Source organism: Mustela lutreola, chromosome 2 (assembly GCF_030435805.1).
Source record: "Mustela lutreola isolate mMusLut2 chromosome 2, mMusLut2.pri, whole genome shotgun sequence".
NCBI classification, from domain to species: Eukaryota; Metazoa; Chordata; class Mammalia; order Carnivora; family Mustelidae; genus Mustela; species Mustela lutreola.
The window spans coordinates 20154578-21253945 of record NC_081291.1 but is presented as its reverse complement, the minus strand read 5'-3'; the positions used below and the strand labels follow the sequence as shown (position 1 = coordinate 21253945).

General features: G+C 42.8%; 16 protein-coding genes, 1 long non-coding RNA gene and 2 pseudogenes across 52 annotated transcripts; 9 read left to right on the top strand and 10 right to left on the bottom strand.

Moving 5' to 3' along the window:
* Positions 1-9908: 9908 nt before the first annotated feature.
* LOC131825777 (IQ domain-containing protein F5-like) lies at positions 9909-11846 on the top strand. The gene is made up of 2 exons (XM_059165183.1): positions 9909-9985; positions 11401-11846. Exons 1-2 carry the CDS (start codon positions 9982-9984, stop codon positions 11838-11840), a joined length of 444 nt encoding a protein of 147 aa, XP_059021166.1. The 5' UTR covers positions 9909-9981; the 3' UTR covers positions 11841-11846.
* Positions 11847-19717: 7871 nt separating this feature from the next.
* LOC131825776 (IQ domain-containing protein F2-like) lies at positions 19718-21258 on the top strand. Of its 2 annotated transcripts, none has more exons than XM_059165181.1 (3): positions 19718-19802; positions 19981-20064; positions 20827-21258. In XM_059165181.1, exons 1-3 carry the CDS (start codon positions 19785-19787, stop codon positions 21208-21210), a joined length of 486 nt encoding a protein of 161 aa, XP_059021164.1. In that variant the 5' UTR covers positions 19718-19784; the 3' UTR covers positions 21211-21258. The 2 variants fall into 2 exon arrangements, with proteins under 2 accessions (XP_059021164.1, XP_059021165.1); XM_059165182.1 differs by having other exon boundaries at positions 19755-19802; positions 20009-20064.
* Positions 21259-40732: 19474 nt separating this feature from the next.
* On the bottom strand, positions 40733-42225 carry IQCF3 (IQ motif containing F3). Its single transcript, XM_059165180.1, has 3 exons — positions 42129-42225; positions 41920-41964; positions 40733-41201 (listed from the first exon to the last, which is right to left on the bottom strand). Exons 1-3 carry the CDS (start codon positions 42144-42146, stop codon positions 40782-40784), a joined length of 483 nt encoding a protein of 160 aa, XP_059021163.1. The 5' UTR covers positions 42147-42225; the 3' UTR covers positions 40733-40781.
* Positions 42226-51016: 8791 nt separating this feature from the next.
* Positions 51017-53222, bottom strand: LOC131825774 (IQ domain-containing protein F5-like). 2 transcript variants are annotated; one of them, XM_059165177.1, is made up of 3 exons: positions 53078-53222; positions 52491-52694; positions 51017-51453 (listed from the first exon to the last, which is right to left on the bottom strand). In XM_059165177.1, exons 1-3 carry the CDS (start codon positions 53093-53095, stop codon positions 51025-51027), a joined length of 651 nt encoding a protein of 216 aa, XP_059021160.1. In that variant the 5' UTR covers positions 53096-53222; the 3' UTR covers positions 51017-51024. The 2 variants fall into 2 exon arrangements, with proteins under 2 accessions (XP_059021160.1, XP_059021162.1); XM_059165179.1 differs by having other exon boundaries at positions 51017-51450.
* Positions 53223-75342: 22120 nt separating this feature from the next.
* IQCF6 (IQ motif containing F6) lies at positions 75343-76090 on the top strand. The gene is made up of 2 exons (XM_059165176.1): positions 75343-75433; positions 75645-76090. Exons 1-2 carry the CDS (start codon positions 75419-75421, stop codon positions 76011-76013), a joined length of 384 nt encoding a protein of 127 aa, XP_059021159.1. The 5' UTR covers positions 75343-75418; the 3' UTR covers positions 76014-76090.
* A 23360-nt stretch (positions 76091-99450) lies between these two features.
* On the bottom strand, positions 99451-113427 carry GRM2 (glutamate metabotropic receptor 2). Of its 3 annotated transcripts, XM_059161038.1 has the most exons (6): positions 110706-110800; positions 108414-108999; positions 105204-106041; positions 102255-103330; positions 100305-100485; positions 99451-100023 (listed from the first exon to the last, which is right to left on the bottom strand). In XM_059161038.1, the coding sequence occupies exons 2-6, from the start codon at positions 108861-108863 to the stop codon at positions 99950-99952; spliced, it is 2619 nt and encodes an 872-aa protein (XP_059017021.1). In that variant the 5' UTR covers positions 108864-108999; positions 110706-110800; the 3' UTR covers positions 99451-99949. The 3 variants fall into 3 exon arrangements, 2 of the variants coding, with proteins under 2 accessions (XP_059017021.1, XP_059017022.1); XM_059161039.1 differs by lacking the exon at positions 108414-108999 and having other exon boundaries at positions 110706-113427; XR_009350725.1 differs by lacking the exon at positions 99451-100023 and adding an exon at positions 101042-101196 and having other exon boundaries at positions 100350-100485; positions 108414-110849.
* A 142-nt stretch (positions 113428-113569) lies between these two features.
* On the bottom strand, positions 113570-143855 carry TEX264 (testis expressed 264, ER-phagy receptor). Of its 6 annotated transcripts, none has more exons than XM_059161040.1 (6): positions 143700-143855; positions 142714-142789; positions 139965-140256; positions 130402-130623; positions 117447-117615; positions 113570-114157 (listed from the first exon to the last, which is right to left on the bottom strand). In XM_059161040.1, exons 3-6 carry the CDS (start codon positions 140220-140222, stop codon positions 113865-113867), a joined length of 942 nt encoding a protein of 313 aa, XP_059017023.1. In that variant the 5' UTR covers positions 140223-140256; positions 142714-142789; positions 143700-143855; the 3' UTR covers positions 113570-113864. The 6 variants fall into 6 exon arrangements, with proteins under 6 accessions (XP_059017023.1, XP_059017026.1, XP_059017027.1 ...); XM_059161043.1 differs by having other exon boundaries at positions 142714-142784; positions 143700-143836; XM_059161044.1 differs by having other exon boundaries at positions 142714-142784; positions 143751-143831.
* A 2305-nt stretch (positions 143856-146160) lies between these two features.
* On the bottom strand, positions 146161-261726 carry RAD54L2 (RAD54 like 2). Of its 6 annotated transcripts, XM_059161033.1 has the most exons (24): positions 259106-259330; positions 256378-256522; positions 221368-222120; positions 220446-220638; positions 176697-176898; positions 175578-175717; positions 174876-174992; positions 174333-174559; positions 172938-173120; positions 172664-172797; positions 170613-170809; positions 169170-169512; positions 168305-168482; positions 166790-167041; positions 166451-166569; positions 164788-164906; positions 162900-162999; positions 161925-162130; positions 161136-161308; positions 160453-160649; positions 157425-157624; positions 156236-156325; positions 153499-153591; positions 146161-152038 (listed from the first exon to the last, which is right to left on the bottom strand). In XM_059161033.1, exons 4-24 carry the CDS (start codon positions 220582-220584, stop codon positions 151044-151046), a joined length of 4404 nt encoding a protein of 1467 aa, XP_059017016.1. In that variant the 5' UTR covers positions 220585-220638; positions 221368-222120; positions 256378-256522; positions 259106-259330; the 3' UTR covers positions 146161-151043. The 6 variants fall into 6 exon arrangements, with proteins under 6 accessions (XP_059017016.1, XP_059017015.1, XP_059017014.1 ...); XM_059161032.1 differs by lacking the exons at positions 221368-222120; positions 259106-259330 and adding an exon at positions 261639-261726; XM_059161031.1 differs by lacking the exon at positions 221368-222120.
* On the top strand, positions 183814-184490 carry LOC131826018 (SNRPN upstream reading frame protein-like; annotated as a pseudogene).
* A 19254-nt stretch (positions 261727-280980) lies between the features above and the next one.
* On the top strand, positions 280981-363695 carry DCAF1 (DDB1 and CUL4 associated factor 1). Of its 3 annotated transcripts, none has more exons than XM_059161027.1 (24): positions 280981-281061; positions 297088-297205; positions 302866-302942; positions 305338-305411; positions 307490-307603; positions 316232-316369; positions 317663-318175; positions 318863-318964; positions 323294-323452; positions 324099-324278; positions 325356-325565; positions 326240-326409; positions 330445-330569; positions 331519-332779; positions 333360-333558; positions 334720-334802; positions 335367-335451; positions 338116-338349; positions 338801-338894; positions 339440-339544; positions 339754-339827; positions 340338-340439; positions 358364-358616; positions 362724-363695. In XM_059161027.1, the coding sequence occupies exons 2-24, from the start codon at positions 297096-297098 to the stop codon at positions 362780-362782; spliced, it is 4521 nt and encodes a 1506-aa protein (XP_059017010.1). In that variant the 5' UTR covers positions 280981-281061; positions 297088-297095; the 3' UTR covers positions 362783-363695. The 3 variants fall into 3 exon arrangements, with proteins under 3 accessions (XP_059017010.1, XP_059017009.1, XP_059017012.1); XM_059161026.1 differs by lacking the exon at positions 280981-281061 and adding an exon at positions 286414-286594; XM_059161029.1 differs by lacking the exons at positions 280981-281061; positions 302866-302942; positions 305338-305411 and having other exon boundaries at positions 297090-297205.
* Positions 363696-367081: 3386 nt separating this feature from the next.
* Positions 367082-370235, bottom strand: RBM15B (RNA binding motif protein 15B). The gene has a single exon (XM_059161030.1). It carries the CDS (start codon positions 370110-370112, stop codon positions 367440-367442), a length of 2673 nt encoding a protein of 890 aa, XP_059017013.1. The 5' UTR covers positions 370113-370235; the 3' UTR covers positions 367082-367439.
* Positions 370236-372418: 2183 nt separating this feature from the next.
* MANF (mesencephalic astrocyte derived neurotrophic factor) lies at positions 372419-376551 on the bottom strand. Its single transcript, XM_059165013.1, has 5 exons — positions 376282-376551; positions 375983-376208; positions 375125-375252; positions 374262-374403; positions 372419-372848 (listed from the first exon to the last, which is right to left on the bottom strand). Exons 1-5 carry the CDS (start codon positions 376549-376551, stop codon positions 372664-372666), a joined length of 951 nt encoding a protein of 316 aa, XP_059020996.1. The 3' UTR covers positions 372419-372663.
* Positions 376552-377164: 613 nt separating this feature from the next.
* Positions 377165-955354, bottom strand: DOCK3 (dedicator of cytokinesis 3). Of its 9 annotated transcripts, none has more exons than XM_059161016.1 (54): positions 954967-955354; positions 842431-842514; positions 785859-785899; positions 728510-728565; positions 688629-688725; positions 581866-582014; positions 567447-567531; positions 546196-546237; positions 545383-545537; positions 504982-505063; positions 499926-499986; positions 498518-498665; positions 487666-487754; positions 481030-481155; positions 471129-471253; positions 469672-469834; positions 469027-469133; positions 468277-468448; positions 467814-467911; positions 466213-466296; positions 465006-465106; positions 461611-461692; positions 456971-457141; positions 453884-454076; positions 450911-451038; positions 448370-448516; positions 446311-446409; positions 434013-434107; positions 431768-431843; positions 431115-431215; positions 430792-430850; positions 428442-428590; positions 418668-418753; positions 416287-416313; positions 416056-416151; positions 411701-411761; positions 411093-411186; positions 408296-408444; positions 403249-403335; positions 401803-401907; positions 397879-398020; positions 396701-396867; positions 396462-396548; positions 395823-396002; positions 395148-395231; positions 394909-395025; positions 392602-392723; positions 391240-391378; positions 390586-390733; positions 386787-386905; positions 385544-385631; positions 381667-381789; positions 381049-381131; positions 377165-380282 (listed from the first exon to the last, which is right to left on the bottom strand). In XM_059161016.1, the coding sequence occupies exons 1-54, from the start codon at positions 955352-955354 to the stop codon at positions 379773-379775; spliced, it is 6567 nt and encodes a 2188-aa protein (XP_059016999.1). In that variant the 3' UTR covers positions 377165-379772. The 9 variants fall into 9 exon arrangements, with proteins under 9 accessions (XP_059016999.1, XP_059017001.1, XP_059017004.1 ...); XM_059161018.1 differs by having other exon boundaries at positions 386787-386887; XM_059161021.1 differs by having other exon boundaries at positions 390586-390667.
* On the top strand, positions 687669-687765 carry LOC131826281 (small nucleolar RNA U13; annotated as a pseudogene).
* Positions 955355-978112: 22758 nt separating the features above from the next.
* MAPKAPK3 (MAPK activated protein kinase 3) lies at positions 978113-1005486 on the bottom strand. 2 transcript variants are annotated; one of them, XM_059161015.1, is made up of 11 exons: positions 1005345-1005486; positions 1004768-1005044; positions 986401-986540; positions 985344-985408; positions 984800-984879; positions 982848-982971; positions 981570-981645; positions 981121-981245; positions 980528-980613; positions 980177-980257; positions 978113-979545 (listed from the first exon to the last, which is right to left on the bottom strand). In XM_059161015.1, exons 2-11 carry the CDS (start codon positions 1004990-1004992, stop codon positions 979393-979395), a joined length of 1155 nt encoding a protein of 384 aa, XP_059016998.1. In that variant the 5' UTR covers positions 1004993-1005044; positions 1005345-1005486; the 3' UTR covers positions 978113-979392. The 2 variants fall into 2 exon arrangements, with proteins under 2 accessions (XP_059016998.1, XP_059016997.1); XM_059161014.1 differs by having other exon boundaries at positions 1005315-1005463.
* LOC131823980 (uncharacterized) lies at positions 998152-1003859 on the top strand. Its single transcript, XR_009350724.1, has 3 exons — positions 998152-998302; positions 1002575-1002773; positions 1003720-1003859. It is a non-coding gene; the product is annotated as an uncharacterized LOC131823980 (long non-coding RNA).
* A 5121-nt stretch (positions 1005487-1010607) lies between the features above and the next one.
* CISH (cytokine inducible SH2 containing protein) lies at positions 1010608-1015779 on the top strand. The gene is made up of 3 exons (XM_059161013.1): positions 1010608-1010786; positions 1013771-1013991; positions 1014206-1015779. The coding sequence occupies exons 1-3, from the start codon at positions 1010767-1010769 to the stop codon at positions 1014736-1014738; spliced, it is 774 nt and encodes a 257-aa protein (XP_059016996.1). The 5' UTR covers positions 1010608-1010766; the 3' UTR covers positions 1014739-1015779.
* A 10545-nt stretch (positions 1015780-1026324) lies between these two features.
* Positions 1026325-1048685, bottom strand: HEMK1 (HemK methyltransferase family member 1). Of its 9 annotated transcripts, XM_059161005.1 has the most exons (14): positions 1048550-1048655; positions 1047656-1047800; positions 1047148-1047525; positions 1046767-1046858; positions 1046368-1046461; positions 1042166-1042300; positions 1041772-1041836; positions 1041450-1041499; positions 1040412-1040520; positions 1039494-1039589; positions 1039233-1039346; positions 1027110-1039076; positions 1026770-1026872; positions 1026325-1026673 (listed from the first exon to the last, which is right to left on the bottom strand). In XM_059161005.1, the coding sequence occupies exons 3-12, from the start codon at positions 1047373-1047375 to the stop codon at positions 1038983-1038985; spliced, it is 1077 nt and encodes a 358-aa protein (XP_059016988.1). In that variant the 5' UTR covers positions 1047376-1047525; positions 1047656-1047800; positions 1048550-1048655; the 3' UTR covers positions 1026325-1026673; positions 1026770-1026872; positions 1027110-1038982. The 9 variants fall into 9 exon arrangements, with proteins under 9 accessions (XP_059016988.1, XP_059016984.1, XP_059016987.1 ...); XM_059161001.1 differs by lacking the exon at positions 1027110-1039076 and having other exon boundaries at positions 1048583-1048685; XM_059161004.1 differs by having other exon boundaries at positions 1026325-1026872.
* Positions 1048686-1049924: 1239 nt separating this feature from the next.
* Positions 1049925-1058377, top strand: C2H3orf18 (chromosome 2 C3orf18 homolog). 3 transcript variants are annotated; one of them, XM_059161010.1, is made up of 6 exons: positions 1049925-1050389; positions 1051522-1051643; positions 1051966-1052353; positions 1055211-1055236; positions 1055802-1055949; positions 1057193-1058377. In XM_059161010.1, the coding sequence occupies exons 3-6, from the start codon at positions 1052120-1052122 to the stop codon at positions 1057271-1057273; spliced, it is 489 nt and encodes a 162-aa protein (XP_059016993.1). In that variant the 5' UTR covers positions 1049925-1050389; positions 1051522-1051643; positions 1051966-1052119; the 3' UTR covers positions 1057274-1058377. The 3 variants fall into 3 exon arrangements, with proteins under 3 accessions (XP_059016993.1, XP_059016994.1, XP_059016995.1); XM_059161011.1 differs by lacking the exon at positions 1051522-1051643 and having other exon boundaries at positions 1049926-1050389; XM_059161012.1 differs by lacking the exons at positions 1049925-1050389; positions 1051522-1051643 and adding an exon at positions 1050425-1050496.
* Positions 1058378-1099368: the final 40991 nt, after the last annotated feature.

The window sequence follows — 1099368 nt, the reverse complement described above, 5'->3', positions numbered from 1 at the left end:
TTTGTCTTTCTCTGACTTATTTCACTTAGCATAATACCCTTTAGTTCCATTTGCATCATTGCAAATGGCAAGATTTCATTCTTTTTGATGGCTGAGTATTATTCCACTCTGTGTGTGTGTGTGTGTGTGTGTGTGTGTGTGTGTGTGTGTGTACCATATCTTCTTTATCCATTCATCTGTCAATGGACATCTGGCTCTTTCCATACTTTGGCTATTGTGAACATTGCTGTTGTAAACATTGGGGTCCATGGGTCTCTTCAAATCACTAGGTTTGTATCCTTTGGGTAAATATCTACTAGTGCAATTCCTGGGTTTTAGAGTAGCTCTATTTTCAACTTTTTGAAGAAACTCCATACTGTTTTCCAGAGTGGCTGTACCAGTTTGCATTCCCACCAATAGTGTAAGACGGTTCCCTTCTCTCCACATCCTCACCAACATCTGTTTTTTCCTGACTTGTTAATTTTAGCCATAACTGGTGTGAGGTGGTATCTCATTGTGGCTTTCATTTGTATTTCTCTGATGCTGAGGGATGTTGAGCACTTTTTCATGCATCTGGTAGCCATTTGTATGTCTTCCTTGGAGAAATGTCTATTCATGTCTTCTTCCCATTTCTTGACTGGATTTTTTGCTTTTGAGTGTTGGGTTTGATAAATTCTCTATAGATTTTTGGATACTAGTCCTTTATCTGATATGTCATTTGCAGATATCTTCTCCCAATCCATAGGTTGTCTTTTAGGGTTTTTTTTTTTAAGATTTTATTTATTTATTTGAGGGAGAGAGAGCACAAGCATCAGTGGGGAAGGGCAGAGAGAGAGGGAGAAGCAGACTCCTCACTGAGTAGGGAGTCCAATATGGGCTCGATCCCAGGACCCCAAGATCACCACCTGAGCTGAAGACAGACACTTCACTGACTTCACTGACTGAGCCATCCAGGTGCCCCTGCCTTTTAGTTTTGTTGATTGTTTCCTTTGCTGTGCAATAGCTTTTTAGCCTGATGAAGTTCCAATAGTTCATTTTTGCTTTTGTTTCCCTTGCCTCTGGAACACATCTAGCAAGAAGTTACTGCAGCCAAGGTCGAAGAGGTTGCTGCCTGTGTTCTCCTCTAGGATTTTGATAGATCCCTGTCTCACATTGAAGTCTTCCATCCATTTTGAGTTTATTTTTGTGTGTGGTATAAGGAAATGGTCCAGTTTCATTCTTCTGCATGGAGCTGTCCAATTTTCCCAACACCATTTGTTAAAGAGGCTGTCTTTTTTCCATCGGATATTCTTTCCTGCTTTGTTGAGAATCCATTTCTGGGTTCTCTATTCTGTTTCTTTGATCTATGTGTCTGTTTTTATGCCAGCACCATACTTAAGAAATATTTTTCAAAGATTCCATCTATTTATTTGACAGAGGGAGAGCACAAGCAGGGGAAGTGGCAGGCAGAGGGAGGGGGAGAAGCAGGCTTCCCACTGAGCAAGGAGCCTGATGCAGGATCCCAGAACCCTGGGATCATGACCTGTATCAAAGGCAGACACTCAACTGACTGAGCCACCCAGTTGCTCCCTTAATAAATTTTCTTATCTGATCTCCCCTGTATATAACCAATCATCTGTGACTGCTGCTGGCTCTGGAGACATTGTCCTCACCCTGCTTGAGCTCTGACACCCTGAGAGGCCATTACCCTCTTCATGTATCCTACATTAGTTGCTGTCCTGTGTGAATGCCCTTCTCACACAACATGGGCTGACATAAAATGTCAGGACACCCTCTGCACAGATATCCTCATTGTTGTGCTCAAGTTTTGTCCTCCTACACCACTAAGAATGCTCATCCTGCCCATGGTATAATACTCACTACTGCCATGACCTTGAACCCGCATGTGCAGACTCTTCTCCACCTTGCCCGAGTTCCAAACTGGGAAGCCCTCTGATTCCAACATCTTCTTCTCCTTCTTGGGATCCATGCCCAGTCCTTTGTCACAGTATCTCTTGCCCTGTTATACCTATGTTGCACTGACCAGTCTAATAACTTTCAGACTGAATTGTTCAGGAAGGGATAAGAAGAAAATGAAGGAAACGCCAAGATGAAACTAAAATTTCCATTTAAAAATAGAGATAAACTATCTGTAGAAGAAAATTGTCAGGGGCGCCTGGGTGGCTCAGTGGGTTAAGCCACTGCCTTCAGCTTGGGTCATGATCTCAGGGTCCTGGGATCGAGCCCCGCATCGGGCTCTCTGCTCAGCGGGGAGCCTGTTTCCTTCTCTCTCTCTCTGCCTGCCTCTCTGCCTGCTTGTGATCTCTCTCTCTGTCAAATAAATAAATAAAATCTTAAAAAAAAAACTGTCAGTCAATTACTAAAATCTGCTTGAACATTTTTACCTCAAACCTTAAGGAAACATGACCATAAAGAAAACTGAAAAAAAAAATGTCCATGAGAAAATGGATCAAAATGTTTGAACACAGGCTCAGATCTTCTTGGTATAAATTCAAAGGAATAATACAAAAAATATATTTATTTTAAATATGTTTTTTTAAAAAAAGATTTTATTTATTTTTTTGACAGAGAAAGACACAGTGAGAGAAGAAACATAAGCAGGGAGAGCAGCAGAGGGAGAAGCAGGCTTCCCGCTGAGCAGGGAGCCTAATGCAAGGCTCACTCCCAGGACCCTGGGATCGTGTCCTGAGCTGAAGGCAGATGCTTAATGATTGAGCCACCCAGGTGCCCCCAAAATATTTCTAATAGTACCTAAGAATTTAGGAATGGAACTTCAATGGATAGAAACCATGTGGACTACTTAAAGGACACAAGGTAGATGTGAAAACACTGAAAGAAAATATATCAAAGCTCTAAAAAAAGATCTACAAAAGAAGAGAGTGGCCATGCAGTCCCTCCAAGCTTGGAAGCAGCTGGTTCAGGAGGCAGCAGGGACTGTTGGCTACCATGGGGGCTAGTAGAGATATAACCTTAGGAGGAATAGCCAACTCTAGCTGAGCCTGTTTGGCAAGAGAGGGCTATTCTCCACGAAGGAGCTGTGTTGGTCTGAGGAGGTGTGGCGGGGCCAGGAGATCATTCACTATGAGATCCTACCCCATATCTCCCTGTAATCCATGGACATGTCAATCATCAACAGGCAATGAGAATATTGCAAAAAAAAGGTGAACATCTGACCAAGAATCACCAAACTTTGGAGTAAACCAACTGCACAAAAAAGCATCCGTACACTCAACAATGAGAAACACAATGGTCAAGGGAAAAGACTAAGAAGGCAACTTAAATAAGTGAAATTAATATACTCAGTGGATGGAAGGAGACATCTCAGCCATAAAAGAACAAACCATTATTAAAAGGAGCTATTTATGGATCTTAGAAAGGAACAGTGTTAAAATTCTAACTTGATAGATGGGATGAATAGCAGAATGGACAAAACCAAAGTTAATGAGTAGAAACTTTGACAAAAGAGCTCCTCTTGAAGAGTAGCAGAAAAGGGAAAGATGCAGAGAAATGAAAAGGTTAAAAAAAGGTAAATTTAAAAATGGAACACCCATCCAGAAGTTCTAGTCATCGTTGAGTTAATGTTTCTGAAAAAAGGAAGCACAGAGATGAAGAGTAGAAATCTTTGGGATGCCTGGGTGGCTCAGTTGGTTAAGTGTCTGCCTTCGGCTCAGGTCATGATCCCAGGGTCCTGGGCTCGAGTCCTGCATTGGGTTCCCTGCTCAACAGGGAGCCTGCTTCTCCCTCTGCCTGTGACTTCCTCTGCTTGTGCTTGCTCTCTTTCTCTCATTCACCATTTCTCTCTCTCTCTTTGATAAATAAATAAATAAATAAAATCTTAAAAAAAAAAGAATAGGAACCTTTAAGGTATTTGTCAGTTTCCCAGAACTCATTCAAGAGATTCAATTGCCCTAAAAAACGTGAAGGAAAAGAGATGGAGCTCAAAACAAGCCACAGCACAATCTCGTAACTGATGAAGATAATATATGTAAACACTTGAAGAGGAAAACAAAATCCACAAACTACCCACTAAGGAATAAACTTCAGAATGACATCAGCCCAGGGGCGCCTGGGTGGCTCAGTGGGTTTAAGTTTCTGCCTTCCGCTCAGGTCATGGTCTCCCAGGGTCATGGGATCGAGCCCCACATCAGGCTCTCTGCTCAGCGGGGAGCCTGCTTCCCTCTCTCTCTCTTGCCTGCCTTTCTGCTACTTGTGATCTCTGTCAAATAAATAAATAAAATCTTAAAAAAAAAAAAAAAAGAATGACATCAGCCTTCTCAGCAGCAAGCCTGGGTATGAAAAGAAAGTGGAGTGACATCCTCAAAGCTCTGAAAGAAAAGAAATATAATAAGCATTGAATGATATACCACCAGAACAGCATTCAAGTGTAAGGGCAAAATGGAAGACATTTTTATTAATTCAAAGTTTACATCGGGAGCTCCTGGGTGCCTAAGTTGGTTAAGCGTCTGACTCTTGACCTTAGGGTCATGAGTTCAAGCCCTGTTTTGGCCTCCATGCTGGACATGGAGCCTACTTAAAAAAAAAAAGTCTACATTGAAAGTCTCTGAAAGTACTTCTGGGAAATGAGCTCCATGATAAAGAAAAACGAGTCTAGGAGAATGACGTAAGAGGTAGTGATGAGCACAGATATCAGTAAAATTTATTGTTTTTTTCTTTTCTTTTTAATTTTTTTATTTTAAAGATTTCATTTGTTGTTTTATTATTTATTTGATAGAGAGAGATCACAAGCAGGCAGAGAGAGAGGAAGGGAAGCAGGCTCCCCACCGAGGAAAGAGCCCGATGCGGGGCTCGATCCCAGGACCCTGGGATAATGACCTGAGCCGAAGGCAGAGGCTTTAACCCACTGAGCGACCCAGGTACCCCTATTGTTTTTTTCCTAAGATTTTATTTAGTTATTTGTCAGAGAGAGCACAAGCAGGGGGAGTGGCAAAGAGAGGGAGAAGAAGCAGGCTCCCCGCTAAGTAGGGAACCCAATGCTGGGCTCAATCCCAGGACCCTGGTATCATGGCCTGAGCTGAAGGCAGATGCTTAACTGACTGAGCCACCCAGGCAACCTTGTTTTTTTTGTTTTTGTTTTTGTTTTTCCTTAAGGATTTTATTTATTTATTTGAGAACGACAGAGCACAAGAGCTGGCAGAGAGGAGCAGAGTAAGAGGGAGAAACAGACCCCCACAGAGTAGAGAGCCTGATGCGGGGCTCAATTCCAGGACCCTGAGATCATGACCTGAGCTGAAGGCAACCACTTAACTGACTGAGCCACTCAGGTGTCTCAGTAAAATTTATTGTTACAAACAAGATTTTTCTGTGAGAAATACCCAGATATCAGTGGGAACTGCAGCACAGATTTCCCTGGGCACTGTGTGTTAATTTAAATGGTAACCCTTTCAAACGTGAATGGGATCATATATAGGAAGCAGGATATGCACTAGCTGGTGTGACACAGCAGGCATTTGGAAAGTACGGAGGAACTGGGGCTGCTGACTGACTCAGGTGATGGAGGGTGTGACTCTTGATCTTGTTGTTGTGAGTCTGAGCTCCACAATGAGTGTACAGATTACTTAAAAAAATAAAATCTTCTAAAATGAATTTAAAAAGAAAAGCAAGTATGGAGGAATTAGCTATACAGGATTGGTTGGCTATTTCTAGGCTCTGTGAAGCTCCAGAAAAGATAACAGAAGGCTGAAAACAAGTAACAGGCAATTAAAAGGTAAGTGTACAAACCAGGGGGCCTTCTTGATGGCATATAAAGAACCTCTCATCTGTAATGAAAGGACTGAAAAAGCTGAGGTCCAGGCCCAGGATTTAAATATTAGAGTGGTCAACCTCTTAGGAAGATTAAATTCTCCATCAAGATAGGGTGCCAAGATCAGGGCAGGAGAAAGAATAGAACCCCGACACAAGGGATGAGATCATTTGGGTTGATGGCCCCCCAAATCTTGAATTCTCAAATTCCCCTGAACCCTGGAGTCTGAAGACATGGGACATTTCTCCTTAACCTCATAGATAGCAATGATGACAGAAAATGGGAAACTGAAGGAGCAAACTACATGGGCAGCTAGCCCAACCAACCCCTCTCAGCTCATACTCATGTGAGGTTATAAGGAGCCCCTTGGGACCAGCTGAAATAAGGAAAACATCTGAGCCTGATTTATAGCTTGTTAAGCTTAGTATGTATATGTCATCCCAAAATAACAGTTGAGCTACAACCTTATTCAAGGGCAGCCTTGAAAGACAGTAGGTGGTGAGGGAAAGTCCTCTCAGTAGGCAGAGTTTCAGGTTGTACATCCACTTTGTGTGGCAAGAGAAGTGGCCTGAGATAGACTATATATGGACTTTTCAGCACTGGTCAATTTCCTGACAATAGAAAGACTGGAACATTGGAGACAAGGAAGTCTGGGCAGGAAGCGGATAGTTGGACGTATGGGAATGTGCACATAGTGAAAATTTTTGTATGGCTACCAGGGAACATCTGTCATAGAAAAGGCATTAAACAGTGAAGGAGACAAAATGACTGGGCTGGTTGATGTCAGCCAGCTCCAGTCACTCACTCTAGTACTGGAACGATGGGTTCTGGTCATGGAGGCAGAGACGTGGCAATATATGGACCCAACAGACCAAGCTCCAAGTTAGCAAGTGTTATGTAGCTGCTGCTACTGCTGTGTTAATCCATGGGTCTGTTGTGTGCTTGGTAAGTCAGATTACTCCACTCTCGTTTCTGAAGAAAATTTACAGAACTGATGATCGTTAATTCAAGGGCAAGTAAAGCTTAATCATTGACATTACTGCTTCAGCAACACAGTAGACTAAAATATTTTCCATAAAGTACCTATTGGTGAATAAAATAATGAGTAACAAAATGCTGTTAAGCCCTTTATATTTTCATAAACTTTGTAAATTTGTCCAACTAAACCTTTTTTTGCTTTCTTCACTCATATTTTCACCACATTATAGTTTTATCACATCCTAGCAGATTCTACTTCACGTGGTATTGAATTAGTGTTTTTTTCAATTCCTTCAACAAATATTCTCAACTGTATTTTTTTCATGCAAATACATCATTCATAAAGATGAATTCTTCAGGCCCTTTCCAACCTGGCAGTCACCCCTTCAATGAACAACAGCTGAGCTGTGTTGGTACCATCTGCCAACTCATTAAGGAGCCATGAGCCACTTGATATCATTTGCCTTGTCTTAAATTGACTATTGGTTTTGTTCTTAGTGTCTTGAACTCTAGCAGCAGTTAGTTTCATCGAAAGGTTAATAGTGTTAAGTTTATTTTTGTCACATTTTTTTCCAGCTGCTGCAATTAAGTATGATCTAATTAGCTCACCACTAATAAACACCTTTTCTTGTTTGGCTAACAAACAAGCAATCTGCAAACTAATGTTGTTTGCAGCCTTGTTTTCATTTTTTATTTTTGTAAAGAAATTCTGCTGTGATTAGATACTCCATTTAAAATTTCTTAATTTTGGGCGCCTGGGTGGCTCAGTGGGTTAAGCTGCTGCCTTCGGCTCGGGTCATGATCTGAGGGTTCTGGGATGGAGTCCCGCATCGCATCGGGCTCTCTGCTCAGCAGGGAGCCTGCTTCCTCCCCTCTCTCTGCCTGCCTCTCTACCTACTTGTGATCTCTCTCTGTCAAATAAATAAATAAAATCTTTAAAAAAAATAAATAAAATTTCTTAATTTTATGATCATTGTTTTCTTGTGAGTTAGGAGAATTGTGGATTGCTCAGTCTTCCTTTACACGGCTGTAATGCTTTACTATTGTCTTAAAGATGTGACATTTACAGTCTACTTTCCGCCTCCTCTCTTGTTTGACATGATGGATATGTATGTATGGTGATTTAATAAAAGTAAATCAAAGCACAGTGATATGGGTGGCACTAAACTCTGGTTATAACAGCACTACTGCAATTTGTTGTGTGTTGAGGTGCAGTGGGAAGTGATGGAAAGGCCACATACTGTCCCTGTCACAACTACTCAAATCTGTCATTGCAGTGTAAATGTAAAAAGGTATAGACAACATTTAAACAAATAAGCATGGCTGTGTTCCAATATAATTTTATTTATGGACACTGAAATTTGAATTCATGTAATTTCCATGTGTCAGGAGCTTTTTTATTCCTTAATTTTTTCAACCACTGAAAAATGTAAAAACCATTCTTTGCAGGATGTATAAAAACAGGCAGTGGGAGGGGGGCACCTGGGTGGCTCAGTCGGTTAAGCATCTGCCTTCGGCTCAGGTCACAATCCTGGAATCTCAGGATCAAGTCCCATACTGGGCTCCCTGGTCAGCGGAGTCTGCTTCTGCCTCTGCCCCTCAGCCCACTCATGCTCTCGCTCTCTCACTCTCTCTCAAATACATAAACAAACAAAAACAGGCAGTGGGTTGGATTTAACCTACATGCATGGTTTGCTAACCAAAGCCCTTGATCAGTGCACATTACATAGTGTTGGGTCCCTAATGGGTAGAATGTATATATCTCAGAATTAATGTCTCAGAATCAATGTGGCATTGGTAGTACATCTGTGAGCACCCCTTCCAGTCATACTTGTGGGAATCTGGGCTTTGTGTCTTTGCAGGCTCCATTCGATTGGAGGTTCTAGTTTCTAGGGAGGAAAGCAGTCATCGAGGGTCATAGTAAGAGTCCCATTAAACTTAAAGCTATGGCTGAGACTCAGTCCCTTCAGAATCCTTTGCCAAGAGACAATCAGGTAAGGAAAGGAGTCACCATACTGGCAGGGGTAATTAACGCTACTCATCAGGAGAAGGCGAGGGGGCTGCTGCCACACTGTGTAGGCAGGGAAGACTATGGATACTGCTTGGGTGATTCACTGGAAGATCTGTTGGTGCTTTGCTGCCCTGGTGTGATGGTAGATGAACACAATCATGGCCTGAGAAGTATCACAAATAGAGAATCAGACACCTCAGGGATGAGGGGCTGGGTATTTTCTCCCTCTAGTCAAATTGCCTAGACCAGGAGAAATGCTGTCAAAGGTGAGGGAAATCTAGAAAGGGTGGTAGAGGATGGGGGAAAAGAGTGTGGGTCTTCTCTACATCCTTCTAGATCCCACACTGTCTCCCCATATGTACTCTACACATTGCAAGTGTACTTTTCAGTGATCTCTGGGGCTATGACCCTGAGAAGGAACGAGGTCCTCACAATGACTACATGGGTCTTCAGAGTCCAGGCGCAGGCAGAAGTGGGGCACTTCTTGTAGAGTGGTTGTCCCTCCTGGCTGTGACCTTGGGGCTCTCAGGGGAAGAGGAAGACAGAAGAGTACTTGATGCTCCTTGACACTGAGATGAAGACGCTGGCTGGTCCTGGGGACTTCATGAATTTTCTGGTCTGTATGGGTCCTGCTCTCCCAGAGGCCTGATAACTAGATGACCGAGATTTAGGCCAGACATAAGAGGTTTAGCCACAATGAGGGAGTCTATTCTGTTCTCCCAATTCTGGGTTCTCCATCAGAGATGATTATTGCTAATTTTTTCTATATCTTCCTATCTTCACCCCCTTTAAAAAATAATGCTTTTATGACACATGTGTATAAATATGTATTTATATTGAGTTCATCTTGATTTGATGATTGCTAATCTTTCTATATCTATATAACCTTTCTATATCAGTACATAGCACACACTTATTCTGTTATTTGGACTATCATTGTTTAAATGATCTGAAATCCATGTAATAAATGCTAGCCAGGCTTTAATGAGTATCACTATACACTTTTGTGTCAGTGAGTTCATATTTGGGGTGTTGTTCTTTGTATCCAGAACTCTGACCATTCTGGTAAGAAAGAAAGGGCAGGTCTTCAGGTTATTCTTAGAAAGGGGTTCAACTGCTGGAAACCATCCTGGTGCCTGAGTCATAGTGGCCCTTATGACATCATATCTCTCACTCTTCCTCCACTTCTGCTGCCAGTGTGTGGCTGGAGAAGACCAGACCTGAGAGTGATGGTACCATCTTGCCCCTAACCATGGGTAAATTAATAAAATGAAGACCTGAGTGGGATTTGACCATCCAGCACAAGTCATAGGGATTTAATGTTTTATAAGAGATAGTCAGATGTACCCAAGCTCTCTGGGAGGGCAGTAAATCTCCCATAGATACGTCTGGATGGGACTCCCCCACCTCCTTTTCATGCCTATTCAGGTCCTCAGAAAGGCCAGGAAGCTGTGTGGTTGATTTGGAACCTAGTGATGGGGAGAGCACGCTTACTTTCTCCAATGTTTTTCTCTCTAAACTCTGACTACAGGACAGCAAATTTTCCAAGTTATTGTCAAAGATGATGAAGTCACATTGGTAGAACAGAGCTTGAAGGAGCAAAAGGAAGATGGGGGAATTCCCTGACAATCCTGCCTACACCACTGCTACTACCCTCCCCACTCCTCCATGGGTAGATGGTTCCAGGTTCTACTATGTTGGGAAGAGCCTTGACTTGTGACATCTCTGACCCTTGGGGTCTGGTGGAATACCCCAAAACTCTGTGACCATGTAAATTATCTAAAGAGAGATGCTTCCGTGAGTGAGAGGGGGCACTTATCAACATTACTCCAGGACAAGCAGACATAAACCCAGTGTGCCAGGCAAACTGAGATGAATAGTCACCATACACAGAGTTAGAATGAACGTGGATTGGCTCCTCCTCGGCTATCCTTTTCCCCCATTACCTCCTTAGGTTGAGATGTGGGTCTGGCCAAGATGTATGGATTGTGCCAAGGAGGTGGGCAAAGAGTATGAACTCAGATTACATAAGGTTGGGAGCTACAAGGTGGGGACTTGTTTTGGTGTTTGGGGAATGCAAAGGTAGAGCTACAGGAAGATTGGGTCTACAAGTGTGTGTGTGCATGTGTATCTTTGTACTGATGAATGTGTTGACCGGTGTTTAAGCTCTTAAACTGTATAAGTCAGAAGACCCGTTTAACACTTTGGTGAGGTATATGGGAGACAGTACGTTGTGGGTGTAACCTGAAGTCAGAAGTGAGAGGGCAGGGGGAGAAAAGATGCTGCTTCTCCCGCAGATGGGAGGGGTCTGAGGCAAGAGACATGGATCTTTGGTAAATGGTCAGGTCCAGGTAAAACTTGAATCTCTTTCACCTCCAGATCATGGTGTTCTTGCTCTAGACTGGCCAACCAGGTCCATGCAAAACTGGGTGACATTGCAAGTGCAGATGAGACTCTTAGATTCAGAGGGTGAAGATGGTGTGTCCATGTCCATCAAGACAGTGGCAGATGCAGGACACCTACTTGGTCTCCTGGATCCAGCTGTTTCCCAAAATGGCTCTGCTGGATATCAGAGAAAGGGATGGCTGTCATTAGAAACCAGGGATTCTTCCTGGCACACCCTAGGGCTCAAATGCATGAGTTTCTGAAGTGTCGCATTTTATCTTTCAAGGCCCCCAAAAAAAGATCACCAGGGAAGAGGAAGCAGCCATGTTCATCCAGGCGTGGTGGCGGGGCACCCTGGTACGCCGTACGCTGCTGCACGCGGCACTCAGAGCATGTATCATTCAGCGCTGGTGGAAGCAGATGCTGGTGAAGCTGCTGGAGAAGAAGAGGAAACTGGCCCTAGATTTCTATGTACGCCAAGAATGGGCAGTGGTCAAGCTGCAATCCTGGGTCCGCATGTGGCGCATACGCCTTCGCTACTGCCGTTTGCTCCACGCTGCCCGCATCATCCAACTCTATTGGCGCTGGCATAACTGCCGTTCCCGTGGCTTCATTCAGGGCCATTACATCTTCAAAGAAAGCCAACTGAATCTTCAACTTGAAATCTCTTTAGGCGCACAGGCTTGTAGAGTGCAACAGTGCATACCCCTTCCAATAAAGGAATGATCAGGTCTGCTATACCTGTGTCCCCAGCTTGCTTTGTCAGATTTCAGAGAGGTCATTGATTTCATGATGGCATCTCATAAATCAGTTCTCAGGAAGTGGCAAGGGTTGTCTGGTGCCTAGTGTGTGGAAAGGTTCTGAGAGCCTAGTGCTGGATGAATAGGACCTTTGAACAGATTGATTAGCAATGTCTGCCATGGGTAAGAGAGTTAGGGCTTTCCTCTGCCAGGCTGACCAACTCCAGGGAGACTCCTTTATGGTGTGGTCCATATAAATGGCACCCTCTGTAGTTGTGCAACATGGAGGACTGCGTCATCTTTTAAAAATTGTGGTTAAATATACATAGCATAAAGTTAATCATTTTAACAATGTTTAAGTAAAGAGCTCAGTGGCATTAAGTATATTCATAAGTATATCCAGTGGCCATAAATATATATGCAACTATCACCACCATCCATCTCCAGAACTTTCTTCGAAAATTAAAACTCTGTACCCATTAAACAATTATTCTCCATCCCCCCCTTCCCCCAGTCCCAGGCAACCACCATTCTACTTTCTGTCTCCATGAATTTGATCATTGTAAATACCTAATCTGAGTGGAACAATACAGTATTATGATTATGACTATTATTATTATTAGTGATGGGCTTTTTTCATTTAGTGTGTCTGCAAGGTTCACCTATGTTGTAGCATGTGTTAGAATTTTCTTCTTTTCTAAGGCTGAATAACATTGCACTGTATGTATAGACCACATTTTATTTATCTATTCATTCATGGGTGGATACTTTTGTTGCTTCTGCCTTTTGGCTATGGTGAATGATACTGCTGTGAAAAAATGGGTGTACAACGATCTCTTTGAGGTTCTGCTTTTGATTCTTTTCGATATATACTCAAAAGTGAAATGGCTGGATCATGCAGTAATTTGATTTTAAATTTTTGAGTAATTGCTATGCTATTTTCCTTAGCATCTGTACCATTTTACCTTCCCATCAGAGGTGCGCAAGGGTTCTAATTTCCCCACATCCTTGCCAACACTTGTAAATCTCTCTCTTTCCCCCCCCTACAATTTTTTTTTTATAGTAGTCATCCTATGGATGTGGGGTGGTAGCTGATTATAGTTTTAATTTGCATTTCCTTAATTAGTAATGTTGAATATCTTTTCATATGCTTATTGGTCATTTGTAGATCTTTTTTGAAGAAATATTTATTAAATCCTTTGTCCATTTTTGAATCAGTTTTTTTGCTTGTGGTTGTTGTTTATAGGTGTTCTTTATATATTCTGGATTTTAATACCTGATCAGATATATGATTTACAAAGATTTGATCCTATTTTTATTTATTTTTTTAAAAAAGATTTTATTTATTTATTTATTTGACACAGAGAGAGAAAGACCACAAGTAGGCAGAGGCAGGCAGGGAAGAGGGGGGATGCAGGCTCCCTGCTGAGCAGAGAGCCTGATGCGGGGCTCGATCCCAGGACCCTGAGATCACGACCTGAGCCAAAGGCAGAGGCTTAACCCACTGAGCCACCCAGGCATCCCTGATCCCATTTTTTTAAAGGATTTTATTTATTTGAGAGAGAGCACAAGTGGGAGGAGGGGCAGAGGGAGAAGCACACTCCCCACTGAGCAGGGAAGCCTGATGTGGGGCTCCATCCCAGGACCCTGGGATCATGACCTGAGCCAAAGGCAACCATTTAATGGACTGAGCCACTGAGACACCCCAGACTAATAATTTTTTTTTTAATGCATTAGTCTCTTAAATTGTGTAGAAAGCAAAAAGCTAGAGTTACAAACCAAAGTTACAGTAAGTTTTAAGAATTAAATTATTATTTATTTATTTTTAGAATTCCAGTAGAGTTAACATACAGTGTTATACTAGTTTCAAGCAGACAATATAGTGATTCAACAAATCTATACATTACTCAATGCTTATATGGTAAATACACTCTTAATCCTCTTCATCTATTTTACCCATCCCTCTTCCCCTTGACTCCCTCTCTAGTAACCATCAGTTTATTCTCTATATTTAATAGTCTATTTCTTTTAAAAGATTTTATTTATTTGACGGACAGAGATCACAAGTAGGCAGAGAGGCAGGCAGAGCTAGAGGAGGAAGCAGGCTCCTTCCTGAGCAGAGAGCCCGATGTGGGGCTCAATCCCAGGACCCTGAGATCATGACCTGAGCCAAAGGCAGAAGCTTAACCCACTGAGCCACCGAGGCACCCTATTTTTTGGTTTGTCTCTTTTTTTTCTTTGTTCATTTGTTTTGTTCCTTAAATTCCACATGAGTGAAATCTTACAGTATTTGATTTGTCGTTTTCTGACAAATTTCACTTTGTATTACATTCTCTAGACCCATCCATGTTGTTGCAAACGCTTACTTGCCATCTATATACTCTCCAGGGAAATATCTGTCAATGTCTTTTGCTCGTTTTCTAACTGGGTTATTTCTTTTTTTACTGTTTTGTTTTGGGAGTTAAAAAAATATATATGTATTCTAGCACAGTGACATCAACAAGATGGTGGAAAAGGAGTTTCCTTGTTCATCTTGCCCTTCAGCAGCAATAACTTGGCAGCCACTCATAGATAAAAATACTTTGTGGGAATCTGGAATCCAGGTAAGAGACTGTGAAACCTCAGTGGAGTCAAGACCAAGGAGGTCCATTTTGAGAATGTTGGTCCATGCCCAGTGGCTGACTCACCAAACATGGTCCTGTCTACACACCTGGTAACAGTTCTGCACCCCTGTTTGGCCTTGATTTTACAATCACACCATATATCAAGGAACCTGAGAGGAGTCATTTGTGCTTATGTCTCAGGCAACAGGCCCACAGACCTTGGCCCTAGTTGTGACCCTGAAGTGGCCTGTGACCCAGCTCTGGCCCCTCTCAGCCACAGCCTGGGAGCCCCTGGAGCAAAGCCTGTTAAACTTGTTCTGACACAGATCCTGAAATGGCTCTTAGCTCAAGCTCCTCCCCACAGCAGTCTGTAAGCAATCCCGGCAGCCCAGGGGTCCAGTGGGAAACAAGCCCCTCTGAACCCCAGGACATCCTGTAGTTTGGTTCTAGTTCCTCCCAACTTCAGTCCCTAGGATATCTTGCCAGCCTAGGGGCCCACTGGGAGAAATGTCTGTAAGTGCCCCCTGGAAACAGGGTAGTCAACTTTGGTATGACAGCAGATCCATGAAATGGCTCTGTGACTTGGTTATAGCCCATCCCAGTCAGAATTCAAGAGCAGTCCTGCCCACCCAGAGACCAACTAGAAGACACAGCCATCTGCCTTCAGAGCCAGGCTTGCAGACCTCAATCTTGGCTATGAACAACTGAAGCAGCCTTGGGAATCAGTTCCAGCCCTCTCAGCCATGGTCTGGGCCTAGTTCTGCCTGTCCAGGGCATACCCAGTATTCTGGCACAAGCCTTCTTAGAGGGACCTGGAGGGAGCCACACTCATCCATATACCTGGTAATCAGGCCTGTGGTCTGCTGACCCAGCTGTGGACCTGAAGTGGACACTTGTCTCCACAGCATCCCTACTGAACTAGGTCCCAAAGGCAAGCATGTCCATGCAGGGATCAGATAGAATATATGCCTGTCCAGGTCTCTGACAACAGATCCAACAGTGAACCCTGCTGTGGACCTGGCAAAGGCCACATGACTCAGCTCCAACCCAGCTTGACTGTGATTCTGAAGGTAATCCCACCAGCCTGAGGAACCAACAAAGTCTTTACCTGCCAAAAACAGTCTGTAAAGAGTAGAAGAGGTGTTTGGTCCTTTAAATGCACAGACACCAACACAAGGCTATACACATTAAGAAGAATCAGGCAAACATGATACCAACAAAGGAAACTAATAATGTTCCAATAAGTGAGCCCAAAGAAATGGAGGTCTGCAATTGCCTTACAATTCAAAGAAATTACCTTAAAGACACTGAATGAGGGGAGCCTGGGTGATTCAGTCATTAAGCATCTGCCTTCTCCTCAGGTCATGATTTTGGGGTCCTGGGATCTAGCCCTGCATCGGGCTCCCTGCTGGGTGGGAAGCCTGCTTCTCCCTCTCCCGCTCCCCAGCTTGTGTTCCCTCTCTTGCTGTCTCTCTCTCTGTCAAATAAATAAATAAAATCTTAGAAAAAAAAAAAAGGAAGTTGAATGAAACGCAAGAGAACACAAACAACTAGCCAAAATCAGGAAAACAATGAACAAAATCAGAAGTTTAGGAAATAGAAACCATAAAAAAGAAACAAACAAATCCTAGAGCTATGGAATACAATGGAAGACTGAAAATCTATAGAAAACTTCAATGGTAGACTTGATCACATGAAGAAAGAATCAGGGAACTCAAAGACAGTGGAGTTAGCCATTTAGAGAAACAAAGAGAAAAAAGGAATGAAAAAGACTGAAGAACGCCTATATGAAAAATAAAATTCCATTAACTAAACAAATATACACATCATAAAATTCCCAGAAAAAGAGAAGGGGAAGGGGCAAGAAGCTTATTTAAAGAAATAATAGCTGAAAACTCCCTTTATTTTGGGAGAGATATGGACATCAAGGTATCTGAAGCTCAAAAAACCCCAAGCAAGATCAATGCAAAAAATACTACTATGAGATACATTATAATCAAATTGTTAAAAGTCAAAGAAAGTGGCATCTGGGTGGCGCAGTTGGTTAAGTATCTGTCTTTGGTTCAGGTTATGATCTTAGGGTCCTGGGATTGAGCCCCGCATCAGGCTCCCTACTCAGCAGGGAATCTGCTTCTCCTTTCCCTGTCTACTCTGCTTGTGCTCTCTCACATGCTCTCTCTCAAATAAATAAGTAAAATCTAAAAAAAAAAAAAAAAAATCAAGTGGCTCCTGGGTGGCTCAGTCAGTTAAGCATCTGCCTTTGGCTTAGGTCATGATCTTAGGGTCCTGGGATTGAGCCCCACATCAGGCTTCTGGCTCAGCAGGGAGCCTGCTCCTTTCTTCTTCTCCTTCTCTTCCTCCCTCCTCCTCCTCCTTCTTCTTCTTTTTAAAGATTTTATTTATTGATTTGAGAGAGAGAGAGAGATCACAAGTAGGCAGAGAGGCAGGCAGGGGGTGGGTGGAAGCAGGCTCCCTGCTGAGCAGAAAGCCCAATGCTGGGCTTGATCCCAGGACCCCGGGATCATGACCTGAGCCAAAGGCAGAGGCTTTAACCCACGGAGCCACCCAGGCGCCCCCCTCCCTTTCCTTCTGCCTGCCTTCTTGTACTCTCTCTCTCTCCGTGTCAAAAAAATAATAAAAATCTTTTTTTAAAAGTCTAAGACAGAGAAAAATTTGAAAGCAACAGACTAAAAGCAACTTGTCACATAGAAGGGGACACCCCCTCCCCCCCAAAAAAAAAACCACAGACAAAAGTTATCAGTGGATATCTCAGCAAAAATCTTGCGGGTCAGGAAGGAATGGGATGATATTGTCAAAATGCTGAAAGAAAAAACTGCCAACCAAGAATACTACAACAATGATGTCCTTCAGATTAAAGGAGAAATCAAGGTGAGATAAAGAAAAGTTGAAGGACTTCATCACCACTAGATCAGCCTTACAAGAAATGCTAAAGGGAGTCTTCAAGTTGAAATGAAAGAACGCTAAGAAACAACGTGAAAACGTGGGGTGGGAAAACATTGAGACTGGGTGGCTCAACTGTTTGAGCATCTGACTCTTGATTTCAGCTCAGGTCATGATCTCAGGGTTATGAGATCTAACCCTGTGTCAATCTCCATTTTGCTTAAGATTCTCTCTCTTCCTCTCCCCCTGCCCACCGCACCCCCTGCCCCCCGCCTCCAAAACAACATGAGAACATATAAAAGTATACAACTCACTGGTAAAATTAAATACACAGTCAAAGTCAGAATATCCTAATCTTATAATAGCGGTGTATAAATCAGTTTTAATTAAAAGATGGTTGCCAGAGGGGAGGGTGTGGGGATTAGAGGGATGGGCAAAATGGATGGAGGGGAATGGGAGATACAGGCTTCCAGTTATGGAATGATGAAGTCATGGGAATAAAAGGTACAAAATAGGGAATATAGTCAGGTGGCATTGTAATAGGGTTACACGGTGACAGATGGTAACTACACTTGTGGTGAACATAGCACAATGTAACTGTTGTTGAATAACTGTTGTGTACCTGAAACTAATGTAACATCATGTTTCAACTATATTCAATCTTATAAAAAACAAACAAGGGACTGTGGAAAAAAGACAATAGTGATAAAATATAGCTATAATAATTTGTTAATGGATGCACAATATAAAAAGATGTAAAATGTGATATAAAATGTGGGGGAAAGAAAAGTAGAAGCGTAGAGTTTTTGTATGCAATTGAAGGTAAGTTGTCAATATCCTAAAATAGATTGCTGTAAGTATAAGATGTTTTATGTAAGTCTCATTGTAACCACACAGACACACAAAAACCCTCTAATGGATACACAAAAAATAGAGAAATGAGTTAAAATATGCCATTACAGGGGTCCCTGGGTGGCTCAGTGGGTTAAAGCCTCTGCCTTCGGCTCGGGTCATGATCCCAGGGTCCTGGGATTGAGCCCCGCATTGGGCTCTCTGCTCGACAGGAAGCCTGTTTCCCTTCCTCTCTCTGCCTGCCTCTCTGCCTACTTGTGATCTCTGTCTGTCAAATAAATAAAATCTTAAAAAAATATATTTAAAATATGTCATTACAAAAAATAAATCATAAAGACAGCAATAAAGAATTAAAGGAACCAAGGACTACAACGAAACAGTCAGAAAACAATTAACATAATGACAATAGTAAGTCCTTCTCTATGGACAATTATTTTAAATGTAAATGGACTCAATTCTCACTTCAAAAGGCACTCAGAAAGGATTTTTAAAAAGCAAGATCAAAATAAGCTGCCTACAAGAGATTCACTTAAGCTTTAAGAACACATATAGGCTGAAAGTGAAGAGATGTAAAAAGATAGTCCATGCAAATGATAACCCAAAAAAATCTAATGGGGCTATTTATTTTTAAATCAGAGAAAATACACTTTTATTCAAAATCAATCACAAGTGAGATGCCTAGGTGGCTCAGTCAGTTAGGTGTCTGACTCATTTTTTTTTTTTAAGATTTTATTTATTTATTTATTTGACAGAGAGAGATCACAAGTAGACAGAGAGGCAGGTGGAGAGGGGGATCAGAAAGCAGACTCTCTGCTGAGCAGAGAGCCTGATGTGGGGCTCAATCCCAGGACCCTGAGACCATGAGATCATGACCTGAGCTGAAGGCAGAGGCTTTAATCTACTGAGCTGCCCAGGTGCCCCGTTGTTACCATGATATTCTTATATTTATTTAAATCTCCTTGTGATTGTCTTGCCTTTCTTGTTTCATTTTTGTTCTCTTTATCCATTACCTAAGTTCATGGAGCATTTATCTTTAATACTGGTCTTTTCAAAAATACCACCTTTTAAATTTACTTTCCACCACCCATTTTTGTTTTCTATTTAATTTATATTTTTGTTTTTACTTTACCACTTTCTAGATTCATCTGTTCTCTTTCTTTCTAGTTTCCTATGGTATATTGAGGCACTGAAATTTCAGTCAGGGGAAGACAGGAAATGCTAAGTCTGAGAAGACACTAGAGAGCTATATGGAGATACAGGAGAGTGGTCCCTCCTACTCTCCTGTGTGGCTGATAATGAGGAGGGATGTGGATGGGCCTCACTGGAGGAGAGCCCTGGTTTCTCAAGTGCCATATCTTTCCATTCTGAGCCCTGGTACATCTCTGACAAGAGGAAAGTAGACAGGGAATAAAAATTCCCACGGAGCTTGTTCTGAAGAAGACTCAACTCTGTGGTAGATATCCTAATCCTTATGTCATAATGCAGTTGTGAACTCAGCTGTCCCCCTCATTTTACTCATGCCAGACTTTGGGAAGTAGAGAAATCAAGGCTAATGAACCATCTAAAGACAAGCCATGGGGATCCAATTTTGTGTAAGAGACGGTTGCCAGATTTACTAGGCAAGCTAGAAGGGGGTGGAAATCACCAGGGACTTCACAGGTCTTGGGAAAAGAAGGGATGTTGAAGCACGGGGTATCTGAATACAGAGCCATAAAGAGTCAACAACAGTCTTAACTCATCCATTCATTTCCCATTTAATTCTGATGACAGACTCATGGCAATTTAGTTCTAATTGTAGTTGAAGATGCTGATGAAGTAATTGAATTGAAGAGGAAGAAGAAGCAGAACCTCGAGGTGGGTAAAATTGCCATTTAGTTAGGAGATATCCAGCACATTTATGTCTGTGTCATGAGGGTGTGGAAATGTGCTTTTTATGGATCCAGAGTCTAAAAAAAATCAGGTGTCAACTCAATATTGGCTCATTTTTTCCTCCACTCCCTTCTCTGCATGGACTCTCTGGATCTCGGTTAGACTATGGCATGAAAAGTGAATGGAGAGAATGAAAGCCATCAAGGAACAAATGGATCTGGGAAATGAGAATGTGAGGACTCTGAATTAGAGAGTATAATGTTCAAAATATGGGCTGGAGTCGAAAGTGGGATGAGGGTGCTGAAAACCCACCACCGTATTGAACTACATTGTTGTGGCAGTGAGAAATCAATCAATGATGGCTGGGACTAGAATTAGCAAAGACTACCAGGCAAAGGCATTATGAGGTCAAACCTCCCAAACCCAATAAGCACTGAAGAGGTAGAGCATGACTAACAAGGTCCCTCATATTCATAATGCACCCTTCTAGCTACTAATGGTTTTTCCCTTTATCCATACACCTGTGAGACCATCAGGAGGATGGTGTGACTCTGAGAGCAGAGTGATCTGCCCATAGTGACAGAGGAGGGCTCACCACCCAGGTCTTCTGGCTCCCAGGCAGTGTCCTAACTCCCCTAAACACTTCAAAGAAGCGATGATGGTTAAGAGAATCTGGGCCCCTTCCAGGAAGATCTTGGAAGTTGATGGCAGGAAGTTCCCTGAGTGGTCTCTCTTATCTCCACCTAGAAAAGTTTAAAAAAAAAAACAAAAGCAGCCACAGAGATTCAGGCCTGGTGGCGTGGCACCCTGGTACGCCGGACATTGCTGCATGCAGCCCTCAGGGCCTGGATCATTCAGCGCTGGTGGAGGCAGACCTTGGTGAACCTGCTGCAGAAGAAACGAAGGGAAGCCCTGGTTACCTACGCAAATACAGTGAGAGCGGTGGTCAAGATCCAGTCTTTGGTCCGTATGTGGCGTATCCACTGGCGATACTGTCAGGTGCTCAATGCCATCCGTGTCATCCAATGCCACTGGGCATGCCAAAACTGTTATACCTGTGCTCTCCTCCGGGGCCACTGTGTAGTCACAGCCACTCACCTACAGTTCCACATTGAGATCATCAACCCCTAAGGGCTGGCAAGAAGGGGCACTGGGTCTCCTGTTCCCAGTAAAGATCTAATCGGTTCTAGTATGTCTCATGGTCTCCCCCAGCTAATGGAAATGTTGGGTCTTGGGCCATGCTACCACCTCTTCTTCCTGGGAAAGAACTTCAGTGAGGTTTTCCCTGTGTGCCCATGAACCCCATTCTGGACTCACGATGACCAGATGCTATTTATTCAATTGTCAAAACAGAAACTGGGTCCTAGACTGTCCTGATATATGACAGATCCAGGAGTCTTAGTTCCTATTCCCAGACCCATTCCTTTCTTCTCACCTGGGAATCTGAAAATAGCTGGGCTGCTTCTTCCTGAAGATTCTGAGTACCTCTGCATGTGGTAGAGACCTTAGAGTGTTCTCTGTCTGCCTGGGGTTGAGGTTGGTGGGGATACCTCAGACAAGGTATTTTTGACAAGCCCTTAGAGAAAATGCCAACATTTGCCTGACTCTTTTGGAACACTGCAGTGCAGCTCCAGGTGATGGACAAGAAGCTGGTCTTAGTGATAGGTACGGCTGGGCAAGCTGATGAGCTGGTAATGTAAGGGCCTGGTTGGCCAGAGGGAGCCATTTTTTGCAGTGAACTTAGATTGACCCTATGCAGTGAACTTAGATTGGCCCTGCCCCTCCCAGAGGAACTTACTTGCAAAGCCTAGATACAAGGGTGGGTCAGGCCAGGTGAAGACATCCAATCAGTGGGGCACGCATATATTTACTGAGGTGAGTTTAAATCCCATTGGCCACCTGTGTGTGGGCAGGGCTCAACCACCCCTATAAAGGTTTGTTTGCGGGGCTGAGGAGGAGGAGTAGGAGAGCCGTTGGAGGACTAGGAGAGTCGGGAGAGCCGGGAGAGCCGTCAGAGCCGTCAGAGCCACCAGGGCTGTAAGAGCTGTCAGAGCCCACAGAGCTGACAGCTCTGTCAGAGCCCTGAGAGCAGCCAGTGGCCCCACCAACCCAAGCCGCAGCCTCGTTGAGCAGCCTTGCTGGAGCAGTGTCATTGCGGGGAGAAGCTTCATTTCGGGAGTGGCTTCCTCAACGTGAGGCCTCCTCCGTGAGCCGCCCAGTCAGGAGCAGCATCGTCTGGGGGGAGGTCTCGTCTGGAGCAGCCCCGTCAGGGAACGGCCTTGTCCAGAGTGGCCACGTTGGTAGTGGTCTTGCAGGGGTCGTCATCGTCACCTTTTCGTAAGAGACAGCCCTGACCGGTCAGTTTGATTCTTGATGCTTGGTGCGAAATAAAGCTTTGCTTGACCTTCGCTTTGTATCAGTCTTGTTCCTTTGATCACGGAACCTAACAGTATGACCCTGGGGGTTAATGGAAAACAGGAGTTCATGGTACTACAACTCTATCTCCACAATATCCTTACCTGAATCCTTTTCTCTAAGGGCTGAGACACAAACAGAGCTCCCTCTAATATTATCCCATCCCTACTCTGATCTCCATTTTTGGTGATTTTACCAGTGGCCAGATGGTCCCATCAATCTCCTTGCCTCTAATTATTTTTGCTCCCATCCTCAACCACTCACTCCCATAGTCATATAAAGCAACACGATTCAATAGAACTTTCTGTGATGATAGAAGTGCCGTATCCGTGCAGCCCAATGTGGTAGTCACTAGCCACATATGGTTGTGAAGCCCTTGAAATGTGCCTGGTGCAACTTTAAAGAATTCAATCTTTAATTTTTTTTTTAAGATTTTATTTGTTTATTTGACAGAGTGAGAGAGATCACAAGTAGGCAAAGGCAGGCAGAGAGAGAGGGGGGAAGCAGGCTCCCCACTGAGCAGAGAGCCCGATGTGGGGCTCGATCCCAGGACCCTGAGACCATGACCTGAGCCGAAGGCAGAGGCTTAACCCACTGAGCCACCCAGGTGCCCCAGAATTCAATCTTTAATTTAATCTAAGTTTAAATGGGCACATGTGGGTAAGGGCTATTCCATTGGACAGTGTGTTTGTAGACCTCACCAATACGAGTAATTCTTCTCTGGCCCAAATTGCTTTTTCTAGTGTCCCATTTTCTGATTACTTTATTCTATCCTTCCAGTTAACCTTTTAAATACACCCAATAGAATGTTTCTTCAGGTGAGAATGTCTTCTAATCTATTAACCCTACTTTTTTTAGTTTTTACAGCCATCATCCCCATCATGTCCTTGCATCTTTCTTTACCCAGTTCAGACTCTATGGGTAATCATTGTAACCTCTGCCCTGCACAACTTGAGTCCTCTTAGTGCTCTCCGTGCAAACAGCATGTGGGGTGAACCCAACCATCTACTTGCTCTGTGCCTACAGAAAAGTGAGCATGACTGGAGCAAAACAAACAACCCTGAGGCATGGTATCATTTTATATGCATGACTGTAGATATCTACTGGACAAATTTCCTGATACATTTCTCTGACCTGCTTGCATTTTCATTTTCTGAGTTGAATATCCATATCACCTCCTTTCCAAATGTCCAACTCTACTTTTTCTATCCTTAAACTTGATTATGTCACCACACACTTAACTGAAGAAATGGGAACAGACTGGACCTCCATCTTCACACCACCACATTATCCATCCCAGCGCCATCTGGACCATAATTGTTGCCGTCCCTTCAGCTGAAATAAATGGTCTTTGATCCCATCAAAGCTCAACCCCTCCACTACCCTGTTACCATCTCAAGGTATTTTACCCTGCATCCAAACCTCACTATCTAAATTATCAGTGTCTACCTCTTCCATCCTTAACAAATATGCTCTTGGTCAATTTCTATTCAGATTTTTGCTTCTATTCATAGCAAAACATGTTGCTATTTCCACTTCTCTTCCTAATATTTTATGTTGTTGCCATTTCCACTTCTCTTCCTACCATTTTCTCTTCAGCCATTTCCAGCCAGTCTTCTCTATCATTCTCACTCCACAGGGACTGCACTGATCAACATTATCAATATTCCAGCTGGCCAAATCCAATGATTCTTTTCTCTGTTTTTACCTTATACATCCGGCTACAAAGTTAACTACTACTTCCTTATTAGAATACATACTTTTGTAAAAAGGCAAACAACAAAAATCTTACAATTTACTCCATAAATACTTTAATATATATTTAATAAATGATAACTTTGTAAAAAAAAATAAATAACCTCACTATTACTTCTTTCAACATTCACACTAATACCTTAATACTGTAGACTATGTATATGCACCCTATAACTGAGCTTCAAAATACATAAAGCATAATTCCCCTGTGCCCCATTGTAATCAACCACTACTCCACCACCAGACCCTATCAACCACAGATCTCTACCCTGCCTCTATTATTTTACCTTTTCCAGAATTTCATATAGAATGAATAATAGTTTGTTGCCTTTTGAAACTGGTTTCTTTTACTTAGCATAATGCATTTGAGAACTCTATATGGTGTTGTAAGTATTCATTTTTTTTTTTATTGCTGGGTAACAATCCACTGTATGGATATTAAAAGGACATCATTGCCTAGGTATAGTATTCTTGGTTGACAGTTGAAGGATCTTGGAGTTATTTGCAGTTTTTGGTGATTACAAATGAATCTGCTATGTATACTTGTGTGAATCTAAGTTTTGCACTTTCTTTGGTTAAAAACCTAGATAGAAGAGCTTCTCATTCTGGCACAAGATGGTGTCAACTCCCTTTTCCCTTCTCCTTCCCTCTAAATACAAACTAAATAGTCTGAAAAGAATTCAATAGACAATCATAAAAGGACTCTAAATATGGAAAGAAGAAAGTGGGGATAAGCTAGAAACCTCATGATTTTAAAATGTACACCATGATGAATTCCCTCAGTTATCTTTTCGTCTACCATATATCTCAGACAGGACACCAGAAATATCTGCAATCAAGAACCACTAACAGGTATGGGGAAAACAAAACAAAAACAAGAAAATTCTGCTTTCTATGGCCAAAGGAAGGGTAGCCCAGAAGAAACTATGCAGGGAGACCCATATGTCATAGCAATGACAGGCTAAACTGACTGCAGTAATGACACTAGTACCCAGATGGGTCAATCCATCCCATGCAGTATACCCACTGGTAGCAGCAGGCATGATCTGTCCATAGCAGTAGAACCCAGGCTTATCTACCCTCTCCACAACCCAAATTAGCCAGCGGCAGTGCCCAAGTTGTCCTCAGAAGCAGTAGCAGCAGAACCCACCAATTTATCATCTGCTGTTGGAAGCAGGCCTTATTTACCTTCCTGATGAAAGAAACTGAAGAAGAGACAAGTAAATGGAAACCTATGTCCTGTTCATGGTAAAGAAGAGTTAATATTGTTAAAATGTTCACACTACACAAAGTGATCTATAGATTCAATGCAATCCCTATCATAATTCCAATGGGATTTTTCACAGAAATAGAAAATACAATCTAAAATTTGTATCTAGCCACGAACAATCCTGAATAGCCAATGTAATCTTGAGAAAAAAACAAAACAAAACTGGAGGTATCATATTCCTGATTTCAACTGATATTACAAAACAGTAGTTCTCAGAAAAATATGATACTGAGATAAAAACAGACATATAGACTGATGGGACAGAATAAAGAGCCCAGTAATAAACCCAAACATGTATGGTCAATGTTTGACAAGGAAGCCAGGAATACACAATAGGGAAAGAATGGTGTCTTCAATAAATAATGGGAAAACTGGATATCCACATGCAAAAGAATGAAATCGTACTTTCATCTTATACCATATACAAAAATAAACTCAAAATGGATTAAAGACCTAAACATAAGACCTGAAACTGTAAACTTCAAGAAGGAAGCATAGTAGGGGAAACTGCTTGACATTAGTATTGGCAATGATTGGAAACAATTGAAAAGAATTGGCTTTAAATGGTTGGTAGAATTCACCCATCAAGGGGTGCCTGGGTGGCTCAGTGGGTTAAAGCCTCTGCCTTCAGCTTGGGTCATGATCCCAAGGTCCTGGGATTGAGCCCAGCATCCGCATCAATTCCCTGCTCCCCTCCCTCTCTCTGCCTGCCTCTCTGCCTACTTGTGGTCTCTGTCTGTCAAATAAATAAATAAATAAATCTTTAAAAAAAGAAAAAAGAATTCACCCATCAAGTGTATGGTTTCATCAAGTATATGGTTTTGGCTTTTCTATTTGGGGAGATTTTTTTTGAATTACTGCTTCAATCTCACTCATTATTGATCTACTGAGATTTTCTATTTCATCATGATTCAGTCATAATAGGTTGTATGTTTCTAGGAGCTAACCCATTTTCAAAGCTATCCAATCAGTTTATGTACAGCTGTTTATAGTAATCTCTTACAATCCTCTGGTTTTCTGTAGTATCAGTTGTAATATACACTCTTTTATAATTTTATTTATTTGAAGCCTCTCTTTTTCTTGTTTAGTCTAGCTAAAGGTTTGTCAAAATTGTTTATCTTTAAAAAAAAAATAACTCTAGGACGCCTGGGTGCTCAGTGGTTAAAGCCTCTGCCTTCGGCTCGGGTCATGATCCCAGGGTCCTGGGATCAAGCCTCACATCGGTCTCTCTGCTCAGCAGGGAGCCTGCCTCCTTCCTCCTCTCTCTTTCTGCCTGCCTCTCTGCCTACTTGTGGTCTGTCTGTCAAATAAATAAAAATCTTAAAAAAAAAAAAAAACTCTGGGTTAATTGATTTTTTTTCTATTATCATACTATTCTCTATTTCATTTATTTCTGCTCTAATATTTTTTCTCTCTTTGGCCTTTGTTCTTCTTTTTCTTGTTTTTTTTTTTAAGGTATAAAGTTAGGTTGTTTATTTGAGAGCTCTCTTTTTTTCTTAATGTAGACATTCCACTATAAACTTCCCTCTTAGAACAGCTTTTGCTGCATCCCACAAATTTTGGTATGTTATATTTTCATTTTTATTTGTCTCAAGATACTTTGATTTCCATTTTTATTTCTTTGGCCCATTGATTGTTCAGTAGCATGTTGTTTAATTTCTAATACTTGTGAAATTTTCAATTTCTTCTTTTTATTGATTTCTAGCATCATGCCATTGTGGTCAGAAAAGATACTTTGTATGGCCTCAATCTTCTTAAAATTTCCAAGACTTTTTTTTGAGACCTAACATGTGATCTATCCTGGAGAATGTCTCATGTGTGCTTGAGAATAATGTTTTTCTGGTGTCATTGGATGGAATGTTGTGGATATATCTATTAAGTCCATTTAATCTATAGTGTTATTCAAGTCCATTATTTCCTTATTGGTTTTTTGTCTAGATGATCTATATGTTGTTCAAAATGGGGTTTGAAGTCCTCTATTTTTATTGTATTGCTATCTGATTCTCCTTTCACCTCTGTTAAGATTTGCTCTAGAGGCACCTGGATGGATCAGTTGGTTAGATGTCTACCTTTAGCTCAGGTCATGATCCTGTGGTCCTGGGGTCAAGACCCATATTGGGCTCCTTGCTCAGTGGGAGCCTGCTTCTCTTTCTCCTCTCCACTTGTGCTCTCTCTCACTATCTCTGTCACTGTCTGTCTCTCTCAAGTAAATAAAATCTTAAAAAAAATTTTTTGCTCTGAATATTTAGGTGCTCTGGCACATATCAATTTACAAATGTTATAACCTCTTGATGAATTGACTCCTTTACCTCTATATAGTGACCTTTAACATGTGACTGATTTTTTAAAGTAGTCTCCACAACTAGACATGGAGCCCAACATGAGACATGGAGCCTCAATGTAGGGTTTGAACTCATGATCCTGAGATCAAGACCTGAGCTGAGATCAAGAGTCAGACACCTGGGGTGCCTGGGTGGCTCAGTGGCTTAAGCTGCTGCCTTTGGCTCATGTCATGATCTCAGGGTCCTGGGATAGAGTCCCATATCAGGCTCTCTGCTCAGCAGAGACAACTAAGAGGAAATGTTTTCCTAACAAAATGTAAATTAAATTAATCGAAGAAATATGTAAAACTTGATAAATTGAGAAGGATATTAAAGATCCACCATAAACAAGTCCCCAAGACCAGGTAGATTCATATCCAAACTCTAAAAAAAAACTTTACATATTCAGGTATTTCCAATGTGACAAATATTCAAGCCTATTGGACTGAGATTTCCAACAAGCATTTCATAGTGTTAGTGTTAGTTCCCTGAAAAGTCCCACTAGGATTGTTGGTTTTGGGGAGAAAGGCTACCGTGTGATATTGAGTTCCTTCTAAGACCACGGATTATTCCTCTCTTTGCTTAAGAATTCTTTAATGTCTTAAAAAAAAGAATTATTTTATGTCTTTCTAGAAGGTTTCACAATTTTTCTCTTTAAAAGTCTTTTTTTAGAAGATTTTATTTTTGAGTAATCTCTACAACCAACGTGGGGCTCAAACTCACAACCTTGAGATTAAGAGTCACATGCTCCACTAACTGAGCCAGCCAAGCACCCCTGTAAAAGTCTTTTTTTTAAGATATAATTTATATTCTATAAAGCTCACTATTTAAAACTATACAATCCAGTAGTTTTTAATATATTCACAGAGTTGTGCAACTATCACTACTATATGATTTGAGAACACTTTCGTCAGCCCCCAAATAAGCCTCATACCCATTAGCAGTCAATCTCCATTCTTCCCTAACCCAATCTCTGAATTCCACCGTTCCAAAATATGTCCTTATAAATTTGCCTATTTTGTATGTTTCATATGGTTTGAATCACACAATAAGTGGCTTTCTTTGTCTGGTTTCTTTTGCTTAGTATAGTGTTTTCAAGGTCCACTTACATTGTAGCATGTCAGTATTTCGTTCCTTTCTTTCTTTTTTTTTTTTTTTAAAGATTTTATTTTTTTATTTATTTGACAGAGAGAAATCACAAGTAGATGGAGAGGCAGGCAGAGAGAGAGAGGGAAGCAGGCTCTCCGCTGAGCAGAGAGCCTGATGCGGGACTCGATCCCAGGACTCTGAGATCATGACCTGAGCCAAAGGCAGCGGCTTAACCCACTGAGCCACCCAGGCGCCCCAGTATTTCATTCCTTTCTATGGTCATATAATATTCCTTTGCATGCATATATTACATTTTTTAATCCATTTATCAGTTAATGGACATTTGAGTCATTTCTACTTTTTGACTATTTTGAAAAATATAGTTATAAATATTGATATATAAGTTTTTGTATGGGCATATGTTTTCAGTTCTCTAGGGTATATACTTAGGAGTGGAATTGTTAGGTCATATGGTAAGTTATTTTTTCCCTAAAAACAAAACAAAACACATGCATTTCTCCACCTCCCCTCACTGCCTCTTGCAACCATCAATCTGTTCTCTGTATCTATGAGCTTATGTTTTGTTTTGGTTTTGGTTTTAGATTCCATATAAGAGAAAGTATGTGGCATTTTTCTTTCTTTGTCTGACTTATTTCACTTAGTATAATGCCCTTGAGGTTCATCCATAGTGTTGCAAATAGCAAGATTTCATTATTTTTTTATGGTTGAGTAACATTCCATTGAATACACCACAATTTCTTTATCCATTCATCCATCGATGGACATTTAGGTTGTTTATATATCTTGGCTATTGCTGCAATGAATCTGGGGATGCATGTATCTTTTCAAATTAGTGTGTTTCCTTCAGATAAATACCCAGCAGTGGAATTGCCAGGTAGTATGAGAGTTCTATTTTTAATTTTTTTAGGAAACTCCATTCTGTTTTCCACAGTGACCAGCGCCAATTTACATGCCACCAACAGTAAATAAGTGTTCCCTTTTCTCTGCATCCTCATCAACTTCTTTCTTTTTTTTTTTTTTTTTTTAAATCATAGCCATTCTAACCGGTGTGAAGTTATATCTCCGTGTGTGTGTGTGTGTGTGTGTTTAAAAGATTTTATTTATTTATTTATTTGAGAGGGGGATAGTGAGAGAGAGCCTGAGAAGGGAGAAGGTCTGAGGGAGAGGCAGACCCCCCGCTGAGCAGGGAGCCCGATGCAAGGCTTGGTCCCAGGACTCCAGGATCATGACCTGAGCCAAAGGCAGTTGCTTAACCAACTGAGCCACCCAGGCGCCCTCACTGTGTATTTTTTAAGTGATTTTATTTATTTATTCCAGAAAGAGAGTGAGCAAGCAAGCTGGGAGAGGAGCAGAGGGAGAAGGACAAGCAGACTCTGCATTGTGGAGGACCCTGAGATCAGGACTTGAGCCAAAACCAGAGTCTAACGTTTAACCAACTGAGCCACCTAGGCCCCACTCTTCTTGTGGTTTTGACTTACATTTTCCTGATGACTAATAATATTGAACATCTTTTCACGTACCTGTTGGCCATCTATATGTGTTCTTTGGAAAAATGTCTGTTAGGTCTTCCACCCATTTTTAAGGATTGCTATTTTTGTTTTTGTTTTGCTATTGAGCTGTATGTGTTCTTTATATATTTTGGATATTAACCCCTTATCAGATATATGATTTGCAGTTATTTTTCCCATTTGGTAGGTTGCCTTTTCATTTTATTGATGGTTTCCTTTGCTGTGCAGGCTTTAATTTTTAAGTAATCTCACTTATATATTTTTACTTTTGTTGCTTTTACTTTTGGTGTCATATTTTAAAAATCATCACTAAGGCCTATGTCAAGGAGGTTATCACCTATGTTTTCTTCTAGGAGCTTTATGATTTCCGGTTTTACATTCAAGTCTTCACATTTAACTCTTTGAGTTAATTTTTGTGCATGATATATAGATGGTGGGCCAGTATCATTCTTTTGTATGTGGCTAATTTTCCCAACATCATTTATTGAAGAGATTGTCCTTTCCACATCTTATAACCTTGACTCCTTTGTTGTAAATTGATTGACCATATGTATATGAGTTTATTTCTGAGATTTTTATTCTGGTACTTTGACCTTTGTGTCTCTTTTTATGACACCATACTGTTTTAATTACTATAGATTTGTAATATCATTTGAAATTGGCGAGTGTGATGCCTCTAGTTTTGTTCTTCTTTCTCATGACTACTTTGGCTTTTCAGAGTCTTCACAAATTTTATGATGATTATTTTCTACTTCTGTGAAAAATACCATTGGAGTTTTGATAAGGATTGTATTGAAATCTTATATTGTTTTGGGTAGTATGGATGTTTTTAAAATATTAATTCTTCTAATCCATGGACATGAAATATATTTCCATTTATATAAATTTCTTTATATAAAGAAAATTTCTTTCATTAATGTTGTGTAGTTTTCAATTTATAGGTCTTTCACCTCCTTGGTTAAATTTATTCCTAGGTATTTTATTTTTTTTGATACAATTGTAAATGGGATTATTTTCTTAATTTCCCTGATAGTTCATTATAAGTGTAAAGAAATACAACAGATTTTTGTATATTTATTTTGTATTCTTTAACTTTACTGAATTTGTTTCTTCTAACAGTTTTTGATGGAATCCTTAGGGTTTCCTAATATAATATCATGCTATCTGTAAATAGTGATAGTTTTATTTCTTCCTTTCCAATTTTTGCCCTTTTTTTCTTTTTCTTACCTAATTTATCTGGCTAGGACTTCAGTATTCACTTTTATGGTGAATAAAAGTGGCAAGATTGGACATCCTTCTCTTGTTCTTGACCTTAGAGGAAATCTTTTAGGTTTTTACTATTAAGTACGATGCTACCTGTATTCTTGGTATATATGGCGTTTATTATGGTTGAGGTACATTCCCTCTATAACCAATTTGTTGAGAGTTTTTATAATAAATGAACATTTAATTTTGTCAATTTTTTTTTCTGCATCTGTTGAGATGATGTGATTTTTATCCTACATTTTGTTAATGTGGTGTATCACATTGGCTGATTTTTGGATATTCAATCATCCTTGTATCCCTGGAATAAATCCCACTTGATCATGGTATATTATCCTTATAATGTATTGTTGAATTCAGTTTGCTAATATTTTGTCGATGACTTCTGCAGTTACATTAATCAGGAATACTGACTTGTAATTTTCTTTTCTTACGGCATCCTTGTCTAGCTTTGGCATCAAGGTAATGTTGGCTTTATAAAATGAGTTTGAAAGAGTTTCTTCCTCTACCTCTTCTATTTTTTGAAGTTTGAGAGGGATTTGTATTAATCCTTCTTTGAATGTTTGGTAGAATTCACCAGTGAAGATGTCTGGTCCTAAACTTTTGTTTGTTGAGAGGTGGTTTTTTTTTGTTTTTTGTTTTTTGTTTTTTTTTTTAAAGATTTATTTATTTATTTGAGAGATAGAGAGTGGGAAAGCAGGGAGAGAGGCAGAGGGAGAGTGAGAGGGGAAGCAGACTCCCTGCTGAGCATGGAGCTGGACACAGAACTTGATCTCCTGATCAGGAGATCATGACCTGAGTCAAAACCAAGAGTCAGTTGTTCAACTGATAGAGCCACCCAGACACCCAAATAGGGTTTTTTTTTTTTTAAAGATTTTATTTATTTATTTGACAGATAGAGATCACAAGTAGGCAGAGAGGCAGGTAGAGAGAGGAGGGGAGGAAGCAGGCTCCCTGCTGAGCAGAGAGCCCGATGCGGGCTCGATCCCAGGACCCTGAGGTCATGACCTGAGCCGAAGGCAGAGGCTTTAACCCACTGAGCCACCCAGGCGCCCCCCAAATAGGTTTTTGACTACTAATTCAATCTCTGCTAACAATCAGTCTGTTCAGATTTTCTATTTCATCATGATCAGTCTCAGTAGGTTATATGTTTCCAGGAATTTATCAATTTCTTTCGTTTTTAAGATTATTTATTTATTTATTTGACAGAGAGGGAGATACAGCGAGAGAGGGAACACAAACAGGGGGAGTGGGAGAGGGAGAAGAAGGCTTCCCACAGAGCAGGGAGTCTGATGTGGCACTCGATCCCAGGACCCTGGGATCTTGACTTGAGCCAAAGGCAGACGCTTAACGACTGAGTCGCCCAAGCACCCTGAATTTACCAATTTCTTCAAGGTTGTATAACTTTTCAAAGTAGTTTCTTATAATCCTTTTTATTTCTGTGGTATCAGTTGTAACATCCCTTTTATTTCTGATTTTGAGTCCTTCTCACTTTTTTCTTCAGTGAATCTGGTTACGCTTATGAATTCTGTTTATTTTTTTTCAAAGAACCATCTCTCATTGATATTTTTGTTGTCTTTTTAGTCTCTATTTCATTATTTCTGCTCTTGTCTTTGTTATTTTTTTTTTTCTTCTACCAACTCTGGCCTCCTTTGTCCTTCTTTTTCTAGTTCACTGAGGTGCCAAGTTAAGTTCTTTATTTCATACTTTTCTTGTTTCCTGAAGTAGGCATTTATCACTATGAACTTTTTTCTTAGACCTACTGATACTGAATCTCATAAATTCTGGTATGTTATATTGTTTTTTTTTTCAAGGAATTTTTAAATTTCTTTTTTGATTTCTTTGGCACATTTGTGAATTTTCCAGTTTTCTTCATGTAATTAATTTCTATTAGAGTCAGAAAAGGTGCTTGATATGATATCAGTTCTCTTAAATTTATTAAGACTGGTTTTGTAGCCTAACATATGATCTATCTTGGAAAGTAGTCCATGTGCATTTGAAAAGAACATGTATTCTGTTGCTTTTGGATGGCATGAGGGATAAGAAGAGAGAACTAATGACCTAGGTTCTAGGAACAGCTCTGAACCCAGAGTCTTGCTCTCCTGGAGCTCACCCTCTACTGGGGGCAATAGAAAACAGAAAATGATGTGAGATAAGCTTGGGTAGCAACGGGGACTTTGAAAACAGGAAAGCAGGGTCAGGTACTAGAACATACAGTACAGGGTGGGGAAGTAATTTCAATAAGATGGTTGAAGAAGGTCTCCCTGAGGAGGGAGCATGGGGCAGAAACACACACGAGTGGAGGGATGCTCCACATGGAAAGTCCACCAAAGGAGAGGAGGCAGCAAGTGAAAAGTGCTGAGATGGGAATGTGGAGGCACCGGGGGGGGGGGGTGATCTGAAGAGCAGGTGGCCAGGAGGGACATGGAGAGGGTGACATGGTCAGGCCAGGACCATGCAGGCTTATGGAGACCCCAGGAGGGCTTCTGGACTTGTTCTAAATGTAATGGGAAGACAGTGAAGAATGAAGAACCCTCCGTGGGGCATAGCCACAGGGGGCACCATGTGCATGGACCACACTGTGAAGGAGTCTCCCTGGAGTTGGCTGAGTGGGTGGCCCTGTGACCCCAACTCTCCTCCCCGTGGAATTGGGGAGGCTCATGGGTTCCAGGCCCCACCCTCTAGCACCAGAGGCTCAGAATCCTTCTCCACCAGGGACCCCAAAGGAACTCGGTCACATCCTTGGAGCAGACTGTGCCAGGCCTAGTCTCTGCCGCCATTTTCAGGGGCAGACCTGAAAGAGACCCGTTGACGCAGAGGTGGAGCAGACCTGATCAGTTCTTTATGGGAAAAGGATGCAGTCGGTAATCTGACACATCTGTGACCCCAGAGAGATCTCAAGTTCAAGTCCCAGATGGGATGCTGTGAGGTCGTAGGTGCACTGGAAAAAGCCACGGGAATGGCAGTTATGCCAGCATGAGTAGACCTGGTTGATGCAGACAGTGTGGAGCAAATTGCAGTAACGAAGGTGTATGCACCACATGTGGACGAAGGACTGCAGCTTGACCACTGCCCTTTCTTGCTGTGTTTAAGACTCTAGGGCTATTCGTCATTTGTCCTCCAGCAGCTTTGTCAGCATCAGCTTCCACCAGTGCTGAATGACACATGCTCTGAGGGCCGCGTGCAGCAAGGTCCTGCACGCTAGGGTGCCCTGCCACGTGCCTGGATCTTTATGGCTTTCTGCTCTCGGTCAGGGTGCTTCCTTTTCTTTGGGGAGAAAGGTGGCAGAGATAAACAAAGGATCCTCAGGGAACATTCCCCACCCACCTTAGCTCCAGGGCATGCCAAGCAGGGCTTGCTCAGAAGTTCAGGAGCACTGGGCAGGGAGCCAGTAGACCAGATAGGTGTCTGGTCTCTGCGCCTCTCTCTCAATGGACCTCAGATTGCCCCCCGGGGCTCAGGCTCCTGGACTGTAGAATGGAACATTCTGGCACTAGCTATCCTGGCTGGCCTGTCTGGAAGAAGCACGCCATGCACCACGTTCCACCTGGGCCTGGGCCTGGCCACCTACCTGGGCTGCGTATTCCTTCCCCTCCACCCCACCCAGGTGGCTGGAGAAGTGGCAGTCTTTGTTTGCATTCATGCCTGACTCCATCCAGCTCAACCCACAACCTGCTGTGTCTCTCCATCAAGTCGCAGTAGTACAAGTTTCCCTGCTCCATGCAGTGTGGAGTCCTTCTCATTTATCTCTCACTTTCACTTCGTGGGGTTCTCACATCTTAAACGTCAGTTAGCACGCATACGTGCACACGTGTACACGCACACTCCCACACAGTTCTATACTCGGCTTTCCCTGCACGTGGCAATGCCTTCTCCAAACACAGCCTCACTGCCCCACTCCCCAGCTTGGCAGGGTCTGAGTCCCACTTGTCAGGGGTTCCCGTCCTTACGACCAAGTCTCTGTGCCTCCGTCACCCACCTTTCTCCGACCAAGAAGGAACTTGGAGGAGAGGATAACCAAGGATAAAGCAGAATGTCCCAAGCCAATCAGGATGAATGGTTGCCCTACTCATTCCAGCTCTGGGTAGGGCAACCGTTCATTTCAATTGGCCTGGACATTCTGGCTTATGCTTATTGTTCTCGAGGAATCATCAAAGCCCAACCTTGTACTCACACATGGAACCTGGTCCCGGTGACAGATTCCAGGATCATGCCATGCTATGGGGCACAGAGAAGACAACTCAACACTCCTTGCAAATAAGAGTCACCCTCAACTTTGAAGGCCTCCATTGACCTGCCTTTGGTGGAGGGGATGGAGTTGGAAGTAGAGACTCTTCTTTCTCTATCTCTTTCTCTTTCTTTTTCTCTTTCCCTTTCCCTTTTTATTTTTCTTTCTCTTTCCCTTTCTCTTTTTCTTTCATCACTGTGGTTTCATCTGGGTCCTTCTTAATGATTTCATTCTTCTGTAATTAGAGTTTACAAGGGAAAAATATCAGTAAGTCTTCTCCATACAATTGTGTGGCAAGTCCACCACACACTACCGACTTGCCCAGAGATCCTAGATGTAGGACTTGCATCCTCAGTTAACTGTGGAAGTCCACCTTCCCCTGCTTGCAACTTTGGGTGGCTCTCTCTTATATGACATCCAATTCCCATGCCTTTGATATAGATGATTCATATACCTCAGGTCAGCAATCCCCTAAATTCCCCATAGTTAGGAGCTCAATTGTCCCATCGCTTTTAGGTCTGCACTCTACTTTGAGACCCATACAATTTGTTGCATGTATCAGTAGTCGGTTCCTTTTTACTGCTGAATAGTAGATGTACCACGGCTTGATTAACAATTCACCCATTTGGGTTAGGTCCACTTTTTTTGGCTATTACTCTACTATGAAATTTTTGTAGTTGTTTTTATTTATGTTTTCAGTTTTCTTGGATATATACTTCAGAGTGGATTTGCTGGGTCTTATGGTAACTCTATATTTAGCTCTTGAGAAACCAACAAACTCTTTCCACGCCAGCCATTCCACTTTACATTCCCAAGATCAGTGTGTGTAAGGTCCAGTTTCTCCTATCTTACTATCTGCTATATTTCAGATATTACCATATTGCTGAGACACAGCCAACTGCATTTGCTGATGTAAATGGGAATGAACAGAGATAAGTAAAAGGGAGGGTTCAGAAAGGAATTTAAATCAAATAGATTTGATGGATGGTCAAGACACAAGGAGAACCAAATTTGTATAGAATCAAGAAGGTGGGGAATGAGAATCCTGTTTTTGCCACATTATCTTTGAAAGTACTGTATGTTATTTATACACAACTAATGAGTCATTGAACACTACATCAAAAACTGATGATGTGTTTTATATTGGCTAAATGAATTTAAATTAAAAAAACAAAAAGAAAGGAAAAAAAACCCATTAGACATAAAAACAATATGTCAAGTACGAAGCCATACCTTTGGTATAGAATTCAAAGGCCGTATCAGGGATAGCGATATAGATTTGAGTGTCATCAGGATATAACAGATATTTAAGACCATGTGACTGGATGATATTATCCAGGAGTACACATTAAGTGGAACTAAAAAAAGTTTTAAGACTGAACCTCTCATAGTTTAGTGGTTCATCAGCAAAGAAGCCATTGATAAAATTAAGAAGAAGCAGCCAGTGAAGAGCACCAGAAGAGTAAAGTGGAGGGGTGACTTGGGATGGGGCAAGGACAACTCATTTCTTTCTTTCTTTTTCTATTTCTTTAAGATTTTATTTATTTATTTTATTTTAGAGAGCAAGCCTAAGCGAGAGGGGGAGGGGCAAAGAGGGCGGGAGAGAATCTCAAACGGAGTCCATGCTGAGTGTGGAGCCCGACACAGGGCTCAATCTCAAGACCCTGAAATCATGCCCTGAGCTGAAACCAAGAGCCAGACACTTAACCAACTAACCTAGTTGATTAACTAGGTAGGTTAACCAACCAACCTAGGAGCCCCTATTATTCAGCTTTTAAAAGGAGGAAATTCTGACACACACTACAACGTGGATGAACCTTGGCAATATTATGCTCTGTGAAAGAAGCCAGTTACAAAATACTGTATTATGTCTACTTTTATGAGAAACCTAGAGTATCTACTTTCGGAGAGACAGAAAGCAGAAATGGGATTGCCGAGGGTGGTGCGGGGAGGTTTGGGAAGGTATGGAGAGATTGTTTAATGGGTGCAATGTGTCAGTTTGGGGAGACGAGAAAGTGCTTGAGACAGATAGTGATGATGGTCGTACAACAATTTGAATAGACTTAGTTACGAACCATACACTTAAACTTTAACACTTCAAATTAAAAACTAATCATTACAATGTAAATTTCATGTTATATGTATCTTACTGCAATTTTCTTGTCCTTTACTTGTTTGTTTGTTTGTTTGTTTTTTAAAGATTTTATTTGTCAGAGAGAGAGTAAGCACAAGCAGGGGGAGAGGCAGGCAGAGGAGGCAGAGGGAGAAGCAGGCTCCCCACCGAGCAAGGGGCCCCACGCAGGACTTGATCCCAGAACCCTGGATCATGACCTGAGCAGAAGGCAGTGGCTTACCCCATTGAGCCACCCAGATGTCCCATCCTTTTTTAAATTATTATTATTATTAACATATAATGTATTATTTGTTTGAGGGATACAGGTCTGTGATTCATTAGTCTTAGACAATTCACAGCACTCACCACAACACATACACTCCCCAGGGTCCATCACCCAGCCACCCCGTCCCTCCCATGCCCTCAGTTTGTTTCCCGAGATTAAGAGACTCTTATGGTTTATCTCCCTCTCTGCTTTCTTCTTGTTTCATTTTTTCCTCTTTTCCCCTATGATCCTCTGTCTTGTTTCTCAAATTCCACATATCAGTGAGATCATATGATAATTGTCCTTCTCTGATTGACTTACTTTACTTAGCATAATACCCTCTAGTTCCATCCACATTATTGCAAATGGCAAGATTTCGTTTTTTGATGGCTGCATAATATTCCATTGTGTATATACATCACATCTTTTTTTTTTTTTAAGATTTTATTTATTTATTTCAGAGAGAGAGAGAACATGAGAGGGGAGAAGGTCAGAGGTAGAAGCAGACTCCCCATGGAGCTGGGAATCTGATGCGGGACTCGATCCTGAGACTCTGGGCTCATGACCTGAGCTGAAAGCAGTGGCTTAACCAACTGAGACACCCAGGTGCCCCACACATCACATCTTCTTATCCATTCATCAAAGACAACTCATTTTAATTCAAGGAGAGTGCGATGTTCTGAAGTCAAAGAGAGAGTGTTTCAAGTAAGATAGAGTGGTCAACCTGTAGTCTGATGCAGAGAGAGGGAAGAGGGAAGAAAACTCACCATTGTCACGCAAGCAAGTTAGCTGGTGATTTTAGATGGTGTAGTTTTTGTTGTTTAACCAACCACCCAAAACATAAAGGCTTAAAACAATAACCATTTACACAGCTCATAGTTCTGTGGAGTAACAATGGGTTAGGCTCATCTGGGTGATTCTTTTTTTTTTTTTTTTAAGATTTTATTTATTTATTTGACACAGAGAGAGATCACAAGTAGGCAGAGAAGTAGGCGAGAGGGAGGGAGGGAAGCAGCTCCCTGCTGAGCAGAGAGCCCAATTCGGGACTCGATCCCAGGACCCTGAGATCATGACCTGAGCTGAAGGCAGAGGCTTAACCCTCTGAGCCACCCAGGCACCCCTCATCTGGGTGTTTCTTTTCTCAGCTGGGCCCACTCAAAAATATGTGGTCAGTTGGCAGGTGTGATAGAAGCTAGTGGTGTAAGATTGGCCTTATCAGAGATGGCTCGTCTCTGTCCCATGTGGTGTCTCATGCTACAGCAGTAGTCTCCTTGTTTACATGGTGGATGGTTTTTCAAGACCTCTTGAAGTCTAGGCTTGCAACTGGCACAATATTGCTTTCACTGCATACTAGTGACCAAAGAAAGTCACAGGGAAGCCTAGATACAAAAGGAGGTTTCTTTTTTTTTTTAAGTATTTTTTTTTAAATTTTATTTATTTATTTGACAGAGAGAAATCACAAGTACGCTGAGAGGCAGGCAGAGAGAGAGAGAAGGAAGCAGGCTCCCTGCTGAGACCATGACCTGAGCCAAAGGCAGAGGCTTTAACCCACTGAGCCACCCAGGCACCCCTGGACTCAATGGGGCGTCTGGGTGGCTCAGTCAGTTAAGAGGCTGCCTTCGGCTCAGGTCATGATCCTGGGGTCCTCAGATCGAGTCCCACATCAGATCACGTTCCTTGCTGGGTGGAGAGCCTGCTTCTCCCTCTCCCTCTGCCTGCCTGCAGCTCTCCCTGCTTGTGTGCGCGCGTTCTCTCTCTGTGTCAAATAAATAAAATATTTTTTTAAAAATAGAGGGAGGGGGCACCTGGGTGTCTCAGTGGGTTAAGCCTCTGCCTTCCGCTCAGGTCATGATCTCAGGGTCCTGGGATCGAGCCCTGCTTTGAGCTCTCTGCTCAGCAGGGAGTCTGCTTTCCTCTCTCTCTGCCTGCTTCTCTATTTGTGATATCTCTCTCTCTCTCTCTGTGTGTCAAATAAATAAATAAATAAAGTCTTTTTAAAAAATGGAGGGAGAGAGAGAGAGAGCCAATGGCTGTGAGCCCCAGCTGGCCCACAATGCCAGGCTGAGAGAGCACAGATCCAGAGGCCACTCTCATAAGAGGAGGTGTCCAGAGTCTTTGGGATTATAAAGACCCCCCCCAAAGCCAGCTGCAAGTTCAGGAGACAAGGATGGTTCCAGGGTGAGGAACTGGAGACTTGGCTCTGGATGTGTGACAACAGCCTCAGGTGCCAGCTTCAGATGTGGACAGAGTCAGTGGCATTCGGGCACAGTCAGCCCAAAGCAGGGGCGACAGGCACTAAAGGGTGGGAGTCGGAGGACAGACAGCTGTCTCCCTCCGCAGAAGAGGGACAGCAGGACCCTTGGGGGCTTCGTGGTGTGCGAGTCACTGAGACACACAAAACCTGGTCAGACATTTATTGGGGTGGTGGAGCCGGTTCTCCACCCTGCAGTACTTTTAGACTGATAGGATTTCGATGTGGAACTCGGGCTGCCCAGGAGGGACGTCGTACTGGTCCTGTAGATGGTCATCGGTCTGTAAGGCGAAGCAGCTTTTTGGGACCTGGAGGATGCAGAGGGCGTGCCATATGTGGCAGTAACGTCGGTGGCACTGCCACATGCGAACCCAGGACTGGAGCCTGACGGCTGCCTTCTCCTGGATGACGTAGATCTTCAGCAGGTCCTGCCGCCGCTGAAGAACCCGCCTGCACAGCACCGCCCTCCACCAGTTCTGGATCACCCAGGCCCAGAGGGCGGCCGCCAGCAGGGTGCGGCGCACCAGGGTGCCACGCCACCAGGCCTGGATTTTCCTGGCCGCCTTGATCCGGGCCTTGATCCGGGCCTTGATCCGGGCTCTGCGGCGTTTCTCGCGAAGCCGCTGACCAAGCAAAGCAGAGGACTCTGCGTGAATGCGTTGTGAAAGCCCACTAGGCTGGCGTCTGCCACGGAGGAGCTCTCATCTTCTCTCTTAGCAACCAGGCTTCCCCCAGGTGGTTCTGGGGACCCAGGAGTCCCGGGTGGGGTTTTGCCTCTACTGTCTTGTCTGTGGCCACAGACACATGGGCTCATCCTCTGAGTCTCGGGGTCCTCATCTACACAAGGGGGAGATGCTTCCTCTCTGGTCTTCCCAGGTTCATGGAATCAGTGGAAACACTTTCTGATCCAGAAGCCCTGGCATGGGTGTGAGGGACTGAAAGTTCCTCTGACGATGACCCTTTCTGTGTTTATGGCCTGCAGCTCAGCCCCAATCCCCGCCTGGGATATCGCCTCCTGACGCTTCCACGCCATGCCATGACCTTTTGAGATCTCGCTCTTACCTCACTTCTCTTAATTTCCATTACTACCTCTCGGTCACCCCCATATCCTTCCAGCTTTCCAGTGCCCTCTGCCGTGCCCCAGCTGCCCCACCTTGCTGCTGTCTCTTCAAGCTTCACACAGCTCACGTACAACAGGGAGGGAATTTATGGGGACAAGAGAGACACACTGAAGTGACTCCTTAGCTGTGGGACCAGAGATGGCTCCTCCCCTTTTCCGGGGGCTCTGTGGCCAGATGATCAGTGATCTGTGGTTCTCTCCTACTCCTGGGCGCCACCTACCTTCAGTCTTTCTTCCTCTAGTGCATCCTCATCTGGACCAGACTTCTGCAATCAGAATATAGGGAGAAAGCATGAGTGGGGACCAGCTTCTGGGCGGAGTCCTCAAAGCCCTACCTCCCCATTTTTTCTGAGTCCTTTGAAGTCATCTGGTGTGTCCTTCTGCCATGGGCCGGCTCCCCATCCCCAGGGAGGGGGGGTGCCTGTCTTACGCAGCATTTATTGCCCATGGTTTGGGGCAGTCTTTCTGGTGTTCACACCCCCTCTGGTTGCCGCTCCATTGGTCCTGCCAGAGGCAGAAAGGGTGGAAGAGGGGGAGATGACCATGATGTCACAAGGGCAACTATGACCCAGGGACCAGGTGGCCTTCTTCAGGCTCAAAGTTGTTGGATAAAGAGGAAACATCTGCCCATTTCCCTCCTGCCAGGGATGGGCTAATGTTCTTTGTGAAACCACAGCCCCCGTGAGTCTGTCCTTTCCCAAGGGTGACTTCTATTCAGCCCACCCACAGGACCTTCCTGTCATCAACCACTGAGGACAGCAGCTCACCCAACGCTGAGAAAGGCGTATGGGCTCAGGCTGCTCTCTGCGTCCTGCCTTCTCTGCCACTGTGCCCTTCCTCAATGTGTGGGAATGAGGATCATTGTGAATATGGAGGCTGAACTGAAGGGGCCAAGGAAGGGTTAGGATGGAGGTACCTCAGCCAATTTCTACACCCTCCCAACTGCTGTAACCCTCTGTTCTTTTGCTGTTTGGTGCTTAATAAGCCAATATATGATTTTTTTCTTTTTTTAAAAAAATATTTTATTTATTTATTTGATAGTGTGAGACACAGGGAGAGATGGAACACCAGCAGGGAGAATGGGAGAGGGAGAAGCAGGCTTCCCACCTAGTAAGGAGCCCAATGCAGGGCTTGATCCCAGGACCCTGGAATCATGACTGAGCCAAAGGCGGATGCCCAGGCAACCCATGTTAGAAGAATCTTTAAACAGTGATGCCACTAATGTGTTCTACTCTGAGAATCCTGGTATATAATTAATCTCTGAGCTAACCATCCCATATCCCTCGTACCCAATAGGTATGTTGTTCTCAGCCTCTCTGAGATCATTGTATGAGGCATGTTAGTTTATAAAATTTGTATGACCCAACTCTGGGAAGCCTTACTGTATTGGTGTCTAAAAAATAATTTCTACCAGGATGCCCAGTTGGCTCAGTCAGTTAAGTGCCTGCCTCCAGTTCAGATCATGATCCCAAGGTTCTGGGTTGGAGCTCCACATGGGCTCCCTGCTCAATGGGGAGCCTGCTTCTCCCTCTCCCTCTGTTGCTTCCCCTGTTTATGCTATCTTGCTCTTCTTCTCTGTCAAATAAGTCAATAAAAATCTTTAAAAAAATAATAAAAGAAATAATTTCTACCTTTTAATTTTCTCAATTTAATACTTATAGAAATCCTACTAGTTCATCATTGATCGATCCTCTTATTTTCCAATATATTCTACACAATTTTGTTTTATTTTATTTATTTATTTATTTATTTATTTATTTATTTTTGAGAGAGAGCATGAGCAGGGGAGGAGCAGAGGGAGAGGGACAAGCAGACTCCATGCTTAGCAGGGATCCTGATGTGGGGCTTGACCCCATGACCCTGAGATCATGACCTGAGCTGAAATCAAGAGTAGCTCATTTAACCAACTGTGCCTCCCAGGCACCCCTATGCTATTTTCTAACTCTGTTTTTTTGTTCTACTTTTTGGAAGATTTTCTCCATTTTTAAAAGAGTCTTAACTTTCAAGAGCTCGTTCTTGTCCTCAGACTATTCTCCTTTTGTAGCACACTATTCTTGTTTCATTGGTTTGTTATCTTTTACTAGGAATATTAGTTTTAATTGTTTGTTTGGTTTTTTAAAACTTTTTCTTGTTTCCCATATTGTCTCTATTTAATTTAATTCCCCTTTTTTCTGTTTTTGTTTTTATCTCCGTCTCTCATGTTTATAATCCTTGGTTGTCTCTTCATGTGTATAAGCATGGCACTGGAATGCCAAAGGGAAGCTCAGTGTGCATCGGTGGGGCTTACTAATTGGCGCCACTCAGTGTAGGTTAATAAGGCAGAGTTGGGTTTTGTTTCAGTGGGGTGGTGGGCCAAATACCACTATTCACTTGTTTTATTCTTTGGAACTTGTGATAGATTGCTTTAATCATCCTAGGTGCATATATTTTCCTATAGAACTTTGTGCTTTCTTCCCATAAGGGGAAAGAGCTATCGTCCTGTGCCTTGGGTTTAACAGTGCAACATGCTCTGGCCCGAGAGTAAAGTGGAATGATGAAAGGCAAATTTGACTTTGGCTTCAGAAGTCTTTGCCAATTTATGTTTGCCCTCTTGCACTTCTACCATTGCCAACAAGGAAGTGACGGGTAGCCTACTGGTATGAAAAGGAGGATGAGAGACATGTGGAGCAGAGCTTCCCCCACTGAAACACTGCCCAGGGCAACATGCTTACTGTGGTATGCCACTGAGGCTGTGGCAGTTTGCTATGCAGCATTTGTGTGGCAATAATTAACTGATGCCCCAGAGGGGAATCCCGGAGTCAGAGAGTAGAATGAAGCCTGAGCGCAAGCCTACAGGCAGGTGATCCAGCAGAGAGGGCTGGAGGCCTTGCTGTTTGGCCTGTGAAGTTTCAGTTAATCCCTCCATTTTGGTACGGAGCTTCACCTCTGCCTTCAGCCAAGACTGAAATCCCAGAGTCTAGATGCTCTCTGGTTCAGCTTATGCAGAAAATAAAACTTCTCTTCTGCTAGGGTGGAAGAGGGTTATTGTCCCGCTATACACATGAAGGAGGAGAATGGGGTGAAGGGGAAATACAACAAATTCTTTTTATTTGTTTATTTTTTTTTAAATTAATTCTAGCGAAATAAGTCAAGCAGAGAAAGACAACTATCATATGATCTCCCTGATATGAGGAAGTGGAGATACAACATGGGGGGTTAAGTGGGTAGGAGAAGAATAAATGAACAAGATGGGATTGGGAGGGAGACGAACCATAAGTGACTCTTAATCTCACAAAACAAACAGGGTTGCTGGGGGGAGGGAGGTTGGGAGAAGGGGGGTGGGGTTATGGACATTGGGGAGGGTATGTGCTATGGTGAGTGCTATGAAGTGTGTAAACCTGGCGATTCACATACCTGTACCCCGGGGGTTAAAATATATTATATGTTTATAAAAAAATTAAAAATTAAAAAAAATTTAATTCTATATTTTTCAGTGTTCCAAGATTCATTGTTTATGCACCACAGCCAGAGCTCCATGCAATACGTGCCCTCCTTAATCCCCACCACCAGGCTCTCCCAACTTTGGAAAACAAATTCTTTTAAATGTTTATTCCTCGGGGTGCCTGGGTGGCTCAGTGGGTTAAGGCTCTGCCTTTGGCTCAGGTCATGGTTTCAGGGTCCTGGGATCGAGCCTCGCATTGGGCTCTCTGCTCAACAGGGAGCCTGCTCCCCCCGCCCCCACCCCCTGCCTGCCCCTCTGCCTACTTGTGATCTCTCTCTCTGTCAAATAAATAAATAAAATCTTTTAAAAAAATAAATGTTTATTCCTCATCTCAGATTCTTAGTGGTTGGTGCCTCAATTACATACTGTTGTTATTATATTCTTGTGGTACATTTTAATGTGACTTATGGTATTCCCACCTCCTAGTCTCTTTTTTTTTAAATTGTCTTGACTAATTATGGACACTTATTCAATGTGATTTTTTTTTTTGTATAGGTTTGTCAAGTTCCCAAAAAGTCTTCATGAGATATTTATAGGAATTGAATTTAACTTATAAATTTGGAGATAACTGACAACTTTACAATGGTAACTCATTCTATCAATAACTATATGGTATATTTCTCCTTTTATTTAGTCTTCTTTTGTAGCCTTTGAGTTATGGACAGAAGTGGCATGTGTAAGGGTGATGGGTATTAAGGAGGGCACGTGTTGCAATGGGCACTGCAAACAATGAAACATGGAAGACTGTATCAAAAGGTAACGAAGTACTGTATGGTGACTAACATAATAAAAAAAAGTATTTGTAAAAAAAAAAAAGAGAGAGAGAGAGAGAGAAGAAGTGGTATGTGTAACTTCAAGGATATGCCCTAAAAGAGAAGGAGTATGACTTTCTCTTCCTCTTTTCTCCTTGCTGGCTAGACTGGATGGGAATATTGAAATTGAAGTAGCTGCGGTGTCTAGGTGGCTCAGTCAGTTAAGCTCTGACTCTTGATCTCAGCGCAGGTCTTGATCTCAAGGTCGTGAGTTTGGGCCCCAGGTTGGGCTCCAATAGTGTGGCGCCTCCTTAAAAAACAAAACAACAATAACAAAAAGAGGGGCGCCTGGGTGGCTCAGTGGAGTAAAGCCTCTGCCTTCAGCTCAGGTCATGATCTCATCATGGTCTCATGATCTCAGGGCCCCCTTCCCTGCCTGCCTCTCTGCCTACCTGTGATCTCTGCCTGTCAAATAAATAAAATCTTAAAAAAAAAAAAAAAAAAAAAACAACAAAAAAAAGAAACCTCAGGAGCCATTCAGGATCATGAAGTGACCTTGGGCTAGAGATTATATATAGCCAAGTAGCAAGTTAGAAGGGGCAGGATTCCTCCCCCTGTGAAGTTCCAACTGGGCCTGGGCACCTATTTCTGAACTTCTTTGGGAAAGAGAAATAAACTTCCAATTTATTTGAAGTTTGTTACTTTGGTTGTGTTGGCATTCACAGTGACCACATAGTTACGCTCCACCCCAGTGGTGCTCAAAGTGGTCTCTAGAACAGAAGTCATAGCATCACCTGGAAACTTATTAGGGATACCCGTTCTTGGGACCCTCTACTGAATCAGAAGTGCTGGGTGGATCCCAGGGATCTTTTTTAATGAGCCCTCTACGTGGTTGTAACATATGCTACTGTTTGAAAAGCATTGGTCTATTTCTCTCCTAGGTCCAACACATATAATAGGATTTCCATGGGACGACTGCCTACTCTTTTTAGGAGGTAGAGCTCAGAGGTTATCCTGGAAGTGAAGGCTGCCACACATATGCTTTGTGTAAGCTGAGTAGAGGGCAAGGGAAGGATGGGACAATTTTATTTATTCCTAATACAGTTGTTTCATAAATGGCTGATGGTTGCCCATGGCTCCCTCCTGCTGACTTGTTGAACTAGGCTAATTAAAGACTCCACATTTGGCTCATAGGTGACCAATCCATGATTAGATTAATATTCTGGCCATTCTGATTCTAGATAATTGGAAGAATTACCCATTAATCCACAACACTTTTCCATTTCACCACGCTACACAGCATTACAAGAATGCTTTGGTCCTTTGGGCACATTAAATGAGAGATAATTCCACACTTACTGTCAAGAATTCCCTAAGCACACCTTCTGCCAAGTTTCTAATTAAAAAACTAATTTTTGAAAACCACTTTCTGAAAACCAGCTCACATAAAATTCAATCTAAGTGTTTATTAATCTATTGAGATCTCCTATTCTTTTGCTATATGTCTCAGCAAACTGACTTAAGTGAAAATGAAGGTTGATTGTCTCACAAAATGAATTCCCATAGTATAGGTAGTGGTAGCTTCAGGCATGGCTGGATCCAGAGGCCCAAAGCAATCCTCAGAGCTTCCTTTCTCTCCTGGCACCTGTTGGATCTACTTTCCTGTGTCAACTCCATTCTCAGCTATTTCCATGTGGTGTCTATAGCAGCTCTGGTTTCATAATCTTTATAGTTGGCAATCCTAAGAGTTCCAAAACCATACCAGAATGGAGACTCACTGGCCTGACTTGCGCCATGCGCTCATCCCTGAACCATAGGCATAAAATATTCTGACATTCCTCTAAGTACTTGCACATATCCTAGGCTGATCCATGATGGATGATGGATGATGGATGATGCCTCCATCATCCAGGAGCAACCATGCTGGTGCCCTCCATGAGACCTGTCCCTCTCATCTTTGTGGAGTTCTTAGGGATAAGGAGTAAGCAGGGTCTAGAAGAGCAGAACTGTGTCTGAGAATTGGCAGGTTAACTATTAACGATCTCTATCAGAAACATACAGATCCAGAAAATCCAGCAAATTGAAACGACAGAGACAAGGAGACATGACATTATGAAATGTGTAGAGAAGAAGGTCTGGACCGAAGGAGAAAGATACTGAGGAACATAAACAGATAATTATATAGTGAAAGATGAAATTATGAGAGATAGACAGAGACACATAGGCAGATGAAAAGCAACGGGGAAGGATCTGTAGCTGAAATGAAGAGACAACAGTAGATCCCCCCTCCACCACCTGGTACACACACACACACACACTCACACATATGGGAACGTTATCAGGGAGGGATAATAACTCAAGAAGCCCTAGAATAATGTGTCTATTGGGCATGACGGTTCGAAGATGGTTGTCGAAGCGATTCATTCAGGGATGGTAGGACATGTGTTTCTAGAAAGTAGGGTGTGAACCATAGTGAAACCACAAATCCATGGTCTGGTAGGATCATGTACTCATTCATTACATAAGTATTTACTGAAACCACCAAAGAAAGCCACAACCTAATGAAAAGTCTCTTTTCAAAACTTGAACAGATGTTCCTCCAAAGGTGTGCAAATGGCCAAAAAGCATGAGAAGATACCTAACATCATTCATCACAAGGGAAGTGCAAATAACACTGCAGTGAGATACCACTTCCCACTAAGTTGGCAAGAATTTGAAAAAAAGACAATAACAAGTGTCAACAAGAGTATAGGGAAATTGGAGGCTGTACATCGTTGGTGGGAATGTGAAATGGTGTAAATGCTAAGTATTCGTAGTGGCATCATTCACAGCAGCCAAAAGGTGCACCCAATCCAAATGTCTATCAAAAGATGAGTGGATAAACAAAAGCTGGTATAGCCAGACAAAACATACCAATCGCCCATAAAGAGTAACAAAGAGGGGCACGTGGGTGGCTCAGTGGGTTAAGCCTCTGCCTTCGGCTCAGGTCATGATCCCAGGGTCCTGGGATCAAGCCATGTTGGGCTCCTTGCTCAGTAGGAGCCTGCTTCTCCTTCTCCTTCTGCCTGCCACTTCCTTGTGCTCTTGCTCTGTCAAATAAATAAAATCTTCCAAATAAAAAAGCAACCAAGAACAAGAGGCACCTGGGTTGCTCAGTAAGGTTAAGCATCTGACTCTTGATTTTGGCTCAGATCATGATCTTATGGTTATGAGATCCAGACCCACACTGGGCTCCATGCTCAGAGGGGCATCTGCTTGAGATTCTCTCAGTCCCTCTAAAATAATAAATCTTTTTTAAAAAGTAATGAAGTACTGATGCATGCTACAGGGTGATGAGCCTCCGAAACGTGTTAAGTAAAACCAGACACAAAATATTTTATGATTTCATTTATACCGAAAGTGTCCCATAGGGAAATCTCTGGAGACAGGCTGCAGACTGGTGGTTGCCATTGGCTGGAGGAAGGGGTGTTGAAAAGTGATTGTTTCAGGGGCACAAGGTTTTCATTTAGGATGGTGAAAATGTTTTAGAACTTGGTACAGATGATAGTCGTTGCTTAACACCATGAAGGTACTAAATGCCACTGAATTGTTAGTCTTACGTTAATGGTTAAGGTTATGTGGTGAATCTAGAAATGGTTACGTGAAATGTACTTAAATTAGATTCATGTTCTGTGTCCTTTTATGTGATGGTCTGTCAGGTGCAACCATAACAGAATAGAAGCACAAGAACACAAAATCTGTTATACTCCGACGTCTGAAAGAGGAGGTCACCCCATGTCATGCAGGGTCACGGGGGAGGCATCAGGTGTGGTCGGGCGGCAGAAGACAGGACTGAGAAAACAGCTTTTCCCATGGCTTTTGTTGGAGTGGGAAAGGCAAGGCAGGATAGGGTGAACAGTGTAGGATTGACTGGTTTGAGTATTTTCTGTGGCCACGAAGTTATACAGATGCTTGGTACACCTGGTTTAGGACGATTAAAGCAGAGGACTATGGCCCCCTGGGGTGTACAGGACAAAGAAAGAGGAGGTATGGCCCTGCACTGGTTCCTTTGCGGATGAAAAGCATGCTCTGGGATGAGTCCTTTGCTATCTCTAAGGACTGGCTGGCCCTAGGAAGGGCAGTCTCTCCCAAACCCAAAAGGGATTTTTTTTTAAGGATGAAAAAATGGCTTATTATGTAGAATATGTAGAATAGCATATATATGTGTGTGTGTGTGTATACATATATATATGTTATTTGTCCCATATATATGTGTGTGTGTGTGTGTGTGTGTGTGTGTGTGTGTGTGTGTTTATTTATTTATGGAAGAGAGAGGGAGAAGAAGAGAGAACTACTGACCTAGGTTCCGGGAACAGCACTGAACCCAGAGTCTTGCTCTCCTGGAGCTCACCCTCTACTGGGGGCAATAAAAAACAGAAAATGATGTAAGATAATCTTGGGTAGCAACGAGGACTTTGAAAGCAGGAAAGCAGGGTCAGGGACTAGAACGTACAGTACAGGGTGGGGAAGTCATTTCAATAAGATGGTCGAAGGAGGTCTCCCTGAGGAGGGAGCATGGGGCAGAGACACACGTGAGTGGAGGGGATGCCCCACCTGGAAAGGCTATCTAAGGAGAGGAAGCAGCAAGTGCAAAGTGCTGAGATGAAAATGTGGAGGTGCGGGGGCGATCTGAAAGGCAGGGGGCCAGGAAGACATGGCCAGGCCGGGACCATGCAGGCTTATGGAGACCCCAGGAGGGTTTTTGGACTTGTTCTAAATGTAATGGGAAGACAGTGAAGAATGAAGAACCCTCCATGGGGCACAGTCACAGGGGGCGCCATGTGCATGGACCACACTGTGAAGGAGTCTCCCTTGAGTTGGCTGAGTGGGTGGCCCTGCGACCCCAAGTCTCCTCCCCCAGTGTCAGACGGGGAGGCTCCCGGGTTTCAGGCCCCACCCTCCAGCACCAGATGCTCAGACTCCTGGGCCCCTCCTTGAGCAGACTGTGCCAGGCCTAGTCTCTGCAGCCATTTTCCCTGACCCTCTGCTGACACATGGCCCTCCGGGGGCCGGCCTGAAAGAGACCCGTTGACGCAGAGGTGGAGCAGACCTGATCAGTTCTTTATTGGGAAGGGGATGCAGTCTGTAATCCGACAAATCTGTGAGCCCAAAAAAATCTCAAGTTCAAGACCCAGATGGGATGCCGTGAGGTCGTAGGTACCCTGGAAAAAGCCACGGGAATGGCAGTTATGCCAGCGCCAGTAGACCTGGATGATGCGGGCAGCGTGGAGCAAACGGCAGTAGCGCTGGCGGACGCGCCACATGCGGACCAAGGATTGCAGCTGGACCACTGCCCATTCTCGTCGAGAGAAGGACTCGAGGGCTGCTCTCTTTCTCCTCTCCAGCAGCTTTGTCAGCATCAGCTTCCACCAGTGCTGAATGATACATGCTCTGAGGGCCGCGTGCAGCAAGGTCCTGCGCACCAGGGTGCCCCGCCACCACGCCTGGATCTTTATGGCTTTCTGCTCTCGGTCAGGATGCTTCTTTTTTGGGGGGGAGAGAGGTGGCAAAGATAAACAAAGGATCCTCAGGGAACATTCCCCACCCACCTCAGCTCCAGGGCAGGCCAAGCAGGGCTTGCTCAGAAGTTCAGGAGCACTGGGCAGGGAGCCAGTAGACCAGATAGGTGTCTGGTCTCTGCGCCTCTCTCTCAATGGACCTCAGATTGTCCCCCGAGGCTCAGGCTCCTGGACTGTAGAATGGAACATTCTGGCACTAGCTATCCTGGCTGGCCTGTCTGGAAGAAGCACGCCATGCATCACGTTCCACCTGGGCCTGGGCCTGGCCACCTACCTGGGCTGCGTATTCCTTCCCCTCCACCCCACCCAGGTGGCTGGAGAAGTGGCAGTCTTTGTTTGCATTCATGCCTGACTCCATCCAGCTCAACCCACAACCTGCTGTGTCTCTCCATCAAGTCGCAGTAGTACAAGTTTCCCTGCTCCATGCAGTGTGGAGTCCTTCTCATTTATCTCTCACTTTCACTTCGTGGGGTTCTCACATCTTAAACGTCAGTTAGCACGCATACGTGCACACGTGTACACGCACACTCCCACACAGTTCTATACTCGGCTTTCCCTGCACGTGGCAATGCCTTCTCCAAACACAGCCTCACTGCCCCACTCCCCAGCTTGGCAGGGTCTGAGTCCCACTTGTCAGGGGTTCCCGTCCTTACGACCAAGTCTCTGTGCCTCCGTCACCCACCTTTCTCCGACCAAGAAGGAACTTGGAGGAGAGGATAACCAAGGATAAAGCAGAATGTCCCAAGCCAATCAGGATGAATGGTTGCCCTACTCATTCCAGCTCTGGGTAGGGCAACCGTTCATTTCAATTGGCCTGGACATTCTGGCTTATGCTTATTGTTCTCGAGGAATCATCAAAGCCCAACCTTGTACTCACACATGGAACCTGGTCCCGGTGACAGATTCCAGGATCATGCCATGCTATGGGGCACAGAGAAGACAACCCAACACTCCTTGCAAATAAGAGTCACCCTCAACTTTGAGGGCCTCCACTGACCTACCTTTGCTGGTGGGGGTGGGGGAGGTGGAGGTGAAGGTGGAGGGGGTGGGGGTGGGGGTGGAGTCTCTTTCTTTTTCTTCTTTTTCTCTTTTTTTTCTTCCTCTTTCTCTTCCACTTTTTCTTCCACTTTCTCTTCCTCTTCCTCTTTCCTCAAAGTGGTTTCCTCAATATCTTCTATCACGATTTCACAAACATTGCCATCCTTCTGTAATCAGAGTTCAGAGAACGCTATCATTAGAACTGTGTACAACTTCATGCTAAGTCCACCACATACTCAACCTCCTGCCTGGCCCAGAGCCCCTCGATGTAGAACTCGCATCCTGAGTTTTTTTTTTTTTTTTTAAGATTTTATTTATTTGACAGACAGAGATCACAAGCAGGCAGAGAGGCAGCAGAGAGAGAGGAGGAAGCAGGCTCCCTGCTGAGCAGAGAGCCCGATGTGGGGCTCGATCCCAGGACCCCAGGACCACGACCCGAGCCGAAAGCAGAGGCTTTAACCCACTGAGCCACCCAGGTGCCCCTCACATCCTGAGTTAACTGTGGAAATCCACCTTCCCCTGACTGCAACTTTGGGTGGCTCTCTCTTACACAAAACCGAATGCCCATGACTTGGATATGGATGGTTCAAAGTCCCTCAGGTCTATAATCCCCTAAATTCCCCATGATAGGAGCATGATGGTTCCATTGCTCCCAGGTCTGTACTCTCCCCGCCGCAGCCTGGCAGGAAGAGGGGAGGAAGAGACAGAGATGTGATGTCATAAGGGCACCTGTGACTCGGGCTCCAGGATGGTTCCAGACAGTTGAGTTCTTTTTTGGTGAAAATATGGAAGTCCTTGCCCACTCTTTCTTACCATTAAGTGCCCAAAAGTTGGCAAAAAAGGCAGCACGCAGAAAATACCGCCCATGGACACAAAAGTTTATAGACACAGTCATTTCAGGCTGGTGGAGAAAACCACAAATTTGAGACAATTTAAATATTAAGAGAGAATTCAACTAGATGCGTTTCATTTCAATCAGACAATGGAACCAAATAATGATTAGAAAGAATGAGTTGGCAACAAAATCTTAAATAAGCAGTTCCCTAAAGATTTATGAATGGCTAGGAAGCACATGAAAAGTTCCCCAACATCATCAGTCATGAGGAAAAGGAAAATCAAGACCACAATAAGATCCCCCCCAACGAACACGTTAGAGAAAGGCTAACACAAAAAATACCGACAACACCAAATATTGGCAAAGACATACAACAGCTGAATCCTCATGACACTCCTGGCAGGAAGGTAAGGGACAGTTTCTACTGAAGTTCAGCATCTATCCACCCTAGAGCTCAGTGGGTCTGTGCCTAGATATTTACACACAAGGGGCGCCTGGGTGGCTCAGTGGGTTAAGGCCTCTGCCTTCGGCTCAGGACGTGGTCCCAGGGTCCTGGGATCGAGCCCCGTGTTGGGCAGAGAGCCTCAGTAGGGAGCCTGCTTTCTCCTCTCTCTCTGCCTGCCTGTCTGTCTACTTGTGATCTCTGTCTGTCAAATAAATAAAAAGAAATTTTAAAAAAGAATGAAAACACATGTCTGCAAAAGAGTTGTGCATGCCTGTTCACAGCAAATTTATTCAAAGAGGTCAATGCTGGAAACAATTCAAATGTGCATCAACCGGTGACTAGGCAAAGAAATTGTGGTATATTCATTTAAGGAAATAATAAAAAGTAATAAAAATGGACAAACATCTGACACCCACAATAACACAGGTGAACCTCGAAAACATGCTAAATGAAAGAAGCCAGACATCCAAGAGCATTTACACGATGATTCCACTTATAAAAAGTTAGAAAACAGGCAAAATGAAACTATTGGTAAGATAATTCCAAATGGACTTTACACCTGGGGTAAAGTTTTGCCAGCAAACAGCATAAAAAAAAAAAAAAAAGAGAGAAATTTGCTACATCTTGTTTTGGGTGGTGGCTACCTGGGAAAACAGAATCATGAAAACTCATCAAACACCATAAAGAAGCACTTGATAAAGTCATAGTGAGGGGGTATGCAGAGAGGGGGAGGCCATTTAAGGTTGGAGGGTGTTAGTGTAAAGGTAGTGAAGTGAGGGAAGGGAAGACAATGGTTGGCTAGAAGAGGCAGGAAGAGGTTGGCACACACGGAAGAGGGCAGGCAGGGAAGAATCTGTTCGGAGACGTAGGTGTTGGACCATCCCAAATGCAAGGCTTGCGTCTCCGGATCTCTTTCTTAGCTTAGATCTCAGCCCAGAAGTGTTTTTTGTTTGTTTCTTTTTACTATATTGTTACTTTTCAATTCATTCAAGCAGAAATTTATTTTTTTTAAAGATTTTATTTACTTATTTATTTGAGAGCGAGACAGAGAGCATGAGTCAGGGGGGTGCAGAGAGAGAGGGAGAAGCAGGCTCCCCGATGAGCAGGGAGCCCAATTCGGGGCTTGATCTCAGGACCCTGGGATCATGACCTGAGCCGAAGGCAGATGCTTAACCAACTGAACCACCCAGGAGCCCCATTCAAGCAAAAATTAAAAAAAAATATTTTGATCAGTTTTCCAGTTCTTCTCAGCAAAAGGATTAATTCTAATGATTCGGCACACCATCATCTGAAGTGGAAATGTCTCCAGATTATATGCGCTTCTTTCAAATTGAATCACAGTTAACACACGGGTTACGTTCATTTCGGGTGTACAACACAGCGACTGGACACGTTTAACTCCTGCTCTATGTTCATCCACCGCCTTATTCTCAACTTCTCATCACGTTTTGTTAACAAAATACAGGTGTCTTCCCCCTCCCCCAGCATTCTTATATTTATTCAAATTAAAAATCAGAATTTGATTCTTATACCGCTAGGGTAAACAGAGCACATATAATCATAGTGTAGAGCAAACCCACTCCCGTCCCCCTCCCACGCCGCCCTGGGAACCTTCTAGAATAACAATCACCCTGAAAGAACTCTGAAGACCAAGAGCCTCTAATGAAGGAAACTGTTAAAGCTACCCTTCTTCCAGGATGCGGGGCCGGGCTTCAGGTCACTCTCGTCCAGCTCAGCCCGCCAGCCATCTCCGAACTGTCCTGACTGGAACAGCTTCTCGTGCTTTCATACCCTCCTCCCTCTGGACAGTTCTGGGGATCTTGGTTTCTGTGTGTGTGTACGCTGGAAAAGTGACAGCACCACGAGGCACGTGGTGCCATCAGCGCAGGAGCGCGCCTTCCCCAGGAAAGTGACAAACCCGCGTGGGTTGGGGAGGAGGGGTACCAGCTTGCCAAAAATACCCTTTGGGTAACACCATGTCTCTCTCTCTCTCTCTTTTTTTTAAAAACAGTATTAAATTCAATATGCTGGCTAACTGAACATAATAAAAAAAACAGTATTAAATTCAGATGCACACAGAACTACAAAAATATTAATCCATTATGTTTTAGTATGAGCACATCTTGGATCCTTACCTCCTTACCCTGCCCTTTTGCCAAGGGTATTACCATTTTGGAAACATCTAAACAACAGACCTGTCAATCAAAATAACTCTGCAGAACCTTTCCGAAATGACCCAGAGAAGAATATGAAATGGTGTTCCCGGGTTCCAGGGTACAGAGTCTCTGCATCCTCCTGGAATTCTAGAAATCTCCAGCATAGCCATATGCTAAGGGGATCAATGCAGAATGTTCAGCAGGTTTCCCCCTGTATCTCAGACAGCTTTCGGCATTTGTGTAAAAGAACTGCTTTTGCGTCCCAGAAAAGACCCAATGCAGAGTCAGATCTTGAGGGGGAAAGTTCAGGGCAGCAGACAAAAGCACCGAGCCATCAGTGAGTCCCAGGGAGCAGCATCTGGAAAGAGAAGAACCAGAGCAGGTATGCTGCCGCCTGCTGATGACCCTTCTTCGTATGCCCAGGGTCAGTGCGATCCTGGCCCCTGTGAAAGAATCGCACTGTGATGATTCATCTGGGCCCTCACCGCCTCAGCTGGGGGTCCACCCATCTGCTCCTTGGTCAGCTCAAAGCACCCGCAGGCCACCTGCTGCTGCCTGGCCTCCTCACTCCCTGGCAGCTCCCAGAGAGATATATGCCCGTGGCCTGATCGTCCTGGAGGACTCTCTCCACATCTTTGTATGCTTTTGTGCACTTGAACTTAACAATGAGTTCCCACCTGGTGGTGAACCTCTGCCTCCTGCTGGGGGAGGTGGTATGTTGGTCAAATTGAGGTTTTGCAGAGTTGGAGGGGGGCATTTCAGTCTTCTGCTTCAAAAGATGCTCCCTCCAGAAGCAAGACAAGCTGGTCTGGGAGGAGCTTTTCAAACTCTTCAGTCTCCCTTTGTTTCTGTTCTCAGGGTCTCTAGCCACTCGTATTCAGTTCTCCCCCATGTGAGACTGGTGCTCCCTCTGCAGTAGCTCAGCCCCAGAAGGGGAGGGTGGGAACGGGCGGGCTGGCTCGCGGGAGCGCAGGAGGAGTGCTCCCCGGCCCCCCAACACTTAAGGCACAGCGTGGGAGGTGGGCGGGAGGAGTGACAAAATGTAGGTGTCTATATTTTTGCTAGATGAATGTGACAGATTCACATTTATCATGATTTCTAATATGACTGATGTTACGGTGCTACTGTTTCAAGGCTTCCATGCCTGGTTTTCCCAGGAAGCAGGCAGCAGAAGAGAGGAACGCTTCGTGTCGTGGACCCTGGGGAGGGAGGCGGCAGGCAGCTGCTCCTCAGCTCCTGGCCTGGTCTTCCCAGCTGGCTTCTCTGTTCTCCTACCCTGAGTGGAGGGGATGCCTGGACAGGAGATGCAGAAAAGTAAAGCCCAAGACCCATACTCCTTGGGGACAGGTGTTAGACCAGGTTCCCTGTCCCTACTGGCATCCCAGTGAGCCTGAACCCTAGGGTCTAGTTTAGAGAGGAGATTTTCCAGCTCTGTCATCAAGAGCAGGGGCAGCAGGTGGCCTTGACCCAGAACCCCCTTTCTATGTCACGGATTTCCATTAAGTGGCCATCAGGTTGAGTAGGCTGTGGCACCCTATGTCATGGCCTCCTCTATTTCAAGCTCCATCTGGCTTTGCAGACCATACCGACTTAACAGGAATCAAGAAAGGACCTGGTAACACTGTCTGGGGGCCAGCCAGTGGCTCTTGAAAAAAAGAAAAATTGGACTCCAAAAGATAACCATGTCAAATCCCTAGAACCTGGGAAGGTTATCTCCTGCTATGAAAGATGGGATTAAGTGAGGGGTCAGGAGCTTATCCCGGATTATCTAGGGAAGACCTCCACCATCACACACATGCCTCATCAGAGAGAGGCTGAGAGGGTTTTGAGAGAGATACAGAAGGAAAGGCGACGTAAAGATGGAAGCAGAGATCATAGCAGAAGCTGGAAGTGGCAGGGAAGGAATTTTCTAGAACTTCGTGGTGGTGGTGTTTGGTGGGGGGATCTGGCTCTCCTGATGCCTCGATTTCAGGCTCCAGCCTACAGAATTGCAAGAGAACACATTTCTATTGTTTTAAGCTCCCACGTTTGTGGTAATTTGTTCCAGCAGCCACATAAACTAATACACCCCCTACATTTTAAGTAGGGCAATGAAGTCTCTTTTTCGCTTAAGCCAAGTCAGTTTTCTATCATTCGCAACTGAAAGAGTCCTAATTCAGACAGGACTTTAAGAGAGAGAGGCAAAGGAATAGAGTGTTACCTGATCTTAACAGAGGAGGGGAAGCTGAAGGCTGGGGAAAGGGCTGGGGGAAGGAACTCTACCGGTGCGGCTGGATAAGCCAAATTCCAATACCTAATAAAGCAACACTGGGACGTGTCTGTTTTATGCAAAGACATAAAAATCTTGGCCACATACTAAGAAAGAGTCAAGACAATACGGGGTTGGGGACAGGGGCTAGAAAAACCAGAACTTGCCTGAGGAAGAAGAAAAAAGGAGGGAAGGGGTCCCTTCTCAAATCCGTGATATTGCTAAATGTGCAGACACCCTTTATTGGTACAAGCAAGGGCAGACCAAGCCATGGGAGATGCCCAGCCATGAGGGGGAATGTCTACACCTTCTACTGGTAGCAGGTGCAGCCATAGGGAGATGTCTACATATTGGGAGAATGTCTAGCTATGGTGGGGATGTCTCTAGCCTTAATGAAGATGTTCAGTCATGGTTGGGATGTGTAAGGACCTATTTAGCCAGAGCGCTTCCATCCGGTTAAACAATAACATTGCTGTTTAAAACTTAAACTGTCCCTGTCCCCTCTTCTCCCTGGCGACTTACTTAAAAACAAGTCCCGGAAACCAGTCCTAGATAACAAAGCCCAAATACAAGGGTGGGTCAGGACAGGTGGAGACATTCGATCAGGAGGGGGATGCATACTGTCTCCCTAGTTACCAAGCAGTATGGGCCCCGCCCTTTGGCCACCTTTAGGGCAACAATTCCAACCAAGGTGATAAGCTGGTTCAAATATCTACTAGGGTAAATTGTAATTCAATTGGTCACTTATGTGTGACCCAACATGACTGTGCAGCTTTCTCTGTGTGTTACAATTTCATTGGCCACCTGTGCGTGGCCAGGCCCAACCACATGGCCTTTGCCCTTAGAAGCTAGTCTGTGAAGCAGAACCAAACCGAACGTTCAGTTTGATTCTTGATGCTTGGCACAAAATAAAGCTTTGCTTGACCTTTGCTTTGTATCAGTCTTGCTCCTTTAATCATGGACCCATTATTGGGGGACCTTACAGGATGTCCAGTCATGGTTGGGCTGTCCAGTCATGGTTGGGGTGTCCAGTCATGGAAAGAGGTCCTGCCATGGGTCCACGCTCAGTTGATTAGGAATGTTCAACCAATAAAGATATCTCTCAGAAGCTCAGCTGAACTAGAAAGAGTTCAGAGCTGGCGGTTATTACAGTAGATGTCCTGACCGTGACCTTGAGGCCCTCAGGGGAAGAGAAGGACAGGAGAGTACTTGAGCCTGAGATGGGTACCCTGGTTGGTCTCTGAGGCTTCATTGTTTTTTTGACCTGTGTGGGACCTGTTTCCAATCCTTTGAGGTATATACCCAGAAGTAGGATTGCTGGATGTTATTTTTAATTTATTTAATTTGTTTGTTCTAGTTTTAATTTTTTGAGGGTCCACCATACTGTTCACTAGCGTGACTGCACCATTCTACATTCCTAGCAACAACGCATGAAGGCTCTGATTTCTCCACATTCTCACCCACATTTGTTATTTGCTGTTTTTTTTTTCCTTAATTAGTATCCACTCTCATGAGTGTGAGATGTGTCTCACTGTCGTTTTGATTTGTACTTCCCCCATGACCAGTCATGTTGAGTCCATCTTTACATGGACTGTCTTCTCCAGGTCCTTCGCTCATTTTTAAATTGGGTTGTTTCTTATTGTTGCTGAATTTTAGGAATTCTCCATATATTCTAGATATTAATCTCTTACTAGATACATGATTTCAAATATTTTCTCACATTCTGGGGGGTGCCTTTTTACCTGATGATAGTATCTTTTGATGCTCAAAACCGTAATCGAATTGGTCTATATTTTTCTTGTTTCCTGTGCCTTTGGTGCCATTTCTTGGATATGGCCAAGCCCATGGTACAGCTTTTGCCCTATGTTTTCTCCTGAGAGTTTAAGAGAGTTTTAGGTCTTACATTTAGGTGTTTGATCCACTTTGAATTAATTTTTTATATGGTGCTCAGTAAGGGTTCCAATTCCTTCTTTTCTGCATCTAGAAAAGCAGTTTTCCTGGCCCCATTTTTTTTTTTTTTGAAAGCACTGTCCTTTCCCTATTGTGTGGTCTTGGCGTCCTTGTCAAAAACCAGTTGGCCATACATATGAGGACCGTATATGTGGGCTATCTGTTCTAGTCTGTTGGTCTGTCTTTATGCCAGTACCACAATGCTTTGATTACTTTAAAGAAAAACTTTGGTAGTAATTTTTGAAATCAGGAATCAAGCATGTGTGAGTCCTTCAGCTTTGTTCATTCTCAAGACTGTCGTGGCTGTTCAGAGTTCTTTGAGATCCCATATGAATTTTATGTTTATATTTATTTATTTATTTATTATTTTTATTTTATTTATTTTTTATTTATTTTTCAAACAACAAGTCTCACATATTTGTTACTGAACCAACCCACCAGTGCATAAACATAGCAACAGAGAAATATCATTTCCCCAATAAAGCACATCTGATGTTCAGGCAGTAGTGATGCTTATTCGTGACCTTCATTCAGCATGAATATATGTGTGCCCTCTCAAGTGTGATCCCTTACGCACCTAACTTCATTCTTCTCCAGTACCTCCTCAGTTGTCGCTGAGGAGCCTGATATAGGCTGTTGTGGACTGGTTTATATTCCACAGCTCTATCTGGGGGTGCAGAGTTGGGCAGAGAGCTCTGCTCCTTATCAGAACCCAGAACCCAAATGTCTCGTAATAGCCTTCCAGGGAAGACAGCAGCTCCCCACAAGCCCCCCATCCTCTCCTGTTCCAGAAGGATCCCAAGGCATCTGGCCAAGACTAGATTCGCTGGGGTTCAAGACTTTGCCTTTGTAACCTATGTGGGTAGGCGCAAGCCTGCCATGGCGAAATCATCCCTCTACGGCTCCATCCCTGGAAATTCCTGGGTCCACTAAGATGTCTCAGGGGCCCGGGCCACCCCACTGGATACCCTCATTGGTGGTGCAGATTGGGGCCGGAGCCCTATTCATCTTAAGGCAGCATTGGCTGAGCGACCATACTGTGACCCCAGGCGGGTGATCAGGCCCTCTGAGGGCACTGGACCATAGCCAGGCTCCCCACCTAGAGCCGAGCCAGCTGAAAATGTCATTCATCCAGGGGCAGCAGAGGCCCGAACTCTTCTAGCCAGCAGAGTCCGGAGCAATGGCAATGTCTATCACCAATCTCACTAGGAAGTTTAGCACGATGAGCAGTCTGTGAAAAGGTATTTAAAAAGTCCAACAAAACCAGGATGAAGTTGCAGGGAATCATACCAGGGTCCAGAAAGTCCATTATCTCAAAGGGAAGCCATTCCTTTCTGGATTCAGCAGATGCTGACGGGTTCTGAGCGTTTTCATTTCCAAGTTCTCATTGGTCAGTGAGGGTGGTGGAGGCCACCTGGGTGATGTTGACCAGATGCCCAGCGGACGAGAGCTGAAAGAGAGAGTAATGGTCCCTCCAGCCATGGAGGGACCATTACTTCGGGGACTAAGATGTTCTCTTTTTTAAAGGGGGAGGGGCAAAGGTAGAGGGAGAATCTTAAGCAGACCCCACAGGCAGTGAAGAGCCAGTGTGGGGCTCGATCTCACTACCGTGAGACCAAGATCTGAGCTAAAATCAAGAGTTGGATGTTTAACTGACTGAGCCACCCAGGCGCCCCTAGGGTGCTCTCTTCTTAATTCAGCTTGGTTCAGCAAGAACCTGGTTCTGCGGTCTTCCTTAAGTGCATTGTGCCATCCCAGCATGCCTCCCATCTCCTGACATCTGGGCCACATCATCACCTTAAGAGTGGTCACCTCATGGTCATGATCAGAATTTTTGCAAGGAAAGCATCTGACAAGGCAGCCTGGAAGCCATCTTTGGAAGTAGAGATGTCTGTGGGAAAAGCCCAGCCCCACTTCCGCCCTTGACTCACAGGGTCCTTCCTCATTGCTGGAAAATTCTCAACCATCTTCCCTAGGCATTTCACATCTCTGTGGCACGTCTCCTGAATTTATCTTTCTGACTTTGTCCTCCTCCCCCTCCCCATCTCTTGCTCCGCTTCTGCCACACCAGCCTCATTGATGTCTCTCAAGCATGCCAGGCACATTCCTGCTTCAGCGTCTTGACATCTCTCCATCCCCGAGGTATCTACAAAGCTCCTCCTCCCCGCCTCATTAACCCGGAAGTGACTTCCCCCACTCTCTGACCATCATATAAAAGAGAGACCTCCTTTCCACCCAGCATGTTCTGTCTTCCCCTGCTTGACTTTTCCCCATAATGAACACTACTGTCCAAATACTCTCTCCATAACTGTCCCAGAAGTACAAGAGTCTTGCCTGCTTTTTTTCACTGTTGGAGCCCTGGCCTCAACAACACTCTGTGGCAGAGAGTGGATGCTCAGTAACTAAGTGTTGAGTGAATACATTGGTCTAAACCAGTTAAATAAATCCCACCGCAGAGCAGCTGGGTAGTTCAGTGGGTTAAGCCTCTGCTTTCGGCTCAGGTCATGATCTCAGGGTCCTGGGATAGAGCCCTGTATGGGGCTCTCTGCTCAGTGGGGAACCTGCTACCCCCTCTCTCTCTGCCTGCCTCTCTGCCTACTTGTGATCTCTGTCTGTCAAATAAACAAATAAAATCTTTAATCAACAATCAATCAATCCACCCCACCAAACACAGGCCACTCAGCCATGGGTCACGGACAAGTGCCTTCCCTGGGCCTCAGGACCTAGTCAAGGATTCCCAGCAACACTAAGCAAAGAACTTTTGTTCAAAGATTCACTCATTTATCCATGTAACAATTATTGAGCCCCTACTATGTGCCACGTAATATTATAGGTATTTGTTAAAGCAAAGAGTCAGGCAGAGAGGAAGTCCCCACTTGCCTAGAGGTCTCATTCCAGGGAGGGAAAAAAAACAACAAATAAATGTGCTTTCAATGAATTGGGACAGATGGCTATTTGTGACTGGTGTGCCCTAGGGGGTTTAGGGATCATACTGCCTAGTTTTGACAACGCTAACTCTCACCAACCAGGGCAAGGCCGTTAGAAAGTTTTCTGCAAAAAAACCCTCACAGAAATGTTACTAACTCACAAGCCCAAGCCACCAAATGAAACTCTGGTGCTGAAATTTTTCTGGCCTCTGGAGGGAGCTCCTCCATTAGCCAAAATAAGATGCCTTGGAAAATGTTTTTGGAAAACGGATGTTTTGAAACATTTCCTTTTATGTGATTTTGTTGCCAAAAAGTTCACTCGCAAAAACTCTTAGAGCTGAACACTTAAGACTTTGAAAATACAATTTCCTCATCTATGTATCACTGACAATCTCCCATCTCCATCCCCCTCAAATTGTCTTAGTTGTCAGTGTTCTGGACAGAAGAAGTAACTAACTGTTAGAAGTATGAAAGGCAGGAGAATACGATCATTATTGTAAGTGGTTTCGACATCAGTAGCCAAAACTAAGGGCATGGGGTGAACTAAGTAATAATAACAAACAAAATTCATGAGACTCATGTAGAACTTTAGATTTTTTCAAATGGAGTAATCATTTATTTCATACATCCATAGAATATTTACAAAGGAGTGGCACACACTTGGCCCACTAGAAAAGCTTCATTTACAAGTATAATCAGTGATCATGTCTAGTTATCTCAGAAACAAATCAGTTAAAATTTGTTTGAAGTCTCATCTCATTGAAAATTAAGGAAAACCTTCGATGGAAGGCAAAACCAAAATAGAATTGCAAACTACCAAAAGAGCAAAAAGAAAAAGAAGACTACTTCTTTTTTTATGCTGAAAAGAGATTACTTCCTAACAAAGCCTGAGTTGGAGGGACTGCCATAGTCTTGAATCCCTCCAATTATCAAGGAAGAAAGACCAAAAATACGGAAACCCAGCACTCATCCCTCAAAAGAAAACAGAAACAAAAAACAGAATTCAAAAGAAATGAGAGGACAAAGAAGATAATAATATGGTTTTTTTTTAAATTAACATATAACATATTATTTGTTTCAGGGGTGCATGTCTGTGATTCATCAGTCTTACACAATTCACAGCACTCACCATAGCACATACCCTCCCCAGTGTCCATCACCCAGCCACCCCATCACTTCTACCACCCTCTCCTCCAGCTACCCTCAGTTTGTTTCCTGAGATTAAGAGTCTCTTATGGTTTGTCTCCCTCTCTGGTTTTGTCTTATTTCATTTTTCCCTCCCTTCCCCTATGATCCTCTCTCTTGTTTCTCAAATTCCTCATATCAGTAAGGTCATATGATAATTATATTTCTTTGATTGACTTATTTTGCTTAGCATAATAGCCTCTAGTTCTAACCATGTCATTGCCAATGGCAAGATTTTGGTTTTTTGATGGCTGCATAGTATTCCAGTGTGTGTGTGTGTGTGTGTGTGTGTGTGTGTGTGTGTGTGTAGATATAGATATATGTCACATCTTAAAAAAGATAAAAATAAAAAGTTCAAATTACTGAAACAGGAACCCTCCCCTTAAAAAAAAAAAAAACACAGGAAAGATAAATGAGCTTAAAAGCTGTTATTTGAAAAAGACTAATAAAATAGATGAATTTTATGAGCCAGATTTTTGGGGCGCCTGGGTGGCTCAGTGGGTTAAGCCGCTGCCTTCGGCTCAGGTCATGATCTCAGGGTCCTGGGATCGAGTCCCACATCGGGCTCTCTGCTCAGCAGGGAGCCTGCTTCCTTCTCTCTCTCTCTCTCTCTGCCTGCCTCTCAGTGTACTTGTAATTTCTCTCTGTCAAATAAATAAATAAAATCTTTAAAAAAAAAAAAAAACACAGGAAAGATAAATGAGCTTAAAAGCTGTTATTTGAAAAAGACTAATAAAATAGATGAATTTTATGAGCCAGATTTTTTTTAAGAGAGAGGGTATAAATATAAAAGATAGGAAATGAGAGCTGAGGACATGACTACAGGTGTAGGGAAAATTAAAATTATTTGGAGAGAATATTCTGTGCAATTTTATGGCTAACCAACTTTTAAACTATTGAGGAAATGGATGATTTCCTAGCAAAATATAAATTACCAAAATCAACCCAGGAAAAGTTGGAAACTTGAACAGCTCAATTACCACAGAAGATTATATTTATTATGTATTAAATATTGCCTGGGAACCAGATGGTTTCATGGCTGAGTCTTATTTAACATTTACAAAGGCGACAATTTCAGATCTATTTAAATGACTCCACATAACAGAAAAAAAGAGGGAAAAGTCTCCAATTCATTTCATGAAGCCAACTTAGCATTAACACCAAATCTGATAAAGATAGGCCCCATAAAGAAAGCTAGATAGACCAGGGTTGGCAAACTTTCCCTGTAAAGAGCCAAATCGTCTATATTTAAGGTTTGCAGTCCATACGGTGTCTGTGGCAACTACTCAGCTCTGTGTTGGAGCTCAAAGGCAGTCACAGACATTATGTAAATAGATGAGTGCAGTAGTGTTCCAATAAACCTTTATTATGGACACTAAAATTTGAATTTGATATAGTTTTCAAGTGTCACAAAATATTCTTCTTCTTCCGGTTGTTTTTTTTTCCCCCCTCAACCATTTAAAAAACGTGAAAACCATTATTGGGTTGTGGGTTGTTCCAAAATGGGCACTGGGCCAGACTTAGTCTGGTCATGGGGCATGGGGTGGGGGAAGCAGTAGTTTGCTCACCCAGGGCCAATGTAATAGCCCAATCTCACTCATCATTATAGATGTAAAAATGTAAAATAAAACATTACTGGGGCACCTGGGTGGCTCAGTCAGTTAAGCGTCTGCCTTCGGCTCAGGTCATGATCCCAGAGTCCTGGGATAAAGCCCCACATCCGGCTCCCTGCTTGGTGGAGAGCCTGCTTCTCCCTCTCCCTCTGCTGCTTCCCCTGCTTGTGCTTGCTCTCTCTCTCTCTCTCTCTCTGTCAAATGAATAAATAAAATCTTTAAAAAATTACCAATAGAATCCAGCAATATGTCAAAAGAATACTACAATAAGATGAAACAAAGTTTATTCTAGGAATGTCTCAATCATCAGGAAGAATTAGCATATGTCCTTAGTGAACAATTTAAAGGAAGAAGGAACAGCCTTTTGATTAAATCAGCATATGCTAAAAGGATGCTTATTAAGTTCCGCAGCTGATCTTAATAACACTCTGGGTAAAACTGGAATAGGAAGAAACTAGTTAAAATTGATGAAAACTTATTTTGTTTTGTTTGAGGCAAAGAGCATTCCAAATGGTGGGGGGAAAGAAAACCATGACCAATAAAATCAGGAATCTAACAGGGATGCCTTCTATCATTCCTATTATACATGGTGTTTTGGTATTAGCAAACGCATAGATTGGGAAGATCAGTATAAAGTTTGAAAGGGGAATAAAAATTATTTCTTTCTGGTGCCAATACGATCATATACCTAGAAATTCCAAGAAAATCCAATGAGAAAAAGCAATAGATGAGAAGTAATAGAAAATTTGGGGGTGCCTGGGTGGCTCCGTGGGTTGAGCCTCTGCCTTTGGCTTGGGTCATGATCGAGTCCCGATTGGGCTTTCTGCTCAGCGGAGAGCCTGCTTCCTCCTCTCTCTCTGCCTGCTTCTCTACCTACTTGTGATTTCTCTCTGTGTGTGTCAAATAAATAAATAAAATCTTAAAAAAAAAAAAAGAAAATTTTGTATGTAAAATAAATATATAGAAAACTGATATAAAATAAATACATAGAAATCAGTGATGTTTCTTCATTTTAAGAGTAATCAAATGGAAATTGGGTTGGATAAAACTTTCCATCCACAGAAATAACAACAAACTATTAAATATTTAAGAATAAATTAAAGTGTAAATAATGTAAAATTATTTTTACATTACACAAAAAAGTGTAAAATAAAGTTTTTGTCATTAAAGTGACAAAAACAACATAAGATAGGGTGGGGCGTTATAGGACCAAAGTTTTTATATACTATTGAAACTAAACTGTATTAATTTGACTAGGTTGCTGTAATTTAAGATGCTCATTGTAATCCTCAGAGTGACGCTAATAAAAAATTTAAAAATATATAGTAAAGGAAATAAGAAAGAAATCAAAATGGTAAACTAGAAAATCTAACACAAAAGAGAGCAATAAGGGAGGGATTTAAAAAAAACAAGGATATGACATATAGAAAACAAACAGCAAAATGGCAGAAGGAAGTTTTCTTATCCATGATTACATTAAAGAGATTAAACTCCCCAATCAGAAAGCAGAGGACAACAGAATAGATTCAAAAATGAAACAAAAGAGGGTGCCTGGGGGCTCAGTTGGTTAAGTGTCCAAGGTTCAATTTTGGCTCAAATCATGATCTCAGGGTTGTGAGTTCAAGTCCCACATCAGGCTCTGCACTGGGCATGGAGCCTGCTTAAGGTTCTCTCCCTCTCCTTCTGTCCCTCCCCCATTCTCCCTCTCTAAAATTAAAAACAGAAAAACACACAGTCTAACTATATTGTGTCTACAAGACATTCTCTTTGCATCCAAGAACACAAGTTGAAAATGGAAGGATGGAAAAAGATATCCCAGGCAAACCATATCCCAAAAGAGATTTGGGTAGGTATACTAACATCGGACACAGTAGACTTTAAGACAAAAATTGTACAAGAGACAAAAAAGACACCATATAGTGATACAAGGATCAATCTATCAAGAATATGTAATAATTATAAATATATATGCACGTAACAAGAGTCCCAAAATACAGGAAGCAAAAAATGACAGAAACCATGGGAGAAATGGAAAGTTCAACAATCATAGTTGGAGACTAATCAATAAGTCAATCAGATGAAAGATGGACAAGGAAATGGAAGATGTGGACATCACTAAATAGCCTCAGACCTGGCAGACCTCTACAGAACACTCCACCGAGCAACAGCAGAACCCACATTCTCCTCGAGGGCACAGACCATATGTAAGGCCACAAAACAAGTCTCCATAAATTGAGAAAGACTGAAATCACATAGAGTATCTTCTTTGGCCAGAGCAGAATGATAATAGAAATATACAGGAATAGCAGAATACTAATAAAAATTAATCATTCATAATAGAAGGAAATCTAGAAAATTTACCACTTTGTGGAAATCAAAAACACTTTAAGGGTGTCTGGGTGTCTCAGTCAGTTAAGCATCAGACTCTTGATTTTGGCTCAGGTCATGATCTCAGGGTCATGAGATCAAGCCCTGTAAAGGGCTTGGTACTCAGCTCAGAGTCTGCTTGAGTTTCTTTCTCTCTCCCTCTGCCCCTCCCTCAGCTCACGCACATGCACGCTCTCTCTAAATAAACAAATAAAATCTTTAAAAAAAAAAAAAAACACTCTTCGGGGCACCTGGGTGGCTCAGTGGGTTAAAGCCTGTGCCTTCAGCTCAGGTCATGATACCAGGGTCCTGGGATGGAGCCCTGCATCAGGCTCTCTGCTCAGCGGGGAGCCTGCTTCCCTTCCTGAGATGAACAAAATAGAAAATAGAAAAACAACAGGGGTGCCAGGGTGGCTCAGCCGGTTAAGCATCTGACTCTCGCTTTTGGCTTGAGTTATAATCTCAGGGTCGTGAGATCAAGCCCGGAGTTGGGCTCCATGTTCGGCATGGAGTCAGCTTGGGATTCTCTCTCCCTCTCAAGAGTCTCTGCCCCTCCCGCTCATGCTCTTTCTCTTAAATAAGTAAATAAATCTTAAAAAAAAAAAAAACAGATCAATAAAAACAAAAGTTGATTCTCTAAAAAGACCAACAGAATTGAAAAACCCTTTGCTAGACTGAACGAGTGAAAAGAGAAAAGACTTGGTTTACTAAGATCAGGAATGAAAAATAGGGACCTTATAAAATAAAAAAGATCATAAGAGAATCTTATAAACAACTGTATGCCAGCAAATTAGATAGCCATGGTGAAATAGGCAGATTCCTAGACACACACAAAGAACCAAAACTGAAGGAAGAAGAAACAGAAAATCTGAAAAGGCCTATCACAAGGAAAGAGATTAAAGCAGTAATTTAAATATTTCCAATAAAGAGAAGTCCAGGACTAGTCAACTTCATGGGTGAATTTTATCAAACATTAAAGAACTGATACCATTCATTCTAACATGTTTCCCAAAAAGTGAAGAGAAGGGAATGCCTCCTAATTCATTCTTTGAGGCCAGTATTGCCCTAAGACACTGCCAGACAAAGAAACCATAAGACCATACCAAAAAACCCCAAAAAACTAAAGACCAATAATAATTATAAGTGCAATGCAAAAAGTTTAGCAAAATACTAGGAATCAAATCCAAGAGCATATTTAAAGGATTATATGCTGTGACCTAAGGGGATTTATCCCAGGAATGCAAGCAAGGTAGATGCAACATGTGAAAATTTATGTAAATAGAATACAAGGCTACCAAGAGTCAGGGGAAATAATTGATACAGAAAAAGAATTTGACAAAACTGGGCACCTGGGTGGCTCAGTGGGTTAAGCCGCTGCCTTCAGCTCAGGTCATGATCTCAGGGTCCTGGGATCGAGTCCTGCATCGGGCTCTCTGCTCAGCGGGGAGCCTGCTTCCTCCTCTCTCTCTCTGCCTGCCTCTCTGCCTACTTGTGAAGTCTCTCTGTCAAATAAATAAATAAAAAATCTTTAAAAATATATATATATATAAAATAGCCTTTCATGGTTAAAAAAAAAAAAGGAAGAAAGAAAATTCAATAAGCTAGGAGTAGAAGGAAGTTTCTCAACCTGATAAAGGGCGGCTATGAAAAACCCACAACTGACATCATACTTAATGGTGAAAGACGTTTTTTTCTCTAAGATGAGGAAAGGACAAAGATATCTGCTTTCATCACTGCTATTCAAAACTGTATCAGAAGTTTTAGCCAAGGCAATTGGGAACCAAAATGCATCCCAAATGGAAAAGTAGAAGCAAAATGATCCCTACTTGCAGTTCACATGATCTTACATATAGAAGATGCGAGAGAATCCACAAAAAAATTATTACAGTTAATAAACTAATTCAGCAAAGTTGTGACATACAAAATAAACACACACACAAACCATTTGTATTTCTATGCACCAGCAATGGAAAATTCAGAAATGAAATTAAGGAAACAATTGTAGTTATAGTAACATCAAAAGGAATAAAAATCCCTAGGAATAAATTTAACCAAGCAGGTGCAAGACTTGTACACTTAAAACCATAAAATATCATTTAAAGAAATCAAAGGAGACCTAAATACATGGCAAAATATTCTGTGTTCGTGGGTCAGAAGACTTACTATTCCCTACATTGATTTACGGAGTCAACACTATGCCTCTCATTCCCACTGCCTTTTTTTTTTTTTTTTTTTAAATGGAAGTGGAAAGCTAATCTTCAAGTTCATATGGAATTGCAAAGGTCTCGGAATAACCAAAAAAAAACCTTGAAAAAGATAAAGTTGGAGGACACAAACTTCTTAATTTGAAAACTTATTGCTAAGCCACAATAATCAAGATGGTGTGGTACTGGTATAAAGACAGACATGTAGGTCAATGGATTAGAATTGAAAGACCAGAAATAAACCAACAGCTCTATGTTCAACTGATTTTCAACAAGGCTACCAAGAGTCAGGGGAAATAATAATCTTTTCAAAGAATGGTCCTTGGACAACAGGGTAACCCCCTGCAAAGGCATGGCATTGGATTCTTATCTCACAGCATATACGCATATTAACTCACAGCCGAAGTCCTAAAGGTGAGAAATAAAACTATAAAACTCTTAGAAGAAAACATGGAAGTAATCCTCATGACCTTTGGATTTGGCAGTGGATTCTTAGCTGTGACACCAGAGCACAAACAACAGAAGAAAAATAGATAAATTGGACATCATCAAAATTAGGAACTGTCGTGCATCAAAAGACATTAATGAGGGAAGTGAAAAGACAACCTGAAAAATGGGTGAAAATATTTTCAAATCATATATCTGATAAGGTCCCAGTGTCCAGAATATATAAAGAACTCTTACAACTCAACAACAACAAGACAAAGAAGCCAATTAAATAAGTGGTCAACGGACTTGAACAGACATTTCTCCAAAAATATACAAATGCCCATGAAAAGGTGTTCAACTCAGAACACTCAGTTCAGGTCGTGATCTCAGGGCCCTGGGATTGAGCCCCATGTCAGGCTCTCTGCTCAGCAGGAAGTCTGCTTCCCTTCCTCTCTCTGCCTGCCTCTCTGCCTACTTGTGATTTCTGTCTGTCAAATAAATAAATAAAACCTGAAAAAAAGAGAAAAGAAAAGGTGTTCAATGTCATTTATCGTGGGGAAATGCAAACCATAACCCCAAATGAGATGCTATAATTTTTAAAAATGGGCAATAACGAGTCTCCACATATTGGCAAGCATGTGGAGACAGGTGGGAATGCAAAATGGCCCGGCTGCTGTGGAAAACAGTCGGGCGGTTCCTCAAAGGGTTAAACACAGAATTCCCGCATGGCCCCGCAATTCTGCTCTTGGGAGTATAAATAAAAGCACTGAAAACAGGTGTTCAAACTCATACTCATACACAAGAGGTCACAGCAATGGTATTCATAATCACCAAAGAGGTTAAACCACTCAGTTACCTGCCAGTTGATGAATGGACACACAATGCATGGTCTATCCACACAGTGGAACAGTATTCAGCCGTAGAAAGGAATGGAGGCCTGACACATGCCATGTATACCATGATGAACCTGGAACACACGCGAAGTGAAAGAAGCCAGGCGTGTGGTCTAGGATTCCATTTATACGCAACATCTGAAATAGAGTCTAAAAGCAGATTCGCAGTCACCAGGGCCTGGGGTGACAGAAGGGTAATGGGGATTGACTCTGTAATGGCTACATGGTTTCTGTCTGGGGGATGAAATTAGAATTAAAACATGTGGAAGACAGAAACTGGAAGTAGATAGTTGTACGGCACCGTGTGGGTACTAAAAGCCACTCGATTATACACTTTAAAATGGGTAAAATGGTCAATGTTGTGTTCTATGAATTTTGTTATCTCAACCAACTTAAAAAGATACTTAAAAACACCCAAAACCAGTCTTACATTTCTTTTAGGTACATGGATGTAATGCATCTATAAATCATCATTCAGGATGCCCTTCAAGCGGGGAGCGGTAATAATGTAAAAAAGGATTGCTGAGGGAAATTTCAGCTTCAAATGTATGAGTTAAAAATAAATTATTTTGGGGGTGCCTGAGTGGCTCAGTGGGTTAAACCTCTGCCTTTGGCTCAGGTCATGATCCCAGGGTCCTGGGATCGAGCCCCGCACCGGGCTCCCTGCTCAGCAGGGAGCCTGCTTCTCCCTCTCCCTCTGCCTCTCCACCTCCCATGTGCATTCTCTCTCATGCTCTCTCAAATAAATAAGTAAAATCTTAAGAATAAATAAATATTTTTAAATAGAAAATTTCAGCTTATCTGTGCATGGTATAAATTCCGGAGGACGAGCTTTGGGGACAGATTTCATGGAACATTCGCTTTCCCCCTTACATGTTTCTGCATTATTTGAAATTCAAGCAACAGGTAAACCATACTTATAATCAGCGCAAGAATTCAGGCAGAAGAGAGCCGGCAGCTGGGAAGGAGAGAACTGATGAAACAGAGGCCAAGTCTCGTGCTCTGTGATCTGACCCCTCAGCCCCACCAGCTGCCACTTTGTGAATATCTATCTGCAGAAGCGTGAACATAAAAGCGATGAGCAGGTTCTTCCAGGGACTTCTAAGCAGGAGACAAAGCCAGAATATTCTTGCAACAACCCAACCAGGCCAGAGTTGGAGTAAGGGAGAGATCTACAAAGAATAGTGGGATCTGGCAACCTGGACCAGATGGACTGAGCCTCAGAACACTGGCCTCAGCCCCAGCCTGGTGGACTGGGCTGGGAGTGAATGGATGTCTGATGCCATCAGTGCAGCGATGGGGGCCTTTGAGAGACTGATACCAGCGCTCTGCTCACCCAGACTGACGGTCATTAAAGGAAGCAATAGGGTCTTCTGCCTATTTGACTTTTTTTTTTTAAGATATACATTTATTTATTTATTTATTCGACAGACAGATCACAAGTGGGCAGAGAAGCAGGCAGAAGAGGGAAGGGGAAGCCGGCTCCCCACTGAGCAGAGAGCCCAAGGCGGGGCTCGATTCGGGGCTCAATGCAGGGCTCGATCCCAGGACCCTGGGATCATGACCTGAGCTAAAGGCAGAGGCTTTAACCCACTGAGCCACCCAGGTGCCCCCTGCCTATTGGACTTTTTTTTTTTTTTTAAGATTTTATTTATTTATTTGACAGAGAGAGAGATCAGAAGTAGGCAGAGAGGCAGGCAGAGAGAGAAGGGGAAGCAGGCTCCCGGCTGAGCAGAGAGCCCGATGGGGGGCTCGATTCCAGGACCCTAAGATCATGACCGAGCTGAGGCAGAGCTTAACCTACTGAGCCACCCAGGCGCCCCTTGCCTATTGGACTTTTAACATGAGGCAAAAGTGGCTGGGTGGTTGACAATAGGGTCAGAACCTGTGAGACACCCCAATAGCCAGTGCCATGGCCATGAGGACAAGTGAGCAGGTGAGGCTTCAAATACACAAAAACAGGAGCTGCAGACTGTGCACAGGCCAACAGCAAACCGTGGGCCCCCAGCAAACCCACATGCAGAAAAATGAATGCTGGGACACATGCTGAAGCCAGAGCCAGAATGGCCTTCCAAACCCCGAAGGACTCCCAGCATCTCTGCATCACCTGCGTCAGCACTTCCGGTCCTAACTCTGAATCCTAGAAACACAGCTTTCCCTGAGCTCCCAGGAGACCGGGCTGCACAAGGCAGGGCAGAGCCAGGTTTTGTGGGACCTGAAGCTTATATAATTTGGAAGGCCTACTTTAAGAAAAAGGATGCAAAATTACAGGCTTAAAATTAGGCAAGTGAATATGTAGGACAAATAAAGAAATCGCAACCAATCGTAAATTTTCGAAAGTCGGCAAATACCAAAGCACTACACAGCGTTTATATCAAACCACTGTTCCACATCTATCATGGTTTTCCAACATTTTTTTGCAGCATAACCTGTGAGTACTTCTTCATATGACGATTTCGCAATGTCATTTTTGATAAAAGTGTGTTTATTTTGGATGGACCGGATGCGTAAAGTGCGATTTCTCATGCTGCCTTCCACACTGTTCATAGCAGCTCCCCTAGCTGATGCCCTGAAATCACAAGAATTCTGATCAATTCTCTTTCACCGAATTCACACCAAAATAAGAAAGAAGTATGGTATGCTTTATAATTGTCTCACTGTGTTATCAAGTATATTCCCAATAAGACAGAACTTGTTTTAATCAGGCGTCAGTGAGAACAGCATCTTCCATTTATGGTTTTACATATCTGATAACAAGAACTTTCTACAGACTGGCTCTTGTCTCCACACTTTTCAAACCTCCCTTTTCCTCCCCTGGCCAGCTACTTCTGGTGCCAAGCACTGACTGGGGGACACGTTCATATCTGTCCTATCACTGTAGCACCCTGTGTCCCCCCAAATTCATTCCATGGCACGGTAACAGGTAGGAAACCTCTAGGAAGCCATCTCTAATGAAATGGCTAGCAAGGACATGTCTATTCCCAGGGGTGACTGTGAAACCCATAAATCTGCCTCATTAAACCCAAAGTAAGCAGGCATATCCGTGGTCATGTCCCAAAAGCGGCTGCAGCCCATTCCACACCACCCAATATAGAAGGGTGACAGGAGGCACCAGAGAGGTGGAGACAGAGGCCCTCTCTAGTTGCAGCTAAGGGACCTTGCTTCCCCAAATTTTGCATGAAATCATACTTGCCCGCAAACACAGTGCTTGGAGGCCATCCCACGGGCTCTGCCACTTGAGCTTCTGGAAATCCAAACCTGCTATGGATTAGAGTTGTGTGCCTCTCTCTTTGCTCCCACCAGCAGGAGCAGAAAGACGTGACCGGAAGGCATAGGAAGATCAGGACTCAGGATGCCACTGGGGTCTGAGAAATATACCACAAGCAAGAAATATACCACAAGGCGCCCCCAGATGACAGGAACCACCAAATGAGGGGATTGGCCAATCCGCAAGAAGACACGAGCAAGAGGCGAGAGGAGAGAGATGTGGCAAAAATGTGTAGGGTCAGGACCTGATGAGGGGGGAACCTTGTGTGTAGGTGGGCGGGGTCTCATGAGGGGCGTGACTAACAGTTGAGGGTGGGGCTAAAGACTCAGGTGTCCTAACTGACAGATGAGTGAACTCTTTAGACCGGGGCCATGGACACACAAAATGTGAGTAAGGCCCACCTGGCAGGGGCCTGCCCCGCGGATGATGAGCCTTGACTTCCAATGAGTGGGAGACTGGAAATCAGACGGATGGGCCTGGAAATGAAGGGGCAGGGCCACTTAGGCCGGGACCCCTTTCTTCCCAGCCCCACAGACGGGGACCGCAAGGGGAGGGCGTCCCACTGAGCATGTCCGTGTTCTTCCCTCCCCCGATCAGTCGGAGAAGGCAGCCATAAAGATTCAGTCATGGTGGCGTGGCATCATGGTGCGCCGGTCGCTACTGCATACAGCCCTCAGGGCCTGGGTCATCCAGTGCTGGTGGAGGTCGGTGCAGGCCAAGATGCTGGAGCAGAGACGGCGCCTGGCACTAAGACTCTACACCTGCCAGGAGTGGGCCGTGGTGAAGGTGCAGGCGCAGGTCCGAATGTGGCAGGCCCGCAGACGGTTTCTCCAGGCGCGCCAGGCGGCCTGCGTCATCCAGTCTCACTGGCGCTGGCACACCAGTCAAACCCGGGGCCTGATCCGGGGCCGCTATGAGGTCAAAGCCAGCCGGCTGGAGCTTGACATCGAAATCCTCTTGACCTAGGGACGTAGCAGAGCCAAGGAGACTGGATCTCTCTTCCAATAAAGACACTTACTGACCACAGTCGTGCCCTTTGGAAATCAGACCCATAAAAGAGGGATCCACTCCAAAGTCATGGTCTGGAGCCCGTCCCAGGGCATGCCACCCTAGACCCTGGCACCTACTGCAAACCTGAGTCTTCTTGCACCCCAAAGAGACCCCCACAGCCCAGGATGGGCTCTGACACCTCAGTTAGCCTGGCTCAGCCAGGCTCTGCGCTGGGTCTAATTTTTTGGCAGCCCCTCCCCTGGCTTCTCCATTCAGGGTAGGACACCAGAGAGGCTGCAGCCAGAGCCAGCTGGGAAAGCCAGGATTCCACAGTCCTGTGCCGGGCAGGGCCCTCGGGGCCAGTACAGGCTTGGCGGGGAGCCGGGAGGACAGGGCAGCCAGCTGAGCAACAGCCCGCCAGGCCCTGTGCCTTCCTGGGGGCTAGTCCGCCAGAGCCATCCCTGGGGGAAGGCCAGGCCAGGACTGAGGAGCAGCAGCTGTGCGGGCTGCTTCGCCCCCAGGGGCTGAGACGAGGCTTCCCTCCCCTCCGCTGGCCATTTCTGGGGAGAACCAGAAGCGGAGGGGGAGGGGAGAGAAAGCCCCAGAAGGTGCGGCTGAGGAAACAGGCAGAGGGAGTCTGGGGTGGGCAGGGGGAAGGACTGTCCCTAGACCGCTGGAAGTCATTGGTTTGGGGATCATCCTCTAAGTCTTACCACATCCTCAGAAGCAGCTGTCCTGGAGTCCCCCCAAGATCCCCTGTATTGGCCCCAGTCCTTCCACAGACTGCCACAGCCTCCGCAAGGTCGGCCTCAAGGGGGTGTCAAGGGGCCTCTGAGGGCTGAGTCTGCTGCGAACAGGCGGCGTCTAGGTTCAGTTCTCCGTGTACCAGTCTCTCACAGCCTCTGCTCTGACGTTCAGGGTCCCTCAGATGTTTGTCTTGGAAGCTGCCTCCCAGAAGCCTGAGGCTCGTGACCCTCCCTAGGGGTCCGTGATGGGTGGCCTTGCCCAAGGGGTGGGAGGACCAGCTGGGGAGGTCCTCATGGGCCTGGCAAGTGGGTAAGGATTTCCTCCTCTTCAGGGCTGTGTGTGTTTTGGGGTGCTTGCGTGTGTTTGGGGCTCAGGGCAGTGTCTCCGGCACAGCTGTGGCAGGTATGGGGATTCAGAATCAGTCGGACACCGGCCTTCAGTAGCTGCAGGTGGCCATGGCGCAGCCGGATATCTGCTCTTCCAGAGGAGCCCCTTCAGGAGTTTTGGGCACGGCTCTCACCTGCCCGCCTTGCAGGAGCGAGTGGTAGGAGGCTAGTTAGGTCTGCATCCTAGCAGGACAGAATTCTGCCTGACTGTGCCTGCAGCCACCACCGCTGCGGTGAGAGGTGGTTAAACCGAGGCTGGCAAGGCTCGAAGTGTCTGATTCTTAACCTGCATTGGATGCTGGAATCCTCTGGGACACAAAACACACCAACGCCTGGGCCCGCCCACAGATTCTGTTTAAGTGGTCTGGGGAGAGGCCTGGGCATGATTTGGAAACTGCTGAGTTTTTGTTTTGTTTGGTTTGGTTTAAGATTATATTTGTCTATTTGACTGCGAGAGAGAGAGAGAGAGAGAGAGAGAGAAAGAACAAGCAGGCAGAGCAGCAGGCAGAGGGAGAGGGAGAAGCAGGCTCCCTGCCGAGCAGGGAGCCTGATGTGGGGCTCGATACCAGGACCCTGGGATCACGACCTGAGCCAAAGGCAGCCTCGTAACCGACTGAGGCCTTCCCAGCCGCAGGCAGAGGAAGTGAACAGGATGTTGGATGGGAGTCCACAGACAGGACCCCCATTAGCACCCAGGTCCACCAGAGGTGAGGCGGCAGGCAGGGCCTTCAGAGGCAGACACCCTCCTGGAACATCACAGAGCCTCCCTTCTCTTCCCTGCTGCCATTGAGAATTGGGCTGCCAAGAAACTCTCCCTGAGAATATACTGCAACCCCAGAAGTGAGGATGGGGTGGGGGGCAGTGATGCTGGCAGCCTTGGGGCAGCCTGAGGGGACTCTGAGGAATTCTGTATCCCCATTCTTGCTCCTCCCCCAGACGACACTGTGTCCCCAAGAGATAGGTGCCCTAGGCCTGATCAACAAAGAAATTTATTGACCCTCAGACTGGTCTGCATACTGGGCTCCTAAGAAGACAGTTCAGGCAGTGAGGGTTCATCCCCTTCTGGTCCCTTCCAGTCCTGAAATAGGATTCCCAGGTGGCATTTCATCTCCTTACTCCCAGGATGCCTACCCCGTGCTCTCAGGCCCCTCACACGACTGACCCGTCTCCAGCCTCAGCTCTGATCCCACCGTTCAGGTCTCCATCCTGATTTGTGTTTTGCTTCTCTCTGTCCCACATGGCAAACCCAAAATGAGATGGCACTGAGCCATTTCAAGATTTACAGTAGAGCTACAGTAATCAAGACAATATGGTACTATTGAAAGAACAGACAAGTAGATCAATGGAACCGAAGAGAGAGCCCAGAAATAGGCCCACACAGATACAGTCAACTGAACTTGGAAAAATGACCAAAGGCAATTCAATGGAGAACGAATGATGTAAAAAAAAAAAAAAAAAAAAAAAAAAGTGACTCTAGACATAGACCTTACACCCGTCACAAAAATTAACTCAAAATGGACCACAAAAGTACAATACTCCCAGAGCCACGAAAGAAATAACCAGCAAGCTAGACTTCATTAAAATAAAAAATTCTGTTTTGCAGAAGACACTGGTGAGGGCGCCTGGGTGGCTCAGTTGGTTAAGCGACTGCCTTCGGCTCAGGTCGTAATCCCGGAGTCCTGGGATCAAGTCCCACATCAGGCTGCCAGCTCCATGGGGAGTCTGCCTCTCCCTCTGTCCTCCCCCTCATGCTCTTACTATCTCTCTCTCAAATAAATAAAGTTAAAAAAAAAAAAAAAAAGAAGATGACACTGGTGAGAGAATGAGATGATAAGCCTCAGACTAGAAGAAAATTCTTGCAAAAGACACATCTGATAAAGACTGGTTATCTTAAAAAGACAAAGGACCCTGAAAACTCAACCCTAAGCAAATGAACAACTCATTAAAAATTAAGAAAATTATGAGCAGACAATGTAGAGATGGCAAATAGGCCTATGAAAAGATGTGTCACAACATATGTTATTAAAAAATTGAACATTAAAAATTAAATTTAAAAATTTTAAATTAAATTTTAAATTTTAAAAATGAAATCACCCTATACATCTATAATTAGGAAGTCTAAAGTCCAAAACACTGATAATACCAAAACACTGATAGCACCAAATATGGAGAAACAGGAACTCTCATTCAGTGCTGGTGGGAAGGCAAAATGCAAAAAAAGAAAAAAAAATACACTCTGGGAGACACTGTAGTTTAATACAAAACTGAAGTAGGCTTCCCCATAGGATCCAGCAACTGAGCTCCTTTGAATTTACTCAAGTGAGTTGAATGTCTACACAAAATCTGTGTATGAATGTTTACAACAGTTGTATTCATGATTGTCAAGTTGAAAGCAACCAAGAAGTCCTTCCCTTGGGTGAACTGAGAGACCTCCTGCTGTGCATCCATACCACAATGGAATATTTAGTGAGAAAAAGAAATGAGCTCTCAGGGACACCTGGGTGGCTCAGTTGGTTAAGCAGCTGCCTTCGGCTCAGGTCATGATCCCAGCGTCCTGGGATCGAGTCCCACATCGGGTTCCTTGCTCAGCAGGGAACCTGCTTCTCCCTCTGCCTCTGCCTGCCATTCTGTCTGCCTGTGCTTGCTCTCTCCCCCTCTCTCCCTCTGATAAATAAGTAAAATCTTTATGGTGAAGTGAAAGTGGTCTGGAAAGGCTATGTATTACATGGTTCCAGCTATATGACATCCCAGAAAAGGCATACTACAGAGAGAGTAAATAGTTGGGTGGTGTTTGGTGGAGGAAATGAGGGATGAATAGTTGAAGAACAGAAAAATTTATGGTATTAGAACTATTCTGTATGATAGTATAAATGCAGATACATGAAATTATATATTTGACAAAAAACCATAGAGCTACATATACAAAGTGAACTCTAAATTATGGATTTCAGTTAATAATAAGGGATCGATATCAGTTTATCAATTATAATAAATGTAGCACACCAATGCATGATGTTAATAAGTTAAACTGTGTGCAGCAGGGAGCCCATAGGAACTCTATTTTTCTGCTCAATTTTTCCATAAACCTAAAACTGCTCTAAAAGGAAAGTCTGTTCATAAAAAATAAAAGGCATAATGATTAGAACTAAAGTACTAAGGCTGTCTGCATTTTTAAGCAGCCTGATTATGTACATAGAAAATCATAAAGAATCTACCTAAAAACCTACTCTAATACATGAATTTAGAATAGTCATGTCCAAAGTCAATTGTCCAAAGATATACAAATGGCCAACAAGCACATGAAAAGACGTGTAATGCCACTAGTCATTAGGGAAATGCAAATTAAGACCACAATGAGATACCACACCATACCCATTAGGATGAGTTTTATTAAGAAACAAAAACTGGGGCACCTGGGTGGCTCAGTCTTCAGGTGTCTGCCTTCAGCTCGGGTCATGGTCCTGGGGTCCTGGGATCAAACATTACATTGGGCTCTGTGCTCAGTAGGGAGCCTGCTTCCCCCTCTCTCTCTGCCTGCTGCTCTCCTTACTTGTGATCTCTCTCTCTCTGTCAAATAAATAAATAAAATCTCTTTTTTAATCTTAAAAAAAAAAAGGAAACATAAAGCCAAAATAACAAGTATTGGCAAGGATGTGGAGAAATCGGAACATCTGTGCATTGCTTGCGGGGGGAATGCAAATGGTAGAGCTGTTGTAGAAAATGTATGGAAATTCTCAAAATATTAAAAATAGAATTACCATATGACACAGCAAGTCCAGTTTTGGGTATATAGCCAAAAGAACTGAAAGGAGAAATACAACAGATACTTGTACACACATGGTCATAGCAACATATTTGCAATAGCCAAAAGGAGGAAGCTACCCAAGTGCCCATTGATAAAGGAATGCATAAACAAAATATAGCATATATGGAATGTTACCCCACCTTCAAGACGAATGAAATAATTTTGTCATAATTTTTGACATAATTTACAATATGAATGAGCCCTGAGGACATAATTCTAAGTGAAATAAACCAGTCACAAAAGAATAAGCACTGTATGATTCCACTTATATGAAACTCCTAGTGTAGTCAAATTCATAGAGACAGAAATTAGAATGCTGTTTCCAGGGGGAGGGGCAGGAGGGAATGGGATGTTAGTGTTTATTGTGTACAGAGTCAGGTGGAGAAGATGAAACAGATTTTGAGATGGAGGGTGGAGATGGTTACTTAATGTGAATGTTTAACCCCATAGAAATGTACTCTTAAAAATGGTTAAGATGGAAAATTTTATATCACATATATTTTACGACAGTAAAAAAAAAATAAGTTGTATCTAACAACAAACTTCAAACTGAAATTAAACTTAAATAAGCATTTCCAATAACATCACAAAAATCAAATGTAGGTGGCTCAGTCAGTTAAGCATCTGACTTTGAGTCAGATCATGATCTCAGAGTTCTGGGATCAGGCCAGCTTCAGGCTCCACACTCATCATGGAGTCTGCTCATCTTTCTTCCTCTCTATCTGCCCTTTCCCCCACTCATGTACTCTCTCTCTAATAAATACATAAAACCATTAAAAAAAATAAAATGCCCAAGATACAACATAAATAGAAGACTCCTACACTGAAAATTATACAACATAGCTGAGAGAAATTAAAGACTGAAACAAAGGAAAAGATACACCATATTCATGCACTGAATAACAAAACTGCTTAGTTTTCCATAAACTGATCTATATATTCCATGAAATCCCAAACAAAATTCCAGAAGATTGCTTTTTTAAAACTCAAAAAGGCTGATTCTAAAACCCATGTTGAAATGCAAAGGACCTAGAACAACCAAGACAATCTCGAAAAAAAAAATAAAAATAAAATTGAAGGGCTTATCTGATCTGACCTCATTTACTATAAGCTACAGTAATTAAGACAGTGTGGTGTTCGTTAGGGTAAAAAACACATCCAATGAGACAAAACAGAATCCAGAAATAGTCCCACTCATTTATGGTCAACTGATTTTTTTTTCATATGGTCAAGTAATTTTTTAAAAGAGTGTCAATATAATTCAGTGAGGGAAGTAGGGTCTTTTTAACAAATGATGCTGAAGCAACTACTTGGGGGGAAAGATTATAGTTGAAGCATACAAGAGTGCTAAAGGCCTCAGAGGAAAATCTGGGATAGTTTCACTCAGAAATTAGGGCATTCAAAGTGCCTGGGTATACTAGGAAATTTAAAAAGCTGTGCTCATGACCAGGGCAAGATTCATGCCCTGAAAACACCTGCAAAGACCTGAAGCTTTCACCTCTCTCTGATCTCTAAGCTAAGAGCAAATAGGAAGGGAAGGCTAAGGGAGAGTTCTACATGGCCCGACTAAGTGTTGAAAGAGTGTCCCAGTGCAGAAACACTTTGCAAAAACCAGGAGAGTCCCTTTTCTTTCTTTGTTTCTTCTCTCTTCTGGCATTTAAGAAATTTTCCAATAAATCACTAACTGAACACAGCTAAAGGAAGCTAGACTTCAGAGACCACATACTAAGAACACTGACTTAAAAAAATAATTTAGAAAAGTCAATAACCAAACAACTATAGCCCACAGCAAGCCATAAAAAGATAACTTAGGGAGAGAGAAAATTCCAATTTCCAGAGTTACCACATTATAAACAAAATGTTCAGTTTTCAGCAAAAGAGTTACAGAACATGCAAAGAAACAGGAAAGTATGACCCATTCACAGAAAAAAATGAACATAAATTGTCCCTGAGGAAGCAGAGACACTGAACCAATCAGACAAAGGCTCTAAATCAACTGTCTTAAATATTCTCAAAGAGCAATTGGACACCATGGACAAAGAGCTAACAGAAACTGGGACAATGTATGAACAAATAAAGAATATTAACAAAGAGAAAGAAATTATAGAAAGGAACCAAATAATAATTCTGGAGTTGAAATGTACAGTAACAAAAACAAAAATTACAAGAGGGCTTCAATAGCAGATTTGAGCAGGCAGAAGAAATAATCAGTGAACTTGAAGATAGGTCATCTGAAATCATTCAGTCTGAGGAGAAGAGATAAAAAGAGAACAGAAGGAAAATGAATAAAGCTTAAGAGAATGAGATACCATCAAAAGTACTAAAATATGCATAACAGGAATCCCAGATTAAGAGGAGAGAGAAAAATGGGCAAAAAGAATATCTGAAGACACGGTGGCTGAAAACTTCCCAAATTTAATAAAATAAAATAATCTAAATCTCCTAGAAGCTCAATAAACTCCAAGAAAGATGAACATGAAGAAATCCACTCTGAGACACTTTATAATTAAATTGTCTAAGGCCAATGACAAAAAGAGAATCTTGAAATTAGCAAAAGAAAAATTCATCATGCATAAAAGACCCTTAGTAAAATGAACAGATTTCTCATCAGAAACCAGGGAGACCAGAAGGGAGTGGGATGATAGTTTTGTTTTGTTTTTTAAAGAGAAAGCCTTCTCTTTTTCTTTCTTTCTTTTTTTTTTTAAGATTTTTACTTATTTATTGAGAGAGAGGCAGTGAGAGAGAGCATTCGTGAGGAGAAAGTCAGAGGAAGAAGCAGACTCCCCGTGGAGCTGGGAGCCTGATGCGGCACTCGATCCCTGGACTCTGGGATCATGACCTGAGCCAAAGGCAGTCATCCAACCAACTGAGCCACCCAGGGGTCCCGTGGGATGATAGTTTTAAAGGGCCGAAAGAAAAATCTGTCAACCAAAAATTCCATATTCAGCAAAACTGTCTTTCAAAAGTGAAGGAGAAATTAAGACATTCCCAGAAAGTTGGACGTGTACACCATAAATAGACTGCCCTTAAAAAATACTAACAGGTCAGGGCACCTGGGTGGCTTAGTTGGTTAAGCATCTGCCTTTGGCTCAGGTCATGACTCTATAGAGTCCTGGGATTGAGCCCAGCATTGGGCTCCCTGCTTAGCAGGAAGCCTGCTTCTCCCTCTCCCTCCACTCTGCTTGGGTCCCCTCTCTTTCAGCCCCTCTCTCTGTCAAATAAATAACATCTTAAAAAAAAAAAAAAGAATCTGTGGCAATAACAACTTTGGGGGAATGGAGCTTTTTGCAGAATTTTGTATGTTACTGAAGCTACATTGGTATCAATTCAAATCAGATTGTTATAAATTTAGGATGTTAACAGTAATTCCCTCATAACCACTAAGAAAATGTCTTCTTAAAAATACATAAAAACACTGGGGTACCTGTGTGGCTCAGTCAGCTAAGTATTTGCCTTCAACTTAGGTCATGATCCCAAAGTCCTGGGATATAGTCCCACATTGGGCTCCCTACTTGGCGGGAAATCTGCTTCTCCCTCTCCTGCTCCCCCTGCTTGTGCTCTCTCTTTCTCTCTGTCAAATAAATAAATAAAATATTTTATCAATAATAAAAAAACGAGCTGCAATGGCCTCACCATTACTACTATAAAATGTCTATATTAAAAAGAAATGTCTCAAATTAAATAACCTAACTTTACATCTCCTAGGACTAGAAACAGAAGAGCAAACTAAACCCAAAGACAGCAGAAGGAAGAAAATAATGAAGATTCAAGTGGGGATAAAAGAAATAGAGAATACAAAAATGATAGAATAAAACAAAAAATTGGTTCTTTGAGATCAAAATTGACAGACTTTTAGTCAGACTTACCAAGAGAAAGAAAGAGATATAAATAACTAAAATTAAAAAAATAATAATTCCATTACTACTGACTCTAAAATTAAAAGAATTGTTCCCCAGTGGTGGGCTTACTGCCACAGACCCAAAGCCATCTAGCCCACCTGTGGTTCTGGCAGGAGCACTGCTCCTCATGCCCCTGTAGTGGACCCACCACAGGCCAATATAATACAGAGGTAGGAGATGTTAATACCCCACTCTTGGTGATGGATAAACCATCCAGACAGAAAACCAATAAGGAAACAGCAGAACTGAACAACCCCATAGACCCAATGGATCTCATAGATGTATGAAAAACATTCCCCCCAATAACAGCAGCATAGTCATTCTTGTCAAGTGCACCCAGAATATTCTCCAGGAGAGATAGTACACAAGGTCACAAAACCAATCATACTGAACTGAAGAAGCGTGAACTCATTCCAAGTATCTTTTTCCAATCACAAAGCAATAAAAATAGAAGTCAATAATAGAAAGAAAAGGGGAACATTCACTAATACATAGAAATTAAACAACAAACTCTTAACCATTGGGCCAAAAAAGAAATAAAAAAGGAAATTAGAAAATACACTGAGAGACAAACAAAAGTGAAAATACCACATATTTTATGAGATGTAGCAAAAGCAGTTATACAAGGAAAATTTATAGGAATAAATGTCTACCTAAAATATAAGATCACAAACTATCTAACTTTATACCCCAAGGAACGAAGAACAAACTAAACCCAAAATTAGTAGAAGGAAGAAAATAAATTAAAGCAGAAATAAATGAAAGAGAATAGAAAAATATTGAAACTAAGGGGTTTCTTTTTTTAAGATAAATAAAATCAAACCCTTAGCTGGACTAATTAAGAAAAAGAAGATTCAGATAAATAAAATTGTGACTAAAAGAGGAGACTTTACAACTGATGCTACAAAAATAAAAAGAATCATAAGGGACTATTATGAATAATTATATGCCAACAAACCGGACAATGAAGAAGAAATGAAAAAAATTCCTAGAGACATACACACTATCATGACTGAACCAAGAAACAGAAAGTCCAGACAGACCAATAACCAATAAGGAGACAAAGCAGCAATCAAAATATTCTCATAAATAAAAGTCCAGAACCAGATAGCTTCATGGGTGAGTTCTACCAAATATTTAAAGAAAAAATTAATAACAATCCTTAAACTCTCACAAATTTGTTTTAGGAAGTCAACATTACCCTGATACAAAGGTCAAAAACACCACAAGAAAAGAAAACGTCAGGCCACTGTTCTGGATTAATATAAATGCAAAACTCCTCAACAAACAAACAAATACTAGCAAGCAAGTGTGCTCGAGTGGTTCAGTCGGTAAAGTGTCTGACTTTGGCTCCAGTCGTGACCTCAGGATCCTGAAACTGGGCCCTGCACCAGACATCACACTCAGTGGGGAGTCTGCTTCTCCCTTGTCCTCTGCTCCTACCTCCCATTTGTGCTCTCTTTCCCAAATAAATAAAATCTTTTAAAAAAGTAACAAACCTTGGGGTGCCTGGGTGGCTCAGTGGGTTAAAGCCTCTGCCTTCGGCTCAGGTCATGATCTCAGGGTCCTGGGATCGAGCCCCGCATCAGGCTTTCTGCTCAGCGGGAAGCCTGCTTCCCCCTCTTTCTCTGCCTGCCTCTCTGCCTACTTGTGATCGCTCTCTCTCTCTGTCAAATAAATAATTTTTTTAAAAAAGCTTTAAAAGAAAAGTAACAAACCTTAAACCAAATTTAGTAGCACATTAAAAGAATCATACACCATGACGGAGTAGGATTTATCTTTGCATCCCTGAAAGGCAAAGACCCTACAATACACAAATCAGTCGTCTGAGATACGACACTAACCGAACGGAGGGTAAAAATCACATGATCACATTTCAAGATGCAGAAAAATATTCGCCAAAATTCAACACTTTCATCATTAAAAAAAAACACACAACAAATTAGGTATAAAAGGAACTTACCTCAACACAATAAGGGACGTTTATGAAAAGCCGACAGTTAACATCATAGTCAGTGGTGAAAAGGGGAAAGTCTTTCCTCTAAGATTTAGAACAAGGCATGGAAATCTACTCTTCTCTCTTCTATTCAACATAGTACCGGAAGTCCTAGACACATCAATTAGGCAAGAAAAAAATATGTAAAAGGACTCTAGATCCAAAAGGAGAAGTAAAATTATCTGTTTTACAGATGACATGATCTCATAAGTTAAAAACCCTAAAGACTACACACACACACACACACACACAGAGGCATATATACACGTACAACCTGCTAGACTAATAAACACTTTTAGTAAAGTTGCAGAATATAAAATCAAATAAAAATCAGTTGCATTTCTAAATAAATCTTTTCAAAAGTGGGGACAGTGCCTGGGTGGCTCAGTAATGATCTTTATTTGCTCTGGATTTGAGTTCAGGTCATGGTCTCAGGGTTGTGGAATCCAGCCCTGCCTCCTCCCCCCACACCCTACCCCCCCCCCAACATGCTCAGCAGGGACTCTGCTTGAGATTCTCTCTCTCCTTCTGCCCCTCCCCCTACTCATGTACTCTCTCTCTCTCAAATAAATAAATGAAAAAATAAATCCTTTTTAAAAATCAGGCCAGTATTTTTACACAAACAATTTTATACACTAAGAATGACCTATCTGAAAAGCAAATTAGGAAAACAGTCCCATTTACAATAGCATCAAAAAGAATAAAATACCTGGGAATAAACTTAGCCAAAGAGGTAAAAGACATGTACATTTAAAACTACAAAACACTGATGAGAGAAATTAAAGACAGAAATTAATGCAAGAATATCCCATGTTAATGGGTTAAAAGAATTAATATTGTCAAAATGTCCATATGACCCAAAGTGATCTACAGATTCAATTTCACCCCTGTCAACATCCTAATGGCATTTTCTACAGAAATAACAAATACGATCCTAAAATTCATTTGGAACCACAAAAGAACCCAAATAGCCAAAGTACTTTGAGCAAGAAGGACAAAGCTGGAGGTATCATACTCCCTGATTATAGGCTACATGACAAAGCTACAGTCATCAAAACAAAATGGCATTGTCGTAATAACAGACATGTAAGTCAATGCAACTGAATAGGGAGACCAGAAATAAACCCTCACATACATGATCAACTGGTTTTCAACACGGGAGCCAAGAATATGGAATGGGGAGAAAAGACAGTCTCTTCAATAAGTGCTGATAGGAAAACCGATATCCACATGCAAAAGAATGGTATTAGATATATAGATATATATAAATCAACTGGGGCGCCTGGGTGGCTCAGTGGGTTAAGTCTCTGCCTTCAGCTCAAGTCATGATCTCGGGGTCCTGGGATCAAGCCCCACATCAGGCTCTCTGCTCAGCAGGGAGCCTGCTTCCACCTCTCTCTGCCTGCCTCACTGCCTACTTGTGATCTCTGTCAAATAAATAAATAAAATATATTTTTTTAAATCAACTTCTATTCAAAATAGAATAAGGACTAAATAGAATAAATAGAATAAATACTAAATAGATAGAATAATAATACTAAATAAATAATAAATACTAAATAATACTAATACTAAAAATAATTTTTAGTATTAGCATTTAGTAAATAATAATAATAAATAATAAATAATAAATAAATAAAATAGACACTAAAATATAAAAGCTGAAACAATAAAACTTTTAGAAGAAAACATAGGGAAAAGTTTCTGGACACTGAATTTGGCAATGATTTCTTTGATACGACACCAAAACCACAGGCATCAAAAGAAAAAAAAACGATAAAACTAAAAGTGTCTTCACAATAAAGGAAACAATCAACAAACTGAAAAAGCAAACCATGTCAGGGGAGGAGATATTTGTAAACCATCTATCTGATAAGAGGTCAATATCTAAAACATACAAAGAACTCTTACAACTCAATAGCAACAACAAAAATGAAAACAAATAAAGGACTTGCACAGATATTTCACCAAAGAAGACATATAAATGGCCAAGAGGTAGATGAAAAGTGCTCAACATCACTCATCGCCAGGGAAATGCAAATCAAAACCACAAGGAGATACCACCTCACCCCTGTCAGAATGGTAGAATCAAAAAAGATGAGAATTAACAAGTGCCACCGAGGATGCAAAGAAAAAGGAACCCTCATGCACTGTTGGTAGGAATGCACATTTGTATAACCACTGTGGAAAACAGTATGGAGGTTCCTAAATAAATTAAAAATAGAATTACCATATGATCCAGTAATGCCACTACTGGGTACTTATCCGAAGAATAGGAAAACACTAATTCAAAAAGATATATGCACTTGTATGTTTGTTCCAATATTATTTGCAATAGCCAGGATATGGAAGCAACCCAAGAATTCATCAATGGATGAACGGAAAAAGAAGATGCGGTATGTATGCGCAATGGATATTGCTCAGCCACAGAAAATAACAAGATTCTGCCATTTGCAACATTATGATTGGACCTAGGGGGTATTATGCTAAGTGAGACAAGTCAGCAGAGAAAGACAATACCATAGGATTTCATTCATATGTGGAATTTAAGAAATAAAACCAACCAAAAAAAAAACAAAAACAAAAAAACAAAGAAAAGGAGACAAACTAAAAACCCGATTCTTTTTTTTTTAAGATTTTATTTATTTATTTGACAGAGAGAGATCACAAGTAGGCAGAGACACAGGCAGAGAGGAGGCAGAGAGGAGGAAGCAGGCCCCCTGCCGAGCAGAGAGCCTGATGTGGGGCCCGATGTGGGGCTCGATGCGGGGCTCGGTCCCAGGTCCCTGGGATCATGACCTGAGCCAAAGGCAGAGGATTAACCCACTGAGCCACCCAGGCGCCCCTAAAAACCTGATTCTTAAATACAGAGAACAATCTCGTTATTGTGGGGGTGGCGGTGGGTGAGTTAGAGAAAGGAGATTAAGAGTAAACTTATGGGGGCACCTGGGTGGCTCAGTCATTAAGGGTCTGCCTCCGGTTCAGGTCATGATCCCAACGTCCTGGAACTAAACACGGCACTGGGCTCCCTAATCTGCAGGAAAGCCTGCTTCTCCCTCTCCCACTCCCCCTACTTCTGTTCCCTCTCTCGCTGTGTCTCTCTCTGCAAATAAATATATAAAGTCTTAAAAAAAAAAAAGAGGACACTCAATACTGAGCATTGACTAATGTACAGAATTGCTGAGTCATTGTGGGGAAGTGAGAAAAAACAGAATTGCTGCATCATTATATGGCACACCTGAAAGTAATATAACACTGTATGTTAACTATACTTCAGTTAAGAAGAAAAAACATGATATATATCATATCACACACTCACATTGGAAGATTATTAGCCATAAAAAGGAAGGAAATCCTGTCATTTGCAACAACATGAGTAAACCTGAAGGGCGTTATGCTAAGTGAAATAAGCCAGATCCAGCAGGACAAACACTGCATGATCCCACTTTTATGAGAAGTCTAAAATAGTCAGACTGAGAGCGAGTAGAACAAGGTCACCAGGGCTGGGAGGAGGGGGAAAGGAAGAGGTGTCAGCCAAAGGGTACAAAGTTTCAGTTATGCAAGATGAGTAAATTCCGGAGATGGACCATAGAACATAGAGCCTGTGATTAACAATACTGTATTGTACACTTGAAAATTAGCTAAGAAGATAGATGTTTTTGTCAAGTGCTTTTACCACAAAAGAAAAAAAATGTAATTTAATAAATAACTAAAGAGACTGGAAGGGATCTTTTGAAACTGATGGGCAAGTTTATGACCTTGATTTTGGTGACAGTCTTATGGATGTATACTTATCTACAAACTAATCAGATTGTATACATTAAATATGTTCAACTTTCTGTATGTCAATAAAGCCTCAATAAAGTGGCTTTAAAAAGACTTATAAAAGAATACTATGAACTATACTCCAACAAATTGGATAACATAGATGAAATGGACCAATTCATAGAAACACGCAAATTATCAAAATTGATCCCAGAAAAAAAATAGAAAATCTGAATAGACTGATAAATCTGAATAGACTGAATCGGTAATCAAAAACCTTTGGGACCAGGTGGCTTTACTGGTGAATTCTACCAGAGATTTAAAGAATTAACACCAATTTTTTTCAAACTCTTCCAGAAATTAGGAGAGAACACTTCCTAACTCGTTCTATGAGGCCAATATTACCTTCATACCAAAGCCAGGCAAGTACTGCAAGAACAGAAAACTGTGGATCAATATCCCTTATGAGTACAGATGCAAAAATCCTCAACAAGGGACGCCTGGGTGGCTCAGTCAGTTGAGTGTCTGCCTTTGGCTCAGGTCATAATCCCAGGGTGCTGGGATGGAGCCCTGTGGCTGGCTCCCCGCTTCTCCCTCTCCCTCTGCTGCCCATGCTCTCTCGCTTCCTCATTCTCTCTCTCAAATGAATTAAAAAAAAAAATCCTCAACAAGATACTAATAAAGTAGATCCAAAAGCTCATTAAAAAAATTGTACATAATGACCAAGTGAGCCCCAGAATTTAAGGGCGGTTCATCATATAAAAACCATTTTTAAAAATTCAATGTAATACAACACATTAACAGAACAAAGGGGAAAAAAGTCACATGATCACCTGCACTGATGCAGTGAAAGCTTTTGACTAAATCCAACATCCTTTCATGATAATAATAATTCAGAAACAGGAATGGAAGATCTTCAGCATGTTACAGTTGATACACAATGTTACATAAGTTTCAAATAAAAAATCAACCAATGGCATTTTGACAAAATTTCTTTGCTCATTAATAGGGTAAGATAATTAAAAACAAAGCTACAGAGTAAAGATTCTCATTACATTTACCTGATAAAGAATTCATCCTGAATCCATAAAGCATTCCTACAAAACAACATTAAAAAATAAATCACCCAATAAACTCGGGCAAAAGATTTGAAGAAGTACTTCAAAAAAGAAAATACAGGACAGCCTAAAAGAACATGAGAAAATGCTCAGTATAATTACCAGAGAAACACAAATTAAAACCACAATAAGATGCCACTACATATCCACTACAGCTTAAAAGGACTGACAAGAGGCAAAGAGTATCTGGAATTCTCATACATTGCTGTTAAATGGCACAATCACTTAAGAAAACCATTTGGAGGGGCACCTGGGTGGCTCACTGGGTTAAGCCTCTGCCTTCAGCTCAGGTCATGAACTCAGGGTCCTGGGATGGAACCCTGCATTGGGCTCTCTGCTTGGCAGGGAGCCTGCTTCCCCCTCTCTCTCTGCCTGCCTGCCTGCCTGTCTGCCTACTTGTGATCTCTCTCTCTCTGTCAAATAAAAAAATAAAATCTTAAAAAAAAAAAGAAAACCATTTGGAAATTTCCAATAGAGATTTTAAAGAACACTGACTCTATGACTCAGCCATTCCACTCTTTGGCATTTACTAGAAAAAAAATGGAAAACCTATGTCCACAGAAATGGTTGCTCAGAAGTGTTCAAAGTAGATGTATTTATAACAGCCTTAAAAATTGGAAAATTCCAATGTTTATCAACAGCAAAGCAGATAAGGGAATTACAGTGCATTGGTACAATGGAATACTATTGAGCGATTAAAAAAAAAAAAAGTACGAAGATCTGACTCTCACAACAACATGGATGAATCATGTAAACAGACCAAGGGAAAATGTCAGACAGAAGAGTACATACAGTGTGATTCCACTGATCTGCTCTAGGAAGAGGCAAGACTGGACAATGGTGATCAGAATCAAACAACGGTTGTCTCCAGGAGGTGGGGGTGGAGGGGTGCAGGTACCTTCAGGAGTAAGGAGAAGGTTCTACTTCTAGATTTGCCTGACGCTTACCTGATCAACAGACTCGTACCCCTTAAATCCGTGCCTTTTATACCACGTAAATACCACTTCATATTCATTTTTAAAATCAGACGAGCATCAAACTTCCCTACAGCAACACTCAAGGCTAGAAGACAACGGAGAAACGGTCCACCGAGTTCTGAGGGAAAGAGTGTGGGTCAGGAGGAAGGTGGTGGAGGGCACAGGCTTCCAGCTGGAAGGTAAGTGCGTGCTAGGATATCACGCACCGCATCTGCTATGGGGCATAGAGGGAAGCTGTTAGGAGAACCGATCCCAGGAAATCTTGTCCCAAGGAAAAAAGGTTTTTACAAGGGGGCGGGAGTTGTTTTTTGTTTAAATAGGCTCAATGCCCAGCGCAGAACCCAATGCAGGGCTTGAGCTCAGAACCCTGAAATCAAGATCTGAACTAAGATCAAGAATCCCACGCTTAACCCACTGTGCCACCCAGGCCCCCGCCTCTTCTTTTCACTGTTCTGTCCACCAGGTAATGGATGCTAACTAAATTCACTGCCCTAATCACTGCGCGGTATTCCTAGCACCACTCCACTCTACCCCTTAGGCTTACACAGTGATCTCGGTCCATTTTATCAGTAAAACTGGGGGAGGGAGGGTATACATATATATTTTAAAAATCACAATTTTTTTAAAAAGATTTTATTTATTTATTTGACAGTGATCACAAGTAGAGAGGCAGGCAGAGAGAGAGGGGGAAGCAGGCTCCCTGCCAAGCAGAGATCCCAGGATGCTGGGATCCTGACCTGAGCCGAAGGCAGAGGCTCAAACCACTGAGCCACCCATGTGCCCCGCCCAAATCACAAATTTAAAAAAATAAAATAAAATAAGAGCTTGTCGGGTGGAAAATTGGTGGCGGACAGGGAGGGCAAGGAGAGAGGGACGGAAGAGCCAGGCCGCTCCAAAGAGGTAGGTGACAAGTTTAAGAAACAAGCACACTTACAGGCTCGTCCAGGCGTGTCCGGGATCTGAAGTCCTAGCCCTCGGTCTCAAACACCCCACCCCCCCGACCCCCACTCCCTGGTTCTGGAGATCTTAGGACCACGCGGCTGCTTGTTCCAGGGTTCCTCCTTGAAAATGGCTGGGAAGATGGGACAGTGGGCGGGGCCTGAACCTCTGAGGTCCCCCGCCACCCCCCAAACCCCCCTCCAGCTGCAGCCTCCGCGGTATCCTGGGTGGGATCCTGGAACAGAGGAAGGGTGTTAGCGGAAGACCAGGAAATCTGAATCAACTATGGATTTTTAGTTCATAAGAAGGTATCAACATTTGTCCAGTAATTGTAACAGATGTTACTATTTGTTACTAATTTACTCACGTCAAATCTGGGTGTTGGGCATGGAGGAACTATCTGTATTATCGTCACAATCTTCTTATAAATAAAAAACTTTAAAAATAAAAATAAATAATACATACATTAATAAATAAAATAAAAATAAAAGGATATCAAAATGAAATAATATAACATCAACTTTTTTTTTAAAGATTATTTATTTATTTATTTGACAGAGAGAGATCACAAGTAGGCAGAGAGGCAGGCAGAGAGAGAGAGGAGGAAGCAGGCTCCCTGCCAAGCAGAGAGCCCGAGGCGGGACTCGATCCCAGGACCCTGAGATCATGACCTCAGCTGAAGGCAGTGGCTTAACCCACTGAGCCACCCAGGTGCCCAACATCAACATTTTTTAAAAAGCACATGTATCCCATGCGCTGAATCCCGTTTTTATTCAAGTAAAAAAGTTAAGAAGAAAATACCCCCATCACTAATCTGGGTTAAAAGATGTGTCCACTTTGTGAAAAAAAGTCATTGGGATTTACCTCTGTGAAATGAGTGCATTTGTCAAAAAAAACCCTTTTGTTTCACGACTGTGTAATAGGTGTATTAAGAGAGTGCACCTAACATTGGATTAAATGAAACAACATAAGTACAATATGTGCAATAACATATTTCTGTACAGTAAGTGTCCAGAACACAGTATATGCTCAATAAATGTTGTATATTATTTTAATTAAAAGGATAAGATTACACCCTGAATTTTACATTTAAAAATTCAAGAGGTGGTGGGAGGAAAAGAATGGACATCTATGTGAAAAATTATTGGTCAGAGATTAATAATTCTAAAAGGTAGCTACAGGGTTCATGGAAGCATTCTATGTTTTTTTTTAATGTAAATAAAATTTTCATAGCAAAGAGGGGAAGTAATCATTAGAGACGAGAGTATCTTGAATTACATTAATATTTGGTAAAATAAAAAAAATCGGTAAAATAAGCTAACAAGACAAAATCTTTGTAATAACATTCACGGAAAGTTGGGGGAAAGGGCCTTGTCAAATATAAAAGAACTCGGAATATGTGGGCCATGAACCTTCCATGAAAAAGAAAATCTACGTAATAAAATTCCAACAATTAAAAGTAAGTCAGAGGGTGCCTGGGTGGCTCAGTGGGTTAAAGCCTCTGCCTTCAGCTCAGGTCATGATCCCAGGGTCCTGGGATCGAGCCCCGCATCGGGCTCTCTGCTCAGCAGGGAGCCTGCTTCCGCCTCTCTCTCTGCCTGCCTCTCTGCCTACTTATGATCTCTCTCTGTCAAATAAATAAATAAAGTCTTAAAAAAAAAAAAAAAAAAGTAAGTCAGAGTTGGATCTCAGGAATGTGGAGGCTGAAATAAGAGGACAGGAAGCGACCTGTGGTACATGCATGGGACAAGGAGTGAGTGCGGCCTAAGTAACCTCCTTTTACCAAACAGAATTTGGACGTGGTCAAACTGGACAGTGTCAAACTACTCGCTAATGTTAATGTTCTCAGTTTCTCAACAAGGAGCCAGTCCATAGGGTCTACAGTGAAAATGTGGTTAATAAAAACATCATAATGCTGGAAGGCTGCCAGACTGGGTTTCAGATGTTGTGACCAGGAGGCTGGCCCAGCACCCAATTTATTTTGCCTGGAGAAAGGCTGCACCCCAGGGCCCTCAGATGCCCAGACACGGCCTCTCACGCCACCACACCCAAGGGATGGGAACCGATGTGAGTGCAGGCAGGTGAAGGCCAGGCCCTCATGGCTGAACTGTGTTAGCCACGGGGCCCCTGTGGGTGTCTGCCTCCGTGCGACTATGCATCATGGCTGTGTAGACGACAGTCCCCCTGGAGAGACGCCGTGTGCTTGGGGAAGGGCCCACCCTCCTTTCCTTCATGGGGCAAGGCCAACGACGAGGTCAAACTCTCCTCAGATTCCCTGAGACTACTGGCATGTTTATCTTTAAATGTCACTCTGTCTCTTCAACTCATGGGGATCCTTCAGGGGAAACATCTCTTATGTGATGAAGAAATGTCTGTGAAGTTCAAGAATTCCTTCAATTTTACTTCAGATTCATTTTCTTCAATTAGAATCAAGTAAAATTAAATTTTCACTAAAAAAAATAGACATATGGCATGATCCCATTTTTACGAAAGTATTTCTATCCCTCCTCCTAGCTGTAAAAATGCATGGAAATATGTCTGGGCTGCTATACCAGAAATGTTAATGATGGTTATATTTGAATGATGGAACTGGAGCTAATACTTTTTTTTTTTTTTTTTACTTTTCTGCAATGCTTAAACTGTTTATAGGGAGTGTATATTGTTTCAACAAAAAAATAAAGTGATTTTTCTTAAACAAACAAACAAACAAACCTGACTTCTTGGCGTGAGCCCTCGGGGTTCAAAGCTTCTGTTTTCCTTTCTTCTTCAGCTGCCACTGGCTCCCCTCACACCCCTTCCATTTCTTGCCCCTCCCTTTGCACCCACCCAGCTTTTCACCCCCCTTTGACACCCACCTTTCTCTCTCTCCCCCCACTGAGGACACCCCATCTTTAGTACTTAATGGCCTCCTGGCCCCTGCGGGGAGGGAGGCCAGACTCCTTTCCTTTTCTGCAAGAGGTTGGGGTGGGGACATTTTCGGAAGCTTTTTTTGAGACCCTCAGTGACCCCTTCTTTTCCCTCTACCTCTCATGAACCCCGACACCAGGGGAGGAGGCGAGGGCAGCCCAGGGGGTTTGGGAGGAATGGAGAGAGAACTCTGGTAGGAATGTAGCTCTGAGGTGAGTTTCCCCACAGGACCCTGGGGATGTGGAAGAGTTTGAACTTTTCCCCGGGCTCCACATTATCCTCTTAGCTCTGTTCTTTTGTTTCCAACACCTTTGCTCAATACATCACTTACTTCTTAGATTTCAATATCCTATCTCAAGGGTCTCCTCTGGAGAGGGCTCACTCTCCCTCTGTGCCATGATGGGGGGGGAGCAGTAAAAGAGTGGCCTCACCCAGGCCTCACCCAGGCCACAGGGCCTCCCAGTTGAGAGACAGAGCCAGCCCCTCTCCCCCAGACAGGACCAGCACAAGGGACATGTGAAGGGGCGGCAGAGGGGCAGAGAGGGGCTGTGAGCCAAGCCATGGGAGAGGCCACAATGCCCCACAGTAAACTCGACTGCCCAAGCGAAGCAGACTCCTGGTTACCTCAAGGACAATCAGTTCATCATGATGGGCGGCTCTGCCTGGGCGGAGAGAACCCCACGTGTTTGACATCCCTGCTGTTAGGCCCCAGAAAGGGCCAGGCTCTCCTTGGAGGACTCCCGAGCCTCACATTAGCAGGGCCAAACCAGAAGGGATCCCTGATCCCCCACCAGGTTCCCAGACAGGGAGTCAGGGCTTCGTGGGACATGGCCGTGGTACTGAGGAGGAGAATAGACAGAAGCCCAGGCCAGTCAGGACAGGGAGGAGGATGGGGTGGGGGGAGGGGGAGCTGGAAGGGCCTGGTCCAGCAGCATGTGCTAAGGACTGAGAGTTGAGGAGTGAAGGTCTGGAGATTCTGGGCCGACAGGGCTGTGGGCGTGAGCAGGGCAAGGCACAGGGCGGCCGTGGAAGGAAAGAGGTGTGGCAGACCAGCCTTCAGGACCAGCCTTCAGGAACTCTGGATCTATCTCCTGCCCGCAGGGGATGGGTGATTCTTCACTGAATATCCCATGTACCTCTTTAGCCGTGAACCATGTTAATCACTACCTTTTGAAAACTACTACTACTATTATTACCATTATTATTATTATTATTATTATTATCCCATTTTAAGGTAAATAGCTGAAGTCACAGAAAGGAGGGTTGCTTTCCAGGTGCAAAAGCGTCAGAGCCCACCTTGGCCTGTCCAGGGGCTGGGAAGATGAGGAAATGTTTCCTGGTCCCATTTGGCAGAAAGACTCAGAAAAGGCCACACTGGAAGCAGAGACCAGCACCACAGGTCCCATGGGACACTGACCGGGTGCTCAGCCACTGAGGGCTACCCCCAGGCCTGGGCCATGTAAGACAAGAAGTCTGGAAAAGATGCACTCTGAGAGGCTTGCCAAAATTAGCAAAGGGAAATACAGGATGCCCAGTTAAATGTGAATGTCAGATAAATCACAAAAATGTTTGGTATAAGTGTGTCCCAAATATAGCACAAGGCATACTTACACTAAAAAATCATTCGTTGTTTATATGCCACTCAAATTTAACTAGACATTCTGTATGTTCTGTGGCACCCTACACTTCAGGAATCTGTTGGAGAGGAAATGCTGTTCCTACAATTTTCTTTTTCAGTTTTCTGTTTATATTTTTTAAACTGTTAACCCAAATTTCCACAGCCTTGCTGGCCTGTAAATGCAAATGAGTTAACTTCAAAATAGCCTATGTCCCTGGCCTGCCCATCTCCCAACACAGGCCCTTGTCCCTGACACCGCGGTGTGGGGTTCCCCAGAGGCTGCCAGGATCTGCTCCGGTTGGCATCTGTGCCCACTGCCTCCTACGCCACAGGAGGGCAGTGGTTGCCTGGCTGAGCTTGGGGGGCCGAGGATGTGCCACTGTGCCCTCTGCTGGTGAGCCCCAGACTGCAACGCGGCGAGGGGGTTGGGTGCTGCTGGAAGGCTCTGGGCTCCACAGCCCTGCCGTTGGGTGAGAGCTCCTCCAAGACCGGAGAAAGCCTCCTTCTCCCACCTCTCACGGAGTCCGACAGTGGATGGCCTCTCCAGCTGCCCAGCCTCTGTTCTTCCTGCTTCATCTCCTCCCTCCTCGTGAGCTCTTTCCGGCTTTGTATGGGCTACCTGAGCAGGCCAGGTTCAGCTCTGTGTCTCCCCTTGGTTCCCTCCATACCAACACTCAGCCTGGTTCTGTGCTTACCGGTGGCTCCTCCAAGTCCAGGTAGGCCAGTGTGGAAAAGCCCACAGTTCGATCGGTCACTGTCCGCTGCCCCTCCTGCCCCACCGCCCTCACCATCCAGGTCTTCCCTTGGATGGTCGGATGAGCCTACGTCCACCAAAGGCCCCTGCCCTCAGTCCACTGGTTCCTGGGCCACTCTGCCGCGATTCCTTTCAGAGGGTGGCTTTTTCTTTTTTTTTCTTTTTTAAAGATTTTATTTATTTATTTGATAGAGAGAGATCACAAGTAGGCAGAGAGGCAGGCAGAGAGAGAGGAAGGGAAGCAGTCTCCCCACTGAGCAGAGAGCCCAATGTGGGACTCGATCCCAGGACCCTGAGATCATAACCTGAACTGAAGTCAGCGGCGCCCCAGAGGGTGGCTTTTTCATTTTCTATCTCCCCATCATGTAAGGCTGCATTTGTCTTGCTCGCCCCCGGATCCGAGCATCTGGTACAGAGCAGAGTTAACAAATATTGTCGAAAGGAATGTTGGGAGGCTCTGGAGGGCACTGAGGGGTCTCCCTGGGCCAAAGGCAATGAATGATTTTTTTTTTTTTTTAAATAAAGACACTTTATTTACAGATAGTACAAAATAAACCACAGGACAAACTATTATGCAGGGGGAGGGATGTTCCCCACAAGAACCCTCCTCCCCATCCCGGAATAACTTATGTAAAAAATTAAAAAGGCCCTAGGAGGAGGGAGGGACAGGGCTGGAAGCACCTTTGCTGATTGGGAATTGGGGCCAGCAGTCCTCAGCCTTCTTGTTCCAGGACCTAGTAGACCCTGGCTTGCTCCCTTCCGAGTCTGGGCCTAGCAAGGAGGGGACACGCTGCAAAGACAGTTGGTGGCTGTTGCAGAGGCTCCTGGGCCAAGGACCCTGACTTCTGACTCTGAAGGGCTGGAGTCAGTGGGAGAGTGGCTTGGGGGCGGGCACGGGACTGGCCTTATTGCAGTGCTCTAGCTGACTTCCTCCTGGGCCTGGATGCAGATCTGCACCGGGGCCCAGGGAGCAGCTGTGTCGGGACAGGAATGCGGGGTCCTCAAAGCGACGATGTTGTTGAATCTACCACCTCCCGGCCGTTGCAAACGGTGGGGACAAACTGGGAGCCAGACCCTAGGAAAGGAAGCCAGAGATTGGAGCCAATCCAAGGCCCTTTGTCCTTCCCGGAGAACGGGTAGCAGAGGAGGCAGGAGAGTGGAAGGAGGCTTCCTCCCCTGGGACCCCTCCCTCTCCTGGCCAGCCTCATCTCGGGAGCCCTCCGCCTCCAGCCAAAGAATCCCAGCAACCCAAGGAGTGGGCCCTCCCCTTGCCCCCCACCCCCCCACCCCCCCCCCCCCCCCCCCCCCGGCGGAAGAGCTGAGGCAGACCAAGGACTGCTCGGGGTGAACGCTGACCTTGGGCAAGGCTGGAGCTGGCCCTGGTGGCGGCGCTGCTGAACCGGCTGGTGGGTGCGCGGTGGCTAACCACGTTCTTCTGCGGCTGGAAAAGGATGATGTGAAGCTTGGGTGCAAAGAGACAGCCGAGCACCACCGAGCCGCTGAGGCTGACTGACACGCACATGGTGGTGGTCTGTACCTGGGATGAGGGAAGTCAAGGATGAGTCTGGCCCCAGGACCCAGGCCCAAGCTGGGGGTGGGGGCGGGTGCCAGGAGGCGAGGGTGGGGGGAGGGTAAGCATCCAATGCTGGGCCTTGGTCCATTCACCAAGCCCCAAAGGATTTCTAGGAAGGTGGGCACAGTCCCAGCGTCAGCCTGTGGACCACCTTCCTGGGGAGACGAAAATTCCAGCTGAGGGGGTGAACATGCAGGGGAGCAGGGGCATGTATGTGCATTGGAGTGTGTGTGCTGGTGTGTGTGTGTGTGTCTCTCCATGCATATGTGTGCAGGTGTGTGTGTGTGTGTGTAGGAGTGTGCACGTAGGAGCCTGTGTGCACGCGTGGGTACTGTGTGCGTGTCCAGGTTGGTCCTTAACCACCTAGGATTGGCATGCAAATGCAAATCATATGCAAATGCAGGCTGAGTCAGAGCAGATTCCCTCCCCAGCGCTGGCCTCCACCAACCAGGCAGGTGGCCCAGCAGGTGCAACAGCAGCCAAGCCCAGCAGCCCTGGCCCCCAGCACTGCCCACCATACCTCTGTCCTGGGGGAAAGGGCCTTTGCAGGGGCTCTTGTCTTGATTTTCCTGCTCCTTTAATTGTTAAGATTGTCAGTTCAGACCCTGCTCTACACTCCCAAGCTGAGTGACCTTAGGCAAGGGATTGAACCTCCCTGAGTCTCCGTTTCTTCGTCTGTAAAATGGGGAGAGCCATGGAGTTTACTCCAGCATCATGAGGACTCACCAAGATGATCCTCCTATTGTTCAGAGCTCAGCTCACCTGTCACCTCCTCCAAGAGGCCCTCCTTGACTGCCCCATCTGAAGCAGCCATTGCCCCCTTGAAGCTGAGGAGACCTACTGAGACACTCAGTGCCAGCTGGAACTTTGCCTGCAAGCCACCAATTGGGGTAGAGTTTCCGCCTGCTTTCACCTTCCTCAGCCCTCCATCCCAGATCTGCTGCTGCTCTGGGCTTCACCCTCTCTGCCTTCCCCTGCTCCAGGGGGCGCCAGGCCACAATGCACAGCTCTGAGGGGGTTCAGAGCATTGTGCCCTCTGGGGCTGCATGGTCTGATAGCCCAGCTATTCCCATTCCCTCTTTGCTTACCTTCACCTCCACCCACTTTCCACCATTTGTGCCTCACCTCCTCAACGAGGGGGGTCAATGTGTACCCTCTGCTCCAGTCAGCCTCTGTACTGGCTGCCCCCCACTATCTTCCCCATCCAACCTATTCAAACCTCCCTGTCTTGCAGAGACCAGTTCAAGGACTGGTCTGCGCACACACACACATGCACACCATATACACACCTTCCTCTTGCCTGCTCTTACTAGGACATTTGTCAACCTAAACAAGTCAGCAACATTTCCTGGCTTAGTTCTTTAGTTGATGCCCTGATTGCCCACCCACTGGACTGGTTCTCCCCTTCTGCAGCCAGCCCCTCAGGGGAGTAGGGAGGCTCATTTAGGCATATATGAGCACACACATCTCCTCGAGCTTAGAGGGTGACATCCAAGTCCCAAAATCTGAGCTTTAACTCCTCCACCTCCTTGGCCATTGCCTAAGGCCCCACTCAACCTTCCCACCTCCCCCTGGGGTCCAGTCCCAACTGGGTCACCGTAAGCTGTGTGCCCCTGGGTGAGCATTCAGCCTCTTTGGAGCCTCAGAATGATCAGAAGAGTAAACAAGAGACTGGGAAACAGAAGGTCCAGTGCTGCCCCACCCCCCACTGCCACTCGTTGCCAATAGCTTACCCGGTAATCACTGGAAGTGACATAGAAGATGGGCAGGAAGGCCAGCCAGATGATGCAAGTGGTGTACATGGTAAAGCCTATGAACTTGGCCTCGTTGAAGTTCTCGGGGCACTTGCGGGTCTTGAAGGCATAGAGCGTGCAGAGTGCTATGAGGAGCACGTTGTAGGCGAGTGAGCCCAGCATGCTGGCGTCCCGATGGTTGCAGCGCAATGTCACCACCTCCCGCCGCTCTGGGGCTGTCTCCTTGCCCGTGCCCGGTGCCTCCACCACCAGCCAGGCGGCCACAATGAGCAGCTGGCCCGAGATAAGCGCCAGGCAGATGGCCACCTGCGAGGCCGGGCTGATGAAGCGTGGCCGCTGGGCTCCCTCCCGGGCCCCGCCGAAGATGCGCGCAATGCGGTTGGTCTTGGTGAGCAGGGCTGAGTAGCAGACAGAGAAGGCAGTGCCCAAACCGAGGCGCCGTAAGGTGCACACTACTGTGGACGGCTTGGCAATGAAGACGAAGGTCATGCAGTAGCAGAGGAAGACACCGCCCAGCAGGATGTAGCAGAGCTCCCGGCCCGAGGCCTTGACCACCGGCGTGGCATTGTGCCGCACAAAGACCCCCAGCACAAAGAGGGTGGCCAGGGCTCCCAGGCAGGCGATGGTGACGGGTCCCACGGCCCAGGCATCGCCCCAGCGGATGTACTCCTGAGGCAGCTCGAAGCAGCCAGTTAGGCTGGCGTTGGGCCAGTAGCCCAGGCCACAGTCAGCGCATGTGAACTCGTCCAGCCGGTACTCGTATGGCTGGCACGGGATGCACAGCCAGCAGCAGACCTCTCCCGGCTGCACGCTCTTCACCTCATTCTGGAGACAGGGCTCACTGCAGCGAGAGGCCGGCAGGGGGCCGGCTGAGGGTGAGGCCCACGGGATAAGGCTGGTGTCCAGGGTCAGGCCTTCTGCCCAGTAGCCCACCTTCTGGTAGCGGTAGCGCCCACTGCCTGCCCGCAGATACGTGAAGATGTTGTAGCGTCCAATGCCATCACCAAAGCGGTCAAAGCGAACCTCACTCTGCGTGTCGGCCGGGCGGAAGGGGGCTGGAGTTGGGGAGGGAAGAGAAGGTGGAATTGGTGGGTAATCTTGATGTGACCTCAACCATCACCCTACATGGAACCCAAACCCCAGACCTGAGGCCACTCCTCGTTCTTCCAAGCCTCACCCCAACACTAAAGCTGGCTTTCCCCCCAACAGCCATTTTTCTAAATGAGAAACTACCACAAATCTCAACTCTAAACCCCAAATAGAATCCCAACCTCAAAGCCCAGGCATCTCCTCAAAACTAATGCCCATACCAATCCCCAACCATGACTCCCCAAAACCTAGCCTTATACATAGTCTCCAATACCTTCTAATCCAGACCCCAACCTTATCACAATACACACCACAGCCCTCTCCCCAGACTTAATATGGACTCCCTCACAGCTGAACTCAGCCTCAGGTCTAGTCCTGGCCCCACTTAATCTTCCCAATAATAAGCCAGCCCCTCTAGTCCTAATACTGACCCCACTGCTAGCTGAATCCCAACATCAGTGATCACCTCTAACCACTGATGTTCACCAGGATATGCTCAGCGGGCAGCTCAGGAGACTCTTCCATTCCCCATCTCCCCTTGCCCAGGAACCTCACATCTCCCAGCCAAGCTCAGGAGGAAGCAGGACCCGTGTCATCCCACGTCCCAGTGAGAAGTTGGGGTTCACACTAGCAGATGATGTGCTTAAGGGCCCATGGTGAATGGTACAGCCTGGAGGCTGGCCTGCTCCTTCCAGCCAGCCTCAAAGTCCTCAGCATCCAACTTGAGCCCTCCCATATATCCCACCAGCCCAGCAGGCTGAATGGAGCCTGGCTCTAACAGCAACCTGAGGCACTTGAACCAATCCCAACCTCTCCTCCAGTTTCCCACAACTCCAAATGTCAATCTCTTTGGAATTATTATTTGTCTTAACCCTGGGCCACTAGGTTTTGGGAGCCCCGGCCCTCCCCCACTGCACCCACAGTGATGCTTCCCACAGCATAGTGACAATTCTGAGGCATTTATCATTCATAAAGCTGGAAGGCTGATTAAAATAAGTTTTGGTATGTGGGGCTTCAGGGTGGCTCATCAGCTAAGTGTCTGACTGTTGATTTTGGCTCAGGTCATGATCTCAGGTTGTGAGAGCCAGCCCTGCTGCATCAGGCTCCGTGCTCAGTAGGGAGGCTGCTTTTCTCCCTCGCTCTCTGCCCCCACTCATGTGCACTTTCTCTCTCTAAAATAATAAATATATTTTTAAAAGTCTATAGGGGCACCTGGATGGCTAAGTTGGTTGAGCATCTGTCTTTGGCTCAGGTCGTGGTCCTGGGGTCCTGGGATCATGGCTCCCTGCTCAGTGGGGACCCTGCTTGGCCCTCTTCCCCTCCCCCCACTTGTGTACTCATTTGGTCTCAAATAAATAAATAAATAAAATATTAATAAACAAATGTCTATAAAAACAAATTTTGGTATGAAGAGACTGTGGCCACCTTAAAAATATCGGGTCAAAGAACAGAATTTTCCCAGAAAATGGAGTGTCCCCTGTTGCTCACTCTCAACCCACCCTTATTCGGACTCTCGCTGTTTTCTTGCCGGAGAATCAGCTTGAGGGCCCCCAGTCCCTGCTCCCTGCATGATAGAGAGGCAGGAAGAGAAAGAACAAGACCCAGGAACTAGAGACCCTCAAAGTGTAGGATCAGGCCAGAAAGAGGAACCCCAGTCCCGGCTCCAGTGGGAGTGCCCCCTGTCTAGCCATCCTTGTCCTGGCTATGCCAAGCCCCCCCTGGGGGGCTCCTTGACTTGCTGTAGGTTACATTCTCTTAGCCAGGTAATGGAACCTGAGGGCCCATCCCTCTCACCCTCCAAAGGGCAAGAGCCTGGTGGCCATTGGCCAGCCCCATTACCATCAAACTTGACGTTCAGCACAAAGTCCTTGTAGAGGCGGCGCCCGTTGACAGGCCGCATTGCATCGCAGAGCTGGGTGGTGTTGGGGCAGAGGGCTTGGTGCATGTTGTGCAGCGCGTGGGCCATGGCATAAACCGCATTGACCACGAACATGATCTTGGACTCTTGCTCAAAAGGCACCGCCCGCAGCGAGTGGGCGGCGCAATCTCGCTGCCGGAAGCTGCAGTGGAACCTCTGCTCCCAGAACTCCCGGAACCAGGGGTTCCGGCTGTTGTTCCAGGGGTCCAGGCTTTGGAAGTAGGAGGCAAAGTCGCTGATGGGATAAGAGGCCAGCTCGATAGTGATGGCGCCCTCAGCAGCCCCCTCGCTGCCGGCCACCACGCTCTCCAGCGCTCCCCAACCATCGCTGGCCACCCAAGTGAAGCTGGCATTGAGGCGCTGGGTGGCGGCGAGGAGCTCGCGAGCGTCCTCGGAACGGGTGAACAAAACAGCCACGCGGGCGCTGGGCTTCTGCAGCAGGGCTCGCACCACACCCTCAAAGGCTGCGCGGCTCATGGCACGGCCCACCTTCTCCGAGGTGGCCACGCAGATGTTGCGGGCCCGGGCCTCTAGCTCAAAGGCTTCAATGCCTGTCTCGCCATAGTCGCCCTCAGATGCCACAGTGGACACATAGGTCCAGTTGAAGAAGCGGAGGATCTCAGCCATGGCCTTGGCTTGGAAGAAGTCGGGGGGCACTGTGCGGGCAAAGTAGTCATAGCGGGACTTGTCGCTCAGCTTGGCACTGGTGGAGGCATAGCTGATCTGTGGAATCTGAAACAGCCGCAGGAGGTTGGCCACCTGGGGGAGGGGCAGAGCCAGCCAGGATCAGAGATCAGATCAAACTCAGACAGATGTGCTCTTCACAGCTACTCGACCTTGGGATCAAGTGTCTATGTAGTCAGCCTTGCCATCTCCCTCACCCCAAAAACCTCTATCCTGTCTTGATATGTCTTTCCTTGGAGTCGGGGACAGGGAGTTTTCCACCCCTTCCCAAGGGCTGGGAGAGAGAGAGGACCTGGGGCTGAGACACCAGGCTACTGAGCCACATGAGGACCCCTCTACTGCCCCCTTCAGATGCCTAGCAGTAGCAAAAGTAGGGAGGCAAGAGAATCCTGAAACTGGGAAGAGGCAGGCACTTGACTGCACAGGGCAGGGGCGGGGGACACTAGCTGGCATGTGGGATGATCAAGGCTCTTAGGTTCTCTACCTATTTGGAAAAGCTATCCCTTCTCCAGAGTCCATCCTCATGGAATGATGGAGAAAGAAGGAAAAGGCTTCCCCAAGAAAGAAGGCCCAGATCTGAGGGCCCTATGGGCCTGAAAGGCCAGGAGTTGGTCTCCTTTGGACGGGTGAGCTCAAAATAAATAAGGCTTCCTGCTTACCACTGTCTGCCTGGGCCCTGCCCCCGAGAGTGGGGTCCAGACAAGGACCTGGTGTGTTGGGTAGATGAGAGCAGGACAAAGCCCAGTTTCCACGGCAGGGAGTTAGGTCCTGTCTTTGCATCTGGGCACAGTGCCCTCTCCTCTTGTACTTTCTGCCTCTGTGGCCCTGGGAACTTTAGCAAACCTCTCTGAGCCTCAGTTTCTCATTCATGCCTGACAAGGTTGCTGAGCAGATAAAAACGAGAATGCCTCTGAGGCCACAGTGCCTGACATATGGAAGATGAGAAGGATCTGGGCAGGAGGCAGGAATGAGGAGGAATGATGAACAGGCAGGTGCAGCCTAAGGATGAAGGGCTGGGCCTTGTTTTGACTCAGACAAGGAAAAAGCAAGCCGATGTTGAAGTGTGGGCCCTGCTACGGGAGGCAGACAGCTTGGGGTGGGAGGAAGGTAACTGAGCTCCTGGAGATGATGCATGGAGCTCTGTAGATAACTATGGAGAGGATGGGTGCTAGGAAAGCACCCCCAAGGCCCCTGAAGACATCAGGTGGCAGGTGGCAGATGTAGGAGCTGGCACAGCCACACCTGTCTAAGCTGCTACCAGCCACCTACGGTTAGCTGGGACTAGCAGAACTGGTAATTGGCTGCCTGCAGTAGGGGGATGAGCAGGCATCCCTGATCCCAAGCCAGAAACTACCTCCATGGTTCAGACCCCTGCCTCATTTCTCCTGAATAAGCATTCCAGGTCAGGGGTCCTGGCCCTGCCTCTGATTGCAGTGCCCTCAGCCAGCCTCCTAAAAGAAGCTAAAGCTCCGGCCAAGGCCCTCCTTGAAAATCCTGACTCTGATCCCAGTTTTGGCCTCATCTGGCAGCCCACTCTGGGCACCAGGCAGGCAAGGGTCCACCTACGAAGTGGGACCTGGTCCAGGAGGGGAAGGATCCCACCTGGACTAAAGCAGCCAGGTATGCCCCGGGGTGTCAGCTAGGCCAGTACCCTCCGCTTACCTCTCATGAGAAAGCAGGAAGAGGGAGGGTTCCTCACCTTGCCATCCCTTCAAATCCTGGACACCCTGAAGACCCTAGGGGACCCTCCCCCTGCCACACACATTCGGCTTCTCTTCCTCTGGGGTCCCCACCCCTGTTTCTCTTCCCTGGGCTGCTCCTGGCTTCTATCTTCCACCCCTTTCTAGCCCATGGAGAGATGATATGACAGAGCTGGAGGTCCTTGGGCAAGAGCCCGAGGGGAATGTCTCCACTTTGCCAGCACCTGCCTCTCTTCAAGCCTCAGTTTCCCCATTTATAAAGCAGGGTAATAATAACAGCAGCTAATATTGAGCATGCCTCTGATACATGCTTTGCATGTAAATTTCTACCACAACCCTAAGAGTGGCAAACATTTGGAGTCCTGTTAGTCTCTAAGGAGGAAATGGAGGCACAGAAAGGAGAAATAATGTCCAGTCACATAGTATATAGGGAAGCCAGGGTTCAAACCTGGAGTTCTGACTCAAGAGGCCTGGCTACTAAGCTTCCCAGGGCTGTTTAACCTTAGATGTGTGTGTGTGTGTGTGTGTGTGAAATATAGACCGGGGGTGTTTTCCTTACACAATCTCTAAAAATCAAGCCCCATTATGCGACAGGGGCACTTTCTTAGTATTCCACAAAAAGCTACTCAAAGGAAAAGCTCCTAGCCCCTTTTCAATGCATGGCAGCCTGGTGCCCCTGCTCAAAGGGAACTCTGGGCCCCGCCTCCAGATTCCCTCCCTAGCCCCTAGGTGGGCAGCCCCACGTACCTGGATGGAGACATCACTATAGGAGCCGCCAATGACACCAGTGATGGCAGTGGGAGCATCACCGTGGGTGGCATAAGAGCCGTCAGGGCAGATGTGGCGTGAGCCGTCGGCACCACGGCTAAGCGAAGCACGCACGAAGTCGAGTGCCTGCTCCAGGGCATGTGTGTCCTTGGAGCAGCTGTCGAGTATGTGCGCACCTAGACGCACACCCGGCAGCAGGCGTGGGTCACGGTTGATGCGGTCCAGTGCAAAAAGCATGGCCTCCAGGCGCTGGATCCCTCGATGCTCATTGACAGGCCCACATTCCTCTGCTGGGCCACCCTTCTGGTGTACCGGAAACAGCCCACCCAGGACCAGATCCCCCTCCAGGGTCAGCACCTTCTTGGTGGGGCCCTCAGCCACAGTGCCCCAAAGCAGCAGCAGTGCCAGAAGCCCAAGCAGTGATCCCATAGTCCCAAAGGGGATGGATGTGTCCAGCAGACCTGGGCCTCCAGGGGATGAGGGTGGAAGCAGCAAAGGCAAAGAAAGGAGGAAACAGGGACCAGGAAAGGACAGGCAGGAAGAGAATTAAGAAGGGGCCCAGCTCCTGCAGAGAAAGAGACAGACAGACAAACAGGGAGAAGTGGAACCCGAAGAGTAGCTACCCTTCTAACTCTGCCTTCCCCAAATCCCTTCCCTTGGAACTTTTTTCTAGGGAACCAGGGATACGTAGTATCACAAACTAGGCTGAGAAGCTCCCAGACACCCCTTGGCCTGTTTCTCAGCTTTGCCCTGAGCTGGGTCTATAGATAGGCTCTGTGTCCATTGCATACTCAGCATAGAGGGAGGGAGGCAGAGAATAGAGGACTAGACAGAAGTCAGGAGACCCCAACCAACACCAATCCTGTTACGAATGAAAGAGTTCCCAAGACGTTGCACAAACTTCCCAGGACCCCTAAGTCGAGGCCTTTGCAGCAGGGGCCAGGGTAGAGTATAAACTTAGGGGTCGAGTCCCTATCCTGAGCCTTGCATTTCCAGAGATGGGCCACTGTGGCTGAAACCCACCAGGGAAGAGGAAAGGAAAAGTCTCCAAAGGGTAGTTTCCAACTCCTAGAGGGACCCGAGTCCAGGTAAGCACCCAAGGGTCCTAGCCCCTAGTTCTTAAAAATCCATGGAGCCCCCTGTGGAAGTAATAGAGACTCTAGGCCGTGGGAATTTGACAGCGAGGTGGAGAGGTTGGCCTCAGGGAGGGACACTGAAGTGGCCATAGATCTTAGATCATAGATCAATAGGGAAAGCAGATCAGATGTGAGCATACGTGTGTCCAGGGTCAGGGGCAGTTCATATGGTCAGAATTTGAAAAACAGTGCTCAAGGTGAGACTTCTGGACAGCTTAGCTCTGCATAGAATGCTGTTTGAGACTTTATGCCCCTGTGTTTTCTTCAGCTCAGATCCAAGCAGAGAAAGTCACCATCTCTAATCTCCCTATCCTCATCCTCTCCCCATCCTGTCCACCCTGGCCCTAGCCCTCAGGGACTCCTCCTTTCCTCTTCCACTCTCCACTTCGTTTGTATCTCAGCTATGCTCCCAGATGCCAACCCACATAGGCTCTCACAATCATGTAGGCTTGGGAAGGCTAGGAGAAGGAAACTGAGGCTGAAGAAGGCCTCTTCTGAAGATGGCCATTAGTTCAAGGACCCCGTGTCCTGGCCACAGAGACTGGGATTCCTCACTTTGCCCCTCAGCAACTCAGGGTTAATCTTCCCCCTCATGCCATGGCAGGGAGACTGGGATCCTGCGGGTACCCAGAAAGAAGCAGCTCAACCAGGCAACCAGGAGAGAGAGGCAAGCGTGAAGACCAGGACAGATGGGGAAGGGACCCATGGGGGCTGAGGCCCAAACTGGTCAAGACCACAAGCCTCCCACAGGGGCAGCCAGGACCAAAATCTGGACAGGGACAATACCCTGAAAAGAAACGGAACCCCAGAGGGGCGCAGCCAGGGGGCCTGGGCAATGAAATCTGGGTAGGGAGTGATTGAACCCCAGAGGCTGACACAAAGACAGAGGCACAGAAAGACAGACCAAAGGATGAAAGGAGAGGAGGAACGAAAGAACGTGATGCAGGGTGTGCGTTCTCTGGGGAAGAAAGGCGGGATGCCTGGGGCAGTCTTCCCGCTTCCAGGAGCTCCCGGCAGCACTGTCTGGACGCCCCGGCCCGGGAGCCCCAGAACTCGAGGGCCCCGCGGGTCTCCGGGACATGGGGTCAGGATCGATAAGGTTGGCTACGGCCGCGGCACCACGGGCTTACCCTACCTGGCGTGCCCGACTCCGGCGCGGAGAGAAACGGAGAGGAGCCGGGGGCGCAGGGTTCCAGCTCTCGCTCGCTGGCTTGCTCCCTCGCTCGGCAGCTCTGCGCTCTCCGCCCGCCCCGCTCGCCCGGCCGCTTTCAATCGCGGCCCGCCCCGCCCCTGGCCCCGGCCCGCCCCCAGCCCCTCCCCCGTTCCTCCCCACTCCGGATCTCCCGCTCCCAACCGGGCCTCCGCCTCCCTCCAGACTCCTGCACCGCTCCTTGCCCTGTGCCTCCGGCTCCTGGGTCTTCGCGGGGCTTCCGTCCCGGAGCTGTCCACCGCGTGGTGCTGAATCCTCCGGCACTCCTGCTCTGCGCAGGAGCAGGTGCCTATCAGCCCCCTCCACCCCTCGGTCAGAACGCATGCAGCCCACAGAGCAGCGGGCGCGGGACACGGGGCTACGAAGGTCACTGAGCCCCAGGAGGTGCACGCAGTGTTATGGGCTCCCATCTTTGAGAGCAGAGGGGCTAGCCTTAGGGTTGCAAGGTGCAACTGGGAGCTGGGGAAGGGGGCATGTGGGAGATAGGTAGCTTAGCCTGCTGCGACAAGTCTGTCCCTGTCCTCACATCCATTCTCTCAATCCACAGACTGCAGCTCAGTCCACATGCCAGGCTTGGGGTGGGGGCATGTGTCTTTGGCCCCATGTGAGAGCGGGGCCTGAGCCACTAGGAGGAAGAGATGGGGGGTGGGTGGTCAGAGGAGGATGGGGCCTCCTCTTCCTGCAGATGACCTTTAAAGCTGCTACCCAACCCCCCAACACACACACACCCAGCCCTGACCTCCTCTCCCACCAACCTCACTAATCCCCACCCTCACATACAAAGGGCATTTATGGCAAAGATAGATCAACCTGGAGAGTATGGGGGATGCTGCAGGGCCAGGGGCTAGGGTCAACCCTAAGGGAACATGGTGGGGCTGGCAGGGGGATCTGGGAGGGCAGGGGAATGGAGAAGAGGCTCCTGAAACTGGCTGATGCGTAGGAGGGAATGGGAGCTGGAGCCCAAGCAGAGGGAGGACAGCTCTGAGAAGATGCTCTTGACTCTTCTTCCCTCCTGCAGCAGAATGGAGGACACCCCTGGGTAGAAGGTGGTGGATACGCCAGCATCCGCTTGTGCTGAAGGGTCTGGAGAGGGGCCTGTACCTGGGTTTAGCCCCAGAGCCTGCACACACACTAGGTGCCAAGGCGCACAACATCCCTGCCTATGCTCCTAGGCACTGCCCTTTCTTCCACAGGTGTCACTAGAGGCAAAGCTAGCGCAGACACATGCTAATGAGCACATCCAAGCCCAGGTCCCTCTGGCACATACATCTACATATGCGTGTCACAGTTAGGGGGGAAAGGTATCACCAAGGAAGGACCGGCTTTGTCCCTGGACACAGAAACCCAATGCCCCACTGTGCTGGGAAAAGCACAGCTGTGAAACAGACAAATACACCAAAACCAAACAAACCCAAACCCCACTGCTAATGCGAGGTGAGGTGACAGCAGGATGAGGGTTCAGGGTTGTCAGACAAGGCTGGTGACAGATACACTGTCTTCCAGCTCTGGCTAGTTCAAAGCAACTGCTGCCTGGTGTCGGTGAGTGAGGAGCTGGGCCCTTGGAACAGAGAGGCTGGTAGCAGCAGGGTGCTGAGGGAAGAGGAGCCACACAGCAACCCCAGCCCTCTCACTGAGGTAGCCTCACAAAAGACCTCAGGGCTTTAGACCAGCACCAGTTCCAGAGGCGCACTCTGCAGACCACGGCAAGGGACTAAGCAGCCCTGTTGCAGCACCTGGACCTGCCCCCAGACATGTGGCCACCACTCCCAACTGTGTGCACAAAGACACCCAGCCTTACAGAGCTGTGCGTATGCACACGGCCACACACACAGAAGTACTTGCAACCTCACACATAGCTGTGCACACAGACGCAGCAGTAACACATAAATTTACATGCAGACACACAACTGTATTCATGGACACACAGTCCCGTACACAGAGCCATACATATGGACATGTCTACACACAGATAGCTAAACTCACACACACAGCTGAACTGACCTACAGCTTTACATGTGGACACACAGAAAAGCACACGGCCTTACACATGAACACAGAGTAGTACAACTGTACACAGACACATAGCTACACCCAGATAGCTGCGTATGGACACAGCCCCCAGAGCAACACTCCTGGCCAGCCAGTCTCTTGCAGCCCTGGTAGCAGGGGCCCACACAGTTAGCAGCATTCCGGGCACATCACCACGCAGCCGTCCACACGAACGCAGCCACACCCAGCCCCAACCACATCCTAATGCCTGCTGGGGCACAGCTTGCCAGGGCCACCGCAAGCAGACGCAGCCATGGTTACACACACAGAACCAAAGGCCCGTGTGCATGTATACACACAGGTACATAGACATGGGCAGGCACAGTGGGGATGGCCTCACCTGCTGAGCAGACACCAGCATGAGTGCAGACACACTCGAAATACAGACAATAAGGCATCTCTTGGAAGCAAAGGCAGGCTCTGTGAGCTCCCTACTCCCAAGCCCTGAAGGGCACCCCCCATGCTTGGTTCTCACTTCCCCTGATCTGCTCTGCCTGTTTCCCAGCAGCCTGGGGGAGCCTCTGGGGCTGCTGCAATGAAGGAACAGCTGTTACCCAGGGCCACAAAGCCGGGAGTGGGGGGCCTTCAATACCCCTTTCCTCCTCTCAGCCCAGAGTCCCTTGCCACACTTCCTCCTCTCCTTGGGCTGGGGTGCTCCTGCCCACTCCCAGTCTATCTGCACAGGGCTCCTCGAGGTGAACATACACACACACACAAATGCACAGCCCAGGTCCAGGGGAAACGAGAAAACCATCTGCTTTATTCTGAGTCCTGGAAGCTCTAAAGTGAATCTGAAAAAACACGTCAGAGGGGCAGGAGCCCCGGGGTCTGGGTGCAGAACACAGTCCTTGGCTCCTTTAGCCCTGGGAGCCGAGAGGGCAGTAAGAAGGCTTAGCGAGAGCCTGGGGCAGTGGAAATCAGGTCCCACCTGGGACCCCTGGCCCCAGCCTGGGCCTGAGAGGTGAAGGAGGAAGAGGGCCGGAGAGTCTGCTCAGTTCCTTAGCAAATGCACCCCAGGAGGATGCAGGCCTAGGGTTACTCCTCACCCTTCTCAGGAGTACTAGGTTCCCGTGGCCACTTGGAAGTCCCCAGGGGCTCAGCCTCAGGGCTCAGCCTTGGCTCTCCCAGGGGTCCCTCGCCTTCCAGGTCCAGCTCCTCAAAAGATGAGCCACTGGCGCCTGACTCGCTATAGCTGTGCTCACTGCGGGTGTCACCGTCGTCCCAGCCACGTCTGCTCACCCCAGGGGACAGTGTGGCAGCTGAAGTCTCCCGGCTGCCAGGACCCACCTCCAGGCTCACAGAACTTGTGTCACTCGTCGTATCAGCTCCTGAGCCAAGAAGAGGGAGCACACGTTAGCTAGGATCCCCATCCCCTCCTCCGGGGAGAGGACAGACAACCTCCACTTGCTCGGGAACCAGCATGCACAGTGTGCTCATGAGTAATAAAGTGGGCCCTACCTCAAGAGGCTCATTCCAGCTGCCCTCTGCCCTCTGCCCTGGCCAGAGCTGCACTGACAGGGCAAAGGGAGGGATGGAGGGAGAGAGGACAGCCTGCTGTGCACTCCTCTCCCTCCCCTTGAATTAGCCTCACAAGTCCCTGTGCTCCCACAAAGCCTGCTGCCCCCCCAACCCTCCAAGAGTCCATTAAGGACCACTCAGCCCTGAGGTGGGAGAGCTAAGGGTAGAACAAAGAGATTCAAGTAATGTCCCCTCCTCCACATCCCATTTCAGGCTTGGAGAAAGGTTTGTCCAAGGCTAGCGTGCCCATAAGGCATGAGGATGGGAGAATGGACTAGAAGGCCTACTCTCTTGCCCCATCCCCCATGCAGGGCTCTCCAAGGAACAGCCACATCCAGGAAGGCAGCTGGCCTCAGCCTCTGGCCCCACTGAGCCCTAGTTTGAGGAAGCAACGAGGGCAGAGAGAAGTGGGATAGAGAAGTCCAGAGAAACCAGTTGCAAGGAAGGGGGATACCAGGATAAAGCATTTTAAGGGCTTTCGTCCCCTATGGATGGGCCACCCGAGAGGAGCCTTAATTATCCCCAACCATTACTGGTGGTTCCTGAGCCACAAAGCAGCAGAAGGTGACCATGAGAGCACTGTGCTGGCAGCTGGAGAGCCCTGAGACAGGGCTGAGGGTCCATATCCCTCCCAGTATGTTCCTCCCACCCCTAACACATCCTCCAGGCAAGAAGACACTTCATTTGCCCTGTTCAGGAGCAACGCCTCAACTCACGTCCACAGATCAGAGGTACTAACAACAGTTGGGGGAGGGGAGTAGGGAAAGGAAGGGACAAAGAGCTCAGGCCCCTGTGTAGGAATCCAGATTGAGAGAAGGCTGATATGCACCCCCTTCTGTGTGAGAGGGAGAGGGGCAGCTGTCAAACATCACAGAGGTGAGGGGTGGGCCAATTTCCCCAGATCCTGTCTCCATGGTGATGCAAGCCTGAGCCAGGAGCAGCTGGGAACTGCTTGGCTTTTGGACTTGACCTGGAACTTCCACTGTGCCTCAGATGGGGACTAAAATAAGGGTGGGGGGATTTGGGGGTCTGCTCCTTCAGTTCCCTTGGCCCTAAGAAGATATCCCTTGGGCCTACTGGCAGAGGTGAGGTAGGCTCTGGAAGTGCTAGCCTGCTGGCCCAGGGCCCTCTTCTTGCTGGGGCCCCAGTCATGGTTCCCAGAATAGAGGCAGCTAAGAGTGAGCTTGGGCTATATCCTGAGTTATGGGTGGTTCCTTCTAACTTTAGGGCATGACTCCAGCCCCTTATTCACTCCTTCAGTGGGGATAATCAGTGCTCCAGAGGCTGCAGACCTGAAAGAAGCAAATGAAATGGGGCTCCCAGGCCCCATTAAACTGTCATGTTCCACCAGCCCACCTACCCAATGGCTCTCTTGGGACCTGCTTGCCAGGAGGCTGACTCCTCCCTGTCCCAGCTCCTGGGCTAGGAACGGTCAGAGGATGGAGTCCAGGGGTGGCCCTTTAGGTTGGGGCCCAGGATGCTCAGATGAGGCCAGCCCCTGGGGGGATATGTGGACACTTCTGGCAAATGAGTCCAAGGCAAGGAAGTGGCATCCCTCCAGCCCCACCATGGTCTGCACCAGAAGAACTTCCAGAGTCTTAGGCCCCTCTCCCAGGACAGAAAAGTCCAGGCAAGGAAGAGCAGAACCTATGTCTCTAGGGCTGCCGGGGCAGAGAATGAAGCTGCCACCTTCACCCCTGTCCCTCCCTCCCCCACTGCCCACAGCCAGTGCAAGGAGATCAAATATTCATTGCCTCTCTGGAGCTAAATAATACATCAATGTAATAACAGGCATAAGGCAGCTAATCACCCCCTTTCACCTCCTAGCCCAAGCGGGGGCCCCAGTGGGGAGGCAGTCAGGGGCAGGCCAAGCCCTGGGCAGCCAGGCACCCCGCACACACTGCTGTGCAAATGGCATGCACCTGGCAGGCACATACTCAGAGTCCGCCCTGGGTGTCAGGGCAGATGCTGTCAGAGGTGGGCAGACTCCACGACCCCCCTGCCCAGCAGGGAGTGGGTGGGCAGGCTAGTGGGGAAGACAGGCCAAGGCACTGGGGGCGTGGGAGCTACGCTGCAGCCAGCTGTAGCGGGTGCCAAGCAGTTCTTCAATACCCCTGGCAGGCAGTGTTTGGGAGAAAGCTGGGGGGGTGGGTGGGCTGAGGACGGGAGTGTAGACAGCAGAGGGAGGTCGAAAGAAGGTCAAGACACTCCCCCTTCCTGCCCTAGAGACTGCCTGGGCCTGCTGACCTTGTGCCATGTCTTGTGCTCACAGTAGGCGCACTGAAGAATGTCTGCCGGGCATTACCAGGCGGGTGGGAACAGTGCCCCACGGAGGTAATTAAACAGCAGATGAAGTTAACTGTGTTGGACACGGCCTCTAGGGAGTGGTGACTGCCTCTCAGTACCCTTACCCCCTGCCACAACATATGCCTTTCTATGATGACCTTGGTTATTGAAGATTGGCTGGACAGAGGAAGTCTCCCAAAGAAGGAGGGATAGCCGCTCTCCTCCCAGCTATCCACTGGGGGGGTGTGCCACTCCCACAGGTGATGGGCCTCCATCACCACGGACTAGGGCTGGGCCCCTTGGGATGTTACTAGCAGGCCCTCTTGCTCCTGGGGACAGCCTGGCAGGGAGGTGGGTTGAAAGCCAGCAAATTACCAGCTGGCCTGGACCTGGAGGACGAAGGCTAGCTCTGGTGGAAGGGGCAAGGGGCTGATCTCCTGGCACCCTTCAGCATGCTCTCTGGTTGTTCTTCAGCAGGGAGAAAGCAGCTGCCTCTGGGTAGGGCTCTGTACTGGGAACACCCTGTTCTCTCCTCTCTACCTTCCAGATCCAGGGCCAATCTTATTTTCTGATGAGCCCCACCCAAGTGATACCTTTCCTGAATAGCCCCATCCCCTGGGGTCCCAGGAGCATCTGTTTCCAAAGGTACTTCTCGTTGCATCCGCAGGGTCTTTGTATCTGTATTGCCAGGGCTAACATGTGTGAACCCAATCTGCATGGATCCACGTATCCAGAAATAGGCAATTCTCATGTGGGTTGTGGGGTGGCAGGTCTCCTTCCTCCACCTCTGCGCAGGGCCCCACCCCTCCATACCTGTGCCATCCATCTGGGTGTCACTGGCCTCTGCAGGCCCCCGGCTTTTCCGCTCTGTCTCCTTCACCTCAGGCACATAGAAGTCTCCCTGCCGTGCCAGTGGGCACATGAAATAGATCTGGTCTTGCTGATAGATCTCCAGCCGAGGGTGGGCACACAGCTTCCGCTCCTTGTCAGAAATGGCAGAAGGTGAAATGAACCCTACAGGTCTTCTGACCCACCCACCCCTAAAAGGCCCTAGGAACTATCTATTGTTCACTCCCTCCCAGAGGGCTGGCTCTGCCTCTTGCCTCGATCTCCCCCAAGTACCAAACCCCTGCTGAGGGAGGCACACACAGAGCAGCCTAAGGGCAGGGCCCCAAACTCCAGGAAGCAATGATCTAAGGACCCAGAAGTCCTTGGGACAACACCCTGGGACAAGTGCTACTTGAATCCAGGGGCCTGGCACTGCCCATGGCACCACTAAACCAACCTATCCATATGTCTGACCAAAAGGCTGTTCCAGAAAGCACTAGTCTCAAGTAGCCATGATGCTTAGCTTCCGACTAGCCCAGGGACAAGGACTCCAGGGATTATGGCCCCAGGCACCCAAGCCCAGCCAAGCCAAGTTCTGACCTGCTAAACTTCCCATCTCAGCATCCCCTGGCTGTGACCTCCTCCCCACCCTGGACAATGTTGACTGACCCCGATATCTCAGGAAAGGTCAGGGCCCCTGACCCTCAGGCCTCCGGCCCCTGCCCTCACAGACATATTACTGACGGACCATGGACAGGGGCTCCAGGCCAGCGAAACCCTTCTTTCACTCCCATTTTCTCCTAGTTCAAGTCTAAGCCAACCTCCAAGACTATCACATGTGCTTGGTTCCCTGCCCTCTGGCACCTGCCCAGACTTTCGGCCAAGGAGGAAGAGGCAGATCCTAGGCTAGAGGGGTAGGCAGGACAAGCAGAACTAGCACTGGACATTACCCATCTGGCTGAAGTACCAGTTTATAGGGCCCTGAGTCCTGAGACAGGCACTCCCCTCTGCCTGGCCACAGAGCCTGAGGTGTCCCTCTGCCAGTGTGTATGGAATGGCACACAGACACATGCCAGAGCTGCACCAAGGCAGGTAGGAACAATCAGGACAGGGGTCAAGAGCATGCTGCTCCCCGACCTGCCCCCCTTTCCTGCAATGGAGCTCAATTATCCACTAGGATGACTGTGAGGCCCCTGCCCTGTCGCTGCTCAGCCGCCAACCTTCACAACACAACTATTTATAGCACCCGCCCAGCGCTCACCACAAGCTCGGAAATGAGCCTTCCACTTAGCAGTAATGAAAGACTTAGCACCTGGTAGGGAGAAGCCACTCTAGGACTCCACTTGTCCACCTGTCTGCCCAACATTACAGCTGAGGACCCCTTCCAATTAAAGCAGAGAAGGGTATAAAATGAACCCCCCAGCAAAGACAAGAAGAAAGGTGAGCCTGAAGGTTTATGAGTCAGGGTGTTCAGCAGCCACTGGGGGACAGGGTATGTCTAGGAGCCCACAAGGGAGGTGGGTGGCCTGCCCAAAGTCTGGTTGCAGCTCAGCTAGCCTGACCACATGGGTAACCCAAGCAAGGCCCTTCACCCGAAGTCTCAATGTGCTCAAACACAGAGAGGGACACCCCAACCCTGACATCCCAGGATCAGTGAAGGAAAGTCATTATTTTTAATACTTTTTAAAAAAAGATTTTATTTACTTATTTGATAGAGAGATCACAAGTAGTCAGAGAGGCGGTGGGGGGGGGGGGCGGGCAGGCTCTCCGCTGAGCAGAGAGCCTGATGCAGGGCTCGATCCCAGGACCCTGAGATCATGACCTGAGCCGAAGGCAGAGGCCCAATCCATTGAGCCACCCAGGTGCCCCTATTTTTAATACTTTGAGGCCAGTTGTGTTTTTTTTGTTGTTGTTTTTGTTTTTGTTTTTGCCAACCTGGGTGTTCTTCATCCCACCTCACAAATCCACATGCCCAGCTCCTCCCATCTCCGCACACACTGACAGCTGTCTCTGCTTCTCCAGCTGCCCACACACTCACCCGTCCCTGGTCCTCGGGAGGCTGAACAAGAACACAATGTCAGGAAGCAGGAGCTACCAGGCTCTGGAGCTTCCCTACTGCCAGCACCTGGGAGTGAGCAACTGCGAAACCTGAGCTCCACTCAGTGAACTGAGCCATGTCACCAAGCCCAGGGTCAGGGGGTTCCCGGGAGAAGGTACATGCCCTACCCCAGTAGCTAGAGGGTAGAAAAATACCCCCAAACCTAATCAGGGCATGGCTTTCACCAACACGCGCATGCCCTCTCTGGGCATTTAACAGTCCAGAGGAAATTTGCTAAGTGGTCATCAACCTGGTAGCCTGTCTCTCAAGGGCCGTAGACATTTGGCTTTGGGGATGCTCCCAGGAAGCAGAACCTGTGACCACCAAGAAATTCCAGGGATAGTGGAACCCTACCCCAACCCTTATCAACAGTCAAGCCACCTCCCTAAAGCTTCCCTTCTGGAAGTAACAAGGATAATAGGAGGGAGTAGTCCTCTTTTCCCTCTCTCCTCTAGGCTGGGCATCAGGGTGGGCAGGACCAGGCAACCACCCTTACCACCTGCTCTGCCAGCCCCCTCATTGGCAGGCGGGAGGCAGCTCTGTCACTGCTCTGCACAGCTGCCCCCTCCAGAGAGCCCGGCTCTGAAGTTGCCTGGTTGTGGACAGCCCCGTTACCATGGAAACTGCATCCTCCATCCTTGCCGTCGCCTTCATCTCAAAGCCATTGGGGAGAACAGAGGAACAGGGGAGACAGAGGAGAGAGAGAAAACTGGCCTGGCTACACAGCCCTTCCTTCCCTGCCTAGCTCTCCCTCCTTGCAGCATCCCACACAGGGAGTGCCAGCTGCCCAAGCCTGCCCCCAGGCCCCTGCAGAAGCAGCCTCCCACCCAAACCCAGCCTACCACCCCTACCACCTGGGGGCCCAGGCCCTCCCCAGTGGAGGGAGGCATGGAGCTAATTAAAAATCTCATTGACAGCTTAGCCTCGAATCATTTTAACACATGCCGGGTCCTGTCAAAATTCAGACTCAGGGGCAAAGGAGAGGAGCAGGAAGAAGGCAGAAGTGCAAACCTCCAACTTAGGCCCACAGGCAAAAAAGGGGTTTATAGCTGTCTGTGCAGCCTCTCCTCAAGATCGCCCCCCAACCATCCCTGTTCTGCCCCAGAGCAATAGAGCCCAACTGGAACTGGGGCAGGGGCAGAGGGACAAGACTAGCCATAAGCCCTGTCCCTAAGTGACAAGGCATAGGACAAGACCTTTCCCTCCCAGCCAGGTACAGACTCTAAGCAAAGAGAGGGCAACCATGGGCCAGTTCTCAGGTCCTCGGTACACAGCAGGAGCTGTGGCCTGTGTCTCATGTCGATGAGCTGATAAATATTGGAAAATCATTGGAGGAAGGCAAGACCAGCTGCTTCTCCCTCAGCTAGCCCCAGGGAGCCCTTGGAGAACAGACTGCCAAGGGCCAAGGACACCAAGTCAATGCCACGCTGGACTGGTACTGCTGGGGAAAGGGGTGTGGATGGGCCTGGCATCCTTCCAGCCCCGGGGATACCCCCTCCCACAGCCCAGACAGCCAGACGCTCCAGGAAGCATAACCAGGACGGGGAGCCTGCTCTGGCCACTGAAGCTACTGGCCATCTAATGAAGCCACAACCCAGAGCAACTCACTCTTGCACAGAATCAAGGGGACCACAAGGTCTCTCTCCAAGGAAGGAGAGATGCAGACATCCACAATGCTCCCCACCTAACAGGAAGAAGTCACCGTGCTAGTGCCAGCAGCGACTGCTAGAAGTGGGATACAGGAGCTCTAATCCCTCAGACACATCTCCAAGTTTTGCTCTCCACAGCAGAAACAAGATGGGGACTTGGAACACCACCCACAATGCAGGGATTTCCAGGGGACCTCAGTCTGCAGCACCTCCCCCAATACCCCTGCTGCACTGACAGGGGCTTACCCCTCCACTGCCAGGGGTGCGGGCAGACAAGGGAATGAGCGGCACACAAAGGCCACCATGGTGCCGCTGCCTCAGCTATCTGGGGAACACACCACACATTCTGTTCGCACCTCAGGCTGGACTCATTCCTAGGTGGGGGGCACAGATTTGGCCCACCCAGCTCAGAGCTCCTGCAGAGGCTCAGATGGCTAAGGTTTCCCCACAACACCCACAGTGCTGCCCCGGGGAGTTCATACTACATCAGGGGAAGGGAGGAGGGTGGAGAGAGAAGACCTTAACTACGCCCTTCTGGGAACGAAGCAACCCATGCCCTGGCTTTGGCGAAGGGTGGGGAGGGGCTGTGGAGCAGAAAAGTTCAGGTCCAGGTGGAAAGTATTCCCAGGCTGCCCAGAGGCTGGGTCTGCATGGAGCCAGGTGGCCTCCAATCCCCAAAAGGATGAGGCAATGGGAGCAGGCCAAGGACTGGGTCTTACATCCCCCAACTCCACTTAAGCCCCAGAAAAAGAGGAGTTCTTCTCTGTCCTCTCTATGTAATCATGGCCCCTTAACCTCCTGCCTCCTGGCGTGAAAGGCCCTGGGCCTCCCTGCTCACCCTGGGCTGCCCGGTCCTAGCCATCCCTCCACTGCAGGCTGGACAGCTGGGCTGCCACACAGCCCGCAAACAGCTGTTGCATCCCACCCGAGGTGGTGGCGTGTCCTCACTGGGTGAAGTGAGGCGTGCTCATTTTTAATTACACACATACCAACGTGCACCCGCCCGCACACAGCGCTCCCTGCAAGTGGGGGCTCAGACCCTGGAGGCCCCTCAGGCAACTGGTCTGCATCGCACGTGCGAAGTGATGGGGGAGGCACAGCAGGCACCACTGCAGCTAGGATGTGGCACACTGTTATTATTCTGCCCAGGAACTTCCGTCAACTTCCCTCTCTCTGGCTGCCTCTCATCCCCACTGGGCCTCCAGACAGCCTCTGGCCCAGAACCTAAACCTGTCTGTGGGGTGGGAGGTGACAGCAGGAGACGGCTCTGGGGGCCTTGCCGTGCCAGCAGGGAGAGCCTGCAGAAGGGCTGGTGAGCACCCTCCTCCTGGTAGGAGGGCCCGGAGCTACGAAAATGATGGGCAAAGGAGACAAGGAGAGAGATGGGGCTGCCGCAGAGGGAAGTGAGGGAGCAGAAGTGGCAGAGAGAGCTCGGGCAGGAGTCCAGAGCCTCGCCGCTGACAAATAGGTAGCTTCTCCTTGGGTTTCAATATTCCCAACTGTAAAATAAAGAGATTGGAACAGATGATCCCAAAAGAAGTGAGAAACTGGAAAAGGTGAATAAAAACACCATCACTGAAAGATAAGATAATTATATACTTGAAAAACCCAAAAGGATTCAATTGGAGAAATTACCACAAGTGTTAAGATCGCAAAATTAACAAACAAGCACAGCCCAGTTCTCTGTGTACCAGTAAGCCAGTTAGAAAATATAAGAGAAGCAACAGATGAGGGCCCTCTTGGGGTCAGGTCTATATGGAGGGCCCCCACTCCATGGCAGGGGAGGGGATGGCAGAGGAGCCAAGCCTGGGCAGGAGGCTGGGGAAGACGGCAAAAAGGGGTAGGTGTGAGGGAGAATGGGCTGGGGAAGCAGGGCGCTGTGCCTGTTGGCACCACTGCCTCAAGACTTTTCATTTTCACCTCAGAGCTGACAGCTTGCCATGCAATTTACACCTCTGCTCGTATTCCTGTGCACCCAGGCCCTGGTTTCCTGGGCCTCAGCAGCCATCAGACCAGGGTGGGCTGGGGCACTGAGGAGCAGGGCGGGGGTGATTCCCTCTAAGCAGACGCAGGGGACTCAGGCCCTTAAGCACCCTAGTATCTATCTGGACCCGGAAGCCCCCGACCTCGCACCAAGCCCAGTCTTTCCCTTCGCTAGGGCCCAACCCCAGCTCAGTCCCACTCTGGATTTCTTGGACCCTTGTGGAGCAGGACCCAGGGACAGGGAGACTGAGGGTGAGTACCCTCTGGGAGACTTGGGGGGCTCAGGCCTGGGATCCCCCACTCTCCCTTCCAGATCTGGGAGGGGAGCCACAGACTCCCAGATGCTGCTGCTACCATGGCAGGCTCCACAGCCCACCCCTCTCCAAGACCCAGCCATTCTCTGCAGCATCTGTGCAGTCAAGGACCTTGAGCCCCGTCCCGTTCACAGGCCGCCGAGAATGCTACTGATTGATTATCCAACAGCAGGAACGCTGCTCAGTGCAGATGGAACCATGAAGCCTAGCACCTGGGAGCCAGAGGCATCAGGAAGTGCCAGAGGGGAAGGACAGGTGGGCAAAGAAGGATGGAGAGGAGAGGGTGAAGGAGAGGAGGTAGATGAGGAGAAGGCGGCCCTGAATTTCTCATCTCCAGCTGGTACCTCTGATTTCTGCCCTCTGCTTTAGCATCCCCCCCCCACCCTACCCCGGGGAAAGCCCAACTCCTGGAGCTTTAGGTGTCCTGTTGGTATAACCAGACAGCTAACCTCTCCTGATCTGACACCTCTGCTAAAGCGCAGAGTTTTTCTGCTCTGGAGGGAAAGACCCCTCCTCAAAATCTCTCCCCCTTCCCTTGTTCCTGGTATCCCAAGCTTCCCAGAGAAAAGCAACAAAATCCTTCCTCGGAATTCCCATCTGCCTGGGGAAGACGGCTCCCTCAGGATCCGTGACGGCCCCACCCCACAGTACCATCCAGGCAAGCCTCAGCCCCCAGGGTCCTGCAGGGCTGCCAAGCTACCACATCTGAGCTGGTATTTCAAGAGTGGTGGCTCCCACGCCCGCCCCAGCAAAGGCTGGCTTTGTGTTTTTAGTCCTGAGGTAGGGGAGTGGGGAGAGGTGAAGTCAAGAAAGACTGAGGAACAGGTTGCAGGGCCTAGGCTGGCAGTGAGAGACCTGGCCTCCTGTAGGTACTCCCCCACCTCAGCATCCAGGGGCACCCCCCTAAGGGGAGTAAGGGAAGCCAAGCCCTGATAAGGCGGGGGGCTTCTCTTGGCTTGAGAGCATCTGGGAGTAGAGAGTCATTCTGAGCCTCAGCTCCATGGCCTCCAGCTCTCCCTCCCCATCTCCCTATGCTAAAGTCCTATTCCAAAGCCCAGCCTGGAAGCAGTCATTCAATTGCTCAGCCACCATCAGTGGATGTGGTACCACAAGGTACCTAAAAACCACACCCAAATCTGTGACTCTGCCTGACCTGCCTTTTCACCTGGAGAATGCTACCCTTCCTTCAAGGCGGAGCCCAAATGCCACCATCTTCCAAAGGTGGCTTTGCTTTCCGTGGTGAATCCATTCCCTCCAACCCCACTCTCCCTGGGCATGGCTAACTTCTGTGGCGGGGGTTAATGGGCGAGGAAAGAATTCTGGAGGCCCATCACTCAGCCCCAGGGCCTGGCACCGCTGAGAGTACTCTCCTCACTAAGCTGGGACAGGCCAATTAGCAGGGGGCAGCACTGGCAAGTGAGCTGGCCCTGGAGCTCCAGTAAGGCACCTGCAACAGCTGCTTCCTGTGCCCAGAGCAACCGCCAAGGTCTCCCTTAATGGGCGCCTGGTGGGCGAACGACAGACAGGCGCTTCCTGCCCTTCGCTTCTGGCTCCCTAATCTGACTCCGAGAACAGCAGCTTCAGCCCTGACTACGCCCACCAGGCCTATAGACAGAGGGTCACACTTAGATATTGGTCCACTGTACTACCATCCCAAGCCCACCCTGGGGACCATCGCAAGTATATCCCAAGTTCATGACAGGTCCTGGACCTCTTGGGCCCAACCCCACTCATGGACGGGGCAAAGTGTCAAAAAGCAAGTAGTGGCCTCAGCCCAGGCCACCCAGTCTGGACTCTGGACTCAGCCACTGCTTCATCCATTGACCTTGGGTAACCTCCCCTCCCCAGACCTCCATCTCCCCATTTGTTACAATGATTGGAATGTAGGCTTTGATTATGACCCTGTGATTGCCTTCTAGCTGCTTCCCCCATCCCCTGAACAATGCTGCATAAAAGAGGGCTCAGTAAGTAACTGTTGGGTCAGCAACTGAGCTGACATCCTGCCAGGGGGGTGCTTCCTTATGAAAAATAAAGTTCTGAACTCTCTCTCTTTGCTCAGCAAGGGTAATGGGCATGGAGAGAGAGATGACCCCAGATTTCACAACCCACTGGGGCGTCCTCACCTGGATTCCCACTGCGAGGGTCATGTTGCTCCCCACTGGTGTTCTAGCCCCAGAGTGGGCTCAAATCCGCCCCCCACTGACTCCCTCAAAGTTACCAAGGCAGGTTAAGGGGAAGCACATACAGAAGATTCTGAGCCACTGGACAGGACCCCAGGCTCTGACCATGCTGCTGGGAGGAAGCAACAGAGTCCCCAGCTCAAGAGGCTGACTCACTCCTGCAGGCGCCTTGCTGAGGCCCCTACTCCTTAGTTCTCAGCTGGCTACCCTGTGACAACACCATCCCGTCACCCACCACTCAAGAGTTCAGTCACCACCAGCCCAGGGAGAACTGCAGGGCTCCCCTCAGGTCCAACTCCCAGTCAGTCATGCTCCCCAGAAACAACGGCTTCTCCTGGGGGCCCTGGCCCTGCCTGCACACGGGATGAGCCCTGCTGCCCCTGGCTCCGCTCACACTGCAGCTGCCACAGTGTCCTCAAGACCCGCAACAGAAGTGTAGCAGGCCAGGCATGGAGGGGCATCTGTCCAGCTGTGTATCTCTGAGGACAGAGATTTCAAACCACTTAAATTCCAGATGTCCTCCTCCAAAAAGCTCACGACCTTGTGAGCCAGAGCTACTCCAGCTGAAGCAAGCACCAGTACAAGTGCAAGCCCTAGCACCTGGCAGCCAAGCCACGGAGACCCCTTAGCACAGCCCTAGGCTCCTGCCCCAGAGAGGTCTGAGAACTCTGAGCTAGGACTCTTGCCCATTTTAAACCCCCTAGTGAGACAACCTCACCATCCCAGCTGTCCCAGAACTTTACCATCAAGACTGCCCCAAACCAACCAGCTCACTATATCCACCCGGACCCTACTTCCCCCAGCTTCTCTACCATTCTGTGGAGGAAGAGCCAATGTCTTACCCCAACTGCCCGCCCTTCCCAGCTAACCAGCTTCCACATGGGCAATGTCCTGTGTCTCCCTAAACTCAGGAGAAGATATCCAACCACCACAAGGACCCTCCCCTGAGAACTCCTGGAAAGCAGAGACCCTGGGGCAGGGGATTTATGAAGATTAGGGATCCTGTTGAGAGGAAGTCGGGTATGGGGTCTTGGTTGGGCAGGTTAACACTCTCAATGACCTCCCCTCCAACTGCTATAGAGAGCTGTGGGGTAGGAACTGAGCTCGGGGGCCTCTCACGCACAAGGGATCCCCGGACCTCTCACTCTCCTGGTCTGCTCCAGGTGCCCCAAGTCTTCCCTGGACACTCATTAAGATTGGTTCTACCCTGCAGTAAATTCTGGGGCCTTTGTCTATTGCTCTGGGCTGACACCAGCCTGGGTCCCATTTCCTACAATTTCAAGGAAGCTCAGTTCCCTCCTGCAGCTGCCAGCAGACCCCACTGCCTGGGGCTCAGGGGGTGATCTCCTCCTGCCCAAGGACACCACCTCTTTGGACTCTGGTGGAGCAGCCTGACAAAGCTGGGGCATCTCCCACATAAAATGATAGTCACATGGTACCCAGGCATCCCCTCACACAGACACTGTCCCAGATGGCTCTGCCTGGAGCCCCCCAGTGGTTTATGTGAAGAAAGGCAGAGTTTTAGCCCTTCCAGCTCAGCTGGCCAGGCTGCCAAGCTGGGGAGGGCTGGCCAGAGAGTCAGAGGCTGCAGTACAAATTACAAAGCTGGGATCTATATATCATTCTAGAATCCCCACAGAAACCTGACAAATGTTTCTCTTTGGGTTCCTTACAGTGACCCACAGGACCTTTCTGTCTCATGAGGTCAATTCTGCCCCAGTCTCAGGCATGTCTGCAACTGCCAGGACAGCAGATGCTCTCCACCTCCCCCACCCAAAGCTCTGAGATCATTCACCCCTGCCCCCTGCCAAGCCTGCCAAGCCCTCTCCCATCCTTCTGGTATCGGGGCTACTGGCCTCCCCCTACCCCTCACGCCTCCTGAGACAGAAAGCAGATGGCTGCCATCATTCCATTTGAAACACCTCCACAGCAGACCCAGCCTCAGATCCAGAGAGAAGACAGAGAGGTGGAGGAAAAAGAAAGGTACGCACACGCGCGCATGCGTGCACACTTAAAGGCGGCCAGCTGTCAGAGCTAGGAGAGTCAGAAGAGCCCACGGTCTCATTAGCAGCGTCTTTCCTCTGGTCCCAGGCTAGTGGGGAAGAGGGCAGGTGTGGGAGAGAGCTTTATGTTCTCTTCTGTTTCCCAGGCTGAGAGAGGCACAGGGCCACCCCCCAGCCACTGCAGGCTCAGCCCCTTTGTTTCACGTGGTAAGAACACAAGATCAGGCTAAGCACAGGGGCAGAGATGACCTCTGCCTCCAGAAACCATCAGAGCACCTTGGGCCATGCCTCTGCTGTGGGCAACCTGGCATCTCTCTCACTCTCCCAGCTGGTGGCCAAGCCCACAGCAGTGTGCCTGACGGACATCTCTGGTGAAGCCCCTTGCTCTCTTGTACCCTGGCTTCCTCATCAAAGGCAGGAAAGAGAATGGTAGCCCTCTGCTCCAGTCCCCACCCCAGGAGAATCAAGCCCAGAGCACAGCTGACAGGCTCCCACAGGAGGAGGAGGAGGAAGGAGGAAGGGCTTTCATCAAAGAGGTGACGTCAAAACCAGGCAACTTGTGAAGCTGTCAGGGGCCGGGAAATTTGGACAAAGGTGTCTAAAAATAAACCCCTGAAGCCAGGAAAAGGCTTTGGTGGCTGAGTTGCTCACCACCACACTACATGCCACATGTCCTGTTCTGAGGTCTGGAACCCAGCAAGTCTCTTCCCAGGGGGGCTCCTCCAACCCTGAGGTTGAAGACAGCAGTGACAGGACTGGAGACACTGCCCAGTAACCTTTCTTGGGTGAAACGGTTGAGGCCCCTTAGGACGCACGCTGAATGGGCCTCAGGCGCCAATGTCTGCCTTCCTGCCCTTACCACCAGCCAGCGACCCCACCTCCTGCGTCACCTCGCCCTCAGCCTCCAGCCCAACTCACTCCCAGGCAAGCACCTCCTCCCCAACACCCTTCTGGCTGCCACCGTCCAGCTCACAAAGGAACTCCACCTCTATTCTCCCAGTGCCTCTGCCCTACCACAGCGACAGCTGTCCTGTTTCTTCTCTTCCTGTCCTTGACCACCAAGGCCACAGCTGGTGACCCATTTATTCATTCCCCAGCCCTGACACCAGATTTTTCGCCTCCTTAACCAAGATCTGTCTGAGCTCCCATTCCATCACCAAAGACCCTCCCCCAGGCTGCTCTAGAGAGCCCTCAGATTCCTTTGAATCCACCAAATTAAAACTCCTCCTTTCTTCTCCTGTTTGTTTCTCAGGCAGCTCCGTACTACACAGACTCCAGAGCTGGTTACCCTCCCAGCCCCTCCACAGTCTGATCCATTCCAATCCATGCATCAGTCCACCAGTTCTACCTTCAAAATAGATGGTAAATTTCTACTTCTTCAGCATCTCTATAGCCACTGCCCCAGTTCAAGCCACCACCATTCACGTGGAAATCCTGACAGCCCCATAAGCATCTCCACTGGCCCCATGGATCTGGGATCCAGGCCCACCCTGGGCAGGATGAGAGCTCCTGTCTTGTACATGTGTGGCTAAGAGGCTTAGATCACGTGTTACTTTCCAGGCTGGAACACTACAGTGACTTCCCACCATCTTGCTCCCACTCTGCTCTTCCTGGAATCTTCTTACCCCCTTCTCCAAGGGCTCTTTCAGGGTTCCACCTGAGAGATTATATCCTCTGAGAGGCTGTCCCTGACCACGTCCTCTGAGAGGCTGTCCCTGACCACTGTATCCAAGTTGGTGCCCTGCCCTTCCTTACCATTCTTTTCTAGCATGTATCTCATTTTTGTCTGACATTTTTTTAAAAGATTTTATTTTTATATATTTTTATTTTATTTTATTTTTATATTTTTATTTTTATATATTTTTAAAAGATTTTATTTTTAAGTTATCTCTACACCCAGTGTGGGGCTCGGACTCACATCAGATCAACAGTGGCATGTTCCACCAACTGATGCAGCCAGGTGCCTCTTGTCTGACACTAATTACCTGTCTCTAACCACTTGCTGTAAATGTGTATTTCATACACCAACATTTCACACTGTGTCCATCACAGTACATGGCACATAGACATTCAATAAACTCAAGTTGAATGGATGAATAAACAATTGCTTTCAAGCCCAACTGGGTCATTCCCAAGTACCCAAGTTTACAAAATGTTCTGGAGGAGCAGGGATGTGCAACAGGGAAAAATTTTTAAAAAATCTCTGTGGACACAGAGACCACTGACCAGATCAGGAACCAGATCTGCCCTGTGCTCAGGGAGCAGGTGCACAAGCCTATCCAGCGGCCAGGCCCAGGACCACACATGAAGACCTGGGGCCTGCCACCCACAGGAAGCCTCAGGGCTCTTGCTCTGTGGGCCTCAAGCAGGAAAGGGTCAGGGTGGACCTGCCCATCCATCTGAGCCTGGAGCAGAGGCTGAGACCTAATGTCTCTGGTCCAAGCCAGAGCCGAACTGACCAGGCTACGTTTGTGAACAAGCTCCCTATGCTCCTAGTAGATGCTCTGGCACCCACAAGTCTCTGGCATTTGGGATAGATGCCAGCAGCATCTGCCTGTCTTCCTAGACCCACAGGCGCCTGCTCCATGGGGGCTCCGGGGTGCTGCCTTCCCCGAAGGCAACTTTTCCTCCCAGACTTGAGCAGTCCTTCCCATCTCCCAGCTGAAGGACTGGCTATCCCCCATCACACACATACACTGGGCCTGTCTCTCACCTTGATGTAGGCATCCAGGGCAGGATGGACACGGCGGGTAGCCAGCCAGATGGACAGGCTGGAGGTGTAGGGGAAGGTGGCTGTCACCACATGGCTAGGTGATGGGAAGGAGAACACATTGAAGCCAAACTTCTGGTAGAGCTGGATGAGCTCAGGGGAGGGAGACTCCTCACCCTCACTCAGAATGCTGCCCACTGCACAGCGGCACTTCTCAGGGGGTACCTGGAAAGGAAGAACAGGGGTGTCAGCATTGGGCAAAGGAAGGAGGCTCTCAGAACTCTTGCTACCTGGGTTTTGTGCCAGCTCAGGCCTGGCAGAACCATGAGCTCCAACATGCCACAGCCCCAGATACCATGATGAAGAACAGTATTTTCCTTCTGGAACTTATCTGTGGCCCCAGCCTCTGGCATCCTGCTGCAGAATTCATCCGTCCCTTCATTTATGTCTCTACCAAATATGCCAGACCCTGTGCTATGGAGGGTCACTGGTCCGGAAGCGGAACCACACTGAACTCTGGGTTGCTGACAAAACTGAGCTCCTCTTCCCCAGTCCTTCAGATTGGGGCAGCCACCATCACCAGAGCCCCCAGACCTCCTCTCCAACCCATGCCCCATCCCAAGCCCTGCCACACTTGCCAAGTCTCTTCCTGGCTCAGCCAGAGACTGTTGGTTCCCCTTCAGGTTTCCCTGGGCTCCCAGTACCTGTACGTCACTGCACTCTGCTCCCCTCCATAGTTGCCCTCCTTCTCCTCTCCCTCCCATAAACCCAAAGAGGGTGGGGTTCCATGTGAGTCTCTAACACTTCCTAGGCCTGGCCCCAGGCCTGCAAGGCCCAGCACTCACCTCTCCTCCGGCATCAAGGGGCCCCACTTTGTCTCATCTCCTGCCACCTGAGTCTACAACAGGCCCTGATACCTCCAGGGGTATCTAATACTGAATCTAAGACACTCATCAGAGACCGTGTGCTGTCAATCCTGGATTTCCCTCAACTTGAAGGTCCCTTTCTCCCACTATCTGGGGCCCACTGATGCTTAAATTCAAACTCCCTCTACCTCCAGGTGCTTCTTTTGGCCTACCTTCCAAGCACCATGAAGTCATTTTTATGTGTTCTTGCTTCTGCCCTCTCGCTAAGCCCTGTCAACAATACCCTAGGGGTTTCTCAGCCCAGCCCAGCCCAGCCCAGCTCTGTCCTTGGAGTCTCACTTTGCCTGGGACTTAAGCACCAACTCCAGGTTCTCACCTCCATGCAGTCCCTGGGGGTCACTGCTAGGTCTCTGCAGCTAGGGCCCCCTTGCTGCCCCCTTGAATCCTATGTCATTAAGTCTAGCCCAGGAATTTACGGGCAGGCAATACGGTGCAGTGGTCAGGACCACAGCTTCTTGAGACACACAGGACTGGGAGTGAGTAGTGGATCATGTAACTCTAGGTAAGTCCCCTGGTTTCTTGGAGCTCAAGCTCCTTGCAGAATTGACAAATTGAATGAGATACTTCATCTGAGGGCCCGGCCTGGTGCGGCGCTCGGCAAGTACTGGAAGTGCTGTTGTTTATTAGCAGCTACAACAGAGGCCAAATAAGTGACCCCTGGCCCGCAGCCATGCCTTGGCCCATTCACCCAAACCTCCCAACACGTAGTTCCTCCCTGCCCATTCTCCAGGTTCAAGTGCTCTCCTGGGGAGTCTTTCAGGGTAGCTGGGTGCCCCCCACCAAAGACACATGTTTCGCTGTTAACTCTTGCCTCCATCAACTCTACCTGGTAGCAGTCACATCCCTGGCCTGACAGTCCTCCCACCCTACCCTAGCAGAGGCGCTGGAGCCAAATGCAGTGCCATCTCTTGTCTATAGATGGTGCAGCCGCTCCATTCACACCCAAGGCTTGAGGCAGGAGATGCCTGGTGTCTGCTGCAATGCCAGTCACCGAGATCCTGACCCCGGCGACTTATCATGTACAAAAGAAACACTCAATATAACTTAGATGGAGAAATGGATGGAAAACCACCTGACTGATCATCTCTGGCCCTCCTGGGATTGAGTCCCTGGGTCTTTTCCAGGATCACTTCAACAGCCTTTATGGATGGACCTCCCGGGCTCAACATCCTCCTTGATCCTCAAGAAGCACAACACCTGTGACCACCCTGCTTATAACTTTTCAATGGCTCCCAATTCTGCTCTAGGATGAAACTTTCGAGCCCAGCATTCAACACTGTTTTAAGTGGTCCATACAATAGTGCCTGGATTTGTCCACACACTCGCCTAGCACTCTTTTTGTCATCCCCAGGCCCCAGTAGGGGCCAGAACCCAGGTGAGCAAGTGTCCACTGAGCATCTGAGTGGCAGAGGGAGGGACAAAGCCAGGCTCTGGCCCAGCCCGCCCTGCTGGCCTCCTCTCCTACCACAACCCCGCACACACCCACACGGAACTATTTGCAGCTCCCCAAACATGCCACGTCCTCCCATGCTTCCTGCCTTGGCGCAAACTACTTCCTCTGCCTGGAATGATCTTCTTCACCCTACTCCAGAGTCCCTTCTGCCTGGGAAACTCCCGCCCATCCTTCAAGATTCAGCTCAACCCTCCTCCTCAAATCCTCCTTGCCAAGCAGCCCTTCCTCTCAGATCGCAAATGCCCACCCAAAGGAGCAGGTCTTGTGCTGCACAGTAACTGATGGTTCCTCTATCTCTCCCCCCTCACTTCAGGCTTCTAGGCAGAAAGGTACAGAATCCTGTGCACACAGTAAGTTTCTTGGGGTATCTCAGCAACACCACACGCACACCTGCACATGCACACACAGGCCCTGCACGTGAGCTAAGCTCTTCTTCCTCTACCTTGAAAGAGGAACTCCCATCACAGGGAAAGGAAGCTAATAAGGGACGGGACTCCTGAGATCCTGGAGGTGTGTCAGCCTCAGGTGCTCCCTTTCTGCATGAGGAACCCCTCAATTCCACAAGTGGGATACCTCCTGCCCCATTCTGCCCTGGCCAGTGGCTAAGGGGCAGCCTAGGAAGTTATTCAGGAAGCCCACCACCTGCAAAGCAGCCCTGTACCAGCTGGAGCTGCTGGAGTTCCGCACCTGAACGAGGCACTGGCAAGGAGATGGAACAGACCCTAAGACCAGCTGGGGAGGGGCAAGGCTGGTCCGGAGCAGGGGAAGGCTTCCCTGGGCTCCCTGGAGAGCCCACGCCCACCTCCAGGAGAAATGGCCCACTGAGGTCAGGGGCCTAGAAAATAAAGGGAGTGTCCTGATAGCTAGAAACCCCACCCACCTTGGTTGATGGCAATGCCTCTATTTGGGCCTGATCCTAGGAAGTCAGCCTGGGCCTCCCAGTTCCATCCGCTTGTTCACTCTCCTCCCTATATCAGTCATTTCTCTAGGTACCAGTGCCCAGAACAAGAGCTGTGAGGCCTCTTCAGTCCTGGCAAGTGAGAAGAGGGCAGTCTACTTGGAACCTAAAGCTTCGAGTGAAAAGAGAGTCCCTGCCTGGCTAAGACTTCAGTACGTCTAGAAACTGGACAAGACTAGTATCTTCCGGGATTCAGGAAGGAAAAATGGTGTCAGTCGGTCCAGACCAAACCCAGATGTTGGGTTCAGTCAAAATGGCCAGCCCTGGGGTGCTGGGTGGCTCAGTAAGCTATGCATCTGCCTTTGGCTCCGGTCATGATCCTGGGGTCCTGGGATTGAGCCCCGCTCGACTGGGCTCCCTCCTCTGCTCTCCCTCTCCCTGCCACTCCCCTTGCTTGTATGTCCCCTCTGCCCCGTGTCAAATAAATAAATAAAATCTTTAAAAAAGAAATGGCCAGCCCTTGATCCATAACCTGCAACATCTGATGAAGTCCAGCTGCGATGCCTGCAGATCCAGGCCCGGCGAGCTGCTTCAACACCTCCCTGGCCAGCATACCCAGCCCAGAGCTACTCAAGGTAAGGGGACAAGTAGGGACAGTGACCTTCACTGGCCTTCACTGAGGGGGAACAGAGCAGCCACAGCTATTTGTTACTGGAGGATGGGTTCATTTAACCTTCAGGGTGATGCAGGTCAATACACCAAGCCCCACAGGTCCAAGTTCCCCAAGCAGGTGGTCTCCAAAGGCAAAAGCTGGTCCACACTAGTCAGGACATGGGTGATAAAGACAGCAGGGCCAGAGGACAGGACCTGTATTTCAGGCTGCAGGGGAGGGGAGTAAGCAGGATGCCAACCTCCAAAGGGGCTTTCTGGGAACTCTCACTTAGAAGTCTTTCAGGGCTTCTTTCTTTTCACCCCCAGGCATAATCCTAACAACAGCTGGCACCTGACAGTGTGCTCACTGACTGCCCTACTTGCTACCTTCCACCTATCAGTTCATTCAATCCAAACAGCGCTGTGCAATAGCTACCGTCATCCACTCTGTTTCTGAGACCCAGACAGCAAAGCTATTCAGAAAGAGCCACACGGCAAGGCAGTGTTGAAGTCTGGATTCGAACAAAGGCAGACTGGCTCCAGAGCTGCACCACAGGACCCAAAGCCATGTGGGAGCCAGAGAAGCAGGCCCTGGCTAGGCAAAGCCTGCATAATGATGTGTCCCTATGCTGCGCTCCTCTGACGGCCCAGGCGTCCTGCAAGAGGCTAGGCTAGAGGCAGGCAAGCAGGGTTCCCCAAAGTAAAGAGTCCTAGCGCATGAGGCCCAGGGGAGGGGGTGCCAAGAGTGCTAAGCATCTACTGGGGGCCAGGTTTGGGGCCTTATCCTTATTATTTAGTCCTCAGAAAAACAAAACCCCTGAGGTAGGGATTCTCAGAAAGACCAAGTGACTCCCTCAGAATCACACTCTTAACAAGGAGCAGAGCCTTGATTCAAACCCAGAAAGATTCAAAGCCCTCTCCTCCCATACCCCAGCCCTCCTCCCTACCAAAGCCAGCTCTGCTGGGAAGAAAGGGCTGTGCTTTTCCAGGGCTCCCCCACACAGTTGACCTGCTAAAGAGCAAAAGCCCAGACTCAATCTGGATGAAAATCATCATGGGTGATTGGGATAGGGAATGGCCTGGGCCCCTGGAAACACCAGACAGCTCTCATTCCCACTGCCCTTGTTGAGGGGTCAACCCTGGGCAATCCCAATCCTTCCCAGGCCCCATATGGTTTCAGTGCCTCTAGGGATTGCAGGGGAGACCCCCCCATCTACACACACACACACACACACACACACACACACACACACACACAAAAGGAAAGGAAGTGTGGCACAGGCCTAAATCAACACTCTTACCAGCCTAAGCCCATGCAGATGTGGTGGTCCCAGGCTGACTCTCAGTGGACTAGGAGAAAAAAGGAGCTTCAATACAGTCTAGTTTACTAAAGGCAGAACCCAGGAACCACCAATTCCCCCATCTGCCCCATACCTGGGGCAAACACCCCTTCCTAGGCCTCCATCAGGTAAACTGAACTTGCTGCCACACCCCACTTGCCTCAACCAGGCTCCCCACAAAGGCAGCAGACAGGTTGCTTAAGGCCCAAACAGCAGTGGAGGCGGAAGCAGCAGGGGTGGAGAAGAAGGTGGAGGGCCAGGATGGCACACAGGACAGCTCCATGGGCACAGTGAGGGCAGCTGACCCAGAAAGGGCTATCACAGGCCAGAGCTGGCCAGGATCAAGTTAGCCACTCGGGTCCTCCCAGCTCTTTCCCTCTCCTCCAACACCCCAGGCTCTCAGAGGGATGGGGCCACAGACCCCGCACCCCGCATCAGTAGCAGGGCTGAGGGCAGAACAATTTTGACTCTTTTCCAGTTTTACAAGAAAAGAACTGGATGTGTGTGTATGTGTATGCGCACACGTGCACGCACGCGTGTATTCACATGTACACTGGGGTGCTCGCTTCAGCAGCACATATACACATGTACACTGGGGGGGGTTGCGGTGCAGGCAGAGATCGGTGACTGACTCGAACTCACCCTCTTCCCTTGGTATTTAGAGGAAATGGCTGCACTCCAAGAACGCTGGGCCCAAGAGGAGAACACCTATAAGCCACTACCAGGGTCAGTCCACTTCCTGTCACATGTTCCCTCATTCCTCCTCCTCCCTCTCCAAAGGCCCTCAGGGATGGAGAATGGAATCCTTTCGCTTGCCCAACAAGAACCAGTTCCAGAAACTTCTTCCATAAGGAACTCCAGGATCTAAAGTTGACTGACACATATATGCTGACGTTCCAGGACACAGAGCTGATGAGGTATGTATGTCTGAACAGCACCTGACGTGAAAGAGCCCACAGTGATTGCCAGGGCCTTGCCTTGGTGGTGCCCACCCTTTCCTGTGTCACTCCTGGGTCCACAGCCAGACCATGTGAGGCCAGGCCTTTCTCAGAAACGAGCCTCTCCCTGTCCAGATGAGGCCGGGTGCTGAGGCCTGGACAGGGAGTGGCTAGAGAGCTGTCAGTCCACACTTCATGGGGGAGGGCAGCATTAATAGCTGGTCTCTCACCTGGTCACTCCCTGCTCCATTCACAGAGCCTGAAATAGCCTCACTGCTCCCTACACTCACACAGAAGCAGGTTCTGGCTCCCACTGTGCTCACTGGGGAGGGAGAAGGTATGGGGATGGGCCACACAACAGCTCAGCCTGCATCCTGTCTGTGAACCAAAATATGCAGGGCCCCATGCTGGACACTGCTTAGGGAAGCAGCCTAGGGAGAAGGCTTGGGTTCTTACGCTTTCCTAGGACTGGATGGGGTCTCTCAGCCAGACCCCCCTGACCCCCCTACACTGAGAGGCCCCGAGGGCTGGGCCCTTTGGTCTTCACAGTACCCCAGTGCCCAGCAGCGCGGCACAGATTAGGTGCTCAAATGTTCGTTAAATAACAGCAAAAAGTGTGAGTGAACTATGTGAGATCAATACCTCAGCTCTTGCTGTCTGATCCTCAGTGTCCTCTTCTATCACATCAGCAGTGTGGACCCTGGGGCCCCAGGTCCTTACAGACCAGAGAATCTGGGATAGCCATGAGCACCTGAAGTCTGGGGTCCATGGTTCCCTGAACCCTCTGTGAGGATCCCTGCTAGGCAGAGAATATACTGCCCACCTCCCACAGCAGGTGGAGTCTAAGCATCCTGAGCTATCCCAGGTGTTAGGGTATGACCTAGCTCTGAATGGGGACACAGCTATCTTCTGGAGTGACCCAGGATCGAGAGGGATAGGACCAGAGGGACCACTCTGAGCTGTACACTCATCCTCTGAGCCAGCCAGTGTCCACAACCAGGCCAAGGGTCTAGCCCTGGGTCATAATGCTCAGCCTAATGCCTCAGTGCACCTAATTAGCATGAACATCTTGTCCACCCTTTTTTTGTTTTTGTTGTTGAACAGCTACTGGAGGCCAGGTGGTAGGATGAATGCCTCACCTATATCACCTAATTTAATTCTTGCCAGACAACATATGAAGCAGATATCTTAACAGAGCTCTATAGATGAAGAAAGAGAGGCTCAGAGAGATTATGTGATATGCTCAAGATCACACAGCATGACAGTAATGAAACAGAATCAGAACCCAGGACTGCCAACCTTGAGGCTGTATTCTCAGGCTGTGCATCCCCCATGCCCAGACTGACACCCAAGTCAGGCTGCACCCAACCAACCCTGGACACCCAAGCCCACCGCCCCTCGCCCTCACCCTGCCAAAGACGGCTATATGGTGCGCTGCCCGGAAGCAGTGGCTGGGCCAGGAGGCCATGGGGAGAGCACACCATGCCAAGATTCTTCTATCTGACTGTTCCTGGGTCAGCCACCAGCGCTGATCCCAAGGTACACTGCTACCTTGGCTCTTTCCTACCTTGGAATTAGCATTTCCAACCCAAGAGCCAATGTGTTGCTTTAGGAACAGGACATGCTGTTGAGGAATGAGGCAACTGCAAGGGCTATTCTCCTTCCCACTGAGGCCTTACAGAGGGCTTGAACTGGGCCAGGTGTGGAAGGAGGAGCAGGGACTTACAGAATAGAGTTCTGCAGGAGGCAGTCTAACATCTGGTGGAGGAGCTTCCCAAAGCCCAGCTCCTGCTCCATGTCACCTAGGCTCCAGCGCTCTTGACTCCCACTTAGCGCCGTCTCCCAACCGTGTGACCTCAAATCCTCACTGTCTACTCATCCCTCAACCAGGTCAATGTCACCTCTCACCTGGACCTAGCTCAATCTCCTCAATGGCCTCCCTGCCTCATCTCCTCCCCTCCTTCACCTGCCATCCATTAGATTCCTAAAACAGAGGGGGCAAACTGTGCTGCCTCTTGCCTCCCAGACTGCTCTTCCTCACAATGCCTGGCCCAGCAAACCTTTCTACCACTTTCTTTGCCTACCACATGTCTGCTGGCCACACTTCCCCTGTTATCCTATGTCTGCAAGCCTTTACTGTAGTACTTCCCTAAGTCAGGAGGCCCCTCCCGGCGGAGCAAAGTTCTACTCATGGGAGAAGGCCCAGCTACCGTCCACCTCCTCTGTGAACCTCTCAGGCAAACTTGGTGTATCTTTCCCAAACCCAAAGCTCAAAGCTCTGCAGGCATCAAGTACAGTGCCTATGAGAGACCCATATGTATGGTGCTGACTTGCCAATCACATGAACTTCTTCAAGGGCAGGGCCAGGTGTGCTCATCTTTGGAGTGTAGTTGTCAAGCAGAACCCAGCACAGAGAGTCAACCCACCCTTGTTTCTAATGAGGCTTGGTAGCAGACAGTGGGTAGGCTGTAGGCCTTGCCTACTTGAGCTCTACAGGCAAGGAATCCAGAGCTGGGGATTCCAAGGCTCAGAGCTGAAGGCTGGACTCCTGGTAGAGCTGCCAGCCCATGCAGCTGCAGACAGTACCACCCCATGCATGGCAAGAGGCCACATTGGTGAGCCCTGACTCACTACAGTCTGTAAGTACAGCCAGACGCCCACAGGGTGCCAGTGATGCTGGGCTCATCTCTGACCCCAGCATCCTAGACATTCAGGGCAGCTCACGTGGCTCCACTTGCCCTCCCACCCCACTTCGGCTCCAGTGCTCTTGACTTCCACTTAAGCCTAAGGGGGAGGGGCCATCTCTCTCCAAACTAGGCAGCTTAACATCCAAAGAAATGCCATATCACTGAGGCAGGGGCCACCAGAATGACTGAAGAGGTAAAATTCTAAGCCCCATGCCCAGGGCCTGCTGTCTCAACCCTTGAGGAGTTGTAGCCACAGCAGGAAAGCTGAAAGAGGAAAGGCACAGAAACAGTAAGGTATGGCTCCAAAGAAAGGGTAGAATCTGAGCAGCCTGGCCTTACAGCACTGGTCTCAAATGGGGATAAAAGAGGGAGGCACAGCAAGAAGAGGCAGGGGACCAAAGCCCCGGCACAAACTAGAGACATGCAGTAGTATGGCCCCATGCAGTCAGAAGTCCATGGGTAGCCATGAGCTGAGAACCAGACCTGGACAAGGAAAAAGGATGTCTGGAGCAGGAGTCCAGGTTAAATCTGGAAGGAGCTTCAAGCTCAGATAGGAGGTGGTGTGTAGGACCAGCTCACATATTTTCCCACCCCTTCCCTGGAAGCTACAACACCCCTGCCCCATGTCCATCCATGGGGCAGAACCCCAGCCAGGGCATGGGAGGCTCCTTACCATGTAGGGGTTGTCGTAGTAGACGGCGATGGAGCGGAGCTTGGGGGAGACACTGCAGCTCTCGGTGAAAAGCCGCCCAGTCTCGCTGTAGGGCCCCATGTGGAACTTGTAGGCCACAGTGACATTGTGGATGGGAGGTGAGCCGGCACTCACCGCCACCCTGGCCAGCAGCCCTGAGTACCCAGCAAAGGCCAGCAGTGTCAGCAGCAGCAGCAGAGTCAGGCCCCCAATCAGGCCCAGGAGGAGCAGGTCAGACATGGCTCTGTGCCCCCGACACTGTGCCCCAAGAGAGCTGCAAAGGAGACAGGAGGGAGAGAAGGCTGGTAGCCTGCTCTGACCAATGTGCCCACTTGCCCGCCAGCTACTTCTGGCCCAATCTCAGCTGTGTGTTGGGTGCTCTGACCCCAGGTGGGGGAGGGGCCAGGGTGTTTACACACAGAGTGACCTAGAAGAGAGCTACCAAGGATGACTGTAGCCACACGCCTCTTTATTTCTTAATCACAATTGTTGAGGCTCTCAGAACAGCTCTGCCTGTCAGCTGGCAGCCTTGGTCACACCTGGGGAAACTGAGTCATAGAGAAGCACAGGAGTGAGTCAGCCAGGGACATACTCCCAGCCCTGACCAACCTCTCCCAAGATGGGTAAGACATCAGCCAGCCTGCCTTTTCCCTACATTACCTCTTCCTTCCCACACACTGCCACACTGCCTTCTTGGCCTCCCCAAGCCTCATGGATCACTGCCATGGGCAAGTGCCAGGGTACGATCACTTATTAACGAATAGGGAATACATGAGGGAAAAAAAAAAACCCAGGGGGAAAATGTGCCACAGGAAGAGATTCTCACATGAAGCTTTCCTTTGCTAAGCACATCTGGCCCTCGAATCTTGCTATCCAGCAACCTCACCCAACTAGAACCAAGGAAAGATCAGATCAAATCAGCCTGAGCAGCCAGAACAAAGTCCAGCACTGCGCTTCTCAGACTTGAACCATTGGTGCTAACAAGCTACATCCCACTTTGCCAGCCCATAGGTTAGAAACGAGGAAGAAGAAAAGCTTGCTAGAAATGGAAACACATCAAGAAAAACAATTACTCCCTGGCCCAAGCAGTTCATCCCATGGGGAAGGGGGTGCTGGCCTGGTGGGGAGTCACAGCTGGGTCCACTTGCTGCACTGTTCCTTCTCTCCACCAGCATCTCCAGGTGTTCAGAATTATTCCTTGTGGTTTTGATCCTGCCACCCCCCCTCCTCTACTAGGTAGTTCACAGAAAGGCATCCTGGGGTGGCGTGAGGGGGTCTTTTTTTTTCCTTTTTGTGTTCATGTCATTTATCTGACAATTGTCCCTCCTCCCCACTGGCCTTTCCTCATTCCTCCTTTCTGTATGGTATAAGCACTAAAGACACTCATTTCAAGGAAGAAAAAAAAAAAAAAAAAGGCAGAGAAGCTATCTAAGAGAGACCCAGAAACACAACAGAGCTGGTGTGTGAGCCACTCAAGGCAGACTGTTCAGCCCTCCATGAGGCATGGGGCCACAAGCCTAACCTTCTTATACAGAGGGCTTGACCTGAGTCACCGGGGGTTGGGGAGGGAGTGGGGGGAATCCACACAGAGAAGACTGTTTAAAGAGGAAGGGAAACATGTGACTCATTGGAGGGACAGTCTCACCCCAAGTATTTAAAATTAACATGTAGGGGCACCTGGGTGGCTCAGTGGTTAAAGCCTCTGCTTTTGGCTCAGGTCATGATCCCAGAATCCCGGGATGGAGCCCTGCATCTGATTCTCTGCTCAACAGGAAGCCTGCTCCCCCCCCCCCACCTACTTGTCATCTCTGTCAAATAAATAAATAATCTTAAAATTAACATGTAAAATTTAAAAGATTTGAAAACTGAAGGTCAACATTTCAGCCCTATGGAAAACTTAGCTCTATGGAATAATTTGTTCCCTATGGGTTTTGGGTATCAAAATTTTTACTGAAAAATTGTCTTTGGAGTCAATGTACACACAGTGTTAGCCTCACAAAGAGGGAACTAAACTCCTACATCTCTGATATCATAAAATTGAGATATATCACACTAGTCTTCTTACCCAACTGCCTCACAGCTGTGGGTTTTTTGTTTTGTTTTGTTTTGTTTTTTGATGCATTCACTGTCCTACTCATCTTGCCTCCAGTTAGTTTCATTCCTGTTTTCTTTGGTGACGATGATGATAAATCTTTTACCGAGTACTTACTATAGGCCAGGCACTATCTAAATGTTGAAACACAGCTACTTTATTAATTCTCAAGACAAGGTAGGTATGAATCAGGAGGTTAAGTGACTTGCTCAAGATGACACAGGTACTAAATAGAGCCCTAGACCAAAATGCAGGCAATAGGAACCCAAGTAGTCTGACTCCAGACCCTATTTCTATCTCTTCCTTCCTGGTGACAAGGTTTTTAGAGAAGTTCAAGCATCTAATCCATGCTGGGATATCTCTGAACCCACGGCTCTCAGCTGGAAGCTGTCACTCAGCTGATAGGTCTCCCCATTGCCTCAAGAGTGACCACCTCTCTCTGACCTACCCTCTCAGGTAGGTCACTCCCCATTCTCCTCAAGGCAACTTAGTTCCCACCTCCCTCTTCCTCTCACCTCCTACACTACCCAGAAGACAGGGAAAATGAACCCCAGAGCTTAGGTCTGCACAGGAGGGAGGCGGGGCAAAGTGAATTTCCCCATACTCAAGAGAAAGGGCAGAAGGGCTGGGGAAGCTCACCTGAAAAGACAGGCTCACTTTTAGCAACTCATGGCATCCAGCGCCGCAGGGACCAAGTGCTCCAAGCGCTCCTGTGCTGGGGGCAGAGAGAAAATCACCACTGAGCTGGGCACCCTGCCTTGACTGTTCCTTTTCAGGGAACTAGAGCCTCTACAATAACTGTCTTCACAAGGCTGCTCCTCTCCCTCGTCCTCACACCCCTTACGGAAATCAGAAGCCAAACCAGGCCTCATAACGTGAACTCTTACTGGGGCCAGGCCCCTGTTCTTGGAGAGCCCTCTTCCTGGAGGGTTCCAGCCACCGCGCCGGGCTCTGAAACAGCCCCTGCCGCTGACATCGGGGAGGCTGTTCCCTTCTGGCCTCTGTTTCTCCTCGGGTCAGGGGAGTGGTCGCCTCTGGCCGGGTTCCGGCGAGGGGTTGGGTCCTCTGTCCCGCGCCGACTTCCTGGAGCTGCTCACTTGCACCGCGGAAGCGGGCCGAGCCCTTAAACTTCGGTGCCAGAGGGGAGCGAAAGACCGGGGTTTCGAGGGGCCTGCGCGGGAACGAGGTGCGCCGCCTCCCACTCTGGGCTTCCAGCCCAGCTTACCCGCACCTCGGTTATTTACCCAGCCTCTTTCTTTTCAGTCACAACCTCACCGGGCCTTACACACCTCCGTAACTTATGAGACGCTAAAGTTTGTAGCCACCGCTGCGAGGGCGGCCTCCACGGGCAGGGGAGGAGTTAAAGTACGGTTCTTGCCTCAGTTCCCCACCCCCACCCCCCCGCTCGGGCTTCACTGCCTCGGGACGTGCCCTGCACCGGAGGCCGAAGCAGGGGCGACCCGGGATGGCAGACTTGTCCAAGGTCGCGTTCGGGCCCCTGGACCGGTCGGGGCCAGCTGCGGGCGAGACAAGATGCAAAGAGCGGCCTGGGCCGCGGGGGTCATGGAGGGGACGCCGGGGCCCCTGAGGTCGCGCCCAGGCGGACGGAGGTTCCAGGCCCTCACCGAGCGTGGGGCCGCCCCGTCGGGACGCCTCTCCTCCGGCCGGGCCCTCACCTCAGCGGCCGCCCGCCGCGGACGCTGATCCGCGAAGGCGGCTCCAAGCTAGGTCGCGGAGCCTGCGCGCGCCCGCCGCGCACGTTCGCTCCGCCCCCTCTCGCGGCGGGACGTGGCCGTGGCCGTGGGCGCGTGCGCGCGGGACCCGGAGGGCGGAGGACTGCCCCGCCCGGTCTCCATGGCAACGAGCGGCGCCCAAGTGACTCCCAGCCACACGCACACCCCCAGCCGTCAGGGGCGGAGCCCACTGAGCACCTTCCTGCCTCTCACAAACTTACCCGGTCCCAGCAGAGGGAGGCGGAGGCAAGTCAACTTGGTCGCCCACAGCGGAAAGCCAGGCTGGGTTCCAAGGAAACCCTCGCCGGAGTGGAGCGTTTGAAGAGGCTTGGGAAGTTCAGCGCAGCAGTATCAGCCCCTGGCATGTATCTGTACCACCCTTCGTCTTGCCACTTTCTCTCACTGAAGCTTCTTCCCCAGAGACCTGGGAACTCAGCAAGGCAGGGCCACTTGTCCCCCTTTTACAACTGAGAAAACCGACGCCCAACTTGGACTCAGGGAAGAAGCGAATGGATGGATCCAACCTTTGGAACAGCGCAAATGCCGGTCACGTCTCCAACACTCCACCCCACCCCCAACCAGAGCACAGGAGGAGTGGTCATTCATCCACCCAACATTTACTAATCCCTGCAAGGATAGTTCTAGAGGCTGGGGATACTGAGTAAACAAAACCAAAGCCTCGTCCTCTTGGAGCTCACCAAGAATCGCCCCCCTCCAGGCTCATGGGTGAGACTGGACTGCCCATCTAGCTTAAGGTATATTAGGAAACTTTCCCGTGAAGTGTAAGCCCCTTGAACATAGGTTGAATCTTCAGCTCATATTTCTGAGGACCTACAAAGTACTCTTCCAGAGCCCTAAGGATCTAACTTTGCCCTCCTGAGAGGCCCCGGGGACAGCTGTGCTCCTGAGTTTGGCTGCAAGACCAGCTAGGCCAAGAGCTACCTTGGTGCTCCTGACAGAGAGGACATGTATTTAGAAGGGGAATCGTCTTAGCGTGGACTCCACTACTGCATTAGCAAAGTGCAGATGGGGCACACAGAGGCGCTCGTAATCCTGGCTTCCTTTCCCACTACTTCACACAGTTCCTTCCACAGGCAGGAAATGATGACCCTCATCCATTGGGCCAAGCCTGTCCTCAGCTCTCTGGGCAAACACTGGCAGAAACTCACAGGAACTCAGGGCTGGGTTGGCAGGGTCGTGGCAGTTCTTCTGCTTATGAATATCAAATACATGATCAGACCCTTCAGGTGCTCCAGGCAAGTGGGCTATATATATACTTGGAAACATTTCCTATGAGATAAGGGCCAGTTCGTGGTTCAGAGACCAGACAGCTTCTGCCCACAGTGTTTGGCTGGTCCTTTTTCCTGTTTCTCAGAATCTGAGGAGTTTCTCCCAGGAAACCACTTCCTTCAGGCTGGTTGGGAATTCCAGAGGCCTGCATCAGAATTCAGGGGGTGCCTTAGTAGCTTCACCACCTCTGCTGTGGAGAGTCTGCCTATGACTGAGGCGGCTGGCCATAAGCCACCCTTCCCAACCCTTGGCAGGGATCTCTGCAAGACCTCTGCAAGACCTCTGCTAGCCACCAGGAGGCAGCAGCCAAAACAAGCTGCCAAAAGAGGCGTTCCTCATCCCTCTTGAATTTAGTAAGACCTGTTCTGCCATCTGCCCAACACGCAGTGCACTCCCAACCCCCAAGAGCATATATTCTCTTATGAGCCCAGACTTGGCCTTAGTCTCCTCCTTTTTTCTGTCCAAGAAACCCCCAGAGCCTCTTTAATTCTCGCTCAGTAAACTTCCAGAGACTGATTCCCTAGGGCTCCTTGCCTTACAGGGACCAAACTCGGAAAGACAAAGGGTAGACTACCCCCACCTTCCCTTCCTCCTCATATTCCAAAGCCTGGATAGTTCTCTGTGAGGCTGTGGTTAGACCCACTAACTCAGATGACAAAGGGTGGAGGACTATGCATTGTAAGATGGTCTGCAGATCCTGCTACCAGCCATCTCCCACCTGCTGAAAGGCACTGATGCTGCACCCAATCCCCAGTCTGGTTAGGGGTGCCCCAGCAGAACTTGCCATGATTACGGACCATCTAGCCTCAGGCCACTCTGAGTCTGTTTCACTGTTTCCTCTAGAGCCTGGAAATGCGTTCTTCTTCAGGTGAGCAAAGGCAGAAAAAGCCTAGCGAACACCACCGCAACAAAGCCTGTCAGCAGTTTACCCTCTATTCCTCCCCCCCTAACCCCACCCTACCCACCCTGTGTCATCTCAATGCCCACTATACTCTAAGTTATATCCTTTTCACCACCCAGCTGAACAGTTGTTCAGACAATTCCTTGATCAAAAAACACTGCCTTCTTGAGTTTAAATTTTATTTTACAAAAAGAGAAATAAAGAAAACTGATAGGCAGTTATACTGACTTACAATTGTTCTGTTTGCTTTTTTAAAAAAGTGACATGAAACACAAGTAAAAATAAATACGTCATAGAAACAGCCAGTTGCCCAGTCTCTGGGGCAGGAGCACCTGCCCTGTTGAGAGAGGAGGGAAGCCCATGATCACACCAGCAGCTGGAGCACCCAGCCACAGATGCTCCTCAAAGCCAGGCGCAGCAGGTCCCGGGCCTCAGGGGGCGTCCTGAGGAAAGAAGACGGAAAACCAAAGCCAGGTGCCAGGTCCCTGGGGCCATTTCATATCCCCCCACTCCTCCCGGCAGCAGTGTGGCCTTTAGTGGTTATCCATTGCGACCCCCTCAACCCACCTGGACCCTCTTCCCCTGACCCTTCTGGAGAGGGTACAGGAAAAAAAATCAGTCTTGGGCAGGCTGAGGGGATTTTTTCCCGTGAGTCCCCAGCCCACCCTGAGTAACACAACCAGATAACAGTTTACACCCGTGTGCATGAGTGCACACTCTATCTTGCATGTGCAGACGCACACACACACATGCACACACACACACAAGTGCACACACACCTGGGCTGAGCTCTCTTCCAGAGGAGGGTCCTGGGTCAGGTCACAGTATGAGGTCCCCTCTTCTGAATATCATCCCAGTAGTGGTAACAGAGTACCCAAATCTCCTCCAGCCCTCTGCACTAGACTCTGCAGCCTACCTGGCTACCTCTTCCCAATGCAATAGATGACTATATCCAACCAACCTGTGAGAGGAAAGGGGCAGACTCAGGTCCCTGAAAAATGAAGAAGTTGGACACTGCCTGCTTGGGAAGTTCATCGTTAAGACTTGGGTATTCATAAAAGGCCTAGGGCCAAGCTAGTGGCACAAAAGAGACATGAAGGGGTCACATCGGAACACAAAGGGCAGAAGAGTCAATAGAAGGGGACAGAGTCTGCAGGTGACTGACAGCGCAACATTCTCAGGTCTCGAGGTGCAGATTTCCTGGGTAGAAGTCAGAGGAGGGTCAGAAAGTCTGCTGCGGGGGGGGGGGGGGGGGGGTCCGTTGAGGGGCAGAGCTCTTCTTTCAGAGGCGGCTTACTGTGGGGAAAATGACTTAGCTGGGTGCACAGGCCATGGCTCAGAAGGGAGACCAGTTTTCTGAGGAATCACAGGAAATTGGGAAGTGGGAGAAAGGGGGTCATGGCCAGGAACACTAGGAATAAGGAATGTAAACTCCCCTCCCCCCACCAGACATTCCCCATGGGATGAGGACTCAGATCCAAAGCAATGCCAGTATTGAACTGACTGAGACAGAGGGCCTTGCTCTGTTGACAGCTTTGGGAGCGACAGTCTCACCCAGACTGCTAAAGTATGGTTGAGTGTTTCAACCTATCAGCAAAACTTTACCCCAGCAATTTGCTTAACACACTGGAGAAGGGAATTTCATATTTAGTTGTGAATCACAAGTATACAGAGAGATACCACACACTAATTCCTAGGGAAGAGAGTTCCAAGGACCAAAAAGAGATGCTCAAGAAGCACAACTTGAAGGGGGTGAGGATCTGGTAGATATCCAATGATCTGATCCAACATGGTTCACTTACTTTCTTACTGAAATGGCTACTTTGTCTCTGGCTCAATTTTTACCCACAACAATACTAAGAAAAAGAAACCGAGTATCATTACAAATGGTAATCCTGAATCATTATGCAGTACTATATTCCCTAGCATGAGGATTTAGGCTAAACCAGATGGGTGGGGCTTGAGAGCCCCTTGAAAACATCCTATGGAAGACAATGGTGAGGGAAAATGCTGAGGGGCCTAATCTGCTGACCCCTCCTCTTACCCCTCCCCCCCATATACCACCCTTCCCTCACTCAGGCCTGGATGGTAGGTGGAAGCCACCATCAAGTGTTTCTGCTCAAGGAGGCTGTAAAACATGGTTCTAAGGCTCTGAGACATTTCCTGCTTCCCTCACACACATATTTAGTGTGCATGCACACTTGCCTACCACCAAACATAGAGAGATAGCAGATTAAAAAACAAAAACCTACAGCATGAAACTAGTAGCATTTCAAGTTCCCATGATCCCACCCCATACCCCCTATACAATATAAGCTGCACATATTAAAGAAAGCCTTCTCTAGCCAACTCAGCCTCCCAAAACTATTGCCTCTTCTGACCTGAAGCAAGACCCAGCCCCTGGAATCAGTGAGTAGAGAACACGTATATACTGCCTCTCAGAATACCCATTCACTTCCTGGTACTTTCAAAGGCCCATCCTTCCAGTAACTGGTTTCAATCCCTTGCTGACAGTTTCCAGATTCTCAGCGCCTACTGCTAGGACTTCTTTAGAGGTGAACACAGACATACTCCTCCATCCCTACCACACACACACACACACACACACACACACACACAGTCTCTGGGATCCTAGTATACCAGGGCCTTAGAGGCTATCATTTGTAGCCCAGGTTGTGAGTGTGCTCTGCAAATCAGAGATCCAGGCTAGCTCTCTCCTACTGCACCAGTCTCAAACCTGAGAGCTCACTCCAACTGAGTCCCTTCAGCATCCATTCTTGGGATGCATCGGGAAGAAAAAGCACTGGTTGCAACTGCTATTTTAAAATTATTAAAATAATTTGCATAGCTAAATTGTAGATCTAAGGCTTCTATGAGTAGGAGAGTTAAGTGTCTGATAGGGTACCTATGAAAACAGAGAGTGAAAGCTCCATAAGTTCCACTTTTGGTGCAAGCAGACAGCACACAAACGCGCGCGTGCGCACGCGCGTGCACACACACACACACACACAAACACACGCATGCAGCCCCATCAGCCATTTCTTTGTCTCTTCTCTGAGGACAATACCTCAGAATGTGCTAAAGCCCTCCAACAATGGAAACGGGCTGGTCAGAAGGGTTGCAGAAGCAGCTACTATGAGGGACCTGGCTAAGTTGCCCCCGAGGTTGGTAAGAGGCAGGTGCAGCAGCTGCTCAGTGAGGAAGGACCCATGAATAGGTGGCAAAACTCTAAAGCCAGACAGGTTTGTTCATCATAAACAACTGCCTAGCAAAGTCTTGGTGACAGGAGGGAAAAAAGAGTCAATAGGAAGACAGCCAGTGTTTATGCTTAAAGACTAGATGCCCCCTCCCCTGCCACTGGCAACAAGAAAGAGGAGACCCAGAACGACTGATGTATTTTTTCAGACAAAAGTCAGACTTAAGGCTCCTACAGAGGAAGGGCTGCCCCGTGTTCCTTCAAAGAGGACAGAGATAACAGACACCCATCCCATAATGATCATCTGATAGGCTGGGGAGGCCAAAACATTTCCCAGCAAGAAATCAATAGTCTATTCTTCCAACCCAGCAGTCACCTACGTATGCACAGCTTCACTATTCAGTACAGAGGGCCTGCCTCTAAGGTCATCCCAGGAGGACACAGCGCCAAATCTGGGGTCACTGACTTCCCAGTAGCAAACTCCATGATCCCAAGTTTCAATCTCTGTGGAATGAGTCTCACCCCCCACTAACTATCCAGTCACAAGATTCTCTGATCTTCCTGAGAGGCCGTTTCCCGAAAACATAGTCCTTTAGTGTAAACTTTGGTCAAGCCTAACTCTCTTTCCTTGGTCAATTCACCATCTACCTGGGATTTACTTACCCCTATGGGGTCTGGGGGAATCTTAACACTGCCCTTCCTAGCTCCTACCGTGCCCAAATCCACACCCCCCCCCAAAAACAAGACACATGGAAAGTCCAAATAATAAATAATTGCCCATAAAAAATAAATTAACATGGAGCTTTCTAGCAGGGAAGCAAAGGAAAGGCAAGGCCACAAGGACAGGCAGGTGGGGGCTCAGTTCCATCCTTGTGAAGGTCTATTCTGGTCACACTCCATGGCTTCTTGCTCACACACCGCAGTATGCCCATCCCAGCCTCTGCACACAAATCTCACACCCTGTGAAGGGAGATCTGCTCAGAGACAACCACTGGGGAAAGACACAGAGATTGGTAATGCCCATTTTCTCTCCTAATTTCCCCCAAATTCCAAAATAGATGTGGCTATAAAGACCAGGGACTTGGATTAGCTGGGCCTTCTCCTCACCCAACTAGAAGGAAATTTAAGCGTTCCATGGCTCTTCTCCTGGGCTCAACACGATGTTCATACTAATAGTTGCCATGAACCACCACACACCAATTTCCATTTAAAAAATGATAAATTCATTTTTTAGTTTCCCCCTTCGTCTCTCCCACCCTCCCCTCCCACCACCACCCCTGCTCTGTTACATACACATATAGACATAAACACATACACACACACGCACACAAACATACATACCTGGTTTGCTTCTTTCCTGTCCCTAAAAGGACTCCATTTCACATGAAATCTCAATCTGCTCTCCCTGCCCACCCTCCTTCACTTAATCCTTCTTCCCTCCCCTCCCCTCTCTAGGCCAAGCTAAGTCACCCAGTAAGGCAGCTCTCTTGGGAGAGAATGTTCCCAAAGACAGAAATGGGATGTGAGCTTCTACACTCAGATGGCAGGCAAGCAAGCAAGCACACAGCATAAGCAAGGCAGGTAGGAAGAGAGGCAGGCTGCCCTGCCCCTCCATTCCTGTTTTGGGTCCCTGATTTCCTGCTATTGCTGCTCTGTTGGCTTTTTTTTTTCCTTCTCCTCTTTTGTTAAATAGCAACAGAGCCCTGCCATTGTGGTCAACCACCTTTCTTTGTCCTCTTCCTTTTCCCTCCTGCCAAGTGCCCTATTCTCAGAAAGCCCAGATTGCTGCCTTTCAGCTTGGTGGGCAACCTGCCGGGGACCCCAAGTGAGGTGGAGAGGGGCTCCCCAGCTATTTCCCAGTGACCTCTATCACATCATCGTCCTTATCCTCATCATCATTGGAGCTGAACCCCACCTCAGCAACCTCGTGAGAGTCAAATGGAGGCACCTGGGACCGGAGGAGGCCGCCAGCTGGGTAGCCTGCATGTGGGGACATGTAGCCTGGGTAGACAGACATGCCCCGTGAAAGGTTGCTGGGTAAGACAGGGGAAGGAAAAGGCGCGAACATCCTCGGCTCGGACAGGAGTGGCTGTGAGAATGGGAGTGAGTAGCTGGGTAGTATCCCTGGAACAGAGGGGTTGAGCATGAAGGTGGGGTTGCTGGCAGTGACTGAGGTAGCCGTGGAAGAGGAACTGACAGGGCCTGCTGGCACCAGAGGGTCAGTAGTCACTGGAAACACCAGGCGGGCATCTGCCAGCAAGTTGGACAGCTGGTAGTAGGAGGGGGTACTGCCCATAAACAAGGAGTTCTCCCCAGCCTGGGAGGTGAAGGGAGCGGTGAGGTTATGATTTAAGGAGACGGGTGGCATGGCAAACCCGCCAGAAACTGGATACCCGTGTTCATACGGCTGCACGGGGGCTGGCAGGTGGCCCTTCCTGGACCGCCGGCGGGCTGACTCCTGGGCAGCAGGTGGTGTGGCCAACTTCCGCTTATGGCCCCGTAAGTCCAACACCGGGTTCCTGTCACCACAGGGCTGGCCGGTCACTAAGAGGGAACTATTGAGGCAATGACCCCCATGTCGAGGCTCAGTCCCAAGAGCTGTCCCAGGAACAGCACTGCTGTCCACAAGTTGGGCCGGGGGGCCAGGCAGGGCAGCATTGGAGCTTGGGGAGCTCTGTTGGGATTCCCTCGCGGCAGCCACATCTGCATACTGCTGGAGCTCACTGATGATCTCTGGGCTGTCTGGAGAGACGGGCCTGGCCAGCCCCTCAGGGTCGGGGGCTTTGGGTGATGAGGCACTGTGTCTGCCATTGCTTGTGGATTCGAGAGAAGGCCCCTGGGAACCTGGGGAGTAAAATGTAGGTAACTGAGAATCAGAATGGCCAGGGAGATAAGGAGGGTATAGGAAAGATTCCATTTAAAAAAAAAAAAAAATCAAAACAAACAAAAAATCTTGTCCTGTGATTCCCCAAATTCAAAGAATCTGATGTCCAAACAACATCCTCCAGTCAGCTTTTCCCAGTCACAAAGAAAGAAATCCTTTGATCTAGGAAATAAGATGTGTAACTCTGCACCCCAGTTACCCAATCTGTGAAACTCAACCAAGGTGAATCCTAGGAGATAACGAATATCAAATGCTAATAGGTCATTCTTATAACGAGCTGGACTCCTTCTGAGAAGGGACAGAGACAACCAGTGACCAGGATGGGAGACAAAAGGAAAATTAAGTTTAAACAGCAGTCCACCCTAGTTTAAAAACAAAACCAAATCCACAGCCCTGGAAGACGACTGGGACAAGCTGCGATATGGCCTGGATACTAGGTAGTACTTTTAGTGTGATAATGGTGTAAACTTTTGTTTTAGTGTGATAATGATATTTTGGCTAGGAAGAGAATGTCCTTACTCTTAGGAGATGTGTGCTGAAGTACTTAAAGGTAAAATGACATGACATCTTCAACTTCCAAATAGTTCCAGTAAGAGGAAGGGAGAGACAGAAGAAAGTTTATGAGAACAGTGACAATCACTGGATCTAGATGTGGGGTACATAGGTGCTGCTCTTTCAACTTGTCTGTAGGTGTGGAAATTGCTGTAATAAAAGTCGGAAACAAGAGCAGGGTAGTGCTCATATGACAGGATAGATGAGAGCCACTCCTGTAGAAGGGAACCTGGTTGGACCTCCTTACGTTGTTAATGTGCCACACGCACACTCTTTGACCTGCTCCCTCTCTCTTAAGTAAATAAATAAATCTAAAAATATATATATAGAGAAAAGTTATGTATATATATTTAACACAGAGACTCAGATACACACAGGTGTGCACACACATTCCTCTATGTGTGTGATGTATCTCTGAAAAAAAGCAAATGAGAGCAGCACTACCAGAAAGGAGCACTAGATGACTGGGGGTTTTGGAGGCAGAGAGATAACATGCCTTTCACTTTACTCCTCTTATGCCTTTTGAATTGTGAACCATGTACACATTATTCAAAAAATAAAGTAATTACAGGGGCACATGGGTGGCTCAGTGGATTAAAGCCTCTGCCTTCAGCTCTGGTCATGTTCTCAGGGTCCTGGAATCGAGCCCCACATTGGGCTCTCTGCTCATTGGGGAGCCTGCTTCCCCCACTCTCTCTGCCTGACTCTCTGCCCACTTGTGATCTCAGTCTGTCAAATACATAAATAAAATCTTAAAAAACATAAAAATAAAGTAATTACAAACAAAAATAAAGTAATTACAAACCAAACCAAACCAAACCAAACCAAAAGTGCTGTGCAGGTCAACAGAAAGTAGAAGCCACTGTACCTGAGGCAGCCATCCGACCATCTTCCGGGACCTTCGGTTTGCCTGTTGCCCGGACAGCAAAGATCCGCCCGTCACTGGTGCGGATGTACGTCCCTAGAAGAAATAGGAGGAAGACTGCTAGGAGCCAACATGCAATCAACCAACTCTGGGAAAGTCCAGAGCTAGGCACCATGGGCTGGGAAAAAGCTATAAAATTAGGTCTCACACCCTCTCTCAAGAACCCTGAAATGATAAGTGGAGTGGCTGAGCTGTGGCCCCAATATTATTCATTCATTCCACAAACACGGCACAACTACCATGTATGAGGCATTGTCCTAGACGCTGAAGAACACAAGACAGAAAAGGGCCCTGTCTCATGGAGCTCAGCCTCTGGAGGGGACAGACAGAAAATGATGCCAGAAAATACCATGAAAGGTTAATGACATGGAGGAAATAAAGGGGTAGCTAGCACAGACAGCAGTTGGCTGCCTTGGTTTTGGGCGAAGTACTCTCTTGATCTGAGGGGTCTTCCTCTTGATCTGAGGGGAAAGAGCCTCATTGCCTCAACACCCTCTTCTCCCTTGGTAGGAATAACTCAAGAAAAGCCTTCTATTCCCACAGGATACTAAACTACCTTCTCCATCTTTTGATCAATCTCCTGGAAGGTCAGGGCTGCCTCCAGGTCAGAAGTCAACAAACATTTTCTTAAAGGCCAATTAGTAAATATTTTTGCCTTGTGGGCCAAAGTGTTACAACCACTCAACTCTGTTACTATAATGAAAATGGGGGGGCAGCTGTGCTCGAAAGATCTTTATTTATGGACATTGAAATGTTAATTTCATATAATTTTCAGGTTCTACAAAATATTATTATTATTATTATTATTTTTAACCAATTAAAAATGTATAACCCATGCTTAGCTCACAGGTAGAGAAACAGGAAGCAGGCAGGATTTGGACCATGGGCCATAGTTTGCTGACCCATGCTCTAGGCTAGGAAGAGCCTAGTAAGGGGGCTGGGTATAATCTTCTCTGTGTGTCATGTGCTTCATGGCATCTTTTCCCAGAGCCTGAATGTACCTTTGACCCAAAAGAGGCTAGGGTGAAAGCTCCTTGCTGAATAAAGAACCTCAGGGAGCCTCATACAGTAAAGGATGATATGAATGATAGGCTCAGATTACATCCTGACAATTACAGATGACAATTACATCTGGACCAGATGGTCCATAATTCTCATTCCAGCAATCTCATCTCCCTCTGTAAGGAGGCCAGAGGCAGCAGGCTTTTTAAATTACTACACTCAAGGGCCACCTGGTTGGTACAGTTGGTTAAGCATCCAACTCTTGGTTTTGGCTCAGGTCGTGATCTCAGGGTCATGGGATTGAGCCCTGCACTGGGCTCCACAGTCAGCAGGCAGTCTGCTTAGGACTTATGGACTTATGGACTCTACCCATATCCCTCTGCTCCTCCCCTACCCCTCTCTAAAATAAATAAATAAATCTTAAACTACCACACTCAAAATATGTCTTGTAACACACATGTACTAATTCATCTTCCCAATGTACTTCCTAGTTGGGAGATCTCAACCCCACTCTGAGCAAGTGGGTAAGATGACACACTAACATACACATTAGTTTATAATCCATTCCACAGCTCCCTCCCTCCACTTCTGGTGTCCCTGTGTGTAGTTCAAGTGCTAGAAATTAAGCTTTTGATGGTCAAGGTAATCTATCTCGAATAAACAAACCACCTGTATGACACAGCTACTAGCTGAACAACTAGATAAGGAACCAGGATGTCCCCATCCATGAAGTTCCCCTTTCAGAAATGCCAGAATAATCCAGAAAACTGAACCTCGAGTGACCCTGCTTTTCCCTTCCCATGCCCTAATTCCCACTCTTATGTTTTAAATTCACCAATAAAGAGTAAACCCACATACCTCTAACCACCCCAACTTCTGGACTCTAACATAGACCCAGGTCTTCTCACCCACAATCTCTCTTTACCCATGACCTCACTGTGTGGCCCTGGGGTGCTGTGTACCCTCTAGGATCTGTGATGAGTAATATTAACCCTGTTTTTTCAAAGTTCACTGATGGCTGCTATTGAGGTAACATCTTGCAATCATAGTAAGAACCACATGTGCCAGTCCAGCTATGACAGTGGCTCTGGCAAATGTCTGTGGAGGCTTGCCACAATTGCTAGGTGAGTGGTGAGGGACTTCTAGCTGATAGCACCACTATCAACAGGCTGAGAGTGACATAAAACATAGCATCTATCCAAACCCACCTCAAGATTCTCTATAAAGGGCGCCTGGGTGGCTCAGTGGGTTAAGCCGCTGCCTTTGGCTCAGGTCATGATCTCAGGGTCCTGGGATCAAGGCCCGCATCGGGCTCTCTGCTCAGCGGGGAGCTTGCTTCCCTCTCTCTCTCTCTGCCTGCCTCTCTGTCTACTTGTGATCTCTGTCAAATAAATAAAATCTTAAAAAAAAAAAAAAGATTCTCTATAAAAACAATGGTAAAATATGGGAACACAGGGACCCCAACTCTCTCCTTTTAAGTCACTGACAAATCTCTTTTGGGCCCACTCCAACTCTGCTAAGCACCTAGAAATGTCTTCTTCTCATGCTTCTCCCACATGTGACATTTTTATAGGAGAACTCTTATCCTTCCTCCAGCTGAAGCCATATGTGTATCTTCTGCTTCCCGGCCCCACACTGAACCAAAGGTAGAGGATGGGCATCTTAGTCAGGCTCTCACCTTTTGTCCCACGGATGATATGGATGCTCTCACCAGCATTAATTCTTGCCTGTACATCTGTGGAACTGTTGAGTCCAGGAATAACAATATCTAGTGAAGACAAAGACCTCAGATTTAGATGACCTGACTGAGAGGGAAAGAAGATGCAAAGTCCACATCCACGCCTGTTCCTCAGTGACTTCCCTAAAGCCTCTCAGGGGAGCGGAGGTCTGAACCAAGGAGGACGAGGCAAGCAAGGCGTCTCTCACAGTTGTACGGCAAAGAATACTCGGAAAACAAGAAACTCTTTAGAAATCCAATTATCTTTCTGATCAATTTCCTCTGATTTAATTAAAAACTCACATAGTTTTAGTGTGGAGAAAGTTCTAGTTCACATGGTTATTTCTACGTTTGCTTATTTTCCTCCTCCCTAAGCTATCTGCATCCCTTTGCTCCACATCACTTTAGGCTCCCAAAGTAGCCTCATTCTCGTTGTTGCTAGCATTGCTTCACACCTAACTGAAGAGTAAAAAGTATGTTCAAGAATCAGCAGAGAAGTCGTCTCTCAAGAGGCTCTCTTTTTGTTTTTTTCCCATTTCACAATGATTTTACAATGGACACACATTATTTTCATATTCAAAAAATAAGATATTTTTATTAAAATTAATGTACCATGAATATTTCTAGATAATATGATGAAACAGCTCCAGAAAATGCTTTCCTTCCCAATTACCCTGAATCACAGAACCAATCGCAGAGATAGACAGGCTGCTAGTCTCCTACCACAGGCTCACCATGCTCAACCCATATCAAGCTCACCAACAAGGGAGCAAGTGACATTCAGGTCTCCTAGTTAAGTAGGGAGGTTGACAGTCATCCTTTATACACAGCTGACCCTATAGTTAGGCAGGACTCAACACACGCACACCTCTCTCAGACTAACCCTATGTCCCAGTGACATTTCCACAATCTCTGCCATGCTCAGAGTCTATCCCACACATCACATTTAAGAAAACCCAGTACTGTGTTATAATTCTTAAGATATTCCATTAGAATGCAAATTCCTCAAGATCAAGGACTATCTTCTCTGTTTTTACCCATAGTGCTAATGTAGTAAGGCCTAGAATACAAAAGGTGTTTATTAAACACTTCCTGAAAGAAAAAAGTAAAGGGACAGACAGCCCTGGAAGAGAACCTAGGAGTTCCCAACCTGTTGTGGTGACCACCTTCTGCACAAGGACCCCCGCACGCTGCAGGTAGTTGATCGGGAAGTTCATAGCTGGATTTGTACTGGAGGCAGAGCTTACACTGCCTCCCAGTGGGACATGCCGGGGCATCATGGGGATGGGGGTGGACTGCACAGGGCGAACACTGGCCACAGGCTTCTCATCACTCTTCAGTGTTGGCTGCCTGTGAGAAAAGAACACACATACCTAAGAGAATTTGGCAGAATGGCCCTTACTTACCTTTCTGCAAAGGCTGCAGAACTTCTCCAGATACCCCCATTCTGTAGCCTCACTCGCTCCTGAGAAGGATCAAAGAATCTGCAGAGTATGGCCAATTCAAAAGGAGACTAGGGGCAGGACCAAGACCAAATGGCAGCAAGGGATAAAGCCTCTCAGAATCTAATAAGAAAAAGATGTTGGTGGAATAATACCTTTTTAGAGATGTGAGGTGACATTTGCTCCTTTAGAATTTAGACTGTTTATGTACATTAGGAATTAGTCCTTGGAGGGAAGTTAGGAAGAGGTAAAGATGCAATAAGGGAGGAAAAGTTCTTCAAAGCACAGTGTATGCCAAGCTAAGACAAATGGATGGAATTTTCCCACTTTCCCAAGGGAAAGGGCCACGTGATGCCACACATTCAGGTGATCTTGAGGGAGCATCTGCCCAACTTCAACCATCTTTACTCTCTGGAACCTCAAGTTTCAATAAATAATGCAGACAGTTCTCTCTCTCTCTCTCTCCTTTCATGGGCTCCTGTGTCCAAAGTGCCCCTCTAAGTCATGACTACCACAAAAGCAGTGGCCACCAAAAAGCTGTTCACAGATCCAGGCATCTGAATAGTACACGGCCATGGCCAGCCTGAGCACTGGCTGTGCATGTCTTATGCCAGCGTGCCAAAATGCTACCCCATGGCCAGTGACGCACTCCTCACTCTCCACCTTCTTTTCAACTGGAAGTTGATACCTTGAGAAAGCTACTCCTGATTTAAGATTTTTTTGATATTAAGACCCTGTCTATAAGCTTTTTGAAGTTTTGTGCCTTTGGTCTTTAGTTTTGGGGGAGAACCTCCTTGAACTGGCATATTCTTCCTTACCTAACTCAAGAATGTTGCTCTGAAGTTGCTACAGGCACCTATGGCCCCTGTCTGAATTCCCACATTCCCAGACAGGCCACACAGCACAGCAAGTTTACCACATCTGGGTCCCAATTCCTCAATGTGCCCAGGGTGGCTTTGCAGGAGCTAGGGGCTCTGGTCCGATGTCAGTGGGACTCTTTCCAGGATCCAAAGTCAAATCAGGGTGAAAGTCAGGATAACAGGAACCTAGCCCAAGCCCCCTACTCTGGAGGAGCTGAAGCAAGGAAAATTGGGAAGGAAACCCTCCTCATATACACCCAGACAGGATGAGGAATCAGCAGGATCATAGTATGGCTCATCAAGCCCTGTGAGAGGCTAGTGCCTCCCACAGGGCCAGAGCTGGGCCAGAAAAGGAGCTGACATTGCCTCAAAAGACCAGCCCATTTGTCACATCTTCCCGCAACGTGGCGTTTCTCCCACTGGGTTCATGCTTTGTCCATTCCTGCTGTTACATGGGAAAGGCCAGAAAAGAGAATAAAAGGGGTGGAGTACAAGAAAGGAGAACATTCCCAGGCAACAGTATCCTAGAAAATGACACAGAAATAAAGTCGGAAGGTTTTCAAAGAGAGTAACGTTTTCTGGAGAGCACCTTGTACATAAGCAGCAGCAAATTTACTCATCAAATATTGGAAGTCTTCCATAAAATTTACATGGTTTCAGTTCCTTTAGAATCTCATTTGTCGGGGCGCCTGGGTGGCTCAGTGGGTTAAGCCACTGCCTTCGGCTCAGGTCATGATCTCAGGGTCCTGGGATCGAGTCCCACGTCGGGCTCTCTGCTCAGCAGGGAGCCTGCTTCCTTCTCTCACTCTCTATCTGCCTGCCTCTCTGCCTACTTGTGATCTCTGTCTGTCAAATAAATAAAATCTTAAAAAAAAAAAAAAAGAATCTCATTTGTCAAGTTTTTTTTTTTAAAACATGGAATCTTCATAAGAATAAAAGTTTGAGGGCACCTGGGTGGCTCAGTCTGTTGAGCGTCTGCCTTTGGCTCAGGTCATGATTCTAGGGTCCTGGGATCAAGCCCCACCATGGGGCTCCCTGCTTAGCCAGGAGCCTGATTCTTCCTCTCTCTCTGCCCCTCGCCCCCATTCATGCTCTTAACATACTCTGCTCACTCTCTAATAAATAAATAATCTTTTAAAAAAGAAAGAAAGAAAGAAAACAGTTTTAAATCTATTCCCCTCAAATAATATAATCATCTTTAATTCAAGATAATAAAAAAGTTTTTAAACAAACCGCTCAATCAAGTGGCTAATCTGGTAAGGCTTACGAGGTACTTTGTCTTGAAATGAAAAAAAAAAAAAAAAAATTAAACATAGATGGTGGTTTTTTAATTTCTTACAAAGAGCTTCTCTCTTCACTCAGCAACTGACTTCCAATGTGTTCATACTCTCAACAGTTCTAAAAGTTGTACTCAAGAAAGAAAAAGATTTTTTTCCTCAGGATCGAGGCACAACCACAAAATGAAATCCCATTAAGAGCAGGAGAATTTCTTGACTGCAATCCAAGACTCACAAAAGACCTGCCCTTCACCCTTGAACTTCACTGCTTAAGCAAGATCTATGACCAAAGCAGTATGGATATGAAGGCAGCTGTGTGGGAGGGTTGGGCCTCTGTGTCTTAGGAATCTGCACCTTCTCCAGGAGTCCAGAAAGACTCTTCTGAGTCACAAGGCCAGTGGCTCACTCTTCCAGCCAGAGCCACTACTTAAAACACCAAGGCTGCCGAACTGCTTTGGCACCTCATCCAAGAGCAAAACCTGTCAGTTCACAAGAGCCAATGAGCGAGTTGCAGGCTCTCCCTTTGTTTAAAAACAGAACCAGCCAAAAGGTTTGGGTCTGGCCCAGTAGCAGACCTTCCTCCCCTTTCAGGGACTCACCAGTTTCTCTGACTGAAAGCAGGGATGCTGGTCAGGCTCTGGTCACTGGCGGGGTAATACTGAGCATATGACGGGCGGGTGTAGGGGACGGATGTTCGCTTGTCTTCCTCATAGCTTTTCTTTGCTGCTTTTTTCTCAGCCTTGGTCAGCTTGTGATCCTTTCGGTTAAGGAGCAATGACTCATGCTCAAAAGGCTCCTAGGGACACAGGAGGATGTTGATTTAATTACCAGTCTTTGTGCCAACATGACTGATATATAATGAAGCTTCCTCTGACAACAACAAAGGGCTATCTCTAGCAATTGCCAACAGCCTGCTCACAGACACACAGGCAGGTTTACTGTCTCTTTGTCAAGAGTGTAATTCACAACTCTAACCCAGCCACACCTTTACAAAACCCAAGTCTGCCTTCTGTATCAAAAGGATGGGAGAGTTCAGAGAATTAACAGAATACATTTCTAGAATTTCACCCCTTCTTTCTGCTAGGAAAAACTCACACTGGCCAAATTACTCCACATGGCTGAGCTGAGCACTCCAAGGACAAGACTGGGGTGGGAATAGGTGGCTGGGGGACTACATGGGGTAAGGAGAAGAATCAGCTGAGTTCAAGTCCTCTGCATGAAAAAAAAAAACCTCAGATGAAGGAAACAGGTCTGCCAGATAAGACTCCCTCCGGGTTCTTACCTTGGTGATGAGGTGAGGGTACTTCAGACAGGCAAGTTGCAGGACTGGTTCCTTGATCCCCTTTATGTTCAAGGATGCTTGGGGAGCTGGCTCCTTCTCAACAAAGTGCAGCAGGTTCTCCACCTCCTTCCGGGTAAAGTTCAGCATTGGATTAAGATCATCTACCACTCGATCTGGAAGGGAGAAGACACGGAGAAAGTTACTACATGGCGGAGAAGACCCTAAAAGCACAGCAACAAATACTGGGAGAGAAGAGAGGTTGTGGCTGGCTTAATTGTCACTAGTATCTAAACCATCTCAGGCCATCCCATATTTGAAAAGTCAAAGCCCAGGTCTTAGACCCTGGTCAAATGGAAATATCAGTAAGAAACCTACACACCTAGCTCAGTTCTTTTAATTACACCTGCCCTCAACAAGTTGAGGTCAGTCCACTCTTAAAGCAATTATTTAAACTGCAATGGGATGGGAGGAACCACTGACTTTCTGTGATTCAAAAACTACCTGTGTTCCCACAACCTGCCCCTCTCCTCCCACCACTGATACAATAGGATAGTATCAGAACTCCTGGGCGGCTCAGTTGGTTAAGTGTCTGTCTTCAACTCAGGTCATGATCCCAGGGTCCTGGGATCAAGTTCCACATTAGGTTCCTTGCTCAGTAGGGAGACTGCTTCTCCCTCTGCCTGCCACTCTCCCTGCTTATGCTCTCTCCTTCTCTCTCTCTGATAAATAAAATCTTTTAAAAAATAATTTAAAAAATAAGGATAGTATTGAGCCTAAAAGATGCCCCACCTGACATGCCCTGCTTGGAAATCTGACGGTCATAGATCTTCTTTTCAAGGGTGAAATCAGCCACAAGGCGATAAATGTGACAGGGCTTTTTCTGGCCATAACGGTATACCCGACATACTGCCTGGGCATCATGGCAAGGGTTCCAGGAAGCATCAAATACCACCACTCGGTTGGCACCGATCAGATTCACACCTAAGCACCCGGCCCTTTAAAACACAAGCCAACAATCACAGAACTTTTAGTTTTAAAGACAGTTTTTAAATTGGTTTCACTCTGTGATTCCTGCCCCAATATTATCTCCTTTGTCCTAAGCACAACATAATGGAAGATTCTACTGTCCTGCTGATGAATAGTACATTCTTTAAGCACTGAACAATATGACCTGAAAAATCCAACAAAGAAGTGTCTACCAGTTCAGAAAGAAAACCCACTCTCCACTACTCTGTAATGGTTGAGGCTTCTGCATCCTGGCCCCAGAATAATGTCACCTGAAGGGAGACGCCTACAAGCAGATGTTTCTGGTATGTTTAGTCTACCAGCCTTGAAAAGTGACAGTTCATACCCATCAAGGGCATTGTGATGGCAGAATACAGCACAACCTTCAAGCTGCTTGGCATGAGAAAAAGAACGCCATCAGTCTTTTACAGTTACATTACACTGCCTCCCCCCTTTTTTTCTCACTTTCCACTTTTTAAAGCACTTTCACATTAATCACATCATCCAAGACTCAGAACACTCCTGAAAGAAAAGCTAATTATGACCATTGTTAGTGAAGGTCTCAAAGAACTTCATGACACTATCATAATTACCCTACTAACACAACTTCCTTTTGGGTCTCCTCCCTGACCTCAAAAACAAGTCACATACCTGAGCAGATCTCTTCTGACAGAACTTGGATGAACCTTTGGGTATCTGCCTATGTGGCCAACTACCCTGAACACAATCCTCTGATCTCCCCTCTTAGGATCCACTCACCTTGTAGACAGAAGGAACAACCAGGTGGTGAGGTTGCTGGGATCATTGAACTGATTAATGAGCCGCTCCCTCTCAAAGGCAGGGGTGCTACCATCTAGCCCTAGGAGAGAAGGAAAACCACAAAAAATGGACAGATGAGAGCAGGGGTACATAGCAAAATCATTGGGCAAATGTGTTTTAAAAAAAAAAGAAAGAAATAGACTCAATACTCAGATTCCACTCCCTTGGACATTCTATGGGTCTACCATGAGACCCAGATTCTTAAAATTTAAAAATATGCCCATGTGCAACAAGGATTATAAACTATGTTGTTCCCTTTAGTATCTTAGGTCAATTCTAAGGCCAAGGTTCATAGACTTCTGGGTGCATAAGAATCACCCTAAATAGGGAAGCTTGGTAAACACTGGCTCAGGGTGACCTCTCTGCCTCAGTCCTATAAATCCTGGTGAGTGCCGAAGGACCAAGAGTTCTGTTTTGATATGGATGCTATCCCTCCATCAGGAATTTGCATTGTTACAAGCTCTTAAGATTAAGAACTTGCTCTAAGGAGACATTAAAAGGAATAGATCTGGAGCAGTGGGATGGGGTATATGGTTGAAAAGACGGAAGCTCAAAGAAAGAAGAAAAAGTAACCTTCAGTTAAGAAGCAGCATGAATAAGAGAGGAGGAGGCTACACTTGTCAGGGAAAAGAGAGAAATGGGCGAAGCTAAGGAGATGGAACATGGAGAACTGGACTGCTACTGTTTAGGAAGTCTTAGTTTAATTGCTTGGTACTAGAAGCTCTTCAAATGGCACCTAACCTACCTTCCCAACCCGAGTTCCCAAAATTTCCGAGCACTGCTCAGCATATCAACTCACTAAGCAAGCCTACAGTCATCACAAGGTTGTGGGTTAGACCCTGTGCTGGGGGGTCTTCCTACCACCCCCTGCCCCTCTGTTCTCTAAATACTACCATTAGGCCAGTGCTTCCCAACAAGGGTGATTTCCTTGCCCTCCCACCCCACAGGGGAGATCTGGCAATGTGAAGAGAGGTCTTTGGTTGGTATCACTAGGTGTTATCACTAGAAGCAACTGCCACCTAATGAGTAGAGACCAGGGACGCTGCTAAACATCCTACAGTGAGTGCACAGGACAGCCCCCTGACAAAAAGGAATTATCTGGCCCAAATGTCAATATCTGGACAGTAAGTACCTGAGGTTAGTATTTCTCAACTTTTGTTTTTCATTATTGTCCCCTTAAAGAGCCTTTTTATACATTCTTTCCCCAATGAACGTGTCCCTTACGAAATTTTAAATACCACAGATACACTCTATATATTTACTGCATGCCTATTTGTGCTCTATACTTTGGAAAGTTAAAAAAAAAATTTTGTTCCCTCAGAACTAATTTTCACCTCTTTAGGGGCACCATCTCCACTATAGAGAATGTGTGATCTGAGCTAACTTATACTCACTCTGCTCCTTCTTCCTAGAATGACCTTTGGGCCACACTAACTCAGATTCTCCCCATCTCTGCAAGTCTACTGCAAGTTTCACCTCCTCCAGGAAGCCTTCTCCAACCATCTTCTCCACAATGATTCCCTTCTCCTTAGAACCTTTTAGCTCTCAACCAGTGCTACTTTGTATTTGTCCTGGAATTGTCAGATGAAGACAAGGTTTATGCCTTCTACTTCTCAGCTCTCCCCCTATCTTGCCCAAGCTCTGCAGCCCCTAGTACAGTGCCTCACACACAGCAGCTTGCTCTCAATATCTCCCTGCTCCTTGGCTACTTCAGCTACTCCTATGCATTTGATGGAGAACAGAAGAGAAAATAAAAAGGTGGAGAATTAAAGAGAAACCTTAAGCAGACCCTGCCAAGATTCCAGCAACAAAGCAGCAATGAACTCACGGAAGTAGCTGACGTTTCGTACCCACTTCTGTACTCCTTGCCCATCAGCACCAGGTAGACAGGGCACTTCTCGTTTCCCTAGGAACTCTTCAATGAGAGCCAAGGTGGAAAGGCTCTGGCTGGAAGGGACAACATTTGGTTCAGAAGGCTCCCAGACCCAACGGAGTCTTGTTCCCCAATAGGCTTAAAATCATCTGCAGCCTTCAGACAGTGGGAGTTCCCAGAATCTGCACCCCATGAGAGGCAACCCCACAAAGAACCACCAAGGGTATTCTCCCTATCTCAGAATGGGAGCAGAGTCATCTACACACTTATTGTCACCAGCCCACTAAATCTGCTACCCTGTTACTTCCTCAGTTGGAAAATTCTGGGGTTTACCTCAGTGCATAGTAACAAATAACATCAACATTAAAAACTAACATAGCATGAATATACATTAGATCTAATTATAAGCCACAATCAATATTACCAGTCTTACTAAGGAAACAGAAATCACTTGGCTGCTTTCACATTATATAGAGAGGCAGTCTCCTCAGAAGTGATACTTGAAACCAGTGAAACACTAGACTCTCCCCCCACGTAGAATCACTGCTATCCTCTCAAAGTGTGTCACCCATGGAAACCCTCACTCTGCGAGGCTGCCAAGCCAGGCTGCTGCCATTCAGCTCTCATTGGAGTATAATCTAATCAGAACAACAACAAACAATCGACTTGATTTCTGTTTCCCTGAGGAGGCACGCCTTGACGGACATCAAAGTTCTGGCCAGACTGAGAATATGACTCTGGAACAGATCATTTTACTTATCTGACCTTATACACAAAGCATAAAAATACATATATACATACATAAACAAGTAAATAAGTAATTTTTTTTTTTTTTTTAAAGTAAGCTACATGCCAAATGTGGAGCTTGAACTCATGATCCTGAAAGTAAGAACTACATGCTCTACTGACTGAGTCAGCCAGGTGCCTCCACAAAAATTTTTAATTAAAAAAAATAAATCAAGGCTGGGGAAAGACCAAAGCAGATTAGACAAGAAATCAATGTTTTCTATAAAGGGCCAGAGAGTAAATATTTTTAGGCTTCTCAGACCACAGAGAGTCTGTCAAATATTCTTCTTCTTCTTCTTTTTAAAAACACTTTAAAAATGTAAAAACTAGGGGTGCTCAGTTGGTTTAATGTCTGACTCTTGATTTTGGCTCAGGTCATTATCTCAGGGTCATGAGATTGAGCCCCACATTGGGCTCCATGCTCAGTGGGGAGGCTGTCTGTCCCTCTCCCTCCCCCTCTGGCTGCCCCCACTCCCACCCAGTTTGCTTACACACACTATCTATCTAAAATAAATAAATAAAATCTTAAAAAATTAAAAAAAAAAGTAAAAACTAGCTCTCAGGCAGGCCAAAGGCCAGATCTGACCTGGGACATAATTTGACCTCCAATGTCAGCCTAGTGTTTTAAATTGTTCTCTGCAGAGAAATCAAATTAGACAAAATAAACTCCAAGAAAGAGATGAAATTCAAGAAGGTCCTCATAAGCAGCACTGGGCTGTAGAAGCAGGAAGACAAAAAAGGTGAAGAGGAGCTGTGGTGATGGTCTCACTCTGTAGGGATTATATCACTCTACTATAGATATATGATGTCATAGAAGAATTTCTCTTCCTACCTGAACACAAGAATCTTGTCCCCAAGCTTCACACTTTCCTCAATCAGGTGGAAAAGCAGTACCATCTTGGGAGAGTTCTCTAAGACCCCAGTCTGGTAATTAGTCAAAAGGTCCTTGGCCTGCAAGAGAGAAATGAGGCAGCTTAGAGCACATCCATGCCAGAACATTAGAAATAAAATTCATTCCTCCCAAAGAAGAAGTATGTGGACAACCTTTATAATTCCCTTCAGAGACCTTGGCAGAACAGTACATTGAGCAACCCCCACCCTTTCCCCACAGAGGATTCATACCATCCCTTCTCAGCAGTGGTTTATGAGCAGACGGATCTGCTTGACTCACCCATTCATACGTGACAATGTTGTTGCCTCGCTCCTGGAAAGGGTTGAAGCCAACCCCCTGTAGGAACTTGCTGTTCGTTGCCTCTCCCACTGAGGAGGCCAAGGTGCTATCCTCCCCCTTGCCTTTTGTTCCCTGTGATGAGCAGCGAGCACTAGTTCCCGCTGAGCCAAGCTCTTCCACATCTAGGTCCTGCTCATTGGCCAGACTCTCCTTCTGAAGGGCTTCATACAGCACATCCGGGTGATTCCAGATCTGAGGTTCAAGTTAAAGGAGAAGTGGCACAGGGCAGAGAACAATCTAAGGGTATTCCAAGAGTCTGGAAATGCACACTCGCTCAAATACACACCTCCCACAGCATACACTGTCACACCAAAAATCAAAGTATCTCCAACCCCCTCATAGCCAAAGAGCCTACACATTCATTTTAACTAACCAACCGTGATTGCCATTTAACACGAGTGCAAGAGTTCCTACCAATGGACATGCCCATATATTTGGTACACAATCAGAAAGGTTGTGTCAAAAGCCTTGCTTTCCTTTTTAAATAAGAATAATGTTCCTGTTTTGCACAGCTACAGCCAACTACTATACGAAACAAGACTAATCTCTCCCTATGGACAAAGGTATCTGACTTACAGATGACCAACCAGAAGTCATTTCAGGGACTATTCCTGGCAGGAGTTGAGAATTCCTGGGGTGCAGGGGGCCGGAGGGGTGGGGGTGGGGGTGGGTAATAGGAAGGGCATGTTGGCACTGTAGTATCCTCAAAGACCATGTCTGCTGTAGCTTCCTGGCCCTGGTCTAGGACTGTGGCTACAAAAAAAAAAAAAAAAACCATTTTGAAATCCCATCTGTCCCCTGACACACACCTTCAGCTGACTTATTAAAGCAGTGGTCAATCGGGAATAATACCCAACAGGTCGGCTGAGAGCTGTCAAAGAAACAGGTCCCTCATTAGGCAACAGGGAGCACATACTAAAGACAAGTCAGGGTTCATCCACCTGTTCATGGAGCTTTGTGCTAAAGATACCTGGGCCCTTCTGTCCCCAAACCATCTCAAGCATTACTAGGATGAAAGAGATCTCAATCTCATTAAACACAGAATCAAACAGAGGGTACCCCAAAAACTTGTCTAAGCTATATGTATCTTGAATCTTGATTACGTTAGCAGTCAAAATGCCCTACAATGTTCTTCCATTATCCCTTTTTTCCCAAGGGGGAAAAAATCAGTGAGAAAGGATTTCTCAAATTCAGTAAAACAATTTGTACAAATGAATTGCCCAACCGCAAGGAGCACCATTTACATCCTAGGCTATGGGTGGCCCCCCCCCCAGGAACCGAGCAGCACACACCACCAATCTCTCTTTGGGCTCCCCCATGCTCCCATGCAGACAACCAAGGGTGGCCCCTCTCACTTTATTCTTCCTTTATCAAGGACTCCCAGCAGGAATAACTCCCTTGGGACCATGTGCATCCTTCATCTGTATGTCAGCATTCTCTAAGGTCTCAACATACCTTGCAGCACACACAAAAAGCCTTAAGGGGGTTCAGTCCCAGCCAGCCACTGCTACCACAGTCTCGGAAACGGTCCATGAACTGTGTGTACAAATCTCTCTGTATCTTTGAGAGCCGCACCAGGATCACGTTTTCTTCCTTGGCAGGGAGATGAATCTTCAGCACAGTGTGGCCTCTCCTACAAAGGCAGGGATCAGACCTGTCAAGCCTCTGTGGCCAGGATGGGTCAGTGCAGGGAAACAAGAGAACTCTGCGTTTCTGCCCCACCTCCTCTTGGGGATCTTCACATTCACAGCAGCCTTGCAATAATGAGGATTGGTTTAATGACCATCAGAGGAAACTCATTTTAAGGATAAGAATTAGAGCAAAGAGGACTGGGTGGCAAAGACAGGGAACTTCAGGTTCCTACCCGGATTCAGGGCTATTTCTCTCAGCTTTCTACACAAATGCCATATTAATAAGGAAAAACAAGGAGACTGCTTTAGACTACCCTAACTATATCTACCAAGATGCTGAAACTGGTGAGGCCATGCTGCTGAGAAGCAGCACTTCTATGCTTCTGCCAAGTCAGCAGAAGGCTAGCTCTCTTTTGCTTCTCAGCAAGTGAGGCAGGTATCTCTAGAAATTTCAAAGATTAACTTCTGAGTGAGGCACTTCTAGGCCAAACTTTCAGAGGACTGAAACAGCAGATATCCATCATTTATGTGCTATTCAGGAAAAGCTATTCACTAAAAGGAAAGTTTTACTATCACCCACTAGAAAGGGACCCTCTTGCTGTAATAGTCCCCCTTTGGGACAGCTCCATGTTCCCATTACACATGATCTCTCGGAGGATTCAGAAGACAGAGCCCTAGGGACAGCTCACCTCTGCACGAACCCCTCCAGAAGGCTGTGCAAGACATGGCTCCGGTAGCGCATCAGGCGGACATCCTGAGGCGTGCTGTCAATACACTGTCCGTTTAGGATGGGGCGCTCAAACATGTTGCTGAACTCCTGCCGGGTGCCGAGGAAGTCTGGGCGCACAAAGTCCACCATGCACCAGTACTCAATGAGGTTGTTCTGCAGGGGGTACCCAGTCAGCACCACCCGACGGCGAGATCGAATGTTCTTCAGGGCCTGTGAGGTGCTGGCCTGGCAGTTTTTGATGCGGTGCCCCTCGTCACAAATCACCACATCAGGGCCAGGGCGGCATAAGGCCTTCTCAAACTCTAGGGAGGGAAGAGGATCCGGAGTCAGAGGGTGAGAGGGCCTGCTCTTAGTCAACAATATGAGAAGTAAGGGTGCACCCTGGAGGAGACAGAAGAAATGAAGGAAGCAGGAAAGCAAGAGTCAGCCCCCATTAGTGAAAGGGAGCCAACCATCCAGGCTCCTGCACATTTGGTGTGACTTGTTAACCTGGACTGATGACTCTTGCCGTAAATACTTCTTTTCCCTCTTTCCTTTTCTTATTTTTTTCTTTTTTTCTGTTAGGCTAAAGGTAAAACACCTTGCCTTCCTAGGGCTTATGCCAACTGAGTGGCAGAGAGCGTGACTTTACAGAGTACCAGACTAGGATTACAAATGGGTCTAGGTGAGACTGATGGTAATCATCCAGACACTGCGGTCAGCCCTCACCCTTGTCAGCGTCGTGAAACCATCTGCAGGCTGGCTGGTGGGGAGTTAGCTAAAGAAAAGAATCTTCCTGGAGTTACCTGCCAGTCACTGCTAAATGGCAAATTCATACCAGCTCTACCACAGAAGGAAACCTAGAACAAACATAATCTACAGATGAAGAGACCTGTAAAATGCAATAGCCTCTGAACCTAAAAAAAACCCTTTTTGTCTCAAATGGGCAAAAACCCCTTAGAAGAGAGAATAGAACTACAACTATGAGAATGGCTTTCACTAAAAAAATGGAGATAAATTCTTTTATAAATTCATAATATTATTAATACTCTGTATGCTAGTGATTTAAATACTGTATAAATATTTTCTTGATGCTATCTCAGAACACCTTTAGGATGAGGCGAGGGGGACCAGCACTCTCCCAACTACTCTGTCAGAGAAACAGAGCCAAATGGGCAGGAGAGTCTCCCTGAGCCAGCCTGTGCATGGCCCACCCAGAATTCCACAGCAGGCAAGGGAAGCAGCAGCTTCTGAGAGCCAGTGGAGGCCACCCCACCTATCTCAGGGACCAGGAATTCTGGCTCATGACAATACAATTCATCGATAATCTTCAAATGTGACTTGGTGCTATTACAAACACTATTTCTTCTTCCTGAAACGCTACCCACTAAGCACTAAGCGCACCCCAGGGACAGGTTCCCACCTCTCCGAAACTCCTGCTGTCGGTCTTCCTCATCCAGATCAATGATGACCGGGTGAGAACGTTTCTTGGTTTTCTTCGATCTACCTGTGGCAAAGGATTTCTTCAGGGTGAGGAGTCTGTACATTTCGTACCCCATCAGCAGCACCCCACCCTCTGACACCCAATCAGCCATCACTTTAGCACGAGCTGCCATTGTCCTGCAAGAGTGAACAGAGAAAAAAATTACTGCTTCCACTGTTCCCCAGAAGAACTGCTCATAATCAGAGCCATGTTGATGTACATGCAATGGCAGCATTGCAATGGTCAGCCAGTTGCCCAAGGACTTTTCTAGTATCCCAGAGATGTTCATGTCACTGAGGATAGACTGGGTCACCAATGACAGCAGAAAAACAGAAATGCAATGGCACAAGACAAGCAAAAGCGACAACTCCTGGGATGCATGGGTGGCTCAGTCGATTAAGAGTCTGACTTGATTTTGGCTCAGGTCATGGTTTCAGGGTTGTGAGAGCAAACCCCGTGTTGGGCTCCGTGCTGGGCATGAAGCCTGCTTAAGATTCATTCTCTCCCTCTCCCTCCACACCCACCCACCCACCCCTTCCTGGTCTTGTTAAAAAAAAAGAAAAAAAAAGAAGAAGTGGGGCGCCTGGGTGGCTCAGTGGGTTAAAGCCTCTGCCTTCGGCTCAGGTCATGATCCCAGTTCCTGGGATCGAGCCCCACATCGGGCTCTTTGCTCAGCAGTGAGCCTGCTTCCTCCCCTCTCTCTCTGCCTGCCTCTCTGCCTACTTGTAATTTCTGTCTGTCAAATAAAATAAATAAAATCTTTAAAAAAAAAAAAAAAAAAAAAAAAAAAAAAAAAAAAAAAAAAGAAGAAGTGACAACTCCCTTGGATATACATGCATGGCTACAATTCTACATTTGAGAGAGAATTTCAAGTTATTCCCATAATAAATACAAGGTAGTAAAAGCAAGGACAATATTCTTCATTTTACCTGCCCGGGCCCTGGTGAGTAAAGAGCCAAGGACAAACCATAAAGGAGAAAGAGCAGCAGAGCCAACATTCAGCATTCAGTGAGTCCCTTCACTCCTAAACAACTAAACCCAGGCTATAATTCATTAACTGCATGTGGACTAACAGTCCTGAAATCCAAGAAACAAGAGCAGGTGATCAGCTACCCAGGGGGCCACTCAGTCTCCTTACTTAGATGTGTGTGAACAAAGATCACAAAAGACAGCCTCTGTAGAAAACAAAGTCTATCTTCTCAATTATCCATGCCAGCAGGGGTGGGGAGAAGAGAACATGGACAGTTGGGTTGAACCAAGAAATAGCTTTAGAATCTGGGAAATCAAGTTGAATTTATGAAATGAAAAGATAATTTTATTTTGATTTAAAACAAAAGTTTGTACTTTTCAAAGCTTGGAAGTTGTACCATTAAAGTTCAACTGTAGATCAGTGCTGAAAAGAGACTGCTGATTAGGCTTCTAAGAAAGAGAAATATAAAAGATGGACAGTTTCATTTTATCATGTTGAATTTTATTACTGTCCACATGGGAAAAATAGGATGATGTATGCATTTTTAAGGATATAAAGGCATCTTTAAGCAGAATGTAAGGAATTTCCCAGGCTATCTGACTTTACTAAAAAGTCAGTTAGAGAAAAAAATGAGTAACAAGGGGCAGGGGCACATAAAGAAACCAAAAAGAATCTGGGAAGACAGGGTTCATATGCAAATAGACTGCACTGATATCCAGACCCCGGAAAAAAGTCTAAAAGGCAAGGGCAGGGGCGCCTGAGTGGCTCAGTGGGTTAAGCCTCTGCCTTGGCTCAGGTCATGATCTCAGGGTCCTGGGATCAAGCCCCACATCGGGCTGTCTCCTCAGCAGGGTACCTGCTTCCCCCCGCCCTTGCCTCTCTGCCTACTTGTGATCTCTGTGTCAAATAAATACAAAAAATCTTTTAAAAAATTGAAAAAAAAAAAAAACCAACAACAATTTAAAAGGAAAAAAACCCCCACAACAATTTAAAACCAAAGAGCAGAAGGTAGGCCACCTACTTGTGCTCATCATTCAAGATGTGAACTTTGAAGAAGCGAGGCTGGACTTCTTCAGGCTTATTGTCAGCTGGAAGGGCTTCAGGAGCTGGAAGCCACATGTTGAACTCTGCCAGCCAATTCTGAAGAGTATTAACCTGGTAAAAAGCCAAGTCCAGGAAGAGAGTTTTAAGAAACAAGCTCAAAGCTGAGCTCACTGAGCTTTTCAGTACCTAGCAAGGCATTAACCCAGAGTTCCTCAGAGGGCTGACTATATAATGCCTTCCCCAATTCTTACCGGCACAATGGCAAGAACAGTTTTGGCTGGCGTGTGGCGGAAGAGGACATCGATGAAGGATATCACTTGCAAAGTTTTCCCCAGACCCATGCTGTGTGCCAGGATACAACCAAAGCCACTACTGGTCTTAAACCTCTCCAGGGATTCAACCAGGTTATCATACAGGAACCGGATCCCACCAATCTGACAAGGGACAAACACAGGCAATAGTTAAAGGAGCTGGCAAAGACCAGAGCTTTACAGATGCCTCAGTGGCTCAGTTGGTTAAGCAACTGCCTTTGACTCAGGTTATGATCCTGGAGTCTGGGACTGAGTACCACATCTGGCTCCCTGCTCAGCGGGGAGTCTGCTTCTCCCTCTGACCCTCTCCCCTCTCATGCTCTCTCTCTTTCATTCTCTCAAATAAATAAATAGAATCTTAAAAAAAAAAAAAAAAAAAAAAAGACCATGGTTTTAGTTTCATTCATCCTGGAGTTAGTGAGAATTAAATAAATGAGCAGACACCACACCAGACAGTTGTGGATGGCTACGAAGTTTCCCTGTACCCTGCCTAGTCTATTGGCTGGTGACAGTCTTCCCAGAGAAAACAGAAAATCATTCACCTTGTACAATGACAAGTAGTACCAAATTCTTGACAGGGTCTCTCACTTAGTCCCTGGTTGCTTACCTAGCCCATTCCATGAGGAGCAGTTCTTATTAAGAGTTCTTGTGTTGAGTCAACCTCTGTCTTCAAGGAACTTCCACTCACTGGTTTGGTTCAGGGCTCTGGGTCAACACAAACTACTCTGTTCCCTCCTATCAGAAAGTTGCTCAGACTTCTGACTCTTAAGTCTCTTCTGGAACTACTTCCAGAATCAAATCAATTCCTAATTAAAGCACTTCCCTCCAGACAGCATCTCAATCAGTCTTGCAGCTCTCACAGAGGAAGCTCAAGATCATTAAACCAAGAGATGTAGCACCTTCTACACAACAGGGCAAACGTAAGGCTTGGCCTTCCCATTCATCAGAAACTGGGGTGCCTGGGTGATTCATTCGTTAAGTGTCTGCCTTTGGCTCAGGTCATGATCCCAGGGCCCTGGGACTGAACCCCGCATAGGGCTCTCTGCTCAGTGTGAAGCCCGCTTTTCCTTCTCCCACTCCCCCTGCTTATGTTCCCTTTCTCTCTGTCAAATAAACAAGTAAAATATTTTTTTAAAAGAAAGGAAGAAAAAAGAAAAAGAGAAATTTGAAACATCAAATTCTAGGAGGAAGGATCAGGCCTTTCCAATTTTCCAATCGAGGCTCTAGGTACCGTACAAGTACTTCACAGGCTGTGATGCTAAAAACCACCAGCAGGTGATGCTCTCAGCAAGGAAGCTGAAAGGAAACAAAGAGGAGCGTCAAGATTTGTGGTACCTGATGAGGTTTCACTGCCCGTGCCAACTGCGGGGCCAGGAAGACATTCTCCTCCTCTGGAGGGTGGTTCAGGTTGACGAGGACCCGCCCCAGAGCATCACGCTGGTTTAAGATGTCATTCACATGGGTGCCACCCTTCTCCTCTTCCTCATCCTCCTCACTGACAGACTCACTGCTGTCCACAATGTGCAGAGTGTCCTCCTCTCCAGAGCTCAGTTCAATAACTTCTGAGACAGCCAACAAAACAGAACAAAAACCCAGGGAGCGGAGATAATTTACTGCTCATCACTAAAGCATTACAGCATGGCAAAAAAGTTACAACTTGTCATCACTTGTAAAGTTTTGAGTTTTATTATTTCCCTCTTCCAGCTTCGAGTTAAGACAAGGGAAAACCCTGCATTTACAAGGAGACTCAGGGACATTTGTCACAGTCAGACCCCAAACCCAATGGGGAAGGACTGATTTCTATTCAGAGGTACAGCCAATTGCTCAGGGTGGGCACTAAGTCGGGAGGAAGTGGAGGCACCTCTGGCTCAACCTTACCATCTCGACTGCTTTTTTCATCCTCACTGCCACTGCTGCTGTCCAAACAAATGACTTCCTGGGCAAGGACCCGAGGAGGCAGTTGGGGACCATCGCTTGCTCTTAAGACAATTTCCTCTAGGGAAGAAAAGATGGAAGGGAATGTCAAAACCACACTTAGCTCAGACCTAGCTTCCAAATGACTTAACAGCCTTCTTCCTTTGTTGCCCTCAAAAGAACTACCCCCTGAGGAGCAAAGTAGAGGGGTGTCTCAAATATTTCAGTCCCCTTTCAAACTTCCCTTATCTTTACTGGTTCTTTTCTCCTAGCACCCACCTGACCACTAAAAAAGATCCTAACCCTTGGTATGTTAAGATTCAAAGTTATGAGAGTAAAGATTTAAATAATATCTGAGGAGTATATTAAAAACACACACATGCACTTTTTTTTTTTTTTTTTAAAGTACAGTCCATGCTCAAAGTGGGGCCTGAACTCACAACCTTGAGATTAAGAGTCCCATGCTCTACCCACTAAGCCAGCCAGGACCCCTGAGGGGTACATTTTTACCCATCTTAACCTTTTAGATGTTTCTAATCATGTGCTCCTAAGAAACTAAATGACTAAAAAATATTCTAGACAGGCCACAGTCTCATTTCAGATCCACACTTCTGTGTGTGCCCAAGGCCTCTTCTCCCTACACTTACCGCCACTTTCACTGCTTACCCGGAAGGAACTCCAGGGGAACTGTAGGAATGGGGGCCGCGTAATCCTTCCTCTGTTGCTCCAAGCGTTTCCTTCTTTCCAACTCCTCCTGTTGTGCTGCTTTGGTAACTGGCTCCAACTGATCCTCTCGGAGCAGCTTTCTAAACATTACAAGAGTGAGCACTTGGATTGGCTTGAGATTTGGGCAACGTAATGTCAAGCTAAAGAGTTCACTGCTGACCTCACAGATCTGAGGCATGAGGAAAAGAAGCCCCATCAGTCCCACACATCCATGCAAAAGGTAAGGTTAAAAAAAAAAAAAAAAAAAAGTGGGAGGGACTTCCAGGCTCAGGTGATTCTGGGCTAACATTTTTTCATATTATTTAACTTTCTACGACAAGTCCCTGAAAACTCATCTTTGCACACGACAGATCAAGAATAAAACAGAGTAATCTGTGATTTATCAAGCTGAAAAATAGTATTAAAAAATAGAGTTGTTATCTGGGAAAGTAGGATTATAGATGATTCTGCATCTTTATTTCCCAGAGTCTGAGTAAAATTTTTAAGCTATCATTACATTCAAAAACAAAAAAAGATGAGGGTAGGAGAAGAAAAAGATCTCAATGATCTCCTTTCAATGGGAAAAGAAGGAAGGGCTATGACAGAAGGAAGGGCTGCGGGGGATTTAGACAGTTAAGGAAGCTCACATCTTCCATTCACTTAGCTCAAGGAAAAAACCCTGCTTTGGACCAGAGAGTTTCCTGCCAACTGAAGTTGAGCTCTAAGAAAATGAGAATTCAACTTCTTTGATCTCCTCCTGTTTAGAAACATAAGGGAACGTAAGGGGAAAATAACGGAAAAAACAAGAGCACTCTCTCATACTTGGGCTGCCCCCAGGGTCTCCAAAGAGTAGGAAACTCCCCAGCATAGCCTGAGTGCCCGCCACATTTGCCCCACAATGTCTGACAGCCTGGGGTGGTCCTGAAATGCATCTCCACTATTAATTGGGGCACACAGCTTACACTTTTCTTCTTTGGAAAGGGGACCCTCCTGCTCAAACCAGTGCTGCTAGTGACAGCCTTCAAATGAAGATAATACCTCTCCTCCTTCCCTTCGCCTCTCACCCTGAGCACAACTCACCGTATGTTTCTCCTCATATGGGAGGGCTTCTGAGCTCTCTTCTTTTTGGGGTCCTCGGAGGCTAGGCTCTTGCCTTGGGGGCGCCTAAGCTGCTCTGAAGGCTCAGACTGAGATGAGGTAGTTGAAGTGCACCGCGGTGGCCGCTGCCCATCTTCCTCCAGCTGGGCACATTCAGTGCCACACATGTCTTCCAGGGATGGGTCTGAAAAGACAAGGAGACAGAGGTACAGGGACTAACCGTTACGGGGAGAAAATTGGGTTTTGACGCAGGCACACCTGGGTTCAAATCTCAATTGAACAACTTATTAACTGGTAAGCTAAAGCAAGTGACTTACGGCTCTTTGAATCTCAGTGGACTGATCTATAAAATGAGAACAGTGATGCCTACATTTCAGAGTTGCTATGAGGACTAAATCATGTCTTCATGTATGTGCATGTGCATGTGTGCATGTCTAGAACCAAGCCTGCTCCAGGGCAGGCTCACAACAAATAACAGCCATCACTCTTGCTAAATTTAGCACTCTGATCAGAGTGAGGAAGCTTCATGGCCTCAGAATGCTCTGAAAGAGACAAGAGGTTCCAAGTACAGCTCACACTCACTTGTGTCTCATCTGCCAACAAAGGGAATATTCCTCCTTTTGATGTCTTAAAGTGTTCACTCCTTCAATTCACTGGCCAGTCAATGAGGGCTTACAACATGGCAAACACTGTCCAAGATGCTTCAAGGAATGTTTATATGACTTCCTCCTTGCAAAGAGTTTGTTTTCTAGACATAATAAAGCAAGGTGTGCTAAACACCACAGGAAGGGCAGGTTAACTGATCTAAAGAAGTTAAAAATATAAGACATCATTTTTTGAGCCAGAGATAAGTAGCTAAATGCAGAATAATTGCCTTAGGGTCACAGGAATATGAAAGACAATACTTTGTGGTGTCATCACACAAGGAATTACATGAGAAGTGAAATATGCGTGAAGCCTTGAAAAGTGAGAATGTCTAAAAGGTACTGCGCCTTGAGGGAGGGGAGAAAAGGAGGAAATTTCTGGCAGAGGAATGTCATTTGTGGCATGAAACATTGACAACGACTAGGGCTGGCGTAGGAGAGTCCATGTGCATACCTGTCTTCCTCAGTCTGCTGAGCAACATTCTGTTTACAAGATGGGCAGGCTTTGTCAATCACATAGATCATAAGCTTGTCTCCAAATCCACCAGAGCTCCCAGATACAAGAAGTATACAACTAAAAAGTCTTTCCCAAAGGTAAGAGCAATTGAAAGCTAGAACATAAATGCTATAACTGAGATGCGCTGATCAATGCCACTTGGATCTCAGGCAGGAATGACTCAGGAAGTCTGGGTTTTTGGTGGGATAATTTTTGTTTGTTTTTAACTAAACTTTAAAGATGTGCTTATTTATTTTAGAAAGAGAAAACATGAGTCAGGGCGCAGAGGCAGAGGGAGAGAGACTTTCAAGCAGACTCCACTCTGAGCACGGAGCCCGATGTGGGGCTTGATCCTATGACCCAAGATCACGACCTGAGCTGAAGTCAAGAGCTGGATGCTCCCCCAAGCACACCACCCAGGCACCCTATGCTGTTAACTCAACTTTAAACTTTATTTGGGTTTCACCAGTTTTCCACTAATGTCCTTTTTCTGCGACAGGATTCCATCCAGGATATCATAATTGTATCTAGCTCTCATGCCTCAGTCTCTCTGAACTGTGGCAGTTTCTCTTCTTGTCTTTCACAACCTTGACAGTTTTTTTGAAAAGTACTGGTCAGGTGTTTTGCAGACTCTCCCCTAATTTGAGCATCAGATGTATTCTCATAATGAGAATGGAGTTATGGTTTGTGGGGGAAGAATACTGTAGAAGTAAAGGAAAGGAAAGAAGAAGATGAGAAGGATACTTATCACATCTTATCAGGATACATGCTATCATGTATCATATTACTGGTGTTATTAACCTTAATCACTTGTTTGAAGTGGTGTCTGCCAGATTTTTCCACTATAAAATCACTATTTCCCCCTTTCCATATTTTAGAAGCAAATCACTAAGCCCAGGCACATTCAAGGGAAAGAGAATTAAGCACTATTTCCTGAGAGGGGGCATCAGAGTATTTCTGGACATACATCAAAATACATGCAAATATTTGGGGTGGTAGAGGGCTGTGAGGCTTTGAGAATGCAAATATCCACTTTCTTAAAATTTACCCACTCGTTTTAAATCCATCAGTGGATCTTACCTTGAGAAATTATTACTGTGGTGTTCTAATAGTGGTTTTCTATTTCCCTCTACACGTCAACATTCATTATTTGGAATTCTTCTGTAAGGAAAATCTGTCCCTTCTCCCTCATTTATATATTCAACATTTATTTATAAATAAATCAATATTTATATCAATATATAAATATTTATTTATATCAGTATGGACTCAGGTGCCAATGGGGTAAGAAAAACTGAACACTGTAGGCTTTGGTAAAGGGAGACAGTGTTGCCATAGACTTCAGTGAGTGAACCAGTAAGCCAATGTCCCCAAACAAAAAGACAGACATATCATGAGTCATCATTGTATGCACCTAATCACCAAAAAATAACATATCATCAGCCAGTGGCGAAGTCACAAAATCATAAGTGTCCCCCCCCCAAAAAAATCGCAAGTGTTCCAGATACTCCATCACTGCTTATCTTCTGTGGCTTGGCATATAGCCCCTATTGCCATTGTGGGTTCCTTATGGTCTCTTTTACGTGGATGTCAGGTTCTATAACAGCATGGAGTTGGGAACTAACATTTCCTGAGAGATAACTGAGCATAGAGTTCATTATGGACACAGAAATCAGTCTTCTGGGGTGTGAACACCTGCTGTCTCTTACCTGCTCCTCAATTATAAAAAGGGAGTAACAACTGTCATGCTATTCCTCAGCCTGATAGTTGAGAAGGTGGTTATGTGAGAGAGCCTAGACGATGTACTGGAACTATGTTCGGCACATAGTAAACACCATATAAAACAGCTGCTGCTTTTCCTAGGACTACTCCCATTCCAGCTACAAGGAATGGGTTTGGTTTCTTATCTGGTTTCTTATCTCCTTTCTTATGATAATGGCAAGGTGAATTTTGCTTCCCTCATTCTAAATTTGAGAAACCAAAGCCCTAAAAAGTTTAAAAAAAAGAAAGAAAGAAAGAAATAGCTTGCCTGTGGGTATATAGGAAACAAGCAGGAAAACAGAAGCAGAGAGTTAACAGAATAAGTTTCATGGTCAGGCAATGTCAGGCTAGTGTTGAATCCTGGCTCTGTCACTTACTAGCTCTTTGCTCATGGATTCAACTTTTCTGAGCCACAGTTCCCCACATCTGTAAAATGGGGATGTCAAAAGCTCTTTTAGGGAAAATGTTCTTCTTTAAACCCAGGTCCTGCCACACTCTGTGGAACTTCATACTCCTGACTACACTGAACAGTCCAGGAGCAAACAAAGCAACAGGGCTTAGTCAGCCATGCTGGGGAGCAGTATCTACTTATGTGGAAAATTCAAGCCTTAACTGTATATCTTACTAAAAGATCAGAAATAAGAAAGCAAAAGGAGATGCAGAAATGATACAACCAGCATTGTTCTCACAAAATGAGTGTTTCTTACAAATACACATTTGCATGTGTGAACACATGTATACACACACACACACAATCCCAGCCACATGAGACTGTAGACCACATCTTCATTCTAAATCTCCACATAAGACTACCACAAACTAGCCACTGCTGCCTCTCCTGCCTTTTAGTTTAGCCCAACACACATAGGAGCATTTAATTACCAGGCCCTGAGGGACGCCTGGGTGGCTCAGTTGGTTGGACGACTGCCTTCGGCTCAGGTCATGATCCCGGAGTCCTGGGATCGAGTCCCGCATCAGGCTCCCAGCTCCATGGGAAGTCTGCTTCGCTCTCTGACCTTCTCCTAGCTCATGCTCTCTCTCACTGTTTCTCTCTCAAATAAATAAATAAAATCTTTAAAAAAAAAAAATAAAAAATAATAATTACCAGGCCCTGTACCAAGGCACAATGGAATGGTCCAGATGGGGAAACATGTGAGGTAAGCACCTAACAGCAACAACACTTGGGGAAAGGATACCCAATCCAGTCTTGCCCAAGGGCTGGGTAAGGGGTGCAGGGTGCTTCCTTGCAATAGATGAAACCTGGGTTTAATCTAGTATAATAAGTAGGTACCAGGACGCCTGGGTGGCTCAGTTGGTTAAGCAGCTGCCTTCGGCTCAGGTCATGATTCCAAGGTCCTGGGATCGAGTCCCGCATTGGGCTCCTTGCTCGGCAGGGAGCCTGCCTCTCTCGCTGCCTCTGCCTGCCTCTCTGCCTGCTTGTGTGTACTCTCTCTCTCTATCTCTGGCAAATAAATAAAATCTTTAAAAAAAAAAAATAAGTAGGTACCAACTAGTAAAGGTAAAGAAAGAACATTCTAGGCAGATATAGGAACATAAGCAAAAGGAATGGATACTTTAGACAAGGAGGAATAGTTGGGAAAATACAGGCAGTTCAATACTGGCTAAAATTAGGCAAATCAGCAGCAAGAAGGGCCTTCTGACCCAACAACCATTCCCTGTCTCTCTCCAGGAGCCCCTCAACCAAGGCAGACTGAGGTGTAGACTCAAGATCCTTCCTAGATGCTGGCACAGATGTCAACCCCTGTCCCAGGACTACTTCCAAGGCCCTTTCTTCCTAGCCTTCTACATTCTATTGACAACTGTTTGGGCAGGGAGAGGAAGCTAATGTGGCCAATGTAAAATGTGGGGCTGGAGGGGGATAGTGGGTATGGACATGTGTGCACAAATGCACACGCACTCACATCTGAGTACCAGGGGTGATTCACTCTCCTGCAGCAGCAGTGGAAGTAGCTTCCTTGGCCCTCACACTGAGAGACCACTGGAAGTTTTTAGGTATCTACCTAAAACCTAAATCTACCTGCTTTTCGAAGAGCAAAGGGGAACTAGCTAAGAGAGGCACCAAACAAGAAATGTTCATAAGGGGACAAGGCAATACCACTAACAGAAGCAAGAGATTAAAACATCACAGCCCCTTCTCCGTCACCACAGGATCCACAGCAGGCCTTTTACAAAGGCCTCTCAAAGACACCAAGCGTTTGGGGTGACAAGAAGCACTGGGAATGCAACATGAGCCTTGGCTTGTAGACATCTTCCACCCACTGAGAACGTAAGGTGCTTACTGCCTGTGTGTCCAGCCAGACATGAGAACTGAAAGAGAAGCTCCAAAAGAGCTGCAAGTCTGACTGGCTACCTTCCCCTCAAATGGTCCTCTCCTATTTCCACCTAAAGCACCGTAAAAGGAAAGGTCAGCAACTCTGTTTTCCTTAAGAACTACCACCACTGCTTCACGGCCCCCACGCCTCCAAAGAACTAAACTTCCATGGCATTGTCACATAATATTACTGGCACCTCTCTCCTAACTCACAGCCCTCAATTCTTCCCTCCTAAAGGGGAAGGCTATCACATTCTTCCTCCCAAAGGAAGATGTGGCTGGAGAGCAGAGTCCCTAAGAGGGGTCATCTCTTGCTAAATGGCTACTTCCACCAAAACTGCAGCTTGCCCTACACAATTACACTTGAGGCTGGGTTGGCACACTTCAGCTTGGTGTTTTGCTAGGTCCTCTGACCTGGTTCTGATAATGAAATTTGATGTTCTCCTGGCCTGAAGGCCTTTTGTTTCTATTTCACAAGCATATTTATTGAGTAACCACTTGGAGGAACTGTTGGAAGCAAGGTTAGCAAGTAGGCAGAGAGGACAGAGTCAGAGTATACAGGGGAAGATAAAGGGTCTGAACTTGATCTACTGGGTACTGGGAATTTGTTGCCAACTGCTCTACCTCCTTTTTCTGGTTTCTGCCTTGGAGAGTGTGATGTTTCTGGGAGGAGGAAGAAAAGAATCTGATAACCTTTTAGTATTACAGACAAATTCACAATCAAACATTCCAACTTATAAAGTCTAGCCTTGAATTCCTGTCTGACCCAGTGTTGAATGTGGCCCAGTACAGTAGCAATTTTTAAATGATTATAGTATATACAATTCTTACATACACTTAGTTCAGACACAGGTTTCCCCTTTACACAGAGGCTTTAGGTCTAAACCAGCTCCTTACCAACCAGTATTCTTTTAATTAATCTTCAGCTTCTGGATTCAACAACTACTGTTTACTTGTTAAAGGGCTTTAGTTTATAGATGTACTAATATTTCAAGTTTGTTGTCATGTAAGTTAATGTCTTACAAGTGCTTCATTGCTGCTTCATGATGCTTATTATGAACTTTCTGGTTTTTACATAACATTATAATATAGACCACATCTTAAACTATTCTTAAACTATTACTTCAAAATTTCTATAACTAATTCTTCCCCAATTCAAAATGTGACTTTCCACTGCATGCTCTTTTTTATCTTCTGAAAAATGAACCATATGAATTTACAACCTATTATCAAAATCATTAATTTAACTTTCAAAGACAGTCCTCCCCAAAATTCTAGAATATAATCCACCAAACGCCGCTTAAGAAAAAGAGAAAAGGATCAAAAAGGAGGTAGAGACATGTGGCTTAAAAGTAAATGATTATTACCACCCAAATTCAGGATCATAGAATCATATCTGGTCGCAAATACCTCTGAACTTTCCCCTTCACGTGAGCCAGTTGTGCACAGAGTTATATAAACACCAACAAAAACTTACATAAGCTTCTCAGGAATGAGTTATGAACATCATCACGACAAATATGACTAGGCAACGAGGAACAATGCCAAGAAAAATCTCTATGTTTCACTCATTGGGGGTATAAGGTACACTTTCAGGGGCCTCTCTCTTCTTCCCACCCAATCCCAACTATACAAACAAAGCTCAGTGAATTCCAAGTCTTACCACATGGTGCCTGATGTGATGCAAAAGGATGTATACACCACAACTATTATGTCCGTGTGCCAAAACATTACTTGAATCTCAACACACCTTGAGATCTCACTACTGGTTTGCAAAAATACAGGGAAGAAGGACCATGTAGACAGACTGGAGTGGCAAGTCTGGAGATGACGGACACTCTGTTCTGAGGAACGACCAGCAGTGTGATGGAGCAGGCCAGGGACTGCTTACACCTGTGATAGACTACAGGACGGCATGTACCAGAGGTGGAAGTCCAAGTCAAACACAGAAGGACAGCCCCCCTGGGAAGCCAAGAGTGTCAACTGAACCCAAAGCAATTTCAGCAGCAGCCAGTACCTATGGTGGATTTCCAGGCAAACTGAGGCCTTCTTAGCTGAGACACCAAGATGTGGTAAAAGCAGTATTAGAACATCCAGATGGCTGATTTCCAAGCAAAAAACCAGAGGATAATGTATTGATGTATCTGAATCAGCTAACAATGTAATAAAGATAATATCCATGATTTTTAGAAAACAAAAGAATTATGTTAAATTTGTTAAGCAAGACCACAAGGATGCAATCGGCAAAATCTAGAAATGTATGAAACCAGAGTAACAAGTGAATTCTTTTCTTTTGAAATAAATTGCAGGAAAAAAAAACACCAAAAAGAGGTAGGAAAAACTCAGATTAAAGAGATTTGAAAGACAAATGAACTAAATGTGGGATTTATAGGGATTTTAATGAAATAACAGTAAAAATAATCTTTAAAAGATAATCAGGGATTATCCACACATATTTCATGATATAAGGAATTATTGATTCAAAATACTGAGGTGTGATAATGGTATTGTGTTTATTTTTGTTTTTGCTTTTAGGACTTTAATGCTAGAAGATAGAGTGAAAACACTCTGAAGTTTACAGATAAAAGGTTACAACTTTAAGGATCTACTTCCAAATAATCCAAGGTGGGGAGGAACAAATGAAACCAGACTAGCCTTGTATTTACAACTATTGAAGAGAATACTGGGAATACAGGGTTCATTTTACTACTCTTTTTCTATTTCTTTTGAGATTTTCCAGAATAAAACTTCACGACTGTTTTAATTTTAGAAGTCTTAACAGAAGATAAAATATAATAAGCACGAATCTCTAAACTATTTAGATCCCAACTTTTCCACATTTCTTAATAAATATGCACATATTTTGCACCAGTAACCAATGAATACACATCATTTTGTGTTCTGTTTTGGCCACATGTTACATACATATAAATATTTCTTTGACATAGTGACATAGTCCACATAACTCATCATTTTAATGAAAGGTATCAGTGTATCACAGAATGCTTTGTCATTCAGACTATTTCTTAGTTTTTATTTGTATCTATAGTGGCATAAACATCTTTTACAAATTATTTTTCCCTTTAATTTAATTATTTGCGGTACAATCCACTACAGCTGGGAAAATGAGCAAAGAGTTTAAATATTCCAATATTGGTAAACTTTTTCTATAAAAACCCTGATAGTAAATACTTCAGGTTTTGTGGGTCACAGGTCTCTGTTAAAACTACTCAACTTTACCAGAGCAGCTCAAAAGCAGCCATACATAAACATATAAGTGAACAAGAACAGCTGTGTTCCAGCACAATTCTGTTTGCAGAAACAATTCTGAAAAAGAACAAGGGAGGACACACACTTCCTGATTTCAAAACTTACTATGAAGCTACTATAATCAAAACAATGTGAAACAGGCATAAAGACAGCCATATAGACAACTGAAATGGGACAGAGAGCACAGAAATAAACCCTCACATATATGGTCAAAGGATTTTCAACCAGAGTACCAATACCATTCACAGGAAAAGGACAGTCATCTCAGTAAGCAGTGCTGGGAAAGTCAAATACCCACATGCAAAGGAATGAAATTGGACCCTTACTCTATACCATATACAAAAATTAACTAAAAAATGGATCAAAGAGTTCAGAGTTTCAATATAGGATGATGAAAAAGTTTTGGTGATGGATAGTGGTGACAGTTGCAGAACAATGTAAATTTATTTAAGCCACTAAATTCTACACCTTAATATGGCTAAAATAGGGTGCCTAGGTGGCTTAGTCAGTTGTTCATCCTACTCTTGATCTCAGCTCTGGTCTTGATCTCCGGGTCATGAGTTCAAGCCCTGTGTTGGGCTCCACGCTGGGCATAAAGCCTACTTAAAAAATACAAAATTAAAATGGCTAAAATGGTAAATTTTTAAAAAATATTTTTATTTATTTATTTGACAGATCACAAGTAGGCAGAGAGGCAAGCGGGGCAGGGTGGTGGGAAGAGCAGGATCCCCGTTGAGCAGAGAGCCCAATGCAGGGCTCAATCCCAGGACCCTGAGATCATGACCTGAGCTGAAGGAAGCAGCTTAACCCACTAAGCCACCCAGGTGCCCCTAAAATGGTAAATTTTATGTTATACATATTTTAGCACAGTTGGCTTAGTCATTATGCTAAGTTAAAGAAGTCTGAAACAAAAGGCCTCATATTGTAAAATAATGTATAAATTCCATTTATAGAAATGTCCAGTACAAGTAAATCTCTACAGACAGAAGTAGGCTAGTCATTGCCAGGGACTGAGAGAGAGGATAACAAGAGTGACTGCTTATGGATAAAGGGGTTTTGGGGTAATGAAAAATGTTCTGAAATTAAAGTGGTGATGATTCAACAATCTTGATATATTAAAAAATCACTGAATTATACACTTCAAAATGGTGATTTATACCTCTATACAAATATATACTTTTTTTTTTTTTTTTAATTTGACAGACAAAGATCACAAGTAGGCAGAGGGCAGAGAGGCAGGCAAAGAGAGAGGGGGAAGCAGGCTCCCTGCTGAGCAGAGAGCCCGATGTGGGGCTCGATCCCAGAATCCTGGGATCATGACCTGAGCCGAAAGCAGGGCTTTAACCCACTGAGCCACCCAGGCGCCCCTATATACATATTTTTAAATGTTGGCTTGGTGCTTCTCCTTCCAGCAAAGGTGGAATAGCTTGAGGCAAACCAATACTTGCACTATGAACAGCTAGAAATATGTTATCAAATTTAAAAATCACCACCACAACAAAGTCTTTTGAAGGCTGAAGAGATGCTGAAAGGACCAGAAGTAGAAGGGACAAGATTCCAAGAAAGGGAAATCAAGAAGAGATGAGCCAGCATTCTACTGCCATTCATTCCCCTCTTCCACCAAGTCTGGTTGCCAGAACAAGGTGAGAGTCACCTAAACAGAAGGCTGTTAATAAGAAGCAAAGAAACCAGAAGAACTTTTGACAATTTCATTGGACTAAAATGACAAAACTTGAAGACATGAGGGACCATCAGCCTGGTAAAATGGGAAAGGCAGAACTGAGCCAAAAATTCAGTTTATTTCCATTCAAGTCATTTACTTCATTCTAAAGCTGAGATGGGAAGTTGAAAAGCTAAGAATAAAACCACTGAAAAGTAGAACTGATGTTTCTGTAATCTTGAGGTGCAGAGAAGATAAGGATTAGAATTTAGGAACCATCAGAGCAGATGGGCCCAGTGAACATCCAGACTCTCAGTTAGAACTTACAGGATGGCCACACTCTAGAAACAGGGGTGTACAAGAAGTAAACAAAATCTCTTAAACTATGATCAGCATTTATTCAGCTTTATCCTGATGGATTAAGGAGAGGAAAAAGAAACCCTCTCTAAAGATACTATCTATAGCCTCTATAAGTTTTTATATATACTGTCCAGCATTCAATGAAAAATTACCAGCTATGCCAGGAGACAAAATCAAATGATCCAAAACTAAGAGGAACAGGCAACAGAACCAGAATCACTGGTGATCTAGATACTATAAAATAAGAAACAACTGATAAAACATGTTAAAAAAAAAAAAAAAAGAAAGAAAGAAAGAAAAGAAAAGAAATGGAGAAAATAAATGAAAGGATAATGTCACCAGATAATCAGAATATATATTAATCAATTCTCACTGATATGTGAAATTTAAGGGAAAAAAACAGAGGATCATAGGGCAAGAGCAGAAAAAATAGAACAAGATGAAACCAGAGAGGGAGGCAAATCATAAGAGACTCTTAATCACAGGAAACAAACTGAGGGTTGCTGGAGGGGAGGTGGGTGGGAAGATGGGGTTACTGGGCGATAGGTATTAAGGAGGGCACATGATATACTGTGTACTGGGTATTATATAAAACTGATGAATCATGAATCACTGGCCTCTTCCTCTGAAACCAATAATATATGTTAATTAATTGAATTTAAATTTTAAAAATAAATTTTTAAAAAAGGAAAAAGAATCAAAGACATAGTCTAGAAACAATATATATAGTAAGTGGAATCAAGAAGCTCTGTGGATTATAGGTACGATAAACAGAAAAAAACAAAAACAATAAAAAAGAATTCCTCGGGAGATTATATAGCAAAAGTGTTGAAAACTAATAAAGAAAAAAACTGTATAAGCAGTCACGAGTGGGAGAGAACACAATACCTTCAAAGGAGCAACAATAACAATGGATTCTTGAGACCTGAAGATACTAGAAGATGATGGAAAGTTTCTAAGCTTTTTTAAAAAAAATAACTGGCAACCTAGAATTTTGTACCAACTAACATCACTCAAAAACAAGGGCAAAATAAAGCAACTTTCAGACAAACAACACACAGATTAAATTTGTTGCCAAGAAACATACCCAAAAACAAATACCAAAGACAGAAAGAAAATTATCTCAGACAAAAGAGGGAAGGAGGGAATGAAAAACAACAAAAAGGGAAGTGCTCCTAACCATTTCTAATTGGCACTGCTTGATTTGATGTTTGGTCAAATAAACTCCTAAAAATTAAAAAGAACAACGAAAGATCTATGTGTGGAAAATATAAGTACTGACTAGAGAAAAACATGTTGTGGCACTTAAAATATGTAGAATTAAAATAAGGATATATAACATAAAATGCAGGAAAGAGGTAAACATTTAAAATGTTCTAAGGATGGGCATCTGCATGGCACAGTTGGTCATTGTCTGACTCTTGGGTTTTGGCTCAGGTTGTGATCTCAGGGTGATGAGACAGAGCCCCAAAACAGGCTCCACAGAGTCTGCTTAAGATTCTGGTTAAGCACAGAGTCTGCTTAAGATTCTCTCTCCCTCTCCCTCCCTGGGTGGCTCAGTGGGTTAGGGCCTCTACCTTTGGCTCAGGTCATGGTCCCTGGGTCCTGGGATCAAGCCCCACATTGGGCTCTCTGCTCAGCAGGGAGCCTGCTTCCTCCTTTCTCTTTCTCTGCCTGACTGTCTGCCTGATTGTGATCTCTGTCAAGTAAATAATAAAATCTTTTTAAAAATAAATACATACATACATACATACATACAAAGATGATAAATTTTAACACAACTATATCAATAATTACATTAAATACAAATCAACTAAAGGTTCCAATCAGAAGACTAAAACTGTTAGACTGGATTAAAAAAAGCAAAACCCAACTAAGCGGTGCTATCATGAAAAAAAAATAACAGGAAAAAAGTGGAAAGAGAATAGAAAAAAAAGTTGAAAAAAGATGTTAAGAAATGCTAACCAAAAGCTAACATATCTATACGAATATCAGGTGAAAGAGACATTAGGGTAAGAAGCATAATAGAAATAAAAAGGGACAGGGGCGCCTGGGTGGCTCAGTGGGTTAAAGCCTCTGCCTTCGGCTCAGGTCATGATCCCAGGGTCCTGGGATCGAGCCCCACATCGGGCTCTCTGCTCAGCAGGGAGCCTGCTTCCTCCTCTCTCTCTCTCTGCCTGCCTCTCTGCCTACTTGTGATCTCTGTCTGTCAAATAAATAAATAAAATCTTTAAAAAAAAAAAAAAAAAGAAATAAAAAGGGATGTTTCATAATGACAAAAGGTCAACATACAAAAAAGACATAGCAGTATCAAATTTACATGTACACAATACCTTAGTCTCAAAATACATCAAAACTGAAAGATATACAGAAATCTATAATCATGAGAGACTAACATGCCTCTTTCAAGAATAAAATACAACAGACAAAAATACCAATAAGGCCATACAAGAACTGAATGAAACAATTAACAAACCTGAATTAACAAACATATTTAGAACACTTCACTAGACAATAACAAAACACACATTCTTTTCAACAGCTTATGTAGGCATCATTTATCAAAACTGCCCTTTACTGCACCATAAAGCAAACATCAACAAATTTCATGAAATGAAATTTCATGTGAAATCATTCAGAGTATGTATATGGCCACAGTGAGAGCAAAACAAAGATACTAGAAGTCTAGCAATGCTAGGGAAACAGCAATGTCAGGGAAACTGGAGAATGCTAGACTTGCCAGAGTTGAAAGTTCTCATTAACATCTTATATAACACCTCTACCATCCAGCTGAGACAAAAGAAAGGCGGTCCCTAGGAGTAAGAACCTCTCTAGAGTGAGACCTATATTACATCCTCCTTAACAAAGCCTAAAACCAAGCCCTGACATGGTCTGCAAGAATTTAGAGATTGAGTCCTACCAAATTAGATTGGTAAACACCTTGGGCTTTTCACAGACTGGTACTGAAATGGCACAAAACCAAGGCTTCACAAGTTCAAGGGAATCAATCAGTAACTGAAATGCCTGCTAAACTTAAAATGAACACTTTTTAGAGGAAGATAACAGAATGCAGAGCCTCTACAATATATTATGTGCAAAGACCATTTTATTTAATCAAAAGTCACCAGATATGCAAAGAAAAGATATGCAAAGGAAAAATATCCATAGTCAAGAAAAATTCAATCAAAGGATCTGTTAAGATCCTTTGTTATGATCTCAGAAATATTTAAAGTAGTGTTTCATAGACCTGTTCAGACAAAAGGCCTCCTAAAGATTTTGCAGACAGGCCTAGCAGATCTTCTTTGTTAAAAAACAAAACTTAGGGCACCTGGGTGGGTCGGTGGGTTAAGCCGCTGCCTTCGGCTCAGGTCATGATCTCAGGGTCCTGGGATCAAGTCCCGCATCAGGCTCTCTGCTCAGCAGGGAGCCTGCTTCCTCCTCTCTCTCTCTCTCTGCCTGCGTCTCTGCCTACTTGTGATCTCTCTTTCTGTCAAATAAATAAATAAATAAATAAAAATTTAAAAAAAAAAAAAAAAAACTTAGGGGCGCCTGGGTGGCTCAGTGGGTTAGGCCTCTGCCTTCAGCTCAGGTCATGACCCCAGGGTCCTGGGATCAAGCCCCACATCAGGCTCTCTGCTCAGCGGGGAGCCCGCATCCCCCTCTTTCTCTGCTTGCCTCTCTGCCTACTTGTGATCTCTATCTGTCAAATAAATTAAAAAAATAAAATCTTAAAAAAAAAACCAACTCAGAACAATATTAGAGTATTACCTTATATCAGCCTCCTTGGAAGGCCAACCAGAAAAGAAATTATCTTGAAGAGATTTGTGAGTATAGCTTTTGTCTAATGAAGTGGGTTTTATACTGATACACAAGTTTATAAAGGAAATGTATGAGCCTGAAATGGAGGAGATATAAGCAATACAAAATAAAAAAAGAGTTTGGACCCTCAAACTTCTAGAGGCAGTCAGCAAGCTGGGGTTCAATTATAATATGTTACTTTTTGTAAAATGAAAGGATTATTCAGAAGACAGAACAAAGATTCTAGAGGATAACACCAAAAGCCCTGGAGAAATACTGAGTTCTAATCAAAGAACTAGCAAAATGTGCTCACCTAGGAATTTTAGAACTACTATAGATCAGTGACTGCTGTGTGCCTCATTCCCTTCCCTCTCCCCTACTTTCTCTGCCCCATCTTTTGAATAAGAGTATCTACCTTATCCCCATAACATCTTACATTGGTGGAGACAGAAAACTGGTCTCTTTAGTTCATAAAAGTCTTCAGATAAGAGAAACTGTACTTAAGGAGTGAACTCAAGAAAACTACAACTGAAAGTCACATTCACACATAGATCTGAGTTAGAGGACCAGACCTTGGGCTATAAGCTGATGCTGGACTGGGATGAAATTTTGGAGGTCTTGAGGAAAGGGCGCAGTGTATTTTACATGTGGGATGATGTAAATTACTGTGGCCAGAGGGTAGAATGTGGCAGACAGTGTTTTCCAAATATGAATGTACCAGTATCTTTTATTCCAATGCTTTCCTATAGTCTGACCTTGATCCATCTCCTATTGAGAAGCAGATTCTAATTTTTTTCTTCTGAATCTGGGTGCACTTAGACTTAGTTATAACCAAAGAATAACACAGAAGTGACACTGTAACTTCCAAGGCTAGCATAAAAGGCAATGTAGCCTCCACCCTGTTTGTTATTTAACCCTGGCCACTATCTGCTGCAACTGAGATTGAGGAGTCTAAAAATTTTTTATGAAAATGCAAAGATCCTAGAGTAATCAAAATAACTTTTTAAGACAACAACGAGGGGCGCCTGGGTGGCTCCATGAAGCTCAGAAAGGCTCTGCCTTCGGATCGGGTCATGATCCCAGGGGCCTGGGATCAAGCCCCTCGTTGGGCTGTCTGCTCGGCAGGGAGCCTGCTTCCTCCTCTGTCCCTCTGCCTGCCTATCTGCCTACTTGGGATTTCTGTCAAATAAATAAATAAAATCTTAAAAAAAAAAAAAAAAAGACAGGGGTGCCTGGGTGGCTGGCTCAGTGGGTTAAGCCGCTGCCTTCGGCTCAGGTCATGATCTCAGGGTCCTGGGATCGAGTCCCACATCGGGCTCTCTGCTCAGAAGGGAGCCTGCTTCCCTTCCTCTCTCTCTGCCTGCCTCTCTGCCTACTTGTGATCTCTCTCTGTCAAATAAATAAATAAAAATATTTAAAAAAAAAAAGGCAACAACGAAGTTGGAATTCTTGTACTACCTGATTCAAATGACAATAATGATGATTTTGAGTAAGAATACAGTTATTAATGTAATACAGTCCAGAATTAGACTGCACATTTATAGTCAACTGATTCTTTACAAAGGTACCAAAGTAATCCAATGGAAAAAATTTTTCCAGCACACCTTCTGTAATGGATACAATTCTCACCCTATTCCATGTCATACAGAAACAACAATTCAAAATGGATCAAGGCCTAAACATAAAAGCTTAAACTATAAAACTTCTAGTAGAAAATAGATGCAACTTTAGGTTATATAAAGATTTTTTTTTTTAAGAGTTTATTTCTTTACTTGACAGAGATCACAAGTAGGCAGAGAGGCAGGCAGATTGAGAGGGGGAAGCAGGCTCCCTGCCGAACAGAGAGCCTGATGCGGAGCTAGATCCCAGAACCCCGGGACCATGACCTGAGCTGAAGGCAGAGGCTTTAATCCACTAAGCCACCCAGGTGCCCCAAGTAAAGATTTCTTAAGCAGGACACAAAAAGCTTGAACCACGAGGGAAAAACCTGATAAAGTGTGCTTCATCCAAATTAAAAACTTCAAAACGTATCCTTAAAAGAAAAATGACAAGTCACAGTCTTATAGTCTCATAGAAAACATTAACTCTGTGTGTGTGTATACCTGATAAAAGACTTGTATCTAGAATATATTCTCTCAGGGTGCCTGGGTTGCTCAGTTGTTAAGCAACTGCCTTCAGCTCAGGCCATGATCCCAGGGTCCTCGGATTAAGCCTCACATCAGAATCCCTGCTCAGCAGAAACCCTGCTTCTCCTTCTCCCACTGCCCCTGCTTGTATTCCCTCTCTGTCTGTCAAGTTAAAAAAAAAAAAAAAAAAAATCTTTAGAGAGAGTACCTGTGTGTGTTGGGGCTGGAGGAGAAGGGTGCAGAGGGAGAGGGAGAGAGAGCATCTCAAGCAGACTGCACTGAGCAGAGGCCAATACAGTGCTTGATCTTACGACCCTGAGTCATGACCCAAGCTGAAATCAAGAGTCATATACTTAATCAACTAAGCCACCCAGACACCCTAGAAAATATTCCTTAAAAACTCTACAACTCAGTAAGATGACAAACAACCCAGTAAGAAAAGCAAAAGAGAACAGATATTCCACAAAAGAGGTGAAATGCACATTTAAATTACAATCAGATGCCACTTGATAATCACTAGAATGGCTAAAAGTAATAATACTGGCTGATATGCTTACTTTGGCAGCACATATAATAATAATGACTGAAAGGGGACTTCAACTACTTCCATTTTGACCTCAAAATTTCTAACTGATTAAGTTCTTCTTTCCAGCTTATCTCTTACCTAAGGCAAAAGACCCTGCAGGTAAATGCACTCCATGATGGGAACCAAAACCACCACACTTCAAGCAATAAAGATTATACTGAGCCAGCAAGAGCTCTGGCAGTGATTGACCCCAAGACAATGACTGACTTGACCTTCACTGCCCACCTGCACATACTCACTAACCTTTGTCCCATATTTTCCTTATATAAACCTGGAAGTATTTTCAGCACTTTGGAGACCGCTTTGGGATGCTAGTCTACTATCTACCCCATGTTGGCATGACTAAAATAAATTCCTTTCTTGTTTCACCACAGTTAGTCTCTCTGCCTTTAGATTTTGTCAGCAGCAAGTGGCAAACCTGCTCTGTTTGGGACCCCGGAGCCAGGTGCTCTTGCACCCCTACCCTTGGTTACATGACCATACAACATGCTTGCAAGGATATGAAGCACCTGGAATTCTCACATACTACTGGCAGGAGTGTGAAGTGGTGCAATCACTTTGGAAAAACATTCTGGCATTTTCTAATAAAGTTATACATGCCACAGCAATTCATATCTTAGTATTTTATCCAAGGGAAACTGAAAACTTACCTCTAATTATTAGAAACCAAGTCAGCTTCACAGAATTGTTCAGAACAGGTTTACTCATTAGATTAAACGTCTATCAACAGGTGAATGGATAAACAAGTTGTATTCAACTTTTTGCAGTTGGAATACTACTCAACAATAAAAACGAACAAACTAGGCACATGTGCAACAAGAGATGAATCTCACAGACACCATGCTGAGCAAGAGGCTAAGCAAAAAGAATATGTACTGAATAATCCATGTATATGAAATTCTATAACAGGCAAAGCCAATCTATAATGACAGAAATGAGTTCAAAGTGGTTGCCCAGAAAACTGACTACAAAAGGGCATGAGAACTTTCTGGAAAAATGGGTATTTTCTATATCTTGATCAGGGCAATCATATTTGTCAACAGTCATCAATCTATACAAAGAAGATATGAATTTTACTATATATAAACTGTATAGTAAAACTGATTTTTTAACAATATTTTATCTATTTATTGGAGAGAAAGTGTGCGCACATGCGCACACGAGCTAGCATGAGTGGGGCAGGGGCAGCAGGAGATGGAGAACCAAACTCCGTGCTCAGTAGAGAGCCTTATGTGCAGCTGGATCTCAGGGTCCTGGGATCAACCTGAGGTGAAGGCAGACACTTAACTGAGCCACACGGGCACACTTAACACTGATTTTTTAAAAATTTGTGATTGGGATGCCTGGGTGGCTAAGTGGGTTAAGCCTCTGCCTTCCGCTCAGGTCATGATCTCAGGGTCCTGGGATAGGGTCCCACATCGGGCTCTCTGCTCAGCAGGGAGCCTGCTTCCCTCTCACTCTCTCTCTCTGCCTGCCTCTCTGCCAACTTGTGATCTCTGTCTGTCAAATAAATAAATAAAAATCTTTAAAAAAAAATTGTGAGGGTGCCTGGGTGGCTCAGTGGGTTAAGGCCTCTGTCTTTGGCTCAAGTCATGATCCCAGGGTCCTGGGATGGAGCCCCACATGGGGCTCTCTTCTCAGCAGGGAGCCTGCTTCCTCCTCTCTCTCTGCCTGTCTCTCTGCCTACTTGTATTTCTGTCAAATAAATAAATAAAATCTTTTTAAAAAATTGCAATATTGCTAAAGTTATACTTAAAGGTAAATCCACATCCTAAAATCAGTGTCAAAAAATAATAGTGAAAACCAAAGTTGTGGGCGTCTGGGTGGCTCAGTTGGGTTAAGCCACTGCCTTCGGCTCTGGTCATGATCTCAGGGTCCTGGGATCGAGGCCCGCATCGGGCTCTCTGCTCAGCAGAGAGCTTGCTTCCCTCTCTCTCTGCCTGCCTCTCCATCTACTTGTGATTTCTCTCTGTCAAATAAATAAATAAAATCTTTAAAAAAAAAAAAAAAAACCAATGTTGTAAATTTTCTTCTCAAAAATTAGAAAAAGAAGAGGAAATTAAACCTAAAGAAAGTAGTAGGAAGAAAACAATAAATATAAGATCAGATGGGGTGCCTGGGTGGCTCAGTCAATTAAGCATCCAACCCTTGATCTCAGCACAGGTCTTGATCTCAGGGTTCTGAATTCAAGCCCGACACTGGGCTCCGCAATGGGTATGAAGCTGACTTTAAAAACAAAACAAAACAAAACAAAACAAAAACAACAACAAAAAACGGTAAGAGCAAATGGATGAAATAGAGAAAAACTACTTTAAGAGAAAAACAAAACCAAAAGTTCAGTCTTTGAAAAGAAAAGCATAATGCTACACCCTCAGAGAGCCCCACCCCCACTCCACCACCCAGGCTAAAGTAGACCCTTCCTCCCTATCCCTGGGGCTCTTTCCCTCCCTTGGTCTACATGGTTCTTATCAAAATCTGAAGTTATTTTAATAATTTGATTCAACTCTTAATATCTGTCTCTCCTTCTGGACTGTAGACCCTTTAGGGCAAGGATTCTGTCCATCTCATTCACCACTGTATCTCTAAAGCCAAACTTAAAATGCCTGCTACATAAGAGAGGCTCAAAAAATTGTCTTGAATTTTTTTTTAATGAGCTTGTTTTTTATAAAAGTTGCTATTAGAGGGGCACCTGGGTGGCTCAGGCAACCCAGTCTTGATTTGGGCTCTGGTCATTACCTCAGAGACGAGGGATCAAGTCCCATGGCAGGCTCCACACAGTGGGGAGAGGTCGGCTTCCACCTTTTCCCTCTCCCTCTGTTCCTCCCTCCATTCACATGCATGCACACAATCTCTCTCTTTAAAATAAATTTAAAAATGAATCTTTAAAAAATTACTAGAGAAAAATATGTATGAATTAAAAAATCTACCAGCAATAAAAGAGTATACCAGATCTTATTAAATATGTTTACTTATCATATGTAGGCACACATTGATAGTTCTCTGGGATCAAGAGTTCTCTGACTGTACTGTACAAATGTCATGGTAAGCCAATATATTTGCCAACAGGCCTAAAAAAGTTTAAAACTCATGCAAGCCAAAATGCGATTCACATTCAAAATAGTCATGGAAGTCAGAATGAGTGAAAAAAAATTATCATCATACTTGTTCCTTGGAAGAATAAATCTTCACAGTATTAATACTAAGGAGCATTAGCAGATCCTAAATTAAACACATTTTTAACAAGGGAACCAATACCATTCTGACTAACTCATGAAACAACCTAATACTTATGAAGAAAAGAAATGCCAGACTTCCCACTGGGCTCTCACAGGGGAGGAGAACGAATGCAAAACATTTTCAGACACCAGGGTTGCACAAGCTTTCTCAACCTCAGCACTGTCGACATTTTAGACTGGATAATGCTTTGTTGTAGAAGACTGCCCTGTGCATTGTGGGGACCTTCAGCAGCATCCCCAGCCAGGTTCATTGTCACATCTTCCCAGCTGTGACCACCAAGAATATCTCCAGACATTGCCAAATGTCCCCTTGGGAACAAAACCAATCCCTGATGAGAACCACTGCTTTTAGCACAATCAAGACAAAAACTATAAAGAAACATTCACTTGTAAACACAACTACACATATTTTCAACCAATCTGAAATTCTAGCCCTGTGTTGCAGACCAATTTAATTTTGATTCTACTCAGCATCATGATGATTTCTGGCCACCTCTGCAACCAAAGGTAAGAATTACAGGGCTCTCAGCAAAACAGGAAAGCAGGAACCTCTGAGCAAAAGATGGAAAAGAAGACAGACTAAGGCTGTTACCTTGAAAGAGTCTAGCCTAATTTGTGAATAATATTTAAGGAGTTATGAGAAAATGTAAAGCAAATGCCTAGCTCTACTAAAAAGTCTTATAGACAAGGTAATATCTAAAATAATTTCATGAAATAAAAATTTAAAAATCCAAATAAAACAAAAGAGGATGATGAAAACCACATTTCAATCTTTAAAATATGCCTCTCCTATGTCCTCTTTCTTTTTCACCCATGAAAGAAATGACTCTCAAACAATGGAGGGGCACCTGGGTGGCTCAGTCGTTAAGCATCTGCCTTCAGCTCAAGTCATGATCCCAGGGTCCTGGGATAGAGCCCCACATCTGGCTCCCTGCTCTGCGGGAGGCCTGCTTCTCCCCCCTCTACTCCCTCTGCTTATGTTCTCTCTCTCGCTGTGTCTCTGTCAAATAAATAAATAAAATCTTTAAAAAAAAATGGAAAAGCTTAAACTACAATAAAATTACAGATTTTTTTTTTACAACAAAGAACACTATGGGGCACCTGAGTGGCTCAGTGGGTTAAGCCGCTGCCTTCCACTCAGGTCATGATCTTAGGGTCCTGGGATCGATGCCCGCATCGGGCTCTCTGCTCAGCAGGGAGCCTGCTTCCTCATCTCTCTCTGCCTGCCTCTCTGCCTGCTTGTGATCTCTCTCTGTCAAATAAATAAAATCTTAAAAAAAAAAAAAAAGAACACTATGAATGATGTTGAGATAAACCATAGGCTAGATGCTATTTACAATATAAATAACAAAGGTTTAGTATATCCAGAATATAACAAAGAACAGTTTAATTCTGAAAAATTTCATTACCTCTAGTAGTCAAAACTGAAATCATTACTTCAGAAATTTACGCTGGTTCTTGAAGTATTTCCCCACTTTCTCCAACTTTATTATTCCATCAGCCATGAGAAAACATCCACTAATTCTGTCTCTCCTTAAGTCTTCAAGCTAAACACAAATGCTCAATCACACACTCAGCCTGATTTATACCATCCTGCCATCCCCCAGAATTCTGGAACCAACCCCACACCTAGCCATCAGAACACATTAAGGAAAAGAAACCCCAGTGCCCAGGGTGTGAAGGTGTAGAAAGAGCTGAAGCCTATCTAAAACCAGCTGTAGCCCATCTAAGAGCAAAAGCTGAGCCAAGGCACCTAGTGACTGAAGCACCTAGCCACCTAAGACCAGCTGCCTGGGGTGGGAGATTGGGGGAGAGGGGTTCTTCCTTCCAGACTCTGCTAAAGGCCTCAAGTGATAATAGACTGGCTACTCTTTCCTCAAAATTTTACTTCCAAAGGTCTCTTCATCTCTCCAGTAAAAAGGAACAGGCTAGGGATCTTATGGGAAGACAAGCAATGGAATGTTTCCTTGCTTGTTTCCCAAAGTATGAGTGATTCAAACAAGGGAGAAATAAAAATAGAATTAAATACTCAAGCTTAAATTATTCCTGGTAACTTCGGAATCACTAAAGGGTCAGTGCTTCCTCCACCTGCCATTCAGCACTACAAAGAATAAGGTGGTTCCGGAAGCTGCAGCTGCTTGATGTTATATAACCAGAAAGAGGTGTCAGAACTGGAGCTGGTTCAAGGGCCATGTCAGTCCATGCTGGGCTTCCTCCTCTTCATCGAGACTCCCAACTGGCAAGACTTTCTCAAGGAGGCTAGAAAGCAATCTCCTGGCATTCCCATTGAGCCTGAGAGCTGAGATTTAGAGGGGCAAACAGGATCTCTGCTTTCCCAAAGTAGGGATTTTAAAAGAAGAATGAAGAGAACAAGCCTAGTTCCTCCCTCTGGAACTCAGCTGGTAAAGCCCCACACCCATTCCCCCACCTGGAAATCCACTTTTAAATGGTGCCAGAAGCACAGAAGAACATATTAATCTTTCCGTAACATGCAAACTCCGCCAAACCCCCTTAAGGGTGTCCACAACAAGCAAGAGGAAACTAGGATGGCATAAGTGCTGCCTCTTTTTTTTTTTAATATTTTTATTTATTTATATGAGAGAGAGAATGAGAGAGAGAGCATGAGAAGGGGGAGGCTCAGAGGGGAAGCAGACTCCCTGCTGAGCAGGGAGCCTGATTCCGGACTCAATCCCGGGACTCCAGGATCATGACCTGAGCCGAAGGCAGTCGCTTAACCAACTGAGCCACCCAGTAGCCCCAAGCGCTGCCTCTTTCAAGAGGGAATGAGCAAAGAGAAATAAATATCAACAGCTCATTTCGTTTCTTTTGAGAGGGCTTGGGTACACCCACTAAGGTGATAATCCTCCAAAATCTGTTCTTACACCTGTTAACCAAAAATGAAGAAGACAGTAAAACTGGTCCAATGGACAAACAAAAGCATGCTAGTAACCTGTATGGGGAGGCGGGGTAATCAACAGAACTCTTTTTACTATTCCATTCTACTGATGAACACGCTGAAGCACTGAAGCTACAAACCACAAAAAAAACAAAACCACAAAACTCCCAGAAGGATTCATTAGTTGAGAAGAGGCTGTGAACAAAGACTGGAGCTTCACAAATACAGAGTCCATCAGACTTCACAACAGACATCATGGTGAGAAAGCACAGGAGGAAAAAGAAGATACCTTCATAAAATGAGAACCCAGCTACAGCACATGATTTTCTTACAAAACGCATTCACGTGTAACTGAAACATTTAAATGATCCCTTCAAACTCTTAATGATCAGAATTTCTGATCTGAGAGCTGAGAACAGGGTAGGTTGAGGAGCAGATGCTGTGGAGGGCAGGGCCAATCACCAGTCCCCGCTGCCCAGTCTCAAGAGAGCATCACTGAAAGTCAGACCTTGGCAAAACAGTAAACTAGTGCACACCACAGACCTTCGGAACAGTCTTGTTGGTTGCAACCTTAAATGTTAACTCCATGAATGCAAAAGGCTAGAGAGTAACTCTGGTCAGAGAAAGACAGGTAAGACCCTTTCTGACCAATCATTTTAAAAAATAAAACAACAGGAGCGCCTGGGTTGCTCAGTGGGTTGAAGCCTCTGCCTTCAGCTCAGGTCATGATCCCGGGATCCTGGGATCGAGCCCCGCATCGGGCTATCTGCTCAGTGGGAAGCCTGCTTTTCTTCCTCTCTCTCTCTGCCTGCCTCTCTGCCTATTTGTGATCTCTGTCAAATAAATTTTTTTTTTTAAGTTAAAAAAAAAAAAAAGTTTTCTGTGGGGCTGTAGAAAATGCAAAGAAAATGTGTACTTAGCCAGAAGCACACTGCAGTCTTGCTTCCTGATGGGTGAAGGGGACAATTAAAAATAAAAAGAAAGGCTAAGAACGGAAGTACAAAGTCTCTATAGTGAAAGAACATTCCACAGTGGCTCTCCCAGCACCTTGCACCCCACAGAGTAGCAACTCTTTAGAGCTCCACCATACCCAGTCACTCTCAAGGGAAAAAAGGCTCATCCTTCCTTCTCTCCTCTTCTCTCCTCAAATGTAGTCATGAGTTCTGTGCCTGAAGAAGGTACCTAACTATCCCTCTCCTCTTCTCTCCACACCACTGTACTACCTGGTTGGGTTCCTGCTCTAGCCTCCAGAGTCTCCCTGCCTCCTGACTGCTCCCTGCCAACCTCAACCCACACTGCAGAAAAGAGTGAGTTTTCTGAATCTGCTCCAGTCAGTCTCTAACCACCAGGATCTTCTAAAAACACTTTAAAATTGTTCCCTGTGCCCTTCAGATAAAATCTGAAATCCATCAGGCCTTTCCTGATTGCTGCCTTCTCTCTGACCACCAAGTACCTCCCTCCACCCACAACCCTCCGTTCCATGCTCTTTAGTCTCCAAAGCAGGATGCTGTGTCCCTCCTTTCCCCATCTCCTTATCTAACAAGTACATGTTAGATTCTAACTTACTTCTAACCGATACTCTCTTTCAGGTGTCTGCCTAAAGGTTAGCCTCTTGAAAGCGTTCCTAGATTTCTTCCTTTTTATTTTTACTTCAGTGTGTGCCCAGCACTGCTAGGCTTCAGTGCCTGTCAATACTACCTGTGGAGAAAAGGTTAATAACTGCTGCTTTCTCTCTTGGTACGCTGTTAGGGGAATTTTATGTGAAACTAGCACATCCTGCTTCTATACTCTGAACAGGACCGAAGACTACTTTAAGACTTCAGAAGACAATTCAGGAAATACTTAAAGAACTTCCCTTCAGGAAGGTTGCTGGGAAGTCTGAAGTCAGGACAGACAAAGCAGTTGGTGAATGGCTGTGGGCCCAGCACCAGGTCTGTGGTGAGCCCTGTGAGATATAGACCCAACACACTGTACCCAGTCATGCCCGAGGGCATACAATAACTGCTCCAAGTCACCAGCCCTGCTCTCAGAGCACTGGGGCTCACTCGACCAGTAAGGCTTGTTATCAGTTAGATTTATTCATGTCACAAATACAAGAAACATGGCAGTGACTGGGTGGCTCAGTCAGTTAAGTGTCAGACTCTTAGTCTCGGCTGAGATCTTGATCTCAGTTGAGTCTGGGCCTGGCATGGACTCTGTGCCAGGCATGGAGTCTCCATACATACATACACATGTACATACCACTAACTTACTCAGTCCTCAAAACAGCCCTTTTAAGTAGATAATGCTACAATTATTCCCATTTTACAGAAAGAAAACTTGCTCAAAAAGGTCTAAGTAGTAAAGAGAGGGTTTGAACTGAAGTGGCTGATCTGTCTCCAGAGCTCTCATTCTTGGCCACCACTCTGCATAATTTCTCCTCTACTCCCATTTCCCTTCATGGAAATTATGTGGAAGGAAAACAGAGTTTAGAGACAGAGCTACATATGTACTGTGCCTCAGTTTACAATGAAAGGTACAAGAAAATGCAATGCAGCATGCCGGATCAATTAGATAATCATATTTGGGGAAGAGAGGGATGAACCTTGACCCCAACCACATACCATACAAAAATCAGTTCATGATGGATCACTGACCTAAATGTGAAGGTAAAACATTTAAAGCTTCTCGAAAATAGGAGAATATCTTTATGACCTTGGGGTAGCCCTAAAGCACTAAACATAAAGGGAAAAATAAATTCAATTTCATTATAATTAAAATATCTACTCATCAAAAATACAATTTAAAAAAGGAGCATAAAAACTGCCCGAAAAAGAAAACACAAGAGGGTAAAAAATCAAGCAATACAGAAGGGAAAGATGGGTATTTATGTGTACCCAATAAGGTTCATATCCAGATACGAAGAATTTCTATAAATCAATAAGAAATAGATGAAAGGGAAGAAAAGTGCTCCAAAAAATGTGTTCAGACACTTTACAAAAGTGAAAACGGTCATAAGCATATGGAAAAAGGCCAAGAACTTAAGTAATCAGAGAAATGCAAATTAAACCTATAATCAGAAGCTCCCACTCCCTGGATTACTGGGAAGGAGGGCTAAAGGTCCTTCAAAGTCACTCTGAACAACTGTGTCAGTATCTGACATGCTTTCCTGATGCAGATTACAAAACAATCTTCTGCCCCCAGCACACCCAAACTCTGCCCCTTTGTGTCTTTAAGCCTAGCATGCAGAAAAGGAGGACAGGAAATTGAATCAAAATTGACACTACTTCATTTCTAAGAAGAAATCACCCTATCGTTCTCTGACTGACTTATTTCACTCAGCGTAATACACTCTAGCTCCATCCACATCACTATAAGTGGTAAGTTTCATTCTTTTTGATGGCTAATATTCCATTGTGTGTGCATGTGCGCACATGAACACACACACACACACACACACACCCCTTCTTTATTATCAACTGATGGACATTTGGGCTCTCTCCATAGTTTGGCTATTGTTAACAATGCTGCTATAAACATCAAGGTGCATGTACCCCTTCAAATGTGTATTTCTGTATCCTCTGGGTAAATATATAGTAGTGCAATTGCTGGATCGTAGGGTAGTTCTACTTTTAACTTATTGAGGGATCTCCATACTCTTCTCTAGAGTGGATGTACCAGTTTGCATTCTTAAGGAGGACACATGTTGTGATGAGCACTGGGTGCTATATGTAAGTGATGATTCACTGAATTCTACTCCAAAAACCAATACAGCACTGTGTATTAGCTATGTAAAATTTAAATTAAAAAAAAAAAAAAAGTCAACCTAAAGTCTTTGATTTAGGTTATTCTGAAAAATCAGTCTAACAATATTCAAGTTGTCTCGGGAAAAGGTGATACAACTTTCTGGGGTTGGAGAGGAGGAGGAGAGAACAAATACAGAATAAAAAAATCTGTCCTGGGGCACCTGGGTAGCTCAGCCAGTTAGGCATATGACTTTTGATCTCAGCTCAGTTCTCGATCTCAGGGTTGTGAGTTCAAGCCCTACACTGGCTTCTACGCTGGGCATGAAGCCTACTCAAACAAAAAGGTTTTTTTTTAATCTTATATATGTAATTTTTTTTAAAGATTTTATTTATTTACTTGACAGAGATCAGAAGTAAGCAGAGAGGCATGGAGAGACAGTGGGGGGGGAAGCAGGCTCCCTGCTGAGCAGAGAGCCTGATGTGGGACTCAATTCCAGGACCCTGAGATCATGATCTGACCTAAAGGCAGAGACTTAACCCACTGAACCACCCAGGCTCCCCTTAAATCTGTAATTTTTATAAAATATTTTATCTATTTATTTGAGAGAGAGAGCGCACACAAGTGAGTGAGCAGGGGGAGGAGCAGAGGGAAAGGGACAAGCAGGCTCCACACTGAGTCCTGAGGCTGATGCAGGACTAGATCTCAGCACCCTGGTATCATGACCTGAACCAAAACCAAGAGTAGGATGCTTAACTGACTGAGCAACCCAAGCACCAATGTCTTAAATCCGTAATTTAAGGAATGGTGCTGGTCATCTAAGTTGAGAAAAAAATGCTGAAATGCTGTCTGTATTACATTCAGTCACATGGCTAAACTGGCATTCCATGCTGATTCGCAGCCCTTTTCTCTGCTTTGGTGATTCTTCTTTGTTCCTAAAAACATGCACATCCTTCTCTGTCTTCATCCAGAATAAGAAAACAGATCTAGATTCAAGTGGCAGAATTTCATCTTGTGGAAGTGAACCTAAAGACTGAGCAAGGTCTTGCCCAAGATCATAAAAATTTAGATGCAGATGATTACCTTGCCCTGAGGGGCATTCCTCTCTATCAAACACTATGACTGAAGCAAAGGCTTTTTCTCAGGTGTGGCTTGAGCCAGTAGGTACTGTCCCCCAACTCTCCTGCATCATCCATTTCTCCCTCCCTACCTAATAAGCCCCACTGGCAAAAAGTCAACAAAGGATAAGATCTTTTAACTTTTAAAAAAGCCTTTCCTTGATCTCAGATACCCCTTCATTTACAGCTTTTTTCATTTCCTTTTATACCAAAACTCCTCAAAATATTGTTTATACTTGGGGTCTCCAATTTCTCTCCACCTGTTCTTGTTTAAGCCCCTGTCATGGGCACTAAAACTGCTCATCAAAGACACCAAGGACTCCCATGCTGCTAAATCCAACAGCTAATTATTCTTTTTTAATTTTAATTCTAGTGTAGTTAACAGTGTTACATTAATTTCAGGTGTACATTACAGTGATTCAATAGTTTCATATGTTATTCAGTGCTCATCAATAAAAGTCTAGTCTTGGAGCACCTGGGTGGCATTTTCAGTTACGCAGCTGCCTTCAGCTCAGATCATGATCTCAGGGTCCTGGGATCAAGCCCCACATCAGGCTTCATGCTCAGTGGGGAATCCTCTTCTCCCTCTCCCTTTGCCCCTCCCCTTGCTCATGCACGCTCTCTCTCAAATAAACAAAATCTTAAAAAAAAAAAAAAATAGATAAATCTATTCTTGGGGCACCTGGATGGCTCAGCGGATTAAGCGTCTGCCTTCAGCTCAGGTCATGATGATACCGGGGTCCTGGGATCAAACCCTGTGTCAGGCTCCCTGCTCATGGGGAGCCTGCTTCTCCCTCTCCCTCTGCTGCTCCACCTTCTTGTGCTCTCTCACTCTATCAAATAAATAAATAAATAAATAAATAAAATCTTTTAAAAAATTAGGTAAGTCTATTCTTAATCCCCTTCACCTATTTTACCCATACCTCCACCTACCTTCCCTTTGGTAAGGATCAGTTTGTTCTCTATAGTTAAGAGTCTGGGTTTTTGGTTTGTGACTTTTTTTTTCCTTTGTTCATTTTTTAAATTTCACATATGAGTGAAATCATATGGTATTTGTCTTTCTCTGACTGGCTTATTTCACTTAGCACTATATTCTCTAGATCCATGCATGTTGTTGCAAATGGCAAGATTTCATTCTTTTTTTGTGGCTGAATAATATTCCTGTGTGTGTGTGTGTGTGTGTGTGTGTGTGTTCACACATCTTCTTTATCCATTCATCTACTGATGAATACTTGGGCTGCTGCCATAATTTGACTATCATAAATAATGCCTCAATAAACATAGTGGTGCATGTATCTCTTTGAATTCATGTTTCTGTAATTTTGGGGTAAATACCCAGTACTGCAATTCCTGGACTCTAGGGTAGTTCTAATTTTTTGAGGAATCTCCATACTGTCTTCCACTGTGGCTACACCAGTTTGCACTCCCACCAACAGTACACGAGGGTTCCTTTTTCTCCACATCCTCGCCAAAACTTGTTTTTCACTTTAGCATTTCTAACAGGTATAGGTGATATCTCATTATTATTTTGATTTGCATTTCCCTGATGTTGAATGATGTGGAACATCTTTTCATGTGTCTGTTGGCCATCTGGATATGTTCTTTGGAGAAAAGTCTGTTCATCTCTTCTGCCCATTTTTAAATTGGATTATTTGGGTTTTTTTTTTCAGTTTTGAGTTGTAGGAATTCTTTTTATACTTCGGATACTAACCCTTTATCAAATATGTCATTTGCAAATATCTTCTCCCCTTTGTAGGCTATCTTTCAATTTTGTTGGTTGTTTCCTTTGTTGTGCAACTTTTTTATTTTGAGGAAGTCTCAGAAGTCTATTTTTGTTTTTGTTTCCGTTGCCTTCAAGAAGACCTATCCAGAAAGATATTGCTATAACCAATGTCAGAGAAATTACTGCCTGTGCTCTCTTCTAAGATTTTTATGGTTGCAGGCTTCATATTTAGGTCCTTAGAGTTTATTTTTGTGTATGGTGTAAGAAAGTGGTCCACTTTCATTCTTCTGCATGTAGCTGTCCAGTTTTCCTAACACCATTTGTTGAAGAGACCTTTTACCATTGCATATTCTTTCCTCCTTTGTCAAAGATTAATTGACTATATAATTGTGGGTTTATTTCTGGGCTTTCTATTCTGTTCCATTGATCTGTGTGTCTATTTTTTGTGCCAGTACCATACTGGTTTGATTATTACACCTCTGTAATATAACCTGAAGTCTGGAATTGTAATACCTTCAAAAAAAATTTTTTTTCCCAAGATTGCTTTGGTTATTTGGGGTCTTTCTTGGTTCCATACAAATTTTAGGATTATTTTTTCTGGTCCAATAAAAATGCTATTAGTAGTTTGATGGTGACTGAATTAAATCTGTAGATAACTTTGGGTAGTATAGACATTTTAATAATATCTGTTCTTTTTTTAATCCATGAGTATAAGAATGTCTTTCCATTTCTTTGTGTCGTCTTCAATTTCTTTCATCAATATCTTACAGTTTTCAGAATACACTTCTTTCATTTGTTTGATTAAGTTTATTTCCAGGTATTTTACTATTTTTGGTGCAATTGTATATGGGACTCTTTTCTTAATTTTTCCCTCCGCTGCTTCTTTATTAGCGTATGGAAATGCAACAGATTTCTGTATGTTGATTTTGTATCCTGTGATCTTACTTAACTCATTTACTAGTTCTTGTAGTTTTCTGGAGGAGTCTGTAGGGTTTTCTATATATAGTAACATGTCATCTGCAGACAGTGGAAATTTTACTCTTTCCTTACTGAAGTGGATGTCTTTTACTTCTTTTTGTTGTCTGACTGCTGTGGCTAGGACTTCCAGTACTATGCTGAACAAAAATGGCGAGAGTGCACATCTTTGTCTTACTCCTGACCTTAAGGGAAAAGCTCCCAGTTGTTCCCCACTGATGATGATATTAGCTGTGGGTTTTTTATATAGAGCCTTTATTATGTTGAGGTATGTTCCCTCTAAACCTACTTTATTGAGTGTTTTTATCATGAATGAATGTACTCTGTCAAATGCTTTTTCTGCATCTATTGAAATGATGACATAGTTTTTATCCTTTCTCTTATTTGATGTGATGTATCACATTGATTGATTTGCAAATATTGCATCCACAGTCAATTCTTACTCCTCACACTATCCTAGCTATTGTTTATCTTTAAGTAACATGGTTGATCACAGCTGCTGTGAAATACAATGGAGGGTGAGGGCTACCATAGCATTTTTCTCTTTCCTACTGCCTCAGTGGCCATTTCTTCTCAGTCTTCTTTCCTAGACCATCTTCATCCCCCTCCCCACCTTTGAGTGTCCAGCTCTTAGTCACTCAGGCCACTTCTCTTATTTCTGGGATGATCTCATCCTGTCCCATGACATACATTTACATACTGATATAGCCCACGTTTTATCATCAATGTAGAGTTCTCCTCTGAACTTCAACTCCATAATCTAACTGCCTTCTAGACATCTCAACTTGGAGACATAAACCATGTCAAATTTAACATGTTTCCAAAACTAAAGTTTTATCTGTCTCTAATCTATGCCTCTCCCAATCTTCCCAAGCTCAGAAAATGGCACATCCAAGTTGTTCAATCCAAAAGCTTTGGAACCCATCCTTATCTTCTCTCTTTCACACAATCTACATCCACTTCATCAACAAATCCTATTGCTCTATCTTCGAAACATATCCAGAATTCAACTACTAACCACCAAGCCACCATCACCTCTTGCCTGGATTTTGCAGTATCTTCCTAATTAGTCTTTTGACCTTATCTCCCTTAGCCTGCTCCTGACATATCAGTCACAGTGATCTTTTAAAACCTAGACCAGATCTCATTCCTCTGCTCAAACGGTCTAGCAGCTCCCACATCACATAATAAGGCCCATGCAGTCTGATCCCATGGTCTCTCTTCGATCACCCTCATCCCAGCATACACTGCTTCAGCTACCATGGCTCCCTGTTGTTTCTTCCACACATTAAGAAAGCTCCTGCCTTTAGATCTTTGCTTCTGCTATCCTACCTGTCTTGAATGCTCTTTCCCTAGACAACCACCAGTCTAGCCCCCTACCTTCATGGCTCACTCAAAAGTCCCCTGATCAAGTAAGGTCTCTCTTGACCATGCTACATAAAATAGAACCACACCACATTTATATTTTACCTAGTCCCCCTGACACCCTGTTTATGTATTTATCATCTGTCTCTACCTAATAAATAGAAATCCCCTGTATAGAGGCAATTTTATTCCCTGCTCTATATCCAACACCCATGACATTGCCTAGCAAAAAGTGCTCAATAAATATTACTGAATGACTAAATGAATGCATTCCTTTCCTCTGCCACTCACACACTGTACTGCTCTCCTGATGTCCTCTGTTCTCTTTTTGGGACCCACCACTCTTTTAGGCACTGAGACTCACTGGACTACACAGCTTTTTACACAATTTGGCTCCTAAAAGACTCTATTAGGTACCTTTCTCATAAAAACTTCATTCTGGGTGCCTGGGTGGCTCAATCAATTAAGTGTCTGCCTTCAGCTCGGGTCATGATCCCAGGGTCCTAGGACTGAGCCCCATGTCTGGCTCCTTGTTCATCAAACAGCCTGGGTTTCCCTCTGCCCCTCTCCTTCTCTCTCTCTCAAATAAATAAAATCTTAAAAAAAAAAAAAAAAAAAAAAAAAACAACCAACAACAACTTCACTTCAACTAATGCATTTAACAGTCTACTCTGAGAGTCTTGTAAATAGATGTTGGTCTGTGGGCTACAAAACAGTCACCTGGAGCTACAGGAAGATAAATAATCTTATTCACTGAACATTAATGGTTAATCTAAAGGGAAGTCTCTAGCAAAATGTCACTATGTTCTATTCTCACTCAGTTCTATCCAATTCCCCGTGACCTGGATAGCTAATAAAGATGACAAAATCCATTATCCAAGTAAAATGAAAGCACATATCCATGCAAAGGCTTATATATAAATGTTCAATAGTGGCTTCCTTTATAGTAACACAGAAAGAAAGAAAGGAGGAGGAAGGGAAGAAGAGAGGAAGAAAGAACCCATATAGAATGGATAAACAAATTGGGGTATATCTATACTATCCAATACTACTCAGAAATGCAAAGAAATGAACAAATGATATATACAACATGGATGAATCTTAATTATGCTGAGTGCAAGAAGCCAGATGCCCCCAAAGAAAATACCCTATGTGGTTTCATTTATACCAAAATATAATCAATAAAGACAGAAAGCAGATCAGTGGTTCACTAGGCACAGGGCAGGAAAAGGAGGGAAGGACTTCAAAAGGGAATAAGGAAACTTTCAGGAGTAAGGCATATGCTCATTATCTTGATTTTGATGATAATTTTAGGGATATATACCTAGCACAATTAAACTTTAATAAGGCTGGGAAAAAAAAAAACAAAAATCCAACTATACAATACTCTAAATAGCTTAGTGGGATATATTAAAAGAAAAAAACTGCAAAAAAACTCTTGAACTGGGGTGCCTCAGTGGCTCAGTGGGTTGGAGCCTCTGCCTTCCGCTCAGGTCATGATCCCAGGGTGCTGGGATCGAGCCCCACATCGAGCTCTCTGCTCAGCAGGGAGCCTGCTTCCTCCTCTCTCTCTGCTTGCCTTCCTGCCTACTTGTGATCTCTGTCAGCAAATAAATAAAATCTTTAAAAAAAACTCTTGAACTTTAGATTTATTGTTTGTAGCGAAAACATCTGAAATTATTTGAACCTACTGTAAAACTAAGCAAATTAATAAATACACTGATGCTGAAAACCAAGTTATCACTGTGGGAGGAAGATACAAATAGGAAATAGAAGTTTTAAAGTTTAGAGCACTATTTATGAACACAATTTTTTAAATAAATGTATTTCCTGGCTCTACAGACCAAAAGAGCCTATAATCAATAATATTCCAGTAGTAATGAGCATATGTATAGCCCAGATCTTAGCTTCTAAGTACCATTTCCCTCTAAAAGAAACCAACAATCTTTGGAGAAAAAGCCAGTTCCCAGGTTGGAACAGAGAAAATACAAGCAAGGTCTAGAACACTGCTGTGCCAGAAAGAAAAGGAAGTACACACAAACTATAGGGAATGCGTCCAAAGGAACAGTGAAATTAGCTGTAAGGTGCTCCCACTAGCCAACTCTGGGACAATTTGAGCATCAAAATGAACAAGAGGAATGGATTCTATCACACTGAATTTTTCAAGATTTTATTTATTTGAAAGAGGAAGCACGAGCAGGGGGACAGTCAGAGGGAGAGGGAGACCCCCCACTGAGCATGGAGTCCCATGCAGGGCTCAATTCCAGGACCCCTGAGATCATGAACTGAGTGGAAGTCAGATGGTTAACCATGGGTGACTCAGCCACCCAGGTGCCTCTATCACACAGAATTTTTCAAAAAAGGATGAGACCATATTGATATTTTTTAAAAATAAATAATAATAATAATGAGGAGGAGGATGAAGAAAAATAAAAGTGGGGAGGGAGAGCTCATCTTTACCAAAAAATACAAATAAATGTAAAAGGAATATAGAATCACAAAAATCACCATTTTGCAGCTACCATATTAGTAAGTGATACAAGCAGGAATCATCAATGGAAACTGAAAACACTGGATAAAAGACTGGAGGCACAGGATATTCCCATAGTTTTAGGTTCACAGAAAAACTGAGAGGAAGGTACAGAGATTTATCAAATACACCCGCCCCAATACATGCATAGCCTCCCCCATTATCAATATCACCCAGCAAAGTGGTCCATCTGTAACACAGAGTGGATGAGCCTACATTACCACATTATTATTACCCAAAACCTATAGTTTACATTAGGGTTCACTCTTGGTGTTATACGCTTCCCTATTTTTTATTTTTTATTTTTTTATTTATATATTTTTTTATTCATTTGACAGAGAGAGATCACAAGTAGGCAGAGAGGCAGGCAGAGAGTGAGAGAGGGAAGCAGGCTCCCAGCTGAGCAAGACAGCCCGATGCGGGACTCCTTCCCAGGACCCTGAGATCATGACCTGAGCCGAAGGCAGCGGCTTAACCCACTGAGCCACCCAGGTGCCCCTATTTTTTATTTTTTTAAAATAAAAACTTAGGGGGCGCCTGGGTGGCTCAGTGGGTTAAGCCTCTGCCTAAAAAATAAATAAATAAAAGCTTAGAAGAGTAAAAATAAGTGAAATGCCATGGAATTACAAAGTCACTATAATTATGAAGACTTTTAAATGGCACATGCAAAAAGGGATACACAACAGGATTCTAGTTTTGTAAAAATACACATCTGCATAGCAAAAGGCTGGGAAAACTACAACGAAGTACCTTGCTATCACTGGCTGATGGAATTACATGTGATTTTTGTGTCCTTTATAATACTATGTATTTCCAATATTTATTTAATAAGCATATGTTACTCACAATCACAAAGTTATTAAACAGTAAAGTCAACAAGCCATTTGGCATTATAGATTTTGAAATATTATTCAAATTCCAAACACACTCTCCAATGAAGGATCTAGATCTAGGACATTACGCAATCACAGGTTTCATAAAGTTTCTTTAAAACTATTCTTAGAAAATAAATCTAGGCTCAAAGTAAGGATGTCTTATGTGACAGAGATGCCATAATAAATGGTGAAAACTATAACTCCATAACTTATGCTGCCTTGTGAAGGCCCTCTTCCATATGAGGAAGAGAACATTGGGTAGGATTCCCATTAGACTCCTGAACTCACTACTCCCAGGTACAATTCTTTATGAAACAAAACCACCCATTCTGACTTAGTACAAATTTCTAGAAGCTCCCCACACTTCTTTGACTTGCAGCCGCTCAGACAGCATAACTTTTCCTGCAGACTGCTACTATTTACTGATTATGTCGAGAACTCACAGTGAGAATCTGAAAGTGCAACAGTCAGAACTCAAATAAACCCAGGATTCCAGGTATATTTCAAACTGCCACCACTGCCCCTATATACTCAGGCCCCTTCCTATCTCACCCCAGACCACTCTGGCCTTTCCTCTCTATGCTCCAGCCATCATGGCCTCTACGTTCCTGATTCTTAAACAAGCAAATCTGTTCCCACACCAGGGCTTTGCCCTGGCCCTCTGCCTAGAACACTTTACCCGATTCTTTGCATTGTAAGCAAAGAAGACAAATAGAATGGGGTCAGAGAAAAAGCAAAAAGCAAACTCCCTGCAGAAGAGTCTGAGATCTAGGGGTTGAGAAGATGATCGGCTTTCCCTACCCAGTGATCCAAAATGAAGGAGGTCAGCCTAAGGCCAAAGTTGACATCCAGGGAGGCTGGCTTTCTGTCAACAAGATAGCATGAAGCAGGTTCCAGAAGGCACATATCTAGTTTCAATTCCAGTATCTCAGTATCCTGATTTGTCATGTAAAACAGACAAAAATAAAATAAACAAAAAAGCAGCCTTCACCTTCTAAAAGGATGTACCCATCAAGGCAGTCTGTGCCCAGATCTTGACTAACTTAAACCAGGACTTCTCAAACTTTTCTACTGAAGAGTCCTAAATACCCACAGAAAATGTGCTTATCCCTTTGGGACTCCCAGGGTACCATTCAAAATGCACTCAAACTGGGGTACCTGTGTGGCTCAGTTGGTTAAGCATCTGCCTTCAGCTCAGGTCATGATCCCAGGGTCCTATGATTGAGCCCCAAATTGGGTTCCCTGCTCCACAGGGGCCTATTTCTCCCTCTCCCTCTGCCGGCTGCTCCCCCTGCCTGTGCTCTTGCTCTCTCTCTGTGTCAAATAAATTAATAAAATGTTTAAAAAACAAAAACAAAAGCACTCATACTCTAAAATTTATTTGAAAAAAAAAATCCCATTTTACCTTAAAAATGCATATGAATTGTGGTTTCTATGCTTAATTTTCATTACAAAAATATTTTTAATTCCTTACCAGTTAAAGTACAAAAGTCTCAACCCCCAACACCACTCCCCCGATCTCCTGATAAAACTGACACTCTAACAAGTTTGTCATGTTCATCCTGAAGCTCCATAAACTCCCAATATGTCTACTGCAACCTGGGGAAGCAAGTTTGGAAATAAAACCCTCTGGCAAGCAATCATTCTTAGAATAACCAGTAAGTTCGTTTTTTTTTTTTTTTTTAAAGAATTTATTTATTTATTTGACAGAGATCACAAGTAGGCAGAGAGGCAGGCAGAGAGAAAGAGAGGAGGAAGCAGGCTCACCGCTGAGCAGAGAGCCCGATGCGGGACTCGATCCCAGAACCCCGGGATCATGACCTGAGCCGAAGGCAGTGAGCCCAACCCACTGAGCCACCCAGGCGCCCCAACCAGTAAGTTCTTTAAGGGCTTGGTCTTTTCTCCAGTAAAATTCCTTTAGAAAAACCCTACTCTTGTCTTAGCTTAACAAGGCTATTCATAACATGGGCCAAACAGCTTGGGTGAGTAGAATGCTCTCAGAAGAAGAGTGGTGGTGGCCCCACAACCCTGATGGAGAACCAGGCTAAGACCAAAAAAAACCCGCACAAGTAATGAAGTAAAAATACCGTATCGTAGGAAAGAATGGGGAATCTGGATTTTCCTTGCAAATATTTCACAAGAATAAAAGTAGCCTACAACAAATACAAGTGGTAGTGGAAGGGGAATCATACTATTAACTAAGATTCATCATACACCTGCAGAATGAGCGAAATCAGGAATTGGATCCATTAATCCAGATGTTAATAAGAAACACATGACGTTCTTGTTTAAAAATTTTTTTTTAATTTTAAGCATGTCCTCTGCCAGTGCAACCTATAAGGGCATATTTAGGCCCAGGTTTCTTGCTACTTTTCTCTTCTGTCTCCCTGCTGCAGGGGTATAAGAAGCTACCTTGGGGAAACAGATGTTAAGATTTTTGCCATGTATATAGACAGGAAAACCCTTGGAAATATCTCTTGATCTAAACTTTATCACTTATGGTTGCTAAAGCCATGAAATGAAGAATCCACTGTAGGATTAGAGCGCAGTAATAATGAGAAAAACAAAAGTGCCAACAAAACACCAAGGCAAAGGAAAATCTCTTTACAAAGCCAAGTACACACAGGACTCTGACATGAACCAGCCATGCCACACTTTCACATTCACTGAAACACATTAAATGGCAACTGAAAACAAACTTTTTTTTGTAAAAGCTAGATTATTGTAGGAGTTCTCTTCATCTAAATATTTCAAAATACCTTATCTAGGGCAAGATATTGGACCTGAAGCTGAGCTAGAAGAAAATACTGGGCCAGAAAAACTACTTTTGCATAAGGAAAGCCAATTCCAGGGGTACCAGGTATTTTGTTTTATTTTTAAAGATTTTATTTATTTATTCGAGAGAGAGAGAGCACAAGCACAGGGGACATGGGGCAGAGGGAGAGGTATAAGCAGACTCCCCGCTGAGCAGGAACCACCCCCCCCCCCAATCAGGGGTTCAACGCCAGGACTCCGGGATCATGACTTGATCTAAAAGGCAGATGCTTAACCGACTGAGCCACCCTGGCACCACAGGCACCAGGTTTTGAACTTCTGCCTCTGATAATGATAGGTCCCAAAGGTGCTAACACCTAACTTCTCCCACCATTCCAAGAGAATAGAGAAAATATAACACATGCATTAGGAGAGAAGAAAAACAGGGAAATGAAAAAGCAATCCAGGGGCGCCTGGGTGGCTCAGATGGTTAAGCGTCTGCCTTCGGCTCAGGTCATGATCCCAGAGTCCGGAGATCAAGCCCCTCATAGGGCTCCCTGCTCAGCGGAGAGCCTGCTTTGCCCTCTCCCTCTGCTGCTCCCTCTGCTCGTGATCTCTCGCTTTGTTCTGTCAAATAAATAAAATCTTAAAAAAAAAACCCAAAATGTCTTATAACACGCCAAGAGCCCCCCAGTATGCTAGAAATTGGAAAGCACTGTCTTCTCCCCACCTTTTTAAAAACCAAATCATGGTGCTCCCCAAGAGCCAAAGCCTCCATGCTGTCAGACTACTATCCCACAAGTCAACATTCAAAGGTCAATACCAAGGGGGAGACAATGCCCCATATAATGCAGCAAAGCTAAAAATACCTCTAACTCCCCCATCTACTTCCTATCTACCCCATTCTTCCGCCTTTGTAAAGATTTCATCATCCCGGGCGCCTGGGTGGCTCAGTGGGTTAAGCCGCTGCCTTGGGCTCAGGTCATGATCTCAGGCTCCTGGGATCGAGTCCCGTATCGGGCTCTCTGCTCAGCGGGGAGCCTGCTTCCCTCTCTCTCTCTCTCTGCCTGCCTCTCCGTCTACTTGTGATTTCTCTCTGTCAAGTAAATAAATAAAATTAAAAAAAAAAAAAAAAAAAAGATTTCATCATCTCCCCCAGACTTTACCTATTCTGTCTTCAACCTGCCCCACATATGCAACAAGTCACCAAGTCCTATAAATTTTACTGTAACAAATCTGACCATTTACTCCTGCTATGCAGGTTAACTGATCCCAACAGTTCAAAAATCTCATTAATCCCTCCCATAAAGTTTTACCACAGACCTATTTGGTCTTCACTATCTACAGGCCATCTCTTCTGTATACTGCTAAATAACATTCTTAAAAATCAAAGGTTTAATGAATGCTCCTTGGTAAAAACTTCCATCAATTCCCATGCTGCCTTGAAAACAAATTCTAAACTCCCCCCTAAACTGATTCCAAGCTATCATTCCAGTCTCACTCTGGTCATTCCCCTAATGTGTCCAGTTCTATAGCAAGTAGGTTATCATTCTCTAGCATATGTCATACCTGCCTTTCTACTATGCCTTTACTCATGCTATTACTTCTCATCTCTGTCAATAGTATTAATCAATTTCTTCCTTCACAGCACAAACTAAGAGAGAAAGCAACCCATTACAGGCAAGGGAATGATATGAACCTATGGTCTCACAAACAGCATGGGTTTGAAAAAGGAGTACCACGTTGGAAACCAAAGGCCCAGCTTTGCCACTTTCTTGCAAAGTCATACTGAGTGGGTCACTTGCCTTTCTAAGCCTCAATTTCCTTATCTCTAAAGTGTATCTGCCCTACCTAACACCTAGGATTATCAAGATAAGTAAGATAAACTGTGTCAAAATGCTTGTGAGGGGATGAACTAAAGCAGTATTTAGAGGGCAATTAATAGTTTTAACTGTTTTTATTAGGGGAACAAATATAAGCACATTCTTTTTTTAAAAGATTTATCTATTTATCTGAGACAGAGAGAAAGAGAGGGAGAGCACGAGTGAGAGGAACAGAGGGAAAGGCAGAGAAAATCTCAATCCCTGCTGAACACAAAGCCTGATGTGGAGTTTGATATTATGACCCTAAGATCATGACGTGAGCCAAAACCAAGAGTTAGTTGTCTGTTAGCGCCACCCAGGCGCCCTGGTAAGCACATTCTTTTTTTTTTTTTTTTTTTTAATATTTTATTTATTTATTTGACAGACAGAGATCACAAGCAGGTGGAAAGGCGGGGGGCGGGGGAGCAGGCTCCCCGCCGAGCAGAGAGCCCTACTCGGGACTCTATCCCAGAAACCCAAGCCAAAGGCAGAGGTTTTAACCCACTGAGCCACCCAGGCACCCCCTGGTAAGCACATTCTTAAGACGTTTGGAAGTAATGGGCAACTGGGTGCCTCAGTGGGTTAAGCCTTTGCCTTCGGCTCAGGTCATGATCTCAGGGTCCTGCAATGAAGCCCCACATCGGGCTCTCTGCTCAGCAGGGAGCCTGCTTCCCCCTCTCTCTCTGCCTGCCTCTCTGCCTACTTGTGATCACTGTCAAATAAATAAAATAAAATCTTTTTTTTTTTTAAGATTTTATTTTATTTATTTGACAGAGAACACAAGTAGGCAGAGAGGCAGGCAGAGAGAGAAGAGGAAGCAGGCTCCCCACAGAGCAGAGAGCCCGATGTGGGGCTCGATCCCAGGACCCTGGGATCATGACCTGAGCCGAAGGCAGAGGCTTTAACCCACTGAGCCACCCAGGGGCCCCAATAAATAAAATCTTTTAAAAAAAAGAAAAGAAAAAGAAATTTGGTAGTACTGCTAAACAAACCCAAAAGAAGTAGGAGGAAGAATATTATAAAGCAGAAATTATAAAGAAAACAAACACAAATAGAGGGAATCACCAAAGAAAATTCTTTGAAAAGGTGAGTATGATAGTTCAGATGTTTGTGTAAATGATGAGGAAGCACTACAAAAGTGAGTTATTGTCATCTAGTAGAGATGAAACTTCAAGTAACAGTTTCCTTTCTGAAAGGGTTTCTCAACCTCTGCACTACTGATACTTGGGGACAATAACTGTGTGTAGGACAGAGCTGTCCTATGCAATGCAGGATATTTAGCAGCATCCCGGGTCTCTGCCCACAAGATGCCAGCAGCATTCCTCCCTCACCTTATGGAAGTCATGACAGTGTTTTCAGACACTGTCAATTGTCCCCTGGGAGGCAAAATCATCCTACATTGAGAACCACTGCTCTAAGACAAAAAAAGGCCACATCACACCATACCAGCTAAAACTATTCATAGCTATTCCTAATTTTAGAATAGCTGGCTGCTCTACCCATTAAGACTGTGGGATGACCAGCAAGCCAAGGCAGGAAGGGTAAGACTGAAGAAATGGACAGGTCTCAGATGGTTCAGCAAAATTGCAGAGTGTGCAAAATAAGAGAACCAGGAAAACTTTAAGCTCTAAAACAGCGGCAAAGTTGCCACAAGTAACAGAAGCATCACTTCCATTTGGGAGTGCTTGGGTGAGTAGAGCTCTAACACTACTGTGAAACATCAAAAGGATCCTTGATCAAAATCCAAGAACATACCCTAGCAGAGCAAGAGAAGAAGAAAGCACCTACAGAGCATTTTTTTCTAACACTCTGAACTTCGTAAGTAATAAAAATAACTCATTTCAAATTTTTAAAAATTATTTCATCTGAGAATGGTATAAATAATCTTTTTTAAAAACTCCGTTACAGGGGCATCTGGGTGGTTAAGTGTCTGCCTTTGGCTCAGGATATGATCCCAGGGTCCTGGGATCAAGCCCCACACTGGCCTCCCTGCTCAGTGAGGAGCCTGCTTGTCCCTCTCCCCACCACCCTACTCATGCTTTCTCTTGCTATCTCTCTCTCTCAAATAAATAAACAAAATCTAAACAAACAAACAAACAAAAAACCCACTCCAGTTGCATAGCTACACTATTCTGAGACAAATTACAATTCTCACCACTTTTAAATAAATAATAGTAAAGTTCAGAGAAGCATCTGCTTTTCTTTTAATAATTAAGAACCTAACAAGGAAGGCAGAATTCCAAAAAGCTAAGAGGGAAGACAATGTGTATATATCCACCATACCTACCAGTAGCATCCTAAATCCGATCTAAACCTGATAAGAGTTCTAGAGGGTATCTTAAAATATAATTCTGAGAACCCAAATGATAAAAAGCAAAAACTGATGCAGTACCTGGGGACTCTAATGCCATCTTAAGAACCATGAGAGCCAAGCAAGGCAGTCTGGTGGTATACCCTTCCAGCACTATCTTCTATTACTTCTACTTATTCTACTTTATAGAAAGGAACTGCAGAACCAACTGGGGAGACTCCAACTGAATAAACAAGCAGTGGACAGCAAACAATATCAAGAAAAAATAAAATAAAATAAAATGGTAATTTCCTTGCCAGAGGTGGGGGAAGTAGAAATGGGGCAGAGACTCCTAGATAGTTTAAATGAGGGAAAACTGATCCCTGAACCATATAACATATAACCATGAATGAGAACTGAAGATAGTACTTCAGCAAAGAAAGAGGATCCATGTTCATCCTTCTTGAATCTGGAGAAAAGCAGTAGCACATCTTCCTAGGCTCCTTCAGATGCAAGCAAAGATAACCTAATATAATGCTGCGTCCTACCAAGGTGGTTTGTTATAAAGAGAGAAAACTTTATTCCTCAGTCAATAGGAATCTTACAAACAACTAAATCCTATGCGATGAAAGCCTGGAATTAACTGAGAAGCCCTGTGGCTGTCCGGATGACCTGACATTAGACTGAAGATGAAAAGAAAAAGTCAATGCCACTGCAATTAAGCTGTGAGCAAAGGAAGGGGTGAGCCAAACAGGAATCCAGAGGGGTGCCTACCAGCTATAGAGGTGCAGTTCTCTCTCATCAGGAATAATTTACAGTCACTGGAAGTGGCTAGGAGGCAGAGCAGCACTACAGGAGATGCAATAAGCATTCTGGAGTTGTGAGCCTATCATCTGAAAATCTCTCCCCACATAATTCTCTCATGTCCATACAAGCAGAACTGTAAATATAATTTCAGGAAACTCACAGCTACCCTCATGCCTACCTGTGGTCACCTCATGAATTCATGACCCCAGACCACAAAGTCTCTCCACAAGGACTCTGCCATTGACTCATCCATGAAGTGAGCAAGAATTCTCTACTCTCAAATCTGCAAATCTGAATCTGCACATCTGTCAAAGACGAGTTAAATGCTAAAGGTCCATCCAGGACTGGAGTGAGGTCTACGCAGAGGGACAACAAGCCATTTCTTGAGAAATAGCATATGAGTTCACTGTTACTGTGTTCCCAGTCTCTACCTTCTCACAACAGATGACCTAAGAAATGCAATTGGAGACACCATGTTCTCCCAGCAAAAAACCCAAGAGAAGAAAAAATAAGGCAACCTATGTCACTCGCTAGAGCCACTCACCATCCAGTAGGTCTTCCGCGTCATCCCTGCCGTGCTCCTCCACTGCCACTTCCTCCTCCTCCTCCTCCTCTTCCGCATCCTCCAGCTCCACGTCCGGGTCCAGGTCTGGATCGCTCCCTGAGGCGGATTCGTCTGACATGGCTCCCAGAGGTCCTCAGTGGGCATTACCAACTCATGATCCACTGCAGGGGTCCTGGAAGGAGGACAAGAGGCATCAGGATCACCAAGCACTTCAATTAGGAACACGAGTCTTTCAAAGAGAAAATGCCAAGGATGAATGCCCTGAGGGGCAAACTAACCATACCCAAATTTCAACCTTCCTCACAAGTGCACTGACCCTGATACACGTTTTGGTGACTCTCTGCCCAGCTCAAGCTTCTCTTCACTGCTTAGACAAGAAAATGTCTTAAAGTGACCAAACAAACACACTCTATGCATCAGAACTCCCACTTGTTCATTCCTTCAATTTTTTTTGTATCTCTATATATGCATACATATACACATTAAGGTTATACAGTCACAGACACTACCACTAGGCTTTGGGAACAGATCAGGAAACACAACAAATCATGCTGGGGAGTTGGCACAGCCAGGAGGAGACTGGGGGAGTTCTCACTGAGCAGAGGCCAGAGGGCAGAGGGAGCCACACATACATTCGAAGGGGAAGTGTTCCAGGCATAATGAGCAGCATGGACAGAGCCCTGGAATGAGAGTAACTAGGAGAGCCAAGGGAAGAGGGAGTGGGTCCTGCCTGGAGCTGCCTCCGAGCACCATCTGGAAGACCGTATACTTTCCAATCACCTGAAAGCAAGGCTTCCAGCAGGCACCACACTAGCACTCCTCCCCAGTATGTGGGGAGCCTCACACTCCCCATGACTCAGAATGTTCCTGTGTCCTTCTCTGTTCTCAGGCCCTGCCTTACCTCTTAGCCCAATTTCAGCTCCATTTCTTCCAAGAAGTCTCAGTCAACTGCCCCAGTGTTCTGGGGTCATACTTCCTCTTCTGAACTCCAGTAGCAGCCATGCTTGACCATGCTGACCTTCAGTGAAGCCTTCATATGAGCTACCTGGCAAAGTGCTTTGCCTTCTGTGGATTCTCACTTCCAGTCCAGACAGTAAATCCCCAAGGGCAGGGAATTAGGTGGGAATTGTATATATCCTGGACCTGGAAGCATGTCCTATTCAGATCATTCACTCATTCACGTTCACTCCCTCATTTGTCAACTTGCTCTATTATGTCTAATATACGCCAGGTACTGCACTTGTCTGTCTGTCTGTCTCTTTCTCTCTTGACTGTTCTACTTTACTATTAGCTATAAAGGTCATTTCTTCTTGACGGGGAAAAAAGACAAAGAGAAAGCTAGACAGACTGCTTTGTGATAAAAGCACTAGCAAAATGTTAACATAAAGATTCACTAACCAATTCTTTCAATTTTTCTATATATTTCAAATTTTTCATAATAAAATGTGGGGAAGGAGCACAAAATAAATAATCTTTTCTAAGACAAACTGCTACACACAACCACATCCACAATCAGGTTATCCTAAAATTCCTCCCATCTCCCAAAATAAAAACCAAAACACAAGTCTCTAATTATTCAACACAAAAACTATTCCAGAACTGAAATCTCTTACTAAGGTCCAGACACAATTTGAAGTAGAACTTTTATGTTCTCCTAAAAAGAAACAGAAACAAAATGAAGTAAGTGAATCCTTTAGAATTTAAGACTGTCTATTTAATAACCATAGGAATTATAAGTGTGTATCCCTATGGGTCATGTACTTAGCCGCTCAAGGCAATGAAAGCAAAAAAACAGCTGTAAAATGATTTAGTAATAAAATTTAAATTTTTGCATTAGTAATGCACTTCCAAAACACCTACAAAGGGTGTTAAGGCACAAGGAAGAAAGGTGTTCCACAAATAGAAATTAATATAACTAATGCTGAACTATCATTCACTGAGTGACAAAGCAGATTCCAAATTTCTAAGGGAGTAACAATCCTATGTCTTTAGGTTCATTAGGTTTTAGAAAGGAAGCAATAAATCAATTAGATGTCATCAGCTTTGGAAGTGAAATTTATTCTGAATATGAGTATGATGATAATTCAACAGCAGCTACTCTAAGTGGAAGTCAGTATCTGTAATCAGCATAACCCCTCTGGTTCATCCTAGACTGCTTGAGGTAAGTGTTTTGCTTACAGTGTGTTTGGCTGATTATGGAGCAGCTTTTAGAGGACAATTTTTAATTAGCAAGTATCTCTAGGTAATCTGAATGCCTGTCATTTTAGAGAAGAAATTGTGCGGTAGTGGAAGAATGACAATCACTTAAGAGGTAAACAGTAACAAGGAGAAGCCTCCTGTAAACCCTCAGTTAATGAACATCTTCAAAACAGCCCCAAGCTCCTGATAGATAGAAGCAAACATCAATTAAACATCAACAACCACACATATTATTAGAATATGAGACATTGATCGAGGCCCCTACTCAAAAAACACTTTAAAAAGAACTTTAAAATAGTACCCAGGTATCAGATACCCCAAACAGAGAATAAACCGAAAAGTGACAGATTTCTTAAGTCCCACCAATTTAGCTCTACCCTTCATGAGCCACTAAATTTCATTACAGGGATGACACAATGAATTCTTTTCTCTACTCTTCAGAATCACACCACCTAGGTAAAGGGCAGGTTTTGCTGTTACTGATCTCCTTCAAAAAAGCAACAAAAGGAAACTGGCAGGGGAAAAGCTGATTTTAGCAGGCAGTAGTGCAGTCAATTACATTTTGTCTGTATGGGGCTCCACCCACACAAACACTTCCAAGTGGGCACAGCCTTTCAAACACAGGGAAGGTAGCCCTGACTTGAGAAATTAGCTCTCAGAACTGTAAGGCAGACAAGAGGAAAAAAGTTGTTAAGGAAAAAATGCATCTCCCTCATTTGCTCCCCAACCCATGTGAAACTGTCTCAATCTCCAGGGAAGAGGAGCTGTAGGAGAGATTATGGGTGTGCTGTGCCTTAATGAGGATGGGTATTCCTACAAAGCAAATTCTGGGAATCAAATTCTATTTTAATGAAACTGGAGAACTAGCTATTTAAAGAAGCTCTAAAAAGAACCACTCTGAAAAGTAAATACTCAATCCCTAAGTAATATGTTAATGTCTACAGTTTAATACACTGGGTTTCCTAATGGAGGCTATAATTATGAAGAAACCCACAGCCAATCCCACTCCAGTCCTTTACAGCAATCTTGAGAGTGAAGGAAAAGTTTCCTCTGTCCTGCTAAGTTCAAAAACATCGACACCTGTCTATAGAGCAGTGGCTGGCCAAGAATCAGTGAAATTAATCATGCGGGCACAGCCCTAAGACACACCCCTGGGGAGCAGAATACACAGAATAGAAAAACACAAAGACACACAGGTACTAGCAAAGCCTTTGTTCACAAAGCAGACAATGCTTGGAGAGTCCACACAGAAATCATAAAACTGTGGCACACACTTCCTCACCACAGCATAGCAGCCCATGCAATTTCAGAGATGTCGTTCTGGTCCTGGGCAGCATCCTGATGCTATGTTTGATATTAAAAAAATAATTCCAAACTGACATGTCCTCATTAATTTTGGTGACCTTGAGTTGTATTAAATTCCCCCAAATTATCTCAAAGCAATTCCACAGTGAGTGCCATGCACACTTCCTTTTCCATTAAGAGTATAAACAAAATGGGACGCCTGGATGGCTCAGTGGGTTATAAGCCTCTGCCTTCGGCTCAGGTCATGATCTGAGAGTCCTGGGATCAAGTCCCACATTGGGCTCTTTGCTCAGCCGGGAGCCTGCTTTCCCCGCCCTCGCCCCCCCCATCTCTGTCTCTGCCTGCATCTCTGCCTATTTGTGATCTCTGCCTGTCAAGTAAATAAAATCTTAAGAAAAAAGAAAGAGTGTAAACAAAACCATGCACTTATGCTAATTTACAGGGGGAGGAGCTTTAAGAGCACAAAAAACGTTCAGTCTAAAAACTTTAGGCAACACTTCTTCAAAGAACAGCACTAGTCAAGCAATTTATATAATTCAAAGACTAAAGAACAAAATAAGAGTTCAGTCCACTTCTAGCACTCAAAGGGTACTTTGGATTTTTCCAGCCTGCTGAGAGATCCACTATGGATCTCTGAAGTTATTTCAAAACACCTTTCCTTAAAAAAAAAAAACCTTTCCTAGGCAAGACAAAAACCTGATGCATACACGTAGCCCAAACGCCTTTTGATTATCCTTTGGTTACTTAAAAACACATTTAACATACACAAAGCAGCCATAGAGCTAGAAAATGACACAGCTCAAGATATTTTATTCAGAAATCTAAGGAGACTTTTGGCAATATGGAGCTTAATTAAGACAAAATAAGGAAGAGAAGGTGAACAAAACATTCAGGACTCCAAGGAGCAGGGCCACAAGAGACAACTCTCTCTAAAAGGCAATGCAGTGGAGCTCGGTTCAGGGACTCAGCACCAAGCACAACAGAGGCACTGGAGCCATGTTTACAGAATCCATCAAGAAACCTAAATTCTGGGGCACCTGAGTGGCTCAGTGGGTTAAAGCCTCTGCCTTAGTTAGACTCGGGTCATGATCCCAGGGTCCTGGGATTGAGCCCCATATCGGGCTCTCTGCTCAGTGGGAAGCCTGCTTCCTCCTCTCTCTCTGCCTGCCTCTCTGCCTCCTTGTGATTTCTGTCTGTCAAATAAATAAATAAATATTAAAAAAAAAAAAAAGAAGAATCAGAATTTTTTTTGAATTACTTTAAAAAAAAAAAAAAGAAAGAAAGAAACCTAAATTCTAGCCACAGCTCTATGGGAAACTGGCTGCATGACCTTGGTCAAATCAGTTCTCCCTCAGCTTCCTTACCCCTCTTAGATGAGGGCAAGAGAGAGACAGACCAGAATACCAGAATTCATCTTGAAGATCCCTTCCAGATTCTATGACAGCAGTTCCCAAAGAGTGGTCCAGCGACCCCTGAGATCCTCAAGAAGGGTCAAAGGAGCCACAAAGTCAAAATCATGCATGAGTTAAAGAGCCATTCAAAGTGCAAGATAGACTAATGGATTTTAATATAACAGAATACAAAAAGTTCCTTGATATAGTTTCAAATTCCATATTACAATTAACCTTGAAGAAACTACCACTTGTCAGAGTTTCGGTTACAGTATCAAAGAATACCCACATAATTATCTGAAAAGGCTGCTAAAACACTCCTCCCTTTTCCAATTACATTCTTCATCTACTTTAACAGCACAGTAAGTCAACAAAACAATAAGTCACAACATGCAGAAGCAGATTTGAGACTCTGTCTCTATTCAATCAGACATTTTCAAATTTTCAAATGTGTAAAACAATTCTACTCTTCTAATTTTTTCATTTTGGTGACTATAGTCATTTTTCACTAAAAATTATGTTAATACATTATGAGTCTATTATACTTTAAAGAAATTGGTACTTTTACTTTACTAATACAGTGACTATTGATCATTATAAGCCATATAAACAAAAGCTTTTGGGGATCTTCAATAATTTTTAAAGTATAAAAGGATTTAAGACAAAAAGCTGGAGACCTATTGTCTTAGAGTACCTATTTTTAGGTATCATAAAGAAAAACTAGTATTTAGAAAGAATGTAACAAATAGGACCACATTACATAAACATAAAATATTTAATTTAATACTGTATTCAAATAAAAAGTACAAGCTTAATCTACTAATGATATACACAGGTTATTTTACAAATGTAATTAACCATCAAGGCCAAACTTTCTCAGTGACTGAAATTAATATCACATTTGCAAAGTCAAATTTTTACTTTTATTACTGAATCTCTGCTATTCACATGCCCTGTAAAATGGCCAAGGGTTGAGGTTCCCTGTGTTTGCCCCCAAAGCTCCCCGACTTGGGTCTATCACCCAAGAGGTCACTGAGCAGCATATCCCTGCAGGGTCAGTCCCAGGCATTTTGATAAGTAGGAATAAACTCCAGAGGGCCACTGCTGAGGGAAGTAAATTAAAGACTCACTTCATTCTCCATGGAGTCAGCTGGAAAAAAGGGGGGAGGGAGGGTGACAGACAACTGCGTGAGGAAGACAGGAGCTAAAGCAGGGGTGTGCTTTGGCTGTGAGAAGGCTAGGTGACAAAGCCACTACTGCCCAGAGGAACCTGGGCTCGGAAAAATTCTCTTCCTCTCTCTCAATTGACACACATGTGTGCGTGAGCCACATGAACATTTTAAACCATCAGTATAATGTGAGGGTGATTAAAAAAAAGAAGAAGAAAGTAAGGTCCCAGGATCTCTGAATACTGAGGATTAAGCAAGAGCAAAAGCAATTTTGGCTAAATGTGTTACCATTTAACTTGTAAGCCCTGTATCTCTTTCTACCCAGCTCTCAATTCTTCAAGTAGAGGTAAGAGAGAGGTAAGGGTCTACAAGGCAGGAACATGTCTGGCCTACTGAGGCCCAAGCCAGCCCTAAGTCCAGATCAGCCTAAGAACACATTGGGTTTATCTACTAGATGGTTAAGAAGAGGCTCAGAGAGAAGCCAAACCGTGGCTGGTGTCCCGGCCCTCCAATTTCCACTACAACTACCCCACACCCCTCTCATCAGTCTCTTCCCAAAGCCCAAGCCCTCTGATGCCGCTCCCTTTTCCTAGGAGTTCTATCACTGAGCCATGGAGCTCATGCTGGATGCCTACAAATCCAGACAAACAGAAGCTGAGCAGAGAGGGGATGGTTTGTTCTTCACAGCCCTGCAAACATTCACACAACCTTTAGTGAAGACTTCTCTGTATCTAGTCAACCTATCCACTAGACACAAATCCTGAAAAGTTCTGTGCCAGTAGCATTTTGACAAATCAAAGCTTTTTTTTTTTTTTTTTAAAGATTTTATTTATTTTTGAGAAAGATGGAGAGTGAAAGGGAGCAGCAGACTCCCCACTGAGCAGGAGCCTGATGTGAGGCTCAATCCCAGGGCTCTGAGATCATGACCTGAGCCAAAGGCAGCTGCTTAACCAACCAAGCAACCCTGGCATCCTAGCTTTTAAAAATAAGACTATAACAGAAACTCTACATAAATCCTTCTACAATACAAATAATAACCACAATTTTCTGAGTTGATATTGATCATTTTAGATTCTCAACTGCCATTCATTTTAAAACAGCTGTAACTATACAGTATACAGATTGTATGCTATCGTTTTTCCTAGACTGGCATCAACTACAAATAAAAGTCTTAATGGATGACTACTATTTTGTGACATATACTCATATTTTCAAAACAGTCTACAGGAAAAATTTAATATACTAACATCATTGTATTTACATGGTTATTCAAGTTTTTCTCTTCGGCTTTGCCAAGTGACTTGGGCACGCTGTATGGTCAGCTCCTTAAAAACACAGGTTAAAAAAAAAATAGGTAAACTCTTCTTACTATCTTTTTTTTTTTAAGTAGGCTTCACACTCAACACAGACCTCAAACTCACAACCTTGAGATCAAGAGTTGCATGCTCTACCAACTAAGCCAGCCAACTAGTCCAGGTGCCTGGACACAGGTAAACTCTTCTGGCTCTAAAATAAATGGTAATGCTAGTCAGGTACACACACCCCTACGGTAACTGTGATACAAAACAAAAATGTATTTAGTCTTTTCCCCTGGTTCCTGGCAGAGCTCCCCAAATCCTTGGAATTTTCTGAGTGAAGGAATATCTTTTGTTGTTTACACTGAGCCCCCTTTTGATCACACTTAAATTTGTGGCAATGAAGCCACTTAGGGTGGGGTCCCCAGATAGCCTCAGGACATCCTGGGTGGCTCAGTCCATTAAATCTCTTGATTCCCGCTCAGGTCATGAGCTCAGGGTCCTGAGACCAAGCCCAGTGTCAAGGCTCCCCGTGCAGAGGGGAGCCTGCTTCCCCTCTCTCCCTCTGCCCCTCACCCTACTCTGTGCATGTATGTGCTTGCTCTCTCTCTCTCTAAATAAATCTTTAAAAAATAATGTCTTTAGGAAATACACAATGAAGTATTTAGTGGTAAAAACATATAAAAAACCTCCTAAAAGACATTTTAACAAGAGAATAAAAACATCTATTCCTAGTTTTCCGAAGATTTAAACACTTAACAAGTACGAAATATTTCCAAGTACAGATTCGAAGATTACCTAGCTGCATATTCTCTATAATTAATTAGTAACAAATTAGTATGAAACTTCCTTTAAGACACAAAAATGTAGGGTTAAAAGGGCTAATTAAGCCTCCCAGCATCCCTATGTGAAAACAGGATGTCCTCTAAGTAGGTGATAGGCCTCTCTCCCTCTTCCCCTGAGCCCAGCAGGAACTGGAACCATCTCTGAGGCAAGTCTCACCTGGGTTCCCTCTGGAAGGCTCTAGCTCTAGTCAATGTCATAAAAAAAATAGCACCCCACAGGCAGGTAGAAATTGGACTCACCATCTCATCCTCCCTTTTTGTATAGACGTGGCCCAGTTCTGAAGTCTTCTAAGGAGACTTACATAATCTATCTAGATTACATGCTTCACTGTTACTTATGGCCAAGGTTATTCAACCAGTGTCCAGTGCTTAATCTCCTACACACACACACACACACACACACACGTGCATGTGCACACATAAGCATGTGCACATGCACTTCATCGTTACAGAAAGAAGTAGCTTAAGATTCACACCACTGAACCACTCAGTTAAGTACACTTGCGCTACATCTCTCTCTGGTCTAACGTTGGACATGAATATTGACGAAAACAATGACATCTGAAAATCAGCAAAAGTAAGTGGGGAAAAAGAGTGTGACTTAACCTAAAGCAATATACTGAAGCAGAAAAAAAGTTGCTTCTTTCAAACTCATACTTGTATATCTTCTTTGGGGAAAAGGATATGAAGTCTGGACAAAACTCAGGCTATAGATTTTGCTAGAAAACCTACAGGAAAACCTCATCTCTATAAACAGAAAATAATGGATGTTGACCCTTAGGAAGAAGAGCTATCTCTCAAAGACTGAAACATGGCTTGTGTGGATGCACACACCAAACCAGTTATCTCTCATCACTCTTCAGATAAAGATGCTTATTCCGTGGAGGCAAGGCCATAAATCCATTACACCATACAGACGGTACAGAGACCAAAATAATACACACAAGAATCTTAGGGCCACAATACTCTCTTGGTAGAAGGGACAAAGGGCACAGACTGAGATGAACAAAAAGTCTGAGGAAATAATTTAAAGAAAAAAGTAGCTGATAGCTATTCTGTACAAAGAATGGTCAAAGGAAAAGACAGAAAGGTTAGAAATTAATTAGTTCAAATTATTATGGTCCAATATTATGATATAATAAAGACACTATGCCAGGCACTGTGGGAGTGATACAAATACATGCCTCAAAGAATGATACAGAGCAAGAAGCCATAAGACTACCTGACTCCCCAAAAGAGAAAGAGTCAATAATAATGTCATTTTGGGACACCAAAGAAGTCTATAGCATTTGAATAAATAACAAATACCAAGTCAAATCTAATCATAATTTAAAATGAATACAAAACAATAAAAAAATGAAAAATGACGGGACGCCTGGGTGGCTCAGTTGGTTGGGCAGCTGCCTTCGGCTCAGGTCATGAACCCGGCGTCCTGGGATCGAGTCCCACATCGGGCTCCTTGCTCCGCAGGGAACCTGCTTCTCCCTCTGACTCCGCCTTCCACTCTGTCTGCCTGTGCTCGCTCTCGCTCGCTCTCTCTCTGACAAATAAATAAATAAAATATTTTAAAAAAAAAATTAAAAATGACATTTTTGTGGGCACCTGGGTGGCTCAGTGGGTTAAGCCGCTGCCTTCGGCTCAGGTCATGATCTCAGGGTCCTGGGATCGAGTCCCGCATCGGGCTCTCTGCTCGGCAGGGAGCCTGCTTCCCTCTCTCTCTCTCTCTGCCTGCCTCTCCATCTATTTGTGATTTCTCTCTGTCAAATAAATAAATAAAATCTTAAAAAAAAAAAAAAAAGAAATGTGCTATTAAAAAAAAAAAAAAGACATTTTTGTCCCACCAAGAAATTTACAATGCATTATAGTGTTGTGGTTATCTTGATCAAGAACTATGAAATACATACCATTCAAATTTCAAGATTAGCAAAAACCAAGATTTAGTGTGCTATTTTATAGCATCCCTACTGATTACACTTTTGCCCCAAAACCTATAAAATAATCTGCAAAAGAAATTATTAACTGAGAGTGAGTACTTGAATACTGGGTATACAAAAGTCATGAAGGTAGGCAGGACCAGAAGATGATGCCAGGTTAACAGTTCTAGAGCTTTCCAGTAGAAACCAACAAGGCAGCACCACAATGACCAAGGTCCATCTAACAATTTGGACAAGGGCTCCCGGCTTGGCATCCTGGCAGACAGGAGATCCTGCAAATTCTCCCACTGCAAAACATCTAGAAATATGAATAAAATTATATATAACACTTATCTTATTTTAAATGCACAGCTGTTTTCACAAAACAATAACAACAACAACAAAAACAATAGAATAGACCAAAGGATAAGAATGAAAGGCAAACTGAAAATATAAATATTCTTGCAAGCTGACACTATGTCAATCCTAGAAGAAGAGGGTGCCAATCCTATGGGTGGGTGGAGGTCAGATTAAGAAACAATGGCTTGGGGCGCCTGGGTGGCTCAGAGGGTTAAGCCTCTGCCTTCGGCTCAGGTCATGATCTCAGGGTCCTGGGATCAAGTCCCACGTCGGGCTCTCTGCTCAGCAGGGAGCCTGCTTCCTCCTCTCTCTCTCTCTGCCTGCCTCTCTGCCTACTTGTGATCTCTGTCTGTCAAATAAATAAATAAATAAAATCTTTAAAAAAAAAAAAAAAAAAAGAAACAATGGCTTGAAAAAAAAAAAAGAAAAAGAAAAAGAAACAATGCCTTGTGGTTCAAAGAAGCTAAAAAGTAAAGTCTACAACCTCTACATAAAGACTGGAACTTAGGGCGCCTGGGTGGCTCAGTGGGCTAAAGCCTCTGCCTTTGGCTCAGGTCAGGATCTCAGGGTCCTGGGATCAAGCCCTATATCGGGCTCTCTGCTCAGCAGGGAGCCTGCTTCCCCCTCTCTCTCTGCCTGCCTCTCTGCTTATGATCTCTGTCTGTAAATAAATAAATAAAATCTTTAAAAAAAAAAAAAAGGAGGGGGCGCCTGGGTGGCTCAGTGGGTTAGGCCTCTGCCTTGGGCTCAGGTCATGATCCTGGGGACCTGGGATGGAGCCCTGCATCGGGCTCTCTGCTCAGCAGGAAGCCTGCTTCCTCCTCTCTCTCTCTCTGCCTGCCTCTCTGCCTACTTGTGATCTCTCTCTCTGTCAAATAAATAAATAAAATCTTTAAAAAAAAAAAAAAAGACAGGAAATTAAAGAGTTATACTCTCAGTAAAGAATGGTGTGGAAAAATGCCCACAAGACAACATAAAAGGTTATGTCAACCTGGTTTGGAGGAGGGGAAAAGTATCCAATCTACATGGTCCAAGAAATTAATCAAAACTAAAGTGGTCCAGGGGTGCCTGGGTGGCTCAGTCAGTTACGCATTAAACTCTTGATCTCATCTCAGGTCTTGACACCAGGGGCAGGAGTTCAAGCCCCTCACTGGGCTCCACACTGTGCACAGAGCCTACTCTAAAAAAGTGGGGGATGGGAGAGGCACCTGGGTGGCACAGTCAGTTAAGCATCCAACTCTTGGTTTCAGCTCAGGTGGTGATCTCAGGATTGTAAGATCAAGCCCTGCTCTGCTGAGTGCAGACACTGCTTGGGATTCTCTCTCCTCCTTCAACCCCTCCCCCTCTCAAATAAATAAATAAATGAATCTTAAAAAAAATAAAATAAAATAAAGTGGTCCCAGGCAAGTGATATACACCAGTCACCTAGAAGTAAATGTAGAACATCTCTAGGACATACCTCTACCTGGACCACATAAGACTCACAGGTAAAGCCTTATTGAAGATGAACTCACAATCCTAAAGGACAAACACATGAGAAACTAACCAAACAAAAGCAAGAGTCAACAGGGTAAGACTAAAACTAGTTTACTAATAAAAACTTCCGATAATAAAACTACTAGATTGAAGGAGATAAACTATATACTATCTGGAAAGAGGCAGAAAAAACTTTCATAAAATTTAAAACCAATTCATGATGACAAAAGCAAACAAACTCTTCACAAACCAGATGAAACTTCTTTCAATGGATAAAAGGAATCTACCAAAAGCCACAACACATTTAGTATGGCTAGGAGCATACACTACAAACTCAGGTACACGATATGGATGCATGCTATCAGTATTTTTATCAATATCAAGTTGTCAGAATTTTTTTTTTTAAGATTTATTTATTTACTTTAGAGAGAGAATGAATGAGCTCAAGCAGGGGAAGGGGCAGAGGGAGAGAATATCCAAGCAGACTCACACTGAGTGCAGAGCCTGACACAGGGCTCAATCCCTTCACCCATGAGATCAGGACACTCAACCAACTGAGCCACCTAAAAGCCCCCATGTTGTTAGAGTTTCTAACAAACAGACAAGACACACGCATACACAAAGCATAAAGATAAGTTCAAAGAAAGAAAATTGTCAACAATAAAGGATCCTACTTATTCTACATTAAAAAATCTATAGTTAAACTACTATTAGAAATGCAGGAGAGCTTAGTAAGGCAGTTAGATGAAAGAACAATATAGGAAAATCTACCTTCTTTTTTAAGATTTTACTTTTATTTATTTGAGAGAGGGGGCATGCATGAGCAGGGGAAGGGGTAAAGGGAGAGGGACAAGCAGACTCCATACTAAGGAGGGAGCCCAACAAAGGGCTCTATTCCAGGGCTCCAGGATCATGACCTGAGACAAAGGTATGCACTTAAGTGACTGAGCCACCCAGGCACCCCAAATCTATCCTATTTCTATATGCATTCAACACCCACTTAGACAGAAAGTATAATTTTAAAAATACTACTTGTAATAGCAATAATAACCATGTTATCTGGCAATAAATCTAGGGAAACATATCTAAAACTTTTGCGGTAAAAAGTGTAACAATCTCACTTAAAGAAATCTAAATAATCAGAAAGATGTGATATGTTCCAAGATGAAGACTCATATGTCAATTTTCCCTATGAACTCAATGCATTTCTAATCAAAATCCCAAGGCACAAAATGCATAAACTATAAAGGGAAAGATCAATACATTTTACTACATCAAAAATGAAAACGTCTGCACAAGAAAATATCATAAACAAAGCAAAGATAATCCATAGTCTAAGGGATATGTGCAGGCACAGAACTAGTGGAAGGATCAGTATCCACAATACACGAGGAACTCTTAAAAACCAGCAAGAAGATAAAGAATAGGACTAGGTAACTCTTAGAAGAGAAAACTCAAATGATCAAAAGACATTTCACACATATTAGATAAAGTTTTTGCCACAGTCTGACAGTACAAAGTGCTGGAGAGGCTACTAAGTAAGGGCCTACAGACAACTGGTGGAAGTATAAATTGATACTTTAAATAACTGGAAATATCTAGCAAGATTAAAAATACCCAGCCCTATGATTCATAATTTTGCTCCTAGGAAAATTCTAGAACAGGTATACAAATAAATTTTGAAACTATGCTGTATCATTTTAAGGATGGGTGGGGGGAAAAAAAGCAATCTAAATACTCATTAATAAGAAAATGCACAAATCAGGGCACCTGGGTGGCTCAATCAGTTAGGCATCTGCCTTCAGCCCAGGTCATGATCCCCGGGTTCTGGCATTGAGCCCCGCATCAGGCTTCCTGTTCAGTGGGGTGCCTGCTTCTACCTCTCCTGCTCCCCTTGCTTGTGCTCATCCTCTCTCTGTCAAATAATGTCTTTCAAAAAAAGAAAATGCAAAAATATATTATAGCCCTCTCATCCAATTGAATATTATACAACTTGAAATAAATGAATTAGAACATAACATAAATCCCTATGGATAAACTTCAATGACATAATATTAAGTGAAAAAGTTATGGAAAGATAAATACAAGATAATAACCACTTATATAAAGTGTTAAAATATACAAAACAACACTCAATGCTGTAAGGAAACATATTCAGTAAAAGAAAGAAAACATGCATGAGAATAACATGTAATTCACAAGAGTGTTACTGCTAGGGTAAGAAAGTAAATGGGACTGGGGCGCCTGGGTGGCTCAGTGGGTTAAGCCGCTGCCTTCGGCTCGGGTCATGATCTCGGAGTCCTGGGATCGAGTCCCACATCGGGCTCTCTGGCAGGGAGCCTGCTTCCCTCTCTGTCTACTGTGATCTCTCTCTGTCAAATAAATAAATAAAATCTTTAAAAAAAAAAAAAGAAAGAAAGAAAAGAAAGTAAATGGGACTAAGAAGTTAAATATCTTCACTTTGGTTTTTTAAGTATGAATATCTGAAGCAGGATTATGATATATTGAGATATGTTAAAGCTGGAGGGTCATAAGCATTTTTGTTATACTATTCTGAATACTCTCCTGTATGTTTGAAATAAATAAACAAAATAAACAATAACCAACAACCACCCAAAATAATAAATAAAAGTTCTGACAAGCAGCAACCACTAAAAGTCATTTTTCTGGCATTAAAAATTAGTTTAAAAAAAAAAATCATTTCCAGGGACGCCTGACTGGCTCAGTCAGTTGAGCATCTGACTCTTGGTTTTGGCTCAAGTCATGATCTCAGAGCCGTGGGATCAAGCTCCATGCTCAGCATGGAGTCTGCTTCTAACTCTCCCTCTGTTCCTCCCCCTCCCCTGTTCTTTCTCTCTAAAATAAACAATAAAGATAAAATCTTAAAAAAAAAAAATCAGTTCCAGCTCTTATAAAGGAAGGTTCATCACATCATTCCAGCTGGTGACCCAACCCTAAATCACCTTTATCAATTACTAAGGACACACGCTTGTGGCAATGATCTGCTGAGCTTCCACAGGCATGCTATGCTGCGGAAACTGTATCACTTATTAAAATTCTCACATTGGGGCGCCTGGGTGTCTCAGTGGGTTAAGCCGCTGCCTTCGGCTCAGGTCATGATCTCAGGGTCCTGGGATCGAGTCCCGCATCAGGCTCTCTGCTCAGCGGGGAGCCTGCTTCCCTCTCTCTCTGCCTGCCTCTCCATCTACTTGTGATTTCTCTCTGTCAAATAAATACATTAAAAATCTTTAAAAAATAAAAAATAAAATAAAATAAAATTCTCACATTAAATCTAACTGGATTAATATGTAATGATTTTTTTAAGTAATAAAATTAATATTTGATGGACATAAACACACTGAAGGAAGAACATACTTGCCAATTAAACAGAACAGCAGGCCCGGGGCATCTGGGTGGCTCAGTGGGTTAAAACAGCACAGCAGGGGACACCTGGGTGGCTCAGTGGGTCATGACTCAGGTCATGATCCCAGGGTCCTAGGATCAAGCCCCGTATCAGGCTCTCTGCTCCACAGGGAGCCTGCTTCCTCCCCTCCCTCTCTGCCTGTCTCTCTGCCTACTTGTGATCTGTCAAATAAATAAATAAAAACTTAAAAAAAAAAAAAAAAAACAGCACAGCAGGCCCTGCTCTGCCTGTGCTAGATGGTGTCAGATTTGGCGAGGGGGGGTGGACACACACTACTCTTGGGGAAGGACAGTCACCTGCCAAGATACTACCTCAAAACCTCCTCTCCTTAAAAAGAAGACAACTGGTGCGCAGGGGGTACTGGTGTTAAGCAACTCTACAGACAAAAGGCCTTAATCTCAATTAGTAAAGAATCAGAAGGACGGAGGAATTCAGTACTTATACATGTTCCTGAAGCTCAATCCTGGCAATTTATGTTGTCTTCCCAGAGCATCTGAGACTGACAATTAGACCAAGTAGCATACAAGGAGTGAAAAGGCCGCCCTGTTCTCACCTCTAGACACTGCCTCAGGGGTTCCGTATCTTACACTATCATCAATAAAATGGGAAGAAATAAAGCTTCTCTCATTTGGATTTGTACAAAGGCATCAAACACATGATCCTCAAATGAAAAATGGTTTCTTAACAGCATCCTATTATAAATATATAAATAACAGGCACTACAGGCTTCTGCAAAGCTGTACCTGCCCCATTTTAACTCTCTTTCCCCTATTATAGTATCACATCTGGACTAATTTCTCCAACAGGCTGTCTCTGGTTTAGACAAGAAGCCAATATCCATGCTGTATTAAGCATAGATATTAATTACCCACTTTAGAGGGTTAAAGGAAAGGAAGACACTGTGTTTATTTGTAAGAGTTTATTTATTTGAGAGGGAGAGAGACAGAGCCCACGCATGTGTGCACACAAGAGGATGGTGGGGAGAATTTCTGCTGAGCAGGGGGCCAGATGCAGGACTCCATCCCAGGACACAGGGATCATAACCCTAAACTGAACAGACGCTTAACCAACTGAGCCACCCAAGTGCCCCTTTTTATTTATTTTTATTTTAAGTAGGCTCCATGCCCAATGTGAGGCCTGAACTCAAGACCCTGAGATCTAAAAACAAAATGCTCATGCTCTACCCACTGAGCCAGCCAGGGAACCAGGAAAGGAAAACTCCAAGAGCACCTCTTATACCGCATAGAGGCCATTTCTAACTCCTTGCTCTGTTTACATTTGGTTAGGCATCCTAGATAATAAATCTCTTATCTTCAGTAACATCTATGGAGGACTCCAAGTCTACTGTAATCTGCTAACTGTGGCCCACAGTAGGCATTTGTTTTCCTGCACAAGGCAGAGACAAATTCCTTCAATGCTTTGGAAAAGATACCCCTGGCCTGTAGATTTTCTGAGTCCTTACCAAGGCCTGGCAGCAGCTTCAGACACTTCAAAAGACCTATCTATACAATACATTAACACCAGGATAAAGACTCTAGAGCCAGCTGACTCGAAATCCTGAAAAACACATCAATAGATGAATCAATTATTTAATTTTGCTTTCCAAAAGATGTCTCCTCTAGGCTGCCTCTAAACTTGACAGGAAGTACAGTGATCCTCCCCTTATCTGCACATGGTCTTCCTTCTGACATATCATCAGGTCAGTAGTAGCCTAACAATACGTCACAATGCCTACATCATTCACCACACTGCATCTCATCACATGGGCATTTTATCATCTCACATCATCACACAATACAGTAAAACATTTTGAGAGAAAGAGACCACATTCACATAATTTTTATTACAGTATACTGTTATAATTGTTCTATCATTTTTATTGTTAATCTCTTACTGTGCCTAATTTATAAATTTAAACTTCATCGTACATATGTATGTGTAAGAAAAACACAGTACATATAGGGTTTGGTACTATCTGCAGCTTCAGACATCCACTGGGGCTCTTGGAACATACACCCCACAGGTAAAGAGGGGCTACTGTAATCAATTTTTAAGGAAGATTTGAAAATAAGCACAGCATATTTAGGGAACTGAGAGGAACAGGAGAGAAAGGAAAGGGATTATGATCTGTAGAGGACAAGCCGATACTCCACCACCTAGTAACTAAACCTTCCACACCTGAGCCTTTTCCAGTGCCAAGGAAAGTCAATACTTTCATTATCTGCAGACTTAATCAGTTAAAACTCACCAAATGTACTACCACATGCTTATACACAGAAAAGAGTTAAAAAGGAATAACCCCTTCTCAGCAAAATGATAAAGTGAATACGACGCTACTACTACATTCTAACTGCTGACCCTTGTGGTTTTTGATAAACACACGAGCCAGGGCGGGGTGGTGCGGTGAAGACCGTGACTTTATAAGCCAAGAGGTTTTTGGGGTTTTTTTGTTGTTGCTTTTTCACAAAAATGCACATGCACATTCTCTGGGGGTGCCTGGGTGGTTTAGTAGGTTAAACATCTGACCCCTGATTTTGGTTCAGGTCATGATCTTGGGGTCACGAGGTCAAGACCCTCCCCACAGGCTCTGCACTCGTCCCTCCCTCACCCTCTGCTCCTCCCACATATGCATGTGCATGCACGCACACATGTACCCTCTCTCTCAAATAAATAAAATATTTTTAAAAATAAGAATAGAATAAAATAGGGGCGCCTGGGTGGCTCAGTGGGTTAAGGCCTATGCCTTCGGCTCGGTTCATGATCCCAGGGTCCTGGGATCGAGCCCCACATTGGGCTCTCTGCTCTGCGGGGAGCCTGCTTCCTCCTCTCTCTCTGCCTGCCTCTCTGCCTACTTGTGGTCTCTGTCTGTCAAATAAATAAAATCTTAAAATTAAAAAAAAAAGAATAGAATAAAATAAAATGCACATTTTCTGGACCCTGACATAAAGAAGCTCTGAGATCTTGGATGAGGCTGTTCTATAAACCTTCAGAGAATGAACAGAAGTCATGACTGAGAACCAGTACTTGGAAAGCTCAAACACCCTAAGAAACCAAAGCCATTACTTAAGGATACAGCCTCCTGGGGTACTAGTAACAAAGAACACTGTGTAGCAGTAGAGGTCCACTAAGCTCAGTTCAAAACATGGCCTGCAAAGAAAATGTGCTGGAAGAAATGTGAAGATGGAGTAAAAGACAGGAAACAGAACCAGTTAAAAAAGAAAGGCCAGACTTGAGAACCATTCAGGAGGTAAAATGAACCGCTAATGAAGTACTGTTCTTCAAGTCTCAAAGAAAGAGTAAAAGACACAGGAGGCTTCTCTTCTAGGTTTCCCTAACCAGTGCCTAGGGTGCTACTGTCACGTCCTCCTTAGACACCAGCCCAGGCTAGAGACCAGATGTCATGTATATCCCAGCTTTTATTATCAGCAATGTTGAAGAGGCAGTAGGTATATCACAGGGCAGTGTCGAGAGACCCAGGTTAAAGGTACCAGTTAACTGAAACAAATTATTTACCTTCTCCTCATCTGGGGTAATGACATCTACACATCAGGTGCAATAAGGGTTCATACAGCATATGACCCAGCAACACAGTAACTACCTAATAACCTAGCACAATGCAAACAAATCCTACATAGATGTGAAACTTATTTTACAGTGTCTCTCATGAAAACACAAGTCTTACTGCAGCTCCAGCCCATCTGAAAACCCCAGGAGGTGAGGCTGTCCAATATACAGCAGTATGTTGGTTCTCATATAGACAACCATGTTCCACTTAGGGAGAGCCTGTTTTTCTTTCTGTTAAGTGTATAACATCTTCCACCACAGTATGTGCTATCTGGTTTCTAAACAAATAAAACTGCAGTTGGAGAGCTCATCTCTTCAGACAGCAGCTGGGATACTGCACAGTTTTACCCAAAATTTAAGTAAAAAATTGGCCCCAAACCCAGAAAATAGGCATTTCATCCAGATAAAACTGGATAAACCAAGTCTACAAACAATGACTGAATAAAACAGTAGGGGAAAGAAGAACACACAGACAGTGAGAATAACCCACACCAAATGTCCCACTCATAGAAGAAGGCAACCAAATGGGCTCTGGAATATATCAGTTCAGATCTGCAGCCATCAGGTGAGGCAAAAGTTGCCAAGTGTAAGACACTGAAGTTACTAAATGAAAAATATCCAGGACAGAGATATTCTCCTTTTAAGCTAGAAATAAGATTTATGTAAGCGGTAAGAACCAAATGTTCTACCTACATGAAGATTCAAGATTCCTCATGAGAAGATAAATAGCTTGAGAGCCATAACCTGGGAAAGGAAGAATATCAGTGGATACAAAATTTTAAAATATTAAATGTGAAAGAGTAACAGTTTCCACTTCAATTGGCTGTTTTATTGGTGCTACTACTGTTTCACAGATTTGATTTCTCATAAGTAATGCACTGATTTTATACCTCACAAAGGCACTCTTTGCCACTTTCACTTATGGAATAACAGTATGGGAAGTGAGTCTTCAAGGGAGAAAAATGAGCCCAAATGCCCTTGATGTGGAATTGTTCTTTAAGATGCTGTCTTAGCACATGATTCTGATTTAATTTTAATTTAAGAAAAAAATCAAGTCTTCCTCTAAGCATCTAAAATGTTTCAAAAAACATTTAATCTGAAATATTCACTCTGGTGTCAATAGATGAAAAACAAGCCTAGCAGGGGCCATCTGACAGATGAGACCAGGTCACAGGTCTCTCTAATGGAGGAATTTGGGCTAAGAGCACTGGTTGGGTCAATCAGGTAAATTTCAACTTGCCCTAACCAGAGCTCAAAGACAGACCTGGTAAGGTTCATGAGCAAATAAATCTACCAATGTATGAAACAGATGGATCTGTCAAAGAGGCTTCTAACCTTTAGAGGAAGAGTCTCTCTGAGAACATACAGAGCAAATTTCAGGGAAAGAATTTCAAGACCATTTTTACAATAAATTTTGTCTAAAAACAAACAAAACCTTATTAATATTTAAACCCCCATTTAAAAAAATAACACTCATGCAAGTATTTATATAACACGGGAAACACACAGATATACACATGAAGGAAATGCACCAAAAGGTTAACCATTTTCATCTCTGGGTGGTAGTTTTCCCAAAAAATTTTTCTTTTTTATTCTTTTGTTTTATAATAGATATGACTTTATAACTGTAAAATCAGCATTTCATCTTTATATGTGTTTTCTTTCTCTGTAAAGCCAAGCAATCAGCAAACAGACCCTCCCTGGCCTCATCTCCATCCTTTGTAGCACCATATTCTTCAGGCTGTTGATTGCCCCTATTCATATCCACATCCAGTGACCGACCACGCTCTCATATTGCCTCCAAAAATTCTCTGGGTACCTACTGTAAGTGCCTTATCTTAGCTAGGGCTCCCATGAAAGCCTAAAGCGAAAGATCATCAATAAAGTCACCCTTGAAAAGGCTTTTCAACTGCCCACGTAAATACACTATAGTTTCATGTATATATTACTGTAGACATATACACTGAAACAAATTCCAAAAGGCTGTGGTATTCAGAAATTAAACCCTCATGTGTTTTGCTGCTTGGACCAGTCCAGTAATTTTATGAAGATTCCAGCTTGCAGGCCTTCCCTATTCATCCTCTTGCTTATCATTTCCAACACATCTTTTTACATCAACAATTCTCTATGGCTCCCCATTACTATTATTCTCCTTCTTCTCCTTTTCTTTCCTTCTCCTTCTCTTCCTTCTCCTTCTCTTTTGGTAGAATACTTAACTCATCACCACACCACCTAAAAAATTTCTCTTCTGCCAATGGTCAAAAATTCTTGAAATGTACAGATTTTGTCATATTAACTGTAATGACACTACCTGCATACACTGCCTGTGGGTACTCATTCCCTGAGTAAAATGGTGAGAAGAAATTACCTCACTATTTAAGTCATTATTTCTTGCTCTTTTTTTTTTCCTTTTGCAAAGAATAGTTCGATTTAAGGTAAAATGTTAGTTGTAATTCCATTACATAATTAGAGTACTTTTTTACTTGGAGTGCAAAAAAGGATTCAGTGTTGGTGGGCCTACTGTCAATCTAGTTAAGGACAGTGTTGAGATTATATTTATTAAGAGCTAATGAATAATAGAGACCCCAAATGCACCAGAGTTCAGAAAAGGAAGTAACAACATCTGAGGTTTAAATGCTGTTGGAAGGCTTTCTGGAGGAGGCAGACCTTGAAACAACCCTGAAGCACAGCAGAATTAGATAAGTGAGGAGGGAAGGAAAGGACATTCTCTGCACAGGAATCACAGTTGGATCTAAGTAATGCTGAAACGGCAGAAAGTGTCAGGTTTTCTGGAAAGGAAGATAAAACAAATCATCACTGAATACTGATTAAACATGTACTACTGACCAGTACTGGTAGGCACTGAAGACACACAGAGGGAATCCTCATCACAGAGTGATGACTAGAACCCTCCAGGATCATCCCATCAACTGACATAGATATGTAAGCATACACTGTGAGCAATCTGGCAAGTACAACATACAACTAAGGTTCCACTGATGAACAGATTAACATATCCATAAAATGAAATATTTTTCAGCAATAAAAGAGAATAAAGTAGTGACACACGCTACGACATGGATTAACCTTGAAAACATCACGCTAAGTTAAACATGCCAGTCACATACGGCCACATACTGTCTGATTCATTTATCGGATATTCCCAGAAGAGGCAAATCCATAGGAACAAAAAGTAGATTAGTGGTTACCAGGAGATAGGGGAAAGGGAGAACAGAAAATGATAACTTAATATATATGGGTTTCTGGTGCCTGGGTGGCTCAGTCATTAAGCGGCTGCCTTCAGTTCAGGTCATAATCTCAGGGTCCTGGGATCAAGCCCTGAATCGGGCTCCTACTCAGCGAGGAGCCTGCTTCTCCCTCTCCCACACCCTCTTGTTTGTGTTCCCTATCTCGCTGTGTCTCCCTGTGTCAAATAAATAAATATTTAAACAAACAAACAAATAAATAAGTAAGGGTTTCTGGGGTGCCTGTGGCTCAGTGGGTTAAAGCCTCTGCCTTTGGCTCAGGTCATGATCACAGGGTCCTGGGATCAAGCCTCGCATCGGGCTCTCTGCCCAGCAGGGAGCCTGCTTCCCCCCTCTCTGCCTGCCTCTCTGCCTACTTGTGATCTCTGTCTGTCAAATAAATAAATAAAATCTTTAATTAATAAATTAATAAATTAATAAATAAGGGTTCCTTTTCATAGCAATGAAATGCCCTGGAATTAGATAGTGCTAATGGTTGTATAACCTTGTAAATGTACTAAAAGCCTCAGAATTAAAGACTTAAAAATGGTGAAATTGCGGCGCCTGGGTGGGTTAAAGCCTCTGCCTTCGGCTCAAGTCATGATCTCATGGTCCTGGGATCGAGCTCCATATTGTACTCTCTGCTCAATGGGGAGCCTGCTTCCTCCTCTCTCTCTGCCTGCCTCTCTGCCTACTTGTGATCTCTGTCAAATAAATAAATCTTTTTAAAAAAATGGTAAGGGAGCCTGGGTGGCTCAGTGGGTTAAAGCCTCTGCCTTCAGCTCAGGTCATGATCTCAGGGTTCTGGGATCAAGACCCGAGTTGGGCTCTCTGCTCAGTGGGGAGCCTGCTTCCCTTCCTCTCTCTCTGCCAACTTGTGATCTCCATCAAATAAATAAATAAATAAAATCTTTTTTTTTTAATGGTTAAATTTATGATAGGTGAATTAAAAACGAAGTGGGGGGGTACGGCTGGATGGGTCAGTCAGTTAAACATCTGCCCCTTGGTTTCTTTCAGCTCAGGTCGTGACCTCAGGGTCATGAGATCGAGCACCTCATCAGGCTTTGCACTGGATATGGAGCCTGCTTAAGATTCTCTCTCTTCCTCTTTCCCTGTGCTCTTTCCCCCCACACTGTGCACACATATTCTATCCCTCTTTCTCAAAAAAAAAAAAAAAAAAGGGAAGGAGAAGGAAGGAAGGAAGGACAGACTGACAAACTAAGCCTCTATAGGACACAGAAGGAAATAATTTTACCTGGAAAGACTGGGCAAGGCTTTCCAGAGCAGGCAACAGATCTGAATGTTAAAGGACAGTGTCTGGGCAGCCCAGGCAGTTAAGTGCCTGCCTTTGGCTTGGGTCATGATCCCAGGGCCCTGGGATTAACTCCCTCGTCAGTGTCCTTGCTCAGTGGGGTCTGCTTCTCCCTCTGCCTCCACTCCCCCTGCTTGTGCACAGGTTGGGAGTAAAGAAAGAGACTGAAAGAGATGAGAAGTAGACGGGCCAGATCCTGACTCAACAGTGTCCTGAAGACCTTGCAAAGGAGTCTGAACTTTGTCCTATACAAGGACTGGCAAATATGTGGCACTTGGCAACACTTTCCTGTCTCTATTTCTGGCAGACATAACCATTATACTGTTGAGTGCTTCTCTGCTGAGCTCAGAAGTGGACTCAATAGCTAACTCCATGCAGTCCTCCCCATAGTCTATATGCCCCTATAGAGAGCCACTGAAGGATAAGTGGCATCAACTAAATTCCCAAAAAGAGCACTGTGGGGGCGCCTGGACAGACGGTTCATTCAGTTAGGTGTCCAACTCTTGATTTCATATCAGGTCATGATGTCAGGGTTATGTGATCAAGCCCCAAGTCAGGCTACCCGTAGAGCCTACTTAAGATTCATTCTCTCTCTCTCTCTTTGCCACTAGCCTCCCTCCCCATGCTTGCACACACCTGTTCTGTCTCCCTAAAAAAATAAATAAGTAAAAATACAAATAAAGGGGTGCCTGGGTGGCTCAGTGGGTTAAAGCCTCTGCCTTCGGCTCAGGTCATGATCCAGGGTCCTGGGATCGAGCCCCATATCGGGCTCTCTGCTCAGTGGGGAGCCTGCTTCCCTCCTCTCTCTCTGCCTGCCTCTCTGCCTACTTGCGATCTCTGTCTATAAATAAATAAATAAAATCTTTAAAAAAAACAAAACAAATAAAAAGAACACTCTGGTGGCTGCATGGAGGCAAGGAGATTAGGCAGAAAGCTGCTATAACGCTGGGCAAAAGGTGGGGAGACTCTGAACCACAGAAGGGACAGTGAGAAAGGAGAAAAGTAGAAACATTAGAGACTGAGAAGACAAAACTGGTAAGGCTTCAGTAGCCAACAGGAGCCCCAAAAAGAGAGCCTTGGTCATCCTATCTCCCCAGCAGCCAACACAGTCCTTGGTACATAGGAAGGGCTCCATAAATATTAACGAAATTGTTAAATGTTTTATTGACATTCTCTCATTATATCGTAACAATAATACCATGTGTTAAGTAATGTTATCCCCATTCCACAAAGAGGAAATCTAAGGTTTAGAGACATTAAGTGACCTATCCCAATTATACCCAGCTAGAAGAGTAGTAGAATTTGATTTCAACTTAGACTTCTAACTCCAAACTCTTACCCGTGGCCCGGGTTTCCAGCTTAAACAATGGTGTAGGTAAGTGTTGTTAAATAGTAAAATGCCAGAAACAGCTGGAAAATGAATTGGGATTATAGATACAGACTTAGGTGTTCCTGCCAAACTTAGGTAGCTGAAGCCTCAAATATGCAAGAGCCTCAGGGAATATGTGTAGAGGGGAAAGGGTAGCCAAGAAAAAGCCAAACCACAAGGGAGTAAAGAATAGTAGACGGGGGCGCCTGGGTGGCTCAGTGGGTTGAGCCGCTGCCTTCGGCTCAGGTCATGATCTCAGGGTCCTGGGATCGAGTCCCGCATCGGGCTCTCTGCTCGGCAGGGAGCCTGCTTCCCTCTCTCTCTCTCTGCCTGCCTCTCTGTCTACTTGTGATCTCTCTCTGTCAAATAAATAAATAAAATCTTTAAAAAAAAAAAAAAAGAATAGTAGACGGCAGGGACGCCTGGGTGGCTCAGTTGGTTGGACAACTGCCTTCGGCTCAGGTCATGATCCCGGAGTCCCGGGATCGAGTCCCGCATCAGGCTCCCAGCTCCACGGGGAGTCTGCTTCTCCCTCTGACCTTCTCCTCGCTCATGCTGTCTCTTACTGTCTCTCTCTCAAATAAATAAATAAAATCTTAAAAAAAAAAAAAAATCTTAAAAAAAAAAAAAAAATAGTGGACAGCAGAGAAGAACAAGCCAGGGGAGCATGTTATTCAGGAAAGACATTAGCAAGACGGGCTTAATCAAGAGTCAAATGCTACAGAAATTTCACTTATGGAGGGGTCACAGGAACCAAAAAGACATTTAGGGAAGGAATTCTAAAAGGAGTTGAAGGCTGCCTGGTGTTTCCATTTTAAACCTGGTGTTTCTCAGGGCATCAGAATCTGAAGAACTTATTAAAAATACACAGTTTCCCAGTTCCCACCAATAGTGATCTTATCTAAGTGACTCAGTCTGGTTAAGTCTCCTCCATTTTGTCATTTCTAAACTGCAAGTAATAGCACTGATCTCATAGTTTTACTCTGAAGACTTTACACGCTTTGAAGAAGTCCCACAGCTGATTATGACACTACTTGAAAACTGGCTTTTAGATATCCCAGCTTCAGGAACCACAGAAGGATTCTTAAGTGGAGAAAGATGGGCAAAAGGGAGTCCTTCCAGAACTGCAAAGATGAGAGAATGGAGGAAGGAAAAGCAGCTGTCACAATCCAGGACTAGACCTGAAGGGCTTGGGTTAAGGGAAAAGCAAAGAAACCAGAAGAATGGAGCAGAGGTAAGGCATCCCTTTACCAAAATCAGGAAGAACAGGAGAACTGGTTTAGAAAGGAAAAAATAAATTTTTTATTTTTTATAAACATATATTTTTTATATACATATATTTTTATCCCCAGGTCTGTGAAAAAATAAAGGAATTCATGCAAGGTATTTGATAAGGGAAGTGAAAAATAAACATCAAAGAGCTAACTGGCAATAAATGTGTTTTGGAGAGGAAAGCAGTAAATCAATTAAGAATATGGGCTCTTGAAAAAATAAAATACAAAATATAGACTCTGAGATGAGATGGCCTAGGTCACAGTCCCAGCATTGCCATTTTGTATCTAAAATGACACTGAAGAAGTTACTTAATTTCTCTAAACCTAGGTTTCATTTATAAAATGAGAATTAAAAAGTGCATATTTCATATAAGATTTTTTAAATTAAGTGAAAAAAAAATTAGTGCATTCCTTTGTATCTAATAAGTTAACTTTCAATAATTGTTGATTACCTTTAGCTACTCCATAATGACAACAATGTTACTGGAGATGTTTTGAAGAAACTAAGTCATATTATCCAAGAGAACAATCCTTGCAACTCTGAGAGAGGACAGGAAAGCGGAGGATTCTTCGAATTGGAATCAAGGAATTAGTACCTAAATTAATACCATTGGTACCATTTCACAGGCTGGGCCTTCTTCACTAATTACCACATCTTTTGAACACCCAGGTTTAAAAACATTTCTGGGGGCACCTGGGTGACTCAGTGGGTTAAGCCTCTGCCTTTGGCTAAGGTCATGATCTCAGGGTCCTGGGATCGAGCCCCACATCAGGCTCTCTGCTCAGCAGGGACTCTGCTTCCCCCTCTCTCTCTTCCTACTTGTGATCTCTCTGTCAAATAAATAAATAAAACCTTTTAAAAAAAATTCTGTAAATGTTCTTACCTTGAAGCAAAGTCCACTTTAATTCACTTATTCAATCAGTATTTATTGCAAAACTATCAGCACAACGAATTGTGCTAGATAGCAAATGATGCAAAATTACACACAATGTAAATATGGTCCCTGTACTAAAGGGGATTACAAACTAGAAGGTGAAAAATAATAATAAACTAAAACTTGTGCAAATATATGAAACCAGGCATATGGTGAAATGTCACTGATATACTGCCAGTCATAAGAGTCAGAAGAGGGAGAACTCACTTCCAATGGGGATGAATCTGTCATCTGAACTAAGCTCACAAAGATGGTCATAATTTCAATGGCCATAACACAGGTTCAGGGGAAACATGAATATAACCAAAGGACACAATGTGAATACAGATGTAAAGCTGAAAGCAGCCACCAGTGTGTTCCAGGAAAAGCCAGGAATCAAAATCACCTAAAGATCTAGCCATGAGGTAACCAGTCCTATGTTAAGGACAAATAAAAAGGAAAAGCCACAGGGTAAAGCCTGGATTTCCCCGGAGTGGGCAGGTGGGGGGAGCCCGAAACTTGTTTGGGGAGCAGAATGGTGGCTAGGGTTCCACCTATGCTGAGGACATTTCTAAAATCACCTTTTCCTAGCTGATAGACCTTTAAAGGTGGCTAGAACTTCGTTTCGGACTCTTAATTCAGCCCTTCCATCCTTTTACCAAGAGAGAAAGGTGACTCTGACTGCCCAAGCCATGAAGTTAGTGGCTGAGATGGAGTTGCAGCCCTGGTTTGCAGACTCAATTCAGTGTACTTTATACTCATCCCCTTGGTCAGACAGAGATGTCCAAAAGTCAGGAGGAAATGTGGGTTTGCTGCTTTGTAAAGAAACCACAGGTATAGAACTGAGTCACTTGGACACCCAGAAGCAATAGAAGTGAAAGAGCTAGGTCCCTGAGGGCCAGGCAAAGAGGAAAACAACAAACCTGGGTTACATCCATATCTAGAGGGACAAAAGGAAGGGTTTTTACAAAAGCACATCTGAGAACTAGGCAGAGCATCAAGACAATGTAGAATCCTAGAAGCCAAGGTCAGAGTTTTCTCTTCAGCTAAAACATACATGCTCAAAAAATAATCTGCTGAATCAATGAATGGATAAATAAAGACAGGGTGAGACGAAAAACGTTTGTGCCCCACACAGCTAAGCACTTAATGTGGAAGTATGAGATAATCTCAATCTCACAACAATCCTATGAGATGGAATTATCATAATTATTCTCACTACCATTCAAGAGAAGAAAACAAGCTCACAAACCACCCAACTTAAACAGCAGGTATCATAGAGCCAGGATTAAAAATCAAATCCTGGGAAGAAAAAAAGGAAGGACTGAGAGGAGGAAGGAAGGGAGGAAGGAAGGAAGGAAAAAAAATCAAGTCCTGTGGCGCCTCGGTGGCTCAGTGGATTAAAGCCTCTGCCTTCAGCAAAGGTCATGATCCCAGGGTCCTGGGATGGAGCCCCGCATTGGGCTCTCTGCTCAGTGGGTAGCCTGCTTCCTCCTTTCTCTGCCTGCTTGTGATCTCTGTCTGTCAAATAATAAAATCTTTAAAGTTTTGGTTTTTTTGTTTTTTATTTTAAGATTTTATTTGACAGAGAGAGATCACAAGTAGGCAGAGAGGCAGGCAGAGAGAGAGGAGGAAACAGGCCCCCCACTGAGCAGACAGCCCGATGCGGGGCTCGATCCCAGGACACTGGGATCATGACCTGAGCAGAAGGCAGAGGCTTAACCCACTGAGCCACCCAGGTGCCCCAAATAAATAAAATCTTAAAAAAAAAAAAAAAATCAAGGCCTGGGGCAGCTGGGTGGCTCAGATGGTTAAATGTCTGAGTTAGTCTCAGGAGCCCTGGGACTGAGGCCACTTTGGGCTCAGCAGAGAGTCTGTTTCTCCCTCTCTCTGCCCCACCCCACCCCCCCCCCCCCGTGCTTTCTCTCTCTAATAAATAAAATCTTTTAAAAAAATAAAATAAAATAGGGGCACCTGGGTGGCTCAGTAGGTTAAGCCTCTGCCTTCAGCTCAGGTCATCATCTCAGGGTCCTGGGATCGAGCCCCGCATCAGGCACTCTGCTCAGCAGAGAGCCTCCTACCCACCTCTCTCTCTGCCTGCCTCTCTGCCTACTTGTGATCTCTCTCTCTCTGTGTCAAATAAATAAATAAATAAATCTTTAAAAAAAAAAATGTGTTCAAAATTAGCTTCAAACTGGTAAACATTAAAAATATTTGAGGGGCACCTGGGTGGCTCAGTTGGTTAAGCAACTGCCTTCGGCTCAGGTCACGGTCCCAGAGTCCCGGGATCAAGTCCCTCATCAGGCTCCCAGCAGCATGGGGAGTCTGCTTCTCCCTCTGACCTTCTCACCTCTCATGCTCTCTCTCACTGTCTCTCTCTCAAATAAATAAATAAAATCTTTAAAATATATATATATTTGATAATTGGGGCACCTGGGTGGCTCAGTGGGTTAAAGCCTCTGCCTTTGGTTCAGGTCATGGTCCCAGGGTCCTGGGAGCCCCACATCTGGCTCTCTGCTCAGCAGGGAGCCTGCTTCCCCCCCCCCTTCTCTGCCTGCCTCTCAGCCTACTTGTGATCTCTGTCAAGTAAATAAATAAAATCTTTTAGGGGCACCTGGGTGGCTCCGTGGGTTGAGCCTCTGCCTTCGGCTTGCGTCACAGTCTCGGGGTCCTGGGATTGAGCCCCACACTGGGCTCTCTGCTTGGTGGGGAGCCTGTTTCCCCATCTTCCTCTGCCTGCCTCTCTGTCTACTTGTGATCTCTCTGTCAAATAAATAAATAAAATCTTTAAAAAAAATAGAAAAATAAAATCTTTTAAAAAGAATTTGATAATGTTCAGTGTTAAAGGAGAACTATAAATACAATATTTTCAGTTATTTGGTATTACCTAGAAAAATTTTAAACATGCATATCCTCTGACACAGAAAATCCACTTGTAGGATTTTATCATAAGTATACAAAGTACAGAAAGATGTATACAATGTATACAAAGAAGTATACAAAGATACACACATACAAGGATGCTTGTAGCTGCAAAGACAGAAACAATGTCTATCACCAGGGGACTAGAAAAATTGATACAAATATACAATGTAACACTATGTAACTATTACAATATATGATAGATCTGAGTATTAAACATGAAAAAATGCCCAAGATAAAAGCATTAAATGAAAAAGTTATAGAAGAGTAGATATACTGCAATCCCATTTGTGCAAAAAGGAATTACTTTGGGGCACCTGGGTGGCTCAGTGGGTTGAAGCCTCTGGCTTCAGCTCAGGTCATGATCCCAGGGTCCTGGGATCAAGCCCCCCATCGGGCTCTCTGCTCAGCAGGGAGCCTGCATCCCCCTCTCTCTCTGCCTGCCTCTCTGCCTACTTGTGATCTCTGTCAAATAAATAAATAAAATCTTTAAAAAAAAAAAAAAAAAGAATTACTTTACCTATCTCTTTCTCTCACATACACATGCATTCATACACATTAGCAAACCCAGTAGAAGAAAATGTGAATACAGACCAAATTCTTTTTTTTATTTTTTTAAGATTTATTTATTTGAAAGAAAGAGAGTACACTTGCACACCCACTCAGGGGACAGACAGAGGGAGTGGAAGAGGGAGTCTCAAACAGATTCTGTCCTACACAGGGGTCTATCTTACCACCCAAGATCACAACCCCAGCAGAAACTGAATTCTCAGTGGTAATTAACACAGAGACATGGATTATGGGTTTCTTTCCTTATTTAAAAATGTCTGAATTTTACTGTGCTAATATATTACTGGTATTACTGATATAATCATGGGGAAAAAAGTTAAAAAGTCAAGGACTTTCTACAAGCAAGAGATTCTGACCTATGAAACTGTCATGAGAGAGGGGTGCCTAGGTGGCACAGTCAGTTACACCTCTGATTCTTGGTTTCATTCAGCTCAGGTCATGATCTCAGGGTTGTGGGATCAAGTCCTGTGTCAGGCTCCACACTCAACACAGAGTCTGCCTGGGATTCCCTCTCCCTCCGCTCTTCCTCCTCATGCTCTCTCTCTCTAAAATAAATAAACAAATCTTTAAAAGTAGAGAGAGAAAAAGAAAAAGAAAAAAGGAAATGTCATGACAGAAAGGTAAGGGGAAAAAACAGGGAGCAGGAGCCTTAAATTAAAGTGAACTCATGGTCAAGAATGAGGGAGATAGGGGCACCTGGGTGGCTCAGGTGCCTGCTGCTCTGCCTACTTGTGATCTCTCTGTCAAATAAACAAATAAAATCTTTAAAAAAGAAAAAAAGAATGAGGGAGATAGGGGTACCTGAGTGGCTCAGTGGGTTGAGCCTCTGCCGTCGGCTCAGGTCATGATCTCAGGGTCCTGGGATCAAGCCCCTCACTGGGTTCTCTGCTCAGCAGGGAGCCTGCTTCTCCCTCTCTCTCTGCTTACCTTTCTGCCTACTTGTGTTCTCTGTCAAATAAATAAATAAAATCTTTAAAAAAAGGAATGCAGGAGACAGAAGGCAGATCTAGGGCCTATGGAAAAACTAAGCCTTGGGGTGCCTGGCCGGCTCAGCTGGTAGAACTAAGACTCTTGATCCCAGGGTTGTGGTTTCGAGCCCCACGCTGGGTACAGAGATTACTTAAAAAATTTTAAAAATTTAAAAAGAAGAAAAAAAATTTTTTTTTAATTAGCCTTGGGAAACATGCAAGCAGTTGCTGAAGGAAATGGGACCCTGAGAAGGCAGCACAGGAGGACCATGAGTAGCACTCAGAGCTCAACTCAAGTGGGGCAGCAGGAACTGCTGTCAACAAGACATCCGATTTTCCTGATTCCCAGAAACACTGAGCAGCCTAGGGTTAGCAAAAGAACCCAGAGGACAAAGTTTAGGGATGGCAAGAGTACAAGTAAAGGGTTCTCAGACCCAGGAAAGGCAGCACTGAAACTATGGGCCGTGCTAAACTGGCATCCAAGCTCAGTGCAGATGGGTGAAATAGTGAAACCTGGTGTGGAGGAGACAGTGGACTAGAAAGCACAATGAAGGGGCGCCTGGGTGGCTCAGTGGGTTAAAGCCTCTGCCTTCATCTCAGGTCATGATCTCAGGGTCCTGGGATCGAGTCCCGCATCGGGCTCTCTGCTCAGCAGGGAGCCTGCTTCCCTCTCTCTCTCTCTCTCTCTCTCTCTCTGCCTGCCTCTCCATCTACTTGTGATTTCTCTCTGTCAAATAAATAAATAAAATTTAAAAAAAAAAAAAAAAAAAGAAAACCTGGAATCAAGTCCCAACTTATTCTTACTGGCTTTGTGCACTTGAAAGCAAGCCACTTCACCTCTTTGTGTTTTCTTCCTCATCTGTAAAATGGAGCTACCTGCATCACAGGGTTGTTGGGAGGGTAAAGTAAAGGAAATGTACATGAAAGTGTTTTATGAACTATAGTATGATACGTGTGCAAGGTATACTTATCATAAAGCAAACATTTTCATTTCTGCCTATATACAACTTTCATTAATGGTGTTACAAGACCGTAAGTGGGCACTAGTACTGCCAATATATCTATGTTGGCTGAAATGATCCTTGTTTTTACTGCTTCTAACCTGCATTATGATCAAAATCTCAACATTGCTCACAAACTATCTTCAATTTCACAGTTGCTTGCCATATTTAATGTCTTATACTTTGTCTCAATTTTCCTTATATCAGGTTTTTTTGTTTTGTTTTTTTATATTTTGTTTGTTTATTTGACAGATCACAAGTAGGCAGAGAGGCAGGCAGAAAGAGAGGAGGAAGCAGGCTCCCTGCTAAGCAGAGAGCCTGATGCTGGGCTCGAACCCAAGACCCTGGGATAGATCCCTGGACCCTGGGATCATGACCTCAGCTGAAGGCAGAGGCTTTAATCCACTGAGCCACCCAGGCACTCCTCTCATATCAGTTTTTATCTTTAATCTAACTACAGTTACTTCTCACGCTTTTCTTTTCTGCAGTCTGCTATGTTTGTCAGCTGCAGGAAAGAAGAACAGCATTATGCAGGTTTTAGTAAGGTTCCTCACAGTGGGATTCCTATGTGATCGGATCAATCATGAGAATTAAATCAAATAATTTAGATAGTACACTCTCAAGTTATTTTACCATGAAGAACCAAAAGGGTGACTTAATGAATCAGCACGATTCCTAAATTACTGGTTTAGTAACTCAGAACACATAGCTTCCTAACAAAGAATTAATTCATCAGTTTCAGTGTTAGTACAGTATTAGGCTGAGCAAAGAACAAGTACAGATAATTTCATAGTCACTGAGTTCAAATTCCTGAATAAAGTTTGGGCAAATAATCTTGGATCCTGAAAATGGTGATATTAAGCTCAACTCCCAAAAGTCCATCAGCCAGTAAGTCACACACCTGGTGTTAAATCCATTACCCACTCCCACTAGTTGTCTGGAGACCTTGTGACCCAAACTGACTAGCCATTCTTCTTCACACATGAAGACAAAGTGCTCACAGTAGTAAATGGCCAAAGGAAGAGCTAGATAATACCAATGAAAAACTTTTATTTCTTCCAAAGCAAACTTTTGCAAGACCTACAGAAAGCAAGTAATAGCCCCCCAGCCTGAAACCATGAACGTATGGAATTAAGCAACACATTTTCAAACAGAATACTGCTTTTAGCAACCTGGAAGTACAAAGGCAGAAACGCTGTTTCAGCCAGGACCAGATGCAGCCATAAAATCAGAACTCTCATCACCACCAACTCCACAAGGAATGATTTCCTGTCATTTCATATCAGAGGTCATTCATTTATTCATTCAACAAACATTCACTGAGTAGCCACTCTGTGCTAGAGATAAGGATAAACAAGACAAGGGTCTGCTCTCAAGTAGGTCACAACCTAGCATGGAATACACACAAATATACCAAAAGTTAGGAGTACAGTGTAATTATGAAAGATACTTGGACACGGGGTGCCTGGGTGGCTCAGTGGGTTAAGCCGCTGCCTTTGGCTCAGGTCATGATCTCAGGGTCCTGGGATCGAGTCCCACATCGGGCTCTCTGCTCGGCAGGGGGCCTGCTTCCCTTCCTCTCTCTGTGATCTCTTCCCTTCCTCTCTCCTACTGTGATCTCTCTCTGTCAAATAAATAAATAAAATCTAAAAAAAAAAAAAAAAAAAAAAAAAAAAAGATACTTGGACAAATTTCAATGGCCACACAAAAGACAGGCATTCAGCTTAATCTAGAAAGAATTGAAGAGTCTCTTAAGAGATGGTAGTGCCTTGATTTCTGATAAATGCAAGCCTAGGAGTCAGAAAAATCACTAGAATGGAGAGGAAAATTAGCAGGAGGTATATCCTGAGCATGCTGGGGACCCTCAAGGAGTTCACTATAACTAGAGCCTCAAGTGCTGAAGGAATTGTTGCAGAGGAGGGACTAGAAAAGCAGATACAGAAGAGGCTGGGTCATAAAGGTCCTTGTGAGATGTTGAAATAGAGATATACCAGAATCTAGATGTTCACTGTATTTTAAGGTAAAAGAATATTATTTACTTTTAACTGGAGTTAGAGACCTGCCGGAATGGACAGGAGATCTGACTAGAGCTGGAAGAGATTTAGGGCCAGTTATTTCTAATCACTTCTATCTGGCTCATACTTATTTTTCTCTTGACTTTTTTTCCTCTCATAGGGAAAAAATAAAACTGAACAATTCTGTAACAAAGGCTGTGAACCTTCTGTTCATCAAAAACATTTCTGAACAGAATGCTATATTCTATCAAAATAGCCCAAATTAGAGAAAGATGACAAATTTCTCCAGCATCTGGAGTCTTCCTAGCAAAAAGACAAAATCAGGTCTCTGATAAGACGAAAGCTAGGGAAACATCCTGACCATGGCCTACAAGAACATCATGCTGCCTGGCATACCCTAGCACTCTGTCAATGGGAATACTTACCGTTCTCAAAACAAGGACATGCCGAACAGTTACCTCCTGGCTTCTCCACAGAAACTGCCAGGAAAAAACCTACCAGTGCCAGAAATGACCTTGGACTTTATAGTGTGGACTCCTGCCCACCATTACCAGATAAAGACTATCTCGACAATTCTCACCTGTCCAGAGTGCAAGCAGGTGGAGATAGCAGGCTACTTTCTTCACCAAAGAAACTGAGCCCTTCATCTATTCAGAGCACCCAGCTATATTCCTACTACTAATACTACTGAGAGTAGTGTCCCCATTACTACTTCTAACTACACTAACAGCTACTAACATCAATACACTACTACTAACAGCAAGCACTAACCACCCGCCCCCCACAAAGCACTGTGCCTCTTCTCCAGTCCTCAATACAATCTGCAGAGATTATATTAACCCCATTTTACAGATGAAAAAAATAAATAAAATAAAAAACAAGGCTCAGAAAGGTTAACAGCTTGCCCAGGTCAAAAAGCAAGCAAGAGGTAGAAGTGGGATGACTCTAAAGACATGCCCTTCCTATTGTAATAGGCACTTCAGAATTTTCTTAAAGAGAGCAAAAACTCTAAGCCTTCTTTCCAAGAGTTTCTGAACTCTATCCATTTGTCTAACAGGTAGTCAAAAATATTTTTCAACAATCACTTTGTTTTCAAAACAACATATGTAAACTGTTTTTATTTTCCTTGATCAAGTGCATATTTTAGATAGAAAATGAAAGGTATTTCAAAGAATTTATTATGTGAGTGCCTTGATTTTAAATTTCATTTATTTTTAGCCAAAAACATAAATACCGATAGATAAGAGAGGAAAGGACAGAATTTCATTCTACTAGATCAGAATGGAGATTAACAATTAAAAAAAATTCAAATACAATTTACATGATATTTTATGCAGTGATTATCAAGAGGCAAGCAATTTCAAATAGACTGAGCCTTACCTCAATCTTATTCCTCCTGTTCTAGGGGACAGCACTCCAAGTGATCAGCAGACACTCCCAGCCTACATACAGTGAACCAGACAAAGGGGGTAAGCAACGCCTTCATGCTCCCAAACCACAGTGGAAAGGAAAGTGTGACGGCTTCCTGGGGAACCCAAGCACATATACAGTATTTATAAATCACTGTTCATCCAGACACACACAGAAACAAAATGTTACCTGTGGTTTGTCTACAGAAATACTTAAAGTTAACAGGTATATTTAAATAAAATGATGCTAAAACAATCCCACACTAATGTGACCACATTATAGCTAAACTTTTTCATGGAAATATATTAAGATAATCAATTATCACCAAAATTAATACTGTATAAAAACTTCATTCAACAGCTTTACTGATTAAAAGCTTGATATACCTGAATCACTTCTTTCTTCACAGACCTACAGCCACTTCTGAACTAAGAACTACTATCAAAATGTCAAAAATATCACCACTGTGGAAATGCCCAACATAGTATCTGGAATAATTCAACAGATACAAACAGATAACAAATCTGTTTGATAACTTATCAAACAGATAAGTTTGTCTAGCATTACAAACAATAGCCACAGTGCTGAAAAGAAAGTATGAGCCATAACCAGCTTATGGAAGAATTAAGGTTTTAAAATAGAAAAATTTAAAAGAAAGAGAAAGAACTGAAGGGAAATACATGATTTTTTTTTATAAGGCTAAGGGGCGGGCGGGGGGGAACCAATCCCCATAACTATTAGCACAACTACAGACAGAATTACCTCACATTTCACATGAAAATTTATAGTAGACTCCAGTGCCTCTTAACACTCTAAATAAACTCAAAAGGTGCAACGATTCTGATACTTTGTTCTTTCCATCTAGAATTTAATACCTCATTCAACTTTTGTCTGAACGCTACATACAGACCTCTGGTGAACAGTTGCAGGCCTCAGAGTTGGAGTTTGCATCCTGCCTTTAAATAATACAGATGAGGGGCGCCTGGGTTGCCCAGTGGGTTAAGCCTCTGCCTTCGGCTCAGGTCATGATCTCAGGGTCCTGGGATTGAGCCCCACATCGGGCTCTCTGCTCAGCGGGGAGCCTGCTTTCCCCTCTTTCTCTGCCTGCCTCTCTGCCTACTTGTGATCTCTATCAAATAAATAAATAAAATCTTTAAAAAATAATAATAATACAGATGAGACACAGTGTACAGACCAAACTCACTGAAGGTAGATAACACTTCCAGTGAAGAGAATGTCCTGTGAGGGCTCAAATGGCAGTCACTAAGATTTAAAAGATTCAACATAATGACTTCATGGCAGTAGGAGAAAATGGATGTTTCTTGGATTTGGGGATATGAAGAGTATTTAACAACATCAACTGTTAGGGTCTTCACATCCCCCTCTAGAGTTGCACACATTTAACAATAACACACAAATTAGTGAAAACAGGCTCTTAAATTAATTTAGATTTGTAAGAATTGTAAGAATTGGCGCCGCCAACCCAGGCGCCCCTCATCTAGAATTTACATATATTACAGTATCTAAGTTTGTCTAGCATTACAAACAATAGCCACAGTGCTGAAAAGAAAGTATGAGTCACAACTCAAAAACAGGAGGAAAAAAAAAAATGAACAGAAGAAAAGCTTTGGATCCAAATACCACAAACAAAATTCTTTGCCTAAAATATTGTCAATAACAGCTACCATTCTGACTCGGAGTGAGAAGGAATGATTTCACACTATCTTCTACTCAGGAACGAACTCCTTCAGTCCCCCAAAGCCCTTTCCAGCCCCATTTACCTTGGTGCCCAGGCACTAATATAGTCAGTCACATCCACTAGCAAGCACAGGAATTCTAACAGATCTGAGTCACCCACTCCCCCGCAGGAAGAGGTCATTCTCTATCGGGAAGCCCACTCTGCGAAGTTCTCTTGTTCATCTCCCAGGCTGCCACCACCATGGCCCACATAGAGCAGCCTACCAAACTCGGCAGCCTACCAACACTCCTCTACACTCCCCAAATCACAACTCCGGCCTCACCCTACCGCCAAGGTAGCCAACATTACTCACCGTGGCACTCTTGTGACACTCAGTTCCCTGCCCAAGAACCCCTCAACGCCAGGATGCATCTGGGCCCTGGAGAATCCAGCTCTTTGCTCAACTCCTCTGTGCCCAGCTGAGCTTCTGCCTTTCCAGGAACTAATCACTGGTTTCCCCCAAGAAGCCAAACTCCTCGTGCCTCTTCTCCCCAGCTAGACCCCAGTCCGCCAAGTTCACAGACCTCGGAAGACTGGGGGTAGGGAGAAGACACATCCCGATGCGCCTGAGGGACCAGGCACACTGAGGCCCCTAGAATTCCAAACGCACCCCCCCCACATTCACCCCACTGTGGTCTGCCTCCAGGGCGACCGCATCAAGCGTCAAGAGCGCACGCCAAAGGAGTTAAGACTCCGTGCCCCTATGATTCCCTTTCCTGGATACCAAGATACAAAATATAAGCCACCGAGGCCCAGGGTCGAAGCCAAGACCCTCTCCAAGGCTCCGGCCACTGGAGTTCCCCAATGGGGATCCAGCGCCCCAAGGCCCGGGCCGCTGGGACAGGCTGGCTGCCCCAGGCCGCTGAGCGCCATGGGCCCGGGCCGCGTCCCCATTCGGCCCCCATTGTTGCGGGTCCCGGCGGCCCGAGTCGGGAGCCGGGGGCCGGCACCGGCACTCACCTCCGGCGCCGCGGCTCAGGGCCGCGCGGGGCCGGGCAGGGCCAAGCGGCTGAGCGTCCCGCGGCTCCTGCCTCGGCGGCGTCTGCGGCGGCGGGGGCGGGGGTGGCGGCTGAGGCGGGAAGCGGCCGGCCAGGCCCGGGCGCCGCGGGCTGGCTCCGGGCAAGCGTCGGTCTTCTCCGGCGGCGGCGCTCGCAGGCTCCGCTCGCGGTCCGCGCCAGAATGCGTCCCCCGCCCGGCCCGCGCGCCCGGCCGCCCGGACGGGAACACACGCCGCCGACAGTAAAGTTCCGCTGAGAGCCACCCGGAGGCCGTCCTTCCCCAGTGCCGGGTGGACCATGCATAGAGCCTGCTATGTATGCTACGGATGACCGTCTCAGAAGTGAAGGCGGCACCAAAATCCCAGGCCTGGATCCACCTGGGAACGGTTCCGGGGTGGGTTCGACAGAATGGGTTTGGACCCCGCCACCAGAGACGCATGCTGGCCCCTAAGTGCTTCAACTGAACCTGGGTCCCTCCTCATTCCTCACTTAGGGGAGGCTTGTTAGGATTGAATGAGATGATGCAAGTGCCTGGCACGGAGATATCGGGTTCAATATTGGGGGCCGATCATCGATGATTGCTGCTATTACTACCGTCTCATACAGAGATGGTGTGCACAGCCCTCAAGGACCCTTGAAATCGATGCGCACCGCGTAACTCTCGGGCTTCCCCTCTCCACCCCCACCTCCTGTCCCGTTTCCTGTTGACTGAATCTTCAGAATTCCCTGAAAGAAAAGCAGGGACGAGAAAGGGCTTTCTTAATCACTGACACGGGGGGTGGGGCCTTAAGGAGGCAGATTCTTCTCCCCCGAGTTGGGAATTGCTACCACGTGGGCTCTAGTAGATGAGAAGAGTGTTTTGTGTCAGCTCTCTGTACTACAGACAGGTTTTCCTCCTCCCCCTCCCTTCTCCCCTTGCCCCCTCCCCCCCCCTTCTCCCCTTCCATCTCCTCCTCCTCCTCTTCCTCCTCCTCTTCCTCCACCACCACCACCTCTCAAGCCACAGGTTCTCCTCCCCTTCTCCCCCGCCCCCCCATCTCCGCTCCTCCCCTCTCCCCTTCCTCCTCCTCCTTCTTCTCCTCCTTCTGGACCACCACTTCCACCTCCCCAGCCACAGGTTCTCCTCCACCTCCTCTTCCTCCTCCAAGGAAGTGAACATTGGCAAGATGATGAAAAAAATTCTAAAAACGGATTTTTTTTTGGAAGGTTTGTTTTCTTTTCTTCATAAAATCAAGAGGATAAAAAAATCTTTTCCCCACTTCCCTTTTCTTCTGGGCCTTCACACCTCTAGATATCAGACATAGTTATTTACGGAACAAATTAGGTTATAAAAATGCAAGTGTGTGTGTTCCAACCTATTGATGGCAATTTAGATCTGCAGAGGTGCTCCAAAAAGTATTATGGCTTTCAAATCTTCTCAAATGCCCCATCCTGTGGCTACTAAAACTGAAGAAACTTTGCCTCTATGCCCCTCTCTCTTGTCTGAAGGGACTTTTCAGGATGGCTCTGATATCAGTCTCTTGCACCTGAGTGAAATTTTGTCATTGTGTCATTGTGTCACACACATATACATATATATTTCCTTTTAGATTATCCTCTGGGAATAAGGAAAAGGGCTCTGCCTGTCTAAAAGGCATTCTGATAACCATCTGGAAACAGCAGGTCTGTGGGTGAGAAAGCAGCTCACTCAAAGCCTCTGCTCTCTCAAGTGAGAGGACTCCATCCTATATTCGTATAGAACAAAGGATCCCTCAAAAGTTCATTCACTTCTCTCAGCATCCTGAGGTCAATTCAACACTCTGCTGTCACCTTGCTCTGGGTCTTAAGTTTTCCCAATTGGCTTCTTAGTTTGGACTCCCTCTGTGACATATAAAGCATATTTGGCCTCAAGGTGGGGCATACTAGGTGGCTCAATTGGTTAAGCATCTGCCTTGGGCTCAGGTCATGATACCAGTGTCCTGGGATCAAGCCCCATACCCAGCTTCCTGCTCAGCAGGAAGTCTGTCTTTCCCTCTATAGCTGCCTCTTTCTCTGCTCAGGCTCTCTCTCTCTAGCTACCTCTCTCTCAAGTAAATAAATAAAATCTTAATAATAAAAAAAGAAGATTTGGTCTCAAGGATGGAAACAGGTTTAGATAAGAACCCTAAAGATGACCAGAGAAAGAAGAAAGAGACCAGTGAAGTTGGGCAGAGGCTTGAAAAAGAAATTTCATTGTTTATCTCCCCTTAAAGGACCAAAAACACAACCATCAAAAACACCCATTCTGGGACGCCTGGGTGGCTCAGTGGGTTAAAGCATCTGCCTTCAGTTCAGGTCATGATCCCAGGGTCCTGGGATCAAGCCCTGCATTGGGCTCTCTGCTCAGCCTGCTTCCTCCTTTCTCTCTTTGCCTGCCTCTTTGCCTACTTGTGATCTATCAAATAAATAAATAAAATCTTAAAAAAAAAAAAAAAGATTCTTTCAGTTAAAAAATAAAAAAAGACACCCATGCTTACCTTCCTCCTTTGTTAATGATGTTGGAGCAACAAGGGCCAGGTCTTGCTCCCTTGGTGATGGAAGCCCCTTCTATTCCCTCCTCCCAAGATGCCATTGCCCTTCTATGACATCACTGTTTCCTTGCCTTCCAGGAGCTTCCCTGACTAGCTATGCCCTCACAACCACCTTTGTAGAATTATCCTCAATTCACCTGTAGGAAAATGGGTTCTGTTACATGGAGTCTCTAGAGTGAGTTACATGCATACCTGCCTATTGATGGCCCTACGTTCAAGTGAGGTTTAAAAATCTGAAACCTTGGGGTGCCTGAGTGGCTCAGTGGGTTAAAGCCTCTGCCTTCGGCTCAGGTCATAATCTCAGGGTCCTGGGATCGAGCCCCACATCAGGCTCTCTGCTCAGCGGGGAGCCTGCTTCCTCCTCTCTCTCTCTGCCTGCCTCTCTGCCTACTTGTGATCCCTCTCTCAGTGTCAAATAAATAAAATCTTTAAAAAGAAATCTAGAGGGGTGCCTGGGTGGCTCAGTGGGTTAAAGCCTCTGCCTTTGGCTCAGGTCACGATCCCAGAGTCCTGGGATCGAGCCCCACATCAGGCTCTCTGCTCAGCGGGGAGCCTGCTTCCTCCTCTCTCTCTCTGCCTGCCTCTCTGCCTACTTGTGATCTCTGTCTGTCAAATAAATAAATAAAATCTTTTTTAAAAAAATCTGGAATCTTCCTAGAATTAGACAAAATTCACCAGCAACTTGCTAATTAATCAGAAGATAGAACTAAGCCTTCTCCATCGCTTGGACTCACACCTGGGAAAAACACCCTCTTACTTTCCACTGTTTCACCACCTCCACATTCCATAGAAGCCAACTTAATCCTTCCTCCACCAACCAAACTTCCATCCCATCCTCACTTCTGGATGCCAAAGATCCCAGAAGCCATGATCACTCTTAACCAGGTTCCAAAGTGGCAGATAATTGTATTTCTTTCTTCAGTAGCCATCTTATTCTTGGGATTTCTTTTAAACTTTCTACTCACACACCACTTCCTTCATACTAGATTATAATCTCTTCCTTCATACTAGATTATAATTTTTTCTATTTTGTAAAAGATTTTATTTATTTGAGATAGAGAACCAGCAAGAGAACAGGAGCAGAGGAGCAGAGGGAGAGGAAGAAGCAGGGGCTCATTCCTAGGCCCCCATGATCATGACCTGAGCTGGAAGCAGACACTTAACTGACTGAGCCACGCAGGTGCCCCATCTAAAGAAATCCACCCCAGTGGCTACTGAAAGCCAGGCAAAATTGCTATACTATAAAATTCCATGTTTGGCAGTTCTTTATTGAGTACAAGGCACTGTGCTGGGTGCTGAGGAATAGTAATAAGATATGCCAAGCAGAACTGTAAGCATTTTACAGGTATTAACTCATTTAATCCTTATATTGACATTGTGAGATATATAGAATTAGCATCCCTTCAAAGTTGGAAAAACTGAAACTGAGAAGTAAGAAGAAGGCGTGGCTTTGAGTACAGAACATCCAGGTCCAGAGTCCCCTCTTAGAACCACACACTAAAATGAATGAAGAACTATGTTTAAAATTGAACTTGGAGGGTTCTCATTAGTCAAGTGTTAACTAATAAAATACTGTTCCATGTGGATGTTCATTCAGCAGATATTTATTGTCCCCAAACTGTATTTCAGAGGCTGATCTAGGCCCTGGGGAGCACAGTACTGAACAAGAGAAATCACGTCTCTACCTTGAAGTAGCTTACCTTCTAAACAGGAGAGACAAGCAGTACAAGAGGATTTCAAATTCTAAGAGTGCTGAAAAGAACATAAAAGAGACACCTGTATCAAAAAGGCAGTAAGGAATGGGGAGGAATTGGATAAGAACCTAATGAGGTAAGCTGACACCTGAATGCCAACAGGCATGTGAAGGTTCAGGGAAGGAGAATTCTAGGCAGAAGGACCAGAACTCAGGGTCAGCATGCTGTGTAGTGAGAACTCCAGATTCTGGAGGGGAGGTTGGTTGGTTGGTTGGAGAGTAGAAGAGTGGCCTGTAACTCTGCTCCCAGATTGCATGGTGTTGAGGGATCACTTTAAGGGCTGGCCCTGGAAAGGGCGTGAAAGATGCTGTTGATCAACTGTCCTAGGGAAGCTGCCCAGATTACTGTACCTGACAAATGACCATGTACATTTGCTGTCATGAACAGTTGCTTTTAAAAAAGAATAATCCTGGAGCACCTGGGTGGTTCAGTGGGTTAAGCCTCTGCCTTTGGCTCAGGTCATGATCCCAGGGTCCTGGGATCGCGCCCTACATCGGGCTCTCTGCTCAGCAGGAAGTCGGCCCCCCACAACTCTCCCTGCCTCTCTGCCTACTTGTGATCTCTGTCAAATAAATAAATAAAATCTTAAAAAAAAAGAAGAATTCCATTCAGTTCCATCGTCTTCATCAGCTTCCTCAGAGAAGCCCTCCACGACTACATACCCAGTCTAAGTAGTTGCCCTGTCACCATTACACCACCCTATTTTCTCAATCTGCAGAGAATTTACTTATTTATTTATTTATCTATTTAAAAGATTTTATTTATCCATTTGACAGAGAGAGAGAGAAGGATCACAAGTGGGCAGAGAGAGGGGGAAGCAGGCTCCCCGCCGAGCAGAGAGCCTGATGCGGGGCTTGATCCCAGGACCACGAGATCATGACCTGAGCCAAAGGCAGAGGCTCAACCCACCGAGCCGCCCAGGCACCCCTCAATCTGCAGAGAATTTAGTGCAGATATTTTTCTTCATTGGTTTATCATCTCTCTCCCCTAATTAGACTGTGAGGTCCATGAAATGAGGAACTTCGTCAATCTTACCAAGATCCCCAAGACCTAGAAGAGGTACAGGAAAGCTCAATAAATATGCTTACCAAATACGAGTATGTGTTGGACCCATCCTTGAAGCAGGTCTGTGAGGCCCTGGAGATGAAAGGGGAGGCATGGAGGATCCCTTGGAACTTCTGGGTAGAGCTTACCTGAATTATGATACTCTACAGAATAAGGTCATTTCTCCATATTATGGGCCATAGGAAAATAAAGGGGAAGGAAAGACCTCCCTTGCACCAGGTGGGGGTGTAATGCAATGGAAGACTTGCCAAAGAAGAACTTTAAGGGTAAGGCCTTGGATAGCAGAATAGCGTGGGGAAAATCAGAGCTATAGAAAGATAAGAAAGAAGTCATCCTACCTTGTTAACTCTAGAGAACGAACTGATGGGTACCAGAGGGGAGGTTGGTTGGTGGACGGGTGAAAGCAGTGGTAGAGATTAAGGAGTGTACTTATCAGGATTAGCACCAGGTGATTAAAACAGAAACTTTAGGGGTGCCTGGGTGGCTCAGTAGGTTAAGCCTCTGCCTTCGGCTCAGGTCATGATCTCAGGGTTCTGGAATCGAGCCCCCGCATCGGGCTCTCTGCTCAGCGGGGAGCCTGCTTCCTCCTCTTTCTCTCTGCCTACCTCTCTGCCTACTTGTGATCTCTTTCTGTCAAATAAATAAATAAAATCATTTAAAAAATAGAAACTTTAAAAAGTAAAACTAAGAAGGGCGCCTGTGTGGGTCAGTCAGTTGAGTATCCGACTCTTGATTTGGGCTCAGGTCATGATCTCGGGGCCATGGGGTTGAACCCTGCATCAGGCTAAAGGGTCATCAGAGAATCTGCTTGAGGTTTTCTCTCTCGCCCTCCCTCTGCCCCTCCCCCTTGCGCTCTCCCCCCTCTCTCTAAAATAAATAAATAATGATTTTAAGAAAATAAAAATAAAAGAAGTCATTCTAGCTGGACTTCAGAGTTTGCTCTATAGATTGCAATGGGTCTTTCCTGGCCTTTCAGTATAACTCCCAATAGTTATGTCAGTGGCCACTCCCAGATCACTTTAGAGCCAAAGCCTTGGTGGCTGAGGTTCCATGTAAACTGTCCTGGGTCAGGACTGAGTGGAAAATGTGAGGGACTCTGGACTTCAGTAACTTCACTATCTCTGGATACTCCCAGAGGCAGGGTTCCTTTTCACAATAAAAACACTCAGAAAACTAGGAAAGAAAGGAACTTCCTTAACATGAGAAAGGGCACTTACAAGAAAACCACAGCTAGGGGCACCTGGGTGGTGCATTCCTTAAGCATCTGCCTTCTGCTCAGGTCTCCTTGGCAGGCTCCTGGGATGGAGACCCAAGCTCCACCCTCCCCCACCATTCATTGGGAAGCCTGCTTCTCCCACTCCCACTCCCCCTGTTGTGTTCCCTCTCTAGCTGTGTCTCTCTAAGTAAAATCTTAAAAAAAAACAAAAAACAAACAAACAAAAAAAACCCTACAGCTAATGTCATACTCAAAGGTGAAGTACTGAAAACTCTGAATGCTTTCTCCTCCAGACCAGGAACAAGATCAGGATGTCTCTTTCACCACTGCTATTGTACAGGAAGTTCTAACCAGAGCAATTAGGAGAGAAAAAGATGAAAAGCATCCAAATTGGCCCTTTCATGATTTAAAAACAAAACAAAACAAAAAAAACAACCACACACACACACACACCGAAAAACCAAAACCGCAACATAGTAAAGGGCTTATTTGGAAAGCCCACAGCTAACATCATATAGTCAATGTTGGAAAAACTAAAACCTTTCCTTCTAAGATCAGGAACAAGACAAGGCTGTCCACTCTCACCACTTCTTTTCAACACAGTACTGGCGGCCCTAACCAGGCCCTAAGTGGGCAAGAAATGGAAATAAAAGGCATCCAAATTAGAAAAGAAGAAGTAAAATTCTCTATTCACACATGCTATGATCTTATACGTAGAAAATGCTAAAGATTCTGCACCCCCAGAAAAGGACTTAATAAATATTCAGCAAAGTTGCAGGATACAGAACCAGCATATGAAAATCAGTAACATTTCTGTACATGAACACTGAACAACCTGGAAAGGAAACTAAGAACACAATTCCATTTACATTAGCATCAAAAAGAATAAAATACTAAGTAATAAACTGAAGACAAAACATTTGCACTCTGAAAACTATAAAACATTGGTATAAGAAATTAAAGAAAAGGGGTGCCTGGGTGGCTCAGTTGGTTAAGTGACTGCCTTAGGCTCGGGTCATGATCCTGGAGTCCCGGGATGGAATCCCACATCGGGCTCCCTATTCTGCAGGGAGTCTGCTTCTCTCTCTGAACTTCTTCCCTCTCATGCTGTCTCTCACTCTCTCTCTCTCTCTCTCAATTAAATAAATAAATAAAATCTTAAAAAAAAAATTAAAGAAGATACAAATAAATGGAGAGAGGCGCCTGGGTGTCTCAGTGGGTTAAAGCCTCTGCCTTCAGTTCCCAGGGTCCTGGGATCAAGCCCCGCCTCAGGCTCCCTGCTGAGCAGGGAGCCTGCTTCCCTTCCTCTCTGCCTAATTGTGATCTCTGCCTGTCAAATAAATTAAAAATCTTAAAAAAAAAAAAAAGAAAAGAAAAGAAATGGAGAGACATTCCGTGTTTGTGAACTGAAGACCTAATAATGTTAAAATGTGAATGCCACCTAAAGCAATCTACACATTTCATGCAATCCCTATCAAATTGCAATGGTTTTGTTTCTGTTTTTGTTTTTCGCAGAAATAGAAAAATCCATCCTAAAATTCATGTGGAGTCTCACAGGACCCCAAAGGGCCAAAACAATCTTGAAAAAGAGCAAAGCTGAAGATCATCCTGAAGACTTACTGCAAAGCTACAGGAATCAAAACAGTATGGTACTGGCATAAAGACAGGCATGTAGACCAATGGAATAGCATAGAATCCAGAAATAAACCCTTACATTACATGGTCAAATGATTTTCTAAAAGGATGCCAAAACCATTTAGTGGGGGAAAGGAGAGTCTTTTCAACAAATGGTGCTGGGAAAACTGGATATCTACATGCAAGAGGGAAATTGGACCCTTACCTTACACCATACGAAAAAGTTAACTCAAAATGATCAAATACCTAAATGTAAAACCTAAAGCTATAAAAACTCTTTAAAAAAAAGATTTTATTTATTTATGTGACAGAGAGAGAGAGACAGTGAGAGCAGGAACATAACCTTGAAAAGTCATCTATTCTTTTCCCATTTCACAGATGAGGACAATATGCTGCTGCAGAGAGCAGGGGAGCAGGCTTCCCACCAAGCAGGGCTTACGACATGGGCTCAATCCCAGGACCCTGGGATCATGACCTGAGCCGAAGGCAGACGCTTAACGACTGAGCCATACAGATGCCCCTATAAAAACTCTTAAAAAGCTATAACATTATTTTAAAACATAGGACAATAGCTTTATGACATTAAATTTGGCAACTATTTCTTGGATATGACAACAAAGGCATAAGCAACAAAAGAAAAATAGACAAATTTGGCTTCTTGAAAGTCAAATACCAGTATGTATCAAAAGACACCATCAATAGAGTGAAAAACACAAACCATGGGGTGGAAAAACATTTCAAATCATCTATCTGATAAAGGATTGATATCCAGAATATAAAAAGAACTCCTACAATTCAACAACAACAAAAGACAAGTAACCAGATTCAAAAATGGCAAAGGATTTGAACAGACATTTCTCTAAAAAAAGATATAAAATTGCTAGTAAGGATATGAAAAGATGCTTAAAATCACTAATCATTAGGGAAATGCAAATAAAAACCACAAAGAGATACCACTTCATACCCATATTATAAAATAATGTAAAAAGAAAACAGAAAATAACAAGTGTTAGTGAGGATGTAGAGAAATTGGAACACTTGTATGTTGGTGATAGCAATGTCAAATGGTGTAATCACTGTGGAAAACTCTTTGGCAGTTCCTTAGAAAGCTAAGCATAGAATTATGATATAACCCAACAATTTCATCACTTGGTACATATCCCAAAGAACTGAGAACAGGGACTTAAACATATACTTGTATGCCACTGTTCCTTGCAATATTATTCACAGTATCCAAAAGGTAGAAACAACCCAACTGTTTATCTGCAGATGAATGGGTAAACAAAAGTAGTATGTCCATACAATGGAATATAATTTAGCCACAAGAGGAAAGAGGTTCTGCTACATGCTACAACATATAATATCATATTGAAAATATGCTAAGTAAACTAATCTAGATACCAAAGTTCACATATTGTAAATTTTATTTATATGAAATATCCAGAATAGGTAAATTTGTAGAGACAGAAAACACACTGATAGTTGCTAGGACTTGGGGGTGGGGTGGGGTTGAAGTGGGGGGCAGTGAGTAGAATGGAGAGTAACTGCTTAATGGGTACAGGGTTTTATTTTGGGGTGATGAAAATATTTCGAAAGTAAATAGAAGTGGTGATTGTATAATGCTGTGAATGTTCTAAATGATATCGAACTGTTCACTTAAAGTGTTTAATTTTATGTTAGGTGAATTTTACCTCCACTTTTAAAAAAGAAAGAAACTGAAGCTCAGAGAGTTTGAATTGTATGAGATCTCACAGCCAGTAACTGGTGGAGTCAGAAATTGAACCCGGTTCCAAGAACTCAAATATAAATAAATAAATATTTTTAAAAACGAGAAAGTAAGAGAATTTATTCGCTTCGGGGTTGGGGGGTAAGTGACTTAGCACTGGTCTTTTTCTGAGAGTAGATTCTTTATTTATAAGGGAGAAGGCATGATGCTTTCAGTACCATGGGTATTCAATAGCTTTTTTTCTGAGAGGGGGAGGAAGCTTAAAGGTCTGGAGAGAACTTGACATTCTCTGGAAGAAACTAACTCCCTCCAAGCTGCAGGAGGTGGAGGGTGGGGCTCTTCCTCAAGGATGGGGCAGGGAGGAACCAATTCCTCCCACAGGGTGTGTGAATTTGGGCAAATCACTTAACCTCTCTGAAATGAGTTCTTCATCTGTAAAATGGGAGTAACATGCTTGCAATGGTGAGAAAGAAACAAGAAAATGGCTAAACAGGGGCGCCTGGGTGGCTCAGTGGGTTAAGCCACTGCCTTCAGCTCAGGTCATGATCTCAGGGTCCTGGAATCGAGCCCCGCATCGGGCTCTCTGCTCAGCAGGGAGCCTGCTTCCTCCTCTCTCTCTGTCTGCCTCTCTGCCTCCTTGTGATCTCTGTCTGTCAAATAAATAAATAAAAATCTAAAAAAAAAAGAAAAGAAAATGGCTATAAACATTCTTTCAAAGTGCTAAATGAATGTGCAGGTTTATTTACTTCAAAAAAAAATTAGGCTAACCTCTTCATTATAAAGTCAATCCCACTATCTTTTTCTAGAGAAGATTAGAGGCTCTTACTTACCTCAACAAGAGATTGGCTGGGATTCCCAGACTCAGCTGTATTTTTACAATTATTCTGTAATTCCTATTTCGTTCTTATTGGAAATTATGGGACCAGGTTGGTCCATCCCAGTAGTCCCAAAGCCTAGTACAGTATCAGGTTCCATAAACATGTATTGGACAGAATATTAGGGGTCTCCATTTGCCGTAAGGGTATTCAGTTACATTGAAATAACCCTGGAGATTTGTTATACAGAGATGAAAAACACACAGTTTCTGAGGCTCCTGGGGGAAACAGACACACAAACATAATTGTAATACAGCCAATTCCTGTGACAGCAAACTTTCAATGGGGGTTCAGAGGAGGAAGTACTTGGTACAGACACTCTAGGAATCTAATCTCCCCTCTGGCTACTCCTTGCCCCTTTCCAGGCCTTACCCTGCTCCCATAGCAGTCACCCAAAGTGCTGTTAATCATTCAGTGCTCAGTAATGTGTGGCTGGACCAATTCAGGCCACAGGGCCACCATGCCTCTTGCGAAACCTCTACTCCCAGTTAGTAAACTCACTCTGCTTGAATGCCTGATCCACATCTCATCTCATCTCATCTCATCCTTTCTCTGGGCTTTCTTGTCACCCACAAATATTTATTGGTACTGTTCTGTTTCAACCCTGAGGACAGTTCTACAACTTGGCCTCTGTCCTAAGGGCTTCTGTCCACTGGAGGAGGGAGACCAGTAGCAGGCAGTTAGACCACTCCGAGAGGGAAGCACATGTTAAATACCATTGGCATTGCAGGAGACACGTTTGGGGACTACTTAGCCAATACTCCCCTTTCCCAAACTCCCCACCCCCTCAGGAGTGAGGTCTAAAGATTATGTTTATGTTATGTGTCTCAGTTCTCCAGGAGTAGCTGATTGGCCCAGGGAGAAAACCCAATTACAGATGGGCCAATGGAGCTCTATACTCAGAGTCTGCAGTCAAGTTTTGGTGATACAAACAGCTACGAAGCAGCCAGTCAAAGGGAACTGGGCTGAGGGCCTCAGAAGAGGGGGAGGAAAGGAAGCACTGAGCTCCTGCCTGAGGAGTCCAAAAAATACCCCCTTCTCTTCTTACAATCAGTACCTTTTTTGGCTTGAAGGAGTTTCAGCGTTTTTAAATATCATCACAATGGCCCAAATGGGGTGAGAATGACCAGGCAGACTCCCAACCTAGACTGGGGTAAAAGAAGGGGAGGGGACACAGGGCAGGCCAGGTCAGGAGAAGGAGAAGGAGTGAGAGTTGAGTGAAAGACAGGGAAGAATTCCCAGCAGGGGAAACAGAAGAGGCAAAGGCTAAGGAGGTGGGAACAGCGTGAGTAAGATAGAAACAAGACAGGAGTTGTGAACAAGGCTAGGGTCACAAAAGCCCTTGTAAGCCACAACTGAAAGTCCAAGACAACTTTCAATTTAAATTGCACTTAGAGTGGAGGTTAGGGGATCATACCAGGGGGAGTGAGAACTCTATGGTGGCCTGAGCAGGAGATGTCTCTGGCCTAAACTGGAGGGGAGGGCACAAATGGACAAATGGAGTCAGAGCTGTTTAGGAAACAACATGGCTAGGTCTTGCTAACCGAAAGTGGGGGTCATGGAAAGGGAGGAGTCAGGGTGACACCTGCCTACCCAGAGATGTCTTTCGTGGAGAGGGGAGCTCACCTGAGAGGCAGAGAAGCAGAGCTAGAAAAGGTATGGTTGTTTTGAGTCTCGTTGCTCAAAGCAGGAACCAGAACAAACAGCTCTGGCCTTCCTTGAGAGCTTGTTAGAAATGCAGTTGCTAAGGACCCAACCCAAACCACCATAATAAAGTTCAAGGCTCTCACTGATTCAGCACTGGAGAGTCATCAGTGTCAGCCCCAGTCCTTTGCCCTTGGCTTGCTCTCTACCCAGTTTAATCTGTCAGGAATCACCGAGAATGTCAAACTCTTTGGCATCAAAATTTGTAAGTGATGAGCCCTGGATTTCAGGGATCTGTGAAGACCCTGACTATGTATGTAGATTTTGAGGTATATGGCAGTTTTCTGGGGGAGAGATTCCATAGCAAGATAAGGACCTATAAGACAAGTAAAATAAAGAACAAAAAACTGGAGAAAATTCATGAAACCAAAAGTTGTTCCTTTGAAAAGATCAATGAAGTCAACAAACCTTTAGCTAGACTAGCCAAGAATAAAAGGTTACAAAATCTGATTCAAATTGTTAAAATTAAAAAATGGAAGTGGGGACATTACTAATGATCCTCAGAAAAGAAAAAGATTATGAGAGATTACTGTGAACAATTGTATGCCAACAAGTTAGATAAGTTACATGAAATGGGCAAATTCCTAGAAACACAAAACCTACAGGGACTAAGTCATTAAGTCATGAAGAAATAGAAATTTTGAGTAGACCCATAGCTGGTAAAGAGATTGAATTAGTAATCTAAAATCTCCCAACAGGGCGCCTGGGTGGCTCAGTGGGTTAAGCCGCTGCCTTCGGCTCAGGTCATGATCTCAGGATCCTGGGATCGAGTCCCGCATCGGGCTCTCTGCTCAGCAGGGAGTCTGCTTCCTCCTCTCTCTCTCTCTCTGCCTGCCTCTCTGCCTACTTGTGATCTCTGTCTGTCAAATAAATAAATAAAATCTTAAAAAAAAAAAAAAAAAAAAAAAAAAAATAAAATCTCCCAACAAATAAAAGCCCTGAACTTAATAGCATCACTGGTGAATTCTACCCAACATTTGAAGTACAAATACCAATCCTTCTCAAACTTTTCCAAATAAATGGAAAAGAAGGAACCCTTGCTAACTTATGAGGTGAACATTACCCTGATACCAAAGCCAGATAAAGACAATACTAGGAAATTTTGGACCAATAATCCTTATGAACACTGATGCAAAAATCCTCAACAAAATATTAGCAAACCCAATTCAGCAGCATATTAAAGGAATATACACTACATCCAATTGTGATTTATTCCTGGAATACAAGAATAGTTCATCGTACTGCAATCAATCAGGGTAATACAGTAATATACTACATTAACAAACTGAAGGGAAGGAAATCCACATAATCTCAACTGATCCAGGAAAAAAATTGACAAAATTCAACACCTTTTCATGTTAAAGTCACTAAAAAAACTAGTAATAGAAGGAAACTACTCAAAATGTAAGAGACATATATAAAAAGCCCACAGCAAAAAGCAAACAAATAAGCAAACAAACATCAGGAACAAGGTAACAATGCCCCCTTTTGCCACTTTTTTTTTTTTATAAACATATATTTTTATCCCCAGGGGTACAGGTCTGTGAATCACCAGGTTTACATACTTCACAGCACTCACCAAAGCACATACCCTCCCCAATGTCCATAATCCCACCCTCCACTTTTTTTTTTTAAAGATTATTTATTTATTTATTTATTTGATAGACAGATCACAAGTAGGCAGAGAGGCAGGCAGAGAGAGAGAGAGGAAGAGGAGGCAGACTCCCTGCTGAGCAGAGAGCCCTATGCGGGGCTCTATCCCAAGACCCTGAAATCATGACCTGAGCTGAAGGCAGAGGCTTTAACCACTGAGCCACTCAGGTGCCCCCCTTTTGCCACTTCTATTCAACAGAGTACTGGAATTTCTAGATGGAGCAATTAGGCAAGAAAAAGAAATTAGAAGCATCCCTATCAGAAAGGAAGAAGCAAAATAATCCCTGTTGGAAGATAATAGGATTTTACATGCAGAAACCTCTAAAAATTCCACACACAAAAACTGTTAGAATAAATGAATTCAGCAAAGTAGAAGGATACAAGGTATACAAAATCAGTTGCATTTCTATACATCAGCAATGAAATAAACAGAAATAACAAGTATTGGCAAGGGCATGGAGAAATTGGAACCCTTCTGCACTTTCTGCACTGTTGGTGGGAATGTAAAATGTTACAGCCACTGTGGAAACTGTACGGTGGTTCTTCAAAAGATTAAAAATAGAATTACCATATAATCTAGCAATTCCACTCCTAAGTATGGACCCCCAAAAATTAAAAGCAGAGTCTCAAAAAGAGATTTATTTATTTATTTATTAAATATTTTTATTTATTTATTCGACAGAGAGATACAGAAAGAGCACAAGTAGACAGAGCAGCAGGCTGAGGGAGAGGGAGAAGCAGGGTCCCCATGGAGCAGGGATCCTGATGTGGGGCTCTATCCCAGGACTCTGGGATCATGACCTGAGCTGAAGGCAGCCACTTAACCGACTGAGCCACCCAGGTGCCCCAAGTTTATTTTTAAAGATTTACTGAAGAGAGGGAAAGAGTATGAGCTGGAGGGGGAAAGGGAAAGGGAGAGAGAATCTCAAGCAGACCCCACACTGAGCGCAGAATCTGTTGTAGGGCTCGACCTCACAATCCTGAGATCATGACCTGAGCAGAAACCAAGAGTCAGATGCTTAATGGACTGAGCTACCCATATTCCTAGCAGCATTATTTGCAACAGCTAAAATGTGGAAGGAACCTACCTGTCCAGTAATGGATAAATGGATAAATGAAATGTGATATATATACACAATGGAATATTATTCAGCCTCTAAAAGGAAGGAAATCCTGTCACATGCTACAACAGGGAGGTCATTTGGAAGAACAGTCATTTGGAGGACTAATATTTTATGATTCCAGTTTTATGAAGTATCTAAAGCAGTCAAATTCATAGAACAGAAAGTAGTATGGTAGTTGCCAGGGGCTGGGGAGAACAGAGAATGGGAAGTGAATGTTAATGGGTGTAGAATTTCAGTTTAAAAAAAATAAGAGTTCTGGAGACTGTGGATGGTGCTTATGGTTGCACATTATCAATACATTTAATGCCACTGAACTGTACACTAAAAAAGATTAAGAAGCGGGGTGCCTGGGTGGCTCAGTGGGTTAAGCCTCTGCCTTCAGCTCAGGTCAAGATCTCAGGGTCCTGGGATTGAGCCTCACGTTGGGCTCTCTGCTCAGCTGGGAGCCTACTGCCCCCCTCTCTCTGCCTGTCTCTCTGCCTACTTGCGATCTCTCTGTCAAATAAATAAAACCTTTAAAAAAAAAAGGTTAAGAAGATAAACTAAATGTTGTGTGTACTTTAGTACAATAAGAATAATTTTAAAAACCAGAGAAGAGTTGAGAACTGTTGAGATCCAGAGTAATGTATCCACAGTTGGATGCAGGGTTACAAACACAATGGAATACTCAATATTGTTTGAGAGCAAGGTCAACTTTTGCTTCTACAAAAAGCATTTATTTTCTCCATAAGCATATCAGAGGTTGAGGAGACGCTGATTCCATCCTTAAAGAGCTGTATATCAACTGTCCTGAACGCTCTGACTCTCTTAAGCAGCCTTTGGGGATCCCAAAACATGCTCACTGCAACCTTTGTCACATCATATGGATGTTTGTGTGGCTCTCAACACTAGGAGCTGTGAACGTGAGGCAGGACCCTGTTTCCTGCACGCCACATGGTACTCCAAGAATGAAAGAATGAGCAAATGAATGACCATCAGGAGGGAGATGTTCCTACAGTTCTAAGCAGGAGGAGGGAAATTGCAGTTTGGACTCTTCCCATGGTTCTCTCCACTTGCTTCTTTCCACTCTTTGCAGCCTGCCCCTGCCACTTGCCACTTGCCACTTGCAGGAAGCCTTCCCAGACTATGCCCAGCTACCATGTTGAAGGATAGCTCATCTTTACCATCTCCCCATACCTGGAGAGGAGGTAGGCAAAGGGATCACACAAGGAGCCACGAACTGCTTTTTTAGGTAATAAGGTAGGCCTCGGGAGGGAGGATGCGGAACCAGGCTCCCTGCTCCAGACCCCAAAGGAAAGGTGCTGAGATGTTTGCTCATCCTTCCCCAGGGCAGGGGTCCCAATAAACCTGGTAGAGGCCAGGGGGCTACCCAAGCCCCTCAGGGAAGAAGATGATGTCCTCCAAGGTGGCATCTTCAATAGGCTGCTGGATGAGGGGGTATGTACCACAGGCCAAGCAGTCTTGGGTGCTGGCTGAATGCTCACCTCCTGCTCCTCCTTTCCTGATAGAGGAGACAGCAGGAGCTCTAGACTTCATCCTTATAGCTGAACAGGCTTGGACAAGTTAGTTAACTTCTCTGAGCCACAGCTTACTCATCTGTTAAAATGAAGCAATGTTGGGGCACCTGGGTATCTCAGTGGGTTAAAGCCTCTGCCTTTGACTCAGGTCATGATCCCAGGGTCCCAGGGCATTGGGCTCTCTGCTCAGCAGGGAGCCTGCTTCCCTTCTCTCTCTCTGCCTGCCTCTCTGCCTACTTGTGATCTCTATCAAATAAATAAATAATTTTATTCATCACAAGTAGGCAGAGAGGCAGGCAGAGAAAGAAGAAGGGAAGCAGGCTCCCCGTTGAGCAGAGAGCCCGATACGGGGCTCGATCCCAGGACCCTGGGATCATGACCTGAGCCGAAGGCAGAGGCCCAACCCAATGAGCCACCCAGATGCCCCCAAATAAATAAAATATTTTAAAAAAATGAAGCAGTGTTGCCTACCTTGTAGGACAGTTTTTTTGTTTTTTTCCCCCCAAGATTTTATTTATTTGACACAGAGAGAGCATAAGTAGGCAGAGCAGTAACCAGAGGGACCAGAAGAAGCAGGCTCCCCACTGAGCAGACAGCCTGCTTCTGGTCTCCATCCCAGGACCCTGGGATCATGACCTGAGCTGAAGTCAGATGCTTTAATCCACTAAGCCACCCAAGCACTCCTACCTTATAGGACTGTTGAAAGAACACTTTGAGGGTCTGAGCCTAGAACCTTGCTCAAAGGAGGTGCTCAGTGCCTGCCTGGACTTAGCACAGAACTCAAGCTGCACAGAGGTCAGTAACTGCCACCAGAGGCCTGGCTGTAGCATCACCGGTTGAACCCTGTGACTGAGCTAGTGACAAAGCCTCTGGTGCCTCAGCATCCTGAGATAAAGGGTGGGACAGATCTGTTCCTGCCATCTCCCTCCCATGAGTGGCAGCTGAGAGGAAACCACGGGACAGAGACAGCTTTAGAAAAAAACACAAAAGCCAACTCATATTGAGCAATTACCTGGGTCAGGCTAAGTCCTTTATGTCCACTAGCTCATATAATCCTCGCAGACACCGTAGGAAGGGTACTATTCTCTACATCTATCAGTTTTATTTCTGTCCATTTTTAGAGAAGTTTTAGGTTCACAGCAAACCTGAGCAGAAAGTATACAGATCCCCCAAACCCCCTGGCCCCCTCAGGCTCCCCAACTATCAACATCCTCCTCCTAAGTGGTACATTTGTCACAGTCAGTGAACTATAGTGAAGTATAGACCGATACATCATCACCTCCCAAAGCCTGTATAGTTTATATTAGGGTTCACTCTTTGTGTTTGTACATCCTATGAGTTTGGAAAATGTATGGTGACAAGTATAGTTTTAGTTTTTATTTTTACTCAAGCAGTGCATGCTTAGTGGTTTCAAAGCTAAGAGTACAAAAAAGGCTTCTATGAAAAACCAACCCTGTCCTGCCCACTCTCCTTTCTAACTGGGCCCAGGCCAAAATGGGACCAAATGGCCAGATTGGCTGAAAACACCCTCCACCCCAAGGTCAGTCAGGGGTCTCCAATAAGACTCTAAAATCCCAGCTGACTTTTTTTTTTTTTTTTTTTTAAGATTTTATCTATCAGTGAGAGAGATAGAGAGCAGCAGGCAGAGGGAGAAGCAGGTTCCCCACTGAGCAGGGAGCCTAATACGAGACTCAATTCCTGGGAACCTGACCTGAGCCGAAGGCAGACACTTAACCGACTAAGCCGTCCAGGCACCCCCAGCTGACTTCTTTAGAAGCCCCAGAAAGCATGTATGGACTTCTTCTGGATGAGGAGAGCTAAAGTCCGGCAAAGGAAGGCTGCTTTGATGTGAAGCTGCTGGGCTGGAGGAAGACTGGTTTCTAGCTGGTTGTGTATCCTGGGAAAATTTCTCCCCTCTGGACTTTGAGGTCTTCAAGTGAAAAACCATAGGACTGGACGGCTGATCAATGGGATCTCACCTGTGTTGACAGAGGGAGTCTGGGCTTTGGCTGCTTAGCAGCCCAGTCTCTGGTGCTTTTCCTGTGACTTGGGGACTTCCTTGTAATAACCTTCAAAGCAGACACTATTACCCCATTTCACAGATGAGGAATTGACACCCAGAAGGGTTGTCAGGGCCACATGGCTAAAGAGGTACAGGGGCAGGATTCTAAACCAGGGTGCATGCTCTTCTTCCCCGAGGCTGGATCACTGACCCTTCTGGCTTTCACTGGAATAGGTGCTCTGGCGTGTGTGTGTGTGGCAGGTGAGTGGGTGTGCAGGTAGGTGGAAGACAGGTTCCCATGGCTTCCAATAGCAGCAGAGGCCCGCTTACTCCACCCCCAGGATTTCAGGTCTCTGGGCCCCAGCGCAGGGTGAAGAATATCACATCCACATCCTGTTTGATGCAGGCCTCTCCTCCCAGACCAGTAGTAGTTTGAAGCCTGGGCTGTAGATGAATCACCTGTGGAACTTTGGGAAACAATGATGCCTATGGCCCATCTTTATAGATACTGATTTAATTTAGATGCAATTGGGTCTTGGCACTGGGAGGTCATAAAAACCTCACAGATGATTCCAATGTGCAGCCAGGCTTGACAGCCTTGGACTAGCCTGCTGGCTCCCTGAAGAGCCTTGTTTGTTGCTTCAGCATGCCTGGCCCTAGGGAAAGTCTGCTCTTCTTTGCCCTGCCTCCCTAACCAGAAGGGCACAACAGCCTTTGTTCTCAGGTACAATGTAACTAAATTCCCTGTAACAAGGTCCACAGTACCATCCTGAGACTTTGCTGTCTTCTGTAGTATAGCCAAGGCCATGATGGTTTTTTATGAATTCTTACAAACAAAAGCCCCTGGAATCTAGTCTTAGCCTGGTCTGGGGGCGAGGAGCTCATCCTGCTTGAGTCCCCTCTGCTTTGCATCTCTGGGGGAAAGAAATGGGGAGGGCAGGGTTTGCTCTCCATCTGCGCTGTCCTGGGTATCTTCAGGCTCCCAGCTAAGGCTTGCAGCCCCTATGGAATCAAATAGGTCCTGCTGTCAAAAAAGTATGAGGACAATTCTGGAGGTTATGAGGATCTCAGAAGAGAGTCAGGCAAATTTGGATGCTACCCAGGGATTGAGAGTCTCTAACCTCCTGCCTACTGAACTCAGGTACAGAAAGGGGCCTGAGGTACTCCTGACCTAGGACGCCTAGGTGGGCTCTGTGATGCTGACTTCAAAATCCGTAAGAGAGAGTCAAAGTTGGGGGCAGATGGCCAGGGGAGAGGTGAGTTGGGGATGTATCGGCGGGTTGTAACGAAGCTGAACCAGAACTAGGAACTAGAAGTAGTGGTGGGAGAAGATGCTCAGGGCAGGTCTCTGAGGTGGTCCCTACAAGTGGTATCCCTCAGCTTGTTCTCTTTTTCATAAAACCCTGGGCTTTGAAGTCACGGATTCACGGCAGGTCAAGCCTGGAAGGGTCTGGAAACCACATGAAGGAAAGTTTTCAAAGTGAGTTTCTGAGAACCCTAGGGAATTCCTCAGAACTGTTAGGAGCTCTGCCACACTGTGTCCTGCAACTCTCAACATGGCTCCTTTTATCTAATTAATGAACCACTGTACAAGATTTCACAGGGAAAACAAAACAAAACAAAATGATTCTACAGTAAACTAATACTAACAAAATCCACTAAGTTTCTGAGGAGAAACTTTCCCTGGGTCACCCTCTAGTCTTTTACTTAGGCCAGGCCTGTCCCCACAGCTCACTCACTGGCTCCACAGAGTAGACAGCAGATGGCTCTCTATGGAGGCATGGCTTCCACGCTAGGACAAAAATGGCTGACAGAGGAGCCACGTGAGGGAGGGCCACTCTCCATAGAATGAGCAACCAAAGAACTAGACCTGCAGTTCCTGAGAGGAGGGTGAAGCTGCTTTGGCTCTAATGTCAAAAGCCCTCAAGATTCCAGTCTGTTCTCACCCTGAAGGAAATGTAGGGACCTGGCCTCAGAGGTAGGGCTCTGCGGTTCCTGCCTGCTCTATCACCTCCTGGGACATGAGCATTCTCTTTAAGGGAGACAGTTCAATCCCTAGACTGTGGGCCTTTGAGGCCAGGGACATGTCACCTCTACCTTGTGCTGCATCCTCCTCAGCCCAAGAGACACAGGATATGAGGCTAGGCCTAGAGCTAGAACTCAGGAATGCTGAACTTCACTGAAAATATCTTTTTGTTGATTTGTTCTTCAAACAAAGCTTCAGTGAACTGTCTTTCCCCATCCCCCACATACAAACTGCAACCCTTTCACAACAGTGGTGACTTTTCTCCTTAGATGTAGTGAAGCTTTCTTCTCCCTTCTGTCTTCTTTTCTGGGTTGGCTTCTCTGGTGGTGAGTCTCTAGACTCTGGATACAGTAGGATCTGGGGACTCCCATTTCTTACCCTAACCTTCTTCTTCCTCAGAGCAGTCCAATGGGTGAGGACATCCAGAGGCTATCAGGGCTGCTTATGGATGCAGCAGAATTTGAGAGCATATGCTTGCCCAGGAAACAGGTGAATATTCCGCCTCAAGTCAATGACCATGACTGTATTGCACTGAGGAGAAGATCAGGTGCCCAGCTTGGAGGTCTTAAGCTTTCTTTGCCACGGAACATCCAGAACATCAGTGATCAGGACTTTTATACATACCGAGTTTGTGTGGGACCCTCTGTTCCCCCTCTTCCCCAGCATCTCAACAGACAGGATGATGGCCAAAGACCACAGACCTAGGCTCCTATTGTTCTCACCTGTTGGCCATGACTAAGATCTGAGAAACGGTCCTCATTCTCAGGTCTTTGCCTGACCCCCTCGTGCTTTTCAGGCTGAACTGCCCCAGACCCCACACCTCCCTCTGGAGTCCAAAGGTCACTTCTGAAGCCCTCTGTACCCCAGGTCATGCCCGCTAATCCCTGCTTGTCCTGGTCCCTGATCCTGTGGGGAGGCAGACAGTTTTGTGACTTCACAAAAAGCTATCCTGTGACAAGTTTGGACCGGATGAAGCAGGAGCTGGGCTGAGGGGCTCCCCCCAGAAACATCATGTGACTTTTCATGGAGAGACATCCCCACCTCTGAGGGAATGAAGAGGAGCTGGCTCATGGTGAGAGCCCAAGACATCTTCTACCTTTAGAAACTCCTTCCCTTGATGACTTCGGCTCCCAGGCCTAACTGGATATTCCCGGCTACACTGGCAATATTTTTCAGAGGTCCAGGCCCACTGCAGCAAGTTTTAGGGAGGGCCAGAAGCTGGTGGCTACTTCAGGTGGTAGTGGTGGGCCTCTGGCCTCTGAATTGGAAGTCAGACCAGCCTCCTCTCATTAGACAAAGCCATTCTTCTCCAGGCTTCTCAAAGTGAAAGAACTGATGGAAGCTTTATGTGACCTGTAGCCTTCATCAGGGTCTGCCCCAGCAGTCTCCAGTGTACCTTCAAACGAGTCAGGACTGAGAGCCCTGAATTCCACAGAAAGGTCTCGTAGCCACAAGCAGGTATTGCCAAAAATCCAAGGTCTTTTCTCTCCAGTGCTGACTCCACCATTCTTTCTCCTGGAAGAATTTATGATTCCAGGAGCCTCAGGCAAAAGAGGTTGGGGGTGTTTTCTTTTTACCTTCCTTGCACCTGTTCCCCAACCTCTACCCTGGAGCATAGCCTCTGGAAAGGGCAGGCCCCAGGAGTCAGCAGGGATGTTGAGGGCTGAGGCATCCAACAAATCCTGGGGGGAAACCGGTGGGCAGAAGTTGACCCTCTTCGTGCTATAGCCCTTGTTTGTGCTAGATGGGTTCCTTGTGAAGGTAGCCCAGGGTTTATCATCTCTGGTCACCCCTTCTGCCCTCTACCTTGATTGTGACATCACCATCCTGCAAGAGGATGCAGGGTAAAGAAACAAGAGTGTTCTGGCCAAGGGTTCCAGATTCAGGCTTTGTCTCAACAGGGAGGCAGTGTGGACAGGCTGGTTTGGGGAGGGTGACATGTCTGGCTTCACATCCAAGGGGCTCCTTGGTCCACTATCTTCACTCACCCTTTATCAGTGGTAGCCCTTGGAGGCATGAAGAGGCCTAGGAGGAGATCTTTTTTTTTTTTTTTTTTAAATATTTTATTTATTTATTTGACAGGGAGAGATCTCAAGTAGGCAGAGAGGCAGGCAGAGGGGGAAGCAGACTTCCCACTGAGCAGAGAGCCTGATGCGGGGCTTGATCCCAGGACCTTGAGATCATGACCTGAGCTGAAGGCAGAGGCTTAACCCACTGAGCCACCCAGATGCCCCTAGGAGGAGATCTTCTTCTTCTTCTTCTTTTTTTTTTTTTTTTTTTTTTTTAAGATTTTATTTATTTATTTGTCAGAGAGAGAGAGGAGCGAGAGTGAGCACAAGCAGACAGAGTGGCAGGCAGAGGCAGAGGGAGAAGCAGGCTCCCGGCTGAGCAAGGAGCCCGATGCGGGACTCGATCCCAGGACGCTGGGATCATGACCCGAGCCAAAGGCAGCTGCTTAACCAGCCGAGCCACCCAGGCGTCCCTAGGAGGAGATCTTCTTAAGCCACCCTCTGATCCATGCAATTTTCTGTTCTGGGCTGGGACAGAGAGTGGACAGGTAATCTCCCAGGTTGGTTGCTCCTCTACTTCCTAGAGCTTCCGAAAATATTCCTTAGAATTTTTCTGGTGGGGAGCTCATTTCTCATTTACATGAGGAAAACCTAAGCTCTTTCAGCAGGCAGTCCTAGGGGGCATTCAAAGAATTGCCAATGGGGACAGCATTAGACCAAGAATAATCGAGATAGGAGTAGTCATCCCTTCCCTAGCATTTACTGTGTGCCGGGCCTCAAGCTAAGCATTTTACATTTACAAGAGGTGAAGGTTTAGGCCAGGGTCCCACAGTTGGTAAAGGGGAGCACCAGTATTAGGATTCAGGTCTGTTTTCTTCCAAAGCTGGACCCAACTGCTGACCCATCTCCTTCTGCAAACTCTTTCCAGTAAAGAGGAAAAACTATGTTCTCATTCCTGACCATAGGTGATAGGGTTAAAGAGAGAAGAGTGGAAGGGAAGAATTTGAGCTTGATATCACTCACATCATCAGCTTGTGGCTAAAGGAGCCTTGACTGCTTGGACTGTCTAATCTTTTTTTTTAAATTTATTTATTTATTTTATTTTATTTTATTTTATTTATTTGACAGAGAGAGATCACAAGTAGGCAGAGAGGCAGGCAGAGAGAGAGAGAGGAGGAAGCAGGCTCCCTGCTGAGCAGAGAGCCCGATGCAGGACTCGATCCCAGGACCCTGAGATCATGACCTGAGCCGAAGGCAGCGGCTCAACCCACTGAGCCACCCAGGCGCCCTGGACTGTCTAATCTTTAATGAGACTTACTGGGAGACAGCTGTTCTGATGTCCTATTTTGCAGTTGATTTAAGAGAGGCTCTAGGGGCCACTGGTGGGGAGTCCTTGGGGTTCGTGGCTGAGCAGTGATTCTGCAGGGGGGTTGCCAGATAAAATATAAGATGATCAGTTCTCTTTCAGATAAATTTCAGATAAACTGTATTTAAAAAAAATTCAAGTATGTTCTAAAGATTGCAAGGGGCTTTTCTGGAGGTTCCGCAGTCTTGCTGGAACCCTGGTGGAGAGGAGGTGGGGTGGGTCTCTGGGAAGGATTCCTGCTTCACTTTGCATCTGAGCCTCAGGGCCCTCTATGAAGTTGTACTTGTGGGAACAGGAGGCAGGGACTGGGTTCTAGAGATGGCTGCTGCTGTGGCCACTGGACAAGGTGGGTTTGAACTTGTCTTTGTAGAGCCCCAGTTTCTCCCTCTGCAAGGTGAGGGTGGTGGATGTGGATGCTGTCACACAGTGGCTTTTGTGCACACCGCATGGGCAGTGGGGCAGTGTTCCACTTTTCTAGGTGGCTGCCAGGGTTCCCAGGCAAGGGGAGGGCACCAAGTGAATGACTTGGAATTCCCTCTTTGTCCAGCTGGGGGAGGGTCCCCAGAGCGTCGTTATAGCCCTAAGCCTCTCCATGCTGGCTCCTGGGACCCTTGGACACTTGCAGGAGCAGTCTTGCTCAGCCAACAGTAAAGCAGGGGTGGATGTGGGATTGCTGGCTTTGTTTTCTGGCTCCAAGAAGTTGTAGGAGGAGGCACAGGAACTGTGTGTCACCAAGGTGGGGGTGGGCTGGTGGGAACACCTGGGTTCAGTGGGCCTGGATGTAGGTGACTGCAGAGAAGGGGTGGTAGACCAGGGTGGAGCATCCCGAGGCCCAGAAGACTTGATGCTATTGATTTTCGTACTCCAGTGCATGGGAATGCTTAGCTGCCCAGAGATGGGCAGCTCTCTCTCTTTTTCTGCCACCAGGCAGCCCTGTAAGCGTGACTTAGTGCCCTTCAGGATGGTGGCTGCTGCTTTCTGAGGCACACCACAGGGAGGGGCTGGACACAGGCAGAGCAGGGGGAGACAATCCAGAGATATCCCAATGAGGCCAAGGAATCTCTTTCCAGTGATTCAGGAGCGATGTGTCAGAGCGAGTCAGGTGTGTGGGTTTGTGCTTGTAGGTACTAAGATGTGAAAGTGTTGTCTGTGAGGACTGGTGCCAATGCATAGGTGTGCATGTCTCTGTATCGGGCACATGTTCTTGTCCTGTGGAATGTGTCAGTGCGCATGCTTGGAATGTGAATGGTGCCTGGAAACCAGGGTGCTGTCCCTTACATTTCTCAGAGTGGTAGACTGGGTGTACTAACAGTTGTGTGGCTGTGTGTGTGTGTGTGTTGGCAGGGGTTAGGAGGCTGCAGGCATTATGGAGCAAAGATTCTGGAGAGAACAGCTCTAGAGGCCCTGTATAGCTCCTGTTCTGCTTCCCCAGCCTCCCTCTTCTCCAAAGTTCCTCTGTGTTGCTCTTCAATCCCATCACTGACCCAGGGCTGCAGCCTGGGTTTCTGAAGGGGAGCAGTGCCATCTGGTGGCAGAGTGAGGCTGCGCCAGGAGCTGGTGAGCAGGACCCTGGGTTCACTCAAGGGCTGTTTCAGGATCCCAGTCTATAGGAAATTCACTGCTGTGCTAGCTAGACCATGGAAGGAGGGAGGGTATCTGAGGCTTAAATGTTCCAAATTCATGCATTTTGGGTTCATGGATCAGGAAGGCATTTCAGGAAAGTCAGCTGAAAGAATGCTGGAGGATAGGTGTAGGACAGTTGTGAGTGCAGTCTCTGGGTCCACAAACCTGGGCCCTGTTCCTTGGGCCGCCTCTCTGAGCTCAGATTTCTCATGTGTAGAGGTGGCTACCCATATCTACCCTGTGGTGGTTGTGAAGGTTGTATGAAAAAGTTTGGGTTAAACTCTTGGCTTAGAGCCGAGCCTGCTGTAAATTCAAAGGAAATGGTAGTACCCATTACTAATACAGGCAAAGTTCCAGAAGCACAGAGAAGTGAGCTGTGTGTCATGGCAGGTGAAGGGGTTGCAGAGAGGTGACAGGTCTGTGGCACTGTCACCTCACATTCTAGAGTTTTGTGCCTGAGCAGCTACTCCAAGTTACACACTCAAATGAGGAGGGAGGTCTCTTTTCTGGAAAGAGAGGAATAAAATCAGGAGACCCACATCAGGCTCTAATAGCTTCTTACCAGTTGCGGAACCTGAGCACAGCAACAGGCTTGCTGTGTCCTGTGTTCCCACCCCTGTGAAAATGTTGTTTGTAAGGACTCCATAGCAATGCATAGAAACTTGCTCAGTACTCCCAGAGAAAGAAAGGCTGGGTAGGATCTTGTCAGGTAGAGATTCTGTCGGCTGCAGAGTCACATTTATTTTTCATGTCTGTAAAAAGGGATCCCTGAGTCAGAGTCAGGAGTCGTTCTGGTTCCACTGCTACTTGGTTGTGGGATGTTAGGCAAGTCATTGGTTTTCCTTTTCCCAGTTGCAAAACAAAGGACTTAATTTAGATGACCTCTGAGCCTTGCCTTAATCTATGGTCTTTTAGTTTTTTCCCTTTTCTCTGCCCCACATGAGACCTAGGATAAGTATTTATTGATCCTTCAGGTTAGCCCTTGAACATAAAGACAAAGGAAAAGCAGTGTCTTCTTTTTAATGAATGTTGTGATTTCTAATATGCTTGTGGGAGATATTTTCCGAAATACTGTTATACTCTAGGTATAATGGGGCAAATGACAGAATAGAACAGAGGCTCACCCCTGTCACAGAGAGCTGAATAAGGTACTGAGAATGTGTGAAGTGGCTGTAGCGCTGACTTGGATGGATCGGGTCCACCCCTATTCGCTTCCGCCTGCCGAAGGTGCCAACGAGTACACAGCAGTTCGAGTCTATGCGGAAAAACTATAAAGCCCAGAAGTCAATGCGCGGAGAGCTAGTACACAAGCACCAATGTAGACTGGTAGGCCCCTCCCCTACAAGCTGAACTTCATTTCCCAGGAGGCTCCGGGGCTTTTCGATTTCTCCTTCCGCCCACTGCCCCGAGCCTCGCGCCAAGTCGGGGTGCGCGCGCGCTCGCGCGCGGGGCACGTAGCACGCGAGTGACGCATAATATGTGGGCCGCTCTGCATCTGTGGTCGCGCTGTGTGTGAGTGAGGGAGAGTGAGTGCGGGACCTGAGGCGGTGTGTGTGAACTGTGGCCGCTGGCGGGGTCAGGGGGGAGCGGCGGAGCCGCCCGGGAAGGTGAGTGGGGGAAGGAGACAGACGGCTCTCTCGGAAGGCCAAGAGAGGACAGGGCGTGTGGCCGGGCGGGAGAGAGAGTGGGCGCCGGACTGGGGGAGGGGCGGCACCTGCCTGGGCCGCCGGCGGGGAGGGGGCGGGCCGGGCCGGTGGGGAGGCTGGGTACGGGGCCTGACAGGACTTTTCCTTCTCCAGATTCTTGGTTCGGGGGCGGGGCCTCCACGGTCTCCCAGTCCGCAAAAGAAGCTTCCCGAGAGTAACTCTTCCGCCCGGATTGGGGGGCACGGGTGTGCTTGCCCCTGCCTGGAGGAGAGATGCTTCTCATTCCCCTCGTCAACCTTTCTCCTTCCACTCTTTCCATTTTCCGTTCCGTACGGGCTGGGGGGCTCCATCTTCTCTGCCGTACGGCGGCCCCCTTCCCGGGCTGTGTCTCCGCCTCCAGCTCCAGTCACCTGGGCGGGCTCTCCCCTCCCTCGGCCTCGTGCCACCTCCCTTTGCACCCGTCCGGCTTTCTGACCGGGCGAGGGGGGCGGAGCTTTCCGGGCACTCCTCCCCCCCCCCCCGGTGGAGGGGAGGGGTGGAGAGAGAGGTGTGTGGGTCTTGCAGCGTGGAACCAAACCTCCAAGAGTGCCCGCCAAGCTTCCCGGGAGCCTATTTCCGGGGATTATAGTCGTTTTCATCTGGGGTGACAAGCATTTGCTTAACTCTTCTCTTCCTAGACGGTTTCCGTCTCACTTCCTCTTACACAAGTGTTAGCGCTTGGGTTTCGCATTTGTTGATGAATAATTTTGGAGTGTGTAATGGTTGTTTTTGAGTCCAAAATGAATTGTCTTTGCATACGTCATATTGTCCTCAGTTTTTCTTTACTCTGCCTTTTCTGCGAAGCCTTTTAATTACTATACACGTTTAATTATTAGCATCATCTTCCTGTTATACACGCTTTGTTAATGTACAGAGTGAGGGGTTCATTGGCAGTGTCTTCCTGTAATTTTCTTTTTCCTGTGTACTGGAGTTTACCTTTAAGGTTTATATAAGCTTGTATATGTAGACGCTTTAGGAATTGATTTGGTATATTTTCGCGTGATGCTGTCAAGATTTTGGTATCTAACAGTATTATCTATTTTCGAGTCGTAATGTATTTTGGTTGTTAATAGATACAGAAACTGGAGACTATAAAGGAAGTCCTCGAAATCTCTTGAGTAGTTGAGCACAGTGTTTTACTGTTCTACTTGTTGTACAGTTATTAAACTTAATAGGGGAAGAATCTGGTAGAATGAACCACAACATGGTTTGAAGTGAATGAAATTGGGTTTGTATCAGTTTTATTATTTTATTATTATTATTTTGTTATTGTCACGGACACTAATAGAAAATTGTTTTATGTGATTTTATATGTCATATTAATTATTGGGTAAGTTTTACTTGAAGTTCCAAACTTGGATTTCTCACCCCCTCCCCCGCCTTTTTTTTTTTTTTTAAATAAAGAAGAATGCTTTCAGACATCTGTTTCATGATTTTAACCTTATGAGGTCTGTCCTTAACGTGGACTTGATTTTAGGCTTTGGCGTAGTTTATGCTGAATAGGCCATTAGGTATTATGTATTTGGGGAGTACAGACTTTATGATTTAAAGTTACAAAAGTTTACCAAAAAATAGCAGAAAAATGATAGTGCTGGGTTAATAACCTGTCCTGGAAAATCTTTATCCTACCATTACCCCTCAGAAAGCTGTTACCTTTGCAAAAGTAATAGGTATTATGTTTCCTGTGTGTTCTTCCAGAGTTATTTTATTCTAGGGACAGGTGCATGCATGTGCCAACACACACGTTTGGCTTTTCTCATTTGACATATATTTAAGAGCTGGTTCAAATTAGCAAGGAAATGCATCTTAATTTTTTCAACTTCTTAATTATGGAAGTTTTCAAACAGTTGAAAGAATAGTGAAATGAACACTTGTTCATCCATCCAGATTTGATGATTATTGATACTTTGTTATATTTTCTCTATAGGTGTGGTGTGTATTTCTTACTTTGTGGAATCATTGGAAATCACTTGCATACACATCACCCTAACATATTGGCAGGAAACCTTTAGGATAAAGACATTCCACATATTTTTTGTAGGGCTTTATATTATTTCATTGCATTTAACCCTCGCAACCTTCACAATAGCCATTTCCTTTTTACAGATAAGGCAGTTGAGATTTGGAGAAGTTAAATAACTTGACCCCATTTCACAGTATTACCATTTGCAGAGTTGGCATATGAATGCTTGAAACCCTTTTCTAAAGTACCAGTTGATTGGTCTTTGGGACTTCTCTCAGCCCATTCTGTCATGTGCAAAAAAGGGCATGGTGGTTGTGAAAATTCAGAGTAGCATAAGAAATTAGCCAAAATCTGTCCCATATTAATATTCAGTAATTGGTAACTATTGTGTCATTACTGGATAGGCCATAAATTCTGTGTACCACTTAAAGAGCTCACTTTAAAACATGGTGAATTGAGTAGTGTACTTTCACTGTTCAATGAGCAGGGATGACTGAACCTTTAACATTTTATATAAATTGTCTTTCATTGATAATGAAATGAATTATCATCGATATTATTTTAGTCTGAGTTTATATTTTTCCTGGGCAAGTGATCATTCCCAAAGTTATAATTATTAAGTGTAATTCATTGCAGGTTTTGATTTTTTGTTTTAATTTTTTTTTAAGATTTTATTTATTTATTTGAGAGAGAGAGCATGAGAGGGGAGAAGGTCAGAGGGAGAAGCACACTCCCCATGGAGCTGGGAGCCTGATGCGGGACTCGATCCTGAGGCTCCAGGATCATGACCTGAGCTGAAGGCAGTTGCCTAACCAACTGAGCCACCCAAGTGCCCTCGTTGCAGGTTTTGAAAATGATGCCAAAAGAATGTTTCTAAATTGAACTCTAAAATTCTATTATTTAAATGCTCTTGAGTTGACCTTTATTAAACCTAATATTTTCCTTTAACTTCAGTGTTATGTGCCCTACTATGTTGATCACTTAAGTTGTCCAAGAGGCATTTCCTCCTGATATTCCTTTTTTTTTTTTTTTTTTTTTAAAGATTATTTATTTACTTATGAGAGAGAGAGAGAAAGCGCATGCATGCGCGTTCAAGCTGGGAGAGACAGAGAAGCAGGCTCCCTGACGAGCAAGGAGCCTGATGTGGGACTCGATCCCAGGGCCCTGGGATCATGACCTGAGCATAAGGCAGCGGCTTAACTGACTGAGCCACCCAGGTGTCCCATCCTCCTCTTTTTTACACTTTATATTTTTATTTTTTAAAAGATTTTATTTTTTTATTCGACAGAGAAAGAGCAAGCACAAGCAGGGGGAGCAGTAGAGGGAGAAGTAGATTCCCCACTGAGAAGTGAGCCTGATGTGGGGCTCAATCCCAGGACCCTGGGATGGTGACCTGAGCAGAAGGCAGATACCCAACTGAGCCACCCAGGCACCCCTTTATTTTATTATTTTTTTTATTTTTAGCTTTTTAAAGTAGGCTCTGTGCTGCACATGGACCCCAGTGTGGGGCTTGAACTCACAACCCTGAGATTAAGACCTGAGCTGAGATCAAGAGTTGGATGCTTAGCTGACTGAGCCACCTCCGTGCCCTTGTTTTTCTCCACTTAAAAAAAAAAAAAATTGTGGTGGGGTGCCTGGGTGGCTCAGTGGTTGGGCGTCTGCCTTCAGCTCAGGTCATGATCCCAGGGTCCTGGGATCGAGCCCCACATTGGGCTCCCTGCTTGGCGGCAGCCTGCTTCTCCCTCTCCTGCTCCTCCTCCTGCTCCTCTCTCACTGTCTCTCACTCTATGTCAAATAAATAAATAAAATCTTTAAAAAAATTTGTGGTAAAATTTGTATACCATAAATTGACCACTAACCATTTTAAAATGTTCAATTCAGTGGCATTTAGTAGACTAATGATATTGTGCAACTGTTACCTCTTTCAGTTTCAAGACATTTTCATCACCCCATTTCCATCACTCTATATCTTCCCCTTTCCCAAGCCCCGGGCAACCAGGAGCCAGCTTTCTGATGGATTTACTTATTCTGGATGTTTCACATAAGTAGAATCCTACAACATATTACCTTTTGTGCCTGCCTGCTTTCACTTAGCATATTTTAAGTTTTCATTAGTGTTAACATGTATCAGTACTTCATTTCTTACTATGGCTGAATAATAGGGCATTGTATGAATGTAACTGTTTTGTTTATGCATTCATCTTTTGATGAATATCTTTTGGTCCTTGTTTCCATCTTTTGGCTATTGCAAATATGCTACTTTGAACATTTGTGTGTAAATATTTCTTTGAATGTCTGTTTTCTTTTTTTTTTTTTTAAAGATTTTATTTATTTGACAGAGAGAGATCACAAGTAGGCAGAGAGGCAGGCAGAGAGAGAGAGAGGGGAGGAAGCAGGCTCCCTGCTGAGCAGAGAGCCCGATGTGGGACTCGATCCCAGGACTCTGAGATCATGACCTGAGCCGAAGGAAGCGGCTTAACCCACTGAGCCACCCAGGCGCCCTGAATGTCTGTTTTCAATTCTTTTGTATATATATATCTTGGTATGGAATTGCTGGGTTATGTGGTAATTCTGTATTTAATTTTTTCTTAAAACTTTTTGAGAAGAGGCCAGACTGTTTCCATAGTTGTGCCATTTTATTTCCATCAGTATTGTGCATTCCAGTTTCTCCTGCCTGTGCTTGTTATTTTCTGTTTTTTTGGTTATAGTCATTCTAGTAGGTGTCAGTGGTATCTCATTGTGGTTTTGATTTTCATTTCTCTGGTGGCTTATGATGTTGAGCATATTTTCATGTACTTGTTAGCCATTCGTGTATCTTTGGGGAAGTGCCCATTCAGGATTTCTGCCCATTTTAGTTAATTGATTGATTGATTGATTAATTATTGCAAGAGAGAGTGCGCACACATGAGTGAGCACTAGCTATAGGGAGGGGCAGAGGGAGAAGCTGATTCTTCTCTGAGTAGGGAACCTGATCCGGGATGTGATCCCTGGGATCATGACCTGAGCCGAAGGCAGAGGCTTAACCCGCTGAGCCACCCAGGTGCCCGTCTTCCTATTCTAAAATGAGGTTTGTTGTTGTTGTCGTTGTTGTTATGGAATTGTAGGAGTTCTTTATATATCCTATCCAGAATCCTTATCAGATATATGATTTGCGAATACTTTCTTCCATTTCATGGTTTGTCTTTTCATTTTCTTGATAATGTCGTTTGATACACAAAAGTTTTAAAGGTTGAAGTCCAATTTATCTTGTTTGTTGATTTGTTGCTTATTCTTTTGGTGTCACAAGTAAAAATCCTTTGCCAGTTTCAGGGTCATGAAGATTTACCCCTATGTTTACCTCTAAGAATTTTATAGTTTAAGCGTCTGCATTTAGGTCTTTGATTCATTTTGAACTAATTTCTTTTATGTGGTATGAGTCAAGGATTCAACTTTATTCTTTTGCATGTGTATATCCAGTTTTCTCAGCACAATTTGTTGAAATACCATTAGACTTTCTACTAAGAGTCTACTGGTCTTTCAGTAAATTCTTTCCCTATTGAATGTTCTGGCACACTTACTGAAAATTAGTTGGCTGTAAATGTGAGATTTTTATTTCTTCACTCAAAGAGTTCTTTTGCCGTGGTGTATGTGTCTTCTCTCCTAACACCCATACCATAGTGTTTTACTCACTGTAGCCTTGTACTAAGTTTTGAAATCAGAAGTGTGAATTCTTCAACTTTGTTCTTTTTAAAGAAGATAGTTTTGGTTTTCACTGTTTTCATTTTTGCAAAAAAATGTCATTAAGATTTTGATAGGGATTGGATTGACTATTGACAACTTTAGAGAGTATTGACATTTTAACAATATTAAGTCTTCTAATCCAGGAACATAGGATGGCTTTCCATATATTTATTTAGTTTTTCTCTATTTTTTCCCAGCAGTGTATTGTAGTTTTCAGTGTATGTAAGTCTTGTGCTTTTGGGGTCAAATTTATTCCTTAATATTTTATTATTTTTGGTGCTATTATAAATGATATTGTTTTCTTTTTAGAATTTATTTTATTATTATTATTATTATTTTTTAGTAATCTCTACATTCAGTATGGGGTTCAAATTCACAACCCTGAGATCAAGAGTTGCATGCTCTTCTGAGTGAGCCAGCTGCCCCAATAAAATTGTTTCCTTAATTTCACATTTGGAGTGTTCATTGCTGGTATATAGTAATATACCTGATTTCTGTGTGTTGATCTGTAGTCTGTAATTTTGCTAAAATTTCTTAATTAGCAGTAATCGGGTTTTTTTTTTTTTTTTTTTGCAATTTCTCTCTGTATAGAATCATGCACGTGTGAATAAGGTTAATTTTACTTCTTCTTTTCCAACTTGGATGCCTTTTCTTCCTTTTTCTTGCCTGATTCCTATGGCTAGAACTCTAGTACAATGTTTAATACAAGTGTGAAAGCAGGTATCCTTGTCTTTTTTGTGATTTTGGGGGAGAAAGCTTTCAGTCTCACCATTGAGTATAATGTTAGCTGTGGGTTTTTTTTTTTTTTTTAATGCCCTCTACCACGTTGAGGAAGTTCTCTTCTATTCCCAGTTTGAGTGTTCCCCCTCTAAAGGGGTAATGGATTTTATCAAATGCTTTATCTATATCAGTCAGATGAACATGTATTTTTTTCCTTCATTCTATTATATTACATTAGTTGATTTTTAAAAAAGATTGTATTTATTTATTTATTTGACAGACAGAGAGAGAAAGAGATCACAGGTAGGCAGAGCAGCAGGCAGAGAGAGAGGGGAAAGCAGGCTCCCAGCTGAGCAGAAAGCCTGATGGTGCCTGATCCCAGGACCCTGAGATCATGACCTGAGCTGAAGGCAGACACTTAACCCACTGAGCCACCCAGGCGCCCTCATTAGTTGATTCTTGTATGTCAAACCACCTTTGCATTTCTAGGATAAATCCCACTTGGTCATGATACATATTTCTGTTAATGTGCTGCTGTATTCAGCTTGCTAGCATTTTGTTGAGATTTTTGCATCTGTATTGATAAAGAATATTTGTAGTTTTCTTGTGATGGCTTTATTTGGCTTAGGCATCAGGGTAATGCTGGCTTCGTGGAATAGATTAGGAAGTGTCCTTCTTCTATTTTGTGGGAGAATTTGAGATTGATGTTAATTTTCTTTAAACTAAATTAGAGTTCACCAGTAAAGCCATCTCTCTCTTACACTTTTAGGATGTGTCTTTGGAGCTTAATTTTGCTGTTAACTGCTTTGCATGGTTTCTAGATCTTTATCATAAAATGCCCCCCCCCATTCCTCAAGGTTGTGAAGGTCATGAAAAACAAGGAATAACTCAAAAACTCATAGACCCGAGTACGTGAGGGAGACATGACACCTAAGTGCAGTGTAGTATCCTCGAGATCTTGGAACAGGAAAAGGACGTGAATGGAAAAACTGCTGAAATCTAAATCAAGTTGAGTTTAGTTAATTACTATATCAATGTTGGGATTCTTAATTTTGACATTATTCCACTTTAAAATAATATTCCTTTCAGAGATCCTTAAATTACTGGAATGCATGGGGCATGGGGCAAGAAGGACACATGGACATAACATTCAGGGCACTTTTGTTCTTTTATCTTTACCTTTTCAATAAATTAGTGTATCAAAGTTTAAAAAAAAAAATAATATGGTGGCATTAGGGGAAACTGAACTGGGTGAGGGGTATATGTGAATTCTTTCCAATATCTTTGCAGCTTTTTTTGTAAATCTAAAATTATTCCAAATAAGGTTATTTTAAAAAATGCATAGTCAGTTACAGTAAAAAATACAGCCTGAGTTTTTAAGTTAAAGTCAGAGGTCCGTATTAGTCACACCTGCAACATTTCCTTTCTGTGACTCTGGCTATAAAGACTGAAAATGTGGATTCTTCTCAGTAGAAAAGAAGGCTTTAGGGGCGCCTGGGTGGCTCAGTGGGTTAAAACCTCTGGGTTTGGCTCAGGTCATGATCCCAGGGTCCTGGGATCGAGCCCCACATTGGGCTCTCTGCTCCGCAGGGAGCCTGCTTCCCCCTCTCGCTCTCTGCCTGCCTCCCCCTCTCGCGCTCTGCCTGCCTCTCTGCTTACTTGTGATTTCTGCCTGTCAAATAAATAAATAAATAAATAAATCTTTAGGGAAAAAAAGGCTTTAAATTAAAAATTTTTTTTGAAAAATTTGTTCTCCTTTAGTGACATGGATCACTATTCACTATTAGTATTGCCTCTACTTTATTAAAACACAAATGTTTACATTTTAGAGAGTTGATGGTATCTTTCACAAGTATTTCCTTTGGTCTTACGGTAGGTATCTTTAGAAGAATCAATAATAATCCTCGATCAGTCAGTAATCTCTTTTTAGTGTTAGACTGTTTTTATAGAATTGTTGCTATTTCTGTGAAAATACAAATTTTGGGTGGAATGTCTGACATTTGATCCTAAGACTACTTTGGCAAAGAAGTTGATCTGTAAACCATCTAAACATTTGGGTCTCGGGGCGCCTGGGCAGCTCGGTGGGTTAGGCCGCTGCCTTCGGCTCGGGTCATGATCTCAGGGTCCTGGGATCGAGTCCCGCGTCGGGCTCTCTGCTCAGCGGGGAGCCTGCTTCCTTCTCTCTCTCTCTGCCTGCCTCTCTGCCTACTTGTGGTCTCTCTCTGTCGAATAAATGAATGAGAATCTTTGAAAAAAAAAAAAAATAAACATTTGGGTCTCGTTTACCCCTTTTGGAGCCCCTTATAAATAAGCCTCTTTTCTTCATACAGCTTTCTCATGTAGCTCCTGCAAAGCTTGTCTCAGCTCCCTCTTCTGTATCCCTGGTCTGACCACTCAACCCAGCAACTTCTCTGTCTCCAGCCTCTCATGCCTCCTAGGAAGTCAGCAATGAGAGATCTTAGGGAGCCTGAGGGACAGATGGACTTATTATAATGCTCCTTCCAAACTTTCATGTTGGTAGTGATATCCACTTTAGTTCTTGGGTTTTTGTTAACAATTGACAGGGACTGGAGCACCTGGGTGGCTCAGTCGGTTAAATGTCTGCTTTTGGCTCAGATCATGATCCCAGGATCCTAGGATGGAGCCCTGCATTAGACTCTCTGCTCATTGGGGATCCTGCTTCTCCCTCTCCCTCTACCGCTCCCCTTGCTTATGCCCTCTTGTGCTTGCTGTCTCTCTCTCTCTCTTTTAAATAAATAATTAAAATTTTTTTTATTTACTTATTTGACAGAGACAGAGTGAGAGAGTGAACACTGAGCCGAAAGCAGACACTTAATGACTGAGCCACCCAGGTTCTTCTCAAATAAATAAATAAATTCTTTTTTTTTTTTTTAAAGATTTTATTTATTTATTTGACAGACAGAGATCACAAGTAGGCAGAGAGGCAGGCAGAGAGGGGAGGAAGCAGGCTCCCCGCTGAGGAGAGAGCCCGATGCGGGGCTCGATCCCAGGACCCTGAGATCATGACCTGAGCCGAAGGCAGAGGCTTTAACCCACTGAGCCACCCAGGCGCCCCAATAAATAAATTCTTAAAAAAAAAAAGGGGGGGTGCCTGGGTGGCTCAGTGGGTTAAAGCCTCTGCCTTTTGCTCAGGTCATGATCTCAGGGTCCTGGGATCGAGTCCCGCGTTGGGCTCTCTGCTCAACGGGAAGCCTGCTTCCTCCCCTCTCTGCCTGCCTCTCTGCCCACTTGTGATCTCTGTCCAATAAATTAAAAAAAAAAAAAAAGAATTGTCAGGGACACATTATTTATCTTTCATATAATTTTCCCCTAAAGACTTAGAAGAGAAAAATATTTTGGGAGTGATTTTTGCCACCTTTCCTGTTAAAAAACATAGCTTCAAAGTTTTAGACCTCAGAGAGCTAGAGTAGGGATTGGTGTGTGTGTGATATGTAGGTGTATACATTTCTTTAAAAAAGATTTATTTATTTTTAGAGGGAGGGGGAGGGGCAGAGGGGGAAGGAAAGGGAAAGGGAGAGAGACTCTGAAGCCAACTCCTCAGTGAGCCCAATGTGGGGCTTGATCCCATGACCCTGAGACTATGACCTGAGTTGAAACCAAGAGTCAGATGCTTAACCCACTGAGCCACCCAGATGCCTCAGTTGTATGCGTTTTTGAGGAGATAAAGGGACCCTAGCTTTTTGACTGTTTCTTAGCGGGGTTCCTGGTCCTAGAAGTGGTGAGAATCACAATTTTGATCCAGTTGCTTGTCTCATTTGACAGTTGAACAAAGCGAGGCTGGGAGAGGGTGAAAGGACTTGAAGAGTATCCTGGTCCCAATGCTAGGTTTCCCATTGTACCACAAATAAAATTATCTGAATGAAGGGTCTGGGAGTTAAGTTTTTGTTGCTTGCTCATCCCTTTTCTCTCCCCTTTTCAATTTTTGTAGGAAGTATGTTAGGTTTATTTGCCTGTGTTCATGTGCTATTTCTGTATATTTTTGATTCCTTAGGCCAAGCCATGACTACAGTAGCGGTGCATGTGGACTCCAAAGCTGAGCTCACTACCCTGCTGGAGCAGTGGGAAAAGGAGCATGGCAGTGGGCAGGACATGGTACCTATTCTTACCAGGTAGGAACAATTATGTTTTTTTATAAATCTGTTTGAAAAAAGGGACAAATTGGAGGCAAGTATGGGAACATTTTCATCTTGACTACGAATTCTGAATCCATTTTTTCTTTCAGAACTAGTCTTTTTCTCACTACTTCTTGACACTCTACATTTCTTCTCAGGCTGTTGGTCCTTATTCTCCTTTGTAGGTTCTTCTCTTGTCTGTGTTTCACCCTTAGGGTTTTGTTGATGGTTCTTTTTTCTCTTCACCCTAGATAGTCCACCTAGATAGTTTCATTTCTATCCATGATTTAAAACATTATTCTTAGGTTAACTTTCAGATCACTATTTCTATTTCAGATCCCTCTTTTTAAAAATTTCAGACCCTTTTCTTAGCTGCTTGATGTATACATCTTTACCTGGCGGTTTGCAGACACCTATACATACTCTGTCTACAGTAGAGCTTACCATCTTCATCCTGCCTCCTTTCTCATTCACAGTTTGTGCTTTTGTGCTCTCCACTTTGGTGTACAGTGTCTTCCGAAAGTTTAGTCCCCATGCCCTGAGGATTTCTGCTTTCTCTTTTTTCCCCACTCCCCCTTCCCACTTCCTTCATTAGATATTGATCATGTTTTGACTAGCCTCTTAGGCAGTGTAAATTTTCTCTCCATCTCTAGTTTACCCTCCTCTAATACATCCGCCTCTTTGCTGAAAGAGTCTTCTTCCTGACACACAAATCTGATTGTTATACCTTTGATCATACTTCTTCTCTGGCTCTATTTTCCCTACAGAATAAAATGTAAACTTTTTAGAGTGGCTTATGAAGCCATTTATGATTTGGCTTCTACCTCCTTTTTCTGCCTCATAGTATTAGTCTCCTTCAGTAAGGAAAAGTACCATATTTTCTAATGTTTATGTGTCTTTACACTTGGCTGTTCTTTTGGCCTGAAATGCCTTTCCTTGGTGTGTCTGTCTGCCTGGCAAACTCCCATCCTTTCAAGAAGCAGTTTGAGGATCATGTCTATAAAATTCTCTGACTTTGACATCCGCAGGTAGGTTGGGGCACTCCTTTTATTTCTTTTTTAATACTCCAGTCATTCTCCTGTGTGTGTGTGTGTGTGTGTGTGTGTGTATACACATGCAAATGTTTATATCAAATGTGGTATAATTTTAATTCCCCCCATTTTAACTCTTAACCACATTGTGCTATAATTTTTTTTTTTTTTTTTGCATATGTTACTTCACTAAATTGTAAGGCTTTTTTTTCTTTGTTTTGTTTTTTAAATTAAAAGCTTTTAAAAGACATGTACTACACCTTTTTATTGTTGTCTCCTCAGACGGTGATTTGTGCATGCCTGGTACATAGTAACTGTATTCAGTAATTTTACTGAATGATGTGTGAAACTGGAGAGTGAAAAATAAAGGCTGAAGAGGGATGCCCATGGTTTTTTTAAGGAGGAGGTCACTGGAACATGAGGATCTTTAACATTTAATCTTTGATATAGCAAAGAAAAAAGCCTTTTGTTTGTGCAATGATGTATTCCACAGAAATAAAGAGAACTATGACCTTATGAAAGTTAAAGTGGGGATAAATGCTTTGTTGCTCTCAATATATTGGGAGCATGTGAAAATCACAGTTTTTTTTAGGAACAGTATTATTGCTGACTGGTGGAAAGTGGATTTTAATTTGTAGAGTCATTGGAGATTAAGAACTACTAATCACAAGATACTTGAATGCAGCCACAATGAATTTTTTTTTTTTTTTTTAAGATTTTATTTATTTATTTGACAGACAGAGATCATAAGCAGGCAGACAGGCAGAGAGAGGGAGAGGAGGAAGCAGGCTCTCTGCAGAGCAGAGAGCTCGATGCGGGACTCGATCCCAGGACCCTGAGATCATGACCTGAGCCGAAGGCAGCGGCCCAACCCACTGAGCCACCCAGGCGCCCCAACAGCCACAATGAATTTAAAGAATCTAAGTATTGTGCAGTTAAAATGTGGATTATTGGTATAACTGTGAGAGGAGAGAGTTATAAATGGGGATGATAACATTAATGATAGATTCACTTAATTGGAAAAAATATTTATTGAGTACATACACCAAAGAGAGTGTTTTATTTTCAAGATTATTTCACATCCATAATCATATTTGACCCTCAGCTTTGTCCCTGTGCTTTGGTTAGTAATGTAAAGCCTAAACTAGAGGGGTTCTGTCTTCAAGGAGATAACCATCTGGGAGGCAACTAACAGATATGAAACAATGCAGAATAGTATAAATTAGTATATGATGAGGTGCTAAATTGGGCAGTATGATTCTGAAATATTGCATGAGTTATGAGAATGAAAAGAACTTGAATGAGTCAGTTTCTTTTATTCACTCAGCAAATATATGAGGACCTTTTGTTTGTGGGAACTGTTATATACTTCCCTGAAACTAATTTCCTCATTTGTCACTACAAGTATCACTGAGAGCTACATTGTTAAATGATAGCTATCCTTGGAGCTATTTGCAAAAAACAACATAGCCAGATAGTGGAAAGCTAAGCTTAGAATATAGGATGTGGTAAAGGTTTTTGGAATAGGGACTTGAAAGATGGTAGAATGTAGCTTTGGTGAAAAACAGAGGGTCAGGGTTTTCTAGGAAAAGTGAAAAATGTGACCGAAAAAAAGCAATGACTGGAGAAGGAACTGGGACATGTTTTTGTGGCAGTGAAGAAATGGACCTCACCAGAGTGGAGGGTGAATATAAGGTAGGAATGGAAAATAAAGTTACATGGAGCAAGATCTTTAAAAGATATTCAAGGTTAGACAGGAAGTGTTAAGACACAGTAAAATGAATTAAAAGTATAGTTTATTTTAGAAAGGGGCATTTCCTATCATCCACATTGTGGGTGTGTTAGTTCACTGAGTATTTCCTAAAATTCTCTCACATGTCTATAGTCTCTCCCTTACCCACTCCCGCGCTGGCTGCAGGTATAAGTGTTTTGGTATATCCTTTGCAAAGCAGTGAATTTCAGGCTTGCCTCTTCTTTTATTGGCTGCAACTTTCATGATTTTTTGGCAGTTTTCCTAAGAAAAATATGTGTGACTTCTTATAAATTTGACTTTTTATTTATTATTCATATTGTAATTTATTATAATCAAGACTTCGACTTGATTCTGTGAAAAGGAACTGGCTTTGGGTCATGCTATTTGAGCATTACCCAGGTTCTGTGGTTTGTTTTTTTATATTATTGAGATGTATATTGTATAATACTCTGCTTGTTGGATTCTTAACTTGCAAAACTATCAACTACATCAAGTTAAAGAACTTTTGAGTTCTGCCTCCAGAAGGCTTCTTCCTATCCTGTCCCAGTCAAATCTACCTTAAATTATTTTTCTATTTGTTTTTTTTTTTTAAAGATTTTATTTATTTATTTTGTCAGAGAGAGAGAGAGAGTGAGAGTGAGCACAGGCAGACAGAGTGGCAGGCAGAGTCAGAGGGAGAAGCAGGCTCCCCGCGGAGCAAGGAGCCCGATGTGGGACTCGATCCCAGGACGCCGGGATCATGACCTGAGCCAAAGGCAGCTGCTTAACCAACTGAGCCACCCAGGCGTCCCTCTATTTGTTTTTGATTCTCAGTTTTCATTGTAGCAATACTTATCCAGCTCTTACATGTCAGGTTTTGTTTTAAGCAGAGAACATGTATTACCTTAAACCTCAAGGGAGCTCTATAAGATAGGGACTATTACCCTTATTTTACAGATGAGGCATAGAAAGGTTAAGTAACTTGACCAGAGTTACACATAGTGGAAGAAGTATGATTTGAACCCTGGCCAGCTGGCTCCAGAATCCATTAACTTCCACTGTGGAACATTACTTAGTTTCAACAGAAGATATTGGTAGATCTTATCATGTGTAATTTTAAACATATTTTATGTGGTAGCTCTTTGTGGCAAAGTGAATTTTCAGAGTTTAAAGGGAAGGATAGACCAGTAGAAATTAAAAAAAAAATATTTTTTATTTATTAATAAATTATTTATTTATTTGATAGAGAAATCAGCAGGCAGAGCAGTAGGCAGAGAGAGGGGGAAGCAGGCTCCCCACTGAGCAGAGAGCCCGATGCGGGGCTCCATTCCAGGACTCTGGGATCATGACCTAAGCCGAAAGCAGAGGCTTAGCCCACTGAGCCACCCAGGTGCACCAAGCAGAAATATTTTTGAGGCTTAATGGGGAAAAATATGCCAGAGTAGGCAAGAGTTTTTGCAGGGAGCTTAGCTTTTAAAACTAGGACGTATCATTTTTTTTTTTTTTAAAGATTTTATTTATTTATTTGCCAGAGAGAGAGAGAGAGAGAGCGAGCACAGGCAGGCTGAGTGGCAGCAGAGGCAGAGGGAAGAGCAGGCTCCGCACTTAGCAAGGAGCCCGATGTGGGACTCGATCCCAGGACGCTGGGATCATGACCTGAGCCGAAGGCAGCTGCTTAACCAACTGAGCCACCCAGGCGTCCCTGTTTTTTGTTTTTTAAAGATTTTATTTATTTATTTGAGAGAGGGAGAGCCCAGGGGGAGTATGAGAGGGAGAAGAAGACTCCCTGCTGAGCAGAGAGCCCAATGCGGGGCTCAATCCCAGGACCCTGAGATCATCATCTGAGCTGAAGGCAGATGCTTAACCCACTGAGCCACCATGGGAAGTATGATTTTGTGGACAAAAAACATATAGGAGAGTTTGAGTCAGGACAGAGCATGGTAGATGTTGGAGAGTATAATAGCCTTGCATTTGATTGTCATATAATAGGTTAAGGTGTCATTCTTGCTTAGGGTATTCAAAATGTGATTTTTCTTCTTTCAAAAACGTGAATAAAAAAAGACTTGGTACATGCAACAAACAACATGGATCACTCAAAATATGCTGAACTAAAGAAGCCAGTTATGAAAAGAGCATATATGATTCCATTTGTATGACATTTTAGAATAGGCAAAACTAATCTTTGGTGAGAGAAAGCAGATAATTGGTTGCTTGGGGTAGGGGTAGGAAGTTAGGTGGGGGGAAGACTATTATAGGCTGAAATAATAGTACTTAGGCCCTGAAACAGTTATGAACTTGGACTTTTCGAAGAGCAGAGAAGGCCATATGCCTGAAGCTTTATGAAGGGAGAATGGAGAGAAGTCAGAGATGTAGACAGAAGCTGGGTTAGTGTAAGCCATGGTAGTACTTGGGTATAATTGAAGTTAGTGTGATAAATTTTTGGAAGTTGGATAATGAATTTTGTGTCAAACATTGAAGCAGGAAGTTGGAGAAAAGGCTACTCTGGGTAGTTCAGGCAGTTGATGGTGTTCTGGGCAAGGATAAGAATAGTTAAGATTGAAAGAAATGATTGAAGTCAGGAAATACTTTGTAGGTAGAGCTAACAGGAATTATTGTTGTGGGGGGTGAGGAGAATAGGTTTTAATGAGGACTCCGAGGTTCCTGAGGGGAGGGTAGTGCTATCTTTTGGGACAGGAAAGTAGAGAGAAGAATGTATTTGGGAGTGGACACTCTTTAATGAGATGGTTGTTTAGATCTGTGTGTTCATTGGGAAAATAACTTTTCTAACTTTCTGCTTTTATTTTACACCTTGATTGTTGAATTGACTTTTGTAGGTGGTGGTACATATTTTTGTATGCTTGTCTAGAGTTGACCCTGTCTTCCCTTTGTGCTAGGATGTCTGAATTGATTGAAAAAGAAACTGAAGAATATCGTAAGGGAGATCCAGACCCATTTGATGACCGACATCCTGGTGAGACCTGTGTTCTCTTAAGCCTGGCTCTAATATTCTTACAAAAGAAAGTAGCTTATAGGAAAATTTACAATTAAAATAGCATCTTCCCTGCTAAGTTGTAAGATCATCTTACTGTTAAAATATTGCTCAAGGTGGAGGTAGTGAGAAAAAATCCTGGAAAAATGGAAATATTTGTAATATTTACATATCAGAGAGAAGTAACTAACTTCAAGGAGCTAAATTATATAGGTATATCTTACACCATTGGTATGTTACCTAAAAAGGGAAAATGTTCTGCCTTTCTGACTTTTTTTTAAAGATTTTATTTATTTATTTGACAGAGATCACAAGTAGGCAGAGAGGCAGGCAGAGAGAGAGAGGAGGAAGCAGGCTCCCTGCTGAGCAGAGAGCCGGATGCGAGGCTTGATCCCAGGACCCTGGAATCATGACCTGAGCTGAAGGCAGAGGCTTTACTCCCCTGAGCCACCCAGGCACCCCTGCCTTTCTGACTTTTAACCCCAAAGAGATTATCCTTTGTGCCTTCATCTTTCAAACAACAGTTTGAAACCATTACGAACTTGGATTCTTTAAAGGAGAAAAAGGGATAGTTATCCTTTTACTAATGAGGAAATGTAGTTGAAAATGCATTCAGTGCCTTGTTTTTAGTTATGAAATTGATGCTTGGAACCTTGAATAACAAACAGGTTTCTTGATGTCTACTTTAGTATTTCAGCAGCTAAAGTATGCTATCTCATAATAATTTGGCTTTGTTTTAGGCTAATTAGAGTCATGACAATGCAGTCTGCTTTGGCATGGAATTTGGTATGATACAGAGTTATATGAGACTTGAGACTTTGCCATTTTATGTTGTCTCTAAGGTGGAGTACCAGTGGGCAAAGCTTAAATCACATGTGGGCCCATTGCTGCATATAAACTTCCTCCGTGTAAGGTCAGAAGTGGTCCTTTGTGGAAAAAAGAGATACTGTATGTAGAGCGATATGAGAATGAGTGGGACTTACAAAAAAAAGAACATTGTATACCCACCTGAATGGTACAGGATTAATTTCTGTCTTAGACTTTTGTTTTCAAGTGTAGATAAGCTAGGCATTTCAGATTGAGTGTGCAATTATTTATGGGATACCTGTTGCTCTTGCTCTAGACATCACTACTTGTGACGTTAGAGTATTATTCACCTATTTAATTCTTCAGTAAAGCAATCAGAGCATGAAGAAGTACGAATGTGAATGTGAAATAAGAAATTGGGTTAATGTATGGGGTTATGAAAAGAATTAGAAGAGAGATGATCATGTTTAATGACCTTGGAAAAGCCTTGGAAGGGATGCAGTGGTAATGAGGAAAAAGGGAGAAACAGAATGATACACTTTTTTTCAGCAGGAAATTTAAGGACTGTTTTTTCCTCCCTACCTCTTATGTTAAGTGAGGTTTGCCATTAGGCATAATTTCTTTAAATAAAAATGAGGGTGTCAGGTTCATCATTTATAAACAGAGAAAGTTAGGTTATCTGTGGTCCTCATCTAGTTTTTATGATAGCATTCTGCAACTTCTCTTTTTGTGATTTACTTTGGAATATTAATTACAGCTTAGTAGAAACTTCGAATCAGTAGCTCACATCTTTCCTTCATCCTAAATTGTATCCTTGACTAAATTTGCCACTCTAATGAACTTACAGGAAGATTAAAGTAGATGGTATCTGTTTTAAAAACCAATAATTGTCCCAGTCATTAAGTAATTCCTTTACCTGTAGGCTGTGTGTTGAGTAGATTCTAGGTTTCTGGCCTTTCTTTCCCCAGGAACTTGGAAAGTTAAGATGTCCAAGGGTACTGTATCTTTAGAGTTGGTGATTGATTTTAGTGGAATTCCTCTCCTGAGCCCTGCCCCTACAACCTCAGTTATCATTCCAGGTTTGAGGATGCATCTCTGGTATTGTTGGCTTTATAGTTGAAAGGAAGGTTGGACTTGGAGTCTTACCTCCTCTAGACCACCCATCAAAAGATGTTTTGCTTCCTACCTTATTCTGGCTTGGAAATCAGAGTTGTTCTTTCTCTTAAGTCTCCTTTATGATTCTTTTTTAGATCTTGTGTACTCTTAGTGATGCTGGGGTGGGTGGGTCTAGTGCACATTTATTTAATTTAGCATTGCTGTGTAGGCATTGTGCTGGGTGATGGGGAAGTTAGAGAGCAGTGTCTCGAGTTTTTATATTGTCACTTTTAATTTTAGAGTATGTTTCTTATGAAATCTAATTCATCAAAAGAATCTTTTCTTTGTTTCTATTTATTTTTGTAGCATTTTAATAGTACTTGTAACAACCCAGGTGCCTTTCCAGAGGTTTAACTTGCTTAACTGGGATGATTTACTTATTCCTTGTTTGTTCCTCCCCTCTTCTTTTTGGTAGGTCGAGCTGATCCAGAGTGTATGCTGGGCCACTTGCTGAGAATACTCTTCAAGAATGATGATTTCATGAATGCAGTAGGTTTGCTTCTTACTTTTCTCCAGAGATTATCATTAGCAGATGCTATACCTTTATTGTATGTAAATAGTTTACTTTCTCCTAAGGTCTTGACAGGATTGGGAATAGATTGCGTAGATTTTTTTTGGTTTGGTATTAGTTCAGTGAGATATGCATCCTGGATTTCTTTCTTACCAAAATCCTAGTTTTAGCCAAGGTGTTTTCTTTTTGGTGCCTATTTTGTTCAGTTGAATATTGACTAGGACTCACAAGGCATCTGTGCTCATCCCTGGGCAGGAATAATTTTAAGTTTGGGAATATAGACATTTTCTTGGGTTTCTGAATTTATCACTAAGAGTGATAAATGAGGCATGATTCTGCATCAACACTGTGGTGCGTGCATTGGGTATGTGAAGGGAGAGAAAGATACCTTCCCTAACTCTGGGCTGTTGAGAAGTAAATGAGCGGGGAAAATACACCCAGTGTACACAGTTCCTTTAATACAATAATTATTCAGTAAGTTGTAGCTGTTAGCTTTGTTTTTGGAGGCCGGAGTGCATGATGCTTAAGAGTGTAGGTTTTGGGGTCCATGTTTTGGGTTTAAATGCAGCTCCATTGATCTTGAGGCAACTTAAGCCTCTAACAACCTTCATTTTCTACAAGCTTTATTTTCTTTATCTATAAAATAGGGATGATAGTTCTTATCTGTAAAATGTTTTTATAATCTTTGAAATTAATTGTGAAAAGTGCTTAACACAGAAAGAACCTGGTAGATGAGGGCTCAGTAAGTATTAGCTATTGTCTATATTATATTAACTCCTGGATTTATTTCTCAGTTACTGTTGTCTCTTTTGTATCTCAGATCATTTACAACTGCCTTTTAGGTATTTCCACCTGGATATCCTCCACAGTCACCTTGAACTGTCTAATTGTTTGCTTTATTATTTGTTTCTCTTATTCTCTAGCTCAGTAGTGATGTCCTTGTCTTCCTAGCTAGAAGTTATCCTTTATTTTTCCAAGCTCTCTTATTCAGTGAACTTACAGGTCTTATTCCCATTCCATTAACCTTTACAAATCCCTCCACTTCTTTCCGCCCTTTTTGCCAGACCTTAGTTTAGCCACTGCCATCTCTCTCTTGGCTATTATAGTCGCCTCTTAACTGATTTATCATCTTGTCTTGTTCTCCTCCAACCTATTCACTCTATAGTCCAGAAAAAAATTTCTAAAATGCAAAAAATGATGGCACCCTTTTGGTTACAGTCCATTAGTGGTTTCCCATTGCTCTCAAGATAAATTTTAAATTCCTAGGTTTGAAGTATAAACCCAATCTCTCTCTGGCCTTTGTCTTCTCAATTTTAAGTGCTTGCCCTTTGGCTCTCCTCTTGTCCCTACTATACCTCGGCTACTCCTACTTGTCATTTACATTCTGGCTTAGAATCCCTTCCCTTCTAAAGTCTTCTCTGATTCTTCTGCAGGAGTTTTGTGGCCTCCTACAGGCTTCTATAGCATCCTTTACTCAATGATATTTGTTTTTCCAGCTGTCACCTCTGTTGGATTATGAACCTTTTGATGGTGGGACTGCGTCTTATTCACTGATGTATACCCAACACAGAACACAGTGCCACTTAGTAGTTGAGACTGAGTAGTATTTGAATGCTAAAATGAAAGTTTATTAATATGTTTACTTACAATATATGTGTAATATTAAATGTATTTATAGTGTAAGTATGAAATTCAAGTTTACATTAACCATTGCCAAGAATCCTGCCTTATCCTTCTGAAAAAGTGTATGTAAGAATAAAGGGTAAAAAAAAAAATAGGGAGTGATTTCTTCTTGATACTCTTTAAGCTTTAATTCTGTTGTTGCTGATATGTTGTTTTGGGGGGATTTGATTTTAAAGATACAGAAGAAATCATATATGATCCCATCATGGCTCAGAAGGATTGTAACCGTTTATAATAAAGGTTTAGTTAGTAATCATTGGTTCTTAATACCCCTGAGGTGAGTGATGGGAATTTATTAAGGGTTTATTAGACTTCATTAATTTGACTGGGTTGAATTTCAGATGAATAGAAGTATTCCTCCGTTTTTTTATAGCTGGTGAACGCATATGTGATGACAAGCCGAGAGCCCCCTTTAAACACTGCAGCTTGTAGACTCCTACTTGACATCATGCCAGGGCTGGAAACTGCTGTTGTCTTTCAAGAAAAGGTATTTAATAAAAAGAAAAGTCATCATTTTATTTTTAAATTGAAGGTTGATCTGTTTGATTTGTCTTTGTTAAGGTAATTATAGATTTTTATAATAGTCATATGTTGTAGAAATGTAAGAAATAAAGATAAGCAATAAGAAAAATTTAAGAATAACTTTGTGCTGCTTAGGTGCTATAGTATATCTTAAAATCTTAAGATCATATGTTTTTAGAATGGTTTTATGATCTTACTCAAACTCGTATTCTTGATGAGTTGTCTTCCTTAGTGAGGAAGGAATTTCTGCTCTGAGGAAGCCCATCGTCTTGATGGTATTTATTTTTTATTTTCTTTTCTTCTGGTTGGTATTTTATATTTAGTTAATATTTGAAGACGTGTTTTGTGCTGTGTTTTATGCTAGGTGTTGGTAATATTTTGTTAGCAAGATGGGAGTTTTTGTTAGCAAGATGGGAGCTTACATTCACATATTTGAGAAGGCAGACACAAATAAACTGATAGTTTCAAATAAGGGTAACTACTATGAAGACCAGAAAGTGATAATTTGATAGTGACTGTGTGTGTATATGTACTTTAAACGTCAAAGATTAGTTAATCTATTTTTAGAAGTAATATGGGTGTTTTGTTTTCAGCATTAAGAATTTGTACGTGGCTTTCTTTTTTTTTCCAAAGATACTAAAACTTAATTTTCTGAAACAGTCTGGAAGTCTTAATATAGTTAAATATATAAGCCAAATGAAAGATCTAGAAATAGATTTTCATTTAACTTTTAAAGTTTTATTACAGAATTGTATCACAAGAAGTCTTTTAGAAAATAACATTATGTAATTAATGCTATAATTTTCAGTATTGTATACAGTATATATAATTTGTAGTATTGTATACAGACTAAATTAAAAAATCTCCAGTTAGTTTATCATTGTGGGAGACCAAAAATATCTATATGCTTGTGAGAAATGTTTTAATATGAATTCTTTTGAAAACCGGGATGAAAGTGAAGCATTTGTAGCAGTGTATTTGTTTATACAAGATTTGTAGAAGATTACAGATGATTTTACTCTTCTTTGTGAAAGTTTCCTGGTTGTCATTGTAGGAAAATCAACTCTGGTTCTTTATAGTTTCATCATTATGTATTTAGAATTAAGTGAATACCCTTTGGATGTCAGAAACACTAATGGATGTTTTGAATAAAGCTTTCTGCAGTTTAAGAACAGCTTTGTTTCTTTCTTTTCTTTTCTTTTTTTTTCTTAGAGACGGAGAGGAAGAGGAAAGGGGAGGATGGAGAGAAAGAATCTCAGGCAGGCTCCATGCTAGGCATGGAGCCTGATGCAGGGCTTGATCTCACAACCCTGAGATCATTACCTGAGCTGAAATAAAGAGCCCAACCGAATGAGCCACCCAGGCACCCCAACAGTTTTATTAATAACTAATTTCTTTTGGGAGAAGTGAATTATTATGGAAAATTAGATAGGAAATAACATAACCTTGAATCCAGTGTCCTAGAACACAGATTACAATCTTTTTTGACATTTTGAGACTTTCCTGTTGGATTACATGATGATCTTTATCCTTCATAAGTATTCTATGCAAATTTTTGGTGTGAATCAATATTTTACTTCTTTAAAAAACACCTCATTATATAGTGTTTCTCAAACTTTGTGAAACATAATGTTTTTACATGCAACCCATTACATATATGTATGAAAAAGAAGTTTCTCGAGCATTGCTTACTCTTTATGCAGTACATTCTGATATTTTCTATTTCATTTCCTTTTTATATTTTCTGTTTCATTTCCTTTTTATTTTAGAGGTGGTTGCAAGTTATTAAATTGATTTTATTACTTCTAGCCACTTACTTTATTTTATTTTATTTATTTTTAAAAAGATTTTATTTATTTATTTGAGAGAGAGAGAATGAGAGGAAGAGCATGAGAAGGGGAGGATCAGAGGGAGAAGGAGACTCCCTGCTGAGCAGTGAGCCTGATGCGGGACTCGATCCCAGGACTCCAGGATCATGACCTGAGCCAAAGGCAGTCGCTTAACCAACTGAGCCACCCAGGCACCCCAGCCACTATTTAAAAAAGTTGATTTTTTAACTTTTTAAAGCAATAGAAATAATCAAATAGCTTTAAATTTTATTTTTGTTTACAATTATTTTTATAGTTTTCTTCAGAACTGGGTACTTTAATATTGTTTGTGTAGTAGGTTTTTCATATTGTTAAGTTTGTCAGTGTATGCTACTAATCCAGTCAGATCAGGACCTTTGGGGTTATTTTTTGAGTATTGCTTTAACATTTTCCTCTTTGAGGTTGTCTTAAAATATTGGTGGTGGGAGGGATAAAATCAGAACGAGGTCTCAAAGTATCATCTCTAAGTGAGTGTTTCCCAGATTTTAACTCTGCAACATTGATTCCTCTAAAAATTTTTTTAAAGATTTTTTACTTATGTATTTGACAAAGAGAGACACAGAGAGAGAGAGGGAACACAAGCAGGGGGAGTGGGAGAGGAAGAAATAGGCTTCCCACTGAGCAAGGAGCCCCATTTGGGCTTCCATCCTCGGTCCCTGGGATTGTGACCTGAGCTGAAGGCAGACGCTTAACGACTGAGCCACCCAGGCACCCTTCTCTAAAATGTTAATAGGTACTTTATGAAAAAAGTCATTTAGGCGAATGCCTACCGTTTATTGAGTGTGTGCTCTGTGCTTAAGCATTTGTTTTGTATCGTATACTAATCCTCAAAGAATTCCATGAGAGGTGGGAAGAAAACCGTGAATATAGGTTTTTCAGAGGCAGAGAGAAAAAACTGGTTTCAAGAGAGATGGGAGGAGGAGACCCAGATTTATCTTACTGACCAGCCAGGACAACCGGTCAGCTTTCCTGTGGCATGCACATATGAATTCTGGGTAAATTGAATAAACTTTTAGAAATCCCTGTGTGCCAGAAATGAAGAGGTAATTGTAAAAACAAAGTGATAATTGAGGATAGGATACAAAACCTTGGTTGAAGAGTTGGAACTGGGATCCTTGATCCCTGCATAAGACTGGTATCCCAAAGGACCCTCAATGAAACAGTGCAAAAGAGAAATACCCCCTTACCGCCTTGGGGAGATGACAGGTTTCTCAATTTCTGACCCCACACTAAGGGGTAGGGGTGGATAAATCTCTGAGAAACTGTGGGCATGACTTTTTTTGGGTACATGTTTGAGATTTCTACCATATGATTAGGAACCCCAAAGCCAAAAAATCAACAGCAAAATACTTTGTAATATTCCTTGAGTGGCAAAAGTAAATGTAAAATCACTCTGGGGGGAAGCTCTCATAATCCAGGTTACCAGGGATTCTCCTAGAAAAAGCAATTTCCAGGTGAAATGAGTTCTCGAAAACATTACAAAACACACCAGCAGTTAGTTCTCCATGATTAGGAGTTAACAATACAGTAAAGAAGAGAATTAAATAGAATAGCTATCTGAAAGATATTAGAAAGCAACTATTTTTAAAATGATTGGATGTATTTCCTTTTTGGCTTTTTCATCACTAGTGTGTAGGAATGAAACTGATTTTGTATGCTGTAACTTTTTGCTGAATTCATTTATTAGCTCTAATATTGTGGAATCTTAAAGAGTTTTCTATGTATAAGATCATGTTGGCTGTTAACAGATAATTTTATTTCTTCTTTTCCAACATTAATGCCTTTAATTTCTTTTTCTTGGCCTCTTCTGACTAGAACTTACAGTAGTGTGTTGAATAGAAGTGGTGAAAGCAGACATCTTTGTCTTTTTCTTGGTCTTAGGGGAAAAAGCCTGTCAGTGTTTGACTGTTGAGTATGATGATGGGTGTGGGTGGGTTTTTCTTACCTTTCATGATGCTTAGAAAGTTTCCTTCTATTCCTAATTTATTAAGTACTTTTTAATGAAAGTGTGTTGATTTTTAGTAGATTCTTTTTGTTGTTGTTGTTATCATTTGATATGGTCAGATGGTTTTCTATTCACAGTGATTTCACACTAATTTTATTAGTGTACTATGTTGATTTTTTTATGTTGAACCATATTTCATTCCTGGATAAATCCATTGGTCATGGTGTATAATCCTTTGACTATGCTGCTGAATTCAGTTTGCTGGTATTTTATGGAGGTTTTGTGCATCACTATTCATAGGGGATATTGATCTGTAGTTACCTTGTAGGGTTTTGGTATCAGGACAATATTTTGGCTTTATAGAATGAATTTGAAGTGTTCCCTTACTAATTTTTTGGAAGAGTTTGAGAAAAAATATTAATTCATTTGATACACAAAATTATTTTTTGTGTAGAATTCACCAGTGATTCTATCTGGTCCTGAGTTTTTCTGTCTAGGGAAGTTTTTGATGACTGATTCAATCTCCTTACTACTCATAGGTCTATTCAATTTTTCTATTTCTTTATCAATCAGTTCTGGTTGGTTGTGTTTCTAGGAATTTGTTCATTTTATTATTTTATCTATATTACTAATTTTGTTGGTGTATAGTAGTTAATAGTATTTTATAATCTTTTTAATTTATGCTAAATTGGTAATAATGTCTTCTGTCTTTTTTTTTTTTTTTTGGTCTAGTTAAAGGTTTGTTAGTTACATTTGGTTTCATTTTCTTTCTTTTCTTTTTTTTTTTCCTATTTGCTGTTCTACTTGTCTGCACTCTAATCTTTATTATTGCCTTACTTCTACTAGCTTTGAGTTTCATTTGCTCTTTTTCTTGTTCATTAAAAACACCACTTTTGCTACATGACATAAATTTTGGTATGTTGTATTTTTCTTTTCATTTATTGCAAGGAATTTTCTAATTTCTGTGTGATTTCTTCTTTGACCCCTTGGTTGTTTAAAAGTTTGTTAATTTCCACATATGACTTGTCCATTTTCCCTTGGGTTGTTGATTTCTTATTTCATTCCATTATGATTGGAGAAAAAAAATTTTTTTTAAGATTTTATTTATTTATTTGACAGAGAGAGATCACAAGTAGGCTGAGAGGCAGGCAGAGAGAGAGAGGGGAAAGCAGGCTCCCTGCTGAGCAGAGAGCCCGATGCGGGACTCGATCCCAGACCCTGAGATCATGCCATGAGCCGAAGGCAGCGGCTTAACCCACTGAGCCACCCAGGCGCCCCTGGAGAAAAAAATTTTTAAAGATTTTTTACTTCATTTATTTGAGAGAAAGAGAGCATGAGTGGGGTGAGGGGCAGAGAGAGAAGCAGGCTCTCTGTTGGCTGGGAGCCCAGTGTGGGGTTTGATCCTGGGACTCTTGAGAGCATGACCTGAGCCAAAGGTAGATGCCCAACCAACTGAGCTACCCAGGTGCCCTGAGAAAATTCTTTATAAGAGTTTATTCTTTTTTAATTTATTAACCATGGTATTGCCTGACATGGTCTATCCTGGAAAATGTTCCATGTTTACTTAAGAATGTGTATTTGGTCTTGCTGGATTGAGGATTCTCAATATTTCTATTTGGTCTAATTGGTTTATAGTGTTTAACTCTTCTGTTTCTGTACTGATCTTTTGTTTGGTTGTTCTGTCCATTATTGAAAGTAGGGGTACAGAGTTTCTGTTTGGGATAATAAGTTGTGGAAATATGTAGTGGTGATGGTTATGTAACATTGTGAATGTAATTAATCCCAATGAATTGTACACTTAAGAATGGTTTGATAAGGTTTAAAATTATTGGATGTAGAATAATCAGAACTTTTAAAAAAAAGATTTTATTTATTTATTTGAGAGAGAGAGAGCAAGCACAAGTTGGGGGCAAGGGGAGAGGGAGAAGCAGGCTCCCTGCTGAACAGGCTTGATCCCAGGACTTTGGTATCATGACCTTATCTGAAGGTAGATACTTAACAGACTGAGCCACCCAAATGCCCCAAGTATCAGAACTCTTAAAGTCCAAGATTATGGGGAAGAATGGCCATTTGGGAAAGGAACCAGAGAAGAACTGGATATAAAAATTAGAGTTCTTGAATTTAAAAACTTAGTAGATGAGTTAGAGTTAAGTTTAGACACAGCTAAAGAGAGAATTAGTGAACTGGGAGATTTGATAGGATAGCCAATAATAAAGCCCCTAGAAATAAGAGCTGAAGAATAGGAAAGAAGTTGAAATATAGAGATTAGAATTAGAAAGTTCAAAGTGTATCTAAAAGGAGTTTTAGGAGGAGAGAATAGAAAAGAAAAGGGAAAGGCAGTATTCAGGGAGTTGAGGCTAGACTTTTACAAATTAATGAAACACATGTCCACTCAAGATTCAGGAAGGCCAAAAGAAATACCAAAGATGGAGGAGATCTTGAAAGCAACCAGTGTAAAAAAGATTCCTACAAATAATCAAACAGAGCAAACTCTGATACAACAGTAATAGAAGCCGGGTAATAGAAGAAACTGTCTTCAGAGTACCTTTGTAAACATAGAAGTATTGACCAAATAAACAAAAGCGAGGACAAAAATTCTGGGCAACATATAGATAGGAGCTCATTGAAGTTCGTATTTTAAGGTTCTTAGACTGTTTGGGAAGAGGGGAAATAAAAGGCTATTAAATATATTTTAATAGATATATAATATATAAGAATATAGAATATAATGTATAATAATAATATATGTTAAATATATTTTCATGTCAAATATTTTATTAGAGAGATCTCAAGTAGGCAGAGAAGCAGGCAGAGAGAAGGGGAAGCAGGCTCCCTGCCGAGCAGAGAGCCTGATGTGGGGCTCGATCCCAGGACCCTGAGATCATGACCCGAGCTGATGGCAGAGGCTTAACCCACTGAGCCACCCAGGTGCCCTTCATGTCAAATATTTCAAAACAAATTTCTCAAAATGTACTTTTCAGTGTTAATTTTTTTGAAAAGAGATTAAATGTTTAGAAATGTATGGGATAATGACTCCATGACCCTAGAGAAAAGTAAGATACAAAATGCACAAAGTTTAAAAAAAAATATTGTTAAGTCTGATTACATAAAAATTAAGAATTTGTGTTTATCATAAAACACTGGTAAAAGATGTGTATTTCATAGCAGTGGAAGCCTGAATGGTCAGCAGGCATAAAAAATATGCGTGACCTTATTAATTAATGAGGAAATTCAAATAAATGCAGTGCTCCCCCCCCCTTTTTTTAAGAGAGTACATGAGTGGGGATGGGGGTCGATAGGGGGAGGGAGTGAGGGAGAGAGAGAATCTGAAGCAGGCTCCACACCTAGTATGGAGCCCAACATGAGGCTTCATCTCATGATGAAGACTGTGGCTTGAGCTGAAATCAAGAGTCAGACACTTCACCAACTGAGCTACCCAAGTACCTCTGCAGTGTTATTTTTATACCCATTAGATTATGGAAAATAAAAATTGTGACCGTGGCCAAGTTTTGGTAAAGATGTAGAAAAAAAGAACAATTCACTGTTGGTGGAATTGTGAATTGTTGCAGTTACTTTGGAAAATAGCCTAGCACCCTCTGGTAAAGTTGAGTATGCACATATCTGGTGATTTAGCAGTTCTGATCCTACATGTCCACCCTAGGGACATGCTTGTACAAAAATAGTTGTAGTTGCTTAAACTAACAAAATAGCAGTAAGAACATCTGGAGGTACACTGCCAGCAATCAGACCCCAGCTCTGCAACTCATGTTACCTAACCTTACTGTGATTTGGTTTTCTCTTCTGCAAATAGTTACACAATCATATCAGATTGTTATGAGAAATTCTAAGTTATGTGTAAAGGCTATTTTATGTTGAGTGCTATTTGTGACAGTTACATGTAACTATAGGTGAGTGTAAAAAGCATAATGTTGAGTAATAAGTTGCAAAAAAATACTTATGGTACCATGTGGTTTATACAGTTCAGAGTATGTAACATGTAACAGAAGTTTAACAGGAAAATTGTTAAAATTAAGTAACTGTAGGTACCTTTTGGAGAGGGAGGATACAGGTGGTACAAGGAGGAACGCATGGAAGGTCTCTGTCAAGTTCAGTGGTAGATCTTGGGTGCTTTTCATTTTCTTTGGACTGTATATGTTTGTATGTATTATTTCTCAACTAATTAAAAATAATTTTGGGGGCGCCTGGGTGGCTCAGTGGGTTAGGCCGCTGCCTTCGTCTCAGGTCGTGATCTCGGGGTCCTGGGATCGAGTCCCGCATCGGGCTCTCTGCTCAGCAGGGAGCCTGCTTCCCTCTCTCTCTCTCTCTCTGCCTGCCTCTCCATCTACTTGTGATTTCTCTCTGTCAAATAAAAAAAAAAAAAAAACAAAAAAAACTTAAAAAAATAATTTTGGGATATGTGGTGTTAAGTACTTTTTGGTGGATGACTTCTCATTAATAATGTTAATTGTGCATTATGAACTTCAAAGAAGGACATAGAATTTTTAGTGCTCCCTACTTGATTATTGAACATTTTGGGTCTTAAACATCTAAAGTGGGACTATATTATGTGATTATTGATGGCTAACTAGGAATCTTTTTCACGAATGCACAGCTGTTTTAACTAAACCACTTGGACACTTAGCTTACTTGCATTTTTTAATCTTATGAGCAACACTGAAATATTTTATTAAATTTTTTCATAAGACTGGAATCTTTGCTTTATCTTTAAATATGAAAATGGTCTTTGTTGAATTGTACTGTTTCATTTCCTTTACTATAGGAGGGAATTGTTGAGAATCTTTTCAAATGGGCCCGAGAGGCTGATCAGCCATTGAGGACATATTCTACTGGACTGCTAGGAGGTGCTATGGAGAATCAAGATATTGCTGCCAACTATAGGGATGAGAATTCACAGCTGGTAAGGACTATGTTAGGATTAGTTTCTGTATAAGATGGGAGAGTATTTGCAATTTCTTTCTTTATACCTGAACTCAAATAGGTAGATCTTATTCATTACCTTGTATTGGAGTGTAGCTATAATTTCGACATTTCAAGATTACTTTTTACAAGTTTTGATTTTACTTTTTTTAACTTGAAAATAACCATTTTTCATCTTGTCGAGGATCACGATAGTTTATACTCGGTAAAGAATAAGTACCATTCCCTTTCTTTTCCCAACATTTGGATTATGAAAATTTTCAAACATACAGCAGAACAGAATTTTACAGAGAACAGCTACATACGTACCACTTAAATTATTTGTGGACATTTTACTATACTTACTGTATACCCACCCATCCATCCATCCATCCATCCACTTTTCCTCTTATTCATCCACCATTCCGGTTTTTTTTTTTTTTAATGTAGTTCAAAGTAAATTACAGGTAACTTCTCTCTCTCTCTCTCTCTCTCTCTCTTTTTTTTTTAAACTAAGCATAATACTACATATTAAGTACTACATAAGTACTTAAAAAACGAAAAAGTGGTGAATTTGAAAAATAGATTATGTAACTACATAGGTGGCAGTGTCTAACAATACAGTTTACAACAGGTACAAGTTTGAGAAACGTTCATTGTTTTTTTTATTTTTATTTTTTTAGTCACGTTTATTGGGGTATAATTTAAATAAAGTAAAATAAACTCTTTTTTTCCCCCTTCCATAATGCCCCATCACTCAGTTACCCCATGCCCCCATCGCTCTCCCCTCCAGGAACTCTCAGTTTGTTTCCTATGATTAAGGGTCACTTATGGTCTGTTCCCTCTCTGATTTCATCTTGTTTTATTTTTTCCTCTCTTCCCCTATGATTATCTGTTTTGTTTCTTAAATCCCACATACTTCATGTTTTATTTTCAAAGACACTTCAGAGTCACTTTAAAAAAATCATGGATATGTCTGGTGTCTGCCTCTTCAGGTGTTGATGGTCCAGCGTAGCTTGATCCAGATAGATCAGTTGTGAATGATGTGTAATGTGCAAATGTTTTTTGGGTTTTTGGGATATTTTATGAGGAATGAGACTTTTAGCTATTCCTTATTTTACAAAGTTATAGAAATCAGATGAAAATATTGATCAGATCTTACCATTTCCAGATATTGGGGTAACTGCATGAGGATTTAGTTGTTCTTAAAATGGAAGTAAGATTTATTTATTAAGAATCATTTAAATTAAGATGCAGAAGAAATAAAGCCTTTTATTCCAATATCTGTTGATAGGTGGCAATAGTACTTCGCAGACTGAGGGAGCTACAGCTTCAGGAAGTGGCTTTGCGGCAAGAAAGCAAGCGTCCCAGCCCACGAAAACTCTCTTCTGAACCTCTTTTGCCTCTGGATGAAGAAGCTGTGGATATGGACTATGGTGACATGGCTGTAGATGTAGTGGATGGTGAACAAGAGGAGGCCTCTGGAGACATGGAGATCTCCTTTCATCTTGATTCAGGCCACAAGACCAGTAGTAGAGTGAACTCAGCAGCCAAACCCGAAGAAGGAGGATTGAGGAAAAATAAGGCAGCAAAACAGGGTGACAGAGAGAATTTTAGGAAAGCCAAGCAGAAGTTAGGTTTCTCAACATCTGATCCAGATCGCATGTTTGTTGAGCTGTCTAATAGCAGCTGGTCAGAAATGTCACCTTGGGTGATTGGCACCAATTATACCCTTTATCCCATGACTCCTGCTATTGAGCAGCGGCTTATTCTCCAGTATCTGACCCCCCTAGGAGAATATCAGGAGGTGAGCTTATTGGAAAGAGTACTGTTCACACTTTGGGACTGTTGTGCTTACTTCTGAGATATTTTATGGTAGCATTTTATATATATATATATTTTTTTTTTTTTTTTTTTTTTTAAAGATTTTATTTATTTATTTGACAGAGGGAGATCACAAGTAGGCAGAGAGGCAGGCAGAGAGAGAGAGGAGGAAGCAGGCTCCCCGCTGAGCAGAGAGCCCGATGCGGGACTCGATCCCAGGACCCTGAGATCATGACCTGAGCCGAAGGCAGCGGCTTAACCCACTGAGCCACCCAGGCGCCCCATAATGCTAACTTTTTTTTTTTTTTTTTTTTTAAAGATTTTATTTATTTGTCAGAGAGAGAGCGAGCGAGAGCGAGCACAGGCAGACAAAGTGGAAGGCAGAGTCAGAGGGAGAAGCAGGCTCCCTGCGGAGCAAGGAGCCCGGCATTTTATATTTTGATGTGCTTTAACTGTAACATGGAAGAGTCTTTGCCCCAAACTGGTGAAGTCTTATGCCATTGATAAAGTCTTAGGTCACTTCTGATGCAGGTCTTTTTTGATAAAAGTGTGTATGTTTTCTAAAGGAGGGAGAGATACCTCATTTTTAAAAATCTTTTGTCCTCATAATGGAATAGGAAATATGCAAAAATAAAGCCAGTGTTAAGATTTATTTTTGTCTTCATTTCAGTTACTTCCCATATTCATGCAACTTGGATCACGGGAATTGATGATGTTCTATATTGACCTGAAACAGACAAATGATGTCCTGCTTACATTTGAGGCGCTTAAGGTAAAATTCTTTTTTTTTTTTTAAGATTTTATTTTTACATAATTTCCGCAACTCAGTGTGAGGCTTAAACCCATAGCCCTGAGGTCAGGAGTTGCGTGCTTCACTGACTGAGTCAACCAAGTGGGGTAAAATTCTTAAAAATATTGTGTACTGACTTTTATTGACATGGACTCACCCATGTGTTTCCATATGTAACATCTCTGGGTTTTATTACTCAGGACATTTCTGTTGCCAGATTTGTCAAAATAGTAACAAATGAAAATTTCTTATTTAGGTTAAAAAAAAATGAGGCTTACCAGATTCTTTCACAGAAATTCAGGGGTCAGTCCTAGGGGATTGAATATTAATTGAATATTTAATTAATTGAATAATTGAATATTAATGTAGAACCTGGATCTAAATGTGGGAATCACTTACTTTATATCCAACTACTTTGTAAATATTACCCCTCTGAGCCAACATCACTTTTTCTGAATTCTTATTTATATATATATGTACATATGCATATATATATATACATATGTATGTGTGTGTGTATATAGATATACACCCTGTGTGATGTTAGCGTGAACAAAATACAAATCAGAAAATGAGTAAAGAAATAGAAGCAGGGCGCCTGGGTGGCTCGGTGGGTTAAGCCTCTGCTTTCAGCTCAGGGCATGATCCCAAGGTCCTGGGATTGAGCCCCACATGGGTGGGGGCGGGGGGTTCTCTGCTCAGCAGGGAGCCTGCTTCCTCCTCTCTCTCTGCCTGCCTCTCTGCCTACTTGTGATCTGTCAAATAAATAAATACAAAAAATCTTAATAAATAAATAAATAAATAAATAAAATCTTAAAAAAGAAAAAAAAAGAAATAGAGGCAGACCCCAGTTCAGTAGAGGTAAGTGATTTCCTCGGTTGTAGAGGCACTGAATGTGGGAGGGCAGTTTAGTCTAGCCCACTATGATAATCAAAGGGAATCTGACTGGAGAGATAGAAGTTGAATGAATAACATTGTGACTGTCATACAGTTCTACCAAGTAGGTAACTTCATGAACAGAGTACCTTTCTGTGCTGTTTACAATATTAAGATAAATTAATCAAGTCTCTATCGTTTGGTTAAGAGAGACCGTCTATGATTTCTTTTAGATATTATAGATGTTGTGGAAAAATGTGCAGGGTACAAAGGAAGGGGTGGTTTCTTCTTCCTGAGAAATGTTTCCAGAAAACACCTCTGAAAAAGAAGTGATGCTCCTTCTGGCTCTTTAAAAAGTTACAACTTTAAGGGGGGAAAAAAAGCTACAGCTTTATTCTTGATATTCCAGAGCTGTGCTGTCCAGTAGAAGTTTTAGTAATAGGGGCGCCTGGGTGGCTCAGTGGGTTAAGGCCTCTGCCTTTGGCTCAGGTCGTGATCCCAGGGTCCTGTGATTGAGCCCCACATCGGGCTCTCTGCTCAGCAGGGACCTTGCTTCCTTTCCTCTTTCTCTGCCAGCCTTTCTACCTACCTGTGATCTCTGTCTGTCAAATAAATAAATAAAATCTTAAAAAAAAAAGTTTGGTAGTAATGGAAATTTTCTCTGTCTTTGCTGTTTAATACAGTGGCAACTGGTTGTATGAGCACTTACAATGTAGCTAGTGCTACTGAGATATTGAATTTTTATCTTAATTTTAATTTAATTACCCACAATGTGGCCAGTGGCTGTTGCACTGGACAGACAGCACAGTTCCAGAGTATTTTGAAATGAAATAGAAATGAGAAAAATTGCCTTTCAGATCCTAGAAATTGTAAATTTGGAGGAGGTCTAGTATATAGTGGAGTAACATGTGTTTCTTTGTGTGGATGTAGTGTGTGTGTGTGTGTGTGTGTGAGAGAGAGAGAGAGAGAGAGAGAGAGTATAAATTCATCTTATATATATATATTTTTTTTTTTAAAAGATTTTATTTATTTATTTGACAGAGATCATGAGCAGGCAGAGAGGCAGGCAGAGAGAGAGGGTGAAGCAGGCTCCCGGCTGAGCAGAGAGCCCGACTTGGGGATCAATCCCAGGACCCTGGGATCATGACCCGAGCCGAAAGCAGAGGCCTTAACCCACTGAGCCACCCAGGTGCCCCATAAATTCATTATATTTTGAACAATGAAATGAAGCCGAAGGTCACAATTCTCTCCAGTCCAAAGGTTTTGCTTTCCAGTGCAGCATCCTGTTCTAAATAGGATAGTGGAAGAAAGGATTTGGACAGTTGCTATATGTATAGGTTATGTGTGAGGAATTATAATGGATGTCATTCATTTTTCAGCTGTTTCCATGCAGAGTCTTAATAAGGGATTAAAGAAAATGAAATAAGGGTGAACAGGGAAAAATGACAAAAGAGATCTTTCTTATGGGGAAATAATAATGTAGATGGGGCATCTGGGTGGCTGATGACTCTATTTCAGCTCAGGTCGTGATCTCAGGGTTGTGAGATCCAGCCTTATGTTGGTTCTACGCTCAGTGTAGCATCTGTTGGAGATTCTCTCCCCCTGCTCCCACTCCTCTCCCTGCTTGGACTCTCTTTTTCTCAAATAAGTAAATAAATAAAATCTTAAAAAAAAATGTAAAAAGATGTGTACTCTTTTATTCAAAAGGAAGACTCAGACTCTCTTTGTATACACAAAGAGGGACAGGTGCTGAAGTTAGTAGAAATAAAATGGATTAAAATAGTAATTTGAAGAACCCACTCTTTTTTTTTTTTTAATAAAGATTTTATTTATATATTTGACAGACAGAGATCACAAGCAGAGAGGCAGGCAGAGTGAGAGAGGGGGAAGCAGGCTCTCTGCTGAGCAAGGAGCCCGATGCAGGGCTCGATCCCAGGACTGAGAACATGACCTGAGCTGAAGGCAGAGGCTTAATCCACTGAGCCACCCAGGCGCCCCAAAGAACCCGCTCTTAAATGGAGATACAACATAAGGAAAGAAAATAGACTCTTTGCTTACACTAGTGAAGTGATCTAGGTCATAGGCTTTGTATTGGTAAAGGTTGAACCTCCTTACTCTGTTTTCCCACCTGCCTATCCTGGCAGTGGAACTGTCACTTAATGGTAGTGACGTGTGAAAAACTACACGCAGTGGCCTAAGGGTTGGAGGGAAACCATATGTGGTTTAGCTACTTCTTGGAGGATTGACTTGTGTAACAGACAAGAGTAAAGAGGGAAGGGATTTAAAATTACATATAAGGATTAGTCTGAGTCTGGGTATTGAGAAAACTTCTGAAGAAGGTACATGCCTTTTGTTTTTGCCATTGACCTTGGCAAGGTTTGTATCAAATTCCGTACATGTCTAGTTGTACTTTTCTACAACTTTTGTACTTTTGTACAACTAGACAACTCTGTGTTGTCTATACTTTGTGCTTTTGTCACCACCCAGAAGACACCTTGGTAAGAGAAACAGGAGGGGGAGCTCTAGTTCTTCTTAGGCTCTGTCCACATTAGACTGGTTTCAGAGTCATCAAATGTAGCCTGCTGCTCACATTTGTACTTCCTGCCTTTCAAATTGCCCAGAAGATCAGGGCCATCCAGAAGATCAGGTCCACCTGGGGAGGTTAGTGGGACTTAAACAGGAATTTAATGAAGCTTTAAAGATAACAAACTTGTTTTTTTAAGATTTGTTTATTTGAGAGAGAGAAACAACAAGAGTGCAGGAGAGGGCAAGCCGGGGGAGGGGCAGAGAGAGGGCTGAGCAGGGAGCAAGACATGGGGGCTCCTTCACATGAGAGCCTGAGATCATGACCTGAGCCAAAATCAAGAGTCGACCCTTAACCTACTGAGCCATCCAAACATCCTTAAAGACAACAAACTTTTAAAGGTCGATTTAAGGTGTCTTCTGATAAAGTTCAAAAATTTACTAGTTTTGGTAATTTGCTGAAGATGGAGTCATACATATTTAGGGGTCAGTATAAAAGAAGGCAAAGTTTGTCATTATATTAGATGATGAGTCAGTGACTTAGCCAAAACTAGAACATAGAGCTGATTATGTTAAAAAGAATTGAAATAGAAAGGTTAAAAATTCTTTAGGGAAGCTATGTACTAATAAAGTGGTAATGGAATTATGTTATTATTTATAGCAGTATTTTTCATTTTTTATTTTTCACCTTTACAAAAACTTTTTTGGTATTAGAAGGGAATGTTAAGAAATCTTAAGAGTTCTTTGGGTTTTTTGTTTCCCTTAAGCAGTACTAGTTTTACTTCTGTTTTGAGGGAGTGATTGTCTACTTCAGAGGATTCCTTTTATTTAGCAGCTTGATTTAATGTTTTGTGAAGAGATTTTGTGATTATTCTAGATCGTTTCACAATGACATGTGTCCTTTTTGCTTAGCACCTTGCATCTCTCCTGCTCCACAACAAGTTTGCCACAGAATTTGTTGCACATGGTGGAGTACAGAAATTACTGGAAATTCCTCGTCCTTCTATGGCTGCAACTGGTGTATCCATGTGCTTGTATTACCTGTCCTACAACCAAGATGCCATGGAAAGAGTAAGTTCAGTGCATTTAGAGTATGGGAATGGAATTGGGTGGGGAGACACTCTAGCTCATTCACAGAATGACTTTTGGATAAGAAGGAAATGAGTAGTTGGAGTAAATTTTATTTTGTTTTTATTTTTTTAAAGAGTTATCCATTTATATTAGAGAGTATATGTGAGGGGGAGGAGGGACAGAGGTAAAGAGAGAGAGAATCCTCAAGCAGACTTCCTGGTGAGCTTGGAGCCTGCTGCGGGGCTCAGTCCCAGGACCCTGAGATCATGACCTAAGAAATCAAGAGTTGGATGCTTAACTGACTGAGCCACCCAGGTGTTCCTCTTTCTCATCTTTTAAGGGGGAGAACTTAATACCTATGGAACCAAGCACTGAGAGCATTAAAGATATAAATATTTGCAGAATTTGGCACTCAGTAAATACAGCTCAGATTTGAGTATGTATCTAAGTTTAGGTTTTCAGGTTTGGAATAGATTGTTACAGAATTTCATTTGTTAAAATTTAAGCTTTAAACTCAGAATGACCCAATCAGTAATGATCATTGCATTCTGCAAAGATACCTAGTTATACTGGTGAATATTTTATGCCCTTTGAAGGTTTCTTTGCCTGAAATTTTTAAAAATTATGATTTATTTATTTTTTGCAGGTTTGTATGCATCCCCACAATGTTCTGTCTGATGTGGTGAACTATACCCTATGGTTAATGGAATGTTCTCATGCCTCAGGGTGCTGCCACGCTACCATGTTTTTCTCAATTTGCTTCTCCTTCCGGGCTGTGTTGGAGCTCTTTGACCGCTATGATGGTCTTCGTCGTCTGGTGAATTTGGTGAGGTTCTCAGTGGCTTCTGCTTGTGAGGAATAGGGGTCCTGCTTCTCTTTGCTGCCTTTCAGTAGTGTCATGGGGAGGAAGCTTTTTTTCCTTTTCTTTTTTTTTTAAAGATTTCATTTGTAAGTAATCTCTGTACACATTGTGGGACTTGATCTATGCTCCACCAACTGAGCCAGCCAGGTACCCTGAGAGGAAGCTTCTGATTGGAGGAATTTTGCTGTCATTGTTTGTTTGTTTGTTTTTTAAGGTTTTATTTATTTGTCAGAGAGAGAGAGAGAGCGAGAGCGCAGAAGCAAGGGGAGCAGCAGGCAGAGGGAGAAGCAGGCTTCGTTGCTGAGCAAGGAGCCTGATATGGGACTCGATCCCAGGACCCTGAGATTATGACCTGGGCCGAAGGCAGATGCTTAACCATCTGAGCCACCCAGGCATCCCTGTCATCCTTTGTGAATGAAGTTTTTTTTCCTCCCTGTTTTTACAAGTTTCTCTTCCTCTTAAGTGGCTAGAGAACTCTGTGCCTTTATAGACTTGTTTTGAATATAATAATCTCATAGGGGAGTTGTGTTGATTACCTGATCTTCCTAAAATCAACGGTTTTGTGACAATGTCTTTCAGCATGTTTAAAAACTATGTAATCTTTCTTTCTCACGCTCTCTTTCTTTCTTTCAAGATTTATTTATTTATTTATTTTAGAGAGAGAGTGTGTGTGTGCAGTAGCAGGAGGGACAGAGGGAGAGAGAGAGAATCCCAACAGGACTCTGCTGAGCACAGAGCCCAACATGGGGCTCAGTCTCCTGATTCAAGAGATTATGACCTGAGCTGAAACTAAGAGTTAATGCTTAACCATCTGAGCGGCCCATGCGTCCCAAGCTGTGTAATATTTCAGTAACTGTTTATTTCCAGTAACTGGTTTGCTTTTATATGGCTACTCTTAGCATGTTGTATAGACAGATTAGCTTCGATATTGGTCAGTGTTGTTGAGCATAAACGTTTACTGTAATCCTTTTCTTCCTTTTACTTTTCTCTTTTTGTTTTCGCTTGCTTCCCTTTTGCCCTATTTTATCTCTTTCTTAATAGATCAGTACTTTGGAGATTCTAAATTTGGAAGACCAGGGTGCACTTCTGAGCGATGATGAAATATTTGCCAGCCGCCAAACTGGGAAACACACCTGCATGGCCTTGCGCAAGTACTTTGAGGCCCACTTGGCCATTAAATTGGAACAAGTGAAGCAGTCACTTCAGAGGACTGAGGGTGGCATTCTCGTCCATCCTCAACCCCCATACAAGGTGAGAGGACCTTGTCTTAAAAGGGAAAGTTGTTAGCTTTCCATAGCTAAGTTTCTTAGGCCTGAAACTTGTTCGATCAGTGGTATGTCCAGTGTCCAATGTGGATGTCCGATGTTTGATTATACTTGCCCTGTGTGGAGGCAGAATACCTGAAAATGGGTGTACCAGGGCCTTGTTTTGCTCCCTGTTTTAAGTTGCTACTTCTTTGGGGTATTAGAACTAAAAGATGAAGAGGAGTGTGTATAAAAGGGTTTTCTTTTATGAAAAGTACTAGATATTTTATTCTCCTTTGTGGAATTTATTTTTCTGAAAGGATACTCCACTTTTTGAACTTACTTCCTGTGTTTTGGAGTATGGATGAGTATCTATACTCCATTGTGATTTTAAAAATCACAAATTGAAAAGAAATCAGTTTTATGTGGTGCTTCTTTCTTTAGCTGTGAGACATGTACACCAACAAATCAAATATTCTGTTACCTATTTTGGGCAAAATGTATTATAAGTATGATTATAAATAAAAGGTTACATGTATGTTCATTATTTCACATGTGGGTTGTTGACTTAATAAAGCTATTATTACTCAGCTTTATTAAAACCTGTTGGCCATTGAGCTGTGATGGAGAAGAAGCAGGCAGGTGATAGAGTGCTTTAATAATATTTATCTCTCCTTATAGGCGTGTTCATATACTCATGAACAGATTGTGGAAATGATGGAATTTTTGATAGAGTATGGCCCAGCGCAACTGTATTGGGAACCAGCTGAAGTCTTCCTCAAGCTTTCTTGTGTTCAACTCTTGTTGCAGCTTATTTCTATTGCCTGTAATTGGAAGACCTATTATGCAAGGTGGGATCAGAGAATGGTTTTTTTTTTTTTTTAAAGATTTTATTTATTTATTTGACAGACAGAGATTACAAGTAGGCAGAGAGAGAGGGGGAAGCAGGCTCCCCATTGAGCAGAGATCCCAACATGGGGCTCGATCCCGGGACCCTGGGATCATGACCTGAGCCGAAAGCAGAGGCTTTAGCCCACTGAGCCACCCAGGCGCCCCTAAAGAACGGTTTTAAATGAAATTAGATTTTGCTTTTTTGGTAAAGTTGATGTTGGTTTGTATATAGCATATGCTTAGCAAACATTTGTTGAACTGAATTGAAAGTTTGGGCATGAATCTGAGAAACTAGATTAAGAAGGATTTTTTTTTTTTTTTTTTTTTTTAAGATTTCATTTATTTGAGAGAGAGAGAGAGCGGCAAACACAAGTGGGGGATGGGGAGAGGGAGTAGCAGGCTCGATCTGGGAGAGCCCAGGATCCTGGGATCATGACCTGAGCAGAAGGCAGACGCTTAACTGACTAAGCCACCCAGGTGCCCCAGGAGCATAATATTTTTAATTTATAGAGTACTTGTTTATGGTTGATGATGAATACTACATAATAGGCAGGGATCAACACCTGTACTCTCAGAAGTTGTATGATTTACATAGCTGCAGAGGTGGGGTTGAAGTCCTGTCTTGAGACTGTAGTCCAGTATTTTTTGGTATTTAGACTTTAAATATCTCTCGACTGCTTAACAGCCACATGTGATGTTTATCTTCCTCTCACATAAAACTATATTTTGTTCTGTGAATATCCTAAAGACCATCACATCGTACATTTTAAATAGGGAAATTGTGTAGTATGTGAATTATAGCTCAATAAAGCTGTTTTTTTTAAAATAGGAAAAAAACCCTATTTTATGCTTTTGTTATGATTTTCATGATTCAGTTAAGAGCTGTTAAGGCAGAGTAGGATGAGGCTCAGAAAAGGACAGTTGATAGAATCAGGAGGTTGGGTGGGTTCTATTTGAGGATGATGTATAAGAATGAAGATTGTATTTTGAAAATGATGGAATCTGGAGATAGCATAGCAACAAAGTTTACAAAGAGTGGTTCTTTACTTTTTTTTCTCTATCTAGCCATTGCCATTAAAGCCAAGACAGACTTATTTAGGGTGCATATGACTTGTTTGAGAAATGTCAGGATATTAAATCTAGGGAGATATTTTAGAGCAGCCATTTTCAAACTTTTTGGTCTCAGGACACCTTTACTGTATTAAAAATTATTGAGAACCTCAAAGAACTTTTTTGTGTTAAATCTATTGATAGTTAACAGAAAATAAAACTGAGAAAATACAAAATTATTTATGAATTTACTTAATAATTTGAACTCATTGCATATTTAGCATTTTTTTATGAATAATTTCCAGAATAAAACCAGATAATTTTGGCAGGGTTTTTAAATGTCTGCTCAATATCTCATATCTGCTTCTGTATTCATTCTTTTGTGACTTCACACATGACCCAGCCTCTAGAAAGCTTCAGTATCTACTCGTGAGAGAATGGAAGTGAGAAAGGAAAATAACATTTTAGTGTTAATATGAAAATAGTTTTTACATCACAGGACCTTCTGAAAGGGCCTCAGAGATACCTGGGGTCCCCTAAGCACACTTTTTGAACCACTGTTTTTTTAATTTTTTTTTTTGTGAACCACTGTTTTATTAGAGTATTAAAGTAGGTTATTATATTTACTTGAACTTTGCTGAAAATGATAAAAGCTCTAAATAGAGAACTAGGAAAATTATAAATACATTTTTTTGAGTGGTAAATTTGGATTACTAAGAAAATATAAATATGTTTGGAATATATCCTTCAAAAGTTTTTTTTTTTTTTTTTTAAGATTTTATTTATTTATATGCCAGAGAGAGAGAGAGGGAGGGAGAGAAAAAAACACAACTGGGGGAGCAGGAGGCAAAGGGAGAAGCAGTCTCCCTGCTAAGCAAGAAACCTGATGCAGGACTTGATCCCAGGACCCTGGGATCATGACCTGAGCCGAAGGCAGATGCTTAATTGACTGAGCCACCCAGGCATTACTAAGTTTGTTTTTAAAAATAAATACTTGTTTCTGTTTAGAATATACAGAACCTTAGAAAAGAAAATTATTCTTAGCCACTGTTAATTTCCCCAGTCTTTTTTTCGATAATGTATGTATATACATAATTGAGATCATAGCATTTAACCAAATTCATCTTTTTTATGAAATAATTCAAAATACAAAAAGGTACAGAGACTACTCAGTACTCAGGGTTGGCACGTGGTGGCATTTCTTCTTTCTCAGTTCCTTTTCCTGCCTCCCCACAGTGACCAAAGTGCATTCTCTTCATGTTTTTATATTACACATATGTGTATATGTAAACAATAATGTACTTCTTTATGTTTTTAACTTATATAAATATTATCCTATATGCATCTTTTGCAACTTGCTTTTTTTCACCCTTATGTTTCTGAGATTTATATGTGATATTTATTTGAACTCTTGTATTTCTGTACTAGTTTATTATCCTATTGATAGGCGTTTAGTGCTTGTTAATTCTTTTTTTTTGCTATCAAGTGAATGGCACCACAGACCTCTTTTTCAAGTCTCTTTGAGGATATGATGTATATAATCTGGATTGTAGGGCACCTGCATTTCATATTTAGTAGATGTTGCATATCATTTTCAGGAGGGTATGGGAGTTTTCATTCTCTTACCTTTTTCCCAATAATTGGTATTGTCCAACATAAAATTATATCTTATGTTTTGTATTTCATTAATGTTGTATTCTGAGCCTTTCCCTTTGTCCTTTAGAGTTCTTTGAAAACACCTGTCTGTAGCTACAGAGTAGTTCATCATATGAGTGTACCATAATTTTAACAAATACGTATTCCTATTGTCTTTGTAGATTTTCTAATTCTTTTGTTATTTTATTTTATTTTTTATTTTTTTTTTAAATTTTTTTTTTTTTTAAAGATTTTATTTATTAATTTGACAGAGAGAAATCACAAGTAGACGGAGAGGCAGCCAGAGAGAGAGAGAGGGAAGCAGGCTCTCTGCTGAGCAGAGAGCCCGATGCGGGACTCGATCCCAGGACCCTGAGATCATGACCTGAGCCGAAGGCAGTGGCCCAACCCACTGAGCCACCCAGGCGCCCCTCTTTTGTTATTTTAAATGATGCAATAATGGACATCATAGCACATAAATGCTTATTTGTACTTTTATTTATTTATTTTTTAAAGATTTTATTTATTTATTTGACAGAGAGAGATCACAAGTAGGCAGAGAGGCAGGCAGAGAGAGAGAGAGGAAGCAGGCTCCCTGCTGAGCAGAGAGCCCGATGCGGGGCTCAATCCCAGGATCCTGACATCATGACCTGACCTGAAGGCAGAGGCTTAACCCACTGAGCCACCCAGGCGCCCCTTGTTTGTACTTTTAATTAGGACAGATTCCTTCAGGTGGTGAAATTCCTGGGCTAAAGCTTATGCGTATTTAAAGAATCTTGTTTCCTATTTTTAGATTATTTTCTCAAAAGAGGGTCCTATTTCTGTTCCCACCAAATGTTTGAGAGCGTTTTTTTTTTCTTTTTTTTAAAAGATTTTATTTATTTATTTGACAGATCACAAGTAGGCAGAGAGGCAGGCAGAGAGAGAGAGGAGGAAGCAGGCTTCCTGTTGAGCAGAGAGCCCAATGTGGGGCTCGATCCCAGGGCTCTGGGATCATGACCTGAACCGAAGGCAGGTGCTTTAACCTACTGATCCACCCAGGTGTCCCGAGAGCGTTTGTTTTTATACGTCCTTACCAGCATTGAGGATTATCCTTTGTTTTTAATCTTAGTAGTTTGTATGGTGAAAATCCCATCCCAATTGTTTTGGAAGTAATATCATGGTAACTTACAAATCCTTTCTTGATGTCATGGCGAGGGACAGAGCTACACAGGTAGTTCTGATCCCTTATGTCTCTCTCTCTCTTTTAACTGTTGTTTTTTATTGGTTGTATCCTAGTTTCCATTTGAGTAATTATTTCTCCTGTCCAGGAATGACACTGTGCGCTTTGCCTTGGATGTCCTGGCTATTCTCACTGTTGTGCCAAAAATCCAGCTCCAGTTGGCAGAATCAGTGGATGTGCTGGATGAAGCTGGCTCCACTGTCTCCACTGTAGGTAGGTTGTACCTTTTCGTTTTTGTGATTGCTTTGTCTGGATTTGTTTTTATTTGCTATTCTGGCCATGTCTCTTTACTTAATTTGTAATATTAGTACAGAAAGTAGGGATGGAGTGTGCCTTGTCCCATCTAAGTTGTGTGCTGCACACTTTTTTATAAGGGAATTGTGTTAGTGAACTCAGATTTTCTGAAAGGTACATGTGCTATGATGGGACATAGTCATTCTTGAAAACCTTGTACTCTGCAGGGTCTTGTGTTAAAATAAAGTTTATGGGAAAAATGGGTTGGGGCAGACAATAAAAAACTTAAAGTAGATTTGTAATCTAAGCCCTAACAAAATCAGTAATTGGCAAGCCACTCAGAATGGACAAAAGCTATCATACACAAGAACAAAAGGAAAGTATGGTTTGTTTGAAAATATCCTTTATTAAGAACAGGACTGGTAATGGCTCCTGCTAAGGTGAGCATGCACAGTGGTGTGACTGGCTGTGGGTTTTGGGGTGCACCACCACTTTGGGGGAGAAAGCCCGAGGTGTGCAGCCACTTTTTTAAAACTTTCTTCATATAGCAGAAAGGGTTCCTGATGCCATTGTGGCAATGAGGCTGAGGGCTTTTACCTTTTCTGCTAAAGGTTTTAACTTATTCCTGCTATTTTTGCTCCCCTTACCAGGAAAAATTGCACATGACCCTTGTGACTTCCACATAATACTGACATCATTCCCCTATTTAACAACTGCATATGAGGTATTACATCATGAAGATATAGTGTAGTAGAATTGATTATATTTTATTCAAATAATTCCTTGTTCTCTAATAAATAAAAAGGTATAGTAGTTTTAAGTAGAACAAAATGAATAGAAGTCTGCATTTTGACTCTGGAACAATCATTGAAGTTGGCTGTTAGTTTTATGAGGATAATATAAAATGTTTTGAATTTCTCCCCCATAGGTATCAGCATTATTTTGGGAGTGGCTGAGGGTGAGTTCTTTATCCATGATGCTGAAATTCAGAAGTCAGCACTTCAGATTATCATCAATTGTGTGTGTGGCCCAGATAACAGAATATCCAGTATTGGCAAATTTATCTCTGGAACTCCTCGGAGAAAGCTGCCTCAGACTCCCAAAAGCAGCGAGCACACCCTGGCCAAGATGTGGAATGTGGTCCAGTCCAACAATGGCATCAAGGTGCTCCTGTCCTTACTGTCCATCAAGATGCCCATCACCGATGCAGACCAGATAAGGGCTCTGGCCTGCAAGGCCCTAGTGGGCCTGTCACGCAGTAGCACTGTCCGGCAGATCATCAGCAAACTGCCTCTTTTCAGCAGCTGCCAGATCCAGCAGCTGATGAAGGAGCCTGTCCTGCAGGACAAGCGCAGTGACCATGTCAAGTTCTGCAAGTATGCCGCTGAGCTCATTGAACGAGTGTCAGGAAAGCCACTTCTCATTGGCACTGATGTGTCTCTGGCACGACTGCAAAAAGCAGATGTTGTTGCCCAATCAAGGATTTCCTTCCCTGAGAAAGAGCTGCTTCTGTTGATACGAAACCATCTCATTTCTAAAGGGCTTGGGGAGACAGCAACTGTGCTGACGAAAGAGGCTGACTTGCCCATGACTGCTGCCTCTCATTCATCTGCCTTCACCCCAGTCACTGCTGCTGCTTCTCCTGTCTCTCTTCCCCGAACCCCTCGCATCGCCAATGGCATTGCAACTCGACTGGGCAGCCATGCCACTGTGGGTGCCTCCGCCCCTCCTGCCCCTGCCCATCCTCAGCCACGGCCCCCCCAGGGTTCACTAGCTTTGCCTGGCCCATCTTATGCAGGCAATTCCCCCTTGATTGGTAGGATCAGTTTTATTAGAGAGAGACCATCACCCTGCAATGGCAGGAAAATCAGAGTGTTGCGGCAGAAGTCGGACCATGGCGCCTACAGCCAAAGCCCAGCCATAAAAAAGCAGTTGGACAGACATCTTCCTTCCCCACCTACGCTGGACAGTATCATCACAGAGTATCTTAGAGAGCAGCATGCTCGCTGCAAGAACCCAGTTGCCACCTGCCCACCTTTCTCTCTTTTTACTCCTCATCAGTGTCCTGAGCCAAAACAGAGGCGGCAAGCGCCAATAAACTTTACCTCAAGGCTAAACCGCAGGGCCTCATTTCCAAAGTATGGAGGGGTAGATGGCGGATGCTTTGATAGGCACCTTATCTTTAGCAGGTAAGGAGAGGCCACCTCCCTGGGAACTGCAATGATTCTTCTATTTAAATCAAAGTGTGTGGGTGATACCAGTATAGAGTGATGAATCCAGAAAGCCAGACTGTTGGCCCGAAATACCAATGATTGTCACATTGTGTGAACACGAGTAATGTGGCTATACCCCCTTTTGCCAACCATGGGGTCCTTGTGTGATTGTTGTATATTGTTAAGACACTCTGTGTTCTTGTTACAACTAGTATTTTTTTTAGAATCCATGCACCATGCTGTGCCTAACTAGACTCCCAAACTTGTTTTTTTGCTGGTCCAAGTTGTCTCCTATTCTGATTCTTCACAAATCTCATATAAAGATGATGGAAAGCAGGTGTTAAACATGGGGATTTTTGTTACTGTTTAAATTTGGGAGTAGAGGTCCTTTTCTCTTGCTTAAAACGGAAATGAACCACTGAAGGTCATTCTGATACTTTGGAAGAACCCATTTGAAATATAAATGCTTTGGGTTTTTTTCTTTCATCCTTCTAGCAAAGTTTTCTTTTTTTCAGAGTCCTTGTGCATTCTTTGTCTCTGATTCTCTTTTGCTTAGGTTCCGTCCTATTTCAGTGTTCAGGGAAGCCAATGAGGATGAGAGTGGCTTCACTTGTTGTGCATTCTCAGCACGGGAGCGGTTCCTGATGCTTGGCACCTGCACTGGGCAGTTAAAGCTCTATAATGTGTTTAGTGGACAGGAGGAGGCCAGCTATAACTGTCACAACTCGGCTATCACACATCTTGAACCTTCCAGGGTAAGGGTCCCCAGGTTGTTTTCACTTATTCTTCTTAGATGGGTTGGTGAACTATCAGCTTGTGGGTTGGCTGTTTATTTGTATATAAACTTCTACTGGAACATAGCCATGTTCATCCGCATGGTCTGTGGCTGCTTCTGTGCTATAGTGGCAGAGCTGAGTAGTTGTGACACAGACCATATGGCTTATAAAGCCTAATGTATTTACCGTTTGGACCTTCAAGTAAAAGTTTACCAATTCTTTTCTAAGAAGGGGAGGTGTGTGTGGGTGTAATTTTTTTTTTTTTTAAATTTGCCTCAGATGGAAACAGAGTCTATCAACTATGATCACAGAAGTTTTCCTTTTGTGTCAGGAATAGATTTCAAAGTACTGTGAGTTTTTAGGAAAAAAGCATTATAGGATTCTAGTGGGTCATGGTTTATTAGTATTATTCTGTGGATGGAATTGATACCTTATTGTTATTTCTAAAAGTCAGGACTATTAAGATGACAAGGATAATTTTCCTGATTTTCAAGTAAAGAAGACTCAGGGTTTTTTTTGTTTGTTTGTTTTGTTTTTTAAAGATTATTTATTTATTTATTTGACAGGCAGAGATTACAAGTAGGCAGAGAGGCAGGCAGAGAGAGAGAGGAGGAAACAGGCTCTCCGCTGAGCAGAGAGCCCGATGCGGGGCTCGATCCCAGGAGCCTGGGATCATGACCTGAGCCGAAGGCAGAGGCTTTAACCCACTGAGCCACCCAGGCGCCCCTGTTTTTTTGTTTTTTAATTTTAAGAATTTTAAGCTAAGAAAGTCTAGCAAATGTTTTCAGTTGACTGATATTTCAGGTGAGGGGAGACTGAGGAATATGGCCAAATATTAAGAAAGGAGGAACAACCTTTGATATCTTTCCAAGTTTTTTCTTCCCCTACCCTTGGAACTATTGAATTTTTTGTTACTAGGTCAGGAGAATTTAGTATTTTCTTAAATTCAGGTATTTTTAGGACATTGCCTGTGCACATACTTAAATTCTAGCAGCTTCAACCATTTCTTGGTTCTTTGGAGCTTTTCTATTTTCTATATGATATGACAATATTTTTTAAGCTTGTATTTTAAAATGCTAAGGGCAAATAGCCTTTATATAAATATGTGATTACCCACTGTGGGCCTCCTCCTTCTTTTAGGATGGGTCCTTACTCCTGACATCTGCTACTTGGAGCCAGCCTCTGTCTGCACTTTGGGGAATGAAATCAGTATTTGATATGAAGTATGTAACTACTTTTATAACTTCAGTCTTTCTGTTCTGTAATTTACCTAATTTATATTCCCTTCATCCAATTCTTCAACTTGAAGCCTTTTGGAAAAAGATGAATGCTGTGAGTTATTTCTAATTTCTCTCTTCCTCATGTGTGCCTTATGTTTAATAAGACTGTATCCTTTTTAGTTCCAGGATATTCCTAACAAGTATTCTTAACTACTCCCATCACACAACTGCCCCTTCACTAATCCAAAGTGGGACATCTGTGTATTTTCTCATGTTCACATATGATAGTGGCACTTTTTGCTGGGACATGTTTCAAAGACATGTGTGGCCTATTAGCCATTTTTTTTAAACCAAGTAACTCCTGTTAATTACTTATAATTAATTATTTTGGAGCTTCTTGGTCAAACATGGGGGAAATTTTTTTTTTAATCCTAAGTGTACAGTTTTTCCTCTTTGGTTGTTGGGAATCCTCAGATGGGTATGGTCAGACAGCAGGGTGAGAATCATGTTTGTTTTCAGTCAGTTGAGTGAGTATGTTCTAAGGGTACTTCTCTTGTTTGTCCATAGGCATTCCTTCACAGAAGATCACTATGTTGAGTTCAGTAAGCATTCTCAGGATCGGGTCATAGGTACAAAAGGAGATATTGCCCACGTAAGTACTTAAGAATCCACTGCTTTCAAGCTAATTATGCCCATTTGTTTATACTCAAAGCTTCTAGACTGAAGGAAAGTCTTAAGGGCAACAACAAATTGTCTAATGATACTCTTTTTAAATAGAATCTAGCAGTGTAATAAAGTAGTTCTAAGCTACATGGGACCAAACATGAACTAATCTGGCAACTCGGGAGAGATGTCATTAGCATAGCAGTTATTTTCAAATACTTAGTTTTAGGTGAAATGTAAGTCCGTGCCTCTATGAAGCCTCACCGGGGAGACAGTTAATAGAGAAGCAAATATATGGTATGTTAGATGTCGGTGCTGCCAAGCAAAAGAAGCAGGGTAAGAGGTAGGAAGTGGCGGTGGTGGTGTGGAGGACTTGTGTGTTTTATCTAGGATAATCAGTATCACTGATTGGGTGATTTGAAGGAAGTGTGGGTGTCATGTAGCAGTCTGGGAGGAAAGTGTTTTAAGATACAGGGAATGTCAAGGGAAAAACCCTTACTTGGGAAGTGGGAGAGAGAGGAGGGGAGAACAGGTCAGTGTCAGGAAAGGGGGTGACACATATCATAGTAGCATCTTACAGAGTGTTGTTGGCTGTTTATTTGTATATAAACTTCTACTGGAAGTAGACTTTTCCTCTGAGATGCAGATACTGGAGGGTAAGCAGAGGACACATGATTAGATGTAAAGTTCCTGAAGTGTGATTCTGGCTTCTGTGAGAGAAGCAAGAGCAGGCCTTCCAGTTAGAATGTCGTGTCAGCATAAATGTGAGGGCTGCAGCGGGCCTGGGCCCAGGTGGTCATGGTGATGAGAAGTGATAGAGCTGGGCCCTGGGATTCTGGGCACATGCAGTTTGTTATTCTATTAGACATTCAAGTAGGGAATGTATACAAAATGGGAGTTCAGGAGAGAGGTCTGGGATAGGAGATACAAATACAGGAGTTATCTACATGTCGGTAGTCTTTAGAGCCATGAACCTGGATGAGATCATTAAGGAGGCTAGGGAAGAGAACTGTGGGGACAGTCCTGGCATGTGCCAATATTTCAGATTTGCCACATGAGGAGGGACTTGGGAAGGAGACCAGGGGGAATGGCCAGTAAGGGAGAAGACCTTAGGAAAAAGATGTGCCACAGAAGGTGAGGGAAGATTCTTTTGAGGAATACTTGATCAGCTGAGTCAGAAACTATTGATGGGTATGTAAGATGAGAATTGAGAGGTACTGTTGATTGAATAATATGGAGCTTACTGTTAACTACATGAGGAGCTAGTTCTGTGCACCAGGGTGACAGTCTGATTAGAGTAGGTTCATGTGAGAACAGGGAAGTGGAGACAGTGAGTAGAGACAAATTTTTTAAGTGTGTTTGTTGAAAAGCAGAATTGGGGTATAGTAGCTTGGAAAGGGGGGTGTGGGGAATATGGGAGTGTGAAGGCAGGGTTTCTCTCAAACTTTTCATTTGAAAATATTGAGATAAATAAAGTTGAAAGAGTGAAAATATTGAAATAAATAAAGTTGAAAGGGAATATGGGAGTGTGAAAGGAGGGTTTCTCTCAAACTTTTCATTTGAAAATATTGAAATAAATAAAGTTGAAAGAGTTGAAAAATATTGTGAAAGAGTATATATTGTGCATATACCTACCACCTAGATTCAGCAGTGTAATGTTTTGCCATTTTCTGTCTTAAATACGTATGTTTGTGTTTCTGAATCATTTGGAAGTTGCAGATATCATGACATTTTATCTTTTGAGTCTTACAGAATGCATATTCTAGCAATAAGGACATTTTACTGCATAATCACACTCTATTACCAAATATAAGAAAATTATACTAATTCCCAAATATCATCTGATATCCATTTCATACTCAGTTTTTCCCATTGTTCCTGATATGTTCGGTTTCAAATGCTTTTTGTTTTTTTTGAACCAGGATCCAGCCAAGACTCACATATTGCATTTGGTTGTTATGTCTCACTAATGTTTTAAAGCCAAGAACCATTTCTCCAGTTTTCATGACACTGACTTTTGAAGAGACCAGGCTAGTTGTCTTGTCCCATGATCTCGATTTGTTTGTTTTCTTGTGGTGTCTCCTTATTTGTTCCTACATTAAAGGAGGATTTTATTTTAAAAGATTGGGAATATTATAGCATATGTGTAAACTGATGGGAAAGATCTGGTCTCTGCATGGGTTGCACATTGTAGACTTTGGAACTTCTGGTTTTGCAGGGCTAAAAATATTGGGAGATTTTTAAGGAGAAAGGTATTTCATTGATGCCTTTTTCCAAAAAGTGGCCCTTTTAATAGTATCCCATGAGTAATTATTGGTCAGTCCCTATGAATTTCTCCATTTCAATCGTAGAAACATTTTCTGTTTATTGAAAGAGGGGTAGGGGTAGAAGAGGGTTTTCGTATCTATTGCATTCTTCTCTTTTCATTTTCTTGTGGGAAAGAGACTTTTCAAATCTTGAATGGGAACCAAAGCACTTAAACTTTGCTTGGATTGGTATAGTCTTCCTGCTTTTCAGATATTTTACAATATTAGGGCTTTCGTGATTTTGGTGGAATTTGGAAGCATGGAGAGATATTTTTACACAACTTCTCGTGAATTGTCAATGGATGGATTGGTCTGATTTTTCTCTTCCCATCCCTTCTTCTCTAAAGATTTATGATATTCAGACTGGCAACAAGCTGTTGACTCTGTTTAACCCAGATCTTGCCAACAACTACAAGAGGAACTGTGCCACCTTTAATCCTACAGATGATCTTGTCTTAAATGATGGCGTCCTCTGGGATGTCCGCTCTGCACAGGCCATCCACAAGTTTGACAAGTTCAACATGAATATCAGTGGCGTTTTCCATCCGAATGGACTGGAGGTCATCATTAATACTGAGATTGTATCCTTTATACCTGTGTCTTACTTTCAATTTGTTAGCTTCTTTTTGATGCAGAAATTATCTTTCTACCAACATCCCGTCAAAGTATCCACACAGGTAATAATTTGGTGCCTCTCCTTTGACGTGTTAGTTAATCTATTAACTAAATAATCAGTTGCTAGATATAAGAGCAAGATGAAGTGTTGCTATTGAGAGGATGGGAATTTGTGTTGCTTTCATGTATAAGAGGATACCATAGGAGATTTTCAGGGACATTATTCTGTAATATACATTCTACATGCTTTTGTTTTACTTGGAAAGCATTTTTATTTTAATTCTTTAAAAAAAAAAACTTACCTTCAAAACATTCATATCTCACACTGAGGGGAAAAAAATAATATTTCAGAATTTCCCGTGAGGTTCCTTAAGAAATTTTGTATAAAATAATTTTCCTTGACTGCTCTCCTCCTAGTGGGATCTTCGTACTTTCCATCTTTTACACACAGTTCCTGCTCTGGATCAGTGTCGTGTGGTGTTTAACCACACGGGGACAGTGATGTATGGAGGTAATAAACTTTTTACTTTTCTACATTCTTTTTCTTCCTTTTTTTCCCCCTCATTAATTTGATACTTTTGGTTTGGAAATGTCTCTGAAATGTGAATTGGAAAACATTTGAAGGTTGTAACATAAAAGACAAAATGAGAGCACAAATGGTGACAAAGTTTGTTAATGAAAATAATGTTGATTTAGGGTAAAAGGCCCCCTACTTTGAAGATAGCAAGTAAATCTTGTGTAGAAAGAAATTTTTTGCATTAATTTCCCATCTCTGTCATCAGCCTCCCAATATCATTATGAACTTGAAGAATCTTTGCTTTTGTGGTCTTGTGATGTTATAAGTCTGTAGCTGTAACACTTATTGAGAGCTAGAGGAGAGGTTGAAGATACTGTTTGGGGTATGCAAGGAGGATGCACTGAGAGGAACGAACTAGACAGAGTGGATTTACTGCAAAGAAACTGATATTAATATTTCTGCACTTGTGAATAGGGGATGTTTCTGATTTCTAATAGTGTTTTGCTCCTTGGCTACCTTTCCCCTTTCCTCCCCATTAGCTATGCTGCAGGCAGATGATGAAGATGACTTAATGGAAGAGAGGATGAAAAGCCCTTTTGGATCATCCTTTCGAACATTTAATGCAACTGACTACAAACCTATAGGTATGCATGAAGGAGCAGACATTGTTCATTTTGTCCTGTTTTGGTTTTCCTTATTTAAAATCCTCCCTTTTCTGTAATTTTTCACTGAAAGGCTGAGAAGTTATGGAAATATATGTGAACAATCACCTTGAAATTCCTTTAGAGGAAAAGCTGGTTTTAAGGTCCTAGCAAGAGTCCAGTCCTGAATCTTGTCACATTCTGTTTTCCAGCAACTATTGATGTGAAACGGAACATCTTTGACCTGTGTACAGACACCAAAGACTGCTATCTTGCTGTCATTGAGGTAAAGGGAGCCAGCAGAAACCCTGCTGTTCTGATCTTTAGGATCATTTTCAAGTTATACAACAGGCATTTTGTCTGATCTAAGTTACGTTCTAAAGTTGATGCATTTCTGAAGGTAGTTATTGATAGCCTACTCATTTGATGGGGAGATATGTATTGTAAGAGAAGTAATAAAATCCCAATATAAAACAGTGTGGACAGTCTGTCCCATTTTCTAATTATCTCGGGTTCACTGTTCTCCCTTTCTTAGAGGAGTCTGAATCTTGCCAGAGCAAGATCATTCATTCCAAGGATAGTGGTCTCTCTTTTGCCTGTATCCCTTGCTCTGGGATCAGCCTTCTCATCTTGCTTTCTTTCCCTTTCTGTGTCCCAGGCATAACATTTTCAGAGTTAGTTCAAGAATTTTGGGTATCAGAAGAGTCAAGGTGCATGGGTGCCAGTCCTAACTGAGATGTAGATGTGGGCCTTCTGAAAACTAACTGCTCTTCATGCATTGAGTATTCTCTTTCAGAACCAAGGCAGCATGGATGCTCTGAATATGGACACAGTGTGCAGGCTGTATGAAGTGGGCAGGCAACGTTTGGCAGAGGATGAAGATGAAGAGGAGGATCAGGTCAGTAGTCTTGGAGATATCTTGTTGCTGAACAATGCTTTATAGAACAATATCTTATGCTTTTCATTTTTTGCTATAAAGATTTTTTAATATCAGCCTTTGTTCCCTGTTGGCATATTGTACAGGTGTATCATCCATAAAATTACTAAAATAACTAAAACTCAGGAGAAGGCAGATATTTGTTGCTATAAACCTTTAACCCTAGTACCTGATGGTCCTGTGAGTTCCATTTGTGGATTAATTAGCAATCACAGAAATTGTTTTGGAGGTTTCCTTGAACTCACTTTTGGGACCAGTGCCCTGTGTGGTTTCAGGATGAGGAGCCCCCATATTCTCAGGGTCAGTACAAAACAGAAAAGTCAGCCTGCTGAGATGGGTCCTAGAAATGGCTTAAGCTTTATAAAGGTCTGGTTTGCATTTTCTCAGTTTTATGGTGTAGTCTCTTTTCATAGTAATGGATTTGTAAGTAAAGGTTTTGACACTTTTGGAAATTAAACATTTATTAAATGTGGGTAGATAGTATGTCTCACAGAATCTTAGTCTTTTTTTCATAGAGGATTTTAAGTTACGGTCATATTCTAGGTGCTTGCCTATGTGGTGTGTCAGTATCCATTCTGAGGAGTTTCTTAAACTTCTGACTTTCAGCAGATCTTTCCTGTCAACTGGGGTCACACCACATTCTCTATGCATAAAGCTCTTATAAACATCCATGTATAGGCTTTTCTGTGGACATAAATTTTAACTCCTTTGGGTAAATACTAAGGAGTGCTGTTGTTAGGTTGTATGGGATGAGTTATATTTAATTTCTTAAGAAAATGACAAGCTTTCTGCCAAAGAGGCTATATAACGTTTTGCATTTTTACCATCAGTAAATAAGAATTCTTGTTGTTTCACATTCTTACCAGCATTTGGTGTTGTCAGTGTTTTGGATTTTGGACATTCTAATAGGTATGTAGTAGTATATATCACTATTTAATTAAATTAAAAAATTAATAGACATTCCTTTAGTTGAACAGTCTCTACACATAACCAAAATGTGTCATTTGATTTTTTTGGAGTAGGCAAGAACTAAGGTCTTTCAGTTTTATGAGCCTGCTACAAATGTTTTCTGAAAATGATTTAACTGAACCAGTTGACACCCTTCCTGATGGCTGATACAATACCAAAAGGAAGGAGACTTTCTCCACAGTCCTTCTGGGCTCCTCCCCCATTTCAGGAAGCTTCTTTCTAAGTGGAAGGCAATATTGTTATTTTAATTTGCATCTCCCCACTGGCGTATCTTGTGGAACATTTTTCCACATGCTTATTTGCCATTTATAGGTCTTCTTTGGTGAGGTGTCAAAGCCATTGGCTTATTTTTAAATTAGGTTGCTTGTGTTTTTGTTGAGCTTTAAGAGTTCTTTGAATACTTCGGCTAATAGTATTTTATATGATAATGTTATTTTCAAATATTTCCTCTTAGTTTGTGGCTTATCTTCTCATTCTCTTGACTGTGTCTTTCACAGAGCAGTTTTTGTCTTCATGAAGTCCAGCTAATCAGTTATTTCTTCCATGATTGTACCTTTGAGGTTACATCTATAAAGTCTTCAAACTCAGGGTCATCTAGATTTTCTCTTGTTATTTAGGAGTTTTGTACTTTCGCATTTCACACTTAGGTCTGTGATTCTTATTGAGTTAATTTTTCTGAAGGGTGTAAGTTCTGTGTCTAGATTTATTTATTCTTTTTTTTTTTTCTTATAAATGGCCAGTTTAGGGGCGCCTGGGTGGCTCAGTGGGTTAAAGCCTCTGCCTTTGGCTCAGGTCATGATCCCAGAACTCCCGCATTGGGCTCTCTGCTCAGTGGGGAGCCTGCCTCCCCCTGTCTCTCTGCCTGCCTCTCTGCCTACTTGTGATCTCTTTCTGTCAAATAAATAAATAAAATCTTTAAAAAAAACCTGTCCAGTTTAAGTAGCATTTGTTGAAGACTTTTTTCCCATTGTATTGCCCCTGCTCTTTTGTTGAGGATCATTTGACTATTTGGGGTGGTGGAGGAGGGCAGGAGGAGAGGGAGAGAATCTTAAGCAGCCTCCATGCCCCATGTAGAGCCCAACAGAGGGCTCTGTCCCACAACCCTGAGATGACTTGAGCTGAAATCAAGAGTTGGAGGCTTGACTGACTGAGCCACCCAGGTACCCTCAAATGACTATTTTTATGTGGATTTATTTCTAGGCTCTCTACTCTTCTGTTGATCTGTCTATATTCTAAAATACCTCACTGTTTTGGTTACTGTCCCTTTATAGCAAGTTTTGAAGTTGTGTAATGCCAGTCCTCCAACTTTGTTCTCCTTCAGTATTGTGTTGACTGTTCTGGGTTGTTCTCTTCTGTTTTCTTTATATTTAAAATAAAAATAAACTTTTTTTTTTTTAAAGATTATTTGTTTATTTATTTGGTAGAAGAGACACAGTGAGAAAGGGAACACAAGCAGGTGGAACGGGAGAGGGAGAAGCAGGCTTCCCACTGAGCAGAGAGCCCGATGCGGGGCTCGATCCCAGGACCCTGGGATCATGACCTGAGCTGAAGGCAGACATCTAAAGACTGAGCCACCCAGGTGCCCCTCCATATAAACTTTTGAATCAGTTTGTTGATATCTGCAACATAGCTGCTGGGATTTTGAATGGGAGTGCCTTATATTTATTTATAGATCAGTTTAGGAAGATCTGACATCTTGACAGTATTGAGTCTTCCTGTCCATGAACATGGACTCTCTTCATTTATTTAGTTCTCTGATTTCTTTCATCAGAGTAATACAGTTTTCCTCCTACAGATCTTTTACATATTTTGTTACATTTATGCCTAAGTATTAAATTTTGAGAGGTGGTGCTAATGTAAGTGACACTGTTTTTAATTTTAGTTTCCACTTGTTCATTGCTCGGGTGCAGGAAAGCTATTATACAGGAAAGATTGTGAATTACTTTTGTGTACTGCAGCACTGCTGTAATTGTTTAATTCAGTTTACAGTATCAGTTCTTTGGGATTTTCTGCATAGTCATATCATCTGCAAACATTGACAGTTTTATTTCTTCTTTCCTAGTCTGTACCCTTTACCCCCTTCTTCTTACCTATTGTATTAGCTAGGACTTCCAGTATGATGTTGAAAAGTAGTGATCTTGATTCTGACCTTAGCAGGGAAGTTCTCAGTTTCTCACCATTAAGTATGGTGTTAGCTGTGATTTCTTGACAGTCCTTCATCTGGTTGAAGAAAGCTCCCCTCCATTCCTGTTTTATTCAGAGTTTTCAGTTATGGGTGTTGGGTTTTGTTAGTCTTTTTCTGAATCTGTTGATGCGATCTTTTTTCTATAACCTGTTGAAGTAATGAATTAAATTAATTGATTTTAAAATGTGAACCATCCTTGCTTAGTTATAATACATCCTATTTGGTTGTGGTGTATAATTCTTTCTATACAGTGTGCAATATGATTTGCTAATATTTCATTGAGGATTTCTACATCTGTGTTCATGAAAGAGGTTGGACTGTAGTTTTCATTTCTTATGCAGTAGTCCCCCCTCCCTCCCTTCCAGCCCCCCATTTGTAGTTTCACCTTCTGTGGTTTCACTTTCCATTGTTGCAGTTAACTCCAGTTTGGAAACAGGTGATCCTCTTTCTGATGTATGGTCAGAAGGTCAGTAATAGCCTGCATCACAGTGCCTCATTCACTTCACTGCGTCTTACCATGCAGGCATTTTATCATCTTACATCGTCACAAGAATACAATCAGATTTTGAAAGAGAAACCATATTCACATGTTACTAATTTCTTACTGTGCCTAATTTATAAACTAAACTTTATCATAGGCATGCATGTTTAGCAAAAAAAACCCTATATGTAGGATTTGGTACTATCCTTATTTTCAGGTATCCACTGGGGGTGGGTGTCTTGGAACATATCCCTGTTGAATAAGGAGCAGGGTACTACTTTAATGTCTTTGGGGTTGGTATTAGGATAATGCTGGACTCATATGATGAATCAGAAAGTATTTTATCTGCTTTTGTCTTCTAGAAGAGATTTTAGACAATTGATACACTTTTTTATGTTTAGTAGAATTCATCAGTAAACCCATGTGATCCTGGTGCTTTCTGTTTTGGAAGGTTATTAATTACTGATTAAATTTCTTTAATAGCTAAACACCTATTCAGATCATCTGTGCATTTTGGAAAATGGTGTCTGTCTTTCAAGGAGTTGGTCTGTTTCATCTAGGTTATCAAATTTGTGGGCATACAGTTCATAGAATTCTTTTTGTTTGTTTGTTTGTTTTAAGATTTTATTTATTTATTTGACAGAGTTCACAAGTAGGCAGAGAGGCAGGCAGAGAGAGAGGAAGGGAAGCAGACTCCCCGCTAAGCAGAGAGCCCAATGTGGGGCTCAATCCCAGGACCCTGGGACCATGACCCGAGCTGAAGGCAGAGGCTTTAACCCACTGAGCCGCCGAGGCACCCCTCATAGAATTCTTTTATCATTTTTTAATTTAAAGATTTAATTAATTAGTTTTTTTTTTTGAGAGAGAGGGAGAGTGCTCATGTGCAAGCAGGGAGAAGAAGCATTGGAATGTGGAGCCCAATGTGGGGCTTGGTTTCATGACCCTGAGATCATGACCTGAGCTGAGCTCAACTGACTGAGCCACCAGGTGCCCCAGAATTCTTTTACCTTTTTATTGTCCATGGGGTGTATACTGATGTGTCCTCTCTTTCATTTCTGATGTTAGTAATTTGTGTCCTCGTTTTTTCTTAGCCTGGTTAGAGGCTTACCAATTTTATCGTCTTTTTTTTTTTTAAACATTTTATTTATTTATTTGAGAGAGAGCAACAGAGAGCTTGAGCAGGGGAGGGGCAGAGGGAGAGGGAGAAGCAGTATCTGCACTGAGCAGGGAGCCTGACACGGGGCTCCATCCCAGGACCTTGGGATCATGACCTGAGCCCCCCAGTTGCCCCTAATTTTATCAATCTTTTTTAAAGAACCAGCTTTGACTGCATTGATTTCTCTATTAATTTCCTGTTTTCAATTTCATTGATATCTACTCTTGATTTCTCTTCTTCTTGCTTTGGATTTGATTTGCTCTTCTATTTCTAGTTTTCTAAGGTGGAAGCTTAGCTTAGACAAGCTATTCTTGTCTAATAATATGCATTCAGTACTGTAATTTTCCCTCTATGCACTAGTTACCTTGCACCCCACAGATTTTGTAAGTGTGTGTTCATTTTCATTTAGTTCAAAGCATTTTTTGAGATTTCTTTGACTCATGCTATTCAGAAGTGTGTTTTTTAATCTCCAAGTATTTGGGGTTTGCTAACTATACTTTTGTTACTAATTTTTAGTTTAATGCCATTGTAGTCTGAGAGCAAATATTATATGATTTCTATTTTAAATTTGTTAAGGTGTGCTTCATGGCCCAGAATGTGTCTATCTTGGTGAATATTTCATGTGAGTTTGAGAAGAATGTGTATTGAGTTGTTGGACAAAGTAGTCAATGTATGTCCATTATATTCAGTTGATAGGTGGTTTGATCACTTCAGCCATGTCCTTACTGATTTTATTCCTGCTGTATCTTTCCATCTCTCTCTCTCTCTCTTTTTTTAAGATTTTATTTATTTATTTGAGTGAGAGAAAGAGAGCTCAAGTGCCCAAGCTTGGGGGGAGGAGCAGAGGGAGAATGACAAGCAGACACTGTGCTAAGCTTGGAGCCTGATGTGGGGCTCAATCCTAGGACCCCCAAGATCATGACTTGAGCTGAAGTCAAGAGTCGGATGCTTAAGCCACTGAGCCACTTAGGCAGTCCCTGTATCTTTTCTTTCCTGATAGAGGGGTATTAAAGTCTCCAGTTACAGTAAATGGATTCATCTGTTCTGTCAGTTTTTGCCTCCTGTTTTTTTTTTTTTTCCTCCTGTATTTTGATGCTCTGTATTAGGCATGTATATGTTAAGGATTGTTATGTTTCCTTGGAAAATTGACTCCTTTATCATCATATAATGCCCTTCTTTATTCCTGGTAACTTTCCTTGGTCTTAAGTGTGCTTTGTCTGAAAATAATATAGTTATCTTGGCTTTTTAAATTCATGTTAGCATGGTATCTCTTTCTCCATGCATTTATTTTTGAAATGTATGTGTGTTTTTATTTAAAGTGGGTTTCTAGTGCACAACATGTAGTTGGTTGGGTCTTGTTTCTTGTTTCTTTTCTTTTTTTTTTTAAACAATTTATTTATTTATTTGACAGAGATCACCAGTAGGTTGAGAGGCAGGTAGAGAGAGAGGAGGAAGCAGGCTCCTTGCTGAGCAGAGAGCCCGATGTGGGGCTCGATCCCAAGGACCCTGAGATCATGACCTGAGCCGAAGGCAGAGGCTTTAACCCACTGAGCCACCCAAGCGCCTCTGCGTCTTGCTTCTTGATCCACATGGATAATGTCTTTTAATTGATGTGTTTGGAGTATTGACATTCCCAGTGATTATTGGTATAGTTGGCTTCATTTGTGTACTTGCTACTGATTTCTCTTTGTTGCCCTTGTTTTTTGTTCCTGTTTTTGTCTGCTACTCTTTATAAGTGTTTTGTGGTTTTAATTGAGCATTTTTCTAGGTTTCAGCTCTCTTCTTTGTTAGCATATTAGTTATACTTTTTTTAGTAGTTCTCCTAGAGGTTGCTATATATATACCTTTACATGTAATCCAAGTCCACTTTCAGATGACACTACCTCTTTTGGTAGTACAAGTACCTTAAGATAGAAATATCCTAATTTTTCTCTCCTTTCCTTTGTTTTATTGCTGCCCTTCATTATATTTATGTATAAGCATACATAAGCATATGTGTGTGTGTACACACACACACACACATATAATCTTATATAATCACACGTTATTGGTGTTATTTTGGATAAACTGTTATTATCTTGTACAAAGATCCATTAAGAAAAATAGGGGCGCCTGGGGGGTCAGTTGGTTAAGCATCTGCTGTTGGCTCAGGTCCTGATCTTAGGGTCCTGGGATTGAGCCTGAGTCCGGCTCCCTGCTCAGCAGAGTCTATTGCTCCCTTTCCCTTTTGCCCCTCCCTTCTGCTTACACCCACACTTGCTCTTTCCTCTCTAAATAAATAAACAAATAAATTCTTAAAAAAGAAGAAAAATAAAATGTTTATTCGACCTTTACTTTTTCCTTCTCCACTGCTCTTCTTTTATGTAGATTGGAGTTTCTGACCTTGATCATTATCCTTCCCTCTGAAGAATTTCTTTTAACATTTCTTGCAAGATAGGTCCATTGGCAACAAATGCCCTCAGTTTTTGTTTGTCTGAAGAAGAGTTGATTTCTCCACTTTTGAAGGATACTTTCATAGGATAAGATTATGAAATTCTAGGTTGGTGGTTTTTGTCTCTCAACATTTTAAGTATTTCACTTCCCTCTCTCCTTGCTTGCATTGTTTCTGAGGAAATGTGTGGTACCTCTGTAGGTAAGGTCTTTTCCCCCTCTGGCTGCATAAGGATTTTTTTTTTAATCTTTGATTTTCTGTAGTTTGAAAATGATGTACCTATGTGTAGGTTATTTTGGGGGGCATTTAACTTACTCAGTGTTCTTAGAGCTTCCTGGATCTGTGGTGTGGTGTGACTTTAATTTTGACAAAATTTTCAGTCATCATTGATTCAAATATTTCTTCTTCTCATCCTCCTTTTTCTTTCTCTTTTTCTTCTTCTTTTGGGGGGGGGAAGAGAGAGGGAGAGAGAATCTTTTTTTTTTTTTTTTTAAGATTTATTTATTTATTTGACAGAGAGGTCACAAGTAGGCAGAGAGGCAGGCAGAGAGAGGTGGGGGAAGCAGGCTCCCTGCTGAGCAGAGAGCCCGATGTGGGGCTCGATCCCAGGACCCCGAGATCATGACCTGATCATGACTGAGGCTTAACCCACTGAGCCAACCAGGTGCCCCAGACAGAGAGAATCTTAACCGGGCTCCATGGCCCAGTGTGGAGCTCAACGTGAGGCTTGATCCAACAACCCTGAGATCATGACCTAGCTAGTATCAGGACTCTGAGGCTTAATTGACTGAGCCACCAAGTTGCCCCCAAATATGTCTTCCGTTCTTTTTTTCTCTTCCTTCTAGAATTCCTGTTATGAGTGTGTTACACCTTTTGTACTCATCCCACAGTTCTTGGATATTTGTTCTGTTTTTCAGTCTTTGTTCTCTCTGCTTTTCAGTTCTGGTGGTGTCTTTTGAGATATCCTCACACTCTGAGATTCTTTTCTTAGCTATGTACAATCTACTAATAAAGCCCATCAAAGCCATTCTTCATTTCTGTCACAGTGGTTTTTTTTTTTTTTTTTTTTTTTTTAAGATTTTATTTTTTTATTTGACAGTGATTACAGAGAGGCAGGCAGGGGCAGCAGGTGAGGGGTGGGTGGGAAGCAGGCTCCCTGCTGAGCAGAGAGCCCGATGTGGGGCTCAATCCCAGGACCCTGGGATCATGACCTGAGCTGAAGGCAGGGACTTTAACCCACTGAGCCACCCAGGCACCCCTGTCGCAGTGTTTTTAATTGATTGTATTTCTTTTTGGTTCTTTCTTCAGATTTCCATGTCTCTGTTCCTGTTGCCTTTCTCTTCTTGCATGCTATCCAGTTTTTTCATTAGAGACCTCCCTTAACGTCTTGATCATGGTTGTCTTAAATTCCTGGTCTAACAACTCTTGCCATATCTAGGGCTGGGTCCATTGCTTGCTCTGTCTCTTCAGACTGTGTGTTTTTCCCTTTTGTAGGTCTTGTAATTTTTTTTTCCCTAAGATTTTATTTTTAAGCAATCTCTACACCCAGTGTGTGTATGATGACTGGGGTTCAAACTCACAACCCAGAGATCAAGAGTCATGTGCTCCTATGACTAAGCCAGACAGGCGCCTGTAATTTTTTTCTTGATAGCTGGATATGATTTGCTGGATAAAAAGAACTGTCAGTTGGCCTTTAGTAATGTGGTGGCAAGGTGTGGGAGAAGGGAAATGTTTTAGTGAGTCTGTACCTCTGTACTATGAACTTCACACATGGTTTTGAGTTTTTTCCATCCCCTTTTAGAGGGACAGGGTGGCTAGAGTGGACTGGAGTTGTGTGTTTTCCTTCCTGATGACTGGGTCCCCGAGGAGTTTTTCTCTCTCAAGATTTATCCTCAGAATTGTGTCTAGCAATTTGTGAGTTTATAGTTTAGGTTTCCCAACCTTGGCACTGGTACCTATGGAGGTTTATCCTTTTGGGTTTATGCTCTGACTAGTTACCGTTTTTTGCATTTTCTTGTTGGTGTCTCCAGTTTTGGGGGCACTGGTGTCCCAGTGACCCCACTCTGTCAAATCTAAAAAGAGTTGTTGACTTTTGTTTGTTCAGTGTTTTAAGGGTGGTGACTTTCAGCTCACATGCCACACTGGAAAGCAGAAGCAGTACCATGGGTTTTTGAATGCTATATTTATTCAAAAGGACAGTTAGGCTCTAGAGCTCAAAACCACTTCACCTGGGGTACCTGGGTGGCTCAGTCAGTTAAGTGTCTGCCTTTGGCTCAGGTTATGATCGCAGCGTCCTGGGATTGAGCCCCACATTAGGCTCCCCACTCCATGGGGACTGTGCTTCTCCCTCTCCCTCTGCCTGCTGCTCCACCTGCTTGTATTCTCTCTGTCAAATAAATAAATAAAATCTTAACACCCCTAACCCCCCCAAAAAAACCCCCAACAAAACACTTCACCCCGTGATTCTAGGCGTTCCCTAGTGTGGAAGGGGGTTGTTGTTAATGCTTTCCAGTGCACGGCTTAGAGGGTCCTCCGTGATCTCTTTGGTTCATGGGTGAGAGGAGCTTGTATTGTTTAAAGCTCATGTGAGTTCTGAGATACGGGTAAAAGGGAGAGTTCTGCAGAAGGATACTTGAGAATTTTTGTTTTAACTAGGCTCCACACCTAGCGTGGAGCCCAGTGTGGGGCTTGAACTCAAAACTCTGAGTTCAAGTCCTGAGCTGAGATCAAGAGTTGGATACAACCAACTGAGCCACCCAGGTTCTCTTTGAGATCTTTGGTTTATTCGTGACATGGATCTTCATATTTTCTTGAGTGCTGTACTGTTTAACTTGTACATGTTGGTAGGGTTTCTTGGTAGCAGAGCTTGTAAATGGTATTAGATCCTCCAAATGTCACGTGGTTGCCCTGGTTTGGTTTCTTAATAGTGTCTGTTCTTTTATTCTTGTGGCCTTTCGTTACCTTAGTCACTCCACTCCCTTAATGCACACTCTTTTCCACTATAGCTGTCATGAAACATGATGTACTTTATCCTTGAACAGATATAGGAGATGATGTTGTTGAACTGTTTGTCAGTATATTACAGTGGTACAGACCATCTTGTCCTCTGGCTTCATTCATCGCTACCCTTGTCACTTGTAGATCATTACCACCTATCAGTTGTCTCAGGCTTCTTGGATGTTACATGTTGTACTGTAAATCTGAAACAAGAATTGGGTTTAAGTTAATTATCAGCACCATTATTCCTACCCTCCTATATCCTTGCAGTTTATAAGGGAGTGGAAATAATAGTCTTGAGACTGTGACCTGTGGTCCAGTCCATGTCGTACCCATTGTCTTTGAGGAGGAGATCAGAAAAAGAGAATCTGGCATTGCCCTAGACACCTTGGGATCTGGAGGGCTGCTGTTCTTGGGGTCAGCTTCATTCTTCTTGCAGACATGAAGTGATGAGAGGTGAATTTTCTCATGACTGGCTATGGAAACAGGAGACAACCATAGAGGAACAACTTAAGAGAAAGGACTTCTTGATTCTTCTCTTGTGCTTCTGTTTACCTTGCCTTTTGGAGAGGTTAAACAGAGATTAGAAAGGGGCATGGGTACAGTATTTGTTAGGACTTCTATATTTGTGGTGCAGGAAGGAAAAACAGTGACTTTCTTGTCATGGACAGCCGAAGTCGAGAGGGGCGGGCTCAAGAGAGCCCTAACGAGTGGTCCTAGGACCCAGTCCATGGAAGAACCTAAAAGCTTCTAGCTGGGAGGGAACTAGGTGTCTTTGTAGGCAATGTAGGTAAGTTAGTATTGCTTCTGGATTTTAAGGCTTTTTTCATTACATACTGACACCACTGTACTTAGGGATTATCTGGTGCATTTCATATTTAAAGGATCTCCTTAGAGAACTGGTTTTACTCTTAAGCCCTTGGCATTTTGATTTTGATTTAGAGGTGTATTAGTGGGATATACCATATCTGTCTAAGCACATTTCCTTTGTATTCTGATTTCTGTTGATTCACACATCCTCCTGGAACCTTGCAGTAGTGTTCGCAATATTTACTATCTCCATTAGATTTCTCTCTTCCCTGTGCCAGCTTGATTTTATTTTTAACTTACTTTCCTTTGTGTGCTTCACCTAATTTTAAAATTAGAGATTTAATTTTCTTACAAGTCATTTGCCATTCAAATTTTGTCCTAGTCTAGATATCTGCTCTCAGGTCTTCTCAGATATCCCAGGTATGACTTATATGGCTCAGGGATGCTACCACCTGTGACTGACACCTTTGAATTTGCCTTTTCACCTTAGCAAAATAAAATTAGAAGTATGAATGGTCAGCTGCCACCTGATGAAATGGTCCAGTATAAAGTGCCTATATAAATATATATTTATTTAGAAAACTTTATTGAGATATAATTTACATACCCCAGAAATGGTTGTCTTTTACCCTTATGTTTCAGTAAGTTTGGAGATTAATAAGAAGGGATGAATGGAATCAACATATAGTTGAATGAAGACCTATATGATGTATTTGACATCCATAAATATTTGGTTCCTAAGTTTGCTAGTTTTCCAGCCTTCAGGTATTTGATGAAAGCAGAGATAAGCCAGTCACTTATCAAAGCTCATATTATCCATTGGAATTTTGGTATTTGTAGGAAAATTATAAAACCAAAGATTAGTTAATTTGATCATTGTTCATAGATTTTGAAAAGGCAGTACATTTCAGTACATTTCAGCTAATTATAGTTAACCTTAAATTAAAAAAGCAAAAACAGAATAATGCTCTCTTTTCTCCACTCCATTTTGGAATTTGGGACACACTGTCTGCTGTGCTTCCTGTGTGTTCTCCACTCCCTAGAAGTGGATGGTAAGAATCTTTACTGATTACACACCTCCTGTAAGCCTGGACATTGATTCCTGAAAGGTCGTTTTCTCCCCTCTAAATTTTTTTTTTAACTTTTTAAAAAAAAGATTTTATTTATTTATTTGACAGAGGAGAGAGAGAGAGATCACAAGTAGGCAGAGAGGCAGGCAGAGAGAGAGGAAAAACAGGCTCCCCGCTGAGCAGAGAGCCTGACGCAGGGCTTGATCCCAGGACCCTGAGATCATAAGGCAGAGGCTTAACCCACAGAGCTATCCAGGCGCCCTCCCCTTCCCCCGCTAAATTTTTAAAGTATCTCTGAGTTAGATTCTGTCTGTGAGGAGAAAAATATAAGTGTTTATGACTCTGAAATGAGCTTTTACTGATTGTTAACACCAGGAACAAGTGTCAGAAGGAGAAGCAGGAGTTTACCTTTTATATAATATGACATGTTGAATGAATTGTCAAGAGAGTATGCTTGGTTTTTATTATTTATTTAAAATATTTATTTACTTGAGAGAGAGAGCACAAATGGGGGGGGGCAGCAGGCAGAGGAAGAGGGAGAAGCAGGCCCTCCACCAAGCAGGGAGCCCTGTGTGGGGCTTGAACTCAGGACCTTGGGATCATGACCTGAGCTGAGGGCAGACGCTCAACTGACTGAGCCATCCAGGTGCCCTTAGACTCAGGTTTTAATTACATTTTTATAAAGCTATCATAGTTTTTAGATTAACAGTTCTTAAAGCATGACCAGAGGTTTGTTTTTCTAAGAGGTTGGTTGTATTTTTGAAGGTAATATAAGCTAGAAACTATTTCTCTTGAAAATGAGACATGTATTCAAGAAGAATTTTGAATGGTCTAGAAACAAATGCACTAATTAAAAAAAATCAAATTATTTAAGTCCTAGAGAACAAGACAGTTGGATGTAGCAGAGAAGGTCAGTGGATTACCTGGAATCAGCTTTTTGGTTCTGTCACTGGGAGTCTGTGGCTAGGGTATATTACAGAAAAGGAGAACTTTAGAACCAGAAGGTACTCAGAGGACATCTTCATTAGGGTTGCCTTCACAGTTCCTGGGCAAACTTTCTGAAATTCACCTGGGTGAGCTTCACTTAGAAAGGCTGGTTCTGTCAGCCTGGACCCTGGGTGAGGTTTAGGAATATTTTGGAAAACTTTTTCCCAGGTGCTTCTGATGATCACATCTGAGAAGGAGCCACTGATTGAATTAAATCACCTCTTTAACAAGAAATTGAGTTTCACGGAAGTTGGCATTAGATCAGTAAATAGTGCTTCTGCTGTATTTCTGGAATAAGGGCCATGTTGATGGAGCTCCTGGGGTTTTGGATCTGGAAATGGATAAGACCATAGAGAGCTGGAGAGACTGGAGACGAGGAAGAGAAAGGGAGAAAGTGCGTGAGGAGGGAGCATTCGTGAGGGTAACGGGAGTGGACAGGAGGGAGTCCTGGGGACCTTACATTTCTGGGAAACAGTAGTGAACTGGCTGTGAAGCCACTGGAGTAGGAGAAGTGAAAGATATGTGAGATTTTCACCTGGTAACTGGGAGAAGTATAGAAGTTGCTGGCTTTAATGGTGCTTTGAGTTCAGTTTTAGAATTAAGAGATTTTAAGTTTCTGTGGTACAAATGGGTGGAGCCGTCTGAGAGTTCAAAGATTCAGGAATTAGTGGAAATTATGAAGGCAGAAATTAAAGTTGTAGGAACCTCTGTGCAAAGGAGATCCGCAAGAGACCAGGTACAGATGAGCCGCTGTGGAGGCCAGGATTGTTATCACCAGAGAGAAGCCCCCTGGTTGGCCTCCAGGCCTGCCTGTTCCTTTAGGAAGGTTGCAGTCCTTGTAACAGGAGCAGCAAACTTTTGTTGAACACTTCGTGTATGCTAGCTACTTTCCAAAGAGATTATTTACATACATGCATGCACATTTTCCCCCCTTTAAATGCTAACAACAACCCTATGAGGTGAAGGAAATCATCCCTAAGTCAGTTATTGTATCAGTAGAGTTCAGTGGCAGCATCCTGGCTCTGGAGCAAACACTGTTAATTGCTGCCCTGTGGAGTGCTGTGGGCAAAAGCCGGACTGTCCAGTGTTGGGAGAAGAGAGAGTGAGGGATTGAGTGAGCAAGTGGTGGTGGGTCCCTGGAGGTGGGGAATAGGGTTTGGGTGGAAGCAGTGTGGAGCCTGTGTGGATGGGAAGTGCTTAGGTTATGGCAGCCTGGCCCTCCTCAGAGAAGAGGAGAAGCCAGTGGGGAGAAGGGTGAAGGTGGGTGTGTGGGAGGTGTGGTGGGTGGCTGAGGTAATAACATCCGGAGAGGACTGTGGCGCAGAGCATGAGTGGAAGGTTGGCTTCCTACTCAGACCTGGGATAAGTAAGGTTTAGATGTGGAGATGGGACCAGAGGGCAGCTGTGGGAGCTTGTGCCAGTTGACTTCTTTGTATAGGAGGGGAGTGGGTTGGTTAATCTGCAGGGCTTTGGGGCTTTGGACAACCATGAAATTGGCTTAGCAGTGGAATTGGGAAGAGTTTTGGTATTCTTCCTATAGGAGAATTCATTAGAAGTTCAAAACATCCTGGCCCTGCGTTCCTCTAATTCTGTTTCCAAGGCCTTAAATTCTTAGAGAATTTTTTAAAACCCCATTATATTCCTAGATCTAAAACCTTATTTAAATGTTGTTTGAGAGGGGCGCCTGGGTGGCTCAGTGGGTTAAAGCCTCTGCCTTCGGCTCAGGTCATGATCTCAGGGTCCTGGGATCAAGGCCCGCATCGGGCTCTCTGCTCAGCGGGGAGCCTGCTTCCTCCTCTCTCTCTCTGCCTGCCTCTCTGTCTGCTTGTGATCTCTCTCTGTCAAATAAATAAATAAAATCTTAAAAAAAAAATGTTGTTTGAGAGGATTCTGGATTTTAGCAAGATTTTTTTTTTCATTAGGTAATCATTTCTAGTTTGTTTTTTATTTAAACCACTGTTTGACCACTTTTTAAATCTTTAGATATGAAAGAAAGGGATTCATGTTGCCAATCAGGTACTTAAACCAGCAAAGAATCCTCCTAAAATTACTTCCTAGACTCTCTTCTGAGTTCAGCTACAGAATTAGACCCTACAATATTTTGTTTTCCCTCCCTCCCTCTTTCTCCTTTTTTCTTTCTTTCAAGTTTTTTTTTTTTTCTTTAAATCTGAGAGAGAGAGCACTACAGGAGGGAGGGACAGAGAGAGAGAGAGAAGCAGAATCCCCACTGAGCAGGGAGCCCAACGGGGAGCTTAATCCCAGGACCCCGAGATCATGACCTGAGCTGAAGGCAGATGCCCAACTGACTGAGCCACCCAGGTGCCCCAGATTGTACAGTATTTTAGACAGATCTTGTGAGTACGTTTCATGATTCAGGTTTCAGATTTAAAATTTAGAAAGTAAGTTTATGGCCATATCCATGTGTAACAAAATACATGTTAAACCAGTATTGATCATTAACCATAGAGTTTAAATGATGGAGTGATTTATTTTACTTGAGATTCAGGTAGAGCCTCCCCTTCTAGTCATTTCCCTTACCTTGTCATGGTCACATAAATTCTCATGGTCTTCTAGGATGAATATATATAAACTATTTCTTCTACTACAAAATTAAGTAAAGGTTTTGAATTCGTAGTCTTCTGGAAGAATTTGGAACGTTTTCTGTAGTTCAGAGCTCAGACCCTGATTGACGTATTTTTCTAGGATTTCTTTTGATTTAGGACCTTCTTTGCATTTCTCTTGGATCAGGTAGGCTTTGGTGTTTTTAGAAATGAAAAAGAATGGTTTTCCTAAATCTGTTGGCTAAGAGATGTCTGTTTGGACCACGTAACCTGTTACATACCTACACAACTGTGGACCTTTAAAAGTTATGGGACATTGAAAATTTATGTTAATTGCCTAGGTTCTCATGCCATGTAATTGGCAGAGCTAGGATTCTAACCCAGGTGTGTTTGATCCCAAAGCCTGGGCATTTTCTCCTGTCCCACTCTTTAAATAATGCCATATGTGTAATCAGTAACTATGTATTTTAGGATCAAAACTAAAAATAAAAAAGTTATCTTAAATTTGAAATGAATAATTATATTGTCCCATAGAGGCTTAAGAAACACAGGGCTTTGGATACTTTTTTCTTTAATGTACTCGTTTTTAACTGTGGTACTTTATTAATGGATTAGAACTAATTTTGGTCAAGGCTATGAAAATATGCCTGGAAAAAAGAGGCAAAAATTGTAATCTGGTAAGCACTTTGGATTTTTCCCTGAATCTTGACCCTTCTCCCTTTTTCCAATATTTGTGTGAGCTGATAAGCTTGTAGGGGTTAAGGAGCTTGTCTGTGTCTCAGTTTGTCATCACTGCCTCTAAGCACTGGTAACGCCTTTCCAGTAAGTGAATACTTAGTAGCCATCTGTATGGAGGAGATAATGTGGCCTAGGCTGTAGAACAGTGGTCTCAGGCATCATATGTATTTTCATATTCAAGCATGTGCAAGCTGTGGTCTAGACCCCAGACACTTCTGTACAAGTCTTAGGTTTACTGAGTAAAGGGGTTAGTCTTTCCCATGTAGCTGCTGGAAATTGTTAAAAGTCTTAAGTCAAACAGCATATCAAAAAGTCTCTAAGGGGTGGTTCCAAAATTATCAAAAGTCCATAAAGGCATGGCTACTCTAATAAATATGAGTGTACTTTATATTATAGCTGATGAACACTAGTGATCAAATAAGGACAAAATTTTAGGTTTTATTTGATTGGCATGCAGCAACACTTAAAAATGTATTTTACGCTATATATATATATATTTCTGTATACGTTGGGCTTGTTCTTTCTTAACTTTCATTAGGCTGATGTTTTAAATGAATTTTATATTTTATTATTGCAGGAATTAGAATACTTTTGCTACTCGCAAGGTTGGCACTTGGTGTTCAAGCAGAAGGAAAAGTGAATGATGGTCACATTTACTTGGGAACACCTGTTATCCTTATCAAAACAGGGGTCTTTATTTCCTTTCAACAGGAAAGAACATAATTTGGATTCTAGTGCAAAGTTGAAATTTGTGGCAGAGGCTAGAATGTACCCTTTCAAAGCCCAGGGTACCCAGAGCCAGTAATATATTTCATTAGGTTTTTTTGGTAGTTTTCCTGATTTTGGAAAGATCTCTTAAGAATGGAGGGAAGGACGGTTTCTCTAGCATACTTTGTGTGTGTTTTCGTGTGTGTGGCTTGTAATAGAAATTGTAGATCCCTGTTAGGTTCTGTATTACACAGTCAGTTTTGTTGGACATTTAGGTCATTGGATACTTATGATAGGGCTGTTAGAGATTTACTCACTTCCTTGGTTATAAGATGAAGGGCAAGACCTTGAAGGGCTTTGGAGCTAACTCAGCAGCTGTGTGCTTCCTCTGTCTTGTTAAAGCATTGCTTTTATGTTCCAGTGGCTCAACTGATTTCACTTGGCTTGGTTGATACAGGAGAAGCGAGAAGAGCTCCCTTGGTTTTATTAGTTATTTAGGAATCTAAAATATTGATGGCTGAGACATCTGTGAATGAATTTTGTGTTTTCTTGGATAAGGACTGTGTGACCAGTAATGCCTTTGTGGAGTGACCAGTAATCCTTGTCTAAGATGTGCTTTGAGTATCTTGAGGAATCTGTGTCTGTCTCGATCTTCATTAGATCACCTAGATTATCACTCTTTACTGACAGTTTCTCCCCAGTCCTTTGGGAAGAAGGAAAAGACTTCCCGTGTGGCCCACATGGGTTAGGTCTCTGTGTTTTTTCCTAATGGACCTCATGCTCTCTTACCAGGAAGAGGAAGAACAGGAGGAAGAAGATGATGATGAAGATGATGACGACACTGATGACCTAGATGAGCTTGACACTGACCAGTTGCTGGAGGCGGAGTTGGAGGAGGATGACAACAACGAGAACGCAGGGGAGGATGGGGACAATGACTTTTCTCCCTCTGATGAGGAGCTAGCAAACCTTCTAGAGGAGGGAGAGGATGGGGAGGATGAAGACTCTGATGCAGACGAGGAAGTGGAACTGATCCTGGGGGACAGTAAGTCTAGGGCCGACCCTGAGGCTGAGTCTTGGCACCCAGGGGAAGGTCCCTTCCCTATACTCTCCCAGCAGGCAAGCCCCACCAGGGTTCTGCGCCCATCTGTAGGTTCACCACTCTGGCCCCTTGAGAAAAAGCAGTTTCACATCTCTGATCCTCCGCTCTCTCACCAGACTGTGTTGCTAAAAGGCTGTTATCTCATCTTTAAAATAGAGGTTTGCAAACTTTTTCTGTAAAGGTTGGACAGTTAAATATTTTACGCTTTGTGGGCCATATGTGTCTCTTGTAAGCCTTTAAGCCTCAGCTCTGCTGTTACGATGTCAAAGCAGCCAGAGACCAGGTGTAAGTTAGTGATCATGGCTGTGTCTTAGAAGTAAAACTTTACTTACAAGAATGAGTGGTAGGCTTGGTTTGGCCCATGGGCCGCAGTTTGTTGACTCCTGTTTTAGAGGATTAGCCTTAGAATGGAAGGCCAAAGGTAGTTTTTCCTGAGGGGCAGAGCTGGAATGGGCAGCTGCTTATAGGGTGCTGTGCCTGCTCCTTTCTAAAGTTACAAAGTAAAAGCCCTCTTGTGGAGGAGTCTTTTCCTGTGTTTTTGCCTGAGGCCTCTTAAAGGCCAGGTGACAAACATTTCTCTTTGACTTGTTTTATCATCCTTGCTTCCTCTAAATTATGAAGTACAAGCTCTAATTTTTCTGATAATTTCCCTTTAGGACAGGTTTCTGAGGTCAGGTTTTCTCCTGACTGCTAACGAATCCTGAATAAACCAGCTACTAGTTCTAAGAGTCTTCTAGCTCTGCAGTTACATTCTGCCCACTTCAAGAGGATCTGTCTGGCAGCATCACAGATGTATGTCACTGTTGACAGACGTGTGCTTGCTGTGGTCCTGGTTCTTGTGCTGCCCTAACTGGGGAGTAATCCCTGTGATACCCAGCCATTTTCATATAGCTAACCAGGCCAGTGTGCTCGCACCTGGGGCAGGTATGATGCCTAACATGGTAGCCAGTAACTGCATGTGGCCATTATTATTTACATTAAAAATTCATGTCCTTATTTCATGTCCACATTTGACATATTTGGTAGCCGTGTGTGGTTACCATATTGAATAGCATATTTGATATAGAACATTGATATAGAACATTTACAGGATTTCTTTGTGCTGGCCTAGGCCCACCTTATGCCAAGCCTCTTCATTGTAGAGCTTGGTTTTTATAATCACTGGTGTTTGGTGGTAGGAGGAGGAGTATGTGCACACATGTGTGTGGTATCAGAGGGTGGGTGACAGTACTTCTTTAAGCCTTTGTGTAAAACATTCTGTTCCATAGTGACCCAAATGCATTTTCTTCGGGATAAATCGTGTATGTGCTTGTAGCCCTCAAATTGAAGGCAGGATGTCTTAGGGGAGACTTTTCTTAAATAAGTCCTCTTGCCAAAGTTGTGTACTGAGGAAGCTCTGTGCAGGCTCTGCCTTCTGTCTGTTCATCCGCTGCTTACCAGCTTCCACACTTGGGGGTTGAGGTGATTCAGTGGGGAGGACTTGCCTTGTCCTAGCCGTGGTCAGAGAGCCAGGGCAGGGGGATTAAGGGCAAGGCCACATATGACAGTATCAAGAGTAAAGGGGCAGTTTTTACTGACCCTTTTTTTCATCTGTGAGTAGGGCCACGTGGGGTACAAGTTCTGTTTCCTTCCAAGTAGCAAGGTAGGCCGGGAGAGCTACTGGTGCTGGTTTGCCTGGTATGAGAGTAGCACCAACTTTTTTATTCTTAATTTGAATATCAAGCCACTAAATTTGTATTTGGCCTGTAAAATTACTGCCTCCTTTAACTGTTCAGGAAATTCCTTCTTTAAGGCCTAAGAGGTACTGGAAAAACCATAATTCATTAGCAATGAGGATATGCCTTTATTGTGGTAGGAATATTTATGATGTGAAAATGCCCTAATAGTTGACAACTTGAGGACTTTTCAGCTTGGGCTCTAGAACTGAGGTGGTGATGCAGAGGTGGCACGAATAGCATGTCCTGCACTGGTGTTTGAGAGCAGCCTCCAGGGGCTTACATCAGAGTAGGCAGAGGGAAATTCTCTGTACCCTTGGTTTGCTGATATTTTGCTTCATTAATTATCTAGGCCATTAGCTCTTAACCTTTCTGAGCTTATGGAGCCTTTTAGGATGTGAGACTGAGACTATAGAAAACCACATCTCTGTGCCACCCCGTAACTGTGCAAGGCCCCGGATCCCAGAGAGACCCAGTGATTGGTTGCAGATGCAGAATCGCAGCTCTAGGAAGAGAAAACACCTTGACCCTGAGGTCTTTTGTGTGTTCTCTGTTCCAGTCAGATCTACCGTTCCCAAAGCCTGGATGTTACAGAGCAGCAGGTTAAACATTGTAGGGATTGGTTGTTGCCTTTGCCTCAAAGGGCCTTTCAGGAGAGGTCCTGACCAGGGTCTGGGATCCGGTCTCTTCAACACTTGAGGATGCAGAAAGGCTGAGGAAGGTAGAGAGAGAGGAGCCCTGTGACCACCAAGTGGGAGTCTGTGCCCAGGCCCTGAAAGTTTTCTCAAACACTGCACCTGATAGTTGCTTATGTAAAGATTGTGTCCCTGTCCTCTTCCAGTGGCATTGATACTCCGTACATGTGATGCAGAGTTAAGACTCTTAGCAGCTGCACAGCTGGTGGCCAGGTCTCAGGCCAGTGGTATGCATTGTGAATCTCAGATTGCGGGAGCACTGGGGGAGTCTCTGGAGGTTTGCCATGGCCCAGGACACCGCACTGGGCTCAGCTTTGGGGGGGGCCAGACCCTTCCTTTCCCTGTTGGCAGTTCCTTCTGGAGGTCTTGCAGCAAGGATGTTGACGACGCTGTTCAGCTCAGCTTGTCAGGTGTTCCTTCTCCCCACTTCTCGCCAGTAGTCAGACTGTGCTTGCGCCCTTTTACACCCAGAAGCACTTTTTCCAGACCTCTCTTTTTTGTTTACATTCAAGACTTTCTTGTATCCCAGCCATGCGGTCGTTGATTTTCCTTTATCCACTTCAGTTTTCTTCGTGAAGGGGATATGGGGAGTGCTGTGGAACCACTGGTGTCCCTCTCCGATGGGAGACCCACACACAGCTTGGGGGCTCAGTCTGTCTGCCCACTTCCTTGGAGACCTTATGGTTTCGCAGCTTCCTGAGCTGTCCTCAAAAGGGGGCACCAAGACCTTTCCCTTATCTTCGCTTGGCAAATACCAACATCCTTAGGAGCTAGGTAACCATGTTTCTCTCCAGTTTTGATTAGCCAGACATAGTGTACCTCATTTTGAAGTTTCCTTTGCCTAGTTTCACTCCTCAATGGATCCTTCCAGAGGTGTTACTTAATGTGGTCTATTCACTGCCTGAGAAGGCAGATGGTCCAGCAGAGGGCTTCTCCTGTGCAGGAGACATGGTGCCACCTTCTAGGATGTCCTGGCTGCTCCCTGCTGGCCTCCAGCCTCAAGTTTCTGGGTACTTGTCCTCTGTTATTGCCACACGCTGGCCTCTTCCTTTTTGGGAACTTGTTCCCCACTGATTATATTCAAAGGCATAAATCCTGGGTTGACAGTCTCTGCCTTTATGAGGTCTTCTGATAAGAGTGTTGTTGAGGAATTTAAAAGAAATCTCATTCTTACTTGGGCTCAGCCTGCCTTTTTAGTGGCTGTGTGTGTGTGTGTGTGTGTGTGTGTGCGCGCGCGCGCGCGCGCGCATGCATGCATGCAGGGGGCCAGGCAGGCCTGTGCGCCCGCCCCGGAAGGATGTGAAGGGTGTGAGGCCGAAGGGCTGCGGAGGTTCACTCGTTTCTCCCTCAGCCCTGCCCCTTCAGTGCCCCCCAATTAGGAAGAACCTCTAGAAGGAATAGAGCATTGCATCCAGGCCCTGTGAAAGGTGCAGGAGCAACAGGTCCCAGGCATGGCCACTGTTGCCAACAAGTGTATTCTCCAGAGCCAGCTCCAAGGAGTTAATTGGTGTGTTTTCTTTTTCCTGGAAACGGGTGATTAACTTTGCTCAGGTCTAAATGTATGTGTATGTAGGGGCTTCCTTCCGGAAAGCTTCCTCTAAGCCTGGTGCATAATCTAGTCTCTCCCTCTTACCTTTCAGCGGACAGCTCTGACAACTCTGATTTGGAAGATGACATCATCTTATCTCTGAATGAGTGAGGAGCCATTCACCATGTGGAAGACATTCTTGACAGGCGAGAAACTGAGATGAATTGAGAACACCTTCCTTTCCCTTTATCTCCCAGGGCTGGCTTTTAAGGAACTGCATGCCCTGCATTCAGAGGATTATGGCTTAGAGAGCCTCACGGGAACCTGAGGGTCCTTCTAAAACAATAACAACCACAAAAAAGACAACAGGGGTTAGGCCCTATTCTGCTTCCCCCTTCTCCTAGGACGGACAGCTCTTTCCTCAAGGGGAAAAAAAAACATGTCTCTGGGGTTATTTCACAATATATTTTCTTTGTATAAGGTTCTTTACTTAAAGAACAAGAAATAGTTTTTTATAAAATTTGAAAAGAAAAAAAAAAAACAACAAGAAAAATAACACCAGGCATTTATAACTGAGGGTGTGAACTTATATCCACCAGGTCTCTTGTCCCTGCACTTCATTTTCTATGGAAGAAAATGATGCCTAAAGAACAATATAGAGGCATTTTTACATACGTATTTAAATGAAAAGGAAAATCGTGGTTTCTTAAATTGATAAGGATTAAGAATATTTTATTATAAATATAATATATGATTTTTTTAACCTGTTCTGTTGCCTCACATGCTGTCAGGTTAAGTGATTTTCCTTCGTGCCAGAGGTGGGGAGGAAGGCAGTGCTTATTTGCTGAGTAAATGCCTAGATTCACCCACCTTCATGGTTTGGGGGCAGCAAGGTCGTTGTGGATATTGGTTTTGTGGAGTTGAGGATATAAGTTCACTCCCTCTCTTTTTCTTTGTGATTCAGTTTTTCAAAAATTTTTTTCTTCCCTTTCTCCCCAATGTGGAAATTACAAATCAAAGGCCTTTTTCTTTAATGTAAAGTGTATTTATTTAAAAAAAATACAAAATAAACTACAAGTCTGTCTTTGTTTGTTTATGGCCTTTCCCTGTTCTCTTTTACCAAGGAGTGGTGGTCCCTTTCCCTGCAGCTCTAGCCAGCTGGTGGAGAAGAGGCCTTCTGAGAGAGGAGTCCAGGATGGTGGGAACTCATTCTGCCCAAATAAAGCACTCGGGGGAGAAAAGTAGCTTAGTCACAGTGTCTAACCCTGGTCTGCTGCCCTCTCCCGAGGGAGTATCGGTCAGTGCCTGAGCAGCACGCTGGGGTAGTGGAGGAGGTGTTTGGGCTTGGTCCCCTGTGGACACATCTGTCTGTCCTGGGTTCTGACTTAAGAAGGCAGCTCTGCAGTACAGATTTGGCGGAGCTGGGGAGTTGTGGAGGAACATGCTGGCAAAGCTAAGGAGTGGTCACCGCTATAGTTGGTTGGGTGACCGTCATTACTGTTTCCTCAAGGGAGAGTTAACAGCGCACGAGAGCTGTCCTTCCCGCCGGGCAGTTTGGGGCAGCGGGGGCTCAGGCAGGCTATGTGTAGAGACTGGGCTCTGGCCTCCAAAATCAGCCTGTGGTCGTGGAACTGGGGTACTGCTGGGGGAGTGCCACGTGCTCTGACCTTTTCACTTAACCCACCTCGCCCTGCTTTCCTCCCACAATGAAGAGGAGACGACAGTCTTCTCCTTTGAGTTGCCCAAATAACAGCTTCTTGGTTTCTGTTGTGTAGTTATCAAATAGCTAGAGACTTTTCTCCCTTTGGCGAGAGAAGAGGGGACAAATCTGGTTGTGAAGTAAACAAGGAAGACAAGGCAGCTGAAACTCACCAGGGGCTGGCAAAGCCCTGCTGGGCTCGGAGCACCCTACAGTTGGTCACACACTGAGGCGGGCTCGTGTCACACAGGTAGCTCTCGGTCCTTTAGAGAGCAGAGGGCTCAGCCCTTAATGCTGCTTCGTGCCTCTGCTTAAATGGGCTGCTGACACCCAGCGTGGAGTAGCCTGGGCTGCTGGTGCTAGATGCATCAAAAGGAAGCCGGTTAAAAGTCATGAAGTGAGAACACTATTCTAGTCGTGAACTCAGCTGAGCCGCTGGCGGACTCCCTCGACTCTACCAGCAGCTCTTGGGAGTGCGGCAGGTCTCTGGGGTGGAGATGGGGGCCTCTGACGGGGAAGCTGAGTTCTGGTTGGCTTGACAACACGCCCTGAGAGGCTCAGGAGACATCAGCCCTCTTTCTTACTATACCGGGGCTTAATTAAGAGTGGAGTGACTTAGGAGAAACATGTACAATACTAGCAAACAATGAGGCAAAATTTGCTGTAGATTGTTTTTTTGCCTTTAAGTGACACGTCAGACAGGACCGAACCCCCAGTTGGAAGCTCTGGACGCCTGCAGTGCAACTGCTCGCTCCCTGGGGCAGGCAGAAATCAATCAGAGCCTTGACCACCCGCCCTGTTAGTCTGTCAGAGTTCACAGAACCTGCTGTGTCTTAAGAGCCAGAGGAAGGAAGTGGTGGAGAAGAGGGTCCAAGGAAGAGGAGCAGGAGGAAGGACACACAGCGGGCTGTGGTTCTTTACCACACCTAATTCTTCTGGGGGCCAGAGAACACCTATCCCTGAGGAGTAGACAAGGCAAGGTTTGAAGTGTCTTCTCCAACCAGATTTCCCAGCAGGTTTACATCTGGGGATGCTGCCGGGCGGTGTAGGATTCTGGGTTCTGAGCACCCACTCTGACTAGTCCAGAGAAGTCATGGACTGCACAGGCAAGGCGACTCTGGCCTGTGTGGGACCCAGGCATTTCTCGAAGAACACAGGGAGCCCTGCAACATGCCTTCAAGCCAGCCCTGCCTCGTTCCCTTTGAGCGAGGCCTGCCCCAGCCTCTGGCAGTACGGGCTTCCCTGGGATGGCGGAGCTGTGCTTGGCCGAGTCCCCCATGGACTTGCTCACACCCCTAGCAGTTGTGGCCACAGCGCAAGCACAAACTCAAATAAACGCGCTTAAGGCATCCTTCCTTCATGGTTTCTCTTGTGAACGTGCCTGTTCTCTCATGAGCACCAGCTGTGGCCCAGTAAGCAGTACTTCCCCAGGCACCTTCCCCTGTTGATTTTAAATCTCCAAGGTCTCAAAAAGCGACCCCTTTCCCTGTGGAGGCAGGTATCCTCCAGGCAGTCCACACAGCTTCAACCTCTACCTCAGGACAGCTTCTCTCAAAGCATCCCAGCTGTCACCCGTGTTCCTTTGCATAGGCTGGGCTGGGCTGGCCACCAGGCCGAGTGGTGTGCCCAGCAGAACCTGGAGTTCCTGGCCAGTTGCCTCATTTCTCTTACTGAGGCAGCTGTTGGCTCCCAGCTCTGACAGCAATCCTCACGAACACTCTGAACAGTGTATCTGGACTCTGTTCTATGTGACAACTGCTTCTGACTGACTGGGTTCCCTCCCTGGTCCCCAGTGGTGCTGGCTTCATTTGCCCTCTGACCTCATTAGGGACCAGGGATGACTGTATTTTACTCTTTCCAGCCATCTTTCCCTCCCAGCTGGAGGATGCCTCCATATTCCTCCCCAGCTTGGCTTGATTGGCGCTGACTAGCACTGCCCCCAACACCTTGGCACCTGTGACTTCATTTCCCCACAGAAACACCTCCCAGTGGTCCCTCCTCGGCAGCAGGGCAAGAGGCCAAGGCCCACCTTATGCCTGGGAAACAGGTACGTCAGGTAAGAGCATCTTCCTAACCTACTGTGCTCCCTTACAGTGTTGCAAAAATTCTTCAGTGCAGGGGTTCAGTGTCCCCTAAAAAGCCTAGCCCCCAAACAAGAAAGGAAGAACCAGAATTCACAAACACTGGGTAAATTTAAAAAATTAGCCAAAAGCAGCTTCTTCCCACCCTCTGTTCTGGCATCTGGCCTCCAGTGTGCCTGGGAGTCCGAGGCAGCTCTGCCTCCAGCTGGGTATTCCTGCGCTGCACAACAGCCATGTTAAGGCTGAACAAGAGGGGGAGCCTGCGTCTGATCTGTGTCCCTGTGGCATCAGTACTGTAGTGGTCTTCCCCCTGGCTACAAGACCACACGACTGCTCAACACTACCTGTTTGCAGAAGGCTTCAAGACTGGGCATGGTGGGACAGTCACAGCTCAAAACAAATGAACAGACAGCGCAGGAAACAAAAACTCTGAAACTACCAAAGGCTATAGTGCTTAGGCTCCCGGGCTCTGCTCAGGCTGAGTGAACCTGCTCTTAGCCAAGGGTAAAAACAAATGTGAACGTAGTCCTGACTGGGCCCAAAGAGCTGAGGGACTGAGCCACCAACACAGCAGGACTTGGGGCTATACCTGGGCTGCAAAGCTGACGTAGGGCATTTGTGTGCATGCAGTGGGGAAAACTCTTCCATTCACGGAGGAAAAACTTGATTAAACCAGGACTCTGAACAGGATTAAAAATCCATCCTCTGACAAAGGCTTTACTGACAACTTTCCATACAGTTAGTCAAAAAATAAAAAAAATACAGAACACAGCAGACAGTATCTTGTACACTAGAAATCAACGTGACAGGAGTCCCTTTCTCATTGCTGTAAAAAAACAAAACAAAAAAACAACAAACAACCCCCCCCCCCGAAAACTAAGAACTTACTTTTGGTGGGGGTCAGGACTCTGGTCCCCCATCCAATGAACCAAAATAACCCAGCAGAGAATTCAAACCAAGGGGATAGGATGTGGGGAGGGAGTGGTGATCAGATTTTTAAAATAACTGCTTTTTGTGACACAAATGCGGAGCTGCAAATAGGTCTGGGCTAGGCAGTGTCTCTTACTATAACTATCACCATGTGTTCTTCTTCTAGCTTGCCCAATGTCCTCAGTGCTGACTGGAGGTACTGCTGTGAAAAGTCGCAGGGTGGGAAGGCATAGAGCATGCCCGTGCTGTCTCTGCCCTTGGACCCCCCCACCGGCAGGCTGATCACTCCTGCCGCCTGCTTCTGTTTCAAGTAGGAGACCAGGTTCCTGAGAAGCCGCCTCTGTAGGCCTGGCTCCACCGCGGGCATCCCCTCCGTGCCAGGCCCGCTGGGGGTCGCCTGGGTGGCGAGGAGCACCGCATAGCCGTTGGGGCTCCCCTGCTTGATCCGACGCGTGACCTCATCGAGCTTGGGCTGGTCCAGTCGCAGACGCTGCGCGATCTTCAGCTGGGTCAGCTTGCTCCCGGAAGTGTGGTCTTTGAGGAGGCCAGTGATAACCCCCTGGTCCCCCTCTAGGATGTGCATAGATGTCGGGAAGCAGCTGTTTTTCAACACCAGGAGCCCATTCCAACCCAGCTGCAGCGTCTGGGCATACTCGGAAAGATTCTTGAGCTTTTTGGTCTCATGTTTTGGCTCTTCCAGAGGCTTGGCCTCAGCCTCAGCGGTCCGATGATTGCGCTCGCTCTCTCGTGTCTTCTTCCCATGAGAAGAGTCTGGAGCCTCATGGTGGTGGTGGTGGCTCCGCTCCTCAGCCCCATGTCTGCTGTTGCTGAGGGAGTTGCTGCTGCACTCCTTGGTCCCGTCACTGGAGTGGTTCTCCTTACGGCCGCGCTCAGGAGTGCGGTCAGAGCCCCGGTCCACCTGCGGCCCACCACCCTTGGTCCTGCTCCGTTCCTCGTAAGGGGAGTGGGTTGTCCTCCCTCGGTCACTGGAAAGGCTCCTCCGCTTCCGCCTCTCCTCCCAGGGCTTGGGCAGGCCCCGGTCCCCATCTCCCCAGCGCTCCCCACTCCGGCTGCGCACCGACCGGCTGTAGCCCTCCAGGCTGTTCCGGCGGTCAGAGCTTTTACTAGGGCTGGTCCAGTCCCCTTCCAAAAAGGTCCGGTCTCGGTCCGAGTACAGGAGGTGTGGGGGGGTCCTATCCCGCACCCGTAGGTCTGCATCCAGATTTCGGTGCCGGGTATATCCGTCTGGCAGCAGCTCATAATGCACAGGGAGGGGTGAGGGCTGGTACTGCTGGGGATACCGAGTCTCCTCTGCTTTGGCAAAATCCACACGCAGCCTCCGGTCTGGACCACCCAAGGGAAAGCCCCTCATTTTTGCACAGGCGGCCTGAGCTGCATCCAAGCTTTCGTACTGGATGTAAGCAAAGCTATCTCCCTTGACGTGATCAATGGTCCGAATGCTCCCAAAGCGGTCAAACTCCCGGGCCAGAGCGGCCAGTGAGGTGTTAGGTCCCAGGCCGCCCACCCAGAGGCGAGTGGTGGGGTTGGCCTTGCCATAGCCTATCTTAATGGGGTTTCGGCCAATCACCCGGCCCGACATAGCCACCTTAGCCCTGTGGGCCATGTCTAGGTTCTGGAACTTGAGGAAGGCATACGCACCACCTTGGCCACGGGCAGGTCTCTTAATGACCACTTCCTCAATGATGCCGTACTTCTCAAAGGCCCGCCGCAACTCCACCTCAGACACGCTGTGGTCCAGGTTCCCGATGAAGAGGTTGCGCGTGGCCCGCTGGTCATCTTCAGGCATCAGGTCCTCCTCGCACACAGCAGGGTAGCCGTAGGGGCGCCCGCGGTCGTCATACAGCCCGTAGTAGTCCAGGGTTCGCTCCCGGGATAGTCCCACTGCGGCGGCAGCGGCAGCATCCAGGGCAAAGGCTGCTGCAGCGTGGCGGGCGCGGGGCTCTCGTAGAGGCGGGGCAGCTACTGGGGACAGCGAGCGCTGCTTGTACTGGTAGCCGCCGTGCAGGGGTAGGTAGCCGAGCGGGTCGGCGGGCGTGGGCGGCCCCGGGGGCGGCGTGGAGGCGGCAGCGCTGCTGCTGCTGCTTCGCCGGCTGCTCCCACCGCCGCCGCCACGCAGGTACACGGGCTCCACCTTGAGCGGCCGGTCGTAGAGCAGCAGCTGGCGGGCCAGGGCGTGCTGGCGGGCCTCGCGTGCGTCCTGCGGGTGCCGGAAGTTCACGTAGGCCACGCGGCCCAGCTCCGGTGTGTGCGACAGGCGCAGGCTGATCTCGCCAAAGCGCTTGAACTGGTGGAAGAGCCGGTCCTCGAGGTGCTCGGCGGGCAGCGCGGGGCTGAGGCTGCTGATGAGCAGCGTCTTGTACTCGGGCGCGGCTGCCGACGAGCCGGGACCCGCGGGCTCGGCCCCGGGAGGTGGCGGAGGTGGCGGCAGTGGAGACGCGCGGGGTGAAGCACCTGAAGCGCCAGGGTCCCCGGAGGCCTTGCCGCCGCGTCCCCCGCCGCCGGCGCCCGAGCCCGAGGAGCGGCCGCTGCTCGCACGGTGATTTGCGTCCCCGGCGCCGCGGCCGTCACGATGCCCACCCCCGCCGCCCCCGCTACCGCGGGGTTTGTCTCGGGCCCTCGTTGGAACGGGATGCTTGGCGCCGCCCGAGGCCTTGTGCGCCGCCCGCCGCCCGCCCGCCTCCGCCTCCCGTTCGCGCTCCCGCGGCCGCTTGGCCGACGATGACGAGCCGCGCCCGCTCGGGCTCGAGTCTCGCTCGCTCTGCCTCTTCATGGCGCCGGCGCGGCGGGCGGGCGGGCGGCCCGCAGGCCCCTCACAGCGGCGGCGGCGGCGGCCGAGGAGGTAGCGCCCCCGGCGCCGCCATCTTGGACAAAAGGACTCGGCGCGGCGGTGGCGGCGGGGCGGGACGGGAGCGGCGCCCAGGGGCTGGGCGTCGCGTTATCAGGCTGCGCCGGACTGTCACGTGACCTCGCAGCGGGCGGAGCGGAGCTGCGCCGGTCCGGCGTCATCTGAATGCGCCGCCCCCGTGTCACGTGACCCCAGGGGCGTGCAAGCGAGAGCTGCCCGACAGCGAGCTCTGGCGCCACCGCGTGGCTAAGGGCCCGGGCTACGCGGAGATCCGGGACCTCGCGAGAACCCGGCTAGTTCGCCCTGTCTCCGACCCCAGCGGGCTGCAGGCCCTAGGCCTCCCACTTCCGGCTCGGGGGTCCACGCTGCGTGGAATGGGAGTGGCAGCGTCTTTGGGCGCCCGGCTCCCTCATCTTGACCCAGAGAGGTCTCTTTACGTGGCATCTCCCCAACCCGGCATCTCCACAGCATCTCCCGACTGTGGTTGGGGATAGACAGGCAAGAGGACCTAAGCACGCCGCTTCCTAGGCCCCGTCCAGGACCCACATCCCACAAAGCAGACATCCTCCGCGTTTACATATCACGCAGCAGCCCCCGGAAAGGCCGCAACGACCATGGGCTAAGAGTGCAAAAGGCGAGGCCCGTCTGGGTTCAGAGAAACCCGAGCCAACAAACTTGCCGTTTACCGAATGGGAATAGTCTCCTTGGTGCCACAACGCTCCACCCTCTAATGCGGCCTCCCGAGCAGATAGTGGGCTGTAATACAGGGCAGCGGCAACGGTGCTAAGGGCGAGGAGGCCAAATCCAATAGTTAACCACAGCTTGCACGCTTACCTCTCACTGGCTCGTGCCTCTATCCACTTCCAGGGCCAGGACCTCTTCAGAGGTGAGGTGTAGCGGCGGGGAGAAGCCTGCCCAGTTGCCCAAGCCCCGTTGGGAACGTGTCATCTCCAGAGAGCTGCTGGGCGCATCGCAGAACCTGACCCAACTTCTGCAAGGAAACCTTAGGGGTGGGGAAGAGAGTTTTCTCTCCTCCCACGGTCATAAATAAAGCTGCTCCTGGAGCAGCTGAGGCAGATGCAAGGGGAAAGCTCTTACAAGAAACACCTGTTAACAGTTGCCTGATCTGAACACTTCCAGAATGAGTTAACCCTTTGTAGATCGCCTTGGGGGGTCAGTCCTAGAGCAGTACTGGTTGGGTGGTTTTCCCTGTGCCTGTGTTCAGTGTAGCCTGTAGGCCACGGCTGTCCGCCTCCTAAGACTTCTGTCTTGAAGTGTGGATTTTCCCAGTACCTGGCGGGGCCTCAGGGCACTGCACTTGTCAGATCTTAATAGCCCACCTAATTGCCTTGGCCTGAGAAGTAGTTCAACCTTCTTGCCTCCCTCCTAGAAACCTGGTGTTGAAGATATGAAATGTGGGACTGCTGCTGGCTCTCCTTAGTGGACGCCACAGCAGGTGGTAAGAAGGCCTATGGAGGCAGACTGAATTTAGCAGCATAAATGATGTGATCTGAGATCTTCTTGGGAAGGCACTGCTTTAGTCCTTCCCTTCAGGTGGTCTTGGCAGACCCAAGAAGCCGAGGGGTCTCCACCAAGTCAGAGCTCATGCTGGTAACTGAGTTTCCCAAAGTCAGCCCTGGAGAGGAACTGAAAAACCAGACTCTGGGGACAAGACTTCATTGGTTGGACTTTTCTTGATCAACAAGGCAAAAGGCACCCTCTCACTGACTTTGTATAAACCAACCCCTGTTAAGTCTTGCAAAACCCCAATTAGGCATGAGAAGCTTGGGACACCAGACCACAAACCAAGTAGACAGCCGGATCTGGGTAGTGGTGGGCAGAGGTAGCCAGGCCAAGAGCATGTCTAGAAACGTGAGGGTATTGAACACTGGCAGTTACTGAGGTCATTCTCTGAGAAGGCCCCACGAAAGCCCCTCCCTCATACACCAGATTCAATCCCCTGTGCTCTGCACGAAGCCCCACAGCTTCTGACTCCTCTCCTGGAACTCTCACTTGAAGTCACCTTGGGATGGCGCATCAGGCACAGCCTCCCCCCCCCAACCCCCCGCCCCTGACACCTCAGCCCCCGTCCTGCCCTGGCGTCTGCAGCCCTGGTTGCTGAGGGATGAATGTGACAATATCAGACAATTCTTTGTGAACTGGAAAGCATAAACTGGTGGGATCTTCGATAGGGTTGAAATCCCATTTCAGATTCACTTTAATTCTCCAAGGACAGCTAGAAATTTTCTTCCTTTAATAAAAAATTCCCAGACACACTTTGAAGTCCTAGAGTAAACCAGCAACAGAACAAAGTGAATCCTCCCAGGGGGGCGCTGGAGAGCCAGCTTCGTCAGGAAAGCTCCAGGCTTCACACCTGACATTGTCAGGAGCCCGCCTAAAAAATAAATTACAAAAAGGCTGTGGGGAAGATGCAGGTAAGCTGCTTTCCCCTCAGGTGCAGCAGGGACCAGGCCAACTACAAATCAGTCCGTGAACTGGCTGCCTTGGGGGCATATTTAGGCATCAGTTCGTTAATCTTCCGGATGTAGTCAGACTTCTCTGCGCAGCCTTTGCACGTCTCCCCCCAGTCGTCCAGGATCTTCTTCAGCTCTTTGACCCGGAGCTTCTTCAGGTCCACCGTGCTCAGGTCGATCTGCTTGTCTGGAGGAGAAAGCAGGGAGAGCTGGTGGGAGTGGCCACAGATACCCCCACCCCAGCCCCACCCCCAGTCCCACCCCCAGCCCCAGGAAGGATCACCCCTGCACAGTCCCCAAGCCCTCAAAGCAAGCAGCCCTACTGGTTGGAGGGGGACAGACATTTCAGACCCCTGCAGTTGTGTGTCTGTGCTCACCGCCCCAACCTGGGGGAACTGGCCTGAGGCCCTTTCACCAGAAGGCCGGTCTCACCCTGGCAGCGTCCACCCGGACATGCAGTGCTGCCCAGGACTAGGACAGAGACCACGTGGTCCTTATAGGACGAACCTTACAGAAGAAATGTGTTGTTGCTCCGCACCCCCCGCCACGCCCAAGTGCCTTGACAACTAGTCACAGTAGAGATGAAGTCACTGCAGAGTGACAGCTCCAGGGTGACAGAGCAGACAGATCCCCTAGTTCCAATTTCCCCACACAGGCCCTGGTTAGGAGCTTACTCCCCATAACTTGTGAGCACAGAGAGACTGTAAGCCAACTGCTCCTGCCCCAGGTCCCTCTCAGGAGACTAGGCATCCTTGACACAAGTAGACAAACACAGGCCCTTGGAAACTTAAGTCACAATAAAATATGATGGTTTTATAGAAAAGGATAACTATTCCTGGTCCTGACTCTGAGGACCTGGCCTGCTTTTTTTCACCAGAGATCCGTTTGACAAGAGGGGTGCCACAGCGCCCGGAATTCTTGGGCCTGCCTGTCTGCACACAGCATTTCTCTTCAAAATAATAAAAATCACTGGGCCTTCAGCAGAATGAGCCAATTAAACCCAGGTCAGGCCACATCCCTTCTCCTCTCAAAAACCCGTGTTGCCAGGGCCTGGGTGGCTCAGCTGGTTGAGCGTCCGACTCTCGATTTCAGCTCAGGTCATGGTATCGGGGGTTGTGGGACCAAGCCCCGCACAGGGCTGTATACTCAGTGGGGAGCCAGCTTGAGATTCTCCCCCTGCTCCCCCCTTCTCTAAAATAAATCAGTCTTGGGGGGGAAAAAACCTCTCTGTGCCCCTGCAAACCAAAACCAAACAAAACCACATTCCCAACTTCACTCAGATTAAAGACCTAAAGCCGAATGTTCACCAGCCTGCGAGGCCCTGTGCCCTGCCCACCCGTCCTACACTATGTCCTCTGCCTGCAACACTCTTCCTCTGGGCTGATCCACCGCCTTTGAAGTCTGCTGAGTGTCATCTCCTCCATGAGGCCTCTCCTGCCAGATTCGCACCCCCGACCCCTCACTTGGCACCACCGGTCTACAACACAGTTCACTGGCCGCGCTCTTGTCTCTCACCCGCCTCTCCCAGCTAGAAAGCCAGCTCCATGAAGCCTGAGCGTGAAGGCTCTGTGCTGATTCAGTAAGGACTGGCCACACTCACCATATTTGAGCTCACAGATCTGGCTGTCCTTCTTCTTAAGCTTCTCACAGACCTTCTCCACAGGGATGTGGTGAGCCAGGGGCTTGGACACCTCATTGATGATCTTAGTGGCAGCGTCATCTGTGGCCCCGATGTAGTAGCACTGCAGCAAGAGAGGACAGTGGCCTTCAGGCGGTTCCACCGGAGGGCCTTCTCCTCCACAACACACTGACCGCTCAAAACCTCTCTTTCTGGCAGGGCCTCATGCTCCCATGCCCTGCCTGTACTGGCAGTCAGGTTCGGTCAGTGTAAACCCTGGGCTCTTAATACATGCCCAGTTCCAGAGCTGACAGCCTCCAAATAAGTTTATGAGTCACCAGGATTCAGACCTTTAAACAGAGAGACAAACCAGCGACTTCCAGAGAAATTAAAGCTACAAAAGTCCTTGGTTCATCAGTAAGGCTTCTGTCCTCAAATCAGCACTAGCCACACCCCACCCCCTGCCCAGTTTGTTATCTTCTTGTGTCCTTGCACACGGCCTCTCCTGCTCACAATGGCTCTCCCTCTGCCAGAGATGCTCTTCCTCAGAGTCTTGACTATTTTACCTGCATCTACATCTGCCCTCTCTGCCACAGCACCCTGGTCATTTTCTCCAGTACACTCATCCCATGGCATCATTTGCCGAACTGTCATTTCTCCCCACTGATCCCCCCAGTGCCCGGCACACAGTAGGTACTTAGTCAATACTAACGTGATAAAAAAAAATAGCCCAACTCCAGAATGCATGAAAGCACTCAAGTCCCACACCAGCACACTGACACAACTGGCACACCTCCTGAGCACAAGGGGGCAGGGCCAGCCAGGGAGGGGAACCAGCTACTCACCAACCGATTCTCTTTGCCTCTTGCTTCCCGGCAGAATTTTATAAGTTCTTTTTCAATAGAGGACGGTGAGAATGTGACATCTCTGTCTTTGAGGTCCTGATAAAATCTTCCCAGATAGGAGATACAGACTGGAAAAGAGGGGGAAGGGAGATGCTCAGCAATCACCACGTTGCACCCCAATCCACCAGGAGGGAACACTGTCAGCAATTTTAATAGGAGACACGGAGGTGAGTTTTTCCATCACCGGGGTTTCTCAAGTGCCCACAGGCCGACAGAACCCGGCTCCGGGTTGCTGGGGTCCCCTGGTACACCCAGGGCACGCGGGGAACGAGCATCACCAAATGACCCACACACGGCTCCTCCCTGCTCCTTCCACAAAGTTTATGCCGAGACTGAACACGTGTCCTTGAGATGGGCTCACTGTGACCTCATAAGAGGCCAAACCGGAGAGCGAAGACAAAAACGATCCAAATGCTTCTCATTTCCAAACACAACACCGAACCCCGAGGTGCGGCTCCGCAAGCCCACCGGACCCGGCGCGGTGCTCAAGGCTGGCCCTAGGAGCTCCGGACCTGAGCCAGGGAGAGCCTCTGCCCCAGTGATGGGAAAGGACACAAACTCCGGCGTTATCGCAATGCCAAGCCAAGTTTTCTGCACGATCTGGTCCCAACTTTTTCTTGTCGGACTAGCTTCCTAGGCCCGGGAGCTGTGTTCCTAGGCGGCGTCTGCTCCTTCTCGGGCGGACCCCGCTGGGACCGGCCGCCGCCCCCTCCCGTTCCAGCCCCGGCCTCTCGGCCGTTCGGTGGTGTTCAGCGCCGCCAAGACAGCCTTGGCGCGCGGACCCCAAACCCGCCGCACCTTCGCAGTCGCCCGGCCGCAACGTCCGGCCGCCCGGCAACACGCTCAGAGCAAGCGCCACCGCCAGCCCGTGCGTGGCCCACATCCTCCACCTCCACCTCCTCCTCCGCCGCCGCCGCCGCCCGACTGAACCGCGCCCGCCGTGAGGCGCTACCTCCAGGTCCCGGCCGCGCGCCGTAGTTCCCCATTGGCGGGCGGCCCCCGCGCCCTCCCACACGCCGCGCTCCTATTGGTTCACGCGCCTGGGAGCCCAGACCGGCGGCTCCACGCTGCCCTTTCCTATTGGCTGGTAGCGTCACCCGCCCTAGCCCTAGACAGTTGTCGGCCGCTGATTGAACCAGGGCGTCCGGCCGGAAGTGGCCGCGGGGGCGGCGGAAGCGGCCCGGGCCGCCATCTTGAGTAGGGGCAGCGGCGGTCCCTGAAGCCGGAAGGCTCGGGCTGGAGTGGGGTTCGGCGGTAGGTCCGCGCCTCCAGAATTGTTCCCAGTACCCTCTGCTCTGGGCCCTATGCTGGCCCGAGAAGCCCCTAAGACTTCCCCTTCCGGGGTCCCGACTCGTGGCGCAGGCCATCATCTCTTGCGTCAATTGCTGCCCAAAGGGCAGGCTTCGGGTGACTGTCCTTGCCATTTTTTAAAACGATCCCGAGTGGGGGACCTAGGCTTCAGGGAGCGCCCGCGAGTCCTGCCGACCAGGCCCGAAGGTGCGCGTTAGGCTGGAGGCCGCCTTTTTCGGGCTGACCGGACACCAGCTCGGGTGGACAGACGCTGGGTTGGAGGATTTCTCATAGGAAGCAACCTCCCTCCCCAAGCTGTCGTCCCAGGCCCAAGGAAAGCGCCTGGCCTGGTTAGGCGCCGTCTGTGTGCGGTCAGAGCTGGCCCGCGTCGGTGGGGAACTAAAGGGCTGGACTGCCGCCGCTGGCGGCGACGCTCCGGGGGATCCCTGGTTGCTGGGAGCGCCTCTTGAGTAGGTGGGGGCCCACCAGTCAGCGGACAGGCACTGGCGAGGGTTTCCTCTTTGGCTGTCCTCCTTTCAGGTTCTGTCTCAAGGCAGGACTTTGGAAAGGCTGGCTCTGTGCTCTGGGCAGAGAGATTTCTATGAGGCTCAAGGGCTTGGAGTCCGGGGGACGAGGATTGGAGAGGGGGCACTTGGGCTGCTCCCATTCAGTGAATTCAGTGGGTCAGTATCAGGTATTCATCTTTAATTCACATCACAGCAGTCAAGGGAATGGGGAAAGGGGAAAAAATCAAGTGGCAGATATTTACATCTAAAATTCACATTACTTGTTGGATTTAGAACATGCTACCACAATATATACAGTAAAATACCTCTTGGGACACTAGTACAAATTTTTTTTTCTTTTAACTTTGCTTTCTGGTACAGGTAAGATCATTTTTAAATCACTTTTTTAAACATAAATACATAAAAGAAATGGTTAGAAGTCTTATTTTAAATAAGCACAGAATGCTGGAGGTTAAAAACACATTTATAGGGCTGAATACCAATTGGACATCACACTCTATACATTTTTTGCTCAAATTCCTGTACAAATACACAGCATTCAAATAAGTATTTACAAATAAGCTTGAAAGAATGAAAATCAGTGTTTCACAATCTTTTCGGAGGATTCTCATTTCTGGCCTCCCACTTCCCCTCAGACTGGCGTTCTCCAACAAAAGGGATTTGGATTATGTCCTTTTCATCCAGTTGGGGAAAATGGAAAGGGAAAACAAACCTCCTCAACCTTGCATGAAAACGCAAGGCCAAACCAACCCACACTCCCCGCCCTACCATCCTGGGCCACCAGGTGGAGAAGGTCGATGTTCTTATGCAATGACTGCCTTGTCCAGGGATTGATGTTCAGAAGTGCCCTAAACTCTAAAGTTGCCCTCCCACGGAAGTCTCACACCCAGAGCTAGCCCCTGATCCTCTAACACCTGTGAACACCAGATGCTCCAGGCCTGCCCTCTGAGGTTGGGGCTGCGATGACTGATCCACTCTGCCTGGAGCTATCCTTACAGTATCGGGAAGGACCCACACTGGTGAGAAGCACCCCCCAGATGCCCTGAGGGTAATGCGCCCCTCCATCTTTCCCAGTAGGTTACTTGCTGGCATTCCTGTTCAGTAAGCTGGCATTTGTGTACAAGAGAAGAACACCCTGGCCGGCCTTGTCTGTTTGGAAAGAGGGACTGTAGGGAAGGGGTGGGGGTCTAGGGCCCGGGGCCTGGCCACGGAGTCAGGCCTGCAGAAGAAAACTACAGGAGAACACACCTGCTCAACAAGGAGAAGGCTGCCTTGTGACCATCAAAGTTGTGAACTCAAGCAAATGAAAGAAAAATACTGTAGACTATTTTTTTTTTTTTAAGTAACTTAGAAGCACCCTGGTAAGATACTATCCCCATCCCACCCTATCCCCCCAAATAATGAACCAAGAGGAAAATCAATGCCCTGACCTGAAAGAGTTTCCTATAAAGACACCACTGCCCTCTCTGCCCAACAGACTGGGGAGGCTGGAGAAAGTAGCCTCATGCCCGCCCCGAACCCTGAGTGGTGGTCCCCGTGGGCCTGGAGTATGTTGGGGGTGGGGGAGGGAGGCGCGAGGGACAAGGGGCAGGGGCTGAGAAGACAACTGCACTTGGCCACCTGGAAGAGGATAATTCAACCTGCTTGGCTCTCTGCTTCCAGAAGGGGGAGCTCCCTCCCACCCTCTTTACCCAGGAGCTTGCAGAACCTGACCAGAGTCCTCAGGGCTGGAAGCCTGGCTGGGCAGCCAGCCCCACTGCTCAGAGGTAGTGCTGAAAATCCCTGATTCAGGAGCTGGACGACAGGCATTCTGGCCACTTCTGAAAGCTCAGAGGATTTCCGGCCCCTGCCACACCCCAGCCTCACTCCCATGCCAGCTCTTCTCTCAACACTTGGCCTCCTGGACAGGGGGAGGAAGGTACCTAGGGCAGTCCCTCTGGCTCCATACCCCCACTCAAACCCAAGAGGGTGGGAGATAACCTTTGCAGATCCATTCGCCAGGGGGGCTCCTGCAGGGCATGAGGTGTGTTGAGAGTGGAAGTGAGCAAATGGTCAGAAATAAAAGCGATGGAGGGAAAAATCCAAGGTAGAGTGGAAGGCAGGGCTGGCCCACGGAAGCCTGGCAGTGTGCCCTGGGCGTGCCTTAGGCCAGATCACATGCCTGAGCTGGCAGGTTGGCCCAAGCAGCCCCTCAGGTGCACACTCCTGGATGGAAGAGTGGGCGGGTGGGTAGGCTTTTGTGCAAAACGGCTTGTAGCTCCCTTGTCCACCTGTGACGTGTAGTCCACGTGGTCCTTGCAATCCCTGAATACAACCATGAGCTCTTCTGTCCATGCAGCAGCGGAAGAAGTCCCTAGTGCAATTTCCATTCTTCTGTGCCTCTCTGCCCTGGAGGGAGGGCCTGGGCTCCGACCCCCCGGCCCTGCAAAGCTGCAAAGCAATTCTGTCTGTGCAATATCTCCGTATAGCTCCACGTGGTCTGGAACTGCAGGAGGAAGAAAGCATCTACTGCACAAAGGAAAGAAAGGGAAACCCATAGAAATGGAAACGTAGAAAATGAACTAAAAAGAGAAGCCACAACCCTTCATGCTGCTGTGGCCTCTGTACATGGCAACACACGAGTTCACGGCAGTAGAACGTAGACTCGGGGTGGCTCTCTCCTGAGTGCCGGGCCTCTCAGCTCCCTGGGGTAGGGGGGACTTGCTTCTCAGACCTGGAGTGGCTGGGCAAGCTGCTCACCGCGGGCGGTGTCCCCGCCGCCTCCCTGCCCCTCACTGTTCCCCGCGGCTGTGCTCCCAGGCCAGGCGGGCCTGCTCTTCCTTGGCGCTCCCAGGGGGCAGAGAGGCCTTGCGGTGCAGGCCCCGGGGCCGGTCAGTGTCTTCGCGAAGCAGCACGCCCTCCTCGTGCTCCAGGGCTGGCAGGCGGCTGTGGTAGGGTTTGGGTGGCAGCGCGGGTGGGTCCATGGGGTCCTGAGGGACGACGCACCCGGGGGCTGAGTGGCTTCGGCATGGCTGGGCCTTGATGGAGTCCAGGACTGCGGACTCGGAGAGGCTGTAGTGGACAGGGAGGTAGGGTGGCTCGAGATCTTCGTCGGCGTTCCAGGCCTGGCTCGGCATGGAGTCCATGGTGTCGGTCCGAGGCGGGGCCTCCGAGGAGTGCCCAAAGTTACTCTCGCTCAGGGAGGACACGCCGCTGCTGGCGCTGCCTGACAGGGTAGAGTTGCTGCCATCCAGACCCGACTGGGGGCTCGTGGGGGAGGCCGGGATAGGGTGGAGAGGAGACTGCAAAGCAGAGGGTGGGCATGTTAGAACTTCTCCTGCGGAGGGGCTGGTGGCCTGCTGTGTGGAGAAAGGGCCAGGTGCTCGCGCTCACTGGCTGCCCACTGGTCTCTTCGGCAGCCTATTCCCAGCAAGCCAGGGGAGCCCCAGAATCAGCACCATCTCTGTGGGCAGAAATGGCTCTGCCCCGAGCACTAGGCACTTGCACCCCGTGGCTCTGGGGTGCTGACAGAAAGGCTGGGTCAGCAGGCCAGTGGGCAGAGCAGAAAGAACCCCCAGGACCATGGGCCAGATGAATGGGCTCTGCTGCTAAAACCTATGACTGAGTCCATCTTTTCCAATGTGCAGAAAAACGAGTGAGTTTTCATGAGACTTTGCTGCCTCTGCCTCTTGCTTTTGACTGGACTCCAGTTTAAAATAATCTACCATCTACCATGGGAGTATTTCTTGCCTTCTTGAATTGTGTGCCGTTACCTGGTGACACCAGCAGGAGCCCCCCAGCCCCTCACTGCCCCTTGCCCGTGCACCCTGGGCACTGTGTGTTGCTGTCCCCCTGACCTCCCTGGCCCCCTCACACTGGTTCCAGGACACATCAGTAATCTGCATGGCAAGCGTGGGGCCCTGGGCACCCCTAGCTTCCATCGGGCTGGGCGCTCTGGGAGGGAACAGGGAGGGCTGTGGCTCATTTCGTAGAGCTGATTCCAGAGCAGATCAGAAGGTTCTGCTCACCACCCCCATCCCCGCTGGGGCTGTTGCTTCAGTACATTACCTTGCGCAGAGTCCGGGCAGGCAGGGCCGGGGGGGTGTCACCCAGGGGGTGGTGGAAGGCGTCGAAGTGTAGGGAGTAATGACCTGCAAAGGGAATAGAACCAGAGCCTCAGCTGGGACCCCTCTGGGGCTGTGTGGACACATCTTGCTGGGCCAACTGGGCAGCCGTGGGAAGAGGTTCCTGGGGACCTCTCAGTGTTGAAGGCCACAGGAAAACCTCTCTTTTCACTGGAGTTCTCCAAAACAGGCTGCTGGAGTAAAAGACACCTGTGCCACACAGAAAGTCAAGAAGGTCGAGTACATCAGAGCTCACAGGATGACAGGCCGCCGCCAACTGGCAGCCCTCCGGCAAGCTGGTGGGTAGCAGGCTTGGCACAGTCGGTTCCATGGTCTTCGGCCCCCCTGGCTGGGAAGGCCTGACTGAGCTCACCTGCTGTACTTGGAAACCTCACAGACCCCAAAGCCCAGCAGGATCCTTCCCGTGGTGGGGATGGTTTTTCCTTGGCTGAGTCAGCCCAGGGAATGGCCCATCTTCTTAGTTTGGAGGTCTGCTGTCCTTGCCCCTGAGTAGAGTCTGAAACCAGGGACTATCTGAGGGACCCGCTGGAGGTCTTCTTACCATGCAGCAGGCTTCGGGGAGGCACTGAGGGGGCCAGGATGTGCCCCGTGTGGGCAGACAGGAAGGGCTGGGCCTCTTGGGCTCCACTATCCAGGCTCCAGCTGCTGGGGGCTGCTGGCACCGCTGAAGGGTGGAAACAGATGGCAGGAAGGGAGGTTACTTCTTGAGCCATCCTCGGGGAGAAGCCCATTCTATGGCCTCTGGCTTCTCCAGGTGTGCACTATGTACCCAGCACGTGTAGGAGTGACACGCCAGCCCGCCAAAAAGCTGGCCAAGTGAGATGCTGTGGCCCAGAGGAGAGGGACAGAAGCTGCTTACGAGGATGGCACCAGAGGGAGTGGGCATCTGAAGAATACTTAGGGGGAGGCAAGCTGAGAGGCTAGCAAGGAATGAATGTCTGCAGCCTGTGGGACTTGCCAGGAAGAGGATAGAGAACAGAAGAAATGAGCAGAGCGGAGTGGAACGGGCTGAGGAAGGAGACAGAATGTAGAAGAGGGAAGCCACAGAACTCCTCCCCAGAGCCATGTCAGGGCTCTCTGACTGCCCTGGCCCAGTGGGAAAACCAGGGAGCACCGAGGGCAGGAGGCAGACACCGCTTCCTCCTAGAGCTAGTGCCCGGCCGGGGGGGGGGGTGGTGGTTGGGCAGGGGTGGGGTCCCAGAGGGCCTGCGGTAGCAAGCAAGCTCTGCCCACTGACTGAGTTTGGAAAGCACAAGGGGTTTTCAGGCAGGGACCGGTGTTCCGTGTGCCTGCTGGAGGAAAGAGCATACAGCCCAAGAGTTGCAGCTCAGGTCTGGCTGGACCGGTGGCTTCCCTAAGAAGGGGAAGGACTGTGGAACCAGTCGTGCTTTGAGGCCTTAGGGAAAGGTCCCGTTCCTGGCACCGACATGCCACAGACGCAAGGCAGAGTGGCCTTGGACAAAGGGAAACCAAGAGTGTCCACCTGTGCTAAGGAAGGCGTTCAGTGCCAGAATACTTGCTCCCCATCCCCCAGCCATGGCTGGGATGACTGACTTTGCAGGAAGGAGATGAAACGAGGAATGGCTAGACCTCAGGCTCCAAGGGGCTCTCTGCCAGAGCAGAGCAGCAGAGGACCTGTGAATCCTGTTAGCCAGCTCCTCCTGGAGACCCGATACCACCACCAAGAAATGTGCCCTTACTCCAGCCCAGAGCCGGGAAGCATAATCTCCCTTTTGGGCTGTCAGGGGCAGGGCAGCAGTTCAGAACCTGCGCACCTAGCTGCTGGCTTTGTACTCAGGCAGTTGTAGCTAAACTGGGCCTCAGGAGTCTGGGGTCTGGGCTCTCCTTGCTCCAGGTACTGAGCAGGGAAAGCTAGGCCCCGAGAGGCTCTGGAAGGGAAGAAGCTGGACTCCAGCCTTCAAGAAGGATGTGGTCAGGAGGGGCCTGAGATAAAGTGGTGATGTCCTTCCTCTTCCTCCCCACTGGTCTGGAACTGGAGTGGGGGCCTGCAGCAGAACCCAAGGCAGAACTCCACTGTCTGAACAGACTCAGTTCTCAGGACTGCACAGTCCCGTGGGATGGTGGACGGCTGGTGGCAGGAGGCGCGAGGCAGTGACGGGGTAGACGGGCACTCAGCTGTTGCCTAAAAGAAAGAATTCTGAATCTGATGAACAGCACCAGGTGGATTCTGCCAGAAGTCCTCTTCAGGGAGCCCGAGGCTCCTGAAGAACAGGACAGGCCCATTCTCCCACAGGCTCTCTGCAAGATAGGGCAGGAGCTCCTAGGTCCTCAGCACTGAAAAGAGTCACCGGATCTTAGAAATTAAGAAGCTTGGAGGTGGGTCTGGGCAGCTTCCCCAAAAGGGTGCTGACAGCCCAAGCTCTCCGTGCACATCAAGGCCCTAGAAGAACTGCAGGCCTGCAGAAGTTCACCCAAGAGCCCAAAGTAACCTGCGGGCAGGGAGGCTCTGGGGGAAGAAAGCCGGCGAGGCTGCAGGGCTTTACAAAGCGCGCCTGCCTGGGCCCATCCACGCGACCGAGAAGCCATCCAGTTCACCCTGCAGCCTGATGTCCGGGAGCTGCAAGGCGCATGGATCTTTGCTGCGTGGCCCAGGTGCACTGGGGCTAGTGAAAAATCGAAGCTGGAGTGAGTCAGCCTAGGAGGAGGGGGCAACCCCTGCTGTGGCCTGGCCATTCCTCTCTCTCTCTGACCTGTTAACAGAGGTCCAGGGCTGGCCTGAGGTCCCTGCTGCACAGCCGACAGCCCTGAGGGCAAGCTTGTCTGGGCTGAAAGTTGCTGGCAAAGAGAGATGACCACAAGTGAGAGAGGTGGAGTCCTTGTGGGACTCAGGATCCTGATGACAAGAGAATGGTGACAAGTGTGTGCCGCTCCTGCTCTGGAGGATCCTGGCAGCGGCTACGGGAGTCATCGCTCTGGCCCGTGTGCTCCTACTAGGTGGATGTCTCAGTTGCTGCCTCGAAGTGCTGGCGCTGTGGTGTGGGCATGCCCGAGGTGGGCTCAGCCCCTTTCCTTCCCACACCTGGGGGCGGGCGTGCCCAGCTTCCTGCCGCAGCCTGGTCTGACGCCTGATGCTCTTCTGTATCCAGCTGGTGTAGGGCCCAGCTCTGACCCCCGGCACCCATTTGAGTTCTGAGCCCGTCTGTGCTCTCAGCTAGCTCAGATGGCTCCAAATCTCAGGGGAAGAAAAGGCACAGTGGATTTTGGCCCCAGAGGCCTTTGTAACAGGGGCAGGGTCCAAGGGGCTGCATGTTTCAGGGACACGCTGCCTTGAGGCTGGGGAGTCATCTTCAGCTGGAAATCTCCATGGCCTCTGTGGTTGAGCACCTGGTGCTGATGCCCACCAGCCACTGAGGCTGTGGACCCCATGTCTGGTCTCCTTAATGAAGACACAGAGGCTTGTCCTCTGTGGTGAGTGACAGAGGAACAATGACAGTGGGGACAGCAGACAGCAGTTGGTGAGGAGGTGCAATGACAACATGATGATGGCTTTGGAGGGACCAGTTCTGATGGGACAGCAGGTTGTACTCTCAGGGACTGAGTGTGCCCTGAAGCCCAACAGAGGGAGGTGAGGGAGGGGACGCTATAGGGAGGAGGGCCAGGATGGGGCCAGGGCTGGGGGGCAGGCAGAGTAGCACAGTCCTCGGATAGGTATTGCTCTGTGTTCAACTGCACTCTGATCCCCATCTGTGGGCCTTTGGGCCAGGGCCTTGTGGGTCCCAGCCTGCTGCTTGTAGTGGCTTGCTGTGGCAGAACACTGGGTCGAATCCATGAGCCAACCAGCCTCTGTTCTAACTCCCTAGTCTCATGCCCACGCTGATGGGCTCACAATGGAGAAGATGGACTCACAGCAGCCGCCAGCCCAAGTGGCTGCAGGAGGACTGGACTCAGAGGACCTGGGGCTCCTCTTGAGAGAACTGTCTCTGGGGAAGTTCACTTTGCCACAGCTGGTTCTTCCCATTTTTCTAGGGGCTTGTTCGGTCGTATGCCTATTCTGAGCAACAAGGAGAGGTTGTGAAGGCCCAAGTTGAGAGTGACCAAAGAGGCCGTAGGGCCTGCTGAATTCTGGGGCTGGTTGGGAGGAGCCCAGGGGAGTGACTGCCCACAGTCTGAACAGACAAAGTGTCCATAACGGTGGGCTCAGGGCAGGCAGCAGCTGGGGCCTCTCAAAGGGTGGACCCTGGGGAGGGAGAGCCACAGACTAACAGGATCCAAACGTAGCATCATGCCAGGCGTCGGTTTAACAGTGAGCACAGGAGTTGGTAAGACTTTGGACAGACAGACAGGCCTGGGTGTTGAAGTATGGTGCAGCCTCGGCCAGGTGGTACTTGGGGACAAGAGTCAGACGCTCAGGATGGGAACAGACATGGGGGGAGGCCACCTGGGAAGGGGAACAATACCTTTTTCAGCCACAGACAGATTGGGATCACTGCAGGGTTTGCAGGATCCGACCACTTGCTGGAACAGGGCCCGCTGGAAATTTGGCAGCTGAGGGAAGGAGAGAAATATCAAAGAGGGTGAAAACAACCAGTTATACCTTGGGGGGGGCAGCGCTGTGGGCCCAGGAGCCAGGACATTTGAAGAGAAGACAGGGAAATCAAAGCAGTGGTACCGCTCATGCTGGAGATGTGTTGGGAAGCTCCGGCTGGCCCCAGGAAGACTGGCCCTCACTACCAGGCTCTGAGGGCTGCCATGTCAGCATTGGAGGCCATTCCCTACCATGTCTGGCTGGGCTCCAGACTGTCTCGGGTGTGGCCAAGAGAAAGGACACAGACACTTGAGGTTATCTAACTGCATCCTTTTGTCCTGCCCCGGAGGCCCACAGGCAGAAAGGATGAGGGACACTTTACCCCTAAGCACTGGCAGACCTAGCCTCCCAGAGGTGCCATCACAGGCCCAAGCCTGCACTGAGGGTAAGGGCAGCATTCAAGCCTGGGAAGTCATAGACAGGGCCCACTGATCTGATAGCCAGCTGCAGAGCAGGCCTGCTCCCTCCACTGGCACGGCCCCGGAGGTACCACCGAGAAACTGCTGGCATTCTGGACTAGGTGACAGCTGCTTGAAGGTGACTCTCATGGACTCTGATAGAAGGGCAGGTGGACCAGGCAGGGCAAGGAGCTAATCCCTATGGCTTTTGGTTCAAGGCCCCCAGGGAGGGTGTCTGGAGAGCTGTGCAGACGGTGGGGAGCAGTCCCAGCAGGCAGCGAGGGGCTTCGGCTAGATGGAGGGATGGATGCAAGAGGCAGAGTTTGCCTGAGTGAGGGTGTCCTTCACACACACAGGGAGGAAAGTCATGCTCCAGACCTGTGTCCACCATGACCTTCCCAGGACAGGAAAGAACCAGTTCCCTCTGCTAGACTTTTTTGGGCTGAGGAGTCCAGGAGGCAGGCAAGAAGGACAGATAGCTACCGGAGCAATGGTGGCTCCAACCTGCCACCATTCTCCCCACAGCTGCACTCCATCTGGGCTGCTGGTCCTCAGAGTCACCACGGTCCCTGGCCAGGGGCCCAGCAGCCTTCTGAGGGTCTCAAGGCAGAATGAAGGAGGCTGGGATGACAGCACAGAAAGCCTAGCAGATGCAATGAGAGAAGCCCAGGCCGACACACTTGCAGCAGAGGGCAGTCAGGAGTCTGGGTCTACTACCTGTCCGTTCTCCAGGATGGCTGCCGGATACATGGCGCTGCTCGGGCGGTCCCGGTGCGTGGGCAGCAGCAACATCATTTCCCGGGCGTGGCGGTACTTATCTGGCAGAGAGGGAGAGCCTGTAACCAAGTGAGAACAATCACGCACAGATGACAAGCCACAGATGGAGGGCCCAGTGGGCAAGCATCCTGGGGGCCAGGGAACGCAGGTTGGCATCCCCTCGCAGCTGGCGGAAGGATGAGCTCAGCAAGCACAGGAGGAATGAAGCAGAGTCTGCTGGTGAGATGGTGGTGGGGGGTTGCCCCTGCTGCCCTTGCCGTGGCAGGCACACTGCAGATGGCGGGGGCAACGCAGGCCCACTGACGGAGCCCCCTCACCACGCTCAGAGGCAGATGAGGAGAACTGAGGACAGGAGCTAGGACCCAGAGGGCCCCCAGCACCTGGGAGATGGGTGTGGCCCGGGTGTGGGCTCTCTCAGGGGGCCCAGGCATGGGCACAGGCAGGCTGGCAATGGAGCCATCACACAGAGACAGAGACACTAGGGTAACACAATGGCACAGCTCTTATGATGCCTGGTGTCTCCATACACTTACCGCCTCTGGACCCCACTGGCCCTACTCTCACCTGGCTCCCTAGCACTTTTGCCCAGAGGCTTCTCCTTCCCAGATTCTGGTCCTCTAGAGCCTGGCCCTGGCTTCCTGGCTATCCTACTGCAGCTCCAGAGCCAGAATGGCAGGGGCTCCAGGGCCCTGTGTTCAGGGGGCTCTCCAGGGATTCTCACTCTGACACTCCCCCTTCAGTGAACTCGGGGGTCATGGAGCTAGTCTAGGACTTGTGGGCCTTGAACCCAGGCTCCTGAGTTGACGTGGTTCATGCTCTTCTCTTGTGAGGCTTCTGTGGTGATCTCTGGCCCAAGGGGCTGTTATAGAGGCCAGATGGCATGAGACACGGTATGACTGGGTCCCCATCCATGCAGCCCATAGCTGCAGGCCCAGGAACCTGTCAACCATGGGCCATGAGAGGGTCTTCACAGAAACAGACAGAATAACTTGCTAGCTTTCCTTGGGAATGGATAACTTGGAAGGCCCTCCACATGTGCCCCACACATCGTGCCAGATGCCAGCAAGTCCATGAGGAACTAGCCTCCTGGCAGACTATGGCTGGCTCCAGTGGTAGAAGGCCTCTGTGGTTTGCTCTCAGTGACACCCGTGGGCTCCTGGGCTCCATCTGGGAGGAGAATCTGCAGCTCCAGAGGCTCTGTCCCTGAAGCCCAGGGTCCCCGGGGCCTTCTTTAGAGCATGTGGTTCTCCCACCTTCAGGGACAACTGACAAAGGTCTCTGCACTCAGCCTGCCCCCGGGCTCCTTGAGCTACCCCTCTTGTGCCCATTTTAGACCCAGAAGATAAGGCTTAAATACTTTGCAGAAGTCAATATAACAAAAATTTGTAGGGGTTGTTTAGAGACAAATGGAAAAGAGCTCCTAATTCCACCAATTTCTATAGTGCCTTTCTAGCAAGGAACTGGATGCTCCCTGAGTCCCGGCAGCCACAGCTCTGGACAGGGTTCCCCTCCACTTGTGTGCCCAGAGGAGACCTGCACCCTGACACCACGCAGTTAGAGTGGTCTCTAACACCTGTCACACACCAGGCAGGCAGCTGGGACACGGCAGGCAGACTGCCGGCCTCGTACAGCTTGCAGCCTGGCTCACAAGGCCAAACTCAGCTCTGCACACTCGAGGTCCTGCTTTGGGCCCAGGTAGTAGGATGGGCAGACAGCAGCCTGAAGGCCCAAGGTGCTCCGCTGAGGATCTGAACCCACAGGATGGAGGCTCCTCTGGTGCTATAACAAAGGGGTGCTCGGTGTTACTGCTGAGATTTTCAACTCTGCCATCCACTGCTCTTTCAACTGCCCTCAGCCCTGGGCAGCCAATCCCACAGGAGCAGAGACTGACGGCTACTTTTCATGAAAATATTTAAACACCACAAGGGCTTCTCTGTCACAGGACTTTTGTACTACTTGTGTGGTAGCCTGGCTAAACCAAAGGGAGGCTAAGTCCCAGCACCACAGAGTTACTCAAGGAGGACCAATTGGAATGCCCGTTCCCTAGGCCCAATCAGTCTTTTTACCACTAGAGGGAGCTGCGTACTCAAAAGAGTTGAGAAAGAGGGCAAGTGTTTAGAAAAAGGCCTTGTAGGCCTTTCTTCTGAAGGTTTCCAAATCAACAGGGATTATAGCAGACAGTGTCACGGGGCCTGGTGGGGAAGGCCACTGGTGTCATGACCACTCCTGGGTTGGGGGGAAAGTGCTTCCAGAACCCCTTCTCCATGAAAGCCTTCCCTTCACCCATAACCCCAGAAACAGCGTGGACTGCTCTCTTCCTTCTGTGTCCCTAGGGCATCGTCTACTGCATCTTCCATATTTATCTGAAAATATTAGTCTTTGTCTGTGATGCTGGGTCCAGACCTCTCCATCTTCTCTCACAGGCCTGCTGCTGGTAGGCTCCCTAGGGGGCCCATGGTTTTCTCCAAATACGCCCGCACACAACTTGCGTGGATGGTGTAGCCCGCCAGGGAATGAATCCATGCTCTTTCTTCATTGCCTCTGCCCTCGTCTGCATTTTGGGCCCAGTTCCAGTTAGCCCTTTTGTTTACTTTTGTACTTAATATCTACTCCAGAAAGGGAAGGGGCTTCTGTCAACCTTTCTCTCTGTGATACCCTGAAGTTTGGTTCCTGCGATAGCTGGCCTCCAGAGATGGCAACCTGCAATGCCTTCCCTCCAAAAACACACACGCCTCTCCTCACACCGTGAGGCGAAGTCTCATTCCGCACCCCGGTATCTAGGTTAGCCTTAGGGACTTGACCAGACAATGGAATGGGACAAAAGGGACATTATGGGATTTCCAAGTCTGGGTGATAAGAAGCCCAGGTTGCAGGGAAAGGCCCTACACAGGGACTCAGGTCAATAGCCCCCGTTGAGCTCCCGGGTGATAGTTGCTACCAGTTGTACGAGTGAGCCAGCCTAGTTGAACCTCCAGCCCCAGACTGTGACTATTGGCTCAGACTATGGGCTCACGACAGCAATGGCCAGCCCCAGGCCAGGCTGGCGAGCTCAGACCGCTCCCTCGGTCACCGTCCCGCACAGCCATCCCAGGAAGCACCAGGTCCGAGTTCCCACAGCCACTGCCCTTCCACCACAGCCCTTCTGTCTAAAAGGACAGAGGACCAGATTTCACTGTGAGAACTAGGATCAGATTGTGAAAAAGATGCAGGCTCTCAGAGAACGAGACTTTAGCAGACTGATAAGAAATCAGGCAATAACTGGCAAAGTACATAGCTTTTCACAGAGCCATTTCTCCTGATTAAGCCTTTCTCAACCGAACAAGGTCTTTTTGGTTATTGTTACTTTTTAGAATAACATTTTCCAGGGTTAAGTTCAGCCTTCAAATTTGCAGTCATGCTCAATTCCTTAAGACAAGAATCAGTGGTACCTTAACTTTTTTATTCTTGTAGATATTTCAACGGAAAAGAACTGAGCTTTCTCGTGGACTGTGCGTCCTCTTACTGAGGTGGAGATGCGACAGCCGGCCCCCTCTGTGGCATCCACTGCTCAGAGCAGGGTCTGAAGCCAGCCAGAGAGAGAGCCAGGGCTAAGAACCCTCGAGTCCTTAGTGCTGAAAGGGGGACATTCTCTAAGTCACAGGGCCACTTTCAAAGACAGAGCCACAGATGACATGCGGACTAGTGGGGCTCACGAGGCCTTGTCCTCTCCCTTCTACAAGCAGCGCCCTGCCCTCCTTACCTCGGGCACTGGAAGGGGCAGAGGTAATCATCTGGGATGGTGCTGAGTGAGTGGAACTCAGGCTGGAGGAAGAAGGGCTTGCCTGGGACGAGGACAGAACAGAGACGTTGGTGACTGAGCCCTGGTACCTGGGGTTGGGATACGCGAGCTGCAAAGGGAGAAAAATCAGCAGGATAGAGGTCTGAATGGCCGGGATTGTGGGACTGGCCCAGAGTTGGCTTCTTCATGCCATGAGGTACCCAGACCCAGTGTTGGATGTGGAAGCCTGGGTCCTGATGGAGGCCAGGCTGGTGGCTGGCACTAAGGGTCACCCATGCCACCCGTGGACCACGATTGTTGGATCGACTCTAGTGATGATGCCTGTAGAGGATGCAGGACTTAGCCATCAGGAATGCCAGGAAGGAGGGCAATTTGGAGGAGGGTCCGTCCCCCAGAATCTCGAAGAGCAACCAGGAATGAAGCTAGATTTCCTTCTTGGGAAATAAAACCTGGGAACTGTGATGCAGGATGGTGTGAGGGGAAGGCAGTTTTACTGGCTCGGGCTGTTCTGAGTTCAGAAACCGGAGAACTGATGCCAGCCCTCACACCAGACCAGCCAGCAGAGAGGCGAGTCCTCATGGTGCCTTGGCCCTTCTCCTCGGGCAGCTCTGGTACCTGCATATGGTGGTAGAGGTCCTCGGGAGCCTCGCCCACGGAGCTGTCCCCCAGCATCACCACATTTCCCGCTTCGCTAGATGCGTGTGAGGAGAGAGAGGATGATGAATGGCGGCCTGTGCCCATCAAGTTCATGGGGCTGTGAACGAGAGTGGGAAGTAGGGACCAGTCAGGCTGGGAGCTGAGAAAGCTTGCTAGGTCGAAGAGGATGGTGTAAAAGGCTGTATGCCAAGCCTCAGCCAACACTGGCTTGGAGGGCTTCGTAGCTAATGCTTATATCCATCAGAGGCCTGGGACAGCTGGGAACCCTCACCTGCTGCTCTGGCTTCCCCTGGTTTGTGAAGGCCAGAGGTAAAGTGGCAAAATCTCTACTGCGAGTTCGGTGCTTTATGGCCACTCAGTCTGATGACGTCAGCAGTTTCTCAGTTAGGATGACTGAGAATGATATGCTAAATCTGGTCAAAGACTCCAGGTCCCCTTGCCATGCGAGGTTGGTCTGAACCAGCAGCCACCCCCTGCTGGGATCGGCTCCTAGGCCAGGGGTGTCTTCCCATTAGGGGCAAGCTACCAAATAGCTGACTGGCGACCTCTGTTGGCTTCCCTCCACATCTGGGGTCACAGGTTCGCCAACACTCTCTCAGTCGTAGACAGCCCTCATTCACTCCTTCCTTCTTTGTGGAGGTGCGGTCTGTGCTGACGGTCTGTACTGCTTCCATCGGAAGACAAACCCGGAGAGGCTCCTCTCCCTCCCTCCTCCTCTGACTGGGCCTTCCTGCCCCGGAGGCTTGGCGCATCTCCCGCTGAGCTCGGCTACACCAGCCCTGACCTGGTACGCTTCCACCTCACCATGTGGTTCTCTTCCTTAAGCCAACTGGGGACCCTCATTCCCCTTGGGATGGGGACAGAAGGCCTGAAGGAAGGAGGCCCCTTCAGAGCTGGCACTGGCCCCCTTCCGTGTCCCGAAACCCTGCACTCCAGCCATGAGGCTCTGCTGGTGGGGCTGACCAGGCCGGCCTGGCCGCCTCCTGGGGTGCCTGCACATGGCGGTCCCTTTGCCGGATCCTGTTCCATCGCCCTCCTCACCCCAGCTTGTTTCTGCCTCACAGACGTCTACTTATCATTTAAGACTTACCCCAAATGCTCCCTCCTCTGTGTTCTCACAGTACCATGCACACTCCTCTGTCACCCAGGATGATGGGCTGTGAGCGTGGATCCTGAGGCGGGAGTGTGTGCTGGCCGTGTGCATGTGTGAGAGGGCGCGGGAGCGAGTACACACTCCTACTATCTCAGACTTCCTTGCTCTGACCTTTGCAATCCGGACTGACCTCTGTGGAGGGGACCCTCCCCACCCTAAGGCCGTACCTGTGGCGGTGGGTCATCTTGATGCTCTCAGGGCTCATGGGACTATGAGATGCTAGGACGTTTCCCCGTGGGGTGCTGGTGCCTGAACATGCGGGACTGAGCTTGTCCAAACCTGGAAACTCCTGTTGAGACATGAAGGCCCCTTCATCAGAGGAAAGAAAGCATCATTAAGGGCTGAGAGGGAAGAGTGGGCTGGTGGTAAAAATATCAGAGAGAAAGAACCTGATACTGCTGGCTGAGCCTGCACTGCTGACCTTGCGGGCAACAGCCCCTTCATGACTAAACATCCCCCCAACCGCACCGGAGTCTAGGCCAGAGGCTGAGAGGCCCGTGGATGACCCCACAAAGAGAGCACATCGGAAGAGCCCGATGCTCTGAGTTCACGGGAGTGTGTTACCGCATTCTCAGGGCAGAAGAGGAATAAGAGCGGGGGGAGCCGGAGAGGAAGAGCTGACCATCAGCTGTCAGTCAGTGGGCCCCTCTTCTGTAAGCTGGGCTTCTTGGATTGCTAAACGGTCCAGCTCTTAGTGATCTGGGTTAAGTTCCCTGTGACATGGTCTGTGTGGAGAGATCGGACCCCAGATCCTGACATTAGTCATTGAAAAACACTACAGTTCTATTTTAACATGATGACATTCCTATTAAGTAGATGGATATCTTGGCAGAAATTTTTGAACCCAAACCCTCCTGGGTGATAGTACATTGGTCTGGGTCCTTGTCTGTGGACTCTGGAGAAACAAAGCATAACTGTCCAGGGTTCTTCAATCCTTCACCATCTGTGGGCCCTAAGTCCTACTGGGGATGCTTCTGAGCTTGGCCTGAAGAAACAGCCGGTTTTCTACCTGCTTCTTCCAAAACACGTGGAGATGAAAAAGAAGGGTAAACTGCAGAGGACACCTCCATGTGTGCTCTGGAGACATTGATGTATGCGGGTATTTTCTGCTTCTTGCTGCAGTGGCCCAACAGCCTTGCGTGGCGGAGGATATCCCTCGCCCCATTGGCCAGGCTCTAGCCTACCTGGGTCACCTGCTGCGACAGGGAAGTTTGCACACAGCAGAGACCAGCCGAGAATGAGAGATAATGGAATACCCACCAGACTTTCACTTTCTCTGCAATGTTTCACCCTGAAATACTGTGGGAGAATCATTAAAGAAAGGGGAGATCTCAGGCTCTGTGGACTTCCCTCTGGAAAATATGCCCACCTGTCAAACTATGGACGAGTTTCTTTCTTTCTTTCTTTCTTTTTTTTTACATTTCGTGCTATCTATACCTGTGCAGGAATGCTGAGACCTGCACTGGGGGCCTGACATGACCAGAAGCTCCAGCATCAAGAACAAGGCAAGTGAACCCCAACAGGCCAGATCTGCTGAATCTTAGTGGTCCAGCCTCCCTCAACCCTGAAGAGGAGCCTCTTGTCCTTGTCGGCCTTGTCCCACACCAAACAGCCCTGCTTCCCTTGCCGTAGGAACTGGGTTCACGCCCCTTGAGATCTGGCAGCCAACCTGTTTAGCAGATAAGTTTCTCCAGAAAACACTTGGAGTCAGCCTCATGGTTGAAAATGGGGTGAGGGCATGTAAACGGGGGCTCAAGACCACTGAACCCTAGTCCTGGAACACAGGCTCTCCTTTTGCTTGCATGCATCAGTCCTTGGGCTGAACCCTGCCGTGGAGGCTAAGAGGCAGGTTAGAGTCCGAGGGAACTTCTGGAGCCTGGGGCAGGCTCAGAGCCTTGCTGACCCCTCTAAGAGCAGCCAGTACAGAAATACTACTCCCTCCAGGCTTTTGTCAGATGTGAGTCTGGGTCACCAGCTGGGTCTGAGGAAGAGGGAGGGAGGGATGGAAAGGAGGTAGAGGGGATGGGTCAAGAGAAGGAAGAGGGATGGGGGAGGAGAGGCATAAAATGGGAAGGAAAAGAGGAGAAAGAGGGAGATGGGGAGAAGGGGCTGGCTCAGACTATTTCTTACCTCTGTAGCTTCTCGGGATGGAAAATATCTCCAAAGAGATGTCTACATGTGGGCCATATATTTTAGCTCTTTTCCTCCTCATATGAAAACCTTTCTTCACCAGCGCAGTACCTTGGAAAACATCCTTTGCCCTTGGATCTGACTCCTCCTCAGGGAGGGGAGTGAATGAGGGGATCCTGGGCAACCTTGGCCTGGATACAGCACTCACCTCCGCCTCCTAGCTCTCTGTGGCGGGAGCAGCTTTTCATCCACACCCCCCACCCCCAAAGGCCTGCTGCACTGGCTTGCTCCCTGGGCAAGAAAGGCTGGTTCTGTGCAGCACGGGCCCCTGCAGGGTCGCTTACGTGGTAGAGGCTAGCCCGCATCATCTGGAACTGGTCAATCAGCTTCTTATGCAGAGGACGCATCTCTGGGTGCACAAACTTCTCATGAACGGCCAGCCCAACTCCAAGGACATGGACCTATCAGGGAGACAGACAAGGCCACTCTGCAAGCCAGGGGGTAGCTCTAGAGAACTGCCATGGTCCTGTGGTGCCTAGCTTTTCCCTCCTGGCCACTGGCCCCAAAGCCCCGTGTGACATACCTGCTCCTGCATGAGCTCCTTGAGCTGGGTGATCTTCTCTGCGTCTCCCGGGTGCTTGGTGATATAATCTTTATCAAAGAAGGCCTGTGAAAGGAAAGGCTAAGTCAGGAGACTCCTTCCAGGACTGCCTCTGAGGTGGAGACTACCACCTGAAAGGCAGGTTCTGCCTCCTCCATCTCTAGCCTGGCCTGCTCGAACCTTCTGCAGTCACAGGGGTGGTTTTGGTGCCTCAGAAGAACCGAAGGTAGCCAAATAATCTAAGCCTGGATGCTGGTCCCAGCCCCTCAGGGAGCCTGGATGGCCTGGGGAGAGCAGACCAGGCTGGTGGCCAGGGTGCGGCGCCAGGCTCTTAGCCACCCATAACTCCTTTTGAAGGGCTGGGCTCCAGGGCTCCTCCTGGAGGCCACTTAACACCTTCCATAATCAGACGGATTACCCATCTGTCCGAGCTCAAAGGATAAAAAAGAGAAGGTCCAGTGGGAGAGGCAAGCCACAGAAAGGGGAGTAGGAGGGAGCTTGAAGCCTCACCCCAGGACCATTCTGAGTCAGCTGAGGCACAGCCCGGAGAGGGCAGTTGGGAAGGCTGCCCTGGGAGGCTGGAGTCTCAAGAAGACAGCCCCAAGAAGCACCTTCCCTGCTGGGCCGCCTGCTGCGGGTGTGGTCTGGGCTGCTCACCTCTTGGTAGCGCGCGATGCCCCCGTTGACAGCCGCGTCGATGACGCCGTTCAGGCACATGCTGAGCAAGTTGATGTTGCCGTGCACCTGTTTGTGCTGATACTGGCTGATCAGCGCCCGCAGCTCCTGGTTCTTATTCTCAACCACCTGGATGGCATTCTCCAGAGGGCTCACCTCCACCTGTGGGTACACAGCACACGCTGTCATCCCAGGCACAGTGACAACCCCTCCCCCAGCACAGTCCTGAGAGTGCGGGCCCAAGACCAGTGATGCTGATTCCCACTATTGTTCCCGTGGACCTCAGACTTCCTGACTTCTTTCACATTTTCTCTTCTGATCTGTAGGCACTCAGAAGCTCAGTAAATAGTGAAGAGTACCAGTTCTGAAGTCAGAGAGCTCTGGCTTCCTGAGCTTCAGATAACAGCTTCCACATTTGTAAACAGGGAGATTAAAAATCTCTGCCGCCTAGGGGTGCGGTGAGGTTTCAAAGAGAGAGGGTGTACAAAGCCCCTGGCACAGGACTGGCCCGCGGCAGCCACCCCCAGGCAGGCAGCTGAGTCTGGCTTTCTGTCTTCAATCCTTAGCGAAAGATCCCCAAAGCTGGGGCTGGGGATCAGCCCCCTCTGAAACATGTCTCACCAATTCCCTCCTCTCCACTTCGAACCACCGAGAGATGCCAGGCAAGCTGTGGGTGAGGGTCAGTGTGGTGCGCTCGATCCACAGGCTCTGCAAGGAGGGCACAGGCGGTTACAGGCTGGTGAGTGGTTTCTGCCACACCTGCCTGCCTCAAGGATGACATAGTGGTGAGACCCCGAGAAAGTGGGGCCTCCCCCTGGCCTCACTAGAAGCACCGCCCTGGCTTTCCTAGAGTTGTTCACCTTGAATTCGTTCTCCTTGTCCTTGGGGCCTTTGTGAAAAGGCCTGTCATACCGGAACTTCCTCACATTGTTGACACGGTAGAAGCTCTTGACGCGATCCGGGACCCTATCCATCTGCAGGACATCCACGTAATCTGGAATGGGCGTCACCGCGTAGATCTGCAAGTCTGGGCAGGAAGTGAAGGGAAAACCCAGACTTGCCAGAAAGGTGGATCTGAGTACTGACTTCGGTTATCTCCTGAAGGAGAAAAGAGCACCCCAGCCCCTGTTCCCGACTGGCAGCAACGGCTGCATCCCAAGGGCCAGACAAGACCCAAGCACCGATAGACTGAATTTCCCTGTCTTCCCACTCCCAGCTCTGGCTGGAGAGAGCGCATCTCCTGAGCACTCAGCCAAGGTGAGATGTCGACAGCCAAGAAAGCAGGGAGAGGGGTCAGGAGAAGGCAGGTGCCCACCATGCAGGAGCAAGAAAGTTCTAAGGGCCAGGGTTTGTCCACGTCACTAAACTGTATTTCCTGCAGAACAATCTTTTGATAAAAGTACTTTTTGGGGTTTTTGTGGAGAAATAACATGGGGGTCCACCTGCCCTTCCCTCTCTGGAACAAGCCTGTACAGACATGGTGACAGTTATGAGGCCTCCCAGGAAGCTGTGTGAGGGGGTGAGAGGCAGGCCAGTGTTTGTGCCCGGAGACTCCCAAGTGCCCCTAAAACCACAGGTGTTCCCCATTTCCTCCCCATGCCCTCCACACCCACCCCCTGGGCTGTGCCTCCATCTTCCTGACAAACAGGAGTGCAGCAGGGCACAGCGTGGTGGTTATCCCTGGGGCGGAAATCCTACGGAACCCCAAATCACCCTGCTGAGTGACTGCTCCTGAATGCCTAGGCAGCTCCTTCGCGGGGCAAGGCAGGGACTAAGGTCATGGTAGCAGCCAGCCTAGGTGTAGAGGTCCCCCCGAAGCCCTGCTTCAAGCCCTCCATGGCTAAGAGCATGCCATGGCTGTCTCCGTGAGGTATGAAGGCCCTGCTGAGTGTGGTCTGATGTGGTGAGGACAACTCCATTCAGGACTGATGGGTAACCTAGCCTGTAAGGCCAACATTACAGCAGAGGGACAGCCGACTGGGTGGGCCTTACCTCCCGGACCCCAGCCCACCTCCCCCAACCAAGCATCAAAAGATACACTGGGCATCACACTGCAGGATGGCGTCGTCGGGGTGGTTTGGGTGCTGCATGGCAACGGCCTGCGGGAACTCGCTGAGCATCCTCTGCTGGAAGGCCTCCAGCCTCTCGTAGTCATGGCCACGGCACACGTATTCTTTGTTCTGCCGCGAACAAGAGAGCCTGCTCTCTGCCTTGCCTTTGGCCCCCACCTCCTCAGGGGTGTCAACAGCTACTCATGTCACAAGCATGTCCTAGGGGCCCTTGCGACAGGCATGGGGCGCACAGCACTCAGTCCCTGCCAAGGGGAAGTGGTGATCCAGAAGGGAGAGGGACAGGAAAAGGGAGACTTGGACTGTGTTGTGGCAGCCTGGAGGCAGGCCACGGGCTGTGGGAAGCTTGGAGGAGGGAGAGCACCTTACCCAGGAAGGGGTGCGAGGTGGGGGGCGGTGGGATTTAGAAAAAGCCATGCCTGAACAGAGGCCTGAAAGGCCCATCCGGGCCAGCTCTGAGAGAGGAGTAGGAAGGGCGCTCTGGAGGCTGTGGTGTCAACCAGGACAGCAACAGCCTGGATAAGACCAGGTGCTGAGGGAGGAATGTATGTGTGGAGCGCTAGTAGGAGGGTGTGGAAGGTGCCTGCAGTGGTGTGCCAAGGAGTGACGGCTAGTGGTGCCACCACAGAAGGTTTAACAGGGGGAGCGGTGACCAGATGGGTGCTTTTGAAGGACCACTTTTATTAGTTGGGAGAAAGAGTCCAAATGTGGCGCAGGATCCAGCAGGTGTTCAGTCATTACTTACTGATGGGCAGTACATCTTTGCCACCGCATAAGCTGGATGAAACGACATCATCTGAACCATACATTTCCTAAAACCTTGTGTTATATCATATATGCTTTGAGTTGGGGCTCAGGTTTTCTCCTAGCGGGCTGAGGGCATGACGAGGAGCCCTCCGCCCTGCTGCTCTGCCCACCTCACAGCTGGTCCTGAGGGAATGGGACACACGTCTAGACCTCTGGTGACATGTGTCTGCCTGCCTGATTGCCTCACTAGGGCCACTCTGACAAAGCAGCATCACCACCAGGGTGTGGCGCCAGGCTCTTAGCCAGCCGCAACTCCTCAGGAAGGAGTTGCACAGGCAGCCCTGCCCTCTCCCTGCCCCCCCCCCCCCCCCCCCCCGTGTGTCTTCAGAGGAAGAGAGACAGAGAAGTCCAGGGGGTCAGCTGGATACCCACCGGCACAGGGATGATCACAGACCAGGATTCGGAGAACCTTAGATTTTTTTGGGGAAAGAATTTTTGCCCTCCTTCCACTTCTCTTTTTACTATGGGAGAAGTCAGCTAAGGCTCGGTCACATGTCTGGATGGATCTGAATAACAAACAGTATCAGAAGGGAAGTCAAGGTCGGGAGGAGCAGGCTGGCCTCTCCAGTGGACAGGCCAAGTCTGAGGACCAGAGACACTTCTAAGTCCCTTGCTTGAGAAGCAGAACTGACAAAAAAGATAATTCTAAAGAACTGGTCTTTTCATATCAACTCACAAATGTACAGTCCTCACCAGTAGCTGTTTGTGGGTCAAATGAAGAGAAACAGAAATTCCTGCAAGAAGGGAGGGCTGGATGTTTTCCTGTCTCTGTGCAGATTAGTAGATAATCACATTTGTGAAGCGAGGGAGGCAGATGGTCCAGAGAAACCAAGCTGACAGAGCTAAAGTAATAGATGGCCTATGTGTTCAAGGAATGTGGGGGACTAGCCTAGCTTTCTGGGGGCGACCCAGCAGGAAGAAGGCACACAGCATTGACCTTGAGGCTGGCTGTCAGTTTCTAGTTTGCTTGTGTGAAAGCCCCAGCATCCTCACGTGAGACAGATCTGGCTGCCACTGCTTTGTTCTTGGTTCTTGCCATCTATAAGACAAACACCTACTTCCACTGGGACTCACTCCATTTGCCAAAGCTGAACTGAGCAGCTGAGGGAAGGGAAGGCAGCATGTGGCTCAGCAAGGCAGATCTGTATGCATGAAACACAGCCCCTAGGGATGGCGCCTTGTGTGGAGATGAGGACGCACTGATGACATTTCCTAACACCCACTGTTATTTTTCCTCCATTACTGGCACCACTGAAACCCCATTTGAACATTCAGACCGTTGTTTGCAAGCATTGTTTGGATGGGCCAGAGGCAGGTCCCACACTAAGTCCTACTCGCCAGAAACTGTGGAGTTTCCTGAGACGCTGAGAGGCCCTGTGACATGAGCATGTGGGGTGGAAGCCAGGGCAAACCGTGACGGAGACTTCCTGTTTGGCAGGGACGGAAATCAGACATACCAGGGCCTGATTCTCTAATATCCAAAATAATGATGTTTTAGAGTAAAATCTGATTTCTGATATAGAAATTATGGGGCAAAACAAAGAAAATACAATGACAATAAAGCAGCATTTGCAGACAAAATGAGAAAGAAGGAAGTCACAGGCCAGAACCATTAGTTTGTCCAAGGACTTTCTAGAGATGCTTCTGGTTTCTGATTCTTATGTGATTCCGTCTTTCCCTTCTGCTGACCTCCACGTCCATGGCTTTTGCATGATCTATGCTGGTGGGGACAACAAAGATGCACTTCTGAAATGCTTGAGGGGATGGTCCCTAGGTAGTGAGCAAGTCCCCCCCCTCCTGAGGAGACCCTTTTCTCTTTCACATTCTGTTTCTAGAAATGCTACTGTGGAATGGAACCGGAGCCTTCCTGAGGATCACAATTAGGCAGAGTGGGCTTGTTATCCCTGTCAGGATTACTTGTTTCTATAGAAGTCCATTTTCTTTTTAGCACAGAATGGTTACTGCCTAGGAAATGTGCAGGTTGACCTGCCTTACATCTGAAATGTGGTTAGCCTGGACTCTGTTGCTATCAGACTGGCTTTTAAAAAAAAAAAAAGAAATTTTTTTTTAAGGAGTCATTAAGGCCAACTGACCTGTGATGTGATATCAAGCTCATCATTGCTCACTGGCTAAAGCAATTTTTCTGCTAAGACAGGATCCCAAACACATCAAAGAGAGTCTATGAATGTTTGTAGCTGCTTGTTGAGACTTATAGACACGGAACTTTAGTGATACACTGGAACTGGGGACAGTCAAAGCCAGTCTCATGTCTCAACTGCAGCCCAATGCCCTTTCATCAGCACAGCTTCACTGAGGTCCCCTGGCACAGTGAAGCCCTCTGAGCTACAGCCCACAAGCCCAGGCTGACTTCTCCTGGAGCCTCTGGCTTTTGTGAAATAAAGAAGAGAATCACAGCTATTCAGCTGGTATGCCTGCACATCTGTGCTCAGTCATTCCTTCCGCTTTGTTGGTATCCCAACTTAGCTTTCCAGGAAGCTATGGGGAGAAATCACTGTCACTATCCTGGGCCAGAGAGTTGGCGGCCTAGAAAAGGTTTTCCACAGCCAGATCCTATTTGGCAGCTCCCACAAATCTCTTTCAAATCCACAGGTTCTCCACCCTGGCTGCAGAGCCTCCAGGGCAGCCAGTGGGAAGAGCCAATATCTTCCATGACAAACCTCAAGAAGTCAGCCTATGGTTGAGGTCAGGGCTGTACTGGTGTCCTATCTGGTTGAGAATAATCACAATGGAGGATTCCAGGCATTGGAACTTGAAGTTGGAAGGTTTCTAGACATACCTATGGGACATTCTCAGACCCTGGTCATTTCCTGCAGGAATTTGGGTTGGTAAGAAAATCACCCTCATGTACTGCAGACAGCTACAAAATAGTACAGCAGAGGCAAACAAAGTCTAAAATGGCAGTCAGTCCAGTCAAATAAAGCCAAATGCCTTTTGTTGTCTAGTTAGTCCTTCAAAAAGTAGTATTCAGTAGAATAGGGAAAAAAGTAAAAAAAAAAAAAACAGGTTATAAATGAATTATGTGTAGAATATGATATAAGTTCTTTTGACTACCTGAATGGACTCACCCGAAGGAAGAAAGGAAACTTCCTGCCATAGAAGCCAACCCGAAAGAACTCAGGCTCCAGGCGTTGCTGCTCCATGATGTTGTCATAGTAACTGGCTTCCATTTTCTGTGAATGAGAAAGGCAGTTGCCTTCAGGTTGGCCTGACTGCTAATGGTGTCCCAAGCAAGTTCTCCCAGGCCCCAGTAGATACCATCTTTTGGAAACAGAACATGGCAACACAGACTGTGTAGAAGTGAGCCCCTGGCCATGATCAGCCTCTCCCCAGGTTGCTGCCTGATGGAAGGGGAAGCCCTCCTACACAGTGGGTGGACCCAACCCCACAGAGATCCAGGATTCTTGGTTTTGGGTCTTTCAGGGGCACATGCTGAGCATGGACTCCTCCCACCCCCACAGATTTCTGGTTTTGGTTGATACTCACTATACCAAGTGACTTTTGGCTAGTGCTAGTTATAATTGGCTAATAGCTATTCTCAGCACCATTCTCCATCAGTCCAACTGCGCTGCTCTTGTTCATCATCTAACTAAAGAGGCTAATAATCACAGGAAGTCTCAGTTGCCAGCATCATTGGTATTGTTCCAACTTAAGAGATTTTAAACTTTAAAAGTTGAAGTAATATCCATGATATCTAGCATTACTAAGGTCAGTACCTTTCTTAGTATGGGCTGTCCTGGCTTCACATTCAGAAAAACTCACTGAATTTTGACTGGGAAGGCAGCTCTAATGCACTCAATCAAGCCAGCTTGCTGGGGAGCAAGGGCCTTCAAAGACCAGTCAGTAAGCTACTTCTAGATAACCACATCTATTACATAGACCCAAATTCCCGCCTGGAAGAGGAAACATGGCAGGGAACATTGCCACACTGACTGGGTGGAGGAGAGGAGACCTCTGACTTCTCTTTGCTAATGTAGTCTGCAGCTACTGTAACTCAGAAAAGCTAGCTGTGACTCAGCTCCAGCAACCAAGAAAATTTGGTGGAGACCTTCGAAGTCTATGGGACATTTCACTTAATTTTTGAGTATTTTGTATCAAAGAAGGGAGTAAGACCAAGGTGCTTGAAAGTGACCACAAGCCTAAGCATGCAGACATCTTAGAAAGTTTTCAGATCTTACAAAATTTTCCTGAACAAAATCTTTCAGGAAAGGTTTCTTCATGAAGTTGAGCTGCTACCTCCTCCTTGGACCTGCCATCTTATCCTGCAGACGTGCTTCTCCCTTTCTTGAGCACCAGTGGCTCTCGGGGTCTGGATCCTATCTTTTTTTTTAGTTCCCTAGTCTGACTGCCAAGGGTCTTGAGGGCAGGAACCAGGCCTCTGCTTCTCCTGTACTGTCTGCAGCACTTAAACTTAAACAAGGGCTAGGCCCGCAGTGAATCTTCACTCTGAAACTCGTGCCGGAAAGTGGTCACACCTCTGGTCAGTGTTGGGCTGGGGAAGGGGCAAAGCTCACCCGAATCCAGCTGAGGCTCTGATAATCATAGAGGCTCTCATACTGACACGCCAGCTCCCTGCACAACGGGATCCCGAACTCCCAGCTCTGCGTAAGAGAGAAAGACAAAGCGTCAGCACCTCAGGCCTCCTCAGAACAGCCCCAGATCACATGGAACACATCAGAAGGCACAACCGAAGGCCCCCTGCAGCTCATCTGTCACAAAGAACATCCACTCAGGATGAGTCTGTGGACAACACGCGGTGCTGTGCCTTTCTAGCTCAAGGCGTAGCTTTCAGGTTTCTCCTCAAACGTCTCTACCTCCAAGAGGCCTTTTTCTGACTACCTCATTAAGGATGGGAACTTCCTGACCCCTTCTCTTCTGGAGAGTTTCATTACTCTCCAGTTATCTTAAAAAAGTATTTACTTTTTTGTTGTATTAGTCTCAATTGGATGATAAGCTACATGAAGGCAGGAACCCTGTTTATTTACTTTATCCTCAGAGCCTAGAGCACTGCCAAGCATGAGCAGGTACTTTATAAAGATGTACTGAGTAAGTTCATGAAGGTAATAATGATTTTTGTTATTTTTTAAGCTTTTATTTAAATCCCCGTTAGTTAACATTCAGTGTAATATTAGATTCTGGCATACAATATGGTGATTCAGCCCTCCCACACCACACCCAGTGCTCATCAGAACTAGTGCCCTCCTTCATCTCCAGCCCATATTTCGCCCCTTCCTCCAGCCCCCTCCCCTCTGGCACCTGTCAGTCAGACTCTGAAACTGGTGCCAGGAATGTGCACCAGCGTCTGTTTCTTGGCTTGTCTCTTTTCTTTCCTTTAATCATTTGTTTTGTTTCTTAAATGCTACATACATGTGAAATCATAAGGTACTTGTCTTTCTCTGACTGATTCACTTCGCTTAGCATGCTACCCTCTAGCTCTATCCATGTTGTTGCAAATGGCAAGATTTCATTCTTTTTGATGGCTGAGTAGTGTTTCATTATGTATCTATATACCACCTCGTCTTTATCCATTCATCTGTCAATGGAAACTTGGGTGGAAACAATGACCTCTTAAGAAAAAATGGACAGATCAAAAGTAGGCAGAGAGGCCGGCAGAGAGAGGGGCAGGGAGCTGATGTGGGGCTCAATCCCAGGACTCTGGGATCATGACCTGAGCCAAAGGCAGATACTTAGTGACTGAGCCACCCAGGTGCCCCTCAAAGGGAATTTTGAAACTGACTCTGGATCCCTGAGTTAATATGATGCCTCTGCCTTAGTGGGCTAGGAAACCTCTTACACCCCCACAATGAATCTTTCAAGCAGGAAGTGTCAGCCCTCTTTCTGGCTCTGAGCGCCACTTGGGCAGGTCTCAGCCAAGGACCCGCTGCAGGGTCTGCCAGGCAGGCCACTCCATGGGGGCTGGCTAAGCAGCTGAGCTGTGCACAGATCTCTGGCCAACTTGCCATGAGCCTCCTGTGGGGAACCGCTCATTTGGGTGAAGAGGGCCCTACGTGGGCCTAAAGGCACTTGGTCTGCTGACAGCAGCTCCCAGTAAAACAGGTCTTCTCTCCTCCTGGGATCAATGCTCATCTGCCTTGCTGGCATTTCTGCCCTACTTGGTGTAATCTGCCCTTCTGCTCTAACCTCTCCTCCCACCTACCCCTTAGTTATCTTTAGAGCGACCTAGGACCAAGAGTTTGAAGACCTTTTGTCAGCCTTCAGGGACTGTGCCGGTTTGCCTCTCAACACAGGTAAGGAACATGCTGCAGGTACACCACACCCCCGCTATAGCTTTTCTCTGGTCTCCTTCCTTCGGGCAGGAGGAGACATCTCCTACCGATGTCTGAAATCCAATTATTTCCACCAGCTCTGGTGGATGTGTGCTATGACACAACTTCGTGGCCCCTCTGACAGGGATGGCATGGAAGTTACACTGACTCAGCGCTCATTCTAATCAAACTGGGAAGGCAGGTGCAGGCCCGGGACTCCAGACAGTCTTTGTACTTCTGTTTACACACAGTCTATTAGAAGCAACAGATTCATCATTCCTTCAGAGGAGCACAGGCAACAGTAACCCTCCATCAGGAGAGCCCAAGCCCAGCTCCATGGAGAAGGCTGCTCTAGTCCTGATGGTCTGTTTTTCAGATAAGCAAGGGTCGGAGACCTTTGTCCAGCTGCCCCTCCTGTTTGCTCCCTCTGCCCTGTGGTGGAAGACCAGTTTCCACCTTCACACCTCTCCTTCCTTCTTTCAATTCCCACTCTGCCAAGCCCTTTGAGTGCTCCTTTCCTGGTCTGGTCTGGGAATGCTGACTCTCTGTGGACTGGAGCCCAGTCCAGCTTGAGGCAAATTTCCAGGCTAACCACTTCACCACTGGTGAGAATCGCCCTGGGTTAGACTACGAGCAGGAATTGAACTTCTGACTCTATCCTTCTGGGTGCTCATGAAATACACATGAGACTACAGAATGCTGGGATATCTGTATCAGGCAGATGACAGAGGTTGGTGTGTGTGTAAGAAAAGCAGAGAGCCTGCCTTGTGAGGCAGAGCGTGCTGGCAGGGCTGAGGACCAGAATCCCTTTACCTGTCCTTCCCCAGAGTCTTCTTTTCTTCCTTCTTCCTGCTGCCAAGGTAGCTTTTTTCCTGGCACCAAGAACCCTACAGGAACACTTCTTCTGCAACAGCCAGGTTTTGCTTTTTTGAGGTTAATAATAATAATAAAAACCCAAACCTGAAGGCTTTCAAGAACTGGTTAGCCTATTCCACTGGTTCTATCCACTGGTTTCTGTACCGAGGAAGAGAAACACAGAAGTTCGGTCTTCTGTATGAACCCAACAGAATGAATCTGATAAATACCTCTTTGAGGATGATCTTATGAAAGGGCTCACTCAGGGGTCTGCACTCAGCATAGAACCTATTCCCCCAGCAACTCACAGCAAAAAACAGGGTTGCCAGAAGTGGGAGAGCCTCAAGAAGGTGGCCTCCAGAGCCTCTGGTCCTTCCCCCTGTCCTGCTCATCTACAATACTTGGGCAGGTTTTGCATTTTGATTCTCTTGTCTATACTAGGCTGTAAACCTCCTTTTCCAAACACTAGTGTAGTGTGGAGTGAAGACGGGGATGATTGTCCTGCTGGTAAACTCCATCAGATTGGGTTAGCTCTCCACTCCATCCTCTGTGCCAAAGGAAAAAAAAGAGAACAAATACACTGAAGGTACTCATGTACCGGGCACCTGGGTGGCTCAAAGGGTTAAGCCTCCGCCTTCGGCTCAGGTCATGATCCCGGAGCCCTGCATCACGCTCCCAGCTCAACGGAGAGTCTGCTTGTCTCCCTGCCCCTCACCCTGTTCATGCTCTCTCTTTCTTGCTCTCTCTCAAATAAATAAAATCTTAAAAAACAAAACAAAGCCCTCACGCTGCCCTCTCGAGCTGGCCAGGCAAGGCTTGCTGTGCATGTGGGTGGATGGCAGCTCCGGGTGGGCTGGGTGCCAGAAGGGCAGGCCTGAAAGTGTGCTGGTGTGGGGCTCTGCGTCCTTGCCCTGGACAGGCAAGGAGAGGAGCTTCGGGATGGCACTGGGGCTCAGTCACAGGGGGCTGCCCAAGCACTGAGCATGGGCCTCCTTACTGGACTAGGCTGAGAGCTCCTGAGGGTTTGGAAAGCTTCCTACATGGGTGAATTCTTTTGACAAAGATTTCTCCTATGTTATATAAAACTGGCCAATGTTTTCTGATTTATGGATTAAAGCCATTAATGTTTAAACCTTTCTTTTTGATGATGAAAAAACTCCTTAAAAAAACTTAATTTCCACGCAATTCAGGGGTTTAGCCATGACAGTTCCTCGAGTGATTCAAATTCAGCTTTTTACGAATGGATAAGGAAGATGTAGTCCATACACTGTGCCATATATGTATATATGTACATATATATATGCCATATAGTCTATATACTATTGAGTATTATGCCTCCGTCAGAAAGGATGAATGCTCAACTTTTGCATCAACATGGATGGGACTGGAAGAGATTATGCTGAGTGAAATAAGTCAAGCAGAGAGAGTCAATTATCATATGGTTTTGCTTATTTGTGGAGCATAAGGAATAACACGGAGGACATGGGGAGATGGAGAGGAGAAGGGAGTTGGGAGAAATTGGAGGGGGAGATAACTATGAGAGACTGTGGACTCTGAAAAACAATCTGAGGGTTTTGGAGGGGCAGGGGGTGGTAAGTTGGGTGAGCCTGGTGGTAGCTGTTATGGAGGGCATGTATTGCATGGAGCACTGGGTGGCATGGTGCATAAACAATGAATTCTGGAACACTGAAAAGAAATTAAAAAAATAAATAAAAATTAAAAAAAATTCAGCTTCTTAAAGCATACTCAAAGCTGAATGATGAGCAAACAGCATCAACAAGCCACCCAACCAGCCTCTGCAGTACATGGGCCACAGCCTACTGTAGGCCGTCAGAGGGTCCCACGAGGAGCCCTCTGGGGGTTGGGAGCAGGATGGCAGGGGAGTCCCCAGGAGGCTAAAACCAATGCTGACAGTGCCTGCCAATCCCACAGATCTGAGCTTGATGGGGAAGAACACCAGTGAGACAGTCCAGTTTGTGCTGTGAGGGAGGGAAATAAGATGTGCCACCACTGAGAAGGAGGACAGGCCTCCTTTGACCAAGGTTAAAATCTACTCATTGTTACAACTCATATTTTCTACAGCAGAATAGGAAAACAACATCAGTTCTTGAAGTAAATCTAATATGTATCAGTGGGGGCCCAGAAGCCCCCGCGGTAGGAGCGTCAGCCTGTGCCAAGCTGCTCAGTGGAGTCGTCTCTCACACCTTGAACCTGGAATTGGCTTCCAAGCCACAGAATTAAACTGTTACATATATATATTTGTTTTTTTTCCCAGAGAAAATTCATGCTGCCTCCAAAGCTAACACACACACATGGGCATGCATGAGCTTAATTCCCTCCCCCTTACCCCCTGGAGCCTCTGCCCGGCCCATCAGTGTTGAGATGGTGGAAGCAACATGGTGGAAGCCTAAGAGCTGAAAGGCTTGGCTAATCACCCTACCTTGCCTTTGTTGAAGTAGTGGATGATTTTGCGGCACAGTCCTTCTTTCCGCTGCCACTCGGTCTGCGACGGGTAGTGCAGAAATTCCCGCAGCGGCCGTTCCTCCCACTGTAGCAGCTCACAGTAGAGGAGCAGAGTGAATGCAACCTCTGTGGAGACAGACAACATGGAGGTCCAGGGACTTTTCCTCAGGAGCCTGGGAGTCACCTGGTGCCAGTGGATGAGGCTAAGTACCATGCGAGGGCAGGTCATGTGCAGCCCAGGTCAGGGACACTGGATACCGAAGGTGACATAGAGGGGCTGCCCATAGCATTAAGGGGCCTAAGATCCTGGCAGGCACCTTCCTCCCACAGCTGCTCACTGACGCTGGGCTCCAGGTAAAGCACAGCCTGGTTACCTGAGTTTGTGTACAGGCTGCCTTGCTTTGGGAGATGCTGACATGTCAGACAGTTCTTGGGTTCCTTTCGGACAACTGACTACAGCTTCCTCTCCAGCCTTCTCAGACTGCCTTTTGTGGGTGGGCACTGATCCAGGTTTCTCTCAGCAACCCCTCCAAGCTAGCCCCAGTGGCTCCAGAACTACTTTCTGATCTTAGCATCCCTCATCTCTACTGTTTCTAAAAGGACCAGAGAGGAGTGTAAGTGGTGGTAACTGTGATGGGCCTGTAGCCGAAAGCTCTATTCCTAGAGGAGCCAAAGCTTTGCTGGACCCAGGCCCAAGGACCAGTGGCGCCTTACCCTATATGTGCAACTGTTGGAGAAGCTTATATCAAACAACACCACCAGGGTGCCTGGGTGGCTCAGTGGGTTAAGCCTCTGCCTTTGGCTCAGGTCATGATCTCGGGGTCCTGGGATTGAGCCCCGTGTCAAGGTCTCTGCTCAGTGGGGAGCCTGCTCCCCCCGTCCTGCCTACTTATGATCGCTCTCTTTCTCTGTCAAATAAATAAATAAAATCTTAAAGAAACAAATGAACAATAACACTGAAATACTATGGTTCCCTCAATTTTAAGGCATGTGTCACACTGAATTACAACCACCACTCATTCCTGTTCTATTTGCTCATTTTCAGTGGGCATCTCCTATTGGCAAGGTAGGTAGTTCTAGCTTCTGCCTGGCCTTCAAGGCCCTACTCAAGTCTGCTCCCCATGACTGTGAAGAATCTCATCTCCAACTAGTCCAGAACCCACTTCCAGTTTTAGCCATATACACCTGCCTGCAGCCACTCTCTGGGCTCCTTGTCATTGCCTCTCTGCCTGTGCTCTGGCCACTGGACCTTCCTGTCCAGGGATGCACAGGCCTCCTTATTGGATCGGGGTGAGGAGTCCTTTCTTTCTGGTGACAAGACCCTGAAGCACTAGAGGCCTCCCTCTGAAACTTAGGAAACCAGGAGAAATCTTCTTCTTTCTGACTATATCCTTTCAGATGCTACTCCTGAGGCCACCAGAGAGTAGCACCCGTTCTCTGTCCAGATCCCTGACCTGGCCTCTTAGTCATGGCCCAGTCCTCAAGGAGTTAGTAAAAGCCTCTACAGTACATGAAATTTATCAAAGTCTATGACTTCACCCCTTTCTCAGAGGGCTGCTGGAATCATGGGTGGAAGCAGACACTGAGAATGGCAGGTTCAGCCCAGTCATTTCAGATTTTAATTCCTGCCAACCTGTGTGGTCAGGAAAGGTGGCATCTATAGCAAACGATCTCTTACATCTTGAGACGAGGAGGGAAGATTCTGAGTTTCTACAGATCCAGCTAATTCTAGTCATGTTTATGGACAAGAATAGCTTGAATTTCCTGGTTTGCCACACAGATTCAAGTCCTGAGCTCGAGAGGTAGGGTGTGGTGGCTGGTCACCACCGTGAGGAAGGTGGCTATCTGGGGGGATATGGCACATGATGATCAGAAAGGAGCCCCGTGCACGCATACGCTCTCCTGACCCAGCATCGTGCTCAGTAACTGGTGTGATAGGCAGGTTGACGTGCTGTTCAGTTTGTTCCATTAGAAAAGGACTTTGGGGGCCCAGGTGGCTCAATTAAGCATCTAACCCTTGATTTTGGCTCAGGTAATGATCTCAGGGTCGTGAGATTGAGCCCTGTGTTGGGCTCTGTGCTCCGTGGGGAGTCTGCTTAAGATTCTCTTTCTCTCTCCTCCTCTGCCCATCTCCCACAAAAGAAAAAAAAAAAAAAAAGAAAAGAAAAGCACAGGCCTTAGTTTGGATTAAATTGTACACACAGTGAAAGCACCCCCATCTGGCTGGTCAGGAAGCCAGGTGGCCACTCTCCGCACTCGGCATGCTCTCCATCGGGAGCTCGAAGTGGGGCTGCTCTGTGCAGCTGCGGGAGGGAGAGCCTAGGGTGCGAGGCAGTTCTGCCAGTGAGCTCTGGAAGGCCCAGGGTTAGGTGGCTATTTCTGTGTTGTGGCCTCACTTAGCTCTGGCTGTGGAGGTCTTCAGGAAGGCTGTGCTCATGGAGAGTGACACTGAACTCAGGATGCCTGAACCTAGCACGTCAGAATTTGGAGGTTACCCTTGAGGCCTCAGAGTTGGTGGACTGGAGGCACAGAGAGAGCGTAGCGGCCTCACACAGCAGAGGACAGGCGTGTTGGCACAGAGGAATTTCTGCCTGCTTTCTCTCTACCACATTTTACAAAGTTGCTGAGGGAAAGGAGCCAGGTGAGGGCGCAGCCCAGGCTCCACCGTTCTGCTAAGATCTGGCAAGCACCAGCTCAGAGCGTTCTCCTGCCTGCTGTGCATTCCTGTCCTATCTGTCCTCAGGGGAAGGCACGGCTGGCCCCCTGCCACGCACCTGTGTAGTTTTCAGCCTGTAAGTGCATGTCACAGAGCTTGTGGATGTAGCGGATATACATCTCTTCTTTATTGATCTCAGATTTGTAAAAATTCTGTAAGAGAGAAGGAAATACACATCAAGATGAGAGAGGCCTCCCCCTGTAGCAACCATACCTGAGCTCCAGGCGGCTGGCCAAAGCCCTGGGTGTGCTGGGCGGGAGGAGGAGGGCAGGCCATGGAGGCCCCCAGCACCAGAAAGAGAAAGAATCAGCTAGAAGACACACCTGCTCCCCAGGTGTGGTGCAGCCAGTGGCAGACCTGGGGGAGTCCTAAGTGGTGAGTAAGGAAGGGGACGAGGGCCAAGGCAGACTGGGATGTAGGGTATGTCAGGGTTGACTGGACCTTGCCAAGAGGCCAGTGTGGAGTTCTGTCCAAAGAGAAGCTCATGTCGTTCCTTTCCCAAGTGGGAATGTGACTGAGGAGTTGCAGACCTCCAAGATACCAGTGACAGAGCTGATATCCTGACTCAAACCCTTAGGCTTACAGCCACTGTAGAAGGGCCAAGCCCATCACACTGTAGGACAGATTCCACGGGGCAGACAGGAGGAAGGGCCCATGTCTTCTCACCATCAGGTTAACAGTACAGCCGATCTTCTTATTTTCTGTTTCCTCTCCTTTCATGCAGTCCCTGGATGGGAGAACACAAATAAATGTCCCATGACACGAAGTGCTGCCTCTGAGACAAAGCCTAGGACTCCAGAGTCACGGAGGCATTAGCATGACTAGACACGAAATTAGGATGCTCTCCAACAGAAAATGCTTCCACAGATGGGGCCTGTACAGGGAACTCCCCTTGAGCTTTGGACCCACTTTCAGGGCTCAGAGGTCTCTATTCAACTGAACCCCTCATTCTGGTGGCAGAGTGTAGAGACCAGATAGTACATTAGGGCATAAAGCAGCACCGACCAGTATCCTCAGCACAGAAGAGGGTATCGGTAAAGTAGAATGTTAAATCCCCAAGTCCTCAGAAGGAGAGGCACAGAGCTTTCCTGACAGGGGAAGCTCCTTTTGTAGGACAGTGTTCAACAGAAGCCAAGATACTACGCTTCAAGGGCCTAGCCTCAGGATCCTGTGGCTATAGCGGCCATGGCCTGGTCATCATGTTAGCCGCCTCACTGACTTTTCTCCCTGTGCTGTCCTTCCTGTACACTAAAAAGAAACACATGTTTGAAGTTTCTTTCTGGCGTGAGGGTAGCTTCAGCCAGGGCTGGGCTGCGTTCATGCTAGATTGAGCTGGGCAGGGTTGGATGGAGGAGGGGTCAGGGCTGGCCTGTGAGACACAACGGGAACACTGGGGATGGTGCTCCTTCCCTAGGGAGAGAGGGGAGAGGGAGAGGTCAAAACCAAGCTCCTCTGGAAGGAGCAGAGGCTTGGCACAAGGAGACAGAGGAGAAGGAGAACCAGATTGGTGAATCTGGCAAGAAGCCTCCTGTATGCACAGCCGGTCAGAGTCCCATCTGCCTGTTGCGCCCCGTTCTGTGGCACCCCCACGCTGCTCTGGTGTGTAGATGTAGCTCCTCAGGCAGCTGGGCATAGGTGGGTTTGTGGAGCACTAAGATCGGGGGGAGAAAGCGTCTTGGCTTTGCTCCACTGACAGGCATGTGGCCTAGGGAGAAACCTCATAGCTGGGAGTCAGGAGCCCTAGTCCAAGTCCCTGAACTTCTGGGTGATCGTTGGACAAACTCAGTTATCCCCACCTTCCCTGCTGCAATCAGCTCCCAGAGGGATGACTTCTTTGAAAGAAAAGAATACTGAACGATCTACACAGCAATCATGGTGTTCCACAAAGTCAAATGTCCTTCCTTCTGTGGAGGGCTACTATCAGAGCAGGCAACGATGTGGGATTTGAGACCAAGGTCCTCCTTTCTGGGTTCCCTCTCAGGCATGGGCATTTGGTTCATCTGTAGCTGGACATGGGGTTCCTGCACAGGCCACTGCAGAGCCTGTCTTTTGGAGCTACCAGGGAAAGGAAACTACTGTGACTTTTCAAGAGGAGGGCCAGATGGCCAACTTGTTACAAGTAACACTCAAAGTGGCAGGAGGCATCTGTCTCTCCAATAAGTTGGTCCCAGAGAGGGCAGTGACATCTCAACTAGCTACTTTGGCATTAAATGGATGTTTTTTTTTTTGTTTTTTTTTTTTTCTAGAAAGCATCTGAATCACTTACCAGGTATCACCTTCTGTTTGGCCATAACTAGAACCTTACCGTCAAGTCAATTAAACAAAAAAGCACTGGCCTCAACCCTTTGGTAGCAGGGGGCATTCCCCATCCACCTTTGTGCACTATGACTGCCTCTCCCATGCACTGCTAACAACTGACTCTTCTCTTCTGTGTGGTTTTGTATCACTTCCGTGTGGCTACTCCACAGAGAGGACATGTTTTAAAGCCTCTGACTTGGGTGTGTTTGTTGCTCTCCTGCATTTTCTCTGGAGAAGGAATAGGGAAGACTCTCCTAAACAGGCTTCTGAAACACGTGGGTGGGAACATGGTGCTTGTGCTGAGCAAGACCAGGGCCCAGGCAGCCCCTGGGTGGGGCGGGACTGGAAGGCTCCATAACTTCCCATTTCTCTTCTAGATAGAGCGCTCCAATTAAATCCACAAGGCTTGGCAACTCTAGCTCTGTCCCTGCATGTTCCAGAGCACTAAGAACCACTCCCCCCACCTGCAACCCCAGGGGCTCTGCTTCCTTGCCTGGGAAATACCAAAGCCACCAGTGAGCACCTCTGTATCTGACACAGAGTACTGTTCTCACAGAAGATGGAGACATTAGCGCAAACACGGAAGAGGTGCCCAGAGGAGGTTCATGCTAAAACGGAGTCTCACACTCTAGGGTGAGTCATTCTGGAGTATAAACTATTAATTAATTGTGTAATCAATGTATACATATTTAACGGTCAACAACTATTTTCTTAGTAGGTCCTTGATGAACTGAACTGCACTGGGGTTGAAGAGACTTTCTTGTTTCCTTCATGGTCTTCTAGTCAATCAGTATGTACTGCACACCTGCCTGAGGACCATCAAAACTCCATGCAGGGAACCGGGGAGATAAGGACAAGGTCCCTGTCCTCAAGAAGTCACTCTCTTCAACTGAATGAGTCAGAAAGGTGACAAATGATCCAAAGGGCTTTGGATGCTTTGGAAGAAGTACGTGCAAAGATCCAGGTGAGCTCCTATCTGGGAAAGCCTCCTTGATGGGACTTGGTAGGAAGGGCACTCTTGGGAGAAGACAGCACGTAGAGAAGACAGAAGGGAAAGATGTGAGTGGGGACAACATGGGTGAGGGGAGAGGGCATGGCTCTTGAGTCAGGTGTGGGTTCAGATCCTACTAATGGCATTTCCTACCAATGGTGTTTCTTCACTGATGAAAACAAGGATAAATCCTTCAGGGCTGCATATGGGATTAGAGACAGTGTTTGTAAAGCACAGAGCATGTGGTATATTTTTAATAGATAAGAGCCATCATAAGGATTGTGGTGTTTCCTTTTGTGTTAGCAAAGAACACCACTAGGAGGTTAGGGTATGCACATGGCTAGTGGGGACTGTCAGGGGACAGGGCTGAATAAGTGGGCAAAGGCCAGTTTATGAAGGGGCTTTGATGCCACATGAAAGAATATGAACTTTGTTTTTTAGGAACCATTCTTGAGGCAAGAAATGTAAGAGAATGAAATTGGTTTTGGCCATGAGTTTGAATTGTTTGTACAAGGTAGGTACAAAAATCAAACAGACAGCTAGAACTAGGCTAGGAAATTAATTTTGGCTCTTTCTAGTAGGCCGCGGAATAGAGCTGACCTTTAGTAAATGTTTCAGTGAGGGGGAGGTTACAGAATTTTGTCCAACCTTCCCTGTCTGATGGCAGGTACAGAAAAGGCTGGGGAGGTGGCATGAGCAAGGGGGTTCACTATTCTAAAAGAGGTCCCCAAAAGGCCACTTTTGACCTCATAAGGCACAGTTGTGCTACAGGAAAAGGAGATGCTTAAGACGTGAGCCCATTTCTCAGGAATTCCTTTTCCAAGCCCAGCTAGTGCACAGGATGGACACCTGAGTCTTCTGCAAAGCAGAAGTCTTGGCATAGCAGTACCCTCTATTCAGCAGCAGCTGGAGGTGGCCTAAACTCCCTAATTTCCTGATACATTGGTTGCAAGTACTCTCCCTTCGTGTTTGCACATCTGGTAGCACAGAGGAGACAACTATTGCTTGGCGATGGGTTTACTCTGTCATTCTTCCTCATTCCCTATCACTTTCCTCTAACCACCACATGAACTCTTCTGAGAGAATAAGCCTGTTTTGGAGTAATTCAAAAGCCATGATATGACAGAAGGCAAGACTTCATCTAAAAACAAATTTTACATGAACTCTCAGACTGAACACAGCATAAAGATCTCTGAGCTCACATCTGCTTCCTCTAATCTATTCATTACCAGGACCAAGGGACAGAAATAAGCAGACTTTAGGCAAAGAATAGAGGTATGGAAAAATAGGGTCCCCAGTCCCTGGAAAAACCAACTGGAAGTCCTACAAGGTCCCACTTCCACACTAGGTGACATCTCCCTGCCCATCTGCCATATGGCTCTTAGGAACATCTGCACAAAGGACCCTGTTTCCTGCATTGTTCTGCTGTGGCCATTTCTCTGAGCCTTGATTTTTGGATGGAAAGCCAGATGCCAGCATGTCCCTGGAATATCCCCTGGGAGCACATATTAGGGAATCCCAGGAAGCCCTGGCCCACCCTTGGGAGAAGGCTCTTTCCCTTTCTCTCCTTGGCCATCAGTAGATGCCTCATGACTGGTGATGGCACCCAAAACCCAGACCAGTCCTCCCCTTGAAGGCCACATGGTCTTAATTTTATAGTTGGGGATGCCCTTGCTGAGGAGAGCATCCTGATCAGAGAAGAGGTCAGGTAAGTTGGTGTCTGAGAAGATACCTGTAGTCAAGAAGGCGTTCCATGAGGCGGGTGACTGAGGTCACAAAGGAAATGCCGGTTTCACGCCATGTTTCCTGTTCGACCTTCTCCAGCAGGCTATTGGTAGGAGGTGGGGGAAACAAACACAATGTACAAATCATGAGCTTTTCCTGGGTACCAGAGTGAGGTCCCAGAGCCCGTGGGGCCTGCGATGGATCTGGAGACGGCAGACTTACCACACTGCAGTCTTACCTGGGGTAGGGCCCAAACAGCTGGGTTCTACTCCATGCAGCAGAAAGCAAAGACAAGGTGATTACTGAACTGGCAGGAACAGATGAGCATATTTTCCATTTTCCTGTCTAAGTTCCTAAGGGTGCCAATGAACTGAGGAAGGGGTTTTGAAGCCCCAGACCTTTAGGTGTATGCTGTGAGGTTTGTTCTGAAACAGCAGCTGAGTGAGAGCCCCCTGAGGATGGTCTTGCAGTTGGCTGACTACTTCTATCACTGCTTGAGAGGCATCCTCAGCGAACATACAAACTAATCTTTCTATGTAAACCAAGAAAAATGTTCTGGCTAGTCTGGACAGTCCAGTATGAAGGGCAGTAAGTGAGTCCAGGAGCTAGAGCTGGTCATCTCCACTGTCAGGGGATGCTTCTGTGTGAAACGTACCAAAGCCAAGAGCTAAATGCCCAGGTCCTTTTCTCATTTGCCAGTCCCTGCTGGTACTTCAGGGCAGCCTCTGGCTTCTCTGCCTTCTCACAGATCTCTCCTAGGGGATGGTGACCTGGACACTCTGCTTGCTCCAGTAATAAGCCCAGGTCCAGGTCTCACCCCTGATTCCTTTCCACACTGTCCCTCATTCCCTGAAAGTAGTGAAAGTCAACTGGAATGGCAGGCCCAGCTAGAGGCCCAACCTGTCTGCCATTCATGCTTCCATGATGGTGACGGTCTTCCCCACACAGTGTATGGCCTGAGCTGAGACTCCTGGGAAAGTGAGGGTTTCCCATGTGACCCATGTTACTAGAGAGTCAGGGCAGCACCATTGCTCTGGGCTCTGAGCTGTGTGGATGAAGCCACTGTGTCAGGATTTCCCACACTATTCTATAGAGCTCTGCTGTCCTGGAGGGCTGAGAAAGGTATTCTGTGAGCAAACAAGCCCGTGAAATGCCGGTCACACTCCTGTTGGAGAAATTTCACAACTTTCTTTGTATGGTAGGCTTTGAGAAGTCCTACAGTACAGAAGCCCGTTCAATTTTAATTGAATCTTTTCTGAACTGATTAGCTCATGATCCACTTATTTTCTTCCCCAGCATCTTCCCCAAAACACAAATTGGGAAATGCTGTTTCATGTCTTCTGCAGCTTTCTGCCCTCAGACATGATTTAGAAGAGTTTATGAAACCCTATTTGGTCAAGAAATTAGTAACTGCAAGTTATTTGTGTGCTTTTTCCTTTGCAGTAAAATTATCTGTTAGTGACTTTGGAAGAGATTTCTCTGTATTATTTCCATAATTAGAAACATCTTCAGCTAAAAGCACCATACTAAAGTATGGATTCATTTTCACAGATAATAATTGTTTACCTTCCAAATAAATTTGTATTTTATCATATGACTCATCAAGGAACAAAGTGGGCAGGATTTATAGTCCAAAGATCACCCCCTCTTGAAACTGGAAGATCTGGGTCTTTCCCCCACAGACCTGCTTCTCACTGATCGTTCCACTGAGGGCAGGCTAACACTTCCCTGAGCTCAGTTTTATCACCTCTATTCATCAAGATAACTTCAGCCCTACCCACTTCATAGGTGTGTATACAGTATACATTTTGTATACTGTAAAGTTCTAAGTAAATGTACAGTATTATTATTGGAAAAGTATGTTACAGGCTTATCTTCAAAATGGCACTGAAACAAAAAAAAAAGTATTAAAGCTGGAAATAATGAGTAAGATGGGAAGGGACTCTCTACCTGTAAGAGTCTTAAGATTTTGTTTTTTAGGAAGGTAAAGTGTCCACCATCACTATTTATCTAGGAGGACCATGGCATCCTCGAGTCCCTCTTTGGATTTAGCCCTGTGACAAGTCCTGTAAGGGCTCTTGGCCTCCATCAGTTCAAGACAGAAGCTATGAATGGTGGACCTGGGAGAACCCCCGACGTCATTCAGCACAACCGCCCGGTTTTACAAACAGGGAAACTGGCCTGGAGAGTGGGTACAGCTTGCTAAAGTCACAATACCCACAGTAGTGTTTCTCCCAAGCTGACTGAACCACCTTACAAACCAGGGATTAACTTTTTTCCTCTTAGAAATGCCAGCACTGAGCCCTCACTGAGTCCCCATGGGTTGTTTGCTCAGGATACAGTGCATGCTACGAAGACACATGATTTCCCTTTTCCTATCAGCAAATCTAAGAGCTCAGAGTTATCACCTGTCTCTACCTTTTTAGTCAACTATGGCAATCCCTGAGCAAACTTACTGCCATAAGGCCATCTTCTTGTTGACTAGGAATGATCCAGGTCTCTCCTGATACCTACCCTCCAGATACTGCCTGCCCACCAGCGTGGGTTGCACCCCTACCCTTCATCAGCCCACTTCACCCCCTCCCCCAGCATGGGGTGCCAGGGGCTGAAACAGCTTACAGCAGGCCGAAGAGCTCCCTGTAGCTCTCGTCGCCTTTCCCTTCTGACACCATGCTGTCCAGCTTGTCAATCAGCTCGGCCTCCACCTAGAGGGAAGCAGAGACTTCGTAAACCTGAGCTGACCTCAGAGGAAGGATGGGAAATTCAGCTCCTGCCATATGTGAGGATGATGCGTAACTGTTTCCTGATATTTTTCCTTGTAACAAATAAATCCTAGGGAAGGCAGGATCTCATCTATGGCACCAAGAAGCCACCCTGACTCCCCTGATTAGGAAGGCCTCTCACTCCAGTGGCTTAAATAAAATTTGGAACTTATATACCTTAGATACTCTTTTCCCAGTCTAGGGACAAAAAGCAAGGATTCCCTGGAAAGAAGAGTATTTTGAATCCAGAAGGGGCCTTTGCCAATTTTTTTTCCTTTTTTTCTTAAAAAAAGCTCATTCAAAAGAAATTGTATGAGTAAATTACATTTGGTTAGAACTTTACTCTTCTAGTCAGCCAGTCACAAAGGAAGCCTGCTCCTGGGCTAGTCCTCGCTGTAATGGCTGACATGATTCTGAGTTGAGTAGGAGTCTTTCCTTCAGATTCTCCTTCAGGGTAAAATGCTCCACTGTCATCCTCATAGGACCTAAAGCCCTTGGGGCTGCTGCCTCTGCCACTGCTTCATCACTGGGGCCCTTGCATTTGTTATTGGATTCCTAAGAATCCAACAAGATGGTACTTGTTCCCACCCATCTGATCTGTAAGGAACTCAGCAGGGCTCAGCCACTTTTCTAATAAGCTTCCCTGGATTTACTCTGAGGTGAGACATTAGTTGTAAGTGATGTGAGATAAATATCTTTTAAACCCCTAATTAGTCTATAAAAAATGTGATATTTGGTATTTATACAGATACGTCACGTAAACAAAAACGGCATGGCTGCTTTTAGTGATAAGCTGTAACAGAAGCATTTTCTCATTTTGCATAGGACCAATGAGTCCGAAGGCAATGAAATAATAAAAAAAATAATTGGATTAGGAAATTCATTGAAGGCAATTATGGCTTCTGAAATCCCTGCAGCAGAAAATGAGAACAGATGCATAAATACAGTCCTGTTTATGGTGCTCTGTTATGTGGCCGTGATGGACACTGTCATTCATCTGTGTTTGGCCTGATGAGTCAGCTGCTTGAATATGCATTTCAGAGAAAAGAGAAAATCTGAGACCAAGGGTCCTTAGGGATCCATGTCATCTGTCTTTCTCTGTGTGGAGAAGAGGATTCAGCAGGGACTTGCCTGGGGTCCTGTAAAGTCAGGAAGAGCCAAGCCCAGAGGCCAAGGTCTCTTATTCTCAGTTCAGATCTTATCTTGTCTTACTGGGGCAATCAGCTAGCCACACGCCTCCCAGGGTAATAAGAGTCTGTTTATAACAAGGGATCTCTTTTCACACATGCAGATACACGTAGATTGTATTTTCCAGAATGGGGCAAAGCTGGGGAGGGGACCTGGATCAGCAGTGGGTACAACACTGCGCACATGGGTGCAGCAGCTCCTTGGAGTTCTCAAAATGGGTCCCAGGGCCAGCAGTATCAGTCATCAGGGATATCACTAGAAATGCACATTCTTGGAGCACCTGGGTGGCTTAGCTGGTTATACATCCAACTCTTGATTTCAGCTCAGGTCATGATCTCAGGGTCATGAGATTGAGCCCTGCTGAGTGATGAGCCTGCTTAAGATTCTCTCCCTCCCAAAATTGGAAGGGGAGTTGAACCATGAGAGACTATGGACTCTGAAAAACAACCTGAGGGTTTTGAAGGGGCGGGGGATGGGAGGTTGGGGGAACCAGGTGGTGGGTATTAGGGAGGGCACGTATTGTATGGAGCACTGGGTGTGGTACAAAAAACAATGAATACTGTTATGCTGAAAAGAAATAATAAAAAAAAAGATTCCCTCCCTCCCTCTGTCCCTCCCCCCACTTGCGTGAGTCCATCCTCTTTCTCTCAAATAAATAAATAAATCTTAAAAAAATAAATAGATACAAATTCTCAGGCTCTCAATGGATCAGAAACTTGGGAAGGAGAGAAGCAATCTGTTTCAGACACGCCCTCCAGGTAGGTCTGATACCTATTCAAATGTTAGAACTTCTGTGTTAGGCAAAGGAGCTGGTGATGGAAGGCTCTGGGAACATGACTTCATCACTCTCTGCAGTACTGATAAAGGAAGAAGTTATTAGGAGAAACTGAGAAATCCAAAATACGGGAATGCTGAAGATCCATGTATGCAAAACCAATGTCTTTAAGTCAAATGAAATGCTAAGTTCTGCAAATATATCGTATCACAATTGGTAATACTGACAATTTCAGGTTTGCACAGTTACTTTTATCCTATGGAACCAATATTCCTAAAGTGACAAGTGACACCTTGTTACTCATTCATTCAACAAACATCTGTCCTGTGACAACCAGCTGCCTCCTTCAGAACGAGATATTTCCCTCTCTCAGGTTACGTTTTCTTGCTTACAAAGCAGTAAGAGAGGTTAACAGTCCTCTTTGGTATCCCTGTGTGCTAGCTCTTGGGAGAATGTTAGTTTTGATTTTCATCTCCACGAATCTAGCTTGTCTCGGGTACGATGATGGGTTCTAAGGAGTAAAAGCACAAGAAACTGTCCTGGCCCCAAGAGCTAGCTCATCATCTCAAAGAGGAGGCGGGGACAACAGCTGATCATCTCAGAACACTCAGTGCTTGGGACAGCGCACACAGAGAGGGTGGCCTGAAGTCTAACACATCAGTGGACAGCAGCATTTTGAGAGAAGAGGTGTTGTAAAAACTTAACGAAAGCTTTTGCTCTTTGATCCAGCAATTTTAGGTGAAAAGTTCACCTAAGCAAATAATTAGGAATGGATATATTTTTTGCAATATTAGCAACAAATATCTGGAATGAACCTAAGTTTCTAAAACTAGGAGCCTGACTAAAACCACAGCAGTCTAAGCCATGAATGAAGAGTCTGTGACCTCCGAACCGACAGTGTGGTACTGCGGAGCATGAACTGCTTGCAGGAAGAGACAGGGGTGACAAGATGCTACTAAAAATGAAAATTCAAAATCAATACACACAATGGTCCTTGAAACCGCAATATACACAATGACTCCATTTTTTGTGTGTGTAACAGTATTCATTGTTTTTGCACTGCACCCAGTGCTCCATGCAATCCGTGCCCTCTCTAATACCCACCACCTGGTTCCCCCAACCTCCCACCCCACCGCCCCTTCAAAACCCTCTTTTAACTTAAAAACTTTGATGTATGGAAAAAAAAAAGTCTAAAAATGACATACGTTGCCCCCCACCCAAGTTACTAGTTAGGTAGGTTATGGATTAGATTTTTTTATTATAGCTTATTACAATTTTAATTTTTCTACATTAAATAACTACTACTTTTATAATTAGAAGAAATAATTTTAGTAGGTAGGAAGTAGGGGAGTAGTTAACAGGGCCAAAGCTGTGGAAAGCACAATTGGAATCAAGACAAAAAGTCATTAAATTTTGGTGATTAGAGGGTGATGGATGATTTTGAAGAAAGCAGCTTCAACAGAAGTGGATACATACGGATAGGAGGGTGTGAAGTGGAAAGGGGGGGTGCAAAGAGTAGATTTCTTTTTAAAAATATCTGATGGAGGCATTTTTCAAAATTCTGGAACAAACAATCCTAAAATCTGTAAGGAACCAGAAAAGACCCTGAATTGCCAAGGAAATGTTGAAAAAGAAAAACAAAGCGGGGAGCATCACGTTGCCTGATTTCAAGCTATATTACAAAGCTGTGATCACCAAGACAGCATAGTACTGGCACAAAAACAGATACACAGACCAATGGAACAGGGTAGAGAGCCCAGACATGGACTCTCAACTCTAAGGTCAAATAATCTTCAAGAAAGCAGGAAAAAATATGCAATGGAAAATATCCAATGGAAATGGAAATAAATGGTGCTGGAGAAATTGGACAGCTATATACAGAAGAGTGAAATTCGACCATTCTCTTACACCATACACAAAGATAAACTCAAAATGGATGAATGACCTCAACATGAAACAAAAATCCATCAAAATCCTGGAGGAGAACATAAGCCAGATCAACTTCTCTCAAAATATGTCTCCAAAGACAAAGGACACAAAAGTACAAATGAACTTGTGGGACTCCCATCAAGATAAAAAGCTTCTGCGCAGCAAAGGAAACAGTCATCAAACAAAGAGGCAACCCATGGAATGGGAGAAGATATTCACAAGTGACACTACAGACAAAGGGCTGATATCCAAGATCTATAAAGAACTCCTCAAACTCAACACCCAAAAAACAGATTATCACATCAAAAAATGGGCAGAAGACATGAACAGACACTTCTCTAAAGAAGACATACAAATTGCTAACAGACATATGAAAAAATGTTCATCACCATTAGCCATCAGGGAAATTCAAATCAAAACCACATCGAGATACCACCTTATACCATTTAGAATGGCAAAAATTAACAAGGCAAGAAACAACAAATGTTGGAGAAGTTGTGGAGAAAGGGGAGCCCTCTTACACTGTTAATGTGAATGCAAGTTGGTGCAGCCACTTTGGAAAACAGTGTGGGGATTTCTCAAAAAATTAAAAATAGAGCTGCCCTATGAGTAGGCAATTGCACTACTAGGAATTTACCCCAAAGATACAGATGTAGTGAAAAGAAGGGCCATGTGCATCACAATGTTCATAGCAAGAATGTTCACAATATCCAAACTGTGGAAGGAGCCAAGATGTCCTTCAACAGACAAATGGATAAAGAAGATGGGGTCCGTATATATAATGGAATATTACCCAGCCATCAGAAAGAAAGAGAATGAATACCCAACTTTTGTATCAACATGGATGGGGCTAGAAGAGATTAAGTCAATTACCATGTGGTTTCACTTACTTGTGGAACATAAAGAATAGGAGAAGGAAGGGAAAAGTGAAGGGGGGGAAATCAGAGGGGAAACGAATCATGAGAGATTGTGGATTCCAAGAAAGAAGCTGATGGTTTTAAAGGGGGGTGGGAGGATGGGTTGGCCCAGTGATGGATATTAAGGAGGACATGTATTACATGGAGCACTGGGTGTTATACATAAACAATGAATCTTGGAACTCTACATCAAAACTAATGACACACTGTATGGTGACTAATATAACATCATCATCATCATTAATAAATAAATAAAACAAAGAATACCTGATAGGGAGGTAGCAGCAAGATTTTTCTAATCAGGGATAACAAGGTTTACATGGCTTGCTAGATAACAATTATTCACAATAGTCTTTTGGGGGGAAGGGGGATGGGAAGAGGGAGAGGAAGAGAGAGAACCCCCCCCTTTTTAAAAGGTTTTATTTATTTTTTTGAGGTGGTGGACAGCACTAGTAGGAGAAGGGGCAAACAGAGAGGGAGAAGCAGACCCTCTGCTGAGCAGGGAGCCTCATATGGAGCTTGATCCCAGGAACCTGAGATCATGACCTGAGCTGAAGGCAGACACTTAACTGACTGAGCCACCCAGGTGCCCCTGGAGAGAGAATCTTAAACAGGTTCCATGCCTAGCACATAGCCTGACATGGGGCTCAATCTCACAATCCTGAGATCATGACCTGAGCTGAAATCAAGAGTCAGACTCTTAACCAATTGAACCACTCAGGTGCCCCATGGCAGTCTTAATGGGGGAAAGAACAGAACTTAACAGCTGAGTCTTAAAGTGTGAGACAAATGAGTTCCTAGTTAGTCTTCCACAAAGGTAACCTTCTTTATTCAATAGTAGCAATGGGGGGATGCAGCCTAGCCCCTCTTTTAACAGACTCAGATGATCCATGGTACAGTTCTGCAATGTCATCCATTTCTTGGTAAAAGGTCTTCTCATCAGGCATTGGTGAATTTTGTACAATTAAAAGACTGTGATGACACAAAAAAGCAGCAGACCTTTTCTGTTTGAAGTTATTATTTCCCAAAGAAATAAAGGCATTAGGACTGCACACTCCAAAATGGATTATTATCTTAAAAACTCTGTTTACCCATGATAAAGAGCATCTATGAAAAACTTAGAGCTAGCTTCATACTTAACTGTGAAAACCAAATGCTCTCTCTGAAGATTAAGAGGAAAGCAAGGAGGTGCACTTTCATCACTCTTATTAACACCAGACGAGAGGTCCTAGACAGTGCAATGAGGTAAGAAAAAAAAAAAAACACACAAGGAGTGTCTGGGTGGCTCATTCAATTAAGTGTCTGACTCTTGATTTTGGCTCAGGTGATGATCTCAGAATTGTGAGATCAAGCCTTGTTTTGGACTCTGCACTGGGTGTGGAGCCTGCTTAAGATTTTCTATCCCTCTTCCTCTGCCCCCCACCCCAATTCACCTGCGCACACACTCTCTCTCTAAAAAAAAAAAAAAAAAAAAAAATAAGGAAAGGAAAGGAAAAGAAGGGACATACATACAGATATACAGATCAGAAAGGAATAAAACTGTCTCTGTTTGAAGGTGATAGGATTATCTAAATAGAAAATTCCAAGGAATCTCCAAAAACCTTCTGGAAGTAATAGTGTAGCAAGGGTGCAGAAAATAATATTACTATACAAAACAATTATATTTCTATGTTCTAGCAACAATTGAAAAGTAAAATTTAAAAGTTAGAGTAATTTATTACAGCACCAAAAAAATAGGAAATGCATATAACTTAACAAAATGTACAAGCTCTGCATACAGAAACTATAAAACATTAATGAAAGAAGTAAAAGAATACCTAAAAAAATGGAGAGACACATTGCCTTCATGGACTAGAAGTATTAAGTATTACTAAGATATCAATTCTTTCCAATGTGAGCTACAGAATACAATGCAATCTCAACCAAAATCTCTGCAGGAATTTTTGCAGATATTGACATGCTAATTCTGAGACATAAAAGGAAAAGGGACTAGAATAGCTAAGACAATATTGGAGAGAAAAAGAACAAATTTGGAGATTCACACCACTTGATTTTTAAGACTAACTCTAAAACTACCATAATCAAGACACTCTGGTAATGGTAAAAGATAAGACTTCAATGGAAAGACTAGTGAGTCCAGAAAGAGAACTTAACACATATGGTGAACTGATTTTTGACAAAGAATAGTATTTTTTTCAATAAAAGGTGTTGGACAAAGGAAAAGAAAAAAGAAAAAGAAAAAGAAAAAAAGAAAAAAAAAAAAAGACTCTGACCCATACTTCACACCTTATACAAGTGTTACCTCAAAATAGGTAATAGATCTAAATATAGAATTATAAAACCTCTAGAAGAAACACAGAAGAAAAAATTTTGTGATCTTGGGTTAGGCAAAGAGTTCTCAGATATGACCCCAAAAGCACGGTCTATAGAAACTGGACTGCATAAGAATTAAAAATTTTTGTTCTGCAAGAGATACTGTAGTAAACGGAAGAAAGCTAAGTACTAGGAGGAAATATTTGTAAATCATATATTCAACAAAGGACTGACATCTAGAATACATATGGATGTGTATATATATATATACATATATATGTATATATATACATATATATATATACATACATATATACATATACATATATATACATATATACATATATGTGTATATATATATATCAACAATAAGAAACTCAAAACTCAACAATAAGAAAACATAACACAATTAAAAATGGACACAAGTTTTGCATAATCATTTCACAAAAGATGATATAAAGATGGTAAACAAACACATTAAAAGATGCTCATCATCATTAATCATTAAAGAAATGGAAATTAAAACTACCATGACACATAACTATATACCTCTTAGAATGGTTAAAATAGGGGCATCTGGGGGCTCAGTTGGTTAAATGTCTAACTCTTGGTTTCAGCTTGGGTCATGATCTCAGGGTTCTGGGATTGAGCCCTGCATCAGGCTCTGCACTCAACAGGGAATCTGCTTGAGGATTCTCTCTCTCTCCCTCTCCTTCTGCCTTTCTCTTCCCACTTGTACTCTCCCCCTCTCTCTCCTTCTCTCTTTCAAAGAAATAAATCTTAAAAAAAAAAAAAAGAATGGCTAAAATAAACACGTAAATAAATGGTATTGAATTCTGGTGAGCATATGAATCAACTATAAGTCTCAGACATGCTGTTGGGATTTCAAAGTGGTATTGCCATTTTGGAATAAAATTTGATAGCACCTAACAAAGTTAAACATACATTTATCACAATATCTAGCAACCCTATTCCTAGATCTCTACCTAAAAAAATGGAAGTTTATATTCAAACAAAAACCTGTAAAGAAATGTTAGCAGCTATATTCACAATCAACAAAAAGTGGAAACAATGCAAATATCTTTCAAATGGTGAATAAACTGCCATGGAATACTACTAAGCCATAGAAAAACCAACATGTGCAACTGCGTGGATGAGTCTCTTGATGGCATTACACTGAGTGAAAGAAGCCAGTCTCCAAACGCTACAGTTTACATGATTCCATTCACATGACATTCTGGAAAAGGCCCACCTACAGTGGTACAGAATAGATCAATGGTTGCCATAGGTTAAAGATAGGGGGAGGGTTTAACTACAAAAAGGAAGCAAGATGGAATTTTTTTTTTTTATTGTGTTATGTTAGTCACCAGCAAGATGGAATTTTTAGGAATTTAGAAAATCTTGATTGTGGTGGTGGAAGAATTTTACTCTTAATAAATTAAAAAATAAATAAATAATAATTTAAAAATTTTTGTTTGCCTGGTCTGCTCCTCACTGTTATAGTCACTCACTTTAAGATCACTGGTTCATCCCAAGCCACAGAGTTGGGAGGGAGCTTATTGGAAAGTGGTACAGTCTCCAACCCAGTACGGAAATTTCCTAGAGGCCCCCTGGGACTATCTGCTTGACAATCACCAGCAAAGAGGAACTCCCCATCCCCTAAAGCAGGTCAGCCTACACTAGGCAGTTCCTGTTGTTAGCAAGTTATTTCTTTTATTAGCTAAAATCAGCTTCCCTACCACTGATCCCTACTGATCCTAGTCCTATTCCCTGGAGCTACATATAGAAAGGCAGGGGACATCTCTTCTACCTTAGAGGTAGCAGAAGATTTGCACAAAGGCACAGCCTAAAGCTATTTAGTAAGAAGCTAAGGGCTTATTTATATCTCCTATGCAAGAGTCCATGAAATTCTGGGCTACCCTGAGCCATGAGAAGTCATCTGGTCTCGGTTCTAGTCCTAGGAATGCCAGAGAAGGAGGACCACATGCTCCTGGGGCCCTCTCCTGAATGAAGCTGGGAGGTTACAGTCCTAAACCATTCTCTCCTTGAACAGAAAGTTTCTTTCTCAGATGTTCATTTCTTTCCTTTGATTATTTTCTTTCTTTTTTTTTTTTAAAGATTTTTATTTATTTATTTGACAGAGATCACAAGTAGACAGAGAGGCAGGCAGAGAGAGAGAGGAAGGGAAGCAGGCTCCCTGCCGAGCAGAGAGCCCGATGTGGGACTCGATCCCAGGACCCTGAGATCATGACCTGAGCCGAAGGCAGCGGCTTAATCCACTGAGCCACCCAGGCACCCCTCCTTTGATTATTTTCTGACCTCTAACTTCATAAAGAAAAATCCACAAATCAAGTCTGGCTGGCAAGGGAAAACCCTTGAGCAGGATTCAAGATGGTCAAACTACAGTCCATTCCCAGTGGAACCACATTCTGGCCATTTGGGTCACCTGCCTGGGCAGAGGGGTCTATCCAGAGGAGAGCACCCTGAACACTGGCGGGTGTTGTCTTACCTGTTTGAAGTTGCCATTTTTTCTCTGCTCCCAGTCCATCATGTCATGAAAGATGGGAATCATGATATTCCGCACTTCTGGCTGTGGGACCAGTGTCACACCCAGAAAAGGACCAATCATTCCAGGAATAAAGTGGATCTTATGTTCACCTGAACAACAAAACCCAATATATATTAGTTTATGCTTTCTTTGGTCCCTCTATGGAAGCTTCCCATGTGAGGCCACAGTACCTACTTTCAAATGCCCTGGAAGCAACTGAGAATAAAGCAAGTTTTCCCCTATGGCTTTCTGAGATACTCCTTTTCTTGGCTTTTTAGAGTTCATAGATAAAACTGGTACAGCCCAGCTAAAATAAATGTTCAACAGGCATTTATTAGGAAACTATCTTTCCAAAGAATTAATGGGAGGTTCAGCAAACTACCTGAAAATCATTCTGAGGTCAAGGAACAGAGTTTACTACTTTAGGCAGAAGAGGATTTGTGAGTAACCCTATGATAGTTCCAGATTGCTGTGTTCAGTGTTGATTTAGCAAGGAAAACCCGTATATTTCTGCTTAAATACAATACACTATCCCTGGGGTTTCTTCTACCTCTTGTCCAGAGGATTTTAAGTGGTAAGATGTTCATAGCCCCTGGTCCAGCTGCTAGAGGCCTGAAGTTCATGAGCATTTTCACTGCCTGTGCTCAAGTATGCCTAAGAAGCCTCCTCCTGAGTTAGCAGGAGCCTCCTGCACAACCCTACCCAGACAGAATGGTTTAGAGGCTCTGGCTGTATCCTCCCTGTCCCTGCCCCTTGTCTTCTCATGGTACTTCTGATGGCAGTACCGCATCTACTCAGGCCAGCTCAACACAGCTTCCAACGTCCTTATGAGGCCTTTCCACGGCAAGTAGGTGATGCAGGTTTCCCTGAGACTGGCCTGCAATCTGGGTCATGTTCCCAGAAGGCGGGGCCAGTCCTGAGGACTGTGGGACAGAACTTTCCTCTTCCATGCAGTGGTAAAACAGAGTGAGCCATCCTCTAGGGCTCTGCTTTTGGTCCTTCAGAGACTGTAAAGGAGATGAAGTATGGGCCTGTGTAATGACTGCTAAAGCCAAGTTAAGTCAGTTCTTGAGGACCAGAAAATACCATTTCCACCAGGAAAACAACAACAACAAAAAACGAGACAGGAATGGCTTTATCAGGCAAACCTGGCAACTTTTTTGATTTTTTTCCATTGTGAAAGCCTATCTAAAGAGCAAAGGTAAGCCCTGAGGCTGACTCTATATATTCCCATCTTGGTATTTGGTACAGTTTGTTAGCACCTTGTGTTTCTGGGAATTTCAGAGTCAAGTTTAGGGTTAAAATCTATACCTTGACCATGCTGGATGCAGGGTGTAGGAGTACGGAAGCTGGAAAGCCTGCTTGGTGCAATGTATCCTCACTAACGGAGGGAAGCCCTAGTGTTCACTGGCAGGAATACTTCACACCTTGTCTGCTGCTTCCGGGACTGTAAGATTTTATGACCATAATTCCTAAGGCCTCAGAGCCATGAGTAACAGCCAGGAAGAGTGACTGCTTCTCTAGCATCCCAAGAGGCCACTTAGAAGCCTCTAGTACCAAAGGATGGCTCTTCTTGTCACCAGGGCAATCAAAGGACTCCACCAAACACTGACAATTTTCAGGATATTAGAGAAGCTGTCGAAGGAAAGGGAGCTAAAATCAATTTCTCCTAGAGGCTGCGATTCCCTTCTTGCATGCAGTCCTCATGCAGACGGTGGCAGAAACCTGATCTGCAGGGTCGGAATATCAGAGACCCAAAAAGTGTTCCAATATTTATGAAAACGAATTGCTGCCCTTACTCGTGTGTGGCGTGTCTGCAAGGTCTCTGCCTCACTTACGAACGATGAACAGTGACGAACGTACAGAACTGCTGGATCCCTGTAACTGTACACCTGAAACTGATATGACACTCTGTGGTAACTTGAGTGGAATTAAAATTTAAAAAAAGATCTATGCTTCTGAACTGCAACATCTGCACTGGGACATGGAGAACACAGAAGATTTTACCAGCATGAGTTCTCAAGCTGGGAAAAACTCCCAGAGCCTTTATATTCTTCTCCTTTGACTTTAGTTCTCGAAAAGGGGAGTGTGCATATGTATTCCTGGGGTCTTGCTTCTCAGCCTAACTCTCCCTGCCGAGAGCTCTGTGCACATGTGCTGTACCATCCGGCTGAGGTGTTACGTTGAAGATATGTAAAGGTCTCTTGGGCCTGAATTAACATCCATAAAACCTGGGAGAAGTTATTAGTCTTGTCGCTTTTTATTTGGCTATGCAATATGTGCAAGGGAAAAATAGGGAGAAGAGACCTACCCAAATTCTGCCACATGCTGAACAGTTCATAAGCCATCATCACACGCATGTCCCCATACCTGGAAATAGTAACACAGGAGCCAGCTTTCAGGGGGAGAAAGTTCAGGAAGGCAGGGCTACAAACCCCATAAGGTCAGCACTTCAGCACTGTTTCTAATGTGTCCCCCAATACTAAGTCATTTGGCTCTCAACCAAACTCTCACAATTGGCTCCTTGGGAAGCTACCCAGTGAGAACCTTGTGGACGTCTGAGGAGCCTCTCAATTGAAACACAACCCCATCTGGGCATGTGGTAGGGAGGTGAAGAAGAGACATATGTCTTACTTATCTAGAATCTTCTTCCTCTTGGCTGAAGTGATGATTTCTAGCTGAAGGCTTGGCTGATTTATGAACAGAACTGCCAGGCTAAAATAAGAATTCCACACCTAGAGAGACAGAGAAAGAGAAAACATGTGACAGCACGAGTCCTTAACCTTACAAAGAGAGATTCTAAATATATGGATGTAGCACAGAATTCATTTCACAATTTTAAGATCTTGATTTTTTTTTCCTTTTTAAGTATCTTTGCAAACGGAACTTTTTTTTTTTTTTTTTTTTTTTTTTTTCTTTCTTGACTCCTTGAAACCCATAGTTTTGATTCTGGCCTAGAAAGCCTACTCCTGGAGGTCTGGCTCCCAGCACCTCCCACAGGGGCACTCTAAGGGTATAGCCTACTCACTGTCAAACTTGGAAGTGGTTCAATGCTCTGAACATACTAATAAACCAAACCCAGTAAGCTTGCCCCAGCTCCCAGCCACCCATCTGACAGCTAGGTAAGCCCTTCTCAATTTCCTGACCTGAAAAATTGAGAGCAAAATAAAGTTGTTCTTAGTAAACAAAACCAAACCCAGAAACAAAAACAGTGAGCTTTTTTTTTTTTTTTTTTCTGGCTTTCTAGTGTTATTACAAAGACAGTGATGGATTTCAGGAGCTCCTACCTTAAAATCGAAGTCTGTCTCTGTGAAGTTCTTGTGCAGTGCGGAAGACAGGTACTGGACAGTAGTGACTATAATACTGCAGTAAGGGGACAAGGCATTGGTGGAGTTAAAAGACTAATGATGGCATCCGATAGCTTAGCATCTCTGACCTATGAGCTAATGCCTTGAGTACAACTTGCTTTCATATAAGATGTGACTACAAAAGAAAGAGATAGATGGCACAAACCTCACAGAAAGCATTTCTTGGAGAAATGCCCCAAAGTAGGCAGCATAGCACAGAACATCGGTGGGTTCTAGGCTCGGCTCTGCCATTACCTGGCCTTGGCACCACTGCTGTCTGGGCCTTAGTTTCCCTGCCTATAAGTGTGGATGGGAGGAACTAGTTGGTTCATTAGGATTTCTTCTAGTTCAAAGAGTGATTCTAGTATTTTGAGGACTTCTGGGTAATGAAGGTATATGACTATCAGAGGACTTACAGTATAATTTTATTATTTTACTTGATAACAAGGGTTTTTAATGATTAAATCCCTACTGTTGTCACATACTATTATTTGTATCTATAAGCTATTTGTTGTTAGCCTTTGGTCTAGAAAATCACTCTCAATTTTAGCCTGGGTATATATAAGGAGCAATGGAAGGCTGCCTTGCTGGAGCCGAAGGCACAGGTTAAAGTAGAGAGGAAATGAAGTGGGAGAGGCAGGTAAGGGTCTGACTACAGAGGGCTTTGGGTGCCTGGCAAAGTGCTTACACTGAGCACCTTGGCTTTGGCCCAGGAGGTGACAAATTTGAAAGGCAAAATCCTTAAAAGAAGAGGCTGTTACTATAGGATCAGTTGAGGGCCCTGAAGTACTCCAAGGAGAGCTAAGAGAGAACAAGAAGGAAGGGTGCCTGGGTAGCTCAGCTGGTTAAGCATCTGCCTTTGGTTCGGTCATGATCACAGGGTCTTGGGATTGAGCCCCATGTCGGGTTCCCTGCTCAGTGGGGAGCCTGCTTCTCCCTTTCCTCCCCACTTGTGCTCTCTTGCACTATCTCTGCCGTTATCTCTGTCTCTCTCTTTCAAATAAATAAATAAAATCTTTAAAAAAAAAGGAACAAGAGGGAATCAAATGGAAAATCCATTATTTGAGGAAAAACATGTGCAACTTTGTTTATAACCATTCTTCTGTTCTGTATAAAATGTTTACAGTTTTGAAAAAAAAAGTACCCTATAAAAGGTAAAGTGAAAATGATGCTGATACATTGCTAATATATGTAACATAGATAATATCACTACATTCTGCAAAATGCCAACATAAAAAGCAGATCAGTGTGCCTGGGTGCTTCAGTAAAACATTGGACTCTTGATTTCAGCTCAGGTCATGATCTCAGGGTTGTGAGATTGAGCCCCACATTGGGTTCTGTGCTGGGTGTGGAGTCTGCTTGGGATTCTCTCTCTCTCCCTCTGCCTCTCCTCCCCTACTCTCTCTCTCTCCCCAAAAAAGAAAAAGATGAAGACAAAAGAAAAAAGGAAAGCATAGCAGTGGGAGAAGGCAGCAGGTTAGACCGTGGAGGCCAAGTGGAAGGGGTCTTTTCCCAAGTAGAGGGAGACCACATAAGACAACATCTTACTACCTGCAATCGTCTGGTTTGCCAAGTAGAAGCACAGGCTAGAAATATGAATGGAGCAGACTATCTGGGGGCAGACTAAGAGTGAATTCTGTCGCCAGAGTCAGAAGTGGTCAGAGCCTTACAGCCAGGTCTTGGGTGGGTAATTAGCACTAGCTGTGGGAGGCAGGCAGTTTCTGGCAGACAACAGAAATCAAATCAAGAGGAGGACTTGGGAAAACTGCCTGAAACTAGAGAGCCAAAGAGGCCAGTGGTGCATGGAACAGGCCTCCCTCAAGGAGGCATTTTCTCTGGGTATTATTATTTCACATCCTTTACATTCCTTTTCTATCCTTACCATGACATCTCTGCCAGTCACTTAAGACTCCATTTTGGACTATCTTTAACACTTTCTTAATCTTGAACTTATGGTAAATGGTCAAGTCCTGCTGATTGTGCCTCCAAATATTTTTCAAATTTACCCTATCTTCTCTGTCACCATGGCCTTGGCCAGGATCTCTGTCTTGCTTTCTCCCTCTGCCACACACACACACACTCTCTCTCTCTCTCTCTCTCTCTCTCTCTCTCTCTCTCCCTGTCTCTCTTTCCTTAGTCTGAGAATAGCTCTGATGATGCTTATGCAGGGCCCGTCCACACTCACTTGCTTGTAAGAAGTCTCATCACCATCCAGTCCCGAGGGAAGACACTCATCTTCATCAGGTTCCGGAACACACAGAAAATCTTCAGCAGGAATTCCTGATCCAGAAGGAAAGTCTTATGTGAGACACCACCACTACCACTACAGCATGCCTTTCCTTAACAGGGTTCTCCTGACCTCTAGACCATGAGTATGGATGGCATTAGTAAGTTAGATTCTGGTTCGTTTTGTGAGTTATTTTCTTTTGGGGGCCTGTATGAAAGTGAGATCTAGGCACTCTCTCAGGTCAGGTGGGAACAGATCCAAACTGGGTAGCCTACAGACAGCTCTGGACCCTGAGCCCAATGCCCAAAGCGCAAAGCATGAGGAAGGCTGCAGTCCAGCAAAACTGGTATCCAGTTGGGCCTGTGGGTCACATTATTTGGGTCATGGCCCTTGAACACTGGACTATAAGAACCTGCTTTTTGGGGAGTGCTTGGGTGGCTTGGTTTGTTAAGTGTCCAATTCTTGATTTTGGCCTAGGTCATGATCTCAGGGTCTTGAGATGAAGCTCCATGTTGTACATGGTTTCTGCTTCTCCCTCTTCCTCTGCCCTGGCTCACATGCTCTCTTTCTCTCTAAAATAAATAAATCAAATCTTAAAAAGAAGCTGCTTTCTTGAATGTAAAGAACACATTGAGAGGAGGGGCGTCTGGGTGGCTCAGTTGGTTAAGCTCTGTCTTCGGCTCAGGTCATGATCCCAGAGTCTTGGGATCATGGATCCCATGAGCCCCACATTGAGTTCCCTGATCAGCAGGAAGCCTGCCTCTCCCTCTCCTTTGACTTGCTAGTCCCCCTGCTTGTGCTCTCTCTCTTTGTCAAATAAATAAATAAGATCTTTAAAAAATGTAACACATTGACAGAAGAAGCATTTTAGGAATGGCAGAGTAAAGACCTCCAAAATGTGCTCCTCTATGAAAATAATGAGAACACTGACAAAGCAGGTTAAGCAAAGACTGGCAACAATCCAAGGAGTGTTATTCAAGAAAAATGGTTGAATCTCAATAGAACAGTGAACTTTGTTGCACTTTGGCTTGTTCCATTCCCATCCCATTCCTCTTTCTACTTTGGTGGTATATCCTCGAAAACAAACTACTATAGAACCACAGTGGTAATGAATTCCTGGAAAGTGCCACCCACCCACCCCCAACTGCTACTTTTTATCTGTTCTTCAGCAACCTGGGAAATCCCCATTCAGAGGGCTTATCTGATCTGACCCAGAGCTCACTCAATGAGAAGAGCCTTTTACCTAGGGCATATATGGGGAAAAAATGAGCCATAATAATTTAACATCCCAGCTGCTTGAAGCAACCATATCATTAGGACATCAAAAAAATTTCCAAAAGACTGAAAAGAAAAATCTGGGGAATGAAATATCTATAGGGGACTTTGAAAAGCTCTGACATATTCCTGGGAACCTAGAAGTCTACACATGTGTTCAGGGCTGTACATATTCCCAGGAAAGACCTGAGAAGCTTAATCTCTCACTCTGGTTGACTTTGAGGCTCTATGTGAAGCAGGAAGTGAAGGCTAAGGCAGTAATATAAACTGTTGGAGCACTGAAAATGAGTCCCAACACACACATAGGGGTATTTAGCAAAGTATTAAAGACTTACTGACTTAAGGCGTTTAAGGAAATTTCTGTCTGGCTATTAGCTGACCACTAAGCTAACTGAATGAAGACCTCAGTGGCTGTACATAACAAAGAACACAGACATTCAAGAATTAGTCCAAGAAAGTCACTAAATAAGTAGCAAACAAATATCAACATCAACAACAAACCAACAAAAAGCAACAACAACCACCCCTGGGATGTGGTGGGGGATCTGATTTTGAGAGGTACCACATTATTTAAATTATCCAGCTTTTAACAAAAAAATTATAATACACAAAATTAAACATGAAAGTATGCCCCATACACAGGAAAAAAAGAAGTGAACAGAAACTTTACCTGAAGTAGCTCAAATGTTGGACTTACTAGGAAAAGCCTTTAAATCAGCTGTTATAAATATATTCACAGAACTAAAGAAAACCATGCTTAAAGAATTAAAGAAAAGTACAAGAACAGTATCTCATCAAATAGAGAATATCAATAAAATAGATAGAAATTATTTTAAAAGCATCAAATAGAAATTTTAGAATTTGAAAGTACCATAACTGAAATATAAATTTTGCTAGATGGGCTCATCAGAAGATTTGAATTGACAGAGGAAGGAATCAGCAAATTTAAAAGGTAAGTCAGTTGAGGTTATCCAGAGGAACAGGAAGAAAATGAAGAAAAACAGAGCATGTGGGATACCATTAATTATGAAAACATACAAGTAAGAGGAGTGTCAAGAGAGATGGGAGAAAAAGAGAAAGAGATTTTGAATAAATATTTGAAGAAATATTTTAAAAATTTCCCAAATTTGATGAAAAATCCCTTTAATCTACACATCCAAATAGCTCAATGAACTCCAAACAGGATATAAGTCAAAGAAATTTATATACAGACATATCATAGTCAAAATGTCAAATGCCAAAAACAAAGATAGAATCTTGAAAGCAAGAAGAGAAAAAAATTTTTATCATGCACAAATGATTCTCAATAATAACAGGTAACTTACAAGCAGATATGGTGGAGACAAGAATGCAGTGGAATGACAAATTCAAAGTACTGAAATAACAGAGAGTCAACTAAGAGTCTTAAGTCTAGCAAAACTATCATTCAAAAATTAAATGTTCAAAAAACATTTAATTTAATTAAATTAAAAAATTTAAAAAATTAAAATTCTCTGATTAAAAAAAAAGCTGTGAGAATTTGTTATTAGTAGAACTATTATTAGTAGAACTGCCCTAAAAGAAATGCTAAAGGGAGTCTCTCAGACTTAACTAAAAGGACACTAGACAGTAACTTGAATCCATATGAAGAAATAAAAACCACTAGGAAGATAAAGGTGAATATAAAAGGTAGTATATATGTTAAGTTTGTAGCTCTTTTCCTATTTGATTTACAAAGCAACTGCATAAAGCAATAATTATAAAACTACATTGATGAGATTATAATGCATAAATATGTAATTTATATGACAGTAACAGCAAAAAAAGAAGAAAGGATTGGAGCTTTATTGGAGTGAAGTTTTTGTATACTATTAAAGTGAACTGGTAGAATTGAGATGTTAATTGAAATTCCCAGGGCAACCAATAAGAAAATAGCTTTAAAAATATACCAAAATAGAGGTGCCTGGGTGGCTCAGTGGGTTAAGCCTCTGCCTTTGGCTCATGATCTCAGGGTTCTGGGATCAAGCCCCGCATCAGGCTCTCTGATCAGAGCCCTGCATCAGGCTCTCTGCTCAGCAGGGAGCCTGCTTCTCCCTCTCTTTCTGCCTGCCTCTCTGCCTACTTGTGATCTCTGTCTGTCAAATAAAAAAAATATATACTGAAACAAACAAAAAAGGAATTAAAATTACACAGTAAAAATATTTAACATAAAAGAAGCCAGAAATGGAGGAACAGAGGAACAGAGAAGATATAAGACAGATATAAAACAAATAGCAAAATGTAAATGTAACATCCTAACTTATTGTAATTATAGTAAATGTAAATGAATTAAATATTCTAATCAAAAGGCAGAGATGGGGAAATGGATAAAAAATAAACATAATCTAATTATAATGGTCTACAAGATATGTACTTTAGATTCAAAGACATAAATACCTCAAAAGTAAAAGGATAGGAAATATATACAATAAAATGGGTATATACACAAAATAGAACTGGTGTGTCTATGTTAATATTAAACCACATAGGCTTTAACAAAAATTGTCATTAGAGACCAAAAAGGGAAATTTTATAATGACAAAAGAGCCAATATGTCTGAAAGAATTACTATAGACCACTCCATCCAACAATAAGCAGAATACACATGGAAAGATATATGCATTTCTTCTCTAGGACAGATCATATGTTAGTCCATAAAGAAAGACTCACTATATTTAAAAGAACTGAAATCATATAAAGCATGTTCTCCAACCTCTATGTGAGTTAGAAATGAATGACGAGAAGAATCAATGAAACAAGATGGGATTGGGAGGGAGACAAACCATAAGTGACTCTTAATCTCACAAAACAAACTGAGGGTTGCTGGGGGGAGGGGGTTTGGGAGAAGGGGGTGGGATTATGGACATTGGGGAGGGTATGTGCTTGGGTGAGTGCTGTGAAGTGTGTAAACCTGGTGATTCACAGACCTGTACCCCTGGGGATAAAAATATATGTTTATATACTGCCAAAAAAAAAAAAAAAAAAAGAAATGAATGACACAACAAAATTTGGGAAAGTAGGGGCACCTGGGTGGCTCAGTGATTTAAGCCTCTACCTTCAGCTCAGATCATGATCTCAGGATCCTGGGATCGAGCCCCACATCGGGCTCTCTGCTCAGCAGGGAGCCTGCTTCCCCCTTCTCTCTCTGCCTGCCTCTCTGCCTACTTGTGATTTCTGTCTGTCAAATAAATAAATAAAATCTTTAAAAAAAATTTGGGAAAGTAAAAAATATGTGAATTAAACATTACACTCTCAAATAACCAATGGGTCAAAAAAGAAAGCACAAGTGAAACAGGAATACTTTGAGATGAATAAAAATTAAAACACATCAAATCAAAACCTATGGGATGAAGCTAAAACTTATAGCTCTAGTGCCTATATTAAGAAGATAATGGTCTCAAATAATAACTTACCTTGTGCCTTAAGCTAGAGAAAGAAGGGAAAACTAAACATAAAGCAAGCAGAAGGAAGGGAATAATAAGTGAAACAGAGAATAGAAAAATAGAGGAAAAAATGAAACCAAAATTTGGTTCTTTGAAAATATCAACAAAATTGCCACACTAAGAAAATAAAAAAGAAAAAAAAAGAAGACCCAATTACTAAAATTAAGGATGAAAGAAGCCATTACCAATGTTAGAGAACTAGAAAGGATTATAAGGGACTACTATAAACAAATGTATGCCAGCAAATTATATAGCTTAGATGAAATGGACAAACTCTAAGAAAGATACCAACAACCAAAATTCATTTAAAATCAAACAAAATCTGAACAGACTTATCATAAGCAAAGGGATCAAATTAATAATTTAAAACCTTCAAACAAAGAAAAGTGGAGCACCAGATGGCTTCACTAGTGAATTACACCAAATATTTTAACTAGAATTAGTACTAATATTTGTCTTTTTTTATTATATCCACTCTCAGTGTGAAGTAGTATCTTTTTCTAAAAAAATTATTTATTTATTTGACAGACAGAGATCACAAGTAGGCAGAGAGGCAGGCAGGAGAGAGAGAGAGAGGAGGAAACAGGCTTCCTGTGGAGCAGAGAGCCCGATGTGGGGCTTGATCCCAGGACCCTGGGATCATGACCTGAGCCAGAGTCAGAGGCTTTACCCACTGAGCCGCCCAGGCACCCCAGTGTGAGGTAGTATCTTATTGTGGTTTTCATTTGCATTTTCCTACTGACTAATGATATTGGACATCTTTTCACGTGTATTTTGGCTATTTATGTACCTTCTTTGGGGAAATGTCTATTAAAATATTTTGCCCATTTTCAAATTGAGTTACCTTTTCAGTCTTGAGTTGTAAGAGTTATTTATGTATTTTACATACAAGCCCTTTATTAGATATATGATTTGCCAATATTTTCTTCCATTTTGTGGGCTTTCACTTTCTTATTGGCATCCTTTGAAATATAGAAGTTTTTAAAATTTAAATTATCCAATCTAGAGTACATGATTAGTTTCAGATGTAGTCTTCAGTAATCTATCAGTTGCATGTAACACCCAGTGCTCATCACATCATGTGCCTCCTTAATGCCCATCACCCAATTACCCCATCCCCTACAGACCTCTCCTCCAGCACCCTCAGTTTCTTTCCTAAAATTAAGAGTCCCTCACATGGTTTTTCTCCCTCTCTGATGACTTCCCATTCAGTTCAAATACAAAAGTTTTTAATTTTGATGAAGTCTAACATCTATTTTTTCTTCTGTTGCTTGTGCTTTGGTGTCATAACTAAGAAATCACTGCTAAATCAAGGGACATAAAGATATACTCCTGTTTATGTCCAAGAGGTTTATAGTTTAGCTCTTACATTTAGGTCTACAATTTTTTTCACTTGGGTTTTTTTATATGGTATGAGGTAGAGGTTAGATATCAAGTTGTCCAGAACCATTTGCTGGAAAGACTTCTTTACTCTCTGTATTGTCTTGACAATGTTATTGAAATTCAGTTGACTGTAAATAGAAAGGTTTATTTCTAGACTCCAAATCCAATTCCATTGGTCTTTATATCTATCTTTACACAAATAACCCATTCTGATTACTGTTATTTTGTTGTAAGTTTTGAAACTGGTGAGTATGAATCCTCCAATTTTCCTTTATTTTCCAAGATTGTTTGGCTATTCTGAGTCATTTTCTTTCCCTTGTGAATTATTGATCAGATTGTCAATATCTGCAAAAAGGCAGCTGAAATTTTGAGAGGTCTTGTATCAAACCTGTAGATCACTTTGTGAAGTACTATCCTCTTAATAATATAAGTGTTCCAATCTATGAACATGGGGTGTCTTTCCACTTATTTTGGTCTGCTTTAATGTCTTCTCCTAATTCTTTTATGTGTTTTTATACTATTATAAATGGAAACATTCTTTTTTTTAAAAATATTTTATTTATTTATTTGACAGACAGAGATCTACCAGTAGCCAGAGAGGCAGGCAGAGAGAGAGAGGAGGAAGCAGGCTCCCCGCTGAGCAGAGAGCCCGATGCGGGGCTCAATCCCAGGACACCGGGATCATGACCTGAGCCAAAGGCAGAGGCTTTAACCCACTGAGCCACCCAGGTGCCCCGGAGACATTCTCTTAATTTCATTTTTGAATTGTTCATTGCTAAGACATAGAATTCATTTTTGTGTATTTGTTATGTATCCTGAAACTTTGCTGAACTTATTTATTACTTCTGATAGTGTTTTTATGGATGTCTTGGGATTTTCTGGATACAAAATCATGCCATCTGAGGATTGAGAGAGTTTTACTTCTTCTTTTCCAAACTTGTGCCCAATTGCTCCAGCTAGATCCTCCAATATAATGAATATAAGTGGTAAGAGCAGATGCCTTTCTCTTGTTTCTGACTTAAAGAGGAAAACATTCAGTCTTTTGTTACTAAATATGATGTTAGTTGTGGGTTTTTCATATTTTGCCCTTTATCAAGTCTGAAGAAATTTCTTTCTATTTCTAGTCTGTTGAATGACTTTATCATGAAAGTTTGGTGGATTCTGTTTTAGTCCTTTATTCTATTTAATGGTGTGTTATGTTGATTACCATATGTTAAGGAAACCTTGCATTTCTGGGATCAATCCCATGAGATCATGGTATATACTTCTTTTAGTATGTTCCTGGATTCAGTTTGCTAGTATGCTGTTAAAGACTTCTATACTTTTATTTATAAGGGATGTTGCTCTACGGATGGCTTTTCTTGTGATGTCTGCCTTTGGTTTTCATGTCAGGGTAATACTGGCCTCAAAAAATTAGTTGAGAAGTATTCCTGGCTCTTCCATTTTTTATGAGTTTGTAAAGGATTGGTATTAATTCTTCTTTAAAAATTTGGGGTTATTAATTGGTTTATATAGTTGGCTGCTCCCACGTTGGGGGCATAGATATTTAAAATTGTTAAATCTTCTTGTTGGACAGACCCTTTGAGTATGATATAGTGTCCTTCCTCATCTCTTATTATAGTCTTTGGCTTAAAATCTAATTGATCTGATATAAGGATTGCCACTCCTGCTTTCTTCTGATGTCCATTAGCATGGTAAATTCTTTTCCACCCCCTCACTTTAAATCTGGAGGTGTCTTCGGGCTTAAAATGAGTTTCTTGGAGGCAACATATAGATGGGTTTTGTTTTTTTATCCATTCTGATACCCTGTGTCTTTTGACAGGGGCATTTAGCCCATTAACATTCAGGGTAACTATTGAGAGATATGAGTTTAGTGCCATTGTTTTGCCTGTATGGTGACTGTTGCTGTATATGGTCTCTGTTCCTTTCTGATCTACCACTTGTAGGCTCTCTCTTTGCTTAGAGGACCCCTTGGGTATTTACCCTAAAGATACAAACGTAGTGATCCAAAGGGGCACGTGTACTCGAATGTTTATAGCAGCAATGTCCACAATAGCCAAACTATGGAAAGAACCTAGATGTCCATCAACAGATGAATGGATCAAGAAGATGTGGTATATATACACAATGGAATACTATGCAGCCATCAAAAGAAATGAAATCTTGCCATTTGCGACAACATGGATGGAACTAGAGCGTATCATGCTTAGCGAAATAAGTCAAGCGGAGAAAGACAACTATCATATGATCTCCCTGATATGAGGAAGTGGTGATGCAACATGGGGGCTTAAGTGGGTACGAGAAGAATAAATGAAAGAAGATGGGATTGGGAGGGAGACAAACCATAAGTGACTCTTAATCTCACAAAACAAACTGAGGGTTGCTGGGGGGAGGGGGTTTGGGAGAAGGGGGTGGTATTATGGACATTGGGGAGGGTATGTGTTTTGGTGAGTGCTGTGAAGTGTGTAAACCTGGTGATTCACAGACCTGTACCCCTGGGGATAAAAATATATGTTTATAAAAAATAAAAAATTATATTAAAAAAGAAATTTGGGGTGCCTGAGTGGCTCAGTGGGTTAAGCCTCTGCCTTTGGCTCGGGTTGTGATCTCAGGGTCCTGGGACTGGGCCCTACATCAGGCTTTCTGCTCAACAGGGAGCCTGCTCCCCCGCCCCCACCTCTGCCTGCCTCTCTGCCTACTTGTGATCTCTATCAAATAGATAAATAAAATCTTAAAAATAAATAAATAAAACAAAATAAGGATGTGTGCAGATCTTTCAGTAACATTTAAAAAAAATTGGTGCAATGCACCAATTAAGCCATCTGGTCTGCGGCTTTTCCTTGTGGGAAGTTATAAATTATTAACTTGATCTTGTTATTTTGTGATATCCTTTAAGATGGATATAATCAGAGACACTGAACTGTACATTTTAAAAGTGTAAATTTTATGGTATGCAAATTACATCTCAATAATGTTGCCATAAAAAAAAGAAAAAATGTGACGAACTCTATATTTGGTGTGGTGGACTGCATATGTTCCCTCAGGTCTGTTTCAGCTCAAATCCTCTAAAATGACAGTCAAGAAATACATATGCCCACAGAGACAAAGGAAACAGGAAATAAGAACACAGTGATCAGAAGAGGTGAATAAGCTTTTGTGGTAACTGACTTAATATACTTGAAAAAGATGACAGCCAAGAGCCTTTGGAAGGAACAGCAACAGGAAGCAAGAATCTCAGAAACTATAGGCATCACCAGGTACTTCTATAGAACTGGGATATGAAGGCTAAAAACAGGAAGATTGACTTACAGACTCCCTAAGATCTCTTCTGCCATCTCATGTCCCTAGGTGACCAGGCTTACGCCATCCTGTCAGAAGACTGAGGACTGCTCTCTCAAGCAGTTATTCGCTGAGGATCTGTTTTCAAGAGTCCATAGTCTCTCATGGTTCAACAGCTAAGGGCTGAGATGCCAAAATGAAAACAGGCATTGAGAGAAATTTCACCTGCTGAACTGGGAGGTTCCCAGTCCCTTTTTGCTATTTGGTGCCCAAAATATTGGTGGGCTACTCCATTCCTAGGAAGGGATAAGGATTCTTGTCTCAGGAAATAGACAAATCCTAGAGAGCAGACCAGTAGATACAGGAATTAGAGGATATTCTGACCAAACACACCCCCTTCAGTCAGCTACAGGGAAGCCTGCTGAAGACAAGCCCTCATTAGCACCAGAGCACCTTACTTTTAGACACAGTCTGACATCCAAAAGTCTCTACATATAGGAGAAAAGTCTCTAACATGAAAGTTAGAGACTGAAACAAATAAAAAGAAGACAAGTTCCAAGGAAAAAAAAAAGTGACCTGACAGTATCTGACAGATTTGACCTTGAAGAAAGCTGGAAGAAGAGGTTTATTACAGAGAGGGAGTAGGTAATCCTAGCCAGATTTGAAAACCAAAAGAAAACAAAAAACAAGTGATTAACAAAAGAGGCAAATAATTCCAGGAACAAACAAAAAGTTTTATAAGAAAGGAAGTGTAACAGCATAGCAGTTGGCTCACCATAGTACTTACTTAGCAGTAATAAAGAAGAGTACATTACTGATTTAAACAAAAATGTATGTGTAAGTCAAGCAGAGAGAGTCAGTTATCATATGGTTTCACTTATTCACAGCATAACAAATAGCATGGAGGACATGGGGAGTTAGAGAGGAGAAGGGAGTTGGGGGAAATTGCAAGGGGAGGTGAACCATGAGAGACTATGGACTCTGAAAAACAATCTGAGAGGTCTGAAGGGGCGGGGGGGTGGGAGGTTGGGAGAACCAGGTGGTGGGTATTATAGAGGGCACGGATTGCATGGAGCACTGGGTGTGGTGCAAAAATAATGAATACTGTTATGCTGAAAATAAATAAAAAATAAATTAAAAACAATAAAAAATGTATGTGAACTATATTGGAAGAATGAGAGGAAAGATGTGTGTGTATGTGAGAGGAGAGTCACCACGGGAAGAAGAAAATAGATAATAACTACCAGTTAAAATTTAAAATGGCAATAGAAGCTTAAAGAACAGCAGAAGAGTTCAAAGTGACTGCTTTTGGGGAATAGAAACCAGACATGGGTCAGGTTGAACCAGGAAACCACCAATTTACATTATAAGCTTTGTAATGTGCTTTGGCTCTTAAGATTATGTATATATATACATGGTATATTAACTACACTGAAATTAAAAATTTAAAAACCCTTAAAGTTCTGGGTATAGTGCTTGCACATAGCAGGCTTTCAATAAGTGAATAAAAAATTTAAAATTAGAAAATGTGTACATATTGCTGTTATAAAAATAAAATTTTAATTAAAAAGTAAGAGAATGATGTCAGCCTGGGCTTCTGACTACGAACCAGTTAGTAGGACACACAAAAGATGAAAATTATCTAGAACAGCCAACCCTCGATTTTCAGGCTCTACACCCCAGCTCAAGTACTGCTTTCGTCTCTGGCTAACTTTTGGTTCCCTTCAAGGGCTATCAATCTACCCCCTCATGCCCCCAAGAAGATAGGCTGACCTTACTGCAACGAGTTAATGACAACAATCTGCAGAGACCCATGCCTGTGGAAAGGCAGGCAAGATCAGATACTAGAAAGTGACACCTAGGGGAACCTGGGTGGCTCAGTTGGTTAAGCAACTGCCTTTGGCTCAGGTCATGATCCTGGAGTCTCAGGATTGAGTCCCACATTGGGCTCCCTGCTCCGTGGGGAGTCTGCTTCTCCTGCTGACCTCTCTCTGTTCTCATGCTATCTCTATTTCTCTGTCTCTCAAATAAATAAATAAAATCTTAAAAAAAGAGAAAGTGACACCTAATACTAACTGATACAATACGATTAATAAAGGTCATTACAAATAAAAAACAGCATTACCATGAAATGCAAATGACTTGGTTCTGAATGGAGGCAGAGCATGCAACTAAAATTTGCAATAGTTTATTTATCCAGGGATGAACTGAGTAGCACATTCTAAGGCAAAGACACATGCCCCAGCAGTTCATCAGCAGCTAATACCACATGGAGCTTGGGAATGCTCTTCTGTCATGTGGCTCATGGGCCCATTTCTCTGCATTATCTGCCCCAGGGGGTCTGGATGCAGAATCTGGTAGCCAATGGGCAGTGCTCACTTCTGCTTTCTACAGGTCACATGCAGAAAATATACTTTAAGGAAGAAAAGTCATCACCATAATTATAATTATAGTTATTAAACAGTGAAGTCTTATTTGCAGTTATTAAACAGAAGTCTGATTGCAGTCTGATTTGCAAAATATAAGGTGGTCATTGAGTTCATCATAAAGGGAAGAGTTCTTTTTTGTGGACAATTACTATGGCCTAGAGCAGCCTCCCATAGAGGCACACGGTCATAGGGTTGCTATCAGTCAGAGAAAACCTGCCAGTGTTACTGGGGTCTGTCTGTATAAGAACACTGCTGGCTTTCAGTTTCTGGGAGCCATACTCTCATAGCTGTAAAGTGGAGCTGGTGAACCCTTCACCCTAGGCAGAACTGGTCAGTTGCACTCAGCCCCTGGTGGGGAAAAGGCTCGTCTCAGCTGCATGCTTCTTGTCCTGGGTGAAAAGTCAGTTTTGAGGTAGGTTTGTTGCCCACCTTGAGTTCATCTTTGCTCTGGAAGTTGTCCAGGAGGTGCTGGTAGTGGGTGTCACACATCTGGCGGAGCAGCGAGAGAAGGCAGGACACGTACTCACCCTAGGGACCAACCAAAAAACAAAACAAAACAAAACAAAACAAACCACAAAACACTCAGCATAGCTAATCACATGGGCTTTGGTTTCCCCAATCCACAGAGGGCAAGGAGAGAAGGAAGGGTCTGAGATGGCCCCAATGATCATGAAAGGGAAGATGAGAACTCTGGCCCTGAGAATGAGTTTTCTTTTCTGCTAAGGGAGGCCGGAAGGGCTTGGGAGTTTTAATGAGACCTTAGCAGCATGGGGTTAATGGAAAACCTTAACCTGTAACAAAGAAGTACTGCAAAGTAAGACAGATAGTCTAGTTTTTTTTTTCCTAGGAAATTTCTGGCTACACAGTCCTTTGTCACTATAAGTTACCAGGCCACGATACTGAAGTCTAAAGGGGTTCCTCAGAACAGGGTTCTTGGCATTTTCTGGGCAGAATTGGGGCTCTTCCATTGTGCTGGGTTGGAGTAGCTCTTCTGTGAGGATTTCTTGGGCCCTCCCAGAGCTTACATGTGGTTACTGGACAGGAGGATGGAGACTGGTCAACGTAATTTTCTGGAAAGCAAAGAAGTCAAAACTAATCTTTATGAGAAGGTAAGTTATGGGCTTTAAGATACATAAAAATGTAAGGATTAAAAAATGAGTCATTAAAATTTCTTCAAATTCCAGCTGTGGTAACATGGAAGAAAATCTTGTTTTAAGGACTTCAAAAGACTTTTTACCATCTTATGGCAATTTTTGGCATGGAGCAGCCGGCCAGATGATTTTAAACTCATGGAAATTTGACAATAGTTTTTTGTCTCTCAGAGCATTTCTAGACACATAAATCATTAGGCACATGTATGCAGAACATATACATGTATATGACCTCAGTTTTATGCAGAAAATAGGCACAATAAGCCATAATTTATATATCTGTTATGAGGATTGGAGGAATGAATGTACATGAGGCTTTTCAGTGGAAAAGTCCAGCTCATAAAGATGTGCTTGGTAAATTATGCAGTTATTACCTTCTTCATTACATCTGTGTGATTTAGCATCGCTAAGTGAGTATTAGTCAAGTGCACAGAGCAGGGTTAGGCGCATGGCAAGCACTGTGTGGTTGTTGGAGAGAGGGTCAGGTTACCAGGACCTAGGAGGGTATGCACGTCTTCACCTGCAGCGAGAGTGCCCTCAGTAGGCACCCCCAAGGGAACAAACATTCCTTCTAAGCCCAGTGCCTCAGAACACATGCCTGTTCTCTGCTCTCCCTGCTCCCCCTAGCTTGATGGAGCTTGGCTTGCTCCCACAGAGGATTTACTTCAAAGAAGTCAGTGCAGCCTCCCATCTGCCAACTGGAAGATTCCATGCAATCTGCTTACTGAGTTCTAGCATCCGGGTTAGCAAGTCCACTCCGGGTAAAGGAGTGGCGGCTGTCTCTCTGCCCCTCCTGAGAGGCTTCCCTGGGCTGTTTCTCTTCTAATTGTCCAGTAATGCCAGTGCAAGTCTACCTCACCACAGTTTTCCTGATGCTAGACATTTGGAGATAAACACTGTGGACAAAAACACCTAATCTGTAGACCCCATCAAATTCTAAGAAAATTATTCTGTTGGGCAGCACATCATTTAGGAGAGCCTGCTCCTTGAAGGAAAAGTCCATTTTTTCACCTTCAATCTCTTACTATGTCTCTGCTTCATTCTACATAATGGAAAATGAATTGGCATAAAGGCAGTGGCCAACAGAGACAGTGTGCAGGAAAAGAGGAGACAAAGCATTCCCTGCAGCTGCCCTAGGGTAGACTTCAGGGACTAGGAACCTAGAGCTTTCTGAGTGGCCATGAGAACCAGGTGGGAGAGGGGAAGGGGGCAGCATGCCGACAACCATGCAGGAAGGCTGGTGGAGATGAGGGTGGTGCGATGAGGAGGTGGGGGTTGGTGTGGAGGAGCCCCAGGTTAGACAAGAAAGCAAGAAAACCTGAATGTTAGTTACTAACAGTGATCTCGGCTGTGCACTGCGGGCACCGCTGCCCTCTTACCGCCTCCTGAGCATGCGATTTGCTCATGATGGTGAGCAGAGTCTGCAAGAGCACATCCAAGAGGCTCTCCACCATCATTTCTACCTCCTCCATGACATCTGCCTCCTAGATCGAGCAGCAAGAGAGCACACCGTTAGCACCAGGCCAGGCTGTCTCGCCCCCGGCAGCACTTACTAAGCCAGTTGCGTCAGGAGTGGTCTTCTCACTGGCTTCTTAACACTGAGCTCCGGTCTCACTGGCATGCAGTGTCAGGGAACCCGAGACAAGGGCTCTGAGGGGAGGGGTGTACAGACCTGCCTCTGTTGTCCTGGTATGTGGTGGCTGGGGCCTTCGCCTAACCCAGCACCACCTAACACCCATGGTTCTAACCTCAGGTAGATTCAATACAATGTACAGGGCAGAAGCGAGGGTCCTGAGTTACATGTTTTCTTTGGTTTCCCTAGAAAAGTCAGGAGAAAGCACAATGCTGCTGACGAACACTCTGAGAAAATGGGAAAGTATTCACGCCACAGGGTGTGGTGGTAGCATGTTTACTATCGCTGAGGCACAATGGCTAATGCTCAAACCAGTATCTCAGTCTTTAAGAGGATGGTTCTCTCCTCAGGGCTTTCTCCTTAGGTGAGGTCAAGCTTTGCTGGCCCAGCTGCTGCTCAGCATGGCTGCGTCTCACTTTCAGCTCCTCAAGCATTCTTACCCATGGTCCCTGGTCCACCTGCAAGACTCTGGTCTCAAACGTCTATCTGGGGCAGCATCACAAAAACAACAGGGTCTACCTCCTCACTCAGCTCTGTTTTCAGCCACCACACTGTGAATCTAGGAAGTCTGTGCTATCCTTTTACAGACCTCTCACCCTGAATCTCAAATCTTGTAGCCTGATTTATCTCACAGAGAGTCTCATTACCCCTTCTCTAGCCTCTTTATATTATTATTGGTATAAATGTCCATCTGTCCATCCATCCACCAATTCGTTACTCATTAAGCATTTGCCATGTGCCAGTCACTGTTTGTGAACCTGAGTATACAGAGGTGAACAAGAAAGATAGTATCTCTACTCTACTCTCATGGAGCTTAAGTTCCACCCCCAACCCATACATTCAAGGTCATCATACTGCGCCCCATTCCACATGAAAAATCTGAGCAGCTCCTGGGGCCAAAGTCCTCCTTTTCATCTGCTGAAGTGATTGTAACACTCTTACCTAGGATGTCTCTTGACTAGTTGTAAGCAACTAATTGCACCCAACTCTCTAGCTCCACAAAAACAACCAGACCTTCAGGTTTTTAATCTGTTTCCATTCTTCTCCTTCCCTTCATTTTCCTCTTCAATTTCTCTCCTTCCTTTAGCAATAAGTCTCCCACCTCAAGTCTGACCTTGGGTTCCTAATAGACCTTATGTGTCTAGTGTTGCCTCTCTGAGGCCTGGTGGGAAGAGAGCTGCCAAGACTTGCCTGGAGCCAAGAGAAAACAACAGGCCCACTACAACCACCACAAGTACTCTGCCAACTGAGGTCCCTGTTGCCAGATGGTACTTTAAGTCTGGACACCAGAGCACGCTATTGGTTCCTACATCCTGCTCAAACCAACCACATTTTTTTTTTTTTTCCAGGATCTCTCCTGCTCTACATAGATAGCCTAACCTCATACATACTTATCACCTCGCTACTGGCCTTCATTTTAAATGTGGCTGAAATTTTATTCTCCAGAAATTTGATCTCAATTTAATAAGATATTGTAATAAAAAACTCATTCTTGATCTCTTTCTTTACACTTTCCTATAGTTTATATATTTTCCCTAATATGCATTTCTTCTATTATATAAAATAAATATCATTAAAATAAATTCCTACCCTTATTCACGCCAGTTACGTGTCTTTCCCTCCTCCCCACTCCCCGCCCCCCACCGCCAACAGATCCCTTTTTAAAAGAAAAAGTAAAGAGGAAAGAAAGTAGGCAAAAGCATTACTAGTTGAAACCTCATCTTTAAAGTATGATTCTCCCATCCCAGGAGGCTCAGAGCTCTTGTGGGCAACAATTATCTCTCGTACATCCTGACCTCATCTGGCATGGTATAGGAATGCCATATGGGTGGAATCAAGCTGCCAGGGAGCTGACAGAAAAGTCTGAATGAGCAAGCTGCTTCTCAGCCTGGGCCTGCCTCCCTGTGCTCGTGCCTGAGTATCCTCAGAACACTCCCAAGAACAAGGATTAATACCTTTTGATAGAAATAGAACATAGCACAGGATTGGGCTTTCTGGTGTTAGAGATAAGTACAATTCTAGATGGATTTATGGGAGCACAACTTTTTAAAATAGCAAAACTGTGTTGTGTGGAGAAGCCTGCTGGGCATACACAGGCCTCCATTCACTTGGGCACCTTCCTGTCACTGATGAAAGCTTCTGTGACTGAGAAATGTACAAAGTGATCTTTGTTGGCCTGCCTCTGGCTAAAGCAATACAAGACGGGCAGAGCTGAGGCGGGTTGAAGCGGGCGTGGGGCCACTACCAGAGAGCTGGTCTTGACGATGGAGAAGATGCTGCCAAGAATCCCTGAGCAGATGAGCAGCTCTTTCTGCTGCCTCAGGTGAAGGTGAATATGATGGAGAACCACAGGAAGCAGGATGCGGCGGGACTCTGAGGGAGAAAACACAAAGGTGAAGAAGCCCTTCAGAGGAGTACGAGCTACCTCCGGAAGCCAGTGGCACTGTGGGACTTCCCTGGTCTCAAAGCAAGAGGGGCTGAACCCGGTGCCAAACCTGGTGCCTAGCTGGAGGTCACTTCCTTCCCTTATGGGGGAAGGCCGAAAAGCCCACTTCCTAGACATTATAAAACTTCCCACAGCATTATCCTTCCATCTCTCTTTCCTTCTTTCTTATTTTAAGCCTAGTATCTACGGCATTTTGTGCAGGATGAACTTTAGGGCATTAATTCCAAATGAAATGTCTTTAATGACTAGATTCCAAATTAAAAGCATAGCTTCCAGTGAAAATCCCATTTAAATGACACACCTAGTTCTATGAACTACTCTGACTGAACCTGTAGACTTGATGTGGATTATAACTGGCCACTCTTTATGATGCTCTGGCCAGGGACCTGGCACGAGCGTTTACTTGGTGGCAGCCATCAGGCCTACCTCCTTTTCCCCTCAGGCTTAGGGGACAGGCTTGGCCTGTCTGCAGCAGTGAAGGCAACACAGCAGGACTTTGTCTTGTCACAAACCTTTGATAAGTAGCTAATCCTTCTTGTCAGTCCTAAATTTTCTCCTCAATGTTACCTGAACAAAATTTTGTTGTTAGAACTCAGTCAGAAAGGCTGAATCCAGGTTCAAATTCCTCTAATTAACTCACCCGAAGGGCCCATAGGTAGGTTGATTCCTCCTATGGGCTTGCTTTTCCCCATCTGTACCATGAGATGCTAATGGTCTTTTCTGCATTTCCTTCACAGGTGTGATGAGAAGACAAAGTGAACTACAGGTGTGAACACGTTTTTGGTGCTCTGTGCTCCTATGTGGTCAGTGACTGTGTGACTCTGCAGGTACCCTCCTACCTGGCCAGCATGATGTAGTCAGATTACCAGTAGTACAAACAAGCCAGGGCACTTTGGATTTATTTGACCATAGTCAAGTGTTCCAGATGAAATTCAGAAGGGAAATATATTTTTTTTCAGCCAAAGACAAATTACATGACTTATAAGAGATTTGGGGGCTGTCTTGTAAAATATCTAGAATGTATTTAAAGAAAATGGAATGACAGCTGTTCTATGCTTGGACAAAAGAGAAGTTCATAATACAATCGGCAGACCAAAATACCAACAGAGCAGTATTTATAATGTAAATATATAAAATAACTACTGCAGAGAAAATAATAGTTTGTTACTGGAACCTGATAAAGAAAAGACAAGACTGATGCGCTCTGAGAATGTAAGTGTTGCTTAAAAGACACCGTTGGTAAAAAATCTCACTTCAAGGGAGCTGCTACAACTCAAGCATTCAATGAAGCAGAGATACAAATGAAAATCGGGTGGAGGCTTGTCTTCTCAAAACCCAGCTACATAGCTCCACTGCCACATAAAGTTTAAAAACAGTTTTTCTGGGGCGCCTGGGTGGCTCAGTGGGTTAAGCTTCTGCCTTCAGCTCAGGTCATGATCTCAGGGTCCTGGGATCAAGTTCCCCATTGGGCTCTCTGCTTGGCGGGGATTCTGCTTCCCCCTCTCTCTCTGCTTGCCTCTCCCTACTTGTGATCTCTCTCTGTGTCAAATAAATAAATAAAATCTTTTAAAAAAAGATAAAAAAAACCCCAGTTTTTCTTAAGTGATTATGGGAAGCAGCAGGTACATACAAAAACATCGGAAATAAAGGGTGTCAGTGAGGGAAGTCTGCTGTCCCCCTCCCCATATATTTGAAAGCATGTTCTTTAAGCAGTGCACAAAGCCTGCACATACGCAGTAGCCTCAGTGCCAATGCATCCAAACCTGGGATAAAATTCTCCAGCCCAGGAACTGGTGAAGAGAGAAGTGTTTACTATAAGGACTTACTGGTAGAGAAAAGCTGACTTTCTTGGTGGTGGCTTTGCCATGAATCATAACCTACACTGGTAGAGTTAAGTTAAAGGGGACATTTATTCAGCATTGCAATTGTGTGTAGTACTTGGTTGAGAGATCATTGTTCTTATACTTTAAATGTCGAACAAAAAATTTTACTACCCAAAATTCTAATTATAAAAATTCTAATAATTGTTTTGTTAGCATTTCAGATTTATTTCTGCGACCTAGAAATTTATTCTATGATTATGACACTCCATTTAAAGGATATGGCTCATACTGATCTTAACATTTGGCCATTGAATATCTGGCACCCCTGCCAGGTTGATCATGCTGAATATGGTTTCAGGTATGAATACAGAGTTCTTCCAAAAAGGTAGTTTGGGCTGCTCATTATTTGCTAGGCTGTCCTGACCTCTTGGGGAGTGGAGGGCTCATGGTCCATCTCTTAACTGATGCTTAGAGGCTCTTTCAGAGATAGGCAAGGAGTCTATCTGACTGGTGTGACAAGGAACAAAGTAAACACAGTGGGTCTTCGGGGCCCCCTTTCAGGGTCTCTCTTATTTCCTTGACTTACACTTATCGTCTTGGGCTACACCCTTCTCTTGTGTTCCCTCTCCTTTCCCTCTGCTTTCTCATCCTGCTGGGGGTGTGGCAGTCCCTGCTCTTGGCCGCTGGTTAGACTTGTGGGTTTGCAAGTTGCTCTGCAGGCCACTGCATGGGCATGGCCCAGGCTGTGGGTTCCTAGGGATGAATCATGAGTGAGGCAGTAGGCTTCCATCTTGGCTGCATTATCTAACATAGTTTCCCAAACCCTCTGCATTTTTAGGGCCACAGGCTTCTTGCCTGAACACTGTTAAATGGATCCTTTGATTACCACTTGATAATTACCCTAGAAAAGAAGAAAGGTGAGTCTGACTCTCATCCCAACTTGATTTACCTGAGAAAGAAAACAGGCGGCTATCCACAGTCCTGGCGATCGACTGGAGCTTCACCACATCCATTGACTGCCCAATGTGCACTGTACTGGGCATGCTCCCCAGAGTCCCTCTTACAAACTCTGCCACCTCCTGCACGGTGAACATTTGCAGCAGCTCGTCAAAGATAGTTGGGAAGGAATTAAGGAGTGCAGCCTGCAGAAGCAAGTGAGCCCGTGGTTAGGGTGCAGTTAGGTGTCTATCTCACATGCTCAGACAATCAGGTGGAGTCAAGACGCTGAATAGTCACTGCAGCACCCCAGCCTCATAGGGGTTCCTCCTGGGCCTTTGACTCCACGCATCATTGTTGCACACCTGGGGCATGGAACAGAGTAGCAAAAAGGAAACTAAAACAAGAATATTTGCTGGGGCCCAGGCCACTTGAAGCTTTCATAACTTGCCAATATATTTGCTGGCAAGAGAAAGGAATAAAAAAAAAAAAAAAGAAATCAGCTCAATATGGCTTAATAGCCATAGCTGTTTTGCTCATAAAATGGATTTAGATTTTTTGTCTGTCTTTATGATCAAACTCTCAACATTCTAATTTTGGTCTCAAATTCAAGCCAGGGACTGCTCGAATCAAATATAGCGGAGAGAACTGAGCACCACCAAGCAGCATGAGCTGAGCTCCGCTCATAGCTCTGTAGCCAGCAATCAAGCTCTGAGAACGGGACCATTTTCCCAAGATAGAGACATTTATTTGAAACCATGAAATCTGAAGACTTTGTAAATCGTGTCCTTCTGTGATGCTTGGCAGTGTCAAGTGTAAATCCACAAGGATGGAGAAGGTGTGGGTTTAGTCAGCTAGGGGCTCTCGAGAACCGGTGGTTACATTGGCAGAGAATTCAGCAACTGGTGGAAGTGTGTGTTTGGAGACTTCTCTTCATGGATCTCAGCTCTGGTAGACCCATGAAGTGGTTTCTTCAGGACAATCTTATAACAGTTCCAGAGCCTTTCAGAGATGGGGTAGTATAGGAGAAAGAGAATGGGCTGTGGAATTAGACAAACATGAGTACACCTCTCAGCTTTACTAATTGTCTGTCATATAACCCTCAGCGAGTTACTGCCCAATACTCTGTTTTCTCATCTATAAAATGAGGATGATGTTATCACTTGTCTCCTGGTATTGGTATGAAAAAAATTAGATGCATGAAGTTTATTTCCAGCAGAGTGGCCAGCACATCATTGGTCTTTGAGAAATACTGGTCCTCCTTTTCTTGGGTCTACCTGGTAGCAACATGAAGGCGGCTTTCCTCCCTCTCAGTCCTCTTACACAATTAACCCAGAATTCACACAGGGGAATGGAGTGTCACTGTGAGACAAGAAGGTGAGAGTGCATTCCTCCCATGTGGCATGTAGTGAAAAGGGGGTGGGGGAAGTGTGGACTATTTTCCTCGACTGCTTCATTAGGCAGTAGACACTGGCCTAGAGCGAGTAAAAATTTATGCCATGGGAAACAGATCTGTTATCATACTGCAGTCTGTGTTCAGGGCCGGGCAGTCATACTGCAGTTTGCCAGGCCCAAGGACAGAACTTAAATGAATTCTGTCTACAGATTTATAACTCCCTGGAATATCAAAGAGATTTTTTTGGTGCAGAAATTAGAACAGCAAAAGAACATATAATCATAAGCAGTTAGATATAAAAGACAAAGGGGAAAAAGCAGGTCTTTCATAATATACATCAAAGAGTAAATATTCTCGTAAATGTTGAGATTTCCTACACTTATGCACCAGGACAGAAGGACAACTGCACCTGAACATCTCCTAGTGGTCAGAAGCAAAGACATAAAATCTGACTGAACCATGGACTTGCTGAGAGATCTGAAAATCGTAAAACATGAGCCTGACGCCAAAGAAGCAGGTCTGCTCCTCACTAGATCTGAGCTCTCCTGATGTGACAGGAACATGCCACTGAGTACAAGGCATTGCCAAGTTCTCAGAAAGCATATCTGTCTTGTTCTGCTAGCTACCTCTGAGCCCCTTCATCTCTGTATACTGAGGGGAAGAGTAGGTGTCCTGGGCCTTTGTTGGCAGGAACAGATGGGCGGGAGGAGGAAGATGAGCTGTGTGGGGTACTTCAGAAGGGAGACCATGGAATGACCCTTTTTAAAAATAGAGACACTTGGAAACTTTGAGGAATTCCCTCTTTTACAAAGTCTAGCTCACAGTTGTTCACCTGTTCTCTGGACCAAGGGGCTTAAAGCCAGTTGGCATCAAGGGCATCATAGGGTCATGTGGAAAAGAAAAAAAATGGAATATTCCAATTTTAAAGGAGATATTTAAACACACATTTGTACTCATGACAGTCCTGGCAGCAACTGAATGAATGGATGGGAGAGCGATCTTTTGAGTAATAACTGGCTTCAAAAAAATCAAAGAAATACATCTATTAGAGAAAATTCTGACATTTATGTATAAGAGAGAATAACCCCCTTGTGATTGTGGTAATAAACAATATCCTTGAACCTTTCTAGGGTAAGGCTATCTGGAAAAGGTAACAGATTAACTGACTGGACATTTTTAATATAAAGAAACAAATTTTCTTCCCACATTGATATTTCTAATAGAACCTGATCTTAATTATTAACCAAAGTTTTCTAGTTGTTTCTGCCCATTTTATTCTTAACTTCTGGAATGGATAAGTATTCATCTAAGGCTTATTTTTTTAAGGTTTTTTAAAAATTAACACAGTAACTGGGAAACAAAATTCTCTATACATTCTGAATATCCCCTTTAAATAAGATGCTTATAAATGACAAATAGCATGGTTTAGCTAAATAAATTTGGCCTAAAGAGGGCTTCTGAGAATAAAGTTGTGCTTCTTCACCATAAAGCCACTGGGCTGTTTTATATTTGGCAGTTGGGGCAGAGCTGGCTTTGAAGTAAAAGTAGCATTGTGTTCCATTAGTTATTTCCTTGCAAATCACCCCTCACCCAGCACACAGGAGTTTGGCAGGGCTTCTTCAACTCCAGAAGCCAGAGGACAAAGAAACCACCTGCTAAGGCAGACAAGAATCCAGCAGCAAAACTTCCCTGCAGCTCACAGACCTGAGTGAAAAGGAGTGTTTCTGAGTTTCTGCTGTCCAGACTGAGCACAAACCGGATGGACTGGAAAAGTTCTTGGATGCTGGACCGGAACTGTTCCTCTTCCATCCCGCAGGTGGCTCGGGAATACAGGATCCTGGATTGCACAATAAACTTGAAAAGGTACTCCAAGGCCTGGAGGTGTGGGAGCAAAAGGGATAGAGAGGTGTTGAAGATAGTCAACAACTCACACAGCAGGGAATAAAGGGCTATGTAACCGTAAATTCTACCAAAATCAGGTGATGGGCAAATTTCAACCGTGGAGACAAGCACTTTTTTTTTTTTTTTTTTTAAGTTTTTCTCAAAAGTCCAAATGGTCACTGAGCAGCAGCTGTCTTCTTACTGAGACAATCACCTAATTAATTCACCACTGTTTTTGTGATTCTGGAAATGAGGAACCATAGACTGTTATGGGAGTAGCTGAATTCAAGCAAATACAGGATCAAAAGAAAATTTAATATCTTTGCATTTGTTTTTTCAAGTCTGGAAATAAGAGGTTTCAAAAGCAATGATGTAGCTTCTTTTACATTTGTTCCATGAAGGGAAAGTCCTTAAGGAATCTTCTGCACCTTTGAGATACAGCTAGGCCCTGACATGGTGCCAGCCTTTCTTGCTGGGGTCAATTCTGGAGAAAACTTGCCCCAAGCAGCACAGCCCGAGGGGACCTGACACATTCACTCTTCATCTTCTTCAATACATGGCACCTTCCATACATAATTTTTGATGAATGTAGGAGATCAAGCTCCCATAACATGTTTTAGGAGCAGAATCTAATTCTGAGGAGTTCCTGCCGCTTGGCCCATGCTTACGAGCACAGTAATTATCTTTTAAAAGAACAGACTGAAAATCCAAGCCTATGCTTTCCAATCAAAGAAATGCCACAGATTTCCCAGACACTGGAAAGGCAGAGACACTGGGAAGAAACTTATTCAAGGATGAAACAAATGGAGTTCAGCTACTTGAAATTTAAAATAGGAAATAATTCTCAAGCTACCTTTTATGACATATGCATTTATCAGAAGGTTTGTTTTGTGGCCCATATAGAATTCAGTTGGCATTGTAGAATGGCTAGGTCGGAAAAATGCATCTTTCAAGGTTTGCACCAGTAGAAAAAAATCACAGTGTGTGCCTTCATCAGCATAAATGTTACAGCCTCTGTTCTATTAGCCTTTTAATGCCTGGTCTGAAATCTGTATTACGTACTCTAATTTTAAAAAGGAAAATGTTTTCCTCATGACCAGTTTTTTTTTTTTTTTCAGTTTGATACAGCTAACAGGAGAGATGTACTGAATGGCTTGAAACATCTACTACTTTTACAGTGAAAGGCAGAAGCAGATAGCAAAATTGCTTGCACTTCCTGGTCATGAGTGGTGGAGCCTATGAAATTTGTTCAAAATTCAAGGGTCCTCCCAACACTGTGCAGAGACAATGGAAAACATAACTGTGGGTGAAGCATCTGCTCTGTCCAGTTCTACTTAAGTTCATAAACTTGAAAGGCAAAGAGATCCTACAAGTTATTACAACCTTTCTATCACTAAGAAGATCCATCGTGCCTGCTCTTTCCTCTTCATGGTTCCTTGGGGGGACCTGAGGTAGCGAAAAGTGTGCTATCTTTTTAGGATACCTTGCCAAATGCCATCCTCAAACCCACCAAAGATACCTTCTACAGGCCATTCACAAGGGAACAAATAAAATAACCAAGTAAGAAAACAAAGGACTCTTTATTTTCATCTTCCTTAGTGGTCAAACTTTCTTCGAAAGGCCATGACTTCGAAAGTGAAAGGAAGAGATGGGATATAGGGGGCAAGATGTATCGAATTAAGAGTAATAAAGAAGAAGGGGGGGTTTCCTGGTCCACACCTTATCACACCAGAATGAGAGCTGCCAGGCCAGGACCGTGTGTATCCTGTGAAGGATGAAAAGAAGATTGGATAGTGGTCAAGAGGACTTATCAAATAAAATTTGATGAAGATGGGGAAATGACCTGACAAAACCTTAGTACTGAATGCATTATTATGAGATATCAAGCAAATAAGCCTGAAATGATGAGAATAAGTATAAGAGTACCTCAGAAAAGTACTCCCTCAAAGGGACCTCTTGCTTCTCTCCACCCAAACCTGATCTTCCTGAAGTACATCTCCCAAAGTAACCAACCCAGCTGATCTAGCCACAGCCTCAGAGCCTCAGTTCTTCCTTTCTGTCACCTCCCATCCAATTCAACAGTTGAAATCCCCTGCTTTGGTCACATCAGCCACTATTTTGGTTGCTTGAAAACTCAAGCTTCCTAGATTTTTTTTTTTTTTAAAGAGGGAGAGAGAGGAAGGGGAAGAGCAGATGGAGAGAGAATCTTAAGCAGGTGCGATGCCTATTGCAGAGCCTGATGTGGGACTCAATCTCACAACCCTGAGGTCATGACCCGAGCTGAAATCAAGAGTTGGAAGTTTAACTGGCTGAGCCACCTGGGCACCCCTCCCCCTGCCATGAGGCTTTTAAACATGCTGTTTCCTCTGTCTGGAGTACTTATCCCTCAGCTCTGAACATTAATTTCAGCTCAGAGGTCACCTCATCAGAGAGGTTTTCCCTAAAATCTTGATATGAAGTAAAACTTCCTCTCCAGCCAGTCTATCCCATGATCCTGTTGATTCCCTTCATAGTATTCATCAAAGTTTTTTTTTTTTTTCACTGACTTTGTATATTTATTCGTGTTATATGTTTGCCTGTCTTTCCAAAGAACTTGTATGGAAGTGTTGTAAAGGCCTAGCCTTTTCTGCTTAGGCCCCTGCTGAGTCCCCAGTGGCTCCTACAGTATTGGATCCATGGCAGCTATGAAGCAACATCAAGTGACTGACTGAATGAATGATTCTTAGGAGAAAACAACTTTTTCTGTGATGGCTTCTCCAGTATCCTGAGCAATTCATTTTGAGACTCAAAGAGAATCCTTTCAATTTAACTCAACTTTTATCTTCTCAAATATCATATGAGACACCTAACAGGTACTGGGTTAAGAGACGAACAGAATCTAGGCCCTGCTCTCACATCACACTCAGAATCCTGCTCTACACCTGTGCTCCTGTGTGCTTCATTGGGGAAGTTTTCTTCAAGAGGAGAGGCCTGTCTTACTCGACTCGTCTTTGTATCCTAGCACCCACAATAGATGCTGACTGCTTTGTTGATATGTATTATATGAAGGAGCACAGAAATAACAATTGTGGGCTTTGATTTTTACAGAATGTACATAGAAGAAGCAGGGGAACACAATCATGATTTTATTTTGCCTTCAGTCTGATGATACTTGGGGAAACAACTGTCTCACCTGTTACCCTGTGGACAAGAACAGCAAAAGCACAGGCCCAGTAGTACTCGCAGCAGATGATGTGAAATTAAAAGGGGACAGAGAAAAAGCAGAACAACTTTGTTGCCATTCTTCTTTTATTGCTAACTGGAAAGGGTAGGAAAGACATGCTTAAGAACAATTTTTTTAAAAAAGTAACTCAAGAACACGAAAATGTAGGGGTGGAAAGGGAGAAAGCTTGGACTTGTGAGTTCCAGAGGATATGGCAGCTTTCTTTAAATAGCTATCTAGAGAACTGTCGAGCAAAAGAGGGATCAACACTCTCATAGATGATTCTCTATGGTAGAAGCAGTACCATGAAAAGAAGTTACCAGAAGTGAAGTTAACTCACAATGAGGATGGTTCCCTGAAAACTGGAGCTGCCTAGAAATGCAAAAGGCTGCCTTATTGTGGAACCTGTCCATGCAGGGGTGCTGCCATGGAGGACCCGGGGTTCCTCCAAAGGTCAAGGTTTTAAGATTATCTTCTTTTCAATATATCCATATATAGTGCATTTATACTCAGCTCTTTCCACTTAAAACAGTTCTAAAAGAACACAATGTGTAGTAACCACTGAACAAGGGAAAGTGTTGGAAGATCTTAATTCTTTTTAGAAAATCATTTATTTATTTATTTTTAAATTTCTTTCCAGCGTAACAGTATTCATTGTTTTTGCACCACACCCAGTGCTCCATGCAATGCGTGCCCTCCTTAATACCCACCACCTGGCTTCCCCAATCTCCCACCCCCACCCCTTCAAAACCCTCAGGTTGTTTTTCAGAGTCCATAGTCCCTCATGGTTCACCTCCCCTTCCAATTTCCCCCAACTCCCTTCTCCTCTCCATCTCCCCATGTCCTCCATGTTATTTCTTATGCTCCGCAAGTAAGTGAAACCATATGATAACTGACTCTCTCTGCTTGACTTATTTAATTCTAATCACTGCTGTCACCAACACTAGTTTAGAAGGAGATATGATGCTTTGGCCACTGGAAGCAGAGATGGATACTGTTGGCAACAACCAGACAGGAAGGATGGCCAGGAGCTCCGTGCTCACCATCCATCCTTCTGGCCTTAAGATAACATTATTAGGCATAAAGATATTCTGGGGCAAAATCAACGTGAGGAACAGGGACTCACGTGGTCCCAGGTGTTCCTAAAAGCAGGCCAGTGTCCTAGGATGTCTACACTTGTCCTGCATGCTATAAACCATTGCCATTACTGACAAACAGCTGCAGGGTGGGCCCTTTGTGTACAGTGAGCTCAGTACATTACCCGCATGGCTTCCTGAATGTGGTCCTGTCGAATCAGTTCTGCTGAGCAGTCCATGTACCACTTCAAACAGCGGATGAGCTCCCTGGGAAAGAGAACAGTTCCAGAAACCCCCACTTTAATTCAAAAAAAATGCCGCTTGAAATTTCTGCAGCCCAGAATTAGCCACACAGGAATAATATGCTGCTGATGAGTCAGAACGGAGCGATGGGTCCATTACAGCTGTGGGATCTCCAGTTCATCTGAGATCAGACAACATACCTCACTCAGACAACATACCTCATCCACAGAGTTGCTGCATTTTAATGAGCAATTATAATCATTCTTTCTCACTCTCCCTGACACACATTTCTTCTTTAATTATAAGAAAGTTTCCCCAAAGTCCTGGACTTTGCATACATAATTGTTTTGTCTAAATTTGCTGCATCTCCAGAATAGACCACAGTAACTAGTAACTAGTAGACAGAGATAAAGGTATATAGTCTAGTGTGCCCCTCCTTGCTTCACCTTTATCTCATATATTTTATTTCCTCAGGACCAAGAAACCTGAGTAAAGGGAGATGATAAATCAGAAGGCCTGTTCCTCATGTGGCAACAGGGCACAGAAGGCAAGTACAGGCCTTGGTCAGACAGCAGGGTTTATATCTGGGGCCTACAAATTTCTAGCTCTGCGTCCTTGGGCAAGTAATTTGATGCCTCTGTGCCATTTTCTTCATTTAAGATGCAGAGAAAACAACAGTACACTTCGAAGTTATTGTGACTACTAATGAGATGATGACATGCTTAAACCACAGCATGGTGCCTGCTCCGTGGAGTTATATCAAAGCGCCAGAGTTTCAGGGACTCCACAGCCTCATCACCCTTGGGTTTTACTTGTATTTCCAAAAACTGTGCTAATTCCACAGAAGAAAGTGATGACTTTTTAAAATTGCTTTAACAGTTTCAGATAACCTTGGTTTTCCATAATAACTATCTATATCTTTTTATCAACTTTTTATTTCTTTGATATTTATTTGTGGGTACTATCTTTACCTATTCACATGTTTCTCATGGAAAAAGCAAGCCTAACTTTTAGTAGCTTTGCCGGTATTTCTTACAAGGAAAAGTATGACACCTGTGTAGTAAACTATGGTTTAAAATGAGAGCTCAAAGACCACAGCTAAGACCACATTCAACCATGAAAGATTAGGAATAAGGCTTGCTTTTGCCACTTCTAGTCAACATAGTACTAGAAGAACAGTTAGGCAAGATAAAGCAGTAAAAGGCATTCAAACTGGAAAGGGAGAAACAAAATTATCTTCGTTTATAGCTGACATGGTCTTACCTGTAGAAAAACTGAAGATTCCACAAAATAACCTTTTAGAACCAATAAATGCAAAATTTATCCAGCAAAATTGCAGGATATAAAATTAAGACACAAAAGTCATTTGCATTTCCATACACTTACAATGAGTACTTCAAAAAGGAAATCAAGGAAAAAAAATCCATTTGTAGTAGCATCAAAAAAGAATAAAATATTTAGGACTAACTCAACCAAAGAGGTGAAAGACTTAAGACTTATACTTTGAAAACTATAAAACGTTACTGAGAGAAATTAAAGAAGATATTAGTAAGTGGAAAAACACTCATGTTCATTGATTGAAAGACTAAAACTATTAAGATGCCAACACTACCCAAAGTGATCTACAGATTCAATGCAATCTCTTATCAAAATCCCAACAACAGTTTTTGCAGAAATAGAAAAATTCATTCTGAAGTTCATATGGAACCTCAAGGGTCCCCAAATAGCCAAAGCAATCTCGAAAAAGAAAAAAGTTAGAGGACACACACTTCCTGATTTCAGAACTTACTACCAAACTACAATAACCAAAATAGCATGGTACTGGCATAAAGACAGACCTACACATCAATAGAATAACAGAGCCCAGAAATAAATCCTCACAGAGATGGTCAAATGATTTTCAACAAGGGTGCCAAGACCATTCAATGGGGATAGGATAATCTTTTCAACAATTATATTAGGAAAACTAGATATCTATGTGCAAAAGAATGAAGCTGGATTCTTACATTACACAATAAACAAAAATGAACTCAAAATGCATCAAAGACATAAGTGTAAGAGCTAAATCTATAAATTAAACTTGTAGACAAAAATGAGGGAAAAGTTCTATGACACTGGATTTAGCAATGATTTCTTGGAATGTCATGTCACTGAAAGCACAGGAAACAAAAGAAAAAATAGATATGCTGGACTACATCAAAACTGAAAACTTCTGTACATCAAAAGACACAATCAACAGAAAGAAAGATGATGGGAGAAAATATTTGTAAATTGTGTATCTGACAAGGTGTTAATATCTAGATTATATGAAGAATTCCTAGAGCTCAACAATAAAAAATGAAACAACCTGTTTAAAAAATGGGCAAAGGACCTGAATACATTTTTCTCCAAAGAAGATATACAAATGGTCAATAAATACATGAAGAGATGCTCAGCATCATTAATAATTAGGGAAATGCAAATCAAAACCACAATGAGATACCACTTTACACCAATCAAGGATGATTACTATAAAACCCCCACTCCTCCCAGAAAAACACAACAGAAAATAACAAGTCTTGACTTGAGGACGTGAAGAAACTGGAGCCCTTGAACACTGTTGGTGGGAATGTAAAATGGTGCAGCTGCTGTGGAAAACAGTATGGTGGTTCCTCAAAAAATTAAAAAAAATAGAACTACCTTATGAACCAGTAATCCCACTTCTGGGTATATGTCAAGAAGAATAGAAAGCGGGGTCTTAGAGAGATATTTGTATCCCCATGTTCATAGCAGCATTATTCACAATGACTAAAAGGTAAGAGCAACCCACATATTCATCGACCAGTAAACAAAACGTGGTATATATGTATAATGGAACATTATTCAGCCTTTAAAAGGAAGGAAATTCTGACACATGCTACAATGTGGATGAACCCTGAAGACATTATGGTAAGTGAACTAAGCCAGACACAAATAGACAAGTATTACATGATTCAATTGACACAAGAACAAACACACTCAGAGACAGAAAGTATAAGGGTGGTTGCCTAGGGGCAGCGGGAGGGGGGGGGTGATGGGAGTTAATATTTACTGGATACAGAATTTCAGTTTTGCAAGCTGAAAAAGTTCTGGAGATGAATGGTGGCCATGGCTGTACAACAATGTGAACATACTCAATGCCACTGAGCTCTACACTTAAAAATAGTTATTTTATACTCTATGTATTTTACCACAATTAGAAAAAAAATTAAGTAAAAAAAAAAAGTCAGCTGACTGAATGGTGGTTGTCACTGACATTTTTTAAAGCTTGTCTTTCTATTCAAACCAAGTCCTAATAATGGTGCCAAATGGAACTTACTTGTATGCCAGGGCTCCAGCAAAGTGTTTCTGGATGTATGTGTCCATTACAGGCCGGAAGTGGAAATACTTGATGTCTCTGAGCAGGTTGATGATGAATACCTGGAGAAGATGGAGGGTACCAGGGTTCACTGGAGGCCCTGGACTTAAAACCTCCAGCAGAAAACAGAACTCTTGCTTCTTTAAGGAATGACAAACTGTCAGTGTTTTCTCTAGTGTTCCCCATGGGCAGAGAATGGAAGATTTCTATTCTGGGTCTATTTCTGTCCTGTCTGCTCTATTTCTATAGGCCCCAGCCTCTGAATTCAGACTTGGGGCTCATCTGTCTGTGCCACTGTTAATCTGAGTTTTCACAGTAATGCTAGGTGGGGTAATACAGATTAGGAGAAAGAAAACAATACCTGTGCATGGTGGCATAAATACAAAGGTGTCTCAGAAAACTTGGAAAACGGAAGAAAAAAAAAAGATTATTCTCTGAGCCAGCTCAGCCTATGAAAGGCCGTGCCCTTCAGAAATGGGGCTGGCTGGCCAGGAGAGCAATGAAGAAGAAAAGCCAAAGGGGCAAACTATGCATGTGTCTTTTTTTTTTTTTTTTTTTTTTGCACGTGTCATTTTAATTCCTGCCTCTGCTCCTCATCTGTTAGGTAGACTTACAGTATGAGGTTCCCCTTGAATGTATGGCACTCCTATGGGACAGGATCTATTAAGCTAAATGCACTGAATGTTCAAGCCACTGTCCATTCTCACTAAGCAGCCGTTGGAGATTCCGGTTCCGAAACAACTGCACACAGGGACAGAATGTGATGCTCAGACCAGCATGGGTGAGGACTCTCTGCTCTTCCTGGTGGTTATATCCTACTGTGCAGGTAAAAGTACAGGCCACCTAGTTTCCTGTATTCATCTCTCAGCATACTGGTGGTGCATAGGTCTCTATTTCAGGGGCTAGGCAACTTGACTACAGTGATGAGACTGAGTACCAGAACTACAAAGGCCTGGACCTGACCAGGCTGAATTATTCAAATTTGATGTTGGGATCTCTCTGATAAGTTGGTTGGCTGGTCTTCCTTGGGTCACTCCTCAGCCCCTTTTCTTCTGGAAACATCTGTACCTTGTATTGACTCATCCTAATAAACTGCTTCCCCTGGATTTTGGAAAACATGTGACAGAAATAACTAACAAAAAAGGACATCAGGAAGGGTGAGACTTACCAAGGACTGAAACACCAACAGGCCATATTTCTCTGTATTATCATCCAAAATCACAAAGAGTGTATCTAAGATGTCTTGCAGAAACTGTAAAATAAAAATCAGAGGGCTCATATCTTAGGACCTTGTATACATGGTCAAACTTCCATACACCAGTGATTTTAATTTCCTAATAAACAATCTAAAAAATCTAAGATCTCAAACCTTACTTAAAAATAATTGAATATTCCACTTCCACCCAACTAAGGGATAACTAGGTGGACTCAGGGTATTTGTGTATAGCCCAAAGGGTCCTGAGAGAGATTTGGAAAAGCTTTTTCTCTTGGGTGAGTGCTAAACTTCTAAGGAAAGAACAGTGACCTAAAAAACACAGGACACCCATGTTGAATTGCAACTTTAAAGTAATGAAAATCTAAGTGGTTCTGATGCCAAATTTATTTTGAGAAAAAGAATTCACTTTCCCAGAACCCCCCAAAGTGCTGTAGTCCCCTTATTCTCTGCTGTGGCTTAACTATAAAGGACACTTGAATGAGGATATAGCAGGCTAGGCTCTAGCTACAGAAACCATGTTTTGGTCTAGAAATCAGTATGCTGGGAGAAGAGAGAAAGCTGCTGCTGACGGCTATCAGGGAGGGTAAAAGATCTGTTAGTACCATTTTGTTTTTGTTTTTTGTTTCTAAGATGCAAAATCTAAGGGAGAAGATGATAAACACTCATGGATACCAGCAGTCTTTAAAAATCAAATCTAACATTCTGTTGGTCAAAAGGCAACTGAATGATACAAAGTTTACAGTTTATTTCCTAGCAATGTCTGAAGTTGCAGGCGTGGATGGGAGTGTTGATGGGCGGTACTGGTCAAAGGCTGAAGATTATTGGTGCTAGGTGATAGGTACTCATAGGGTTCTTTCCGCTATTTTACTTTTGTGTATGTTTGAAATATTCTAATAAAAAGTAAAAAAAAAATTTAATTCTAGCAGATTCTTTTCACACTCTCCTCTGGTGGCTTGAGATCAATTATTGACACCAAAACCAGATATGTTGATAGGATATTTTCTTATCTGGAATACAACTCAGATTGAAAAAGATTACAGATTTTAAAAATACCTTCCTGTTTACTAATTGATATTTTTAAATACATTTAGAAGAAATAAATGCCCTGAGAATAAACTGATCTTCAGTTTCAAAAACTAGTATTAGCAGGGGTGCCTGAGTGGCTCAGTAGTTAAGTGTCTGCCTTCGGCTTAGGTCATGATCCTGGGGCCCTGGGATCCAGCCCCACATGGGGCTCCCTGCTCAGTGGGAAGCCTGCTTCTTCCTCTCCTACTCCCACTGCTTGTGTTCCCTCTCTCATTGTATGTCTCCCTCTGTCAAATAAACAAAATTCTAAGGATAAAAAAAAAAAAAGAGAGAGAAGCTAACAAAAAAAAAAAAAAAAAAGAGAGAGAGAGAGAGAGAGAGAGAGAGAAAGAACAACTTTATTTCTACTCATCTAGTTGTATTTCAAGACATGGTCTTAGTGGGGTACCAGTAGAAATCAAGGAGATGTAAGGACTTCTGCCCAGATTCTTGGTCAGGTAGCAAGTATGAATTTCCGGAAGCCATACCTTAACAATTTCTTCCCCACTGACATGCCGCAGCCGCCCTAGGATGTCCATGATCCGGTCTGGAAAAGCCTTCCATTTCAGGAGAGCCAGGAGGTCCACTAAAAAAGCAAGTGCAAAAGATGGTGAACACTGGCTATGCCAAGGACAAGCAAAGCCCAGACCCTCCCTGCCCAGTGGAAACTGGAGGAAGAGAAACAGCCACAAGCATTCCAACAGCCTTTTTAGTGCCCACAAGACCAAAGACACATCTGTGAAATCCGGAGGCGTACTCTGGAGCTGCTGAAACCATGGCAAATCTTCCAGGCTGCTAGTGCCAAGTGGTTGCTCCAATTTCAGGTGAAAAGAATGCCCTCATTGTGGCATGAAAAAGCAACTAATTCCTGTCTCCCTTAGCATGCATCAGCAACATGAAACCAGCCACTGAAGACAGGGAGGGCAGCCCCCTGCAGACCCTCTTGCCTACCATTCTGGGTGAGTTTGGTGGAGGAGAGCTGTGTGGAGATGAAGAAAGACTCTTTGGTGCTGCGCTGGAAGATGAGGCTGGAGGGGATGTTGGGGCAGCCATTGTAGTCCTCTTTGCAGCAGGGCAAGCCCAGGTACAGAGCATGGTTGTTAAACGTGCTATTCTCATCGCACTGTAGGCAAAGGTAGAGAATACAGAATGTTTCCTGAACCACGCCACGTGTAAAAAGCAGGCTGCAGGAGATTTTTTGATGTTGATGTTTGCTCTCATCTTCCTGAGGCTAGGTCTTGGACCTCAGGTTCTCTTAGAAGACTGCTTTCTAACTGGATTCTCCCCAGCATGGCTCACATGCCTTTTAAAGAGAACATGTTGGGGCAGGTGGCCTCCACCTGGTGCGCAGACAACTCTGGGGGGCAGCGGCACTGTGACAGCTGACAGAACCATGATCTCATATGGCAGGTGTCTGAATGTACTAGCCAAGCCACCAACAGCACAGAGGAGTTGGTAACAGACATCCATTACTTGTGAAGTGGGAGTTGGGAAGCAAAGGGCCTGCTGGCATCACTTGTGAGAAGAAGGCTCCTATAGGTAGAAGACAAAAGCCTACCCACAGCTATCCTGCTGTCAGCCGCCAGTGCGCTATCCTGGATCCTTTGGCCTGCCCACTGGAAAACCACCTAACTGAGAACCATGTGTGAGAGTCGTCTCAGGGGTGTGAGGGTTTAGGTGAGAGACAGACAGGTTCCATACCTTGTACACGTAGAGCTCATGGATGTCATCTGAGAGAGTGGTGCCATCATCCCGCATCAGGGGTGAGAATGCAAAGCCAAAGAGTTTCTTTTCCCCTTTGTCCTTTGCTGCAACCAGAGCTAAGTGTTAGTTGTTTTTGCCCCCCACTTTGCTTTTTAACAGAAATCCCCCTTGTGCTTATCACCTACATTCTTTACTTCTTTGTCCCTTGCTTTCATTAATTAGGTAGTTACCTGACAGCAGGAATGATGAGAAATGTACTGGACCAGGTTTCCATTTATATCCCAAGGTACACGGGCTACCTAGACTCAAATAGAAACTAAACTGCTGGTCTTGATAAACCAGAGGCTCTTTAAGAAGCAGTTTAATATGCAGAAAGGAAACACCCAAAGGGGAATGACACTGGTAATTATCCGATGTCTGGGTCAGACCCTAGGAAGGGCCAGCACCAGACCTCATGGTTTGAGTCACTGTCTAAAGAACAGCCTCTAATGACATCCCATCCTTGAGTACCCACTGATTCAGAACTCCTCATTTTTCTTGCCCCAATAACAAGAACCTCCTGAGTTCTCTTTCTGAGGAAAGACTTCTGAGACAATAGGACGTTCATATCCTCCAAGGAATGTGGAGAGAATTCTCACTCACTGGAACAATGTCTGAACTCGAAGCGCAGGTGGGAGCCCCGGAACCGGTCGATGGGGATGGGCAATTTGATAATCTCTCCCCACCGAGGACTATTACTGTGGTAGAGGACAAAGGAGTGGTAGGAGCTCCTGTTTGGCTCTCCTGAACCCAAGCTTATGCAATCCTGAAATAGAGAAGCATAATAAAGTGTCATCTTCCCGGAGGAAGCCCCCGGACTTCTCTGCGGCACTAGGATATTTTCTCCTTTGTGTGGGTCCTATTTTCCCACCAGACCAAATCTACAAGATGAGAAAATTCATTTGACTAAAATTCAAAACTTTTGGAGACAACTGTGTAGATGGCATAAAGAATCCATAGTAAACAATGCTCCTTCTTTTCCTTGGGGCAGAAGGAACCACACACACTGCTCAATAGACTAGAGGGAAGCTGAACAGTGTATCTGAACCACCAAGATAAGCTCTTCATCCTCATTCAGAAAGGAAAGAGTGAACTCCATTGGAGAAGTCAACTGTACGTGACACTTTACCTGATCAGAAAATCAATTAATTTATAAACTGGAGAGAGCCTGCTTTCTAACCTTCCTTCCAAGGTTGCCCTTGGCTGACTGTCCTAGATAAGGAAGAGCCAGATTTACCTTGACCCCATTTCCAAATATTGCCATGAAGTTGTAGTCCCATCTTCCTGGAAGACAGGAAGTTGCAGGTAATACAAGCAGGAGCAGCTCCCTGTCTGCACAAGGGAGCTGTCTGACAGCTCTGCTGATCTTGGTGTTATCCGTTCAAACAATGGACATGCCTTAGTCCTTGGGGTAGGTTTTTAAAATTATTTTTTTTTAGTAAAATCTCTACACTCAATGTGAGGCTCCAACTCAAGGACATGACTGGGGAAAACGGACATACCCATGGTGGAAAAACAGCACTCCAGTTCTTCACTTTGAATGAGGAGTGACAGAAGACATACTTCCATCTTTATACTGGCATTGGCTGGAAATAATCGTTTAGAGCCTGACTCTGCTGTTCCTTGTCACATAACTTGGTACCAGCAAGTGAGTGCCTAAGTCCCACCCTTGACCAAAGAGCAAGTGCAGCTTTATTAGCTTAAGGAACAAAAAGAGTGGGACCTAATAACAGTTACCAAAAGTAGGCAGCTTGATGCTAGACAGAATGGCAGAAAAAGTAACATGTAGGACAGAACTAGAGGGAATAGGTCTAAATTGGAGCAGGAAGGATTGAGGTCAGACACTAGGAAGCATTTCTAAACAGGCTGTATGACACTGGAAGTCATCATCAAAGCATACTGCAGGGTTTCCTTGAAGAAAAGAAAAGGCAGAGAAGAATGTACATGCAGTCATTTGAGTGACGTCTGCCTGAGGAGAATGGATCTCTGGATAAAGTCCATAGAGTCACAAAAATTATTTCAGGATTAGCCTTCATTCCAAACTGACTGGCAAATCTTACCTTCAGTATTTCTCCATCTGCGTAAAGCACATACATGGTCACTTCAATATTCTTTTGTACACTCTTTCCCCCTCTCTCGAAATCCCCCTTCTCCAAGGTTAGGTACAGGTCATTGCGGATATCGCCTATAGGGAGAGAAATGCCATGTCTTCACGACCACAGAAGCCACACAGCCCCATTTGTATGGAGGACCAGGCTAGCATTTGGGTCCTCCAGGGTTCAGGTGGGTGCTCGGGGCATCGCAAGCTTGGTTAATAATGGTGGACATCTACCCATATCAGTGCAGCGGTACTAGGTTGGTTAGTCATGTGTCCTCTAAGTCTGAATTCTAAAGCTGTTCACCACACCTTGTCCAGGGTGGGAAAATGTGGGGCAGAGAATCTTCTCTCATATCATAGGTGACTACTCAGTCTCTCTACCCTCCAGGAGAATAGCTGAAATCTGAGCCTTCCAAAGGGCAAAGATTTTAGAATCAACAGGAATAACAGTTTTATCGTGTCTATGCCTTAACTACTAATCCCTTCTCCTTTCCCTCCAAAAAAAAGGTAATTTCCTTTTTCTTTTATAGGTTTTCTTTTTTCAACTCTTAACCCTTCTGAGTCTTTACACAGGATACACTACTTTTTCTTTCTGGATGGAGGCTTAGCTCCAAATCCCATCCCTTCCTGGAGTGCCAGATGGAGGTCACAGGACTGTCATTTTTTTCTTCTTTGTATGGCATGTGCTCTGGGAACAGATGACTCTTCAGAATCACAGGGGCTAAAGCATGGGGTTGAGGGGACAATCTGTTGTGCTTCCCTGGGCTCTGATTCCCGCCCACTTTGCCAATAACTGCTGCTGGAGACTGGGCTGAAGAAGCTCAAACTGCAAGCTAAAATGACCTAAGGAATGACCACATCTGCCATTTTTAAGGGAGTGGGGTTGTCTATTCATGTATAAGGGGAGCTCATTGGGACTACTCTAATTTTGTAACATGGCCAGTTTTATCCATACATTCTAAAGAAGGGATTTTGACCTTCAGGAAAAAAAAATAGGTAAGTCTCTGGGGAAAAAAATCTTCCAAGGAATGTGGCAAAGGAAAACATGTAAGACCGAAGTGAAGACGCGTTAGCAGCCTGAAGAATTCAATTGAGAGGTGATGGAATGATTAACTTGCAAAACAAGCCAATTCAGAATATTCTTTCTACCTCAGTTCTTAGCAAAACTGGCCCATCTGAAAGTTCCTTTCTTGGAATCACAATAACATCAGCAGGTATTGTTTCTGGTTGGCAAGTGAGCTCTCTAGTTTGGTCAGATACATGATGATTGCTCTTTTTCTGCACAGGCCACCTCTCTGATTGTGGAAGTGTCTTAGTGTCTCTTATGCATGAAACATGGTAGACCAGGACTGGCATATACCTGGGTTTTGAGGTCTTCATGAGCAGACCTTCTATTCTTCAGGTCGTCTTACTATACCAGGAACACAGCCATGGCTATTTGGTTGCACAATGAAGCTCTTAAAATACTTCCACTCAAGTGGGGGGGAAGAGCAGCCTGTAAGAAGCAATTACTTATTCTCTGACAGCCCAGAGAACTTTCTCTAATGTGCGAAAAACATCCTGTTCCCCAAATAGCCCTGAGGCTACCAGGAAGGAAAAGGAAAATTCGTTCTGAAAATCACATACAAATGTAACTAACTGCTGGCAAGGCAGGACAGCCTAGGGGGTGTCTATCCCTGCCGTTCACACAGACTTCTCTCCCGGGTGAGGAGAGCCTCTACTTGGAATTTTCGTGAGTCTGGCTTGAATCTGCCTCCTTTGGACATCTCTGCGTGGGCCTTCCCAGCATATCGTGAAAATAGCACTCAGAGGTGCAGGTAGGGTAGGAAAGGAGAGCAGAAGGGAAACTCAAATCCACAAGTTTGCTACTATGGGCAGGAGATGAATAAAATCAGTCCCCTGAAGTAAAATTCAAAATTAAATGGGAACTTTCCTATAGATAATTGTTATCATAATGGGATAAATGAGAGGTGGTTACACCTTGAATTTCTAACAATAGAAACAGACTTTGGAGCCTTCTTTTGATAAAAGTCTTTGAGTTACACATTAGCTTTTCTATGGAATTTAAATAGTTACTAAATTTCTAGGCTGATTTGGCATAAAGCAAATAGAGAATTTTAATGTCTAATCTAAAGAACAGCTACTTTTTAAACTACTACTCTGGTTTAAACCAGCGCTCTCTAGAAATCATTTAAGATAATCCACATGATATGTAAAAGCAGATACTGGCTACCAGCAATAATATTCTAGCTTGTACAAACATTTTAAATTTCTGTGACTCCATACAAAAGTTAGCCCTAAATAAATGTGTCCTTCAAATGAAACATTTAAATATTTCCTAGCAATATATGATATAGATACTCATACAAAAGTGGGAGATTGATAATGACAGAATTTGGTCTGTGATGATTTCATAAAGTGAGCCCATGGTTTCTGAGCTGTAACTCCAGGGCATTGTAAATCAAAATGCCAATTTCAAATGGAAGAACTGAGCTGGATATTCCTACAGCTTTCATTCTTTTTAAATTTTCTATTTAAACAGAATGCCTTTAGTGATATCTTGCTGAGAAAATTTATCAAAACAAGTAAACATGCCCTCTGAGTTACAGACTGAAGCAGCTTGATTTCATCAGATCTTTCACTGCTCTTTATTTGGAGGACAGACTTGCCTAAGACCAGGGCTATTCTCAGCAGAATGGATATTAGGCTGCTTTATGGGTTGCAATTTTGCAAATTACGGCCTCAATTTCAAGAACTGTGATAGTTAATGTTACTGGGGCCCTCTTATCAAAAGCTCTCTGGGGGATCATTTAAATAGAGCTCTCTACTAATTCTCCTGGAACTAGGAGAAAACCTAAGAAGCAGCCAATGTGAAAGGCCCCCCCAGGATCTAATGACCCAGGCCTGCCTTACAGATAGCCTCCCAGGTTCCTTGCTCTTCAGTTGTCCCTGTTACATGTTATATGTTCACAAAGCCCATCATCAGAATCATGCGTTTGGGTTAAGGCACTGTCTCCAGGAGGCTCCTGTAAACTTCAGGACCAAATGCAAGGAAATAGCTCTTAGGAGAGGTTTGAGGATAGGCATACTACAATGAGGATGGGAAAGAGAAGCCCTGAGCAATGGTTTATGAGGTTAGTTTGCAGACCACTGTTTGGCTGGCTATATTCTAATCACCTGGGGAGCTTATGAAAACCAGATTTCTAGCATCTACCCTGTGAGATTGTGGTTGCTCTTGGGCGGGGTTTGAGTACATACATTAAACAAACACTCAACAGATGATTCTGATGCTTTCCAGGGTTTAATGCCAGGGGACCACACCATGGGGTTTGCTGGGAAGATGATGAAATCTGGCTAGGTGTGGGGCTAGGGAGCTCGTAGGCAGCACAGATGAATGCTGAGAGGGTTCTGGAAAGGAGAGGTTTCTCTGTGGGCTGTGGGAGTGGGTATTATTGAGGGTGGCCCTGCTTCCCTTTGTTACATGAACTCGGCTTCCTGAGGTTAGCAGGACACCTAGCAGCATCAGCAATGCCTTATATCTTTGAGCGCTTAACGCTCAGCTGACATGCACCAGAGTTTCTGCAGTGGAAAGATGTAATGAATGAGGTTGAACTTGTAGGACGCCCTCCAAATATATTGTCTCTGTCCTTTTCACAGTCTGCCAGAGTAGCCAAGGCCAGCTGCTGGTAGAGCTGTGTGCCATGAGACTAGGGACTTAAGAGGAAGCAGAGGTCAGCAAACTCTATCTGTAAGAAGCCAGATAGTTCGTATTTTAGGCTCTGTGTTTCACATAGGTCTCTGTTAAATGTCCTTTGTTTTTACAACCCTTTTAAAACGTGAAAAACTATTCTTTGCTGGAAGATGGTACAAAAATAAGCTGCTGGCTAGATCTGGCCCAGGAACTAGAGTTTCTGGATACCTGGCTTGGAGTGGTTAGGTGTCAAGAACAGCTTCACTACACCACGATGACACATCGAAAATCTAAATTCTTGTAAATCCACATAAGCAACTGCTGGGAAGGAGCAAGGTAATGTACCTGAGACCATCTTATTACCTCAGGGATTGGCTTGAAACACTCTGGGGTCTTTACAGTAAGTGAGAGGTCTTAGAAGGAAACTGTTTTTCAGCTACCAGAAATCTTAGGCGGCTGGGAGCACTGTAACAGAGCTGCAGCCTACAGTGACAGAGAACTGCCTGCCACAGTGGCCAGGTGCGACCCTCTGAAGTCTTGCATCCTAGTATGACACCAGAGAAACACAACTCCTAGAGTGTTTGCACCTCTCTTCTGAGAGCATACTTGGCTGGTTTCAGAAGTTCTGCGGTCTGGCTCAGGCACCAGAGCATCTGTTAGCAAGAGAATCTCCTGCCAGACACGCCAGCCTTCCTAGGAATTTGGGGGCCACATGGTTCCAGCCTATGTGGAGTTCCATCCCAGGAGAAATGATCCAGGGCAGCCCACACAGCTTTGGGCACTCAGACTTGTCTGGATTCTTTATTATATTCATGTTCCTTCTGTGTACATTAGTCACACCACATATTAGGCTTTGGGTTCAAGGATACTAGTATTTAATAGTGTATTATTTATACCTTGTCTACTATTAGATAGGATTAGGAAGGGTAGTGTTTTCTTTCCCTTAAGACCATGTGAAACTAGAGCTAACCTTCTCTCAGCAGACACAGCGGCCTGCTCAGGATGGCACCAATTGTCTCTCCTGGCAGAATAGGAGTGACATAGACATGACATAACATGGACAGCTCCATGGAGATTTGGAGACTTAACAACCATTCAACTTAGGCAGTTTCAGGCATACAACCAGTAGTTTGTTTTGTTGTAGTTCTTATTTTAAGGAAGAGCCCTTCCTCCACCAAAAAGGACTCTTGGGAGGTCTTTAGAGTATCAAGGAGAGATAATTCTTTATAGAGTATCTCCTGGATACTCTAAACAAGTTCTTTACTTTTAAACCATGTCTTCAGTGTCACACTTCTACTGGTTTCTGCTGTTACAAGCCAGTGATGTTCTCTGATCTACCAGGAAGAGAGGAATGGGTATAGTATGACATCATTATATATGGCTATTCCTTTCTTAGGTCAAGCATATGCTGATCTTCCAGCCTGTTGTGGGACCAGATGTGATCATTCCTAAATCATCCCTTAGATATTGCCAAAGCCTCATTTGACACTCAGACTGACCACAGTCCTACAAATCTACTTGTGGTAAATACTTGCATCACTTCTTTTGAGGAGAGCTTTCTTTTAAAAATCGGAGGGGGAGACAAACCATGAGAAACTGTGGACTCTGGGAAACAAACTGAGGGTTTTGAAGGGGCGGGGGGTGGGGGCATGGGTAAGCCTGCTGGTGGGTATTAAGGAGGATAGTATCGCATGAAGTACTGGGTGCGGTGCATAAACAATGAATTCTGCAACACTGAAAAGAAATAAAATAAAATGAAAAAAAAAAAGTCATGTCTCTGTGTTTGCCTTTTGTGTGAGATGTGTCCAACAGCGCTGAAACGACAAGCTTTCTTACTTTCTGATTTTGTGTAGCCTGGGATAAGCACCTCTCATTTTCTTTTCAGTGGAAGTAGCTGGTGTGTCTCCTAAAAGTCTTTCCCTGTAGCTACGCACCTAGTTCTTAGGTTTAGTTTCCTCAGATCTTAAAGAGCACCTAATACACAGTGTTCTAGGCTGGGCTGGTGGTGGCTTTTTCTTCTTCTTCTTTTTTTTTCAATGTTTTGTCAGTTACCCCCAAAAGGTGAGGCTGATGAAATATTAATAATGTCCATGAAGCCCCACCCCAGTATTGCAACATTCCATGAAACAAATGAAGATGGAAACAAAGCAGGCAAAAAGCAGACAGGACACACAAAAGCAAGAACTTACACCCAACTATCTTCATCTCTGCACCAGAAAGAAAGGGGCGAGAATGAGGGGACAGCACAGAGAGAGACAAGAACAATTAAGACAAACAGGAAAAGAGAGAAAAAAAAACAAAAACAAAACATCACTTGCAGGTCGGTGATGAAGCATGCACTTTTTATCAAGGGTCAAAGCAGAGGACAGTGTATTTCTGAGCACAAGGGCAAGAGTCAGAGGGTCCCCTAGAGGGATGTCATGCCTGCAGAGCTGCCTTCTAAGAGCAAGTCGGAGCAACCCAGAGAGGAGCACTCCTTGTGCCAGGGCTGAGTCAGGGAAGGACAAAGCCTCCCTAAGGCAGAGTCCCTCTTAGGACATGGGTCCCCAAACTAGGAGCATTACCATCACCTCAGAGCTTGTGAGGAATGCAAATTGTTGGGTCCCACTCCATTCCTACTGTATCAGAAACCCCTGGGGGTGGACCCAGCAGTCTCCAAGCCCCACAGGTGACTCAAGTCAGAGAACTACTGCTTTGGGGGAAAACCTAGTCCTCAGCCAGAGCACATTAAATCAAAGGGCAGGTTTCTTCTGACAAGATGGAAGACCATATCACTCATATGAAACTTGGCCCATATTCCACAGAAAATGAAAACCCTTAAAAATTCAAGACTTAGACAATAAGTTAAAACGTAATTCCCACAGAGCCATGACAGAACTCTATTCTCCAGGGCACAGGCTTTATAGGAAAGGCCCGAGCCAGTAGAAGGTGGTGGCAGGGCTCTGCTGGCTCGGGCATGGTCTGCAGGAGGGCACGGCCTCTTACTGAACAAAAGGTTTTAATCATTCCTCTCAGTTTACAGTCTTTGGGCTGGCAATTTTCTTTTGGCTACTTTATTGGGAACAATGTTAACTCCAACTTGTTCACCTGGAACATTTGTCCTGCCCTAGTCTTTCCTGCCCATTTTCTTGAAAAGAAAAATCTAGGAAAGGAGTTACTATCTTTTTTTTTTTTTTTAAGATTTTATTTATTTATTTGACAGACAGAGATCACAAGTAGGCAGAGAGGCAGGCAGAGAGAGAGGGGAAGGGAAGCAGGCTCTCAGCTGAGCAGAGAGCCCGATGTGGGGCTCGATCCCAGAACCCTGGGATCATGACCTGAGCCAAAGGCAGAGGCTTTAACCCACTGAGCCACTCAGGCATCCCGGAGTTACTATCTTTTGAACTGAACTAAAATGGGTTTGGAGAGAAGAAGGAAGTACCCATGGGAATATGGTGACCAACCAATAAAAGCACCTTGAGTGCTCAGTTTCAAAATCAGACTTCAATTCCCATATCTATTTGTTCTTCTCTAATCAAGAATGTCATGTCCTGGTTCATGTGTCTTCTCTGGGAATTCCCAGGGCAACAGGAATAGCACTCCTGCCTCTTGCTCACTACCAGGGCTCATGAGCAGAGCTGGATGGCTGTGCCATGAGGATCCAGCTGTGGCAGAGAGTAGCACATCTCTGGTTCACAGCAGTCACGTGGTGTTTGCCCATGGAAAGCAATGGAGACCATCGAAGAGACCTTTTTAAAAATGGTATGTTGGATACTGGTGTGACTAGAGCCTGGCTGAACTCTGTAGCTTAAGTGTTGAAATGATCACAGTAACTGACATAATTCATTGCCTTGTTCATTTCTTGTAAGTATGTCCATGTATCAAGAAGTGACAACTTCTTATAACTTGGCCACACCAACACTATGTGGGCTGAGGGTGTGCTGCGACCCAGGTCCAACATTCCCACAGGTGAAGGGCAGATCAGCTGTAGGAAGCCTCACCAAGGGACTTTGGAGCTTATGGTTTCCCAGGATAGGCTGACTGCAATGTAAAACGTTCCTGTACACTCTTCCTGTTGCTCCAGAAGCTGCAGGCCAGCCCTATCAGCATGCCTGAGGATGGCAAACTCACTCCGATGATATCTTGGAGTGCATTAAGATGCCTGTCAGTTGTTAGCTCACAATGCTGGGAGTGGCCATCTGCAAAAAAGCTCTCTCCTCAAAGGGAGGAAGAGTAGAGGAGACAGATGATGCACAAAGGACCGTGTCCCGCCTGTGAACCAATCCTTACTTTCAGCTCTAGCACTTAGTACTCAAAGGCAGAAAGGAACAGCTTACTCACAGGCCTAACCTGGACCTTTCAGGATTGCAAAGCATCTGATGATCCCTTCGCTGCCCAGGGGAGGGAAAACTCACTTAACCTTAGCTTGTCTCACCAGTGCCTGATACAGCTCATTTCCTCAGACTCATCTAGCATACCCAGAAGTCCTTTCTGAACCTGAGTGCCTATGATGCAAAGAGATGCGGGGTGCTCCACAAAAAGATTTCTTTCCATAAACGAGGGTTAGAAAACATAACTCTTAAAATCAAGCTTTGCTTAAGAATTGTTTTGACTGAACTTTGTTCCTTTTTAGTCTCTGTTCATTTGGTTTTAATCCTCTGACTGTGAAGGCTAAGAGGAAAGAAATGTCTAAATTGCAGGCAAACAACTTCTTAAAAGAAAGGAAGACTTAGGTATATCTCTTAGAATATATTACTTCACCTCATGAACCTGGATATGTAACTTAAAAAACAAAATCACCAGATCTATTTTGATAACCACTTCTTCTTTCTTCCATGACATTTTGCCAGGAAGCCAAGACTATGCCTGGGCTCTTCTTGTCCCGACAATCAGGGCTGAGGAATGGTGTCAGGACAGGATGGAAGAAGTGTCCTATGAAGGCTATCCCTCTACAACAGTCAGATGGGGGCCCTTCGGAAGCATGAAGTCTGCCTAACATTACAAATGCTATTGATTTCCATCCCGTTACAAATGGAATTGATTGAGTGGCCCAGGTTTCCCATCCAGAAGACCTGTGTGTGTGTGTGTGTGTGTGTGTGTGTGTGAGCAGAAGATGAGGGCTGTTCCCAGTAGCTTATTCTGCATCCACAGTGTCTATGCGGAGGGGAAGCAGGCAAGAGAAAACAAGTCTAGGCATAGTGGGGGAAGTTGGAAGGCAGCTGGAGGCCATCACATGGGCCTTCTCTCTGCTCAGGCCATACTCTCGGCTTGGGTACATGCTGACAAATATTTCCAACAAGGGGGCTGAGAGCACATGAGGAACTTCAAATAGGTGACATATAGAGTGGTTACAAGCAGTGCAGTTTGGCCTGCCCTGGCTCTTCTGAACAGAAAGAAGCAAACAAGCTTTTACTGGATCATTAAAACTCAATGAAAGGGTAGGTAACCCATTCAGAAAACTAGCTATTTGCTTGTTCAGATTTTCCTTTGTTCACATCTCCTCTGCTTATCAGACCACCTGCCCTCCATTTGAGCCATGCCTATACCCTTCCCTCACTCCCTATAGTCCCCTTGGCTCTGTTGACCTGTTTCAATCTACTTTCCTAGCTTTGTCTGCATCGACCTGACTAGGAAACATGAACCTGGGACTGCCCTAGAACCACATTTGATGTGCATTCCCACTTTCTGCTCTGGCTTTCCACTGGGCATTAGATGAGAACAGTGAACCTGGCTAGGTAGTACTATTCCTAGCGCCTAACATACCATTTGCCCGACTTGTTTTCCAATACATTAAAATTGATCTGCTTTTCCTACATGACTTGGATTCATCGATACTACAAGGCATATATTTTGGTGTATTTTTCACCCCCAAAGGAAGTTCTTTTGAGCGGCATCCCCATGAAGAATTCCATGTTAGTTTCTACCATCCAGGCTCTACAGGAGACAACAAAGCCCATCTGCTGGATTGTTATGTTGCATGGGTGAGTATGATGTGGGGGATTCTGGAAAAGAACAGATGCCAAAAAAGGAGCTCCTGACTACAGGCTGTAGTCAGCAAGCTGACTTGGATTCAGAGGCTTTTAATGGCTGCAGGGCTCCTCCCCAGCACAGTTCACCATCTGCTCATGAGAGAAGCACCAGACTCCATCCTTCTGACCCCTCTCCCAACCCAGCCCCAAGAAGTGCTCCCTACCTGGCATGATGACATCAGGAAATCCCAATTTTCTTGTAATTGCCAACCCCCTACCAAATATCATGGGGTTTTCTCTCCTAATCTGTTCCATGTCTCCACGAAGAAGCTGCAGAGAAATGATAAGACCTGCAAAAACAAAAGCATTTTCACACTCAGAACCACATCTCCACATCTCCACCCTATACTGTAGTACTAAAAAAGACATAAAGAGTCATATATATATATATGAGGAAAATATGCAAAGTTCAGCACTTTTCTTGAGAAAAATTTTTTTAAATTTATTTTTTATTTTCAGCATAACAGTATTCATTATTTTTGCACTACACCCAGTGCTCCATGCAATCCGTGCCCTCTATAATACCCACCACCTGGTACCCCGACCTCCCACCCCCACCCCCTTCAAAACCCTCAGATTGTTTTTCAGAGTCCATAGTCTCTTATGGTTCATCTCCCCTTCCAATTTCCCCTAAAAATTTTGATGCAGAAAGTATATGTTATTCTAAGGAAACATTTTAAGAAAGCTTAAGGGTTTTTTTTTGTTGTTGTTGTTATTGTTTCAAATTTTCATTTAAATTCCAGTTAACATATAGTGTAATACTTGTTTTGGGGTAGAATTTAATGGTTCATCACTTACATATATGCTCAACACAACAACAAGTGTCCTCCTTAATATCCTTAATATCCATCACCCATGTAGCCCATCCCCACCCACCTCCCCTCCAGCAACCCTCAGGTTGTCCCCTACAATTAAGAGCCTCTAGGGGGTGCCTGGGTGGCTTAGTTGGTTAAGCATCCAACTCCTGATCTCAGCTCAGGTCTTGATCTCAGGGCTGTAAGTTCAAGCCCCATACCCAGCAATGGAGCCTACTTAAAGAAAAAAAAAAAAGAGTCTCTTATGATTTGCTTCCCTCCCTTTTTTCTCCCTGTGTTCATCTATTTTATTCCCTAAATTCTACATATGAGTGAAATTATATAGTATTTGTCTTTCTCTGACTTACTTTGCTCAGCATAATACTCTCTAGCTCCAACCACATAGCTGGACATGGCAAGATTTCATTATTTTTGATGGCTGAGTAATATTCGTGAGTGTGTGTGTGTGTGTGTGTGTGTGTGCGTGTGCATGCGCATGTGGACATTTGGGCTCTTGCCATAATTTGGCTAGTGTTGACAGTGCTGCTATAAACATCAGCGGGGGGGGGGGGGGACGTGTATCCCTTCAAATTAGTATTTTTGTATTCTCTGGGTAAATACCTAGTAGTATAACTGCTGGGTCATTCGGTACTTCTATTTTCAACTTTCTGAGGAAGCTCCATACTGTTTTGAAGAGTGGTTGCACCACTTTGCATTTCCACCAACAGAGTAAGATGGTTCCCCTTCCTCCGGTCCTCGCCAACATTTGTCGTTTCCTGTATTGTTAATTTTAGCCATTCAGACAGGTGTGATTTTGATTTATATTTCCTTGATGATGAGTGGTATTGAGTATCTTTTCATGTGTCTGCTGACCATCTCGATGTTTTCTTTGGAAAATTTCATGTCTTCTGCTCATTTTTTAACAGGATTATTTATTTTTTAGGTGTTGATTTTGATGAATTCTTTATAGATCCTGGATACTAACCCTTTGTCGGAGATGTCATTTACAAATATCTTCTCCCATTCTGTAGGTTGCCTTTCAGTTTTGTGGACTGTTTCCTTCCCTGTGCACAAGATTTTTTTCGTCTTGATGAAGTCCTGATAGTTCATTTTTGCTTTTGTTTCCCTTGCCTCTGTAGATGTATCTAAGTTAGAAGTTGCTGCAATTGAGGTCAAAGAGGTTGCTGCCTGTGTTTTCCTCTAGGATTTTGATGGTTTCCTGTCTTACATTTAGGTCTTTCATCCGTTTTGAATTTATTTTTATGTGGCCCCTCCCCTCCGTACTCTGCCAGTGCATTTTTTTACAAGGGCAAGTATGACTGAAAGCCAGAGGAGCAGTGGGTTCCTCCCCAGTAAGACCAGCACAAACCACCCCTACCTCTGCTCTGCACACACCAGGTCTATGGATCACAGAGCCCTGCAAAGCTTCAGCTCTAGTGGAAATAGGACCATCTCATCTTAGATTAAAGACTGTCCCATAAAAAAGTAATTGCACAAACTGAAATTTGTGGGGAATATTGGAGAGTCAGCAACCTGGCCCCAATCTTTCTCCACTACCATCCCTGTGGAAGAGCTGGAAGAGAATTAATAATATAAATTAACCCCAGCCCAAGATATGTAAATAGAGCTGTGCAACAGTCATTTAAAAATACAGGGGGACATCACGTTACCTGATTTCAAGCTTTAATACAAAGTTGTGACCACCAAGACAGCATGGAACTGGCATAAAAACAGACACATAGACCAGTGGAACAGAGTAGAGAGTCCATATATGGACCCTCAACTCTATGGGCAAATAATCTTTGACAAAACAGGAAAAAATATACAGTGGAAAAAAGACAGTCTCTTTAATAAATGGTGCTGGAAAAACTGGGCAGCTATATGTAGAAGAATGAAACTCGACCATTCTCTTATACTGTACACAAAGATAAACTCAAAATGGATAAAAGACCTCAACGTGAGACAGGAATCCATCAGAATCCTAGAGGGGAAGATAGGCAGTAATCTCTTCGGTATCAGCCACAGCAACTTCTTTCAAGATATGTCTCCAAAGGCAAAGGAAACAAAAGCGAAGATGAACTTTTGGGACTTCATCAAAATCAAAAGCTTCTGCACAGCAAAGGAAACAGTCAAAAAAACAAAAAGGCAGCCCACGGAATGGGAGAAGATATTTGCAAATGACAGTACAGACAAAAGGTTGATATCCAGGATCTATAATGAACTCCTCAAACTGAACACACACAAAACAGACAATCATATCAAAAAATGGGCAGAAGATATGGACAGACACTTCTCCAATGAAGACATACAAATGGCTATCAGACACATGAAAAATGTTCATCATCATTAGCCATCAGGGAGATTCAAATTAAAACTACCTTGAGATATCACCTTACACCAGTTAGAATGGCCAAAATTAGCAAGACAGGAAACAACATGTGTTGGAGGGGATGTGGAGAAAGGGGAACCCTCTTCCACTGTTGGTGGGAATGCAAGTTGGTGCAGCCTCTTTGGAAAACAGTGTGGAGATTCCTCAAGAAATTAAAAATAGAGCTTCCCTATGACCCTGCAATTGCACTACTGGGTATTTACCCCAAAGATACAGATATCGTGAAAAGAAGGGCCATCTGTACCCCAATGTTTATAGCAGCATGGCCATGGTCGCCGAACTATGGAAAGAACCAAGATGCCCTTCAACGGACAAATGGATAAGGAAGATGTGGTCCATATACACTATGGAGTATTATGCCTCCATCAGAAAGGATGAATACCCAACTTTTGTAGCAACATGGACAGGACTGGAAGAGATTATGCTGAGTGAAATAAGTCAAGCAGAGAGAGTCAATTATCATATGGTTTCACTTATTTGTGGAGCATAACAAATAGCATGGAGGACATGGGGAGATGGAGAGGAGAAGGGAATTGGGGGAAATTGGAAGGGGAGGTGAACCATGAGGGACTATGGACTCTGAAAAACAATCTGAGGGTTTTGAAGGGGCAGGGGGTGGGGGATCGGGATACCAGGTGGTGGGTATTATAGAGGGCATGGATTGCATGGAGCACTGGGTGTGGTACAAAAATAATGAATACTGTTATGCTGAAAATAAAAAATTAATTTAAAAAAATGGAACTCACTAAACAAAAAATACTTCAGTTCAATATTCTGCATTTTTCAATGTTTTTATGGAGTGTAATAAGATTTCTAACCTTTTATATCAATATTGATCAATATTTACCCAAACAAATACATACACCTATGTATACATACATGCATGCATTGGATATTTTTAGATTAAAAAAAAAATTCATTCTTCGAAAAAAACAAACATGGAAAACTACTGTGTTAACTGTTTTATTTGTCTTCATTTGTTTTTAATAACCTTCATGCTGCAAGAATTACTAAAAGTTAGTTCTGTGGCTACATATCTAAAAGGCCAAACTATAGGAGTTAGTACTGAATTTCTACATTTTTGTATGATTTGACTTTCAGGGAGATTACTAGTGAATAATGAATCACTAGAATTGGCAAGGAAATAAATGTCTATGATGTTTAGCAAAGATAGGTGACAGTTTACAGCAAAGTAAATTTTCTATAATGATGTATCTTTAATTAGGAGACTAATAAAGACCAGAGCTATTCCTTGAGTAATCTATAAACTTTTCTGACATGAAGACCCCAGAGTCCTGCACTGAAACCCCATGCTCAGAAGCTTGGCAACAGAGTGAAAAGCCAGTGGCCTAGAGTATGGAAACCTGGGCTTCCTGGTTCAGCCACAAAGTCACTTCATGGAGCTTCGGTTCCCTCATTTATTTAATGAGGGAGTTGAAACAGAAAATTTCCAAGATCTCAACCAGTTTCCAAGTCAAGACTTGCCTAGAAGACGTCAGACATACTCTTCAAAGAGAAGCAGCCTATTTCTCCACCTGGCTTTTCCATAAGTGCCTAGAGCCCTCCTCTAACTGGACCATCCTAACTGAGGCTCTCTGATGTCTATGGGGCCTTGGCCAGTGTTTATGAGTTCTGGACAAAACCCACAGGTACTGAAGATGGCATTGTCCCTGCTCTGGGATGTGATACACAAGTCAACATCTTAACCTGGGAGGTGATGGTGGAAATTAATCTTTCAGTTGTTTTAAAGTGTATTACTACTACCATCTTTCTTTTAAAATGTTCTCCATTTTTTATCATATCATGTCCCAATAACTTGTAGCCAAGGGCAGCTCTTTACAAATCAATTAAGTAAATAAAGCAAAGAACACCATAAATATGGATGTGAATGGTAGTCTTCCAAATTACCAATAACTTCATATATTAAAAACAAGATTTTATTTGCTTCTTGCTTTAGTCTCGTAGGTGAGAAATATGAGCTCCCTTCCCCTTCAACCACACTGCATGGAGCTCCTTGGCATCCTGGCACATACACGAAAAAACAGTCACTTAAAAGTAGTGAGAGATACCCTGAGGCTCCCCATGCTAGAGTTTTAGAGAAATTAAGTACTCCTAGTCGAAGGTCTCAAACTTTGTGGCCTCTGGTCTGGAGCTGCCCTGAGGACCCTCCTAACTGAGTATCGGCTGACCATGATAAAGAAAAATTAAAATTTTAAAAAAATTTTAAGTAAGTTAACATACAGTGCAGCACTGATTTCAGGATCATAATCCAATGATTCATTACCCACATAAAACACCCAGTGCTCATTCCAACAAGTGTCTTCTTTAATGCCCATCACCCATTTAGTCCTTTCCCCAACCCTCAGTTGTTCTCTATATCTAAGAGTCTCTTATGGTTTACCTCTTATTTTATTTTTCCTTCCTTTTATTTTATTTTTCCTTCCCTTCCCCTATGTTCATCTGTTTTGTTTCTTAAATTCCACATATGAGTGAAATCATATGGTATTTGTCTTTCTGTAACTTATTTCACTTGACACAATATGCTCCAATTCCATCCACGTCAATGTAAAGCCTTTCTGATGGCTGAGTAAAGTCCATCATATATACGGACCACATTTTCTTCATTCGTTCATCAGCTGATAGACATTTGCATAATTTGGCTATTGTTGCTTGTACTGCTATGAACACTGGGGGTACATGTGCCTCTTAGAATCAGCATTTTTGTACTTTTTTGGGTATATGCCTAGTAGTGAAAACTTCATTCTTCTTAATAACTTTGGAGACTGCCACACCTTGCAGTGGCTTTACACTGTTAATTAAGCTCACTTTCTATTTACAACAAGGCTATGGAAATTAAACAACAAAGAAAGTTATGTAAAAGAGATTATGAGATAATTGAGAGGTTAAAACTGTCAGAAGAAACATGGTTCTATGTAAACTTGAAAGCCATCTTCAAGTGTACATAAAAGCTCAGATGCTTTCAAATAGTGCTTCTAATTTAATCAAGCAATTAATATTCAATTTAGAAAATACAGTCTTCCTAATGTGTGGAATTGCTCCAAGATTTAGACAGAAATTAAACAGTTTTAAAAGAAAAGGAGGAGGGAAAAGGAAAAGAAGTTGAACTAAGATGAAAGCTGCTGTGAACTGAGGATTGACTATTCCAGTTCCTGAACGATTTTGGCAGATTAATTGCTGATTCTCATTAGTGTCAGGCTTCCTTGGTGATGCTAATACTGAACAGGAATAGAAGAAGTGATTATTAATATTTGTCTTTTATTTTTGGCTAGGGTGTGTATTCTTTGTTCAGGAAAACACAGACTTCATAATGTGACAAACCCTACAGCAATTTTGTGCACTCTGGTTTTAAACTGGGACTCAAGTTACCTATCAAAGCACATGGAATCCATTTTAGAAACAACAGAAAATATATTTTGGTTGGAAGTAATTAGGAAAAGTCTCAAATTATCACAAGGAGAAATAGTAGAAAGTGACTGGGGAGGAGAACAAATGTTTGTGGGGAACTGAAATTTACTGTTAGCACAAATTCACTGAGGTCTATATGATCAGCATCGGCAAGAGCAACACAAGGTTTCCTAGCCAGAGAAGTATGTTACCGTGGCTGGCGCTGGGGGCAGAATACTTGGCGCTGGACTTGCGGATGATGTTCTCATGGATCTGGGACCATTCACTCTCGTTGTTGCACCTGCAACAGAAGGACAGGCATTATAGCTTTCAAGGCTCTTTAACATCTGGTCTGATGTTCCAACTGAAATGTCGACTTTGAAAGGAAACTTCAAACTCACTTTCCTATGTTTTACTAAATTAGACAAGGCTTGTTTTCTGCTAAGGTCCATAGAAGATTCACACTTGGGGGAAGTGTTGAAACTCTAAAATGAATCTCAACAAATATTTTGAGTGAAAAACAGCTTATTCTCTGAAGTAGCACTCTCCCACATGACAAGTTTTACTCATCTAGTTCCTTACACACACACACACACACACACACACACAGTTCCAGAGGCAAGTTCCTGAGAGGGAAAATAACAGTTCTTCTTGACAATGACTACTGTTTAGAAACTGTCATGCCTTGCATTGGCTTGTACCATCCATTCAATAATCATTATACCAGCCGCAGAGGAAAATCCTGCTAAGTTCAGGGCAGTGTGGATATTTGCTTGTGGCTATTTCAGCCAGACCAAGAAAGGAAGAAAAGTTTAGGAGAGTAGTGAATTCAATCCACTATGAAATCCTGTGTAGTCAAGGGGAAGGAGAGCTTAGCAGAAAAGTTTGAATGTCTAAACATATAAAGTCCTTCCCTAGGGGCTTCAGTATTTGGATATAAGAGAGAATAGAGGAACAACACCGCACCTCTGTTAATATCTGACATTTCAGAATCTTCCCTCTAAAGGGCAATCCCAAGAGAGCTGCAACCACACAAGTACTTACTATAGTTTAGAAACAGAGACCAGAAATTCCTCATCCTAATGCAAAAACTTCGATGAAACAACTAAAATGAGATTAGAGTCATCTCTTGAAAATTCCACGTGACACCAAGAGTCCCCATAGCCTTGGCCTCACCCCTTCCCTTTTGCATAGGAAGGTATGGGTCCATATCTTCTGACCCTAAAATGGATGACTCAGGCACAAAGGAAAACTCACAGGATCTTCCCTTGGTTACTCACAAGTGTGCAGCGCAGTACACGCCCTTCAAATAGGAAACTCCAGTAAGAGTTTTATCATGTGAAATCAAACAGTATTGGACTTTCTCAGTCTGACTTTTTCATTTAGTATATAATGCCTTCTAGGTCCATCCATGTTGTCAAAAATGACAAGAGCTCATCTTTAAAATTTTTTTTTATTTAAATTCAATTTAGTTGGGGCACCTGGGCAGCTCAGTCAGTTATATGTCTGCCTTCAGCTCAGGTCATTGTCCCGAGGTCCTGGGATCGAGTCCTGCATCAGACTCCTTGCTCAGTGGGGAGCCTGCTTCTCCCTTTCCCTCTGCCTGCCCCCCACACCCGCTTGTGCTCTCTGGCTCTATCTCTCTGTCAAATAAGTGAACAAACACTTAAAAAATAAATTCAATTTTGTTAACATTGTGTTTTATTATTTTCGGGGGTAGAATTTATTGATTCATCCTTTGCATATAACACCCAGTGCTCATTACATCAAGTGCCCTCCTTAACTCCCATCACTCATTTAGCCCATCCCCCCGCTTCCTTCCAGCAACCCTCAGTTTGTTTCTTATAGTTAGGAGTCTCTTATGGTTTGTCTCTCTGTTTTCATCTTATTTTATTTTTCTCCTCCCTTCCCCTATATTCCTCTACTTTGTTTCTTAAATTCTGCATATGAGAGAAATCATACGGTATTTGTCTTTCTCTGACTGACTTATTTCACTTAGCATAATAGCCTCTGGTTCCAACCACATCCTAGCAAAAGGCAAAATTTCATTCTTTTGGTAAGATTCCATGGTATGTATATATGTACATGTATGTACGTGTGTATGTATGTGTTGTGTGTATGTATGTGTGTATGTGTGTGTATATATATATATACACACACACACTACATCTTCTTTATCCACTCATCTCTCAATGGACATCTGGGCTCTTTCCATATTTTGGCTATTGTGGACATTACTGCTCTAAATATTGGGGTGTATATGCCCCTTTGAGTATTTTTTTTAAGGCTGCACAATATTTCTGTGTGTATGTATGTGTGTGTGTGTATACCATGCCTTCCTTAACTAATTGTTTATTGATGAACATTTGGATTGCTTCCATATCTTGGCTATTATAAACAATGCCACAATAAACATAGAGGTTCATATATCTTCTTGAATTAGTGTTTTTGTTTTCTTTGGGTAGATACCCAGTAGTGGAATTATTTGATCAAACAGTGTTTCTGTTTTTGTGGTGAGCGTAGCATAATGTATAGAGAAGATGTATTGTTACGTTGCACACCTGAAACTAAGGTAATGTTGTGTGTCAACTACATTCAAATAATAATAAAAAAGAGATCAAAGAATAAGAAACTGAAAAAACAGTGTAAAGACTTAAGAACAGAAAAAAAGTTGTATCATGCGCCATCCAGCAGCGTGAAGTACAAGCAATGTAAAGAACAATTAAATAAAAGGGTTGGTATGGAAGTCATTCAGAGATAAAGGAAATTAGTCATTAACTTAATTTTGTTACTCAATCAGTGGCTCTTCGGACTCCTTAATCAGTATAAATAAGTCTCACTTACTCAGAGATGCTGCAAAGAACTATCAAAGATGAAGTTCTCATAGCCCAGAGCTATGAGGATAATTTCTACTTACAGAATTCCTTCCAAACAAAGGAAGGGGGGAGAGTGTTCACTAAGATGAGCACTTGTGATTTAGCAACTCAGTTGGAAGTCAAAAGTGAGAGGTGCTGGCAACAGCATATCCAGCCCTTCCTGTCTGACATGCACACTGTCTCATTTCTTCCAACCAGTCAGTACATCAAAGAAGTGCCCAGCTGGTGAGGATTCAAAGACTTGTCTTGCTGTCAGTTTTTTTTTTTTTTTTTGTCACTTTCTAGGTTTATAAGATCAGTAGTTACTTTCTTTAACAGAAATCTGACTACAGTTTGTCATAAATAACATACCCCCCCTCTCATTTCAAAAGAAGAGTCTTGAAAATTAACTCCCTCCCTCCAATAGATGGTATAATTTCAGCATTTCACCAATAAAACACTAATTTTTTTTTTTTTTGGCAGTATAATGGAGACGGTGCTTTGTCAACCACACCCACAGGGACAGTGTGTATTAATTCATTCACCTCTCCTCTTCATGGCCTTGGTTCAACCATGATCATCTCTCTTCTGGACTAGTGTAATCACCTCCTAACTGATCTTCCAAATATCTCCCTTTCCTGAATGCCAAGCAGCTACTCAAATCATCTGAAAAGAAATGGATGTGGTGTCATCAGCATATTTTACCCAATCACTAGGATATTTTGTAAGGACAAATTATAAATGGGAGCATTTATTAAATAATCAAATGACTTGTGATTGTAATGAAGCATGATTATGTTATATCCAATCAAATTAATATTTAGAGCATGATTACTGCTGTTGGTAGTTTGTCCTCAATCACAAGACGCATGAGGGACTGTGATCTAAAAGAGGTCTGTATGCCTCTGTAGCAGGGGAGATAAACAGCACAGCACTTCAACTACATGTCCAAGGATTTTACTCAAGGAAGAAGACAGAGAGGTGAGAGGGTTTTAGTTTTCTACATGGGATTCCCAAGCATTCAGAAGCACTGGAGCCGGAGCATGGATTCTTCTCAACAAAGTTCAGTAGGCTCTTTCATTTACTCATGTACCAGAGCACATGTTAGCATCTACCAGTTTCCTGCAATCTCCTTAACTTCTTAATTTCTGTGTTTCTTCTCTTCACCCAACTTTGTTCTCTTTCTCCAAGGTGAACAACACAAAAACTGTTTAAAATGCTTAAGAAATTTTAAAGGATTGTTTGAAAGACCTTTAAGTTTGTGTTTTTATTTTTATTTATTTATTTTTTTCTTAAATACAATTATCCAACATATAGTACATTGCTAGTTTTGTTAGGGTCCCCCAATAATGGGTCCGTGATCAAAGGAGCAAGACTGATACAAAGCAAAGGTCAAGCAAAGCTTTATTTCACGCCAAGCATCAAGAATCAAATGCACCGGTTGGGGCCGTCTCTTACAAAGAGGCAATGACCCTTCCCAGACTCACAGACTAACTTTTATAGAGGTGCTTTAGCCTGGCTTATACACAGGTGGCCAATGAGATTGCAATACACAGGGAAAACTGCACAGTCATGCTAGGTCGGCAATATGGGTGGCCAATTGAATTTCAATTTACCATAGTAAATATATGCGCGCCTACTGATTGGATGTCTCCAACAGGCCTGGCCCGCCCTTGTATCTAAACCTACCCCATTTAGTCACTTTCCTGGGAGAAAGAGTGACCTCTTTGGCCAGCGCTTCTAGAAGAAGGACCTGGGCATGAACATCTTAATTCTGCCTCTTCCTTCTTTTGGGACCAACCTGTTTGCAGAGAACACACAATCCCTCTGTACCACCAGACTCTATCTGATGATGACTCCATAGTCTTTCTGACTCAGGGTTCATGTTAATCACAAGTTGTGGTAGGTTGAATGGTGGTGCCTAAAAAGATATATCCCTATCCTAATCCCTGGAACCTGTGAATGTTACCTTATTTGAAATACGGATCTTTGCAGATGTAATTAAGTTAAGGATTTTGAGATTAGGAGATAATCCTGGATAATCTTGATGAGTCCAACTTCAATGAAAAATGTCCTTAGAGAAAGGCAGAGGAGCAGAGACACAGCAGAGAAGAAAAGGAAGATAGGACAAGAGGAGGGAATGTTGCCACAGAAGCAGAGATTAGAGTGATGAAGCAAGCCCCAAGTCAAGGTATGCTGACAGCTCCCAGAAGAGACAAAGAACAGATTTTCCCCTGGAGCCTCCAGAAAGAGTGTGATCCTGCTGGCATCCTGATTTCAGACTTTTGGCCTCTATATTGTGAGAATAAATTTCTGTGTCATAAATCACCACATTTGCAGTAATTTGTTATAGTAGCCACAGGAAACAAATACAAAAGTCCATGTGGCTCATAGATCCAAACCATGATCTCAAATGAGTTTTCTTGCTAATAAAAGTGAAATGTTTATATGTACTATTTGCATATATACAGACACATACGTACATATAGGTACATTATAAATGTCTATCTATGCCACTCTGTATTGTATATCCATTTTTATCTCTACCTGCTTAACATTTTGATCTCAGAACCAATCAACTGCTATCTAGTAACCCTCTCAAACTGCAACAAACAGCGATTTTTTCTGAGTTTATTAAGCTAAAACTGTTAAATAATTGGGAATGAAGATTCACCTTTGTCACGTATCTTTTTTGATATCAGGATGATTTGTTTTTTTCCCTTTTGGATGACTAATATGATGCATTATATGCTAATTGCATCGTGATCAGAGAGTATGGCTTGTGCCTTATGGAATTTATGGAAATTTTTTTCTACGAATAACTTTTATAAATGTTCCATAGGCACTGGAAAAGATGTGTTCTGTTTATTGGATAAGATTTGTCTAGAGCTCGGAGGACCATATGGGCCGGCGAGCTGGGATACTCCATTTACACCTGCTGTCCTGGCATCAACAGCACTCCTTTTGACTATCAGAATGTCCTAATTTAGATGACAAATTGTGCTCAACCTTTCTGGAGGAAGGACGGCAAGAGGTTAAGAGCATAGTCTCTTAATCAGGCTGTTTAGGCACATGCCTCACCTCTCTGTGCCTGTTTCCTTGTCTATAAAAGAGGGGTACGACAGCCCATGTTGAGCATTCAAAGATGCTGACTGTTAGTATCTGTCATGTCAACCTTCTTCAGATTCTCTAAGTCAGAGTTATTTACTTGATTTAAATATTTATTTCCATCCTTATTTATTTTTTTCTCCCTGTATGTCAAGAGGCACATTAAAGTCTCTTGCTTTTATTGTAGTTTTATCCTCTCTATTTCCAGTAAATTGACTATAATAATTTTGAGTCATTATTATATGCATAAGGGTCATGACAATTAGATCTCCACTATAAATTCCATCATGTATCAGTATAAAATGCTCATTTTATCCCTGTGGAGGAAAAGGGGGCTTTTGGGGAAAGTTGGAGGTAGAGATGTTAGCAAGGACACCTGGGCTCTGGCGCTGCTTCCTCTCACCAGTTAAGAAGGCTGAATTTGGTCAACTTCCATTGGGCAAATTTTGTGTGATTACCATGGGGTAACGAGGGTAGTATGCATGGAATTTTATAGGATTTGTAATTTAGATGTAAAAGTGGAGCCTACCTGTAGTCAAGAGTCCCAAACAAACAAACAAACAAAAAGCACTCCTGTTTAGATGGCAAGCAGTATGTCCATTATTTGGTTAGACCTCATTTCCTGAACCACTATCCTCTTGTTTATTTACCACCTTTTTCCTGTTTGATTCACTAGTTCATGTGGATTTTTTTTTTATTTCTTATATTATTTTATCCCTTTTCTTCTTCAATTTTGTAGATGAGGAAACTGAAGTTCAGGGAATTACAGTGATTTTTCCAAATCTCACAGCTTCTGCTTACCAATCACCTCGTCTATCTAATCTATCCATTTATCTAATAGAAGAAAGTGTTATCTTAAAAAAAACAAGATGGGATCATACATACCACTGACTATATTTAAATCAGTTAACAAAGTTGTTATATGAAGGCAGCTCTGTGTTTGTCTACTCTTAGAGCCATCATTCTTTCAATGTGACTTTCCTGGAGGAGCAGCACAACAGAAAAGGGAGGGAGAATGCAGGTGTGTTTTCCAAGCTTGAGGCAGAGAATACAAAGGACCTCAATGTGCCACCACTTATATCTGTGTTAGAGTCATAAGCCTTTTGACTGTTACATGAACAGGAGTCATCCTGAGCTGACTTTCTTTACTCTGGCTCATTATTTAGCAAGTTCTGCTTTGCAGCAGCACTAACACACTAACAAATCTAACTGGGCTCCAAGGCTAGAGATGGTGGGCACTGCAAGTCAAAACAGAGTAGTTTCGTGGGCGCAGACCTACTGGATTTAGGTCTTTTTTGTAAAGGCCTGAGCAGACATTTGGTGCAGACGCTCATACACTGACAATAGACACAGCAGATGACAGTTCTGAGTGGATCATGATCCATGGAATATTGGGAAGGAAATGATCCATGGAAAACTGGGAAGGCCTCGGCTAGGAGAGAGAGAAGTAAGAGCTACTTCCTTAACTGACTCGCAAGTGAGAAGCAGTATTTTTTTTTTATATATAATTTTTTGTTTTTTATAAACATATATTTTTATCCCCAGGGGTACAGGTCTGTGAATCACCAGGTTTACGAGAAGAATAAATGAAAGAAAATGGGATTGGGAGGGAGAAGCAGTATTTTTATTTGACGTCGTTGTATGTATAAATACTTGAGCCTTCTTTACTCTGTATTAAAATGAGGACAGCCCAATGGCCCTTTACTCATTTAAGAATGGGCCTCATTTAATAATGGCTCCTAAACAAGTACTCTCAACTTGAGGCAGTTTCATGGATAAGGTGCTTATGAAACAAAGACCCCAAAGTCAGTGTTCAGAGGAAATATGTGTCTACCTCAAATATAAGGAGAGGGTCCCTTCCAGATATTACATAAGAGAAGAGATTGCCACCTTATATTTCCACCCTCACAAATCCTGTCGTGTTATGGGGCATTCTCTGAATCCCTTCATTTTGAATGTCACAGCAGTATTTTGGGTAAGTTACATAAGCCTGAAATTATCTCAATCAATGAAAGTTTTAGATGCTTATAAAACTAATCTGACAGAATTGGTTAAAGACTTTTTTTTTTTTAAGAGCAAAACTACACTGATTTAGTAATTACCCTTGGGTATGACCTCCAAATTGAACAACTGGGTGTTGCTATAAAACTCACCTTAAAAGCAGCATAGTAAGCACCTGTATTATTAAGGTCACATATATGGGTCTTATAGGACGAATAAAGACAGAGAAACAGCAAGTGTCCAAATATTCAGCAAAAGTGTAATTGAGCCTCAAGATGAACTTCCAGTGAATGCATCACCAAAGATTCAAAGAGTGATGTCTCAAAACCAGCCTGGTGGAAGTAGAAGACCATGCCCCGGAAAACTGTGTGAGATGACTTGGGAAGTGGCTCCAATCTTGACAAAGTCCTGATGACATGGTTGCGTATGATGAATTTGAGTAAAATTTTCTCGTAACACATGAGAGTGGGGAAAATGCAATACTTGTCTCAATTTTATATAACATGTGATTGAATATGCAATGGGTAATATACATTTTATATAATATGATTTAAAATATAACTAACATAGTAGAGTTAATATTCTAAGTAGTTATCTATTTTGTTAAGGTTGGCCTAAAAATGTTTATTTAGGCAGTATCACACTGTGAATTTGGAAAGCGGTCACTGCATATGCAGAAGCATCTTGGGTTTGGTCACATGCATTATTTATGGCAACTTGACTTCGCCTTAGTGTTGGCTTTAGCTTCCAGCACTCCTCTCCTTTTGTGTCCTAGGCTCTAGGTTCGACCTGCCCTGTGCCTGCCTGTGACCTTAGTGCCTCTGGCCAAGAGGAAACAGATAATATCTATATATCAGACTGAATTGCATAGGGTGATGATTTATTTGTGATTTTTCAGGCTTTCGGCTCCTTGGCAAGCAACCTGGTTTTCATGCCCCAGCTTCCTGTTGAGATTTTCTCAAAATGATGTGGGACCTTCACCACACATGCACACCCATATATGATATTGAACAATATCTATTAAGCCAGAGGAATGGCTATGGCAAGAGACATACTGGAGCTTGAATCTTCTCTGGTTGAGGCTGACTGAATAATGAAAGAAATGATGAGAATGTCAACAACTAATGAGATATTTTGCCAATTCATTGATTAAAACTATACAAGGGTTTTTTTTTTTAATCCTTGCAAAATCCTGTCCTAACAAAGGCCAAAGCACTATAAATAGCAATTATTGAACCTTTAAAGCATCTAATTCAATCTAACAAACATAGGCCATGAAACTTATTGGAAAATATTTCTTCTCCTAGGGGCTGGATTCACTGGGCTGATGTGGATTTAAAACACTAATCCTGTGCACAAAATCAATTTCGCAAACATGCAGTTGGAAGTCTCCTGGACAATCTTAGTATTTTCAAGTGGAAAAATTATCCTACACTTTGATTCTAGTAGTCCTTCAAAAAAATTCTTTTATAATGATCTGTTGTTTTAGAAGCAATTAGGCCAATTAAGCCTGACAGCGTGATTTCAAGAGGGATGCTGTGCAAGCCCCTATCCACAATGAGCATCTGCAGTGAAGCAAGGAACAGCTGATGCATGCGAAGAGATGTGATTCCCGAGTGCTACCTATAAACCCCTTGCCCTTGGGAAAGACACAGTGGAGTAAGAGGATAATGATGATGATTTTGGATTCCTGTTTAGTTCTTTTCAAAGGGAGGAAGGTACATCAAAAAGCATTCCCATCAGCCATTAAAGAAGAGATTTGGTATATGGAGAAAGTCTGTGACTGATGCATGAAAGGAAGAGAAAACCCACCAAAATTTCCCTTGGAGGTGAGTATTCCAAAGGAAGATCCTTATCCCATAGATGTACACAACTCTGAACAGAACAGTGCTTAAGGCAAAATAGGTAATATGGGGGTCTGGACTTTTATTTTGAAATTAATAAAATGTCGTTGATATATAAAGGGCCAAATTAAGTGTAATTGTGAATTGAGTTCATTTCCTGCCTGAATCAGAACAGAGAATACAGAAAAATATTCATGCAATATTACGGTGAAGATACATTAACATGGTGATGGACAATATTAGATTTCATTTCAAAAAATAATATTGGGTTAAAACCAAAAGAGGACATATTTTAAAAAAAAATTCTCATAGATAGAAACACTTACTTTAAAATCTCACTAAACTCACCACAGATCATGTTTTCAGCACTACTATTCATCCTTAAGTCTATATTAGCAAAGACAGATGATGTGCCTGAATTCTGTTCCTTTTCTTCATTTATTTTTTTCTATTGCGTAACAAGAATCAGAAGGAGATGCAATGCTTCTATAAGGCAGATCCGGTGGTTAGTGAACATTTTTTAAAAAAGATTTTATTTATTTATTTGACAGACAGAGATCACAAGTAGGCAGAGAAGCAGGCAGAGAGAGGAAGAAGCAGGCTCCCTGCTGAGCAGAGAGCTTGATGTGGGGCTCCATCCCAGGACCCTGGGATCATGACCTGAGCCGAAAACTGAGGCTTTAACCCACTGAGCCACCCAGGCACCCCTGGTTAATGAACATGAAAAACAATGCCATCGCTAGATGGGTGTGACTTATGGATCTGTGGTCACAATAGTGGAGAGTGTAACCACAGCTCCTCAGAAAAATTTACTTTTCTTCAAGTTGACTTGTGATCATTCTTTGAAGCAATTTGCGTCAGTACCTAGCTCAGTTACAATAGTTGGTGTGTGGGGGGGGGAAGTATTGAACAAAGAAGATTCTTTTATATCCCAAACACAGGAGAAATTACATCATTAGTTTTTCTGTAACTAATAATGTTGGCTAGTCCTAGATAGAAGAGATAGTACAGACATCTATACTACCAGACTTCTAGTTTAGGATAGAGGTTTCTGAATTTCGCTGCTTCAGAATCACCTGGGCAACTTATTAAAACTATAGACCTTAGATCAAAATCTTTGCATTTTTTATAAACTCCCTATCCTACATATTCTGGTGGTTCTGTGTCCCACAAAGCTTGAGCACTGCTGCTCTCAAGGGTAGTACTGGAATGTCTTATGTTGTAAATTATTAATATTTCTGATATCTATTACTCACGTGTAAACCTTAAGAACAAAATCCTTTTCTTCCTTTAATTCTGTGAGCGACTGCAGAACATCCAGGATGCTCAGGACAGCGCAACCATATGGTCGCCGGTAGTGTAGGTGAGCAGGGCCCTTCTTCGAGTCATTCAGGAGCATCCGGCCTGAAGCACAGCAGAAAATACCAGTCAGACCAAGAACTCCAGGCTCCTCTCCAGTACCACCTGATTGTCATCCAAGGATGCCAGAGATATAGGCACCTTAGAAATACTCTAAGCTGGAAGACTAATTTAGGACTAAAGAGAGCCATGCAGGGATGCAGAATATTTATGTGGAGGAATGCCAGACAGGCCTTGGCCACATTCAATTAATCATCCTTATTATCTACCTTAATACCATTAGTCCATTTATTAATCATATGAGAATAAAACAGTGGTTTTATGAATTTCTTAGAAAAACCACTGTGTTAGATTTAAACCTCTTTGGCATATTGGGGATACAAAGTTTAGTATTTTTGTTGCCAGGTAAAAACTTTTAGGCAAAGGTAAGAACCACGAGTTATTCTTCCAACCAAATTTTGCTGTCACGGCTGCTCTTGAATCTCTGCTGGAGCGAAAGTTGTCTCAGAAAGAATGGGGGCTCGCTTCTCCCACCTACCAAAGCTGTGCCTAATGGTGGCCGCGAGAGGACTTGAAGAAGCAAAACTGGAACGTCAGTAAATGCTTACGAAGTACAGCAAAACAAAGTACAGTAAAGAGGTGTTTTGTTGGCAAAGAAGTAAAAAATACTCTTTGACAAAAAAGGTACATGATAATGTCAGAATCCAAACTGATGGAGGAAGACTTGGTTAGACCCCAGATTACGCCTTATGCTCGAAATGAGGCTGAGTAAATCAACCACAGAGCAGCAGCAAAAATCACTTTCGTCATCTTGGGTGGGGTAAAAGTGAAATACCATACATCAGCTGCAGTAAGGGTAGTAACTCTTATTTTGTGGAAAACTGCACAGATACATACTTTGGATACAAAACACAGCAAAGGCCATTCGCCACATGTTCAAGATGGCAACCTGCAACCTGTTGTAAGATCTCTGAAGTGGAAAAGCTGGTACAAAGGCAAAGCACTGTGGTGGAGAGAATGTTAAAAGAGCAGACCACTTGAAATAAAGAGTTTGGAGTTTGGGTCTAAAAACAAATTGGGAGCAGAAGATTTCAAGTGAAAAAAAAAAAATGCTTTCATTCATGTCAAATTCAGCTACCATAGCAGCTGAGCTTAAGGCAGAGTTCCAATACAAGCTGGACTCCCGTCCTGAGACCTGACATTACGGGTAAGAGCTATGGAGATGAGAAAGCTCAAACATAGTAGTAGATACTTATCCCAAGGTGGGCTGGTCTTAGTCATGTGAACGGATAAGGTCAACAGTACCTATTCGTATCACATGGGCAACTATATATAAATCTCTCTTCATATCTTTGCTGCTCAGATCCTAAGAAAAGAAAAAAAAAGTAAATTAAGACAATGAATGTACTGAAAATAATTAAAATTTCACTTCAAAACCTCATAATCATCTGTTTTTGTTACTTTTAGCATATGTTATAGGTGGGGAGGGGGACTAAAGCACACAGTGGTTTAGTGGTTTGTAAGATTCCTGTGGCCAAAGTGTGAATATCTTATCTGCCTCTGGAAGTTAATTTATTGATAATACCTTCCCAGCTTTTATTTAGAATAGCCAACAGATATCTACAAGAGTTCTCACATTAGAAATCTTCATAATATTGCCTTATCCATGTTTATTTGAACATCATTTTATAAAAAACATTTTGTAACAAAAGAAATGTTCAATGCAGAACAAAAATTGGAAAACACCAATAAGCTTATTAATGACTGAGATTTTAAAATTTTACTCTTTACTAATTTTATGTTTATTCTGTGTTCCACAATGATTATTATGCACTAGATATGTTCCCTTGAGAAGAGACTAATTTGGCCTTAGTGAAACCTCAAAAATTTGATCTCCATTTCTAAATTTAGATATGCATCATTTGTACTGAAGTATAAAGCTGAAAATAATCTTATCTGGAAAATTCTAAGGGCTTCCTTTAAGTAAACGATCTGATCCAATCAGTAATTTTTAAAACTAAAGTTATTAAAATAATTTTATACATTAAATTATTAAATTATTAGAACACCTTTCAAAATAAAGCGTTCATTTATGGGTATGTATTTCACTTTAACACGTTGTACTTAAAATAATAAAATGTTAATATATACTCTGTTTCAGACTTCTCACCAGGTCAGCTTGCTGCTCACTGAGACACACTGTTGTGAATTAATGATACTGATGGAATAACCTCTGTCCTTAATGGACAGTTTCTCAAGATTTCCCTTTTGCTTCTAGGAAAAGGTCCCTTACTTAGTTCCCTGTCTTTCCCATCTTTCATCTCTTGACTGGTCCTGATGCTGTCTCTTTTTAAAAAGCCAGGGAAAGGGACAATCAAGTGACAGTTATAGTTTCAAATGAGCTTTGCAATCCAGAGTCCCCATGTTTGCTTTATTTTTATACCTTGTTGCAAGGTTAGGACTTGGGTAAGGCAAGCAAGGCACCCAAGGTGCAAAGTTTAAGGGGGTCTCACTCTCAGGAAGTTGTGCTTTGCTTGCCTTACCATAGACCAGCTCTGCCCTGTAGAGTGGCCCTAGACATATGAAAGGAAAGGAGACATTAAAAAGTAATGTGCAATGGTGAAATTGAAACTTTTAGATTCTAGATGGTTATGACATTTCACCAAATTCTTGATGGAATAACAAAGTGTGCTTATAATGAAATAGGATACAAAATAATTTAAGATAAATGTGTATCTCTGGAATCACAAAGAAATATTTTTACATGAAAGTTGTCGTTTGAAACTGAAAAAAGGTGGTTCAGGCTCCATCTTACCACTTCCTTTAATTTAGAAATGGAATTTAAAATGATACCTTCAAATATCTCTGTATTTTGACACCCATTAAAATGGTTACTAAATAACAAATAAAATTTTAAAAATCCACATTACCACTTCTTTGCGCTTTTTTTAGGGATTGAAACATGTCTACTTACTGAAAAATATAGAAATTTTGGACACATTTCAAAATGAAATGGTTCCTTCTACATAGCTTGGAATGTGTTAAGCCAAACTACCAAATAACCAGTATGATGATTAATCTCTACATCTACGAATTCAAGTCAGTTACCAAAGATGATCAAACACTAATCAGATCAGTTGTACACATGAGCACAGGACCTCTCTCTTGGTCCTAAGTGAATGAAAGGAAGAAAACTGAAATATAATTTATGGTATTTTCCAAGTAGATAGAGTAGGCGCCCTTTCTGACCATTTTGTATTTGGTACCTAGAACTCTCTGTGGTATTTATTTTAAGTCAATAATATAAAATGGGAAGAATTGGTGCAAAAAATATTTTATGTGAAATTATTATTCGTGAGTCCCACATAATTTCAGTGTGAAAGCTATCTTATTAAACATAAGTATGTGGTTAAACACAGTTACCACAAAGTTAGTAAACACTCACTGTTTAAGACTAGGTACCAAGTGTGGCTATCCATGTTAAAATACTCACAAGACCTGTAAAACCAAGATGTGAAGAGGAATTCCCACCATTCATTTGGTGAGCTGAGTTTGAATTTAGATTTACCCTCTGGAGCATACTCTCCAATCCCACATAATTAAAAGCTGGTTCCCAACTACATGGTAGTTATAGGGGAGTGACTCAGGGCTCAGCATCTTGGACTCAGTTCCTGATGTTCCATTTGAAACATGGAGAAGTCAACTCACTTTCCTGTGCCTGAACTGCCCTTTTTCTGTACACATAATGGGATTTGCAAAAACAAAACAAGGCCAATTTATTCATGCTTATGCTACAGAAGAAGCAGAAGCTATAAATAAATGTAGAAAATATAATGCCAATGAATGCAGGGAAAACAACACAAGTTAATTTTCTGAGTTGGTCACTCAAATATAACAAAAAATAAACATATTCATTAACTTCTATAACAAATCATTACTGGGGCCTTCATATTTGCCAGGGACTGTGTGTGAAGCACTGGATGTCTACTAAAAAAGTAAATTCACAGACATGTTCTCACACGTTCATATACATAGCCATTGTTTATCATGAAAGTTAGGAAATCACTGTATTAGACATTCACATAAATATGAAACACCTCCTTCTGGATAAAATTCTTTATGGACAGGAATCTCTGAAATCTGACAAGGTTAGAAAAAACCCCGATTTTATAGAGAACAAGGTTGAGTCATGAATAATGTGCTGGTCTATAATGTGGCTCTGAAGTCTGCTTGAGTAATCTTGCAAAACCGCTCAGTTTGTAGGCCTCCCTCTTCTTGATGCTAAAAGGTAAGCTATCAAGTTGACACTGACCATAGCTGTGGCTGTATTTTCTTGCATTACTCTCAAACTCTGTAGCACCTATGTCAATCTGGAAAACTTCTTTAGCTCACAGGAGGAACTCAAGTCTTAGATGAGAAAATATGTTCCACCAAAATTAATATTTCTCATTGCTTAAAGTAAAACATGAAAATCCTGGATAAGACAATCTTGTGAAAAAATTTCATGTGCTTTGTAAAAATTTCTCAAATCATTCTTTAGGATCTTAAAAAGCAATCCAGAGCTGTACTGCAAAGGGAACTACAGAAGTGGTATTTTTAGCAGCCTTGTCTTCCCATTGTGGCAGAATAAGAGCACATGAATGTTATGTGCATCTTTGATTTATAAAGTCACAGCTACAGCTTAGGCCTCTGGGCCCATATAGATAATTAAAATGCTACAAAATGAAAATTTCAATTTACTGTAATTACATTCAAATATCATCATAATTAAGTTCATTTTTCAAGAGACAAGGACCACACTCATCATATTCAAGGACAGCCATACATACAGCTCTATTCACAATGCCAGAGAACAGGGAAGCAGTGATTTCTTTTGGTGCTTTATCAGAGAATCAGGGTCTAGAAAAACCTCCTAAGGTCAGTGAGGCATTCTAGGCAGATGGGTGTCTTTTTTCTTCCTATTTCTATTTCAGAAAGGTGACCACAGAGGACCACTTCAGTGTTTACACACTCTCACTTCAGAAGCTCTTTCCCAATATCCTAACCTAAATCCCAACTTGTACTCTTTCCCTCGTTCTTTTCCTACTGAAGGAATAGCGCTGCTTTCCCCAGACAAAATAATCTCAAACTCCCTTAACTGTCTTCATGGGTCTGCTTTACCTGCTTGGTCTTCCTGCATTGTCTCCTAGAGTTTGAATGCTGAGCTCCGAGATGGGCTAAAAAAATCACTTTAGCTTAACCAGACTTACAAATGTTTCTGTACATCTGGAGAGTTTTCAACAGAAACTGTCCCTGAGAACATGGCTTCTGATTCTGCAGTAATGCTGTTTGAAGCTTTGAAAGATAAAGTTGTAGTAAATGAACAAAAAAGTCATGTACTCGCCACATATATGTGGTATCAGTAAAACAGGTAAACAAATCCAATTCTATCTTTCAGAGAAAGCTACATATACAATGCCTAGAGAAATCCTATTTGTGTTTAAGAGGTACATTGTAAGCTCTGAGACACCTGACTGTAACCCATCAATCACACACCCCACACCAGGGCAGAGGCACTGTGAAACTATCACACCTCCTGGCGTTAATGGGTCTTAATGTATCTCACTAATACCGAAGCAGATCAAAGACTCCACAAGAGTCAAAACTGGTTTAAAATTATAACACAGTCTTGTTTTCTCCTTCAGCAAATAAACAAAGCTGCACACTGGTTTTCTTTAAATAAAAAACATTTAGTAACTCAAAATCAACTTGAGGAATACACAAGGCAATGTGGTATTATTAGGCTGAGCACTTGCCAGAAGCAGATTACTATGTCTTCTCTGAGCTGATGAGTTTGTGGTTCTGGAGACCATGAATGACTACATCGTTATTCGGAAAAAATGAAAGTATAGATCACAGTAGGAAAAGACCCTCTATTTGGATGTAAGAGAGAAGAACTACTTAGTTTGTCTCTCTTTATATGTACTCACTAAAAAACTGCAAAGCTGTAAATTTGGTGGATGCCTTTAGAGACATTACACTTCTACATCAGAGAAATTCCAAGTGGCCTTGAATAAGAATAGTAAGAAAGACTTCTTTCAGATTTTGTCTGTTATATTAAATAGCTTCTAAAATCTACATTAGTAAAAGGTATTTGATTATATTTCTTTAATAAAAATTCGATTGAAAACTATAGCTGAGTTCAGTTTTCTTTAAATATTTCATTAAAATCTGATAGAAACATAAATCAAGCCCTAATCTCCCCAGTGTGTAAGAATAAAGGGAGGTAAGAATAAATACTTGTTTCCAGGGTGACAATATCCACATAGCAGGCCCCTGGGTAGAGTCAACAGGAGAGAAGGGAAAGAGAATTTGCACATACTGTAAAAAGGGCACACATTCGTTCTATCTTCTCTGGATTCCTTGGCCCACCATTCTTGTTCAGTCTCACCAGAAACCGCTCACTGAAATGTAGGAGAGAGAGACAGAAAAATGTAAGGGACCATATGCTCCAGAACAAATAAAAAGGGCATTTATAGAGAAACCCTAAACACTGTCAGAACAGCTCTTAGTGACAGGCAAGGCCAAAAGTACATGTCTAATGCCGGGACACTATTTTTCTTGCCAAGCAGCATGCAATGGACACTACCAACTGCCTAACAGCTGTTGCTGTTTCTCTGCTGGCAGCAGCTCTCCTTTCCCTAAAGGTGTGTGCTCCCTGAGAGGAGCAATGAAGACTGTATCTTCTATTATTTTCCAAATACCCGCACAGCTCCACTCATAACATAGGCCCATAACAAGCATATATATTCTCTGATGTGAACACTCAGATCATAAAAATATCCACCATACTCGAGCCAAAACTATCTATATTACCCAGTTTACATCTTCCTATAGAACTCTTAAGAATCATTTCAGGACTAAGAAAAAAAAAATGTTACAGGGACTTAGAAAATTTTGAGCAAAAAGTCAAAGAGAAATAATGTGTTATAACTAGAGCTGCAATCAGAATTTCATAGGGCCATTAAAACATTCTATTTCACAAACAAGACAGGTTAACTCTAAAAGTAAATTACTGGGTTAAAAAACCAGAGATACAGTGTTTGTGACATCCGGAGCAGTGTCTCTTCATTCTCTTACTCCTGCCTGCTCCTGCCCAGGCTCAAATTTTTCTACCTCTTCATCCCAAGGCTCCCCATCAACTGCAACAGAGAAACTGAGCCATGGAAAAGACCACATTTCTAATCAAATTAAAATTCTAAAAGTAATTTACTTGTCCTGTGCTCATAGTCATGTACTCGCTACATATATGTGGTTTCAGTAAAGAGGTCAATATTAAAATATTGTCCTAGAATTATAAGATAGAATATCAACTGTCTAGGTTGCTTACTTTGTTCATGTGTTCATCTGTTCATTTAGTCAACCAATAGTTATTAAGTTCTGTGTGCTAAACGTGGGAATACAAATGTGAACAAGATACACACAAGGTACTTTTCTTCATAGAGCTTGTGATCCTGGTAGACAATTAAATATGCAGAAATGAAGCTAAAAAAGATTTTTTTCTGCCAGGGGTTTGGATGGCAATAAGGAGAGAATGCGCACAGAAGGAGCAGGAAAAAAGGGCTTTGGTCAGAATCCTGAGGGATGTTGATATTTAGGGGAAAAATAAAAGGTAGAACTAGCCAAGTAGACACATGGGGACAAATAGAAAAGCAGGACAAATAAGGAGGTGGGATGCTGTGTTAGTCAAGGGAAGAAAATGTCTGAAAGCAGGGTGGGGAGAGGAGGAGGGGTTGGTGAGTTCTAAGGTCAGTGAGAATCACAGGAGACAAACACAGGACTGTCTCGGAACACAGACCACTGTGATTCCTGCAATAACAGTTTTAGTGGAATGGCAGAGAAAGAGCCCAGTGTGAGGAGGAAGAAGTGAGGAGGCAGAAATAGTCTAGACTACTTTTTAATAAAGGGCTGTGGAAATGTAGAAGTGAACTTATAGTTGAATGGGCATATTGGGTTAAGGGAGGTCTTAAGTTTTTAAAAGATTTTATTTATTTGAGAGAGAGAAAGAGAGAGAGAGAGAGAGCAAGCACAGGCAAGGGGGAGGGGCAGAGGGGCTCCCTTCTGAGCCAGGGAATCTGATGCAGGACTTGATCCCAGGACCCTGGGATCATGACCCGAGCTGAATGAAGGCAGACAGTTAACCAACTGAGATACCCAGGCACCTGAGGGAGATCTTTATTAACATGTGGGATAACCCTTATGTTTATACTTAATTGTCAATAAAGGCACCAAAATTTAGTAATGGAGCACAGTAATTTCAATGGTGTTTCAGAATCCAAATGAAAAAACTAAACTTTAATCCTTGCCTACAAAAGGTTAAGTTGCCTAAATGTAAGAGCTAAAGCTATAAAACTGTAAGAAGAAAACACAGGAGAAAAATGAAGACAAGTGTCTTTGTATATTTTATTTACATTTGTTTTTCCACCTTTAGCATAAAAGAGAAAAATCTTTGTGATTTCAGATTACTAAGTGAATATCATGAATCACAATCAAATGGTAAATTGAACTTTATAAAAATTAAAACCATCTTTTCTTTGGGAGACATTATTAAAGTGAAAAGACAAGCTATGGACTGAGAAAATATTTACAAATACTCATCTAAAAAAGGACTGTATTAAGAACATATTGAGTTCTGAGAGTTCTTTATAAGTAACAGCTCAACTTAAAAATGGACAAAAGATCTGAAAAGATCTTTCACCAAAGAACATACAGGGATGGCAAATAAGCTCAAGAAAACATCATTAATCATTAGAGAAATACAAACTAAAATCACAGTGAGATACCACTACACTCCTATTCGAATGGCTAAATTAAAGACTAAATATACCAAGGGTTGGTGAGAATGTAGAGGAACTAGACCTCTTGTAAACTGCTGAGGGAAGTGCAAAATGGTATAGTCAGTTTAGAAAAGAGTCTGACAGTTTCTTTATAAAGTTAAACATATACTTATTATATGATCTAATCATTCTGCTCCTAGGAGAAATGAAAAGTTATGTCCACACTGAGACCCGTATGTGAATATTTACTGCAGTTTTATTCATAATAGCCAGAAACTGTAAAGAATACAAATATTCATCATGAGATGAATGGAATATCCATACAATGGAATATCCATACAATGGAATATTACTTCACAATAAAAAGAACTACTGAGATATATAATAACTTGGATGAATCTCAAAAACACATACTAAGTGAAAGAAGCCAATCAATCACAAAAGACCGTATATTGTATGCCTCCATTTACATTATAATCTAGACTAGGCAAAACTGTAAGGAAGGAAACCAGATCAGGAGTTGTCAGGGCGAGGGAGGAGGGCAGGGACTGACTGCAAAGGTGCATGAAGGAACTTGCTGGCTGATGAAAGCTTCTACTTCTTGGATGTGGTGGTGATTCCACAACAATAAATTTGTCAAAACTCACCAAACTATGTTTTAAAAAGAGTGAATTTTACTACATGTAAATTACAGTTCAACAACCTGACTTCAAAAAAGGACAGGGCACACTAAAGAACATTTATTTCAAATAGGACAATGTTTGTAGGTGATAAGATACTGAAGGGAGGAAAGAGAGAAAATAATTGGCAAAGGAAAAAGAAGTTCCCACCTCCTTGGGAAAACTGAGAGAAATCAAGGAAAGAACGAAGGAGGAAACAACCCGTGTGGATACAAATAAGTTAGTAGTTTTAGAAGTTGGGTGTATCAGAGAAACAGGAAACAAGAGCATCAAAGTAACATTTCTCTGTCTGTTACTGTAGTTATCTATCCTAACTAACATGTATATATGCATTCAACCACCCAGTTAACTCTTTATTTATTTATTTATCTATTTATCTATTTATTTATTTATTTTCAGTATAACAGAATTCATTGTTAATGCACCACACCCAGTGCTCCGTGCAATACGTGCCCTTCGTAATACCCACCACCTGGCTTCCCCAACCTCCCACCCCCAGTCCCTTCAAAACCCTCAGATTGTTTTTCAGAGTCCATAGTCTCTCATGGTTCACCTCCCCTTCCAATTTCCCTCAACTCCCTTCTCCTCTTCATCTCCCCATGTCCTCCATGTTATTTGTTATGCTCTACAAATAAGTGAAACCATATGATAATTGACTCTCTCTGCTTGACTTATTTCACTCAGCACCCAGTTAACTCTTAACTTGATGTAGGAATAGAAAAACAGTTTTTAAAGGAAGTTTATGTCTTTTTCAGAGAATTTATCACTACTTCTGCATTCTTTTTTTTAAAATTTTTTCTTTTCAGTGTAACAGTATTCATTGTTTTTGCACCACACCCAGTGCTCCACGCAATCCCTGCCCTCTCCAATATCCACCACCTTGGTCCCCCAACCTCGGAACACCTGCAACTGTTCTCATTGTCATATTACCAATCTCTCAAGGACAGACATCTACCACGCAGGCTGCTGCTGGAGCTGCTAGACCCACAGAAAGGTGTATGGTTTGGAGGAGCTAAATCAAGATCTGGTCCAAAGATAAAAGGTCCAAAGATAAAACAAATTCCAGAGTGGATAGGTCCAAAGATAAAAGGTCCAAAGATAAAACAAAATCCAGAGTGGATAGGGTTGCTGGCCCTATCAGAACCCAAGAACGTCTCTTTTCCCTCGACAGTGAGAGGAGGCCCCTGAGTTCTCACAGTGCCCACATGACCTTCACATGTCCTAGAGCCTTTCATGTTTCTGTTTTCATCTGACCTTCACAATTTGTGAAACCGAAAATAATTGTTTTTTTTCCCCCTTCATTTTATATGGTTTTGGATACGTATCTAGTTATTTTCTGTCGTGCTAGCTTCTCCAATGGGTATGACAAGCAAATGATGTTTTCTTCTAACATTCAAACTATTTGAAAGCAAACATTGGATAGCCAATGTTTCCTGAAGTGGTCGAAAAAAGTGGGAAACACTGTAGTAAACACAGTTAAACAGGTTTTTACCCACTAGGACTTCTCAGAGGTTTAAAATGTTATGATGTGCTTTGATACCAATGGGACAGATGACATTTGACCCTGCAGGGAGCTTTTCTGTAAGGCAATGGAGTCTGTACAGAGTTTGAGAAATTGGCCAATGAGAGCTACAGCAACCACTCATATTTCCCAATGGTATGAAAGGAACTGTGGTCAAAAGAGTAAAATTTAAAATTTATTCATGAGATTTTATGAACATCCTCTATAAGAGAGCAACTGGGAAGGTTATCTCTTAAATAATATGGGTGATAAAACTCCAATTCTTTCAAAAGAAAGAAAGAGATAATGTTAAGTTCTTACTTTTCATAAGCAACATTATAAGAGAACTGCTCCATATTTAGTGGTTTTTATGATGAGCTATGCATGAACAGTATATGAAGTTACATTAATTTCAGAATTTCATTATTATTGAGCAAGTTGCTACAAATGAATTCCATAATTTGAATCTGTGGCAAGTCTAAGTGTCCCAATTTTAAGATCACTTGATTTTATGAAGGTTCTAATTCACACACTCATACACATTTCCATGGATAGTAATTCATGCATCCCTAGAGCAAATGTTCAGTGACCATCAATAAGATCCCAGCCTATGCTGAGGCAGAGACAGTCTCTGATACTTAGGGAGAATATTTCCTGAAGACTCTGTTTTAGAAATACAAGCATCCTCCTCAAATAAGTTCAGAGGAATTCTCTCAACTCTTCCATTTTAATCTTCGTGTTTCTCATTTGTTCCTCTGTGGAGATGGACGGCAACTACTTAGCAACTACTATCTCTTCTGTGATAACCTCCCAGGTGCTGAAAAACAGACAAGGAGCCCCAAGGCCATAGTACATAGCACAGTGCGATAGATTAAAAAATCTCTAGTATTTCCTCACAGATTCATTTTCCAATTTAGCTCACTTGGCTTTATTTCTCAAGTTCTTCAAGTTTTCCCACTTTCATTCTGAAGCACAAGAGCAGAAATACATAAAGGGGTTTCATAAAGGCAAATCAAATTTATTTTTAGTATCTGCTTTTCAACAAAACCTTACACTGTTCAATATATGAAAAATCGATAAAGAGCTACTTAGGTTGAGTAGGGGAACTGGAGGGGCAGGGGGGAAAAAATCCTCCCTACTTAGGCTTCTCTCCTAACCACGACCTGTCCCTGAGACACTTCAGGGCTCCAAAGAACACATTTATAACTATTATTACAGTTCAAGGATTTTTTCCAGCCTTCTTTCTTCCTTTTCATTCATTTCAACAAGTGTTCATGAACCTTCACCGTATTCCAGAAACTGAGGTAGATATTGGGAAAAGAGAAATGAAATGGTCCCTCCCTATCCTCAAGGTTTTTTTTTTTTTTTTATTTTTTATAAACATATATTTTTTATATACATATATTTTTATCCCCAGGTCTGTGAATCACCAGGTTTACACACTTCACAGCACTCACCAAATCACATACCCTCCCCAATGTCCATAATCCCACCCCCTTCTCCCCAACCCCCTCCCCCCGGCAACCCTCAGTTTGTTTTGTGAGATTAAGAGTCACTTATGGTTTGTCTCCCTCCCAATCCCATCTTGTTTCATTTATTCTTCTACCCACTTAAGCCTCCATGTTGCATCACCACTTCCTCATATCAGGGAGATCATATGATAGTTGTCTTTCTCTGCTTGACTTATTTCGCTAAGCATGATACGCTCTAGTTCCATCCATGTTGTTGCAAATGGCAAGATTTCATTTCTTTTGATGGCTGCATAGTATTCCATTGTGTATATATACCACATCTTCTTGATCCATTCATCTGTTGATGGACATCTAGGTTCTTTCCATAGTTTGGCTATTGTGGACATTGCTGCTATAAACATTCGGGTGCATGTGTCCCTTTGGATCACTACATTTGTATCTTTAGGGTAAATACCCAATAGTGCAATTGCTGGGTCATAGGACAGTTCTATTTTCAACATTTTGAGGAACCTCCATGCTGTTTTCCAGAGTGGCTGCACCAGCTTGCATTCCCACCAACAGTGTAGGAGGGTTCCCCTTTCTCCGCATCCTCGCCAGCATCTGTCATTTCCTGACTTGTTGATTTTAGCCATTCTGACTGGTGTGAGGTGATATCTCATTGTGGTTTTGATTTGTATTTCCCTTATGCCAAGTGATATGGAGCACTTTTTCATGTGTCTGTTGGCCATCTGGATGTCTTCTTTGCAGAAATGTCTGTTCATGTCTTCTGCCCATTTCTTGATTGGATTATTTGTTCTTTGGGTGTTGAGTTTGCTAAGTTCTTTATAGATTCTGGACACTAGTCCTTTATCTGATATGTCGTTTGCAAATATCTTCTCCCATTCTGTCAGTTGTCTTTTGATTTTGTTAACTGTTTCCTTTGCTGTGCAAAAGCTTTTGATCTTGATGAAATCCCAGTAGTTCATTTTTTCCCTTGCTTCCCTTGCCTTTTGCGTTGTTCCTAGGAAGATGTTGCTGCGGCAGAGGTCGAAGAGGTTGCTGCCCGTGTTCTCCTCAAGGATTTTGATGGATTCCTTTCGTACATTGAGGTCCTTCATCCATTTTGAGTCTATTTTTGTGTGTGGTGTAAGGAAATGGTCCAATTTCATTTTTCTGCATGTGGCTGTCCAATTTTCCCAGCACCATTTATTGAAAAGGCTGTCTTTTTTCCATTGGACATTCTTTCCTGCTTTGTCGAAGATTAGTTGACCATAGAGTTGAGGGTCTATTTCTGGGCTCTCTATTCTGTTCCATTGATCTATGTGTCTGTTTTTGTGCCAGTACCATGCTGTCTTGATGATGACAGCTTTGTAATAGAGCTTGAAATCAACGAAACTAGGAGCTGGTTCTTTGAAAGAATTAATAAAATTGATAAACCCCTGGCCCGACTTATCAAAAAGAAAAGAGAAAGGACCCAAATAAATAAAATCATGAATGAAAGAGGAGAGATCACAACTAACACCAAGGAAATACAAACTATTATAAGAACATACTATGAGCAACTCTACGGCAATAAATTTGACAATCTGGAAGAAATGGATGCATTCCTAGAAACATATAAACTACCACAACTGAACCATGAAGAAATAGAAAGCCTGAACAGACCCATAACCAGTAAGGAGATTGAAACAGTCATTAAAAATCTCCAAACAAACAAAAGCCCAGGGCCAGACGGCTTCCCGGGGGAATTCTACCAAACATTTAAAGAAGAACTAATTCCTATTCTCCTGAAACTGTTCCAAAAAATAGAAATGGAAGGAAAACTTCCAAACTCATTTTATGAGGCCAGCATCACCTTGATCCCAAAACCAGACAAGGATCCCACCAAAAAAGAGAGCTATAGACCGATATCCTTGATGCACACAGATGCGAAAATACTCAACAAAATACTAGCCAATCGGATTCAACAGTACATTAAAAAGATTATTCACCACGACCAAGTGGGATTTATTCCAGGGCTGCAAGGTTGGTTCAACATCCGCAAATCAGTCAATGTGATACAACACATCAATAAAAGTAAGAACAAGAACCATATGATACTCTCAATAGATGCTGAAAAAGCATTTGACAAAGTACAACATCCCTTCCTGATCAAAACTCTTCAAAGTGTAGGGATAGAGGGCACATACCTCAATATCATCAAAGCCATCTATGAAAAACCCACCGCAAATATCATTCTCAATGGAGAAAAACTGAAAGCTTTTCCGCTAAGGTCAGGAACACGGCAGGGATGTCCATTATCACCACTGCTATTCAACATCGTACTAGAGGTCCTAGCCTCAGCAATCAGACAACAAAAGGAAATTAAAGGCATCCAAATCGGCAAAGAAGAAGTCAAATTATCACTCTTCGCAGATGATATGATACTATATGTGGAAAACCCAAAAGACTCCACTCCAAAACTGCTAGAACTTATACAGGAATTCAGTAAAGTGTCAGGATATAAAATCAATGCACAGAAATCAGTTGCATTTCTCTACACCAACAGCAAGACAGAAGAAAGAGATATTAAGGAGTCAATCCCATTTACAATTGCATCCAAAACCATAAGATACCTAGGAATAAACCTAACCAAAGAGACACAGAATCTATACTCAGAAAACTATAAAGTACTCATGAAAGAAATTGAGGAAGACACAAAGAAATGGAAAAATGTTCCATGCTCCTGGATTGGAAGAATAAATATTGTGAAAATGTCTATGCTACCTAAAGCAATCTACACATTTAATGCAATTCCTATCAAAGTACCATCCATCTTTTTCAAAGAAATGGAACAAATAATGCTAAAATTTATATGGAACCAGAAAAGACCTCGAATAGCCAAAGGGATATTGAAAAAGAAAGCCAACGTTGGTGGCATCACAATTCCGGACTTCAAGCTCAAGGTTTTGAGTCTACTGGGAGAGAGGCACAAATAAACCCCAAATTGCAACATAATGTGAAAATGCTATAATTATACAGAAAGGGGCTACTAACAAGTTCTACTGGGATGAGGATAGGCTGCCCAAATGGGATACTACAAAGGACTCTTGCAGTATTGCGAGGCTTACAGCATTTGGTGAGAGGTAATTAGAGATGAAGAGAAGAGGATTCTAGGAGAGTGCTCCAAGTGCAGACTCTCAGAGGGCTGAGGTATTTTGATGGTGGGAAGGCTCCGGGCAAGAGTTAGGAGGGCACTGGAGAGCCAGGGAGTGGTCAGAGGTACTATGCAACACAGAGTGGACAAATCCAGAGTGGACTTAGCTGTGAGGGTTCTCCAAACTTGGCTATTATCAGGAATAACTGCCAGATTCCTAGACCCCATCCCAGGTCTTCTGGATCAGAATCTCTAGAGGAATAGACTCAGAGGACTTCTGGGGAGAGTGTAAGAATCTGCCTTTTTAAGCAAGTTTGGAAAACCCCATTATGGGCCTTAGAGAAGCTTGGAAAGTTCAACTAGGAGAAGTACTGTTGACTTCCTAAGTCTTTTGAATGATCACTTGGGCTGCCGTGTTGAAAGCAAGTTGATAACATAGAAAATACTCCAAAGACAATGGGAGTAGCCCCAGCAAGCTATGATTCAGTTTGGAAACAGAAGAGAGGAAAATGGATGTGAGATGTAAGCTGGCCACATATAGCAATTGATTGGATGTGGCAGTCAACCAGAAAGTTCAGATGCGAATGCTGAATTTGAAGTCTCTGTGGGATATGTAGGTGAAAAAAACCAGGCAGATCAAAGCCTAAGTCTGAAGTTCAGGGAAAAGACATGGGTGGGAGGTGGAGCTCCGGGTACTCATCAATTTGCTATCACAGTAGCAACAGCAGCCACTTAATGAATATCTTTTACGTACTGGGCATTGTTTAAAGTATTTCTTTTCTTGACTAATTATATTTAATACTCATAACAGATATTTCATCTCCAAAGAAACAGAGTCAGAGGGGCAAAGTTCTTGGCTTGAGATCAGAGGGTAGAGAGAGAACAGTAAAAATGAAATTCTAATCTGAATCTGTTTGACTTCAAAGCCCTTACTTTATCTATATTTCATCTTATGAATTGAGCACTGGAAAAAGAGTGGTGTGGGAGAGGAGGGGGCTTCCACGGGTAATATCCAAACTACATCTTGCCCTAGAGATGCACCGTGTCTGTGTCACATAGGCTCTCAGATGTGCTGCCTGAAGGAAATCCAGCCATAATCCCCATTACCTATATGGGACATTTGACCCCTCTGATTAGAAAATTTATGCCAAGCCCTCATCCCAGTTCTGCTAGTGGCCCCCTAGTCTGAAGTTAACGGCACTCCCACTCCGTCACACTGAGAAGTGATGGGAACAATGGTTTGCCTGATTTGGAACAAGCAGAGACTTGAATGATAAACAATCCAAGAAAACATATTCTTTTCATTTTCTTTAAAGTAAAAGAGACACAGGAATAAACCTGTTATCACATATCCTTGAATGTTTATAAAAGCATTTTTCTAATTATACAGCCCCTAGAGGGTCTTTGGAAATCATGCAATTCTCATGAAATTGAACTAAATGGTAACTTTATGATCAATTATGTGGGAAGTTACAGTTGTTTTAACTCTAATGATTTATGCTCTCACCCCAGGATCAGACTCCCAATTCTAACAATAGAAAGCATGTAGATGAATAAATGGGGGTGCAATGAGGGTGAGGTTCTGTTGACAGGACAGCACAACAGGTCATCTTTGCTGTCTCCAAAATTCAAGTCAAAGTGCTTCTAAGAAAAGTGCACATCCATGTGGGGAAGTTGGGCATGGAGGGAATGACCCTGCCTTCTATGTGTTTTGCTAATTCATCTGTGGGGTCTAAAGAAGTAGCATACTTTTATATTTCTCAGCTGTAGGTCAAGCAGTCTGACGTATGATAAGAAAGTAACCATGCTAGCCCTTGCTGCCAAATAAGCAATGTTTGAGCAGTGGTTGCTTCTCTGTATTCAAGAGAAGTTCTTTTGTCTGGTGTAGACAAATGCCCCCTTCATAGATAGGTCCTTTGTAACTTCCCAAGAGTAATACAGACCTAGTAGTTATGAAAGAAATGATAAACATATTAATAAATGAATGCTGAAAAAAAAACAATTTAGCTAAGAACACTTTCATTAAGTGTATAGAAAGAATGCTACTTAGTAATTTATCTGACTACATTATCATAGAAAAATAAAGCATTTAAGAGCAAATCACTGATAACATGACGTAATTTTTCCCTATTTATTTATTATAATGTTTCCCAATTTATTTATTATGCAAACTGGAAAGACTTAAACAAATGCTAAAGTGTGGTTACTCCCTAAGACTTCATAGAAAAACAGTATCTTGGCAGTAATACAGAAAAATGACTAACTTTTATGAAAGATCACACCTAACATAGTGCAATCATGGTATTTCCTAATGGATAGTCTACTAACTAGAAAAAGATAACCTAAAAAATTAATTCTTTCACTGGTAGGATCAAACTGTAAGCAAAACAAACTTTGAGCAAACATCACTCACTCCAGGAATTCAGTGCATAAAACTTTTCAGTCTTCACAATTATGCTTCTGAATTTCTACACAGCCTAATGGAAATGAAACAAACACACACCAAGGTTTTGAACAGGATGAGAGCAGTTATCAACATGTGTACTATATTTTATAGAGCTTATCACCTTTTTCTCATATGGCACTCACTTCATGTGATATGTGGCAACTTGTCAGGAATACTCCAAATTTCCATTGAAAAGAGTATCTTCCTGACCCTGCTCCCTTCCTCTATCATGACCTACATTTATACTGATAATCTTTTGTTCTGTGCTTTCTAGCTCTTTGTTTAGAATGTGAACATTTTTGTCTTTTAAACTTCATTCTTTTACTCACTACACATATTCTCTGTTTGGCATGATATAGGGTAAGAAGAATATATATTCACAGATGGAAGAAAAATCATAGCATTTGCCTGAGGTTTTTCATGGTCTGCTTTCACACACACGCCTACAGATTTGGCCTATTATAACTCCGTAAGTTCCCTAAGGATACCAGAATACACATTATTTATACTTATTAACTTGTTCTTGTCACTATTTCTGCTGCTGTTTCTGTGCTTCAATGAGGCAAAGTTTTGTTGTTTAATATATTATATGTCTCTTAAGAGGGAACCCTGATGGGAATAGTAGAGCCTATAGAAACCAAAATAAATATACACAGGAGAAACAGAAAAATCTTGATCATTTTCTGAGTGGAAGCTAGAAGACTGAGCCAACTTGAAAGCCAAATGAATATTTAAATCTGTGATGAGCATGTGTTACATGCCAATAATGGATCATTGAACACTACATCAAAAACTAATGATGTACTATATGTTGGCTAACTGAATAATAATAATAATAAATAAATCTGTCAGACATTCTATTAGACGTTTTCTAATCTTTTAAAGAATAAGACTGAGAAGGGACACCTTTTCAGTGGCTCAGTCAGTTAAGTCACTGCCTTTGGTCATGATCCCAAGGTCCTAGGATTGAGTTCTTCATTGGGCTCCTTGCTCAGTGGGGGGCCTGCTTCTCTGTTTCTGCCTACCACCCTGCCTGCTTGTGCTCTCTCTCTGACAATTAAATAAATAAAATCTTTAAAAAAAAAAAAAAAGACTGAAAAGCCCAGGAATAATCTCAAGGAATACCAGCAAATGAAGATTTCCTAAGTACTAAAACTTTAAAAGTATTTAAAAACTCTAATTTTTTTCAAGAAGTTTAAATTATAGGAACAATGTAACTATGTCAAAATCTTTTTTATTCTCCCTTAATATGGGACAGTTAGTGATATTAATTTTTAAAATATTTATTTATTTATTTATTTGAGCGAGAGTGGGCAGGGGGAGGGGGAGAGGGAGAGGGAGAGAGTAAATATCTAGCAGACTCTTTGCTGAATGTGGAGCTAGAAACAGAGTTTGATCTCATGACCCTGAGATCATGACCTGAGCCAAAACCAAGAGTCAGATGCTGAACTGAACCATGCAGGGGCGCCTAGTGATACTATTTTTAAAACAATATTATAGGGGCACAAGTGTAGCTCAGTTGGTTGAGCATCTGCCTTTTTTTTTTTTTTTTTTTAGAATAAAATGAAAATATTTTTTTTTTTATTTTATTTTTTATATACATATATTTTTATCCCCAGGTCTGTGAATCACCAGGTTTACACACTTCACAGCACTCACCAAATCACATACCCTCCCCAATGTCCATAATCCCACCCCCTTCTCCCCAACCCCCTCCCCCCGGCAACCCTCAGTTTGTTTTGTGAGATTAAGAGTCACTTATGGTTTGTCTCCCTCCCAATCCCAACTTGTTTCATTTATTCTTCTACCCACTTAAGCCTCCATGTTGCATCACCACTTCCTCATATCAGGGAGATCATATGATAGTTGTCTTTCTCTGCTTGACTTATTTCGCTAAGCATGATACGCTCTAGTTCCATCCACGTTGTTGCAAATGGCAAGATTTCATTTCTTTTGATGGCTGCATAGTATTCCATCGTGTATATATACCACATCTTCTTGATCCATTCATCTGTTGATGGACATCTAGGTTCTTTCCATAGTTTGGCTATTGTGGACATAGCTGCTATAAACATTCGGGTGCATGTGTCCCTTTGGATCACTACATTTGTATCTTTAGGGTAAATACCCAATAGTGCAATTGCTGGGTCATAGGGCAGTTCTATTTTCAACATTTTGAGGAACCTCCATGCTGTTTTCCAGAGTGGCTGCACCAGCTTGCATTCCCACCAACAGTGTAGGAGGGTTCCCCTTTCTCCGCATCCTCGCCAGCATCTGTCATTTCCTGACTTGTTGATTTTAGCCATTCTGACTGGTGTGAGGTGATATCTCATTGTGGTTTTGATTTGTATTTCCCTGATGCCGAGTGATATGGAGCACTTTTTCATGTGTCTGTTGGCCATCTGGATGTCTTCTTTGCAGAAATGTCTGTTCATGTCTTCTGCCCATTTCTGAGCATCTGCCTTTTATTCAAGTCATGATCCCAGGGTCCTGGGATGGAGCCCAGCATTGGGCTTCCTGCTCAACAGAGAGCCTGATTCTCCCTCTCCCTCTGCTGCTCCCCTTGCCTGTGCTCACTCAATCTTTCTCTCTCTATCACAAAAATAAATAAAATCTTAAAAAATCCCAATATTAGAGTAATATAGCTAATAAAGTATAAAGACAAGATTTTAACTTAGGTCTAGATTCTCCAAAGCCTATACTCATTCCAACTGTCTTTTTAAATATATACTTAAATAGTGAAAATAAGAACATTGATCAAAAAGAACTAAACCAACTTGAAGGTAGCTACATGTCTCTAAATATTACATATCCACAAATACACATTTGTGTGTACACAAATGTATACATCCGAGACTACAAAGGACTCTATTGTTCTTAATATTCCTATTTTGTTTCATGTGTTTCCCTCCTCTCAGTACTCTGTGCACACACACACAGACTCAATCTATCCTTTCTGCCAATGATCTTGCACAACCAGTTCAACAGATCACTCAGTCCATAAAGGTTCTATCTTGTGCTATAGAAAATGGCAGCCACTAGCCGCATGTAGTTTATTCATATTTAAGCTTAATTAAAATTAAGTGAAATTGGAAAATCACTTCTCAAACTAGCCACATTTCAAGAGTTAAATAGCTACATGAAACTAGTGGCTACCAGGTACACCATAATGTTCTGCCATACACAGAGCATTTCTATCATCCTATAAAGTTCAGCATGGTCTGTGAGGGGTCGCTGGAACAAAAGATCCTGTACTACTGCATAGCAGCACTATTCCAAGTTACAAAATTACAATGCTAGAAACACTAGAGCCATCAACAAACCATAAGAGACTCTTAATCTCAGGAAACAAACTGAGGGTGGGAGGGATGGGGTGGCTGGTGATGGACTTTGGGTAGGGTATTGTGCTATGGTAAGAAAAATAAATAAATTTTAAAAAAAGAGAGAGGAGAAGGGAGTTGGGGGAAATTGGAGGGGGAGACAAACCATGAGAGACTATGGACTCTGAGAAACAATCTGAGGGTTTCAGAGGGGAGGGGGATGGAAGGCTGGGTGAGCCTGGTGGAGGGTATTATGGAGGGCATGTATTGCATGGAGCACTGGGTGTGGTGCATAAACAATGAATTCTGGAACACTGAAAAGAAATTTAAAAAATAATTAAAAAAACAAAAGAAATATCAGTGAGCAGATCCCATGTGATCTGCCCTTTGGCCCTTTCTGAACTTTTTGCTGGGAGTGAGACAGTCTTGAAAGCCAGAGTACTTGCAGTTTCATGAAAGAAGGTGTACTAAAGTCAGAGATTTGCTCTATCTGTGCTTACGACTGGGACAAGGGATCTGGCAGTTTCTGAGTACTTTGATCAGTGTAGGCTATGTAGTATTTTTCAGTAAACATAATCTCTTCTCTGCATTTACGATATTGTAGCACAAATTCACCAGACATGTTAAGAGACTTAGCTATCTCTGTCCTGCCAGCCAAAGTACTGTAGGGCACTCTTATAGCACAAACACAGTCAGGGTTTACCTTTCCCAAGTACTGTAATGTATCTGCTATAGAGTGAGGTGGGCCAAAAATGAATGAGCAGATTCTGAAGTCAAGGTCCTCTGAGAACGTGTCCAGGTTATCTTCAGTAGCCTTCCATCTCTAGGCACTCCAACCTCCAGGTCAGCCTGAATTATCTCCCATATATACATCTTCTGCAAATACAGCTTGAACTAGATGACTTCCTTTCTTAAAAAAGAAACTTCAGTGCTGCTTCAGCTCTGTAGATGCTCATAAGCTTCCACCTGGCAGTCCAGACCCTCTAGCATCTGTCCTCTTCCTGTCTCCCTAAATTCTTCTACTTCCATCAACATACCTTGTTCCAGGCCAGATGGATCTGCTTGCCTTTCTTAAAAAGTATTCTTTTTTCACTGCATCCTATCTCCCCACTTCTCTCTTCTGCTCAAGGCCTGCCTATCCTTTGAGGCCCAGCTCATGAAGGCTTCTGTGGCCCTATCAGTCAGAAAGGATCTATTCCTCCACTAACATCTAACCATTTATGGCAGTGCCTCTGGTTAGCGTTAGAGCTGGTGTGTACATATGTGACAACTTCACTGTGCAAAAAAGAGTTAACACAGCAGGACTGAGACTGCTGTCTTAGAAAGGTATGCTTAGAAGATCAGCCTTTGGCTGTCATCTGGGAATTTGGTTCTTAAAGAGTTTCCAACAGTTAAGGGTGGCTCACTGTGCCTAGACTGCTTGTGAGGGGCACTGTATCTTACGCTGAACATTTGCTCCCTTCTGGGAATTCTGTATATAGTAAGTAAAGGGTGCCTGTGTGACAGCGCCCTATAAACATTGCATGCTGAGTCTCTAAATGGCTTCCTGGGGGGCAGAAACATTGCACAGATATTGCTGTATTTTCACTGCTGAAAGAGTGTGTTCTGGATGATCCCCTCATGTGAGGGAGAAAGCATAAGTAAGCCTGCACATGGATTCTTTCAAGCTCTGCCTGTGTTCATCTCCCTTATGATCTAGCTCTGTATCCTTACTATGTCACTGTAATAAATCTCAGCTATGAATATAGCTATATGCTGAATCCTCAAAGTCCTAACGAATGGCCACTAGGGGTTGCGCTGGGGATTTCTAACACATTCTTAAAGTCCAGTGTCCTTGTCTGTAAATTAGCAGGGACAGAATCTCCTGCAGCCCTCAAAGAATCAAGCATAGAGGCTTACAGCTTATAGAGACTTACTAAATAAAAATAAACTTGGCCTAATAATGTCTTCTTGACTTCTAATGACTTTACGTTAATAAGGACAACACAATTAAAATACCAAGATAGCTGAGAGCAAAATGAGAAACAATAAATGGGTAAATTTCCCCACAGAAGTTTCCTATCTTTACATGCACAGCTTTTTCCTGCTTTAAAGGCTCCCAAGAGCTTCACAGCAATAAATGAATATTCTGAATGTGCCTGCTGCTGCATAGGGCTCTGATGACATCTTCTCTGCTGTCCTGTCACCAGGCAAAGCTGGCAGAAATCCCGCTCCTTAGGTCCCAGGGAAGGCTGCCTGCCAGGTGTCTAGCAAAAGTAGGGTCTCTGTGGTGGGAAGAATCTTTGCAGGGGCAACCGACTTTTATTTGCCCTTCCTGTCTTTCACAAGCTCAGCTAAAGCATATAAAGAACACCAATGTTTAGATTCAAGCACAAAGCTTAAATATGTATAATAAAGATGATAACTGTGAATATTTACTGAGATCTACTATCTTCCAGGACTTTGTTCTAGGGACTGTATTGTCACTTTAATTAGGGAGACACTACTTTTTTTCCCCCTCAAACAAAAGGTCTCACACATTTATTACTGAACCAACCTACTGGTACAGCAGCATACTAACAGAGAAAAATAATCTTCTCAACAAAACTTCTCTGTTGTTCAGGAGCAGTGATGTTTACAGAGTGATATGATATAAGCAAGTGACAATGCAGCATAAATATGCATGCCACCTCATGTGTGATTCCTTATAGATCCAGTTTGGTGGCTCTCCAATGTCCCCTCTTGGTGTTGTACTTGATTTTATTACCAGTTTTCATCCAAATCCACTGGGGAATGTGATGAGTCTCCTTTTCTTTCCTGGTCAGGAAACACCTGATCCTGAAAATCTAATGAGAAGATAGAGCAAGGAACGGTCAACCGCACACACCAGGATGGTAGGGAAAAGGCAAGATACTTCTATTTCAGAGTTGAAGAAATAAAAGCACAGTGGGGTTAAGCAATCTAGCTTATTTGGCAGCATTATCCATGGTAAGGTAGGTAGGCTTGTTCTGGCAGGTGTGTGAGTTCAGAGAGTTTAAGACAAGGGCAAGAACAAACTTTAGAGGTCAAGCCCAGGAATCCTGATAAGTCCTGACTTACAGGGTTGAGGCAGAAGAACCTCAGGCAGAACTAGGATTGGGGATGGACCAGGGTCAGTGGGAGAAAGCCATAGACTTGCTGACCACACCCTGGTCAAAATCAAAGAGCAGGCGGATGGAATGAGGTGGAGGCCAAGGCGTCAGTGCTGAGATAGCTCAGGTCTGTTCCCAGAGTGGGCTGCTTTTTCCTTAAAGGGGAGTTCTCAACTTGGGATCAGACAGTTTCAGAAGCTCTGTATACCCTCAGAAGCAGGATGGAAAGGGGTTATGTGTGTTGCCTCTGTGCTCACACACTCTTCTAAGAATACAGCACCAAAGGATCTGGTACTCCTCCTCCCTGGTTTACTTCTGTGCCTTCATTCATCCATAAATCTTTCAAGCCCATGTGAGACACCAGGATGCTCTTCTGGGCAGCAGGCAGCTCACTGCAAGGTGATTCCTCAGTATCCTCTCTAGCCATACTTTTTGACTTTTGGCCCTACACAAATGTCACTAACCAATTAAGATAAACTGGGCTAACTGTTATTCTGCAGCTATCCATAGAGTCAGCCTTATCAGTTTAAGCCTTAATATATCCCACAAGTTTCTTTTTTTTTTCAAGATTTATTTATTTAAGAGAGAGAGAGAGATTGCTAGGTGTGGGGGAAAGGCAGAGGAAGAGAGAGTCTTAAGCAAACTCCATGCTGACTGAGGAGGCCGATGTGGGATTTGATCCCACGACCCTGAGCTCATGACCTGAGCTGAAACCAAGAGTGGATGCTTAACCAACTGCACCACCCAGGTGCCCCTATCCCACAAATTTCTTAATGGAAGTAAAAAGATGTTTCAGTGCAAAAATTCAAAGCAAACTAAGAAGTAAAACAACTTAGACTTGGGGGTTTCCAGAGTAGATAAATGTTTAATTTTGATGTCAGTGAGTTTTTTTCCCATTTTTCTCTTAAATCTGGGCTCCTGATGTGCTTCCAGTGATATAAGATTCAGACATCAAGAACCTGTATCTCAAGGAATTTCTAATGGAGAAATCTGCCCATTGTTTTTGGAAGGTATGCTAGGCAGTCACTAAGTACAGATCCCTTGGTTGCTGGAATCCATGATTATGATTAGGTCTCCTTAAAAGTTTCTGATTTCTATCTTCTGGTGACCCTGCAATTCTGCTTGGCTATTCTCTCATGAACCCTTGTGACAATATGGTATAATGGAAATAAAGTGGGGGGCAGGCCAGGACTTGAATACTGGACTGGACACTAGTAAACTGTTCATACCCACACTAGATGCAGGGACTGAATTAGGTGACATTGTAAAGCTTCTGACATGGGGCTTGACACATCACATGCACTCAAGGAATATTCACTTGTGTCCCTTTCTTTCTCTCCTTTCCTACAGAGACTGATCCAAACTGTCACATTTTTCCTTAAGCCTCACCGGAAAACAAAATTCATTGGACATGGATGTCTTCCAAATTTATCATAGCCTAATCCAACTTTTTGTGATTCTAGGCACATCCATCCCTCTTCCCCAATCCCTGTGGGGAAGTGCCACCATGCCTCGTGGCACTATCTCTTCTTCCTATCGTCATGCTCCCTTCTAAAAGCCCCTTCAGCTCTTGTGCTCTTTCCTACCGAACATTTTGAGCATCCTCATCCCTGTCTCTACATTTCTGCACTGTGCATTCACTCCTCAATCAACGGTTTCTTCTTATCCAATGGTTAAAACACATCATTTAAAACCTCCCCTGGCAATCTCCAAATTCAATGGTTTTTGTGTCTCAATGTAATTTAAAATATCCACTGATTCCCAAATCTGCTCTTTGGCTATAAATTTCATTTTTCCTTGTTATAATCATAGGTGAGCCCAATCTCTCTCCTCTAAGGCTAAATTCTATTGCAATGGTCCCTACACCCATCACAATGGTCCTGAAAGTCTGCCTTACTGTCTTTAACAAGTGTCTGAGTAATTTTTTTCTTCTTCAACAAAGCCCTTACTGGCTATCAGTGGATATCCCAACCTGGGCTCTGACATCTCTGGCAGATGCTTTCTATTGGTTCTAACAGATTGTGATCTGTAGTAGCTGTACTTGAGAAGACTACAGAAGTTATTTAAATGATCTATTGGATCAGTATGGAACAGTAGATCCTTTGAGAACTGTTTTTTGTTGACTAGCAACTGGTGGGAATGAGCAGGCCAAGGTGTGTAGCCAAGTAGATGCTGGGACAGAAGTGGGAGTGACTAACCTGGCTGAATCACTCTACCTGTGACTTTGGCCTTGAAGCAAGAGTATAAGTGAGGGAAAGGAGAGAATGTCTTTTATCTAAATTCCTCTAGATTCTACACAAAGTCATTTTTGCAACTGTAGACTTAATGCTGGAAGGCCATCTTGAGAGTTTATAACAAGTCATTAGTTCTTTTGATAAATGTTGCCAGTTCACTGCAAGCTCTGTAACATTTTTGGTCAGTACATATAATACTTTAAAAAAGAAGTGGTGATGCAACATGGGGGCTTAAGTGGGTAGGAGAAGAATAAATGAAACAAGATGGGATTGGGAGGGAGACAAACCATAAGTGACACTTAATCTCACAAAACAAACTGAGGGTTGCTGGGGGGAGGGGGTTTGGGAGAAGGGGGTGGGATTATGGACATTGGGGAGGGTATGTGCTTTGGTGAGTGCTGTGAAGTGTGTAAACCTGGTGATTCACAGACCTGTACCCCTGGGGATAAAAATATATCATGGCAATTTTCTAGTTTTCAATTGAAGTGGAAAAACTTGTTCAAAAGTTATTGCCACTTTATTCACAAAGGATTTTCCTTCTACCCTGTTATGTTTTATTTAGTGTCTTGATGATTTTGACCTCTACAATCTAGCAATTTTCTAAGAAAGACTAATTATACTTAGCCACACAGGCAACTCTTTACCATTTTGCATGATACCTGAAATCATACTCCCTTAATGTGGAATTAGCTCTTAAGACACCAAGAACACATAGTTTAGAATGTAAAAAACTAAAGACCAAAACAGTTCTAGGAATCTCCCATTATTGGGAATATTTTATTTTTATTTTTATTTTTTTTAAAGATTTTATTTATTTATTTGACAGACAGAGATCACAGGTAGGCAGAGGGGCAGGCAGAGAGAGAGAGAGGAGGAAGCAGATTCCCCGCTGAGCAGAGAGCCTGATTCGGGGCTCGATCCCAGGACCCTGAGATCATGACCTGAGCCGAAGGCAGTGGCTTAACCCACTGAGCCACCCAGGTGCCCCTATTGGGAATATTTTAGAATTCCATTTAATTTATTTATGGCCTTTTTAGTTATACTTCTTTGCATTATTTTATATATCCTTAACTATTTATGGCAAATTTAGAGTTCATATTTTCCCATATTACATTAAAGGTAGAAAATTTTTAACTTTAGAGGTTAAATTACCACTCCCCACCATACTTTCTGCTATGCACTACATGTACACACATTATAACACCTTTAAGATGTTATTTTTGCCTTATATATTTACTTTTTTTAAAGTTAAGAGGATAAATAGACTTTTATATTTACTCCCATATTTACCACTTCCATGGCTCTTCAATCATTCCTGAAAATGTGAGTTTTCTTCCAATTCCTTCCTTTAGCCTGAAGAACTTCAGTTAGCATATCTTGAAGTGCAATTCTGCTGGTAACATATTCTCTTAGTTTTCCTTTATCTGAAAATATTTTTATTTTGTCTTCATTCTTGAAGGACACTTTCCATTAGATATATAATTTTGCGTTTATTCTTCAACACTTTAAAGATGCTTTCCTACTGTATTCTGGTCTCTATAGTTTCTGATAAAAAGCCCATGATCACTTGAATTGTTTCCCTGTATGTAATGTGTCAATGTGTCATTTTTTACCAGTAGCTTTTAAGATTTTCTTTTTCACTGGCGTTAAGTAGTTAGACAATGATGTGTCATTTATCCTGTTTGGTGTTTGATAGGCTTCTTAAATCTGTAAATTTATGTCTTTCACAAAATCTGGTGAAATTATTTGCCATTATTTCTTCAAATGTTTTTTCTGACCCATTTATTTTTTCTCTTCTCTTTCTGAAATTCCAGTGTGAGCCTTTTGAAATGATCAACTTAAGGTTTTGTTGTTTATTTTGTTTTGTGTCAATATTTTTCTTTCTTCTTTATACTGGACAATTCATATTGGTATTTAATTCACTGATTCTCTCTGCTATGATCTCTTTCCAATTAACCTCATCCAGAGATATTTTTATTACAGATATTCTTTTTTTTTAAAGATCTTATTTATTTATTTGACAGAGAGAGATCACAAGTAGGCAGAGAGGCAGGCAGAGAGAGAGAGGAGGAAGCAGGCTCCCTGCTGAGCAGAGAGCCCGATGCGGGACTCGATCCCAGGACCCTGAGATCATGACCTGAGCCGAAAGCAGCGGCTTAACCCACTGAGCCACCCAGGCGCCCCTATTACAGATATTCTTAATATAGATATTGTATTTTTCAGTTCTAAAATTTCCATTTGGTTATTTAAAAAGAATTTTGTATTTTTCTGTTGAGATATTTACTATTTATTCACTCATTGTACATGTTATAACAGCTATTTTAAAAGGCCTGTCTGATAATTACATCTGAGTTATCTGAGGATTGGCTTCTGTTGATCGCCTTTTCGCCTGAGCATGGGTTACACCTTCTTGATTCTTTGTATGTCCCAAAATTTTGGACTGTATCCTGGACATTACAATTGTTATGCTATAGATGCTTAATTCTTTAATAGTCTTCTTTAGAGGGTTAGTTAGTATTTTTCTTTTTAATAGAAATTAATCGATTAGACTTAATCTGTAATATTTCTCCTGTGATTTATGGAGGTCAAATCTCAGTTTCTTTTAGCCTTAAATTGCAAGCTACCATGAGTTTGCCTTGCCTATTTGTAATTCAGGGACCATCTGCTGACATGGGCAGAGTTCATATATAGAATTTGGGATTGTCCATCTCCTATTCTCTCCTCTCCAAGACTCCTTGCAGTGGTCATGCTTGCCCCAGGCTCCATCTCTTGTTTCCTCAGGCTAAAAACACAACTCTGTTAGAGTTTTAGCTACCCCATGATGCTTTTTTTTTTTTTTTTAAGATTTTATTATTTATTTATTTGACAGAGATCATAAGTAGTCAGAGAGGCAGGCAGACAGAGAGAGAGGAGGAAGCAGGCTCCCTGGGGAGCAAAGAGCCCGATGTGGGGCTCATCCCAGGACCCTGGGATCATGACCTGAACCCAAGGCAGAGGCTTTAACCCACTGAGCTACCCAGGTGTCCCTACCCCATGATGTTCTAAGACTATACTCAGACCAATACCATAAAAGTAGGAAATTCACCATGTGTTGGTTCCTTTCTCTAAGTTTTTACTCCCCTCCAATATCTTCCTGCTTTTGTTCATTCTGCGGAATGTTAAGGTGATTGTTTTTTGGTTCTTAGCCAGTGTTAACAGGAGATTGTGGGAGGGCTAGTCAGTTAGGAGCTCACTCCATCATTCCAGAAATGAAACCAGCACAGTTCTACCTTTAAAAGACAACAACCCAAATCCAACCCACCCTCATTTCTTATCTATCTATCGAGTTTATTTATCCTTAAATGACCAAGGGTGAGGAAGCTAGTTACTATTTCATCCCTTGGCTCCACCTTATTAATCTGGAAGTCTTTTTTTTTTTTTTTTAATAAGAAAATTTTTTTCCTTAAAGGTTTTATTTATTTATTTATTTGAAAGAGAGAGAGAGAGACAACATGAGTGGGGAGGGAGGGGGAGACAGAGGGAGAGGGAGAAACAGACTCCCTGCTGAGTAGGGAGCCTGATGTAGGGCTCAATCCTAGAACCCTGAGTTTATGACTTATGCTGAAGGCAGACACTCAACCTACTGAGCCACCAGGTGCCCCTGGATGTCATTTTGAGATTCACTGATGTGAGGATGGTAGACAAGGGGTCTTTCTCCTGGAAGATAGCCCCATGGTATATTTACCTTCTCAGTAAGTCCTATGCTGACTACTTTATTCAAGATAGCAAATTCTCTCTTATAGTTACTTTTTATATTTGATAACATTTATCCCTCCAAATATACTATGCAATCACACACATACACACACACACACACACTCACTCTCACCACCAGAATGTAAGCTTCATGAGAGCAGGAATTTTTGTGTGTTCTATTTGCTGCCATATCTCTAGAGACTATAACAATGAGAGTACATAGTCAGTGCAAAATAGATGTCTGATTCATAAATAAATGATTATACCAATCTACTATAACTTCTACCTCTGATACCCCTTAATTCTCTACAAGCAGAGGAATTTTTGTGAACTTAGGTCGGAAAATTAGTCATTCTTTTCTACATTGCACTGTGCACTATGGTCTAGACAGAGCAGAAGGCAAATTTCTTCTAAACAAAGACCTTCTTAAAGAAATTGACTATTTCTTTTACTGTTTTCACCTAAACTCTATAGGACCCTGGACTAAAAATTTTCTTTAGCCTGATATCTAGACTCAGAGCATAATAACCTTTGGTAACTTCTGATCTTATTCTCAGATGAAAAGAGATATAGATTATAGACCAAAGTATGTACCTAAAGTGAAAGTTTCACTTTGCCTACCCCTTAGCAGATTTTCACTTTAATGTTTCTGAACAGGACCCGATGCCTTGGGCATATATTTGAAAGCATGTTGGGTGGTCTGGCCACTGGAATGGAATATTTTTGGTTTAAACCATATTTGCATTCATTCTGTATTTTCAACTTTGTGTTATATAAGAAAATATATTAATGAAAAAACTTACAAGATAATTGAATTATATGTAAATTCACTTAAATATTTGTGTGTAAGTTTCTCCATCCATAGGACACAGATTCCTGGCTTTCTTTGTATGATAGAGAGTGAGCTAATTTTTAATTTCCATAAATCTCTGTAATTTCCAAGGAAGATATGCGTATTGACAATGACAGACTAGTCTACGGCCATACCACCCTGAACACGCCCAATCTCGTCTGACAATGACAGACTAGAGAGCAGAGTAGGAAAGGAAAGTGATGTTGTCAGTCACCTGAGCCAGGGGACTAGCTTCTCTTATACCTGCTGGGACACACAGAAAATCTTTGGAGGGAATGTTGCATAGTGAGCTGGAGGCTATGTCCCAGACCAAGTTAAGACAGACTAGACTATACCATGGGGCCCTAAGTGACAGGACTAAGACTGAACTGCATGTCTCTCACTGGCTGCCTGAGCTCTTGCCAGTAAGATCCAGTTGCATTGTAAAGACAGGACTTTTTTCGCAGAGAGAAGCAAAACTGTTTGATTTAATAAACAAAATTCTCACACATCATTTTAAAAGAAAATTCATCTCCAGAGCATCTGAGATTTTCACAGAGGCAAATTATCTCATTTGGGTAGAATGCTGGACTCTCAAGGAGAGTTCTGTACTTCAACTACAGAAGCAGCTGATTTTCAAGAAAAAGTTAATTCTATGCAAGGGTATTTTGAATGCTGAATAAACTCCACGAGAATAAGAAATGAAGCATTTTAGCTTGCTGTGCACAGCAGCCATGAGAGGATAGCTAACATAAGTGTTTTCATGTGATAATCAAGAAAGATTAAGTTTTTGAGGGCAAGTTTGTGCTCCCAAGGCCTAGCAGAAAGACCTGGCATAAAGAGGACTCTTTAGGGAAAGCCAGTTGAGTGATAAAATCAATCATTGGTACCCTGAGACTTCAGAGCACTTCGCTAAATTGGTAAAGGGCCCGCAAGAGAACCAGGCATATTAACAGGCACAGCAGAGGTACACAGAAAATAAGTTGGTTACACAATAATAACTCCTTGTGTGAAAAAGGAAATTCATATAATAGAATAAGTGAATCCATACAGAACCAAATACAAATGATAACACAAATTTTATTCTAAAAGAAAATTATTTGTAATTTTTTAAAGGAGGTAATTATGTGGTAATTATTAAATAGATTAAGATAATGGTTAACGATCTTAATAGATGTGTATACAGAAAAAAAATGTAACTACAGCAACACATTCCTTTTATAGGGGAATCCATGATATTAGGGAAAAAAGACAAAGGACATTTTAAATTCTGGCCTCTTAAGGCTTTGTTCTTCTATTACCTCATTATCACTCAACAGCAAAGCAGATGTTTGACACTGAAATCTGAAGCTGGCCATTTGAAGAAGGGGAGAAGCATAAATAAAACATTGTGGTCTATTTATCTACTCATATAGCAAAGTCAGTATTTGTTATAACTTGCTACAATTATCTTTCTCTTTTTAAAAGATTTTATTTATTTATTTGACAGAGAGAGAAATCACAAGTAGGCAGAGAGGCAGGCAGAGAGGGGGGGAAGCAGGCTCCCTGCTGAGCAGGAATGCGGGGCTCAATCCCAGGACCCTGAGATCATGACCTGAGCCAAAGGCAGAGGCTTAACCCACTGAGCCACCCAGGTGCCCCTGTAATTGTCTCTCTTAAGTTGCCAGCCAGTTTAAGAAAGTGTCACTACCAAAACTTTAAATGTCTGTCTGCTCAATAATTCTTTTTAGAAATTTTAGTCTCTTAACAAATTACTGCCGATTATAATATACACTCTATGTATACAGACATACATAGTTTATCTCCACAAATGTCATACTAAACACATACTAAATAACTGTAAACTCGCTGTTTTCACTGAACAATATTTATTTAATTTTTAAAATATATAGAATATGCTTATGTAGACATAATCCCTGCTATAGGCAGATTCTAATATGATCCCCCACATTTCCTCACCAATCCTGGGGTTTCATAATCCCTGTAACTGTAAATATGGTAGCATTTACTCCCATGATTAGGTTATATGCCACAATTGAACATAAGATAGGGAGAGTGTCTGGGTGAGTATGACCCAGTGCCATGAACATTTTATAACTGCAGAATTTTCTGCTAGTTACAAGAAAACAAAGTCAGAGGTTCAAAGAGTGGAAAGGATTCACTACAATGCTGATAACCTAAAGATGAAGGGGTCTACATAGTAAGGAAAGCAGGTGATCTTTAGCTGCTGAGAGCAGCTCCCAGCTGAAAGCCAGCAAGGAAATGGGAACTTCAATCCTATAACGGTAAGAAACTGAATCCTGCCAACCACATCCAAAGAGCTTGGAAGCATATTCCCCCTAGAGCTTTCAGACTAGAACGCAGCACAGTTGACACTTTGACTTCAGCTTTGTGGTAACATGAGCGGAGAGCCTAGTCATGTCTTGGCAGACTTCTAACTTACATAACTGTGAACTAAAAAATGGTATATTTTTAATCCATAGAATTTGCTGTAATATGTTGTGCAACAATTGAAAACTAATTCAGTTCCTCTCTCACTTCTTTTTACCTCTATCTTTTCAAAGTTTATACTATTATTTATTTAGTTATCTCTCTACTTTGGATATTTAGACTACTTTAAGATATCTGCTATTACAAAAATTATACTTATATATATGAACACAAGCTTATTGGTATCAAGTTCATAGTATATGTATACAATTTTTAAAATGTATTCTATGACTCCCAAGGCATAAGCAACATGAGAAAAAAAATAAAGTGGACTTCATCAAAACTAAAAACTGTTGTGCATCAAAGGATGTTATCAAGAAAGTGCAGACAATCTACAGAATGGGAGAACATATTTGCAAATCATACATCTGATAAATGTCTAGTATCCAGGAAATCTAAAGAACTCTTACAACTCAACAAAAAGACAAACAGCAATCTCGAAAAAGAAACACAAAATTAGAGACATCACAATTTCAGATGTTAAATTATATTACAAAGCTGTAGTGATCAAGACAATATGGTACTGGCACAAAAACAGACACACAGGTCAATGGAACAGAATAGAAAATCCACGAATAAACCCAAAATTATATGGTCAATTAATCTTCAACAAAGAAGGCAAGAATATGCAATGGGGAAAAGACAGTCTCTTTAAACAAACGGTGTCGGGAAAATTAGACAGTTACATGCAAAAGAATCAAACCGGACCACTTTCTTACATCATACACAAAAATAAACTCTAAATGAATTAAGGACTTAATCCACTTAAGGACTTTAAGGACTTAAATGTGATGATACCTGAAACCATAAAAATCCTACAAGAGAGCCAAGGCAGTGACTTCTCTGACATCAGCCATAACATCTTTCTAGATATGTCTCTTAAGGTAAGGGAACAAAAGCAGAAATAACTATTGGGACTTTATCAAAATAAAAAGCTTCTGCACTGCAAAATAAATGAACAACAAAACTAAAAGACAACCTATGGAATGGGAGAAGGTATTTGCAAATGACATATCTGATAAAGGATTAGTATTCAAGTTATATAAAGAACTTATACAACTCAACACCCCCAAACCAAATAATCCAATTAAACAATGGGCAGAAGACATGAACAGACATTTCTCCAAAGAAGACATATAGATGGCCAACAGACATATGAAAAGATGTTCAACATCACTCATCATCAGGGATATGCAAATCAAAATGACAATGAGCTATCTCCTCATATCTGTAATAGTGGCTAAAATAAAAAACTCAAGAAATGAGAAGTGCTGGTGAGAATGTGGAGAAAAAGGAACCCCTGTACACTGTTGGTGGGAATGTAAACTGGTGCAGCCACTTGTGGAAGACAATATGGAGGTTCCTCAAAAAGTTAAAACTAGAATTATTCCATGATCCAGTAATTACACTACTGGGTATTTACTCTAAGAATAAGAAAACACTATAAGCTCCCTATGTTTATTGCAGCATTACTTACCAAAGCAAATTATGGAAGTAACCCTGTGTCCATCAATAGGTGAATGGATAAAGAAGATGTGGTACATATACATATAATAAAATATTATTCAGGCATAAAAAAGAATGAAATCTTGCCACTTGCATCAACATAGAGCTAGAGAGTATAATGCTGAGTGAAATAAGTTAGAGAAAGACAAATGTCATGATTCCACTCATATGTGGAATATAAGAAACCAAACAGATGAGCAAAGGGAAAAGAGAGAGGCAAACCAAGAAACACACTCTTAACTATAGAGGTGGGTGGGATAGGTGAAACAGGTGATGGGATTAAAGAGTGCACGTGTCATGATGAGCATATGGAATTGCTGAGTCACTATACTGTACACCTGAAACTAATATAACTCTGTATGCTAACTATACTGGAAAGAAAAATAAAAAAAAAATTCAGTTGTTCATAGTGGCATTATCAACAATAGTCAAATTGCAGAAAGAGCCCAAATATCCATCAATTGATAAATGGATAAAGAAGTGGAAAAAAAAAAGTTGTGATAGAGCTATACAATAGAATATTACTCAGCCATCAAAAAGAATGGGATCTTGCCATCTGCAATCACATAGAAAGAACTAGAGTGTATTATTCTAAGTGAGTAAGTCAGAGAAAGGTAAATATATAATTTCATTCATATGTGGAATTTAAGAAACAAAACAAATGAACATGGGGCGGAGAAAGAGAGGCAAAACATAAAACAGACTCTTTATCATAGAGAACAAACTGAGGGTTGCTAGAGGGGAGGTAGGTGGGGGATGAGGTAAATGGGTGATGGGCATTAAGGAGGGCACTGTTGTATAGAGGGCAGGTATGGCATGGAGCACTGGGTGTAGTGCATAAACAATGAATTCTGTTATGCTGAAAATAAATTAAAAAAAAAAAAAAGGAGGGCACTATTGTGATGAGCACTGGGTGGTGTATTTAAGTGACAAATCACTAGGGCGCCTGGGTGGCTCAGTGGGTTAAGCCGCTGCCTTAGGCTCAGGTCATGATCTCAGGGTCCTGGGATTGAGTCCCGCATCGGGCTCTCTGCTCAGTGGGGAGCCTGCTTCCTCCTCTCTCTCTGTGCCTGCCTCTCTGCCTACTTGTGATCTCTCTCTGTTTGTCAAATAAATAAATGAAAATCTTTAAAAAAAAAAAAAAGTGACGAATCACTAAATTCTACTCCTCAACTATTATTATACTATGTGTTAACTAACCGGAATTTAAACACTGGAAACAAAACAAAACAACATTTTCAGTTAATGTATGTATTTTTTAAATTTCTAAAAAAGGGACAAATAATCCAACTAAAAATAGGCAAAGGACTTGAATATACATTTCTCCAAAGAAGATATACAAATGGTGAATAAACACATGAAAAGATGCTCACATCATGAGTTACCATTAAAATGCAATCAAACCACAATGAGGTACTAATTCATATTCACACTCTGTAGGATAGCTAGAATTTTTTTAAAAAGGAAAATAACAAGTATTGATGTGGATGTGGAGAAATTGGAGCCCTCACACATCGCTGTTGGGAATGTAAAATTGTTAGGTCTCTGTGAGAAACAGTTTGGCAGTTATTCAAAAGCTAAACATAGAAATACTCTCTGACCCAGCAGTTCCACTTCTAGATACATACCTAAAAGAATAGAAGGCAGGCAATCAAACAAATACATATGTACATGGGCTTGCAGTAGTACTATTCACTATAGCCAAAAGCTAGAAACAATGCAACTATCCAACAATGAATGAACAAATAAAAAAAAAAATCTGTGGCATATCCATACAATGGAATATTAATTAACCATATAAAGAAATGAAGTACTGATGATATATGCTACGAAATGAATGAACTTTAAAGACATTATTAAGTGAAGTAAATCAGGTGCAAAAGGTCGCATAGTATATATATGATTCTATTTATGTGAAATATCTAGAATATATAAATCTATAAAGATAGAATGCAGATTGGTGGCTGCCAGGGGCTATTAGCAGGAGTAGGCTGGGGAGGGAAATGAAGAACAACTGCTTATTAGATCCAGGGCTTCCTTTTGGGGTATGAAAATGTTTGGAACTAGACAGAGGTGATGGTTGTACAACATTGTGAATGTAGTAAATGCCACATAACTGTTCATTTTAAAGTGGTTAATTGTATGCTTTGTCAATCTTACCTAAATTTAAATAAACGAGTTCCATAAAATTTTTAGTATGCATACCTTATCTGTGTCTTTCTCTTAATTACTCTTGGTATTGGTATATCTAGTAAAATTTGTTTTAATGAAGATAATTAACATAGTGTTATATTAGTTCCAGTATACCACTGGATGATTCAGTATACCATTGAGTGATTGAACAATTCAGTGCTCATCAAGATGAAGTATACTTTTCACCCCTTTATCTCTTTATCTATTTTACCCTTCCCCCTACCCACTTCCCTTCTGGCAACCACTAGTCTGTTCTCTGCATTTAGGAGTCTGGTTTTTTTTTTTTTTTTTTTTTTTTCTGTCTCTTTGTTTTGTTTCTTAAATTCCACATATGAGCAAAATTATGTGTTATCTGTCTTTCTCTGTCTGACTTATTTCACTTAGCACTATATCCTCTAGGTCTATTTGTGTTTTTGCAAGGGACAAGATCTCATTCTTTTTAATGTTTGAGTAATATTCCATCGAATATACCACATCTTCTTTATCCATTCATCTACTGATGAATGCCTGGGCTGTTTCCATATCTGGACTATGCAAATAATTCTACAATAAACATGAGGATGCATATATCTTTTCAAATTAGTGTTTTCATTTTCTTTGGGTAAATATCCAGTAGTGGAATTACTGGGTTATATGGTAATTGTATTTTTAGTTTTTTGAGGAACCTCCATACTGTTTTCCACAGTGGCTATACCAACCTGCATTCTCATCAACAGCAACATACCAACAAACCATAAAACTCTTAGAAGAAAACATAAACAGTACTTTCTTTGACATCAGCCACAGAAACATTTTTCTAGATATGTCTCCTCAGGCAAGAGAAACCAAACCAAATTAAGCTGCTAGGACTACAGAAAAACAAAAAAAAAAACATTTGTACAGCAAAGGAAACCATCAACAAAACAAAAAGACAACCTACAGAAGGGGAGAAGATATTTGCAAGTGACATATCTGACAAGGGATTAGTATCCAAAATATATAAAGAACTAACAGGACTCAACACCACAAAAGGTAATTCAGTTTAAAAATGGGCAGAGGACCTGAAGATGCATTTTTTCAAAGAAGGTATGTCTATTTTTTTAAAAGTTTCTTTTTTCAGATAATCGGTTTTTATTTTATTGACACTTTAAGTTTTATTTTATTATTCTCTTCCTTCTGTTTTCTTTAGGCTTACTTTTTTCTTCTTCTTCTAGCACCTCAAACTGAAAATGTAAATAATTTATTTTTCATTATTTGGGGTTTAAGGGTTACTTGCCAATGACCTGGTTTGTTAACAGTTGGTATGTGAACATGCAGGAGGTACTCAGAAAAACTGAAGGGCATAGGAAGGCAGCCTTATGCTGACAAACGTTTATGCAGTGTTTGGGCAGCTGCCCACAAAGGCCCCACATCAGGCTCTCTGCTCAGCGGGAAGCCTGCTTCCCCCCTCTCTCTCTGCCTGCCTCTCTGCCTACTTGTGATCTCTGTCTGTCAAATAAATAAATAAAATATTAAAAAAAATACAACTATCATATGATCTCCCTGATATGAGGAAGTGGTGGTGCAACATGGGGACTTAAGTGGGTAGGAGAAGAATAAATGAAACAAGATGGGATTGGGAGGGAGACAAACCATAAGTGACTCTTAATCTCACAAAACAAACTGAGGGTTGCTGGGGGGAGGGGTTTGGGAGAAGGGGGGTGGGGTTATGGACATTGGGGAGGGTATGTGCTTTGGTGAGTGCTGTGAAGTGTGTAAACCTGGCGATTCACAGACCTGATAAAAATATATTATATGTTTATAATAAATAAAAAAATTAAAAATTAAAAAAATACTTTATCAGATATATGGTTGAAAATACTTTTTCCAATATCATAGGCTGCCTTTTCATTTTGTTGCCTATTTCCTTTGCTGTGCAGAATGAAATTTTCAGTCTGACATAATCTCACTTGTCTATTTTTTGCAACAAAGCTTGTGTTTTTGGTGTCATATCCAAAATATCATTGTCAAGGTCAATGTCAATAAGCTGTTGCTCTGTGTTTTCTTATAGAAGTTAAAGATTTAATGTCTCACATATTAAGTCTTTAATCCATTTTGAGTTAATTTTTGTGAATTGTGTGAAAAATTTCATTCTTTTGCATGTGGATATCCAGTTTTCCCAACACCATTTATTGAAAAGATTATCCTTTCCCTATCGCGCATCTTGGTAGATAGATCAGTGGACTATATATGGGTAAGTTTATTTCTGGGCTCTCTGTTCTGTTCCATTGGTCATTATGTCTGTTTTTATGCCAGTACCATACTGTTTTGATTACTGTGGCTTTGTAATATATTTTTGAATTCAAGTACTATGATGCTACTGGCTGTGTTCAGTTATTTCTTCTGTTTTACTGGCATTTACTTTCCCAGTCTTAAATGAATTCCTAAATTACTTGGCAGTAGTACATTGTGCATGTTACATATACATAAATTGTTTTCTAATGATTGAAACAGTCCCTGTCTTTTGCCCTTTGCTCTTCTCATATGTTCTCACTTTTTCAGATAGCTTTGTTTCTGCATGCAGAAACTATTCCCAGTAAAATTCTCATCTCCATCTGTGACATCTCACCTGCATCCCAGATGCTCCTATCACATGACCCATCGATTGTTTGGCTATCACTTCAAACTCAACATAGCCCAAACCAAACTCATTATTTTCTTCACTCAGCTAGCTTCAATAATTATAGCACCATTTCTCCTTGTCACCAAGGTAAAAAATAAAAACAAACACAAAAATAAAACAACAACAACAAAAAAAAACCACTGAGTTATAGGTTTTAGAAATAGAAAGAGAAAGTGATAAGAGAAATAAGTAAGTTTATTGTTACATTTAGTAGACTACTCATCCTTTCAGCAAATAATTATTGAGTACCTTCCATATGCCAGTACTCTATTAGGTTCAGGGGATTTGCTGGTGAATAAGATTAAAAAACTCTGTTCTCATAGTGCTTACAGCCCAGTGATGGAACACAGACAAAAAGGTAAATATGTAAACTATTTAGTATGCTAGATGGTGCTAAGTGCTAAGGAAAAATATAAAGCAAGGAAGAGACGCTGAGAATATGGATGTGTATGTGGAAGATGGTAGTAATGATGATTTCAATTCTAAAAATTTTATTTATTTATTTTGAGAGAGAGAGAGTGAGAGAGCAAACATGAATGGGTGAGGGGAGGGAGAGGGAGAAATAGACTCTCCACTGGGCAGGGAGCCCAGTGTGGAGGCCCTATTCCAGGACCTTGAGATCATGACCTGAGCTGAAGGTAGACTCTTGATGGGTTGGGCCACTGAGGCACCCCTAGTGGTTTCAATTCTAGATAAGGTGGCTAGGAAAAGCCCGAAAGTGTGATATTTGAGTAAAAACCCAAGGAAGGTGAGGCTGCAAGCACCATGAGAATATTCAGGAAACAGTAGATGCGAAGAAAAGCCCAAAGTAAAAACATGTTATATTTTCAGGGAATAGCAAGGAGGCCATTGTGAACTAGATTGATCAATGGGGGAAGGATAGGAAATTAGGTTATAAAGGCAATGAAGATGGGTCCAAATCTTATAGGACACGATGTCCTATCTTCTCTAATCTTACTACTAGCGTCCTTATCCTAGGGCTTTACCGCTTCATGTCTGCAACAGCTTCTAACTTCTCTATTTTCTAGTTTAACCTCTATAATACCACTGTGATAATCTCAAATAATCACCTTCAACATGTCATTCACATCATCCCCCTGCTCAAGGATTCATAAGGGTTATCTAATGCATCAAATCTAAATCAGTGTACAGGGTTTTCTGAGCTACCCTAGACCTACTGAATCTTGTCTTTAATACATTTTCTGATTGGACATTTACTGAGTTCTTTCTTTGTTCAAGGGGTTGTGAGCAAACATGCATAAGAAACAGGTTCAAGACCTGGAGTTTACTGCCAGTACAAACCTCTTCCCAGTCCTAATAACCTCATAATTTCCTGCATACATACATTGATATCTTTGTTGTGTCTGACTCATGCTTTTGCCTTTGCTACTTTTTGTGCTTGAGTATCTTCTTGAACTTCCAATAAAATCCAAAATCCTTTCATGGCTACAAGGCCCTGTAGAATCTGGTCCCTGCCTATCTCTTCAATCTCCTCTTGAGATTTCCTTTCCTTCTCTTGCAACATTCCAGCTACACTGACTGCCATTCAGTTTTCTGAATATACCAAGTTTTTCCCTGCATCTAGGCCTTCTTCTGCCTAGATCATATTATCCACTCTTTCTGTTTGCTCATACTTTAAGCCTCAACATGGATGCCCTAAGAGCCTCCCCTCATTCCAATCTACATGAGCTTTCAGAGCACTCTGCATGATGTCCCTTTACAGCACTTATCAGGCTTTTTAAACTACATACTTATTCATGCAATCACATGTTTGGTGATTTCTCTAGTAGAAAAGAGATGGTCTCTTTTCTAGATCATAAGCTCCAAGAAGACAAGCAGATATTTCTTTTGCTCACCTCAGTATCCCTAGGTTCTATCCCAATAGCTAGTAGATGCTTAATAAATATCTGTTGAACAAATGAATTAGTACCTTATCTAAATCCTGGACACTCTTGAATTCAATTACTTTCATTTTCTCCTACAGTCCTTTTTCCAAGAGCCTGGCTCCTCAGTCTTTCAAAGATCCTCTTCTTCTCTGACTTCTTTTTTCTTTTTTTGAAAGTCAAAGATCACAAGTAGGCAGAGAGGCAGGCAGAGAGAGAGGAGGAAGCAGACTCCCTGCTGAGCAGAGAACCCGATGTGGAGCTCGATCCCAGGACCCTGGGATCATGACCTGAGCCAAAGGCAGAGGCTTTAACCCGCTGAGCCACCTAGGTGCCCCTCTTTTTTCTTTTTAAAAAATAGTTCTTTGAGTATTAAATTCACAACCTTGGTGACAACTGATCTAGCTCACCATAACAGGAAAAGTAATCTCTCTCAGTTTATTACATGGTAAAGCTGACTATATTTCTTTCCTGAACTATATAGTTTAATCCTAAATATAAAGCAAGATCTAAAATGTAATTGATTAGGAAAAAATATAAAACAACCAATGATGTAGACAAGACTGCTCATTTTTTTAAGCTTAAAAAAAAACTCCATAAAAGTTTCTGTCTAACCACAATAGCCAAACTATGGAAAGAACCTAGATGTCCATCAACAGATGAATGGATAAAGAAGATCTGGTATATATACCACATCTTCTTTACACACACACACACACACACATACACACACACTGGAATACTATGCAACCATCAAAACCCCAAAATCTTGCTGTTTGCTATGACGTGGATGGAACTAGAGGGTATTAGGCTAATCAAAATAAGTCAATCAGAGAAAGACAATTATACGATCTCTCTAATATGAGGAATTTGAGAGGTAGGGCAGGGGTTCATTGGGGGTAGGGAGGGAAAAAATGAGACAAGAAGTGACAGGGAGGGAGACAAACCATAAGAGACTCTTAATCTCAGGAAACAAACTGAGGGTCAGTGGGGTGTGGGGCAGAGAGGGAGAGGGTGGCTGGGTGATGGACACTGGGGAGGGTATGTGCTATAATGAGTACTGCAAAATGTGTAAGACTGATGATTCACAGACCTGTACCCCTAAAGCAAATAATACATTACATGTTAATAAAAAGTTTCTGTCTAAAGGGTTGTATTTTTTGTTTGTTTTTTCCTGACTGCTTATTGTGCTTAAAGTGTTGCTGCATGTCGGTAAGACATATACCCTAATCTTATTTTTCCATTTAACTGGGGTTCTTAAAATCAGGAAAACATGTTTCACACCTTCTAGAAATCCTGTAATGCCTGTTCAGACCTCCTCAAGGTGAGGGACAGTCCTTTTTAACTTCTAAATCCCAAGCAGTTATTACAGGGGCCCACAAACTAGAAATTCTTAGTAAATACTTGCTAACGTGCTCAGTTAAATAAAATTTTCTTGATCACACAGGACTGGTTATTTGACCACTTCTTCATTCATTCACTCAATAAATATTTATTTAATGCTCCAATATCCAAAGTTCTGTGCTTAGCACTGGCGGTGGGAGGTGGGGAGGGATGGTACAAAGACACACAAGAAAGCTCCAATTCCAGTGGGGGAAATCTACATGCATGTGTATGATTACAATTTAATATCTGGTAATTGACTAAAGCTAGGTACAGGGTGTTATCATGGGCACAATGAAGTCTCAGGGCCTGATTATACTCATAAATACTAAGGAAGGTTTCATACAGTTGAGTTTCAATGGACAGGAGTTTACCAAGCCAGCAAGGGTAATGGGGCATGAAAGAGCAAGGCATGTTTAGGGAAAGACAACGGCCTCATCAAGATGCAGGAAATAAGGTTCGAGAAAGAGAATTGTATCATCCTGGGCCTTTTATGTCATACTGAGTTACAAGGGCTTTAGGTTAAGTGGGAGCTGATGTGAAGAGTTTGCATTTTTAAAAGGTAAGTATGGTGGTGCTGTGGAGAGTAACTCAGGGTAGGAAGGTAGTAGATTCAGGGAGTCTGTATTTGGGGAGAAATGTGAAGGATCTGGGGTGATGACAGGAGTGGTGCAGGGAGAGTGAACTGACTGATATTTGGGAGACAGAAGTTAGTAAGATAGAGTGATTAATTGAGAAGGGAAGGAGATAGAGAGAGAGGAGGCTAAGAGGACATTGAAGTCTATGACATGCATCTCTAGGCAAATGATAATGCCTTTCACTTGATTTAAGGAGCATAGAAGGAAGTATATTTGTGAGGAAAAAAATGAAATGAGTTTAGATATGCTGAGATAGAAACGTCTGAGGGACATCCAAGGGCACATGTCTGGTAGGAAAAAGGAAACGAGACTCTGAAACTCAGGGGAGAGGTCTTAATCAGAGATTTAGATTTCAAGCCTAAATATTTATGACTCTGTACAGAATGATAAAATGTCACAGAAAGTTACAGCTACCAAGGCCCTCTCAGCTGCCGCTTCTTCCTTCATGCAGATTGTTTAATACTTACTCATCAGTCATCATCTATCAGGTTGTGCTATGTGGGTTTGCAGGCTGTCATTCACTGGAGCCTCTCTAGGTTTGCCTGTGGGATCAGCAATGAGACTCAGAGTGCGGGAACATCTGGTCCTCTCTTTAGCTTGCTCCCTCTGTGCACGCATGTTCTCCGGAATAGAGGTGAGAGCGTCCTGGCAATACTGAACACCAGACTAGCACTGTTTGGTTTGATACAGTGATTGCTCTGTGTCAACAGTCTCTGTATCAACAGTCGGTTAGGGATGTAATACATCCCTAGCCTTTCATGATTTCTGGTAACTACTTCAAGGCAGTAATATATCACCAGTTTAATACCTAATCATTAGGAAAACATAGTTGGTATCATCAGTTCAATGAACTAAAATTTGGCGGGGTGCTTATAAAACTACACAAATGCTAATGGAAAGAAGAAGGAACACTTATCAATTAAGCCTAGATCTAAAATTCTGTGTATTAGTCCACTCTTAAAACTAAAGAAAGAAATGGTATTTTCAATTAAGGACCCTACAAGTTTATTATATGAATGGGAAGCTGGTATAGTTCTCTAATATCTAGGGATTTTTAAATGACCAAAACATTTCCAGCAACTCTAAGAAAAAAAATGTTTTTTATGTTTCTTCTTTTAAAAATGTTTTATTGTTTCTTGAGGCTCAATTATACACAAGAAGCCCAAGTGAAAAAACAACTGATGCACTGATGATCCTGCATGGATTACAAACCAAAGCAGGGGTGTTTCTGCTGGGCGTGGATCTTCTCTGTACAGTAAGCCTAACAAAGCATGTACTGGGCACAGGTACTGTGGGAGGTGCTGGGATCATGGAAAGAGAAGACACAGTCACTAGCACTCAAAGATGAGAAAGAAGGGTGCTCTGGTTTTCATATCACAACCCAGGGACTTTCAGTGGTTACACCCAGTACTGGGTGGGGGAAGGCGCATAGTGAGATTCCTATTATTTCCCTTTTCTCTCCAACAGTATAGTACTTCTATTTTATCTGTTTCACTTACTGAACTGTCTCAAAAAATTCAGCCTTCAGAAAGGATTCTTCCACATACAAAGGTAAGTAATAAAGTTTATGAACCTCGGGCCTAGTGGAAAAATAGCAGCCAGAATCTGCATCCGCACAGCCCAGCACCTGAAGCTAGCATCCCTGCCACAGCTGTCTTTTCCCACAGTCTTTCTAGACCCACATATTGGGAGATGGCAGTGACAAGGAAAACCCACATGACTCCAACAGTGAGGGTATCATTTTAGCTCTACACCAAAGTGAAGCAAGTTGCTTTAATTTTCAGGGCTATGTGGTCAAGATTAGAGGTACCGTGGAGCATGCAAATTAACTCCTTTTCTTTTGCACTGTTATAACTTCCATTTTTAATTTTCCTATGTATACCATGCAACTGGGAAAATGGAACAGCTGTTTTCAAATTTTAAGTAAAAATAAATAAGTAAATAAAAGACCTGTAAACCACTCTGAATAAAGGAAGCTTCTAGGCAATATAAAAGTATCTCCAAATTTATTTTCTCTCTGCCCCAAGTAGAAGAGAATTAGAGAACTCTCTGGACTCCCTAAAACTGGCTATACTATCATCTCACCCCATCAAAGCTCTGCTGGCCTGTAGAGAAAGTGAAGCCCAGAGTGTCTCCTTGACTGCTCCCCACCCCGCAGTTGTTCATGTTTAAAGGCCTCATTGCTCTGCCAAGATACATAGTCTACTACCTCTGAGCCCCATTCTGTGGCCTCTCTTCCAACCCAGGACAAACGGGAATGAAGGCGTCAGACCGTCCTTCCTTTCTGTCCAGAAGAAGCTCTCCCCTTTGTAGGGCTGGAAAGGCACTGAGGGCTGAGACTGCTCTCAGACAGGCGGACATCATTAACCTATTTCCCTGTGAACCCTCTCCTTCACATACAACAAGGCAGGGCCCAGGTCATCCTGCATTATAGAGCGGGGCCTCTCTGCTGAATTTGCTTTGTTCTGTGTTTCTCCTATGCATTTTCTCTGGCACTGAAAAGATGCATCCTTTTCTTTCCCTGAGGTGGTGACAGCCAAGACTGGAATTTGAACTTCCATGTGGAAATAGGCATAAAAAAGAGGCCACATGTGACTTTAAGGTACACTGGGATTTGAGGCAAAACTCCCAGCTAGGTAAGAAGTTACTTTATCTTGTTTTTCCTTCTCTGTGCATCTGTCTTCCCTGAAGGCCAGAGACGCTTAGGACCCAGGTAATATCATCCTTCCACAATCTCCACCTCACCACAATTTCTAGTAACTTTTACCTGATCTGCTTGCCTTCTCTCATATCATATAAGGAAAAGAAGACATCAGTGTCTTCCCCAATAGTATTGTAGGTAAAACTCTTCAGGCTGAGGAAGAAGTGGTGTGGCACTGGCATCCGACAGGTTTCCCCATGACGTGGGCGCATTGTATCTACCTAAAGAGAAAGGTGAAAAAAAAAAAAAACCAGTAAATATTTTAGTTACTTACTATACTGACCAGAAATAAAATGAAAACTAAATGACTAACTCTCCTTCTACTATCAAAGGGGATCATGTAAGAGAGACAGAAGGTGTCTTCTCTGCTAGTAGGGGAGTGCTGTGTCCATATGTTTGGTTTGAGACAGGCAAATAGCTGGGAGAAGTAAACTGAGTGGGAGAAGTAAACTGAGTGAAGGAGCTATGGGAACGGTAATTCCAACTTACGAGTGAACTTAATATCTTCACCAGGTCACAAACTTCTAAATTCTCCATGAACTTTTAAATTCAAAGTTATTACTTGGAGATGTCACCCTGATGCACTTGATTTACAGTGTTAGATGGTAACAGACACCATTCTAAATGACACTTTTACTTTCTCCCAGACGGATTCATTTCAGTCTCCTAGTCTATGTTATTTCAATTGTGCTTATGTAAATTTGCACAGAGGAATGAGGGAAGACTGGCCAAATCTGCTTGGAGGTCAGGGTTATTTAGATGAAAGACATCACACAATCAAGATGTCCGTGGTGGTTATCACTGCCTGTTGGCATCCCCATGCTGTGACCACTTCAAGTGCCGAGGGAAAAGACTCGGAGGCCTAGTTAGGTTGCTTACCTGGGATGTGCTTTGCTGGACACTCTGCCGGCTAGATAAGTGCTGTGGAAAGAAAGAAAGAAAAATTCACTCACCTGGGAAGGAAACTAACTTTTATGAAGCACCCTCTATATGCGAGGCATTCTGCAGTCTTTTATATATATGTTCTCACTTAAGTCTGATAACATTTTTAGAACAATGCTATTTGTATTTAATGGAAGCAACTAAATTGGGGGTGTAAGGAAGTGATGTGCTGAAGCTCATACAGCAAGAAGGTGGCCAAGCCTAGATTGTAACTCAAGCCTCACCAGCTCAAAGCCCCAGCTAAGTCACAGGTGCTCCCTCTGGATCTGTGCTTTGTCACTGTCCTCTCCACACCCTCTACCACATCCCAAGCCTTGAGATCCAGCTTCTTTAGGCTCTCTACACTGGAGGAGGTATAGTCTTTAAACCCAAACATGCTGTTCCTTTGCTGCTGGCTGATGTTAGAAGAAGCAGATTCCAATCCTAGCTACATGCAAATGAGTCATGAAATCAGATAAACTGCTTAGTCTCTGCAAAAGACAGTTTCCTCAGCTATAAAACTCGACATAAAGCTTTTATTGTCTTCCTCACAGAGTTATTGTGAGGCTTAAATTACTTAATGGAAAGCAGCATGATACATTAGTTTGGGACCTAAGTGCAGAAGTCAGGACACTTGGTTTTAAATCTTGACTCACCTTTGTGTTTGCTCATCTATAAAGTAAGGATAACGTTTTGTACTGAATTTAACCTCACAGGCTTTTGTGCAGATTAACCTGCCATGGAACCTATCATATTTTAAGTGGCTGATCATTCTTATTTTATTGTTATTGATATTCTTCTTTAGAAGTAGTTATTATAGAAAAGTCAGTCATATTTAGAAGAAAACCCTGGCCAAGAAGAATTGTGGGTTCACAACAGTGCAGTCCCTAGTCTTGGTAAACTCAACAATGAGAGTTTCTATCTGCTCCCTTTGGGCTTCAGAAGTGTGAAATAGCACTCATTTGGTGAGCTAGTCTATATCACATGGGTAGGAAGGATGGCTGCTGAGTAGAATGGTTTCATTTCTTTTTTTTCTTGTACCCAATTTTCATAACAGTTTTATTCGTAAAAGCCGCAAAGTAAAAATAACGTAAATGTCCATCAGTAGAAAAATAGGTAAATTTTTTTTAAATTTAAATTCAATTAGCCAACACATAGTACATCATTAGTTTTCATGATAGGGTTTAATGATTACTAGTTGCATATAACACACAGTGCTCATCACATCACATTCCCTCCTTAATTTTATTTAGGGTTAAATTTGTGTATTTGGAAAACTGAATACAATTAAATATTAATTTAAATGCATCTTACTAGTTGTATTTGCTAATTATTAAATATTCATGTGTATTTTTAGCTATATTAGTTAATTATTATTGACTGTTAATGTTCATTCATAGGACTATTTGTTCCCATGATATATATTAAATATAATAAAATAGGCCTCCAACAGCTCAGGAAATCATCACACAGAATGTATACATACAAAAAAGCTTTTAAAAAATCAAGCTTTCAAAAAAAAATCAAGTTTTCTACAGTTTACCGACCCATATCCTACTGGCCTAAAATGCTTTCCATTGTTTTATTTTACTTTTAGGGGTTGCATTAAGTCATTCTTCTCAAGCAGATTTGCTGATTAACTCTTAAAAATGAACTACCAATCTTAAACATAAATGTTCAATTATAACTAGATATAGGAGTTTACAGCTAATTTCATTATAAAACATCCCTTTTGACAATAACAAATGTCATTCTAGATTTCAGAAGCATCAAATTTGAGGAGAACTTTCAAGCCAGTTTAAAAGTGCACCGCATGGGTGGCCAAAGAAAGGCACCAAAACTGGTATTCTGGAACGTCTCTTATGGCACTATAAGGAGAAACCACTTCCTTGTTACCAGGCAGCATCAGCTGGCTAGCTGATACGTTCCTCTGTATTATCTCCATGTTTACTACCCAACTCGAGACTGCCCTCCCAGGGAGCAAAAAACCCTATCTTAATCATCTTTATATCCTAAGTACATCAGGCAATTTACAATGTACATCAAATATAAATTAGTTAAAAATTGCATGGACATTGCTAGTGTGAGTGTATATAATCGTTGTGGAAAAAAATATGGCCAAATGTATTAGAGCTAAAGATGTGATTACCTAATCATTCAGTAATTTGTCTCCTGGTTATAAACTTCATAGTATTCAAAGACCTTTGTGAGTATATATAAAATATTTGACAGGCCAGATTTCTGTCTGTCTATCTGTCTGGCCAACCAAATACTAATACTTCTTTTTTTTTTAAAGATTCTTTTTATTTGACAGAGAGAGAGCACAGCAGGCAGAGTAGTAGGCAGAGGGAGAGGGAGAAGGAGGCTCCCTGCTAAGCAGGGAGCCCGATGTGGGACCTGATCCCAGGACCCTTGGATCATGATCTGGGCAAAAGGCAGATGCCCAACTGACTGAGCCACTCAGGTGCCCCAATATTAACACTTCTTTCTTTTAAATCTGTATTTCTGTTAATACTGGTAACTTATCTTTTTATCCAAGTTTATTTTATCCAAGTTTTCTCATTTATTACCAGATAATTAAACAAAATATTCTGTTACAACTGCTTTTGTGTCCTTTATGTTTGGAATAAATTTGGAATAAAATTTCCTTTCTCATTAAAAAAATTTTAAAAATGTATACACTGCTTTACTGTAGTAATGCCAAATTTCCCCTACACAAAAAGCATTTTCATCCCTTTTAAGTCTCTGGTTCATTCAATCTACATAAGTCTAACAATATGGAAAAAAGAAACCCTACAACTTTAGATATTCTATTCACCTGAATAACACATTTAATTGCCTGCTATATATGTTTAGAATTGTGTTAAGTGTTGTGGGTCTTACAAAGGAATATAAGATATATCAAGCCAGGATCACTAATAAAATGATGCTTCATTGTTAGTAAATAATCCAATCAATTGATTTAAGTCCAGAAATGGAAGTACAAACATTGATCTAATAAAAATATTAATCAGCACTAGAAGATAACAGACTAACATTATTCCCAACACATGCTCATGTAGAAAAATAATAGCATAACAGGAGGTTATAATGTGAGTGCTCTGTTAGATCTTTCCATAAATTAGAAGCTTTTATATAATCTTCAAGTTGTCTATATTCTCCAAAGAGGCATAGCTAATTACAATTAACATAAATGCTTTGTTGTTGCCATTCAAAATGCTTTCTAGTTTGGGTAGCACTAATTCTCTGTTGCTGAAAGTGGATTTGGACATGTTATTAAGCAGAAGCAAGAGTTGAGGAGCAGGTGAACCAGGTGGTGGGTATTAGAGAGGGCACGGATTGCATAGAGCACTGGGTATGGTGCAAAAATAATGAATACTGTTATGCTGAAAATAAATAAAAAATAAATTAAAAATAAAGAGTTGAGGAGCGTTACAGGCTTCCTCTGATTCTTGTCATATAGAAGAGGAAATCCATTTGTGCATTTAAAGAGTTTTTTTTTTTAATCAATTATTACCACTCAGTACTTGCACAGGGGATTGGTTGGCGGTTTTTTGTTTGTTTTTTTGTTTTGTTTTGTTTTGTTTTTTAGGAAAAACAACATGCTCTAAATGTAAGCTTGAGGTATAATTCTATTCATTAAGTTTTCATGTAAAATGAGTGACAAAGAGTATTAAAATCATAAAGTTTCACATGGAGTCTTTGTAATCTCCAGTAATAGACTTAAGTGTTAATACAAAAAGGCTCCAAAAGGTTATTCCTCTGAAACTTGTTGATAACTTTAAGAATTAACTCAGACACTTACTGTGCATTTACCATATGCAAATTAACATAAAAATAAGTGGTTTTCAAAAAATTTGTGGACTTTCAAAAGGTTGGTTTCAAATTGTTTTTTCTTCACCTTATTCAGTTCTTTCTATCTAAAAACAAATATATAGGATAAAAGACAGAAAAATCAGCATGAAATGAAAAAAATAAAAAGGGGCTTGAAACTTTCTTTGGCCTTTTGGATAAGTCAACTTTTAAAAATTAACATTTAAATGTATTAAAAGTAATATAAGCACATAGTATTAAAAGTTAAATAATGCTAAAAGTCTTGCAATAAAATTACTAGTCCTATATTTAACCTGTACTATTTCCTAGAGATAAGTACTTTCAACTCTTTATAATTTCTTCCTAAAATTTATCAAGTATTTCTAAATGTCATATTTATATTGCTTTCTTCTTATGCAGTTTTAGATTTATCTATTTGCTTCTTATAATGGCAGCTGAGGATCTTAACATCTGTTTATATCCATTTCCCTTTCCTAATACCTTCTACTTTCCTAATACCTCACAAGTTTTGGTTAAAACTTATGGAGATGGGTTAACATGGAGGCCATGGGGACATGGAGAGGAGAATTGAGTTGGGGGAAATCGGAGGGGGAGACGAACCATGAGAGACTGTAGAAACAAACTGAGGATTTTGGAAGGGAGAGGGGTGGTAGGTTGGGGGAGCCAGGTGGTGGATATTATGGAGGGCACGTATTGCATGGAGAACTGGGTGTGGTGCATAAACAATGAATTCTGAACACTGGAAAGAGATAAAAAGAAAAAAAAAAAAAGAACAGACCAAAAAAGAAAAAGTTGTGTTTGAATGCAAACAACAACAACAACAACAACACCTTATTTATAAGATTGTAACTTTTAAATATTGTTTATTGAGGGATAGCTGGCTGGTTCCATCTGTTGACCATCTGCCTTCAGCTCAGGTCATGATCTCAGGGTCCTGGGATCGAGCCCCACATCAGGCTCTCTGCTCAACTGGGAGCCTGCTTTTCCCTCTTCTCCCAACATGTGCTCTCTATTGTTATCTCTGTCTTTCTCTCTCAAATAAATAAAATATTTAAAAATAAATATTGTTTACTGATGGACCAAATAGTGTACTTCAATTATATTTCCTTTCTTCTACTACCTTCTGCTTTTGTTTTAGGAATCTTAATTTTATTTAAATTATACTCCTCTTATGTCTTCCAAAGCTCTATAAAATACCTTTAAAAAAAAAAAAACCTTTCAAAAACATTCTCCATATGGTAAAACTACCACATATTCTCTGAAGTCTTTTTTCTCCTGGAGAGGCTTCCTGGCTGCCCTTGTGCTCTCATCAGAACAACTTACTCTCTAGGCCTATTACCCTCCAACGGAATCCTAATTCTTTGTGCCTCTCCTTGAGTCACAGTGCCTTTCCTGGATGGCACATATAGCCTCTTTTGGTTTACTCCTTCAGTAGTTTCCTGAAAAAAGGTTTAAAGAGGCTTTTTGTTTTGATAATTGGAATGACCAGAATTTTCTTTAGGCTACTATCCTATTTGATTGAGAATGTGGTTGAATAAAAATAGAATTCTAGGTCAAATTTTATTTTCCCTCAGAATTTTAAAGGCAATATTTCATTATTTTTTAGTTTTCAATGTTGCTATTAAGAAGACAGATGCTATTCTTATGACAAATCCTTAGTAGGTGACCTATTTCTCTTGCTGGAAACGTTCAGCTTTAGTGAGCTGAAGTTTCATAATTAAGTGCTAAATACTTATTGGGCCCTTTCACTCTGGACACTCATATCTATGTTCTGGGAAAGGTTTTTTCCCCCCAGCTTCACTGAGATATAATTGACATATAATATTATATAAGTGTAAGGTGCACAACATGATGATTTTTTACACTTAAAATGTTGCAAAATGAGTACCACAATAAGATTAGTTAATACATCTTTTGTCTGACATAATTACCTTTCTGTTGTTGGCATGGTGAGAATGTTCAAGATCTCCTTTTTTTTTTTTTTTTTTAACAACTTTCAAGTACAAAATACACTACTGTTAACTATAGTCACCATGCTTCACATTAGATCCCAGAACGTAAATCCTCTTACAACTAGTATCTCCTGACTCCCCCTACTCCCCTGCCCCTGGCAACTCCCAACTTACTCTTTGTTTTTAATGAGTTCAGCTTTTTTAGATTTCACATATAAGTGAGATCATAAGTATATGCCATTCTCTGACTTATTTCACTTAGTATAATGCTCTCAAGTTTTATCCATGTTGTCACAAATGGCAGTATTTCTGTCTTTACTATGGATGATTAATATTCCATTGTATATAATCATATTTTATTTATCCATTCATTCATCAATGGACACTTTGGTTGTTTCTATGTCTTGGCTATTATGAATAATACTGCAATGCACAAGGAAGTATAGCTATCTCTTTGAGATCCTGATTTCAATTCCTTTGATATATACCCAGAAGTAGAATTGCTGGATCATATGGTAGTTCTATTTTCTATTCTTTTTTTTTTTGAGGAATCTCCATTCTGCTTTTTATTTTTTTTTTATTTTTTTTTTATTTTTTTATTTTATTTTTTTTTTTTTTAAAGATTTTATTTATTTATTTGACAGAGAGAGATCACAAGTAGGCAGAGAGGCAAGCAGAGAGAGAGAGAAGGAAGCAGGCTCCCGGCTGAGCAGAGAGCCCGATGCGGGGCTCGATCCCAGGACCCTGGGATCATGACCTGAGCCGAAGGCAGCGGCCTAACCCACTGAGCCACCCAGGCGCCCCTCCATTCTGCTTTTTATAGTGACCGTACAAATTTGTATTTCCAACAATAGTGCACAAGAGTTCTCTCTCTTTTTTTTTTAAAGATAAATTTATTTTAGAGAGAGAGTGAGTGAGTTCAAGTTGGGGGAGAGGCAGAGGGGGAGAATCTTAAACAGACTCCTCATTGAGTATGGAGCCTGATGATCTGGGGCTCAACCTCAAGACCCTGAGATCATGACCTGAGCAGAAATCGCACGTGGGTCGCTCAACTGACTGAGCCACCCAGATGCCACAGGAGTTCTCTTTTCTATACATCCTTGCCACTATTTATCTCATCTTTTAAAAACACTTTCTCTTTTATTTTTGATCAGTATAATATAATTGACATACATTGTTATATTAGTTTCAGGAGTACAATAATACTATACAATACTGTATGTTATCTAATGTTCACCACAGTTAAGCGTAGACACCATCTGCCACCATTTGATATTATTACAATATTATTGACTATATTCCCTATGCTGTACTTTCCACTCCATGAATTATTTATAACTGGAAGTTTGTACCTCCTGTCTTTCTGATGACAGGCACTCTAACAGGTGTGAGGTAATATTTCATTGTGGTTTTGATTTGCACTTCCTAAATGACTGGCGATACTGAATACCTTTTCATGTATTCTTTAGAAAAATGTCAAATCCTCTGACCATTTCAAAAATCAGATTATTTGGTTTCTTACTCTTGAACTTTAGGAGTTCCTTACGTATTTTGGATATTAACTCTTTGTCACCTTTGTGGTTTGTGAATATTTTCTTCTATCCTGTAGGTTGATTTGTCATTTTGTTGATTGTTTCTTTTGCTGTACAGAATCGACTTTGTTTTAATGTTGTCTCACTTGTTGATTTTCGCTTTCACTGATGTGCTCTTGGTGTCATATTCAAAAAAATATCACCAACACCAATGTCAAGCAGCTTTGCTCTGTTTTCTTCTGAGAGATTACAGTTTCAGGTCTAATATTTAATCCATTTATAGTTAATTTTTGTGAGTGGTTGTAAGACAGAGGTACAATTTCATTCTTCTGCATGTGAATATCCAATTTTCCCAACATTTACTGAAGAGACTATCCTTTCCTCATTGAATATTATTAATGTTCCTGTCAAATATTAGTTCACCATATATGTGTGGGTTTACTACTGGGGGTCTCAGTTCTGTTCCATTGGTCTGTGCACCTATTTTAATGCCAGTACCACAATGGTTTTGTTTTGTTTTGCACACTGTTTTGATTACTATACATTTATAATATAGCTTGAAATCAGAAAGTGTGATACCTCCAGCTTTGTTCTTTCTCAAGACTGGTTGGCTATACAAGGTATATTGTAGTTCCATTGAATTTTAGGATTGTTTTTTCTATTTCTGGAAAATCCCACTGGCATTTTGAAAAGGATTGTATTGAGTCTATCCATGGCTTTATGCAGTATGGACATTTTAAGAATATTAATTTTTCAGGCGCCTGGGTGGCTCAGTGGGTTAAGCCTCTGTCTTCGGCTCAGGTCATGATCTCAGGGTCCTGGGATTGAGCCCTGCATTGGGCTCTCTGCTCAGCGGGGAGCCTGCTTCACCTCCTCTCTCTGCCTACTTTTGATCTCTCTCTCTGTCAAATAAATAAATACAATCTTTGAAAAAAAATATTAATTCTTCTAATTCATAAACATGGGATATCTTTCCATTTACTTGTGTCTTCTTTAATGTCTTTCACCAACGTCACAATTTTTAGTGTATAGCTCTTTCATGTCCTTGATTAAATTATTCCTAAGTATTTTATTGTTTTTGATGCTATTGTAAATGGGACTGTTTTCTTTATTTCTTTTTCAGATAGTTCATTGTTAGTATATTCTGACTTTTGCAATTAACTTTTTAAAAAATTTTATTTCTTTTCAATGTTACAGAATTCATTGTTTAGGCACCACACCCAGTGCTCCATGTAATACATGCCCTCCATAATACCCACCACCAGTTTCACCCGACTCCCCACCCAGTTAACTTTTGCATGTTGATTCTGTATTCTGAAACTTTACTGAATTCATTAGTTAGCAGTTTGAGGGGAGAAGCTTCCAGATTTTCTCTATATAAGGTCATGTCATATGCAGATAGAAACAATTTTACTTCTCCCTTACCAATTTGGATGGCTTTTCTTTTTCTTCTTGCCTAATCACTCTGGCTAAAACTTCTAATACTATGTTGAAAAGGAATGGTGAGATTAGGTACCCTTGTCTGGTTTTGATGTTAGAGGAAAAGCTTCCAACATTTCACTGTTGAGCATGATGTCAACTGTGGACTTGTCACAGTCGTCTTTATCATGTTGAGGTATGTAGCTTCTGTGTCCATTTTGTTGAAAGCTTCTGTTTTTTAAGATTTATTTTAGAGAGAGAGAGGGAGAGAGATGGGGGTGGTGAGGGGAAGAGGAAGAGGGAAAGAGAGTCCTGAGCAGACTCTGTGTTGAGAACGGAGCCCAATTTGGGGCTTGATCTCATAACACTGATATCACAACATGAACTGAAACCAACAGTTGGGCACTCAACCAACTGCACCACCCAGATGCTCATTTTGTTGAGAGTTTTTATCATGAAAGGATGTTGAATTCTGTCAAGTGCTTTTTCTGCATCTATTGAAATGATCATATGGTTTCAATTTACCATTCCATTAATATGATGTATCATCACCTTTATGCTGAACAATCCTTGAAATTCGGAAATAAATCCCACTTGTTCATGGTGTATGATACCTCTAATAAGCTATTGAATTTGATTTGCTAGTATTTTGTTGAGAATTTTGCATCTCTATTCATCAGAAATATTGGTCTGTAGATTTTTTTTAAAGATTTTATTTATTTATTTGACAGAGAGAGAAATCACAAGTAGGCGGAGAGTCAGGCAGAGAGAGAGAGAGAGAGAAGCAGGCTCCCGCTGAGCAAAGAGCCCGATGCGGGGCTTGATCCAAAGACACTGAGATCATGACCTGAGCCGAAGGCAGCGGCTTAATCCACTGAGCCACTCAGGCACCCCGGTCTGTAGATTTTTTTAAAAAATTATGTTCAGTTAGTCAACGTATAGCAATCATTAGCTTTTGAGTGTTCAGTGATTCATTAATTGTTATAGGCAATTCATTAATTGCCTATAACATCCAGTGCTCATCACAACACATGCCCTCCTTAATAGCAATTATCCAGTTACTCCAACCCCCCACCCCTTCCTTTAGTAATCCTCCAGTTTAGTGTCCTTATCTGACTTTTGGTATCAGGAAAATGCTAGCCTTGTAAAATAAGTCTGGGAATATTCCCTCCTCTTCAATTTTTTGGAAGACTCTGAAAAGGACTAGTATTCATTCTTCTTAAATGTTCAACAAAGGTCACCCATGAAGCCATTTTATCCTCAGCTTTTCTTTGTTGGGAAGTTTTTGGTTACTGAGTCACCCTACTTACTTGTTAATAGTCTGTTCAGCCTTTCTATTTCTTCTTGATTTAGTCTTGGTAGGTTGTATGCTTCATCTAGATTGCCCAATTTGTTGACATATAATTATTCACACTAGTCTCTTATTATCATTTATATTTGTTGTATCAGTTGTAATGTCCTCTTTTATCTATAATTTCATTTACTTGAGTTCTTTTTTCTTGGCAAGTCTAGCTAAAGGTTTGACAATTCTATCTTTTTAAAAAACCCAATTCTTAGTTTCCTTCCTTAATCTTTTCTATTGCTTTTCTGTTCATTTTCTATATTTTTAGCAGAGCTTTATCTCCTTCCTTCTGCTAAATTTGGACTGAATCACCTCCTTCCTTCTGCTAAATTTGGACTTAGTTTATTTTTCTAGTTCTTTGAGGTACAAAAATCAGTTACTTGAGATTTTTCTTAATGTAAGCATTTATTACTATAAACTTTCCCCTTAGAACTGCTTTATTTTTAAATTTATTTAATGTTTGATAAGTGTTAGTATGTTGTGTTTCCATTTTTTGTTTCAAGATTTTTTAAAAATTTCCCTTTTGATTTCTTCCATGCCCCACTGGTTATTTAGGAGTGTGGTGTTTAATTTTCACATATTTGTGAATTTTCCAGCTTTCTTCCTATTATTGATTTCTAGTTTTGGAAATGTTGAAAAACAAAAATAAAATGGGGGCATCACGTTATCTGATTTCAAGCTTTATTACAAAGCTGTGATCACCAAGACAGCATGGTACTGGCATAAAAACAGACACATAGACCAGAGGAACAGGGTAGAGAGCCCAGATATGGACCTTAAACTCTATGGGCAAATAATCTTTGACAAAACAGGAAAAAATATACAGTGGAAAAAAGACAGTCTCTTCAATAAATGGTGCTGGGAAAACTGGGCAGCTATATGCAGAAAAACGAAACTCGACCATTCTCTTACACCGTACACAAAGATAAACTCAAAATGGATAAAAGAGCTCAATGTGAGACAGGAATCCATCAGAATCCTAAAGGAGAACATACGCAGTAACCTCTTCTCCTCTTTCAAGACATGTCTCCAAAGGCAAAGGAAACAAAAGCAAAGATGAACTTTAGGGACTTCATCAAGATCAAAAGCTTCTGCACAGCAAAGTAAACAGACAACAAAACAAAGAGGCAACCCATGGAATGGGAGAATATATTTGCAAATGACAGTACAGACAAAAGGTTGATATCCAGGATCTATAAAGAACTCCTCAAACTCAACACACACAAAACAGACAATCACATAAAAAAAAAATGGGCAGAAGATATGATTTCTAGTTTTAAATCATTGTCATAAGAAAAAGTATTTCATATTATTTTAATCTTCTTAAATTTGTTTATACTTATCTTGTGGCCTAATGTTGATCTATCCTGGAGATTGTCCATGTGCAATGTATGTCCTACTCTGCTTTAGGATGGGATATTCTGTATATGTGTCTTAGGTCCATTAGATCCTAAGTACAGGAACCTAAGTCAAGTCTAATGTGGCTTTATTGATTTTCTGTCTGGATTATCTATCCAGTATTGAAAGTGGGCCATTGATGACCCTACTATTATTGTATTGCTGTCTATTTCTCCCTTTAGTTTTGTTAATATTTGCTTTCTATATTTAGGTGCTCTGAAGCTAGGGGCATATACATTTATATCTGTCTTATGCTCTTAATGAGCTGACCATTTTGTCATTATATAATCACATTATTTGTCTCATTACAGCTTTTGACTGAAAGTCTATTTTGTCTGATAAAGAATATCTACCACTTCCATATACACTATGGAGTATTATGCCTCCATCAGAAAGGATGAATACCCAACTTTTGTAGCAACATGGACAGGACTGGAAGAGATTATGCTGAGTGAAATAAGTCAAGCAGAGAGAGTCAATTATCATATGGTTTCACTTATTTGTGGAGCATAACAAATAGCATGGAGGACAAGGGGAGTTAGAGAGGAGAAGGGAGTTGAGGGAAATTGGAAGGGGAGGTGAACCATGAGAGACTATGGACTCTGAAAAACAATCTGAGGGGTTTGAAGTGGCAGGGGGGTGGGAGGTCGGGGTACCAGGTGGTGGGTATTAGAGAGGGCATGGATTGCATGGAGCACTGGGTGTGGTGCAAAAATAATGAATACTGTTTTGCTGAAAATAAATAAAAAAAAGAATAATTTTTTTTTAAAAAAGAGCCAGAAAACCAACTTTTTTCAGAAAACAGTTTTTGTAAGTGGTAATAATGAATCCTTCCCTATCAATAATTACTTTAAAGGTAAATGGATTAAATTTTCAATCAAGGACATAGAGTGGCTAAATAGATTAAGAAATGATCCAAGAATATGTTACTTACAACAGACTTACTTTAGCTTTGAGGACACACATAGGATGAGAATAAATGGATGAGAAAAAAGATACTCCATTCAAATGGAGTGGATGGCAGTGGTAGGTATTCTTTTTTTTTTTTTTTTCAGCATATGACAATTGACTCTCTCTGCTTGACTTATTTCACTCAGCATAATCTCTTCCAGTCCTGTCCATGTTGCTACAAAAGTTGGGTATTCATCCTTTCTGATGGAGGCATAATACTCCATAGTGTATATGGACCACTCGTCTGTTGAAGGGCATCTTGGTTCTTTCCACAGTTTGGCGACCTTGGCCACTGGTGCTATAAACTTTGGGGTACAGATGGCCCTTCTTTTCACTACATCTGTATTTTTGGGGTAAATGCTCAGTAGTGCAATTGCAGGATCATAGAGAAGTTCTATTTTTAATTTCTTGAGGAATCCCCACACTTCTCCAAAGAGGCTGCACCAACTTGCATTCACACCAACAGTGGAAGAGGGTTCCCCTTTCTCCACATCCCCTCCAACACATGTTGTTTCCTATCTTGCTAATTTTGGCCATTCTAACTGGTGTAAGGTGATATTTCAATGTGGTTTTAATTTGAATCTCCCTGAGGGTTAGTGATGATGAACATTTTTTCACGTGTCTGATAGCCATTTGTATGTCTTCATTGGAGAAGTGTCTGTCCATATCTTCTGCCCATTTTTTGATATGATTGTCTGTTTTGTGTGTGTTGAGTTTGAGGAGTCCATTATAGATCCTGGGTATCAACCTTTTGTCTGTACTGTCATTTGCAAATATCTTCTCCTATTCCGTGGGTTGCCTTTTTGTTTTGTTGACTGTTTCCCTTGCTGTGCAGAAGCTTTTGATTTTGATGAAGTCCCAAAAGTTATTGGCTCTTTTTATAGTTCCTTCATTCCTGTCCTCCTCTCTTGCTGTCTTTCTTTGTGAATTGATGATTTTCCACAGTGGTATGCTTTGATTCCCTTCTCTTTATTTCACATGTATCTAATGTAGGTTTTTGCTTTCTGGTTACATGAGATGTTATAAGATGTTACATAAAACATCTTATAGCTGTAACAATCTATTTTAGGATAATTAGAACTTAACTGCAACCCCATACAAAATCTCTACCCTTTTACTCAACCCTTCCTCCTTTATGTTTTAGATGTTCTAATTTATATGTTTTTATATTGTATATCCATTAGCCAATTATATTAGCAATAGTAACTTTTTTCATGTTTCAAGTTTTTATTTAAATTCTAGTTAGTTAACATAGAGTGTAATATCAGTTTCAGGAGTAAAATTTAATGACTCATTATTTACATATAACACCCAGTGCTCATCACCACAAGTGCCCTCCTTAATATCCATCACCCATTTCGCCCACAACCTACCCCTCTCCTCCAGCAATCCTTAGATTATTCTTTATAGTTAAGAGTCTTATGGTTCACCTCCCTCTCTATTTTTTCCCCTTATGTTTATCTGTTTTGTTTTCTTAAATTCCACATATGAATGAAGTCAATCGGTATTTGTCTTTCTCTGATTGACTTACTTAATTTAGCACAACACAGTCTAGCTCCATCCATGTTGTTGCAAATGGCAAGACTTTATTCCTTTTTCTGGCTGAATAATATTCCATTGCATATATTTATCCATTCATCAGTCAATGGACATTTAGGTTCTTTCCATAATTTGGCCATTGTTGATCATGCTGCTATAAACATCAAGGTGTATGTGCCCCTCTGAATCAGTATTTTTGTATACTCTGGGTAAAAACCTAGTAATGCAATTGCTGGGTCATAGGGTAGTTCTATTTTGAACTTTTTTTTTTTTTTATTTACTTGACAGAGAGAAATCACAAGTAGATGGAGAGGCAGGCATAGAGAGAGAAAGAGAGGGAAGCAGGCTCCCCGCCGAGCAGAGAGCCCGACGCGGGCCTCGATCCCAGGACCCTGAGATCATTACCCGAGCCGAAGGCAGCGGCGTAACCCACTGAGCCACCCAGGCGCCCTCTATTTTTAACTTTTTGAGGAAATTCCATACTGTTGCAGAGTGGCAGCACAGGTTTGTATTCCCACCAACAGTGTTATGAGTGTTCCTCTTCCTTCACATCTTAGCCAACACCTGTTGTTTCTTGTGTTGCCGATTTTAGCCATTCTGACTGTTTTGAGGTGATATCTCATTTGTAGTTTTTAATTTATATTTCCCTGATGATGAGTGAGGATGTGCATCTTTTCATGCACATCTAGATGTCTTCTTTGGAAAAATGTCTGTTCATGTCTTCTGCCCATTTCTTAATTGGATTATTCATTTTTTGGGTGTTGGGTTTGCTAAGTTCTTTATAGATTTTAGATACTAACCCTTTATCAGATATGTCATTTGCAAATATCTTCTCCCATTCTGAAGGCTGCCTTTTAGTTTTGTTGATTGTTTCCTTCACTGTGCAGAAACTTTTTAACTTGATGAAGCCTCAGTACTTCATTTTTGCTTCTGTTCCCCTTGCCTCCAGAGATATATCTAGTAAGAAACTGCCAAGACTAATATCAAAGAGGTTTCTGCTGGTGTTGTCCTCTAGGATTTTAGTGGTTTCCTATTCAGGTCTATCATCCATTTTGAACTTATATTTGTGTGTGGTGTAAAAAATGGTCTAGTTTCATTATTCTGCATGTTGCTGTCCAGTTTTCCTAATACCATTTGTTGAAGAGAATGTCTCTTTTCCACTGGATATCCTGGTTTGTCAAAGATTAGTTAACCATATAGTTGTGGATCCATTCCTGGGTTATCTATTCTGTTCCACTGATCTACATGTCTGGTTTTTGTGTTAGCTATAGTTATTTAAAATTTTTCTGCTCTTTAACCTTTACTAGAGTTATAGACTATCATATGATAGTACTAGAATATTCTGAATTTGACTATATACTTATCTTTACCATGTGTTTTATATTTTCCTGCATTTTCATGCCATTAATTAACCTTTTTCTTTTTTTCATGTCAGCTTGAAGAACTTGCAGTGCTTCTTGTAGGGCAGGTCTAGTAATTTTGAACTCCCTCAGCTTTTGTCTGGGAAAATCTTTATATTTCCTTTATTTATTTCTGAAGGACAATTTTCCTGAGCAAAGTATTGTTGGCTGGTAGGTTTTTTTTTTTTTTTTCTTTCAGTACTTTGAATATATCATCCCCTTCTCTCCTGGCCTGCAAGATTTCTGCTAAGAAATATGCTCATAGCCCTATGAGGGTTACCTTGTAAGTGACAAGCTTCTTTTTTATTGTTGCTTTCAAGATTCTTTGATTTTTTAAAAAGATTTTATTTATTTGACACAGAGACAGCAGCAGAACACAAGCAGGGGGAATGGGAGAGGAAGAAGCAGGCTTCCTGCCTAGCAGGGAGCCCAGTGTGGGGCTGGATTGCAGGATGCTGGGATCAAGACCTGGGCTGAAGGCAGATGCTTAATGACTGAGCCATCCAGGCACCCAAGATTCTTTCATTTTTACAGTTTTATTGTAAAGCCTTGGAGAAGATCTCATTGAGGATTGAAATTGTTTGGAGAATTACAAGTATCATGAATTTGGATGTCCAAATCTCTCCCTGGATTTGGAAAGTTCTCAGCCATTATCACCTTAAAAAAGCTTTCTTCCCCTTTCTCCTTCTCTTCTTTGGTACTCTAATAATATGTAGGTTAATTCTCTTAATGGTGCCCTAGAAGTCCCACAGAATTTTTTCATTTTTCATTTCATCATTCAATTTTTTCATTCTCTTTTTGACTGGATAATTTCAATTTATCTGTCTTTGAGTTCACTGATTCTCCTGCTTAGTCCATTTCTGTTAGTTAAGCTCTTTATTGAATTCTTTTTTTTTTTTAAGATTTTATTTATTTGTTTGACAGACAGAGATCACAAGTAGGTAGAGAGGGAGAGAGGAGGAAGCAGGCCCACCGCCGAGCAGAGAGCCTGATGCGGGACTCAATCTCAGGACCCTGAGATCACAACCCGAGCCGAAGGCAGAGGCTTTAAACCACTGAGCCACCCAGGCGCCCCAAATTCTTTTTTTTTTTTTTTTAATTATGTTCGGTTAACCACTGTATAGTACATAATTAGATTTTGATGTAGTGTTCAATGATTCATTGTTATATATAACACCCAGTGCTCATCATAGCACGTGGTCTCCTCAATGCCATCACCCTGTTATCCCCTCCTCCAACCTCCTCTCCTCTGAAACCCTCAGATTGTTTTTCGGGGTCCATAGTCACTCATGATTCATCTCCCTCTCTGATTTCTCCCCCTTTGGATTTCCCTCCCTTCCTCTATGGTCCTTCATGCTATTGCTTATGTTCCACATCTGAGTGAAACCATATGATAATTGTCTTTCTCTGCTTGATGACTTCACTTAACATAATCTCCAGTTCCATCCATGTCAATGGAAATGGTAGGTATTCATTGTCTCTGATGGCTGAATAATACTCCATTGTGTGTATGTACCACATCTTCTTTATCCATTCATCTGTTGAAGGGCATCTTGGCTCCTTCCACACTTTGGCTATTGTGGACATTGCTGCTATGAACATTGTGTGCATGTGCCCCTTCTTTTCACTACATCTATTATCTTTGGGGTAAATACCTAGTAGTGCAATTGCCAGGTCTTAGGATAGTTCTATTCTTGACATCTTGAGGAAACTTTACACTGTTTTCCCAGAATGGCTGTATCAGCTTGCATTCCCACCAACAGTGTAAGAAAGTTCCCCTTTCTCCACATCCTCGCCAACATTTGTTGTTTCCTGTTTTGTTAATTTTTGTCATTCTAACTGATGTAAGGTGGTATCTCATTGTGGTTTTGATTTGTACTTCCCTGATGGCTAGTGACGTCGAGCATTGTTTCATGTGTCTGTTAGCCATCTGTAGGTCTTTTTTGGAGAAGTGTGTGTTTATACCTTCTGCCCATTTTTGACTGGGTTATTAGTAATTTTTTGAGTGTTGAATTTGAGAAGCTCTTTGTGTATCTTGGATATCAGCCCTTTATCTGTATTGTCATTTGCAAAAAATCTTCTCCCATTCCATGGGCTACCTCTTAGTTTTTCTCTGTTGAGTTCTTCAGTGTTTGTATTCTTCAGATCCAAAATTCATTTGGTTATTTTTTATGTTTTCTATTTTTTTGTTGAACTTTTCATTTTTTTTGTATTGTTTACCTGACTTTGTTGAACTGTTTTTCTGTGAGAGCTATAAGCTCTCTAAGCATCTTTAGAACAATTATTTTGAATTATTTATCAGACAATTTGTGTATTTCCATTTCTTTAGGGGCACTTAAAGTTTATTGGGTTCCTTTGGTAGTATCATGTTTTCTTGATTTTCACAATTCCTGTACTCTTGAATAGTTGTATGTGCCATGTGAAGAGCAGTCACTTCTTCCAGACTGTATTAACTGAGTTAGATAGAGAGAAGACCTTCACCAGTGGATGGAAGCATGCCAGAGAATGCTGTGACTCTGGGTCTAGTGGTGCAGGTTGCTAAGTGCATGTGGCAGCTCTGGGCCCAGGAATGTATACCTCACTGGTTTAGGCCACATGGGTCCACAACATCACCAACCATGTGATCCTTGTGGAGACCTGCAAAGGGTCCATGGTGTCTACAATGGTTGTTGGGGACTTCAGTGGCTCTTCCAGTCCAGCAGCTAGGAATGTGGGCAGATAGCAGTGGTGGCCAGAGGTGGTGGTGTGTGTAACCCCAGCTGCAGATACCTGCAAAATGTCAGGATAAAGTTGCAGACACAGAGGTAATGGTAAGGGCTGCAGAAGAGGCTGATGCCAGTTGCACATAAACTAGCAATTGCAGAGGCACTGGTTATTGGCATGCATTTGTATAGTTGTAGAGGCAATGGAGACTGGGACAGGAGTTGGGTTGGCAATATGCAGGTGCATAGCTCCAGGGGCTTTAGATGAGCCCAGGAATACAGTAATTTTCTTTGTTCTGTCTTCTGAAACCCCATTATCTGGATATTGGACTTCTTGGATCAAACTTCTAACATTTCTCTCCTGTTGATAACTTTTTGTTGCTGTTGTCCTATTTTCTAATCTTTATGTCAAGTTTATCCCTGTTATCTTGTTTGTAATTTTCTAGAGCTCCTTTGATTGCTTCTTAGATTGCTCCACTCTGTCTCCCTGTTGCTTCCTCATTTCTCTTTGCAGGCAGCAACCACCATTTTCTTCTATTGATTTGTCTGTTTCTTCCAAGTTCTTTCACATGTATTTGTTCTGGTCTCTAACTTTCATGGGAGATTTCCTCCATACTGATGTTTGGCTGTCTGGAACTTCTGGGTAGAATCTGCTGAACACTGAGTTTCACTGTATGCAGGTCTGGGGAAAGGAGTGGTCATCTCATCCAACAGCTTTAAACACAACATATACTTTGATAACTCTAAAGTTGTTATATCTGAACTTCACTTCTGAGGTCCAGACTTTCAACATCCCAGTTTGGGATGTTTAAAAGGCATCTCAAACTTGAAAGGAAAAACCAGACCAATATATTGATCCCCACTGCTGTACTCCCAAACCTGCTTCTCCCACAGTGTTTCCTATTCTACTTTTATAAGGTTAAAGTTGAGAAGATCAAAACATAGAAGTCATTCTCTAGTCTTTCCCTTTTTTGTACACACATCTATCTATCAATTTATCAAAACTCCGAGTGAATTTATTTCCAAACCCACATTCATAATCCAACAATTTCTTACTACTTTCTTTGCTCCAACTTTAGCCCAAATACTGAAATTAACATCATTTTGCTTGAATGACTGCTCCCTGATTCCATTATTGCCCCGCTCCAGTCCTTTTGCAACTGGAGGGGTCCTTTTAAAATATAAGACAGATCATGTGATTCCCCTGCTTAAACACCTTCACAGGCTTTAGAATAAAATGCAAAATCCTCACCAAAAATAGCATCCTCTAAGCCACCATTGTGAGGGAAGTTCTTAGCCTCAATCTCTCAATCACCCTTCACTTTCCACATCTAATTGATCATCAAATTGATTTTTATTTACTAACATCTATATACTCCACTGCATTTCTTCATCATTCCTATTCTTGTCTAGTCACTATTTATTGTCCAAATCACTTCTGTCATCCCCTTCCTCCCTGATTCTGGTCCTCTGTATTTTACATTTCCTATAGACAGAGACAGCATTTAAAACCCATATCTAGGGGTGCCTGAGTGGCTCTCTCAGTTATGTATCTGACTCTGATTTCAGCTCAGGTCATGATCTCAGGATTGTGGGACTGAGCCCTGTATTGGGCTCCGTGTTGGACAGGGAGCCTGCTTGAAATTCTCTCTCTTAGAAAAAAACCAACCAAACAAAACACCCATATTCTTATCCAATCATGTTACTCCTATAATTATGTCAGACTGCTGGAGAGGCCTTTTGGGCCTTTCAAAACTCTTCATGATCTGATACTTGCATCCTTCTGCACCTTACTATCCCAAACATTAACATATACGTACATGCCAAAGTTACCAAATACCTTATAGTTTCCTGGAACTACCACTTCCCTATGCTATTGTGCCATTTTGGAACATCTCTCCTTCTTGCTTGTCCTCTGGGTGAACCCTTGTCCACCCCTCAAGGCTCACCTTGAGTATTACTGCCACTGGAAGCTTTCACTGATTTTTTCCAGCCTCAAGTAATCCATCACTCTCTCTAACATCAGTGAATATGCAGCACATATAGGGCAACGGTTTGCTTGTGGTCTATTTGATCCCACTAGAATAGTTTCTAAACTTGAGGGCCATGTATAGACTTCATGGGCAATCACCAGAAGGAACTATCAATTCCCTAAAATTCAGTTTAAAACTTTGTATGCAAAACCACATTTGCATTGTCCTGGGAAGAAATTCTATCTGATCTTCATGACCCAGAAAGGGTTAAGAACAAATACCCCAGATGGTGATGTGATATTCTTGAGGGTAGGGATAAGTTTTGCTCATCTTTAATCTATACATCCCATGCTTATCAAATAGTTAGGATAAATATACACGAATGTTTTTATACACTAGCAAATACACATAAGCAATTGATATGTTACTAGTATATTATTTAGGCAAATTTCAAAGATCTTCAACCAGGCAATATCCTATCTTTGAACTTCCCTATAAAAATTACATTTTTCTTAAAGAGAAACTTGTATTTCTTTCTAAAACCTGTAATTATCACCAATAAATACTTCTCAAATATATAACTCCTCAAAGTAAGGTTTTACCCAGTCTCTTAGTCTAAGCTTAATAGTCACCTGAAGTTTCTGATGTTTGCTTTATCTCAAAAATTTTTTTACCTTTCTTTTAGTTACTTCTTATTCAGCCTGTAAAATGTAATCTTGGTCATCAATTAATTCAGTACATTTTAATAACAGCCAATAGACAACTAAGGATATATCAGGTCTCTCTTAGAAATACTGGCACATTATTTCCAGGTTTAATCATTACATTAACCAATAAATTGGCTCTTTACAGATTCAACTAGCTTCTTTTTTTTAAGAGGTGGGAGAGACAGAATTTTGGTAACTGCTGCAGGCCAAAGGAGCTTCATCACCAGTAAAACAACAGATAAATGATCCCTGGATATTATGGTACAGCCCTTACACAGTAGTTCCATTTAGAAAGCAAATGCGGTATGTGCTGTCAGATTCTAAGGAAGACCCCTTACATACATTGGGGCAAAGACAAAGGAACAACTTCAGCAATATTGTTTCGTAATGTTACTAGGGATAATAAAGGAGAAAAAATCAGGCGTGCAGGAACAAGCTTACCCTGTGTTAGATTTCTTACCATTTTATAGAGATCTGAGACACTAATCTGGTCTGAATCCACTACTTCAAAGTCCTTTCGAGGCACCAAGTCCAGGCCCAAATGTCTAGTAAAGAGAAAGAACACACTCATCATGCCATGTCCTCAGATTACTCATCTCTCCTTATGTGCCTAGAAGCTTGTCACGGCCATGACTTTGTGGCCAGAGACTGAGACATTACCCCGGCAGGGACAAGCTTTTGTCCAGTAACACCTAATTGTTCTCACCTTAAGGCAAATAAATGAAGCTGGGAATTTTAAAACTGACAATTTTAATCACCAAGCAGTTTCCCCTTGTGATGGTAAAAAGAATTCATTCAGCATCATGTCTTTAAGAGTCTACTTGAGTTCCTTACAGATGCATTTTCTATAGATTATTAATAAGGCATGTTTTATTTTTCTCTTCCTCCCAATCCTACAAGTGTGTTCAAGGCTCAGTCATGCATTACTTTCATTAGGATGAAAAAATTACTCAGGGTCCAAGTAGATTTGTAATTCAAACACATTAAAAAAAATCACCCTCCAAAATATATTGAACTGAAAGAAATGTATGTTTTTTTTTTTTTAAAGATTTTATTTATTTATTTGTCAGAGAGAGAGCGAGCAAGAGCGAGCATAGGCAGACAGAGTGGAAGGCAGAGTCAGAGGGAGAAGGAGGCTCCCTGCGGAGCAAGGAGCCCAATGTGGGACTCGATCCCAGGATGCCGAAGGCAGCTGCTTAACCAACTGAGCCACCCAGGCGTCCCAAAGAAATGTATGTTTTAAAGATTTTATTTATTTATTTGAAAGATAGAGATCACAAGTAGGCAGAGAGGCAGGCAGAGAGAGAGAGGAGGAAGGAGGCTGAGCAGAGAGCCCGATGAGGGGCTCGATCCCAGGACCCTGGGATCATGACTGGAGCTGAAAGCAGAGGCTTTAACCCACTGAGCCACCCAGGAGCCCCAAGAAATGTATGTTTTAATCTCATTTTAAATTTAATTAATACTGACACTGGTTATAGTGAAGACCTTACCGCACATGAGTCATATCTTTTTTTTTTTTTTTTCAGTTTACCAATATGTGTTTCTTTGTATAATCAGCACACTCATGGAGCTGGTTATTATTCCTGATACATTTTAAGTTCCTTGTTTTCTTCCCTCATAAGTGATGATGGAGGGTTTTACTTGTAAGATGAAATCTTAGATACTTTGTCCTTCCTTAAATTCATAGACAAAAGGAAGCTAATAACATTATTTTCTAACTGGAAACGTCATTTGTGTAAAACACCAAAAGATCTACAACTGTCAACTTTTGAATCTCTGATGATTAACCATTATCTTAAGAAACTTCATATGAAAATTTAATCAAGGAGTACTACTCCTAAGAAATACTCCAGTATCTGGAAGATCTGGTATAACTTGTAGAGGGGAGAATAAGAGATGGTGGTTAATGACTGATTAACTATGGCAGGCAGTATGAAGCCGTGTAAATAATGCCAGACAGCCAGAACTCTTGCATTCAAATATGACACATAATTTATGTTCAGTAAATGTTAGCTCTTTTCTCACTCTCTAAACCTGGAGTCAAATGGAGTGAGGGGTTTGTAGACCTTGAAATTGCTTATAACAGTATGTGTGTGTGTGTTCACATATGATTTTTTTTATGAGGAGAGGGCCTATAACTCCCAACAGGTTTTCAGAGCTGCTTTGTGACCACCCTATACTCTAACACAAGGGTTATAAATTATTGTATCTGGCAAAAGTATTCCATAGGCAATGAAAGGAGAAGTATGTGGTTTTTCCCTCCTCAACTAGGCTGTGAATCACTATTAACAAAACTAATTCTACAGGCTCTTTCTGTGCATAAAACTACACCCATTTAAAATAAAACCATGTGAAAAAAATAAACTAAAAAACCATGTGTATATCCAAAATGCATTTATTTATAATTTATAACCTATTTATAGGAAGAGATATAAAGAGGTTAAAGAAGCTGCAAAAAGATCACTAAAATAAAAATAGAAAATCAAACCTATATGAAAATAGTAGAAGCAAATCGCATAGGCTATTATGATAACCATGATTCAGAATCAAAATTCGGATTGGTACCTTTTAGCATGGGGAGATGTTTCCTGTCTTGCTAATTTTTGCCATTCTAACTGGTTTAAGGTGGCATCTCAATGTGGTTTTAATTTGAATCTCCTTGATGGCTAGTGATGATGAACATTTTTTCATGCGTCTGTTAGCCATTTGTATGTCTTCATTGGAGAAGTGTCTGTTCATGTCTTCTGCCCATTTTTTGACATGATTATTTGGTGTGTGTTGAGTTTGAGAATTTCTTTACAGATCCTGGATATCAGCCTTTTGTCTATACTGTCATTTGCAAATATCTTCTCCCATTCTGTGGGTTGCCTCTTTGTTTTCTTGACTGTTTCTTTTGCTGTGCAGAATATCATCTTTAAGCAACATGGGAAGTAGGTAGTATTAGATCCATTTTATAATTGAGGAAACTGAGGTCCAGAGAGGTTAATGAAGTGGACTCTATTTTTAATTTCTTAAGGAATTAAAAGGGGGCAGAGGTCGGCTTGTCTTAAACTATGTTTGTCTTACTCTGAGCCTATGGTATTTCCAACGTACTTGCTATCTTTCTACTAATAACCATGAAAGTTAAATACTAATAAGTGACTATAATCAATTAAATAATAATAGCTTGAGGAATGATTTTGTGCAAATATATTAATACAGAAGGAAACATACAGATTGGTGAATGAGTGGCCCCTAGTCATAAGAACAAACCTATTTTATTACTTAGATTCACATTCACGTAGTGCCTGCCAAATGCAGACATTGTGCTAAGAGCAGGATATGATGATGAGCAAAACAGATGCACAAAGAGTGAATGAGTGAGAGAGAGAGAAATTTACTCATTTCAACATAACTTCATGGAAGGATTTTGACACATGCACACTTTAAACATTATTACCTCAGACTTCTTGGATATAGCAACCTACTAATTGATGGCCACAAAACCCTCTATCAGAATAACTCTAAGAAGAACTTGTTGGAAAGTTCTGCTAATTTCAGGTGTCCCAAAGCTGGAAAATATCACCACGTTCTTAAAGGGAAAGTACTGAGCCATAAGGCCTTCTGAGTCCTAGCTAAAAATCTACAGAGGAAACTTGTTGGTGTGAAGGAGGGGGTGGCAGTAATTTCTGCATATTATAACCCAAACTTCTGCCTGTGCTGCTTCCCCAAAAAGCAATTCCCTTGGGGAAGGATATAAACTATGGGGGAATAAAGGGACACGGGTGGGTTAGGATATATGAAAATCTGAGGGAGAGGGTACAAAAGAGAGGGGGAATAAAGAGACTATGATAGAGGGAGAGAAAGACAATATAAGAACTATAATGATATATTAATGATTTGTCTTTAATGTTGAAACTTCAGAATAAAAAGATATGAACTATTTCATTTGACCTTTAATCTATAGAAACATCATTCTATTTCAATAAAATCTTGTAAAATGTTCACACTGTATTCAAATCTGTACTTTCTTACTAAAGATGAAATACAAAAATCTTATAAATTATTCTATGAATAAGGGCTTTCTTACTTAGGTATTTTTCTAAAGCAATCTCTTAGTTTCTAAGATCAATTAAACTGTGTTGGTCCTAGGTTAACACAAGTTTAATTTAGTAGGTATGCTACAGTAGTGATGAGATTAGAATGAGAAGAAACCTTTAGAAACATTTTTATGGAAGGTGTTGAAAATATTAATACATTGAAATTATACTGCTAGACAAATTGTTTTCTTTTTTTTACTTTTTTATGTTTTATTTTTATTTTTTGGTTAATAAATTTTTTTTTTTTTTAAGATTCTCAGTCTTCCTTCCTTTTGTTACAAAGTTATTGGCATGCTTTTGGTGCCTACTGAGCAATTCGACCACCTCTACCTCCTCAATCTTCATGAAAGTTATTATTACCTAAAGTCGTCTGCCATCTTTTTTAAAAACAGTTGGCATCTTTTTGGAGTTTACAGTTCTTTTGGTATTGAGAATCTGTTTCTACGCTGATGACGCCTACTTTCATCCTCTTCTTTCCTTCTGAATTTGTTTCTTTTTGGGAAATTAAATTCTCTAGGGTTTTAAAAGGAGGACCTCTAAAAGCAAAATGGTTCTTCTTTGAACATCTACATTCCTTTTTCTCATTTTGTATGTACTTTAAGTGACCAGAGATTTGGGGGCTGACAGCATTTATCAGCATTTATTGACTGATTAATTGATGTTTAAAGATTTTATGTATATATTTGACAGACAGAGATCCCAAGTAGGCAGAGAGGCACACAGAGAGAGAGAGGGGAAAACAGGCTCCCTGCTAAGCAAAGAGCCAGCTGCAGGGCTGGGTCCGCAGGCTGGTGCCTCGCCACGTCCACCGTGAAGCCCTGCAGCAGCTCCAACAGTCCTGTGGAGATCTCCCTGCACATCCTGCCTGCCCGCCTGCAGGCGCCTGGGTGCCGCCCTGGCCACCTCCCTGGTCCTGTCTGCCACCACACGGTCCCTAAGCGAGCGTGCTCAGAGGGCGCTGGAGGCGCTACTCGCTGCTAGTACCCCGCTCTGGGCCTGGCAGCACGGCTGGCATGGACTGCGGGTCCCGGCGCTTGGCTGCTCCCTGAAGCGGCAGCAGAGGCTAGACAAATTGTTTTAAATCTTCGACAAAGTAGGAAAAAATATCCAGTGGAAAAAAGTCTCTTCAATAAATGGTGCTGGGAAAATTGGACAGCTATGTATAGAAGAATGAAACTTGACCAATCTCTTACACCATACACAAATATAAACTCAAAAGGGATAAAAGATCTCAATGTGAGGCAGGAATCTATCAAAATCCTACAGGAGAACATCGACAGTAACCTCTTTGACATTGGCCACAGCAATTTCTTTCAAGACGCGTCTCTAAAGACAAAGGAAACAAAAGCCAAAATGAAATTTTTGGACTTCTCCAAGATCAAAAGCTTCTACACAGCAAAGGAAACAATCAACAAAACAAAGAGGCAACCCACGGGATGGAGAAGATATTTGCAAATGACACTACAGACAAAGGGCTGATATCCAAGATCTATAAAGAACTCCTCCAACTCAACCCTCAGAAAACAGATAATATGCCAAAAATGGGCAGAAGACATGAACAGACACTTCTCCAATGAAGACATACAAATGGCTAACAGAGACATGAAAAAATGTTCATCATCACTAGCCATCAGAAAGATTGAAATCAAAACCACATTGAGATGCCACCTTATACCAGTTAGAATGGCAAAAATCAACAAGACAGTAAACAACGTGTGTTGGAGAGGATGTGAAGAAAGAGGAACGCTTTTACACTGTCGGTGGGAATGCAAGTTGGTGCAACCACTTTGGAAAACAGTGTGAAGAAACCTTAAGAAATTAAAAATAGAGCTTCCCTATGACCCTGCAATTGCACTACTGGGTATTTACCCCAAAGATACAGATGTAGTGAAAAGAAGGGCCATCTGTACCCCACTGTTTATAGCATCAATGGTCACAATCACCAAACTGTGGAAAGAGTCAAGATGCCCTTCAACAGACAAATGGATAAAGAAGATACGGTCTTGGGGCACCTGGGTGGCTCAGTGAGTTAAAGCCTCTGCCTTTGGCTCTGGTCATGATCCCAGGGGACTGTATCGAACCCTGCATCAGGCTCTCTGCTTGGCAGGGAGCCTGCTTCCTCCTCTCTCTCTCTGCCTACCTCTCTGCCTACTTGTGACCTCTGTCAAATAAATAAATAAAATATTTTTAAAAAGAAGATATGGTCCATATATACAATGGAATATTATACCTCTATCAGAAAGGATGAATACCAAACTTTTGTATCAACATGGACGGGACTGGAAGAGATTATGCTGAGTGAAATAAGTCAAGCAGAGAGTCAATTATGATATGGTTTCACTTACTTGTGGAGCATAAGGAATAACATGGAGGACATTAGGAGAAGGAAAGGAAAAGTGAGTTGGGAGAAATCAGAGTGGGAGATGAACCATGAGAGACTATGGACTCTGAGAAACAAACTGAGGGTTTTGGAAGGGTTTTAGGTGAGCCTGGTGGTGGGTATTAAGGAGGGCACATATTGCATGGAGCACTGGGTGTGGTGCATAAACAATGAATCTTGGAACACTGAAAAAATAAAATTAAACTCCATTGGTGAGGATGTAATTAACTGACATAGTCTTTGAATGGGAGACTTATACAGAGATAATGGCTAGTTCATTTGAGTACAACTTCGTTTTATGCCCTTCCCATATTTCAGCTTCTAAAAATATAAGAATACAACATTTTAGGTACTGATTTTTACATGATATAATTTTTAAATTTTTACTTATGGAATGAATGTGCACATATGTAAACAGGCCAACAAGTATAAGCCATATAAATTTAATTCTGGGCTCTTCAGGTTTTTTTGTCAAATAAATAAGAATTCTTTTTTTAAACAGCTAATGGTAAACATTTAATAGTACAAGTTTAATTAAAGGTCTAATTGAGTACATTGACTTAAAAATGAAGCAAACCTAGTTTGTACTGAACAGATTTTGAGTTATAATTAAAATTCTGCACTAATTCTTTGTTTATAGCTTTTAGAAAACTGTGGTAAAATAGGTATAATACAAAAGCTACCTTTTTTGGGGGGGCAGGTGATTATTTATTTATTTATTTATTTATGGAAGCCTGTCTGTGTGCTCAGATTCAAGCTCTGGGGCACATTGCTTCTTAAAATTTTTTTTTAAAAATTATTTTTAAATTGCCATTTTAACCATCTTTTAAGTGTACAATTCATTGGTGTTAATTCTATCCAGAATACTGTGCAACCTTCATCACTATTTCCAGAACATTTTCATTATTGCAAACAGAAACTCTGTACCTATTGAACAATTACTCCTATTTCTGCACCCTGCCTCATAACCTCTATTCTACTTTCTGTATATAGACTTTGGAATAAGTCTGGGTATAAAAACCAGTTCTGCCACTCACTATGCAACAATGGAAAAAGTACTTTGGAGGCTTAGTGTCCCCATCAGGTAAAAGAGAACTCTTGTCTTGGAGAAGCATAATAGCATTTCATTATAACAATGCATATGTTGGGGTACCTGGGTGGCTCAATGCATTAAGCATCTGACTTTTTGCTTCAGCTCAGGTCATGATCATATGGGTTGTGGTACACCCATATCGTGTTCCGTGGGGAATCTGCTTGAAGCTTCTCTCCTCTGGCCCCTCCCTCAACTCGCACATGTGCTCCCTCCCTCTCTTTACTAAATATATGTTTGGAAAAAATGCATATGTTAGGTCATGCACTTGCCACAATTACACAAGTAGATGTACTCAATAATTAATAACTGTTATTAATAGCTTCTGAAATAGGTTCTGACAGGGCAGAGCTATCATGTCTGTGTAAGGGGTTATTGAAAAGGCATAAAAGTTTAAAATAATATATGATTAATATTTATTTACATCAATTAAAACATAAAAATAATTCCACAAACACTGATTGTTCATCTCCCACATGCCAACATATGCTAAGCTTCAGAGTTTTATGGCACTTATAGAAGTGTGGTGAGATAAGAAGAGTGGAACTCTCAGGGCATAAAACAGAACAATGGATACAGTTATCAGTGCTGGGCTACCATATGGAACAAGTCTCCTTTACATAACCTAATGTACAAAGTGGCTTTATTTCTACAGTATACCATCTTTTCTTTTAAAGTAAGAAGGAAAATTTTTTAAAGGGTTAGTTCAAGTGAGAACCAGAGGATAGTCCTATCAATTCTGGGGGCAATAGGTCTGTTTTCTTTAATAATGATAGATGTACAAAGTTCTTATACAAGTTTTTATATTTTCCACTGGTAATAGAGGGAAAAATGGAAAGAAAAGAAAGAGTAGGAGAGGAGTGAAGTGGAGTAGAGGAGAGAAAAGAGGGAAAATGATTCAGAGAAGCTGCGAGAGGAGGAACAGGGGAGGGGAGATGGAGAAGGGAAAGAAGGGAAGGGAATGGAACTACATCCCTGATTTTTATACTTATTACAATGGACATATAAATACTCCTCCTCAACACACATATACATTTTCCTGAGAAAAAGTTATTAATGAAGGTGTGATAACTGCAATTTACTTGATAAATATTATTATGGTCTTTGCCTTTTGCAAATATAATTTGAACCATTTCTAAGCCATCAACTTATAAGTTTTCAGATTTGACTGCAAAATCTGATTGGTCTGTTCTCCAAGTTTTATTACAAAGAGATATTGATATTTCTTGAATATTTCTCTTCTTCATTTACAGGTATGCACAACTGCAGTGCAACTGCAACATAGTGACTTACATACAACTTAGTATCATCATTTCAAGTTTAAAATTTGCTTGGCACATAGTAATGTTATTCTTGCAATTATTACTATCATTAATTTATTAAACAAATGGGATAATGCCATTTTATAATATGATACTGTTTGTGGCTGAGGAGACAGAATCAGTAGCTATGCTGTGAGCTAACATCCAGTATTTTGCCCGATTTTTATTGCCCAGAGTTAGATTTAGAGAATACTATCTGATCTATGGTACACCTGAAGTCACCTTATATTATACAAGGTGTCTGTGATGTGTGCCAAGCAATCCTACTGAAAGTCAAGAAAGGGTGTAATTTAATGAAACAAACAAGGATAGGATGCTGTCACTTCAAAAAGGCCACAAATAGCTAATTTAGGGTTTTTTTTTTTTTTTTTTCTTTTCTAAAGATGAACAGCATCCACTCTGGGTTGGATTGACTTGATAAGATTCTGTGTTTTCTCTGTCCCAATTTGCTCTTCCCCTTTTGCAAGAACACATTCTTAAGTCCCTTCAGAAACAGGCCATCATTTTTGCTTTTGTTTCCTTTGCCTTTGGAGACATGTCTTGAAAAGAAGTTTCTGTGGCTGATATCGAAGAGATTACTGCCTATGTTCTCCTCTAGGATTCTGATGGATTCCTGTCCCACATTGAGGTCTTTTATCCATTTTGAATTTATCTTTGTGTATGGTGTAAGAGAATGGTCGAGTTTCATTCTTCTGCATATAGCTGCCCAGTAGTCCCAGCACCATTTATTGAAGAGACTGTCTTTTTTCCACTGTATATTTTTTCCTATTTTGTCGAAGATTATTTGCCCATAGAGTTGAGGTTCCATATCTGGGCTCTCTACTCTGTTCCACTGGTCTATGTGTCTGTTTTTATGCCAGTACCATGCTGTCTTGGTGATCACAGCTTTGTAGTAAAGCTTGAAACCAGGTAGCGTGATGCCCCCCATTTTATTTTTGTTTTTCAACATTTCCTTAGCGATTCGGGGTCTCTTCTGATTCCATACAAATTTTTGGATTATTTGCTCCAGCTCTATGAAGAATACTGGTGGAATTTTGATCGGAATGGCATTAAAAATATAGATTGCTCTAGGCAGTATAGACATTTTAACAATGTTTATTCTTCCGATCCAAGAGCATGGAATGGTCTTCCATCTTTTTGTGTTTTCTTCAATTTCTTTCATGAGTGTTCTGTAATCCCTCGAGTACAGATACTTTACCTCTTTGGTTAGGTTTATTCCCAGGTATCTGATGGTTCTTGGTGCTATAGTAAATGGAATCGATTCTCTAATTTCCCTTTCTGTAGTTTCATTGTTAGTGTATAAGAAAGCCACTGATTTCTGTACATTGACTTTGTATCCTGCCACATAACTGAATTGTTGTATGAGTTCTAGTAGTTTGGGCGTGGAGTCTTTGGGTTTTCCATATAAAGAATCATGTCATCTGCAAAGGGAGAGAGTTTGACTTCTTCATTACCAATTTGGATACCTTTTATTTCTCTTTGTTGTCTGATTGCTGTTGCTAGGACTTCTAATACTGTGTTGAACAAGAGTGGTGAGAGTGGGCATCCTTGTTGTGTTCCTGATCTCAACGGGAGGCTGCAAGCTTTTTCCCATTGAGGATGATATTTGCTGTGGGTCTTTCATAGATAGATTTGAAGTTCAGGAATGTTCCCTTGAAGCGTTTTAATCAGGAATGGATGCTGGATTTTGTCAAATGCTTTTTCTGATCAACTGAGAGGACGATGTGGTTTTTCTCTCTTCTCTTATTAATTTGTTCTATCACAGTGATTGAACCATCCTTGTAGCCCAGGGATGAATCCCACCTGGTCATGGTGGATAATCTTTTTAATGTGCTGTTGGATCCTGTTTGCTAGGACCTTGTTGAGAATCTTAGAATCCATATTCATCAGTGATATTGGTCTGAAATTCTCCTTTTTGGTAGGGCCTTTGCCTGGTTTGGGGATCAAGGTAATGCTGGCTTCATAGAAAGAGTCTGGAAGCTTTTCTTCTGCTTCAATGTTCTGAAAAAGCTTCAGGAGAATAGGTGTTATTTCTTCTTTGAAAGTTGGTAGAATTCCTCAGGGAATCCTTCAGGTCCTGGGCTCTTGTTTAAATCAAAAGCTTCTGCACAGCAAAGGAAACAGTCAACAAAACAAAGAGGAAACCCACGGAATGGGAGAAGATATTTGCAAATGACAGTACAGACAAAAGGTTGATATCCAGGATCTATAAAGAACCCCTCAAACTCAACACACACAAAACAGGCAATCATATCAAAAAGTGGGCAGAAGATATGAACAGACACTTCTCCAATGAAGACATACAAATGACTATCAGACACATGAAAAAATGTTCATCATCACTAGCCATCAAGGAGATTCAAATTAAAACCACATTGAGATATTGAGATATATTAAAACCACATTGGATGGCCAAAATTAGCAAGACAGGAAACAACATGTGTTGGAGGGGATGTGGTGAAAGGGGAACCCTCTTCCACTGTTGATGGGAATGCAAGTTGGTGCAGCCTCTTTGGAGAACAGTGTGGGGATTCCTCAAGAAATTAAAAATAGAGCTTCCCTATGACCCTGCAATTGTACTACTGCGTATTTACCCCAAAGATACAGATGTTGTGAAAAGAAGGGCCATCTGTACCCCAATGTTTATAGCAGCAATGGCCATGGTCGCCAAACTGTGGAAAGAACCACAGTCTGAAGATGCCCTTCAACGGACGAATGGATAAGGAAGATGTGGTCCATATACACTATGGAGTATTATGCCTCCATCAGAAAGGATGAATACCCAACTTTTGTAGCAACATGGATGGGACTGGAAGAGATTATGCTGAGTGAAATAAGTGTGTAAACCTGGTGATTCACAGACCTGTACCCCTGGGGCTAATAATACATTCTATGATAATAAAAAATTAAAAATAAAAAAAAAAGAGAAATAAGTCAAGCAGAGAGAGTCAATTATCATATGGTTTCACTTATTTGTGGAGCATAACAAATAGCATGGAGGATATGGGGAGATAGGAGAAGGTAGTTGAGGGAATTGGAAGGGGAGGTGAACCATGAGAGACTATGGACTCTGAAAAACAATCTGAGGGTTTTGAAGGGGTGGAGGGTGGAGGTCGGGGTACCAAGTGGTGGGTATTAGAGAGGGCACGGATTGCATGGAGTACTGGGTGTGGTGCAAAAATAATGAATACTGTTATGCTGAAAATAAATAAAAAATAAATTTAAAAAAAAGAAACGAAAGAGGCCATCAAAAGTCACTTCCACATCCATGAATACTTTAAAATGGCTTTGGCTGGCCCTTCCACTTGATTAGACAGTTTGGCTCTTCATAAAATCCTGGCTGGCAAACCATTTCCCAACAGAATTTTGAATATTTTACTTCACTATATTCTAGTATCCACTGTGACCAAAAAAACTTTTAAGGTTGGTGTAACTCTTATTCTTTTTTAAGAAGACTTGTTTTCAGGGTCCCTAGGTGGCTCAGTAAGTTAAGCCTCTGCCTTCAGCTCAGGTCATAAGCACAGGTCCTGGGATCAAGCCCTGTGTCAAGCTCTCTGCTCAGCAGGGAGCCTGCTTCTCCTCTCTCTCTGCCTGCCTCTCTGCCTACTTGTGATCTCTCTCTCTCTCTCTCTGTCAACTAAATTAATAAAATCTAAAGAAAAAAAAAAAAAGAAAAGAAAGACTTGTTTTCCTATTGGAAAACCTTTTAGGATCTTTTCTTCATCCCTGAATACTGAAATATCTTAAAGGGCCTTATTGTGGGTTTTGGATTTTTCCCCCTATTCTTTATACTAGGTATTTGGTGGACTTTCAAACTGAGACTCCTGGCGTTTTGGTTCTGGAAAATTCTCTTCTATCATTTTTTTAGAATTTCCTCTTTATTGTCTTTGTTCTTTCCCCAGAAATTATAATATCTGATGTGAGACACACCCCCCCCCCGATTAAACCTCTGTATTGTTCTTTCTTCAACCTTTCCCATCTTTTTCTTTTATTTTCTCAGAGATAACATAAAATTGTCTTACTGGTCTCATCTTGAATGCTTTATTTTGGAAATCCCATTCTCCATTACCTTTTCGGCATATATTTTTCTACATAATGGGTCTTAATTCTCTTTGAGGATGCACAGAGGGTTTTTTGTTTTTTTTTTTTAAAGAAGTTTTTTTTTTATTAATCTCTAGGTGTCTTTGGAGCCAGGTTATTTCCTGGGGGCAAAGTATTTTTGCTTATCCTGGTCTCTCTTCCCTGTTGAAAGATTTTTTTTTTTTAAACACCTGGTGATACTGAATTGTCTATCCCAATTTAAAAGACACTAGAAACATGGGGAGTTCTTGCATATAGTGGGTGAATAGCAAGCTTCTCTTTGCAGTAAGTAGAAGGGATCTGATCATTATACTTTGGAACCCTTAAATGGCACAATATGGAGAGCTTTGCAATAAGGTTCCAGTGCACATTCTTATTGCCCAATTCTCCCCAGACAGTCTGTCTTTGTGTTTGTTTATCTGAAGGGGAAACAAATACCTGGATGCCAGTCTTTCTACTCATAGCAGTGGGTTAGTCCTCTTATATAATTTTAAGCAATACCCCCAAAGTACCGAGGCACATTCCTATCCTCCGTGATTCTGCAAACTGCAGGGCAGAACAGCTCTTTCATTAGCTAAACGTTCTTTCACATATACGGGGCTTCCTCCATCACTAAATACTCTAAATACTTTCCAGCTTCTAGCAATGATTTCATATATCCTCTTTATTACTGGGCCCCCTACCATTCTTTTTATTTTTATCATTTCAGTGATGTCTTGAGAGGGGGAGGAGATAAAGACTTGCACTAAAATATATTTAAGATGTATGTATATCTTAAATAGGAAGTGACCTAGTCACTTCAAAGTTCAGAGAACTTAACTTTAACATAATGAAACAAAATCACTTCAGAATTATATCAGTTTTATACCTAGGAAGAAATAAAATTTGAATACTATCTGCTCTAGTTTCCTATGCCAACGTCTTAGAATACTATGAAAACAGCGAAGAATCATACTTACTGCATAAATGCAGGACTATTTTTTAAAAATTTATTTTCAGCACAACAGTATTCATTATTTTTTCACCACACCCAGTGCTCCATGCAATCCGTGCCCTCTATAATACCCACCACCTGGTACCCCAACCTCCCACTCCCCCGCCACTTCAAACCCCTCATTGCAGCCTTCCCGTTGAGATCAGGAACAAGACAAGGATGCCACTTTCACCACTCTTGTTCAACATAGTATTAGAAGTCCTAGCAACAGCAATCAGACAACAAAGAGAAATAAAAGGTATTCAAATTGGTAATGAAGAAGTCAAACTCTCTCTCTTCCCAGATGACATGATTCTTTATATGGAAAACCCAAAAGACTCCACACTCAAACTACTAGAACTCATACAGCAATTCAGCAATGTGGCAGGATACAAAGTCAATGTACAGAAATCAGTGGCTTTCTTATACACTAACAATGAAACTACAGAAAGGGAAATTAGAGAATCAATTCCATTTACTATAGCAGGATTATTTTTAAATGACAAATTAGTTAAGAATATTTTGAAGTACAGATGTAGATAGGTCTCATTTGTAGTGTATGCTTATTCAGATTAATTGTATGGCTATAAAATGTAAAAGACACAGAGTTCACATGAAAAAATAAAGATACAAAAAGATGAAACAGAAGTATACTCTGATTACTGATCTGGAATCAAGGATTTTGAGCTGGAAGAGACCTCAGATGATAATGCAGTCCAATTATTTAATTTTCCAGAAGTGAAAATAAAGACTAAGAGAGTTTCAATGTATAGAGCCAGTGAATGTCCTTTGCTAAACTAAAAGAAACAACTAGTCAGTAAAAATGATCAAAGCTTGATGGAGAATATAACAATGTCTTTTCATCACTAAAGAGAAGCTTTGATCAGGTACAAACTCTGTAAGAATTGAGTTAACATAAATGTAACTGAAATGCCCAAATGATATTCATACTTACTCATTACCCCAGTCCAGGCGCACGGTGATATGCCGCTTAACCTCCCGCACCTGATCCTGAGTAAGGTGACCAGACAGTAGCTGCCTTCGAAGGTCAATAAGTTCATTCATCACATGGCGTAGCTTGTAGAAAAGATCTACTTTGTGTTTCTGAAAGGGCATTTTTGGTGTTGGATGAAATGAAAAAGGGATATGGAAAGAGAATGAAAAAAGAAAGAGAAATAGTTAAACTATGAAAAGTGTTCATTTCTCTAAACCTCTTAAAAAGGCAATGTAAAGAGGAGCATATTTAAGAATCTTAAAACAAAGTCCTTAGTTTCTACTGTGTAAAAATCTCTATATAATGACATATAATGAGTAATATAATTGATCTGGATCATGCAAAGTACCATTTATCTCTACTCCATTCTGGACAATTCATTTTCCAGTAAATCGGAGTTACTAAACGTAAATAGAACAGAAAGTTAAACAGGAACCTAGAGCTGTTCCCTCTGTCATAAGTTCCTATGTATAATATCTCTGATTTCTCTAAGAGGGATACTCAAGTTGGGGAGGGCAGAGAGAGAATCCCTTGCCCTACTTTAAAGGAACAAAGGTTTCAATAAAAAGCCACAGTAACATTCACTCCAGGTTTCCAGGCCTCATCAGTTTTAATTAGCTTTTGTAAACAATATGTGTCCCTAGTGTCACAGATTTCTACTCTTTTAAGTTTAACAAAAAGTGTCACCTTATAAGAATTAAGTAGAAACATCTTAATGAATTTAATTATGGCTATCATAGGGGTTTCAAACTTTATAGGTAAAAAAATGTAAATGCCATGACAGTTGATGCTTGAGGAAAAAGATTTACTTAAGAATATAGATTTTAAAACTAAAGTCTTATTTTCACAAGTGCAATCTTGATTTAGAAATGTTGGGTTTCTGTTTCTGTTATAGAGAAGCATGATTTTATATGATAATTAAAAGCCTTAGGATGTAATTTAATTACAAAGAATACTCTTTGAGGTCAGATCAACCTGTACCATAGGGTTAGGAAAGCCTCTACCTGGAAATTCCCCTAAAAAGACCCTTGCCAAAATAAGCTTAAGTAAAGGAACTATAAATAAAATTAATAATAAAGCAAACTACAAACTTGCAGAATCAGCTAATATACTTAGGTGGCAGTGATCTTATAATTAAAACATTCAGGACATCATGCTACTTAGAAATCATCTAACGGAGCATGAGACCTTTAAAGGCCCAACTCATAGAGAAATTATTTTTAAGTAGAAGACCTTAGGAATCATGCACTCTAATGACATCATTTCAAATAGCATGTGGTCCTTTCTTCACTTGATGATCACACAGAGAAAAGTTAAGTGCCTTGATGGCACACAAGGCCTAAGAAAATTATATCATCTGGAAAATTGAGTTCTTAAGGTAAGCAATAAAGGCAATGTGGTCTTTGCTTCCAAGACATGCATTTTTGATAAAACAGGGCCACCTATCTAAGTTTAAAATAGAAAGTTATTTTCCCATCAAACCACACACAGTAATCTATTGCATACACACATAAGCATTTATTCATTCACTTGATTTACAAATGCTTATAGAGCACCTGATGGGCGCTATCACTTTGTTGTGATCCAAAGACCCTACTTCGTGGTTTCATTCTAGAGAGCAGAGATGGACCAGAGACAAATACATAATGGTGGTGATAAGTTCCAAAAAGAAAATTAAAGCAGAGTGGAGTCAGAAGGTGGCCAGTGGTGGATTCACTGGGGCATGGGGGCAGGTACTGCTTCAGGTAGGGTGGTCAGGGAAAGACTTCTTTAGAAATAGAACTTTAAGTAGGAAGCTGAATGAAATAAGGGGACAGTATTTCGGAAAACTGGGGAGTTTATTACACTGTTAACTAATTGGAATTCAAATGAAAACTTGAAAAAAAAATGAAACTTTAGAGGCAAAAGAAACAGCAAGAACAAATGCCCTGCTGTGGAAGTGAACTTGGCATGTTCATGGAAAACAGAGAGGTCAGTGCACCTGCAGCAAATTGAACAAGAGGGGAGAGTCGTGGTGATTCAGTCAGAGAGACAACAGGGACCAGATTAGGCAGGACTTTTATGTAAGCCATGTGAAAGAGTTAGGCTTTCATTCCAAGCAAGATAGGAAGCCACTGGAGATAGGGAGCAGAAGACTGATGTGATAGGACTTAAAGCTTGAAAGCATCACTCTGAGTGAAAATAGACCATGAAAAAGCAAAGAGGAAAGCAGGGGATCCAGTCAGAAAGCCATTTATTACAGCAATCAACAGGATGACAGTTGATTAGAGAAAGGTAAGAATGGTAATGTAAAACTTTGAGGACTTGGAGATTAGACATGTTTTGTACATAGAGCTATTGGGACCTGCTGATGGATTAGATGTGGGATATGAATGGAGACAAGGATTACTCTTTTTGCCTGGCCTGGGGAGCATGTCTGGAGGAGGGAAACAAGGTTCAATTTGGACATGCTAGGTTTGACATTGAATTCCAACATTTACAGGCCAGGAAAGCGAGGAGTATCTAGCACAGGAAACTAAGAAGGAAAAAGCAGTGAGATGACAGGAAAAGCAGTAATGTATTAAATATAATAGGATTTTAAGGGAAGACTGTGAAATGCACTGAGAGGTTAAATAAAATCTCTATTTAATTTAATTTATTTATATTTATTACTGAGAGTTAGCCACTGTATCTGGCATTGTGGTGGCCATCCTTGACTTCTATAAGGGCAGTTTTTAATTCAAGAGTAATGGGAGAGAAGGGAATGGGAATAGGGTACAGACAGCTCTTTTGTAGAATTTTTGCTAACTGTAAGCACAGAAATGAGGTAGTAGAACAGTGTTGTGCGATCAGGGAAGCTTTTTTTTTTTTTTTTAATGAGACAAAATTTCTGGCTATTTTTATGCTGAAGGGAATGATTTAATAAAGAGAAAAAATTTGATGATACAGGTGTTAAGTCCTTTAGTAGCCAAGAAGAGATGGGTCCCAGGTCAAAAGGGAGGCTCTGTTTAGGTTGACTAGTCTATATATTGTCATAGAGGAGACACAAACAATTCAGATAATGGCACAGGCATTTGGGATATTGGGTGACAGGAGAACTAAATTTTTCTTCTGGGTGCCTTATTCTCAAGAAAATAAGAAGTAAGTTAATCAGTTGAGAGTGAATAGGGTGGGAGGGGTTGTTGGAGATTTGAGAATAGAGAAGATGTAAAACAGTTTCAGAGGGAGTAGTAACACAATCTCAGCAGGAGATAGGTAGTTCAACTGACAGATGATTTTGAGATTTGTGAACACTAATTAAAAGTATAGTTATGTGTATTTTTTAAAGCCAAGTATAATGATGTATATTGATAACAAAAGATAAATATGTATGTAGATATATGTATGTGTATGCATGTACATCTATGCACAAATATACACCACATGCACATACACAAAATATTTATGTAACATATACATGCACACATACACAATAATAATGCCAGAATATACTAATATAGTCTTTTAAAGAATTAAACATTTATTAATAAAGAGTTTTTAACAGATTATACTGTCCAAAGATGACTACAATTTCTCCCACGTACTATTCTGCAAAAATGTGACCCTCACACTCCTCCAGTATGAGATGGAATCTGTTTCTTCACACTTTTGAATCTGGCAGTCCCTGGGAATGCTCTAACCTATCAAACACAAGCCCAGGGAGCTAAAGGTAGTTCTACAAGCAGCCCTTCACTTGTCTGGCAGCTTCAGCCTCCTAACCCTTGGAATACACACTCCTTCTGGGAGGTTCTCTCTCAGAATCCAGCTATCCTGCTATGAAAAGCTAATGTTGCATGGAGAGGCCACAAGGAGACACTCACTGGAGTGTAAGCTGTCCCAGCTGTATGAGTGAGCCATCTTAGCTGCTGTGCCTAGCCCAGTAGAACCTTCAGGGGACTGCAGCTCCTACCTAAATCTGACTGCAACAGAATGAGAAACCCTATGTGAAATCTACCCAACTGTGCTCATTCTATCCAAAAAGTATGAAATATAATAAATAATACTAAGGTTTGGGATAGTTTGTCATGTAGATAATCGGAAAAACTGTACAGTATTTTTTCCAAATAGAAAAATCAGATATTATTTTTAATTATATGAAGCCGGGAATGCTAACGCTGCACTAAGAATGAAATGGGTCACATAATGAGAAAGTAGAACAATTACTACAACCAATGCAGTGTTAATTTCTTTCTCCAGTCCAACCTAACAACCTCTTTGACCAGAGGCCTTAGCACTCGAGGTTGCTCCACCAGTGCTGCTATGACACCACACTGCACTCTTGTTATCTGCTACCAGCAGACACACTCCAATCAAGGGAAGCTATCTGGAGCAACCAGCCGCAAAGCACACAATTTACCTAGGATCACCTGACACCACAGGATAGCTGAATGCCCCCCTCAGGCTGAACAATCCTATTCTATTGGGGATCCTGCTCCTCAGTAGATTAAAATAACAGTACAATTAGGTTGATGGTAAGGTTTAACTTTCCTGCACAATCATTCCTAGTTCCTGTCAAGCTAAAATAAAAGCAGGAAAACTTAAAAAGAAAAAGAACAAAAAGAAAAAAAATCTATAGTCCATCTTAGCAACATGCTCAGCCTCTCCAAAAGCTCTATAGTCTAATATTTGTCAAGAACAGTCACAGAATGTTTGGGAAGTATATTGAACAGTCAGCAGAAACTATAAATTTAGAATAATTAAACTACTCTGCAACTACATGCCAAGCAGAATTTGCCTCATCACTGTGAAAGAATCTCTGGAACTCTTCAGGAAAAAAAATGTAAGTTTTAATTCTCCTGATTTTATATTTTTAAGATTTTATTATTTTTAAAGATTTTATTTATTCATTTGAGAGGAAGAGAGAGAACATGAGGGGAGGGGAGAAGGAGAAACAGACTTCCCACAGACCATGGAGCTTGACACAAGGGGCTCAATCGTCAGCCTAACAGTATTCATTGTTTTTGCACCACACCCAGTGCTCCATGCAATCTGTGCCCTCCCTAATACCCACCACCTGGTTCCCCCAACCTCCCACCCCCGCCCCTTCAAAACCCTCAAGTGTTTTTCAGAGTCCACAGTCTTTCATGGTTCATCTCCCCTTCCAATCATTAGTTTTTGATGTAGTGTTCAGTGATTCATTAGTTGTGTGCGACACCCAGCGCTTATCACAACACATGCTCTCCTTAATACTCATCACCCAGTTACCCTATCCCATCACCCTCTCCCTTCTGTAACCCTCAGTTTGATTCCTAGAGTCCAGACCAATTTAATGGTAGTTAAACACTGCATCTAAAGCTCAAGTTATTAAGAGCAGATTCCCCATCTCTTTCTGTTTTGTTTTACTTCTTACACATTCTTTTATTTATATATGGGGAGATGGCTTGTTTTCTCACTTTATTGTTTGAAAACAAACAAATTATTAAGAACTTGAGTTTAGGGACACCTGGGTGGCTCAGTTGGTTAAGTGTCTGCCTTCGCCTTAGGACATGAGCCTAGGGTCCTGGGATTGGAGCTCTGCATGAGGCTCCTTGCTCAGCGGGGAGTCTGCTTCTCCCTCTCCCTCTGCCTCTCTACCCAATCCTGCTCTCTCACTCTCTCTCTCAAATAAATACATTAACAATCTTGAAAAAAAAAAAAAAAACCTCCAGTATTTTTTTAATCCCTGCTAAATAAAGTCTCTTATCATGAAGTAACCTCTAATCCTACTCAAACTGTTTACATTATACATTGGAGCTCTAGAAGTCATCCCAGTGTAATATAAAAATATCTAAAATGCAGTACTTGCAACCCCAATGACTCCTTTGCCAAAAATATCTTTAAGCCCAGGAATTTAGACTGTCATTTTAGGTTGTTCCACAACATAGCTGGGCAAGCTTGAAATTGAGTTCAAAAGAAATTTCTGTGAAACAAAATAGTATCTAAGTCTAAGCTATTTCACAATGATCTTGAAGTACATATTTGAAAGAAATAAAAATGCAAAGCAGCAATGTGGAACTTCTTTTTAACCTGTTCACAAATATGGGGGTGTACCTAATACAATCTATTTGCCTGGCATACATGTTTATTCCTCCACCTCTGAGGGGCCAGGATATCTTTCTCAACCCAATCCGTTCTCAACCCAAACATATCCTCCCTCACAGACTTAAAGATAACCAAAATGACACCCTTTGTAGTGTCAATCTTCTTTCATAACACAAGTATTTGCAGGAGAGCTAAGACTTTAGAAAATTCTTTCTACTTTAGTTTAAATAAGCTGATCATATTCTTTCCCTAGAGCAGGTAAGAATCTTGATAAGAAGGGAACATAGTCAAGTGAAAGGTAAAGAAATTATTAGTGATACCAAAATCAGAGATGGCAGTTGCTGATGTCAAGGGCACCCATTCACAATGCTGAACAGGGTAAATTTACCTGATAGTGGGCTGGGGACAGCTCAGGCATTCTCAGGCTCATAGGTAGCCATTCTACACAAGACAGAACAAACCTCTGCTTAAAGACAGCATTTAATCTTTCCCCTGGAGACACCTTTTCTTACATATAGAGACCAATAATAAACCAGCCCCAGTCCTCCCCATGTACAATTATTCCTTCCTTCAAATACTGAAGATAAAAGCGGCAAAGTAGCAACTTGGCAGAAAATTAAAAGACTGAAAACTGAGGTCTGGGGACAAGGAGGGAAGAATACAGTTGGGGAGGGTGAGAGGGTTGGAGGGAAATCAATAAGAACCAAGTCTATTATCTATACAGAAAGACTCAGGGATTGGAGGTTCCAGGAACCCCTGAAAGTGTGTGTTTGTGTGTGTGTGTGTGGTGGGTCTGAAGTGTGTACCTGGGGAATGGAAACAGAACTGGTTATAAGTCTATTGAAAGTCTTTAAGACTCTTAACTATAGAGAACAAACTGATGGTTACCAGAGAGGAAGTGGGTGGGGGATGGGTGAAATAGGTGATGGGGATTAAGAAGTGTACTTGCTGTGATAAGCACCTGGTGCTATTATGGAAGTGTTGAATCACTAAATTGTACAAATAAAACTAATATTACACTGTATGTTAACTATCTAGAATTTCAATAAAAAATTAAAAACAAAAAGATGAAATAGAGTTTTCTAAAGTAAAAAAGTTAGAGTCTATTTTTTTCTATTAAAAAATAAAAGTCTGTAAGACCTTCACTTCCTTATCCCTAACTCTATTCTGCCAGGCTTTCTCCTCTGAATACCTTTTTCTTTTTCTTTTCTTTTAATTTTTAAAAATTTTAATAAACATATAATGTATTATTAGCTCCAGGGGTACAGGTCTGTGAATCGCCAGATTTACACACTTCATAGTAGTCACCATATCACATACCCTCCCCAATGTCTATAACCCCACCACCCTCTCCCTCCCCCCTCCCCCCAGTCACCCTCAGTTTGTTTTGTGACAGTAAGAATCTCTTATGGTTTGTCTCCCTCCCAATCCCATCTTGTTTCATTTATTCTTTTCCTACCCCACCAAATCCCCCATGTTGCATCTCCACTTCCTCATATCAGGGAGATCATATGATAGTTGTCTTTCTCCGATTGACTTATTTTGCTAAGAATAATACCCTCTAGTTCCATCCAGATCGTCGCAAATGGCAAGATTTCTTTGGATGGCTGCATAGTATTCCATTGTGTGTGTGTGTGTGTATACACACACATATCACATCTTCTTTATCCATTCATCTGTTGATGTACATCTAGGTTCTTTCCATACTTTGGCTATTGTGGACATTGTTGCTATAAACATTCGGGTGCACGTGCCCCTTGAGATCACTATGTTTGTACCTTTAGGGTAAATACCCAGTAGTGCAATTGCTGGATTGTAAGGTAGCTCTATTTTCAACTTTTTGAGGAAACTCCATGCTGTTTTCCAGAGTGGTTGCACCAGCTTGCATTCCCAACAATAGTGTAGGACGGTTCCCCTTTCTCCGCATCCTCGCCAGCATCTGTCATTTCCTGACTTGTTAATTTTAGCCATTCTGACTGGTGTGAGGAGGTATCTCATTGTGGTTTTGATTTGTTGAATACCTTTTTCCATGTGATAGTTTACTCTCTACAGTGGTTGAAGCAATATCTATACATTGGAGGCACCAAACAGAACTGATGATGTTCAATGTAGGGAAATTAAGTAAAGATTATGTAGTAAACAATGGGACCCCTGGTTCCCTTCCCAAATGAAGTCCCAAAATGTTGACAGCCAGGCTTATACCTTCCTAGGAAGGAATATGCAATATTTCTCACTAGGAAAAAATTTGGCCCAGAGGAAAAGACTCAGAAATACTGATAGTTGCTCTCCTTCTCCCACAAAAATTCAGCTCCTCTTTGATCACCTATAGTAATGTCCACTGGTTAGTCAATACTAGCACCATTCACAGAGCTTTCTGGTAACTCTTTAATGCCTCATTCTTAAATATAAATAGAAAAGAATAGCATATAATGAACTAAACTTACAACATGAAGAGACCAAAACAATCAGAAAAATGGAAACTGGAGAAACAGAAACAATGTGAGAAGTAAAAGAAAATCTCAAAAAAGCAATAATTAGTATTTTCAGAGAGCACAGAGATTACACTACATACATGAAATGAGAAGAGGATTTAATGGAAAAGGAGAAAAAGATCCAGAGCCCAAAAGAACTTTTGGAAGTTAAAGATAAGACTGATGTAATTTAAAGCAAAACTCAGTAAAACTGATAGATTAGAAAGTTGAGGAATTCTGCCAGAAAATAGAACAAAAAAAGCAATACAATGGATAAATTGGGGAGAAAACGAATGAACCATTTCAGGATGTCTAATTCTAATAAAGAATTATAGGAAGCAAAATCTACGGAAACAGATGGGAAGAAACTGTCAAGGAACTAATACAAAACATGTTCCAGGACTAAAGGAAATGAGTTTCTATGATGATAGAACTTACTGAGTAGTCAGCATAATCAAGGGAAAAAGATCTAAGACAAACTGTTGTAAAACGGCAGAAAAATGGGAATAAAGACATGATCCTAGAATCTTTCCTGAAAAACAACTTGGTCAATAAAAGAGTCTGGAACTAGAATGACATTGGACTTGTCAAAAAACAACACTAGAAGCTAAAACATAATGAAGGAACGTTTTTAAAACTTCTGTAGTTTATTTGTAACCAAGAATTTTATATCAAGCCAAACTATCAACCAAACTAAGGGTAAGGGCATTTCAAGTGTGCAAAATTTTTAAAAAATTCTCCATATACTTTTCTCAGGAAGCTACACAGATAATGATTCATCAAATTAGGAAGTTAATAAAGAATTAAGATGACATTGATTTAATCTGGGAGACAGAGGGACCTAGGAAAAAGGCAAAGAAAATTGTAAGGCCAATTTAACACAGGAGGTTGGAAGGTTCCAGACAAGGTATCACTGAGAAAAAAATTAAACTGGTAAATTACCTAAAGTGTTTGAACATACTCAAAGGAGATTTTCATTTCTGCCAGAAGGTTAAGACTTTGAAAACAGAGGAAACAAAACAAATGAAAAGAGAAACAATTATTAACTACAAAAAAAAAACCAAAGTTATACACGAAAGGAAACATCACCTTAGTTCACTGTGTGACTCAGGTGTGAAAGTAGTTATAAAGGCATAGTGGCAATTACATTTTGATTCAGCACCCACAACAAAATGGTAAGGTAACTATTTAGTAAATCTTGGAGGAGGGAAGAGTTTATACATATGGAAAAGAACATTGAGAACCTAATTTCTCATCTTATATACTAGGAGATCATGAAATGATACCTAAAATAGAAAAATATATATATATTAAAAGAATATTGTTTAGAAATATGAACTGTCAGAAGAAATAGCTAAAAGAACTGTATAAAACATGTATGCAGTGGGAATCAGGAATGGGGAGAGATAGGGCCTAGAACTACTATTTTCCATTAAAAGCCCAGATGTCTTTAAAACATGATTTTTAAAACCATATATACATATATCTTTGATATTTTTTAAAATATGAAATTAAATAACCCGTACCATAAAATGTCCTCCTATACCTTCTATCCCAAGTGGATTGCTCTGAGTCACAAAATTAAGCTGAGTCTCAATCCAGCCTTCACCAATGTTTATTATTTTATTATTTTAAATATTAACAAATAAAACCAAACATGAAATAATGCAGTGATTCCCTGTCAGAATAAACAAAAAGGCAAGACCATTTATATATCTCCTTGCCAGAGTAGATGAGAAAGGAAACACATTTCACAGCAGAATGCCCCAGAGAAAGCTTGTCTCTTGACTACAGCATAGTATCTGTTCATTCACAGCCTTTACACTCTAGTGACAGTACATACAAGGCAGGAATGATAGCAGCTACCCTGCCAACCAAGCCTTCAGGATATGACTCACCCTGCTGCAGCAAGGGAAGAGAAAAGGCAAAAAGTGCACATTTGCATCCAGTTATCTAGAGATGCATCACAAACAGTATTTTCACATCAGGCCATAATCCCAAAGGCATAATGGTATTGTGTTGTGCTAAGTCCTGCCCCTGTTTGCTCTAGCCCTTTTAGATGACTCTGTCTTACCTACCAAATAAACAAAACAGTTGGAAACTTTAATCAAAAAACACAAACTATTTATTCCCTACCCCCCCCCCTTTACTATTTACCCCTCAGGTTTATGACCATTAAAATCACTGTAAAATTTATCCATACAATCTTCTGCCTTCCTACTACTGAATCTTGCTCTTGAGTTTCATAATTCTTTAACATAGAGACAATAAACCATAGGGGGTAAGGGTATTGGTTCTGGAGTCAGAATGTGTGGCCTTCTGCTTCAACCTTGTCAACTGTGGTGTCTTAGGCAAATTTACTAAACTCCTTGACTTTGGTTACTTCATTATTTTAACAAAAACAACAAAAAGAGAGCATTTCTCTGGGGTTGTTACAGGTATTAACTGTGCCTGGAACTTAGTAAGTGCTCTTAAGTATACAAGCAATTCTTGTCCCTCCTCCAAAAGATACTCTGCCCTGGTCTTGGCTCCCAAACATCACCAATGCTTCCAAATATGCTTCCAAAATATGACCATGACACCTCTGCTGGGAGACTATGTCTGGCCTTTGCCCTGGAATCTTACCATGTGCATATCCCTAATAATAATCCTTTTCAACCTCCTACAGCTACCCATAGTCCTGTTTGTATCCTTTTGTTTTGTCTTATTTTAGTTACTTATGTATATAGCTTTCAAAAATTATTGTTTACTTTTGCCTGCTTTTAAAAATTTTTATATGAAGAAGTTTTATATCTTCAATGAGATGAACCTTTACTTTTGAAGAATATGCTATTCTGAATAAGGTAGACAGAAGCTATTTTCAATTTTTTTCTTCAAAAATATGAGAAACAATTTAAGCATTAAATTAAATTTAATTTAATTTAATTAAGATAAGTACTAGGTTTGACCTCACTGGGCCACCATCTGACTGTTGCATCATGAAGTATAAAACCAAAAATTTAATAAAAAATAAAGCATTTTCAATTAAGTTATTCTCATTAAAATGTATATGGTTATATATAACATTTAATACCATAATTCTCTGACTTTGATGTATCAATGACATACTACTGATGGTATTTACTGAACAGAATGTTGGTTTTAAACTACATAAAATTATTATTTAATCTTTCTGATGTTTAAAATTTATTTGTACTGATTTTACATGTTTAACATAACAATATAAATGTATATAATTTATAGGTAAGTATATGTGTGTGTGCACACACGTGCATGTTAAAAGAAAATATTTTCATGGTTATGGTACACAATAAAAATAAAGTTTGGCTTATTCTTCTCATGAAACAAGATGGGATTGGGAGGGAGACAAATCATAAGTGACTCTTAATCTCACAAAACAAACTGAGGGTTGCTGGGAGGAGGGGGGTTGGGAGAAGGGGGGTGGGGTTATGGACATTGGGGAAGGTATGTGCTTTGGTGAGTGCTGTGAAGTGTGTAAACCTGGCGATTCACAGACCTGTACCCCTGGGGATAAAAATATATTATATGTTTATAAAAAATTAAAAATTAAAAAAAAAGTTTAGAAACCATTACTCTAAATCACACAAACAGGTATACCCAGCCCTCTACATTATTCAAAGCAGCCATCCTGTGCGCCTCCTAATTTTTTGTAATTTCCAGGCTGGTAGAGAGAAGAGAAGAGGTAACTCCACTTCTTTCTATCAGCACAGCTCCATTTCTTTAATAAGGATCAAAAGATTAAGACTCGGAGTAGGAGATGAACCATAAGAGACTATGGACTCTAGGAAACAAAGTGAGAGTTTTAGAGGGGATGGGGGGGTAGGGAATGGGTTAGCCCAGTGATGGGCATTACGGAGGGCACATATTGCATGGAGCCCTGGGTGTTATATGCAAACAATGAATCTTGGAACACTACATCAAAAACAAATAACGTACTGTATGGTGACTAACATAACATAATAATAATTTTTAAAAGACTAAGACTCACAAATAGTAATGCAAAGGTGTGTTACCTAGGCAAGGTTATCTGGCTCACTAGAAAGATCCCTCCAAGGGGAGGTGAACCATAAGAGACTATGGACTCTGAAAAACAATCTGAGGGATTTGAAGTGGTGGGGGGTGGGAGGTTGGGGGAACCAGATGGTGGGTATTAGAGAGAGCACAGATTGCATGGAGCACTGCATGTGGTGCAAAAACAAGGAAAACTGTTATGCTGAAAATTAAAAAAAAAAAAAAAAAAAAGAAAAGAAAAAAAGAAAGATCCCTCCAAGAAGATAATTATGTGGTAAACTCACAACTATCCATGGTCTGGCTCATAGCACTGATACACTTTTTGACCATGTACTAGAGTTGAATAGACTAAGAATAATGACCAACCCTAGATAAATTTCTTTAGGGACTTATTTATAAAAGCAAAATTACAAGCAAACTGCTAAAAACAATATATTATGAAAAGTTTGCTGATAAATTTATTTGTAAATTTTTAATTACACTGTAATTAACATACAGTGTTGTATTACTTTCAGGTGTATGATATAATGATTCAACAATCTATACATTTCTCAGTGCTCATCACGATAAAAATACCCTCAATCCTCTACATGTATTTCAACCCTCTCTCTACTCACCTTCCCTTTAGTAACCACCAGTTTGTTCTCTATATTTAAGAATCTTTTCCTTTGTCTTCTTTTCTTTGTTTGCTTAGTTTCTTAAATTCTACATATAAGTGAAATCATATGTTATCTTTCTCTGACTGACTTATTTCACTTAGTATAATACTTTCTAGATCCATCCATGTTGTTGAAAATGGCAAGATTTCATTCTTTATTATGGCTAATATTCCATTTTGTGTGTATGTATGTATATATATGAATATATATATAAATATAAATATATAATCATATAAACACACACACACACCCCACATCTTCTTTATCCATTAATCAGTCAATAAACACTTGGGTTGCTTCCCTCTCTTAGCTATTGTAAATAATGCTGCTATATCAGTGTCATTTGCGAATATTTTCTCCCATTCTGTGGGTTGCCTCTTTGTTTTGTTGACTTTGATCTTGATGAAGTCCCAAAAGTTCATTTTCGCTTTTGTTTCCTTTGCCTTTGGAGACATGTCTTGAAAAGAAGTTGCTGTGGCTGATATAGAAGAGGTTACTGCCTATGTTCTCCTCTAGGATTTTGATAGATTCCTGCCTCACACTGAGGTCTTTTATCCATTTCAAGTTTATCTTTGTGTATGGTGTAAGAGAATGGTTGAGTTTCATTCTTCTATACATAGCTCTCCAATTTTCCCAGCACCATTTATTGAAAAGACTGTCTTTTTTCCACTGTATATTCTTTCCTGCCTTGTCAAAGATTATTTAACCATAGAGTTCAGTGTATGTATCTGGGCTCTCTACTCTGTCCCACTGGTCTATGTGTCTGTTTTTGTGCTAGTACTACACTATCTTGGTGATCACAGCTTGAAATCAGGCAATATGTAGCCCCCAGTTTTGTTTTTCTTTTTGAACATTTCTTTAGAATTTCGATTGGGATGGCATTGAAAGTATAGATGGCTCCAGGCAGTATAGACATTTTAACAATGTTTATTCTTCTGATCCATGAGCATGGAATGTTCTTCCATCTTTTTGTGTCTTCTTTAATTTATTTCATGAGTGTTCTGTGGCTGATATCCAAGATCTATAAAGCACTCCTCCAACTTAACCCTCAGAAAACAGATAATCACTTCAAAAAATGGGCAGAAGACATAAACAGACACTTCTCCAATGAAGACATACAAATGGCTAACAGACACATGAAAAAATGTTCATCACCATTAGCCATCAAGGAGATTCAAATCAAAACCACATTGAGATGCCACCTTATACCAGTTAGAATGGTAAAAGCTAACAAGACAGTAAACACAAGTGTTGGAGAGGATATGGAGAAAGGGAAACCCTCTTACACTGTTGGTGGGAATGCAAGTTGGTGCAGCCAATTTGGAGAACAGTGTGGAGAGTCCTCAAAAAATTAAAAATAGAGCTACTCTATGACCCAGCAATTGCACTACTGGGTATTTACCCCAAAGACACAGATGTCGTGAAAAGAAGGGCCATATGTACACCAGTGTTCATAGTGGCAATGTCCACAGTCGCCAAACTGTGGAAAGAACCAAGATGCCCTTCAACAGACAAGTGGATAAGGAAGATATGGTCCATATATACAATAGAGTATTATGCCTCCATCAGAAAGGATGAATACCCAACTTTGGTATCAACATGGACGGCACTAGAGGAGATTATGCTGAGTGAAATAAGTCAAGCAGAGAGAGTAAATTATCATATGGTTTCACTTACTTGTGGAGCATAACAAATAACATGGAGGACATTAAGAGATGGAGAAGAGAAGTGAGTTGGGAGAAATCGGAGGGGGAGACAAACCATAAGAGACTGCGGACTCTGAGAAACAATCTGAAGGTTTTGGAGGGGAGAAGGGTGGAGGGTTGGGTGAGCCCGGTGGTGGGTATTATGGAGGGCACGTATTGCATGGAGCACTGAGTGTGGAGCATAAAGAACGAATTTTGGAACACTGAGGAAAAATAAAATAAAATAAAATAAATAATGCTGCTATAAACATAGGATTGCACATATCTTTTTTGAATGAGTGTTGCCATATTCTTTGGGTAAATGTCCAAGAGTGGAATTATTGGTTCATATGGTATTTTAATTTTCAATTTTTTGAGAAACCTCCATACTGCTTTCCATAATGAGTGCATCAAATTACATTCTCACCAAGAGTACAGGAGGTTTCCCATCCCTCCGTATCCTTGCCAACACTTGTTACTTCTTGTCTTTTTCATTTTAGCCACTCTGACAGGTGTGAGGTGATATCTCATTGTGATTTTGATTTGCATTTCCCTGATAATCAGTGATATTGAGTATCTTTTTTAAAAATTTCTTTTCAGCATAACAGAATCCATTGTTTTTGCACCACACCCAGTGCTCCATGCAATACTTGCCCTCCATAATACCCACCACCTGGCTCCCCCAACCTCCCACTCCCCGCCCCTTCAAAACCCTAGGGTTGTTTTTCAGAGTCCATGGTCTCTCATGGTTCATCTCCCCTTCCAATTTCCCTCAACTCCCTTCTCCTCTCCATCTCCCCATGTCCTCCATGTTATTTGTTATGCTCCACAAATAAGTGAAACTATATGATAATTGACTCTCTCTGTTTATTTCACTCAGCATAATCTCTTCCAGTCAAGTCCATGTTGCTACAAAAGTTGGGTATTCATCCTTGCTGATGGAGGCATAATACTCCATAGTGTATATGGACCACACCTTCCTTATCCATTCATCCATTGAAGGGCATCTTGGTTCTTTCCACAGTTTGGCGACCGTGGCCATTGCTGCTAGAAACATTGGGGTACAGATGGCCCTTCTTTTCACGACATCTGTATCTTTGGGGTAAATACCCAGGAGTGCAATGGCAGGGTCATAGGGAAGTTCTATTTTTAATTTTTTGAGGAATCTCCACACTGTTCTCCACAGAGGCTGCACCAACTTGCATTCCCACCAGTACTGTAAGAGGGTTCCCCTTTCTCCACATCCTCTCCAACACATGTTGTTTCCCATCTTGCTAATTTTGGCCATTCTAATTGAGACAGTATCTCAATGGGTTTTAATTTGAATCTCCCTGATGGCTAGTGATGATGAAAATTTTTCATGTGTATGTCTTTATTGGAGAAGTGTCTATCCATATCTCTTTCTGCTGCTTCATTATTGGTGCATAGAAATATAACAAAATTCATTGATTTTATAACCTGTGATTTTACTGAATTCATGTATTAGCTCTAGCAATTTTTTTGATGTTTGATTTTTTAAAATTTATTTTCAGTGTTCCAGAATTCATTGTTTATGCACCACACCCAGTGCTCCAAGCAGTACATGCCTTCCATAATCTAGCAATTTTTTAAAATGAAGTCTTTCAGGTTTTCTACATAGAGTATCATGTTGTCTATGAAGAGGGAAAGTTTGATTTCTTTCTTGACAATTAGGCTGCCTTTTATTTCTTTTAGTTCTCTGATTGCTGAAGCTAGGACTTCCAGTACTCTGTTGAACAAGAGTGGTGAGAGTGGACATCCCTGATGTGTTCCTGACCTTAGGGGAAAAGCTCTGTTTTTCCCCCACTGAGAATGATACTAGCTGTGGGTCTTTCGTATGTGGCCTTATAATGTTGAGGTATGTTCTTTCTATCCCTATTTTCTTAAGAGTTTTTTTTTTTTTTAATCAAGAAATGATGCTGTATTTTGTCAAATGTTTTTTTCTACATCTATTGAGAGGATCATATGGTTCTTATTCTTTCTCTTATTAATGTGATGCATCCTGTTAATTGTTTGATGGATACTGAACCACTCCTGAAGCCCAGAAATAAACCCACTTGATCATGGTGAATAATCCTTTTAATGCACTGTTGGGTTCAATTAGCTAGTATCTTATTGAGAACTTTTGTATCCATATTCATCAAAATCAACACCCCCCAAAATAAATAATTTAGCTAAGAAATGGGAAGAAGACATGAATGAACATTTCTCCAAAGAAGACATACAAATGGCTAACAGATACATGAAAAAATACTCAACATCATTTGACATCAGCAAAACACAAATTAAAACCACAATGAGATACTGCCTCATACCAGTCAGAATAACTAAAATTAATGATTCAGAAAACAACAGGTGTTGACAAAGCTGTAGAGAAAGGAGAACCCTTTCACATTGTTGGTGGGAATGCAAACTGGTACAGCCACTCTGGAAAACAATACAGAAGTTCCTCAAAAAGTAAAAAATAGAAGTATCCTATGACCCAACAATTGCCCTACTAGGTATTTATCCAAAGGATAAAAAAGTGCTGATGTGAAGGGCCACATGCACTCCAATGTTTATAGCAGTATTATCAACAATAGCCAAATTATGGAAAGAGCTCAAATGTCCACTGAGTGATAAATGGATAAAGAAGATGTTATATATACACATGCATATATATATATATATATATATATATGTATATATACATATATATATATAATTTCTCAGCCATCAAAAAGAATGTATTCTTGCCATTTGCAATAATGTAAATGGAACTAGAGTGTATTATGCTAAGCAAAGTAAATAGCCAGAGAAAGACAAATATTATGTAATTTCTTTCAGATATGGGATTTAAGAAACAAAACAGATGAACACAGGGGAAAGGAAGGAAAAATAAGATAAAAATAGAGAGGGAGGCAAACCATAAGAGACTCTATAGTTAAAAAAACAAACAGGGTTGCTTGAGGGGAGGTGGGTAGGAAGATGTGCTAACAGGTGATGGGTATTACAGAAGGTACTTTTTGGGATGAGCACTTGGTGTTACATGTAAGTGATCAATCATTAAATTCTACTCCTGAAATCAGTTAATATACTACATGTTAACTAATTTGAATTTAAATTGAAAAAAAAGAAAGTTCTTATATATTATATTTTAAAAAGTCAATCTCAGAAAAAGAGTTGAACAATTATTGCTTGATGGAGTGGGTGGGGAACATGGGGAGATGTTGATCATAGGGCCCAAATTTACTTATAAGATGAGTAAGTTCTGGAGATCTAATATACAGCATGATGCCTATAGTTGGTAATACTGTATTGTAAATTTAAAATTTGCTAAGCCAGCTTTTCCCCTAAGGTCAGGAACACGGCAGGGATGTCCACTATCACCACTGCTATTCTACATAGAACTAGAAGTCCTAGTCTCATCAATCAGACAATAAAAAGAAATAAAAGGCATGTGAATCAGCAAAGAAGAAGTCAAACTCTTACTCTTTGCACATGATATGATACTTTACATGGAAAACCCAAAAGACTCCACCCCAAAACTGTGAGAACTCAAACAGGAATTCAGTAAAGTGTCAGACATAAAATTAATGCACGGAAATCTGTTGCATTTCTATACACCAACAACAAGACAGAAGAAAGAGAAATTAAGGAGTCAGTCCCATTTACAATTGCACCCCAAACCATAAGATATCTAAGAATAAATGTAACCAAAGAGGCAAAAAATCTGTACTCAGAAAACTATAGAATACTTGTGAAAGTAATTGAGGAAGACACAAAGAAATGGAAAAACGTTCCATGCACATGGATAGGAAGAACAAATATTGTGAAAATGTTCATGCTATCTAGAGAAATCTACACATTTAATGCAATCCCTATCAAAATACCACCAACTTTTTTTCAAAGAAATGGAACAAATAAACCTAAAATTTATATGGAACCAGAAAAGACCCTGAATAGTCAGAGGAATGTTGAAAAAGAAAACCAAAGTTGGTGGCATCACAATTCCGGACTTCAAGCTCTATTATAAAGCTGTAGTCACCAAGACAATATGGTACTGGCACAAAAAGATAGATCAGTGAAACAAAGTAGAGAGCCCAGAAATGGATCTTCAACCCTATGGTCAACTAATCTTCGAAAAAGCAGGAAAGAAGTCTAATGGAAAAAAGTCTCTTCAACAAATGGTGTTGGGAATATTGGACAGCCACATGAAGAAAACTGAAACTGTACCATTTCCTTACACCACACACAAAAATAGACTCAAAATGCATGAAGGACCTCAATGTGAGAAAGGAATCCATCAAAAGCCTTGAGGAGAACATAGGCAGCAACCTCTCCCCCCTCAGTTACAGCAATTTCTTCCTAGAAACATTGCCTAAGTCCCCCCTCAGTTACAGCAATTTCTTCCTAGAAACATTGCCTAAGACAAGGGAAGAAAGGGCAAAAATGAACTATTGGGACTTCATCAAGATCAAAAGCTTTTGTATAGCAAAGGAAACAGTCAATAAAACCAAAAGAAAGCTGACAGAATGGGAGAAGATATTTGCAAATGACATATCAGATAAAGGGCTAGTATCCAAAATCTATAAAGAACTTATCAAACTCAATACCCAAAGAACAAATCATCCTATCAAGAATTGGGCAGAAGACATGAACAGACATTTCTGCAAAGAAGACATCCAGATGGCCGACAGACACATAAAAAATTGCCCCACATCACTCGGCATCAGGGAAATACAAATCAAAATCTCAGTGAGATACCACCTCACACCACACAAAATGGCTAAAATTAACAAGTCAGGAAATGACAGGTGTTGGCAAGGATGTAAAGGGGAACCCTCCGATACTGTTGGTGGGAATGCAAGCTGGTGAAGCCACTCTGGAAAACAGCATGGTGGTTCCTCAAAAAGTTGAAAATAGAGCTACCCTAAGACCCAGCAATTGCACTACTGAGAATTTACCCCAGAGATACAAATGTAGTGATCCAAAGGGGCATATGACTTGAATGTTTATAGCAGCAATGTCCACAATAGCCAAACTATGGAAAGAAACTTGATGTCCATCAACAGATGAGTGGATAAAGAAGATGTAGTATACACACAGGAATACTATGTAGCCATGAAAAAACACCCCAAAATCTTGCCATTTGCAATGACATGGATGGGACTAGAGGCTATTATGCTAAGTGAAGTAAGACAGAGGAAGACAATTATCATATGATCTCACTGATATGAGGAATTTGAGAAACAAGATGGAGCATCATAGGGGAAGGGAAAGAAAAATGAAAAACAAGATGAAACCAGAAAGAGAGACAAACCATAAGAGACTCTTAATCTCAGGAAACAAACTGAGGGTTGCTGGAGTGGATAGGGGTGGAAAGGATGGGGCGACTGGGTGATGGACATTGGGGAGAGTATGTGCTATGGTGAGCACTGTGAATTGTGTAAGACTAATGACTTATAGACCTGTATCCCTGAAATAAATAATACATTATATATTAATGAAAAAATTTGCTAAACCAGATTAGGGATTCTCACCATACACACAGAAAAAAAATAGCTATGTGATGGAATGTATGTGTTAATTAACTTGATCGTGGCAAAACATTTCACAATATATATTTATATAAAATCATCTTATATACTTTAAATATATACAATTTTATTTGCCAATTGTACCCCCCAAAATCTGGAAAAGATAGGCATATATACTACAATGTAGCAATTTTACACCCAGTGATACCCCAGAGAAACTCTGATACAGGTCCTTGAGGAAATTATTATTATTTTTTAAAGATTTTATTTATCCATTGGACAGACAGTAGTAGTAGACACAAGTAGGCAGAGAGGCATGTAGAGAGAGAGGAAGGGAAGCAGGCTCCCTGCTGAGCAGAGAGCCCGACACGGGGCTCGATCCCAGGACCCTGGGTTCATGACCTGAGCCGAAGGCAGGGGCTTTAACCCACTGAGCCACCCAGGCGCCCCCCTTGAGGAAATATTTATAAAATATTTATTATTACAGAACTATCTGTAGCATCAGGAAGTTGGAGGCAAACTAGGAGCAATAGCAAGAAATAATAAACTAAGAGAAGGAAATCTTGCCATTGTGACAACATGGATGAACCTGCAACACATTAATGCTAAGTGAAATAAACCAGACAGAAAGACAAATAATAATAATAATAATATTTTTTTTTTACAAGCAATAGTTACCCTGTTAGAATTAAATGGAGAAATTTAAGAAGCACCTGGGTGACTTAGTCAAGTGGCTCACTCTTGATTTTGGCTGAGGCCATGATCTCCAGGTCATGAGATCCAGCCTCCTGTCAGAAGCCTCAGGTCAAGCTTTACATGAAGTACACTGAAGATTCTCTCTCCCTCCTCCTCTCCCTGCCCCCATCTTTCTCCCTGCTCATGCACTCTTTCTTTGCCTCTAAAATAAATAAAATCTTCAAAAAACAAAAAAGGAGAAATTTAAAACCCCTAATTATTAACTTAAAATCAATAAATGCAAAAATATTTTAACATATATCACGTGTTTTTTATAAAAATAACTGTATTTTTCAAAATTAAAAAAAATCAGTGAAAAAAAGAAATAATAATATAAACATCCACAGAGCAACATTATATTGTTTGGGGAAATACAAATTTCAATAACTTACACAAAATTAAGAACACATAAAATTTGGGGAAAATAACATATCTGAGAACATACGTCAAATATATTAGAATAATTGCTCATAGTGGTGGTGGTGGGAAAATAGGAGCGAAGATAGAGAATAATGGGAAAACATATAGAAATAAACAAGGGAGGAGACTTAAGTGGACAGATGACAGTAGTGTGCCATAAACCAGGAAGTCTGAATATCTCAAACTTTACTTGAGGTTCAAAAGAAAATATAATAAACAAAACAATATGTCGAGTTATCACTTGACAATGAGAAACATTAAGAGACCTTGATGTTAGCACTGGCCTTGGCAAAACGGTACATAAACAGTCAAAACATCCAAAGGTTATATACCTGGAATGGACTCTAACAATGGAAAATGTGTTATTTGAATATTGGAAGGATAGTCCGGTGGTCTCATTCATGCATCTCCACAATGTAATGAAATACGATCTCTCTGCTGTATAAATGCCTATCTGCTTCTGTAGACTAAGAAGCATGAAATTTCCACAGGTACTGATTTTTCTGAACAATTAGTTTCTCCTGCAGTACCTGGATTTTTACTTCTCTCTGGCTCAAATCTAAAGTTCTACTTTATTTTATAGCTGACTCCTGAAAAATCAGTTCTCTCTTGCCTGGATTCTGGAACCTTGCCAATTCACAGCATATACACCCCAGTTTACCAGATGAAATGTGTCCCAAGATGGGAAGGGGTAGGGCACCCTAACAGAATTCCCTTTTCCTTATTAAAGTATCTGGATTGAGGAGTACTAATATTTGACTCTGTGATACTCCTCCCCCTCCCCCAAGTTTCTATCATTTAAAAATCACTTTTCTGGCTAACAATTTTTCTTTAGATAAATTCATACTAGTTCCTAAAAAGTCTGGTAGGCTACATTATTTTTCTAAGGTAATTCCAAGTATGCTATGAAGAATTATATATTGCTTTACTCTCAGAGGGAAAACTTATTTTCTTATTTCAAAAGTTCTTGGGAATGATAACCTCATCCTCATTTTTACCTTCTTTTACTGCCTTTCAGGCCAGATCCAGCATTAAAGTAAGACCTAGCCTTTAAATTGCCTCTTACTGACATTCCCTAGAGTCCTGACTTACTTGATGTAACGGACCCCCCCCCCCCCACCCAAGCATTTTCTCTTAATCCTTAGTATACATTTTTTTATGAGACCTTTGACTGTGATTAACATTTGTTAAACTTATGGCAGCTTTATGTCACAGTTTAAGGATCATGAGCAGAAAATCAGAGTTCCCCCTTAGTTGAAAATTTAAAATAGTTTGGGACCTGAAGAAATGATATTAAAGGACATAAGTTGTCAACTTAACAACATTGCTATTAGGTAAGGAAAACCACAACAGATAATAATAAGCTTTGAATTACTGTCGGTATTGGTCCTTATTTTAATGACAGAATCAATCTACTTGCATCTTAGGAAAAAGAAACCATGTCATGTTATGACTATCTATAAAAAGTAAGTTTGATTGAACAGCAGTATCACTTTCAAATACTAAGGCAAATAAACAAAAGTTTATTTTGGAATTATACCCAGGTAAAACTATTTTCAAGGCTCAAATCCAAGGAAATGACATATGCAAAGAAACAGTACTGGAAATGCTCTTAATTTTCTTTAAAAAAAATCCTTTTCTTCCTGCATTAAGAGCTATTGTCAAACACTAGGAGAACATGACTAATACTCAAACCTGTTATTACCATACTCTATAATTAACAATGAATCAACATGTGCCCAACTTCTTAGCACCCCTCAGATATTTGTTAAGAGAAACAAAAGTTCAAGAGATTTATGCTAAACTACTCTTCTTTCTCATGTTAAAAAGAACACTATGCTACAAAGATACCACCTCACACTGGTCAGAATGGCTAAAATTATTAACTCAGAAAACAACAGATGTTGGCGAGAATGTGGAGAAGCGGGAACTCTTTTACACCGTTGGTGGGAATGCAAACTCTGGAAGACAGTATGGAGTTTCTTCAAAAACTTAAAAATAAGGGGAGATGGAGAGGAAAAGGGAGTTGAGGGAAATTGGAAGGGGAGGTGAACCATGAGAGACTATGGACTCTGATAAACAATCTGAGGGTTTTGAAGGGGCGGGGTGGGGGGTTGGGGGTGCGAGGTTGGGGGAACCAGGTGGTGAGTATTAGAGAGGGCACGGATTGCATGGAGCACTAGGTGTGGTGCAAAAACAATGAATACTGTTACGCTGAAAATAAATAAAAAAAATTTAAAAAATAGAACTACCCTAAAATCCAGCAATTGTACCACTAGGTATTTACCCAAAGGATACAAAAACAGTGATTCAGGGGCGCCTGGGTGGCTCAGTGGGTTAAATCCTCTGCCTTCTGCTCAGGCCATGATCCCGGAGTTCTGGAATGGAGCCCTGCATCGGGCTCTCTGCTCAGCAGGGAGCCTTGCTTCCCCACCCCCCTGCCCCCGCCTGCCTCTCTGCCTACTTGTGATCTTTGTCTGTCAAATAAAAATAAATAAAATTCATTAAAAAAATTTAAAAATAAAAAATAAATGATAGTTATTTTAGAATGAAGAAGTAAATGAAAAGCTCACAAAATCCTCACATAGAGAAAAAGAAGGAAATGACTATCACAAAAGTCAAGATAATGGTGATTTCAGCAGAAGGGGGGGTCACAGGGGCTCTGTAATATTCCTGTGTGTGTGCACATGTAAGCACACATGTGCTCATCATTTGTGCATGTGTACATATCTTCCTTATCCATCTGTATATCCATGGACACTTGTGTTGCTTCCATATCTTGGCTATTGTAAATAATGCTATAATAAACATAGAATGTGTATGTCTTCTTAAATTAGTGTTTTTGTTTTCTAAATAAAATTAGTGTTTTGTTTTCTAAACAGTAGTGGAATTATTGGATCATATGGCATTTCTATTTTTAATTTTTTGAAGAAAAGTCCATACTGTTTTCCATGGTGGCTGTGCCAATTTACTTTCCCACCAACAGTGCACAAGGGTTCCCTTTTTTCACATCCTCCCCAACACTTGTTATTTCTTGTCATTTTGATTTTAGCCATCCTGACAGGTATAAGGTGATATCTCATTGTGATTTAGATTTGCATTTCCCTGATGATTAATGATATTGAGAATCTTTTTACTGTCTGTTCTCTATTTGTATGTCTTCTAGAAAGTATTTAAACAAAAAGTAACCCAAAAGGTGTGCATGACCATGGCAGAGTAACAGGTATGAGACTTTAGCACAAGAGAAACTACCTGAAGGTAAAATGTTCATCTACTTATGTTCATTACCTCTCAGATTGCCATGCAAATAATATTTTTGTCTCTAGACTTAGAAGTGGTTAACAAGAAAGATAATTTTGTGAAATGTTCATTGTATTATAAACATAGGATGCCAAGTTTCAGGGCTTGGCAGATAAAGCTCTAATTCATTCCAGTCTCTCTAGAAGGAATACAGTATTGAAGTTCCACTTCCAAAAGAAAAGAGTGATTATCAAACAAACCAATCCTTCCAGAAACCACAGCTCTCAGCTCTGGGCAAACAAACAAACAAACAAACAAACAACCTAAGTATATCTGACAGTTTAGGAGACTGAATGAAGGCAAGCAGATTTTGGGAGGAAGTCAAATGTGAAGCAATTCACATGAAGTAAGCAACATTCTTCCCATACTTAAAAAAAAAAAAAAAAAGATTTTGCCTTAATGGAAGCTACAGTTTTCAGAGCTCCTAAAACTCTTAATAAAAAGCCAGCCATCTTTATGGCTAAAAGGAAACAGCAAAAGATTGTGGGTAACCAGGGCACTAGAAAGGGAAAAGAAAACACTAATAGGGAGACAGCCTGATAAAGGGTAACCCTGAGTTACGTGTTTAAATACCATACCTGCTTTGGGGCAAACTGAAAGCAGCTTGTACTGAACTCAACCAAATTCTGAGCCACTACTGCCACAGGCATAACAGTATGCAGTTTGCATTTAGCCAAACTGACTGCTAAAACCAAAACCTCAACACTCTTAGGAACAAAGTAAGAGAATCTGGATTCTCCACAACATAACATTCACCATGTCCAGGACACAATCAAAAGTTGTTATTATTTTTTAAAATCCAGAGTTATGTGATCTGATTCTCATGAGGCTAGAAAATGTTACTTAGTCTCAAGGGAAAAGACAATCAACAGATGCCAAGCCTGAGATGGTCAAGATGTTGGGATTATCAAACACTTGAAAGGAGCTATTATAAATACACTCAGCGCAATAAAGGAAAATATACTATTAATAAATGACAAAATAAGAAATAGCAGCAGAAAAATGGAAAACATAAAAAAATTTCAGAAATTTTAGAACAGAAGATATGAGAAAACATAAATTCACGGAATGAGCTTAATGGCAGAATAAAAATGACAGACGAAAGCATCAATGAACTTGAAGAACCTCAAAGTTTAAAAGTAGAACAATTTTAAAATTTCTAACATAATCAGAATCCCAGAAAGAGAGAGAAGAGAGAGAATGAGGCAGAATAAAATATTTGTAGAAGTAATGGCAAAAAACTTCCCAATACTGGTGAAGAACATAATTTTTAAAAGTTCAATAAGCTTAGCAAACTTGCAAACTAATGGAATCCATGTGTAGGTATTAAATAGACAAACTATGAAACACCAAAGATAAAGAAAACATCTTAAATGCAGTCAGAGAAAAAGAGTACATTATATACAATATAATAATGATTCACATTTATACTGATTTTTCATCAGAAACTATAGCCAGATCACAGTGGAACAGTATATTTACTGTACCAGAAAAAGGCAATTCAAAATTCTATCTACAGAAAAATATCATTCAAGAATTGAAGATTAAATATGAGATTTTAAGAAAAAGGAAAATGGGGCATCTCGGTGGCTCAGTTGGTTAAGTGTCTGCCTTTAGCTCAGGTCATGATCCCAGAGTCTTGGTATCAAGCCCCACATCAGATCCCCTTTCCTTCTGTCCCTCCCCTTCTTGTGCTCTCTCTCTCTCTCAAATAAATAAATAAATAACTTGAACATTAGATCAAAAACTAATAAAGTACTATAACTTGGCTAATTGAATTTAAATAATAAAGAAGCCCTCTTTCAAAAAAAATTTTAAAAGAAGAAGAAAAATTAAAGGAAGAAAAAGGAAAATTAAAATTTGGTGACAACATTGTCACTAAACTCACAAGACAAAAGATATTAAAGAGAGCTCTTTATACTGAAGGGAAAGGACACCAAAGGGAAACTCTTGGATTTTCATAAATGAGTAACATTGGAAATGGTAAATATATGGGTAAATATTAAAGAATATTTTTGCTCTTAAATTTTTTCATTACATTAATTTGATGTGTAGCATTCTGTACATTTAAAGTACACAGAATATTGTTAATATATTTGTATATTGTAATATGATTGCTGATATAGCAATATTTATCACATTACATAATTACAGTACAATATTATTGTCTATATTCATTATTCTATGCCATTTATTCAATCTCTATGGCTATTTATTACTAATTACAAGTTTGTAGCTTTAAACACCATCACTCTTATCCCTGCCCTTCATCCTGGTAACCACCATTTTGCTGTGTTTTTTACAGGTTTAACTCTTAGATTCTCATATCACTGATATTGCACAGCAATTATCTTTCTATCTGACTTATCTTGCTTAGCATAATGTTCTTAAAGTCCATTCACATTGTCACGAATAAGAGGATATCCTCCTTTTTTGTGGCTGAATAGGACTGCATTGTGTATATGTTCCACATGTTTTTTATCTACTTATCTGTTGATGGGTTTTGGGGTTGTATCTTTGCTATTTGTGAATTGTGCTGTAATAAAATACAGGAGTGCATAGATCTCATTGAAATTCTGTTTTTATTTTCTATGGGTATATACCCATAAGTGCAATTACTGGATGTGATACATTTTTATTAAATTAAATTTATTTATTTTCAGCATAACAGTATTCATTATTTTTTCACCACACCCAGTGCTCCATGCAATCCGTGCCCTCTATAATACCCACCACCTGGTACCCTGACCTCCCACCCCCCTACCACTTCAAACTCCTCAGATTGTTTTTCAGAGTCCATAGTCTCTCATGATTCACTTCCTCTTTCAATTTACCCCAACTCCCTTCTCCTCTCTAACACACCTTGTCCTCCATGATATTTGTTATGCTCCACAAATAAATGAAACCATATGATAATTGACTCTCTCTGCTTGACTTATTTCACTCAGCATAATCTCTTCCAGTCCCGTCCATGTTGCTACAAAAGTTGGGTATTCATCCTTTCTGATGGAGGCATAATACTCCATAGTGTATATGGACCACATCTTCCTTATTCATTCATCCGTTGAAGGGCATCTTGGTTCTTTCCACAGTTTGGCGACCGTGGCCATTGCTGCTATAAACATTGGGGTACAGATGGCCCTTCTTTTCACTACATCTGTTTCTTTGGGGTAAATACCCAGGAGTGCAATGGCAGGGTCATAGGGAAGTTCTATTTTTAATTTTTTGAGGAATCTCCACACTGTTCTCCAAAGAGGCTGCACCAACTTGCATTCCCACCAGCAGTGTTAGAGGGTTCCCCTTTCTCCACATCCCCTCTAACACGTTTTGTTTCCTGTCTTGTTAATTTTGGCCATTCTAACTGGTGTAAAATTTTTTGAGGAAACTTCGTATTGTTTTCCTTAATGGTTGGACCAGTTTACATTCCTACCAATAAGATATAAAGGCTCCCTTTTCACCACGTCTTCATTAACACCTGTTATTTTTTGTCTTCTTGATAACAGCCATTTTAACAGGTGTGAAGTTATATCTCATTTGGTTTTGATTTTCATTTTACTGGTGATTAGTGATGTTGAGCATCTTTTCATGTATCCATTGGCCATTTTGATATATTCTTGGTAGAAATGTCTATTAAGTTCTTCTGCCTGTTTTAAAAATAGATTATTTTATTGAATTAAGTTCTTCATGTATTTTGGATAGTAACCCCTTATCTGATACATGGTTTGCAAACATTTTCTCTCATTCTGTACGTTGTCTTTATTATTATTATTATGTTATGTTAGTCACCATACAGTACATCATTAGTTTTTTTTAGTTAATTTTTTTATTTTCAGCATAACAGTATCATTATTTTTTTCACCACACCCAGTGCTCCATGCAATCCGTGCCCTCTATAATACCCACCACCTGGTACCCCGACCTCCCACCCCCTGCCCCTTCAAAACCCTCAGATTGTTTTTCAGAGTCCATAGTCTCTCATGGTTCACCTCCCCTTCCATTTTCCCCCTACTCCCTTCTCCTCTCTAACTCCCCATGTCCTCCATGCTATTTGTTATGCTCCACAAATAAGTGAAACCATATGATAATTGACTCTCTCTGCTTGACTTATTTCACTCAGCATAATCTCTTCGAATGTTTGGTGTAGGTTCTCTTTTATCAATTGTTTCTCCCACTGAAAAGAAGTTTTTAAGTTTGATGTAGTCCCTTCTGTTGATTTTCTCTTTTGTTGCTTGTACTTTTGGTGTTATGCCCCCCAAATTACTGCCAAGACCAAAACTGATGAACTTCTTCCCTAATATTTCTTCTAGAAGTTTAAAGGCATCAGGTCTTATGTTTAAATCTTTGATCCCTTCCAAGTTAGTTTTTGTGAGTGTTGTGAGAGGGATCCAATTTCATTATTTTGCAGGTGTTTTTCTAGTTTTCCCAGCACCATTTGTTGAAGAGACTATTCTTCCCCATTGAATATTCCTGGCTTTGTTGTCAAATATCAGTTAACCATATATGCCAGGAATTAATTCTGGGCTCTCTATTCTGTTCCATTAATCAATATGTCTACTTTTGTGCCAGGATCATAGTATTTTTATTACTATGGCTTTGCAGTATAATTTTAAATATAGAAGCATGAAACTTATGACTTTGCTCTATTTTTTTTTTTCAAGATTACTTAGGCTATTCTTGTGGTTCCACAAGAAATTTTAGGATCATTTCTTCTATTTCTGTGAGAAATGCCTTTGTTTTTGGTAGGGGTTACATTGAATCTGTAGGTAACTTTGGGAAATACAGTCATTTTAACATTATTAACTCTTCTGATCCATAAACAGATGTCTTTCCACTTGTTTGTGTCATTTATTTCTTTCAGCAAAGTTTTGTGTTTTTCATTGTATTGTATTCTTGGTTAGATTTATTCCTAAGTATTTTATTGTTTTGATGCCACTGTTTTATTTCTTTTTCAGATGTCTGATCATTAGTGTAGAGAAATGCAATTGATTTCTATATGCTGATTTTGTATTCTGCCATTTCACTGAAATCATTGATTAATTCCAATAGTTTTTAAATGGATTCTTTGGGATTTTCTATATTACAGGATCATATTATCAGTGAATAATGAAAATTTTACTTTTTTTTTCCAATTTGGATGCTTTTATTTCTTTGTCTTGCCTCAGTGCTCCAGATAGGACTTCCAGTACTATATTGAATAAGAATAGTAAGAAGTGAGTATCTTTGCTTTGTTCCTAACCTTAGAGAAAATCCTTTCAATTTCTATCCATTGAGTATAATGTAAGTTATGGGTTTGTCATATATGGCCTTTATTATGTTGAAGTATGCTCCTTCTATACCCAAATCCTTGTAAAGGATTTTTATCATGAAAGGATATTATAGCTCTTAATTTCTTTAAAATCTGATTGATTAAAAAATTACACTTTATAAAAATTTTTTATTTTTTCAGTATTCCAAGATGCATTGTTTATGCACCACAGCCAGTGCTCCATTCAGTACGTGCCTTCCTTAATACCCACCACCAGGCTCACCCATCCCCACACCACCCCCCTTCCAAAACCCTCAGTTTGTTTCTCAGAGTCCATAGTCTCTCAGGCTTTATACTCCCCTCCGATTTTCCCCAATTCACTTTTCCTTTCCTATTCCTAATGTCCTCTATGTTATTCCTTATGCCCCACAAGTAAGTGAAACCATATGATAACTGACTCTCTCCTTGAATTATTTCACTCAGCATAATCTCTTCCATTGCCATCCATGTTAATACAAAAGTTTGGTATTCATCCTTTCTGATGGAGGCATAGTATTCCATTGTATATATAGACCATATCTTCCTTATACATTCTTCTGTTAAAGGGCATCCTGGCTCTTTCTATAGTTTGGCAATTGTGGCCATTGCTGCTATGAACACTGGGGTACAGATGGCCCTTCTTTTCACTACATCTGTATCTTTGGGGTAAATACCCAATAGTACACTTGCTGGGTCATAGGGTAGCTCTATTTTTAATTTCTTGAGCAATCTCCACACTGTTTTCCAAAGTGGGGGCACTAACTTGCATTCCCACCAACAGTATAAGAGGGTTTCCCTTTCTTCATATCCTCTCCAACACTTGTTGTTTACTGTCTTACTGATTTTAGCTATTCTAGCTGGTGTAAGGTGGTATCTTAATGTGGTTTTGATATGAATCTTCCTGATGGCTAATGATGATGAGCATTTTTTCCATTTGTATATCTTCTTTGGAGAAGTGTCTGTTCATGTCTTCTGCCAATTTTTGGTGTGATTATCTGTTTTCTGAGGGTTGAGTTTGAGGAGTTCTTTATAGATCTTGGATATCAGCCCTTTGTAGTGTCATTTGCGATATCTTCTCCCATTCCGTGGGTTCCCTCTGCTTTGTTGACTATTTCTTTTGCTGTGCAGAAACTTTTGATCTTGATGAAGTCCCCAAAGTTTATTTTTTCTTTTGTTTTCTTTGCCTTTGGAGATAAGTCCTGAAAAAATTGCTGTGGCTGATGTCAAAGAGGTTACTGCCTATGTTCTCCTCTAGGATTTTGATAGATTCCTGCCTCAAGTTGAGGTCTTTCATCCATTTCGAGTTTATCTTTGTGAGTGGTATAAGAGAATGGTATAATACTGTTTTAAGTGAGTCATAATATATAAAGATGTAATACAGATGACAAGTATAACAAAGGATGGCAGTGGGGTATGTGTTTGTAAATATAAGGTCTTCGTAAGGTATACCTATAATATATAATATGTATACATATTGTGTGTGTATATATATACATATATGTATACATATATATGTAATATAAATATAAAGGTATTTACATTTCCTAAGTAAAACAATGTTAACTCTACAAGACTATAAAAATCTATATATGTGTATATATACACTGTGTATAATTCCTAGAGAGATAACCAAAACATTCAAAGAAGTAGAGAAACAAGCCAATACATAAATTACAATGGATTTCCTATAAGTATTCAAATAATCCCCCAAAAATATGAAAAAGGGAAAAAAACAGATGAGAAAAACAAAAAAATAGCAGATATAAATAAGTATCAATGATTACATTAAATCTACTGGAGTATCAACACTCTAATCAAAAGGCACAGAATATCATAGTGGATAAAATGCAAGACCCAACTAAATGCCACCTACAAGAAATGTATTTTAAATATAAAGACACAAAGAGATTAAAAGTAAATGGAAGAAAAATATTTCATGCAAACAATAAGAATAAAAAGGCTGGACTGACTATATTAACATAAGATAAAATAAACTTCAAGAATATCATTGTCAAAATTAATAAAAATTTACCCCTTAAATGGATGCACTACATTATATGTAAATTATTCTTCAATAAAGAAATTTAAAGTAATAAATATAATTAATAAGTACTTATGGAAACAGCATCATTTAGGGGTTTGGAATATTGACATGAAACTGTGGCTGAGGGATTAAAACATATTATGGCTAAATGCAATTTCCTGTTTTGTTAAAATTACAAAGTAGTTTGGGATGCCAGCTACCTCTCCCAAAATAAACTCTGGAAAAACTATTAAAGTGAGAAGTGAAGATTCCAGGAACTAACACACATAAGGGGAGGGGGAAGAGAAGAGGGAGGGTTAGGAGGATGGAAATAGAGAGACAACTTGAGAAACAATCAGAGATACTGAAGACTATCTTAACCTGATGTGTGTGGAGGGTGGGTAACTTTAGCATAGAGCATCATTTTCAATAATTTTTCTATATTTCCCAAACATCAAGAACATTATTGTTGGTTCTTTTTTTAAAAAAAAAATATTTATTTATTTTCAGCACAACAGTATTTTTGCACCACACCCAGTGCTCCATGCAATCCGTGCCCTCTATAATACCCACCACCTGGTTCCCCCAACCTCCCACCCCTTGCTGCTTCAAACCCCTCAGATTGTTTTTCAGAGTCCATAGTCTCTCATGGTTCACCTCCCCTTCCTTTTTTTCTTGATCATGTACACTGATCAAGAAAATTTCCAATTTCCCCCCAACTCTCTTCTCCTTTCTAAGTCCCCTTGTCCTCCATGCTATTTGTTATGCTCCACAAATAAGTGAAAGCATGGTTGCCAAACTGTGGAAAGAACCAAGATGCCCTTCAATGGACAAATGGATAAGGAAGATGTGGTCCATATACACTATGGAGTATTATGCCTCCATCAGAAAGGATGAATACCCAACTTTTGTAGCAACATGGATGGGACCGGAAGAGATTATGCTGAGTGAAATAAGTCAAGCAGAGAGAGTCAATTACTGTTGCTTCTTTTACTATAAAAGCAGCAGTAACAATTAGGGTTGTCCTATCAGCAGGATAAAATCAAGGTAAAGAACAAACTTTGGTGGAAAAAAGTACTGCTGAAAATGAGTGTTGGCACAAACACGTACTTTCTCTTGTTCCTTCATTCACAGGCCCCAAGGCTTGTGAAATAAAACATAAAACAGCTTTGATCCACTGTTGCTCCTCCTTAAGAATTCAAAGATAAAATGACCAGAGGTTGCCTGGAAAAGTAATGCAAACTGGAGTGATCAACATGGTTTTGTGGTTCTTGTATTTTCCTTCCTAAGGTTCGTCCCTTAAAACTGACCAGGACGAACAGGCAATAAAGCCTAGATTTCAGCTCTAATTCACAACAAGATATATCACCAACAGTGTACATGATCAAGAAAAAAAGGATGAAAATAAACAAAGTATGAAACCAGAAAAAAAAAGATAACTAATTAAAGACATAGCACACTGAAAAGTATGAAAACTTCTGTCTTCTAGTAATGATGGAGTAGCTGGTGGCAGTCCAATGTTCGTGTGACTATAGCTGAAAATGTTAGTAATGTACAAAGTGCATCTTTTTGAAGGTGAAGAGTTTTCAAAACAGCCAGGCCTTACAAGGCCAAGATCCAGGAAAGAAGGAAAATAATGAGGTGCGCTCTATATTCTGCATGCCACTTTCTCACTCTGATACTTAATTATTCTTGAGTTGGAAAGAAAATGTAATAAAAGCCAGACAGAGAATTGCTACTAAGAGGCAAAGAAGCCAATCGAGAGCTTTCCTCAGTCACATAGGACTGAGGAGATAAAAATTGAAGTTTGTGCTGCCAAAGATGCAAGGACTTGAGGGGCTAAGTTCTAAAAAGAAAACAGGAGCTCACTGAAGTGTGCCCACTACTCTTCAAGCTACTTTTCCAATTTATACCTTTGCTTATTCTTAAAATGCTTGTTCTTCAGTGTTAAAAAGACAATAGAAAGCAATCTAAAAGTAAAGCACAGATTTAGCAGACTTTTAGACACAAAAATGGGAATTAGGATTTGACAAAAAGGAGAGGCCATAGCAAGCAACCTTGTCTCTCAACGGGATCGACTAGAGGAAATATCCTAGAAGTGCACATGAATCAGAGGTAGACCACACCTTACCAAGACTTTAATACAGCCTCAGCAGATAATCTGCCCCTACTGGAACTGCTTCTAGGGAATAAGATAAATCCTCTCTGGGAGAAGAGGGGAAAGCCTCTAAGATTTTTTTTATATACAGTATCTGTCATTCAATAAAAAATTACTAGACTTCCTAAGAAATATGACCATGGAAAAGACAATCAAAAGAAATAGATCAGACAACAAAGAGAAATAAAAGGTATCCAATTAGCAATGAAGAAGTCAAACTCTCTCTTTTCGCAGATGACATGATACTTTATATAGAAAAGCCAAAAGTCTCCACCTCCAAACTACTAGAATTCATACAGCAATTCAGTAATGTGGCAGGATACAAAGTCAATGTACAGATCAGTTGTTTTCTTATACACTAACAATGAAAATACAGAAAGGGAAATTAGAGAATTGATTCCATTTACTATAGCACCAAGAACCATAAAATACCTGGGAATAAACCTAAACAAACAGGTAAAGGATCTGTACTTGAGGAACTACAGAACACTCATGAAAGAAATAGAAGAAGACACAAAAAGATGGAAGACCATTCCATGGTCTTGGATAGGAAAAATAAACATTGTTAAAATGTCTATACTGCCTCGAGCAATCTATATTTTTAATGCCATTCTGATCAAAATTCCAGTGGTATTTTTCAAAGAACTGGAGCAGAAATCCTAAAATTTGTATGGAATCAGAAGAGACACTGAATCGCTAAGGAAATGTTGAAAAAGAAAAATAAAACTGGGGACATCACGTTACCTGATATCAAGCTTTACTACAAAGCTGTGATCACCAAGACAGCATGGTACTGGCATAAAAACAGACACAAAGACCAGTGGAACAGAGTAGAGAGCCCAGATGTGGACCTCAACTCTATGGTCAAATAATCTTTGACAAAGCAGGAAAAAATATACAGTGGAAAAAAGACAGTCTCTTCAATAAATGGTGCTGGGAAAACTGGACAGCTATATGTAGAAGAATGAAACTCGACCATTCTCTTACACTGAACACAAAGATAAACTCAAAATGGATAAAAGGCCTCAACCTGAGAAAGGGATCCATCAGAATCATAGAGGAGAACCAGTAACCTCTTTGGTATCAGCCACAGCAACTGATATGTCTCCAAAAGCAAAGGAAACAAATGCGAAAATGAATTTTTGGGACTTCATAGAGATCAAAAGCTTCTGCACAGCAAAGGAAACAGTCAACAAAACAGAAAGGCAACCCACGGAATGGGAGAAGATATTTGCAAATGAGAGTACAGACAAAAGGTTGATATCCAGGATCTATAAAGAACTTCTCAAACTTAACAAACAGATAATCATGTCAACAAATGGGTAGAAGACATGAACAGACACTTCTCCAATGAAGACATACAAATGGTTATCAGACACATGAAAAAATGTTCATCATCACTAGCCATCAGGGAGATTCAAATTAAAACTACCTTGAGATATCTATCACCTTACACCAGTTAGAATGGCCAAAATTAGCAAGACAGGAAACAACACGTGCTGGAGAGGATGAGGAGAAAGGGGAACCCTCTTCCACTGTTGGTGGGAATGCAAGTTGGTGCAGCCTCTTTGGAGAACAGTGTGGAGATTCCTCAAAAAATTAAAAATAGAACTTCCCTATGACCCTGCCATTACACTCCTGGGTATTTACCCTAAAGATACAGATGTCGTGAAAAGAAGGGCCATCTGTACCCCAATGTTTCTAGCAGCAATGGCCACGGTCGCCAAACTGTGGAAAGAGCCAAGATGCCCTTCAATGGATGAGTGGATAAGGAATATGTGGTCCATATAACTATGGAGTATTATGCCTCCATCAGAAAGGATGAATACCCAACTTTTGTAGCAACATGGACAGGACTGGAAGAGATTATGCTGAGTGAAATAAGTCAAGCAGAGAGAGTCAATTACCATATGGTTTCATTTATTTGTGGAGCGTAACAAAAAGCATGGAGGACATGGGGAGTTAGAGAGAAGGGGGTTGGGGTAAATTGGAAGGGGAGGTGAATCATGAGAGACTATGGACTCTGAAAAACAATCTGAGGAGTCTGAAGGGGCGGGAGGTGGGAGGTTGGGGGAACCAGATGGTGGATATTGGACAGGGCACGGATTGCATGGAGCACTGAGTGTGGTGCAAAAACAATGAATACTGTTATGCTGAAAATAAATAAATAAATAAAAAAGCAAAAACAAAGAAATTAAAAATGTGTTAGTTGTGATCTCTCCCTTTTCATTCATAATTTTATTAATTTGAGCTTTCTCTCTTTTCTTTTGGATTAGTGTGGCCAATGGTTTATCGATCTTATTGATTCTTTCAAAAAACCAGCTTCTAGTTTCATTGATACGTTCTACTGTATCTCTAGTTTCTACTTCACTGATCTCTGCTCTAATCTTGATTATTTCCCTTCTTATGTGTGGAGTTGGTTTGATTTGTTGTTGATTCTCCAGTTCTTTAAGGTGTAGAGACAGCTGGTGTATTCTGGATTTTTCAATTTTTTTGAGGGAGGCTTGGATGGCTATGTATTTCCCCTTAGGACTGCCTTTGCTGTATCCCATAGGGTTTGGACCGAAATGTATTCATTCTCCTTGGTTTCCCTGAATTGTTTCAGTTCTTCTTTGATCTCCTGGTTGATCCAAGCATTCTTAAGCAAGGTGGTCTTTAGCTTCCAGGTGTTTGAGTTCCTTCCAAACTTCCTTGTGATTGAGCTCCAGTTTCAAAGCATTGTGATCTGAGAATATGCAGGGAATAATCTCAGTCTTTTGGTATTGGTTGAGCCCTGATTTATGACCTAGTATGTGGTCTATTCTAGAGAAGTTTCCATGTGCACTTGAGAAGAATGAGTATTACACTGTGGGTGGGAATGCAAGTTGGTGCAGCCACTTTGGAGAACAGTGTGGCGATTCCTTAAGAAATTAAAAATAGAGCTTCCCTATGACTCTGCAATTGCACTACTGGGTATTTACCCCAAAGATACAGATGTATTAAAAAGAAGAGCCATCAGTACCCCAATGTTTATAGCAGCAATGGCCACAGTCGCCAAACTGTGGAAAGAACCAAGATGCCCTTCAATGGATGAATGGATAAGGAAGACATGGTCCATATACACTATGGAGTATTATGCCTCCATCAGAAAGGATGAATACCCAACTTTTGTAGCAACATGGACGGGACTGGAAGAGATTATGCTGAGTGAAATAAGTCAAGCAGAGAGAGTCAATTATCATATGGTTTCACTTATTTGTGGAGCGTAAAAAAAGCATGGAGGACATGGGGAGTTAGAAGGGGGTTGGGGTGGGACGCCTGGGTGGCTCAGTTGGTTGGACGACTGCCTTCGGCTCAGGTCATGATCCCAGAGTCCCGGGATCGAGTCCCGCATCAGGCTCCCAGCTCGATGGGGAGTCTGCTTCTCTCTCTGACCTTCTCCTCGCTCATGCTCTCTCTCACTGTCTCTCTCTCAAATAAATAAATAAAATATTTAAAAAAAAAAAAGAAGGGGGTTGGGGTATATTGGAAGGGGAGGTGAATCATGAGACTATGGACTCTGAAAAACAATCTGAGGGGTTTGAAGTGGCGGGGGATGGGAGGTCAGGGTACCAGGTGGTGGGTATTGTAGAGGGCTTGGATTGCATAGAGCACTGGGTGTGGTGAAAAAATAATGATACTGTTATGCTGAAAATAAATAAATTAAAGAGGACATGTGAAAAAAAATGAATAAATGAATGAATAAGTAAGTATATAAATAAATAAATATTCCTTAAATCTTAAGGACTCTGGAGAATTTACACTAGCAGAAATCAAGACTTGTAAGTCCACATTAAGACATGCTATTGGTGGGTTATGGACATTGGGGAGGGTATGTGCTTTGGTGAGTGCTGTGAAGTGTGTAAACCTGGCGATTCACAGACCTGTACCCCTGGGGATAAAAATATATGTTTATAAAAAATAAAAAATTAAAAAAAAATGTTGCTGTTTCAGACCTACTAGCACAAATGAGCAAACAAACTTCTGTAATTTAAACTAAACTAAAAAAAAAAAAAGACAAAAAAAAAGACATGCTATTGGTACAAGAATAAATAAATAAAGCAATAGGATAAAAGAGAATTTATAAACAGACTCAAACGTGTATGGTCTTTTGATTTGTGACAAAAGTAACACTACAATATAGTGAGAAAGTATTTTCTTTTTGATATGCAGTGCTGGGTCAACTGATCACCTGACCTCATATTTCTATGACCAAAATTCAATTCCAGATACAAAGATTTAGATGTGAAAAGTAAACAGAAAAGTTCTCGATTATAACACAGTCATGAATTTCTGTTAGACAACAATTTCTTAAACAGGACACAAAAAGTGCTAAGGAAAAGACTAATCAATTAAACTTCGCTGAAGTGAAGAACTTCTGTTCATTAAAAGACACCATTAAGAGATTAAAAACACAGGCTGTTGTGTAGGGTAATATATTTCTTTTTTTTAAAAATTTTTAATTTCTTTTCAGCATAACAGTATTCATTGCTTTTGCAACACACCCAGTGCTCCATGCAATCCATGCCCTCAATAATACCGACTACCTGGTCCCCCAACCTCCCACCCCCCGCCTCATCAAACCCCTCAGATTGTTTTTCAGAGTCCATAGTCTCTAATGGTTCACCTCCCCTTCCAATTTCCATCAACTCCCTTCTCTTCTACTACCCTTGTCCTCCATGCTATTTGTATGGTATATATACAACAAAGGATTCCTACGCAGGATAAATTAAAAAAAAAAAAATTAAAATGTCTACAAATCAATAAAAATGTTTCTTTTTTTTTTTTAGAGAGGGAGAAAGAGAGAGATAGAGGAAGCATGAAGGGGAAAGGGGCAGGAGAAAGAGAGAATCCCAAGCAAGTGTAGAGCCCAACAGAGGGCTCAATCCCACAACCCCAAAATCATGACCTGAGCTAAAATCAAGAGCCTAATGCTTAACCAACTGACCCACCAGGTGCTCCAATAAAAATTTTTAAAATATTTTCTATTGTCTTTTTAATCTCCATTTATTTTTTTCTTTTTAAAAAAATTTTTATTTTTAAAATTTCTTTTCAGTGTTCCAGAATTCATTGTTTATGCACCACACTCAGTGCTCCAAGCAATACGTGCCCTCCACAATACCCACCACCAGGCTCACCCAACTTGCCACCCCTTTCCCCTCTAAATTCCTCAGTTAATTCCACAGAGTTCACAGTCTCTCATGGTTTGTCTCGCCCTCCAATTTCTCCCAACTCCCTTCTCCAATAAAAATTTTAATTTATCTGCTTTGGTGAGTGCTGTGAAGTGTGTAAGCCTGGTGATTCACAGACCTGTACCCCTGGGGATAAAAATATATGTTTATAAAAAAAATTTTAATTTATCAGAAAATTAAAAAATAACATTTATGAAACTGAAATGGCCAGTTATCTGATGAAGAAACATTCAAATTTAGTAGGAAAACAAACAAATAAGCAAACAAAAATAATAATTAAAATCACAACAAAATACTGATATATGCTCAACATAATCACTAAAATTAAAAAGACTGACAAAGCTAAGAGTTTTGATGGAAATAAAGGACATGAAACAACTGAAATTGTCATACATCATTGCTAGGAAAGTAATTGCTCTATTTAGAAAGTTGTTTGGCAGTGTCTATTAAAGTTAGACATCTGCCTACTTTATAGGTAATAGCTCAGCAGTTCCATTCCATCTTGCAATCATTATATTGCCACATTTTTGCAAAAGCCTTTAATACTTTCATGGAAATGTATGACATAATCCTGAAAAACGGGTGTGAATCGACCTATGAACTCATAGTCCACCCAATTTAATTTCAGATTATCATTATCTGGTCTTTCTGGAAAGGCTCTATTCTATTTATATTTCTTTTACTGTCTTGGATAATAAGGGTATTTGGGAAATTAAAGTACTGTCATTTCTTGGGATATATAAGATATTCATGAGAAGGGGCTACTGTTTCTCTTCTATTCATACCTTCACCTTCAAAAATTATCTGGGTTTCATAAATTATCAAATCCCTCAAAGGACTAAAGTTACTTAATAATCTCCTTTTACACGAAGAGACTGATAAACAGATGATGCAGGTTAGAGTCTCTTTTAAGTCTTCCCAAGCAGGCCACTTGGAATTCACTCCTGAGCAGCAGGAGGTTGGTGGAAAGGATTAGAAAGTGGTTGGTATGACTGCTAAGGAAACAAGTCCCGTAAAAGAATCAATTGCTGAATTATATATGCCATATGCCCTCTGTTCAAAAGGAGGACAGACTTCCAGTTTAGAGAGAACACAGCGCAGAAGACCAAGTTGACAAAACTAACAATTCTTACTATTGTGTGTTTATTCCTAGAATACATTTCTGTGTGGCTTAGGTGAAGGTAATTTTATGACTGTAAAGAGTGAATGCAAACTTTTTAAGCATACATTTCAATGATTTTTAAAAGTAAATTTTTAGAATTGGGCAAGCATCATCACAATCCAATTTTCAAACACTTCCCTTTTTAGTTTGGAGAATGTAAGCCTTAAAATCGGCCCAGCCTTTAAAAGCACACAAATACTGTAAACCCAGAGAAATCCCCAGAGAAATAACTGTGGTATAGAGTGGTATAAAAGAATCATGAGCTTTATGGGGATAAAGTAAAATATTTCCTTGCCAAAAAAAAAAAAAAAAAAAAAAAAAAAAAAGTTTCAAAAGGGTCTGTAAAAGCTAGAGATGAAGCAGAGATACCTTTCCTGAAAAGAATCTGTAATTTTTTCAAGTACTTACATGGACTGAAAATGAAAGATTTCAGCATTCTCAAGAGCAAATGCCAAAACAGAGAAAGAAAGTAGTAGTTAAATAACACGGAGCATGAAGTAAGCAAAATATACAAAGCTACTGAAATTATATTTTGGACATTGCTAAGTTCTTGCAAAACACATCTCTTATCATCTTCACCACAAACCTGGAAGGCATATATTGTTGTACTCTCCTCCACTTGACAGATGAAGAATAAGAGGTTTGGAAGAGCTAAATGACTCACCCAGGGTCACTGCTTAGATGCAGCAGGGGTAAGACCAAGAGCTCAAATGAGTTCCCTAAAGCACAGAACCATTACAGCAGCACTGTGAGAGAATACTAACATCTCCATGTAGTGGTAAGTAAACTGTTCAGGAGAGAGCTCATGACTGACTTCATCAGTTGCTTTTTCATTATGCCTATCCATTAAGTCACACATTTACCAAATGCCTATTTGTGTGCCAAACACCATGGTAAAGTCTGTAGATAAAAAGATGAAAAAAAATCCTTGACTTTAGAAGCTCAAAGTCCAGGGGTACCTGGGTGGCTCAGTGGGTTAAAGCCTTTGCCTTCAGCTCAGGTCATGGTCTCAGGGTCCTGGGATAGAGCCCTGCATCGGGCTCTCTGCTCAGCAGGGAGCCTGCCTCCCCCTCTCTCTCTGCCTGCCTCTCTGCCTACTTGTGATTTCTGTCTGTCAAATAAATAAATAAAATCTTTTTTAAAAAATTTATTTGACAGAGAGAGGTACACAGAGAGAGGGAACACAAGCAGGAGGAGTGAGAGAGGGGGAAGGAGGCTCCCCACTAAGCAGAGAGCCCGATTCAGGGCTCAATCCCAGGACCCTAGGATCATGACCTGAGCAGAAGGCAGAAGCTCAATAACTGAGCCACCCACGTGCCCCTAAATAAATAAAATCTTAAAAAAAAAAAAAAGAAGCTTAAAGTCCAGAAGGGTTGGTGACAAGGCCAGACAAATGGAAAAAAACTTGGGATATACTCAAATGAGAGCTATTTCAGACAAGCAGCTCTGGGAGCTGGGCACTGAACCCTCGGAACGTTTCTCAGAGGTGGGTATGTTAGAGATTAACTGGATGAAGAAAAAGATACTAGAGGTATGGAAGAACTAGCACCTTTTAAGAACTGGAATCTTCTGGAATGGCTTAGAACACTGAGTGTTTATGGGGAAATAAGAAAATATTAAGCTAGAGAGGGAAGGAGAGCTAAATCACAAAAGGCCTTGAACACCATGGTACAGAGCCTGGGCTGCATTCTGTACATGACAGTAAGACACTGAAGGCATTTAATCAGAAATAATATGATCATACTTGTGATTTAGGAGGTGACTCTGGAAGTGTATGAAGAATGTTGGATATAAGTGATGAGGGAGAAGGAAAATGCAAAGGGGAATGAGTTTTGAACAATAAAACTAGGTAGGAAGTCCAGGTAAGAAAGGATGAAGGTTGTGGAGGTACAGCTAGAGAGGAAGTGATAGATTTGGGAAGTACATAGGAAAAATTTGATGAAACTTGATCATTCAAAGCAGGTGAAGAAAAGGGAGGAGGGAATGAGGACTCCCAAGTTTCTTCATGAGGAGTCTGAGGGGAGTGTACTGGGGGGCACTGGAGGAGCTGTTTCAAACATCCTGAGTTACTTTAGTAGAGAAGTACAGTGAACACTTGGCTATATGAGTCAGAAATTCATGGCAGAAGTCCAGGATGGAGCAAGAGAAATTTAATTTAATACATACCTTAGTGGGTATGTATGAGAACACCCAAGGATATTATACAGATGGACAAGAAAATATGGCTAAAGACATTTAAGAGGGGTAGGCAGAAACAGAGAAACCAATTAAGCAAGACTCTCACATAATTGTATTTTATATGCCCAGATATAGAATATTCGGTACTCTTAACTCCTCATATTTTTACACTTTAGTCAGCAAAATGCATATACAATGAGTAGATGAACACTGAAGAATGTGAGACATAGATAAGGCTATCAAATAGCTAGATTTTCTGCAGCATTCCCAAACAGTACTGTTTTTGCCAAAGGGTAACAAAATATTCATGCAATTCTACTATTTCTTCCCCTAGACTGTCATCATCTAAAGGCAGCAGAAAAATCCTCTGTCAGACCATGGTCTTCTTCTTCTTCTTCTTTTTTTCCCTTTTGAAAATACTGAAAGTAAGAAACTGAAATGTATAACAAGACTGCAGGTCCTGGACTGGGTTCCACAGAGATAGCTGTTTGTCTTTTGGGTGATGGCAGTGGAAGTGCAAGGAGCCATCTTTTTGAGTGCTCTGGGCCTGTCATCACAGAAGCCTCTCAAAAAGAGCACCCTGCAGGCCCCCTTCCTCAATACTGAGTGGAAAGGACAGCTTTGCCTTCTGTTAAATTCAATGTACTCTGTGACTGTAGCTGACTCTTGAAAAACATGGGCTTGAACTGCACAGGCCCACTTTTTTTCCCCTGATAAATACAGTACAGTAAATGTATTTTCTCTTCCTTATGATTTTCTTAATAACATTATATTTTCTGTAGCTTACTTAATTGTGAGAACACAGTATATAGTACATATAACATATAAAATATGAGTTAACCAACTGTTTATGTTATTGGTAAGGCTTCCTTAAGTCAACAATAATAGCCTAATAGTAGTAAAGTTTTTAGGGAATAAAAGTTATACATGCATTTTCCACAGTGCAGGGAGTCAGGATCCCTAGCCCCTACATTGTTCAAGGGTCAAGTGTACTTCTTGAACATTCATTCTTCAATAAGTACTGACAAGGCAGTTAAGATCCAGTCTACTATTTATCACTCAGAAGTACTCCTGAGATTCAGTTAGCAGCAGTGTCTCTAAGCAATGACAGTTGAAATGGTAGAATGCACCTGTCACAATTTCAATATATTCCTTATATTGTGTATGGAAGAAATGAGAAAAAATTTTAAGTGACAAAAAAAGCATAAATAGTAAAAGAATCCTATTAATAGTGCTCTTAAAATCTCAAAATCATATTCATATCAAGAGTGCATCTATATAATACCATCATGTAATTCTGTTATTGACAATAAATAAACTGCATAAATTGTCTTAGAAAAATTCTTATTTAGTGATATTGCATATGTGTAGCCAAATTACCAGCTATTTTATTAAGTTGAATAAGAAACTGCCATTTTATTAAGTCCAAATCGATCAAATACCAGCAATTTTACATGACTTTTAATTAACAGATTCAAAATAGATGCTTCTCTGAGAAATCTGACAACAAAGGTATTCATCAACTCATTAAATATTCATTAACTCATGACAATGTGCCAGGCACCATTTTAGCTACTGGGGTTATAGCAATGCACAAAATAGTTAAAAAAAAAAAAATTCCCTTCTCTCTGTTCCACTGGTCTCTGTGTCTATTTTTATGCCAGTACCATGCTGTCTTGGTGATCACAGCTTTGTAGTAAAGCTTGAAATCAGGTGACGTAATGCCACCAGTTTTATTTTTGTTTTCAACATTTCCTTAGCAATTCGGGGTCTCTTCTGATTCCATACAAATTTAAGGATTATTTGCTCCAGCTCTTTGAAAAATGCCAGTGGAATTTTGATTGGAATGGCATTAAAAGTATAGACCAGTGGAACAGAGTAGAGAGCCCAGATATGGATGCTCAGCTCTATGGTCAAATAATCTTCAACAAAGCAGGAAAAAATATACAGTGGAAAAAAGACAGTATCTTCAATAAATGATGCTGGGAAAACTGGACAGCTATATGTAGAAGAATGAAACTTGACCATTCTCTTACACAACACACAAAGATAAACTCGAAATGGAAAAAAGATCTCAACGTGAGACAGGAATCCATCAGAATCCTAGAGGAGAACATACGCTGTAACCTCTTCAATATCAGCCACAGCAACTTCTTTCAAGATATGTCTCCAAAAGCAAAGGAAACAAAAGCGAAAATGAACTTTTGGGACTTCATCAAAATCAAAAGCTCCTGCACAGCAAAGGAAATGGTCAACAGAACTAAGAGGCAACCCACGGAATGGAAGAAGATATTTGCAAATGACAGTACAGACAAAAGGTTGATAACCAGGATCTATAAAGAACTCCTCAAACTCAACATACACAAAACAGATAATCATATAAAAAAAAATGGGCAGAAGATATGAACAGACTCTTCTCCATTCAAGACATACAAATGGCTTTCAGACACATGAAAAAATGTTCATCATCACTAGCCATCAGGGAGATTCAAATTAAAACCACATTGAGATACCACCTTACACAAGTTAGAATGGCCAAAATTAGCAAGACAGGAAACTATGTGTGTTGGAGGGGATGTGGAGAAAGGGGAACCCTCTTCCACTGTTGGTGGGAATGCAAGTTGGTGCAGCCAATTTGGAGAACAGTGTGGAGATTCCTTAGGAAATTAAACAGAGCTTCCCTATGACTCTGCAATTGCACTACTGGGTATTTATCCCAAAGATACAGATGTAGTGAAAAGAAGGGCCATCTGTACCCCAATGTTTATAGCAGCAATAGCCACGGTCGCCAAACTGTGGAGAGAACCAAGATGCCCTTCAACAGATGAATGGATAAGGAAGATGTGGTCCATATACACAGTGGAATATTATGCCTCCATCAGAAAGGACGAATACCCAACTTTTGTAGCAACATGGATGGGACTGGTAGAGATTATGCTGAGTGAAATCAGTCAAGCAGAGAGAGGCAATTATCATATGGTTTCACTTATTTGTGGAGCATAACAAATAGCATGGAAGACATGGGGAGTTAGAGAGGAGAAGGGAGTTGGGGGAAATTGGAAGGGGAGGTGAACCATGAGAGACTATGGACTCTGAAAAACAATCTGAGAGTGTTGAAGGGGTGGGGGTGGGAGGTTGGGGGAACCAGGTGGTGGGTATTGGAGAGGGCACGGATTGCATGGAGCACTGGGTGTGGTACAAAAATAATAAATATTGTTACACTGAAAATAAATTTTTTAAAAATTTAAAAAATCCAATGATATCAACCTTTTGTCTGTACTGTCATTTTCAAATATCTTCTCTCATTCTGTGGGTTGCCTCTTTGTTTTTTTGACTGTTTCCTTTGCTGTGCAGAAGCTTTTGATTTTGATGAATTCCCAAAAGTTTATTTTCACTTTTGTTTCCTTTGCTTTTGGATACATATCTTGAAAGAAGTTGGTGTGGCTGATATCGAAGAGGTTACTGCCTATGTTCTCCTCTAGGATTCTGATGGATTCCTGTCTCACGTTGAGATCTTTTATCCATTTTGAGTTTCTCTTTGTGTACGGTGTAAGAGAATGGTCGAGTTTCATTCTTCTATATAGAACTGTTGATATCCAGGATCTATAATGAACTTCTCAAACTCAACACACATAAAACAGATAGTCATATCAAAAAATGGGCAGAAGATATGAACAGACACTTCTCCAATGAAGACATACAAATGGCTATCAGACACATGAAAAAATGTTCATCATCACGAGCCAACAGGTAGATTCAAATTAAAACCACATTGAGATATCACCTTACACCAGTTAGAATGGCCAAAATTAATAAGACAGGAAAGAACATGTGTTGGAGGGGATGTGGAGAAAGGGGAACCCTCTTCCACTGTTGGTGGGAATGCACGTTGGTGCAGCCTCTTTGGAGAACAGTGTGGAGATTCCTCAGGAAATTAAAAATAGAACTTCCTTATGACCCTGCCATTGCACTCCTGGGTATTTACCCCAAAGATACAGATGTAGTGAAAAGAAGGGCCATCTGTACCCCAATGTTTATAGCAGCAATGGCCATGGTCGTCAAACTGTGGAAAGAACCAAGATACCCTTCAACGGACAAATGGATAAGGAAGATGTGGTCCATATACACGGTGGAGTATTATGCCTCCATCAGAAAGGATGAATACCCAACTTTTGTAGCAACATGGATGGGACTGGTAGAGATTATGCTGAGTGAAACAAGTCCATCAGAGAGAGTGAATTATCATATGGTTTCACTTATTTGTGGAGCATAACAAATAGCATGGAGGACAAGGGGTGTTAGAGAGGAGAAGGGAGTTGGGGGAAATTGGAAGGGGAGGTGAACCATGAGAGACTATGGACTCTGAAAAACAATCTGAGGGGTTTGAAGTGGCGGGGGGTGGGAGGTTGGGGTACCAGGTGGTGGGTATTATAGAGGGCACGGATTGCATGGAGCACTGGGTGTGGTGAAAAAATAATGAATACTGTTTTCTGAAAATAAATAAATTGAAAAAATAAAAAAATAAAAAGAAAAAAAAACAATGAATACTGTTACGCTGAAAAGAAATAAAAAATAAAATAAAATAAAATTAAATTAAATTTAAAAAGCTTCTGCACAAGCTTCTGCACCAACAAAACCAAAATAAACCTACTAAATAGGATAATATATTTACAAATGACAGATTCAATAAAGGGTTAGCATCCAAATATAAAAATATGTTACACAACTCAACACCAAAACCCAAATAATCCAATTAAAAATGTGCAGAAGGGGCAGCTGGGTGGCTCAGTGGGTTAAAGCCACTGCCTTCAGCTCAGGTCAAGATACCAGGGTCCTGGGATGGAACCCCGCATGGGGCTCTCTGCTCAGCAGGGAGCCTGCTTCACCCTTTCTCTTTGCCCGACTCTCTGCCTACCTTGATCTCTGTCAAATAAATAAAAATCTTTTTTTAAAAATGTGCAGAAGACATGAACAGATATTTCTTTAAAAAAAACATACAGATGGCTGACAGGCACATGGAGAGATGGTCATCTTCACTTATCATCAGGGAAGTATGAATCAAAATGACAATGAAAAATCCCTGCACACCTGTCAGAATGGCTAAAATCAACAGGAGAAACGATAAGTGTTTTGGGGGATGTGGAGAAAAAGGAACCCTACTACACTATTGGTAGTAATGCAAAGTGGTGCAGCCACTATGGAAAACAGAGGGAGATTCCTCAAAGAGATAAAGATATAATTACCACCCAATCTAGTAACTCCACCACTGGGTATTAACCAAAAAAATATGAAAACACTAATTCAAAAACACAACTGCACATCCGTGTGCATTATTTACAATAGCAAAATTATGGAAGCAACTCAAGGGTCCATAGATAGGTGAATGGATAAAGGAAATATGAGGTGGGTATGTATTACTCAACCATAAAAAAGATAAAAGAGTTTGGACATTTGCAATTACATGGATGGATCTAGAGGGTATAAGGCTAAGTGAAATAAGAAAGAGAAAGACAAATACCATATGATCTCACACATATATGGAATTTAAGAAACAAAACAAATGAACAACAAAAAAGAGACAAACAAACAAAAAACAGAATCAAATATAGAGAACAAACTGATGGCTACAGAGGAGAGGTCGGGAAGGGGAATAAGTGAAACAGGGGAAGGGGATTAAGAGTACACTTACTGTAACAAGCACTGAGTAAAGTGTAGTTGTTGAATCACTATATTGTATATCTGAAGCTAGAATAACATTGTATGTTAAAAAATAATAATGGAATTTATAAATTAAAAATAAAATAAATAAAAGGGTGACTTGTGGTATATGAATATCTCAATAATTTTTTAAAATTTTTTAAAATTTCTTTTCAGTGTTCCAGAATTCATTGTTTATGCACCGCACCCAGTGCTCCATGCAATACGTGGCCTCCATAATACCCAGCACCAGGCTCACCCAACCCCCTACCCCCCTCCCCTCCAAAACCCTCAGTTTGTTTCTCAGAGTCTACAGTCTCTCATGGTTTGTCTCCGCCTCCAATTTCCCTCAACTCACTTTTCTCCATCTCCCTATGTCCTCCATGTTATTCCTTATGCTCCACAAATAAGTGAAACCATATGATAATTGACTCTCTCTGCTTGACTTATTTCACCCAGCATAATCTCTTCCAATCCTGTCTATATCAATACATTTTTAAATAATTTTTTAAAAGGATACAGGCCTTTGAACCACTCTAGAAATTTCAGATTGAGTTGAACCAAGTTAATCATTATCTGTATTTATATTTAACTGATATTGAACACAGATTTTCAGTTTGGGTTGTCATTTTCTGGAATGCCATTCTGTGGATTTTTCAGCAGAAAAATTCTTTAGTAATATTTGTTTAATAGATAGCAATAAATGCTATAACACAATACGTTGTAATCTTAACTTCTATTTTTAAATTCTTCTTTTTAATTTCTTTTCAGCGTAACAGTATTCATTGTTTTTGCACCACACCCAGTGCTCCATGCAATACATGCCCTCTATAATACCCACCACCTGGTTCCCCCAACCTCCCAACCCCCTGCCCCTTCAAAACCCTCAGGTTGTTTTTCAGAGTCCATAGTCTCTCATGGTTCACCTCCCTTTCCAATTTCCCCCAACTCCCTTCTCCTCTCTAACACCCCTTGTCCTCCATGCTATTTGTTATGCTCCACAAAGAACTGAAACCATATGATAATTCACTCTCTCTGATGGACTTGTTTCACTCAGCATAATCTCTTCCAGTCCCGTCCATGTTGCTGCAAAAGTTGGGTATTCATCCTTTCGGATGGAGGTATAATACTTCATAGTGTATATGGACCACATCTTCCTTATCCATTCGTCCGTTGAAGGGCAATTTGACCAGTCCTTACTATTGGTTATATGAACTTAAAATTCAGTAAAAATTAAATGAGGGGCCTCTGGGTGGCTCAGGCTGTTGAGTGTCACACTTGATTTTGGCTGGGGTCATGATCTCAGGGTCATGAGATAGGGCCCCACATGGGGCTTCATTCTGGGCATGGGCCCTGCTTGACATTCTTTCTTTTACCCTCTCCATATGCCCCTCCCCCCACTCTCTCTCTCTCAAAAAAAATGAGATGAACATTACTTAAGTACAAATTAATGATAACATTTCAAGCCAACATTTTGGAATGACTGTTTCAAGGTTTGAAATGAACCAAAACAATGTCCAAAAGAAAAAAAAATTACATAATCTATTTAAACAAACTCCAGGATTAGCACTTAAATCTATTTCTTATCTGAATGATAGTTTTTTGTTTATAAAATAAAGATTTTTAAACTAACTTCTGATTTATTGCTTTCTATATTATATTTGAGTAATCTGTTTACAAAGAAGTCATAATGTTCAGTTTTGTAAGTTCTTTAGATATTTTGGATACTGACCCTTTAGTTTACTAATCTTTTAGTTAACCCTAACTAAATAATAATTAACTAAAAATCTAACTATATATCTAAACTGTTTAGGGGTTAGTATCCAAAATATCAGATATATCATTTGCAAATATATTCTCCCATCCAAAATGCTGCCTTTTAGTTTTGTTGATTGTTTCCCTTGCTGTGCAGAAACCTTGTATTTTGATGAGTCCCAACGGTTTATTTTTGCTTTTGTTTTCCTTTCCTCAAGAGAAATATCTAATAGAAGTTGTTATGGACCATGTCAAGGAATTACTGCCTGTGTTCTTCTCTGGGATTTTAATGGTTTCCTGTCTCACATTTAGATCTTTAGTCCATTTAGAGTTTATTTTTGTATACGGTATAAAAAAGTGGTCCAGTTTCATTCTTTTGCATGCTTCTGTTCAGTTTAACCAATACCATTTGTTGAAGGTACTGTCTTTTCCATTGGACATTCTTTCCTACTTTGTCAAAGATTAATTGCCGTTATAGTTGTGGGTTCAATTCTGGGCTTTCTATTCTGTTTGTAAGTGATATATCACTAAATTGTATACCTGAACTAATATTGTCCTGTACATTAACTAGCTGGAATTTAAATAGAAGCTTGGGAAAAAAATTTTTTAAGTAAAAAAGAAGTCATAATGTTTGTTAAGTTCAATAGAAATACATTCATTCACTTATTTAATAGCTACTGTGTATTTTTCTGTTAGGCCAAATGAATATTTATTATGAAAATGAATAAACATATGTGTACACATAGGTGCACTGTCAGGTGAGACGCAAAGATAAAACAAGTGCTTATCTTCAGGGAATTTACAGATTAGTAGGGGAAACAATGAAAGCTTAATTATGAACAGAAAAAGTCACTGAAGGTAATCCACATTGCAGTGTGATAACAAATAGCCAGGGGATCTACTTCTGTCAACTGCTAGGGAAAGCCTCTCAGAGGAAGCAACATTTAAGTAGAAACCAAAGAATAAGGAAGAGTCAGAAAGCGAAGAGCGTGGGGATGAACATTCCAGGCAGAAGAACAGGCAAAAGCAAGATCCCAGGTGAGAAACTGTTTAGTGCTTTGGAAAATGGGACAAGGAAATAGAGATGCAGGCAGGGATCACGGCCAGGGGTTGGCATTTATTCTAAATGCAATGGGAACCACTGAAAGGCTGACCAGTGAAGGGACACAATGATCCCACATGCATTTTAAAGAGATTATGGTTCCTGTAGTGTGGAGAGAGGAACAAAGGGAAAAGAAAATAAAAATGCCACACACATCCCACTTCCTCCTTTCACTGCTTTTAAAATTTAGGCCATATAAGTAAATTTAAAAATCTTTAAAAAAAAATAAAATTCAGGCCAATGTTATATACGGTTTCCAGCCCTCAGAATCAAATCAGTAAGAAAAGAAGCAGAGATGGACAGAAATTGAGAGACTCAAGATAAATTATGAAGACAGAAATAATGGGGCAATTGAAAGATTATCTACATCTTAGAGAATGAGGAAGAAAAAGCAATTACAGATTTATTTATTTTTTTAATTTAAATTCAATTAGCCAAGGTATAGTACATCATCGGTTTTTGATATAACTTTCAATGATTCATCAGTTCAGTATAATATTCAGTGTTCATTATGTCATGTGCCCCCCTTAATCGAATTACAGATTGGCAGCGGGGCGGGGAAGACTGGGAGGAAAATTTCCCGAGAGGGCATATGAGATTTTTAAAAAAACTTTATCAAATGAATGAATACACAGTAATTTTTTTTAAAACTAGTTCCTCTTGAAGACTTTTTGGTTATTCCTGTTCTTTTTTTTTTTTTTTTTTTTAAGATTTTATTTATTTGACAGAGAGAGAGTGAGAGAGTGAGAGAAAGAGCATGAGAGCACAAACAGGCAGAGTGGCCGGCAGAGGGAGAGAGAGAAGCAGGCTCTCCACCAAGCAAGGAACCCAATGTGGGAATCAATCCCAGAACCCTGGGCTCATGACCTAAGCCAAAGGCAACCGCTTAACCAACTAAGCCACCCAGGTGTCCCTCCTGTCTTCTACAATTAGCAAAGATGGTGCCACAGATTTTCTTATGAAGGCTTATCTGTGCCATAGCCATAGAAGTGGAACTGCTTTGAGGAAGGGTGTGCACATTTTACAGACTGATAGATATTGTCAAACTACACTCTAAAATGGCTACATCTACATCAACATCAAATACTGGGTATTGTCAATGTTTTTAGTTTTGTTAATCTGATAAGTAAAGTTCATACCTCCTCTTAATTTTTATTTACTTTTATGTATGGTTGGGTATGTTTTCACGTATTTATTCACATATTTATTGGTAGTTTGTACCTCCTTTTATTTTTTTTTAAGATTTTATTTATTTTAGAGAGAGAGCATGAGAGAGAAAGCACAAGCAGGGGGGAGGACAGAGGCAGAGGGAGAAACAGACTCCCTGCTGAGCAGGGAGCTCAATGTGTGACTCTATCCCAGGACCCTGAGATCATGACCTGAGCTGAAGGCAGACACTTAACCACCTTCCTTCCTCCCACCTGATGACTGAGAAACCCAGGCACCCGGTACTTCCTTTTTATTGAAATGCCTACATAAACATCTTGCGATTGGCATTTAGAAAATACCATCAATGGATATTATTTAGTACTGCTTTTGGTTCTGGCCAAAATTCTTCCAGGAACTTTAAAATCATTCTGTTAAACAATCCTTAAGACATGGAGCTGTGTTTGTTTTAGAAAAGATAACTGCTGTGATGCAGAAAAGATAGGCAAATAACTCACTCATTTATAGACCAGGACAATGGCAGAATGTGGAAAAGTTAAGGAAACTAACATTTGTGGGCATAAATGTTTGTCTGTATATACAAATGTGAACATGGCAAAAACTGGCTGAAGATCCCCTGGGTCTACATAGGCGCCAGCCACACTCTACCTCTTTCAGGATATGTTTGCCAGTTAGTTGCCTGAAAGTTTTAGATTGAGCTCCTGGCCTACTAGCTAACCAGCCTAGTGTCTACTAGAGTCTACTCATTCTCAAAGAAGAAAAGACATAATGATACCATCACCAAAGGAGAGACACCACAGAGCTCTCTTGAGAATGTAGAAAAGAAGAAATTGTACCTTCAAGTGAAGAAGATATTAAAAGCTACAATAACCCTTCCCCTCAACCTTTTTAAAACTGTTTATACTTGGGGTGGCTATACATGGGTGTTGTCAGCATTGTTAAATCTAAGTTTCAGGCTGATATTATTTATATGCCCACTTCTCAAACCTGACCTATACAAAACTGTCTTCCATGAGTTGTATATAAGAAATTTTTTTTTAAAGATTTTATTTATTTATTTGACAGAGAGAAATTACAAGTACACTGAGAGGCAGGCAGAGAGAGAGAGAAGGAAGCAGGCTCCCTGCTGAGCAGAGAGCCTGATGCGGGACTCGATCCCAGGACCCTGAGATCATGACCTGAGCCGAAGGCAGCGGCTTAACCCACTGAGCTACCCAGGCGCCCCAAGAAATTTTGATTGCTCTTTACGTTTCTGGTAACTATAGCAATGTTATTAAAATAAATTCCTTATAAAGATACCTATATCAGAATTGATATCCAAAATTAACTACCACTGTTAGACATTAGGTGTGGTCTCAACATCCTGCATATAATCTTGCAAACAGAAGTTTGACAATACTTAATGAGAGAACAAATAGCTAAATAAATTGGCACACCACATTGGTCTTATTCCTAAGACCAATGCCCGACATCCGGAGACTCTGCTCACTTTCTCTAGGTTGGAACACTTCTTTATGCTCCTACCATCTAGTGATCTTCCTGTCTTTTCAATTTACTTTTTTTTTTCCTTGATCATCCATCCTGAACTGTCTTTGTTTATCTCCAAATTTCAAGACCTGTAGTACACACTGCCTTTATTACTCATTAGAGAGTAGGTAGAATTTTTAGTTGCCCTTTATCACCTCTCCTCTGTGAACCTTTTCTTCCTGCAAGGTCTGTAAATATCTGGAAATCTAGGGCCATATTTTATACTTAAGTGTATTCCCTATACCCTACTCCTTTTCCCCAAATGCAAAACACAGATCTTAGAGGAGGAAGAGCTCATGAAATATTGGCTGACCATAAATTATTTTTTGCTGTAGACCTAATGGTTTGTTTCCTGCTGTTGCTTCACAGTCATAGATGGCTCAATGACAGCTCTTTGGTTGTTTCTTAAGTAACCAGGCCTCCACCTTTTCAGCACATGTTAAACTGAACAAAGCTATGTGAATGATGAACAGCATTTCAGAGCACAAGTGACATTTCAGAGTCTTATTGCTAAGAACTGTGCTTCTTAATTAAATATTAAATAAGTTTTGTAGGTGGCACTGATTAGACTGCTAAAAAAACTTCCATACCTGAATCTGCTTAAGACAAAAACTAGCAGCAGTCACTCCTCTGTCAGACAGTTATAATTAGGGTCTTTATTACAGGTGCCAGAGGTTATTTAAGTCACCTGGCTCTTTCAGATTAATTTAATCACCTGAACAAGCATATTTCTTCACTGAAAATGTTTTAACCAGTGACAGTAACAGTTGTGTACATCAATATAGAATGCTATATAAAAAATAATCCTAAAGATGACAATCCATGTTTCAGGAATACAGAGTCACTTATAGCCTATGGAATTCCTTATCTTTAACAATGTACCTAATATACCATCATAATTCAATTTAAGTAAATCACACTATATGTATTTGATAAAATGTCAAAAATTTTGTTGCTTCTCATCCTTACTTTCTTTTATCTTCTACACAATAATAATGATAACAGGTAACATTCTTTGACCACTCAGTGCTCCAGATACTATGTTAAGCACTCTTCACCTGTTTAATCTTTTTTTTTTTTTTTACTTGATTAACACATTCATTTACTTCAGGAAGTAGTGTCAAAAGTATCTGTGTAACCAATATAAGGGGGCTCAGCAAACACAAAGCACCAATATTTCCTTACACTGTCTCAATCACATGTGCAATCTAACTGAATCCTCACACATTTTCCTGAGATAATTTTGGGAACTTCTATGGTTCTAAACATCACTAACAATTCTATATAACCTCATCCTCCAATTCCTTTCCATTCCTTTGAAAATCCACACTCACATTTCCAAGTGTTTATAGAGATTTCCTGATGTCCAGAAACAAACTTATCTGATATTTTCCCACTTTCTTCCTCATCTTCAGACATATACACACTTGTTCCTCAAAGTCCACTCCCCTTCTTATGTCTTATATTTACCTAATACAACTATAGCCCCCTGGATTTCTCAGTACAGGTTTAAAAATCACATTGCCCACATTTGAAATATCTCAATCACTTGACAGCCATGCCAAGTGGGAAAAGTACTTAATCTTTTCATGTCAGAGTTTCCTTTACTGAAAAACTGAAGATATTAATAATTCGTATGTCATAGGGTAGTTGTGAAGAATAAAAGGGAGTATACTAAAATGTTTATAATTGTATCTAATATATAATGATTGATAAATTTACATGTGAAATATTTTACTTTTCTTTGACTTCTCCTTTTCCCTTACCAACCACATACAGGAAGTTGCTAGATCTCACTAATTCCAGTATGATTTTTTTTCTTATATGCAACCTCTGCCATTCTTCTAGCCCAGGCTCACAGTATTTCTCACCTTTACAGATTCCTCAGCCTTGCCACTCCACTCCCCTCCATTATCAATGCTGCAAAAGCAGGTATTATTATACCCTTCCATTGCTTAAAAATCTTTACTACAAAGCTGTGATCACCAAGACAGCATGGTACTGGCATAAAAACAGACACATAGACCAGTGGAACAGAGTAGAGAGCCCAGATATGGACCCTCAACTCTACGGTCAAATAATCTTTGACAAAACAGGGAAAAATATACAGTGGAAAAAAGACAGTCTCTTCAATAAATGGTGCTGGGAAAACTGGGCAGCTATATGTAGAAGAATGAAACTCGACCATTCTCTTACACCATACACAAAGATAAACTCAAAATGGATAAAAGACCTCAACGTGAGACAGGAATCCATCAGAATCCTAGAGGACAACATAGGCAGTAATCTCTTCGATATCAGCCATAGCAACTTCTTTCAAGATAGGTCTCCAAAGGCAAAGGAAACAAAAGTGAAAATAAACTTTTGGGACTTCATCAAAATCAAAAGCTTCTGCACAGCAAAGGAAACAGTCAAGAAAACAAAGAGGCAACCCACAGAATGGGAGAAGATATTTGCAAATGACAGTACAGACAAAAGGTTGATAACCAGGATCTATAATGAACTCCTCAAACTAAACACACACAAAACAGACAATCATATCAAAAAATGGGCAGAAGATATAGACAGACACTTCTCCAATAAAGACATACAAATGGCTATCAGACACATGAAAAAATGTTCATCATCACTAGCCATCAAGGAGATTCAAATTAAAACTACCTTGAGATATCACCTTACACCAGTTAGAATGGCCAAAATTAGCAAGACAGGAAACAACATGTGTTGGAGAGGATGTGGAGAAAGGGGAACCCTCTTACACTGTTGGTGGGAATGCAAGTTGGTGCAGCCTCTTTGGAGAACAGTGTGGAGATTCCTCAGGAAATTAAAAATAGAACTTCCCTATGACCCTGCCATTGCACTCCTGGGTATTTACCCCAAAGATACTGATGTAGTGAAAAGAAGGGCCATCTGTACCCCAATGTTTACAGCAGCAATGGCCATGGTTGCTAAACTCTGGAAAGAACCAAGATGCCCTTCAACGGATGAATGGATAAGGAAGATGTGGTCCATATACACTATGGATTATTATGCCTCCATCAGAAAGGACAAATACCCAACTTTTGTAGCAAAATGGACAGGACTGGAAGAGATTATGCTGAGTGAAATCAGTCAAGCAGAGAGAGGCAATTATCATATGGTTTCACTTATTTGTGGAGCATAACAAATAGCATGGAAGACATGGGGAGTTAGAGAGGAGAAGGGAGTTGAGGGAAATTGGAAGGGGAAGTGAACCATGAGAGACTGTGGACTCTGAAAAACAATCTGAGGGTTTTGAAGGGGCGGGGGGTGGGAGGTCGGGGTACCAGGTGGGGGATATTATTGAGGGCACGTATTGCATGGAGTACTGGGTGTGGTGCAAAAATAATTAATACTGTTATGCTGAAAATAAATTTTTAAAATATGGAATTTAGGATTTGAGGACATTACATAGAGCTGTAACGTTCTTGAGCTTGATTTCCCCACTATATTTGTTCCCTAAATAAAAGCTTTTTTCAGGAGCAATCATCAAAAAAGAAAAAAAAAAAAGCCTTTCAGATAACACTAAAATTAATCCCATTTATGAAGTTGCTATTAATCTTCATTCCCAATTAATTGTTATTTTTGTCATTGACTAAAATAGGATTGCATAAACATCCAGATCAAATTATATCTACATATCAGTGATATGTATGACTTTATTGTTTAGATTCTAAATATCCAGGATTCTAGTATTTGGTGGCTACACACAGACACAATGAAAACCTTAATTTGTAAAATGTCCAAGAAAAAGAAGTTATGGATAAACTGTCAGTAATTGTCATTATTTTGGTCATGAGTATGGATAATGATAATATATTTCACCTAAATACAGATTCTAGTTAACAAAAGCTTGTGAAAAAATTCATTATTTTCTGGTTTCTGAATATGAGAGTTAAGTATATTAAGTGAATGAGGTTACTCCTATTACAGCAAGGTGATAAAAATCACTTTGAAAAAACTCAATTTTGAAACATTAGAACTTTAGCCCACTTACTCAGAAAAGCAACTGGACAGCACACAATAAATTAGTATATTTCTTCCATTTAACCTTAACTATCATAAAAATTAAATTTAATTGTAAGACTAAATATTTTCCTGTTTTTTTCTTGCACAAATAAGCCATAATATAAAGTTATTTTCCCTTCAGCTGGAGATAGTGGGTAGAATGGAGGATAAATAAGAACATGGACTTAAAGAGGGCACGGATTGCATGGAGCACTGGGTGTGGTGCAAAAATAATAAATACTGTTATGCTGAAAAAAAAAAGAACATGGGTCTTAGGCAGAGTTGGAAGGGTTGGATTCATAATGTAATCACTATGTGGCCTTGAAGAAAGACTTTTCTGGCAAAGCCATATTTCTTTTACCTGTCAAAGGTTTTTACTATAATTAAATAACTATAATTAAATAATGTAATTAACAGCACTCTGCAAGTCAGTACTCTTTATACTGTGGATTGCATCCTATTAATCAGTCATAAAATCTACCTCAAGGGTTGGGATAAGAAACTACTTTAAAATAAACCAGAAAAATGTAAATAAATAGAAAGAAAAATAAATAAATAAATAAACCAGAAAAAAACATAATAGAGTGCAATGTATAGAATAAGTATTGTTTTATTATTTTATACTTGTTTCAGTATATCTCTGGTTGTGTCTGTGTATGTTTTTTAGATATATATGTACATATACATTTTTTAATATGTGTGTATTGGGTTACAATGTAAAATATGTTTCTTTTTAAAGATTTATTTGAGAGAGGAGGGCAAGGGGAGAGGGAGAGAGAGAATTTGTGAGTAGACTCCCCAGTGAGCATGGAGCCCAATGTGGGGCTCTATCCCAGGACCCCAAGAACATGACCTGAACCAAAATAAAGATCACCCACTCAATTGACTGAGCCACCCTGGCACCCCATAAAATGTATTTCTAATTTTGGGTTAGATCCAAAAATTTTAAAGTCACTTGATACCACAAAAATAAATAATCTGGTTAAAAATGGGCAGAGGATGGGGCACCTGGGTGGCTCAGTCAGTTAAGCATCTGTCTTCGGCTCAGGTCATGATCCCAGGATGGAGTCCTGCATCTGGCTCCTCACTTGGTGATGAGCCTTCTTCTCCCTCTGCCACTCCCCTGGCTTCTTCTTTCTCTCACTCACTCTCTCTCTCAAATAAATAAAATCTTTTTTAAAAATGGGTAGAGAACCTAAATAGACATTTCTCCAAAGAGACATACAAATAGCTAACAAATACAGGAAAAAATGCTCAACACTGCTGATCATCAGGGACGTACAAATCAAAACCACAATGAGATACCACACCACACCTGTCAGAATGGCTAAAATTAACAACTAAGGAAACAATAGATGTTGGTGAGGATGTGGAAAAGGGGAATCCTCTTGTTGGTGGGAATGCAAATTGGTGCAGCCACTCTGCAAAAACAGTATGGAGGTTCCTCAAAAAGTTAAAAATGGAACCACCCTATGACCCACCCATTTCACTACTAGGTATTTATCCAAAGGATATAAAAACACTGATTCAAAGGGTCACCTGTACCCCAATGTTGATAGCAGCACTATCAACAACAGCCAAATTATAGAAAGAGCCCAAATGTCCATTGACTGATGAATAAAGATGTGGCATATGTACACACACACACACAAAAATATGGAATGTTACTCAGCCATCAGAAAATGAAACCCTGCCATTTACAATGACATGGATAGAGCTAGCATGCATTGCGCTAAGTGAAATAAGTCAGAGAAAGATAAATATCATATGATTTCACTCATATATGGAATTTAAGAAACAAAACAGATGAACATCGGGCAAGGGAAAGAAAAATAAGATAAAAACAGAGGGAAGCAAACCATAAAAGACTCTTAACTAGAGAACAAACTAAGGGTTGCTGAAGGGGAGGTTGGTGGGGTATGGGCTAAATGGGTGATGTACATTAAGGAGTGCACTTGTTATGATGAGCACTGGCTGTTTTATGTAAGTGATGAATCACTAAATTCTACTCCTGAAACCAATACTACATTATATGTTAACTAATTTAAATTTAACAAACTTTTGGAAGGAAATAATAATAATATGCACTTGTTATGGATTCAATATATTGATCCCACCAATGTGTGTTTAAGAGCAGAAAATCAGTATTGTGATAAAAAGAGTATAAGGAAACAAAAGTGATTAGGAATGGACACATTCTTTGACATATGACTCTTATGGGGTAATCATAAGAAGAAGAAGAAATCTTTGTTAAAACGTTAAAATGTCTATGGCTGAAAAAGATGAAACATCAAGACATTCAAAATGGACTGGTGAATAAACAAATATAGAGAGCAAATCAATTTTGCTTAAAGGAAGGAGGCTGAGGGGGGGATGCAAAATGGGTGAAGAGGAGTGGGAGATAAAACAGGCTTCCAGTTATAGAATGATAGATATATAAATATATCATGGAAGTATAGATAATATAGATAAATCATGGAAGTAAAAGGCAATGCATAAAAAATATGTGGTATTTTAATAGAGTTACATGGTGACAGTAGCTACACTTGTGGTGAGCATAGCATAAGGTTTATAGTTGTTCAATTACTGTGTTTTACACCTGAAACTAATGCAACATTGTGTACTAAAAATTAAAAAAAAAAGATAGACTGGAAATTAGAGAATGTTGCTAGAAAATGGACAAAGTTAGTATGTAGTTGCTTAGCAATGAGTTTCCAGGTTCCAGCACTTTAGGATTGCACAGTGTGTTGTTTCTATAAATGATATTTTCCCCACAAATCAAAGCACTCTGCTTGAACAACTTTAGCATCCTTCCATTACACACTTTCTTGTAAGAAATAAGCCTGAGCATAGATTGATGACATACAGAGTTCAATAAAAGTATATACTGTTTTTATGCTATGTAATTTAATTTGCTCTCATCAAGATTTTTAATGCTATTCTTTTAAAATATAAAGCATGCCAGGTGTAAGGCAGAAAGAACAAATCTAGCATAATGTCAAGAGAGAAAACCCAAAAGAATATGATTATTCAAAACACCCAGAAAGGCAATGCAAACTGTAATAGGCTCATTTTGAAATCCCAAACATTCTAGTAAGAATGAGAACCAGCCTAAGAAAGATTGTACCAAGATCATGTCATTGTGCAATTGGGTGAGGACAGAGTAGCGTGTATGTGTGTGAATTAGTCACATTTGCTACTGAACATGGCATTTATAGTAGTCCAACTCATCTTAACAGTTGAATATGGAATTTGTCGTTCTTGAAGATACATGTCACAGACAAAATCAAAGAGTATTAAAGGTGTCTATGATAAGGAGGAACAATGGACATAATATAATTGGGTTTTGTTTTAGATTGTTACTCCATACTTGCATAGTTTTTAAAATAAAGACTTTTTTTTTTTTTTTTATAAACATATATTTTTTATATACATATATTTTTATCCCCAGGTCTGTGAATCACCAGGTTTACACACTTCACAGCACTCACCAAATCACATACCCTCCCCAATGTCCATAATCCCACCCCCTTCTCCCAAACCCCCTCCCCCCGGCAACCCTCAGTTTGTTTTGTGAGATTAAGAGTCACTTATGGTTTGTCTCCCTCCCAATCCCATCTTGTTTCATTTATTCTTCTACCCACTTAAGCCTCCATGTTGCATCACCACTTCCTCATATCAGGGAGATCATATGATAGTTGTCTTTCTCTGCTTGACTTATTTCGCTAAGCATGATACGCTCTAGTTCCATCCATGTTGTTGCAAATGGCAAGATTTCATTTCTTTTGATGGCTGCATAGTATTCCATTGTGTATATATACCACATCTTCTTGATCCATTCATCTGTTGATGGACATCTAGGTTCTTTCCATAGTTTGGCTATTGTGGACATTGCTGCTATAAACATTCGGGTGCATGTGTCCCTTTGGATCACTACATTTGTATCTTTAGGGTAAATACCCAATAGTGCAATTGCTGGGTCATAGGGCAGTTCTATTTTCAACATTTTGAGGAACCTCCATGCTGTTTTCCAGAGTGGCTGCACCAGCTTGCATTCCCACCAACAGTGTAGGAGGGTTCCCCTTTCTCCGCATCCTCGCCAGCATCTGTCATTTCCTGACTTGTTGATTTTAGCCATTCTGACTGGTGTGAGGTGATATCTCATTGTGGTTTTGATTTGTATTTCCCTGATGCCAAGTGATATGGAGCACTTTTTCATGTGTCTGTTGGCCATCTGGATGTCTTCTTTGCAGAAATGTCTGTTCATGTCTTCTGCCCATTTCTTGATTGGATTATTTGTTCTTTGGGTGTTGAGTTTGCTAAGTTCTTTATAGATTCTGGACACTAGTCCTTTATCTGATATGTCGTTTGCAAATATCTTCTCCCATTCTGTCAGTTGTCTTTTGATTTTGTTAACTGTTTCCTTTGCTGTGCAAAAGCTTTTGATCTTGATGAAATCCCAGTAGTTCATTTTTTCCCTTGCTTCCCTTGCCTTTTGCGTTGTTCCTAGGAAGATGTTGCTGCGGCAGAGGTCGAAGAGGTTGCTGCCCGTGTTCTCCTCAAGGATTTTGATGGATTCCTTTCGTACATTGAGGTCCTTCATCCATTTTGAGTCTATTTTTGTGTGTGGTGTAAGGAAATGGTCCAATTTCATTTTTCTGCATGTGGCTGTCCAATTTTCCCAGCACCATTTATTGAAAAGGCTGTCTTTTTTCCATTGGACATTCTTTCCTGCTTTGTCGAAGATTAGTTGACCATAGAGTTGAGGGTCTATTTCTGGGCTCTCTATTCTGTTCCATTGATCTATGTGTCTGTTTTTGTGCCAGTACCATGCTGTCTTGATGATGACAGCTTTGTAATAGAGCTTGAAGTCCGGAATTGTGATGCCACCAACGTTGGCTTTCTTTTTCAATATCCCTTTGGCTATTCGAGGTCTTTTCTGGTTCCATATAAATTTTAGAATTATTTGTTCCATTTCTTTGAAAAAGATGGATGGTACTTTGATAGGAATTGCATTAAATGTGTAGATTGCTTTAGGTAGCATAGACATTTTCACAATATTTATTCTTCCAATCCAGGAGCATGGAACATTTTTCCATTTCTTTGTGTCTTCCTCAATTTCTTTCATGAGTACTTTATAGTTTTCTGAGTATAGATTCTGTGTCTCTTTGGTTAGGTTTATTCCTAGGTATCTTATGGTTTTGGATGCAATTGTAAATGGGATTGACTCCTTAATATCTCTTTCTTCTGTCTTGCTATTGGTGTAGAGAAATGCAACTGATTTCTGTGCATTGATTTTATATCCTGACACTTTACTGAATTCCTGTATAAGTTCTAGCAGTTTTGGAGTGGAGTCTTTTGGGTTTTCCACATATAGTATCATATCATCTGCGAAGAGTGATAATTTGACTTCTTCTTTGCCGATTTGGATGCCTTTAATTTCCTTTTGTTGTCTGATTGCTGAGGCTAGGACCTCTAGTACGATGTTGAATAGCAGTGGTGATAATGGACATCCCTGCCGTGTTCCTGACCTTAGCGGAAAAGCTTTCAGTTTTTCTCCATTGAGAATGATATTTGCGGTGGTGCTGATAAAATAAAGACTTTTTAATAAGTTTTAACTTCACAACAAAATTAAGAGGAAGGTAGAGATTTCCTACTATTTCCTTCCTCCAATTGCACAGCCTTCCCCATTATCAAAGCCCACGCCGGAGTGGTACATTCATTACAACTGATGAACCTATATTTACACATCATTATCTTTCAAAGTCCACAGTTTACATCAGGGTTCACATTTGGTCTTTTACGTTCTATGGGTTTGGGTAAATGCATAATGACATGTATCCATCATTATAGTGTCCGAGTAGTTTCACTGCCTTAAGTCCTCTGTGCTCTGCCTATTCATCTCTCCCTCCCCCCAATCCACTAACCACCACTGATCTTTTTTCACTGTCTCCATAGTTTTTCCTTTTTTAAAATGTCATATACATGGAATCAGTCAGTACATTGTGTTTTCACACTGGCTTTTCTCACTTAGTAATATGAACTTACGTCTCTTCCTTGTCTTTTCATGGCTTGATAGCTCATTTCTTCTTAGTGCTGGATAATATTCCATTACCTGTACCACACTTTGTTTGTTTAAGATTCTATGTTTTTATTTTGGTCTAGTGGAAGATTTTTCAGTATTAATATATTATTTTCATTAAAATTTTTTTAAGTATAGTTGACATACAATGTTGATTTAATGTATAATATAGTGATTTGATAAGTCCATACATTATGTTATGCTTACCACAAGTATACCATAGTTCATTAACCTTTTCAGCTACTGATGGACATCTTGATTGCTTACAAGTTATCACAATTATGAATAAAATTTCTATAAACATCTAAGTGCAGGTTTTTGTGTGGACATAGTTTTCAATTTGCACAGTTTTTAAAGATCAATTTATTCATCTATTTATTCTACCACTCTTCAGGAAAAAGATCATAGGTCATTTATCTTTGTATTCTCAGGTCCTAATACAGGGAAAGTCTAGGATAGAGTCTCAATAAATATTACTTGACAGACTGATTCAAAATGTTATTCAAGTAAATATGCTCAAAGGTTCAGAGTCCAAATATTTGGAAAGTGAGTAGTAACAACATATATCATAGTAGATATTTAGTAAAAGTAAGCACAAGACAAGATTGCACAGAAGACAAAAACATGCCACACTGGCTTAGGGTAAAAAACATCATCATTTTAAAAAATTAACAAAAAATATTGGAAGAGGAACATATGGGTATGTTACAGAAACAACACATTCCTGGTTTACTAAATGAATTTAAAATAGTCTGCTTCAATGCCTCTAAAAATACATTCATAGTGGGAAAAATGCTAGTTTTTAGTGAGAAAATACTATAAAAAACAAGTATTATAGAGGTTTCCAGGTTCAGTAACCTGTCTTAATCATTTTTGTATGTTCTGGTGCCCAGTACAATGCCTAACACATCATAGTAGGTACTTAATATCTATTTGTTGAACTGACTATAGGCAGAGTTATCACTTTAAATGACACAGAGTGTCACTTAAAAAGTTGTCACTTTAAATGTCAGTCACTTTAAAATGACAATGTATGTCAGTCCAATAAATAAATACATCATCTCAAAAGTCCAAAAATGTGATAAGCTTTACAAACAAAACAAGTTAAAATAAAATATTTCTATGATGCCCCTTTCAAATCATTAGAGACCTTTATCATCTATTAAGTGAAAAACAAAAAATATTAATATTTAATATTAGTGAAGATGTGGAAAGAAAATCAGATTTATCTAATATATTGTAGAATATGTTTTACAGAATGTAAAAGAAAAAATATTGTTGAAAAGCAAAATTTCCTTTTCAACAAATCTACCTAAAGAACAACTGAAGACACAGACGAAAATTAGTATATAAAGATGTTTCCTAAGGGCTTTTAATAGTAATTAAAAATTAAGAGCATATGTCCAATACAGTAAAAGTTAATATGCATCTGTAGGATGAAACAGAACTGTTCATTCAGTCTGAAACTGTTAGTGATTGAGAAAACACAAGGTTCATATTAAATATTTTTAAAATAATAAGATTAGTAAATATTCTGAAAATTTAGTACAAGCTGCACCAACTTGCATTGGTGGGAATGCAAGTTGGTGCAGCCTCTTTGGAGAACAGTGTGGAGATTCCTCAGGAAATTAAAAATAGAACTTCCCTATGACCCTGCCATTGCACTCCTGGGTATTACCCCAAAGAAACAGATGTAGTGAAAAGAAAGGCCATCTGTACTCCAATGTTTATAGCAGCAATGGCCATGGTCGACAAACTGTGGAAGAACCAAGATGCCCTTCAGTGGACGCATGGATAAGGAAGATGTGGTCCATATACACTATGGAGTATTATGCCTCCATCAGAAAGGATGAATACCCAACTTTTGTAGCAACATGGATGGGACTAGAAGAGATTTTGCTGAGTTAAATAAGTCCATCAGAGAGAGTGAATTATCATATGGTTTCACTTATTTGTGGAGCATTACAAATAGCATGGAGGACAAGGGGAGTTAGTGAGGAGAAGGGAGTTGGGGGAAATTGGAAAGGGAGGTGAACCATGAGAGACTATGGACTCTGAAAAACAATCTGAGGGTTTTGAAGGGGCGGGGGATGGGAGGTTGGGGTACCAGGTGGTGGGTATTAGAGAGGGCAAGGATTGCATGGAGCACTGGGTGTGGTGCAAAAATAGTGAATACTGTTATGCTGAAAATAAATACACACACACACACACACACACACACACACACATATATATATATGGGGGTATATATATACCTATTATTTCTAGTTATATATTTCTCTATTATTTCTAGTTATATATTTTCATTTTTATTTCCTACTAAACAGATATTAGATCCCCTGAATATCCTCTGTATTTTCTAATAATTCTCTAATAATTTCTATCTGTATTTTTGTTGTATGTTGTGAGTGATTTTCCTTGATATTAGTTTGCAGATTTCTAATTTATTCTTTGGTTATATCCAATCTGCTCTTCAGTTGCTGTGATAAGTTTTTACAAAACAATCATGAAAGAAATTGAAGAAGACACAAAAAGATGGAAAACATTCCAGGCTCATGGATCGGAAGAATAAACATCGTTAAAATTACTATGTTGCCCAACAGATGAATGGATAAAGAAGATGTTGTATATATATACAATGGAATACTATGCAGCCATACAAAGGAATGAAATCTTGCCATTTGGGATGACATGGATGAAACTAGAGGGTATTATGCTTAGCGAAATATGTCAATCAGAGAAAGACAACTATCATATGATCTCCCTGATATGAGGAAGTGGAGATGCAACATGAGGGACTTGGAGGGTAGGAAAAGAATAAATGAAACACAAATAAAATTTGAACAGATTTTATTAAGTATTGATTTTACTGTCCGCAGTCTCTGATCATAATATAATGGAAAAAGGGTTCAAAGTGTTGCAGGATTACAAGGTTCTTGTCTCATGGAGTCAAAGAATGAATCTTGTGGACACAAATGTGGGAAGTGAAGTGAAAGTTTATTAAGTGAAGGTGAAAATGGAAAGAAAAATAAAAAAGCTCTCTAGAGTGAGAGGGGGTCCTGAATGGGTTGTCACTGAGGCCTTTTTTGGTTGGTCTTTTATAGGGAACTGGGTAAATATCTATAGTATTTAAGACAAATAAGGTGGATTTGTGACTTTTATGAAAACATCTAATTTATATTTAGAATAAACAAGGTGGATTTGTTGTAAAAAAAAAAAAGAATAAATGAAACAAGATGGGATTGGGAGGGAGACAAACCACAAGAGACTCTTAATGTCACAAAACAAACTGAGAGGGGCTGGGGGAAGCGGGGGAGGGAGAGGGTGGTGGGATTATGGACATTAGGGCGTGTATGTACTATGGTGAGTGCTGTGAACTGTGTAAACCTGGCGACTCACAGACCTGTACCCCTGGGGCTAGTAATACATTATATGTTTATTAAAAAAATTAAAAATTAAAAAAATTACTATGCTGCCCAGAGCAATCTATATTTTTAACACCATCCCAATAAAAATACCAACAGCATTTTTCAAAATGCTGGAACAAACAATCCTAAAATTTGTAGGGAAACAGAAAAGACCCTGAATCTCCAAGGAAATGTTGAAAAAGAAAAACAAAGCTGGGGGTATCACGTTGCCTGATTTCAAGCTGTATTACAAAGTTGTGATCACCAAGACAGCATGGTACTGGCATAAAAACAGGCACACAGACCAATGTACAGAGTAAAGAGCCCAGAAATGGACTCCCAACTCTATGGTCAAATAATCTTCAATAAAGCAGGAGAAAATATCCAATGGAAAAAAGATAGTCTCTTCAATTAATGGTGCTGGGAAAAATTAGACAGCTATATACAGAAGAATGAAAACGGACCATTCTCTTACACCATACATAAAAATAAACTGGAAATGGATGGATGACCTCAATGTGACACAGGAATCCATCAAAATCTTGGAGGAGAACATAGGCTATAACCTCTTCAACATCAGCCACAGCAACTTCTTTCAAGACACATCTCCAAAGGCAAGGGCACAAAAACAAAAATGAACTTTTTGGACTTCATCAAGATCAAAAGCTTCTGCACAGCAAAGGAAACAGTCAATAAAACAAAGAGACAACCCACAGAATGGGAGAAGATATTTAGAAATGATGCTATAGACAAAGAGCTAATCTCCAAGATCTAAAAAGAACTTCTCAAATTCAACAACAACAACAAAAAACAGATAATCAAGTCAAAAAATGGGCAGAAGTCATGAGCAGACATTTCTCCAAAAGACATACAAATGGCTAACAGACACATGAGAAAACATTCATCATCAGTAACCATCAGAGAAATTCAAATCAAAACCACTTGAGATATTACCTTATACCAGTTAGAGTGGCAAATATCAACAAGGCAAGAAACAACAAATGTTGGAGAAGTTGTGGAGAAAAGGAAACCCTCCTGCACTGTTGGTAGGAATGCAAATTGGTGCAGCCAGTTTGGAAAACAGTGTGGAGGTTCCTCAAAAAATTAAAAATAGAGCTACCCCATGACCCAGCATTGGTACTACTGGGTATTTACCCCAAAGATACAGATGTAGTGAAAAGAAAGACCATGTTCACCCCAATGTTGATAGCAAAGTCCACAATAGACAAAATGTGGAAAGATGCTCCTAAACAGACAAATGGATAAAGAAGATGTGGTCCATGTACACAACGGAATATTACTCAGCCATCAGAAAGGATGAATACCCAATATTTGCATCAACTTGGATGGGACTGGAGGAAATTATGTTAAGTGAAATAAGTCAAACAAAAAAGGTCAATTATCGGGTGCCTGGGTGGCTCAGTGGGTTAGGCCGCTGCCTTCGGCTCAGGTCATGATCTCAGGGTCCTGGGATCGAGTCCCGCATCGGGCTCTCCGCTCGGCAGGGAGCCTGCTTCCTCCTCTCTCTCTCTCTGCCTGCCTCTCTGCCTACTTGTAATCTCTGTCTGTCAAATAAATAAATAAAATCTTTAAAAAAAAAAAAAAAAGGTCAATTATCATTTGGTTTCACTTATTTGTGGAATATATAAGGAATAGCATAGAGAACATGAGGAGAATGGGAAGGTGAGGGGGGCGGAAATTGGTGTGGGAGAAGAACCATGAGACACTATGGACTCCAGGAAACAAATGGAGAGGTTTATAAGGGAGGGGAGTGGAAGAATGGGTGAGCCTGGTAATGGGTATTAAGGAGGGCATGTATTGCATGAAGTGCTGGGTGTTAGACACAATAATCACGGAACACTACATCAAAAAAAAAAAAAAAGAAAGAAAGAAAAACTAACTAATAATGCACTATATGGTAACTAAAATAACACAATTTAAAAAAAGATTTAAAAAACCATGTTAGAAATGGAAAAATGTTCCATGCTCATGGATTAGAAGAACAAATATTGTGAAAATGTCTACGCTACCTAAAGCAATCTACACATTTAATGCAATCTCTATCAAAATCCCATCAATTATCATATGGTTTCACTTATTTGTGGAGCATAACAAATAGCATGGAGGACAAGGGGAGTTAGGAGAAGGGAGTTGAGGGAAATTGGAAGGGGAGATGAACCATGAGAGACTATGGACTCTGAAAAACAATCTGAGGGGTGTGAAGGGGCAGGAGGGTGGGAGGTTGGGGGAACTAGGTGGTGGGTATTAGAAAGGGCATGGATTGCATGGAGCACTGGGTGTGGTGCCAAAACAATGACTACTTTACGCTGAAAATAAATTTAAAAAATTAAAAAAAAATAAAGTGAAAAAAAAATCCCATCCATTTTTTTTTCAAAGAAATGGAACAAATAATCTTAAAATTTGTATGGAACCAGAAAAGACCTCGAATAGCCAGAGGAATATTGAAAAAGAAAGCCAAAGTTGGTGGTGTCACAATTCTAGACTTCAAGCTCTATTACAAAGCTGTCATCATCAAGACAGTATGGTATTAGCACAAAAACAGACACATAGATCAATGGAACAAAATAGAGAGCCCAGAAATAGACCCTCAACTCTATGGTCAACTAATCTTCAACAAAGAAGGAAAGAATGTCCAATGCAATAAAGACAGTCTCTTCAACAAATTGTGTTGGGAAAATTGGACAGACACATGCAGAAAAATGAAACTGGACCATTTCTTTACACCACACACAAAAAATAGACTCAAAATGCATGAAGGACCTCAACATGAGAAAGGAATCCATCAAAATCCTTGAGGAGAACACAGGCAGCAACCTCTTCGACCTCAGCCACAGCAACTTCTTCCTAGGAACATCACCAAAGGCAAGGGGAGCAAGGGCAAAAATGAACTATTGGGACTTCATCAGGATCAAAGCTTTTGCACAGCAAAGGAAACAGTCAATAAAACCAAAAGACAACTGACAGAATGGGAGAAGATATTTGCAAATGACATATCAGATACAGGGCTAGTATCCAAAATTTATAAAGAACTTATCAAACTCAACACCCAAAGAACAAATAATCCAATCAAGAAATGGGCAGAGGACATGAACAGACATTTCTGCAAAGAAGACATCCAGATGGCCAACAGACACATGAAAAAGTGCTCCACATCACTCAGCATCAGGGAAATACAAATCAAAACCACAATGAGATACCACCTCACACCAGTCAGAATGGCTTAAATTAACAAGTCAGGAAATGACAGATGCTGGTGAGGATGTGGAAAAAGGGGAACCCTCCTACACTGTTGGTAAGAATGCAAACTTGGGCAACCACTCTGGAAAACAGCATGAAGGTTCCTCAAAAAAGTTAAAAATAGAGCTACCCATGACCAAGCAATTGCACTACTGGGTATTTACCCTAAAGATACAAATGTAGTGATCCGAAGGGGCAGGTGCATCCCAATGTTTATAACAGCAATGTCCACAATAGCCAAAGTATGGAAAGAACCTAGATGTCCATCAATAGATGAAAGGATAAAGAAGGTGTGATATATATATGTATACAATGGAATACTATGCACCATCCAAAGAAATGAAATCTTGCCATTTGCGATGATGTGGATGGAACTAGAGGGTATTATGCTTAGCGAAATAAGTCAACCGGAGAAAGACAACTATCATATGATCTCCCTGATATGAGGAAGTGGAGATGCAACATGGGGGGCTTCGAAGGTAGGAAAAGAATAAATGAAACAAGATGGGATTGGGAGGGAGACAAACCATAAGAGTAACAAAGCAAACTGAGGGGGCTGGGGGGAGTGGGTAGGGAGAGGGTGGTAGGGTTATGGACATTGGGGAGGGTATGTGCTATGGTGTCTGTGAACTGTGTAAACCTGGCAATTCACAGACCAGTACCCCTGGGGCTAATAATATATTATATGTTAATTTTTTTAATGGTCAAAAACAAACAAACAAAAACATTTTAATTGTAAACTAAAACACAAATACAGAAAACCACACAAACCAACTGTATGGCTTATAAATTATTATAAGGCTAACACTTCCCAGGTAGAGAAGTAGAACTTTGCCACCATCCGAGACATTCATCCAACCACAGCCCTTGACCCTCCCACCACCACTATTCATTATTCTAATGTTTATAATAATCAGTTCCTTTAGTTTTAACACCCATGTGTACAGTCTTAAACACTATAGTTAAATCTACCGTGTCTAAAAAAAATTGATGTCTCTCAAGTCTCTCCTAATCCATAGATTCTCACCTCACCATAATCCCTTCATTTCTTTTAAATTTATCTATCTAAAAAGCTTGTTCATCTTATTTACAGTTTTCCACAATCTGGATTTTTTTGACTGCATATTATTGGTTCACTTCAACACACCAATATTTATTGCAAATTGGTAACTGGATTTAGAGGCTGTAACAGATTCCGGTTTAATCCTTTTGGAAAGACTGTGGATACTGTTTGGCAAAATTAGAAGAAACACATTATGTCTGGCTGAATCTTTCATGTGTGTGAGATTTCGGCAGCTTTTTATGTTTAATACCTCAATCTATCAGTGCCAGTTGCAAATGTTGATGTTATAATATTCTGTTCTACTTTTATCATTTCTTAATTTATTAAATTAAAGTAATCTGATGAAGAGACACTTCCCAATTTGGCTATCTACTGATGCAGGTCATAAAAAAGAGACATTATAAATATTTGAGTCTGTCTTCAATTTTCAGAAACATCTGTATAGATTTGGTATGATCTCATCCTTTATTTATTTATTTTTTTCATCCTTTAATGTTATATAAAACTTACTAGTGAAGCCACCTGGGACTAAAGTTGTCTTTCTGGGAATATGTTCAGATACAAATTAGATTTATTCAATAGATATAGGGCTATTTAGAGTTCTTCTTCATATATATATATATATATATATATATATATGAAGGTGTTAGCCATATATATATATATATATATATATATATAAAATTGCATTATGTTTGTCACCATGCTATACATCATTAGTTTTTGATGGGTGTTCCAAGATTCATTGTTTACATATAACACCCAGTGTTCCATGCAATACGTGCCCTCTTTAATACACACCACCAGGCTCACCCATCTCCCCCTCCCCTCTAACATCCTCAATTTTTTAATCAGAGTCCACAGTCTCTCATGGTTCATCTCTTCCTCCAATTTCCCCCCTTCACTTTTCCTTTCCTTCTTCTAATATCCTCCATGTTATTCCTTATATTCTACAAGTAAGTGAAACCTTGGTAATGTCTTTCAAGGAATTTGTGTATTTTTTCTATGTTGTCAAATCACTGACAAAGTTATTCTCAACATCATTTGATTATCCTTTTAATATCTGTAAAATCTGTAATCACCTCTTTCCCGATATCATGAATTTTTATTTTCTCCTGATCATTCGACTTAAGAATTCTATCAGTTTTACTGCTCTTCTCAAAGGATAAGCTTTGATTTTGTGGATTTTCTCTAGTTTTCCATTTTATTGATTCCTGCTCTGACCTTCATTATTTCCTTTCTTCTATTTACTTTACACTCATATGCTCTTCTTTTTCCATTTTCTTAAAATTGATTCTGAGATTATTGAGGTCATTCTTTTTTTCTAAAATAGACACTAATTGAATAAGTTTCCCTCTAAATACTGGTTTAGCTGCATCCTGCAAATTCTAGTACATTGTGTTCTTTTTTTTTATTCAAGTCATTTATATTCTCATTTCCTTTTTTTATATATATTTTTTAAAATTTTAGTCAGATGTCCTGTTTATTCAGATTCATAAATCAGTAATCACAGAACTGTGTCCTGACAGGTCCTGCATCTCCCTCTTCTGAGACTGTTACCAGCAACCCCTTGCCTTGTTTCCTTTTTTCTTTCTTTCTTGACTCATGGGTTATTTAGAAGTATGTGCATTTCTTCAAATATTTTGTGGTTTTTCGGATATGTTTTATCATTAGCTTCTAACTAACCCCACTGTAGTCTAAAGAACATGCTCTGTGTAATGTAAAATCTTTCCATTTCATTAAGACTTGTTTTGTGACCCAAAATATGGCCAACCTTGATAAGTGTTCTGCGTGTACTTGAAAAGAATGAATATCCTGGTGTTGTTGAATAGAGTATTCTATAAATACCATTAGATCAAATTTGGTTAATATAGTTATTCAAGCCTTCCATAATTCTCATTAATTTTCTGTCTCATTGTATCACTGATTGAAAAAGAGAGGTATTGAATTCCGTCATTATGACTGCAGATTTGTTTATTTCTCCTTTCAGTTCTCTGATTTCTTTCATGTATTTTGAAGCTCTATTTTTAGGTACAAGAATGGTTGGGTAGGACTCTTACATCCTCTTGATGAATTGATCCCTTGATATAATAAAATGACTCTCATTATCCCTGGTAATATTCTTTGCTCTCTAATCTACTTTGTTTGATACTAACATGGCCATTCCAGCTTTATTCTGATTGTTTGCACAGAATATCTTTTTCTATCCTTTTGCTTTTAATCTATTTAAAGTGGAACTGTTGGGGTGCCTGGGTGTCTCATTTGGTTAAACATCTGACTCTTGATTTAGGCTCAGGTCATGATCTCAGGGGTGTGAGATCAAGCCCCACATTGAGCTCCATGCTGTGCATGGAGCCTGCTTAAGATGATCTCTCTTCCTCTCTCTTTGCTCCTCTCCCAGCTCATACACATGCTCTCTCTCTCAAAAAATAAAATAAATAAATAAAAGTTAAAAAAAAAAAAAAGTGGATCTGTTATAGGCATCATACAGTTGGGCTTTTTTACTTTTCTTTCAAGATTTTATTTAAATTCAGTTTGATCAACATATAGTGTAGTATTAACTTCAGGAGTAGAATTCAGTGATTCTTCACTTGCATGTAACACTGAGTGCTCATTGTAACAAGTGTCCTTTTTAATGCCCATCATCCACTTACCCCATTTTCCCACCCGCTTCCCCTTCAGCAACCCTCAGTCTGTTCCCTATAGTTAAACATCTCTTATGGCTTTTCTCCCTCTCTGTTTTCATCTTGTTTTTTTTTTTTTTTTTTTTTTCTAATTCAACATTAATTGGGGTGTTTAGACCATTTAAACCTCTGCCATTTAAATTGAGTGTGTAGACCATTTACATTTAGTATAATTATTAATAGGGTTGTAGTGAAAATTACCATCTTGCTATTTGTTTTTTATTTTTTCCATCTAATCTCTGATTTGCTTTTCCTCTTCTTTGGCCTAGTTTAGATTAATTGGGAAATATTTATGACTTCATTTTATCTCCTTTACTGGCTTATTAGTCATAACTCTTATTTTATTTTTTTAAAGATTAATTTGTTTTAGAGAGAGAGAGAGAGCAGGGAGGGAGAGGCAGAAGGAGAGGAAGGAGGAAAATCTCAAGCAGACTCCCCGACTCCCCACTAAGCCAGGAGCCTAATGCAGGGCTTGATCTCAGGATCGTTGAGTTCTCATGACCCTGAGATCATGACCTGAACTGAAATCAAGAGTCAGACACTTAAACAACTGAGCCATCAGGTGCCCTGATTTATTATTTTAGTGGTTGCTTTAGGCTTTTTAAAGTTGTGTTTGTTTGAGAGAAAGACAGCACTCGAGCACAAATGAGGGAGACAATCTTCAAGCAGACAAGGAGATTCCCTGCAGAGCATGGAGTTCCAAATGGGCCCAATCTCATGACCCATGGGATCACGGTCCATAGGATCACCATCTGAGCCAAAACAAAGTATCAGATGCTAAACTGACTGAGCCACCCAGGTGCCCCTGATTTAGATTTTATAGCACACATCATTAATTTATGACAGCCTACCTTCAAGTGATATTATACCACTTCATGTAAAGTATAAAACCTTATAAAAGTATAGTAGTACACTTCTATTTCTCCCTTCCCAGCCTTTATGCTATTTTGTTATTCATTTTATTTACACATATATTATAAACCTCACAATACATTAACAACATTTTTGTTCAAACTATCAGTTATCACTTAAAGACATTTAAGTAATTAAATTGCTGTTTCAAATTCACTAATTTTTTTATCCATCTTGAGTCTGTTAATCCCATCTAGTGTCAATTTCACCCAAACACAAAACTTTCATTTCTAGAAATTCAATTTAAGTGTTTTATTTTATCTTCCATGTACCACTATAGTTTTTGAATATACTGAATATAATTATAACAACCAATTTAATGCCCTTGTCTTCAAGTCCTAACATCTATGCCAGTTCAGGGTTGATTTCACATGATTAGTTATTCTCCTCTTTACAGATCATATTTGGAAGCTGAGAATTTCTACATTTTTTTAAAGATTTAATTATTTGAGAGAGAGTACATGGGTGCACCCATGCACGCATGCAGAACTGGGGAGGGGAAGAGGGAAAGAGAAAATCTCAAGCAGACTCCATGATGAATGCAAAACCCAATACAGGGCTCAATACCACAACCCGAGATCATAACCTGACTGGAAACCTAGAGTCAGATGCTCAACTAACTGAGCCACCCAGGTGTCCTGGGAATTTTTACACGCCTATAAATATTCTTGAGTTTTATCATGGGACAGTTAAGCCATTTGGAAATGATCTTTTCAGGTCTTGTTTTTAAGATTTGTTTTGTGATTTCTGAGCTCAACCTACACCTGAGGTAAGACCTTCCTGAATAGTCTATCTAATGCTCTGTGAATTTTAATTTTTTTTTTTTTTTAGTGTGGTTAGTGAAAATAGGCACTATTATCAGTACATTGTGTCAGGTACTGTACTATAATCCATTCTAATGATTTTTTTTCTCCAGTCTTGAGTAGTTTTCTTACAAGTATGAACTGATCATCACCTTACTGAATACTCTGACAGCTCTGACGGGACCCTCTGCAGCTCTCTAGGATTTCTTCTCTCCCCTTCCCTTCCCTCTTCTCCTCTCTCTCTGTAGTTCTCTCCTCTTCAGTATTACTACCTGACAGCTTTGGCTGCCTTCTTCTCATCAGAATCTAGTTCTGTCTTCTCAGTTCCTGGAGTTCATGGGCTCCACTTGAATTTCATCAGCCTGTGATGCAGTGTGGAAACTCTTTTAAGGTAGTATGCTGAGACAATCTTAGGGCTCACCTTATACCCTGTCTCTCAAAAGTCACAATCCATTGTTGCTTGATGTCCAGTTTCTTTGTATTTTGTGTTGTTGTTCAAGTGAAAGGTTATATACAGTTCCAGTTACTCCATCTTTGGCAGGAGTAGAAGACTACATTGATTTTTATTTATTTTTTTAATGTTAGTCACCATACAGTACATAATTTTTTAAATTAATTTTTAATTTTTAATTAACATATAATGTATTATTAGTCCCAGGTGTACAGGTCGGTGAATACATCATTAGTTTTTGATGTCATGTTCCATGATTCATTGCGTATAACACCCAGCGCTCCATGCAACACGCACCCCTCCTTAATACCCATCACTGGGCTCACCACCTGCCAAAACCCTCAGTTTGATTCCCAGAGTCCATAGTCTCTTATGGGTCACCTCCCCCTCTGACTATCCCCCCCTTCATTTTCCCCTTCCTTCTCTCTCTCTATCTCTCTCTCTTTTTAAAAGATTTTATTTATTTATTTGTCAGAGAGAGAGAGAGAGAGAGAGAGTGAGCACAGGCAGACAGAGTGGCAGAGGGAGAAGCAGGCTCCCTGCGGAGCAAGGAGCCCGATGCGGGACTCAATCCCAGGATGCTGGGACCATGACCTGAGCTGAAGGCAGCCACTTAACAAACTGAGCCACCCAGGTGTCCCTCCCCTTCCTTCTCTTAATGTCCTCCATGCTGTTCCTTGTGTTCCACAAATAAGTGAAATCATATAATTGTCTTTCTCTGTTTGAATTATTTTACTCAGCATAATCTCCTCCAGTTCCATCCATGTTGATGCAAATATTGGGTATTCATCCTTTCTGATGGCTGAGTGATATTCCATTGTGTACCTGGACCATATCTTCTTTATCCATTCATCTGCTGAAGGGCATCTCAGCTCCTTCCACAGTTTGACTATTGTGGACATTGCTGCTATGAAATTGGGATATATATGGTCCTTCTTTTCAAAAATTCAGCTCCAAAGACAAGGGAAACAAAAGTGAAAGTGAACTTCTGGGACTTTATCAAGATAAAAAGCTCCTGCACAGCAAAGGAAACAGTCAACAAAACAAAGAGACAACCCACAGAATGGGAGAAGATATTTGCAAATGACACTACAGATAAAGGACTGGTATCCAAGATCTATAAAGAACTTCTCAAACTTAACACCCAAAAAACAGATAATCAAGTCAGAAAATGAACAGAAGAGATGAGCAAACACTTCTCCAAAGAAGACATATGAATGGCTAACAGACACATGAAAAAATGTTCATCATCATTAGCCATCAGGGAAATTCATATCAAAACCATGTGGTGCATAAACAATGAATCTTGGAACACTGAGAGAATAAAAAATAATAAAATAAAATCACTGAGATACCACCTTACACCAGTTAGAATGGCAAGATTCGACAAGACAAGAAACAACAAATGTTGGAGAAGTTGTGGAGAAAGGGGAACCCTCTTACACTGTTGGTGAGAATGGAAGCTGGTACAGCCACTTTGAAACAGTACGGAGATTCCTCAGAAAGTTAAAAATAGAGCTACCCTATGACCTGGCAATTGCATTAGTTTTTTTTTTTTTTTTTTTAATTTTTTTATCCCTTTTCAGCATAACAGTATTCACTGTTTTTGCACCACACCCAGTGCTCCATGCAATCCGTGCCCTCCCTAATACCCACCACCTGGCTCCCCCAACCTTCCACCCCCTGCCCCTTCAAGACCCTCAGGTTGTTTTTCAGAGTCCATAGTCTCTTATAGTTCACCTCCCCTACTGGGTTTTTGCCTATTGAGTTTTAATAAAAATCTGGCTTGGTGGTGGGTATTAATGAGGGCATGTATTGCATGGAACACTGGGTGTGGTGCATAAACAATGAATTCTGGTACACTGAAAAGAAATTTAAAAAATAAAAAAAATTTTTCAAAAATCTGGCTTAAGTATTGATAGCATATGTGGATTTATTTGAGATCTGGGAAAGAAAGGTAGTATAAGCCATTCTTGTTCTTAGAGTGAACTGGATATTATCTACATCTATTGAGCTGTTTCTCATGGCTGTTTCTAAGACCCCATGGAAATCAGAAAGTGAGAACTAAAATCTCATAGAAAAGAATGCTACAAGATTCACCCTGGTATGAAGAGTGGCAAGAGTCACTTCAATATTAAGATCAGGAAACTATATAACAGTCTTTAGATATCAGCTGAGGAACCTTTACTCAAGCACACATCATAAGCTTTCACAAAATATACCTTGAAGTCTTTTTTTAACATGATTCTTGTTATATGGATGATTTCAATGATTTCTAGTAGTTACATACTATGTAATAAGCAAAGTTATGCTTGAGATTTCTCCCCATAAGAAATGAGTATGGGGAAACATTTCAAAGATCTAGTACCTTTCTATTAAATTTCTGAGACCATTTCATACAGATTATGCTAAATAGATCAGAGGTGTAATAAGAACCAAGGAATGAGCCAAGATGTTAAGAGGATAAATTGTATCATGTAATGCTTGTACTTCCTTTGGAAGAATCATATTCACCCAAAAATAAAGGTTAATGGACCCTCATTTCATTTAAGCTTCAGGTAAGTAAGATCTAGTAAAGTCTAGTTAAAGCCATAAAACTATGATTCATCTTTGGTCCCTGGAAAAAACTCAATGTGTTCCTGAGTTGGGAAGCTCAGTTTTTGAACTTGTTCTTCCTCTGACAAGCCCACCTTCCAGATATTGACATGGCTCCTTTCCTCACTTCTTCATGATTCTGTTCAAAAGTTACCTTATCCAGAAGGCCTTTTTTCACCACTGTTTATAAAACAGCAATGCAACATTACCCCCAAACTTCCTATTTCTCTCACTGCATTATTTCTTTCCTTTGCATGTAACATCATTTGATCTTTTGCCATATTTCCTTGAATCTAAGATACAATTCAGTGTAAATAATATCACTATGAAAAAAAAAGACTGCACATTTTAAGAGGTCATTAATTTTAAGTTGTTTCCTAGTTTCTTTAAGTTAACCTGAAAATTTATATGGAAATGCAACAGACCCAGAATAGCCAAAAACAGTTTTGAAAAAGAACAAAAGTAAAGAACACAAACTTCCAAATTGTACAACTTACTATTAAACTACTATAACCAAGACAATGTGCTGTTGGAATACAGGCAGGAATATAAAACAATGTAACAGAATTGAGAATCCAAAAGTTTTCCTTTATACATTTCTTATATTAATTTTTGACTATGGAAGAAATGTCAGTCTTTTCAACAAATGTTGTAACAAATGCATATCTACATGCAAAAATATTAGACTTTTACAACATACCAAACAAAATATTAATTCAAAATGGGTGACTGGTCTAAATATAAGGTCTAAATTTATAAAACTCTTAGAAGAAAACATACAGTGGGAAAAAAACCCAAATATATAGTAACTCTGGGTTAGGTAAAGAGTTCTTAAGTATGACACCAAAGAACAAGCCCCAAACAAACAAATAAACAAACAAAAAAGGATAAATTGAATATTAAAATTAAAAATTTCTCCACTTCATGGGGCACCTGGGTGGCTCAGTCGGTTAAGCATCTGCCTTTGGCTGAGGTCATGATCCCAAGGCCCTGGGATGGAGTCCTGCAACAGGCTCCCTGCTCAGTGAGTAGCCTGCTCCTTCCTCTCCTCTGCTTGTGCTCTCACTCTCTCTTTCAAATAAATAAATAAAATCTTAAAAATTTTTTTTCTCCACTTCAAAGGACATTTTAATAAAATCAACAGAACAACCACACACTGTGAGAAAATATCTGTAAATCATATATCTGATTTAAAAAAAAAACACCTTATATGAAGAATATTTAAAGAACCTTTTTTAAATTGTATTTTTTAAATTGGAGTATTGTTGACATACAATATTACATCAGTTTCAGATGTACAGCATATGGATTTGACAACTCTATACTTTATGCTATTCTCACCACAGTTTAACTACCATCTGTCACCATACAACACTATTACAAAACCATTGACAATATTCTTCATGCTGGACCTTTCATTCCTGTGACTTATTTATCCCATAACCAGAAGCTGGTGCCTGCATTACCCTTCATGCCTTATCCTCCAACCTCCCACTCCCCTTGCTTCCGGCAATCATGTTTGTTCTCTGTATTTATGGGTCTGTTTCAGCTTTGTTTATTTTTTAGATTACACGTGTTAAGTGAAATCATATGACATTTGTCTTTGACTTAGTTCACTTAGCATAATACTCTCAAGGTCCATCCATGTTGTCATAAATGGAAAGATCTCATTGTTTTTTATGGCTGAAGTAATATTCCTGTGTGTGTGCACATGTGCATGAGTGTGCATGTGTATACACACACATACACTACTTCTTTACCCACTCATCTATTGATGGAAATTTGTGTTGTTTTCATATCTTGGCTATTGTAAATAATGCTACAAAACATATGGGTGCAGGGGCACCTGGCTAGCTCAGTTGGTGGGGTCTCTGACTCTTGGTTTCAGCTCAGGCTGTGGTCTCAGGGTGGTTAGACTGAGCCCCAGGTTGGGCTCAGCACTCAGCATGGCATCAGCTTGAGATTCTCTTTCTCCCTCTTGCTTTGTCCCTCTCCCAGCTCTCACACATGTGGACTCTCTCTCTAGTTTTCCCAGAATCTTCTATTGAAGAGACTGTCTTCCTCATTGTATATTCTCGCCTCCTTTGTCATAGATTAACTGACCATATAAGCATGAGTTTATTTCTGGACTGTCTGTTCTGTTCTATTGAACTATTTTTGTGCCAGTACCATGTTGTTTTGATTACTACAGCTTTGTAGTACATCTTAAAATCTGAATTTTTTAAAGATTTATTTATTTGAGAGCAAGAGACAGAGCAGGGGGAGGGGCAGAGGAAGGAGAGAAAGAGTCTCAAGTAGACTCCCCACTGAACATGGGGTCCCATGAAGGCTTGATCCAACCATTCTGAGAGATCATAACCTGAACTGAAATCAAGAGTCAAACACTTAATCTGGTGAGCCACCCAGATGTGCTGAAATCTGAAATTTTGATACGTTCAGCTTTGTTCTTCTTTCTCAAGACTGTTTTGGCTATTTGGGTGTGTTCTGTGGTTCCATACAAATTTCACAATTATTTGCTCTTGTTCTGTGAGAAATGCTATTGGTATATTGAAAGGAACTACATTAAATCTATAGATTGTTGGGGGTAGTACAGACACTTAAAATATTAATTCTCCTAATCTATGAGCACAGAATATCTTTCCATTTGTTTATATATTTTTTTAAAAGATTTTATATTTATTTGACACAGAGAGAGAGAGAGATCACAAGTAGGCAGAGAGGCGGGTAGAGGAGGGGAAGCAGACGCCCCGTGGAGCAGAGAGCCCAACGCAGGGCTCAATCCAGGATCCTGAGATCATGACCTGAGCTAAAAGCAGAGGCTTAACCCACTAAGCCACCCAGGTGCCCCTCCTTTTGTTTATATTGTTCTCAATTTCTTTCATAAGTGTTTTATAGTTTTTGGAGTACAAGCCCTTCATCTCCTTGGTTAAATTTGTCCTTAGGTATTTTACTCTTTTCAGTGCAACTATAAATGAAATTGATTTCTTGATTTTTCTTTCTGCTACTTCATTATTAATGTATAGAAGTGCAACAGATTTCTGGATATTAACTTTGTGTCCTGCCACTTTACTGAATTCCTGGACTAAACTTCTATAAAGTTTTGGTGGAGTCCTTAGGGTTTTCTATGTATAGTATCATATCATCAGCAAATGGTGACAGTTTTTACTTCTTTAACCATGGGGATGCCTTATAAAGAAATTTTTCAAATCAGTAAGATGACAAATAATCCAAAAAAAAAACTGAGCTAAAGATCTGAATGTACATTTTACCAAAAAAGATACATGAATGGCCAATAAGCATTTGAAAGGATGCCAAATAGCATTAGCCATTAGGAAAATGTGAATCAAAACTACAAAATATGCCATTTGCAACACTAGTGGACCCAGAGGGTATTACATTAAGTGAAGTAAGTCAGAGAGAGAAATACAAATAACATATAATTTCATTTATATGTAGAATCTAAAAAACAGGGCTCAGTCTGTTAAGCAGCTGCCTTCAGCTCACATCATGATCTCAGGGTCCTGGGATCAAGCCCTGGTCAGGCTCCCAGCTCAGTGGGGAGTCTGCTTCTCCCTCCCCCTCTGCCCATTCCACCACTCAAGCTTACTCATGCTCTCTCCCTCAAATAAATATTTTTTTTAAAAAATCTAAAAGACAAAAATAAATAATAAACAGCAGAACAAATCTAAATACAGAGAACAAACTGATGGTTGTCAGAGGGGAAAGGGGTGGAGGATGGGCAAAGTAGGGGAAGGGGAGTGGGAGATAAAGTGTACAGTTATGGAATGAATCACTCACAGGAATAAAAGGTATGGCATAGGGAATACAGTCAATGGTAGTGTAGTAGCATTGTATGGTGATAGATGGTAGCTACACTTGTGGTGAGCATAACAAAATGTATAGAGATGTTCAGTCACTACATTGTACACCTAAAACTAATGTAACATTATATGTCAACTATACTCAATTTTTTAAAAACAGTAAAAAAAAAAAAAACCCATTACACTAAGATACTATTTTTCAACCACCAGAATGGCTATAATTAAAAAAAAAAAAAAAAAAAAAGAGCAGACAATAACAAGTGTTGCTAGAAATATGGAGAAAATGAAACTCTCACACACCGCTGGTAATAATGGAAAATTATACAGATAGTGTGGGAAAGTTTGGCAGTTTCTTAAAAAGTTAAACACAAATTTACCCTGGGACCCAGAAGTTCTACTCTTAGGTATCGACTCCCACCCCAAATGAAAACATTCCACACAGAGACTTGCAAACAAATGTTCACAGCAGTATTATTCATAATAACCAAAAAATACAAACACTCCAAATGTCCACCAACTACTGAATGGATAACAAAACATATACACATAGAATGGGATGCATTTCAGGCTAAAAGGGAATAAACTATCGATGCATGCCACAACATGGTTAACCCCCCAAAACATTTATACTAAGTAAAAGAAGCCAGATACAAAAGACTATACATCACATCATACCATTTAAATGAAATGTCCAGAAAGGACAAATCTACAGAGAATGAAATCAGATAAATGGTCCATTGGGGCCATGTGGGAGTGTGAACTGATTGCAAATGCACACCAGGGACCTTTTTGGAGTAATGGAAATATTCTAAAGCTGGATATGGTGATGTTTGCACTACTCTGTAAATTTGCTGAAAATCATCTAACCGTATATACATAAAATGGATGACCTTTAGGATATATAAATTACAAAACTATTTTAAAAGATGCTTCCCAACTTGATATAAGTCAAAATTATGAAATACCTTGCATCTCAGAACGTATTAAACGTTGTTTGTCCATTATGTGATTCCCACTCTAGAAAGTGAGCTCTGAAAGGGCAGGGACTTTATATTTTCTATTATCTGCTGAATCCCCAGCAGCAAGGTAGGGCACACTGTAATGTACTGAACATTGAACAATACATTGAAATGTATTGAACACTCAATATTCATTGCATGACTGACTACATGAATTATTGCTTTCCTCTGATAAGAATGTTAAACATGTTGGGGTGCCTGGGTGGCTCAGTGGGTTAAAGCCTCTGCCTTCGGCTCAGGTTATGATCTCAGGGTCCTGGGATCAAGCCCTACTTCGGGCTCTCTGCTTGGCAGGGAGCCTGCTTCCACCTCTCTCTCTGCCTGCCTCTCTGCCTACTTGTGATCTCTGTCTGTTAAATAAATAATCAAAAAAAAGAATGTCAAACATGTATGATGTATGATATAATCACATGTATGATATAATCACATACCCTTCTACAAGTGTACCCTGAACAATAATTATCTGAGCCTTACACATGTATCATCATAGTTGGTCCTCACAAGAGCCTGAGGACACAAAAAAGGAAGAGAGAGCACAAAGGCTAGAATGGACATGTTGGTCTTGAGCTACCCATAGTACATCTTGCAGATATGACTAGCAAGTCATAGCCAGCTGGAAATAAAGGGATGTTGTTTAGTAAAGTAATCTGGCCCATTACACCTTGAGAATCATCATTTTTGTGAAATCACTAGTCTGAGTGAGCAGAGAAAGTGCATGTAGAAAAAAATAATGTGCCACTGCCTTTCCTGCAGAAAACAACCTAGTCAAGGAGACCTTACGAGTAGAGGAATAACATAGTAAAAGAAGAGTGACATGAATAGTTAGATGAAGAAACAAACTGAATCTTAACAGAGAGGATGAGTTTTCAGATGACAGGAGTGGGACTGGGTAGAAAGAGGAGAAACTGAAAGTCATATCAAAGGAAGAATTGCTACAGGTGAGAAAATAAATGATGCTATAGGGTAGGAGAGAAAGAGAAGAACAATCTAAAGAAAAGGAAAAAACCTGAGAGGTCACAAGATAAAAACAAAAAAAACAAAACAAAACAAAACAAACATTAAGTTGCAAATAAACTTTCAGAGAGACAAAAAGAGAATAAAGTGAGGAAACCATAGAGTGAATATCTGGTTATGTTAGGTAACAAGTATATTAGAAAAGCTTCCTTCTAAATTTACCTAATGAAGTAAAAGAACAAATGAAAAGACCCAGAATTATTCTCACACATGGCTCAGTTACATGTTTTAATAAAAATATTTAAAATTTAATAAAGATACTTAGTGAATAATACAAACAATCTGTCATGTATCAGAAGGTTTCTGGATGTAAACTTGAAAGTAACCATCTGTTGTATTTTGATATTCTGTCTGGTGTTTAACAATGTAAGCATTCCTTAAAATATTTACCTGAGTGCCACAGATTTGGTAAACAGAAACACTGTTTTAAAAAAATAAAAAATAAAAAATAAACCCTCCCTGAAATACATTGTTCTACTTTAACAATGTGTTGCTATGGAAGTGCTCAAAATGAGGAGATAAAAAGAAGCACGCGCTCTGTTTTTAGTAACATCCAATGGAAAAGTGTCCCAGCATTTGGTTCTGACAGATTAGCAGAGTTATTTTCAGAATAAGGCAGTCCTAAAATCATCCAGGATTTGAAACGCCAACTAGGTAATTTTAGATTACAGAGGCTGAAGGAGTAATTAGAAATGAAACTTAATGCTCATATAATAAATGTCAGTTTTTAAAAGAACATTATTTTATATTAATTTTTGCCATGAGAGATTCTGGACTCTGGGAAACAAACTGAGGATAACAGAAGGGAGGGAGGCAGGGGGATGGGGTAACTGGGTATTGGGCACATGATGTCATGTGATGATGATAAAGGCACATGATGTGATGAGAACTTGATGTTATACACAACTAATGACTCAGTCACTACATCAAAAACTAATGATGTACTAAATGTTGGCTAACTTAATAAAAAGTTTCAATTTGAAGCCAAATTAATTTGAGTGTCAATACCTAGCTACAAATATTTTCTTCCTTATTGGTAGAAAGGTTCTTTTTCCAGATTTAAACAATAGCTATTTATTTGCAATATTATGGATCAAAATTTTCCTAAAATTTTAAACATTTGAGAATTTCAGACAATATCCCTGATGAGTATGGATGGTAATATTCTCAACAAGATCCTAGCAAATAGGATCCAATAGCACATTAAAAAGATTATCCACCAGAAAGATGAACCCTCTTAAACTGTTGGTGGGAATGCAAGTTGGTGCAGCCAACTTTGGAGACCAGTGTGGAGATTCCTCAAGAAATTAAAAATAGAACTTCCCTATGACCCTGCCATTGCACTCCTGGGTATTTACCTCAAAGATACAGATGTCATGAAAAGAAGGGCCATCTGTACCCCCATGTTTATAGCAGCAATGGCCACGGTCGCCAAACTGTGGAAAGAACCAAGATGCCCTTTAACGGACGAATGGATAAGGAAGATGTGTATATGGACCATACACACTATGGAGTATTATGCCTCCATCAGAAAGGATGAATACCCAACTTTTGTAGCAACATGAATGGGACTGGAAGAGATTATGCTGAGTGAAATAAGTCAAGAAGAGAGAGTCAATTATTATATGGTTTCACTTATTTGTGGAGCATAACAAATTAACATGGAGGATATGGGGAGATGGAGAGGAGAAGGGAGTTGAGGGAAATTGGAGGGGAGATGAACCATGAGAGACTATGGACTCTGAAAAACAACCTGAGGGTTTTAAAGGGGCAGGGAGGTGGGAGGTTGGGGGAGCCAGATGGTAGGTATTATGGAAGGCATGCATTGCATGGAGCACTGGGTGTGATGCAAAACAATGAATTAAAAGAAATTTTTTAAAAAATTATTTTTATTTTTTTTAATATTTTATTTATTTATTTGACAGAGATCACAAGTAGGCAGAGAAGCAGGCAGAGAGAGAGGAGGAAGAAGGCTCCCTGCCAAGCAGAGAGCCCGAAGTAGGGCTTGATCCCAGGACCCTGAGATCATGACCTGAGCTGAAGGTAGAGGCTTTAACTCACTGAGCCACCCAGGCACCCCAAATACATTTTATTTCTCTTTGTTGTCTGATTGCTGTTGCTAGGACTTCTAATAATATGTTGAATAAGAGTGGTGAGGCTGCATCAATTGAGGGGATCATGTGGTTTTTCTCTCTTCTCTTATTGATTTGTTCTATCACATTGATTGATTTGCGAATGTTGAACCATCCTTGAAACCCACAGGTGAATCCATGTCAGGCTCCACGCAGAATTTGCTTGGGTTTCTGTCTCCCTCTCCCCCTACTCCAAATATTTTTTTAAAGATTTTATTTATTTATTTATTTGACAGGGAGCGATCACAAGTAGGCAGAGAGAAAGAGGAGGAAGCAGGCTCCCCGCTGAGCAGAGGGCCCCATGTGGGGCTCGATCCCAGGACCCTGGGATCATGACCTGAGCCGAAGGCAGAGGCTTTAACCCACTGAGCCACCCAGGTGCCCCTTGGTTATGATATTCTTAATTCTAATTCTTTTTCCTCATCTATAAAACAAAGGCAAGAGGGAAAAAAGGAATCTTCCTTGCCCAACTTCTTGAAGGTAGTAAAGATAAAATGGAAAGATGGATGTCAAGCACTTAAGCTGCAACATACAACAAAATACATGGCAGTGTAATCATATCAAAATTTAACCTGTATTTCACAAAATCAATATGAGCTTAGTTGTTTTTATTCAATTTTATATCACAAATAGCCAAAATGAATTAAACCCAACTCTGACTCATAAAGGTAAAGATAAAAAAAATCTAGTTATACAAGAAGTTATACTGAAGACTCAAGGAATCTTACTTTGACAATATGTGATTCTTAAAATATCTGTATGCACCAATACAATCTTGTTACAGCTAGTGTATGGGTACTAAAATTTCTTACTTTTTATTGAAGTTGCTCTCAAGTCATGGACTTTTTCTTATTTTCACATATTTCCCTAAAATATTTTCTGTAAAAGGCAATTTGTTGTTGCTTTCAAATATTAGTGTCTTTGTTACTGGTTTTTAAGAGATCTTTACGACTAAGGATATTAACTATTTGCCATACATTGCAAATGAAATACTATATTTTCTTGACAATATTTTGCAGTCATGTTTTACATTTCCATTGTACAGAAGTTGTATATTGAAATATAATAATGTTCTGCTTTTTAAAAAAAATTTAAATTCGGTACAAAAATGCAAATAGAACAGTGGCTGATGAACTGATAAGCTTAAAAAAAAAAAGTAGTGGTGCATAGGATATATGCAGCTGTCCTCAGTAAAAAGTCAGAATCACAGTCAAGGCAGGCTTAGTTGTGGGTTGGGTTAAGTACCACAAATGAGTAAATACTGATTTGAAATGATAATTTGCAGCACAACTGTCATCATCTTCAGAGGGCATGGATAAGCTAAGAGCACACAACATCAGAGTCATCATTTAGAACTGGTAGTAAGGATAACGAGAAAATTTATGCAGCTTCTAAAAGCAGCATTGAAAAAAAAAATGGGTCCTTCTCTAGGAGAGAATTTTGAGAAAAGCAAAAATCTGCTTTCTTAGAAATACCCTTTTCTATGAACAATAATAACGGAATTTCTTGGTCCCCAATTTAGTCTTTTGAGGAAGAAACAAAGATTTATAACCTTTGAACCAGCTCTAAAACCGCTGTGTTCCTCCATGTTTTTGATCCTTACTTTAGAACATTTCATATCTGAAATAATCACTTTCAGTTCCTGTTAGGTAAAAACATTTCTCAGGAATTAGGGAAATATTATAATATTTTAAGACTTTAAAATATGCTGCTTGTTGCAACTCAAATTTACAAAGCAAGCCTCAGAGAGGGTTATGTCTCATTGAAAGAATGTCCCTGGGTATAACTTGCCTGCCCAATGCTCTGCAAGGAGGACATTCAACCCCACTGCGGCTGCCTCTGAGAGAACTCAAGCTTCCCAGCCAACCCATCATTGTTTGCCTGAAATAGTAAATGCATTCCTATTGAAAGCATGCTTTAATGAAGCCTAGTAATTCAGCCCAAACTACACTTAAACAGGCGAATGCCCTTTCTCACAGAAACTTCATTTTTCCAGAATGTTAGGAATGAATGCTGTGATATAACTGCCACAGTTCATAATGGTATCTAAGAATAAGTATGGTGGAATCAAGTGTTAAGGCATCACAGCAGTAATGAGATCCTAGTTTTCATTTTTCTCAGTCTTAATTTTGGAACTGTGTAACCCCCTGTAGTTTTCATACATTGTTCTTTCTCAATATTGTTTTAAGCCAGGGCAAAAGTTTAAAACATTATTAAAATTATGGATTATTACTATTAGAGAATTATATAACAACCCATACAGCCTTAATGATCCTAATACGAATGAAGGAAAAGCTCTAACTGCAGATTAGACAAAATAATACATCTTTATTCTTTTACATCCATTGTTCTACTGACATAGATCAGGACCAAATGCTTACCAATGGATCAATAGGACACTGTCATTTTTACTCGGATACTGCCCTAAATTGGTTTAAAGTTAAAGTAAAGCCATTACGTACTCCATAAAGAATTCATATTGGAAGAAGATACTGGTTTTTTATTTGTGAACTCACATGAAGTCAAATATGGAGAAGTAATAAAGATTACTTTACAATGTAAAAAATACAGTGAATCTTTCTGGGACTTGGTTAGAGACAAGGTTTGAGGCAAAAAGGACACCTCAAGTTTGTTCACCCATCAATTCCTACCTAGTAAAATCTGGGAGAGGAAGAAGAAAGGGAGGTAGTGTGTTACCAAGTCACCTTAAGTTACTTCCTAGCTGTGGGATTTACCGAAGTACAAAGTGAGAATATTAATGCCATTTTACAAGGCTGCTATGAGTAGAAAGTGGCTATAAATGTATAATCAGCACTGAGTCCATAGAGACCATCAATAAATGATGGAGAGTTTTTGTTAAGGGAAAAGGACCTTTGGGGAGAGCTGTTTCAAAGAAGAAACAGAAGCTTTCAGAAGCATAGAACACTTACTCTAAAATGTAGGACTATCACAAATCAGATATAGATAAACCTTTTACAGAACATAAAACCTATAAATAATAAATAACATCAAAATGAAAGTAAAAAATATTTGATATGGCTGACTGGGTAATAAAGTAAAGCCAGAAACTACTAGAACATCGAAATGTGGAGAATCTGTCATTCCATCTGCACTTACCCTGGAGGCACCAGCCAATCTCTGGGTTTTAGCCAAGTATCTTTAGGCCAGAACTAGGTAGGAGGTGGGATCAAATCCTGGAGGCTAGGGTTCTACAAGGCAGATACCCTCAGTGAATAAATTAGGAGGAAAAAAATCCCACTGTGTAGAGAGCGATACAGGACAAGGTATGTGTCTCAGCCTTGGCTATGGATGCAATGAGACACAAAAAGGAATAGTAACTGCAAATGAGCACTCCCATGCGTCTGAAGAGGGAAACCACTCTATTGTATAGGTTGAAAGCTCAATCTAAATTTTTTTAAAGTTTTAATTTTTTTTAATTAATTAATTATTTTTTTTTAAATTATTTTTTTTTATAAACATGTATTTTTATCCCCAGGGGTACAGGTCTGTGAATCACCAGGTTTACACACTTCACAGCACTCACCAAAGCACATACCCTCCCCAATGTCCATAACCCTACCCCCCTTCTCCCAACCCCCTCCCCCCAGCAACCCTCAGTTTGTTTTGTGAGATTAAGAGTCACTTATGGTTTGTCTCCCTCCCAATCCCATCTTGTTTCATTGATTCTTCTCCTACCCACTTAAGCCCCCATGTTGTGTTGCATCACCACTTCCTCATATCAGGGAGATCATATGATAGTTGTCTTTCTCTGCTTGACTTATTTCGCTAAGCATGATATGCTCTAGTTCCATCCATGTTGTCGCAAATGGCAAGATTTCATTTCTTTGGATGGCTGCATAGTATTCCATTGTGTATATATACCACATCTTCTTGATCCATTCATCTGTTGATGGACATCTAGGTTCTTTCCATAGTTTGGCTATTGTGGACATTGCTGCTATAAACATTTGGGTGCACGTGCCCCTTTGGACCACTACGTTTGTATCTTTAGGGTAAATACCCAGTAGTGCAATTGCTGGGTCATAGGGCAGTTCTATTTTCAGCATTTTGAGGAACCTCCATGCTGTTTTCCAGAGTGGCTGCACCATCTTGCATTCCCACCAACAGTGTAGGAGGGTTCCCCTTTCTCCGCATCCTCGCAATTTTTTTTAAAGTTTTAATTTAAAATTCAGCTAGCTAAGATACAGTATAATATTAGATTCTGGTGTAAAATATAGTGGTTCAGCACTTCCATACAACAACCAGTGATCATCACAGCAAGTGCACTCCTTACTCATCCCCCCACCCAACTCCCTTTTGGTAAACATCAGTGTGTTCTCTATAGTTAACAGTGTTTATGGTTTGCCTCTCTTTTTTCCTCCCTATGTTCATCTGTTTCATTTCTTAAATTCCACATATGAGTGAAATCATATTTATCTTTCTCTGACAATTTCACTTATCAGAATACACTTTAGCTCCATCAATGTCATTGCAAATAGTAAGATTTCATTCTTTTTAATGGCTGAGTAATATTCCTGTGTGTGTGTGTATGAGTGTGTGTGTGTACCCCACATCTTCTTTATCCATTCATCAGTCACTTGAGCTGTTTCCATAATTTGGCGGTTGTTGATAACATTGTTATAAACATAGGTGTTCATGTATCTCTTTAAATTAGTATTTTTACATTCTTTGGGTAAACACAGTAGTGCAATTGCTAGGTGATAGGGTAGTCTATTTTTAACTATTTGAGGAACCTCCATACTGTTTTTCAGAGTGGCCACACCAGCTTGCATTCCTACCAACACTGAAAGAGGGCTCCCCTTTCTCTGCATCCTCACCAACACTTATTTCTTGTTTTATATTAGCCATTCTGACTGGTGTGAGGTGATATCTCACTGTAGGTTTGATTTGTATTTTCATCAAATCAGCGTGGTTGAGCATCTTTCATATGTCTGTTGGCCATCATTTTTGGAAAAAATGTCTATTCATGTCTTCTGCCCATTTTTTAACTGGATTATTTGCTTTCTAAGTCTTGAATTTTATAAATTCTTTATATATTTTGGATACTAACCCTTTATCAGGTATGTCATTTTCAAATACATTCTTGCATTCCAAGGTTTGCCTTTTAGTTTTGTTGATTTTTTCCTTCTCTCTACAGCTTTTTCTTCTGATGAGTCCCAATAGTTTATTTTGTCTCCTTTAGGATTTTAATGGTTTCCTGTCTCACATTCAGGTCTTTCATTCATTTTGAATTTAGTTTGTGTATGGTGTAAGAAAGTGGTCCACTTTCATTTTGCATGTTGCTGCCCAGTTTTCCCAACACCATTTGTTGAAGAGACTATCTTTTTCCCACGGGATACTTTTCCTGCTTTGCCAAGATTAGTTGACTGTATAGTCTGATTCCTTTCTGGGTTTTCTAACTCTGTTCCTTGATCCATGTGTCTATTTTTGTGCCAGTATCATACTGTCTTGATCACTACAGCCAACCAAAAACCATAAGATACCCAGGAATAAACCTAACCAAAGATGTAAAAGTTTATACTCTAAAAACTACAAAACACTGATGAAAGAAATGGAAGAGGACACAAAGAAATAGAAAACATTCCATGCTCATCAACTGTAAGAACAAGTATTGTTAAAATGGCTATACTACCTAAAGCAATCTACACATTTAATGCAATTCCTACCCAAGAAGCCTCAACTTAAATTTTAACATGTTTCCAGATAGTTAATACCCCAAGAATCTGGCAAAAACCATGAGAGACTATGGACTCTGAAAAACAATCTGAGGGTTTTGAAGGGGCAGGGGGAGCCAGGTGGTGGGTATTATGGAGGGCACGTATTGCATGGAGCACTGGGTGTGATACATAAACAATGAACTCTGTTTACGTTGAAAAAATTAAAAAAAAAAACAAATGCAAATTTGCCGAGAAATGTTTTAACCTTAGCTTTAAAGAACTGACCTAGAGTTAGAGCCCCAAAGAACAAGTACTCAAAAACAAACAAACAAGCAAACAAACAAACAAAACACCAACCAAAACCAGGATTAAAATAAGCAAATATGAACAAGGGTCAGCAAATAAAAAGACAACTGAATCAGAAAAAAAACCCCTGAAGACTGAAATGATCAGATACAGAATATTAATTGGACATCTACAATATGCTTAAAGAAATAAATGGGTACAGTAAATAGCAAGAAGAAAAGGCTATAAAAATTATCCAGGCTTAAAAAATAACCAAAGAATTCCTGATTTGTCTCTCATTATTTTCCCTTTGCTTGTTTTGTTTCTTAAATTCCACATATGAGGGAAATCATGTGGTATTTGTCTTTCTCTGACTGACTTATTCTATTTACTACAATACCCTCTAGTCCATCCATGTCATAAATGGCAAGATTTCGTCTTTTATGGCTGAATAATATTCCACTGTGTGTGTGTATATATAATGTGTGTATACATATACATACATACATACATACATACATACCACATCTTCTTTATCCATTCATCAATCAATAGACACTTGGGCTGCTTCCATAGCTTGGCTATTGTAAATAATGTTTCTATAAACATCAGGGTGCATGTATCCTTTTTAAATTAGTGTTCTTGTGGGACGCCTGGGTGGCTCAGTTGGTTAAGCAGCTGCCTTGGGCTCAGGTCATGATCCCAGCGTCCTGGGATCGAGTCCCATATCGGGCTCCTTGCTCGGCAGGGAGCCTGCTTCTCCCTCTGCCTCTGCCTGCCTCTCTGTCTGCCTGTGCTCACTTGCTCTCTCTCCCTCTGTCTCTGACAAATAAATAAATAAAATCTTAAAAAAAAATTAGTGTTCTTGTATTCTTTGGGTAATACTTACTATTGCAATTGCTAGATCAAAAGGTAGTTCTATTTTAACTGTCTGAGGAACCTCCACACTGTTTTCGACAATGGCCATACCAATTTCCATTCTCATAAGCAGTGTACAAGTGCTCCTTTTTCTCCATAACCTCACCAACATCTGTTGTTCTGGTGTTGCTTATTTTAGACATCAGACTCTTAATAATAGAGAACGAGATGGTTACCAGAGGGGAAGTGGGTGGCAGTGGGTAGGCCAAATAGGTGATAGAGATTAAGAGTCTGATTTTAGTTATCAGACTCTTAATTATAGAGAATAAAATGGTTACCAGAGGAGAAGTGGGTGGAGTGGATAGGTTAAAATGTAAATGTAAAAATGTAGGACTAAAAAAGATAAACCTTGCTTTAGGAATAAACTCCTACAGTAGTAAATATCATTCCTATTAAATAACAACAAAAAAGAAATAATGAATAAACATTTAATCCATCATTTAAAAATATGCCAGGCACCATTCTAAACTTTTGTACCATTAAGTGACATGACAACCCTAGGAGGTAGACACATTATCTCCTAGAAGGAAAATAAGAGGCACAAAATCATTCAGCTATCAAGCTACCATGTTGCAGCACCAGGATTGGAACTCAGGAATATCCCTCCAGACTCCATGCACTTACATGCACTATACAAAGTCTCTCTGCTGAATTCCTCTCCTATGGACCCAAAATCTATGATGATGTAAGCACATATGTTCTTAATCCTTGGAAAATCAATATTCTTAGGATGACCATAAAAAATGGATTTTATATCTTCTGTTCTGTAAGTGGGCCTCAACATGACATCCCACCTTCAATTTACAGATTTAATCTTCCAAAGATTAGAAAGACACTATACAGCAGAATTTAGAGAGCTGTGCCTTATTTCTAATAAAATCTAGGAATTGCTATAAATATTGGGGTACAGATGGCCCTTCTTTTCACTACATCTGTATCTTTGGGGTAAATACCCCAATGTTTATAGCAGCAATGGCCACGGTTGCCAAACTGTGGAAAGAACCAAGATGCCCTTCAATGGACGAATGGATAAGGAAGATGTGGTCCATATCACTATGAAGTATTATGCCTCCATCAGAAAGGACGAATACCCAACTTTTGCAGCAACATGGACAGGACTGGAAGAGATTATGCTGAGTGAAATAAGTCAAGCAGAGAGAGTCAAGTATCATATGGTTTCACTTATTTGTGGAGTATAATAAATAACATGGAGGACAAGGGGAGATGGAGAGGAGAAGGGAGTTGGGGGAAATTGGAAGGGGAGGTGAACCATAAGGGACTATGGACCCTGAAAAACAACCTGAGGGGTTTGAAGGGGCGGGGCAGGGGGTGGGAGGTTGGGGGAACCAGGTGGTGAGTATTAGGGAGGGCATGGATTGCATGGAGCACTAGGTGTGGTGCAAACACAATGAATACTGTATGATCTCCCTGATATGAGGAAGTGGTGATGCAACATGGAGGCTTAAGTGGGTAGAAGAATAAATGAAACAAGATGGGATTGGGAGGGAGACAAACCATAAGTGACTCTTAATCTCACAAAACAAACTGAGGGTTGCCGGGGGGAGGGGGTTGGGGAGAAGGGGGTGGGATTATGGACATTGGGGAGGGTATGTGATTTGGTGAGTGCTGTGAAGTGTGTAAACCTGGTGATTCACAGACCTGGGGATAAAAATATATGTATATAAAAAATATATGTTTATAAAAAATAAAAAATAAAAAAAAAAAAAAAAAAAAAAAAAAAAAAAAAAAAAATTATAGATGGCATGGATTGCATGGAGCACTGGGTATGGTGCAAAAATAATGAATACTGTTATGCTGAAAATAAAAAATAAATTTAAAAAAATTTTTAATCATAAAAAAATCTAAGAACTGTTCATTTTTTAGGGATTCCTGAAAAAAATTTCAAAACCTCTTATTCAATACAAAGTAGAATTATTAAAAAGCCTATCTTTATGTTCTATGTTCTATTAGAAATGTGAGTAATATCTTCCTATAACATGAAAATATTGGTGCATTAAGGTATAGAATTCTATCACAAAAAAAAGTAAACTACAGGGTAAACTTCATTACAGATACCCACTTAAATAAACATGAGTTTTTAACATGAAATTAAAAATTCTAATATCATGTCATCCTAAAATAGTACAAATAAATGGTTAAACAATTTAGCTACAATTATAAAATGCTTCAGTTATACACCTAAGGGAAAATTCATAGTCCAAAATTAATACAAGTACACATCCTTTTATATTTAATTTATAATTTTTTTTTTAAGTAGGTTCTGTGTCCAACATAGGTCGTGAACTCACAACCCAGAGATCAAGAGCCACATGCTCTACTGACTGAGCCAGACAGGCACCCCGATAGCATCATCTTAATAGACAGTATAATTGGTTGTTAAACACACTCATAGAACAAGACAGGGAACAACAAATGTTGGCAAGGATATGGAGAAAGGGGAATCCTCTTACACTGCTGGTGGGAACGCAAGCTGGTAAAGTTACTCTGGAAAACCATATGGAGGCTCCTCAAGATGTTAAAAATAGAGCTACCCTATGACTCAACAATTGCACTACTGGGCATTTACCCCAAAGATGCAGATGTAGTGAAACAAAGGAACAGATATACCCCAATGTTCATAGCAGCAATGTCCATAGTAGTCAAACTGTGGAAAGATTTGAGACATCATTCAACAGATGTATGGCTAAAGAAGATGTAGTTCGTATATAGAATGGAATATTACCGGGAGCCATCATAAAGGATGAATATCTACCATTTACACTGACATGGGTGGAACTGAAGGGATTATGCTAAGTGAAATAACTCAATCAGAGAAACACAATTATCATGTGCTTTCACTCAGATGTGAAACATAAGGGATAGTACAGAGCAAAATAAGGGTGGGGGGAATACTGAATGGGAAGAAATCAGAGAGAGAGAGAAACTGTATGAGACTTTTGACTCTGGGAAACTAATTATGTACTATATGGTAACTAACAAAACATAATAAATAAATAAATTTAAATTTAAAATAATTTTTAAAAAGAAAATGAAAACAACTCTATATACTTTTTTGATAAAGATTTCTTGTTGTTGGAAAATTTTCCTTTTTCCATTGCTATAATAACTAAAAATGAAGAATAAAGATAATTCTGTCTAATAAATTTATTTTCTAGTTTTATTAATAATTGACCTCAATTGCTACGTTGGCAATTGGGGATCTGTGTGTGATTTTTTTTAAAGATTTTTTTATTGTTTAGACAGAGGGAGAGGAAGAAGCAGACTCCCCACTGAGTGGGGACCCCCCCCTTGTGGGCCTCCATCCCAGGACCCTGGGATCATGACCTGAGCAAATGCTTAACCAACTGAGCCACCCAGGCACCCCTCTGTGTGATTTCTAATGTGCTTTCGTTTAAAAAAAAAAATGTACTTGCAGCATAAATATTTAAAAGTTCACAATCTTATTTTAGACAGGAATGAGTATGATGTCACCGTTTTCCCATAAATGATGGTTTTCATATCAAAATAAGGCTACTAGAATGGGAGATTAAGGTTTTAACTGCCTTGGAGGAATGGAGGTTTTTCTATCCTGGCTCAAGTATACATACACTCTTATCTAAGCACTCTATTCTTTATATAAATGAAGTCCACTTCATTGAGTCTATTTATTTCTCTACAGAGAGAAGCTTCTTAAGTGATGAAACTGCTGTCATTCTAAATATTACCTATATCAGAAAATAGATGTCAATTCCGTATACCCGAAGAGACATATAATTAATATCAAAAACAAGATAATACAGTCAACACTGATTTAGTGCTTGAAGCCTTATACGCAATTTTATGTAATCTCTAACAACTCTCTGAAAAAGTTTTTCGTGTATACGTGGTTATTATAAATCTAAGACTTAATAAGAAACCTAACAGAGAAGGTGAAACGTTCAAATTTGAGAGCATGTCCAAAGCCCTTCCTCTATAATTTAATATATACTTGCTGATACTGTGACAAAAGATAAACATAGCAAATTAACTAGTATAATCTCCTACCTTAATCTCTTGCATATATATCTTATTCAATTAACACTATTAGAATTATTTCACAGTATCATTCATTATTTATTTAAATGAAAGTTTTACGGGGCACCTAGGTAGCTCAGTGGGTTAAAGTCTCTGCCTTGGGCTTGGGTCATGATCTCAGGGTCCTGGGATCAAGCCCCACATCCGGCTCTCTGCTCAACAGGGAGCCTGCTTCCTCCTCTCTCTCTGCCTGCTTCTCTGCCTACTTGTGATCTCTGTCTGTCAAATAAATAAATAAAATCTTAAAATTATTTTTAAAAATGACAGTTTTATTTTTTCCTAAAAATAATATATATTAACCATTCAAAAATTTTAAAATAGATTAAAAAAAGACTAACATTTTGGTCCCTCAATTAATCTTCATTAAAATTATGATGCATTTTCTTCATGTGTTTTCCAAATATATTTTCATAATACAGGTGAGATTATAATTTATACAAAATTTCTACATAAATACACCTTATTATATAATATACTATTTAAGTTTTTCTGTGGCTCTTTAGGTGTAAGCACTAACTCATTTATGTCTTAACTGGACCACAGTTAGCACATTTGGAGAAGTAAATTTGTTTTTGCTAGTGCAAATGCTGCTTCTATGTAAGTATTTATGAAATAAAGACTCACTCTTTTCTCATATTGAACATTATTATCTTAAAACAAGTTCCCAGAATTAGAATAACTTTTATTACTTTAAAATCTGAAGAATTTTAAGGCTTTTCCTAAATTATTCTTCAGATGTGCTAACTAAAATTTGGTACCCAGCAGCAAAGAATGAAGAAATTCAATAGTAGAATTCAATAATAGAAGATGGTTTTCTTTCTTTTCTTTCTCTTTTCCTTTTTTCCTTCCTTCCTTCCTTCCTTCCTTTCTTTCTTTTATGGAACTGGAGGGGATTATGCTAAGTGAAATAAGCCAAACACAGAAAGACAATTATCATATGGTTTCACTCATATGTGCTACATAAGGAATAGCACAGAGGACCAAGAAAGGGAGAAAACTGAATGGGAAGAAATCAGAGAGGGACACAAACCATGCAAGACTCTGGACTCTGAAACAAACTGAGGGTTACAGAGGGGAGGTGCGGGAGGGGGAATGGGATAACTGGGTGATGGGTATTAAGGAGTGCATGTGTTGTGATGAGCACTGGGTGTTATATGCAACTAATGAATCATTGACCACCACATCAAAAAGTAATGTTGTGTCATATGTTGGCTAACTGAACATAATAAAAAAATAAAAATAAAAATAAATTTACTTTCTTGCCTGTTAATTTGAAGGAGAATATCTGGGAATGGTTAGGGTTATCTAATCATCTCACTGATTTAATTTACATCTCTTACTAGTGAGACTGAGTATTACCTTAATGTATTGTTTTGTGAATGGCTTGTACCTTTGCTGATTATCTACTGGTATTCTTCCTAATTTTCCTATTGATTTTTATGTACTCTATACAGAAAGATGTTAATCTTTATAGTTATCTATGTTGAGAATTTTTTCTCAGTTTACTCTTCATCACTTAATTTTCTTTTGTTTTCAGAATCAGATAAACTAGACTTGATTTGTTTGATTATGTTAGTCACCATATACTACATCATTAGGGTTTTAAAATCTTTTTTATTATTTTTATTAACATACAATGTATTATTTGCCCCAAGGGTACAGGTCTGTGAATCGTCAGGCTTACACATTTCACAGCACTCACCATATCACATATCCTCCCCAATGTCCATAACCCCACCACACTCTCCCTACCCCTTCCCCCTCCCCACCGGCAACCCTCAGTTTGTTTTGTGAGATTAAAGAGTCTCTTACAGTTTTTTTGATGTAGTGTTTCAATACTCATTGTTTTCATGTAACACCCAGTTCGCCATGCAATAGTGCCCTCCTTAAGACCCATCACCAGGCTAACCCATTCCCCCACCCCTTCCCTCCAAAACCCTGTTTATTTCTCGGAGTCCATTAGACTTTAAAAGTTGTTAACCTAGCTTCATTCTGGTTTAAGTATACTCTTTCTCAGAGGACAGCTAGGTCTCTAGCTACTTGCCTTTTGTAAAGTTAGATTAAGAAGAACTATATGGCTTGAAATTAAGTAGGGAAAACAAAGGGAGAATGTTCAGCTCTCTTACTAATTTCAGTAATAAAACAAAATTTTATTTTCTTCCACTAGAAAGAGTCATTTGGAGAAGATGTGTATTCATTTGTTTTGAATTTCACTGGCTACATGACTGGCCTCCTACGTGCATTCAGAATAAGATCAATCATTTGGCAGTTGTCATATTAATAATACTTTTTAAAGAATTAAGCAGAAACACTGCAATTTGTTAAAATGGCAAAGAAAGACAACATTCCAACATTCCACTCATCAGAAGGCAAATTTAAAAATTACCATGGCAATTTCAAACTTTAGGTATAAAATATTTTTTTAAAAAATACTGTTAGCAGTTGTCCTCTTTCCAACACATACTCCCACTTTCAAGTTTTTCCATGTCTCTAGAAAATCAGTGAATATACTGGCCTCAAACCACACCTGAAAGAGTTTTCAAATTTTAAATATTCTAAGCTACTGCATCAAATAGCAACTCTAATTTATTCAGAACATTTCTGATCCTGAATCTTTGATGACTGTAGAGCTGCAATACCAAATCCAGAATGCCTGTGCTCACTTGAAAAAGAAATAAATGTGCATTTTGTTTAAAACACCATTATTTTCCCCCTTTTTTCAAGTTTTTATTTAAATTCAGGTTAGTTAACATATAGTGTAATATACTGGTTTCAGGTGTAGAATTTAGTGATTCAGCACTTTCATACAACACCTGGTGCTCACAATCATCTATTTAACCCATTCCCCCATCCACCTCCCATCCAGTAACCATCAGTTTGTTCTCTATAGTTTTCTTTCTTAAATTACACATATGAGTGACATCATATGGTATTTGTCTTTCTCCAACTTATTTTGCTTAATACTTTTTAGCTCCATCCATGTCATTGCAAATGGCAAAATTTTATTTTTCTGATGGCTGAGTAATATTCCATTGTATATAGTCCCTACATCTCCTTTATCCATCCATCACTCAATGGACATTTGGGCTCTCTCCATAGTTTGGCTATTGTTGATAATGATGCTGTAAACATCAGGGTGCATGTACCCCTCTGAATCAGTATTTTGTAGTACTGCAATTGCTGAATCAGTATTTTTGTGGTAATGCAACTGCTGGATCATAGGGTACTTCTATTTTTAACTTATTAAGGAAACTCCATACTGTTTTGCAGAGTGGTTACACCAATTTGCATTCCCACCCAAAAGTGTAAAAGTGTTCCCTTTTCTAGATATGTCTCCTGAGGCAAGAGAAACAAAAGCAAAAATAAACTATTGCTATTTCATCAAAATGAAAATCTTCTGTACAGCAAAGGAAACAACCAACAAAACTGAAAGGCAACCTATGGGATGGGAGAAGATATTTGCAAACTGCATATCTGATAAAGGATTAGTATTCAAAATGTATAGGAACTTATAAAAATCAACACCCCCAAAATTAATAACCTAATTAAAAGATGAGCAGAAGACATGAATAGACATTTTTCTAAAGAAGACTTACAGATGGCCAACAGGTAAGAAATATTGCTCAACACCAATCATCAGGAAAATACAAATCAAAACTATAGTGAAGTATCACCTCATGCCAGTTAGAAGGACTAAAATCAATAACACAAGAAACAATAGGTGTTGGCTAGAAAGAAGTAACTATCACCAATGCCAAAGAGGTTACTGCCTGTGTTCTCCTCTAGGATTTTTATGGATTCAGGTCTCATATTTTGTCCTTTAACCAAATAGCATTGTTTTAAAATTTTGGTTTCCAATTTTTCATTGCTAATATATGGCAATAAAATTAGTTAACTGACTGAAAGAAAAAGAGACTTTCTGAGTTGCTATGCTGGAACTGCAAACTCAATTGTTTTAGGAGTATCTTTGGTTACATTCTAGTGGGTTTTGTTGTTTGAAGATTCTTTGAGATTCCCTACGTAGCCAATTCTGATCGGTGCAAGGTGCTATCTCACTGTAGTTTTGATTTGTATTTTCTGCAAATACATCTGGTCTGCAAATAGGACCAGCTTTTTTCTTCATTCTAATCTGTATGTCTCTTCTTCCTTTTCTTTGTCTTACTGCACTGGTGAAGACTTCCGGTATTAAGCTGACAAAATGTTAAAAAGCAGACATCCTCACCTTGCTCCCCAAAGCAGACTTTCACCATTAAGTATGACATTTGCTGTAGGTTTTCATAAATGCCCTTTCTCAGGGTGAAAAAGTCCCCTTTATTCCTAGTTTGCTGAAAGTTTTCATCATGATAGAGTGTTGGATTTTCTCAAATGCCTTCCTGACAATGATATGATCATATGGTTTCACTTACTTGTGGAGCATAAGGAATAACTAGAAGGACATTAGAAGAAGGAAAGGAAAAGTGACTTGGGGGAAAACGGGGGGGTGGGGAGATGAACCATGAGAGACTGTGGACTCTGAGAAACAAACTGAGGGTTTTGGAGGGGAGAGGGGTGGGGGGTTAGGTGAGCCTGGTGGTAGGTATTCAGGAGGGCACTTATTGCATGAAGCACTGGCTGTGGTGCATAAACAATGAATCTTGGAACACTGAAAAAAATAAAATTAAATTAAAAATAAAAGAAAATACAAATCGAAACCATAATCAGATATCACCTCACACCTCTCAGAATGGCTAAAATTAACAACACAAGAAACAAAGGTGTTGGCAAGGATGCAGAGAAAAGGGAACCTTTTTGCATTGTTGGTGGGAATGCAAACTGGTACAACAACTCTGGAGAACAGTTTGGAGGTTCCTCAAAAAGTTAAAAATAGAAATGCCCTATGATCCAGCATCTGCACTACTCGGTATTTACCCAAAGGATACAAAAATACTGATTCAAAGGGGTACATGTTTATAGCAGCACTATCAATAATATCCAAACTATGGAGAGAGCCCAAATATCCATCGAATGATGAATGGATAAAGAACATATGGTGTACGTGTGTGTACACACACATACACACAATGGAATATTACTCAGCCATCATAAAGAATGAAATCTTGCCATTTGCAATGACATGAATAGAGCTAGAGTGTATTACGGTAAGTGAAATAAATTAGTCAGAGAAAGACAGATACCATATGACCTCACTCATATGTGGAATGTAAGGGGAAAAAAACCCAGAAGAACATATGGGAAGGGGAAAAAGAAAAAAAAGAGGGAGGGAAATAAGCCATAAGAGACCCTTAATGAGAGGGGCGCCTGGGTGGCTCAGTGGGTTAAGCCACTGCCTTCAGCTCAGGTCGTGATCTCAGGGTCCTGGGATCGAGCCCCGCATCGGGCTCTTTGCTCGGCGGAGAGCCTGCTTCCTCCTCTCTCTCTTCCTGCCTCTCTGCCTGCTTGTCATCTCTCTCTGTCGAATAAATAAATAAAATCTTTGAAAAAAAAAAAAAGAGACCATTAATGAGAGAGAACAAACTGAGAATTGATGGAAAGACGTGGGTAGGAGATGGGCTAGATGGGTGATGGGTATTAAATAGGGCAGTCATGCTGATGAGCACTAGGTATTGTATATAAGAGATGAATTCTACTCCAGAAACCAATATTGCACTGTATGTTAGCTGAGTAAAATTTAAACATTTTTTTAAAAAATGTGAAAAAAAGAGTGCACTTATGATAAGCACAGAGTAATGTATAGAGTTGTTGTATCACTATCTTACACATCTGAAACCAATCTAACACTATATATTAATTAAATTGAAATTTAAAAATATGTAAAATTTTACAATACACATATATGTATATACAACATACATATGTATTTTAAATACATAAATACAGCAGTGCATATATACAAAGATTTTTTTCTTTTGTTTTAATTTTCAGAAGTTTAACAACAATGTGACTATGCATGGATTTCTTTAGGTTTATCCTGTTTGGAGTTTACTCAGCTTCTTGAGTCTGTAGACTTAAGTCTTTTGCCAGATTTGGGAAGATTTAAGCTATTCTTCAAAAATATTTTAGGTCCACATTCTGTCCTTTCTGTCTAGTGCTCTAATGCCTCAAATATTAGATATTTTATTATTGAACCACAGGTCTCAGAGGCTAAGCTTACTTTTCCATTTAGTTTCTCTCCATTATTCAGATTGAATAATTTCTACTGATCCATCTTTAAGTTCACTAATTCCTTCCTCTGTTTCTTCCATGCTGCTATTGAGCCTATCCAGTAATTTTTAAATTTTGGTTACTGTATTTTTCAGTTCTAAAATTTTCATTGGATTCTTTATGTTTTCTACTTCCATTGCTGCAGTTTACTATGTTTTCATTTGTTTCAAGAGTGTCTCTAGTTGCTTGGTGGAGCAATTTTACAAAAACAGCTTTAAGATCCTTGCTGACGATTCTAACATCTGTGTCCTTTCAAAATTGGCAACTGTTGATTATCTTATTTTATTAGAATTGAGATTTTCCTCATTTTTCATATGTGAAATAAATTTGGTCTGTATACTGGACATTTTAAGTATTATGCTATGACATTCTGATTCCTATTTAAATCTTCTACAGGTGGTCAATCTGCTTCAGTTCAGAATGCAATCATAGGCTTACTTTTGTGGGCTATAATTTAAATGTCAGTTTAGTATATAAAGTCCTTCCAGTGCTCTCCTGGTTTCCCCCATTAGTGTGTTACCTAGATAGCAGAACTCCACTTTACTTATACTCAGCATGGATTTGGGTGGAGAGAAGCACTGCCTCATTTCAGCAGGGCAAGGATGAAAAAGAGGGTACTCTTCACATCGCGTGCTAGAGAGGGATACTGTCTCATTAATGGGGAGGGGGTGAGAGTCAGTCCTGCCTACAGGTTCAGCTGGAGAGGGACCCACTTATTATTACAAGGGAAGTGGAAATCAAGAGTTCTAACCACAGGATCCTCTGTAGAGGGATGCTTCTTCCTTACTTCAGAGCACAGGAGGAAGCCCACAGAACTCTGCAAAATAAGGGCATCACCTTGTTAACACTGGGTAGTTGTAAACTCCAGAGTCCTACCCACAGGCTCTGCTGGGGAAGGTACCACCTTGCAAGTGCTGGGTGAAGTTGCAGTCAGAATCCTCCTTCAGGTCCCACTGAAGAGAAAGGCACTGCCTCATTACTGAAGTGGGGAGGGATAGAAGTCAAGAGTTTGGCCTGAAGCTCCACTGGAGAGGGACATCTTGTTACTGCAGGTGTGAGGAAAAGTGGGTATGAAAGATGGGAGTTCTGGTCACCAATTCCACTATTGTAATGCCTGTTTGGGTGGGTACAAGGGAGTGCAGCTTTTATTTCAATGTTCTGTAGAGAACAGAAAGGATAACTTAAAGTGTTTCTGTCTTGATCCTTTTGTAGTTCATAAGCATGAAGATAGGGTGTTCACACAGTTGTATGACACGTGCCTCACTCAAACCCTGTTACATCTGCACCCTATCTGATGTGGAGGAAAAGGTTTCTGTCTTGCTGCACCAGCCTTTGCTGAAAAAGGGGTCTTTTTGGTGCTTTTTTGTTTGCACCTATTAGTATTTCCAGGTGGTGGGCTTCTCTAGAGCCCGAGCCATAGTATATGGGAGGCAAGAAAAAACAATCTGGGAACTCATTCAGTCCTTGAGTTCAAAGGTCCCTAGTTACTCCACTTTCTTTTCCTTTACTTTCAGAGTTTTCTGGTAGATGACTTATGAGTTTTGTTCAGGATTCTTGTTGTAATTAGTAAAAGGAGTATAACAGAATGTGCCTATTCCATCTTGATGAAATAACAGAACCCAAACCTTGTCACTTATTTCCAGCCCAGATGTTGTGTGTCCTATTGCTCTCTACTCTAAGTTTCCAGAGGACATGAACCACGTTTTTTATTAATCTTTCTATTAATTGTAGACTTAGCAAACCATGTCCTATATGGCATATCCTTTAAGTTTAGTGAATATAAGAATCTGTTGATAAAACTTCTTGGCCTTTACCCAACTTTATGTTCACAATGAAACTCTTAAGTTTGTTCATTCATTCAGGAAACACCTGTTTTATGAAAGCTTCTCAGGCGACAGCAGTGAGAAAGACAGCTACAATCCCTAATGCTATTCTACTGACTAGGATAGGGTAGAGGTACTGGAGGCATATGAATAATGTGCTCTCTTCAGACTGAACAACACTCATAACTGAAAATATGTTTCAGTTAATATAAGATCATACTTTGAAAATTGCAAATATTCAGAAGTCTAAAAATTTATAATTAGTATATGTAAGATAATTTTTTTCACTTTTCTAATGGAACTTTAACGACCTAGTAAGCCAATTATCAATACTTACCACATAGAGTTGTTTCCACAGACTGGCCCATTCTTGTAGAGTTGCTGTAACCTCAGTCACAATAGAATCTTCAAGTGGAACCACAGTTTCATACTGCCTAGAACCAGAGCCACAACAACAGCCACATTATCTTTGATAAAATACCAGAATCCTATCTACTGACCTTTTCAATGTGTATAACTCAAAGTTAAGTTCATGCAAACATAAAGGAAAGCTATAACCAACTGACTGAAGATTATTTTGCCATAATATAGTGCAATAGTGTAAATGAACTGAATTCATGAAAAAAAAGTCCTTAAAAAAATTAAGGACTTGATATGGAAGTCCTTAATTTTACTTTTAGAAATACTGTCTTTAAAACAGACTTTTTAAAAGACCATTTTGAGCCTTTATCTTTAAAGAAAGACCATATGTCACCTATGTCTTGCTTAAATTAATTTTTTAAATTATTTGTGTCCTTTAACATTTACTAGTAATGCAAATTAGTTCATAATCTTGACATAAAAGATCTAATGGAAATGGGGGAGGTAGGGAACCCAGACACTGGTTTTTGAAATATTTTATAAACTCTCCCTTATACTAGTATTGTGCTTTCTTAGAAAATTGTGTCAGTAGAGGAATTCTGGATCTGGTAGAGGAATTCTGATCCTCCTAAGGATCAGAAAGTTAAGGGGATTCCCTCAGTCTACTGCATAAGCAGCATCTACTATGGTGCCAGTCCCTGTGTTAAACTGCCAAGGATTTATCAGTGAACAAAAGTGGACAGTGTCCCTATCTTCAGAGAGCTCTTGCTCTGGACAGAGAATCAACAATAATCACAACATACAGATATGAACAGTGATGAATCTAAGAAGGAAATTAATGTGTAAAATCAGTGATTTTAACTGGGGGACATGATTTAAAAAGAAAAGGGATCAGTGAAATCTTCTCTAAACAAGTGTTAAGGTACAAAAGATGCAAAAAGTTCATGACAAGAAATGTGTGTAGGGAGGAAGAGAAACAGATATGGTGCCACCTGCAGAGGAAACAGTATACAAGAAGCCACTGAAATGGGAAAGAATTTACATAAACAAGAGCTTTAAAAAGGCTGGACTCTAAGAAACAAATTGAGGGTTTTGGAGGGGTGGGGTTGGGGGGTTAGGTGAGCCTGGTGGTGGGTATTATGGAGGGCACATATTGCATGGAGCACTGGGTGTGGTATATAAACAATGAATCTTGGAACACTGAAAAAATAAAAATAAATTTAAAAAAAATTAAAAAGGTTGGTAACACTGAATCCAGCTCTCACGGGGCCTTTTCAAATGATACTAAACGTCCCAGATCTTAACTCAAGTAAAATGAATGACAAGGTATTGAAAGGTTGTTCAAAATACGGGCATGACTTGATAATATTTTTACAATGTCTATGCCAATTGTGAGGGATAATGAAATACTCTCTGGACTAAAAATTTATATACTGGTATGCTAAAGTGATTGAAACACAGTAATTCTTATTTGTTAGCCAAAGCCAACAACTTGGAAAGCAAAAGAAGTTTATTTCACAAAATTTGCATTATGTATTGTCTTTGCACAGGAAGAAGCTGACAAACCACCATTGAGAGATGACTCAGTACATTAATACTGACTGTCAATGAATAGTTACTTGATGATCTTTTATAGTGTTATTGTTTTATTTTATCTGCTTTATTCCAGCAGATGAAAACAATCTTCTCGGATTGATTTCAGAGCACTATCCATATTCATCAAATTTATAAGCTGATAAAAATAAAAGTTTTCATCAAGTGCTTATTAAGAGTAAAGTGTGATACATTTTTTCCCTTGTGCCAAGAGCATCCAAGGTAGTAATTCCTAGATTCAACTTTACCAATTATTTCAAGTACTACTATAATAGTTTTGAAATGAATGGTTTACTTTAATTTTTTAAAAAACAATAAGTCATATTGAATTTCTCAGATGGAGAGTAAGCCACTGGCAAAAGCCAGATCTGAAAAAGAGTAAGTCTTTTTAAAAATTTTTTTTTATTTTCAGCATAACAGTATTCATTATTTTTGCACCACACACAGTGCTCCATGCAATCCGTGCCCTCTCTAATACCCACCACCTGGTTCCCCCAACCTCCCACCCCACGCCGCTTCAAACCCTCAGATTGTTTTTCAGAGTCTATAGTCTCTCATGGTTCACCTCCCCTTCCAATTTCCCCCAACTCCCTTCTCCTCTCTAATTCCCCTTGTCCTCCATGCTATTTGTAATGCTCCACAAAGAAGTGAAACCATATGATAATTGACTCTCTCTGCTTGACTTATTTCATTTAGCATAATCTCTTCCAGTCCCTTCCATGTTGCTACAAAAGTTGGGTATTCATCCTTTCTAATGGAGGCACAATACTCCATAGTGTATATGGACCACAACTTCCTTATCCATTCGTCCGTTGAAGGGCATCTTGGTTCTTTCCACAGTTTGGCGACCATGGCCATTGCTGCTATAAACATTGGTGCAGCCACTTTGGAGAACAGTGTGAAAAAGAGTAAGTCTTAATGACTGCCAGACAAAAATGAATAAAAAGTTTTATTTCTTCAAACTACTGGATAACTAGTATAAACATTAATTTCTGAAATTATTTTTATATACTATATATTAAGAGTGCTACAAAGATAATTAGGAGATTTATAGAAACAACCAGGGAGATCATAACCCTAATAACAAAACTTAAATGTAAAGCACAAATAGGTGCTGTGTGACATCAACTGTAAGTTCTAATGCAGTTTAGAAGGAAAAGGTTCACTTTTACCTGATGATTAGATACAGCTTCATGAAGGAAGTGATGTTCCTAAAGAAAGCTTAGTTTTGAAAGGCAAAGAGATGGATAAAGAGGCTCTAATAAGCTATGAAGAAAGGTACAGAAAAAATAATGAGCAAGAAGTATTAAAGAGGATTCATGTTGAGAACATGGGAAACTGATAAGACAGAAAGGTGTTGTCAGGGCAGGGCTAAGAGATTTAAATTTGACCCTATGGAAAGAGTCATGGGACATTTATAAGAGTGTTGTGTTTTAGTAGAATTAACACAGAAATGACACATGGTATAAAGTGGAAAGTTTCGTCTATTATATGTTCAGTTATTTTAAATAGGGAGATCTATGGGAAATTTGCAATGTTCCTATTTTAAAATTATAAGGCTTTGGACTCACTTCAATTTAACTAATCTAAGTTGAAACCAAAACTGACTTATTTTTCTTAGATCATAATACACAACCAATATCCTAAAAATTTTTAAAATTCAGATATAGTATTATCACAAACATACTGTCCAACAGGCCAAGTTTAAAAACAACAACAACAAACTGCTACTGTACCTCACTGGGAACTATGGCTTTTAGCAAGCTCTAGGGCTAAAGAGATTGGGCCTAAAGCGTCCCTTCCTCCCTTCAGTCTAAGTTCAGGATTTGCCAAAGCCCCAATATAGCTATGGAGAAGAAGATCTAAAATGCTCTTGTAGCACTTTGTTCTACATGGGGCCTTGGGAGTAGGCAGAGGTAGCTGCATAAGCACAAGACAGATGTGCTCAGAGGGAGAGAAGGAAGGGAAAAACAAAATCTCTCACTTCTAAAAATCAAAATTCTAAAACATATGAAAATATAATGATCAAGATTTTAAAATAATCTTTAAAAATCTTTTCAGAATTTTAGAAGTCTGACAAACATTTTTATATCTTTAAAATGTTTAAAGAAATGATTAACTTCCATTTAAAAGAAAAGTATGAAACACAAGCAAGCACAAATAAAACAAGAGCCAATGAATATACAAAAGAACTAACTAGAAATTTTCCAAAAGAAAAGTATTATAACAAAGTGTTCATTGATGACTGAATAGAATAATGAAATGGAACATGCATATATAAGGGAATATTATTCAACATTTAAAGTAAGTGAAATCTTTTTAAAAGATTTTATTTATTCATGAGACAGAGGGGCAGAGGTCAAGAAGCAGGATCTGAGCATAGCAGGGAGCCTGATGCAGGACTTGATCCCAGGACCCCAGGATCATGACCTGAGCTGAAAGCAGACAACTCAACGAACTGAGCCACTCTGGTGCTCTAAAATAAATGAAATTTTGATGCTATGTTACATGCTATAACATGGATGAGCTTTGAAAACACTAAGTAAAATAAAAGCTAAGTAAAATAAGCCAGACACAAAAGGGCAAATATTGCATGATTCCATTACATGAGGTACATAGAATAGGAAAATTCACAGATAGATAGAAATATTTATTTATAGATAGAGAGCTAGAAAGAAGAACAATTCTCAAGGACTGAGGAAGGGGAAAATGGGGAGTTACCTGTTAAAGAGTTACAGAGTCCCTGTTTGGGATGATGAAAAATTCTGGAATTGAATACTCATGAAGGCTGCATAACATTATGAATATACTTAATTCCACTGGATTATACTCTTAAAAATGGTTAAAATGTTAACTTTTGGGGGAGTCCCTAGGTGGCTCAGTGGGTTAAAGCCTCTGCTTCAGCTCAAGTCATGATCCTGGGGTCCTGGGATCAAGCCCCACATCGTGCTCTTTGCTCAGTGGGGAGCTTGCCTCCTCCTCTCTCTATCTGCCTGCCTCTCTGCCTACTTGTGATCTCTCTCTCTCTGTCAAATAAACAAAATATTTTTTTAAAATGTTAACTTCTTTGTTATGAATATTTTACCACTATTTTTAAGATATCCAAAAAATAATAGCAGTGGAAAAAAATAACAAACCTCAACAGAAATGATACAAGCTGGACAGAGTTCAAGAGAAAATAAGTAGCAAGGTAATAATGAAAAAAATCACTCTAGAATGTAGGGCAGAACAAAAAAGTAACCCAAAGTATGAAAGAGTACTTAAGAGACATGAGGGAGAAGTCAAAGAATTCCAAACAACTCTTAACAGGATTCCTAGGAGAAAAGAATTGCAGTGTTAGAGAAAATTGTGATTTTCTTTTCCTGAGCTCTCCAGCATAGTAACCCCCTTCATTTGGAAAAAACCCAAATGTAGCGACAGAGTTGTCTTCCACTACATAAGCAGAAAATAACAGATACTTGATTTCTCAGCCTCTCTATGACTATGGTATAGGCTTATAACCTGAGTGCCAATTACTCAATTAGAAAGGAAAACCAATTACCCAAAGCAGCAGAGACTGCAAAGAAACCAACTTGGTGGAAGCCACAGTCATTTCCTGAGGCAACATTCCTATGGAAGCATTCAGTTTTAAAATGGTGAGGGACTGGAGGAGGCAGAATTAAATATGGTAGTTAGAGGATAGGTCTCACTGAGATTTGAGAGAGGACCTGAAGGAAGTGACAGAGTCTTAGCCAGGCATAGTACTCCAAGCATAGGAAACAGCATGGAAAAAAAATCTTAAGGCAGGAGTATACTTCATATGTTTGAATAAAAGCAAAGAAGCCAATGTAATTGAAGCCAAATGAGAAATAGGTAGAGTAGAAGGAGTGAAGCCAGGTCACATAAACTGGTAAATCTTTTTAAGAACTTTGATTTTTACCCTGAGTGAGATAGGAGCCACTGGAAAGTTTTAAACACAGGAGTAACATAATCTAACTTCTATTTTTAATTTTTATTATTTTTATATTTTATTGTGTTATGTTAGTCACCATACAGTACATCAAGAGTTTTTTTTTTAAATTGCTCTGGCAGCTACGTCAAGAATAAACTGTAAGGGGACATGGGTAGAAGTGGGAGAGCAGTTAGAAGACACTGAAGTAATATAAGAAAGAAAGCATAATCATATAAAAGTCCCTACTTTTTCCATGTCATGCTGTGACAAGTTAGGACATAAACTTGCCCTTCTTCTCTCAGCTGTTTAGTGCTGACAATGCACAACTCCACCCCATAGACCCTGAGATGCTCAAGTCCTTCATATTATTCTTTGGCAGTTGATTATCAATAATTCTTCCAATATTTCCATCATGAGCATCATTACTGATTCCCTTCCTATTCCCTCTCTCATCTATCTAACCATTTCAAGACCTCAAATCCCCAACCAGCTGTAGTGACAGTAATGACAAGGTTCCTAGAATACATGCAATAGAAATCCATACAACTATAAGCAAAGTCTGAGGTTGAGTTTGAGAGTAGTTTGCTAAACAGACCAACAATGATATCAAAGGCCAAAAAAAGGGGGGGGGCATGGATAAAAGGATGTCTTGGCCTACATGATCAAAAGCAAGAAGCCTTCTGGGTACTGCTGACTTACTGATTCTCCCTTTAACTCTATTTTAAACTAAGAGCTAAATAAATCTAGCAGATGAAGAATGGATAGAACAGATGATTTGATTTATTCTTTATTCTGTAGCATCTAATTGGAAGGATCATCTCTAGTCAGAAAACCAGGCCTGCAGAAAGCTAAATGCTCACTTTATTGATGTTCTGCATAAGATTTTAGATAAGGTGGTTGGTAGTTCAGTTGGTTAAGCCTCTGACTCTGGATTTCAGCTCAGGTCATGATCTCAGGGTCATGGGATTGAGCCCCGAATTCAGCTCCATGCTCAGCATGGAGTCTGCTTCTTTCTCTCTTTCCCTCTGCCCGTCTCTTCTCTTTCGTTCACGTGCTCTCACTCTCTCTCAAATAAATAAATAAATTTTTTTAAAAAACAAGTGTTCAGAGTAATCTTTTTTTTTCAGTTTTGGCACTCAAAGCCCAAAACCAAACTCTAGTTTGGATCCTAATGATTGCTGAATTGCAATGTCAGTTGAATTTAAGGCTTTTCCATAAATATGAAAATAAAAGCTTGGCTAATGACTTGGAAAGAATAGTAGAGATAAAAGTATAACACGGGACAACTTAAAAGGACCTAAATGTCACCCTTACTGAACACTTTGCAGTAGAAAAAGGCCCTCCTTCTCTACTGAAGAGGGTGTCCTTGCCTTCCTTAAAGACTTATAGATTGGCTCACCTAAATTAGTTATCTTTCAAAGGAAGCCAATTTTCTTTATGCCATTTATTCCCAACCCCAGTGTCCCATGAATTCAATCTGTTTCCTTCCTCAGCTTTCCCACAATGAATGTTGGTAAAAGGCACTGCAGCTATCACAGGCTTAACTCCATGGACTTTCCCTCATAAAGACTGACCTGGTTAGGATTCATCCCTGGGCTATAAGGATGGTTCAACATTCGCAAATCAATCAATGTGATAAAACAAATTAATATGAGAAGAGAGAAGAACTATATGGTCCTCTCAATTGATAGAGAAAAAGCATTTGACAAAATCCAGCATCCGTTCCTGATTGAAACGCTTCAAAGTATAGGGATAGAGGGAACATTCCTGAACCTAATCAAAACTATCTATGAAAGACCCACAGCAAATATCATCCTCAATGGGAAAAAGCTTGCAGCCTTCCCACTGAGATCAGGAACAAGACAAGGATGCCCACTTTCACCACTCTTGTTCAACATAGTATTAGAAGTCCTAGCAACAGCAATCAGACAACAAAGAGAAATAAAAGATAACCAAATTGGCAATAAAGAAGTAAAACTCTCGAAGGAGTCAAGATGGCGGAGAAGTAGCAAGCTGAGACTGCTTCAGCTAGCCGGAGATCAGCTAGATAGCTTATCTAAAGATTGCAAACACCTGAAAATCCATCGGCAGTTCGAAGAGAAGAAGAACAGCAATTCTGGAAACAGAAAAACAACCACTTTCTGAAAGGTAGGACCGGCGGAGAAGTGAATCCAAAGCGACGGGAAGATAGACCCCGGGGGGAGGGGCCGGCTCCCGGCAAGCGGCGGAGCAACCGCAACCGCGCACAAAATCAGGACTTTTAAAAGTCTGTTCCGCTGAGGGACATCGCTCCAGAGGCTAAACCGGGGCGAAGCCCACGCGGGGTCAGCGTGGCCTCAGGTCCCGCAGGGTCACAGAAGGATCGGGGGTGTCTGAGTGTCGCAGAGCTTGCGGGTATTGGAACGGGAAAGCCGGCTACAGAGACAGAGCCGACAGTAAGCTCGCAGCTCCGTGTTACCTTGAACCGGTCGCAGGCTCGGTGAGCTCGGAGCGCGGCCGGAGGTCAGGCAGACGGGAGTAACTGGGCGCTGTTCTCTGAGGGCGCACTGAGGAGTGGGGCCCTGGGCTCTCGGCTCCTCCGGGCTGGAGACCAGGAGGCCGCCATTTGTATTCCCGTCCTCTGGAACTCTACGGAAAGCGCTCAGGGAACAAAAGCTCCTGAAAGCAAACCCGAGTGGATTACTCACCCCGGCCCCGGGTAAGGGCGGTGTAATTCCGCCTGGGGCAAAGACACTTGAGAATCACTACAACAGGCCCCTCCCCCAGAAGATCAACAAGAAATCCAGCCGAGACCAAGTTCACCTACCAAGGAGTGCGGTTTCAATACCAAGGAGAGCAGCAGAATTCCAGAGGAGGAGAAAGCCAAGCACGGAACTCATGGATTTTTTCCTGTGATTGTTTTAAGTCTTGCAGTTAATTTAATTTTTTCTTTTTCATTTTTTTTTTTTTCTCGCCTTCGGGTAAAATTTTTTTTTTTAACTGTTACCTTTTTCTTTTTTAACGATTTTTTACTAGTTTATCTAATATATATATATATATTTTTTTACATTTTTCTTAGGTGTTTTCTTTTTTTAAAAAAATTCTTTTCTTTTCTTTTCTTTTCTTTTTTTTTTTTTCTTTTTTCTTTCTTCCTTTTTGAACCTCTTTTTATCCCCTTTCTCCCCACTCACGATTTTGGATCTCTTCTAATTTGGCTAAAGCATATTTTCCTGGGGTTGTTGCCACGCTTTTAGTATTTTACTTGCCCCTTCATTTACTCTTATCTGGACAAAATGACAAGACGTAAAAATTCACCACAAAAAAAAGAACAAGAGGCAGTACCGAAGGCTAGGGACCTAATCAATACAGACATCGGTAATATGTCAGATCTAGAGTTCAGAATGACAATTCTCAAGGTTCTAGCCGGGCTCGAAAAAGGCATGGAAGATATTAGAGAAACCCTCTCGAGAGATATAAAAGCCCTTTCTGGAGAAATAAAAGAACTAAAATCAAACCAAGGTGAAATCAAAAAAGCTATTAATGAGGTGCAGTCAAAAATGGAGGCTCTAACTGCTAGGATAAATGAGGCAGAAGAAAGAATTAGTGATATAGAAGACCAAATGACAGAGAATAAAGAAGCTGAGCAAAAGAGGGACAAACAGCTACTGGACCACGAGGGGAGAATTCGAGAAATAAGTGACACCATAAGACGAAACAACATTAGAATAATTGGGATTCCAGAAGAAGAAGAAAGTGAGAGGGGAGCAGAAGGTATACTGGAGAGAATTATTGGGGAGAATTTCCCCAATATGGCAAAGGGAACGAGCATCAAAATTCAGGAGGTTCAGAGAATGCCCCTCAAAATCAATAAGAATAGGCCCACACCCCGTCACCTAATAGTAAAATTTACAAGTCTCAATGACAAAGAGAAAATCCTGAAAGCAGCCCGGGAAAAGAAGTCTGTAACATACAATGGTAAAAATATTAGATTGGCAGCTGACTTATCCACAGAGACCTGGCAGGCCAGAAAGAGCTGGCATGATATTTTCAGAGCACTAAACGAGAAAAACATGCAGCCAAGAATACTATATCCAGCTAGGCTATCATTGAAAATAGAAGGAGAGATTAAAAGCTTCCAGGACAAACAACAACTGAAAGAATTTGCAAATACCAAACCAGCTCTACAGGAAATATTGAAAGGGGTCCTCTAAGCAAAGAGAGAGCCTACAAGTGGTAGATCAGAAAGGAACAGAGACCATATACAGTAACAGTCACCTTACAGGCAATACAATGGCACTAAATTCATATCTCTCAATAGTTACCCTGAATGTGAATGGGCTAAATGCCCCTGTCAAAAGACACAGGGTATCAGAATGGATAAAAAAACAAAACCCATCTATATGTTGCCTTCAAGAAACTCATTTTAAGCCCGAAGACACCTCCAGATTTAAAGTGAGGGGGTGGAAAAGAATTTACCATGCTAATGGACATCAGAAGAAAGCAGGAGTGGCAATCCTTATATCAGATCAATTAGATTTTAAGCCAAAGACTATAATAAGAGATGAGGAAGGACACTATATCATACTCAAAGGGTCTGTCCAACAAGAAGATTTAACAATTTTAAATATCTATGCCCCCAATGTGGGAGCAGCCAACTATATAAACCAATTAATAACAAAATCAAAGAAACACATCAACAATAATACAATAATAGTAGGGGACTTTAACACTCCCCTCACTGAAATGGACAGGTCATCCAAGCAAAAGATCAGCAAGGAAATAAAGGCCTTAAACGACACACTGGACCAGATGGACATCACAGATATATTCAGAATATTTCATCCCAAAGCAACAGAATACACATTCTTCTCTAGTGCACATGGAACATTCTCCAGAATAGATCACATCCTCGGTCCTAAATCAGGACTCAACCGGTATCAAAAGATTGGGATCATTCCCTGCATATTTTCAGACCACAATGCTCTAAAGCTAGAACTCAACCACAAAAGGAAGTTTGGAAAGAACCCAAATACATGGAGACTAAACAGTATCCTTCTAAAGAATGAATGGGTCAACCGGGAAATTAAAGAAGAATTGAAAAAAATCATGGAAACAAATGATAATGAAAATACAACGGTTCAAAATCTGTGGGACACAACAAAGGCAGTCCTGAGAGGAAAATATATAGCGGTACAAGCCTTTCTCAAGAAACAAGAAAGGTCTCAGGTACACAACCTAACCCTACACCTAAAGGAGCTGGAGAAAGAACAAGAAAGAAACCCTAAGCCCAGCAGGAGAAGAGAAATCATAAAGATCAGAGCAGAAATCAATGAAATAGAAACCAAAAAAACAATAGAACAAATCAACGAAACTAGGAGCTGGTTCTTTGAAAGAATTAATAAAATTGATAAACCCCTGGCCCGACTTATCAAAAAGAAAAGAGAAAGGACCCAAATAAATAAAATCATGAATGAAAGAGGAGAGATCACAACTAACACCAAAGAAATACAAACTATTATAAGAACATACTATGAGCAACTCTACGCCAACAAATCTGACAATCTGGAAGAAATGGATGCATTCCTAGAAACATATAAACTACCACAACTGAACCAGGAAGAAATAGAAAGCCTGAACAAACCCATAACCAGTAAGGAGATTGAAACAGTCATTAAAAATCTCCAAACAAACAAAAGCCCAGGGCCAGACGGCTTCCCGGGGGAATTCTACCAAACATTTAAAGAAGAACTAATTCCTATTCTCCTGAAACTGTTCCAAAAAATAGAAATGGAAGGAAAACTTCCAAACTCATTTTATGAGGCCAGCATCACCTTGATCCCAAAACCAGACAAGGATCCCACCAAAAAAGAGAGCTATAGACCGATATCCTTGATGAACACAGATGTGAAAATACTCAACAAAATACTAGCCAATAGGATTCAACAGTACATTAAAAAGATTATTCACCACGACCAAGTGGGATTTATTCCAGGGCTGCAAGGTTGGTTCAACATCCGCAAATCAGTCAATGTGATACAACACATCAATAAAAGAAAGAACAAGAACCATATGATACTCTCAATAGATGCTGAAAAAGCATTTGACAAAGTACAACATCCCTTCCTGATCAAAACTCTTCAAAGTGTAGGGATAGAGGGCACATACCTCAATATCATCAAAGCCATCTATGAAAAACCCACCGCAAATATCATTCTCAATGGAGAAAAACTGAAAGCTTTTCCGCTAAGGTCAGGAACACGGCAGGGATGTCCATTATCACCACTGCTATTCAACATCGTACTAGAGGTCCTAGCCTCAGCAATCAGACAACAAAAGGAAATTAAAGGCATCCAAATCGGCAAAGAAGAAGTCAAATTATCACTCTTCGCAGATGATATGATACTTTATGTGGAAAACCCAAAAGACTCCACTCCAAAAAAAAAAAAAAAAAAAAAAAGACTCCACTCCAAAACTGCTAGAACTTATACAGGAATTCAGTAAAGTGTCAGGATATAAAATCAATGCACAGAAATCAGTTGCATTTCTCTACACCAACAGCAAGACAGAAGAAAGAGATATTAAGGAGTCAATCCCATTTACAATTGCATCCAAAACCATAAGATACCTAGGAATAAACCTAACCAAAGAGACACAGAATCTATACTCAGAAAACTATAAAGTACTCATGAAAGAAATTGAGGAAGACACAAAGAAATGGAAAAATGTTCCATGCTCCTGGATTGGAAGAATAAATATTGTGAAAATGTCTATGCTACCTAAAGCAATCTACACATTTAATGCAATTCCTATCAAAGTACCATCCATCTTTTTCAAAGAAATGGAACAAATAATTCTAAAATTTATATGGAACCAGTAAAGACCTCGAATAGCCAAAGGGATATTGAAAAAGAAAGCCAACGTTGGTGGCATCACAATTCCGGACTTCAAGCTCTATTACAAAGCTGTCATCATCAAGACAGCATGGTACTGGCACAAAAACAGACACATAGATCAATGGAACAGAATAGAGAGCCCAGAAATAGACCCTCAAATCTATGGTCAACTAATCTTCGACAAAACAGGAAAGAATGTCCAATGGAAAAAAGACAGCCTTTTCAATAAATGGTGCTGGGAAAATTGGACAGCCACATGCAGAAAAATGAAATTGGACCATTTCCTTACACCACACACAAAAATAGACTCAAAATGGATGAAGGACCTCAATGTACGAAAGGAATCCATCAAAATCCTTGAGGAGAACACGGGCAGCAACCTCTTCGACCTCTGCCGCAGCAACATCTTCCTAGGAACAACGCAAAAGGCAAGGGAAGCAAGGGAAAAAATGAACTACTGGGATTTCATCAAGATCAAAAGCTTTTGCACAGCAAAGGAAACAGTTAACAAAATCAAAAGACAACTGACAGAATGGGAGAAGATATTTGCAAACGACATATCAGATAAAGGACTAGTGTCCAGAATCTATAAAGAACTTAGCAAACTCAACACCCAAAGAACAAATAATCCAATCAAGAAATGGGCAGAAGACATGAACAGACATTTCTGCAAAGAAGACATCCAGATGGCGAACAGACACATGAAAAAGTGCTCCATATCACTCGGCATCAGGGAAATACAAATCAAAACCACAATGAGATATCACCTCACACCAGTCAGAATGGCTAAAATCAACAAGTCAGGAAATGACAGATGCTGGCGAGGATGCGGAGAAAGGGGAACCCTCCTACACTGTTGGTGGGAATGCAAGCTGGTGCAGCCACTCTGGAAAACAGCATGGAGGTTCCTGAAAATGTTGAAAATAGAACTGCCCTATGACCCAGCAATTGCACTATTGGGTATTTACCCTAAAGATACAAATGTAGTGATCCAAAGGGACACATGCACCCGAATGTTTATAGCAGCAATGTCCACAATAGCCAAACTATGGAAAGAACCTAGATGTCCATCAACAGATGAATGGATCAAGAAGATGTGGTATATATACACAATGGAATACTATGCAGCCATCAAAAGAAATGAAATCTTGCCATTTGCAACAACGTGGATGGAACTAGAGCATATCATGCTTAGCGAAATAAGTCAAGCAGAGAAAGACAACTATCATATGATCTCCCTGATATGAGGAAGTGGTGATGCAACATGGAGGCTTAAGTGGGTAGAAGAATAAATGAAACAAGATGGGATTGGGAGGGAGACAAACCATAAGTGACTCTTAATCTCACAAAACAAACTGAGGGTTGCCGGGGGGAGGGGGTTGGGGAGAAGGGGGTGGGATTATGGACATTGGGGAGGGTATGTGATTTGGTGAGTGCTGTGAAGTGTGTAAACCTGGTGATTCACAGACCTGGGGATAAAAATATATGTTTATAAAAAAATATATGTTTATAAAAAATAAAAAATTAAAACAAAATAAGATTTTAAAATAATTTTTTAAAATACTGTTTAAAGTTACTCATCATCTAATAAAAATGTACACTCCAAAAAAAAAAAAAAAAAGAAGTAAAACTCTCTCTCTTCGCAGATGACATGATTCTTTATGTGGAAAACCCAAAAGACTCCACCGCCAAACTACTAGAACTCACACAGCAATTCAGCAACGTGGCAGGATATAAAGTCAATGTGCATAAATTAATGGCTTTCTTATACACAAATAATGAAAATACAAAAAGGGAAATTAGAGAATCGATTCCATTTACTATAGCACCAAGAACCATCAGATACCTGGGAATAAACCTAACCAAAGAGGTAAAGGATCTCTACTTGAGGAACTACAGAACACTCATGAAAGAAATCGAAGAAGACACAAAAAAATGGAAGATCATTCCATACTCCAGGATCGGAAGAATAAACATTATTAAAATGTCTATACTGCCTAGAGCAATCTATACCTTTAATGCGATTCCTATCAAAATTCCACCGGTATTCTTCAAAGAGCTGGAGCATATAATCCAAAAATTTGTATGGAATCAGGAGAGACCCCGAATCGCTAAGGAAATGTTGAAAAACAAAAACAAAACTGATGGCATCATGTTACCTGATTTCAAGCTTTACTACAAAGCTGTGATCACCAAGACAGCATGGTACTGGCATAAAAACAGACATGTAGACCAGTGGAACAGAGTAGAGAGTCAAGATATGGACCCTCAACTCTTTGGTCAATTAATCTTCGACAAAACAGGAAAAAATATACAGTGGAAAAAAGACAGTCTCTTCAATAAATGGTGCTGGGAAAACTGGACAGCTATATGTAGAAGAATGAAACTCGACCATTCTCTTACACTGTACACAAAGATAAACTCAAAATGGATAAAAGACCTCAACGTGAGACAGGAATCCATTAGAATCCTAGAGGACAACATAGGCAGTAATCTCTTCGGTATCAGCCACAGCAACTTCTTTCAAGATATGTCTCCAAAGGCAAAGGAAACAAAAGTGAAAATAAACTTTTGGGACTTCATCAAAATCAAAAGCTTCTGCACAGCAAAGGAAACAATCAAAAAAACAAAGAGGCAACCCACAGAATGGGAGAAGATATTTGCAAATGACAGTACAGACAAAAGGTTGATATCCAGGATCTATAATGAACTCAAACTCAACACACACAAAACAGACAATCATATCAAAAAATGGGCAGAAAATAAGAACAGACACTTTTCCAATCAAGACATACAAATGGCTATCAGACACATGAAAAAATGTTCATCATCGCTAGCCCTCAGGGAGATTCAAATTAAAACCACAAGTTAGAACGGCCAAAATTAGCAAGACAGGAAACAACATGTGTTGGAGAGGATGTGGAGAAAGGGGAACCCTCTTACACTGTTGGTGGGAATGCAAGCTGGTGCAGCCTCTTTGGAGAACAGTGTGGAGAATCTCAAGAAATTAAAAATAGAGCTTCCCTATGACCCTGCCATTGCACTCCTGGGTATTTACCCCGAAGATATAGATGTAGTGAAAAGAAGGGCCATCTGTACCTCAATGTTTATAGCAGCAATGGCCACGGTCGCCAAACTATGGAAAGAAACAAGATGCCCTTCAACAGATGAATGGGTAAGGAAAATGTGGTTCATATACACTATGGAGCATTATGCCTCCATCAGAAAGGATGAATACCCAACTTTTGTAGCAACATGGATGGGACTGGAAGAGATTATGCTGAGTGAAATAAATCAAGCAGAGAGAGTCAATTATCATATGGTTTCACTTATTTGTGGAGCATAACAAATAGCATGGAGGACAAGGGGTGTTAGAGAGGAGAAGGGAGTTGGGCTAAATTGGAAGGGGAGGTGAATCATGAGAGACTATGGACTCTGAAAAACAATCTGAGGGGTTTGAAGTGGCGGCGGGGTGGGAGGTTGGGGTACCAGGTGGTGGGTATTATAGAGGGCACGGAATGCATGGAGCACTGGGTGTGGTGAAAAAATAATGAATACTGTTATGGTGAAAATAAATAAATTTAATTAAAAAAAAAAAGACTGACCTGGTACAACAACTGTTAAATCAGAATGCGACAGTAGCATAGAGTAATGCTGAGACTCTAATATAGTACCGTTTCCTAGTGGATTAGCTGACACAATTTGGCAAGTTTATTACACTGGACTCCATTCATCATAAAAGTGATGGAATTTGTTTCTCTACCTTCTTTATCTCTGGAAAAATGACCTTCAGTAGACTACTGAATACCTTATTTGTCATCATGTTAATGTGTATAAAATTCAAATATGAGCAAGGACATCACTTGAAATGAAAGAAGTAAAGTAATAGACTGGTGCCCACAGGATTCACTGATACTACCAATTACTTCATCACCCAAAACACTGGACTGTGTAGAATATATTCTATATTCTATACAGTTCACCTCTAAAAGAATTCACTATCTTGGGGGGCGGAGTCAAGATGGCGGAGAAATAGCAGGCTGAGACTACTTCAGCTGGCTGGAGATCAGCTAGATAGCTTATCTAAAGATTGCAAACACCTGAAAATCCATCAGCAGATCGAAGAGAAGAAGAACAGCAATTCTGGAAACAGAAAAACAACCACTTTCTGAAAGGTAGGACCGGCGGAGAAGTGAATCCAAAGCGACGGGAAGATAGACCCCGGGGGGAGGGGCCGGCTCCCGGCAAGCGGCGGAGCAACGGCGCACAAAATTAGGACTTTTAAAAGTCTGTTCCGCTGAGGGACATCGCTCCAGAGGCTAAACCGGGGCGAAGCCCACGCGGGATCAGAGTGGCCTCAGGTCCCGCAGGGTCACAGAAGGATCGGGGGTGTCTGAGTGTCGCAAAGCTTGGAAAGCCGGCTACAGAGACAGAGCCGACAGTAAGCTCACAGCTCGGTGTTACCTTGAACCAGTCACAGGCTCGGTGAGCTCGGAGCGCAGCCGGAGGTCAGGCAGACGGGAGTAACTGGGCGCTGTTCTCTGAGGGCGCACTGAGGAGTGGGGCCCTGGGCTCTCGGCTCCTCCCGGCCGGAGACCAGGAGGCCGCCATTTGTATTCCCATCCTCCGGAACTCTACAGAAAGCGCTCTGGGAACAAAAGTTCCTGAAAGCAAACCCGAGCAGATTACTCAACCCGGCCCTGGGTAAGATTCCGCCAGTGCAATTCCGCCTGGGGCAAAAACACTTGAGAATCACTACAACAGGCCCCTCCCCCAGAAGATCAATAAGAAATCCAGCCGAGACCAGGTTCACCTACCAAGGAGTGCGGTTTCAATACCAAGGAGAGCAGCAGAATTCCAGAGGAGGAGAAAGCAAAGCACGGAACTCATGGCTTTTTCCCTGTGATTTTTTTTAGTCTTGCAGTTAATTTGATATTTTTCTTTTTCATTTTTTTTTTTTTCTCGCCTTCTGGTAAGTTTTTTTTTTTAACTTTTACCTTTTTATTTTTTAACGTTTTTTAACTAGTTTATCCAATATATATTTTTTCTCTTTTATATTTTTCTTATTTGTTTTCTTTTTTTAAATTCTTTTCTTTTCTTTTTTTTCTTTTTTCTTTTTTTTTCTTTCTAACTTTTTGAACCTCTTTTTATTCCCTTTCTACCCCCTCACGATTTGGGATCTCTTCTAATTTGGTTAAAGCATATTTTCCTGGGGTTTTTGCCACCCTTTTGGTATTTTACTTGTTCCTTCATATACTCTTATCTGAACAAAATGACAAGACGGAAAAATTCAACACAAAAAAAAGAACAAGAGGCAGTACCGAAGGCTAGGGACCTAATCAATACAGACATGGGTAATATGTCAGATCTAGACTTCAGAATGACAATTCTCAAGGTTCTAGCCGGGCTCGAAAAAGGCATGGAAGATATTAGAGAAACCCTCTTGAGAGATATAAAAGCCCTTTCTGGAGAAATAAAAGAAATAAAATCTAACCAAGTTGAAATAAAAAAAGCTATTAATGAGGTGCAATCAAAAATGGAGGCTCTCACTGCTAGGATAAATGAGGCAGAAGAAAGAATTAGTGATATAGAAGACCAAATGACAGAGAATAAAGAAGCTGAGCAAAAGAGGGACAAACAGCTACTGGACCACGAGGGGAGAATTCGAGAGATAAGTGACACCATAAGACGAAACAACATTAGAATAATTGGGATTCCAGAAGAAGAAGAAAGAGAGAGGGGAGCAGAAGGTATACTGGAGAGAATTATTGGGGAGCATTTCCCCAATATGGCAAAGGGAACGAGCATCAAAATTCAGGAGGTTCAGAGAATGCCCCTCAAAATCAATAAGAATAGGCCCACACCCTGTCACCTAATAGTAAAATTTACAAGTCTCAGTGACAAAGAGAAAATCCTGAAAGCAGCCCAGGAAAAGAAGTCTGTAACATACAATGGTAAAAATATTAGATTGGCAGCTGACTTATCCACAGAGACCTGGCAGGCCAGAAAGAGCTGGCATGATATTTTCAGAGCACTAAACGAGAAAAGCATGCAGCCAAGAATACTATATCCAGCTAGGCTATCACTGAAAATAGAAGGAGAGATTAAAAGCTTCCAGGACAAACAAAAACTGAAATAATTTGCAAACACCAAACCAGCTCTACAGGAAATATTGAAAGGGGTCCTCTAAGCAAAGAGAGAGCCGACAAGTGGTAGATCAGAAAGGAACAGAGACCATATACAGTAACAGTCACCTTACAGGCAATACAATGGCACTAAAATCATATCTCTCAATAGTTACCTTGAATGTGAATGGGCTAAATGCCCCTGTCAAAAGACACAGGGTATCAGAATGGATAAAAAAGCAAAACCCATTTATATGTTGCCTCCAAGAATCTCATTTTAAGCCCGAAGACACCTCCAGATTTAAAGTGAGGGGGTGGAAAAGAATTTACCATGCTAATGGACATCAGAAGAAAGCAGGAGTGGCAAACCTTATATCAGATCAATTAGATTTTAAGCCAAAGACTATAATAAGAGATGAGGAAGGACACTATATCATACTCAAATGGCCTGTCCAACAAGAAGATCTAACAATTTTAAATATCTATGCCCCCAATGTGGGAGCAGCCAACTATATAAACCAATTAATAACAAAACCAAAGAAACACATCAACAATAATACAATAATAGTAGGGGACTTTAACACTCCCCTCACTGAAATGGACAGATCATCCAAGGAAAAGATCAGCAAGGAAATAAAGGCCTGAAACGACACACTGCACCAGATGGACATCACAGATATATTCAGAACATTTCATCCCAAAGCAACAGAATACACATTCTTCTCTAGTGCACATGGAACGTTCTCCAGAATAGATCACATCCTCGGTCCGAAATCAGGACTCAACCGGTATCAAAAGATTGGGATCATTCCCTGCATATTTTCAGACCACAATGCTCTAAAGCTAGAACTCAACCACAAAAGGAAGTTTGGAAAGAACCCAAATACACCCTTATCATCCTTCTAAAGAATGAATGGGTCAACCGGGAAATTAAAGAAGAATTGAAAAAAATCATGGAAACAAATGATAATGAAAATACAACGGTTCAAAATCTGTGGGACACAACAAAGGCAGTCCTGAGAGGAAAATATATAGCGGTACAAGCCTTTCTCAAGAAACAAGAAAGGTCTCAGGTGCACAACCTAACCCTACACCTAAAGGAGCTGGAGAAAGAACAAGAAAGAAACCCTAAGCCCAGCAGGAGAAGAGAAATCATAAAGATCAGAGCAGAAATCAATGAAATAGAAACCAAAAAGGCAATAGAGCAAATCAACGAAACTAGGAGCTGGTTCTTTGAAAGAATTAATAAAATTGATAAACCCCTGACCAGACTTATCAAAAAGAAAAGAGAAAGGACCCAAATATTTAAAATCATTAATGAAAGAGGAGAGATCACAACTAACACCAAAGAAATACAAACTATTATAAGAACATACTATGAGCAACTCTACGCCAACAAATCTGACAATCTGGAAGAAATGGATGCATTCCTAGAAACATATAAACTACCACAACTGAACCAGGAAGAAGTAGAAAGCCTGAACAGACCCATAACCAGTAAGGAGATTGAAACAGTCATTAAAAATCTCCAAACAAACAAAAGCCCAGGGCCAGACGGCTTCCCGGGGGAATTCTACCAAACATTTAAAGAAGAACTAATTCCTATTCTCCTGAAACTGTTAAAAAAAATAGAAATGGAAGGAAAACTTCCAAACTCATTTTATGAGGCCAGCATCACCTTGATCCCAAAACCAGACAAGGATCCCATCAAAAAAGAGAGCTATAGACCAATATCCTTGATGAACACAGATGTGAAAATACTCAACAAAATACTAGCCAATAGGATTCAACAGTACATTAAAAGGATTATTCACCACGACCAAGTGGGATTTATTCCAGGGCTGCAAGGTTGGTTCAACATCCGCAAATCAGTCAATGTGATACAACACATCAATAAAAGAAAGAACAAGAACCAGATGATACTCTCAATAGATGCTGAAAAAGCATTTGACAAAGTACAGCATCCCTTCCTGATCAAAACTCTTCAAAGTGTAGGGATAGAGGGCACATACCTCAATATCATCAAAGCCATCTATGAAAAACCCACCGCAAATATCATTCTCAATGGAGAAAAACTAAAAGCTTTTCCGCTAAGGTCAGAAACACGGCAGGGATGTCCATTATCACCACTGCTATTCAACATAGTACTAGAAGTCCTAGCCTCAGCAATCAGACAACAAAAGGAAATTAAAGGCATCCAAATCGGCAAAAAGAAGTCAAATTATCACTCTTTGCAGATGATATGATACTATATGTGGAAAACCCAAAAGACTCCACTCCAAAACTGCTAGAACTTATACAGGAATTCAGTAAAGTGTCAGGATATAAAATCAATGCACAGAAATCAGTTGCATTTCTCTACACCAACAGCAAGACAGAAGAAAGAGAAATTAAGGAGTCCATCCCATTTACAATTGCACCCAAAACCATAAGATACCTAGGAATAAACCTAACCAAAGAGGCACAGAATCTATACTCAGAAAACTATAAAGTACTCATGAAAGAAATTGAGGAAGACACAAAGAAATGGAAAAATGTTCCATGCTCCTGAATTGGAAGAATAAATATTGTGAAAATGTCTATGCTACCTAAAGCAATCTACACATTTAATGCAATTCCTATCAAAGTACCATCCATCTTTTTCAAAGAAATGGAACAAATAATTCTAAAATTTATATGGAACCAGAAAAGACCTCGAATAGCCAAAGGGATATTGAAAAAGAAAGCCAACGTTGGTGGCATCACAATTCCGGACTTCAAGCTCTAGTACAAAGCTGTCATCATCAAGACAGCATGGTACTGGCACAAAAACAGACACATAGATCAATGGAACAGAATAGAGAGCCCAGAAATAGACTCTCCACTCTACAGTCAACTAATCTTCGACAAAGCAGGAAAGAATGTCCAACGGAAAAAAGACAGCCTCTTCAATAAATGGTGTTGGGAAAATTGGACAGCCACATGCAGAAAAATGAAATTGGACCATTTCCTTACACCACACACAAAAATAGACTCAAAATGGATGAAGGACCTCAATGTGCGAAAGGAATCCATCAAAATCCTTGAGGAGAACACGGGCAGCAACCTCTTCGACCTCAGCTGCAGCAACATCTTCCTAGGAACAACGCCAAAGGCAATGGAAGCAAGGGCAAAAATGAACTATTGGGATTTCATCAAGATCAAAAGCTTTTGCACAGCAAAGGAAACAGTTAACAAAATCAAAAGACAACTGACAGAATGGGAGAAGATATTTGCAAACCACATATAGAAAAAGGACTAGTGTCCAGAATCTATAAAGAACTTAGCAAACTCAACACCCAAAGAACAAATAATCCAATCAAGAAATGGGCAGAGGACATGAACAGACATTTCTGCAAAGAAGACATCCAGATGGCCAACAGACACATGAAAAAGTGCTCCATATCACTCGGCATCAGGGAAATACAAATCAAAACCACAATGAGATATCACCTCACACCAGTCAGAATGACTAAAATCAACAAGTCAGGAAATGACAGATGCTGGCGAGGATGAGGAGAAAGGGGAACCCTCCTACACTGTTGGTGGGAATGCAAGCTGGTGCAGCCACTCTGGAAAACAGCATGGAGGTTCCTCAAAATGTTGAAAATAGAACTGCCCTATGACCCAGCAATTGCACTATTGGGTATTTACCCTAAAGATACAAATGTAGTGATCCAAAGGGGCACATGCACCCGAATGTTTATAGCAGCAATGTCCACAATAGCCAAACTATGGAAAGAACCTAGATGTCCATCAACAGATGAATGGATCAAGAAGATGTGGTATATATACACAATGGAGTACTATGCAGCCATCCAAAGAAATGAAATCTTGCCATTTGTGACAACATGGATGGAACTAGAGCGTATCATGCTTAGTGAAATAAGTCAAGCAGAGAAAGACAACTATCATATGATCTCCCTGATATGAGGAAGTGGTGATGCAATATGGGGGCTTAAGTGGGTAGGAAAAGAGTAAATGAAACAAGATGGGATTGGGAGGGAGACAAACCATAAGTGACTCTAAATCTCACAAAACAAACTGAGGGTTGCTGAGGGGAGGGGGTTTGGGAGAAGAGGGTGGGATTATGGACATTGGGGAGGGTATGTGCTTTGGTGAGTGCTGTGAAGTGTGTAAACCTGGTGATTCACAGACCTGTACCCCTGGGGATAAAAATATATTTTTATAAAAAATAAAAAATTAAAAAAAAAAGAATTCACTATCTTTCTTTTTAAAGACTGGGGTACTATTTTTTTAATTTCTTTTCAGCGTAACAGTATTCATTGTTTTTGTACCACACCCAGTGCTCCATGCAATCCGTGCCCTATCTAATACCCACCACCTGGTTACCCCAACCTCTTGCCCCCCACCCCTTCAAAACCCTCAGATTGTTTTTCAGAGTCCATAGTCTCTCATGGTTCACCTCCCCTTCCAATTTCCCTCAACTCCCTTCTCCTCTCCATCTCCCCTTGTCCTCCATGCTATTTGTTACTATTCACATGATGTGATAATTGCTCTAAACCAAGAGCCAATATACCTTTGTTTCTCCCAAAGACAGAATACATGGGTTGAGAAAGAAGAGGTAGTGATGAAGGGGGCACTTCTCACTCTCAAACCTGATGACTCAGTTGCAAAATTTTAGGTTCCAATCTCTTGAGGGCTTTTGACTGCTGACTTAGAATCTAAGTGAAACATGAATAAACCAGATGAGAACATGATTCAATTACCCTGAATCTGAGATTACCATGAGGCCATTTCAGTTTTAGGTTCTTCCTGCCACTGCACGTGTGGCGGTGGGGGAAAGGCTGTTTAGGTATTGGCAGTTGTGTTTAAATTTTGTTAGTCCTCAAAGAAGAAACAGGTTTATTGCAGCATGCAGAAGTGGGAAAAAGCACAGATGAAACCAAGGGGATCCACAAGGAGGATCCTAATAACTGCATACTCTGTGGTAAAAGCTAATGAAGAAAACTATATCATCCCTCATCATACGGAACTACCAAAGGCTCAAAAGCTTAGCTGCGCTCTTGTTTTTTGGGAGGTTTTTGATCACTGCTTCAATCTCGTTACTAGATATTGGTCTATTCAGGTTGTCAGTTTCTTCCTGGTTCAATTTTGGGAGTTTATAGTTTTCCAGGAATGCATCCATTTCATCTAGATTGCTTAGCTTATTGATATATAACAGTTAATAATAACTTCTGATGATTGTTTCTACTTCCTTTGTGTTCGTTGTGATCTCTCCCTTTTCATTCATAATTTTATGAATTAGAATTATCTTTTCTTTTGGATTAGTGTGGCCAATGGTTTATCGATCTTATTGGTTCTTTCAAAAAACCAGCTTCTAGTTTCATTGATACATTCTACTGTTCTACTGTTTCTACCCCATTGATCTCAGCTCTAATCTTGATTATTTCCCTTCTTATGTGTGGATTTCGGTATCAGCCACAGCAACTTCTTTCAAGATATGTCTCCAAAGGCAAAAGAAACAAAAGCAAAAATGAACTTTTAGGACTTCATCAAAATCAAAAGCTTCTGCACAGCAAAGGAAACAGTCAAAAAAACAAAGAGGCAACCCACGGAATGGGAGAAGATATTTGCAAATGACAGTACAGACAAAAGTTTGATATCCAGGATCTATAATGAACTCCTCAAACTCAACACACACAAAACAGGAAATCATATAAAAAAAAAATGGGCAGAAGATATGAACAGAGACTTCTCCAATGAAGACATACAAATGGCTATCAGACACATGAAAAAATGTTCATCATCACTAGCCATCAGGGAGATTCAAATTAAAGCCACATTGATATATCACCTTACACCAGTTAGAATGGCCCAAATTAGCAAGACAGGAAACAACATGTGTTGGAGGGGATGTGGAGAAAGGGGAACCCTCTTCCACTGTTGGTGGGAATGCAAGTTGGTGCAGCGTCTTTGTAGAACAGTGTGGAGATTCCTCAAGAAATTAAAAAATAGAGCTTCTCTATGACCTTGAGATTGCACTACTGGGTATTTACCCCAAAGAAACAGATGTAGTGAAAAGAAGGGCCATCTGTACCCCAGTATTTATAGCAGCAATGGCCATGGTCGCCAAACTGTGGAAAGAACCAAGATGCCCTTCAACAGATGAATGGGTAAGGAAAATGTGGTCCATATGCACAATGGAGTATTATGCCTCCATCAGAAAGGATGAATACCCAACTTTTGTAGAAACATGGATGGGACTGAAAGAGATTATGCTGAGTGAAATAAGTCAAGCAGAGAGAGTCAATTATCATATAGTTTCACTTATTTGTGGAGCATAATAGCATGGAGGACATGGGGAGTTAGAGAGGAGAAGGGAGTTGGGGGAAATTGGAAGGGGAGGTGAACCATGAGAAACTATGGACTCTGAAAAACAATCTGAGGGTTTTGAAGGGGTGGGGGTTGGGAGGTCGGGGTACCAGGTGGTGGGTATTATAGAGGGCATGGATTGCATGGAGCACTGAGTGTGGTACAAAAACAATGAATACTGTTATGCTGAAAATAAATTTAAAAATTAAAAAAAAAAAGAACAACAACAACAAAAAGCTTAGCTGCAGTACTAGCTAAAGCAAAAAGATCATAAAATTAGTAGTAAAAAAAGGAGCTAAGTAATGAAAATTAATACCTATAACCAGGTAGAGAAACATATCTGCATCATCTATTATATATCATTCCTATTATATATATATATATATATATATATATATATATATATCTATATATCATATGTATTTATAAATTTTACTTCATTCTTGTCTTCTGTCTTCCTTTCTTACCTATTTTTATTTTTCTCATTTTTTAAAAGATTTTATTTATTTATTTGACAGAGATCACAAGTAGGCATAGAAGCAGGCAGAGACAGAGGAGGAAGCAGGCTCCCCACTGAGCAGAGAGCCCGATGTGGGGCTCGATCCCAGAGCCCTGGGACCATGACCTGAGTTGAAGGCAGAGGCTTTAACCCACTGAGTCATCCAGGCACCCTTCTCATCTACTTTTAAAGGGAGTGGTGTGGTGATGAAGTTTAACCTACACTACAGTCCACAAATTACAGAAAGCAAAACAAAAACATTATAAAGCTAAAAGAGAATATTCTAGAGATTATCAACTTGGAAACATATACCAACTATAAAACCTTGTATAATATAGCTAAAGTATTACACAGAGGGAATTCCAGAATCTCCGATTCTAGAATTATAACAGACTAAATATAAATTCACTAAGTGTCAAAACTGACAAAAAGTTTTTAAAATTGTTCAATTTTTTTAAAAAGAGGTCAACAAAAAATGGAAACTAGAAAATATTATTTATGAAAATTTAAAGCACATTAATGAAATAGGAAACAATGAGAGACAATAGGGAGACTCTCCAACATAAATTCCTTGCTAAATCAAAAGAGACAAATTTCAGAAAGAAATCATCATAGGAAAATAAATTTTATTTTTTTGTTTATTTATTTGTTGTTGTTGTTGTTTTATTTTTTTGTTTTTTTATTTTTTTATTTCTTTTCAGCCTAACAGTATTCATTGTTTTTGCACCACACTCAGTGCTCCATGCAATCCGTGCCCTGTCCAATACCCACCATCTGGCTCCCCCAACCTCCCACCTCCTGCCCCTTCAGACTCCTCAGATTGTTTTTCAGAGTCCATAGTCTCTCATGATTCACCTCCCCTTCCAATTTACCCCAACTCCCTTCTCCTCTCTAATTCCCCATGTCCTCCATGCTATTTGTTATGCTCCACAAATAAGTGAAACCATATGATAATTGACTCTCTCTGCTTGACTTATTTCACTCAGCATAATCTCTTTCAGTCCCGTCCATGTTGCTACAAAAGTTGGGTATTCATCCTTTCTGATGGAGGTATAATACTCCATAGTGTATATGGACCACATTTTCCTTACCCATTCATCTGTTGAAAGGCATTTTGGTTCTTTACACAGTTTGGCGACCATGGCCATTGCTGCTATAAACATTGAGGTACAGATGGCCCTTCTTTTCACTACATCTGTATCTTTGGGGTAAATACCCAGGAGTGTAATGGCAGGGTCATAGGGGAAGCTCTATTTTTAATTTCTTGAGGAATCTCCACACTGTTCTACAAAGACGCTGCACCAACTTGCATTCCCACCAACAGTGGAAGAGGGTTCCCCTTTCTCCACATCCCCTCCAACACATGTTGTTTCCTGTCTTGCTAATTTGGGCCATTCTAACTTGTGTAAGGTGGTATCTCAATGTGGCTTTAATTTGAATCTCCCTGATGGCTAGTGATGATGAACATTTTTTCATGTATCTGATAGCCATTTGTATGTCTTCATTGGAGAAGTGTCTATTCATATCTTCTGCCCATTTTTTGATATGATTGTCTGTTTTGTGTGTGTTGAGTTTGAGGAGTTCATTATAGATCCTGGATATCAACCTTTTGTCTGTACTGTCATTTGCAAATATCTTCTCCCATTCCGTGGGTTGCCTCTTTGTTTTGTTGACACATTGGACCATATGGACCTCATAGATATATACAGAACATTCCACCCTAAAACAACAGAATACTCATTCTTCTCAAGTGCAAATGGATCCTTCTCAAGAATAAACCACATACTAGGTCACAAATCAGGACTCAACCGAAACCAAAAGACTGAGATTATTCCCTGCATATTCTCAGATCACAATGCTTTGAAACTGGAGCTGAATCACAAGGAAAAGCTCCAAAGGAACTCAAACACCTGGAAGCTAAAGACCACCTTGCTTAAGAATGCTTGGATCAACCAGGAGATCAAGGAAGAACTGAAACAATTCATGGAAACCAATGAGAATGAAGATACTTTGGTCCAAAACCTATGGGATACAGCAAAGGCAGTCCTAAGGGAAAATACATAGCCATCCAAGCCTCCCTCAAAAAAACTAAAAAATCCAGAACACAGCCGCTGTCTCTACACCTTAAAGAACTGGAGAATCAACAACAAATCAAACCAACTCCACACATAAGAAGGGAAATAATCAAGATTAGAGCTGAGATCAATGAGGTAGAAACCAGAGATACGGTAGAACATATCAATGAAACTAGAAGAGGGTTTTTTGAAAGAATCAAGAAAATCGATAAACCACTGGCCACAATAATCCAAAAGAAAAGAGAGAAAGCCCAAATTAATAAAATTATGAATGAAAAGAGAGAGATCACAACAAACACCAAGGAAGTAGAAACAATCATCAGAAGTTATTATCAACAGTTATATGCCAATAAGCTAAGCAACCTAGATGAAATGGATGCATTCTTGGAAAACTATAAACTCCCAAAATTGAACCAGGAAGAAATCAACAACCTGAATAGACCAATATCTAGTAACGAGATTGAAGCAGTGATCAAAAACCTCCCAAAAAAACAAGAGCCCAGGATCTGATGGATTCCCTGGGGAATTCTACCAAACTTTCAAAGAGGAAATAACACCTTTTCTCCTGAAGCTGTTTCAAAAAGTTGAAGCAGAAGAAAAACCCAAACTCTCTATGAAGCCAGCATTACCCTGATCCCCAAACCAGGCAAAGATCCTACCAGAAAGGAGAATTTCAGACCAATATCACTGATGAATATGGATGCTAAGATTCTTAGCAAGATCCTAGCAAACAGGATCCAAAAGCACATTTAAAAGATTATCTACCATGACCAGGTGGGATTCATTCCTGGGCTACAAGGATGGTTCAACATTTGCAAATCAATCAATGTGATAGAATAAATTAAAGAGAAGAGAGAAGAACCACATGGTCCTCTCAATTGATGCAGAAAAAGCATTTGACAAAATCCAGCATCCGTTCCTGATTGAAATGCTTCAAAGTATAGGGATAGAGGGAACATTCCTGAACCTCATCTAATCTATCTATGAAAGACCCACAGCAAATATCATCCTCAATGGGACAAAGCTTGCAGCCTTCCCATTGAGATCAGGAACAAGACAAGGATGCCCACTTTTACTACTCTTGTTCAACATAGTATTAGAAGTCCTAGCAACAGCAATCAGACAACAAAGAGAAATAAAATGTATCCAAATTGGCAATAAAGAAGTCAAACTCTCTCTCTTTGCAGATGACATGATTCTTTATATGGAAAACCCAAAAGACTCCACCCACAAACTACTAGAACTCATACAGCAATTCAGCAACGTGGCAGGTTACAAAGTCAATGTGCAGAAATTAGTGGCTTTCTTATACACTAATAATGAAAATACAGAAAGGGAAACTAGAGAATCGATTCCACTTACTATAGCACCAAGAACCATCAGATACCTGGGAATAAACCTAACCAAAGAGGTAGACTACAGTACACTCATGAAAGAAATTGAAGAAGACACAAAATGATGGAAGACCATTCCATGCTCTTGGATTGGAAGAATAAACATTGTTAAAATGAATATACTGCCTAGAGCAATCTATACTTTTAATGCCATTCTGATCCAAATTCCACCAGTATTTTTCAAAGAGCTGGAGCAAATAATCTAAAAATTTGTATGGAATCAGAAGAGACTCTGAATCGCTAAGGAAATGTTGAAAAAGAAAAATACAACTGGGGGCATCACGTTACCTGATTTCAAGCTTTACCACAAAGCTGTGATCACCAAGACAGCATGGTACTGGCATAAAAACAGACACATAGACCAGTGGAACAGAGTAGAGACCCCAGATATGGACCCTCAACTCTATGGTCAAATAATCATTGACAAACCAGGAAAAAATATACAGTGGAAAAAAGACAGTCTCTTCAATAAATGGTGCTGGGAAAACCGGACAGCTATATAAAAATCACTTTTGAATTTCCTCTCCAATGAAGGCAGAAGTTATTTTAGCAAATATACAAATAAAAATAAAAGTGCCAGAGAGGGGACAACTGGGTGACTTAGTTAAATATCTGCTTTTGGCTCAGGTCATGATCTCAGGGTCCTGGGACAGAGCCCCACATCTGGCTCCCTGCTCAGCGGGGAGTCTGCTTCTCCCTTTCCTCTGCCTGCCACCCCCCTGCTTGTACTTGTGCTCCCTCTCTCTGAAGTAAATAAATAAAATCTTTGGGGAAGAAAGAAAAAACAAACAAAGAAACAAAAGTGCCAGAGAAAAGAAATGTTACACATTAACTAGTACTTAAGTTGATGCTGTTCTCATGGGTTTCTTACAGTGCACATGTATGCGCCTATGTATATCCTCCCACACACACTCACTCCACTTTGAAACCAGACTCCTTAAACCAGAGCAGAGAGGCAATATCCCAAAAATAATAAAATGCAAATAATTCCTGGAACAGAACATACGAGGAGTGTATCACTGACGTATCTGTAATACTTGGTGTCACCCTCTTAAAATAAATTTAGTCCATTATAATTTGAACCTAGACACATTTTTCTTTTTTCCTTTCTGTTTTATTGGTTTCAGAGGTAGAATTTAGTAATTCATTAGTTGCATATAACACCCAGTGCTCATTACATCAAGTGCCCTCCTTAATGCCCATCACCCAATTATTTTTCAATTAAACTGAAATTTAGTTAGTGACCAGTAAAACTGACAGCTCCTAAAATTACATAAGCTGGCTATTCCTAGTTTAAATCATGACACTAATTTCCCACAATTTAAAAATGAAAAATACTTATAAGTGTTTCATAATGTAATGATGTTATTACATAAATGTGCGGAAGTGACCTCCTATATATTGGGCCTTACGCTATTTACTTCTTCCGAGTAAGGGAGCACCATTAACTCAGAGCCCACCAGTGCCAAAATTTTATACATCCAACTGCTTTTAGTATAACCTAAAGAAGCTTATTTTTAGCCATTTAGAGTTGTCATTTTACATTAATGAAGCTGCACTCAGTACCTGCTACCCACAGGCTAGACAAAGCCCAGTACTAAAAAAGACCATAAATTGCTGTTGTACTATAATGCTCTCTGACCCAGAGATTTCTCATCTTTCGGATGAGTGATATAATCTCACTTATTTACTTAGCATAATTAAGCTAAGTAAAATAAGTCAAGCGGAGAAAGACAATTATCATACAGTTTTACTCATATGCGGAATAAAAGGAATAGTGCACAGGGACAGGGAAGGAAAACTGAATGGGAAGAAATCACAGAGGGAGAAAAACCATGAGAAACTCAGGACCCTGGGTAAAAAACTAAGGGTTACAGAAGAGAGGGGGGTTGGGGGAATGGGCTAACCAGGTGATGGGTACTAAGGAGGACATGCGTGGTGATGAGCACTGGGTGTTATAAGCAACTAATGAATCGTTGAACACTTCATCAAAAACTAATGATAACTGGCAAACTGAACATAAAAAAAAAAATTGAGGTCAGATGAGTAACATAATCTAGACACACAAATTCCTTCTATCCCAGGGGTTCCTGTGCCCTCTTCCTGTTATAGGGATGACTCTGCACTGCTGTCTCTGGGAGGTCTCCAGCTGTGAGGGACTTACCTTAACCTCTCAAAGCTCTACCTAAATAAATCTCATAATGTGTTCCTTACGTTTCATAGTCATGTCTTTTTTCTTAACAGCCCTGAAATCTTCAAATTTATTACAATTGTATATTTTTTCAGTGAAACTTTACAAAGAGTGATGACTATACTTTAACCATTTTAGGAGAAAACCCAGATGTCAAGAAAAATTTTAAAAGCTAACTGAAAAATATGAAAAATACAAAAGCTCCCTTAAGAAATTTTTCACTGATAGCCTCATCAAGTAATTTCATGTCCTGTCAACCAAACAAAAAACAAAAAGTACTTCAGCACAAATGTGACAAGTTTTCCAAGAAGCAGATGATATACCTTACGAAGCATCAAGAGCACAGGGTCATCTTTCTCATAGGTATGGCAGAATACAATTAAGAAGGCACATGACAGAAGCACAATGCATGTTCTCTGATTGAGAAGCCCTTACTCCTGCCTAATATTTACTAAGGTAGAACCCCAAGTCCCAGTCTTTCTAATCTTATCAAGCCCTGGGACAACATGCAAAAGAAATATGAGTGTTTTAATTCACAACACAACCCATGTAGTATTCCAATCCAAAATCTTGAATCTAACCAGGAGAAAACATTTAGACAAATACAAATTGAGGGACATTTTGCAAAACAAGTACCTGGGCACTTCAACAATGAAAATGTCATAAAAGGAAAAAAGAACAGACTTATCAAAAAGAGAAAGGACCTTAATAAATAAAAATCACATGTGAGAGAGGAGAAATCACAACCAACACCACAGAAATACAATTACAAGAAAATGTTATGAAATATTACATGCCAACAAATCGGACACCCTGGAAGTAATGGATAAATCCCCAGAAACATATAAATCACCAAAACTTGAACAGACCAATAACCAGCAAAGAAATTGAATCAACAATCAAAAATCTCCCAAAAAACAGAAGTCCAGGGCCAGATGGCTTCACAGGGGATTCAATTAAACGTGTGTGTGTGTGTGTGTGTGTGTGTGTGTATGGAAAATGTGTGCTTTATTTATTAATAATCTTATCCTAAGTATCCTCTCCTAAATTGTTCAAGAAACAATTATGTTGGGGGAAATTGGAAGGGGAGATGAACCATGAGAGACTATGGATTCTGAAAAACAATCTGAGGGGTTTGAAGGGGGGGGTGGGGGATTAGAGGTGGGAGGTGGGTATTAGAGAGAGCATGGTTTGCACGGAGCACTGGGTGTGGTGAAAAAATAATGAATACTGTTATGCTGAAAATTTAAAAAAAAAATCTTTAAAAAATATTATGTAACAAAAGTGAATTCTATACCCAGAAGACAATTTCTTAAGGAACCAGCACAACTGTCAATTTCCACTTAGTAACAGAACCCATTTACACTGAAACTTTATAATCACTTACTCTCTTTTTTTTCCTTTTTTTAAATTTAAATTCAATTAGCTAACAGATAATACATCATTAGTTTTTTATCTGTTTGTTCATTTGGTGCAAAACAGTGGTTTATTAAAGACGGGGACAGGACCCATGGGCAGAAAGAGCTGCTGCAACAAGGTTGTGACGGGTGCTGACTATATATTATGAGGAAGTGGGGAAGGTAAGAAAAAGGGAGGTTTTCAAAATGATTTTCATGTTAAAGGCTCACAGGATACCAGAGGCCTTGCCATTGTCAAATTAAGGTTGTTTTTCCTTCTAGCAAGGCATTAACATGAAGATAGTTGAGAGCTTCCTAGAGGAAAATTATACTCTTCCCCCTTCAAGTATCTGTCAATGGGCTATAGGTTATAAGGACATTTAATTGTATCTACATTTCCTTCTGGAAGCTAAATTATTGATAGAAATGCTTTGTTCTTGTAGATTGCTAAGACATTAAGTTTTTGATGTAACATTCAAGGACTCATTAATTGTGTATAACATTCAGTGCTCATCACATCATATGCCCTCCTTAATGCCCAGCACCCTGCTACCCTTTCCTGACACCCACCTCCCTTTCCGTAACCCTCTGTTTCCAGAAGTCAAGAGTCTCTCATGGTTTGTCCCCCTCTCTGATTTCTTCCCATTCAGTTTTCCCTCCCTGTCCCTATGACCCTCTGTTTTATTCCTTAGAAAGAATTAATACCTATTCTTCTGAAATTGTTTCAAAAAATAGAAATGGAAGGAAAACTTCCAAACTCATTCCATGAGGCCAGTATTACCCTGATTCCAAAACCAAAGAGCCCACTAAAAAAGACAACTAGAGACCAACATCCCTGATAAACATGGATGTAAAAATTCTCAACAAAATACTAGCAAATAGAGTTCAACAGTACAATAAAGAATCACTCACCATGATCAAGTGGGATTTATTCCTGGGTTGCAAGGTGGTTCAATATTTGCAAATCAATCAAGGTCATACACCACATTAATAAAAGAAAGGATAAGAACCATATGATCTCAATAGATGCAGAAAAAGCATTTGACAAAGTACAGTGTACATTCATGAAAAAGCCCCTCAACAAAATAGGTTTAGAGGGACATACCTCAATATAATGAAGGCCATACATGAAAAACCCACAGCTAATTTCATCCTCAATGGGGAAAAACTGAGAGCTTTTCCCCTAAGGTTGGTAACAGGAAAGTGATGTCCAGTCTCACTGCTGTTATTGAACATAGTACCAGAAGTCCTAGCCATCAATCGGACAACAAAAAGAAATAAAATGCATCCACACTGGCAAGGAAGAAGTCAAACTTTCATTCTTTGCAGATGACTTGACGGAGAGAACCCAAATGACTCCACCAAAAAAACCTGCTTGAACTGATACAAGAATTCAGTCAAGTTGCAGGACACAAAATCAATGTACAGAAATCTGTTGCATTTCTGTACCAATAATGAATCTTTTCTTAAAAAAAAAATTTTTTTTTTGAGTATAGTTGACACAGAATGTTACATTACTTTCAGGTGCACAACACAGTGATTCAACATTTCTATACACCATGCTGTGCTCACCAGAAGTTTTGTCACCAAACAAGACTTTTACATTATCATTGACTACATTCTTTATGCTGTATCTTTATTCCCCACAACTTATCCAATCTGTAACTGGAAGCCTAACAATACTTAATTCTTGACTGGATCCTATACCAGTCATACCCTCACCAAAAAAAAGCAAACAGACAAAAACAGCTGTAAAGGACATTCTTAGGAAAATTAGGGATATCTGAATATGAATTAGATATTTTGTAAGCACTATTTGTATCATGTTTAATTTCTTGAGTATAATAATTATACTGTGATTATGTTAAAGAATGTCTATTTTTCTTAGAAGACACATACTCAAATATTTAACAGTCAAGTCTCAGAATGTATAAAACTTACTTTCATGTTAAAAGCAGGGCTGAGAGAAAAAAGTGAGCTCAATATGGCAAAATATTGGTAACTGGTAAATCTAGGGGAATGGATATGTGCTACTTACATTATTCTTGTAACCTATAGATTTGGAATTTTTCAAAATAAAAAACTAGATAAGAAGATGACAATTTTTTTAAAAAATTTAAATTCAGGTTAGTATAGTATAGTATTGGTTTCAGGAGTAGAATTTAGTTATTTGGCACTTAGATATAACACCCAGTGCTCATCACAGAAAGTGCCCTCCTTAATGCCCATCACCCATTTAGCCCATCCCCAAATAATGGGCAACCCTGTTTGTTCTCTAAAGTTGAGTCTCTTATGGTTTTGCTTCCCTCTCTGTTTTTAATCTTATTTTATTTTTCCTTCCCTTCCCTTATGTTTATCTGTTTTGTTTCATAAATTGTACATGAGTGAAATCATATGGTATTTGTCTTTCTCTAACTAACCTATTTCCAATCAGATGATTTTTTTGAAGATTTATTTAGTTGAGAAAGAGAGAGAGAGCAGTGGGAGGGGCAGAGAGAGTGAGAATCTCAACCACACTGCCCACTCAGTGAAGAGCCCAATGTGGAGCTCCATCTCAGGACCCTGAAATCATGACCTGAACCAGCTGAAATCAAGAGTGCGACACTTAACCGACTGAGTCACCCAAGTGCTCCAGATAATTTTTTAAAGGGACTATGCAGAAAAATTATCCCCAAACCAAGTATGTTGCCATCTGCCATTCAGTTACAGTTTAAGGGCCAGAATTTGAGATTACTGTTTTCTATTTCCTCTTTTTTCATTTTCTCTCAAATCTCTTATTCCGGCTTTCACTCTTACCACTCTACACTGTTCCTAACAAGATCTTCAATCTTATTCAACTTCAACAATACCAGATATATTTGATTAGTGTATCCTGTAAATAGTTTATTCGATTGGTTTCCAAGACACTACTGTTTGATTACCTACCTCCCTGGCCACAACTTTTCAGATTCTTTTCACTGATTTTCCTCCTCATCTTATCTTTAAACACTAAAGTTCCCCAGTATTCTGTCTTCACTTCACTTCTTCATCTATAGTAATTTCTTTTCTGTTCTTATTCAGCCCTGTAGCTTTATATGCCATTTGAATGCTAATGACTTCCAAATCTATGCCTGAAGCTCCAAACTTTCCCCAGAACTCCACATTTATGTAGTCAACTGCTTACGTGACATCTCCACTTGATTAAGAGTCATTTCAAATTTAACATGTTGATCCTAAACATGTTTGATCCTAAAACTGAATCCTTTTATTTCCTCCCCAAAATATATCCCTTCCCAAACTTCCACTTTTCAATGAATGGCAACCATATCCTCATAGTTATTAAAACAAAAAATCCTGCAGTCATCTTAAGTTCCTCTAGTTAGGGCACCTGGGTGGCTCAGTGGGTTAAAGCCTCTGCCATCAGCTCAGGTCATGATCTCAGGATCCTGGGATTGAGCCCTGCATCAGGTTCTCTGCTCAGCGGGGAGCCTGCTTCTTCCTCTCTTTTTGCCTGCCTCTCTGCCTACTTGTGATCCCTGTCTGTCAGATAAATAAATAAATCTTTAAATTCCTCTTGTTTCCTCTACATGCTCAGCAAATCCTGTCAGCCCTAACTTCAAAATATATACTACCCCTTACCACTTCTTATCACTCCAGTGGATACATGAATCCAAGTTACCGTTTTGTCTTCCACGGACTACTATAATATTCTACCAAATCTCCCTGCTTCTGACCTTTCCCCACTGTAGTTCTAGTCTCAACAAAGCAACCTAGAATAACACTTTTAAAATTAACCACATCCCTCCTCTTTCTGAAAGTGGCTTCCTGGCTCATTCAATAAAAGATAACACCCCTGATAAGGCCTACAAGGCCTTGCAATATTTATCACCTGCTGCCACTCTGGACTCCTCTCCTTTTACTGACCTCACTTCCACACACTGTAGTCAAACCATCTGCCTTACTATACCTGAAAAAGACAGGCACACTTTGCACATAAAGGATTAGAGTAGAGATAAAGCTCATGAATTAACAGTATTTAAAGGCTTGGAACAGGAAGAGGACTCTGAGAGGAATAACAAAGGGGGGCCCAAGAGGAAGAATGGAAACAAGAATAGTCATAGAAATTAAGGAGGAAAAAAGACACTAAAAAGAGATATATCATCAAGGTAATATTTATAAAAGTGGAGGGAAAAAGATAAAGGAGAATTAACTTATAGCAGGGAACAGAGTAAAAATACCATACATAAAGAAATAGGAAATACACTAACCCATTATAGTTGCTATTTTTGGATGGCAGTATCAAGTGTTTTTATTTGTTCCTATAACATCTATTGTGTTTTCAGAAGTTTATACTTTTGCCCACATACATTTGGTTGGGTCCTTTATCCAAAGGCATGGCCCTACATATAAGGTATATTCCTTTAGGGATCTCAACAGAAGGCCCAAACTTTTTACCAAGGTCCCTATAACTTTCCAGTTCTTGAACTCTAATATTTTTCTCACCACTCAGCCACTAAGTGGCTGGTAAAGTATACTCATTTTGCTAGTTGTACACTTCCACTTAGATTCCTTGAGTTTTATACAGCCCAAAAGAAGCTAGAATTCGTTCAATTACTTAGGGGGAATTTGTAAGCAGATTAAGGTCCTAATTCTCTGAGGTTTTCTACTCTCTGGGTTTTAACCTCTTACTTCTTATTAGTCTCCCTGAGAGTTCCAAACTTCAACATCTATTTCCTCATCCCTGAAAAACGACCACTTTCTGTTTGGGATCTGTTTGCTGCACCACATCAGAGCGAGCTGAAAAATTCTCTGTGGGGGGGGGGGGGGGGGGGAAGCCAAAGTAAACATGCACTCTTCTTCCCATATGAAATCCCCCCTCCTTCAAGAATCAAAGTACTTCAAGATCCTCCCTACATTTGATGAAGAGAAAGAGAGAGAGAAAAGCAAACTAAGAAACAGACTCTTAACTATAGAGAACAAACTGATTACAGAGGATAAGTGGGGTAGGGAGATGGATGAAACAGATCATGGGGATTAAAGAGCACACTCGTTGTGATGAGCACTGGGTGTTGTATGAAATTGCTGAATCACTAAATTCTGTACCTGAAACTAATATGACACTGTATGTTAACTAACTGGAATTTAAGTAAAAACCTGGGGAAAGAAGATACTCCTACACTGACTGCTCTTCAACACCAGAAGGCAGTTTTTAAAAATACTTTCTTCAGACTTTAGAAATATTATTCTGGAAAATCAAAGTGCAGGAGATTTGTATACTGAATTGATCTTATGTAGCTTTCTAAGATGTACATCAAAAAGATAGTTTCTCTGCTTCCTTGGAGAAAGAATGCTTCCCACAAATATGGCTCCCTTGTATAACTCTTTAAGCCATATCTCCTTTGCCTTTCTGAAACAAACTGAATCTAGGTATGGATTTTTCTGCTAGCAAAGTAGTCCCCATTTCCTTTACAACTATTATAAATAGGAACGTTGCTTCTGGATTTAAGATGAGTCCCTTGTTATCAGAAATATATGATTTTTTTTTTTTTACCAGTCTTTTCCTTTTTATTTAGGCATCTGGTAGGATGTGGGTTTTTTTTTTCTTTTTTTCAAATTTCTTTTCAGCATAAGGGTATTCATTGTTTTTGCACCACACCCGGTGCTCCATGTAATCCATGCCCTCTCTAATACCCACCACCTGGTTACCCCAACCTCCCCCCACCCCCTTCAAAACCCTCAGATTGTTTTTCAGATTCCATAGTCTCTCATGATGGAGAGGAGAAGGGAGTTGAGGGAAATTGGAAGGGGAGAAATGTATGATTTTGCTGGCATTTTCTGAGGCACTGTTTCTTGATCCCTAAACATTCTATCTCCTTTTCTCATCTCACCTCCATGTAGTTTCTGCCACATTTCAATTTTCTTTAGTCCCATTATTAAAATAAGTGTTATTAAATTAGGGGTATTATTTTTGTGTTTCAAGGTGAGCCATTTACATTCATGAAGTTATTTTCTTAGTACTTTTAGAAATGCATGCCTTCATGATCCTTGTCTAGACACTCCCTTTTCATTTTTACACAACTTCTATCCAATCTTGATGGTTTTGGCACTCCTTACCTATAAATTTGAGGTAATAGATTATATGCTGCAAAGGTTCACTAAAAGGATTTTCAAGTTTCCTGTCTCTACATTCTCATGTCTGCTATTTTATAAAAGAAGAAGAGGAACAATAAAAAGTATTCTGGTCATGCATTCATATTAGAATCTTCTTAATTATAGTCTTATTATGCTCAATAACAAATTTTATCTTAGAAGGCATACCAGTCATTTACTAATACCTCTCATCTCTAAATCCACCCTTCTAAGCACTGATGCTGAGGCTGGAATTTGCCAACTTTGCCTCACAAGCTTCTTTGTCTGGTGGGGGGGCACTAGAAAGATACTGTAGAAAAGGAAATAAAAAGTGTTACTGTGGTTTCTATAAACCATTCCACCAGAGAAAGTTGGTTCCAGCCTCCAGTTGCTTTTGACATTCCCAGAAACAACTTCACTGCCCTTCGTCATACATATCAGCAGCAGCCATATGATTTCATCTCCTCAGAATCTGAGCTCTAGTGTCTCAAGATCCATCTTCTAAGTTCCTGAGTTCTGGTACCCCCAACCCATTACCTTTTGTTCCCCCAGCCATTAGAGTATAGACTTCTTTCTGGAGTTATTATTTTGGGTTGTATTGACATTTCCTTTTTTTTCTTTCATTTTTTCAAACATGTGTGTTTGAAACTCCCTACATTAAATTCTAATTATAAAGTAAGTTTCTCTTTTCCTGACTCAAACCTAACTAAACTCTGATGCTTTCTCAACCTCTGTTCAAAAACATTATTTCTAGTACCAAAAGCTATCATATATAATTTCTTAAATTTTATATTTTAAAATGATTAATTTTAAAAATCAAAATTTTATAGAAGCATATATATTTATATTTATTATACACATAAATATATATATTTATTACTTTTAAAATTTGGACATGACAGTAAAGAATTTCTAAAAATCACTCATAATATGAATGTACAAAAATAAAAAATGTTAACATTTTGATATATTTACATCTTGTCTCTCTTCTATTGGAGATTGCACTTGTTACCCTATCAGAAACTATTCTCATAATGCAAATAATTGTAAAAGACATGCTGCATGCATAACTGTTTTTATAAAATTCACAACAATTCAGGTTACTTTTCTAGTATACAAGAAAACAGATTAAAGTTGTCAGTATTTAAGAAATAGTGTGGCCTCAGAATTATATGATATATAACAAAGCAACAAAGCAAATTTATTTTTGGCAGGAAAACATCCTAACAACATATTTTATACTACAAACTAAAAAGAAAAGGGCCTTCCTTTGCAACTTCTAAAATTTATAAATAAATTTAGTAAGGCCAGCTACTCACCCCCTATTACTGACAATTGCCTTTTTCAAGTGAATGTAATTTGCAGGAAAGATCCCCTGTAAAAGAGAAAAGATTTCCCATTAGAAAATGAAATTCGTGATTACCATGTCAAATATATTAAAATAGCAGCCGGATTTCAGCATGGAAATACTCTATCAAAAATACAGTAGATAGGGGTGCGTGGGTGGCTCAGTCGGTTATGTGTCTGCCTTAAGCTTAGATCATGACCCCGGGTTCTGGGATGGACCCCTGCATCCGGCTCCCTGCTCAGCAGGGAGGCTGCTTCTTCCTCACCCTCTGTCTGCAGCCCCCTTGCTTGTGCTTGTGCTCTCTCTTGCTCTCAAATAGATAATAGCACTGTGTAGCAACCACTTTGCATATTAAGAATGCAAAGATGCACAAACTATATACATTATATAGGAATTTAATTGTCATTTGCACTCAGAGTCCATCCTCAGGGGAAAACTGTGATCTTAGGCAACTACCAAAAAGACTTTTTAAGTTACAGATTGGAAATATTCCATCTAATCACTCTCAGGATATAGACTTATATACAGAACTTGGTATGTACCTATAAAACCAACAATATTACCTAACCAGCTAATATCACCTATGTTATCCAGCTCTGAGCTGGAGAAACAATTCTCAGACTCTGGCTCACATTTATAGTCACAAGAATGAATCAATTTAGAAGTTTTTATAAACATTTCTTCTTTTACTCTTTCATTATAGAGTTTCCATTTTCATATTTGCTATAATTTTATTTTAATTCCTAAAAGATAAAAAGTGAATTGTTTTTAGAAACAATTAAGTTTTCCAATCAGTGCTTCATTCCTTTTCCTGATGTATGAAACTCCCTTCAAATAAAACACAATGGTCTAAATTTTTTATATTCTCTGGCCTCCACCACTGCCAATAATAAATCTATATGAGACTAGGCCATCAGCAGCTGGACTTTATAGTTTTCAATGTACAGATTTCTTACCTCCTTGGTTAAGTTTATTCCTAAATTTCTGCTTGCTTTCACTGCTATTTTAAATAGACTGTTGCCTTCCCTTTTTCAGATATTTCACTGTTAGTGAACAGAAACACAGTTAAATTCTTTGTGTTAATTTTGTATCCCGTAACTTTACTGAATTTTTTTCTTTCTTTAAAGATTTTATTTATTCATTTGACAGAGAAAGAGAGATCACAAGTAGGCAGGCAGGGGGGAGGGAAGCAGGGTCCCCACTAAGCAGAGAGCCTGATGCAGGGCTCAATCCCAAGACCCTGAGATCACTCTCCGAGCCAATGGCAGAGGCTCAACACACTGAGCCACCCAGGTGCCCCTTTACTGAATTTTTCATTGGTTTTAACAGTTTTGGGGTGGAGTCTTTAGGATTTTCTACATATCATATGCAAGCACATACAATTTTGTTTCTTCCTTTCTTATTTGAATACCTTTTGTTTCCTTTTCTTACCTGCTATTCTGGCTAGGACTTCCAGTATTCTGTTTAATAGGAGTGGTGAGAGTGAGCACCTTTGTCTTGTTGCTCCTCTTAGAGAAAAAGACTTCAACCTTATACCATTGCATATGATATTAGCTCTGGACTTGTCATACCACGGCCTTTCTTATCCTGAGGTATGTTACTTCTAAACCCAAACTGCTAAGTTTTATCCATTAAAGGATGCTGCATTATGTCAAATGCTTTTTCTGCATCTACTGAAATGATTATAAAATTTTTATCTTTCATTCTATCAGTAAGATGTATCAAATTTATTAGTTTGATAATGTTAAATCATCCTTTCGCCCCTTGATATGATCCTTTAAAAGTGCTGTTAAATTCAGGTTGCTAATATTTTGTTGAGAAGTTTTGAATCTGTATTCATCAGGGATATTGTCTTTGATTCTCTTTTTCCTTTAGTGTCCTTATCTGGCTTGGGTATCAGGGTATTACTGGCCTCATAAAAGAGTATGGAAGTGTTCCCTCCTCTTCAGTTTTCTAGAAGAGTTTGAGAACTGGTACTGACTCTTATTTTTTTTTTAAGGTTTTATTTATTTATTTGACAGAGAGAAAGATCACAAGTAGGCAGAGAGACAGGGGAAAGCAGGCTCCCTGCCAAGCAGAGAGCCCAATGCGGGACTCGATCCCAGGACCCTGAGATCATGACCTGAGCCAAAGGCAGAGGATCAACCCACTGAACCACCCAGGTGCCCTGGTACTGACTTTTTAAAGTTTAGTAGAATTCACCAGTAAACTCATCAGGGCCTGGACTTCTCTTTGTTAGATTTTGGTTGCTCATGCAATCTCCTTACTCACTACTTAGATCATTAACGGTTTTTTTTTATTTCTTCCTGATTTATCCTTATATGTTTCCTTATAATATATCCTTATAAACATATCCTTATATGTTTCTAGGAACTCACCCATTTCCTCCAGGTTATCCATTTTGTTTATATTAATTTGTCATAGCATTCTCTTATAATCCTTTCTATTTCTATGGTATCGTTTTAAATGTTTCCTATTTCATATCTCATTTCATTTGAGTCTTTCCTTTTTTCCCTTAGTCTATTTCAGGATTTGTCCATTCTGTTTATCTTTAGGGGGGAAAAAGCCTGTTCTTAGTTTTGTTAATCTTTTCATAGTCTTCTGGTCTCTATTTCATTTTTTCCACTCTGATATTTCCTTCCTTCTGCTAAATTTGAGCATAGTTTTTTTCTTCTTTTTCTAGTTTCTTTAGATGTAAAGCTGGGTTGTTTATTTTACATCTTTCTTTTTTCATATTGCAGGCATGTATTACTATAAAATTCCCTCTTAAAACTGCTTTTTTAAAAAGATTTTATTTATTTATTTGACAGACAGAGATCACAAGTAGGCAGAGAGGCAAGCAGAGAGAGAGGAGGAAGCAGGGTCTCCGCTGAGCAGAGAGTCCAACGCGGGGCTCCATCCCAGGACCCTGAGATCATGACCCGAGCCGAAGGCAGAGGCTTTAACCCACTGAGCCACCAGGTGCCCCTTAAAACTGCTTTTGCAGCCTCCCATAGTATACTGTTTCCATTTTAATTTGTGTCAAGGTGTCTTTTTATTTCCTTTGTGGTTTTTTTTTGACCACTGGTTGTTCAGAACTGTATTGTTTAATTTGAACATATTTGTGAATTTTCCAGTTTTCTTCCCATTATTGATTTCTACTTTCATCCATTGTAGTCTAAAAAAGATATGTAGTATAATTTCAATCTTCTTAAATTTGCTAAGCCTTGCTATGTGACCTGTCATAGGATTTATTCTGAAGAATGTTCCATTTTCAGTTGAGAATAATGTATATCCTGCTGTTGGTGGATGAAATGTTCTATCTACTTCTGTGAGGTTCGTTTGATCTAAAGTAGAGTTCAAGTCCAATGTCTGTTGATTTTCTGTCCAGATAATCTTACTGAAGTCTCCCACTATAATAATCTAATTCTCCCTTTAAATCTGTGTTTAATACCTTTATTATATATTAATATATTAGTTTCTGATGCACCTTTATGAATGATATATCTTCTGGTTGAGTTGATCCTTTTATCATTATATAAGTGATTTCTTGATCTCTAGTTACACTTTTTGACTTAATATCTACTTTACTCAGTGTAAGTATAGCTACTTATGGTCTCTTTTGGTTTCCACTTGCATGAAATATCTTTTTCTATCCCTTTACTTTCAAGCTATATGTATCCTTAAAGCCAGAGTAAGTCTCCTATAGGTGGCATGCAATAAGCTGGGCCTTGTTTTTTAATCAATCCAGCCACATTAGGTCTGTCAGTTAGAGAATTCAATCTATTTACATTTAAAGTAATTATCGATAGGTAAAGACTTACTAGTGCTATATTATTATTTCCAATTCTTTTTTTTTTTTTTTTAAGTGCAAAATGGTGGTTTATTAAAGCACGGGGACAGGACCCGTGGGCAGGAAGAGCTGCTGCCCTGGGTTGGGAGGGATGGCAGGTTATGCCTTGCTTCTTTCATCTTTTGCTGCCTTCCTTTGTGAAGTTCCACAGTGATATGTTTTGATTCCCTTATCTGTCATCTTCCAGGATTCTGCTCTAGGTTTTGCTTTGCGGTTACCATGGTTTTATGTAACACATCTTATAAGTCTATTTTATACTCATAACAACTTAACTTTGATCATCTATAAAAACTCTACCCTTTTACTCTCCCCTGCTTTGATTTTGATGTCACAATTTACCTGTGTTTGTATTTTATATTTTAAAATTACTGTAGCTATGTTTTAATACTCTCATCTTTTAATACTAGAGTTAATATACCATCATATCATAGTATTAAAGTATTCTAAATCTAACTACATAATAACCTTTACCAGTGTGTTTTATATTTTCATGCTTTCATGTTCTTAATCAGTGCTCTTTCATTCAGCTTGAAGAACTCCTTTTAGCATTTTGTAAGGCAGGTCTAGTGGCAAATTCCCTCAGCTTTTGTTTAGTTGGGAAAATTTGTATCTCTCCTTCATTTCTGAACAATGGCTCTGCTAGGGAAAGTATTCTTGGTTGGTGGGGCTTTTTTTTAATTTCAACACTTGGACTATATTACCCTACTCTTTCATAGCCTGTATTATTTTTGCTGAGAAATCCACTGGTAGTCTAATGGGGGGGGGGGGTAGTAACCTCATAAGTTACCACCTTTGTTTCTTTTGCTGCTTTTAAAATCTTTCCTTGCTGTGACTTTGAGAATTTTATTATAATGTGTCTTGGAGGGGATTTCTTCATGTTCAGTTTGTCTGGTGACCTATGAAGACTATGAACTTAGATGTCCAAATTTATCCCTAGATTTGAAAAGTTCTTAGTCATTATTTCTTTAAATAGGTTTCCTGACCCCTTTCCCACCACCTTCTCCTTTTAGAATTCCAATGATTCACAAATTGGTCCCACTGATATGTACCCAATCATGAAGTCATTCTTTTTTTTTTTTTTTCCAAATTAGAGCCTTTTTATTCCAATAATCCTAGCAAAATTCATGGGTTTTTTGTTGTTGTTGTTGTTTGGATGAGAATGTCTTTGTTTGTTTGTTTTTTTAATTTATTTTTTATTTATTTTCAGCATAACAGTATTCATTGTTTTTGTACCACACCCAGTGCTCCATGCAATCCATGCCCTCTCTAATACCCACCACCTGGTTCCCCCAACCATCCACCCCCCCACCACCACTTAAAACCCCTCAGATTGTTTTTCAGAGACTATGGACTCTGAAAAACAATCATGAAGTCTTTCTTTATGCTTCCTCATTTTTTTCTTCTTTTCCAGTCAGGTTTCCTCTGACTGTATAATTTCAAAGTTCCTATCTTTAATTTCACTGATTCTTTCTTCTGCTTGATCAAACCTACTGCTGATGTGCTCTGCTACATTTTTTTTCCATTTCATTCACTGGATTCTTCAACTCCAATTTGTTTGGTTCTTTTTCATTATTTATCTCTTTGATAAAATTGATAAATTTTTATATTGTTAATGTACTGTTTTCCTGATTTCACTAAACTGTCTTTCAGTGTTTCCTTTAGCTCATTAAACTTCCTTAAAAGAGCTTTTTTGAGGGGCACTGGGGTGGTTCAGTCATTAAGTGCCTACCTTCGGCTCAGGTCATGATCCCAGGATTCTGGGATCAAGCCCCACATCAGGCTCTCTGCTCAGCGGGAAGCCTGCTTCTCCCTCTCCCACTCCCCCTGCTTGTGTTCCCTCTCTTACTATATCTCTCTTTGTCAAATAAACCAACAAAATCTTAAAAAACAAAACCAGCTTTTTTTTAATTCTTTATCAGATAAATTGTAAATCTCCATGTCTTTGGATTCAGTTACTAGAAGATTATGTGGTCCTTCAGTGGAATATGTTTTCTTGTTGTTTTTTTCCTTTTCTTTTTTTTTTTTATTATTTTTTTTTTAATTTTTTTATTTTTTATAAACATATATTTTTATCCCCAGGGGTACAGGTCTGTGAATCACCAGGTTTACACACTTCACAGCACTCACCAAATCACATACCCTCCCCAATGTCCATAATCCCACCCCCTTCTCCCAAACCCCCTCCCCCCGGCAACCCTCAGTTTGTTTTGTGAGATTAAGAGTCACTTATGGTTTGTCTCCCTCCCAATCCCATCTTGTTTCATTTATTCTTCTTCTACCCACTTAAGCCTCCATGTTGCATCACCACTTCCTCATATCAGGGAGATCATATGATAGTTGTCTTTCTCTGCTTGACTTATTTCGCTAAGCATGATACGCTCTAGTTCCATCCATGTTGTTGCAAATGGCAAGATTTCATTTCTTTTGATGGCTGCATAGTACTCCATTGTGTATATATACCACATCTTCTTGATCCATTCATCTGTTGATGGACATCTAGGTTCTTTCCATAGTTTGGCTATTGTGGACATTGCTGCTATAAACATTCGGGTGCATGTGTCCCTTTGGATCACTACATTTGTATCTTTAGGGTAAATACCCAATAGTGCAATTGCTGGGTCATAGGGCAGTTCTATTTTCAACATTTTGAGGAACCTCCATGCTGTTTTCCAGAGTGGCTGCACCAGCTTGCATTCCCACCAACAGTGTAGGAGGGTTCCCCTTTCTCCGCATCCTCGCCAGCATCTGTCATTTCCTGACTTGTTGATTTTAGCCATTCTGACTGGTGTGAGGTGATATCTCATTGTGGTTTTGATTTGTATTTCCCTGATGCCGAGTGATATGGAGCACTTTTTCATGTGTCTGTTCGCCATCTGGATGTCTTCTTTGCAGAAATGTCTGTTCATGTCCTCTGCCCATTTCTTGATTGGATTATTTGTTCTTTGGGTGTTGAGTTTGCTAAGTTCTTTATAGATTCTGGACACTAGTCCTTTATCTGATATGTCGTTTGCAAATATCTTCTCCCATTCTGTCAGTTGTCTTTTGATTTTGTTAACTGTTTCCTTTGCTGTGCAAAAGCTTTTGATCTTGATGAAATCCCAGTAGTTCATTTTTTCCCTTGCTTCCCTTGCCTTTTGCGTTGTTCCTAGGAAGATGTTGCTGCGGCAGAGGTCGAAGAGGTTGCTGCCCGTGTTCTCCTCAAGGATTTTGATGGATTCCTTTCGTACATTGAGGTCCTTCATCCATTTTGAGTCTATTTTTGTGTGTGGTGTAAGGAAATGGTCCAATTTCATTTTTCTGCATGTGGCTGTCCAATTTTCCCAGCACCATTTATTGAAAAGGCTGTCTTTTTTCCATTGGACATTCTTTCCTGCTTTGTCAAAGATTAGTTGACCATAGATTTGAGGGTCTATTTCTGGGCTCTCTATTCTGTTCCATTGATCTATGTGTCTGTTTTTGTGCCAGTACCATGCTGTCTTGATGATGACAGCTTTGTACTAGAGCTTGAAGTCCGGAATTGTGATGCCACCAACGTTGGCTTTCTTTTTCAATATCCCTTTGGCTATTCGAGGTCTTTTCTGGTTCCATATAAATTTTAGAATTATTTGTTCCATTTCTTTGAAAAAGATGGATGGTACTTTGATAGGAATTGCATTAAATGTGTAGATTGCTTTAGGTAGCATAGACATTTTCACAATATTTATTCTTCCAATCCAGGAGCATGGAACATTTTTCCATTTCTTTGTGTCTTCCTCAATTTCTTTCATGAGTACTTTATAGTTTTCTGAGTATAGATCCTGTGTCTCTTTGGTTAGGTTTATTCCTAGGTATCTTATGGTTTTGGATGCAATTGTAAATGGGATTGACTCCTTAATATCTCTTTCTTCTGTCTTGCTGTTGGTGTAGAGAAATGCAACTGATTTCTGTGCATTGATTTTATATCCTGACACTTTACTGAATTCCTGTATAAGTTCTAGCAGTTTTGAAGTGGAGTCTTTTGGGTTTTCCACATATAGTATCATATCATCTGCAAAGAGTGATAATTTGACTTCTTTTTGCCGATTTGGATGCCTTTAATTTCCTTTTGTTGTCTGATTGCTGAGGCTAGGACCTCTAGTACGATGTTGAATAGCAGTGGTGATAATGGACATCCCTGCCGTGTTCCTGACCTTAGCGGAAAAGCTTTCAGTTTTTCTCCATTGAGAATGATATTTGCGGTGGGTTTTTCATAGATGGCTTTGATGATATTGAGGTATGCGCCCTCTATCCCTACACTTTGAAGAGTTTTGATCAGGAAGGGATGTTGTACTTTGTCAAATGCTTTTTCAGCATCTATTGAGAGTATCATATGGTTCTTGTTCTTTCTTTTATTGATGTGTTGTATCACATTGACTGATTTGCGGATGTTGAACCAACCTTGCAGCCCTGGAATAAATCCCACTTGGTCGTGGTGAATAATCTTTTTAATGTACTGTTGAATCCTATTGGCTAGTATTTTGTTGAGTATTTTCGCATCTGTGTTCATCAAGGATATCGGTCTATAGCTCTCTTTTTTGGTGGGATCCTTGTCTGGTTTTGGGATCAAGGTGATGCTGGCCTCATAAAATGAGTTTGGAAGTTTTCCTTCCATTTCTATTTTTTGGAACAGTTTCAGGAGAATAGGAATTAGTTCTTCTTTAAATGTTTGGTAGCATTCCCCCGGGAAGCCGTCTGGCCCTGGGCTTTTGTTTGTTTGGAGATTTTTAATGACTGTTTCAATCTCCTTACTGGTTATGGGTCTGTTCAGGCTTTCTATTTCTTCCTGGTTCAGTTGTGGTAGTTTATATGTTTCTAGGAATGCATCCATTTCTTCCAGATTGTCAGATTTGTTGGCGTAGAGTTGCTCATAGTATGTTCTTATAATAGTTTGTATTTCTTTGGTGTTAGTTGTGATCTCTCCTCTTTCATTCATGATTTTATTTATTTGGGTCCTTTCTCTTTTCTTTTTGATAAGTCGGGCCAGGGGTTTATCAATTTTATTAATTCTTTCAAAGAACCAGCTCCTAGTTTCGTTGATTTGTTCTATTGTTTTTTTGGTTTCTATTTCATTGATTTCTGCTCTGATCTTTATGATTTCTCTTCTCCTGCTGGGCTTAGGGTTTCTTTCTTGTTCTTTCTCCAGCTCCTTTAGGTGTAGGGTTAGGTTGTGTACCTGAGACCTTTCTTGTTTCTTGAGAAAGGCTTGTACCGCTATATATTTTCCTCTCAGGACTGCCTTTGTTGTGTCCCACAGATTTTGAACCGTTGTATTTTCATTATCATTTGTTTCCATGATTTTTTTCAATTCTTCTTTAATTTCCCGGTTGACCCATTCATTCTTTAGAAGGATACTGTTTAGTCTCCATGTATTTGGGTTCTTTCCAAACTTCCTTTTGTGGTTGAGTTCTAGCTTTAGAGCATTGTGGTCTGAAAATATGCAGGGAATGATCCCAATCTTTTGATACCGGTTGAGTCCTGATTTAGGACCGAGGATGTGATCTATTCTGGAGAATGTTCCATGTGCACTAGAGAAGAATGTGTATTCTGTTGCTTTGGGATGAAATATTCTGAATATATCTGTGATGTCCATCTGGTCCAGTGTGTCGTTTAAGGCCTTTATTTCCTTGCTGATCTTTTGCTTGGATGACCTGTCCATTTCAGTGAGGGGAGTGTTAAAGTCCCCTACTATTATTGTATTATTGTTGATGTGTTTCTTTGGTTTTGTTATTAATTGGTTTATATAGTTGGCTGCTCCCACATTGGGGGCATAGATATTTAAAATTGTTAAATCTTCTTGTTGGACAGACCCTTTGAGTATGATATAGTGTCCTTCCTCATCTCTTATTATAGTCTTTGGCTTAAAATCTAATTGATCTGATATAAGGATTGCCACTCCTGCTTTCTTCTGATGTCCATTAGCATGGTAAATTCTTTTCCACCCCCTCACTTTAAATCTGGAGGTGTCTTCGGGCTTAAAATGTGTTTCTTGGAGGCAACATATAGATGGGTTTTGGTTTTTTATCCATTCTGATACCCTGTGTCTTTTGACAGGGGCATTTAGCCCATTCACATTCAGGGTAACTATTGAGAGATATGAATTTAGTGCCATTGTATTGCCTGTAAGGTGACTGTTACTGTATATGGTCTCTGTTCCTTTCTGATCTACCACTTGTAGCCGGCCCCTCCCCCCGGGGTCTATCTTCCCGTCGCTTTGGATTCACTTCTCCGCCGGTCCTACCTTTCAGAAAGTGGTTGTTTTTCTGTTTCCAGAATTGCTGTTCTTCTTCTCTTCGAACTGCCGATGGATTTTCAGGTGTTTGCAATCTTTAGATAAGCTATCTAGCTGATCTCCGGCTAGCTGAAGCAGTCTCAGCTTGCTACTTCTCCGCCATCTTGACTCCTCCCCCTCCTTTTCTTTTTTTAAATTTAAATTCAATTAGCTTCCTTGGTTTTTCATGTGTCTTGGAGTTCTGTGTTATGGTCTTCAAATTTGAAGTAGTAGTCACCCGTCCAGACTTTACTAACTGCCAGCAGGGTAGAAATACCTTTCATGTTCCTCTTTAGAGATTCTGTAATTTCTCAAACCTCCCATGAACCTGCTCCATATTTCTTGCTCACTTTTGTGGAAGAATTCTTCAACATGAATGCTTTCTATCAATTCTACAATGCACCAGGCTGAGTGCTGACAGGGTTCTCTTGTGTCATCCCAAAGGTTGCACTATAACTCAAGTTTGTGGTCTCTGTACTACAGATTCTGCCTGCTTTCCATGTGTATTCAATAACAGTCTTCCAAAGCTTGCTCTTGCCACCATCTTAAAGAGCATGTACAGTGAGCCAGCCACAGCATAAGGGACATAGGGGATGGCAGGTAGTATGAGGCACAAAGCACTGGGATGCTCATGGGGCAGTGGGGAATCCAAAGGTGGGACTTTCCAAGCAGTAAATGGTGGGCTTTTGATGGAGTCTGATGTACAGGAGGTTCTGTGTCTCTTTAATGCCACCCAAAAATCCTATGTGCGTCTTTCTACCTCTCAGTCATGGAACTCCCAATTTAGTACTCTGGAGAGGACAAGACAGAAATGAGCCTCTCTGGAAGCATCTGCAGAACTGGAGAAGCTGGATCCTCACTCACATGCACTCTTGTCTTCACAGGAAAAATCATGGGCCTAAAAGGATTTCCTCTGGCCTTTATCTGTGCTGTCTTGTGGTAAAGTTGATATAGGTAAAGTGAAATTTTTCCTATTCACCACTCCAATGTACCCAAACTCTTACTTCCTGCTCCAAGAAAGTGCTGGGTCTTCACCTATAGAAACCTAGACATCTACAAAGTTTCTCTAATCCAAGGGACATTGTCTTCAGAAGCTCCAAAATGACAAAAGGGTCACTTCAGGATACACATCTGGGACTGGGATCTATCTGCCTATTACCCAATGCACAGGTAGGTGAGACTTCTCCTGGATCCCTTGTTGTATGATGAAGGATGCTACAGGTCCTCAAAACACTTTTGTTTGTGGATGGAAACAGAATATTTGTTTTTGAGAGTGAGAACAAAAACTAGGGACATCTTATAGCACCACAAAGCTGACATCAAGTATACCAGTAATACATTTTATATATTGGCCCATAATAAAAGATAACTTATGTCAACAGGGAATCCTAATATAGGAAAATATGGACTTAGAATAAAACACACAACCTCATGCAACCAAAACTAAGCAATGACAACCTGTTATCTATAAAGGAAGAATAGTAAAAAGCTAAAAAGGCATAAAATTAGCATATGCTTCCAGGAAGATGGATGAGACATATTTTTCACTAATCCTCCTGCTAAATTCAACTAAATACAACAAAAAACTGTGGACATATATGTAACATATACATAAATATATACATATTTTACACATATAACATCAATATAAAGCACATATATACATTGTATATTAAAAGCTCTAGAAAGAAATATATATTTTTAATAATAGGAAGATTCTGAAAGGTACAGAGAAAAAGGCAGACCAGCTAAGGACCTTGAGATACTAGAAAGAACACAGTGGTGCATTCCCTAGATTTTCTTTTACCTTATACATCTGTTATTTGAAGCTGAAAAGGCTAGAAACTGAGAAATACCAACAGGCACAGACAAAAAAAAGACTGTTCTTTCTAGCTTAAGAACCAGGAAAAGTCAGCCTGTCAACAAAGAAAACTCCTTAGTAATAACCACTATATTGATTCCAAACATCACCAAAAATGAAAGAAAAAAAAAAGCTGTGGCCCAACTCTCACCCACGCAAGCAAGGTTAACTGGAGAAATTGGACTTTCACCTTCATTGGACCATAATTAACACATTCAAGTCTTGAACTGGTATAGTACTAGACTGAAAAGGCCAAGTTGGGAGTCAAGAATCTCTACCCAAGTGGGCAATAACAAGCCACAACCACTTAGTGGCAGTGGAGACTACCTGAACTTCTACCCCTAACCAGCATTAATGAGACTCCTCCATCATCCCCTGTGGTGTCTGAAGATGCCTAAGAGAGAGATGGTGGGGACTTTCACCATTGCTCAGCAATAACAGGGTCAACATTCTCCTCCGGTGTTATCAGAGGCTACATGGGGAAGAGCAGAAGGCTCTACATGCTTTCCCATCAGTGAATAATCAGTGGAAGACTACTAGGAAGCCAGAATTCCCACACCTATTCAACAGCAACAAGGAGCCTGCGCCATTCAGTGTCAACAGAGGCTGAGTGGGAAACAAGGACCTCAACCCCCTCTTAGCAGTAATAAGGCAAATCCCGTCCTTCCCCTACAGCAGCACTGTTACAAAAGCCAGAAAAAGCAAAAGTTTTAAATAAAAGCAGTATCTCATAACATAATTCCTAAAGGTCTAGGTCCTGTCATACCAAGAACCAGGAAGATCTTAAATTGAATGGGGGGGGAAAAGAAACAATACAAGACAACACCAAGAAAACAAAGATGCTAGAATTATCTCACAAATATTTAAAGAAGCCATCATAAAAATGTTTCAGTAAGCAATTATAAATATGAGTGAAACATGAAAAAGACAAGAGAATCTCAGCAAAGAAACAAAATGTCTCAACAAAGAAACAGAAGATGTTGGATTGGCTCAACAGTAGAATGGAGGGGACAGAGCAAAGAAGCAGTGAGCCATAAGTCAAAAAAATTTAAAATGATACACACTGACTGTGATATTGGGATACAATAATATATATTTCTTCATCCCGAATCCCTGACACAAGAGCTTCTAAAACTCTTGGAATTTCTGGATAAGAAAAATAGGAGAAGCATCAACTTTGTTATTCATAATAAGCCACTTTCAACTCTACTGGGGTTTATGCTAATGAAGTGACCCTTGGTGGGCCTCCAGAGAGCTTCAGAATGGGAGATGTCAGGGGAACCATGTGATTACAGGGCTGGAACTTTCAGCTCCACTCTCCAAACCCAGGAAGGGGAGAAAGGCTGGAAAATGAGTTAATCACCAAAGGCCACTGATTTAATAAATCGTGCCATCACAATGTAACTCCCATAAAAACAACAATGGGGTTTGGACAGCTTCCAAGATAATGAACACACGAAGTTGCTGTGAGGTTGAAATACCAAAACAGGGCACAGAAGCTCCATGTCCTGATTCATATACCTTGCCCTAAGCATCTTTTATATTTGGCTGTTCCTAAGTTGGATCCTTTATGATATACTGAAAATAGTAATTAAGTTGTTTAACTGAGTTCTGTGAGCTGTTCTAGTAAACTATCAAACATGAGAAGGGGACATGAGAACCCTCAATTTATAACTGAAGTCCAGGACTTGAGATTGGCATCTGAAGTGAAGGCGGTCTTGTGGGACTGAGCTCTTAACATATGAGATCAGTTAGCATAAGAACTGCATTGAATTGTTGGACACCCAAGTGGGAATCCAGACACTTGTAGAATTGGTTGTTGGTGTAGAAAACCCCACACTTTTTATGTCAGAAGTGTTGAGAGACTAAACAATAAAGAGGAAATAGAAAAAAAAAAATATTCACGGACCTATATGACTATGGCAACAACAACAACAAAAATACCTAACATTCTTGTCATCAAGTCCTGGGATGAGAGAAGAAAAAAGGCAAAGCTTAGAATGTACATGAATAGAATAAATACTAGTGAGAATACAGAGCAACAGGAACTCTCATACATTGCTGCTGAGAAAGCAAAACGGTACAACCACATTGGAAGAGAGTCTGGCAGTTTCTTATAAAACTAACATACTCAGGGCTCCTGGGTGGCTCAGCCATTAAGCATCTGCCTTTGGCTCAGGTCCTGATCCCAGGGTCCTAGGATCAAGCCCCGAATCGGGCTCCCTACTTGGCAGGAAGTCTGCTTCTCCCTCTCCCACTTCCCCTGCTTGTGTTCCCTTTCTCAATGTGTCTCTGTCCGTCAAATGAGTAAAAAAACAAAATCTAAAAAACAAAACAAAAAAACTAACGTATTCTTACCATACAACCTAGCAACTGCACTCCTTGGTAATTACCAAGTGAGCTGAAAACTTATGTCCACACAAAAGCCCACAAAAATGTTTTTACAGTTGTTTTATCTATAAATGCCAAAACTTGGAAGCAACCAAGATGTCCTCTTCAGTAGATGAATGAATAAACAATCTATAGTCCATCCAGACAGTAGAATTGGGGGGGGGGGGGTGGAGGAGGAGGAGGAGGAGAAGAAGAAGAAATGAGCTCTCAAGCCACAAGAAGACATGGAAGGATTTTAACTGCATGTTGCTGAGTGAAAGAAGCCAATCTGAAAAAGCTACAGTCTATATGATCCCAACTAAACAGCATTCTTTGAGGCAGTAAAAAAATCAGTGTTGCCAATAGTCCTGAAGAATGAGGAAAGGAATGAATAGGTGGAGAATAGTGTATTTCTAGGGCAACAAAACTATTCTTAAGACACTTCAATGATAGATATGCATTTGCAAAACCATATGCATTATGCATTTGTCAAAACAATAAAACTATACAACACAAAGAATGTACCCTAATGTAAACTATAAATAATAGTAATAGTAATAAATATTGGTTCATCAAATATAACAAACATACCACACTAATGTAGAATGTGAATAGGAAGAGAAACTGGGAGAGAGGATCCTTATACTTTCTGTACAATTTTTCTGTACACCTAAAAGTGTTCTAAAAAATAAACTCTTAACAAAATTTAAAATTAAAAAAGTGGTGGGTATTAAGGAAGGCACATATTGCATGGAGCACTGGGTGTGGAGCATAAACAATGACTCTTGAAACACTGAAAAAATAAAAACTAAGATGTTAAAATTAAATTAAATTTTAAAATGACAGAAAACTCCCCAAATTTGGCAAAGGAAAAGTCTACATATTGAGGAAGTTGAGCAAACCCCAAACAGGATAAGCCAAAAGAAACACATATCAAGACACAACATAGTTACATCTCTAAATATCACATGCAAAAAAAAAATCTTAAAATCAGTAAGAAAAAACAATACCTTACCTCTAGTGGAAAAAAATATTCAAATGACAGTGAATTTTTCACTAAAATCAGAGAAAACTAGGATCACTACTCACAGGGCCAAAAGTGGAAACAACTCAAGTCTCCATCAACTGATAAGTGGACAAATATACTGTGATATATTCATACAATGGGATGTTAGTCAGCCATAAAAGCAATTATGTACTGAGATATGCCACATCAATAATGAATCTTGACAATATTATACTGAGTGAAAGAAGAAAGTCACAAAAGGTCACATATTACATGATTTCACTTATAAGAAATATCCAGAATAGGCAAATCTATATAGATAGTAGTTATCAAGGGCTGGGAGATGAAGGAATAATAAGGTTTCATGTTTGGGGTGAAGAAAAGGTTTTGGAATTAGACAGTGGTAATGATCGTAAAACACTATGAATGGACTAAATGTCAACACGGAGGGGTGCCTGGGTGGCTTAGCTGGTTAAATGTCTGTCTTTTGATTTTGGCTCAGGTTATGATCTTAGTGTCAGGCTCCATGCTTACTGGGGAGTCTGCTTGAGATTCTTTCTCTCTCTCTCTCTTTCACTCTCCTATTCCCTTCTGTGTTCACACACACTCTCAAATAAATAATCTTTTAAAAACTTCATTACAAAAATAACAACATAGGCAAACAAGAAGTAAAAGCATGAAAAAACACATTATGCTAAAATTAATGAAAAGCAAGAGTTAATATTAGATAGACACCAGAACAAACAAAATTATCAATACAAAAAGGGACATTATATAATGATACAAAGTCAATCACCAAGAAAACATAGCAATCATAAATGCAGATGCACTAAACAACAAAATATGTTGAAGCAAAAGTCACATAAATAAAAATAGACAAATTCACAATTATAGTTAGAAACTTACAGAACAACTAAACAGCAAAAGAGCAATGATAAAGAACTTAACAACACCATCGACCAGCAGGATCTAATGACATTCACAGAACACTCCACTGATCAAAAGCAGATACATATTCTTTTCAAGTGCTCACAGGACATATGCCAAGATAAATCATATCCTGGGCAAAAACACAAATGTCAACAAATTTAAAACAATCAAAATCATAAACAGAACGTTTTTTAACCCCAGTAAAATTAAACTGGAAATCAATCACACAAAACACAGAAGAAAAATCTGCAAATGGTTGGATATAAAACAACATATTTCTAAATAATCCATGAATCAAAGAGGACTTTTCAGAGTAAATAGAAAACTGAACTGAATTAAAATGACAATACAATATATCAAAATTTGGAGACACAGGTAAAGAAATGCTTAAAGGGAAAGTACTGGCATTAAATGCATATATTGTATTTTGTTTCAAGTTTTTATTTAAATTCTAATTAGTTAACATATAGTGTAATGTTGGTTTCAGGAGAAGAATTTAGTGATTCCTCACTTACATATAACATCCAGTGCTCATCACTGCTCCTTAATATCCATCAACCATTTAGCCCATCCCCTGCCTACGTCCCCTCATCAACCTGTTTGTTCTCTATAGTTACAAGTCTCTTATGGTTTGCCTCCCTCTCTTTTTTTTCTTTCCCCTATCTCTTTTGTCTCTTAAATTCCATATATGAGTGAGAATGGCTAAAGTTAACAACACAGGAAACAACAGATGTTGGCAAAGATATGGAGAAAGGAGAATCCTCTTACACTGTTGTTGGAAATGCAACCGGTGCTTCCACTCTGCAGAACAGTACGGAGGTTCCTCAAAAACTTAAAAATAGAACTATCCTATGATCTAGTAGTTGCACTAACTAGGTAATTATCCAAAGGATACAAAAATACTGATTCAAAGGGATACATGGACCCTAACATTTATGCAGCATTATCAACAATAGCCAAATTCCAGAAAGAACCCAAATGTTCATCAACAAGGAATAGACAAAGAAGAAGTGAGGGCACCTGGGTAGCTCAACTGGTTAAGCTTAAGCATCCAACTCTTGGTTTTGGTTCAGGTCATAATCTCAGGGTGGTGAGATCAAGCCTTGCCCCCAGCTCCACACTCAGTATGGAGTCTGCTTGTCCCTCCCTTTTTGCTCTGTCCCTTCCCCCCCACAACTCGCATGCATGCATGCACTCTAAAAAAATCCTCAACAACAACAAAAAAGATGTGAAAAGCTAATTGGGGAAAATTAGAAGAGGAGACAAACCATGAGAGACTGTGGACTCTGAGAAACAAACGGGGTTTTGGAAGGGAGGGGAGTAGGGGGATGGGCGAGCCTGGTGGTGGGTATTAAGGAGGGCACGGACTGCATGGAGCGCTGAGTGTGTTGCATAAACAATGAATCTTGGATCACTGAAAAAATAAAATTAAAATTAAAAAACAAATAAATAAAATTGGTTTCCTATAAAAAATGAAATATAAATAAATAAAAAGAAAAATTATTCCTATTTTATAAAAAGAGAAAAAGATGTGGTGTATGTATATATATATAATGGCATATTACTCAGCCATAAAAAAGAATGAAATCTTGCCATTTGCAACAACATGGATGGAGCTAGAATATATTATGCTAACAAAAATAAGCCAATCAGAGAAAGACAGATGCATATATTATTAAAAAGGAAAATTGCATGGTCCACTTGGCTCAGTCAGTAGAGCATGCAACTCTTGATCTTAGAGTTGTGAGTTCAAGATCCATGTGGAGCATGGAGCCTATTTAAAAAATAAATAAATGTTTAAAACTTTAAAAATAAAATAAGGAAAATTGCAAATCAATAATCCAAGCCCTCTCTTCAAGAAATTAGAATAGAAAAGCAAAGTAAGACCAAAGCAAGCAGAAAGAACAAAAAGGAGAAATCAACAAAATTTAAAAAGGAAAAACAATAAAGAAAATATAAAGCTGGTCTTTGGGAAGATCAACAGAACTGACTAGGGGTGCCTGGGTGGCTCAGTCACTTAAGCATCTGCCTTCAGCTCAGATCATGATCCCAGGGTTCTGTGCTCAAGCCCCAAGTCAGGCTCCCTGCTCAGCAGGGAGTCTGCTTCTCGCTCTCCCTCTGCCACCCCCACTTGTGTTCTCTCTCTGTCAAACGAATAAATAAAATCTTTTTTTAAAAGATTTTATTTACTTATTTGACAGAGATCACAGGCAGAGAGAGAGGCAGGCAGAGAGAGAGAGGAGGAAGCAGAGAGCCCGATGCGGGACTCGATCCCAGGACCCTGAGATCATGACCTGAGCCGAAGGCAGAGGCTTTAACCCACTGAGCCACCCAGGCGCCCCAATAAAATCTTTTTTTTAATAGAACTAATTTCTACCAAGACTAACAAAGTAAAAAACAGATAATACACAAGTTGTCAATATCAGGAATGAAACAGGATATTACACATTCATTAAAAGGATATTAAAGGAATATTTCAAAAACATTATGCAAGTAAATAGATGACATGCATGAAATGGACCAGTTCCTTTTAAAATACAAACTACCATAACTCAACCAATACAAAATGTATACAATTGATTCTTGAACAATACAGGGTTAGGGGCACCAATACCCCAGTGTCACCAACACCCACACAGTCAAAAAGCCATGTATACCCATGTATACCAAAAAAAACCATGTATACCTCAAACACTTAACTACAAATAGCCTACTGTTGACTAGAAACCTTACTGATAACATAAACAGTCAATTAACACATATATTAAATGCTATGTGTATTATATAGTCTATTCTTGCAATAAAGTAAGCTAGAGAAAAAATACTTTAAAATCATAAGGCAGAGAAAATAAATTTACACTACTGTATTGTATTTATCACAAATCGACACAGAAGTAGACCCACGCAACTCAAACCTATGTTATTCAAGGATTAACTATAATTTAAATAGCTTGAATAGCCTCATGACCATTAAGGAAATTGAATTCATATTTTAAAACTCCAAAGAAAAAAAAATCTTTAGACCCAGATGTCTTCACTGCTTCATTCTACCAAAATGATTGAACACTACTACTAAAAAATCACTACCATAAAATAAGAAGAAAAAATCTCTTAATTTTTTATGACATCAGTATTACTCTGATAACCAAAATCAAAGATAGTATAAATAAAGAAAACTATAGACCAATATCCCTCATGAATATAGATATAAAAACCCTTAGCAAAATGTTATCAAGTAGAATTCAGCAATAAGAAGACTTATGCACCATTTTAGGGATGAAAAACATTTTCAAATTCAAAAATCAATCAATGTAATCTACCATATTAAAGCTAATGAAGAAAAATCACATACTGTATTATGCGTAAGACAAACTTCAACACCAATTCATGACTGAAATAGAGGAGTAACATAAGCAAGATGGAAGAGTAGGAGTTTTCTACCATTTTCCCCACCAAAGAAAACTGATTTTAACAATCAATCACAGAAAAGAATGACCTTGTGGAAGTTCAGAAGTCCAGTGGAAAAGTTCAAGCACAGTGTTGGGGAAATAAAACAGTCTGAGACTGGATGCACTCAAAAGGGTAAGAACAATTTTACTTTATCTGCATTATTCCTCCCATAAGGCGGCCCAGCTCAGCCAAGAAATAACTTCTTGACCTGTGATTTCTCCTATGGCAGAAAGTGAGAACATCTGAGTGAGCACCAGGCTTTCCCCAGCTTTGTGGTATGCTGCTGAAGAGACCCACTTCTTTCTCACCCCATCCAGAATACTGAGGTGTACTACATAACTGGAGGATGAGGAGGGGCTAGAAGGAGAGCAGCCAGGACTCTCAAAAGACATCAAAGGATCCTACCAATCACTTTACAGACTCCATCAGGAAGACTGTGCATGAGCTAATGGGGACATCTTGCCTGAAATTCTTCCCAACTGGCCCACAGGCATCCCCAACACACAGCACACCTCCCCCAGCTGCTCCCCAAGGCCATGGCCAGCTCCCTGTACAACAACAAATATAACCCTCTGCAGATAGTTACTGAGCACATGCAGAAAGCCACCTGTGGGACTGAAAGAAAGCACAGAAACTTGAGCATTCAGCACTGCCTTAAGTAAATCAAACAAGAGACTGTTAGAAAGTGGACTGATTTTTGTGGGATTGAAAGAAACCATACAGTCTTAAGGATTCCACTCCAAGAAGGAATGAGAAGTGTGGAGCAAGTGCATCCAAAGGAAAGGTCTAAGAGAAAATATCCAACAGGGCTGACATAAGTTAATCCTATACTAAAGACATAAGTAAAAATGGATGAAGTAATTGCTTCTTCACATGCAAAAAAGAAATGCAAAATTTCAAGAACATGAAAAATAAAGGAAATTATACCACCAAAGGAATACAATTTTTTTCTAGTAACCAAGCCCAAAGAAACAGATCTGTGATTTGCCCAATAAATAATTCAAAACAGTTGTTTTTAAAAAGCTCAAGGAGTTATAAGAAAACATAGAAAGACCATTAAACAAAATCAGGAAAACACAAGCAAAATGAGGAGCTTAATAATTACATAGAAATCATAAAAAGAAAACAGAAACTCTAGAGCTGAAGATTACAATGAATTAAATGAAAAATGTAAAATAGAGTACCAAAAGCAGACTTGATCAGCAGAAGAAAGAATCAGTGAGATTAATAATAGGAACCCTGAAATTATCTAGCAAAAGAGAATAAAGAAAAGAGAATGAAAAAGAGTAAAGAAATTCTATGTGAATGATGGGATACCATCAAGAAAAACAATCTACATATTACTACAGTTCCAGAAGGAGGAAGGAGAAAAAAGGGGACAGAATCTGATTTAAAAAAAAAAAAATAATGGCTGAGAAGTGCCCAAATCTGGGAAGAGATTTGAATATCCATGTTCATGAAGCTAGGTCCCCAAAAACATTCAACTGGAAAAGATAAATTTAAAGACAAATTATAATAAAACTGAATAAAATTGAAGACAAAGAGAATTTCAAAAGCAACAAGATAAAAAAAAAAAAAAAAGGTGGTAACTTACAAGGTAACCCTCACAAGGCTATCAGCAGAATTCAGCAGAAACCTTGCAGGCCAGGAGAGAGTGGGATGATACATTCAAAGTACTGAAAGAAAAAAATTGCCAACTAAGAATACTTCACCCGGGAAAGATGTCCTTCAAAAATAAAGAGATAAAGAGTTTCCAAGACAAACAAAAGCTGAGAGAGTTCATCACAACTAAACGTGCCTTATAAGAAATGCTGAAAGAAGTTCTTCATGCTAAAAGGAAAGGACACTAATTAGTAACATAAAAAACATATAATAAAAATACAGAACACACTCATAAAGGTAAGTTTATACTTAAATTCTGATTTCTCTAATACTGTAATATGGCAGCATATTAATCAATTAACTCTAGTAAACAGTGAAGGACAAAGGTATTAAACATAACTACAGCTACAGTAATTTCTTAAAGAATATACATAAAAACAGACACATAGACCAGTGGAACAGAGTAGAGAGCCCAGATATGGATCCTCAACTCTATGGTCAAATAATCTTCGACAAAACAGGAAAAAATATACAGCGGAAAAAAGACAGTCTCTTCAATAAATGGTTTTGGGAAAACTGGACAGCTAAAGTAGAAGAATGAAACTCGACCATTCTCTTACACCGTACACAAAGACAAATTCAAAATGGATAAAAGACCTCAACGTGAAACAGGAATCCATCAGAATCCTAGAGAAGAACATAGGCAGTAATCTCTTCGATATCAGCCACACCAACTTCTTTCAAGATATGTCTCCAAAAGCAAAGGAAACAAAAACGAAGATGAACTTTTGGGACTTCATCAAAATCAAAAGCTCCTGCACAGCAAAGGAAACAGTCAAGAAAACAAAGAGGAAACCCACAGAATGGGAGAAGATATTTGCAAATGACAGTACAGACAAAAGGTTGATATCCAGGATCTATAATGAACTCCTCAAACTCAACACACACAAAACAGACAATCATATCAAAAAATGGGCAGAAGATATGAACAGACACTTCTCCAATCAAGACATACAAATGGCTATCAGACACATGAAAAAATGTTCATCATCACTAGCCATCAGGGGGATTCAAATTAAAACTACCTTGAGATATCACCTTACACCAGTTAGAATGGCCAAAATTAGCAAGACAGGAAAAAACATGTGTTGGGGAGGATGTGGAGAAATGGGAACCATCTTATACTGTTGGTGGGAATGCAAGTTGGTGCAGCCTCTTTGGAGAACAGGGTGGAGATTCCTCAAGAAATTAAAAATAGAACTTCCCTATGATCTTGCCATTGCACTCCTGGGTATTTACCCCAAAGATACAGATATAGTGAAAAGAAGGGCCATCTGTACCCCCATGTTTATAGCAGCAATGGCCACGGTCGCCAAACTGTGGAAAGAACCAAGATGCCCTTCAATGGATGAATGGATAAGGAAGATGTGGTCCATATACATACACTATGGAGTATTATGCCTCCATCAAAAAGGACGAATACCCAACTTTTGTAGCAACTGGAAGGGACTGGAAGAGATTATGCTGAGTGAAATAAGTCAAGCAGAGAGAGTCAATTATCATATGGTTTCACTTATTTGTGGAGCATAACAAATAGCATGGAGAACATGGGGAGTTAGAGAGAAGGGGGTTGGGGTAAATTCAAGGGGAGATGAATCATGAGAGACTATGGATTCTGAAAAACAATCTGAGGGGTTTGAAGTGGCGGGCGGTGGGAGGTTGGGGTACCAGGTGGTGGATATTATAGAGGGCACGGATTGCGTGGAGCACTGGGTGTGGTGAAAAAATAATGATACTGTTATGCTGAAAATAAATAAATTTAAAATAAAATAATATAATATAATATACAATATAAAAAGATGTAAACTGCAACATCAAAAATATAAAATGGGGCGCCTGGGTGGCTCAGTGGGTTAGGCCACTGCCTTCGGCTCGGGTCATGATCTCAGGGTCCTGGGATCGAGTCCTGCATCGGGCTCTCTGCTCAGCAGGGAGCCTGCTTCCTCCTCTCTCTCTCTGCCTGCCTCTCTGCCTACTTGTGATCTCTCTCTGTCAAATAAATAAATAAAATCTTTAAAAATATATATATAAAATGTGGGTAAGAGCAAAAGGGTATATATTTTTTTAAGATTTTATTTATTTATTTGACAGACAGAGATCACAAGTAGGCAGAGAGGCAGGCAGAGAAAGAGAGAGAGGGAAGCAGGCTTCCTGCGGAGCAGGGAGCCCGATGCGGGGCTCGATCCCAGGACCCTGAGATCATGACCCAAGCCAAAGGCAGCAGCCCAAACCACTGAGCCACCCAGGCGCCCCAAAAGGGTATAATTTTTATATGAGATTGAAGTCCAAGTATTATCAGCATTAAACAGACTGGTTTTTTTTAGACTTTATTTATTTATCTGAGAGAGAGAGATCACAAGTAAGCAGAGCAGCAGGCAGAGAAAGGGGGAAGGAGGCTCCCCACTGAGCAGATAGCCCAATGTGGGGCTCGATCCCAGGACCCTGAGATCATCACTTGAGCTGAAGGCAGAGGCTTAACCCACTGAGCCACCCAGGCGCCCCTAAATAGACTGTTAAAATGTGTTTTATGTAAGTCTTGCAGCAACCACAAACAAAAACCTGTAATAACAGATATTAAAAAGATATAAAGAAGGAAATCAAACCATACCATTTTGGAAAATCATCAGTTCACAAATGAACACAAAAAGAGAAAAAGTAAAAGACAAAGGAACTAAAAAAGAGCCAGAAAACAATTAACAAGATAATATTAGTAAGTTAAATTCTCCAGTCAAAAGGCATATAGTTGCTGAATGAACTAAAAAATACAACCCAGCTGCATGTTGTCTACAAGAAACTCACTTCACCTTTAATGATAAACTTCAGCTCAAAAGCAGGAAAATATATATATATATATTTCCTGTAAATGTAAAGCAAAAGAGAGCAGAATTAGCTACACTTCTATCATTCAAATTAGATTTCAAGTCACAAACAGGAGTCGAAGAAGGTGATTATATAATTACAAAGGGGTTAGTTAATCATGAGGATAAAACAACTGTAAATACATACACACCCCAAAAAACAGAGCATTTGAATATATTAAACAAATAATAACACATCTGAAGGGAAAAAGAGACAATACAAAAATAGGAAGAAAAAAAGCAAGAGATTTCAATACCACTTTTTAACAATGGATAGATCCAGAAAATTAATAAGAAATTATTGGGCTTAAATTTTACTTTAGACCAAATGGAGCTAACAGACATATAGAGAATATTCCATCCAATAACCACATAACACACATTCTTTTTAAACACCACAGATTATTTTCAGGGAAGATAAAATGTTAGACCACAAAACAACTCAAGAAGACAGAAATCACACCAATTATCTTTTCTAACCACAATGATATGAAGCTAGAAATCAGTAACAGAAGAAAAGCTATAAAATTCACAAATATGTGGAAATTAAACAACACATTCCTGAACAACAATTGGCCAAAGAAGAAATTAATAGAGAAGTTAAAAAAATAACTTAAAACAAATGGAAATGGAAACACAACATACCAAAACTTATAGGATGCAGAAAAAAACAGCTCTAAGATGGAAGTTTAATGGGGATAAGTGCCTGTAATAAGGAAAAAAAAGTCTTAAGAACAACCTAACATTATATCTGAAGGAACTATAAAAATAATGAAGTAAGCCCAAACTTAGCAAAAGGAAGAATATATAAAGATTAGGGAGAAATAAATGAAATAGGCACTAGAAAACAATAGGAAAGATCAACAAAATTAAGACCTAGCTATTTGAAAAGATAACCAAAATTGAAAAACATTTAGCCAGACTAATAAAGAAAATAAAAGAATCAAATAAATAAAATAAAAATTCAAAGAGGAGGCACTACAACTGATACCATAAAAATACAAAGGATAAGAGTCTACCATGAAGAATTATATACCAATAAATTGGTTAACCTAAAAGAAATTGAAAAATTCCTAGAAACATATACCTGACAAGACAGAATCATAAGCAGAAAATCTGAACAAACTAATTATGACTAAGAAAATTTAATCAGAAATTTAAAACCTCTTAACAAACAGATGGTTTCACTGATGAATTTTACCAATGACATAAAAAAAATCATTATCAATCCTTCTTAGGGTCTTCCAAAAATTTGAAGAAGAAGGAACACTTCCAAACTCATTTTACAAAGTTAGCATTACCTTGATTCCAAACTCAGACAAGGAGACTACAAAAAAAAAGGAAAGGAAAGGGAAAAGAAGAGGGGGGAAAAAGGCCAATATCCTGTTAAACACAGATGCAAAAAACACTCTCAACTAAATACTTGCAAATCAAATTCAGTAGAACATTAAAAGAATCACATCATTATCAGGTGGGATTTATTCATCAAATGCAAGGATAGATCAACATATGAAAATCAGTATGATATATATATTAACAGAATGAAGGATAAAATCATATGATCATCTCAATAAATGTAGAAAAACATTTGACAAAATTCAGCTGCCTATAATAGAAACTCTTAACAAATCAGGTATAGATAGACTATACTTCAACATAATCAAGAGCATATATGACAAACTCACAGCAAATATCATACTCAATGAAAGCTATACCTCTAAGAGCAGTAAGAAGACAATGATGCCAACTCTCACCCCTTCTATTCAAAAAGAAATCCTAACCAGAGCAACTAGGCAAGAAAAGAAATAGACAACTAAACTGGAAAGAAAGAAGTTAAAATTGTCTGTTTTGCATACATGATATTATATACAGAAAACCATAACGGTGCCTGGGTGGTTCAGTCAGTTAAATGTCTGACTTCAGCTCAGGTCATGATCCCAGGGTCCTGGGATCGAGCCCCATATCAGGCTTTCTGCTTGGCAGGGAGTCTGCTTCTCCTCTCCCTTGCTCCAGCTCTCTCTCTGTCTCCCTCTCACTCACTCTCTCTCTCATGTGCATGCTCTCTCTCTAATAAACAAATAGAATCTTTAAAAAAAGAAAGAAAGAGTCACGTATGGTTTGTCTCCTTCCCAAACCATAAGTGACTTTTAATCTCACAAAACTGAGGATTGCTGGGGGGAGGGGGGTTGGGAGAAGGGGGTTGGGGTTATGGACACTGGGGAGGGTATGTGCTATGGTGAGTGCTGTGAGGTGTGTAAACCTGGCGAGTCACATACCTCTACCCCTGGGGATAAAAATATATGTTTATAAAAAATAAAAAGTTTTTAAAAAGAAAGAAAGAAAGAAAACCATAAAGCTCCCACAAAATAATTTTTCAGAACTGATGAGCCTTTTAAAGTTGCAATATACAAAATCAATATACATAAAATGGGTTGCATTCCTTTTTTTTTTTTCAGAGATAAAGATCTTTTATTGAGAAACGGTGAGAAAGGAACATTATAGGGTTTGGATTACTTAATGGGTTCATAGTCCAGAGAGGGGTATGAGTAAGGGTTCGAAGAGCTTTTTAGGGGTTGATGAAGTCATTAGGGAGGAACATTTCTTAAACTAACAATGAACTATTAGATATAGAAATTAACAAAACAATCTTTTTACAATAGCATCAAAAAGAGTAAAATATTTAGGATTAATTAACCAAGTAGATGAAAGATCTGTACACCAAAAACTATAAGACATAGCCAAAAAAAATAGAAGACACAAATAAATGGGAAAGTATCTCATGTTCATGGATTAGAAGAGTAACTATCATTAAAATGTCCGTACTATACAAACCCTTCTACAGATTTAACCCAGCACCTACCAAAATTCCCATGGCACTTTTCACAAAAATAAAGGAAACGATCCTAAAAATTCATCTGGAAGCACAAAAGATACTGAAGAGCTAAAGCAATCTTTTTTTTATATTTTTTCTTAAGATTCTATTTATTTATTTGACAGAGAGAGACACAGCAAGAGAAGGAATACAAGCAGGGGGAGTGGAACAGGAAGAAGCAAGCTTCCCGCCAAGCAGGAAACCCAATGAGGGGGTCCATTCCAGGGCCTTGGGATCACGACCTGAGCCGAAGGCAGATGCTTAATGACTGAGCCACGCAGGCGCTCCGAGCTAAAGCAATCTTAAGAAAGAAGAGCAAAGCTGGACACATCACACTCCCTGACTTCAAACTTTATTACAAAACTATGGTAATCAAAATAGTAAGGTACTAGCATAAAAACAGACATACAAATCTATGGAACAGAATAGAAACCCCACAAATAAGCCCACACATATATCGTCAATTAATTTATGACAAAGGTGCAAAGCATAGACAATGGAAAAACGATAGTTTCTTCAATAAATGGTATTAAGATAACGGGATATACACATGGAAAAGAATAAATATTTACCCTTACATCATACTAAAAAAACAACTGAAAACAGATTTAAATGTGTGAACAAAAACCATAAAAATCCTAGAAGGAAACACAAAGAAAATGCTACCCGACATTGGTCTTTACAATGATATTTTGGATATGACACCAAAGGCATAGACAACAAAAACCTAAAATAGGTAATTAGGATAACATCAAACTAAAAAGCCTCTGTACAACAAAGGAAATTCAACAAAATGAAAAGGCAACATATAGAGTGAAAGAAAAATATCAGCAAAGTGTACATCTATTTCCTATAACCCCTACAACTCAGAAACAAAAAAACCTGACTTAAAAATGGGCAAAGAAACTGAATAGACATTCTCCATAGACATACAAATGGCCAAAAAATAGATGAAAAGGTGTTCAACATCACTAATCATCAGGGGAATACAAACCAAAACAATGATATCACCTCACATTCGTTAGAATGGCTATTATCAAAAACAAAAGATAAGTCTTGGTGAAGATGAGGAGAAAGCAAACTCTATACACGAGGGGTGGCATATAAACTGGTAAAGCCATTATGTAAGACACCATTTAGCTTGCTCAAAAAATTAAGAATAGAACTACCATGTGATCAAGGAATTCTACTCTGATCATACACACACACACACACACACACACATGTGCACGTGCAAGATATAATCTTAACTATAAACTCAATATTGTCTCAAAGAGATAGCTGCAGTCCCACATTCATTACAGCATTATTCACAATAGCCAAGACATGGAAAAATCTAAGTGTCTATCAAGGTATGAAGAGATAAAGATGATGTGATATACACATACACAATAGAATATTGGTCAGCCAATGGAAAGAAGGAAATCCTGCCATTTGCAACATAGTAAAATGGGAGAACATTATGCTAAGTAAAATTAGCCAGACATAGACAAAATAAATACATAAATAAAATTTAAAAATTATGAAAATAAAAAAGAAATATTTGTGTTCTAAAAAAAAATAAAGAATTCTGTATGAATTCACTTATATATGGAATCTATATATAAATAAGTAAACAAACATCAAACACATATGAGAGTAGAATGATTGCTACCAGGGGCTGAGGGGTGGGGGAATTATAAACACCATGGTCAAAGGGTACAACCTTTCAGTGATAAGCTAAATAAGAAACTTATATAAGCTAATGAATAAGCTCTGAGACTCTAATGTATTGCATATTCACTATTATTAACAAAACTGTGTTGTGTACTAGAAATTTGTTAAGAGAATAGATCTTATGCATTTTTACCAGAAAAAAAAAAACTATGTGAGGTAATAGATGTGTTAATTAACCTAGCTGTGGTAATAATTTCACAAAGTATACATATATCAAATCATCATATTAAGCACATTAGAAATATAAAACTTATTTGACAACTATACCTCAATAAAGTTGAAAAAATAAGCAAAATCAAAATTAGGAACAGAAGAGAACTTCCTAATTTGATGAAAAGCACCACAAAGAAGCATTATACTTAATGGTGAAACAATGAACATTTTCCCCTAAGATCAGGAGTAAAGCAAAGAAGTCTACTTTCACCATTTATATTCACCAAAGTGCTGAAAGTTCTAGTCAGTGCAATAAGGTATTAATTTTAAAAAGGAAACAAAAGGCATTCAGTTCACAAATAAAGAAATAAAAATGACCCTATTTACAAATGACATGATTGTCAATGTAGAAAATCCCAAAGAGAGCTTAAGTAAAAACAAACAACAAATAAAGAAAAACCTCCTACAACTAACAAGATAGTTCAATAAGGTCACAGGATACAAATTAATGTACACAAATCAACTGTATTTCTACATACTAGCAATGAATCTGTGCACACTGAAAATAAAAATACACCATTTATAATCACTCAAACATAGGATATACTTGATATGAACCTAACAAAACAGATACATAACTTGTATATGGAAAAGTCAAAAATACTGATAAATCAAAGAGATATGCTATGTGCATAGAAACTTAAAAACAGCATAATATGTCAGTTATCCCAAAACTGATACATATTGTTAATATGTTGCCTATAAAATCCTAGCAAGATCTTTTACATATACTCAAGATTATCCTAAAATTTATATAGAAAAGATGGAAACTAGAATACCTGAAAGAATTTTTAAATACAATAAAGTATGAGGGAAGCACCTTGTGGCACAAATGGTTAGGTGTCTGACTCTCGGTTTCAGCTTAGGTTGTGATCCCAGGGTGGGATCAACCCCCATGTCAGGCTCAGAGCTCAGCATGGAGTCGGCTTGAGACTCTCTCTCCCTCTCACTGCCCCTCTGGATGTATGCTCTCTCTTTCTAAAAGAAAGAGATAAATCTTTTTAAAAAAGAATAAAGTGGGCGCCTGGGTGGCTCAGTGGGTTAAGCCGCTGCCTTCGGCTCAGGTCATGATCTCAGGATCCTGGGATCGAGTCCCACATCGGGATCTCTGCTCAGCAGGGAGCCTGCTTCCCTCTCTCTCTCTCTGCCTGCCTATCTGTCTACTGTGAACTCTCTCTCTCAAATAAATAAATAAAATCTTTAAAAAAAAAAAAGAATAAAGTGTGAGAATAAAATTTATCTTATTTTAAGACTTGTTATAGAGCTATAGAAATCAAGAATGAGCAGTAATGACAGAAAAATAGATCAATGGAAAAGAGAAACCAGAATTAGACCCCACAAACATACCTAAATATTTTATAATAGTAATTTAACAGAGGAAAAAATAACATTTTCACAAATGAAAACTAAACATCCAAAAACAAAACAGTAATCCTGACTGCAAAATCAAAGATAGGATAAGTCAACCTATCAAACCTGCTCTAAAAATTAACTTCAGAGAGATCACGTGAAACTGTGTAAATTTAGAAAAAATGTAAAAGGAAATCTTCTACACAGGATACCCAGGAGTAGATAAAGAACTTAAAGCTTACAACAAATGCACAATCCATGAAAGAAAAGACTGATAAATCACATTTCACCAAAATTTACAACTTTCTTTATGAAAGATTAAAGAACATAAAAGGAAAAGCTACAGATGGAGAGAAAAATTTTCAAACAACATATCTGATAAAAAAAAAAAAAAACTAGTATCTACTGTATATTTTTTCCTGTTTTGTCGAAGATTATTTGACCATAGAGTTGAGGGTCCATATCTGGGATCTCTACTCTGTTCCACTGGTCTATGTGTCTGTTTTTATGCCAGTATCATGCTGTCTTGGTTATCACAGCTTTGTAGTAAAGCTTGAAATCAGGTAACATGATGCTCCCCATTTTATTTTTGTTTTTCAACATTTCCTTAGCGATTCGGGGTCTTTTCTGATTCCATGCAAAATGGTGCTGGGAAAACGGGGCAGCTATATGTAGAAGAATGAAACTCAACCATTCTCTTACACCGTACACAAAGATAAAATCAAAATGGATAAAAGACCTCAACGTGAGCCAGGAATCCATCAGAATCCTAGAGAAGAACATAGGCAGTAATCTCTTCGATATCAGCCACACCAACTTCTTTCAAGATATGTCTCCAAAGGCAAAGGAAACAAAAGCAAAAATAAACTTTTGGGACTTCATCAAAATCAAAAGCTTCTGCACAGCAAAGGAAATGGTCAAGAAAACAAAGAGGCAACCGACGGAATGAGAGAAGATATTTGCAAATGACAGTACAGACAAAAGGTTGATATCCAGGATCTATAATGAACTCCTCAAACTCAACACACCCAAGACAGGAAATCATATAAAAAAAAATGGGCAGAAGATATGAACAGAGACTTCTCCAATGAAGACATACAAATGGCTATCAGACACATGAAAAAATGTTCATCATCACTAGCCCTCAGGGAGATTCAAATTAAAACCACATTGAGATATCACCTTACACAAGTTAGAATGGGTAAAATTAACAAGACAGGAAACAACATGTGTTGGAGGGGATGTGGAGAAAGGGGAAACCCTCTTACACTGTTGGTGGGAATGCAGGTTGGTGCAGCCTCTTTGGAAAACAGTGTCGAGATTCCTCAAGAAATTAAAAATAGAACTTCCCTATGACCCTGCCATTGCACTCCTGGGTATTTACCCCAAAGATACAGATATCGTGAAAAGAAGGGCCATCTCTACCCCAATGTTTATAGCAGCAATGGCCACGGTCACCAAACTATGGAAAGAACCAAGATGCTCTTCAATGGACAAATGGATAAGGAAAATGTGGTCCATATACACTATGGAGTATTATGCCTCCATCAGAAAGGATGAATACCCAACTTTTGTAGCAACATGGAAGGGACTGGAAGAGATTATGCTGAGTGAAATAAGTCAAGCAGAGAGAGTCAATTATTATATGGTTTCACTTATTTGTGGAGCATAACAAATAGCATGGAGGACAAGAGGTGTTAGAGAGGAGAAGGGAATTGGGATAAATTGGAAGGGGAGGTGAATCATGAGAGACTATGGACTCTGAAAAATAATCTGAGGGGTTTGAAGTGGCGGGGGGGTGGGAGGTCGGGGTACCAGGTGGTGGGTATTATAGAGGGCACGGATTGCATGGAGCACTGGGTGTGGTGAAAAATAATGAATACTATTATGCTAAAAATAAATAAATTTATTTTTAAAAAATAATGTATACTTTTATGCTGAAAAAAAAATAAATTCAAAAATAAATAAATAAATAAAAGTAAATAAGCCCAGCATAAGTAAAGTGCCTAGGATAATAAAAAGCAGAGAGCTTTGTTATACTGAACAGATGAATTATTGAACATTATATCAAAAACCAAGGATGTTACTTGACTCTCTCTGCTTGACTTCTTTCACTCAGCATAATCTCTTCCAATCCCATCCACGTTGATATAAAATTTGAGTATTCATCCTTTCTAATGGAGGCAAAATACCCCATTGTATACATGGTGCATATCTCCTTTATCCATTTGTCCACTAAAGGGCAACTTACGGTTTCACTGACTTGTGAAGCATAAGGAATAACAGGGAGGACATTGGGAGATGGAGAGGAGAAGTAAGATGGGGGAAATCGGAGGGTGAGACAAACCATGAGAGACTGTGGACTCTGAGAAACAAACTGAGGGTTTCAGAGGGGAGGAGGGTGGAGGGTTGGGTGAACCTGGTGGTGGGTATTATAGAGGGCACAGATTGCATGGAGCACTGGGTGTGGTGCATAAACAAGTAATTTTGGAACATGAAAAGAAATAAAATAAAATGGAAAAAAATAAGATGTACTACATCTTGGCTAATTGAATTTAAATTCAAAAAGAGAGAATTTAGAAATAATGGACAGGGGCACCTGAGTGGCTCACTGGGTTTAAGCTTCGGCCTTCGGCTTGGCTCATGATCCCAGGGTCCTGGGACCAAGCCAAGCATCGGGTTCTCTGCTCAGCAGGGAGCCTGTTATCCTCTCTCTCTCTCTGCCTCCCTCTTTGCCTATTTGTGATCTTTGTCTGTCAAATAAATAAATAAAATCTTTTGAAAAAAAAGAAATAATGGATAAAATGTTTAAAATCAAAAGTTAACTTTTAAAAGACCAACAAAACAAGAAAAATTTACATAAATTTGATCAAGAAAAAGGTCACAAATTCCTAAAATCTGGAATCAAGGAGGAATTACTGCTAAATATCTAAAAGACATTTTGGGGGGCGCCTGGGTGGCTCAGTGGTTTGGGCATCTGCCTTTGGCTCAGGTCATGATCTCAGGGTCCTGGGATCAAGCCCCACATTGGGCTCTCTGCTCAGCCGGGAGCCTGCTTTCCTCTCTCTCTGCCTGCCTCTCTACCTACTTGTGATCTCTCTCTGTATATCAAATAAATAAATAAAAATCTTTAAAAAAAAATAAAAATAAAAAGACATTTTGGGTATTATAGAGGGCACGTATTGTATGGAGCACTAGGTGTGGTTCAAAAAAAATGAATACTGTTATGCTGAAAATAAAAAATAAATTTAAAAAAACAATAAATAGCTTGAACAATAACAAAAATAAAAAGCAAATAAAACAGACAAATTTCCTGCAAAATACAACTAAAAACTGACAGAAAATTAATCAGATGATACTAAAGATAGAACATTAGCATAACGAAAAAGTTTTAAATGACAAATTAGATTTCCTCAAAATTAAAATCTACTCTTCAGAACACAATATTAAGAATATAAAAAGGCAAGCCACACAAAGGAAACAAGCATTAAAATCCAGGAGGCACAGAGAATCCCCGTCAAAATCAATAAAATTAGGTCAACACCCATTCATCTAATTGTAAAACTAGCAAGTGCCAGAGACAAAGAGAAAATCCTGAAATGAAAGCAGTTTGGGACAAGAAGTCTGTAACATACAATGGTAGAAATATTAAATTGGCAACAGAGTTATCCACACAGACCTGGCCGACCCGAAAGAACTGGTGTGATAGATTCAGAGCACTAAACGAGAAAATTATGCACCCAGGAATACTATACCCAGTTAGGCTCTCATTGAAAATAGGAGGAGAGATAAAAAGCTTCCAGGACAAACAAAAATTAAAAGAATTTGCAAACACCAAATCAACCCTACAGGAAATACTGAAAGGGGTCCTCTAAGCAAAGAGAGAGCCTAAAAGTAACACAGACCAGAAAGGAACAGAGACAATAGACAGCAACCGTCACCTTACAGGCAATACAGTGGCACTAAATTCATATCTTTCAATAGTTACCCTGAACACCAATGGGCTAAATACCCCAATCAAAACACACAGAGTATCAGAATGGATTTAAAAAAAAAAAAAAAAAGACCTATTGATAGGCTGTCTGCAAGAGACCACTTTAGATCCAAAGACACCTCCAAATTTAAAGAGACAGGGTGGAAAACAATTTACCATGCTAATGGACACTGAAGGAAGGCTGGGGGTGGCAATCCTTATACCACATAAATTAGATTTTAAGCCAAAGACTGTAATAAGAGATGAGGAAGGACACTATGTCTTATGTAATGGGCCTTTCCAACAAGAAGATCTAACAATTTTAAATATCTATACCCCTAGCATGGGAGAAGCCAACTATATAAACCAATTAATAACAAAAGAAACACGTCAACAATAATAAAATAATAGCAGGGGACGTTAACACCCCCCCTCACTGAAATACACAGATCATCCAAGCAAAAGATCAGCAAACACTTAAAGGCCTTAAATGGCACACTGGACCAGATGGACATCACAAATATACTCAGAACATTCCATTCCAAAGCAATAGAATACACATTCTTCTCTAGTGCTAGTGCACATGGAATATTCTCCAGAATAGATCACATCCTGGGTCACAAATCGAGGTCTCAACCGGCACCAAAAGATTGGGATCATTCCCTGCATACTTTCAGACCACAATGCTCTGAAACTAGAACTCAGTCACAAGAGGAAAGTTGGAAATAACTCAGATACATGGAGGCTAGAAAGCATCCTACGGAAGAATGAATGGCTCAACCAGGAAATTAAAGAAGAGTTGAAAAAATTCACGGAAACAAATGAAAATGAAAACACAACTCTTCAGAATCTTTGGGACACAGCAAAGACGATCCTGAGAGGAAAGTATATAGCAATACAAGCCTTTCTCAAGAAACAAGAAAGGTCTCAAATACACAACCTAACCCTACACCTAAAGTAGCTGGACAAAGAACAGCAAATAAAGCCTAAACCCAGCAGGAAAAGTTCTATAATTAAGGTCAGAGCAGAAATCAATTAAATAGAAACCAAAAGAACAGTCCAATAAATCAACAAAACAAGGAGCTGCTTCTCTGAAAGAGTAAGATTAATAAATCCCTGGCCAGAAGTATCAAAAATAAAACCTTAATAAAAGAAATACATTACATCTTAATACATCTTAAATACATCTTAATACATTAATAAAAGAAAGGACAAGAACCATATGATACTCTCAAGACATGCTGAAAAAGCATTTGGCAAAGTACAGCATCATTTCTTTATCAAACTTCACAGTGTAGGGATAGAGGGTACCTATGTCAATATAATAAAAGCCATCTCTGAAAAACCCACAGCAAATATAATTCTCAATGGGGAAAAACCGAGAGCTTTTCCCCCAAGGTCAGGAACATGGCAGGGATGTCCACTATCACCACTGCTATTCAACCTAGTACTAGAAGTCCTAGCCTCAGCAATCAGACAACAAAAAGAAAAAAAAAAGGCATCTGAATCAGCAAAAAAGAAGTCAAAACTCTCACTCTTTGCAGATGGTATGATACTTATGTGGAAAACCTGAAAGATTCCACCCCCAAACTGTGAGAACTCATACAGGAATTCAGTAAAGTGTCAGGATACAAAACCAATGCATGGAAATCAGTTGCATTTCTAAATACCAACAACAAGACAGAAGAAAGAGAAATTAAGGAGTCGATCCCATTTACAATTTCACCCAAAACCATAAGATGTCTAGGAATAAATCTACCAAAAAGGCAAATAATCTGTACTCAGAAAACCATAGGATACTCATGAAAGAAACTGAAAAAGACACAAAGAAATGGAAAAGTGTTCCATGTTCATGGACTGGAAGAACAAATATTGTGAAAATGTCTATGCTATCCAAAGCAATATTCACATTTAATGCAATCTCTATCAAAATACCATCAATTTTTCTCAAAGAAATGGAACAAATAATCCTAAAATTTATATATCCTAAAATATATATAGCCAGAGGACTGTTGAAAAAGAAAACCAATGTTGGTGGCATCACAATTCTGGACTTCAAGCTCTATTACAAAGCTATCAGCATCAAAACAGTATGGTACTGGCACAAAAACAGACACATAGATCAACAGAACAGAACAGAGAGCCCAGAAATAGACCCTCAACTCTATGGTCACTACTCTTCAAAAAAGCAGGAAAGAATGTTCAATGGAATAAAGATAGTCTCTTCAATAAATAGTGTTGGGAATATTGGACAGCCACATGCAGAAGAATGAAACTGGAATATTTCCTTACACCACACACAATAATAGACCTAAAATGGATGAAAGACCTCAATATGAGATAGAAATCCATCAAAATCCTTAAGGAGAACACAGGCAGCAACCTCTTTGACCTCAGCCATAGCAGCTCCTTCCTAGAAACATTGCCAAAGGCAAGGGAAGCCAGGGCATACATGAACAATTGGGACTTCATCAAGATCAAAAGCTTTTGCACAGCAAAGGAAACAGTCAACAAAACCAAAAGACAACTGGGATGCCTGGGTGGCTCAGTTGGTTGGATGACTGCCTTCAGATCAGGTCATGATCCTGGAGTCCCGGGATCGAGTCCCGCATCGGACTCCCAGCTCCATGGGGAGTCTGCTTCTCTCTCTGACCTTCTCCTCATTCATGCTCTCTCTCACTGTCTCTCTCTCAAGTAAATAAATAAAATCTTTAAAAAAAAAACCAAAAGACAACTGACAGAATGGGAGAAGATATTTGCAAACAACATATCAGATAAAGGGCTAGTATCCAAAATCTATAAAGAGCTTAGCAAACAAAACACCCAGAGAACAAATCATCCAATCAAGAAATGGGCAGTAGACATGAACAGACATTTCTGTGAAGAAGACATCCAGATGGCCAACAGACTCATGAAAAAGTGCTCAACATCACTCGGCATCACGGAAATACAAATCAAAACCACAATGAGATACCACCTCACACCAGTCAGAATGGCTAAAATGAACAAGTCAGGAAATGACAGATGCTGGCAAGGATACAGAGAAAGGGGAAGCCTCCTACATTGTTCGTGGGAATGCAAGCTGGTGAAGTCACTCTGGAAAACAGCATGGAGGTTGCTCAAAAAGTTGAAAATAGAGCTACCCTACAACCCAGCAATTTCACTACTGGGTAATTACCTTAAAGATACAAATGTAGTGATCCGAAGGGGCGTGTGCACCCTAATGTTCACAGCAGCAATGTCCACAAATTGCCAAAGTATGGAAAGAATCTAGATGTCCATCAACAGATGAATGGATAAAGAAGATGTGATATATGTATATGATATACATGTATATCATATACATATATCACATCTTCTTTTATCACATCTTCTTCCATCTTGTGTGTGTGTGTATGTATACACATATGTATACATATACACGTGTGTGTGTACATATATATGGACGAAGAAGATATGTATGTATATATATGTATACATACACACACACACACACACAATGGAATACTATGAAACCATCAAAAGAAATGAAATCTTGCCATTTGCAATGATGTGGATGGAATTAGAGAGTATTAGGTTGAGCAAAATAAGTCAATCAGAGAAAGACAATTATCATATGATCTCCCTGATATAAGGAATTTGAGAGGCTGAGTGGAGGGTCTGGGGGGTAGGGAAGAAAAAAATGAAACAAGATGGGATCAGTAGGGAGACAAACCATAAGAGACTCTTAATCTCACAAAAGAAACAGGGTTGCTGGGGGTGGAGGGGTATGGAGAGGGTGGCTGGGTTATGGACATTGGGGAGGATATGTGCTATGGTGAGGGCTGTGACATGTGTAAGCCTGACAATTCACAGACCTGTATCCCTGGGGAAAATAATACATTATATGTTAATATAAATAATTAACAAAAAAGGCAAGACACAGAGTAAAAGAGTATATTTACAAAGACTTATATTCAGAATAACAAATTCATATAATTCAATAAAAAACAGTAAAATATGAGTGAGAGCCTTGAACAGACACTACACAGAAAAATGAGGTGAAGGGCCAATAAACATTTGAAAAAGTGTTCAACCTCTTTAGTCATCAGGGAAATAAAAGTTAAGATAATAACAAGATACTGCTATGCCATCCATATGAATGGCTAAAATTTAAAAGACTAAAAATGAGAGGTATTGCTGAAAACATGGGCCAAATGAAACTCTCATACTTATTTTAAACTTAAATTTGGGTAGGTTTCTCGCCATTAACTGATAAGATTTGCTCATTGTGCCTAAACTATTTGGCACAAACCATATGATAAATACCTGCTTTCCTTCTAGGAGTATGAAAATTTGTTGCACATTAGGCAGATGCTATCTATCTGACCAGTGCCCAATAAAAACACAGGGTACCGGGTTTCAAACAAGCTTCTCTGGTTGGCAACACTTCACACATGTTGTCAAAGTGTTGTTGGAGGAATTAGGTTTGTCCTGTGTCACTCCATTGGAAAAGGACTCTTGGAACCTTTTGCCTGATTTCCCTAGACTTGAGCCCATGAATCTTTTCCCTTTGCTGATTTTGATTTGTATTCTTCACTGCAGTAATTCACAGCTTTGAGTGCAACTATATAATGAATCCTGTGTGTCCTCATAGCAAATCTTCAAACCTAGGAGTTGTCTGGAAGACTTCCAAACACAAGGAGTAAGCCTGGTACAAAATATCACCTAGCCTTCCTTCTTTTCAACATCTACCACTTTCTCCCTACCTACAACAATACAAACACACTAATAATAAGGCCCATCCATGGAGTACACTTACTATGTGTCTGTTAGATAAATTCCAAACCACAAATACAGAATTCCAATGCTGAGTAACAATGATAAAAGTTCACCTTTAAAAAAGTTTTCAGTTAGGAGAACTATTGATGGCAACTACAGTTTTCCTTCATATAAAAAAATATTAGAAAATTCTCAGTATTACTTGATATTTGACCAAGTCTGTACCAAAATTAACCATTAAAACTAGAAAGTAAATTGAGAAACTGAAATGATAATTCTCAGAATAAATATGAAATCACATCTTCAGGGTTTGATATGAAAGCCATTTACTTGCCTTTTTTCAACAAATTAATTGAGGAATACCTGATACACCCTAAACTGTATATATTTACAGTGTGGAATTTGATGCCTTTTGGCATATAGTATATTTATAGTGAAATCATGGGTACAATTAAAATAAAGAAATTTGCATCATCACCAGAAGTTTTCTCAGATCTTTTTGCAATCCATCCATCTCTTCAATACTATTGACAGGTAACCACTGAACTAAAGGCATTATAAATTATTAATATTTTCTAGATATTTACATAAATCAAATTCAAAATGTTCATCAGTCTTCTACTCCCCAAAACAACAAGCTTATATTCTTTAGAGCCTATATCCATTTTCTTCCTTTCACCCATAACCTACTCACTAGACTCTGGTTTTCTACCACTATCACGCTATTAAATCAGATTCCCTTAAAAATCACCAATGGCCTTCTAACTGCCAAACATAGCCCCTACTCTGTACCCATTCTACTAGACCACTCCACAATACTTGAAATCATTAATTACCCTTAAAAAAACTTTCAGATCTCCTTAGCCAACTGTCACCTCTATTTCTCAGTCTCCTTGTGCTAGTTCCTCTTTTTTTGTCCTCTAAGGTGTTGTCAAGTCTTTAAAGTCTCACTTGCAAGCCCTATGCTATCATAGCAGTAATTGTTACAACAAAAGAAGCAAATATTTATTGTATTATTATCATGTGCTAAACACTGTGTTAAGAGCTGCATGTAAGTTCATTGATTCCTTGTAACAATTCTATGAAAATAAGTATGAAATAACTAATAATGTTATCCCCATTTCAAATACATATAGAATTAGACAGAAAAACACACTGACCTACATGAACCTCTCAATCACCTTTAATGATTATGAACATTTTACCAGTCTTGATTTATTAGTCCCACATATACATTATTACCTATTACAGTACTTCAGAGCAAATTTTAGAAAGCATCTGTAAACACTTCAATATGTATCTTTAACAGGAGCTTACTATTTCTCCAATAAACTCTATTTTTTCCTTTTTTCATTAAGTTCATGTATTATATAAGTACAACATACAATACATCATTAGTTTTTGATGTAGTGTTCACTGAGTCATTAGTTGCATATAACACCCTGTGCTCAACAGATCATGTGCCCTCCTTAAAGACCATCATCCAGTTACCCCATCCCCTAACCCTCCCTTCTGCAACCCTCAATTTATCTCCCAGAGTCCAGAGCTTCTCATGGTTTGTCTCCATCTCTGATTTCTTCCCATTCACTTTTCCCTCCTTTCCCCTATGGGCCTCTGCACTATTCCTTATATTCCACATATGAGTGAAACCATATGATAATTGTCTTCCTCTGCTTGACTAATTTCACTTAGCGTAATACCCTCCAGTTTCCTCCATGTGGATGCAAATGATGGGTATTCAACATATGGCTGAGTAATATTCCCTTGTATATATGAACCACATCTTTTTTATCCACATATCTGTTGAAGGACATCTTGGTTCCTTCCACAGTTTGGCTGTTGTGGACATTGCTGCTATGAACATTAGGGTGCATGTGCCCCTTCTTATCACTACATCTGTACCTCTGGGGTAAATACCCAGTAGTGCAATGGCTGGATCATAGGTTAGCTCTATTTTTAACTTTTTGAGGAACCTCCATACTGTTTTCCAGAGTAGCTGCACCAGCTTGCATTCCCACCAACAGTGTAAAAGGGTTCTCCTTTCTCTATATCCTCCCCAACATCTGTTATTCTCTGTGTTGTTAATTTTGACCATCCTAACAGGTGTAAGGTGGTACTGTGGTTTTGATTTGCACTTCCCTGATGGTAAAACTTTATTTCATAATGGTGCTGTGTGTGGGCCCCTGGGTGGCTCAGCAGATTAAGTAAAACATCAGGAGTCAGCTTCTTGAGACACCCAGGTGGCTTAGTTAAGCCTCTGCCTTCAGCTCAGGTCATGACCCCAGGGTCCGGGGATTGAGTCCCACATCGGTCTCCTTGCTCAGTAGGGAGCCTGCTTCTGCCTCTGCCTGCTCTTCTCCCTATTTGTGCTTGCTCTCTTGCATGCTCTCTCTCTGACAAATAAATAAAATCTTAAAATAAATTTAAAATAAATTTTAATAAATTAAAATAAAAAATTTTTTAAAAGTCTGACATCTTAATTTCTGCTCAGGTCATGATATCAGGATCATAAGACTGAGGACTGTGTTGGGCTTCACACTAAGTGAGGGGTTCTGCTTGAGATTCTCTCTCTCTCTCTTCTTCTCCTTCTGCTCCTTCTTCCCTACCAGCTCACTTGTTCTCTCTCTCTCTCAAATAAATAAGTACATCTATAAAAAAAAAGTTATTATGCTGTGTGGCAATAGTAGATCCATGCCTCTGTTAAATGGTAGATTGCCCACTTCCAGAGAGACAAACTCCAAATTCTTTAGCGTTCCTTACAGTCTTTGGTATATAAGAGCCTTTTAAGAGTCTTCAAATATGGATCTACCCAGCCTTGTCATCCATCACTTTCCTGTATTATGCCCTAGCCAGTTTGGACTAACATTCCTTAAACATTTTTTGCAGTTTCATGCCTCTGTGCCTCTACTTTTGCGATGTAAAACACTCTATAATGAGTGTAGCTATCTGGCAGAATTCTAGATATCAGGTTGACAGTAATTACATAAAAGCTGATCCTGAAACTACAAAATGGGAAATATAAACTCTCTTGAATGTCATTCTTTTCCTCTTGAGCATATATTTTATAAAACACACAAAATTATCATCAAATATCTGTTGTCCTTTTCTTAATCTCATTTTACTCTCTTATTCTTTAATTCTTTATGTATATTCTTTTTTGGCATGCACAATGGTTTTATTACTTTTATCTTTTTAAGATTCATTCATTTTTTTTTTAATTTTTATTTTATATTCTTAAGAAAACTAGTATTTCAGCAAGCCTAACAATTAGGTAACATGACATTTCACCAGAAGATAATATTATGTCTCAAAAACTTCTGATTTCTAAACTTATACAGCCAAAATAAGTTTTACCCTATAGTGTATGTTGTAAAAATAAAGTCTTCAAAAAATGCAAAAGACAAAAAACCTATCATTCTTAAGATCATTGAGCTAAAACTTAGTATATTTTTCCTACGTAAAATCCTTCTCTTAAACTGTACAATGTTAGTGTATGCTCATAAAAATATGTAACTGAAACGGTATTTTATAATCACCTTACTTTTCCCTTAAAAATGTGACAGCTTATTACAGAGTATTCATAAAGAACAAAACAATTAAGCTTTGACACTTTTAAAAATCTGTTTATAGTAAGAAATGTTTTATTATTTATTAAGATTTCTGAACACTATATTTGCTATCTATTTCAGATATTATTTTATTTGAGCTATTTCAAGTTTTATTTTTAGTATAAGTCACACACAACTCAAGACATCTTAGTAAGTCACCTTTTAATTTTCCTTAACCACTAACACCTATGAAAAACCTGCTGGAATTTTTACTTATTGGGACTATAATATCACAACAAATAAAAGACACATAGAAATGCATTTTTTATCACTCTAACTGTGTGGAATCATTAAATGATTATATTTTACAAGCACTAAAGAATTTTCACTATGGTTCCACAAAGTATCATTGCAAAGTATCTTATTTCCATCTGTTAAATTGTTAAAGTTTAAGAATACAAGTACAAAAAATAATACAAATGCAAGCTATTAAAAGGTATATAGATATATTATTAATAAATGCTATGATAATCTAAGATTCTAAAATGCAGTTTGTATTACCAAAATACACAATCTCAGAAGTACCACATTAGTCAAAATTAGAAAAATTAAATAAGTCTGATTAGACAAAATGAGCTCTAATATTTAAGATTAGTTTAATTTGGTTTCTTCACTTTGATTAGCTTATGAAATCACTGCTTATATTAATTACAAAGTGGCTTATCCCACAGTCTCTAAACACCTTTGTTGATGGAAAAGGAGTTTAGAAAATAGATATGAGATCCTGAGCACCTTTTCTTCACTCTAAAATAGAACTCTGACTGGGGCGCCTGGGTGGCTCAGCTGGATGAGCATCTGCCATCAGCTCATGTCATGATTTCAGGGTCCTAGAATTGAGTCTCCCATTGGGCTCCTTGCTCAGTGGGAAATCTGCTTCCCCCATCTCTCTGCCTGCCTCTCCCTACCTGTGATATCTCTCTCTCTCTCTGTCTCTGTCTCTCCCTACCTGTGATCTCTCTCTCTCTCTCTCTCTGTCCCCTCTGCATGGAGTACTGGGTGTGGTGAAAAAATAATGAATACTGTTATGCTGAAAATAAATTTAAAAAAAAGATTTCTGAACAATTTTCTTTTTTAATAAAAATAGTACATGATAATTTCAATATTTTTCACTATTAGAAAAAAGCATAATATATTAAATATTAAGCTACAGAAAAAATATAAGAAAACTGATAACATTAATTATGTGAAAGAGTAGGTAGAAAATTTTGAAAATGCATTACCAGAGAAAAATGTTCCTAAATGTATGATATCTGCCACTTAAAATATATTTTGTTTGATCAAATTAATATTAATTAGTAAAAGAATAAATATACAAACCCTAGTTCATAAAAAGTTTTCTTTATATTCACGTTTTTTTCCCTATACTTTTTCTTTTATTTTTAATTTATTTATTTTCAGCATAACAGTATTCATTACTTTTGCATCACACCTAGTGCTCCACGCAATCTGTGCCCTCTATAATACCAATCACCTGGTACCCCAACCTCCCACCCCACCCCCCACCACGTGAAACCCCTCAGATTGTTTTAGAGTCCATAGTCTCTCACGATTCACCTCCCATTACAATTTCCCCCAACTCCCTTCTCCTAACTCCCCATGTTCTCCACGCTACTTGTTATGCTCCACAAGTAAGTGAAAACAATTGACAACCTGAATAGACCGATATCTAGTAAGAGATTGAAGCAGTGATTTTAAAAAAAAAAAAAAAACCGAGCCGAGGACCTGACGGATTCCCTGGGGAATTCAACCAAACTTTAAATGAAGAAATAACACCTATATATAAAGAACACTCCTGAAGCTGTTTTAAAAAATTGAAGCAGAAGGAAAACTTCCAGACTCAATCTATTAAGCAAGCATTACCCTGATCCCCAAACCGGGCAAAGACCCTACCAAAAAGGAGAATTTCAGACCAATATCACTGATGAATATGGATTCTAAGATTCTCAACAAGGTCCTAGCAAACAGGATCCAACAGCACATTAAAAAGATTATCCACCATGACCAGGTGGGATTCATACCTGAGCTACAAGGAGGGTTCAACATTCGCAAATCAATCAATGTGATACAACAAATTAATATGAGAAGAGAGAAGAACCATATGGTCCTCTAAATCGATGCAGAAAAAGCATTTGACAAAATCCAGCATCCATTCCTGATTAAAACGCTTCAAAGTATAGGGATAGAGGAAACATTCCTGAACTTCATAAAATCTATCTATAAAAGACCCACAGCAAATATCATCCTCAATGGGAAAAAGCTTGCAGCCTTCTCGTTCAGATCAGGAACACGACAAGGATGCCAACTCTCACCACTCTTGTTCAACATAGCATTAGAAGTCCTAGCAACAGCAATCAGACAACAAAGAGAAATAAAAGGTATCCAAATTGGCAATAAAGAAGTCAAACTCTCTCTCTTTGCAGATGACATGATTCTTTATATGGAAAACCCAAAAGACTCCACCCCCAAACTACTAGAACTCATACAGCAATTCAGCAACGTGGCAGGATACAAAGTCAATATACAGAAATCAGTGGCTTTCTTATACACTAACAATGAAAATACAGAAAGGGAAATTAGAGAATCGATTCCATTTACTATAGCACCAAGAACCATAAGATTCCTGGGAATAAACCTAACCAAAGAGGTAAAGGATCTGTACTCGAGGAACTATAGAACACTCATTAAAGAAACTGAAGAAGACACAAAAAGATGGAAGACCATTCCATGCTGTTGGATCAGAAGAATAAACATTACTAAAATATCTATACTGCCTACAGCAACCTATACTTTTAATTTCATTCCGATCAAAATTCCACCAGTATTCTTCAAAGAGCTGGAGCAAATAATACATTCATGTTTTTTTCCCTCATTTATTTATTTGTTAATTTATTTATTCAATTGTCATTTTTTAAAAATTTATTTATTTTCACCATAACAGTATCATTATTTTGTCACCACACCCAGTGCTCTATGCAATCTGTGCCCTCTATAATACCCACCACCTGGTACCCTGACCTCCCACCCCACTGCCACTTCAAATCCCTCAGATTGTTTTTCAGAGTCCATAGTCTCTCATGATTCACCTCCCCTTCTAATTTATCCCAACCCCCTTCTCTCTAACTCCCCATATCCTCCATGCTTTTTGTTACGCTCCACAAATAAGTGAAACCATATGATAATTGACTCTCTCTGCTTGTCTTATTTCACTCAACATAATCTCTTCCAGTCCCGTCCATGTTGCTACAAATGTTGGGTATTTGTACTTTCTGATGGAGGCATAATACTCCATTCATGTATATGGACCACATCTTCCTTAACCATTCATCCGTTGAAGAGCATCTTGGTTCTTTCCACAGTTTGGTGACCGTGGCCATTGCTGCTATAAACATTGGGGTACAGATGGCCCATCTTTTCACGACATCTGTATCTTTGGGGTAAATACCCAGGAGTGTAATGGCAGGGTCATAGGGAAGTTCTATTTTTAATTTCTTGAGGAATCTCCACACTGTTCTCCAAAGAGGCTGCACCAACTTGCATTCCCACCAACAGTGGAAGAGGGTTCCCCTTCTCCACATCCTCTCCAACACATGTTGTTTCCTGTCTTGCTAATTTTGGCCATTCTAACTGGTGTAAGGTGATATCTCAAGGTAGTTTTAATTTGAATCTCCCTGATGGCTAGTGATGATGAACATTTTTTCATGTGTTTGATAGCTATTTGTATGTCTTTATTGGAGAAGTGTCATGTTTTAATGAGAATTTGGTCATCAACAAGGGCATTTAATTGAAAATTATATAAAAGTTTTTTCCATTTTGTATTTTAGAAATTAATTTGTCTAAAAAAACACAGATTTTATGGAGTCAAGATGGCGGAGAAATAGCAGGCTGAGACTACTTCAGCTAGCAGGAGATCAGCTAGATAGCGTATCTAAAGATTGCAAACACCTGAAAATCCTTCGGTAGATTGAAGAGAAGAATAGCAATTCTGGAAACAGAAAACAACCACTTTCTGAAAGGTAGGACTGGCGGAGAAGTGAATCCAAAGAGTCAGGAAGATAGACCTCGGGGGGAGGGGCGGGCTCCCGGCAAGCGGTGGAGCAACGGTGCACAAAATCAGGACTTTTAAAAGTCTGTTCTGCTGAGGGAATCGCTCCAGAGGCTAAACCGGGGCGAAGCCCATGCGGGGTCAGCGTGGCCTCAGGTCCCGCAGGGTCACAGAAGGATCGGGGGTGTCTGAGTGTCGCAGAGCTTGCGGGAATTAGAACGGGAAAGATGGCTACAGAGACAGAGCCGACAGTAAGCTCACAGCTCGGGGATACCTTGAACCAGCCGCAGGCTCTGTGAGCTTGGAGTGTGGCTGGAGGTCAGGCAGATGGGAGTAACTGGGCACTGTTCACTGAGGGCGCATTGAGGAGTGGGGCCCCGGGCTCTCAGCTCCTGTGGGCCGGAGACCAGGAGGCCGCCATTTGTATTCCCATCCTCCGGAACTCTATGGAAAGCGCTCTGGGAACAAAAGCTCCAGAAAGCAAACCCAAGAGGATTACTCTGCCCAGACCCTGGTAAGGGCGGTGCAATTCCGCTTGGGGCAAAGACATTTGAGAATCACTACACCAGGCCCCTTCTCCAGAAGATCAACAAGAAATCCAGCCAAGACCAAGTTCACCACCAAGGAGTGCAGTTTCAATACCAAGGAGAGCAGCAGAATTCCAGAGGAGGAGAAAGCAAAGCACGAAACTCATGGCTTTTTCCCTGTGATTTTTTTAGTCTTGCAGTTAATTTAATTTTTTTCTTTTTCATTTTTTTTCTCTTTTTCTGCTAAAATTTTTTTTAACTTTTACCCTTTTCTTTTTTAACGTTTTTTAACTAGTTTATCTTATATATATTTTTAAATTTTTCTTTATTTGTTTTCTTTTTTTAAATTCTTTTCTTTTTTTTTTTCTTTTTGAACCTCCTTCTATCCCCTTTCTCCCCCCTCATGATTTGGGATCTCTTTGGATTTGGTTAAAGCATATTTTCCTGGGGTTGTTGCCACCCCTTTAGTATTTTCATTGCTCCTTCATATACTCTTATCTGGACAAAATGACAAGGCGAAAAAATTCACCACAAAAAAAAAGAACAAGAAGCAGTACCGAAGGCTAGGGACCTAATCAATATAGACATGGGTAATATGTCAGATCTAGAGTTCAGAATGACAATTCTCAAGGTTCTAGACGGGCTCAAAAAAGGCATGGAAGATATTAGAGAAACCCTCTCGGGAGATATAAAAGCCCTTTCTGGAGAAATAAAAAAACTAAAACCTAACCAAGTTGAAATCAAAAAAGATATTAATGAGGTGCAATCAAAAACGGAGGCTCTCACTGCTGGATAAATGAGGCAGAAGAAAGAATTAGCGATATAGAAGACCAAATGACAGAGAATAAAAAAGCTGAGCAAAAGAGGGACAAAGAGCTACTGGACCACGAGGGGAGAATTCGAGAGACAAGTGACACCATAAGACAAAACAACATTAGAATAATTGGGATTCCAGAAGAAGAAGAAAGAGAGAGGGGAGCAGAAGGTATACTGGAGAGAATTGTTGGGGAGAATTTCCCCAATATGGCAAAGGGAACGAGCATCAAAATTCAGGAGGTTCAGAGAACACCCCTCAAAATCAATAAGAATAGGCCCACACCCAGTCACCTAATAGTAAAATTTACAAGTCTCAGTGACAAAGAGAAAATCCTGAAAGCAGCCCGGGAAAAGAAGTCTGTAACATACAATGGTAAAAATATTAGATTGGCAGCTGACTTATCCACAGAGACCTGGCAGGCCAGAAAGAGCTGGCATGATATTTTCAGAGCACTAAACGAGAAAAACATGCAGCCAAGAATACTATATCTAGCTAGACTATCATTGAAAATAGAAGGAGAGATTAAAAGTTTCCAGGACAAACAAAAACTGAAAGAATTTGCAAACACCAAACCAGCTCTACAGGAAATCTTGAAAGGGGTCCTCTAAGCAAAGAGAGAGCCTACAAGTGGTAGATCAGTAAGGAACAGAGACCATATACAGTAACAGTCACCTTACAGGCAATACAATGGCACTAAAATCATATCTCTCAATAGTCACCCTGAATGTTAATGGGCTAAATGCCCCAATCAAAAGATAAAGGGTAGGGGCACCTGGGTGGCTCAGTGGGTTAAGCCGCTGCCTTCGGCTCGGGTCATGATCTCGGGGTCCTGGGATCGAGTCCTGCATCGGGCTCTCTGCTCAGCAGGGAGCCTGCTTCCACCTCTCCCTCTCTCTCTGCCTGCCTCTCCATCTACTTGTGATTTCTGTCAAATAAATAAATAAAATCTTTAAAAAAAAAAAAAAGACACAGGGTATCAGAATGGATTAAAAAAAAAAAAAACCCATCTATATGTTGCCTCCAAGAAACTCATTTTATGCCCGAAGACACCTCCAGATTTAAAGTGAGGGGGTGGAAAATAATTTACCATGCTAATGGACATCAGAAGAAAGCAGGAGTGGCAATCCTTATATCAGGTCAATTAGATTTTAAGCCAAACTATAATAAGAGATGAGGAAGGACACTATATCATACTCAAAGGGTCTGTCCAACAAGAAGATCTAACAATTTTAAATATCTATGCCCCCAACGTGGGAGCAGCCAACTATATAAACCAATTAATAACAAAACCAAAGAAACACATCAACAATAATACAATAATAGTAGGGGACTTTAACACTCCCCTCACTGAAATGGACAGATCATCCAAGCAAAAGATCAGCAAGGAAATAAAGGCCTTAAACGACACACTGCACCAGAAGGACATCACAGATATATTCAAAACATTTCATCCCAAAGCAACAGAATACACATTCTTCTCTAGTGCACATGGAACATTCTCCAGAATAGATCACATCCTCGGTCCTAAATCAGGACTCAACCGGTATCAAAAGATTGGGATCATTCCCTGCATATTTTCAGACCACAATGCTCTGAAGGTAGAACTCAACCACAAGAGTAAGTTTGGAAAGAACCCAAATACATGGAGATTAAACAGCATCCTTCTAAAGAATGAATGGGTCAACCGGGAAATTAAAGAAGAATTGAGAAAAATCATGGAAACAAATGATAATGAAAATACAACGGTTCAAAATCTGTGGGACACAACAAAGGCAGTCCTGAGAGGAAAATATATAGTGGTACAAGCCTTTCTCAAGAAACAAGAAAGGTCTCAGGTACACAACCTAACCCTACACCTAAAGGAGCTGGAGAAAGAACAAGAAAGAAACCCTTAGCCCAGCAGGAGAAGAGAAATCATAAAGATCAGAGCAGAAATCAATGAAATAGAAACCAAAAAAACAATAGAACAAATCAACAAAACTAGGAGCTGGTTCTTTGAAAGAATTAATAAAATTGATAAACCCCTGGCCAGACTTATCAAAAAGAAAAGAGAAAGGACCCAAATATTTAAAATCATGAATGAAAGAGGAGAGATCACAACTAACACCAAAGAAATACAAACTATTATAAGAACATACTGTGAGCAACTCTACGCCAACAAATATGACAATCTGGAAGAAATGGATGCATTCCTAGAAACATATAAACTACCACAACTGAACCAGGAAGAAATAGAAAGCCTGAACAGACCCATAACCAGTAAGGAGATTAAAACAGTCATTAATAATCTCCAAACAAACAAAAGCCCAGGGCCAGACGGCTTCCTGGGGGAATTCTACCAAACATTTAAAGAAGAACTAATTCCTATTCTCCTGAAACTGTTAAAAAAAATAGAAATGGAAGGAAAACTTCCAAACTCATTTTATGAGGCCAGCATCACCTTGATCCCAAAACCAGACAAGGATCCCATCAAAAAAGAGAGCTATATACCAATATCCTTGATGAACACAGATGCGAAAATACTCAACAAAATACTAGCCAATAGGATTCAACAGTACATTAAAAGGATTATTCACCACGACCAAGTGGGATTTATTCCAGGGCTGCAAGGTTGGTTCAACATCCGCAAATCAGTCAATGTGATACAACACATCAATAAAAGAAAGAACAAGAACCAGATGATACTCTCAATAGATGCTGAAAAAGCATTTGACAAAGTACAACATCCCTTCCTGATCAAAACTCTTCAAAGTGTAGGGATAGAGGGCACATACCTCAATATCATCAAAGCCATCTATGAAAAACCCACCGCAAATATCATTCTCAATGGAGAAAAACTGAAAGCTTTTCCGCTAAGGTCAGGAACACGGCAGGGATGTCCATTATCACCACTGCTATTCAACATCGTACTAGAGGTCCTAGCCTCAGCAATCAGACAACAAAAGGAAATTAAAGGCATCCAAATCGGCAAAGAAGAAGTCAAATTATCACTCTTCGCAGATGATATTCCTAGGTATCTTATGGTTTTGGGTGCAATTGTAAATGGGATGGACTCCTTAATTTCTCTTTCTTCTGTCTTGCTGTTGGTGTAGAGAAATGCAACTGATTTCTGTGCATTGATTTTATATCCTGACACTTTACTGAATTCCTGTATAAGTTCTAGCAGTTTTGGAGTGGAGTCTTTTGGGTTTTCCACATATAATAAATGGTGCTGGGAAAATTGGACAGCCACTTGCAGAAAAATGAAATTGGACCATTTCCTTACACCACACACAAAAATAGACTCAAAATGGATGAAGGACCTCAATGTGCGAAAGGAATCCATCAAAATCCTTAAAGAGAACATAGGCAGCAACCTCTTCGACCTCAGCCGCAGCAACATCTTCCTAGGAACATCGCCAAAGGCAATGGAAGCAAGGGCAAAAATGAACTATTGGGATTTCATCAAGATCAAAAGCTTTTGCACAGCAAAGGAAACAGTTAACAAAATCAAAAGACAACTGACAGAATGGGAGAAGATATTTGCAAATGACATATCAGATAAAGGACTAGTGTCCAAAATCTATAAAAAACGTAGCAAACTCAACACCCAAAGAACAAATCATCCAATCAAGAAATGGGCAGAGGACATGAACAGACATTTCTGTGAAGAAGACATCCAGATGGCGAACAGACACATGAAAAAGTTCTCCATATCACTCGGCATCAGGGAAATACAAATCAAAACCACAATGAGATATCACCTCACACCAGTCAGAATGGCTAAAATCAACAAGTCAGGAAATGACAGATGCTGGCGAGGATGCGGAGAAAGGGGAACCCTCCTACACTGTTGGTGGGAATGCAAGATGGTGCAACCATTCTGGAAAACAGCATGGAGGTTCCTCAAAATGTTGAAAATAGAACTGCCCTATGACCCAGCAATTGCACTACTGAGTATTTACCCTAAAGATACAAACATAGTGATCTAAAGGGGCACATGCACCCGAATGTTTATAGCAGCAATGTCCACAATAGCCAAACTATGGAAAGAACCTAGATGTCCATCAACAGATGAATGGATCAAGAAGATGTGGTATATATACACAATGGAATACTATGCAGCCATCCAAAGAAATTAAATCTTGCCATTTGCAACAACATGGATGGAACTAGAGCGTATCATGCTTAGCGAAATAAGTCAAACAGAGAAAGACAACTATCATATGATCTCCCTAATATGAGGAAGTGGTGATGCAACATGGGGGCTTAAGTGGGTAGGAGAAGAATCAATGAAACAAGATGGGATTGGGAGGGAGACAAACCATAAGTGACTCTTAATCTCACAAAACAAACTGAGGGTTGCTGGGGGGAGGGGGGTTGGGAGAAGGGGGGTGGGATTATGGACATTGGAGAGGGTATGTGCTTTGGTGAGTGCTGTGAAGTGTGTGAACCTGGCGATTCACAGACCTGTACCCCTGGTGATAAAAATATATGTTTATAAAAAATTAGAAATTAAAAAAATAAATAAATAAAAGCAAAAAATAAATAAATAAATAAAAAATATTAAAAAAACACACAGCTCCACAAGACTAGAACTATGAATAAGTCAATTTACTTTTTTAAAATTTATTTCTTATTTATTTTCTGCATAACAGTATTCATTATTTTTGCACCACACCCAGTGCTCCATGCAATCCGTGCCCTCTGTAATACCCACCACCTGGTACCCCAACCTCCCACCCACCGCCCCTTCAAAACCCTTAGATTGTTTTTCAGAGTCCATGGTCTCTCATGGTTCACCTCTCCTTCCAATTTCCCTGAACTCCCTTCTCCTCTCTAACTCCCCATGTCCTCCATGCTATTGGTTATGCTCCACAAATAAGTGAAACCATATGATAATTGACTCTCTCTCCTTGACTTATTTCACTCAATTTACTTTTTAAAAATTTTTTTATTCATTTTTATTATGTTCAATTAACCGATACATAATACATCATTTTTTAAAATTATGTTACGTTAGTCACCATACAATACATTAGTTTTTAATGTGGAGTTCCATGATTCACTGTTTACGTATAACACCCAGTGCTCCAAGCAACACGTACCCTCCTTAATATCCACCACTGTGCTCACCCATCCCCCCACTTCTGTCCCCTCTAAAACCCTCAATTTGTTCCTCAGGGTCCATAGTCTCTCATGGTTCATTTCCCCCTCTGTTCCCCTCCATTCATTTTTCCATTCCTCTTGGAATTCCATATTCCTTATTCCTTATGTTCCACAAATAAATGAAACCATATCATAATTGACATCATTAGGCTTTGACATAGTGTTCAACAATTCATTAGTTGCAATATAATATCCAATACCCATCACCACACATGCCCTCAAGAAGTTTTTTGTTTAAATTCAATTTAGTTAACATATAGTGTATCATTAGCTTCAGAGGTAGAGTTCAGTGATTCATCACTTGAATATACACCCAGTGCTCATTTTCACAAGTGCCCTCCTTAATGCCCATCATCAAATTACCCCATAACCTCACCCACCTCCCTCCAACAACCCTCAGTTTTCTCCCTATAGTTAAAGAGTCTCCTATGGTTTGCCTTCTTCTCTTTTATTTTTCCTTCCCTTCCCTTATATTCATGTTTTGTTTCTTAAATTCCACGAGTGAAATATGATAATTGTCTTTCTCTGAGTAACTTATTTCACCATCATAATACCCTCTAGTTCCATCCACACTGTTGCAAATGGCAACACTTCATTCTTTTTGATGGCTGTACAATATTCATGTGGGGTGTGTGTGTGTGTGTGTGTGTGTGCACACTCCATATTCTTTATCCACTTATCTGTCGACTAGCCCCTGGGCTCTTTTTACAGTTTGGCTATTTTGGACATTGCTGCTAAATATTGGGGTGCATGTGCCCCTTCAAAACACTATTTTTGTATCCTTTGAGTAGAGTTGTTGGGTCATAGGGGAGCTCTACATTTAACTTTTTGAGGAACCTCCAGACTGTTTTCTAGAATGGCTGCACCAGTTTGGATTCCCACCAGCAGTGCAAAGAGGGTTCCCATTCTCCGCATCATCACCAACTACTGTGTCCTGATTTGTTAATTTAACCATTCTGACTGGTGTGAAGTGGTATCTCTTTTTTTTTTTTTCATTCAATTAGCCAAGGTATAATCATCATTGGTCTTGTGGGTTTTTTTTTTTTTAAGATTTTATTTATTCACCTGACAGAGAGAGATCACAAGGAGGCAGAGAGGCAGACAGAGAGAGAGAGGAAGGGAAGCAGGCTCCCTGCCAAGCAGAGAGCCTGACGCGGGATTCGATCCCAGGACCCTGAGATCATGACCGGAGCCGAAGGCAGTGCCTTAACCCATTGAGCCACCCAGGCGCCCCAGTCTTGTGGTTTTGATTTGTATTTCCCTGATGTCAAGTGATGCTGAGCACGTTTTCATGTATCTGTCGGCCATCTGGATGTCTTCATTGGAGAAATGTCTGCTCATGTCTTCTGCCCATTTCTTGATTGGATTTTTTGTTCTTTGAGTGTTGAGTCCAATAAGTTCTTTATAGGTTTTGGATACTAGCCCTTCATCTGATATGTCACTTGCAAATGTCTTCTCCCATTCTGTCAGTTGGCTTTTGGTTTAGTTGACTGTTTCCTTTGCTGTGAAGAAGCTTTTCATCCTGATGAAGTCCCAACAGTTTACTTTTGCTTTTGTTTCCCCTGCCTCTGGAGACATGTCTAGCAAGAAATTGCGGAGGCTGAGGTCAAAGAGGATGCTGCCTGTGTTTTCCTCTAGGATTTTGATGGATTCCTATCTCATATTTAGGTCTTTCATCTCCTTTGAATTTATTTTGTGTACCGTTTAAGAAAGTGGTCCAGTTTCATTCTTCTTCATGTGGCTGTCCCAACTTCTCCAACACCATTTGTTGAAGAGATTATCTTTTTTCCATTAGATATTCTTTCCTGTTTTGTTGAAGATCAGGTGAGGTCCATTTCTGGGTTTTCTATTCTGTTCCATTGATCTATATGTCTGCTTTTGTGCTACTACCATACTGTTTTGATGACTATTGTTTTGTAATACAGCTTGAAGTCCAGAACTGTGATTCCTCTAGCTTTGCTTTTTTTTTTCTACATTATTTTGGATTTTCAGGGTATTTTCTGATTCCGTATTAATTTTAGAATTTTTTCTTCCAGCTCTGTGAAAAATGCTCATGCTATTTTGGTAGGGATTGCACTGAATGTGTAGACATGCATATTTTAACAATATTTTTTCTTCCAATCCATGAGCATGGAAGATTTTTCCAGTTTTTTGTCTTCCTCAATTTCTTTCGTAAGTGTTCTATAGTTTTCAGAGTACCCATCTGTTACCTCTTTAGTTAGGTTTATGCCTAAGTATCTTGCAGTTTTTAGTGCAACTGTAAACAGGATCAATTCCTTGATTTCTTTTTCTGATGATCCATTATTGGTGTACAGAAATACAACAGACTTCTGTGCATTGATTTTATATCCTGTAACTTTGCTGAATTCTTGTATGAGTTCTAGCAATTTTTTGGTGGAGTCTTTGGGTTCTCTCCATAGACCATCATGTCATCTGCAGAGAGTAAAAGTTTGACTTCTTTACCAATCTGCATGCTTTTTATTTAGTTCTTTTTGTTGTTGGATTGCTGAGGCTTGGACTTCCAGTACTATACTGAACAACAGTGGTGACAGTGAACATCCCTGTCGTGTACCTAGGGGAAAAGCTCTCAGTTCTTCTCTACTGAGGATAGATCTTTCATATATGGCATTTATGATATTCAAGTATATTCCTTCTATCGTTCCATTGTGGATGGTTTTTATCAAGAAATGGTGCTGTATTTTATCAAATGCTTTTCTACATCTATTGAGGAGATCATATAGTTCTTATCCTTTCTTTTGTTATTGTGGTGTATCAAGTTGATTGGTATATGGACACTGAACCACTTCTGCAACACAGGAATAAACCCACTTGGTTGAGGTGAATAACCCTTTCGACGTATTGTTGGATCCTATTAGCTACTATCTTAGTAAGAATTTTTTTAAGAGTTTATTCATTTGTTCAGAGAGAGAGAGAGAGAGAAACCGAGACACAGAGCAAGTGCACAAGCAGGGAGAGCAGCAGGAAGATCAGGCAGAGCAGGCAGAGGGAGAAGCTGACTCCCTGCTGAGCAAGGAGCCTGATGCAGGATTCAATCCCAGGACCATGGGATCATGACCTGAGTCAAAGGCAGATGCTTAATGGACTGAATCACCCAGGCATCCCCTTGGTAAGAATTTCTTTATCCATGTTCATCTGGGATATTGGTCTGTAATTCTCATTTTCCATGGGGTCTTTTTAAGATTAAGGTAATGCTGGACTCAAAGAATGAGTTTAGAAATTTTCCTTCCATTTCTGTTTTTTGGAACAGCTTAGAAGAATAGATATTAATTCTTTTTTAAGTGTTTGGTATAGGGGCGCCTGCATGGCTCAGTCATTAAGTATCTGTCTTTGGCTCAGGTCATGATCCCAGCATCCTGGGATCCAGTACCACATCAGCCTCCTTGCTTGACGGGAGATCTGCTTCTCCTTCTCCCACTCCCTCTGTTTATGTTTCCTCTCTCACTGTCAAATAAACAAATAAATTCTTTTAAATAAATAAATATTTGGTAGAATTCCCCTTAGAAGCTACCCGGCCCTACATTTTTATTTGTTGGGAGATTTTTTATTACAATTTCTTTGCCTGTTGTAGTTCTGTTTAAGTTTTCTATTTCTTACTGTTTCAGTTTTGGTACTTTACATGTTTCTAGGAATTTATCCATTTCTTCCAAGTTGCCCAATTTGTTGGCGTGTAATTATTTACAATATTCTCTTACAATTGTTTGTATTTCTTTGGTGTTGGCTATGAGGTCTATTTACTTTTTGTCAAATTCTTGAAGGAAAAAATATTAATATCTCAAATAGGCTTTTTCAAAATGAGTTTTGCAGCTATGATCATACATCCATTTTCTGTCCTTTTAAAAAAAATTTTAATGCTGCTGACATAGAGTAGGGTAGGGTCTAATATAGCTCTGTAAAGTAAAGAAAGAGTGTGGCTATGGTAAAAGCTTAAAAGATGGACAAGTAAGAATTGTTTTATAGCAAATAAACATACTAGGTCGCTTCTTACATTAGAAAGGATAACAATAAACTTTTCATTACCTTTACATTTGGCTTCTTTGTTGAAACTCCTCTGTACCAACCTAAAACAAAGAATACAAAAGATATTAAATTCATATTGTCATTTTTTCCTATAAAACACATAATGTATTTTATTTGTTTATATAATGTGGTATTTTAGAGTGAAAAATTAATGCAAACCTTTCTAGTAAAGCCTCACTACTTATGTCTTTATTGAGTACTTTACTCTAAAAGGAATAGTCTTACATTAAATACATTTGCAATTTTCTTCAAAAGATACAACTTTCAACTGAATAAAGCCCAAAAAACTAAAAAAGACCTCAGAGGACATGTAATTCAACTCTATGAAAATTCCCAGATGAAACTGTGAGGGGCAGAAAAATGCCAAAGTCATATAGCTTTTTTGGTAGTAGATAAAGACTATAGCCCAGACTTTGCTTCCTGATCTCATTCAGTGTCCCATGCACAAAACTACACTATGCTCATTTCTTGGCTTTCCAGATGCTGAAGTTGATATCTGTGCTTCAGTTATTCCCTCTTAGCACTCATACACAGCAATAAGAATCAAAGTTTCAATTACATAATAAAAACAATTTTCAGAGAAAGGAAATTTCATTACCAACTTTTCTCAATTCCAATCTATTATTCTCAGAGGTTGTTACAGTTGCTCTGCTATGGTATAAGAGGAAAAAGTTCCAATGAACTGTACTGAAAGGAGGAAGATGAAGAAAAGGACATTACTGATAATAGCTAATAATGACTGAAAGCTTACTGTTTTAATTTCATGTACTGGAATTGACAGATTGTTCTTTCTATGTATTAACCTTTAAATCTTGCAACAAGCTATGAGGGAAAAAAATTTCCTGAAATCATAACAAACAATAAAAGAAGAAATATCCTTCTTTATGTTTAGTATAACAGCTGAAGTAATAAATTTTAATAACTCAATTTAAACCTTGGGAGTTTCAGTATCTTCATTTATTAAAAAGAAAAAAGTGATTTACCATAAGTGAGATTTTATAATAGCTTAAGAAACAAAATATAAAATGGTATCAGCAGGAATGGCAGAGAAGGATCTCTAAAAAGCCCTTCCTTAATAAAAGCAATTAGAATCCTGGCAAAAACTTTCAAAATCAAATTCTATAGAACTCTAGAAGTAAACCAAAGACCTGAAATAATTCAAATAGTACTTATTCAAGAAATCTGAATCTCGGTAAGAACAAAGACCTTTTTAACTTGCCCTTTCCCATCTCCCTTGCTGCAAGCCTTGTGTAAAACTTGAAAAAGAAAAACCCCAGGAGCAAGATAACGGAGGAATAGGAGACCTAAATTTTGTCTCCTCCCAAGAATTCAGCTAGATAGTTATCAAGGCATTCTGAACACCTACAAACTCAACAGGAGATTGAAGGAAAAAATAGCAGCAATTCTATGAACAGAAAAGCCACAACTTTTGGAAGGTAGGACATGCAAAGATATGAACCCAGGTGATATTTGGGAAGATAGACAATAGGGGGAGGGACCCTCGGTAAGCAGACTCCTGGCAAGTGACAGAGCAACAGAACACAAAATCAGAATTTTTAGAAGTTGGTTCCACTGAGGGACATGGCTCCAGTGGCTAAGTGGGGGGTGGAAGCCTCGCTGGGACAGTGTGGTCTCAGAACCATCGAAGTCACAGAAAGACCAGGGGTGCCTGAGTATGGCAGAACTCCCAGGTATCACAGTGGGGAAGCCAGCTGCAAAGAAGGAGCCAAGGAGTGGGCTCTCACCTTGGGGTCGCCATAAACAATGATCCCCAGCACATTTGGGCCACTACTCCTCAATCAGGGACCCAATGAGCAGCAGATCCAGGGAGACTCTCCTTCCTCCCCTGGGAGGAGCAGTATGGGGAGCGGCAGCACAGAAGGAGACCACAGCAATCTGCAGGATTTGGAAACTACAAACGGGGTCATATGCCAGAGATAGAAACACTTGGTCACAGACCAGATGAGCACAAAGTGCAGGCTGGAGACCAGGAAGACAAAAGTGATGGACTGCTTTTCTCTGAGGGCACACTGAGGAGGAGGACCCCAAGATCTCTCCTCCTCCAGAGCTGCAGATTGGGAGGGTACCATTTTCATTACATCCTCCAAAGCTGCATGGAAAAAGCTTTCAGGGAACAAGAGCTACCAACAGCAAACCCGAGCAGATTCCTTAGTCTGGACCCTGGCAAGGGCGAGGCACTTCCACCCGGACAAGACATTTGAGAATCACTGCAATAGGCCCCTTCTCCAGAAGATCAGCAAGAACATTCAACCAAGACAAAGTTTACAGATGAAAGAGAACTGCAAATTAAAGGGGAATACAGAGCATAGAATTCATGGCTTTTTCCCCATGATTCTTTCATCTTTCAAAGTTAATTTTTTTAATTTTCTTTATTTGTTCTTTTTCTATTTTTATTTTTATTCTTTCCTTTTATTTAAATTTTAATTTATTTTTTCAGTGTTACAAGATTCATTGATTATACACCACAGCCAGTGCTCCATGCAATACATGCCCTCCTTAATACCCATCACCAGGCTCACCCATCTCCTCCCCTCCCCTCCAAAACCCTCAGTTTGTTTCTCAGAGTCCACAGTCTCTCATGGTTTGTCTCCCCTTTTTCAACCAATATCTTTTTTAAATCTTTTAAAATTTTCATTTTACACTCATATTATAACCCCTTATTGATAGAACCCCATTGTCTCTATGTGTAGATATATATTTTTTTTTCCTTCAAAATTTTGTGATACAGGTTCTTCTAACAAACCAATATATACCTTAAATCTAGTGTATGGCTTTGTTCTACTCTCCTACCTCATCACATTCCATCCTTTTTTATTTAACTTTTTCCCTCTTTTCTCCACCAAATTCTTATCAATTTCCTTTTTAAAATCTTTTAAAATTTTCATCTTTACAGTCCTATTCCATCACTTCACCATATTTACCCTTACATTTCTGTATATAAAGGTTTTTCTTTCTTTAAAATTCTGAGAGGTGCGAAAATCTAGTACGTGACTCTGTTCTATTCATCAGCGTGATCATATTCTTCTTTTCATTTATCTTTTTCCCCTTTCCTTTCCCCAGGTTTTGGGTCTCTTCTGATTTGCTTAGTGTGTATTTTTCTGGGGTCGTTGTTACCTTTTAAGCATTTTGTTCTCTCATTCATCTATTCTTCTCTGAAGAAAATGACAAAATGTAAAAACTCACCTCAAAAAAAAAAAAAAAAAAACCCACTACCAACTACCAGGGACCTAATCACCTAATCAATATTCACATTAGTAAGATGTCAGAACTAGGGTTCAGAATGATGACTATAAAGATATTAGCTGGGTTTGGAAAAAGCATGGAGGATACTAGAGAATCCCTTTCTGGAGAAACAACTAAAATCTAACCAACTCAAAATCAAAAAGGTTATTAATGAGGTGCAATAAAAAATGGAGGTTCTAACTGCTAGGATAAATGGTGCAGAAGACAGAATTGGTGATATAGAAGACCAAATGATGGAGAATAAAGAAGCTTAGAAAAAGAGAGATAAACAACTATTGGATCAGAACTCAAGAAATAAGTGGTACTATAAGATGAAACAATATTAGAATAATTGGGATCCCAGAAGAAGAAGAGAGAGAGAGAGGCGCAGAAAGTATATTGGAGCAAATTATAGCAGAGAACTTCCCTTACGTGGGGAATGCAACAGGCATCAAAATCCAGGAGGCAGACAGAACCCCCCTCAAAATCAACAAAAATAGGTCAACACCCATTCATCTAATTATAAAACTAGCAAGTGCTAGAGACAAAGAGAAAATCCTGAAAGCAGCTTGGGACAAGAAGTCTGTAACATACAATGGTAGAAATATTAAATTGGCAACAGAGTTATCCACACAGACCTGGCCGACCCGAAAGAACTGGTGTGATAGATTCAGAGCACTAAACGAGAAAATTATGCACCCAGGAATACTATACCCAGTTAGGCTCTCATTGAAAATAGGAGGAGAGATAAAAAGCTTCCAGGACAAACAAAAATTAAAAGAATTTGCAAACACCAAATCAACCCTACAGGAAATACTGAAAGGGGTCCTCTAAGCAAAGAGAGAGCCTAAAAGTAACACAGACCAGAAAGGAACAGAGACAATAGACAGCAACCGTCACCTTACAGGCAATACAGTGGCACTAAATTCATATCTTTCAATAGTTACCCTGAACACCAATGGGCTAAATACCCCAATCAAAACACACAGAGTATCAGAATGGATTTAAAAAAAAAAAAAAAAGACCTATTGATAGGCTGTCTGCAAGAGACCACTTTAGATCCAAAGACACCTCCAAATTTAAAGAGACAGGGTGGAAAACAATTTACCATGCTAATGGACACTGAAGGAAGGCTGGGGGTGGCAATCCTTATACCACATAAATTAGATTTTAAGCCAAAGACTGTAATAAGAGATGAGGAAGGACACTATGTCTTATGTAATGGGCCTTTCCAACAAGAAGATCTAACAATTTTAAATATCTATACCCCTAGCATGGGAGAAGCCAACTATATAAACCAATTAATAACAAAACCAAAGAAACACGTCGACAATAATAAAATAATAGCAGGGGACGTTAACACCCCCCCTCACTGAAATACACAGATCATCCAAGCAAAAGATCAGCAAACACTTAAAGGCCTTAAATGGCACACTGGACCAGATGAACATCACAAATATATTCAGAACATTCCATTCCAAAGCAATAGAATACACATTCTTCTCTAGTGCTAGTGCACATGGAACATTCTCCAGAATAGATCACATCCTGGGTCACAAATCGAGGTCTCAACTGGCACCAAAAGATTGGGATCATTCCCTGCATACTTTCAGACCACAATGCTCTGAAACTAGAACTCAGTCACAAGAGGAAAGTTGGAAATAACTCAGATACATGGAGGCTAGAAAGCATCCTACGGAAGAATGAATGGCTCAACCAGGAAATTAAAGAAGAGTTGAAAAAATTCACGGAAACAAATGAAAATGAAAACACAACTCTTCAGAATCTTTGGGACACAGCAAAGACGATCCTGAGAGGAAAGTATATAGCAATACAAGCCTTTCTCAAGAAACAAGAAAGGTCTCAAATACACAACCTAACCCTACACCTAAAGCAGCTGGACAAAGAAGAGCAAATAAAGCCTAAACCCAGCAGGAAAAGTTCTATAATTAAGGTCAGAGAAGAAATCAATCAAATAGAAACCAAAAGAACAGTTGAACAAATCAACAAAACAAGGAGCTGCTTCTCTGAAAGAATAAGATTAATAAACCCCTGGCCAGAAGTATCAAAAAGAAAACCCACTCTCACCACTCTTGTTCAACATAGTATTAGAAGTCCTAGCAACAGCAATCAGACAACAAAGAAAAATAAAAGGTATCCAAATTGGCAATGAAGAAGTCAAACTCTCTCTCTCTTCGCAGATGACATGATTCTTTATATGGAAAACCCAAAAGACTCCACCCCAAAAGTACTAGAACTCATACAACAATTCAGCAACGTGGCAGGATACAAAGTCAATGTACAGAAATCAGTGGCTTTCTTATACACTAACAATGAAAATACAAAAAGGGAAATTAAGAGAATCGATTCCATTTACTATAGCACCAAGAACCATCAGATACCTGGGAATAAACCTAACCAAAGAGGTAAAGGATCTGTACTCGAGGAACTACAGAACACTCATGAAAGAAATTGAAGAAGACACAAAAAGATGGAAGACCATTCCATGCTCTTGGATCGGAAGAATAAACATTGTTAAAATGTCTGTACTGCATAGAGCAACCTATACTTTTAATGCCATTCCAATCAAAATTCCACCAGTATTCTTCAAAGAGCTGGAGTAAATAATCCAAAAATTTGTATGGAAGCAGAAGAGACCCCAAATTGCTAAGGAAATGTTGAAAAAGAAAATAAAAAGGACCCAAATTAATAAAATCATGAATGAAAGAGGAGAGATCACAAACCAACACCAAAGAAATACAAACAATTATAAGCACATATTACAAGCAACCGTACGCCAGAAAATTAGACCATCTGGAAGAAATGGATGCATTCCTAGAGACATATAAACTATCAAAACAGAACCAGGAAGAAACAGAAAACATGAACAGACCCATAACCAGTAAGAAGATTGAAACAGTCGTCAAAAACCTCCCAACAAACAAGATCCCAGGACCACATGGCTCCCCAGGGGATTCTACCAAGTATTCAAAGAAGAATTAACACCTATTCTCCTGAAACTCTTCCAAAAAATAGAAATGGAAGGAAAAACTTCCAAACTCACTTGATGAGACCACCATTACTTTGCTCCCAAAACCAGACAAAGACCCCATCAAAAAAGAGAATTACAGACCACTATCCCTGATGAACATGGATGCAAAAATTCTCACCAAAATACTAGCCAGTATGATCCAACAGTACATTAAAAGGTTTATTTACCACAACCAAGGGGGATTTATTCCTGGGCTGCAAGGTTGGTTCAACATCCGCAAATCAATCAATGTGATACAATACATTAATAAAAGAAAGGACAAGAACCATATGATACTCTCAAGACATGCTGAAAAAGCATTTGGCAAAGTACAGCATCATTTCTTTATCAAACTTCACAGTGTAGGGATAGAGGGTACCTATGTCAATATAATAAAAGCCATCTCTGAAAAACCCACAGCAAATATAATTCTCAATGGGGAAAAACCGAGAGCTTTTCCCCCAAGGTCAGGAACATGGCAGGGATGTCCACTATCACCACTGCTATTCAACCTAGTACTAGAAGTCCTAGCCTCAGCAATCAGACAACAAAAAGAAAAAAAAAGGCATCTGAATCAGCAAAAAAGAAGTCAAAACTCTCACTCTTTGCAGATGGTATGATACTTATGTGGAAAACCTGAAAGATTCCACCCCCAAACTGTGAGAACTCATACAGGAATTCAGTAAAGTGTCAGGATACAAAACCAATGCATGGAAATCAGTTGCATTTCTAAATACCAACAACAAGACAGAAGAAAGAGAAATTAAGGAGTCGATCCCATTTACAATTTCACCCAAAACCATAAGATGTCTAGGAATAAATCTACCAAAAAGGCAAATAATCTGTACTCAGAAAACCATAGGATACTATGAAAGAAACTGAGGAAGACACAAAGAAATGAAAAAATATCCCATGCTCACAGATTGGAAGAACAAATACTGTTAGAGAGGAGAAGGGAGTTGGGGTAAATTGGAAGGAGAGGTGAATCATGAGATATTATGGACTCTGAAAAACAATCTGAGGGGTTTGAAGTGGCGGGGGGTGGGAGGTTGGTGTACCAGGTGGTGGGTATTATAGAGGGCACTGATTGCATGGAGCACTGGGTGTGGTGAAAAAATAATGAATACTGTTATGCTGAAAATAAATAAATTAATTTAAAAAATTAAAAAATAAAATAAAATCCATTCTGATACCAAAAAAAAAAAAAAAGAAAGAAAAATGTCTATGCTACCTAAAGCAATCTACACGTTTAATGCAATCCCATTCATTCAAAATATGAGCAACTTTTTTCAAAGAAATAGGACAAATAATCCTAAAAAAAATTTATTTTATTTTATTTTATTCAGTGATCCAAGCAAGATTCATTGTTTATATATCGCACCTTGTGATGCATGCAATACATGCCGTCCTTAATATCCTAAAATTTGTATGGAATCAGAAAAGATCCCAAATAGCCAGAGTAATGTTGAAAAAGAAAACCAAAGCTGGTGGCATCCCAATTCCACCTGAAAACCAAATAATCAAGTAAAAAAAAATGGGCAGAAAACATGAAAAGACCCTTCTCCAAAGAAGACATACAAATGGCTAACAGACACATGAAAAAATGTTCAACATCACTAGCCATCAGGGAAATTCAAATCAAAACCACATTGAGATACCACCTTACACCAGTTAGAATGGCAAAAACTGATAAGGGAAGAAACAACAAATGTTGGAGACAATGTGGAGAAAGGGGAACTGTTTTGTTGGTGGTGGGAATACAAGTTGGTACAGCCACTTTGGAAAACAATGTGGAGGTTCCTCAAAAAGTTTAAAATAGAGCTAGCCTATGACCCAGCAATTGCACTACTGGGTATTTACCCCAAAGACACAGAAGTAGTGAAAAGAAGGGACACATGCACCCCAATGTTCATAGCAGCAATGTCCACAATAGCTAAACTGTGAAAGGAGCCGATATGCCCTTCAACAGATAAACGGACAGAGAAGATGCAGTCCATATATACAATGGAATATTACTCAGCAATCACAAAGGAAGAATACCCACCACTTGTATCAACATAGATGGAACTAGAGGAGATTATGCTAACTGAAATAACTCAAGCAGAGAAAGACGATTATCATATGGTTTCACTTATATGTGAAACATAAGGAACAACACGGAGGACATTAAGAAAAGGAAGGGAAAAATGAACAGGGGGAATCAGAGGGGCAGATAGACCAGAAGAGACTATGGACCCCAGGAAACAAACTGAGGGCTTCCGAGGGCGGGGGGTCTGGGGGGATGGATTAGCCCAGTGATAGGTATTAAGGAAGGCACATACTGCAATGAGCACTGGGTGTTTTAAACACAAACAATGAATCATGGAACACATTAGGCTGAGTGAAATAAGTCAAGCAGAAAAAGTCAATTATCATATGGTTCCACTTACTTGTGGAACATAAGGAATAACATAGAGGACATTGGGAGAAGGAAAGGAAAAGTGAATTGGGGGAAATCAGAGGGAGAGATGAAGCATGAGAGACTACGGACTCTGAAAAACAAATGGGGTTTTGGAAGGGAGGGGGTAGAAGTTGGGTTAGTCTGGTGGTGGATATTAAAGAGGGCACATATTGCATGGAGCACTGGGTGTGGTACATAAACAATGAATCTTGGAACACTGAAAAAATAAAATTAAATTTAAAAAAAAAACTAATGAAGGGGACACCTAGGTGGCTTAATGGGCTAAAGCCTCTGCCTTCAGCTCAGGTCATGATCTCAGGGTCCTGGGATCAAGCCCTACATCAGGTTCTCTGCTCAGTGGGAGCCTGCTTCCCCTGCTCTCTGCCTGTCACTCTGCCTACTTGGGATCTCTCTCTGTGTCAAATAAATAAATTTTTTTAAAAAACTAATGAAGTACTATATGGTAACTAACATAATAAAAATTTTTTTAAGAATTACAAATTAAAACAACAATAAGATACCATTACATATCTACCATAAAGGCCAAAATCAAAATATTGACAACACCAAATTCTGATAAAGATGTGGAGCAACAGGAACTTTCATTCATTGCTGATGGGAATCCAAAATGGTACAGCCATTTTGTGAGGTTGTTTGGCAGTTTTTTACAAACCTAAATATTCTCTTACCATTTGATTCATAAGTCTGACTCTCTGGTATTTACTCAAATGAAGTGAACATTTATGTCCACACAAAAACCTGCACCTGGATGTTTTTAGCAACTTTATTCATAACTGCCAAAATGTGGAAGCAACCAAGATGACCTTCAGGTAAATGGATAAATAAACAGTGGTACATCCAGTACATCCACTGGTATATTATTTAGTGATAAAAAAGATACAATCTATCAAGCCACAAAAAAATGAAGGAACTTAAAGTGTATATTACTAAATGAGAAAAGCCAATCTGAAAATGTCACATACTATGATTCCAACTATATGACATTGATAAAAGGCAATACCATGGAGAGACAGTAAAAAGATCCGTGATTGCCAAGGGTTGGAGGGAGGGAGGGATAAATAGGTGCAGAGTATTTTTAGGGCAGTGACACTATTCTGTATGACACTATAATGGTGGATACATGTCATCAAACATTTATCAAAACCAAGAGAATGTACAACACGAAGAGTGAACCCTGATGTATACTCTGGATCTTGGGTGACAATGATGTGCCAACATAGGTTCACTAATTTTAACAAATGTACCCATTCTGGTGTGGATGTTGATAGTGGAAGAGGCTGTACATGTGTGGAGGTAGGAGATATATGGGAATTCACTATACTTTCTGTGCAGTTTTTCTGGCAGCCTAAAACTACTCTAAAAAATAAAGCATATTTTTTAATGCACTTACTGTATGACTCTCCAACCCCAACTCAAAGTATTTACCCAATAGAAAAAAAAAATTCATATGAAAATCTATATACAACATTTAAAACATTTATTCATAATCTCCAAAAAGAAAGCAGTTCATAGTCTATCAATGGTTACATGGATAAATAAAATGTGGCTTAAATCTGTATGAGGAAATACCACTTTTAAAAAATGAGCCACAGAGGGAGGAGTCAAGATGGCGGAGAAGTAGCAAGCTGAGACTGCTTCAGCTAGCCGGAGATCAGCTAGATAGCTTATCTAAAGATTGCAAACACCTGAAAATCCATCGGCAGATCGAAGAGAAGAAGAACAGCAATTCTGGAAACAGAAAAACAACCACTTTCTGAAAGGTAGGACCGGCGGAGAAGTGAATCCAAAGCGACGGGAAGATAGACCCCGGGGGGAGGGGCCGGCTCCCGGCAAGCGGCGGAGCAACCGCGCACAAAATCAGGACTTTTAAAAGTCTGTTCCGCGGAGGGACATCGCTCCAGAGGCTAAACCGGAGCGAAGCCCACGCGGGGTCAGCGTGGCCTCAGGTCCCGCAGGGTCACAGAAGGATCGGGGGTGTCTGAGTGTCGCAGAGCTTGCGGGTATTGGAACGGGAAAGCCGGCTACAGAGACAGAGCCGACAGTAAGCTCGCAGCTCCGTGTTACCTTGAACCGGTCGCAGGCTCGGTGAGCTCGGAGCGCGGCCGGAGGTCAGGCAGACGGGAGTAACTGGGCGCTGTTCTCTGAGGGCGCACTGAGGAGTGGGGCCCTGGGCTCTCGGCTCCTCCGGGCCGGAGACCAGGAGGCCGCCATTTGTATTCCCGTCCTCTGGAACTCTACGGAAAGCGCTCAGGGAACAAAAGCTCCTGAAAGCAAACCCGAGCGGATTACTCACCCCGGCCCCGGGTAAGGGCGGTGTAATTCCGCCTGGGGCAAAGACACTTGAAAATCACTACAACAGGCCCCTCCCCCAGAAGATCAACAAGAAATCCAGCCGAGACCAAGCTCACCTACCAAGGAGTGCGGTTTCAATACCAAGGAGAGCAGCAGAATTCCAGAGGAGGAGAAAGCCAAGCACGGAACTCATGGCTTTTTTCCTGTGATTTTTTTTAGTCTTGCAGTTAATTTAATTTTTTCTTTTTCATTTTTTTTTTTTTTTTTCTCGCCTTCGGGTAAAATTTTTTTTTTTTTTAACTGTTACCTTTTTCTTTTTTAACGATTTTTTACTAGTTTATCTAATATATATATATATTTTTTTACATTTTTCTTAGGTGTTTTCTTTTTTAAAAAAAAATTCTTTTCTTTTTTTTTTTTTTTTTTTTTTTCTTTTTTCTTTCTTCCTTTTTGAACCTCTTTTTATCCCCTTTCTCCCCACTCACGATTTTGGATCTCTTCTAATTTGGCTAAAGCATATTTTCCTGGGGTTGTTGCCACCCTTTTAGTATTTTACTTGCCCCTTCATTTACTCTTATCTGGACAAAATGACAAGACGTAAAAATTCACCACAAAAAAAAGAACAAGAGGCAGTACCGAAGGCTAGGGACCTAATCAATACAGACATCGGTAATATGTCAGATCTAGAGTTCAGAATGACAATTCTCAAGGTTCTAGCCGGGCTCGAAAAAGGCATGGAAGATATTAGAGAAACCCTCTCGAGAGATATAAAAGCCCTTTCTGGAGAAATAAAAGAACTAAAATCTAACCAAGTTGAAATCAAAAAAGCTATTAATGAGGTGCAATCAAAAATGGAGGCTCTCACTGCTAGGATAAATGAGGCAGAAGAAAGAATTAGTGATATAGAAGACCAAATGACAGAGAATAAAGAAGCTGATCAAAAGAGGGACAAACAGCTACTGGACCACGAGGGGAGAATTCGAGAAATAAGTGACACCATAAGACGAAACAACATTAGAATAATTGGGATTCCAGAAGAAGAAGAAAGTGAGAGGGGAGCAGAAGGTATACTGGAGAGAATTATTGGGGAGAATTTCCCCAATATGGCAAAGGGAACAAGCATCAAAATTCAGGAGGTTCAGAGAATGCCCCTCAAAATAAATAAGAATAGGCCCACACCCCGTCACATAATAGTAAAATTTACAAGTCTCAATGACAAAGAGAAAATCCTGAAAGCAGCCCGGGAAAAGAAGTCTGTAACATACAATGGTAAAAATATTAGATTGGCAGCTGACTTATCCACAGAGACCTGGCAGGCCAGAAAGAGCTGGCATGATATTTTCAGAGCACTAAACGAGAAAAACATGCAGCCAAGAATACTATATCCAGCTAGGCTATCATTGAAAATAGAAGGAGAGATTAAAAGCTTCCAGGACAAACAACAACTGAAAGAATTTGCAAATACCAAACCAGCTCTACAGGAAATATTGAAAGGGGTCCTCTAAGCAAAGAGAGAGCCTACAAGTGGTAGATCAGAAAGGAACAGAGACCATATACAGTAACAGTCACCTTACAGGCAATACAATGGCACTAAATTCATATCTCTCAATAGTTACCCTGAATGTGAATGGGCTAAATGCCCCTGTCAAAAGACACAGGGTATCAGAATGGATAAAAAAACAAAACCCATCTATATGTTGCCTCCAAGAAACACATTTTAAGCCCGAAGACACCTCCAGATTTAAAGTGAGGGGGTGGAAAAGAATTTACCATGCTAATGGACATCAGAAGAAAGCAGGAGTGGCAATCCTTATATCAGATCAATTAGATTTTAAGCCAAAGACTGTAATAAGAGATGAGGAAGGACACTATATCATACTCAAAGGGTCTGTCCAACAAGAAGATTTAACAATTTTAAATATCTATGCCCCCAACGTGGGAGCAGCCAACTATATAAACCAATTAATAACAAAATCAAAGAAACACATAAACAACAATACAATAATAGTAGGGGACTTTAATATTCCCCTCACTGAAATGGACAGGTCATCCAAGCAAAAGATCAGCAAGGAAATAAAGGCCTTAAATGACACACTGGACCAGATGGACATCACAGATATATTCAGAATATTTCATCCCAAAGCAACAGAATACACATTCTTCTCTAGTGCACATGGTACATTCTCCAGAATAGATCACATCCTCGGTCCTAAATCAGGACTCAACCGGTATCAAAAGATTGGGATCATTCCCTGCATATTTTCAGACCACAATGCTCTAAAGCTAGAACTCAACCACAAAAGGAAGTTTGGAAAGAACCCAAATACATGGAGACTAAACAGTATCCTTCTAAAGAATGAATGGGTCAACCGGGAAATTAAAGAAGAATTGAAAAAAATCATGGAAACAAATGATAATGAAAATACAACGGTTCAAAATCTGTGGGACACAACAAAGGCAGTCCTGAGAGGAAAATATATAGCGGTACAAGCCTTTCTCAAGAAACAAGAAAGGTCTCAGGTACACAACCTAACCCTACACCTAAAGGAGCTGGAGAAGGAACAAGAAAGAAACCCTAAGCCCAGCAGGAGAAGAGAAATCATAAAGATCAGAGCAGAAATCAATGAAATAGAAACCAAAAAAACAATAGAACAAATCAACGAAACTAGGAGCTGGTTCTTTGAAAGAATTAATAAAATTGATAAACCCCTGGCCCGACTTATCAAAAAGAAAAGAGAAAGGACCCAAATAAATAAAATCATGAATGAAAGAGGAGAGATCACAACTAACACCAAGGAAATACAAACTATTATAAGAACATACTATGAGCAACTCTACGGCAATAAATTTGACAATCTGGAAGAAATGGATGCATTCCTAGAAACATATAAACTACCACAACTGAACCATGAAGAAATAGAAAGCCTGAACAGACCCATAACCAGTAAGGAGATTGAAACAGTCATTAAAAATCTCCAAACAAACAAAAGCCCAGGGCCAGACGGCTTCCCGGGGGAATTCTACCAAACATTTAAAGAAGAACTAATTCCTATTCTCCTGAAACTGTTCCAAAAAATAGAAATGGAAGGAAAACTTCCAAACTCATTTTATGAGGCCAGCATCACCTTGATCCCAAAACCAGACAAGGATCCCACCAAAAAAGAGAGCTATAGACCGATATCCTTGATGAACACAGATGCGAAAATACTCAACAAAATACTAGCCAATCGGATTCAACAGTACATTAAAAAGATTATTCACCACGACCAAGTGGGATTTATTCCAGGGCTGCAAGGTTGGTTCAACATCCGCAAATCAGTCAATGTGATACAACACATCAATAAAAGTAAGAACAAGAACCATATGATACTCTCAATAGATGCTGAAAAAGCATTTGACAAAGTACAACATCCCTTCCTGATCAAAACTCTTCAAAGTGTAGGGATAGAGGGCACATACCTCAATATCATCAAAGCCATCTATGAAAAACCCACCGCAAATATCATTCTCAATGGAGAAAAACTGAAAGCTTTTCCGCTAAGGTCAGGAACACGGCAGGGATGTCCATTATCACCACTGCTATTCAACATCGTACTAGAGGTCCTAGCCTCAGCAATCAGACAACAAAAGGAAATTAAAGGCATCCAAATCGGCAAAGAAGAAGTCAAATTATCACTCTTCGCAGATGATATGATACTATATGTGGAAAACCCAAAAGACTCCACTCCAAAACTGCTAGAACTTATACAGGAATTCAGTAAAGTGTCAGGATATAAAATCAATGCACAGAAATCAGTTGCATTTCTCTACACCAACAGCAAGACAGAAGAAAGAGATATTAAGGAGTCAATCCCATTTACAATTGCATCCAAAACCATAAGATACCTAGGAATAAACCTAACCAAAGAGACACAGAATCTATACTCAGAAAACTATAAAGTACTCATGAAAGAAATTGAGGAAGACACAAAGAAATGGAAAAATGTTCCATGCTCCTGGATTGGAAGAATAAATATTGTGAAAATGTCTATGCTACCTAAAGCAATCTACACATTTAATGCAATTCCTATCAAAGTACCATCCATCTTTTTCAAAGAAATGGAACAAATAATTCTAAAATTTATATGGAACCAGAAAAGACCTCGAATAGCCAAAGGGATATTGAAAAAGAAAGCCAACGTTGGTGGCATCACAATTCCGGACTTCAAGCTCTATTACAAAGCTGTCATCATCAAGACAGCATGGTACTGGCACAAAAACAGACACATAGATCAATGGAACAGAATAGAGAGCCCAGAAATAGACCCTCAACTCTATGGTCAACTAATCTTCGACAAAGCAGGAAAGAATGTCCAATGGAAAAAAGACAGCCTTTTCAATAAATGGTGCTGGGAAAATTGGACAGCCACATGCAGAAAAATGAAATTGGACCATTTCCTTACACCACACACAAAAATAGACTCAAAATGGATGAAGGACCTCAATGTACGAAAGGAATCCATCAAAATCCTTGAGGAGAACACGGGCAGCAACCTCTTCGACCTCTGCCGCAGCAACATCTTCCTAGGAACAACGCAAAAGGCAAGGGAAGCAAGGGAAAAAATGAACTACTGGGATTTCATCAAGATCAAAAGCTTTTGCACAGCAAAGGAAACAGTTAACAAAATCAAAAGACAACTGACAGAATGGGAGAAGATATTTGCAAACGACATATCAGATAAAGGACTAGTGTCCAGAATCTATAAAGAACTTAGCAAACTCAACACCCAAAGAACAAATAATCCAATCAAGAAATGGGCAGAAGACATGAACAGACATTTCTGCAAAGAAGACATCCAGATGGCCAACAGACACATGAAAAAGTGCTCCATATCACTTGGCATCAGGGAAATACAAATCAAAACCACAATGAGATATCACCTCACACCAGTCAGAATGGCTAAAATCAACAAGTCAGGAAATGACAGATGCTGGCGAGGATGCGGAGAAAGGGGAACCCTCCTACACTGTTGGTGGGAATGCAAGCTGGTGCAGCCACTCTGGAAAACAGCATGGAGGTTCCTCAAAATGTTGAAAATAGAACTGCCCTATGACCCAGCAATTGCACTATTGGGTATTTACCCTAAAGATACAAATGTAGTGATCCAAAGGGACACATGCACCCGAATGTTTATAGCAGCAATGTCCACAATAGCCAATCTATGGAAAGAACCTAGATGTCCATCAACAGATGAATGGATCAAGAAGATGTGGTATATATACACAATGGAATACTATGCAGCCATCAAAAGAAATGAAATCTTGCCATTTGCAACAACATGGATGGAACTAGAGCGTATCATGCTTAGCGAAATAAGTCAAGCAGAGAAAGACAACTATCATATGATCTCCCTGATATGAGGAAGTGGTGATGCAACATGGAGGCTTAAGTGGGTAGAAGAATAAATGAAACAAGATGGGATTGGGAGGGAGACAAACCATAAGTGACTCTTAATCTCACAAAACAAACTGAGGGTTGCCGGGGGGAGGGGGTTGGGGAGAAGGGGGTGGGATTATGGACATTGGGGAGGGTATGTGATTTGGTGAGTGCTGTGAAGTGTGTAAACCTGGTGATTCACAGACCTGGGGATAAAAATATATGTATATAAAAAATATATGTTTATAAAAAATAAAAAATAAAAAAAAAAAAAAAATGAGCCACAGATACATACAACATGAATGAATTTTAATGCATTATGCAAAGTGAAAAAAAAAAGCCAGACACAACAAGCTATATAACGTATGATCCTATTTATATAACATCCTAGAAAACACAAAATTAGAGGGACAGAAAATAAAACAGTGGTTGCCAGGGCTGGGGGAAGGGGATTGAGAAGGAAGGTTGACTACAAGGAACCTGATGTTACATTTAGGGAAGACAAAAAAAAAAAGTTCTATATCCTAACTGTGGTGATAGTTACAAAAGTATACATTTATCAAAATTCACAGAAATATACTCCAAAAAGGATGACATTCACTGCACATAGGTTATGCCCCAATAACCTGACTAAAGCAACACACACACATACATACAGACAACAGGATAACATTTCACATCTATCACATTGGTTAGAATTTTTCTTTTAAATTCTAACAATAGCAAGAGTATTGGCAAGGGAATGTAGAGCAATCAGATATTAGGGTGATAATAAATGGTCCCCATTTTCAAAAACAAAGCAGTATTTATTATATGCATATTGTATGACACTGAAATTCTACTTCTGTATATTATTCCCTATAAAATAGCATTGAATTGGGGATATTATTGCATTATGAAGAAATTTTTGGAAATCTGTGGAAAGTCTGAGTTGCCAAAGACATTAAAAATATTTATATTTTCAAAATGCAAAAATTCTTAGAAGAAAAATAAGTGTAGATCTTCATGACCTTAGGTTAAACACTGGTTTTATGCACAAGCAACAGAAAAAAATTTTTTTATTAACAGGTATTCAAACAACTATAAGCACACAAATTTCACGGCAGCACTATTCACAACAGCCAAAAGGTGAAAACAACCCATCTGTCAGCTGATGAATGGATAAATAAAATATGGTATATGCCTACAATGGAATACCACTCAACCATAAGAATAAGTCAAGTTCTTTTTTTTAAAGATTTTATTTATTTATTTATTTGATGAAGAGAGACAGCACAAGAAAGGGGAGTAGCAAGCTCCCCACTGAGCAGCAAGCCTGATGTGGAGATCGCTCCCAGGACCCCAAAATCATGACCTAAGCAGAAGACAGACACTTAACTGACTGAGCCACCCAGGCGCCAAAAAGAAATCAAGTTCTGATACACGCTTCAACATGGATGAAATATGAAAACTGTGCTAAAAGAAGCCAGACACAAATTAAATAATTACATTTATATGAAATGTCCAGAATAGGCAAATCCACAGAGAAAATAGATTAGTGGTTGCCAGGGGCTGGGGTAGAAAATTATTGCAAGTGTTTACTAATAGGAGTGGGGTTTCTTTCTCAAGTTATAAAAATATTCTAAAATTAATGGTGATAGTTGCACAACTCTATACCATAAAAACAGTGAACTGTATGTCTTTAAAGGGTGAATTTTATAGTATACGAATTATATCTCAATAAATCTATTTTAAAGGGAAGGAAGGCAGGTTAGCACTGGCTCTGAAAAGGTTGAGAATTATGTCCTTAGAAAATTTCCTATATATATGCACCTATTTCCTATATATATGCACAGGAAAGCTCTGTTGCCTTAATATACACAATATCAAAGTACTGGTCACTGTTCCATACTTTCTCATATTTCATAAATCATTGAGGCTACCTTGTTAAATCTTATGAAAATTCATTTTTTTATCTGACTGCAATGCCATTCATGTTAACATCTTAATCTCCCTTGTACTACTCAATAAAAAACTGTTGAGAAGCCACGTAATCCATATGCCTCAATATAACTAATAGGTATTTTGGTACAAATGATTATATGTCACTTAATTTTTTATGTTTTTATAAAATGATAACGAGAGAATAATTAGGATTAAGTACCACTTCAGGATCTCATGTAAACACTTAAGCAGATAACATATGTTTACGAAGGTGAGTAATTTCTCATCCAATGAATTCTCACAATATTGTTTATCAAAAGCAGTTTCCTTAACTAAATATATATGTATTAGAATGCAATATAAACTCTTGCTTCTCAGTGGGAGATCAGAGGACAGAGGAGAGGAAGACTGAAATCAGTTTTGTAGAGTACAAAGCAGCTTCAAAAACACAACACTATCACCTCCATGGAATGCCACCATTGTGAGGGTCATGAGGACTGTGCTCAATAATTCTAGGCATCAATTTTTCTTAAAACAAATCTCTGCTACAAATTTTACAAATGTTCTCATTCTATGCAAGATTTAGAACTGGAGAGCAAAGAAATATAAGAAGAAAAGAGAGAAGGAAGTAGAAAGAGAATTAATTCCTTATAGATATAGATATAGATATATCTCAAAGGCTTATAACTTCTCAGATAAGGAATTTTAAAAAATCAACACAAATAGTTCCAAAATCATTAAGAACCAACAGGAAAGAGATGTTTTTAGTTAGCAAGCACAATAAAGCATCTTTTAAATGTCTGGTTTTCCTGACCTCAGGGGAAAAGCACTCAGGTTTTCCCCAATGAGAATGATATTCACTGTGGGTTTTTCATAGATGGCTTTTATGATATTGTGGTAGGTACCATCTATCCCTTCATTGTGAAGAGTTTTTTTTTTTTTAAAGATTTTATTTATTTATTTGACAGAGAGAAATCACAAGTAGATGGAGAGGCAGGCAGAGAGAGAGAGAGGGAAGCAGGCTCCCTGCTGAGCAGAGAGCCCGATGCGGGCCTCAATCCCAGGACCCTGAGATCATGACCTGAGCCGAAGGCAGCGGCTTAACCCACTGAGCCACCCAGGCGCCCCATTGTGAAGAGTTTTGATCAAGAAAGGATGCTGTCCACTATTGCCAATGCTATTCAACATAGTTCTAGAAGTCCTAGCCTTGGCAATCAGACAACAAAAACAAATAAAAGGCATCCAAATCAGCAAAGAAGAAGTCAAATTCTCACTCTTTGAAGATGACTTTATGTGGAAAACCCAAAAGACTCTATTCCAAAACTGCTAGAACTCACACAGGAATTCAGTAAAGTGTCAGGATATAAATTATAAAACTGATACCAGTTATATTTCTATACACCAATAGCAAGACAGAAGAAAGAGAAATTGAGGAATCAATCCCATTTACAACTGCACCCAAAACCATAAGATACCTAGGAATAAACTTAACCAAAGAGGCAAAGAATCTGTACTCAGGAAAATATAAAGTACTCGTGAAAGAAACTGAAGACACAAAGAAATGGAAAAGCGTTCCATGTCCATGGACTGGAAGAACAAATATTGTGAAAATGTCTATGCTATCTAAAGCAATAGACACATTTAATGCAATCTCTATCAAAATGCCATCAATTTTTTCAAAGAAATGGAATGAATAATAAAAGAGCCCAAATAGCCAGAGGAATGTTGAAAAAGAAAACCAAAGTTGGTGGCATCAAAATTCCAGACTTCAAGGTATATTACAAAGCTGTCATCATCAGAAAGTATGGTATTGGCAAAAAAACAGACACATAGATCAATGGAACAGAACAGAGAGCCCAGAAATAGACCTTCAACTTTATGGTCAAACAATCTTCAACAAAGCTGGAAAGAATGTTCAATGGAAAAAAGACAGTCTCTTCAACAAATGGTGTTGGGAATATTGGACAGCCACATGCAGAAGAATGAAACTGGACCATTTCCTTACACCACACACAAAAATAGACTCAAAATGCATGAAGGACCTCAATGTGAGAAAGGAATCCATCAAAATCCTTAAAGAGAACATAGGCAGCAACCTCTTCAACCTCAGCCACAGCAACTTCTTCCTAGAAACATCGCCAAAGGCAAGGGAAGCCAGGGCATACACGAACTATTGGGACTTCATCAAGATCAAAAGCTTCTGCGCAGCAAGGGAAAGAGTCAACAAAACCAAAAGACAGCTAACAGAAAGAGAAAAGATATTTGCCAATGACATATCAGATAAAGGGCTAGCATCTAAAATCTATAAAGAACTTACCAAACTCAACACCCAAAGAACAAATCATCCAATCAAGAAATGGGCAGAGGACATGAACAGACATTTCTGTGAAGAAGACATCCAGATGGCCAACAGACACATGAAAAGTTCTCAGCATCACTCAGCATCAGGGAAATACAAACAAAACCACAATGAGATACCACCTCACACCAGTCAGAATGACTAAAATCAACAAGTCAGGAAATGACAGATGCTGGCGAGGATGCGGAGAAAGGGGAACCCTCCTACACTGTTGGTGGGAATGCAAGATGGTGCAGCCACTCTGGAAAACAGCATGGAGGTTCCTCAAAATGTTGAAAATAGAACTGCCCTATGACCCAGCAATTGCACTACTGGATATTTACCCTAAAGATACAAACGTAGTGATCCAAAGGGGCACATGCACCCAAATGTTTATAGCAGCAATGTCCACAATAGCCAAACTATGGAAAGAACCTAGATGTCCATCAACAGATGAATGGATCAAGAAGATGTGGTATATATACACAATGGAATACTATGCAGCCATCAAAAGAAATGAAATTTTGCCATTTGTGACAACATGGATGGAAGTAGAGCGTATCATGCTTAGTGAAATAAGACAAGCAGAGAAAGACAACTATCATATGATCTCCCTGATATGAGGAAGTGGTGATGCAACATGGGGGCTTAAGTGGGTAAGAGAACAATCAATGAAACAAGCTGGGATTGGGAGAGAGACAAACCATAAGTGACTCTTAATCTCACAAAACAAACTGAGGGTTTCTGGGGGGAGGGGGTTGGGGAGAAGGGGGTGGGATTATGGACATTGGGGAGGGTATGTGCTTTGGTGAGTGCTGTGAAGTGTGTAAACCTGGTGATTCACAGACCTGTACCCCTGGGGATAAAAATATATGTTTATAAAAAATTAAAAATTTAAAAAAAAAAACCTATCTATGAAGGACCCACAGCAAATACCATCCTCAATGGGAAAAAGCTTGCAGCCTTCCCGTTGATATCAGGAACACGACAAGGATGCCCAGTCTCACCACTCTTATTCAACATAGTATTAGAAGTCCTAGCAACAGCAATCAGACAACAAAGAAAAATAAAAGGTATCCAAATTGGCAATGAAGAAGTCAAACTCTCTCTCTTCACAGATGACATGATTCTTTATATGAAAAACCCAAAAGATTCCACCCCCAAGCTACTAGAACTCATACAGCAATTCAGCAACGTGGCAGGATACAAAGTCAACGTACAGAATCAGTGGCTTTCTTGTACACTAACAATGAAAATACAGAAAGGGAAATTAGAGAATCAATTCCATTTACTATAGCACCAAGAACCATAAGATACCTGGGAATAAACCTAACCAAAGACATAAAGGAACTGTACAAGAGGAACTACAGAACACTCATGAAAGAAACTGAAGAAGACACAAAAAGATGGAAGACCATTCCATGCTCTTGGATCGGAAAAATAAACATTGTTAAAATATCTATACTGCCTAGAGCAATCTATACTTTTAATGCCATTCTGATCCAAATTCCACCGGTATTCTTCAAAGAGCTGTAGCAAAGAATCCAAAAATTTCTATAGAATCAGAAGAGACCCCGAATCACTAAGGAAATGTTGAAAAACAAAAATAAAACGGGGGGCATCACGCTACCTGATTTCAAGCTTTACTACAAAGCTGTGATCACCAAGACAGTATGGTACTGGCATAAAAACAGACACAAAGACCAGTGGAACAGAGTAGAGAGCCCAGATATGGACCCTAACTCTATAGCCAATTAATCTTCCACAAAACTGGAAAAAATATGCAGTGGAAAAAAGACAGTCTCTTCAATAAATGGTGCTGGGAAAACTGGACAGCTACATGCAGAAGAATGAAACTCGACCATTCTCTAACACCGTACACAAAGATAAACTCAAAATGGATAAAAGACCTCAACGTGAGACAGGAATCCATCAGAATCCTAGAGGAGAACACAGGCAGTAACCTCTTCAATATCAGCCACATCAACTTCTTTAAAGATATGTCTCCAAAGGCAAAGGAAACAAAAGCAAAGATGAACTTTTGGGACTTCATCAAGATCAAAAGCTTCTGCACAGCAAAGGAACTGAACTTTTGTATCAACATGGACGGGACTGGAAGAGATTATGCTGAGTGAAATAAGTCAAGCAGAGAAAGTCAATTATCATATGGTTTCAATTATTTGTGGAGCATAACAAATAGCATGGAGGACATGGGGAGATGGAGAAGAGAATGGAGTTGAGGGAAATTGGAAGGGGAGATGAACCATGAGAGACTGGACTCTGAAAAACAATCTGAGGGTTTTGAAGGGATGGGGGCGAGAGGTTGGGGGATCCAGGTGGTGGGTATTGGAGAGGGCACAGATTGCATGGAGCACTGAGTGTGGTACAAAAATAATGAATACTGTTATGCTGAAAAAATAAAAAATTTAAAAAAAATACTCTTACCCATCTAACAAACGTTCACATTAGTACATGAACTAACATCTAAATCTTCTTTTCTTATCAGCAAAATGTTGACACACTCTTACAAAGAAGATTTACCACTTGCAACAGAAAGTACAATCCTGGAACATAAAACCGGAGTAAATGAGGATAAGATCCTCTGAACCCACAGAAAGTGAATAATACCTCTTCCAACAAAACAGAATTACTTTTTTCACCCTATAATTTGCCCATAAATACTGATCATTGATAGAACCTAAACTAATTGCCTGACAAATTTGATATTAGTCACAGTTTTACTAAAAAGCCATCTCTTGTGCTTCTCTCTTTCAATTGACTTTGTTTTTTTTTTAACTTTTAAAAAAATCTTTATTTTTAAAATTTCTTTTCAGTGTTCCAGAATTCATTTTTTATGCACCATTCCCATGCTCCATGCAATACGTGCTCTCCACCAGGTTCACTCAACCTCCCACCCCCGACCCCTCCAAACCTTCGTTTGGTTTCTCAGAGTCCACAGTCTCTCATGGTTCATCTCCTCCTCTGATTTCCCCCAACTCACTTCTTCTCTCCATATCCTCATGTCCTCCATGTTATTCCTTATGCCCCACAAATAAGCGAAACCGTATGATAACTGACTCTCTCTGCTTATTTCGCTCATCATAATCTCTTCCAGTCCCAGCCATGTTTATACAAAAGCTGGGTACTTATCCTTTCTGATGGAGGCATAATACTCCATATTATATATGGACCACATCTTCCTTATCCATTCGTCCACTGAAGGGCATCTTGGTTCTTTCCACAGTTTGGCGACCGTGACCATTGCTGCTATAAACATTGGGGTACAGATGGCCCTTCTTTTCACTACACCTGTTTCTTTTGGGTAAATACAAAGTGCAATGGCAGGGTCATAGGGAAGCTCTATTTTTAATTTCTTGAGGAATGTCCACACTGTTTTCCAAATTGGCTGCACCAACTTGCATTCCCACCAACAGTGTAAGAGGGTACCCCTTTCTCCACATCCTAACACTTGTTGTTTACTGTCTTGTTAATTTTGGCCATTCTAACTGGTGTAAGGTGGTACCTCAATGTTTTTTTTTTTCTTTTTTAAAGATGTACTTATTTTTATTTAAATTCAGCTAACATACAATGTGTTATTGGTTTCAGAAGTAGATGTCAGTGATTCATCAGTCTTTTATAATTGGGTGATGGACATTAAAGAAAGCATGTGATGAAATAACATGCTGACAAATCAATATACTTTTAATCATAATTTATAAAATACTATCTAGAGCTTTCCAACTACTAGTAGTCTTAAAGTAAGAATTCTACCAAAATCAAAGAGATGTAGAAAGTAAATTAGAAATATAAGAGCCAAAATAAACCAAAATGCCTCTTTTGATTTAATATCTTAAAACATAGCCTGGTCTAAAAGAATAAGCTTATTTTCTTAGTCTATATAGTTTATTACTGGGTATATAGTTTTTCATGAAAAGCCAAACAAGTTTCTGCTAAGCTAGGTCTGCTAAACTAGGTTTACAAAAATGCTTTATAACATCAAACTCATCAACACAAGAAATAAGAGTCACTATTGAGAAACGTCCTCTACTGAAAAGAGTCAGGAAAAGAACTAGCACCAAGTAAACAAAGTAAAATGCAAATTGTAATCCCACTTTAAAAAAAAAAATCAATGCAAATCATAATCTCACTTTTTAAAAATTCTTTATAAAAGGTTCACAAAATAAGCTAGAAAATGGTAAAAAAGTAGAAAAGTACAGTAGAAAAATAACAGTAAAACCAAAAAATCTAGGATATTAACTGAACCATAAAAAATATATTAGACTTTAGTAACTGGGTAAAAGCATATAGTGATACTGTGATACAAATGTCTAATAAAAAAGTTTGTTATAGAATTCATATTTCTCCAGTCTTGGCCTCATTTGATATAGAAACAGTTCCATGCTATGTAAATCTTCACCCAGACATCATAATCCTAGTGGCAATCACTGAAAAATTACACATATGCATTTTATCAGGTTAAACATCACTGATTGTATTTACTAAAAATAGTAATATCACCTAAATTTTAAAAGTATACACTAGTGAAATTAGAAAAATTAATGTATATCCAAAAACTCTACATTAAAAAAAATCACAAGCCTAATCTCTAAAAAAGGTCATTTTCTTTTTTTATGTAATTTTATTTTTGTGTGTGTGTTCCAAGATTCATTGTTTATGCACCACACCCAGTGCTCCATGCCATATTGTGTGTGTGTGTGTGTGTGTGTGTGTGTGTGTGTGTGTCTTCCTTATCCATTCATCAGTTGATGGACATTTGGGTTCTTTCCAGAATTTGGCTATTGTTGACAGTGCGGCATGTGCCCCTTCGAATCACTATTTTTGTATTCTTCTTTTGTATTCTGCTTTCTTTTTTTTTAACATTCCTCTGGCAATTATTCCTCTGGCATTATAAACCCTCTGGGGTCTTTTATGGTACCACACAATTTTAGGACTTTTTGCTCTTCTTGTTCTGTGAAAACAATGCTGGTGGGTTTTTTTTTCTTGTTTCCATACAGAAATTTTTTGTTTTTTGTTTTATATCCTCTATTTTTTAATTTTTTCAGTGTTCCAAGACTCATTGTTTATGCACCACACCCAGTGCTCCATGCAATACGTGCCCTCCTTAATAACCACCACCAGGGTCACCTACCCCCCTAACACCCCTCCCTTCCAAAATCCTCAGTTTCTTCCTCAGAGTCCATAGTCTCTCATGGTTCTTCTTTCCCTTTGACATCCCCCTCTTCACTTTTCCTTTCCTTCTCATAATGTCCTCCATGTTATTCCTTAGGCTCCATAAGTAAGTGAAACCATATCATAACTGACTTTCTCTGCTTGATTTATTTCATTCAGAATAATCTCCTCCTGTCCCACCCATGTTGATACAAAAGCTGGATATTCATCCTTTCTGATGGAGGCATAATATTCCATTGTATATATGGACCATATCTTTTTTTTTAGAAGAACTAAACCAATTTATTGAGGCATAAATAACTTGTATAAATTCTTTTTTTATTTTTAATGTTTTTTTTATTTTCAGCATAAAAGTTGATTATTTTTGCACCACACCCAGTGCTCCATGCAATCTGTGCCCTAATACCCACCACCTGATTCCCCCAACCTCCCACCCCCCGCCACTTCAAAACCATCAGATTGTTTTTCAGAGTCCATAGTCTCTCATGGTTCACTCCCCTTCCAATTTACCCCAACTCCCTTCTCCTCTTTAACTCCCCATGTCCTCCATGCTATTTGTTATGCTCCACAAATAAGTGAAACCATATTATAACAGACTCTCTCTGCTTGACTTATTTCGCTCAGCATAATCTCTTCCAGTCCTGTCCATGTTGATACAAAAGCTGGGTATTCATCCTTTCTGATGGAGGCATAATACTCCATAGTGTATATGGATCACATCTTCCTTATCCATTTGTCCGTTGAAGGGCATCTTGGTTCTTTCCCCAGTTTGGCGACCGTGGCCATTGCAGCTATAAACATTGGGGGACAAAACAGGAAAAAATATACAGTGGAAAAAAGACAGTCTCTTCAATAAATGGTGCTGGGAAAACTGGACAGCTACATGCAGAAGAATGAAACTCGACCATTCTCTTTCACCATACACAAAGATAAACTCAAAATGGATAAAAAACCTCAACGTGAGACAGAAATCCATCAGAATCCTAGAGGAGTAATCTCTTTGATATCAGCCACAGCAATTTCTTTCAAGATAGGTCTCCAAAGGCAAAGGAAACAAAAGCAAAAATAAACTTTTGGGACTTCATCAAGATCAAAAGCTTCTGCACAGCTAAGGAAACAGTCAACAAAACAAAGAGGCAACCCATGAAATGGGAGAAGGTATTTGCAAATGACAGTACAGACAAAAGGTTGATATCCAGGATCTATAAAGAACTCCTCAAACTCAACACACACAAAACGGATAACCATATCAAAAGATGGGCAGAAGATATGAACAGACACTTCTCCAATGAAGACATACAAATGACTATCAGACACATGAAAAAATGTTCATCATCACTAGCCATCAGGGAGATTCAAATTAAAACTACCTTGAGATATCACCTTACACCAGTTAGAATGGCCAAAATTAGCAAGACAGGAAACATCGTGTGTTGGAGGGGATGTGGAGAGAGGGGAACCCTCTTCCACTGTTGGTGGGAATGCAAGTTGGTGCAGCCTCTTTCGAGAGCAGTGTGGACATTACTCAAGAAATTAAAAGTAGAACTTCCCTATGACCCTGCAATCGCACTCCTGGGTATTTACCCCAAAGATACAGATGTAGTGAAAAGAAGGGCCATCTGGACCATATCTTCTTTATCCATTCATCTGTTGAAGGGCATCTTGGCTCTTTCCACACTTTGGCGATTGTGGCCATTGCTGCAATGAACACTGGGATACATACGGCCCTTCTTTTCAGTACATCTGTATCTGTGGGGTAAATACCCAATAGTGCAATTGCTGGGTCATAGGGTAGCTCTATTTTTAATTTTTTAAGGAATCTCCACACTGTTTTCCAGAGTGGTTGCACCAACTTGAATTCCCACCAACAGTGTAAGAGGTTTTCCCTTTCTCCACATCCTTTCCAACACTTGTTGTTTTTTGCTAATTTTCACCATTCTAACCTGGTGTTAAGGTGGTATCTCAATATGGTTTTGATTTGAGTCTCCCTGATGGCTAATGATGAACATTTTTTCATGTGTCTGTTAACCATTTGTATGTCTTCTTTGGAGAAGTGTCTGTTCGAGTCTTCTGCCCATTTTTTGATGTGATTATCTGTTTTTTGAATGTTGAGTTTGAGGAGTTCTTCATAGATCTTGGATATCAGCCCTTTGTCTGTAGTGTTATTTAGCTGGGGGCATCATGTTGCCTGATTTTAAGCTTTACTACAAAGCTGTGATCACTAAGACAGCATGGTATTGGCACTAAGACAGATAATAGACCAGTGGAACAGAGTAGAGAGTCCAGGTATGGACCTGCAACTATATGGTTAATCTTTGACAAATCAGGAAAAAATATACGGTGGAAAAAAGACAGTCTCTTCAATAAATGGTGTGGGGAAAATTAGACAGCTATGTATAGAAGAATGAAACTTGACCATTATCTTACACCGTACACAAAGAAAAACTCGAAATGGACAAAAGACCTCAACATGAGGCAGGAATCTATCAAAATCCTAGAGGAAAACATAGTAACCTCTTCGAAATTAGCCACAGCAACTTCTTTCAAGACATGTCTCCAAAGGCAAGGTAAACGAAAGCGAAAATGAACTTTTGGGACTTCATCAAGATCAAAAGCTTCTATACAGCAAAAGAATCAGTCAACAAAACAAAGAGGCAACCCACAGAATGGGAAAAGATATTCACAAAAATGCTGGTGTTATTTTGAGATGATTTTATTGAATGTGTAGACTGTTTGGAGTAGTATAGATATTTTAACAATATCTGCTCCTACAATCCATGAGCATGGGATGTTTTTCCATCTCTTTATGTCTTCAATTTCTTTCATCAATGTTCTATAGTTTTCAAAGAACAGATCCTTTACTTCTTTGGTTAGGTTTATTCCTCAGAATCTTATGGTTTTTGGTGCAATTGTAGACTTCTGTCTACAATAGCTAGTGTATGGAAATGCAACTGACTTCTGTGCATTGATTTTATATCCTGTCACTTTGCTGAATTCCTGTATGAGTTCTAGCAATTTTAGGGTGGAGACTTTTGGGTTTTCTACATAGAGTGTCATGTCATCTGCAAAGATCTAAAGTTTGACTTGTTCTTTACCAATTTGAATGCTTTCTGTTTATTTTTGTGGCCTGATTGCTGAGGGGACTTCTAGTACTCTTTTGAACAACAATGAGACTGAACATCCCTGTTGTGTGCCTGACCTTAGGGGAAAAACTCTCAGTTTTTCCCCATTGAGGGTAATACTAGCTGTGAGCCTTTCATGTATGGCCTTTTTAATGTTGAGGTGTATATTCTCTCTATCCTTACATTGTGAAGGGTTTTTATCAAGAAAGGATTCTGTACAAACAATACATTATATGTTAATAAAAGAAAAAGAAAATAAGGGGGTAAACCTAGTCAAGGGGAAAGAGATTCCAAAAGGACTTATATATATATATATATAAAGATCATATCTTCCCTATCAACCCACTTTCCTATTTCAACCTTGATCATATTCTTCATGGGCGATAAGCACAAACCTAGTGTAAAATAGTATAGGAAGAGTATGTGTATATATGACAGATAAAATAAAAGCTGCACCCATTTTGGGTGTTTTTATCATTAACTGCTATTGCATAAACTGAACATACAATGAGCTGTGACACTGGATAAATCATTTGTTTCCACTTGTTACCAATGACATTTCATAACTCCTTTGGGGCTCTGCTTTGCCCTGTCACTCATGAGTTACAAGGTCACCAGTCATGACTGGGAATAAGTGATTTATGCAAGTCACCCTACTGTATATTTTAGGTACAATATACAATAAAACATACACTATTGATTTCTCTTTTTTTTAAGGATGTTTTATTTTTGTCAAATGCTTTTTCTGCATTTTTGAAAGGATCATGTAGTTCGTATCCTTTCTGTTATTATGTGGTATACCATGTTGACTGATTTGGTGTATCATGTTGATTGATACTGAACCACCCCTATAGCCCAGATTGATTTGTGGATGTTGAACCAACTTTGCAGCCCAGGAACGAATCCCAGTTGGTGGTGGTGAATAATCATTTTAATGTACTATTAGATCCTACTGGCTAGTATCTTGATTAGAATTTTGGCATCCATGTTCATGAAGGATATTGGTCTGTAATTCTCCTTTTTGGTGGGGCCTTTGTTTTTTTTAATTATTAAATTCAATTAGCCAATATATAATAGATCATTAGTTTGATATAATGTTCAATGATTCATTAGTTGGCATAAAACATCCAGTGCCCTTCACATCACGTGCCCTTCTTAATGTCCATCACCCTGTTACCCCATCAACCCACTCACCTCCCTCTCCGCAACCTTCTGTTTCTGGAAGTCAATGGTTTGTCTCCCTCTCTGACTTCTTCCCATTCAGTTTTCCCTCTCTCTTCCTATGATCCTCTGCACTATTCCTTATACTCTACATATAAGTGAAACCATAAAACTGTCTTTCTCTGATAGACTTATTTCACTTACCATAATACCTTCCAGTTCCTTCCACATCAATGCAAATGATAGGTAGGCATCCCTTCTGATGTATATATTCCACTGTATATATGAACCGCATCTTTATCCATTTATGTGTTGAAGGACATCTTGGTTCCTACCACAGTTTCGCTACTGCGGACACTGCTGCTATGAACATTGGGGTGCATGTGCCCCTTCTTTTCACTACATCTGTACCTTTGGGGTAATGTAATTTCTCGGTTGTAGGGCAGCATATAATTGCTTATAATATTCTCTTATATTTCTTAGGTGTTGGCTGTGATCTCCCCTCTTTCATTTGTGATTTTTATTTGGGTCCTTTCTCTATTTTTTTTTTTTAAGTCTGGCTAGGGGTTTATCACTCCTACTAATTCTTTCAAAGAACAAACTCCAAGTTTCATTGATCTGTTCTACTGGGTTTTTTTAAATTTCTGTATTACTTGTTTTTAGATTTTATTTATTTATCTGGCAGACAGAGATCACAAGCAGGCAGAGGAGCAAGCAGAGAGGGGAGAAGTAGACGCCCTGCTGAGCAGAGAGCCTGACGCAGGGCTTGATCTCAGGATCCTGAGATCACGACCCAAGCCAAAGGCAGAGGCTTAACCCACTGAGCCACCCAGGCACTCCTATATTACTTATTTCTGCTCTAATCTTAATTCTCTCCCTTTTTCTGCTGGTTTTCGATTTTATTTCTTTTTTTAAAAAAATGTATTTATTTTCAGAAAAACAGTATTCATTATTTTTTCACCACACCCAGTGCTCCATGCAATCCATGCCCTCTATAATACCCACCATCTGGTACCCTAACCTCCCACACCCCCCGCCACTTCAAAACCCTCAGATTGTTTTTCAGAGTCCATAATCTCTCATGATTCACCTCCCCTTCCAATTTACCCCAACTCCCTTCTCCTCTCTAACACCCCTTGTCCTCCATGATATTTGTTATGCTCCACAAATAAGTGAAACCATATGATAATTGACTCTCTCTGCTTGACTTATTTCACTCAGCATAATCTCTTCCAGTCCCGTCCATGTTGCTACAAAAGTTGGGTATGCGTCCTTTCTGATGGAGGCATAATACTCCATAGTGTATATGGACCACATCTTCCTTATCCATTTGTCCGTTGAAGGGCATCTTGGTTCTTTCCATAGTTTGGCGACCATGGCCATTGCTGCTATAGACACTGGGGTACAGATGGCCCTTCTTTTCACTACATATGTATCATTGGGGTAAATACCCAGGAGTGCAATTGCAGGGTCACAGGGAAGTTGTATTTTTAATTTCTTGAGGAATCTCCACACTTTTCTCCAAAGAGGCTGCACCAACTTGTATTCCCACCAACAGTGTAAGAGGGTTCCCCTTTCTCTACATCCTCTCCAACACATGTTGTTTCCTCTTTTGTTAATTTTGGCCAATCTAACTGGTATAAGGTGATATCTCAATGTGGTTTTAATTTGAATCTCCCTGAGGACTAGTGATGATGAACATTTTTTCATATTTGCTGCTCTTTTTACAGCTTCTTTAGATGTAAGGTTAGGCTGTGTATTTGAAACTTTTTTTCTTTTTGAGGAATGCTTGTAATGCCATATACTTCCCTTTATGACCCTGTTGCTATGTCCTTAGACTGTTGTGTTTTCATTTTCATTTCCTCCCATGTATTTTTTTTAAATTTTGTGATTAACCCATTCATTCTTTTGTAGGATATTCTCTAACCTCCATGTATTTTTGGCCTTTCCAATTTTGTGTGTGTGTGTGTTTGACTTCAAGTTTCCTAGAATTGTGGTCTGGAAATATGCATAATACGATCTCCATCTCTTTTTTCCTGATTTGTGACCCAGTATTGATCTATTCTGGAGAATGTTCTATGGGCACTTGGAAAGAATGTGTATTCTGTAACTGTAGGATGAAATGCTCTGAATCTATCAGTGAAGTCCATCTGGTCTAGTGTGTCATTCAAAGCCACTGTTTCCTTATTGATCTTCTGTTTAGAGGTTTTATCCACTGCTGTGAGTGGGGTGTTAAAGTCTCCTACTACTATTGTATTATTATCAATGAGTTTCTTTAAGTTTTTTATTAATTAATTAATTTATTTATTTGGCTGCTCCCAAGTTAGGGGTATAAGTATTTACAATTGTTATATCTTCTTGTTGGACAGACCCACTTCTTATGACATAGTGCCCTTCTTCATCTATTAGAGTCTTTGGTTTAAAATCTAGTTTGTCTGATATAAGAATTGCTACTCCAACTCGCTTTTGACATCCATTAGCATGATACATGGTTTTCCACCCCCTCATTTTCAAGCTGGAGGAGTCTCTGGGTCTAAAATGAGTCTCTCTTGAAAGCAGCATATTGATGGGTCTTGTTTTTTAATTCATCCTGATACCCTACATCTCCTTATTGAAGCATTTAGTCCATTTACATTCAGAGTAATTACTGAAAGATATTAATTTAGCACCACTGTATTACCTGAAAAATCACTGTTCCTGTAGATTGTCTCTGTTCCTTTCTGGTCATTGTTGCTTTCGGTCTCTTTCCCACTCAGTGGGTCCCCTTCAGTATTTCTTGAAGATCTGGTTTAGTGTTCACAAACTGCTTTAGTTTTTGCTTGACTTGGAAACTCTTTATCTCTCTTTCTATCTGAATGACAGACTTGCTGGATATTGTATATTTGGCTGCACACTTTTCTCATTCAGCATATTGAATATATCATGCCACTTTTCTCTGGCCTGCCAAGTTTCTCTAGTTAGGTCTGCTGCTAACCTTGTGTGTCCACCCTTGTAGGTTAATGACCTTCTGTTCCTAGCTGCTTTCAGAATTATCTCTTTTTCTTTGTACTTTGCAAATTTTACTATGATATGTCTTGGTGTTGACCTGTTTTTGTTGATTTTGAGGGAAATTCTCTGTGCCTCTTGGACTTGAATGCCTGTTTTCATCCCCAGATTTGGGAATTTCTTAGCTATAATTTGTTCAAATAACCTTCTGCCCCTTTTCCCTGCTCTTCATCTCCTGGGACTCCTATGATACAGATATAATTGTGCTTTGTGGAGTTGCTGAGTTCTCTAAGTCTGTATTCATGATTAATAGTTTTCTTTCCCTCTCCTTTTCAGCCTCATTATTTTCCATAATTTTATCTTCTATATCACCTATTCAAGCCTCTGCTTCTTCCATCCTCATTGTGACTACATCCAGTGGGTTTGGCATCTGTTAAGCATTTTTTTATTTTGACCTAGTTTTTAGGTCTTTTAACTCTGCAGCCAGGATTTCTCTGTCTTCTATGCTTCTTTCAAGCCCAGCTAGTATTCTTATACTGTCATTCTAAATTCTTGTTCAAATATATTGCTTACATCTGTTTTGAGCAAATCCCTGGCTGTGATTTCTTCTTGATCTTTCTTTTAGGGAGAATTCTTCCATTTTGTCATTATGTCTAGGTTTCTGTCTTTTGTGTATTATGAAAGCTTGTTACGTTTCCTGCTCCTGAGAGTAATACTATATTAAGAAGGGGTCATACACTGTCTAGGACCTGGAGCTTCAGGAAGAGTTTCTGGTGTATTCCATGTGCACTCTGATGTTGTGTTCTGGCTGCTTTTTCCTACAGGTCAGTCCTCCACAGAGTTCCTCCTTGCTTGCAATGGGGAGTGTTTAGATCTTTAACTAGGTGTGTTTTGATAAAAGCCTGATAAAAAGGGGAGGGGAAAGCCTGATCCAGGAAAAGGGAAAGGAAAAGGAACCCAAAAACCAACCAAACAAAACACTATAAGCCTGATTCCAAAGAAAAAGAAAAAAAAAAAAAGAAGCCTGATCAAAAACAAAAGAACAAAACAGAACAAAAAAACAAGATAAGGAAGCAAACCTACAAATGAACAAAAAACTATAAGCCTAATTCCAAAGGAAAAAAGAATAGGAAAATAAAAAATATAAGGTAAAAAGATAAAACTATCCCTATTTCCACCAGAACTAAAGCTGATGCCTTGGAGCACTCTATGATGAGCAGACTTGGTACGTGGGGGGGGGGGGGGGGGACCCTACACACTGCTCTCTTTCCTGCTTTCTCCCTGAGTTGGGGGAAAATGCTCCTCCCTTCATGGCACTGGGTCTTTTCTCTCCCTCAGTTCACATCTCCAAACCTTGCACGTGCTACATTCTCTCTCTCCAATTGTGCAGATTGTTTTTGTAACTCTCAGATCAATCTCCTAGTTGTTCAAAATGATTTGATGTCAATCTAGCTGTGTTTGAGAGACAAGTCAAGTTTAGGGCCCCCCTACTACTCTATCATCTTAGCTCTCCGCTCTGACTTTTTAAAACTTTTGAGAAAAATGTTTAATGCCATTGCTGCTATGAACATTGGGGTACATATGGCCCTTCTTTTCACTACATCTGTATCTTTGGGGTAACTATTCAGTAGTGAAATTGCAAGGTCATAAAGTAGCTCTATTTTTAATTTCTTAAGGAATCTCCACACTGTTTTCCAAAGTGGCTACACCAACTAGCATTCACACCAACAGTTTAAGAGGGCTCCTTTTGTACACATCTTCTTGTTTACTGTCTTGTTAATTTTGGTCATTCTAACTGGTATAAGGTGGTATCTTAGTGTGATTTTAATTTGAATTTCGCTGATGGCTAACAATGAACATTTTCTCATGTGTCTATTAGCCATCTGTATGTCTTCTTTGGCGAAGTGTCTGTTCATGCATGTATTGCATGGAACATTGGGTGTGGTGCATGAACAATAAATCTTGGAACACTGAAAAAATAAAATTAAAAAAATACCAAAAAATTTAATACCATTAGGTTAGAATAGCAAAAAGTAAGAAGGAAAATACAAATTAATTAATAGGGAAGGCTATTTAGAAAAATACTCTGGATCTTAAGTGTAAATATACATATAAATATCTATATACTTATTATGTATTCATCTGAAAGTCACAATTACTTAAACATACAGGCAAAAAGTAATGGTCAGGGCACCTGACTGGCTCAGTTGGTAGAGCATGTAACTCTTGATCTCAGAGCTGTGAGTTCGAATTCCATGTTGGGGATAGAGTTTACTTCTAAATAAATGAAGTGCCTGGGAAAATTCTCCCTTTAAAAAAAAAAAAAAAAAAGTAGTGGTCACCTGTCCCTGTGCCATGCTCTGTGCTAGGTATTTTCACATTTGTAATCTTAAACACCGCTGAATACTGCTTTGTTAAATATGCATTATTATTTAGATTGTGAATTGTTCTTGCCAGTCACCCAATGTAAGTAAGGCTACACTATCAAAAAGAGCCAACAGTACCACTACAATGGCTACTGGCAGAGAGGCTGCAGAACAGTGTCAGCAGTGTTAATCCAAAAGAAAGAAGCCTCTATATAGATCAGACCATGTGACAGTCAACAATCAGGAGTTCTTTACAAAGATTCTGGGTACAAATCAATCAAGTTAGATCAAAAGCACCAATGTAGTTCAGCAAAAAGTACCATTCAACAAGAAGTTTCAAAGTTTTTCTTTTTCAAAGGTATAACATATTCTTCACTGACAAGAAGAAAATAAATGCAAACTTATTTACCCGCATCCCCTTATCCTGGGAGAGGAGCAGCACAGGAAGCAGAGACAGGTAGATGACAACCACAACTTCTCTTCTATTCCATGTTATAATTAAAATAGATTAATAAAAAATAATGGTTCATTATGAAGGACAGTCTTCCATGTACATCAAGCTTAGAAATCATTTAAGTAACCAGCTATAAAATCAAGGGCCAAAACCAAAATCTATAATTATCTAAAAATACTGACTTTTTTCCTTTGGTACATCAATAAAAATATGCACAGCTCATGCAATTTTTCACAATAGGCAAGAAAGAAAGTGCCAACCACTTGTATAAACTTATATAGAGAATTCAGCCCCCAAATAGGGAAACAAAATTACTCAAAAGGTCTACATTCAAAATCATCTTGTCAATATTTTCACTGAAAACTGTTAAAGAACAATCTAGTCCACTTATTTGCATAACTTAGTGCTATTTTCAATCTTCATTCATCAGCAGTAAGCATGAAAGTTAATAACTGGCAATAAATACACAATAAAAAATGAGCTCTTTTACTTCCAAATGAGTTATTTTTCCCTTAAAATTAGTCACTTTGAAGAGCCACAAACAAGTTTTAATAACGCAACCACTGATTAAGATGCTTTTAAAACTCTTTTAGAATTCAAAAATATATAAAATGAAGTTACAAACTTCTGGTTTTAGCCCTGACAAACCATTTGCATTGAACAAATATAAACCTGAATGAATACATGAAACAATTGTGTAAGAGTACTGGAGAGCAAGTATCATAGATAAGACTCAAAGATACTATAATCCTACAGAAAAGAGAACATCAAAGTGAGATCCTCATTCACCTGACTTTCATGAAAGGGTACAGCAAAAAATGACAGTCCCACTGAGATAAGGAGAAAAAGGTTAACATTGAGAGCTACCAACAAAATCTCCACTCTTAGGGCCATCCAATTCCTAAACAGGGATGCAGGGAAAGGCTCCAAGAAGCCCATAAAAAGCAACATCCAGGAAACTAAAGAGCTGAGCACAGCCACATTACCTTTAGGGGAACAATAAAACATGCAGTTAACTTGTCAATAGAAACTACAGAAATCAAAAATTAATGAGTAAAATCATTAAAATGTTAAAATAACATATTCATCAACCTTGAATTCTATACCCAGGGAAAACATCTTTCAAAAATGATGACAAATTAAAAACAGACTCACATAAACAGAAGCTGAACAAATGCACAGCAAACCAGCACTAAAAGAAATACTACTAAAAGGAGTACTTGCAATAAATAGACAATGATCCAAGGTTAAGCTATAGAAAACAAAAAAGGAGGGAAAATAATTAGAAAAGCAAAAAATGATTTTCTGGAAGAGATTATGCTGAGTGAAATAAGTCAAGCAGAGTCAATTATCATATGGTTTCATTTATTTGTGGAGTATAACAAATAACATGGAGGACAAGGGGAGATGGAGAGAAGGGAGTTGAGGGAAATTGGAAGGGGAGGTGAACCATGAGAGACTATGAACTCTGAAAAACAATCTGAGGGTTTTGAAGAGGCGGGGGAGGGGGGGGAGGTTGGGGGAACCAGGTGGTGGGTATTAGAGAGGACAAGGATTGCATGGAGCACCGGGTGTGGTGCAAAAACAATGAATACTGTTATGCTGAAAAGAAATAAAAATAAATAAATAAATAAAATTTTTAAAAAAGGAAAGCAAAAAATGTGGACAAATGAATATAGACATAAATAAGATCATATATGACAACAGTAGTAACAAAAGATAAGAAAGGGGTAAATGCAGTTAAATCACTGCAAAGTTCAAGTGTTGCTGGAAGTAGAAAAAGTACACATTTAAGTTAGGCTCTAATAAATCAAGAATGCATGTTTTAAACTGTAGGGCAGACAAAGTAAGAAAGAATATCCAATAGAAAAAAGGTTTCTTCAAGAAATGGTGTTGGAAAAACTGCACAGTAATGTGCAAAAGTATGAAACTGGACCACTTTCTTATACCATAAATAAAAATAAATTCAAAATGGATGAAAGATCTAAATGTGAAACAGGAAACTATCAAAATCCTAGATGAGAACATAGGCAGCAACTTCTTTGACCTCTGCCATAGCAACTTCTTATTAGACATGTTGCTGGAGGCAAGGGAAACAAAAGAAAAATGAACTATTGGGACCTCATAAAGATAAAAAGCTTCTGAACAACCTAGGAAACAACAAAACTAAAAGGCGACCTATCGAATGGGAGCAGCTGATGCAAACGATATATCAGATAAAGGGTTAGTATCCAAAATCTATAAAGAACTTACCAAATACAAACCCATTTACAAATAATCCAATTAAGATATGGGTAGAAACTTTTCCAAAAAACACATCCAGATGGCTAACACACACAAAAAAAATGTTGGGGAGACCACCTGGTATGGACAAGACCAAGAGCCGCCTACCACAGGAGAGCAATGCCCCTGCCCCGGGGCTCATGGCGTGGAGATGGGCAGTACAAGAAAGAGGGCAAGAGGAGAAAGAGAGATCAAGTCAAGAAGGGGCAAAGGGAGAGAGAAATGTCAGCAGACTCAATGCTCAGCATGGAGACATGGTTCCATCTCACAATCCTAAGATCATGACTTGAACTGAAGGGAGGAGTTAAGATGGCATTAATTTCATCTGGTCTCTGGAATTCAGCTTGATAGTTATCAAATCATTCGAACACCTGATAAATCAACCACAGATCTCAGAAAAGATTTGCTGCACTTCTACAAATAGAAAATTGAAAACTTTTTGCAAGGTAGGACATGCAGAGATGTGAATCCCAGGATGTATCTGGAAGACAAACTGTGGGGAGGGAGCCTATATAAACTGGCTACCAGAAAATGTTATAAGCCACCTAGCATAAAACTCAAACTTTTTATTTTTTTAATTTTTTCAATTTATTTATTTTCAGAAAAACAGTATTCATTATTTTTTCACCACACCCAGTGCTCCATGCAATCCATGCCCTCAATAATACCCACCACCTGGTACCCCAACCTCCCACATCCCCCCACTTCAAACCCCTCAGATTGTTTTTCAGAGTCCATAGTCTCTCATGGTTCACCTCCCTTTCCAATTTCCCCCAACTCCCTTCTCCTCTCTAACTCCCCATGTCCTCCATGCTATTTGTTATGCTCCACAAATAAGTGAAACCATATGATAATTCACTCTCTCTGCTTGACTTATTTCACTCAGCATAATCTCTTCCACTCCCATCCATGTTGCTACAAAAGTTGGGTATTCATCCTTTCTGATGGAGGCATAATACTCCATAGTGTATATGGACCACATTTTCCTTATCCATTCGTCTGTTGAAGGGCATCTTGGTTCTTTCCACAGTTTGGCGACCGTGGCCATTGCTGCTATAAACATTGGGGTACAGATGGCCCTTCTTTTCACTACATCTGTATCTTTGGGGTAAATACCCAGGAGTGCAATGGCAGGGTCATTTTCTTGAGGAATCTCCACACTGTTCTACAAAGACGCTGCACCAACTTGCATTCCCACCAACAGTGGAAGAGGGTTCCCCTTTCTCCACATCCCCTCCAACACATGTCGTTTCCTGTCTTGCTAATTTTGGCCATTCTAACTGGTGTAAGGTGATATTTCAATGTGGTTTTAATTTGAATCTCCCTGAGGGCTAGTGATGATGAACATTTTTTCATGTATCTGATAGCCACTGGAGAAGTGTCTGTTCATATCTTCTGCCCATTTTTTAATATGATTGCCTGTTTTGTGTGTATTGAGTTTGAGGAGTTCATTATAGATCCTGGATATCAACCTTTTGTCTGTACTGTCATTTGCAAATATCTTCTCCCATTCCGTGGGTTGCCTCTTTGTTTTGTTTCCTTTGCTGTGCAGAAGCTTTTGATTTTGATGAAGTCCCAAAAGTTCATCTTCGCTTTTGTTTCCTTTGCCTTTGGAGACATGTCTTGAAAGAAGCTGCTATGGCTGATATCGAAGAGATTACTGCCTATGTCCTCCTCTAGGATTCTGACTTTTTAAAAAATTTTTTAAAAGATTTTATTTATTTATTTGACAGACAGAGATCACAAATAGGCAGAGAGGCAGGCAGGGTGGGGCGGGGGGTGAGAAGCAGACTCCCCCCTGAGCAGAGAGCCCAATGCAGGGCTCGATCCCAGGACCCAGAGATCATGACCTGAGCCAAAGGCAGAAGATTAATCCACTGAGCCACACAGGTGCCCCCAAACTCTAACTTTTAGAACTCTTTTCTGGTTGGGAACATCCCTGCCTGAAAAGTGCTGTGGGGGTGAAGTGGGGTGGAATCCCTGGTTCAACAACATAGTCTCAAGATCCCTTGGGTCAAAAGAAGAACGGGGTTACCTGAGTATGGAAGAGTTCCCAAGCATCAGAGCAGGGAAGCCAGCTGCAAACAGCAAGTCTAGATGCCAGCTTTCAGTTTGGTATTGCCATAAACACTGAAACTCTGCATGGCTCAGGTGATAAGTCTCTGAGCAGCAGCCCAGCAAAAGGCAGAAGTGCAGCGAGATCCCCTCCTCCTTCCCCTGGGAGTAATAGTACGAGTCTCCACTGCAGAAGTCTATAAAGTTTGGAGGCTTGAAACAGGGTCATATGCCTGAGATAAAAAAAGCTTGGTCATAGGCTGGGTAAACACAAAATTTGGATTTGGAAACTAGAGAGACAAGAGTGAGTGACTGCTTTTCTGTTAGGGCACACTGAAGAGTGTGGGGCATGAATATTCAGCTAGACTAGAGATAGAGGCACACCCTTTTCATCCCCCTGTGAGTGCTGAAAGCCTTCAGAAAGCAAAACAACACAATACAGTGTGATCCGAAACTGCTTACGCTGAGCCCAGACCCTGGCAGGGGGTGGGAGGGTTTCAAAGCCACCTGAGCAAAGACCTGAGAATCAGCACAACACATCTCTCCCCCAGAAGATCAGCAGGAACTTCAGGTTAACACCAAGGTTATGAATCATAGAGAACTACAAAACTTCAGCTCTTGGAGAAAACAGTATATAACATTTGTGATATTCTTTTTCTTCTTTAGTCTTTCAGGGTTGTTTTTTTTTTCCTTTTCAACTATTTTCTTATTTTATCAATTCATTTTTTTAGTCTTTTTTCACTTTCTGTTTTTATATTATATGCATTTTTATTTATTTTTTTATAAGATTTTTTTTGAAATTTTAATATAATTTTTTATTTTTTATAAACATATATTTTTATCCCCAGGGGTACAGGTCTGTGAATCACCAGGTTTACACACTTCACAGCACTCACCAAAACACATACCCTCCCCAATGTCCATAATACCACCCCCTTCTCCCAAACCCCCTCCCCGCAACAACCCTCAGTTTGTTTTGTGAGATTAAGAGTCACTTATGGTTTGTCTCCCTCCCAATCCCATCTTCTTTCATTTATTCTTCTCGTACCCACTTAAGCCCCCATGTTGCATCACCACTTCCTCATATCAGGGAGATCATATGATAGTTGTCTTTCTCCGCCTGACTTATTTCGCTAAGCATGATACGCTCTAGTTCCATCCATGTTGTCGCAAATGGCAAGATTTCATTTCTTTTGATGGCTGCATAGTATTCCATTGTGTATATATACCACATCTTCTTGATCCATTCATCTGTTGATGGACATCTAGGTTCTTTCCATAGTTTGGCTATTGTGGACACTGCTGCTATAAACATTCGAGTACACGTGCCCCTTTGGATCACTACGTTTGTATCTTTAGGGTAAATGCCCAATAGTGCAATTGCTGGGTCATAGGGCAGTTCTATTTTCAACATTTTGAGGAACCTCCATGCTGTTTTCCAGAGAGGTTGCACCAGCTTGCATTCCCACCAACAGTGTAGGAGGGTTCCCCTTTCTCCGCATCCTCGCCAGCATCTGTCATTTCCTGACTTGTTGATTTTAGCCATTCTGACTGGTGTGAGGTGATATCGCATTGTGGTTTTGATTTGTATTTCCCTGATGCCGAGTGATATGGAGCACTTTTTCATGTGTCTGTTGGCCATCTGGATGTCTTCTTTGCAGAAATGTCTGCTCATGTCCTCTGCCCATTTCTATTGGGATTTCATCAAGATCAAAAGCTTTTGCACAGCAAAGGAAACAGTTCACAAAATCAAAAGACAACTGACAGAATGGGAGAAGATATTTGCAAACGACATATCAGATAAAGGACTAGTGTCCAGAATCTATAAAGAACTTAGCAAACTCAACACCCAAAGAACAAATAATCCAATCAAGAAATGGGCAGAGGATATAAGATTTTTTTTAATTTTTTATTTGACAGAGAGAGATTACAAGTAGGCAGAGAGGCAAGCAGAGAGAGAGAGGAGGAAGCAGGCTCCCCACTGAGCAGAGAGCCCGATGCAGGACTCGATCCCAGGACCGTGAGATCATGACCTGAGCCGAAGGCAGCGGCTTAACCCACTGAGCCACCCAGGCGCCCCTATTATATGCATTTTTTAATTTTGGTTTCTGTTCATTATATTCATTTTTATTTTTGTCTATATGTAAGTTTTCTTTCTTTCCTATTTTGTGATCTAGTTTCTTCTGACAACAAACAGACCAAAATATACCCAATATCTAACTTATTTTTTTGGTCTGTTTTACCTCTTGTTTGAGTTTTTCTTTGTTCTTTTTTCTTTCTTTATTCTTCTGATTTGTTTTGTTTGTATTTTTCAAGTATTGTTCTTACTACTTTTGTGTTTTCTCTCTCTTTTATCTATTCTTTTGTGGACATAATGATGAGATGGAAAAACCCACACCAAAAAAAATAACAGGAACAGTACTCACTGCCAGGGATTTAATCAATATGGAAAGAAGTAAGATGTTGAAAATAGAATTAAAAATGATTATAAAGATATGAGCTGGGCGCCTGGGTGGCTCAGTGGGTTAAGCTGCTGCTTTCGGCTCAGGTCATGATCTCGGGGTCCTGGGATCGAGTCCCGCATCGGGCTCTTTGCTCAGCAGGGAGCCTGCTTCCCTCTCTCTCTTTCTGCCTGCCTCTCCGTCTACTTGTGATTTCTCTCTGTCAAATAAATAAATAAAATCTTAAAAAAAAAAAAAGATATGAGCTGGTCTTGAAAAAGCATAGAAGACATTACAGAATCCCTTGCTGGAGAAATAAAAAAAACTAAAATCTAACTAGTCAGGTCAAAATTAAAAAGGCTATTACTGAGAAACAATAAAAATGGAGGCTCTAACTGCTAGGATAAGTGAGGTAGATGAGAGAGTCAGTGATATAGAAGACAAAATGATGGAGAATAAGAAAGCTGTGAAAAAGAGAAACAAATAATTACTGGATCACAAAAAGAAGAATTTGAGAAATCAGCAATACCATAAAGCAAAATTATAATAGAATAATAGGGGTTCCAGAGGAAGAGGAGAGAAAGAAGGGACAGAAGGTTTACTTGAACAAATTATAACTGAGAACTTCCCTAATCTGGGGAAGGAAGCAGGCATTCAAATCCAGGAGGCACACCCCTCCACAATCAATAATCGACATATAACAGTGAAGCCTGCAAAATTCAGAGATAAAGAGAAATTCCTGAAAGCAGTGTGGGGGATAAGATGGCTTTAACCTACAAGGGTAGAAACATAAGGCTGGCAGCAAACATGTCTACAGAGACCTGGCAGGCCAGAAAGGACTGCCATGATATATTCAAGGTGCTGAATAAGAAAAATATGCAGTAAGAATACTTTATCCAGCAAGGCTGTTATTCAGAATAGAAGGAAAAATGAATCTTCCAGGAAACAGAAACTAAAAGAACCTCTGATTCCTAAACCAGCCCTGCAAGAAATACCAAAGGACATCCTTTGAGCAAAGAGAGAGCTCAAAAGTAACAAAAACAAGAAAGGAACAGAGACAATCTATAGGAACAGTGACTTTACAGGTAATACAATGGCACTAAATTCATATCTTTCAGTAGTTACTCTGAATGAAAATGGACTAAATGCTCCAATCAAAAAACACAAGCATCAGAATGGATCAAGGAAAAAAAAAAAAGACCCATTCATATGCTGTCTACAAGCCTACAGACTTGTTTTATACCCAAATACACGTCCAGATTGAAAGTGAGGGTGTGGAGAACAATTTATCATGCTAATGGACATCAAAAGAAAGCTAGGGTAGCAATCCTTACATCAGACAAACTAGATTTTAAACCAAAGACTGTAGTGAGAGATGAAGAAGGATGCTATATCATAATAAAAGGGTCTATCCAACAAGAAGATCTAACAATTGTAAATATTTATGCCACTAACTTGGGGGCAGCTGATTATATAAACCAAGTAATAACAAAATTGAAGAAACACATTGATAATAGTACAATAATAGGACTTTAACACCCCACTCCCAGCAATGAACAGATCATCTAAGCAGAAGATCAATAAGGAAACAAGGACTTTGAATGATACACTGGACCAGATGGACTTCACAGATACATTCAGAGCATCTCATCCTAAAGCAAAGGAATACACATTCTGCATGAGTGCACATGGAACATTCTCCAGAAGAGATCACATACTGGGTCACAAACCAGGTCTCAGCTGGTACCAAAAGAATGGGATTCCTTTCCACATATTTTCAGACCACAGTGCTTTAAAATCTGAACTCAGTAACAAGAGAAAATTTGGAAGGACTACACACACATGGAGGTTAAAGAGCATCCTACTAAAGAATGAACGGGTCAACCAGAAAATAAAAGAGGAATTTTTAAGAATGCCTCAAAACAAACGAAAATGAAAACACAACAGCTTGAAACTGCTGGGGTGTGGTAAAGACAGTCCTAAGAGGGATGTATATAGCAACACAGACTTTTTCTCAAGAAACAAGAAAAGTTTCAAGCACACGACCTAACTTTACACCTAAAGGAGCTGGAGAAAGAACAGCAAATAACATCTAAAACAAGCAGAAAAGAAGAAATAATTTAAATTGAAACAGAAATCAATGAAACAGAACCCAAAAGAACAACAGAACAGATCACCATGACTAGGAGCTGCTTCTCTGAAAGAATTGATATGATCCATAAACCCCTTGCTAGACTTATCAAAGAGAAAGGACCCAATAAATAAAATTACAAATGAAAGAGGGGAGATCACAACCAATACCTAAGAAATACAATTATAAGAAAATATTATGAGAAATTATATGCCCCCAAAATCAGGCTATCTGGAAAAAATGGATGTATTCCTAGAAACATATAAATGACCAAAACTGAAACAGAAAGAATAGAAAACGTGAATAGGTCCATAACCAGAAAAGAAATTGAAGCAGTCATCAAAAATTTCCCAACATGAGTCCAGGGTCAGATGACCTCCCAGTGGAATTCTACCAAACATTTAAAGAAGAATTCATCAGGAACAGATGCTGTACCTTGTCAACTGCTTTTTCTGTATCAATTGAGAGGACCATGTGGTTTTTCTCTCTTCTCTTACTGATTTATTCTATCACATTGATTGATTTGCAAATGTCAAATCATGCTTGCATCCCAGGAATAAATCCCACCTTGTCATGGTAGATAATCTCTTTAATGTACTGTTGGATCCTATTAGCTAGGATCTTGTTGAGAATTCTGGCATCCATATTCATCAGGGATATTGGTTTGAAACTCTCCATTTTGATGTACTCTGTGCATGGTTTGGGGATTAGGATAATGCTGGCTTCAAAGAAAGCGTCTGGGAGTTTTCCTACGGTTTCTGTCTTTTGAAACAGTTTCAGGAAATGGTATTATTTCTTCTTTGACTGTTTGGTAGAATTCCACAGGAAATCTGTCAGATCCTGGGCTCTTGTTTTTTGGGATGTTTTTGATCACTGCTTCAAAGTATAGTGATAGCAGGAACATTCCTCAACTTCATAAAAGCTATCTATGAAAAGTCCACAGCGAATATCATTCTCAATGGGGAAAAGCTGACAGCCTTCCCTCTGAGATCAGGGATGCCCACTCTCACCACTGTTGTTCAACATAGTACTAGAAGTCCTAGCAACAGCAATCAGATAACAAAAAGAAATAAAAGGTATTCAAATTGGCAAAGAAGAAGTCAAACTCTCTCTCTTCACAATACTTGATACTTTATATGGAAAACCCAAAAGACTCCACCCCCAAATGACTAGAACTTATACAGCAATTCAATAATGTGGCAGGATACAAAACCAATGCACAGAAATCAGTTGCTTTCTTAATCACTAACAATGAAAATGTAGAGAGAAAAATCAGAGAATCAATTCCACTTACTACAGCACCAAGAAGAACCATAAGATACCTGGAAATAAACCTAACCAAAGAAGTAAAGGATCTCTATTCAAGGAACTACAGAACACTCATGAAAGAAATTGAAGAAGACACAAAAAGATGGAAAAGCATTCCATGCTCATGGAGCAGAAGAATAAACATCATTAAAATGTCTACACTGCCTAGAGCAATCTATACGTTCAATGCCATCCTGATCAAAATTTTCGATTCCAAAATTCCAGCATTTTTCAAAGTCCTGGAACAAACAATCCTAAAATTTGTATGGAACCAGAAAAGACCCCAAATTGCTAAGGAAATGTTGAAAAACAAAAACAAAACTGGGGGTATCACATTGCCTGATTTCAAGCTTCACTACAAAGCTATGATCACGGGTGCCTGGGTGGCTCAGTGGGTTAAGCCGCTGCCTTCGGCTCAGGTCATGATCTCAGGGTCCTGGGATCGAGTCCCACATCGGGCTCTCTGCTCGGCAGGGGGTCTGCTTCTCTTCCTCTCTCTCTGTGATCTCTTCCCTTCCTCTCTCCTACTGTGATCTCTCTCCTCTGTCAAAATAAATAAATAAAATCTTTAAAAAAAAAAAAAAAAGCTATGATCACCAAGACAGCATGGTACTGGCACAAAAACATACACACAGACCAGTGGGACAAAGTAGAGAGTTCAGATAAGGACCCGCAACTCTATGGTCAAATAATCTTTGACAAAGCAGGAAAAAATATACAGTGGGAAAAAGGCAGTCTCTTCAATAAATGGTGCTGGGAAAATTGGACAGCTATGCATAGAACAATGAAACTTGGCAATTCTCTTATACAACACACAAAGATAAACTCAAAATGGATAAAAGACCTCAAGGTGTTGCAGGAATCCATCAAAACCCTAGAGGAGAACATAGGCAGTAACCTCTTCAACACTGGCCACAGCAACTTCTTTCAAGATATGTCTCCAAAGGCAAGGGAAACAAAAGCAAAAATGAACTATCGAGACTTCAATAATAAAAAGTCTCTATTGAGACTTCATAATAAAGAGCTTCTGCACAGCAAAGGAAACAATCAACAAAACCAAAAGACAACCTAGGGAACGGAAGTAGATATTTGCAAATGTCTTATCAGACAAAGGGCTAATATCCAAAACTTATAAAGAACTTACCATACTCAACACCCAAAAAGCAAATAATCCAGGCAAGCAGTGGAAAGAAGACATGAACAGACATTTCTCCAAAGATGTACAAATCACCAACAGACACATGAAAAAATGTTCCACATCACTTGCCATCCAGGAAATACAAACCAAAAGCACAATGAGACACCACCCTACATCAGTCAGAATGGCTAAAATCAGTAAGTCAGGAAACAACAGCTGTTGGCGAAGATGCAGAGAATGGGAACCCTCTTACACTGTTAGTGTGAATGCAAACTGGTGCAGCCACTCTGGAAAACAGTATGGAGGTTCCTCAAAAAGTTAAAAATATTTCCCTATGACCCAGCAATTGCACTGCTAGGTATTTACCCAATGGATACAAACACAGTGATTCAAAGGGGCATCTGCACCCTAATGTTTATAAAAGCAATAACCAAACTATGGAAAGAATCCAAGATGCCCATCAACAGATGAACAGATAAAGAAGATGTGATGCGCGTGCGCACACACACACACACACACACACACAATGGGATATTATTCAGCTATCAAAAAGAATGAACTCTCACCATTTGCAATGACATTGATGGAACTAGAGGGTATTATGCTAAGAGAAATAAGTCAATCAGAGAAAGACAATTATTGTATGATTTCACTCATGTGGAATTTAAGAAACAAAACAGATGGTGGTGCCTGGGTGGCTCAGTTTGGTTAAGCGTCTGTCTTTGTCTCAGGTCATGATCCCTGGGTCCTGGAATGAAGAACCAGAGATGTCTCCCTACTCAGTGGGGAGCCTACTTCTCCCTCTCCCTCTGCTACTCCCCCTGCTTGTGCTCTCTTTCTCGTTTTCTCAAATAAATAAATAAAATCTTAAAAAAACAAAAGAAACAGATGAACACAAGGCTAGACAGAAAAAAATAAAATAAGATGAAATCGTAGAGGGTTACAAACCATAAGAGGCACTTAACTACAGGAAACAATCTGAGGGCTGTGGGAGGAAAGGAAGGTGGGTAGCTGGATGATGAGCATAAGGACAACAACATGATGTAATGAGCACTGGGTGATTATATGCAACAGATGAATCCTTAAACTGTACCTCTGAAACTAATAATATTCTGTACATTAATTGATTTTAAATAAAATTAAATTAAAAAAGAAAAGATGCTCAATATCACTCATCATCAGGAAAATACAAAACACAACCATGATGAGATACCACCTCCCACCTGTCAAAATGGCTAAAATTAACAACAGAAGAAACAGGAGGTATTGGCAAGGATGAGGAGAAAGGGGAATGTTCTTGCACTGTTGGTGGGAAGCAAACTGATGCAGATGCTCTGGAGAACATTTTGGAAGTTCCTCAAAAAGTTAAAAACAGAACCACCATACAATCCAGCCATTGCACTACTAGGTATTTACCTAAAGGACACAAAAATAGAGATTCAAGAGGTACATGACCCCTATGTTTACAAGAGCATTATAAACAATAGCCAAACTACGGGGAGAGCTCAAACATCCATCAACTGATGAATAAAGAAGATGTGGTATCTATCTATATACAGTGGAATATTATTCAGTCATCAAAAAGAATGAATTCTTGCCATTTGCAATGACATGGATGGAGGTAGAATATATTATGCTAAGTGAAATAAATAAAAAACAAATACCAGATGATCTCACTCATACATGGAATTTAAGAACGGATTGCATGGAGCACTGGGTGTGGTGAAAAAATAATGAATACTGTTTTTCTGAAAATAAATAAATTGAAAAAATTTTAAAAAAATAAAATAAAATAAAATTCAAAAAAAAAACAGATGAGCATATGGGAATGGGGAAATGAAAAGAAGGAGAGAGGGAAACAAGCCATAAGTGATTCTTAAGAACAGAGAACAAGGGCACCTGGGTAGCTCAGTGGGTTAAAGACTCTGCTTTCGGCTCAGGTCATGATCCCAGGGTCCTGGGATCAAGTCCCACATCGGGCTCTCTGCTTCAGCACGGAGCCTGCTTCCCCCCCCCCTCTGCCTGCCTCTCTGCCTACTTGTGATCTCTGTCAAATAAATAAATAAAATCTTTAATAAAAAAAGGAATGCATGGAGCATTGGGTGTGGTGAAAAAATAATGAATACTGTTATGCTGAAAATAAATAATTTAATTAAAAAAAAAAAACAGAGAACAACCTGAGGGTTGCTGAAGGGATATGGGTGGGGGATGAGCTAGACAGCTGATGAGTATTAAAGATGGTACTTGTCATGAGCACTGGATGTTGCATGTAAGTGATAAACCACTGAATTCTATTCCAGAAACCAATATTGCACTGTATGTAAACTGACAAAATTTAAATAAAAAATAAGCTCTAGGGTAACCACTGCAAGCAAAATACTTCAAAGCCACCAAGCTAATAGAAGAAAATGCCTAGAAAGAAAATACTAGAATAATCAAAATGTTAGCTTAATAAGGCATGTAAGAAAGGCACAACGAGGCACAAAGACCAAGGTGATAGCCTTAAACCTAACTAAATAAATAACTGAATCAACTACATATAGACTAAATAATCCAGATTTTCATAATAAATAAAAATAAACCCCACCACAGGCCATTTATATACAACACACATACTTAAACACAAGAATACATAAAATTTAAAAGAATAGGTGATTTCCACATGGCCCTGGAAAAATGGCAGGCATTGAATCTCTCCACATAGCCTCCAAAAAGACATATAAAAGAACAAAAAAAGAGGGTATAAAGCCATATAGAGGGTCTAAAGCTTTATCAAGTCATATTAAATCAATGTTTTCAATATTACTATCAGAGAACACTATGGACTTCAAACTACATTTATGCAGTGAAAAATTACAAATTACAAACAACAAAGCTCCTACCACTACTAGATAGCTCTTCACTGCCGTATCTCCAAAGGAGAACTTCCTTCTACTCACCTATTTTCCCTCTAGAGGCCACTTCTTTTTCACATAGGTTCTTCAGACTACTCCTTGCACTTTACCCACAGACTTATAGTGGTAGAAGGAGTATTCTCAGCCGTACAGGCAACAGAGTAGGAACTTTGTCAAAAACAAATCAGATACACAAAACCCTTGGGGAAACTCAACTGGTCATTCTTTCCTCAGATTTAAAAAAGCAGTATTGTGTCAGTAAGGAAGACGGTAAACAGCCTTCACTAGGTCTCCGTCTCTGCCTTAAGTTACACAGCTCTAATTCATCCTGATTATTTTCTACATCTGATATTCACTTGTCATGCTATCACCCTTTGCATTCATCCTGGGGATTACCTTAAAGAATATCTCCTTTGCTGGTTTCTCCTGATTCTTGAATCCCATTATCTTTCCATTCTTTAACTTATTGCTTAATTCTACAGGAATACATCCCCTCATAGCTTCACGAATAAAGTTATATAGGAGGCCAACTGACACTTTGCATGTCAGAAAATACACTTAGTATACTCTCATATTCAATTCATAATTTGGCTGAATGATAAAATTCTAGGTTATAAATCACTTTCCATTAACATTTTGAAGACACCACTCCACTATCTCCCATAGCTAAAGTCCAGTCCTTTGTGGTATATGGTATGTGGTATATGGTATATACCATATTCTTTCCTATCTTTGAATGCTGGCTGAATCTTCTTGGTCCCAATATTCTGAAATTTCACAATGATATCGTCCTGTTTTCATTCATTTGTGTTAGGTACTTGCTGAGTCCTTTCAATATGGAAAGCCATGTCCTTTCATTCTGGAAAATTTTCCTGAGTTATTTCCTAGCTGATTTCTATCCTTCAGTTTCTCTCCTCTATGTTTCTGAACCTCCATCAAATGAACCTCTTGAAGCTGACCTTCAATTGTCTTATCTTCTCTAATCTCCTATGACTTGTATTTTTGTTCAAATTTCTGGGAAATTTCCTCAACTTTTATCTTTGAGCCCTTTTATGGAGATTTTTCATTCTTGCTACCATGTTTTTAACTTCCAAGAACTCCTTTCTGTTATCTAATGTTCTTTTTTAATAGCATCCTGTTCTAGTTTCATGGATGCAACATCTTCCTTTATCTCCAAGGAAATTATTCATAAGTCTTGTTTGTTTTCTAAGTTTTCTTTACCCTATGTAGTCTCTTTCCCATGAGTTTCTTTTTCTTTTCTTTTTTCTTTTTTTAGTGGGGAAAGAGAAAAGCCATCTTTCATATTAGAGGCATCCTCAAATACCTGGTATCATTGGTTTTCTGCTCATTTTAAAAGAAAGGAAATAAAAAGTTAACTGGAAGCTCTAAATTCATGGGTGACTCTTGCTGACCTTATGATTCACTATTTGGAGATCAACCTATCATTTGTTGTGAAAATCCTGGTATCAGTGTATCAACTGGGGTCTAGTCAACAGACAGAAACAAATCTTTAAAACAGGAAAAAAATGTTATTATTTTAAAAATCATTAAATAGGGGGCACCTGGGTGGCTCAGTGGGTTAAAGCCTCTGCCTTCAGCTCAGGTCATGATCTCAGGGTCCTGGGATCGAGTCCCGCATCAGGCTCTCTGCTTCAGCAGGGAGCCTGCTTCCCCCACTCTCTCTCCACCTGCCTCTCTGCCTACTTGTGATCTCTGTCTGTCAAATAAAAATTTTTTTAAAATCTTTTTTAAAAAATCATTAAATAGGTATAAAAGATAGTAAATGACTAGAAGAACTCTAAGACAACCATGGTAGCAACTATAAAAATATATTGCCACCTTTAAAGCTAAGTGAAAAATAAACAAGAAAAAAGCCTAGTAACTTACAGAAGGGATTCCAAAAAGCTAAGATACTGATCTCTGATGAAATGGTGGGCTACTGCAGAAACATGCTATTCATTGCTATAGTGAGACTTGCTGGAGGCCACTCACCAAAACCAAGACTGTTGCTTGCCATGGAAAATACTGTAGGAACCAACTGCCTGCAGAGCAGCTTACTACAGGGATAAAATAAAAGCAGAAAGAACGAAGTCCCTTCTTCATCCTCCTGGCAAGTAGACTTCTTATAGTGCCTCTTTATTGGCAGAACCTAACAAAGATTCAGCTGCCAAAGAAGAAATATGATTGCAGAGTCTCCAGCTCTAGCATTGTAATAAAGGGGTAAGAAGGGCAGGTTCAGCACTCAGAGACAGTAAGTCAATAACTGGCACAATCAATATCTGTGGTCCCTCATCTTGCCTTATTGTCTGAAAGAGTCCTCTAATCTGTTCTAGAAGGTAAAGGTCTAGCTGCCAGGATTTCAAGAGCCAAGTGGAAGATGACTAGAAGTTCCTATATTTGGTATTTGGTAGGCATGTTTTCACTTAATACCCAGTTTTCGATACAAAGCCTTTCTCCTATGGAACTATGCATGAAGTCTCCCAATCCACAGATGTTTTATTTATCCTTTATCAAAAATAGATCTCAAATGGATAAGGAAGATGTGGTCCATATACACTATGGAATATTATGCCTCCATCAGAAAGGATGAATACCCAACTTTTGTATCAACAAGGACGGGACTAGAAGAGATTATGCTGAGTGAAATAAGTCAAGCAGAGAGAGTCAATTATCATATGATCTCACTTCTTTGTGGAGCATAACAAATAACATGGAGGACATGGGGAGATGGAGAGGAGAAGGGTGTTGAGGGAAATTGAAAGGGGAGATGAACCATGAGAGACTATGGACTCTGAATAACAATCTGAGGGTTTTGAAGGGGCAGGGGGTGGAGGTTGCGGTAGCCAAGTGGTGGGTATTATGGAGTGCATGTATTGCATGGAGCACTGCGTGTGGTACATAAACAATGAATTCTGTTACACTGAAAGAAATAAAAAAAAAATAAGTCTCAAAACTTCTACTAGGATGGGGAACCTGGGTAGCTCACTCAGTTAAGCAACTGACTTTGGTTTCAGTTCAGGTCATGATCTCGGGGTCATAAGATCAAGCACCACATTCAGCTCTGTGTTTAATACAGAGTCTGCTTCCGACTCTCTCTCCCTCTCCTTTTCCCCTCCCATGCCCCATGCACATGCTCACTCTCTCTCTGTCTCAATTAAATAAATAAATCTTTAAAAAAAAAAAAAAAAAAAAACCCTACCAGGATGGGGATGCCTGGATGGCTCAATTGGTTAATAAGCAGCTGCCTTTGGTTCAGGTCATGATCCCAGCATCCTGGGATCAAGTCCCACGTCAGGCTCCTTGCTCAGCGGGGAGCCTGCTTCTCTCACTGCCTCTGCCTACCACTCTGTCTGCCTGTGCGCGTGCTCTCTCTCTCTCTAACAAATAAATTTTTTATAAAATCTTAAAAAAAAAACAAAAAACCTATGGATGATTAAGGAGCTGCCACCAAATGAGAGGAAGTAAGGGAGAAGATCTATGTAATTTCAACCTCATTTCCAAAAGTACCTGGTGCTATACTTCCTATATCTTTTAAGGATCTGCAGTATAAATAAAGTTGGTCCTCAGCTCTTCCTACTGAACATACTTTGGATTCAGCTACCTTGGGTGTGTTAAGTCACAGTTTCCACTCTTCCAATACCTTGCCAACTTTGCTTGTTTTTGTGGGTGTACAGCAATTTTTAGGCCCCTATACTTTCGTTCTGTAGTGTTTCAGAAAGAAACAATCAAATACAAATATTCTATACTCCATTGTAACCCAAAAGTTCTCATTCTTTTCAACATGGTAGCAAATTTTCATCCATTTAGAGTTTGTAAGACTTCTTTGAGGGGCATTCCAAATACTTTTTGAAAAAAGCTCAATAGTACTAGCATAATTATATAATCTACCAATGTGACTTCGCTTAAGCACAACATTCATCTAGATATAAATCCCTTGACATGTGTTTTTAAACTATTTGTAAATTTATGGTCACATTTAATAATAAACAAAAGAATGATTAAAAAGACTAAAGACCTGGGGTGCCTGGGTGGCTCAGTCATTAAGCATCTGCCTTCAGCTCAGGTCATGATCCCAGGGTCCTGGGATTGAGACCCCCATCAGGCTCCCTGCTCAGTGGGAAGCCTGCTACTGCCTCTCCTCTGGCTTGTGGTCCCTCTCTCGCTGCCCCTGTCGAATAAATTTTTAAATCTTTAAAAAAAAAAAAAAAAGGGCTAAAAACTCGAGGTGCCTGAGTGATGCAGTTGGTTAAGCATCTGTTCAACTCTTGGTTTCAGCTCATGATCTCACAGTCCTGAGATCAAACCCTGTGGCAGGCTCCATGCTCAGCATAGAGTCTGCTTGAGACTGTCTCTCTCACTTTCCCTCTTCCCCTCCCCACTGTGCTCTAATAAATAAAAATAAATTAATTTTAAAATATAAAGACCTGACAGAGAGGCACATGAGTGGCTCAGTCAGCTAAGCATCTGCCTTCAGCTCAGATAGTGATCCCAGGGTCCTGAGATTGAACCTCTGCCTCTACCCTTCCACCTGCTCATTCATATTCTCTCTATATCTCTCAAATAAATAAATAAAATATTTTATTTTTATTTCTTAGAAGATTTATTTGAGAGAGAGACAACACAAGTGGAATGCAGGTAGGGGCAGAGGTAAAGGGAGAAGCAGACTCTCTGTTGAGCAAGGAGCCAGATGTAGGGCTTGATCCAAGGACCCTGAGATCATGACTCAAGCAGAAGTCAAATGCTTAACTGAATGAGCCACCTAGGCGCCCCATAAATAAAATCTTAAAAAAAAAAAAAAAAAGACCTGACACAAAAAAGGATAAAGATGTGGTACAAAGACCCACAATCTCTTCTCAGTCCTAGTAGAACCCAAACTACAGTAAAAAAAAAAAAAAAATTGTGAGGCAGCAATGGTCACAGTCGCCAAACTGTGGAAAGAACCAAGATGCCCTTCAACGGATAAATGGATAAGGAAGATGTGGTCCATATACACTATGGAGTATTATGCCTCCTTCAGAAAGGACGAATACCCAACTATTGTAGCAACATGGACGGGACGGAAGAGATTATGCTGAGTGAAATAAGTCAAGCAGAGAGAGTCAATTATCATATGGTTTCACTTATTTGTGGAGCATAACAAATAGCATGGAGGACAAGGGGAATTAGAGAAGAGAAGGGAGTTGGAGGAAATTGGAAGGGGAGGTGAACCATGAGAGATTATGGACTCTGAAAAACAATCTGAGGGTTTTGAAGGGGTGGGGGGTGGGAGGTTGGGGGAACCAGGTGGTGGGTATTAGAGAGGGCACAGATTGCATGGAGCACTGGGTGTGGTGCAAAAAACAATGAATACTGTTATGCTGAAAATAAATTTTAAAAAAATACTAAAAAAAAAAAATGTTGATATCCAGAATCTATAAAGAACTCCTCAAACTCAACACACACAAAACATATAATCATATTGAAAAATGGGCAGAAGATATGAAGACACTTCTCCAATGAAGATATACAAAGGGCTATCAGACAAATGAAAAAAGGTTCATCATCACTAGCCATCAGGGAGATTCAAATTAAAACCACATTACACCAGTTAGAATGGCCAAAATTAGCAAGACAGGAAACAAGGTGTGTTGGAGAGGATGTGGAGAAAGGGGAACCCTCTTACACAGTTGGTGGAAATGCAAGTTGGTGCAGCCACTTTGGGAGAGTCTTAAGCAGATTCTGCACTGAGCCTGGAGCCCGACATGGGGCTGGATCCCATAACCCTGAGATCACAACCTGAGCTGAAACCAAAAGTCAGATACTTAACCAACTGTACCACCCAGGAGCCCCAAATGCATGATTTTGAAAAATGTTACATTTGTCAATAATGCATAAATGTTACAGCAGATATACCCATATACATCACAGAGGAGGCTAGAAGGCAAGCCAAACTTCATTAAAGCATATTTACTTCCTTGTTTTAATTATAACTGATCACATCCAGCCAATCTAACAGAAACATACAAATGAACTAATTACAACTCAATTCTATTCAAATGCAGCTAAGCATGGATGGAAGATTATCTATTTGAATATAAAATCAAAATTAATTATTTAACATAAAGTATAAAAATTACACTCTGAATGCCAACAATGAGTTCTTTAATTGTTGCTTTTAGATTAAAGCCTAAATAACCCATACATTTATGATAAATATAAATCAGGAAGGATTCTATAACAATATACAATGTGGTTAATTATACTTTTAAAATGATTGCTTATAATCTATTACTACAAAATAAATGTATATAATATTACCCAAAATTATCACTATTTGTATACTGTATAGGTCCATACTTACCTTCACATTTTTCAAGAATCTGGACTGTTTCTCCTATTTCTAAGACCAACCCTTGAGGGACAGATCCTCGAAAGCTGCATATCACTAGGAAAACAAAGGTAAACACACCAATTAGCATTTTTAAACACTGAGAAAAGATCAGTGTCATTGAAATTAAGCACTAAATTTTCTTAAATATATACTTTCCCTTCTTCACTAATTAATTTTTCAAATATGCAAGCCCCTTTCTACTTAATCTGTATTTTGAGTAGTAATATAAAGTAGCTCAGTATATTGAAGTACATTCTGGCAAAATTACTATTCCTGAGTACTAAGTGTATGAAAACGCTTCTGTAAACAAGTCTCTCTCTCCCTCAGCATGACTTGTGTTCACCTGTTCTTCTTGAGAAAATATGTTTCAATTATTTAAGAAGAAATTAACACCACAGTCTTCTTACCTAATATAAACAGACAGTTTTATAAAGAATCACCAACTAAATATGACTATACTTTGAAAAACAAAGTCTCTATAATAAAAACATAAACAGAAATGAAATAAAAATCAAATTACAATAGGGAAAATCTATAATACCAATCAGAATTCCATGTTTACTGCAACATTTATAATAGCCAAGATATGAAAGTAACCCAAATGTCAATCTATAGATGGATAAAGAAGAGGTAGTGTATATATGTGCATACATATATATACATGCATATATGTGCATATATATGTGTGCATATATATATATACACACACACACTACATATCTGTATATATAGATACACACAATGGAATATTACTCAACCATAAAAAAGAACAAAATCCAGCCATTTGCAACAACTTGGATGGATCTAAAGGGTATAATTCTAAGTGAAATAAGTAAGTCAGGAAAGATAAATACTATATGATTTCAATCATATGTGGAATTTTAAAAAGCAGAAAAAAAAAAAAAGAAAAAAGAGACCAAAAAAAGGCTCTTAAAAATAGAGAACTTGCCAGAGGGGAGGAGGTAAGCAGGGGGATGGGTGAAGTAGAAGGTGATTCAGAGTACACTTATGATGACGAGCATTGAGTAATGTATAGAATAGATAAATCAGTATGTTGTACAACTGAAAATAATATTAATATTGTATGTTATTATACTGGAATTAAAAAAATTTGTAATATAACCCCAGTTTTTTAAAAAAAATGATCATTTGATTTCAAAATTTATGTAAGAATACAAAGAAACAAGAATATCCTTGTCAATCTTAAAGGACTTCTACTACTATATATCAAGACTTATAATCTAAAATCAGTTCTCTGAATGGCTAGTAACAAAAAGACAAGACACAACAAGTGTTGGTGAGGATGTGGAGAAAACAGAACTCTCATGCACTGTTGATGGGAAGGTAAATTGGTGCAACCACTATAAAAAATTGTATGGAAACTCCTCAAAAGACTAAAAATAGAAATACCATATGACCCAGTAATTCTACTACTAAGTATTTACCCAAAGAAAATTAGAACACTAATTCAAAAAGATATATGCACTCCTATATTTGTTGTAGCATTATTTACAATAGCCAAGGTATTGAACCAACCTAAGTGTCCATCAATTGATGAATGGACAAAGATGAAGTATGTATATATATAAGTGTGTGTGTATATAATGGTATTTTACTTATAAAAAAGAACAAAATCTTGCCATTCATGACAATACAGATGAACCTAGAGGGTATTATGGTAAGTGAGATAAGTGAGAAAGAAAAAGACAAATACCATATTATTTCACTTCACTTCACTTCCATGTGGAATCTAAAAAGCAAAACAGACCAGAAAGGGCAGAAACAGACCTATTAACACAGAGAACAAATTAACTGCCAGGGTTTAGAGAAATGGGCAAAATGGATGAAGGGGAAGGGAAGGAAGAGGCTTGTAGTTATGGAATGAGTAAGTCATGGGGATGAAAGGTACAGTATAGGGAATATTAGTCAATGGTACTATAATAGTATTAAATGATGACAAATGGTAACTATACTTGTGATGAGTATAGCATACCCTACGGAGCTGTTGAATCACTATGTTGTTCACCTAAAACTAATGTAACATTGTGTGTCAACTACACTTTAGTGAAAAAAGATGTAAAAAAAGTGATAAACCCCTCATCAGAGTGACTCAAAACAAACAAACAAATAACTTCTATAAGAATGTTCACATCAGCTTTATTCACAATAGCCCAGAACTGGAAACAACCCAACTATTCATCAAAATAAGTACAAATAAAATATGCAATATTCAAAAATACGTATCACTTAGACATAAAAAATAAAGATCCACTGGTACAAGTAACACATTGGACAAATATCACAATCATTATGCCAAACAAAAGAAGTCAGACACAAAAGTGTACATACTACATAGTTCTATTTACTAAAAGATCTAGAACAGGCTAAATTAATCTATGGTAAATAAAATCAAAATACCAGTTGCCCCCAGAGAAACATAGACTGATCAGGTAGCACAAAAAGAACATTCTAGAAAGACAGAAATAGCGTTTGACAATGTGTAAGTGTAGACTTTAGGTAAAATTGTACAACTAATTCAATATATGTGACTGCTACCTCAAAATGGATCAAAGACAATGCAAGATCTAAATTATGAAGTTCTTAAAGAAAATATAAGAGTAAATCTTTATGACCTTAGTGCTTCCTAATACACGACACCAAAATCATAAACAACAAAAGAAAGAATAAACTGAACTTCATTAAACGTAAAAGCTTCTGTGCTGCAAAGGACACCATCAAGAAAGTGAAAAAGTAAACCGAGGGAATGGGAGAAAATATTTGTAAATAATGTATCTTACAAAGGATCTGCACCCAGAGTATATAAAAGAACTTCCACTACAATAAAAAAAATTAAAAATGGAAAGAGGATTTGAATGGACATTTCTCTAAAAACGATATACTAGTGGCCAGTAAAACATGAAAATGCTCAACATCATTAGTCATTAGTGAGATGCTAATCAAAACCATGAGATCCATTTCATACCCACTAAGATGGCTATAATCTCTCAGTCAAATAAATAAATAAAATCTGTTTAAAAAAATTTAAAAAAAAAAAGATTGACAATAAAACTGTAGGGATATATTGCTGGTAGAAATGTAAAATGGTACAGTTGCTGTAAAAAATCATTTGGCAGTTCCTCAAAAAATTAAACATATAATTATCATATGATTCAACGTTTCCACTCCTACATATATATCCCAAGAGAACTAAAAACATATGCTCACACAAAAAGTTATTCACAAAGGTTCATAACACAATTTGTAACAGCCAAAAAGTAGAAACAATCCATATATCCATCAAATGGATGACTGGATAAATAAAATGTGGTATATTCATACAATGGAATATTCTCACCCATAAAGAGTTAAGTACTGATACATACTACTACATGGATGAACTCTGAAAACCTACACTAAGTTGAGGTCGGACACAAAGGCTATATATCCTATGATTCTATTCATATAAAATATCCAGAATAGCCAAATCCATGGACACAGAAAGTAGATTAGTAACTGCAATATCCTTGGAGAGGAATGTGGAGTGACTGTCATTGGGTATAGGGATTCTTTATGGAGTGATGAAAATATTCTGGAATTAGATAGTGATAATGGTTATTCAACCTAATAAATACATTAAAACCACTGAACTGTATACTTTTTTAAAATTTTTATTTATTTTTTTAATTTCTTTTCAGTGTTCCAGAATTCATTGTTTATGCACTACACCCAGTGCTCCATGCAATACATGCCCTCCATAAATACTCACCACCAGGCTCATCCAACCTCCTACCCCCCACGCCTCCAAAACCCTCAGATTGTTTTTCAGAGTCCACAGTGTCTCATTGTTCTTCACCCTCTTTTTTATTTAAGTTCAATTAGCCAAGGTATAGTACTATCAGTAGTTTTTGATACCTTTTTTAAAAGGCAAAGAAATATAAGTGGTTCTCCTTGACTCAACAAATGTTACTGATACTGCTCAGTTATATTCAAGAAGTCAATTTCAAGTCTGAAGTGACTGAACAAGCTGAGACAACACTAACTCAGTACCATCTTAAGTGGAAGCTACTAAGATGTGTTATGTTTAAACATAGTGAAAATATACGTGGACAGAAAATAACAGTTGGACCAATTCAGAAGGCTTGTAAAAATGTAAGACATTTAAAATCTATGGTTTATTTCATTGAATGACTCATCAGCAAGTACTCTGCAGAAATTATATGACTCTTTCATGTGTCAGTCTGCCAGTAGTCAAAAAAGAACTTTATTTGCTCTCATGGACGTGATCATCTTCACTTCTGTGAATTTTTATAAAAAACAGAAAACAAGTATCCTGACTTGTTTAAGTGCACAGCAGCAAGATGGCTTAGTAGTGGTCAAGTTTTATTGCAATTTTATTACACTTCAATCTGTGACTGTAATTCTTATGAATGAAAACTTCCCTCATCATATTTTTAAATGTCTTATTTTTTAAGTAATCTCTACACCCAACATGGGGCTCAAACTCACAAACCCAAGATCAAGAGTCACATGCTCCACTGACTGAGTCAGCTGAGAGCCCCTTCCCTCATCCACTGTTATTATAAAATAATATATGGCCTTGGAAATTAGTTTTTTATTCAGTCTTGATAATGTTTCTTAATTAATTCAACTTAACAACAAACTTATTTGTGAAACTTACACATATATTAAAGATACTCTGTTGCCAACTTGAATCACAACTAATATTAAGCTGCTTTATAAATTTTTCATACTTTCAAAAGTTAAAAAAAGAAATAGTACCACCATTCTAACTCAAATTTGGATCCCACACATTTTTGTGCTCAAATTACAGTTCTTATAGAGCTTTTTAAACTTCAATGCAACAGCAAAGGAAATTTCCATATTTCAAAATCCATATACTAGTGCAACTGAGTTGGAAGTACTTTAATCTGCAATGTAATGACATGTTAAATGACGGGCTAAAAGGCAAATAACAAGAGAAGATGCTAATAAATTCCATAAATGGCTTCTAAGTGATGACTACTCTCAAATTAAAATATATATAAAGACTGACATCAGTATTTGGCAATATCTGTCTGAAAAAGTATTTATAAAGAAGAAAAATATAAAATCTCATTACAGATCGGCTTTAACAGGTAAAGATTTATGACTGATTTTAATTATAAGGAACATTAACATTAAAAGACAATTAATTAACCCCCCCAAATAACCTTCTGATCGTGTCATTGATAATGTATTACAAAAAAACTGTGCTCAATTATTTTTATATTTTGAATTTCATCAAATTCAATATACATCAATTTTACGACTTGGCCTGTAAAGTTTAAAATATTTTACTATGTGACCCTTTAGAGTAACAATTTGCCAACTCCTAGTCTGAAGCAAAAACAGTACCAATGTATTGTGTATTTGTGATATTATGAAAAGTAAAACACATGACAAAAGTAACATCAAGTATAGGAGGGAGGAAAGTTCTATCAATTTCACTTAACATTTACTCACATAAACTGTAATACCTATGTATTATTTAAATTGTTGTGTATTCACTGATTGCTTCCACTTTATGATCACAGAGTAGTTTCCTCTTCACTAGCATATTTTATAACTACATAACACATTCTTTTTTTTAGTTAATTAATTTATTTTAGAGATAGAAAGTGCAAACGGGAAGGAGCAGAGGGAGAGGGACAGGCAGACTACACACTAAGTCCAAAGCTCAACATGGGGCTGGATCCTAGACCCCTGAGATCATGACCTGAGCCGAAATCAAGTCAGACACTTAACCAACCATGCCACCCAGGTGTCCCTACATAATACATTCTTCTTATGAAGAATTTACAAACCTTTCTATGAATTATCATTTTTCCATTTGATTACTTTCCTATGAAGCGAAAGGAAACGTATAAACAAAAAAACACTCTTATGGGTACTGGAGTTTATTTCAAACTATCAAAATTTAAGAATGGGGCGCCTGGGTGGCTCAGTGGGTTAAGCCGCTGCCTTTGGCTCAGGTCATGATCTCGGGGTCCCGGGATTGAGTCCCGCATCGGGCTCTCTGCTCAGCGGGGAGCCTGCTTCCTCCTCTCTCTCTCTCTCTGCCTGCCTCTTGGCCTACTTGTGATCTCTCTCAAATAAATAAATAAAATATTTAAAAAAAAAAATTAAGAATGAAGTCCACTGGTTAGCTCAGTGGGTTAAGCCTCTGACTCTTGATTTCAGCCTAAGTCATGATCTCAGGATTTTAAGATCAAGCCCCACATCAGGCTATGCATTAAACCTAGAGCCTGCTTAAGATTTTTCCTCTCCCACTCCTTCCCCTCCCCACCCCCAAATTCTCATGCATATTCTCTAAAAAATAAAAATAAAAATAAAAATAAGAATGAACCTGTGGGGGGCACCTGGATAGCTCAGTCAATTGAGCAGCCTACTCTTGGTTTCCACTCATATCATGATCCCAGGGTCCTGGCTGGAACTGAGGCCTGTGAGGGGCTCCACACTCAGGGGGTTGTACGCCTGAGGATTCTCTTCCTCCCTTCCCTTCTGCCCTGACTTGAGCTCTCTTTCTAAAATAAATAAATCATCTTTTGAAAAAAAAAATGAACCTGTGTGTTCCTTGCTGCTGTGTGCATGTAATTAATTGCTTCTATGGTATCATAATAATCTCAAGATAGTAAACTACTATCAATTTCACTTAACATTTATTTACATAAACTGTAATACCTATGTATTCATTACAATAAAACTGATTATAAAAAGTGAACTCGGGGGACACCTGGGTGGCTCAGCTGGTTAAGCAGCTGCCTTCAGCTCAGGTCATGATTCCAGCATCCTGGGATAGAGTCCCACATCGGGCTCCTTGCCCCGCAGGGAGCCTGCCTCTCCCTCTGACTCTGCCTGCCACTCTGCCTGTGCGCGCTCTCTCTCTCTCTCTCTCTGACAAAAAAATAAATAAAATCTTTAAAAAAAAAAAAAATGAACTCGGAGCACCTGGGTGGCTCAGTCAGTTGGGCACCTGCCTTCAGTTCACAGGTCACAATCCCAGGGTCCTCAGACTGAACTCCACCCAGTGCTTCCCACTCAGCAGGGAGTCTGCTTCTCTCTCTGTCCCTCCCCCTGCTTGTGTTCTCTCTCTGTCTCAAATAAATAAATAAATAATCTTTAAAAAAAAAGAAGTCAACTCTTAAGCCCTGCAACAAGCACATTATAGGTCCAAAAACACATGAAAAAAAATCACCAGGAGGTATTTTTTTCCTTAAAAATAGCTTTTAACAGAGACTATGTACCACATTATCACCTTAGTACTTCTTTAGAAACCCACAAAAATATTATCAGTCTCTTACATATTCTCTGCTATTTTTCTTATTTCTAGGTCAAAAAAAAAAAAAACAAAATAGTTTTCATTTGAAGCTTTACTGCATTGCTATTTAGTTAATCCTAGGATGGTTACATTAAATGAGAAGCAATCCCAGTAAGAGTCATTTCTATATTATCTATACCAATGAAAAGAAAAAGAAAAACGATAGTTCAAACTAAAATTGTAAGAGCCTATTCAGCCAGAGCAGCCCCACCCTGGTTGAACTGCCATTTTGTTGTAAAACTTAAATTGACTCCTCTCCCCCCCACCGGAGGAACTTACTTAAAAGCAAGTCTGGGAAACCAGTCCCACATAACAAAGTCCAAGTACAAGGGTGGGTCAGGCCTGGAGGAGGTATTCAATCAGTGGGGGCGCATACTGTCTCCTAGCTACCAAGGAATACGGGCCCGCCCTTTGGGAGCCTTTTGGCGCCAATCCTGACCAAGGTGTGATAGGCTAAATCAAATGTCTACTAGGGTAAATTGTAATTCAATTGGTCACCTAGCATCACTGTGGAGTTTCCTGTGTGTGTTACAATCTCATTGGCCACCTGTGCGTGGCTAGGCCCAACCACATGGACTTTGCTCTAGAAAAGTTAGTCTGGAAAGCAGGGAGGGGTCCTGATGCTTGGCGCAAAATAAAGCTTTACTTGACCTTCACTTTGTATCAGTCTCGCTCCTTTAATCACGGACCCATTATTGGGGTACCCAATTTTGGGGAACCCAACAAGATTATTTGTTTGGCTTGGCAACACATGATTTCTTAGAGCAGATCTGTTGTCTTAACTAAGTTTTATTTGGGCCCACATGAAGTTATTTTGCATTTCTTCAGCTGGATGAAGGAAAGGACACACCCCGGGAGGATATGAATAGCAAAGAAAATCTGGTAAAAGGCACACAACAACTGGCCAAAGTAATCCACCCTTTCCCAAATGGTAATTAACTATAACTCTAGCACTAAGTCATGCAAAGCAAGTGAAGCAGTGCAATATAAAATAAAAAGTAGAGTGTAGGGGGCACCTGGGTGAGTGGCTCAGTTGGGTAAGCATTTGCCTTCAGAGTCCTGGGATCAACCCCCAGATTGGGCTCCCTGCTCAGCGGGGAGCCTGCTTCTTCCTCTCCCCCTGCCTACTTCTCCCCCTGCTTGTGTGCGCTCGCGCTCTCTCTCCCTCTCTCTCTCTGTCAAATAGACAGATGGATAGATAGATAAAATATTTTTTTTAAGTAGACTGTATATTCCTTGAAGGCTAATAGGAAACTGGGCAAAGTACATTGTATACAATAATTTGAAAACAGAGATGGAAAATTAACTATGGAACTAGGCTCTAAAAAAAATACTATCAGTTAAATGTCACCTCAGTGCATCCATAATGATTACCTTTACAGAAAGGGCCCAAGACTTTTATGTGATCTCTTACTAGAAAGTAAATGTAACAATTTAACTGTAACTTGCTTCTAGTGAGACTTCCCTTACTTTCTTTTTAGAATAGCTACTGAGTAATAAGGAGCATGTATGATAGAATTTTTCTATAAGCCGTCCTTAATCTTAAAGGTAAAGACAGTCAAAGATATTTCCATTGACGGAACTGAGAAAAACAGGTATAAAAACAAGTTTGAAAAGGAATATTGACTACAGACTGATTCATGAAAACATCTATTCTTAATAAACCACTACACTCGTTTTTTTAATCTCTTTTTTAATTTTTTTTATTTATTTTCAGCATAACAGTATTCATTGTTTTTGCACCACACCCAGTGCTCCATGCAATCCGTGCCCTCTATAATACCCACCACCTGGTTCCCCCAACCTACCACCCTCCACTCCTTCAAAACCCTCAGATTGTTTTTCAGAGTCCATAGTCTCTCATGGTTCACCTCCCCTTCCAATTTCCCCCAACTCCCTTCTCCTCTCCATCTCCCCTTGTCCTCCATGTTATTTGTTATGCTCCACAAATAAGTGAAACCATATGATAATTGACTCTCTCTGACTTATTTCACTCAACATAATCTCTTCCACTCCCATCCATGTTGCTATAAAAGTTGGGTATTCATCCTTTCTGATGGAGGCATAATATTCCATAGTGTATACGGACCACATCTTCCTTATGCATCCGTCCGTTGAAGGGCATCTTGGTTCCTTCCACAGTTTGGCAACCCGCGGCCATTGCTGCTATAAACATTGGGGTACAGATGGCCCTCCTTTTCATTACATCTGCATCTTTGGGGTAAATATCCAGGAGTGCAATTGCAGGGTCATAGGGAAGTTCTATATTTAATTTCTTAAGGAATCTCCACACTGTTCTCCAAAGAGGCTGCACCAACTTGCATTCCACCAACAGTGTAAGAGGGTTCCCCTTTCTCCACATCCCCTCCAACACATGTTGTTTCCTGTCTTGCTAATTTCAGCCATTCTAACTGGTATAAGGTGATATCTCAATGTGGTTTTAATTTGAATCTCCCTGATGGCTAGTGATGATGAACATTTTTTCATGTGTCTGATAGCCATTTGTATGTCTTCATTGGAGAACCACAACACTCTTAAGCCAAACAAACATAGTTACTAATAAACCATCTAAAACTATTTAAAAAGCCAGGGAGAGAAGAAAAGCATAGCTTTTACTTTTCTTTCAACTTCCCTTTGCCCTAAATATAATCTTCCCTTCCCTATTCCCAGGCACCCCACGTAGTAAAGGAAGACTATTTAAAGCTCTATCTATAGGGGCACCTGGGTGACTCAGTCAAGTTTAGTATCTGACTCTTGATTTCAGCTCAGGTCTTGATCTCAGGGTAGTGAGTTCAAGCCTCACATTGGGCTCCACACTGAGCATGGAGCCCACTTTAGGGAAAAAAAAGAAGCTATACCTATAATGGCTATGGGGGGAGTTAAGTGTCGACAAACATAGTCTAAGTGATGAAGGGCTACTCCAGTCTCCAGCACTTTCCTAGGTATATCACACATATTATCTCATTAATCTCAATTTAAGAAGGAAGGAGGGAAGGGAATTGAAGAGGGAAAGTTAGTTTTTAGCAGAAGAAAGCAAGACAAAAGTCTTCTAAGAGACCTAAATGACAGCATTATTTCTTACAACAAATGAGAAGGCATTCCAAAAGAGTTTATCTGACACACAATAGTCACCCCAATCTATTCTTCAAAATTAATCCCCCAAAATAATCAATCTACTAAGTAATTAACTTATTAATGTAAAACTTTCTTTCCCATCATCCAAGACACTAAAGTCCCCTTTTCAAGGATATACTACTGGTAGGAGAACATACAAGTGTATCAGAAGGCAGTTTGTTAAGCAAGAAACCATTACAAAAGGGGGTAAAGAGTGTAAAGGAGATATTTCATCAAAGTCACGCAAAGCCTAAAAGTACCAACCTTGTCCGACCATAAAGCACTATTCTCCAGAGACTGTACTTTGTTCAAAAAACTCGTCTCTCTCCTCTGAAGAGCGTAAAATGCTACCAACATCTGGCTTTTTGGAGCTCTTTTCCACTCTGTTGACTGACCATGACCTTTATTCATCCTTTCCCCAGTTGTGATACACAGCAGTTGTTGCTCCCTACAGAGAATATTCCAAACTCTTTGGCATCCTACATAATCTCTTGGCTTTCCCCCACAGTGGTTACTGACATTTACTATGATACTCACTAGTTTAATGTTCGGAAGTCGACTTTACAAGAATGAATCCTTTCTCTCAAAGATCAGGGGGGAAAAAGGACGCCCACTCTCACCACCTTCAAAATTGTATTTTAAGATTCTAGAAGCACAGTCAGACAAGGAAAAGAAATAAAAATCAGAGAGGGAGAAAAACCATGAGAGACTCTGGACTCTGGAAAATTAACTGAGGGTTACAGAGGGAGGGGGGGATCAGGTAACCAGGTGATAGGTATTAAGGAGGGCATGTGTGGTGATGAGCACTGGGTGTTATACTTACAACTAATGAATCGTTGAACACTGCTTCAAAAAAAAAACTAACAATGTACTATATGTTGGCTAACTAAACATCATAAAAAAGAAAAAGAAATAAAAGCATCAAAATTGGAAAGAAGTAAAGCTCTATTTGCAGATAACATGATTATCTATCAGAAAATCAAATGAAATCTATCAAATAAGCAACTAGAACTAGTAAGTGGGTTTAGTATGGTTACACATTATAAGATGACTATTGGGGCGCCTGGGTGGCTCAGTGGGTTAAAGCCATTGCCCTCAGCTCAGGTCATGATCCCAGGTTCCGGGGATTGAGCCCCACACTGGGCTCTCTGCTCAGTGGGGAATATCTGCTTCCCGCCCCCCACCGCCACCTGCCTCTCTGCCTACTTGTAATCTCTGTCAAATAAACAAATAAAACCTTAAAAAAAATAAGATCACTATATAAAAATCAATCACATTTCCATACACTAACAGAAAACAGAAGAGGATATTTTGAAAAAATAATACCATTTAAAATAACATCAAAACACATAATACATAGGAGTAAATAGTGACAAAATAAGTGGAAAAAAATCTATACACTGAAAACTAAAATATATCTGAGACAAATTAAAGAGAACCTAAATAAAAGGAGAGATACACACTATTCCTTGGTTGAAAGACTTGATACTATTAAAATGACAGTATTTTCCAAATTGATCTAGAGAGCCAGTGCAATCTCAATCACAATCCCAGACTTTTTTGGTAGAAACTGACAAACTTATTTTAACTTTTTATTTTTTATAAACATATATTTTTATCCCCAGGGGTACAGGTCTGTGAATCGCCCGGTTTACACACTTCACAGCACTCACCAAGACAAACATTTTTTACATTACATCAAAATGAAAGGACATAGAATAGTCAAAACAACCATGAAAAAGAAAATAGCAAACAAGATTAATACTACCTGATATCAATAATTATTATAAAACTACAATAATCCAAACAGTATGGTATTAATGTAAAGATAGACTAACAGATTGGTGCAACACAATAAAGAGGCCAGAAATAAGCCCACACATACGGAGACATCTGATTTTTTTTTTTAAAAAAACACACAAATTCATTGTAAGGACAGCCTAATTGATGTATGAGTTCTAGTAATTTGGGGTTGGAATCTTTGGGGTTTTCCACATAAGGTAACATGTCATTGGGAAGACAGTGAGTTTGACTTCTTCTTCACCAACTTAAAGGTCTTTTATTTATTTTGTTGTCTGAGAATTCTAGTACTATGCTAAGAATTCTAGTACTATGCTGAACAGCAGTGGTGAAAGTGGGCATCCCTGTCATATTCCTGACCTTAAGGGAAAAGCTCTCAGTTTTTTTTTACTTTATTTTTTATTTATTTTCTGCATAACAGTATTCATTATTTTTGCACCACACCCAGTGCTGCATGCAATCCATGCCCTCCATAATACCCACCACTTAGTTCACCCAACCTCCCATCCCCCCCACCACTTCAAACCCTCAGATTGTTTTTCAGAGTCCATAGTCTCTCATGGTTCACCTCCCTTTCCAATTTCCCCCAACTCCCTTCTCCTCTCTAACTCCCCATGTCCTCCATGCTATTTGTTATGCTCCACAAATAAGTGAAACCATATGATAATAGGCTCTCTCTGCTTGACTTATTTCACTCAGCATAATCTCTTCCACTCCCATCCATGTTGCTACAAAAGTTGGGTATTCATCCTTTCTGATGGAGGCATAATACTCCATAGTGTATATGGACCACATCTTCCTTATCCATTCGTCCACTGAAAGGCATCTTGGTTCTTTCCACAGTTTGGCGACCGTGGCCATTGCTGCTATAAACATTGGGGTACAGATGGCCCTTCTTTTCACTACATCTGTTTCTTTGGGGTAAATACCCCAGTACGACAATGGCAGGGTCATAGGGAAGTTCTATTTTTAATTTCTTAAGGTATCTCCACACTGTTCTCCAAAGTGGCTGTACCAACTTGCATTCTCACCAACAGTGTAAGAGGGTTCCCCTGTCTCCAAATCCCCTCCAACACATGTTGTTTCCTGTCTTGCTAATTTTGGCCATTCTAGCTGGTGTAAGGTGGTATCTCAATGTGGTTTTAATTTGAATCTCCCTGATGGCTAGTGATAATGAACATTTTTTCATGTTTGTGATAGCCATTTGTATGTCTTGATTGGAGAAGTGTCTGTTCATATCTTCTGCCCATTTTTTGATATGATTGTTTTGTATGTGTTGAGTTTGAGGAGTTCTTTATAGATCCTGAATATCAACCTTTTGTCTGTACTGTCATTTGCAAATATCTTCTCCCATTCCGTGGGTTGCCTCTTTGTTTTCTTGACTGTTTCCTTTGCTGTGCAGAAGCTTTTGATTTTGATGAAGTCCCAAAAGTTTATTTTCACTTTTGTTTCCTTTGCCTTTGGAGACATATCTTGAAAGAAGTTGGTGTGGCTGATATCGAAGAGATTACTGCCTATGTTCTCCTCTAGGATTCTGATGGATTTCTGTCTCACATTGAGGTCTTTTATCCATTTTGAGTTTATCTTTGTGTATGGTGTAAGAGAATGGTCGAGTTTCATTCTTCTACATATAGCTGTCCAGTTTTCCCAGCACCATTTATTGAAGAGGCTGTCTTTTTTCCACTGTATATTTTTTCCTGTTTTGTCGAAGATTAATTGACCATAGAGTTGAGGGTCCATGTCTAGGCTCTCTATTCTGTTCCACTGGTCTATGTGTCTGTTTTTAGGCCAGTACCATGCTGTCTTGGTGATCACAGCTTTGTAGTAAAGCTTAAAATCAGGTAATGTGATGCCGCCAGTTTTATTTTTGTTTTTCAACATTTCCTTAGCGATTCGGGGTCTCTTCTGATTCCATACAAATTTTTGGATTATTTGCTCCAGCTCTTTGAAGATGATATGATTCTTTATATGGAAAACCCAAAAGACTCCACCCACAAACTACTAGAACTCATACAGCAATTCAGCAACGTGGCAGGATACAAAGTCAATGTACAGAAATCAGTGGCTTTCTTATACACTAACAATGAAAATACAGAAAGGGAAATTAGAATCGATTCCATATACTCTAGCACCAAGAACCATAAGATACCTGGGAATAAACCCAACCAAAGAAGTAAAGGATCTTTACTCGAGGAACTACAGAACACTCATGAAAGAAATTGAAGAAGACACAAAAAGATGGAAGACCATTCCATGCTGTTGGATCAGAAGAATAAACATTGTTAAAATGTCTATACTGCCTAGAGCTATCTATACTTTTAATGCCATTCCAATCAAAATTCCACCGGTATTCTTCAAAGCTCTCAGTTTTTTCCCATTGAGAATGATATTTGCTGTGAGCTTTTTCAGAGATGGCTTTTATGACACTGAGGTATGTTCCCTCTATCCCTATGCTTTGAAGAGTTTTAATTAAGAAAGGAGGTGATATTTTGTCAAATGGTTTTTCTGCGTCAATTGAGAGGATTATATGGTTCTTATCTCTTCTTTTATTAATGTGCTCTAACATGTTGATTGATTTGCAAATGTTGAAACCCCCTGCAACCCAGGAATAAATCCCACCAGTTGTGGTGAAGAATCTTTTTAATGTACTGTTGCATCTTATTGGCTAGGATCTTGTTGAGTATTTTGGCATCCATGTTCATCAGGGATATTGGTCTGTAATTCTCCTTTTTGATGGGGTCTTTGTCTGGTTTGGGGATCAGGGTAATGCTGGCCTCATAGAACAAGTTTGGAAGTTTTCCTTCCATTTCTATATTGCACTACTAGGTATTTACCCCAAAGATACAGATGTAGTGAAAAGAAGAGGCACATGCACCCCAATAGCCAAACCATGGGAGACAACGAGATATCCTTCAACAGATGAATGCATAAAGAAGATGCAGTATATATGTATATATATATATATACATATATGTACACACACACACACACACACAATGGAATATTACTCAGTCATCAGAAAGGACAAATATCTACTATTTACATTGACACAGGTGGAACTTGAGGGAATTTTGCTAAGTAAAATAAGTCAATCAGAGAAACACAATTATCATATGTTTCACTCAAATGTGGAACATAAGGGATAATGCAGAGCATAAGAGATGTGGTGGGTGGTATACTGAATGAAGAAATCAAAGAGGGAGACAAACCATATGAGACTCTTAACTCCAGGAAACAAACTAAGGGTTGCAGAAAGGGAAGTGGGTGGCGAAAGAGTTAACTGGGTGATGGGCATTAAAGAGGACATGTGATATGATGAGCACTGGGTGTTATACTGAACTAATGAGCCACTGAACACTCTATCAAAACCTAATGAGATACTATACGTTGTCTAACTGAACATAGTAACAACAACAAAAAAAGACAGCCTATTCAACAAATGGTGCCAGAACAACTGGATATCTATATGGAAAAAAAAAATGAGCTCAGTACCAAACTTTGTACCATATTTTAAAAAATGAAAAAACAGGGCACCTGGGTAGCTCAGTGGGTTAAGCCTCTGCCTTCAGCTCAGGTCATGATCTCAGGGTCCTGGAATCGAGCCCTGCATCGAGCTCTCTGCTTGGCAGGGAGCCTACTTCTCCTCTCTGCCTGCCTCTCTGCCTCCTTGTGATTTCCCTCTCTGAGTCAATAACCAGGTGGTGGGTATTACAGAGGGCACGGATGCATGGAGCATTGGGTGTGGTGTAAAAATAATCAATACTGGGAAGCCTGGGTGGCTCAGTTGGTTGGGCAGCTGCCTTCAGCTCAGGTCATGATCCCAGTGTCCTGGGATTGAGTCCCACATCGGGCTCTTTGCTCCGCAGGGAGCCTGCTTCTCCCTCTGACTCTGCCTGCCACTCTGTCTGCCTGTGCTCACTCTCTCTCTGACAAATAAATAAATAAATAAATAATTTTTTTAAAAAAAACCTTTAAAAAAATAATTAATACTGTTATACTGAAAATAAATAAAAAATAAATTATTATAAAAAAATTTTTAGAAACAACAACTTGAAATGGATAACAGACCTAAATATAAATCTAACACTATAAAACTTTCAGAAGACAACATCAGAGAAAAACATTGTGACCTTGGGTTAGGCAAAGATTTCTCCAATTAGACACAGAAAGCATAATTGCATAAAAGTACAAATTGGTAAACTGGACATCATCAAAATTTGAAGCTTTTGCCCCTTGAAAGACACTTATAAGAGAATGAGAAGACAGGACTCAGAGCGGAATAAAACCCTTAGAAAGCATATATCTGATAAAAGACTTACATCCCAACTACATTTTTTTAAAACTCTTAAAATCCAACGAGAATGATATCACACACAATGGCAGAGTAGGAAGCTCTGTGTTTTGGTCCCTCCACTGAAATAACCTGTAAACTGGAAAAAAGTTACTAGAATCACCTATCTTGGAACTCTAGAACCTAAGTGGACACTTATAACAACCAGATGAGTTCTCACTATGCTGGAATGAAGGGAAATGTTGCTGATCCTAGGTAGTAGAAAAATATATGCAAATTAGATACCACAACCCACTCCTCAGTCCCAGTCCAGCAATGAGAATAGCAGCATGCTTTCCTGGAGCACTTGCCTGGTGCCAGAGAAGGCAATGTGGATCTTGTCCTTCAAAAATTCAGTGTTACACATTGTAGATGCTCTGACAGATCTCTAAAGGATCAGTGCAGGCATATGCTTTGCTTGTGACCCAATTCCATTTACAACAGCATTAAAAGAATAAAACATTTAGAAATAAATTTAACTGAAGAGGCATGAGATTTGTATACTGAAAGCTACAAAACAATGCTGAAAGAAATTAAAAATCTAAGTGAGTGGAAACCTATCCTATGTTCATGACTCACAGAATAGTAAGCTGACAAAACCACACAAAGCAATCTACAGATCCAATGCAATCCCTACCAAAAACCCAAGAGTATTTTTTGCAAAAATAGCAAAACCCACTCTAAAATTCATATGGAATCTCAAGATCCCATATAGCCAAAACAATCTTAAAAAAGAACAAAGCTGTGGGGCACCTGGGTGGCTCATTCAGTAAAGCATCTTACTCTTGATTTCAGCTCAGGTCATGACCTTGGGGTTGTGAGGTCAAACCCCAAATCAGGCTCTGAGCTTAGTGGGTATCTGCTTGAAATTCTCTTCCCTTTCCCTCTGCCCTTCCCCCTGCTAAATGCTTACATGTGCTCTCTTTCCCTTTCTCTAAAATAAACAAATAAATCTTAAAAAAATAAAACAAAGTTGAACGACTCTCATGTTCTAGTTTCAAAAAAAATATACAGTGGAAAAAAGACAATCTCTTCAATAAATGGTGCTGGGAAAACTGGACAGCTATATGTAGAAGAATGAAACTTGACAATTCTCTTACACTGTACACAAAGATAAACTCAAAATGGATAAAAGACCTCAACGTGAGACAGAAATCCATCAGAATCCTAGAGGAGAGGGCGCCTGGGTGGCTCAGTGGGTTAAGCCGCTGCCTTCGGCTCAGGTCATGATCTCAGGGTCCTGGGATCGAGTCCCGCATCGGGCTCTCTGCTCAGCAGGGAGCCTGCTTCCTCCTCTCTCTCTCTCTGCCTGCCTCTCTGCCTACTTGTGATCTCTCTCTGTCAAATAAATAAATAAAATCTTTAAAAAAAAAAAAAAAAAAAGAATCCTAGAGGAGAACATAGGCAGTAATCTCTTCGATATCAGCCACACCAACTTCTTTCAAGATATGTCTCCAAAGGCAAAGGAAACAAAAGTGAAAATAAACTTTTGGGACTTCATCAAAATCAAAAGCTTCTGCACAGCAAAGGAAACAGTCAAGAAAACAAAGAGGCAACCCATGGAATAGGACAATATATTTGCAAATGACAGTACAGACAAAAGGTTGATAACCAGGATCTATAAAGAACTCCTGAAACTCAACACACACAAAACAGACAATCATATCAAAAAATGGGCAGAAGATATGAACAGACACTTCTCCAATCAAGACATACAAATGGCTATCACAAACATGAAAAAATGTTCATCATCACTAGCCATCAGGGAGATTCAAATTAAAACCACATTGAGATACCACCTTACACCAGCTAGAATGGCCAAAATTAGCAGGACAGGAAACAACATGTGTTGGAGGGGATGTGGAGAAAGGGGAACCCTCTTACACTGTTGGTGGGAATGCAAGTTGGTACAGCCACTTTGGAGAACAGTGTGGAGATACCTTAAGAAATTAAAAATAAAGCCTCCCTATGACCCTGCAATTGCACTCCTGGATATTTACCCCAAAGATACAGATGTCATGAAAAGGAGGGCCATCTATTTATAGCAGCAATGGCCATGGTCGCCAAACTGTGGAAAGAACCAAGATGCCTTTCAGTGGACGAATGGATAAGGAAGATGTGGTCCATATACACTATAGAGTATTATGCCTCCATCAGAAAGGATGAATACCCAACTTTTGTAGCAACATGGATGGGAGTGGAAGAGATTATGCTGAGTGAAATAAGTCAAGCAGAGAGAGCCTATTATCATATGGTTTCACTTATTTGTGGAGCATAACAAATAGCATGGAGGACAAGGGGAGATGGAGAGGAGAGGGGAGTTGAGGGAAATTGGGAGGGGAGGTGAATCATGAGAGACTATGTACTATTAGAGAGGGCACGGATTGCATGGAGCACTGGGTGTGGTGCAAAAACAATGAATACTGTTACACTGAAAAATAAATAAATAAATAAATTTTTATTCAGGAACGGATGCTGGATTTTGTCAACTGCTTTTTCTGCATCAATTGAGAGGACCATGTGGTTCTTCTCTCTTCTCATATTAATTTGTTGTATCACAATAATTGATTTGCAAATGTTGAACCATCCTTGTAGCCCAGGGATGAATCCCACCTGGTCATGGTGGATAATCTTTTTAATGTGCTGTTGGATCCTGTTGGCTAGGATCTTGTTGAGAATCTTAGCATCCATATTCATCAGTGATATTGGTCTAAAATTCTCCTTTTTGGTGGTAGGGTCTTTGCCTGGTTTGGGGATCAGGGTAATGCTGGCTTCATAGAAAGAGTCTGGAAGTTTTCCTTCTGCTTCAGTTTTTTGAAACAGCTTCAGGAGAACAGGTGTTATTTCTTCTTTGAAAGTTTGGTAGAATTCCCCAGGGAATCCGTCAGGTCCTGGGCTCTTGTTTTTTGGGAGGTTTTTGATCACTGCTTCAATCTCGTTATTAGATATCAGTCTGTTCAGGTTGTTGATTTCTTCCTGGTTCAATTTTGGGAGTTTATAGTTTTCCAGGAATGCATCCATTTCATCTAGGTTGCTTAGCTTATTGGCATATAACTTGATAATAACTTCTGATGATTGTTTCTACTTCCTTGGTGTTAGTTGTGATCTCTCCCTTTTCATTCATAATTTTATGAATTGGGGCTTTCTCTCTTTTCTTTTGGGTTAGTGTGGCCAATGGTTTATCGATCTTATTGATTCTTTCAAAAAACCAGCTTCTAGTTTCATTGATACGTTCTGCTGTATCTCTGGTTTCTACCTCATCGATCTCAGCTCTAATCTTATTTCCCTTCTTATGTGTGGAGTTGGTTTGATTTGTTGTTGATTCTCCAGTTCTATAAGGTGTAGAGACAGCGGCTGTGTTCTGGATTTTTCAGTTTTTTTGAGGGAGGCTTGGATGGCTATGTATTTCCCCCTTAGGACTGCCTTTGCTGTATCCCATAGGTTTTGGATCAAAGTGTCTCCATTGTCATTGGTTTCCATGAATTGTTTCAGTTCTTCCTTGATCTCCTGGTTGATCCAAGCATTCTTAAGGAAGGTGGTATTTAGCTTCCAGGTGTTTGAGTTCCTTCTGAACTTTTCCTTGTGATTGAGCTCCAGTTTCAAAGCATTGTGATCTGAGAATGTGCATGGAATCCTCTCAGTCTTTTGGTATCGGTTGAGTCCTGATTTGTGACCCAGTATGTGGTCTATTCTTGAGAAGGTTCCATGTGCACTTGAGAAGAATGAGTATTCTGTTGTTTTAGGGTGGAATGTTCTGTATATATCTATGAGGTCCATCTGGTCCAATGTGTCATTCAATGCTCTTGTTTCTTTATTGATTTTCTGCTTCGATGATCTGTCTATTTCTGAGAGAGGCATGTTAAGATCTCCAACGATTAGTGTATTCATATCAATATGACTCTTTATCTTGATTAACAGTTTTCTTAAGTAATTGGCTGCTCCCATATTGGGGGCATAGATATTTACAACTGTTAGATCATCTTGGTGGATAGTCCCTTTAAGAATGATGTAGTGTCCTTCTGTATCTCTGACTACAGTCTTTAGTTTAAAATCTAATTTGTCTGATACGAGAATCGCTACCCCAGCCTTCTTTTGAGGCCCACTGGCATGAAAGATGCTTCTCCATCCCTTCACTTTCAGTCTGAGTGTATCTTTAGGTTCAAAATGGGTCTCTTGTAGACAACATATGAATGGGTCCTGTCGTTTTATCCAGTCTGCAACTCTGTACCGTTTTATGGGCGCATTTAGGCCATTCACATTGAGGGTGATTATTGATAGATACGTTTTTATTGACATCGAGTTACCTTTGAAGTCTTTCTTTCTGTAGACTGTCTCTGTATTTCTTTTCAATGCTATTCTTGGGTTTTTTCCTCCTTTAAAGAAGCCCCCTTAATATTTCCTGCAGTATCGGCTTGGTGGTTGCATAGTCTTTTAAGCCTTGCCGGTCCTGGAAACTCTTTATCTCTCCATCCATTTTGAGTGTCAGTCTTGCTGGATAAAGTATTCTTGGCTGCATGTTCTTCTCATTTAGTTCCCTGAATATATCTTGCCAGCCTTTTCTGGCTTGCCAGGTCTCTGTGGACAGGTCTGACGTTATTCTGATGGGCTTCCCTCTGTGAGTAAGGAGCCTCTTTGCCCTGGCAGCTTTCAAGAGATTATACCTACAATTATAATTCCTCAATATGACTATCAGGTGTCGTGATGTTTTTTTGGAATGTATAATCTTGGGTGGAGACCGTTCAGCCTCTAGTACTTGAACACTGGTTCCATTTACGAGATTGGGAAAATTTTCATGAAGGACTTGTTCCACTATATCCTCTAGACTTCTTTCTCCTCCTCTTCAGGGATTCCAATAATTCTGACGTTGGAATGCTTCATGGCATCATTTATTTCCCTGATTCTGTTTTTGTGGCTTCTAAGCTGTTTGTTCCAGGCTTCCTCCTGCTCCTTTCTCTCTGTTTGTCTTCCAGATCACTAATTCTATCTTCTGTCTCGGTTACCCTAGCTTTGAGAGAGTTTAGATTAGATTGGAACTCATTGAGAGCATTGTGAACCTCCTCCCTGATAGCTTTAAGCTCTGCCCTAACATTGTGAACATCCTGTCTGGTCGCTTTCAGTTCGGCCCTAATCAATTCTGTTTGGTCATCCATGGCTTTCTCCAACCTAGCTATTGCCTGGATAATTGTTAGCCTGAATTCTCTTTCCGACATATTGTCTATGTTGATAGCCGTTAGCTCTGTTGCAGAAGGTCCATCCTCTGTATTTTTCTTCTGTTGGACATTCCTCCCCCTAGTCATTTTGGTGGGAGATAACTGAACAGATGTAGCTGGATGTATCAACTGTGGTGCAGTCAAGGTACACCCTGGAACACTTCTGAGCAATCAGGATTCCGCACCCAAACGAGAGACAAAAGAAATAAAAAAGAGAGAGAGAGAGACAGGAAAGAAAGGGAAGATGAAAGAGAAGGTTCAGCCCACATGGGCCCCAAGGTTAAGATTTATGAAGTAGACAAACAAAAAGAGACAAAAAGACTGATACAAGTATATGACAAGAGAAAATATATATATATATATGCAAATAAAGGAAGAACCTCGCCAAAAAGAACCCCAAGTGTAAGATTTATATGCTATCAGGACAAACACAGAAACACAGAAACACTGGTGGAAGAAGAAGATGGGAGAGTTCTTATAAATTCTCATTGTGTGCGAGGAAGGTTGTTTTGATTGTTCCTGAATGTATATTGATATCTTTGTTAAAGGACTCAACTTTCCTAAGATAAAAAGGATTAAAAATTGGTTTACCTATAGGGGTAGTATTGATTGGGGAAAGGGGGTTACTTTGAAGTTTAACTCTATATGAATATTAGAGGATAAAAATAAAAAGGAATAAACTAGACTAAACTAAAATTTAAAAAAAAGGAATTCAAAAGAAAATGCAAAAGAAAAACATAGGTGTATGTATCAAAAAGTTCAGGTTAGAAGGGTATTATGGAATTTGATGTACTGTACAGCTCGCTGTGATGGTAAATAGGTTAAAAAAAATTACCTATGTGTAAAAAAAAAAAAAAATGAACCGGAATAGTGGGAACGAGTGAACAATACAAGTTTTCCTATGAAGTAGTGGTTGTTCTCTTGTAGTCCTTTTTTTTTTTCCTTTCTTGGTTTGTTTTCTGGGGGAGGAGCCTGCCACTTGGGTTGTCAGTCAGTGATGTTTCCTGAGTTAAGTCCTCCCGCCCCCCTCAAGGGGGTGGGCTCTGAGGAAACTGTTTTTTTTCAGGCTTTTGTTCTCTGGCCATTTTTATGTTTGTTCACTTTTTTTTCTCTCACCTTGACCGCCTTTGATGGTTTTTGTAGTTTTAGAGGAAAACAAACCGCACCCTGATCTCCCTCTCAGAGAGAAGCCTCAGTCTGGGTGCAGAGCCTAAATAAGTTCCCCCTTGGCCGCTGGCAGAGCAGGTTCCAAGTTGCAGACCCTGGGGACGCAGGATCTCTTGCTTGTACCCAAAGCCAAGGCAGTGGCGGCTGTCTGGGAGCTCCCGACCGCCAGAGAGGTTCCAAGCAGCGATCGCACACTGAGATTTTGCCGCTGGCCCGGGCTGGGAGTAAATTTTTTAAAAACTTACTACAAAACTATAGTAATCAAAACAATATGGGAGGCGCCTGGTTGGCTCATTTGGAAGAGCATATGACTTCTGATTCGGAGTCAAGAGTTTGAGCCCCACATTGGGTACAGAGATAACTTAAAAATCGAAAAGAAAATCTTAAAAGAAAAATGAAATGCCCAATACAGTACTCAAATAAAGACAGACATATAGATTCAGTGGAACATAATTTAAAGTCAGAAATGAATGCTGACAAATGTCAATAGATTTTTTTATTATTATGTTCACTTAGCCAAACATATAGTGTGCTGTATACACATATACATACAATCAAAAAATTTTAACAGGAGTGTCAAGATCTTCAAACAGGGAAAAAAGACTCTTCAAGAAACGGTGCCAGATGTAAAACAATATCCACATGTAAAAAAAATGAAGTAGGATCCTAACCCTATACGATATGTAAAAATTTACTCAAAATGGACCAAAGACAAAAACATAAGAGCTAAACCTATTGAATTCATAGAAGATATAGGGGCAAATATTGGTGACATTAGATTTGGCAATAATTTCTCATTTATGACACCCAAAAATCCAACAAGAGAAAATAAATAAACTGGACTTCATCAGAATTAAAAGCTTTTGTCCATCAAGGAACACTGTTAAGAAAGTGAAAAGAAAGGCTACAGAATGGTAGAAAATATTTGCAAATCATGTATCAAATATGCAGAATATATATGCTGTCCATATATATGTATGTCAATATATATACGTCCATATGCTGTCTACAAGAGACACATCTGGAACCTAAAGATACATCCAGACTGAAAGTGAATGGACAGAGAACCATCTTTCATGCCAATGGGCCTCAAAAGAAATCTGGGGTGGTGATTCTCCTATCATATAAATTAGATTTTAAGCTAAAGACTGTAGTCAGAGATACAGAAGGACACTACATCATTCTTAAAGGGTCTATCCACCAAGAAGACCTAACAATTGTAAATATTTATGCCCCCAATATGGGAGCAGCTAACTACATAAGCCAACTGCTAATCAAAATAAAGAGTCATATTGATATGAATACATTAGCTGTAGGGGTTTTTAACACGCCACTCTCAGTAATACACAGATCATCCAAGCAAACACAATAAAGAAGAGCTTTGAATGACAAATTGGACCAGATGGACCTCATAGATATATACAGAACTTTCCACATTAAAACAACAAAATACTCATTCTTCTAGAGCACTCATGGAACTTTCTCCAGAATAGACCACATACTAGATCACAAATCAGAGCTCAACCAATACCAAAAGACTGAGATTATTCCCTGCATATTCTCAGACCACAATGCTTTGAAACTGGAACTCAACCATAAGAAAAAGTTTGGAAAGAATTCAAACACTGGGAAGCTACCGACCATCCTGCTCAAGAATGTTTGAATCAATCAGAAAATCAAAGAAGAACTTAAACTATTCGTGGAAACCAATGTGAATGAAGACATATTGGTCTAAAACCTATGGAATACAGCAAAGGTGGTCCTAAGCGGGAAATATATAGCCATCCAAGCCTCACTCAAAAAAACTGAAAAATCCCAAATACACCAGCTCTCTTTACACATTAAAGAACTGGAAAATCAACAACAAATTAAGCCAACTCCACACACAAGAAGGGAAATAATCAAAGATTAGAACAGAGATCAATGAGTTAGAAACCAGAGATACAGTAGAACACATCAAGGAAACTAGAAGCTGGTCCTTTGAAAGAATCAACAAGATTGATAAACCACTGGCCAAACTAATCCAAAAGAAAAGAAAGAGGACCCAAATTAATAAAATTATGAATAAGAGGCACCTGGGTGGCTCAGTGGGTAAAGCCTCTGCCTTCGACTCAGGTCACAATCTCAGGGTCCTGGGATTGAGCCCCGCATGGGGCTCTCTGCTCACCAGGGAGCCTGCTTCCCCCTTCTTTCTGCCTTCCTCTCTGCTTCCTTGTGACGGCTCTCCCTCTGTCAAATAAATAAATAAAATCTTTAAAAAAATAAAATAAAAATTTGAATGAAAGGGGAGACATCACAACTAACACCAAGGAAATAGAAACAATCATCAGAAATTATTATTGCGGCGCCTGGGTGGCTTAGCTGGTTAGGCGGCTGCCTTCAGCTCAGGTCATGATCCCAGACTCTGGGATCGAGCCCCACATTGGGCTCCTTGCTCAGCCGGGACCTGCCACTTTTTCTCTGCCTGCCACTCCCCCTGCTTGTGATTTCTCTCTCTCTCTCTCTTTCTCTCTCTCTGACAAAGAAACAAAATCTTTAAAAAAAAAAAAAGAAATTATTATCAACACCTATATGCCAATAAGTTAAGCAACCTAGAAGAAATGGATGCATTCCTGGAAACCTACAAACTTCCAAGATTAAACAAGAAGAAATTGACAACCTGAATAAACCAATATCTAGAAATGAGATTGAAGCAGTGATCAAAAGCCTCAAAAAAAAAAAAAAAAAAAAAGCCCAGGACCTAATGGATTCCCTGGGGCATTCTACTAACATTCAAAGAAGAAGTAATATCTAAAGCTGTTTCAAAAGACAGAACAGAAGGAAAACTTCCAGATACTTTCTATGAAGCCAGCATTACCCTAATCCCCAAACCAGGCAAAGACCCCATCAAAAAGGAGATTTTCAGACCAATACCCCTGATGAATATGGATGCCAAGATTCTCAACAAGATCCTAGCTAATAGGATCCAACAGCACATTAAAAAGATTATCTACCATGACCAGGTGGGATTTATCCCTGGAATGCAAGTGTGGTTTAACACTTGCAAATCAATCAATGTGATAGAACAAATCAATAAGAGAAGAGAGAGGAAATACATGGTCCTCTCAATTGATGCAGAAAAGGAATTTGACAAGATACAGCATCCATTCCTGATTAAAAGGATTCAAAGTATAGGGACAGAGGGAATATTCCTCAACTTCATAAAAGTTATCTATGAAAAGCCCACAGCAAATATCATTCTCAATGGGGAAAAGCTGACAGGAACACGACACGGATACCCACTCTCACCACCATTGTTCAACATAGTACTAGAAGTCCTAGCAACAGCAATCAGATAACAAAAAGAAATAAAAGGTATTCAAATTTGGCAAAGAAGAAGTCAAACTCTCTCTCTTCACAGATGACATGATACTTTATATGGAAAACCCAAAAGACTCCACCCCCAAACGACAAGAACTCATACAGCAATTCAATAATGTGGCAGGATACAAAACCAATGCACAGAAATCAGTTGCTTTCTTAATCACTAACAATGAAAATGTAGAGAGAAAAATCAGAGAATCAATTCCACTTACTACAGCACCAAGAAGAACCATAAGATACCTGGAAATAAACCTAACCAAAGAAGTAAAGGATCTCTATTCAAGGAACTACAGAACACTCATGAAAGAAATTGAAGAAGACACAAAAAGATGGAAAAGCATTCCATGCTCATGGAGCAGAAGAATAAACATCATTAAAATGTCTACACTGCCTAGAGCAATCTATACGTTCAATGCCATCCTGATCAAAATTTTCGATTCCAAAATTCCAGCATTTTTCAAAGTCCTGGAACAAACAATCCTAAAATTTGTATGGAACCAGAAAAGACCCCAAATTGCTAAGGAAATGTTGAAAAACAAAAACAAAACTGGGGGTATCACATTGCCTGATTTCAAGCTTCACTACAAAGCTATGATCACCAAGACAGCATGGTACTGGCACAAAAACATACACACAGACCAGTAGAACAAAGTAGAGAGTCCAGATAAGGACCCGCAACTCTATGGTCAAATAATCTTTGACAAAGCAGGAAAAAATATACAGTGGGAAAAAGGCAGTCTCTTCAATAAATGGTGCTGGGAAAATTGGACAGCCATGCATAGAACAATGAAACTTGCAATTCTCTTATACAACACACAAAGATAAACTCAAAATGGATAAAAGACCTCAACGTGATGCAGGAATCCATCAAAACCCTAGAGGAGAACATAGGCAGTAACCTCTTCAACACTGGCCACAGCATCTTCTTTCAAGATATGTCTTCAAAGGCAAAGGAAACAAAAGCAAAAATGAACTTTTGGGACTTCATCAAGATCAAAAGCTTCTGCACAGCAAAGGAAACAGTCAACAAAGCAAAGAGGCAACCCATGGAATGTGAGAAGATACTCACAAATGACACTACAGACAAAGGGCTGATATCCAAGACCTATAAAGAACTCCTCAAACTCAACGCTCAAAAAACAGATGACTACATCAAAAAATGGGCAGAAGACTTGAACAGACAATTCTCCAAAGAAGACATACAAATGGCTAATGGACTTATGAAAAAATGTTCAACATCATTAGCCATCAGGGAGATTCAAATGAAAACCACATTGAGATACCACCTTACACCAGTTAAAATGGCGAAAATTAACAAGAAACAACAAATGTTAGAAAGGATGTAGAGAAAGGGAAAACCTCTTACACTGCTGGTGGGAATGCAAGTTGGTGCAGCCACTTTGGAGAACAGTGTGGAGATTCCTTAAGAAATTAAAAATAGAGCTACCCTATGACCCAGCGATTGTACTACTGGGTATTTACACTAAAGATACAGATGTACTGAAAAGAAGGGCCATCTCTACCCCAATGTTCATAGCAGCAATGGCCACAACACCAAACTGTGAAAAGAGCCAAGATGCCCTTCAACAGATGAATAAATAAAGAAGATATAGTCCATATATACAATAGAATATTATGCCTCCATCAGAAAGGATGAACACGCACCCAACTTTTTCATCAACATGGGTGGGACTGGAGGAGATTATGCTGAGTTAAATAAGTCAAGCAGAGTTAATTATGATATGGTTTCACTTACTTGTGGAGCATAAGAATAACATGGAGGACATTGGGAGAAGAAAAGGAAAAGTAAATTGGGGGAAATCAGAGGGGGAGATGAACCATGAAAGACTGTGGACTCTGAGAAACAAACTGAGGGTTTTGGATGGGAAGGAGGTGGGGGGATGCATGAGTCTGGTGGTGGTTATTAAGGAGAGCACTTATTGCTTGGAGCACTGGGTATGGTACATAAACAATGAATCTTGGAACACTGAAAAATAAAATCAATTAAAATAGAAAAAATATGCAGGATATATAAGAAGTCCTACAACTCCAAAAAATAAAAATAAAAAATATACCCAACTCAAAAACAAGCAAAGGACTTTAACAGACATTACACAAATAGCCGTAGGTGCATAAAAAGATGTTCAATGTGATTAGTTCTTAGGAAAATGCAAATGAAACCCACAAGATACCACTTTACACCCACTAGGATGGCTACTATTTTCTTTTAAAAACCAGAAAATAGTAAGTGTTGGCAAGGATGTAAAGAAATGGGAACCCTTGTGCATTGCTAGTAAGAATGTAAAATGATGCAGGCACTATGATAAACAGTTTGGTGGTTCCTCAAAAAGTTAAACATAAAATGACCCTATGATCCAAGAATTTCACTCATATGTATATACCAAAAAGAGCTGAAAACAGGGACTCAGTCTTACATCAATGTTCACAGCAGCTTCATTCACAACAGCCAAAAGATGGAAACAATCTAAGTGTCCTTCAACAGATTAGTGAATAAACAAAATGTCTCTCTCTCTCTCTCTATCTCTCTCTCTCACACACACACACACACAGAAATACTATTGGCCACAAAAAGTAATTAAGTACTACTACATGGCACAAGTGGATGAACCTTGAAAACACTATGCTAAGTGAAATAAACCAAACACAAAAGAACAAGTGTTACATGATTCCCCTTACATAAAATATCTAGATAAGGAGAGTGGAATGAGGAGTTACTGTCTAATGAGTTCAGTTTTTGTTTGAAATTATGAAAAGCTCTAGAAAAAGATAATGATAATGGTTATGAAACATTGTGAATGTACTCAAAAAATGGAAAACAGTATGGACATCCCTAATAAAGTTAAAAATAGAGTTACCCTATGACCCAGCAATTGCACTACTAGGTATGTACCCAAAGGGTACAAACCTAGCAATCCGAAGGGGCCCCTGCACTGCAATGTTTATCCTGGCAATGTCCACAATAGTCAAACAACAGAAAGAGCCCAGATGTCCATCAACAGATAAATAGATAAAGAAGATGGGACGGACACACACACACACACACACACACACAAAATGGAATATTAGTCAGCCAACAACAACAAAAGAAATGTTACCATTTGCAACAATATGGATGGAACTAAAGGGTATTATGCTAAGTGAAATAACTCAATCAGAGATAGACAAATACCATATGATTTCACTCATATGTGGAATTTAAGAAAGAAAACAGTATCATAGGGGAAGGGAGGGGAAAAATAAAAAAGACGAAATCAGAAAGGGAGACAAACCATAGTTTCTTAACCATAGGAAACTAACTGAGGGTTGCTGGAGGGAGGTGGATGGGGGTCTGGGGTAACTGGGTGAGGGGCGTTAAGGAGAGCATGTGATGTAATGAGCATTGGATGTTATATGCAACTAATGAACCACTGAACTCTATTTCTGAAACTAATAGACCACATGTTAGTTAACTGAATTTAAATAAAATCTAACCCAAAAGGAAAAAATGGAGTTAAAATGGTAAATTTTATGTTATATATATTTTACCATACTTTTTTTTAAATTAAATTAATTTATTTATTTTCAGAAAAACAGTATTCATTATTTTTGCACCACACTCAGTGCTCCATGCAATCCATGCCCTCTATAATACCCACCACCTGGTACCCCAACCTCCCACCCCCCCCCCGCCACTTCAAACACCATACTTTTTTAAAGCTATTATGGTAAAAAGAAAAACCCAGACATGGGGCATGAAATTTTAAGATCATGAAAAGCCTGGTTTAAATAAATGATTCTAAAACTTCAAAAACAACAACTAAAAAAGCCCAATAACAAGAAAACAGTCTAATTTCTAACTGGGCAAAAAGATCTGAACATTCACTCCAAAGAAAGTAAAGAGATGGCACACAAAAGGATATTCAACATCATCAGTCACTAGGTAAATACAAATTAAAGTCACAATGAGATACTTTTACACACCTACAGATGGCTAGCATTAAAAAGACGGACCAAACCAGCAAGGATGTGTAAGAACTGGAATTCTCATGTACTGTTGGCGAGAGCTGGGAAAACAAAAAAAAGTGTGGCGGTTTCTAAAAAAAGTTAAACCACACTTACCACATAATCCAACCATTCCACTCCAAGGTATTTCCCCAAGAGGAAAGGAAAAAGACAACCATTCTAAGACCTATACATGGGTGTTCATTGTAGCTTACAGATAGTAGTATTAAAAAGCTGGAAACAGGGGCACCTGGGTGGCTCAGTGGGTTAAAGCTTCTGCCTTTGGCTCAGGTCATGATCCCAGGGTCCTGGGATCAAACCCCGCATCAGGCTCCCTGCTCAGCAGGGAACCTGCTTCCCCCTCCCTCTCTCTGCCTGCCTCTCTGCCTACTTGTGATCTCTGTCTGTCAAATAATTTTTTTTTAAATCTTCAAAAAAAAAAAAAAAAACTGGAAACAACCTACATATCCATAACAGATGAATGGATAAACAACTGTGGTATGTCCATACAATGGTATATTATTCAGCAAGGGATGAACTATTGATACATGCAACAGCATAGATAAATCTCAAAATAATTAGGCTACATGAAAAAAAGCAGGCAAAAGAAGAGTACATGTAGTATGACTGATTTCTATAAAATTTTAGAAAATACAAACTAAGGTACAGTCACAAAAAGCAGATCAGGGGTTGTTTAAAGATGAGAAAAGGGGCAAAAAGTGAAAGAAGAGCTGAAAGTGTAGCATTAAAGAAATTTTTAGGGGTGATTATAATGATAGATTCAAGGGTGAATATATATGCCAAAATTTAATAAACTGTACACTTTAAATAGGTGCAACTTATTGCATCAATTAAGATTTGATTAAGTAGGGGGTTTTTTAGGCAGTCAAGGTGAACTGGAATGGCTCACTTTAAATCCAACAAGTTTTAGTTGCCAAGTTTTACAGAGAAGGAAAAAGGTAACAATTGTTCAATTAGCCAGCCTCAAGTCTCAAAACTATGAAGTCAAACCAGGATTCAAATCCAGGACTGTGTAGTAATTAAGACCTTTCTCTTCATACTTCTTTTGAAGAAGAGAAGCATATAAATGGGTAGAGAGCCTTTCAAAAAAGTATTTACTATATGTGAGGCACTATTATAGGTTCTGGGGATTTAACAGTCAACAAATGATATAAACGCCATTATACCTGTGGAGCTAAAACATTCTGGAAATAAACAGGTTAAAAAAAAAATCAAAACTACTTCCCTATGAACCTGCAATTGCACTACTGGGTATTTACCCCAAAGATACAGATGTAGTGAAAAGAAGGGCCATCTGTACCTCAATGTTTATAGCAACAATGGCCACGGTCGCCAAACTGTGGAAAAAACCAAGATGCCCTTTAACAGATGAATGGATAAGGAAGATGTGGTCCATAAACACTATGGAGTATTATGCCTCCATCAGAAAGGATGAATACCCAACTTTTGTAGCAACATGGACGGGACTGGAAGAGATTATGCTGAGTGAAATAAGTCAAGCAGAGAGAGTCAATTATCATATGGTTTCACTTATTTGTGGAGCATAACAAATAGCATGGTGGACATGGGGAGTTAGGAGAAGGGAATTGGGGGAAATTGGAAGGAGAGGTGAACCATGAGAGACTATGGACTCTGAAAAACAATCTGAGGGGTTTGAAGTGGCGGGGGTGGGGTGGGAGGTTGGGGGAACCAGGTGGTGGGTATTAGAGAGGGCACGGATTGCATGGAGCACTGGGTGCGGTGCAAAAATAATGAATACTGTTATGCTGAAAATAAATAAAAAATAAATTTTAAAAAAACTACATGGTGCATCAGATGGTCAAGTACATGCTGAGATGAAAAATAAAATGAAGGGCGCCTGGGTGGCTCAGTGGGTTAAGCCGCTGCCTTCGGCTCAGGTCATGATCTCAGGGTCCTGGGATCGAGTCCCGTGTCAGGCTCTCTGCTCAGCAGGGAGCCTGCTTCCCTCTCTCTCTCTGCCTGCCTCTCCATCTACTTGTGATTTCTCTCTGTCAAATAAATACATAAAATCTTTTTAAAAAATAAAATAAAATAAAATGAAATGCTAAGGAATGGGTTGGTTCAATTTTTTAGAAGTAGAAATGTCTGAAGGAATAATACAAAAGACACAGTCACTAATGTGAAAAGGACAGGTGGGAATGGAGGAGCAACAAAATGACAACTGGCCTAAAAGTAAAATAAAAACAAGTAAGAAGGGAAAGATACATTGGTAAACTGACTCTACCTAACAAAAAAATTTTAATTTTATTCAACTCACTGGTATATACCTGTCCTGTCTAAAGGACAATTATACCATTTCCCACCATAGGTCAATGAGAAAACAAGAAAGAAAATGATACAAAAAACTGCAAGAGATGAATATTAGAGAAAATTACTGGGGTATTTAAAAAATATACTAAACCTAAATCTAAATAAAACCCCCAAAACCTCAAGTGGAAGAACATAACTCCAAAAGCTAGCATAATAATAACAGCATACAATCTCAATGTGCTATTTATTTAGCTGGAAAATGGTCATTGTGTGATAGCATAATTATAAAGTACTGTTTCTGCCAGGAAGTACAAGAAATTTTTTTTTAAAAAGCAACTCCGCAAATCATATGCTGAGATCTGAAATATGACAGTTTATGACAGTTTATGACAGATGCAAAATCACAAACCTAGAAAATTAATACAAACCAGGCTCATTAAATTGAAAACAAGTAATAAAAATAAAGTGATACTTTATTTAAGGCAGAAAAAAAAAACCACCCTACAATTTTCAATTGTGATTCGGAAACAGTCCCTCACTTTAACTGACTGCATAAAAGGCTAACACTGACAAAATGCAGGGATTCAAAGGGTGGCTCTAATCTTTACTTATGACAGAAAACAGGAGAAAAACCCTAAATCATTTCACTTGAAAACCTAACTACTGAATGGTGACTAACATAATGTAATTTTTATTTTTTTAATATAATTTTTATTTGACAGAGAGAGAGAGAGATCACAAATGGGCAGAGAGTCAGGCAGAGAGAGAGGGAAGCAGACTCCCTGCTGAGCAGAGAGCCCAAAGCGGGGCTCTATCCCAGGATCCTGAGACCATGACCTGAGCCGAAAGCAGAGGCTTAACCCTCTGAGCCACCCAAGCACCCCATAATGTAATTTAAAACAAAAAACAAAAAAAAACACCTAACTTCATGCCTCAAGCAGAGAAAAACTTGCCTGAGAGTGCCTGAAAGCTGTGCCACTCCTTGAGAAACATGCACCTAAGTTCACTGATGTCCATGGAAAACAATCACTGATTTCTAAAACCTTGCAAGAATACAGCATCCAGGGACGCCTGGGTGGCTCAGTGGGTTAAGCCACTGTCTTCGGCTCAGGTCATGATCCCAGGGTCCTGGGATCGAGCCCCAAATCGGGCTCTCTGCTCAGCAGGGAGCCTGCTTCCTCCTCTCTCTCTGCCTGCCTCTCTGCCTGCTTGTCATCTCTCTCTGTCAAATAAATAAATAAAATCTTTACAAAAAAAAAAAGAATACAGCATTCAATCTTTTGAATTCCTGGGTCAAGCATTCAAGAAAATAGGACTTCTGGTTCTTTATGGGAAAAACTTCTTCAGACCGTATACTCCACTGATACTAGTATCCCAATACCTAAAAACTAAATTCCTTGATGAATTACTGCATTTGTTAGGATGTGAAAGTTTAAAAGCCATCATTTTCTTATGCTCCAACAAATACTTGGGCCACAAAATTTTTAAATTTAAATTGCAAAGGAAGCTAGCCAAATACAAGCATCCAATTTCACTCCCTCCTAAAATCTAACTAAAATCATAGTTAGGAAAAAAAGTATTTTTAGTCCTGTAACCCATAGGATGAAGAAAATGAGAAAGGAAACAAAATTTAAATAATTTTAAAAGCTGAAAAACAGATGGGCAAGTCTGTGAAAACCAAATCCATACCAATAGTAAAAAGAACCAACCCAATTTACACCTCAAAATTCTTAACAAGCTCAAGAATTGGCAGTATCGGGTAACTCTGGAAGTGGCGGGAAGCAGGAAGGAGTTCAAGAGAGATGATAAAATAAGAAAAGATTGATTTAAAATTTCTAGACAGCATTTAAATCATTAGATTCACCTCCTCCAATCCACATCTCAGTGTATTCCCTTTCCTCCACTGGAAAGTTTGTTCTCTAAAAGAGTAAATGGGTTTTTTTTTTTTTTGTTTTTTTTTTTTTTTTTTTTTTTAAAGATTTTATTTATTCATTTGACAGAGAGATCACAGTAGGAGAGAGGAAGGGAAGAGATCACAGAGAGAGAGGAAGGGAAGCAGGCCCCCCGCCGAGCAGAGAGCCCGATGCGGGACTCGATCCCAGGACCCCGAGATCATGACCCGGGCCGAAGGCAGCGGCTTAACCCACTGAGCCACCCAGGCGCCCCAAGAGTAAATGGGTTTTTACCTGAGATTGGGTGACGCCAGGCTCATCTGAAGAGTGGCGATGACCACAAAAAATAGGAGGATTATACAAACATATACAGAAAAAAAAAACTCCAGCCGCTTTCCAACTGAGTTCTCAGAATCCTGGTATCCTAGGTTTTTTACCCTTCGGGCATTCTCATGCTATTCATTTACAGTTAATAAAAAGGGCCCCCAAGGACCCAATATATTAGACAAAAATAAACTGACCCAAAAGAACATACTGTGAAATTTGTGAACATACTGTGAAATCCCAGAACACTGGGAGCATAATTATGGTTCTATTAATAAGCTTCCAAATAGGAAAAATAGATCATACCCAAAAGATCAGGAGTCATAGACTTCTTAATAATGACACTGCACACCAGAAGACAATGGACAATGCCTTAAAAATACTGAAAGAAAAGAATTTCTAACTTAGCATTCTATACCTAGCTCAACTATTAATAAAGAGTTAAGATAAAATGAAGACCTGTCCATAAATGCAAATGGTTTATAGGCTATAGAAGAAAATGTAAACCAAAAGCACTCTGGAAAACAATTCGGCATTATTTTCTCAGATTGGTCAATGCATATCCTATAGTTCAGCAATTCCTCTCCTAATCACATACCCTAAGAAAAATAAACATATATGCCAGGAGGCAACATAAGAGTTCAAAGCAGCACTGTTCTTTTTTTTTAAGCTTACGAATTGTTTGTCTTATTGCTTAAAGATAAATATAATAGGCAGTTATTTACAAGAATTCTTCAGTAATTTTTATTTTTTTATTTTTTTTTAGCACTGTTCTTAGTAACAAAAGAGAAGGAAAAAAATAAACATGAACTGACAGAAGGATGGATTAAGGAAGTACAATATATTAGAGTTAGGCTCAACACTGATGAATCTTAGATTTACATTAATTTTTTATTTTCTTAAAATTATAATTTGAAACTTTTTCTTTCCCAGTATATAGTTCTAAATCTTAGCACATGCATAGATTTGTATTAACTATCACCACAATATTCAGAACAGTTCCAGCACCCCAAAAAAACTCCCTTATGCTCTTTCAAGTCACTCCTACTCCCATCTCTACCCATGGCAATTGCTGATTTGTCTTCCATCACTATAGTTTTGTCTTTTAGAAAATGACAGAGTTATATAGTATGTAACCATTTTGACTGACTTCTTTCATTCATCATAACCCCCCTGAAAACTCACTGAAGTTATTCCATATATCAACAGTTTATTCCTTTTAACTGTTAAGTAGTACTTTATTCTATGGATACACCACACTTTGTTTATTCACCCAATGCCAAAATGACAACTGGGTGATGCAGACATGGGACACGTGAGCCAATGGTTCAGTTCACTGACCACTCATATGTCTTCTTTTGTGAAGACTGTAAGTCTTTTGCCCATTCTTTTGTTGTTACTGAGGTTTTGATTTTTCCCACTACAAACCCTATTAACTGAGTTTTGAGATTATAAGTCATCTGCAATATAAATGGTTAGCAAATAATTTCTCCAGGACTATGACTGCCTTTTAGCTTTCTCTACTGTGTCTTTTACAAAGCAAATTTTTTTAAATTTTGATTAAGTGTATTTCATCAAAATTTTTTCCTTTCATAGTTTTTGCCTTTTGTGTCCTATTTGGAAATCTCTGTCCAAGCTAAAGCCACAAAGATACTCTTCTTCATTTTCTTCTAGAAATTTAATAATTTTAGCTCTTAAGTCTCTGACACATGTCAATTTTACCTTAAGAAAAAGATTGAGGATCTTATTTTTCATATAAAACTCCAGCTGTTCCCACACCTTTTGTTGAAAAGACTGTCCATTCTCCCACTGACATACCTTAGCATATTTGTCAAAATCAATTGAGCATATAAGTATGGGTCTACTATTATTTTTCTTTTTAGTTCCAGAAGTAGAATTTAGTGATTCATTAGTTGTCTACTTCTGGATTCTAACCAATTTCATTGATTTATATGCCAATAGTTATGCCAATACTACACTGTCTTAATTGGTAGCTTAATTTCAGTCAGTCTTGAAATCTGGTATTATAAATCTTACAATGTTATCCTGCTTCTTCAAGATTGTTTTACAATATTATACATTATCTTTACATATAAAGTTTTGTAAATTCCTCTTAACCAGCCTGCAAAACTATCTTGTATTCTCAATTTACTGAGTTTTTATCATTAATGGGTATTTAATATTGCCAAATGCTTTTTTTACATTTATGAAAACAATTATATGATTTTTTAATTTATCCTAGTAAGAGAGCAAATGAAATTGAATGACTTTCTAATGTTAATCCAACCTTAACATTCCCAGGATAAAGCCTAAATATTCATGATATATTATCATTTTCATGTACCTTGGCATTCAGTTTGCTAAAACTGTATTAAATATTTTTGTGTCAATGCTTATGATGAATTCTGGTCTATAGTTGTCTTGTAGTATGTTTGCCTGGTTTTGGTACCAGGGTAATACCAGTTCAAATAATAAACTGGGAACTGTTCTCTCTTCTATTTTCTGAAACAGTTTGTTTATGGTTGGTATCATTTCTACCTAAAATGTTTTACATAACTTGTCAGTGAAACCATCCAGGCCTGGAGTTTTCTTTGTGAAACAGGTTTTAAACAAACTTCATGTCTTTAGTGGATATAGTGCTATTATAGTTTCCTGTTATTCCTTGAATAACTTTTGTTAATTTGTATAGTTCCAAGAATCTTCCATTTCACCTAGGTTGCAAAGTTCATAGGCATAAAATGTATAATATTCCCTTATTATCCTTCTAATGTCTGTGGGATCTGTAGTGATACACTCTCTTTTGTTCTTCATATTGGTAATCAGTATCACTGCTCTTTTTTCTAAATCAGTCTGTCAGTTTAGTGTCCTCTTTTCAATATACAAGCTTTCATTTCCATTGATTTCTTATATTATTTTTGTTTTCACTTTACTGATTTATGCTACCTTTATTCTTTATTTTTACTTACATAGGACTTAATTTACTTTTCCTTTTTCTAATTACTTAAGATAGAAACTCAGATCATTGATTTTTTTAAGTAGATCATTGATTTTATATCTTTCTTTTTTGCTAATATAGGCATTTAAAGCTATCTGATGTTACCTGCTAAGTATGGCTTTGGCTGCAACCCACAAATTTTGACATGTTGCATTTAATTATCATTCGGCTCCAAATATCTCCTAATTTCCCTTGTGATTTCGTCTTTGATCATGGATTATTGAGTTTTAATTTCCAAATGTTTGAGATTTTCCCAGTTGTCACTGATACCTAATTTAATTCTGTTATCAGAGAACATACTCTGTGATTTCAGTCTTTCTGAATTTATTGTATATTGTTTTAAACCCCAACATAGGATATGTCCTGGTAAACACACTATGTGCATTTGAGTCTGCATTCTGTTGTTGAGTGTGGTGTCCTATAAATATCGATGTCAAGGAAAGCTGATAATGTTCAGATCTACGTTTTTACTGATTTCTTTTTTAATTATGCCAATTGTACCTGAAAGGAGAAACTGATGGACTGGCCCTTAGTTATTACAAAATGTTCCTCATCATCTCTGTTTATACCTTCTATCCTGAAATCATTTCTGTGATATTAATAGAGTCACTGCATACTCCTTATACTTCCTGCTATCATGGTATATCTTTTTCCATCCATTTGTTTTCACCATTTATATATTTATATTTAAGGTGAATTTCATTTATAGACAGTTCCATAGATAGATGGTTGGGTCTTGTTTTTAAAATCCATTCCTCCTTTTAAATGCAATATTTAGTGCATTAACATTTAATATGATTCTTGATATAATGGTTTGGGGTTGTTCTTTTGTTATTTTTCTATTTATCTCCCCATTCTGTTTCTCCTTTTCTGCCTTATGTCAATATTTCACAGAATTGGATGTGGTCCATATATACAATGAACTATTTATTACTCAGCCACCAAAAAGGATGAATACCCAACTTTTGCGTCAACATGGATGGGACTAAAGGAGATTATGCTGAGTGAAATAAATCAAGTAGAGAAAGTCAATTATCATATGGTTTCTCTTACTTGTGGAACATATGGAGTATCACGGAGGACATCAGAAGAAGAAAAGGGAAAGTGAAGTGGGGGAGTCAGAGGGGGAGATGAACCATGAGAAACTGTGGACTCCGAGAAACAAACTAAGGGTTTTAGAGGGGAGGGAGTGGGGGATGGGTGAGCCTGGTGGTGGGTATTAAGGAGGACATGTATTGCATGGGGCACTAGGTATTACACGTAAACAATGAATCCTGGAACACTACATCAAAAACTCATGATGTACTGTATGGTGACTAACATAGCACAATAAAAATTTTTTTTTAATATTTCACAGAATGGCGTTCTAGTTCTTCTAATCTTTTTTCTAATGTTTTTGAGAGATGACTATAAATTTGTACTAATATAAGGTGTACAACAATGATTTTATATATATAGCATTTCATATATGTATATATTTATTTACACATACACACACACACACATATATATATATATATATATATATATATATATATATCTGGCAAAACAATTACCACAGTAAGTTCAGTTACTATCCATCAACTCACACAGTTACAATGTTTCTTCTTGTGATAAGAACTTTTAAGATTTTCTCTCTTAGCAATTTTCAAATATACAACACAGTACTGTTAACTATAGTCACCATACTGCCCATTATTATCCTCAGAATTTATTTTTCTTACAACACAAAGTTTGTACCTATTAACCATCTTCACCCATTTTCCTCATTCATCATCACCTGCCTCTAGCCACCTCCAATCTGTTCTGTTTCTATGAACTTGGTTTTTTCAGAGATCATACAATATTCTTCTTTATCTGTCTGACTTACTTCACTTAGCATAATGCCCTCAAGGTCCACCCATGTTGCAAATGGCAAGATTTCCTTCTTTTTTTTTAATTAATTTATTTGACAGACAGAGATCACAAGTAGGTAGAGAGGCAGGCAGAGAGAGAGAGGAGGAAGCAGGTTCCCTGGTGAGAAGAGAGCCCGATGCGGGGCTCGATCCCAGGACCCTGGGATTATGACCTGAACTGAAGGCAGAGGCTTTAACCCACTGAGCCATCCAGGCACCCCTAGATTTCCTTCTTTTTTATAGCTAAATATTCCAATGTACATATAACACATTTTTATTCACTCATTTGTTGATGGAAATTTAGGTTGTGTCCATGTCTTGGCTATTATAAATAATGCTGTAATGAACTTGAGGATGAAGACATCTCTTTGTGATAGTAATTTCATTTCTTCCATGTATATACCCATAAGCAGAATTGCTGGATCATATGATAGTTCTATTTTCAATTTTTTGAAGAAACTCAATACTATTTTCCATAGTTCTTGTACCAATTTACATTCCCACTAATAGTGTACCAGAGTTCCCTTTTCTCCAAATCCTCGTCAACACTTATCTCTCATCTTTTGGATGATGACCTTTTTTTAGATTTTAAGTAATCTCCACACCTAACATGGGACTTGAACTCACAACCCTGAGATCAAGAGACATGTTCCACTAACTGAGCCAGTGAGGCACCCCTACTGATGACCATTCTAACAGGTGTGAGGTGGCATTTCATTGTACTTATGATTTGCATTTCCCTGATAACTGTGATGTTTCACGTACTTCTTGGTCATTTGTAGAACTTCTTTGGAAAATGTCTATTCAATTCCTCTGACCATTTTTAAATCATATTTTTTAAGTCAGTTGTATGAGTTCTCTACATATTTTAGATATTACCCTTTTATTTATTATTTATTATTCATTATTTATTTATTATTTATTATTACCTTAGATATATAACTTGAAAATATTTTAAGATATTATTTGGGAAAGACAAGAATAGGATCCCATTACATAGAAGAGTTATAGGGCATACTGTGAAATCAAGAGTGTATGTTCAGGGCAGTAAGCAGTTTTCAAATGACAATAATGCAGAAGGATAACTAACTGAACACCACTGCAATCTGAACACTTTTATAATTATAAAAATTTGGCACACAGCAGTAGCAACTGTAATAATAATAATTACTGCTGCTTATACTGTTTTGAGGTTTATAAAACCTTCAAGACTGTCATTTAACTTCCATTTTTTTAGTTCTGGGGTAGCCAAGGTAATGGCACTTATATAAATCCAAATCCTAACATATCCACCCAAACACTGTAAGCCAAAAAGGGAAAGAAGCAAAATCACAAAAATTCCACATTGTCAACACAACTAGAAGACACAGAATATTACAAACTTCAAATAAAAAAATAAAAAATAATTTTTTAAAGAATATTACAAACGTAGAATTCCCTGCAAATAAAACAAATAAATATCAATTCCCAGCAGAAATGTTCTTGGAATTCTCACTCCATCCTACATAGAAATCAAACAGGTGGTGAGGGTGAGCCACAGGGGGAAAAAAGAGAAGAAAGTAGATAAACTAAGACTAACAAAAATTAGCTCCCAAAAGAGAAAGTCCAACCCAAGGGGAAAAATACTGAAAAAGAGCTGTGGTAGATCAGTGTGTACTTAGAGAAAGTGCTTAAATGAGGACATTGAACTCAAAACAGCAGTCTCAGGAAGAGATTTATTTAAGAGATAATGGAGAGACAATTTTTTAAAGATTTTATTCATTTATTCAACAGAGAGTGAGAGAGAGTGAGACAGGGAACACAGCAGGGGTGTGGGAAAGGGAGAAGCAGGCTTCCAGCAAAGCAGGGAGCCCAATACAACACCTGATCACAGGACTCTGGGATCATGACCTGAGCCGAAGGCAGACACTTAACAACTGAGCCACCCAGGTGCACCAAGTGGCAATCTTTTTAAATGGTACAATGAAGGGACAAAAAAGAGGGCAAAATTTAGGGTCCTGAAGAAAAAAGAAAGAAAGTCAAAAGACATATAGCCTTCACCACCAACACCCATTCAAAAGACAACCAGTAAAGAGACAATACTTTGCTACAACATAAAACACTACTTTTGAGCCAGGAATCTTATAAACTATGCCAAAAACCGGCCATACTCATGAAATGCAAAAACAGAAATATTCTTCATCTATAAGAAATTACTATAAGGAAAAATACAAGGCTCAAACACTTCAACTAATCAAAGTCCCAACTCTCATTCCCCCCACCCCAAGAAACCAACTATGAAGCAGAAGAAAGTTGCAACACTACTACTCACATCTAAATATATGGGGATACAAAAAAAAACTTGAATTATAAATTTGAAAAATAAAAACAAAAATGGACCAGAAGAAGGGAAAAAAATAAGAAAAAGCCAAAATCATATCAGAAATGAAGATGAGATCTAAATGAAAATCTCTTAAGGTACACTGAAGAAAAACAAGGAAACCAGAGAATATAAGATAAAGATGTGAAAGAGAAAGTACTTGAAATGGAAAATAGGTTGTGATGAGCAGTGGGTGTTATACTTAACTAACAAATCACTGAACACTCCATCAAAAACTAATTATGTACTATACAGAGGCTAACTGAAGATAATTTAAAAAAGAAAGAAAAGAAATGGAAAACAGGGGGCACCTGGGTGGCTCAACTGCTAAGCATCTGCCTTCAATTCAGGTCATGACTGCAAGGTCCTGGGATCAAGCCCCACATGAAGCTCCCTGCTTGGGAGGGAGTCTGCTTCTCCCTCTCACCCTCCCTCTGTGCTCTATCAAATAAGTAAATAATATCTTTAAATAAAAGAAATGGAAAACAAGTAAAGAATTTAAACTTGAAATTTAAATGCAATTCCTAAAAACTAAAAGCAAAACACTGGAATGAGTCTAAAAATTAAAACCATAATTTGATAAAGATTTCTTAAAAAAAATCTACATATTGACATTGTTCATCAGGCACTTGGGAAATTGACCCACAATGAAAAACTCTGAGACATGTCCTAAGAAAGCTACTAGACTTTAAAGATAAAGAAAAAAGTCCTCAAGACATCAAAAACAAAGAGGCTCCCTCCCTGTTGAAGAGGTTGTGGAGAAAGAGGAATCCTCTCACACTGTTGGTGGGAATACAAGTTGGTACAGCCACTTTGGAAAAGAGTGTGGAGGTTCCTCAAAAAGTTAAAAATAGAGCTACCCTATGACCAGTAATTGCACTACTGGGTATTTACCCCAAAGATACAGAGGTAGTGAAAAGAAGGACCACATGCACCCCAATGTTCATAGCAGCAATGTCCACAATAACCCAACTGTGGAAGGAGCCAGGATGCCCTTCAACAGACAAATGGATAAAGATATCCATATATACAATGGAATACTACTCAGCCATCAGAAAGGATGAATATCCACCATTTTCATCGACATGGATAGAACTAGAGGAGATTATGCTAAGTGAAGTAAGTCAAGCAGAGAAAGACAATTATTATATGGTTTTACTTTTTGTGGAGCATAATGAATAGCATGGAAGACATTAGGAGAAGGAATGGAAAAATGAAGGGGGAGAAAACAGAGGGGGAGACAAAACATGAGACTATGGACCCCAGGAAACAAATTGAGGGTTTTAGAGGGGAAGGGTAGGGGGATGGGTTAGCCCAGTGATGGGTATTAAGGAGAGCATGTATTGCATAAAACACTGCTTGTTATATGCAAACAATGAATCATGGAACACTACATCAAAAATTAATGATATACTGTATGGTAACTATCATAATTTCAAAAAATTTAAAAACAAGCAAACAAATCAGTTAAGAAGACAAGAAAATAAATTTTAAAAAGATATTGAAAAAAAGCACTATGTAAATGGGATCAAAAAAAAGAAAGTAATAAATAAATAAATAAATAAATGATATAAAAAATTGCTTACATGGGAAAAAAAGGCAACAAGAAAACTACATTGACTTCAGAATTCTCAAAAACAAGGTAACAAGAAAGCAGCATTAAGAAACCACAGGAAATAAAGTACAAATCAAGCTGTCCTTCAAGTACCAACACATTTTTTTTAAAGATATTATTTATTTATTTGACAGACAGAGATCACAAGTAGGCAGAGAGGCAGGCAGAGAGAGAGGAGGAAGCAGGCTCCCTGCTGAGCAGAGAGCCCGATTCGGGGCTTGATCCCAGAACCCTGGGATCATGACCTGAGCCGAAGGCAGAGGCTTTAACCCACTGAGCCACCCAGGCGCCCCCAAGTACCAACACATTTTTTAAAATTTTGATCATTCAAGAATTCAGGGAATTTTATACCCATGTCCCCTTCTTGAACAAACTACTAAAAACTAAGACTCATCTAACCAAAAGATGACTAGAAAAAGAACTACAAAGGAAATGACTGTAAATCTGATATATTTAATTACACATGTAATAGTAAAAAGAGAGGTGAGGGGATGCAACATGGGGGCTTAAGTGGGTAGGAGAAGAATAAATGAAACAAGATGGGATTGGGAGGGAGACAAACCATAAGTGACTCTTAATCTCACAAAAGAAACTGAGGGTTGCCGGGGGGAGGGGGTTGGGGAGAAGGGGGTGGGATTATGGACATTGGGGAGGGTATGTGATTTGGTGAGTGCTGTGAAGTGTGTAAACCTGGTGATTCACAGACCTGGGGATAAAAATATATGTATATAAAAAATATATGTTTATAAAAAATAAAAAAAAAAAAAAAAAAAAAAAAAAAAAAAAAAAAAAAAAAAAAAAAAAAAGAAAACACATCTAAAATAAAGTGACTCAGAAATGCAAAAAAGGGGATTTTTCAGTCTATGAATCATTTCAAATTAGTTTTTGTGTATGGTGTGGAGGAGAAGTCAAGACTAATTTTTCCATATGAGTATCAAGTTCTTGTAGCACCATATGACTAAAGATTGTTCATTCATTATTCACTGAGTTACATGGTCTCTTTGTCAAAAATCCCCATTACATAATCCCACCCCCTTCTCCCCAACCCCCTCCCCCCGGCAACCCTCAGTTTGTTTTGTGAGATTAAGAGTCACTTATGGTTTGTCTCCCTCCCAATCCCATCTTGATTCACAGACCTGGGGATAAAAATATATGTTTATAAAAAATATATGTTTATAAAAAATAAAAAATTTAAAAAAAAAATCCCCATTACATAAATCCATATACACAGAAATAAATCCATATATACAAAAGTCAGTTATGTATATATGCACTTTGTTTTGTTCCACTGATCTAAATGTCTATCTTTACACCAAAACCACAAATGCTTGCTTACTCTACCTCCAAAAAAATGTTGTGGAATCAGACTGCATACACCCTCCAACACCATTCTCTTTAAAAACTGTTTGAATGCTCTAGATCTATATAAATTTTATCTTACCAAATTCTGTAAAAAAATGGTCTGCTAGATATTGATTGGGATAATAATATGAAGTTCTCTAACCCATGAACATATTATCTCTCAAAAACAATTATCTTATTGGCATATAACTTTTGATAATGATTTCTGATTATTGTTTCCATTTCCTTGGTGTTAGTCATGATCTCTCCCTTTTCAGTCATAATTTTATTAATTTGGGTCCTATCTCTTTTCTTTTGGATTAGTTTGTCCAATGGTTTATCGATCTTACTGATTCTTTCGAAAAACCAGCTTCTAGTTTCGTTGATGCATTCTACTGTATCTCTAGTTTCTATCTCATTGATCGCTGCTCTAATCTTGATTATTTCCCTTCTTGCATGTGGGGTTAGCTTAGTTTGTTGTTGATTCTCCAGTCATAGCAGCAAAGGTCACAGCTGCCAAACTGTGGAAAGAACCAAGATGCCCTTCAATGGACAAATGGATAAAGAAGATATGGTCCATATATACTATGGAGTATTATGCCTCCATCAAAAAGGATGAATACCTGACTTTTCTATCAACATGGATGGGACTGGAAGAGATTATGCTGAGTAAAATAAGTCAAGCTGAGAGAGTCAATTATCACATGGCTTCACTTATTTGTGGAGCATAAGGAATAACACGGAGGACATGGGGAGATGGAGAGGAGAAGGGCATTGGGGGAAATTGGAGTGGGAGATGAGCCATGAGAGACTGTGGACTCTGAGGGGAAAAAGTGGGTGGTTGGGTGAGCCTGGTGGTGGGTATTAAGGAGGGCATGGAGCACTGGGTATGGTGCATAAACAATGGATTCTGGAACACTAAAAAGAAATTTTTTTAAAAAGCTTTATTGAGAAATAATTGGCAAATATATGTATTTAAAGTATACAACATGAGGAATATATGTAAATATAAAAAAATTATCTTTAACTTCTCAGCAGTTTTCTTATTTTCAAAACAGAAATCCTACATATCCTACAAATTTTGTTGCATTTATCTTTAGGTAGTCAGTGTTTATAATGTTATTGTAAAACATGTTCTATAATTTCACAAATTGTTCATTATGAAAACAAAATTATACAATTCCTTTTACATATTTTTGGCTTTGTTCTGAGATCTTGCCAAACTCCATAATTAATTCCAGGAATCTCTTTTTAGATTCTTCACAATTTTCTATGTACATAATCACGGTCATCTATAAGTTGGAGGGTTTTACTTCTTACTTCCAATATTCACCTCAGTTACAGGCACACCTCATTTTATTGCACTTTGCTTTATTGTGCTTCACAGATTTCTCATTTTCTATTAATAGAAGCTTTGTGACAATCTTGCCTCAAGCAAGTCTGTCAGTGCCATTTTTTCTACAATATTAACTCAATTCAAGTCTCTATGTCACATCTTGGTAATTCTTGCAATACTGTAAACTTCATTATTACTATGATCAGTGATCTCTGATGTTACTATTGTAACTGTTTTGGGTGCCATGAACTGGGACCATATACTAAAGGTAAACTTCATCCATAAATGTTTTGTGTGTCCTGACTGCTCTAGTCAAGCATCAATTCCCCTCTTTCCTTCTCCTCAGGCTTCCCTATTCCCTGAGACACAAAAATATTGAAATCAGAACAATTACTAGCCCTACATGGCCTTTATGTTTTCAACTGAAAAGAAAACTCACATGTCTCTCACTTTAAATAAAAATCTGGAAATGGGGACACCTGGGTGGCTCAGAGGGTTAAGTGTCTCCTTTTGGCTCAGGTCATGATCCCAGGGTCCTGGGATCAAGCCCCTCATCGCACTCCCTGCTCAGGATGGAGCCTGCTTTTCCCACTCCCTCTGCTGCTCTCCCTGCTTGTAATGTCTGTCAAATAAATAAAATATTTAAAAGAATAAAAACAAAAGCTAGCAATGATTAAGCTTAGTGAAGAAGAAAAAATGCCTAGCCAAAATCTAGGCCTTTTGCACCACTTAGCCAGATGGTGAATGCAAGGGAAATGTTCTTGAGGAAATTAGAAGTACCACTCCAGTGAATGCACAAATTATAAGAAAGCAAAAAAGTCTTACTGATGATGTGGATGATATATGCTGGATAAAAGATCAAACCAGCCACATTCCTTTAAGCCAAAACCTAATTCAGAGCAAGGCCCTACTCTTCAATTCTATGAAGACAGGAGGAATGAGGAAGCTACAGAAGAAAGGCTTGAAGCTAACAGAGGTTATTTCATGAGGTTTAAGGAAAGAAGCCATCTCCCTAATATAGAAGTACAAAGAGAAGCAGCAAGCACTGATGTAGAAGCTACAACAAGTTATCCAGAAGATCTAGCTAAAATAATTAATGAAAGTAGCTACACTAAACAACAGATTTTCTATGTAAATCGAACAGCCTTATATATTGGAAGATGCCTCTAAAACTTTCATAGGTTAGAAAGAAGTTGATGCCTGGTTTCAAAGCTTCAAAGGACAGGCTAACTCTCTTGTTAAGAGCAAATGCAGCTACTGACTTTAAAGTGAAGCCAATGCTCACTTACAATTATGAAAATTCTAGGGCCCTTAAAAATTATGCTAACTCTACTCTGCCTGTGTCTATAAATGGAATAGCAAAGCCTAAATGACAGCACATCAGTTTACAATATGGTTTACTGAATGTTTTAAGGCCACTGTTAAGATCTATCATTCAGAAAAAAAGTTCCTTTCAAAATATTACTGCTCACTGACAATGCACCCAGTTACCCAGGAGATCGGATGGAGATATACAACAAGATTAATGCTGTTTTCATGCCTGCTAACACAACATCCATTTCAGCCCATGGTTCATGGAATAATTTCAACTGTCAAGTCTTACTATTTAAGAAATACATTTTCTCTAGTTTCTGAGGATCATATATGCCAGGACAAGATTCCCAATCCAGACACAATGGCCCCAATGAGATGGAGCCCAAAGGTATCACTGAAAGTAACTGGAATGAAACTGTTGACAGCTTTGATGACATGAACCTCTCTGAGTCTCTTTTCCATAGCCTCTATACTTACGGCTTTGAGAAGCCTTCCGTGATCCAGCAGCAAACCATTCTTCCTTATATCAGGGCTTTGATGTGACTGCTCAAGTCTAATCTGGGACTGGAAAAACAGATACTTCTTTTTCCATATCAACCCTCAAAAGACTGAGTTGGATCTAATGGCTACATAGGCTTTGGTCCTGGTACCCACTGGAGAGTTGGCTCAGTAGATAAAGTAGTCACAGCATTAGGAGATTACAGCCATCTCAACTTTCACCAACCACCACCCTAATCAGTCAGCAGGTGTTAACAAGACAAAACCCTCCACCAGCAAAAATATTACAACTTGGTGAAAGCTCAGATGATAGCATTTCTTTAAAGATTATATGAAAGAGAGAGTGAGTGAGCAGGGGGCAGAGAAGGGGGAAGACAAAAGGGGGAAGGAGAGAAGGGAAAAAAGGAGAGAGAAAATCTTAAGCAGACTCCCTGCTGAGCATGAAGCCCAACACGGGGCTCCATCTCACTACTCTGAGATCATGATCTGAGACGAAATGAAGAGTTGGATACTCAACCTACAAAGACACCCAGATGCCCTGATAGTTAGCATTTTTTAGAAATAAATATTTTTCAGGGGCGCCTGGGTGGCTCAGTGGGTTAAAGCCTCTGCCTTTGGCTCAGGTCATGATCTCAGGGTCCTGGGATCGAGCCCTGCATCAGGGTCTCTGCTCAGTGGAGAGCCTGCTTCCTCCTCTCTCTCTCTGCATGCCTCTCTGCCTATTTGTGATCTCTGTCTGTCAAATAAATAAATAAAATCTTTAAAAAAAAAAAAAAAAGAAAGAAATTTTTTTTTATGGGGGGGCTACTCTAAACACTATTTTTAAGTTTTTATTACAATACCAATTAGTTAACATACAGTGTAATATCAGTTTCAGGTATACAATATCGTGGTTGAACACCTCCATACAACACCAGGTGGTCATCACAACAACTGTACTCCTTAATCTCTATCACCTATTTAACCCATTCCCTCACACACATCCCCTCTGGTAACCCTCAGTTTGTTCTCTATAGTAAAGACTTTTCTTGGTTTGCCTTTTTTTTTTTCCATTTGCTCATTTGTTTCTTAAATTCCACATACAGAAAAATCATATGGTATTTGTCTTTCTCTGACTTAAGTTGTATACATTGATTTATAGACATAATGCTATTACACACTTAATAGCCTACAGTATAGTATAAACATAACTTTTACATGCATTGGGAAACCAAAAATTTCATTTGACTCACTTTACTGCAGTGGTCTTGGAACCAAACTTGCAAGATGTCCAAAACATACTTGTCCTTCTATTCTTAATTTATGAAACTAACAAAGGTCCCAAAACAATGTTAAATAGAATTATAAGGACAGATGTCCTTATTTTGTCCTAGAAGTTTGAAGAGAAACATTCTATAATTTACTATTAAGCATGTTAGATGTGGGTTATTCATAATCTGACTTTTATTAGATTAATAAATCCAATATCATGTAAAATTTATAGGTTACATATATTTATATAAATTAAATATGTTTATATTAAGATTTTTCAACATCTATAATCATAGGAGATATTGGTCTACAATTTTATTTTAATTTCCTTGTTAGGTTTTAGATCAAACTTACACTGGCTTCCTAGTAAGTTAGGAAAGGTTTTCACATGTCAAACCATTTGGGACCTGAGTCTTCTTTGAGAGAAAATTATTAGAAATTCAAGGGGTGCCTGGTGACTCAGTCAGTTAAGCATCTGTCTTTGGCTCACGTCATGATTCCAGAGTCCTAGGATCAAGCCCAGCACTGGGCTCCCTGTTCACAGGGGAGTCTGCTTCTCCCTCTCTCTCTGCCCCTCTCCACCCTGCTCATGCTCTCTCACTCTTCTCTAATGAATAAACAAAATCCTTTTAAAAAATTCAATTTATGTTATGTATTTATCACTCTGATGTCCTATTTCCTGTGTCAATTTTGTTCAAATTCCCCCTTTAAGGAATTTGTTAAGTAAGAGGATTCATAATATTCCCTAATGTCCCCTCTTTCATTATTAATATATTCTATTTTTTTTAATTTATTATTTATTTTCAGCTTAACAGTATTCATTATTTTTAATTCAGTCCTACTAAGGATTTATCATTTTTATATATATCAATCCTCTCAAAAAAATCACTTTAAGTTTAACTAGTTTTCTCTGGTCTCCATCTATATTCTACTTAATTGATTTCTGCTCTAATATTTTTTATTTCTTTCATTCTATTTTAATTTGCTATTGTTTTTCTAGATTCTCTGGTAGGCAGCTTGATTCATCCACTGTATTTTTTTTCCATTAATTGGTGAATGGATTTTTTAAATTTTTATTTTATTTTTCTGTTTCAGAATTCATTGTTTATGCACCTCACCCAGTACTCCATACAGTACATGCTCTCCTTAATACCCACCACCAGACTCAGCCAACCCTACACCCCCTTCCCCTCCAAAACCCTCAGTTTGTTTCTCAGAGTCCACAGCTTCTCATGGTTTGTCTCCCCTCTGATTTCCCCCAACTCACTTCTCCTCCCCATCTCCCAGTGTCCTCCGTGTTATTCCTTATGCTCCACAAGTAAGTGAAACCATATGATAATTGGCTCTCTTTGCCTGACTTATTTCACTCAGCATAATCTCCTCCAATGCCATCCATGTTGATACAAAAGCTGGGTATTCATCTTTTCTGATGGAGGCATAATTCTCCATTGCATATATGGACCGTATTACCTTTAATGAATCATCCACTTTAAATCTTTCTTTCCTTCCAGCCACTCTGGAACACAGTATGGAGGTTCCTCAAAAAGTGAAAAATAGAACTACCCTAGGACCCAGAAGTTGCACTATTAGGTATTTACCCAAAAGATACAAAAATACTAATTTGAAGGGATACATACGCCTTGATGTTTATAGCAGCATTATCAACAATAGACTAATTACAAAAAGAGCCCAAATGTCCATCAACTGATAAACTGATTAAAAAGATATGATATATATATATATATATATATATATATATATATAGACAGACATATGTATATATACACACACTCTATATATAGTAGAGAGAGCATGTGTGCACAGGAATGAAATATTACTCAGCCATCAAAAAGAATGAAATGTTATTTGCAATGACATGGATGGAGGTAGAGGGTATTATGCTAAGCAAAATAAGTCAGTCAGAGAAAGACAAATACTATATGATTTAACTCACATGTAGAAATTAAGAAACAAATCAAAAAGGAGTGCCTGGGTGGTGCAATAAGTTAAGCATCCAGCTCTTGGTTTCAGCTCATGTCATGATCTCAGGGTTGTGGGATCAAGCACTGCACTGGGCCCTGCACTGGGCCCTGCACTCAACGGGGAGTCTGCTTGAGACTCTCTCTTCTTCTCCCTCTGTCCCCCACCCCCATGCTCCCATACGCACTCTCTCTCTAAAATAAATAAATCAATCTTTTAAAAAAAAGTTGAAGGAACATGTGGCTATTAAAAAAAAAGCAAACCAAGAAATGATTTTTTTTAAGATTTATTTATTAGAGAGAGAGAGTGTGTGCACAAGCAGTGGGGAGGGGGGTGGGAGAGGGAAAAGCAGACAACCTCACAGAGCAGGGAGCCCAATGCAGGGCTCAATACCAAGACCCTAGGATCATGACCTGAGCCAAAGGCAGACACTCAACCCCTAAGCCACACAGGTGCCCCCAAGAAACAGATTCTTAACTATAGAGAACAAACTGATAATTGCTGGAAGGGGGAATAGGTGGGATGGGCAATTAAATAGGTGATGGAGATTCAGGAGGGTACCTGTTGTGATGAGCACTGGGCATTGTATGTAAGTGAAGAATCACAGAATTCTACACCTAAAGCTAATATTATGCTGTATGTTACCTAACGGGAATTTAAATTAAAACTTGAAAAAAAAACTTCTCTTTCCTTCCAGTATATGCATTTAAAACTATAAAAATTTCCCTGCTATGATGATAAGAATGGAAGTTGCCTCTGTGATCTTCTCCCTGAAAGCCCAAAATCTGGCCTTGTATCAGACAGACCCTGAATGAAGCTCACTGAGACACTCTCACAGCCCAGAGAAGGCTCAGAAGAACAGCTACATGTAAGGTGGGGCCTGGCCAGGGTAGGCCTGACAGGGACACCCAGGGGAAAGAGCCCTGCATCAATGGGCCAACACTATTTTCATGGTTTAGACAAAAGCACCATGGAAACCTGAGAGGCTGGAATCAAGGAAAACTGAGTGAAGGGTATGGAAGCCCTCTGCACACATATGCAACTTCACTGTAAACCTAAAATCACTCCAAACTAAAAAGCTTATTAAAAATTTTTTTTATTTTTTTAATTTATTTTCAGCATAACAGTATTCATTGTTTTTGCACCACACCCAGTGCTCCATGCAATTTGTACCCTCTACAATACCAACCACCTGGTACCCCAACCTCCCACCCCCGCCCCTTCAAAACCCTCAGATTGTTTTTCAGAGTCCATAGTCTCTCATGATTCACCTCCCCTTCCAATTTCCCTCAACTCCCTTCTCCTCTCTAACTCCCCTTGTCCTCCATGCTATTTGTTATGCTCCACAAATAAGTGAAACCATATGATAACTGACTCTCTCTGCTTGACTTATTTCACTCAGCAAAATCTCTTCCAGTCCCGTACATGTTGCTACAAAAGTTGGGTATTCATCCTTTCTGATGGAGGCATAATACTCCATAGTGTATATGGACCACATCTTCCTTATCCATTCAAATGTTGCTCTTGGATCAGAAGAATAAACATTGTTAAAATGTCTACACTGCCTAGAGCAAGCTATACTTTTTTTTTTTTAAGATTTTATTTATTTATTTGACAGACAGAGATCACAAGTAGGCAGACAGGTAGAGAGAGAGGAGGAAGCAGGCTCCCTGCTGAGCAGAGAGCCCGATTCGGGGCTTGATCCCAGAACCCTGGGATCATGACCTGAGCTGAAGGCAGAGGCTTTAACCCACTGAGCCACCCAGGCGCCCCGAGCAATCTATACTTTTAATGCCATTCCGATCAAAATTCCACTGGTATTTTTCAAAGAGCTGGAGCAAATAATCCAAAAATTTGTATGGAATCAGAAGAGACCCCGAATCACTAAGGAAATGTTGAAAAACAAAAATAAAACTGGCGGCATCACGTTACATGATTTCAGGCTTTACTACAAAGCTGTGATCACCAAGACAGCATGGTACTGCCATAAAAACAGACACAGAGACCAGTGGAACAGAGTAGAGAGCCCAGATATGGACCCACAACTCTATGGTCAAATAATCTTCGACAAAACAGGGAAAAAATATACAGTGGAAAAAAGACAGTCTCTACAATAAATGGTGCTGGGAAAACTGGGCAGCTATATGCAGAATAATGAAATTCAACCATTCTCTTACACCGTACACAAAGATAAACTCAAAATGGATAAAAGACCTCAACGTGAGACAGGAATCCATCAGAATCCTAGAGGAGAACATAGGCAGTAACCTCTTCGGTATCAGCCACAGCAACTTCTTTCAAGATATGTCTCCAATGTCAAAGGAAACAAAAGCGAAGATGAACTTTTGGGACTTCATCAAAATCAAAAGCTTCTGCACAGCCAAGGAAACAGTCAAGAAAACAAAGAGGCAACCCACGGAATGGGAGAAGATATTTGCAAATGACAGTACAGACAAAAGGTTGATATTCAGGATCTATAAAGAACTCCTCAAACTGAACACACAAAAAACAGACAATCATATCAAAAAACGGGCAGAAGATATGAATAGACACTTCTCCAATAAAGACATACAAATGGCTATTAGACACATGAAAAAATGTTCATCATCACTAGCCTTCAGGGAGATTCAAATTAAAACCACACTGAGATACCACCTTACACCAGTTAGAATGGCCAAAATTTTCTATTTTCAATAGAAAATACCTAAGGTAAAAAATAGTAAGTATATAACAGACATGTGCAACTTACTCAAAAGACCTAAAAACCTAACAACTAGTACCTTCTAGAAGACAAAAAAAAAGGAAAGAATATTCATAAAGATAATATCTGACAGTTTTCTAAAACTGATTAAAAATATCAGCCCACAAATTTGAAATGGAATTAAAGAGAATAATGGCAAAAGGAATCTAATATATGCCTAAATGAAATTCTTAAACTCAAAACAAAATAAGATGTAATTCACCAGTTAGAATGGCCAAAATTAGCAAGACAGGAAACTGTTGGAGGGGATGTGGAGAAAGGGGAACCCTCTTACACTGTTGGTGGGAATGTAAGTTGGTGCAGCCTCTTTGGAGAACAGTGTGGAGATTCCTCAAGAAATTAAAAATAGAACTTCCCTATGACCCTGCAATTCCACTACTGGGTATTTACCCCAAAGATACAGATGTGAAAAGAAGGGCTATCTGTACCCCAATGTTTATAGCAGCAATGGCCATGGTCGCCAAACTGTGGAAAGAACCAAGATGCCCTTCAGTGGACGAATGGATAAGGAAAATGTGGTCCATATGCACTATGGAGTATTATGCCTCCATCAGAAAGGATGAATACCCAACTTTTGTAGCAACATGTACGGGACTGGAAGAGATTTTGCTGAGTGAAATAAGTCAAGCAGAGAGAGTCAATTATCATGTGGTTTCACTTATTTGTGGAGCATAACAAATAGCATGGAGGACATGGGGAGTTGGAGAGGAGATGGGATTTCGGGGAAATTGGAAGGGGACGTGAACTATGAGAGACTATGGACTCTGAAAAACAATCTGAGGGTTTTGAAGGGGCGTGGGATGGGAGGTTGGGGTACCAGGTGGTGGGTATTATAGAGGGCACGGATTGCATGGAGCACTGAATGTGGTACAAAAATAATGAATACTGTTATGCTGAAAATAAATAAAAAATAAATTAAAAGAATAAGATGTAATTCATGAATGTATTTATAAAGATATAATTAGGGAAGGTTTTTCTGTGGGAGGGTGAAAAAGATTTTAAGAGAGATATTTGAAGGATATACTTTGTGCCAAGAAACAGTGATGCAGAATGCTCAGCATTAGATGTAGCCTAGAAATTTTATTGAAGTTTAAAAACTTTAAAAAGGAAAAAAAATGAGGTTAAAATCACACTAGCCTCATATTTCTTGATAGTAACAGTCAACACTGGAAGATACTAAAGAAACATTTTAAAGAAACTGGAGGAAAGAAAGTGTAAGCAAATTTATGTTCTATCCTACCAAGGTATCCTTAAAGCATGAAGTCAAAGTATAAAAGTTACAAATGTGTTCTAAACAATCCAAAATTCAAGCTATATATTGTCCATGATCCTTTCTTGAAGAAACTATTAGGGGATGAAGATTTGAGAAAACTTCACAAAAAGAACTGACAATAAATATTAAATAAATTTAACAACAGAAATAAGGAAAAAACAAATACGGAAACTAGAGTGATAGAGTATCAATGTTATATGCCCAGGGAATATAAAATGACAAAGCAACAACTGGAAGGGAAAGGTGAGAGATAGATTATCTGCTGATTGCTTTTATTTGGGATCCAAAGTTTATCATTTAGAGTACACAAATCAAGTAAAAAATATAAAGTTAATCATTTAACAAAGAAAAGATATATACTGAGAGATGTTCTTATTAAATTTTTCTCAAATCCCTTACTGGAGAAATAAAAGAACTAAAATCTAATCAGGCCAAAATCAAAAAGTTTATTACTGAGATGCAGGGGAAAAAAATCAAGGCTCTAACTGCTACGGTAAATGAGGCAGAAAAGAGAGTCAGTGATAATAGAAAACAAAATGATGGGGGCACCTGGGTGGCTCAGTGGGTTAAGCCTCTGCCTTCGGCTCAGGTTATGATCCCAGGGTCCTGGGATCGAGCCCCACATCGGGTTCTCTGCTCTGCAGGGAGCCTGCTTCCTCCTCTCTCTCTGCTTGCCTCTCTGCCTACTTGTGATCTCTGTCAGATAAATAAAAAAAAAAAAAATCATTAAAAAAAAAAAAAGAAAACAAAATGATGGAGAATAAGAAAGCTGAGAAAAAGAGAGACAAACAACTACTGGCTCACAAAGGGAGGATGAGAGATCAGCAATACCATAAAGTGAAATAATATTAAAATAAGAATCATCACAAAAGAGGAGGAGAAAAGGGGTAGAAAGATTACCTAAACATTTTATAGCTGAGAACTTGACTAATATGGGGAAGAAAAGACATTCAGGTCTAGGAGGTACAGAGAACACCTCCCCCAAGTCAATAAAAATAGGTCAACACCTCAGCAGATAATAGTGAAGCGTATAAATTTCAAAGTAAAGAGAAAATCCCGAAAGTCGTACAGAATAAGAGGTCCTTAACCCACAGGGGTAGAAACATAAGACTGGTAGCAGACCTATCCACAGAGACCTGGCAGGCCAAAAAGGACTGCTCTGATATATTCAAAGTGATGAATGAGAAAAATATGCAGTAAAGAATACTGTATAGAGCAAGGCTGTTATTCAGAATAGGAAAGATAAAGAGCTTCCAGGAAAACAGAACTAAAAGAATCTGTTATCCCTAAACCAGCCCTGCAAGAAATATTAAAAGGCATCTTTTGAGCAAAGGGAGATCCCAAAAGTAACAAAACAGAGGCAATCTACAGAAACAGTGACTGTACAGGTAATACAATGGCACTAAATTCATCTTTTAGTAGTTAATCCGAATGTAAATGGACTAGTTGCTGCAATCAAAAGATACAGAGCAGGATACCTGAGTGGCTCAGTCATTTCAGCATCTGCCTTGGGCTCAGGTCATGATCCCAGCATCCTAGAATCAAGCCCCACATAGGGCTCCTTATTCAGCAGGGAGCCTGCTAGTCCCTTTCCATCCTGTTTCACCCTCGCCAGCTCCTCCAAGCTTGTGTTACCTCTTTCACTATCTCTGTCAAATAAATAAATAAAATCTTAAAAAAAAAAAAAAAGGCATCAGATTGGATTTTTTTAAAAAGACCTATTGATAGTCTGTTCACAAAAGACTTATTATAGACTCAAAGACACCTCCAGATTTAAAGTGAGGAGATGGAAAACAATTTACCATGCTAATGGACATCAAAAGAAAGCTGTGGGGGGGTGGGCAATCATTGTATCAGACAAATTAGACTTTAAACCCAAGACTATAGTAAAACATGAGGAAGAACACTATATCACACTTAAAGGGTACATCCAACAATAAGATCTAACAATTTTATCTATGCCCCTAACACGGAAGAAGCCAATAATAAAAGCCAATCAATAACAATATCAAAGACACACATCGACAATAATAAAATAGTAGTCGGGGACCACTGAAATGGAAAGATAATCTAAACATAAGATCAACAAGGAAATAAAGGTTTTAAATGACACACTGGACCAGATGGACTTCACAGATACATTCAGAACATTCCATCCCAAAACACAAGAATACACATTCTTCTCTAGTGCTAGTGCACATGGAACATTCTCCAGAATAGATCACATCCTGGGTCACAAATCAGGTCTCAACCAGTACCAAAAGACTGGGATCATTCCCTGCCTACTTTCAGACCACAATGCTCTGAAACTAGAACTCAATCACAAAAGGAAAGTTGGAAAGAACTCAAATACATGGAGGCCAAAGAGCATCCTACGGAAGAATGAATGGGTCAACAGGAAATTAAAGAAGAATTGAAAAAATTCATGGAAACAAATGAAAATGAAAACACAACTCTTCAAAATCTTTGGGACACAGCAAAGACGATCCTGAGAGGAAAGTATATAGCAATACAAGTCTTTCTCAAGAAACAAGAAAGTCCTCAAATACACAACCTAACCCTACACCTACAGCAGCTAGAAAAAGGACAGCAAAGAAAGCCTAAACCCAGCAGGAAAAGCGCTATAATTAAGGTCAGAGCAGAAATCAATCAAATAGAAACCAAAAGAACAGTAAAACAAATCAACGAAACAAGGAGCTGCTTCTCTGAAAGAATTAAGACTGATAAACCCCTGGCCAGCTTATCAAAAAGAAAAGAGAAAGGACCCAAATTAATAAAATCATGAATGAAAGAGGAAAGATCACAACCAACACCAAAGAAATACAAACAATTATAAGCACATATTACAAGCAACCATATGCCAGCAAATTAGACCATCTGGAAGAAATGGATGCATTCCTAGAGACATATAAACCACCAAAACTGAACCAGGAAGAAATAGAAAACCTGAACAGACCCATAACCAGCAAGAAGACTGAAGCAGTCATCAAAAATAGCTCAACAAACAAGAGCCCAGGACCAGTTGGCTCCCCAGGGGGATTCTACAAAACATTCAAAGAAGAATTAATGCCTGTTCTTTTCCATTCTTTTTCAAATAAATATAATAATCCTAAAATTTATATGGAACCAGAAAAGACCTCAAATAGCCAGAGGAATGTTGAAAAAGAAAACCAAAGCTGGTGCCATCCCAATTCCACACTTCAAGCTCTATTACAAAGCTGTGATCACCAAGACAGCATGGTACTGCCATAAAAACAGACACATAGACCAGTGGAACAGAGTAGAGAGCCCAGATATGGACCCTCAACTAATCTTTGAAAAAGCAGGAAAGAATGCCCAATGGAAAAAAGACAGTCTCTTCAACAAATGGTGCTGGGAAAATTGGACAGCCACATGCAGAAGAATGAAACTGGACCATTTCCTTACACCACACACAAAAACAGACTCAAAATGGATGAAAGACCTCAATGTGAGATAGGAATCCATCAAAATCCTTGAGGAGAATACAGGCAGTGACCTCAGACATAGCAGCTCCTTCCTAGAAACATCGCCAAAGGCAAGGGAAGCAAGGGCATACATGAACTATTGGGACTTCTTCAAGATCAAAAGCTTTTGCACAGCAAATGAAACAGTTAACAAAACCAAAAGACAACTGACAGAATGGGAGAAGATATTCACAAATGACCTATCAAATAAAGGGCTAGTATCCAAAATCTATAAAGAACTTATCAAACACCTGAAGAACAAATAATCCAATCAAGAAATGGGTAGAAGATATGAACAGACATTTCTTCAAGGAAGACATCCAAATGTCAGCCAACAGACACATGAAAAAGTGCTCAACATCACTCAGCATCCTGAAAATACAAATCAAAACCACAGTGAGATACTACCTCACAGCAGTCAGAATGGTTTTAAATTAACAAGTGTGGAAACATCAAATGTTAACAAGGATACAGAGATACCTCTCACACTGCTGGTGGCAATGCAAGCTGGTACAGCCGCTCTGAAAAACAGTATGAAGGTTCCTCAAAAAGTGGAAAAATTAGAGCTACCCTATGACCCAAGTTTTGCACTACTAGATATTTACCCAACAGATACAAACATTGTGATCTGAAGGGACACCTGCATCCTGATGTTTATCACAGCAATGTCCACAATAGCCAAACTATGGAAAGAGCCCACATGTCCATCAAAAGATGAATGGATAAGGAAAATGTGGAATATATATACAATGGAATATTACTGAGCCATCAAAAGAATGAAATCTTACCATTTGCAACAATGCAGTTGGAACTACAGTGTATTATGCTAGACGATATAAGTCAATCAGAGAAAGACAATTATATGATTTCACTCATGTGGAATTTAAGAAACAAAACAGAGGACCACAGGGAAAGGGAGGGAGAAATAAAATAAGACAAAATCGGAAAGGGAGACAAACCATAAGAGAGACTTATCTATAGGAAAAAAGCTGAGGGCTGCTGGAAGGGAAGTGGGTGGGGCATGGGATAACCGGGTGATGGGCATTATGAAGGCATAAGATAAAATGAGCACTGGTTTAAATACAACCATAAGTGACTCTTAATCTCACAAAACAAACTGAGGGTTGCTGGGGGGAGGAGTTTGGGAGAAGGGGGTGGGATTATGGACATTGGGGAGGGTATGTGCTTTGGTGAGTGCTGTGAAGTGTGTAAACCTGGTGATTCACAGACCTGTACCCCTGGGGATAAAAATATATGTTTATAAAAAATAAAAAATCAATTAAATAAATAAATAAATAAATACGACCGATGAATCACTGAACTCTACCTTTGAAACTAATAATGTACTATTCATTTATTAGTTGACTTTAAGTAAAATAAAATAAATAAAATTTTAAAAAGTAATAAAGCTAAGTTTAAAAAAGAAAAAATAATCTATAAGTAATTTTACATACTCAGAAGACAAAATAAATTAAAAAAATAAGTAAAGATTGTGTGTATATTCATATATACACACAAATAAAAATCAACATATGGAATCAATAGAAATATGACAATCTAAAAGATCTCATTTGCAACAGCAAACAAAGGCATAAATAAATAGGGACAAACAGAAAATATGCACTATCTATATAGAAAAAAATTTAAAGCATCACCATTGGGCAAATGCATATACCTATATATCCAACATCTCTAACATCTATGATCTTATCCTAAGATACACATGCACAATTGTAAATGAAGGCTGACAAGTATATTCAAGGTCATTCACTGCAACACTGATCAGTGAAAAATATAAATAGTTCAAAAATCCATTAAAAAGGACAAGCTAATGGACTGTGACATGACCATATACTAGAACACTTTTGCAGATGTTAAAATAAGGAAGCTCTCTATGAACTATATGGAAATACCTCTGAGAAATATTAAGTAGGGGGAGTAAGAGTATTAACAGTGAGTACAATAAGTATAATTTTTTAGTGCTAAAAATAATTAAAAATAAGAACACACTAATATTTGCTTTTTCCATATATGCATACAGAAACTCCATGAGAATACATATGGAATAACTGTGGAAAGAGTGAAGAACTAGGTGGTCAAGGTTAGCTACAATGTTGTATAACCCTTTTTACTTGGGACTTTTAAGCCATCTATTAGCTATTCAAATATATAAGTTAAAAGATATCTAAACAACTAAGTTAGAATGCAAGGTTAAAAGCAACAGAATGAAGTTTAATAGGAATAAAGACAAAAATCCCTAATTTAGGCTCTACAAAATACAAAATACAAAAAATACAAAACATCTTAAAAGTACTACAGGGCAGCTAGCTGGCTCAGTTGGTAGAGCAAGTGACTCCTGATCTTGGGGTCTTGAGTTCAAGCCCCTCGTTGGGTGTAGAGCTTACCTATTAAAAAAATATATATACTTCATGTGAAAAGCTTGGTTAGATTTGGTGATATAATAGAAACAAACAACATGAAATGGCTACCCCAAAAATGTCAATGTCACTGTCAACTTCATTCACAAAGAGCTCAGGGCACAGAACACACACAGTAAAAGTTCTATTCCACTCTGACATAAATGATCATGATCCAGCTAGTATGCCATGCCTAACAGGGAGGTATTTTAAAAGAAATACTGGTAAGACTATACCAAAATCAGAGGAAGAGATAAAACTTTAGCAACACTCATCTAAATTACCTGTGGGATATAGAGAGGCATAACACACAACACACAACTTCAAAGAGTATGATCCTGCTTAGAATATAATTATAAACACCAAGTATTTCAGGATAAATAAGACAGCAACCTTTACTCAGCCCAGATGAAATTCAGTTGCCAAAAAGAAAAGTGTTGTAAGCACTGAGATATTTTAAGAAAACCTATGACATAGTAAGACTTTAGTAAATGATAAAATTCCCTCAACATGAATGGTTCCCAATAATAAGAGATGAATATAGCATATCAGGCCTTCCATGACCAGATCTCTCCATCTTTCGACAATTGCTCAAATTTGCACCCAACCTGGTTGGAACTAAGAGTAATCAGCTCCATTATGCTCCAGGCGTTTTTATATACTGTTTTTGTAAATGGTATTCTCCAAAAGGCCCTTTCTCTCATCATTCTCACTCTAATCTCCTGAAAACTTCTATTCATTTTGCAAGCTCAACCCATATATTTCATTCTCTTTGAAACATTCCCTGACCTACACAAGCGAAGTTAATTATATCATTCACCAGTCAACTTTCAATAAGTATACACTGAGCATTTCCCATGTATCTGGCAAGTTGCCAGATGCAGAGGATATAGTAGTAAAAAACACGGACCTAGATGCTAGCCTTTCAGAGCTCACACTTCAGTGGAGAAGAAAAACAAGCAATCCCTATAAAATGTGTCCTTTGCTATGTTAAGTACATGAAAGATACAATGGGTGCATAAAGCGGAGGAATCAAACCTGGTCTAAAAACAAGGAAGGCCTCCATGAGGAAACTTAGGCTAAAAACTCAAGGATGAATAGAATAAGAAAAAAAAAAATCAATTCTGGAACACTGAAAGGAAATTTTTAAAAAAGAAATTAAATAAATAAATAAATAAATAAATAATGGGTGGGGAAAAAAAGAAATGTGGAGAGATAAAGAGTTTCCAAGACCGGCAAGGCTTAAAAGACTATGCAACCACCAAGCCTACACTGCAGGAAATCTTAAGGTGGGTTCTATAAAAGAGGAAAAGTCCTAAGAATAGCATTGAACAAAAATATAGAGACAATCTACAGAAAGAAAGACTTCAAAGGTAACACGATGTCAATAAAAAAGCTATCTATCAATAATCGCTCTCAATGTGAAAGGCCTAAATGCACCTTCATAAAATGGCACAGGGTTGCAGATTGGATAAAATGACAGGACCCATCCATATGCTGTCTACAAGAGACCCATTTTGAACCTAAAGATACACCCAGACTGAAAGTGAAGGGATGGAGAAGCATTTTTCATGCCAATGGGCCTCAAAAGAAGGCTAGGGTAGCAATTCTCGTATCAGACAAATTAGATTTTAAACTAAAGACTGTAGTCAGAGATACAGAAGGACACTACATAATCCTTAAAGGGACTATCCACCAAGATCATATAACAATTGTAAATATCTATGCCCCCAGTATGGGAGCAGCCAATTACATAAGAAAACTGTTAATCAAGATAAAGAGTCATACTGATATGAATACACTAATAGTAGGAGATCTTAACATGCCTCTCTCAGAAATAGATCATTGAAGCAGAAAATCAATAAAGAAACAAGAGCATTGAATGACACATTGGACCAGATGGACCTCATAGATATATACAGAACATTCCACCCTAAAACAACAGAATACTCATTCTTCTCAAGTGCACATGGAACCTTATCAAGAATACACCACATACTGGGTCACAAATCAGGACTCAACCGATACCAAAAGACTGAAATGATTCCCTGCATATTCTCAGATCACAATGCTTTGAAACTGGAGCTCAATCACAAGGAAAATTTCAGAAGGAACTCAAACACCTGGAAGCTAAAGACCACCTTGCTTAAGAATGCTTGGATCAACCAGGAGATCAAAGAAGAACTGAAACAATTCATGGAAACCAATGACAATAAAGACACTTCGGTCCAAAACCTATGGGATACAGGAAAGGCGGTCCTAAGAGGGAAATAGCCATCCAAGCCTCCCTCAAAAAAATTGAAAAATCCAGAACACACCAGCTGTCTCTACACCTTAAAGAACTGGAGAATCAACAACAAATCAAACCAACTCCACACATAAGGGAAATAATCAAGAGTAGAGCTGAGATCAACGAGGTAGAAACTAGAGATACAGTAGAACATATCGATGAAACTAGAAGCTGGTTTTTCAAAAGAATCAATAAGGTTGATAAACTTGACACCCAGAAAACAATCCACTTAAGAAATGGGCAGAAGACATGAACAGACATTTTTCCAAAGAAAACATACAGGTGGCCAACAGATATGAACAGACAATGTTCTGTTCAACATCAACAACAGACATGGCTCAACATCACTCATCATCAGGGAAATGCATATCAAAACCACAAGGAGATACCACCTCGCACCTATCAGAATGGCTAAAATCAAAAACACAAGAAACAAGTGTTGGCAAGGATGTGGAGAAAAAGAAACCCTCATGCACTGTTGGTAGGAATTCAAACTGTTGTAGCTATTGTGGAAACAATATAAAGGTTCCTCAAAAAATTAAAAACAGAACAACCATATGATCCAGTCATTCCAATTCAAAAATATATATGCATCCCTATGCTTGTTGCAACTTTATTTACAACAGCCAAAATATGGAAACAGCCCAAATGTCCACTGATAAATGGATAAAGAAAATGTGGTCTAGCTATACAGTGGAATATTACATGGCCATCAAAAAGAATGAAATCTTACTATTTAGAACAACACGGATTGATCTAGGGAGTACAATGCTAAGCAAAGTCAGTCAATCAGAGAAAGTCAAATACCATATGATTTCACTCATATGTGGAATTTAAGAAAGAAAACAAATGAACATGGTGGGGAGAGGAAAACCATGAAACAGACTCTTAACTATAGAGAACAAACTGAGGGTTATCAGAGGGAGTGGGAGGTGGGCTAAATAGGTAATGGGGATTAAGGAGAGCACAATTTGTGATGAGCATTAGGTATTGTACGTAAGTGCTGAATCACTAAACTGTACACCTGAATCTAACGTTATACTATATGTCAACTAACTGGAATAAAAACTTAATTAAAAAAAAGAAAGAAAGATGGGTGCCTGGTGCATCAGTTGGTTAAACAATGGACTCTCAGTTTTGGCTCAAGTCATGATCTCAGGGTCCTGGAATCGAGCTCCATGACAGGATCCACACTGAGCAGGGAATATGCTTGGGATTCTCTCTCTCCCTCTCTCTGTCCCTCCTCCAGCTCCCATGCACACACATGTTTGTTCTCTCTCTAATAAATAAATCTTTTTTAAAAAGTGACATATACTATGATCAAGTGTAATTTATTCCAAGGATGGTTCAACATGCATTAATCAATCGATATAATAGATCACATTGGCAAAATAAATGATGAAAATTTTATGTTCACCCCAATAGATGAGAAAAAGCATTTAACAAAATTCAACATCCATACAGGATAAAAAATCTCAATGAGGTAGGTACAGAGGGAATGTACATCAACATAATAAAACCCATATATATTAAGCCCACAGATAACATCATACTTAATGGTAAAAGCTGAAATTTTCCTCTAAAATCAGAAACAAGACAAGGATCACTTTTATTTAACATATTAGAATTCCCAGACAGAGCAATTAAGCAAGAAAAAGAAACAAAACTCGAAAGCCAAAGTTAAAATTGTCTTAATATTTGCAGATGACATAATATGTAGAAAAACCTAAAGATGCCACCAAAAAAAATCAGAATAAACAAATTCAGTAAAGCAGTAGGATACAAAAATCAGTATATAAAAACCAGTTACATTTCTACATACTAATAAACTATCATAAAGAGAAATTGGGGAAATAATCCCATTGTACATCTGAAAGTAACATAAAGTTACATGTCAATTATATCACACACACACACAAAAACAAATAAACAGTCCCATTTACAACTGCATCAGAAAGAATACCTAAAAATAAGCTTAACCAAGTAGGTGAAAGACCTATACACTGAAAAGTATAAGACAGTGATGAAAGAAACCAAAGAAGACGCAAATAAATAAAAAGATATTCCATGCTCATGGATTAGAAAAATCCTAATTGTTAAAATGTCCATACTTCCCCAAAGCAATCTGCAGATTCAATGCAATCCCTATCAAAATTCCAATGACATTTTTCACATAAATAGAACAAACAGTCCTAAAATTTGTATGGAACCACAAAAGACGCAAATAGGCAAAGCAATCTTGACAAAAAAGAACAAAACCAAAACATCACATTTTCTGATTTCAAACTATATTATAAAGCTATAGTAATCGAGGGCGCCTGGGTGGCTCAGTGGGTTAAGCTGCTGCCTTTGGCTCAGGTCATGATCCCAGGGTCCTGGGATTCAGTCCCACATCGGGCTCCTGGCTCAGTGGGAAGACTGCTTCTCTCTCTGCCCCTCCCTGCCACTCTGCCTGCTTGTGCGTGCTCACTCTGACAAATAAATAAACAAAATCTAAAAATAGAAAAAAGCTATAGTAATCAAAACAGTATCCGACTGGCATAAAAGAGACACATATAAATCAAAGAGCAGAAACAGACCCATGCAGAAATAGTCAATTCATTAATGATAAAGAACCAAGAATATACACTGGAGAAAGGGTAATCTCCTCAACAAATATGGTATTGGGCAAACTGGACAGCTACATGCAAAATAATGAACCTAACTTCTATCTTACACGATACACAAAAATCAACTCAAAATGGATTAAAGATTTGAATATAAGACCATAAACATCCTAGATGAAACCATAAAACTTCTAAATGAAAACATAGGGGTAAGCTCTTTGACATCAGTCTTGGTAATGCTTTTCTGCATTTGACACCAAAAGCAAAGGCAACAAAAGCAAAAATAAACAAATGGTACTACATATGAAAAACTAAAAATCTTCTGCATGCAAAGGAAACCATCAACAAAATGAAAAGACAACCTACAAATGGGAAAAAATATTTGCAATATCATATAACTCATATGGGGTTAATATCCAAAATATATAAAGAACACATACATCTCAAGAGAAAAAAAAAAAAAAAAAAAGCTATCCAATTACAAATTGGGCAGAGGACCTGAACAGGCATTTTCCAAAAACATACATATGGCCAACAGGTACATAAAAAGGCATTCAACATCACTAATTATTAGATAAATATAAATTAAAACCACAATGAAATATCCCCTCATATCTCCCAGAATTGCCACAATCAAAAAAGAAAGGGTGGGGGTACTGGGGTGGCTCAGTTGGTTGGGTGGCACCTCTTGGTTTTATCTGAGATCATGATCTCATGGTCATAGGATCAAACCCCACATCAGGCTCTGTGCTCAGCACAGAGTCTGCTTCAGAGTCTCTCTCTCCTCCCTCATCCTCCAGTACACATGCTTGCTCACTCTCTTTCTCTCACAAATAAAATCCTTTTTTCAAAGTGGGGAGAACACCTGGGTGGCTTAGTTGGTTAAGCATCTGCCTTTGGCTCAAGCCCCACATCAGGCTCCTCTGCTCAGCAGGAACAGAGGGAGTCTGCCTCTCCCTCTGTCTCTGCCCCTGTCTCTGCTCATCCTGTCTCTCTCTTTGAAATAAAGACATAAAAGAACAAGTGTTGACCAAAACATGGAGAAACTGGAACCCTTGTGCATTGCTGGTGGACATGTAAAATGGTTCAGGTGCTATGGAGAATACTGTGGCAGTTCCTCAAAAAATTAAAAATTACCATGTGACCCAGCAATTCCACTCTGGGTATATGTCCAAAACAACTGAAAACAAACATTCATACAAAAACTTGTACATTAATTCTCAGCGTAGAATTATTCAAAAAGTAGAAACAATTGACATATCAATTGATAAATGAAGAAAATGTGGTATATCCAGATAATGGGATATTATCAGCCATAAAAAGGAATGAAGTACTGATATATGCTACAACACAGACGAATTTTGAAAATATTACATTCAGTGAAAATGCCAGGCACAAGAGACCATATATTATATGATTCCATTTATATTAAATACTCAGCATAGGCAAATTCTTAGAGACAGAAAGCTGATTAATGGTGGCCAGAGGTAGAGGAGAGAGAATGGAGAGTAGCTGCTAATGGGAATTAGGTTTCTTTGGCAGGGTGATAAAAATGTTGTGGAATCAGATAGTGGTGATGAATGTACTATTCTGTAAATACACTATGAACAACTGAATTCCATATTTTAAGGGATGAACTATATGGTACGTGAATTGTATCTCAATAAGACTACTTTTTTAAATTAAATTTATTTATTTTCAGCATAACAGTATTCATTATGTTTTTTCTTTTTTTTTAATTTATTTTTTATATATTTTCAGCATAACAGTATTCATTATTTTTGCACCACACCCAGTGCTCCATGCAATCCGTGCCCTCTATAATACCCACCACCTGGTACCCCAACCTCCCATCCCCCACCCCATCAAAACCCTCAGATTGTTTTTCAGAGTCCATAGTCTCTCATGGTTCACCTCCCCTTCCAATTTCCCCCAACTCCCTTCTCCTCTCTAACTCCCCATGTCCTCCATGCTATTTGTTATGCTCCATGAATAAGTGAAACCATATGATAATTGACTCTCTCTGCTTGACTTATTTCACTCAGCATAATCTCTTCCAGTCCCTTCCATGTTGCCTCAAAAGTTGGGTATTCATCCTTTCTGATGGAGGCATAATACTCCATAGTGCATATGGACCACATCTTCCTTATCCATTTGTCCATTGAAGGGCATCTTGGTTCTTTCCACAGTTTGGCGACCGTGGCCATTGCTGCTATAAACATGGGGATACAGATGGCCCTTCTTTTCACGACATCTGTATCTTTGGGGTAAATACCCAGGAGTGCAATGGCAGGGTCATAGGGAAGTTCTATTTTCAATTTCTTGAGGAATCTCCACACTGTTCTCCAAAGAGGCTGCACCAGCTTGCATTCCCACCAACAGTGTAAGAGGGTTCCCCTTCCTCCACATCCCCCCCAACATATGTTGTTTCCTGTCTTGCTAATTTTGGCCATTCTTTTTTTTTTCTTTTTCTTTTTTTCAATTTTTTATTTTTTATAAACATATATTTTTATCCCCAGGGGTACAGGTCTGTGAATTACCAGGTTTACACACGTCACAGCACTCACCAAAGCACATACCCTCCCCAATGTCCGTAATCCCACCCCGTTCTCCCAAACCCCCTCCCCCCAGCAACCCTCAGTTTGTTTTGTGAGATTAAAAGTCACTTATGGTTTGTCTCCCTCCCAATCCCATCTTGTTTCATTTATTCTTCTCCTACCCACTTAAGCCCCCATGTTGCATCACCACTTCCTCATATCAGGGAGATCATATGATAGTTGTCTTTCTCTGCTTGACTTATTTCGCTAAGCATGATACGCTCTAGTTCCATCCATGTTGTCGCAAATGGCAAGATTTCATTTCTTTTGATGGCTGCATAGTATTCCATTGTGTATATATACCACATCTTCTTGATCCATTCATCTGTTGATGGACATCTAGGTTCTTTCCATAGTTTGGCTATTGTGGACATTGCTGCTATAAACATTCGGGTGCATGTGCCCCTTTGGATCACTACATTTGTATCTTTAGGGTAAATACCCAATAGTGCAATTGCTGGGTCATAGGGCAGTTCTATTTTCAACATTTTCAGGAACCTCCATGCTGTTTTCCAGAGTGGCTGCACCAGCTTGCATTCCCACCAACAGTGTAGGAGGGTTCCCCTTTCTCCGCATCCTCGCCAGCATCTGTCATTTCCTGACTTGTTGATTTTAGCCATTCTGACTGGTGTGAGGTGATATCTCATTGTGGTTTTGATTTGTATTTCCCTGATGCCGAGTGATATGGAGCACTTTTTCATGTGTCTGTTGGCCATCTGGATGTCGTCTTTGCAGAAATGTCTGTTCATGTCCTCTGCCCATTTCTTGATTGGATTATTTGTTCTTTGGGTGTTGAGTTTGCTAAGTTCTTTATAGATTCTGGACACTAGTCCTTTATCTGATATGTCGTTTGCAAATATCTTCTCCCATTCTGTCAGTTGTCTTTTGATTTTGTTAACTGTTTCCTTTGCTGTGCAAAAGCTTTTGATCTTGATGAAATCCCAATAGTTCATTTTTTCCCTTGCTTCCCTTGCCTTTTGCGTTGTTCCTAGGAAGATGTTGCTGCGGCAGAGGTCGAGGAGGTTGCTGCCCGTGTTCTCCTCAAGGATTTTGATGGATTCCTTTCGCACATTGAGGTCCTTCATCCATTTTGAGTCTATTTTTGTGTGTGGTGTAAGGAAATGGTTCAATTTCATTTTTCTGCAAGTGGCTGTCCAATTTTCCCAGCACCATTTATTGAAGAGGCTGTCTTTTTTCCATTGGACATTCTTTCCTGCTTTGTCGAAGATTAGTTGACCATAGATTTGAGGGTCTATTTCTGGGCTCTCTATTCTGTTCCATTGATCTATGTGTGTTTTTGTGCCAGTACCATGCTGTCTTGATGATGACAGCTTTGTAATAGAGCTTGAAGTCCGGAATTGTGATGCCACCAACGTTGGCTTTCTTTTTCAACTATGTAAACCAATTAATAACAAAATCAAAGAAACACATCAACAATAATACAATAATAGTAGGGGACTTTAACACTCCCCTCACTGAAATGGACAGGTCATCCAAGCAAAAGATCAGCAAGGAAATAAAGGCCTTAAACGACACACTGGACCAGATGGACATCACAGATATATTCAGAACATTTCATCCCAAAGCAACAGAATACACATTCTTCTCTAGTGCACATGGAACATTCTCCAGAATAGATCACATCCTCGGTCCTAAATCAGGACTCAACCGGTATCAAAAGATTGGGATCATTCCCTGCATATTTTCAGACCACAATGCTCTAAAGCTAGAACTCAACCACAAAAGGAAGTTTGGAAAGAACCCAAATACATGGAGACTAAACAGTATCCTTCTAAAGAATGAATGGGTCAACCGGGAAATTAAAGAAGAATTGAAAAAAATCATGGAAACAAATGATAATGAAAATACAACGGTTCAAAATCTGTGGGACACAACAAAGGCAGTCCTGAGAGGAAAATATATAGCGGTACAAGCCTTTCTCAAGAAACAAGAAAGGTCTCAGGTACACAACCTAACCCTACACCTAAAGGAGCTGGAGAAAGAACAAGAAAGAAACCCTAAGCCCAGCAGGAGAAGAGAAATCATAAAGATCAGAGCAGAAATCAATGAAATAGAAACCAAAAAAACAATAGAACAAATCAACGAAACTAGGAGCTGGTTCTTTGAAAGAATTAATAAAATTGATAAACCCCTGGCCCGACTTATCAAAAAGAAAAGAGAAAGGACCCAAATAAATAAAATCATGAATGAAAGAGGAGAGATCACAACTAACACCAAAGAAATACAAACTATTATAAGAACATACTATGAGCAACTCTACGGCAATAAATTTGACAATCTGGAAGAAATGGATGCATTCCTAGAAACATATAAACTACCACAACTGAACCAGGAAGAAATAGAAAGCCTGAACAGACCCATAACCAGTAAGGAGATTGAAACAGTCATTAAAAATCTCCAAACAAACAAAAGCCCAGGGCCAGACGGCTTCCCGGGGGAATTCTACCAAACATTTAAAGAAGAACTAATTCCTATTCTCCTGAAACTGTTCCAAAAAATAGAAATGGAAGGAAAACTTCCAAACTCATTTTATGAGGCCAGCATCACCTTGATCCCAAAACCAGACAAGGATCCCACCAAAAAAGAGAGCTATAGACCGATATCCTTGATGAACACAGATGTGAAAATACTCAACAAAATACTAGCCAATAGGATTCAACAGTACATTAAAAGGATTATTCACCACGACCAAGTGGGATTTATTCCAGGGCTGCAAGGTTGGTTCAACATCCGCAAATCAGTCAATGTGATACAACACATCAATAAAAGAAAGAACAAGAACCATATGATACTCTCAATAGATGCTGAAAAAGCATTTGACAAAGTACAACATCCCTTCCTGATCAAAACTCTTCAAAGTGTAGGGATAGAGGGCGCATACCTCAATATCATCAAAGCCATCTATGAAAAACCCACCGCAAATATCATTCTCAATGGAGAAAAACTGAAAGCTTTTCCGCTAAGGTCAGGAACACGGCAGGGATGTCCATTATCACCACTGCTATTCAACATCGTACTAGAGGTCCTAGCCTCAGCAATCAGACAACAAAAGGAAATTAAAGGCATCCAAATCGGCAAAGAAGAAGTCAAATTATCACTCTTCGCAGATGATATGATACTATATGTGGAAAACCCAAAAGACTCCACTCCAAAACTGCTAGAACTTATACAGGAATTCAGTAAAGTGTCAGGATATAAAATCAATGCACAGAAATCAGTTGCATTTCTCTACACCAACAGCAAGACAGAAGAAAGAGATATTAAGGAGTCAATCCCATTTACAATTGCATCCAAAACCATAAGATACCTAGGAATAAACCTAACCAAAGAGACACAGAATCTATACTCAGAAAACTATAAAGTACTCATGAAAGAAATTGAGGAAGACACAAAGAAATGGAAAAATGTTCCATGCTCCTGGATTGGAAGAATAAATATTGTGAAAATGTCTATGCTACCTAAAGCAATCTACACATTTAATGCAATTCCTATCAAAGTACCATCCATCTTTTTCAAAGAAATGGAACAAATAATTCTAAAATTTATATGGAACCAGAAAAGACCTCGAATAGCCAAAGGGATATTGAAAAAAATTTTGGCCATTCTAACTGGTGTAAGGTGGTATCTCAATGTGGTTTTAATTTGAATCTCCCTGAAGGCTAGTGATAATGAACATTTTTTCATGTGTCTAATAGCCATTTGTATGTCTTCATTGAAAAGTCTCTGTTCATATCTTCTGCCCATTTTTTTATATGATTGTCTGTTTTGTGTGTGTTGAGTTTGAGGAGTTCATTAAAGATCCTGGATATCAGGATCTGTACTGATCCTGATATCTGTACTGTCTTTTGTCTGTACTGTCATTTGCAAATATCTTCTCCCATTCCGTGGGTTGCCTCTTTGTTTTCTTGACTGTTTCCTTGGCTGTGCAGAAGCTTTTGATTTTGATGAAGTCCCAAAAGTTCATCTTCGCTTTTGTTTCCTTTGCCTTTGGAGACATATCTTGAAAGAAGTTGGTGTGGCTGATATCGAAGAGATTACTGCCTATGTTCTCCTCTAGGATTCTGATGGATTCCTGTCTCACATTGAGGTCTTTTATCCATTTTTAGTTTATCTTTGTGTACAGTGTAAGAGAATGGTCAAGTTTCATTCTTCTATATATAGCTGTCCAGTTTTCCCAGCACCATTTATTGAAGAGACTGTCTTTTTTCCACTGTAGATTATTTCCTGTTTTGTCGAAGATTAATCGACCATAGAGTTGAGGGTCCATAACTGGGCTCTCTACTTTATTCCACTGGTCTATGTGTCTGTTTTTATGCCAGTACCATGCTGTCTTGGTGACTACTTTTTTAAAAAGACAAAACGGAAAGGAAAATAGCATGCAAGAGATGACAAACATCATGGAAAAAAACTAACTCCAGGAAACAGAAGGATTTTTTTTACCAGAGGAAGAAGGAAATTTTATATAACTGATTTTTACCTCAAAAAGAAAAAAAAAAGGGCACAGACTTTAGAACCTAAGACCAAATACCATCAGTAATCAAAACAAAGATTAAAGTAGGTGTCTGTACAGTCAGAAGAAATCCTCACAGGAGAACTTTAAAAGCATTAGAATAATTTGAGAGTAACAATCAGAATGACTGATTATATTATATGGAATAAATAAAAAACAATGAGTGAATAATGATACTTAAAAAGGAAGAAAAATAGCAAAATAAGAAGTGGAAACAAAAGAGGTAAAACAACCCTATAAAAAGTATATTAATAAGGGTGGAGCATGGGACGTTGGGGGAACCAGGTGGTGGGTATTAGGGAAAGCACGGATTGCATGGAGCACTGGGTGTGGTGCAAAAACAATGAATACTGTTACGCTGAAAAGAAATTAAAAAATAATAAAATGGTATTTAGGATTCAAATAAAAAAGTGCCTTGTACTACACTTGGCACATTTTGGATACTTCTTCTATTATTATTTATTATTTTATTCCAATCCAACATTGACACATCTGCAATAAAAAACAATGACATTCAAAAAAGTATATTAATAACATAAGGGCAGGCTAAAAAAAGGTATACACAATGGAGAGAAAAGACAAATTTAAATGTTTACATTAGAGATTCTTCAGCTGACTCCAAAGATGAACTTAAAGTCTATAAATATTCGGATGTGCCCAGTAAAATTTTATTTTTGCATATGTGCATGTTCCTGAAAAGGGACGGTCCTTAACATTTAAGATTCTCAAAATGGAATTTGATACTTTCTCCCCTCCCCCCTCAAAAAAGCACCACTAGATTAGAGGAAAGATGACAGCTGTAAAAGGCCAATAATACATAATAAATGTCTGCCTAAAAGGTATTAAAAGCAAAACCAAGATTTGTTTACTCAAGTTGATGATCTGGGACAAAGGTAAGTTTGTTTTAACTTAGTGGCCACAGGGTAGTAGGCATTTTCCCACTAAAGCTAGTGGTTGAAGACACGGACTCCAAAACCAGAATGCCTAGGTCTGAATCTTAGCTCTATCACTTATTGGTTGTATAAGCTTAGGCAAGGGGCTTACCCTTGAAGTGCCTCAGTTTCCTCATATTTATAAATATGGATAATAATAATATATACTTCATGGAATTACAGTGAAGATTAAAGAGTTAATATATGTAAAGTCTTACAACAGTACCTACTACAAAGGAAATACTATATAAGTGTTTGAAATTATTATTCCACTATTTACTTTGAAAAATTATGTACCCACATACATTTATTTCATCTACACATAGAGTCTGAAATACCAATCATGAACAACAGTTGACTGAGCTGGGTGAGGGGAAAAATAAGGATACATTTGGGAAGAGAAGGTGGGGGAATGAGTTAAAAGGAAATTCTCACAAGTATTACTTTCACAATTTTTTTTTAAATCACAAGAATTTTTAAGAATTAAGTACACTATATTTCCTTATATCATGTATACACTGCATTTTCATAAGCATTCCATAGGGTCTCTAAAGTTATATACTTTTCAGTATAATACTAGTATTAAGAAAATACCATAGACCCGATAGTAAAGCTTACTTTCCACTATGTGAAATAAAAGAAACCACCACAGCTATATCTTTTAATACAAACACTAGTCCTCAGAACAGAATTCTGAGCCTCAACTTTAAGATAAATTGGAAGGGGAGGTGAATCATGAGAGACTACGGACTCTGAAAAACAATCTGAGGGGTTTGAAGTGGCGGGGGAGTGAGAGGTTGGGGTACCAGGTGGTGGGTATTATAGAGGGCACGGATTGCATGGAGCACTGGCTGTGGTGAAAAAATAATGAATACTGTTTTTCTGAAAATAAATAAATTAATTTTAAAAAACAGCTCCTTATAAACTAGAGATAATGGATTATCTTTTTCCATTTCTAGATAAAGCAATTCAAGTTAGAGGTTATCTTTTTAAAACATGTTTTGAACACACTACAGGCAAAGAGAAATTTAAAGGGGATAAAAATGCCTTACTATAAGAGATAAGCTAGGTATTCTGAGTCCCAAGCGAGTTTCAGTCATGAGGTGGAAAGGGGAGCATGTAATGCCGGGTGAGTTAGGAGAAAAACAAAGATTTCAAAGAGATGGTTGGCAGAGTGGGAAAGCTAAGGGCAGAGGAATGGAGGATAGATGGAAAAGGACAGCAAGGAGAAGGGAGTTGGGGGAAATTGGAAGGGGAGGTGAACCATGAGAGACTATGGACTCTGAAAAACAATCTGAGGGTTTTAAAGTGGCAGGGGATGGGAGTTTGGGGTACCAGGTGGTGGGTATTATAGAGGGCACGGATTGCATGGAGCACTGGGTGTGGTGCAAAAATAATGAATACTGTTATGCTGATAATAAATTTAAAAAAAAAAAAAAAAGGACAGCAAGGAGTCTGTCTCCCATCCTGGCCACAGAGACAGTGAATTGCTAGGGAGAGAACCAAACAGAAGAGTTGAAGGAGTGTTGTCTCCAAGAATCTGAGACCCCAGGACACAAACAGTACACACTACACACTACAGTTCTAGTACACACTACAGTTCTAGTACTGTTTTAAATGGTATAGGTGTTTAAAGTCCCAGTTAAGAAGGCAGTTTTGAGAATTCTTAGTAATAAAAAAATTACAAGACTACAAGAAAAAGAAGTATTAACATACAGTACTCAAGTTTAATTTCAGAACTTGTTTCTGTCATTTATTTAATCAAAATAGTTGCAAAGAATTCCATTTACTTCATGAACTAATAAAATGTTAACTGTCATTTCCTCAAACAATAATCTATTTCCAACTTACAATCTCCAAATACCATACAGAAGAACACTCTCACATGTATCAAAGTAAATTAAGTCATTTTTAAAGCAATAATGCCAAATAAATATCTTCTCAGTAAAGTTATATATAAACTCTGATCTCACATGAGGAAAGATCAATGTATTTATCTTACCAAAGAGGCAAACAGAATATAGTTAGGTGATTTGTTCACAATTATTATAGGTTTTCCATGTTAGGAACAATTTTGCCTAGTTCCTCTGGAAATAAATTCCATTATTCTTTTGTCTAGTTTTTCTGATCTACAATCACTCCTGCTCCTCCATTTACCTTCCTAAAATACCTTTTTTCCTTAATCAAAATGTTCAATGGCTCCCCATTGCCCACAGAATAAGAGTCAAATTTGTTATCCTACATTCAAGGCCCTTCACACTCTCAGCCAAACATATCTTCCCAGTATTCTCTAATGTCATAGGACTTGGTCTAATCACAGTCCTCCAGAAAACACTTTGCAAAAGTATTTAGTTCATACCTCACTGTTTCCTACTGCCTGGATGTCCTCTCATGTCCCCTCTTCACTCACAAAAATTCTGTTCACTTACCAAGACTCAGTTATTTCACTCTTAGGACTACTTCTCTGTGCCCAGGCTCTGAACACCTATGGCACATTCTACTTCTAAATTTGCCATCTACTATGGCTTTGTGTGCATGGTGTGTATGTGTGTCAGGCAGTCTTCTCTCCTTACTGTTCTGTGTGCCCAGCATTCCTAATCCTCACCCTTCACAGAAATTCTCCCACTCTTGGGAGAATTCGAGAGATAAGTGACACCATAAGACGAAACAACATTAGAATAATTGGGATTCCAGAAGAAGAAGAAAGTGAGAGGGGAGCAGAAGGTATACTGGAGAGAATTATTGGGGAGAATTTCCCCAATATGGCAAAGGGAACGAGCATCAAAATTCAGGAGGTTCAGAGAACGCCCCTCAAAATCAATAAGAATAGGCCCACACCCCGTCACCTAATAGTAAAATTTACAAGTCTCAATGACAAAGAGAAAATCCTGAAAGCAGCCCGGGAAAAGAAGTCTGTAACATACAATGGTAAAAATATTAGATTGGCAGCTGACTTATCCACAGAGACCTGGCAGGCCAGAAAGAGCTGGCATGATATTTTCAGAGCACTAAACGAGAAAAACATGCAGCCAAGAATACTATATCCAGCTAGGCTATCATTGAAAATAGAAGGAGAGATTAAAAGCTTCCAGGACAAACAACAACTGAAAGAATTTGCAAATACCAAACCAGCTCTACAGGAAATATTGAAAGGGGTCCTCTAAGCAAAGAGAGAGCCTACAAGTGGTAGATCAGAAAGGAACAGAGACCATATACAGTAACAGTCACCTTACAGGCAATACAATGGCAATAAATTCATATCTCTCAATAATTACCCTGAATGTGAATGGGCTAAATTCCCCTGTCAAAAGACACAGGGTATCAGAATGGATAAAAAAACAAAGCCCATCTATATGTTGCCTCCAAGAAACACATTTTAAGCCCGAAGACACCTCCAGATTTAAAGTGAGGGGGTGGAAAAGAATTTACCATGCTAATGGACATCAGAAGAAAGCAGGAGTGGCAATCCTTATATCAGATCAATTAGATTTTAAGCCAAAGACTATAATAAGAGATGAGGAAGGACACTATATCATACTCAAAGGGTTTGTCCAACAAGAAGATTTAACAATTTTAAATATCTATGCCCCCAATGTGGGAGCAGCCAACTATATAAACCAATTAATAACAAAATCAAAGAAACACATCAACAATAATACAATAATAGTAGGGGACTTTAACACTCCCCTCACTGAAATGGACAGGTCATCCAAGCAAAAGATCAGCAAGGAAATAAAGGCCTTAAACGACACACTGGACCAGATGGACATCACAGATATATTCAGAACATTTCATCCCAAAGCAACAGAATACACATTCTTCTCTAGTGCACATGGAACATTCTCCAGAATAGATCACATCCTCGGTCCTAAATCAGGACTCAACCGGTATCAAAAGATTGGGATCATTCCCTGCATATTTTCAGACCACAATGCTCTAAAGCTAGAACTCAACCACAAAAGGAAGTTTGGAAAGAACCCAAATACATGGAGACTAAACAGTATCCTTCTAAAGAATGAATGGGTCAACCGGGAAATTAAAGAAGAATTGAAAAAAATCATGGAAACAAATGATAATGAAAATACAACGGTTCAAAATCTGTGGGACACAACAAAGGCAGTCCTGAGAGGAAAATATATAGCGGTACAAGCCTTTCTCAAGAAACAAGAAAGGTCTCAGGTACACAACCTAACCCTACACCTAAAGGAGCTGGAGAAAGAACAAGAAAGAAACCCTAAGCCCAGCAGGAGAAGAGAAATCATAAAGATCAGAGCAGAAATCAATGAAATAGAAACCAAAAAAACAATAGAACAAATCAACGAAACTAGGAGCTGGTTCTTTGAAAGAATTAATAAAATTGATAAACCCCTGGCCCGACTTATCAAAAAGAAAAGAGAAAGGACCCAAATAAATAAAATCATGAATGAAAGAGGAGAGATCACAACTAACACCAAAGAAATACAAACTATTATAAGAACATACTATGAGCAACTCTACGGCAATAAATTTGACAATCTGGAAGAAATGGATGCATTCCTAGAAACATATAAACTACCACAACTGAACCAGGAAGAAATAGAAAGCCTGAACAGACCCATAACCAGTAAGGAGATTGAAACAGTCATTAAAAATCTCCAAACAAACAAAAGCCCAGGGCCAGACGGCTTCCCGGGGGAATTCTACCAAACATTTAAAGAAGAACTAATTCCTATTCTCCTGAAACTGTTCCAAAAAATAGAAATGGAAGGAAAACTTCCAAACTCATTTTATGAGGCCAGCATCACCTTGATCCCAAAACCAGACAAGGATCCCACCAAAAAAGAGAGCTATAGACCGATATCCTTGATGAACACAGATGTGAAAATACTCAACAAAATACTAGCCAATAGGATTCAACAGTACATTAAAAGGATTATTCACCACGACCAAGTGGGATTTATTCCAGGGCTGCAAGGTTGGTTCAACATCCGCAAATCAGTCAATGTGATACAACACATCAATAAAAGAAAGAACAAGAACCATATGATACTCTCAATAGATGCTGAAAAAGCATTTGACAAAGTACAACATCCCTTCCTGATCAAAACTCTTCAAAGTGTAGGGATAGAGGGCGCATACCTCAATATCATCAAAGCCATCTATGAAAAACCCACCGCAAATATCATTCTCAATGGAGAAAAACTGAAAGCTTTTCCGCTAAGGTCAGGAACACGGCAGGGATGTCCATTATCACCACTGCTATTCAACATCGTACTAGAGGTCCTAGCCTCAGCAATCAGACAACAAAAGGAAATTAAAGGCATCCAAATCGGCAAAGAAGAAGTCAAATTATCACTCTTCGCAGATGATATGATACTATATGTGGAAAACCCAAAAGACTCCACTCCAAAACTGCTAGAACTTATACAGGAATTCAGTAAAGTGTCAGGATATAAAATCAATGCACAGAAATCAGTTGCATTTCTCTACACCAACAGCAAGACAGAAGAAAGAGATATTAAGGAGTCAATCCCATTTACAATTGCATCCAAAACCATAAGATACCTAGGAATAAACCTAACCAAAGAGACACAGAATCTATACTCAGAAAACTATAAAGTACTCATGAAAGAAATTGAGGAAGACACAAAGAAATGGAAAAATGTTCCATGCTCCTGGATTGGAAGAATAAATATTGTGAAAATGTCTATGCTACCTAAAGCAATCTACACATTTAATGCAATTCCTATCAAAGTACCATCCATCTTTTTCAAAGAAATGGAACAAATAATTCTAAAATTTATATGGAACCAGAAAAGACCTCGAATAGCCAAAGGGATATTGAAAAAGAAAGCCAACGTTGGTGGCATCACAATTCCGGACTTCAAGCTCTAGTACAAAGCTGTCATCATCAAGACAGCATGGTACTGGCACAAAAACAGACACATAGATCAATGGAACAGAATAGAGAGCCCAGAAATAGACCCTCAAATCTATGGTCAACTAATCTTCGACAAAGCAGGAAAGAATGTCCAATGGAAAAAAGACAGCCTTTTCAATAAATGGTGCTGGGAAAATTGGACAGCCACATGCAGAAAAATGAAATTGGACCATTTCCTTACACCACACACAAAAATAGACTCAAAATGGATGAAGGACCTCAATGTACGAAAGGAATCCATCAAAATCCTTGAGGAGAACACGGGCAGCAACCTCTTCGACCCTTGCCGCAGCAACATCTTCCTAGGAACAACGCAAAAGGCAAGGGAAGCAAGGGAAAAAATGAACTACTGGGATTTCATCAAGATCAAAAGCTTTTGCACAGCAAAGGAAACAGTTAACAAAATCAAAAGACAACTGACAGAATGGGAGAAGATATTTGCAAACGACATATCAGATAAAGGACTAGTGTCCAGAATCTATAAAGAACTTAGCAAACTCAACACCCAAAGAACAAATAATCCAATCAAGAAATGGGCAGAGGACATGAACAGACATTTCTGCAAAGAAGACATCCAGATGGCGAACAGACACATGAAAAAGTGCTCCATATCACTCGGCATCAGGGAAATACAAATCAAAACCACAATGCGATATCACCTCACACCAGTCAGAATGGCTAAAATCAACAAGTCAGGAAATGACAGATGCTGGCGAGGATGCGGAGAAAGGGGAACCCTCCTACACTGTTGGTGGGAATGCAAGCTGGTGCAGCCACTCTGGAAAACAGCATGGAGGTTCCTCAAAATGTTGAAAATAGAACTGCCTTATGACCCAGCAATTGCACTATTGGGTATTTACCCTAAAGATACAAATGTAGTGATCCAAAGGGGCACATGCACCCGAATGTTTATAGCAGCAATGTCCACAATAGCCAAACTATGGAAAGAACCTAGATGCCCATCAACAGATGAATGGATCAAGAAGATGTGGTATATATACACAATGGAGTACTATGCAGCCATCAAAAGAAATGAAATCTTGCCATTTGCAACAACATGGATGGAACTAGAGCGTATCATGCTTAGCGAAATAAGTCAAGCAGAGAAAGACAACTATCATATGATCTCCCTGATATGAGGAAGTGGTGATGCAACATGGAGGCTTAAGTGGGTAGAAGAAGAATAAATGAAACAAGATGGGATTGGGAGGGAGAGAAACCATAAGTGACTCTTAATCTCACAAAACAAACTGAGGGGGACGCCTGGGTGGCTCAGTTGGTTAAGCCACTGCCTTCGGCTCAGGTCATGATCCCAGGGTCCTGGGATCAAGCCCCACATCGGGCTCCCTGCTCAGCAGGGAGCCTGCTTCCTCCTCTCTCTCTGCCTGCTTCTCTGCCTACGTGTGATCTCTGTCTGTCAAATAAATAAATAAAATCTTTAAAAAAAAAAAAAAAAAAAAAAAAAAAAAAAACAAACTGAGGGTTGCCGAGGGGAGGGGGTTTGGGAGAAGGGGTTGGGATTATGGACATTGGGGAGGGCATGTGATTTGGTGAGTGCTGTGAAGTGTGTAAACCTGGTGATTCACAGACCTGTACCCCTGGGGATAAAAATATATGTTTATATAAAATAAAAAAATTATAAAAAAAAAAAAAAAAAAAAAAGAAATTCTCCCACTCTTTGTGATTCACTGGGGCTGTGAATGGCAAGTTCACAGAACGGCAAGTGAAGTACTCTGGGCCATAACATTCATTCCCTGAAGTCTTTCCAACAGGAAATAGCTCTTTCATATTCCATCATGCACTGTAAAGATGTACCCCAGAGCTGCCAGGAGCTCTGTTTCCCGATAATGAAAGGAACAAATTTTTAAAAGTTAGTAACTGCAAAGAAAGAATTTAACACATTAGACATACGCCAAAATGGAAGAGGGAGACAGAGAGGTCCTAACGTCTTGAGGCCCCAATCCCAGTCTATGCTAAGGTCAGACTCATTTATGCCTTTTTTGATAACATGAACCAATAAACTCTCCCTCTTCCATTTGAGATGGATTTCTATTATAAATGAAAGAATTCTCTGAATAAACTCCTCAGAACAGGAATGTTTGTTTCTTCCATTAACTCTACTACATAGCAGGCATCTGATAAATATTTCTAGACTGACTCTTATCTTCCGATGTTTTTTTCGAAGATTCAATGATGTAGGAGAAAAAGCCCTGTACAGGAAATCAGGATCTGAATTCAATATTGAAGTAGCCAATCTGGGGGACCATGAGCAATCTCTGACCTTGCTGATCCCATCAGAAAAATAAAGGTTGAACTACATCATTATGGTCTCTTCCAGATCTAAAATCCCATGAATATATAATCCTTAGCTAAAAATTCTTGTCTACTGGCATTGTTTGAGCTATCATCTTCATAAAACACAACTTCCCAAATCTAATTTTCACAATCCTCTAGATTAAAGGTCTTTGGCTAAACCTGTGCCTTCTCCCTTCATTGTTCCCCACAGCCTAGATACCAGATCTTTAATAAATGTCTACTGAATCAATAAAAAAATTTCAAAGAGATTATCTTAACTTGCCAGTTAAACTTACACTTTTAACTTCATTACTACCTATGTTTTTCATTAACTCAAAATACTTCCTCTTCTACTTTTGCTAAGAAACAAAGTTTAACTTTCCTTTCCCTCTTGTCAACAGAAGCTCAGTATAACAACTGCAGTTGATACTACTTGCCAATCTTTGTAACATGTTAATCTCTGTGCCATCTTTATCCCCTACCTCTAAATAATAACTAGAATGTTCCCAAATTCTACATTTTCAGGGCTGAGTTGTTCTTCAGCAATTTCTATCCACTTATAGATTCATATTAAATCTGTCTAAAATGTCTCCACCCATCTCCAACCACTACAACTGCATGAGTTCCCTTCTCTCACCAAGGGAGTTTATTTTAAACTAGATGGTCTCTATGGAGTGAAGAATTTGCTAGAATATCCCTCAGTGAAAGTACATGTGAGAACCATTTTTTAAAATATTTCATTTATCTATCTTAGAGAGAAAGAAATACCAGGAGGAGGCAGGGGAAGACAGAAAGACAAGGAGGAGAGAGAGAGGGAGAGAATCTCAAGCTGACTCCATACTCAGCACAGAGCCCCAAGCAGGGCTTAGTCCCACGACCCCAAAATCATAACCTGAGTGGAAACCAAGAGTCCAATACTTAACCAATGCCCCAAGAACCACTCTTACATGTTGATTCAAGAAGATCAAATTGACTTTAAATAACTTATCTTCAAAATCAACTTTCAAATCATTCTCTTTTGATTAAAGAAGTCTAAGGGGAAACATAAAATAAATATCTCTGACTGGTAAGATCTGGGCTAAATAAATGTGTTTTACCCATCTCTACCTTCTCTTTTTCCAACAAAAACCACATGTTAATTTGTGTAATTTTATATTATTGTTTAGAAAATAAAATAAATTATGTAAAGATAAATTATTCTTTAAAATTATATAAGTAAGTTTTTAGTATCTTCACCTTGAGTAGTATTAATTAATATGGTAAGAAAGAATCAGGACTGAGGAAGGACACCAGCAACAACCAGCAAAATGAGACATGAATTGTGAGAGGAAGGAATAGATCAAATGCCCAGATTCAGGTGACATACTTTCACAGATTAAAAACAACATGCAAAGCAGGCCCCCCTAGCAAGTAGTAGCATGGACTAAGTGAAGTAAATTAATCTACAGCTAAAGAAAAAAATAACAAATAAGAAAATGCACAGCTAGCATCATACTCAATGATGAAATACTGAAAGCTTTTCCCCTCATATAAGGAAAAAAAACAAAGATTCCAGATTTCACCTATTCCACACAGTGCTAGAAGATCTAGCCAGAGCAGTTGGGTAAAAAGAGAGAGAGAGATAAAGGAAAGAAAGGAAGCAAAAAGCATCCCAACTGGAAAAGAAGTAAAATTATCTCTCTTTGCAGATGATAGGATCTTACATGTAGAAAACCTTACAGAATCTATAACCCCCCCCCAAAATCAGAGTTAACAGATGAACTAAGAAGCTGCAGGATATAAAATTAACATGCAAAAAGCAGTTGTATTATTATACACTTATAATGAACAATACAAAAATAAAGAAAAAACTCCATTTACAAAAGCATCATTGAAAATATTAATTTAATCAAAAAGGTGAAAGACATACACTGAAAATTACAAAACTTAAAGACAACCAAAGTAAAGACATACACAGTTATTGATTGGAAGACTTAATATTGTTAAGATGACAATACTACCCAAAGCAATCTACAAATTCACTGCAATCCTTATCAAAATCCCAACGACATCTTTTACAGAAATAGAAAAATTCATCCTAGAAGTTCACATGGAATCTGAAGGAATTTCAAATACAAAAAAAAGAAAAATCCTGAGAAAAAATAAAGTTGGAGAACTCGCTTCCTGATTTCAAAACCTACTACAAAGCTACAGTAATCAAGACAGTGTAGTACTGGCATAAAGACACATATACCCCAATGGAATAGAAAGCCCAGAAATAAACACTCATATACACACTCAAACAACTTTCAAACAAAGATGCTAAGACCATTCAATGGGAGAGGACTCTGACAAACACTGCCGGGCAAATTGGATATCCACATACCAAAAAATGAAGTTGGGCCCCTAAAATACACCATATATAAAATTAACTCAAAATGGATCAAAGATCTACATGTTAAAGCTAAAACTATAAAATTCTTAAAAGAAACCATGGGTCTATGTGTCTCTTTTTATACCAGTACCATGCTGTCTTGGTGATCACAGCTTTGTAGTAAAGCCTGAAATCAGGGAACGTGATGCCCCCAGTTTTATTTTTGTTTTTCAACATTTCCTTAGCGATTCGGGGTCTCTTCTGATTCCATACAAATTTTAGGATTATTTGCTCCAGCTCTTTGAAGAATACCAGTGGAATTTTTATTGGAATGGCATTAAAAGTATAGATTTCTATAGGCAGTATAGATATTTTAACAATGTTTATTCTTCCAATCCAAGAGCATGGAATGGTCTTCCAATTTTTTGTGTCTTCTTCAATTTCTTTCATGAGTGTTCTGTAGTTCCTCGATTACAGTTCCTTTACCTCTTTGGTTAGGTTTATTCCCAGGTATCTTATGGTTCTTGGTGCTATAGCAAATGGAATCAATTCTCTAATTTCCCTTTCTGTATTTTCATTGTTAGTGTATAAGAAAGCCACTGATTTCTGTACGTTGACTTTGTATCCTGCCACGTTGCTGAATTGCTGTATGAGTTCTAGTAGTTTGGGGGTGGAGTCTTTTGGGTTTTCCATATGAAGAATCATGTCAGTGGAACAGAGTAGAGAGCCCAGATATGGACCCTCAACTCAATGGTCAATTAATCTTCAACAAAACAGAAAATAATATACAGTGGAAAAAAGACAGTCTCTTCAATAAATGGTGCTGGGAAAACTGGACAGCTATATGCAGAAGAATGAAACTCGACAATTCTCTTACACTGTTTCTCTTACACCATTTCTCTTACACAAAGATAAACTCAAAATGGATAAAAGATCTCAACGTGAGACAGGAATCCATCAGAATCCTAGAGGAGAACATAGGCAGTAATCTCTTCGATATCAGCCACACCAACTTCTTTCAAGATATGTCTCCAAAGGCAAAGGAAACAAAAGCGAAAATAAACTTTTGGGACTTCATCAAAATCAAAAGCTTCTGTATAGCAAAGGAAACAGTCAAGAAAACAAAGAGGCAACCCATGGAATGGGAGAAGATATCTGCAAATGATAGTACAGACAAAAGGTTGATATCCAGGATCTATAAAGAACTCCTGAAACTCAACACACACAAAACAGACAATCATATCAAAAAATGGGCAGAAGATATGAACAGACACTTCTCCAATCAAGACATACAAATGGCTATCAGACACATGAAAAAATGTTCATCATCGTTAGCCATCAGGGAGATTCAAATTAAAACCACATTGAGATACCACCTTACACCAGCTAGAATGGCCAAAATTAGCAAGACAGGAAACAACATGTGTTGGAGGGGATGTGAAGAAAGGGGAACCCTCTTACACTGTTGGTGGGAATGCAGGTTGGTGCAGCCTCTTGGAGAACAGTGTGGAGATTCCTCAAGAAATTAAAAATAGAGCTTCCTTATGACCCTGCAATTGCACTCCTGGGTATTTACCCCAAAGATACAGATGTCGTGAAAAGAAGGGCCATCTGTACCCCCATGTTTATAGCAGCAATGGCCATGGTCGCCAAACTGTGGAAAGAACCAAGATGCCCTTCAGTGGACGAATGGATAAGGAAAATGTGGTCCATATGCACTATGGAGTATTATGCCTCCATCAGAAAGGATGAATACCCAACTTTTGTAGCAACATGGATGGGAGTGGAAGAGATTATGCTGAGTGAAATAAGTCAAGCAGAGAGAGTCAATTATCATGTGGTTTCACTTATTTGTGGAGCATAACAAATAGCATGGAGGACAAGGGGAGATGGAGAGGAGAAGGGAGTTGGGGGAAATTGGAAGGGGAGGTGAATCATGAGAGACTATGAACTCTGAAAAACAATCCAAGGGTTTTGAAGGGGCGGGGGATGGGAGGTGGTGGGTATTATAGAGGGCACGGATTGCATGGAGCACTGGGTGTGGTGCAAAAATAATGAATACTGTTATGCTGAAAATAAAAAATAAATTAAAAAAAAGAAACTTTTGTGTATAAAAGGACACTATAAAAAAGTGAAAAAGCAAACCATGAATGGGAGAAAACATCTGCAAACCATGTATCTGATAAAGGATTAATATCCAGAATATATAAAGAACTACAACAACAACAATGAAAGATCTATTTTAAAATGGGCAAAGTAATTTTAAAAAATGACATTTTCCCATTTGCAATGACATAGATGGAGCTAGGGAGTACTATGCTAAGCAAAATAAGTCCAGCAAAAAAAGACAAATCCATATGATTTCACTCATATGTGGAATTTACGAAACAAAACAGATGAACATGGGGGTGGGTGGGTGGGGATCAAACCAGGAAACAGACTCTTAACTATACAGGACAAACGGGGGTTACTGAAGGGAGGGTGGACAGAGGAACAGGTTAAATAGGTAATGGGTATTAAGAAAGGCACTTGTTGTGATGAGCACTGGGTGTTGTATGTAAGTGACAAATCATTAAATTCTACACCTGATACTATTATTGCACTGTATGTTACCTAACTATAATTTAAATAAATATTGAAAAAGAAAAAAAAATGAACAAAGTACCTGAACAGACATTTCTTTGAAAAAAAACATACAAATAGCCAATAATCACATAAAAAGATGTTCAACATCATTACCAGGAAAATGCAAATCAAAACCACAATAAGATCCCACTCCACACCCATCTGAATAGCTATTATAAAGACATGTTAAAAAAAAAAAAAAACAGAAAGTAACATCCAGGCAAAAGGAGGAAAAGAAGTTGGAATCCTTGCACATTGATTGTGGGAATGTAAAATAGTGGAGGCACTATGAAAAACAGTTAGTGGGGGGGGAGGGTCTGAGTGACTCAGTGAGTTGGGTATCCAACTCTCCATTTTGGCTCAGGTCATGGTATCAGGGTCCTGGGATCAAGCCCTACATTGAGCTCCTTGCTCACTGAGGTGTCTGCTTGAGATTCTCTCTCTCACTCTTCCTCTGTCCACCCCCTCAGCAATCACTCACACACACTCTCTCTCTCTGGAATAAATCTTATTTTAAAAAAAAAAAGTATAGGGGCACCTGAGTGGTTCAGTTGGTTAAGCATCTGTCTTTATCTCAGGTCAGATCCCAGGGTCCTGGGATTGAGTCCCGCATCGGGCTCCCTGTTCAGCAGGGAGCGTGCTTCTTCCTCTGCTGTTCCCCCTGCTTGTGCTCTCTCTTTTTCTCTGTCAAATAATAAAATCCTTTTAAAATATGTATAGTGGTTCCTCAAAAAAATTAAGCATAATTACCCTATGATAAATAATTCTACTTCCAGCTATATATCCAAAGGATGTGGAAACAGGGAGTCTGATATTCATATGCCAAAGGGTCACTGCAGCATTATTTGAAATGGCCAAAAGGCAGAAACAACCCAAGTATCCAAAAACAATGAATAAACAAAATGTGATAAATATATATAATGGAATATTTCCCCAAAGATCTACAGATGGTCAGTGAGCACGTGAAAAGATGCTTGACATCACTAATCATTACAGAAATGTATATCAAAACCACAACGAGATACTTCAAATCCATTTAAGATGGTTATTATAAAAAAGGGGAAATAAATGTTGGTGAAGATGTGGAATCCTCACATCTAGTAATGTAAAATGGCATGGCTATTAGGGAAAACGGTTTGGCAATTTCTCAAAAAGTTAAACATGGGCGTGCCTGGATGGCTCAGTGGGTTAAAGCCTCTGCCTTTAGCTCAGATCATGATCCCATGGTCCTGGGATCGAGCCCCACATTGGGCTCTCTGCTCAGCAGGGAGCCTGCTTCCCTTCCGCTCTCTGCCTGCCTTTCTGTCTACTTGTAATCTGTCAAATAAATAAATAAAAATTTTTTTTAAGTTAAACACGAAATTACTGTTTGATCCAGCAATTCCAATCCTAGGTATACACCCAAGAGAACTGAAAATAAGGACTAAAACTGATACTTGGACACCAGTGTTCATATAGCAGCTTTACTCACAAGAGCCAAAAGGTGGAAACAATCCAAGTGTACACCAACAGATGAATGGATAAACAAACATACACATACACTGTAATATTATTCAATCATAAAAAGAAATGAAAGTCTGATACATGCTATATCGTGGATGAATCTTGAAAACATTTAAGTAACATAAGCCAAAAACAAAAGGACCAATATTGTAGGATTCCAATTATCTTACGTTTCTAGACTAGTCAAATTCGTGGAGACAAAAAGTACAATAGAGGTTTCCAGGAGCTGCAGGGAGGGGTATAGTGTTTCTGTTTGGAAGGATCAAAAATTCCTGGAACTAAATAGTAGTGATGATTATGCAAAAATTTAAATGTACATTTTTAACTTAAATGTACTTAATGTCACCAAAATTTACATGTAAAATGAGTATATTACGTATTTTACCAAAATAACAATGGTTCTTAAATACTGAAGTAAGGAACTGACCAATTAAAACAGATTATTACTAACAGAAACCTGCTACAGCATCTGAGAAACCAAATCAATAAAAACAATGAGTGCTTTGTGGGACAGACAGAGTATCATTACCTAAAGTCATATACCACAGTCTCATTAGAACTTAAATATTTCAATATGTTTAAATGTATCAGGGGCGCTGGGTGATTCAGGTAAGTGTCCAAGCCTTGGTTTCAGCTCAGAGTTGTAATCTCAGGATCATGAAATAGAGCCCTGTATCAGGCTCCACGCTTAGTAAGGAGTTTCTCCCTCTCCCTCTGCCCCAGCCCTCTACATGTTCTCTCTCTCTCTCTCTCTCTCTAAAATCAATCAAGAAAATACATTAATCTTGATGTAGAGAAAGGGGAACCCTCTTACACTATTGGTGGGAATACAAGTTGGTTCAGCCACTTTGGAAAACAGTGTGGAGATTCCTCAAAAAGTTAAAAATAGAGCTACCCTATGACCCGGCAATTGCAGTACTAGGTATTTACCCCAAAGATACAGACATAGCAAAAAGAAGAGCCATGTATACCCCCAAGTTCATAGCAGCAATGTCCACAACAACCAAAAACTGTGGAAAGAGCCAAGATGGCCTTCAAAAGATGAACAGATAAAGAAGATTGGTCCACATATACAATGGAATATGGAATATTACTCAGCCATCACAAAGGATGAACACCCAATTTTTGCGTCAGCATAGATGGGACTGGAGGAGATTATGCTAAGTGAAATAAGTCAAGTAGAGAAAGTCAATTATCATATATTTTCACTTACTTGTGGAACATAAGGAATAACATGGAGGACATTATGAGAAGGAAAGGAAAACTGAAGGGGGGAAATCAGAGGGGAAGACAAACCATGAGAGACAGTGGACTCCGAGAAACAAACTGAGGGTTTTAAAGGGCAGGGGGATGGGGGATGGGTGGGCCTGGTGGTGGGTATTAAGGAGGGCATGTATTGCATGGAGCACTGGGTGTTATACATAAACAATGAATCCTGGAACACTACATCAAAAACTAATCATGTATTGTATGGTGACTAACATAACACAATGAAAAAGATTTTTTAAACTTTAAAAAAAAAAAGGTATCAAAAGATTTTCTTTTCAAAGTTTCCTTTCCCCCTCCCATACTGAAACATAAAACAAAAACCCCCTCCTTTCTAGCTTTCCTCATGATAACAGAAAGGTTGCAGCAGTACCAGATCATGTCCTATCTACATGTACCCATCCACAAGGCAAAGTCCCCTCTGCACAGACTAAATCTGCATCAGGTTTTATCACTCTCAGAGCACTGCCTCTGTTCCAAAGACAGGCCTTCATACAGAACCCAGCCTTGACCATGAATCGGAAATTTCTTTTAAAGGGACTGAATGGGGGTGCCTGGGTGGCCCAGTGGGTTAAAGCCTCAGCCTTCAGCTCAGGTCGTGATTCCAGGGTCATGGGATCAAGCCCCACATAGGGCTCTCTGCTCAGCAGGGAGCTGGCTTCCTCCTTTCTCTCTGCCTGCCTCTCTGCCTACTTGTGATCTCTGTCACAAAATAAATAAATAAATAATAATAAATAAAAGGACTGACTGTATCATAAATGCACTGAATCTTACTCCAAAGGAGAGGAAAGGAGACACTTTAATTCTTGACATGGTTGATTACCCAATCTCCCTTGAATCAGTTCAATTCAGGTCTAGCTTGCAAGTGTATGGCTGGAGAGAGAAGAAAAACAGCAATGAGAGACTAGCAAATAGGAAAAAGAAAAGGATGATACTCAAAGTAGCTACCAAGAAAAGAAATATACTGATATAGAAATAATATAAAAAAAATTTTCAAGCAATGGATATAGTGAGTCAGAGTCCCACATATTCCACCCCAAATTCCCTAAGAGCATCACAGCCAGATGAGGAAAGGAGCAAAAAAGAGAATCACTAAATGGAATCAGGGATTTCAGTGAGGAAGCCAACAAGTATCCATGTATTAACTTTATAATCACTTGTTTCTGTTAATATCATCAAATAGAAAGTTCAGTTAAACAACTGATACCCAAGAAATTGAAGTGGCAGTAAAAAACCTTTTATTTTTGTAATGTATAAGGATTTACTACTCTCATGAATATTATCAATTTTGAATTTTTGAAAAATGCAAATCTGTAGAGAAAATAATATCCTAAGCTGACAAGGGTGCAGAGAAATAATAACCTTCCCTGTCCTGGCAGTGACAACAACAGTTTAGACATAGGAGTAGGTAAACTATAGTACACCCATATTATGAAATAGCAGTCATCAAAACCATGAATAATCCAGAATAAAAAAGACTCACAGTGTAACAGATTTAAAATAAAAGACTAAGACAATATATACACTATGGCCTTAAATTTCATTTATTTTAAATGCCTACTGGGATGCCTGGGTGGCTCAGTTGGTTGGACGACTGCCTTCGGCTCAGGTCGGGATCCTGGAGTCCCGGGATCGAGTCCCGCATTGGACTCCCAGCTCCACGGGGAGTCTGCTTCTCCCTCTGACCTTCTCCTCTCTCACCTTCTCACTCTCTCTCTCTCAAGTAAATAAAAAAATAAAAATCTTTAAATGCCTACTTAACGTTATTTTTTTAAGTAGACCCTATGCCCAGCATGGAGCCCAAAGCAGACCTCAGACTCACAACCCTGAAGATCAAGACCTGAGCTGATATCAAGAATCACTTAACTAACTGAGCCACCCAGACACCCCTATATGCCTATTTAAATGTGTACATAGAAAAAAATACAAAGATATACTAATAGGTTAAGAGGAGTTATGTATGGATCACAAAAGATATCACCATTATTTTCCTTTTTGTGTATTTCTCTGCATTTACTGACATTTCTCTAATGAATACATATATTGCATAATCAAAAGGAAAATGCTACACAGAAAAAGAGAAAGCTTGAATGTGTTCCACATACTGAATTCACAATACAGGGAAGAATACATTACATTTTAGAAGAAATTCCAACAACAAAAAAAAAAGACAAAATCTTTTCTTGATGCTTTCAAAGGTTTAACCTTGAGTTCTCTGGAAAAGTCGTTTATCCAAAACATAGCTTCCCCAAAGATGTCAAACGAAAGAAGAATTGTTGGGGTAATTTCAAACTACATCCCAATTATCTGCTACAAGATTTCTGAATCATTGTTGTGATAACTGTGAAGTTCTAGGTGAAATGGATTCATACTGGAATTCTAAAGCTGCCACCCAAAGACAGTTATTTGAACTCAGCAGTAAACCTTCATAACAGGCTCAAGAAATAGAAAGGCTAAGAGGGAAATAAAGTACATTCATGAAGGCACAAGTTTCTAACAACTAAATATTATTATATTTACACCCTGACTTTTAAAATACTACCAGGATTAACAAAGCAAAATAAAACTCTTCACTAGATTGGACTCCTAATTAAGCATTTATCAATCCCTATGTGCTAGGTCCTGAGGTTACAAACATAAAGATACAGCAGTGCTTATTTATATCCAGCAGAGCTGGGAAACCATCTAAGAGATGACATTTGAGCTTTTTAAGTTGGCATTCCCAGGCAGAGAAAGGTAATCACTGCATTCATCATATTTTAAGAACCTAAGCAAAGTGACAAAGATAGGAAAGTTCTAAGCCTGTCTGGAAAAGGTGAGTTGAGTTGTCCAGCATATTTAGAGTAGGAAATGTGAAGACAATGTCAAAAACAAAACTCAAGAAAAGTTTGGTGCCACCCTTCCTCCTATACATGAAATGTATGTGAAATTTCATACAAAAGATAAAAATGGACTTAACAACTTTCTTTTTTTTATTATGTTATGTTAGTCACTATACAATACATTATTACTTTTTGACTTAACATCTTTCTAATGGCTGAGAAGACGAGCAAGATGGTGGAGGAGTGGGAGACCTAAATTTCATCTGGCTCCAGGAATTCATCTAGTTATCAAACCACTATGAACACCTACAAACTCCACAGGAGGTCAATGGAAAGAAGAGCAGCAATTCTATGAACAGAAAACTGACCACTTTCTGGAAGGCAGGATGTGCAGAGAAGTGAATCCGAGGGGATATATGGGAAGACAGACCACGGGGGAGGTAGCCTCCATCAGCCAGCTCCTGGCAAGTGATACAGCAGTGGAACACAAAATCAAGAACTTTTAAAAGTCTGCTCTGGTGAGCGATGTGGCTCTAGTGGCTAAGAGGGGGATAGAACCCTCACTGGGACAATGTGGTCTCAGGACCCCCAGGGTCACAGAAAGACCGGGGGTGCCTGAGTGTGGCAGAGCTCCAAAGTATTGGAGAAGAGAAGCCAGCTGCAAAGAAGCACCCAAGGGGTGGGTTCTCAGGTCGGGGTTGTCATAAACCATGATCCGCAGCACAGTTGGGCCTCTCCTCTTTGAGCAGGGGCCCAACAAGCAGTAGATCCAGGGAGAAGCTTCTTCCTCCACCAGGAGGAGGAGCCCAGGAGCATGCTGCAGGAATCTGCTGGGTTAGAAACACCAAAAGGATCATGTTCCAGAGATAGAAACATTAAGTCACAGGCAGGTGAGCATGGAGTGTGGCTGGAGACCAGAGAGACAGGAGTGACTGACTGCTTTGCTCTGAGGGCACACTGAGGGGGGGTGGGGGCTGAGTTCTTGGCTCCTCCGGGACCAGAGATTGGGAGGCCATCATCTTCATTCCCATCCTCCAAAGCTCTACAGAAAGCTTCCAGGGAACAAAAGCTACCAAAAGCAAGCTGAGCAGATTACTTAGACTGGTCCTTGGCAAGGGTGGTACAATTCCATCTCAGGCAAAGACATTTGAAAATCACTGCAACAGGCCCCTCTCCTAGAAGATCACCAAGAACATCCAGCCAAGACTAAGTTTACCATTCAAAGAGGAACTGCAAAACTCCAGTGCTAGGGGAATACTGCACAAAGAATTCATGGCTTTTTACCCATGATTCTTTAGTATTTCAGAGTTTTGAGGTTCTTTTATTTTTGTTTTGCTTTTTTAAATTTTTCTTTCCTTTATATTTTTTTTCTTTCAGCAGAAAAAAAAATTATTATAGGAGTATATAATTATAGCTCTTAAATGAATGTTACTATAGTAGAAGTGTGTGAACCCCAAAAGAGTAATAAATTTTTACTGATTCATAAGAATGCTTTATAAATTAAGGACACTAATCTTTTGGGTGTTATATGCATTAAATTATTTCTCTATTAATTTTTTTTCAACCAACATTTTATTGTATCGATTCCTTTTTTAAAATCTTTTTTTAACTTTCTTTTTTTTTATTTATTTTCAGCGTAACAGTATTCATTGTTTTTGCTTTTCATTTTTACCATCGTATTCTAACCCTTCACTGAATTTAACAATGTTTTCTGTATATCTATGAGCCTTTCCCTCTTTCAAATTCTGGGATACAGTTTCTTCTGATAGAACAAAATATATCCTAAATCTAGTGTATGGCATTGTTCTAGTCTCCTGCCTGATCACTTTCTCTCCTTTATTTTTTTTTATTTTTTTCTCTCTTTTTTCAACCAAATTTTTAATAATTCCTTTTGTTAAGAGTTTATTTATTTATTTGACAGACATAGATCACAAGTAAGCAGAAAGGCGGGGGGGGGAAGCAGGCACCCTGCTGAGCAGAGAGCCCAATGTGGGGCTCAGTCCCAAGACCCTGGGATCAGGACCAGAACCGAAGGCAGAGGCTTTAACCGCCTGAGCCATACAGGTGCCCCAATAATTCCTTTTTTTTAAATCTTTTTTAATTTGTATCTTTATAGTCATATTCCATCACTTCATCATATTTACATATATATATATATATATATATATATATATATATATATATATATGTATATATACATATATATTTTTTTTTCTTTCTTTAAAATTTCGGGAGACAGTTTCATCTAACCGACCAAAATACACCCAGAATCTAGTGTGTGGCTCTGTTCTATTCACTAGCCTGATCATATTCTTTTTTCTTTTTTGTCTTTTTTTCCCCCTTTCCTTTCCCCCTGGGCTTTGGTTCTCTTCTGATCTGTTTAGTGTATAGTTTTCTGGGAACATTGTTACCCTTTCAGCATTTTCTTCTCTCATTCATCTATTCTTCTCTGGATGAAAACACAAAATGGAAAAACTCATCTCAAAAACAACAACAACAACAACAACAAGAGGCAGTACCTCTTGTAAACTAGGGACTTAATCAATATGAACATTAGTTACATGTCAGAACCAGAGCTCAGAATGACAGTTATAAAGACAGTAGCTGGGCTTGAAAAAAGCATAGAGGACACTAGAGAATCCCTTTCTGGAGAAATAAAAGAACTAAAATCTAACCAAGTCAAAATCAAAAATGTTATTAATGAGGTACAATAAAAAATGGAGATTCTAACTGATAGGTTAAATGAGGCACAAGAGAGAATTGGTGATATAGAAGACCAAATAATGGAGAATAAAGAAGCTGAGAAAAAGAGAAATAAACAACTACTGGATCAGGGGCTGGGGTAGAATTCAAGACATAAGTAATAGCATAAGATGAAAGAATATTAGAATAATTGAGATCACAAAAGAAGAAAAAAGAGAGGGGCAGAAGGTATACTGAAGCAAATTAAGGCAGAGAACTTCCCTTATTTGGAAAAGGAAACAGGTATCAAAATTCAGGAGGCACAGAGAACCCCCCTCAAAATCAAAAAAAGTAGGTCAACACTCCACCATCTAATGATAGAATTTAAGTATCAGAGACAAAGAGAAAATCCTAAAAGTGGCTCTGGACAAGAGCTCTGTAACCTACAAAGATAGAAATATGAGATTGGCAGCAGACCTATCCAGAGAGATCTGGCAGGCCAGAAAGGACAGGCATGATAGATTCAGAGCACTAAACAAGAAAAATATGCACTCAGGAATACTATACCCATCTAAGCTCTCACTGAAAATGGAAGGAGAGATAAAAAGCTTCTAGGACAAACAAAAACTAAGAATTTGCAAACACCAAACCAGCCCTACAGGAAATATTGAAAGGGGTCTTCTAAGCAAAGAGAGAGACTAAAAGCAACACAAACCAGAAAGGAACAGACACAATATGCAGTAACAGTCACCTTACAGGCAATATACTGGCACTAAATTTGTATCTTTCAATAGTTATCCTGAACACCAATGGGCTAAATATGCCCAAAAAAAAAAAAAAAATACACAGTATCAGGATGGATTTTTTTTAAAAAAGACCCATCAACAGGCTGTTATTTTAGAACCAAAGACACCTCCAGATTTAAAGTGAGGAGATGGAAAACAATTTACCATGCTAATGGACATCAAAAGAAAGCTGTGGGGGGGTGGGCAATCATTGTATCAGACAAATTAGACTTTAAACCCAAGACTATAGTAAAACATGAGGAAGAACACTATATCACACTTAAAGGGTACATCCAACAATAAGATCTAACAATTTTATCTATGCCCCTAACACGGAAGAAGCCAATAATAAAAGCCAATCAATAACAATATCAAAGACACACATCGACAATAATAAAATAGTAGTCGGGGACCACTGAAATGGAAAGATAATCTAAACATAAGATCAACAAGGAAATAAAGGTTTTAAATGACACACTGGACCAGATGGACTTCACAGATACATTCAGAACATTCCATCCCAAAACACAAGAATACACATTCTTCTCTAGTGCTAGTGCACATGGAACATTCTCCAGAATAGATCACATCCTGGGTCACAAATCAGGTCTCAACCAGTACCAAAAGACTGGGATCATTCCCTGCCTACTTTCAGACCACAATGCTCTGAAACTAGAACTCAATCACAAAAGGAAAGTTGGAAAGAACTCAAATACATGGAGGCCAAAGAGCATCCTACGGAAGAATGAATGGGTCAACAGGAAATTAAAGAAGAATTGAAAAAATTCATGGAAACAAATGAAAATGAAAACACAACTCTTCAAAATCTTTGGGACACAGCAAAGACGATCCTGAGAGGAAAGTATATAGCAATACAAGTCTTTCTCAAGAAACAAGAAAGTCCTCAAATACACAACCTAACCCTACACCTACAGCAGCTAGAAAAAGGACAGCAAAGAAAGCCTAAACCCAGCAGGAAAAGCGCTATAATTAAGGTCAGAGCAGAAATCAATCAAATAGAAACCAAAAGAACAGTAAAACAAATCAACGAAACAAGGAGCTGCTTCTCTGAAAGAATTAAGACTGATAAACCCCTGGCCAGCTTATCAAAAAGAAAAGAGAAAGGACCCAAATTAATAAAATCATGAATGAAAGAGGAAAGATCACAACCAACACCAAAGAAATACAAACAATTATAAGCACATATTACAAGCAACCATATGCCAGCAAATTAGACCATCTGGAAGAAATGGATGCATTCCTAGAGACATATAAACCACCAAAACTGAACCAGGAAGAAATAGAAAACCTGAACAGACCCATAACCAGCAAGAAGACTGAAGCAGTCATCAAAAATAGCTCAACAAACAAGAGCCCAGGACCAGTTGGCTCCCCAGGGGGATTCTACAAAACATTCAAAGAAGAATTAATGCCTGTTCTTTTCCATTCTTTTTCAAATAAATATAATAATCCTAAAATTTATATGGAACCAGAAAAGACCTCAAATAGCCAGAGGAATGTTGAAAAAGAAAACCAAAGCTGGTGCCATCCCAATTCCACACTTCAAGCTCTATTACAAAGCTGTGATCACCAAGACAGCATGGTACTGCCATAAAAACAGACACATAGACCAGTGGAACAGAGTAGAGAGCCCAGATATGGACCCTCAACTCTATGGTCAATTAATCTTCGACAAAACAGGAAATAATATACAGTGGAAAAAAGACAGTCTCCAATAAATGGTGCTGGGAAAACTGGACAGCTATATGTAGAAGAATGAAACTCGACCATTCTCTTACACTGTACACAAAGATAAACTAAAAATGGATAAAAGACCTCAATGTGAGACAGGAATCCATCAGAATCCTAGAGGAGAACATAGGCAGTAATCTCTTCGATATCAGCCACACCAACTTCTTTCAAGATATGTCTCCAAAGTCAAAGGAAGCAACAGCGAAAATAAACTTTTGGGACTTCATCAAAATCAAAACTTTCTGCACAGCCAAGGAAACAGTCAAGAAAACAAAGAGGCAACCCACGGAATGGGAGAAGATATTTGCAAATGACAGTACAGACAAAAGGTTGATATCCAGGATCTATAATGAACTCCTCAAACTCAACACACACAAAACAGACAATTATATCAAAAAATGGGCAGAAGATATGAACAGACACTTCTCCAATGAAGACAATGGCTATCAGACACATGAAAAAATGTTCATCATCACTAGCCATCAGGGAGATTCAAATTAAAACCACACTGAGATACCACCTTACACCAGTTAGAATGGCCCAAATTAGCAAGACAGGAAACAACATGTGTTGGAGGGGATGTAGAGAAAGGGGAACCCTCTTACACTGTTGGTGGGAATGCAAGCTGGTGCAGCCTCTTTGGAGAACAGTGTGGAGATTCCTCAAGAAATTGAAAATAGAACTTCCCTATGACCCTGCCATTGCACTCCTGGGTATTTACCCCAAAGATACAGATGTCGTGAAAAGAAGGGCCATCTGTACCCCCATGTTTATAGCAGCAATGGCCATGGTCGCCAAACTGTGGAAAGAACCAAGATGCCCTTTAGTGGACAAATGGATAAGGAAAATGTGGTCCATATGCATTATGGAGTATTATGCCTCCATCAGAAAGGATGAATACCCAACTTTTGTAGCAACATGGATGGGAGTGGAAGAGATTATGCTGAGTGAAATAAGTCAAGCAGAGAGAGTCAAGTATCATATGGTTTCACTTATTTGTGGAGCATAACAAATAGCAAGGAGGACATGGGGAGATGGAGAGGAGAAGGGAGTTGGGAGAAATGGAAGGGGACGCTAACCAGAGAGACTATGGACTCTGAAAAACAATCTGAGGGTTCTGAAGGGGCAGGGGTGGGAGGTCGGGGTACCAGGTGGTGTGTATTAGAGAGGGCACGGATTGCATGAAGCACTGGGTGTGTTGCAAAAGTAATGAATACTGTTATGCTGAAAATAAATAAAAAATAAATTAAAATAAAAAGACAGTATGGTATGGGCACAAAAACAGACAACAAGATCAATGGATCAGAATCAAGAAACCAAAAATGGACCCTCAACTAATCTTTGAAAAAGCAGGAAAGAATGCCCAATGGAAAAAAAGCAGTCTCTTCAACAAATGGTGCTGGGAAAATTGGACAGCCACATGCAGAAGAATGAAACTGGACCATTTCCTTACAGCACACCCAAAAACAGACTCAAAATGGATGAAAGACCTCAATGTGAGATAGGAATCCATCAAAATCCTTGAGGAGACATGGGGAGATAGAGAGGAGAAGGGAGTTGGGGGAAATTGGAAAGGGAGGTGAACCATGAGAGACTATGGACTCTGAAAAACAATCTGAGGGTTTTAAAGTGGCGGGGGGTGTGGGAGGTTGGGGTACCAGGTGGTGGGTATCATAGAGGGCACGGATTGCATGGAGCACTGGGTGTGGTGCAAAAATAATGAATACTGTTATGCTTGAAATTTAAAAAAAAAAAATCCTTGGGGAGAACACAGGCAGCAACCTCTTCAACCTCAGACATAGCAGCTCCTTCCTAGAAACATCGCCAAAGGCAAGGGAAGCCAGGGAATACATGAACTATTGGGACTTCATCAAGATCAAAAGCTTCTGCACAGCAAGGGAAAGAGTCATCAAAACCAAAAGACAACTAACGGAATGAGAGAAGATATTTGCAAATGACATATCAGATAAAGGGCTAGTATCCAAAATCTATAAAGAACTTATCAAATTCAACACCCAAAGAACAAATAATCCAATCAAGAAATGGGCAGAAAGGGTGCCTGGGTGGCTCAGTCATTAAACATCTGCCTTTGGTTCAGGTCATGATCCCAGGGTGCTGGAATCAAGCCCCACGTCGGGCTCCCTACTCAGCAGGAAGCCTGTTTCTCCCTCTCCCATTGCCCCTGCTTGCATTCCCTTTCTTGCTGTCTCTATTAAATAAATAAAATCTTAAATTTTAAAAAAAGGAATGAGTTTTCCATATAAAGAATCATGTCATCTGCAAAGAGAGAGTTTGACTTCTTCATTACCAATTTGGATACCTTTTATTTCTCTTTGTTGTCTGATTGCTGTTGCTAGGACTTCTAATACTATGTTGAACAAGAGTGGTGAGAGTGGGCATCCTTGTCGTGTTCCTGATCTCAACAAGAAGGACGCAAGCTTTTCCCCATTGAAGATTATATTTGCTGTGGGTCTTTCATAGATAGATTTGATGAAATTCAGGAATGTTCCCTCTATCCCTATACTTTGAAGCGTTTTAATCAGGAACAGATGCTGGATTTTGTCAAATGCTTTTTCTGCATCAATTGAGAGGACCATGTGGTTCTTCTCTCTTCTCTTATTAATTTGTTCTATCACATTGATTGATTTGTGAATGTTGAACCATCCTTGTAGCCCAGGGATGAATCCCACCTGGTCATGGTGGATAATCTTTTTAATGTGCTGTTGGATCCTGTTGGCTAGGATCTTGTTGAGAATCTTAGCATCCATATTCATCAGTGATATTGGTCTGAAATTCTCCTTTTTGGTAGGGTCTTTGGGGATCAGGGTAATGCTGGCTTCATAGAAAGAGTCAGGAAGTTTTCCTTCTGCTTCAATTTTTTTAAAAAAGCTTCAGGAGAATAGGTGTTATTTCTTCTTAGAAAGTTTGGTAGAATTTCCCAGGGAATCCATCAGGTCCTGGGCTCTTGTTTTTTGGGAGGTTTTTGATCACTGCTTCAATCTCGTTACTAGATATTGGTGTATTCAGGTTGTCAATTTCTTCCTGGTTCAATTTTGGGAGTTTATAGTTTTCCAGGAATGCATCCATTTCATCTAGGTTGCTTAGCTTATTGGCATATAACTGTTGATAATAACTTCTGATGATTGTTTCTACTTCCTTGGTGTTAGTTGTGATCTCTCCCTTTTCATTCATAATTTTATGAATTGGGGCTTTCTCTCTTTTCTTTTGGGTTAGTGTGGCCAATGGTTTATCGATCTTATTGATTCTTTCAAAAAACCAGCTTCTAGTTTCATTGATACGTTCTGCTGTATCTCTGGTTTCTACCTCATCGATCTCAGCTCTAATCTTATTTCCCTTCTTATGTGTGGAGTTGGTTTGATTTGTTGTTGATTCTCCAGTTCTATAAGGTGTAGAGACAGCGGCTGTGTTCTGGATTTTTCAGTTTTTTTGAGGGAGGCTTGGATGGCTATGTATTTCCCCCTTAGGACTGCCTTTGCTGTATCCCATAGGTTTTGGATCAAAGTGTCTCCATTGTCATTGGTTTCCATGAATTGTTTCAGTTCTTCCTTGATCTCCTGGTTGATCCAAGCATTCTTAAGGAAGGTGGTATTTAGCTTCCAGGTGTTTGAGTTCCTTCTGAACTTTTCCTTGTGATTGAGCTCCAGTTTCAAAGCATTGTGATCTGAGAATGTGCATGGAATCCTCTCAGTCTTTTGGTATCGGTTGAGTCCTGATTTGTGACCCAGTATGTGGTCTATTCTTGAGAAGGTTCCATGTGCACTTGAGAAGAATGAGTATTCTGTTGTTTTAGGGTGGAATGTTCTGTATATATCTATGAGGTCCATCTGGTCCAATGTGTCATTCAATGCTCTTGTTTCTTTATTGATTTTCTGCTTCGATGATCTGTCTATTTCTGAGAGAGGCATGTTAAGATCTCCAACGATTAGTGTATTCATATCAATATGACTCTTTATCTTGATTAACAGTTTTCTTAAGTAATTGGCTGCTCCCATATTGGGGGCATAGATATTTACAACTGTTAGATCATCTTGGTGGATAGTCCCTTTAAGAATGATGTAGTGTCCTTCTGTATCTCTGACTACAGTCTTTAGTTTAAAATCTAATTTGTCTGATACGAGAATCGCTACCCCAGCCTTCTTTTGAGGCCCACTGGCATGAAAGATGCTTCTCCATCCCTTCACTTTCAGTCTGAGTGTATCTTTAGGTTCAAAATGGGTCTCTTGTAGACAACATATGAATGGGTCCTGTCGTTTTATCCAGTCTGCAACTCTGTACCGTTTTATGGGAGCATTTAGGCCATTCACATTGAGGGTGATTATTGATAGATATGTTTTTATTGACATCGTGTTACCTTTGAAGTCTTTCTTTCTGTAGATTGTCTCTATATTTCTTTTCAATGCTATTCTTGGGTTTTTTCCTCCTTTAAAGAAGCCCCCTTAATATTTCCTGCAGTATCGGCTTGGTGGTTGCATAGTCTTTTAAGCCTTGCCGGTCCTGGAAACTCTTTATGTCTCCATTCATTTTGAATGTCAGTCTTGCTGGATAAAGTATTCTTGGCTGCATGTTCTTCTCATTCAGTGCCCTGAATATATCTTGCCAGCCCTTTCTGGCTAGCCAGGTCTCTGTGGACAGGTCTGACGTTATTCTGATGGGCTTTCCTCTGTACGTAAGGATCTTCTTTGTCCTAGCTGCTTTCAAGAGGTTCTGCCCACAATTATAATTCTTCATTCTTACTATTAGGTGTCTTGAGGACTTTCGAGAATCTGTAATCTTGGGGGGGAACCTTTCGGCCTCTCTAGTACATGAACGCTGGTTCCATTCACAAGATTTGGAAATTTTTCATGAAGAACTTGTTCCACTATATCTTCTAGACTTTTTTCTTTCTCCTCCCCTTCAGGGATTCCAATAATTCTGACATTGGAACGTTTCATGGCATCATTTATTTCCCTGATTCTGTTTTTGTGGCTTCTAAGCTATTTGTTCCAGGCTTCCTCCTGATCCTTTCTATCTGTCCTCCAGATCACTACTTCTATCTTCTGTCTCAGTTACTCTAGCGTTGAGAGAATTTAGATTAGATTGGAACTCATTGAGAGCATTGTGAAGCTCATCCCTGGTAGCTTTCAGCTCTTCCCTAATATTGAAAACATGATCTCTGGTCGTTTTCGGCCCTAATCAATTCCGTTTTGGTCACCCATGGCTTAAATTAAAATAAATATTAAAAAATAAAAACCACACATTGGGGGCAAAAAAAAAAAAAAGCATCTTTCTAATTCTAAAATTTCCTTGTCCTCCACACTTAAAAGTACAGCCACACATACCTCTTAGCAACATCTTTCCTCCTTGGCTATAGAGCCTACCCTAACCCCAAACACTATCAGGTTCACAAAGGTAACAACAGCTGGCAATTTCATAACACGTTCAGGGGTCACCCAGATAATTTGTGTTCAGAACACAACATGGCAAAATCTATTTGTCTGTAAACTAGACACTTCCCACTAGATCATAAAATTTTTTCTGATTCTGTTTAACACTTTTATCAGCCACTTGGAAAAAGAAGACAAGTTTATCAATTGTGTATATAAAGGTTCAAAGAAAAGGTAGTATGTGGAATCAAAAACTCAAGCTTCAAAAAGATCTGACAGGTTCAACTGCTGAGCCAAATACATCTAGCCCCCCACCAACTTAGAACCAACAGGGTCAAATCAAATATGCTCCCCCTGATGAAATGTAGTGGAAATAAAATACAAAATCTTTATAAAATGAAATTAGAATTTTAGATTTATGATTCTCATCAATCATAGAAGTTTGGGATTGAAGAGATCTAGCTTGACTTTAGTTCATGTAAAATAAAACCTAGAGTTTAATTACTATAACTTCAATATGAATAATTAGTGTGAAATGGTAGCCAAAAGCCTAGGAAGATTAGGCTTTGTGCCACATTAATTTAAAACATTCCATTCAATACTACAAATATATGTTTAAAACCTTCTACATGCCTGGCACTGAATTATATCTGCCAAAAATACAAATATAAATATGGCATGATCCCTACTTAGAAGAGTTTGTAGCCTAAATCAGTATTTTTTCAACCGGGGGTCACAAAATCCATTGAATTGCCACCAATATTTCTTAATGAAGTAGAAATGAATAGAAAATATCAGAGTACACTATACAAAGTACACAATCTTGTATCATCAAACTTTAACTTTTTCATATACATGTATGTATGTATACTTATATGTAGATATACATAAAAACAAAAGAGATAGCAATTTTAAATGTATTTCTTATTGCAGAACATAGTCAAAAGTTAGAAAGACATTAGTCTATAAGAAGAGGACAAAATAAATATACCACTGCAAGGTACAAAGTTTCATGAATTTAAAAGAATAAAATCTATCTGGTCAGAGAAAGAGAAGGTCAAGGGTCTAGAAAAAGATTTACAAAGACAACTATATATGAAAGAAGCCTCACTAGGCAAGAAAAAATATGAGACATGGAGAAGGAAAAGGACCCTACATAAAAGGAATAACATGAGTAAGACATGATGTAGTAAACAACAAAAAGTGTTTAATAGGTGGCAAATAGTTCTGGCACATGGCAGCACTGGTATAATTAATTCAAGACAGAAAGACTTGGAGAAAGTTCAGTTTGGCTAAAGTGTAAAGTACAAGCAGGACTGCAGATGAGGTTGAAAAAAGCAAATCTGAGCCATAATATGAAAGTTCTGGGCACGTAGTAAACACTTAATGAATGTTAGCTATTCCAACTAGACTTACTCAGTTCTAAAGCCTTAAACCTTGTATCTTTCTTTTTTTAATTTATTTATTTGATAGAGATCACAAGTAGGCAGAGAGGCAAGCATAGAGAAAGAGGGGGGAGGCAGGCTCCCACTCAGCAAAGAGCCCGATGTGGGGCTCTAACCCAGGGCTCTGGGATCATGACCTAAGCCGAAGGCAGAGGCTTTAACCCACTGAGCCACACGGGCTCCCCCAGTGTACCAGAATTCATTGTTTATGTACCACACCCAGTGTTCCATGCAATACATGTCCTCCATAACACCCACCACCAGGCTCACCTAGACTCCCACCTCCCGCCCCTTCAAAACCCTCAGATTGTTTTTCAGAGTCCCTAGTCTCTCGTGGTTTATCTCCCTCTCCAATTTCCCTCAACTCCCTTCTCCTCTCCATCTCCCCATGTCCTCCATGTTATTTGTTATGCTCCACAAATAAGTGAAACCATATGATAATTGACTCTCTCTGCTTGACTTATTTTACTCACCAAAATCTCTTCCAGTCCTGTCCATGTTGATAGAAAAATTGGGTATTCATCCTTTCTGATGGAGGCATAATACTCCATAGTGCATATGGACCACATCTTCCTTATCCATTCGTCCATTGAAGGGCATCTTGGTTCTTTCCACAGTTTGGCAACTGTGGCCATTGCTGCTATGAACATGGGGGTACAGATGGCCCTTCTTTTCACAACATCTGTATCTTTGGGGTAAATACCCAGTAGTGCAATTGTAGGGCCATAGGAAAGCTCTATTTTTAATTTCTTAAGGAATCTCCACACTGTTTTCCAAAGTGGCTGTACCAACTTGCATTCCTACCAACAGAGTAAGAGGGTTCCCCTTTCTCCACATCCTCTTCAATGCACGTTATTTACTGTCTTTTTAATTTTGGCCATTCTAACTGGTGTAAGGTGGTATCTCAATGTTTAAACCAAGTATCTTTAAGATCCTTTACATAAGGATCTAAAGTGCTGATTCTAAAGTGCTATGAATTACTGAAAGGCTATAAAGCAAATTACTTAAATGTAGACACAGAACATGGACTTACGAGAAATTACAGGGAGCCTATTAAATAAGAAAGAATGTTCAAATCATACCTGTCTAAATAATAAAATGGGCTGTCCCAAAAAATGGTGAGGGCATTGTCACTAGATGATTACCTGAATAAAAGCCAAATGCACATCGGTCTGAGATATACTGTCTATAATATAAAGTTCTGCATTCATCATACACTAATTCTTCCATCCATTTTGTTTCTCACTCACCAGTGAGTAAGAGCTATGAATGAGTTTTGAAGAGAGAAGGAGAAACAGATGGAAGCAGGAGGTTGGGATTTTATTTCATTGCAGAAAAGTAGGAAAACAGGAAACTTCTGAATGACATTTCCCAACACAGTAATTATCTCTACTAGAATATCCTAATGTGTGATATAGCAAATCAACCGCAAGAATCTGGACCACAGCTAAAATAATTTGGCAAAGTATTTACGAAAAATGTTTTAAGTTCCTAGAGGCTTTATGTGAAAAAATCTTGCCTTTCCATACAAAATCTGTCAAGAGGGGTTATGCAAGAGTCAAGAGCATAATCATAAACAGGTTTGTTCATTAGAATAAAAGCATAACACCAGAATTAAAATCCTAATATAGCATATCCAATAATTCTTACACATTGGGAATAATTTCAGATCATTCTCATCGTCAAGAATAAAGACACACGGGGCACCTGGGTAGCTCAGTGGGTTAAGCCTCTTCCTTTGGCTCAACTCATGATCTCAGGGCCCTGGGATCAAGCCCCTCATCAGACTCTGCTCAGCAGAGAGCCTGCTTCCCCCCTCTCTGCCTGCCTCTCTGCCTACTTGTGATATCTCTCTCTCTCTGTCAAGCAAATAAATAAAATCTTTTTTTTAAAAAAAGAATAAAGGGGCAGCTTGGTGGCTCAGTGGGTTACGCCTCTGCCTTCAGCTCAGGTCATGATCTCAGGGTCCTGGGATGGAGCCCCACATTGGGCTCTCTGCTCAGCGGGGAGCCTGCTTCCCCCTCTCTCTCTGCCTACTTATGATCTCTCTCTGTCAAATAAATAAATAAAATCTTTTTTTAAAAAAGTATCATGTTTATAATTTAGCTTACTGTTTCTAAAGCACATTCTCTTACAATACTGCATGATAAAATGAACTGTAACATCTGAATAGACTACTTCTGTAGTTGCATAATGACTTTTCTATTAAAAATGTTAATAATTTCCTATTGGTTATTTCCTGTTTGCTTTACAGAATGACAGGCCAAAACAAAGACCTCTTGGTTTGAGAAGGCACTCAAAAAATAGTTGCTGGGGCGCCTGGGTGGCTCAGTGCGTTAAAGCCTCTGCCTTCAGCTCAGGTCATGATCCCAGAGTCCTGGGATCGAGCCCCACATTGGGCTCTCTGCTCAGCGGGGAGCCTGCTTCCTCCCCTCTCTCTCTGCCTACTAGTGATCTCTGTATGTCAAATACATAAATAAAATCTTTAAAAAAAAACATTTGCTAAATTCAACTTTCCTCTCAACTGTTTTAAGAAAAGACAACACAATCCAACAGACGGTTTAAAAACCTGTCTTCTACATCAAAAACTAATGATGTACAATTAACATAACAAAATCAATGAATCAAAGCTCATTTAAAAAAATATGAGCTTTTTTTTGCCTATCAACTATACCTCAATAAAGCTGTTCAAATTTTAAAAATAACAAAAATAAATAAACAGAAACCTGCCTTCTGTTGTGATGAGGACTGGATATTGTATGTAACTGATGAATCATTAAAACACTACCTCAAAAACTGATGATGTACTATATGTTGGCTAACTGAACATGAAAAAAAAAACCCTGCCTTCTGACTCATCATGCCCTGAATGTCCACTATCATTATCAATGTAAATCATTACAATCAGAAGCAGAACAATAAAACCATGTCATCTTGTATAAATGTTTAATATTAAAAAATTCCTTAAGTATAACTATCCAATTTAAATTGAAAAGTCTATATAGAATGCCTTATCTTTTGAGCCAAAGACATACACTACTGACAAATTCCTTTCCAAAGCAACATGATGTAATCAAAGAAGCTGTGGCTTAGAATCCCAAAATCATCAGTTCAAATCTCAACTCAGCACTTACTGGCATAAGTTCCTTAGATCTGTCACCTAACTTCTCTCAGCTAAAGTTTTTCTCATCAGTTTTAAAATGAGGGTATTACGGTGTAAGGCTCAAGTAGAATCATGATTTGGAAGTTCCCTGTAAACACTAAAACCCAATCATTAAACATCAAGCACATCCTCACTTTTCAGGACAAAATAGAGCCCTGGGTATATCACATCTTCTCTGCCCTAGTGGATGCCTTTACCTCTGAGAAGTATGTGGCCTTTTTGGAGGCTTTAAAGACTGGGACTGCCTCATGGAACAAGTAACTAAAAAGCCCACAGCCCTCACACTAGTTCAGTGAGTTTTAGCCTATTTACCAGTAGATTTACTGAAATTTGTGATCACTGGTTCTTGCCAGTTGGGTTTCATCGACCTATTCCCTCCCTACCGTCAACTGCCTCTGCACTACAGGATCCTTACAAGGTAAATTTCTTTTAAGGACTCAAGGCTTTTTTTTTTTTTTTAATGCTTTTTTTTCACCTGGGAAAAATCTGGTAAAAAGCAGAAAATATGAAATACTGTTTAAATTAGATAAAAATAAATATAACATAAATAAATCCTTTTTTTAATTAATAAACAAGCAAATAAAACATTGCAAAACTAAAATACAAGGTATTCTGGTTGGTAATAAGGAAAAACTGTCATGGTTTACCAAGTGTGGATTAGAAAATCAGTAACCAATGCTCTGAGAGATTTTAAAAAAAAATTTACCTTATGACAATAAAATAAATAAGATGATGACCTGAGGCAAGATTCCACTCCTAGAATGCCAAGCTAGTAAAAATGTATTCAAACTTTTGTTGCTATACTATTTTAGAAGTTAATTATAAACATTCGTGTTTTATTTGTTACTGGTGTTTGCTGCTGCTACTGCTACTGCTTCTGCAGTTAGAGAATGAGAAAAGTATTTTCTTGGTCTTTGGTTTCTATATTTAGTAGTTTGGGTGCCACCGATATGGGAAAAGACAAGTGTTTCACAAAAATAGTTGGACTGTTCTCACCTAATGCACTTTAGTACAGGAAGCTTCTTGGAAATGTAAAATAAAGAATGGAAAGACAAAGGGCTTCCCAAGCATTCATGGGAACAAGAGATCAGAGAACCTCAGAAAGAAAGAGACATAAGGAGTCAGAATTTGGGCTTACAGGTTCAGGAAAAAACAACAACAACAACAAAACAGCCCCTTTAATACGAAAGAAGGATAGCAAGAGATTCAAGTATATCAGAAAATATTGCAGAGGAAGAAAACTAAGGAGAATATTCAATTGTTGAAGGGCAAAAAAGCACTAATAACTTCTAAAATCCAGTTTCTTCAACTGTACGATGAAGATAACATTAGAACTGCTCTAGGAATCTACATGGTATAACCTGAGAATCCCTAGCAGCACACTGACTGGCCATGACTAAACCTCAAAAAAGGACAGTTTTCTCCCCTTCACCTAAAGTTAACCACAGAATATTACAATGAAAATGGAAGCCCAAATATCACCTAGTTCTAAGTGGATATCATATAATTTGAAAACGTTGTACAGAATTCCTACATTTACAAAAATTTAAAACTAGTAAGATATTTCTACAGGATCTCAAACACCTTACCAATGTCAAATACAGATGAACAGCTGCAGTAAGGAAAAATAAAACTCCTTTGTACTGCTGCAATAAGGGACTCCTTCCCTCACTAACATCCAAGCAGTTTCTCCAAACTGGTAGGAAGTAGGTACAAGTTTTCCCTCCCTGCTATAAGGAATATGGATTAGCAAGCAGAGATAGAAACCTGTGCTCCCACTGGGTGTGGTGCAAAAACAATGAATACTGTTATGCTGAAAAGAAATTTAAAAAAAAAAAAAAGAAAGAAACCTGCGCTCCAAGCTGCTCATAAAAATCAAAGCTGAAACTCAAAATATTTTCTCATAGGAATAATAATCATAGATTTTCAAGATAGCAATTAAATAATGCAGCTAGCATACTATTTTTGATTCACTGTTTTTCTTATTGTAAGTATAATATTTAAGCTACTTTATAGGCTGAAATGGATTTTATTAGATAAAAGGCCTAGAAGTGTAGCCCTAACATGTTTATGGAAAGAGATGCACCCTGAGTTTTGAACAATCTTTCAGATCATAACTGAGGAAGGGACAGTAGAATAAAGCTGTGAGGTAAATAGAAAAAAGAGATGCCTTGTTTGGCAGCAAAGGCATCTAAATTACACTAAATCACAGCTGTTAATGTCTTCAGAATAACTGTCTCTCTCATTTACCAAGCACCTGTGCCCAATACTGTGCCCCCTTCCCAGGAAATAACTATTTTTCTAAAGCTAAACTCATGGTCCTAAGAATTCAAGAATTTCATTCCATCTTTCTGATTAAATAACACACCAAATCCTAGCACTCTGAGATTCATATATGCCTATCTTGATTACCTTGCACTGCCTCCTTCTAAGAACACATCAGAGGAAATACCTAGTGTTATTATTACTTTAAGTACTAAAGGGAAAAGAAGAAATTAACACTTACTAAGCACTTGGTATGCTCTCATTTGATTTTCACAACCCTGTAGGTAAATATTACCCCCCACTTACAACATTAAGAAAATGATGTTAAATAACTTGCCCACAACACCATTAAAGAGAAGCCAGGACTCAGAATTTGGCTAACTCCCTACTCAAGGGTTTTTCTCCAAAGGAAATCATCACTTAGGTGCCACTGAACAGTTGACCACTTTCACATCAATTATTTGTTATTCTAACCCAGCAGCCCTAAAAGCAAGATATGGATAAAATAAACCATCAACTCTTCATTTCATGGAATCTATATAGTATTTAGAGAATTCTCTAAAATGTCCTCAGAGGTGAATCCCAGCTCTTTATATCATTTCCCAATTCCTTCTCAACAGAGACTCGAACAGGAGGGCTCCTTTTATCACATCCATCCTAGTAAGTTACCGTGTCATTATAGCACAGCTATTAAAAACTCCTGAAAGTTTCCTTTTCAAACAGGATTTTCTACCAGCACATATCTCTCTGTAGGTCTTTAAATTTAAATAAATTCAATTTTCACATGATAACTTGCCTGATGGTATTCCTAAGTGTTTGTTACTACCACCAGTTTAAAAAGTTGTTTTGTAGTAAATTGTGAGCTAAATCTTGATTGAACTGCAGTTAAAAAAGGAAAATAAAAGTCTATGTTTAGACAGACTCCCCATCTATAGTTTTCCATTACAAGCTTGGGAGGGAGGGGAACCTGTACATTCAACATTTTAAATCTGTTTTTAACCCAACAAGATGACAAATGACTTACAATAATGCAATGTGCCTGAACTCTTCTAGCATGTTATTGCCACAAAACACTCACATTATGTTACAACATTATTATAAAAGGAAAACTGACATTCAATCCCTTAAATTATTGAATATTATTTTTACAGAAGTTTAATGTTACAAGGATTTTTTAGCTTCAGGAGTTTAACACTTATAACGGATAAAAGGAGGATTTTAAGAAAAATAATGATCTCATGAAAACAGGTTTGGGTTTTTTTAAACAAAGCTGTGACCATAATACATACTAAACTTAACACTTACACATGTCCAAAAACACTTCCTATTGTAAGGTAATTATTTCTAATACTGAAGGCAAAACAAATTAAAACAGAGCAAACATTTGCAGTCAAATGTCTGCAAAATTTTGAAATGGAGAAAAATGATGTCAACATTTTTTTGTCCTTTTATTTGAAAGGCTCCAGTCCAAAAATAAACAGTCATCGGGCTCATCAACTCAGGTGCGGAAACTCATTAAAATTGAGATTTGGAAGCGAAGAAAACAAGATTCCCAGGATTTGGCTTCTTGGGTAAAACTGCCCTGTGCCCCACACCAGAAACCTCACGCAGCCACAGGGGCCCAGCCCACCCTGCCCGCCTCTCCGGGGCCGCACCTGCCGAGGCCGCGCCGCCAGCGCCCCCTGCCGCCCTCCCACGCCCCAAGACCCGCTCCCACCCCCAAATCCGCGCCCCTCCCGCACCGCCCCCGCCCAGCGCTCGCCCGGAGCTCGCCCCGCGCTCGCCCCACGCCGAGGCCGCGCAGCCTGCGGGCAGGGGCGGGGGCGCGCGGACGCGAATCGAGGCGGGGCCGCCACAGGGCCGAGAGCACGGGCGCGTCCCCGGGACCCCCGCTGCGGCCAGATCCGAGCCTCACCTACCTACGCCGTATTTCTCCTCCTCCGTGGGGGTCCACATGGCCGGGCCGGGCGCGGCCCCGCGTGCGCTGCAGCCGGGCAACAACGCGGCGGGGACGGCCGCGGGCCCGGCTGTGGCGCACCGCAAGCCGAAGCGGGGGCGGTCAGGCGGCGCGGGGCAGTGGGCGGCGCATCCTTCACAGGCCGTCCGGGATGCCGCCGCCGCCGCCACGTCCGGACCGCGAGGCTCCGCGGGCGGCCCAGCAGTTCCTGGCGGCGCGGCCGAGGGCTCTCCACCTGTCCGTTGCCGCTGCTCCCGCGCTGCTGTTCGGTCCCTCACAGCTCTGCTGCTGGGCTCCCAGCGCCGCCGCGGTTCGGCTCGCCTCAGCGGGCTCGCAGGACGGCCGCGCATGCGCCACTCCCCGGCGCGCGGGGGCTCGCGCTGCCCGGGCTCGCGCCGCCCGAGCCCGCGCGCGAGCCCACGCGCCGCCGCCGCTGCCGTGCGCCAGCGGAGGGAAATCCGCGAGAAGGGGTTGGGCAGCCCCGCGGGGGTCAAGCCTGGCTCCTCCGCTGACCCCCGCCCTCGACGGCGGCAAGCGCTGGAAGAGGAGGGCTGGGCAGGTGGAAGGCCCTAGGCCCCTAGAGGCTTGCGTGCCTAGTGCCTCCTGCCAGACACGCCGAGATTGCCGCGGGAGCCCTGTCCGAGAGCGGAGGGCCGAGAAAGAAAGATACTGTCTTCGGACCCATCCCAGTGTCACTCACAGGGTGGTCACGACCCATCCCCGGAAAGGTCCCTGGAACCACTCTGCTTCTCGCCAAATCCGAAAGCTGGAGTCGCCGCAGGAGAACAAGGTGGAGCATACTCAGGCCCCTGGCTCCTCATCTCTGGGATGCCGTCTAGGCCAAAGTCCTGCCGCCTCCTTGGCTGTAGTTTTGCAGAGTTGGCCTATGCGGTTTGGGGTCTGAACAATAATAGCAGCCTTCCTAGTAAGGAAGCACTTCTTCGTTGGGATCTGGTATCCTGCCCTGAGCACTGCCTCTGCTGCTCCTAGGTTTCTGCCATGCTGACTATTCGGAGTTTCTGGCTCCATCCCGAAACTTTCCTCCTTTATCTCCTCCTCCCAAAATCTGTTGCCTCTTACTTCTGCAAATATCACCTTGTGACTCTAGATCAACCATTCGCCAAAGACCAGGATAATCCTGGCAACTGCAGGACTTCTTCCATCTACATATGGACCACCCATCTCTGTTACCGGCACTTCGGAGCCAAAACCCTGGTGTCATCCATCAGTATCACTCATTTTTTTTTTTAAGATTTGTTTTTTAAAAGATTTTATTTGTTTATCTGAGAGAGAGAGAGAGAGAAAGCATGAGAGGAGCAGGGAGCCCAATGCAGGACTCGATCCTGAGACTCCAGGATCATAACCTGAGCCAAAGGTGGTTGCTTAACCAACTGAGCCACCCAGGTGCCCCCACAATATCACTCTTGAACACCCCCACTCTTCAAAGCCCAGATCAGCGCCTCATTTCCAGGAAAGCTTCCCTGATCCTGCAGCTAACAGACTGGACCCTTCCTTCTTTTGCCTAGGATTCCAGTTGTGTGCTTTTGTGCCTTATTTCTCCCATAAGACTATCAACTCCCAAAAGGCAAGCTCCAGACTAAAGTCATCTTTCTGGTCCCTCAGCACCTTGAACACCTGACACACACCTGTTGAGTAGGAAGCAAGACTAATATGAGAATATCTAGATAATCAACAGATCTTGTTGATTATTTCTTCATAAAGACCTTTATAACTGGTTCTACCTCCCAGATCTAAGCTCACCTGGATTGTTGCTGCAGACTTCCAACTCCTGACCTAAAGACTCCCACCAATGAAGGCTGCCCACTGCTGTAAAATATTCTGTCAATAATTGAGTTTCTCAGCAGTTAGATACATTGAGGGGTTGGGGGAGTCCAAGAACATAATAAAAAAGATATCCTTATTTATGTAGCTAACTGTTCCAGGAAGAACTCTGCCCAGTATCACCATGGAATGTCGTAATAGAATGAAGCCACATTCCCACAAAGCCTTCTCCAGGGAGCTTTCTAGCAAGTGGGCCAAGTTATACAGACCTTCCAAACAACCGTAAAGCTTTTATCTCATATCTTAGTTTCATCCTATTGGCTGGTGTACATGATCACAGTCTCAGAGCCTAAGGACTGGTTTTCCCTAAGTTTACTCTCTTGCTCTCAGTCTGAATTCATCTTGGGTGCCTGCTTCCCTGGACAAAGACAGTCTCAATCAACAACTGCAAACTACAGCTCAGGGATGGGAATGCATTAATCCCAACTGAAAAAAGGGAACAGAAAAGGAGCCAAGGTGAGAAGAAGGACATCTGATAAGTCCCAGACTCTACAGCCTTTCTCTTTGTACTAAATTTAGATTTTCTTGAAGCAAAAGAGCAGAGAGCACGTCATGGAGAATCGGCCTTCAGCAGGGATATGCACCTGCTTTCCTATATCCACAGCATCTGCTCTGAGTCCTTCCTCATGCTCCCAGTCTACTCTCACCCCACACATACATACCCCTCCCAGCATGTGAGCAAACCTCCAGCTTTCCTCTGAAAGTCAGGCTCGTCAGTGCCCTGCCCTCCCCTCTTCTCCATCCACTTCCTTATGTTTTCACCACCACCCAGCTTCATCATCTGCTCCTTCCTTGTAACGATCTGCAAGTGGGTGTGTCTTCAGTGTGTAGGTGACAGTGGGATGACACTGACTTCGGACCCATCCCAGTGTCACCCACTGTCTTCAGACCCATCCCGGTGTCACCTACAGTGTGGTCAGGGCCCATCCCCACACTTCGTGACACCCACATGATGACACTGTGGGTGACACCGGGATGAGTCCGAAGACAGTGTGGGTGACACTGGGATGGGTCTGAAGACTTCCTTGCAGGATCTGCAAGGACTCACTGCACCATTGTTGCTACCTGCACTCCATTTTCACCCGGTTCTGCTCCACAGGTTCCTTCTGTGTTTCCAGGAACATCTGCCCTTTTGGTATTCTTATCCACCATTCCCTCTCTTCCTCTCTCTCTCTCTGACTTTGAAGAATCATCTGGTCCAGATTATTTCAATGCAATTCATTTGACTCTCAGAAAGTTCTGGTTTCTGAGCCTGTCACCTCCCAGAAGCTGCTCTCCCAGAAGTCCCCAGGGTCATCCCAACTCCAGATACAAGCAGCTACCCTTCCCTGACTCTGACTGGGTCTTTGCATGCAGTATCCCAGAACCCATGTACTCTCCTCTCTTGAAACTCATGTACCCTCCTCACCCTCCAAGGGCCACTCTCCCTGGGAAATCTTCCCCAACTGCCCTTGGCTAAAGGGGATTTTGCTCTCCCATAAGGACATTTCCTGTAGTACCTGCTCATCCCAACTTCCTCCAAGAGATCAAATGTGTCTGCCTTGAACATTGACAAAGTCTGTTTCCTTCCTCAGTTGCAAAGATTGCTTTTCATTTATTTTTACCCCACACAGAGACTAACATAATGCCTACCACCTATCAGGAAGTCAACATATACTCTTGGGTGAATGAACTACCTGTATGTTTCCTGAGACCATAATGCAATAGGCTAGAAAGAATTGAGAAATTTACATCAGCAAATCACAAGTCTCTCAATTCAGAAACTTGAGTTAATAAGAGTAAACTTCCTTGATACAGGAACATTGGCTTTAATTAAAAATTCACTGAGACATCTTACTGAGTAGCTATGTAAAAGATAAACATGGTTTCTTATCTAAAAAACAAGTCTGCAAACAATTTGACTTAACATGTCACTATTACTTTTGGGCTGAGCTCATTACTTCAGATGCTAAATTACAACTTGCTGATGGAGGAAGGAATCAAGGCTTCAGCAGGATGACCTTTAAGACTGCTGGCTATTAAAAATAGCTCATAACCAGGGCAGCTGAGTGGCTCAGTGGGTTAAAGCCTCTGCCTTTGGCTCAGGTCATGATCCCAGGGTCCTGGGATCAAGCCCCACGTTGGGCTCTATTCTAGGTGTGGAGCCTGCTTCCTCCTCTCTCTGCCTGCCTCTGCCTGCTTGTGATTTCTATCTGTCAAATAAATAAATAAAATCTTTAAAAAAAAATAGCCCATAACCAAATGTATTTTGTATATAACATACAAGAATTGCAGACAGCATCATCGTTTTCATTCAAATAGAACTTAATCAACAATTTTTTAACATAAGCAAACTCCATAACCAAACTCCCCAACCCTTTTGGTCACTGAGGCCAGCCCTCTCTACAAAGCTCTATGAGCTACACTTCATATCTTCTCCTGTTTTTTCTGCTGCCTGGAGAATCAGATAGCAGCATTTAAGGAGTCAGCCAATCTGATGACTCAGCTCATAAAACAATGTGTGGCCACAAAGATGATGTTTATCCAGGAGCATCCTGGAGGCTCTTGCTACTGAAGTCAGTGAGCAGTAGGCAAGTGGTCCACGATGCTCAGTCTCCCAAGAGTTTCTGGCCAAGGTGCTAGAACATCACTCACTTCCCTCCCCCAGTGGTTGATCTCCTCTGGTACTCTATACAAGCAGAATGAGCAGAGATGGGCGGGGCAGTTCAGAGACAAGCAGTGGCTAGAGAGGCAATTCTAAGAGGACAGGTGATAGTGGTCACATTCTGCCTTCTCTTCCTCACTTGGTGCCTGCAGCTAGGGCTTCTGCCCATACACAGCCCAGGGGCAGGTGGATACGAGGCTCAGAAACACTTGTTACCCAATGCACCTCTGCCCTGCTGGGTCCTCTAGAAGTGAGTCTGCTCTGGTTAACAAAGCATCTACAAAGCTAGTTTTCTTCATGGCAGAGAGATTCAGAGGCTAGTCTCACTTCACCTGCACCCCTTATGTTCCCCCAAAGCAACACCTTTTTGGAAGCCTCCTGTCAGGAGGCAACATTGGCACAAAGGGCTAACAGAGTAGGTTAACACAGAGCTGGCTGACAAAGTTAAGGTCCTTTCAGGTAAGAGACCTAAGTGACTAAGAAGATATTATTAGTATTTTGCTTTAAATTTTGCTGCATCTGAATATCTTCAGGGTGGGGAGGGGATAGGGAAGAGTGTGAAAAAGAGACAGATTAAGCTGTGCAATATTTTATTATTTTCCCTAAAATGACAAACTTCAACCATCTGTTTCTTTTTTATCAACCCATTCAAAATATTATTAAAATGCAGATTCCTTGCAGTTCACCAAGGTCTTTCAAATGAGATACGAACAAAACCTCCCTGATTTCCACCACTGGAGACTAATGTGTATTTCTGCATGGGCTGTGGCTTTTCAAGCCCCCGCCCCGCAGCCCCCATGAGAAGCAGTCCTAGATATGTCACAGGTTCCTCAGATACCCTGCCCACTCAAGACTGTGAACTACCCAGAGACAGTGTCATGCTGTGTTGTTTTTGATGTTGTTAGTGCCTTGCACATGAGATTTGACACATAGTAGGTGCTCAATAAATATTGCTTAAATGAATACATTAGCAGATGAGTGCTTTTATTTACTTTTCCTGAAATGTATATCATTGTTACACCATGGGTTTTGTTTGTTGTTTGTTTCTGGCCAGGAAAAAGGGAGGAAAAACTATGAAAAATAAATTACCTCCCCCCTCCCCAAGAAAGTAAGGGCAAGTAGATAGAAACTTGACATTACTCAGTTCTCCTCTCCCTTTGGGGGAAATAACTGTGTCCTTGAATTTCTGCACTAAGTCACCAAGGAGGAATTGAAACTAAAAAACCTTGGAGAGCAATTAGCAATGAAACGTACTAATGTCAAGAAGTGAATTTTATGGGACCATATTTGTAATATTAATTGGGCCTCTGCGTAGCTAAATAGTGAAATTATTGCTCCAATACAAATAGCCCCGAAAGAGAAAAACAGCCCAAAATAGCACAGATATTGCAAATCAGGACAGAGGTAATTTCTCTACACATAAAAAGCAACCAATTGCAATGCTTTCACTAATTCACTTAAGTGCAAAACAAAGCATGTTTGTTTGGTGTAGTATCACCTACCTTATCTCTGAATTGCTATGGAGCTGGGGCTAGAAAGGGAACCTTCATTCCCACAAGCCCCTCACACTTTTCACCTTGCAGTGTAGGAAATTTTAATCATTCATTCACCAAATATTTGTTAAGCACCTGTTATGGACCAGGTCCAGAGTAGAAGATGTTCACCATTTTTCCCATCACAGAGTTTCCCATCTAGTTGGAAGGGAGAAGAATTGAACCAAATATCACACAAGTGAATCTATAATTGGAGACATAAGTACTAGAACAGAAGAGTACAGTATACAAAGGGAGCATCCACCAAGGGGCCTGACCTAGTTTGGTAAATCAGGGAAGACTTCCTGGAGGAAATGGTGTTTAAGCTGGAACCTGACAATGCAGACAAATCAGCCAAGTAAAGAAGGAAAGTGCTCTACAGAGAGGGAGCAGCATTTGGGGTGGTAGGTCTGATGAGTAGGAAGCTTGATGTATCTGAGGAATGGAAAGGCCAGTGTGAGCAGGATCTGATAAGTGAGCAAGCAAATGGAGAGTGGGGAAAGATACGGCTGGTGTGGGAAGCGAGCCAGGTCCTTGCTGGATCCCATGATCTTTGGGCACCAACCACTGCTAGGCCTTGGGTCAGAATAAGAACTGAGAGATGTGAGTCAGACCAGGCCCTAAGACCAGGTTCCTCAAGGAGATCCTGGGCTTGTTGGGAAAACAACAGAGGTAAAAGCCCATCCCTTTTTGTGCTGGGCTCAAAGGCACCAGCGCACAATCCCTAATTCTCAGCACACACAGCAAAGGCTGCACAGAACCATTTCTCCCCCAGGACCACTCCAGACTTCCCTCTCCTGTTCAAGCCAGTTCTTCCTTGATTCTCCTAATGGCACACCTGAGCATGGGCTCAGCCTTCATCTCTCAGGGTCAGAGGGGAAGAGAAGCTTATCTCCTGTTGGAGCTAACTCTCCAAAGTCTAGAAGGGTCTCTGCCACCTTCTTCAATGGCAATCTGTTTATGCTAAGGTTTCTAGAGAAAGAACATCACCAAGCATCCCAAGAAACAATTGGCCCTGAATCCCATCAGAGCTGATCTCTTCAGGAACATTCATATAGTAGAGGATGTGAGAAAAAGAAATCCTTAAGAACTCTCTTCTGAAAACACACCTTGGCTGTGTACTAAGAACATGCAGGACCCCAACCCAGGCATAGCAGGACCAGGGCTCGCCCTGTTGACACTGAGGAAGAGCAACTCTAAGCGATGGAGACTATTTTCTTCTCCACTTAGCACTGAAGTTGATGGATCTGAGTCTATCATATGGGGTCATGAATTATGGAAAGATTGGTATAATGATCATAATCCAGAAAACTGTCCTGCCAGGATCCATGGGAATTTTCCATGAGAACTCATCACCATGTGGCCCAGCTGAAACCACAACTGACGCTCAATCTGTCCCAAACCCAACCTGTCCCTTGTGGGCTTTTTAAAGTGTAAGTGACCTAGTAGCAGCAAATAGAGCTTGAAGGGTCTGGGTTCACACCCAGCTCCAGATACTTCCCAACTGGGTGAACCCAGGCAAGTAGCTTGACCTCCCTGAGCCCAGTTTTCTCCTCTGCTAAGTGGGAATAATAGCTTCCATGTCAGGGATGCTTAGGGGGATAATGCCTGAGAAGATCTCAACACAGAGCCTCACACAGGGCAAGTGTTCGCTCAATATTGGGAACCCACTCCCTGCCCCACCAGCTCCAATCACTCCCCAGAAATGCCGGGTCTCCTTGTTTTTGTGAAATCTACTTCTCCTTGGAGCCAGCCTGTGATTCAGTCACCCCCATCCAGCTGGGCTGGCCTCCCGCATCCGCCTCTCACCAGCCAGCACTTAGCTCAGCACCAGCCCCTTCTCTCTCTCTAACACCAAAAGGTATTGATTTCCCTGATCTATTTCCAGGATGCAACACCCTTGAAAGCCACTTATTCCCCTCACTGTTCTTCCATGACCATCACATCCCCTACTCATAGCCACTTTTCCTAGAGCCACAAGGTCCTCATCTGCCAAGGCTTAGATCTGTTTCATTTTGCACTGGTTTAAAGGTCAAACATGAATTTTTCCCCATTATTGTACTGTCTCTTGTCACACAGACTCTCTCTGTTTCATGCATTAGTCACAGTCTTGCTATCAAATTAAATATTCCTCGGTGGTTATTTTTAGAGAAATCTTTTTCTAACTCTACGTGGTACAATGATGTGTGTGCACCCACAGTTCTGGGATCCAGGCATTACCAGGTGGGCTCCAAATTGTATGAGCGCTCAGAGTCCTCTAGAAAATAGCAGCCAGTGGAGCAGTGGAGTTTGTGACCTGGTTCCGTCCATGGAATCCCCTGCCTGGCTGAAAGTAATTAATCGTTCAGGCCCTGGATGATCCAATCATTCATGTGTACTAATTCATCAGTAAGTCCAGGAAAGGCCCAAAGTAGACTCAGAACAACTGTGAGTTAAGCAAAGCAAGTCTGTAGCACCCCAACTGCTTGTTTGGTTCTCTTCTCATTCCTAGTACAAGATCACCAGGAGTAGTTGTGTCTCTATACCCTACACCCCCATGGGAGGAAAGAGCTTGACTGAAGCCTGAGTGAATGGTTGTGGTTACATGACTACCTATACCTGTGCCATCTTAACCTACAGAGAGGCCAGCATCAGTGGAGAAATGAAGCCCTCTGAACAGAACTGCAGACCTCCCTGCAGTGGGTCCACATGAAGAAGGAGAGCCTTGCTAAGTGTCAGTTCTCTTCACCCACTTGAGGGCACTGTGAGGATCAGAAACCATACATGCGTTAGACTTAAGGAGCTCACAGTGGAATAGAAGAAACGAAACCCATGGAAAGGGACTAAATAATAAGACAGGATTTAGCACTTCTCCCTGGGGCACAGACTGTGGGGAAAGGATAGACTTCTCACTTCTGATGCTGCTTTCCACATGCTGGTCTCCACTGGTTATGATACCTCAGCTGCACTCACCCAGAGCAGTGACACTGGGGGGAAAGGAGGAAGTCAGCTTAATCTTGGGTTCAGTTCACAGGTCCAGCTGGTCTCACACCAAGCTTCTTTCTCCCCCCAGCCTTCATCAATGAAGAAAGTGATGTTTTAGCCTCCATCTGCGTTTTATTTCTCAACTTGTTCAGAAATGAGATTGGGGGGGAAGGGACAATTTTTTTAACTTTTTTTAAAAGATTTTATTTATTTATTATTTATTTGACACAGAGAGAGAGATCACAAGTAGGCAAAGCAGCAGGCAGAGAGAGGGGAAAGCAGGCTCCCAGCTGAGCAGAGAGCCCAATGCGGGGCTTGATCCCAGGACCCTGAGATCATGACCTGAGCCGAAGGCAGAGGCTTAACATACTGAGCCACCCAAGTGCCCCAAAAAGAAAGAATTTATTAAGGGTACTCTCAGAGAGGCCCCGGAGACTATAAATGTTATGGATGTTCAGAAGCAAAGGCCAAGTGGAATGGAAAAATCCAGGAAGGCTTGGGCTGAGGAGGCAAGGTCTCTGAGGATGGTTGAACATGGCTCAGGAGTAAAGGACATACTCTTGCTGGAGGTCTCGTGAAATAAGACACAGATAGAAGAAGTAGAAAAGACATGGGGAAAACAATGATGAAGCCAATGTGACCAGAGCCCGAGATTTCCTTGAGAGAGGTGGCAGGTGGGTGGAGGCAGATGACAGAATTCCTAGCAGTCAGGAGAGATTAGTTTGGCCACTTGGTCAAGGCATGTTAGCCAAAGGCTCTGCCAGCTCCATGGAAAGTAACTGGGGGCAGAGTTGAGGACGGTTTAGAGGAGAAAGTACAGGGTGGGCTGAAAGGTTACCGTGACTGTGACTGTGACTGTCCCATGGGCCCCTGATGTTGAGATGTGGGCCTGACCTGGGGAAATGGCACTGAAAACTAGGCAGCGGAGACTTCATGAGGCCTTCAGGAAGAAGAATGTGACCTTGAAAACTGGCTGATGGATGAGGGGGAGACAGTCCAGGAAGACACAAAGGTTTGACCTTGAATCACTGCAGTGAGTGGGGAAAGCCCTGACAGGGCCTGTCAAGCTACTGGGAGAGCCACACTGAGGAAGGTACAAGTGTGGATCACTTGATAGGATCAACTCCCCCAGTGAGGAGAAATAAAATCAGTAAATGGACAAGTGGGAAAATGAGCATCTTCTTGAACCATCAAAGACAGACAGAATGAAACTATAAGACCCCTTTAAGGGTCACTTGATAGGATTGGCTCCCCCAGTAAGGAGAAATAAAATCAGTAAATGAACAAATGGGAAAATGAGCATCTTCTCGATCATCAAAGAAGGACAATGTGAAACTATAAGACCTCTTTATTGGTCCATCAAATAAAAAGAAAAATAATTAAATGATAGCGTGCAGGAAGTTAGGTGCAGGAAGACAGATGCAAGAAGTGGGGTGGGTCTCGTTGACACCCCCCACGAGCAATAAAGCAAGTGGGTATCACAAACCCCCGAAATACAGAGCCAAAATATGAAAAGAGCCCAGATGTCCATCGACAGATGAATGGATAAAGTAGATGTGGTATATATATATATATATATATATACAATGGAATATTACTCAGTCATCGAAGTAATGAAATCTTACCATTTGCAACTATGTGGATGGAACTACAAGGTATTATCCAAAGCGAAATAAGTCAGTCAGAGAAAGACAATTATCATATAATTTCACTCATATGTGGAATTTGAGAAACAAAACAGGGTCATGGGGGAAAGAAGGGAACAATAAAATAAGACAAAATCAGAGGAGATAAGCTGTTAAGAGACTCTTATCTATAGGAAACAAACTGAGGGCTGCTGGAGGGGAGAGGAGTGGGGAGATAGGGTAACTGGGTGATGGGCATTAAGGAGGACACATGATGTGATGAACAACTGAGGAATCACTGAACTCTACCTCTGAAACTAATAATACACTATATGTTAATTAACTGAATTTAAATAAAAACAAAGAAATAGGAGCATCTGTGTGGCTCAGTCGGTTAAGCATCTGCCTTGGTTAAGCATCTGCCTTCGGCTCAGGTCATGATCCTAGGGTTCTAGGATAGAGTCCCATGCTTCTCCCTCTCCCTCTGCCTGCCACTCCCCCTTCTTGTGCTCTCTCTCTGCCAAATAAATAAATGAAATATTTTTACAAAAATAAACAAAATACGGGGCGCCTGGGTGGCTCAGTGGGTTAAAGCCTCTGCCTTCAGCTCAGGTCGTGATCCCAGGGTCCTGGGATTGAGCCCCGCATCGTGCTCTCTGCTTAGCAGGGAGCCTGCTTCCTCCTCTCTCTCTCTCTCTCTGCCTGCCTCTCTGCCTACTTGTGATCTCTGTCTGTCAAATAAATAGATAAAATCTTTAAAAATAAATAAATAAACAAAATACAATAATTAAAACCAAACCAAAACAAACAAACAAACAAACCAAAATGGATCAAGGAAAAGCCCCATCCACACATTCACTGCAATACTGCCTGCATATGTTGGAAACAACCCAAATGAACACCAGTAGGAGATGAATTCACTAAACATGGGGCATTACCCCTGCAATTTTATGCAACCAATACCAGCAATGAAAGCCATATATCCACGTGGAGAATGTCATTATATAACATTCAATGAAAAATAATCATGCCCAAAACCCTCTTCACAGCATAGTTAGAATTATGCAGGAACAATTGCATGTGGAAACAAACCAGAGTGAAATTTACCAAGACATAAACTCTCCTCTTTTCTGTAATTCCCCAAACAATTGCTTTAATACGAAACAGTGCAGCTTTCTCAGGAAACAACACACACAGGCAGGATGTAGAATGAGGCCACACTACACTCTGCTGCCCTGCACCCTGGGGTCCACCTCCTACCCTCCTTGGAGCTCATTCCCTCCTGGAGGAGTTCCTGAAGCTGGACTTCCATAGTAGAGAGCCAAGGACAGCACTGGGCATGGATTCCTATGTTTGCTTTAACCTCTCCCCCCTACCCAGGGTGTCTTGTCTACACATCCACCCTGGCTGGCCCAGCCTCTGACTTCCAGAGCACAGGACCCATTTTTCTTTTTCCCCACAGCCAGTGAGAGCTTTGGTGTCTTAGCAGATACCTAGAGCTCTGCAAGGCTCCCTACAGGGTACTTGGAGAAAGGCTGCCACTCGCCTTCATTAAGCTGATGGTCTCTACTGCCCTACCTACAGCTCCCACCTCTCCAGCTGGGCTTCAAGCTCTATCACACCACTGAAATGCCTGTGTTAAGGCCACAAGGATGTCTGTAATTGAAAATCTGTTGGTTGTCTCTGTTCTTGTCCCACTTTTCCTGCTTAGCAGCATCCAACACAGTAACCATCCCTTTCTTGGAACACTGGCTTCAAGAGACTTCCAAAAAACTACACTCCTGGTTTTCCTCCTACCTTATGGTTCTCTCTCAGTCTACATTCCTGGCTCTTTCAAGTCTTCTGGGCCTCTGCCCCAGGATTAAGTCTCCTTTTCCATCTATCTCCACATTCTCTCCTTTCTTGTCTGGTTTTGTGGCTTTGGATCCCATCTAACTCAGGATGTCTCCCAAAACCTCTACCCCAAACTCCATCACTCAGGCTGCCCTCCTGACACCTTGGATGTCTTAACAGTATCTTGAAATGAAAATGGCCAAAACTGCACACCCCCAAAGTCTCCTTATCTCAAGAGACAGCACCTCCAACACCCCAACAGCTCCTGGCAACACTAGCAATCATCCTTGTCACCCCTCTCCTACCTCCCCCACCCCCATCCATTCTACAGTGAGTTCTATGACTCCAACTCCTAATATATCCCAGATCTCCCATCATCCCAGACCAAACCACTCTCTTTCTCACTCGGAATTCCGCAGCCTTTTGTTGGTCTCCCTGCTTCCACTTTGCCCCTACAATTCTTCCCAGGCAGCCAGAGGATTTTTTTTTTTTTTTAAGTGTAAATCACAGCATGTCATTCCTCCAGGCAAAAGAATGGCCTCCCAAGAAACAAAGCCTCTACACTGCCTTCACTATTGCTATTCCGCATTGTATTAGAAGCCCCAGTCAGTGTACAGGCAAGAAATATAAAGGCACAAAGATTGGAAAGGAACAAGGAAAGCTGTCTTTATTCACAGATACCATTATTGTGAATGTAGAAAATTACTAGAGCTAATACATAAATTTAGCAATGTCACCGAATACAAAATTAATACATTTAAAAAATCAATTGTGTTCTCATATACTAGCAATAAACTATTCAGAAATTTAAAAATTTTTAAATTCTACTTACAATAACATCCAAAAACTAAAAAGATGAGTAGTTAATGTAATGTAAGATGTGCAAGACTATAAAATACTGCTGAGAAAATATTTTAAAAGACTTAAATAGAAAGATATGCCATGTTCATGGATTGAATATAATCAAGGCCATATTGTATTGGCAGATATGTAGACAACTAGGTGATCAACAGAAGAGAATAGAGTCCAGAACTAGACCCACACATATATAGTCAAGAGGTTTTTGAAAGCGTGCCATAACAATTCAACATGGAAAAAAAGTTCATTTTTCTTCAAGAAAAATATTAATCCTCAATCTTAAGCTCCTTTTACACTCAAAAAGTCAATGACAAGTGGATCGTGGCCCCAAAGATAAAAGCTAAAATTATACAGATAATGGGGAAAACAAAACATAAAAGGATGTTCATGACCTTGGGGTAAGTAAAGATTTCTTAGAGAGGACATAAAAGGCACTAATTATAAATTCTGAACTTCAAAAAACCTAGAACTCCTGCTCATCAAAAGTACCCATTAAGAAAACAAGTAGATAGGAAAAGAAAGTAGGTGGGGTATCTGGGTGGCTCAGTGGGTTAAGCCTCTGCCTTCAGCTCAGATTATGGTCTCAGGGTCCTGGTGTTGAGCCCCGAATTGGGCTCTCTGCTAGGTAGGGAGCCTGCTTCCTCCTCTCTCTCTGCCGGCCTCTCTGTCTACTTGTAATCTCTCTCTGTGTCAAATAAATTAACAAAATCTTAAAAAAAAAAAAAAAAAAAAGAAAGAAAGAAAGAAAGAAAGAAAAGAAGTAGATAAGCCAAAACTCTTCCAACACACATCTGTACCAATGGGTATGTATCCAGAGTGTATAAAGAACTCCCATAACTCAATAATAAAATGGCAAACAACCCAGTGTTTGAAAATGGTCTAAAGACTTGAACAGATTTACAAATGGCCAATAGTCACATGAAAAAGTCCCCGGCATTGTTAACCATTAGAGAAATGCAAACTGAAACAGTAGTGAAATACAGTGAAAAACCACAATGAACGTAAAAGGATAAACCACTTTAGAAGTCTGGCATTTCTTTTCTTTTTTAAAAAATTTTTACTTTTCTATTGACATATAATGTATTACTAGCCCCAGGGGTGCAGGTCTGTGAATCGCCAGGTTTACACACTTCATAGCACTCACCAGAGCACATACCTTCCCCAATGTCCATAAAGTCTGGCATTTCTTAAAAAGTTAAATATATTCTCAATGTATGTCCAGAAATTTCACTTCCAGGTATTGACGAGCCATTTTTGGTCCGAAATACTTACCCAAGAGAAATGCAAGCCTATGTCCACAGAAAGACTTGTGCATGAATGTTCATAACAACCTTTTTCATAATAGCCAAAAACTGGAACAGCCCAATAGCCATCAAATTGTGGTATATTCATAACATGTAGTATTACGTAAGAATAAAAAGGAAAGAACTACTAATACAACAACACAGATAAATCTTGAAAAGAAGCAAAAGCCACCAGACACAAAAAGCTACATACTTACCTACTTGTATAACTTATATACAACTTCTAGAATAGGCAACACTCATCTATGGTGATAGAAATCAGATCAGCACCTGTGATGGGGTGGTCAGGTGGGGTCAAGTTTTCCAAACCAAGCTGAGTAGTGGTATCACTCAAGGAGCTAGTCATAAATGTAGGTGCCATCCAGGCTGAGGCAGGTTCTCTTCTCTGGAGCCTCCACCTTGAAGGAGCCTGCAGGGAGCAGTCCCACCTTCAGCCAGAAATGCGGGACTGCAGACTAAACGGCCCCAGCTTCCAGCATTGCCAGAGCTGCAGCCCTCTTCGTCCTTAAGGCATGGGCAGGAAATAGGAAATCCCTTTGGTGTCCTGCCTTCAGGCAGTCCCAGGCCTGGGAGTAGCAGAGACTGGACCTCAGCAGCCAGCCCAGGGGCCTGAGGGCTCAGGCTCAGAAGCCCCCTGGGCTCCAGCAGAATCTGCACAGAGAAGCTCCCCGACTTTAGGCCTCCAGGCTTGTAGGCCAGAGCAACCCAGTGCCCCCAGGACCAGGCTCCCTGCACACCTGCCCCTCTCTGCATGCCCCTGTCAGAGCCCCATACCCCTGCTCCCAGTGCCGAGCCCTGACACTTCTCTCACCTGAAGGCCCCTGAAAGGGAAGCCTAAGCAAGAGCCAAGGAGGCCCCAAGCAACTGGCTGACAAAGTCCTTTTAGGACCAAGCCAAGGGGGAAAAGAGTTCTGCAGGTGAGAGCCGGGAGGGCTGAGAGAGAACTCTGAGGCCAGGAAAGGGCCCCTGGGCAAACCAGCCAACAGCCAGGGGTAGCAGGGTAGGGGTAGCAGTCTGGGCTGAGGGGCTGGCTTGTGACCTTCAACTTTCTCACATATAAAATGGAAATTAAATACAGTAAGGCATTTTCCCGCTCTGACCTTCTCACAGTCAACCTAGAACAGCTTTCCAAACCATGTCTGAACCACACCTGTGGTGACGCTCACTGGCCCTGGATCTGTTCCCATTCTTGCAGGCCTGGATTTGGCCCACCCAGGAGGGCACACGGGGAGATGAGAAAGTGCAGAGGCCCAAGAGGCACCACTTACCCTCCAAGTAATCGGACTTTGAGAAGCCCTGAAGCTGGAACCCATAAGCTCTTCTAGGACCCTCCCATCCTGACACCCTCCTTCCCGCCCCCAACTTTATGGCCACTTCCAGGGAGCCTTCTGTGTGGCACTGGAGGAGCCAGCTGACCTCTGACCTCCTTCCTCCCAGAGAACAGAACCTGGCTGCCTACCCTTCTCCTAAATCTCCTCCCACCCTCTCCACCTTTGTCTCCTCCAGGCAGCCCTCCCAGCTTCAGGTGCACAGGACTTTTTCCAAAGAATTGAGAAAACCCACCTGACCTCAAGAGCAACAGAAAGAAGAAAATCTTCCGGGATCAGCCCTGAAGGGCAGGGGAGGTAGGATACCTGTCCTGGGAAGAATACCTTGGGGTTCCCTCATCCCTTGGCAGTGTTCCCGGCTCTGGCTGGTGGCCTGCATTGACTCATGGGTTGGAGAGAGGAGGGCCTTCTCTTCCCCTGGCTGAGACTGTGGTAGGTGACTATTGCTGAGAATCTCTGCACACCTCCCACCCGAGGATCTCCCATCTGAGCAGTCACATAACTCTAATAAGAGTGAATCCTGTTACAGGAGCTCATCAATAGGAATGGAGTCCCGGCCCCCACCCCCCGGCCCAGGGGCCACACCCTATCTCTGTAGCATCTGCCTCGAGAGAGAAATGATATCTTACTGGATCTCCTCTATGTAGAAACAGACACGGCTGGGGCACCTGGGTGGCTCAGTGGGTTGGGCCTCTGACTTCGGCTCAGGTCATGATCTCAGTGTCCTGGGATAGAGCCCCACATCGGGCTCTCCACTCAGCGGGGAACCTGCTTCCCCCCCTCTCTCTCTGCCTACTTATGATCTCTCTCTCTCTCTCTCTCTCTCTGTCAAGTAAATAAATAAAATCTTTAAAAAAAAAAAAAAAGAAAGAAAGAAAGAAAGAAACAGACACAGCCCCAGCAAGCTTTATATCCACAGTTTAGTGCATTCAATTTATTGCCAACAATTAGATATTAAAGCTGTCTCAGGAGCTGGTGTTCTCTTTGTAGAGTCAAGGGTCCAGTGAGGGCTGATTCACGTCTGTCTAAGCTGCCCTGAGCCCTAGGCCAGCCCCTATTCTGGACAGTCAATGGCAGTCCCTAGAGAAAGACAACTCCAAAATTCCTATTTCCTGGTGCCCCATAAGGCTGCCCACACACCCACTTCTGTCTAAGGGAGGCTGAACTAGACCAGCACTCTCTAGGCATGTTGTGCTCATTTTTGTTCCTCAGATACTTGAAGGTCTTTAGAGCCCCAGGGCCTTTGCACTTGCTCTTCTCTCTTTTATGGGATGCCTTTCCTCCTGCTCTTCTTACAACAAACTCCTTGTCATTCATCCTCAGCTGAGTGTCCCCTTCTCAGAGACCTTGCCTGACCTTCCTATCCCTGTCACCCCACTTTGGCAATAAGCTCTGTCATTAGAGGAGGAGTTCCAACTCCTTAACCTGCCCCGCCCAATAGCCCAGAGAGGCTTGCCCACATTAGACACTCTTGAGTTAGCTCATCCCCTCATCTGGCTAGTGTAGTGACCAATGTTGTGTCCTACAGGGCCCTTTCATGACCCCGTGAGCAGGAGTTCTCTGGACCTGCCTGGTTGCCATAGTTCAGAGTCCCCTCTACCTCACCTGTCTCCCTCCACAGCCTGGGTCAGTCCCTCTGCACAACTCATTAGGCCCTGGTCTGACAGGAATCTTCAGAGAGAGGGGGGCCCCCAAGGGCAGGTAGGCAGCTCAATCAGACAGGAGTTCTGACTGCAGTTTCCCCCAGGAAGACAGCCTCCTTTCTAAAGGCTTTTAGCCTGAAACTCAATACTTTCCTGGACACCATCATACCCCACAGTCTCTCATGTGAGGTGACATTTCTCAGGATCTAAAACATGCTGAGAGCTCTGCAGCACTCTGTGCCTTCCCTTTCACAGTCTCATAGAGCAGAGGACAGGTATCACTTATCCACATATTCTAATGAGGAGATGGGCTCAGAGAAATTAAGGGAGTTGTCCAAGCTCACAGAACAGAGCTGGGGAGAGAGACCCCAGGCTGCGTGACCCGGCCCAACTTCTCTCCCATCCTAAGGGAAGTGCCTGGACCCTAAACCTTCCTGAGAGGGGACTGGTGCTCCCTTTCCAGGTTCAGGGGTTAGAAGGCATGGGAGGTCACCCCCAAGAGCCCTTTCTCTGGTTGCTGGGGGCAGAGAAGACCAGGGGAAAGAAGGGGCATGTCTGTGACACCTCTAGCCAGGCCATGTTGGGGAAGGGGTCAGTCGGGGTAGTCAGGGTTGGGATTCTTTGGACTGGGACAGCCTTTCTCTTAGGGAGGGGATTCTAGAGCCCCATACTTCCAGGTTCAGACCTGGCCCCGCCACACACACTGAATGTAGGAAGCTGGGCACTCTCTCCTGGTTGCTGCTCAAACCTCAGTGACTCTGTCTGCAAGATGGGCAGAACCTCTGCCTAGGAAAGCTATTGGAAGGAAAGAAGTATAAGGAAGATCTTATATGAGACATTCCTGGCACACTCTAGGTACTCAAAACATGGGCTCAAAATGTGGCTGGAAGGCTAAGCCAGGGCTGGGAAGCCGTCTCACCCACATGACTTTTCCTTGGTGGCCCCTGAAAACTTCCATGCAGCCCCAGCAGACCAGATGGGGAGACACAGCCTAGGCATCAAAGTCCCATCAGCTGGAAGTGAAGGTGTACTGGGGAGCAGGGGCTGCTCCATAGGGTGGCTGAAGGGCTCATCAAGTTCCTACACAGAGAATCTTGGCCAGGTCTGAGCATTGATCGGCTTGCTGTGAACACAGATGAAGGCTGGCTGGGGGCGGGGTCGGGGGGTGTGCAGAAGGAGGCAGGTAGTTTAGTCCACACTGCCCCTGCCGCAGGAGCAAGTATTTGGAGGTCAGGCAGGCTCCCCAATGCCTCCTCATCTCCATCACTTCCTCTTTGTCCTTTCTCTGAACTCTGCGTGAGAAAGAAGAAAGTAAGCCTGCCCACAAGAGCCACAATCATCAGTCACTGCTGCTCCCCCTACCACTGCTCCCCCTCAGCACTGCGTTGCGGCCCACTGGACAGTGCAGATAGTTGCTCTCTGCCTGTCCCCATGGAGTCTGGACTCTCTGAGGACAGAGACAGAGGAGAAAGGACAATCTTAAGTCCATGTGCCACATCAGAGCCCAGTCACGGACCTCAGCCAGCCACTTAGCCACTCTGAACCTTGGTTTCCAATCTGTAGAATGAGATCATAATGCCTAGCTGCAGGATTTGAGACCAATTTTGTTTGTTACATGTCTAGTTCAACAGTCCATAAAATGTTTTAAGCACATAAACTCTTGGTCAAATTACATCTCGGGAGAAATTCCAACACACAAAATAGCTCTGTTGGAAGCAGAGGTGGAGGGGCCCTAGGACTCTTCTACCACATCCTGAAGTCCTGGGGGGTCAGGTGTGAAAAGACCTGGCCCCGACTGGCAACACAGAAGCCACCCAGAGGCGCCACAGCAGTAAGAGTAGGTGGACAGGTTGTTCCACAAACTAGCATCAAACACGGGCATCTCTAGGGGAGGTGAGCAAATGGATGTGGGAGGGGGGGGACACATGAGAGTGCCCTGGGAGCACTAAGACCGAGACTGCTACCAGGTGCCTATTGTCTCACCCCCGGGGTCCCCAGTCTGCCTTCCTGTAAGAAAATGGGATGAGAAACTGAGAGATCTTCTTGCCATGTCTGCCTCTCACCCATTAAACCTATTTGTTCTCCCTTCTTCACACAGGTCGAGCCCATTCCCGCCTCCTTACCTTGCCTCCCCCTCTATCTGCCAGCTGCAATGCCCTTTCCCTAAGTCTTTGCCTTTCCAAATCTGACTTGCCCTTCAAAGTCCCACGTCACCACGTTCTGGTAATCCTTCCACAATTGTCCCCAGCTGAAAGTAGCTTCCTCCGACGTTCTCCAGCAGAGAGGGCAGTGGCTGAGAGCTTAGGGCTGTTTCTCCATCCGAAAGATGGGAATGTGAGGACCGAGATGGTCCATGTAAAGCCCCAGCACTGTCTTGCCACACAGTAGGCACTCAAGAAACAGCAGCTGTTCATCATGATGTCATGCCCTCCCCCTTCACCCAGGCAGGCCCACAGCTCCCTCTGGCTCTGGCACACAGTAGGCATCAACTGAATGCTCACTCGGGTGACCAGCAGGTGGCCCCACACCCCCAGTTAACCTGCCCTGACCGACTGCTCTGAGCTGGGGGAAATTGGTTCCCTGAGTCTCCTGCTACTTTCTTCTGGTCATGGGAAACAGAGAAAGGGCAGGACTCGCAGAGTCCTGGCACCTTGGCATGTCTCCTAGCAGACACTTAGGCAACATTGGTGACCATGGCCTTTTGACTTGGCTGCCCCTCTCCCCTTTCCCATAGGCTTGCACACCCTTGTAAGGATTACTCCCATTTAAGAGATAAGAAAACCTTCCACTGGTGGCAGCATGTCTGCCCAGAGGGCCGGATTCTTCCGGCTTGATCAATGTCTCATTTTACTGATGAGGATGGGGAACTTCAAAAAGTGGAACAGCCTTGCCCAAGTCCTCATGTAAACCAAAGCTCAGGTCCTGGCTCTAAACTAGATAACCCAACCCCACCCCACCCCACCCCACCCCACCTGCAAGGAGGGAAGTGGACTTCCCAGACCCTTCCCCACCTGCTGGCCTTGGTTCCAAGGGGTGAACGTGTTAGGTGCCCAGTGGGACAAAGGGAAGAATTGTACCCTGCTGGGATTGAGGGCAGCTGTGAGGACCCACTAGAGCTGCAAAAGCTCAGTGAAAGTCATCGGGTCTGGAGATGGCCACCGCAGGGCCTCTGCCCTCTCAGCACACCCGCCAGAGAGCAAGAGTTTCCAGCAGGCCTGGGAGCACTGAGCCCCCTGCAGAGGTTACCGCAGGCTGCTTTTGAGTCTCAATCTGGCTCTGCGGTGGAGGGGCTGAATAGAGGGCGGAGAGGGGCTGGTGCGGAATAGCAATGAGCTAGGCTGCTGGAACCCAGCCAGCACCAGGTTTGCAAGACAGAGAACTCTGCTGTCAGCTGGGTCAGGGGAGCATCCCTGGGAAGCACTGGGAAGCAATCTCTCTCTCTCTCTCTCTCTCTCTCTCACACACACACACACACACAGGCGCTCACTCACTCATGCACACATGTCAATACACCTCTCGTGGATTCTTTATTGAAAGCTCCCAGGAATGCCACCGTGGAGGACAAGTAAATGCCTGTGTTGGAAAAGGCTGGTGAGAACAAGTGGCCACGAAGATTTTTAGTTCACATAACTCCAGCTGATTGTCAGGGGTTTGCTCCTGTTTCACAGATAGCCACCCTGAGGCCCAAAGAGTGTGACCTGGCCAGGCACCCAGCCTCTTAGCCCTGGCTTGGGAGAGCTGTACCTGATGCCAGAGAACAGGGGACCACGCTTCTCTTCAGCTCTCAGAAGTGGCCAAGTGGACATGGGAGCTCTGGGGGCAATCCTTCCAACCCTCTCCTTTGCTACACCCCCACTAACAGAGCCACTCCCCCTTCCCCACAACAGCAATGGGCCAAGTATGACCAATTAGAATCCCTCACTGGGTCTAGACTTTAGGCCTCTGGCAGATGCCTCCCTTGCTGGAACCATGGGAGCCGTGGGCTTGGATGTGAGAAGGCTGTATAGACAGAAGATCAAGGTCACCCCCAGGGAGAAGCACAGACAGGCAGAGCTGAGGGGTGAAGAGTCCTTTTGCCCCCAAGGCCCTGGTCCCAGTCCCTGCAGTTCTGCCTTCAATCCTAGAAACCATCAGGCACCCTCCCCAGCCACTGGGGTGCCTCAATTCCCTCTTTGGCTTCAAAGGCCCTGTGACATTGCCTTCTCAAGCCATGCCCCTCCGCCATAGACCATTTGGAGCCATGATTTGGTAGTATTTGTGTGCTGTTTTGTCCTCCTGGAGGAGAGTAAACTCCCCAAGGCGAGAGCCCTGCCTGCAGCTTTCCCTGCTGCTTTCCTGGCACCCTGTGTGGGGGCTCAGTGCCGTGGTGCTCTGGGCCCAGTGAAGGATCTGTCTGCAGCCCTGTCACTAGACAATGAGCCCTTGCCTCTGGCAGGTATTGCCCTGGGCAGAGTACACAGCGAAGGCTGGTCTGAACCACAGGCTCCGTGAGGCCCCAGCATTCATCTACAAAAGGGTGGACCACCCTCCCTGAAGCCAAGGGCTTTGCCCACGGTTCAGGACACCCAGGTGATGATGCTCTGGAGAGTGAAATCCCATGGGTGGCGAATGCCTGATTTTGTGGGGTAGAAAGGCCCAGAGATAGCTGTGTTGCTTTTCCCTCTGGCAACCTCAGGTACTTCTCTCTTTCCTGATGGTTGAAGATGCTGGGCTAGCAAATGGCTGCTGGGCGTGAGCCATGGACCAGGCACCTCACTAGGCACTTCACATACATCATCTGCCTGGATTCCCCAGAGGAACCCCCAGGGGGGGCACTACCTCCCTATCGCAGATGAGGAAAATTGAGGCGAGAAAGCTGGGGGACTTGACCAAGGTCACCAAGAAGGGAAGCAGCCCACACCTCAGGAGTGCTGGCTTCTCCCTGCCTTCTACCCTCTCCACCCCCTCCCCATGCCTTGAGGGGACAGGAGGTGGAGGAGGGAAAGCTGTGGGTGCCAGTTGAGCGCTTGAAAAACTGAGAGGGTTCAAGATAGAGCAGAGGGAATATGCCACAGTCAGGGCCCCGCCTCGAGGCTGCCCGCAAGGGCTCCCAAGGGCTGAGGGCGCTCTCCTGCCGGAATAGTCAAAAGACAGTCTCCAGCGTCCCGCCTCCTCCCCTCCCCGACATTCTCGCTGCCAAATGAAATCTGGCAGCTTCTGAAAATAGCTCAGCGCTGCAGCAGGCTCTCTGCCCGCCCTTCAGCAGGCTGGCATGCAGCTGGGGGTGGCCACTGTGGGCAGAGGCTGGCGCACGCGGGGCCCAGGGGTGGGTGTCACACACACAGGGCATTGGGCGCCCCGTAGCTGGTGGCATGAGGCAGCTGCCATTCCTCTGCTCCTCTGACCTTTCCACTCCTGGTGGGGCCACAGTGGCCCTGGAGCCAGCCTGGCATGTTTACTATGACCAAAGTGGGGGAGACCACAAGTAGGTGTGACCAGCTGCCCTTGGGCCACTTTTGTCCACTCATGTAGACAGAAAAACCCAGGAACCAGGAAGAAATGCCAAAATGATATTTATTACTATCTAGATGTAAAACCCAGCAGTGTTTTCCTATCTGACGTGGGCTGGGGTTTCCCAGCCAGTGAGAGACAGGTCAGGAACCAGGCTGGGTGTCAGGCACTTGTCAGGCCCATTATCAGGTACCAAGAACCCTAACGCATGGGCAGCATGGGACTGGGTAAGCCCAAACCAACAAGGAAGGGGTCCTCTCTGTTCCCACTCAGGCTGAAGCCAGGACCCAGGACCAGATCGTCTAAGCATCACTCAGCAGCCCTCCACTGCCTCGGGTCTGACCCAGAGTACAGAAAGAGACGCCTGATTAATGGGGAGCCCCTGGGTCCTGCCCCCAGCCATCCACTCTCACAAAAGTACCCGAGGACGTAGCCCCTACAGTCAACCAGGACAAGGCAGAGGGCGAACCATCACAGATAAGCTTTCCTGCCTGGGAACCAGTGAGTGGGTAGGGACAGGAGAACCTGGCTTTCGTCACAGTGACATTTTCCAAAGTAGAAGAGGGTTAAAAATGCCTCCCCCCTCCCCTGAGATGAGAGGCCACTCTTTGGGTAAAGGGTAGTAACAGGATCACTAGGCCCAGGGACTCTGCAGGAAGGGCGCTCCAGGGACCCCGGGGGATGGGGTTGCAGCAAGATAGGGCTGGACCACCCAGTGAGGCAGGGAGACTGGCCCTGCAGCCTCCCTCAGGAGACCAAAAGTAGGAAGACTGAGAGGATTGAGCAGTGTGAGGGAGACTAGCCTCCCCAAGGCCACAGAGGCAGACCCTCAGTTGCCCTTTCTCCCTCCCTTGCTCTCAATCAGTATTCACAGACAACAAGTCTGTCCCTGGTCACCATGGCAACCAATGGCCAGATGGCTTTCCCAAGGTCTGGCCCATCTGCCCAGCTGACAGTGGGGTGTCTCCAAGGGTGGAGGGAAGCCCGCCACCACGGCCACCACTGCCATGGCCTAGAAGTCTAAAGCCATGCCCCAGTGAGCCCAACAGAGCCACATATTCCTTGGGCCACTCCGACCACAGGCGCTGCCACTGAAGCAGATGGTTCCCTAACTCCCAGGCTCTGGGCCCCCTCCAAGGAGGTTTGGAGTCACGGGCCTCTGTCCTGAAGTTCTAAGTGACAAATTAAAACACAGTAAAATGATCCTTTTGTTTTAAAAAAAAAAAAAGACCCTGGGCCCTCTGGGTCAGGGCCTCAGCACGCTTGGTCTGGGCCCCAGGCTGAGAGGGCAGCTCCTCCCGGGCCCTCATGGGAGGCCCCGTGGGCTACTGGTTGTTGCAGCCCTGTGAGGCAGAGGAGCCCCCCGCCTGCTTCTTCCTCCGCTTGTTGAGCAGCCTGTTGTTAGAGGTCTTCAGGTCCTTGATCTGCACCTGGTCGTAGTCCACTCGCATGGTTGCCAGGGCGCTGGTCATCTCCTCCTGGTGACATATGTCCGTGGAGGTCAGGATGGACTGGCCTCAGGAGCCATCGCCCACCTGCCTCCAGCCCCTTACTCATGTCCATGAGGGCAACGACAGCCTCTGTTGCCTGAGCCATCCCCTTGTGTCACCTAACCCACACTATGGTCCTTTGCAGTAGACACTGACCTTACCCACCGAGGCACAGAGAGTACAGTGACTCCCTGCAACCACACCAGCATAAGGAGGACAGGGACCTGGACCAATGTCACCTGCTAAGAACCACAGGCCCGCAGGGGATACCCTCTCGTGGCACACCCAGGGCACTGAAGCCCAAAGATTGTGCCCAGGGTGCCCTGGGGCTCTGAACTGCTGCCCCAGGCTCAAACCAGGCTGACCACCCTCCCAAATGTAGATTGTAAGGGGGCTATAGCCAAAACCCCTTCCTTCACTGAGCACCACACCCCAAGTCCCAGTGAGCCAGGAGCACCCCGTAGCCCTGTGCTCTGAGTGCCCCAGCTGGATCCCTGGGCAGTCAGTGACACCTCAGGTTCTGGCCCCGGGAAGGGGCTGATGACCCAGGCTCTCAGCAGCCACCACCCTAGAGTCCCTTTTCCCAAAACCCTGGGAGACTGAGACAATATCCACCCACCTTGACCTCATCCCAGTGGTCTCTATCCTCCTGCAGCACGCGGGCGGTATGGAGGGGGGTCTGTGGCACCACCATCGATTGCTGGAAGGAGCCCCAAATCCATGGATCAGAACAGGCACCTGGGGCGGCACTGGCTCCCCACCCCCACCCCCTCTCTCCTGGTCTCAGATATGGGAAGCAAGTCTCAGGGTGGTGAAGGAGCCCCACTGGAGCAGGGGCAAAGCCAGGCTCTCAGCGGGGTCCTGCAGCACATCTGTGGCCTGCCCCAGAGCCCCTGGAGCCATAACCCCCCTGCCCACAGCCCCCCTCCAGCTTGCCACGCTGCCCGCCACAGGACAAGGAGGGACTTACGTTGATCCAGGGATGGTTCATGAACTGTGTGATGGTCAACCGCTCGGTGGGGTCTGTCTTCAGCAGGAGGCGGATCAGCTGCTTCGCTGGGGAAGAGAGGGAGTGTGGGGCGGTTGCAGAGCTCCTCAGAGCCAGTCGCCCCAGTTCTGCCCAGGCTCCCGAATTCCTAACCCATAGAAAAAGTGAGCTAATAACTGTTTATTGTTTTAAGTCACCATGAATTGGGGCAACTCATTAAGCAGCCATAGAGAATGGATACAGGGCAAATTTGTCTGTGCTCCCCAAAGGGAAAATATTAATAAGGGAGAAGAGTCAGAGAAAGTTTTGAGGAGGCAAGTTTTGAGCCCATTTAGCAGATACAGAAACTGAGGCTCAGAAAGAGAGGAGTCAGAGAACGTTTTGAGGAGGCAAGTTTTTAGCTCATTTAGCAGGTACAGAAACTGAGGCTCAGGGTCACACAGCTGGAATACGGGAGGTGGGATGTCACACACCCAGGATTTGAAAACAGGCTGCTTTGACACCAACATGGTATCTCCCAGAATGAAGGCTAATGGGGTCTGGTGGAGAAAGTTGGGGAAGCGAGTTTCACTCACCATCTTCAGAAACCTCCGACCACTCAGGATTGGGGAAGCCGTACTGGCCCAGGCGGATCCTCCTCTTCATCCCTGGGGAGATGGCCTGGCCCGTGTTGGAGTAGAAAGGCGGGAAGCCACATAGGCTGGGAGAGAGTGGAGGTCATTCGGCATAGGTATGAGGGCATCAGCGGGGTGAACCCATTCTCCCCAAATCCCTGACTGGGAAGACAGGCAACCACCAAGGTAGTCACCTTGGCCAGAAGACCAGCCCTCTGGACTCTGGGCTCCTCCTAGGTCTGCCATCTGCCCTTGGCAAGGAGAGACCTTGAGGCTACCTGAAGGAGGGGTGTCCCCTGACCAGAGGGGAAGGGCAGCCTGTGTGAAGAATGACCCACTCAAGCCCCTCACAAGGGTTGGGGGAGGGTCAGAAGTGGTACTGAGGGTCCCAGGGGATGGGTGGTACTCACAGGATGTACATGATGACGCCCAGGGACCACATGTCACACGACTTGTCATACTTCTCTGGACCCAAGACCTCAGGAGCTACCAGAGCAGAGGACACAAGAGGGCGCTCAGCGCCAAGGGTCTTGGAGCCCAGACAAGAGCCTGAAGCCTGAGCAAGGTGGGGAGCAGGTGCCTGGGTTTGGGGGTGGGGCAAAGCAGACTGGTGTCTGGCACCTTCTGGGAAGGCAGCATGTGTGTGAAGTTGGGGGAGGAAAAAAAAGCTTACAAAAAAAAAAAAAAAAACCTGCTTTTAGGCTGGGCTATAACGAATGATAGCCTCCTAGCTTCTTTGGGTCAATATTGGCCTTGGTGAGGGAGGAAACAGAGAGAAGGCCAATCTGGGATTAGGTGGGATCCTGCCACAGGCAAGAGGGCCTCTGCCCCAGCGGCCCTGTGTCCCTTGTCTCCCTGAAGGTACAGCCTAGGCGACATGCAAGGACAGGCCAGGGGCAAGGCTCCGGTTTTTACTTCCAACGTGGCTACCATCCCACGGGGCCTTGTTCTTCCCACCTGTGCGATGAGATGGGTAGGCCAGAAGATTTCTAAGCCAAAATACTGCAAAACACATGCTGGCCAACAAGATACCATTTCAGCTGTCTTGGGGCTCCCCACTCCTTAAGCAGCTCTCTTAGAAGGCACTCCCTGAGGGGAAAGAGCCCTCTGTAATGGGAGTCATCCCCTCTCTCGGGTAAGGAGTACCTTCAGCAGGGGCATTTCTAGATCTGGGCTGCCCACTCACAAGGGAGCAGGGAGCTTCTCCAAGGAAGTCTGAGTAGATGACACCCCTAAGTCCAATCCTTGCCCTGGCCTAAGGGACCCTCTCCCTTGAGACAAGGGGCTGGTGCCTTGTATCCTTCCAATGTAATCGGAAAGTCCTGCCTACTTTCTGAATATGAATCCCAGAAAGATAAAAACTGGAGAAAAACAACCACGGTTGGGCTCCGTCCCAAGCTGATGGCAGCCTTTTATCACATATATATTTAGAGCTACTGTGATGTCATTCAGCTCACAGGCCACAGCAAGAATTTTCCTGGATCTATTTTCAAAAGCAGAAGCTGAAGTTTGGGAGAATATTTTTGCAGCCTCCGGCCCCCCACGTCACCGCCTCCACGAAGACAGGATTCTTCCCTCCCTCCTTACTCGGCTTTAACCCTTTGGCTTCTGCAACCCCCGGGGCTGCCCCACTCCACAGCAGGGTCTGATAATGACAGGAACGTACAAACCACATCCCAAGGACTCACCCACATAATAGGGAGTATAGCAGGGTGTCTGCAGGGCATTTTGGGTGGTCTCTTTGGCAAAGCCAAAGTCGGTGAGCTTGAGTACTGCATCTTTCTCCTTGGATGTGTAGAGCAGGTTTTCAGGCTGGGCCAGGAAGATAAAGCATGGGTCTGGAGTTAGGCGCCAGGTGTGGGTAGGGACCCTAGAGGACCTTCAGGCAGACTTCCTTCACCTCAATCAATTCAGGAGGAGCCAGCTCCATCTCATGAAAAAGACCTGGGCCTTGGTCTCCAACAGTCAAATATGGAAAAGACCAAAGTGACTGGGACGTGTTTACTCCTTTCACAGAAGGGGAACAGAGGCAAGTGTTCAGCCAAAGCTGTGAAGAGCCAAGGGCCACAGACAGCCCAGGGGTAGGAACTTTGGACCTGAGTTGGTAATGTTTCCATGACATACCAAAATGAGGGTTCCGGGGCAAGGTAGGCTCTCATGTCCCCAAGCACTCATCTGTTACCCAATCTAGAACAAGCCAGCAGGGCGGCGTGCCTGAGGCTCTTGGGGAGAAGGCCCCCGCCTCAGGCCCCAGGAGCTGCACAGGGGCAGTTCTTCCTGGCTGCAGAGCAGAGAGAGGTCTGAGGTAAGAAGGTAGTGAGGAGGTCTGTATAGAGGAGGCAGCCCTAAAGCTGGTTCTTAATGAATGGGTAGGATCTAGGGCCATGGAGGAAAAGAGGGGACCCTCAAGCAGAGCTGGGGTAGAAGGACAGGGTTTTAAAATGAGTTCCAGTTTGGAGCCAATGAAAGCCCTTTCTCTGGTTCTATTTGAGATGCTCTGACCTTGGATTGGGATGAAAACAGGAAAGCACGTTTAGTCTCCACAAGGGAGTCACCTCTATAGAAGACTGTTCTCTCCTTGGGAAAAAAAGGAAGCCAGGGCCAAAATAAAGCAAAGGTTCAGAAGGTGAGTCTGTCATGGCTCCATGTGTATCTAGAATCAAAGGATAAGTGGGCTGGCAGTACTCAGCCAGAAGAGGAACCTGATGTTGCTACTGGTCCCCGAGTTCCTCTTGGCCCAGTCTCAGGATGAAACAGACCTCAGGGCAACGATCTAGGCCTGGGGCAGAGGGCTCAGGACATGGAGGGCTCACGACTCTACTCTGACAGTGGCTGGCACATGTCTGCATATGCATGTGGGGCTCCCATGGTTTGCATTTTGCCCATCTGATCCTGATGACCTCGAGGACCCTGGATAGGACATTTGGAGAGCTGAGCCTCCAGAACATGTCTGAAGCCCATCCACTGAAAGGGCAGGCAGGCCCAGGAACTGGGACTACCTCCACTTGTTCCTCTTTGTCTCCCAGCTAATGGCTTCTTTCCCTTCAAATGCTGGCATTGGGGACCCCTGACTAAGTTCAGCATCTGACTCTCAGTTTCATCTCAGGTGGTGATCTTGGGCTCCTGGGCTGGCCCTACACTCAGCAGGGAGCTGGCTTCAAGGATTTCTCCCTCGGCCCCTCCCCTCACTCTCCCTCTCAAATAAACATATCTTTAAAATAAAAAAATCCTTGCTGAAAGAATGAATGAATGAACACCAGTGTGGCACCTGTGCCACTTAGGCTAGATAACAATTTCTTTGAGACTTGTTTTCCTCATCTGTAAAATGGGTAACCGATTCCACAGGGTTATGAGAGGATTAAATAAGATGTTTGTCAGGGTCTACTGGCTTGAGGTAGGCACTCAGTTATCCTGAAGCCTATTGGGAGTACACAGTGTTTGAAAGATACAAGGAGACCCATCTGACTAGAGCAGGATGAGTATGCTGGAACCATGGAAGAAGTGGCTGAGGAGAGCAGTCTGGGCTCGGGGGAAAAGGCCTTGAATGATGATCAAGGAAACGTGCCTCCATCTGGGTGGGTGCTGGGAGTCATTGGGGGTTGTGCTCTCCCTTCTCTGGTCCCCGGACCAAGAGCCTCACCTTGACATCTCGGTGGGCAATGTTCTGGCTGTGCAAGAACTGGATGGCGGTGCCGATATCCCGCATGATCTCTGCAGCTTCTGCAGACACAGAGGAGGGGCGGTGGTACGAGGCAAAGGTTGGGCACCTGGGGTTTCCACCCATGTGGCTTCCGACCATGCCCCCAGAACAACACAAGATGGTGATAGCAGTCCAGCTACCCAGGACACCCACCCTCTACACCCCACCCCCATCATCCTAATTCCCTCTGGAGATGCCCCAACCCACCTGGACTTCTTTCCTCAGGCCTGGGCTATCTCTTCCCAGCTCAGGTGCTGGTTGGCACCTAGAGGCTTTGAAGCCTCCATCCCAAGGCCATGGACAGTTCATCTCTGACGATGTGTTACAAACTCATGGAACTCCTTGGACACTCTGTCCCACCCTCTCTTGTTTAGCAGGGGAGACTGACACATAAAGAGGAGCAGGGCCTTGCCCAGCATTGCACAGCAATTCTGTGCAGCCCGTCTCTGTCCGAATGCTCCACTGTCCTGCTGCATGCACGTACCTCTCTCAGTGAAGGCCTGGTCGCCACGCTCCTGAATCCGACTGAAGAGCTCACCACCTTCCATGCTAGAAGAGAAAGTGACTAGAAGCAGGGCCCCCTGAATCAGGTGTCAGCCTACCAATGCCCTCAATCATGGACCCAGAGCTTGGGCCTGCCTCCACCTGGCTGAGCCTAGAGCAGCCCAACCCTCGTCCAAGTCTCAGTTCCCTCAAGGAAGGGAGGAAATGTCAATCATCATCATTATCACTGCTTTCTGAACACCTACAGTGCTCTGTGACCCCGGCCTGGTCCCTTTACCTCTGTGCCCCCACTTCCTCTTTTGTAAAATGGGATTTATGGCACCAAAGTCACAGAGTTATGCAAACTGAGTAAGCAGGATGTGTGGAGCACTGAGAATGGAGTTGGGTACAGGGCGAGGACCACGCTAAAATCTTCCTCCACATTTCACATGGCAGTTACAGAAACTCAGAGAGGTTAAGAGCTACCCCAAATCACACACAGCAAGTGGGTGGCAGAGCCAGGATCTGAACCCCAAATCTGACTCGAGAGTTGCTAACCTGTAGGATGAGGGGGCACTTAAAGGTAGATGGGGAGGAGCTCAAGGTCCAGACACAAGACCAAGCGTCTGAGGAAGGCTAGGGCTGAGCCACAGTGCTGTTGGGAAAGCCCGAGGTAGAAGAGGCCACTGGCTCCTGGATTACCCTGTGGTCTCCTGGGACCATGGGAGCCCAAACCCATGTAGGAAGGAGAAAGCAGAGGTGACTGTGTTTATCCTGCTCCTCCCACATCCCCCGTACCCACATACTCAGGCTTCCAGTTGCCTTCTCTGACTACTCTTCCTGCCCCTCCTCACAGAGTGAGATCACACCCATGGAGGCCATATTGGAGCCCCCCATAGTTCCCTTCCCACCCTGGTGGGAATAGCCTCCATTACTCCTCAGGGGCTGGGGTGCCTCCGGGGGCTGCTATCTTAAGAGCAGAGAGGGGCCATAGAAGAATGGAGCCCAGGGGCCATGGGAGTACCGACGAGGCACTGAAGCAGGACGGGCCAGCGTACCACTCCATGACGATGAGGAGGCAGCGCTTGCTGCGATGCAAGTTCTCATACACGTCCAGGATCTGCACGATGTGAGGGCCGCCAGAGGCCTGCCAGTGGTGGTCCACCTCCTGCCGGGCCTTGGGGCTGTCATACAGGAGCTGAGGGCAGGTAGGCACAGAAAGTGTCAGGCACACAGCCCACCTCCCCAGCAGCCACCCAGAGAGTACCACTGCCCTCACTTTGCAGACTAGAATAGGGAAGCTCAGAGAGGCCTGTGACCTGCCGACGAGTCACCCAGTTTATGAAGGGCAGAATGAGGATTCAAATCCAGATCTCCCTGAGTTGTGGTCCAATGACCACAAGAAGGCCCCGGGAGGTGGCTGACAGCTTGGAAAGGCTCAGAGGCCGCTGAGAGGAGCCCTGCCTCTCTTCCTGAGGACTGCAAGCCAAGTGGCAGTTGATGGGCTTTGTAGACTCACATGTCAGATGTGAGACTCCAGGCCAGGGGTCACACATCCCCGGAACTGCCTTTTTCCAAGGGGATGGCAGAGTTGTAGACCCAAAGGTAGAGTCCAAGGGCAGGAGGGATCCTAGCTGAAGGAAAGGCCAGCCTGGTCTGGTGAGGACTGGGTTTGGGACTGAATCCCTCCAGTGACTCAGTGTGACCTACAGGCAAACATTCCCAGCTCCAAGCCTCAGCCCACAACTCTGTAAAATGGAGTCATAACGGAGTCATCCCCAGAGGATGCATCACGGCAAGGCCTGTAGTAGGTGGTGGACAACAGGATCCCTGTTCAGGTTAACTCAGCCCTAGGCTATGGCTGCCAGTCAGAAGGTCAGTCACCAGAAGTGGGCAAGGCCCTGGAGTGGTCTTGTTTGGAGGAGGTGTGGGGGAGGAGAAGTCAGCCTGCAGGGTGAGGTGATCCAGAAGGCGGAGAGCCCGACCAGCCATCCTCACACACCGCTGCTCACCTGAGACCCTGCCCTGTTCATTTCCGAGTTGCTCAGGACTATGGACCAGGGTCAGAACTCAAGCCTCAGGCTCAGAACAGCTTCATCTCCCTCAGCACCCAGAGGACCCTGGGCCATCTCTGGCCTTGGTCTCCTCCTTTGTGGGATGGTTTCCCCTCTACCAGGGCCCTGGGTGGGGCAGACTCTGGGATCAAGCTCCCTAGGCAAAGGCAGACTGAGGCACAGAGGAAGGCAGAAGGTTCTTGCATCTGCTGCTCCGTGGCTATTCCCCCATCTCTAGAGCTGCTCACCTTGACCCTAGCCTGGGGTGCAAAAACGTAGGCAAGTCCCTCCACCAGGTTTGGGGTCCCTGCTCCATCAAGCGTTTCAGGTGGGGGTGCGCATAGAGGCTGCTGTGGACAGACTCCCCGCCTGGAAACCATGAGTCCCTTGCTCACGCTGCCTCTGCCTCCCGGAACATCCTCAGTTCCGTGCCCACACACCTCCCGAGCTCCAGCTTCTTGCTCACAGCGCTGGGGGTGGGGGCTCAGTCACCCCCACTCACCACGTCAGCTCAGCCCCACTGTGTTGAGGTGGCTCCAGCCAGGTGTAGCCCAGTCTCTAGCCACGGGACCCAAGATGCGCCATCCTCCCTACCCCCACTCTGTCTCCTCTGCACTCTTTCCTGCGTGGCCTCCCTGCCCCCAGCCTTCTCCTCCCCAGGCTGGCCTGACTTGACAGTGTCCTGTAGGGGTCTCCAGGCTGGCTCCTGGACTCCCTCCTCACTCTGCCCTGCTCCTGGTGTCTCACCCCTACTCCGAGGTCCTCTTTCTCCTCTGGTAAAATCCCAAGCACACAGCTGGAAACCTCCCAGTGGGGTCCCCAGCCCCACCTATTCCTGCCCCCACCCTTTAAATCCCCACCCCCGTTCCTCCAAATAACAGCCACCTTCTCCCCTGGCATTCAGGCCTGCCTTCCTCTCACTGCCCGCTACCCTTGGCCCCCAACCCTTCCCATTCTGGTCAGAAGGACGTACTTGCTGACCCAAACAGCCCTCACTCTGCCTATGCCACATACACCCTTGCCCTTCTCCTTCTCCATCAGGTCAACTCCCTCTTTTTGAGGAACCTTCTGGGCTCAGTTCAGATGTCTCCTCCTCTGGAAAGACCTCCCAGCACCTTGCCCTAGGGTTTTTGCCTCTCTACCTCCCCCCAGGCTGAAAGCAGCTTTAGGGTAATCCAAGGAGGGCTGGCCGGCTCCTGAACAAAGGGTAAGAGGATGGGCGAGGTGCTAGAAGGAAGGTGTGGGAGGGAGAGGAGGAGGGGAGGAGACGGCCAAAGAGGGGCCCACAGGGCTCAGGGCCTGGGCCTGCATCCTGTGCTTTGCTGGGGTGAAGGAGCAGGGGGAGGCGCCCCGAGCTGGAGCTTCGGACTGCCTCCCACCCCACTCAGTCCATATTTAGGAACCCATTTTCCACACGGATTAAAATGGGCCTTTTCTGAGTGTCAAGGGCTTGAGAACATGCCTAGGGTTGGGGAGAAGGCTGCCCCCAGAAAACACAGTAAATGCCCCCACTGGCCTCTCTGCAGGGGAGATCACGGACGCCAGAGCCCAGGATCCGGCCCACCCAGGCCCAGCTGCCAACAAACCTCCTGGGCTGTCCCTCGATCCCTCAGCTTGGCCCTGAGTGTGGCCCCAAACCTCCTTGAGCCTCAGTTTCCTCCTCTGCCTTCCCCATAGCCAGCGCTTCTCCTCTTCCAGGAGTCTCCCCAAAATCGCCTCCTCTCAGAAGCCCTCCCTGACTACCCTGCCAAAAGAGGACCTCAAGGATCCCTCAGTCTCCCTTCACCTTTTCTTCTTATAAATATGTATGTGTTGTTCATTGAGGTACTCTCCACACACAGTAAAATGCACAGGTCTCAAGAGCCCAACTCAGGAAGTTTTGACAGCTGTACCGCCCCCCATGAGCCACACCCCCACCAAGACAGAAACACTTCCAGCTTCCCAGCGAGCTCCCGCGTCATCGCCCTTTTTACCTCCCTCCTGTGCAGCTCACAACCTACAATTAGCTTGTTCCTTTGATAACTCTTTAAACAAACACATGCTTATAGATATTGCACTTTTCAACGTGCCTGGCTCTGTTCTGAGTACTTTATAAATATTAGGAGCAAGGGCCTTCATTATTCCTGTTCCTTAGCTGAGAAATGGAGGTACAACTAGGGGAAGTAACTGGTCCCAGACCACACGTCTGGTTTCCCCAGCCAGGCCGGCACCAGGCTGCCTTGCCTCCCTTAGCAGACTGTGGGCCCACAAGGGCAAGGCCAGCCTGCCTGGTCATTCCTGGGTCACGGTAATGGGGTTCAGGGCCTGACACAGAGTACAGGGCCTGACACAGAGTACCGGCTCATGTAATGGTTCATGTTCATTTACAGAACAAATCTATGAAGTGGGGTTAAGAGGAAGAAACCCTCACAACCCATCATGAGGACAGAATAAGATTAAACTGAGGAAGACCCAGGAAGTTTCAACAATGAGAGACATGACAACCTGGCCAAATTTGCTCCCCACGGTGCCTTACCCACCCTCCCTGGTAAACCAGACTTTACCTCCTCTTCCAAGGAGCCCATCCTGACCACTCCGGCCCACAAGGCCATTGCTATAAATGGCAATTTGTTGGCTTCATTCATGCAGGGATGTGAGGCCACACAACCCTTCATAAAAGATATCCCCAAGCAAGAGCCTCATTTTCGCAGTCATGGAAATGAGCACAGGGCTAGGAGATAGGAGGCTCTGGTTCTACTCTGACTCTACGCATGAACTTTAGTGGTTCCTTTGCCTCTCTGGGCCTCTGTTTCCCTAAAGTTGAGCTACAGCGCTTGGGCTAGATTGAGAGAAAGGAAACGTCAGTCAGGGGCTCCTTGCAAAGCAACTACAGTGGACCCCTCCCCCACCACCGCCCCAGGGAGCAGCCCCTGAAGCTCCATGGACACATGTCTAAAGGCCTGAACCCAATGGGGGCCACCTGGTCCCCAGTCACAGTGGGGAAGAAAAGAAGATGGCGTAGGCTTCTGACCAGCCAGTTTGGCAGACCCCAGGCTTACCCCAGTCCATATCTCCTGGGCCCCCCAGGGTCCACCAAAGCTGTGGGTCTGTGATGGCTCCTGGGCAGCTCCCCCAAGCACCCGGCAGGCACCCACACACTCATGAGGCAGAATCCTGACTTTCTCCTAAGGGTGGGACTCCTGGCTATACTTGAGGTGTGGGCCCCACTGAAGTTAGATGAGCATCAGATCTGAGATGACATTTCCTTGAACAAATGACACTGCTCTAGCCTCAGGCTTTGACGAAGTGGTTTCGACCTCTCCCTTCTCCCTATTCTCCTTTGCCAAATTCTCCAAGCTGCCCCCAGAGCCAACAGCCAAACGGCCGAGACCCCTGCCAACCCCACCAGACAGATGACCCCAGTGAAGGTTGAGGTGGAGAGACCTTGTGCCCCACCCACCCACCCAGCAGCCTCAGGTGGAATGGGAGCCTCAGGACTAGCCAGGCCCCCTCCTCACCCGCCCCCATGCTGCATCCTGTCCCAGCCAAGGACGGGCTTCCCATGTGGGTGGAGGAACTCCCGAGTTCAGGATCTGGGAAGCGAGAGCAACATTGGATTGGAAAACAATTTGCAGTTTACAAAACACACTCTCCCCTTATCTCATGGGAATGCTGGTGCCGCCCTGTGAGGCGAGCTGGGTGCGGCTGGCAACCCCAATTTACAGACTGAGAAAAGAGAGGTTCAGGAGGATGAAGTCACTGCCCGGGGGCCACCAGGCTGGAGTGTGGCAAGGCTGAACAGGGAGGAGAAGGGACTTTTGAGAGAGTGTCCAGACAACCCCTCCCTGAGGGGAAATGAGAGGAGGGGGAGGCACCGACCAAAACTACTGCTTATAGGCCTCGGGAAGCTTGCTCTGAAATGAATATGTGCATGGGTGCCAGTGCACAGGGGTGGGGGGTTGCACGAGAACATGGATACAGGAATGTATAGGGGTGTGTCCCTGGGGGGCACATGGGTATAGGGAGCATGGGGTAGGCGACATGCATGAAAGTAGGGCCGTGGGCATGTGTGTCTCCAGGCCCTGCAATAGTGACTCCGAACGCCCGGAGAGTGGGACCCATCCATCTGAAAATATTCATCCAATATTTTCTCTCCAATATTTTCCAATATTTTCCCTCTCTCTCTCTCTCTCTCTCTCTCTCTCTGAAGTGCCCACCAGAGTACTGGGCACGGAGAGACACCCAAGAAAGACTGGGGGTCTTGCTGCCACTACTCACCCTGTGACCACCTTGGCCAAGGACAGACCCCTCGATTCAGACCTCCTCTCCCATTGGGGCCCTGTCTTCCACATCACCTAACGTGGCCCAGAGCTGTGAAAGTACTCTGTCTGCTCTCCTAGGGCATCAGATGGAACTGGGATGTCTGTAGCAGCTCTGTGAGGACACAACTTTGGGACAAGCCCCCAACACCCTACTTCAGTCCCAGAAAAACCCACCTACCCAGGCCCTTATACTCACCCACATATCTAGTGTCCACATCTAGCTAACCTCAGGGCCGGGCTCATCTCAAGTAAAAAGTGTTCAGTCTCTCCACCTGTCTCACACACAGGAGCCCCCAGGCCGCCAGCCTGGACAGGCAGCCTCCCCTCACCCAACCTCCACACTCCCAGCCAATTAACCCACAGCCGGGGCTAAGCTGCTCTGTGGCCTCTGTGGGAACACCCACTCCTTCCGGGGGAAGAGAGCTGACTTGCAATCTCTCCCACCAGTGAGGCACTAACAAATTAAGAAATACTAACTCCGGATTTCATGACAACCCACAGCCTGAGAGACATCATCCTTACAGCAGAGAGAACCTCCTGGAGACCAGACATCCGGATGCTCTTGCTGCCCAGTGTGCCACTCTAAGTCCCATTATTTCCACTGCTCTACTCATTGACAACAGGAGTTTAGGCATTTTATAATCCAAAAGTATGACTAAAACAAGAAACGTCCGATTCTCTTTAGAATACAGAGAAGGGTGCCTGGGTGGCTCAGTGGGTTAAGCCTCTGCCTTTGGCTCAGGTCATGTTCTCAGAGTCCTGGGATCGAGTCCCACATCAGGCTCTCTGCTAAGCAGAGAGCCTGCTTCCCTCTCTCTCTCTGCCTGCCTCTCTGCCTACTTGTGATCTCTCTCTGTCAAATAAACAAATAAAGTCTTTAAAAAAAATAGAATACAGAGAAAAATAAAGCATACCAGAAACCCATGTAAACTTGTAACTAATAACTGAGGACATCTTTTGATTCTGAGCTTCCTGAGAGTCTTGGCAAAGAAGGAAACCAGATAGACTCTGCTGCTTTTATCATTTCACGAAGAGAAGCACAGACATTCGTTGAACTTTTTCCACAACCAAATTCTTTTTTTTTTTTAAGATTTTATTTATTAATTTATTTGAGAGGAAGAGTGAGAGAGAGAACAAAAGCGGGGGAACGGTGGAGGGACAGGAAGTAGCAGGCTCCCCACTGAGCAAGGAGGCAGATGCAGGACTTGATCCCAGCACCCTGAGATCAATGACCTGAGCTGAAGGCAGACACTTAATCAGCCAAACACCCAGGTGCCCCTCAAGACCAAATGATTAAAGAGATTTAGCATCAGACCTTACATGAGGAAAAAGTATAACATTCTGACAACGTCTTCAATAACAATTTTGCAAGATACAGAAAGATTCACATGAACCCATGAATTCCTTCCTAAAGACTAAGGCTGGCGCATGGCATTGCAGCCTGGCACACCTGCCTGGAGCTGGACAGAACCTCACCAGACCCTCTACTTTCTGGGGATTCCAGCTTTGTTCTGGGCCAGAGTACAGAGACAAGAGAGGGAGAAGGACCTAGGTATGTGCCCCCACAATACCTCCTCTCCCACTGGGGGGGTCTTACCCCAGCTTCGAGCAAGGGCAGACCAGAACACTGAAGAATTGCATTTCTGGGCTATTCACCACATCACAGTCAATGCCAAACACTCGGGCAGCAGAACTGAATGGAATGGTATAGGGAAATACAGGTCTTAGACTCCCATTTTGTTCATTGTGGGGAAACCTCTATTCTCCACAGAGAGAGGTCCTGGAGAAGAAAAAGCACTCTGAACCTACCACACTCCCTCCTTGATGACAGCATTCAGCTCAGTCATGTCTAAGTTCCCTTCTGGCCCCCAGTGTTGATTATTTGGCATTATTTTTCCCATTAGACAAAGCCCTGATTTTATGAAAGACACAAACCACCGGAAAAGCTAAATTCATTTTATAGCTAGTTGCTGAGACCACGCCTGCCTTGTGCTGCTGGCACCAGTGACGGCTTCTAACACACTTTACCCTGGCCTCTGGCCGGCCCCCGATTCCCACGTGCCGCTCTGCCCACTCAGAGCAGAGGCCACAGCCTCAGGGATGTGGTGGGGGGGCGCGGGGCAGGTACAGGTTGACCTCAAGTTCAGGATTCTTAGAAAGCCAGAGCCAGGCCCCCCCTCCCCAAAGCGCCACCCCACCCGAGGACACCAGTGTTCCTTGGAGCGATGCTGGCAGTGTCAAGTCTAACTTTTTCACCACAGTTTCAAATTAGAGCCTCAGACATGTGCCACTGTTCTCACACAGACTCATTTCCCCAGCTTTCGTAGCTCATTAAAGGAGCTAATGGAACCAATTTCGCAGCTATGGATTAGTTGGCCTCGTGCCAGATCAGACCTCACTTCATTAAGTTCTGGCCATAGCCTGTCCTCTGGCTTGCCCTGTCCATTTGCCTCTCCTCCTCCTCGGAGGCTAAGTTCCAGGGAGGTCAGCTCATGGGACACTACTGACCCCAACCACCCAGGCCCCAGCTGTATGCTCAGGGACTGATAGCAGCAGATCCGTTTTAGCCTCTCCTTCATGGCAGCTGTCCCCCCCCAGTGCTCGGCCAGTGGGGTGCTGGCCCTGGCATTTGACCACAGATGCCACCTCATTCGGTGTTCACCATATCCTGAGAAGAACCAGTGTCATCCTTTTAACTGCGGAGAAACTGTGACTCTCTGAGCCTCACTGGTCCCATCTGGAAAGTGGGAGCAGGGATAGTATGCAGTTTAAGTGACTTGCCCAAAGTTACACAGCTGGGCACTGAGAGTCGGGACTTGGCAGACAGCTGCTTTGCTCACAGAGCAAAAAGACAGGAAAGCCCAGCCAAGGGGGCCCAGGAAGAAGAAGAGCCCCCCAAAACCCCCTTCCAGGCCAAGGCCAGAGCACCTGATGGCAGGGGGTAGAGTATGGGAGGGAGGGTAAGACCGCTGATAGGCTTGGAGCCTCCCTGACCACCTCCCACCACAGTCCTGGGAGAGAGGATGGCGGAGGCTCCATGCCAGCTGTCTTCACAGTGAGCTCTGTCGACAGCAGATCCAACACATGTGTGGAAATTGTCAAGTCTCAGGAACACAAGACTCCTTCAATTTGCTAAATTTTGGTAGACTCAGTTTATGTTTCTCACCAGCCACCAACGACCTGGAAACAAAGGCAGAAGTGCCGGGTCTGGGGAGGGCTAGAGATGGGTGGGAGAGGGGCAGAATACTTCCAGAAAGAGGGAGCTGAGCTGGGCTCCAAGGCAGGGAGGGAGAGGGACAGCAGAAACATAAGTGCTAGTTGGGGCAAGCCCATGGGTCCCACTGACCCCGGCCAGAGACCATATACTATGAAGGACCAGCTTCATGTGGGCACAGGACTCTGGGTCAGACAGACCTGGACTTCCCTCTTCCACTTGCCTCTAGCTTTGGGTAGGCCATCAACCTCTCTGAGCCTCACTGGTCCGATCTGGAAAATGGGAGCAGTGACAGTAAGCATGTCCCCAGGTGGCCATGAGGATGAAATGAGAACACAGAGAGAACTCAGATTAGCACCACGCCAAGTACGTACAGAGTGGAAATGGGCCTTGAGGTTCACTTGGCTCCAGGATTCCCCTGGGTCTGCCCTGAGGTGGCCCCATACTCTTCACCTCCAGAAATGGGGCAATCCAGATGCAGCCTATGGGACCAAGGGGAAACAGACCCCTCGCAAACCAGCAGGTCGCAGGAAATGGTCTCAAACCCTGAGACACAGTACTGGACCTGGCTTTGTGAAAATGGACAAAGAATCAAGAGTCTACAGAGCCCAGTGAGGAAGGGACATTCCCTCCAGTGTGGTGAGGGTGAGATGGCTGATCTCCGGGGAGGGATCCTGGGGTGGGGTGGGTTGGGGGACCAAGGTTCCCTGGGGACCCAAGCCAGGGAACTAGCTCAGCTCTCAGCTTGGCAGACTAGAAGAGGGGCACAACTTGACTCTCTCAGGCAGCAGCCGCCTTTATCCCCCTCAGCTGCCCCAAGCATCCTTTTGAGCAACAGCCCTTTCTGCGAAGTGTGTGGTGACTCCGGGTCAATCCCTTAACCTCCCTGAGCTCCGGCTCCCCATCTGTGGAAATGGGTGTGCAGTCTCCTCACACAAGGCAATGAGGACGGGAGGACAGGCAGATCTGGGACTGTCAGTATCTACTTCACAGGAGGGGAAAGAGGCACAGAAATAGCTGCAACATCCTCTGTCTCTCTCAGAAATTACACCCAGAGTAAGTGGCAGGACCAGAACTCCCTTTGCCTGAGGCAGGTACCAGATCCCAGCACTCCACTCAGACCTTCTGAGAGGGCTGTTTGAGGAGAGGCCACTCAGGGGCTTGTGAGGGTCCAGGTTCTATTATCCTCCTTTAAACTTTGTAGAGGAAAAAAGCATTTTTCTGTCAAAATCAGCTACATTATCGGTGAAACATTACCCTGGTTCTATTTCTCCTATGACAGTGTAAAAATAGGACATTTTCACCCTAAGACTAGAAAATTTCAGCAAACGCAAGTGTTTTATTCTCATCTCAGAAGCAATGTCCCTTTAATGGTCCCTTCTGGCGAAGACACCCCCACCTCAGCCACAGTCTGTGCCCCCAAATGGCCAGTTGTGCCACAGGGATGCCCACATAGCCAGTGGGGCTACAGAGGGTAGTGGCCACCTTCCCTAAGCAGAGGGTGACTAGGGCAAGTGAGGCCATGCCCAGGGGACCCCTGCTGAGGCACCCAGCAGGCCATGCCCCTGGCTGGCCGTAGTAATAGGAGAGCCAACACCCTCTAGCTCTGAGAAGAGTGACGGCTAGTCCCTGTCCCCCTGGAGCAGGTGTCACGAGGATAACAAAGGAATAGATGTGTGTGTTGGGGTGGGGAGAGGGGAGACAGACTGGACTATTCCTGGAGGCATAGTGCAGAGACCCTAGGAAACCTTCTGACTCCACACCCCCACTCCCCAGACCTGCTCTTTCTGAAGCCAACAGCCAACATCGTTTCTGCTGGCATCTCTCCCATTTCCCTGGGCTCCATCCATGTCCCTGCAGCTCCCCACACAGGCTTGAGTGAGCACAAGCAGCCACGGCCTAACTCAGGCTCCTCCCAGAGGGGCTTCCAACCTCCACAGGCCCCCAGCTGCTCTCCCTTTCTTGCTCCTCTTCTGCTTGAGGACTCTGAGGGTTCCAACTCCTGGGAAAACTTCTTGGTCTTGGATTATGCCATGGAGCCATAGCCATGAAGAAGGGGAAGTCCTCCTCGGAGAGACCAGGGTAGTGGCCTGGCCACACTGAGGGATGCTCCTGCCACAGGAACAGGCAATGGTGACCCATCCCCATTCTCTCAGTCCTTCCTCAGGTAAAGATGCGCCCTGGTATAGGCTCAGCCTGACGAAAGGTTTTGACTGGGCAATGGAGTACAGGGGAAAGGGGTCTTCCAACCTAAGTCCTAACCCCAGAGCTCCTGTCCGTAGCAGAACACAGACCTTGCTGGTGGAGTCTCACAGCTGACTGTCCCTCTGGCGACACCAGTTACCAGCCAGCTTCGGAGAGGCATCTTGGGGCCCCCTCTAGCCAGTCTCCACATTGCCTATCTACTTGCACCCCTACTCACCTCTCTGGCAATGCCCACAATTGGCACCCAGCAGAGTGCCCAGCCCCTAATCTTACAGATGGGGAGACTGTGGCCTGGGAGGGAGGTCTGGCATCCCAGGGATGGCTGAGAGCCACAACTTGACTGCCACACAGACCAGACAGGCTGCTCTGAGGCGTATCTGTGCCTTCCGGAATCTCAGTGTCCTCATCCGTGACCGAAGGGTGATACAACCCATTCTTAAATTTTTCTGTGTCTGGGTTCAGCGTAGGGGAAGCACTCAAGGGATAAGTGGGTGCTCTTATCCCCCCACCCCCACACCCAAGTTCTGCCCCAAGTGCCACTGTTACCAGATAGTGTGGAGGCTACCAGCCAGTCCCTCTGCCACACCCTGAGAAGGGAGCTTGTTTGTGTTGGGGGAGCATCTACAGAGCAAGTTGTGTGTCCCTTGTTGGAGGCTGAACCCTCAGAAATGGAGCGATGAGTGTGGCATCCAGAGAGTCCAGGCCCTGGCCCATCACACCCCCGAAAATAGCCTTGAGTGTCCCAGGTCACGAGGTCAGGTGCAGAGTGCGGGCTAGAGAGTCAGGTGCTCTGGAGGGCTCGTCCCAGCCTGTGCAAGGAAGCTCACATGCAATATTGTCCCCTAGAGCAGAGGGAGGTTGTACCTCATGTTCAAGGCCTCAGTCCCTCCACAGGTTTCTCCCACTGGCTCTGACCCCAGCCCCTTCTCTCCTCAGCCTCAGTCTCAGCCAGAGAAACCTCGGGAGTCACAATGCTCCTGACCTCACACTGTTGTCCTGAGCAAGAGTCTCAGACCACTGAGCCATAAAAGGAGACCCAACAGCGGAGGCCGCCACTGAAGCTGACTTCCTACACTCCACAGGGGACTCCTCGGGTTACAAGCTTGGCCCAAATGTTCCTGACTCCACCGCATTGGCTGCCAAGGCTACCGGCACCTGGTCAAGGCCAGCAGCAGGAGGGGACACTGTGAGTGGCATGGGTACAGCCAGAAGCTCCTCCTTTCTGTCCGACGCCTACCCTACCCTGTCTGGGGAGACTTTCAGGGTGACTCGCATGAATCCCTGGCACCTGACTAGCCTCCATCTGTCTGCTGTCTGCCCTTGGCCTGTGGGCTGCAGAGAAGAGGCCCATTAAGCTTGAAACTCTTAAGACAGAAAGTAACAAGGCCAGAGAGGGGAGGAACTAAGTGACAGCAAAGGAAACAGAGAGGGGAAAGAAGAAATGAGAGCCACAAGGAGCTAAGAAGAATAGAAAGCGTCACAAAGAGAAAGCAGCAAGGACAAAAGCCCTAGCCTAAAGGAAAAGGCAATTCTAACACCAAAACTGCAAGAAAACTCAAAATCAATATTCTCAGTGTCTCTGGCCTGTCCAGTGCTGAAAAGGCCTCCTGAGGCTCCTTGTTCCCCCAAACAGCAGCCTCTTCTTATTCTCCTGCTCTAAGCAAAACCCCCATGGTTCCCAGCAATAGGATTTTATTCACGATTATGCAGGGCCTAATCTACTTAGTTCCAAAAGGGTGGGAGGGTAGGGAGGAGTTCAGGACCCAAAATTCTTTTCACACTATTCTTTCTCACCCCACAAGGGGCTGGCTTCCCCAAGTGCACAAGAGCCCAAGGGAATCCTCAGAAAGGTCATTAACGTGCCACCAAAAAAAAAAAAAAAAAAAAAAATGCACTCAGACAGCCTCTCATGTGGGAACACAAAAGATCTCGTGCAGGGCGCCTGGGTGGCTCAGTGGGTTGAGCCGCTGCCTTCGGCTCAGGTCATGATCTCAGAGTCCTGGGATCGAGTCCCGCATCGGGCTCTCTGCTCAGCGGAGAGCCTGCTTCCCTCTCTCTCTCTGTCTGCCTCTCCATCTACTTGTGATTTCTCTCTGTCAAATAAATAAATAAAAATCTTTAAAAAAAAAAAAAAAAAAAAAAAAAAAAAGATCTCGTGCAGACAGAACAAGGCATAACAGAACCAAAATTCTCCTGGAAGAAACACAAGAGCCCGTGGGAGACGTGTTCTTCTGCCCCGAGAGCAACAAACCCACATATGTTGCGGGGGGACACACTCTTACCAAACCTAGGGATGGTCATTGTCTTCGACTCTTGCCTGGTGACCATCACCTTTGGACACCTGGCAGCCAGTCACCAGGCTGGAACCAAAGGAGGTGAGCGGACCACAAAGCTGACACTCCACCTACTGCCCTCTCCCAGGAGTATCCCATGATGATATCCCAAGGAGGCCCTTGGAGAAAAAGATGAGGGATCCAAGTAGGGAAATAAATGGCTTCCCTGAGATGTAACAGACCTCAGCAGAGACATAACAGACCTCTGTTGTCAACAGAAACCAGGCCCTTCACACACGACCTGAACTAAAGCACAGCGCAGGAGACCGAGAAGCCTCTAGAGGACCCTGAACAACAGTGCTCCAAGAGGGTTCTGGCGACATTAGGAAAGCAAGTTTCGGGAGAAGGAAGGAGGATTTCTGCCCGCTTAGTGAGGCAGGACACCCAAGACAGACAGAGGTCCCTGGGGGTGCAGTATGAACAGGAGTTGAGGGAGAATGAGAGGGGGAATTGCTGACATTTTTTTCAAGGCCCTGTATAAAGGCCTCTTCTTCCACATAGTCCCTCTATGGCTCCCAGTGTCTGCCAGGGCCTGGCCGCCTACCCCACTGAGATGCACTGCGTCTGACCAGGACCCTCGGCTGGAAGTAGGGAAGCAGAACTCCACATCAGGCGCCAAGCGGTCCACACCAGGCATGCCCTCACACAGACCCTATGCCCTCCTCTGTCATCCACATCCTTCTCAGACCAGAGGCCTGGATTAAAGCTGGCAGTCTCTTCCAGGAAGTCTCCCCTGGGTGGCCCAGCCCAGACACGGTTTCTTCTCGCCCACTCACCAACCTCACTTCCTGCCTGTGGCAGTCTGGACGCTGCTGGGCTGGGCTTGTCTGAGACTCACAAGGAACTTGAGAGGAACCACACAACCTCTCTGAGACAGCCCCACAGCCATCATGTCCCTTGCATGCTGGCCTTTGGGACCGTGTGTCCACTCACGGGCAGAGCCTGCACAGCGAGGAGAGCTGAGCAGAGAAAGAGATATGAGCAGCGCCACTCGGGCTCCCAGCGGAGCCATGCAGGAGAACACCAGGACCCATCCAGGGGTCCTCGTCTTAGAGACCCTCCTCTGTCCCCATAAACTAGCATAAGGCATGGGGTGACTTAAATACAAGGACTGTGGCATCAGATGCCTAGGTGCCCATCACAGCCCCACCACTCTTCAGCTGTGCATGGTGGGCAAGTCGCTGACCTTGCTGAATGTCAGTGACAATAACCACAAAATGGGAATGACAGGAATTAGGTAAGAGAAAACGGATCATGCACTGGGAACGGGGCCTGCCGGACAGAACAGTCTGGAAAACTATTAGCCGTCTATGAGAATATCAGAATCCAGGGGTGCCTGGGTGGCTCAGTGGGTTGGGGCCTCTGCCTTTGGCTCGGGTCATGATCTCAGGGTCCTGTCATTGAACCCCGCATCGGGCTCTCTGCTCAGCAGGGAGCCTGCTTCCTCCTCTCTCTCTGCCTGCTTCTCTGCCTATTTGTGATCTCTGTCTGCCAAATAAATATATATATATATATATACATATATATATATATATTTAAAGATTTTATTTATACATATAAAGATTTAAAGATTTTATTTAAAGATTTTATTTATACATATATATATATGTATATATATATATATATATATATATATATCAGAATCCACAGCAGCAAGGCCTGAAGCCTGGAGAGATGGCATCAGCTCCTGGAGAGGTTGGGAAGATTCTGGCCCTCCCAGCAGAGGGGATCCCCAGCAGAGGTGCAGGCTCCGAGCACAGCTTCTAAACCTGCGAGCAAGGCCAGCTGGGCAGGTATGAAGTAGCTCAAAACAACCAATCTCTGCCCCCAAACTCCGCTACTGGCATTCTTTAGGGCTTGATGCCCTTCCTAGGATCTTTGTTTAAACAGCCAATGGCCCACCCTGGACAGTTCAGCAGGTTCCAGCAGCATGGAAGCCCACGAGCTCCCCCAATTCTTTCCTTCCAGAAGAGGGACGGCCCAGGGAGGAGGCTGGGTACACTGAAACCCCTCCTGGGGGTACTCCATCAGACAGGGTTGGCAGGGCTGCCCACCCTACCACGCGCTTCCCAAGTTGTTGACTCGGTAACAGATGGCCCTGCCCAAGCTGATCTGACCAGTCTGGAGATGGCAGGTGAGGGGGTGGCAGCTGCCAAATGAGAAAGTACCTGGCCTGCCTGGCAGCCCCACCCGGCCTCCACTCTGGCTCACCAGCGCCAGCTTTGGCAGGCAAGCCGCACCCATGGAGCCCTGGGGCAGCTCCCCAGCCTGGGCTCCAGCACCCCACCACTCCACTCCATCTGATGAAGAAGAGAAGAGGAAGACATGGGGAGCCTCAGGGGCCTCCGACATACTCCAGTGGTCAGAGAGGAGGGCCCCGAGCCCCAGAGTCCGGAGAGCAGGGGCGGGAAAGAAGACTCCACTTTCCCCACGTGCAGAACCCTCTCTGTCCTCTCAGAACCTCTTATTGTTTTCTAATTTATTTTATTTACTTATTTTTTATTTATTTATTTAATTTTTTTATTGTTATTTATCTAAGTGCCACAGTCACTCCTGCCTGCTGTGTGGGAGAGGACCCCAAGTGGGCTGGTCAGGAAGTCAGGAGGGGAGGAAACCTGGCCTCTGCTACAGTCTGTCATCCCAGTCAAGCTACATGGTTTCCGACCACTGACTCCCAGTCACAGTTTTCATACACATGATAAGGACTGAGGGATTGTGTCTCAGATGTGGTGGGGTGACTCATGGGGGACAGATATACAGGGCTGTACCCAGCTAGGAGTGAAACTGAGGAGTACCAGCTCATCAGTCAGGCCTAGGAGGGGGCACAAAATGTCAGTAGGAAGCAGCCTCCTGCCCCCCCATACCTGGCAGGCAGTCCCCTCTAGGTCCTGCCAAGGAGTCAGCAGCAAGTGCTCAGGGTGGAACGGAGGGTGGAATGACCGTACCAGCAGCAGAAGCTGGCCTTGGGAGGGAGACACTGGGTGAGAGCAAGGCCAAGATGGACCACGACAGTGGAAGGGGCTGAGGGGAAGAGGCCCAGCACCCCGGGAAGGAGCCTTTCCTCCAGGGCCCCTGGAGAACAGTAACAGCTACGGGGACACTGACCACAACTTTTCCTGTTTTAGGCGTGCCTGCTACATTCTGGACTTTGGGCTAAGCACTCTGCCATCTTGAGCAACAGGGCCAAGAGGACAGGCACTTGTCCTGTCCTGTACCACCTAGGCCTGTATCACCAAGAAGGGCAGAGATGGCAGGGGGCAGAAGCTAAGCAGAAAAATGCCACACTCCTCCTCCTCGAGGCTGAAGCCATCACTCACAGGACAGGTATGATGTTTCAGAAGTGGCGTTAGTGCCATCTTGGAAGATGGTAAAGACCTGCCAGATGGCAGAAACTTCCAAACTCACTCACTAGAGGGGGACTGGGGGCAAGTCAAGGAAGATGTTGGAGTGGGAGCCACATCTAATCTATGTCCTCCTAGAGGCCAGCTCCTGAAGGTCCCAAGGCAGTAGCCCCAGCCACACTCACCCATCAAGCCTAAAGGGGTATAGCAGGGAGATTTGTTCTAGGCCTGCCCTATTCCCAGTCTAGAACAGAGAAAGCACTGAGGTCCTAGATTCAAGAGGAGGTGTTTTAGAAACCGTTGCAGTCAGAAGTGTCCCCAAGTCACTTGTCAGACACAGCACCCATGGAGAAGGGCCTAGACCCAGCCCTGCTTAAAGCTGGTACTGTCTGGGTCCCAGATCTCTGGCCTCTCACTCCATCTCTGCCTGGTTCACAGCATCTGGAACACCACAGGGGCTGGTCAGAGCTCAGGCCTGGCTCACAGGGCCAAAGCCTTGGTAGTAAGAAGAGGTTCTCTGGCTCCAGTCAGCCCGTTGTCTATCCACCCAGACTTGCCCCTGACCCACAGAGGTGAGAGTGGGGAGATGATGCTGAGTGAAAGGGTAGAGACTCACCCCCCGAGAAGAGCCAGTTTTCACCTGGAGGACTCAGAGTTAGTAGGGTTAGTAGGTAAAGAAGTCATATCTGAGACTCAGCCTCACCAGCCCAGCCCTGAGCCTCCTCCACCAGACCCATCCCATCAGCCCTAGTGCCCCTAGGAAAGACACAGGGAATTGGACCCAGGTCCCTGCTCAGATGCTTGCAGACACTATGACCTAAATAAGTCCTGTAACCTCTCCAGGCCTGCACCAGGCCCAGTACCAGTTACTCTACAGGCATCGTCTCCTCCCAAGTTCACATCAACTCCTTATCTTTTCCCCTGAACAGAGCCAGAAACCTGATTTCCGGAGTCCAGGACCTAGTGCAAGGTTATGGAGCTGGCAAACGCAGGCCAGAGATTAGAGCCACATCCACAGAACCCTGCACTCAGGCTCATAATTGCTATGTCTATAAAAGGAGAAGATCCTTTGCTGTGTTCTAACGTCCAGGAGCCACTTTCTTTGCCATGATCTACCTGTCCAGGTGGCCACTGGCACAAATTACAGTTGAGTCAGGTTCCCAGTGACCACAGATTCAGAGCATTCTGGGTAGGGGGTAGGTCCTCGGCCCAGATCTAAATGACTTAAGCCAGAACTATGTGGCTACATCAGCCACCCCCAGAACTCCCTGGATTCCCCTTGTATCAGAGAGCTCTTGGCCTCCAGGGAGCCTATGGTGTGACACAGATAGATGGCTGGCCCGCCCTCTGCCCAGGAACCAGGGTGAGTCAGGCTTGGAGCAGGACCTACCCTTTTCAAAATAGGGCCGGTGACTCAGCCGGAGCCCATCAGCAACCTCTTGCTCACAGGTGTGATGGGCCCTATCCCTGCCCACCAGAGAGCCCTGGGAGGCTCCCACCCATCACTCCAGCGGGGGCAGTCAGGGGCCACAAGAGAAAGCAGCACCACCCCAAGCCTCGGTGGGAACTCAGCCTTAGGCAGAAGGAAACTCAGTTGCATTCCAGTCAGAAGAGCTTCTCATGAAAAAAAAAGAAGAGCTTTTCATGGAAGGAACAACCAAGCTGAGTGAGAGCTTCCCGCCTTTGGCCAGAACACATAGGCCCAGCCATAACCCCAGAGTCAGGAACCACTCCTTCCCTGTTTCCGAGTCCAACAGACTCTACCCCTACTGACTCCACCCCTTGCTTTCTGAGACACCCGGAGCTTAGCTAGGCTAAGCCTTGTTTTCCCTGTCTGTAAAGCAAGGAGGACCAGGAGCCTGACTTCACAGGGGAGTGTGAGAATGAAAGGAGAGACTGATCGATCATACGGTGCACCCACAAGCCTCTGCTGTTGGGCCTCCCAGGTCGCCCACGGAGCAATGAGGGGTCACTGACCTTCAGGGCACACTTCTGCCCAGTGCGCCTGTGGAAGCACTCCAGCACCTTGCCGTTCACACCCAGGCCCAGCACCTGCTTGGACAACTGGTAGTCATCGGTCACCGCATACTTCTTGGGCTCCCGCCGCCCCCCGACGGCAGGAGCGCTAGCCGAGCCAGGTCCGCAGGGTGCACCTTGCGGGGGCACAGGACCCCCCTGCTCCTCTGCTGTCTCGCCATCCATGGCCCCCGGGGGGCGCTCACAGGCGACCCCAGCCTGGCGCGTCCAGGGCCACCTGGGGGAGAAGGGAAGAATGAGTTCCGCTCAGACTCCTCCAGTACACCCCAGCCGGAGTCCCTGATCCTGGCTGGGCTGCGGGCAGCAGACAGGGCCGGGAGTCGGAAGCGAACTGTCCGAGAGTATGGACTCGAGGCAGGGGGCGGTGGTCGCGCAACCAGGCACTAGCGAGTCCCGCCCGACACCTGTCAAGAGGGGAAGGGTCTGGGCGCCAAGTGGCCGCGAGGGTCTGGGAGCGGAAGGTGGAGGGAGCCCTACGAGGGTGTACCTGGCGAGGCCGTCCCTGACAGCAGAGTACCTGGCTGCGCCGGCGAGGGACAAGGACCCCAGTCCCGGGAACCCGCGGCCGTGAGCTCCTAGAGCCGAGTCCCGCCGGGGACCGCCCACGTGACCGCTCCCCTGCCTCCCCCACCCCACCCCGCGCGTCCGGGACTTGGAGCGGGCTCGGTCAGCCTTAAAGGGCCAGGCGGGCCCTGGCAGGACCCGGCTGGGAGGGAGGCCCCAACGGGCCCCGCCCCTGAGCCCGGACAGAATAGGGGGCGTGGCTTCTCGAAGAGGGTGGAAACCTTGGTTCTCCCGACACCCGCGAGGCCTGTGTGAGCCCGGAGTTTACCAGCGACATAGGAAGTGACAGCGCAGGAAGTCTTGTTTCTCTCGGAGCCTCAGGAAGCCACTTGAGTCCGGCGTCTTTTCTGTACTCTGCAGACGGCCCTCCAGCGAGGCTTGTAAGTCCTGCGACTTTCTTAGTGGTGGCCCACCACCAGCGTACCTAAAGTCTTAATTTTTGCCATCAGGACAAGTGAAGTAACATTTCGTTGTGATTCGCACCCTTCCAGTCTCTGGGGACTCTGGGTGTCTCTCACTTTCTGTGCATCTCCTGCTCATATCCGTTGCTTATTTTTTTCCCTTGGGATACAGTGTCCATAGACCAGACATCATCCTAAACTCCCATTTTGTCAGATCCATTAACTTTTCACGTTATTGCTTGGGCTTTTGGTGTCCTGTTTAAAAAGTGTCCTCCTCCCACTCACTATACTCTATATTAGCTATGTGGCGTTCCCTTCCACTTTTAGGTCTCTATTCTGAACCCATCTTAGACAATCTTGGGTATTTTGAGCAAGTTTTCCCATCACAGGCTGTTAAACAACTCTTATTCCACAGATGAGGAAACTGAGTTGTTTCCTAAGAGGAAACAACTTGCACAGAGTCGCAGGGGATGTTGCTGTCTTCTGTGACAAATCTGCACCATTCCAGTATATCCGAACTTGACGGTTCACTTCGGAGTAGGAGGGAGAGGCTTGGGTTAGGGTCCCTGCGCGGGCCTCTGCTGTCATCTACTGGCCACTTGCAGGACTGCAGGCACTGAGGCTTCAGGCCCACCGGGTTCAGTCTGAGTCCTTCTTCTGACTTTGGGATTGGACCCAAATTGAGCTCCCGCCCACCTCCCTGTACAGCAACACACACACACACACACACACACGCACGCACGCACGCACGCTAGCTCATGCACGCACGTGGATGCACGTGGATTCCTGGGCTGCAGATCCAAGGTTCTTCAGAGCATTAAATCCCGGAGAACTGGTACTTGCTGCGTGTAGGTCTTGAGTCAAAGGAAAGGGTCTGGGCCTCTGTTCCGTCTCCTTGAGACAGCCTTCAAGCTGGCACGGTTTGGTGAAGCAGAGACCCTGATGATGGCCTTGACTGAACCCCTCTTTTGGACGAGACACTGATTGGGGGTACTATCTGGACACTCTTTGACCTCACTGGGACCAGAGGAGGCAGCGCTGTACCCACCCCACATAACCTACCAGACAGACATGCCTGGAGAGATTAAGCAACCTGTCTGAGGTCAGCAGCGCTCATGGCAGGGTCTCCATCCCTAACCCCAAAGAACAACTCCAGGGCCCAGCTCTCACCCTCAAATGATGCCCTCCTCTCCTGTGCCTCCCTGCCCCCTTCCCACATCCACTTGTACAAATACACTCTCACATGTATTCACAGATGCACACATGCACAAGCACAGATTTGCACGTGTGTAAGTATACAACTACTGTGTACAACACGGGCATGCACAAGCACACAGACATTTACGTCCGGCTGGACCCAGAACCTCAGTCACAGAACCCCATCTGAGAATCTGATCCAAGATCTCAGAGATGTGAAGGAAACCCTGTGATCTGGAAGCATCCATAGCTTGGAGATTGGAGAAGGATCTTCCCTCTGGAGGTGACCTGGTTTGGGCCAGATGAAACCAAAGCTGAGCAAGAGTTCATTCTGGACAAGCAGGATCCCACTCACAAGCAGAGTGCCAGGAAGTTGAGGGTGGGAGCTGGCTCCTTGTCCCAGCCAAATTATCTCAGTGTATGCTGCGGTTGCTAGCTTATTTTCTAAAAATAGAATCAGATAACAATTGTTCTAAACATTTTATAATTGTATTTTTTAAAATATTTTATTTACTTATTTGAGACAGAGAGCTTGAGACAGAGAGAGATCATGAGCTGGGGGGAGGAGCAGAGGGAGATGCAGATTCACTGATGAGCTGAGAGCCCAATGCGGGGCTTGATCTCCGGACCCTGGGCTGAAGAGCCACACTTAACCAATGGAGCTGATGAGGGAGCACGAGGCTGGCTGAGGACAAAGCAAAAGCTGGCGCCGCACCCCCTCAGTCCTAAGCGTAGCATCCCTCAGGCAGCCCTGACTGCCATTAACAATAAGCAAATAGTTAACTTGCAGAGCTCACTATCCTGCTAGACAGGAGTCTCCCTTGGCCTAGAAATGTCCTAAATCTCACTAACAAAGAGGATTGATAGCAGGATTGTGACAACCCACCAAAAAGTCTCCCAACTATCTTAATGTTAATGGCTGGTCTAAAGACAACATTGATCCAGCAGCAAGGGCAAGGCCTCCGGTAGGCCTGGGACGTCCTGGCACCTTGTAGGCCCTCTTTAGCATATGAAAACTCCATTGAAACCTCCCTTCCCCTCACCTTCCCCCAACCTCAGGGTACATAACGTGCCATCCCTCACAACCCGGGGCAGCAGCTCTTCCTGCCCACGGGTCCCATCCCTCACAACCCGGGGCAGCAGCTCTTCCTGCCCACGGGTCCTGTCCCGGTGCTTTAATAAACCACCATTTTGCACCAAAGATGTCTCAAGAATTCTTTCTTGGTCATCGGCTCCGGACCACAGCCTACCGAACCTCACCTAGGTTCTAGAACTTCATCAGAGCCACCCAGGTGCCCCTATTGTGTTTTTAAACTGATCTCTTTTTAATTCAGATTTTAATTGCATAAGTAAAACGTGCTTGTTATAATAAATTCAAGCCATAGGGAAATGTGAAAAGTAAGCAATGGCAGTGCTTGCCCCTTTGCAGTCTCCACCACCAGTGCCAATGCTTACTCAAGGACACACAGTGCCCACATAGGTCCATCATAGATGTTTTCAACTGTTCACTCAACACAAGAGACTCAGAATACGTGGTTTCCCCTAGCTGCTCATTTGCCAGCACACTGATGGGAGAATTCACTGTTTGGGATAGCTGGGCCAGAGTAGGGGGTGGGTTCATGGTGTCAGACTTTGCCACACAGCCCCTTCAGTGATAGCTGTATGTCCAAGGGGCCAAAGGCTGAGGACTTTGGAGTAGTTTACAGTGATGAAAGGGTCCAGTGAGTGAGTGAGTGAGTGTGTGTGTGTCCAGGGGAGAGTGGTGTAGAGGACTGAATATATCCCTGACACATACACACACACACACACACACACACACACACACACGTACGTGTAGACTATTCTTCCGGGAGTGGAATGGCTACAAATGACGAGACTAAAGAGACCAAATGAGCCAGACTTTAAGGAAGGCACTGCTGTGTATTACTGTAACTGACCCATCTTCTGACTGTTCCTAGTGGGGAGGAGCTGGGAGACCCTGCAGCAAAAGCCAGTCCCCGGAGTGCAGGCAGGCAGGGCTTACCTGGGAGAGAATAAGGAAATTTGTCAAGTGAAAGCATGAGAGGAATTGCCACTGGGTGGCATCGTGGGCCCAGCAGTCAGAGCAGGGGTGGGTAGGGAGCAGCCAGAGCGGGAGATGTGATAATGAGAAGGCCAGAGGGACCCACAATACCTGGGGCAGAACAGGGGCACATCATAGACTACTCACACAGGTAAGGCACAATACTCTGTCACACTCACTGACGGTGGTTGGAGGCCCTTGAGGCCTTTTAGTTTAACACACAAAACTGCATCACTGCCGAAATCCCTTAAGGGAGCTTTCAATGGGACACCCATTGTGCTCTGACATTTGACTGGCCTGGGGGCAGGGAAGCTTCTCTGTGGACAATAAAACTGGATCCTGAAGGATGCCTAGGAGCTGTCAGATCAAGGAACCCAGCGGGGTGGGGGTGGGGGGCGGTGGAATGTTACTGTGCTCCATGCACCAACTCATCATTTGCCGGCTGAGATCTGGGGTACATTTTCACTTCTCTGTACCTCCATCTCATCACCTGTAAAGAGGACACAATGTGTAGTGGTTATACAAGGAGATGAGACTGGAAATCATCGATCATACATGGCACATATGAAATGTTCAGTGAAGTAGTCACAGTTAGAGGGAAGAGGTAGTCCTGGGGTAGAGAGCTTGGGATTTGGCTCCATGGGGACCCAGGTTCAAATCTTGGTTCTGTCGCTTGGCAGCTGTGAGGCCCTTTTGTCTTCACAGTAATGGGGCGGTAACAGTTTCTGCTGAAGAGACTGAAACCTACAAGGTGCTCCATGCTGGGGTCTCTCAATGTCCCAGCCATCAAGACTGGGATGTTACTTCTTCCCCAGCTCTTTCAGAGAAAACATTCTCGCCTGGATCCTTTTAGCTGTGGCAGATCCTTGAGCCCCCTGGACCTGTTCGGATGAGGCCCCCCTCTGCACCCCTCCCCTCCTTCTACGTCCTTCTCCAAATCCCACCCCATGCCACCAACTTCTCCACCACCCCACACAGAGTCCGAGTTTCCAAATGCGGCCCACAGGGGGCGCTTGCAACCCGAGAGCTTTGGGGGAGCCACTAGCTGGGAGGACAGGCCCGTGAGCCTGCCCTTGCGCTGCCACCAGCTCTACAGAGCGATAAAGGGTCCTGTCTCCAAGGAAGCGGAATGCCCAAAAGTAGTCTGCGCTCCGGTGGGTGAAACCCCTGCCCTCCCTGGCTTTCTCCAACCGGGTCTTCCCCTACTGTTCTCTAGGTCAAGTTCAATCCGGCTGGTTCCTCAGCCTCCTATCCCAAAGCTGCAATTGGCCCGCCCCGGGCACTCGGCTCCGCCCCCTGAGCTGCGATTGGTCGGCGAGCGGGACCCCGCCCCATTTTCCTGGAAAGTTCTTGGAAATCTGTCAAAGGTGTTTCCTTTAGCTGCCCTCAGCACCGCCCTGGGGAGCGGGCGCCCCCGCCCACACCCCTCCCCCGCCCCGCTGCACAGCCGGCGGTTCTAGGAAGACGTCGCTTCCGGGAAGGGTTGGGACACAGAGGACAAAAGATTAGGCGGCTCGCCCCGCCCCGCCCTCCCGGCCCGCCCCCCGCGCCCTCCCGGCGCGCCCGCGCCGTCGCCGCTCAGTCCCAGCCTGCAGCCTGTGCGCCAAGGGAGCTTCCCCTGCGAGGGATCCCTGCGCCCACTGGCTCGCTCCAGCCGCCGCAGTCCGGCCGAGCCCCAGCTCCGGAACTGCCGCTGCCGCTGCCGCTGCCGGGACATGGTCCTCTGCGTTCAGGGGTAAGTGCGGCTCGCCGCCCAGCGCCCGGCGTCTGCGCGGGGCTTTCGGGATAGTACCGCCTCGTGCTCGCTGCCGGCCAGTAAAAAGGCTGGACGGGCCGGAGATGACTGAGTGCGGAAGGAGCTCGGGGTGACGACAGGGAGCGGTGACAACACCGCCACTACCTCTCCTCGCACTGTGGGTAGTGAAACTGGGGGTCGGCTGACCTCGGGAGGAACACAGGGCAGCCTAACCCTGGGTTCTGGCTGGAGCGGTTGAACGCCAGGGAAGCGTGTCCTCTAAGACGTGGCTCACCTGCCCAGACCCCCTTCTGGGCCCATAGCTCTATACCCTAGCCTGCAGGCCGTAGGGCCTATCGGTGACCTTGGGTTAGCCCCTGCCCCGCTCTGTCCCATCATCCACCCTTCTGCCATGGGCTAGCGACTAGGCTTTTCTTGGGAAGCCAGCCTGAGATCCATGGCTCCCCCCAGGTTGGCACCTGCTGGCCAGCAGCTCTTGGAAGAGCCTGAGTTTGGCCTGATTTAACTGTGGTACCCCCACAGTTGCGTCACCCCTCCTCTCAACCCGGTCTGGGATCCCATTGTGAGCACTTGGCTCCTGCCTCCCTTCTCCAGCTTTCCCCCAAACACTGGGGTGGGGTGGGGGCTGATAAGAAGAGTCTTGGCCTCAGCTGAACATTCTTCCATACATTCCTTCCGCCTTAGCACCCCCTTCAACCAATAGGTCTGATGCTCTCCGGACTGATCTGACAGGAACTCAGAAAGCTCCAGGGAGAGAGAAAGGAGAGATGACTGAGTGAGCACGGGGTGGCCCAGTGGGTGGAAGGTGGGGCAAGGCTGAAGTGCCCATTGCCCTGAGCAGTCCTGTTTCCAAGGAGGGAAGCAGGAGGAGCTAGGAAGACTGTACTACTGTATACTTCTCCCTGATGGTCTCCCGCATCTCCCTCCTCTGAATTTTGAGACTCCCGAACACCCCCACACCCTTGTTCTCAGGACCCCTCCCCAATTCTGGGATTCCACATTCTCCACAGGGCCGGTGTTTGGTGTCAGAGACCAAGATTTTTTTTTTTTTTTAAGATTTTATTTATTTGACACAGAGAGACAGCAAGAGAGGGAACACAAGCAGGGGGTGGTGGGAGAGGGAGAAGCAGGCTTCTCATTGAGCAGGGAACCCAATGTGGTATCCCTGGGATCCTGGGATCATGACCTGAGCTGAAGGCAGACTCTTAATGACTGAGCCACCTAGGTGCCCCAGGGAGCAAGATTTTTAAGACCTCCACATATACAGCCACAGTCCATCTGGTGCCCTCCCCAGGTAGGTTTGGGCTGCTGGCTTTGTTGGAGGCGCCCACCCTCAGGGCTGAGTATGCTCCACTGGCATGTGTCCCCATTCAGGACTCACAGGCTGGGCTCCGCAACAGGCACACACACGTACAGGCCACCCACACCTAGAGCACACCCGCTGTCGCCCCCGCTATGGCGATGACAGCTGTGGACACACCCCTCTTCAGATACAGTCATTCACCGGGAGCTTGTCATTCACCAGGAGACCAATAGGGCTGTTCACACACCCAGAAACCATGTTGACCCTAGAGGTGCCCACACCCACAAGTGCCTTGCTAAAATGTCAGGACAGGGCCACCACTGGAGGTTCTGGCCTGAGTGGCTAGCCTGAGCTGAGTTGGGGGACCCAGCAGGCAGTCCTCCAGCTGGTTCCTTGGAGCTTGGCCTCTGGCTCCCCTAGTAGGATTCCAGAGCTCCCGTAAGGTACCCAGAGTGGGTGTGGGTAAGTACGCAGACTGTGGTAGGCCGAGACTGTTGTCTCGGCCCGGATGGAGCACCTTCCCTCCGCTCCTTCCTTTGGCCTGACAGACTCAGCTCAGGAACAGGCAGACCTTGACTCCCCCATGACACGCTTTGCTTTTATGACTTCGGGTTATAAGTTCTCCTTGAAGGCAAAGCCCATGGTTTTGTTATCTCGGTGTCCTGAGGCCCAGCAGGGGACCAGACCCAGGACTGAGGCCTGAGGAGTGAGGAAGGACCAGCAGTCTCTTATTGGGAGCCAGAGCCCATGCCCCTTACTCCCAGGAAGCCCCAGGATAACCATGCTGGGTGGCCTTCCCCTAGAGAAAGGCCACTGCTAAGATTGGGGCTGGCTCGGCAGCCCAACTCTTGTCACCAGAGAACACGGTATAGCCAAACCCGTCAGGATCTAGTCTGGGAGTACCCCTCATTAGAGGGTGGAGAAGCTGAATAGCAAGGTTTGCATAAGATCAGAAAGCCTAGTAGGGCTGGCTTGCCAGGGTGGGATCTGTAACATGGAATGACTACGTTGCCCCGTCTTGGGAGCTTATGTTTGTGGGAGGTGGAACTTGCCAGTGTCCATCCCAGACCCTCAGCTGGGAGGAGGAAGAAATGGGATGGGAGTCTGACCTGTTTGGGGAGATTGTTCCCACCTCTCAGCCCTGGCCAGTTTGGACTGAGTTCTCCCCGACAGGTACTCTTGTCAGGCATCCTGCCATAATTTGGGGGCCTCTGGAGCACCCCACGAAGGTTCAGGCCATGGTTCAAGCAGGACCAGTGCTGTGTAATCAGCCCACAGGGCACCAATGTGAGGCTTCTTTACACTGGATCCTACTGCTGGCGGGGACACCAGTTTCCCATTCTGAGCTAGAAATGCCTCTAAGGACTGATCTGTGTTTTGGGTTGGTGCACAATAGAGAGTTCAATTACTGTTCAATAAATGCAAGAAGGCAGAGGAGGCTCTTTCAAAAATGAATCTCCATGTGGGGGGAAGCCATCAAGGAGGCTTTTGTGCTGACAGCTGGGAGGCGGTGTGCTGACATCATTGAGCCCATGAGTGGGCAGAGGGGGGAACCGAGATGGACGGGCCAGAAGTCATGTAGCCGGCCCCGGGCGCAAAGGATCTCTGGAAGCAGGGTGAGCACAGGGCCTCCACTCACTGCCAATCCCCTCTTTTCTAGGCCTTGTTCTTTGCTGGCTGTGGAGCGGATCGGGCAGCGGCCCCTGTGGGCCCAATCCCTGGAGCTGCCCGAACCAGCTATGCAGCCTTTGCCTGCTGGGGCCTTTCTGGAGGAAGTGGCAGAGGAGACCCCAGCCCAGCCGGAGAGTGAGCCCAAGGTGCTGGACCCAGAGGAGGACCTGCTGTGCATAGCCAAGACCTTCTCTTACCTCCGGGAATCTGGTGAGTTCGAGGAAAGAAGCAGGCCTTGTTCTGGGAAGTCCAGTGGGGAAAGCTTAGCTCTATCTGTTGAGTCTCCCTGCCCTGGAGAGTCTGATGGGTAAGGGGCAGTGTTCCCCATGGAAGCATAATGGGGGAGGCGGAGTCCTCCCCTGCTTTGCGCCCCCAGCTGAATGCCTCTGTGACCAGGCTCTCTGCCCCCTCTCCACTTGCCTAGGCTGGTACTGGGGTTCCATTACGGCCAGCGAGGCCCGGCAACACCTGCAGAAGATGCCAGAAGGCACATTCCTTGTCCGCGACAGCACCCACCCCAGCTACCTCTTCACCCTGTCGGTCAAAACCACCCGAGGCCCCACCAATGTGCGCATCGAGTACGCCGACTCCAGCTTCCGCCTGGACTCCAACTGCCTGTCCAGGCCACGCATCCTGGCCTTCCCCGACGTGGTCAGCCTGGTGCAGCACTATGTGGCCTCCTGTGCAGCTGACCCCCGGAGCGACAGCCCCGACCCTGCGCCCACCCCAGCCCCGCCTACCCCGAAGGAGGATGTGCCTGGTGACCCAGCGCTGCCCGTGCCCACAGTCACGGCCGTGCACCTGAAGCTGGTACAGCCATTCGTGCGCCGAAGCAGCGCCCGCAGCCTGCAGCATCTGTGCCGCCTCGTCATCAACCGCCTGGTGGCTGACGTGGACTGCCTGCCGCTGCCCCGGCGCATGGCCGACTACCTCCGGCAGTACCCCTTCCAGCTCTGACCTGCCAGTGCGGCTGCCGGGCCTCATCCGGCCATACCCTGGAGGGGACGGTAGCCCCAGCTGGACTTGGGCTCCCGTCATCCCTCCTCAGGTCACCCGGTGTCTGTGTGCAGCACCTGACCAACTGGACCAGGAAGAGTCAGCAGGAACAAGGCTACAGGGGTGGGGGATGTCTGGAAAAGCGTCTCACAACCTAGAAGTCAGCCCCCACCCCAGCCCCCATGTGGCTGGGGTGAGCCATGGGTCAGAAGAGAGGGAGACAGGCAGGACCTGTCTCATCCTGTGGGCTGAGCCCAGGCCCCCACTTGCCTGCTATGGCCTCCTGAACTATGTAGACTTTGCCGGCCCTGGTTTCTCAGTCCACAGGGGTAGGGCGGGCCCCCTCCTTCCAGCCACCCTGTCTCAGGGCAGATGGTGGCTAGAGGAACTGAGGTTGGCAGTGACGGTCCCCCCAGTGGGGGAATAGGCCAGACTGGGGGACTGCCAAGTTATACAGTATTTATTTATTTATTCTCCTTGGGTTGGTCTCAAGCTGAGCCAACCCCACGTCTCTGCCCTGAGCCCCAAGTGCTCTCGAGACCCCAGCTCTGCCCCAGCTTCTCTGGTTCTTCCTTGTGGAGAGCCTCACCCTGAGACCTGTTGCTGGACCCAAGGCAGTTCTGGATATCCTGGCGCTGACCCACCCACCTGTGAATGTGCCCCCCGCCTTCTGCTGTGGAAGGGTAGATAAATGGACAAGAAAATAGGAGCCCGAGTGTCAGTGCCCAGCAGAGCCCACCTCTCCCCACCCCTGCAGGGCAGAGCCCTACCTGCACAGAGCTGGTCTGGCTGGGCCACGGGCCTGCGGGAGCGCGCAGGTCGCCCCAGGTCTGCTGGGCCCACTTCCTGCCTGGGAAGGCACCTGCACGTGAGAGGGAAAGGCCTACATATCTGATAAAGACTTTATCAAATAATTATTATAACAAGCAGAACCCAGTTTGGTAGTCTTTTTTCTTCTACTGATTTTTCTGTATTGACAATAAAATTGTACTTTTCATTTAAGGAGCCCTGCATGGGTCCTCTTTTGAGTTCTTATACAGTTTGTCCCCTTTGATGATATTATTTGCCACTTTACATCTGGATCAGCTGGGGCCCAGCAACCTTGTGTAGCTAAGCAGTCCTGCTAGGGAACCCCCTAAAGGGTAGAGGGGAACAGGGAGCAGCCTTTCTCTCTCACTACTTGTTGCTCCCCTTGGAGGATGGGAAGCAGGAGGTTGAAGGCCAGCTGGACTGCCTGCAGGGTCACTGACCAGGCTGCTGCCAGCGGGGGGGCAGTGACAGAAGGGCACCAGACCTGAGAGGTGTAAACAGATGTCAATTGAAGACCGAACGTGGAGGATGCTGGGGGATGGGTGCTACAGGGGCACCCACTCCTAGGGGCTGTGTCTTTAGAGATGAGGCCAACAGCAAATTCAGAGCCAGTCATTTCAGGGAGGAGGTACAGGGAGTGCAGAAGCACCAGGTCATGACTGGGAATCTCCTATTCCCGGACCACAAGGAGGCATGGGGAAGGGTCATTCTGTGCAGTGTGGCAGAACAGGGGAGCTGGGGATAGTGGCCAATAAGCCAGCAGGGTCTGGCCTGAGCCGCTGTGGAAGATCTGACCTGGAAGGGCTGTGACACAGGCTAGTTGGGGTTAGAGGCACCCCTCTCCTCTCAGGGCCCTATACCCCAGAAGTAGATGGGAGAGCAATTAAAATGAAAACACTCTCCATCACCCAATGGCCTGACTTTGTAAAGCTTCTGTACCTGAAATTCCACTGTGTCCTGAAATTTTCTGCACTTCCACTTGAACAACCCCTAGGAAAGCTGCTCTGAAACTCATTTATAGCCTCCTGACCCTCATTTTAGAAATTGTTCTAACCTTCCTGTTTTCTTGGGACTTAGATGATTAGAAGAGACCAATGCTGGCAGATTGAGAGCAGAAGGGTATCAGGAGTGCTATACTCATGGCGAGGTGGAAGCAGGAAGGGCTAAAAGCCAGAACTATGGAGGCACAGAAACGTGTGGGCATGGAGATGATTCTAGCAAAGAACAGAGCTGATACTGGACAGGAGTGAATAAGAGGTGAGTGAAGGCCGACTCCCTGGGACTAGTGCCCGAGCCCCAGTGCCCAGCCTGGCACCCTCTCTATTGTTGGCGGCAGGGCCCGACAGCACGCCTCCTCCAGGTCACCGTGACCCTGCCAGGGACATCTGCTGTTCCTCATTGCTCCAGCCTGGATCTCAGCCCCACTCCCAGGTCTGAGTTACCTACCCAATGGGTGAGTAGTGGACACAGAGGAGTCAAAGGCAGGGTGTTCTCCGCTTCACGTCATGGTCTGGACAGAAAGCTGCTATAGCAGGAGGAGGCCCACAGACTCCATATTGTCTGCAGCAGGGGAGGTGTCTCAGGGGGCACGCCAGGTGCTGGCAATGGACGAGGCCTTTGCACCGTGGGAATAGGTCTGAATAGACCCATACTCCACGGATGAGAAAACTGGCCCAGAGGGGGCAAGGCCCTGGCTGGGAGGTGAGGCACAGAGCGGAGCTTACCTCAAGGGTAATGACCCCCTGCCCCCGGGGGCTGCTACATGAGCCAGCAAGAATGGGCAGCTGGGGTTGGCAGCCTTCAGGCAAGTTGATCTTAGATACTGGTGTTATCCTCCTGTGTCCTTGTGTGCTAAGGCATCTGGGCCAGACGTTGGTCTAGTCAACAGTGTCCTGTCCATCCCCCTTCGCCTCGGTATAAGCCAGGCTCCAGCTCCTGGTGGTGGAGGGCCGCCAGCTACTTCATTCACCTGCATTTTTCTGCCTCAGTCTTTTCATGTTTCCCTATCAGGGGAGGGAGTGATGCCTGCCTAGAGTTGAGACGATAGAAGGCATGTCATTGGGCCCAAACCCAAGTCAGACCCAGCCTAACAGAGGCTAAAAATCGTCTCGTGGGCGCAGTCACTGCTGGGGAACTCTGGGCTAGAAAAGGGGCCATGCCCTGCCAGCACCAGCCGGGGACAAGTGAAGGAGCCATCGGTTAAGTCCTGCCGTGTCTTAAGACCTGCTAGGCCAGACTCCATCTGGGCCCTGGGAACATAGCAGGGAACAAGTCCCATCATCATGGGACTCCTGGGCTGGTGAGTGAGAGACAATAAACAAGTGGGCACTGGGGACAAGTTTGAAGAGTGTAAAGAAGGCAAGACAGGGGAGCAGGGCAGAGACTGGCTTTGGGTGTGGGGACCCTGCTGCAGATTGGGGATCAGGGGAGCTCCAGGGACTCAGAGCCTTGACACTTGAGCAGGAGCTGGCTATGCAGACAACGTAGGCAAAGGACATCCAGGGAGAAGGAGCTGCCAGTGCCGGGGGCCCAGGAACAAACCTGCTGTGATGAGGAGCAACAAGTCCAGAATGGCTGCCCTGGAGCGGAGGGAGCGTGTGAATTGCATCCTGGGGTGGCAGAGGGCCTCCTTCCGGTTTAGCAGGGAAATGCTATGACGTCATGTCATTTCTCAGGAGTGAGCCCAACAGCCAGATGGGGACAGGAAGCTGGAGAGGAGGTTGAGGGGTGTAGGGCATGGCAGGGGAGGTGGCAGTGGGGAGCAGGAGGAGGCGAGGAGGGCAACCTGGGGACCCTGGGCAGAGTCTGTGCCCCAGGAGTTCTCCCTGCAGCCTCGAATACCAGCAGAGGTTCTCCCCATTTATAGCTGAAGAGGGTTTTTTCAGGGACACATATCTTGCAAGCGTCAGAGTCAGGCTTCAGATCCTTCTCGAGGAGACCTTGTTGGTATAACCACTGCTCTGCTCTGCCTCCCCAGAGCTGGCACCCTAGAGCCTTGGCACCCACAGGATGCAGAGGGGACACAGAAAAGGGGGTGGGGGCTAGGGGCACTTCCTGGAGGAGGCAGCAGGCCAGGGGGCTGGAGGCTTGGCCCTCGAAGATTCCACCAGGCCAAAGGGAGAATGATCCCATGTGGTATCCCTCCTTAGACTCACAATAGCTTTTTGGAATGACTTTGGAACAGAGATAACACCAGGCCAACCAGATTATTCTCGTCAAAGAGGTCTTGCTGGAATGTTCCTCCCATGATCACCAGGCTAACACCCCCAGGTCATCAGTACCCCTATACCTGGCCTCAGCTTTTAACCGGCCTGCTGAGCAAATCTCGCTGGGCCCAGCCAGAACACAAGTCTGGATCGGGCTGGGGCAGACCTGGGCAGCTCATGCTCTCAGATGGGAATGCTCCTAGCGTGCACAGCAGCCCACAGGGATAGGCAAGGGCGGGCCCTTGAAATAAGTCCTGATCAAGAAAGCAGGAGGCTTCTGGAGACTTCACAAAGGCCGTCTTCCTCAGGAGACATGAAGCCTGTGCAGGCCTGGGCAGTCCCTTCACACCAACCTGCTAGACAAGTTTTAAAAATAAAGCAGGTTCAGGCTTTGCCAGCAACTCAACAACCTCTCGTGGTGAGTGAGCCCTCGCTGCCCCAACTGCACGGTGTGGGCTTTGCTCCCCACCTTCGGCAGGCCGTGCGACCCACTGCCCGAAAGCTCATGGCAGTGGTCACCCCTGGGCAGCAGGCTGAGCCTCCCACATCTGAGACTCAAGGACAAGAGGTTTAATCCTGGCCAATAGGACCCCACTCCCTGGCTTTATCCCACTACCGCCGCCCCCCAACACTGCCACCCCGTTTGGATTGTGTGCCATGAACTTGGTTCTTGGTTCTGGGGAGTCTCCCTCAACCTCACTGACCCCGAGAAAATTCCTGGCTGTGGAGTGAGGAAAGTGACAGTGCCTGCCTCAGAGAAGACACGGGGAGCACTGGAGGATTTGTGAGGTGATGCGGAGGGGAGCTGCTGTGGCTGTCATTGTAACTATTCCCTAGCCACTGTTTTCATCTTTTTTTGTCTGGGCAGATGTCGATGGCTGCCAAGGTCCCTGTGGGGGCTGCAGGGGAGCTGGGCTGGAGCTGCCCTGCCCCAATTAGCTCTGCCCTCTGAGTCCAGCCCTCCACCCTTAGGTATCAGTAGCCGGTGACTTGGGTTCTGGTCCTGGCGAACAGACCCTTTGGTCTGGTCTCTGCATGGGCGGGGGTAGAGGTGCGGCCAGCCCTACCTTCTAGCAGCTTCTCTCACAGTAACAGTAAGGCCATCTTCTACCCTTTCCCCAGACCCAGGGGGTGGTCTCCCACAAGGCCTGTTCCTCCCCCAGCCTTCAGTAGTCTGCGCCCTCGGAAGAAAGCCACAGGGGATGGAGATGAGCTGGGCTGGTGCCTCTTGTCTACCCCATTTCGAAGATGCAAGCCTGAAACCTAGAGAGGCAAAGTAGCTTGTCCATAGTCACTGAGAGGAAGTGGGGTTAGAGTCCAGGGCTCCAACCATGCCAGGGCTTGTCCCCCTCCCCCTAGAACTCTTGAACTGGAGTCAGCTGCCTGCTGGCCGGCAACTTGAAGATCGTAGTTCATAGCTCCTCAGATTCCCCGTGTCCAGACCTGGACTCTTCTTCCCAGAGCTTTAGTGTCCCTATTTGTCTAACAGAAATAGTAGTGCCATGCCCCCAGGTGGCTGGAGAATGGCTGGGTCTGGCTTTGGGGTAATGTGGAGTAAGTGGCACGATGCTCACCTATGAACCAGAGGAGAGGACGTTGGCCCGGAGCAGGAGGAGCCTTTTTGGTGTGGCCAAAGCTTTATGCTTAATGGAAAGATAGTTGCTTCCATGACGCTGGCCTGGCTGAAGCAGGCAAGGCCAAGAGCACTAGAACTGGTCTCTGATGGAACTTGGGACTGCCACAACTCCTCCAGGCAGTCCTCTAGGACTATACCACCACAGTCCCCACTAGCGAGACCCACATTGGGATGGTTTCGCTGAAGGGGGCTGGTGCCCAGCAAACGCCCTCCAGGCCGAGCCCTATTCTGAGGACTCTCCCTTCACACAGCTTCAGTGAACTAGACCAGGCTCTTCCTCAGCATCGCTGGGCTCCTCCTCCATCAGAAATGAGAATTTTTCCTCCTAGTCTAGATTGGGCCAAAACTTTGTTCTGGAAAGGCCCTCAGCCTCCTCCCAAAGAGCACTTCACAGTTCCCTACCCCCACCAGTCCCACCTCTGAACATCACTGTGAGCTTGTTTGTGTGTGTGTGTGTGTGTGTGTGTGTGTGTGTGTGTTGACCTTTCCACTTGGCCAACATTCCTTTGTTTTTCTCAGCTCTTTCGGGTAGATGGCCATAGCAGGAGGAGCTCTTAGCAGAGCAGGTTTTCAGGAAACCTTTTCCCCAAAGCCCAGGGACATGGAGCCTAAGGAGACACTAGAAGACCAAGGTGGGTTCCCAGGGCAGTTAGAGGAGTGTGGGTAAGGGGCCTGCTCACAGAGAGCACTCTGGCTGGCCCTGAGGTGAGTGCCTGTGGGGGCTGCCCCTGGGTGTCATTGCCAAGGTCATCGTTGTCAGCCTGGCCAGCAAAGCTGGGTGACCCTGTGCAAGTTGCATTATCTCTCTGAGCCATATGTGTCTCAAAGAAGTCAAAGTCCTGGGTTATTTTTTTTAAGATTTCATTTATTTCTGAGAGGGGAGCGGGAGCATGAGTGGGGAGATGGACAGAGGGAAAAGGAGACACAGGCTCCCTTTGGGGCTCGATCCCAGGACCCTGGGAGCCAAAGGCAGACACTTAACCAACTGAGCCATCCAGGCACCCCAAAGTCCTGGGTTTGTTGCCAGCATGTGTTATCTCCCTACCCCAGAGGTGCCCAGGCTGGGTCTCTCTAGCCCTTTACTGCTTCGCTCAGGGCCAGCAGGTCCCTGATCGGGGGGGCTGTGGGCCTTGGGGGCACAAGCACCCCTGTCAGCACCTTGACAATCACCCCCTTTCTCCTCTGGGTCTCAGTGGGGGAACCAGGGCACGCCAGGCTCCAGGAGGATCCCTGGGCCTTTCAGAGGGCAGAGAAGGCGGGGTGTGGGCAACCCCCCCCCACCCCCACCCAGGGTGAGGTGTTTTCACTAGAATCAGAGCAGCTGCGGCCTCTTCCCAGGAAGAAAGAGCAGAGCGCCTCTTCCAAGAACTCAGAAGAGGCCCACAGGCAGGGGAGGGAGGAGCGGGGGAGTTAATTTTAAACCAAACAGCCTTCAACGCTTCTCAGGAACTGGTTGCTCAACGTGATCTGGCAGGTCCCAGGCGGGCGTCCCAGGCGGGCGGGTAGGCTCGCAGCCAGCTCCGAGGTGGTGGGGGTGGTGGGGGTGGGGGACCCGCCCCAGAGCAGAGGCCATATGACCTTGAGGGAAGTTGGGCCCTGTCCTTGCCCATGATTCTGAGTCTGTCACCTCCAGACCTCCATCTCCCTGACCTGACTTGCCGAGGTACGGGCTGAGGTGGCTTCCTCTGTCCCAACCAGGCTAGGTGAAATTATAACAGGATAAATAACAGAGATGTCACCTCCTTCCAGGAGCCCCACACCTGACTGGCCAAGTCCCCTCTCCTTGCTCAGAACCTGCCACTCCCGTCCCCCAGCCTGGCCCTCTGGAAGTTACTGATGAAGGCTCTGAGGCCAGAGTAAGGCCCGTGTGTTTCGCCCAGCGAATGGGACCCGGGGGTGCTGAGCTGGTGGGAGACAGAGGGAGATGGAAGGAGGGATTGAGCAGTCAGCCAAATTTCCGTGCCCAGGGAATGAGCCTCCTGGCTGTGCAGGGAGGCTCTGAGCTGAACGCACTGGACTTGCCCCCCTCACTCCCCCATCCCCCACCATGGAACAGGGGTCAAGCGCCTTCACACTCACTGACCTCCTGGCCTCCATCCCCTCCGGGCTGAGAGCCCGGCCCCCCTCCCAGTGTCTGGTTCCTACAGAGGCTCCTCCCAGGGTCCCCCCCCTCCTGCACTACCTCCACGGGCTGCCCAATGAGACTCCAGCAGCCTGGGCGGGGCGAGGCCTGTGTTCTAGGAAAGGATCCCAAGCAAGCTGCTGCCAGGAGCTGCAGTTCTTGGAATCGGCACTGGCACTGCGGGGCGAGGGGACGCTTCCTGGAACCTGCTGGCCCCTCCAGGGAGAGAGGCTCAGAGGACAGGCGGTGACCTCGAGGAGGGGGAGGGGGTGCGGAGGCCTCAGCTTGGGTCCTTGCCTCTAGGAAGCCCTACCCAACTGCAGGTGCCTCCTGAGACTCCACGATCTCAGCATTAAGTCTGCTGGGCCCCAGGAGAGGCCCCGTTCTGGCATGGCCTCTGCGGTACCCAGCATCCAGCCCAGGAATAGGTACAGAGTGGACAACCAGAAACACTAGGGAAAGGGGGGTGCGTGTGTGTCTGGGGCGCGGGTAAGCACGCGGGTGTGGGCACACAGGTGAAGGTGGGATGCTCAGCCAGGTTGGGAAGGACTAAGGAGAGCAAGGTGGGGTCAGCGATGCCAAATCTGGCTCACAGAGGTCCCCTTCCTGATGGACAGATAGCCTCTGGCCAGGACTCCTGTCACTCCGACAGGCAGTCTTTCCTTCATGGCCCTGTCCTCAGATCCCTGTCCCACAGTTGGGGTATGGGCCTCGGCTTTAGCTTTGGGTGGCATAGAGTAGTCCTAGCCCAATGCCTAGCGGTGCACCTTCAGCACACACCCAGCCGGCTGGAGCCTCCCTTTCCCTGTCTAAATAATAAAAATGAGACACTACAAGGCCCCCAGGAAGGCCCTGGGGGCGATGACCCGGGTCTGGGACAGGGTTGGGGTCCAGCTACACTTTGCTGGTGTGGCTCAGTGTTCCCAATACGGGGTCCCAGGGTCAGTACCGTCAGAGCAGAAGCCTGGTAGTCTGGCTAAGAGGGGACTGAGAGCAGGTCAGGATCAGCACAGTGGATAAGTAAGGGCCACCGTCTCTGGCTGTGTGGCCTTGGAGCACCCGTCTAACCATTCAGGACATGTTTGCCTTTGGAAGAATGGAGAACCCTCCCTAGGCAAGGCTGGACAGGGGGCAGGGACTTGCCTCTCCCCCAGTGCCCTCAGGTCACTCTTCATCTCTCACCGAGCACAGCCTCAAGCCTGCTACCACCACCCCCAATGCATCAGACAAGGGGGCCTCCAACCCATCCTCCAGGGCCAGTCAGGGGATTGAGAAGTCCTGAGGTTCAGTGCCTGGGTGGGGCTGTGAGACAGGGCTGTGACAGAGAGGTCCTTTGACCCCTGCAGAAGGGTGGCAGGGCAGCCTAGGGACCCAGTTCCTCACTGTGCCTGTGCACTTGGGAATGCCAGTTCTCTGAGGCTACCCGAAGCCAGAAGCCAATGGCAGTGGAGTGAGGGCTGCCGTGGGGGGAGGGTCCCAGTGGGGGGAGAACAGAGCACTCCACCAGCCAAAGGCCCTGGCACCTGCCCCCAGGTCAATCTGGCTGGGAAGAACCTGCCATGGGAGACCTGAACCTGGAGCCCACCCATCCGGAGTGGGAAGAGCTGCTGGCTGGGACCTACTGGGTTCGCAGGCGGATATGGGTGACTTGCTGCTCCTGGTTTCAGAGTCTGGCAACCTGTGTGACTTGAGCCAGTCACGATCGTCTCTGAGCCGCCCTCACTTACCTTTATCGTGGTAAGGAGTAAATGTGTAGATCTGGTGATTTCCTTTCTCCTTGGGGTTTCCTCCCTAGTCCTACCTACCCTTCCACCCCACCCCCACTCCCCTTAACAGAAGCCCCAGCAGTGCACTTTCACTGGCCCTCATTGCGGCAAGAAGTACCCATAGACATGTCTGCTTTTCCCACTGGAGCACAGGCCTGAGGCCCATAGTGCTCTGGGCAAAAGGACACATGGAGGCCCACATCATGGAATCTAAATATATTTTTTTAAGATTTTATTTATTCGAGGGGCACCTGGGTGGCTCAGTGGGTTAAGCCTCTGCCTTTGGCTCAGGCCAGGGTCTCAGGTTCCTGGGATGGAGCTCCACAATGGGCTCTCTGTTCGGCTGGGAGCCTGCTTCCCCCAATCCCTCTGTCTCCCTCCCCGCCTACTTGTGACTTCTCTATCAAGAGAAGAGACAGAGAGACATAGAGAAACAAAGAGAGAAAGCAGGAGCAAGAGCAGCAGCAGATGAAGAGGGAGAGCCACGAGCCCAACATGGGGCTCCATCCCAGGACCCCGATACTACTATGATGTGAGCCGAAGGCAACCACTTCACTGACCAAGCCACGCAGGCGCCCCTAGAATCTAAACATTTAAACATCATAAATCAAGGGCGCCTGGGTGGCTCAGTGGGTTAAGCCGCTGCCTTCGGCTCAGGTCATGATCTCGGGGTCCTGGGATCGAGTCCCGCATCGGGCTCTCTGCACAGCCGGGAGCCTGCTTCTCTCTCTCTCTCTCTCTCTCTCTCTCTCTGCCTGCCTCTCTGTCTACTTGTGATCTCTGTCTGTCAAATAAACAAATAAAATCTTAAAAAAAAAAATCATAAATCAAGCTGTGAACTGCTAATAAAATATGTTCAATCCTATTCAACAGAGAAACCTTCATAACAATACAGAATCTGTAAATCTGTAGTTTTTCTGTATCTGGAAGTCACATAGAAATATCAGAAATTCAGATACCAAAGATCACTGAGAGGCACCTGGGTGGCTCAGGCAGTTAAGCATCAGCCTACAGCTCGGATCATGACCTCAGAGTCTTGGGATCGTGTCCATTGGGCTCCCTGCTCAGCGGGGAGCCTGCTTCTCCCTTTCATTCTGCTCCTCCCCATGCTGTGCTCTCTCTCTCACTCACTCTCTCTCTCTCTCTCTCAAATAAACAAATCTTAAAAAAAAAAAAAAGATGATTGAGTTTCACAATTTTTGCTCATATCCAGGTGTTCAGCGGTGTTAGATGAGTAAAAAAATAAAGACATGCCGAATTCATAAAGTATTATGTATTTGTTCTGTCACATTTGCTGTTCTTGTTTTATTCCAGTAAAACTATTGGCTATGTTACTATAATTAAGATTTTTCATATAGTTACTATCTTATTGGCACTAATGATTTAAAAGATTAAAGCAAAATATTATATTCAAAGAGCACAAAAATATAAATTAAATATATTTAAAAATTGAAAAGTATTGGGGCGCCTGGGTGACTCAGTTGATGAAGCATCTGACTCTTGATTTCAGCTCAGGTCATCATCTCAGAGTCATGGATCAAGCCCCGTGTCAGGCCCCACACTAAGATTCTCTCTCCCTCCCTCTCCTTCTGCCCCTCCCCACCCCACCCTACCTCTCAATAAATAAATAAATAAATAAAAATGAAAACGGAAAAGTATTTAAAATATACTCCAAAAGGCTATTTTAACCATAATCGAAACTGGTAAAATTAAAAGGCAAAATATATGTTACAAGTTACAATGAACTAATGTCAACATTTATTTGTTGTTGTTTTTTTTTAAAGATTTTATTTATTTATTTGACAGACAGAGATCATACGTAGGCAGAGAGGCAGGCAGAGGCAGAGAGAGAGAGAGGCAGGCTCCCCGCTGAGAAAGGAGCCCGATGCGGGACTCCATTCCAGGGACCTGGGATCATGACCTGAGCCGAAGGCAGCTGCTTAACCAACTGAGCCACCCAGGCGTCCCTAATGTTAACATTTAAATAAAAAAGACTTAAAACTAAAATTTTATTTAACTTTTTGAAATTTTTATTTGCTGTTAACTCTTTTTATAGAAATAAGCCTTCCCAATTCACAGTCACATCCTCGGTGAACTCTGAGGCAGGGTCACAACCTCCCTGCATGTCCCTCGGGCCCAAATGGTGTCATCCCAAGTTGGTGTTTGGGTCTGCCTCACACTGTGCCTGTGCTGAGTGTCAGATCCCCAGGGATGGTGATGCCCACATATTCTTAGTCCATTTATTGTGAATTGATCCTTTGTGTGTTGGTGATATGATGTAAATGACAGGCCCTAGGCAGATGAGAAAAGAGCAGCAAGAGACCGGGCACAATATCCAGTAAACGGTACTGGAATGCTTTGGAAAAAAAGAAAAGTCCAATGTCTATGTCAGACAGGAACCACCATATATGTTAAATATTTACACATGAAAAAGGAAACCGTAAGAGCATACCCTTTAGAGCACTTCCCTTGGGGTCACAACAGTATCGATTCTGGGTGAGGAAACCTCTTCTTCTTTCATGCGCTCCCCTGAATCATTTGCAGGGCAGGTCTGTCTGGGAAAAGGAGAGTCCCATCAGAAATCCATTAATGCCCTTTTAGTGTCATCTCCCTGCCTGGGCGTGGCAGAGGGGCTCCCCCAGAAGTGGGCCCTAAGACAAGGATCCAAATACAAGTAGTTTATTTGGGAGGTGATGCCAAGAACCAACAGTAGGGGGGATCTGAGGGGCCAAGTCGGTTCTGCAACTGACTCCATCTCAGCTCAGGTCTTGATCTCAGAAACTACAACTCACCAGTAGAGTGTTGTGAGATAAGTCTCCATGGTTCTCTCCCACTTCTGTATCCTTGCCTGTAGAGGCAATAACTCCCTTGTCCACACAATCCTTTCAAGGGTGATTATTATACTGAAGAGCCTTAGAAAACAGAGAGAGTATCTCCCTCTATGGAAAAAAGCAGCTTGCTTTCTTGCCCAGCACAGCGAAGACCCTCTTAGGCCAAGGTTGGCGAGTTTGCTGGCAGCCTATTATAAAACATTCAGGCCCTGGACTCCGGGGCTCCTCTCTTGAAATGCAAACCCACTGCACATGCGGGCACCTGCTGGTGCTTCCTGGGTCCCCCTGTGGGAACTGGGGAAGCAGTGCAAGAAAATGCTGATCCTGCTGTTACTGTAACAAACTGACCCTTATTTCTGAACCATGAGTCTGGTGCCTTCTGTCAGCAGCGGTGGGAATATAAGGGGCTAACTTGTTAGCCTGCAAGTGGGGCAAAATCTCAAGGCTTTCCTAGTTCCTGACATACAGGAAAGAAGTGAGGCAGGGAAAGAAAAGACACTTAGCCAGGTGTGTTAAGGAGTGGGATCCCCTGTGGGCCACCGAGGCACTGTCCTTAGTTGAGAGATGGAGTAGAACATACCTCACAGTTGCCCCACCCAAGGAGTGGGTAAGCGGGAGTGTATAGCCAACCCCCACCTTCCCCAGCCTAGGGCTGTTCCAGAGGATGAACTTTCAGCCACTTACCAAGCTGCCCTATGCATCAGAGAAGGCCTCAGGCCACATGGCAGCTGCTGTGTGGGAACTTCAGTTGGGAGAGTCTCTGGCCCCACCAGGGCTCCAGGGAAGCAGGGCCTCACCTGAATACTGCCCATCCCCAGGGCTCCCTGCCCTCATTGCCCCGCACAGTGCTGAGCAGACTGCCGTCAAGTGCATGCCGTGTGGTCCAAGGACAAGGGCCCATTTCCTTCCCTCTATCTTCCACTAGGCCGTGAGCTCTGTATAAAGAGCATCTGTACCAATCTTTCCCTCATACCCTGGCACCAAGGGTAAGCCTGACATCAGCAAACATTCACTTAGTTTTTATTGCACAAATGATGCAAATAAAGAAGCTTCTAAAATAAACAAGCAGGGGCACCTAGGTGGCTCAGTCAGTGAAGCAGCTGCCTTTGGCTCAGGTCATGATCTCGGGGTTCTGGGATCGAGTCCCGCATTGGGCTCATTGCTCAGCAGGGGAGCCTGCTTCTCCCTCTCTCCCTGCTCATTCTCCTCTCTCTCTCTCTCCATAAGTAAATAAAATCTTTTTTAAAAAAATTAAATAAATAACATAAAATAAGTGAGCAAAAAGGAGTCAGCTAGGACTAGACAGAGCCACCCTTAACTAGAGAAAGACTGTCTCTCTCCAATACCAAAGTGAGTGCACTGGAGAGGGAGGAACCAGAGGCATCACTCCATACATGGGAAACAAGATACAATAAGGGTTCTAGCCATCACCATTTTTCAATATTATATTGAAGATGTTAGCCAAGCCAAAAGACAAGGAAAATAAGTAAGAGCTATAAATGTTAGAAAGAAAAAGACAAGTGTGTCATTTTCAGTGGTAGAATACCAATGTAGGAAATTGAAGGGAAGCTACCCTATGATCTCACTAATGTGGAATTTAAGAAAGAAAACAGATGAACATATGAGAAGGAGGGGAAAAAAAGAGAGGAGGGAAATAAGCCATAAGAAACTCTTAAGGACAGAGAACAAACTGAGGGTTGCTGAAGGGAGGTGGGTGGGGGATGGGCACAGAGGAGGGCACTTGTGATGAGCACTGGGGTTGTATGTAAAGGATGGGTCACTGAATTCTACTCCAAAAGCCAAATCGCACTGTATGCTTAACTAAAATTTAAATGAAAAAAAAAAAATCCAAGAAAAGCAACAAACAACAGATCTATAAGGAGCCAAGAAGTGGAGTTATAAGATAAACCACATAGGGGGCTTGGGTGGCTCAGTGGGTTAAAGCCTCTGCTTTCGGCTTAGGGCATGATCATAGGGTCCTGGGATCGAGCCCCGCATCAAGAGCCTGCTTCCTCCTCTCTCTCTGCCTGCCTCCCTGCATACTTGTGATCTCTGTCAAACAAATAAATAAAAATAATTTAAAAAAAAAAAAGATAAACCACATAAATTAACAGCTTTCCCACGCATCTGCAAGAACCAGTTAGGCCATCCCCCCATATAATAAATAACAACAAACACTGTATGACAGATAAGCAGCAAAGCTAACTTTTCACGAGGGGCATGGGCCTCCGAGAGCCAGGGGAGGAAATGAGGCGTGAGAAACTGAAAACCACCTTCCTCTTGACTGTTTTATCCCCTTACCCCCCATAACCCACCAAACTTTCTCTAGGGCTCCGAGCCAGGTGCACAGGCAGGACCCTGACGTCCTCCCCGCGCTGGGCCCCTGCACGAGAGGCTGCATGCAAGTTGGCTGTCCCAGAGGCTGGGCCGGCTGGGCCCAAGCCCGAAGACAGAGCAAAGCCAGTAGCTGTAGCCTTGGACATAATTCTTAGCTCTCAGGGATGGGGAGGAATGAGGGCATGGCCAGGCAGTGATGGTGCCTACAGCCTCGTGGGGCAAAGGCAGCCCCTCTGGCCCCTTCCCGAGACCAAGTGGAAGGGAAGAGCTCTGCAAAGGAGCAGAGAACTCGGTCCAGGGCCATTTAATGAAATAACAGCAGCCACCAAACCTGAGGGTTCTGTACACATGGTCAGCCCCCACCCTTCATCTGGCCAAACACGGGCACAGGCTCTGGGCATGGAGGGATAAAAACAACTTGGAATGGCTAACTCGGAGGGACCCATCTTGCCTCGAATGCACTGCTCCAAGCCTTCTCGGTCAGTGGGCAGTCTTCTCCTCCCTCAGAGGACACAGACACATGGGGCCTGGCTGGGCCATCAGAGAAGGAGCAGAGTTGGGGACAGGTGATGATACCCAGGAGAGGCAGCTTCCTGTCCTTGTCCCAGGCCCAACCTGGTGAAGGGCAAAGTCTAAAGGGCTGGGCAGGCCTGGGTGTGGCTCCCATTGTCTCTGCCTCAAGGACCCTCCACTGCCAGCCTAGGCCTCTAGAGACCAATTTTATGCTTAGTAGGTGGACAAACAGGAGGTGGAAATAAGGGGGGAGACGCTCAGGGGAATCCAGAGGAAGGAGAACCTTCCACGGGGTCAGAGAAGTGGAGGAAGCATTTAATTAGAATATGGAAGTCTGGGTATCATTCAAGTACCAGAGAGGGAGAGGCCGAAAGCGAGAGCATTCCAAGAATCTAGCACGGCCCAACCAGAGACGGGGTATGTGGGAAACCCCCAGAAATGGTCCATAAACCCTAGGGTATCTAGGGTTGGTCCTCAGGTGAGTTTGCTGGGAGGATCACCAATGTCATCTCCCAGAGTTTAATGCAGTGTGGTCGTCGGGGGTGTCAAGCCCCAAGTGCCAGGTCGAAGAGGACAGGGATGTGGGCAAGGCACCCAGGTCTGACTCCCTCGCTCCCAGATCTCCCCTAACTTGCCATGGGATCCTGGCCGAGGCATGGGCCCTCTCTGGACATTCGCTTTCTTTCCCATGAAATAGGGGCACAGTCCTCAGGCTCCCGTGGGCTACCATGACTCAGAGACAGTGGTTGGGCCTCCAAGACAGGGTGACACTCCCCCACACACAAACACAAGGTCCTGGCCTGACTCCCAGAGCCTCAAACTCCCCCAACCATGGGAGGCCCTGCATGGACACCTGTGATCATGGATGTGGACCCAAATGCTCCAGTCCCACACCTGTTCATATGCATGTGCACATGGGTCCCTGGGGAGGGCTATACAGGTCTCTGTGATGTGTGTGTGTGATGTGCTCTCTCAGAGCCTAAAGGCTCCCATGGCTCCCCATTGCTGACCAGAGCAAACACACTGGGGTCCTGTCAGGGGTCCCTGCCCAAGTCCACAAGTTCCTCAATGACAGGACCCCACATGAACCGCCCCACCCCCTGGCTTGGTTTACAGTTGGTGCTCAATGCTTACAGGTGAACAATGGGCCTGGTAATAGGAGGGGAGACAGGCCAGATAAAGACCTCAGTCACCCCTTCCCCAAGCTTCGGAAGTAGCCTCAGCCCAGCAACCTCACAGAGGATGTTGGCAGGAAAAGAGGACTTGTCCCAGATGCTGCATCCTCACGTGACCCCGAATTCCACCCCACCCAAGCGGCCCCAAGAGGAGGCTGAGGTACTGGGCTCTTGGCTGTGACTCAGCGGAAGGAAGGCAGGAAGGAGGGGGGTGCTGGGCCCTAGGGTTTTGCTTCTCATTTCTCTCTTTCCAGAGCACAGCAAGTTCCCAGAAATGAAGGTACCCAGAACTACAGAAACCCCAGGCTTTCAGGGGCACTGGGTTCCCCAGTCCTTTCACTCCTGAAGATACCACCACAGAGCCCAGGGAAGCTCCTCGTCCCTGTCCCTGCTTGGAGCCTTCTTCCCTGCCCCAGAACCAGGGATTGAGTACCTGGAACGTCCACCCTGGAGCCAAGAGGGGCTTGTGGGATCCTGAGACTTTCCAGGAGCGGATGGGCCCGATTCGCTTGGTGAGACAGATGCTAGGTGAAAGGCGGCTCTGGGAATCTCTAGGATGGGTAGGGCTAAAGCAGCCAGGGCAGATTTCCCAGGAGAGGCAGCGGCAGAGGCTGGCGTCCCAAGAACCCAAAGAAACCCCATGAGTTCCCTCCTCCTTCCTTTCCCTTCCTCCTTTCCTTTTCTTTCTCTTGCTTTCCCTGTCTTTTCATATTTTTAGTTATTATAAAGAGCCCAATTTTTTAAAAAATCACACACAGGGACACTTTGGTGGCTCAGTTGGTTAAGCATCTGCCTTCAACTCAGGTCAGGATCCTAGGGTCCTGTGGTCGAGCCCCACATCAGGCTCCTTCCTCAGCGGGGAGCCTGCTTCTCCCTCTGCCTGCTGCTCCCCCTGGTTGTGCTAGCTCTCTCTCTCTCTGACAAATAAATAAATAAAAACAAAATCTTTTAAAAAATAAAAGACCACACACAGACTCAAACGGGCACACCACCAAATTATGACGCTTGTGTCCAGAGAACCAGGTTTGCGCTCAGCTTGAAATAAGGCTTCTCCTGCTGTCCCTGTGAATGAGAGACTGCGAGGCAGCCTTCAGAAACACTGCCAACACTTGTGACCACTTATCTGTGAGGGTTAGGGGGTCATTTTGTCCTGTGTCACTAAAATCAAACACAGAAAGGAATGGATCTCCGAGGCTGACATAGGACTATCCCAGCCCCCAATTCAAACGTGTGTTCACTGCTATTTTTTAAAAAATATTTTTTTTATTTATTTGATAGAAAGCAAGCACAAGCAGGGGAGCAGCAGGCAGAGGGAGAAGGAGAAGCAGACTCCCTGCTGAGCAGAGAGCCTGACTTGGGGATCCATGACCTGAGCTGAAGGCATATGCTTAACTGTCTGAGCCACCCAGGCACCCTCACTGTTGTTCTTGATGGACTTAATGCTGAGAAAATGTTGAGAATGTGAACTTTAAAAATAAATTTATGTTTGGGGCGCCTGGGTGGTTCATTCGGTTAAGCAGCTGACTTCGGCTCAGGTCATGATCTCAGGGTCCTGGGATTGAGTCCTGCGTATGGCTCCCTGCTCAGCGGGGAGTCTGCTTCTCCCTCTGTCCCTCCACCGACCTGTCTTCTCTCTCTCTGTCAAATAAATCAATCTTCTAAAAATAATAATAATGTTATATGTAAGATATGACTTTTTTCTTTGTAAAAATACATACTTGAGTTCCACTTGAAACTTGGTTTGAAAGAACCATCCCCATGGCTCCAAGTGGCTGGGCGGAATGTGGGAGAGAAGGCAGACTTCCATGCAGGCAGAGGCAGGGACCTGTAGTCAGTTCTTGAGCTGTGCAACAGCCTCAACAAGTGTGGTAGGCATATCCAGCGGGCACCTCCTTCCAGAACCTGCCCCCCCTCCAACCTGGGGACCTAAAATGCCTCATTGGCCACAACATGCTTCACCCCGCTCCTGCTGAGCGGGGACTCACTTTCCCCCTGTCAGCCGAGAAGCAGAGTCTGGGGTCTGTCAGCCCCACGCCACGAGCCAAGGACATCAGTCCCCTTTGGTAGCAGCCCTTCTCACTGCCCTCCCCTGCCCTGCACACAGGGCCCTTCCCCTAGTTCCTCCCCTGCTTAGTATGAAAGCTGTGCACCTGGGAGGGAAGGAAGCTTGCTTTACATCTGTGGTTTCTGGACAATTCGCCACTTTCCCCTTTGCCTGGTAGCCCAGGTGAGCCTGGCCGCTCCCCTGCCCATAGGTATGGGAGCCTCTCTGGGAACTGAGGCCCTGAGCTGCGGTCAGCTTCCAGGGCCTGCTCAACCCCTCCCCCCACACCGGTGGCCCCCACACCGGGACCCCAGCTGGGGGATCAGAGGACTGGGTTCAAACCCCAACCATGGCCACTTCCTGGCTGTGTGACATTGGGCAACTTAAGCCTCAGTCTCTCCACCTCTCTAGGGACCAAGAAAGCCACTCCTGACATGCGGACAGTACTGACGCCAGGGTGTGCTGCGCCTGGTACCAGCTGGCACATGGAGATGCCCGGTTACAGCTGCTGGCCGTATTCAGGCATGGGAGAGTGGTCTTCTCAAGTTTGCTTCAAGGCCTGCCTCTGAACTCTGCCCCTGCCTGTTGCATCTGGATCTCCTGAAGCCCATCCATTGCCCAACACTGCCTCTGGGATGTCCTGAGGGCACTCCACACCCTTAAGCTGACTGGCCCTATTCCCCCATGCCCCAGTGTATGGTGGCTCCAGGCACCCCGGGCTCCTGTCAGTCATGGGCCCCACTGTGGCCCAGGCCGCTCCCTTCTCTATCCAACCCCTCAGCAATGGTTGCGCTACCATCAGGAGTTGCCATAGGAGCTACCTGAAGAGTTGTATGAAACAGCCACACCATCCAAGTAAATGAACCCAGGCCCTTGGCAGCAAGGGAGGCTGAGAGCACTGCACCAGGAGTTAGGAGGCAAGTGCTATGTGACCCTGAGTAACCCCCTTCCTTCTGTTTAGAAAGAGGATCAGGGAGTGGACAATCCACCCCATCTATTACTATCAGGCCCTCCCGGGCTTCATCCAAAGCGTATCAGGAGAATCCAGTCTCAGACTTGCCAGGAGCCACACCAGCCCATGTCTGGCCTCCCAGTAGCTCTCCCTGCGGCCCCTGAGTTGGGGCTGTGGCTTCAGGAGCCCCAGGCCTTGGCCAGGTGGGGTGGCGTCTCCAGAGGCCCTGAGTCCCCTTCAGCAAAAGTGGAGTCTTGGTCCTAGCCCAGAGAGGACAGGGTCAAAGACTCTAGTTGGTCATTTCAGCTCTGGGAACCATAGGATGAAAATCCCAGGAATGACTTAATTCTATCTGAGCCACAGAGCCCAGTCTAGGCCTGTAGCAGAAGCTGGGCCCTGCAGGTGGCTGGAAGGAGCCAAGCTCACCATAGCTTACACGGCAGGGTCAGGTCCATCAGCTTGAAGTCAGGGACCGCCATGCCCATTTCACAGATGTACCTGCAACCCAGAGAGGGCAGGGCCCCTGCTCATCCTCACATTCTCAAGAGGTGCTGGGCTAGCCACATGACTCCACGGGGGCCAGAACCAGGCTTAGATCCAGTCTCTGAGATCCTCTCTGAAGGCCACTGGAGATGGACGGTGCAAACCAGCCTCGCTTCCCCTCCCCTGATCGCAGTCTCATTCCCTAGCTACTCCTGGTGCCAGGTCAGCCTCTCCAGGGCCCACCCAGAGCACTATCCTAGTCTCTTCACTGTACGGGCCAGCTGTAGGCCATACGAGACCTGTGAGTAAGAGGCCTGGGCAGCTTAGGTCTCCAGATGGAGCAGGGTTCCCTACCCCAGCCACCCCACCTCTCAGAGATATTCAAGGCAATCTATCACACACCGCAAAATTCCTCCGGCCCCTGCCCATTGCCAAAGCCACTTCCCTTTTTAAGCATGTGTTAAAGCAGCACCTCACTTCAGGCACCGTAGTCTGAATTAGTTTCCTATCGCTGCAGTAACATATCAGCACACATGGGGTGGCTGAAAACAACACAAACTTGTCATCTGACGGTTCTGGAGGTCAGAAATCCAAAATTAGTTTTACTAGGTGAAAATCAAGGTATTGGCAGGATTCTAGTCTTTCTTGAGGCTCTAGGGGAGAATCCATTTCATCACCCTTGCCAGCGTCTAGCGGCTGTCTGCATTCCTTGGCTCCCAGCCCTTTTCTCTAGCTGTCTGGAAGCTCTGCTACCTCACATCTCCTCTGACGGACAGTCTGGCCCCGCTCTTCTATGCACACTTGTTGATTACACCGAACCCATTTGAATAACCCACGCTAATCTTTCCATCTCAAGATCCTTAACTTAATCACACCCACAAAGTTCCTTTTGCCATGTAAGGTAACCCATTGAGAGGGTTGGGGAGGATTTAGGACACAGGCATCTCTGGGGCCATTTTTCGATCTGCCACAGGATGGGGAGGGTTGCTTTGCCAATGCCCAGACCCTTCCAGCCCCATCCAGAGGGCTGATCCAGGATCAGGACTCTATTTGTGACGGGGGATCAGGCTGCTATTCGGGCCAAGATGCTGGCTGGAGGCTGGCTGGGGCCCAGAGCTCCAGGAAACCTGGCACCTGCCCCTGGGGCCGCCAAGGACAGCCTGTACTCCTGGCGCAGAGGCTGGGCACAGATCAGGTGCACTCCAGCCCTTTAGCAGCCGCGGCTCCCCCAGGACAGCTGTCTAGCTGGGGTGGGAGGCTGGGCCCTCGTGCCTTCTCCCTACTGGCCAGAATACACAAACGCTGCCGTCAGATCAGACGTGAGCCGCACAGGAAGTCCCAGCTTCATTCTAGAAAACACATAGAGATGAGGGAGGTTTTCAAATGGATGGGGCAGAATGTCATTGGTATTGGCAGAAATGTGGGCTAGGGGCTGGTGGGAAGAACAGAGAGGTCAGGGCGGGTGTTCTGAAGGAGGCAGCATTTCTGCTGGAGTCTGAAGGAGGGGATCATTTGGACTAGTGGGGGTGGGCAAGGCACTCCTGATGAAAGGAACAGTTGGTGAAGGGAAGGAGTTGTATTTAGGGGATTAAGAATTCTGCAGGGGGGGCTGCGGTCTGGGACAGCAGACTAAAGAATCCAAAGGTGGACAGAGAAGGACATGCTGGTCTGAAAAAGTTAAAGCAGTTCTCCAAGCCTGTTCAGCAGTGGCACCCACTGTTCTAATGGAAACTTACTCAGAGCACTGACGGGGCCTTGAAAGGGTCTGCGGGTCCTTTCCCACAGCCATCCTCCCCCAACTCTTCAGACTTGGACTCTGCAGGACACGGTGACCACACTCAAGTCATGAGGAGACAGCCAAGGGTTTAGGGCTAGGATTGGCAGCAGTTAATGGCCCAGGGTCCAGCTCCAGGCGGGTGGCAGGAAAGGGTTTGGGGGACACATTTCAATAGAACAGCTAGATGGGCCCCCATGGAGAAACCCATGGGCAGTTAGGACAAGCATCCAACTGTGAGGCAGAGCCTGTTTCCTCAACTGTCAGCAGATGGGATGGAGCTGCTTTCCGAGAACATCAGTCAAGGACTCCTTTGCCCCCGCCATGCTTAGGACTTGGCTAAAGGAGGCTGGGTGGGCAGTAGGCATGTCCCTCAAGACCTCAGAGGCCTGAAGAGCCTGTACTCTACCATCTGCTCTATGACACATGCTACAGGGGGCAATGCATCTCTTGCTCTGGCCCCAGGAAGGTGGGACAATATGGCAGGTGAGCCTGGCTTTCCCCAGGCAGAGCCATGGCCATTATGGCCTAGACCTCAGGGCGTTCAAGCCCTGTGAGGAAGGACAGGAGGGGCCTGACGGTTTTCTGGGAATGGTTGTCTCCAAAAGTGGCTCCTGCTTCAGTGACCCCAGCTGTCCCTACACTGTTACTCTCCTCACAATGTTACTCTCCTCACATGTTCTCACATGTCATATCCACATGTTGGCCAAGACCTTTCCTCAATGATGGGTCTGAAGCCAGGAGGGTGAGACCATCAGGAAAGCCAGCACTGGCTGAGGAGTGGCCCAGGCTGTTGGACAAGGGGCAAAAGACAGCCGGGTCAGGGCACTTGCCCTGAGATGCTGCTCAAGACAGCAAGAGCAGAAGGGCACAGGCAGGAGGAAGAGGGCAATAGCAGTAAGGCCCCACACAGGCAGAGGTCTAAAAGCACAAGGGGCTCCGAAAGCCGGGAGCCTCACTCTGGCTGTGCCCTACAGCCCCCTCCCAGGCTCCTTCCAGCCAGCCATGACCGGGAGTCTCTGTTCCTCCTCAAAGGAGGCCATGCAGCTGGGTCTGGGATACGGGGCAGGATACAGGAGCCCTGGGAGCCACCATGTGGTCCCTGCTAAGGCACATGTGAGCCTCAGCCACAGTACGTGTGGGGGGGAGGCAGCCATTCAAGCCAGGGAGGACCCCAGCAGTAGAGACCCCCAAAGACAGGGACCTAGCTTCCCATCTCCACCTGGCTACCTCCCCACATGAGATATCAGGCAGGCCCTGTCTTTTCCTGGGGAGGGCCTGCCAGAAAGCGAACCTTTGGATGCCGGCGACAGATGCTACCTGGCTGACACTCACATGAGGCTGCTACCTTGTGCTGCCCCTAGAAAGAGGACAGCCAGCTTCTTGCAGGGAAGGGAGCTGCCTGAGCTCCCGATGGGGAGACAGCCCTAGAACAGGAGGCCGCCCACTAGACCATACTGCCTCTGGCTGCTGCACCACCAGCTCAGGCCCTTGGAAGTGCTAGTGGGGTGAGCCAGTTCGGTCTGCCACATTCCTCTGGACACAACGTGATGCATGGTCACATTAGTACCTGCCAACCTGGAGGTTCACTGCTGCTATGGACAGGTGGGCTGGGCTTCTAGGCCTCCTGGCAGCTACAAGTCTGCACAGACAAGAGCTGGGGTGGAGATCACAAGCGGGTGCCCACTTTTCCAGGCTTCTCGCTCTCCCCAGCCCCAACCAGGGACAGAGGGGCTATCTGAAACTCCAAGGTCAATTTGGAAGGAATGTTTTAGCCAGAAGCTATAAGAATAAAAAGTAAACATAAAACCTGCTCACTCCTCACTGACATAAGCCTTCCGTTAAATCAGTGTGGACATGTGATACCAGAATAGTGCAGCCCCCTCCTACTCCCCTCCAGCAAGCAGGCAACCAGCTCTGAGCTGAAGCTCAGATGACGTTCCTGTGCTCAGAGCCTAGGCCCAGTCAGGGAAGTGTGTGGGAGCACACCCACGGCAATGGAGGGCTAGTCAAACCCCAGGAGTGAGCTGCTCGGTGCCAAGCCCCCTGGTATCCAAGACCAGGAAGAGCACCCCTGTGCCTTTCTCCACACCATGCTCCCACACCCCCACTAGGTGGGAGACTCATGGCCAGACCTGCAGGAGGAGGCTCTTACCCCCAGCACTGCCTGGGAATGAGTGATCAGGCGACCCACAAATCACAGTAACAAAACATTAGATCACTACTTATTTGTCTCTCAACCTTTTATTGGCCCTATCTTCCAACATCCCCAAGGCAATTCCACCCACAGACACACTGAGTAACCTGCCCTTGGCCATACTGATGTGATGGAACCAGACCGGGAACTTGGATCTGCTCAGCTCTGGGCCATACTATGGGTGCCCTGTTCTCTGCCACCCCAGGAAGGACATCCTCACCCTTACTTCTACCTCCAAGTCTTCTAGAAATACAGAACATACAGAAATGTAGAATCACAAAACCATGAGAAATGTCGTAAGCGTCTGGGTTCTAGAAGGTACCATCACCTCCCTCCAAGTGGCATTCCAGGAAGAACGATCAGCTAGGCACTCTGGCAGGCAGGGGCCCTGCCCAGGCATCCGCAAGGCAGCCACGCTGTGGCCCAGACCTCCGGATATGCAGGAACCGGGGCCTAAGGAAACAGGGGCAAAAGGCCAATTATTGCCCGGGTCCCAGAGGATGAGCAGAAAGTGGAAACAGCACACTCTTCCTACAGCCAGAGCTGTGGATGGCCTGGGTAGAAAGACCAGTGTGGCAGTTGGAGTAGGGTGGAGTGGGGAGAGCTCACCTCCCACAGAAGTCCCTGCGCACAGCCACAAGATCAAGGGACAGGTCAGGCCGGCTCTGAAGCCAGCTGCCAACAAGCTCTGGGTGTCTTGGGTCCACTTCTAAGAAGATGCTCCTACATGGGAGAGAAATGGGTCAGCTTAACCAGGCAGGGCTGGGACCTGCACTTCTGCATTGCCTGGGCTGAGAAAGGTGGGGTAAGAATGTTAGGGCAGGCCCAGTACACACTGGGACAGACCCAGGAGACCCGCCCTATCCATACCCAGAGTCCTTCAGGAGCGAAGGTGCCAGGGCCAAGATCTGGGTAATGATGTCCATGCCCTTCGCCCCACCGTCCAGGGCTAGTGGGTCTTCATAGCTGAAGGGGAAACAGAGGGAGGTGAGAGCCTCTCAAGAGTGTGGAAGAGCTGAGCAGGGCCCTCCACAAAAGGGCCGTGTGGAACTTACACTCTCAGCTTCAGAAAACCTGAGGGCCCAGAAGAGGAGGCCCCCAGATGGCAGCTCTGAGTCTCCTACCTCCTATAGGCAGCACCCCACCAGGTAGTGCTGGGTTGCTCAGTGAACCCCCCGACTGATAGCAGAGTATGAGGGTCTCCCCACAAGAAGGATGCTCCTATGCTTGGTCTGGGGAGGCCTGGAGCTGACCCAGAACACTCCTGAGAACCTAAAAAAGAGGAATCAGCACCCTGACCCACATTACCGCTGCCTTGTCCAAGGACTCCTGGGCTACCCCCGGTTCTCAGCCCGTTTGAGAACAGGATGGCTCAGTGCAAAGCCTGGGGTAGGGTCTTGGTCCCAGCTTTCATGCTAAGCCCCACTTGACCTTGACCAGGCACCTTTCTTCTCCAAGCCTCAATCTTCTGTACAATGATATACCCATCTGAGCACCTACTATGTACTCTAGATCACATCTGCTTTGTGAGTCTGCTAGGTCCTCCCCATGGCCCTGCAAAGGTCTACTACTCCCCTTCCAAAGCTCAGAAATGAGGCTCAGATATTATCCAGTGGTCTTCAGTAGGAAGGCAGAAGCTGAATCAAACAGGTCTGCGGGCTCCAGAATGAGCCTCTCTTTCAACATCGCTGCCCCTTTCAGTCCCTTCTCCCTCCCTGTACTTCCCCAGGACAGTCACATCCCACTAGGCCCTCTCGGGCCCGGCCTCCCTCCCAACACACCCTGCACCTGCGGATCTCAGGGGCCAGCTGCTCCATGTCCTGGTGGAAGATGTAGGGAGGATTGCTGACGACCAGGTCCACGGGACCCCAGGACATGAGGTGTGTCCAGCTCCCCTCTACAGTCAAAGGGAACACACAACAGGGAATGGGTGGCAGCTCTACCTGCCACCATTTCTCTTGGGTAGTCCCCCTCCCCAAGCCACACCCTGAGCCCATCTCTGGACCTGATAACCCAGGCTTGCAATATAGTGCCCATGGCCCCCAGCCAGTAGACTGCTCAGGAGCATGTGTATTCTGAGATGGCAGCTCTTCACCTAGAATATCCCTGCCCTCTCTTCTTCCTGTCAAAAAACCTCCTCAAAAACCTCTCCCTTCAGGAAGCCCTCTCTGATTGCTTGAGCAAAGCAAGGGCCTCTGTCTTCTGCAGCCCCACTGGTTCTGCTGTCCCCTGCCTCCTAGCCAGCATGGACTGAGCGTATGGAGGGCATAGCTGGTTTTCATCAGTCAGTTCCTCGCAACTCTGTTTCCTGGTTCCGTCCAGGTGCCATGCGCTACACCAGGTGTACCACACTCTAGGGAGGACGCATATAAGGCTCAAAGACCCTGTGGATACATAACACAGCCAGAATCAGAGCAAGAAGCCAAGGACACTCTGCAAAGGTGTGGCTGAGCCAGACCGTTCCTGGGCTAGACAAGGGCAGGGCAGGCAAGTATAAAAGTATTAAACTATTTTGTCCTAAAAGCTTTCTCTGGAGTTTCTGCTTATTTCCTGACAACAAACAAGCCCTAGTTAAAAACCCCTCAGTTATGGGGATTTCAGAAAGTAACAAAGACCCTCTGGCCAGGGTCTGCATGGGTCAGGTCAGCCCACGAGGCAACAGGGGCTTGCCTTGGTCTGAAAACCCATGTATGTGTGCATATGTGTGTGCACGCGGGCATGTATAAATGAATGGTGGGGAAGCCCTCCTTCCATCTCTGCAGAGCGACCAGAGAGCCCATGTGCCTATAGGGCCCCCACCCCAAGGAAGATCAGTAGGGAAGATACCTAAGGTTACATCAAGGGGGACGATCCGAATTCTGTCCAGCAACTGCAGCCTGGAGAGATGGGAAGTGGGGGTGAGTACAGGGGAGACTCCCACCTGTGGCTACCAGGACTATGAGAATAAACCCTTCTTACACTGATAGATCTCTGGTGCCCACTGTCCTCCGTAACCCTGTGGGAACCACGCCAGACCACCCGGCCCCACCTTCCCTTTCTTCAGAGTGGAAAGCAGGTATCAGTGAGTATGATAACTAAACAGGGATTGAGATCATGCCCCAGAGTTGGACTTCCCCAACCCTGCCCCTTCGTCCCCCTGCCCACCTACCTCTGAGCATTCTCCTGGGTCAGGCAGATGGCAGCTTCTCCCTTATCCACCGCAATGACTCGGCTCTGCCTCAAGAACAAACGAAGGGTACATAGGAGGCAACGTGCCCAAAGAAGCCAAGCTTGGAGACCAGAAGCCTCCTCCATCCCTCTACCAGAGATTAAGGGAAATACCCCAAAGCTGCTCCCTCTTTGTAGCCAGGGTGTGGCCAGAGAGAAGGGGACGGGAATCAGAGGCTGTGACTGTCATGGGCTGGGGGCAGCCCCGTCCTCCCACATCTGGACATCTCTCTCAAGTGCTTCTAGCAGAGATGAGTGGGGGAGGGTCAGTGGGGACAATGAGGGGCAGTCCCAGTCCATTCAGGGTGGTGCACTAGGATGCCAAGGGGGCTCACCTGGGGAAGCTGACTCAGTAGGCTGAGGGCGATAGCTCCCGATCCACAGCCCACCTCCAGGATGAGGGGGCCACCTTGGGCTCCCACCACACAGGGGCTCCGGGCCACCTCCTCCAGTACCCATTCAACCAGCTCCTAGGGAGACAGAGGGGTTGGAATCAGAGTTAGGGCCCCCCTGCTCCCCTCGGGGTTTTGACACAGAAGCCCAACCATGGTTAGCCTCTGTGTGAAGGTGGGGCATGGGAGTCGGGGGTGGCTGAAGCCACCTTCGTGTCATGCCATGGGCAGGTCACTCTGCCTCTCCCTGCTTCAGATTCCCCATCTGTAAAAGTGAGCAGCTGACAATAACCAGCCTCGTTGGGGTGGCACATTCATGAAACCACAGAACCACATTCCCGAAACACGGATCCCATTCTCAGTACGTGGTTAAGTGTTCAATAAACCCCAGCTTGGCCCTTCACAGACAGCCTCCCGTTCTGGGCTCATGGCAATACTAAGAACCATGCCTGGTGGTCCCTGGCCACTTCCTCTGTGCATGGCCCTGCTTCCAGAGCTTTCCCTCCATTAATCTGTGGGATCCTCACAACCAGCCATTGAGGAAGCCAAGGCCCCTCCTGGAGCCCAACTTACGGCTCACGGTGGCTATTATCAGGAGCCGGAATGTCCCCAGCTTCTCCACAGAGCTGAACTTAGGACGGTCCCAGGGAGGTTCCCAGGCCAAAAGGACAGGGAATTCCCTTCACAGGGGTGGGGCACGGTAGGGAGAATACAGTCCTCCCTGAGCCTCATATCTGAAGGGGCCACAGTATACACAGGGCATAGGGTAAGTGGGCATGATGTGATGGAAGTGCCTGACTGCACCACACTTGGGGGCCGGGGGACACTTGTAGACAGTGTCAGTTTGGGAACAAAAGGCTTTCAAGTTTTGTCCACCATCTGCCACCTGCAGGGACTGTGCATGGAAGCCAACAGGGGGTAGAGGTAAGAGTGGAGAGCTGCTGCTGCCCAGAAGCCAACTGGTTCTAATGAGCAGTGGAGTGAGGGACAAAGTAGCCAGGCACGGAGCCAGGGAAGGGCAGTGTGCTTTCTTCTCCAAGGTAGGCCTTAGGAGAGTCACCCTAATTGGGACTCCTGGGATCCCAGGCATGGGCAGAGGGGTCAGCTTCCCTCACTATAAAGAGGTCCACGCCCTCCAGAAAGGTTTCCTGACCCCCTGCCAGGCTCTCTCTCATGGATCTCCTCACCATGAGTCTGAAGTCTAGGATGAGGTTTCCTCTCCCACGAGAATGAAGTCTCCATGATGGGAAGACCAGGGATCTAACCAATCACAGTATGTCTCAGAGGCAAGGCCTGATCCTCAGGTGGCCTCTTGGCTGCTTCCCAAGGATTTGACAAGCTCTCAACGGCTGTGGGAAGCCACCATTAGTGGCTTCCACCACCACTAGTCTCAGACCCCTACCAGGTCCCCCCAGATCTCCAAAGTTAACAGTCTGGCGAAGTGGCTCCAGATCGCTCAGACCCATTTTCCATAGAAGTTTCTCAGTGCTGAATCCCAAAAGGGATTTCATTCTTCCAGGTCTCCCAATCCCCAGAGCAGAGAGCTCACCTGCCTCCAGGGCAGCAAGTTCAAAGCAGGTAGAACTTGGCCAGTGGTCCAACCTTTTTTGTTCCTCCCCCCTGCTCCCTCCAGGCCTGTACCAGTCACAGCTGAAGACAGGAAGGGCACCTGTGGCAATCTGGACCCTCAGCGTTGGGACTGACATAGAGCAAGCAGTCTAGGGCTAGGGTGGGGACTGTGGTCTCAGCGCTGAGGCCACGTACTGACCACGTACTGGTTGGTCAGATAGCTGGGACTCGTCAGGGCTGTGAGCCTCTCCTGGTTTCCTGGCCACAGACAGACCTACTCTGGTTGGAAATGACCTCTTGGCTAGCCTCCTCAGAAGCACCCTTGACCTGAGAGACACATACCATATATATGAACAACACCCCGGTGACGTGACGCTGATAGACTGGGTCCCCACCACCACCAGTGCCCTCTAACCCCTCTGTTACAGTCCAGACCACTTGAGAATCCTCTTGGCTATGGGACCACCTGGGGTCTAAGGGTAGAGACCACCCATAAAAGTCCAGAAACTCTCCTCCTCACCAAGTGAAGAGCCTCCAGCCTCCATCAGCCTGAAATTGGTGGCTCTTCAGGCAAGGCTGAAAGCCAAGTGATCAGAGACCCAGGGCACTTCTTCCAGGTAAGTAAGGGAAGAATCCAAAAGCATGATGGGATGGGGATTGGGGGGGAATGTGGGAAACAGGCAGCTTTTGGCTCTGCCAAAGCCACTGTCTCAACAGGACCCCATATCCCCTCAAGAGGTCGGCCCAGGCCTCAGGAGGACCTGAGTGCTGCCAGCATCCTCCATTAGGATGCTCTAGGTGGGCAGCCCAAGAAGGGTGGCATTGCCTCCCTTGAGCCAATCACAGACAAGGTACTGAGCCTCCTACACCCCCCAAAGCCTCACCTCGCTAGGCTGGATAGGAACGGCTCACACTCCCAGCCTTGGCTTTCCCACTATACACACTGCCAGGCTGAGGACTGAGCCACTTTGCCACCCACAGGGAAAGCCCAACTCACTGGGCCACACGCCACCTACAGCTTCACATTTCTGACTTCTGCCCCTGTCATCAGAAATTGCCCTGTAATGGATGGAAAGTACACAGGCACCAAGATCTCTCCCCTGCCCCCATTCTCCCTACTCCCTGCCACAGGCCACGTCCTCTCAAGTTCTTGGTAAAGCACCCCCATGTGGCTTCACATTGGGGCAAACCTGGCAAGTTCTCAGAAACGTCTGTACAGTGAGGTGAGGACCTAGCCTCCCAACCACAGCCTCCCCCTCTGTCTTCCCACCCCCCTTAGAGCAGAGCTGCTCTCCTGGCCCAGACCCACACAGGAATGGTGGGGGAAGCCCCATATGGGAGCCGGAAGTCCACACCCGACATTCAGAATTCTGGAGCACATGGCTGATGCCGGGTCAGCTCTGAGGGGACTCAAAGGTCATCATGGTTGCCTCCTTCCCATGCCCTGACCCTTGACAGCCTCAGGAGGCAGTAAGTGACCTCCCAGCCAAGGTTACAGGCTTGGGGAAGACACGAGGTGGCCTCCCAAGAGGCCACAGATGGCAGGCTACATCCTGCTCCCTGTCCCAGCTTGTCCAAATTCAGATGGTGTAGCCTCATGGGAGGTGTGGGGCCCCGACCCAGAGTCAGAAAACCCAAAGGCTGCCCCCATGCTCCTCCCCTTGGCAGCCCTGTGACTTCAGGAAGTTCTCAGATTCCCTACTGTCCCTCCCAATATTGGGCTGTTAGGCAAGGACGTGGCTTCTCAACCACATGATGGGGAAGTGAATGCAGCCAGAGGGTTTCTCAGCTGGGGGAGAGAGGCTAAGAAGGTGAGGAGGGGCTTTGAGTCCCTGTTTGGGCGGGTAAATGAAGTCTCATCTTTCCCAAGAATGGTCGTATGCCTGAGTACCTTTTGAGAAACACCCCTCCTCAGAATTCAGTGCCCTCCAGCTTGTCCATCAGCCCCCACACAGTTCCATCCACCTGCTCTGCTCTCTCTCACTCCCTACAAGGTACGAGGAAGCCCAAGAAGGGCCACAGAAAGCATCTCTCCCAGAATAGGTGTGCCTCACCCAGGAACAGCGTGCTGGGGCCACACAATCCCTAGTCCTAATAATTTGAGGGACAACAGGTAATTACCTGACCATACAGTAGATCTAAGAGGACCCCCAATTTACAGATCTCCTCCTTAGTCTGGAGGCCCAACCCTCTTATCATCTGGGCCCAGAAAGGACACTGACTTGAGGTCACATAGATGTACCATGCCTCTGAGTGTTCAGCTGAAACTCTATCCACTTCACCTATGCCTCCTGACAAGGAGGAGGGCATTTTACTCCCCCATGGATTGGGTGGGCCAGGCCGGCATACTGGAGCAGTGGCCTGGGACAGGAGGACAGTCAAGGAGGCCAGCAGGAGACCCCTGCACTCTTGGCTCCACCTACCCAGACAACCCGGAGACACCGGTAAAGAACAGCAAGGACTCTGAGAACCACAATCATGGGATCCAAGCGCCCCCTGGAGGAAGTCTGGGGCAAGACATGTGCCCTAAACCCCGCCCTCATCTCCATCCTGCCCAGTCTTGGGGGCACACCTACCTCTGTTTCCGGACGAGGGATGAACACTGGGGGGGCCATCTTCAGACAGAGCCCTTGAAAGTCCCACTCCCCGAGGATGTACTGCACAGGCATCCTGCATAGGGGGCAGCTGGGTGATCAGTGACAGAGCCCGGACCAACAGGACCATGACTGGGTTGAGAAATACCATTGGGGAATACCAAAAATGTCAGGTAGGGTCATGCCTCCTGTGCCCCGGGACTCTGAGCCAAGCCAAGGCCTTCCCTCCCTCCTTTCTTCCTATCTACTCATGTGATCTCCTTCTCATCAAAACCTCATACCAACACCTTCCCAGTCCTTAGATACTTCCCTCCTTCCTGACCATGAATTAATCGGGCTATTCCCCACATAGAGCCCTCAGGTCTGGCCCACGGTGCTCACCTTTGCAATCGGAGGCTACTCAGCTCCTGGACACACTGTAGCTGCCGAGGGGTCAGAGGCTGGGTGCAAAGTACTGGTCTCAGGCTCTGAAACTGCCCCACAGAGAATGTGAGTATCTGGCTCCTGATCTAGGGGCCTGACCCAGGTTTATGTGGACACTGTGGGCCCAACACTGGCCATCTCGGTCATCCCTGATCCCCTACTGCCTGATACATACTATAATAGTTCATTAGATGAATAAATGATCTACTTCAGACATTGCTTCAGAAAATTCCCATCACTCTCAGCTCAGCACTCTCTGTGGGGCAGATAAGCCTGGCTGCTATTCCCCAGGGTCCTCCCTCCCCACTCTTCTCCTCTCTTGACAACACTGCACTTAACTGTTTTGGCTCCAAGGACATGAGCCACGATGTACTCACTGGATGCCTGGGCCTCAGGGATGCCCCTCTTCTCAAAGATAGCAGTCCAATGGCTGACCAGCTCTGTGGCATTCAATGACCCAGCTAGAGGCAGATGGGGTTGCCATGAGCTGAAGGGCCAGCCCCTGGTGCCTCCCCTCCTCCCGGGGCCAGAAAGAAAGGCCCAGAGAATTCGGCCCCCAAGCTCCATTCTCTGGGAAAGACTCTCCTCAAGAGTTCCCAGGTCCCTTAATCTTCCTCGTGATGTCAGCTGCTAAATATGAGCACTGGCTCCAACCAGGCGGAGATGGTCACGGGCTCTGGCTCCTCAAGGTGGCTCTGGTCCGGATGTGACTGCCACCTTGGGAGAGGAAGGAGAACCAGGAGAGCAGCTGAGCATTGTGTGACCCACTCCCCTCTGACCTGCTGCCAGAGGGAGGACATGCTCTTGCTCTGCTACCTCCTTAACTCCATTTTAGACCCTCGCCCACCTTTTTGATTCTTCTTGTCTTGACCAGTTATGTTCTCTTCATGTTTTTAGCTGAAGTGGGCTGAATGCAAAGCTCAGTCCCTGGCGATATGTCTGGGCCCACGCTTGAGGGCTAAACAGATCTGTTCCGTCTTAGCGTGTGTGACCTTGGGAAAAATCATCATTTCTAAGTTCCAGTGTCCTCCTCCATGAAATGGGGAAAATAACACCAACTCCACAGCAAGCAGTACATTAGACAATGAATATCAAGTGCCTGGGAGTCAGCTCAACACACAGAAGGGACTCTATGTTACACGATCTTAACTAACATTACAAGACAGAGGAGGCTGCCTTTGCTTGGGGGCTTTGCTTTTGACATGCTGTGACTGATTTGTATGCTAAAACTCTTCCTCCCCACCCCCATTTGACTTCATAATCCTAAAGGTCAGCATTAATTGCCCGGTATAAAAAAAAAAAAACTGACAATTTTTGTTAACTTTATATTTAAGTTGTCACAAACAAGGTTTAACAGAAGGTTTAAAGTAGCGGTTCCCTTTCCCTTCGCACAGACCAAGGTCCAAACCAGCATGTACGGAGCACCGGCTAGGTGTCACATCTTCAAAGACAAGCTGGGAGGGAAAAGAGGCTCCAAGAGGGAAAGCGACTTGCCTAAAATCACCTAGCTAGACCTGTCCCAGGCAGGACACAAACCCAGGTCCTCCGGACTCCAGAGGCGGCTCTGTCCACAAGCCAGGGCGCAGCTTCCCACTCAGCTCTGCAAAGCATCTTTAATGCCCCAAGCGAGGCCGCCTCTCCCCAAGCCTGTTTCCTCATCTACATAACGCGGGGTGGGGGAGCGGGGGTTTGGAGGGGGCCAGGAGACCCCCCCCCTCGCGGTTCCCATTTCTCCTCATACCAGCCTGAAGAGTCACCCCGCCCGCCCGCCGACCTGCAGACACCGCCCGGGCTCGGCTTCCGGATATGCGTGACCGGCGGTGCGCTCCCTCCGACGCCCTACTTCCGGGGTGGGCGCGTCCGAGAAAGGGCTCGGGTGGACCGCTCCCACACCCAGTTCCAGGGTTCCTAGAGCTCCTGGATTCCACTCGGGAAGCGCCTGCGGGCTTCCCAGCCGGCTGCTGGGTAGGCTGTGAAAGCCTAGGTGGTTACGTCCGCAGCCTCACGCGCGGGAGAGTGCATGGATGTATATAGGAGGTTGTTCCCTGGGAGCCAGGACCCTCGATTCTTCCTGAAGGTCACGGAAGGGACATGGCTCCAGCTCGCGACGACAACTCGGAGCTAGCTTTTGGGTGCCCGGCCGCAGCGGTGTGTTGTCAGTCTGAGCGGGGGCGTGTCACCAGCCGGCTCCGGGGTTGAGAATTGGGGCGCAAGATCCAGGGGCGTGGTCTAGCGTAGCCTCTGGGCCCGCCAAGCAGCACGTGGAAGGATTCCAGTGTTGCTGCGGGTAGCAATTTGGGGGCGGCACCCGGTGTCCAGGACTTGACCGAGGAAGTGGCCCGAGCCGCGATGGGGGCCAGGTAGTCACCGGACCCCAGGGCTGCTCTTGACCCCTTTGCTTCCGGGTTTTAGGGTTTAGAGCAGGGGGCTCGAAACTGGACACAGGAGAATTGGGTTCGAATTCTAACTGTTGCCAGATCACTCTGTGGGCCTCAGTTGCTCCTCGTACAAAATTCATAGCCGTGTCCCACAAAGTGTGGCCTGCTGATGCCCTCCCTCACCGGAATCTACTCTTAACTAATAATTAGCTATGCAGTTTCCCGGACTCAGTCCCAGACTCGGTCCCATACCGGGGGAGCCGCGGGGGATCTGCGTTTGTAACCAAAGCTTCTGGGGTGATCCCTGTAAATTCCTTTGAAAACCCTAGGATTAGAAGGTATCTGAAGGTATCCCCTGAGATGATCATGCCGTAGCCGGAGGCATGGGTATATGTAGTCTTGGCCTGTGTCAGGCTGCCCAATAATAATAGCTTTCCAATAATAATACCAACAGCTCCCAACTTCTCTGGACTGAGCTACCCCATTTCAAGCCCAGGGTGGGTGTAGTTCACCAAGAGCCCTCTCAGTAGAGCCCATCTGAACAGGAAGCCGAGCCCAGGGAGAGGAACATCTCGCTCTAGGTCACAAAGCAGTAAAGGGGCGAGCCAGAGTTCAACGCAAGTCCAAAGACTCCCAGTCCAGTGCTCTCCTGGAGCTTCCAGCGTCCGCCTGCATTTTGGGAGAATGAATCTATCTCCGCGGAGGTGGAGCTCCGCTGGAGTTCTGGTGCAGGAAGGGCTTGGCCACCCACGGCTCTCTACCCGACTCCGGCGTAGGCCACGGGTAGAAGGGTGGTCTCCAAGAACCGAGACCCTGTGTCCGGCTCCTGCTGGGGGCGGAGCCAGATCCAGCGACAGGCGAGCGGGCCAGTGCTGGGCAGGCTGTGGGCCTGACAGCCAATCCGAAGCCGGGGGCGCGGGGAGCGGGCAGGGAGGCGAGGCACTGGAGCGTGGGGGACCCGCGGGGCTACTTGCCTCCGCCCCACCCCCGCGGTGGGTCCAGGCCCTGCCTGTCCCGGCCACCGCTGCCTGAGCCGGCGCTCGCGGCTGCAGGCGGTAAGCTGTAGCGGGCCCAGCCTGCGGCTCCGGGCGCCCTCGGGAGGGCGGACCTGGGGTCGGACCCGCTGCCCCACGCCTTGGCCTCCTGCCGATCGCCACCACCCCTAGCCTCTCCGGCTGAGCTCGGCGCCCCAGAGAGGATTAAGTAAGTGCTGAGGTCGCAGCTTCTGAGCGAGAATGGAGGAATCACCGAGTCGCAGAGGCGGGGATGGGGGCTGGAGCAGGGAGGACTGAGGAACCTGGCAGAGAACGGTATGCGGGTTCTCCAGAGGTCGCGGTGCCAACCCATCTCACCCGTTTCCTTCTCTTGCCCTTTGGACCCTCTGGCAGACCCAGGCCCTGATGAGCAGGGCCTTTTCTCTGCTTTGGACCGAGGAGTAAACAGGGCCCAGCGCAAGAGTTAAGGGTCTGGTCCAAGGTCATGTCTGGGGTCAGAGGCAGAGCCACGGAAGAACCTGGGACTGCTGACGCGTTCAGCCTAGCTGGGGAGAGAGAGGGCAGAGAAGGATGAGCCCCCATATCCCTCTGCCAACCTTGCCCCTTCCTAAGGAGCCATCAGTGTGTACACGCCTCACACACACCCATGCACCTGCACGGGGAAACACCCCACATAACATCTATTGGCTAGCACAGGGATGTATGCATACAGCCATGAGTCATGTACCCCCCTCTCCCTAGGCCCGGTCTTCTGCAGTGTCGCTGGGACCCCTTCCCACCTTGCCTTACTCAGGGCCTCTGGCCTGGGAAGGGGTAAGCCACACCCTGGTCTGGGCGCATCTCTCACTCTCGGTTCCCAAGGGAGGAGGGAGGAGAGGAGAAGCAACTCAGAATGGGAGCCCCATCACTGCATCTGGGTATATGCTTCCTGTTTACCTTGTTTTTCCTTGTCCCTGCCAGCCCCAAGCTCTCCTGTGGGGGTCCAGTGGCCTAAGAGCCTGCAGAGAAGCCCTGGGCCTGACATTGGGCTCTCTCCCCTTTCTGCCTTCTGATCTCTCTACACCTGTCATCCACCCCCCGCCCCCGCACCCACTGCAAGCACAGCCTGGATCACACAGTGGGCTAGGTCGAGGGGCTCCTCTGGCTCCCCCTTTCCCAAGTGGTTTGGCTGGGGGGAAAGTCGATATACTGGGTGCTTACTGTGGGTAGGGGTTACACTGAGCTAAGTCTTTTCTAAGAACTAGTTCATTCTGACATTTCAGTGACTTTATGACTCTGTGAGGCTGTGAAGGGGGGGGGTATTTTTTTGTTTTTTTGTTTGTTTTTAATCTTGATCTTAGACTCAGAAGAACTGAGATCCAGAGAGGTGGAGTGACGTGCCAAGGGTCATCTGACTCTTGGGCAAGTGTATCCCTCCAGGAAAGGAAAGAGCTGCAATATTTTTTTGTCCTTCAAGCAGGAGGTGAGGGTTATGGGGGGCAGGGGATGAGGAGGTGGGAAATGCAGGGAGTAGGGGTGTAAGGGCGGGTATTATGCAGGGGAGAGACTTTTTCTTTCAAACTTCCCAACTACCTTTCATATCTTCCAAGTATGATCACTATAATTATTATACCCTCAAAGAAGGGACATTTTCTCATGGGAACTGAACTTCAGTAAAGCATATGTCCTAATGTCCCCTGAACTTGCCCTTGCCCTCAAACTTTTATTTCCTCAGTACCTTCAGGTACTTGATGTCACCACTGATTTGTGTCCCAAGCCTCACATTTTCATTCCTTCTCTTCCAGCACCCAGGGCACCAGGGAGCTCCCTTTCTCCCTGGAGGTGGCAACCAGAAAGTATAGCAGGGGCCACGGGCTGGGACACTGCTGATGTCAGGAGCAAGTTTCCAGGCCGAGTGACCACAGGCAACCTCTCAGCCAGGGCCCTCTCAGCATCGGCATGGACTCCAGGATCCCACCTGCCGGGGGCTGGCTCAGCAGCCGCCCACCCACCTCGGAGCCTGACCTGGAGCCTGCCACAGAGGGGCCAGCCTCCGAGACCACCACTCTCAGTACAGAAGCCACCAGCTTTAATGACACCAGAATCCCGGATGTGGCTGCGGGCACAGCTGGTGTGGGCACAATGCTTCTGTCCTTTGGAATCATCACAGTGATTGGCCTGGCTGTGGCCGTGGTAAGAGCTAGGAGGCTAGGGCTGACCTAGGTGGCTGTCATTTGGAGGAGGGCGGGGGATAGGGGTGTCAGTGTTCTGATTTTAGGGACTCTAATCAGAAGATTACTGTCTGTTAATGATACCACAGTCTCCCTCTCTTTCAGAGATGTGTCTGGGGGCCCAGAGACCACAGGGGCTGCCTCTAGCTGGAAAAGCCAGAGAGGGTTCTGAGGATGCCTGACATCTTGAGCTGGGCTGTGAGGACCACGGAGGACTTGGGGAGGAGGGTGTTCCAGGTGGAGGGTCCTGATAGGCAAAAGTCTGGAGGCAGGCAGGAGGGTCTGTGAGCAACAAGCAGGACAGTGAGGCAAGTTGGGGGGAGGGGTGAATAGGAGTAGAGGCCTAAAGGCGATGGGAACAGATCACAACCAAGGTGTGGGTAGGCAAGGCAGGCTGCTGGTGGCCTTCATTCACTTGGCAGGTATTTCCTAGGCCCCTGCCCTGGTCCGAGCCTTCAGGTCCCCAGGGACTAGGGAGACCAAGGCCTGCCGGGTGGTTCTTATGGGACTAAGAGACAGATAAAACCAGTGATGCCAAGGGAAACCCAGGGGGACTGAGTTGGGGGATTGGGCAGGAGGACTCTCTGGACTGGGTGGTCAGGGACAGACTGAAGAGGCAACATTAGAGCTGAGACCCCGAAGTGGAGGCCTGGCCCCAGTACCACAGGGACAGACTGGTGCAGACATCAGGACGGAGGTGGACTGGGCTGAAGACTGAAGGTGTTCCCTGATAGGGGATATGATGTTTCCAGATCTGGTGTCTGTCCCCACAGATATGGGCCCTGCCTCTAATCTGCCACACGGACACTCAGAATGTCACTGAGGGACTGGTGGAGATGGTGCTGGCTAAGACCAGGAGGGGGGAAGGTGCACCTGAGCTCCCCCGGGAGCCTGACAATGGTGGCATCCCAGCCACCGCTCTGATGGCCGGCCTTAGGCTCAGGACTGCATTGCTCTGGCAAATAGGACCATCCGGTCCATCCGTGATCTGGCTGGAGCTGCTTTTCAACCAAGGTTGCCATATGGGCCCTGTGGGCTCCGGATCACTGCCAGGGAACAAGGGATGGCCAGCAAGCAGGCCAGGATGCAGCACACAGTGCGAGCGAGGCGGAGTGCCAGTGCTTCCCTTCAACATTCATGTGGCAGTGAAGCAAACTGAAACAGCCTCACCTCGGGGAAAAAGAGAGATCTGGAATCTGCCCTTGGAACTCTAGGCCAAAGATTGTGTCCCAGGAACTTGGGGGGCCTCCCTGATGCTTCCTTTTGGAGGAACATTCAGAGGGCCAGGGTGGAGGGTCTTCTTAGCCAAACCAGAGAAGTAGGAATGTTATGGGGCAAAGGCAGTGGAGGGCAGGAAACAGCTCCTGGGCATTAGGGGACAGGTCCAGAGGTGCTCCCTGAGGGCTGCCCCATCTCCCGCTGTGCCAGCTGCCAGCAGGGCCAGGCTGGGTACCAGGAGGAGCAAATCAGTGCCAGGCTGTGTGCCTCATATAGACTGAGTGGTATGGGTGGGCTTCCTGGTGGAGTTAGGACTGCAGCTAGATGGAGAGGCCTGGAAAGGAAGGTATGTGGGAGGGTGATGTTGGTAGCTGGGACAGAGGAAGCAGCAGGGGCAAGGCTGGAGATTGGATAAAGGCTCTGGCCTCTTGTGAAGACCCCTCTGTAGGACAGGACCACAGGGCTGGGAGGAGGGCTTGGGGCCGGGCCAGAGCAGAGGAAGTAGAAGGAGTCCAGGTGCTGGGGCTAGAGCCACTAGTTCAGGGCAGGTAGGGCCTGGGGTCTGAGACCCAGAACTCCTCCAGCATCTTGCCCACAGGACAGCAAGGGTGTCCTCCACATGTGACCTCCTGGAGGGGATGGAGAGCAAGGGATTCTTTGGGTTCTTTTCGGGCCTTTGGGGTTTCCCAGGAAACAAGCAGCAGGAGGAACTCTGGGCCAAGCTGGAAACCAAACCAGCTTCAAGCTGTGAATGAGGCATAAAGGGTGTAAGAGCCACAGAAGGTTAGGGACAGAGTCTAGGGACACAGCTCTCCCCCAGGCAGAAGTGGTCATGCTGCTGTTGGTCAGAGATGACCAGTTTAAGCAACAGCCAGATGATGGCAGAGTCCCTGGTGCCCCTGCCCTGGTGGTCGGCCCCTTCTTCCTCCCTCTCAGCGCTTATTACAGGGCTGTCCTGCTCCATCCTGGAGCTCTTGGATCTTGTGTTTCCTCAGGCTGCCTAGGCCTTTATCTTTAAATCTTTCCAATGGGGGTTAAGACTCAGGGGCCTTCCTACCTTCCTCCAGCATCGGGTTCTGGCATTTAGTCTGGGCTTCTGTCCAGGGGACTCGAGCTCTCCTCCCCACCCCATCCACTAAAGGCTATCAGCCTCCCATAGAAACCCCAAAAGCCCAGCCCAGAGTCTTGCCTTGAGCACTGCCCTGCAGAGTCTAGCCACTACCTGTCCCCTGTTCTCTTTCCCCATACATGGCTCTGGGCCTGGGGCGGGGGGGATTGAGAGGAAGGGGGGTTGCTAAACTCTTCCCCTCCCCCTTGAAGAGTCCAGAGCAGGTCCTGAGTGGCTGGAGCTGTGGTCTGTAGTGGCAGAGAGAGCGCGAGCCTACTCCCCACTTCATAGCCCAGGCACTGGGGGCATCTGACACGCATCAAAAGGAGGAGCAAATGCAGGATGTGTGTGTCTCTGGGAGGGAAACACTTGGAGGACTTGGAGACCCATGGTTCTCCTGTTCATCGGCCTCAGCTTGTCCCTTGTCCCAAGTAACTGCCGGTTAATCAGGGGCTCCTTGCCCGGCCACCTGACACTGCTCCTTCTCTTGCAGGTTTTGTACATCAGGAAGAAGAAGAGGTAACTCCCCAGTTGCCATGTGGGGCTGGACCCCGGGGTGGGGAGTGGGAAAAGAGAGCCCCACCACCATCAGGGCCCCTCTCCCTTGTCCAGGAGCTGGATCCTTTCCTGCCCACTGAAGGCTGAGGATGATGACTTGGCCTCTGGGAACACCAAGTCACCCACGCCCCACTGCCCCCAGCTCCAGGTCACTGACTCCCCTGCCCTGCCCAGTGCCAAGAGGCTATAGCTTACACAAGGGCCTGGCCTAGGTAGTCCCCATGGACCCCACAGGTGACGTCTCTCTGGGCCATGGCCCCATCTGGTCCCAGGAGTGAATAACCATCCATCTGAGGGGTGGAGATGGTATCCACCATCTTGGATGAACTTGGATGGTATCTAAGTTCCAAAAATGCAAAAAATGGCCTTTCGTTTAATCCCAGGGGAAATCTGAACACCACCCTCCCCACCCCGCCCCCGATGTAGCTGTGTGCTCAGGCTTAGCCGCTCAGCAAGCAGGGCCTAGAGGGCTGGCAGGAGGGGAAGGGCCTTTCGTGCCCCCAGCAGCCTCTGCCCCCACCCACAGGCTGGAGAAGCTCCGCCACCAGCTCATGCCCATGTACAACTTCGACCCCACGGAAGAACAGGATGAACTGGAGCAGGAGCTGCTGGAGCACGGGCGGGACGCTGCCTCCGTGCAGGCCGCTGCCTCTGCGCAAGCCGCACAGGGCAAGGTGGGCACTCCAGGCTCCCCCGGCCAGCCTGCTGGCTGCGTGTGACTCTGCCACCCCCACTCTCCCTCCCTCCTCATGCAGCTTTCCAGCACCTGCCATGTGGTCAGGTGGCAGCTAGCCGGTATATGGGTTTTGTCAAGTTTGTTTAGAAACTGGTAGGATTTCTCCATGGCCACCCATATCCTGACTGCACAAGGCCAGGGCAGCCCTGGGAGCCAGCCCAGTTCTGCCCCTGCCAGCCTAGTGACCTTGGTAGCCCCCTTGGCCTCTCTGAGCCCCTGCTTTCTTATCCACAAATGAAAATCCCAGTTCTTGCCCTGTGTGCCCCCATGTCTGGGCTAGGAAAGCAGGAGAGGACTGATGAGAGAGATTGCTGTGGGCTAAGAGCCTGGTGCCTTTGCCCCACTGAGGGGCTGTGTTTCCTGAGTGGGTTGTGGGGGTCAGATTCTGGAACAGGGGCCTCTGAGTAGACTAGGGGGTCCTAGTAACAGGCAGACCCCAGGCAGATGGCGACCCCAGCCAGACTTGCCTCTTAACATCCAAAGGGTTGGGTACTTGCATGATCACCCAGCCAGAGCCACTGGCTGATTGCTACCAGTACCCCCCAAATCCCCGAGGGCACCGTGAGGAGGCCTGGCCTCTCCTTGACCCATGAAACCCCTTTGCATTTCTCCTTGCCTTGACCCCACAGCTTTGTGGGGGCATCTGGCCCTGTCAGAGGCAGAACAAGGGGAATGGATTCAAGAAGAGTCCACACTGGGGCTCCAGAGAACCCCTGGTTTTGCTGCCAGTTCTATGGCCACTGATTGGGACACATTCCCCATTTGGGGTATTTGAGATATCAGGCTGAAAACCTTGGTCCACCCAGCCCGTGGGACAACTGACAATTTGACAGTTGTTTCCTGGGCGCCTCCCTTGGGCCAGCCAGGGTGCTAGGGCTGGGAGGGGTGAGGAGGTGAGCCCCCTTCTGCTGGGAGAGAGGAGTGCATGCATAATTCATCCAGCCTCTAGGCTCACAGAGTAAGTGCCTGCTGGCAAGCTGGTGATGGCTGGGGCGGGGGGGAGGAGTCATCTGAGCCAGATGGTATTTCCACGCTGAACTTACAAGGAGAGCATTCCAAGCAGAAGGCATAGTTGTGCCAAGCACAAACAAGCAAACCATGAAGCAAGGGTAGAAGTAACCAGACCAGAGAGTACATGGCCTTGGTTGAGGTCCTTAATGCCCTTGACTGTCTCTCTGCAGACCACGCTCCCCTCTCAGGGCCCACTGCAGAGGCCCAGCCGGCTGGTGTTCACTGACGTAGCCAATGCCATCCATGCGTGAGCGGCCCGAGGACCGGCCTGGATCTCTGATGAAGATATCTGCCATCGTGCCCCTCGAGCTGCCTGCTCCATGATTGTTAAGACCCACTCTCAGGACCTGCTCTGCTGAGGCCCAGCTGTTCCAAGGACCCAACTGCTGGCTCTCCAGGCTCTAGAGAGGGCCCTGGCTAGGCTGGACATCTGGCTACTGAGGTCTCCTGATCTGAGGGCCCTGGCATAGGGGACAGCCCTCCTCCTGTCAGGAAGGTTGAGAGTCACTGCTGGCTTGCTTGTGTCCTGCCCAGACCCCTCACCCCATGGTCTGCTCCTCTAAGGTGGAGGATGTGGGGACATGGGATAGGAGGGGAGGTGGAGGAGAGTGGGGAGGGGTTCCCCTTTGTCAGGGAGAGACCTGTCTTTGGAATCCGCAGCGTCCTCTGGAATAGGGAGGGGCAATCAACCAGGTCTTGGGGACAGGGTGTGGTGACACCCGGGGAGAAGCCCAGGGATGAACCAGAACTGCCTGGTGGGCAAGGGCACTGGGAAGAAGACTGCTCCTACCCAACCCATCTTTATTTTGGACGTTCAGGAGGCCTCCCAGCCATCCTCCCTGGCAGGCAGCTATTGGCTGGGAAAGGGGGAGAGAGGCCGAGGAGTAGGTGTAGAGGGCCCTGAGAGGGTCCAGAAATGTGTTCACACGCAGGCATATGTCTGTCCTGCACAGGGTAGGAGGGAGACCCTCTGTATTGGCTCCACCATCCAAGTCCACCCCACCCCTTTCTTTGTGCGGGAGCACAGGATAGGCCACTCTCTGCCTTCCGCATTCAGGGACTGAAAGGAGAGGGAAGCCAAAGTGAAGGTCGTGCTGCGCCCCCCCCCCCCCCCCCCGCATCTCTTCACTGGGCTCTACAAGCCAGGTAACCTGCTTCTGAAAATGGTTACCTGTCCTGGTGTATATTGGGGATCTAACGTTGTGGGAGAGGCTACTGGACTGAGGGCAGTGGTTCCAGGCTGTGGGCTATCTGGGAACATTCTGACTGCCTGAAACAGGGTGGGCATAGCCCCACAGAGAACAGTTTTCTTAGTTTTTGATAGCACAGCCCACCCGCCCAACACCCCTCAGGAATTCTTCAACCAGTTTGGGGCATCTAGGCAAGGCATGGGACCAAGCCAGACCCCAGAAGCTGGGCGATCTTCTCCACTGGGCACGCACGCACACACGAGCATGCAGAAAAGCATGCCCACCCCCCTACCCCGGTGCCCAGCTTCGCCATCACCACTGTCCCCACTGATTGGAAGGGCACATGGGGGAAGCAGCACAGACCTTCTGTTGGGCAAATACCACATGTCAGGAGGGGAGGGCCAAGGAGACCCGTGCAGGGAAGATTTGGGATGTATTCCCTCCTCTTGGTGCTATAAATACATTAGCACTTGAACAAACTGGAGGGCTGTGGGTGATCTCGGGTGCACAGACACTGTAAGGGAACTCGGCACCTCCATGTGAGAGCATTAAAGATGTCATTAAGATGTTTACACAAAGAGAGTGTGAGCCTATGACGCTTGGGGTGTGAAACCCCAGGAGGGACAGGATTGTTTAGGGGCTGTGGGGGGCCTGGAAACAGCCTGGCTGGTTTTCCTTGATCTGTCTGATGAAATGCCTCTGGCCCCCAGTTTGGGCTGCTCTGGGGCCTCGTGTCTCAACTGTGGAATTGCTTCGTGTCTCAAATGTGGGGTCACAATGGTGCTGTCCCCTAGGGTGGAGAGGCCAAGTGGACAGGACCTTGTGGGGCCTGAGGAAGGAGGGGGCTTGAGCCCCAAGGTCCAAGGGGAGGTGGAGTGCTTCACTGTCCATAGGAACTGGGTCTGGAAGACAAAAGGGAACAAAATGATGGGGACTTTCCTGGAGCACAAGGGAGCAGGGGCTGGGTAGGAGCAGAAATCGTTAAAGGTTATTTGTATGGAAACCACCGACAGGGTTCAGAAGGGTTTGGGGAGAATGACCAGGGTGACCAACTGTCCTGGTTCTCCCTGGACAGTCCTGGACTGCCCAGTTTCTAGCATGGGAAATCCCACAAACCAGGACTCTAAGTGACATCCAGATTCTCCCCTAAAGAGCTGAGCCTTCAGGCTAGCATAGGAAACAAGGACGGGGTGAGCACCCCAGTTCCATGGTGGAGGGCTGGGCTGGAAACCAGGCTGTGGCACAGGGCCTTTGGTAAAGGTGAGGCCCCAAGGCCTCCATGGGCCACCCACACTGAGTCAGACAGCTGGGCATGTCAGTGATGACCCTGGGCTTGGCAGAGGGAGTTCCTCCCCCAGCCGACTAACAGAAAGTTCCCTAAGAACCATGGGGCAAGAGGGGAAGGGGTGGGTGGGCTCTATGCTCCCATCTTGTTGAGTAACCACTCAATCCAAGAATGTAGGAGCTACAGAAGACCCAATGTCTGAGGGACCCTAAAAACATGGGGCCTGCAGAGTAAGGCCAACACCTAGGAACTAGGGCCAATGTGGAGGCTCCAGAAGGACCCCGACCCCTTTCTCTCCTCATGCTCCTTTCCCATAGGTAGGCCTAGTTAGGTGGTGGGCAGGGCAACTTTTTGTAGGTGACGGGGCCACTGCCTCATGCTTGTCCCCTCACAGACCCCCTCCTCTTCCCTCCTCCCCACCTTCGCCTTGCTAGCTCTCTTTCCCAGCCCCAGAGAAGAACCAAATTCCCCGTCAGTTTCCAGGTCTCCCACAGAGCATGGGATCAATAGTTATCAGGGTAAAAGGATCCCGTTGACATGTCCTTGTGACCGTGGGCCTGGCAGGCTGACCAGAACGTCCCTCACTGCCCTCAGCCAGGCAGATATGGGGAGACCGTCACCTGCCCGCCCTTACTGCTCCTGAAATCGGCTGCTAACGGAGGCCCTTGGGAAACGTCCCCGAGGGACACACACGCATCCATCAGCGAAATCCCTATTCATGACTAGCAACCAGGGCTTCCGGGCAGAAGCGACATCAGCTTGCAGTGGGGGCTGTCAGGGTAGACATGGATGGGCGCCTTCAGAGGAAGCCATCTTGTTTAATGAAGTGAAGTGTCAACTTCCAGCCAAAGCGAATACAGTAATCCCGTTGCCTGGCTGCCGGCAGATGCCAGGGGCGCCTGCGGAATGTAAAGGAAAGTTCTCGTGGAGGCGAGCCCAGAAACTCCAGTAGAGCAGTCTGACCTTGTAGTGGATTCCTTCCAGAAACATTACTGAGCCCAGCTCTGTGGTCCTGTCAGTGAACCAGCTCTGTTGGTCGGTGTCTGCATCTCTGTTTGAGACGGAAGGAGGCAGGCATCAAAGAGGAAAGAAGGATGAATGTGTGAGTGTGTGATGTGTGTATATACACACACTGTATGTCTACAGTGTAGACACTGTATGTCTATTATAGCTACGACTTTATGCAAAAAAAGACAGGGACAGGGGCACCTGGGTGGCTCAGTCATTAAGCGTCTGCCTTTGGCTCAGGTCATAATCCCAGGGTCCTGGGATCGAGCTCCATGTCGGGCTCCCTGCTCGGTGGAAAGCCTGCTTCTCCCTCTCCCTCTGCAGCTCCCCCTGCTTGTGTTCCCTCTCTCGCTGTGTCTCTCTCTGTCAAATAAATAAATAAAAATCTTTAAAAATAAAAACCAAAACAAAAGAAGATAGGGACAAGGTCCAGGTGTGCCTGGGGGGCAGTCAGAGCCCGAGGCCAGATGACCCCAGCCCGTCCTGTCCAGTATCACCCCTCAGCAGTCTTCAATGTGGAGGGTCTTGGCTGAGGGTATTTGAGGGAACCCCAGGAGCTGCTGGGCTGGCATCCCACCTGCCCCTTTATATGTGGGTCCGCCCTGAGCACCTCTGTTGCCCCCACCTCAAAGCACCTTTGGCAATGGCCTCCACCCCCACTCATCACCCTGGTCTCTTGGATTCTGCACATGGAAGCTCAGGGCAGGTATGCGGGAGCCAGAGGAAGGTGAGCAAGTGTGCAGGGGGAAGGGGCAAGAAGGAGGAAACCCCAGAGTCTAGAGGCTCGCTCAGCCCAGGAGGGTGTCTGTGTGAGGAACAGAAGAGGAGCTGGGGCAGACACCTGTCTGGGAAGGGGGTTCCTTTTCCCAGCCCCTCGCTGGAGAAATGCAATAAGGGTCAGAGACCACCCACCTCAGCTTTGGACGATCCCTTTCTTTCACAGGATTCGGCTTGAAAGGTAACTCTCTGGGTGCCTGGTCGGTTTCATGAAAGCGGTAGGCCTAGGGTTCCTGTGTGGGCCAGGGCTCAGGGGAGGGAGAAGTCAGAGTGTCTCTCGCTAGGGACCAACATGCGTCATGTCTGATGCCCACCACGGCTGGGGAAGGTGGGCTGTCTCACTCCCATTTCATCCATGAGGACCTTGTGCCTGAGCCGAGAAGGGAGGACAGCCCAGGGCTCTGTGTTCAGCTGGTGCAGGGCATATCAGGTTCTGGGTTTGAACTGGGCAGCCTTGGGCACAGGGTCCACAACTCGTGTCGCCCAGGCAGCCCTCAACATGGAGTCTTTGGGAAGAGCGATACTGCCTGTGCCCACCAGGGGTACAAGCCCCCACCCCCCTGCTCCTTTAGCCTGGCAGGAGGCTGGGCATGTCGCCAGACCCCTTACATACATGCCTCTCAGGGGAAAGGGCCCCAGATTCAGCCCAGCTTTCTTAGGCAAGGGCTAGGCCTGGTTCACTTCAGAGGCTTTGTGGCAGCCTGGATCCTGGCCCCATGTGCTCTGGGTGTACATGTTTGGTATTGGGGGGGAGCACCCACAGCCTTACCTGCCAGCCCTCCATTCTCCTGATACATGGTCACTGGGGGCCAGCATCTCCCCTCTGGGGCTGCCCAGGCCCTGCAGGGCACTCTGTCAAGGAGGCCCCAGTCTGCTAGTCTCTCACACCTTTGTGGATCAAGGGTACCCACTTACTGGGGCTTCCTCAGTGTCTCCCGGGTGAGGCCCAGCCAATCCCCTCAACTTTTATCCCCAGCTGCACCCTGGGGTCTGGCCTGGGAGAATGTAGAGAGGGGACAATGGCAGATGTCCCAGCCATTAGGGCTGACAGGCCTCCTGTCCTCTAGCCACTGGTTGAAAGGGAGAGAAATGAGATGTTCTCCCTGGCATTCCCAGTACACTTCCTTTGGAGGCCTGGAGGCCTGGGTTAGGAGGGGCAGTCCACTCTACCACCTGGGGTGCAGCCAGAGATGAAAGGGCTCAGGGTAATAACAATGCCAGTGATGATAACAGTAATATTAAATAATAATGACATGTGATCCAAGGGGCTCACACCATGGGCATGACACAGTGGACCACTCATGGGGAGAGGGCAGAGTCAGACATCCCTGTGCCAGCAGGACTGCCATTCAGCTCACAGGTATCCATGGCCTGACAATGGCCAGAATCTGGTCTTCGTAACAATTACCCTGGATGGGAATGATCCTACACGATCTCACTTTATTTCTCGTGTCCGTGGTGAGGGCCGACCATCACTCATCTTACAGGGGAAGAGATCAGCACCCAGAGACTGAGGTTATCAGGTGCAGGGCCAGGGGCTCCGCTCTTCTTCCACACCATTCCAGAAAGGAGTCTCAGACAAACCCTAAAAACGGGAGCGTGATGGAGCCTGACAAGGCACCCAGAAGGCCCTGCCCACTTGGGCCCCCATCTGCTTCCTAGGCTCCAATGCCAGCCCCTGCTGTGACCAGCTGATGGCCACAGGCATTGCAAGGGGCCTTCCTGTGTGACTGCTGGGTGACCACCCCCACCAGGTCACATGTCTGGTGCTGACCACCTACATCCCCCCAGTTCTCCTCAGACCCCATTACTGAATCCCGTCCCTGCACCAGCCTCTCCCCTGTTTGGTGTGGTGCAAGCCCCATGTCAGGGGCTCGTCTGACAAGCCAGGACTAGGGTGATGTGAACAGGAGCCTAGGAGTCACTCACTCAGGGGCTGATGTGGCACTTGCACCAACCTGAGTGTGAACGCCTCCAGCAATCTGTGCCCCGAGGTGCCTCACTTGCCTCATTCTAGTCCTGGCCATGCAACTGAGGCTTCTCTGGGGTCAGGGCCCAACAGGCAGACACCGATTCCTCACCCTCCAACTTCCTTCCTAGCAGCCTGGAGGCCCTGGTAAGCCATGCAGCGAGGGTGAAGGCCCATGGCCTGGCTGGAGCTCCCGGAGAGGCTCCTTACTGGGAGAAGGCGGAGGACACCAGATTGTGAGAGATTTAACTGACCCTAACAGGTCAGTAAAGTGACACTCAACAAGGTGAAGCCTTGGCCGAAGGAGGAGGGCAGGACTCCCTCTGTAAGTCCCCATGGGTGGGTCTGACCTGGAGTTTGTATGTGCATGTAAACCTCCTAGGACACCCTCAGGCAGAATCAGAACCCATATAGTCCCCCAGCGCCCCAGAGCATGGGCCCCATTTGTGCCCTCATATTACAGAGGGAGAAACTGAGGCACAGAACAGTAGGGTTGCTCAGCATGAGGCAGGGCCTGGATTCATCCCAGATGGCCAACCCCCCCCCCCCGCCCCGCCCAGCTCACACCCAGAACTCCCAAATAAGGAAAAAATGTTCTCTGAAGACAGAGCTGCCCTCCTCCTCTTCTGCCCCCTCCCCCTCCTGTGCCCCCTCCCCCTCCTCCTCCTCATTCATTTCCTTCAAATGCCACCCAACTCCCCTGCCTCCCAACCCCCCTACCCGGCCTTCTGCTAGACTCTGGAGCTGAGAGCCCCTCCCCACGCAAGGGGCTGGCCCCGGAAAGTACCACCTGGTGTGCATGCCAGAACAGTGACCCTGACAACAACAACAACCTCCCCCCCAGGGAGTGACAAAGATGCAGGCTGGGTGACAGGTCATCCCTTCTGACTGGGGGCACAGCAAGGCCAGGCTTCGCTGGGCTGGACCTTCCCCCCCACCCTCGGCTTGGACCCACAGGCTAGGGGATGCTTCAGGCTGAGCCAGGTGCGGGGATCACGGGGCTTCCTCACAGCCGGGGCGCTAGGGATGGGAGGCTCAGCAGGTGACCCCGCACGCATGGAGGGCCTACACTGTGCGCGGCCGACCCTGCGTGTCACGCCCACGCTGCCTTCCTCTCTCCGCAGAGGGAACCTCTTGTCCTCCGCACTGGTGCTGGTAGCAGAGTGGCTCCGTCGGACACTGCTCTGCACGAATCCCCGGACGGTGGTGCTGCTGACTGCCCCGCCCCAGACCCACTGCGCCGCCCAGCTTCATTTCCTCCAGAGGGGCTGTTCGCTCCCCGAAGGGGGGAACTTCCCGGGTCTGAGCGGGTGGCGCCCGCTCCATTTCCCTCCCAGAGACGAGGGCGCTCAGTTCGGAGCCCAATGTGACCACCAGGTGGCGGTGCAGGCTCAGATGACCGGACGGTGGGGGCAGGGGGGAGGTCGGAGGAAGTGGGGGAGTTCGGGGGGCGGTGCTCAGAGTGAAATTTGGCCTTGAGGAGTTTTTTTCAGGGCTCTGGACGGCTGGTGCCCAGAAGCTGTGTGCTTCCTCCCTGCCAAGAACAGGTCTGGGCTGGGGCCAGGTCAAGGAAAGGTTTGACGGCTGTGGCCTGAGCTTCCAGAATGGAGCCCCGTTCATAGTAGGTGCTGGGAGCTATTTAATGAGTGGAGGATTGATTAGTGGTTCCTGCCTCAGGGGGAATGAAATGAGTTAATATATAAAAAGCACATGTAGAGTCTTCAATAAATGTGTGTAGTTATTTGCACTTTTATTAGGAAAGAGGTTTCTTCCCAGAGCTGGGGCTCCAGAGGACCCACCCATCTTGGGTTTAGGGGCCTAGGCTGTGGGCCCCACCCCAGGATCTAGTCAGATTTGCCCACCAGGGGATAAAAACTGAATCCCAAGGCCTCACGATTCCATGCAGCCATCCTGTAGATATTTGGGGACAGCAGGGAGCTGTGCCAACCACTGAGGGTGGCAGAATGTCTGGGCCCACCTTGCCTTCACCAGGAGGGTTCCATGGGGAGGAGAGAAAGCTAGCCTTCTCCTGACCCTGACAGCGCTGGCCCACTGGCAGGCTCACTGGTTGTGATGAAGTTCTAGAACCTAGGTGAGGTTTGGTGGGCTGAGGTCCGGAGCCGATGACCAAGAAAGAATTCTTGAGACATCGTTGGTGCAAAATGGTGGTTTATTAAAGCACGGGGACAGGACCCTTGGGCAGGAAGAGCTGCGGCCCGGGGTTGTGAGGGATGGCAGGTTATGTACCCTGCTGTTGGGGGAAGGTGAGGGGAAGGGAGGTTTCAGTGGAGTTTTCATATGCTAAAGAGGGCCTACAAGGTGCCAGGACGTCCCAGGCCTACCGGAGGCCTTGCCCTTGCTGCTGGATCAATGTTGTCTTTAGACCAGCCATTAACATTAAGATAGTTGGGAGACTTTTTGGTGGGGTCTCACAATCCTGCTATCAATCGTCTTTGTTAGTGAGATTTAGGACATTTGTAAGCCAAGGGAGACTCCTGTCTAGCAGGATTGTGAGCTCTGCAAGTTAACTATTTGCTTATTGTTCATGGCAGTCAGGGCTGCCTGAGGGATGCTACACTTATGGAGGGGAAAGGGTGAAGAGGGGGTACAAGGCGCCAGCTTTTGCTTTGTCCTCAGCCAGCCTCCTGCTCCCTCATCAGTTGGAGGTTGGGCAGCAGTGAAGCTGGGGGGACAGACCATGGTGGTCATGGCCCAAGCACAGAGATCAGCAGATTATTCCCTACAGGAATTTTCTCACTGCCCTCTGTGCTTCTCCTGACCTCTACTCTAAATGCCGTCCCGTCTTTACCTCAAATCCCAGCTTCTAAAGAGGATAAAGCTCTCTCTCTTCCCCCAGCGGTGGAGGCTTTTCTCCCCTGAACTCCTATGAGATCAACCAGCTGTCTGTCCCACTTGCACCTGAGTTTCAGGAAGGTTGAGTGATTTGTCTTAGGTCACACAGGGTTTAAACTCAGATCTGGGGCCAACCTCTGAATGGATCTGGTTTGTACCTGCGTCCCTCATGGCAGGGACCCCTTCTGGTCTGGGACTGGGGCTGACTACTGGGCCTACAGTGAGAGGCCCTCTCCTTTTAGCTCCGGTATTCCCATGAGTGAGCACATGAGATGGGGCGTTTGCTGCTGGCAGCAGCCAAGCTGTGTGGCTGCAGAGGGCGGGAGCTGAGCCATCTCCTCCCCATACATCATCTCCAACAAGGCAGATAGCAGGAAACAAGCAGCTCCTGCAATGTGATTACTGGCGGTCAAGTGCAGCAGGCCGACTGACTCTGCGGAGGAATTGGCGGTACCACTGGTCCCGGATCCTTCGGCAGCCGTGAAGGGGAGAAATGATTCATGGCGAGTCCACTCTGCCTTCCCCTGTGGGCATGGCTGCCAGGGGTCCCAGAGACTCCGGCCCAGGGACCCTGGGAGAAGTGGACTCACCCAAATGCCCCTCAGTGCTTGAATGAGCTGGTCTGAATTCCAGCTCAACCCCTGTGCAACTCCAGACAAGTCTCTGACCCTCTTGTTTCAGTTTCCTCAACTGTAAAGTGAGGCTGGTCCTCCCTACTTGATAAAATTCGAAGTTCATATTTGTAGAGGGCCTGGAACAGTGCCTGACACATAGGAAACACTAGGTAAATAATAACACACTAAAGATCTAAAGGATGGTCACGGTGGGACAGGGGTAGGGGTGGTGTCTGGGGCGGGGGGTTGGCTGGAGTGGGAGGAGTCTCATATAAGCTCAGGCTTCCAGCAGCCCTGGGGTCCACAGGTCCACTTGGTCCAGGTCACACCTCCTAACCCTCCTGAGTCACCCAGGTTCTAAAGTTGCCTCTCCCACAGTGCCTATGGCCCCACCTAGCCTCCGAACCTGATCTGACTTGGGGCCTCCTGGGAACACAGCTCAGCATCTGGGACCTGGCCTGGGAGCAACAAGTGGGAGCAGCTAGGGCAGGCAAGAAGGAGAGGGCAGAGCCTGAGCTCAGGGGCCAGAGAGCTTTCTGACTGAGCTCCAACCACCTTGCCTGTTTTTCCACTGGGACAGATGTGATCCCTCCTGGTTCCTGACAGGTCCTGAAAACCAGAGGATGACAAAGGCTACTTGGCCACTCCCCATTCACTCCTAATACAAGAACCACAGCTGTGCTCAGAGCCCAGGAGACCTGGGGGGTCCACAGGCTGCCAGAGAGGTGCTGACCCCTTGTTCCACCATGTTCTCTGCCCAGCTCTGGAATGCCAACTGCCTTCCTAGTCCCCAGGCCAGAAACTAGGGCCCTCCCTCAACCTGCAGGCCCCAAGGCCAGGTACAGCAACCCCCCCACCACGCCCCTGCTAAGTCTTACAAGTATGCCCACACAGACCACCTGGTCATCTTCCCTGGGCCTCCCAGCCACGTCAACCAGGCTCCCAGCCATGCCTATTGCCATACTGCCCCTGTGGCCCTTCCATTCTCCATTCATGGGCCAGCAAGGCTTCCAGTGAACTCTGGAGCTCTCTAGACCAGCCCCCAAGGCTCTCAGCCTGCTGTCTCCCCCGCCTAGCCATCCGGTCAGCCCTCGGCCCTCTAGCTCCAAGACTGGGCTGGGGTTATGCCCTGCCCTGCCCCTGGCTGGACCTTGGCCCTAGAGGGCAGTAGCCTCCCTCCCTGCCCTCCTCCCAGCTCTCTGGCAATTACCCGAGTGATTAATTTGGTAATTAATCATGTTCTGGCTGCTCAAGACGCTTTTCTTCCGCTGGCCTGGACTGGAATATAGATCTGCTTGGCTTTAGTTTCCTGGGAAGGGGGGCTGAGCCCTGATGACAGGAGGGATGGAATTCACTCTGAGTCCCTAGCCTGCCCCTCCACCCCGGGACCTTGCCAGGCACACGGGGGCTGCTTATAAAGGTGGCCAAGATGAGACTGAGAAAGAGAGAGAGAGAGGCCCAGGTTCTGCTTCTGGGGAGGCCCTGGGAGTGCTCTAGGAGGCTCTTTAGCCCTGCTTCTCAGACCGACTCTTTCCAGACACAGGGAGCTCACTATCCCTTGGCAACGCCACCCCCAGCTCAGCCTTCACTCAGCCTCCTTCTCTGCACTTCTGGGGGTGCGGAGTAAGGGATACAGAGCTCCTGTGAGAGCCATGGTCCTGGTCCTCAAGGAGCTCCCAGCCTCTCAAAGCTTCAGACAGAGCAGCTCCCCGCATCAGCTGGAGAAACAAGATGGCCTCCTGACAGAGTCACCATGGTAGGACTGGGTGGCCCAGGAGACACTGAGTTCCAGCGCTCAGCGGGGTTTGGGGTGAGTCCCACACAGGGGGGCCCTGCCCTTGCTGTGGGCTCCAGTGGGGCTAGCCACCAGACATGTGGCCCACCAGATGCACCACCAGGACGGGGTCCCTGTGGAGCCAGCCCCATGGCATTGATTGAAATGGCCCCCTGCCAATTAGGATTTTTTAAAGAAATGTATAATGATTCCTAATTGGCACCCTCATTAGGTGCCAATTAAACACTTAAGCATTTCTTACAAGTTTAACACATTAATAAGGCAGCTCATTACATGTTAACGAGATTTATTTCTCATATTTATTATATTGTTTCACCACTGCTGACAGCAGAGTTATTTTTAAAAACATGACTTCTGGTTTGCACACAGCCCTCTTCCTTACCCTGTCTTGACAGACAGCCTGTCCTACCAGGGCTCTCCCCTGAGTCTTGGTCTCCAGTCCCCCTGGGTGCTCCCTGACCTCTTTTGGTCCAGCCTCCCATAGGTGAGTCAAGCAGGGCACCTTCTTTCCAGAGTCTGGAAGGACCAGAGCTGGGTCCCACAACAGAACCCAAACTTGGAAGGGTTTCAGAGGCCGAGAGCCGTGTGGAACCTCTGTCCATTTGGCCAAACTCTGCATTCTGGGAGCACTGGTGGGGCTCAGGGAAAAGTGCCCCTTGTTTCAGCCTCCTGGCAGAGCCCAGCCTAGCAGCAGGTATTACAATGGGGGCTGACACTGTGAGGCCAGGAGCACAGCAGCCAGAAGAGGACAAGGAGGTCCTTTGAGGCTGTCCCCTCAGGTAGGAGGAATGTTGCAGGAAATAGAAACTTATGCAGAGACCAGGAGCCTGGGAGAGATTGGGAGGTACAGAGGATTGGCAGGGGGCAGGAACAGATCCTTGGGGATTGGCTCCCATCCAGAGAGTGACAGGGGTGGGGGAGGTCAGGGGGTGGGGGACTGAGTGTGAACAGCAAGGGATGAGACCAGACTTCTGTTTAGAAAAATCAAAAGGGGAATGGTCTGAGAGAGTCCAAGGGAATAAACACGACCTCCCTCCTTCCTTCCACCTGCTACATTTCTGGTGGCCTCCCTTTGGTCAGACCCAAAATCAGCAGGCGGGGCCAGATAGAAGACCCCAGCATGCCTCAGCTTCATGAAAACAGGCTGGGAAGACAAGCAGAGAGGTCTGGAGGGCACCGCAGTGTTCCAGAACACTCACCCTCCTTTTAAAAAAATTTGAGGCTAGCATCCAGGACATATACTACCCCTTGTCCTTGCATACACTGCCCGACCCTCATCTGTCCTGATAATTGCATCATCTGTGCAAGGAGGATGCTTCCGATTCACTCAGCCAGGCTCCTGGGGTAGGCTGTTTCCAACCGATTACTCTTAGAAACATCACACAGTGAACATCCTGGGGTATAATTTCACATGTGTGTGAGGGCATCTGTAGGATAAATTCCTGGAAGTGGGCAGTGCTAGGTCAATGGATCTGTGCATTTTTAATTTTGATAGATATTGCCAAGTTGCTTTCATGGAGGTTATATAGTTTCCATTCTAGGAAGGAGCTAGTAGAAGTTTCTGCCTCCCCCATGTTCTCCGGAAATGCGGGAATGCAAACCGCCAAAGAAATGCGCAGTGACCTTTCATGGCTTTGCCTACTTAATTTGCATTTGTCTCAGAAGAGTGAGGTTGAGCTTGGTTTCAGTGCTTGAGTCTTTTGGATTCCCTTTTGTGTGAACTGTATGTTCATCTCCTTTGCCCATTTTTCAGTGGGATTGCTGATCTTTTCCTTCTAGATTACAGGAGCCCTTCATATATTATAGAAGTTTATGACTTTTTCCTCAGTTTGTTGTTTGTCTTTAAACTTCTATTTTTTTCATGTGGAAATGTTTGATTTTTTTATGTAATCAAATGTATCCAATTTTTTTTCCTCTGGTGACTTTTCTGGGGTTTGTTGTTGTTGTTGCCATACTTAGATAGTCATATCAAATTAAAACTATGCAAAAAATCCCCTTGTTTCCTTCTGGAAATGTGTTCTTCATTTTTGGTTCCTCTAGCTTTGCTCCAACTAGAATTGGTGTTTGTTTTAAGGTGTGAGGTAGGGATCCAAGTTAATTTTCCCCTTAAATCATCACCCAGTGATTTTAGCACATCTTTTTTTGGAGGTTATTCTTGATGAGTTACTGAGACTCTGTAATGTGCCACTGGGGAAATAGCATGGCCTATGGGCTGAAGGATGGACAGGGGCAAACAGTGTCAGGAGACCAGCCCCAGTAGGACTGGGTGGCAAGGTGAGATGAATCCCTTGGAGGTTAAGAAAAGGGAGAGGGAAGCCCACTTTAGGAGGCTACCTTTGATTTTTGCCTGGATTCCAGAAACTATCTTTTAGGTACCCAGTTTTAACTTTGCCTGTCACACCATAATTCCTTCAGTCAATTTTGTGACCTTGACATAACCTTGATGCAAGCAGAGTGGGAAATTAAGGGATAGCAGGAAGGGAAATCTGTCCCTTCCTGATGACTGGTTGATGGGCCAGTTGGCCAAGACCTAAGGTTCCTGAGCAAGCCTCCCCAATTCTAGAACAGGGAGGGGGACTATTACAACACAAGTGAGGGACTGCAGGGTGCTGAGGAGAGCCTCATGGGACTTGCTATAGGTCCTGCAAATAAAGAATCAGCTGCTTTTGAGAGTAAGGCAAGGAAGAACAGGCAAGCCTGGGCTGGGCTGCACCCACTTCCCTGCTCCCCCTTCTCTCTGCTCCCTCTTCTCCCTCTAGGCTGCTATTCCTCCCCTTCTTCTTTGCCACCAAGACCCATTAGCTGTGATCCTGGATGTCATTCTGGCCCCCTGTCCTCCCTTACCACAGTGGAGGTCAGATGAGCCATCCCTGACGCCAGATCTGCTTTGAAGGCACTCTGGAAAGTTCTAGTGGTACGTGTCTGATGGCATCTGGGATTTCTCTGTGCCCCAAGGCAAGTAAAGGCCCAGGTTCCATGCCAGGATGCTAGTGGGGAGTGGGAGGAAGAGTGCATATCCTATCCCCCTGTGCTTCTGCCCCCAACCCTGAGGAGTGTCCCTCCCCCTACCTCCCTCGGGAAATTGGAATAGCAGGTGTTTTACCTCTTTCAGACACTTGGTGGCAGTAGTGGAAGCCGTAGTGTGCCTTATTCCTTCCTTTCTCTTTGGAGCTGTAGACTTCACCTCCAAAGAGACCCTGAGGTAATCTGGTGGCCCGGGATCTCCAAGAAGCTGAAGCAATGGGGGGGTCACATCTTCTTCAAGGCACAGAAGCTCCTTCCATCTCAGAGGAATGAGGGGCTTGTGGCTCTGACTCCTCTCTCAGCACCACTCCCATAGGGGCTGCTGGGGCAGTAGCTGGGTATGGGGGAAGAGAAACTGGAAGCTCCTTGATGCAGGCAGTAGGTCTCAAGAGCTTAGCTACCTGTCACACCCATAGCCACGTCCCGACCACTCCCACTGATGCCCAGCCGGTAACCAGAGAGGACCCTTCCTGAAGTCAAGCCTGAGGACCCTGGAAATGTGGAAGGAGAAGGAAGAGGGTAGGGGTCAGTGTGGGGAGAGGAGCTAGGACTGCTGGACAAGGTCTCACTGCCCCCTGCTTGGTCCCCTGTCCAGAATTCAGCACCAGAGTGGCATTGCCTATCCATGGGCTGAGACTGAACTGGGCCCAGGAGCCCCTCCCCCGCCACTCCACTCCTGGCCCCAGCACATCTCCTTTCTTTCCACTAAGGGATGAGGGACAATGTCTTGGAGGGCTTCTGGATTCTCCCAGCATCTCATCCCCCACTGACTTGTCCCCCTCCCCAAGTCCTGCTTCATTCAGTCTGCACTAGCCTCCTGGTCATCCACTCCAGCTCCAGATGCCTCTCGTTTATCTCCATCATGTTGGATGAGGAGGTGACCAGACTTGGTGCCAATCTCCACACGCACCCTCTCTGCGTCCTAGCCAAGGGGCCTAATCCAGGCAGGGCACCTGTGGCAGAAGCGTTCCAGATGAAGAAATGGCAAGAAGCAAAGGTCTAGAGGTCTGAGGGTCCCACATAAAGGCCTAAGGTCCATGCACGGACCAGTAGGAAAAGCAGCTGAGGCCTCAGCTCTTCGGAAGGGCTTGGTGAGGTGATGGCTCCTTTGGGCTCCCCAATGCCTGGGAAAGACAGATGATAAACAGACCAACCAATAAACAAGATATTTTTAGGCTCTAAAAGAGACAAAACAGGACTGTATGGAAATAAAAAGTGGAGAGGGAGCTTCGGATGGGCACTCAAGGAGGGGAAGGCACCAGAAGCACTGGGTTGACATCCAAATGTCAAGAGTTGCTGGCCACGTGTGCACCTGCGGCAGGAAGTTTCCAGATGGGGAAAATGACAACAGCAAAAGCAAAGGTCTAGACGTTTCTTCGAGAAATAGCCAAGAGGCACACGTGGCAGAAGATGCCAGGGCAAGGGAGGTTCTGGCCTCACTGGGTGAAATGTTTACAGCAGGCCAGAAAGGATACCAGGGACAGGCATGAGAAGAAATGAATAGATGAATGAATGAATGAACAAATGAAGCCTGGGGCCAGCCCAGCCCTTGGCCTGGGGTCTTTGTGAGGAGGGATTTGGTCTACTTGACAAATATGTCTAGGAAAACCTGCCACTCCCTGCCCAACAGGGCTTCGGCTTCCACACTGTGACAGGGTAGGGCCAGCCTCTCCCCTCACCCAGGCTCTCAGCCCCCGAGAGGTGGCCTAGGCAGGCTGTGGACAGCTGGGTCCCTGCTCCAAGGGCAGTTCCACTACAGGAGGCCTCCCCGACTTCCTGGCCCAGCCCTTAGTCTTCTGTAGGCCCAAGGCCACCTTCCCCAGCCCTGACCCCCACCTAGACAGGGACCCTTTATCTCTATCAGCTGCTTTTAGCAGCCAGGCCCTGGGCCAACAGGTGCTATCTCTACCCCTTGGGGCTGACACTAGGTAACCCTTCTCTAGCTCCCAGTCTCATCAGCTGTACTCCCCCAGGGAGGAGGTCACACAGCTAAGTTCCTGCACAGTTCTACAGGGGCCTGGAGAAGGAATCCCTTCCCACCAAACCCTTGGGAAACCCAGCTTCTAAGAGCTCAAGATTCATCCACTACAGACATCTGTGAGTGCCCACTACATGCCCATATGGGTTGGGTACTGGGTTCAGCACAATGAACAAGGCAGGGGTCCCAGCCTCACCCACACGGAGCTGTGTCCCCCTGGCCAGGAAGGACTTGGTTGCCAGGCCCAGCCTGATGACCAATGCAAACTCAAGGAGCTTAGAACCCAGGGCCCCATAGGACTCCACAAGGGGCCTGCTTCAACCTGCCTCGGGATGAATGTCCCCAGAATCTAGCTCTGGGAATGACAGCCTGCCAGCCAGGGCTCTTACCCGCCGCCCACAGGTACTGGGCCCCAACCCAACTGGGATGGGCCTGTCTCCCCCTGCCCCAGGTGAGGGCCCACAGGCACAGGCAGAGGATGGGAATCCAAGAAACTGTGTGTGGCCATTAGTGGCCATTAGTAAAGACACAGCTGCATAGGACATGGGTGTGAAGAGGAGCCAAGGTCCACCAGGAGTAGGACATTTCCTCTTGCCTACATGGCTAACACCCATGCCTGTGAGGGGGTGAGCATACCAGTTTGGCCCAGGGTGGATGGGCCATAACCATGAGTTCTTTGATTGGAGGTGATAGGGTTTGGGTCAGGCCACCCCAAAACATGGCGTTTTGGCTTACTGATTTCTTGAATTAAAGTTACTTAAGAAGCAGCTTGAGCAGGAACACTCTGACCCTCCTCTGTCCCTCGGAAAGCAGGAATAAATCTCTCACATGAAGGGCACCCTCCCTGCACCAGGAGGGAGAGAGATATCCTTACCCCCAGAAATGGGGAATTCAGCATAAACAAACCTCGTTACTTCTTCACCAACTTACTACCCCTGGCCCAAACTTCTTTGTCTTGTCAATTCTTCACAAATGTATTATTTCTTTATCCAAAAGGTATAAAAGCTGGCTGCTCTGGTCCCTTCTTTGAGTTTCCTATTTTATGAGTTGGTATACTTAGGAAATGGAATGTTTTTCTCCTGTTAGTCTGTCTTATGTCAATGTAATTATTAGGCCAGTCAAAGAATCCAGAAGGGAGGAAGGGAACGTTTTCCTCCCCTGCAGGGGAGGGCCCTGAGCTCAGGGGATCTACACCCCTGCCCCCCACCGTCCTGTCCTGCAGGCCCAGCCCAGGTCCAGAGGTCTGCTTGGACAGCTCACTGGGTAGCAGAGATGAGTGGGGGTGGGGCTTTTCTCATTGTTCCCCAAGGGCAGAGGGGCCCTCTGAAGTAAGATCTCTCTTTTCTTTCATCCCTTCTCATAAGGCAGCCTCCCTTCTTCTAGAATTTCCACCCACAGGCCCAGGACAGGCCCTTGGAGCCCCTAATCCCTGCGTTCCCATCAGCTGAGTCTTTCTCCCCAACCTTATCTATCTGCTGCAGCCACCATGGGCTCCCCTGCGGCCAGCCTTCCCCTCCCTCCAGCCTCCCTGCAGGTCAGGTGTGCGTCCTCCTCGGTCCTCCTCCTCCTCTCCTCCCCTCCCTCTTCCTCTCCTCTCTTCACTTCCCTCCTCCCTCCCCTCCCACTCCTCTCCTCCCTCCCTGTCAGCCTCCTCACCCTCGTCTCTATCTCCCCTCCCTTCTCCCTCTTTCTCTGCCACTCCCCCTCCTCCTCCTCTCCCTGCCACCATGTCCTTCCTCCCTTGGAGAGAGAAAGGAGTTGGGGGATGACAGGGTGTGTGTGTGGGGGGGGGGTTGGACAGTGGCCACTGTACTCACTCATCCAAGGTCAGCCTTCCAGGGCAGGTGCTGGACACAGACCCCTTTGGTCACTTCCTTTCAAAGGGGAGGAACACCTAACAGCATCCCTACAAAGGAGATGCAGGGGTGGGGTGCTGCTGTGGAGATAAGAGGGCAGGGATACAAAGGTGAGCTTTGCCTAGGAGGGGTTGCATCCCACCCCCAAGCAGCCTAGATGCGCTCCCTGGAATCTGGAATCCAATCAGCAGGAAATCCTCAGGAGGAAGCTTTGTCCTCCAGAAAGAATACCATGCATTGAAAACCATGCACACAGGGGTGCATGGAACCACCACACATCTTTCTTTCTCTTGGCCTCAGGGCTTCAATCTTCCTATCTGTCTAGAAGGTGTTGGATAGCAGCCAAATTGATCATATGACTTGACCCAGGGTCAGTTCCTGCCTCTGCCACTGCCTACCTGTGAGCTCCCCTATAAGTAACTTAAACTCTCAAGGACTCACTTTGCCCATGAATACAATGGGGTCATGAGGCACCTCTCTGCTTCAGGCCTTTGGGTCGCCTGGCATGTAGACATTGCCCACAGGAGGCAAGACCAGAGAGTATCATGGAGGAACATGGCAAGATGAACCTAGGTTAGCAGTGAGCAGAAGGGATAAGGGAGTCCACACCCAACCCCCACCCTGGGGTTCCTACTTCGCCCAGAGAGCAGATGCAATTGCAGATTTATCCTTGGCCTTGCAAAGACAGCCAAGGAATGCTCAAAGACGGGGTGAAGCAGGGCAGAGTGATTTGGGAAGGGCATTCCCCCAAGGAACTCTCTGCTTATTGGAAGGGGAGGGGGACATGGAAGGTGCGCAGGCAGGGGCGGGATGGCTAGGATGGTGAGAACCAAAGGTAGGCAAAGCTCCCCACACAGCAGGTGCTCAGGGAGGACTCATCTGCCAACTTCTGCCTCCTCCAGGATGTCTTCCTGGCCACCGCTCCTCCTTCCCCAGAGCTTGGGCTCAGCTCAGGGTTGGCAGAGTCCAGGTGCTGCCCAGTGCTGATCTGAGAGAAGAGGGGAGATTGTGTTGAGCGGGAAGCCTGGCCCAGCCCTGCCCACCCTGTCAGGCTCAGAGAGAAGTCCCTGCAGCATGGAGCCCCCAAAGCAACCAACAGACACAAAGAAGGACTGATGGACAGAGACGGAATGCCCCCAGTGTGTCCAGGGATACCTTGAGGGGGTATGGTTGCTGTGGTCCATTGTGGCTTGATCATGGAGGCCTTGAATGCCAGGCCCAGGAGAGACATCGATGATAGCGATAACAGCTGTTGGTTGCAGCTAGAAGCACAGTGTATGTGTGTGTGTGTGTGTTGTGTGTCCACAAATGCGTGGGTGGGTGGGTGGGTGGGTGTGCTCCTCTCCTGGCCTGGCCTCTCTGGGAGGCACATCTGTACTCTGGTGCTCCCAGGTGGGCAGGCAGGTGCCCGCTCGGGCCCCGAGACGTCCCGGCTCTCTGCCTGCCCACCACCTCAGCCACCTTTGCCAATAGGCCACGTGGGCAATGAACACATCAGGCAATTAAACAGCAGATCAATTCAACTTAACTTCTTAGAGGAGAGCAGATGTACTCAGCAGAGGGAGGACAAGGCTGCAGGAGAGAGAGGCTGCACAGGGAAGGAATGGGAGCTGGTAGTGCAAGGTGGGGGGGATGGGCAGGGATTGGGGGTGAGAGGGGATGTCAGAGACAGCTACAATACACCTCCGCTGGGGAGGAGAACAGAAGCCAAGGGGAGGGGAAAGGAGCTATGACCAAGGTCACTGACCAAAGGGACCAGTACAGGACTGGGTGGCAGCAGAGAGAACAAGAAGGGTGGACAGGAAACCCAAGGCAGTCAGAGGATGAGCTTGTGCCCTCTCAGCTGCCCAGGAGTCCCCTCCTGGTGGGGTAGGGGCTGGTGGTAAGAATACACATATTATCCGGCTTGCAGGAGGCTTTAGGACCTGCTCTGTCGGCAATGCTGGTCCTGTTGCCAGTGGTCCCCTGGGAGGCCCCTTTGACTGACCACATCTTGCACATTGGCCCCATGTGTGAAAGTGCCTACCCCTGGAAAGACATGCATTCATTTGTTCATTCATTTAATGATGTGCACTGAGCACCCACTGAGCACCAGGCTTGGGGTGTGGCATAGGCAGACACCGAGAGGAGTCAAGGTAAATGCAGGTAAACGTACTACAGCAGGGGAGAAGACAGGACAGAAGGAGACTGGCTCGGGGAAGGGGGCACAGATGGCTCCCTCGGGTGGGTGATCTCTGAGCTAAGGTAGGATAGGGTCAGTTAACCAAGGAAAGGAGTGGGTATTGGGAAAAGACAGGAAGGGAAGGACTCGGGCTTTGGGGACAGCAGGGGCATGGGCAGAGGGCCAATGAGCACCTCTCCAACACGGCACTCTGTCTATCTAGGGGGACCAGGGGCCAGGGTCAGGGCATGTGGGTGGCTGGAGCAGTCAGTGCAGCGGGAGTGGGACGGAGGAGTTTGGGCTGGTCACTAAGGCAATAGGGCACTGGGAATGGTTTCAAGCCGAGGTGGGATGGGAAGGCCCATCTGGAGTTTGGATGATCCAAGCCAGAGGCCCTGTAGGAGGTGCAGGGCTGGGAGGAGGGATGGATTGGTTGTGGGTGGGAGCAGTGTGGCTGGGGATTGACCTCGAGCTCAGCAGAGGAGGTACTTCACAGAATGACTCGGGTCAGGGATCAGGATCCAGAAGGACAGCATGTAGGTTAGGACCCAAGGATGAGAACAAGGCCAAAGGCAAGGATGGGCTCAGAAAGAAGGTATGAGACCAGCAGTGGGAGCAGAGCCCTGGGACAGGCATGACCCGGGGACAGCGGGAAGAAGATATGTCTGAAGGAACGGAGGCAGTATCTCCCAGGGGCAGGAGGGGAGGTGGCTGTGTGATGTGGAAAGCAGTCATTGACAAGCCGCATGCTGGTGAGGGGCTGCTGTGAGCATGTCAGAATCAGTAGGGGGTCATCAAGGCCTCGGAGCTGCATATGGCAGCCTTGGGACTGAGGAAGTAGAGATCACAGTGTGGACACCAAGGGAGGAGTTTGGGAGAGATGAGTAGACAGATAGGCAGACAGCTGGGGGCATGTGTGGGAAAGGGGGTGGTTTGGGAGGGGGGAAACGGCTGCGGGAGGTCTGGGAGGAGGGTGGGAAGAGGGGTTGGTGGAAGGGTAAAGACGATGACATGAGGAACAGAGCATTGGGCACCTTAGCATGAATGTGGCTGTGTGATCTTAGCTGAGCCCCTGCCTCAGTTTCACCATAGGTAACATGAGGGGGCTCCCCCTCCCTCACCCCCTCCCTGTGGTGAGTAAGAAGCCTGGTTCCTGCCTCTGAACTCACAGCCTAGAGGGGACCAGTCAAGAAGAGAAACCATCCTCCCAGGAATGGGAAAGAAAGGGAAATCAGGGCAGGGCATAGGCCCAGCAGAGGCCAGGTCCACTCAGGTGCTCACTCCCAGTAATCTCTGGGGAATCCCTGACCCCATCACACTCTCTTCATGGGTTGGAGACAAGCACATGTTCACCCCCACCTCCTTGCCTTGGCACAGGCCTGGCCAATCACCTTCCTCCATCTTCAGGACCACAGTGACTTTCTGGGATGGGAAGGTGACCGACTTGACCCTGAAGCTTCTGCTGGAGGTACAGAAATGAGGTATTGTGAGGAGGCAGGACTGGGAAGTCCTGAAGGAACATGGAGTTCATATTCAGAGAAGTACAAGATAAAGAGGCTGTGTCCGGTACTAATGTTTGAACACTTATATCTAGCCATGCCCAAAGCTCGCAGATCTGCACTTTTCAGTTACTTGTGCCAGTAAATTCCATTTTGTTCTTGCAGTAACGTGAGTCATGGTTTCTGCCTCCCAATCATGACCTGAAGGGAGAAAGTACCCCCTATGCTTGGTCAGGCCAAGTGAGGGGGGGAATTTCTCAGTGGGAAGAATAACATGGGCAAAGGCCCTGGGTTGAAAAAAGCTTGACACTATTGAGGAATTGAAAGAAGCTGCCAGGGCAGGGAGCCCAAGAATGGAGACTGGAGACCAAGGAGCTGCTGGAGCTGCCATCTTGGCAAGAGCTAAGAGGGTCTATGGACTAAACCCATGGGTGGTTGAACTGAGAAAGAAGGGATGGCGGGTCCAGTGAAGAGGGAAAGGAGACTAGCCAGCAAGGCTTTCCGTTTGGGGCTCAGGAGAGAATCTGGAAGATCCTAGGAAGACTGGAGCCTTGGAGACACGAACCCCAGAGAGAAAAAAGGGACTACTGGACTAGGCCCAAGATGGAACCCAAAGGAAAAACCAGACACAGGGCAGGGGGAGAGCAGGGGGTTTCTGGAGAGGCAGGCCACCTCATCCACTATGTGTGATCTGTCTAGTGGTCTTACCCTGGGCCATTTCCACCGGGCGAATGGGGAGTGAATGGGGATGGGAAGAGGGTGGACGAGGCCACTGCCACCTAGGCGGGGCAGAGGACATCAGAGAGGCTCAACAAACACCCTCTGGGTGTCAGGTCCAAAGACTGAGGGGTGCCTCCCCACTCCTCCACCAGGGGTGGGGCAGCCGAGTGCCTCAACAAAGGCTGGGGACAGGGGACACAGGACCGGTCAGGAAGAGCCAGGAAATTAGAAGTGGAGCATGCAGAGACTCAGTGGAGCAAGGCTCTTTGAGAGCTGAGTGGGGGTGAAGGGGGATAGTCCAACACAGTCAGGAGACCAGCAAGAGAGGTGGTGAGGTGGACAGCCTAATGGCAGGACCCAAGAGACACCAGAAGCCAAGGCAGAATCCAGAAGGAGTCTTGGTCTTCTCCTCTCTTGGGGAGAGGGTCTGGCTCTGGGGGCCCCTAGGAGGAAGGGGGCAGAACCAGGCCCCGCCCCAATCAAAGCTCTTCCTGGCCCCACCCTACCCCACCGGGTGGCTAAAAATAAAAGCAACGATAATTTCCCTAAATGAAACCTCCACTTAAACACTTAAAAAGCAATAAAAACTCAATTTTCTTTCTCTCAATTATTTTACTTATTCCATTTTCCAAAAGGTTCACCCTGTTATGAAGATGTATTTTTCCCCATCAGCGGCGGCGTTCTCCGCCATTACTCAAACTGACTCAGCCTCCCTCTGCCAAGAGGGTCGCCTAGTCTCCGCGGCAACCGGTGCGCTGGGGAGGACTGTGACTTCCGCCACAAAGGCGTTGTGTGGGGGGGACACCGAGGGAGTGATATCTGCCACCACCGGCGCCCCCACCCACCCACCGTGCCTCGATTTCCCAGCTTCGTGGCCCTGCCCTCCTGCACTGTCTGCGGGCCTCCCTGCCTCCTAGCGTCCCCCCCAGCCGGGGCCCTCTGTCCCCTGGCTTCCCTGGTCAGGCTCCTCAGAGGCAGTGGGGAGGGAGACCAAGTGCCACCGACCTCAGACAGCACGCGGCTGGTTCAGGGGAGCCGGCCCAGTGCTTCATCACGCAGTCCTGACACCGTAAAAATTAGGTTTCCCGATGTCATTAGTGCCTTGTGATCAGCTTCATTTGTATCTTGCCTGCCCTGTTGCCTCGTCTCTGCTAATTGTTTTACTCACTCCTTCCATTTTTAAACTGCTGTCTTGTTGGCTTTTAATTTTTAATTATTGCTGTCGCCCCTTCCTTCCTAATTGGTCCAGGCCCCCACTGAGGCTCTCCCCGTGCTGTGGCGGCTGCTGGCTCCCCGTGGGTGCCTGTTGCTGGCCCACCACCTGCCCCTGTCACCCCTCGGTGGTCCCAGCCTTGCCCCGGAGGCCAGCCACGCACCTGGATACTGGAGCGGGTGTGTCGAAGGCATCTTGACCTGGGTCTGTCCTCCAAACACACATTGGGCACCGACTGCGTGGAGTTATGGGTGCAGGGATCCTTGGGGAGTATGAATAACCCGACCCGCCCCAGAACTGCCTTGGTTCCGTTGTGGGCTTGTCTGGGGTTGGCAGGGGCGTGGAGGGAAATGCAACCCTTGCCGCCCCACCCCTGCTTTCCTCATGGCCCTGGGCCTCCCAGGTTTACACACCAGTCTCCTCCCCAAGTGCCCCAAAGCCCTGAAGTCATGCTTAGCCTCATCTCGGAGCCCTTGCTCGGAATACACAGATATTCCAGCCTGGGATCCTTTCCTCTTCTGCTGACTCTTTTTCAGTGCTCTCTGTCTGTTCATCGGTCTGTCCATTGTGAATGCATCTATCTGTGCATCTGTCTATCCATCCATCTCTCTGCCTGTATGCCTGTTTGTCAGCTTGTCGGTGGATCTCTTGGTCTGACTGCTTGCCTTTCAGTCTGCCCAAACCCTTCTTTGCACCTGCCCTAGCCTCATTCTTTCCCTCAGTGTTTGTCCCCTGAGACTTCTGGCTTTCCCTTCTCCACGAGGCACAGCCCCATGGGAGCCGCTCTGACATCTCTCTCACTCACAAACAAGCCAGAGCCAAACTCCCTGAAGTTTCAGAATGGAACCTGACCGTCCCCAGCCTGTGTCACACATGTTCTTGCCTCTAGATCTTTCTTTCCCAGCAGGCATCCCTGCCACGTGTGCCCGCTCTTCCTCTTGATCCATCCAGTGACTGCGGACTCCCCCAATCTAGAGTCAGTGGGCCTGGCTCTCTTCTGGGTCTGCCTCTCTTTTGCTGTGTAGCTTCAGTAAGATCCTTGCCTTCTCTGAGTTGCCACTGTTCTCATGTGTAAAATGGGAACAAACCGTAGTTTCTTTCAGGGAGCTGTTGGGAAGCTCACAGGCATTCTGGATGGACATGTAACCACATAACTAGTGGGCAGGGAGAGGCCAAGGGTCCAGTTTTTAACCTATCCCTGGGACTCTCACTCAGGCCCACCGTTCCCCTCTCTGAGCCCCTCTACCTTCTCCACAAATGGAGTCTTTACTAGGTTTCAGGAGGTGGGCTGTCTCATGCCATTTGATCCCCAGCACAGCCCTATAAAATAGGGACCATCAGCAGACCTGGAGAGGGAAGGAATATGCCTAAGTGCCCACAGTTAATACTAGCAGAGTAGAGGGACACCTGAGTGGCACAGTCGGTTAAGCATCCAACTCTTGGTTTTGGCTCAGATTGTGATCTCAGGGTCATGAGATTGAGCCCCATGTTGGGCTCCACGCTCAACACACAGTATCTGCTTGAGAGATTCTCTCTCCCTCTCACTCTGCCCCTCCTTCTTGTGCATGCACTCATTCTCTCTCTAAAAAGAATAAATAAATAAATCTTTAAAAAAAAAAAAAAAAGGACAATAACAACAGAGTAGAATTTAATCCCAGAGCTGTAGCAGCTCATCTTGCGGCGGAGGGGAGGGTTAGTGGGTGCTGGTGAGCCTGGGTCCTCCTGAGGGTTGGGGTCGGCAACACCACCTTGGCCAGCAGTGTTAGTTCAGCTGAGCACTGGACCCATGTTCCAGATAGAGACACCAAGGGCCAGAGAGGGAAGGCACTTGCCAAAGTCACATGTGAATCCTGGTCTAGCAGGGGTTGGGCAAGGGGGCCCATCTGCCAAGCTCCTCAGCTCCCTGGTGGCAAGGAGATGGGCCCCGACTATGCAAGGGGAGGGTTTGCATGGCTGGCTGGTCTGGGGAATGCTGTAGTCACAGGTGACTTCACACTCCTTTGTCCTTCCTCCCTACCCTGGTTTGTTTGCTTCTTCAGTGCGGGGAAGGGGAGGGCAGGGCCAGGATGGAAAGGAAATTTTATTGAGCAATACATTGTGCCAGGCACAGTGCTGGGCAATACTTAATTCCTGAAGCCACACTGTTCAGGAAGCTCTTACTGTCCTGCTTTGTGGACTCCCAGCCTGATGCTTACAGGGTGTGGTGACCCACCCAGGGCCTACCCCTGGGCCTCTGACGTCCTCACTCCCCTGCAAGTGCTGCCTGTGACAGAGAATTCCCTCTGCTCCAGCCCCTTCTGAGGACAAAGCAGTGTGGGGTTTGTCCTTAGAGCCCCTGGAGCAGGGACCTCGCTGATCAGGCTCACCCTCCTCCATGTCAAGCCTCCAAGTCACAGGCCTGACTCAGAGCAGACGTTCTGACATGTCTGGTGGTGACCCGAATGCTTGAAGATAAGAAGGAATGAACGTCCCAGCCCCACTTGGCCACTACTGAATGTAGCCCCAGGTGCTCAATGGACCCCTCATCCGGCAGCACCCGGACTTCCAAGGAGGATCTGGAGGTGAGGCAATGCTAATGGGATCGCCTGCGGAAAAGTTGGTAGGTGACTGAACAGGTCGCCTTCCCCGGACAGTACCACTGCCACCACACGCCCGCAGCAGCCCTGGGGACTGGGGCTCTTTGTCTGCTCTGCGGCCCGACGTGCCCCCGCCCCCGTCCCGGTGTCCCCAGACACTGGATTCTTGCGGGCACTGAGCAGCGGTGCAGGGGCCGCCGGGTGGCTCAGGGGAGGGTAGTGCCCCCTGAACAGATGCACATGCGCTGTGCAGCCGCCACCGCCGCGCCCCCCCGCAGCCTCCCTCGCCCCAAACGCGCGCGAGAAAAGCAAACAAAGACGTATTGGTTTCTGCTCTATTAGAGGCGCAGGAGGGGGGAAATCAATGTTTAGTAAATGGGAAAAGAGAAAATCGTTCAGGAAAGACAGTCTATTTCCAAGCTGGAGAAGGGTTCGTAAACAGCACAGGCCATTGCGGAGGAAGCCCCGCGGGCCATCAGACTCCCCAAGCGGAGGAATGTGCACTTAGCGAGCCCCAGTGCCTGCGCTGACCCAGAGCCCAGCGCCCTGACAGCTCATGTACGGGGCTCTGCAGCCAGGCGCGCCTCAGGTGGTCGCGCTGTTCCCCCTTGCTCCTTTCTCTGGGTCCCCATTGCCTGGATTGCAGCTGAGCCCCCTCCCTGGCCTGCAGAGGCCTGCGGGGATGGGGCCCTGAGAGATGCTTTGTCCCCCCTCAGGGTGTCCAGTCACCTGCCTCTCTTCACCCTGACTGCCTGGGAGTTGTGTTTTTTTGTTTTGTTTTGCTTTGTTTTTATTTTGGTTTTTGTTGTTGTTGTTGTTGTTTGTTTGTTTGTTTGTTTTTCCCAGAAAGGTCGGTGCTGGCTTCCTGGAAGAAGAGCATTTGAACTGGGCCTTGAATCATACGGAGGAGTTCTCCAGGTTAAGAAGGAAAAGAATGGTGATTTGGGGTGAGGAACAGCCAGTTTATGCAAAGACCAGGGGTACCTGAGAAGTGGCCATGGGCTACCTGGGGGAGGAATGCAGGCAGGGAGAGGGGAACTTTTATTTCAGAGGGGTTATAGCTGAGGGAAGAAGAGGCTGGGAGTAGAGCAGTAGAATTGAGTGGGGGCTGGCATCCAGGTCATTGGAGAGGCTCAACCCATCCCCTGGTCAGGCTGCATTGGCCCCAAAAGGCACACACACACAAAAAAATACAGCATCAAGGAAGGATCACCTGAACCTCTGGAGACTATAAATGGGAGACAGGTGCTGAGTAGTTCCTCCCCCAGCCCCACTTGGGCAGCTAGACGGTTAGAAGCCCCCCTTTGGGATGGCTGGTCTGCTGCCCCGCCTCTCCATCCCCACTTGGCCCCTCATGGCTGGTGTTTAGATGTTCCAGAGAGCAGGGAGTGTGGGTCAGAGCCTTTGTCCTCTCCATTCATCAAAACCCAGCAGGCTACATTGGGAAGTATTGAATTTTAGCTTAAGATTGATGGCACGGCTGGAGTCTCCTTTACAAATGAATTATACTCTGTTTACTGTTGGTACATGTGTGTGAGCACGTGTGAATACTGGATGGGACTGTGGATTTGAGGGGCACACTCTCACGGGTGGGCACACATGTGTAGGAGTCTGCATGGAGAGGAAATGGTGGCTGGGGTGCAGGCAACTCTTGCAAGAAATTGGATAGAGAAATTATCCTCGAGAGTGGGGCCAGGGCCTGAGATGCAGGAAGGAGACAGCCTCTTATTATTACCATTGCTCTTTTTTTTTTTTTTTTAAGAGATTTTATTTATTTATTTGACAGACAGAGATCACAAGTAGGCAGAAAGGCAGGCAGAGAGAGAGGGGGAAGCAGGCTCCCTGCCAAGCAGAGAGCTTGATGCGGGGCTGGATCTCAGGACCCTGAGATCATGACCTGAGCTGAAGGCAGAGGCTTAACCCTCTGAGCCACCCAGGCGCCCCTATTAACATTGCTCTTACTAGTATATCAGTACAAGACCCTGCTCCCCACACTAAGTCCTTTCCAGATAAGTCTTTCCACTTCATAAGATCATGTGAGTTTGTGAGATCAGCTCTGTTATCATTCACATTTACTGAAGTAATGGAGACTCAGAGAGGGGAGGTGACCTGCCAGAGGTCACATTGCAGGATCCTGGAGCTGGAACTGCACAGTGTGGCTGGGGTCTGAGATGATTTTCCTGATGGGGAGGTGGCCCTGAGAGAAAGCCAGGGATAGAGAGGAGACAGTGGAAGGCAGGGGTTGAGGAATGTGGGGGGACTGGAGCACCCCAGGGCAGAGCACTGAGATCTTGATTGGACTGAGCAGGAAAAAAGACAAGAGAGAACATGCCCAGGCAAATAGCCCAGCAGAGAGGCCTATCTTGAAGGCAGAAGGGGAAACCAGGGGGACTCCTAATCCTAACCTCTCCTTGGGATTTTGTTGCCCCACCTCCCAGCCAGGATGCCTGCTTCCATGTCACCCTTCTGGGCCTCTCTCTTTCCATCTGTACAACAGAGTATCTGGACTGGGTTAAGGAAGTGAAAGACTTCTGAGCTTCTCTAGACTCTGATCTTCTGGATCTTTGTCTTAGGCATATGCACAAGCATATGGGTACCTGTTTTGGGGGGAGCGTGTGCCTACCTAGTGGGGAGCACAAGTGCAAAATGGGGACCCAAAGGAATATGAGCATGTGCTTGTGTGCATTCCAGCCCATGGGGTGAGGGAAGCATGTTCACACAGGAGAAGGGGTAACCCCAGGGTTTATCCAGGATGCAGCCCAGGATGAAAGGAGTGAATGATTGTGGTGGGCATGAATAGCAAATTGGGGTAAGCCAGGCCAGTGCCTGGCCCAGGGGTGGGGGAGTAGGGACAGGGTTCAGGTGCAGGAAGAGGTGGGCAGAGGAGACCCTTGGATCTCAGGACTTGAATTTCCACCCACCATGGCCCAGTCTCATCCCTGCTCTCACTCTGGCCCCACTGCTCAGGGCAAGCACAAAGAAAACAATTTGCTCCAGCTAAGGCCGCAAGAGATGGAGACTGTGATAAGGGAGCTTCAAGGTGAAATCAGCTAGCATGGTCCCTGGGCTGGGCAGGGGAGGAGTTCAGAGTGGGGAGGAGGTTGAGAGAAGGGGACTCAAAGAGGCTCTGGAGTAAGAGAGCCTGCAGAAGGAGGGATGATGGGAAAGACTGCTCTGGGGACCAAACTATGGAAAGGGGAGGGGAAAGCAGGCTGAAGGACACCAGAGGTGGATGGACAATCAAGCAGGATGTAGACACTGAGGAGGGGGCTTTTAAGCTTGGTTCTCCAAGGGGCCCTCAAAGAGATTCCCACCCCCAGTCCCCCATGAGTTTTGCAGTTGTCACCAATATGGGCATCCAGGGCAACTGTACATGGGCTCCAGGGTCAGGGAGCCCACGTGGCAAAAGGAGGCCAAGACCAGGCTTTGGCCTTGAGTGCCAGTGGAGAATTAAACATGACCAGCCTCAAGGTTACTGAGCAGAAAGGTGAGTAGATATTCCTGGCACCAGAGGTTGCTCCCCTCCCCACTTCATGAAGGCAGACATCTTTCATCTAGAAGCCTGGTGTTATGTGGGCACCTTCACCAGAGGGGGCATTCCCAGGCAGGTGCACACTTGTTACTGGGGAGGCAGGCCATGCCAGGACCTATCCAGGTGACCTGCTCCCAGGTGCTCCATCCTACCACATTTTGAGGTCAAGCAGGACTGGACGGTAGGCTTGAGAAGTGGGGGCAGCTAGGTGGGTGGCACCAGAAGCAGTAGGTGAGGGAAAAGAGAGAGGTTCAGGCAGGTGCCTCCGGTGACAAGTTTTCTCAGGAACAGGAACTCCTCCCCCACCTCTGGCAGGAGACAGCTCAGGCCTTGTCCAGATACACAGCCCTTGCTGTGCCCAGTTCATTGTTCCTTCATGGAAAGCACCTTACAGTTGTCCCTGCTGTGACTTCCTTCAGAATAGGAAAGGGAGCCTGGCAGGACTAGCTTAGAGCCCTTCTCCTCCCATGGTTGTGGGAGGTACGTGAAGGACACAGCGGCTTACTTTTTACTTTTTACTTTTTTGCTTATTGAAAAAACAAATGGGTCCCTCAATATGAGGTCCAGGAGCCTCTAGAAAAATAGCTGCCACCTCAGAATTCTCCTGGTCCCTTCAAGGGAGCTCCCTAGAGGTCCAGGAAATCTGTGGAGGGCTCGGGAGAAGGACACTTACTGTCATTCCTGCCTTTATCAGCTGACACTTCTAGGGTTCCTCTATATCCCTTTGGGCCTGACACCCCCCCAAGTCCTCCCTGCCTCAGCCTAACTTCACATGCCCAGGGATGCAGGGATGCTAAGTACCTGGTTTTAGCTTCAAGGTGCTGTACATCTAGTATCTCTATCAGACCCCAATGGGAAATGTCACCTGCTATGGAAACATCATTTTGGATATGGTCCATCTGCCCCAGGCAGTGAGGGCCTTTGTCAATCCTTCAGTCTACTGTTTCTGCCCTTACTGAGGCAGCTTTGGGAAATCCCATCTTTCTTGGTGGGAGAGGAGAGGAAGAGGGTGAGGAGGAACCAGAAGAGGAGGGGGAACTGGATAGGTGGGACAAATTGGGCCCTCATGTGCCCCAACCCTCCCGCCGTCCCCCCACCCCCACCCCAGGTCCCAGACTAGGCAGTGAGGAGGGAATGTGGCGATTCTCCCTGGGCTGGGAGAGCAGCGTGGGCAGCCCTTTCACTGGGCAGATGGGGATCAGCACCATGGAGAGCTCTCATGACTCACACAGACCCCAGCCAGAGACAACCCGCTACCTGTGAGTGTCAGTGTCTGGGGTCCTCCTGGTGAGCCTAATGGGTCTGTTGTCTCCTGGGTGAGTAGTGTCACATCCTTCCTGTGTCTCCTCCACATTGGTCTGAACAGGCCAGGATTTCAGGAGCAGTGTGTTTGTTGACCAACGGAATCACAGTCTCCCAGTCTACTTCCACCATGCCCCAGGCTGCTCTCTAATCCTGGGGACCATCTTCCCACACTCTCCTTCCTCTCAAAGTTTTAATTTAACCAAGCCATCTTTTCTTCTCCCTGAAGAATCAATATTTTCTCTGTCTTTTGACACTTATTTTATTTTATTTTTACATGCGGCCTCCCAAAGGCTGTAATTTACCGCTAATACCATGCAATCAGAGACAATGGCTGGGCGCCTGTGAGCAGGAGCAGGCAGGCTCCCTGCCAGGTGCCCCCAGCCCCCCTCCTGCCCTCACCCACTCACAGGGGTGCCCATGGCTGTGAGGCCTCTGGATGCAAGGTCTATGGAGAACCTGGGGGATACATGAGCCATGGCCTCAAGCCATTATCTGGAGGGCACAAAGGATGGATCCTCCAGCTGGGGAGGGGCCCTGGAGCAACCCAGAAGTGTGGGGGCTCCTGTGGGGGGCTAGTCTGAGTGGAAGGGCAGGTAAGGTGCTCAGGGGCTCCCTGCTGGGCCAGCCTCAGCTACAGAGAGCCCCCACAATGAAAGTGCCAGAGCTACGCCTCTCTTGGCCCGAGCCTCCTTACTCCCCTCTCACCCCTCCTCCGCCGCTGCTGTGCTGTGCCCGCGTGGCTCACGTGCTGTAATCTATGGCGCTGTTACTCTGTGTCAGTGATTTAAATCCTCTGATGGAGCTGGTGACAGCTTAAATGGCTGCCATCCCCTCCCCATACTCGAGGGGCCCTGACAAGTCCCCATGGGGGAAGGTGGGGGGGGGTTGCTGAGGTAGGATTCAGACAGTATTTTCCAAGCTTGAGGGTGGCCAGGCTGCTGTTTCTTGCCCCTCTGGAGAGGAGGGAGCCAAGCGTGCCCTCTCCTTCCCCTTACTGGTGATCAAAGAGAGAAGATAAAACCCTCCATAAATTCCCAGGAAATGGAGTGTCTGGAACACGCTCAATTCCACCTGCCCGCAGGTGAGAGGCGTGGGGAGGGGGGCAGGGTGCCCCGCAATGGAGATCCTTCTTTGTGGCTCTGTGGGCTACAACTATAGGGAGCCAGACAGGCCTGGAACCCAGCTCTGTGCCTCAGGCCCAGCCTCACCCTCACCAGCCAGCCCCAATTATGCTGATGCTCAAACCCCAGCCCTGCTCCCAGATCCTTGCCATCCTGGACTCTTCCCTCCATTCCTATATTTAATTCTCAGTTCCATCCCTGTGCAGCTAACAGGGTGGGTGGACATACACGTGGGGAAAACTGAGACACATAGAGACAGAGCTAATCAAGGGAACCCAGATGCTGGTGATGGTGCAAGTTCTGGTCCCAACCCATGCTTCATCCTGAATCCCACCTCAATTTCTTGGAGGGTATGGAACATTCTGAGAGTGGTGTTGGCTTCCTTCCCTGGCAACACACCCAGAGAAGAGCCCTGGGGTATGATAGGAGATGAAACTGTAAGGTCTTGCTGCTAGGGAAGGTCTCTCAGCACTGGATAAAGAGTCTTGGAAGGCCCAGCACTGCCTGATCCTCTTGCTCCGGGGTCCTAGGCTTTCCCAACATAGCCCCAGAAAGAATGGCCAGCTCAGCTCAGAAAGGTCTCAGGCTAGGTTACGGTGAGTCTCATGTGGAGGGAGGGCACGAGGTCTTGTCCTTGCTGGTGGATGTCGGGACTTGACTCTCTTGAGGCCATAGCTCATGGGGGTAGATGAGGCCCTGATCACGCATTGTGTGATAAAAGGGAACAGCCCAGGGGCCATGGGAATACCCAGAGACCCCATTCGGATTTAGGGAAGATCTTTAAAGCAGAGGCTTGAAGGAAGGGTAGGCAGAATTCTCTAGAAGACCTATGGGAGAGGGTAGGAATTCGAGTTAGAGGGAACAACGCAGGTGAAGTATCCCCAAGGGAGTAGGCAAGACTTTGTGTTATGGCCGAGGGGCAAGGGGGTGACCTAAGAGTACCAGACCAGGAAGGACAGGTAGACCTTGTGACCTCCCTTGTCCTGTGTGAGGAGATAGGCAGCAGCAACCCCTTTCTCCAAGCATGGAAACTGAGTGCAGCAAGGTTGACTGACTTTTCCAAGGTCAACAATTTGCAAGTGCTTGAGCTGTGACTTGATCCCAGGTCCTGTTGCTGCCCCTCAGCTCCCACCCCAGCCAGGACACAGGCTAAGCTGGGCTTGTAGCTTGTCAGCATCCTAAACCCCTGCAAATCCCTCGTGGGAGTAGGAAGTGTCAGAGGAGTAATTAAATGATTAAGTGAGCAGGGCCAGCGACTGGAACAAGGCACCCGGCCACACCAGGTGTCCTTCCAAATAGCCACATGTCCTCAGCTGGGGGCTCTGAGAGCCTGAGCTAGTAAGAGGGGCTGTCTCCCTGCCAGAGGTAGGAGTCAGGCAGACTTTCGGCTCCCTGTGCAGGGCCTCTACAAGGTGGCCAGGGCTCAGTATGCCAAATCGTTTCCAGAGAGACCCTTTACTGCCACTCTGTCTTATGGAGCTCACAGTCTGGAGGGGCAGATTCTAGACAGTTGGATATGCATAGGACAGGGTTTAAGGGGTGGGGGCAGGCACTGACTTTTAAGGTCTCATTTCACCTTGAACAGGCCCCTTGGACGGAGTCGGACTTAGGAGCAAGACAGACCTGGGGTCTCCTCCTGCTTGCACAGGTCCCCTTGCTTACTGCCACCCCCAGATCCACAACCCTGACTCAGCGGCTTAAGCCAGCTCCCTGCACCTCCCACTCCAAGTGCCTTAATGACTTTTTAATAAATTGAAAAATTGTTTCAATACCAAATGCGATCCTGGGACATTGTTCGTGACTGTATTGAGCTTAAGTCAAACGCTTTGCATCCTCAAATCCGACTGATTAATAATTACAAGGAGCAAGTCTGTCTTTACTGTAATGTGTTTAGGAAAACTGATGGATTTAATTTTTTTATCGGCCAAAGTAAGAAAATGTAATCTTTCTGAAAGTATCTAATACAACAATGCACCATAATTAGTTTCTCTGGAAACAGGCATAATGGAATAGAATAATAAATCACTTCGCCTTTCGTCCCTTCCCTCTGATGGAGAGAGATTTCCCCTCTGCGGGGCTGGAATAGGACAGGGAACAGAACTGGGGGATTGAGGCTCTTCGATGCTGACATAGCAGGACATGGGCCTCTTCCACCCTCCAAAGGACTCAGAAAACAGACCCTCCACTCCCCAGGCCAGAAGCCAGAACAGTTCTCCAGAAGTGTGACCCAGGTTCCTGAGTGATAGTTGCCCCCCCCCCCCATTTCCCCACAGCCAGACCCATACCCACTGCCTTGGATACTCCCAGGTCAAGGGAAGCCAAGACCACATGGCTTCAGGGGCAATGGTGATGGAAGATTATTTTATCTGAGCGTGTAGGGATCCCAAGATGTGGGAGGTAGGATAGGAGGAAGAGGATAGTTCTTAATTTGTAGCTGGGATTGCTCACAGTTACTACCTTCCTTGATGTGCCCCCTTCCCCATGCTTAGACACCAGCAGAGGGGGTGTAGGTAAGCGGTGGGGCCAGCCAGCCCCCTCAGAGCCACCTCCTTCTACCAGCCAAGTGGAGACTGACCTGCCCCCACCTCCTTCACACAGAGCTTAGTTCTCCAGCTCTGTGGGTTCTGGGCCCTGCCCCCGAATCCTGGGCAACTTTGCCTGGTAGCCTCCACAGTTCTCATCCTCTGCAGGCCCCAACCTTGGCCAATACCCCAGGTGTGGGCTGTCCTCATCAGAAGCTCCCCCACACCTCAAGTGCTCCCCCCTCAGCTGCTGCTTCTGCCCCAGGCTCACAATCAGTAATGACAGGATAATTGTTTGTTTTATTGATCATGACCAGCCTTCTGTGGCCCGGTGATGGATGATGTGGGAAGAGCCACATTTGCCCTGGCACAGGCACCCCAGCACCAGGAGAACCAGAAGTGGCCTTCGCCTGGAAACAGACTTTTCCTGTCCTGCCGCCTTATCACCCACCTCCAGCCCCGGCCCATGGTGGTAGAGCAAAATGAACAGTAGATTGGGAAGCTGAAGCCCTGGGGCTGATTCCCAGAATCCCAGAGCCCCCAGGCAGCCCCTTTCCCCTCCAATCTCTAGTCTCAGATTTCTCTAGAGGTTGGAGGAGTGGTATGTAACTGGGGTGTCCCCGATGGTGCCTTATAAATGCCGGCACAGACTATGAGCTCACAGCCTGGAACTAGCCAGCCAGCTGGTCACCCAGAGCTGCTGGCCACCTCACTGGCCACCTCGTTCATCATTCTCCTCTTTCATGGCCTCTGTACTGAGGATCCCACCTGCAGCTGGCCCACCCTGTCCCTTGTGGAATCCCCGTAAGACTCCACTGGCTGATCTCTCCCACCCCAACCGTCACCACACCTGGGGCCAGTCATGGCCTGAAGTCCAGCACAGACTCTCCCTCCCTTTCCACAAGGCTCAACCAAGACAGGACAGGCTTCCAGGATCTCTTGGCACACCCAGCCTCATCCCCTGGGGCAGGGGTGAGATGGGGGGGGGGCTTCTTTTCCTGAAGCAAGAAGCCCAACTTGTGATCCCAGGGGTACTGAGGAAGCTGCATCTTAAACCTGAAGTCATGCTGGGCTAGCAGCTGGAGAATGTGGGCGTAGGGGACTGGGAGGCGAAGGGAAGGAGAGGAGGATGGGGGATCCCACGACCCCTGTTGGCAGTTGCCAGCTTCCCAGCTAAGGTAGAGTTGCCCCTTCCTGCCCCCTGGTGGTCAAGTAGGGCTGCGTGTCTGGTTCAGGCCAGTGAGTGGTGAGCAGAAGCCACACTTCAGACCAGAGCAGTGAATTGCTGGTGTGAGACCTTTCAGGGCCCTGGTCCCCTCTTCCACAACAGTTTCCCAGACTTTGGCTGTTCAGTCAGACTGGTCTCAGTATGAGGATGACATAGGGCAGAGCCTTGGTTACCTGTGAAGGACATGAAACAGCCCAAAGAAAGAAGTCTGCATCATTTGAAGCCACTAAGATTTTAGCTTTGTTGACTTGTATGGGGAGGAGGAATATGCTCTCAGAGCAGATGGTACTGGCAGTGGGGAGGAGAGGGACGGTAGTGATGGTGGGCTGGGACACCAGGAGCAACCCCCGCCCTAGCCCTTCCCTTCTCTATGCTTTAGTCTCCCCACCAGAGACACCTGTGTGTCTTCTGGACTGGAGAGAAGTGAATGAGGGGACAGTGTGAAAGCAGCTTGAAGTGGGAGGAGATAGCCCTGGTGTGTATGGTTGGGGATGGGGACAGCTAGTCCCTGGCTGGATGTTTCTGCTACCATGACAGTGACAACAATGGTGACTGTGAGGGTGACAGCAGCATCGAGCTGCTGGAGGTGGTGTTGGTGATGGTGTTGGCCTGACTTTCACCAGGGCCCCGGCACGGCAGTGATCACAGCAGACCCAGACGGAAGGCCTCGGACGTTGATTAATTACCTCCGCTGGGGCTGGCTAATTGTCTGCTGATCTCTGCTCGTCAAGTGCCCTGCCTGCCTGACCCGCTCGAGCCTTCCAGAGCAGTATTGCATGGTGTCAGGGCAGAGGTTTCCCAGATATGCCAGCCCCAAAGACCTCTTCATTTGCCTTAGCTGAGCACTCCCCCACTGGGCCCAGCAGAGACTCCTCCCGGGAAGCTGGGTGCCGGGCTGGGCAGCTGTACAAAGCATCAGATGGTGTTTTCCTGACTCTAGATGAGCACAATATGGAGTTGCCATGTGTCAGTGATACGCGCGGGGTATAGGGCTGGGAGGGACTCTCGGGGACTTGGCTAACGGAGTCTTCTCTTGGATGCTCCTTGCAGATGTCCGGGAAGTAGCCTTGACTCTGGCAGCCAACATCTGTGTCCCATCCATGCAGGGCCTTGTATCGGCCACTGGGGGCACCACCGACTCAGTGATCACTCCGCCCTAGCATGCCCTCTGGGAGTCCGGCTCCTGGAGTAGTCCGCTCTGGACCCAGACACGCCCAGTGTGATGGATTTGACTTGGACACCTGGGTGAGAGCCAGGGCAGTGCAGCTCTCAGGCCATAAGCCCTGCGGCTCCAGCCCATCTCCTTCCTGGTACCAACGGCCAAACTGAGGTCAGGAGGGGGTGAGGAGGGTCCCAGGTCACCCAGGGACTTAAGGGAGAGCTGGGCCAGAGCCACGTTTCTTTCTCCAGGTCAGGGCTCACACCCACCCCAGCTCCTCACTCCGAGCTTATTTTTGCTGGAAGGCACAGATGAAGATTAAAAAAAAAAAAAAATTCCTCCATTTTGTTTTTGCTGAATCGGCACTTCTGTCATCCCAATCTAAGGGGCTTGGCTTGTCTGCTATGAGGGGGGAAAATGCCTCCATTTAAAAGCAGAACTAAAAGAAAAACATCCACAGGCCCCATTTCACTGCTGCAGACATGATGAGCAAACCATGGTCGTTAACATGATAAAAGTCACTTTGTCTGGGTGTAAAATTCATTTTTCCCCATTTAGCACATGGTGCATTTGCATCCCGCTGCAGTTCCTGGGCTGCGGGCTCCTCCCGAGGATGCCCTGAAATTGTTCCCATTCCCCAGGCCGTGTCCCCTGAGACCTGGTTCTGGTAAGGCCAGGGTCACAGTGCGGGGAGTGACTGACCATTTGGGTGGTCCCTGGGCCATGTAGCTGTTCTGCCCACGTAGCCTCAAGGGGGACCCTGAGGCCCCCCCACTCTCTGGCCAGACCTGGAGGGGCCTGATCCCAAGGGGCTCCCTCTGGCCCAGTCCTTGGCCTGGCTCTGACACAGAATATCCACAAAAGCAGGCTGCCCCAGTGTCTCAGCACCCACCTGCGCCCCAGGAGTCCTGCCCTCAGCCTCATGGGGCTCCTGACTCTGAGAGGGGAGGGAGTTGCCTATGGTCACCTGGGCAACTGAGGCAGAGCCCAGTGCGTCCCACCACAGCAGGGCTGAGGCTTCAAATCCCACTGATGCCAGCACCTGCAAGGGTTAAATGTCAGAGCAGATGCAGACAGCCTGGGTCCTGCCTCCCATTCTGTCTTAGAAATAGAGCCTTGGAACTTCCTCTCACTTGGACTCAGTGTCCCCAACCATAGTGGCAGGTTCTATGAGCCAGACTCCGAGGTCCATTCCAAGTCTATCCTTCCCTGAAGGGTGTCCAAATATTGTCTGCTGTTCAGCCTGAGTCTTGGGGGGGACTCAACAGCATAGGATATCACTGCTGTGGGCTGAGAAGGCAGATCTCTCTGCCCCTCTGCCCAGAAGGCCAAACAGGACATATAGCCTTCCCAATGCCCCTACCTCCAGCTCCTCCCCCCCATAGAGGATGGGCTGGCTCCAGAGAGGAGGTGGCATGGGGCTACCGCCGAGTGGCCCAGGGGAAGCTGGCTGCTGATGGAGGGTGAGATACTCTCCCAGAGTGTTGGGACGTGGGAGCTGAGAACCCCTTTCTGCGGAGCTCTGCCAGCAGACATGGGAAGAGGGAGAAAGGATAGGACCCCCTCCACCTTGACTTTGGCTCTGGGGGCTTAGATACAGTTAAAATGAAGCTGCTAACTACGGTGGGCAGGGAACGGGGAGAAGATTCCTTCCAGGGAACAGGAATGCACAGGCTTGTGGGTGGGAGTAGAGGCGGCTCCAAAGAGGGGTGGGCAACTAGTCCCAAGAAAGAGGAATGGGAAGCCCTGAGGCGCCCTGCTCCCCTGGCCCTGGGACAGGTCTAGACAGAGCGGACTCAGAATATGCACAGTAACCATGATGAAATTGCTGGATGACTCCGCCCCGCCCCTTTGGTTGGAGAGATGGAAAGGCCAGGAAGGCCTGAGCAGTGGATGGCAGTCATGTCATAAAGGAGAATATCTCCAGGTCATGGGTCGACAGGGTGGGCTGGAGGCCCTTTTAGAGGTGACATTGGGGTCCCCACATAGGCTTTCCTGGAGAAGGCAGGGCTCCGGTAAGGCCATGGTCTCACCACAGAGGGGAGGTTCAGGCTGCCCCTCTCCTCCAGCCCAGGACAAGGGGGCGTCACGCCCCACACCCCACGGCTCACATTCTGCTGCCAGAACAGGGGTCCCTGACCGCCAGCCAGAGTAGAGCTCTTGGGGACCCTCAGGCGCCTGCAGAGGGGAGAAAGGCCCCCACCCGGTGAGGAGAGGGTGCGGGAGGAGCTTTGTGTGTGGCGGGCGGGGCCCAGCAACAGCTGTTCACTTACTGAAGCTATTTTATAATATTGCTGGAGCTTTTAAAATAATCCCATTTCTGCAGAATATTCCCAGCTAATTGGAGCTGTCTCTTTCTTATTAAACAGAAAGGTTATAAAAATGTGTGTTGAGGGTTTAAGAGCAATACCTCTCGGCTGTTCTGATTGTTATGACAAGGATAACGTACCGGAAGCCCGTGCTTGGCGGGCTTGGCAGTGCAGGCTCCGGCGGCTGGGCAGGGCCCCGGGTTGGGGCCTGGGCAGGGCTTGGCTGGCTCTCCCCACTGAGCGTTGCACAGCACCGGCTTGAGGGATGGCAGTCTTCCCCAGAACAATTGCTCTCTAAACACTTAGGCTGCTGTGACAGGGCTGTCCATCACCCAGGCCTCTGACTGGGGGAATTCGCATAATTTACTGAGAGGCAGGGGAGAGGGGGAAGCAATTCCAATTAGCTGAGCCAGGAGGCAGATGAGTTCCCCAAGACTTCAGTGCTTCAGGAAGATGAGTAAATACCACCTCTCCCTGATGGAGGGAGAAGTCTCTGTCCCTGTTCCAGCAACTGAGGGCAAAGGGACTGAGAGGTGCCCATTCTGCAGATGGGAGCATGAGGCCCATGGCTGTAGAAGGCCTTACCCAAGGTCATCCAAAGAGGGTTGAAACAAGTCCGGACCTGTTTGGAGTCATGACCTTGTGCCCAGCACCCATCCCTCCCTGTACCCACCTTTGGAGAGTGGTGTGTACACCCAGCTCTGTTCTGGAAGCCTCTGGACCCCCTGCCCTCTGTTGTCCTTCATCAAAGAAGCCCCATTTTAATCTGTCATATATGGGGGATCTGTGTCAAATTTAGTTTAAAATGAATCCCACGTTGCTTAAAAAGACAGTTGGAAATCCAGTGTTCTGGAAGAGGCTGACAAGATTTCCATGGACCCCTTCCCGCTTGCCAGCTGCCCTCATCTGACCCATTTAATGGGTCTGTTTACTCCCTGGGATCCTTCCCTGGCCCTCTCTCACAGAAGATAAGCTTCCAGACTGACCTGGGCCACCCACCTCCCATTCTTACTTGTCACCTTTCTCCACAGGCCACCCTACTCTCCCTGTATACCTCAGGGGCTGCAGGAAGGCATCTATACGTTGTCCCAACCTCACTGACATGTTACTCTCGAATGTGCTCCACTGCCAGTCCTGCCCCTGGCTTGGAGCTCAGTTCCAAGCTGTGTAGGGCAGTCTCTGTATGTGTTGGGCCCTGCTCACTGCCTCTACTGGGTGGTGTGTGTAGGGGCAGGACAGCACTCTCACCCCTCCTCCCTCCATGGGTCTGGCAGCCCCTTCCCTCCATTTCCCCCCCTCCCCAGGGGCAGCCTTTCCATGATTGCTTATGATTCAGCAATAGAGCAAGCCTCCAGTGGCTTCCTAGCAGCTCTGAGGGGAAGATGAGGGGGTTTATTGGACCCATATTACCTTCAAGGGGACTGAGGCACAGTGACATTAGGTAATGAGCTCAAGGTCACCTGGGCCCATTGAATGTCCGCTGTCTCCCCAGCCATGAATCAGGCCAAGCGTGGGGATGACTGTCCTTTCCACCCTGTGCTCATGGGACATTTCTCCTATGATTTGCAGCCACAGTTGATATCCAGCTCCACCACCCGCTTCCCGGCCTCCTGGCTTGCCTGCTCCAGTGCAATGGGCTCCTTCATCATGGAGAACTCACCTCTCGAAACGGAGCAGATCTTAAATGCTTCACTGGCTTTCCCTGGAGCAGATCCTACCTTCACACCTTTTCCTAGTTCTCGCATGCTCCCTTCATCTGGAATGCCCTCCCATGTACCCTCCAACTGAAAGCAGTTGCTGTCCTCATGCACCCCAAAGTACTGGACGTCCAATTCCACTGGGCTGGGGGGCTCCATGGATGGGAAGGGGAGGAGGTGGGGGAGGGGCCCTTGCTGAAGAATCTGAGGCCCCGCTCACTGGCCACCTGGGAAGAGATTCTCCAACTGCTGCCTGCAAAGCCCTGTTTGGAGGTGGCGGGAGTGGGGGGGGGCAGGTGGCAAAGGGAGCAAAGAGGTTCAGTCCAAGCAAGAGAGACAAGGCGAGTTAGATGTTGGTCAAACCAGGAGGCTGCACTGCCACTCCGGGAGTGGGCAGAAAGTGCTAATTTGCATGCCAAGTGCATAGTTTTGCATACTGAGATAAGATGGGCTTATTAAATTTTTTTTTTTCTAAAGATCACAATGGGCTCCTCATGACTCAACCCAGGAAGAGCTGGATTGGGAGTCAAATCCTATCTCCGCTGTTTGCAGGCCAGATGGAACCATTCACTCTGAACCACTGGGGCCTCAGTTTCCTCCTCCACTCAATGGGGCTAATGTTGTGCGCTTGGAAGGTTATGGTGGGAATTAGGCATCCTTCCAGCTGTGCCTGGTATGTGTGGAGAAGGAGGGGAGGGGAGGGGGAATGGTGATGTGGCTTATGATTCCCATTCCCTTTCAAGAGAAAAGTTCAGGAATTCTCCCTTGAAATTCACAGGAAAGACAGATGGACCCTGGGCAAGCCCTTTCCCTCTGTACAGGGTCATAAGGTTCTCAGTTCCCAGAGAAGTGTGGGAGTAGGTGTGCTCCAGTTACGGGGTAAGTTCCCTCAATGCCTCTTTACCAGGAAGATGCAGCAAGACTCTTCGTGAGGTCAAAGTATGGTCCTCAGGCT

Excerpts from the sequence above, each read along its gene's own strand:
- LOC131825774 (XM_059165177.1), bottom strand. Across the intron at positions 51,454-52,490 it reads CCCCACCCCCACCAGCAAAG|AAGCATCCTGACCGAGAGCA; the intron begins GTAGGTCAGTGG and ends CCCCCAAAAAAG.
- TEX264 (XM_059161040.1), bottom strand. The coding sequence starts at position 140,222 with ATGTCTGACCTGCTCCTCCTGGGCCTGATTGGGGGCCTGACTCTGCTG. Across the intron at positions 130,624-139,964 it reads ACTACGACAACCCCTACATG|GTACCCCCTGAGAAGTGCCG; the intron begins GTAAGGAGCCTC and ends CTTCCTTTCCAG. Across the intron at positions 114,158-117,446 it reads CACCCAGATGGATGGCACAG|GAGCTGATACGACGAGTGAC; the intron begins GTATGGAGGGGT and ends TTCTTGGCTCAG.
- RAD54L2 (XM_059161032.1), bottom strand. The coding sequence starts at position 220,584 with ATGTCAGACGAATCCGCCTCAGGGAGCGATCCAGACCTGGACCCGGAC. Across the intron at positions 173,121-174,332 it reads GGGCAGTGAAACCTCATCAG|ATTGGTGGGATCCGGTTCCT; the intron begins GTACCACAAATC and ends GTCCCTTGTCAG. Across the intron at positions 160,650-161,135 it reads ACCCTCACCTCATCACCAAG|GAGCCTTTTGAGCATGAGTC; the intron begins GTAAGAACCCGG and ends CTGTGTCCCTAG.
- LOC131825776 (XM_059165181.1), top strand. Across the intron at positions 20,065-20,826 it reads AGAAGAAGCAGAACCTCGAG|AAAAGTTTAAAAAAAAAAAC; the intron begins GTGGGTAAAATT and ends ATCTCCACCTAG.
- RBM15B (XM_059161030.1), bottom strand. The coding sequence starts at position 370,112 with ATGAAGAGGCAGAGCGAGCGAGACTCGAGCCCGAGCGGGCGCGGCTCG.
- MANF (XM_059165013.1), bottom strand. The coding sequence starts at position 376,551 with ATGGCCTGCGCCACGAGTCGGGACCCCGGAAGGGGAAGTCTTAGGGGC. Across the intron at positions 374,404-375,124 it reads GAGGCAAAGAGAATCGGTTG|TGCTACTACATCGGGGCCAC; the intron begins GTGAGTAGCTGG and ends CTCTTGCTGCAG. Across the intron at positions 372,849-374,261 it reads GATCTGTGAGCTCAAATATG|ACAAGCAGATCGACCTGAGC; the intron begins GTGAGTGTGGCC and ends TTTCTCCTCCAG.
- C2H3orf18 (XM_059161010.1), top strand. The coding sequence starts at position 1,052,120 with ATGGACTCCAGGATCCCACCTGCCGGGGGCTGGCTCAGCAGCCGCCCA. Across the intron at positions 1,052,354-1,055,210 it reads TTGGCCTGGCTGTGGCCGTG|GTTTTGTACATCAGGAAGAA; the intron begins GTAAGAGCTAGG and ends CTTCTCTTGCAG. Across the intron at positions 1,055,950-1,057,192 it reads CGCAAGCCGCACAGGGCAAG|ACCACGCTCCCCTCTCAGGG; the intron begins GTGGGCACTCCA and ends GTCTCTCTGCAG.
- MAPKAPK3 (XM_059161015.1), bottom strand. The coding sequence starts at position 1,004,992 with ATGGATGGCGAGACAGCAGAGGAGCAGGGGGGTCCTGTGCCCCCGCAA. Across the intron at positions 986,541-1,004,767 it reads GGCAGAAGTGTGCCCTGAAG|CTCCTGTATGACAGCCCCAA; the intron begins GTCAGTGACCCC and ends ACCTGCCCTCAG. Across the intron at positions 981,646-982,847 it reads CTATACTCCCTATTATGTGG|CTCCTGAGGTCTTGGGTCCA; the intron begins GTGAGTCCTTGG and ends CTGCTCTGGTAG.
- CISH (XM_059161013.1), top strand. The coding sequence starts at position 1,010,767 with ATGGTCCTCTGCGTTCAGGG. Across the intron at positions 1,010,787-1,013,770 it reads ATGGTCCTCTGCGTTCAGGG|GCCTTGTTCTTTGCTGGCTG; the intron begins GTAAGTGCGGCT and ends CCTCTTTTCTAG. Across the intron at positions 1,013,992-1,014,205 it reads CTCTTACCTCCGGGAATCTG|GCTGGTACTGGGGTTCCATT; the intron begins GTGAGTTCGAGG and ends CCACTTGCCTAG.
- DCAF1 (XM_059161027.1), top strand. The coding sequence starts at position 297,096 with ATGACTACAGTAGCGGTGCATGTGGACTCCAAAGCTGAGCTCACTACC. Across the intron at positions 318,965-323,293 it reads TTACATTTGAGGCGCTTAAG|CACCTTGCATCTCTCCTGCT; the intron begins GTAAAATTCTTT and ends CTTTTTGCTTAG. Across the intron at positions 338,895-339,439 it reads GGGGACAGTGATGTATGGAG|CTATGCTGCAGGCAGATGAT; the intron begins GTAATAAACTTT and ends CCTCCCCATTAG.
- IQCF3 (XM_059165180.1), bottom strand. Across the intron at positions 41,202-41,919 it reads TAGAGGAAGAAAGACTGAAG|CGGCTTCGCGAGAAACGCCG; the intron begins GTAGGTGGCGCC and ends TTGCTTGGTCAG.
- DOCK3 (XM_059161016.1), bottom strand. The coding sequence starts at position 955,354 with ATGCGCGGCCGTCCTGCGAGCCCGCTGAGGCGAGCCGAACCGCGGCGG. Across the intron at positions 467,912-468,276 it reads CACCAAACTCACCCAGAATG|TGGACCTCCTGGCTCTCCTG; the intron begins GTAGGCAAGAGG and ends TTGCTTTTTTAG. Across the intron at positions 386,906-390,585 it reads TGCCCCTTCCAGTGCCCGAG|GCTCTCCCTCTCTGCCAGAT; the intron begins GTAAGGAGGGCA and ends ACTTGGTTACAG.
- GRM2 (XM_059161038.1), bottom strand. The coding sequence starts at position 108,863 with ATGGGATCACTGCTTGGGCTTCTGGCACTGCTGCTGCTTTGGGGCACT. Across the intron at positions 100,486-102,254 it reads TCACTTCCAGTGATTACCGG|GTACAGACCACCACCATGTG; the intron begins GTAAGCTATTGG and ends CCCTCATCCCAG. Across the intron at positions 100,024-100,304 it reads CAGCTCCAGCCTTGCCCAAG|GGTCTGGCTCCCAGTTTGTC; the intron begins GTCAGCGTTCAC and ends TTCCTTTCCTAG.
- HEMK1 (XM_059161001.1), bottom strand. The coding sequence starts at position 1,047,375 with ATGGAGCTTGGGGGCCGAATTCTCTGGGCCTTTCTTTCTGGCCCCGGG. Across the intron at positions 1,046,859-1,047,147 it reads ATGTCCTTGGAGCCAAAACA|TTTCAGAGCCTGAGACCAGT; the intron begins GTTAAGTGCAGT and ends TCTGTGGGGCAG. Across the intron at positions 1,026,873-1,039,232 it reads CGCAGGGACTTCTGTGGGAG|ACAGACCTGCCCTGCAAATG; the intron begins GTGAGCTCTCCC and ends TCCTTTTCCCAG.